This window comes from Lissotriton helveticus, chromosome 6 (genome assembly GCF_964261635.1).
Source record: "Lissotriton helveticus chromosome 6, aLisHel1.1, whole genome shotgun sequence".
Classification (NCBI taxonomy): domain Eukaryota; kingdom Metazoa; phylum Chordata; class Amphibia; order Caudata; family Salamandridae; genus Lissotriton; species Lissotriton helveticus.
Window position 1 is genome coordinate 1,074,619,050 of NC_136067.1, and position 1,153,433 is coordinate 1,075,772,482.

The 1,153,433-nt window shown below is 44.0% G+C and overlaps 1 protein-coding gene across 1 annotated transcript; it reads right to left on the reverse strand.

Moving 5' to 3' along the window:
- Positions 1-170,834: 170,834 nt before the first annotated feature.
- On the reverse strand, positions 170,835-818,313 carry THBS2 (thrombospondin 2). Its single transcript, XM_078648724.1, has 22 exons — positions 818,149-818,313; positions 808,876-808,950; positions 804,610-805,166; positions 689,391-689,475; positions 635,410-635,603; positions 629,967-630,107; positions 628,414-628,507; positions 627,797-627,967; positions 615,856-616,032; positions 611,350-611,523; positions 594,421-594,548; positions 593,893-594,045; positions 562,387-562,605; positions 534,624-534,731; positions 503,571-503,730; positions 494,725-494,843; positions 448,958-449,192; positions 294,566-294,793; positions 292,473-292,744; positions 270,290-270,387; positions 233,431-233,570; positions 170,835-171,113 (listed from the first exon to the last, which is right to left on the reverse strand). Exons 2-22 carry the CDS (start codon positions 808,943-808,945, stop codon positions 171,106-171,108), a joined length of 3,531 nt encoding a protein of 1,176 aa, XP_078504850.1. The 5' UTR covers positions 808,946-808,950; positions 818,149-818,313; the 3' UTR covers positions 170,835-171,105.
- Between the last annotated feature and the right edge of the window lie 335,120 nt (positions 818,314-1,153,433).

A 1,153,433-nucleotide genomic window follows, 5' to 3' on the forward strand; every position in this document is an offset into this window, starting at 1 on the left:
GTTGGGCACTGCTGAGAGTCATATCCACCCACCCTCATACTAATGGGCACTGCTGGGAGGACTCAACACCCACCCCTCTTATGTCTGGGCACTGCTGGGAGTCATATCTACCCACCCCCATACTGTTGGGCAATGCTGGGAGCCCTCTGCACCCACCCCTCTTATGTCTGGGCACTGCTGGGAGTCATATCCACCCACCCCCATACTGTTGAGCACTGCTGGGAGTCATATCCACTCATTCCACTTATGTCTGGGCACTGCTGGGAGTCATATCCACTCACCACTCTTATGTCTGGGTACTGATGGGAGTCATATCCACCCACCCCATACTGTTAGGCACTGCTGGGAGTCCTCTGTACCCACCCCTCTTATGTCTGGTCACTGCTGGGAGTCATATCCACCCACCCCATACTGTTGGGCACTGCTGGGAGTCCTCTGCACTCAGCCCTCTTATGTCTGGGCACTGCTGGAAGTCCTCTGGACCCACCCCTCTTATGTCTGGGCACTGCTGGCAGTCATATTCACCCACCCCTCTTATGTCTGGGCACTACTGGGGGTCATATCTACCCACCACTCTTATGTCTGGGCACTGCTGGGAGTCATATCCACCCACCCCCATACTGCTGGGCACTGCTGGAAGTCCTCTGCACCCACCCCTCTTATGTCTGGGCACTGCTGGGAGTACTCTGCACCCACCCCTCTTATGTCTGGGCACTGCTGGGAGTCATATCCACTCACCACTCACCACTCTTATGTCTGGGCACTGCTGGGAGTCATATCCATCCACCCCATACTGTTGGGCACTGCTGGGAGTCCTCTGCACCCACCCCTCTTATGTCTGGGCACTGCTGGGAGTCCTCTGCACCCACCACTCTTATGTCTGGGCACTGCTTAGAGTCATATCCACCTATCACTCTTACGTCTGGGCACTGCTGGGAGTCCTCGGCACCCACCACTCTTATGTCTGGGCACTGCTGGGAGTCATATCCACCCATCACTCTTATGTCTGGGCACTGCTGGGAGTCATATCCACCCACCCCCAAACTGTTGGGCACTGCTGGAAGTCCTCGGCACCCACCACTCTTATGTCTGGGCACTGCTGGGAGTCATATCCACCCACCACTCTTATGTCTGGGTACTGCTGGGAGTCATATCCACCCGCCCCCATACTGTTGGGCACTGCTGGGAGTCCTCTGCACCCACCCCTCTTATGTCTGGGCCCTGCTGGGAGTCATATCTACCCATCCCTCTCATGTCTGAGCACTGCTGGGAGTCATAGTCACCCACCACTCTTATGTCTGGGCACTGCTGGGAGTCATATCCACCCACCCCCATACTGTTGGGCACTGCTGGGAGTCCTCAGCACCCATCCTTCTTATGTCTGGGCACTGCTGGGAGTCCTCTGCACCCACCCCTCTTATGTCTGGGTACTGCTGGGAGTCATATCCACCCACCACTCTTATGTCTGGGCACTGCTGGGAGTCATATCCACCCACCCCATACTGTTGGGCACTGCTCAGAGTCCTCTGCACCCACCCCTCTTATGTCTGGGCACTGCTGGGAGTTATATCCACCCACCACTCTTATGTCTGGGCACTGCTGGGAGTCATATCTTCCCACCCCCATACTGTTGGGCACTGCTGGGAGTCATATCCACCCACCCCTCTTATGTTTGGGCACTGCTGGGAGTCCTCTGCACCCACCCCTCTTATGTCTGGGCACTGCTTGGAGTCATATCCACCCACCACTCTTATGTCTGGGAACTGCTGGGAGTCATATCCACCCCCCCATACTGTTGGGTACTGCTGGGAGTCCTCTGCACCCACCCCTCATATGTTTGGGCACTGCTGGGGGTCTCTGCACCCACCCCTCCTATGTCTGGGCACTGCTGGAAGTCATATCCACCCACCCCTCAGATGTCACGCACCGTCCCCCAACATTCTTGGCATGTGTGCGGCTCGTATCACTATTGCAATGGTCCCAACATGGATTCAGGAAATCCCATAGTACGGAATCGGCACTCACTGTGGTGATGAATAATATTCGAACTAAGGTCGATCAAGGGCAGACCACTCTTCTGGTCTAACTTGATCTGACGGCAGCCTTTGATACCCTGTCTCCCTCGACTTTAACATCGCGTCTGAGGGAGATAGGTGTGCAGGGCCCAGCTCTGAGCCTTCTGTCTTCCTTTTTAGAACTAAGAGAGCAGAGGGTCAAGCTTGGAGAGTTCCTCTCCCCTGCTAAACCGTTGCAATGTGGGGTTCCGCAAGGGTCGGCTTTGAGTCCGACCCTGTTTAACATCTATGTGGCCCCACTTGCTAGGTTAGTAAAATCGCAGGGGATGGAGGTGGTGTTATATGCGGATGACACACAGATCATGGTGTCCCTGGCCCATTCGGTCAGTACCTCCGCGTTCAGCTTCAGGAACTGCATGCAAGCAGTCTCTGAATGGATGATCCAAAACTCCTTGAAGCTGAATGTCGATAAAACCGAGGTGCTGGTCTTTGGTAAGGACCAGGAGATTTGGTCCAGCGAGTGGTGGCCCCCTTCGTTGGGAGCCTGTCCTATTCCATCTCACTCAGCCAGGAATCTTGGCGTCATCTTTGACACCTCGTTGACCATGAACCTCTAGGTAAATAGAACCGTGGCCCCCTGCTGGGGAGTTATTAGGATCCTGAGGAGAATCGTTCACTATCTCTCCCCTCAGGCCCGTAAGCAGACCGTGGTCGCGCTGGTGTCCTCCCTGCTGGATTACTGCAACGCATTGTATGCAGATATCAATAAAGGCCTTATTCAACGCCATCAGACTGTGCAGAATGCGGCCGCAAGATTTGTTCTGGATGCCCCTAATTCTTTTTCTGCTATACAAGCCAGGAAGAGCCTCCATTGGCTTCCGATCCAGTTTAGGATTCTTTTAAAATACTCTGCCTGGTCTTTGGAGCCCTATCAGCAAGATGTTCTGATGCCATAGGCTCCCTTTTAACTTGCTATATTCCAAGCAGGAGCCTCCGTTCCTCCAATATGAATCTTCTTTGCACTCCCCGCATTAATAAGGTCAGATGGGGAGAAAGGGCCTTCTCTACTGTGACCCCCCGACTATGGAATTCCCTCCCCGCTGAGATCAAGACTCAACCATCGTTGGCCCTTTTTAGAAAGGCGCTAAAAACGTGGTGTTTAATCAAGGCCTACCAGTAAGCTTGCTTTGGGGATACTACAAGCATTTGGTTTAGGCGCCTTGACGCCCATTGGGCTAAGTAGCGCTATATAAATCGGGCTTCATTCATTCATATATGCGAGCGGGTGACGTACCGTACCCCAACATTTATGGCGTCTGTGCGGCTCGTATCACTATTGCAATGGTGATATACCCGAGCGTGTAACGCACCGTACCCCAAAATTCATGGCGTGTGTGCGGCTCGTATCACTATTGCGATGGTGATATATACGAGCGGGTGGCGCACCGTACCTCAACATTCATGGCGTGTGTGCGGCTCGTATCACTATTGCAATGGTGATATACGCGAGCGTGTGACGCACCGTACAGGTACACTTCCGTTGTTGCGGTACGTTGTTGTCACCTTATGCGCCGTCGTCGGTTTCTGTGCACCAGGTCGTAGGCGTGCAGGACTGGGATGACATGGCCGATGGAGTTCATGACGTGTCTGTCCCGTACCGGGGTGCGGTTCGGGCCGGACTCTGCTTTTACGGATGTTTTAAGCTCCCGTAGCAATAGGGTCGTACGGAGTGTCGTCGACACGGATCGTACTTACTGGGCAGGAAACTGCTGCCTGTTTACGTACGGACGGTGCGTACTGTGTGACCAGGATATGAATCATATGTATTTTCTGGTCGTATGATGTTAGGTACGAATCGTACGTAGATCTGCTCTGTGTTAGGATTGTACTTGATCGTACGTACGGGGACATTGTAGGTGTACGAAACGTATGGGAAAAATGCTCTGTACGGCGAATCGTGGGGGATTTTACCAAATCGGAATCGGCCCCCTTGTGTATAAGTGGCTGCATGGGTTGGTGAGTAGCTACATGAGTGTCTATTTGGGTTATTAGTTGGTTTCTTGAGTATCAGATGAGTGTCTGAGTGTCTGTATGGTTTGGTGGGGGTATTACTTAGTGCATAGACGCATGAATGAGTGACTCACTGTTTGTATGTGTTGAAGACAGCATGTGTGCAGGACTGTATGGGTGGATGAGTGTGTGCATGGGTGTGTTAGTGAGTGAATGACTGTCTCAATAGTGTCTTTATGAGTAACTACATATGTTTTAAACTAGTATATATGGGTATGGGTGTATATAAGTAAGTATATGTGAGAGTGAGAGATTGGAAGAGTTCCTGTATAAATAAGTATGTGTTTCTAGAACTGATTGTTTAAGAGAGTAAGTATGTGTACGTTTCTGTAGAAGTAAGGGTAGTGGTGTGTGTATAACTGTATATGCAAGTAAAGGATGTTTTATTCTTTATTGGCATGAGTGACTATGTGTGTGAGTAACTCTGAATGAGTGGTGGTGTGTAACAGGATGTATAGGTGTATGAGTACATATGATGAGTGAGTACATGTATGAGAGACTATATAGGACTGTTGGTGAATAAGTGGATGTGTATGTAGATCTTAGAATTACTGAATAGGTTGTTGTAACTGCTATTGGTATGTCCATTTTTTGAAATATTTAGTGTCTATTTTTGAATGTGTGTATCAAAGGTTATATTAGGGTTAGAGGAGGTCTGCCACTCTGTCACAAGGATGATGTCAGCAGTGATGTCACTGACCATGTCATGAGTGATGTAATATGTGACTTCATCAGCAGTGCATTGCAGGCGCCCGAGGTATAGTTGGCTGAACTAAATATAACGGTGGAATTTCAATGGTTTTGTACGAGTGAAATGACCAGCTAACTATAACTCCCCTGAAACCTATGGTTTTTTCAGTGAATTTCTAAGGTTTTTTAAATGCTAATTCCGAACTATAACATGCCTGAAACCTATGGTTTTTTCAGTGAATTTCAAAGGTTTTTTAAATGCTAATTTCTAACTATGCCTATAGAGATAGGACATGTGAAGAAAGAAGAAAAAACGCCCAGAAATAAAAAAAAGAAATGCAGAAAGAAGCAACAGAATTCAACAAAGAGGAAGAAAAGTGCAGGAAGAAAGAAAACGGGCAGAAAGAACAAACAGAAGAGCAGAAAGAAGCCTTGTTGCAAAATCATCCTGTACCCTCAACTTTTTCAGATGGATACTGGTGGTAACTGACTGACTAACCAGTCCTAGAGCCAGTGCTATGTTAAAAGACACTTAGAATATAGTGAAAACACCTACATACACTAGGAAACACTATGCATTGGGGTCTCCCTGTGATTAGCATGACCTCCTCTGTAATTCCATATTATATAATAGGGCAGGGGAATTAAAACTACTTCTTAAAACATGCCAGAGGGCGTGTTTGCACACGTCACCTCAGGTCCTTTCCCCTCCCTTCCCCACTGTGTAAACGCGCTCTGTGGCCATTTTAAGTTGGAAGATGAAGTCCCCTTGAATCTGGAAGGTCCCTAGGGTCCAACTAGCCCACTAGGTACCTCCAGTAAGCGCCACAGAGCTGCGTTGCAGAGAGATGTAAAAAGGAACATGACCTAGATAACCTCTCTGCAACGCAGCGCAGTGGCGCTTACTGGAAGCACCTGGTGAACTGGTTGGCCCCCAGGGTCCCTCAGGATGGAAGGGGAATTATTTCCCCAACTCAAAACGCGACACAGGGCGGGTTAGCACACATCACCTCAGGCCCCGTCCCCTCCCTTCCCCACTGTGTAAACATGCCCTGTGGCCGTTTTAAGTTGGGAGATTAAGTCACCTTGAATTCTAAGGGTCCCTGGGGTCCAACTAGCCCACTAGGTACCTCCAGTAAGCGCTACATAGCTGCGTTGCAGAGAGGTGTAAAAAGGGGCAGGGACTAGACCACCTCTCTGCAACGCAGCGCAGTGCTGCTTACTGGAAGCACCTGGTGGGCTAGATGGCCCCTCATAGCCCTCAGGATTGAAGCAGAATTATGTCCCCAACTTGAAATGCGCCACAGGGTGTGTTTGCACACGTCACCTCAGGCTCCGTCCCCTCCCCTCACCACTGTGTAAACACGTCCTGTGGCCATTTTAACTTGGAAAATTAAGTTCACTTGAATCCTGAGGGTCCCTAGGGTCCAACTAGCCCACTAGGTACCTCCAGTAAGTGCCACAGAGCTGCGCTGCAGAGAGGTATAAAAAGTGAAATGGTCTGGACCACCTCTCTGCAATGGAGCGCAGTGGCACGTACTGGAAGCACCTGATGGGCTCGTTAGCCCCTAGGGTCCCTCAGGATTGAAGGGGAATTATTTCCCAAACTTGAAACGGGCCATAGGGCGTGTTTACACACATCACCTCAGGCCCCGTCCCCTCCCTTCGCCACTTTGTAAACACGCCCTGTGGCCGTTATAATTTGGGGGATTAAGACCCCTTGAATCCTGAGGGTCCCTAGGGGCAAATTAGCCCACTAGGTACGTCCAGTAAGAGCCATTGCAGAGAGGTGTAAAAAGCGGCACAGCCTGCACCACATCTCTGCAACTGTAACTACACAAAATCTCGAATTCAAAATATAGAATGGACAACATATCGAATGGGCAGAATATAGTGGTGAAAAATATCGAATTGAAGGTAAGTAATTTAATATCGATTTTTTAAAATATAGAAAGTCAAAATATCGAAGTATATAATATAGGTAGTAAAATATATCACATTTTTAATGATATCGAATTTTTTAAAGTGTTTTGTATGTTAGTGTATGTGTGAAAAGCGTATATTGTTTTAGTAATTTATTTTAAGTAATGAATTTTATGGTATTTAATTTTTGCATAATTTAATTCTGTAGCGGGTTGTGGGTTTATAGGGGAATAGGGTGGGAGGTAATTTAATTATATTGAATTAAATATACAATTTTTAGAACTTACTAATTATTTTTAATTTAATTTTGCGTTTTAGTTCTGTAGTGGGTTGTGGGTTTATAGGGGAATAGGGTGGTAAGTAATTTAATTGTAATTAATTAAATATTTTTATTTATTTATTGGTTTTAATTTAGACTTAATTGTTAACTAATTTTTAATTGGTAATTAATTTTTATTCATTGGTTAATTGATAATTATGCTAATTTTTTTCATTTATATTCTGTCGTGGGTTGTCGGTTTATAGGGGAATAGGGTGGGAGGTAATTTACTTATATTGAATTAAATATACATTTTTAGAAATTACTAATTATTTTTAATTTAATTTTGCGTTTTAGTTCTGTAGCGGGTTGTGGGTTTATAGGGGAATAGGGTGAGAAGTAATTTAATTGTAATTAATTAAATATTTTTATTTATTTATTGTTTTTAATTTATACTTAATTGTTAACTAATTTTTATTTTGTAATTAATTTTTATTAATTGATTAATTGATAATTATGTTAATTTTTTTCATTTATTTTCTGTCACGGGTTGTGGGTTTATAGGGGAATAGGGTGGGAAGTAGTTTATTTGTAATTAATTAAATATTTTTGTTTATTTATTGGTATACATTTTGAATTAAATGTTAATTAATTTTTATTGGTAATTAATTTCTAGTAATTGATTAATTGATAATTATGTTCATTTTATTAATTTATTTTCTGTAGCAGGTTGTGAGATTATAGGGGAATAGGGTGGGAAGTAATTTATTTGTAATTAATTATATATTAAAAATTTGTGTATTGATAATTAATTTACTGTTAAATAATTATTAATTGGTATTAATTTTTATTAATTCGTTTTTGTTATTGAAAATTAATTAGTTTTTAATTAATTATGAATTGGTAATTAATTTTTAATAACTAATATGTATTTGTATGTGTAATAAATTAATTATTACATAATATTAAATTGGTCATTCATTTTAATTAATGTTTTATTGGTATTGATATTTAGTTTATTTTTAATAATATCTTAAATCATTACTTTTCCTCCTGTTAAACTCACTGGAGTGGGAATAGTCATTTTTACCCCTACGCTATTCAACGCTTTCCCTACTGTTGCACTCTCTGGAGTGGGAATAATAATTTTTACCCCCTACGCTATCCAATGCTTTCCCTACTGTTGCACTTACTGGAGTGGGAATAGTAATTTGTACCCCTACGCTATCTAACGCTTTTGCTACTGTTGCACTCTCTGGAGTGGGAATAGTAATGTTTACCCGTACGGTACCCAACGCTTTCCCTACTGTTGCACTCTCTGGAGTGGGAATAGTAATTTTTACGTTCCCGCTATCCAACGTTTTCTCTACTGATGCACTCACTGGAGTGGGAATAGTAATTTGTACCCCTACGCTATCCAACGCTTTCCCTACTGTTGCACTCTCTGGAGTGGGAATAGTAATTTTTACCCCTACGGTATCCATCGCTTTCCCTACTGTTGCACTCTCTGGAGTGTGAATAGTAATTTTTACCCTCCCACTATCCAACGCTTTCCCTACTGTTGCACTCACTGGAGAGAGAATAGTAATTTTTACCCCTACGCTATCCAACGCTTTCCCTACTGTTGCACTCTCTGGAGCGTGAATAGTAATTTTTACCCTCCCGCTATCCAACGCTTTCCCTACTGTTGCACTCACTGGTGTGGGAATAGTAATTTTTACCCCTACGCTATCCAACGCTTTCCCTACTGTTGCACTCACTGGAGTGGTAATAGTAAATTTTAACCTCCCGCTATCCTACAGTAAAAATATTGTATATTTTGTATTAATATTACGTTAATATATATATATATATATATATATATATATATGTATTAAAACAAATTGTATGTTTATTTTTTTATTTGAATTAATTATTTACTAATTTTAAGGTTATTTAAGTATTTTTAAGTATGTTTAAGTTAATTATATTTAATACTTAATTAATTTCTAAATTACTTTTAAGACATTTTTTAAAAAAATGATATTTTGACTAACTATATTTTTTTAACCAGATTTTTGATTCAATATTTTTGTACTTACATGTTTGCAGATAGGACTTCGATATTTTTTAATTCTATATTTGGTCATCGATATTTTGGGAATTCTATATTTTTGTATTCGCTATTATGTCAGTGGAACCATTTGGTGGACTAGTTGCCTCCCAGGGTCCCTCAGCATTGAAGGGGAATTATTTCCTCAACTTAAAACGCATCACATGGCGTGTTTGCACACGTCACCTCAGGCCCCATCCCCTCCCTTTACCACTGTGTAAACGAGCCCTGTGGCCGTTCTTAGTTGAGAGATTAAGTCCCCTTGAATCCTAAAGATCCCTCGGATCAAACTAGCCCACTAGGTACCTCCAGTATGCGCCACAGAACTGTGTTGCAAAGAGGTGTAAAAAGGGACATGGCCTCTGAACACCTGTCTACAACACAGCTCCCTGGTGCATTTTGGAGATACTTCTTGGGCTAATTGGCCCTCAGGGACCCTCAGTATTGAAAAAAATTCATTCCCCAACTTACAACTTGTCACGCCCTGAGGCTCCCCCCTGCTATAGCAAACTACAGTGTCCCAGGGGTGGCACCCCAAGACACTGCAGGAGCCAGCCCTGGGGTGTGGCAGTCCCCAGGGCCATGAAAAGGCTCCAGGACAGGGGCCGTGCGGCCCCCTCCCTCAATTTACAAAGCCCCTGGGGTGGTGGTCCCCTGGGCTGTGGGGGTCCATCACAGACCCCCAATTTAAATATTTAGAGCCCCGGAGAGGTGGCGGTCCCCAGGGTGTGTGGGGGCTATTTTTCTTTAAAATAAAGTCCAGGGGTGGTGGTCCCCGGGGCTGTGGGGGGGTAGTGTGCCCCCCACAATCACAATTAAATTGAGCCGTGGGGGTTGGCGGTTCCCGGGGCTCGGGGGGCCTTAGAGGCCCCCAACATTCCACTATGAAGCCCCGGGGGTGGCAGTCCCAGGGGCTGCAGGGAGCCCATGTGCCCCCGCAATTATTCATGCTTTGCCCTGGGGAGGTGGCAGTCCACGGGGCATGCCCCCGGGACTTGGCCCCCTGAGGGCTAAATACCAACAATGCGCTACATTTTTTTTATCAGCAGGATACACGCACCCTGCCGTGTAAAAAAAAAATAATGTTGGGCCTTGGGACCCCCTGAGCAGCCAATTAGCATACAGCTTGTCATCGGGAGGTTGCGTGGATCCTACGCGGCCATAGATATATATGTGATTTAACTTTTCATTTTCTCAGCAACTACTGAACAGATTTACACCATTTAACAAAAAGGCATGAGTCTGAACCAAGGGCTACATCTTTCTCAAATTTGGTGTAATTCAGTTCAGCAATTCGGGCTGTAGCTGTGGCTAAAGGTTCCTATGGAAAATTGCATGGGGAAAACACGTTTTGGGACCCCCTATTTTCTCAGCCCCCGCTTGACGAATCACCCCAGGATAGGCGTGAACCACAGCTGACCATGAGTTTTGAAAATATATATATATATTACCTACTGGCGGTCGCCAGTAGGTAGTTATAGTTAGGACCTACTTTCCATAGGAAATCCACAACATTCTATTTGGAATAACATTGGCGTCGGTGGATGAATCTTCTTGAATTTCTCCAAGAAAATGGCCTGCTCGGTTCTGCTCCTTTCGGGTTGATTCGTCAAGTGGGGGCCAAGAAAAAAGGGGGGTCCCAAAACGTGTTTTCCCCATGCAATTTTCCAAAGGGACCTTTAGCCAGGGCTACAGCCCGAACGGCTGAACGGAATTACACCAAATTTAGCAGAGAGGTAGAGTTCGGTTCGCAGATTGTGCTTTGTGTTAAATTGTGTAAATCCGTTCAGTAGTTTCTGAGAAAATTACAAGTAAAATCATAGCGATATCTAGAGACAGAGTTCTGCACGCGGATGGAGATCCGTTCAACTACGAGTGCGAGCTGCATGCTGATTGGCTGTGAACTGTCTGTCAACACTCGAAACCAAAAAGTGTTGGCGGCCATGTTGTGCCTCGGTAGAACCGAGTCACAAGAAAACAGCAAAACAAAGTTGAGAAATAAGGGAAGGGGCAGGCTAGAAACATTCTGACCCGTTATGCTTGCTCAGGGGGTCGTACATGGATGTTTAGGATCTTTTTTTATTATTTTTTTAAAAGAAAAATCTCGGCGTACGCGTACGCAAATACGTACAATTACGAGCAGGAGCTGCATGCTGATTGGTTGTCAATACTCCAAAACAGGAAATGTTGGCAGCCATCTTGTTTGTCGCGAGAGCCGAGTCACAAGAAAACAGTAAAACAAAGTTGAGAAATAAGGAAAGGGGGCAGGGTACAAACACTCTGACCCTATAGTCTTGGTCAAGGGGGTGGTACATGGATTTTAAAAACTGTCATCGGTGATGTCATGAGTGATGTCACTGACCATGTCATGAGTGATGTAATATGTGACATCATCAACAGTGCATTGCGGGCGTGCGAGTTATAGTTAGCTGAACTAACTATAACGGGGGAATTTCAATGGTTTTGTATGAGTGAAATGTCCAGCTAACTATAACATGTGTGAAACCTATGGTTTTTTCAGAGAATTTCTAAGGTTTTTTAAATGCTAATTCCTAACTATAACGTGTGTGAAACCTCTGTTTTTTTCAGTGAATTTCAAAGGTTTTGTAAATGATAATTTTTAATTGTATTAATTATTATATTTCTTTCTTTTTATACTAATTTCCTACATTTTTAGTAAATATTTATGTTTATTTTTTTAAAGTCATATTTCATATTCTTAATGTAAAATAATAGAACTAAATTAAAAAAATGTTGTTTATTAATTACATTTATCTTTCAAAATATTAAAAATAAATTCTATATAATTCCTTTTCCATTGTTTTTTTGGGGGGGGATAATCTTACCATACACGTACGGTGATCGCACTATACTTTGTACAGTAATTTATACTCAGTGCATACATGTCACGAATGCGCTTTGACGTTACGCTTCACATCTACGCTTCCATGTGACTTCATGTACGGTGTCCCATACGCGTACGGCGCGAAAGTTTCTAATTGTTCAAAAACATATATTTATGTATTTAATGTACATAATAAGGGAAGACATTATCTGGGATAATCCTGAAACTAGTTTTTTTAACTTATAATAATCGTATATTACTTTTAAAAACAATTACGCAAATCGTGGAAGTACGTCATTCACACTCGCATCGTAAGAGCACCGTAAATGCACCGTAAGCGTACTCAAAGCCATCTGACTTAAAAAGAAGAGATTAGATTGCTTCATAACACTTCCTATTCCAACTCTTGAAAGACCCCTCCTATTTAAATCATTCTACTTTGACTTTCTAAGAAGAAGTATCTCTTCTCTGAAGCCTGTCAAATTAGAACGATGACAACACCTATGGAAAAACCAAAGGTGGTGATGGACGGAGCGTTGACAATACAAACACTTACCCCCAGTCAACAGATCTGGGTTTAATCCATCTCCGTTCTAACACCTATGGACTCATCTTTCAGCCACTCCTCTGATGGAGAATTTACTGAAGGGGAAAAAAAGGTCAATGCACCTCTTGTGACCTTTAAAATTTGCCCAAACTACACTTTCTAGGGGCAATCCTGCAAAAAAATATTCATTTGGCACTGCAAGTATGGTGCGGTAATTGAAGACCTTGCACCCAAAAATTTTGCAAGAGCAGCAACACGGAGGTCGCAAGAGGACCCACCTGCTGCTGTAGCAAGAACATCAAATGCACCACCTGTGGAAAGCAGTCCACAACCACAGATCAAACATGATTTTAGTGAAGTTAAAATCCTCTGCATTTATTGTGACAAACTTTTATGTTACGGGGAACAGTCCATCGACCTCATAAAACGCAGGAAGAGTGAGCATCGCTGTTATCGTCATTACTTTTTTTTTCACATTCCATTTTCTTCCTGTTGGACACTTTTTGGTTTCCTGTTCTATTTTTTAGTTTAAAAAAAAAACTTGTTAAAAAAATACAAGAAAATAGAAAACTAAAAACCCCAAAAAACTGTTCTTTTTAGAACTACCGACACTGCTCAAAGAAAGAACTATATTTCAATGTTAGTCTGTAAAAGTTTGTCAGAATGAATATGTAGTTCATAAATGAATGAATGAATACATTACTACTGTATGGTGAATGTGAAACTGCAGAACTATAAGGAAGAGCTACAGCATAAATCTATAAGGTATTTATAGTACAGTGTAGTACTTCCGAAGCACTTGAATGTAACATATCCATATAAATATGTTAGAAGTCTATGCTTCAATTTGCACTGCTAGTGAAACTACCTGGGCGAATTTGTATGTGTTAGGAACGGATTTACAACACCCTTGTGCCTCTTTTACACATCTGTTGCGTCACTTTCGTGATGCAGCGGTGGTGCAAAAGATGTGCCATAGTGTGTGGTATTCACAAAGACATGCATATGGAAGGTGCATCACATTGTAAAGTCCTGCACCAGAAGGAGGCTTTCCTGTGCAGAGGGGGGGGAGGGGGGGAGGTGTTCTGGTGCAGGAACGCCTCCTAAAAGTGACTAAGTGAAATCTGTAAGATTTCATTCAGTCACTTTTATGCTTATGCTGCATCAAAACCCTGCATCTGCTAGAAACAGGTGTAAGGATTGACACAGCATTGTATGCATAGGGCCCCAAGAGCATTGCTGGAGCTGCATTATGTTTCCAACGCAAGTCAAGCAATGTGCCACCTTCACCTTCACATCACAATTACATCACATATCTGTACCGTTTATGCCCCATAATACACCACATTATAAATACAGTGCATCCATGGTGGTGATGTCACAGTGCACAATAACTGGCATATCTCTGAGGATGTACCACTTATTGTACATCTGCTGATTACTGTTTGAATGTAGTGAATGGATTACTACACACTGATTAATGAGTTACTACAAAACTATAACAGGAATGACAGAGTGTTTCGTGCAAGTGTAAGGATAAAGACTGAGGACTTGAACATATAAAAGGTAAATTTGCAGGTGAATAGAACAGTGCATGCATAGTCTATAGGAGATTCAAGCAGTCCATGCCCTAAGGCCCACTTTGCACCAAGAGTACTTAGGTACTGACTGAATTATTACAATTCTGCAAGCAGAGTGTGTGGCTGAATGCATAGCAGCTTTACTTTTACAACAATATATAGAACGTTGAGCTTTAGAGGTGTTGGGGGGGGGGGGCAATTTGTGAAATACAACCTGTAAGATAAAAAGAAAGTTAACATTGTGTGTCATTTTTTTTTATCAAAGGAGAGAGGAAGTGAGAGAGTGACTGCAAAGAATATTCACAGCTCGCCTTCCTGTCACCGGTGTGTTTTTCACCACATGCCGGGACATAATGCACCCTGAAGCTCTACATATAAAAGATAGTAAAAGAAAGATGTTATGATTGGTGTTTGTTACTATCTTAATTTTTCACATTTTCCCTCTCGCATTTAAAAACAACTATTTGTATAGTTTATATTTCGGACATTTGACCGATTATGTTAAAGTTACTGCTATTGAAAAAAAAATGTAAATGCAATAAAATTTGGTATATAGGACTGCGTTCGTCTAAATCGCTGTGTCGATTTTTTTATCCAGTCTACTGCAGCCCATCGACTCCCTCCGATGCGCACCCAGGCCACACTGCTCACCTTTTCGTGGACAGGATACCTTCTTCATCATGCAGTTTCGCTCTCCTAGCAAATACTCTGATATATGGTGCTAAGTCTTGATATCGCTATGGCTAACGACATTCTCGTGCTCCGATCATCACCATCGTAGGTTCCTCACCCGCTCAGTCCTTCCGGTACCACTAACTCAGTGATCGAAGAGGCCACGCATGTAGTGGTGGACCGTTGTACTCGGTGGTTTGGGCCTACATGAGCGTCCGAACCACTATGACGGGCCATCACAGCGCTTGCGATGGGAGTAACTCTAAAATGGTGTACAGCACATGTGCCCCATCTTTTTTATTGGTACGGTCATGTGTGTAGTGACGGAAGCGCTGGATGGGTGTGGTGTGGGTGTATACCAGCCATGAGGGAGTGTGTGTGTGCCGTTCTGACAACTAGACCTGGAACTAAGATATCACTACAATGGAAATCTGGGCAATGTTTTGTTGTTGTGTTTTTCTGGAAGCGTAAGTGGAGTGAGCTGGCCTGACGTATGCCAGTGCTGCGCGAGGCTATGAACCATGATTCCGGAGCTATGGGCATAGTCCCGTCGTGAGCTATATGAGAAAGCAAGTGATTTGGGTGTTTGCTTTGTAGTGCTGACGTCACCCGGGTCTTAAAAACAAATGTGTCATTATGTCTGTAAAGTACCACAACTTGGCCAACATGGAAGGTATGAGGTATCACTGACTCTATATTCGTTCATAGTTGCATACATAAAAGATGACGCATTTCTGCGATTATGAATGTTTATTGTACATTCAGTGGAGTGTTGTAGCTGTAGTAATACAGGGTTGTGAAAGGTTTAAGTTGTAGTTTTTGGCACATGAAGGGTGGCTAATATATATACGTATGTGTTTATTCAGGTACACTGTAGAACTTGGTGCTGGAAATCAGTGTTCGAGTCTCAGAGTTGCATCCACATCCTGTTATTGTAGAGTAATGATGTAATGTACGCATGCCTGAAAATGTAATGTAAATCCGGTGCTCATGTAAATAGCTGATATAGTTTTGGGTTGATTTTGCGCTATATAAATATGCTTAACCCCTTCCCTGCGGGGCATATTCCCCTGCTGTGCTGGGGGAGGGGGGGCACACAGCCCCCCGTGCTCATGACAAGGTCAGCTCGTCATGCAGCACAGTGCTCGTGTGCTCATGATGAGCTGACCTAGTCATGACCACACCCGTTTCTTTAGAACGCTCGCCCAGCAGGGGAATTTGCCCAGCGTGCGAGCGTTCTAACGGTCATGACAAGCTCAGCTTGTCATGAGCACACGAGCACCATGGCTTATGACAAGCTGAGCTCATCATGAGCCTGGAAGGTGTTAAAAAAAGGAGGAATAACCCACACTTACTGTCACAGGTAAGATGGTTGTATACGCTATTTATAGCACAATATAATGTGGTAGGGCAGAGAAGCAGCATTTTACAAACACAATAAATACACAGACACCGATAGATAGTTGAAGTGGGTTCGGGCACATGTGCTCGACTCCATTTTAATTAGTTGTTGTTGGAAACAAGTAGAATAGTAATCATGATATCCATACAGATATTTATTCATAAACGGTTTATGACTACTGCTGTACAAAGGTAGGAGCATTGTATGTGAAATATTACACAGACAATTCTATCGTAAAGAGTTCATGAGTTGTAGTGCACTGAGGTAGGGGCAGTTTGTGTGGAGCCTGCGATGATGCATGGTCCAGGTAGACCGCACTAGTAAAAATGTGTTTTGACTATTGAATTAGCCTTAACAAGGGCACTTGGCGATTATTTACGGTGTAATGAGTTAGTGGTACTTCTGGTGATTATCGTGTGCTCACCCTGCGATGATGCGTGGTCTGAGTGGGATGTACTGAATACATTCACTGTTTCATACTGGACTATATGAACTTTCGGGGGGGAAAAAAAAGTAGCATCAATGGTTATCAATTGCTGTGTGATTGCTCTCCATAACAGATTAAACGATTCCACTTCACGTAGTGCATTGTACCTTCAAATTGGGGCCGCATGTCTGGTGGCGATGTTGAAGGTGATATCCCAGAGGTACTTGGTATTGCCGGTGGTGGAGGTACATTTTGGCACAATTTTCTACATTCTTAGTAGTAGTAGTAGTAGTATGAGCTTTATTCGATACAATTTATCTTAAAGCATATACATCCAAAGTCAAAATTTTTAAAAAACATATAACACAGTGTAATAAATAATACCAACTGTACATCATACAACTACAATTAAAAAGTAAGTTAAAACATTTCATTTAAACCATAAATAGCAATGATCAAAGCAGGTACATCAAGTAACATGCGTAGGGGCTGCCGGACTACTATTTTTTTGCTATGAGCTTTGTTCTTATTAGCCATGCGCAGCCCAGATATTTTGCCACACCACAAACCAAGTTAAGGGAGGAGGTGTCAGTTTTTAGGATGCGTAGTACCACCCTATAATTCTTGGAACCATGCTTTTTACAGACTGGTTTGAGCCATTTGGCTCTAGCCATCCTGTAGGCTGGGCACGCGAAGAAAAAATGGGTGATAGACTCATTAGGAGCTACACAGCCTGGGCAAGGTGCAGATGTTAAATTACGCCGGTTCCAGGCTGCTGTCACCTCATTTAGCGGGAGGATCCCTATTCTCATCTTCAAGTAGAGCGCCCTATCCCTAGGTACTTGAATAAAATCAAGAAAAGATTCTAATTTGCGGATGGGTTTGTGCTCAAGGAACATCTCAGTGAGTTTCCCAATTTTAGGATTGCGCATCTCTTCTGCCTATACCCATTGCCAATTGGCACTTTTTAGGTCCTGCTTGGATGGCGGAATCTGGCTGGCCCAGGCCTCCCCAAACCCAATGTCAATTAAAAGCTGCCTGAGATTGGTAATCCATTTGATCCTGTTTCCTGTGTCAGATATTATTAATTCACTAAGGGCGGCAGCATAGTTGGACAACTCAGGGGTCCTTCTTATGCGTGCCCAAAAGAGTAGGGGGCGAAGGCGTGCAATGTCCTTGATGGAGTGTCTTCCCATATCCTGATGTAGGGGCTTCAGTGTAGTAGAAGTTGGAAGAGAGAGACGAGATCGCTAAAGAACTTGTTTTCAGATCTTGCAAGTTCGGTGGTGTTCTCAAAGCCCCATAATTCGGCCCCATATAGGGCCGGGGGTAGCGCTTTGCCATCATAGACCGCCAGGGCCGGGCCAACTGGTCTACTTACAGAAAGTTGTTGCTCTCTTATGATAGCCCCAGACACCCGTTTGTGGCTAAGGAGCATTTTGGCTAAATGGGAACTCCATTTCATACCTTTAGAGACCCGGATTCCCAGATAGTCGAAAGACTCAACGGTGTCATGTGCAGTATCATTAAGGGTAATGCCGTTTCTGAAACATTTTGATGGGTTGATTGTCATTAACTTTGTTTTTCTTGTGTTTATTATCAGCCCCCGAGAGACACAAAAAAGGCTAAACCTGTTTAAAAGTTTTTGAAGACCTCCCGGTGTTTTAGAAATCAGGAGGGTGTCGTCGGCGAATAGGAGGGTTGGGGTTTTCTCCCCTGCCAGGATTGGGGCATCGGCTGGTTCCTCTCTGAGATGATCTACCACCCCGTTCATAAATAAAGAGAACAGGGTCGGGGCCAGCACGCAACAGTGGCGCACACCCTTATTCACCACGACCCTCTCCATCAGCTGCCCATGTGAGCCCCACCTAATTCTGGCATTATTGTCCTCATGGAGACGTTTTATAAAATTGAGAATCTGAGGAGAGATGCCCAGTTCATACAGGACCTGCCAGAGCTTGACACGTGAAACAAGATCGAATGCGGTCTTCAGATCAATAAAGGCCAGATACAAGCTGCCTTTCCCAATCACCTCTGCTTTCCAGTGGATCATGAAAAATCTGAAAACCTGGTCCATAGCACCGCCTTCTGTCTAAAGCCTGTTTGATAGTGAGAGAGGATGTTCCATCCTCCATCCAGGACCTTAACCTCATTAGGAGAACCCTGCCAACCACCTTCTGGATCACATTGATTAAACTAATCAGTCTGTAGTTGGCAGGGTCCTCCCTATTTCCCTTTTTGTGGATTGGTACAACCTCCGCGCCTTTCCATGAATCAGGAACATCAGACCCCCTGGCTATCAAGTTCATCAACAGTAAAATAAAATGAGCCCAGGGCTTCGGATCGTGCAAAAGCAGATCTCCTGGAAGGCCGTCGGGTCCAGCAGCCTTTCCAGGAGAAATGCTATTTATTGCTAGATTCACCTCATATAGGTCAAAGCAGTCAGGTGGCGGGGAAACCCCAAGGATAGTTATATAGATCTCGGTCTGGGAGCACGAGGGGCCTTCATCTCCCGAATAAAGGTTAGAAAAGTGATCATGCCATTGTTGCCCTGTGATGTGATTTGGGATTGGGTCAGATCCTTTTCTATTCCCACTATTGATTAGGTCCCGGAATAAGGTAGAATCCTTTTGTTTAGAGGCGTGTTTGAGCTACTGCCAGTGTGCCTCGTCCCAGTTGCGTTTTGCTTCCACTAATGCCCTGGAGTAAGCCTTTCTTGCTACTCTGATTGCCAGAGAATCTTTCTTTCTAACAGCTAGGGATAGGGCCTGCCTCTTCTCCCTACATGCTGGTGAGTACCATGGATTTGTGGGCCTTGCTAAACGTCTCTTTGTTGTCCTGTTCCCTTCAACGATGAAAAAGGTACCTATCTTATCTAATGTTTCTCAATAGAACAAGGAGAAAGCAGATAGGCTCTCAGCTTCGCAATGAATCGCTTCAAGCTCCTTAATCTTTTGGTCTAGAAGTTCCCTAATGCTTTGCAGTGTACATTCTTGCTGAGAGACTTTATGCCATTTAAAGCGTCTATTGCAATTGGAGGGGGTTACCTCTCTTGTCGACATTAGACGGGGAATTGATGCCTTTGTCGTGAAGGGTTACCAACCATTATTAATTTGCATACATAGGGGATTGTGGTCACTATCCAGAGAATGCTTAACAACCATGTCCAGGAGGTCCCCCCATAATCAAACGTCTACAAGAATGTAATCTATTCGGGACGGAGACCTAATCCTGTTGAAGGTATTTGCCCCGCTCGGATCCGAGCATGTCCTTCCATTTACAGCTCTTAGATTATATTCTAGTGTCAGAGCATTAATTTGAATAGCCCTCTGTGACCACTTCTTGATAGGAGCTATATTGAGGGTCGGGATAGCCCATCTAGTATCCTCTTCATTGGTTCCCAAAAGGTCCTCCCCACTCAGAGGTTCAAATGTGCAATTGAAGTCCCCGGCTACTATGGTGTTAGAATGAAGCGGAGTGTGGGGTAGGTCGCACTCCAATGCTGCTATATATGTGGATGTTTGGGCGCCAGGAGAACCTCTAGCGTAAATGTTAAATAACTCAACGGTTGTACCGTTTGCTGGCCCTCTGATGGTCAGGTGAAGAATGTCTTGTGACGAGGAAGTGTGTGTAACAATCAACCAATTTAGTGAGCTGTTAATCCAAATGTGCAATCCCCCAGAGGGGCGACCCGTGCCTGAACTTATTGATGGAGTGAAGTACGTAGTGAAGCCAGGTTAATATAAGGGCGTTAAGCTCCAAGTTTCCTGGACTAAGCACACATCAAACTTTTCAATGAACTCATTCCACTCAGGGAGAAGTAGTTTTTTCTGGAGCCCCACTATATTCCAGGAAAGGAAGTTAAGCACTTTCAAATTGGACCTATCCACGGAAACTTCACTGTCTGAAGTTCAAGCCAGGGCCCATGCCTGGTCATCAATAAGTCTCTCACCCTTTGTTCTTTCTGTACAGGGGGGGCTTGGGGTGACATTAAACTCCCTGCATCTGGCTCCTACTGAGGTAGTAAAAGTATTCTGAATTGGACCCCCATTTAGTCAATCGACTATGTTTAAGCCAGAGCCTCCTCCCGACCTCCCTGGCACTACGTGCTGTAACTGCCTAAATGGTGACCAGAGTGGAGAGCGTCTAATCTGGATGGCTAAGTGCTCCGGAGAAGAGGTGCGAAACTCCAGAGCCAGTAAATTCTCAGCAAGTACAGCATCGGTTAGTAACAGCTCGATGCAGTCTGTCTGAGAATTACTCGATGAAATCCTCCCTACTCTAACCATATCTTCACGTATTATAGACCTGCATCCCCTCACATGGTGCAACCAGTGTACTGCTTTGTTACGCAGGAATTCACTGCTTTCAAAGCCTTGCCTGGAAGAGCCTTTGGGGACTTTAACCATGTAGACTGTTGGCGAAATGCCCCCTGGGGGAGTGCAATTCCCATGGCAGGTGGGTCTAGCCTGAACAGCTGTATTAAGAAAGGTGCGTGGGACCCCTGGAGCTTTTATGGAACCAGCATAAGATCTTATAGGGGGAGGCTGAGTTAGTAGCCTGGTAACTGGAGGGGGGTGCTAGACCCTATGATTTAAAGTCTCCACCATTTTCTTTAAAGATGCCACCTCCGTTTGGAGTGATTCAACTTTCTGTGCCAAGCCCTCATTTAAGAGTCCGCAGTTACATCTAGATGCTGAATCACTAGTTCCAATGGCAAAATGTTAACTAGCTGGAAAAGATGGAGTTCCCTCAGCTATATGCTACAGTATTGCAAGCCTATTTGAACAAGGAAATTGCTCATCAACTGCACTATTACCTGGATCCCTTGAATTAATTAGGATTGTAGGTGGTGAGGGAGATACATCTAGAGGAGATTCCTTCGAGCCGTCAGCCAGTGGACTGAGTACGGTAAGAATGGAGGATTTTTTAGATGGTTTCTTAAAAATCGATGGAATTACTTGTGTAAATTTGTTGGCTGGTGCCTCCTCCAGGGGGTTAGTGGTTGCATCCAGTACTGTACTATTGTTACCTCCCAGGATCTCTTCACATTCACTGACTATCAACTCAATTCAATCGAGAACACAGTTGCTAGCTGCATGAATCACTTTCTTTGCTTTTTTCCCTTTCTTACACCCAGTTGCCCCCCCACCCTCCATTGCCTTCCTTTTGCCCATGAGGTGGATGATTTTGACCAGGGGGGAATTCAGCAGGTTTTGGCCGTAGAGATAGGGCTTTCACTACAGTGAAAAGTTCTCTTAGGTTAAATGCCCTTGAACATAAACCACAAGGGCCCAACAAAGTGGATAAAGAAATGTACCTTGTGTCCCATAAAAAAAGTGAAAGGGGGAGGGCCCTGCCCTGCCTCTTCCTGGCAATGACGGGCTAAGACGGGCCCACCCTTGGTCCGGGCTTTGCCCAGCGCGCTGCGTGTGTCCCGTGAAGCAGGTGTTGCGATGAAGGAGTCAGCTGGCTTGCCCCACTGTATCCTGGGGCCAGAAGTCCCTCTGCCGCTCTGCAAATGCCCCACAAACTTGGAACGAAGCGTCACCTACATTCTTTGTTATCATAGTTCACAGGATGTACGGATTGAAGGTGCTTGCGCATACTAGCAGTGCAACAGCACTATTTTTTTCTCTGCTTTAAATAAATCGAGACTGAATTTAATGCTGTTTGTAGTGTAGATGAAAAGGTACATTCAAGTTGTGAACCCTACTGTGCACAGTGTACATGGTAGCTAGCAGTCAGTACAGTTATAGAACTGTTATCTTCACGGTCCTCGGGGTAGGAGTGATGCCCAAAAGGGTCCACCTCTTGATCTACCCAAGGCCAGATTGCTACAATAGCAGTGGTCTAGGGAAGGATCAAGTGAGGGAAGGGAAGGAAGGGAACAGCAGGGAGAGAGACCTGAAACGACAAACAAAGAATCATGTAGTCCCTCCTATTTAAACGATGTACTACTATCACTATGACCTTTAATTCTATACCTGTAAAGAAAAGAATGCTGCCAAATGAGGAAGATAATACTCTTCAGGGTATTCTTTATGTCAAGAGGATGAGGTCCTGGGCTAGTCTTCCTCTGCAAGACACAAAAGGACAAGCCTATAATACCCCCATGAATCCTGCAAGTAGGACGTGATTGAGTCGATAAACAAGCATACATACCCTGCAGAAAATCCAAAGATGTTTAGATCTCCTAGAGAACTAGCTGGGAAGCCCCTGTCAATTCCCCTTGACTGTAGGTTGATACAATAACTTAATATGAGGTAGTGTTGAATGTAACTCATAAAATCTTTAGGGTTACGTCACCCTTAAATCATAAGAAGAACCAGTGGTTCACTGATAACGATCTGCCATGTCCAGCCTCATCTTAACACTTGAAATCAGGGTGTGGTTGTTAGCGAAAACCGTCCTCTGCATGAGCCAATAACCTTAGCTCTCCAACGGAGGACCCTCGAATGAAGCATGCTCCTTGATATCAATCAATGTCCTCCGCATGAGCCGCTAGACGCTGGTTCTCCAACGGAGGACTACAGGAAAATGCCAATTGATATTGCGACACACTCATTAACGAACAGAACACAAAAAACGTCCTCCGCATGAGCCGCGAGCTGAGCGGCTCCCCAGCGGAGGACAAGATGAACCTCAGCTGCACGCTGCGAAGACAACAAAACCGTCCTCTGCATGAGCCACGAACTGAGCAGGCTCCCCAACGGAGGACAAGGTAAAACTCAGCTGTAAACTCCTACGAAAACAAACCGTCCTCCTCATAAGCCTCTACATAAGGGCACGCCAACGGAGGACCAAGATATGACGTACGGCCGAAGGTGCCATTTGAAGGTAACAAAGCTCTTCCTCTGAGTGTAAGCAAGAGGCCCTTACCGCTATGAATCTGGCCCCAAGATACCATCCGGTCAGGATACCAAATCGGCGCACCTTCCTCCTGGTACACCACACAAGACTAGAATATCCGACACAGTGTTCCGGAAGTGGGCGTGTAATATAGGACTGTCCCACCACATGATCACGCCGCGCTAAGCATACTGGAACTTGTAGTATTTTCCGTCCTATCTACCATTCACAACACAGTGCCATTGTTCGAGTGTGTGAGGCGCTCAAGTCTGGCATATTTAACAAGAACAAATCTTTTTTTCCACTTATTTTAACAAAATCTGAATACATACAGTATAATTGTCTCTGCATTAAATGAATCAAGGTTGAATTTCCTACTGTCTATAGTGTAGATGCAAAGGTGAATTCAAGCTGTAAACCCTGCTGTCCGCAGTGTAGATCTTAGGGTGGAGTGCATCATCTGCAATTATGACTGGAGTGGAAGATAGAACATGTATGCAGGGTGTATTTTATTATTCAACTAAATGTATAAGTGATATAAAATAAATTTTTCAAGGAAACATAATTAAGGGATATTGTGTAGGGTTTGATAGGTGTTATACTTAGTTTGGTTTACACTGCTTTAGTGGTATCTAAAACAAGAAGGTTCTGTGGAGCCTGCGATGATGCGTGGTCTGGGCAGGCCGTACTGATAGTAATGTTTTTTGTGTTGTGAAGGCTGCCTTAGTAAGTCCACGTGATAATCAGTTTTGGTGCACTGAGTAATTAGTACCTTTGGTGCTTAGCGTGTACATATTCTGCGATGATGCGTGGTCTGGGGGGAGGGGGGCACAGTAATTTGAGTAATGTCTTTTGTCAATTGGATTCTACATGAATTCCACTTAAAAGTGATAGTATGCCTCATTGCTGACATTAAACTGTTCACTTTTCTTTCCAATGATTTATGGTGCACTGAGTTAGTAGTATCTTTGGCGCTGAGCTTGTACGTACCCTGCATAATGCGTAATGCAGGGGGGCTTTACTGGGAGCAATATTTTTTGCCTAGTGTATTCTCCTAAACTAAGGCTACAGGGAAATGACCTGTGGTGCAGTGAGTTAGTGGCACCGAAAGAACTCAGCGTGTGCGTACCCTGTGATGATTCGTGGATCAGGCGGGTCGCAGTGGTATAATATCTCTTGACTACTGGAATCCGTTTTGTACAATCATCATTTGCAGGACTGGATCAGCGATCACGACATTCTCACTCCCCTGCACGCGGGTTTTAGGGCCAAACTTTCTACGATAGACCAACTATTCCGGCTCCAGCTAATTTACTGGAAGCACGTTGTGTTGGAAGGTGGGAGACTATACTTAACCTTCGTTGACTTAAAATCTGCATTCGGCACGGTGGACCGTAGCCAGCTGTGGACCTTCTTGCTGACTATGGGGGTTCCACCGTACTTATGCTATTTACTTAAACAACTTCACAAAGGTACCTTTGTCAAAGTTAGATATGGTAGGAACGGCCAACTGACAGATCCGTTCCCCGTGGAAAAGGGGGTGAAGCAGGGATGTGTGTTGGCACCCACCCTGTTCTCCCTCTTTTTAAACGGTTTGATAGATGACCTACTAGCGATCAAGGATATAGACTCTCCCAAATTGTTCCAAACCCGCGTTCCCGCTCTGATGTTTGCCGACGACACTCTGTTGTTGTCAAAGTCTGCGCGGGGAATGCAGCGTGTCCTTAATCAATTTGCACAGTTCTGCCAGAAACGGAATCTCGTGATCAACATTAAAAAAACTTAATGTTGGCGAAATGCCCCCTGGGGGAGTGCAATTCCCATGGTAGGTAAGTCTAGCCTGAACAGCTGTATTAAGAAAGGTGCCTGGGACCCCTGGAGCTTTTATGGAACCAGCATAAGATCTTATAGGGGGGAGGCTGTTAGTGGCCTGGTAACTGGAGGGGGATGCTCGACCCAATGATTTAAAGTCTCCACAATTTTCTTTAAAGATTACACCTCCGTTTGGAGTGATTCAACTTTCTGTGCCAAGCCCTCATTTAAGGGTCCGCAGTTACATCTAGATGCTGAATCACTAGTTCCAATGGCAAAATGTTAACTAGCTGGAAAAGATGGAGTTCCCTCAGCTATATGCTACAGTATTGCAAACCTATTTGAACAGGGAAATTGCTCATCAACTGCACTATTACATGGATCCCCTGAATTAATTAGGATTGTAGGCGGTGAGGGAGATATATCTAGAGGAGATTCCTTCGAAGGATCACCTGCGGAGCGGGTGGCGCGAGCAGTTTTATGGCCACTGGTGATGGGAGGGGCTGAAGGAGTCAGCTGGCTTGCCCCGCTGTATCCTGGGCCAGAAGTCCCTCTGCCGCTCTGCAAATGCCCCCGCAGACTTGGACCGAAGCGTCACCCACTGAGCGGGTGGCACGAGCAGTTTTATGGCCAGTGGTGGTGGAAGGGGCTGAAAGAGTCAGCTGGCTTGCCCCTCTGTATCCAGGGGTCAGAAGTCCCTCTGCCGCTCTGCCAATTCCCCCGCAAACTTGGAACGAAGCGTCACCCGTGGAGCGGGTGGCGTGGGCAGTTTTATGACCGGTGGTGGTGGGAGGGGCTGAAGGAGTCAGCTGAATTGCCCTGCTGTATCCTGGGGCCAGAAGTCCCTTTGCCGCTCTGCAAATGCCCCCCTAAACTTGGAACAAAGCGTCACCCGCGGAGCGGGTGGCGCGTGCAGTTTTATGGCTGTGGTGGTGGGAGGGGCTGAAGGAGTCAGCTGGCTTGCCCCACTGTATCCTGGGGCCAGAAGTCCCTCTGCCGCTCTGCAAATGCCCCGCAAACTTGGAACGAAGCGTCACCTACATTTTTTGTTATCATAGTTCACAGGATGCACCGATTGAAGGTGCTTGCGCATACTAGCAGTGCAACAGCACTATTTTTTTCTCTGCTTTAAATAAATCGAGACTGAATTTAATGCTGTTTGTAGTGTAGATGAAAAGGTAAATTCAAGTTGTGAACCCTACTGTGCACAGTGTACATGGAAGCTAGTAGTCAGTACAGTTATAGAACTGTTATCTTCACGGTCCTCGGGTTCGGAGTGATGCTCAAAAGGGTCCACCTCTTGATCTAACCAAGCCCAGATTGCTATAATAGCAGTGGTATAGGGAAAGATCAAGTGAGGGAAGGGAAGGAAGGGAACAGCAGGGAGAGAGACCTGAAACGACAAACAGAGAATCATGTAGTCCCTCCTATTTAAACGTTGTGCTACTATCACTATGACCTTTAAATCTATACCTGTAAAGAAAAGAATGCTGCCAAATGCGGAAGATAAGACTCTTCAGGCTATTCTTTATGTCAAGAGGATGAGGTCCTGGGCTATTCTCCCTCTGCAAGACACAAAAGGACAAGCCTATATTACCCCCATGAATCCTGCAAGTAGGACGTGATTGAGTCGATAAACAAGCATACATACCCTGCAGAAAACCCAAAGAAGTTTAGATCTCCTGGAGAACTAGCTGGGAAGCCCCTGTCAATTCCCCTTGACTGTAGGTTGATACAATAACTTAATATGAGGTAGTGTTGAATGTAACTCATAAAATCTTTAGGGTTACGTCACCCTTAAATCATAAGAAGAAAGTACAGTACCTTAACCAGTGGTTCACTGATAACGATCTGCCATGTCCAGCCTCATCTTAACACTTTGTGTTTAGAATTGAAATCATAGTGTGGTTGTTAGCGAAAACCGTCCACCACATAAGCTAATAACCTTAGCTCTCCAACGGAGGACCCTCGAATGATGCATGCTCCTTGATATCAATCAATGTCCTCCGCATGAGCCGCAAGACGATGGCTCTCCAACGGAGGACTACAGGAAAATGCCAATTGATATTGCGGCACACTAATTAACGAGCAGAACACAAAAAACGTCCTCCGCATGAGCTGCGAGCTGAGCGGCTCCCCAACGGAGGACAAGATGAAACTCAGCTGCACGCTGCAAAGACAACAAAACCGTCCTCCGCATGAGCCACGAACTGAGCAGGCTCCCCAACGGAGGACAAGGGAAAACTCAGCTGTAAACTCTTACGAAAACAAACCTTCCTCCTCATAAGCCTCTACGTAAGGGCTTGCCAACGGAGGACCAAGATATGACGTACGGCCGAAGGTGCCATTTGAAGGTAACAAAGCTCTTCCTCTGAGTGTAAGCATGAGGCCCTTACCGCTATGAATCTGGCCCCAAGATACCATCCGGTCAGGATACCAAATCGGCGCACCTTCCTCCTGGTACACCACACAAGACCAGAATATCGGACACAGTGTTCCGGAAGTGGGCGTGTAATATAGGACTGTCCCAACACATGATCACGCCGCGCTAAGCATACTGAAACTTGTAGTATTTTCCGTCTTATCTACCATTCACAACACAGTGCCATTGTTCGAGTGTGTGAGGCGCTCAAGTCTGGCATATTTAACAAGAACAAATCTTTTTTTCCACTTATTTTAACAAAATCTGAAAACATACAGTATAATTGTCTCTGCATTAAATGAATCAAGGTTGATTTTCCTACTGTCTATAGTGTAGATGCAAAAGTGAATTCAAGTTGTAAACCCTGCTGTCCGAAGTGTAGATCTTTGGGTGGAGTGCATCATCTGCAATTATGATTGGAGTGGAAGATAGAACATGTATGCAGGGTGTATTTTATTATTCAACTAAATGTATAAGTGATATAAAATAAGTTTTTCAAGGAAGAATAATTAAGGGATATTGTGTAGGGTTTGATAGGTGTTATACTTAGTTTGGTTTACACTGCGTTAGTGGTATCTAAAACAAGAAGGTTCTGTGGAGCCTGCGATGATGCGTGGTCCGGGCAGGCCGTACTGATAGTAATGTTTTTTGTGTTGTGAAGGCTGCCTTAGTAAGTCCTCGTGATAATCAGGTTTGGTGCACTGAGTTATTATTACCTTTGGTGCTTAGCGTGTACATATTCTGCGATGATGCGTGGTCTGGGGGGAGGGGGGCACAGTAATTGGAGTAATGTCTTTTGTCGATTGGATTCTACATGAATTCCACTTAAAGGTGATAGTATGCCTGATTGCTGACATTAAACTGTTCACTCTTCTTTCCAATGATTTATGGTGCACTGAGTTAGTAGTATCTTTGGCGCTGAGCTTGTACGTACCCTGCATAATGCATAATGCAGGGGGGCTTTACTGGGAGCAATATTTTTTGCCTAGTGTATTCTCCTTTACTGAGGCTACAGGGAAATGACTTGTGGTGCAGTGAGTTAGTGGCACCGAATTAACTCAGCGTGTGCGTACCCTGTGATGATTTGTGGTTCAGGGGGGTCGCAGTGGTATAATATCTCTTGACTACTGGAATCTGTTTTGTATAATCATCATTTGCAGGACTGGATCAGCGATCACGACATTCTCACTCCCCTGCAAGCGGGTTTTAGGGCCAAAATTTCTACGATAGACCAACTATTCCGGCTCCAGCTAATTTACTGGAAGCACGTTGTGTTGGAAGGTGAGAGCCTATACTTAACCTTCGTTGACTTAAAATCTGCATTCGGCACGGTGGACCGTAGCCAGCTGTGGACCATCTTGCTGACTATGGGGGTTCCACCGTACTTATGCTATTTACTTAAACAACTTCACAAAGGTACCTTTGCCAAAGTTAGATATGGTTGGAACGGCCAACTGACAGATCCGTTCCCCGTGGAAAAGGGGGTGAGGCAGGGATGTGTGTTGGCACCCACCCTGTTCTCCCTCTTTTTAAACGGTTTGATAGATGACCTACTAGCGATCAAGGATATAGACTCTCCCAAATTGTTCCAAACCCGCGTTCCCGCTTTGATGTTTGCCGACGACACTCTGTTGTTGTCAAAGTCTGCGCGGGGAATGCGGCGTGTCCTTAATCAAGTTCTGCCAGAAACGGAATCTCGTGATCAACATTAAAAAAACTAAATGTTGGCGAAATGCCCCCTGGGGGAGTGCAATTCCCATGGTAGGTAAGTCTAGCCTGAACAGCTGTATTAAGAAAGGTGCGCAGGACCCCTGGAGCTTTTATGGAACCAGCATAAGATCTTATAGGGGGGAGGCTGAGTTAATGGCCTGGTAACTGGAGGGAGATGCTCGACCCTATGATGTAAAGTCTCCACCATTTTCTTTAAAGATGCCACGTCCATTTGGAGTGATTCAACTTTCTGTGTCAAGCCCTCATTTAAGGGTCCGCAGTTACATCTAGATGCTGAATCACTAGTTCCAATGGCAAAATGTTAACTAGCTGGAAAAGATGAAGTTCCCTCAGCTATATGCTACAGTATTGCAAACCTATTTGAACAGGGAAATTGCTCATCAACTGCACTATTACATGGATCCCCTGAGTTAATTAGGATAGTAGGCGGTGAGGGAGATACATCTAGAGGAGATTCCTTCGAGCCGTCAGCCAGTGGACTGAGTACAGTAAGAATGGAGGATTTTTTAGATGGTTTCTTAAAAATCGATGGAATTACTTGTGTAAATTTGTTGGCTGGTGCCTCCAGGGGGTAGTGGTTGCATCCAGTACTGTACTATTGTTACCTCCCAGGATCTCTTCACATTCACTGACTATCAACTCAATTCAATCGAGAACACAGTTGCTAGCTTAATGAATCACTTTCTTTGCCTTTTTCCCTTTCTTACACCCAGTTGCCCCCCCACCCTCCATTGCCTTCCTTTTGCCCATGGGGTGGATGATTTTGACCAGGGGGGAATTCAGCAGGCTTTGGCCGTAGAGATAGGGCTTTCACTACAGTGACAAGTTCTCTTAGGTTAAATGCCCTTGAACATAAACCACGAGGGCCCAACAAAGAGGATAAAGAAATGTACCTTGTGTCCCGTAACAAAAGTGAAAGGGGGAGGGCCCTGCCCTGCCTCTTCCTGGCAATGACGGGCTAAGACGGGCCCACCCTTGGTCCGGGCTTTGCCCAGCGCGCTGCGCATGTCCCGCGAAGCAGGTGTCGCGAGCACTTTTTATGGTCGGTGGTGGTAGGAGGGGCTGAAGGAGTCAGCTGGCTTGCCCAGCTCTACCCTGTGGCCAGAATTCCCTCTGCCACTCTGCAAATTCCCCAGCAAACTTGGAACGAAGCGTCACCCGCGGAACGGGTGGCGCGAGCAGTTTTATGGCCGGTGGTGCTGGGAGGGACTGAAGGAGTCAGCTGGCTTGCCCCGCTGTATACTGGGGCCAGAAGTCCCTGTGCCACTCTGCAAATGCCCCCGCAAACTTGGAACGAAATGTCACCTGAGGAACGGGTGGCTCAAGCAGTTTTATGGCCGGTGGTGATGGGAGGGGCTGAAGGAGTCAGCTGGCTTGCCCCGCTGTATCCTGGGACCAGAAGTCCCTCTGCCTCTCTGCAAATGCCCCCGCAAACTTGGAACAAAGCGTCACCCGTGGAGCAGGTGGCGTGAGCAGTTTTATGGCTGGTGGTGATGGGAGGGGCTGAAGGAGTCAGCTGGCTTGCCCCACTGTATCCTGGGGCTAGAAGTCCCTCTGTCGCTCTGCAAAAGCCCCCGCAAACTTGGAACGAAGCGTCACCTGCGGAGCCGGTGGCGCGAGCAGTTTTATGGCCAGTGGTGATGGGAGGGGCTGAAGGAGTCAGCTGGCTTGCCCCGCTGTATCCTGGGGCCAGAAGTCCCTCTGCAGCTCTGCAAATGCCCACGCAGACTTGGACCGAAGTGTCACCCGCTGAGCGGGTGGCACGAGCAGTTTTATGGCCAGTGGTGGTGGAAGGGACTGAAAGAGTCAGCTGGCTTGCCCCTCTGTATACTGGGGCCAGAAGTCCCTGTGCCGCTCTGCAAATGCCCCCGCAAACATGGAACGAAGCGTCACCTCGGGAGCGGGTGGCTCAAGCAGTTTTATGGTCGGTGGTGGTAGGAGGGGCTGAAGGAGTCAGCTGGCTTGCCCCGCTCTACCCTGGGGCCAGAATTCCCTCTGCCACTCTGCAAATTCCCCCGCAAACTTGGAACGAAGCGTCACCCGCGGAACGGGTGGTGCAAGCAGTTTTATGGTGCGTGGTGATGGGAGGGACTGAAGGAGTCAGCTGGCTTGCCCCGCTGTATACTGGGGCCAGAAGTCCCTGTGCCACTCTGCAAATGCCCCAGCAAACATGAAACGAAGCATCACCTGGGGAGCGGGTGGCTCAAGCAGTTTTATGGCCGGTGGTGATGGGAGGGGCTGAAGGAGTCAGCGGGCTTGCCCCGCTGTATCCTGGGGCTAGAATTCCCTCTGTCGCTCTGCAAAAGCCCCCGCAAACTTGGAACGAAGCGTCACCTGCGGAGCGGGTGGCACGAGCAGTTTTATGGCCAGTGGTGATGGGAGGGGTTGAAGGAGTCAGCTGGCTTGCCCCGCTGTATCCTGGGGCCAGAAGTCCCTCTGCCGCTCTGCAAATGCCCCCGCAGACTTGGACCGAAGCGTCACCCGAGGAACGGGTGGCGCGAGCAGTTTTATGGCCGGTGGGGATGGGAGGGGCTGAAGGAGTCAGCTGAATTGCCCCGCTGTATCCTGGGGCCAGAAGTCCCTCTGCCGCTCTGCAAATGCCCCCCTAAACTTGGAACAAAGCGTCACCCGCGGAGCGGGTGGCGCGTGCAGTTTTATGGCCGTGGTGGTGGGAGGGGCTGAAGGAGTCAGCTGGCTTGCCCCACTGTATCCTGGGGCTAGAAGTCCCTCTGCCGCTCTGCAAATGCCCCTCAAACTTGGAACGAAGTGTCACCTACATTTTTTGTTATCATAGTTCACAGGATGCACCGATTGAAGGTGCTTGCGCATACTAGCAGTGCAACAGCACTATTTTTTTCTCTGCTTTAAATAAATCAAGACTGAATTTAATGCTGTTTGTAGTGTAGATGAAAAGGTAAATACAAGTTGTGAACCCTACTGTGCAGAGTGTACATGGAAGCTAGTAGTCAGTACAGTTATAGAACTGTTATCTTCACGGTCCTCGGGGTCGGAGTGATGCTCAAAAGGGTCCGCCTCTTGATCTAACCAAGCCCAGATTGCTATAATAGCAGTGGTCTAGGGAAAGATCAAGTGAGGGAAGGGAAGGAAGGGAACAGCAGGGAGAGAGACGTGAAACGACAAACAAAGAATCATGTCGTCCCTCCTATTTAAACGATGTGTTACTATCACTATGACCTTTAATTCTATACCTGTAAAGAAAAGAATGCTGCCAAATGCGGAAGATAAGACTCTTCAGGGTATTCTTTATATCAAGAGGATAAGGTCCTGGGCTATTCTCCCTCTGCAAGACACAAAAGGACAAGCCTATAATACCCCCATGAATCCTGCATGTAGGACGTGATTGAGTCGATAAACAAGCATACATACCCTGCAGAAAACCCAAAGACGTTTAGATCTCCTGGAGAACTAGCTTGGAAGCCCCTGTCAATTCCCCTTGACTGTAGGTTGATACAATAACTTAATATGAGGTAGTGTTGAATGTAACTCATAAAATCTTTAGGGTTACGTCACCCTTAAATCATAAGAAGAAAGTACAGTACCTTAACCAGTGGTTCACTGATAACGATCTGCCATGTCCAGCCTCATCTTAACACTTTGTGTTTAGAATTGAAATCATAGTGTGGTTGTTAGCGAAAACCGTCCTCCGCATGAGCTAATAACCGTAGCTCTCCAACGGAGGACCCTCAAATGATGCATGCTCCTTGATATCAATCAATGTCCTCCGCATGAGCCGCAAGACGCTGGCTCTCCAACGGAGGACTACAGGAAAATGACAATTGATATTGCGACACACTCATTAACGAGCAGAACACAAAAAACGTCCTCCGCATGAACCGCGAGCTGTGCGGCTCCCCAACGGAGGACAAGATGAATCTCAGCTGCACGCTGCGAAGACAACAAAACCGTCCTCCGCATGAGCCACGAACTGAGCAGGCTCCCCAACAGAGGACAAGGGAAAACTCAGCTGTAAACTCCTACAAAAACAAACCGTCCTCCTCATAAGCCTCTACGTAAGGGCTCGCCAACGGAGGACCAAGATATGACGTACGGCCGAAGGTGCCATTTGAAGGAAACAAAGCTCTTCCTCTGAGTGTAAGCAAGAGGCCCTTACCGCTATGAATCTGGCCCCAAGATACCATCCGGTCAGGATACCAAATCGGCGCACCTTCCTCCTGGTACACCACACAAGACCAGAATATCCGACACAGTGTTCCGGAAGTGGGCGTGTAATATAGGACTGTCCCACCACATGATCACACCGCACTAAGCATACTGGAACTTGTAGTATTTTCCGTCCTATCTACCATTCACAACACAGTGCCATTGTTCAAGTGTGTGAGGCGCTCAAGTCTGGTATATTTAACAAGAAAAAATCTTTTTTTTCACTTATTTTAACAAAATCTGAATACATACAGTATAATTGTCTCTGTATTAAATGAATCAAGGTTGAATTTCCTACTGTCTTTAGTGTAGATGCAAAGGTGAATTCAAGTTGTAAACCCTGCTGTCCGCAGTGTAGATCTTAGGGTGGAGTGCATCATCTGCAATTATGATTGGAGTGGAAGATAGAACATGTATGCAGGGTGTATTTTATTATTCAACTAAATGTATAAGTGATATAAAATAAGTTTTTCAAGGAAGCATAATTAAGGGATATTGTGTAGGGTTTGATAGGTGTTATACTTAGTTTGGTTTACACTGCGTTAGTGGTATCTAAAACAAGAAGGTTCTGTGGAGCCTGCGATGATGCGTGGTCTGGGCAGGCCGTACTGATAGTAATGTTTTTTGTGTTGTGAAGGCTGCCTTAGTAAGTCAACGTGATAATCAGTTTTGGTGCACTGAGTTATTAGTACCTTTGGTGCTTAGCGTGTACATATTCTGCGATGATGCGTGGTCTGGGGGAGGGGGGCACAGTAATTGGAGTAATGTCTTTTGTCGATTGGATTCTACATGAATTCCACTTAAAAGTGATAGTATGCCTCATTGCTGACATTAAACTGTTCACTTTTCTTTCCAATGATTTATGGTGCACTGAGTTAGTAGTATCTTTGGCGCTGAGCTTGTACGTACCCTGCATAACGCGTAATGCAGGGGGGCTTTACTGGGAGCAATATTTTTTGCCTAGTGTATTCTCCTAAACTAAGGCTACAGGGAAATGACTTGTGGTGCAGTGAGTTAGTGGCACCGAAAGAACTCAGCGTGTGCGTACCCTGTGATGATTCGTGGATCAGGCGGGTCGCAGTGGTATAATATCTCTTGACTACTGGAATCCGTTTTGTACAATCATCATTTGCAGGACTGGATCAGCGATCACGACATTCTCACTCCCCTGCAAGCTGCTTTTAGGGCCAAACTTTCTACGATAGACCAACTATTCCGGCTCCAGCTAATTTACTGGAAGCACGTTGTGTTGGAAGGTGGGAGACTATACTTAACCTTCGTTGACTTAAAATCTGCATTTGGCACGGTGGACCGTAGCCAGCTGTGGACCATCTTGCTGACTATGGGGGTTCCACCGTACTTATGCTATTTACTTAAACAACTTCACAAAGGTACCTTTTCCAAAGTTAGATATGGTAGGAACGGCCAACTGACAGATCCGTTCCCCGTGGAAAAGGGGGTGAGGCAGGGATGTGTGTTGGCACCCACCCTGTTCTCCCTCTTTTTAAACGGTTTGATAGATGACCTACTAGCGATCAAGGATATAGACTCTCCCAAATTGTTCCAAACCCGCGTTCCCGCTCTGATGTTTGCCGATGACACTCTGTTGTTGTCAAAGTCTGCGCGGGGAATGCAGCGTGTCCTTAATCAATTTGCACAGTTCTGCCAGAAACGGAATCTCGTGATCAACATTAAAAAAACTAAATGTTGGTGAAATGCCCCCTGGGGGAGTGCAATTCCCATGGTAGGTAAGTCTAGCCTGAACAGCTGTATTAAGAAAGGTGCGTGGGACCCCTGGAGCTTTTATGGAACCAGCATAAGATCTTATAGGGGGGAGGCTGAGTTAGTGGCCTGGTAACTGGAGGGGGATGCTCGACCCTATGATTTAAAGTCTCCACCATTTTCTTTAAAGATGCCACCTCCGTTTGGAGTGATTCAACTTTCTGTGCCAAGCCCTCATTTAAGGGTCCGCAGTTACATCTAGATGCTGAATCACTAGTTCCAATGGCAAAATGTTAACTAGCTGGAAAAGATGGAGTTCCCTCAGCTATATGCTACAGTATTGCAAACCTATTTGAACAGGAAAATTGCTCATCAACTGCACTATTACATGGATCACCTGAGTTAATTAGGATTGTAGGCGGTGAGGGAGATACATCTAGAGGAGATTCCTTCGAGCCGTCAGCCAGTGGACTGAGTACGGTAAGAATGGAGGATTTTTTAGATGGTTTCTTAAAAATTGATGGAATTACTTGTGTAAATTTGTTGGCTGGTGCCTCCTCCAGGGGGGTAGTGGTTGCATCCAGTACTGTACTATTGTTACCTCCAAGGATCTCTTCACATTCACTGACTATCAACTCAATTCAATCGAGAACACAGTTGCTAGCTGCATGAATCACTTTATTTGCCTGTTTTCCCTTTCTTACACCCAGTTGCCCCCCACCCTCCATTGCCTTCCTTTTGCCCATGGGGTGGATGATTTTGACCAGGGGGGAATTCAGCAGGTTTTGGCCGTAGAGATAGGGCTTTCACTACAGTGAAAAGTTCTCTTAGGTTAAATGCCCTTGAACATAAACCACAAGGGCCCAACAAAGTGGATAAAGAAATGTACCTTGTGTCCCGTAACAAAAGTGAAAGGGGGAGGGCCCTGCCCTGCCTCTTCCTGGCAATGACGGGCTAAGACGGGCCCATCCTTGGTCCGGGCTTTGCCCGGCGCGCTGCGCATGTCCCGCGAAGCAGGTGTCGCGAGCAGTTTTATTGTCGGTGGTGGTAGGAGGGGCTGAAGGAGTCAGCTGGCTTGCCCCGCTCTACCCTGGGGCCAGAATTCCCTTTGCCACTCTGCAAATTCCCCCGCAAACTTGGAACGAAGCGTCACCCGCGGAACGGGTGGCGTGAGCAGTTTTATGGCCGGTGGTGATGGGAGGGACTGAAGGAGTCAGCTGGCTTGCCCCGCTGTATACTGGGGCCAGAAGTCCCTGTGCCGCTCTGCAAATGCCCCCGACAACTTGGAACGAAACGTCACCTGGGGAGTGGGTGGCTCAAGCAGTTTTATGGCCGGTGGTGATGGGAGGGGCTGAAGGAGTCAGCTGGCTTGCCCCGCTGTATCCTGGGGCCAGAAGTCCCTCTGCCGCTCTGCAAATTCCCCCGCAAACTTGGAACAAAGCGTCACCCGTGGAGCAGGTGGCGTGAGCAGTTTTATGGCTGGTGGTGATGGGAGGGGCTGAAGGAGTCAGCTGGCTTGCCCCACTGTATCCTGGGGCTAGAAGTCCCTCTGTCGCTCTGCAAAAGCCCCCGCAAACTTGGAACGAAGCGTCACCTGCGGAGCGGAAGGCGCGAGCAGTTTTATGGCCAGTTGTGATGGGAGGGGCTGAAGGAGTCAGCTGGCTTGCCCCGCTGTATCCTGGGGCCAGAAGTCCCTCTGCAGCTCTGCAAATGCCCCCGCAGACTTGGACCGAAGCGTCACCCGCTGAGCGGGTGGCACGAGCAGTTTTATGGCCAGTGGTGGTGGAAGGGGCTGAAAGAGTCAGCTGGCTTGCCCCTCTGTATACTAGGGCCAGAAGTCCCTGTGCCGCTCTGCAAATGCCCCCGCAAACATGGAACGAAGCGTCACCTGGGGAGCGGGTGGCTCAAGCAGTTTTATGGTCGGTGGTGGTAGGAGGGGCTGAAGGAGTCAGCTGGCTTGCCCCGCTCTACCCTGGGGCCAGAATTCCCTCTGCCACTCTGCAAATTCCCCCGCAAACTTGGAACGAAGCGTCACCCGCAGAACGGGTGGTGCAAGCAGTTTTATGGCCGGTGGTGATGGGAGGGACTGAAGGAGTCAGCTGGCTTGCCCCGCTGTATACTGGGGCCAGAAGTCCCTGTGCCACTCTGCAAATGCCCCAGCAAACATGGAACGAAGCGTCACCTGGGGAGCGGGTGGCTCAAGCAGTTTTATGGCCGGTGGTGATGGGAGGGGCTGAAGGAGTCAGCGGGCTTGCCCCGCTGTATCCTGGGGCTAGAAGTCCCTCTGTCGCTCTGCAAAAGCCCCCGCAAACTTGGAACGAAGCGTCACCTGCGGAGCGGGTGGCGCGAGCAGTTTTATGGCCAGTGGTGATGGGAGGGGCTGAAGGAGTCAGCTGGCTTGCCCCGCTGTATCCTGGGGCCAGAAGTCCCTCTGCCGCTCTGCAAATGCCCCCGCAGACTTGGACCGAAGCGTCACCCGCGGAACGGGTGGCGCTAGCAGTTTTATGGCCGGTGGTGATGGGAGGGGCTGAAGGAGTCAGCTGAATTGCCCCGCTGTATCCTGGGGCCAGAAGTCCCTCTGCCGCTCTGCAAATGCCCCCCTAAACTTGGAACAAAGCGTCACCCGCGGAGCGGGTGGCGAGTGCAGTTTTATGGCAGTGGTGGTGGGAGGGGCTGAAGGAGTCAGCTGGCTTGCCCCACTGTATCCTGGGGCCAGAAGTCACTCTGCCGCTCTGCAAATTCCCCCGCAAACTTGGAACGAAGCGTCACCCGCAGAACGGGTGGCGCAAGCAGTTTTATGGCCAGTGGTGGTGGAAGGGGCTGAAAGAGTCAGCTGGCTTGCCCCTCTGTATACTAGGGCCAGAAGTCCCTGTGCCGCTCTGCAAATGCCCCCGCAAACATGGAACGAAGCGTCACCTGGGGAGCGGGTGGCTCAAGCAGTTTTATGGTCGGTGGTGGTAGGAGGGGCTGAAGGAGTCAGCTGGCTTGCCCCGCTCTACCCTGGGGCCAGAATTCCCTCTGCCACTCTGCAAATTCCCCCGCAAACTTGGAACGAAGCGTCACCCGCAGAACGGGTGGCGCAAGCAGTTTTATGGCCGGTGGTGATGGGAGGGACTGAAGGAGTCAGCTGGCTTGCCCCGCTGTATACTGGGGCCAGAAGTCCCTGTGCCACTCTGCAAATGCCCCAGCAAACATGGAACGAAGCGTCACCTGGGGAGCGGGTGGCTCAAGCAGTTTTATGGCCGGTGGTGATGGGAGGGGCTGAAGGAATCAGCGGGCTTGCCCCGCTGTATCCTGGGGCTAGAAGTCCCTCTGTCGCTCTGCAAAAGCCCCCGCAAACTTGGAACGAAGCGTCACCTGCGGAGCGGGTGGCGCGAGCAGTTTTATGGCCAGTGGTGATGGGAGGGGCTGAAGGAGTCAGCTGGCTTGCCCCGCTGTATCCTGGGGCCAGAAGTCCCTCTGCCGCTCTGCAAATGCCCCCGCAGACTTGGACCGAAGCGTCACCCGCGGAACGGGTGGCGCTAGCAGTTTTATGGCCGGTGGTGATGGGAGGGGCTGAAGGAGTCAGCTGAATTGCCCCGCTGTATCCTGGGGCCAGAAGTCCCTCTGCCGCTCTGCAAATGCCCCCCTAAACTTGGAACAAAGCGTCACCCGCGGAGCGGGTGGCGCGTGCAGTTTTATGGCAGTGGTGGTGGGAGGGGCTGAAGGAGTCAGCTGGCTTGCCCCACTGTATCCTGGGGCCAGAAGTCCCTCTGCCGCTCTGCAAATGCCCCGCAAACTTGGAACGAAGTGTCACCTACATTTTTTGTTATCATAGTTCACAGGATGCACCGATTGAAGGTGCTTGCGCATACTAGCAGTGCAACAGCACTATTTTTTTCTCTGCTTTAAATAAATCGAGACTGAATTTAATACTGTTTGTAGTGTAGATGAAAAGGTAAATTCAAGTTGTGAACCCTACTGTGCAGAGTGTACATGGAAGCTAGTAGTCAGTACAGTTATAAAACTGTTATCTTCACGGTCCTCGGGGTCGGAGTGATGCTCAAAAGGGTCCACCTCTTGATCTAACCAAGCCCAGATTGCTATAATAGCAGTGGTCTAGGGAAAGATCAAGTGAGGGAAGGGAAGGAAGGGAACAGCAGGGAGAGAGACCTGAAACGACAAACAAAGAATCATGTAGTCCCTCCTATTTAAACGATGTGCTACTATCACTATGACCTTTAATTCTATACCTGTAAAGAAAAGAATGCTGCCAAATGCGGAAGATAAGACTCTTCAGGGTATTCTTTATGTCAAGAGGATAAGGTCCTGGGCTATTCTCCCTCTGCAAGACACAAACGGACAAGCCTATAATACCCCCATGAATCCTGCAAGTAGGACGTGATTGAGTCGATAAACAAGCATACATACCCTGCAGAAAACCCAAAGACGTTTAGATCTCCTGGAGAACTAGCTTGGAAGCCCCTGTCAATTCCCCTTGACTGTAGGTTGATACAATAACTTAATATGAGGTAGTGTTGAATGTAACCCATAAAATCTTTAGGGTTACGTCACCCTTAAATCATAAGAAGAAAGTACAGTACCTTAACCAGTGGTTCACTGATAACGATCTGCCATGTCCAGCCTCATCTTAACACTTTGTGTTTAGAATTGAAATCATAGTGTGGTTGTTAGCGAAAACCGTCCTCCGCATGAGCTAATAACCTTAGCTCTCCAACGGAGGACCCTCGAATGATGCATGCTCCTTGATATCAATCAATGTCCTCCGCATGAGCCGCAAGACGCTGGCTCTCCAACGGAGGACTACAGGAAAATGACAATTGATATTGCGACACACTCATTAACGAGCAGAACACAAAAAACGTCCTCCGCATGAACCGCGAGCTGTGCGGCTCCCCAACTGAGGACAAGATGAATCTCAGCTGCACGCTGCGAAGACAACAAAACCGTCCTCCGCATGAGCCATGAACTGAGCACGCTCCCCAACGGAGGACAAGGGAAAACTCAGCTGTAAACTCCTACGAAAACAAACCGTCCTCCTCATAAGCCTCTACGTAAGGGCTCGCCAAAGGAGGACCAAGATATGACGTACGGCCGAAGGTGCCATTTGAAGGAAACAAAGCTCTTCCTCTGAGTGTAAGCAAGAGGCTCTTATCTGCTATGAATCTGGCCCCAAGATACCATCCGGTCAGGATACCAAATCGGCGCACCTTCCTCCTGGTACACCACACAAGACCAGAATATCCGACACAGTGTTCCGGAAGTGGGCGTGTAATATAGGACTGTCCCACCACATGATCACGCCGCGCTAAGCATACTGGAACTTGTAGTATTTTCCATCCTATCTACCATTCACAACACAGTGCCATTGTTCGAGTGTGTGAGGCGCTCAAGTCTGGCATATTTAACAAGAACAAATCTTTTTTTCCACTTATTTTAACAAAATCTGAATACATACAGTATAATTGTCTCTGCATTAAATGAATCAAGGTTGATTTTCCTACTGTCTATAGTGTAGATGCAAAAGTGAATTCAAGTTGTAAACCCTGCTGTCCGCAGTGTAGATCTTTGGGTGGAGTGCATCATCTGCAATTATGATTGGAGTGGAAGATAGAACATGTATGCAGGGTGTATTTTATTATTCAACTAAATGTATAAGTGATATAAAATACGTTTTTCAAGGAAGAATAATTAAGGGATATTGTGTAGGGTTTGATAAGTGTTATACTTAGTTTGGTTTACACTGCGTTAGTGGTATCTAAAACAAGAAGGTTCTGTGGAGCCTGCGATGATGCGTGGTCCGGGCAGGCCGTACTGATAGTAATGTTTTTTGTGTTGTGAAGGCTGCCTTAGTAAGTCCTTGTGATAATCAGGTTTGGTGCACTGAGTTATTATTACCTTTGGTGCTTAGCGTGTACATATTCTGCGATGATGCGTGGTCTGAGGGGAGGGGGGCACAGTAATTGGAGTAATGTCTGTTGTCGATTGGATTCTACATAAATTCCACTTAAAAGTGATAGTATGCCTCATTGCTGACATTAAACTGTTCACTCTTCTTTCCAATGATTTATGGTGCACTGAGTTAGTAGTATCTTTGGCGCTGAGCTTGTACGTACCCTGCATAATGCGTAATGCAGGGGGGCTTTACTGGGAGCAATATTTTTTGCCTAGTGTATTCTCCTTTACTAAGGCTACAGGGAAATGACTTGTGGTGCAGTGAGTTAGTGGCACCGAAAGAACTCAGCGTGTGCGTACCCTGTGATGATTTGTGGTTCAGGGGGGTCGCAGTGGTATAATATCTCTTGACTACTGGAATCCGTTTTGTACAATCATCATTTGCAGGACTGGATCAGCGATCACGACATTCTCACTCCCCTGCAAGCGGGTTTTAGGGCCTCTTTTTAAACGGTTTAATAGATGACCTACTAGCGATCAAGGATATAGACTCTCCCAAATTGTTCCAAACACGCGTTCCCGCTCTGATGTTTGCCGACGACACTCTATTGTTGTCAAAGTCTGCGCGGGGAATGCAGCATGTCCTTAATCAATTTGCACAGTTCTGCCAGAAACGGAATCTCGTGATCAACATTAAAAAAACTAAATACATGATTTTTAAAGCTAGATCCATTAATTGTCCACAACCCTTGCTAGATGAGGGAGTCCTTGAAAGGGTCCCCACCTTTGATTATCTTGGCCTTACATTGACAGAAAAAAATGGGATGGGGCCCCCAGATGGTGAAGGCCAATCTTAGACTCACCCAGTCAGTTGGGGGTATTTTAAAAGTCCACAAGAGCTGTGTTTTAAAAAACATTAGCCCCCCATTGGAAAAATATAGGGTCCAAGCAAGATCAGCCTCTCTTTATGGCGCAGAACTTTGGGGGCATAAGCTCCACAAGGACCTTACAGTTACCGAAAACAATTTCCTAAGGCAACTTTTGACTCTGCCTATAAACACACCTTTGTTCCATTGAGGCTGGACTTAAATATTATTCCTGTTGGGGGTATTGTCTCCAACCGACCACTCTTATACTGGCGGCGACTGTGGAGTACTCCTGAGTTGGCCAGTTATAAAGAGGAGCTTAAAACTGTGCTGTCCATTTTGGGGGCGTGCAACCTGCCGTGGCTTTCTTATATAAAACATTCTTTTACAGGCATTGGTATGGAAAATTTATGGACCGATCCCGAAACATCCTGCCCTGCTATATCTCAGAAATCCTTGGTGAAGGTGTTAAAAGAACATAAATTGACACAGATATTCCAGCTAGTAATCCCCTCAAGCTTAACATATAGATTTTTAGATTTTAAGTGCAATTATGAATTTGAAATGGCTTTGGACGCTATTCAACCGACCTTAGCCAAGAAACTGTTTTTGCAGTTCAGATATGGAACCCTTCCTCTATTCGCGATTACCAACAAGTGGGTTGGAGGTTGTTCTTTTCTTTGCCCTGGGTGCCAGACTGAGGAAGAATCCTTAAACCATGTTACGCTATTCTGTGAAGCTTATAAGCACCCAAGGCGTAAATGGATTATCTAACTTTGCAGGAATCAGGGGGTTAGAAACTACCTTGATTTCTTCAGGATCTTAAGGACTGATACCGATCCACTTTATGTGGTTGCAGTATCAAAATTCTTGTTCTCTATGTGGCTGACCCGTAGATATTTGTTAAAATCTGAACCACCTAAGGCCAATGACTAGTGTGTTATAGATTCATACATAGAGTACCTTGATTCGTATTTGCAGTATATATATCTACTTATTTATAAGCGGAAGAGGGAGATTTGGTGGGCTACAGCGAGGGAATTGAGTGATAGGGACGGCCAGTTGAGAAGCTGTTAATAGTTCTTATATTTTTAACGTATGATGTAATTTATATTCTTATACTGTATTTTACAAATATGACTTTTTATCAAGACTTTATTTAACCTATCTTGCCTTATTACTATGTGTTAATTGAATGGCGTGACCTTGGATTGGTAATATGACTTGAATTGTTGTGAATGTGCTTTTATGGCTATAACTAGTCGCAATAAAGTTCAAATTGAATTGAACAATCATCATTCTAACTGAAAAAATCAGAACACATACAATTGTCTCTGCATTAAATTAATCAAGGTTGAATTCCTTACTGTCTGTAGTATGCATGCAAAGGTGACTTCAAGTTGTGAACCCTGCTGTCCGCAGAGTACATCGAAGGCTGTAGTTGACAGACATCGAGGAATGCTTTTTTTGTCACATACTTTAGCAAAATATGATGACCTAGTACTATTTGTCTGCCCTAAATTAATCAAGACTGAATTTAATGTTGTCTCTAGTGCTTATGCACCTCTGGTATCGAGTGGTAAACTCTTTTGATCGCAGTGTACATTTGAAAATAGAACTCACTACAGTCATTGAGGAATTTCTTTTGTGGCATCCTTTAACAAAATAGTCTCTGCCTTACATAAATCAAGGATATCTTGAATGCTGTCCATAGTGTAGATGGAAAGCTGAATTCAAGTTGTGAACCCTGTTGTACACAGTGTAGATTGAAGGCAGTAGTCAACACTAACGTCAATGAATGCTATTTTGTCACAATTAACAGAATCTGAGGACACCGTACAATTGTCTCTGCATTAAATAAATCGAGACGGAATTAAATGTTGTTTATAGTGCTTCTTCGCTTCTGGTATCAAGTAGTCAATTCTATTGATCACAGTGTACATTTGAAGGCAGTACTCAGTACAGACATTGAGGCATGTTTTTTGTCACATCATTTAACAAAATTGTCTCTGTCTTACATAAATCAAGGCTAATCTCAATGCTGTCCATGGTGTTGATGCAAAGCTGAATTCAAGTTGTGAACCCTGCTGTCCGCAGTGTAGATCAAAGGCTTTAGTCAGCACAGTTATGGAAGAATGCTTTTTGTCACATCCTTTTACAAAATCAAAAGACATAGAGTACAATTGTCTCTACCTTAAATAAAGCAAGGCTGGATTCAATGTAGTCTGTAGTGTTGATGCAAAGCTAAATTCAAGTTGTGAACCCTGATGTACGCAGTGTAGATCGAAGGCTGTAGTCAGCACAGTTATAGATGAATGCTTTTTGTCACATCCTTTTACAAAATTGGAAGACATAGATTCCACGTGTCTCTACCTTAAATAAAGCAAGGCTGGATTCAATGCTGTTTGCAGTGCGGATGCAAAGCTAAATTTAAGTTGTGAACCCTGCTGTCCGCAGTGGAGATCGAAGGCAGTAGTCGATACAGACATAAGTCTGCGGTGCTGTGGCGTTGAGTTCGTACGGAGGCTGCCACGTGGCAGGGTGAGCACCTTCGCTGTGGCGGAGTGTCTTCTCTTTGCAGAAGTGAACCACGCTCAAGGCGTAGCCTAATTATTTATAGTCTTACGTTGACGTTATATAGATTGGACTAGCCCACTCCGCTTCTTTTTAAAAGGGGGGGGAGTGAACACAGCTACATGACCGAAATATTCGCTAGTGTCTGAGATAATATGGTTGCGTTCACTATTCAGTACACTACACGTATCAACGGTGTATCTACACACTGAAAAGTTTTTGGTTTAAATAGTGAATTGTGTATAGTATTTCACCAGTAGTCTTAGCGTTGTGTACATTATTGTTGATGTTCAAGTTCTTTCCCTTATACATACTTGGTTGCCTCATCTCTGTAGATTGAGCTAGTGTACTGTTGAGGGGATATATTATTTTGGAAAGGTCCATTGTCCTGTATTGCGCTCTCTGCGAGGTAGGAGAGGGGAGGGGTTGGGGGGGTGGTTGTTATGATGTTGGGTATTGTGATATTCTTTAGTGTTGGAAGTGTATAATTAGAACCTTTATCACATATTGATCTTTAAATATGGGTGTGAGTTGGATGTAATTCACACAGTACAAAGTCAACGTTTTACACTAGTTAAATGTTGATGTTAATTTGTTAGTGGTAAGTGGAACTATTGCCTGTTTTTTGAGGTAGCATTGCAAATTTAGTTTCTTGTAGAAGATATGAGGAAGTGGTCAACATTTTTAATTAGGAATTGTTAATTAAAAAACCTTTGAAATTCACTGAAAAAACCATAGGTTTCAGGCAGATTATAGTTAGGAATTAATATTTAAAAAACCTTAGAAATTCATTGAAAAAACCATAGGTTTCAGGGGTGTTATAGTAAGCTGGACACTTCACTCATACAAAACCATTGAAATTCCTCCGTTATAGTTAGTTGTACTAACTGTAACTCTCGCGCCCGCAATCCACTGCTGATGATGTCACATATTACATCATTCATGACATGGTCAGAGACATCACTGATGACATCACTGATGACATCTCAAATGACATCACTGATGACATCACTGTTGACATCATCCACGTGACAATCAGATACACCTCATCATACACTACTATAACCTTTCATCACTCACTGAAAAATACAGAGTAGCATATTTGAATCCATTGACACAGCAATTAGGGGTGGGCGGAATTTGCAAAATTCACTTTTGCAAACTATCACAAAAATGTAAAAAATCTCCGCAAACACGCGAAAATATCGCGAAGACGCAGAAATGTTTTTCCCGCCCGTTTGCGGTATTTTCTGCGTGATCCCGGCTCGCCAACTTACCCATGCGGTTGCTCATGGGTGCGGCCATCTTATTTTCACTTGTCCCGCCCGCCCGCGATGCTTACTCCCTGTTCCGGGTCGCGCAATGCATGCTCGCGCCCGTTCACGGTACGTATTTCCTGTTCGGGAACGCTTTTACTTGTTCGCGGCGCTTTTTGCGTGCTCGGGGAGAAAATATTGCGCGAACTTGCGCACGTGGTCGCAATGGGCGTGGCCATCTTGTTTTTCACTCTATTGCATGGTTCTGGGGTCTGATTTTCAATCTTCCCTGTATCTTTACAATCCTTTGTTTCAAGCCACTTTTTTTAATCTTTTTTATTTATTATCTCTCTAACTATTTTCCTGCTTCTATATTTTTGGTTTTTGTCTACTTTTTTGTGTTTTTTAGCTACTTTTTCACTCTACTCTTTTTCTAGTGTCTGCTATTTCCTTTACTTACTTTTTAAATTGTATTACTTTTTCTTTCCCGCCCCGTCTCTCTCTCCCCAGAACCATGCCGAAGGGTAGGGCTCACCGCAGCCGGGGCCGCGACCGCCTTTCTTGTGGAAGGCGGCGCCCACAAGGGGTGCAGGCACGGGCCTTATTTGGGGAGGTGGAGTTGGCTGCACTCATCTTTGTGCATCGCCACCTCCCCTCAACCCTGGCAGCAGGTGGAAGGCCTGGGTCTGGGTACGGGCTCCAGGAGAGTCGACAGCGCTGGGGGAAGGTGCGCCGGGCACTGTTCCGCTGCTCTGGGGTCTAGCGCACCCAGGCGCAGTTGACACACCGGTGGTCCGACATCCTGGACCGTGAGCAGGACCTGCTGGACCTGCTAGGAGTGGAGGTTTCGGGTCTTGGTGAGTAACTATTTAATTATTACTACTTTGTGTCTGTTCTTCTGCTCTGTGTTATATATTGCGAATATCTTTTTTTCTTCCAACCAGCTAGAATGTTGCTGCTTACATTCCAGGTTAATTACGTATAAAAGTCTTCTGTGATAGTTATGACACAGGTGCTCCTCTGCGCTACTACTAATCTTACTTGTTTGCAACTTTGCATTTGCGCTCGCTTAGCGTGATTATGTAAGAGTTTATTTTAGAGAAATTAAGTTACGTAATGCTATAGTAACTCTTGTCCTTACTTTGTCCTGTCACTAAGAGATAGGGGCGGATTGATACTTAGGTTTAGTTACTTTGTATGAGTTTGTAATTTATTAGTGGTAAGCATGATGCCCCCTCAGTTACGTCATGTGCTGCTAGTACCCCAGTCTTTATTAGAACCTTTTCTACTTTGTTCAATGAGTGGTGGTAATTGGCTTAGCACTAGCAGAACATCAGCATCAATCAATCAACCCTAAATTTGGTGTATACAAAAAATATAGTCATGTGTCCTCCATTTGACTATATGCATTGTTGAGGACTAAAACAAGTGGAAATGCATACTTAATGTACAATTAGCACGCCTGGAATAGGTGGGCTAGGTCGGGTAGTACGTCATACTTATGCTTAGTTAGTATTCTGGAATCAGAATGGAAGACTGGATTAGTGTTGATAAATAGTAAGTAGTCGATCCGCGAATCCCCAGATACTACTTGTTGACCAGATGAGATCGGTCAATTTCGTTATTGCAATTGTTGTTTACATAAGTGTTTTCTGACCGTTTTTTAAAAATATTTATTTGTTTGACACCATCAATGTTTGTCTCTTTCTTATATCTTTCCTGTTCAGCACCCAGGGGCAGGCAGACAGGGAGTGGGACACAGTCGGCGGGAGAACAACACCAGGAGGACACCAACGAGGGCTCCTCTGCTGGCCCTAGTAAGTCTTCTTGTTTTTAATAATAATCCTTATTCCAGAACTTTTACTGCACCATATTTTTCACAAACTATTGTTTCAGTTTCCTAATGCTATTTTCTACCAACAACTATCCTTTGATCTCTACTGTTTCAAAAATCTTGTTATCCTTGCCTCTGCTCTGATGACTCTCTGTACTACTACTACGATTAACTGTCTGTATTGCAGTAGCTAAGCTTGCCCAGTTGGCCACTCTTTATTTAAAAGGTTGTAAATAAAACTCAGATTCACCAGTAGCTCTAGCCATTGAGTCCAGTCCTTTGGGTCGTCCTCTTGTACTACTTCTAGTCTTATTGATCTTGAGACTTTGACAATTCACACCAACAAATGCCCAACCAGATGTATTACTATATTGATATGATAGGACATACTACTACTGTTGTAGGGATTTTGCACATACAGACCTTTGCACAAGAAAATAGGATGTTGGTGATGGTAGGTTGGACCTTCCTCACACACCTCAATCAGAAGTTCAGAACCCACCACAATCCCCTGCCCGACTAGTTATAGTAGTGTTTTGTCATAACTATTAGCTTTCCGAACCCTCCCGCCCAAGATACCCAACAAGTAGACAACCCAGAACATAATACACCCAACCTCTCAGTCGTGGAAGCAATGCACATGCATTGCACAACCTTCCTTTAATTTGCTCACTCGTGTAAGTCCACACCAAATACCACCAAGTCTATGTAAGTTCAAAATGTTTTTGACAAGCTCTGTAAATTGTTGTATTATAATGCAGCACCAACAGGTAAATCAATAACATTAAAACAATAAACATTGTAACACTTACTTACAGTTGGGAATTAAATCATGATAACTGAACAGTGGTGGAAGCACCACCATCCCCTAGGTAGGAATTTAGTTTATATAAATTTATAAATGAAGATCTCTGAGTGAAGGGACCCCTCACCTTAGAAGAACCTAGTACTGGTAGTTGTTGCATCATAAGCTCTGCAAAGCTCTGGTTCGTAGAAGGGAATCTTCCGTCTGTAATGCGAAAAATGAAATATTGCAAGCATTTCTCAGCTGTGCCAAAAAGTGTAGCATTTATGGATAAGCAATATGGACTAACAGTACACCAGAACATAAAAAAAAAGTGGCTTGTTAATGTTTTGGTTGACCGCTTGTACGCAGCGCTTAGACAGTAGCAGTGTGAGGTCATGTGGGCTCAAAGGTGTCTTATACAACAAGCTGCAAGGTAACGTCACATGTGCAAAAGTAAAAGACACAAAGGTGAAATGGTTGCATTGCTCGGGCTAACTAAGCAAAGGCTAGAATGACCCTAGGGACCATATATTACTACTAGTGTCTACTCTAATACTACCTGATTTGTACTAGTGATGTATGATATATACTATTAACTCATTTTTCAATCTTGCTACTGACCAATAGGGGGAGGTGTATATGATGCCTAAAAAATGTGTAATGTTTTTTAGGCACACTACCGACTACGACCACCATTGCCGGGGCCAGCCAAGGTAACATGGAGGGAGAGGATGCGGTAGTTGCCGACGATACCGATGGAGCTGTAGTGGGAGTGCCAGCACCAGTGGCGGGCGGTGGTAAGTTAGATTCATAATCGTTAACTATTGTTGACATTACACTCACTGCAAGGGTGTACTGTATGTATGCTGTACTGTTGAGACTTAGGGCCCCATTAGGATGCCAGGCGGATTGCCCCCGCTGGGCCGGCGGTAGTCACCGCCGACCCCGCAGCGGAAAACCTCCCGCCATCCCTGTAGAAAAGACCCCCGCCATATTACAATGGCTGGGAGGTCCACGGCGGATAGAAACCGCCTGCCAATTTTCCGCACAGTCGACATGTCGACCGGGCGGAAAAGGTTTCAATATGGTGGCGGTGTCTGAACACACTGCCAGCCATATAATCTGCATTTTGGAGTCATCGCGGAAAGGCATGCGGAGTATGCTTGGGGTGCCCGTTGCAGGCCCCCATGGAGGGTACCTATGCTATGGTACCCCCCTGCCTTTCAAAGCACAACGTGGCAGGCATGGCGGGGTCTGTCACCATGTGCTTGGAAAAGCACAACATGTATTTTTAGCATTCAGCACCGCCCACCACAATGTTAAAAATACGGGATGCGCCCGTCACTGTGGCGGGCGCATCCTAATTGTCCCCACGGGACCCCCGCCCATATGGCGGGCGGTCCCTTTTTAATGTGAGGATGCCATTCGATGTCCTAAGTAAGTAAGAGTTGTGAACGTTTGAAGCGTGAAGACACCGTTCAATTGGCATAGGGGCGGGAGTATTGAGTAACCAATGGCCTCATCTATCTGTGATTTCAACTCCGCTTTGAAAATTTTATGGAGAAGACTAAAAGTCAGATCAGATCACCTGGTGTTCAACTAAAAAGGGAAAGACGGGTGGAAGGAAGAAGGACGGGCGAGATTTATTAAATGTTATGTACTGTGCTTTATAGTGCTACCATGCCACTATGTGTATAATTAACTTGTCTTACTGATTTTCTAAGAGTATATTTTACAATTGTCTTGTTTTTTCTTTTTGATATACAGCTACTCCTTCAAAAGTTGATACAAAAGAGTTGGCCGCCAAGGCACGGCGCCGGAAGCTTGAGGCAATCCAGCGCGAATATTGGTGGCTGGTGGTCTTGGCAGAGGAGGAGGAGGAGACTGCTGCAGCACTTGGACCCTCTTCCAGTGCCCCGGGCTCCAGCAACCATCCTCCAGCAATACGGCGCCACCGTCTGGCGGCCACCCGCTGCCACAATACCATCACTGGTGCCCCCAACTGTTGCTCCAGCTGCCGCGCTCTCAAGCGCCGTGTCGCCCGTTTAGAGGAGCAAATGCGTGTCGTCCTCCAATCCCGCCACTCATCCTAGAGTCCCTGTCATCGGCCCCTTTTTTAATTCTTGTTTGGGTGGGTGGGAATTGGGCGTTGGACATTTGGACATTTGGAAATTTTGAACATTTGGACTTCAGTTTCTTACGGACATTGGTTGGGGTTTCAGCTTTTGTGGGTTTTACATAGTTTATTTTTGTTAGGGTACATTAAATCTATATTTATACTATACATGCAATGTTGTTAATGTTTTGTAGGTGGGGTTACTGTTTTACATCATACTGTTTCCTTGCGTTGCAGGTCTGCTCATAGCCAGTAAATTATTAAATAATAATAATAATTAATAATAATTATTAAATAATTGGCTGACTGTGTAAGACACAAACAGATAGATGCAACACCCCTCACTGATTGAGTTGTCCGACCAGTACTTTCAGTTTCTTTCTTCTAGTCTTTGCATTCTTTATCTGGACTCAAAGGGGTATGTGAATTAATTGAAAACATGTCCATTATTAATTATCCTTCACCCAAACTTCTCTTACCTTTGCTTGATGTTTAACTTAGGCACAGCGATGGCTGCATGGTGAAGATGGTTTCCTTTTTGTAACATGCCATGATTGGGGTGGTGGTGGTAGTATAGTAGTAGTAGTAGACACTGGCCGGGCAGCAACATTTGCAAAAAAAGAAAATGAGTCAGTCAGTCACCTCTGAGAGACTGTTCGAGGAGTAGTAGAATGAAGCACAGTACAGAACTTACAGAGCACTAATAATATGCTAAAATATTTTACAACAAAACATAATGGTGGTGGGGATAGCCTACTAGACAGAGTTACAAACTATAGTTGTGTTGAGTCACTTGACTAGGCCTACAGCGTAACAGTTAGTGCTGTGTATGAGGATGATCATGACAACAAATCCAATCAATGCCGGCAATCAATGCTGAGGTATATGTTCCTTTGTAAAAAATGTCTTATTTGTAAGAAGGGGAAAATTCACCTTGAGTTACGTTTAGTGTGTACTGTAGAAAGATGATTAGTGCACAATGACATAACTTCATGCACAACAAACAACAACAAAATCACTCAGTCTGCAACTCTGCGTCCAATGCATGGCATCAATCATTACCTGTTCCATCTCATTTTCAGTTAATGGGCAGTCTCTCTCGGCTCTGAAAGGAGGATTGCTATAGTAGTCATCATGTTCCACTTCTTTTGGCGGGACTAGGAAAGTTTTTATTTTTTCTTCTATTTTACATCATCCAATCATCATGAGGGCAATGGATTTAGGTGGGAGATTCAGTATGATGGGGCGGAGGAGCTGGATTTGGAGGACTGTACTATCAAATGCAAACACCTGATAGTTGTATATTGAAATAAGAAGAGTAGAAGACGGTGGTAATGGAATGGATTTGTTGTGATTCACAAGTTTGTAACCGGAACGACAGACACACAAATAAAGGAAAAAAAGGGAGGAAGACAGTAAGTGCAAGCCTAATTGTCAGGGAAGTATATCTTGTCCTCAAACTCTGGGGGTTCAGCCAGAAGTAGGTAATCATGTGACACACTACTTCCGCTGTCCTCCTCATCTTCCTCCCTTGCTTCATGTATTGTGTAATTCAGTGGTATGAAGTGCTGATTCATTTTGATCATTGTTAACCTCTCCACATTTTTGGGTGAGAGACTGGTCCTTCTCACTGTTACAATGGAACCAGCAGTACTGAAAACATGTTCTGAAGAGACACTTGCGACAGGGCAAGCCATATAGCTTATCGCCAGCCTGCTGAGCAGGGGCCATTCAGCCCTTTTCCTATACCAATACTGCAATGGGTTTTGATCAATGTACACCTCTGTTGGGACGTCCAGATAGGCCTGGACCATCTGCTCAATGTTCAGGGGTGCTGCTGCTAACCTTTCGGGCTCTTTTCTCTGTGCATCAGCACTGCACTTATTAATGTCTAACTGTAAATACCAATCGTCTAACGATTCTACTGGGCCTAATGATCCAGTTATTGTTTCTGTTGTCGATAGTGATGGTGAGTGTTGTGATCCAAACGCACTGCCCTTAGCCTCTGAAATTGCACTTGATGTTGCATGCCCTTCTGCACTACTTCTTGTGGGTTGATCTTGTGGGCTTTTAATTAACAGCCGTTCATTTTCCAACTTACTCACTGCCTCAGCTATCCAAGTTTTGTAGTGGGCAACAACAATCTCTGAAAAAGGAAAACATTTCTTCAGTCCCAATTTTACCCATAGATCCAGAATTGTGGCAGAAATGTAATGTTCTTGTTAAAAAATTTGAATTTCAATCCTTGTATTTTCAGCTAAGCGACGGGCTAAGCTCTCCACCAAGCCATAGGCTTCCTTTTTGTCCTCTACACCTTTGTATGATTCGGACACCTTCTTCAGCTGATGCTCTAGCATTTTCAATATTGGGATAGCTTGGCCCATTGTACAGTCCTCCTTGCTGACTTCACGTGTGAAGACCTCAAAAGTACGAAGCATCTCAGTCAGGCATTTAACTAGGCCCCATTGCTCCATCTGAAGGGTCATGCCTTTCACTGTGGCATCCCCTCTTTGCATCACATATTCATTGAGTGGCCTGTGCTGCTCAAACAGACGATCAAGCATGTAATACGTTGAGTTCCAACGTGTTGCCACCTCCTGGATGAGTGCTTTGACTGGCATCCTATATTCATGTTGAATGATCCTCAGCTGCTTCCAAGCTTTAAAAGAATGTCTGAAATGAGTGCATATTCTTCAGCAGATGGTCATTAAGTTGCTGACTGTGGGTTCTTTTTTCAGAAAGTCTTGAACTATAATGTTTATGCAGTGCGCCAAACATGGAACCCTGAAATAGGAACCAAGATCCATGGCCCTAAATACATTACTGCCATTATCTGTGGCAACAAAAGAAATACTAAGCCCTCTTGGGTGCAGCCATTCAATAAAGTTGCTGCGAAACTCTTGCAAAATGTTTACAGTAGTAGGAGATTTCTCCATGGCAAACATGGCTACAGTTGCATGTTTCCAAGTACCTTTAAAAATCTCAGCTGTGTCAACAGCACCTCGTTCAGATAGCTTATCTCTAACTCCCACAAAAGAGACCCAGTTTGCAGTGATGCCCATGTAATCTGTGGCTTGGCAACTGTTCCACATGTCTGTTGTCAGGTGGATATTGTGAACAGCACTCTGCTGCAAAGCTTGTCCAACCAATTCTAGCACATCATGATGTAGTGCCGGAACAGCAAATCTTGCGAAATAGGAACGGCTGGGAACCTTATTTAGGGCAGATTGCTGGCACAAATTCAAGGAAGCAGTACAAAAGGGGGTGGTGATGGACAGAGCATCTGAACCAAGTAAACAATCGCACCCAGTCAACAGATCTGGGTTGAATCCATCACCGTTCTTTAGCCAACTCTGCCACCCCAGTTCAGACATGGCCATATGCAAATCAGTCTGACCCTGTGCCTCATGGGAACAGTCCAGCCCGAACTGCCAAGCCATGCCTTCTCTGGACCGGAAACAAGCTTCCCAGGATCGGTTTCTGGCATTTCAGCCGTTTTCTGCCAGGCTTGCTTGTATCCAGTGGCAAAGTGAGCAAGGGACTCACGTCTGAGCATACCCTGCCAACTTATGGTGAACAAAACGCTACAAAAGGGGGTGGTGATGGACAGAGCATCTGAACCAACCAAACACTCGCACCCAGTCAACAGATCTGGGTTTAATCCATCACCGTTCCTTAGCCCACTCTGCCACCCCAGTTCAGACATGGCCATATGCAAATCAGTCTGACCCTGTGCCTCATGGGACCAGTCCAGCCCGAACTGCCAAGCCATGCCTTCCCTGGACCGGAAACAAGCTTCCTAGGACCGGTTTCTGGCATTTCAGACATCTTCAGCCAGACTTGCTTGAATCCAGTGGCAAATGAGCAAGGGACTCACGTCTGAGCATACCCTGCCAACCTATGGCAAACAAAGCAGTACAAAAGGGGGTGCTGATGGACAGAGCATCTGAACCAATCAAACACTCACACCCAGTCAACAGATCTGGGTTGAATCCATCACCGTTCTTTAGCCAACTCTGCTACCCAAGTTCAGACATGGCCATAAGCAAATCAGTCTGACCCTGTGCCTCATGGGAACAGTCCAGCCCGAACTGCCAAGCCATGCCTTCCCTGGACTGGAAACAAGCTTCCTAGGACCAGTTTCTGGCATTTCAGCTGTCTTCATTCAGGCTTGCTTGAATCCAGTGGCAAAGTGAGCAAGGCACTCACGTCTGAGCATACCCTGCCAACTTATGGCAAACAAAGCGGTACAAAAGGGGGTGGCGATGGACAGAGCATCTGAACTAATCAAACACTCACACCAGTCAACAGATCTGGGTTGAATCCATCACCGTTCTTTAGCCCACTCTGCCACCCCAGTTCAGACATGGCCATATGCAAATCAGTCTGACCCTGTGCCTCATGGGACCACTCCAGCCCGAACTGCCAAGCCATGCCTTCCCTGGACCGGAAACAAGCTTCCTAGGACCGGTTTCTGGCATTTCAGCCATCTTCAGCCAGACTTGCTTGAATCCAGTGGCAAATGAGCAAGGGACTCACGTCTGAGCATACCCTGCCAACCTATGGCAAACAAAGCAGTACAAAAGGGGGTGCTGATGGACAGAGCATCTGAACCAATCAAACACTCACACCCAGTCAACAGATCTGGGTTGAATCCATCACGGTTCTTTAGCCAACTCTGCTACCCCAGTTCAGACATGGCCATATGCAAATCAGTCTGACCCTGTGCCTGATGGGAACAGTCCAGCCCGAACTGCCAAGCCATGCCTTCCCTGGACTGGAAACAAGCTTCCTAGGACCGGTTTCTGGCATTTCAGCCATCTTCAGCCAGACTTGCTTGAATCCAGTGGCAAATGAGCAAGGGACTCACGTCTGAGCATACCCTGCCAACCTATGGCAAACAAAGCAGTACAAAAGGGGGTGCTGATGGACAGAGCATCTGAACCAATCAAACACTCACACCCAGTCAACAGATCTGGGTTGAATCCATCACCGTTCTTTAGCCCACTCTGCCACCCCAGTTCAGACATGGCCATATGCAAATCAGTCTGACCCTGTGCCTCATGGGAACAGTCCAGCCCGAACTGCCAAGCCATGCCTTCCCTGGACCGGAAACAAGCTTCCTAGGACTGGTTTCTGGCATTTCAGCCGTCTTCAGCCCGGCTTGCTTGAATCCAGTGGCAAAGTGAGCAAGGGACTCACGTCTGAGCATACCCTGCCAATTTATGGCGAACAAAGTGGTACAAAAGGGGGTAGTGGTGGACGGAGCATCTGAACCAATCAAACACTCACACCAAGTCAACAGATCTGGGTTTAATCCATCACCGTTCTTTAGCCCACTCTGCCACCCCAGTTCAGACATGGCCATATGCAAATCAGTCTGACCCTGTGCCTCATGGGAACAGTCCAGCCCGAACTGCCAAGCCATGCCTTCCTTGGACCGGAAACAAGCTTCCGAGGACCGGTTTCTGGCATTTCAGCCGTCTTCAGCCCGGCTGTAGCACAGCACAACAAGGAGAATTATTTTCATTTCTCCTCCTTTTTTCTCTTTGAATGCATGCTAAAATGTGCAGTATACATTGAAGGAGAACAATGCCTTCACAAATTGTTTTTGTGCAGAAAGGTGTGTCTTTTTGCACAAAAACTAACTCCATACGACACAGATATCCCTGCACCATGGTGCAAGGGTGCCTGTGTCACCACATGGCTGCAGTTTAAGCAGCAGTGCAGAGGGAAGCACAGACTTGCAACATATTTATGTACATATGTTACATCCCTGTGCTTCCAAAGTACCACAGCACACTGTAGCTAAACACTTTACAGTGTCATGCTGCAGCACTTCCTTATAGTTCTGCTCTTATACATTCACCATACACCGCGAATGCATTCTTTCAGTCAATTATCCACTAGACATATATTCATGTAAACTTTCACACTCTAGCATACAAATTTAGCTCTTTTTTTAACCAGAGTAGTTAGTTCTGATAAGAACTTTTACTTTTTTCTTTTTGTAGTTTTATATATATTTTTTTGTTGATTTTTGGAACAATTGTTTTTTTAACAGGGAGAAAAAGTCAATAGGACGAACAAAACCAAAAACTTTGAGGAGAAAAAAAAAGAAACTAGCATTGATGGTTATCGATGGCACGACAAACAAGGTCCACTGACTGCTCCCCATAACAAATTAACCAATTGCATTGCACGCAATTAATCTTCACTTTCCCAAATTGGGGACGTATAGCTGGTGATGAAGTAGATGTTGATACCCCAGAGGTGCTAGGTACAGCTGGTGGTGCAGGAGCATTTGCACGTAGTCTTCTCAATTCCTCATGTGAAAAGTTTACTGGATGCAGTGACTGCAGGTGTTTTCTCATGCTAGCTGTCCAACATGAGTACTTCTTATTTGTGTCTCCTCTGGAGAGCACCGCCTTGCAGATCTTGCACGTAACCTTTGTGGCATTTACTTTTTTTTGCCCCGCCGGGAAAGTAAAAAATTTCCAAACTATGGAGGTGTATTTTTCTGGAGGGGGAGGTGCTGCAACAAATTCTTCTGCCCCAGAATGTTCAGAGTCTGAAGATTCTACTACAGGTGACGCCATTTTTTTGTCCAAAAACCAATTTGATGTGTCCAAAGCAAACAAATCAAATGTTCTTCTGAAGACAGGTCTTCTCTCAAGGAAGGTCTAAGAAGAGTGATTGAAATGGGTGGGGTTCTTTAATAGTTAGAATAGGAAGTGTTATGAACCAATCAAATCGCTTTTTTCTGGTAACATGGGGTCCGGTAGGGTGCCGCACGCAGCTTGCACCCAGTGTGACTTCGCAAAATTTAATTTAAAAGTAATGTAACTTTATTTAAAGTAAAAGAATATTATTTTTATGATTAGCTCAGATAATGTCTTGCCTTAATATATATTTTGAATATATATATATATATATATATATATATATATATATATATATATGTTTTTAGACAATACAAAATGTTGCGGGAGTCGTGCACTCACTGCGTCCAATACGCATATGACGTCACGCGCAACCGTCGCGTACCGTAATTCGTACATGTCGCGTATGTGCTACAAGTTGCGTACCAGTCGCATAGCGTTCACGTAGGAAAAGTTGCACCCGTCGCACACCATACGCGGATCCTACACAACAATCCTTATATGGGGGATAGGTTCCTCGCAGTGATCGAGAAGGGTGTGCTTCTATAACTATAACTGAGGAATTGCAATGGTTTTGTACGAGTGAAATGTCCAGCTAACTATAACATCCCTAAAACCTATGGTTTTTTCAGTGAATTTCTAAGGTTTTTTTAAATGCTAATCCCTAACTATAACATGTCTGAAACCTATGTTTTTTTTGGTGAATATATATATATATATATATATATATATATATATATATATATATATATATATTATTATTTTTTTTTTTTCACTGAAAAAACATGGGTTTCAGGGGTGTTATAGTTAGTTGGACATTTCACTTGTACAAAACCATAGAAATTCCTCCGTTATAGTTAGTTCTGCTAACTATAACTCGCGCCCCCGCAATGCACTGCTGATGACGTCACATATTACATCACTCGTGACATGGTCAGTGACATCACTTATGACATCTCAAATGACATCACTGATGACATCATCAATTGACTGTGTGTTTCTGTAAAGTTTAAATATGTTTAATATATATAGGGAAAGGCATATTAAAGAATGAGTGGATGTATAAGTGTCTGAATGGATAATTTAGTAGGTGCGTGACTGACTCTATAAGTGAGTGATTAAACGTATCTTACTGAATGCATTGGTTAGTGACTAAACTGTGTGAATGTCTGTATCCGTCGGTCTGTTGGTGTGTAACCGGCTATATGGGTGTGTGAATAGCTACTTACTTACTTACAAACTTACTTTGCTGTTGCTGAAGGAGGAGCCCTGCTGCTTGGAGTTCTTTTGCGGAGGATAACATCACGACTTGCCGCACCCGCTTTGCGGGTGCCGCTTCGCGGGTGCCGCTTCATTTCTGGACCCTGGGGAAGTGCTATTGCCGAGGCGGCTGCTGCTGTACCTGCTGTGGGGGCGAGAAGGGCATAAAGCGGGCCGTGCTGAACGCTGCAGGGACTCAATCTCCCAGAAGTCCCTGCTAGACCTGAAAACACCTGGTCCGTGTTCGCCGCACAGCCCCGCCCACAGGACACCGCGCACATTTAAACCCCCTGTACCATCTATCCCAAGGGAACTTACTTTGCTGTTGCTGAAGGAGGAGCCCTGCTGCTTGGAGTTCTTTTGCGGGGGATAACATCACGACTTGCCGCACCCGCTTCGCCGGAGCCGCTTCGCTTCTGGACCCTGGGGAAGTGCTATTCCCGAGGCGGCTGTTGCTATACCTGCTGTGGGGGCGAGAAAGGCATAAAGCGGGCCGTGCTGAATGCTGCAGGGACTCAATCTCCCAGGAGTCCCTGCTAGACCTGAAAACACCTGGTCCGCGTTCGCCGCTCAGCCGCGCCCACAGGACACCGCGCACATTTAAACCCCCTGTACCGTCTATCCCACGGGAACTTACTTTGCTGTTGCTGAAGGAGGAGCCCTGCTGCTTGGAGTTCTTTTGTGGAGGATAACATCAGCCGAGGCGGCTGCTGCTATATCTGCTGTGGGGGCGAGAAGGGCATAAAGCGGGCCGTGCTGAACGCTGCAGGGACTCAATCTCCCAGGAGTCCCTGCTAGACCTGAAAACACCTGGTCCGCATTCGCCGCTCAGCCCTGCCCACAGGACTCCGCGCACATTTAAACCCCCTGCACCATCTGTCCCACGGGAACTTACTTTGCTGTTGCTGAAGGAGGAGCCCTGCTGCTTGGAGTTCTTTTGCGGAGGATAACCTCACGACTTGCCGCGCCCGCTTCGTGGGTCCAGCTTCGCTTTTGGACCCTGAGGAAGTGCTATTGCCGAGGCGGCTGCTGCTATACCTGCTGTGGGGGCGAGAAGGGCATAAAGCGGGCCGTGCTGAACACTGCAGGGACTCAATCTCCCAGGAGTCCCTGCTAGATCTGAAAACACCTGGTCCGCGTTTGCCGCTCAGCCCCGCCCACAGGACACCGCGTGGTCTATTTAAGTGACTCTGGCCCCCGAAGCGCGGGAGCGCGCGGGAGCGTCCCGGGAGAAGCCCGGGACAAGGGCGGGCCATCTACGGCCATCAAAGGCAGGAAGAGGCTGGGCTGGGCCACCCCCGAACATTCCCACCTTTGTAAAATCTTATTCATTTGCCTCCGTCTTGCGGTTGTTGTGATACACATATAGTTATAAGTTTGCATTTCACACAACTAGTTGTAATGGCGGATTGTGGAGGTAAAGGGAGGAGGTCTATTGTGGGAGGCTCTGTAAGGAGAACGCTAGATAATTTTATTATTAGGGCTGCTTCCCTACTTGAACATGAAATAGCCCTCACAGAGCGGTGCCTATACCTTGAGTCATTATATTCAAGACGATCCTCTTTAGGACCTTTAATGTCTGCTATCTCCCCCAATCAGTTAGACCAGTTAGATGAACAGATAAACAGGAATACATCTACGAATGAGGAAGATGTTACCAACGATGGGGGTGATAAAATTGCAGATAGTGCTTTGTCAAGCAAGCCTGGTGCACCCGCCCTACTAAACACACTAACTATAGAGGGAGAATCGAATATTGTGAAATTACGTTCCTCTACAAGGTCTTGTGCTAAAAATAGCCAACGATGACAAATTCAAAAATCTAATAAAAGTCAGGCTACCTCAGCTAAGAGGAAGCGGGGGCAGCGGCTGAAAAAGCAGAAAAGGGGAGATGTCCTAAAATCATGAAAATCTCTACATTTCCAAACATAACAGAAGAGGATGTGACCATTAAAGGTATTGACCCCTCAGTTGAATCACTGCCATAAACTCCCTTATCATCCGGTTCAATTCCTAGGGTGGCTGTTGAGTCCCCATCAACGCAAGATCCCCATGCTAGTCTTTTGGCCCAAATTGAACAACTAACTAAGTCGTTCATTTTGCCACTTGTGGAGAGGTCTAAGATAATAAGTAAAAGAATTGAGAAAATTGAGCAGTCTGTTCTAGAGAATTCGGGCTTCCTAAAAACTTTAATCAATTCTATTAAAACCAATAAAGGGGTGGGAGTGATCGCAGGGCCAACCCTGTTGCTAGGAGTTATTCCATCAACTACACAGGTTCAGTCTATTAAATCAACAAGGGAAACTGGGAGCAGTGTACAAATAGCTACAGCACCTGCAGGTAAGGGTAAGGAGCCTGAGAGAATTTCCCGAGGGGTGGTCGAAAAGAGGGTGCCTAGCGATCAAGATACAATAAGGAAGAGGGTTGCCTTATCAGGAATAAATAAAGAAGGCCCACTCACAGTCTTGAATAGACCAGCCCTTGCTCGCATTGATTTGCCACCAGAATATTTCCCATATGTTGTGGCACTCACTGGTGTACCTGAGCTAAGGGATGATAAAAGTGAAAATTACCCTGAGCTGAAAAACAAGGTTAGCTTTTGGCTAAATAAGAACAGAGCCTTACCAAGTAATGTTGATGGGGAAATCCTGCATGTTGGCAGGGTAAGCTGGATAGGCCATAGAGCCAAGGTTATAGCAGGGGATACAATCATTGTCAATTTCAGAGATAGTCGGGTCGTGAGTTGTATTTGTGATCAATTTCACCAAAATGATAGTGGTATACACACTCGCGACTTGAGATATTTTTATCCTCCTGTCCGCAGGACACCATTAAACACCAACTATAATCCTGTGTACAGACATCGAGAAATGACCAGGGGGGTAACTACAAACTATTATCCCATTCCCATTAGCAATCGCTATGAGTAACTGAAAGATCTGGAAGAAGTTGACTGACTTGGAAACACGAGATTAAATGGGTTATCCACCCCTGATCCAGGGACAGAAAATATAGTGGTCACCCATAGGAATATGGAACTGGAGAAGTTACCTGGGAGTTGGTTGGGACCTCCATCGAGAAGTCAGCATGTTACACCCCTTCTAAATAGGGTGGGAGAGGATGCAGGGCTGGGCAGTGAAGGTGATTATGATGTTAATGCTAGTATAGAAATTGAAAAAATAATCCTAAGGGTGGATATCCTTGTGGAGTAATACAAGCGAGTGTAGATCACTCCACTCTGGAATTTGGAAAACCTAGTGAGACAGTTGAGGGAGTTGAGTTAAATAACAACAAGCAGTATTCTAGTGAGGAAAATAGGCATGTTACCAATGAGACTGGCACAAGCCCAACCAATTGGTTTTGCGACTATGACTACAGAACAGAGTATTAGAATAAGGTCTTGGAATATAGCAGGTATAAAAAAAAACTTATGGGATCCAGCCTGGCAGGACTATGTAGAGAATAGTGAAATCATACTATTCCAAGAGACATGGGCTGTGGAAAGTTATCATAAGATTGGCTACAGATCATATAATATACCTGCAATTGCTGTAAATAAAGGGAGACCATCTCCATGATAATATGGAGTAAAATTGCCCCAGGAATCAATTTTGAGCAGATTGATTCCTGTAGCCCAGACATTCTAGGAATAAAGTTTACAGGCCCAGATAAAAGGAAAATGTGTATCTTTAATATTTACAGTAGACCTCATGCAGCCAATATAGAGTCAACAGTTGTTGAACGATTAGATAAGATCCTTTCCACGCTTGACCCAAAAACCTGGATAATTGTTGGGGGAGATTTCAATCGTAAATTCGAGCCGATAATCGGCTTGGAAAATACTTTTGAGTCAGAGGACAATGCCTACAATATACCAGGAATTGACACTAGTTAATCCGTCCCATGCACAACTTCGGCGGCGCAGTTGTTGCGTTTGACTGCAGGCCATGGCTTACGTGCCTGCAATGGACGGCTGCCATCGGACAGCCCAAGTCAGCCAACTTTTAAACGTGGAACCTGCAATAGTCACTTAGATTACGTAATAGTCTCTATTTCATTATGGCCAATGGTAAGTGACCTTGTTGTTGATAATCGGGTTGAAAGTGACCACCTTCCTCTTAGCTTGACCCTTAGTGCTTCGTTATTTAACCTAGAGTGCAGAACTAGAGATGTTCTAGTCAGTTCCACCATTGACCCTCTGACATCTAATAACCGTAGAAATCTCAAATGGCCAATAGTCCTGGGGAAAGATACCATAGTCAAAAAAATCTATGATCTCTATGTGGATCTGATGTCACCGTATTATGATATTGAAGCACAAGAGATTCCTATTATGCAGATCCATACAGATATGGCCTTGGGTCTTGGTGATATACTGACTAAAACTCTTAAGCCACTTTCAAATAGTCAGAGAATTGCAGCTAATGGTAATAGATGGTATAATAAATAGTGCCGTAATGCAAAAAAGGAACTTAAAATAGCGTCTAAAAGGAATAATGTAGTAGTCCTAAGGGAAAAAAGGAAGCAGTATAAGGCTACAATTAGTGCGGCTAAGAGAAATTGGGACTAGAAAATATGGTCTGATCTTCTGGATGCATGCAAAAGGAAAGATCAGGCTATGTTTTGGGGGCTGATTGCGAGTGGTTCTAGTCATGGCATCCCAAGTAGGGATAGGTTTTTGGAAGCCAGCACGTGGGTCTCACATTTTTCTGATTTACACCCACTTAGTACTGGCGAACATACCCCTTCCAATGATGAATTAGGAATTAATTCAACCGCAACACCCCTATGCTTTAATATGGCTGATACTGTTCGTGCTATTATGGCACTAAAACCCGGCAAGGCGCCAGGACCGGATAGAATCCCTGGGGACCTATGGAAACATGAGAATATGATCTGGGCCCCATATATTAATTGTCTTTGCAACAAAATTGCAAATGTCACACCTATCCCAGAATCCTGGCGGGGAGCTGAGATTGTTACGATTTTTAAAAAGGGGGACCGTACAAATCCAGCCCACTACAGACCCATTAGTCTTATGGATGTTCTTCAAAAAGTATTTGCGAGACAAGTTTTAAGTAGGCTTAGTACTTGGATAGAGGAAACTAGTACTCTTACTAAGTACCAAGCGGGTTTTAGAGAGAAGATTAGTACAATTGACCAGGTGTTTAGATTTGTATGTATCATCTGGAAATACATTAGAATTAAGAAGGCGCATCTTTACATGGCATTTGTTGACCTCAGGGCGGCTTTCGACCTTGTTCCTAGAAATGCCCTATGGCTGAGATTGAGGGACATGGGGGTCCCTGGGGAGATTCTAGGGCAAATCGTTAGACTACATGAGGCGAACTATGCCAGGGTGAGATGGGGCACTAATGGCGAATTGACAGAGCGTATTAATATTAGGAGAGGCGTCAGACAAGGGTGTGTTCTGGCCCCTACCTTGTTTTCTCTATATGTAAATGACATACCAGAAACCCTCTTGGGCTGCGAGCATGACTCTCCCAAGCTGGGTGGTGGTCATGTGCCTGCTCTGCTATTCGCAGATGATACAATTTTAATTTCCCAGACACCGCAAGGGTTACAAAACTTGTTGGACACCTTTGAAAGTTACTGTTTGAACAAGGGTTTAGAGATTAATTAGTCTAAAACCAAATACATGGCGATTAATCTGCATAGTTTTAGAAAAACACTGTTGGTCAATGAAGAAATAATGGAGTATGTTTCTAGTTTTAATTATTTTGGAATTACCTTAGATACTAATCCTAATTGGAAACCGCAAATAAATAAGAGTAAGACAATTTTAGCTCAGAATTTGGTTCCTATAGTAAGACAATATAAGAGTAGTTACACTAAAGCAATTTCACCGGTTTTAGAATTATACAAATATAAAGCTCGGGCATCCTCATTATATGGAGCAGAATTATGGGGACATTGCGTTAACTAAGCCTTCGCAATACACTAGAATATCTTCCTTAGGAATATTCTAGCACTCCCCCAACGTACACCGCTCCTTCCTCTGATGCTGGATCTGGATATCCGCCGTACAGAACACCACGCGGCATTACGTCTATTAATGTATTGGATTCGCGTGTGGTCAACTAGGGAATTAGTGGATTACAGACAGGCTTTAAAGGAAATTATTAAAATAAAAAATTTAACTAATTTAGTATGGCTGAATCACATTGAGGATTGGTTAGTCAAATTAGGACTAAGCCATTACTGGTCGGATCCGGAGTCCCTAACACAAAATTGTAAAAAACAACTGAAGAAGAGATATTGGGACTTCATCCAAAACTCTAAGTTACATAGTTCTGATTTGGGGTCGTTTTCTCTGAAGTTTCTCAATGTAAAGATGGAGTGTAGATTCGAACCATTTATGGACGAGATCTTACCAGTTCTAGCGAAGTCGTTGTACTTAAAATTTCGCTATGGTATTTTACAGATTAAATCTAATACCTCGTGATGGTTGTGTAAGAAGGGCACCATAGTAAAGGTTGATCTAACTAAATGTTAATTGTGTTGCACAAACGCTAAAGAGGATGAAACGCTTATTCTATTTTTCTGTCCTGCCTATTTACATCTAAGGAAAAAATTGATAAAACCTGTTTGTCGTCTCTTTGGGTTTGTGCACTTTTGGGAAGCAGAAAGAATCTTAAGAGCAGCAACTACCCAATCGGTTGTCTTTAGTGTAAGTAGGTACCTGTTCTTTGTTGCTATTGTAAGGAAGCGATTGGGCTTCAAGTTTTAATGTCCTAAGTCTGAATGTCCTTAGTGACGGCATTAATTATGATATGGATTGATATGTTTTATGACATTTTTCTTGTAATGGCTAGATAGCATTATTTTATGCATTATTTTTAGGCTAAAATATGTATTTATTTATTCCTTTTTAAATTGCAAATGTATTTGAAGATAATTCGAGAAAATGGGCCTGGATACATTTACTGTTCATCTAAATTTTATCCTTTATGTATTTCTGTATATCTTTTATGATTATCAAATCGAAATAAAGATTTTGAAATTGAATAGCTACATGAGTGTCTATATGTGTTATTGATTGTTTGGCTGAGTGTCTGTATGGGTGCCTGAGTGTTTATGTGAGTGGGGTGTGTGTGACTCTGTGCATAGATGTGTGCCTGGGTGATTCACTGGGTGCATGGTTTCAAGAGTGCATCTGTGATGACCTGCATGGGTGGGTGAGTGTGTGTAGGGGTGTGTTAGTGAGTGAATGTGTATCTCAGTGGTACATGTGTGAGTAACTACATATGTGAAAGGCAGCATATATGTGTGTTTAAGTATATAAATGGCTATAAGTGAGAGTGTGTTATTCTGAGAGTGCATGTACAGATGACTGTGTGCTTGTATCAGTGATTGTATAAGAGCGTAAGAATGTGCTAGTGTTTGTATGAATGATTGAGCTGGTGTGTGTATAACTGTATAGGTGAGTAAATGGCAGTGTGATTAATTATATGCATGACTGACTAGGTGTGTGCGTACCTCCATGGATGAGTGGTGGTATGTGAGTGTTTATATAGGTGTATGAGTGCATATGGTAGTCCTATACTGAGTGACCATAAGTATGGGTGAGGGAGTGGATGTGTGTGTAAACCTAAGAATCAGTGATTGTGTATGTAGTTATTGCTTTTGGAGTGTCTATGGTTTTGGCAATGGCAGTCTGTAATTTAGAGTGGGTGTATCAAAGGTTATATTAGGGTGCGAGAAGATTTCTCAATTTATCACATGGATGATGTCATCAATGATGTCATCTGAGATTACATTGGTGATGTCATCAGTGATGTCACTTACCATGTCATGAGTGATGTAATATGTGACATCATCAGCAGTGCATTGTAGGGGCGCAAGTTATAGTTAGCAGAACTAACTATAACAGAGGAAGTTCTATGGTTTTGTACAAGGGAAATGTCCAACTAACTATAACACCCCTGAAACCTATGGTTTTTTTCAGTGACTTTCTAAGGTTTTTTAAATGCTAATTTCTAACTATAATGTGCCTGAAACCTATGTTTTTTTCAGTGAATATATATATATATATATATATATATCATCGCTCCAAAACACCAGCCTGCCGCACTCCAGAACGGGTGCACACGTAACGGGGGTGTACCCGTCAAATATATACTGCTCCAAACATCCCCAGGTACACAACCTGCAAAGGAACGCAGCACTCGCGGGGGTGGTTTCCACTCCGATTTTATTGGGAAACCTTCAGCACATCAGTGATGTGCTGAAGGTTTCCCAATAAAATCGGAGTGGAAACCACCCCCGCGAGTGCTGCGTTCCTTTGCAGGTTGTGTACCTGGGGATGTTGGGAGCAGTATATATATATATATATATATATATATATATATATATATATATATATATATATATTCACTGAAAAAACCATAGGTTATAGACCATATATAGTTAGGAATTAGCATTTACAAAACCTTGAAAATTCACTGAAAAAACCATAGGTTATAGACCATATATAGTTAGGAATTAGCATTTACTAAACCTTATTTTACTCACACAAAACCATTGAAATTCCATATATAGTTAGTTGCACTAACTATATATCGCGCACCCGCAATCCACTGCTGATGATGTCACATATTACATCATTCATGACATGGTCAGTGACATCACTGATGACATCACTGATGACATCTCAAATGACATCACTGATGACATCACTGATGACATCTCAAATGACATCACTGATGACATCATGACACACCAATACCAGTTACTACATACGCACTCACTGATTCCTACGTCTACACACACATTCACTCATTCACCCATACAATAACTCATACATACAGTCACTTATTATTACAACACTATCATATGCACTCATACACCTATGCAGACAGTCACACACTGCCACTCATCCATGGAGTTACTCACACACCAAGTCAGTCCTGTAAAGAATCAATCACACTTCCATTTCTTCATCTATACAGTTAAACACAGAACACCATACTTCAGTGACATCACTGATGACATCACTAATGACATCTGAAATGACATCACTGATGACATCTCAAATGACATCACTGATGACATCATGACACACCAATACCAGTTACTACATACGCACTCACTGATTCGTACGTCTACACACACATTCACTCATTCACCCATACAATTACTCATACATACAGTCAGTTATTATTAGAACACTATCATATGCACTCATACACCTAGTCAGTCCTGTGAAGAATCAATCACACTTCGATTTCCTCATCTATAGTTAAACACAGAACACCATACTTTTCACACATATACTAACACATACTTACTCTCTTATACAATCACTGATACAAGTACACATTGATATGCACAGAGTCACACACCTCCCAGCCAGCCACACACACACTCAGTCTTCCATACATCCAGTCATTCTTCAATATGTAAAACGTATTTAAACTTTACAAAAACACACAGACACTAGATGATGTCATCAGTGATGTCATTTGAGATGTCATCAGTGATGTCATCAGTGATGTCACTGACCATGTCATGAATGATGTAATATGTGACATCATCAGCAGTGGATTGCGGGTGCGCGATATATAGTTAGTGCAACTAACTATATATGGAATTTCAATGGTTTTGTGTGAGTAAAATAAGGTTTAGTAAATGCTAATTCCTAACTATATATGGTCTATAACCTATGGTTTTTTCAGTGAATTTTCAAGGTTTTGTAAATGCTAATTCCTAACTATATATGGTCTATAACCTATGGTTTTTTCAGTGAATTTCATTGGTTTTTTAACAGCTAATATCTGTAGCTGTAAAATTTATTCTTCTTTAAATCCAAAAATATATTTTATATGTTTATGAATAATTATTTTTTTAAATATTTTTTTTTCTTCGTTCCCGCTTCGCGAATCGGGAACCTTACAGTAAAAAAATGTTCAGAAAAATAAAAAAAAAAGTTCTTTTCAGAACTACCTCCCCGTTATTAAAAAATTGGTACAATATTTGGAACTGTGCCAACCTCTATTTCTCTTAGTTCGCTTCCTAGTTCGCTCGCTGGTACGCGAACTGGAAGCGAACCAAAAACAGTAAGTATAAGGGAAGGAAACACACACTTATGTTAAAAGAAAGACAGCTATAGGGGAGTAAACTAGAGATACTATTACCCATAATCCACTACTGATGATGTCACATATTACATCATTCATGACATGCTCAGTGACATCATCAGCAGAGGATTGCGGGTTTTTTGGCAACATGCCTTATCGACGGTTTAATAACGCTGCCTTTTGCTTTATATAAGTTTTCAAATTGTATGAAATATATACCAATAGGTCTTTATGAACCTTTAGGTAGTGCTTTTGTTCATGAGGTCTGGTCGCTTCCATACACATACAGATGTTTCAAAGATGATCAAGAAGTTTATCTGAATGGAGAGGAATGCACTGAGACGCCAGATCATTCACTAATGTGTAGGCACATACAGTTACACGATTCATGCAACAAACAGCGACCAAATATGGCTTGCGTGATGCAAGGCACGCCAGTTCCTGCTATCATCCCCACGTTCAAGTTGTTGGAAAATGGTAGTTATTTGATGCTCAATAATGAAGATTGTTCTGAGTTAATTAAAAGTATTCCTTTTATCGTAACAGTAAGTGAACGGGTTATTTGCTGCAGAAATGTTCTATTTCCTCCCACACATGAACATAGGGAGTTTTCAATCTGGCCACAAATACCAACCTTGGGACACGTTTCAACAGCATGACAAGAATAAGAGCTCTTTTGTCTCAGAGAGAGGTGGCCTTGAGTTCGGCCCGTGAAACTTTCGTACTTCACATAGCGAACACCCGTACACAGGTTTGCCTTTCAATTTCAGCAACATGTTTCCGACTATCTTTAACGCATCCTCCACAAAATCCCTGGCACACTTTTTTAAAGTTGTTACCAGTGGTCTCGTGACTTCATTTGAGAAAATCTTTGGAGTCATCCCTGCTCCCTTTCATTCCATTTTCTCCACTCTGGTTCGTGGATTGCATTTTTACTTGCATTACCAGCGGACGCTCTTGTACTTTTTTACATTTTTAAATATGGATGTCCCTCCTATGCAACCTCCGACCCTGCAGCTGCTGACACTGTTCCGCAATCGCATGCTAGAATATTATGGCACAATGCCGTTGGCGATATTAAGCACGGCATATGGATTATCTTTTCGGTTCTCCTACTTCACCTGTGTCCAGCCTGTATTTCACTGCCTGACCTGTGATTTCGATTGGGCCATTGATTTGTGTCTCTGCGGACCGGTTTCTCCTGACGTCGACTTTAATCAGCTGATGACTCCTATCATTACTCACGAGTTGATTTGTCCTGGCGAAAGGATTATGGCTGTGGCATTGATGCATGGACTACTTGGTCCCTGGAATTTACTGGCGGCAGCACAGTCTTTCTTGGAACACAGCTTTCTTGAAAACCCACCGAGCTGTCCTCTGATGGTGATAGAGGATCCGGTGCTGGGAGAGCACGTATGTTCTTTTCCGCTTTTAAATTGGATGGCTGAACTGTTTTCGGATGAAGACGGTGACTTCCTGTTGGAGGCTGTTGCAGCTTATTTTGCATACACAGTTATGTCATAGACCTTTTTCATGTTTCATATGCTGAGTACTAGCATTTCATTGACAATTCATTGACTTAATTGTCAAGTTTTTATTATTTACCTTGCCTATTGGCTTAAGACTCGATAAAGTACTTGGCTGTTTTATTTTTCTTTAGCATTGAATTTTCCTAGTTTTTAATGCTTTACCTTGCGGACCGTCCACATATAAACTTGCAATCTGCTCTCATGAGATGGCACTTCTATTATCTTATTCAGTTCGTTTCCGGATCATGAGGAGGTGTCATCTAGGTCCTGGATATCTTTACACCGTGTTAAGTTAGCATGGGCTCATTACCGGTTTAAACGCCATTTTTCCTTTTTTGCAACTTCTGCACACGACATTTAGTTGTTGCTTTAGCTTTCCACCTAGTAGTTCATCGTGGTTTACATGAGAATAATATGTTATTGGTCTACTATCTGCTTTACTTGTTAAACTATATCTGTACAGCGAGTGCTAAAGTTTCAAGAACAACACGGTACAGAATTGTTATGAGGTCTGATCTCCACGACTTCATACTCATAACATAAGTGCAACTTCTGCCAATTCTGGGCATGAGGCGGGTTTTATATTGCTTTGCCGAACACACATACACAACAGTTGATGCGGTTCACATGAAGAGAGAGCTGGTGTATGCTGATGTGATTCCTTCAAATCTAAGACACTAAAGTATGGGCACGCCCTAAACCAACACAAAGAGACCTTCTTAGCAAATAATATAATATGTGTATTAGGGAGGGTGAGATATAAGCAGCCGCGGGCCGTGGAGGGAGTTACGGTGAGGCAGGGAGGCGGGGAGGGGGAGAAGCAGGGTGGAGCCCTCTCTACCTTGCCCCTCCCCCTCCCCGCCTCCCTGCCCCACCGTAACTCCCTCCACGGCCCGCGGCTGCTTATAAGTGTTGCTAACTCTTATTCATTTACAGCATGTTAACATACTGTCACCATTCGCTTTTTATGTACTAGTAACTATGCTGGTAATTTTGCTACTGATAATATGTGTACTTGTATTCTCCACCCTGCTTCTCCCCCTCCCCGCCTCCATGCCTCACCGTAACTCCCTCCACGGCCCGCGGCTGCTTATAAGTGTTGCTAACTCTTATTCATTTACAGCATGTTAACATACTATCACCATTCACTTTTTATGTACTAGTAACTATGCTGGTAATTTTGCTACTGATAATATGTGTACTTTTATTATCTAAGGTACTACGCCTGAGAAGACGGCATTAGTAAATAAACATTTCAAATACACATGTGTTCTTCTTAACTCCATGTTCTGGTTTCTAAGAAATATATAACGACCGACTGTTCATGAGTTCCACGTATCCTGAGGTACTATAAGTTCATATTCTGGATTGTCTAAACATTGAGAGTTTGTTATATCCAATGTGACACTGTACCTAGCTTGCTAAATAGTTTTTGATTACTAACGTGAGTTTTGGGACACCCTAATTCGCCGAGGTTCCAATCCTCTGTCCACAGTTCTGTGTGAGAACAGAAACCCTGCGACAGGGGCACCCCCGACCCTTGCTGGAGCTTCATCACACTTGCGATACAACTCCAGCAATGCGCCACCTTTACGGCACAGATACATCACGCATCTGTGCTGTTTTTGCCCCGTGATGCGCCGCATTGTAAATGCAGCACACCATAGGTGACGGAACAGCGGCACAGAATGACTAACACATCCCTGGTGATGCGCCAGTCATCATAAATCTATCCCTATGCTTCTTATCTTGTTAGAGATGAACCGCCATATGTATCATCAAAGTTATTTGCATTTCCTAAATAGCGAACTTTAAGGAATAAATAGCGATTCTTTACCATTCCTAGTTTGCGATGAGCTATTTGCTAATTAGCCGAATGTAGCCCAATGAAGCCCAATGTAGCCCAATGTAGCCCAAAGATGGCCGCCAGACACACAAAAAAACAAATGTAGCCCAAATATCAGCCAGATGTAGCCCAACTATAGCCCAGTGACAGAATGACCAATCAGCTTCGCAAACCTCCGTTACGCGAAGCGGAGCGCTGTTACAGATATATATCTTTTTTTGAACGTTAATTTCTCAAAATCCACTGGAGCACATATATTGAGACCTAGCAAAGGCACATCGGGCTACCAGTCCCTAATATTTTGCCAAGTTTCGTGCAAATCCATTCAGCCGTTCAATTATTATTTTTATTATTTTTTTTTGCCCCGCGGGGCCCTTTTAAAACCTCCACATCAAACCTAGGGGGTCAGCGAGGATCTACTATGCCCCCTTATAGTTATTTCCCCCTTTGTTTTGACCTCCTCTTGTCTCTCGATCCTACCGAGAGACAAGATGGCGGCCGCTACGGACTGTTTGGAATGTTGACAGACGCCGGAGAACCAATCAGCTTCGCTTCACAAAGCTCCGTTGCGCGAAAAGTCCGCGAACCAGAGCGCTAACCGGTCCGCTGTTACAGATATATATCTTTTTTTAAACGTTAATTTCTCAAAATCCACTGGAGCACATATATTGAGACCTACAAAAGGCACATCGGGCTACCAGTCCCTACAATTTTGCCAAGTTTCGTGCAAATCCATTCAGCCGTTCGGGCTAAAAGTGAGGCCAACCGCCCTATGGAAAACTCAATGTTAAAAACACGTTTTGGGACCCCCCTTTTTTCTCGGCCCCCCCTTGACGAACCCCCCCCAAATTTTCAAGGGCTGCTCAGAAACAAAATGTGCCATTTTCCTGAAAATTTCAGCCAATTCCGTCCACAAACGCCAAAGTTATTAGACATAGAATTTTCAAAAAACCCATAGAGAAAAAATCCTAACTATATATACCTACTGGCGACCGCCAGTAGGTAATATATATATATATATATATATATATATATATATATATATTAGATATAGATATATAGATATTTAGATATAGATGTAGATATATATATATATATATATATATATATATATATATATATTATGCTCGAACTTTTCCAAGCTTCAAAGAAAAGATGTAGCACTCAAGGAGGGATTGTGAAGTCACGGAAGGGTTTATTGTGGGGGAAAACCGCACAGACGCGTTTCGGCGTGAGCCTTCGTCAGTGTATCAATAGTGACATAAAAACAGCATGCTAATAAAGTTTCTTTACAATCAATGACAACGACATAGGACTACACCCTCAAACACCACTATGAGCGCCATCTTGGAGTGTTGTTATATCCATTTTTTCTTCCACATACGAGAATCAATTGCGCATATACAGATTATGTTCGTATTAGTGTTAAGAGGGTATGTTATTTATAAAGGTGTCACAAGATTATGACATAAAATAAAGCCGTGGATCGGCTAATGTCCTATGTACAAGATGTCCCATCATGATTATTTGGTTTTTCTATATAATGAAAATAACACCACAGTTCATCAAAAAAAAATATATATATATTTAGATATATATACAGATGTAGATATATCCAGCTGAATGGGCTCTGCTTGGAAAGGGGCTTGAGGGCGGTTAGCGGGAGGACGCAGTCTGATAGGCAGGGAGCAAACACATTTGACAATGGTAGAACAGGTAGTCGTATAGACTACATTCTTGTCAATGTGGAATTATGGCCATCGGTGCTAGATATGGAGGTTCAGATGAGGCCAGAGAGCGATCACAATCCTCTGATTTTAAAAGTTAATGATAGACGCTTTTGCAGTCTTTTACAGAGAGATGGAGATATAATACAAGAAACAGTTTCTATTGCAAATGGTCAAAGAAGGGTCCGGTGGGCAAGGGTAGCCAATAATTAGAGTAATATGAAACAGATTAGGGTCTTGGTTTCGGGTGCCTTGACATCACTTTCTGACAGCAAGGATCAGGAAGATTTAAATCTGATTTTTTTAGGTGTACACAATGAACTATTTTCAGGTCTGAAAAAGTTCTTAATTAAGTATTGTCCTCGGAATAAATCCCGACCGCCTAAGTTAAGCTCATGGTATAACAAAAGCTGAAGATTGGCATACAAAGCCCTTGTGGTAGCTATTAGGTCAAGGTCACAGGGCGATATTAAACAGTGCAGAGCCATCTACAAAGCTTCCCAGAGACAAGCCAAGAGAGAGTGGGATGAAGACAGATGGAAGGACTTGTTGCAGGCATGCAATTGGAGAAATATGACTCAGTTTTGGCACCTCCTCAAATGGGGGAATAATCCACAGCAACAGATCCCATGTAATCACGTTGAACCCAAACAATGGGTGTCATTTATTGAAACTCGGTTCAGGGCATCAATTAGAAGCGATGTGATCCCTCCTCTTACCCTACTGGAAGAACCATTGAAGTTTTCATGCAGAGAGGTGGAGTCTGTGTTGAAACTAGTTACAAGTGGTAAGGCACCAGGGCCAGACTGCATCCCTACAGATCTGTTCAAACAAAATCAAGATCTATGGGTCCCCTATTTAAACCTTCTAGCAAATGCCATAGCTAGTGGTGCTCCTCTCCCAGCATCTTGGTCCGGTGCCAGAGATCATACCGATCTATAAGAAGGGGGATCACACTGCACCTGCAAATTACAGACCCATCAGTCTAATTGACGCTGCCCAAAACATTGTTGCGAGACTTGTGCTGGGGAGGATCCAGGGATGGATAACTGAAGGGGACATCCTATCACCCCTACAGGCAGTGTTTCGGTCTCATATAGGGACACTTGACCAGGCTTTCAGATTCAAATTCATTTATTGGAAGGAGGTGGTTGTAGGGGGGGGTTGCTTTTTGCGGCGTTTGTGGATTTAAAATCCGCATTCGATCTTGTTCAAAGGGAGAAATTATGGAGGGCGTTATTGAAAATGGGGATGCCTCAAAGTTTGGTTGCCATTTTGATTAAATTACATGAACATACTTATGGACAGGTTCGATGGGGCAAAACAGGTGAAAACAACAGAAAGGTTCCAGGTCACTAAAGGGGTTCGCCAGGTGGGCGTGCTGGCTCCCACCCTGTTTTCTCTATTTATAAATGGGATGGTCCAGTATTTGAAAACCACCCAACTGATGCGCCAATATTAACAGGCATGAAAGTTCCACTGCTCATGTTCGCGGGCGATACCATGCTTATTTCCAAAATGAGACAGGGATTACAGCTGGCACTGTCTCGTTTTGAGGTGTTTTGGCGCGAACATGAGCTAGTGGTAAATGTAGGAAAGACAACATTTGTGGTGCTCCACAGGTCCAAGCCAGTTAAGGCGAGCGTTTATATGGACACGCGCCTTACTGGAGCAGACAGATGTCTTTACCTACTTGGGCGTTACATTTAATGATAAATTAAGTTGGAATCCCCAAGTTGAAATGCTAGCTTTAAAGCATTCCCAGTTGGCTGGTGCCTTGGTTAAGGAGCATAGGCTGTCCTTAACCAAACCCATAGCCCCCATTGTAAAGATATATACAACCAAAATTAGTCCAGCCATATTATATGGTGCTGAAATTTGGGGTTTTATTTATTTGTCTCCACTATCTTTAACCCAAAACAAGTTTATGAGATTGATAATAGGTTTGCCGCAATTGTCCCCCCTCTTACCGCTGTTTCTTGACCTTGGCTGTCACGCACTTGTAGACGTAGCACGTTACAGACCACTTGCTTTTTGGAGGCGTCTACGGACCACACCAGAACTCTCACTCTATGCTAAGGTTTTATTAGAAGTGAGGGGATTGAGTAGATCACATAGGATCCCATGGTTGTCTGCAATATGGCTTTTGTTGACTGATATGGGGATGAAGAATTTATGGGATCACCCACATGTGGCAGAATATCCCCCGAAAAAGTCTTCTAGAGCAGCTTACTGGGAGGTGGTTAAAATCAAGAGATTTTCCTCTCACATCTCACAGTCGCTGTCAAGGGATTTCCTGGAACTAAAGGATGAAACTCTTATGGAAGGATACTGGGATCTTATTACGAAGCCTCACAACCGTAAACTGTACCACCAGTTTAGAATAGGTACATTACCTTTACGGCACTTCACAAGCAAATGGAACTCCGCAAGTAGCGATAAGTGAATATTTTGCCATGATCTTAGTGAAAGCATTGACCATTTCTTATTTGTATGCCCCGTTTATCACCAGCCGAGGAGTGTTTGGCTGAAACCAGTATGCCTGACTCTGAATACAAGATCAGCAATGGTTGCCAAGAGAATACTGAAATCAGACACTACAAACCTAGTTGTAATTGGTGTAACAAAGTTCTTGAGCTGGGCTTGGGCCTTACGCAATAAAATGGGGGGCAAAATAGATGGTCAATGATGAAATATGGGACTTCTTATTAGCGGATATAGCTTGTATATTAATGTATTTTGTGGTTTATAAGTGTCTAATTACTGTAAATTAACGGATGAAGATTAAGTCTTTTTGCCAAAAATATTTGAATTATTTTTTATGAAATCTCTTAACATGTATTTATATATATATTAACTTATTAATTATTATTGTTGTGGTACAAGTTTTAGATTTAGAGTATGATGGTGTATTTTATAAATAAATGGAAATTGTTTTATTTTGGAAATGTTGTCTTTTATGATGAAAAATTGCAATAAAGACTTAATGATTATGATGATGAGATATATTTATATATATTTAGATATAGATATAAATATAGATGTAGAGATATATGTGTGTGATAAGAAAATGAAAAAAACAATCAACTTACATAATTACTATTCATTAAATAAATTATTATCAATAAATAAAATATTTTTTTTTTTAATTAATTAAGTACCAACCCTATACTGCTCGTAATCTAGCATCCTACAACTAAAAAGAGTCTTAACAAAGAGGCATGCACTTATTTACATATTTAAAATCAATTAAAACATTAATTAAAATTATTAACTAAATGTCCGTTAATTAATACTTCATTAACTTACCAGCCTAGACCCCTAAAATCCTGGCAGCCCGCATTTCAAATATATTGAAAAGAAAGCAATGGTCTGTTGTAAAGTCATCCTGGGCCTGGTGCACTCCCCAACTTTTTGCTGACTGATACTGGTGGTAACTGACTCTGACTGACCCTGGACTCAGCCTCATCAGGTCCAGGGCCAGTGCTGTGCTGAAAGAGACACATTTAGAATACAGTGAAACACCTACATATACTAGGGTACACTATGGTATGGGATACCCCTCTGATTGGCATGACCTACCCTATCAGACCCCATTAAATAATAGGGACGGTCGATTAACCCTACCTAGAAGTCCCTAGTCCACAATAGGGCATGCCCGTTTAGAGGCCAGGAGCTATTTCTGCACTTGCATGTGTGCACTGCTGAAGCCTGATGTCAGTTTAAAAGCAGGCCAGTGTGACAGGACTGCTTTTAAAAAGTACATTGTGCCCAAACTTGACTTTGGGGCACTTAAAATGGATAACCTAAAATATTTTGGCCTGTTAGTATCCCCAGGGTCTACCCTAGGTGTCCCAGGGGTGGAGGCCAGGCATTTATAGGGTTAAGTGAAATTTCACATTTCACTCCCCACATTGTGCTAAAGTGCTGCCCAAATTCGACTTTGATGCTAGGAGCACAGTTGAGGGTGGATCGGCAATATTTCTACAGATTCAGAACCCCTCAAGTCTCCTCTAGTTGTCCTATGGGTTGGGGGTCCTGTAGGTAGAAGCAAAGTACTTATAACATATGTTTTATATGCCCTAGTGCTGGAAAAATACCCTAAGTCATTTTTCCCATTGCAAATCCCATGCCACATAGGTTAACATGGCAAGAAGTTATGAACTAATAAATCCTGATAGGAGAATGATAAAACTTCCATTCCAAGACTTCCCAGAATGCTAGTGATAAATCCAACAATATCATATTGTTGAATTTCTCTTAAAATGTACAGACAAGAAGCTATAAGACTGTCTTGTTTATAAGTCTAGATTCAACCTTTGAGTTGTCTATCCTGATTGGTCAGAGTTAAGTGGATTAGCCAGGCTGCTTTGATGAGGTGATAAAGAGTCCCTGGGGTTAACCAGCTCTGCTGGAAAGGCAGTGAGCTGCTACACAGGAATGCCAGAGCAGGGGGGGGGGAGTCATAAATCATGGTCTTCAAAAGAAAGGGGAAGGCCTCAGTGTCAGTTACCACTCTACTCTTTCGACCCCAAGCCAGAGCTAGGATTAAGGAAGGAATGAGCAGATGCAAGTGGAAGAGTCCCTAGAAATTAGTCATCTTAGGGGTGTGTTTAGCACGCTCTTACCTACCTTGTCAAAAATCAGCTATTATGAATTTGGAGGATTTGGTGCTCTCTGGGACAAACTGATGCCACACTCTAAAGGATTTGGTCATACCCTTGGGGAGTTACCCTGCTCCCATTGGTCAGGAGTGACTCCAGCTTGACCAAGAGAACTTGGAATATGTTTCTGAGATGGGTAGAGTCTTTCAGATCTGCTGCTTGAAACTTGAGAAAGCAAGACGTTGCCATGCTGAGAAGTTGAGGTGCAAATTCTAAGGCCAGCCCTCTGAAGACTGCACCAGCTGAAACTACTACCCTGTGGACTACCTTGCTGTAAAACAACTAAAGATTGGACTCCCTGCAAGCTACAGGTTGACAGAGCTCACCTAGAACATCACCACCAAGGATCCTCAACCTTGAGTACTACCAGTGGATTTTTAAGGGGTTTGTCCAAGTGGATTGTGGGAACTGAAATCCTCTACTTTTAAGGACCATCTTGGAGCTTCCAGACCCTTGGAGAGAGTTTGAGACACGGTGGGACCCTTTGGGGAACGTCAGGAAGAAGTTCCAGAAATTTGGAGAACTTTGGATTAACTTTGAAAAAAAGCTCCATGGGGGATGGACTCAACCTGGCCAGCCAAGCCGCCTGCCTTCAACCGTGAGCTTGCCAAGCCATCCAGGTTTGTCCCACTGAAAGCTCTGTAGGTCCGAATTCCAGAGTTTGACTGGTAGTGGAACAAAATCTAAGGCCGGCAAACCCTCTTCGAATCCAGTCTGGTGAAGAGCATCGAGGGACGATGCAAGAAAAAGTTCCAGAAAAGTTTCTAAGTTCGAAGGTAAAAAAATTGACCGGGACCTACCCTGAGGGGTAGCCGCTCAGGGCTCCATTGTGGTAGGCCTGCAACTTTGACTTTGAGCGGGTCTATTGCGACCAGATATCCCAAAATGGTGCTATAGGTTTCTAAGTGGCATATAATGCTAAATCATTTCTCCAGCTTCCTACATTGGTTTTTGTCGTTTTGGTGTTATTTAAAGATAAAAAATATTATATAAAATTTTTATTATGCACTGTGTCCTAAATATTTACTGAATTGGTGTTTTTAAATGCTTTACATACGTGTCTTTGAAGTTAAACTTGCCTGCTCGCAGCCAAGCTACCAAGGCTTGAGCATGGGAATAATTTTCTACAATCTATTCTAAGCCCTATACTGCGTTAGTGGCCTTATTGCCAGTGGCTGACCTACATTTGCCCCTACCAATAATCCACTTTCCAGCATTTGGTGCTCAGCTGTGTGGATGAGGACCTGCGTTTAAAAAGTACACCTTTCAGGAAAGTGAATTAAGATTGTAAATATTCCCTAAATTGCCCTAGAACAAAACTTTTGAGTTTGATTTTTGGAATTTGAACAAAACTGTTTTTAATCCATTGTTTTGATATTCCAAATTGTGCTGTGCCTAGTTATTGTGACCCAAAAGTAGGGAACCATGGAGCTGGACCTGGCTAAACTGTCCCAGTTTGCAGAGGGTGATCTTAGGGTACAGTGTAGGCTTAGGGGCCTCCCTGCTTCCAGCAAGATTAAGAAGACAGGGTTGCTTAAGTCCCTAGCAGCCTGGGCTGGGGTAGCTTAGGAGACTCAAGGGGGGATGGAAGGTGAGCCCCGCAAGCTCACCCCAGAGGGGTGTGAGGATGATGCCTCTTCTATTTTTCTAGTCTTAGCCATATGAGTCTAGATGGTGGGAGGGGGGAAGGGTCCCTTACTCAGGAACCACCACTGTCCCTTGCAGAGAGACAGCTTAAGGCTCAATTAGCTTTGATAGCTTTGGAGCAGAGGAAACTGTAATTGGCTGAGAAGAGATGGGAGAGGGAGGAGGTGTTGAAAAAAAATGGTGGCAGTGAAAATTATGAAGATTTTGAAATATCCAGGAGTGATGATCTTGATCACAAACTTCCCAAGGGTATAGTACCCAAGTACACTGAGGGGATGACACTGAAAAGGGGCTAGCAGCTTTTGAGAGGGCTCTTAGAATGAGTAGAGTCCACTTTAAGTATGTGGGTGCACTCCTGTTGTAGTTGATTCTAGTAGCTGGGAGGGATAAGCTCCTGACCCTGAAGGGAGAGGATGCAGAATCATACCAACAGATGAACACATGGTTAGTCAATTGATTTGGTCTCACTCCAGAGCAGTACAAGGTGAAGTTTAGAGGCCCCCAGAAATTGATTTCAAAGTCTTGAGTAGACTTTGTGGATGTTTCAGTGAAGTCACTGGAAGGCTGGATTGTTGGTAACACTGTTGACACATATGACAGATTGTATAATTTGTTTTTGAAATAACACATTTTGACTCATTGTGCAGAAGAGAAGTTACACCAGTATCTAGTGGACTCTAAGCTGACAGACCCCAGAGAGCTCGAAGAAGCAGCTGATGAGTGGGTGAGAAATCGGGTTTCCTTACAGCACCCGGGGGTGACCAGAAGAAAGGAGGACATGTCCTTCCCCAGATCAAAGTCCAAGGAAAAGAAGGTCAAAACCAGAAGGAGTCCTCCAAAGACCCACAAAAACCTGCACAAGGAGTGGGGGCCTGAGCCAACCCATATTCAAAGTGAGGTGGTATCAGGGAAAGAATGGTAGCTTCTTTGATCCTTCAAAGGTGGGTACGTGCTTTGACTGTAACCAGCCAGGGCACAAACAGGGAGATGCTGTCTGTGCCAAGAAGCTCCCCCCTAAGGGGCCATCCACAGGGATTGCCAGTGTAAATATAGGGGTGAAGAGTGGTGCCCGGAGAGGGGTAGTCAGGTGGTGGAAGCAACCTTAGTGTACCTGGGTGGGGTGAATATTGCAACCCATGCTGCCTTATTTCCAAACATGGACAATTACAGGCAGAGGCCTAAAGTGAATGGGACTGATGTTTAGGTTATCGGAGACACAAGGAGCTAGTGTAACTATGGTCCTGGATGAGCTTGTGCCTCCAGGGAGTTTGCTACCTGGTGAGTTTTACCAGGTAACTTATGCACATAGCACTACCAAACTCCATCCTATGGCTGTGGTGGATTTGGAATGGGGAGGTGTGCCAGGCCCTATGAAGGTAGCTGTGTTAAAGGTGCTTCCGGTCTAGTGTTTACTGGGCATTGATCCTGAAGCCTCTGCTTGGTCAGAGGTGGACAGAGGACTCAAAATGAAAATATTGGAGCTCCCTGAGTGAGTATGTGCTGTGACTAGGTCACAGACTAGCAGGAAGGGAGGGGCTGGACACTTGGACCCTGGAACAAAGGGCCATTCATCCAAGGACAAGGGTATCGGTCCTGGTGAGCCAGCCCAGGGAAATACAGAGGTGCGGGAAGAATCAAACCCTGATGGGGATGATCTGGCCTCTGAGGGAGGGGCTCCATCCCTAGCAGAGCTGTCAGATTTGGCAGAACTGACAGGAGCAGGTAGACCCTCCAGAGAGGAGTTAAGTAAAGGACAGAGACTGTCCCACACTTGAGAGCATGAGGCAGATTGCGTCTAAGCAAGAGGAGGGGAATGACAGTGGGTTTCACAAACTCTACTTGGAAGATGGACTGCTGAATACTACGTCCAGACACCTCAAGCGGGGACACCAGGAGGTTGGTGGCGCCCCAGAAGAACAGAGAGCTCATCCTGACTTTGGGTCATGATATCCCCTTGGTAGGACATTTGGACAGACAAAGACATGGAACCGGTTAATGAACCATTTCTACTGGCCCCATGTGTCTGAAAAGGTAAAGAAGTCTTGCACCTCCTGTGTCACCTGTCAGGCCAGTGGCAAGGAAAGACAAAGGCTCCCCTAATACCACTGCCAGTGGTTGAAGTTCCTTTTGAAGGGGTTGGTATGGACATTGTTGGTCCCCCGGACGCACCTACTGAATCAGGGAATATGTATATCTTAGTGGTAGTGGACCATGCCACTAGGTACCTTGAAGCAATCCCTTTTAGAACCATTGATGCTCCTGCAGTGGCTAGAGCACTTCTTGGTATGTTCACCAGAGTGGATTTCCGAAAGAGGTGATATCAGATTGGGGCACAAACTTCTTGTCCAGCTATCTGACTGCTAAGTAGGATGAGTGTGGTGTCAACTATACGTTCACAACCCCCTATCACCCACAAGCAAATGGTCTTGTTGAGAGATTCAACAAAACCCATGATAAAAGGGTTGTCAGAGAAACTCAGGAGGAGATATGATGTCCTCCTCCCATGCTTACTGTTTGCCTACAGGGAAGTACCACAGGAAGGGGTTGGTCAGTCCCTTTGAGTTATTGTTTGGACACCCTGTGCGAGGGCCATTGAGCCTACTGAGATAGTCTTTAGAGAAGCCTCTTAAAGGAGCAAAGGACAATGTGCTTGACTATGTGCTAGGCCTGAGATCCAGAATGGCAGAGTACATGTACAAGGCATACAGGAAACTGGAGGCCAGCCAGGAGCTCATAAAGCACTTGTAAGATCAAAAGGCTATTATGCCTGAGTATACTCCAGGACAATTAGTGTGGGTGTTGGAGCCTGTGGCTCCAAGGGCCCTCCACAATAAGTGGAGTGGGCCCTATCCAATCTTAGAAAAGAAGGGTGAGGTTGCCTATTTGCTTGACCTTGGCACCCCCAGGAACCCTCATAGGGTCCTGCATGTGAATGGATTGAAACTCCACCATCACAGGGCAGACATGATCATGTTATTGGTCACTGATGAGGGAGTGGAGCAGGAAACTGAGCCAGTTCCTGACCTCCTGTCCAGTAATGTGCAAGATGGGTCAGTGGAGGGAGTGGTACTCTCTCCCAAGTGGACAGACTAACAGCACAGAGACTGTGAGCAAGTGCTGGAGCAGTTTGCTGGCCCATTCTCTTTGGCCCCAGGCATCACTGAGTGGTGTGTGCACCACATTGACGCTGGTGACAGCCTAACTGTCACACATAAAATGTACAGGTTGTCTGACCATGTCAGAGCCAGCATTAAAGCTGAGGTTACTACGATGCTGGAATTGGGGGTAATTGAACCGTCTGAGAGTCCATGGGCCAGTCCAGTCGTGCTAGTACCTAAACCTAATCCTCAGGGAGGACTCAAGGAGATAAGGTTTTGTGTGGACTACAGAGGAATGAATGCAGTCACAAAGACTGAGGCTCACCCTACACCTAGAGCTGATGAGCTCATTGATAGGTTAGGGGCTACTAAGTATCTTTGTACTTTAGATTTGACTTCAGGTTACTGGCAGATTGCCCTAACTGATGGTGAAAAGTGCTTCAGGCCATGCAGCAGGTAGGCCTGACTATTAGGGCAAGTAAGTGCCAAATAGGGCAGAGTTCTGTGGTGTACCTGGGCCACCTGGTACGCGGGGGCCATGCACAGCCTCTCCAAGCTAAAATCTAAACTATTTTGGATTGGATAGCTCCTGTTACACAGACTCAGGTCAGGGCATTCCTTGGACTAACAGCGTATTATAGAAGGTTTACTCAAAATTATGGGACCATTGTTGGGCCCCTAACAGAACTCCCTTCTGAGAAGAGGCCCAAGAAAGTGGATTGGACTCCAGAGTGTCAGAAGGCTTTTGACACTCTGAAAGCTGCTATGTGTTCAGCACCAGTGTTGCTGGCCCCTGATTACACAAAATAGTGTGTTGTTCAGACAGATGCTTCTGAGCACGGGATTTCAGCAGTGTTGTCACAGCTAAATGAAGAGGGCCTTGATCAGCCAGTTTCCTTTATTAGCAGGAAACTTCTTCACAAAGAGCAGAGGAGGAGTGCCTTTGAGAGAGAGGCTTTTGCTGTGGTTTGGTCCCTGAAAAAGTTGAGACCATATTTGTTTGGGACTCACTTTCATGTTCAAACTGACCACAGCCCTCTCAGATGGCTCATACAGATGAGAGGGGAGAATCCCAAGCTGTTAAGGTCGTCCATTTTCCTACAGGGAATGGACTTTACAGTGTAACACAGACAGGGGTTTGCCCATGCAAATGTGGATGGACTTTCCAGTGTTTTTCTACTTAGCCGATGAGGACTACCAGGGTGTAGGTTAGTAACCCATCACCTTTCGTTTGAGGGGCTATGTTGCAAAGTCATCCTGTGCCCTGGGTACCCCCCAACTTTTTGCAGAATGGTACTGGAGGTAACTGACTCTGACTGACCCTGTGCTCTGCCTCACCAGGCCCAGGGCCAGTGCTATGCTGAAAGAGACACATTTAGAATAAAGTAAAAACACCTACATACACTGGGGTACACTATGGTATGGGATATCCCAGTGTTTGGCGTGACCTACCCTATCAGACCCCATTACATTTTAGGGCAGGGGGATTAAAATTACCTAGAAGTCCCTAGTCCACAACAGGGCATGGAAGTTTAAAGGACAGCAGCTTTTCCTGCACTTGCATATGTGCACTGCTGAAGCCTGGGGTCAGTTTAAAAGCAGCCCTGGGTGGCAGGACTGCTTTTAAAAAGTATATTGTGCCCACACTCGACTTTGGTGTTTGGGGCACTTAAAAATGGATAACCTATAATGTTTGGGCATATTAGTAACCCATAGGGTCTCGCGAACAGATATCCCAATATGGTGATATAGGTTTCTGAGTGCTATAAAATGCTAAGTCTTTGAAAATTCATATCTCTTGTTCACTATATTGTTTGTCATTTTAAAGATAAAAATATTTCCTATTTTTATAAATTAGTGTTGGATTTTTATTATGCACTGTGTCTTTTTTTTAGTCCACATTTGCCTTGTTGCCTCCCTTCTTCTTACAAAAACGCCCTGGGCTTTCACCCTCATTTACTGGATACGAGGGTAGATAAAGCTTGAGAAGCAAAAACCCCCCACATCCAGAGCACCCTCGAAAACCACTGGAGGGCCTCCTCCCCCAGCCACACAATCAAACCCTTTCCCTAATCTTCCTGCATACATAGAGAAGATCTCCACCAGCCAAGGCAGATAAACACTTAATCATTGGACTGTAAAATCAAAACCAAAACCCCAACCTTCACACATGTGCTTAAAAAGGCTTCCAGAAATAATATATTTTTCTCGTCTGATCTGAAATATCCAACTTAGCAACAAATCTCATTGCTTGCAACCAACCACCCTCTGTTGGGGTGACAGGGGAGACCCAAAGTTTACATAGCTCTCTTCGAGCAAGAAGCACAGCATAAAATACAAACTTTGCACTGTCACTCGTGCCCTTGCCTTGCAGATCTGATCGTCCAAATATAACCAGCTCAACGCTCACCTTGATCTGCAAACCTAGGACACTTGACAGGCAACTACTCACGGCCTCCCAGAAGGTCTGAATATTTCGGACACAGCATTGTGTCTTAATTAATTACTGAAATTTTTTTTTTTTTTAAATGCTTAACATACCTGTCTTTGAAGTTAAGTCTGCCTGCTCGCAGCCAAGCTACCAAGGGTTGAGCATGGCAACAATTTTCTAAGACCTATTCCGAGCCCTATACTGTGTTAGTGGCCTTATTGCCAGTGGCACACCTACATTTGCCCCTACCAATAATCCACTTCCCAACATGGTCCAATATAAAAATACAAAAAAATAAATTACATAATTAATTTTCAAATAATAATTCATAATGAATTAGGCCTAGTTTAGATCTTGGTGGATCTGGTACCGCCGTTACCTTTTCGAAATTTTCACTGCCCAACTGCCTGGAAGTCTTCCCATTTTATTTAGATGTTAGCGGGTCCATGGATAAAAGACAGCAAGAGTGCCACCAACTCCACCAGGAATTTTCATTTGTGTCAATGGTGTCATAGGCAGAAGTGGCTGTCAGTGGGATTCCATCACAGATTACTGCTGGGCCAATCCTGATTTGCCTTTCCATCAAGGAAACTGTGGCAGGGATACCCCCTACTCTGAGTTGGAAGAATCAAAGGAAATTAAGAAGAAATATGCCTTTTTTCTGATTTCCAGTTCCATTTCCATATTGAAGCCCATTGTCCAAGTCCTCCCTTTGCTGCTACTTCATGACCATGCTGCTAATCAACTCCATTGTCACTGGGATGTAAGGTAAGCTTCTTTTACACCTGTCTTATTATGAATAGTGTGTTGAAAATTGGCTTAGTCTCCAGTATTTTTACATTGCTCTTACAAGCATTTTTGTTGATGTGTAATGCATTAGTGCACATTTTAAGACGTATAAAGGTAAAATGAACACTCAAAACAAATGTATGTTGTTGTGGTGGTTGTGGGTGTATTGTGTGTGTTACCTGTGGTTGTGCATTCAATAGAGTGTGCATGTTGCTTGTGTGCTGTACAATATGTAAATGTAAATGTAAATGTCTTGGTACTTATAGAGCGCACTGTCACCAGACGGTCACCTTGCAGTGTCGCCTATGCGGTTTCCTGGCGCTGATACTCATACCGCTGTGGAACCCCTCCTGGCTTTCCCTGTGAAGTGTCCACTCCTGGGCACCCCCAGGGTGAAGCCAGGCATCCTTAGCGCTGTTGGGGCCGGTGTGGAGGCTAAGCAAGCTATTGCCCAGAGTTGCAGCGTGGGGCCCGTGATTAGAATAGGCACCGAGGCGAGAATTACCATGTCCGAGGAAATTGAGCCCGAGACCCTGCCGAGGCGGGAATTGAACCCTGGTCCCTGGCCAGAACTCTGCATCAGGGTCTGCCGCTCTAACCATTGAGCCACACTCCTCCAGAAAACGGGCATAACACATTACCTACATATTTTTTAGAAGCAAACACAATATATATGTGTATTGACACATAAATCAGTAGTACTTTCCAGTCTCCACCCCACCAGCAAACCACTGCAAGGACAACACCAGCACAACGTGGACATCTAAATAGCTTTGGCGCAAACCCGCTAACCTGATGGCAACGGAGTACTGTTAACTAGCAGAGGACTCCACCACCTTGACAACTGCTTTCATGGCAGGAAACAGTCTGTCGATGCAGATTGCCGTTCAGCCAGCACACAGCTAAATACGGCAGTTAGGTTATGGTCAGCTTGGAGGGGTACTTGGATGCTCTGCCAAAGAGGGACAACTGGAGTTCCACCAAGATCCAAATCAAGCCCTTAATTATTGCTTATTCAACTTCCCACCCCATAACCTATCATCCTGCAACTAACATATCAATAAAATAAGTCAGTGTTCAATATTTTACATGATTAAAAGTTTAATAAAAAATAATTAACACATTGTTAATTATCTTTCCACCCTAGACCCCTACAAATAACAGCCTGCAAGTAATTTATAAACACAATACATAAATATTCCATAAACTACATATTTAAAAATTAATTAAACAATAAATTGTCAATTAATACTTCATCGTTGATTAATTATTGCCTAATTAAATTCTTACTCTACCGTCCTATTAGCCCTAAAACCTGCTACAACACTATATTTCTTAAAATTACAAGCGTTATTGTAAAAAATAACCTGTATGTAAACAATAAAACACATAAAATGTGTTTTATATGAACACATAAAATCAATATAGCAACTGAGACACATTCAAATAATTAATAATAATAACTATTATCCATATTATTGAAAACAATACTAAAAACCGATATTATTTAAAATGACTTTAACTCAAAAAAACAATATTGTCAATAATATTTGTGGATCATAATATTTCTGTGTTAAGATATTTATTTTCTGATATTCCGGTCTTCTGATATGTTTACATCAATTTTTTGCCCAAACACGAGAGATGGCTGAAAGCTCCTTTATGGTAAGTGTACATATAATTTTAGTAAAATCAAGAGGGCTTGGCTTTTACCAAACTTAAAAAGGTACATGAAGCACCTCCTTTCCTGAAAACAAGCACAATTCTGAAAAGCTCCTTTATGTAAACTTATTATGCATGTAATTTTAGTAAAATCAAAATGTGTTGGTTAACGCCAGACCTACACAGGAACATGAAGCACTAATAAAATAAGCGCAACAAAATATATAAGTAGAATACCTCCTTTACTGAAAGCATACAAACCTTATAGAAGGATTTGTTGGAGATTGAATCGGAAATCCTTGGCTCAGCCTAATATGTAATATGTACAGCAATGCTTTACCAACTGAGGTATGGCTCACTTCATGACAAACCTGAGTGTATGAGAGATACTTCAACAGATTCACAACTACACACTGTCACAGGACTCGTATGGCATTGCCAAGAAAATGTGCTATAACTCTACACAATAATGCAAACCTCAGGTGAAGAGATTGTGGACTCGAGTGCCTCTACTTGACAATGATAGGGATCACAGTAACACTACACAGAAACTCTGAAAGCAACTGTAATGCAGCGACATATCATTATTTTGTCTATGTGTATTCTGATCCTGCAGTTGGTATTGTGCTCTCAGTGTGTATAGCCATTAAAGTAATGGGGTAACCCATAAGGTACTGGACCTGGGTATCAATCAATATTAAACAACAATGGTCCAAGACCTCTATAATTAAATAAATTGAGTTAATCAATACCAAATCCTGCAAGTTTGGACCACATACACATTAATCAGCTCCATCCAATTTATGCATGTATTTATAAAAACATATATAAAGGCAACAGCATCCACTTCCAATTCAAGTACAATATTTTAATCTATTGTCTCAACAGCAAAAAATCACACAATTCAGTTTGTAAATCAGTACAAAATATTGGTTGCCCCGAACAGAGCATGCAGCATAGCAAAGGATGCCAATGAAGTTGTGAAGTGATAAGAGAAGAAAGGAAAAAATTCAAAAGAAGTGACATAAAATTCAAATAATTTTTCAACGGCAGTAACAAATAACCGTTCTGCATAACCTAGCCACTTAATTAATGCAAAAAACTCTCTCTTTTTTTATACGTGGGACAAAATTATATGTCATCAATATCTGCACATAATTGTAGAGAGAAATATAGATGGTCCAGGTTTTTTAATAGGGTGTCGACGTTTCGACTCGTCTTGGGGCCTTGCGGTTAGTTATGCCTGGGCCATGCGAGTCTTCATCAGGACATTAGAAACGGGGCAAACAGGTGTCTCATAGATGACCCTACAAGGAAGATAGATGGTAATAAATTGGAGCTGTTGCCGGGCATGTGTATCTCAAATTCCTGCCCAAGAGAATAAGTTGCTTACCCATCTGGGAGTCAAGGTGGTAATAATTCCCACATGAGACGGATTGTTCAAATCCAATCCTAAAAACAAGGAGCACCGGAGTCTCATCAGTATTCTAACAAACCAAAATTATGATAGCTGTTCATCAACATACGTCACAATACAAAGATTACCTTGAATTCTCTTCTAAGTGTGAAGGCACCAGTGTTTGATAGTTAAACAAGACTCTGTAAAACAATGGAGAGCCTGTGTAAGGATACACACCACTACGGTATTGATTACATAGCAGAGTCAAGGTAATTAAAGGGGATTACCTATCTAGTAGTCCAGTCTATAAGGGATTCCTCTTCCCCTCTTTTGATGTTTGTAGTCCAACACACGAAGGTACACGCTGAACCAGTTATTCGTGCACCCAGGAGGCTGGAATGTTACAGACAGCAGGAGATTTATTGCTGCACGTACTGTATCCTACACACGCATCATTATTTTAAAACTTGAAAGTCTAACACACGATGCATTCATCTAATAGGGCTCACCGTGTGATCAATCGGCACATCAGCTCCTCGGAAAACGCGAGTGCCTCAGCCCGGAAGCCTGTATAGGACGCCACTCTCAGTCATCGAGAGCGACAAAGGACTATCTATGTGTCCTAATCACCGTTCCAAGTATTTTAACACTACTTCTAAATTCACTTTATGTGAACGATATTAAATGATGTACACGGTTCAAGCTTAAATCAAAAATTGATTATATGTTATAAAACGATAATACGGTATTTCAAATCGCCGTCGGCCATCTTGAATTGGGATGATCTCCAGTATCTTCAACCCATGCCGGTCCAACTAATAATTATCGAAACGAAAAACAATTCCAGCACAGTATTGGGAAGCATCTCTTCCTATATTACCAGCCAGTCAGATTTCCCCAGACATTATGAAGAATTTCAAGTGAACAGCAAAATGTAATTGAATGTTAAATTGTCGTTATAAATAAAAGACATTTACGGCAGCTCATTTAAAAAATATATCCTCATTCACAGACATACCCGATATGAGTGTAAATTGCGAACTTATTATATACATGTATACATTAAATACAAACAATTATACAAAATTATAGCATTTACTTACAAATTATCATGGTAATGAACACTACATGATCATAATGCTGACATGAGATATCATACAGAGCTATGCCAGAATATTAGATCACGAGCTGTTAAGGCAGTGCAAACAACCTAACATCAGATATTCATAGGATTGCCACCTGTCTATTAATTTCCTCTAGTTCATTCAACCCCTTGTTGGCCGTGTCTAGCTGATGTATCCAGCGGCATTCCCTTCTGGTCAAAAGGCTGAGAAGGTCGCCACCTCGCGGATTCACTGTCACCTTTTCAATAATCCACCACCTTAGACTATTAGGCTCATGATCAAAGGTAGTGAAATGTTGCACTAGGGGTGCTCCTACAGTTTTACAGCGTATCCGACTGATATGCTGAAGAATCCGACGTTTGGTTTTTTGAATAGTCTGGCCAATGTACATGAACCCACAGGGGCATAAGATGGCATAGATCACCCCTGTGGTATTGCAATTACTCTGTCCCTTCAGTGTGTGTACCTGATTGATGTGGGTAAAGGTAGTGCATTCAACAGTAAGGGAACATGCCTTACACGACCCACATTTAGTATGTCCCAACACTGCCGGTAGGCCCCATAGTGTGGTTTGGGTAGCTAAGGACACCGTAGGTAGAAGGGATTTAATCAGGTGGTCCCTAATATTCCTACCTTTTCGGAATGCATGTAGTGGGGGCTGTAGTCCCCCTACTTCATCTTTTACCAAATGCCAATGTCGATTTATTGCTTTTTTAATCGCATTGCTTTTGGTGTTAAAAGTCGTAACACACACAATCCTTTCCTCAGTGGGTCCCTTTTCCTGCACATTCAATAGATGTTCTTGGTGATTGTGCCAAGCACGTTTACGTGCTTTTTAAAGCAAGCGCATGGGGTAGCCTCGTTCACTCAATCTAGCAATGAGAAGTGATGATTCGTCAAAGAAGTCTTCTTTTTTGGTACAATTTCTACGTACCCTCAGAAATTGCCCAAAGGGCAAGTTATCCCTGAGGTTACACGGATGGTGACTTGAGTATCTAAGAAGCGTGTTTCTCTCACTACTTTTCCTATATAAACTAGTGCATAGGCACCCAGAGTCAGACTTTATTAGTATATCCAAAAAATTGATCATTTGATTGTCCGACTCCAATGTGAATTGAATATCAACAAGTCGCAGGTTCAACCACTCATGAAATTGTGTGAGGGACTCCTTATTCCCTTCCCAAATTAATAGGACGTCATCGATGTACCTTGCCCAAAGTGAGATCTGATTACGATAGCTTGACTCCAGTGGTGTGGACAGCACGGGACTCACGTCTGAGCATACCCGTCCCACTCGGGGTGACAAATGCAAAAACAACAGTTGATGGACAGAATGCAGAACAATGTCATACATTCACCCCGGTACAGAGATCTGGGCCTAAATCCATCATTTTTTTGCTCACCACACCACCCCAATTCAGACATGGCCATATGTAAATCAGCCTTGACCCTGTGCCTCATGGGAACAGTCCAGCCCGAACTGCCAAGCCATGTCTTCCTTGGACTGGAATCAAGCATCCTAGGACCGGTCTCTGGCTATCAGCCGTCTTCAGCCAGGATAGCTTGACTCCAGTGGTGTGGAGAGCACGGGACTCACTTCTGAGCATACCCGTCCCACTCGGGGTGACAAATGCAAAAACAACAGTTGATGGACAGAATGCAGAACAATGTCATACATTCACCCCAGTACAGAGATCTGGGCCTAAATCCATCGTTTTTTTGCTCACCACACCACCCCAATTCAGACATGGCCATGTGCAAATCAGCCTTGACCCTGTGCCTCATGGGAACAGTCCAGCCCGAACTGCCAAGGCATGTCTTCTTTGGACCGGAATCAAGCATCCTAGGACCGGTTTCTGGCTATCAGCCGTCTTCAGCCAGGATAGCTTGACTCCAGTGGTGTGGAGAGCATGGGACTCACGTCTGAGCATACCCGTCCCACTCGGGGTGAGAAATGCAAAAACAACAGTTGATGGACAGAATGCAGAACAATGTCATACATTCACCCCAGTACAGAGATCTGGGCCTAAATCCATCGTTTTTTTTGCTCACCACACCACCCCAATTCAGACATGGCCATATGCAAATCAGCCTTGATCCTGTGCCTCATGGGAACAGTCCAGCCCGAACTGCCAAGCCATGTCTTCCTTGGACCGGAATCAAGCATCCTAGGACCGGTTTCTGGCTATCAGCCATCTTCATCCAGGATAGCTTGACTCCAGTGGTGTGAAGAGCACGGGACTCGCGTCTGAGCATACCCGTCCCACTCGGGGTGACAAATGCAAAAACAACAGTTGATTGACAGAATGCAGAACAATGTCATACATTCACCCCAGTACAGAGATCTGGGCCTAAATCCATTGTTTTTTTGCTCACCACCCCACCCCAATTACGACATGGCCATGTGCAAATCAGCCTCGACCCTGTGCCTCATGGGAACAGTCCAGCCCGAACTGCCAAGCCATGTCTTCCTTGGACCGGAATCAAGCATCCTAGGACCGGTTTCTGGCTATCAGCCGTCTTCAGCCAGGATAGCTTGACTCCAGTGGTGTGGAGAGCACGGGACTCACATCTGAGCATACCCGTCCCACTCGGGGTGACAAATGCAAAGTCAACAGTTGATGGACAGAATGCAGAACAATGTCATACATTCACCCCGGTACAGAGATCTGGGCCTAAATCCATCGTTTTTTTGCTCACCACACCACCCCAATTCAGATATGGCCATATGCAAATCAGCCTTGACCCTGTGCCTCATGGGAACAGTCCAGCCCGAACTGCCAAGCCATGTCTTCCTTGGACCGGAATCAAGCATCCCAGGACTGGTTTCTGGCTATCAGCCGTCTTCAGCCAGGATAGCTTGACTCCAGTGGTGTGGAGAGCACGGGACTCACGTCTGAGCATACCCGTCCCATTCGGGGTGACAAATGCAAAAACAACAGTTGATGGACAGAATGCAGAACACTGTCATACATTCACCCCAGTACAGAGATCTGGGCCTAAATCCATCATTTTTTTGCTCATCACACCACCCCAATTCCGACATGGCCATATGCAAATCAGCCTTGACCCTGTGCCTCATGGGAACAGTCCAGCCCAAACTGCCAAGCCATGTCTTCCTTGGACCGGAATCAAGCATCCTAGGACCAGTTTCTGGCTATCAGCCGTCTTCAGCCAGGATAGCTTGACTCCAGTGGTGTGGAGAGCACGGGACTCACGTCTGAGAATACCCGTCCCACTCGGGATGACAAATGCAAAAACAACAGTTGATGGACAGAATGCAGAACAATGTCATACATTCACCCCAGTACAGAGATCTGGGCCTAAATACATCGTTTTTTTGCTCACCGCACCACCCCAATTCAGACATGGAAATATGCAAATCAGCCTTGACCCTGTGCCTCATGGGAACAGTCCAGCCCGAACTGCCAAGCCATCTCTTCCTTGGACCGGAATCAAGCATCCTAGGACCGGTTTCTGGCTATCAGCCGTCTTCAGCCAGGATAGCTTGACTCCAGTGGTGTGGAGAGCATGGGACTCACGTCTGAGCATACCCGTCCCACTCGGGGTGAGAAATGAAAAAACAACAGTTGATGGACAGAATGCAGAACAATGTCATACATTCACCCCAGTACAGAGATCTGGGCCTAAATCCATCGTTTTTTGCTCACCACACCACCCCAATTCAGACATGGCCATATGCAAATCAGCCTTGACCCTGTGCCTCATGGGAACAGTCCAACCCAAACTGCCAAGCCATGTCTTCCTTGGACCGGAATCAAGCATCCTAGGACCGGTTTCTGGCTATCAGCCGTCTTCAGCCAGGATAGCTTGACTCCAGTGGTGTGGAGAGCACGGGACTCACGTCTGAGCATACCCGTCCCACTCTTGGTGACAAATGCAAAATCAACAGTTGATGGACAGAATGCAGAACAATGTCATACATTCACCCCAGTACAGAGATCTGGGCCTAAATCCATCGTTATTTTGCTCACCACACCACCCCAATTCAGACATGGCCATGTGCAAATCAGCCTCGACCCTGTGCCTCATGGGAACAGTCCAGCCCGAACTGCCAAGCCATGTCTTCCTTGGACCGGAATCAAGCAATCTAGCAGGTGCGACCATACTGCGGATGGTAGGGAGCTGGTTCTCTGTACCTGATGTCATTGGAAATCCAAAGATAAAAAATCTGTTGCGTCAGGCGACTCTCTTAATTGGTCCCTTTTTTATGACTATGGCATTGTCAAAGAATTTTCAATTATTTTTAGTTTAAAGTGCATATCATCATGTTGGTTAAAAAGAAAAAGTTCCTGTCCACTTAGGTGGTCTTTTTCCAGAGACTAGGGTGGTGAGACAAATTGGTCCTGCTTGTTTGTGTGTGTTTCAACGGAAACCGGCACATCTGCAGAGAAGTCCGTCGGGCGCTTATACATTTTTTCGTAAGGACTAAAGATGTTTATACTAGTCTGAAGAATTGGAATGGCCTCATTGTTGCCACTGGGACTGGGTGGCGACTGTTGCTGCTGCGGCCTTTGTGATTCCAAAGAGAAAGGGTGATTGTAAATTAGTGCCTCCATTGTGTTCACATTGTGAGTTTGTCCACTTTCAAGGAGAGCTTTAGAAGTTTCAGCGTTGGAATTATTAAGCCACACAAGGTCACCCTACATGGCCCTCCATGGCTTGATAAATGTAGAGTAACACAAAGCAGCGCAAAGCACGGCGTTGTGTTTCTCTGTCCCAGGGAGGCATTGCAAGGGTGAAGTAACAGGGACAAATATCTTTTTTTCTCTTTACTTTTTGTTCTTTCTGTGTGTGCTGCCTCAGGGGATTAATTGTGTGCACCATGGAGTAAGGGTGCCTGCGTTGGCACTAGGCAGTACATTGTGTACAAGGGCGCCACAACTCTTTCATAAATATGCCCCCAAATGTGTGGCTGACTCCATCCTAGAACTCCCAGCCTATCACTGGCATCGTCATGGCAGGAAATAAATTCCCATATAGAGGACCCTTGAACATACAAACAAAATACTCCTAATCTTTGTTCTGTTTTTCTGTCTTTTTGCTGTGTTTGGGTGACCAATGGCAGAACAAATACATCTCCATTATTTGTGGCAAAAATAAAACAATATCTGCACAGTACCCATTTTATTAGAACACATGGAGTGTGTTTTTGTGTTTGTTGAGCTAAGATAGTTTGTCTTTTCCCGTTGAGAGTCCAACATGCACCCAAATTATAGTTATTTTTAGGAAAAAATATATTATTTGTGTGTATAAGTAAGTGCATACATCTTTATTCTACTTCATTAAAATCTGTGTTCTTTGACTTCTATTAAAAAAGACCATTTAAAAAAAAAAAAAAAGAAGTTTCAGCGTTGGACTTCTGAAACTGTTATGCACTGGGAGTATGGTCGTATCTCCCAAAGATTTTCCGTTAAGGTTTTGTTACGCTTGCCACTTCTAACTTTGGATGAGTTTGTATACATTTTGCTTTGAACTTCTTAAAATGTATTATTTGGATTATTATGCTTTGGGCATTTGAAATCGTTGGAGTTGTAATTGACCTTGTTTTTCTTGATAGTTTTTGTGGCCCCACTCAAAAAGTCGGTGATCAACGCCCGTTTGCTGCTGTTTGGGCATGAATGGTGCCTTGATGGTGCAGATGGAACTGATGGAGTGCCTTTCTTGCCTCCGTCATGGGAAACATGTGGAGCCGACTCAGTGACTTTTTTGATGCTGCTACTGGTGATTGTTTTTGCACTTGCCAATCCGGGGGTTGCTATCGTAACTGAGGTTGAAACTCCCAAAACGTGCAGCCTGTGGTCGGTTGTTTGCCTCAGCCCTGTATGGGTCCCTCCTGGTGTGTCTCCTGCTGTGATTCTGAGTGGGGTACTGGTGTCTCCGTACCCGGCACCGTAGGGCCACCCTTTGCCATCTCCTTTTTAGATCAAACTGGTGGCTTTTTATCTTTTTATCACCTCCTCTTATTTTTCCTGATCTCATAGCGGGATATTACAGCGATTGTCCGCCCGCTCGAGCTTCTGCAGTTTAAAACCATGAATTGGGGAATGAGGATTTGAAGATAATTGGAGGGATTAACCTTTATTTTTTTTCCCTTTTCTTTCACAGATGGCTGATTTTGTATTATGCCCGAAAAGTTTGAATTTAAATTTAGTCAGACTGAGCAAATGAGTGTTGTAGTTAGCCTGACTTTCCTCTGAGAGCAAGGTGCTGGGGTGCGGGACCGCAGGAGGGGGGGCAGTAGAATCTAAGTCAAACTCCCTCACACCACCACTGCTGCTGGTCGCTGTCAGCTGACATGAAAACGTGCCCTCCCTGTTGGGGAGCGGGGGGCTCCTTGCCAGACTCTTTTGCCTTTGCTCTGTGCTTTGCTCTGTGCTGGGTTCCGACCCGCGTTTTCAGCCGCCTTCAGCCACCTTACCACAGCTTTGCAACTGCTCACTGCCACCTCCTCGTGAGCCTGGGAGGTGCGAGTACGTGCGAGTACATGAGCCGTGGAGCCAGAACCCCGGGAGCCACACAGAGCCACAAGTTAGTGGCTCAGCAGTCTGTTCGCCGGACATGTGGGTGAGGAGCAATGCCTAGGTGGGCGGGTGGGTGATTACTGTCCCTGCCCCCTGCTCCTGCCCAAACTCCCAGCTCCCGTAACGAAGACCGTAGTCCATGCTTCGTGCTCCGTGGTCCGCGCACTCTCCTCCTGCACTTCCTGCAATTCTTCGAGTTCGCCACCGGGTGTCAGCCTCTCTCTAATTCTCTGTAACTCTCGCCATAGGCTTTCCCTATGTTTGGAACTTTGAAGTACCCAGGGTGAATGGGGTAAATACGTCTCCGCCTCGTGAGGTGTGATGTATATGTTAATAATACTGGGGAATGACCCGAGATACCTCTAGGGAGGTGTTTAATCTCCAGTATTTTTTTTAAACCCGTTGGTGAGGTAAGAAGATAATCTCTTCAGGAAAGACTGTTATGTGCACCTGAGTAATGGGTGTATTGACATTCTGTAGGGTAACACATGTGTTAAACGTCCACTATGCCAATACTGTCGATGAAGTCCTGCAAGGGCGATGAACCCGCTCCCTGACCCCTCGGGGGTTGTCTATCCCACGCAGCATTCAGTGTGGTGTTGAAGTCACCCCTAAGACGAGCTGCCCAGGGGGCAGTGTGAGCAGAAATCTACCCAGTGCCTGGAAGGCAAGTGTGCGTAGCGCCGGAGGGATGTACACTGAAACAAAGTTATATACGCATCCCTCTCATTAACAGGACGTTGCTGCAAACCACCCATGATCGTCTGTCCATGTCCGAGTCACCACCAGAGGGCAGCTCTTCCGGATCAAGATCCCGATCCCTCTAGAACCAGATGTAAATTAAGAGTGGATTACCATTTTAAAACCCCATCTGTACAGTGCTTTGATGGCCGTGCCAACCAGGTGTGTTTCTTGTCTGAGGGTGACTGATGGGGCATGTCTCTTAAGATACTGAAACACTAGACCCTTCTTTATCTTGTTACCTAGCCCGTTCACATTCCAGGATATCACGGTCAAAGGAGAGCCCAGTTTATGTGTGTTATCTAGCTGCGAGCGTGGAGTGTCAGATACCATAACCCTTAGGAGTATGTTAGCGATTATTCGATAGTGGGTCCTATCCAGTGGTGTACCAAATCTGTCTAGCAATGTTTGTGTGGCTAACTCTATCAGCTGTAAATGAGCTTGTATGTGTAATGTGTGATGAACAAACAAAAACAAGAAACAATCCCCCCAACTCGCCCCCTGCTCCCCTGCCAGACGGATTCCCAAATACCCACCACCCCAACATTGCAGAGTGCTTTAATCCCATTAAACAGTACCTGCGTGCGGGGGGAGGAAGTACAAGAGGCGCCTTGGCCGTCCTCCTGCTCAAAGACATTTATTCAGCTTTGGATCGTAGCGTTAAGTGCATCTTCGGAGCAGGGCCGGACTGGGAACCAAAACCGGCCCTGGCAAAGTGCTCGGCTGGCCCCCCGCCCCCCGGGCGGGAGGGGGGCGAGCGCTTTGCCAGGGCCGCTTTTCAGCCGATTTTGTTACAGGGCCGGTTTTGCAGCTATGCTGCAAAACCGGCTCTGCAACAAAAACGGCCCCCCAGGGCCCAAAACCGGCCCCCACCCTTGCGGCCGACCGGGGGATTGCCCGGTGCCCACAACGGCCAGTCCGGGCCTGCTTCGGAGTTCCATTGTGTTGTCCCTGTTCGTTGTCCGGACTGACCAGTCCGGTCCCGCAACTCAACTTCAATTAAATGTTCAGTCATTTTTCCTTTGCCGGTTTTAGGTGGGTCCCCAAGATGTGTTGGGGCCCGACAGTTGGAGGTCACCTGTCATCATATCCCGGCCTCCGTCAGTGAGGAGACCTCCTCACCGTCCTCTTGTCTGTGATCAAGGGAGTTGTCTCCCTCCTGGAGTAGTTTTTGGTGTCTTCCTGTCCGTCTGGGTACTCCCACCTACCGCCAGCCCTCAAGCCAGACGTGGGCCTCCTCAGGTGTATTAAAGAACCATGGGCCAGATGTAGGTGTCAAAATACCGGTCGGAATCGGCCGAAAATACTGATTTTCGGCCTTTTCCGACCGGTATTTTGACAATGGTATGTAGGGGCACTGAAAACATACAGATTCGGTAATTTTACCAAATCGGTAATTTTACCGAATCGGTAAAATTACCGGTCGGTAAAATTACCGTATCTGTATTTTTCTATGTAGGTAGCACTTCTAACAGTGCTACAGGGCCTTTAAAATTCGTTATTTACCATGTAATACAATTGCATGGTAAATAACGAATTCTTGTGTACATGCACATCTGTGCATGTACACCTGTGCCATGTGGCACACAGACATGCCCTAAGGGCCAGTTACAGGGGTGCAACAGGGTGTCAAAGTGACACTCTGTCCCCCTTGTAAATTCTGTATTTTTACCGATTCGGTAATTACCGAATCGGTAACTGCCATTGAATCCTATGGGCTTCAAGGCCCATAAGAATCTATGGCAAATACCGATTCTGTAAATACCGAATCGGTAAAATTCGATATTTATGAATCGGTAATTCACATTTACCTACATCTAGGCCCAAGTTTCCCCATCTGCCACCACCCGAAGTTTGGCTGGGAACAGCATTGAGTAAGCAAGCTCTCTGCTTCTGAGTTCCTTTTTTACTTTGAGGAAACTCCTTCTTCGCTTGGTGACTGCCGCAGTGTAATCCGGGAAGAACGAGACCACAGAGTTCTCTATACGTAGTGGTGGAGCCACCCATGCTGTCTGCAATATAGCGTTTCGATCTCAGAAATTGAAGATACGGGCCAGAATGGGTATGGGGTGAGCCCCCGGCTTGGGCCTGCCCCCTAGCACTCTGTGTGCTCTTTCCACTTAGGAAATACTGGAGATCCACCTGGGCTGAAGCCGTGTCTTGATGGAGATCCATTGCTGGGCCTCCTTCGCTCTCCGGAACGCCCGTAATTCTGACAATATTGCGCCAGGAGCAGCCTTCCTGATCGTCAAGCTTGGCCGCCATGAGCTTGTTTTCGGCCTCCAACTGACTGAACTTTCGTTGCAGGGCGGTGGTGTCTTTAGTGAGGGTGGTCGTCACCTTTACTACCTCCGTTAATCTAGTGGCCATCTTCGGAAAGTCGGCCCTCAGGAAGGAGACATCTGACAAGATAGACCCTACTGTGGTTCATACATTGTTATGGGCGGACATGATATCCTCCAGTGTGACCTTGGATGGTCCTTCAGGTGTTGGGGCCATTTCTGTTGAGGCCTTCCGTTCAGGCAAAGCCGGAAAGTCTTTGGAGTACGCGTATTTATCCAGCTTAAGCTGTAGGGTCGAACGTTGACCCCTGCCCCCATCTGTGGCTGGCTGTCGGGGCACCACTATGACCGATCTAAGCGCTGGAAGGGACTCGCCACCACCTGCCGCATGTCTACGTGCCACGCTGTAAGTTTGGGGTTGGCAGGGCTATGTCAAGCCAGCATCTGGTATGGGCAGGGGCCCTCTGTATGTGTTGTACCTGGAGGAGGGCAGTGTCTTAGTCAAGCAGGCCTGATTCGGGATGAGACTGGAGATGATACTGAACGTGCCTGCCACCGGGACTGTTATCCTGCCTCTAATGCCTGTGCCTGCGAGTCTCTGGGCCTTCACGCTTCTCAGCATAAGTTAGGGTGAGCCCTCTGTGCCTGAGTGTGCTGCCAATGAAGTTGCTTATGAATGGGTATCACGTCCGCTGACTTGCCTTTGGTGTCTAGGAGTGATGATCAGCAGGCTGCAATCCCGTGCATCCTCCGGCCTGACCCAGCCTGGTGCGCCACACTCGCTGTGGTGTCTGGCATCCCTGTTACTCATAGGGGCCTTGCATCGCCCCTCTTCCTCTTGCGACGGCAGGGCTGTCCAGCTGGGGCAGTCGCCGTTCCTCCTGTGCCCTCTGGGATGACCGTAGCGCTCGCCCTCAATGAAGCGGTCACGCCGATCTGTGTGTGCTCCCACCAAGCCTCTACGTTAATCAAGGCCCCGGCTTCAGGCACGCAAGCAGGCCGCTAATGGGACTTCGGCCTTAATTCCGTGTGAAGTGCAGTTTTTCGGCCAAAAGCAGAGTCGGAAGGTGCCCCGTGTGCTTCGATGACTCTGGGTGTCTTTGAGGCATTATTTATTCTCGGATTATGTGGCCGATTAATGGGGATACCTCGCGCCGGTCCCGGAGCTCCTCTAAGCTGCGGCCATCATGCTCGGCTGCAAGCCACACCCCCATCAGACCATTTTCATTTAATTATTTTAGGTTTTGTGGTGTATGGCTAAACACTTAAAAGGTCCCAAAGGCGAGACCTATTGGCTATGCCAATGCTTGTTTACTTCTATGACTAATAAAGAAAACTGATGGACTTATTCATAGGGTTTTGACTCCATTCCTGGTGCCCCTTTCATATTCAAAGAACTGGCTTTTTCTGGATTCCAGTGGAGCTCAACGGCAGCAGGTTCCGGAAGTGGATGCACAGGACTCTTAATGTTTGTGGATAGGGATTGATGTGCTGAACCTTGGGTCAGCTGCTGTCAGGAGTGTTTTGTTTAAAAATAGGGTTTTTGGCCAGTGTTGATTATGTGGGGTCAGTTATCCAGATAAACCGTGTGTGCAAGGTTCATGATTAAGCCTGTATTTAATGTCCTGCAGGTGGTGATTCAGGCCCGGACTGGCCGTTGCAGGGTGGGGGCCAGTTTTGGGCCCCTGAGAAACGTCCCTGTAACAAAATCGTCCGAGAACCGGCCCTGGCGAAGAGCGCGGTCGCACCCCCAACCCCCCCCAGGGCGACGGGGGGGGGGGGGGGATGGGGGCGGCCGAGCACTTTGCCAGGGCCGGTTTTAGTTCCCAGCCCGGCCCTGTGGTGATTGCTCAGTATGTATGGGGTGAGTGCATGAGGACAACATTAAAAATGTAGCTGCAACACACCTGACAGCCATCCAATATTCATACTAAGCAAAACAAATAAAGCAGGGTAAAAATCAATACATAAAACAGCTGTCTCGGGAACGAGAACATTTCACTTCCTAATGTTTCTTTTAACTTGGTTATGCTGCAAGTCGGAGAGAAAGGAGGAAAATCCTTCAGTGTGTATATTTTCAGAAACGGTTGTTACCTCAGTGTGCTTATTTGAATGCCAGCAAATGGAAATAGATCATTGCAGTCAGACGAGCTCAAAATTATTTTGAAATCCAACAAAATTGCTGTGAAAAACCACAAGTATTTGTTTTTAAATATCAACTTAATAAATGGCAGGAATCACAGACAGTTAATAATAGCAATATGTCCTGCTGGGTATCGTGTCCATATGCGTTTAATTGGTGACTCTTGCTATGCTTGGCTTGTACCAGAGCCCTCAATATCAAAATGTAATAACAAGCCAATGGCAATATCTTTCTAAAATAAAACTACTAAGCTCCATCAAGCGTTCTTACTCGCTCAAGCCCTTTACGTGGGTTTATTTTCAGGTCTGGTTAGCTATAGAGAGCTTTCTTCCTATAAATAACTTTCACATTGCCTTCATCCTGATGAAAGTCTTTCTTGTGCTAAACATTCACTACCATTATTAAGCTTCTTCATTGTCTAACATGACTTAAAATTGAAGTAATGACTAAACCCCCAATCCCTAAATTCTGCGCTGGTGTCTAATTCCAAACATTTTGGGCCTTATTTAGTCTTCCTGAGGCGCTGCCCTACAGCAAAAAAAAGGGCAAGAATGCACTATATATATCAGATACGGTGTATTCCTGTCCTTTTCCCCTGCACTGGCACACAATGTGCTGTTGTGCACCAGCGCAGGCACCTTTACACCAAGCTGCAAGCGTGCCTGTATTGCCTGGATAATTATTTTTGTGCAGGAATTGAAACCTTCCTGCACAGAAACAATCACAAGAGGCTTTTTCTTCTTTATATGTTTGCTGCAGAATGAAGCACACATAGAATTTTTTTTAAAAACGAGGAGAAATAAAGATATTTCTCCTTGTTGTGCCTCCCTTATGCCTCCCATGGAGAGGCATAACATTTTGGTGCTGCCTTGGATTTAGTGTCAACAAGCCATGGATGCTGCTGGGAATGCCCCCAGCAGCACTCATTGCATGACCCTTTAACACAGAAAACTGTTAAAGGGACAAATATTTACGAAGCAGCATTAAGCCAAAAGAAGTGGCTTAGTGCTGCCTCGTAAATATCGAGCAGGCTCCTGCTCTTCGAAACATCACAAAAACTGATGTTCAGGCTGCGCAAGGGGCCTCACAAATTAGGCTCTGCATACTCTGTTTTTCTGACTCAACTAATTACAAAACATCACAGTTTAAACCGAGAACTAGCAGCTAATTCTCAAAGTAACACAAAATATTCCACCTTCATTAACTCTACTCACCCTTTCTGAGCCCAATACCCAAAAACAGCTGCACCCCTCACCACAAAGGCCTAAGATTAACTCTCTTCAATAAGATGTGCTTAGATTGTCTATATTTTACCATATGAATATTTCATTGGTTGCCTAGGTTTTCTGTGCTTTGCAATATTGGACTTTCTGTAGAATATTTTTCAATACTCTGGTCAGTGGGCTTTGTTTGATTATATGATCTATATTTTAAAAGCTGCAGGTACTGTTCATCACATGGATCACTGACATAATATCGATGCATACAATATCGAAACTCAAAAAAATCTGAAAATAAATATTGATAACAAAAATATTGACTTCCTATAATTATTTGTTTTTATAGACATGTTTAATGAAATATAACTATACTACATCACCAACATATTTACCATTCCTCCCAAGGAATTATATAGCTAAAATCAACAACCCAAAAAAATAGCAACCCAAAACAATAGCATTGACTCCAAACAGTTAAACACATTAAACATTAACACATGTGTACATAAATACAAGTATATTCAAAACTATCAAAGTATAAATTACACATTTAAATAAACCCTAAATAAGGGTTTCTATAGAAGGATATAACTGATCATAAATTCTAACTAAGCCATCTAATAATATCAGAATATAAATAACATTAATCAATAAAATCAGAAAAACAATTACATCCACAATATAAAAGGCACACTAATTTAAACATCTAATTAAGACGAGGAAATTCTGCTGGATTTGCTGACCAGACCATTAAAGAATAAATATATACATTTCAACTACTTCCTAATCATGTAAGAAAAACTTTTATTTAAACCAAAATATACTTGTTAATAAAAGTAAAATTGTAAAATAGCAAATAACTAATAAAACACTCTTCAACATCTATCTCTTTACATAAACTCCCTAACAGAAAACACTGTGACTTGGAAAAGTGATAAGATAAGATATAAAAAACATTTCTATCACAAACCAGCAAAACCAGCAAAAATAAATAAGAAAGTAAGCATAAAATAAATGAATAAAAACTGAAATCTCACCCAAATAGCAATTACAAATAAACCTAACAATCTTAGCCTCAACAAACTACCATCAAATTAAAATTTTAAATGAAACTACATTTTTTTCGATCCAACAGAAAAGAAAGCACCTGCTCCACCTTAGAACAGCCCCAAAGGAAATGTTGCAAAACAGTGTGAAACATCTCAACAGAACATGCATGTAAGTATACAAAATTGAGGTAGTTGCATAATTTTACATGTAAACAACAAACATACATATTTTTAAACATTGCATATATTTATACCATTATACTACTTTCAGATACAATACAAAATACATAACCTTGCAGAAAGGAAATAAGTGACTGTATCACATGGGCTACACCTACAGCCAAGAAAGTACATCAACAGAAAATATAAATTGGAAATATACCAAATATTATTCTAATGCATGCTACTGGAGAGCAACTACAAAAGATGTGATTGTAATTCATATTAGAGAGCACAACCAAGCCCCTTCAAATGTTACAGATATAGAAGTAAGTGAGGTATTGCAGGATATAAGAGAAACAAGCTCTATCTCCCAGGAACCCACAACCCAGAAAACATCACAGGTCAACTACGACCTATACCCACTTTAAAATGTTCAATTGAATGAATTAAAAAAATAACCAGTGATACTCCTGCTGCTAAAAAGTACCAAATATAGAAACAAAAATTATGCGGAGGAATACATAAACCTATATTTATTTAAGGAAAAAAACAATGAATACCTATTAATAAGTAACATATCTTTAAGCCTCCTTTCTTTTTTGTGTGACTCAGATACCAACTCTAAGTGTAGTATCAAAAAATACTTTATCTTCTTCTCCGGGGATGCGACACGCTTCGTTGGTGATGCGACGGCGAACAGCTGTGGCATGCTTCTTCGGTGATGCCACGGCTACTGCTGTGGCTGCGACATGCTTCTCCTTGTTGCGTCGCGTTTCCAACTCCCAGCGACAAGCAGTCTTCTCAGAGGGCCCAAACCACAGTAGGCACCTCTCTGCAGGTAGAATTCCAAGCAAGGGAATTCAGGGGAGCTGGTGGGGAAGTCTTGTATCACTGAGACTACAAGCAGGAGGCAAGCACACTTCAAGCCCTTGGAGATTCTTCTACAAGATTGCAACAGTACACACAAAGTTCCTTTTCTCCTTTGCTTGGCAATAAAGTAACCACTGCAGGCCAACCCCCAAACAACAAAACAGCAGAGGGGCAATCTCCTCCTTCACCTTCCTTGGTTCTTCTCCTTGGCAAAGGTTCTCCTTGATTCCCAGAAATTATCTAAAGTTCTGGGGCCCAATATTTATACCAGTAAATCCTTTGTCCTCTGAAGGCAGAGGGTGCCTATACCTATCAAAACAGTTCAGTGCAGCTTCCTGGCAGGAGGTGGAGACGGCATTGTTGAAAGCAGACCTGGCCCACGTAGCTGAAAAGAAATCTCCTCTCCCTACTCTCTATTCTATGAGGGCTCGGGGGAGTGAAAGGAAATATTCGCCCCCCACTCTCTATGCAGCCAAGGTCCTATTCAGCCCATCCCTGACTCATCAGACTGCTGAAGCCCAAGCCCTCCTGTCACTCACAAACCAGACATGCAATACACAACCTAGCAGAGGCAGGCTGGATGGTTAGGCAAGAAAATATCCACTTTCAAAAAGTTGTATTTTCAAACATAGAATGTAAAAATCTACTTTTCTAAAAGATACACTTTATCATTCTGAGTTCAGGTATACTAAATTCATTTTTCTACCATGTTCCCAGGGTCAGTTAGGATTATAAAATCTTATAATTAACTGCCCATTCTGGCCTATAGGGGGAGGTAGCCTTGCAATTGTGAAAAACAAAATTGGCTGTAATTCACTATTTGGACATGCTACACACATCAGGGCATGTCCTACCTTTTGCATACAATGCACCCTGCCCACCAGGGTATCTTGGGCCTACCTTAGGGGTGACTAACATGCAGAAAAGGGAAGGTTTAGGAACTGGCAAGAGGGTGCACTTGCCAAGTCGACATAGCAGCCCCAGCTTGCATACAGGCTCTGCAATGGCAGGCCTGAGACACATTTTGCAAGCTGCTTCTGTGGGTGGCACAACCAGTGCTGCAAGCCCACTAGCAGCATTTGATTTACAGGCCCTGGGCACACATGGTGCACTGTACTAGGGTCTGACAAGTAAATCAAATAAGCCAATCATGGAGTCACTAATCCATTACAATCATTTACAATAGGGAGTACTTGCATCTAGACCAGCAAAACACATAGCAAAAATACAGGAGGCAACAGCAAAAAAATGGAAGGGAGACCCACACCACTGGTGCTAGGTCTAACACGTGCTTATTATCAAAACACAAATATCCCTTTATTATATGTCCTACTACCAAATAAACAATATAGCACTTGCTACGGCCTCTTAAACCACTTTAAACATAAAGAAAATAACTACTTCTGCCAAAAAATATTCATAGATTTTGAGCCAGCCACTATTCAAGGCATTTTATAAATGTACACCCATACAGCCATGCAAGGCTGTTACTGTAATTTCAATCAAAGCACATGGAGATACCTTCAACAATCTGCACTAAGTGTCCGATTACGATGCCGTAGGAAATGGGTCCGACCATCAGTCGGAGCCATTCCTACGGCATTGTAATCAGCAGTTTGGATTAATTTCCGACTGACCCATTTGGATGGAGTCAGTCAGAAATTAAGCCAAACTGGATTTCCAAATGGCTTCTGACAGACTCGGAGAGCGAATCTGCCATTCTCAAAGCCTCTTCTAATACCAAGGGCGGCTCTTTCCACCTAAGGGATTACAATGTTGGATTTCAACAGGCTTTCTGTGCCAGCCTTTCCGACACAGAAAGGCTGTTGTAAGCTTTGGGGGCCCCCTGCAGGGCCCCCATGGGTGCAAGGCCTCTGGATGTTGGCCAAGGGGGCACCTATGGTGCACCCCTGTTGATCTCTGCACCCCATACAGTGACTTGTGGTGCCTGCCATGGGGTGCAGGGATGAACTGCACATCTTCTCTTTACAATGAGAGCTTGCATTTGTGTAGGCCCTATCACTGCATGCTCCCATTGTAAAGAATAGGACTGCTACCGAACCGTTGCATCCTGATTGCTTGGTTGGAAGCGCTGGCTGGAGGTCAGCTGGTCCTAGTACCCAATCGATGTTGGATGGACTCAGGTCTGTACGACATTGAAATAGGCCCCTAAATGTAGAATATTCAACAAGTAGTCACTTTGCCATTGAAATTTTAAAAAAAATTATAGCACTAGACTATATCCCTGTCACAGAGGTAGCTAACCACTACAAATTACTAATAGAAATACATTTCTACCAACAAAAGAAGACAAACTAAGCCACCAATGGACTATTTGAAGACACTTAATATGGCAGACTGCATAGTTCCAGGCACAGATGCCAACCGAAATTCCAAATACAATGGTGGAATGTCAATGACAGCACCTTGGCGCAGGAAGCCAAGACCAACAACACAGTGGAAGGATGGATTGTTAATAGTGAATCATCTTTATTTGCATGATTAATAAAATCTTTGACAAATATAATACATAAAAAATTCTTTAGGAATACTACACACTTAAAATCACAATACATCAAGAAGTGTGAATCGTTGAAGAAGATGTTCATCAGATATTATGTAAAAAGTTATCTTATTTAGAAAGTAAAATCACTGCTAGCCACGCTGGAAAGTGGTTGCTATAGGAGGATAAATAACTGGATGCCATTAAAATTGATAAATTGCAAGTTCCGTGCAGAACATATTTATCATGCATTACTTAAAAAATCTCCATGAATTTAAAAAATCTAGTCACAATTCTCCATAAAGTGCATGTTGAAAAGAGTCATATAATTGGGTGTCATTAAAATGTAGTGTATAGTTTAAATTTGACCATAACATTTATTCAAGGGAAATTTCCATTATGTATGAGCATTTCACTGAACTTGGGTGTTGATCAGGTTCATCACCTCCATAATATCCTGTCTGAAAGACCTCACATTAAAGGGCTGATTATGTGTTTGGCGGTCTGAGCACCCGAGAACCATGTTAGAGTCATCTACGCCACCACTGCACCAACGATCAACCTCCTGCCATATTACTAGTTGTGCTGTCTGAAACACCAACCGCAGCGGTCTACCCGGTGGGGCTGTAGCAGTTTGCAATGTCAGTGGTACATTCACCGATGCCAACAGGTCTGCAGTCTGCCCGTGGAGTGTATTACAACTACACATTTGTACTTTCAGTCACCCAGCTGAGGTCAACAAATTGCAGTTACCCAACAGCAGTTGACTACTGAGATATGCACCAAAAGAAACAACAAAACAGTGACCATTGGATGGATTTAAAAACTACACACTTGATGTACTTTGGCAAGTGAACACGCATGCAAATCACACTAAAAAGCACATTCCATCTTGGACCAGCATTCTTTGCTTCCAAATTACAACCCACAAGATAGGCACTAGTGTTTTCTGCATCTTTGGTTATGGTACCCCTTTTTTCATCTTTTCATTTAGCACTCTCCACCACCTGTAATATTTAGTTTAGCACATATTTACCCCTATCACTTGTTTCTTTTTTCATTCATATAGTCACTGACTTTTTATTTTTTTACTATGCGTGGGGAGGGGGGGAGAAACTTCACTGAGCAAGAGCTGATAGTCATGGTGGATTAAATCATTAGAGTAGAGCCACACATTTTTGGAGCCCAGGTGTAGCAGACTCCTCTCAGTAGGAAACCTGAAACCTGGGACAGGATACTTAACAAAGTGAATGCTGTTGGTAACATTCAGCACAAAAAGGGCAACATTAGTAATTGGTGGAATGACATCAGGCTGAGGAAACAGCAGCCGCCACCTGGAGGTTCAGAGTAATGGCAATGGCCCTCCCAGCACACCTTTACAACTCTTATTCCGGGAGGAAATGGTCTTGGCCATCCTGTATACTGAGGACTTGACAGGAATAGAGGGAGAGTAGACTCTAGAAAGTTACCCTTCAAAAACTGCCACAATATTGCAATGTCCTGTTTGCTCTCAACTCTGCTTTTGTGTTCTCTATCTACTTTCTTAACAAACAATACTTAAAGTAACTGAGATGTTGGTTTGTCTGTGGCAATGTATATTGATGCATATAAGAGCACATGTATCCAAGTCCATGACATGGCACATGTTGCAATGTTGTCTATAATTGCATTACCATTGAAATATCAATCCAGGACCCATGATATATGTTAAAATATAAATGTATGGTCCATCTCAACTGCATGTTGCCAACAGCTTTGGTACACTAACCGTTCATCAAGTGTTGGTAAAGTGAGATTAAAGTGACTGCAACAACCATGAGGCCTTGTTAATCCAACTCTACCCATTATCCTATACCCCTTCTGTCCCTTCTCAAGTCTGCCATTTCACTACTGAAGTTCACTCATTGTCCAGGTTACCATTTCTCAAGTGTTACTAAAGTGACATTGAAGTGACTACAACTACCATGAAGCCTTGCCACTCCTACTCTAACCAAGCTGCTATAGTGAATGTAGCACACTCACATTGCGCACATTTCAGGTCCTGTTTTGATGTCAAAGAAACATCTGTATGGATGTGTCAGTAAAGTCAAACACACTTTCCCACTTGTTTTCCATGTCACTACTGAAGTTAACTCAACATGCAGTTTGCCATTTCTCAAGTGTTGCCAAAGAGACATTGAAGTGACTTCTATAACATGCAGCCCTATTACTGCAACTCTAGCCAATAGGGCTGGGTGGAGTTTGAAGAGTTTCACTCTAGGGAATTCCACAGAGTGCCCAAAACAACTCAGCAGAATTCTGCGGCATTCCTCGACCAGGCGGAGATCCTAGTTCCCTGAAATTCTGAGGCAACTATTGCCTGCTGGTGCACCAAAAGAGTGAAGGAAGAAGCTTTAGGGGAGACTTGTGAAAGAATAATAGTTGTGCCCTTTATTTCCAAACTATGCTCTTTATTTAAATAAGCTATCACCCATTCATATCATATGATGCTCCGCAGGAGCCTGAAAACTGACTGAGGCACCGAACAATTCCCTGACAGGGATACAACTACAAGCTGCCAGAAATGTTTGGTTTGTACTATTTGCACCTTCCAGCATTTAAATAGGAAGCTGTGTTATCTTTTAAGTGAGCTCCATACTATCTGCAGCAAGATAACAGCAGTATTCTGCTTCTCGGGTATCTCAGACCATTGTGGTGTCTGCGTGTGAGCAGGGAGTCTAAATGCGCTTATTTCTGTTTCAGATAATGTCACACCATCACTCAGTGTTTTACTCATATTCTCCTTGCCCACCTTCTTCCTACTCAATATACTCCCTCCTCCCATGCCACATCCACCGCTTCCTTCCGCCATTGACTAAACACACACTTATACCATTTCATCCCCTATCTCCCCCACCCCGTTCAACTCTCACCACACTATTAACCCCTCAGTCAGCCTTCACTTTATTATTGTCCTTTTGTCTGTAACAACTTGTTTACCCCCAACCTGGCCCACCACTATGCCCTGTTATCACCCACCCCCCTTGGCCCTCTAAGCCCTACCATATTCAGATTTGTACGGTAGCAAGCCTGGGAGAGACAAATCCCTGTGTCCCTCCCACAGAACCTGGTGAAACATCTGTGGGTGTGTGGACATTGTGTGAGGCCAGAAGCTGACGGGATGAGTTGGCTGACGCTCCAAATACAGGAGGGTAAAAAAACACAGAGGGAGGCATGAGAGGGTCAAAGCCAAAACAGCTGCATCGTGGAAACAAATAATATTCTGACTTTTTTTTAGATAAAACAAAGAGAGATCCATGCCTACCTTTTACGCAGGAAGAAAGACCTGGGAGCTTTTCTACACATGCCCTTTGTGCCAATTTCAGTTTCTGTGGGTCTGCTCACCAAGCCAGCAAATAGGAGGAGAGATCTGGAGGCTGGGTAAGAGGGAAGCGATTGTAATGGGCTTGTAAACAAGAAAGAGGGCTGATGCTTCTCCTGTGCAGTGTGCTTATTTCATCCACTGACCTTGAAATGACATTTAAACCACTGCACACTGACAGGTACACACTAGTCACAGAGAACTACTGTAAACCTCATTACTGATGTGTACAGGGCTCTACCGTAAAATTCACTACCGCTGCATATGAGAGAGGCAGGACTGAGTGTGCCTTTACAAGAGATGAGCAGCATACTGGTAAACTCAGCTCCGCTGGCCAGTGGCAGAGTTTGTTTCTTAACGTCGCACTCTAAGCAGAGTGCAGAGTGTCAAAACTCTGTGCACTCAGCTAGCGGATCGGAGCTTACCACACACCCTTAACCAAGATGCTAGACTGCTTTTGACCCTTCTCACTTGTCTGCCATGTTACTACTAATCTACGCGCATCAGGGACTGTGCAATGTACATACTATGATCCACTCAGATATACATCTGAATACTTTGCTTGATGGTGTCCTGGACCCATCAACTCAAACTATTGATGTGACACCCTAACAATAGTGTACCCCAAATGTATCTCAGTCATGAAGGAAACTCTGCCTATTAGCTGTGACAGGTGACCCATTGATTCTGCACTTCTCACATGATGTAAAATGCTAAATATATAACCAAGCAGGGTGTTTGCCTGTATCAGACACAACTGGGCCTTGGAATAGACATATACACATGTTATGAGTATGTTGTGTTTGTAGCAGAGTTTTGGAGATGTCATGTCTAGCCCTAAAGCCAAAATGCCACATATCTGCACAGCTAATGAGCTGATGAAATCTACCACATATATTGAATGTCAACAAATGTCTAGTAAACAACTTTGCCAAAATGCCACATATCTGCACAGCTAATGAGCTGATGAAATCTACTACATATATTGAATGTCAACAAATGTCTAGTAAACAACTTTGCACATAGATGACAATACTAATCTGTATCTATTTTATTCAATTCAATGTCCCCATTTACCTTGACACAAATAACGTGGATGTAGATTCCTCACTTGCACCATCAACAATGTTCTCTATTTCACAAAGGTCGATCCGCACTAGCACCTGTTCAGAGGTTGGAAGGAGTTCCTCTTCACCCTAGGACAAAGACCTCAGCAATGACAACGCTCCTGAAGAGGTGAAAGAGGCTGATGGTCCTGGCTCATCTTTTTAGCCTGGCAAGATGCCAATAATGAGACAGACTGTGTCTACTACAACATCTCCCACAACTGCTGGAGCATCACAGTCAACCACTGCCCCCCAACCTGTGCACCTAGAACAGTCAGTCCCATCCTGTGCCCCCAGTCCGTGATTCAGAGACATCTAATACCACCCCAGTTACAGAGGAACTAGGACCCAGTGAGAGGGTGCAGTCTGTGCCAAGGTCACAGGGCCATAGAGGCGAGGCTCATGGAACAGTAACTGTGGGCCAGCAAAGGAAGCCCAATGAGACCACGGACACCTAGGCTGTCATCACCCAAGTCCTGGGAGTCCGCCAGGACTCCTAAAGTGTCATAGGTATCAACCAAAATCCGGAAAATAAAGAAGCTGCAGAGGGACACATGCCAGGAGCTTGCTGCCACCTACAATGAGATGGCCTGTGTCCACACTGAGATGGCCGGTATCCACACAGAGGTGACTTCCCTGGTTGGGGTGCTGCAGTACATAACAATCCTCTGCAGGGCTTTTCTAACTGTATCTACTGCTTCCTGTGGTCCAAGTACATCCAAACTATCAATATCTACTATAGCCACAAGAAGGGAGTCCCTTCCAGAAGATGATACGCATGTACCCACCCCTGTCTCAGCAGCTCTAGATCCACATTCACTCTGTTGGACTTTTCCATATCTGATATGAAAAATATGTTGGACGTTGGACTCCTGACCCTTTAGACTGTACTACAATGGTTTAATCCACCATGACTGAAGTCTTCACTTTTTGTTTGCAATGTTGAATTTTAAGTTAATTTCTTGATCATCTCTTTGTTCACTTCATTACACAAGGGCACCAAAAGTGTCTCCTTTTATAATTCTCACATACAGCAATGTGAATGTACTACCATGTGAACTTTACAATGTCAAAACTAGGGACTTCTGTAAGCATAGATATGTTGTATGTAAACAATGTTTAACTCAGGATCACTACCATGTCACAACAACACATACATGCAAGGGTCTTGGCTGACAACTAATAACTAATAACTTGTTTTTCGCTAACAGACACAAAAGACGTGTTCCTGGGTGACTTCAATATCCTCTGGAATAACACAGAAGATACCACTACCCAAAACCTATCCAACCTGCTAGAAATAACTAACCTCAACCAACTTTGCAATGAACCAACACACATCAAAGGAGCAACTCTGGATGCGATCATCACCAAAAACGAACTAGTCTCTCTGAGATCGATCTTTCCCATTGACTGATCTGACTACCACCTCATATTGTTTAATATCGACTCATCTGTCAGATACCATCCAATATGATCTGACAAACCCAAGCACTAGATCAGGAAGTCCCTATCTCTGAACTTGAATCCGAGATTCTTGCCCATCTACAGTCCCAGCCTACCTCCTTGTCAGCCGATGACCTCACAGCTCACTTTAACTCAACAATGATGGAGGAATTAGATCAGGTAGCGCCACTCAAACTTAAACAATTGAGATCGATCAAATCTAAATCATGGTTCAATGTGGATCTCAATACCGAAAGACGACAACTCAGACTTGTGGAAAGGACCTGGAGACAAAACCTATCGACAAGGCACCTAGTGCTACTAAGATCTGTACGGTCAGAATATGAAAAGCACATCTTGAGAGAAAAGGCCTTATTCTTCCGCAGACAACTAGACCAGGCCAAGAATAGACCTAGAGAACTCTTCAACATTGTCAAAAGGCAAATGAATGGCACTTCCCCTCACGAATTAAAAGCGACCAAGGATCGATTCGAAGATATTGCCGGCTTCTTCACAGACAAAGTCACACAAATTGATAAATCCTTCATCCAAACCTCCAATACACTGTCAGTCTTAACCTGGCCCTCTACACTCAGCCTCGACCAAGCGGATCTCATTCATACCAAGGACAACCAGGTCCGCTACCAATTAAAAAATGATGCAAACTGGTCGGCCTTTGATCTTGTGTCAGAAAATGAGGTCTTCAATATAATTGCGAGCTTAAAGCCTACCTTCCACACTATGGACCCTCTCACAGCCACAATAGTACAAAAACTCAACCACATAATTTCCCCTGCCTGGACTAAAATCATCAACTCCTCTCTCACATCAGGCTGTGTCCCAGAATCCCTTCAATTAGGACAAATCACACCCATACTCAAAAAAACAGGGGCCGACCCTAACGATCTCAACAACCTCAGACCGATCTCCAACCTTCCTTTCCTTGCCGAAACCCTGGAGAAGTGCATTCTCCAACAACTTAGCAAACATATTGATGATTTCAACCACCTCGGCGCCTTTCAATCGGGATTCAGGAAAGGGTGTAGCAGTGAAACAGCCAAGCTCAATATCTCAGATGACAACCACGGAGCCTTAGATGATGGTGAAGCCTGTCTTCTCATCCTTATTGACCTATCTGCTGCTTTCAACACAATAAATCATCCAGCCTTCCTTGAGACTTTGAAGGGCCGTTTTGGCATTAATGGCATAGTACTAAAATGGTTGGCTTCCTACCTTCAGCACCGCTCGCAACAAATTAAAATCAACTCCTGTCTCTCTAAGCCAACACGTGGGGTCCCTCAAGGCTCGATATGCTCCCCAGCCCTCTTCAATCTCTTCATGGAACCCCTTACAATCATTCTGAAACAAGCAGGAGATAAATATCACCTATATGTAGACAACACCCAACTCTACTACAAAATCAAATCCCTCAGTGACATCCGACACCTCAATCAAAAAGAATTCCTTTCTGTGTATTATTCTTTCAACAAGTGACCAACAGGCCTACAGTTTGGATCAATTGTTATTACTTTATGGTTATAGATTTACTCAACATTAGTACGCCACACTAGAATGTCATTTTTAGTTACTCTCAAAGTTTTATTTTTTTAAAGAAAGACATTTGTATTTATAAACTTTGTATTGAATTTTACACACTTAAAATTAATTATAAAAAGGGTGCTCTGTTACACTTGTAACTACTATCTAACAATTCCAAATTACGGTTTCTAATTCAGAGTCACACCAAGTTAAAAAGATTTTGTATAATCACATTAAATACATCAATACAAAACAGTTCATGTACAGTTAATAAGTCCCATTGTCGACGCGTTTCGGTGCGTAGGTTACATTTGTGGCACCTTCCTCAGGACAGACGAATATTTAAAACCAAAGTTATTGCTTCTTTCTAAAAAAAGGAAAGATGAATATAATCAGTACATTGTTCCTATGGAGAGTCTTTTTTTCTAGTTGTGGACTAATCTGATAGTAATTGCTGTATAAATTGTTAAGTCCCCTTACTTGAAGTATAGGGATTTCAGTCCTTACTGCGCCTGTAAACAACACAATGATTACTAGTAATCATTGTGTTGTTTACAGGCGCAGTAATATTACCGAATGTACATGGCACAGTAAGATTACCGAATGCACGAGGGGCATACTGAAACACAGTACCTGCTTTAACAGACACCTTTATTTAAAGGGTCAATAAAATCCCTATAAGTAAGTTAGGCATGAGATATGGACGAACCAGCCAGCATTATCTCCTAGCATGGCATATAATCGCTTGCTTTTTCCTTTTAGAAAGCCAATAATTGAATAAGACCTTGGTGCGAACGACGTAAAGCGCAACGCCAAACTGAAATAGAGAAGTCCTGAAAATCAATACAAGGACTGAAATCCCTATACTTCAAGTAAGGGGACTTAACAATTTATACAGCAATTACTATCAGATTAGTCCACAACTAGAAAAAAAGACTCTCCATAGGAACAATGTACTGATTATATTCATCTTTCCTTTTTTTAGAAAGAAGCAATAACTTTGGTTTTAAATATTCGTCTGTCCTGAGGAAGGTGCCACAAATGTAACCTACGCACCGAAACGCGTCGACAATGGGACTTATTAACTGTACATGAACTGTTTTGTATTGATGTATTTAATGTGATTATACAAAATCTTTTTAACTTGGTGTGACTCTGAATTAGAAACCGTAATTTGGAATTGTTAGATAGTAGTTACAAGTGTAACAGAGCACCCTTTTTATAATTAATTTTAAGTGTGTAAAATTCAATACAAAGTTTATAAATACAAATGTCTTTCTTTAAAAAAATAAAACTTTGAGCTTAACTAAAAATGACATTCTAGTGTGGCGTACTAATGTTGAGTAAATCTATAACCATAAAGTAATAACAATTGATCCAAACTGTAGGCCTGTTGGTCACTTGTTGAAAGAATAATACACAGAAAGGAATTCTTTTTGATAAAGTTCTTGATACCCAGTCCTTTCTGGTCCCTGGGAAACTCTCTTCTTTTGGAGATTATCCGACACCTCAATGTCACACTAACCAAGATCCAATCCTGGTTTAACGCAAACCACCTAAAACGAAACCCGGACAAAACGGAATAATACTGTTTGCTACAAAAAATAACCTCCTTCCTATCCAAGACTGGCTCAAGAACCTAGATGCCCTAAACGGCTCTCTCACCCATGCCGACTCGGTTAAGTCACTAGGCATTACCCTAGACAAGAGCTTATCGATGAAGGAACACATCAAAAAAGTACACTTTACTCACTAAAACACCTGAAGAAAATTAAACCTTTCATTCCCCAGGACGATTTCAAGACTATTGTTCAATCCCTAGTCCTCTCCAAACTAGACTACAGGAACGCCATCCTTACAGGGACACCGAAAGCTCACCTAGCCCCACTAAGTGACTCGCTCCTCTCTGACGGGCTGAGTGGTCGCTCCCCAGTGTCCCTCGAGACATCCGGTATCGTTGTGCTGCTTTGCGATCCTAAAGTGCCTAATCATTATTGCCTGCTGTCTGCCTGGTTGCCGCTTTGCCTTATTTGTACTTTGCTAATTTTAAACTGTTGCTTTGACTCTGTTTGCGCATTTGCTCCAAGCGCTCGTCTGTTCTCCCCCCTCCGCCTCCATTTTGATTGTTGTTGTTGTCCTCGGTAGCCCGCCCCGCCTCCCAGCTGAGCCGCCCTCCCACTGACTAGAAACAGCGCTCCCCTACCTGAAAGCGCCGTGACTCGCTCCTCTCTCACGGGCTGAGTGGTCGCTCCCCAGTGTCCCTCGAGACATCCGGTATTGTTGTGCTGCTTTGCGATCCTAAAGTGCCTAATCATTATTGCCTGCTGTCTGCCTGGTTGCCGCTTTGCCTTATTTGTACTTTGCTAATTTTAAACTGTTGCTTTGACTCTGTTTGCGCATTTGCTCCAAGCGCTCGTCTGTTCTCCCCCCTCCGCCTCCATTTTGATTGTTGTTGTTGTCCTCGGTAGCCCGCCCCGCCTCCCAGCTGAGCCGCCCTCGCCCCTCCCCCTCCACCATCCATATATGACAGTTGTTCCCGCGCGCAGCGTTGACGCGCAGCGTTCGCGCCCCATCCGCGCCGAAGGTGCGCCAAAGGTAAGCCTGTCTACGCCCGTCCGCGCCTGGACCGCGCCCAGTGCCAGACCCCCTGGCCCTCGCATTGCCCAGCCCTCCCGCGTTACCTACGATGCCACCACCCTCCTAGCCTTTAACCCCGGCCGCTACCCCAACTGCGTCCAAGCCGCTCCTGGTCACACCCATGGACCTTTCTCATGCTACTCCTGCAAATTCACCAGCACCGTCAACAATTCCGCCACGATCACACCACAGATTCCCGACCCCAACCACCTACAATGCATCTTGCTCAACACCCGATCGGTCCACAGGCACACCATTGACCTATGGAATCTACTAGACACCATCTCTCCGGACATCGCCTTCCTAACAGAAACATGGATGAACGCCTCTTCCGCCCCAGACATAACCATTGCCATCCCAGAAAATTATAAGATCATACGCAAGGACCGTACCGGCCACACAGGAGGAGGAATCGCTATCGTCCACAAGAAATCCATCCACATCTCAACCAGCTCTGACGTCAATCTCGCCAACTCTGAACACCTTCACTTCCAGATCCACACCGACCCCAATACCACACTCAGAGGCACCCTCCTTTACAGGCCACCAGGACCCCGCGCACAATTTAGTGAGGACATCACGGACTTCATCACTCCACACGCGCTCCCCTCCAAAGATTACATCCTTCTGGGAGACCTCAATTTTCACCTTGAAAATAACAACGACCGCAACTCCACCACCCTTTTGGACAACCTCGCCAACCTCGGACTTAAACAACTGGTCACTTCCCCCACCCACATCGCAGGTCACACTCTCGACCCTATCTTCACCTCCAGCAACCATGTCTCCTTCAGCCACACTACGGCTCTCCTCTGGACTGACCACAGCTGCGTTCACTTTACCTACAACAAGCCCAAACCCAACAACCACCCCCAACCAACTCTGCAAAGAAACTGGAACAAAATCACCATCGACCAGATCTCCTCATCGCTTCTTCTAAACCCCCCAGCCCACTCTTCAAACCCCGACCAAGCCGCCAACAACCTCACCCTATGGTTATCCAACAGCGCCGACATCCTAGCACCACTGAAAAAACGACAAAGCAAATCTGGCAGCAAGAAGACCTCATGGTTCAACGAAGATCTTAAGAAATCCAAGAAACTCTGCCGCTCCCTTGAGAAGGCCTGGAAAAAAGACCCAACCACCAATACCAAGGACGCCTTCAAAAACGCCACCCGCATACACCACCAACTGATCCGAAAGGCCAAGAAAACCGCCTTCAAGGACCGACTAGATAACAACGCCCACAACAGCAAGGAACTTTTCAACATCGTCAAGGAATTTACCAATCCCTCGGCCAACTCTAACGACATCACCCCTTCTCAAGCCCTCTGCGACTCCCTAGCTTCATTCTTCCACAACAAAATTGCAGACATCCACAACAGCTTCGACGACCAACCCGGAGACCAACCCACCCAACCATCTGCTGGACCTTCACCCCCCTCGAACATCCTTAATGACTGGAACCCAATCTCCACTGAGGACACCATCCGCCTGATGAACTCCATCCACTCAGGATCCCCCACAGACCCATGCCCTCACTACATCTTCAACAAAGCAGACTCCATCATAGCACCGCACCTCCGAGACGTCATCAACTGCTCCTTCAACTCCGCCACCTTCCCGGAAAGCTGGAAACACGCTGAACTCAGCGCCCTTCTGAAAAAACCCACAGCGGACCCCACCGAACTCAAAAATTACCGCCCCATCTCGCTCCTTCCATTCCCGGCCAAAGTCATCGAGAAAGCCGTCAACAACCAGCTCGCCGCCTTCCTCGAAGCCAACAAATCCCTCGACTCCTCACAGTCCGGCTTCCGAGCAAAACACAGCACTGAGACCGCCCTCATCGCAGCAACAGACGACATTCGAACTCTACTGGACAACGGAGACACAGTCGCCCTCATCCTCCTCGACCTCTCCGCAGCCTTCGACACAGTCTGCCATAGCACCCTTCTACAGCGCCTCAGAAACATCGGAATCCAAGGAAAAGCACTAGAATGGATCACCTCCTTCCTCACCGGAAGAACCCAGAGAGTCCGCCTTCCACCATTCAAGTCAGAGGCCACTGAAGTCATTTGCGGCGTACCACAAGGATCTTCACTCAGCCCCACCCTTTTCAACATATACATGAGCCCCCTCGCGGCCATCGCCCGCCAACACAACCTTAACATCATCTCCTACGCGGATGACACTCAACTGATCCTATCACTCACCAATGACCCTAGAACCGCCAAAACTAACCTACACGAAGGTATGAAAGAAGTAGCCGAATGGATGAAACACAGCCGTCTGAAACTGAACTCAGATAAAACAGAAGTCCTCATCTTAGGTACCTCCCCCTCCGCATGGGACGACTCTTGGTGGCCAGAAGCCCTTGGAAAAGCACCCATCCCGACAGACCACGCACGGAACCTGGGCGTCATCCTGGATTCCTCACTTTCAATGAACAGACAAGTCAACGCCGTCTCCTCATCCTGCTTCAACATTCTTCGCATGCTCAAAAAAACATTTCGTTGGATCCCCACCGAAACTAGGAAAACGGTCACCCACGCTCTGGTCACGAGCCGACTGGACTATGGAAACACCCTCTACGCCGGTACTACCGCTAAACTCCAGAAAAAACTCCAACGAATCCAGAACGCTTCAGCCAGGCTCATATTAGACATCCCGCGCAACAATCACATCTCTGGTCACCTGAAAGACCTCCACTGGCTTCCCGTCAATAAGAGAATCACTTTCCGGCTCCTAACCCACGCACACAAGGCACTCTACGAAACCGGACCAGAATGCCTCAACGCAAGACTGTCCTTCTACACCCCCTCACGCCAGCTACGATCATCCAACCAAGCCCTGGCCACTGTACCTCGCATCAACAAAACCACCATGGGAGGTAGATCCTTTTCCTACCTGGCAGCTAAAACATGGAACTCACTTCCCACTCACCTTCGCCTCACTCAGAACCACCTAGCATTCAGAAAGGAACTTAAAACATGGATATTTGACCAGTAATTCCCCTCCCCTCTTCAAGCGCCTTGAGACCCTCTGGGTATGTAGCGCGCTATATAAATTTTCTGACTTGACTTGACTTGACTAAGTTCAGTCCTTAACATGGCAGCTCGACTCATAACATAATAAAAAGGATTGAACACATCACACCAACCCTCCGCTCCCTCAACTGGCTGCCCATTGAAGGCAGATGTACCTACGAATTGGCCTGTATCAAACACAAAACCCTTCACTCACATTCCCCCAACTACCTAAACAGCAAATTGGTTAAAGCTGGAAGATCCAGATCCATGAGAAGCTCCAACTCACTCCTTCTCATCCCTTCAAAATTGAAAAAGAACACCGCCCAGTCCGATCCTTTTCTGGTAACGTACCCAGGATATGGAACTTACTCCAGATTGACCTCAGATGCAACCCCTCCTTCCCCTGCTTCAAAAGGGACCTGAAACTCCTTCTCCTCAAGAAATACTTTACCGTCCAAGTCAACGAAACTAGACTTCAATAGCCTAGTTGTTCCCCTGCTCACTTGTCCATTTAGGATAGATGGTGATGGGAATGTTTCAACATCTTGACCTTCCTCCCTACCCTTCACCATGTGCCTAATTATAATGTGTTGCTTATATCCTCATGTATCTTTATGTCCTGCGATGGGTTATGCCTAATTATAATGTTTAGCTTATATCTTTATACATAATCATAATGTTTAGCTTATATTCGTTATGCATCTCTAGGTCCTGCTATGAAATGCAATTTTTGTTCCCCTGTGTATGTAAAGCGGTCTGATACCCCCGGGTCTAGCTAGCACTATATGAAACTTATAATAAAATAACATGAAATTAAATATAACTTCAACAACTTTATTACAGTGTTCAAATCATGGGCTCAAAATATGTCAGACACATGGAAAATCAGATATGACTCCGTGAACCTGCGTCAGTGATCACATAATTACTTGCAGACTTACACAATATGGAAGGAGAGGAAACAACCGACAATACCCTACACAATAGGCAACAGTAAATTCGGCCTAGATCATCTGCCAGAGCCATAGTACCTACCTCACAAAAAGAATCCTAGATCAAATATACAAATAAACAGACACATATCAGTACAACAGTTTCTGACCACAGGGTCATTTTAATCCAGTGTTGCTTGCATCTCTTGGAATGGCACAAACAAATGTCAGTGATGTGCTACAGGCACTTTGAACTAAAATTAAGAGACACATCAACAGATACATCAACTTCTTACACAATGAGGAATTAGCCAATGTGCAGGCAGGATAGCATGAATTGGGCACAACACAACATTGTGTTAGATCACATGATGGCACACATATTGCATTAGGCCGAACGCATCACAAGGGACAAGTCCAATGGAAGCCAGATAACTTCCATTCTATTGCTGTGCAAATCTGTCTAGGTAACTTGGTCTTGGTACCAGCTTTGTACATCCAAACTCTGTGACAGACATTCCCAGGACTAATCCATGTCCACATTGCACGTCTGAACATCATCAAATACCTGCAAATGTTATAACGCTGAAATGTTCAAATGAAGATGAAATGGTGAAGATACTTAAAGCAGACCAAAACAGAGGAATCACTGACATATTACCGATAGACACAATATCGACCTACATAAATATCGGCACAAAAATATCGAACACAATAATATCGGCATCCTATACATAACTAAAAACATACAAAAATATCGGATACACAATATCGACCTACATAAACATCGATCTCACTAAAATTGACAACATACATATCGAAAGTTCTAAATATCGACTACATTAAAAAGTTTACCCTAAGTCAAAAATATCGTTAACACATTTATCGACAACAATATTATCGTTATTTTATATATATCGAAATTATTTATATATATATAACATTATTTTCCAACATATTATAATTAAATTAACCCAGAAATACACATATCTCATAACAAAATATAAATATATAGACATTTCAAATTTATTAAATATCTAATAAATGTAGAAATATTTTTAAAAGTTTTAAATTAAATTATATAAATTTAAAACACAAAATTATTATTTTACATTTGCATTATATATAAAAAAAAACTAACATATATTCAAAAATACAAACTGACCAATGAAAACACTGAAAATATGAATTAACCAATAGCAAACTAATTACTAACTCCAAACCACTATATAAACAATTACACACTAAACACAAACCACCTGAAGAAAGAAAAAAGCTGAAAATACAGTGGATAAATTCGACTAAACCTACAAGAACATCAAAATTGAACCGGAAATTCTATGGATTAACTAAAATAAACTAAATATAAGTAACTACTAAAATGTGATTAATTACAAACATGATAAAATTACTAATGCATATCTACTTTTTATTTTCGACTACCAGTACAGAATACTTTACTAACAAAGAGCAGAGAACAGAATACTAAAAACCAAGATATAACTAACAAAGTCAGTATATTCAAACATTAAAGTAACTGCTAAAGTGTTAAAAATTACAAACATGCTCAAATTACTAAAACATATCTACTTTTAATTTTCTCCGACCACTACAGAATAATCTACTGACAAAGAACAGACAACAAAATTCTGAAAACCAAGACACAACTAACAAAGTAAGTGTATTCAAACATTAAAGTAAATGCTAAAATGTTAAAAATTACTAACATGCTCAAATTACTAAAACATATCTACTTTTTATTTTCTCCTACCACTGCAGAACACTCTACTAACAAAGAACAGAGAACAGAATTCTAAAAAGCCAAGATACAACTAACAAAGTAAGTATATTCAAACATTAAACTGACTGCTAAAATGTTCAAAATTACAAAATACCGTAAAACAAGATAAAACATATATAAGATATAGGGGAGAGGAGTTGGCGTAACGGCTAGGGTGCTCGAACTCTGACCTGGGGATCTGGGTTCGAGTCTCGGTAACGACGCCAAAAAAACCCCCAAAAAACCTCCTGTGATTCTGGGCAAATCACTTAATCTCCCCGTGCCTAAAAATGAATGCGTGTCCTCATGTAACGTAACTGGTGCTATGTAAAGCACTCTGATACCTGATTCAGTTCGGGTCTAGTTTGCGCTATATAAAACTCTGCAAAAAAAAAAAACACTAATTAAGTAAGTATATTCTAACATTTCTGAAACACATAAATTGAGTTTAAGTTAAATGTTTAAAAAAAACTGTAATTGCAACCTAAAAAATATCTGAACAATTAACACAAATAAATGCATTTTTTCCTAACAGATCAAGAAAACACAGAAAATAAAGGCCAATACTAAACAGTCAAGTACATTAAATTCAAAGACAGATTTTCTAAAAATGTAAGTATATACTATAGAATTTTTTTTAAATTAACTTAAAATACAAACATTATTTTTTTAATAACTACAAAAAATATTTCTTGAAGAACAACAAACAACAAAATGAGTGAAGGAGCAGAATTTGTTACCAGCCAGAAAGGAAAACTATTACTCTGCTACATGGGTTACACTTATACCCAAGAAAACCAATTTGGGATGAAAGTTAATTGGAAATGTTGCAAATATTACTCCAACAAATGTTACGGAAGGGCAACAACTAGAGAAGCAACATTACTTTATACTAGGGAACACAATCACCCACCAAACGTAACAGAAATAGAAGTTAGAACAGCATTAGAAAACATAAAAGAGGCAAGCACAGGTTCCCAAAAAGCAACAAGCACCATCTTAAAAGAAGAAATTCCCAAAATACCTAAAACTGCAACTACTCAAATGCCAAATATTATTTCCCGAAAAAGAACAATAGCCCGAACAAAAAGAACAACTACTACTACCACTCCACCTCCTAGAACATATAGCGATATAAATTTAAATCCTAACCAAACTATGGGGTCCATTACGATATCAGGCGGATCGCCACCGCCATGGTGGCGGTGGCGATCCGCCTGACATAAATGCCCGCCCGCCACCCTTTTCCCCCGCCACATTACAATGGCGGGGGGACCGCAGCGGAGGCAAACACCGCCCGCCACTTTTCCGCCCCGGTCGCCTTGCGGCTGGGGCGGAAAAGGGTTCATATGGTGGCGGTTTCTATCAGACACCGCCAGTCATATTTGGATGCGTGTAAATAGGTGCCTTTCCGTGGCGGCCATGCCGCCACGGAAAGGCAGGCGGTCTTTGATTTGGGGGGCCCCTGCGGGCCCCCCTGGTGAAGGCCGAGATGGGGGTGCACCAGGGGGTACCTATGGTACCCCCCTTCATTTGCATGTACAAAGCGGCAGGCACCGCGCGGTGCCTGCCGCTTTGTATATGCAAATGCGACAATGCATTTTTAGCATTGTGGTGGGCGGTGCAGAGTGCACTGCCCACCACAATGCTAAAACTACAAGATGTGCCCACCACTGTGGCGGGCACATCCTAATTCCCCCAACAGGACCCCCGCCCTTATGGCGGGCGGTCCCGAGTCCCGCTAGGATGACGGGCGGACAAAGTCCGCCCGTCATCATAATGACCCCCTATAACTTTAAATAAACAACCATTTGTTGTTTTTGACAATGAAAGCAATGATAAAAGACTCATAATTTTTGGCACAAATATAAACCTCATAAAACTTCAGCAAAGCCAATATTGGATGATGGATGGGGCTTTTAACATCAGTCCCAAACCTTTTTCCAATTATATACAATACATGGCCATTTTAACCAGTGTCTATGGAGACATTTACAAAAGACGACTTTAAGTATAGAATATGCAACAAACTCATATTTTGCATATCAAATAAAAAAACTCACAGCACTGGTTTACGTTCCAGAAACTGACGTAGTAGAACACTACAACCTTTTAATTGATAGCACCTATTATAAACAAAATGAAGCTAAATTAAGTCAACTTTTAGACTACTTTGAAGATACCTGGGTAGGCAGACTCCACAGATCTGGCCACAGAAAAAATCCAAAATTCCTAATACCCTGGTGGAACGTTTACCAAAGCACCATAAATGGTGAATCAAAAACAAACAACGCTGTAGAAGGCTGGCACAACGCTTTCCTACAATCAACTGGCCGAACTAAACCAAGTTTAGATAAATTTATAAAATGCCTACAAAAAGAACAAAGCTATAAAGAGTTTAGAATGGAACAATCCATTACAGAACTAACTCCAAAAACATCTAAACAAACAAAACAAATGCACAAATACCTAGAACAACAAGTAAAGTTGTACCCTAGCACAAAAGGCATTGAATACCTCAACATAATAGCCAAAACACTACTCTAAATTACTGTGAACAACAAACCAGTCCTAAAAAATAAAACCAATACAATATAAATTAAAATAATATATTTTATTTCATACAAAATTAATGTGTGCAATATATGTTAATATTTTTTAAATATAAACACATTAATTAAATATGAAATAAATAAAACATAACAATTATAATAATAACATTACCCACCCACAATAAATAAAAGTTAAAAAACTTACCAACCATATTCCAAGTACTGTAGAATCCATCTTGACCAAAACAATCCAGTTAGGAAAAAATTTGCCCCATAAAAATGAAAAAGTACAACTGTCCCAAAAGTGAATAATCCATTCAACAAATATCCTTCGAATAACCATAAAAATCCCGAAATTGTTTTAAATAAAAAACAAACGCTCCAGGAAACCTGAAAATTTTAAAGAAATGTTCAAAATCCATTACTTAATAAAACTAACAAACACTTCTTAAAAAAAAAAACGACTGCTTCCGATATCACAAACACCTGCAACAAAAATATATAAAACATACATTCCCACCCACATAAAACAACATATAAACACATACTAACACCACTAGTAACATTATATTTCACCTAAATGTACTTTTAACATCGAAACACTAACTATACAAACAAGCCTAGAACAAGCTAAAAATACGTACATCCACCATAGGTAAATACAACATATAAATCAGTTTAATATAACTAATTTACTTCTAACAACACTAAATAGTACCACACTACTATCAAAATTACTTTTAAACACACTTAAAATATATAAAACAAACCTTACCTTTAGCGACGTGAAGTGTCTCCCAACCGCGAGCTAGTCTTCATCTAAATAACACAAAACGACCTAAAGCGGTTACAAAATAAAACACCCAAAACTACTAAAATAGATTAACCTTACAAACATATAATTTAATTTTCAAAAATATTCCTCTACTAAGTTTAAAAAAAAGCAATGTTAAAAAAAATTCTGTTTTTGAAATTTGTATTAAAATACTTAACAAAATGTATATATTGTGTAAAATTATAAAAATAAATATTATAAAATACAAAATATTTATTATTATAATTATTAAAACTTTGAAAAATTGTTAAAAATGTTGTGAGCCAAAATTTAATTCTGTAAATAAATATACCTGTGTTAAAATATTAGTTTCATTTCAATATATTGTTTAAAAAAAGTAATATTAATAATTTAAATATTAATATTAATTTAAAAACTATATGTACAACCAACATGTATAACAATATAAAAATGTTATATATTATGTGAAAAAATTGTACTTTTGTGTTATCATTTTTAACCATACTTACATCTGTATTAAAAAACATTTTTAATAAAATGTACATTTTGAAAAAAGTATAAAAATGTAAAATGAACATTACATTTTTTCACAAATATATGTAACAAAATTAATTAGTATGAACTAAAAATGTAATACTAATGTTTCCTAATTTATTTTCCATGTTCTTAAAAAAATAAAAATTTCAAACTACAGAATAATTGTATACATTTATTTATAGTCATAAATAATGTATTATTCCCACTCCAGTATTCATTAAATTGGGGTAGGTGCTGGACACTAATTAAATATAGTTTATTCTTCCCACTCCAGTCTACATTAAATTGGAGTAGGTGCTGGACACTAATTTAATATAATTTACTATTCCCACTCCATTCTACATTAAATTGGGGTAGGTGTTGGACACTAATTAATTATAATTTACTATTCCCACTCCAGTCTACATAAAATTGAGGTAGGTGCTGGACACTAATTATTTTTATTTGACTATTCCCACTCCAATCTAAATTACATTGCGGTAGGTGCTGGACACTAATTAATTATAATTTACTATTCCCACTCCAATCTACATTACATTGGGGTGGGTGCTGGACACTAATTAGTTTAAATTTACTATTCCCACTCCAGTCTACATTAAATTGGGGTAGGTGCTGGACACTAATTAATTATAATGTACTATTCCCACTCCAGTCTACATTAAATTGGGGTAGGTGCTGGACACAAACTAATTATAATTTACTATTCCCACTCCAGTCTACTTTAAATTTTGGTAGGTACTGGACACTCATTAAATATCATTTACTATTCCCACTCCAGTCTACATTAAATTGGGGTAGGTGCTGGACACTCATCAATTATAATTTACTATTCCCATTCCAGTCTACATTTAATTGGGGTAAGTGCTGGGCACTAATTGATTTTAATTTACTATTCCCACTCCAGTGTACATTAAATTGGGGTAGGTGCTGGACACTAATTAAATATAATTTACTATTCCCACTACAGTCTACATTAAATTGGGGTAGGTGCTGAACACTAATTAAATATAATTTACTATTCCCACTCCAGTCTACATAAATTTGGGGTAGGTGCTGGACACTCATTAATTATAATTTACTATTCCCACTCCAATCTACATTAAATTGGGGTAGGTGCTGGACACTAATTAATTTTAATTTACTATTCCCACTCCAGTCTACATTAAATTGGGGTAGGTGCTGGACACTAATTAAATATAATTTACTATTCCCACTCCAGTCTACATTAATCGTAATCGTAATCATACGTTCTTGTATAGCACCTTATCACCGTGAGCTCTCAAGGCGCTTGCTTTGGGAACCCGTCCTGGTCTTTTCCCTGCAAGATTACCCCTACTGGGCACCCCCAAGGTGAAGACCAGGCATCCCATCGCGGTGGGGCCGTAGTGGAGATTAAGCAAGCTATTGCCCAGAGTTGCAGAGTGTGAACCAACGATTCGAGTAGGCACCGAGGCGAGAATTATCGAGTCCGTGGACATTATGAGCTCAGGACCCTGCCGCATCAGGAATTGAACCCTGGTCCCGGGTCTGATCTCTGCATCCAGGTCTGCCTCCTCTAACCGGTGAGCCATACTTCTCCACATTAAATTGGGGTAGGTGCTGGACACTAATTACATATAATTTACTATTCCCACTCCAGTCTACATTAAATTGGGGTAGGTGCTGGACACTAATTTAATATAATTTACTATTCCCACTCCAATCTACATTAAATTGGGGTAGGTGCTGGACACTAATTAAATATAATGTACTATTCCCACTCCAGTCTACATTAAATTGGGGTAGGTGCTGGACACTAATTTAATATAATTTACTATTCCCACTCCAATCTACATTAAATTGGGGTAGGTGCTGGACATTAATTAAATATAATGTACTATTCCCACTCCAGTCTACATTAAATTGGGGTAGGTGCTGGACACTAATTTATTATAATTTACTATTCCCACTCCATTCTAAATTATATTTGAGTATTAACTGTAAAAAAATAAAATATTTATAAAACATCAAACAACATTAATAAAAACAAATTAATAATCTTTATAATATCATATGTGTTTTATATACATAAATATTATTTTTAAATGTAAAAATCTATGCACCATTTTATTATTTCAAATTACAAATATATTTTTATGAATACAATCAAAAGTTTTTATAAAATTATAAAAAATGTTTTAACATTTTTAATATTTTAATAATGTTTTTATGTTTTTAAAATTTTAATTAATTTTTTAAAAAATATTTATAGATTTAGATATTTTTTTTAAAACACTCCCCACCATTAACCCAACATCACACTCCTAATTTTTTTTTTATATTTTCATTTTTTTTTTTTTTATTTAATTTGTAAAAAATGTATATATTTTATTTAAAATTGTTACAAATAGTACTTCAAATATTTAAAATTGTAAAACACTCCACACCTTTATCCCCTATAAACCCAATATCCCGCTACTAAAAAAATGTTTTATGTAAATTTTTTTAAATTGTCATTTTTTTATAAATTTATTAACAAATATTACTTCAAATTTTCACAATTTTAAAACACTCCCCACCCTTATCCCCTATAAACCCAACATCCCGCTACAAAAAATGTTTATATATTTTTTTTAATTTTTACATTTTTTATAAATGTATTAACAAATATTACTTCAAATATTTTAAATTTTAAAACACTCCCCACCCTTATCCCCTATAAACCCAACATCCCACTACAATATATTTTTTTTAATGTTAATTTTTTTTTATAAATGTATTAACAAATATTACTTCCAATTTTCAAAATTTTTAAACACTCCCCACCCTTATCCCCTGTAAACTCAACATCCCGCTACAAAAAATATATATATTTTTTTTTATTTTTTAATTTTTTATAAATTTATTTACAAATATTACTTCGAATATTTTAAATTTTAAAACACTCCCCACCCTTATCCCCTATAAACCCAACATTCCACTACTACATTTTTTTTTTTTATTTGAATTTTTTATAAATTTATTAACAAATATTACTTCAAATATTTAAAATTTTAAAACACTACCCACCCTTATCCCCTATAAACCCAACTACCCGCTACTAAAAGTATATATTATTTTTTTTTAAAATGTTACATTTTTTTCTTTTTTAAAAATTTTAAAGAATTTTTTTTTTTTTTAAATCTTAAAGAAATATTACTTCAAATATTTATATATTTAAAACACTCCCCACCCTTATCCCCTATAAACCCAACATCCCGCTCCTAAAATTATATATTATTTAAACAAAAATATATTAAAAAAATTAAAAATCACTTTGAAATTACTAATTATTAATAAACAATAAACATTTCTAAAAAAAAAACAATTTTTACAAATTATTACTATTTATCGATATTTTAATACAATGATATTTTGCCTTACTATATTTTTACTTCCGATATAAAATTACACATACTTTATACGATATTTTTGCCATCGATATTTTATTATTCGATATACTTTACCATCGATATTGAAACTTCGATGTTCTGTCACATCGATATAAAAATTTCGATATTATGTCTGCTTACCAAAACAGAGATATTAGGTAAGACAACATACATGTGATACACATCACATTTTCAACTTCTGGAGAACACAGTCCAAAACAATATCTACAACTGAAAAAAATCTACATTTTTGTATAAAAACACCATTCCCCAGATATTTCCAGACCCATATATTTCTATTATGTACCAAAAACATCCTCCTTGAAACATCACTACAATATCACCACAGCCTGACCTCTCCTCCCTTTTCCAGGGTTTAACTATGTGAGGAATGGCACAAACATGTATATCAGTCACAGTGTGCAGAGTAACATATCTGAAGAGTAAGGCAAAAGTCATGTGTCTGAACATGAATGTTTCATGAAGTACTACACATTTTACCTCATCCGTGTCAAATTTCAAACATATACCAGTTATCACCAAGGTGGCCATCACAGGTCTATTACAGACCTGGGCACATCATCAATTCAGAAAAGGTAAATTGCCACTATAATGAGGGTAGCATAACTTTCCATGTGACAAAACATTAACAACGGTGTACAGTGCACTGTGCATATTTTACCTATGTTCACAGAAATACACTACACAGATGAAGTTTTGAACTTGACATGACATGGAAATGGAGCATTTCAAATGTGAACATGTTTCTCCTCATTTGTAGTGGGGGTAGTTAACTGTCACCAACATTGCGTTCACAAATGCTAACATGGTTTATGTCTGACCTCGCTAATAGGACATGTTGTATTTATGCCAACGGAGGTGGGCGACCGCATGGTTGACAGTTACATGCATGGAGGCCACAGCAATAGGCTAAATCTGGGGATAGTGGCAGTCGCTGCCCAAGGGCTATGTGCACCAAAGGTAATGACTGTGTGCATGGTATACATGTAGGCAGCGGTTGTAAACATTCTCCCTTTCCTCCTGACACTGCTGCTATCAACACCTCCTCCATTTTAGGTGCTATTTGCCACCTCTGGGAGCAATAATGGCATGCGCAACAGGGGAGTTGCCCCCTCCCTTTACATCAGAGGAGCTGGATGCTCTGGTGGATGAGGTTCTTCCCTCATATGCCAAGTTCTATGGCTCACCAGAGAAACAGGTACATTTCTCAAATATATATTGTGCACCATTTCACTGCTTCCTTTCTGTTTCCATAGGCTGCAATGTGCCTCTAAGTGTCAGAATGTAAGCATTATGTTGATTGGATACATTGGGGTCCATTATGATGACGGGCGGACTTAGTCCGCCCGCCATCACGTCGGGACTCGGGACCGCCCGCCTTAAGGGCGGGGGTCCCGATCAGGGCATTAGGATGCGCCCGCCACACAGGCGGGCGCATCCTGTATGGGTGCAATTGCGGCGGGCGGAGCAGAAATCTCCGCCCGCTGCCATGTGTAAAGTGCACGTTTTGCATTTCAAAGTGCAACATGACAGGCACCGCGCGGTGCCTGCCATGTTGCACTTTGAAATGCGGGGGGGTACCATAGGTACCCCCCATGTGCAACCCTCCAAGCCACGGACTCCCAGGGGGCCCGCAACGGGCCCCTGCAGGGAGTCTCCGCATGCCTTTCCGTGGCGGCATTGCCACCACGGAAATGCATTGGTGAAAGGCAATTGTAATATGGCGGGCGGTGTCTAACAGACACCGCCACCATGTTACAGGTTTTCCGCCCCGGCCGCTAGGCGACCGGGGCGGAAAACAGGCGGGCGGTGTTTTGCACCGCCACGGTCCCCTCCGCCATCCAAATATGGCGGAGGGGAATTGTGCTGATGATGTCGGGCGGATTTCCTCCCGCCCGACATCATAATGGACCCCATTGTGTGGTCCCTACACAGGACATATAAGTGATGATTATGGTGCCCTGAACTTTGTGGAAAGAAGGCCGCCTTTACAATGTGTGATAAGGGTGATTTCATCTCGTATTATAGGCATATCTCTATGCAGGGATCAAGTTCATAGTTGCAACAATTAGTTCTCAAATGGCATCATGGTATGTATGCATTGTTATGTGTAGACTTTACACCATAAGCCATGTCTGTATACAGTTTTTGCATTTGAGGATGATGTTAGCCAAGTGTACCATCCCACTGATCACTCAGTCCACATCAGACTTTGTAAAACAGTTGTCTGGGAGGTTGCTACATCTCACAGACCCCTTCAGAGTGCCACACAAATATATGTTCGCATATGAAATGGGAAGACGTTTCACTTTTCTGTTTTAAATTCTTGAAAATGTGAGGTTCATGTGGGATAAGTAGCCTCAGCCTGCAGAGAGCAAAACCTGGATGTGGCAAGAGAACTGTCGCCCATAGCAATGTCCCTGAAGACCTGCAGATTCATGGATTTTCCCTGATAGAGTTACCTGTACCACTAGTAGCCCTGATAGCTGTTACATTCATAAAATGAGGCATGGTGACTGAGATGATCCCCTGACCTGATACTTCTTTCCATTGACCCACAGTGTCAATGTGTTTCTGTCATTAATGACTGTCCCCTTATTCACACAGATATGTTGACACTTTTCTAACAGTGTTGCTTACACTTTACAGTCCTATTGCACATCTGAGAAATTAATAGTGTAGATAGCGAATCAATTTTGAATAGATGTAGAAATGCAAATTATCTTTTTTCTACAGTATTTCCTATCACACTACACATACAATGGTATGTTGAGAGTCATCCCAGTTACTGTGCCACATGCGGCAAAAGGGGCTTTCTGTGTTGGCAGGACAAACAACACAAACTCTTTATGACTTAGTAGATATTCATATGAGTATTCCACATGTCTGCACAGCTGCCAGATGAATATATACTGTTAGTTCACATGTGTTAAATCACATGCTTTTAAAAGGGGGACAATACAATGACTATGTTGTTACAATGTGAGCCATTACATAGCAAGTCACTTCAACGACTTGCTGTGAGGGGTGCGCTGGACTTAGGAATAGTAGAATTTACTATTCCTACTCTAGTTTGTGCAACAGCAAAGGAAGGTGTTGGATTGTAAATCCAACAGCAGTGCGCCCCCTACAGCAAGTCGTGGAAACGACTTGTGATGTAATGGCCCGTGTTGTAACAATGCGGTTGTTGTAACAACCGCGTTGCAAAAGCATGCTATGTAACGCATGCAATGTTATGGCTGTTTCCTTCCCCAGAGAGGTAGCTCTTTTTCACACATACCAGGCCCTTACCTTGTGACCTTCGTCTTAGGATGTTGTGTATACTATCGTACTTGCCTCTATTGACCATGTGCATCAATGAAATGGGCCTGGTGGTAAAGGTGTCTGTGCAGTCATGAACAGGTAGTTTAACCTTCAGAAGGTCCAAATGATGTGCTGTGGGTCATGGTACTTTACATCACGTTCCATGTAGGATGGCCCTGGCCTACATTATGTTAGTGAACTGGCTCAGTTAGTGTAGGTTATGACCAGGGTTGAGGTTAGTCATTACTAAGACTAAGGAAGCCGCTTGGTCGCAGTGCGCTCTATCAAGTACTTTTCAACTTTCAACTATCACTTCCCCACAAAAGTGTGTGTCTATACTTTAGTTGTGGTTAGCATGTGACATGAACACATGTTTTGTGTTGACTCTTGATGAATGTTTATGCTAGGTGTTAAACAAATATGTATCAACCATACAGTTATCCTAACAGTTCCAGTTGTAGTCTGTTTCTACACCTATTGCATCCATACAGGCCAACGCCCATCAGAAGAAGGACTTATGGAGAGCCATCAGCCAGAAGGTGCGAACTGTGGGGGTCTACAACAGGCATAGAGCCCACTGCCAAAAGAGGTGGGAAGATCTTCAGCTCTGGACCCAGAAGATCCCAGAGGACCAGCTGGGGAAGTCTTCCCAACATGGAAGGGGCGTGCATCAGACCCTGACCCCCTGAAGGCCTGCATACTGGCAGAGGCTTACCTAGAGCAGCAGCAACAAGGGGGTGAGTCCTCGCCAGAGTCATACATGTCATATTGCCAATTTTGAGTGTTACATACAGGCATTTCACCAACCATATTGGTGGTGGCCCATGATCTACACATAAGATGTGTCATTGTCAGTGTAAGATGGGTAGTAGTTAGATGCTGCTGTCCTGTGCCTATTGTCTTTCTGACCTGCAAGACAGCAGAGTCCTGTCCACATTCAATTCTCACTTTTTGAGCAGACACCTGACTGAGTGAAGTGAGTAATCATCTCATGCACTTAGTAAATCAGAGTGACAATTGAACCACACAGGCATATGGTCTTGCTTGTGTGAGGAGTGATGTACCTTCACTACTGTCTCTCAAGGCTGCCATAAAATCAAAGAAGCAGATGTAAATTACAGCCTACGCCCGGTCAGTTTGGGCCTGTTGGGAGTTGTAGTGCTCACTGCTTGACCACATGCGAGCATGGGAAGGTAGGAGGCAACATTTGAGGTTGTTCATGGTGGGTGCATTTGAGCCCTGGCATTCACATTTGGGTGACTGTGTGATACACATGCATGGATTGGAGCCTGGGAGATGTGTCTTAGCAGTTGTGCAAGGCAGAACATGACAGTGTGATAGTGGTCATTGGTTTGTACTTACCAGCCTCAAGTCCCTCTTCTATTCCTTCCAGGCTCTCAGAGTGCAGTATGCCAAGCACCTTCTCCTCCCATTCGGTAAATGGTATGGGATCCGGGGGAGTGCCGCCGCCAGTGTGGTGTGCCCGCAGGTGGTTCTTGGCCCGGATGCCCTTCACCCTTGTCTTGAGGTCGTGCCACCGCCTCTGGATGTCGTGTTTGGTGCGTGGCACGGTCCCAGAAGCATTGACTCTGGTCACTATCCTGTCCCACATGGTGGTTTTAGTTGCCAAGGTGGTCTGCTGGACTAGGGTACCAAACAAATGTGGTTCCACACGGATGATTTCATCCACCATGACCTTCAGCTCACTCTCTGTGAACTTAGGGTTTTTCTTGGGTGCCATGGTGTGTGATGTGCAAGGTGTTGGTGGTGTGGGGTGTGCAGGTGTGTGTTATGTAGAGATGGTGCTGTGAGGGTTGGCGTGGTGGGTGTGTTGGTGTGCAGGTTTTATGTGTGTTTGTGTGTCTCTGTTGTCTCTGATGTTCTGCCTCTTTGTTCCAGCTGTGCTGTGTTGCAAAGGATTGTGATAATGGGAGGGATTCCTTTTATACTCTGTGTGGTGGTTGTGTCCCAATGGTTTATGGCGGTCAGGTGTTTTGTGGGTGTGTTGACTTGGGTGCTCTTGTTTGTGCTGGGGGGTGTCATTGGAGCGTGCAGTTGTTGGAGGTGGGTGTTCCAGGTGGGTGTGTCTTATGTTATTTTTTGTTGGCTATTTACTACCGTCCGCCATTTTTGCTTCGGTTTGACTGCAGGGGTGATGTTCGTTGGGTCCTTCGGCAGCCAAGCTCCGTTTGTCGATGCTTTTTTTCCACCGCGGTCGTGGAAGTTGGTGAGTTCCGTTAGGATGGCGGGGTTATCCTAATCGTGCGTCCGGAACCTCCGAAGGTATGGCGGCGGTTGAGCCTGCTTCCGCGGCCATTGCGTCAGCGGCGGACGGTGTTTCTGTGGTTCCGTCTGCTTGCGGCGAACTTTGGTGTGATCCGTCCGCCGCGGTCGGTGAGTGTTGACATAAATATCCTAATCGCACTGGCAGTTTATCCGCGGAGCAGTCGGGAGTATTTTTGCCGCGACCATGGCGGACGGAACCCGTTTCCGTCCGCCATCCTAATAGGCCCCTAAGTGATTCCACCCATGACTGAACCAGTATTGAGCTACGGAATGGAGATATAAGTAGGAATCCAATCTGAAGTGGTTTTTACACAGTAAAAAGATATACATACCTCAATGCGCTGCTAGAGTCTGCCCTAGTACGTCTCTGTACTCTAGTAAGGAAGTCAGTTTTCATAATATGATAATAACCACTTCAATACAATGCCAGTTATAGCCGTTCCTTTTTTGAGTTTTTTAACTAGAGTGCTCTGGTTCACTGTACCAAATGCTCCCGATAAGTCACGAATTATGAGTAAACATAAGTTGCCTTTGTCCAGTGAGTGTAGTGCATCATCAACAATTTTAAGGATAGCTGTTTATGAGCTACATCGGACCTTAGTCCAAAATATAGTACATGACATTAAGGGGTGGATGTATCAAGATTCCATTTTGCGATTTCTAAATAGCGATTTTTAAGGAATCGCTATTTAGAAATCGGAAAATGGAATGTATTTAGAAAATCGCTATTTTTTAGCGATTTCTTAGTCTTCCTTATTTGTGAATTCGCAATTTGCGAATTCGCAATTAAGGAATAATTTCCCATGCATTCCTATGGGCCAGGAGGCCCATAGGAATGATTGTGAAATAATTCTCAATTTGCGATTCGCAATTTGCTAATCGCAAATTGAGAATAATTTCAAGGGTGCAGGGGTGTCTCAAAGACACCCTGCTGCACCCCTGAAATTTACATGTGTGTGCATATGGCGCACATACATGCTCTATGGGCATGTATGTGCGTCACATGCCACCTTCACAAATGCCAAATAGGGCATTTTTAAAAGAAATCGCAAATTACCACTAATTTGCGATTTCTTAACCCAAATTCGCAATTTCTAAAACCTACATACATCGCATTTAAGGAATCGCAAAATTTGCGATTCCTTAAATGCTTAAGCAAAATAAGGAATCGCAAATTTGTGCGATTCCTTATTTTGCGATTTTTTGATACATATCAAAAAATGCAGAATTCTAGCCTTTGCGAATCGCAAAAGGCTTGATACATCTACCCCTAATTGTTTGATTTGTAAAGCAACACAAATGTGTAGTCTTTTTGCATACAATAGAATTTTGCTACAGACCCAAGCATGTTTAGATCTTGGGGATCAACAGTTGTTTTTTTTAAGCGGGGTGACCTGCCCTATGGTATACCATTCCTGGACCTTACTTTCAGTTAAAAAAGAGGGACCACTCTCACCCTATACGGGGAAAGGGAGAGTGAGCTCTTGCAATGGAGGCAGCATATCTGCTCAGTAAGGTGCTCTGGTGCCTGTTACTGTTACTGTCTTAATTATTTCACTTGCTGGAACTTTTCTGAAATTGTTCCAGAGGAAATATCGAATATGGACATTTATAGCAGAAAAACGTTTAGAATTTTCGAACATTTATCAATTTTAAAACATTTTAGGGTCTTTTTTAGCTGCTTCATTTGAGATGTATATGAGAGTTCATTTCAATTCACAGTTCAGCAAGGGTCATGATTGATAAATCTTGCTACTTCATCAGCTCCAACATTTTGTCTTCTTTTTCATTTTTATAGGGAAAATACATGGAAACATCATGCATGGATTAATGGTAGAATGTCATTTTGGGGTCACTTCTACATAGTTGGGACGATGCCAGGTTTGTGATATCAAGATGCCTGGGGGCATATTTACGAGCCTTGCATGGCCCTGAGTGGCTTCATAAATCGCTGCGTCGCATAACTCTGTGCCAGGGAGGTGTTTCCATGTGCATTACGTGCATGTTCCCAGATAGCATCCATGGATTTTGATGCATTCTGAGATTTACCAGTAGTAGTAGACCTGGGAATTCACCAAAAGCATACACCTCCCCAGGTGAGGAGTAACAATAACGATTATGTTTTCCTCATTTTTCCTCTTTCTATGTGTGCTGCATTCTGTAGCACACATAGAAGGAGGAAAAAGCCTCAAGGGATTGTTTATGTGCAGGAAGGTGTCGTTTTCTGCACAAAAGCAATCCTCCTTATGATGCAGGCACTTTTTCACCATGGCGCAAGAGTGCCTGTATTGGCGCTAGGTAGCCAAAAGGGTCCCAGAGCAGGGGAAAATGTAGGTATGCCCCATATTGACTTAAATACAGCACATTTCTGCCTTTTCCCTGTCATGCAGCATTACGCTGTACTGTGTGACTTGGCCATAAATATGGGCCTTAGTACAAATGATTCATTGATTTTATTGATGTTCAAAACTGTGATTTTTTTATTTTTGCGCAACCTTAAGAAAATGTTTCTCCTTCACCCCATCTTAATGAGACATTTTCTCAAACCAGAACATCACAGCTAAAATTTGGGAAAACCTTTTACTCATTGAAATTTGCCAAAGTTTGCAAGCAATATAGAAATTCTGCTTGTGTATATATTTTTACACAAACAGTTCCTCTGAGATGTGGTCAAAAGTTATGAGGGGACCAGTCTATAGGTTTTCGAGTTATGTTGCTATAAGTCTTTTATTTTATTATATGAATGCCTAGGATATACCCTTTCACATGCGTGGGCAACAAACATAGACATGAAGAGCTATTGTTGCTTAAAATCTGTTGATTTGAGAGATGTGGGAATTGTTTGGCTCTCCAAAGTGTAGAATGAAGTCCCCTAAAAAGATGTTATTTGAAGAAAATAATGATTGAGCATCGATTAGTTTCAACAATTGATCCACAAATTCAAGACTATTGATAGACGCATGAAAATGCCTATTTCGGTAGGGAGGCATATTGTTTACCTTAAGCTCTGCTCCTAGATATTGGAACATGGAGGAATTTACAACTTCTGAGTTGGATAATGTCTGTCTCTGTGTATGGTCACTATGCCACCACTTGTTTTATCCCCTCTATCTACATACTTTATTGAGAAATCTAGAAGGAATAGTGTATTCATAGCCATTCAGTTTTTATTGAACCTTGTATTACCCAAAATATTAAATCTAGTTTTGATTTGAACAATGCATGATTTATTTATTCATTTCAGTTCCAAAAACTTTATTTTGATTAAAAAAATCACAAAACTTGATACATGCTATATAGGTGGTGAAATAAAAATCACTTTAAAACCAATCCGTGGTAATTAACAATTACTCATCAGTTCCTACATTTTAACCGAATAGGCAAATTATGTCTGAATATACACATGACATATTAAAATCATTAAAACAATCAAGAACATTAATATATATGCCGTTAGCACAAGCAATTCCAACAGACAGCAATCCATAAATACTACAAATACTACATTCAAAGTGCACAGTGCAAATATTATAAAGTGCATAAGCCAAGATCAGTTACAAGACAAAACTATCATACGATATTAGATTTTAAACGAATAGTCCATACCCATCCTAAAAAGTTGGCGACAGCAATCACAATCGGCTCTTCCAGTGATGTGGATAAAATCCTAACAGCCTCATTGCTTGACCTGGTTCCCATATTCTGACAAGCAGGTTTCAACCATCTTTGCCTAGGTTTATAATAGGCTGGACAAGCAATCAGAATGTGAATCACTGTCTCAATCATATCTGCCCAATACAGACAGGCACTGGTATTCTAACCATTCCATTTCATTGTAAATGCCTTGGCTTCATAAATCGCTGCGTCGCATAACTCTTTGCCAGGGAGGTGTTTCCATGGGCATTACATGCATGTTCCCAAATAGCATTCATGGATTTTGATGCATTCTGAGATTTACCAGTAGTAGTAGACTTGGGAATGCACCAAAGGCATACAAATCCCCAGGTGAGAAGTAACAATAAGGAATATGTTTTCCTAATTTTTCCTCTTTCCATGTTTGCTGCATTCTGTAGCACACATAGAAAGAGGAACAAGCCTCAAGGGATTGTTTATGTGCAGGAAGGTGTCGTTTTCTGCACAAAAGCAATCCTCCTTATGATGCAGGCACTTTTTCACCATGGCGCAAGAGTGCCTGTATTGGCGCTAGGTAGCCAAAAGGGTCCCAGTGCAGGGGAAAATGTAGGTATGCCCCATATTGATTTAAATACAGCACATTTCTGCCTTTTCCCTGTCATGCAGCATTACGCTGTACTGTGTGACTTGGCCATAAATATGGGCCTTAGTACCCATGATTCATTGATTTTATTGATGTTCAAAACTGTGATTTTGTTTAATTTTTGCGCAACCTTAAGAAAATGTTTCTCCTTAAACCCATCTTAATGAGACATTTTCTCAAACCAGTACATCACAGCTAAAATTTGGGAAAACCTTTGACTCTGTGAAATTTGCCAAATTTTGCAAGCAATATAGAAATTCTGCATGTATATAGATTTTTTACACAAACAGTTCCTCTGAGATGTGGTCAAAAGTCATGAGGTGACCAGTCTATAGGTTTTCGAGTTATGTTGCCATAAGTCTCTTATTTTACTGTATGTATGCCTAGGATAGACCCTTTCACATGTGTGGGCAACACACATAGACATGAAGAGCTCTTGTTGCTTAAAATCTGTTGATTTGAGAGATGTGGGAATTGTTTGGCTCTCCAAAGTGTAGAATGAAGTCCCCTAAAAAGATGTCATTTGAAGACAATAATGCTTGAGCATCGATTAGTTTCAACACTTGATCCACAAATTCAAGACTATTGATAGATACATGAAAATGCCTATTTTGGTGGGAAGTCATATTGTTTACCTTATGCTCTGCTCCTAGATATTGGAACATGGAGGAATTTACAACTTCTGAGTTGGATAGTATCTGTCTCTGTGTATGGTCACTATGCCACCACTTGTTTTATCCCCTCTATCTACATACTTTATTGAGAAATCTAGAAGAAATAGTGGATTCATAGCCATTCAGTTTTTATTGAACCTTGTATTACCCAAAATATTAAATCTAGTTTTGATTTGAACAATGCATGATTTATTTATTCATTTCAGTTCAAAAAACTTTATTTTGATTAAAAAAATCACAAAACTTGATACATGCCATATAGTTGGTGAAATAAAAATCACTTTAAAACCAATCCGTGGTAATTAACAATTACTCATCAGTTCCTACGTTTTAACCGAATAGGCAAATTATGCCTGAATATACACACGACATATTAAAATCATTAAAACAATCAAGAACATTAATATATATGCCGTTAGCAAAAGTAATTCCAACAGACAGCAATCCATAAATACTACAAATACTAAATTCAAAGTGCACAGTGCAAATATTATAAAGTGCATAAGCCAAGATCAGTTACAAGACAAAATTATCATACGATATTAGATTTTAAACGAATAGTCCATACCCATCCTAAAAATTTGGCGACAGCAATCACAATCGGCTCTTCCAGTGATGTGGATAAAATACTAACAGCCTCATTGCTTGACCTAGTTCCCATATTCTGACAAGCAGGTTTCAACCATCTTTGCCTAGGTTCATAATTGACTGGACAAGCAATCAGAATGTGAATCACTGTTTCAACCATATCTGCACAATACGGACAGGCACTGGTATTCAAACCATTACATTTCATTGTAAATGCCTTGGTAGGTAGAGAGCCCACCCTAAACTGATGGTATAGTTTCCTTTCATTGGGGGTGGTAATAAGATTACAATAGCCTTCATACTTGGCTTCGTGTTTTAGGTTGCGAAATGCTCTAGACAGAAAGGGCCCAATAGAGGACACGTAGTGCCTGGTCACAACCATGTTCCAGTACGCGGCCTTAAGCTCTGCCTTGGACGGAAAGACAGCATCCCATGGGTTTGTCCATAACCTACTCATCCCCATTTCAGTGAGTGTTTTCCTCACACACTTTAACCTTAAAATGTTATTAGAAACATCCGAGTTCATGACATAATTTAGATCCAGTACATAATGTTTTAACTCGGGAGTCACCCAAATTCTCCTCCAATAAGCAATTGGCCTAAACTTCGCCACATGCCTAATGGAGTGACAACCCATATCCAAAAACAATGGTAACAAAGGAGTGGACTATGGGAGCCCAATTAGGGACCGCATGAACTTGTTTTGTGCTACAACCAGATTATTCAGGTTAGCGAAGCCCCACAGCTCATACCTATTGAGGATTGAGGAACTAATTTTGGTGTTGTATATTTGAAGGACAGGGGCTATCTGTTTCGTGTATGAGGATCTGTGCTCTTTAATCATTACACCTGATAGTTGGGCATGCTTAACTGTGAGGAGATCTACTTGTGGTTTCCAACTCACATTACGATCAATGTGGACCCCCAGGTAAGAAAAGGTGTTGGTTTGCTCCAATAAACCGTCCTTCATTCCAACTCTGCCGATAGTTAACTTGCGTTTGAGCAGGACCATGTACTTAGTTTTGTCCACATTGACAACCAGTTCATGGTCCTTACAAAACTCCTCAAATCTAGAAAGGGCTCTTTGAAGGCCCATTCTTGTTTTTGACAGGATGAGGGTGTCGTCGGCAAACATGAGTAGGGGGATCCTACTACCCGCCGTGTGTTGGTAGGGAAATCCTTAAAGTAGCTCACCACCCCATTTATGTAGAGCGAAAACAGTATCGGGGCTAGTACGCAGCCCTGCCTGACCCCCTTCTTGACAGGAAACGTATGGGTGAGGCTTCCCTGTGCACTCTATCTCACCTGCGCTTAACTTGCAGTATGTAACTTGACCAGTAGGACTAGGATCTCAGGTGGCATGCCCAGTTCCGAAAAACAACGCCACATCTTAGTTCGGGGGACGAGATCGAAAGCCGACTTCAGGTCGACGAATGCTGTATATAGGGTGCCTATAGGGTGCCTCCTCCTATTACCACAGTGCGCCAATATACAAGTATAAATCTAAACACCTGATCTGTGGTGCTTGTACAGGATTGAAAGCCAGCCTTCAGATTAGACAGAAGATTGGATTCGTCCAGCCAGGACTGGAGTCTATTTAGAATCATTCTTGCCAGGACCTTTTGTAAACAATCTAATAGGCCTATAGTTCCCAGGCATTGCACAATCCCCTTTTTTATAAATGGGTAATATTTCCGCTCCTGCCCACGTACTTGGCATTGGCGCACCACTGGCCCCTGCATTTGTTAACAACTGGATATAAACAGCCCAATTAGATGTGTCATGGAAAAAAAGGTCAGCGGGGATACAATCGGGCCCTGGAGCCCTCCGTCTAGGAACAGAGTGTAGTGCAGTTTCCACCTCATGTTTAGTAAAGTGTAAATGTGTATCTGGAGGTGGATTAATTTGAAATTCGGGACCAACCTCTGCACTTGAAAACTGCGCTGAAAAGTGGGAGACCCACCTTTCGGGCTCCAGATAATTCTGCGGGACATTATTAGGAACAACACTACCCCATCTCACCAGATGCCAAAACACACACATATTTCTCCCTAGGGAAGCTTCTAACAAACCCACCCAATGCTGTTCATCCCAGGCCCTTTTTGCATGGTACTGGCCTTAGAGATTCTAGCCCTATCCTTAGATCGGATTGCTGCTGCAAGATTCCTATAAGCCAACCGGCACGAGGCACCATACCAAGCTGCTGCTATTTGATCAGTATGACGGCTTGGATTCTTACTATTCTTGATAAAATATCTTTTAAGATTTAAAAAGAATTCCTCATGGACCTGTTCAACTTTGATATTCCTCTCCCCCAGCGTAACACAATTCTGTAATTTGCCAATGGCATTTAATAACAGGCTTTTCATTTCTGCCAAGTGCTCTTCATTCTGAAAAACATTTGCCCACTTGACGAGTCTAGTGTCATTGGTCAATCTGACCTCGACACAGTAAGAACGTGGAGTTGGACTAGCTCCACGTGCTGACGTCGAGCTTAAGACCGAGAGCCCCAGAGGGTTATGGTCACTCTCAGGCCTTTCGCAGACCTTCATATTAACAAGGTTACACCAGAACTCCTTGTTCAACAAGAAATAATCGATTCTACTGGTTCGTAACACATTGTTAAAAGTATGAGAACCTGATTTATCTGACTTGGTTCTTCCGTTAGCAGCCCTCATCCCATGCTCCAAACAGAATATTTATAGTTGGATGCCCGCGCTTGACCATTTTGTAATTGCGGGAATGTCCAGATGGGGGATGGACCACTCAGCATCCTCCTCTGTGGCAAGGTTGACATCATGGATGTCCAGAGGTTCAAACGTACAATTAAAATCACCAGCTATTATAACATTATTACCAGCTCTGTGATCTAATAAAAACGTATTTAAAAATGTGACAATGGGAGTAGCTTTCTCCCCTTGCAACCCTCGAGCATAGACATTAATAAGTAATATATCTGGAACTGTAACTCCTGTTAGTCTTACTATTAAAATGTCCTTAGAGTCTATATAGACCTCCTGAGCTGAGTACCGCTCTGTCTGTCTAACCCAGGTTGTCAAGCCACCCTTGGGCCTACCACGCTGACCCTTCTATGCTACTTTCGCAAAGTTTAAATAACCTTGGCGAAATACTGTATCTGTGGCCCATGTTTCTTGAAAACACAATATGTCTACCTGCTCAACAAAGTTAGACCAATCTACAGATATCATTTTTTGTGGGAGCCCTGCGATATTCCAAGAAACCAACTTTATACCTAGCGCCTCACCAGGTTTATTACCCGGCCCTAATTGATCGCAGGATATAGTCGCCACCCCAGCCATTTATTTATTAACTTTTTGAAACAAGCTTGTAATTATTCAGCATGGGTTTTAGAGACGGCTGTAATTTTTCATTTGAATCGATGTGGTCTATCAAAATAGACATTATTAAAATGAAGTCCTTGCTTGGGAGAATATACATTATCCTTTCTGCAGCCCATAATTGTAAGGATGCGGGTGAATGGTGTGGGAATGCTAGCTGCTTTCAAGGACCTAGATTGTTAACAGCATTTCGATGGCATAATATGTGAGACTATTGCAGGTTCTGTTTGTATTTGATGTTTCAAAGAGTTGATTAAACGTATAGTAGCTATGGGACCGGATGAACTCCCTATATCAGTCCTGAAACAAGATCCAATATCCTGGAGTAAAATTGTATTACCTCTATTCAGGATCTGTTATATTAAAAAAACTATCCCATCGTCCTGGAAGGGGAGCATTCTGGTGCCAATGTTCGAAAAGGGCGATAGAAACCTTCCAAATAACTATCGTCAAATAGCTCTCCTAGATGCTATTGGGAAGGTTTTTTCTAAATGCTTATTGTCCTTAATTAATGATTGGGTGGTTCTAAACCAAATTTTGCCACTAGAACAAGCAGGCTTTCGCAAGGGGCATGGAACCCTGGATAATCTTTCCGCACTCCAGATTATTACCGATAAATATATAAGGGTACGCGGCGGAAGAGTGTATGTGGCCTTTATAGACTTCTCCACAGCATTCGATAAGGTCGACCGTCCTCTGCTGTGGAGAAAGCTATCTGCTTTGGGTATGCCCCCCCCAATTGTTAGATATGATTCAGGTGCTACATACAGACACTTGGTGTCAGGTTCTGCAAGGAGGAGATAGGGGTTTGTCCATGATTATTCCTTTAATTAATGGCCTTAAGCAAGGCTGCCTCCTTGCTCCACTGCTTTTTTCACTATATATAGCAGATTTACCTGCCTCACTCTCCTCTTGTGATGGTATAGCCCCAGTCTTGGCTGGAAAGCATATTTCATGTTTATTATATGCGGATGATATTTTAATAATGGATCTTATGCCTAAAGGTCTTGCCAAACGCCTCCATGCTCTACATTTGTATGCAGAAGCTCACTGTCTAAAAATTAACGCATCAAAGAGTAAAATTATGTGTATCACAGGCCGGAAAAAACACAAGTTTGAGAGCTTTGTCTGGTCTGTGGGAGGCGATAAACTTGAGGTGGTAAAAAGTTATGTTTTCTTAGGGAAATTAATTTCAGACACTTTGAGTGATAAATCCCATATTGATAACAATGCCCGGAAAGCCTTATCCCAAGGGAGAAGCTTGAGTGCATTGTACTCGGCAATGGGAAGAAGGCATTTCTCCTATTTATTGGAGGTTTTAAGGGCATATATCCCTTCTACCCTCCTATATGGACTGGAATTGGTTGACCTAAAGTATTGGGACTTTTTAAATGTGGTTGAAGGAAAACTATTAAGAAGCGTAACTTCCATTAATTCCGCATGCTCAGTGGCGGCTTGCAGACTTGAGTTTGGTCTGCGTAGTAGCTGGGTGCAGGATCTGGCAGCCGTAGTACGCTGGGTCGCAAGCATAGCCAGAGGAGAAGAGGGGACTATGAGATTCCTCTTAGAGGCGGAATTACTAGGAAGGTTAAGAGAACAGTTCCTAATTGTAAAGAACTTTAGAAAGGCTGTTTCGCTTCTACAGTTGGAAGAGAGCACCCTCTTTTCCTTATCCGCAATCCAGTTAAAGTCAGTCTTGAAAGATGCCTCCTGGGATCTTAGCTATAGATTGGACAGCAAAATCACAGCCTCATTACTATGGCTTTGGTTTAGTCCCCAACTGCTATATTGCCCTAGATAGACTTTTCCTGTACACACACTACCCTTTATAAGATGGCCGCCACGATAGGGAAGACATGTCCCTCCACGGATGGCTGACATGCGCTCAAGCCACTGCGCATGCGCAGCCTGGGTGGCTTGGCCACGCCCACCAACAGAGCGCAACACGGCAAAGTCGTGGTTATACAGCATATAACCCTGCCGATCCCACCGGGACAGGACCAGCTGTTTCGCGCTACCGGTTGGAGCGCCGTGCATGGGGGGTAGGTCTTTCCACCTTTGCTGTTCGATGCCAATGTAAGAGCGTGTGTGTGTGTATTTGTGTGGAGAGTCACGCAGTGGACATGGTGCTTGCGTGATTGGCCCTACCGGTGAGAGCATTATCACGGGTCTCTCCCCGCTCTGTGGCCAATGGACATTTACCTGGCGGTCGGGTGCCCGGCAGGGACGGCAGACATTAGGACCGATAGGGGCATGGCCCTCCGAACCTCTGTGACGGGGTGCGGGCGGGGACCACCGGTCCGGACCCAATCGGCCCCGAACGCGGAGGCGGGGCGGGCCGTGCTCCATGGCCTGCTGTTGCATTCCGTGTTTGGCCACCCATTGGCAGGGCTGGCCGACAAGTCGAGAGAGGGGGGAGGGGGGTTTGAGATGGCTCTCCCTGGTCCCCCCCTTCACTCAATCACAGTCCTTTCAGTCAGGCCCAGTGTCCGGTTACCAACCTGGCCTGACTGCACTTAACCACCCCATTCCCCACCTATAAACAAACCCTTTGGGTTCCTGTATTTGTTCTTCCTGTCACAGGTATTTACCTCCTCGAACAGCCCCACGGGAACAGACTGCGGGGCCCTCCAGGGTTATATTGTAGGGTAAGCTCTATTCCAGTCAAGCATTATTGATTGTTGTGATAACCTCTTCTTCTGTTTATTATTTCTATTGTTATTGGTTCAATCCTTCATTACACCGCCATATTTTCAATGAATGGACATGCTACTTTAACCATGCCTATCACTGTGTAATTGGGGAAACAGACCTCATAGACCATTGGTGTATGGGTTATGGAGCACTTTCTTGGATCCTAGGTTTAGTAGGAATTGTATCCACCTAATGTTATAGTGATATTCCTGTATATATTTCTTCTAGGTTCCCCCTTAGAGTAGGACCGGTTGGCTTGCTCCCTGATTGACCCAGTGAGGTTGTATCTTTTTAATTTTTTACCTTATTTTTCACTGTGTAGTACATCTCTATTGAGGTCCTGAAGAATTGCCAGACAGGCATGAAACATGTCGACCTTTTAGAGGGTTGAGTCAGTCCGCTGTCAATTAAACAGTTTCTTTCTCCCCTCCCACCGTTTTAATAAGGGAGTCAGCCACCCGAATAAAATCCCTTGTGGACTGACTCACCTCTTTTTAAACCTCACTTTCCCTTCACGACTACACCACCACCAGACCCCTCACACGCACGCAAACTATTGGCTGGAACAAAAGATCTCCAACAAAGAGCGCCTACGGCGCCCGTCAGACATTGCAGCGCCAGTCTGACGAGGAGCAGGGGACCAATGATGAAGCATGACACCTAGATTCCTGGGTGTGTGAGGTCCCTTAGTTCCAACAAGGGAACACCCAGTTCCCTGACTTTAGTTTTGTCTCCACTTTCCCATACCTCCTTTTGATCTCCGGGGAACTTAGTATCCTTTTTGCTTACAAGTTATCTGGACATATACTCTGGACCCCGTTAAAAACTGTCCACACTGGTTCCTTCCTTTGTACTAAATAGATTGGACAGCGCCACAATCCTTGCTAAAAAAGGTGTTAATCCCCTTACTGATTCATTTGCAAGAAAATTTGTGCAACCTTATGTCACTTGGAATCTGCCCCATGGCGTCCGGAGATTCTGGTTACTACTGAGGCAGGACTTGCTACCTTTGGATAATCTTTTATTCAAATGGTATGGAGTTCCCGCATGTGTGACTTTTGTCAATTGTCCACTCAAGATCTAATGCATGTTCTTTTCATATGTCCAGTGTTGCGTCCATTTCGTCGTAAATGCCTAAGACAAATGTGTTTGCAAATGGGTATCTTAAACGTGAACTCTTTTATGTTCGCCTTATACAATCCCCCAAATGAGAAATTTTGTTTTAACATTTTTAATTTCTTCAAATGCTTTTTAGATATTTATTGAAGGAATGCCTATGATGTATGTATCTATGAATTGTTTTGTATTGCGGTGATTATTGTAACTTGTCTTGAATGGATTTCTGTATTGTGTGTTTCTTTTATGTGGACCTCCACGGAGTTCCAAAACATAATAAAGATTGAATTGAATTGAATTGTATAGTTTGCTGATCACTTGGCTGCAACCTGAATATTTGGTTATGCTTATCTTATTTCCAGTCTTCTAAACTATGTCCTGAACAATTTGTGCTTAATTTCTCGACAGATGTAACCACGCTTATGCGAAGTACATTGTTTTGGACGCGCGTGAATGTGGGGTTTTGAGAAAATTAGTGGTGAATTACTGCTCTGCTTTACGTTCTAGTGGACTATCAGAGGTGACGGAGATGCTCTACAGATCATTTCTGGCACATTTACAGCAACACTGTTTGTGGACTATTGCTAATAGGCTCTGCTTGGTAGATGTTTGCTGTTTGCTTCCAGTTTCTAAAGTTTGTAGGCGAGATGGCTGATGGCGAGAGTCTAGCATATTTCTGGGGCTGTAGATGGCATAGGTAGGTGGGGTGCTTTTGTAATGTTTGACAGTTGCGATGTGTACATTTGTTGTGAATGTGATTGACATTTGTGACTGATGTGTGGATCTAAGCGGGAGCCAGGAGCTTGCATGCTATTCATAAAATTCCCAGTGTTTCATAATGAACTGACATTTTGAGTTGGGTTGATGGATACCCTATCATGTTGGTGACAGAGTACCCATCCGAAAATAACACTAAATCAGGCTCAAAGTTTGTGAATATGCAAATCTATCTTCAATGGCATAACAAGAGAACCACATAGACATAACTAATAGTTAAAGGAATACTCAGTTTTGAATTAATAAGAAATTAATTTGCATGAATGAATCCAAATCACAAATCTTAGACATTTGGATTGGATCTAAGAATTCACATATTTCTTAACCTTCTCTGGCAAAGTAAAAAAATTTGTATCTCTGATCCCTCTTTCCGCAAGTTTAAATTATCAGTGTTGTCAAGGTCAGTTATTGAAAGGGTGTTCTCTGCCTGTTAGACTAGATTAGACCATTGCAAGAGTACCTTCTTAGATTTCTGCAAAAAAGAAATCTCAAGCCTTCAAAGCATCTTCAAACAGACTTTACCCACATCCGAAAAGATTCAGTCTCATATCGCCATCATTTAAAATGCTTCTGCTAGGTCATTGCAGCGTTGGAAATCTGATGTCTGGGATTACACCATGAACATCTACTGATATTTGCCCTGCATTGAATTCATATGTAGCAACTGCAATTGGATTCACAGGTTTGATTTTCAATTGGTGCATGCACAGAGTATTAAGCTGCAAAATGGAAGTTTGTGAAATTTAGGAATAGTCTAAACATCTTAATTCCAAGAGGTCATCCTGACTAGAAATGGCCACACTATGACACCTCTCATTATCTTGACAGAGATATAATTAATCAAAACATTCTTTCAGGAAAAGGTCACCCCATGTTCAGAACCAGATCCCATACCATGAAAGGATTTCCTGGACTGTTTGAGAACTACTCTCCTACGCCTGTTAAAATAGTGGCCTGGAAGCTACAAAGTTACTGTTTGGTGAAACGCTACACACAACATACATTAAAATAATGATGAGACTTATTTACTTCAAACATAAATATATATGATGGGTGCGTACAGTTTATTTTGCATATATCTAAATTAAGCCCAACAAATTGTTATGCATATTTTCCCAATGAACCTTTAGTCACCTTGGCCCACCTGTTAACTTGTCTATTGAGTGAGAGATTCAGGTGAAAGGTGTTAACTACGGGACAATATTTTCTGGGATTTGTTTCATCTTAAATGGGCTTTACTTAGAATGTCAAGGGTGAAATCATCCCTGTGTCTGCTTATTACCACAGTTACTAAGCAGTCAGCTTTCATGGCTTTGGAAATAGACGAGGACCTTGAGTTGTCGAATGAGTTTAGGAAAGCATGGCTCTGTTCTTGGATAGAAAAAAATGACAATTTATGGATAAAGAATTGTTTGCAAAATGGAAAACAACATATTTTCTTGCTATCTGTCATATGTTTTGCATTAATTGTGACTAGAAAAGTGGCAATCATCAATTAGCCAATTAAAAAACCCTCTGCTAACCAGAAGGCAGAAACCTCAAACTCAGTTTGGGATCACTTTTCTGCCAGCCTGTAATTATCAGTTGACAGACCTACTCAGCAGAAAACTGCTAACAGTTATATGTATAAATGAGTTCTCAAATATGTTCCTCTTGCATTTCATTAAAATACTAGCTGTACCCGGCCAGGCGTTGCTGTGGCTCAGTCTGGTTAAATGGAAGATAAAGAAAAGAGTAAGCGCACGTTTCTAATATGTTTAATTTCACAATGCTTGTGGGTATACAATATGTTTTTGTCCATCCTAATATATGGAAACTATTGTCTATATGCGTCCCTTGTATTTGTTGCACAGCAGCCAAATCGCTAGGGTCTGCTCGGGTTGCAAAGTGAACCAACTCCTCCCCCTCCACCCACCCACTTCCCGGTTTGACGCGCTAATGTTGCAAAGTGAAGCAACTCCTACCCCCATCCTGACATCAACTGTCCATCCTAATCTATTTTAACTATTGTCTCTATGCATTCTATTCTTAATGTTGCAAAGTGAACGAACTTCTCCCCCTCCCTCCACCCACTTCCCAGTCTGCTATCCTGACACCAACTGTCCATCCTCATATATTTAGACTATTGTCTATATGCGTCCCTTGTATTTGTTGCGCAGCAACTTAATCGATAGGGTCAGCTCGGTGCAAAGTGAACCAACTCCTCCCCCCTCCCCCCACCCACTTCCCGGTCTGCCATCCTGGCACCAAATGTCCATGCTAATATATGTGGACTATTGTCTATATGCATTCCTTGTATTTGTTGCACAGCAACCAAATCGATAGGGTCTGTTCGACTTCTCGATTAAAAACACACGCGTATTGGACACGCCCTTTTTTTAAACCAAGGTTATGTATATATAAACACGTGCTAATGTTGCAAAGTGAACCAAATCCTCCCCCCTCCCTCTACCCACTTCCCGGTCTGCCATCCTGACACCAACTGTCCATCCTAATATATGTAGACTATTGTCTCTATGCGTCCTTTCTTAATGTTGCCAAGTGAACCAACTCCTCCCCCCTCCCTCCACCCACTTCCCGGTCTGCCATCTTGACACCAACTGTCCATCCTAATATATGTAGACTATTGCCTCTATGCGTCTATTGTAGTTGTTGCGCAGCAACCCAATCGATAGGGTCTGTTTGTCCTTTAGATTAAAAACACGCGCATATTTGACACGTGCGTATTCAAATCCAACGTTGTGTATATATAAACACGCGCTTATTCCAATTCAACGTCCTGTCAAAATTTCAAATAAATCGATGAAGAACTTTCGTAGATTTAAGATTTTTATCAAATGCATATTGACATTTGTATGTGTCTGTTTGTGCTTTCGATTAAAAACACACGTGTATTCGACTTGCACGTATTGGAATCCAACGTTGTGTATATAAAACACACGCGTATTCGAATGCAACGTTGTGTCAAAATTTCAAAGCAATCGGTGAAGTACTTTCGGAGATTTGAGATTTTGAACAAACAAACAGTTACATTTTTATTTATATAGATTCTGACATGCAGACTGAAACATGCACTTTCAACACATGCAGAAGACTGCCATTTAATTCCCTGGTGATCAGCAGCTGTACCACAGCGTTCTAATGAGCAACTAGAATGCTAACATTCTGAATTTATGTTAAAAGTGTGGCACATCTGAATGCCTTCTTCATCGAATTGAAGTGGAAAACCAAAAGCATTTTTTACTGAATATACTGCTGTACACGAGGAAATTAGAGAGCTTCATAACAAAAAAAAGTATCCCAGGATGACCACCAGAGGCATAAGGGCTCAGATATAACACAAACATCACCCAAATGTAGCCCAATGACAGAAGCGTGAAAAAAGCTTAATTAATGTTTTTTTTTGTTGCTGTTTCATTTAGTACTGGGTCGATTGGAAGGTATTGGAGAGCTTTACATAAGCATCAGTTAGATTACACAAGGCCACATTCATGTTGTTTTTAGAAATGTGCAAATTAAGTGATTTGCCAAGAATCACAGGATGTTGAGCTGATGTCCAAACTCAAACCTAGTTTCCCAGTTGCAAATCTGGTGGCTCAGGCCTTAATACCATATCCTCTCCTCTAAGTGCAACAAATAATGAAGTGATAAACTTAGCAAGTTATTTAATAGTGCTTTATCATTATTAGACAACTCAGAAAATGTGTCCTCATATTCGTTTTTTTAGAGTAGTAACCATAATTTCTATGGGAAAAAGACACTCATTTTTATCATTTATAAACAAAATACTTTAGGTATTACAGTTTTGATAACATCAAGATGACTTTTGGCGTGCCATTCTTTTGTGATAAATAAAGAATGCTAGTAATCTAGTTGCTCAATAAAACGCCATAGGGAGGCAAAGGTCAGGGGTGCAGACTCTGACAATTGAGGGAAGAGAGGGGGGGCAGAAGTAACACGTTTGCCACACTGGGCAGGTGAGTGGGGCAGTGGCAGCACAATGGACCATGAAGGGCAGGCAAAAGGGGGGCATGGGCAACAAACCGACCACATGGCTCACTATATCCAGTGTGCAGTGCAGGCATTCTACCCCAAGAGCAGAGACTTCATCCAAGTGTGAGTTCCTTTTTGATTCAGGCCCAAGCTGCTTAGATTAGAGTGGTGTAGAGTGTAATGGCATGAAGTGGAGTGGTGTTAAGTGTAATGGCATAGAATGCAGTGGCATATAATGATGTGGAGTCAAGTGTCAGAGTGGAATAGCATAGAGTAGAGTGGCATAGAGTGAAGAGGCATACAATGGAGTAGCGTTTAAAGAGAAGTAGCCAGTAACGTTTCTGAATGGATGTAGATGAAATTAGGCAGAAATATAGATTATGGGGCAGAAAGAGTAATTTTTGCTATTAGCTGTAATTAGGTTAAGTACTGTTAAAGTTATAAGTGACAAAACACTTAGGGGCTTATTTCGACTTGTGTCTGCCAGACACCGTTGCGGAAACAGGACCAACCGACCTTTGGTCAACGGTCCTAACTGCCTAATCACAATGTGACCGCACATATATTGCATTCGCATACTTTCATTCATCTATGGTAGCACGTGTTATGGCATAAACTGGCCATAACACAAGCATCCATAGAGGAATGGGCGGCTGGGTTCCACCCTGCACGATGTGACAGGCACCGCTAGGTGCCTGCCTCATGGTGCAGAGATCAACAAGGGGGCACCTATGGTGCCATCATGACCCCAGCCGGAGGCCGAAAACAGCTTTCGGACAGGGTATGCATGACAAAAAAGGCCGACATGGAAACCCTGCCTGAAAGCATGCATCATAATCCAGAAGGCGGAAACACCTTCCATTTGGAATACGGGCCGGTCTCCGACTGACAGACGGGCTCCTGGAGCCCACCGGAAGCCAGCTGGAATAACCGTCCGGTTTCAATTTCGACCGGCTGTAACAAATTCAGCAGTTCGAAATTTATACCGACGATGAGTGTTGGATACCTCCGACCTGAGGTTGGAGGCTTTCCGACACTCATCGTAATCGACCCCATAGTGATATATTGTGCTGTGATATAGCGCAAAAATTACATGGTATGCATGCCAATCAAAAGACTTTGTCAGCCAAAACATTTCAGAATTTCTGAACAAAGAATTTTAAAAAAAGTTATGGTAATCCTTATCGATTTAGTGGCTATTTATATTTCACATGTTGCAGCTACTATTTGAAAGTTGTGTTTCTGTTTTTTTTTGTGGTGCATATTAATCGTCTTGTATAATGCTTAAGGTCGCCTGCACTATTTATGATGGGCCACATTTGAGATTGCCTTTTTGGTGTTGCTCTATTAATCTTGTATAATGCATATTTTGAACTGAATAGCCTCTGGGTGCTCATAACAGGCAATCATTCAGAGCTTTGGATTTGAGACTGTAAGACTCACAGTGCCTGGAAGTGGGCCAAAAAGATGTTCTGAAAACATGTCATGCTTTCCTTGGTCGCTCTGCATATTGCACATAGCAGTGGTCATGCATTCCAGTTGCAATTCTGATTCTGTGCAAAAGTGTGCAAAGGAAACTGTCATAATCTTTTATGAGGGGCAAGTAAAAGAAAATGAAGTGCTTGCAGGTGAGTTGGTGATTCGGGTGTTAGGGGGGTGGTAAAATAAAGGAGATCTGAGGTAGTGCAGTAAGGAGAGAGTGAAAAGAACGTGCTGAAGAGGAAAGAGATGAGCCATGAGATTTGCAGCTATGCAGATGAACGAGATGAAAAAGGGCATACATTCCTCACCTGGAGTGCACATAACAGGTGTGACTAAGACACTCTGAAGACCAATACTTCTGTTTCTTTCTTTTATTATTTTATTGATGTTACGGAAAAGATGACAATAAAATGGAAGATAGTTCAAAATGCAGCGGCTAGACTTCTCAACATCCCTTGTTGCAAACCAGTGAGGGAGGCGATGAAAAAAGCTCAATTGGCTGCCCTCTGACGCAAGGATTAAGTTGAAATCATTATGCCTTGCATGTAAACCTATCAACAGCAAGGGCCCCTGCAGTATCAGAGGCCTCCTCTCCCCATATTTAGCGACCAGATCCTTTAGATCGCCCAGGATAATTTACTGAGAATTCCTGGAACTAGGAAGATGAGATAGGGAGGCAGATCATTTACTTATCTGGTTCTGAAACTTTGGAACTCCATGCTCCCGGAGTTGAGTCATGGGGAAGAGGAGTCCACTTTCAGGAAAAGACTCAAAACCTGGCTTTTTTCTCAGTAGTCAGTAGTTCCCCATTGCTCTATCTTACCAGTCAGCACAACTCACCTAGTGCTGGGAAGCCTTTCGGGCAGTCATGCAGTTTATAAATACCTAAACCTAAACTCAGAAGATAGCCCTATAAAACATTAGCCAGAAAACATAGATTCAAAAGACAATAAAAACACATATTAAATAGGTCCCTTGAAGAACATTAAAACCAAGACAGTATAAAACCCAAATACTATGTCTACAATAGTATTAGTACTGATTTAAAAATCACTTATAAAAGTTAAAAATTCTGTAACAAAACATTTTATTAGGAAGTACAATAAGTGACTGTAGTGCATATGAAGCATAGAATGTAGATAACTGTAGACTGCTAAATTAGGAACTAGATGAAGCATACCAACAGCATAAGCAAAGTTTCTACAATTATTGACTCATCCTTAATGTCAACCAAAAAATCTTTCTTTATACTGGACCTTAATGTATCATCCTCGCTCCTCGCTAGGCAAGCAACCCAACGTACCACCCCAGCCAGACCCTGGACAAAAGCACTTCTTAATCCCATTTCCAATCTCAAGGCCACCACTGGGATCGATGAGATAATAGAACATAGGTTTTTGAGGAATCGTCCTTCCATCTTATCTAGAAAACCTAATTTAGTTTCTCTGCTCCAGTCTGTAGAGCATAGAACAGAGATAGGAGTTTAGGCTCGATACACCTATAAAGGATGCGAGAAGTGTCTTCTCCCAGTTGCCCTTTTAAAAGCATCCATGCCTTTACCTTGAAACTGGGCTTTGCTAAGGTTATTTTCAATATGAGCTTTTTCATCAAGGTTCCCACACATTTTCTTCCCCAAAAAAGTATACAATTTCACCATTTTTAGCTTTTGTGCACCAAGAAGCCATGTAAAATGTCCGTAGTTGGGTTTCTTACTTTCATGAAAATACATGATTTTGCTTTTAGAAATGTTAATCTTTAAGTAGTGGGCATCTGGAAACTTTTGCAGTGCCTGCAGATGGCTGTGTAACCCCTTTGGGCTGAGATCTAGAATTATTAAGTTGTTCTCGCTCGACCAGCGCTCAGCGCCAGTATCCCTGTAGGTTATGGAGCCGGTAAGCCAAATATACAACAATACTCTAGTGATTTCTTATGTAGTGTGAATGGCAGGGCTGGAGCTGTGGGGTGCCCACATATTAGTTTTGATAAGGAGGTTCCCTCCTGCTCTACTATGTGTCCTAAGTGTAAGGTGGTGCTACCTGCCCTACTTTACAGACCTGCTAACTCCAGTAAGCATACTAGAAGGAATAAGACAGACACCTCACAAATGCAGGGGCTGAAGTGCATTCTGCTGAATGGAGTGTGCTAGACTAATGGAGGAAGAGGCAATAATGGTTGCCTTTATCACGGAATCCTGGACTGATAAGGCATCGGGTCCAGATTTAGTTAAGGCTACGCCCCCAGGCTACTCTTGCTATACCTTAAATAGGCCGTTGAGGAAAGGGGGGGAGGGGTCTTGCGGTTATCTACCACACCTCCATCAATGCGACTTTTGGAACAGCATCCATCCCAGACTGCGAGGCATTGGAGTTCTGCCTATATTACTCCCATCAGGCTACTTTCAGAGGTACTCTCCTCTATAGGCCTCCTGGCCTTAGGAGACCTTTTTTAACATCAGTGGAAATTCTGGTGGAAAAACGGCTTTGTGCCAGCTCCTTCACCATACTGGGAGATTTTAACTTCCATTTAGAGGCGCATACAGACCCAGATACGATGACTCTTTGGACTTCATGAAAAGCGTTGACTTTAAACACCAGTTGGTGGGGCCTACTCATACGGCAGGGCACACGTTGGACGGGATCTTTTCCAACAACCCGCAGCTTACTGTTACAGGTCTGCTGCCCCTGGTCTGGTCTGACCATGTGGCAGTAGGTTTTGAGCTAGCTGGTTCCTATCACCATGAGATAGGTAAACTAACTAAGAAACAAAGGATTTCCAGAGCATGGAAAAAAATTGTTGCAAAAGAACTAGAAGACCTGTTGAACTCCACCTTATTCTGTCTGTCTGTAGACATTGAAGAGGCGACTACTCAATATTATAACTGTCTCAAGGTAGCCAGCAATAAGTTAGCGCCTATGAAAGTCTCAAACTCTAATAGAGCACGGCCTTCCGCCCCATGGTACTCTCAGGAGCTGAAAGATCAAAAACTAAAGTGTAAACTGCTAGAGAGGAAATGGAGGAGGGGATACAACATCGCAGAAAAGGAGGCATATAAACAAAGCCTCGTGGCTTTTAAAGATCTACTTTTTACAACTAAGAAAGATTTCTTTGCCAACCAAATTAATTCTGCAATAAACTCGGCTAAAGAACTCTTCAAAATAGTCACCAGCCTAGCGTACCCTGGCACACCTAGGGCCATATTATCAAGAAAGGGCGCTACATTATTGCCGCTTTTATCGGCAGGAAACTGCTGCTAAAGTGGCGATAATGGGCTTGATAATATGCCCTTGTGAATTCCCATAGCAGCCCAGGTTCTGGTGTTAACCTGGGCTACTATGGGAATTCACAAGGGCATATTATCAAGCCCATTATTCCTGCCGATAAAAGCGGCGATAATGTGGCGCCCTTTCTTGATAATATGGCCCTTGGTGTCTCGCCAAGTCAGGGGCTCTGTGGGGAAATAAACAATTTTTTTCTGTAGTAAGGTGAAAGCTATTTTCACCACATTTAACGGGCCAAGGGCAAATGGATCACTTGGTGTCGGGGAGAAATATAAAGCTTGGTCGGGTCTTCCGAGTTTTGAAGAGTTCATACCTCTATCTAGCAAGGACATTCGTCAATCATTGATGTCAGCCAAATCCGGCTCACACGATGACCCATGCCCGGTGGCGATGTTAAAACTAGCCCCTGAACCCATTGTTATAACACTCCCTGCTATGATGAACTCAATATTTAACCGCATGCCCGCTAGCAGTTTTCCCGCTGCGCGCTGCGATTTTGAAAATCGCGCGTTACGTGACAAAGTCAGCTCGTCATGCGGGTAGCGCAGGTAACGCCCATGATGAGCTGGCTTTGTCATGCGCGTCGAAGGGGTTAAGGAAGGATATTTTCCTAAAGCCTGGAAAACTGCTTCAATACTTCCTCTACATAAGAAGTCGAATATGGACCTGAAGAATCCCAATAATTTTTGTCGGACCTCGTGCACCCCCCTGCCAGCTAAATTGATAGAGAAAGGCATGAATGCACCACTAAGGACATTCTTACAAGAGGCACACATTTTTGATCCAAAGCAATACGGGTTCAGAGGGGGACACAGTACTGAGTCAGCTCTCTTAAAATCGACAGAGGAAATTAGGGCCGCGCTCGACCAGGGAGGCAAAGCTGCAATGATTATGTTGGACCTGTCTGCGGCTTTTGACACGGTCCACCATGACTTGCTGCTGGACCGTTTGGGCATTGTGGAATCCAAGGTAAAGCTTGGGATCTCCTGAAGACCTTCCTCTCGGACAGAGTACAAACAGTTTCGCTCGGCGCATTCTATTCCAAACCCTTCTCTCTGCCCTGCGGAGTTCCGCAGGGGTCCTGACTTAGACCCACGCTTTTTAATGTCCACGTGCCCCTGCTGGCCCCCCTGATCAAATCCTTTGGATTTGCTCTGACATCGTATGCAGAGGACACTCTGTTTGTGGTGCCCCTGCTGCCTGGGCAAGAGACGGGGACTGCAAAACGATTTTGTGACTGTATGGAAGCAGTGGGTAAATGGATGATCCACAATTATTTAAAACTAAATTCTGGTAAGACAGAAGTCATTCTGTTTGGCAATGACCCCAAGTTCTGGACCCCAAGTTGGTGGCCAGACTCATTTGGGGGGGGCTTCCGATCCCTACGAGGAAAGTAAATAAATTGGGTTTCCTGATTGATGACAAACTCAACTTTGAGGACCAGGTAAATGCAGTTGTCTCGGTGACTACATTTGCTCTTAGATCATGCAAGAAAATCTTGCAGTTTCTACCCAAGGAAAACGAACGTACAGTAGTGATGGCACTAACTATGTCACGGTTGGACTACTGCAACAGCCTTTACCTAAACATTCAAGAACGATTACTGCATACACTCCAACTTTTACAATATTAGGCCGCCAGATTGCTCACAGGAACAGCTAAATATGCTTCGATCTCCGGAGATATCAGAAGACTCACTGGCTGCCCGTTAAGAAACGGGTGCAGTTCAAATCTCTCTGTACAGTTTACAAAGCTCTTCTTGGTACCGTGCCAGGACATTTGAAGCAACAGTTTCGGTGGTATGTCCCCAACAGACCACTTCGGTCTCTGGGCGCAAAATTGGTAACGGTTCCTATCTCTAAAAAAGCCAGCTGGGGAGGTAGGAGTTTCATAGCAGGTGCAGCCAAGGCATGGAATACCCTACCACTTAATCTTATAAACAGTCCTGATTTACTGGCATTCAGGAAAGCCTTAAAAACCTGGCTTTTTGGTGCATAACTCCTGGCTCTTTATCTATATCTCATCTGGTTACGTATAGACAGCGCCAGGACACCTTCGGGTAGCAGTTTGCGCTTTAAAAATATTTAACATAACATAACATATGCTAGGCAAACTATTGATGTTGCGCCAATTTCGATGTGATAATCTATCTCTGAATCAGGTGGCTGGGAAGGACAGATATATAAATAAAAAGAAGCAGTGCTAAGAGGCATCCTTGTTTTAGCCAGTTTAGGGTATTTCCTGAGGGATACCCCTATCACCACCTAGCAGTACTCTGCACAAGGTGGAAGAGTGGAAGGCGATGACTAGATTTATTAGGGTACCTAGCAAACCCAATCTTGATAACTTTCTCCGCAGCAAAGTTCAATCTACTATATTAAATGCTGTGAAGAAGTCTATAAAGGCCGCATAAGTCACTCCTCCTCTCACTAAAACATATTTCTTATTAATCACCTGGAGAGCTGCTCTGTTCTCAATAGTTTGCTCCATAGGTATAATTTTATTTTCTTCCGCCTACTTACTAGTCAGTAAACATTTAGATGAGATTTTGCCCACTGCATCTAAAAGGGCTTTCTGACAGTAATTTCCTGGCAATGTTATCTCCCTTCTTGAATACTATATATATTATGATACTTCCCATCAGAAGCAGGATTATTTTTGTTTTCATAGCAGCTTTTAAAAACCAGGGACAATTTTTTACTCCAAAGGGGTGCATCTTGTTTTATTACCAAAGTTGGAATTTCATCTGGCCCCATCACAGCCGAGGTGCGCATTCCTCAGATGACTAGCTCAATCTATTTTTCAGATGGGGGGGCCATAAGAATGTGTATCCCCTTCTGTAATGGATCTATCAACCTCTCCAACTATTTACGGCATGGAGATTCAAGATAAAGTCAATCCAACTCGTTTCCTCAATGGCCGAGTGAAAGGATCTAACTCTTGACCCACATGCCTCCATGTCCAGTGTCCAAAAGGACCTTGTCTGACCCTTGATGACTGCAGCTTCCCTTAGATCAATCCAAAGCCGGTCCCACACCTCTCTTTTTAAGTGGGCTTTTAATCGACTCCTCCTTTTTAATAGCGATAACCTAGTATTCCTCACAGTGGTGTATACCATATATTGCCTCATAAACATACTAAAACATTTTAATTCATCCCACAACCAGGCTTCATGGTTTTTAAAGTGTAGCTTCAAGTTTTCTTTTCAAGCTTGTAATCATCCTGTGATCCCACTGGGTTCTCCCTGTTTTTTAATCACATTTTGATGATGACCCTTTAAACCTCCATGAATGAATAGGCGACACATATTTAGGCCCAGGGGAAAAAATCAGCAGACTATGGTCACTGATGGGAGTATGTATTACCTTTATGCCTCCTAAAAGAAAAAACGAGGTGCAACCCACCACAACCTAATCGAAAATTGCCCATCCCCTTGAAGATTTATGTAATATGCATAATGCTAGCCTCCTGTTTTGACATATCACCCACAGGTAGTTTCCCTTTAGCTATAATGTAGCCATTGTTTTTCAGTTGGACAAATAGGAACTTGCCTCGTTTATCGATTCTTATCTTTGGTGGAAAGGCATTTGGGGGAGTATGCAATGCTTCCTCTTTTTCATCATCAGATAGTTGGTGCAAGGTGTAATTGGCTAATTTATAATTTAAATTCCTTACCCAACCTACTTGGAGAACCTGCTGCTTGTCCAAATATTTTTTATTAAAAGAGAAAATCTCATGCATAAGTGCATAATAGGTAGCATCTGGGGGATATAAGCATTTATCAGCAAAAGGGATGATGGACGCAACTCCCCACCTGAATTAAACAGTTACTGCCATAAACAGATTACTGAGATCTCTATAACATTTATACTTCCAATTAAGCCTATTGGACAACAGTCATATGACTTTCCTCCTCTGTGTGATCCCTCCCAGAGGGCTTAGCTTTACAATCCAAAATGAAGTAACAATCACTCAAAAACGTCCCCTCACACCATGTTTCATAGAGGCAAATCAGGTCTGCTTTAGCAAACTCAATTAGTACACTGCTGCATTCCAAGAAATAACCATCAACTCATTGCTAATTATAAGACCACAGAGAATGACTGGTCAGGAATACACTATTTAGAACACCGGGTAACCAGTTCCATCTATTTGGTTAATCATTTATATCTTGCGCAGAGGAAGTTAGAGGTTCCCTGAGTGACATGTGTGGACGATTTTTCACTAGGTGAACTTTCAACCCCTGACAGGGAACTGGAAACCCACCGCTAAGGGACAGAGGCAAATAGGGGAACTGCCCATTACTCCCTCATCATTCTTGTGAGCAACCATACCTACATCGTGCCTTCCCTTCTCCTCTAATATTGAAAGGACATCAATGCCCTTGCTTTGCAAATGTTCAGAGTTTTGTAATAAATTTTCAGCACATTTTGGGTAAAATGTGACTCTTGATTTAGAACCAAACCCCAAGTTCACATGTGGGGCCTTATGTGTGGCTGACAAGGCCCAGGGTACTGTGTGTGCAGCATGGTTAGCTCTCCAAATTAATTCTCAGGCAAGATCTGTACACATGCCCAGGTGCCCGGATGCTGGTACCTATTTTCCTATAGAGGCTCTGGAGATTTATTATTCTGCTGCCCCACCCAGTTGGGTGATCGCCTGGCCTTACGTGGCCTTAACGCAGATTTGGCCATCTTTATTAGCCCATGGCATGTGCCAGAAAGATTTATAGCACCTGGTTGTTCAACTGTAAGCTAGGCAGCTGGAGATGGAGTTGGAAATGTTTAAAGCAGTTCTGCAGGTGTTTTCTGAAACAGTACCACCACAGTTAAATTTGATGCCTCCTACTTACAGGGAGTGCAACAAGCAAGCAAGGAGCACAGTGGCTGTTTTCAAATTTGCATACAAGAGCAGGCCAGCCCCCTTGGCGTGGCGCAAGCCATACCAGTCTAATGCAGGCTGTTCGCACTACTGTTGAGGCGGGTCTCATCATAATGCCTGAGCTCTGTGAGCAGTGAAGTCCCAATTCCAGTGCGTCCAGGCTAATCTCACCAGCAAGACTGACAAGACTGGATGGGACAGACCAAGAACTGCTCCACTGTGCTTTGCAGCCATCTTCTCAGCCCCACTCAGCTCAGTCTATTCCTCTGCTGCACCAAGGAGGGAGCGGTACAAAAGGAGGTGGTGATGGACGGAGCATCTGAACCAATCAAACACTCACACCCAGTCAACAGATCTGGGTTTAATCCATCACCGTTCTTTAGCCCACTCTGCCACCCCAGTTCAGACATGGACATATGCAAATCAGTCTGACCCTGTGCCTCATGGGAACAGTCCAGCCCGAACTGCCAAGCCATGCCTTCCCTGGACCGGAAACAAGCTTCCTAGGACCGGTTTCTGGCATTCCAGCCATCTTCAGCCACAAGGAGGGAGGGCAGAAGTGAAGAGCAAGTCAAAGAGGCTGGCAAGTGGAGAAAAGAGCACAGCAAAAGCAGCTGGTATGGCTTGCAGTGGTGCAAGACCACCGACCCGGCATAGCATGCCTGGTGGGATCCACATCCCAGCAGCCCTGCTCCACTCTGTCCACCTGTGCCACGCTCACCTCACTCCTTGTTAGCCATGCCCAACAACTTCTGATTTCGATTGCTTCTTCTACAGGACTCAGTGCTATTTAAGTCACAGTCTCATCATTTTAGAATCGTAATAATTTAACATAAAATCATTATTGTAACTCCTTTATCGGCAACAGCTAACAAACACTGACAAAGCCAATAGGCCTGGGCGGTTTTAGGTGTATGACACTTGTTGTGTTACATCTCTGGATGCAAGAATAGAAATTTCTGAGAGAAAGCAAAATACCAGTCAGTGAACATACTATGGGAATCATAGGAATTTTGTTTACATGTTTTAGCCACATCCTATGGCACATGTATGGCACTACCCAAATCTTGAAGAGGACGACTATTCTTTAGCATTATTAGATATAGAACAAGCCTTCGATTCAGTGGACTTGTCCTAAGTGTGGTATGTCCTGTAGCGGATAGGAGTGGTACATGGATTTCTTAAATGGGAGCAATTACTTTATACAGACCCTCACACTCGAGTCTGTTCGAGGGGCTTGTTATTGGAGGTGCTCATGCTGGACAGAGTTACCAGGCAGGGTTGCCCTTTGTTTTCCCTAATACTAGCGATCGCCATGGAACCTTTGATAGTAACTCTGCGAGACCGGCTGAGCACTGGGGGGGTACAATTGGGAGCCATCAACCATGTGTTTTACCTATACGGTGATGATACACTAGACTATGCTCAGCAGTCGGAACAGTCAATACCTATTTTGCTTAAGATACAACAAAAGTTTGGAGAGGTATCCGGCCTCCAAATGAATTCTGGGAAATTCAAACTAGTTATTGTGGAAAGATTAGCAAAACATCCAAGAGACAGACTCCCAGAGGTGAGTCTCACCTGGGCGACTACTTACCTTAAATATTTGGGGATTAGACTGGCATATACACCTGCCTTATACACAGGGCTCAATATAGGGAGGATGGTGGAGGATATCTGTGGGTCTGTGTGATTCTGGAGGGAATTGCCTATGTGCCTTATGGGAAGGATCACTATCACAAAAATGATTATCCTGCCACAATTCCTTCACACACTATAACATTCAATGTATAAAATTCCCTGTTGTTATTTTCAAATCTAGAATGGCTTACGTTTTGAGCTCCTCTGGGGCACTAAACGTAAACGAGTTTGATTAACAAAGATGCAGAGCGTGTGGAACCCCGGAGCCACGAAGTACCATGTCTGTTATACTATTACATGGCCTCCCAGCTTCAGCATGCAATTCATAGTTAGATGAAAATGATAACTGAGAAAAACAGCTTCTAGCAGGCACACATGGGGATAAATCTTTACTGGAACTGTTAATGCTCACTGCGAGGGTCACCTCCACTTACCTATATATAATACAACATGTGTCGGGAATTTGGGGGACCACAATACGAAAGGTAATGCAGCACTCACCTTATGCCCCAGACAAGCCGCTATGGACTGTACAGCCTTTTTGTAAAATCTCAGAGTCTATGTCAGTACAAAGATGGAGGGCAGGAGGCTGCCTAACGATGGGGGACCTATATGTCAATGGTCAATATATAACCCGGGAAACCACAGAACCCACCTCTGAACTTGGTAGAGGTCAATCCTTGCAATATGAAAAGATCACCCAGGTGAAACGTGAGGTATGGCCATCCTTTCCATATGAACTCCCTACCACTAATGTACTGCAAGTAATGTTAGACATGGCCCAGGGACGGCAGTTTAGGTCTCACTTATACCAGAGAATCCAGGATGACCACCCGCATGAGGCACTTCCTGCATAGGCAAGGTGAGAGGACACAGTGGGGATCCCCTGGCAGAAAGGAATTTGGATGAGAACACACAAAGGGGTTAAGAAAGTGAGTTTGAATTAATGATTTAAACTGACCCAATATAATTATGTACAACAGACGTACCTCACTCAAAAGCTCTCAGCAAAACATACACAGACCGCTCCAGCGAATGCCCCCCAATGTAAAGAACCAATGTAACTGCATACAGGGAGGTATTGATATAAAGAATAAAAGACGTTCCAGGATCGGAGGAGACCAGAGAGGCCCGTACAGTATTACTAGGCCAGCTTCCTACTCCCAAAGACAAGAAATTAGGCAGGAAGTTCGTACTTCTGGGTCGAGTGTTGGCAAAGCAACGACTTGCTATAGCATGGTTAAGCTGCATGCCCCCAGAGTTAAGGTGTGGACGAAAGAGATCTGTGAATCGGCAACAGTGGAAAAGGTCCCCATGAAACAGGTCCGGAGAGATGAAAAGCTTGATGATGATATCAGGACATGGACAAATATGATAACAGACCTTAGGCCCCCCCGATGCATGAGATAACTGAAATGATGTAGAGGGAGGAGTTGAGTGAAACTCTAGAGTTTACAGAGTAAAAGGTGATGGTACACCATATGACAAGCTCAATAAATGAAAAATAGACACCCCCTAGAGAAAATAGGATTGGACTGACCTCGACACCAGGAAACTGAGGGAAGGGAGGGAGGGAGGGGGTAGGTTACGAAAGTTAAAACGGCATACAATGTTGATAATTATTGATGGAACATTGTGGGTATATAGGAATGTAATATTGAGTGCAATGTTGTGAAAGGAGGAGATTGATCTCAATGACATTTATGTTCTGTGAAATAAAATGTGATATGACCCATAAATGCCAATAAAAACATTTAAACAAATGTTTAAACCACATCCCTTTTTGAGCTCCCCACACTTTTTTCATCTCATTTAAATCCCTGTCTGCACGTATCACTATATGATAGCTTGCAACCCGCATCTGTGGATGCTTCCCCAAGCCTGGGTAGGGCATTATCTTCAAAAGTCAATACCAGATGCATTGCGAGACACCGGGCAAGCACTCATTTTAAAGGGCCTGAAAGTGTCACATTGCACAATCTGCACACTGCTCTGCACACTTGCGTTGCTCACTCATTACATTAAACTCATCCACAACACTTACGCCTCACCACTTTCAAATGTCATACGCCTCCCACCCCCTACAACTATCTTCACATCATAAGCAGTGTTTTTCTCAAACTTTTGATCGATCACTCACTCAATTTACAATTCGATAGAGCACATACATCCTTGAGTTCAGATGTGGTGCTTGGGAGACCTGTCACAACCCTTAAACATGTTAATTTTTCGTGTGACATTACTAGATGATCATTGAAAACAGAACTTGTTCATCATGTAGCTTAATCTCACATGTGAAAGAATATTATGTTTTCTCCATCTATCCTATTACAATATGTAAAAAACTTCATGAACCCTAAGGGGATGAAGGCTAAACGGAAGAACTTTATAACCCATCAAGCGGTCAGCTTCTAAGCTCTTCAGATTTACATGAAAACTTTCATCAGCCTTAACAACTCCCACATAACAAATATTAAATGTTTTCCCAGAGCATTAGCACATGTTTGCCAGAGCCTTATCTCTTAATCTTCATGTTATGTCTCTTGAACAAGTTCTAGTGGTTCAAATTAAAACTTTTTTTGAAAATTATACAAAACACAATGTTGACAGAAACGTTTTTGAAAACCTTTTTTTGATAATTTATTTTCTATCATTACTCTTTAACTTATGAAAATGAGGGACTTACTAAACGTTTGACTTTCGTTGATGAAATGATGTTTATCTCAACAAATAAATAATTATTTACAATCTCTGACAAAACAAAATGGTGTTCATTGATTTGCACAAAATAAGAGACGAAAAGGAAATGCGTTATAAATAATTTACATAGCATAGGAAAACATCGTACAGGCTAAATATTAACATCCTCTGTCCCTGTTCTATGACAACAAAACAAAAAACTACACATCTGTTCAAATTGATACATTTTAATGAAATTACCCCCATTCTGATGAAGGGATACAAAAAGGAGAATTAAAAAGTTCAACAAAGTCAACATTTGTTGCTGACAAAAAAGGTTTCCCTTAAATGAAAAAATCTATAAATTGTATATGAAAAAATCTATAAATTGTGCAATGAAGCCAGACAATGTGGATTCTGTCTAACGAATATAGCAGTAACGTCTATTATTTGTTTAGAATAAAAGAGCTGAGTAAACACTTGCCATCTGTCTTCTCTGCCTAACCACAAAATATTGAAATCCTTAGTAAAACTACACTTGTGCATTCGATAACTGAGTGTTTTTGTAGAGAAAGCTAATTTTGCAAAAAGAAAAGTTAAATATTTGCTTAAGATAGTGGAATAACTGCTGTAGATTATTATTATTTTCTTTTTTAAAGTTTATTTACAGCAGATTCCTGCAACCATACAAAATACTGTTGTGCCCCATGACGTCTAATGAAAAGCATGCCGCACAAACCAAAGGGAAAACATATTGGAACTTTTGAGGTTCATTGCATGACATCAGATATTGTTAACATAGATGGTCCTGCTGAAGAGATTGTTCGTCCATTAGGCCTAATAGCCTTTAGCTAGTTTGTAGGCATCAGCAGCAAGCAAAGCATGACAAGTCAAAACACAGTCACAAAATATGATTGAAGTAAAGGGGGCTAATCATAGAAAGGACAATTAATGTATGAACACTTCATAAACAATACAACAACTAAAGTAACCTGATGTATTACCATTAAAGCATGTGGCTTTTATATGATAATTATGATTAAACTTGTTCTTTGTAATAACCTTGCTTTACACTTTAGCATGGTGGTCAAAGTAAGGGCATGCTTGTGATGAAGTGGCAGGGCGCTCTTCTACAATGGTAGTTCTTTTATTTCTAGTTTTTAGAAAAACTATGTTTTATTAAAACACAGACAAAATGCAGAGGTATTTTAAAAATGTCTTCTCTCCAGAGTTGTGTTTAACAAGACACAATGTCTGCAAAGCAAAGAGCATGTCCTGAGTATGACAGTACATCCTCACTATGGCATTAAATACTGTTCCTAAAGAAAGTGCTTAATTAATGCTAGAAAGGGCACTCACATGCCAAACACCAACACCATTCTGGCCTCTTGCTAACTTGAAGCCTCTTATCATAAGAGGGCCACTTCCGAAATCTTGTATGGGATCCACACTTCCCAAAGCAGTCCTCACAAACCAATGTGGAGTGAGATACTGTTCTTGCGAGGATGCTTAACATGTCAACATGATATTTGACACATTTTGTCCCCAATTACATTCAAACTTATCTTGGATACCGTTAGTTTGTGAATCTAGGTAAAGTCACGGAAATATTTACTTTGTGGGTTTCAAACCACTATTGCGATCTTTGTACCGCCTTTTCACCTCGTATTGCCCCTTTTATGCTTTCTTGGCATCGAGGCAACGGAACATCCTGGATTCCTCTTACAACTTGTCTCATTGAGCGTGTTTGCTGGACACTTCTTCTTTCTGCTTTCCTCTCCTCCCTACAAATATTTGGCCACTTTGTTACATTTTTGTCCCCCCCCCCTTTGGCTTCTCACATTGCTCCTTTTTTCGTTTCTACTCCTCACAAAATTCCACCATCTCCCTCCAACCCTTTTTTGTGCCCTGTGGCATATTCCTGTAAATGTGATAATTTCCCCTGTTTTGGTTCTGCCCATGTTCAGTCACATTGTCCATACTTTGGCAGGTTTATCTTTTACTTCTTTCTGTAACTGCCATGTCACTGCAGGATTCCATCACTGCAGTGATCTTGTACTTGAGGAAGTGGTGTAATGTATGAAGTGAACTCAAAAGACATGATATTGTCTTTCAAAACGGCATATTGAAAATTTGGTTCACTATTAAGAATTCATCAGTATGAAGGCATGAGGCATTACCTAACAAGAGGACACCTGCACCTCTATTGACGGAACAGAGCTATTCTTGTTCAGGTTTCACATATCTCCATTTGGAGAATTCTGATATGATTTCAGAGTATCAACTACCTTGATAATTTACTAACACCCTATATTTTCCATACCAATGTGTGAGAACTTCGTTATCACTCATTTGCATTATTTCCTGATCAAATACACAAAGGATGGCAACGTATTCTTTTAAATTAACAATTAAAAACTCCTTACCGCCCAGTTTAAGGCACTAACTGAGGATCAGCATTCCCTGCTATAACTCTCCATATATGAATATATATATATATATATATATATATATATATATATATATATATATATATATATATATATATATATATATATATGTATATATATATATATATACACATTTACACATTTATAAAAAAATCAGTTCTCACACTTTAAGTACACAGCAGTCATATACTTTAAAGCACATAATGCATTACACTTTAATTTTAAACAAATGTTCTGTAGTATCTTTTTGAGGCTGGTGTAGAGGCAGGTGAAACACGCTGAGATGACACACACCATTACTATGGTTTAGAGAAAGCGTATGCGCATCACAGCATTTTCAGCACTGGAGATAAAATGATAATTTTGTAAAAAAGTGGAGATGATGAGAGGATGAGCCCAGGTGTCAGGATTGCAGAGCACGCACAGCACTTTGCAAGAATTTCAGGAAATAGTTGTGTTCAAAAATCTGAAAGAATAAAAGAATAAATACTTTGGTTAATTGAACTCTTATCAACAGAGTTGTCCTTTATAATTGTCACTCAAATCAAAATATTACTACTTCATATTTAGACTGTAACGGTTCACAAAAACATTTTTGCCTGGAACTATCATATGTCCTTGATGGTAAGCTAGCCAGTAATTGTTGGAAACAATTTTGGCCACTGTATTACGAAAGCAGATTTGTGAAAGTCGTAACCTCTGACAAAAATGTGTCTGTATGTTTGCTGTGTTTCAAACTGTGTGTTGGTGATCTGCTATGTTGTTGTGCTGCATTATTGCATATTGTTGTTTTTGTGTTGTTCTTTGAGGAGTTCTGTTGTTTACTGTAGAAAAGTGAACCAGTGTTGCGCCATTTCCAACCAAAGGTAGCACATTACTCACTGTTCTGTTTAATGTGGTAAAATACCACTTTTCAACCTCTTCAGCTGTTTAAGACACCAATAAGCCCAGAACTGTGACAGAGACCTGTTTTAAATTAGCACTTCCAATGCTCACACAATGTTATACGGTAGTTACTCACTGGGCTGCATGTTAAAACAAGCATTTGCAATGCAAGCGGTCTCGCCTTTGGGACCTTATATGTATTTAGCTATGCAGCACATTAGCCTAGGTGCTGAGACATCCACTATTGTTTAACATGGAGGGAAAGTAAGAACCAAACTATGGAACACGCCAGCTATGGGAACACATAGAGAGAAACACTGCCTATCAGCGGGCAATTGTATTGTCCAAAGCTCTGTTTTTTAGATAAAATCAGCCCCATCGGTGGTCATATCACTGAAAATCCAAGATTTGAAAAATGTATTATTGCCTACGGTTGCATATGGAAGACAAGTTGCTATGGCCTGGAATATATTGAATGCTAAAGTGATTCTGGCATTTTACTGACCTCTGCTGGTCATTTTCTATCAAGATTTATGGTGTGTATCTGACTTACTCTGGCTAGGATTGTGGTTCCTGCTTGAATCAGGTGAATTCCTCTGCCAACCAGAAACACAATTTCCAACAGGAGCCCTTTGAGTGCGGAGATTAAAAACAACTTACTTACTTCCCTAAACCTGCCGAAATTATCAGTGACACAAGTACCTCCCTAATTATAGTACGGTGGATGTTTAACCTGTGGCATTCTTGATCCTTTGGCTTCCCTTTACTCAAGTGTTGAAATAGTCAATTATTCCTTCCAGAAGAAGTGCCATATATGACCTGAACAATCCACAGTAAAAGTGCCAACAGTTTGGGTGGATATAAAGAAAACTGGGTTATGTCGTTATCCCCATAGGCGGAATACAAAAACATAAAGCCGTAACCCAACAGTCACTTTACATTTGTATTATATTTTAGATGCATTCATATTTAAATTTGGCAAACTGGTGGAATTAATTATGCCTAGCGCTACTGTATTAACTATCATGTATTACATTAGGCCAGGAAATCAGCTCTGTACAACTTCCACGTTCACGGTGTGTTCGATAGCCAAAACTCTTGCATACAAAGATATACATACATACGTACATTGTTAGAAGCTTTTCCACAACTAAGGCTGCAATTAGGCCTGCCTCTCCCTCGGATGAGTGGATTGGGAACCTAGCCTATTTCTTTTACACTAAGATAGGGTCTATACAAGCTTTGTTCAATGATCCAGACTTGACAGATGGGTGGACCCCTTTACGGGCTGTCCCCCAGTGTCGGGAAGATGGCCGCTCCCTCTCCATCTTTCCGCCTATGCCTTAGAGAAATCTCTAGCAATATTAAAGGGATTGAAATCAGGTTCGCCTGTAGAGCCTTGCCCGGCCAAATTTTGACTTCTATGGCAGAGATTTTGAACCCTACTGTTAATCGTGTGTTGAATACTTCTCTTCTTAGTGGACGGGTCTCAGCCGGATGGAAGTGTGCGAAAATAATTCCATTATTAAAATAACCGACGCCGGATCCTATGGTCTTTACTAACTATAGGCCTATTTCTCTTCTGTCTTTTTTTGCGAAAACAGTTGAAAAATACGCAATTTTGCAGAGGCTAATAATCTGTTTCACCCTAGCCAGTCCGGTTTCAGGCAGAATTTTAGTACTGAGACAGCATTATTGGAGGTATCTGAATCCATCAAAGAGACCTTGGACATAGGTGGCAAAGCGGGTTTGGTCCTCTTGGACCTATCCGCTGCATTTGACACTGTGTCCCATGGTCACCTCCTGTAGCAGGGGTTCCGTTCTCCTACAGAACTGTGCATAGAGATTTGGAACCTCAGTGAATTAGGGTGTCCCAAAACTCACCTCAGTACCCAAAATCCCCTTTCCGAGCTAGCTACAGTGTCTCATTGGTCCTTACGAACTCCCCATGTTTAGACAAACCAGAACATGAACTTAGAATACCTCAGGTCACGTGGAACACATGAACACTCTTTCGTTATGTAATCATTTCAAACCAGAACGTGGAGTAAATGAGGACGCGTGCACATTTGAAATATTTATTTACTAATGCAGTGTTCTCAAACGCAGTATCTTAGATAATACAAGCAAACATATTATAAGAAGCGAAGTTATCAGCATAGTTACTAGTCCATAGAATGCAAAAGGTGACAGCATGCTAAAATGCTGAAATGAATAGGGGTTAACAACACCTAATTTTCACCCTCCCTATCTAGTATATTATATTATATCTAAGAAGGTCTCTTTGGGTTTTAGCAGGGCGACCCCATACCTCAAGATCCTAGTGGTAGGGGATCACATCATCTTCCACCAGCTCTCTGCATACGAAGCCCCATCAAGTGTGTGTCGTGTGCTCTGTGTGGCGCCATATCAATCGTGCCTAAAGCCAGAACTTGGCTGCTTGCATGTATGTTATGTCTAGGAAGGTGCGAAGATCAGACCTCACAACAACACTGTGTTGAGTTATCCTTGAAGGTTTCAGCACTCACTGTACAGACACAGTTTACCAAGCAAAGCTGATATCAGAGCAATAACATATGATTCTCGTGTAAATCACAACGCTCTACTAGGCTGAAAGCTAAAACAACAATTATGTGTCGTGTGCAGAAGCAGCAAAAGGTAAAATGGCGTTTAAACATTTAATAAGCTCATGCTAACTTAACACAGTATATAGGTAATAAGTATCTATATGACACTCCTGCAGAGACTGAGGGAATGTGGGCTTGAGGGCACGGTATTGAAGAGGTTTACTTCCTTTTTAGAGGGCAGAAACCAGGAGATTTGGGCACCCCCCTTTTCTGCCAGGGTTCCGACTTTGAGTGTGGGTGTGCCACAGGGCTCTATTTTGAGCCCTGTACTCTTTAACCTATACATGGCCCCACTAGCATCATTGGCGGAAGATAATGAGGTCTCGATAATATCATACGCCGATGACACCGAATTGCTGTTCACATGCAGGAAGGGTGAGGAATTCAATGGGGAGAAGATCAATAACTTTTGCCTGGTTTAAACATAACCATTTGAAATGTGACACAGACAAATCTGAAATCATCTTCTTTGGCTCCCCCCCCCCCCCCCCAGCTGGATGTCTGGAAATAATGATGGCCCTAAGATATGTCGCCTCCCCAGTCCGCGGTTAGGACTGTTATAAACTTGGGTGTAAAAATGGATGATGCCCGCTCCATGGCACCTCAGATTCAGTCGTCAATCGGAACATGTTTTGATCTGCTGAAGAAGCTCAGGAGGTTTTTTTTTCTACTACAGATCGAACACAGAAAAATGGTTATTCAAGTACTTATTATCTCAAGGCTGGACTATGCCAACGTCCTATATCTGGGCCTTCCGGAGTTCTTACTTAATAAACTGCAGGTGGTGCAGAACGCAGCAGCCAGGGCCGTCTTGAGCCTAGGACCTAGAGACCGGATCTCTCGCCATCTTAAAAATTAGCATTGGCTACCGGCACGCAGTAGAATCCGCTTTAAAGCTCTGGTCTTCACTTTTAAGGCCCTGCATGGTATAGGTGCACATTATATCTCTAGGAGAGTCTCTTTTTATGTACCTGGCAGATCTTTCAGATCAGCCGATCAACATCTTATGGTCACCTCTAAACATCTTAGAGCCCGCAAAGGTGGTCGCTCCTTTCAAGTGCTAGTGGCTTGACTGTGGAATAAGCTGCCTCTCTCACTTAGACAGGTCGCTAATCTGCTTGCTTTTCGGAAACAACTGAAAACCTGACTGTTTCAGCAAATAAACTAATATTTACGTTGTCTATCTGGTTTTCTTTTTTCTCTCTTCCTTGGTCTCCGCCTGCTCTGGGCCTTCCTCTGTCTTAAGCGCCAGGACACTCTTTTGAGTAGCTGCGCGCTTTAGAAATCCTTTTTAACATAACATAACATAACAAAGTGACAAGTAGAAACTCCACTGCTGAAAAAAATCAAATTTGGTTCCTATTAGCTATTTAAATCACTTATGCATGGCGAAACAGAGTACAAACAACAAGTTCAACTGTAGGGCAACCTGAAACACATTCTCTTATTTTACCAACAATTGAGATTTGGTCCAGTACAGGCATGATTTCAGCACTACTAAATATCAAGCACCATCTTTGTCAATTAACAGTTGTTTTACAACAATTCAAGATCCACCAACATCACCTGTGGAGTTCACCAGGTTTCAGCACTGTCAATGTTGCTGTTAAACAGCTACATGGCTCTTTTTACCAGGATCCTCCTAGGCTCCTTTGACATAGGATGCCACATGTATGCAGATGATACTCAGACACATTTTAAGCTTGATGGCAACTGTGGTGAAATGCTTAAAACGTTAGCATTTTCCATCTTTGGTTTATTGGCGAATGCAGACAAATTGGCTATGCCTGAATGGCAAGAAAACCTTATCTGACTTCTTGGAATAGCTGTTCCATGGCTCCTGGCTTTCATTGGGCCTTAGTCCATTGGTATTCCCCTCAGCCAGTGAGTGGATTAAGCATGCAGCTTAGGTGCGTTGTTTGTGTAAAACACGTATAGTAGTATATAATTTTTTTAGGAGTTGAATATGCTAATCTGTTAGAGAAGGGATGAAATAATAATCTGACAGCATTTTCTTTTTACATGCCATTTGTTTGGCTAAAGTAGAGGACTCTGTCATGTGTTACTTTCATTTTTGGATGCTTTTCATTCCAAATAAATGCTGTCTCCTTATCTGTCTCCCTCCACTTGTACCTACTAAGGACTATCTATGATTCCTTCTCTTGACCTAGAACCACCATTATCCTCTCTGGAATAATCTCCACCAGTAAATACTGCATCAGCTTTTACACAGGCCTCCAAAAAGAACAAACTCCACACTCCTACGGGCTCAGAACCACATTGCCTGTTTTCTGTTTGGCTTGATTTGCTACGATCACATCTAACCAGCGCTATGGACCCTCGCATTGGTTTTTAGTGGAAGAGAGTGTATGTTAAATCTTTGTGTCTTATTCACAAAGCACTCCATGTTAGCTCACTAGGCAGTTTGTCTAAGTTGTTCATTCACTCCCTTCCATTCAAAAGACTGTTATCTGCCACTCATATCCTATTGTTCATCGGACCATACCACTGCAAGAAGGGTGGGGTAGGATGTTCATGTGCATGGATCTGTCCTATGGTACTCCCTCCCACATTATTTAAGGATTCAAACCAACTTCCTGCGATTTAGAAGGCAGCTAAAAACTCACTTATTCAGGCAATCATATGGTTAACCTTCCCAGTGCTCTTTGCCTTAGCTCCTTATCTCAAAAATGCTGATTACAGTCCTAAACCCATTTCTTTTAAGCAAGCACTCCTGGTTTAACTTCCATGCTCTTGATTCTTCTCCAAATCGTTCTCATCTGTTGTCAGTGTGCAAGGTTACAGATCCTTGCTATCACCTTAAGTTTACTGACCCGTCTCTTAACTATTATTCCTAATGCAAGGTACTATGAGGCTACCTTTGTGGGCTTAAGGGATTTAGATGCCTTGCTTTTCTAACGACTTAAACTAAAAGGTTGTTAACAAATGATTGTAATTATATAGGTGGTGTAGAATGAGAAATGCACTCATTCAAACTGGGCTAAGATCCGAGTGGACTAAGTTCCCAAAATATCAGTGAACAGCTTATTGGAGCGGCTACAAGATTCAGAATATTATTTAGACAGACAACTTCTCATTAAAGTGATCTGAACCTTTTGCAGCAATTGAACTTCGAGAGATTGTACCCAACTTTCTAATATGGAGTCTTATGCTCAGACTTTCATGATTATGCTTGGAGAAGGAAGGCAAAATATGTAAATCTTAAGGTAAAACCTGTGACACTGACAGTGGAAGTTACTGACAGTCTGCATGCATCTTCTAAATTCAAAAAGCCCTCCCAAAATTCAGCTACATTTTTAAAATAATCTGTTCAAGCATATCTGTAAGGTCTGTCAGAACAGGAAAGAATAACAGTATTCGGACCGTCAGAGTTCTGAAAGCGATCTGTGCCAAATTCATTCTGGAACAAAAATGATGATACATTCCTCAGGACAGCATACAATTTCCCCAATGTTTACTGCTTGATGGCATGAAGGAATAACACTTCAGCAACTTTTTGACCACGAACAGTGTGTAGAAAACCTTCAAACCAATTCTCAGTGAGAGTTAGTAGTAATGACCAGTTTTATTTTATTTATTTGTAGAATCTATGGGTAGAGATGGAGTTTGTGTTTTGTAAAAAAATACACCCCAAAACCTTTAAACAGTAAATTGTCTGGCAAGGAAATACTTAACCTTGGAAAGTAAATGTAAATGTATTAACATTATTATATATGAAAAGTTTAAAAGTATGATATAAAGAGGGTATTCCGTTAAACTATGTTTCATTGGGTGCCTTCATAACAAAGACCTAGGAATAACCTACTTTAGAGTATGGATCCTAAATAATTACTGCAGAAAATATTGATTGGCCATAATATTGTGGAACAAAATACCAAGGGCAAAGACATTAATTTTTAATACAATGACACTGATATTTATAATATTGTTTACTACAATATTATGAAGTGTAATATAATTCGTACCTGGCTTTTGTATATGATTGTTATAATTTAATACTGAGATATATGTTGTTATATTTCATTAGTATATTATGTATTATTTAATTATATTATTTAATAGGAATTATAGAAATGTGTGTTGCGCTATTGTTTTTATCATTTATTAATAATGAATCTACAAAGGTCTTTTCATTATAGATAGATAGATAGATAGATAGATAGACAGATAGACAGATAGACAGATAGACAGATAGACAGATAGACAGATAGACAGATAGATAGATAGATAGATAGATAGATAGATAGATAGATAGATAGATAGATAGATAGATAGATAGATAGATAGATAGATAGATAGATAGATAGATAGATAGATAGATAGATAGATAGATAGATAGATAGATAGAGTTAGAAATTGGGTTTCTGTTCGGCAAAGGCATGTACCTTGTCCAATCAGGAACCACATTCCTAGTCAGGGTAAGTCACAAACATACCCTTGATCAACCTGTACTCACCTTCTGGTAGCTAGAATAATAGAGCTTAATTTTATTAATGAAACAAGACCAAACAACAAGAATCCAATACTTATATCTTGGCATATGATTTTTTTTAGACTAAACGGAAAAATAGCGCTAAGTAGCAATAGGTGCTTATTTAGCATATCTGGTTGTGCCGGACAAGGATAAAGTCAAAAGTTCAGGCTGACTGCGATGGAGCTCGGGCAGATACAGGGACCTGTTTAGGCCCACAGAACAAATGTACCTTGATCCAGGTTGTGTCAATGTCAAATGTCAAAGAAGGTGTGAGGTACAGCTGAAGCGATGCGTCAGAGTCGATCCCCGCAATGGCGGCGATGCGCTGGTTCTGGTTTGCACAATATCAGTGATGCATCATCTCAGATGAGCACCGGGGCTGTGATGCAGAGTACTCTGCATCGTTCTTGAGGCTATCATTGACAGAGACGTAAAGCTCTCTAGTAGAGCATCATGCAGTGCTGGTTCTAAATGCAATGCTTCAGGTCGATTCACGCAGCAGAGGCGAGGCACCGGTTCTGGTCACCCAACAGTGGCAATGTACCAGTTCCGATACAAGCAATAGCACCAGTTCTGGAGATGATGCATAGGTTTCATTGAAGCAGGCACCTTAGGCCGAACTTCCAAAAGTCCAGGACTCGGGGGGCACTACTTAGCAGGGCAGACACGCAGATGGTAGAGTCCAGGTGCCACAGCAGAAGAGTTTGAAGTCTTTTTATGTCCCTGACACTTCAGATCAAGAGGCAAGCCATTGGAGTCACTCTGGGTTCAAGTGAGGCAGGTCCAGTCCTTCTCAACTAGGCAGGGGAGCAGCAGGCAGAAGACTGCACAGCACAGCAATACAGGAGTCCAGAAAAACAGCAGTACAGCATAGTGGCATTCTGTTAGCAGCCCAGTCCTTCTTCCTGGCAGAGTCTTCACAGGTCCAGAAGTGTGCTGAAGTAATAGTGCCAGAGGTCCAGTGCTTACACCCAGTTATGCTTTTAAAGTAGTAGAGATTTCACAGAATGGTCCTTGAAGTACACAGAGGTCCTCCCTTCCTGCACTGGCTCCAGAATCACTAAAGGGGAATATGTAGCCATTTGTGTGTGGACAGGACACAGCCTATTTATGTGGAAGTGTCGGGCTGTGCCCAGCTCCTTACTCCCATCTCCTAGGATGGCTCACCGAGGCACACCTAAGCTCCCTTTGTGTGTGACTGCCTAGAGGGAATACACAAAGTCCAGCTGTGACCCACCCCAGACAAAACAGAGACAGGCAGCAGGCACCAAAGAGCTAAAGTAAGAAAATGCCAACTTTCTAAAAGTGTAATTTTCAGACTGGCAATTTAAAATATGATTTTACCATAATTTGGGTTTTTAAATTGTAAATCCAGACACTGCAAACTCGAAAATTATATCTTTTCACAATTGGAAATTACACTTGAAAAATAAAATAAGGTACTCCCAATGTTACCCTATGAGAGAGATAGACCTTGCAGAAGTAAAAGACGAATTTGAGAGTGTTTCATTACTAGGACATGCAAAATTTAAAAGTACATGTCCTACATTTTGAATAGATTTCACTCTGTCCTCTGGGTTATCTAGGGCCTACCTTAGGGGTGACTTATATGTATCAAAAGGGAAGATAAAGCATGACAAGAAGTTGTCTTGCCAGGTCGAAATGGCAGCTTAAACTGCACACACAGGCCCTGAAAAGGCAGGCCTGAAGCATGGTTAGAGGGCTACTGAAGTGGGTGGCACAATAAGTGCTGCAGCCCCACTAGTAGCATTCAATCTAGAGGACCAGGGCACATGTAGTGCACTTTACTAGGGACTAAGTTATAAGTAAATTAAATTTGCCAGTTGGGGATGGGCCAATATTACCATGTTTAGTGGAGAGAACACAAACTCTGGTTAGCAGTAACAAAGTCAACAGAGTCCTACACGCAGCAAAAATTAGGTCAGAAAAAGTGGAGGAGGTAGGCAAAAAGGTGAGGGGAAGATCACCCAAAGACAGTCCTATCTATATACATATCAATATATAAAAGCTCCAAGGTGCCCACAGGCAAGTATGCACTCATCCAGCAGCCCTATTTCAAACGGGTAAAAGACATCCCTGCATGCCGGTCACAGCTTCTCATGTCTCGATCAAAAGCCTGACGCGTTTCTGAGCCTACGCTCGTCTTCAGAGGCTCGACTTGAGTTTCGGGCGCTTTGACACTCCCACTCTTTAAACAATTAACCGCCCTCAGATGGGCGGACTCCTATGAGTTTGACCGCATTGCTTTGTGGGGCTGGTAGTCCGTGTCTCTTCCCTGTATGTGTGCGTCTTCTGCCATTTCATAGCCCTGGAAGGGCCCCGGGATGCAGGTCTCCATCAATCCCTTGGCTGCTGCTTCACAAAGGAGGCTCGGCGAATTCCTGCACCGTGACCCCCATGGTTTTTGGAGGGGGTGCACACCTTCGCGGCTGGACTGCCGCGTGTAAAGAAAAGCTCCAAGGTGCCCACAGGCAAGGATGCACTCAACCAGCAGCCCTATTTCAAACGGGTAAAAGACATCCCCGGCATGCAGGGATGTCTTTTATCGTTTGAAATAGGGCTGCTGGATGAGTGCATCCTTGCCTGTGGGCACCTTGGAGCTTTTATATATCTATAAAATACGAGAACTGCATATAATAATTCTCACAAAAATAACTTGAAGCTAAAATCACCAAGTAATGTCAGCCCACTGGAGGGCTAGAATTTGTGAACAGAAAGGGATGAAAATGTGCCGTGCAGTCCCTAGCCATGTCACCTTTGTTTCTAAAAAATGGTTTGAGTAATGCAGAAAAGGTGCTAAAAATGTGTTTAAATGAAAATGCTAAAACATAACATTTATTGAATGATTATGAACAGCAAGGCAAGAGGGAACCATATCATAAATCATTGGTTTTGATTTTGTTTTAATTTGACTTTCATTTTAGATTTGGACTACATATCCCAGAATCCCATTGTGAAAAGATAATACATGAATACCATCATGTGACCGAGGTGGGTGGGAACTCCCATTTTAAAATACAACCAGCAAACAGTGTTTGATACAACCGTGATCAAGTTAGTGGGGAGCTAACGAAACGCGTTGGTTTTTGTGCTGTGAATAAGCTGTAATGGATTTAAGAATAAATGAAGTTGTCTCATACAATCTTGAGTGGCTGGAGTGGCGGCTTCAATTGTTTCCCAGTGGATTTTGCGTTCTTTGGGGGACCGAGTTGGAATATTAAGCGGTTTTGGTTCCACCGCATGAAGCTACGCACCTGCAGGAAGCGCCGAATACGGAGGGAGACCTGAACCGATAATTGTTGAACATATCTATAAATCTATATATCTATCAAGTCACTTTCTCCTCCGTTACGCGGAGGGGCGGGACTCAGTCACACCTGCAGAACGCTGCATAAAAAACCCTGCGGCTTTCATCTCCCACCTACCAGCACCAAGCCATGAGTAAGGGAGAACAATTTCCAGAAACGCGTAGGCACAGACGGTGCAAAATTTGCTCGAAAGAACATGTAGCTCTGCTGCTGCAGTCCTGCCATTAAAAGGAAGAAACTAACGAAGTGTGGGTGTCCTCATTTGCAGAGAGCAACTATTTAGAATATATATATATATATATATATATATATATATATATATATATATATATATATATATATATATATTACCTACTGGCAGTTGGCAGTTATAGTTAGGACCTAGTTTCCATAGGAAAACCGTTTTTTGTTTTCTCAATATCTTTGGCACCGGTTGACGAATCATCGGGACATTTACAAAACTAGTGGCCCGCTCCGGTCAGCTCCTGTTTTAAAAGTTTTGGGGTGATTTAAAAAGGGGCTTAGAAAAAAGGGGGGTCCCAAAATGTGTTTTCCCCATGTTATTTTCCATGGGAAATTTTAGACATGGCTACAGCCCAAATTGCTGAACGGAATTACACCAAATTTGGCAAAAAGGTACCCCTTGGTTCAGAAAGAGCCTTTTTAGGTCTCGGGCCTAGCCTACACACTGTGTAAGCAGTGTGGACGTAGCCCAGAGTCCTGTTTCAGGGGTTTGGAAACTGGACATTGGATTCCCCAACGCTCGTGCCCTTGTGGAATCCAAGGTTCAATTTCATTGGCCTTTGCGTGCGTTTAGTTTTAAAACAGAACACACAATAGGCCATGGGCGGTCGCGTAACTCTGCCCATGGCCTATTGGTGTCTGTTACGCGCACCAAAGGCCATATATCTTCAATTAACTCGGCCGTCAGGGGCAGAGATAATTGAAGACAAATGCTTGCAATGGCGCGCGCGCACGCACCACTCCCAGCTTTTCTTTTTTTCTTTTTCTTTTTTTAACAATAGCGATCGCAGAAGCGATCGCTTTCAGTGCTGCTTCTATGTTTTTGCATCCATTTCACAGCACGTGATTGACTATACTTCTCAGTTAGTTCTAGCTGTAGGCGGGTGAGTCTAGGAAACGGCAGCCGGAGAACACAAAGGCAGGAGTGGCATTGAACAGAAGTGTGGGACTGTGAAAGCTGCTATACCAGCAACGTGTCTCCCTGTTATGGTACATCCATCATTCTCTGTTTGATCATTTGCGGCTTTCATCTCCCACCTACCAGCACCAAGCCATGACTAAGGGAGAACAATTTCCAGAAACGCGTAGGCACAGACAGTGCAAAATTTGCTTGAAAGAACATGTAGCTCTGCTACTGCTGTCCTGCCATTAAAAGGAAGAAACTAACGAAGCATGGGTGTCCTCATTTGCAGAGCGCAACTATTTAGAATATTTTGTGGCCGGCTCGGGTCACGAGGACTACCCCCCCGCTCCTGGCGGTTCCGTGTGTTTCAGTGTGAACACAACAAAACGGAGCAACGTGCCTGGCAGCAACCAGCGAAAAAAAGCAGCCGATCTGGGTGTATCCGGAGAATAACCCGAGGGTAAAGAATGATTGGAGGGGAGCGAAGAAAGCGGCATCCACTATGGACCACAGTTAGTGCTGGGTACTACATTGACCACAGTGCTTCACTGCTGCCACGCCCGGAGGGGCGGGACTCAGTCACACCTGCATAACGCTGCATAAAAAACCCTGCGGCTTTCATCTCCCACCTACCAGCACCAAGCCATGACTAAGGGAGAACAATTTCCAGAAACGCGTAGGCACAGACGGTGCAAAATTTGCTCGAAAGAACATGTAGCTCTGCTGCTGCATTACTGCCATTAAAAGGAAGAAACTAACGAAGCGTGGGTGTCCTCATTTGCAGAGCGCAACTATTTAGAATATCTATATATATATATATATATATATATATATATATATATATATATATATATATATATATATATTACCTACTGGCAGTTGCCAGTAGGCAGTTATAGTTAGGACCTAGTTTCCATAGGAAAACCGTTTTTTGTTTTCTCAATATCTTTGGCACCGGTTGACGAATCTTCGGGACATTTACAAAACTAGTGGCCCGCTCCGGTCAGCTCCTGTTTTAAAAGTTTTGGGGTGATTCGAAAAGCGGGGGCTTAGAAAAAAGGGGGGTCCCAAAATGTGTTTTCCCCATGTTATTTTCCATGGGAAATTTTAGACATGGCTACAGCCCAAATTGCTGAACGGAATTACACCAAATTTGGAAAAAAGGTACCCCTTGGTTCAGAAAGAGCCTTTTTAGGTCTCGGGCCTAGCCTACACACTGTGTAAGCAGTGTGGGCGTAGCCCAGAGTCCTGTTTCGGGGGTTTGGAAACTGGACATTGGATTCCATAATGCTCGTGCCCTTGTGGAATCCAAGGTCCAATTTCATTGGCCTTTGCGTGCGTTTAGTTTTAAAACAGAACACACAATAGGCCATGGGCGATCGCGTGGCCCATGGCCTATTGGTGTCTGTTACGCGCACCAAAGGCCATATATCTTCAATTATCTCGGCCGTCAGGGCAGAGATAATTGAAGACAAATGCTTGCAATGGCGCGCGCGCGCGCACCACTCCCGGCTTTTCTTTTTTTCTTTTTCTTTTTTTAACATACTGCTTCTATGTTTTTGCATCAATTTCACGGTACGTGATTGACTATACTTCTCAGTTAGTTCTAGCTGTAGGCGGGTGAGTCTAGGAAACGGCAGCCGGAGAACACAAAGGCAGGAGTGGCATTGAACAGAAGTGTGGGACTGTGAAAGCTGCTATATCAGCAACGTGTCTCCTTGTTATGGTACATCCATCATTGTCTGTTTGATCATTTGCATCCCTTGGTAACGCTACCCTACTGTGTCGAGAGGTACGTTGCTTGTTGCTGTCTCACCCTCCTATTGTTTTGATTCATTATCTCCCAAGGATCATCTGTTTGCATATTGCCAAAGTTCTGTGTAATTTATGTACCAACATAATTTTCCTGTTGTCATGCCACTCCATTCAATGGTACCTATTTATTGCGACATTTACTGCTTCACAACTGTAATTTTGAGCAGTTTGACCTCAGGTGCCTTCACCCTCCTGTAAGAGGTGAGTGCTCCCCCTGCAACCCTAGGCTGATTTGCTTGACTTTTTAACCTTCTGCACTCAGTATGCGTTAACAGTTCGCTCCGACGGTGTTACTCATTTCTGCATTGACATTGTTGACCCGGGTCAGCATGGTTACCGCTCCCGGAGCCGGGCTGCTTAGTCTTTTTTCACTTCCCACCGTGTAGCAGGCATACCTCGTGGGAACGTGCACGCATCGTTTTGTTCAGGGCTTTAAAACAGCCTTGTCATTTCATCCCGTACTCGGAATGAGCGCGGATAAGGCTGTCGCAATCCGGACCACATAGCACTCCCAGGTATTTTAGCTTACTTTCAGTTAGTGATCTCGAAATTGTTTACATCACGCTTGCGAACCACAATTGGGTTTACAAGTTTTTTTAAAGTTGGGTCTTTCACTTTCATTTCTCCCCAGATGTAATACGGGTTGGCTGACCGGCATCGGCGGCTTTTTCGTGGAGTATTTAACATGAAGGAAGATTTGATTTCTTCCATCCTTAGTGAGTTTTTAATTTTACTATTATTTTCTTTAAGACCACCAGCAAGCACGATTGTGTTATTGCGGTTTCTCTTGTAACCACAGTGCAGAGTGAGTGCAGAGTGAGTGCAGAGTGAGTGTGAGTGCAGAGTGAGGGTGAGTGCAGTGTGAGTGCGACTGCAGAGTGACTGCAGAGTGAGTATGACTGCAGAGTGAGTGTGACTGCAAAGTGAGTGTGACTGCAGAGTGACTGCAGGGTGAGTGTGACTGCAGAGTGACTGCAGAGTGAGTGTGACTGCAGAAGACCTCACACACCACACATACACCACACACACACCACACACACCACACTATCACCACCACACACTCACCACCACACACACCACCACACACTCACCACCACACACGCAACCACACACACAACCACACACACACACCACCAGCTGTCAGTGCACGCTTTCACCTGGCACAAACACCACCAGCCGTCAGTGCACGCTTTTACCGGGCACAAACACCACCAGCCGTCAGTGCAGGCTTTCACCAGGCACACAACACCAGACGTCAGTGCACGCTTTCACCAAACACACACACAACACCAGCCGTCAGTGCATGCTTTTACCAGGCACACACACCACCAGCCGTCAGTGCACGCTTTCACCAGGCACACATACCACCAGCCGTCTGTGCACGCTTTTACCAGGCACACACACCACCAGCCGTCAGTGCATGCTTCCACCAGGCACACACACCTCCAGCCAGCAGTGCATGCTTACACCAAGCACACACACCACCAGCCATCAGTGCACAATTTCTACAGGCACAGACACCACCAGCCATCAGTGCACACATCATTTGTTAACGCATCCACAATTAACTATTGTAGTAATCGCAGTATGGTGCACTTTACTTTTAAACATATTCATCTAAAGCGCAGCATGCCACCATTGCTCCAATTCCAATCCAACCCACATAATTCCACTACACACCACATGCATACACTCCATAACTCATGGCTAAAAGGCATTGCCATTTACAATGCCATTAGCTCTAACTCAAATAAATCTGAGACCTATTGCATTTCCAATGCTTGTTTTTAAATGGTGTAAATCCGTTCAGTAGTTCCAAAGAAATTTGAAAAAGAAAAGGTTTCGATATATAGGGACGTAGTGGAGTCGCGACTCCTCCCGAGCACAAGCTTCACTGTGATTGGCTGCCCACACTCCAAACCGAGTCACAAGAAAACAGTAAAACAAAGTTGGAAAATAAGAAAAGGGGGCTGGGTAGAAACAACCGGACCCCTAGGCCTGTTCAGGGGGTCCCAGATGACAGCCAACACTCCAAACCAGGAAGTGTAGGCAGCCATACCGAGTCACAAGAAAACAGTAAAACAAAGTTGGAAAACAAGAAAAGGGGGCTGGGTAGAGACACCCTGACCCCTAGGCCTGTTCAGGGGGTCCCACAAGGATCCCCACATCGAAAAAAAGCACATTTAAAATAAATAGTTGGCGAAATGCGCGATATGGCCACTAATTCTCCCACAATTAAAAAAAAAATGAAATGCTTCATTTAATTGAGGCCCTTGGGTGAGCCAGGTCCCGGGGCATTGCCCAAAAATATTAGTTGGGGCAGCCACAGGGACCACCACCTCCCGGGCTATGTTTATAATTTGTAGGAGGGCATGTGGCCCTCCCAAAGCCTCCCCGCCACCCCCAAAGCTTGTTTAATTTGTGGGGGGCCTCAAAGGGCCCCCCAAGCCCTGGGGACTGCCACCCCACGGGGCTTTTCTAAAATATTCACGGGGCAGACGGTCCCCCCATAGCCCCGGGGACCGCCAGCCCTGGGGCTTCCTTTTTTTATTAAACATTAAACCTGTGTGGGGGGGCTTGAGCCCCCCACACACCCCGGGACTGCCACCTCTCGGGGCACTAATTAGTAAATTTGGGGGTCTGTTATGGAGCCCGAGCCCCAGGAACCACCACCTCCCCGGGGCTGTGCACTAGTTCAGAGGGGGGCCCGCAGCCGCTCTCCAGGAGCTCTTGATGGCCCTGGGTACCACACCCCCCAAGGGCGGGCTCCTGCAGTGTCCCAGGGTGCCCACCCCAGGACACTGCTGTTTGCTATGGCAGGGTGGGAACGGTGCAGCTCCTGCCCTGTCATACCAAACTTGCTTTGGATTTTGGAAGCGAGAGCAGGGAAACCTGCTCTCTCTTCCAAAATCCAAAGCCGATTGCTTTTCCACTCGGGGAGCTGCATGTTAACTGCTCCCCGTGTGGAAAAGCAATGCAGTCTCCCGCAGGAGGCGGGGAGCTCGCAGGGACTGTGGGGGCATTAGGGTTCCCCCCTCAGTCCCTAACTATGAGGCCAAGGCCCAGGGGATGGGGTCCCCGGGGTGAAGATAAATTAATGAAAGTGGACGGTTTAAAAAAAATAATAATTGGAGTTGCGACCCGAGCGCGGTGCTCAGTGCAGACCCCTGGTTTGAACGAGAGGATGCGCGGGTCCCAGCGTGGACCCCTGGTGTGAACATGAGCGGTGCATGGCGCTCAGCACAGCCCCCTAGTGTGAACGTGATAGGTGCGTGGCTCTGAATCGCAATGGGTGCAAGACTCCCCGCAAAAATAATTACGATTTTTTTTATATAAAACTAGGTAATATGTTGGGTGAATGGCTGGCTCTAAAAAGAGACCTTGTGTTTATCTCTGAGGTAAGCAGAAACAGCTTTATTGGCATTTTTCTAGCTTTCTCAATCTGTGGACAAAATTGATTGGACAACTTCCATTTCTGTCTATGGCATATGTTAGAGTATACAAAGGCAGTCTGGGGGAAAAGCAACATCAATTCTGGAAAGGTGTCTTTTACTTTTTCTTGCCATGCTAAACGTTCCGATAGAGGTCACGCTAGTGGGGGAGTCTCTATTTTGCTTAACAATTGGATTAAATGGAACCAGAAGGTATTTTGCCATTCTTCAAATCTTTGTATATGCTTGAAGTTGGCTTGTTTGGGAGACCTTGGTAAGCCGATTTTTTTCATTGTGGCAAACCTGTATATCCCTCCCGGCAGAGATTATGATCATCTGTTGAGTACTTTCTTCTTATTCATTCTTGAAATAGCCATCAGGGAAGAATGTTCCCTTGTGCTAACTGTTGGAGACTTAAATGCCAAAATTTCCAACTCTGCTCTAGAGACTTACGCGAATATCGATAAAGAGGAAACTTGGCATATCCCTGAGATTCTTTTCCGGGAAAAAATAAAAACAGATAAACAGGGCTTCTCCTTTTTTGATAGTATTAGAAGCACAGACCTTGTTATCTTAAACGGATGAGTGCCCATTGAAAAAATAGCCCAATTTACCTTTCACTCCTGTCACATTCAGAGTCTTGTAGTTGTGTCTTATCAAATGTTTGGGGCCTGTGAAAACGTATGTGTCCTACCGACTGTATGGTGTGACCATAGTGTAGTGGCTAAGACAATGGCTTTTGCCCTTCTCGTATTGGATTCAGGGAATTTGAACCAGGGTAGGGTGGTCTATAATAAAGTAAATGGATGCTCTTTCTGGACGTTCAAAAATATTGTTGAAGTGAGCTCAATAGTTAAAGAGGCTCATGTAGAAAAGGAGGGTCTTGCTTACGCGAATATTATACAGCATTTTGAGGCCCAAATGGAAGAGATACGGAATCTAAGATCCAGATCTGCTGGTCCCAGTCTGCTTAAACAGGACAAGTCATTGTTGAAATTGTTAAACCAGAAAATTAATCACCTGGTCCGTAATCAACACATTCAATTTTCAATAGGTCAACAGCAGGAAATCAATCGCCTCAAGAGAATAAGAAGCCGCCGCAAACTTAGCGAGAAGAGAAGGGAGTTTGACACCAAATGGATTGGGCTGAGGGAAGGCTCAAGGGCCAAAGACTCAAGAAAGTACTGGCACTTGATTGCGGAATACTGTGACTCAAGGCAGAGGGCTTTACCCATACCAATTCCAGAGAAGGAGTGGGTGGATTATATCTCTTTATTATATAAAACAATGGCTCAGTAGCTCCAGTAGCGATACTCATGGAGGTGTCTTCTCTTCTGGTATATGGTCCCCCGTCAGGGGATGAGGTAGTAGCATTTATAAATAATGCCAGAACCTCTGGTGCACAGGGGCCAGATGGAATTTCGATTGCGTTAATTAAAAAGGAGTCAGCTGCATGGGGTTCTTTTCGGGCGCCATTGTTTAAACATTTTTTTCTAATGAGTAATATTCCGCCCTCTAAGAAAGGGAATATTATTGTCTCCTTGTATAAAAAGGGCCCGAGAACGACACCAGCTAGTTTTAGACAGATTGCTCTGTTGGATGCTTCGGGCAAGTTGTTTGCAAAAAGTATTTTAAGTCATCTGCAACAATGGGCCCATGATCAGAACATTTTACCTCCAGAGCAAGCTGGCTTTAGAAAGAATCATGGTACTCTGGACAGCATTGCGGTTGTCCATACCATTGTAGATATATATATGTCTTCCTGCGAAGCATGCCAGTTTAAACAGCATTTATTAACTTCTCCACAGCGTTTGACAAAGTTGATCGCCAAACGCTGTGGAGAAAGCTTGATCAACTTGGCATACCACAGCACCGCTTGGGTCTAGTCATAGAATTACACACAGATACTTGGTGTCAGGTACTGATGGGAGGTGCGCTGGGGCTGTCATGTAGGATTAAAACGTACAATGGGCTAAAGCAGGGTTGCGTGTTGGCCCCTTTATTGTTTTCTTTGTACATATCTGATCTACCCGCCACCTTGAATTCAGTGCGGGGGGATGCCCCCAATATTGGCACAATATCCGTTGGCTCTCTATTATATGCGTATGCCATTGCGGTCTTTGATTTAATGCCTATTGGTCTGCAGCGTTGTCTGGATGTTCTAACTAGTTATGCAGAAACCCACTTTTTGAAAATTAATATTGCTAAAAGCAAAATGTTGGTATTCCATAAGAAAGGTAATAGATTAGAGAATTTTTAAGTGGTCATTGGGGTCCGAAGAACTGGAGTTGGTGGATTCTTATTTATTTTTGGGTAAGGTCTTTTCGAAAACTGGGTGAGATCTCAACCTCATTAATCTCTGTGTTAGCAAGGCTGTCTCCCAGGCGGGAGCTTTAAATAGACTCTACAAAACTTGTGGGGAACGCCACTTTGGTCATGTTTTGTCAGTATTTAAGGTAAAAAAATTCCCACCTCATTAATATACGCTGTTGAGGTATTGGACACAAAACACTGGCTTTCTTTTGACAGGGCTGAAGTCGAATCATTAGTCAAATTTGCAACCTAAATTCTCAGGCTGCTGCACGTCTTACACCTGGAATTTGGTTCAGTTTCCTCATATGTTCTATCATGGGCTGCGGTTTTGAGATGGGGTAATTCTCTTTGTTGGGGGGAGGACGGCACTCTCAGGGCTGCTTTGAGATTGGAAATCTTTGATAAATTCAGAGAGCATGCAACTTGTTTAAGACCTTCGTTCAAGCAAATGACTCATTTGGGCTTACTTTGAATTTAAATTCCCCCATGTTAAAAACTGCATTAAAGTTGTTTATAAAGAAGTTTGCACCATCTATCAGCTTGGCTAGAGATATCGATTTGAGGCAGTCCAAGCCTCGTAATGAGCTGGTTTGTGGTAGTGCATTGGGGAATAGACCTCAGCCCTATTTAACATGGAACCTTCCTCATGGAATCAGAAGGCTAATCCTTTCATTAAGAATTAATTTGTTGCCCTTAAGAAATATTACCGGTTTTTGGAACAAAATTCCTAGTGAGGAGAGAATCTGTGAAATGTGCCAATTGCAAATTCAAGATTTTAATCATGTGTTATTTGTGTGCACGAAGCTACAAAGGGCCAGGCATATGTTTTTAAGACCTGTTTATATCAAATATAATATCTGTTAGACCTGACACCTTTGGCGTGGTTTTTCCCCCATCTTTTTGCCTCTGACTCATGTATTCTTGATGCTGTGCTCTATTTCGTTTTTGCTGGTTTAGATGCTTTGGACACTATGCCACTGCTGATCAGTGCCAGAGTGTAAGTGCTCCCTCTGTAAATTGTCATATTGATTGGGTATACCTGATTGGCATATTTGTTTCACCATGAAGTCCCTAGTAAAGTGCACTGTGTGTGCCAGGGCTGGTGATGACAGATGCTACTAGTGGGCCTGCAGGGCAGATTGCGCCACCCACATGAGTAGCCCTAAAATGGTGTCTCAGGCCTGCCAGCGCAGGGCCTGTGTGCAGTCAGTAACTGCCATGTCCGCCTGGCCAGTGTCCCCACTGGCTGGGCCTAACCCTTCCCTGTCTGTGTACATCAGTCACCCCTATGGAAGGCTCAAGGTACCCCCTGGGCAGGGTGCAGTGTATGGATAAGGTAGAGCATGTACTAGTGCTAGTCACATGTTCTGGTAGTGAGCGGCAGCCATTTTGTGTGCTCACTGCTGTAAGGCTATCTTGCTCCATAGAGTAACATGGGGGAGGCTGGTCCCAATGGATACCAGCCTATCTTCCCATAGGAACAAGATGGGACATAAGTGAATGATATCCCTGAACTCAGAATTTGATAACACATCTTTTAGTGAAGGTTGTTTTTAAATTCTGTGTTTGAGAATAGTACTTTTAGAAAGTGGCTGTCTCTTGTCTAACCTTTCTGTGTGCCTGGGCCTGCTTGTGGATTGACTGTCTGGCCTGAGTGTGACAGGGGCTGCAGGGGCTGCAGAGCCCCCAGGGGATTGTCTGAGTCAGCCCGTGGATGAAAGGCAGCATCTGCTGCCAGGGAAGTGGGAGGAGATCACACCTGATAGTGACAGGGCTGTGCCTGCCTGACCACAATGCTGGCTCCAACCCCCTGCTGGGCGACTGTCACCTCTGTCCCTGATACTGAGAGGAAGAAGGAAGCCAGGAAACCCCCAGTGCCTCAGCAACACCCAGAACTGGTTTAGACCGGGCTCAGGGCCCACTTGCACAAAGACTTCAAAGGACTTCAAAGACTTTTTGGATGCCTGGTCTTCACCTTGGGGATGCCCAGTAGGGGTTATCTCGCAGGGAAAGCCAGGACGGGTACCCAAAGCAAGCGCTAAGAGACCTGTCGGTGATTTGGCGCTATATAAATCGAAATTAACATAACATAACATAACATATAAGAGAAGGACCCCTGACAACAGAAAATTAGATTCTACAATCAAGAGGAACCTCTGCCAGAAGAAGGACTGCTGAAGGAACTGATGGAAGATTGCCTTGCTGTGTGCTCTAAGGGCTGACCTATCTTGCTATCCAACTGAAGGAGAGGAGAAGAAAGGGACTTTGCTGTGTGCTGTGACCCTGCCTGCTTGAAACTGCCAAGACTTTGCTGTGTGCTGTGTCTTCCACTTGAATCTCCAAGGGCCTGAGAAGAGCTGGCCCCCTGTCTGCAACCCAGGGACATAAAGGTTGCCCAAGGACTACAAAACTCTGCTGTGCCCCCTGAAGCTGCTGTGTGTTGGGGAGATCGTGAAACACTGTTGTTTGGCTGTGTAGCGCACTGGCTGCTCTCTAATCCGAGTGAGGGCACCGCGCTGACCCAGCCTGCCGTGTGGCCGAGATCGACGTGTTCATCGACACGTGTGGGGTGAAGATCTGAGGTTTGTGGGCCTTCCCAGTGCAAGACGCACTGAAAACAACTGTGTGCCGCTTCACTGCCGCTGCCAGGAATATCCCCAGAAGTTGCCGTTCGTGAACGGAGGCTGCCGCGGCGAAGATTGGAGCCGCCGCGCTCCCATTGGTTGGAGGAGCCGAGCCCCCTCACTGACGCCGCGACGGGATTGGCCCGTGTGCCGCAGCGTCATAGCTGTTGCCGAGTTGTGATTGGCTGGCCCGCAGCGTGTCATCGAAGGCCTGTCCCGGGAGCCGCACTGCCATTGGCTGACTCCCGGGCGTGTGTGAACGCTTGACCCTTGTGCCGCGACCGGATTGGTCCACGTCATCGGGACCTCGGAAGTGCCGCGATCACCGCCGGGACCGGGGAAGACTGACCTGACCTCGCCGAGGGAATCTTGGAAGTGCTCCCAGCCCCCGGCCTGCCGTCTCTACTCCCCGCCGCTCCCCGAAGGACTGAGAGCGGGCGGAGAGTTTGCTGAGACCGGTCGGGCCTGAGTGCGAGGGTGCGCTGATCGGCGAGTGGCATAAAGAAGTCCCCAGCATTCCGGTGAGATGCGCTGGTAGCGGGTAGGACCCCTGGTTTTGGGGGTTGATGGTCTTTTGCCGATTTTGAAGCTGGCATTGTTTTTACTGCTCGTTTTTCGAGAGCTAATATAAAGTAAATCAATATTACTCGTTTTTGATATTGAAGGACAAGAGACTTGAGACTGCTTTGATAACAAAACTTCCTATTTACAAGTGCAACCACCAAGATTATGTGCAACATTTACCTGAAGAAGTAATTAACGTATATTGATGATTTTTGCTGCTAAAACTAGATAAGGATTAATATTTTTATAAAATATACTTACCTGTGTGGTCTCAGTTTGTGGTGGATTGGGGATTATTGTTGTGTTGAGTGCAATTATTATACACATTGCCTTGGGGATAAGCCTGCCTGCTCGCGCCAAGATACCTAGAGGGAGAGCGGAGGTTATCTACTGTGTGTATTCCTTCACCCTGACTAGAAGCAAGGGTCCCTACTTGGTCTAAGGTACCTACCTCTGCCAATTAGAGACCCCCAGATCTAACAATATCCATTCTGCGCAGTCGGCCCGTTCATTTGTTCTGTCCCTCCAAAAAGCTTGTCATGGTCACTGCTGACTCCCTCTATCAAGTACTCCAGCTCTTGTTCGGAGAACTTGATTTTCCACTTCCTGCTAGTTTCACTGGATCCTGCTGCATCCTGGGACATTGTGGTATCAATGTGTGTCCTGTCTTGGGACTGCAGGGTGTGTCTCCTGGAGCTCAGTGCTGTGCCTCCTCCTCTATCCAGCTCTGTGTTCCAAATGAGTCATGGAGCTGCCTACTTCCTGGTTGTGATGTCATCATTGTGCTCAAAATGTGACTTCCCGTTTTTGCGATCTCGCAATCTGCGAGATCGCTATTTATGATTTTGGTATTTGCGAAATCGCAATTTGGGGTTGGGAAACAGCCGATTCTGTGATTTAATAGCGATTTTAAGTAATTCGCATACAGCGATTGCGAGCGATTGCGAATCGCACCTGATTAGCGATTTTGATGATGCATCCCATTCTGCGAATTCTAGATAGTAATTCGGATTTTTTCGCTATTTAGAATGATCCCATTTAGAATTATCAACACTTAACTCATATTGCCTCCAAGTTTAGCCTTACTGCTCGTGCTACATTACCAAGGGGGTGAGCAGGGGTTATTTTGGCGTGTAACTCCCTTGCCCTGACGTGGAAGTGGTGGTCTCTGACTGACTTTGGCGCAAGCCCTGGCCAGCCGGGGATCCCATTTCTAACATCCAACACACGTTTTCTCCATGTTATGTCTACGGGGATTTTTCCTTTTTTGAACACGACTACAGCCCGAACCGCAGAATGGAATTACACCAAATTTGGCAGAAAACTAGATGTTGGTCCAAAAAGCACGCTTTTTGTGATTTTGTGTAGCTCAGTTCAGTAGTTTCATAGATATTGAAGTTTAAAAATTATAGATATCCGGGAGCCCAACAGCGTACTCACTCCCTACTGAAATGTGATTGGCTACCAACACTTAAACCAGGAAGTGTTGGCAGCCATCTTGGGAATCGGCTTGAAGCAGAATCCCAGAAAAAAACAAAAAAATAAAGAATAGGGGACAGGGTAGGAATACCTTGACCCCCGGATATGCTACTTTGATTTGTGAATCAGCGGCAAAATAAATAAAAGACAATTAGGCTCCCACGAGTATTTTTTAAAAAGCCCCTAGTTCCTGAGGGCTTTGCATAAAATAAAGGTGGGGGAGCAGGGGTCCCCCCTCCTATAAACCCCAGGGACTGCCACTTTGCTGGGGTTTTCTTATTCTATTGTGTTATGCAGGGAGCTCGTATGGCATCCAGGGCCCCAGGGACTGCCACCTCCCTGGAGCTTGCTTCTTTAATAAATGGGGAGCCGCTTGGAACCCCTCCCTGCCCCAGGGACCACCACCTCCTCGGGGCTTTTCAATTAAAATATGTAGTGGGCCGTGAGGACCCTTCTGCAACCCGTGGACCGCCACCTCCCAGGGGCTTTAACTGTTATTAGTAGGGGACGCACGGACCCCCCAGCCCCGGGGACCACCACCTCCCAGGGATTTGTGTACATTGAATTCAGGAGGCAGTCTCTAACAAAGGAGGAATAGGAGTCCTTGGAGGCCAACTACCTCCAGTAAGCAGGATTGCTAAGAGGTCTTTGGAGTCCACAACCTCTCCACCACTCTGTAAACATGCCTCCTGGTTCACAACTGGTTGGGGTATGAAGTCAACTTTACTTCTGTGGGACCTTGGGGCCAAGAAGCCCTCCTGGTACCTCCTGTAAGTCCTACATAATAGGATTCCTGAGAGCTGGTCAGAGGCCCAGGCCCTTCCTCCACCACTCTGCAAATATGACTACAACTTAACAACCACAGAAATAGAAAAACAAAGGCCACAGGGATGATTTTAGTTAGGAATCAGCATATAAAAAAGTAATAAAATCTTGGAAATTCACTGAAACAACAAAGATTAGAAGGACGTTATAGTTAGGAATTAGCAATAAAAAAACTTAAATATTCACAGAAAAAATCAAAGGTTACATGGATGTTATAATTAGGCTTGAGTTTCACTCGTACAAAATCAGTGAAATTCAGCTGTTATAGTTAGTAAGCTAACTGTAACCCATGTACCCGCAATGCACTGCTTATGAGCTCACATATTACATCACTCATGCCAAGGTCATTGACATAACTGATGATATCAATGATGAAATCTCAAATGGCATCACTGATGGCATCTCTGGTGACATCATCCACAAAATCTCTGACGCACCCACTGTCACCCCAATATAACCTTTTATACATCCACTCCAACTTCCACACTACCATTCTCAAGCCCATTCACACACCCATGCCAGTACTTACACAGCCCTTCATTGATTCATAGATCAACACACAAATCTACTCACTCACCCATACAGTCACTCATATACCCACTCACTCATTAATGCAGTCACTGGCATACAACTCATCCACCAATATATCCAGTCACACACTGAGTCATTTACCCATAGAGCTACTCACACACCTACTCATTCACCCATACAGTCACATACTCACCCATACAGTTATACTCACACTCACTCACCGATACAGATACTAACATGTACTTATCAATCTATTTAGTCACTGACCCAAGCACACATTCAATCATACAGCCACTATCACCTTCACTCACTCACCCATAAAGTCATTCACATACCCCATCACTCATCTATGCTGCATTTCACATACCCAGGTTCTCACCAATATGTGTATATATATATATATATATATATATATATACATATATATATATATATATATATATATATATATATATATATATATATATATATATATATATATATATATATATATATATATATATATATATATATATATATATATCAAAGAAAGGAATTGCGGAATGCTGACGTGCTGCCAAATCGCTGGTGGTGTACAAAGATGAGCGCCACCACAAGCTTAATATTCTGAAAATAGCTCTCAAAGTCAGGGGATTAAACTAATTTAATGTATCACACTCCCAAAAACCGGAACACACAAGAGATGCGTTTGGGCAGCAGTGACACTGCCTTTATCAATCTAAAGGTGTGCCATATTGTTGCTCCTTGTAAACTTAAAAAACCATAGACATAAACAACATACATTGTTGGTGGCAGCTTGGATTGTATACTGCATGAGGAGACTTTAAACAATTATGTATTTACTAAAAACACATTACTGCAGCTTTTCAGCATTATGGACACAATCTATTCTTGAATAGATTAATTAAAGGGTAACGTACGGTTAGTGCCACTTAGCATTATTCCTGCAATCTATAAAATATGCTTAAATCTCTGCAATCTTCCATGACAACATTTATAAAATCCAGACTGAAGTAAAGGTCACGTCCTCTGCTTCAAAGTATTTACAAAATAAATGCATGCCATTTAGTTATTTGCTGGTAGTAGTTTAGCTCGTATACTGGGTGAGGAAACGTAAAACAAATGTATTTACTAAAAACGCATTGCTGCAGCTTTTCAGCATTATGCACATAATCTAATCTTGAATACATTAATTAAAGGATAACGTATGGCTAGTGCCACTAAGCATTATTTCTGCAAACAATAAAATGTGTTTATTTGTCCAGAATCCTCCACGACAACACTTAAAAAGTCCAGACTGGAGTAAAAGTCACGCCCTCTGCTGTAAAGTATTTAAAAAATAAATGCATGCCATTCAGTTCATTGTCTTGCATCTGTGTTGCCCTTCTAATATATTCAAGGACTCCATCTGATGAGTTTAAACACATCGGGCCTTATTTATGAAGGACTTGCGCCACCGGTGCGTCACTTTTTCCCATGTTAAAAGTGACGCATCGGCGGCGCAAGTCCTTCATAAATAAGGCCCATCATGTCTGCCAAGGTTAAATGCGCAACACCCTTGCAGTCCCACTTGTATATCAGGAAAGCAGGGTGGAGGAAATACAGCTAACAGCAGCCTGAGCCGCGAAGTGAAGCCCCGGGGCTGGTGACAGCCCTCCAGCAGAGATGCCAACCGACGCCTTTGCATTTGGGAGAAGACGTTTTTTTGAAGAACTATTCAAGCAGCGTGGATATGAATGCTGCTGCACAACCCACTGGGGTAATATTTGTAATGAGGACATGCCAAGACAGCTCAAGCGAGAAAGACTGGAACCACAAGTACCATCAGGCCACAGGGGTGGCCGCGCCCATTTGGGCGGGACTTCATCGAATTGAAAAGTGGTGCCGAAAATTGTCTTGCCGTCTCCTTCACAGTCCGGTGCCTTTGATGAAGTGCTACAGGCACAAAACACGTCAGGCAGGACTTCATTCTGCTGTTAGCTGTATTTCCTCCACGCTGCTTTCCTCCTTGAATAAATGTGCAAGAAAACTCACCTTCTCATGCGGATTCCTTCATAGCAGGCACTTTGTTTGTGGAATGTTTTGCAGCTTGCCTGAGCCGCGAAGTGAAGCCCCGGGGCTGGTGACAGCCCTCCAGCAGAGACGCCAACCGACGCCTTTGCATTTGGGAGAAGACGCCGGTTTTTGGAAGAACTATTCAAGCAGCGTGGATATGAATGCTGCTGCACAACCCACTGGGGTAATATTTGTAATGAGGACATGCCAAGACATCTCAAGCGAGAAAGACTGGAATCACAAGTGCCATCAGGCCATTTGGGCGGGACTTCATCGAATTGAAAAGTGGTGCAGAAAATTGTCTTGCCATCTCCTTCACAGTCCGGTGCCTTTGATGAAGTGCTACAGGCACGAAACGAGTCAGGCAGGACTTCTTTCTGCTGTTAGCTGTATTTCCTCCACGCTGCTTTCCCCCTTGAAGAAAACTCACCTACTCGCGCGGCTTCCTTCATAACAGGCACCTTGTTAGTAGAACATATATGTAGTATGCGCTCTAGTCTATGAGCGTGAACGCGATGACGCGTCACGCTATAGACAAGAGCGCGAGGCGCGCGCATGCGCAGGCGGAGTCGGGTGAAGGCGCGAACAGGCACAACGGCAGTTGGCGACCGGAGCGAGTGTTGCACAGACGCTCGGCGCCCTAATGCTCATATTACTTGCTGATAAATTCGAATAAAGAAGTTACTCACCTACAGAGTCTCAGTGCATAGTGTGGGGGCAAGGAAGAGACTTTACATTGGCGACGAGGCTGGGACCACGAACACCAGCGAGCACAGTGGTCAGGAGCAGGCAATCCACAACAGCCCCACACCAACCAGAAGGACAAATAGCAACAAAGATGAGCAGAGGGCGTGGCAGTAGCGAAACAGCACGAGTATAAACTACAAGTCAGCTCCAACAACCAGGTCAGTGCTGAGCTAGGGAACGGAGAGTACAGCTAGCACCCTGGCAGCCAAAGGCATCACCCCCAAGACAGAGGAAGGGGCACAAACTGACAACCCCACGCAGGCTATAAGGGACAATACCCCAGGTAGTCCCAGAGGGCAAGGTGACACGGCAGGGAGTGCAGGAGCATCCGGTGTACCCGTCCAACACAGTGCCCAGGTGGTAGACCCCAGAGGCGAGGCCAAGATGGCGAATCAAGCGTCGGCCCTGATGGCCCCTGTCCCATTCCTGCCTAGACCGGGGGAACCACAGGTAAAATGGGAAGATTGGAAGGAATACTTTCAGAACTACATTTAGGCACTTGAAGATGAAAATGAAGGGGCATTTACCCCGGAAAGGAAGAAGAGATTGTTGCTCCACAACCTGGGCCCGGAAGGGGTGAGAGTGTTCAAAAACCTGGTGCCCAAGGAGAGGGGATCGACTGAAACAGATGTCTTTAAAAATGCCCTAGATGACTTGGACAGCCATTACCGTCCAGCAGTTTGTGTCTCCATAGACCGGTATAATTTCCAGCAGAGGAAGCAGGAGGCTGGCGAATCGATTGATGACTATGTGGCAGCGCTCCGGCGTCTGGCCATCACGTGCCAGTACGGTGCTCTACAGGAGGAGTATATCAAAGACCAGATTGTCATGCATACCACCAGCAGGGCTGTCCAAGACAAACTTTGGGCGCAGAACGTGACATCACTCAAAGAAGTTGTTGCAATGGTCAAGAAGGCAGAAATGTCAAAACGCGGCGCTGATGCAGCCAAACGAGAGGGTGCACCGAGACAGATGGTTAACAAGATAGACAAGGCGTCCCAGCCCAGCAAACCCAGAGGGATGTATGGAGACCAGAGGAAGGATTCAAGATGGACAGGGAAACAGACGGTCCGCCCCGGCTCAGACAACAAGTTTGCGTGTTACAGATGCGGCAGCACGGCGCATTCGGCTCACGATAAACGCTGTCCCGCGTTCCGCGCCCGATGCTCGTTTTGTGGCCTGGTCGGCCATTTTGAAAAGGTATGCCGCAAGAAGGGGAAGAAGTCCACGGTCAAGTGCGTCGATTCAGCCACAGCGGACGTCAGCGAGGAAGACGACCTGGAAGATGGAGATTTGGTGCTATGCATCGAGGACCAGGTGCTAGAAGTGGCGGGGAAGCGAAGAGATAAACCTCGCACGGACATGCTGATAGGGGGAGTGAAGGTACATGTGGCTGTCGATTCAGGATCTCCTTGGACCATCGTGCAAAGATCCATATGGGAAGAAGACTTTGTGCCAGTAGTGGGGCCAGACCTATGGCCGCCGGACATCAAACCAATCTCGTATACCGAGAACGCCATTCCACTGGTGGGGTGCCGAGACTTCACATTTGAATTCAGAGGAAGGTCAGCCACGTGCACCCTATATGTGGCAGAGAGAGGTCCATCAGTGCTGGGGTGGAGAGACGCAGGGGATCTAGGAATCATACTCAACCCAGGTGGGAAAGAGCAGATTCTATTGACGGACGAGTGGCCCCTCACGAGAGATGAAGACTGGAAGTCTGCATACCCCAAGGTTTTTGATGGCTCAGTCGGAAAACTGGACAAGTTCGTCCACAGAATGGTCCTCAAGGAGGGCGCAGTGCCAGTGGTACACAAAGTCAGGAACATACCCATATCCGCCAGCGGAGCGGTACAGCAAGAACTTCTGAGGCTGGAGGAGCAAGGCGTCATAGAGCCGGTAGACAGTGCGGAGTGGCTATCCCCCTTGGTGGTGGTTAAGAAACCCAATGGACAGGTTCGTCTCTGCGTTGACCTCCGCGAGCTCAACAAAAATCTCATTGTGGAGAGATTTCCCCTGCCCAGAATCGAGGAGATGCTCGCTAAGACGAAAGGTGTAACACACTTCTCCACCATAGATCTCACGTCAGCGTACTATCAGATTGAGCTGCATCCTTCGAGTAGGAAGTACACCGCCTTCATTACACCCTTTGGGTGCTACCAGTTCCGGAGGATGCCCTTTGGCCTGGCATCCGCAGCGGCTGTATTCCAGAAGCTGATGCATCGGCTGTTCAAGGACATTTCGGGGGTACAGTACTTTCAGGATGACATCCTGGTGATGGGCTCTTCCAAAGGAGACCACGACAGCAAGCTGCATAGAGTCCTGGGAGTGCTGCAAAACAGGGGGTTAACAGCGGAATGGAGCAAATGCAAGATTGGTACTCACTCAGTGACATATTTAGGTCATGAGATTGGCACGCTTGGAATTTCACCCAAGGAACAAAATGTGAAGGCCATAAGGAATGCCAAGGCTCCCAGCACCAAGGAGGAAGTGCGGTCATTCCTTGGAATGGCCGAGTATTATAGCAAGTTTGTGAGGCACTTCGCCACCAGGACATACAGAATGAGGCAACTCATCAGAGACAAAACAAGGTTTGAGTGGGACTCAGAAGCGCAATTGGAATTTGACACGATAAAAGACTGCATCAGCCATGCTGTTCCACTGCAAGGGTATGTCCCCACGGGCAAGACCGTGGTGACTACAGATGCCAGTGATAAGGGCTTAGGGGCGGTCTTGGCACAAGTGAGGGAAGATGGAGCTACTGAAACGATCAGCTTTGCTTCACGTGCGCTGTCCCCGACGGAGCAAAGGTACAGCGTCATAGAAAAGGAGATGTTGGCGGTCACCTGGGCCTTAGGCAAGTTCCGGCAGTTAGTTTGGGGCACAAGATTCAAGCTTCAAACTGATCATAAACCCCTGATCAAAGTCTTGACGTCCTCGGGACATGAGACAGCGACCCCGAGAATAGCAAAAATTACTCTGAAGCTGCTCGATTACACCTATGATGTGGAGTACCTACCAGGAACGCAGAACAGGGTCGCAGATTACCTCAGCCGAGCTGCGGCGATGGAAGAGGCGCCGGAGGATGCCCTGGATAGGGAAGAGATGGTGGCAAGCATGGAGGACCATGAGACGACGATAAGTATCCAGGAATGGGTGGCAGCTTATGATCAGGACGTGGAAAAGGTAGAGATAAAGAGACATTTGACGTCGGGCTGGCCTGACAAAAGGAGGCTCACCGAAGGAGTACGGAGGTTCTATGAAATGAGAGAGGAACTGTCCCTGAGTGACTCGGGAGTTTTCATCTACAGAGGTGAGAGGGTTGTGCCACCAGATTCACTAATACCCAGATTGTTAACTCAACTTCACGAAGGACACCTGGGTATTGTGAAGACCAAGGCACGTGTCAAGCAGATGTATTGGTGGCCAGGCATGGATATCCACATAGAAAGGCAAGTGAGGGAGTGTGTCCAGTGCCAAGGAGCGGACAAAGTACTAAGACCACTCCGACCAGCCCTGGGGAAGTTTGACACTCCGCAGAGCCCCTGGGAGAACGTGGCCATTGACATACTAGGGCCTGTCCTGGACAGCAAAGGGGTGAACAAGTATTTATGTGTGGTAATAGACAAGTATTCCAAATGGCCTGAAGTGGACATTCAAGAATCCATGGATACGGACACGATTCTGAAATTCCTGACGACGGTGTTCTTAAGAGAAGGTATTCCCAAAAATATCCTCAGTGACAATGGGCCGCAGTTTGTTTCAGACAAATGGATTAGGTTTATGAGGAGGAATGGGATTGAGTCTAAACACACGGCAGTATATCATCCAGCATGCAATGGTCAAGTGGAGCGGTTCAACCGCGTGCTAATGGGCTCCATACAGGCGGCCATCACGCAGGGGAAGGACTGGGAGACCGAAGTGATGAGTATGCTGTGGGCCTACAGGATCACCCCCACGGCTGTGGGGTACAGTCCATTCCAAGTGCTAAGAGGACGACATCCGTTCACCCGGGACAACGTAGTGTGGAGGGAGAAGACCATCACCAGCAAATGGTCCCCCGCGGTGGTCCAGCACAACTTGGAAAAGGCCCAGAAGATCTATGCCGCAAACTATGACAAACGTCGCAATGTGAAAGGGACAGAGCTGGAAGAAGGAGAATGGGTCAGGGTTAAACTCCCTACCCTACAAAAGAAAGGTGAAAGCAAGTATAGCCAGCCTTTACAGGTCAAGGAGGTGCGAGGCAGGGCAGCCCTCCTCAGCGACGGCAGGGTGTGGTCCCAAGACCGCATGGCCAGAGTCAACAAGATAGTTGTGTGGCCCAAGCACGAGGAGATAGAGATACAAGTGGATTCCCGTGAAGCCCGACCTCAACCAGAGCACAACGATGAAGTCCTGCCCGATGGAGCAGGAGAGGACAGTGAGACGGAAAATCCAAGCACAGAGGTTACCGCCAGAGACAGTGCACCGACCGGTGTAGCACAGAGTGGAGTTCAGAGAGACGGAGCGAGATCAGGAGGAGAAAGAGAGGTGGAAGAGAACATGCCGGTAAGACACACCCGTAGTGGCAGGGCAGTCACTGTGCCATCTCGATATAGAGACTTTGAAATGAGTGGACACTAGTCATAGGCATGCCCAACCCGAGTGCCCTCCAGAGACTATTGGGGACCATGGACACACAGTGAGAGTTGGGGGAAAGGTTGTTTTGTTTATTGTTGAAAAGGGGAGATATGTAGTATGCGCTCTAGTCTATGAGCGTGAACGCGATGACGCGTCACGCTATAGACAAGAGCGCGAGGCGCGCGCATGCGCAGGCGGAGTCGGGTGAAGGCGCGAACAGGCACAACGGCAGTTGGCGACCGGAGCGAGTGTTGCACAGACGCTCGGCGCCCTAATGCTCATATTACTTGCTGATAAATTCGAATAAAGAAGTTACTCACCTACAGAGTCTCAGTGCATAGTGTGGGGGCAAGGAAGAGACTTTACAATATATATATATATATATATATATATTATATATATATATCTATATATCCTCTCCAAGTTGCTTGAAAACAACCGCCGCAACACCTGATCAGCGGGTGCGTCGTAAAGCGAACCTCCAAGCTCGGTCCGCTTATATGAACCACACCACTCCTCTTGAAAAGAAGAACACGATGCAGTGTCTTGACAATCTCAGCCAGAGTTTAATCAGCGGCTATGTCGGATGCGTTTCGCCTGAACCAGCAGGCTTGTTCACCAATAATTGTTTTGCCAAAAGTACCACCATTTTATGCTGTGCACGTGATTAGGTCATATGAGAACTACAACACACATGCAGTCGGCAACAGACTTGTAGTTTTTTCCGAAGTGCAAAAATTTGCAAAACGATGTCGGAGCAACTCAAAAAACATAATACTAATGCACAATATAGCAACATTCTCAAAAACCACACTTTGAACACATTATGACAAAATGTGACTTAGCACATTTCGAAACAAATATTAGTAAGCGCCTGAATAGATTTTGCTCTTGTTCATATCATTAAGCCCCAGTGGGCATTTTCCCGCTCATAAACACTCTATTTGCCCTCAATTTAGCCCCAGTGGGCATACTTCTTATTTGCGATTGCACACATTATGTAGTTCTTCACCAAAAGTGAATAAATAAAAGTGCTCTACCTCAAATAAAATATAAAAACAAAACATATTAAACATTTAAAAGCAGATATTTCAGGAATATTTGATACTCATTTATCATAGTACATGCCCTTTAGTTTACAGATGTGTATACAGATCTTCCATGTTAAGGCCCATTGATGTTTTAGTATTAAGTGTAGGAGAGTAGGGTCTCATTCCTATGGTTACCCCAACTTTTTGCTGTGATTCTCTGGTTTTTCGACTTTAGTCTGACTGTGGCCCTGCTAATCAGGCCACCAGCCTAGCTGTTCTCTCTCTAAATTGATACCATGTACTTTAGGTGCATACCAGATTGGTTACTGGGTCACCCTTGTGAGCCCCTGTGTAGTGTACCCTAAGTACCCAGGGCATAGGTGCACCCTAGGCCTACCAGGGACTTCAGCATGTATTTTAGCCACCCCTGGTATGCCTTCCCAACTGACACCAGAGGTCTGTTCACACAGCCTGGGTAAGGTGGTGTAATCACCCCTTACTTAGATACAGTATACCTATATACCAATATAGACACATATACACCTATAAGCCACTCCTAAGGCAGACCTAGACAATCCTGGAGGTAGAGTGCTTAGTTTTATGTGAGAGGGTGCCCTAGCATGAGCTGAGCCCCTCTGCAGCTTTCGGAACCATCTCCTTATAGCTGTTCTATGATATAGCCATACCATATACTCTTAAGTGCATTATAATCCTCGCGGTTAATGCTAACTTTGGTTTGGCTTTATTAAAACATGTTGTGTAAGGTGTCAAACACTTTGGAATACTACCCCCCCCCCCGCCAGTCCTGGTTGCGGGGGTAGCATTCCACCCTTCTAGAGGGAAAAGACATGTAGTTACTGGTAAACCCGGTTAAAGTTAAACAGAGCCTCAGCATCACAAAATGGATGCTGCTGCCACAGACATGAGTCTGCCCTCCTGCTGCTGGACGAAACTCTGGCAGGGGAGGCCTGGACAATAGGTTTCCTCTCCAGGGAGGTACTGGCTCCTACCCAGACAGGCTTTTGTGTATTGGGGCAGGGAGGGTTGCATTCAGTGAATGCTCTCTAGACACTGCCTGGGGCACACTAGGTGCTCCATGCCTTTCCCAGTTCAAACCGGTTGCTGGGGCGCTCTGCCCCAGCTCTGGCGCGAAACTGGACAAAGGGAAAGGGGTGTAACCACCCCCTTCCCAGGTCCACCCATAGGAGGGACCTTAAAGGTAGTGCAGCCCCTAAACTTAGTGTAAGTTTAGGATCCCAGTCCCTAGGTCTTTAGATTACCCTGGACGAAACTCTGAAACACAAATCCTGGACCTTCAACATTCCATTTCGACTGGAAGATGGAAGACATCTCCCTTGTGGTCAAGGAGTGACCACCCTATTCAAACAGGTACTAACAGCAACTTTGCCAGTCTGTATTTTAGAGGCTCCCGAAGAATCTGTGACACAGGTTATGGACTTCCAAACATCTCTGACCCGGACCTTCGCTCGTAGCAAAGCTGAGGCCCGTGGCGGACACGAGAGACGTGGGACCGGAACTACTGGATATCCTGCATTTTGCAAGCTGCACTCACTTCCCGAGGTATCTCGAAGTTGTGCATTGAGGTGCTTGAAGTCCAATCCCCGAGCACCATTTGTAACAAAGCTCAGAGGCCCACACTCCACGAGTGTTCCATGGGCCCCGCTGTTGCATTTCAGCTTGACGCGTCTTCCCGGTTCCCAGTCTGTTGGCTAGTGAGCCCCCCAAAGACTTCCTTTTGAATGTAATTTGCTTTCTTGGTTGATCCAGGCATTCTCCAGCTTCCCTACAAAGGAGAAGCACTACAGAGCTTGCTGGTCTGCAACGAAGGCAATCCTGACATCCTGCGTGGGTTGCGTTTGCCAAGGCTGGTTGGGTCCAATCCGGATACCGAAACTGCAGTCAACTAGATACTTTGTGGGACAGCTGGAATCCAGCTCCCGGTTGTTGCCGATGCCTCCAGGACCTCGTGGCTGAAGAGACAAACTTCACCTTTTCACCTGAAATCACCCGACAGCGGCTGGCAGCTTTCCATCGCCATCCTCGTCACTGGCAAGTGACCCAGACTCTGTCCCTTCTGCTGTCAGGTTCTTCAGATCTTCGATCCACCCATACACTTTTCCTCTGGTCGCCTGCAGCACTTCTTTCCAGCTCTCCATTGAAATTGACGGCGAAACCCGACATCAAAAGACACCTATGCACCCGGATTCCGTGGGTGAGGTAACACGAGTACTCTGGTAGTCTCAAGGGTATTGGCCCTCCTAGTGTCTCAGTCTAAAAGGGTTCCATCGTAGTCCAATCGGAAGTATCTTTAAACTGTAAATTTGTAACTTGTTCGTTTCCGATAGAAAGTCAATGGTAACCCGCAGCTGTGTTTAGACACTGCACGCGTCTCCCATTGGCGTCCTCCATCCTAACCTTTGGTTGTTCCTAGAAGCCCCAGCGATGCCCTAGGCCTACTTTCTATTCCAGACATGGTTCTTATACCACTATTTTAGTATATGGTTTGTGAGGCCCCTAGGGCAAAATGTATACTGTGCAACTTATCATATGCTAATTGAGATCCTTGTAATGTACTTTTACCTTTGACCTCAAAAAGAGTGCAGAGGGGTTGTGATGAGAATACATACATATATATTTGATATATACCGTGTGTGGTGTGCTTTCATTTGGTACTCAAGGGATTATAATTGGTAAAACAACTTGCTTAATGCGCTCTCTGATGTCTTAGCCTGATGACTGCTGGTTCATGCTACCACTAGAATAGCTTTCTATAAGGTTGACTTTACAACCACCATCAATAAGGGTTGATTAGACTGGTGCAAGGTGCCCACTAGAACTAGTGGACATCATATGCCAGGCTAACTTCTCACATTTGGTGTGCAGCGGATAGGATAAGAGCTTGCATTGTTTTAACAAATAATCGTTAAAATATCATTTGAAAAATCACATCAAGGTACCTGTAGGTACATATAAATCAAGTCTTATAATTCATAAGTTCTACTGAACTTAGCAGTTGTAGGTGGTAAGGGCTTAGCACACCCTGACTACAACTTCTAGAGAGGTTCTAGTAGGAAACCAAATAGTGTAGGTAGGTACACACACCACACCACACTAATCATGTCTTTAATAGCAGGAGGTAGTGCCTCTCTTGCAGATGCCAGCCAAGTGCAGACATCTAAGTATGACGCCTTCACTTTTCAAGATTTGAGAAGCTTCTGTGTTGTCAGAAATGTAAGACAAGGTCAGAGTCCCAGCACCTAGTAAATCTTTTAGTGGCAGATGACTTGGAAAGCATCAGACCCAGAGGCACATGGTAGTAGGGATGGGGGCCATCCATCATCAGAGGAGAATCCTAGTGGGGCTCGCCACCAGGACTCTGAAGAATAGGATGAAGACCAGAATGTGGCTCCTGGAACCCATCTGGAAGACACAGGGCTACCTGGAGATATGGATGGCCATGGTGGGCATTCCTTTATCCCCCCAAGTAGGCCTACTGGTGGACCCAGAAGACAGAGATCTCTCTCAGGAGAATCTCACCATTCTGGTTCATCAATAGGGTCCTCTGCCTCATCTCACAGGAGGAGAACATCCCCTGAGAGAAAAGAGCATGTAGCTAGAATGAGGGAAGTCAAGCTTAGGATCAATAGGCAAGAAGTTGCCCTTGAGAAAGAGACCCTGGCTCTTGAAAGAGAGACAATTGTGTGGGTTAGAGCCCACTGGTGGCAGCAATATCCCTAATGGTAGGGATAGGTCTCATGACCATAGAAACCTGAACAAGATTGTCCCTCCCTATCAGATTGGGGATGACATCCACAAGTGGATAACTGCTTTGGAGAGGGCCTGCAAATTACAACAGGTACCCCAGACTCAGTGGGCAGCAATCTTGTGCCTCTACTTTGCAGACATAGGAAGAGACAAGCTCCTCACTGTTAGAGAAGAGGATGCTGACTACTACACTGTCCTGAAGAGTGCTCTGATAGATGGGTTTGGCTTAACCACTGAGCAGTACAGGTTGCTGTTCAGAGACACCCAGAAGACACAGACCCAGGACTGGACAGACTTTGTAGATTGTGCTACTAACTGCTCTGGAAGGCTGGTTACTGGGCAGTAAAGTAAGTGACTATAGAGGATTGTATAACCTTATAATGAGAGAACAGATTCTTAATAATTTTCAGAACCAGTTATTGCATCAACACCTGGTTGACTCTGATTTGACCTCTCCACAAGAATTGGGTAAGAGGCCAGACACATGGGTCAGAAACAGGGTGAAGCAGAAGGTACAGAACCAAGGTGGTGACCAGACGAAGCAAGACCAAAAGGGTGGGGAGAAAGCAAAAGACCAGAAGTCTTCTCAAGGCCCCCAAAAAGCTTCTAATGGTGGGGGTCCCCAACAATCCAAAAAGGAAGAAGGTCCTAAAAAACCATGGTGCAAAGTTTGTAAAGTAAATTCTCACTGGACCAGTGATTGCACCAAGAAGGAGACAGCTCCAGCCACCATTGCCCCTAAGGCAACTGTTCCCCCTAGTCCAGCTCCAAGTGGTGGTTCTCAACAGAAGGGTGTAGTAGGGTTAACCCTGGGAACTGAGATGGATTCTGGCCTAGTTAGAATACCAACTCAAGCTGTTTTGATCTGTGATGGGGACATAGCCATGTCCTCTACAGTGAGTCCCAATAACTTGGACAAGTACAAACTCCTTTAATCAATGATAAAGTGTCTCAGGCCTACAGAGACACATGTGCTAGTGTCACAAAGGTGACACCCAGCTTTGTGAACCCTGGACAGATAATACTAGGTGAAAATTACCTAGTGACCAATGCTAGCAATGTCACTATCACACACAGTATGGCAGTTGTTAATTTCTCCTGGGGAAGGGTAACTGGCTTAAAGAAGGTTGTTGTTAGCTCAGACCTCCCTGTAGAATGTTTGCTTGGCAATGACCTAGAGACTTCAGCCTGGTCTGAAGTGGAGTATAGGACACATGCAGAAATGTTAGGCATCTCAGCACATGTGCTTGCTGTGACTAGGTCACAGGTCAAAAATTGCAACACTGAACAGGCACTGGATTCTGGAAAAATTGACCAGTTGCCTACCAGGAGGAGAAGCAGTAGGGTTAAGGCAGTGCCTTCCCCCTGCCTCAAGATGAGGATCAGCCTTCTGAGGAAGCTGATTGTGAGCCTGAAGAAGGAACTGTCATAGAAGAGCTTGAGCCTGATAAGGTTGAGTTTCTTGGGCAGGGGGACCTTCCAGGGCAGATCTGAGGCAGGTACAGTTGGACTGCCTTTCTCTTGAACCTCTCAGACAGCAAGCTGCCCCTGAGGCTGCTGGGAATGCTAGTGGAACCCATAAAGTTTACTGGGATGAAGGGCTCCTGTATTCAGAGGCTAGAGACCCCAAGCCTGGTGCTTCCAGGAGGTTGGTCATACCTTTGGCATTCAGGGGCTTCCTTTTGACACTAGCCCATGATATTCCCTTAGCAGGACATCTTGGCCAGAACAAAACGTGGGACAGGCTTGTCCCTCATTTTCACTGGCCCCACATGTCAGAAGACACCATGGAGTTTTGTCGCTCCTGTGTCACCTGCCAAGACAGTGGCAAATCAGGTGGGACTACAAAGGCCCCCCTTATACCACTACCTGTGGTGGGGGTTCCCTTTGAAAGAGTAGGGATTGACATTGTTGGACCAATGGATCCCCAAACAGCCTCTGGGCACAAGTTTATTCTGGTGGTAGTGGATCATGCCACTAGATGCCCAGAAGCTATTCCCCTTAGGACCAATACAGCACCTGTTGTGATAAGAGCTCTCTTGGGAGTTTTATCAAGAGTGGGTTTCCCTAAGGAGGTTGTATCAGATAGAGGTACAAACTTCATGTCTAGTTACTTGACTGCAATGACTGGCCCCACATGTCAGAAGACACCATGGAGTTTTGTCGCTCCTGTGTCACCTGCCAAGACAGTGGCAAATCAGGTGGAACTACAAAGGCCCCCCTTATACCACTACCTGTGGTGGGGGTTCCCTTTGAAAGAGTAGGGATTGACATTGTTGGACCAATGGATCCCCAAACAGCCTCTGGGCACAAGTTTATTCTGGTGGTAGCGGATCATGCCACTAGATGCCCAGAAGCTATTCCCCTTAGGACCAATACAGCACCTGTTGTGATAAGAGCCCTCTTGGGAGTTTTATCAAGAGTGGGTTTCCCTAAGGAGGTTGTATCAGATAGATGTACAAACTTCATGTCTAGTTACTTGACTGCAATGTAGAAGGAGTGTGGAGTGAACTACAAGTTCACCACACCCTATCACCCACAATGCAATGGTCTAGTTGAAAGGTTCAACAAGACCTTATAGGGTATGTTTAGGGGTCTCCCTGAAAAGCTCAGGCGGAGATGGGACATCCTACTGCCCTGCCTTTTATTTGCCTACAGAGAGGTCCCACAGAAGGGGGTTGGCTACAGCCCTTTTGAACTTTTGTTTGGGCATCCTGTAAGAGGACCCCTTTGTCTGGTGAAGGAAGGATGGGAGTTACCTCTCAAACGTCCCAAGCAAGACATTGTGGACTATTTACTTGGTCTCCGCTCCCGGATGGCTGAGTATATGAAAAAGGCATCCAAAAACCTTGAGGCTAGTCAGGAATTGCAAAAGGCCTGGCATGACCAAAAGGCTGCACTGACTGTTTACCAGCCAGGACAGAAAGTGTGGGTGTTGGAGCCTGTGACCCCAGCAGCTCTCCAAGACAAGTGAAGTGGATCCTACACTATTGTTAAACAGAAGGGAGAAGTCACCTATTTGGTTGATCTTGGAACTCCCAGGAGCCCCCACAGGGTGCTTCATGTCAACAGACTGAAAACATATGTTGACAGGCAGACATGGGCTTGCTCATGGCTACTGATGAAGGATAGGAGGAAGAGAGTGACCCTCTCCCAGGCCTGCTCTATCAGAACCCTGATGATGGGTCAGTTGATAGTGTAGCCTTGGCAGGCTTCCTCACTGACCAACAGCAGAAAGACTGCAGACAAGTTCTGCAGGCCTACAGACATATGTTTTCACTGACTCCAAGTCAGACTACATGGTGCACTCATGAAGTGGACACTGGGGGCAGTCTGCCTGTTAGAAGTAAGAGTTACAGGCAACCTGATCATGCCAGGGACTGTATCAGGACAGAAGTCCAGAAGATGTTGGAATTGGGAGTCATTGAACCCTCGAAGAGCCCTTGGGCCAGTCCAGTAGTCCTGGTGCCAAAACCTCACACCCAAGATTGGAAGAGAGAGATGAGGTTTTGTGTAGACTACAGAGGTCTCAATGCTGTCACTAGGGCAGATGCCCATCCAATACCCATGGCAGATGAGCTCATAGACAGATTGGCATCTGCCACATGTCTGAGTACATTTGACCTGACAGCTGGCTACTGGCAGATCAGACTAGATGCTGCAAAGCCAAATACAGCATTTTCAACCCCTGGTGGACATGATCAATTTGTGGTAATGCCATTTGATCTGAAAAATGCACCTGCCACATTTCAATTGTTGGTGAACTAAGTCCTCTCAGGCCTGGATGACTACTGTGCAGCTTATCTAGATGATATTGCTGTCTTTAGCTCCACCTGGGAAGATCACCTGATCCACCTGAAAAATGTTTTGGAGTCCCTGCAAGAGGCTGGCCTAACTATCAAGGCTACCAAGTGCCAGATAGGGCAGAGTCAGGTTGTTTACCTGGGCCACCCTGTAGGTGGAGGCCAGGTTCAACCATTGCAGAGCAAAATCCAGACCATAATGGACTGGACTGCTCCAACCACCCAGACTCAGGTCGGAGCTTTCTTGGGCCCAACTGGGTACCAAAGGAAATTTGTCAAGGGGTATGGTTCCATTGTGACACCCTTTAATGACTTAACTTCTAAGAAAATGCCTAAAAGAGTTCAGTGGACAGTCAGCTGTCAAAAGGCATTTGATGACCTGAAGCAGGACATATGCACTGCACCAATTCTGCAAAGTCCAGACTACTCCAAAGAATTCATTGTTCAAACAGATGCTTCTGAGTTGGGGGTAGCGGCTGTGCTATCACAATTGAATAAAGATGGTCAAGACCAGCCAGTAGCTTTTATTAGCAGAAGGCTGACCCCTAGGGAGAAACGTTGGTCAGCTATTGAGAGGAAGGCCTTTGCTGTGGTTTAGGCCCTGAAGAAGCTGAGGCCATACTTGTTTAGTACTCACATCAAAGTTCAGATAGACCATAAGCCCCTCTTGTGGCTAAAACAGATGAAGGGTGAAAATCCCAAACTGCTCAGGTGGTCCATTTCCCTACAGGGGTTGGACTTTATAGTGGAACATAGACCTGGGAGTAACCATGCCAATGCAGATGGACTCTCCAGATATTTCCACTTAGAACATGAAGACTCAACTGGTCAGGGTTCGTTTAATGTCCCTGCGTTTGGGGGGGGGGGGTTGTGTAGGAGAGTAGGATCTGCTTCCTATGGTTACCCCCACTTTTTGCTGTGATTCTCTGTTTTTTTTACTTTAGTCTGTCTGTGGCCCTGCTAATCAGGCCCACAGCCTAGCTGTTCCATCTCTAAATGTATACCATGTACTTTAGGTGCATACCAGATTGGTTACTGGGTCACCCTTGCGAGCCCCTGTATAGTGTACCCTAGGTACCCAGGGCATACGTGCACCCTAAGCCTACCAGGGGCTGCAGCATGTATTGTGCCACGCCTGCTGTGCCTTCCAAACTAACTCCACAGGTCTGTTCACACAGCCTGGGTAAGGTGTTGTAATCACCCCTTATTTAGATATAGTAAACCTATATCTATATACCTGTATAGACACATACACACCTATAAGCCACTCCTAAGGCAGAACACGACAATCCTGGAGGTAGAGTGCTTAGTTTTATGTGAGAGGGTGCCCTAGCATGAGCTGAGCCCCTCTGCTGCTTTTAGAACCATCTCCTTATAACTGTTCTATGATATAGCCATACCATATACTCTTAAGTGCATTATAATCCTTGTGGTTAATGCTAACTTTGGTTTGGCTTTATCAAAACATGTCGTGTAAGGTGGCAAACACTTTGGAATACTACCCCACCGCCAGTCCTGGTGGCGGGGGTAGCATTCCACCCTTCTAGAGGGAGAAGACATGTAGTTACTGGTAAACCCGGTTAAAGTTAAACATTTCCCAGTTCAAACCGGTTGCAGGGGCACTCTGACCCAGCTCTGGCGTGAAACTGGATAAAGGGAAAGCAGTGTAACCACCCCCTTCCCAGGTCCACCCATAGGACAGACCTTAAAGGTAGTCCAGCCCCTAAACTTAGTGTAAGTATAGGAACCCAGTCCCTAGGACTTTAGATTACCCTGGACGAAACTCTGAAACATAAATCCTGGACCTTCGACATTCCATTTTGACTGGAAGATCGAAGACATCTCCCTTGTGGTCAAGGCATGACCACCCTGTTCAAACAGGCACCAACAGCAACTTTGCCAGCATGCATTTTCAAGGCTCCTGCCGGATCCCAAAGAATTTGAGACACAGCACATAGACTTCCAGACATGTCTGACCCCGACCTTCTCTCCCCGCAAAGCTGAGACCCGTGGCGGACACGAGAGAAGTGGGACTGGAACTTCTGGACATCCTGCATTTTGCAAGCTGCACTTACTTCCTGAGGTATCTTGAAGTTGTGCATTGGGGTGCTTAAAGCCGCAGCCCCGAGCACCATTTGCACTGAAGCTCAGAGGCCCACACTCCACGAGTGTCCCGTGGGCCCCACTGTTGCATTTCAGCTTGATGCGTCTTCCCAGTTCCTAGTCTGTTGGCTAGTGAGCCCCCCGAAGACTTCCTTTCGAATCTAACTTGCTTTCCTAGTTGCTCTATGCTTGCTCCAGGTTCACTACAAAGGAGAAGTGCCACAGACCTTGCTGGTCTGCAACAAAGCCAATCCCGACATCCTGTATGGGTTGCATTTGCCAAGGCTTGTTGGGTCCAATATGGATAGCAACACTGCAGTCAACTACATCCTTTGTGGGACAGCTCGAATCCAGCTCCTAGTTGTCGTCGACGCCTCCTGGACCTCGTGGCTGAAGAGACAAACTTCACCTTTTTACCTAAAATCACCCAACAGCGGCTGGCAGTTTCCATCGCCATCCTGGTCACTGGCAAGTGACCCAGACTCTGTCCCTTCTTCTGTCAGATTCTTCAGATCTTCGATCCACCTTTGGATCCACCCGGACACTTTTACTCTGGTCGCCTGCAGCACTTCTTTGCAGCTCTCTATTGAAATCGACGTCGAAACCCGACATCAAAAGACACCTTTGCACCCGGCTTCTGTGGGTGAGGTAACACGAGTACTCTGGTAGTCTTGAGGGTATTGGCCCTCCTAGTGTCTCAGTCTAAAAGGGTTCCATTGTTGTCCATTCGGAAGTATACATAAAATGTAAATTTGTAACTTGTTTATTTCCCATAGAAAGTCAATGGTAACCCGCGGCTGTGTTTAGACACTGCATGCGTCTCCCGTGGGCCTACTACATCCTAACCTTTGGTTATTCCTAGAAACCCCAGCGATTCCCTAGGCCCTAGGCCTACTTTGTATTCCAGACGTGGTTCTTACACCACTATTTTAGTATATGGTTTGTGAGCCCCCTAGGGCAAAACGTATACTGTATATTTTGTGTACTTGTATAGCGCAGTCCTGTCGCCCCAGGGTTACTGTGCAACTTATCTTATGCTAATTGAGATCCTTGTAATGTACTTTTACCACTGACCTCATAAAGAGTGCAGAGGGGTTGTGTTTAGAATAAATACATATATATTAGATATATACCTTGTGTGGTGTGCTTTCATTTGGTACTCAGGGCATTATAATTGGTAAAACAACTTGCCTAATGCGCTCTCTGAAGTCTTAGCCTGATGACTGCTGGTCCATGCTACCACTAGGATAGCTTTCTATAAGGTTGACTTTACAACCACCATCAATAAGGGTCGATTAGACTGGTGCAAGGTGCCCACTAGAACTAGTGGACATCATATGCCAGGCTAACTGGATTGTTGCAAAATGACGGGCCACAGGATAGGCTTTATCAAAATTTTTAATGGCCCTCAGATGTTGAAGCACTCTTTTGTGTATGGGAAGGATTGTCCCGCCCACGTACTGTAGTTTACATTGACAGCACAATACGTACACGGCAAACTCAGTCGTACTGTCCTTTGATGTTCTTTTCAATTAGCGCGCAACCTGTCATGAATTTAGTTGTATTCTTACCATGCTGGCATGCCTTGCACTTCAGACACCTAATAAACCCTTTTTAGGGCTCGGAGCGGAGCTCCGAGATCCTATTGTAAAAGAAAAAAAAAAAAAAAGTGTCTTTAGGGGTCCGGGCAGCAACATTCCTTAGTGCGCGCTTTTTTTTTATGGCATCTGCATGGTGATTCGTCTTCGCTGTGCTGTCTTTTTAGTAGCCTTGACGCGATAGGCTACATGTAATTTCCGGTAGCCATTGTTGGCATTTTCTGTGTGGTTTCGCGCACGGCAGTCCATTAATTTTAATTAGGAGCTGTCAGAGTGCCGCGTTCACGGCGGAGATAATTGAAAGCATATGCCTGCAGTGGCGCGCGCGCGAGGCCGAGAGCTGACTCCATGCCACAGTGTAAGAAAGCGTCCGCATCAAAGGAAAGTGTAAAACCTTTAAAAAAAAAGAAGCGAAAAAGCGAGAAGTTTCCTGTAGCTTCAAGGCCAGTCACAGTACTTTTTAAGATACCTCGCAGATTCTTCAAGCTAAGACAAGCACCCTTGCCTCGCCAATCCGCGTGTCTTCTAAAATAAAAGTGCGCAGGCTTTCAAGATTTCTGAAAAGATATTTCTAGGGTTGCACGAACATTTGCCTCTTCTCTGCGAGGAGTGATTTCCGTTGCTGTTTTCTCCTCCCTTCAATATGTTAGAGTTTAACAGAGATTTTCGCAATAAACAAAAACACCTATGTAGATTGCGGCGTGTGTTATTTACCATCACCTTGAGTTGATTTTTACGTACGTATTTCACACACACGTTCTTCCAGGTTTGAGTACATATATATTTTTTTACCCCCATAATAACGCTTCATCGCTTTGCTTCCGCACCACAGACCTCGTTTTCTCACAGTTTTTAAATATATTTAATTTGAAGTGAAACGTGTTCCTGCAAAGGCCTTTTCTGGTCCTTAAGGTTCGTGTTTAATAGAAGTGTATAAAAGGGGACTCTTTTGCGTCTTTATTTGAAGTAATTCTGCCAGTTATGTAGCATGATGCGCTATTCATTTCATGTGTATAGCGCTTACGGGAAGCTGCGTTGAAGCGCTCTACTAAGTCATGTTAGTACTTGCAAGTGGTAGCCAATGACATATAAAAACGATATGACAATAGTCACCATTTGCAGCGGTACCACATTTAATATTTTCAATATTAGGATTACTGCCTAAACTCGGTGCTTACATTGTCAATGTCTTGTGTATTTGGGTCGGAGTGTGGTGAGCCTGGACTCAGCAGTAAATATAATATTTTTCAAAAACTGATGTAGAGGACACTGCGCGGTGCTTATGGCGCTTTACTGGCCGTTGTTGGTATTTCCACCAAAAGTATTCTCCTTTTATCCACATCAAAAGGATGAAATGCTGAGCCAGTCCCCGCTTTCATTCAAACCGGCGAAGTGAAGCTATCAGGCAGCACTCACAACCTGCCACACGCGACTGCAGCAGGCGCACGCTGCCACTGAGCTATACGAGGAGCGCGGGAAATTAAAGGAGGCGCTTCAGGGGGTTCTGGCAATACAGAGAATATTCGTGCAGTCTGCACTGTTCTGGGTGAGGTGAGAGGACGGACGGAAAACAGAGAGAGAAGAGGGCCGGGTCAATATGAGAAGAACAGCACGGCACATGGAAGTAAAGAAAACACGGCATGTGTGGCGCAGAAAGCCCAAAATAAACTAAAAACGGCAGAAATAAATCACAAAAGGCAAAGGTGAAACAAAGGGCAAAACAGAGCGAAGGTCATGGAGGCAGAAACTGTTGTTAAGGGAAACGGAGGGATGAAGGAACAGACAGAGAACAACAGAGAAAAGTAGGAGAGAACATGAACAAATGCAAACCAACCTTAAATAGAGAGGCAGGGAAAGATGGGAACCGCAAGTGTGACAGAAAAAGACAGGCACATTTGAATCTGGAGTTTATTTATTTATTATAATAATTGGGACCTAATTGTGTAAAAGGGATGCACAGAAGCCACTTTTCTTAAATATTACTAATTAGTACAACCCCGCGATGCCACACATTAGCCGAGAGAGAGACGCCACCTACCCACTCCTTCCCTCCGTTGCTATGGTATTTATTCTTTACCTGCTACTCTGTAAACTTACCGCAGTAGTTTTCGCGTATTGGTGTCCAACTTAGGTCCAGGAGGGCCAGTCCATGCCGATGTTTTAAAATACCCACTGATTCTGTGGATGACTTCCACTTATATTAGATTAATATAAATGTGTCTTTTCTGAATATCCTGAAAATCCGAATTTACAGGTTAGCACCTGTTGCCAAAATCTGTGTGACACAAGGATTGTTACGATGAACTAGGGCCGGCTCCGCCATTTATTATTTCATGGTTGATGAAATGAGCACCGTAGGATTAGGTGTCACTTGGGCAGCAAGGTGCAGCGCTGCTTGTGCTGTGCATTTTATAAGGACCTGCGCTTTATTTCCGATTACGTGGGACATGTTGGTTGGCTTTTTTGCTTTGGAAGACGCAAGGAGGTATAGATAAAAGACTAATCGATGAAAGGCTAGAATATCTATATTAAAAAGGTAGACATAAAACAACACATATGGTGTGGATGAACATCAGAGCTACAAGGGAAGAAGCAGAAAGCTCTGGGGAAGTGGGCGTGTGAGGAAGTGCCCTTGAAAGAAGGCCAAGGTAATTGAGGTGAAGTGCCTGCCAGCTGCCGGAATCTGTGGGATTTGCGGGGACTCTAGCGTCTTTGGGTATGGGTAGAGAGTGCAGAGTAGTGAGTAGTAAGTGCAGAGTAGTGAGTAGTGAGTGCAGAGTAGTGAGTAGTGAGTGCAGAGTAGTGAGTGCAGAGTAGTGAGTAGTGAGTGCAGAGTAGTGAGTGCAGAGTAGTGAGTAGTGAGTGCAGAGTAGTGAGTAGTGAGTGCAGAATAGTGAGTAGTGAGTGCAGAGTAGTGAGTAGTGAGTGCAGAGTAGTGAGTAGTGAGTAGTGAGTGCAGAGTAGTGAGTAGTGAGTGCAGAGTAGTGAGTAGTGAGTAGTGAGTAGTGAGTGCAGAGTAGTGAGTAGTGAGTGAGTGCAGAGTAGTGAGTAGTGAGTATTAAGTGCAGAGTAGTGAGTGCAGAGTAGTGAGTGCAGAGTAGTGAGTGCAGAGTAGTGAGTAGTGAGTGCAGAGTAGTGAGTAGTGAGTGCAGAGTAGTGAGTAGTGAGTGCAGAGTAGTGAGTGCAGAGTAGTGAGTGCAGAGTAGTGAGTAGTGAGTGCAGAGTAGTGAGTGCAGAGTAGTGAGTAGTGAGTGCAGAGTAGTGAGTAGTGAGTAGTGAGTGCAGAGTAGTGAGTAGTGAGTAGTGAGTGCAGAGTAGTGAGTAGTGAGTGCAGAGTAGTGAGTGCAGAGTAGTGAGTAGTGAGTGCAGAGTAGTGAGTGCAGAGTAGTGAGTAGTGAGTAGTGAGTGCAGAGTAGTGAGTAGTGAGTGAGTGCAGAGTAGTGAGTAGTGAGTGCAGAGTAGTGAGTAGTGTGTAGTGAGTGCAGAGTAGTGAGTGCAGAGTAGTGAGTAGTGAGTGCAGAGTAGTGAGTGCAGAGTAGTGAGTTGTGAGTGCAGAGTAGTGAGTAGTGAGTGCAGAGTAGTGAGTAGTGAGTGCAGAGTAGTGAGTGCAGAGTAGTGAGTAGTGAGTAGTAAGTGCAGAGTAGTGAGTAGTGAGTGCAGAGTAGTGAGTGCAGAGTAGTGAGTAGTGAGTGCAGAGTAGTGAGTAGTGAATAGTGAGTGCAGAGTAGTGAGTAGTGAGTGCAGAGTAGTGAGTAGTGAGTGCAGAGTAGTGAGTGCAGAGTAGTGAGTAGTGAGTGCAGAGTAGTGAGTGCAGAGTAGTGAGTAGTGAGTGCAGAGTAGTGAGTAGTGAGTACAGAGTAGTGAGTAGTGAGTGCAGAGTAGTGAGTAGTGAGTGCAGAGTAGTGAGTAGTGAGTAGTGAGTGCAGAGTAGTGAGTAGTGAGTGAGTGCAGAGTAGTGAGTAGTGAGTATTAAGTGCAGAGTAGTGAGTGCAGAGTAGTGAGTGCAGAGTAGTGAGTGCAGAGTAGTGAGTGCAGAGTAGTGAGTAGTGAGTGCAGAGTAGCAAGTAGTGAGTGCAGAGTAGTGAGTAGTGAGTAGTGAGTGCAGAGTAGTGAGTGCAGAGTAGTGAGTGCAGAGTAGTGAGTAGTGAGTGCAGAGTAGTGAGTGCAGAGTAGTGAGTAGTGAGTGCAGAGTAGTGAGTAGTGAGTAGTGAGTGCAGAGTAGTGAGTAGTGAGTAGTGAGTGCAGAGTAGTGAGTAGTGAGTGCAGAGTAGTGAGTGCAGAGTAGTGAGTAGTGAGTGCAGAGTAGTGAGTGCAGAGTAGTGAGTAGTGAGTGCAGAGTAGTGAGTAGTGAGTGAGTGCAGAGTAGTGAGTAGTGAGTAGTGAGTGCAGAGTAGTGAGTAGTGTGTAGTGAGTGCAGAGTAGTGAGTGCAGAGTAGTGAGTGCAGAGTAGTGAGTAGTGAGTGCAGAGTAGTGAGTGCAGAGTAGTGAGTTGTGAGTGCAGAGTAGTGAGTAGTGAGTGCAGAGTAGTGAGTAGTGAGTGCAGAGTAGTGAGTAGTGAGTGCAGAGTAGTGAGTGCAGAGTAGTGAGTAGTGAGTAGTAAGTGCAGAGTAGTGAGTAGTGAGTGCAGAGTAGTGAGTGCAGAGTAGTGAGTAGTGAGTGCAGAGTAGTGAGTAGTGAATAGTGAGTGCAGAGTAGTGAGTAGTGAGTGCAGAGTAGTGAGTAGTGAGTATTGAGTGCAGAGTAGTGAGTGCAGAGTAGTGAGTAGTGAGTAGTGAGTGCAGAGTAGTGAGTAGTGAGTGCAGAGTAGTGAGTGCAGAGTAGTGAGTGCAGAGTAGTGAGTAGTGAGTGCAGAGTAGTGAGTGCAGAGTAGTGAGTAGTGAGTGCAGAGTAGTGAGTGCAGAGTAGTGAGAAGTGAGTGCAGAGTAGTGAGTGCAGAGTCGTGAGTAGTGAGTAGTGAGTAGTGAGTGCAGAGTATTGAGTAGTGAGTGCAGAGTAGTGAGTAGTGAGTGCAGAGTAGTGAGTAGTGAGTGCAGAGTAGTGAGTAGTGAGTGCAGAGAGACAGTGTGTAAGGGAGGAGGGTGCACATTGTGTTAGTGTGCAGAATGAGTGTACATGATAAACAGTGTGTGACTATGCAGGGTGACATTGGGAGCCCGTAACACACCACATGCACACACTCCATCACACATGAGGAAAACACATTGCCATTTACAATGCCATTAGCTCAAAATCAAATAAATCCGAGCCCGATTGCATTTCTAATGCTTGTTTTCATTGTAACCATGAGGTTTTATTAGGCTGATTAAGGGGTCTTGGTGCCATATTGTTAACCAGCATTTGTTTGAATGATTTTGCTCTGCGAAAGGTAACCATGGGTTATTTTTGATACAACTTTACCAAACACCGGTTCATTCCGTATCAGATGCCAGTGTTTCATTAAAATACTATGTACTTGGCCATGTTATTTGTTGTATGTGGTTACCATTCTATACTCATTCAAACCCTGTGGTTGATTCTGTACTCGTTTGCTCGTGTCTGACGGTTGAAATAGAATCTCTTCTCTCGTTTTTTGTTTGACCTTATACATTGCACTCTGTATACATTCCTCCCCATATCCTCTTGTTTTAAAATGGGAGCGTAAGGTCTGTAATTCTATCTCACTCGTAGCAGTTTCACTGCAGTTCCGTACTGTTCTTAAGCATTCCCCTATAGGGGATGCTTCTGATTAGTTTGGTAGGGTGGAAGCTTGTTGCATGAAGCAACGTATTCCCTGCTGTTGGTTTACGATACATTTTAGTGTGCAGTTTCCTATTTTTAACATACACAGTAAGATCCAAAAAATTCACTTCGCTATCACTGATGGTACTTGAGGATTTTAAATTGAGATCATTGGCTTGAAGTTTTTTTTACAAAGTTATTAGCTGCTGCCTCAGTTCCTCTCCAAACGACAAACAAGTCGTCGATGAACCAACTCCAATTGAGAATGTTGTTATGCCATTCCTGCTGGTACTGCTTCTGGACCACCTTCTCCTCCCACCAACCCATATGCAAATTAGCATAGCTGGGGGAGAAGCAGGTGACAGACTCAGTTTTTCATAATTTTGATGTTGGTATGACAAAAACTAATTTTCAAATACACACACTCTCATTTAGATATTTATCTGTTAAAATATATATACTGTGTCATTAATGATGTAATATGTAAAGATATGCGCATTGCATTGCATGGGTGTAACTTGTAGTTAGCTCAGGTAACTATAGCTTATGAATTTCACTGCTTTTGTATGAGCAAAATCTGGGTCTAACTATAATGTCCCTGTAACCTTTGTTTTATATATATATATACGTATGGACAGACGTGGTTACTGCAAACCGGCGTCTCCAGACGCGCTGCAGATACAGGGCTGGAAGTGAGGACTGGAACACTAGTTGTTAGCCCAGCACATTACAGCACATTACAGGGGTTCAACCTTCATTGCATCTTTCATCAGCCCCTTGCTAGAAGTTATTGAAAAATAGGGCTGGACGAACAAACTGCATGCTGGTTGCTGCAGTCTTTGGAAACGAACACTGAGCAGTGTGAGTGTCTCTGACACAATGGAGGAGTGGCCAACACTACTTTAGGGGGATGGGCCCACCTTCAAAAGAGAAAATATTGACTTCCTGCACCAGAGGCATCTGATGAGGCAAACATCGCCGAAACGCGTAATGCCAATTAATAAACGGTGAATTCTCAGTCCCGCTGTGTCCCATTATCTTCTTCATGGAAGCGGATTGTTTTTGCATATATGTATATATATATATATATCCAACATCAACCTCATTCACAACGAGGAAAGACGACGCTGTGTGGTGATATTATTTGCTTTTAATGTCGATCTTCAACGCGTTTCGCCTGTACCAGCAGGCTTGTTCACGAATATATATATATATATAAATATATATATATAGGGACAAACTGAAGAGCACCACTGCAAAAAGCAAAGCGGGTCCGTGGCTCGCTCACTTGATAAGGCTGAAAACGGAGCGACAGGTATCCTGTGGTATGAAAAGTGACTGTGTTTTATTTTATCTGCAGGGTAACAATGTCATGCTAAAAATCATCAGAACTGCATGTCCCAGAATTGCATGCGGCGAACTCATCTAAGCTGCAGTGGACATAAAAGAGGGGATGTGTCTTGCAGTGGCTGTTTGTATCCCAGCGTGCCTATGACAAAGGGCGCAAAGCCCGAAAAGCGTCTGCACTGAAACGCTGTAAAAATTGATGGCACTGAATTTCTGTAAAAGATCGATGAAATGGAATAAAACGCTTTTTAAAGGATTCACCCTGCTGCGCGTGCTCTTCGCCTAGGGGCAAACTCTTTCTTTCAAATAATACGGCGGGTCCGTTTGTGAAGAGCACCACTGTAAAAAGCAAAGCGGGTCCGTGGCTCGCTCACTTGAGAAGGCTGAAAACGGAGTGACAGGTATCCTGTGGTATGAAAAGTGACTGTGTTTTATTTTATCAGCAGGGTAATAATGTCATGCTAAAAAAGATCAGAACTGCTTGTCCCAGAATTGCATGCGGCAAACTCATCTGAGCTGCAGTGGACATAAAAGAGGGAATGTGTCTTGCAGTGGCTGTTTGTTGCCCAGTGTGCCTATGACAAAAGGCGCATAGCCCGAAATGCGTCGGCACTGAAACGCTGTAAAGATTGATGGCACTGAATTTCTGTAAAAGATCGATGAAATGGAATAAAGCGCTTTTTAAAGGATTAACCCTGCTGCGTGTGCTCTTCACCTAGCGGCAAACTCTTTCTTTCAAATAATATGGCCGGTCCAGTCGTGAAGAGCACCACTGCAAAAAGCTAAGCGGGTCCTTGGCTCGTTCACTTAAGAAGGCTGAAAACGGAGCAACAGGTATCCTGTGGTATGAAAAGTGACTGTGTTTTATTTTATCTGCAGGGTAACAATGTCATGCTAAAAATCATCAGAACTGCATGTCCCAGAATTATATGCGGCGAACTCATCTGAGCTGCAGTGGACATAAAAGAGGGGATGTAGCTTGCAGTGGCTGTTTGTAACCCAGCGTGCCTATGACAAAGGGCACAAAGCCCGAAACGCGTCGGCACTGAAACGCTGTAAAGATTGATGGCACTGAATTTCTGTAAAAGATCGATGAAATGGAATAAAGCGCCTTTTAAAGGATTCACCCAGCTGCGTGTGCTCTTCGCCTTGGGGCAAACTCTTTCTTTCACATATATATAAATATGTATGAGTGAGTGAGTGAGTGAGTGGGTATGTGAGTAGTTCTATGGATGCGTGAATAGTTGAGTATGTGATTGTGTGAGTGGGTGTATGAGAGGTTGTATAGGTTGTCAGTGGGTGTGTGAGTGGTTCTGTGGATGTTGTCATCAGTGATGCCATTTCAGATGACATCAGTGATGGCACTGACCAAGTCATAAGTGCTGTGATATGAGAAGTCATAAGCAGTGAATTGCTGGGGCATACGGTATAGTTAGCTAAGGTAACTATAACTGCTGAATTTCACTAGTTTTGCACGAATGAAATCTGAGCCTAGCTATAATGTCCCTGTAACCTTTGGTGTTTTGAGTTAATTTCTAATGTTTTTCAAATTCTATTTCCTAACTATGATGTCCCTGTAACCTTTTTTTCCCAGTGAATTCCTATATTTTTTTAATGTTATTTCTGAACTATAACGTCCCTGTAACTTTTGTTATTTTTAATTTGGAGGTTTAACACAATGAATTTCCTTACGGTAATCTTTGAGAGTGGGTGTGTGAGTGGCTGTATGGTTCTGTGAGTGGGTGTGTGAGTAGTTTTGTGGGTATATACATGGCTGTGTGGGTTGGTGAGTGGGTGTGTGAGTGGGTGTATGGGTCTATGAATGGGTGTGTAAGTGGCCAAATGGGTATGTGAGTGGGTGTATGAGTGGTTGTATGTGTTTAGGAATGGGTATGTGAGTGGCCCTATGGGTCAGTGACTATGTGTGTGAGTGGCTTTATAAGTTCGTGAGTGGGTGTATGAGAGTCTGTATCGGTGTATGAGTGGGTTTTGAGTGTGTGTCTGAGAGATTCTTGTGAGTGTGAGCATGTGAGTTGCTGTATTGTTCTGTGAGTGGGTATGAAAGTAGCTGTGTGGGTGTGAGTAGGTTTGTGAGTGGCTGTATGGGTCTGTGAGTGGGTGTGTGAGTGGCTGTTTGGTTATGTGTCTCTTTTCTGGGTGCTTTCCGCTGCTTTTGCCTCACATTTTTTTTATTACTTTCTTCTTCCTTTCCCCTTTTATTGGAGTGCTTTCTCCTGGCTCTGCCTCACTTTTTACTACTTTCTCCTTGCTCTCCCCCATTTCTCTGAGTGCCTTGTCCTGCTTTTGCCTAATTTTTTGCTGCTTTCTCTGTACTTTTACACATTTATCTTAGTGCTTTCTCCTGCTTTTGCCTAGTTCTTTACTGCTTTCTCCTTAGTTTTCCCTGTTTTTCTGAGTGCTTTCTCCTGCTCCCGTCAATAGAGGTCTTTAAGTATGTTGTAAAGAAGCGGAGTCAGAAAACAAAAGAACATCATGTATGAAAAGGCCTATTTTCACTTGTCTATTCCTTGTTTCTATGCCTGTGATCTCAGGATTAGCATCACATGAACAGTGGCTCATTGTCAGGGGAAATTGTGAGGGCGAGAGGCGGCACTCCATCTCATTCCCCTGTTGAATTGTATGGGTTTTTAAAGATGTGAGCATATTCAGAGTCTGGTGGGTGGAGAGTCCCAAATAACTTGTCAGAATAAGAGAGATCATTTGGGGGTCTAGATTAGTTCTATCAAGTGCTTTAGTTAGGATACCCCAGTCAATATGGTCAAATGCCTACTGCGTGTCTAGCGATAGAGGGAGAATCTAGGCTCTTGTGGTTGCTGCCTAGTGAACTACATTGAAAGCCAACCTGATGTTGTTCCCTGTAATTCTGTATCTAATGAAACCTGATTCAGGGGGAGATACAAAGCTGGGCCATATCTCCTTCAGCCTGGTGGACAAGAAGTTCGTAAAGATCTTCACTGCACTATTTCGGTGTGCAATCAGATGACAGGACCTACACTCCTGTCGGTCTTTACCCGGTTTGCTATTAGGGTAAGAAGTAGGCCTGACTAGAGCTAATGGAGTTTCACTCTGTGGAATTCCACGGATTTACCGGAAAACTCAGCACAATTCCGCGTAGTTCCGTGTAATTACACGCAGTTCTGTGAGCAGGTGGAGTAACAAGCCAGTGGCAAACAAGGTTCTCTGCACTCTGGCATGATAGGGGTTTAAGATACACATTAAATGTGAGGTAAAGGTAAAGCCAGCAGAAACGACAGAAAGGTCCTCCTAGCCATGAAACCTGCAGTAAATGTAGTGCAGCTGCTGTACTTGTAGAGAGGCATCTGATAAAATTCTAGTTTTAAATTGAATTTCTCGCTGCCCTCCTAGAGGTCAGGACCAGACTGTGAAGAGAGCTGGTGCAGGAGAAGGGCCCAGGAAACTTGCATCATCTGTATTCATAACTCCTGCTTGACCACTTCTGCACTGGATAAGTCCAAACAGAACCTAACTTGGGAGAGGCAAAGAGAGGCACAGAACTTTAACCATGGCTTCTTGGAAACTCCTGCCTCACTATCCACATGTTTAGCACATCTGTCTCTCTTCCCATGCAGAAGAGGCATGCTTAGGGCATGGGGAACAGTTAAAAATAGGGGAGCACTGGCAATTCAGGCAGGGCTAGCATGAGGCTAGACATGCCCATTACTCCCCTCAAGTTATTTCATTATATAGCACCCCTCCTCCCCCACTGGCACTGCCTACCTATATCAAAGTCCAGCTGAAGTTCTCTGATTGTCTTCATATTCTGAAGCAAATGGAATACTAACTCCAGGTCCAGCTGCCTCAGTGCACTCAGCACCTTGCTTGCCATTCTACCGTTATCATGTATTTATTTAGGTGCATTGTTTGTGTCCTACCAGTATATTGTCTTCCAGCCACTTCATAGCGCTGCTTACTTCAATAGTATACATGAACATGCCTGATTTGATAAGTACAACGTTGAAAGTGCATTGCCTTAAGGTCTTCACGAAACCCTGAAAGACTGCAGCAACTTTCCATTGCTTATGTCTAAAAAGCAATGCATTTGGAGCTGTCGGACTCCCAGCACTTGCTCTTAATTTCTGTTTAAAGAGTCTACCTTTTGACGCCTGGTGTTGAGTGCGAACAGTGCACCAGTGAGTTTGATAACACACACATTAGTTTGCTTGACCACTTTATATAAGTATTATATATATATATACATATATATATATATATATATATATATATAATTCACTGAAAAAACCATAGGTTATAGACTATATATAGTTAGGAATTAGCATTTACAAAACCTTGAAAATTCACTGAAAAAACCATAGGTTATACACCATATATAGTTAGGAATTAGCATTTAAAAAACCTTATTTTACTCACACAAAACCATTGAAATTCCATATATAGTTAGTTGCACTAACTATATATCGCGCACCCGCAATCCACTGCTGATCATGTCACATATTACATCATTCATGACATGGTCAGTGACATCACTGATGACATCACTGATGACATCTCAAATGACATCACTGATGACAACATGCAGTGACTGTATTTTTCTGTAAAGTTAAAATATGTGTCTTGAGTGGATGTATAAGTGTCTGGATGAAGGATTTAGTAGGTGCATGACTGACTGTATGAGTGAGTGATTAAATGTGTCTCACTGAATGCATGGGTTAGTGACTAAACTGTCTTAATTTGTGCATCATTATGTCTGTTGTTCTGTAAACTGCTGCATGTGTTGATCATTAGCTATACGAGAGGCTATATGTGTTATTAATTGGTTGCCCAAGTATTTCTATGGGAGATTGAGTTTGTGTGGGGGTGGCTGGAAGGTGTGTGACTCTATGCATAGATGTGTGAGCAGTTTATTCACTAGGTGTATGAGTTCAAGAGTGCATGTGGAAACAGCTACATGGGCAGTTGACTGTGTGCATGAGTGTATTGATGAGTGAATGGATATCTCAATGCTACATGTCATAGTAAGTACATATGTAAAACACAGTACATGTGAGAGTTGGCATATATAAATAACTGTGCATGAGAGCCACTGAATGAGTGAGTGGTTGTATCGATCATTGTGAACTTGTATCAGGGATTGTATAAGAGAGTAAATATGTGTTAGTATATGTTTCAATAAGTAAGGTGTGTTTAACTGTATAGTTGAAGAAATGGAGGTGAGATTGTTTCTTTGCATGACTGACTGGGTGTGTGAGTAACTCCATGGATGAGTGGCAGTGTGTGAGTGTCTGTTTACACTGAGTGTATCTAAGGTTATATTAGAGTCTGAAGAGGTTTATCGTATTAGCACAAGAATGATGTCAAATGAGATGTCATCAGTGATGTCATCAGTGATGTCATTTGAGATGTCATCAGTGATGTCATCAGTGATGTCACTGACCATGTCATGAATGATGTAATATGTGACATGATCAGCAGTGGATTGCGGGTGCGCGATATATAGTTAGTGCAACTAACTATATATGGAATTTCAATGGTTTTGTGTGAGTAAAATAAGGTTTTTTAAATGCTAATTCCTAACTATATATGGTGTATAACCTATGGTTTTTTCAGTGAATTTTCAAGGTTTTGTAAATGCTAATTCCTAACTATATATAGTCTATAACCTATGGTTTTTTCAGTGAATTTCAATGGTTTTTTAATAGCAAATATCATAAGCTGTCGAATGTCAAGTACGTGGTAAGTAAAAACATTTTCGTGTTTATGCACACTGATCTGCTTTGAATACTGCCCCCCACCCCTCATTTCTATTAGGAGTACTCTCTCTTTGCAGATAGTGAAGGGTAGTTAACGCAGCCCTTTGCCCCCTTTGTAATACGTCGTGCCTGCTTCTCTCTCCATTTGATTGATTGTTCTCTTTGGTTCATTCTCTATTTACAAACAAGCACAGAGTCGCAATACTCTGTTTAGTCTTTGCAGATAGCGAAAAATCGTGTAAAAAAACAAAAGGAATCGAGCAAAATCAGTAGGCCACTAATGGGATCTCTTTTTGACCTCGCTAAAATAGAAACATTAGGAACAACCTGTTGAAAATAGCAATGCGTATGTACATAAGCGGCGTTCATTTGTGTTCACAGTACCCCTTGTTGATTGTTTCAATCGAGCATTGAATTGTTCGAAGTTAATTCTCTTAAGGATCTTCTCTACCTGCAAACGAGGAAGAATAGGAATATTCTCTCTCCCTTTGCAGATAGTGAAGGGTAGGTAACGCAAGCCTTTAACACGTCGTACCTATTTCATTCCTCATTGATTGATTGATTGTCCGAACATTGACTGTTTGGGAATTAGTTATTTTTGGAGGTATTCCCTGTTTGCATATAAACGTAGGAAAATCTTTGCAAGTAGTGAAAGGGTACGTAATGCGGACCTTTCTCCCCCGTTGTAATCTGTCATGCCTATCTACTCCCCACTGATTGATGCACCTTTTTCACCCGGACCATTTACTAGAGATACGTCATCTGGCCCGACCAGAGAGCACCCCTAGTGAAAAGGACATATGCAATAATAACGAAGTGATCACTGTATCCTGTTAACAGAAACTTTACCATGAAACAACCTGGAAAGAAAAAAATAGGAAAACGAAAATCAGTAGGCCACTGATGAACATGAACTTTTATTAAACAACAAACAAAGAAACGATAACATAACGTAATGATAAAACCTATTAATGTCCTAGAAACAAGAAAACGTTAAACTATGCCAGTGGTGAGAGACCAGAAAAACAGTCCGAGAAACCAAATCCGAGAAACCAAATCACCCCTCGCTGTCCCAACTCATGCACTCTGAAAGTTCAAAGTTTTGAGGAGTGCTTGTAACATTGTCTGAAGCCTATTTGCAATTGCTTCATCTTCACTATTCTTAAAGTAAGTGGGGGCTGTTGTGATGCGGTGCCACCCTGAACCGCTTGACGGAGGCCCCCGAGGGACGGTGTCATGTCGCGGACTCGGAGGGGGCGCTTGGCTCCGGCCCCCTCCCCAAGTCGTGTTGCCCTGGTGTGGCCTGAGATCGCCCCCGACATAGGTGGCCGGCTCCCGGGGTCAAGCGGAACTTTTTTCCTTTTGGTGACTCTTCCATTCTTCACCTTGTCCCACAATCCGTTTCACCTAAAGACACGCTGTAGTGGGGCACCCCTTTTCCGTTTCATTTGCCATTCAGCCCGCTTTTGCTACACTGTGCCTCTTCCGCTATTCAGCTGTTTACCGCCCGCTCTTTCGACTACAGCGTCTCGCTCACCATGTACTTGAGTTGCTCCCGCTCTTGCGGCGCAGCGATAGGCGGCTGCCACAGGACTCTCAAAATGGCGGCCATCTCTTCAGATTTGGGCGTGGTCCACTAAAATGGGCCTGCGACACCTTGGAACTCGGACGCTTGTCTGCTAGAGCTTGGGCTCCATTCTCGAAAGCGTCCCCTCATCCTTGAAGATTCTACAAAAGTCTTGGGGGGCCCCCGACTCCCGCAGGCTTCTGGTGGGGAGCGCCTAGCATGATTGCTCGTGGAATGGCCACGACGGAGCTACGAAATGGTGGTGCTCTCATGCTAACGCCAGCTTCAGTCTGAAACATCCAGAAACACTGTAGACTACCAATTCGATCAGTTCCGGTAGCGCTCCAACGTGACCCGGTAGAGAAGAACTTGCCCTCCCCTCTTTGACTGATGGTTCTTGTTGCCTGTCCCTTCTGTTGTCATTTAACAGAACTATTTAGCCTGCTGAAAGGGGTTGTGTGCCGTCCGCTGGTTGGTGGAGACATTTTCACTATATTCTGGACCTGCGTTGTCGCGTAATGCGTCATATGACGCGCCGCGTTAGAAAGTTTAATAAATTATTAAACACAATAAACAATCCTTAAAAAATAAAAGTCTATCATTCATTTTTCATTGCAGTACGCTGCCCAGAAAGCTTCCCGGTTCCCGGACCGGGCGCTACCCACGCAAAAAAACAAAAAAAAAATTATTTTTTTTTGCCCCGCGGGGCCGTTTTAAAGCCTCCACATTAAACCTAGGGGGTCAGGGAGGATCTACTATGCCCCCTTATGGTTATTTGCCCCTTTGTTTTGGCCTCCTCTTGTCTCTCGATCCTACCGAGAGACAAGATGGCGGCAGCTACGGACTTTTTGGAATGTTGACAGACGCCAGAGAACCAATCAGCTTCGCTTCACAAAGCTCCGTTGCGCGAAAGGTACGCGTCCTGGAGCGCTGCCCGGTCCGCTGCTACAGATATATATCTTTTTTTAAACGTTAATTTCTCAAAATCCACTGGAGCACATATATTGAGACCTACAAAAGGCACATCGGGCTACCAGTCCCTACAATTTTGCCAAGTTTCGTGCAAATCTATTCAGCCGTTCGGGCTAAAAGTGAGGCTAACCGCCCTATGGAAAAATCAATGTTAAAAACACGTTTTGGGACCCCCCTTTTTTCTCGGCCCCCCCTTGACGAAACCCCCCCAAATTTTCAGGGGCTGCTCAGAAACAAAATGTGCCATTTTCCTGAAAATTTCAGCCAATTCCGTCCACAAACGCCAAAGTTATTAGACATAGAATTTTCAAAAAACCCATAGGGAAAAAATCCTAACTATATATACCTACTGGCGACCGCCAGTAGGTAATATATATATATATATATATATATATATATATATATATATATATATATAGTATATAATATTAATCAGGCCTGTCCCTAAGTAGACTAGCCTCATTGTGCCCTCCGCTCATTAGCCTCAAGAACATTTGCCTTCTCCCTCCAGGGTCCTCAAATAATTGCTAAGGAGTGCTCTGCAGCCCAGCCCAAGGTCACGGGATCACGATCTTCATTCCAACAGACTCTGAAAATACCTACCTTCCCGGTCCTACTCTGAGAGCAGAGAGTTTCACTCAGGCTTGCCCCATGTGATTGGCAATGCGCAGCTAGATTGCCATCTTCACTCCAGCAGCGGCCACCTTACCTTGGTCATCCCAAAGTCAGGGGAGGCTGCTTCGTGGGTCTCTCTCACTGCCGCCTAAAAAACAAAGATGCTCTCCAGTGGCACCAGCAGATGCAGAATCCACTCTCGTCTCTCTACTCTAAATGTTAGGGTCCCCAACTTCTACCTCATCTAGGCAAAGGTCTCAAGTCCTCTGGTACCTGGAGCTTGGTGAGTGCTACATGGGTCCTTGTCGTAGCCACATCCCCTCATACAGCTGACATAAGCTTAAGTCGACAAAAATATGTATGCTGAAGTATATAAATTTATTGAACAACCCAACACTCACAAATGTCATGCCAAAATCCTGTAATGTAACCCCTAAATCTTGTAATTAGCTATGCAAAATCATCACTCAACAGGAACACTCATGTCATTAATCATGACATACTTACTATGTCAGAGAGCTCTGCTACTGATTTCATTCAAGAGGCTAAACTGAGGAATTTGAGGGGACATAATGGCGGCACTTTACCCTCAATACAGTCTGTACAGTTGCAGTCTCCAGCCCCCATATTTGCTTCAAGACAACGTTTACAGTACAAAACTCGAAGATAGAGGCCAGTTTGTTTGGCATACTCTGCAAAATGATGTGCGTTGCATATTTGGAGGAGATCTTTCATTTCTATATTTTGACGTGCAATTACTTTGTCAATTTTCTGAAAAAGCAAACTTTTGTCATTAGTTCAGGTGTTGATTAGCCTTTACAACTATTATTGGTATCGATGCATGTAAGTAAGTATATGTGGCCATTGATAAACAATTAATCCACAAGTCATATGTTTTCAAAATATTTCTGCATATGGGCATCTATAATTTTGTAACAAAATCAGATTCAAATAATCGGTCATTTCAGTATTAAATTGTCAAAAGAAGAAAAAAAAACATACTAACCTCTACATTCATATTTGAGGTCAGAAAAGAAAACCATCTCTTGGGAAAAAACAAAAAGACCTAATCTTCCACCAGCATACGTCTTGTCATAGAGAGGACCGGAGTCAGCCATGATTTGCTTCCCTTCAAAAACGACCACCCTATAAAGTAAAAGCAAACAGAGAAATATTTCAGATTGATTTACTACTTGGTTCATCTGGAGCAATGTTCAGATAAGGTAGTGGCATCCCTTGGAAGCTGATAAACAAAATTATAACCAATAGTCTCATTGCCTTTGTTATTTCATTTTGCTTTGATACATGACTGATGATCACATGGAAAAAGATCTGGGAAGTCCTTTTTAATGCTTTTTTTTAAAAAAAATGTAAAAATTATTTTTATAAAGAATACAATCACAACCGCTGTTACAGGGTTAGCCAAGAATGAGTAGTAGTCGTTTTTACATTGATGTTTATAGAGCTAGCCCCTTCTGTCTGTATTTTGAGAGCGAAAGAATGGCAAGAAGGAAAGGGCAGAAAAATTAGTGGTGAAAACAAAAGAGGTATAGGACAGGCACGGAGAGAAGAACAGTCACTGTACATTACATTTGGCATCAGCTATACACTCTACATTACATCTGACACACTTTCAGGATGTTTGAGTTCGCATGCAGGCCCAACCGGGCTATAGTAGGGAACAACTCCTTGGGTTGAGGACCTATACATTGTTTGTGCATACCAGCGGTTTATGGGCGTTTCATAAGAGTCTAGGTAAGTGTCCAGAGCTTCCCACATCCCTCTCGAGGATGATTTCCATGGTGAGTACTGTAGCGCAATATTGTCCGCTCCTCTGATATGCGTGACCCAGTTGATCCAGCCTTTTGTAGCTAGTCTTGCCTGTGTCTTTCCAGTTGGTTAGGACAATTTTTAAAGCTGCTGTCAGTAAAAGGTCCAGTAGGTCCTTATCCTGTTCAGTTCTCAATTTCGTGCGCATAAATGCCGAGGTGAGGGTGGAGAATTCCATTGCTAGTTTGCACTCAAACATATCGTTAATGAAACCAAAGATTTTTCCCCAGAATTCCTTGAGTGTTGGGCATTGGAAGATAAGGTGTGCTAGGTCCCCCTTCCCTTTGTTACAATTCCAGCAGTGTGTGTCCTCCCTGATTCCTAATGAGTATAGTTGCGCTGGGGTCCAAAATGCCTTGTGAAGCAACCAAAATTTAGTTTGTGCTAGTACTGGAGTAATCTTATTACGCGAGGCCAAGGACCATAGTGTTGCCCATTCCTGTTCGTTGAGTAGAGTTTTAGATTGTTTATCTCAGTAGCCAACAATTTTTTCATTAAGTTTGTGGTTTTTGGGGTGCAGGAGTTTTGTAGAGCTGCGAGACTTGGTGTTCTAGTTTGTTAATGTTTGACACAAATCGGAGGATTGAGGGTTGGGGGTAGATAGCTTCATTTTTGATAAGGCCGCTCTTATTTTCAGAAATGTATAAAGTTCGATGTCGGTTAGGTGATGTCTTTATTTGAGGTCTGAGAATGTAATGGGGTTCTCCCCATTTTCGAGTTGGTATGGGTAGTATAAACCTTTCTCTATCCAGGTATAGAAGGTAAGGCTTTTCCCTTTGTACTTAACCTTGCTATTAGCCCAAAGTGATTCTATCTTAGACCCATTGGGGCTGATTCACAGAACTAACTTAAGACAAAATCCTAAACTTACTACTTTTGGTATTCACAGAAAGCATTTAGTAGTAGTGAAGTCAGGATTTTGTCTTAAGACAAACTTAAGACAAACTTAAGACAGACTTAAGACAGACTTAAGACAGACTTACGACAAACTTAAGACAAACTTAAGACAGTCTTAAGACAAACTTAAGACAAAATCCTAACTTAAGTCTGTCTTAAGTCTGTCTTAAGTTTGTCTTAAGTTTGTCTTAAGTCTGTCTTAAGTCTGTCTTAAGTTTGTCTTAAGTCTGTCTTAAGTCTGTCTCAAGTCTGTCCTAAGTTTGTCTTAAGTCTGTCTTAAGTCTATCTTGAGTTTGTCTTAAGTTTGTCTTAAGTCAAACTTAAGACAAAATCCTAACTTTACAACTACTAAATGCCTTCTGTGAATACCATAAGTAGTAAGTGTAGAATTTTGTCTTAAGTTAATTCTGTGAATCGGGCCTTTTGATACTAACGTCCATCTTCTTGTCGACTTTTAGAAGTGCGATTTTTGTGTTTTTAAAGGTAGGTTTGGATGAGTGGGGATCTGTATCTGCTGTTAGTAGGGCCAGTGGGCTCAGATTGTTCAAGATGGCCTTCTCTACCTGAACCTTGTGGGACGGTGCCAGAACTATCAGATCTGCAGTTCTCCAGGGGGAAGACCCCACAAGTAGGCACAATAGGCTAACAGATAAATAAAAGGGGAAATGAAACGGGCAACATAGATAGCGGCAGGATACAGAATCAGCAATAGAATAGAGGCACAGAAAACAGAGGTACACCAAGATATCAAGCAAGGCAAACTAGCAGGCATGGCGGACAGAGAATCGAGACTACAACAACAACTAAAGAAGAGCAAAGATGAGCCAGTGACATCTGACTCCCCGATCAAACAAAAGCCAGACATTAACAGCACCCTAGAAATGATCCTAAAAAAGCTAGCCGAGGTACATGACTTGGCGAAAACTACAAAGCTTACCACGGAGATGATCCAACTAGAGATTGCAGTAGTCAGAGCAGACCTGAACTCAGTGAATATCAGACTCGCAGCAGCTGAACAAAGGATCAGCGATGTAGAGGACTCTACCCACAGCTCAAGCAAGGAGGTGAAAATAATATAGAAAATTACCGCGTCACTCCAGAAACAGAGAGCGGAGATTGAAGACCGAAATCGCAGAGGGAACATCCGCATACTAGGGATCCCGGAAGGTTCAGAGGATGCAGCAGGGCCCTGCTCTGCCTTCCTCGAAGACCTGATCCCCAAACTCACCAACCTAAAATTTGATCGCCAATTTCAGCTGGATAGGGCCCACAGAATTCCCACTTTCAAATCCTCAACAGCCCAAATAGCACAGCCTATCATCTGTAAGCCTTAAAGATCACAGCATAGGGAGGACATTTTTAACTATGCCCGCAAAAATCACCAAATGAGCTGGAAAGGACACAAGATCATCCTCACACAAGATTATTCTAAGCCCACTATCGACACAGGAAGGTTTTCCTTGCCTTACGCGACAGGCTCAGGAGCAAAAACATCTTATTCTCATTTGTAGCCCCCGCAAAATTCAAGACAATAGAAAAAGGCAAAAACACTTCTTCACCGATCCCAAGGACCTGGGGAACTTCCTGGATGGTTCAGCAGCTCTGGACATGGAAACATCACAAACCGGCTCCGCCAAAAGAAGACCGTCACCAGAGCCAAATACCGGGTGAACAGCATCTCTAAGGTATCGGCTTCAAGAAGGAAATAGCTACCATATCTACCTCATAGTTACCAAGGACTACAACTGATATCTACCTCAACAACGACGCAACATCTACCTCGATCGGCTTGCATCAATAGCCCTCTACCGACTCGCTAACAGCCCTCAACAAGTTTGCAAAGATGAAAGACCAACTTCAAGAAGCCAACTTCAAGAAACCATCTTCAAGGAACAACTGGAAGCACAGCATTGTATCCTTTTTGAACAATTAGACTGTATAGGGTTTATACCCACAACGTCCTGTATGTATGTATCATAGCTAACAATGCTTGCATGGGAGTATTGCATGCCAATTACCCGGCAACAATTCTCCGTGAGGCGGAACGTCAATCCTGCAGTCACACCTCCGACATACGAGTAATTTCAAGGAGGGGAGGGGTTGAGCGAAGCGAGGAAGGAGTGTGGGGTTGGGGAGAAATCTGCACTAGGGTTTCTCAGCTTTCTGTCTTCTGTATTTTCCATCCGTTTCTCTATTTCACACCCTTTGTTCTCTACAAACTGTATCTGGCAGATCCTGAAAGCCAACGCATGTGGGAGGCCACCCAGTCGAACACCACTGGTGGAAATCATTTTTGGCTGGAGAATCACCTGGGGAGCTTGGACACACATCCCGTGAGAATGCACCTGAGAGGCAAAATGCACCTGAGTATCAGACATACATAACCGTCACACCACACTATAGCTGATGTCTCTTAACAACACACTCACCCTGACAACGGACCACAATATAGTGTCCCTCAATGTCAAAGGTCAGAATCACCCAATTAAGTAGACTACCTAGCTAAAACTAAAGGCGATATAGTCCTCCTACAGGAAACCAAACTATCCATGGAGGATGCCAAACCAGTCAGAGGTAATTGGATTGCACAGATGGCTTGCTCACCAGCTCTCACAGGTATGTAGATCTCCAAAGAATGAAGAGAAAGCACAACACGTTAGACGAAAAGGCAATCAGATGATGGATAGCACCTTTCATCCGCTCCAGACGCCGAGTTTGGCGGCGTGTTTCGAAGCTCGAGGGCCATACACCCTTCCACTGCCGCGCTGCACAGATATCCCTGCAAGTGTGCATTAGCATTTTATTTCGGCCATTGATCGGTGCCCATTCGTGCGTTTCAGATTACTGCTATCCATCATCTGATTGCCTTTTCATCTAATGTGTTGTGCTTTCTCTTCATCCTTCGGTGATCTACATACCTGTGAGAGGGTATTTGCGAGACTCTTCCTACCCTCCAGGAACTGCGTCATCTTATTTATTTGTCATCATTCCCTCTATTTTATCGACTTTTTGGAATATCTGCTGTTGACGATTGGTTGCTTTATCTCTCCGTTTTCTTTACAATTTGTGTTCTTTGTCTTGCAACAGACGGTTACCTGATGAAGGCTGACAAGCCGAAAAGCGCGTAGTCCCTATCTACCGCATTGCCTCCATCGTCTTTCTTGTCTAATGCTATGTCTATGTCTGTCATGTGTCTTTTATGAATTTTTTTAAAAGTACAAGTAGAGGTATAATACTGCAATAAATGGCAGACACTCCAGCACAAGAACAAACTTTACGTAGGCAATGGTGGCACTTGTGCAAGTATCTAAAGCAAACAAAATGTGAGAGGTAGCAAACAGTGTGTTACAAGAGAAAAGTGACGTGTGCAAGTTACAAAAGGATACCATACACATGTACAAGGATAATACTGCAATAAATGGTAAACACTCAAACTACCAGAACACACTGGGAAGGCACTTCCATAGTCAAGGACAATAGAATTTTCAATAATGGGAGGTCTTCCTTCGGATGATAGAGAGCGCGTGAATTAGATTTGGAGGTGTCTTTGGAGGAGGAGAACTTTGAGGTCCATTTTGAAAGCCTGGGAGGAGGAGGTGGTCCAGAGCTGAGACGGAAGTGAGTTCCAGATTCTCACTGCGTTGCCTGAAAAGGATTGGGCCATCGATCTTTCCATCTTGAAAGTGGGGGGTTCAAGCAGTAGATTTTCTGCATTACGGGATGGTCTAGAGCCTCCAGAGAGTTTCAGTTTATTCGACAGGTAGCGAGGAGAGGAGGAGTGCAAGGCTTTGTGGGTGATACAGGCAGTCTTGTAGATAGCTCTAGCCTCGATTGGAATCCAGCGAAGGGTGGATAACAACGGTGTGTCATGTGGTGGCTTCTTTTGGCCCCACAAATGAAACGGGCTGCTGAGTGGAGGACCGATTTAAGGGGGGACAGGTGGGATTTGGGGAGGCCAGTAAGAAGAGAATTGCAGTAGTCCAGTCTGGAGAGGACCAGCGATTGCACCAGTGTTTTAAGGTCTTGCTCAGGGAAAACACGACAAATTCCTCAAAGAAGGCGCAGTTGGTATCGTGCAGACTTTGCAATGGAATTGATGTGGGGATTAGATTGAGTTTGTTGTTGAGTATGACACCAAGGTATTTTGCGCTGTTGACAATGATGGGTTTATTGTTAAGTAGATTAATCTGATCCATCCATGATTGAACAGGGGGAGGAGAAAGTGAGGAGGAGATGAGAAGGAATTTAGTTTTTGAGGGATTTAGAATCAGTTGATGAGTTGACATCCAGTTTTGAATGGAGTCGAGAGTCGAGCTTAGGATGGCGAGATCGTGAGTGGAGGCAACCTTGAGGTAGATTTGAGCGTCATCTGCGTAGAGATGATAGTGTATCCCGGATTTACTTAGGGGATTTCCCAGTGGTTCTAGGTAGAGATTGAACAATGTGGGTGCAAGTATAGAGCCTTGAGGAACACCTTGACCTACCGCCAAAGGAGATGAAAGACTGTTTACTATTTTGATCATTTGGGATCTATCAGAGAGGAAGGAAGCAAACCATTTAAGCACAGTGCCCTCCATGCCCATTCTCTGTTGCAGAGTGTTGAGGAGAGTGTCGTGATTGACAGTGTCAAAGGCTGCAGAAAGGTCAAGGAGAATTAAAAGACAGGACCCCCCCCCGAGTCGAGTATCCTCAGTGCGTCGTCAAACACTTGCAATAGGGCTGTTTCAGTGCTGCAGTTTTGCATAAAGCCGGACTGACAATTGTCAAGAAGATCATTGTCCTTGATATGACGAAAGAGTTGTTTCGCTACACATCTTTCTGTGATCTTCGCAAGAAAGGGTAGGTTAGTGATGTGGCGGAAGTTGTTAAGGTCATTCGCATCAGCAGTGGGTTTTTTAAGCAGAGGGGTGACCTGCCCAGTTTTGAAGGAGACAGGAAGGGAGCCTTGAGAGAGGGAGAGGTTGACCAGAGTGGTCCAATAGGAAAGAGAATGGGAATAGAAGTCAATGGCAATGGCACTGGGGATGGGGTCAAGAGAATGGTTGGAGGGCTTTGTTTCGAGGATGCAAATGAGGAGGGCATCTTCAGAGATGGGGTCAAAGTTCTGCCAAATGGCTAAGGATTTGTGCTTCTCTGAAGGGGTAGGATGAGCGACCTGAGCCACAAGGGATTTCACTTTTTCGTCAAAGAATATAGCAAAATCCGCTGCTTTCTTTGTAGAATCCTCCAGCTTGGAGGTTGCGGGAGAACGGTTAGGAATCTTGATGAGATCGAATAGTTTTTTGGGTCTATTTTTGGCAGAGTCAAGGAGGGTTCTGAAGTGCGACCCTTTCCCAAGGAAGATGCTCTTGTGGTACTTGGATCTTGCTGAACGAAGCGTGGCCAAATTATCGCTGGAGGGCGCTTGCCTCCATTGTTTCTCCAGGAATCTTAGCTGCTTCCTTTCTTCATAGAGGGATTTGTTGAACCAGGCTGCTGAGGGAGTGGGCCTTATCTTTTTGCTTTGGAGAGGAGCGACGTTATTGATTTCGACTGCAAGGACTGTGAGGCATTGGGAGGTGAGTTCGTCAACATCTAGGTTCGGGTCTAGCCTTGGAAGTGATAACAAAGCTGATTCACAGAGGGAAACAACGTCAATATTTTTAGTATCATGGAACCAGGAGGTAGCCTTCTTAGGTTGGCCAAGAGTTATAGAGTGTGATAGGTGAAGAGAGAATGGGATGAGGAGGTGGTCAGACCAGTCTACATGAATAGGGGTAGTGTAAGAAAGCATGTCTGCTTTAGAAATGACAAGGTCCAGGATTGAGCCCTTAGAGTGTGTTGACTCTGTGCAGTGTTGGATAAGATCGTTTGCAGAGAGGAAGGTGGCCAGCGAGTTCGTGGAAGAGTCTTGCGGTGAGCCCCAGTGGAGATTGAAGTCACCCACAAAGGTCCGATTGTCACTTTGCGAGTATTGATTGCTAATGAAGTCAGTGAGTTCCTCCATAAACGAAGGGCCGCTACCCGGCGGGCAGTAAATGACATGGAATCTGAGAGGTGAGCGGTGGTGCAATTGAAGCTCAAGAGAAAGGCATTCAAAAGTGTGGAAGGAGCTGAAAGGAACAGCCTTCAGTTGAAGGGAGTTTCTAAAGATGACTGCAACACCTCCCCCAACGCTGTCAGTTCTGTCATTCCTAAGTAAAGAATAGCCTGTCGGTAATAGGAGATCAAAGATAGAGTGAGAGGTATCGTTGAACCAGGTCTCTGTGAGGAAAAGCATGTCTATATTGTGAAAGGTGATGGTACGGGAGATATCAAGTTTGTGTTTTACTGCAGATCTGCAGTTGTGGAGCAGACAGCGCAGCTCTGTCAAGACTGTTTTTGTGACGGGGGCACTTGGGCTCTGAAGGGTGATCGGGATATTATATTTATACGGGGGTGCTCGGGAGGGTTTAGGAGGATGCTTGGTTCTGACAGAGGAGATGGTCGGAATAGAGTAGATAGTAGGATTACTGGGAGGCGCAGGTTGAAGAAGGGTGGCATTCAAAGGCTTGTGTGAGTTAACGAAGTTTGCAGACGACAGGTTGAGCTTGGCTATAGTGGGGTGAGGGGGCGAGGTGCATCTCGTGGGATGGTGAGGGTTTTCCAAAGGAGTAGAGGTGTTTGGAAAGGTGGAAATCTTGAAGCTTAAAAGTGAAATGGCAGTTACAAGCTGGGAGATGGAGGTGATCAGAGAGTCTAGCTTATTTTCCAGAGAGAGTAAGGCAGAGCACGGATGGTTGGGTGGCTGGATGGAAACAGGAGGGTGTTGAATTGGTGGTGGAAGGCCGTGAGAGGTGGGGGTACAGGAGGGGAGTTGGGGTATAGGGTTCAAAAGTGGGGAAAGCTGGAGGTTGAGAGCGGGAGTTGGTGAATCAGAGGCGAAGGGAGAGTTGTCTTTGTTGGAGTTGCAAGAAGGAAAGAAATTAAGGACAAATTTAGGGGGTGATGGTTGCGGATCAGGGCAGTATGGTAGAAGGAGAGGGGAGGAGTGTGTGGAGTCATGGGAATGTAGGAGGTTAGGGAGGAAAAAAGGGGAGGTGGTTGAAGAGGTCCTGTTATCGAGAAGAGGTGGCTGTGAGGGAACGGGCATCTGGCAGAGTGAGGGGGGTTGGGAGAAAGGGAAGTTGGAGAAAGGAAGTGGTTCTGCTGTGCCCAAGGGAGGGAAATGGAAAGGGTTACCAAGGGGGAAAGGGGGTAGCACAGCATAGCTGGAGGAGTGGGGGGAAGGAGAGAGATGCAATGGGTTTGTGGAGAAATCGGGGTGAATAACGAGGGTAGGAGGGGGTAGAGGAGAGGGGGGATGGAGGAGTAAGGGGAGCGTAGGGAAGGTTAATCATATGCAAATCAGTCTTGACCCTGTGCCTCATGGGAACAGTTCAGCCCGAACTGCCAAACCAGGTCCTCCCTGGACTGGAAACAAGCATCCTGGGACCGTTTTCTGAGTATTACCCTTCATCAGCCAGGCTAGCTTGAATCCATTTGCACAGTGAGCAAGGGACCCACGACTGGGAATCCCCCTCACACTTAGGGTGAAAAGTACTATGCAAAGAAATGATGGACGGAATGCTGAATTAATCATACATTCAGCCCAAGACAAGAGATCTGGGTTAAATCCATTGTTCTTTTGCTCACCATGCCACCCCAGTTTAGACCCAGCCATATGCAAATCAGTCTTGACCCTGTGCCTCATGGGAATAGTCCAGACCGAACTGCCAAGCCAGGTCCTCCCTGGACAGGAAACAAGCATCCTGGGACCAGTTTCTGGGTTTTACCCTTCATTAGCCAGGCTAGCTTGAATCCAGTTATAAGTGTACAAGGGAACCCTTTAGGTAGTTAAGGACCTAGGGTAGCAATTTTGTGAAGCAACAGTGGTCCTTAACGCATTTGATAACAACACTGTAATGAAATATAGTCAATAATGGGTACTATATTCAAAGGAAGAAATGTCCAGCCGGACATGGCATTTAATCAATGTAGGATTATAGAGAAATTTTACAAGCACAAATATATACAGTGGGATACACTCCTGGAACTTGTGCCATGGGGCACAAGGTCAAGACTGATTTGCATATGGGCTGAGTCCCAACTGGGGTGGTGTAGTGGGCAAAATAACTATGGATTTAACACAGATCTTTTGACTGGGGGAGAATATTTGCATTTTCAGTATTCCGTCCATTATTTGTTTGCTGTAACACTTTTTCTCCTAAGTGGGATGGGTATGCCCAGACGTGGTTTCCTTGCTCACTGTGCCACTGGATTCAAGCTAGCCTGGCTGAAGAAGGGTGACATACCCTGAAACCGGTCCCAGGACTCTTGTTTCCGGTCCAGGGAGGACCTGGCCAGGCAGTTCAGTCTGGACTGTTCCGATGGGGCACAAGGCGAAGACTGATTTGCATACAGCTGGGTCCCAACTGGGGTGGTGTAGTGGGCAAAAGAACAAACGATTTAACCAAGAGTTTTTGACTGGTAGAGAATGTTGCATTGTCAGCATTCTGTCCATCATTTGTTTGTGTAACACTTTTTATATTGTAACACCACATAGTCACCAATTCCCGCTCTGGAGGTTTGGGCGACATGACTCCTTTTAAATTGCAACATCACATAAGCAGCCAGGCAAGCTCAGGGTTTTGGATGCCAGGACCTGCACCCACCCATTGTTGAGCACAGATGTTGGGCACATGTCTTAGACAACTGCCAGGCTCTGCAGGAAACCTAATACGATGCACGGTAAAGACTGTGCTTGCCCACTACACCACCCCAGTTGGGACCAAGCCATATGCAAATCAGTCTTGACCCTGTGCCTCATGGGAACACTCCAGACCGAACTGCCAGGCCAAATCCTCCCTGGCCCGGAAACAAGCATGCTGGGACTGGTTTCAGGGTATGTCAGCCATCTTCAGCCAGGCTAACATGAATCCAGAGGCACAGTGAGCAAGGGACCCACGTCTGGGCATATCCATCCCACTTAGGGCAAAAAGTGTTACAGCAAACAAATGATGGATGGAATGCTGCCCGCAAGGCAGTTAGGCACAGGGCCTGGCTACAGGCCAGGCCTGTGAGAAAGTGCCATCTTTCTTGCATGGGTATGCTCCCACTTTTTGCTGAAATGCTGATGTGCTTTGACTGAGTGTGCCCAGGGCTCCTGCCAACCAGGTGCCCAGGGCCTTGTGTTCCTTCCCTAAAACTATGTTGAAACTAAAACCCAATTGGCATCTCTGGCCACCTGTCAGCCCCTGGTAAATGGTACCCTAGGTATCCAGGGCAAGGTGACCAGAGAAGACCCCTAAGGGCTGCAGCACTTATTGTGCCACCCTTAGGGGCCCTGTACCCTGACACACACACATTGCCTTTGCAGGCTGAGTGTCTAGGTACAGAACTAAACAGAGAGTCGACATGGCACACATCCCTGTGTGCCATGCCCATAAGTTCACTGCCCTGGCATCCATCAGTCACCCCTCTAGCTGGGTGCCCTATGCCAGTTGTGCGGGCACAGGTGCATGAGACCTGTGCCCCTACAGTACCCAGGGCCATTCCTGGGCACTGTAAGTGCAATGCTGCCATTAAGAGTATATTGTGCTGGGAGGTCGCCATTACGAACTCCACAGCACCATGATGGTTTCAGTGTGGACTGAGAAGTTTGATATCAAACTTCTCAGCACATTAAACCCGCACTGATGCCAGTGTGGGATTTAATGTAAAATGGACGTCAGAGAGCATCTTAGAGATGCCCCCTGAAACCTAACCTACTCCCAGCGTCCTGACTGTGTGGCTGCCGAGGCTGCCACCACCAGACATGTTTCTGGACTCCTGGGTCGAGAGCCTGCCGCTCTCGGGGCCTTGAAACAATGCACATCCTTGGACGAGGTGCCAGGCCTCCTCCCCCAGGATGGGGAGGGGAAGCTTCAAAGGCATACCGCCTTTGTGAGCTTCTCCAGGCCACTTGCTTTACTCAGCAACTGGCCCCACTGGTTCTGACCCACACTCTGGCGGGAAGAAGGGCGGGAAACCCTAAGTGAGGAAAGGGGTGTGCCAGCCTATGCCAACCCCACCCTTCAGGTGGGAGAGGCGAGGTGAAGCACGACTCCGGACTCTGACCATCTTGAAGATGGGGAGCCCTGCCCAATCACAGCTAGGCTCCTGCCCCCTTCCCACACAGGAGAGGAGCAGGCTAGGGAGGGTACCCACCCCAGGTCCCTGCCCTTGCCCTACATGTAATGCCCCTAAATTTAGTATTATGGGGCACCCTGAACCTTCCTTCCTCAGATAACGATTGCAACAACAAGAAGACCAAGAAACAAGAAGACCTGCCGCACAGCTGCTAACAAAAGGACAACATCCACTGACTTGGCCCCAGAACCCTACAGGGCTGTTGATCCTTGTACCTGCTCCTGTGAAACTCCGGCGTCTCCTGCGGACAGCAACCTCAACAACCCCGGAGTAACTGCCTGTCTTGAACCTTCCAAAAGACTGGGACTCCCACAAGCAGTGGTTCTGCTCCAACAGCAAAACCCCAAGTGCCAGTCAGGAACCGTGAATCCAGCCTGCTCTGCACCCGTCAACCCCCGCCTGTGCCTGAGTGACATAATACCACAAGGACGTCCCCCCGGTGACTGGGACCCAAAGTCCAGTGCCCAAAGACCCTCCTCGATGAACCAGACGATGCCTCCAGCCTCAGAACCAGGGATCCCTCCAACCGCGACCAGCTGAGGGTAAGATTTCCCGACCCCAAAAGACACCCCTGCATCCGGCGCCTTGCGGCCCCCTGTGCCCTCCTTTGGGGTACCTACCTCTTCTCCAAGATCCCAACTTACCTCTCGAAGTGGTGGTCGCACCTGAAGAATCTCTGTCCCCGAGCCTGCAGCCTTTGTTCACTTTTTAACTTTCCCTTTGGATAACATAGAGCGCCAGACGGCTAAAAGAAACCTGCACCCAGCCGCCCGAGTGCAGCTGGAAGTACAACTTCTACCCTACTCTACTTTCCCACTTGCCCTGAGTAAGTGACCAGGAGCCCAGCTCCCAGAGCCGCGTGGCCTGCTTGCTTGCAGCCACCAACCAAAGGCCCCCTACCCTCCATTGGATTGCATTGGGCCTACTCACTCTGCACCCGGCTGCCCCTGTGCCACTGAGGGTGTAACTACTGTATCTTTCCGACCCTGGGAGACCCCTGAGTTGAGTACTTACCTAAAAGCCGATAACTCATTTACCTTCCATAGGTTAACATTGACTGGTTTTCACTGAAATTTCGTTTGTGTGGAATTTTGAAACCTTAAAATATTCATCTAAAATCAGCCGAATTCCGAATTCCGAATTACTCACCTGTGATCAGGGGAGAAGCCAGTACTGTACCTTTTAGCCCAGTACTTAACCGCAAAAGTAATCCTAACTGTACTTGCCAGTTACCTGCATTTTCTTCCATAGAAAACCATTGACTGATTTTCTGTGAAATGTCTTCAGCGTCGATTTTTGCAAACTACAAATATTTTTTAAAAATCATACCAAGAACCAAAACGTAATTGCTTACCTGCCTTAGGTAGTGGTCCCAGTACTGAACTTAGGAGTCCAGTACTGGATTACAAAAGTAACGAGAACCTACTTTACCTGTGACTTGAACTTTCTTCCACTGAAAAGTTTGAAAATACATTTATATTCTTTAAAAATCACAACTGTAACCAAAACGCTTTTACTTAACTGTTTACAGCTTAGGTCCCGGGACTGAATCCAGGATCCAGTCCTGTGGTTAGAAAAGTAATCCTTAAAGTAATCAACTGCATTTATGTAGAAAAACCATTGAGCTCAATGTTAAATTGTGTTTAGAATTGTGTTGCCTATTGCAACCACTGTAGCTATTGTACTTACAAAGTCTATTGCATTTTTGCAAAGTAATTACCTAAAGTCACTCACATTGAGAAAAGTATATTTTGATACCTGTTGGTTCTAAAATAAAACAACTATATCTTTTGATATAAAAACAATCGGCCTAGAGTTCAGTTCTTGAGTGTGTGAAACCTTTTGCTGACTGAGTGGGTACAACAAATGCTTTACACTGTCCTCTGATACTGACTTACTGCTTGACCAAGCTACTACTTTAGAGAGTATGGTTATATCTAACTTTAACCTCTGTCATACCTCTGGGGACTGGGGACTCTATACACACTGTATCTTACTTTGGTCCAGTATATATAGAGTCAATTTCTTACATTGGTGGATCAGTGGTGGGATACAGACTTGCATTTGTTGGACTACTTGGTTACCATCTGATCAAACAACAGAAATCATAAATTACCTTTAGAATTCTGAAATTGTTTTTTCCAAAACACTAAAAGTCTGGGTCAGGGCCTTGCTTAAGTCCCATTAGAATTTTTGAAAAAAATAAAAGTCACTATAGTCAAGGGTAGAGGGTTAGAACTGTCGGGTTAGAGTGTCTCAACAGCCCCCAACTATTAGTGAAGATAATAATGTGCAGGACCTGGTTGAGGAGCTCGACCTCACACCTTACTTACACTTGAATTTCAAGGAATTGAGGTCCCTATGCAAACTTAAAAATATACCAATGGGCCTGCATCCAACCGAAATAGGGCTCCAGGAGCTCCTGGCTGAGTATGCTAAAGGCCACTCCTCTGAACAGGGTGATGACCAGTCAGAGGAGGGAGAGGCATCAGAGGAGAATGATAATTCGCCCCCCAATCATCTCTAGGGTGAGGAGGGTCCCTGTACCCGTAAATCCAAGAATCACACTCTGGGATCCTAGGACCTACACAGGTGGGCCAGGGCCCAGGAAAAACATTGGGACTAGTCCCAGTGAAGAGGACAGCTTGTTAGGCAAGTTGGCGAAGAGATTAGAGCTATAGTCCAGACTGCTGGCTCTATTAAAAGAAAGAAGAGAGATGGGTTTAGCACCCATCAATTGTGGCAGCAATAATACAAATAAGGATAGAGAAGAGAATTCTGATCCTAAGATCCCCAAAGGGATTGTCCCTAAATTTGAGGAAGGTGATGACATCACCAAGTGGTTCACAGCCTTTGAGAGGGCTTGTGAAATAAGGAGAGTAAAGAAACCTCTTTGGGGGGGCACTCCTGTGGGAACTGTTCTCTGGTAATTGCAGATACAGGCTTCTGACCCTCTCTGGACTAGATGCAGGGTCCTATGACCTCATGAAGAACACTCTGATTGAGGGATTTGGACTCACTACTGAGGAGTACAGAATTAGATTCAAGAGGGCTCACAAAACCCAGACCCAGTCCTAGATTGACTTTGCAGACTACTCAGTAAAGCCACTGGATGGTTAGTTAGCAGGACATAATGTGCATGATTTCACTGGACTTTACAATCTGTTTATGAAGGAACATATATTAAGTAACTGCACAAATGCAAAGCTGCATCAGCATTTGGTAGACCTAGGTCTAATTTCTCCCCAAGAATTGATTGGGAAAGAAGGCAGACCATTGGGTCAAGACTAGGGTGACAAGGACAACCACTGGGGGTGACCAAAAGAAGGTGGTTACAAAACCTCCCCAGCGGAAAGGTGGGGAGAATCCCCAAGATAAAAAAGTCTGAGTCTTCCAAAGGGCCCCAAAAACCTGTACAGGTGGGTGGGTCCCAAACTACTCCCTATGTGCCTCAGCCCTAAAGGGGGAAAAACTTTGATCCCTCCAAGGCCTATTGTAACAACTGTAAGAAATTTGGACATTTAACTGTAGACAAAATTGCCCCCACAATAAGACCCCTAAGGCACCCAGTACAGCTACTCCTGGGGCAGCAAGTCTACAAATGGGATCAGAGGAGTACCCAGAACAAGTCTGAGAATACACTCAAGCAAGTCTAGTTTCCTTAGGGGAGGTGGAGTTTGCCACTGTAGCTGTTGGCCACCCAACCTGAAAACTTATTTGCAATACCCTTACATTAATGGAACTAGAATAGAAGCCCTGACGGATACAGGTGCCAGTGTCACTATGGTGAGAAATACACTGGTTTCCCCAGAGCAATACCTGAATGGGAAAACTCACCCAGTCACCAATGCTGACAGTGTTACCACTATTCATCCTATGGCTATGGTGACACTAGGTTGGGGAGGGGTTACTGCCCTGAAACAGGTAGTGGTCTCTCAGAAGTTGCCAGCTGACTGTCTGCTTAGAAATGACCTAGAAACCTCAGCCTGGGCTGAGGTTGACCAAGTAACCAATGCAGCCATGCTTGGTATCCCTGAATTGGTGTGTGTGCAAACAAGAGCACAGAGCAAAAAGAAGGGTGAACAAGTAGGTTTGGAGCCTGAAAGTATGGCCCAACCAACCAAGAGAAAAAACAATAAGACTTGGGGACCAGCTTCTACACAGCAAACCTCTCAGGACCCCTCTCCTCAGGGAGAGGACCTGGAAACCCTAGAGGGAACTGAACCCATGGAACTTGAACCTTACCAGGTTGAGCTCCTGGGCCCAGGGGGGCCCGCTAGGGAAGAGCTGTGTCAGGGTCAGCAAGACTGCCCCACTCTTGAAAGCCTGAGGCAGCAAGCGGTTTCAGAAGCACAGGGAGATGTTAATGGTACCCACAGAGCTTATTTGGAAGAGGGATTACTGTATGCTGAGGCAAGAAACCCCACTCCTGGAGCCACCAGGAGAGTGGTAGTGCCACAGACGTACAGGGAGTTCCTCCTAACTTTGGCTCATGACATCCCCCTAGCTGGACATCTGGGGCAAAACAAAACTTGGGAAAGGCTAGTTGGTCACATCTACTGGCCCCAGATGCACCAAAAGGTAAAGGAGTTTGTGAGCTCCTGTGTTATCTGTCAGGCCTGTGGTAAGACAGGTGGCCACCCAAAGGCCCCCCTGATACCACTGCCCGTGGTGGGAGTCCCCTTTGAAAGGGTAGGTGTGGACATTGTGGGTCCACTTGAACCACCCACAGCCTCAGGGAACACATTCATTCTAGTAGTAGTGGATCATGCTACTAGGTACCCTGAAGCAATTCCCCTTAGGACTACTACAGCTCCTGCAGTAGCCAAGGCCCTCATGGGTGTCTTCACCAGGGTAGGGTTTCCTAAGGAGGTGGTTTCAGACAGAGGTTCCAACTTCATTTCTGATTACCTGAAACACATGTGGAAGGAGTGTGGGGTGCAGTACAGATTTACTACCCCCTACCATCCACAAACCAATGGCCTTGTTGAGAAATTCAGCAAGACATTGAAACACCGGCGTAGCTAGGGGGGCGGTCCGCCCCAGGCGGCACCCTTTTTGAGGCGGCACTGCACGGGAGACTTCTTTGGGGGCTGGGCTCCGAGTTGCGAACTTTTCAATCTAAACTGCTTTCACTTTTGTTAGTCCATGGGAAGGAGCTCTGCTGAACTCAGAATGGTTCCAGGGGGCTGATCTTGGCGAGGTAACAGCAGGCGCTGTAATTATGAACCCGGGGCCGGCTGCATCACGCGCGCTCGACCAAGCCTGTCCCACCATGGCCTGGGTGGCGGCAGGGTCACTTAAAACACCTGGGCAGACTGCGGCTGCCAGAGTGGTTCGCTCGCGTCCCCAGAGCACCAGGAACTGTGCAGCTGAGGTGATCTGGGCAGCCCGAATGAGCCTGATGTCGGAGGCCGGACACAACAGGGAGAGGAGTGCTAGGCGGAAGGCATCACGTGAAAAACAGGCCGCAGATGCAATTTCTTTTCAAGTAAGTGTGTGCCCAGCCCTGGTCTGGAGTTAGAGAGGGGCCGCAGGGCGTAACTTGCTGGCAATAAATAAACAGTTCCAAATTATCTGTTCTCTCGGGGTTGGTTTGCATTCCGACCTCCTCCGAGATCAAAGCTCGGCGCAGGACTTGTGTAATGAATTGTTTGTTGTGCCATTAGCCCCTGGAGGTCGGAAGGTGTGTTTGAATTTTTCAAGGCGTGGCGGAAGAAAGCTATCTATTCTATAAAAAATATAAATCCCACTTGAACTGTCCGATTTTTCCACCAAAACGTCATGATGGCTCTAAGGATTATATTTTTCACAGGAGCTCGAGCCACGTTTTGTATGACCAGAGAAATGGAAATGAAACACACCACCACGCATGGAGAGGTGAATAATGGGGTAAAATCTACGAGGATGTGTGTGTTTTTAAAAAAAAATAGATGTGCACAGTTATATACTGCTCTGTTAAATACCATTTCAACATTCAACTTTTTAATTTTTCTTGAATGTCAAAATAACTTTTTTAATTGTATGAAAGTTGATCGAATTTTTTTCAACTTTCGCTCTGACTTACCCTAGCTTAGCAGGACTGCCTAGGAAATGCTGTTTGTTACTAAACCTGACTCTTAAAGGATGATTGCAATCACGCCACACCTTTTAAGACTGTTTGTCTGTATTGGTGCAATGCTTGCCTACACACCTCTGGATGAGAAGAGTCTGACTTTATTATTGAACTATTTGCACGATTTTCTGAAGTGCCTTGCAAAGAATGCACTAGTATTGTTCAGCACCAGTGACTATGAAGATGCATCTCCTGGAGCCACCCCTGCCTGCCATAGACCCTGCTTGGAGCGAGTGAGGTAAGTGGAGAGCAGCAGCAGATTCAGAGGGGTGGGTGGCTGAGTCTGTGGCTGGTCCATGATAGCTGCCAAGGTTTCAGATAGCTGTGTGTGGCACTTTCAGAATTTCATTGTAATTATGAGTGACATTTCATCATCTAGAAGTCACACTTTCTCAGGGGCAAAAATTAAAATCCCTCATGTATGTGCATGTAACTTGCATGATCGAGGTAAATATTAGCAGCAATACTACGTGTCTCTCGGACATCTTTCAAGTGCTCACCGGCCTTTTTCCCAGCACTCCCCCCAGGGGCGGCAATCTGAGGGATAGCCCCGGGCGCCACAAGCTCTAGCTACGCCCATGCATTGAAAGGCATGATCATGGGACTGCCTGAAAACCCAAGAGGAGATGGGATGTCCTGTTGACATGCCTGCTTTTCGCTTATAGGGAAGTGCCACAGAAGGGAGTAGGGTTTTCTCCCTTTGAACTTATGTTTGGTCATCCTGTAAGGGGACCACTGTGTCTTGTAAAAGAGGGTTGGGAGAGGCCTCTGCAAGAACCCAAGCAAGACATTGTGGACTATGTGCTTGGCCTAAGGTCCAGAATGGCTGAGTATATGGAAAAGGCATCCAAGAATCTTGAAGCCAGCCAGGAGCTTCAGAAGCACTGGTATGACCAAAACGCTGCACTGGTTGAATTTCTACCAGGGCAACAGGTGTGGATTTTGGATCCAGTGGCACCAAGGGCCCTCCAAGACAGATGGAGTGGCCCTTACATCATCCTGGAAAAAAAGAATGAGGTCACTTATTTAGTGGACCTGTGCACAAGCAGGACAGCCAAAAGGATTATCCATGTGAACCGCCTTAAACTCTACAATGACAGGGCTGACATCATCATGCTGGTGACTGATGAGGAACATGAAGCAGAGAGTGAACCTTTCCCTGATGTCCTCTATTACAGCCCAAAAGATGGGGCAGTGGATGGAGTAGTCTTTTCAGACACCCTCTCTGTCCAACAGCAGACTGACTGCAAGCAAGTCTTGCAACAGTATGCTAGTCTCTTTTCCCTGACCCCTGGTCTGACCAACTGGTGTACCCATGATGTGGACACTGGTGACAGCAACCCTGTCAAAAACAAGATCTATCGACAATCAGACCAAGTCAAGGAAAGTATCAAAACTGAAGTTTATTTAGTAGTTGTATATAGCGCTAGCCTGACCTGAGGGTATCTGAGCGCTTTACAGACGATACATTGCGAAGATAACAAGAAAATATAAGAAAGTGACAAAAATGCATGTCGATGTTGAAGTATCGGCTTCGTATTCGAGGGAACATCTGTTTCGTATTCTCCCCGAGATGGTGCAGGAGCGGAAAAAAGTCTATGCCTTCACTCTGAGAGCTCCTATCGGTTCCCTGGGGCACGGATGAGGAACATGATTTTGAGTTGGCTTTTGAATTTTACAAAGGAGGGGATGGTTCTGATGTGGGGGGGAATGGAGTTCCAGATTTTAGGCGCACTTTCGGCGAAGCGACGAGTCGCAGTTTTTGTTTTTCGAGTTTTTGGCGGGATGAGAAGGAGGGAGTTGGAGCTTCTAAGGTTCCTGGCCTGACCCGCTTTTTTTAGTTTGGCCGCCAGGTATTCGGGTTTGCCGGTATGTAGGGCTTTATGAGTGAGGCACGCTATTCTGAAGCTGATCCTCATTTCAACTGGGAGCCCTTAAGTTCACTGAGAGCCGGAGAGATGTGGTCAAATTTCTTGATTACGGTGACCATTCAGGCTGCCGCATTCAGAGTTGTTTTGATGGGAGCTAGGTGTGACTTTGCAATTCCTGAGAGGACTGCGTTCCTGTAGTCCAGTCTTGACAGTACCAGGGTTTTATTTTGTTCAAAAGTCTGAGGTTAAGGAAGGCGCTCTTTGCCGAATTCTTGATGTGTCTGGACATGTTTAGTTTCCGGTCTAGAGTGATACCGAGTGATTTGACAGAGTCAGCAAGAGTGAGATTCCCATTCAGCGCATCTACGGCTTTGAGCTATATCGCAATTTGAGGGTTCTCCTCTTTGTTCGAGATGAGAAGAATCTCGGTTTTGTCGGGGTTTAGTTTAAGATGATTCGAGGACAGCCTGTGTTGGACATCATTCAGTACCTCATTGAGTCTTTGAATGTCACTGAGGGAGGAGGTTTCCACATATATCTGAGTATCGTCTGCGTAAAGATGGAAGCGGATGTTGGCTGCTCTGAGTAGTTTGGTGAGGGGCTCCATGTAGATGTTAAAGAGTTGCGGGGAGAGTACTGAGCCTTGAGGGACTCCTTTGTTGATAGGGTGAGAGTCAGAAGTAAAGTTTTTGATTTTTATTTTTTTAGTGCGATTGTGCAGGAATGAGGAGAACCATTGGACGACCACTTCACCAAGACCAGCTCTTTCTTGGAGAGCCCTGATGCGGAGTTTATGGTCTACTGTGTCAAATGCTGCCGATAGGTCGAGGAGAATGAGGAGGCAGCATTGATCAGAAATCAAGTGAGTGGTGGATATCGTCTATGATGTTGAGGATCGTGGTTTCAGTGCTGCATCCTTTTCTGAAGCCAGATTGGTGGGAGTCCAAGAAATCAGCCGGATGCTGGAGTTAGGGGTTATTGAACCCTCCAAAAGCCCCTGGGCTAGCCCAGTGGTTTTGGTCCCCAAGCCTCATCCACAGGGTGGAAAGGGAGAGATGAGGTTCTGTGTGGACTATAGAGGGCTCAACTCTGTCACCAAGACAGATGCTCCCCCCATTTCAAGAGCAGATGAGTTGATAGACAAGTTGGGGGCAGCCAAATGTCTCAGTACCTTTGACTTAACTGCATGGTACTGGCAGATTGGCATGGCCCCAGGAGCAAAAGAGAAAACAGCATTCTCCACACCTGATGGGCACTATCAGTTTACTGTAATGCCTTTTTGGTTAAATAATGCCCCTGCCACCTTCCAGAGGTTGCTGAATCAAGTCTTTACTGGGTTGGAGTCCTTTAGTGCAGCTTATCTTGATAATATTGCTTTCTTTAGCTCCACCTGGCAGGATCACCTGATCCACCTTGGGAAGGTTTTACAAGCCCTGCAATCTGCAGGTCTAACTATCAAGGCATCCAATTGCCAGATATGGCAGTGCACTGTGGTGTACCTGGGCCACCTTGTTGGTGGAGGTCAGGTACAACCCTTACAGCCCAAGATCCAGAGCATTATGGAATGGGCAACTCAGACCTAATTTAGGGCATTCCTTGGCTTGACCGGGTACTACAGGAGGGTTGTGAAGGGATATGGGTCCATTGTGACTCCCCTCACAGAACTCACCTCCATGAAATTGCCTTAGAAAGTAAACTGGCCCATTAGTTGCCAAAAGGCTTTTGACACCCTAAAAGAAGCAATGTGCTCCGCACCAATTCTAAAAACACCAGATTACTCCAAGCAGTTCATAGTGCAGACTGATGCCTCCGAGCTAGGAATAGGAGCGGTCCTATCCCAGATCAATGAAGATGGCCAAGACCAACCTGTTGCTTTTATAAGCAGGAGGCTACTCTCCAGAGAGCGGGGTTGGAGTGCCATTGAGATGGAGGCCTTTGCTGTGGTTTGGTCCCTGAAGAAGTTGAGACCCTACTTGTTTGGAACTCACTTCCTGGTTCAAACTCACCACAGACCTCTCAGATGCCCAATAACAGCTAGGCTCCTGCCCCCCTCCAACACAGGAGAGGAGCAGGCTAGGGAGTGTACCCACCCCAGGTCCCTGCCCTTGCCCTAGCTGTTATCCCCTAAATTTAGTATTTAGGGGCACCCGGAACCTTCCTTCCTCAGATAACGATTGCAACAACAAGAAGACCAAGAAACAAGAAGACCTGCCGCGCAGCTGCTAACAAAAGGACGAAGCCCACTGACGTGGCCCCAGAACCCTACAGGCCTGTTGATCCTTGAACCTGCTCCTGTGAAACTCCGGCGTCTCCTGCGGAAAGCAACCTCGACAACCCCGGAGGACCTGCCTGCCTTGAACCATCCAAAAGACTGGGACTCCCATGAGCAGTGGTTCTGCTCCAACAGCAATACCCCTGATGCCAGCCAGGAACCGCAAATCCAGCCCACTCTGCATCGGCCAAGCCCGGCCTGTGCCTGAGTGACCCAATACCATGAGGACGTCCCCCCGGTGACTGGTATCTGAAGCTCAGTGCCCAAAGACCCTCCTCGAGGAACCAGACAATGCCTGCAGCCTCAGAACCAGGGACCCCTTCAACCGTGACCTGCCGAGGGTAAGATTACCCGACCCTAAAAGACACCCATGCACCCGACGCCCTGCAGCCCCCTGTGCCCTCCTTTGGGGTACCTACCTCTTCTCCAAGATCCCAGCTTACCTCTTGAAGTTGTGGTCACACCTGAAGAATCTCCGTCCCCGAGCCTGCAGCCTTTGTTTACTTTTTAACTTTCACATTGGATACCATTGAGCGCCCGACGGCTCAAAAGCACCCTGCACCCAGCCACCCGAGTGCCGCTGGAAGTGCAACTTCTACCCTACTCTACTTCCCCACTTGCCCTGAGTAAGTGACCAGGAGACCAGCTCCCACAGCCGCGTGGCCTGCTTGCTTTCAGCCACCAACCAACGGCCCCCTACCTTCCATTGGGTTGCCTTGGGCCTACTCGTTCCGCACCCGGCTGCCCCTGTGCCGCTGAAGGTATAACTACTGTACCTTTCCAACCCTGGGAGACCCCTGAGTCTAAGCCCAGAACCTTAACTCTACCAGTCGAGTACTTACCTAAAAGCCGATTACTCATTTTCCTTCCATAGGTTAACATTGACTGGTTTTCACAGAAATTTCTTCTAAGTGTGGAGTCTTGAAACTTTAAAATATTCATCTAAAATCAGCCAAATAACGAATTCCGAATTACTCACCTGTTATCAGGGGAGACGCCAGTACTGTACCTTTTAGCCCAGTACTGAACCGCAAATGTAATCCTAACTGTACTTACCAGTTACCTGCATTTTCTTCCATTGGAAATCATTGACTGATTTTCTGTGATATTTCATCTAAGTGTCAATTTTTGCAAACTACAAATATTCTTTAAAAATCATACCAAGTACCAAAACTTAATTGTTTACCTGTCTTAGGTAGAGGTCCCTGTACTGAACTTAGGAATCCGGTACTGGATTACAAAAGTAACGAGAACCTACTTTACATGTGACTTGAATTTCCTTCCATAGGATAACATTTCTTGTTTTTCACTGAAAAGTTTCTAACTGTCAACTTTGAAAATACATTTATATTCTTTAAAAATCACAACTGTAACCAAAACGCTTTTACTTAACGGATGACATGATTTTTCAGGTTTCTTTGATGTTTTTAACGTTAAATGCTTTAATAGAAACATTGCTAAAACATACTACAGACACATCAAGACATTGGCAGTAACCCTAGCACAAAGAGTAAGTACTGGGCAAATGGTAGCATAAGTAGAAGCAGCATAATGTTCTATCAAACAGAGGAGGTACAAAAAGAACAGCAATTTCCAAAAGCTTCCCTTCAGAAATTCTTTTTATTTTATTTTATTTATAGTGTTTTGTATAGCGCGAACAAGACCCGTGGGTATCAGAGCGCTTTACAATAAGTGGTCGGTTAAAGAATAACATATATAGTAACAATTTAAGAGCAAACAGATATGAGGTAGATAAGTATATGGCTTTAGAAGGAGAGTATATATATATATATACATAACATGAGCGTTTACATTATGAGATAGGTTAAAGGTTAGCATATATAGAAAATGATTTAAAAGCAAACAAATATGAGGTAGGTAATTATAAGGCATTCAGGCGGTGAGTATATAAATAAAAGTATTCATGTTAGCATGAGGTAGCAGTAAGGATACAACTAGGTCCCAAGGAGTGACTCCTGTCCCGAGTCATCGTTCAGCATTAATCTTTGTTCAAGTCGGCGTCTTTCCCTTCTAGCGACGTAGATGCTCTGTATCAGGGCAACAATAGATCCTATCTGTGATCAGCAGTCTTCACTATGTGAGGTATTTACTCATCAAGATGCTTTTCACTTCCCTCTTAAATGTTGCTGTATTTTGAATCTTTCTAATGTTTGGAGGGAGTGAATTCCAGATTCTGGGGGCTGCTCCCGAGAACGCTCGGTCGTAAGTTGTTTTTTCCCGTAAAATGGCTGGCCGCAACAGCAGCTCCTTGGCACTCCTGGCTGGTCTGTTTCCTCCTGATAGTTCAATTTTCCCGGCTAGGTATCTTGGTGTGTTGTAGTGGAGCGCTTTATGGGTGATACACGCTATTTTTAGTTGAATTCTGGCTTCATAGGGTAGACAGTTTAATGCTTTCAGGTGAGGAGAGATATGGTTGAATTTCCTCGATCCAGTGATAAGTCTTGCCGCTGCGTTGAGACATGCTTTTAGTGGTGCTGTAGACGTTTTTGGTAGACCGGCTAAGGTGGTGCACCCATATTCAATCCTTGAGATAACTAAGGATTGGACTGCCAGTTTAAGATCCGCCTCTGAGATGAATGGTTTCAGTTTTCTTATGTAGTTCAAGTGGAAACGGGCACTTTTAGCCATTGATTTAATGTGGGCTTGCATGTCGAGGTTCTCATCTAATGCGATTCCTAGCGATTTTGCTGAGTTGACTAGGGTTGGGGTGCAGTTTAGCGCTGTCACCAGCTTGGTCCATTCCTTCATTTCCGTATGGCTCCTTGGTGGTGCAATTGATAGGAACTCAGTTTTGTGTGCATTCAGCTTCAGATGATTGGTTGTTAACCATTGCAATGTCATTTTTAACGTCTCATTCATTAGTTCAATGTCTTCCAGGGACGCGATCTTTATGTATATTTGCGTGTCATCCGCGTACATGTGATAAGATATCTGTGAGTTACGGAGAATTTCTGTAAGAGGTTCGACATACAAGTTAAACAGATCTGGGGATAATGTCGATCATTGAGGGACTCCAATTGAGTTAGGGCACGATGATGAGAGTGATTGGTTGACCAGGAATCTCTGTGTTCTGTTTCGCAGGAATGATTCGAACCATTTCAGCACATTTCCAGACATTCCCATCCTGTCCTGTAGCCTGGACAGTAATGCTTCGTGGTTTACAGTGTCAAATGCGGAAGATAGGTCCAGGAGAATCAGTAGGCATGCTCGATTTTGATCTAGGGCCTGTAGTGCGTCGTCAATAATATGGAGGATCGATGTTTCCGTGCTATGTCCTGCTCTGAATCCTGATTGGTAATCGTATAGTAGGGAGAAGTTGGTGATGTGTTGGCTCAGTTGGCCTTGCAAGCATTTCTCAATTAGTTTGGCAAGTAAAGGTATGTTGGTCACTGGGCGAAAATTATTTGGATCTGTTGCATCCGCTGTAGGTTTTTTGATTATGGGGATGACTTGTCCTGTTTTTAGGCAGTCTGGGAGGATCCCTTGTGATAGCGATGCATTTATAATTTTGGTCCAGATTGGAACCACAATATGGCTGATTTCTTTTAGGCATTTCGCGGGTAGGGGGTCGTGATAGTGGTTATTAGGTTTGATATCCGAGAGCGTTTTGGCGACGGTGTTATGGTCATATAATTTGAAGGTATCCCATTGTGCCTTGTTTTTGATCTTATTACAATCTGTTTTCAAGCTGGTGTCGATCGTAGATACTGGTTGGGTGGGTAGGTTATCCGCAGCACTTTTAAGCTCTTTCTCAAGCGAGTTGGCCTTCTCCGTGAAAAACTGTCGAGAATTCTTCGCAGCTTAGTAGAGTTTTCGTGTTCTCTTGGGCCGATTTTGCTAGTTTATTTGATTGTTGCTTTAAGATTTCGAATAATTTCCTTGGTCTATTTTTGGCATTATCAAGTTCTGATCTTATAAATTCCTTTTTGGAATTGATGATCTTTTTGTTATATTGGTTTCTAATTTTTCCAAGGGATTTCAGCTCGGGGGATGATGGGTGTTGTCTCCATTTTCTTTCAGCTTTTCTCAGTTTTCGCCTTTCTTCGTTCAGTGACCCATTAAACCATGGATTTTTTCTTCTCTGAGACTCTTTTCAGTTTTAGTGGCATGGTGTTGTTGACAATTTTCGAAACTGATGTTGTGTAGTGATCTGTCAGATCATTTACATTCTGCAGGTTGCTAGGAAGCTTTAGGTCTCTCTCACAGCAATCTATTAGTAGCTCAATATTCTCCTTTTTTGTGTCTCAAATCCATTTTTTGAGCTTGACGGGTTGCGAGGTCTTGCTCTTTTTCAATGTGGGTATCAAAAATGTTATGGCATGATGATCTGACCAGTCACACGGGTCTATTGAGAGGATTGATGTGTCATTGTTTCTTGATATTATCCAGTCTAACGTTGCTCCTTTCGAGTGTGTAGGTTGCGTGCATGCTTGAGTGAGGTTTAGCTCCGAGAGGAAATCTTTGAGCGCGTTGACTAATTTGTCATTGCAGTCATCCCAGTGTAAGTTGAAATCGCCTAGGAACATTTTATTGGCGTCGGTGTTAGAGTTGGCCATTATGATCTCCATTAACTGATCAGTGAACTTGGCGTTCTCTCCTGGTGGGTGGTAAAGCACATGCAGGTTGCATCTCTGATTGTCTGCTGATCTTATATTAAGACCTAGGTATTCACAATATTCTAGTGGGTCGGATTGTATTTGGTTGATCTCAATATCCGATCGGTGAATGCAGGCTAAACCTCCTCCTATCTTCTTTATTCTATCTAGTCTTACACTGTTATACTGAGGAGGTACTAAGAGATCCATGGTTGGAGATGATGACTCCGATAGCCACGTTTCTGTAAGGATTGCCAAATCAATTTCCTTGTTGATGATGAGGTCTGCTATGTCTGATGTGTGTTTGGTTGCAGAGCGACAGTTGAGTAGAAGGCATATCATAGGTTTTTCCCTGAGTTACTGGGGTTCAGATTTTTCGATTCAGCAGTTAGCTGAACTTGTTGTAAGTTATTGAGGTTGGGTTTTCTTTCATTCTGTCTGGATGTTCTATTGTGATCGATCGGTACTGTTTTGATTATCTCCCCTCTCTTGCGGTTCGATGGTTCATATGATCGGAGTAGGGCAAGGGTTTCCTCCTTCGACCAGGAATTCGTCCTAACTGGTCGGTTGTGTCTATTTCTTTGTGAGGAGTGTACCAGATTTTGGATATGTGTGACCTTGGAGTGAGTGCTTACCGTCATTTCCAATATTTTTTCATCGCTTGTCGAGTACTAAGTGTGTCTTGTGCCATGTTGCCAATTAGTTTCTGAAGCTCTTTGATATCTTTCTGATTTTGGAGTGATCTCTTAGGGCTGAGTAACCTTTCTGTTTGCGATTTGCATTTTTCTATTCTATGTTTCTGAACAGTTCTTTTAGCTGAAATCCTTTTCTTTTTATCCTCGGTATGGATGTCAGTGCCGATTCTGATTGCGATGTGGGATGTGTTGTCTATATTTTGTGATGTTAAGAATGCATTTGTGGGTGAGGTTCTAGGTGTTTCTTGTCTTGTATAAGAGAGAGGTAAGGAATGGTTAATACCTTCTGCTCTATTTGTTTCCCGGTTATCATTGAGTGGCTCACTCACAGGAGATGTACGCGCCGAGTGAGGTGGCTCTTCATTTGGGAGCGGCGTCGATTCCTCCCTTTGGAGTTGGTCCTGTTCGTTGTTCGCATGTCTTGTAGACCTCTTTGACCTTTTTATCTTCTTCTCAGAAGTTGTCACTCCTATTTCAGTTTTGTCTCCTGTTCTTGTAGCTTGATCCCGAAGTCCTCCATTTCGTTTTAGCGACTCTAGTAATAGTGTTGTTAAAATGTCAGGATTGTCTTCTGGTGGGATCCGGTGTAGTTGATATCTTGATCCCTCTAATGGAGTCTGTTAATTTGGGAGCTGCGTCAACTCTTCTCTTTGGAGTTGGTCCTGTTCTTTGTTCGCATGACTTGTAGGCCTCTCTGTCCTTTCTGTCCCATTCTCAGATGTTGTCACTCCTATTTCAATTTCAATTTTTTCTCTTAATCTTGTAGCTAGAGCCTGATGTCCTCCATTTTGATTGACTCCTCTGTTAATAGTATTGTTGTTGTCAGGATTGCCTTCTGATGGGGTCCGGTGTAGTTGACATCTTGCGCCCTCTAATGATTCCTTTAAGGTCGGAAATACATTGTCGAACTTATCTAGCTCGCTGTTGGCTGCTTGTATCAGCACTATTACAGTTTTATACATGGTAATGCATAGTTCCGCTTTGCATCTTTTTGACGGTGAGATCATCATTTTTGTGCCATGTGGGATATTTTTTATAGCTTTTGTGTTAAGCAATCTTGTGAAGGCATTGCGCCATTTAGCCGTTTTATTTGTGAAGAATATCAGGTCATTCAATATAGTGCCTTTATCTATGCTAACGTAGGGATCGGAGATCAGTGTGTCTGGGTTATTTCTCAAGAAGTTATGTTTGAATTTTTTTGCTGCATTTTTGGATAACTTAGTTGGTTATTTAATGGTCTGGGCATTCGGGCCAACTGACTCTAAGTAGTTTTCGTCCATGTTTGCTCCTCTTCGTTGGTCTTGTGGTGACTCTTCTCTATTTCAGTTGGTGTTGTAATTCTCTTAATCTTAATTACAGGCTAATGGTAATCATATTCATAATTATATCCAATATTATGACACTAGTATTATATATTTATATCAGGTGTATTAATTATAATAGGATTAGTTTAGTAATTGTGGTGATTGTAGTAATCCTTGATATATTCCTGTTCAGTCAATATAGCTTTATTTGATTTAGATTTAAAAATCATAAAAGCATACAGTTAAAAACAGTTATAAATAAAAACATACATTTAATAACACATAATAGCTGCAAGTTGAATAAACTTTTACCCAACCTGTGGGAATGAATATCCTGATTATAGCGTACTTTTCACAGGTTAAGATTAAATCAAACAGCAATTAATAGGGTTCCAATACTTGGGACTATAAAACAATGATTCATGTCAGATATAAGAGGGAAGGCTACGGCCACTCGATACACGATGTCCTCTGCCCATTAACATGTTGCACCCTACCTTTAGACTAGGTGAGGGGATGTGCGGCGTTCTAGGGTAAAAGTCATGCAAAACACATACGGAGATTGGGCCATTTCCCACTTGGGGTGCAAAGGTACGCAGGTAAGGGACAATGTGTCTCTGCCTAAATCTAACGAGTACTAGGTTGCCAGCAATATTTTTTGGGAGGGAACCCAGCCAACCCACCCTTCTAACACTCATTATTGTGCCCTCGAGGTTCGGTGGCAGGGGTCTGTTTTTTGTCAGCCAAAATTTGACTTTATTCAGCAGGTCGTGTTGTCTCTCGGTTTTTCCCAGAGTAAGAACTGGTACTCCCGCTAGGACACACACAAATGGAGCTGCCTCCGGTGGGAGTTGCATAGGAAAAACTTTGTTACGCTGTGCTTTACGAGCAACGAGCTGCTGAAAAACGGGTTTGAAAGAAGTTTTGAGAGCTAGTGGGACTGGTGCGTTAAGGGCTATTGATTGTGATGGAACCCTTTTGTCTTGCGTGACTGGCTTGGGGTCTTTGGGAGTAGAAGGTGAATGGGAACAATTAGGTGTTACAGAACATTTATTCGCTAGCAAGTTAGACTTGATAGTTTCCTCCATTTCAGTCAGCCTGTCCCCTAGTGCATTTATTTTTTCTATTAGTGGTGAAATAGTAGAACTGACCAGTTGTTCAATAAGGGATAATAAACCCAGTTGCATGGGGGATGTTAGACCAACTACTTTCTCGACGGCCTCAGGAGTTGTGGAAGAATTACTGGCTGGAACTGTGGGGCTTAAGCACAATTTTTGAATTTTTGATTGGCCCCCGATGTTATTGACCCCATTACATTTCCTTTTAGCGGATGAGAACTGGGTAAATACAGATCTTTGGGTGTTTTCAATATTGACTTTATGGAATAGAGGGAGGAGTTGCAAGGGGCTACCAGTGTCAGGTAATGCACAGAAGCTTTCAACAGGAAGCGGTGATTCCACTAAAACATGTGTGGTTTTACACAAGATGTTTAACTCATCTAACCCCGAGAAAGCTAGGTCTGTGTCTACTGTTTGTTTGGGCAATTGCTTGGTCCATCTATTTTGTGTGGGCTGGGAAGATGTGCCGTTATCGACATTTCTGGCAATGGTCAATGTTGTACTATTTATATTATCCCCCTTGTCAGTCATAATGTGGTTCGGGTGTAACAATATGAATATAAACAAATCATAGGGATTAGTAATGAAAATGTTCTTGGAGTAAGGCAAAGTCACTGGGTGGAAAACAAAAATGAATCAAGTGTCTTTCATTACCTCCTGCTCTCAAAGAACCAAGAGGATGGCCCCGTCCCGTCCTCCTCGTGCCTCTGAGGACCACAGAGGGCCCGCCCTTTGCCCGGGCTTAGCCCGGCTGACCCCGCGCACGTCCCGCGAGGCAGGAGGGGTGGCTGGTTCTTATGCGCCTCCGGGCGCAGCTGTATGATGCGGCAGTTCGGCGCCCCCGTTGGCGGTGAGGGGACGCTGGGAATTGTAGTCCAGTTCGCTCTCCCCCCTCAGCAGCCGCGATGTCTGGAGCGGCGTCGGGGGAGAGCGTGTGCAGGCAGGAGATGAGCACGGGACCCCCGCAGGTAATGTCTGCATAGATTGCCCCCAAATATTAGTGGCCCCCGCTCAGCAGCTGGGGCGGCTGGTTCTTATGCGCCTCCGGGCGCAACTGTGTGATGCGGCAATTCGGGGCCCCCGTTGGTGGTGAGGGGACGCTGGGAAGTGTAGTCCAGTTCGCTCTCCCCCCTCAGCAGCCGCTATGTCTGGAGCGGCGTCGGGGGAGAGCGTGTGCAGGCAGGAGATGAGCACGGGACCCCCGCAGGTAATGTCCGCATAGATTGCCCCCAAATATTAGTGGCCCCCTGTTATAGATTTTACTTCCCTGTAGTTTCATCTATATTCATTAGAATGTGCTCTCATCATACTGATTGAGCAACTAGCTTCATTTCAAGATGTCCGCCGATTTGGATGTTCTTCTGTGAGCTGCACCCTTTCTTTCTCTCTACTCTTGCCTTTGTCCTCTTTCCCTTTTCATCATCTGTTTGGGGTTGGCTCCTTCCTTCCCCTGAAAAATTCGTTAGTCCTCTTTCACTTGCTCCTGCCTCAGCATTGATGCCATTTTGAGGTCCTCTCTTTATACATCTGTTCTGTTTGGGGTCAGGGGTTGGCTCCTTCCTGCCCCGGAAAAATTAGAAAAGATAGAAATCGAGTTGCAGTAGAAATGTGTGTCTCTCTCTTTCTCACACAACAGGTCCAACTGGGGTAGAAGCAATGCAAGCTTTGCTTCTTTATAGAACAGGTGCAACTAAGGTGACAGCAGTGCATGCTTCCCTCTCTTCCTGAACATGCGTTTCATTTTACAATTGGCATAAATCTGTTCAGACGTTAATGAGATATTTATGTTCTGTAATTGGCCAGGGCAGCCTTAAAGGGTTACACTTTTGTACATCTGAATAAATAGATTATGAAGACATTCATGAACTATATAGTTCACAGGCAGTATTCATGTAAAGAAAAGTCATGCCTTTCTGGAACTGTGGACTCAAAAGGTACCTGTGCACAGAATGGCAGTCTGATTGGATGCAGTGATTTTTGTTTCAAACATAATTTTGCCAGTGTGGTATCTAAGAACTGTTTGCAAACCCCTCAATAATAAAACAAAAAATAAGGGGCCGATTCACAGAACTAACTTAAGACAAAATCCTAAACTTACTACTTTTGGTATTCACAGAAGGCATTTAGTAGTAGTAAAGTTAGGATTTTGTCTTAAGTTTGACTTGAGACAAACTTAAGACAGACTTAAGACATACTTAAGACATGCTTAAGACAGACTTAAGACAAACTTAAGACAAACTTAAGACAGACTTAAGACAAACTTAAAACAAAATCCTAACTTAAGTCTGCCTTAAGTCTGTCTTAAGTCTGTCTTAAGTCTGTCTTAAGTCTATCTTAAGTCTGTCTTAAGTCTGTCTTAAGTCTGTCTTAAGTTTGTCTTAAGTGAAACTTAAGACAAAATCCTAACTTTACCACTACTAAATGCCTTCTGTGAATACCAAAAGTAGTAAGCTTAGGATTTTGTCTTAAGTTAGTTCTGTGAATCGGGCCCAAGGAGAGGCATAAGAAGAAAGTGCTATCACATGCTGAACAAAGGGCAGATGAGGTAACCAGAGAGATACATTCATGTCTTGAATTTGTAAATAAAATACATTGCAACATTAGTGGACAATGGAACAATTATAGAAAGGCTGCATCTTTGATGGGCATCTTGGAATAACCAAAACATATTCCAATACAGTGGTGTTTTGATACTTTCTTAGAATTTTCATATTTACTTGACATTGGACTGGTGAATCTTCATGAACACTCTAATGTGAACTTGTAAAGAAACCTTGGTCAACCCTTATTCAGCTCTTGAGAATATATCAAAGGTACATCGTGACATGCTTTGCCTTTAGCAGGGAAAAATATTACAGTAACCCTAGAAAGCATAGCTAAGCTTTCAAAATATTGAGCCTAGTCGAAGTGCATTGGTCCAGCTTGATAAATAAATAACAATCTATAACGTGTTGCTCCCTAATGGTGCTAGGACATCTGATTTTTTTTTTCTACTAAAATTAAATATCCTTTTTTGTGTCCTTGTATCCTCTGACCTAGAACACCAGTAGTATGAGACAGTAGTAACCATTGATACTGCTCAGAAGTTAGAGACTGCACCAGGAAGTGGAAAAAGGCTGCAAATTGGTGATAGTTTGTGTGGATTGGAATCCAAGTTGCAACAGAAAAACCAAATCTAGTTTTTGCAGTAAAAGAATAAGGTATTACGGGCATCTAAGAGGATGTATGTCATTACAACGCATGCTTTTTCCACGCATGCCTTTACAACGCAGGTTTTACAACGCAAGTCGTTACAACGACTTGCGTTGGGGGGCGCTGGATAGTGAATAGTTTAATTTACTATTCCAACACCAGTCTCCGTGGATAGTAGGGAAGGTGTTGGATAGTAAATTAAACTATTACCTATCTTACAGCGCCCCCCTGCGCAATTCGTTGTAACAAATTGCGTTGTAAAAGTTGCGTGGTAAAGGTAGTGCGTGGTAAAAGTTGCATTGTAAACGCTGTTTACCATCTAAGATATTGAAGAGCCAGGTGACATGACTATTTTGGCCATGAGTCTTGAGGACTTCAAATCAACCTGTAGGTTGTGTGAACTCAATATCACTAAATGAGTTAAAACTGATTTACTTGAGGTGGCTCTCAAGCACAGGAAGGGGTGTCACAGAGGCAAGACTTAGTTAAAATCCTAACCCGCTCACAGAGCTGACATCTCAAAGCATACTGAACCTTCTGCATTGCCCTCAAACCATAATCTTTTTGAAAAATGACAGCCCTTTAACTTGCACTCTGCTTCTCATAAAAGTAGGTCTAAAATGACTGGATTTCACCAATTATATAACGTAGTCATAGGCATGATGACCCCAATGGCATTCATAACTTTAAAAGGTGATTAATCAAACGTGCTTGTTTCTTTGACATTTTGCTGGTTGGGCAACTTTTGAACACTTGTCCCATGATGAAAGAGAAATATTTGGCTTGGTCACAGATTGTTCCCCCTAACTATTCACAGTTACATCAGATAGTTGGGTGGTGAATAGAGTGACAACGGAGCAGGTCTCTCGGAAGGCTATGCTCAACAGGTTTAAGAGTCACCAACGACATATCCAGAGAGAACCTAAAGAATGTAATCAACATTTCTGTTCCTTAATGTACTGGGAGACCTGGAACATATCCTACCGAAAGTGTTTGCAACTATCCAGGTATAGGCACTGTTACCCCCCTTAAAATGTCAATGAGCGTTCTGATTGAGGAAGAAATGTTATGTCTTCAGCATGAAGGCCTCTTAAGGTGTAGGATTAACCACAATATTGCCCCATCATACCATAGGCAACCTCCTACTGTGCTTGTTTTTTGCTTTTTAGACGTTACTAAAGAACTAATCCTTTATCCGGAGACTATTACTGCTAGTGAAGGAAGGCTGGGAACATAATCTGAAGTCCTGCACATTCTAAATTGTGGGTTATGCCTTGTACCACAGTGGAGAGATAATGCATCAGATGCACAAGGTAAATGACAAACTTCAGGCTAGTCAAAAACTTTATGTTCAGAAGATGATCCTTACTGGCTACATGAATAGCCAGGAATTCCTGGTCATGAAACCAGCTGGTAAACAGACTTGAAAGGATAATGAATAAAAACAATACAACATTTAAAACAAGGTGAATAAAATCATCTACACAATTGACTTTGGTTCCACTATGAATCCCCACAGGCTGTCCCATGTGAACTAATTTAAACCATTTCAGAGGTCACAAATCAAAGAACAGGAGTACAGGAGCCCTCTTTCAGAAACTGGATACTGTCCAGCATTTACTAGCTTCCAAAGGATCTCTCACTCATTCTATCAGTATGTTCATTGCATACACTTTAATTAACACTGTATAGTTATCTACTACCATACATAACTAACCAATGTTAAAAATAAAATAAAAATTAACTTAAAAAGGTATTCCTCTTTATAGTTAGCTGGGCAACCACAAGATAGATCTCCAATGCACAAATCATGATCTCAAAGAGGATATCACAGGTAATAGTACAACCTACATAATGAATGACATTGCTGATTTCATTATTATTATGTCATGACAGAATCTGCAAATAGTTAAACTTTTTCAAATAATTTTGCTAAAAGTGATTATGCAGGCCTATTCTCTAAATCTGTCACCTAAGGTCCATCTCAATGTCGACAGTAGTTCTGGGGACTTAAAACTACATCTAATGTGTTTAGTGACATTTAATGTTTGTATGGGTAACTGCAACAGTCATTGCCATTAATGTAATTTCTGAAGAGATCCTTAATCGTTAATAGTACTGTGGTCTAAAATTAAATGCCATGTCTGTGAAAATATTAATTAAAAACAATTATAACTATAGTAGCCTTTCTGTTCTTTTTGTCATGCATGAGGACATTTAGAAATTGACTGCAATATGGCAGTCTTACAATTGCATTTAATGTGTTCGATTGTATGTTTTGGATTGAGATGTAACTACAGGAGGCTTTCATTTCTAAATTTTTAGTCTGTGAAAAGACTTTGATGGTAGTACTGTAGCTATACGTAATATGGCAGCCTTACTACTGCAGGTAATGTGTTTGATGTTATTCTTTGAATTGAAATGTAACTACAGAAGTCTTTATTTCCATATGTTTAGTTCATGAAATGACTTTGAAGATGGTACTATAGCCATACAACTGAAGACACAGGTCATGATATTTTGTCACTGCCTCTGATCAGTAACTTATTCTAAGTACTTTCTTGGTACAGCCTGTGGCCTCGATCAATGAGCGTTTTGTATTGCCTGTACATGCCCCGTGCCCAGCAACCATTTACCTACTTGACATTCCCCACAACTAAGTATATAGCGGACTAGGTATGAGGTCTGGCATTTGGTCATACTCTGTGCCCAGTATCCCTTATTTCAAATCAACTATTCAGACTCTCCAGATGTGGCCAATGAAAACAAGGCATTGCCTTCTTCCAAGTCATGTGTTCTACATCCACGGCTTCAGTACTTGATCCATGCCCATGTACTTGTCAAAAGGCAGGGTCTTTGGTCATTCATTAGCCCATAGTATACAATACATATAGTGCATAGCCTTAAGGAGTGACTTATTTACAGCACTGTCCAACATGCCCTGGGCAAATGAAAGCAGCCCTGTGCCCAAAGACTCTTGTCCCGTCTTCATGTGTCTTATTGTTCCTTTTCCTGAAATGCAGTGAGCAAATTTTTGCTAACCAAACTGCACAGGATTTTTGGAAAATGATCATACTGGTTCCCAAACATGGAACACAGGCTCATTATCCGTGTGGTTTAATTTAGTCATTTATGTGGTGCAAAATTATTTTTAGGAATTTGCCATGGCCTTAGCTGTGTTATGGGGCGCTCAACTTTCCCCACATTAACCTGAGCAATTTTTATGAATCAGGAGGACTGGTTCATGAATGTTTGCTTCATGAGGACAGTAAGCTAATTCACAAGAAAGGGATTTTATTGTTGCTTTTTTGGGAAAAACATGCCATTTTCATACCTCAGTGATGTGCTGGGATCTCTCCATAGGATGCCACATTCTCACCTTGCTCCTGCATGGGCTCCACAAACATTTTACAAAAGTTTTACGAACAAGGTTGACAGGTTTGGGATCCTAAAAAGGACCAAAGGGAAGCAGCCTCTGTACCACTCTGATTACATTTTAGATCTCAACTCCACAAAGCACAGCCATTAGGGCAGCCAAGAATTTTCTTTTTCAGAATTCTTAAAATCTACTGAATGAATTGACACCAGACTCAGCAGTTTTTACTGTAATTTAGGGAAAATTCATATGGCATTTTGAATGGACAATGCAACTTTTAGGAACTGCTTACTGTCCATACCATCTTGACCAATCTATATTAACATACAGAACCTATTAGCATAAAGGTCATATTTTTAGAATATTGCATATGCAATAAACTGTCTCTCACCTAATGAAACCAGTTTTAGGCCTGTGAGTCAGGTGCCACCTGTATGCAGTGTAGTCCTTCCAGCCAACATTCTTGGGGTCATGCCATAAGGTACGCACCTAGAAAATAAACAGAGTTGCATGGATGAACTTCACAAGAGAGTTATATATTTTTTTAAAGCTGCTTAATACTTCGCCTCCAAAAATGCAACTCACAGACAGATCAAAAAGATGTCACAAAGATAACTTGTGAAAGAATTACATTAGACATTACAGAAAAACTGTCATAGTGAAACCAGTCAAAAATCTGATTAAAAATAGCACAGTAAAAATAAAAAGTATGTTCTCTAACAGTCTTTAAAGGGAGTCTTGAGATTGTCAAGTCAATGAACACAATGATCATTGCCTTGAATTCATTAGTTAGGAAATGTTCATTTATTTTACTAAATGGGCCACTTCTTCACTTGATGAGATTCCATTTCTGTAATCCAAGTTGACATTCACCAGAGTCAAAGCAAAATGCATGGTTTACGAGTTTGTGGCAGCATTAGAAACTCAAAGAAGGCTTCTGGTACCTGGCGATGTAACTAAAGCTTCTCTACTCGCAAGACATATGATCCCTCATCACAAGTTGCGCATGCATCTCGATTCTGCCTTTAACAGGCCTTTGGTGCTGAATTGAGATTACAAGTTCACTAGGAAATCCCACTCTCGCTTTACATTTTGACAGGAAACCCCTGTTGAAATGTGAATAGGGAAAAGTGCCTGAAATTAGGAAAAACCATTTGGAAATTAATGTTCAAACTGATTTCATTGTTACTCCTCATTCCAAGGACTAAAATTAGGAATTTGCAGCTGTGAAATAATTACCCAGCAGTATCAATACTATGGGGTCCATTAGGATGGCGGCCGCCCGCTAACAGTGTGGGGGTCCCGACAATGGCATTAGGATGCGCCTGCCACACAGGCGGGCGCATCCTGTATCTTTACCATTGCGGCGGGCGGAGCAGGAATCTCCGCCCGCCGCAATGGTAAAAGTGCACGTTTTACTTTGCAACGAGCAACATGACAGGCACCGCACGGTGCCTGCCATGTTGCACTCTGAAATGCGGGGGGGTACCATAGGTACCCCCCATGTGCACCCCCCAAGCCACGGACTCCCAGGGGGCCCGCAAGGGGCCCCCGCAGGGAGTCTCCGCATGCCTTTCCGTGGCAGCATTGCCGCCACGGAAATGCATTGTGAAAAGCACATTGTAATATGGCAGGCGGTGTCTAAAAGACACCGCCAACATGTTACAGGTTTTCCGCCCCGGCCGCTAGGCGACCGGGCGGAAAACAGGCGGGCGGTGTTTCACACCGCCACGGTCCCCTCTGCCATCCTAATATGGCGGAGGGGAATTGGGCTGATGATGTCGGGCAGATTTCCTCCGCCAGGCTGGCGGTAGCCACCGCCAGCCTGGCGGTGGAAATCCGCCCGACATCGTAATGGACCCCTATCTCTCTAGAGGGCAATCACAGCTACTAAAACCCGCACACTCATAATGAGGTTAACAGAATAGCGTTCGGAAAAAATAAAAACAAAAATACATTCCAAGTAAGATCTTCTAATTCATTAAACTCCTGGAGGTCAACAAATTGGGTGGCAAGCACATCAGTCCTAACTTGCTAATTCATGATACCAAAGAGCCACCTATACCATTTGTTTCCATGCTGCTTTTTAGAAATCTATTTGATTACAGAATTTTCAAGTTGATTATTGAACTAGTACACAATCTGACCTGCACTGAGCATACGTGTACACAGGTACTGAGCTAGGATGCTCTACCATCCTGATATGGCCCCTGAAGATAAAAAAAGATACACTTTCCAGCAATGCGGATCATATAAATATCTTCGGGTCGAGTTTGCGCTATGTAAAAGTACCAACTAGCTTCATTGTAAAACTCGCAGAGTTTGCATTAAAAAAAGAACTATTTTAATTTCAATGGAGAATTCTTCTTCCAAGTAGGAGGTGTGGCGATGGGATGCCCATTCGCCCCAGAATTGGCTGTGCTATTTATGTCCAAATATGAGGAGACTTTCGTCTATCAGAACAACCCTTTTTTACAATGGATAACGCATTGGTATCGATATATAGACAATATCTTTTTCGTCTGGACAGGCCCGGAGGAGGATCTTAAACGATTCCATGATTGGATCAATAATAGGGTGCCTACAATTAAGTTCAGTATGGAACATTCCAAAGAGAAAATGCCGTTCTTAGACGTCGAGGTATTCCCCTCAGAGAGAGGTCTGGTGACAACACTATACAAAAAACCGACAGACCGTAATAAGGCACTCCATTTTGGAAGTAACCATCCACGTAGCCTTAAAGATAATCTCCTGTACGGGCAATATGTTAGAATTTGACGCAACTGTAAAAGAAAAGGAGGAATATCTGAGACATGCAGAAAATCTCACAGCCAACCTACAACAACGTGGATATCCAAAAAAGTTACTCAAAAAATCCCTTAAGAGAGTCTGGTGGACACCTAGGGACAGTTTACTAGAGAGAAGAACTAAAAAAGAGACTGAAAGGATGGTATTTGTATCCACATTCTGTCCAAATTCAAATGCTGTAAAGAAGGTGGTCAAACAAAATTGGCATCTGTTAAAGAATCTAGACCAATCCTTCTGGAATGAACCACTCTTTGCATTTAAAAAGAACCACAGCATTTCCAATCAATTGGTGAGAGCAGCTGTACCACAAGAAAAGAATTCCAACTTACGCACCATGTTAGGTTTGCCACCCGTTCAAGGCCACCATAAATGTGGCACTTGTTCATGTTGCGAAACAACTAAGGAAGGCACAGTATTCACACACAACCAGATAAGTTGGAAACATAAGGCATTTTCCAACTGTAAAACCAGATATGTAATCTATGGAATTACATGCCCTTGCAACCTAGTGTACATCGGGAAAACCAACCAAGAGGTGCGTTTAAGGATACAGCAACATAAATCAAGAATAAAAAACAACGTAGCAACAGCAGCCTTGGTCAACCACTGGCGAGAAAAAAATCACAAAGATACTGACCTAGTGTCGACAGTAATCTCAAAAGTAGAGAATGATGCACGAGGTGGTGACTTGGATGCAAAGCTGACAAGAAGGGAAGCCATGCTAATCGTGAAGTTCAACACGGCAATATTAGGACTAAACGAATTGTCCTAGATGTTTAAATTGTAACACTGAAAACCTTTCAACTGGCCCATTCTCCATTTTTGAGCTTGCCTGCCAAAGTTCAACATCCTCATGATTTTTTTCAACACATGAAAAATGGACCCCTCAATTATAAGCACAGACTGAGCTGATTGATCTGCCAGCATTGTAACCAACAAAGTATGTGACACATAAAACGGCCATGTAACAACAATGCTTTCCGCTATAGATGGCACATTGAAAGAATGAGGTATCATAACATGTAGTAGCGAATTTGTAACGTGCAAATAGCCTTTGGATCGGCACAGATGTATGTGAAAACTACATTTCCCATCCTGTATTGGGAATAAATCGCATTATTACCCGAATGTCTACTATTAAAAAATCCAGATCGTCCCCAGAAAACAATGCCAATTTATGAACTACATTTTTAGTATTTCTCCACAAGAGGAGACTTAGATCGACCTTTCCAGTACAATTATTGGGCAATATGATCAGCAACACCCATGGAGCAATACAAAAAGAACGAACTTTGATCGCACTACACTCCCCATGATCCTTTGCGGACCCGGAAGTGCACGCGACTGAGACGCGCTGCTCGAGCCAGGAAGAAAGTGAATTGGTACACCGCTGTGCCCCGTCCTGTGAAAGTAAGCGGTTAAGATTTAATGAGAGTAGCCGTTCTCTTCTTTTCAAAGCCTGGTGGACATCCTTTACGGTAATCAACGCGTCGTTATCGTTGTTTATGTAGACATAACGCTACTTAAAACCTCAGTCAGACATGACTGACTGGGTCCTCCTTTCTCTCTCCAGAATATTGAGAGCCAGGCAGTGCATACAGAAATTAGGACATTAAGATCCACTCATAAGTAAGTGATGGCATGTGTTGATGGCGATAGAAACTTGTGGTGTTTTCCTTGTGGTGGGTTGTGACTGTGATTTTTTCTACATTAGATTGTAGTTGGACGACGCGGACAACAATATCTTCCTCTACACTCTGAAGAGCGAGAGGTAAGGTTTGGAGGCTAGTAGTAGTGGGTAGGGTAGCAGTCGGACAGCATTAATTCATGTTTTAAAGAAAGGTTTTCTCTTTCTTACAGATTATGGTCCTGATGAGAACTCATAATTGATGCGATTTCGAAATGCGTAGACTGCCATAAAGCCTAAAAATGAAAAACGATAGGAATCAAACAATAGATTTGTGTTTAGTAAACGAATTGGTTATAGGCTTTGCCTGTGAATTTTTTGATTCCGGCACTCATTTAATCACTGATGTGTTTTTGTTTTGTTTGTAATATGATTGATGGTTGACTGATGGTTCAAATGATGAAACTTTTGGATTGTATTATTGTAAATAGGAATGCCTTTTTTGAAATAGGAATGTGATTTCTGTTTTGTACATAAGGTTTTTAAAAAAAAAACAAATGCAAATCTGATAAAATAAAAAGATCAAATATAAGAGCTTTAAAATAATAAGAAGCAAATAAAAGAATTGGAATTCAATCCAGTAAAACATAGCGTTTTTGTCGTATGTTTTGACCAAAAGATGTCAAGATAATTTGGTAGCGGCACGTGCACTTTTTCTGTTCATTATAAAAAAAATATATATCTTCGCACTGTTTGTAAGTTTAACACCTTCGCTGCGGTGGCAATTCCGCCACAGCGCTAGGGGGGAGGGGGGCCGCACGGTGCTCCCATGCTCGTGACGGAACCACTCCGTCCCGAGCCTTGGGCGCGCTGTGCTTGTGACGGAGCGGTTCCGTCACGGCCCCGCCCGCTCAATAGAACGCGCCGCGCAGGCGCGCCTGGCGGGCCGTGACGGAACCGCTCCGTCACCAGCACAGCGCGACCGAGGCTGGTGACGGAGCGGTTCCGTCACCAGCATGTAAGGGGTTAATGCAATTTGGAGGATCTCATCAAGAAAAATAGTTTTCTTTCCAGTGGTTTGGTTGATCAGTAATGTAAAAAAAGGATATGTGTGCTGTTAACTTCACACGTAACAGCAGTTTTAAATGTAGTTTAAACAATGTGACAATAATTTCAGCTTTTGAGCACACACCCCTGACATACCTTTTTACTAGTCTAAACTTGTATAGTTTTTGTTATAGTATCTAAACCTCTCCAGTATGCTGAAACAACATAACATGTTAAATAGTCTCATTTCGATTACTTTGGCAGTGACATAGCAGGTGTATAGTCTGAATTCAGACAAAATGGGGCTTCTGCTTTATCTTCACATGGTGCCATAAGTACAAAGGGTTTTGCTGTGCCAAACCGTATGATTCAGTAAAATACAGGGTATCCAACCTCCCAAAAAATGTAAAATATGTACATACCTAATTTTGCGACAATTTTGCGATTTGAGAAACTTTTTCCAAATCACAAAATGGGTTTAAAACACATTACCAAATGACAACAGCATTTTAGGAGTGCTTCTTCGCGATTCGGTGAAACTGGCTCCCACATGTCAGGAGGTCGGGGAGCGAACAGGCTCGCTGTGCGGGCACTTCTTTAATCACCGGAGGACCCGCTGTGCGGGACGCTACAACCTGCAGCCCAGGACTCCAGTATCCAGGTTTCCACATGTCACGCGTTGGGGAGGCTAACTAATGCGCTGTGCAGGCTCTTCATTAATCACTGCATGACTCGCTGCAAAAGCGGGGTGTGTCTCTGTCTGGGCCTGGAAAAGGCTAGGTTGGGCCACCTCGCTTGGCTCTGATACTTAAATCCAATATCACCTGCTTGACTTCAAGGTAGGCTTCCCCTATTTTAACGCTGTTCTTAGTGTAAGCATGGGAAAAAGAAAGGCCATATCCCTGAAAGGAAGAAAAGCAGTTTGTTCTGCCCAAAATACCTCTATGGCTAATTATCTCACTACTATAATGGGAGTGATATCATCTGTACCTAAAAATGTGGAGGAAAGGATTGATGCTGCATAGCATAAATCTCACATTCCCCCTTTGGAACTAGTGTTTATTGTACTTAATAGCTACGTGATGTGTAAGAATCCTCAGAAAAGCGCTGAAAGAGCTATACTAGGGGAAAAGTTAGGGACAAAATTGCTCAATGAGCGCAGACCTTCCACCTCATGTATCAGCCTGGAAAATGTAGATAATTCTGGTGATAACAGCTCAATACTAGCAAACCCACCACCTCTAAAAATGAAGAGAAGGGAGGTTAAGGCCAAAGCACCTATACAATGTCCACTGTTGTGGCTGCAAGGAATCCAAGCCTTCATGGTGAACAATTCCCAGATGGAGAATAACAATAAAATTAAAGATAATAAAGGATGCACAAAATAATATTTTCGATCTTCGCAAACAATTTTCGATGAGAACAAACTCTCTAATAACTGACTTTTGCACTAAAATGGAAGCCAGGATTATGGACCTTCTAAAGCAATCACTGACACAAGCAAACTTACCATGTGCAACAGCTGATTATAAAGATAGGAGTGACACTGGTAGAACCCAACAATTGGGAATTATAGAGCCTGTAACTCCAGTTGTGGGCCTAGACACACACAGTATTGGCAAAAATGAATAGAGGAAATAGAAAAAACTCCCAGACTGGCTTTGCAACCAAGTAATGTGTGAGATAAAAGGGTGCAGTGCAAAAAAAGGAACCTCACTTATCTCCCCAAAATGTAAGGAAAAATTCCACCTGTAAAGAGACTCTGCAACTACCACTGGCGGATGTATGACGTTACAACGAATGCTATTACAACGCATGCCTTTACGACGCAAGTTTTACAACGCAAGTCGTTACAACGACTTGCGTTGGGGGGCGCTGGATAGTGAATAGTTTAATTTACTATTCCAACTCCAGTACCCGTGGATAGTAGGGAAGGTGTTGGAAACTATTCCCTATGCTCGAACGCCCCCCTGCGCAATTCGTTGTAAAAGTTGTGTTGTAATGGTTGCGTCGTAAAGGTACTTCGTTGTAATAGTTGCGTTGTTAAGGATGTTCCCCACCACTGGCTTGTGCTCCCTATGTGATTCTGCTAGAAGAAGTGCAGCTGGTAACAATTAGGTCAAATGAGGATGGCTTGGCCTCAAAATGTAAGACTGCTCAATGGTTAAGGTCCAAAGCAGGTTATCATGATGATTTGCATAATGAGTTCCTCTTAACGAGTAGAGGTGGTTGGATCGGAAAAACTAGTAAGAAATTAAAAGGGGATTGTGTAGTGATAAACTTCAGGAATCCAATGCTTGTTAAATATCTATGACAACATCCTAATTATCTGTTAGTAATATTGCTGAGTTGTCAGATAAATGTGCGGGGAGATACTTGATGTCTAACACCAGATACAAGATACTTGATGTCTAACACCAGATACAAGAAAGACAGTCACCCAGGCCCTCGTCAGCAGCAGACTCTACTACGGAAACGCCCTCTACACGGGAGCTCCGGGCAAGCTCATCAAACGACTACAATGCATCCAAAATGCCTCGGCACGACTGATCCTCGACATACCACGCCACGGCCACATCACCCCCCACCTGAGAAACCTGCACTGGCTCCCCGTCAACAAGAGGATATCCTTCAAGCTCCTCACCAACCCACACAAGGCACTCCACAAGACCGGCCCAACCTACCTCAAGAGACGGCTCTCCTTCTACATCCCCAACCGCCAGCTACGCTCCGCCGTCCTCTCACTCGCCACCGACCCGCACATCCGAAGAACAACCACCGGTGGGAGATCCTTCTCCCACCTCGCCGCCAAGACATGGAACACCCTCCCACTAAGCCTTCGACAGACCCAAGACCTGCTGACCTTCAGGAGGATACTCAAGACCTGGCTGTTTGATCAGTAGCGCCCCCCGAGCGCCTTGAGACCCTCACAGGTATGTAGTGTTCTTTACAAATGATTGATTGATTGATTGTTTAAGATTCGCTTCTACCAGAAAAAAATCGATCCTTGATCTATGCCCATATTTTTTATTATGGAATGATGTACCTTGCAGAGCACCTACCCACTCCCTTCATACGTTGCTAAGAGCGTGCTGACTTATCATAGATCTCAAAAAAGCCTGGGATTTTGGAGTGGGTATAGCCATACTATTACAGTATTAATCAACTTTGGATCCATGATGATCTTAAAATCACCCGCCATTATCACTGGGCCTGGGAAGTCCAGTAAGTTCGTAAATACTATCTTTAAGGGCTCACAGTCATCCTGGTTTGGGCCATATTTTCCTACTAAGGTTAGTGAATGGTCCTCTATTTTTAGGTCCGCTATAATCCATCTAACGGATTTAACCACCTGTGTACTTAAAAACCTAACGCACCCTCCTTGTTTTTTAACGACTATTGCTACCCCTCCTAGGTTAGCTGTCTGTTCGGTGCACCCTACCTGCTGTAACCGGCTCTGTTAATTAAACAACTTCATATATTCCTCTTCGGCCAAGTGAGTTTCCTGTAAAATTATAATTTGTGCTGGACAACCTTGGAGGTATTGTAGAATCATATCTCTTCTAACACTTGTGCGAAGCCTGTTAGCATTCCATGATAGTATCTGCGTCATCTGGGTCATCTTCCTACAGTATCTTTCCAATATGTATGCTGACCATCATACTGTGACTCATCTACTTTCTGTCTATTTGAGGTGTCTGAAGACATTTTTTTGTTGGTTTTCCCTCATGCTCCCCACCCAGTGCCCCCTAACTCCCACCGGATAACCCCCCCCACCTGCTACTAGACCTAACACAGGCCCCATTTTCTTCCCAGCCCCTTGTTACACACCAGCACCTATATTTACATGGATTGAAACACCACCCCCTATACCCCCTCACTTTATCTCCTACTCCTTCATTTCTTGTGTTATATGTCAGTCTCCGCGTACTCCCCCCTTCTTAATTACTTCAAGGCGATCATCAGCCCCTCTAACAGTTTTCAGAAAGCACATTTTGTTATTATGCATGACTCTGAGGGCAGCTGGAAATTTCAGCTGTGCCGAGGCTCCTGTTTTCCGAAAGTCTTAGAGACGCTCTCGGAGTTCCGATTGTCTGTCCAGGAGGACAAGGGCCAGATTTGACCTAATTTCAAAGGAGAAATCCTCCCCCCTTAGAGTTTTCATTTTTAACGCATCTAGGAGGATTTTTTCTTTCAGGGTGTACGTTTGGAAATTGAGAAGGATTTTCTGTGGCTTTGCTCTATTCGAGTTTCTCCTAAATGGATCTCTGTGTATTCGCTGAATGTCCTGTTCTATTGCTTCTGCGCTTACTTCTATCTGGAATGTTGTCCTTTATTAATGAAGCAACTAATGATTTTAAGTTGTCTGCCTCTCGTTCCTTTTGGGAACATTCAGTATACGCAGGTTGTTCTTCCTAGAATTATTTTCCAACTGTTCCACCTTCTGCAGTGCATGCTCCACCCTCTGCAGTGCTACTATCTCCTTCTTACTGTCATTTAGGCCCGCCCTTAGTTTGCCAACACTAGTTTCCAGTGTCTGTGTTCTCACTGCCAGAGCGTATATTATTTTCTCTAGAACCTCGCGAAAGTTGTGTATCTCGCTCTAGTTTGCCTCCGATACCACAAAACCGTTTCTGATGTCTCCAGAGAGGGAGGCAAACATATCCTCTAGCGAACCCTCCCCCAGCCCCTGTACCAGTAGTACCAGCATCTTTTTCCTGGTCCCCACGGTTTTTGGGGGACCCTTCTGAAGAGTGAGTACCCCTGTCGCCACCAAGCGCATTTCCGTCCTTGCGGGCCTCCCCTTTCTCACCTGCCACCCCTCCTGATGTGCCTTCTATTGGTGGCATCATTGAATATCATCGTAACAACAGAAGAGTGTGCCTTGTATTTATACAATAAAGGTAGGGCACAGTAAAAGACCAAATAGGTTCTTTATAAAGCCCTCACTCACCAACCTGGTTGGTAACATGCTACATCATCGGGCCCCACCAGGAGAGGCCGAGTGCCACCCTGGCGTGCTTCAACACCAGAATTACTGCAGAGCTAGTAGTTTGTGTGCAGTGAATAGTGACAAGTGAGTGTTAAAAATGTTACGATTGTGTCAAAGGATATATTTTGTAGAAGCCAATCGGACATGGTTAAAACAAAGTGTGGGACAATAAAGCTGAATAAATTGTTCAGCGAAGTCCACTAGGAAGTGGTCAACAAGTTTCTGTCTATGTGTTATGATTTAAACAGGCATTCGTCAGGACCGTGATATGTAACCTCGGCGGTATGGGCCCACCCTAACCAGAGGTTATAGGTGTGAAAAGGTAAAAATATATTAAATATATATATATATATGATCTGGTATCCCTCGTGATCGAGAGGAACCAATGGGGTCTGGTACAGAGGGAGTTTTTGCAGGCACCAAGCGGCTGTTCTGCACTGAAGGCGGTGCGCCACTGTTGCGACCACCCCCCTCCCGAGACCTATTTTATTTATTTACTTGTTTATTTATTTATTTATTTAAACTTATAAGGCGCACAGCTACCCGCAGTGTGTTTCCCGGCGCCAAGGGATAGACTGGAGAAGAAGAACTACAAGGCTTCAGAGGAGCAGGACAAACTAAAAAGACTGTTCTTAAGTTAGTATTGCTGGAAAAACCAAGTTTTCAAACCCTTGCGAAACCTGACCAGATTTGTTTCCAACTTCAGCTCAACAGACAAAGCATTCCAAGATTTGGTGGCTAGGTGAGAAAATGAGCGGCCGCCCATCTTCACCAACCTAAATCTAGGAACCACAAAATCTCCTTTGCCTGCAGATCTGAGAGTACAGCTAGGTGTATAAGCCTGGATAAGACTTTGAAGGTACCTAGGGGCCGAGCCCTGTTTTATTTTAAAGATATAGCATAAAGCTTTAAATTTGATTCTGTTTTTGATTTCTAACCAATGCAGGTCCCGAAGCGCTAAGAATGCGGATGTTTTCCGGGGAACATTACGTAGTAGTCGTGCAGCCGCATTTTGGACAATCTGAAGTTTTTTCACAGTTGTCACGTCGGCACCAAGATACAATACATTCCCGTAGTCCAGGCGAGATGTTATCAAAGCCTGGACCACCCTCCTTTGTGTGGGGACAGGAAGCATCCACGGGATCTTGTGGAGCCAATTTAGTGTAGCAAAGCAAGTGGCAGTTACTTTTACGGCCTGTTGTCGCATAGTAAGCTTTTCATCGATTAAAAATCCGAGATTGCGAACCTGGGCCACGGGTTTCAGGCAGGACCCATGCTCTCAGGCCAATGTTGGGGGCCCCAGAGATCTTTGTCCTTACCCAGGATCACAATCTCGGTCTTATCGCCATTTAATTTGAGGAAATTTTCCTGCATCCATCTTGCTACTTGGGACAGACCCAATTTGAGAGCCGAACTATCATTGCCTTCCCTTTTGGATAAGGAGAAGACAATTTGTGTGTCGTCGGCGTACGTTAAGCCGGCTTCTTCCACAATGGTGGCCAGGGGTCTAATATAGATGTTAAAAAGTAATGGACTGAGAATAGACCCCTGGGGAACGCCGTACGCCGATGCACAAACTTTGGAAGATGCATTGGCCGAAAAAACCTGAAAGGTACGGCCACTTAGGAAGGAGGTTATCCAGGTTAAAGCAGAACCCCCAACTCCCAAGGATTGGAGGGCTGTGAGAAGAATAGAGTGAGACACAGTATCAAACGCAGCGCTTCAATCCAGCAGGATAAGCGCTGATGTCTCCCCGCGATCGAAACTGTGTCTCGAATTCTCAATCACCCCCAAGAGAGTAGTTTCAGTGGAATGGTGGGCCCTGAAACCAGATTGTGATGGGTGCAAATAGCCCACACTTTCTATCAGATGAGATAGTTGGAAATGAATGTGCCTCTCTAAGACTTTTTAAAAAATCGGCAACAGCGAAATGGGCCTATAGTTGGAAAGGTTTGAGGCATCTGCTCCTGCTTTTTTCAGCAAGGGAACTACCATCGCGTGTTTCCACTTCTGTGGAACACATGATTCTGTCAATGAGGTGTTCAAAAGTTTCATCAGTACACGACGGGAGTTTAAATCGAGCTGTTTCAGGATTTTTGTCGGAAGGGGGTCACAAGGAGAGCCAGATTTAATGCTCTTAAGACAATTGGCAAAAGAGACATCATCAAAAGGCAGCCATTCCGAGAGTTTGATTGTCATAGGAAGTTGGCAGTCTTGGACTGACACAGGAATAGAGGATAAGTCGGCACTCGGAGGACAGATACCCAATGAGTTATGGATCCGTTCTACCTTGGTAATAAAAAACTCAGCAATTGAGTTACACTGTTCCTCTTTCAAAGCTGGGGGAGCAGGAATAGAATCTACTCCTGTTAGTTTTCTCACCACAGAAAATAATGTGCGCGGGCAATTCTGGGCATGTGAGATGGTATTGGTGATATGAGTAGCTCGTGCGATCTTACATTGTTTATGGTAGTCTCTTAGAGCTACCTTGTATGCCATCTTGCGGGAGGAAGAATAGGAGCGCCTCCATTGTCTCTCAAGTACCTTGCATTTGGATTTCATAGTTTTAAGATTCTCTGAAAACCAGGCTGCGGGATGGCGATGGGACAAGACGTGTAGGGGTGCAAAAGGAACAAGTTTATTTACAGCAGTAGTCAGCCAATCGGAGACTGCTGTTTCTGAAATCAATAGAGATGAATTGACATCTGGCGATGTATCAGATAGGTACCTGTTAAAGTCAGTGACGTTAAGTTTACCCCAACACCGTGATTTTTCACCTGAGTTAGCATCAAGTGCTATGTTAGTAAAGCACGAAAGAGAAAATTTGACTGCCATATGATCCGACCATTCCAAGGGCCGGGCGGCCGATACGCAGTCAAATGCAAGATTAGACAAAACAGGGTCCAGCCGGTGCCCTGCCAAATGGGTGGATCCAGAATTAGGTAATAAGATGTTTAGCGCTTCAAGATTCGCTAAAAATGTTTTGCTAGTTGCGCATAGGGGATCTTCCAGATGCAAATTCAGGTCTCCCAGAATAGTAAAATTTGCAGCTTTTAAGATCAGCGGGGCGATGATTTCCGAAAAGGACGTCACCCAAGGGTTGGGGTTCCCAGGGGGACGGTATATCAGTAGACCGGATAAGGTCATTTGGGCAGTGATGGCTAGTTTAAATACGGCAGCCTCACAGCCCTGAAGCGGAAACGGCTCGAATTTGCAGCTGCAATTATGGCAATACCACCACCCCTACCTATGTCTCTGTCTTTATTTACCATAACATAGCCAGAGGGAACCGCAAACGCGATATCCGGTCCTGAACTTGGCTGGAGCCATGTTTCCGTTTGGAAAATAGCATCTGGTTTCTCATCTACAAGGAAATCATAAATGTGGTTTTGATGTTTGGGAAGAGATTGGCAATTTATGCTCCAGAAGTGTAGTTTAGGTTGAGTAGAAAGATAATTAGTTTTACCCCTTGTTTCCTTCAATGGTGAACATTTCCTCCTTTTGCATCTGCTCATCCTCCCCAGGGAGAATCCACAATTGTTACAGTTGAACCCCTGAATGGGGGGAGAGCAGATAGAGCAATGTGTGTTCAGCACATGTCTATAGGAAAGCAGGTCGTCAGCCACGTAAGTTTTAATGGTACCTTGTAGAGCAAAAGTAGTACCAGCAGTAGCAAAGTTGGTGGCCCCATGGCCCAGCCTGGCGCGGACGGGCGCAGACGGGCAGGACTTAGGCTCGACTTCGGCGCGACAGAGGTGCGCCCGCTGATCCCGTCCGCTGCGCGGAGAAGCGGCCATCTCGTTTTGTAGTCCCGTGTGTAGCGCACTGGCGCTGGGACTTGTAGTTCTAACAAATGAGCCCAGTTACCGTGCAGAGGATAAGCAAAGGGCAGCTCCGGCCACAGACCCCAAATCGGGTGTATCAGCACGGAGGGAGTGCGGAACGTAGGAGAGATTGTCAGTGCAGAGATTTAAAAGCAATGAAAACAGACGCAAATTATTTACAAAAAAATAAATGACTTTATTTTAAAATACGAACTAACTATCACCCGGCTTTCCGCCTCAGGTGAGCTAGGTCCTAGCCAACAAAGCGATTCAAAGGAGCAGCACACATAGTCTGAGTGCCCCCAATAACCAAGAGTTCTCGCGAGCGGACGCTCACCCCTCGTTTTGTAGTCCCGCGTGTAGCGCGCTGGCGCTGGGACTTGTAGTTCTAACAAATGAGCCCAGTTACCGTGCAGAGGATAAGCAAAGGGCAGCTCCGGCCACAGACCCCAAATCGGGTGTATCAGCATGGAGGGAGTGCGGAACGTAGGAGAGATGGTCAGTGCAGAGATTTAAAAGCAATGAAAACAGACGCAAATTATTTACTAAAAAATAAATGACTTTATTTTAAAATACGAACTAACTATCACCCGGCTTTCCGCCTCAGGTGAGCTAGGTCCTAGCCAACAAAGCGATTCAAGGGAGCAGCACACGTAGTCTGAGTGCCCCCAATAACCAAGAGTTCTATGATGTAGTTAGTGACTACATCCCATAATAAACTCGGTTCTGCTAATTGAAACCTGTATGATGCCAAACAGGGAAAGAGGTGTGGCGCAGCAGCCAGGGCGACTGATGTCGGACGCTGGGGATCACGGTTCGATTCCTGGCACCGGCGGCAGGGGTCTGTCCAGCACCCTGTTACTCTGGGCAATAGCTTGCTTAATCTTCCCGACGGCCCCCAGGACTGGGAAACCTATGGGTAGCTGTGTGCTTTACAAATACAGGATTATATTATTATTAAACAAACTTTCAGAAACAGGGTTAACACAAAACACTTGAAATGTGTTAGAAATGGGGGTCTCTAGTTGGCCGTGGCTTGCACCCTGTCCAAGTAGGGACCCTTCCTTCTAGTCAGGATAAAGGAGTTGCCAACCCAAATAACCCCTACTCACCCGCCTGTTAGCTTGGCACAAGCGGTCAAGCTTATCTCAGAGGCAAACTGTAAAGCATTTTTTACATAACACACATAGTAACACAGTAAAAATACTACAAATGGACACCACACCAGTTTAGAAAAATAAAGTATCTTTATCTAAACCATACAAGACCAAAAACAAAATTCTAACATACATAACTCAAACATTCACTTTTAAAAGGTTTCAAGCAATTCTGTTCATAGATGGGGTGATTTTACACAAAATACTTCCAATGCATTAGCATCCACAAGGGAAAACAGACACAGAGGAGGAGGGCATTGGAAAACAAAGCGATGCCCCAATTCCTGTAGCCTTGAGGCAGCGATGCATCAGTTTTGCTGCACGCAGGAGAAATGTTGCATCAAATCAGATTGTAGGTGGAAACGGTGCATTGATTCCGAGAAGGTTCTGGTCTGCAGGTGATGCGTTCGATAAACGTGGTACACAGGTGCGATGTGTGGAAGTGCAGACGTACTGAGATCGATGTGGCATCGGTCAGACTGGTGCTACATCAATTTATTCAGCCACGGTCCCATAATACATCGATTCTTTCAGCCACACAGCAGTGCCTATGTTAGAGTCCGTGCGGGGTCTCAGATTTTGTAGACACGGTGTGCTGAACTCGAGCTGCGGCTGTTTCTTTGTCAGCTGAGATGCACTGCGTTGATTGCTTTGATGGCACGGTGGCGGTGTGTGAATTTTTCTCACGCAGAGAGGTTCTGCGTTGGAAAAACAGGTGCTTGAATGGCAATGCATCCATTTCAATGGATTCAAGACTGTCTTTGCAGCAGAAACAACCTCCAAGGGCCCAGAACTGGATTTGGCATATCAGAATCCCCAGCAAAGAAGTTCAAGGATGCTGTGGAGGAAGTCTTTGATGACCCTAAGACTTCCAACAGGAGGCAAGCACACACAAGCCCTTGGAGAAATTTCACAGGCAGGATACAAAGCAAAGTCCAGTCCTTTTCTTCTCCAAAGCAGAGTGTAGCAACTGCAGGCCAACCTAGCAAAGCAACACACCGCAAAGAGGCAGTAATCCTCCTCACAGCTCTTCCGCTCTTCTCCTCAGTAGAGGTTCCTCTTGATCCAGAAGTGTTCTAAAAGGATGGAGTTTTAGGTCCAATACTTATACCTCTTTTGGCTTTGAAGTAGGCATTATTCAAAGGTTTGTCTTTGTAGTGCACAAGTTCTTGTTTTGCCTGGTCTTAGATATAGACCCACTCCAGGTGGGTGGAGACAGCATTGTGAGCAGCCAGGTGCAGGTGACAGCTCCTCCCACCACTCTAGCCAGGAAGGCCCACCAGCCTGGCAATGGGCCATCAAGATATGTAGGGCACACCTCAACTCCCTTTGTGTGACTGTCCAGAGTGAATGCAGAAACATGTCCCTGTCATTTCCGACCAGACCCTGACCCCATAGGCAGGCAAAGGCACAGGATGGTTAAATAAGAAAATGTCACTTTCTAAAAATGTAATTTTCAAACAAACAATGTAAAAACCACCTGCACTAAAAGATGTGTTTTAAATTCTGAGCTTAGAGAGCCCAAACTCCAAATCTCTAGCTGTTCCCAATTGAAAGTTACACTTTCTTTAATGAGAGAGCTAGTCCTTGCAATAGCGAAAAACTAAATTGACTTGTATTTCACTATCAGGACATGTAAAACACACAACTACGTGTTTTACCTTTCACATATACCTCATCCTGCCCATGTGGGTACCTTGGGGTTACCATAGGGGTGCCTTACATGTAGTAAAAGGGAAGGTTAGGGCCTGGCATGTGGTGCATTGCCAGGTCGACATTGCATTTACAAACTGCAATCACAGACACTGCAGTGGCAGACCCTAGACACATTTACAGGCTACCTATGTGGGTGGCACAACCAGTGCTGTGACTGGGGGGTGAGTGTCTGAAAAGTTTCTGCGCTCCGTCCATCATCTCCTTGTGTTTGCAGGCCCACTGGTAGCATTTGATTTACAGGCCCTGGGCACACATAGTGCACTTTACTAAGACGTACCAGTAAATCAAATATGCCAATCAAATATGCCAATTTTGGATAACCAATCAGAATTACAATTTGCACAGGGAGCACTTGCACTTTAGCACTGATCACCAGTGATTAAGTGCCCAGAGTACGTAAACTAGCAACAACAAAGTCCAGCATAACATTAAAAATAATGGAGGTAGAGGCAAAAAGACAGGGGTAACCACACCAAGGATGCCAGGTCTAACAACGTGTCTTTTCATGGACCCAAAAATCCTTAGAAAGCCACCTGGAAAAGAGAGATAGACTCAAAGGTAGAGGTAGGATTGAGCAGATGCTGAGATAAGGAAATAGACAGAACTGAGATAGATATAAAGAAAGTTTATTTTACCTGGGGCACCTAGCAAGGTGGGGGCCCTGGGCAATTGACCACATCGTCGATGCCTTAAAACGCCTCTCTGATATATTGCTGATTATTAACTATTAAAATATTTTATCATAACATTAGCAATGTGATAGATCAATTTGATAGCTTTTTAGGAAAGGTTCTATTTGTTGTTTTATTAATCTGCGTAGAGGATTTTAATATCCCCAAATATGAGCATAATGGACAGTTAGGATGGGTTCTTAAGGATTCGAAGAATGAAAATGCGGCTCATTTTGAACATGCAGTTTATGGAGAGGCTTTAAATTGACTAATATTGAAATATAATTTCTTTTTTCACCAGTGATATAATCCACAAGGAAAGCATTCTTGTCCCAATTTTCACTGGAAACTCCAAAGGGAACACCATTGGTTTATTATGATGTCTGCTGATCTTTCCCCTCTACTTGTGGATTTTAAAATTGCTAGCAAGTGCACTAGCAATCACAATCCCCTCACTGCTGTATGGAATCCAATCACAAAATCAAGAGGAACAGCATAAAGATCACATGGGATGGAGTACTCCAAGAATAAAGGGTTAAGAATGAAAAAGGACAAGATCGACCAGGTAGTTTTTACCCAAAATGTAGTTGGTGAAAATACAGACTCTATTTTATCTTGCTTATCCTACAAATCAGATCCTAGAACTATTCAATATGGTTTTGAAGATATTTGTAGGGTCTATCTCAGTTAAACTAACCCTTAATCTGGTAACATCTGAGATACCATCATGTAGATGGTTCGATGCAGCCAGTATGGCTGCTCACAGGCAGTTGCGAGCAGCACTCAAAGCCCGCCACAATTCGAGTCAAGGAGTTAAAGATGATATGCGACTATTTGAAACTACTTTAGAGGTGAGAAAAAAGGAGATACATAGCAAAGCCTGGAATTAACTTTCAGAGGCAAGGAGGGCAAGAGATAGTATAATAACCTGGGAGGTAGTAAATCACCCTTTATCTCTGAATATGATACCCTAAGGGTTGATTCCCTAATTTCAGCAGACTTATTAGTGACCCATTTTTCAACAACTTTTCAATCAGAGTATAGGGAGGATCACCAAATCGAATTACATAGCATGGTGCATTTTAATGTATATGATCTAGAAGGCTTCTACAACTCACTAGACATCCAGAAGGTGGCCTTAGCATTAGCAATTTAAAAGAATATCGTGGGGAAAGCACCCGGGCCCGATGGAGTACCAGTTGATATTTTTAAACCATATATTAAATGAAGGTCATCCTTTTAACAAATGTTATAACAACCACAGTGATAGGCCCCATATCTGGCCCATGGAGGACAGCTATTATCATGCCTCTTATAAAGAAGGGTGATAGGTCTTCACCGTCCTGCTACCAACCAATTTCCTTGATTGACTCTAGTGCCAAGGTCATGGGTCGGGTACTTCTCTCCTGTCTGGAAGCCTAGGCTGAGGAACACAACATTCTAACAGAGGTAGAATATGGTTTTAGACCGGGAATGGGTACTGTTGAACAATGTCTCAATTTATACCTCCTAGTGGGAAACATGTAATTATGAAGAAGGGCGATTTACACCTAGCATTTATAGATCTCTTAGTGCATTTGACCTAGTAAACCATGCAATACTCTGGATCTTAATGGAACAGATGGGGTGGAAAAGTAATTGCTTACCTTAATAAGATACCTGCATTACTACACATCGGTTAAGGTCTGTTATGGTGTACTAGGTGAATATACCTCCCAAATTAGAACTTCTCATGGTGTGAGACTAGGGAGTATTTTGACTGCCTTCCTATTCTTACTCTACATAAATGGGATTAACAACCACTTATCATGTAAGGGAGAGGATATGCCTCGAATGGGAACCCAGCACATACCAATGTTACAGTATGGATATGATGCAGTACTTACTGCTTGTACAGCCAATGACCTACAGATTTTGCTGGACTCCTTTTTAACTTTTATGGAAGATTTGAATTTGAAGGTGAATCTTTCAAAATGATATCTTATGACTTGTGGGCAACCCTATACTATGACCAGTTCCTATTGCATGAGGGACGTACCGCTCGATAAGACAATTAAACAAAATATTATTTTGGCATTCTTATAATTTCTTACTAAGCCCTTTTTAATTCTAAGACGGCAGCTGTTCAGTAGAACTATTGAGGACATTTTTAGGTTTGCGCATGGAGTACTTCACAATCCTGTGAAAGAAATGGTAAATATTAAAAAAAGGTAATGCATCCCAGTAACGACATATGGAGGCCATTTGTGGGGCCATAACAAAGTGGGATCTCTCCAATTTGCCCAAAATGTTTTTACTAGTAGATTATTGTCGGTTCCCAGAGGCACTGCTACTTTCATTTGTGACAATGATTTTGAAAAATCCAATTTGGAAGACAAAATATCTGCATTCAATATCACTTAGCTATTAAAAACAGTTGAACAAAGATACCCTGATTGTTGTTTGAAGTTACGGTGGAGAGAGCACAGTATAAGGAAACAGCAGTTAGGTGCCTCTTGGTGCCAACTACAAGTGCAATGGAACCCTATTTAGAATGGATCATAAATCCCACTTATCATTTTTATGTGACTCTCTTCAGGTCATGCACAGTGTACTTTAAGGTAGCTTTCCCTTTGCAAGGAACCTAACAACATGACCTTCCCCAGTGCCGATGTGATAACTTTTCCAAACAAAAAACAACTCACTTTATGCTGTTTTGTCCACTGTACACAGACCTGTGGACATCCTTTGTGGTTCCTATCCTACGTAGTGCCAAAATAAGACAACATAAGGTCGGCATGGTGTTTTTGCAGCAATTACATACAATAGATATTTGCTTCATAGTTATACATTTTTCTATGAGTGGCACTAGCAATCAAGAAACGCTGTGCAGATTTATGGAATTAATTCCAGGTTGACAATTTCCACTGTACCCTATGAAATGTAGTTTATTATCTGTATGAATATTGATTTTAAATATTTAAAATGGCTAACGCTTTTATTTATGAATTGCATTTATTATATTTCCACTTTTATGGCATATACAGAATCAAGATAATTAACTGACTGATTCGGTAAGCATTGTATCAATGGTTTGTGGCTGTAATTCCAGTCACAAACCATTGGTCTGTTACTAAATCCCAAGTTGGGAAGAGAACTGATTTGCAATGGTGAAAAGGTTCTTTTTGGACCTTTTTTGCTATGGGAACGGCTTCAGAAGAAGCAGGCAGTGATCCAATGAATTACTACCAGCTCTCGTTGAAGTTTTTAAACTTACATTTTTTAAAATGCCCAGTTCCTTTAAGGAATTCACAATGGTTTAAAACAAAAACCGTCAGTTTTGGAATATAATTTTAATGATTGTGATCTGTTGTTCCTTGCAGGTCAATAGTCCTGTGATTGTTTCTAATTATAGGTGGGGGCTGTCAAAAATTACTAACTGCCTAATGAATTTTACAAATATTAATTAGGTATGTCATTTGGAATCCCCTTTCTGATTCCTGGTTTTGTTAACCAACCTATTAGTACATAGGTTGGTTAAAAAAATAATTAAGTATTGGTTGCAAAAAGCCAGTGCCTAATTTGCAACTACTTTTTGTGAACAAAAAGTCAGTAGTACATCTCGCCATTTGTCACATTTTAAAAAAAAAAAGGGTATTAAAACCCACTTCTCTAAAACTTGAATCTTGACATTGAATGGTACATCATTACTGTCATGTCAAGTCAAAACATAAGTTTATTTAGACCATCAGTCTTTAAATCACATAAAACATATAATTTTATAATAAAATTCTCAATAAAATACAAATTCATCAACCTATACCATTCTAACATCCTAAGTTCAAAAATTGCTTTCCTTTTTCACGAGTAACTCCATTCATGAGACGTGTATACATACATATTACAACCTAATTCAAGTAATATTAAAAACCTATAAAATTATTTTAAAACATAAAAATTTTGCGTGAAGATCTCTATACCACTATACCTGGCAATTTTCTATTCCCAAGATAACCTACTTACAGCTTGCATATACTTTCCAATTGTTATAGCAGTATCAAGATTTTCTATATCCATGAGGAACTTCCATGCTTGGGTACGTGACCCAACATCATATTTCAAAAAGATTGGGTATAAAAAAACAGTTTTCACAGGTCTAGCAATTTTTGACAATCCATTAAAATGTGTAAACTATTACATTTTGCATCTATTCTACACATACATGTACCATCTGATTGCATCAATACAGTTTTTATTTTATTATTTAACATCGCCGGATTAATACCAATTCAAAGCCTTAATATCTCTATTCGAATACATTGGTTAGGTAAAGTGTCTAGATAAGGGTATCAAATTTCTTTCTCCCAATTGTTTCTCATGAACCTTCCTCAGGTACTCCATATCTGATAATCTAGACAAAACTTTCCCTAACGATCTAAGTGAACTCTTTCTTTTGTCAATACGTAGAGTCTGAGGGTCAATTTTCACCTTGTGATCAAGTGATCACAATTGATGTACATTTTCTCTCTTGTTAATTTGGCACATTTTAGTTTGCTGCCCTGAATCTCCTTCATACACCTATGGGACACTTTTGTTACTTCCCCCATTCCCAAACGTTTCCAAAATCTTAGTAGACCTATTTGCACCTGGACATTCCATGCGGTCAACCCTAGCTATAATCTAATTGACTGGACATATTGGAAGAAGTACATTTAAAAATTGAAATACTTAGTCTCTCTTTAATCCACTTACCTGCCCAGGGGTGTTTCCTGTATGCCAAAGGGCATTTCTTAAGCGCTCTCCACTGCCCGTTGTGGAGTTCACCACTTTGAGGGAGACTCCAGAATAGCCATAAGCCTTGGACGGCTTTTCCTCCCAGTATGTTTGTGTGACCTGTTTCCACATCAGTACATAGAATCGGCTGCTGGATTGATATCCAAAAACAAATCCTGCGTAATCATCATCGCGATCTGTATTGACGTAGAATGTGCCACTGAAGTCCACAGCACTGAACTCATCAAAGCCTGCACAAAACATAAGCCGGACTGGTTACAGCCATGGAATCCTTTGAACATATCACCGACTTGGAATGAACTCCAATGTTACAATGCTTTTAGTTCATGTGCTCTCGTAAACGTCATAGAATATATGGTTATCATTACATCCACGACAAGGTTAAAAATATAAATTTTAAATGAACCTTAACCAAAAAATATAACACTTATCAATTTTTCCTACACAAACTACAATGTGGTCAATATTAGGTTTGTTTACCTGCAAGTCTAGCTGTTCATTGCTGGTGACGGAACTGCTCCTTCACCAGCCTCGGTCGAGCTGTGCTGGTGACGGAGCGGTTCCGGTACGGCCCGCTCGGCGCACCTTCGTGGCGCTGATTTCGCGCCTGCGCAGCGCGTTCTATTGAGCGTGCGGGGCCGTGACGGAACCGCTCCGTCAAAAGCACAGCGAGCTCGAGGCTCGTGACGGAGCGGTTCCGTCACGAGCATGGGCACGCCGTGCGGCCCCCCTCCCCCCTAGCGCTGCGGTGGAATTGCCACCGCAGCGAAGGTGTTAATGCCAGTTGGAATTTGCCAAATACTATAAAATTACTCACCCCCAGGCCGTTTTTCCATATTTAACTTAACCATTCTTGGAAATATGGAATTTCAATAAGTCCATATCCACTTTCAATTCCGCCCTTTTGCGCAGTTCATTTAAGATCAGTTATCTATATTATACAATAAAGTTTTTCAACAAATTGCTAAATATATGTATTTTTTTTTTAAATTTAAAGCAAATCACCTTATATTTGGCCAGAGCATCACACAACATTAGCTTGGGAGTAAGTCTGAGAGAGTTTGTGTTCAGATACACAGGCACACGCACATTTGTGGGGAATGATAACAAGCATCCTTCCTGAACAGCCAACACTCTTAGCAGTTAACCATGATTAGATATTGGTTAAAATCTTTCCCTTTCCCATGGAGCTCTTCCTACAGGCTCAATCTTGTTTTTATATTTAAGTTGCACTTTTATACACTGTGTTTTCGGTTCACACTTTCTCATTGTTATATCACTTGCTTTACATTTCAGCCAGGTGTCTCTGTCAGTTTCTAGTCCACCATTCTTTGGGCAACCTCCTTATATCCTCTACTTTCGGCTTGATAACAAGTTGAGGCATTATTTATTGCCTCTGATAAATAATGATACAATGGGTACATTATTTTCCAGATGCGATAAATACCATCTATTAAGAAGTTATGGGGAGTAACATGTGGATATGGTGTTGAATGCACCAAAATCTGCATTCTATAGTAAATACCGTATGTTTTCCCCTGTTAAATGTTAGCAGGTTTAACCTGCCAAAATTTAATGAAAGTTATTGAATGCATACGATAAATATTGGATGTATTAAATTCCTTCAAAGTCGTAATTCCGATGGATCTGTTTATTATGAGCAACTCCCAATCAGACTCATAGTTTTTTGGTCTCAATCATTGAGTTTAGAAATTTGAACACTAGCATTAATTTGCAAATCTGCTCTAGCAAATCTACTCACTTTATTAAAAGAAAATAAAGCAATTGTGGCAGGCATTTCTGCAGGTAAAGAATTATGGCCTGATATAGAATCAGGGGGACTGTTACTCCCTAAAAAAAATTACAGATATCCATCCACTTTATTGCAAGTGCCATAGGATAAAATCCACTTGTTATGAGGCAGATGAGATATGTGTAAAGTATGTGGAGTAACTCATCTGCCAAACCTTAAATCAGGCCTGTACTATTTTAACTTTCCAGAGTACTTGAGCGAGACATCACTATGGTTCTCTTTTCAGTTTAATACATACCAACAGCTATTCCAGGATCAGAATTAGCAGTCTGCACCAGCTCCTTGCCCTGATGACGGATAACCCAATTTGGATCGATCTGAGCCGTTCCTTTCGGATCCAGTGGAACCATCTGAAACTTCCTGAAGTCAGTTTCGCTTATTGCATTGTTTTCGGGGCAAACATCAATGATGTCAGGAATACTATCATTGTCAAAGTCATCTTTGCATGCTTCTCCTCGACCATCACCTAGAAGACAAGAACATCCCTTTATTATTGTTATGAACAGTTTAGAAATCAGTGCATGGTCCAGAAGAAATGAGCAATGCTGTATGAAGAGGAATAAAATAAAGCAAATAATATTCAGTTATCTCCAAATGTGATTCACAGCAGGATGAGAGGAATGTGATCACTACTTGCTTTCATTCGAATTGTCTCTCTACATTTCAAAGATGAGTCCTCCATGCCAACTCCACAGACTAAGCTGACTGAACCAATGCCAGAATCACAGTTAATGGTGGGATTAATACAAAATGGTTTTAAAAACTAATAAACACAAGTAAGACCTGGTTTACATCTATATTAATGCAAGTTGTCTGGCCATGTTTATCTTGTAATGAGCATTAGATCCATTTTGATTACTAATGCATATGTATTGCACTGCAAACACTCCTTTGCAGAGAGGAGGCCCCCCTGTGACCACATACATAATGGCTATGGGATTTACCTTCCTTAATAAAAGGATATATTCCATGGGTGCCCCTTTTTAGGCATCCGTTATCTCCTCCTAATTGTATGCAGTCCAGCCACTGCCAGCCCTCTTTCCTTCATCACCTTTGTTCGATAATAATCTGCAAGGCATCTCTATGTATGTTTCTGCTATACTCCCACCTTTTACTTCTTTCTGATGCCCTGCCTTCTGCTCTGCCCCAGATGTGCCTCTTTTTTCCCCCTTCACAGTTTTCCTTTCATTATCCATGCATTTTTCTGCCTTCCTGTTTTCTGGGGTCCTTAAAATCTCTTTGAAATCTTCCAAGCTTCATTTTTCCCAGAGTTCACGATTATGTCCCTTCTTCAGTCTCCCACCATGAATTCTCTGCTTTCATGCACACCATTGTACATTTGCATTTCTGCTCCTGGAATCAGACACATAAGAAGGAGAAAATGCAAGGGGCGGGAACAAGAAGGTCTGCTGCCTAGACGTTGGTCTGTTCCATAGCATTGAAATCCAGTCATATATGTTAGCAACAAACAGAATACGTCTGATGCTTCTGTGAATGTGGATAAGGACTTTTGAATTAATTGTATACAAACATATTGTCTGCAGATAGGAAGCTCCAGTTTGATGGAGCAGGGTGTTTGCAAAATAAAAAACCGGCTCGGATCAAACTTCTCATTGTGTGAATTATTAGCAAAATGGTGTGAAAATGAACAGAACAAAACTAAATAGGGGAAGATGAAAACTGTGCAAGTGAGTACTGGAAAGAAGCTAGTGTTTCCAGTGCCTTTTTAGTAGACCACAAATAAAAGAATAATGCAAAAACAACAGTCAAAGAAAATAATAATAATACGTTTAAAAGAGACATGATATTTACTTTTTTTAAACTCTATGAAAATATGCAAAACGTGCTGCAAAGAAGCATTAATAATGGAGTTTTGTAAAGTGACAACGTTAATCACATGTGCATTTGTTTTTCCTAGAGCCCATTTCACACTTCTGCAGAAAAGGCCTCAAGATTCTTTTTAGGTTTAATTTGCTTATTAAAATTTAGGCTGTAGAGAAGTGTATTTGTCCTTCGTGAGTTCCTGATGATGGCCAAGGCTGTGCGGAGGAAATAATGAACATTCTGAATGGAATTTCCTTGCAGAGTGGAGAATGTGGACACTTGAGCTATGAGTTTGATACATTAGCGAGCTGGAGAAATGTACAAGCCGCGGAAGAGATTATCTGAGTTTACTCTGAAGGTTGATGACGAAAGTGTTCTAAAGACAAAGAACTGTTGAAAAGCTAGGCACACCGAAAGTGGAGTAACCAGATACCTCCCTGGTCTTGTCCAATTGGATTAAAGGATTTTTGGGGTGATGATACATGGGGGGTTAAATCTATAGTGAATTAGTGTATAACTATTAGTGTTAAATTTCATTGTTCGGCAGACTGATGTTAAGTTTCTTTGTGAGAGGAGAGAGCTGTATTGTTGTTTCCTAACTTTATTGGCTGGCAGTTGTTCTGCTGATCCTGACGCTTAACTTTGCTCCTCATATCTTTGAGGGTGCCCAGCTTACTCTCTCGGCCGGAGAGTAGCTTTTCGACTTTTAGCATTATGTGCCATTAGGTATGATATTCTGAATTTGCGTTTATCTTATTTGCAAATGTATTTAATCTTTTGTCTTTTCACCTATCCACTCACTCGGGACATGGATATTGAGATGTGTTTATGAATTACTATTTTGTTATTTCTCTTGTATGGTGATCTATGATTCAAGGTGTATTCTACTTGATGAGCATTCGCATTAATTTAGGTAAAAAGCACATTGATAAGTAATCAGAGTCTGTCGTTATTAATGTCAAATGGTTATATTCTTTATTTCGATCTTCATTTTTAGAATTCTGTCAATCCTTTGCCAATATCTAACAACTACAAAGATTCCTCAGAGTGGAGCGATAATCAGTATAGACGATAGAAATTGGTATCATGGTTGAAACTCATGCAGTTTGAAAAGGACTGCTAGGTATTAAATTGGGTCCAAGGTAAAAATTGGCAAAAGCCCCTTCCGCTGCATCAGTTTTTGGTAGCAGACTTGATGGTTTTATAAATTAAATTGGCGATTGATTAGAACAGGATTTATAATTTTGGTTATTAATATTGCTTATCATTGTTATATGTTGTGTCCTTCGTTGACCTTAAGAGAGATTGGTCCCTAGTGTCCTAAGATCCCGGATTGATGATATTAGCCTAATAGGCAGGTCTTAGTGTGGCATACACTAAGTACTATTGCATTGTCTGCTGATGTGCTATTAATCAACAGCTGAGTTGTTAATATTGCATGGGGAATTTTAAAGTTAGTATAGTTCCCACCTCCCCATCGCCTTGAGACCCTTAAGGGTGAGTAGCCGTGCTTAATAAACACATGATTGATTGATTAATTTAAATTTATTTGGGTGCCTTTAGAAAAGCGTAGCTGAAGAGGTCCCAAGAATTTTTCACTTGATTGAGGGTGGAGTAACGCTGGTCGATATTCTACTAGTAGCGAAATAATTCTTTGAGGGATTGAATCTATCTCTTTCTTTTAGTGGAACAGACAAACAGGTTTGTTATATGCTGTTTCTAATTTTGTTTCCCTTTGAGAAAAGTTTGTAATTTACTGCTGATTATTATTGTAAAGGGAGGGTTAGTTGCAAAAGTTATACTAATGTCACAGAGACCCGCGATGGCATTGGTCAGCTAGTATGAATGGCCACAAAAGAGTGCTGTGCTGTTATTGGTTGGTTGGTGTGAGTCGCGTTGGTATTGGTCGGTGTGAACAAATAGTGTTTGTAGAATTATGGAAGAGTTTTCCTTTTTGTTTGCTTGGTTTTTAGCATAATAAACAAAATAGAATGAAACTATTGAAAATGATGAAGACTTTGTTTAGAAAGGATGAGCCTATAGTTATTGCAGTGGGAATTCCTGTTCAGCCTGATTGTACCACTGCTTTTTTAATTACTTTAGAACGAGGATATCACATGTGTATTTGGGAATTTGGTGTTTCCAGAGTATGGTACTTTGAATGTAAGGATTTAAAAAAATTGAGATAACAAATTAATCAATAGGGACCAAATCCTGGACCTATGCAGTACGAAGCGCCTAAGGAATGGGAACAAAGGTTTTGAGCCAAGACTTGAATCTGGTGACACTGTGCAAGTGAAAAAGGCAAGAACAGGTGACATATGGCCAAAGGGTGTGAAAAGACTGAAATACACTCTGAATGAAAAAATTCCAAACACAAACATAGAAGTATCGAGCCAAATAGAACAAAGTGATTCAAAGAAGAGACAGTTTGGAAAACAAAAAGAGCAAGAGTTCCGAACAAGAAGAACCCAGCATCTGAATGGACAAATGTGGTGACTTACAGATTATTGTGAAGGAAAGACAGATACAGAATCAAGTCACAAAAAACAACTACGTGACACTCTAAATGAACTGTGTTGAAATTAAAGGTGCGGAAGATTGAAAAGGCTGTTCTGTAAAGTACAGAAAATAAAGCTGGAACTCATTTAAAGGCTGTTGAAAAAAACAGATTGGGGAAGACAAGAAGTGCTTGGATACACTACACATTTGTTTTTACATATTTGTAGTCTTTTTTTGCTTTAGTTTAGGTTTTGATTTTTCATAGAAAATGGCAAGGGCAAAATTTCATGAGACTGGATATCAAAACCGAAGTTTAAAACATAGATGTATTAATGCTTGCATTATAAGTGTCTTACTAATAATGTTGGTTTGGTTAATATTAGTTGCGGTTGTGTTTTATTTTATGTATTCTACTAAGAATAATATTACTAATAATTTGGTCAGTGAAAAAGTAGATGTAGAAAATCTTAAAGAAGAGTCACAGACTAACATTTGGAAATTAATAAGTGATAATATATTACACCAGGATAACCCCATTAATGATTTTTGTTAAATGATTTTACTAAACTATTGTATGAGTATTTAGATACTATGAGTGCAAGAGATTGTTACATGTGCATGTAATTATCTTCATCTGAGTCTTCGGGGGTTACTTATCATCACCTATCTTTAACATATGGACTTTTGTGTAGTGTACTAACAAGTTGGTTCTATGAAAACGGACGCATGCAGTATTTTTATTCAAATTATGATTTAGTGTTTTCTGAAGTGCCTATTAGAAAGCATGTGAATATGGTGAGCAGTGCGAAAAATGCAGAGTCTTTTGGCGAATTCTTTCATACTACTCAAATGAAAGATACTGTATATCACATTGTAATAATTTGACCTGTAGTTTGCGTCAGGAGGAGATTGACTTTATAAATCTGGTGGAAGACAGGAGACAGCGTTTTAAGGAAAAAGCTGCTGAGCAAAAGTCCCATAAACCTACTTTGGCTTTTAGAGAAGGAGATTACAAAAAGGGTGGGACATATGCTGCAATGACTCTGGATTGGCATCATAGGGGAAAGCTTTGCTTACTTAGACAGAAAAGAGAATACAACAATGATTTCATTGGTTCTTGTGAACGTTACCATACTTTCCTAATTACAGTGGGATGGGGAGTAAGAGGTGGTACAGATCCTGTTTTCCCTGGGAAATATTATGTGTGTGGTAAGAATGCCTATTATGGGTTGCCTACGCATTGGTATGGGTGTTGTTATATGAGAATTGTCTTTCGGAAGGTGTACCAATTAGATATAAGTCATGAAACCAATGAAAAGAAGAATGGACTAACTTGCTATAAAAGGAAATTGCTGCAGAGATTGTGGGTGATACTTTTGGAGCACTGATACCATCAGTTGGAGTAATTTTGAATTCACATAAAATTAGAAAATTGTCCACAGTGGTTGATTGTTTAAAAAACAGACACTGCTGATGGATTCTTAATGATTGATACAGAGATGGTGGCTACAAGATCAACGGTTTTACAAAATAGATTTGCTCTTGATGTATTATTGGCAAAAGAGGGCGGAGTCTGTAACATGCTGAAAACTCAACAGTGTTACACATATATCCCTGACTAAAGTAAAAGTCTAGAGGGATATATCTCAAATATCACATATTTACAAGAAGATTTATCTGAACTGAAGGTTAACGGTGCATGGGAGACACTTGGTAAGGGTTTCTCTTTAGTAGGTAATTGGTTTTCTACTTTTAGTAATAGCTTGCTAGGGAAAATACTAACACCCATAATTGCTGTTGCTACAGGTATATCAGCAATGTTATTATTATATAAGTGTTGTAAGTGCAAGAAACAAACACTAGAGACTAAGCGATGAGTGAAGAAGAGTAAAAGTGGAGAATGGAATTGGAAGATAGAAGAGGAAATTACTATGAAATAGAAAAAGTCAGAGATGGGGTTATGTTAAGACAAAAGAAAACTACTGCTTTCTAGATGACAATCAGACGTTTGGGTTAGTTTTTTATGACAGCTCAAGTTGCCATTAAAGGGTGGATTGATGGAGAAGGGTTTTTGCTAAATAAAACCTGCTTGGATTGAACTTCTCAGTGGGTGAATTATTAACAAAATGGTGTGAAAATGAACAGTGCAAAACTAAAAAGGAGAAAATGAAAACAGTGCAAGTGCATGCTGTAAAGAAGTCAGTGCTTCCAGTGCTTTTTTAGTAGGCTCCAAATAAATACATAATACAGAAATAACAGCCAAAGAAAATAATAATAATAGTAAGTTTAAAAAAGACATGATATTAACTTTTTTTAGAACTGTTTGAAAATATACCAAACGTGCTGCAAAGAAGCATTAATAATGGAGCTTTGTAAGATGACAACGTTAATCAAATGTGTATTTGTTTTTCCTAGAGCACATTTCACTGTTCTGCAGAAAAGGCCTCAAGAGTCTTTTTAGGTTTAATTTGTTTATTAAAATGCAGGCTGTAGAGAAGAATTATTTGTACTTTGTGAGTTCCTGATGATGGCCATGGCAGGGCAAAGGAAATAATGAACGTTCTGAATAGAATTTCCTTGCCAAGCAGAGTTTGTGGACCCTAGTGCTATGAGTTTCATACATTAGCGAGCTGGAGAAATGTACAAGCCGCAGAAGAGATTATCTGTATTTCCTCTGCTCAAGGTCGATGATGGAAGTTTTCTAAAGACAAAGAAACTGTTGAAAAGTTAGGCTCACTGAATGTGGAGTGACCACATGGGATTAAAGGAATTTTCATGTGATGGTAAATGGGGAGTTGGATCATTAGTGAATTAGGGTATAAATATTAGTGCTAATTGTCATTGTTAGGCAGACTGAGGATAAGTTTATTTGCAAGAGGAGAGAGCTGTGTTGCTGTTTCCTAACTTTATTGGCTGGTTGTTGTTCTGCTGATCCTGCCTCTTAACTTTGCTCCTCATATCTTTGAGGGTCCCCAGCTTACTCTCTCGGCCGGAGAGCGGCTTTTCAACTTCTAGCACTATGTGCTATTAGGTATGATATTCTGAATTTGCATTTATCTTATTTGCGAATGTCTTTATTCCTTTTTCTCTTCACCAATCCACTCATTCGAGACACGGATATTGAGATGTGTTTATGAATCACTATTTTGTTATTTCTCTTGCATGGTGATGTATGATTCAAGCTGTATTGTACTTGATGAGCATTCAAATTTATTTAGATACAGATGTATTGATAAGCAATCAGAGTCTGTCTTTATTAATGTGAACTGGTTATATTCTTTATTTAGATCCTCATTTTAGAATTCTGTCAATCTTTTGCCAATCCCTAACAACTACAAAGATTCATCGGAGAGGAGAGGGAATCAATATAGACAGTAGAAATTGGTATCATGCTTTAAACTCATGCAGTGTGAAAGGGACTGATAGGTATTACATTGTGTCTAGATGGTAAAAATTGGCAAAAGCTCCTTCCGCTACATCAAGTTCCATTAACAAATGCCTATCTCCCTGTCTATTTTTACAATTTTTCCTTGAATGATCTACAAAAATGTCTTAGTGCTCACTCCTCTAAATGCTCTCCTGTGTCTTTTCAATACCATTTTGAAATGCAATGGTACTCTTGGCCCATGAACCCCACTGGAGGCCGTCCAGTTCAGCATTGATGTCGAACTAAAGGGATGGTGCAAGGTGGCATCCTGCATGCTGCCAGTGGGGCTCTATGGATGGTCTGACTAGCAGAAAATATGTTGTAAGTGAAAATATATTCACAGGAGCTCGGAAGAAACTGACGTGTGTAGAGCAAGCAGTGAAATAGATGAGCTTTACCTTTCTTCACAAGCACATGATAACTTTGATGATCAGATAGAAGGAATCGTGAATTTTTGGCTAGTAGAAGGGGCACCATCCATGGAGTCATAGCGATGGAATTTCTTGACAAACAGCTATAGTTAAAGCTATCAAATAAGTGGGTTAATCAAAAGACTGGCAGATTTTGATTTGTTGTTGCAGTCTTGTTGTCACATAGTCTTGCAAGTAAAGATGATCACTCATTAAAAGTGGATGTCATGCACTATAAATCATTTACAATCAAGAAAGGTATACACCAACATTTAGTTTGGCATACTTTATCTTCAAGGCCAAATAAAAGTGATGCTGAAATAGGTACGGTCATACTTACAGAACATCTTGTTCTGATTGGTTTGTCATTTTTACTTAGGAAACTCAAAAGCACAATTTGTTTTATGTCCCTTCCAGATTACATAGACTCCAATAATCCTGCAGTCCATTCAGCAATGACATCTGGGCAGATCAATCTGATCAAGCTGCTGGTCTTGCTTTGGTTTACTGGTGCAAATGTTGTTGCAAAATTGCACTGGGACTCGTACCGTCTATGAAATCCACCTCCCCTTCTGGTTAAAACAGACGTTTTTCCTTGAGACTTTATTAATTTTGTCTCTTTGTTCTGACTACCGTCATTGGAGTTTCCTCATTTGAGCGAAGCCTTCTAGGGGCAATGACCAGAAGATTTTCCTGGGTCCTGACCATGGGCACATGTAGTAAAACAGAATCAGATGTCCGGATGGAGTGGGGTGGGGGTTGTATAAGTCGACATACGACGGGAGAAATAAAATGTAATTACGTTGCACTCGCCGCATCGCCAAGTTGGCAATGCAGCGAGCGCAAGTTAAGTTGTTTTATTTATTTATTAATTTGATTTTACTTCTCCCATCATATGTTGACTTACAGGAATACCCCCCCACCCCATCCCACGCCCACTGCTCTTACCTGTGCCAGCCGCTCCTGCAGATATCCTGCATGTGTTTACCTAAAACATTTCATAGATGCCAGGTTTCTCTCAGCACCCCAAATGTATTGTTTCTCTTGGGCTCTCAGAGGAAAATAAGCACCCACAATTTAGAGAACTGAGGTTCAATTTATTTAGAGCCATGACAAGTTAATACTGTCATACTTACAGAACATCTTTTTCTGATTGGTTTGTCATTTTTACTTAGGAAACTCAAAAGCACAATTTGTTTTATGTCCCTTCCAGATTACATAGACTCCAATAATCCTGCAGTCCATTCAGCAATGACATCTGGGCAGATCAATCTGATCAAGCTGCTGGTCTTGCTCTGGTTTACTGGTGCAAATGTTGTTGCAAAATTGCACTGGGACTCGTACCGTCTATGAAATCCACCTCCCCTTCTGGTTAAAACTGACGTTTTTCCATGAGACTTTATTAATTTTGTCTCTTTGTTCTGACTACCGTCATTGGAGTTTCCTCATTTGAGCGAAGCCTTCTAGGGGCAATGACCAGAAGATTTTCCTGGGTCCTGACCATGGGCACATGTAGTAAAACAGAATCAGATGTCCGGCACAGGTAAGAGCGGTGGGGCAGTGGGATGGAGTGGGGTGGGGGTTGTATAAGTCGACATACGACGGGAGAAATAAAATGTAATTACGTTGCACTCGCCGCATCGCCAAGTTGGCAATGCAGCGAGCGCAAGTTAAGTTGTTTTATTTATTTATTAATTTGATTTTACTTCTCCCATCATATGTTGACTTACAGGAATACCTCCCCCACCCCATCCCACCGCCCACTGCTCTTACCTGTAAATGTAAATGTAAATGTAAATGTATTGCGACTTATATAGCGCACGTATCACCCGAAGGCATCAAGGCGCTTGCTTAGGGAACCCGTCCTGGTATTCCCCTGTGAGATACCCCGGCAGGGTATCCACAAGGTGAAAGCCAGGCATCCCGGCCCGAGGGGCCGTAGTGGAGATTAAGCAAGCTATTGCCCAGAGTCGCAGAGTGTGACCCCGTGAGTCGAGTAGGCACCGGAGCGAGAATTGTCGAGTCCGTGGAATGTTTTGAGCAGTTTTTTTTACCTGTGCCAGCCGCTCCTGCAGATATCCTGCAGGTGTTTACCTAAAACATTTCATAGATGCCAGGTTTCTCTCAGCAGCCCAAATGTATTGTTTCTCTTGGGCTCTCAGAGGAAAATAAGCACCCACAATTTAGAGAACTGAGGTTCAATTTATTTAGAGCCATGACAAGTTAATACCAGCCTATTACAAGGAAGGCCTCAGGCTCTGTACCATTTTGCATGTGTTTTATGTATCCTGCTTGTTCAGATTTTACTTTCTCTTTTCCCCTCATAAACAAATTAAATGACTAGGGCCCTGATTTAGAGTTCGGTAGATGAGTTACTCTTTCAGAAGCGTGATGAATATCCCATTCACCTTATTACACATGCATTATATTCAGTGGCATTAGTAATACAATGGATGGATATCCATCATATTTGTGATGAAGTATCCCATCCATCAAACTCTAAATCAGGCCTTTAATTTTATGCTTTTTGGGAATCAGTGGAGTATGAAAACATTGTTGCATATAACCTTTAACAGTGGTAATGTCAAATGGGTTGCCTTACATCAACAAGCATTTACAATGCAACGGTCTCGGCATTGCAAAAGTTAGAGCTATTAGCATTGTAAATGAACGCGAGTTTAAGGTCTTGACATTGTAAATGACAAGGTCTTTTATTTATGTTTTAAAAACAAAAACATAAATAAAAGTAATTGTCATTTACAATGCCAATAGCTCAAAGTCGCGTAATGTGCATGGCTAACTACAGTAGCCTCCTGACGAGTGCCCTTTCACTTAATTTTTTACAAATGAAAGCCCTGGCACTTTTGTTTTTTTACAAATTAAGCACGGGTGGTGTCCGTGTCTGTGCATGGGAGTGGTGGTGTCTGTGTGTGCATGGCAGTGTTGGTGTCCGTGTGTGCATGGCAGTGGTGGTGTCTGTGTGTGCATGGCAGTGGTGGTGTCCGTGTGTGTATGGCAGTGGTGGTGTCTGTGTGTGCATGGCAGTGGTGGTATCCGTGTTTGTATGCCAGTGGTGGTATCCGTGTGTGCATGGCAGTGGTGGTGTCCGTGTGTGCATGGCAGTGGTGGTGTCCGTGTGTGCATGGCAGGGGTGGTGTCCGTGTGTGCATGGCAGTGGTGGTGTCTGTGTGTGCATGGCAGGGGTGGTGTCCGTGTGTGCATGGCAGTGGTGGTGTCCGTGTGTGCATGGCAGTGGTGGTGTCCGTGTGTGCATGGCAGTGGTGGTGTCCGTGTGTGCATGGCAGTGGTGGTGTCCGTGTGTGCATGGCAGTGGTGGTGTCCGTGTGTGTACGGCAGTGGTGGTGTCTGTGTGTGCATGGCAGTGGTGGTATCCGTGTGTGTATGCCAGTGGTGGTATCCGTGTGTGTATGGCAGTGATGGTGTCTGTGTGTGCATGGCAGTGGTGGTGTCCATGTGTGCATGGGAGTGGTGGTGTCTGTGTGTGCATGGCAGTGGTGGTGTCAGTGTGTGGATGGCAGTGGTGGTGTCTGTGTGTGCATGGCAGTGGTGGTGTCGGTGTGTGCATGGCAGTGGTGGTGTCTGTGTGTGCATGGCAGTGGTGGTGTCCGTGTGTGTATGGCAGTGGTGGTGTCCGTGTGTGCATGGCAGTGGTGGTGTCCATGTGTGCATGGCAGTGGTGGTGTCCGTGTGTGCATGGGAGTGGTGGTGTCCGTGTGTGCATGGGAGTGGTGGTGTCCGTGTGTGCATGGCAGTGGTGCTTACGCTGAAGCATTAGTGTACATGTTCACCTCCAGTTATCACTTTCTTGTGTATGTTACATGCTCCTCGATCATCTGTGCTCACTGCCGAGGAGCTGCAAAAGAGTTACACGCACTCAAAAACGTGCTTTTAAGCTGCTGGACTGCACCGTTATATAACTTCCTTTTGTTGGGTCGGATGTTATGAACTCTGGGATTGCCTGCTCCCAGAATAATTGATCAAACCAGAAGACGTGAAGGAAGCCTCTGCATCTCCTAAGATTATTTCTCGAGGAAGCACTTACTTTAGACGGCACGAAAAAAAGAAAAAAAAAGCATGGCTGATTATCAGCGCCGCGCGCCTCTCTGCAGACTCCCCCTGCATTCCACAGAGGCGCGCGACGCGATCCGGCCTGCCATGCATGCCGTGGAGACAAGACCTGGCCGCGCGCACAACGTTATCCTATGGAAAAACGCTGCGCGCGGCCAGGTCTTGTCTCCCTTCGGCGTCTCAGACTGCTGAGATGCCGACAAAAGTTCTCTGGCGAGAACGCGCTTTCAGCGTGTTATAGCCGAGCCCTAAAAAGGGAGCATTAGAGCATACACTGTTAGCTACTTTTCTTAACACCATAAATGCACATGAATTATCCATGTGCAGGTGCATACATTCATGGCTTTATCCTTCTGACCTGAGATTCGTAAAACTACACTAAAGCAAGGGTTTCTCGCCTACAATGTATGCTGAAAAATCTATGAAACCACGGTCACCTCTAGCTCTTGCTTTAATCCACATGTTAAAAGAGAGATTAGGTAACATTTTACTTTGTCTTACCACGTCTAATTACTTAGAAAATACAATTTACACCTTTCCTGCACCTATCTCCAACATAATATTGATAAAAGAATTACTTTGCACTTCAGTGTATTTACTTTGGTTATAAAGTGTCTGTATTCCGCCGGTGTTTTTTTTTCAATGTTAACTCTACTGGACTGCAAGCAATCACGCTTTCCAAATGTGTCCCTGGAAGTCGCAACTCACAAGAGGAGTGTGAGAGGAACGCAACACCAGAACTTCCGGATTCCTGGATCTCGGTCCGGGCCCTGCTTAAGTCCCGCCTCCAACCTCATTCGCTGGAACCAACCGGGGTCGGAGGTGTAGTGGCTGGACAGCTGACGCCTTTGCCTGTTTCCTTGTGTTGGCCATGCCTCCTGTGGGCAGAGGTGGAATAGTGAGGCAGTGAGACAGCCTTCGCCCTTGCCTACTTCCTCGTCTTGTTCTCATTAAGCCCCACTGCACTGCACCCCATTGACATGGACCAAGACTGAGGTCTGCACCCAGTGGGTGGCAGGCACAGAGTAGGGGCAAGAGTAAAGAGATCGCAGGCGAAGCAGAAGCTAGGCATTCAGACCGTTGTAACCCGGAGTAGAAAGGTAGGTGAGGCTAGTCCTGCAGCCCCCCTTGTATACAGGAGCGGCTGGCATTAGGGCAGTGCAGCTTACCTCGCGGGTGAGGAACGCCTCTGACTTTGCACTGAGTTCTGACTGACCTACTCCTCTCCTTTTGGTGAATGGGAAACTGCATTTTATTTTCATTCCAAGCAGGGACATTAAACTTACTCAACTCAACCTCATCTTGCACTGTTATGCCCATGGCTAGTAAAAAGACTCTCGTTCACATCTCCTCCGCAGCAATATTAGGAGAGGGACAGCGTGTTTTAGATAGGTTCAGTAGACACAAGGCACCCAAACAAATTGCCTCTCCCATAGGACTACTTAAAGCCTATTCTATTCAGAGAAAAATCAAACAAACACCACTATTGCCTCCACCAGCCGTTAACCTTACCAGTCTAAGTTGAACATTAAGGCTTTCAAAAAATTAAGAAATAGGACAATTTTTATGAAAAGACTGGGAACGGTGCAAGCACAGAGAAGGAGTAAATCTCAATCAGCTCATATTAGAGCACTCCCAGGCTCACTCACAATACCTGAGTTGTTCCCTCTTGCACACAGTCTACAAAAAAAGAGCCAGAAATTTCTTCACAACCAGAATTCCAAAGGGAAAATAAAGGGTATATGGTAAAAACACCAGTCTTATCCACAGAACCCAAGAATGAAGATATCAAAGGACAGAATACACCCAGCTCAGAAGTAGCATTTCATCAGCAACAAACGCCACTTCCAATTGTGTCAACACATATTTCTGTGGTGGACTTTACTTCCTGGATTTAAATTTGGGAAGGTTACCCTTTTGCCAGACCCAAAATTACCAAAAGAGACTCTCCGATTATTTAATAGCACACCAAGCAATCCATTGAGTGTAGAAGAAAACGTATCCTACTCTCCTGATTTTCTGTTATAATTATCTCCAGAATTTCAAAATAAGCAAGAAATAATCTCTGGATCTCTCAGCTCCTTACAAAGAGTTTTAAAATATATACTGGCACTTCTAGAAATGCAATCTGTCATTCTTCAATTCCTGTTGGACCAGAAAAACATTCATGCTTCCCCTTACAGAAACAAAGTACAAAACAGTAAAGCATACCAACAGACCTATGTCACACCTCATCCGGAAGAGAATCCACAAGCTAAAATGACAAGAGAAACTCAAACTGTAAGCAAAAGTAATAAATTCAAAGACAAAAATAGAGATCAAGCTGATACAATCTATCCGCTAAGAAAGTTGTTCACGGACCCTGAGAAGAACAGGGAGACAAACAAAACTCCTCGGTATTACCCTATCCTTACTTAAAAAGAAGTATTGGCACCTCTTCAACAACCTCCACAACAACATTTACAAAGACCCTTGTCATCTATATTAGAAATACAAAAAATAAGGGAGATGTAATCCAAAAACCAAATCCCGAAAACCTCTCCAATACAATTTGAGATCGCAAATAAAAGGATCAAAAAGAGAAGGAAAGGTATAATCATAGAATTCAAAGCAAAGAAATTGCAAGATAAAGTTTCAACAAAGGGCCCACTTTTTTTCTGATGCTCAAGATGAAGAAAAAAGGCAAATTGATGAAATATCGCTGAATTCTTAGAGTAATGTCGAGAATGGAATATTTCTTCTATCTCCTTGTGAAGACCCCTTAATACAACTGAATCCTTTAGCTCTCAATTTTACAAGTAAAAACTGTCCTAAGATTAAAAGCTCACTCGCTCAGACTGTACTCTCTCTCTACCTCAATGATGCGAATACAGGCAAAAGGCAAATAGAGAGTACCTATCTAACTGTATCGATATCAGATCTCTTTTCCATACGAAACGATCCTCTGAATTGAAAAAGGGTTCTTAATTTTTTACATGCACTCCCTCCTCTCCAATCTTTAACATCCTTGGAATTAAAACTAGAATCCTATCCAGAAGAGTCTGATGGCTCTACATCGAGAGTCGAATTCCGGTCTATTGTGATTCCATCAATTATCCTTAATAAAAGGTGACCTCTGCATATGGTTAGATTCAACATTATTGGAGTTAAACAAAATCCCCTGTCTGTTCTACCAAAGGAACCATCAGTCTCGAAAACAGAGGTTCAACAACACCTCTTAACTTCTATTCAAAATCAGTCTACAGAAGTCTCTCTACAACCTCAAGTTAATAAACTAATAATTTGTATTACAGAAGGAGATAGGCAGATCTGGAATCATAGCCTTCTCAAATCTATAAAATCTAAAAAGGCCAACTTTTGGTCGTGGCTCCCAGGCGTCATAAAGGCAAATAGGCAGAAAAGAGAAGCAAAACTGGCTTTTAGAGAAGATTTCCCCAGTAAGAACAATGATATTTTCTCATGGACATAGCAGGTCTGAAACCACAAAAATTCCATCATCTTTTGAAAAACTCTCCTTCAATTGTCTGCCTTCGGGAAACTTGGTTCTCTGGAAAACTTGACCAAAAGGATTATTTCGTATTCAAAATTCCCCTAATGAGGGTAAGTCAAGGTCACACAAATGGGGGTCTTTGATCCTACTGACAGAAGATATGTAGTGAAATTTCTGAATAATTCACCTGGGCAGCAATAGTTTTAATGCATCAAGATAAATACTAAAAAATACATTTCTCGCATGTTAGAATCTATATTTCTTTTTAATATCTACCTACCACCTAGTCCTGAATTTAATTCCATTCTTGTGAAAACATTTGAACAGACTGAATCAACTCTTGAAGCAAGTGGAAATTCCCAAGTCATTTTAAGAGGAGATTGTAACGCGAACATTTCTACTCTCTCAATAAAATCCAGTGGGGATAAAGACACAGAAGAAGCTTGCTCAATACCAGCTCCTACATTCCCTGACTTTATAAAAGCAAATATATGGGGGAAAAACTTTATTTGAGTTAACAAATGGAATCAATGGTGTGATTTTGAAACGCAGACTGGAAGGTGACACCAGCAAGTGTTATAAAAAAGAGACTTCACAGCCGTTCCATATTAGACTACATAATCTGTAGCCTGAATCTTTTCAAAAAATTTAACCATGTCTGTACCCACATTACAAATATTAGAAATACAAAAAATAAGGGAGAAGTAATCCAAAAACCAAATCCCGAAAACCTCTCCAAAACAATTTGAGATCGCAAATAAAAAGATCAAAAAGATGAGGAAAGGTATAATCATAGAATTCAAAGCAAAGAAATTGCAAGATAAAGTTTCAACAAAGGGCCCACTTTTTTCTGATGCTCAAGATGAAGAAAAAAGGCAAATTGATGAAATATCGCTGAATTCTTAGAGTAATGTCGAGAATGGAATATTTCTTCTATCTCCTTGTGAAGACCCCTTAATACAACTGAATCCTTTAGCTCTCAATTTTACAAGTAAAAACTGTCCTAAGATTAAAAGCTCACTCGCTCAGACTGTACTCTCTCTCTACCTCAATGATGCGAATACAGGCAAAAGGCAAATAGAGAGTACCTATCTAACTGTATCGATATCAGATCTCTTTTCCATACGAAACGATCCTCTGAATTGAAAAAGGGTTCTTAATTTTTTTCTTGCACTCCCTCCTCTCCAATCTTTAACATCCTTGGAATTAAAACTAGAATCCTATCCAGAAGAGTCAGATGGCTCTACATCGAGAGTCGAATTCCGGTCTATCGTGATTCCATCAATTATCCTTAATAAAAGGTGACCTCTGCATATGGTTAGATTCAACATTATTGGAGTTAAACAAAATCCCCTGTCTGTTCTACCAAAGGAACCATCAGTCTCAAAAACAGAGGTTCAACAACACCTCTTAACTTCTATTCAAAATCAGTCTACAGAAGTCTCTCTACAACCTCAAGTTAATAAACTAATAATTTGTATTACAGAAGGAGATAGGCAGATCTGGAATCATAGCCTTCTCAAATCTATAAAATCTAAAAAGGCCAACTTTTGGTCGTGGCTCCCAGGCGTCATAAAAGCAAATAGGCAGAAAAGAGAAGCAAAACTGGCTTTTAGAGAAGATTTCTCCAGTAAGAACAATGATATTTTCTCATGGACATAGCAGGTCTGAAACCACAAAAATTCCATCATCTTTTGAAAAACTCTCCTTCAATTGTCTGCCTTCGGGAAACTTGGTTCTCTGGAAAACTTGACCAAAAGGATTATTTCGTATTCAAAATTCCCCTAATGAGGGTAAGTCAAGGTCACACAAAGGGGGGCCTTTGATCCTACTGACAGAAGATATGTAGTGAAATTTCTGAATAATTCACCTGGGCAGCAATAGTTTTAATGCATCAAGATAAATACTAAAAAATAAATTTCTCGCATGGTAGAATCTATATTTCTTTTTAATATCTACCTACCACCTAGTCCTGAATTTAATTCCATTCTTGTGAAAACATTTGAACAGACTGAATCAACTCTTGAAGCAAGTGGAAATTCCCAAGTCATTTTAAGAGGAGATTGTAACGCGAACATTTCTACTCTCTCAATAAAATCCAGTGGGGATAAAGACACAGAAGAAGCTTGCTCAATACCAGCTCCTACATTCCCTGACTTTATAAAAGCAAATATATGTGGGAAAAACTTTATTTGAGTTAACAAATGGAATCAATGGTGTGATTTTGAACCGCAGACTGGAAGGTGACATCAGCAAGTGTTATAAAAAAGAGACTTCACAGCCGTTCCATATTAGACTACATAATCTGTAGCCTGAATCTTTTTAAAAAATGTAACCATCTCTGTACCCACTTTACAAATATTAGAAATACAAAAAATAAGGGAGAAGTAATCCAAAAACCAAATCCCGAAAGCCTCTCCAAAACAATTTGAGATCGCAAATAAAAAGATCAAAAAGATGAGAAAAGGTATAATCATAGAATTCAAAGCAAAGAAATTGCAAGATAAAGTTTCAACAAAGGGCCCACTTTTTTTCTGATGCTCAAGATGAAGAAAATAGGCAAATTGATGAAATATCGCTGAATTCTTAGAGTAATGTGGAGAATGGAATATTTCTTCTATCTCCTTGTGAAGACCCCTTAATACAACTGAATCCTTTAGCTCTCAATTTTACAAGTAAAAACTGTCCTAAGATTACAAATTACATGCACGAATTCATCTGAACCTCAATATAAATCTTCACTCTATCTCTATTAAGATGTTTAAATCATGAGTCCCCTCCGGAGGTCATTATTCAGGATTTTCAGAGCTTATGTATAGTCATCTCAAAAGAATCAATGGTGAAAAGGGCTCAATCAAAGGAGAATTCAGTGTCACATTGGTTCAATAAAGCATGTTCTGAAGCCCATAAAGATTTAAAAAGGTACCTTCAAGGCTGTGCCCAGGCACAAAAACTTAGTGAAGGGTCTACAAAAGGAATATAAAGAAGTGTTAGAGCAGAGGAAGACCGAATTAGGGGCAAGAGCATTGCATGATCTAGAGGCAGCTAGTGTCACAAAGTATTCTAAAAAGTTCTGGAACATTATCAATAATTCTATATTTGTAGATGCCCCCTGTCAACAAATGGATTATTTTATCATAGGGGATACATGGGCGGAGCATTTTAATGGTATTTTTATTCCTTTTAAAAACATGATGTCCCAGGAAAGGCCGAGAAAAGATACACCTGTTATATTAACTGAAGGGATTGCATTCAGTAAATCAATTAAAGTTAAAGAGGTTGAGACTGTCATCACCCTGGGCTCTTGTCTTAAAGACCCGGGTCCACAGGGCACAACAATTAACATTTTCAAAGAAAATATTCCCTTTTGGGCCCCTCTTAAAACAGATCTAATTAGAACTGATATTGTTGGTCCCCTCCAAGAGTCATGGAAAGAGGCAATAGTGGTTCCTGATTTTAAAAAAGGCAATGAAATGAACCAGGGTGCTATAGGCCCATATCTTTAAAAGATTCAACGGTCAAGATATTGGGGAGGGTGCTTTTAGATTGTCTGAATTGGGCCGAACAGAAGCACATATTGTCAAAAACTCAATATAAGTTTAGAGGAAGGATGGGCACAGTAGAACTGTGCCTCAATTTATCACTGATGGTCATCAAGTACACTTAGTCCATGAAGTGTTCAGTACATCTTGCCTTCGGGGACTTATCTTGTGTGTTTGATTCTGTCAATCATGAAAAAGTGTGGACTATGCTGGCGGAAATGGGCATAGAGCCACCTTTGGTTCTTTTATTGCTTAGGCTACATCTGGAAACTACAGTTCAGACTCAACATGGATCTAATGGGGAGAACACTCAGTCTATTTTATCTACAGAATGTGTCCATCAAGGATGTATTGTTGCCTGAGTCTTACTTCTCATTTACATTAATGGGTTGGAGACTTATTTGCTGTGGAAAAATCTTGATTTCTCCAAGAGTGGGAAAAATGTTATAGCTTCTCTTTTATATGTGGATGACTGAGTCCTTATTTCTAAGAGACAGAAAATATTCCTACTAATAGATGACACATTCTGAAGACATGCAAAGGTAAATTACTATGTAAAATAATGCTACGGAGCAAAGCTGTACGAATTTAAATGCTTTGTTTAGAACTCTCAATTTTTAGTGCCTTTGCACACACCTTGGCCAATATAACAAGATGGGCTTTTAAGCTTCTGCACTGGGAAGAAGACTCTTTAAGGGACTTAATAAAGCACAACACTTTTAAGGCTGGAACAAATGTGTACACTTTTGACAGACACTTTAAGATAGCCTTAGCATACTTCCAATATAACCAAAGGATCCTACAATCCTGGTCTCCAGCACACTTGAAGCTTTTTCTAAAAGAATATAACTTCACAATTAAGCTTTGATCTCAATTTGGATCATTGCTCCCAACTATCCCACTATAAATACCTTTGTATCTACTTTCAAGTTGAAGACCCACCAAAAGTACATCAGATATACCCTAGAACATAGTATTCAGGAATGCATTTTTATGCTTCCCCTAGGGATACCACCTCTAAAGGCTTATACAAAGAGCTAGAGTGACAAGGGTCAAAGCACAGGAGCCTGAGATGAATGTAATAGAGGAGTCCGAGACTTAACCCATGTATTTTATTCTTGTTCTAATATTGCAATGGTAGAGACCAGGAATTGTTTCTTAAAACCCATATATTTCAAGTATAATCTTTCTACTTCGAATGACTTGATCGTCTTAATGAAATCTCCACTTAATGAATTAATTTGTTACAATATATATACATTTAGGAAATCTTTTTTACCTATATTTAAAAAGTGATATTTTTATCAACATGTTTATAGTTGAAATTTTATATAAATTACATGATATATGCATTTACTTCAAATAGTTGATCTTTGAAGAGGTCAGAATCAATAAAATTGAATCGAAATAAAAAATGTAATTGAAATGTCTTGAACTGCTGTCTTTTGTACTGTCTTCAACACGGCATGCAGTCGATTAAAACTCGCCATTAAGCAACACAAATGTTAGACTATAGATAAAGGGGTCTTAGTCTCGATATGAACTGTAGCTTAGTTCCACTAGAGTCAAACAATCTAATGCCTTAAGGTTAACACTGGTGTCTGTTAAAGACTGAAGCATATCCTTGATAGAAATAATGGTGTGCGATACAGAAATAATTACACCGAAGCAACGTTGCATGAAATAAATAAACAGAATACAGTCCCTCAACCAAGCTAGTTAGAGGCAAAACAATGTAATGTTTTAAATGACAAAAGAATCTAGCAAGTCTCATATAGAAATAAAAGACTTGTGATGCTTTTTGAAATGTTAGTCTATGCAAGAAAAACATAAGGGATTAAAAATGGCATTGCTCCAATTGTGCATCTTAAAGCAATCCATGAGGGCACCGGTAAATTGGCATTTGGCACAGAAAAAAGCCACAGCTTAAAATTTAGAAAATAATAATTATCTGAAAAATGTTGTGCTTTAAAACTTAGTTTCACTTGAGTCAACCAAATGTGCTGAAAGGAAGGCAGCAATAAAAACACATTTTAAACGTGTAGACCTTATAGCAATTATGCTCCATAACAATGTTGCTGGGGCTCCAAATGTCCTCCTATTTTTAGCAACTGTTGCTTAGGCACCAGTCCGTTGGGACACGTGGCAATATGTTTTTGCTACACTTTCAGTCAGTACCCCAGCCAATTTGAAGTTGTCTTTGCTGGTTCCTATCAAATCGGACACAGCTCCATCTCTCATTTTGATCTACCACACTTTGCCCATTCAGAATGAAAAAAACTCAGTTACAGATAGTCTACCACTGCATAGTGATGGATCCCCTTTCTCCTCAGTGGTCTCAAAGATGATTATTTTCTTAACCCCAAAAGTAGCAGCTATATTTAGAGATTTAGGTACAGAGGGAACAACTAATCTTTCACCAGACAGGAATTCTCCCACAGCTGTCTTGTTGTCTGCTAAGATTCCACCATGACCCTAAGTTCTGAGCGATGGAAAAGGTGTTTCATATGGATGAACCATTACTGATTAAATTAATTCCAGAAATAAATCATAAGTTCCCATACATTTCCATCTCTCAATGAGCAGCATAATAATTCTGTTCCTCTGACTGATATTATGAACTAATGACATAACATATATATCCACGTTTTTCAAAATGCCAAGAGGGTCCCTTGCCTGAGACCTCTAAGATAAGTGTTGCAATAATAATAGTTGTATTGCCTCTTTCTGATGTGCCAATCCTACCATTGTCATTGACCCCTTCCCTGCTCACCCTGCCTTACTTGTTGGAACATTCTAGGATTAGAATACAGTAGCTGAAGAGATTTCCAACCTCAGTTTAGTGCTGGAAATGGTTGAAGGGACATGTTCTTTACTTAACAGATGTTCTCAGTGCCTTTACTTCACAGACAACAAGTTTCGAGTAGCAAAGGGAAAAGCCATCTTCGCCATCCTCACTTTGCTTCTCTGCAAATTAGTAAGACAATAGTCATGTGACTCACTCAACTACCCTTATTTGTTGAAACCTTGATAAAGGAGATAGTCTCTGCTCAACGTACATAACCTTACCCTCTGGGCAGAGTTCAACATTATGCTACATACATTCAGGAAACAGGATTGTTGAGAGGAACATGCTTCTGTGTACTGTGAAGTGAGAACCACCTTCTCACCCATCTCATCCACCGGGGGGGGGGCACAACAGTGAAAGACCACCCGTAGGAAGCTGCTTTGTATATACTAAACCAAAGTGAGGTATGGTGTGGACAGAGTCCAGTGGAACCCCAAAGGTAGGCAGACATAAAAGTAGATAGCACCTTACTCTCTATTTGTGGTAGTGTGGGCAAGCAGCAAGGCTTTATCAGTGGGTAGTGTTATGCATTTGTTGTACACACCCAATTAGCAAATGATTGTTACACACTCAAAGACTAACCTCAGACCAATTTGTTTTTTGTATAAATATATTGTGTTAGTTATTTTATTTTCTAGAACCAAGTAAGCCTGGCACAGGTAAGTGATGTATACTTTGCAGTAATAATACAGTTTGAATTGCAGTTGTATCTATACTTCAGATTGGTTACAGTAGGATTACTGGTAATGCAATATTTTGAAATATTGTACATATACTTTGTATTGACTTTTCAATAAGATGTCAAGTAAATTACATTACAGATTACTTTTCTTACACAGTGTAGTATACCTGGATACTGCACTGGGACATTTCCTGTAAACAGGTAAGTAAAAGCGTTTTGGTTATTTGCGGACAGTTAAAGAGACTTTTATAGATTTTCCAACTCCACACTTAGAAACTTTTTCATAGAAAAACAGTCAATGTTATCCTATGGGAGAAAATAGTATTTCGGTTCACAGGTAAGTACTTTGTTGTGGGAGTTGGGTTTCTGTGGTTAGTCTCAGGAGTCCCCCAGGGTCAAGGATACACTCTTGTTACCCTCTCAGCAGCACTAGGGTGGCCAGGTGCAGAGTGCTGAGGCCCAATGTTATCCAAAGGGGGATACGGGGCCTCCGGTTTGTGGCTGCTCACGAGCAGGCCACGAGGTTGTGGGAGCAAAGCTCCTGGATTTAAGCTCAGGGAAAATGGGGGTCCAAGATAGCACCAAAGGTACACTGTCAGCTACACTAGGGCGGCCGGGTGCAGGGTGCTGGTTTGTCTTCGGATGCCCAGTTGCTTTAAACGGGGATTCTCCGGGTTGCAAACACACTACAGGCTCGTGGACGAAGGTCTTCTAGGTGCGACCACCACTTGGAGAAGTAAGTTGGGATGCTGGAGGTTGACTAGACACCGTCGGTTGGGCCACCTAAGGCCGTGGGGCTTCGGGTGCAGGGGTGACTTTTAGGGTCGGATCTTCTTATCAAATGTATGAATAACTTTATTTGCGTGGTTACTCAAAACCATTACAATAGAAAAGAAGAGCACTACATTTAAAAGAAAAACAGTAGGATTAAAATCTAGAGGTCTGAAATTCAAAATCTATAAAATGATGAATCTATGGACGCAGCACTTATTACAATTTTTACATGTTTCAGTTAAACTAACCAGTGTCCAGAGCGTATAGTTGATTAACTGCCTCCTTTGCAGTACGAGTACCCAATTGTCGCAAGATGGGCCTGAGATAGATTCTGCGAGCTAAGCGCAGGGCCGGGCAGAAAAATAAGATGTGGACCAAAGACTCACGTTTATATTTACAAAGCCGGCACTCAATGATCACTGGTCTTGCTGACCCGGTAGGGTATAATTCTTTAAGGGGGAGAGGATGTAGTCCGACTGCTAAGATCCTGTGTAGGGCTTGTCTCTCCACCGCCTGCGTAAGATGGAGTTTGGGGTTGTGCTGTGTGTGTGGGAGGCTTTGGGACTCATGGAATCCTCTTGTTGCCAGGGATTCCATATCCAAGGTACGAGAGCGTAGTCGTACTTGTTTTTTTATTGTGCTTTTGATAGCAGCATACTTGACTATCCTGGGGTCCCAGTTCTCTGTTGCAAGTTGCAAGAGGTCTTTAGCAGAGGAGAGACTGGCTGACCAAGGATTGCCGGATTCTAAGAAAATACGTTTTATAGCAGCCTTCATTGTGTTCTCCGGTGACGCCATTGTTAGATAGAAGTATTTGCTCAGAGAGCCCATCTCTTCCAATTTTTGTTGGTTGAGGTTGAATTCCCACCAAACCAGATTGTTTCTGGTGCAGGCAGGTAAGGGAAATAGCTTTTTGTAAGCTGTGCAGTGGATTTTTTCTAGATCTTTCGCGAATTTCCCTTGGAATGCCTGTCGTGCGCAATTAAGAGGTGGTATTAATTTCGCCCTCAGAACTTTTTGGATAGCCTTTGTTGTAGGACTATGTAAGGTAGCGCATAGTTTACAGTGGGCGTAGATAATGCTTTTCCCTTTCATTTGCATTTTATGGAGATAGACTCCTGGGCAGCCTGTTTCACTAAACCAAACCCCCAGGTAGTTGTAATGATGTATGCAGTCCAAAGTCAGCTGACCAAGCCTCCATTTTGCCATTTTTTTTAGGGTAGTGCCCAATAATCACTGTTTTGGACTTTTTTGGGTTAGCAACCAGCTTGTTTTTGGCATTGTAAGTTGCAAGGGCCGTGAGTGCTTTTTGTGAGCCAGTTTTGGTGTGATCTAAGAGTACCAGCTCCTGGTCACAATTGGGGGATCTTCCGGATTTAGGCTGCTGGCGTCAGCTGGAGGCTTAAGGCAGGTCAAGGATCACTGGATCTTGGGTCTGGATTGCCAGGGTGACCTCCTTGTGGTGTTGGGTCACTCAAACTTGGGCTGGAGGCGTTGGGTGCAGAGTGGTGCAGACTAACATATTTTGCCAGAGCTGCAGAATGTTTGGTGAACAAATCCAGTGTGCATGGGGGACAAGGTCTTTTCTTTGGAAGGCAGGGCAGGTCCTCAAGTTTCTTGAGGTTACTGGCTGCAGGTGACACTAGAGGTTTGCTTCTGCAGGTTCTAGGTGGGGACAGGCCGGAAGGGCTGGGGCCAAGTCAAGGGGGCGTCCTCCTCTTGTTAGCTTCGGCACGGCTGTTTGGTCCTTCTCCTTCTTGTGGTTTCTTGTCTGAAGAGGCAAGGTTTGGGGTGCCCCTAAATACTAAATTTAGGAGCATTACAGGTAGGTAAAAGGTTAGAACCAATGGGTCGCTTCCTTAGAGTGGGTACACCCCCATTATGCCACCCTCCAGTGGGAGGGGCATATGCCTCACTCTGGTTGGTTGGGTCCCCCCATTTGCAAGATTGTGGCGACTGAGAGTTGTGCTTCACCTCGCCTCCCTCACCTAAGGGGGAGTGGTTGGCAAAGGTGGGCACACCTCCCTTCCTCATTTTGTTTTTCCAGCTGATTGTCCCATGCAATGCTGGGGTCAGAATCAGTGGGGTCCAGTTTCTCAAAGCAGCAACAGGCCTGGGGAATCTCACGAAGGCGGCAAGCCTTTGAAGCTTCCCCTTCATGGACCCTGCCCACCCTGGGGGAGGAGGCTGGCACTTCATCCCAAGATATGCATTGTTTCAGATCTCCGAGAGCAGAAGGCTCTAAACCCAGGGGTACAGAAACATATCTGGTGGTGGCAGCTGGCGAGCAGTCACTCAGCCTGGACACTAGTGGTAGGTCGTTTTTCAGGGGGCATCTCTAAGATGCCCTCCGTGTGCTTTTCCATTAAATCCCACATTGGCAACAGTGTTGCTTTAATGTGCTGAGAAGTTTGATACCAAGCTTCTCAGTTTTCAGTAAAGCCATTATGGTACTGTGGAGATCGTAATGAGCAACTCCCAGTACCATATAATCTTAATGGCATTATTGCACTTACAATGTCTAAGAATTGGCTTAGACACTGTAGGGGCACAGGGCTCATACACCTGTACCCTAACCACTGGTATAGTGCACCCAGCTAGAGGAGTGGCTGGTCTTTGCCAGGGCATTGGATTGTAGACATGGCACACAGGAATGTGTGCCATGTCGACTCTTCACTTTGTTCTGCACCCAAAACACGCAGTCTGCAAAGGCAGTGTGTGAGTGTAAAGGTACAGGACCCCTAAGGGTGGCACAGTATGTGCCGCAGCCCTTAGAGGCCTCCCCTGGTCACAGTGCCCTGGGTACCTGTGGTACCATTTTCCATGGACTAACTCGTGGCCAGAGAGTGCCAATTGGGTTCGGTCTTCAATGCAGTTTTAGGGAAAGAACATATACCCTGGGTACCTGATTGGCAGGAGCGCAGGGTACACTCAGTCAAAGTACATCAGCAGTTCAGGAAAAAGTGGGGTAACCATGCAGAAAGAAGGCACTTTCTCACACCACCCCTCTCATCACAATTATGCCCACCAGTTTCTGTGATCATCAAGGATCTCTATATCAACAAGCAAGAGGCAGGTCAGAATGTGCATTGCTTTGCCATTAATGTTCCTCACCTCGAACCTGTCACAAAGTTTAGCAACACCACAATTAGTGGCAGAAATAAGAAATAACTTGTGGGGCACTAACCAACCAAGTGGCCAAGCCATTTTGAACTTATTCAGATATCAAACATACATCAACACGTTCTCCATAACAATAATCATACAATCCTCTTTTCAGCATTAGCTTCTGCTCCTGAATGGCAGTTCAAGAAACAAACATGAATCTCATTATAGCTACTGGTTTACCATATAGGTTTCACCTTACCATTTTTAAAGGCTTTCAAACGTATTCTGCCTGGGTGATCTAATTCTGAAGTGAATATTTTTATTGTGTATCATGCACCTCATTGTGGTGACATGCACACCTTATTTCAACACAAGGTTTGTTATTGTTACATGGACTAATTCCTTTAAAATTTAAGGTGTCAATACACAAAGTTCTGCTCGTTAATATGCATACCCATCCCTGATGTTGTGAAATGTGTACATTCATGTACTATACTGATAGAGAATATTTTAATATACAGTCAGTTGATTCATGGATACTTCATATATGGATTCTACATGCTGCAGTTAATTCACTATGTTTTGACTTTTAACGCCTCAAAAAACAGAGAAATTCCCAATTTTGTATTTCACATTCTTAGACCAGGGTGTATATATTACATCATAATGCTGCAAGTAACATCCAGCCTTCACCTTTCCTCAATGATGTGGGAGAGTCTACATTACCATGGAAGGAGAAGGTAATGTAATTTGTATGGTACAGAATTGCCATTGGAGGAGAAAAATGTAGTGCACCTAGAAAGCAACATATTCTACTACACAATTTAGGGATACATGGTAAGAAAATATATGACACATTACCTGATCCTGTATATTTCCCTGATGGAGTAAAGGGACGAGATTTAGATGTATACAAGATAAACTTCATATAAAACAAAAAGCACAATTTGATGACAAACATAACTTGGTTTTGGAAAGACACAGGTTTTTCAGCAGAGCTCTGGGTAAACAAGAGAGTGTCGCAAACTATTCTGCTGTGCTTCATGGCCTTAGTAAATTGTGTGACTTTGGCACATTGAATGAGCCCCTAATTTGTGATCCAGTGGTACATTGCTCAAACGTTGACATATAAAGGAGAAGCTGCTTATGATAAACCCAGGGTTAGAGAAGGCGATTGAAATTATGAAATCAATTGACCCTACTGCCGCATGCACTAAGAAGTTGAAATTACCTACTGAACAAGTTTGAGGAATTAGAGTGGATACATCTGCTAAAGGAATATGTAAAATAAGGTCATCATCTGTGAATCACACTATCTTAGCCAATAAATTAATTGTCAAGCTAGGAATGCTCCTTGCATAAAATGTAATAGAAAAGGTAATTTTGAGAAGGTTTACAGAGACATTTATAACAAACAGTTTAATTGTTTGGAAGAAGACACCCAAGAGATAAGGAAAATCGTTTTCCAGGCAAAGAAGAATGGCATTAATAATAAATCAATATGCTATCTGGAATGTAACATTCACCTTAATATTATATTCCAGTAAAAATGTTTGCTGATTAATGCTTACCATTCACATTCATCAGCTAAAGAGATTATGCAGTTCTAGAGACCCCTGATATTTCCCCTAGTGGATACAACAGAGATTCTGTTCCTCTTATAGGTATGATCAAAACTGATATTTCTTTTTAAAGACAGCTCCACAGTGGGAAAAGTGTATGTGGTGGAAAAAGGGTCAACTTTTCTGGTTTGGCAACACCAAAAGAAATTAGGGATCATTTTGGCTCCCAATAACCTAGAACAGTTTCTTGTGGTAAACAGATCTGTAACTGGAAATCAAGTGTGCCATAAATTCTCAGAATTATTTAATGCTAACCTCACCGGGCTGCATTTCTCGATGCTGCTGGGCAGTTTTTGAAGCCGCGCTGCTTGGGGACTGCACTTCTTGCACTCCCTTGCGGCTGGAGGTGCATAAAACACCGTCCCGGCCAGCGGCCGCTGTAACCTCACCTCGCCCCATTTCCGGACTCTGCTGGGCAGTTTTTGAAGCTGCACTGCTGGAGGACTGCACTTCCCATACTCCCTTGCACCTGCAGGCACATAAAACACTGATGCTGGCCTGTGGCCGTTGTAACCTCACCTCGCCGCATTTCTGGACTATGCTGGGTAGTGTTTGAAGCCGCACTGCTGGGGGAGTGCACTTCTTGCACTTCCTTGGGCCTGGAGGAGCATAAAACACCAACTCCAGCCTGAGGCGCAGGACGCGTGCAGAGATGCTTGGGCAAAGCGCAGGCCAAAGGCAGGCCCATCCACCTCTGTCAGGGCCCGGAGGAGGCTGGGCTGGGCCACCTCTCTAACGACTGTCTCCGGCGAGGCTTCCTGTCCTTGACACACCACTTTCGAATCCCATGTGGGAGAGGACATCTGGGTAGCTCATTTTGAGACAATTTTTGGACCAGCGGTAACCCGGACAGTGGAGTATCCTCCAGTCCCTTCTGCACACACTGACCCCCTCATATTCCCATTGAGGTAATAACAAAAAGGTTGGAAAGGTACAGCAGGGCGAATGTCCCAGGCGCAGACGAGGTCCCAATAGAACCCTTTCTTGAAGACCATGTTCTGTGGGCACCCCTGCAGAATGTATTTAATGCCATAGCCAAGGACGGCTCCATGGTATCATGGAGTACAAGGGTCATTGTCCCGATTTTTAAAAATGGAGTTAGAAGCAAGCCAGGTAATTCCAGGTCTATATCTCTGTTAGAGACACTTCAAAATTAATGGGATGGCTATTACTACATTGGTTGGAAGAATGAGCAAATGACAAAAATGTACTGATTCCAGCCCACTATAGATTCCAACGGGGAGGGGACTGACTGACCAGTGCTTGAATTTAAGCAGTATAATTGAAAAATACACCAGGGCTAAAGGGGAAACAATCTACAAGGCCTTCGTGGACCTCTCAGCTACATTTGCTTGCGTAAACCACAGCAGGTTATGGGAGATAATGGAGGCCATGGGGGTGCACCCACCGATACTCACATTCATCAGACAGCTCTACTACCAGATGAGCACCTCGTGCTGTATGGTAAGGACGGGGATTGCACCCGGTCTTTTAAGATTCTACGAGGGGTTAGGCAAGGGTGAGTTCTTGGCCCTTTCCTATTCTCCTTATACACAAATGGGGTAGAAGCAGCACTGGCGGGTACAGCCCTGGAAATCCCCAAATTAGGGTCACTATCGCTGCCTTTTCTTGCATATGCAGACAACACTGTCCTAGTGACTAGAACTGGGAGGGCACTGCAACACATGTTAATGGCTTATACCTCATAAATAAATACCTCATTCATGGCTTCCCTCGATTTAAGGGTTAACAAATCAAAATCATTTATCCTAATAGCAACTCCAATGGGGCTAGGTAAAACACCATCCTTCTATTTAGGGGTCCGCAAACTACAGATTGTGGATTCCTTCCCCTACTTAGGTGTCATGTTTGATAAGCATCATACCTGGGCTCCGACGATCAGAAATAGGGTGTTAGCAATGGAAAGATGTTTAGCAGCCATTACTAGATTTGCCAGAAAATTGGGTTCTAAGCCCATAAGAGTCATCAAAAGAATTTACAGGCTAAAGACAGTATCCTTAACTACCTATGGAGCAGGGGTATGGGGTATCTCTAATATCGACAGACTATTGAAGATAAATCCCTGAAACGGTTAATTTCCTTACCAGTATCATGCTCTAATTTTAACTGCCACGCGGAACTAGACTTTCCGTATATTCACTGGATAAGATTAGCCCCTCTAGCATTCAATTTGGAGGAAGAATACGCTCCCTCTACACACCATATTATGAAGGACTGCCTTGAGCTGGATAATGTGCACAAAGTAAGATGGCTGGGTTATCTAAGATCGACCCTGAGCACACTGGGCATGGAGGATCTGTATAAAAATCGAAGCAATTGTCTTCAAATATCAAAGAAACTCTTAAAAGATGTTTTGGGCTCTAATCTGGCGCATGAGTACATAGAGATAAATAGAATGAAGTCATCAGTTAGGATATATATAAATCTCCCACCCTTTTCAGAGAGCAATTATCAGTACCTAAAGTAAATCCCAAATCTACGGCATAGATTAATTCTAGTAAGATTCCGCATGAATCTGTTTCCACTGTTGGTGGGGTACCCAGCGGGAAAATATTAGTTATGTGACCCCTCTGTTTACCCATGTGATGGAATCTCTAAACAATCAGACCTCCATATCATTCTATTCTGTGAAGTGTATAATGAGGAACGAGTAAGATACCTATTAACGGTTCTGAAACAGCACCATTTTAGGCAATGTAGATCGGCTCTCAGCTTTCTCAAAAAACTTGCCTAAGATAAGTGATAATGGTTTTACTTTAAAATGAGATAAATGCAAGATAGGTGTTAGGTCTGTGGACTATTGGGGACATACTATTTTGAAGGATGGGTTCAAACCTAAAATGTGTTTCCTAAATGTGGCTAAAAAAAGCTCCCTATCCTACCAATAGGAGGTGCTTTAATCATTCCTAGGCTTGGTAAAGTGCATGTTTAAATATGTTAAAAAATGTATAGAAATCACTAATGACCTCAGAATGTATGGAAAAGGGGAAGTTCCATTTGGAATGGCAAATGTCAGGAGTCGGCTAATTGTGTAAAAAATGCAATCCGTTTGGCTCCATCATTGGACAACTTTGACTCCAATAGAAGAATATTCCTGACAACAGACACCAGTTATAAAAGGGGTTAGGTGCGATCCTGTCTCAGGTGGCAGAGGAGAAGGAAAAATTATGGCTTTTGCCTCATGCACTTTTTCAAAATCTGGACATAATTATTCAGTGGTGGAAAAAAGTTGTTTGCCTGTTTTTGGCCTATCAGAAATGTTCCTGTGTGGGTTTACAATTCACAGTGCGTATAGATCATAAACCCCTTTCCATTATGTTCAAGACTAAATGACCTGAACATAGCATCCTACCCATTGCCAAATGGGTTCTGGGAACAGAGGATATTTGTTATAAAATTGAATATGTTCTGAGTTGTTGCAATTTAGCATTCAGTTTTTTTAGAGCACCATTAAACAGAGAAGATCCCTCTGAAGTAAATAAATACCCTATATTTGAGATAAAATGTTTAGCAATTTCAAAAGATGAGTGGAAATCATTTTATAATAAAGCTAGTCTTATGAATCAGCTCAAAAAATATATTGTCCAAGGCTGGCATTCCAAGTGTAGCACACTGAATGGGGACCTTGTGAATTTTTGGGAGGTCAGCAATGAACTGAACTTTGTGGACAACATGGTGTTAAGGAAGGACAAGATTTTACCTCTGGCTGATTTATGTTGATCTATGGGACAAGAACATAGATCTCACACATGAGGGTAATTGAGGCAGATGCCTTACTAAATCCAAATTACGTTGCAATTGCTGGTTTCCTAAAGTGAATGCATTGGTAGAATAAAAAATGACAGAATGTAACATGTGTACATGCGTTTACAAATCTAAAATAAATTTTAGCTTCTCTTTGGCTCCAGTACCTTTTCCTGACAAACTGCATGACAAGATAGCATTGGACATTATTGGCCCTATTAATAAGAAAGGAGTTTCTAAACAATTGATGTTTGCATTAATTGGCTTCCAATTACAATTGAATAGGACCAAATTGCAAACCATATTAAAAAAGATGGGTTAATTAATTTTTTATGAGACTCATTTTCTTCTCAAGGTATTCCAGTAACATTAATCACTGACAATGGGGTGCAATTCTCTCGACATGTGATGAAAGGTTTTTAGCCAGTTTGTTTATTGTACATACGAACACAGTGTTGTATTGCCCTCAGGCCAACAGCCTTGTAGAGTGAGATAACAGGGTGATTAATAAATGCATTCTACTGGCTTGCATAAATGGGCACCCTTTTGAAAAAGCGATTCAAGATATGTTATGGCATACCACACAGCCCGCAATTTGATTACAGGTATAACCCTGTTTTTATCCCTGAGGGGCAGGGGAACTTGTACTAACATGTTCAAGTTGGTTGTGTGCAGGTATTCCCATGGATTTTGACAAAGATAGCAGTAAAGACAACATTTGTAACATTCAAAATAAATGTACATTATTGTTTGATTACATATATGGGTTGAAGAGTCAACTTTGGATGGTCGGAGATCGTGTACTTGTCGAAACACTCTCTCATTTGGATGGTGGTAGAAAGTAATGTCTTCTAATCCCTAACCCCTGTATATTGTTAAAGTCAACCAAAACATTGATGTAAGGGACAATGGTCCAACGTGGAGCATAGACAGACTTGATAGAATTTATATGGTTGACTACGATGGTATGAATGAAACAGTACATGTTATTAAATGTAAAAGATAATCAGTATCTCTAGAGACACAGAAATGCTCCCTGTGGGCAAAAGGACTTTTGTTCGATATAATTTCTGTCCATCCCCTCTTTTCCCTATTGACAGACGATGTGCCGTAATCATAATTCTATTGTTTACTTTTGATGTGCCAGCCCTACCACTGTCATTTTTTCTTGTCTCCCAACCCCTTTATACTTGTTGAAACATTCTAGCAGTTTACAATGTTGTAGCTGAGGAAATTTCCTCACCTCCGTTTAGAGGTTGAGGCGGCTGAATACACAAGTGCTAATTCTTCAACATGATGCTCGCTGGGGAGCTCAGCCAAACAGCATGTGTTAGCCTACACATTTGAAGCAAAAATTTTAAAAGACAGGCTACAACCTCTTGAGAAGTTATTTTTTCCACATAAAATAAAACCAGAGTTTGCTGATAAATGTTATCTTTGCCTTTTAGGTCAATTTCAAAAAATTGTCCTTTTAGCTTCCTCAATGCCATGGTACGGAAGAAGTATATCTGCAGCAGCCTCTATAGCACCAAATCCGTTTAACCTAAGTTAACACTTTTAACATCAAAGTGTGAACAAAAGTTACAAACCATCTGAGATTAGGCCTACATGGCTGCTGCTCAGACCAAATGCTATTTTGTGCCCCACATGTGGGTGGTGATCATCCAGCTGCAGCACACATATAATATTTGGCTTTAATGCCACATGTGCATATTGTGTGCCCCTATCGAAGAGTTGAAGAAAAGTCATGAACAACAAAGTGAAGGAAAGAATTCTTAATCTTAGCCTTTGTTGATCTCCTGGATTTAAGTAGGCCTAACAGGTTTTGGGTGCTTGTGCTACTGTCTGGAGAGGACTTGACCTGGACGTTCAGTCAGAAGTTTTACAGGTGGAGTAGTTAAGACTGAAGTGCAGACAGCTGTTCTCTGTCAAGAGTGGAATAACAAGCAGAAAGTGATGGATTGAAATGCAGCTCCACTGGTTGAGATTATGTCTAGCATTCCTTTCATCGCTTTATTATTCACTGCGAATATAAAGGAAAAGCAGGCCAATTATTTATTCAAATAGTTATCATATTTAGGGAAATGCATATACACGAAGATGCTCTTGGGAAGTCCTCACTCCCAGGAAGTCAGAGACATCAGTAGTTCAGATCCATAAAAAATAAATAATCATAAATTATACATAAATGGCAACGTCCTTTCTAAAGTCGTAGAGGTGAAAATTAATGTCAGTAGTGTGAGATCATTTTGAATTGTAAAATTGCAAATCAAATGCACGCATAAATTATATAAAAACGTGTCCCCCACACCCCAAATAGTATCATTTCTTTCCATGTGGCAGAATACCATTTTGTCTGCTCCTTAAAAAAACTTGGACGAAGAGGTGATCACAAACTCTTTGCCACGTACATTCAGTAGAGGGCAGCCTGCAGGCTATCTTTAGTACAGGTAGAAAGCATGTTCTTGCTGCCAAATGCAAATCAATCGTGACAGATTTTTCTTAAAACATTTTTTTAAATTGATTGACTACACAAATCAGCTTATACATATTCCAGTATACATATCCGTGAATCCACAATACACATCATAACTTTACATTAAAAGATATATATCCAACATCTTATTGTACTGATTATAGAAATGCAGCATCTTTCTTCAGTAATTGTTAGGTTCATATCGCAATACATGTCAGTGATGCCCAACATGCAATAGTACCGTTCACGCATTCAACTGTGATTACAATACTAGACTAAGCATCGTATTGTGCTCAACAAATAAGAAAAGAGTAAACAAACGCTAACACAGCATTACTAAAACCCCCTCCCTACCTCCCTTAGACTCAGGTACCCGCAGAAAATGCCCATGGTGGTCAACAGTCCCATATGTGTCATTTACCAGAAGAGGCACAACTTTAGTAGATGCATCCTCTAAACAGTTGTAGTTATACTACATCTTATACATTTCAACAGCGCTGTATGTCCATGCTAGAAGCTGGATCCCACTATACATTCCACAGTAGTAAACCTCTGTCGCAATGAATTCTTCTAACATCATATTCCATTCCAGAGATATGGGTTTTTTACTCAGTCCTCTGCTCTCCTCCCTCATTAATTCCTCGCTCTCAGCTTTGCCCCATTTCAAAACCTCATTGTCCCAATCTATTACTACTGGAGCTTTCGTAGCTTTCCACCGCATGGTTCGTGTTCGCTTAGCCAGTAGTAGTAGTAGATTCACAAAGCGTACTGTGGGGCTGCCTTTCTTGCTCATAGTATTAATTCCCAGTATGCGGTATCCTGATGGTTCTCCCCTGCGCTACCGCCTGTAATATTGTATGCACTGTTGCCCAGTAGTGCGCTAGCTGTGGGCAGCACCACAACATGTGTAGTAAATCTGCTTTGGGGGCGTGACATCTAGGACATGCATGAGTCGTGCCGGGAACATCTTAAGTAACTTGCGAGGGGTCAGATAATCACGGTGTACTCTTATTAGTTGGATACATTTAAATTTCGGGTTCCGCAGTCTTCCTCGGGTATTCTAATAGATTGGGACATTCTTTATCAATCAGGTCCCGACCTAAGTCAATATTCCATTGTTCGCGCAGTGCCTGTAGTGATGCTGCCGCGTGTGTGCGGATTTCCCTAAATAACCATCTAGTCAAGTGTCTGCCTCTCCCCATTAAATACTGCATGTGCACCAACTCATGTGTCGGAGCCTCCACACCATCCGGTGCCCACATGGATCGCACACATCTGCATGAAGAAGAAATAAATTGTTCAGCACTCCCTGTTCCCTTGTAAGGATGTCATGTGTCATCAGTGTTTTGTCCAGAAATAGCGTCCCTACTGTATTCACACCTGCTTCCATCCATACAGCAATGCTTCGTAGCGTAACCCTTCCTATTGGTAAGGGTAGACCTAGTAGGGGAACATTTGGGGTATATAGTTTCATTACCTTCGTGTATCGCAGCGCCCCTCTCCAGTACCATAATGCAATTTTTAATAAAGGGGATTGAGGCACTGGGGGCCTACTATTAGGTAGCAGCATTGTGTGGAGTACCCCCCTTTCCCAATCACGTTGAGACATTGCAATCTCGTGCAAATTGCGTCCAGCAATCCAGTATGCCAAACATGCTTTGAAATCTGGAGCCCCGAGGCCCCCTTGCCGCGTATCCAATTGAAGCTTTGATAGTCCTATTTTCCTGCGTCCTGCCCCCCATATGAATTCCACTAGTAGCCCGTCCAGTGTGTTAAACACACGTGCAGAGAATTCAATTGGCAAGTTTATGAAATAATAAAGTAACCTAGGGAGAACTACCATTTTAGCAATAGTTACCCTGTCCGCCACTGACAATGGCAGAGATGTCCAAAATTGTATCTGAGTTCTGAGAGCTGCAATAGCCCGGGCCAGGTTCCCATCCAAGCTATTACTCGCTACTCTCTAAATATGGATACCAAGGTATCTGAAAGTGACTGCCACTGTTTTAATCATCCAATTACCAAATCGCAGTGGATCTACCTGCTCAGCATCTGTAAAGAAGTACACATAAGACTTTGTGTCATTGATATCCGACCTGGACAGCAATTTAAATTGCTGAAATATTGTAGGGAGTGGTTCTAAGTCCTCCGGAGGATTATTGATATATAAAATGAGGTAATCAGCATACGCCAAAACAATATGTGTACTGTGTTCAACCCGAATCCCCCTATGCCCTGCCATGTGTTGGATTTTAATAGTGAGTGGCTCCTGAGCCAACACAAATAACAATGGGGATAACGGGCAACCCTGACGTGTACTTCTGTCTATCGCATATTGTTGCGAGATATGCTCACCCGTGCGAGCACGCGCAGTTGGGTCTGTGTATAGGCGTTTAATCCATCGCACATATTACGGAGCATAGAGTTCCAATGTAGCGAATCATATGCCTGGCTTAGATCCAATGACAAACAGCCATGTGGATCTGCATCCAAGGCCGTACTCACCATAATCCGATGCAGTTGTCTAATGTTAAGGGCCGTACTCCTACCCGGTACAAACCCACATTGATCCAAATGTATTAGCTTCGGCACAAATTGGAGTAATCTATTCGCTAGAAACTTACTTTGGATTTTATAATCCGTATTTAATAGCGAAAGTGGGCGATAACCCGCTATATCTTTGCTGTCTTGCCCTGGTATAGGTAGGGAGACCACCAAAGCCATGTAATGCTGTAGGTGGAAGTGAGCCAGTTTCTACAGAATCTTGGTACGGTCTCTGTAGGTAGAGTACTACCAAATCCAGATACGTTGCAGAGAACTCTATTGGCAGGCCCTCTATATCTGGGGCTTTGTTACGTGGGAATGCCCTAATCGCCACCCGTATCTCCGCTTGAGTTATAGGCCTTTCCAACCCATCCCAATATTCCCCTTCCACTTGTGGAAACTGCAACCCCTTGAAAAAGGAATCGTAGGCAGCATCGCTATAATCCTCTGGTGCTGCGTACAATTCTTCATAATATTGTTTGAAGGCGTTATTAATCTCTAATTGAGTACGGGCAGTACCACTGTTTGGGGTATTAATTTCAATTATGGGGGTCGACACCGGTGTGTCTTTGACTAGTCTAGCAAGGAGAGGCCCAGCCCTGTCTGCTTCTGCATGTTGTTTCTGTATATATAAATATATTACCAGATAGATAGGAGGGTCCAAGGGACATTTAAAGACCGGCACGGATGAATCCCCTGTCAATACATAACAACAACAAAAATCCGTGGGTCTAGAAAACTCAATATATAAGTGTTATACAAGGTTGAGAACACAAATACAGTAAAATTACACCAGTGCAGGAGTCAACTGACAAAAAACCATAAAGGTGTCTCTAAGAGAAGTAGATTCCCATCAGTCACCGAAGTGATATGTTGTCATCATATGGGAAACTCTTCTGTACCTCCTAGTTGTAAAAGGGAGGTACTCACAGAACAATGAATATATAGTCTGTGAAAAAAGCAAGATATAGTGCTAGTGATAGTGCATGTAGTGAAATAGATTAAAATTTGATAACCAATAGGAAAAATTGTATTTATTGAGTATCCTTTGGTATCAAACAATAAAACATAAAGATGTGCAAGAACACCCTTAATAGATGTGTGGGTGTTCTGTTATTTTGGTCGACATGTTTCCGCCAATATACTATGGTACTGCTTTGGCCGCCATAAGTGTGGAAGGGTATACTCAGACGTGAGTCCCTTGCTCACTTTGCCACTGGATTCAAGCAAGCTGGGCTGAAGACGGCTGGAATGCCAGAAACCGGTCCTCGGAAGCTTGTTTCCGGTCCAGGGAAGGCATGGCTTGGCGGTTCGGGCTGGACTATTCCCATGAGGCACAGGGTCAGACTGATTTGCAAATAGCCATGTCTGAACTGGGGTGGCAGAGTGGGCTAAAGAACGGTGATGGATCAAACCCAGATCTTTTGACTGGATGTGAGTGTTTGATTGATTCAGATGCTCCGTCCATCACCACCCCCTTTTGTACCTACTCACAAATGTGGCATACTCCCCAGGCCTCCAGAGAAGAAGCAGCATGAGAATGGTTAAGTGGTACAGCAGAGTCGCGTCCTCAGCTTAGTTGAGTTGAGCTTTGAGGGCGGCCTTCGGGTGACACGGCAGAAAGTCAAGAGTGCACGCGCAGCGTATGCATAGAGTCTCTCTGCGGCACTGCTCCGACACTGCAAATACCCAGAAACGTTTTATCCTGTTTTACATCTCGCTCTCCTGGCTCCCATAAAATCTCAATACCATCACTCTCACTACTACACATATCAGCATCTCAAAAAAGAATCTCAACATTCCCAATCCCACAATCAACAAGCGTACTTCGTTTGAAAGGGAAGAACAGTGAAGCCAGGTGCCCGAAGCTCTAATTGATAGCCTGCTGTCACAGTTTCCTGATACTAGGGAGGCCTACTTTTGATTCCTCATCATATCTTTCTCGTCCACCAATCCACTCCTATATGTTTGTGTCACTCTTCCGAATACGTTTGTAGCCCTGCTTTCTCACTGTTCACACTGTTTTTCTATCGTTCTCTTTATGGACGTCAATTGGGGTTCGCAGCTGTGACCCCTGGCTTGCTCTTTGTGACCTCTGGTCCATCCCTTGCGACTCTTGGCACATTGACTGGGTTTCACCAAGAACATACAGCAACGTGACTCTCGAGAGGAGTGTTTGCACTCTGTATTTACCATGTCTTCCTCCCATCTTATGGGCTGATTACGATGTCATCAGGAAAGCATTCCTACTGACTCGGTTCCGGAATGGTTTCCATTTGAGTTGTATTTGGAAAGACCAACGGACCAATTACAATTGTCCAGATGCTTACGGATACGGTTCGGTTGGACTCCCATTGACTTCAATAGGAGCCTGTGTTCCGAACGAGAACACAGGCTCCCATTGAGAACAGGGGTGGGTGGAAAGTTTTTGCACCCTGTATGGGCACCCCATGGTGCCTGCTACACTGCGCATGCATGGGAAAGGGGGACCCATGCCCCCCCTCCCCCCTCCCGCGGCCCGATTGCAGGTGAAGGGGGTCCTGCTACAGGCCCCCCAGAGTCAGATTTCGGAAGCCAATCACGTGTCCTATCACGTTTTCTTCAGCAATGTTACAAGTGCATGCACTTTCAGACGTACCATTTAACACATTTTTATCAGAAATTAATTGAAGAGAATACCTAGATACCAGGTAAACCTGCTTTGAACTCAATTACTTTTCCATTAAGGTTACAGGAATGATCTGGTACAAAATAGCATTCATTTTCCAAGGATTCCTTAGTATTAAGGTTGTCTCCAAATGTGTATCCATTTAAAGTGTTGTTCAGCCAAATGTGCATCGAGATGTATCATTTCCACTATTTCCTCCTTTAATTCTTTGATTCAAAAGAAGGAAGGGGCCCCACATGTGGTTTTTGAGCCTGGTCCCACAAATGATTCCTCTAGGTCTCTTAATGTGATCTATACTGTAGCCTTATGCTAGTGGACTGATGCACTCATTTACCAATCTAGTCTAAGGACCTCTCACAAGATCATGCACGCAAAGTCATGATTGTACAGGGATCATTTATTTTTGCTTAATGCGTCACATACAAAGACTTGCAGCGGCTACGTAAGAAAAAAATATTCATGCTTATTTTATAATCCAAGAAATACATACTTAATCAGTTAGGGAGGATTGAGGCACTGCTGCTTTTACTTCTAGCCCGATAGGTGGAACTTTTGTGATGAAGTCTTTCCTATTGAAAGTGGAAACCAAGGCAGGCCTGCTACGAAGGTTAGCCACAGTCTAGGTCCCAGCATAAGGGATTACCATTACCGCTGCTAATTCTGTATCTGGTTTGTGGTATGAGGAAAGCCTGCCCCTTTGCTACGCCATGTCGGGACCATGAATGACGCACATACTACTACAGGTCACAGTGTAGCTGATCAGTGTGCCTGGGGGATCTTTCCAGTTCTATTTGTGTTTGGACCGTTGGGGCGGTGACTGGTACTTCAGGCTGTTATTGGGCTTTGCATGTAATATGGTAATTATCCCTGGATATTGATAGATGTATCTCTGAAAAATCATGGTAGAAATCTAACTATTACATGTCTGGTGACAGAAATGAAATTACTTGGTTTAGCAACTGCTTTGTTGTGTAATTAATAATTACATTATTTTTTTTATTAATTTTGCACAGATGCTTTGCTTTTCATTGCTGGTGTCACTTTGCATCAGAGTCCACGATCTCATGACATCACTTTCTGTAACGCACCAGGCCACTGTTGTGTGACATCACTTCTTTTGAAGTCATTGTGGGTCAAACAACATGTGATGTCACTTCCGCTAACCCTAAAACTTTGGGGAATTGACGTCCATGGTTCTCTTCCTCCACGGTTCTCCCTTTCCTGCATGCATTTAATGAAAGCTTATAATGAAGTGTATATATTTATTACGGCCGTTTTTACGAAATAAAATTTACATTAACTTTCCATGGCATCATACAAACAGTGCTGTTCCACTCGGTTTTTCTACATTGTAAAATATAACTGAAACCTTCAGCACATAGAGCCACGTCTTGTAAATTTGCACAGGATTATCTGTGGGAATTTCTCGGTTTCATCAAATGTACATTAACCCCCAGATTCATCATTGTAATGTTTTGCGAGTCCTTAATAGCGATTATTAAGGAATCGCTATTAAAGACTCGCAAAACGGCATTCATGTAAAAATCGCAACAATTATTGCGATTTCTACTGCCTCCTTATTTGCAGTTCGCTAATTGCGAATCGCAAATAAGGAATGGCTTTCCTATTCATTCCTATGGGCCTAAAGGCCCATAGGAATGAATGGGGAGTCATTCCTTATTTGTGATTAGCAATTAGCGAATCGCAAATAAGGAAGCGATTTCAAGCGTGCCAGGGTGTCCAACGGTCACCCTGTAGCACCCCTGAAATGCTAATGTACACTGGTGTTACGCACACACATGTCCAAAGGACATGTGTGTGTGTAACATACAACTTAGAAAAATGCACTAAAGTGCATTTTTCTAAGTTTTCGCTATTTACCACGAAGTCAGACTTCGCGGTAAATAGCGGCCCCAGATTGCAATTTCGCAAATTTTAAATGGGTCATGAATTGCATTTAAGGAATCTCAAATTGAGATTCCTTAAATGCAATTCATAGCAATTTAGCGATTTCATAATTTGCGATTTTTGCATTTGGGATGATGGATCCCAAATGCAAAAAAAGCGCTCGCAAAGGGCCAGATTCGCAGAATCTGGCACTTTGCGAGCCGATTTTCCTTTGAGGAATCTGGCTGTAAGTGTCTTTAAGATGTGTTTGGAAGCAAAATGCTCTTCAACCTGTCTGCTGGCCACATATGAGGACACCAACATTTTTTTTATAGGTAGCCTAATCTTTTTGTCAGTATTCAGAAAAAAACCTGCATAAAAGAAACTTTGAGAAACCTTTCATAAGCCCCTTGTTTTTCGAGGATAAATTGAAGAAAAGAACAATCTTTTTATTGACCGTCTCTGATCTGTTGAGGGACAATCCATCTGTGCCAGAAAGATAATTCATCAGCTATGTCTAAAATATTTGTAGTATTATCTGCAAAGCTTCAAGGAGGTAAACCCAAGGGAATCTGTCCATCATTTTTTCTCAGAGATGTTCATTGCCACGGATCATTAAAACATATTTCCATAATAATATTTTTAAAATTAAGTCATAGCTAACTGTCTAAGCTGTGACATTTCATTCGTCCAAAAAATTGCCTAGTTTCAATACTTGTAAAGGTATCCCTTAGTGACTACCTAGTCAAAACATCTGCATGTCATTCAATTTCTAGAACTGTATGAAATTTCAGATGAATAATTTAGCTGTTGAGCCCAGTGGCGGCTAGTGTAAACGGGTGAGGGGCTGTGCCCTACTAGAGGCAGGAGGACACAAAAGAGAGAGAATGAACACTATGAAGCAGCTTCATAAAAGTACTTACTTCTTCATGTTCTCGTGTAAAGCCATTTAGTTTTTATGGGAGGACGTGGGTGATGTAAGAGTCCTCCTGCGCATCTGCTGGCCGTGTGCAGAATATTGCTCGTCCTCGAGGCCCAAGCGAGGAGATTGATGTCAATTAGAGGTGGGTGTGGCCACACAATGCGGCAGTGACTAGATTTTAATGGGACGTTTATTCAATCAATCAATCAATCAATCACTGCATTAGTAAAGCGCGCTACATACCCGCAAGGGTCTCAAGGCGCTAGGGAGGGGGGGTGCTACTGGTCGAAGAGCCAGGTCTTGAGGAGTCTTCTGAAGGCCAGCAGGTCCTGGGTCTGTCGTAGGATGGTGGGGAGAGTGTTCCAGGTCTTGGCGACCCTTTATTCTATGGCCCTGGGCTGGGTCAGCAGTGTACTATTCACATACAGGTTAAGGGGCAGTGCAGTGGGTGGCACCAATTGAACTACTCTCTCACATCCGGAGTACTCTTTATGCTTCCGAATTGGATAATAGAAGCTGGGGCGTAAGCTGCGGAAGAGATCGGCTGCGAGGCTACAATTTTGGGGATAATTAGCGCGCTTCAGGTGTGCTGTAGTCCATGAGTTGGCTGTTTAGTGCAGAGAGGTGCCAGTACCGGCTGCTTTGGCTCCTCTTCTTGCCTCTCGACAATCGAGTGAGAGGGAGACAGCAACCTTCAGGAGGTGCTTGTGTCGAGGTGAGGCGGTAAGTATTAGGCTGCAGTCTTGTCGCCGGCGTTAGGTCAGTGCCGCTTGTGCTCGTTTGAGGAACCTGCGCGATGGCCCGCACCAACATTAATGCCAGTGCCTTTCTTTCTTCTTGTTGGCCTCCTTAGTTCCCCTACAAGCAGAAGGTCGCTGCCTGATAAGGCGTTTGTCTGCCCGTTGCACCCGATGATATGGCACTCTTTCTACTTATCTCTTTTATCCAGCTGCTTCATTGCAATGCAGAGGCGGGCTCCTGCAAAGCCACATTTTTTAGTCAGCTCCCTAACTGGAGGTTGGTTGGTTGTAACAAACCACATCCCCTTTTATGCCTCACCACTTTGAAAAGTCACCAGCCACCACTGGTTGAGCCTACATTCAAGGCCTCTCAGGTGCGTAACACAGGCACCTGCAGCCCCTGCAGTGTAGTGAGGCCCCACCTTTCTGAGGTCCACCATTAAGCCCAATACCAAGAAATATCTGTGCAATCTAGAGCCTGTGGTCACACTCAGAAGTGGGCCCCATCATTTTGTTTTACGCCACTGATGCACCTAGATCATACTAAAGTTCTGACATGGCAAATATAGCGTGTTGGAGCAATATAGAAGCTCAATAACCGCATAAACTCGATGTAATACATCTTTGTGAATAACCTTTTTCTCCACCAATTTGGATAGTGACAAAACACATGGCTTTCCAACATGAACACCTTTCTGAAAAATTGAAAAAAAACGACTTTAATTTTTTTCATAACTAATGGTTATATTAACGTTTATGTCATGCGTGTGGATGTAATAGCCTTTTGCTGCTTCTCGTCATTTAAAGATAGGCTGTACTTGATATAGTGTATTTTAGAAAAAACAGAGCTGACAGATCTGCATTTTATTAAGCATTTTTACTTAAAATATTGCGTGCCTACTGGTTTAATGTTTTTCTACTCCAACTTATATCTGCCATTTGGTGCCTCGAGTTACATTCCATTCTACATATTTGATCCCAAAGACACAAAATCTTTTCACATTTGTAGCAATAATTTAGGAGCATCTCAATAAATCACATTAAATGGCTGTAGGCAAATAATAAGTAGACAGCAGAAATCCCTGCAAACAGTACTGGCATGGAAAATGTGTATTTGAAATGAATAATGAGATGGAAAAATCCTAAATATGCCTGCCTTTTAAAGTAGACCATGAAAGTTTATAGTGTAACATATCAAAGGCAAGTATTGTTTTTTTCTCATCCATTCATGCTACAGGCACTCAGAAAACACTGCTCTGTTCCACACATCTTCAGTGTGCCTCGTTAGTGTGAGCAAAATTGCATCGGACTTGAAAACTAGCTTCATACTAAGTATATCTCTAAATGGTTACTCAGTCATAACTTATTAAGCGAAAATACAGCATGGCGTGTCTCCATATTTCAGTTGATGGGACATTAAAGAGACCCGCCTAGTTGGAGGTGATGAGAAATTGCTTTGTTGGTCAAGGAGGTAAAACCAACAACCACAATCCTTGTCAGGGTGAACCACAAAAGTCACTAAATTAACCCGGGCTTAACACTCTGGTAGCTTGTAACAAAGGTAGTGATTCTTAACTTAGAGCCAATGAGCAAAGAATTTACGCAAAGCTTAAATAGTAATAGAGTTAAATCAGAAAGCAAGAAAAATCCCACATCAGTAAAAAAAATAAAGTTAATTTTACAATCAGTAGAACCAGAGTTGTGAATTTTGAATGTTTAATGTGAAGACTAGCGCCTAAAAGAGCCTAGTGTCAACTGTGAACATCTAATCAAGTGAGACCCGGACACAGTAGAAAGTAATGGCTGACAGCAATGGAGTGAGGTTCGAATACATGAAGTGGATTGTGTCCGGTCTCCGCTTACCTTCGGACTTAGAAGAATGTTTTGAGACCAAATGCATGAGAAGGTAAATAAAATAAATAAAAAGAGAAGGTAAAGTTCGGCAAGGCAGCCAACACTGTCCAAGTGGGAGATATCACCGTCGAGGAGCCGCAGGATTGGGAAACAACCTTTAAAATGTAGTCATTAAAAACAATGCCTTTACCAAGCATCATTTACTACGGAATGCCTTTACCACACAATGCTTTTAGCACAAATGCATTAACCTCAGATACTACCTTCACCATGCAAGGTAAGTTTAATAAAGGTAAGTAAAACCTTTTCATATTGATCTGCAGCCAGAATGTAATTCTATGGAGTGCCTATTCCACTTCTTGTATGGTATTGGAGGCGCATTTTTGTAATATATAAAAATATATATATATATATATATATATATATATATATATATATATATTTTATTTTTTTTTGTTAACGCAATATTGCACAAATATTGTTTAGGCACTTGCACTTATAAATTGTTTTGTAATTATCACAACTTTTACCCATTATAAGATGGCCGCCGCTCTACGATTGTATAGTTGGTTGAATTCGTGTCCGTCATTTGTTTCCATGGCCATGGAATTGAAGGTTGGGTTTATAATCATTGTAACACTGTGGGTTATTCGACATTGAAAAAGCCGCGAAGGCGAAACGCGTCTGTCGAACTGGAGGGGAGAGGATACTAAAAGCACCGATTAAAGCATTTTAGCTTTATAAATCTGACTCCGTGTGTGCCTCTTACATCGTCAGCAAACCGATTTGCTTGCTAAGTACAACTATATATATATATATATATTAATAATTGCACATTATTATTTGTTGGGGTGAGGGAGACCTCCTTAATATTGTATACCCCTACCCACCGCTAACCCTAAAAAAGACCCTTACCACCCTATACCCTTACCCACTATTAAAACCCTGAAAAGACCCTTACTGTCCTATACCCCTGACACACCCCTATAACCTAAAATGACTGTACCACCCTATAACCCTACCCACACCATAAACCATAAAAAATACCCTTGCCACCCTATAACACTACCCACCTGTAAACGCATAATTAGCCTTGCCACCCTATACCCCTGCCATTATCAAACAAGATAAGTACACCTAGGGTTGGTGTGTGTGTACATATGTATGTATGCTGTTGAAAATGTCCCTTTCTGGAGGGTCATATTCAAACTTTTTGGCTACCTCCTGTCATTTTCTGCTGAATTTGTTTTTGTTGGCTTTATGACTCTGAACACTTTACCACTGCTAACCAGTGTTAATGTGCTTGTACTTTCTCCTTTAAACATGGTAATACTGGCTCATATCCAATTGACATATTTAATTTATTTATAAGTCCCAAGTAAAGTGTTACTACAGGTGCCAGGGCCTTTAAACTACATGGTACTAGTGGGCCTGCAGCACTGACTGTGCCACCCACTTACATAACCCCTTAAGCCTGCCTCAGGCCTGCCAATGCAGAGCCTGTATGTGCAGTTTTAACTTCTTTATCAACCCTGCAAGATAAACCCCTACCAGGCCTAACCTTCCTATACACCTAAGTCACCTCTAGAGTAGGCCGTGGACAATTTATTTAAAAAGCAGGACATGTACTTTTCAGTTTTACATGTCATGGTGGGGAAATTCATTTTTCACTACTGCAGGGTCTCTATCTCCCACGAGATAACATTGGGATTACTGTATTACATCTTATAAGTGTAATTCCCAACTGGGAAACTATAACATGTTCATGTTTGGTGTCTCTGGAATCCTACTTTAAAATCTTAATCCATGATGAATTTGCATTTTAAAATACAATTCCGAAAATGCCCCTTTTAGAAAGTCTGCTTTGTCTTGAGTTAGTCATTTGGTACCTGCAGTCTGTCTCTGATCACGTGTCTGTGTGTAGTTTGCAGTTAGGCTTTTTGGATTCCACCTAGACAACCACACACAATTTGATCTTAGATGTGACTTGATGGGTCTTCCTGACAAGATGGGAAGAAGGAGCTGAACACAGCCTCACATACACCTGAATAGACGGTGTCCTGTCCACACACAAAGGGCTTCACACCCCTATGTAGATGGTCTAGACCCAGGGCAAGATAGGAAGACATCTTTTTGAAGTCTCCTCCACTTCAAAGGCACCAATGGGTATTAGTACTGGACCTCAGACACCACTTCTTCAGCACACTACTGGACCTGTGGATACTCTGCTAGGAATGAAGACTACTGTGCTGCTGAAGGAATTCCTCTCTGCTAGACTTCTCTTTGCTGGACTTCTGCTTTGATGTGCTGACCTGCTGACCTGCTGCCTGCTGCCCTCTGACTGGAGGAGAAAGACTGGACCTGCATCACTTGACCCCCAGAACCCAGATTGACTCCAAGGGCTATGTGGATGGCCTCTGGATCTGAAGTCTCAGGGACATAAAAGATTTCCAACCACCCTGCTTCTGCACCGGTACTCTGCCAGCTGTGGGTCTACTCTGCCAAGTGTTGCCACCTCAGTCCTGCACCCTTGGAAGTAGGCCTAAGGTGCTTGTCAGAGGAACAGAGGAGTCCTCTCTACTCAGTGGTGAAACCACGAGCAGAACTGAAGCATCACAGCTGATGCATGAACTGGAGCACAGGCAAAAGACTTGCATCGTCCCACCTCTCGCATCTTAGGACAGATGCATCACCTACGGAAACGGCCTCTGTGCAGGGCTTTATGCGGTGCATGCTCCTCACATCCCTCATCAACGATGCTGAAACTCCACATTGCAGTATCATTTCTCATCAGAATCGACGCAATGCCTCTGTTGTGTGTTCCATTCTCGGCATTGTACTTCAAATGACTAGCCCTGTTGTGAGGATCCTCGATGTCGATGTATCAGGACATCCCACCGCAGCCTTGTGTCTCAGTACTGACACATTGCCTCTTCTTCTCAACGCATCTTCAACGTGGATCCAAGCAGTGCTCTGGAACTAGGATTTACAGTATTTTTTCTTTTATATAGCGCGAACTAGACCCGAAGATATCGGGTATCAGATTGCTTTACATAGCATCGGTTTTGTTACACATTCATTTTTGTCAGGCACGGGGAAATTAAGTTATTTGCCCAGACTCACAGGATGTTGAGCGTCGTTGCGGAGACTCGCACCCGGTTCCCCAGCTTTGACATCGACCCCTCTAGCCGTAAGGCTACATCCTCTCCCCAAGAGGGCCTAACTGAGTCTCTGTAGTTGGCCCATGCTTCATGGTGAATGGCCTGAACTTGAGACTTTGTCGTGGTCCGACATGACCGAGATATCCCATATAGGGCTTTTTGCTTCTTGGCGCTATTTTACTTAAAAACGTTGAAATTCAATTTTACGATTTTGAGTTTTCTCATTTTAGCCTGGTATTATTTATTTAAATCATAGCTATTTTTCTAACCTGGTGTGGAATATTTTTGTGTGGTGTTTTCACTGTTTTACTATTTGAAGTGCCAGGTGAATATTTATTATACAGCCTCTAAAGCTAAGCCTGACTGCTTTGTGCCAAGCTACCAGAGGATGAGCACAGGTTAATTTAGGGGTTGCCTGCCTCTTACTATGACTTAGATTGCAGTTGTTGCTTGACCAGGGCTCATAAATATGAGTCAACCAACAACCCAATTTCTAACATTGGGGATCAGCAATGGAATTGGACTTAAATGTGTGCAGTGCCGTACTGTAATTTGGTATTCACTACGATCTCTTATCTAAGACAATTACAAGTTTTTAAATTTTCCTTTTTCTCTCAACTGGTAATTTTTCTAAATTTTACTTCTGCTTCACCTTCATACACCTGGGACTCTTGTTCGTGCACCAGTGATATTTTGCCGGAATGTTCATGGATCCCAACTGCATAGCATACTACACTATGAGGTAATTGAAGAATTTCTCCAAGGATGGGGATGGGTGTGAAGAGGAGGTCCACTAAGCGGGACCTGCAGAGAGCCCTGTATGCTTATGAGAAAGCATACCAGATAAAGGAAGCAGAGGACCAGGAGGTTGACAGTTCTGGGGAAAAGTCTGACGAGGACTACTTTGCGGCTCTGGGGTTAGAGAGCGCAGGCCCTGATTACGTTGAAACTCGCAACCAGAGGCCCAAGAGAGAAGTGGCCCTGATAAGGGTGAAGAGGAGAAGGAAAATGACTTGACAAAGGCTCTAGAAGCGAGAGGTGAGCCCACGGAGAGAGAGTCTCCTGCTGGAACCAATGCAGTAAGCAGTGTCTCCTCCCAAACCCTGTCTTCTGAGGAGTTAAAAGACAGACAGGCTAAGAGGGACCTGAGGCTGGCTGACCAGGCTGGCTGCAGAGGAGAGAAGAGCTGAGGTTGACAAAGTCCTAGCGAAGGAGAGAAGGGCTGAGGCTGAGAGAACTTTAGGCAGTGAAAAACTTGCCATGGAGGCAGACCAAAGTAAAGCTGAGGCTGAGAGAGTCTGGGAAGAGAAAAATATCTTGTGGCTCATGAACTGAATCTTAAGGAACTGGACTTGAAGGTCAAACAGCTGGTAGAGTCTAGCAGAACTGGTGGTAGTGAATCTACAGTGTTCAGTGGTGAAGGTAGGATCCACATACCGATAGACTTGGTGCATGTCTTCAAGGTGGGGGTTGACATAGACAGGTGCATTGAGGTGTATGAGGTTACTCTAGAGGTGCACATTATCCCTGAGGAGTGTTGGGGAGCTGGCATATGGAGGCATATACCCAAGTATGGTAGGGATGCTCATATTGCAATAGAGAATGGGGGCAGACTGGAGTATCCCAACATGAGGGAGACCCTTGTCAAAAGAGTGCAGGTTGAGATACAGGGGCAGTCAGCAACTGTCACAACAGCCAATTGAGGATGTTGTGGGTTACATGTGCAAGGTACTGTATGGTTGGTTGAAGGGTAGTGAGGTAAACACCTATAAGGGCTGTACAATTTGATTGTTAGAGAGCCAATGTTCAGTCACTGTTTCCAGGGCTATGTCAGTAACTGGTTGATTGCAAGTTTGCTGACCCCAGGGAGCTTGCAAAGGAGGCAGACTCTAGGAGAGTACTTGGGTGTCTGGGAAGGCATTGGGAGTGATCCTAAGGTGCATGGATCAGGATCCTCCCATCAGAATGAGGGTGAGATAAACAGTGACCCGGTGATAGATCGACAGGTCACCCTTCTATAATGTTTCCAAAATATTCACCTAGGCCCCTATTACAAATTAATCAAAATTTCTAAAATCAGGTAACCTGGGCACTGACTATCAGATATTGTACTTCCTAGGTCCTATGACCTTGACTTACACTCCTAGTCACTAGTATCCGTGGACCTATGGGATGGGGGAGTTTAGCATAATCGGTATGGTAGCAATACAATAATATGCACTCATATAATAACCACAGACTCGAGAAGTTTTGAAAACCTTTATCTAATCTTCATCAAAAGTCATAAGCCAAAGGTTTACAGCAAGCAAGCTATCAATAACCCAAATCATGAAAAGCGTATAAGTATGCAAAAGATTTATTATGCCAACCATTTAGAATTCTAAAGGGAAGGTAGGAACAAGGAACATACTGAAATGAACTTATAGAAATTGAACTTGAAAGTGATATCTTCTAAAGGACATGATGACATCATCCACTGAATGTGTGTCTTTCTGAAAAATAAATATTTGTATATATGTATATCTAAAGGTCGATGGAAGAATAAATAGGTAAATAAGTGTCTAAATGGATGTTTTTTTTGTAAATTTCATTGTATAACTGACTTATTAAGTGTATCTTAGTGAATACATGTATTAGTGAGTAATGTTTAAATAAGTAAATATCTGTGTCAGTGTCTCACTTAGTGTATAAGTGGCTGCATTGGTTGGTGAGTAGCTATACGAGTGTCTATATGGGTTATTAGTTGTTTTTTTGAGTATCAAAATGAGTGTCTGTATGGTTTGGTGGCGGGTATTACTTAGGGCACAGATGCATGAATGACTGACTCACTGTTTGTAAGTGTTTTGAAGACAGCATGTGTGCAGGACTGTACGGGTGGATGAATGTGTGTACGGGTGTGCTAGTGAGTGATTGACTGCCTCAATAGTGTCTATATGAGTAAGTACATATGTTTTAAACTAGTGTATGTGAGTATTGATGTATATAAGTAAGGATATATGACAGTGACAGATTGAAAAAGTTCCTGTTTAAATAAGTATGTGTTTCTATAACTGATTGTTTAAGAGAGTAAGTATGTGTACATTTCTGTAAAAGTAAGTGTACTGGTGTGTGTATACCTGTATATGCGAACAAATGGATGTTTGATAGTTTATTTGCATGTGTGAGTATGTGTGTGAGTAACTATATGGATGAGTATCGGTGTGTAACAGGATGTATAGGTGTATGAGTACATATGATGAGTGAGTACATGTTTAAGTGACTATATAGAATTGGTATTGGATGAGTGGATGTGTATGTAGATATTGGAATTACTGAATAGATTGCTGTAACTGGTATTGGTATCTCCATTTTTTTGAAAATTTTAGTATCTATTTTTGAATGTGTGTATTATAGGTTATATTAGGGTGAGAGGAGGTCTGCCACTCTTTCACATGGATGATTTCATCAGTGAATTTCTAAGGTTTTTTAAATGCGAATTCCTAACTATAACGTGGCTGAAACCTATGGTTTTTTCAGTGAATATATATATATATGCACTGGAAAACTAAACACCCACTTCCTTTACAAAGAAATGGAAAGTTTGCATCCCTGCATCCTCTCTAATTTTTCACCTTAGTCATCTTCCACTCAATGAACACAACAACCACAAATACACACACCTACTTGCTGCCATTCTTGCATAAGCTTATCAATTATTCTTCTTTAATTGAAATTCAAAATGCAGGCCCATTATTCAGCCTTCTTGGTAACTACGTCCCGTGAATAGCAGTGGGTAATTTGCACACTTCTGTCCTTTCTTGTGTCTTTTCTACCACACACTGCAACAGGTTTACAAGCCCCTTGCGCCACTTTTGCATAATTTTTCCCACGACCTTGTAAATCTGCCCAACTGTGTGTACTTTATGCACTAGCTTTCTTCCTTAGTTGTTGTACTAGTTTCTCTTGCTCCCACTGCGGAATCCAACACCCTATCTGTGTAATGACCTGGAAATCCAAAGATCCACTTCACTGACAATGCAGTGGGTAGTTTCTTATTTTTCATGTTTTTCATCTTCCACTCAATCTACACATCATCCACACATATACACATCTAATTGCTGCATTCTTTAGCTGTGATTATCAACTATTCTTCTATTTTATATTCATATTCAAAGTGCAAGCCCTTTATCGAGCCTTTTTGTTGTAACTATTGTTTCAGGAATTCTGCTCATACACAGAACTGTGCATAAAGACTTAGGACCTCAGTGAATTACGGTGTTCCAAAACCCACCTTGCTACACAAACCCCCTACCAAACCAGCAATCAGTGACTCATTGGTTTTCACCCTAGAGCAAAAACACCAATGACTAGTCAACCCAGAACATGCGACTTAGATTACATGAAGTAAAGTGGATAATAAAAACACTCTTTCAATATAGTCTTACACCAGTCCACAACAAGATGTAAATAAAGATACGTGCAACTTTGAAATGTTTATTTTTAAACCATAATCTCATGCACAGTACCGTAGAAAACACAACCGAACATATTATCAGAAACAAGGCTGTCAGCAATGTTACTATTCCATGAAATACAAACAGAAAAAGCATCCTATAATGCTAAAGGTAAACAAATTTAAAATATACCTACATTTCACCCTCCCTACCTAGCAGATTAGTTTATAACTACAGAAAGTCTCATAGGATTACATGGGCAGACCCATACCTCTGGTACTCAACAGTAGTGGATCACATTCAGTGCTCCACAAACTGTCAAGATACAAATGTTCTCCAACTGTGTGTAACTTTGCCTCCACAATGGATTATGAAACGCGCAAGTATCAGAGGTGGCCAGAGCTCCATATGTATTATGGCTCGAACGTGCGAGGATCATTCTGAATAACAGACACAGTATTCAAGATAACCTTGATGTTCCATGCTCTCACTATACACACAAAACTAGCGAGGCAGTTTACAAATCTAGCATACCAAATTATTGTCATATAAAGCAAAATACTCAGCCTTCTCTAAACAATATCACAAGTATGTGTCGTGTGCAAAGCAGAGCAGGAAAACAAAAATAGCGTATAAGCTTCTAATAAACCCATGCTAACTTAACAGGGTGTGAGTGCAACGCTCAGCCCCACTGCACCCTTTCTTGATCAAAGCACGTGATGTAAACGTGGGCGAATTAGAAACGCAGAGTCCAAACCTAAAAAGCAGAGTCAAGTTCACATTTACAAAAAACAGTTGTTCGCTTTTGGATGGAAACCAGTAAATAAATATTAAAGAATACGTAGAAAAAACAAAGAGTTTTAATCCAACAGCGTGTAAGCACAGTATGTAGCAACAGCCTCCAACAGGAAGTCATTTGTCTCATCTGAAAACATTTCAGACATCCAATTTAATAGTGGGAATGAACATATATGTTTCTCAATGACCGGAGCCTCTATCCCCATCGGAGGAAAACTCGGGTCATCTTCAATGTAACTGCATGCCAAGAACTCAAGCGCCGCTGCAAAAACATTCCAACATCCCATTATTCCATGTGTCGCTGCTAAGGCCATAATCCCGCCACCAGAACAGAGCACGTCAAGAACTAGTAAGGGGCTCATCAGCTGGTCATAATCCGCGTTGGGAGACACCGTACTGCAGAGACACAAATCCAGGGCCCAGTCAAAATCACAGCTCAGGCAATGGAAGACAGGTTGAACGCATGTGAAAAAGGAGAATCGAAACGATAATCCATAAGCTGCACTCAACGTTGCAAGAGGCAGCGCTCCATAGTAACTAATCATTCGGTTGCGAAGCAGCAACAGCCGGGACATATTATCGTCTGCTGCAGGATGTGCATCCATATTTATGTAAACAAATTAATAAAAGCACACCGGCAACTAATGCGATTATTAGGCGCAAACCACCAAAGATGCTGGAAAAATTGAATGAAAAAATCCGGAAAAGACACCAAATATACTTTCTACAGAAGTCACAAGGCCACTGCTTCTAACTTTAAAAAAGTAAGGTAGCCCCGTAGTCAAGGACACATTAAAGATACTCTAAATTAACTCCCCAAAATTCAAGAGCACGTCTGTATTTAATAAATCATGCACTTCTGTGCGGGTGTTTGCTACATGATGGACAAATGTTTCTGTACCAGATATAAGAGCGACCTCTTTTTGAGACAATAGCGCTCTTATACCATTCATTTGGTTGACTCTGCTTTCAAGGTAGAAATCGACAGCCAGATGGAAATATCCAGCTTCCCATCCAGAGGAGTTAACACAACTTTTCTTTAATCAAACCACACGCTCAGTTACCGTAATCATGTAAGCGATTCCTGCTAACATTGCACAACAATCTCCATTATTTCAAAGTAAATAACTCCCGTTTCCAGTAAAGTGAACGTTGTTATGATAGCAAGTGTCAGACTACCTTTCAAAACTCAGTCCAAATTAGGCGCATCTTGTATACAAGAGCCATGCAATTGTATGTGTCTACAAGTGATCTGGTACTATTGTGCAATCCTCACCATTCACATAGACTTCTTTTCCCTCCCTCAGACTCCTATATGTAAATGATAATAACCAAGCTTCATGCAGATAAGCGCTCCCTAAACATCCATATCTGCCTATAGCATAGTATTTCATGCAAACCTCAAACTTAAACAGGCTAAAAAATAACGTTATGATACTGTGGATAAGCCACACACCTGAATTGGATCTCCAATGAGTGACCACTTCTAACCATTCTCATAGCGTGCCCTGTGCTCCGATTTGACAGTGAGAGAGTGATCACATCATAGTTTGTACTGCTAATCATTCTCAGCATACGCTACGAATACCCTTTGACGTTACACGTCGCATCAATGCTTCTGTGTGACGTCATGTACGGCGCCCCATACAAGAAAGACTCGAATGTTTTTAATTGTTTAAAAACATATATTCATGTATTTAATGAACATACTAACAGAAGACTTCATCTAGGATAATTATGGAATTATTTTTTTTTAAGTTTTAAAAATCCTATATTACTTCAATATTGTATGAGTGCAGCTGCGTGCCCCTCCGCCTGGTATGCTAGACTCCACCACGCCCAGACCCGGTTCATAAGCACGCGTGATCGTCACCACAAAACCATTAGCACGCATATCGCTTTTCTACACATGCTTTTACAACTAGTATGCATTTACCACACATGATAAATGCATAATTTTAATAATGTTTTTTGTTGACCAACACGTGTTGTAATGCCTGTGCCTTACGTACTTCAAATTAGTTTCTAGCTATATGTGTGACCAAGTCTGATAAGATCGGAGACCAAGGACAAACACCGTGGTATCTGTGGCACGAAATCTTATCGATCACAGAGCAAATATGCACAGGGTAAAATGAAAGTAACAGGTATAATAAAAAATAACGGAGAAAAACTACTAAAATGGCGGTAGGACGGAGTATGTAATTAACGTTTGGCGCCTCGACATTACATTTCAAATAAATATACATACAATATGTTTATTAATATATTACAAAAGTATAGCACTGGAAAACATCATCTGCTCAGTGTGAAAGCTGCTGAAATATATTGCTGATTCGGTTCTGTGCTGGCTGGCTGCCGGTCGCTGTGAGAGAAAAAGTTGCTGGCTGCTGACTCTCTGATGTTTGGTGCCTTCGGAGTGTTACACGAACTCTCCACACGCCATCGCGCGGTGTGGCCGCTGGAAATTATCACAGCTGCAGACGGCCTGCGGAGCCTGAGGCGTTTGGTGAGAGGAGTTCGAGCAGTTAGAAGCAAGCACGGGAGAATGGCTCCTAAAGGTCAACGTGGAAAGAAGACTCAAGAGATGCCGGCAGCTGGGGTAGGAACCGCAGCCGGAGCTGACGCTGAGAATGTACCAGAGAAGGAACTGTTACTGAGCAAACCAGCTGCGGCTGCCGCTAAGAAAACCAAAACAGCCGCCGAGAAGAGAGCAGAGGCTGGTAAGTCTAAGATTACCACGATACCGGCAATATTTAATGCGGCTGAGGAAAAGCGCAAGGGGAGATTAGACGCTGCTTCACCTAAGCCGGCAAATGTTACATTGAATACAGCGACCCGCGCGAACGGTGATAAGGCGGATAATTGGACTTCGGGAGAGTGCAGTGCAAGTGCGAAATGTACCGGAATCAGTACAAATGAGGGGAGGAATAATTTGGAGAATAATTTGGAGAAAGCTGTCCCGAGTAATACGGGGACAATGGAAATACCGGAGTCAGGGGGGAGAGTGACTAATGAGAACATAGACACAGTGTCCAACAAAAATATAGCTACTAGAAATACGCCTGCAGCAAGCTGTAGCGACACAATTGCAACCCTCAACATGAATGAAACACAGGCACCGGCACTTATGCAGACTCAACCAATACTATTGTCACCGCCAGTTATTCCAGATTATAAGTCTACACACACATCCACTCATTCACCCATACAATCACTTATACATACAGTCACTCATCAATAGAACGCTATCATATGCACTCATACACCTATACAGACATTCACACAGTGCCAGTCATCCATGGAAGTTACTCCCTAATCTACTCAGTAATGAAAAGAATCAATCACACTCCCATTTCCTTATCTATACAGTTATACACACATAACCTTACTTATTCAAACATATACTAACACAGACTTACTCTCTTTTACAATCACTGATACAAGTACACATTGATCCATACAGTCACTTATGCAATCACAGGCTCTCATGTATAGTCATTGATATATGCCAACTGTCACATGCACTGTTTTTTACATATGTACTTATTTGGACATGTAGCACTGAGCCATCCATTCACTCACCAACACACCCATGCACACATTCAACCGCACATACAGCTGTTTCCACATGTACTCTTGAACCCATACACCAAGTGAATCAACTGCTCACACATTTATGCACAGAGTCACACGCCTCCAAGACACTTCCACACACACTCAGCCTCACATACAAATACTTGGGCAACCAATCAATAACCAATCAATAACCTATATAGTCAGTCATATAGCTACTAATCAACACATGCAGCAGCTTACACAACAACAGACATAATGATGCAGACAGTTTAGTCACTAACCCATGCATTCAGTAAGACACATTTAATCTTTCACTCATACAGTCAGTTACGCACCTACTAAATCCTTCATGCAGACACTCATGCATACACTCATTCTTCAATATGTAAAACATATTTTAACTTTACAGGAACACACATTCACTGGGTGATGTCATCAGTGATGTCATTTGAGATGTCATCAGTGATGTCATCAGTGATGTCACTGACCATGTCATGAATGATGTAATATGTGACATCATCAGCAGTGGATTGCGGGCGCGCGAGTTATACTGAGTCCAACTAACTATAACGTGGGAATTTCAATGGTTTTGTATGAGTAAAATGTTCAGCTGACTATAACTGGTGTGAAACCTATGTTTTTTTTCAGTGAATTTGAAAGGTTTGTTAAATGCTAATTCCTAACTATAATGAGTGTGAAACCTATGGTTTTTTCAGTGAATTTCAAAGGTTTTTTAAATGCTAATTCCTTTCTATAACGATTGTGAAACCTATGGTTTTTTCAGTGAATTTGAAAGGTTTTTTAAATGCTAATTCCTAACTATAACGAGTGTGAAACCTATAGTTTTTTCAGTGAATTTCATAGTTTTTTAAAATGTTAATTCCTTTGTATATCGACTTTGTTACCTACGATTTTTTTTTTCATTAGCTGTTTTTTATAACTATTAATTATAATTATTTTTAAAAAAAATTATTTGTTCACTGTATTTTTCTTTTTTTTTTTTCTCTTGGTGCGCTCAGGGTGCGTGCACCGGTAAGCTTACCCGTATCATTTTGACTTGGAGCGCTCAGGGTGCGCGCACCGGCAAGCTCTCCCGAGAGCGCAGCGAGAGCGCTATTTCTGCGTTCGTAAAAAATATGTAAGAAAACTAAATAATAATACAAGACATTCAGTACCATACTTATAAAAGCAGTATTTTTGATTTACATAATGCAAATGATTTTGCATTTCCGTAAAGCTACCAAAACGTCACACCCGGAAGAGCCTACGTTTGCGCCGCGTAAGCGCCCCCGGAAGCGCTCCGGTGCGCGCAGCGTAAGCGTGTCAAGTCATGTGACCTTAAAATAACACTTTTCATTGGTTGCTAACAGTTTTTTTTTACAAAGAATGAAATCCCCACCCATTTCCTTCACTTCGTCTTTCACTATTGTGACTGCAAGACCTGTCTTTTTCCTGCTTAATCTTTTTTGGATTATCATGGCTGCCAGAGCATCCAGCAGCAGTGATCACTCTGATGGATTCATAGATGAAGAGTCTCCTCAGCTGAAGGTGAAAGAACATTTCATTTGGAAATGTTTTGATATACCTGAGGGACGTAAGAAAGTAAATGCTCCAAAGGTAGAGTGTAAGATCTGCCATACTGTACTTTCCCGAGGAGACCCCACAAGGAAGTACAGTTTTGGTAATTCTACCATGATTCGCCACATCCAGAGAAGGCATCCCCAGAACTATGCCCGGGAGAGTGTCAGGGCTCTGGCACGAGAGGCTCCAAGAGATGGTGCCTCTACTTCAACTGGAGGAGCAACTGCATCGGTGAGGGGGCGACCAGAGCAGCTGATCCCTAATATTCAGCCTGCTTTTAATGAAGCCACAATTAAATGCAGACAATGTGATCAACTACTTTGCTATGGGGAACAAAGTATTATGCTCATGGTTCGAGCAATAGAGAACCACCGCTGCCGACCCCAGCCCTAATTTTGATTATTTTTTTTTTGCTCCTGTTGAGCAGTTTCCCATATCCAGTTTTTCTTTTTGTTAAAAAAAAGGAAAAAAGAAGGAAAAAAAAAGTTCTTTTCAGAACTACCTCCAATTCTCATCAAAGAGCTGTATTCTTAAAAAAATGAAAAAGAGTAACTGAAGTGGAGTGCAGTGAGAGAGGAGAGGAAAATGAGTGAGAAAGCAAAGAAAGGGACGAGAGGGGAAGGGAAGTGAAGTAGGGGGACTGAAAGAAGGTGAGTGTGGGGAAGGAGAGTGAGGAGAAGGAGAGTGGACATGGGGAATGAGGATAAGTGAAGAAAATGTAGTAAAGGAACGGGGGTGTGGAAGGGTAAGAAAAGAGCAGTGATGTTTAGGAAAGAGTGGAGATACAGACTGGATAAAGACAAGTGAGTGTGAGACAAGGTGAGTAAGGGAGTGAAGAGACAGAGAAAGTGAAAGCAAAAGTGAGAGTAGAAGACTGAAGGCCTCATTAATGAGGCCATACGTAAATTTTACGCCGCCGGTGCGTCACTTTTTGTGACGCACCAGTGGTGTAAAAAATGCACCTTGTTGAGTCATATTTACAAAGTAACGCATCTAGGTAGATGTGTCACTTTGTAAACCCCTGCGCCACATTATACCTGCGCCAGGTGTAATGTATGCAAAGGGGGCGTATTGACGCAAGGAAGGGTCGTAGAAGTGACGCAGTGAAATCTGTGAGATTTCACTGCGTCACTTTTAGGACACCGTTGCCTCACAGCAGGCGTAAGACTGACGCAGGCCCTTTCACATGGGGCTGGCCCCATGTCAAAGGATGCATTGTTGGAGTTGCGTCACTTTTGTGACACACTCCAGCAATGCATCACTTTTGCGCTTACAGATACGTCAGAAATACTGACATATCTGTAACTCCTTGCGACATAATGCGTCATACATTAAATATGATGCATCAGGAATGACGCAAGGAGAGCGCACTGAAAAGTGACTCACTGGGCAGATGGGTTATAGTTGAGCTTAAGCAGGGGATTACAATATGCTCTATTTATGCCCCAAATGAGGACGATCCTTCTGTATTTTTTGATCTCGAGACAGAGTTGTCATCGTGGCCTCAAGCACTTATATTTTGTGGTGATTTCAATATCTCCCTGCCGAAAATGGAATGCGCTTACAATCAATCCCGTGATAAATATACTGGCCGTAAGCCTAAAGTTTATAGCGCTCTTCTTCAATTAAAGGAAAGTTTAGGTCTATCCGACATATGGGATCTGAAACAGCCACAAGATCCAGGATACACATATTTCTCGTGTCCTCATAAAAAATATGTCCGAATAGATTACATCTGGTTGTCTAGTAACAGGGCTAGCCAGGCAAGAATTTGTAAATTACCGAAACTCATAGCGGATCATAATCCGTTAGTACTCTATATAAATATAGATAATATGGCTAGACCTCGGACAAGCTGGACATTCGATCGAAAACTCCTTGTTAATAGGGGATATACTGATCATATTAAAGTATGGGCTCAAGGATTTTTCGATTGTAATAGATATAGCTCATCCAGAAATACGGTATGGGATTGTTTTAAGGCATCGATACGGGGCGAGACAATTAGCTACGTCGCCAGGCACAGAAGAGAAACTGCTATGTTAAATGATATACAACTACAAAACTTAGCTAGGAAAGAAGAGAGGCATACTGCTATAATTGCTCAGGGTGGCAAGGATGGAGAGGGGGATTTAATTTTGAGAGAAATGACGATCCTCAAGGCAGCGATAAATAGCAAACTAACTCAAAAGGCAGCTGAGACGTATCAATCCCACCGCAATGAGATTTATGAAACTGGAGAGAGGGTAGGGAAGCAACTAGCACTCAGTACGCGACAAAAACAATCTCTTAATTCAATTGTGTGCATTGAGTCCGAGGGACAAGAACATACAACACCAGAAGCAATATTAGAAGTTTTTAAGAATTTCTATAAGAAACTGTATAATAATGAGGATTCTCTCGACCTCAAAGCAATTCAAAGCGAAGTGGCCGGATGGGCTGTTGAAGCAGGAAGTATCTCAGGGTTAGATATGGCTACTAGACAAGACCTAGAAAGGGATATAACCCTGAGTGAAGTAAGACTAGCCTTAGCAGAACTGGCCTCGGGCAAGGCAGCAGGTCCCGACAAAATTCCCCTTGAGCTCTATAAAATTTTGGATAGTATTATAACTCCTATTCTTCTCGATCTATTTATTGGAGTTCAAGTTAGTGGTAAACCTCCTAGATCATGGTTGGAAACGAACATTGTGGTATTTCCAAAAAAAGATAAATCTCCCAAATTGCCATCATCCTATCGACCGATCTCTCTGATCAATTCAGACTCGAAGCTATACTCTAAGATCCTGGCTAATCGGCTCAGGGGGACGATCGAGTCTCTGGTCTCCCCGTGGCAGCATGGTTTCATTCCGGGTAAGGACACTACGGACCATACTAGACGGGTCATCGCCCTGTTTGATGCCATGGCTGTCGCGGGAGGCCGGATGTCGGTGGTCCTCCTGGATGCCGAGAAGGCCTTTGACCGGGTTTCATGGGCTTTTTTGTGGGCAGTGCTAGAGTATAATAACATGGGACCATGTCTAATTAAATCTTTAAAAGCAATGTACTTCTCACCTAGGGCCAGAGTTTTGGCGATGGGTCAGGAATCGAGTCTTTTTGATATATCCCGTGGGACTAGGCAGGGGTGCCCATGCTCCCCTATCCTCTTCGCACTGTATATAAATCCCCTCATTATAAAATTATTAAACACCGAGGCAATTCGACCAATAACTCTTGGACCATTCGACACTAAAGTATTGGCCTATGCCGATGACGTGGCGGTAGTAACATCACACCCCAAGGAGGCAATAACGGAAATTGAACAAATTACTCATGCTTTTGGTCAGGTTTCGGGATATTCCTTAAATACGGATAAAACGATGGTTATATGTACACAAAATACCCAATTTATAGACCCTAGGAAAGTAGATAGCGCGGTATATCTGGGAGTCCGTATATCCTCTAAAATTGATGAGATTATTAAAATAAACTATGATCCACTAGTACAGAAAATAACAACAGATTTAAAGCGGATAGATGGTATACATATCTCAATCATTGGAAGAAGTAACTTCCTTAAAATGAACATTCTACCTAGGGTTCTCTATTTGTTCCGGGCGATCCCGCTATTGGTGGATGACAAAACCATTAAGATCCTCGAATCTCAGATGAGTAAGTTTATATGGGGATATGGGAAGATAAGGAGATCTATCCGTTTTCTTTCTCTCCCCGTCATAAGAGACGGTCTCGCAATACCTAACTTGGGATACTATATGCTTGCAGCTCTACTATATCAGATGAAGCCACTGTTTTATATAAGATCGCTGAGAAACGAAGTAGGTGAGAGTTATATTCCCTCAATATTCGAACTAGTTATCGGGGATAAGGCAAGAGGCCTTTTAGTAAAACAACTTGAGCCCTCATACTACAAAAAAGTTAAATTTAAGACTATACTGAGCGTTTGGGGTATTTGGAAAAAAATTAGAAAACAACTGAATATTACCAAATACAATAAGTACACATCACTTTGGCACTCTACCATACTGCCACCAGCTATATATGATACAATTGCCAGGAAATGGGAAACATGTGGAGTCACGACTCTCGGTGACTTCCTGTCCCCTCCTGTTGGACAAAGATTCCAACAGTTACAATCTAAATTTTCTATTCATAGCAATAGTGTATTTAAGTACATTCAGATTAACACGATATTGGGCTTAAGGAGTGCAGATATTACACTGGAGAATGTTCCTCTACTTGACTGTCTATTAAGATCATCAACCAGGATTGGTACGATTTATGATGTACTAATAGACAGCCAATCTGATGACGTCGATGTGGTGGAGCAGGGTTGGTCAAGGAAATTAAATAATCCCAATGTCGATATCGATAAGATATTGGTTTTGTCAACAAAACTGTTTATGTCTTCTAATTTAAAAGCACAGTTGTATAAGACCATATATGATCTATATTTCACCCCCGCTAAACTTTTCGCATGGGGGAAAAGAGCTAATTCAGAATGTCCTAGATGTGGAAATTGCCCGGCACATCTGATTCATATGCTATACGAGTGTGGAAAATTAGTATTATTGAAAAAAATGATAATGGATTTCTGGCAAGAAGTGTTTAGTCATCCAATCGCTGAATCCCCCTCCTTGTTTATCTTGGGATATGATAATACACTATCACATACCAATGAAGAAGAAGCACTGCTCTTTTTGGGGTCAGCAGTCTTTCGTATTATATTAACAGCACGGTGGAAAGACACAGATCCCCCCAACTTTCAGATATGGTTATCAAGACTGTTGGGTATGTATAACCAAGAGAAAGCGATATTTGCCTGTAAAGGGTTGAGGGCTCAAGCACGTGGTATTAAGATTTGGAAACCAATTGAGAATTGGAGCAAATACTAGAAATGCTAGCCAGAATGTAATCACCTATGTAAATAATATCTTGCTCTCTTTCTCGGTTTTTTATTTTCTTCTTTCTCTCTTTTCTCCATTTTGTGTTTCGTAGTTTTTGTTCTTTCTTTGTAAATTTGTTTTCGGTGACTAAAAAGTATTGTTTTTTGTCTGCATTTGTGAATTGCCAAATAAAATCTTTAAAAAAAAAAAAAAGAAAAGTGATGCATCGCTGCTTTCACGCAGCAATGCGTCATTTCTCATAAATGAGGTCCTGAGTGAGAGAGAAAAGAAACATAAGTGAGGGAGTGTGGCTGTGTTATAGGGAGTGAGTGTGATAGAAGAGGAGTGACAGACTAAGGAGTCAGAGAGAATGAGGCTAACAGAGAGAGAATGAGGTAAGAGGAGTGTAGAAGTAAGAAGAAAGAGGGAGTAAGAGAAGGAATTAGTGAAGTGAAGTAAGGACAGTAAGGGAAGGGAAAACAGTGAAAGAGCAAAGGATGGGAAGAGAGAGGAAGAAAAGAATAATGGCATAGATTCTTTCTCATTTCAGATGCATATTCATGTACCTAACCGATTAAATTTGTTCCCACACAAATTCAAAACCAAACTGCACATTTTAATTGGTTGTACATTTCAAGACTTTGAAACTCACATAACATTCACCCATCCCCCCAGTGCTCATTTACCAAGTAACCATGGTAACTCACAAGTTCATTATACTTTGTTGCAAAAAAATCCATCAAGGTTGTTTGACCTCTCAATCTACTAGCTAATGAAATGCAATGTTTCTTTAAATGACTTTTTCTCAACCATTTAAATGACTTCTTAAAAAAAAAGCATGCAGCCTAATTTTCAGTGGAGATTTTTAAGAAAGCTCCAATCATTTCTGGTTATTCAACTGCACTGATTCTCAAACACTTTTTTTTCATAATCAAACTGCCATTTCATTTGCACAACTCATCTGACTAGAAGCACATCTACCTTCAACATGCAAAAAGTCTGGTTTGTGGGTCATAGCTATGTCCACTGGAGTCAAAAATACGCAGCTAACAGAGGTATTTACAATCTTGATTTACCAAATGTGGACATTGTATGGATTGGACAGAGTGGATTGAGGAGTCACCAATGATACCATTGGTAAAATCCTTTATGCGTTTACCACACCCTGACCTTATAATTGTGCACTGTGGTGGCAATGACTTGGGCACTTTGACTGGGGTAGGTCTGGAAATGCTTTTAAAGGACATCTTTGGGCAATTGATGTCACTCTTTCCAAAAACTGCCTTGGTATTTTCTAATATATGCCAAAGGCAAAAATGGAACTGGTCCAACCAATTTTGTCCACAGATTGAGAAAGCAAGAAAACATGTGAATAAATCTGTTTCTGCTTTCCTCAGAGACTATGGTATGGGTTCCATTTACCACAACAACTTGCGTTACAACATGCAAGACATCTATAGGAGAGATGGTGTGCATTTTACAGATTAGGGGAATAGAGTTTTCCTCTTGAATATAAGACTCTGCATTGGTACCTACTTGTAGGTACAAAAAACGGTTCCATGTTTAAATATCGACAACAAAAATATAGATAACAAAAATATAGATGTAAAAATATCGACTACAAAAATATTGAATCCCTATACTTAAACAGGTAAGTACAACAATATCGACTCAAAAATATAGATGTAAAAAATATAGATGTAAAAAATATCGACTTTAAAAAAATAATATAACTTGAATTAAATAATATTAATATTATTAACAAAATAAATTTAATTACATTTATATTTTAACTAATTATAACAAATAAACTTAATTTAATGAATATAAACACAATAAATGTGTACATGTACATATATTTTCTTAATTACATTTTATTATTATCTTTATTTAATTTATAAACTTTAATAATTATATAAAAATAAACACACATATAAAACATTTTGAATAAAAAATAATATTCTATATTTAATTAACACATTAAAGTATTAAAAATTAATAATACATACATTTAATAACAAAATACAAACATTAGTAATGAAAACATTTGATAGCAAAGGGGTAAAAATTACTAGTACCACTCCAAAGAGTGCAACAGTAGGGAAAGCATTGGAGAGCGTAGGGGTAAAAATTACTATTCCCACTCCAGAGGGCGCAACAGTAGGGAAAGCGTTGGATAGCGTAGGGGTAAAAATTACTATTCCCACTCCAAAGGGTGCAATAGTAGGGAAAGCGATGGATAGCGTAGGGGTAAAAATTACTATTCCCACTCCAGACAGTGCAACAGTAGGGAAAGCGCTGGATAGTGTAGGGGTAAAAATTACTATTCCCACTCCAAAGGGAGCAACAGTAGGGAATGCGTTGGATAGCGTAGGGGTAAAAATTACTATTCCCACTCCAGTGAAAGCAACAGTAGGGAAAGCGTTGGATAGCGTAGGAGTAAATATTACTATTCCCACTCCAGAGAGTTCAACAGTAGGGAAAGGGTTGGATAGCGTAGGGGTAAAAATTACTATTCCCACTCCACACAGTGCAACAGTAGGGAAAGCGCTGGATAGCGTAGGGGTAAAAATTACTATACCCACTCCGGAGGGTGCAACAGTAGAGAAAGCGTTGGATAGCGTAGGGGTAAAAATTACTATTTCCACTCCAAAGCGTGCAACAGTGGGGAAAGCGTTGGATAGCGTAGGGAAAAAATCACTATTCCCACTCCAGAGGGTGCAACAGTAGGGAAAGCGTTGTATAGCGTAGGGGTAAAAATGACTATTCCCACTCCAAAGGGTGCAACAGTAGATAAAGCGCTGGATAGCGTAGGGGTACAAATTACTATTCCCACTCCAGACAGTGCAACAGTAGGAACAGTGCTGGATAGCGTAGGGGTAAAAATTACTATTCCCACTCCAGAGAGTGCAACAGTAGGGAAAACATTGGATAGCGTAGGGGTAAAATGTACTATTCCCACTCCAGAGAGTGCAACAGTAGGGAAAGCGTTGGATAGGGTAGGGTTAACATTACTATTCCCACTCCAGAGAGTGCAACAGTAGGGAAAGCGTTGGATAGCGTAGGGGTGAAAATTACTATTCCCACTCCAGAGAGTGCAACAGTAGGGAAAGCGTTGGATAGCGTAGGGGTAAAAATTACTATTCCCACTCCAGAGAGTGCAACAGTAGGGAAAGCGTTGAATAGCATAGGGGTGAAAATTACTATTCCCACTCTAGAGGGTGCAACAGTAGGGAAAGCGTTGGATAGCGTAGGGGTGAAAATTACTATTCCCACTCCAGAGAGTGCAACAGTAGGGAAAGCGTTGGATAGCGTAGGGGTGAAAATTACTATTCCCACTCCAGAGAGTGCAACAGTAGGGAAAGCGTTGGATAGCGTAGGGGTAAAAATGACTATTCCCACTCCAGTGAGTACAATAGTAAGGAAAGCGCTGCAACACAAAACAATAAGAAAAGTAACTATAAAAAAAATTACATTTGATTTCCAATATAAACATAATTAATATATACATTTAAATATATTATTATTAACAAAGATAATAAAAATTAATTAATTACACATTATTTAAAACTATAATATCCACCACACACTCCTAAAATTAATTACACAATTACATTTAATATTTACTAATTAAATAATAAAAATTATTATATATTTTTTATTAATTAATTAATTAATTACCAGCTTTCACACCATGTACACTTAAAAACACCACAACAGACACCTAAAATAATTACACATTTACAATTAATAATTACTAATTAATTAATGGTAATTAATTTAAAAAATATTTATTAATTAATCAATCATAAATTAATTAATTACCACCCTTCACACCATTTACACGTATGAACTCCCCAACACAGACCTAAAATTAATTAAACAATTAACATAATTATTATTCATTGACTAATTGAAATTAATTAACAACTAATTATTACACTATTATTAATTAATTAACACATTAATTAATCAATTATTTTTATATAATTAAATTACTTCCCACCCTATTCCCCTATAAACCCACAGCCCGCTACGGAAGTAATAACACAAAATTAAACATAAAAAACATTAATAACTAATACAATTCCAAAACATATTACAAAATAACAAACAATTCTAATTTAAAACACTAAAATACATAACATTATTAATAAATCGATATTTTTGTAAACTATATTTTTGTAAACGATATTTATTACAACTATATTATTGTTATCGATATTACTTACCTGTCAGTCGATATTCTGGTCAAACTATATTTTTGTTGTCTATATTTGTTCCACTCAATATTTCTGCGGAGATATTAATGTCAGGGGATATTTCTACGTCGATATTAGTACTCTGCACCACAAAAAACACCCACATAACACAACAGCTCTTTTCAGAGCTACCCTACCTCTAAGCACTCTAAATTATTATTTTCCTCTAATTTTTTACACTGTTTTTCCCTGTGGTGCGCTCTGGGTGCGCGTACCGGAGCGTGCACCTGGGAACGCACCCAGCGCTTACCCCGCGAAAATTAAAAAAAAAAAAAGTTTTTTTGCCCTTAAGGGTCCTTCTAGACCCCCCTCAGAAAACCTAGGGGGTCAGGGGGTGTCTACTCTGCCCCCTTTTAATTATTTCCCCTTTTCTTTTTCACCTCTTGTGTCTCGATTCTACCGAGACACAAGATGGCGGACTCTCCGGACTGTTTAGAATGTTGACAGACACCCAACAGCCAATCAGCTTTCCGCTCGCGCACTCCCGTAGCGCGCTCGGAGAGCGCCTATAGATATATATGTGTTTTTGAAGTTAATTTTCAAAAAACCACTAGAGCAATTTTCACCAAATACAGCAAAGGCACATCTGCGTACCAGTCCCTACATTTTTGCCAAGTTTGCCGTAATTCCGTTCCGCGATTCGGGCTGTAGACTAAGTCCCATCCAGGGCGTGCATCTAAGCAAGAATGGGTGTGGTGCCTCAAGCACTCCTTCATAACTGCCAAAGCCTCTGAAGAGAAGTGGGGACACTTCGAAATGCGTCAGGCATCCAGGGCAGTTTGAACAGTTAGAGGATATCATTGTGCTGGAAGCGTGCTTACCATTCAAGGCTCCTTGTGTGCAGCTGAGGTCCGGGTGCTCCTTTGTACGTTGGGTACTTCGGAGCTGGAATATTTACGCGGCGACCCATGCCGCGGAAGGAGCACCACCCTGAAAGAACCGGGGGCCATGCGGTCTTGACTACGGGCCGCGAACATGGGACAGCAGCGTATGGATTTTGCACGAATTCCACTCAGCGAGGCCCATCTGTGGGCTTGAAAAGTTACCAACTGAACATTAGTGCGACGTGAGGCACTACAAGTCACATAAGTCCCATCCAGGGCGTGCATCTAAGCAAGAATGGGTGTGGTGCCTCAAGCGCTCCTTCATAACTGCCAAAGCCTCTGAAGAGAAGTGGGGACACTTCGAAACACGTCAGGCATCCAGGGCAGTTTGAACAGTTAAAGGATATCGTTGTGCTGGAAGCGTGCTTACCATTCAAGGCTCCTTGTGTGCAGCTGAGTTCCGGGTGCTCCTTTGTACGTTGGGTACTTCGGAGCTGGAATATTTACGCGGCGACCCATGCCGCGGAAGGAGCACCACCCTGAAAGAACCGGGGGCCATGCTGTCTTGACTACGGGCCGAGAACATGGGACAGCAGCGTATGGATTTTGCACGAATTCCACTCAGCGAGGCCCATCTGTGGGCTTGAAAAGGTACCAACTGAACATTAGCGCGACGTGAGGCACTACAAGTCACATAAGTCCCATCCAGGGCGTGCATCTAAGCAAGAATGGGTGTGGTGCCTCAAGCGCTCCTTCATAACTGCCAAAGCCTCTGAAGAGAAGTGGGGACACTTCGAAACGCGTCAGGCATCCAGGGCAGTTTGACCAGTTAAAGGATATCGTTGTGCTGGAAGCGTGCTTACCATTCAAGGCCCCTTGTGTGCAGCTGAGGTCCGGGTGCTCCTTTGTACGTTGGGTACTTCGGAGCTGGAATATATATATATATATATATATATATATATATATATATATATATATTCGTTGTTTTTCACGAAATGGTGATTAAAGATCTAGTGCAACTGAGAAAGAAGGATGGGGTGTTAATCGATACTCTTACACCGGAACTGAGGAGGGCATTACAATCCCTTAAGGATGATACTTCCATTGTCATCAAGAATAGTGATAAGGGAGGGGATGTTGTAATTATGGACTCAGATAAATACAATCAGGAAGCTATGAGACAACTGGAGGATGTTAAGTGTTACGAGGTGATCACATGTGAGGATTATCGGGCCTTTGTCAACAAATTTCCGGTGCAGCTCAGGAATTGGTATAATGCAACTATTTTAGATCAAGATGAATTTATTTTTTTAAGATTTGAACATCTCAGGATTCCTTCATTTTATCTACTGCCAAAGACTCACAACAAATTGCACAACCAATTGTCTCACCCAATCAAAGTTTCCTAGAGAATACAGCCATATACATTAATTATTTTCTCTTTCCATTTGTAAAAACACTTCCATCATACTGCAAAGATAGTGGGAATTTCCTTACCAAAATCAACATTCTTACATGGATTGATGCATACATTATGATAACACTAGATGTCATTGGCCTTTATACTTCTATTGACTGTGATTTTGGGGGGTGTGCATGTGAATACTATTTGAAAAGGAGATCAGCATGCTTTTTAGAACATAATCAAATGCTTATGGAGATGATCCATGTCTGCTTGAAGGATAACATCTTCATGCATAACGGGATCATGTACAGACAAAAAATGGGGGCAGCGATGGGCACCTGCTTTGCCCCCAGCTTTGCCAATCTGGTTATGGGCTGATGGGAAAAGCAGTTGGCCTGGGCAGATGAAAATGCGGAGTATGAACAAACTACTCTTATTTGGACCCATTACATTGATGATTTTTTCCTATTATGGAATGGGTCCAGATCTAAGGCAGAAGAACACATTAGAATCCTCAATGAAAATGCTGTTAACGTATATTTTACTGCACATATGAGTTCTAGTGAGATTACTTTCTTGGATATTCTGTTACAAGTAAAGGATGGTAAAATCAATACCACTGTGCATCGTAAGACAACAGCTGGGAATAGCCCCTGCACTTTAATAGCCAGCATCCGAGAAATTTGAAAGAAGGCATTCTCTAAGAGGAAACATTGAGACTCAAAAGGATCTGTAGTCGGGAACAAGAGTTTCAGGGACAGTTGCAGAAAATGAATGGAAGATTTTGCAAGCAAGGATATTTTTCCCAGGATATTAAATGCAGCTAGATTAAAATCTAAAAACATCACTAGAAACCAGCCACTCTATTCCAATAATAGATCCAAAAAGGAAAATGCACCAGCAATATTTAACACATATTTTAACTACATGTCCCCCAATGTGTATCAAATCATGAGAAAACATTGGCAGGTAGTGAGAAGTGATACAACAATTGGAAAATATCTACGAATGACACCCCCAGTTACGTACCGAAAAGGCAGGGCATTAGGGGATAGTTTAACACATAACAATTTTACAAAGAGCCGCAAACCTGATACCTGCTTATCCACTGTGGAGGATTTAAAAACATATATAAAATCATTGTAAAGCCTGTAGAATGGTGAGGAATTAGTCAGCATTTGAATCCTCAGATGGACAGAAAAGGAAGTTGAATGGGTTTTATAATTGCAATACAGATTACTGTGTTTATGCGCTGAGCTGCCCCTGTCCCCTAATGTATGTAGGAAGTACATTTTTCCACTAAAAAAGTACATATAAGATCATCAGCGGGCAATCACCTACTCGATAGCTAGACATTTCTATGATAAGCATGATAGTGATCCAGGGTTGCTGACTTTTTTGCCATAAATAGAATTCCCCTAGACATTAGAGAAGGCAATAGGATAATGAATTTGAGATGCTTAGAATCAAAGTATATCCTGGACCAACACCATTTTTTTGAGTGGTTTGAATAAGGATGGTGAGTTGGAAGTCCATCTGGGATGATTTTTGACTATTGCCATTCCCCTATTTATCTTCTTCTCTTAACCTTTAATATTATTCGTGTGAGTTTTTCATGAAATGTCAACATGTTACTCTTTGGTTAATCATCGAACTCCGACACATTTAAATATTTAAGGATTTATGGCCATTTATGATATCTGCACCTATGTATATAGAATATATATAGAATATGATGTTTGTAATGAATTGTGATATGGACATATTTAATAAGATTTTGATAGATATATTATATATGGTGATTTTTTATTATGTCAAGGGTTATCATCAAATCATTAATTATTATATCTTTGTAAAATAGATATTAGAATATTAGAATGTTTGGGGTGTTCGCAATGTTTTTAACCCTATGCATCCTAGTTGAAGCTGCTAGCACTACCTCTTATATGATCGATTTATCTATTGAGTATCGGATTTGGGCACTGGCACGAGATATCATACTGCTACCCTCTAAGGCTCCTTAGTCCAAGCATCAGGTAAAGTTTGGCAAGAATTTATAAGATTGGTTTTTAATATATAGTGAAAAGATTTGTATAAACATTGAGAAAAAAGTAAAAATTTAAAAAATAGATATTGAACATATTTGAATGTAATAGTAATTTAACAACACAGTCTTTGACTGATATGATTATGATGGAAGTGTACACAGAGGTGTTTATTCCATGTTTATTATCTGCTGTACCTTTAAATATGCTTGGGCCATGAAGAAGTGTAACTTTGATAAAGGCTGGGACCAGCCGAAATGCATCAGCACAGACATGGTGAAGAGAATATGAAAACATAAAGGTTTATTGAGGTGCCTGAAGTGCCCACCTCTGCTCTTTTTCATGAAAGTGACTATATAGTGTACAATGTCAAAAAATCGAGTTTCTGCAACATTGGTCATTTGCACATCACCAAGTAAAGTGTGCTAATTTGTTTGTCTCCTATGTTTTCATCACACTTTTGAACTACAAAAAAAAAGTTATTGCATAATTCCTGATATATACTTGTACTATTCATTTACAAGCTGTTTAAATGTTGTTAGAAAAAAAAACCCTAACATTTTGAAGACTTTTTTGCCACAATTATTGTCGGGTAACTCACTTGACAAAAACCACTACCTATAACAAGATAAAGAAAATTAAACACCATTTTCCAGAAACCGATAAGCAACAATTAATAAAACAAACTGAAATTTGACCTCTGTCCTTGAACAGACTGCAAATGTGTCAAGAGAAACCAAGATTTGAAGGCTTCTTTATTGCTCATTCACTTTCTGAAAGAAATGAACACCTGTTCCTTTCAGCTTAAGTTAACTCCCCAGCAAGGATGAGTAAATTCTGAAAATAGCTCGACCTGATAAAATATCACTCGCAATTGCAAGGGGGGCGAGTGATTTTTCAAAACCTGAAAAGGCCTTACCCTAAGGGTGTGGATCACCGGCGCCTAAAATGGTCCAGAGAAGGGGGGCCACACGGCCCCCTTCTTAAAACAAAGTTTTTTTTAAAAGCTAGCAATTCGTCAGAGACCCCACCCTCCTTCTACAACACTCCACAAAAGCACCTCCTGGTGCACTGCTGGTTGGGGCCTTAAGTCCCATTGGCTGCTGAGGGTCCTTAGGGGCCAACAAGACCTTCTGTTACCCCCAGAAAGCCCCACACAGCAGGATTGCTGAGGGGTGGTCAGAGGCCATGCCCCCTTTCTCTAGCACTCTGCAAATGCACTTCTTGGCACACTGCTGGTAGAGGGGTGAGGGCCCCTTGCCTCCTGTGGGCCTCAGGACTAAAGTGGACTTCTTACCCCAACCAATAATGTGCCAGGAGGTGCATTTGCAAAATGGTGGAGAATGGGCGCCTGGACTCTGATAACCTCTGAGCTGGCCCCCAAGGACCCTCAAGAACTAAGGGGACTTCAACCACCAACTAGTAGAGTGCCAGGAGGCGCTTTTGCAGAGTGGTGGAGAAAGGGAGCGTGGCCACAGACATCCTCTCAGCACAAGTACTGTGTGGGACTTGCTGAAGATAACAAGATGGGCAGTTGGCCCCCAGGGACTCTCAATAGCCAAGGGGACTTCATTTCCGTACTAGTAGTGCACCAGGAGGTGTGTTTGCAGACTGGTAGAGAAAGGAGGCATGGCCTACTACCAGGTATCAGCAATCCTGCTTGGGGGCCAACTACCACTCCTGTTATCTCCAGTAAATCCCACACAACGAGATTGCTAAGAGTCTTCGGAGGCCCACCCCCTTTCTCCACCACTCTGCAAATGCTGCTCATGGTGCACTTCTGGTTGGGGCATGAAGTCCACTTTACTCCAGAGGGACCTTGGGGGCCAAGAATTCCTTCTGGTACCTCCTGTAAGTCCTACATAGTGGGGTTCCTGGGGACTGGTCAAAGGCCCAGTCCCCTTTCTCACCACTCTGCAAACAAGACTACTGCTTAAAAAAACATAGAAATTCTCTGAAAAAAGCAAAGGTTACATGGACGTTATAGTTAGGAATTAGCATTTAAAAAACCTTAGGAAATGGAATTGAAAAAACACAGAAATTCAATGAAAAAACCAGAGGTTATACAGACATTATAGTTAGGCTAACATTTCACTCGCACAAAACCAGTAAAGTTCAGCCGTTATAGTTAGTGAACTAACTATAACTCACGCCTGCAATGCACTGCTTATGACCCACATATTACATCACTCATGACATGGTCTATATGCGGGTGCGCGAGTTATAGTTAACTATAACATGGAATTTCAATGGTTTTGTATGAGTGAAATGTCCAGCTAACTATAACATGTGTGAAACCTATATTTTTTTGTGAATTTCAAAGGTTTTTAAATGCTAATTTTTAACTATAACGTGTGCGAAACCTATGGTTTTTTCAGTGAATTTCTAAAGTTTTTTAAATGCTTATTTTTAACTATAACGTGTGAAACCAATGTTTTTTTCAGTGAATTTCAAAGGTTTTGTAAATGATAATTTTTAAATGTATTAATTGTTATATTTTCTTTATACTGATTTACCACATTATTTTAAATTATTTATTTTTAGATATTTTATTTTTTAAATTACTTTACATATTTTTTATATAAATTGAAAAATACGTGTTTTTAAAAATATTGAAATTGTAATATTTTAAAAAAATATATTTTTTTAATTAATATATATTTTATATAGCAGGCAATGATATCCTATGAAAGGAAATTCAAGTTACTGTAACTACGGTTAGAATTACTTTTCAGGATCAATAGTGGGCTGAGATGCAGCACTGAGGTCTCTCCTGATAACAGGTGAGTATATCGGAATTCGTAGTTCGGCTGATTTTTTAGGAATATTTTAAAGTTCCAAAACTCGACACTTAGAAGAATTTCCAAGTAATACATGTCAACGTTAGCCTATGAAAGGAAATTCACGTTACTGTAACTACGATTAGAATTACTTTTCAGGATCAATAATGGGCTAAAAGATGCAGCACTGAGGCCATGTTATAGTTAAAAATTAGCATTTACAAAACCTTAGAAATTCACTGAAAAAAACCATAGGTTTCACACACGTTATAGTTAGGAATTAGCATTTAAAAAACCTTGCAAAATCACTGAAAAAACCATAGGTTTCACACATGTTATAGTTAGCTGGAAATTTCACTCATACAAAACCATTGAAATTCCCCCGTTATAGTTAGTTCAGCTAACTATAACTCGCGCGCCCGCAATGCACTGCTGATGACGTAACATATTACATCACTCATGACATGGTCAGTGACATCTCTCATGACATCACTGATGACATCTCAAATGACATCCCTGATGACATCACTGACGACATCATCCTAGTGGCAGACCTCCTCTCACTGTAATATAACCTTTGATACACACAATCAAAAATAGAAACTAAAATGTTCAAAACAATGGAGATACCAATTCCAGTTAGAATAACATATTCAGTAATTCCAAAATCTACATACACATCCACTCATTCACCAACAGTTCTATATAGTCACTCATACATGTACTCACTCATCATATGTACTCATACACCGATACATCCTGTTGCACACCGACACTCATCCATAGAGTAACTCACACACATACTCACACATGCAAATAAACTATCAAACATCCATTTATTTGCATATACAGCAATACACACACCACTACTACACCACATTGTAAATACAGTGCATCCATTGTGGTGATGTCATAGTGCACAATAACTGGCCTATCTCTGGGGATGTACCACTTATTTTACATCTACTGATTACTGTTTGAATGTAGTGAATGGATTAATACACACTGCTCAATGAGTCACTACAAAACTATAACAGAAATGACAGAGTGTTTGGTGGAAGTGTAAGAATAAAGACTGGGGAATTGAACATATAAAAGAATAGAACAGTGCATGCATAGTCTATAGGAGTTTGAAGCAGTGCATGCTCTAGGGCCCACTTTCACCATGAGTACTTAGGTACTAGCTGAATGATTACAATTCTGCAAGGAGGGTGTGTGGCTCAATGTATAGCACCTTTACTTTTACAACAGTGTATAGAAAAGCACATACTGCTGTATGGTTCACTACAATACTAAAACAGTAGTGTGAGAGTGTTTAGTAAAAGTGTAATGATACAGATTAGGCAATTGAACGTATAAAAGGCAAGTTTGCTGGTGTATAAAACAGTGAAAGCATAGTCTATAGCGATTTGAACCAGTCTATGTCCTAGGGCCTACTTTGGTGCATGACTACTTGGAAACCGACTGAATGTTTACACTTCTACAAAGAGATTGTCTAGCCGAATATAAAGCACCTTCACTTTTACAGCAGTATATACATAAGAACATACTGATATAGCTCACTACAATACTAAAATAGTAGTAGTAAAATGTTTGGAGGAAGTGTCAGGATAGAGACTGTTCAATTCAAAGTTTAAAAGCCAAGTTTTCAGATGTTTAGAAAAGTGCATTTATTATGTATAGCTCTTTGAAGCAGTCCATGCCCTTAGGCCTACTTTGCTGCATGACTACTTGGATAGTGGCAGAATGATTACACTTCTCCAAGGAGAGTGTAGAGTTGAATGTATAACAGCTACATTTCTTGTACAGTGTATAGGCAAGCATATATTGCTATATGAGAAAAAGAGAAAGAGAAAAGGTCTCATTAGAACCAACCAACACATAAACACATAAACTTGATAGATATCTGTAAAATATATTTTTGTAATTGATTTTTTCTTGCTTAGGTACGCTTACTGGACGACTAACAGACTTTGCATAGTACGTCGTACGTACGTGCATGGAACGCGCACGGTAAATCTCTCGTAAAAAAAAATAGCCCCTATTACTAATTTTTTATAATCCCTGGGGACCCCATCCCCCGGGGCTAAAATATAACATTGGGGAGCTCCAAAGCCCCCACGGTCCAAGCCGGCTCCCCGCGTCCTTCGGGAGCCGGCATTGCTTTTCGTCAGAGAGAGCAGCTTACATGCTGCTCTCTCTGACGAAAGCCAATCTGCTTTCCTACTTGAAAGAGAGAGCAAGTTTCCTGCTCTCTCTTTCAAATAGGAAAGCAGTTTGCTGTGGTAGGGCGGGAGCCGCAGGGCCATAGCAAACAGCAGTGTCCCGGGGGTGGGCACCCCGAGACACTGTAGATGCCGGCCCTGAGAGATGGCAGTCCTCAGGGCCATCCAACGCTCCAGGAGGGGGGCCGCGCTGCCCCCTCCCAACATTTAAACATTGAAAAGCGCCGGGTGTGGTGGTCCCCGGGGCTTTTTTCTTTTTCACAGTGTACGCGTACCATACGCGTAACCCGCGAGTCTTTGTAGGACCCCCTGAGCAGGCCTAGAGGGTCAGGGTGTTTCTACCTTGCCCCCTTTGCGTGTTTTTCACATTTCTTTTACTGTTTACTTGTGACTCGGTTCTACCGTGAACAAGATGGCTGCCAACACTTCCTGGTTTGGAGTGTTGACAGACAGTTGACTGCCAATGAGCAAGCAGCTCGTGCTCGTAATGGTACGCTTGACCGTACGCTTACCATATGCGTACGGTATGTTGTCTATAGATATATCTATGATTTTACTTATGATTTTCTCAGGAACTACTGAACAGATTTACACCATTTAACAAAAAGCGTAAACTGCGAACTCTACCTTTCTGCCAAATTTTGTGTAATTCCGTTCAGCCGTTCGAGCTGTAGCCCTGGCTAAAGGTCCTAAGGAAAATTGCATGGGGAAAGCATGTTTTGGGACCCCCCTTTTTTCTCAGCCCCCACTTCACGAATCACCCCCAAACTTTCAGAGAAGGAGCAGTGCGGAGCAGGCAATTTTCTTGGAGAATTTCACGAAGATTCATCAATCAAGTGGCACCATAGTTATTCCAAATAGAATGTTGCGGATTTCCTATGGAAAGTAGGTCCTAACCATAACTACCTACTGGCGAACGCCAGCATGATATATATATATATATATATATATATATGTATATATATATATATATATATATATATAACCTACTGGCGGTCGCCAGTTGGTATATATAGTTAGGACCTAGTTACCATAGGAAATCCCCAACATTCTATTGGGAATAACTTTGGCGCCGATTGAGGAATCTGTGTGTAATTTTCCTTAAAATTGCCTCGCTCCGCTCCGCTCCTTCCCTGAAAGTTTCGGGGGGATTCGTCAAGCGAGGGCCGAGAAAAAAGGGGGGTCCTAAAACGTGTTTTTCCCATGTTAATTTCCATAGTAAACTTTAGACTCGGCTACAGCCCGAACGGCTCAATGGAATTACACCAAACTTTGCAAAATGGTAAGGACTGGTATGGAGATGTGCCTTTGCTATGTTTGGTGAAAATCCCTCCAGTAGTTTTTGCAAAAATTGAATGTGAAATGTAGCCCAATGCAATTTTCCATAGGACCTTTAGACACGGCTACAGCCCGAACGGCTGAATGGAATAACACCAAACTTGGCAAAATGGTAGGGACTGGTATGCAGTAGTGCCTTTTTTATATTTGGTGAAAATCGCTCCAGTAGTTGTTGAGAAAATTGAACTTTCCCAAATTATATATCTATGGGTGGCACACCGTGAGTGCACTGTAAGCTTACTGTACTCTGTACCTTCCCGAGTATGAGCTGCATGCTGATTGGCTGCCACTGTCTGTCAACACTCCAAAACAGAAATTGTTGGCAGCCATCTTGTGCCTCGGTAGACTGAGGCACAGGAAAGCAGAAAAACAAACATGTAGAACTCAAAAAGGGGGCAGGGTAGAAGCACCCTGACCCCCTAGGCCTGCTCAGGGGGTCCCACAAGGCCCCCCAGGCCCAATCGCGGGGGTACGATTTTTTTGGGCCTGGGGGGGCCTTGTGGGACCCCCTGAGCAGGCCTAGGGGGTCAGGGTGCTTCTACCCTCCCCCCTTTATGTGTTTTGCACCTTTGTTTTACTGCTTTCTAGTGCCTTGGTTCTACCGAGGCACAAGATGGCTGCCAACACTTCCTGGTTTGGAGTGTTGACAGACAGTGGCAGCCAATCAGCATGCCTTTCACAGGAAAGCGGTACAAAAGGGGGTGGTGATGGACGGAGCATCTGAACCAATCAAACACTCACACCCAGTCAAAAGATCTGGGTTTAATCCATCACCGTTCTTTAGCCCACTCTACCACCCCAGTTCAGACATGGCTATATGCAAATCAGTCTGACCCTGTGCCTCATGGGAACAGTCCAGCCCGAACTGCCAAGCCATGCCTTCCCTGGACCGGAAACAAGCTTCCGAGGACTGTTTTCTGGCATTACAGCCATCTTCAGCCCGGCTTGCTTGAATCCAGTGGCAAAGTGAGCAAGGGGCTCACGACTGAGCATACCCTGCCACACTTATGGCGTCCAAAAGCGGTACAAAAGGGGGTGGTGATGGACGGAGCATCTGAACCAATCAAACACTCACACCCAGTCAAAAGATCTGGGTTTAATCCATCACCGTTCTTTAGCCCACTCTGCCACCCCAGTTCAGACATGGCTATATGCAAATCAGTCTGACCCTGTGCCTCATGGGAACAGTCCAGCCCGAACTGCCAAGCCATGCCTTCCCTGGACCGGAAACAAGCTTCCGAGGACCGGTTTCTGGCATTACAGCCGTCTTCAGCCCGGCTTGCTTGAATCCAGTGGCAAAGTGAGCAAGGGGCTCACGTCTGAGCATACCCTGCCACACTTATGGCGTCCAAAAGCGGTACAAAAGGGGGTGGTGATGGACGGAGCATCTGAACCAATCAAACACTCACACCCAGTCAAAAGAATGAGGAAAATTGAATTTTGCCCTGTCATGTGTCCCTACGTATTCCCCATCGTATGTTATATGTGCACGATTAAATATGCATATGTTCCCCCCTTGACCGAATAAAGACGCTATTATAGTTGTGTCCAACGTTAGTATGCCAGTTATCCAGTCCTCGTGAAAGCAACGAGTATTAGGCCTATGTTGCCAACGTTTTACATTGTGCACGTTAATTCATCGAGTTGTCCCCGTTTCTAGGTCTTACAGGGCCCGGACACCAGATTCAAGCTTCAAGTCTTCTGAATCACTCCAAGGAGCGATGCAGCCCCTCCCGCATCCCTGACCCTTCACTTGCTTTCTGCCAAGCAGCACGGTGCCCGGCCTGGCCTGCCTGCCTGTCTGCCAAGAATATGTTATGCCTCTAGTTATCAGTTCAGCTCCCCGGCTTCACATTCCTAAGCTAACGAACCGCATAAACATCTTCAGCTATAGTCTAGTCTTCCTGTCTCCATGCAAGAGAATTACTGAATTAATATTCATAGAAGATTCATAGCACACGCAATACATGTAAAATATATGCATGCACCAGCCTTAGTGTCAAGTAGCCCTTACCCTGATGACATTTAGATCCTATCAACATGTACTCCAAACACAAGATATCAGATACGCTATAGGTACATGTCGTCCTGACATCCCAGACTTTAGTCTCCTCTTCTAGCGCAGAAGTCAGAGCCCCCAGCTCTCCCTAGTTACACGTCATGGCCCGTTTGCACGCACCAATAGGTTAAAGGTTCCAGCTGCCCAGGTAGCCCCCTCCATGTATCCACCCATTTATGACATTTCTGTGACGTTTACATCACATGTCTCCGTGCACGCCCTGTGCACGCCCTCTTTTTACGCCCATATGTTCTTATCTTACGTTTGTCACTTGTTACGCCTACTGTATGCCATGCAATTATACTGTTTTACTATATATACTATGAAATATTAATGAGACGGGGCAGCTGCCATTCCATTCCATTGCATGCCACTTCATGGTCTTTAGGCTCGAGCCATCCGATTAAAGCCATTCTGACTCAGATATCACGGATCCTGCCTCTTATTTATTGAGCTATCTGTTTTAGTTAATGTATAGAAAAATAGTACCGGTAATTAATTATTTATTTACCACATAAAATGGCGCCCGAATAGGAACTAGCCCCTTCCCCACGCGCCGGCGATGTAACGCAGGCCCCCTGACCCTTCTACAGCCGTGACGGACCTCTACTGCGCACCTGCAGATATTTCTGCTCAAGTCTCCCTCAGGCCCACGGAGGAGACGGAGACTGCGGTCCGGCATCCAGATGAGGCGGTGAGGAAGGCGGGTCATTCCGACCAGAGCCCAAGCCGAGAGAGCAAGGTCCGAGGTATCCGGAGGCCCACCTGTAACCGAAGCCCGAAGCGCATGCGTAGTGCGTAGCAGTAACCAGACGTCGTAGCAGTCCAGTCCAGTCCGAGGCCTTCAGTTTTGCTTCCCGGTGAGTACCGTTGCTGGGGGTATCTAGACGGGTGTTCATTAATTTGTGCCCGGTCCGACGGGTTTGGGTACACAGATCCGGTCCGACGTGTTCACCTAGGTGGATGCGGTATGACGTGTCTCTTTAGGAGACCGGTATGTTCTGTACTGTTTTAGCAGTGCATCCAGTAATTCTAGTAAGTCTGTTCTCGAGAAGTCCAAGTATTATGTTCTCAATGTACTAGGTAGTATCTGTTCGAACTGTTATTAATGTGTTCTTGATGTCGTGGTATGAGTGATTGTTTTGCTATTCATTACTGTGTTCATTGTGTATTGTGTTCAAGTTCAAGTACGGTTCAAATATGCCTCTGTTTTCAAAGTTACGTCAGATAAAAACCAGAAAAGGGTTACTCGAAGAATCAGTTCCTGTCCCTCCCAGGGACAGTCCTGGACATTTCATGTATCATAAGCATGGCTTAGATGCCATACTGTATCTAGATTTATGGGTTGATTACACCAAGCATCTCGAAGAAAAATATAGATGGCCTGTTTCAGGTACATGGGATGCCGAGTGCATCATGAGAGTAGAAGAAGCATTATGGAAAAAGAAAGCCAGACAGTCTCAGAAAGATGCCATAGAATTATGGCGTAAAGAATCGCATAAAAGAACAGAGAAAGAATTCAGAAAAGCAGAATTAAGTAGGGAATCTTCCGAAAAAGCCCAAGAAAGGGAACTACTAGAAGAAGGTGAACGAGTTAGAGCAGAACAATCAGACAGACAGAGAAATGCCCTTATTAAAGGTATGTATCCTCTTCTCGCCGAGGGTTTGCCTAAAGCAACCCCGGAAGCACTCCATAATTTACCGCCACCTTTGGTCCCGACTAAGCTACGTCATAAACCGACCGCGGCTGAAATTTTCCTTTCTTCCTATTTAGACGACACTGTCCCAGAATATGCTAATATGAATCCTACTCCGCCAGTTCAAGTCCAACACCCTGTTAATAATGTAATTACTGTACCTCCAGCCGTTGGTCCCGGGAATCCTGTCCATGTGCCTGCACCCCAGGACCAACCCACATTACCTACCCCTACTTTGCCAGTTACGTTACCAGTAGCCGCACATTCAGTATTAATTGACGATTCCAGTTCAGGAGGAGCAGGGGGAGGTATTCCTATCACCCCGCCTCAAACAAAGCGACTGACGCTGAGAGATGCAGCGTTACAACGTACGCCAAAAGTGACTACGTACGAAGCCCTCAAAAAGTATTTTAATGAGTGCGGATCTGATTGTAGATATGACCCAGTACCAGGTGAAGATAGTATGATAATATATTCCATACGCTTACGACGAGTTGCAAGCTTCTTGGTTACCATATCAAATATGAAAGAACATCTAGACAGAATATATCATTTCATCCGAACAGGGGAGAAACCAGAAAGTATTCACGAAGCTATGGTACACAGAAAAGTCGAGATTCAAGGCATGATTTTGCAATTTTTAATAAATTGTTTAATAAGAGAACAGGATCATCCTGATAAAAATCCAGAAGAGATGAAAGTCCTGACCAGATGGAGTGACAATATAGCAGAAGGAAAACACAGAACACAAAATAGTATAGAAACTATGTACAGAAAGATCCGTAAAGAAATTATAAGTATACACCAAAAGGAGGAAGCAATGAGAGTAGCAGAGAAAGAAAATGATTCTTCAGACGAAGAGGTAGACAACGAGAATCCCTCCAGAATTGCGTATGTAGGTAGAACGAGACTTTCAGATAGACATTCACGCCTAGACTACAAGAAAGCTTTTCCTCCTCCCGTGCCGGAACAATGTTCTCTTGAACAAGTATTCCAGGCTACCGATAAAGTTCTGAAATTACGGATAGGTTACAGTGAACTCGGTACCATGCATGAACAAGAATTAGCCCGATCAGCAGTCCGATGGGTTAGTGATTCTGCCACGTTTCCAGACGAAGTAGTGGCTCAAATGTTTCTGAAACTGCCCCCAGCCGAGCAGCGACTGGTGGGTATGTACATGATCCAGCACCTCATCACACTGTATGAGAGTCAGCATTCTGATCCAGGTCCCTTATATACTGTATTGAACGAGTTACTCCTAAACCGATGGAAAGATCTAGGTACTGATTTAATTAGCGTCATTTTAGAACAGCGTCACAAATACAGAACGTTCCTGACTCAGCATTTTGTTCCTGTTTCACCTCCGTTCTACATAGACAGACAGAATCCGTTGCGAGAAGTGCATCCTGTTAAGGGAACGGGGGGTAATCTCGAACGAGTATTTGTTTACACCCCTATAACGAAAATAGAACTACTAGAAATGAAAAAGTTAGTGCCCTGTCACGATAAAGATCCAGCAGGGTTCCATCGAGAATTAAAGGACATGCTCCGTATGGGAGAATACACGTATCCTGATATCATCAAAATGTTAAAGGTCCTGTTGCCTGCGGGCATATATGAAAAACTTAAAGAAAAAGAATGGGAGGTGGGAGAGAAAAAGATAGATTGGACCGCGTTAGAGACCGAAGATAACACACGAGTCCCAGGTACTGGTCTTGGGGATAAAGCCAAAGAGTTGCCCGAATTGCTAATACAAGTCTTGCCAAGATTACTAGCCACGAAAAAGGAAGACTGGGATGCCATCTCAGCCTGTAAACAGAAACAAGACGAAGACACTAGTGATTTTTATTCCAGATTTGAGAAATGTTTCATTATTAATAGCGGTCTGAAAACAAGTAGTGAGTCGTATCCCCATCTTTTTGTTACCAAACTAGTTGAGAATTCTTTACCGCAAGTTAAAAACCGAGTATTGAAAGTCGAGAGTACTTGGCAAGCTAATACCCCATCTCAAATGCTCCAGATGCTACAGTATCACCAGAATAGAATTAGGGAAGAGCAAGAACACGAAAGGAGACGTATGAAAGACACGAAAATGAAAGTACTAGTTGCACAGTCTGTTCCACCAGATAGTCAGAAGAGGGGTCCGAATCAGACTAGTCATTCTGCAACTCCTGTTAAAGGGACATGCAATTACTGTAAACAGCCAGGTCATTATATAAACTAATGTGCAGTTCTGAAACACAACATAGCTACAGGTAAGACGAAAGAGAGACCACGTCCTCCTAGACAAGAACATGTTCCGCAGAATTCACAGCCACCGCAGAACGCACAACAGACAGTCACAGTACCGCAGCCTATAGCTGCCACACAACACGTTACACAACAGATGTACCAGTATGCACAGTCAGAGTATCCAGAATATCAGCAGTATTCATGAAACAGCCTAGAGAGGGAGGTTGGCTTGCCTCTCATCGAGGTTCCTGTAGATCAAGAGGGTCCCTATGAACACAGTCAGGTATTAGGGAAAGACAGAAAGTTTCTGATTGATACAGGGGCAAGTAGGACTACCATCAGTCATGACGAGGTTCCAGGGGCTCCACTCTCAGGCTCAAGAAATGTTTCCCTGGGATTTTCAGGAAAGCCTATTGTTAATGAAATATCGAAACCAGTTTCCCTAGAAGTTGGTCCATTGTCCCGAACTACCAACTTGTTACTTACGAAATCATGTCCTGAAAATTTACTAGGTATTAAAACATTGAAAGAATTAGGAGCGGTAATATGCTGCTCTCCGGAAGGTGTGAGATTGTTTTTACGTGATTTTAAAGGTCATTATGTGTTACGTGATTTTGATCCAAGATTACTGAATGTACCACAGCATTTATGGGCGCAAGGTCCAACTGATGTAGGTTGTATGCATATTACACCATATCGTGTCACTCTAAAACAAGGTGTTGTACTACCACGAATCCGACAGTACAAGTTACCCCCTGAGGCTGTAGCAGCCTTATCGAAAATAATTGACGAACTCATCGCTCAAGGAGTAGTTGTAGAAACTGACTCCAATGTATGTAATTCTCCTATCATTCCGATTCTTAAACGTACTGATCCAAATGCACCTCCAGTATATCGATTAGTGATTGACCTCCGAGAACTTAATAAATGTATCATACCCCAGTACCCAGTGGTTCCAGATATCTCCTCCCTATTAACTGCCATTGATTCTGAAGCTACGTTCTTTACTGTTATTGATCTCAAGAACGCATTCTTTAGTGTCCCCATTCATCCAGACAGCCAGTTTCTTTTCGGATTCTGTTTAAACGGAAGAAGCTATAAATTCACACGAGCTCCTCAAGGTTTCACAGAAAGTCCTAGTATTTACAGTCAAGCACTTAAAAGACAACTAGACAGTATTCACATGCCAACTGACACTGCCCTGCTCCAGTATGTCGATGATCTATTAATCACTGCCCGTACAGAACGTGACTGCGAACGTGCGTCACTTACAGTCTTGTATTTCCTGGCAGACATGGGGCACAAGGTGTCCCCTTCGAAACTGCAATTCTGTGTCCAGCAAGTGGTATACCTTGGACACTTACTGTCCAAGAGGGGTAGACAGTTGACACCTGACCGTATCCAGTTAATAGCACATCTTCCACAGCCCAAGACACAGAAGGAGGTACGAGCTTTTATCGGCCTCACTTCCTACTGCAGACAATGGATTCCTCAGTATGCATATCTAGCCAAACCACCGATACAGTTAACGACACAGGAGGCAGCCACATCGACTGTCCTCCCTTGGACCCAGGAACATACACTTGTTTTTAATGAGTTAAAGAAAGCTTTATGTAATGCACCTGTGTTAGCGACACCAAACTACAGTAAGCCTTTTACACTTTTTGTCACTGAACGTGATGGTACAGCATTATCTGTCCTCACACAAGATCAAGCAGGACAACACAAGCCCTGTGCTTATTTTTCTAGCACATTAGATCCAGTAGCCCAGGCTCTGCCTGCGTGCCTCAAGTCGGTTGCAGCCACAGCTCTAGCTATCAGACAAAGTGATTCCATAGTGTTAGAACATTCCCTGACAGTACAAGTTCCACACTCAGTGGAAGTTCTGTTAAACCGAACACAGACTCAGCACTTGACAATTGCACGTTTAACAGGATATGAACTGACACTGTTTCAGCCACACATAGAAATCAGATGCTGCAACATTTTAAATCCTGCTACACTGTTACCCTCGATTACGTCAAGCCCTGCCACACATGACTGCGTGGAAGTTATTAACACCATGACAAAGCCAAGACAAGACTTGACGGACATTGCATTACCTGATCCAGACCTGACACTTTATGTGGATGGTTCATGTATGAGAACAAGTACAGGAGAACTAGTAGCCGCGTATGCAGTGACTACTGAAACTGAAGTTATAGAAACACATCGTATTGACAGCTTGTCTGCTCAAGCAGCAGAGCTCATCGCTCTGACCCAAGCCTGCATACGAGCCAAGAACCTGAAAGTAAACATATACACAGATTCACGTTATGCATTCGGAGTCGTACACGACTTTGGAGTCCTTTGGCAAGAAAGAGGTTTCATGACCTCTCATGGAGCCAAGATTCAGCATGGCCCCCTCATTCAAGCTCTGTTAGAAGCAATACATTTACCGAAAGCTATTGCCATTATGAAGTGCAAAGCACATACGAAAGCCACTGACACCATTTCCCAAGGTAACGATCTAGCAGATCGAACAGCCAAGTTTACAGCTCAGACTCCAGTCATTCCAGCTGACAAGTCAAAGACAGATGTCCCAGATCAGACGACTTGTATGACAGTAAAGGACCCTACACAAGACGTACTAGACATACAGACACATGCTACCCCAGACGAAATCAAGAAATGGTCTGAACAAGGAGGGGTCCAGACAGATCAGGGATGGTTGACGAGGGGAAAAGCCACATGGTTTCTCCCCGACTCTATGGTTCAAGTCATTATTAATACCACGCATAGTCCAGCACATTTAGGAGAAAAAGCCATGTTAGACAGCATCCAGAATATTTGGTTTAACAAGCATTTACGAGCAGCAGCCAAGCAGAAAGTACGTACCTGCATGATATGTTGTCAGTTCAATCCAGGTAAAGGTGTTCCGGTGGAACAAGGTGGATTCCATCCTCCTGACCACCCTTTTGAAGTCCTCCAGATGGATTATATTCAGATGGATCGATGCCGAGGTTTCAAGTATGTCCTCGTAGTAGTTTGCGCTTTGTCCAGATGGACGGAAGCATATCCAGTCCCAGATTACACTGCCGCGACCACTGCCAGGCAGTTGGTTCGTGAGTTTTTTCCCCGCTATGGTTTACCCAGGGTCGTATATTCAGATAACGGCCAGCCATTCTCATCCGAACTCATGAAACAAGTATCTCTTCTGTTAGGGTACCAGTGGAAGTTCCATTGTGTACGACACCCCGAGGCAGCTGGCCTCGTCGAGAGACATAATCAAACTTTGAAAATACGCATTGCGAAGGTCTGTGCCGAGAAAGGCGTAGATTGGATGGTAGCTCTGCCAGTCGCCCTTTTTTACATGAGAATGGTCGCTCACTCCCGTTCAGGTCTGTCCCCTTTTGAGGTTGTATTCGGTCGTCCCCCGAACATGTGGGGTACACCAATGCCACGTAAAATAACAGATGTTGACAGATTACCTGGCTTCCTTGATGTCTGCACTACTCTCTTGTCGTTCACAGGTCGCTGCTGCCTTTCCAGACAACACGCAAGTGAAACCGCACGAGGTCATTCCAGGTGATCTGGTTTTGATCCGGAATTTTGATTGTTCAAGTCCGCTGGAGCCCCGCTGGAAAGAACCGAAGCTTGTACTGATGACCACAAGGACCGCCGTCAAAGTGGAGGGCCGCAAGGGATGGCTCCACTCCAGTCACGTTAAACGTTTTCATGGATTCCGTCCAAAGACTTTTTTCAAGGACTGCCCAGATACTGACTCTAAACTCCTCCTGTTAGAGAAAACTCCGCAGCAGGAGTATAAACTGAAACTGAGGTCTAGCAAGTCAGACAGTTTAATTGTTTAAGTCCCTCTCGGGTGAGGCGGTTAGACAGGTTCCTGACATGTATGAGATAGACCCCCATAGTGAGAGAGTTAGTCGAAACACCAAGAAAATACGTTATTGTAAAAATTTGCGCAGCAGATGCGTAATCACTTTATTGTTTATGTTATTTCTGAGTCTTATGATTACATGCATAAGTTATGTTTTACATGTATATTTTCCTCCTATTGATTCACATGTACATTTTTCTTCTAATAATACAGTAGAGCACACTTTTAGTGAACTACCTCCTCACGAGTTATCTTACAGACTTGCCATGCGCAACAATACTTTTATCCGAATGTTACACTATTCACACCAGACTAGCAATGCCACTAATTGTTGGGTGTGTGGTCGACTCCCCCCTTTCCAGACACCGAAGGGAGTTCTGCCACTATTTCCCTATCCGTTTTCACACAATGGTTCGTGTGGAGCATGGTTTACGATAACGTCATTCTCAGACGATAAGTCCCTTTTGAATAGAACATGTTTCTCCGATAAGGAAGGACTATCCCATAGAACAGGGTTAGATCTAGAAAATGAAGTATATGATCTAGGTAATTATTCCTCGAATTTCATGGTTTTGAATGTTCAATCCGAGACTACTCCAGATTTGCCTGCTATTACAGTCCTACCAGTGAAAGGCGAATTATGTGTTAGAAAGAATGGTTCAGTACATCTAGGACATAGTGATTGTACTACTGTGGTCGAGTATAGTGACAGTGGGAAGTCTACTTTCAAAGCCTCACGTCATTCATATTTTGTGTGTGGTCAGACCGCATATGTACGTCTACCCCTAGATTGGGATGGAACATGTTACATTGCCTTCCTACTGCCACCAGTTTTCCTAGCCCCATCCGATTATCACAGAAATACACATCTAGTACACGTCAGACATAGAAGGGAGATCGAGTCCCCAATTGTCGATCAAACTGAAACTGCCTTAGAACAGTATACAGACTTCAATAAAGGTTTCTTTTTCTTCATAGGACCTATCCAGAATAGTAAGCTAATACGTAGGTTAACCAGAACCCTTGAAGCAGTAGTGAATGAGACTACTTCCGCTCTAGGTAACTTAACAGAAGAACAATCTGCTATGAGATTTGTTGTTCTTCAGAACCGCCTTGTTCTTGACGTCATACTGGCCGATAGGGGCGGAGCTTGTAGAGTCATCGGATCTAGTTGTTGCATTTTCATTCCTAATAACGCACCGTCTGTTTATTCAGCTATAACAAGACTTCATAAAATAGCCCATCAGTTACACCAGAATCCAGGCACCTGGACATGGTCCGGTTGGCTCTGGAGTAAAATATCTGCCTGGGGATGGAAAGTATTGTCATTCCTAGGAATAGTAGTAATGATCCTATTCAGTTGTTGTCTATGTTTACAATGTGGCCCTGCGATTTGCGGCTTGTGCGCTACCTCTTGTATTCCTAGTCCTAAGTCCCGTTCCAAGAAGATTAGAGACGAGCAAATGATGCTCTATGAACAGATAGATGGTATCATGAATATTGATGTTTCCTGAAGGAAACGTAGGGAACAAGGAGGGAATGAGGAAAATTGAATTTTGCCCTGTCATGTGTCCCTACGTATTCCCCATCGTATGTTATATGTGCACGATTAAATATGCATATGTTCCCCCCTTGACCGAATAAAGACGCTATTATAGTTGTGTCCAACGTTAGTATGCCAGTTATCCAGTCCTCGTGAAAGCAACGAGTATTAGGCCTATGTTGCCAACGTTTTACAGCCAATCAGCATGCCTTTCACAGGAAAGCGGTACAAAAGGGGGTGGTGATGGACGGAGCATCTGAACCAATCAAACACTCACACCCAGTCAAAAGATCTGGGTTTAATCCATCACCGTTCTTTAGCCCACTCTACCACCCCAGTTCAGACATGGCTATATGCAAATCAGTCTGACCCTGTGCCTCATGGGAACAGTCCAGCCCGAACTGCCAAGCCATGCCTTCCCTGGACCGGAAACAAGCTTCCGAGGACTGTTTTCTGGCATTACAGCCATCTTCAGCCCGGCTTGCTTGAATCCAGTGGCAAAGTGAGCAAGGGGCTCACGACTGAGCATACCCTGCCACACTTATGGCGTCCAAAAGCGGTACAAAAGGGGGTGGTGATGGACGGAGCATCTGAACCAATCAAACACTCACACCCAGTCAAAAGATCTGGGTTTAATCCATCACCGTTCTTTAGCCCACTCTGCCACCCCAGTTCAGACATGGCTATATGCAAATCAGTCTGACCCTGTGCCTCATGGGAACAGTCCAGCCCGAACTGCCAAGCCATGCCTTCCCTGGACCGGAAACAAGCTTCCGAGGACCGGTTTCTGGCATTACAGCCGTCTTCAGCCCGGCTTGCTTGAATCCAGTGGCAAAGTGAGCAAGGGGCTCACGTCTGAGCATACCCTGCCACACTTATGGCGTCCAAAAGCGGTACAAAAGGGGGTGGTGATGGACGGAGCATCTGAACCAATCAAACACTCACACCCAGTCAAAAGAATGAGGAAAATTGAATTTTGCCCTGTCATGTGTCCCTACGTATTCCCCATCGTATGTTATATGTGCACGATTAAATATGCATATGTTCCCCCCTTGACCGAATAAAGACGCTATTATAGTTGTGTCCAACGTTAGTATGCCAGTTATCCAGTCCTCGTGAAAGCAACGAGTATTAGGCCTATGTTGCCAACGTTTTACATTGTGCACGTTAATTCATCGAGTTGTCCCCGTTTCTAGGTCTTACAGGGCCCGGACACCAGATTCAAGCTTCAAGTCTTCTGAATCACTCCAAGGAGCGATGCAGCCCCTCCCGCATCCCTGACCCTTCACTTGCTTTCTGCCAAGCAGCACGGTGCCCGGCCTGGCCTGCCTGCCTGTCTGCCAAGAATATGTTATGCCTCTAGTTATCAGTTCAGCTCCCCGGCTTCACATTCCTAAGCTAACGAACCGCATAAACATCTTCAGCTATAGTCTAGTCTTCCTGTCTCCATGCAAGAGAATTACTGAATTAATATCCATAGAAGATTCATAGCACACGCAATACATGTAGAATATATGCATGCACCAGCCTTAGTGTCAAGTAGCCTTTACCCTGATGACATTTAGATCCTATCAACATGTACTCCAAACACAAGATATCAGATATGCTATAGGTACATGTCGTCCTGACATCCCAGACTTTAGTCTCCTCTTCTAGCGCAGAAGTCAGAGCCCCCAGCTCTCCCTAGTTACACGTCATGGCCCGTTTGCGCGCACCAATAGGTTAAAGGTTCCAGCTGCCCAGGTAGCCCCCTCCATGTATCCACCCATTTATGACATTTCTGTGATGTTTACATCACATGTCTCCGTGCACGCCCTGTGCACGCCCTCTTTTTACGCCCATATGTTCTTATCTTACGTTTGTCACTTGTTACGCCTACTGTATGCCATGCAATTATACTGTTTTACTATATATACTATGAAATATTAATGAGACGGGGCAGCTGCCATTCCATTCCATTGCATGCCACTTCATGGTCTTTAGGCTCGAGCCATCCGATTAAAGCCATTCTGACTCAGATATCACGGATCCTGCCTCTTATTTATTGAGCTATCTGTTTTAGTTAATGTATAGAAAAATAGTACTGGTAATTAATTATTTATTTACCACAAGATCTGGGTTTAATCCATCACCGTTCTTTAACCCACTCTGCCACCCCAGTTCAGACATGGCTATATGCAAATCAGTCTGACCCTGTGCCTCATGGGAACAGTCCAGCCCGAACTGCCAAGCCAGACTGATTTGCATATAGCCATGTCTGAACTGGGGTGGCAGAGTGGGCTAAAGAACGGTGATGGATCTAACCCAGATCCTTTGACTGGGTGTGAGTGTTTGATTGGTTCAGATGCTCCGTCCATCACCACCCCCTTTTTTCACAGGAAAGCAGCATGCTCATTGGCTGTCAACACTTCTAACCAGGAAGTGTTGGCATTCATCTTGTGCTAGGAAGACTGAGGCACAAAAGAAGCAGAAAAACAAACTTGTAGAATGTAAAAAGGGGGCAGGGTAGAAACACCTGACCCCCTAGGGCTGCTCAGGTGGTCCCACAAGGATATTAACATATTTAAACGTTATCCGCTAATAGAATTAGCATTTAAAAAACCTTGCAAATTCACTGAAAAAACCATAGGTTTCAGGCCTTATATAGTTAGGAATTAGCATATAAAAAACCTTTGAAATTCACTGAAAAAAACATAGGTTTCAGGCCTTATATAGTTAGGAATTAGCATTTAAAAAACCTTTGAAATTCACTGAAAAAACCATAGGTTTCAGGCCTTATATAGTTAGGAATTAGCATTTTAAAAAACCTATGAAATTTACTGAAAAAACCATAGGTTTCAGGTATTATATAGTTAGGAATTGGCATTTAAAAAACCTTTAAAATTCACTCAAAAAACTATAAGTTTTAGAGGTGTTATAGTTAGCTGGACATTTCACTCCATACTAACTATATTTCGCGCACCCGCAATCCACTGCTGAGGATGTCACATATTACATCATTCATGACATGGTCAGTGACATCACTGATGACATCTCAAATGACATCACTGATGACATCACTGATGACATCATACAGTGAATGTGGTTTGCTTCGTTTTTTAAATATGCATTATATATATAGCAATTTGCATTGAAGAATGAGTGGATATATAAAAATAAATATTTGGATGGGGGATTTAGTAGCAGTGTAATTGACTGTTTACTTGACCAATTTATAGTGTCTCACTAAATATAGTGGATAGTGACTAAATTGTGTGAATCTCTGTATCACTTTGTCAGTTGTTGTGTAAACTGGTTCTCCGGTTGGTTACTAGCTATGTGAAAGTCTATATTAGTTATTGATTAGTTAACACTGCTTCATTATAATTAAAGACTCATATAACCTTGAAAGCGTTTTGGATGGCATGACTCCTGCCCTAACAAGAAAACTATCCCTGCAATGGAGGTACGGGACCCTTCCTTTAATGTCTTTTACCAAAGCATGGTCCTGCCGGTCTCCCACAGAGACGTGCCTGGCATGTGACCACATAAAGGAGAACGAGGTGCACTGATTTACTTTTGTCGAGCCTACCAGAAAAGCAGGACATTTTGGCTCGTCCCCGTCCTTAAAAACTTGGGTTTTAGAACATTTCTACCCGCATATAGAGTTTTAAAGACAGATTTATCGCCGCCAATTGTGTTTGCTTTGGCAAAATCTTTAACTGCAATGTGGCATATCCGAACCCGATTGATAAAGATGGCTGGAGACTCTTGAAAACTCTTATCCCTTGATTCACTGTCACCCCTTTTATTACCATTCTCTTTTTTAAATCTCCAACGTATTTAATACTAATGACTTACTTATACTCTGGAATTTTAACTAATGTGGTAATTTTGTATATCTTTTATGATCATGTGATCGAAATAAAGATTTGAAATTTGAATTTGATTAGTTAACTGAATATTTGTATGGGAGAGTGAATGTGTGTGTGGTTTGGTGGGGGGTGTGTGACTGCCCAAAGATGTGTGAATAGTTGATTCACTAGATATATGAAGTTAAAACTACATGTTCTAACACTTGTTTGGGTGAGTGAATATCTTTATGGGTGTGGTGATGAGCAAATATATTTCTCAATGGTACATGTCCAACAAACTAGAAAAATAAAAGGCAGTGTATGTGTCAGTTGTTGTATATAAATAAGTATATATAAGACTCAATGATTGTGTGAGTGACTGTATGGATAACTGTATACTTGTAATAATGATTTTATAATTCACTAAGTATGACTTACTATCTAAATGAATAGATGAATTTGTGTTAGTATAAGTGTGTAGCTAAGTAAATATGTAAGTATGATCCATTGTTTGCATAAGTGAGTAGGATGACTTCATGTGTGAATAGGATGTGTGCTGGTGTGTAATGTTGATATAGGTGTATACGTATTTTTCATGGTGTTCTATTGTTCATTGACAACATGTATGAGTGAATCTACAAGTAAGTGATTAGATGTGTGTATACATCTATGAATCACTGAGTGGGTTTTTATTGCTGTGACAATGGATTCAAATATGATACTCTGCATTTTACAAAGACTGATGAAAGATTGTACTAGTGTATGAAAAGGTGTATGTGATTGTCATGTGGATGATGTCATCAGTGATGTCATTTGAGATGTCATCAGTGATGTCACTGACCATGTCATGAATGATGTAATATGTGACATCATCAACAGTGGATTGCGGGTGCGCGAAATATATTTAGTACAACTAACTATATAGGAGCAATTTTAATGGTTTGTATGAGTGAAATGTCCAGCTAACTATAACACCTCTAAAACTTATAGTTTTTGAGTGAATTTTGAAGGTTTTTTAAATGCTAATTCCTAACTATATAAGACCTGAAACCTATGTTTTTTTCAGTGAATATATATATATATATATATATATATATATACATATATATATATATAAATATCGACAGTAATTAATCTTCGTGAGAGGGGCCCCCCAACCCTGGCGTTTTCGGCGAAATGGGAACGAAGAACCTCATTTAAAATCCACACATTCCTCTTTACCAAGAAGACGCCGGCATCCCATTTGAAGGATTTCAAGTGCTTTTATTTCTTTTAGGAGTATGCAGCAGTTTACTTCTCAATCCTTACGCATTTCAACTGTCTGGAGTCTTGATCACAGGTGAGCTTTCTCCTAACTTTTCAAAATGACCATGTGATTTCCCTTCATCCAACCACCTTTTTATTCAGTGGTTTTCGGTCGTTTTATTTGTATGGAGTGCGCAATGCAAACTTTGAAAGTCATTCTTTAAATACAGCAGCATGCTTGTTGGCATTACAATTCACTAATAAAAGCTGCAATTCTTTGTATACATTTTTCAGTCCCAGTGCGCAATAAAATAAGCTACATACATTGTGTCCCTGCTATTGCTTCTACTTCTCCATTTAATGCAATTGAATACCTTCAAATCTGCAAGCAGGAAGCAAGTGCTCCTTTTTGCTCCCTTGCCCTTCTCCAGTCTGATTTCTTGTAAAATATTCTTGTCTTTTTAGGTCTCGGGCCTAGCGTACACTGCGCATGTAGTGTCGCGCATCGCGTGCCTATTCTGGGCGAATTGAAAATGGATCTTGCATTCCACAACGCTCGTGCCATTGTGGAATCCAAGGTCCAATATCATTGGCCTTCGGGTGCGTGCTGTTTTGAAACAGAACACGCAATAGGCCATAGGCGGTCGCCTAGCTCCGCCCATGGCCTATTGGTGTCTGTTACGCACACTGGAGGCCGTATGTTTTGAATTATCGCGGCTTGACAGCCACGATAATTCAAAAAATAAGCTGGCAGTGGCGCGCGCGCACCACTCGCCATTACTTTTTTTTTTTACAAAAGCGATCACGCTGCTTGTATATTCTTTTCCTGTAGGGGGTTTCATGAATGAACGTGTATCCTTACAGCTATGTACCACAAACCTCATATATTTGTCATGAGTATTGGAATTATAGCGTCTATATTTACAAGTTCTGATTAGAACTCACATTTATTATGCATGCTCTTTTTGATACCATTTCGATATGTTTCAAGTGTTATGATAAGTTTATTTTTCCGCACAGCTGTGTATCCATGGTTCCGTAAAAGCGCTCTAGCACAGCCGCAAGCACATGTTGGCACTATAAACTCTTGCCATGGCTATCACGCAGCAGCAGCTTGTATGTTATTTTTAGCGTGTGACATATGGCAGCCCGTCTGCGTCGTTGCACTGGTGCCAGGCACCCTGAAGCTGTCTCGACCACAGACGGGCGCAATCTGATACTCCGCTCAGCCGCCCGTGTAAAGGCAGGGGGGGCAGAGGTGCGTGTGCATGAATTAATCAAGCGGGTTAAAGGGAAGGTCACGTGAGGGTGAATCACCTTCCTGTCACCATTGAAGTGTAATGTAGCCTGGGAGCAAATCTCTGTCCCCTCGTGCTCAGCCAGGCCCGCCAGTACCCAGGGGGCGCTGAAGAGACAAGAGAAGCGGCTGCTGGGGGCGCTGTCAACACCAGGCACCTGCCTTAAAATCCAAACATGTACGCGCACATCACGTGCTCACTTGCTCCACAGTGTAATCTCTCCTGAGTCTATGGTTATTGGCAAAGGAGGCATCCCTCATTGGCGGGAATCCTCGCTGTTCATGATGCTACAATTTGACCGAAGTGGAAAACAAGCATTGGTAAAGCCACTCTACAGTAGAGTTAAGGTGCTGTAACATGCGATTTCCGCCGTGGTATCTATTTCCAAGGACACACTCAAAGTCGGAAGAGGATGTGGTTTAACGGATAGAGCATTCGACTTTAAAGCCGGGGAACAAGGTTCGAATATGGGCAAATCACTTAATCTCCCCGTGCCCTAAATGAATGTGTCCCTTTGTAATGCAACTGGTGCACATGTAAAGCGTTTTGATACCATCGGGCCAATCCGTGCTGTATAGATCTGCAAAAAAAAATAATAATAACGATATTCAGGCTTGCCAAAATTATGGTTACCCATAAGTGGAATATTTATTTGGTACTCCTACAATTCTTGGAAGGGGAAAAGGTCTGCTGTGGGGACCTGCTCTGTGGTTTAACCTGGGATCGCCGCATCTGAGTCAAGTACCCGAGTTTGCACCATGAATTATTATTTTAGTTATTTGTAGCGTTGTGCCCATCTGTTTGGACTTGGGCACACATTGCTTCCTATTAAAGATGGCAGTGAATGCACTGATTTTTAGCTATCTGTGAATAGGACACTGAAGTCTGCAAAAACCTGCACTTATTGCTGAGTGCTACGTCCGAGCGCGTTTCCTGGGTTTTCATATTTTCAAAGTAGTTTACTGTTCGCTGAAATCATGTCCGGTCCAGGAGGGATTGCTAATTTGGAAGTTTACAGGGCACCTTCCTGTCTCTGGGAGAGCTGATGTCAGAACACACAACCATACAAACACCGCACAGCTTTATCCCTGCCAACTCTTCTCTGTAAAACAAGAAACTGAAAAGAAAGTGTTTCCTGCCTGACACGATCTTTACTGGCCCAGCGGGAGTGTTTCGCTTCTCTTCCTAAGACCCAGTCCCCTTTTTTTTGTAAATTCCACGAGTTCCCTGAAAAAAGATTCCGCTCCACAATAGAAATGCTTCTAGTTTTGATATTTTTTTGTCACATCTTTTTATTTTTTTTACAGAATTGAAAAATGCGTTTCCACCTTCACTGAAGGTTTGCCTCAAATAGTTTCAGGAGGGTTGGAGAGCAAAGAACGCGGAGCCCTTCCTGCGCGGTGATTTTGTTTAAAACACATGATTTCTTTCAGAAGGCACCGTCTGTAGATTAATCAGTTCATCGCGGACTCTGGGGCCTTGCTTATTTTATCCTGCTCTTCAATTGTTCGAATCCTCTTTTTCCAGTGGCCCTTTTTGGTCGTGTGAAGTGCTGCCCTTTCCTTCTTCTGCTCAATTGGGGTTCCTCATGGCGCTGTGTGGGTCTTCTTAGAGAGCTCGGCCCACCTAGACTACCTATTTTTCTGCCTACTTCTTCTAGCGGCGGCAGATACAACTTGGTCTCTGACATTGCCTTAGCTTTCCACAAACTTTCTTTCACCTCAATGTGTCTCGGGCTTTTTGAAAAGTTGGTAGTAGCCCATCACTCATTTTGGAAGACTGTTTTACGTATTGAGCACCAGAGTGCACTATATTTTAACACCTGGTTTTACCCTCCTCTTACCGAGATATTGATGGTAATGTCCGGCCGCCGCTATTGCTTTGAGCCCTCTTTGTGCCTTGAACTGCTATGTGAGCCTTCAGCTGGATGCTGCTCTGAACCTTAACTTTAATGCCACTCAGGGTTGCAAGGGTAGGGAGGGAGTTGCGAGCCTCCCTGGGAACATAAATTACTTGGTCAGCCAACTCACCAGGCTTCAGATGCCAGAGCCCCAAAAAATGATGAGACCTCAGTGGTACCCCTTCCAAATTGTTGAATGGCATATTTGCATGTTTGACACAGAAACGAATGATATTCCAGCAAATGTTTTAACTCTGACCCTTTTTGCTAATTTTCTGTACTGCCTGGGATGGATGAAGCTCATGTCACGGTTTTCAGTGACTTCCAGTCTAAACATTCACTTAGCGCTTTTAGGGAGTGCACATAACTCCATGTCAGAGTTAGATGGAGTATGCTGAGGAGGCAGACAGTGCTGTCACTCTTTTATCAGGAGCATCGGACCATTATCACTGGGGACAAGCGATGACAGATAGTTAGTAACAGCATGACTGACAGCAGAGTGAGAGTGACAGCAGAGTGAGAGTGACAGCTTGAGTGACAGCAGAGTGAGAGTGACAGCATGACTGACAGCAGAGTGAGAGTGACAGCAGAGTGAGAGTGACAGCATGAGTGACAGCAGAGTGAGAGTGACAGCAGAGTGAGTGGCAGCATGAGTGACAGCAGAGTGAGTGACAGCATGAGTGACAGCAGAGTGAGAGTGACAGCATGACTGACAGCAGAGTGATAGTGACTGCAGAGTGAGAGTGGCAGCAGAGTGAGTGACAACATGAGTGACAGCAGAGTGAGTGGCAGCATGAATGACAACAGAGTGAGAGTGACAGCATGAGCGACAGCAAAATGAGAGTGACAGCATGAGTGACAGCAGAGTGAGAGTGACAGCATAGTGAGAGTGACAGCAGAGTTAGAGTGACAGCAGAGTGAGTGACTGCAGAGTGAGAGTGACTGCAGAGTAAGAGTGACTGCAGAGTGGGAGTGACAGGATGAGAGACAGCAGAGTGAGAGTGACAGCATGACTCACTGCAGAGTGGGAGTGACTGCAGAGTGAGAGTGACTGTAGAGTGAGAGTGACTGCAGAGTGAGTGACTGTAGAGTGAGAGTGACTGCAGAGTGAGAGTGACATCATGAGTGACAGCAGAGTGAGAGTGACAGCATTAGTGACAGCAGAGTGAGAGTGACTGCAGAGTGAGAGTGACTGCAGAGTGAGAGTGACAGCAGAGTGAAAGTGACTGCAGAGTGAGAGTGACAGCAGAGTGAGAGTGACAGCATGAGTGACAGCAGAGTGAGAGTGACAGCAGAGTGAGAGTGACAGCATGAGTGACAGCAGAGTGACAGCAGAGTGAGAGTGACAGCATGAGTGAGAGAGACTCAGCAGTGTGAGTGTTCCAGAGAGAGCAGGGTATGCTTGTGCGCTTACATGGTGCACTGACACAGAGGAGCTAAAACAAAGAACAGCTGAACACGTGTCTTGGGAGCTTCATGGAGGCAGCCGGCTCTCTGTGAGAGGAGCAGCAAGGAGAGGATGCCCCAACCAATCAAGCGCAACTACTCACAACCTACTGTACGATTACAACACAGGCCAAAGAGCAGAGCTAGGTCTTTTCGCATTACATAGGGTGAGCAGTGTGTGAGTGTGTAGGGTGAGCAGTGTGTGAGCGTAGAGGGTGAGCAGTGTGTGAGCTTGCAGGGTGAGCAGTGTGTGAGCGTGCAGGGTGAGCAGTGTGTGAGCGTGCAGGATGAGCAGTGTGTGAGTATGCAGGCTTAACAGTGTGTGAGTGTGTAGGGTGAGCAGTGTGTGAGTGTATAGGGTGAGCAGTGTGTGAGTGTGTGGGGTGACCAGTGTGTGAGTGTGCAGGGTGAGCAGTGTGAGAGTGTGTAGGGTGAGCAGTGTGTGTGTATGTGTAGGGTGAGCAGTGTGTGAGTGTGCAGGGTGAACATTGTGTGAGTGTGCAGGGTGAACAGTGTGTGAGTGTGCAGGGTGAACAGTGTGTGAGTGTGTAGGGTGAGCAGTGTGTGTGTGTGCAGGGTGAACATTGTGTGAATGTGTAGGGTGAGCAGTGTGTGAGTGTGTAGGGGCAGTGTGTGAGTGTGCAGGGGCAGTTTGTGAGTGTGCAGGGCACAAAAACTCAAACTAAGTCCACCACACACACACACACACATAAGACCACACACATAAGACCACACACAAGACCACACACATAAGACCACCCTCTCACCACCACACTCTCACCACCACACACTCACCACCACACACTCACCACCACATATGCAACCACACACACAACCACACACACAGCCACACACACACACCACCAGCCATCAGTGCATGCTTTCACCAGGCACACACACCACCAGCTGTCAGTGCACATTTTTACCAGGCACACACACCACCAGCCATCTGTGCAGGCTTTTACCAGGCACACACATACCACCAGCCGTCAGTGCATGCTTCCACCAGGCACACACACCTCCAGCCAGCAGTGCACGCTTCCACCAGGCACACACACCACCAGCTATCAGTGCACAATTTCTACAAGCACACACACCACCAGCCATCAGTGCACACATCAATTGTTAACGCATCCACAATTAACTATTGTAACAGGGTGTACAGGGCCAGCAGAGTGTAAGTTAGCAGGGTGAGCAGAGTGTGAGTATGCAGAGTGAGCAGAGTGTGAGTATGCAGAGTGAGCAGAGTGTGAGTATGCAGGGTGAGCAGAGTATGAGTATGCAGGGTGAGCAGTGTTTGAGCATGCAGGGTGATCAGTATGTGAGTATGCAGGGTGAACAGTATGTGGGTGTCCAGGGCCAGCAGGGTGTGAGTGTGCAGGATGAGCAGAGTATGAGTATGCAGGATAATCAGTATGTGAGTATGCAGAGTGATCAGTATGAAAGGTTGATGTAGAACCCGGACTCCACCCGAGACCGGAGGCCTCTGATCTCTGCCTCACCCATGTGGCTGCCCCATCCCAGATGTGATGCATCTCTCACCACTGTAAACTCTGTTTGGGGAAGGGGGAGGGATCTGTCTTGGACCTAAACTTGGCTCATGAGCCACCACTGCAACTGATGTACAGTCTCTGCTGAGATCTGGATGACATTGGACAGATTCCCCATATGCTGTGACCACTGGAACTTCAGGTCCCACTGCAGAGCCCGCATAAACCACCTGGCAGGATCCACCATCAGGATTCAGGAGGCCATGAGGCCCAGCAGCCTCAGGGTCATTCTTACCGAAACCTGGGAGAGAGGCTGAAACATCGGTATCATAGCCCAAATATCCCGGACTTGCTACTCTGGAGGATAAGCCCTAAACTACTCGGTGTCCAGAACCGATCTGATGAACAGGAGCTTCTGAGAGGAAATCAGGTGTGTCTTCAGCACATTGATAGTGAAGCCCAGTTAACTTCAAAAGCCAGTTGTGGAGATAGGGAGAGACTGGAACCCCTGATCTGCGCCAATGAGCTGCGACCACCACCATCACGGTAAACTGAAAATGGTCATGGCCTACCGTAAGATGTAGGTAACGCCTGCTGCCCTGCAGGACAGGGATGTGGAAGTAGGCGTCCTGCAAGTCCAATTCTACCATCCAGTCTCCAGGGTCGAGGGCAGACAGGACCTGAGCCAATGTCAACATCTTGAACTTCTCCTTCTGCAGGAAGTTTTTGATGTCCTTGAGAACTAAGGTAGGATGCAGAACTTTGCCCTTCTTGAGCACCAGCAAGTAGTGGGAGTAGCAACCATAACCTTCGTCTTGGAGAGGGACAGGCTCGATATCTCCCTTGGCCAGGAGAGCCGTACTTCCTGACGGAGAAGTGCCAAGGGATCCTCCGACATGCAATGGGATGCAGATGGCATGGATGGAGGGGTAGTCTCGAAGGGGAGGGTGTAGCCTCCTTGAACTATTTGAAAAACCCACTTGTCCGACGTGATGTTGTGCCGGTGGGGGAGGTGATGGTAAATCCTTCAGCCCACTGGCAATTGATGGCCCTGAAATGTTAGACTAGGAAGGTTTGGAGGCTGCTGCAGAGGGGGCACTGGTGGACTAGCCCACTTGCTGCCCCTCAGACCCACAGCGCTGGGTCCCATGTCCCCAGCCACGCAGAGTCTGAGCAGCTTGTGCCGGTCTGTGCCCCTGGGCGTAATGTGGTGGGGTGCCCCTTCCATAGCCATGAAAGGGACAACAAGTACATTGTGTAGGGTGAGAAGTAATAGCGAGGCCCAAGGATCTTGCCGTAGCCCTAGATTCCGTAAAGCACTCGAGTGCATTGTCCGCTTTGTCACCAAACAAGGGACTGCATCAAAGGGAATGTCCAGAAGAGTTTATTGGACATCAATCAAAAAGCCAGTGGACCTCAGCCAGGCATAGCGTCATAGGGCTACCAACATTGAATTCGTCCTACCTAGCGAGTCAGCGGTGTCCAGCCCACACATAATAGCGAAGTTCGCTGCATCTCAGCCCTCAGCGACTGCATGGGAGAGAGTAGACCGGGCCTCCTCCGGGCACTGTGGCAGCACCTGCACAACTATATCCCACACAGAAAGGAAATAACGGCCCAAAAGACATGCAGTGTTCACCGACTGCAGTCCCAAGCTGGCGAACGAAAACATCTTCTACCCAAGATGGTCCAGCTTTTTGGATTCCCTACATGGGGGATCGGTAGGGAATGGGCCCTTGGAAGTAGAGGCATGGACCACCAAGCTCTCAGGGGTAGGGTTTTGGGAGATGAAAAGTGTGTTACCCGGAGCTGGGTGGTGGCGTCGGGTGATCATCCTATCCACAGGAGCCCCTGTACTGGGCTTGGACCCGGTGCCCAAAAGGATGTCAGTAAGGGCCTCATTGAACAGCAGGAGGGGCTCTGAAGAGGCCGCCGCTGGTTGAAGCGCCTCGGTCAGGAGGTTGGTCCTGACCACCACCATAGGAAGCTCAAGTTTTAAGGCCTCAGCCGCCCTACGTAACATCATTGTGTATGAGGCTCCCTCCTCTGTAGCCACGGTAGGGGGAGAAAGCATACCGGGTCTGGTGAGGTATTTAGACCACTGGCATCACACAACTCCTCCCTCCAGGACGGTTCAGCCAACTGGTCAGCTAATGAGTCAACAGATCCCTCCAGTCCTCCTCTTTCTCCCCTGGCTGCCAATCAGAGCGAAAATGAACACCAGGGTAGAACAATGGTACAAAAGTTTTTAATAGATGTATATACTTTGCACCATTTATGTCGGGTGGGTTACTTTCCACCTCATGTGTATGTGTTATTCCTTGTTGTTAATATTCGGGTGGTTTGTATTACTTCAGAGCGAACCCCCAGAGATGGTCTGGACGATTAGATGGTAGTGCTTCATTGCCCAGCGTGATGCAATAGTGTGGCATATACAACGTTTTTGGGGCATACAAAGTGCCTTCCCCCTTGTTTCTCAGCAGGGCACCTATATCCAGGAAATATGGATATGGGCGTGGAATACGTTTACTAATGTCATTATTAATAAATGAAACAATGGGGCGAACTGTATGTCCGTCCGTCTTTTTTAATAGCAACCATGTTCTTTGGTGTTCTGAACCAGGGAACTTTGATATTAGGAAACATAGTTACAATATATAAACCTGATGTTGGTGCCTACTAGGATTGAAGTTATTAGGGCAATTGCATGTACAATGGTTCTGGCTAATAGATTTATTATTTGAATAGGTCACGAGCTGGGAACTGACTTGACCTTATACCCTGACTCTTGGTGAATATCCTGGCAATATTACAACAACTATCTAGAAAATTGTGAATACACTACTTGATGAATAAAGGTGAGTCCTTGATAACCAATGAACATGGGGATAGGATATAGGAATCTTTCCTATGCCCTATGGTACAACTCTCTTTTTCCTGGGTATTTAAGTGAATCCACATTCCACGGTCTAGCGACCAAACTACGTTTAGTGAGACCCTCTGATATTGAACCTCATGTGTGTCATATCTGTGCCCAAATAGAGCAAAACATTCTTTACGTGACTGATAAGGATTAGTAATCTGTGTATATGTATATATGTAAAAATGTCATGTCTTTTTATATGTTTTTATGTGTGACAATTTATACTGTGTTTTATGTGATTGTTTCAGCCCTGATAAAGTTCCTAATGTGATAGGTACGAAACGCATTGGCTGATGTTTACTCATTTACAAATAAAGAAGGATGATGGAATAAATTTGCTATTTCGAATTAATTTCTGGTGCACCTTCCATTTAAAGTATTTAGTCTTCTCTGCATTCCAGTGGCACTAAACAACGGCAAGTGCCAGAAGTGGATGCACAGGACAATAAATTGAATGCAACAGAGATTGAGGTGCTGAACCCGTGGTCAGCCATTGGTTGCTTTGTGTATAACTATAAGTGTGTGTGCTAACCTGTGAGTGAGTGCATGAGTGTCTGAGTGGGTCTGTGAGTAGGTGTGTGAGTCTGTTAGTGTGTTTACAAGTCTCTGAGTGAGTCTGTGAGTGGATGTGTGAGTGTCTGAGTAAGTCTATGAGTGGGGCATGAGTCTCAGAGTGGGTGTATGAGTATCTTAGTGAGTCTATGAGTGGTGCATGAGTCTCTGTGTGGGACTGTGAGTGGGTGTGTGAGTATCTGAGGGCCCTCTGTATTGTCATCTTCTGCTCTGTTTTGCCTTTTCTGCTTGTTTTTCTGTCCTCTGTTTTACCTTTTCTATTAATTTTTCTGCCCTCCATCCTGCCTTTTCTGCTCATCTTTCTGCCCTCTGTTTTGCCTTTTCTGCTAGTTTTTTGTCCACTGTTTTACCCTCTTCTGTTTTCCCTTTTCTGCCCTTTTTTCTGTTTTCCGTTTTGTCTTTTTCTACTCATTTCCTGACTTCCGTTTTGCCTTTTCTGCTAGTTTTTCTGCCCTCTGTTTTGCCTTTCCTGCTTGCTTTTCTGTCCTCCATTTTGCCTTTTCTGCTATTGTTTTAGGTAGAGCATTCAAGACCTCTTGTATATTTTAATACACTTCTTTGATGGCTTACAGCTATTACACTGCTTTTCAATTGCTTGTTTCACTATCCTTTAAATATCCTTGGTTGATAGTGGTCAATCCTGCCTCTTTGTCCCTTCTTTTGCTCTTTCGTTTACTCCGAGGGAGCATGGGCCAAGTACTGTCTTTTTACGCTTTAGTTCTTGGTTTGGGAACTACTTTATTACTTATTTGTTGCTCATTTTACAATGTGGGTGCTTCAGACCGGTAGCTGCCGCATTTATCCCTCCCACCACATGCTAAGCCGGAAAAGACAAGCTGTTGTGCTCCGATCAGAGCTGCTGTGACTGGGTGATCTGCAGTGAGTGCAGGTGGTCTGTCCTTAAAGTGAGGTGGAAACAGGCTTAGCAAGACAAACACAATTACAAAGTTTTTAAACATTTTTTTTAGAGTTTTATTTAGCGCAAACTAGATCAAAGAAATCGGGTATCTGAGTGCTTTACATGTGCACCAGTTTTGTTACAGATGGACACGTTAATTTTTTTGTTTTTTTGTTAGGCACATGGAGATGAAGTGATTTGCCCAGAATCACAGGATGCTGAACGTCGTTGCTGAGACTCGAACCCAGTTCCCCAGCTTTGAGGTCGACCACTCTAGCCGTAAGGCTGCATCCTCTCCCCTTTGTTATTGGCTATAACTAACTTTTGGTTAGTCTTTTTTTCTCACTTTTCTGGCACCCAGGCATTACTATTTGGGGGCCTAGAGAGGGATGCATCTTTATGAAAGTTTGGTTTGATTATCGTCTTTTGCCAAACAAATCTTTGTGCTTAGGACTGGAAAGACAGACAGACAGAAGCATACCATCAGCTGTACAGGGAAAGATTGTGCCGAAGGAGAAGGTACAGTGCCTCAGCCTGAGGCTCAGAGCCGGCCCTTGAGCAAGAGCGTCCGGTATCTCTTAACTCTCCAAGCCTTGGTTGGTAGGGAGGCCATTGCCAGTATCAGCGGGTTGTTCCAGGATCTGTTTGAACTTTTTTCCATTAAGGCAACTCACTTGCATAATATTTTAGAGATAAGTTTTTGCAGCCAGCAGATGTCTACTTCTGCACATAGAACACCACAGGAGCAGGCCTGCCATATTCTGATGTTTGCATGACATGTTTTACTGGTTGTGTGACTGACCTATTTTATTATTTTTGGCGTGCATTTGTGTACCCCTAAGTCCATGGTCTACCCGAATAGAAGACAGTAAAGCAGCTCAACAGGTGTAAGTGTCAATGATATTATCAGCATGCAGCTGTCTGTAAATACAACACTACAAATTTCATTACTCCTTGCACGACACAGCACTGCTAATTTGCATGTTGCATGTTGAGCTTGAAAAACGTTAGTAAATTATGGCCAGTGTGTTTGTTGCGGCACTTCTATTTTATGCAACAAATGCCTTTTAGTTAACTTCACCTCCTCCAGTGCTTCATGAGACATTGAAAAGAAACACATGGCAGCAGATTAGTTTAATAATGTTCATTATTGTGTCATGAAATGGGGAAGTCTGTCTGTTATATTGCTGTTAGAATGGGAGTTAAATGTATCCCCAGCCTCATCTATTTGTACTGTATTAGGGATTTTAACCTCTTTTAGTTGCAGTTTGACACTGTCATAAGGTTACACTCTCATCTCTAAGGGAGGAAACAGTTAACAGAAATACAGTGCATCCTTTGCTCTCAGGCAAGGCTATTTCTCTCCTTTTAATATTACCTTCGGTAAGAATTTTAACGACATACAGAAAGCATAGCAGTCTCTCAGAATCATTGTAGTACTGACCTCCCCTGCCAGTTCTTAAACTATTCAGCTACCAGTGCTTTAAATGGGAAAAAATAAGTGCAGGTACTCACCAAATTCAGTAAGATGTGCCTAGAGAGGTGTCAAAGGTGTGGCAGTGAAGCAGGAATTTATATAGTCAGCATTGTTTTGGTGTACATCAGCGGCGGGTGTTCTTTGAGCTAAATAGGGCAATTCCCCACACTGTTTTCTTTCAGAGAAGCCATATTCTCAGAAAGGGTACCATACAAACACCTTCTAGCACAACAAAATGTTGAAGATGTAGCATTGTAGTTGAGTGTAGTCTTGTGGATCAATTGTAACCTTTATAACTAGGAGACACAAACTCGAACCCTGACTGTCTAACTATACCAATATATGTGTTCTGAGCCAAATTAGGTTATCTGCCAGTATGCTAGCTCCTTCTTTCTTCCCCACTTGAAGGTGGTATGTATAAAGCCCCAGTATGGGCCCTTGGACAAGTTGATTGACCTAAAGAGCTAAATAATATTCCTTATCTTGATAGGCTGAAAACGGATCCCTGTAAGGTGGATAACCAAAGGGAAGATATTGAATGTTACAATGGTTCAAACATGAGAAATGACAATTTGATCTATCCTAGCAGTGTAGGGACCACAAACATTGGCCGTCCGGAAGCCCCCACAGCACGTTATAATAGGACAATCGATATCACTCGGGAAAAGGCGTTTATTGATTTGTCTTATGGGGAATTGTAATCTCACAGTAACAATTTTGGAAACCTCAACCTAGGTGGTCCCATAATAGTAGTTACCGGAATAGACCCAGTGAGATGCGGAAGCCCACGACCAGAACCATACTTTGGAGTTGAGCTACACAGGATTGTACCCGATCCAGGGAATAAGAAAAAATTAAAGGTAGTTTTAAGGAACATAGCAGGGCTGGGATCCAGTTGTGCAATTTAGACTGGGAAACGTACATCAACTCATTTGACATTTGTCTTTTCCAAGAAACTTGGTATGGTCGTGAAAATTAATTGTGTCGACTTTGCCTCCTATAATTTTGAGATGAGGTCTCATGGTAGGGAAGACAATCTAGGGGATTGATGACATGAATTAGGACACATGTGGGCTACATATATGTGGGGTCTGAATCGATAACTAATCAGATTATACGCTTAACCGTTACATTTCAGACTGCATATATAGTTAGCATCTGTAATATTTATTTAAGACTCTCAGCAAATTGCCAGGAATCCACACCAGTTGATTTGCTAGCCTCACATATGGCAGGGTTTTATTTTGATAATTTGAAAATTGTGGCAGGTGACTTTAATTGTCAGTTGGAGACTCTTGAACTAGCTAGTCACACATCATTGTCGGAAGAGGACAGGATTTGGTTAATTCCAACCCTTAATATTTCTCAGATTAAGAAGTGGTCCCCACTGTTGGTACAATTAATTGCCTTAGCACTAAATAACAGTATTCGCACATGCAACAGGAGGACAAAATTGAATAGAGATGGGAAGCACATTTTTAACAGAATATGTAGCACCAGTTTAATTGATTATATTACAGTGGATGTTAAACAATGGCTCTTTTGTTAGATATGGCTGTGATGTTTAGGCATGACAGTGATCAAAATGCACTCTAGATGATTCTGGAATTTTGTAGAGCCTCCAGTCAGGTAGTACTCCCTCAATCGCTGGATCTCATAACAAACATAGAGTTTGCTGGCATGAAGTGGCCCGATCAGAGAAGCCACTGAAATATATATATATACTAAGGTGGAACAGTCCATGGGGAAGCTTTGCAGCCTTAACCTGGACTCTAGCCAAGTGACTCTTTTTTCAAATCTTTGAGAGCTTAAAAAAGGAATTTTGAGAGACGTGAATAGCCAAGAACATGGAGTAATGTATCATCCTGGTTTAATTGCCACTATAGTTTAGCGGAACGCTCTTTAATTAAGTCCATCAAGAGTAATAGGAGGGGAGAGATCCAAGGCAAAAGAGCTGCATTCAAAAGTGCAGTTTCAAAGGGAAAAAGGGATTGGGATACCCAAACTGGGGGCTCTTAGTAGAAGCTGCTAGAGAAAACAATCACACCCTACTAATAGGGAGGGAATCACCAAGATAGATAGATAACAATGTTGCCGCAGAGGCCTGAATAGCACACTTTTCCAATCTATATCAAGTAATGCCTGGTGAGGGAACACCATCCAAAGCATTAGTAATCCCTTCATATTATAAAATGGAGGGGAACACAGGGGGGTTCCTCCCATTAACGTGAATGGATGTGGAAAAGGCCATTAGAAAGATTGCACCACTTAAAGCTCCCAGCCTTGGTAAGTTACCTGGTGATCTGTTTTTATCTAAATCGTTATCAGCGGTGTTTAATGCCATCCTAAATTGGTTAAGTATTCCTAAATCATGGGCAGGGGCTTAGATCTTTCCATAAGAATGGCTGCTCTTTGGACCCTGACAATTACAGGCCCATCAGTCTGATAGACACCATTCAAAAACGTTTCAGTAGGATCATACTTACCAGGCTCTAACAATCACTTGCTGATAATGGCATACTCTGTCCTCTTCAAGCTGGTTTTCGCTCAAACATCTCTACTATAGACCAGGTGATCAGGGTGCAGATGATTTACTGGAAAACCATTAATATGGATAAGGGGGGTTATATGTTGTCTTTGTAGACCTCAGAGCAACACTTGACCTAGTCCTAAGAACCCTACTATCGAAAACACTAGTGGAGATGAGAGTCCCAGACTATCTGTGTGGTATAATTGCCAAATTACACCAAACGCACTAGTTCAGTGTGGGAAGTTGGGTGAAGTAACAGAACCCTTTCCTGTAAAGAGGGGTATAAGACAGGGCTGTGTACTGCCCCCCACCCTGCTTACCCTATTTTTAAATGATATAGTTACCTTCCTCAAGAGCTGTGACAATGATGCCCCTAGGCTAGCAGGCATGAGGATTCTGTCCCTCATGTTTAGAGATGATATTCATCTTCTAGCAAAATCACTGAGGGGGTTACTGAAATCACTTGACCACTTTAGCAAGTTTTGCGAGTTGAGCAGCCTGAAAATAAATATAAATAAAACAAAATATAAGATTTTTAACCCATGCCGTACCACATGCCCTAATGCTCCACCCTAGAGGGAATTCCACTTGAACAGGTCCACCTATTTGATTACTCGGGCATTACCTTAGATGAAAAGATGGATTAGATGCATCATATAGCTAAGCAGAGATTTAAACTGGAACAGCGCATTGTGGGCTTGCGGAAAATGCACAAGGAGTCCCACTGTAGATTTGTTTCTCCAGTCCTTCAGTTGGATACCTATCAGACATTGGCGGTTGCCCTCTATGGTGCGGACATCTGGGGGCACAAAAATGCAAAAATTCTGGTAATGGCCAAAAACAGGTTTATGAGGCATCTTCTGTGTTTACCGGCACATACTCCTTTGATTCAGTTGAGATTGGACTTAGGGCTCAGGCCGATTTCTGAAAAGTAAGTGCAATTCCTTTAGGCGCTCTTCCCAGGCTGAAAATATGCACGCAAATCGGATATTCCTGCCTACTAGAGGATATAATTGAAGCCTTAACATACACAGAGGGACTGAGCCTACTAAAGGAATTGCACTTACTCACTTACTGCAGACTGCATATACCAGCATGCTGCTTGGTGTTCCGAGCATGCCACGCCCACTGGGGGCATTTATCATTCAATAAAATGGCGAATGATTCAAGAAGTGTGTTTTCATTCCCCCTGCGCAGCAGTCCATGATTAAGAGGCGTACCTGCCTTGAAACGCGTCGGACATGGCAAATTACAAAAGGAAGCTCTGAACGTGTGCATCTGCAAGGCAATCATACCGGATGGTGAGGAAGAGCGTCGTGTGCCTTTCCAGAGCTCAAGGGCTTTTTGATTGAACATATATATATATATATATATATATATACAAACACATGGTAATCCCAATTTGAGAAGCACACGAGGAGAGGCAGAGGTTACCAGCCTCAATCATAAGTACGGGCAGAGTTCGTGTAGTAGGTAAAATAACAGCAGTTTTTCGCGATGCCTGACACGTTTCACAATTAAGCTTTCTCAAAGGCTCTTTAGCGGAAGATTAGTGTGCTGCGGTGTGCCTACTCCCTCATATATTGGCCAACAATGACACGCCCCCGAATGGGGCCGCTGCATTCAAAGTGCCGCAGGGATTATGGGGGACGTAGTGCAATTTATTTTCACCTTCAAATATAAACGCACAATTTGCTGCTCACGATAAAGTCCATATTGAACCCCCGCACAGGAACCTGTCCTTAATCTTGCGCCGCTCCTCCGTTTACAGGTCTGTGAATCAGACCCAGGGCCCCCGTTGATCTGGGGTGGTGCCGTCTCGACAGCTGGACCGCCGTCCTTTAGATGCAAACACATGGTAATCCCAATTTGAGAAGCACACGAGGAGAGGCAGAGGTTACCAGCCTCAATCATAAGTACGGGCAGAGTTCGTGTAGCAGGTAAAATAACAGCAGTCTTTCGCGATGCCTGACGCGTTTCACAATTAAGCTTTCTCAAAGGCTCTTTAGCGGAAGATTAGTGTGATGCGGTGTGCCTACTCCCTCATATATTGGCCAACAATGACACGCCCCCGAATGGAGCAGCTGCATTCAAAGTGCCGCAGGCATTATGGGGGACGTAGTGCAATTTATTTTCACCTTCAAATATAAACGTACAATTTGCTGCTCACGATAAAGTCCATATTGAACCCCCGCACAGGAACCTGTCCTTAATCTTGCGCCGCTCCTCCCTTTACAGGTCTGTGAATCAGACCCAGGGCCCCCGTTGAACTGGGGTGGTGCCGTCTCGACAGCTGGACCGCCGTCCTTTAGATGCAAACACATGGTAATCCCAATTTGAGAAGCACACGAGGAGAGGCAGAGGTTACCAGCCTCAATCATAAGTAAGGGCAGAGTTTGTGTAGCAGGTAAAATAACAGCAGTCTTTCGCGATGCCTGACGCGTTTCACAATTAAGCTTTCTCAAAGGCTCTTTAGCGGAAGATTAGTGTGCTGCCGTGTGCCTACTCCCTCATATATTGGCCAACAATGACACGCCCCCAGATCAACGGGGGCCCTGGGTCTGATTCACAGACCTGTAAACGGAGGAGCGGCGCAAGATTAAGGACAGGTTCCTGTGCGGGGGTTCAATATGGACTTTATCGTGAGCAGCAAATTGTGCGTTTATATTTGAAGGTGAAAATAAATTGCACTACGTCCCCCATAATGCTTGCGGCACTTTGAATGCAGCTGCCCCATTCGGGGGCGTGTCATTGTTGGCCAATATATGAGGGAGTAGGCACACCGCAGCACACTAATCTTCCGCTAAAGAGCCTTTGAGAAAGCTTAATTGTGAAACGCGTCAGGCATCGCGAAAGACTGCTGTTATTTTACCTGCTACACGAACTCTGCCCGTACTTATGATTGAGGCTGGTAACCTCTGCCTCTCCTCGTGTGCTTCTCAAATTGGGATTACCATGTGTTATATAGTTAGTGCAACTAACTATATATGGAATTTCAATGGTTTTGTGTGAGTAAAATAAGGTTTTTTAAATGCTAATTCCTAACTATATATGGTCTATAACCTATGGTTTTTTCAGTGAATTTTCAAGGTTTTGTAAATGCTAATTCCTAACTATATATGGTCTATAACCTATGGTTTTTTCAGTGAATTTCAATGGTTTTTTAATAGCAAATATCATAAGCTGTCGAATGTCAAGTACGTGGTAAGTAAAAACATTTTCGTGTTTATGCACACTGATCTGCTTTGAATGCTGCCCCCCCCTCATTTCTATTAGGAGTACTCTCTCTTTGCAGATAGTGAAGGGTAGTTAACGCAGGCCTTTGCCCCCGTTGTAATCCGTCGTGCCTGCTTCTCTCTCCATTTGATTGATTGTTATCCAAGCATTTACTGTTTTAGAATTGGTTCTCTTTGGTTCATTCTCTATTTACAAACAAGCACAGAGTCGCAATACTCTGTTTAGTCTTTGCAGATAGTGAAAAATCGTGTAAAAAAACAAAAGGAATCGAGCAAAATCAGTAGGCCACTAATGGGATCTCTTTTTGACCTCGCTAAAATAGAAACATTAGGAACAACCCCTCATGAGAAATACGAAACTAGTGAGATGAACTGAGCTCCACACCATGATGGCTGCAAGACAGCTCGGCTCCGCCACCCACCCCGCCCAAAATAACGATAAACTCTATGCAAATATTACAAATATATACAACACACCAGCAAAGTAACAGGGTAAAACATTTTATTAAATAACTATTTACATAACTATTTTATACTTTGTGTTGCCCGATCCGGCTAGCTCAATCGATCGAGCATGAAACTCATGCACTCTGATAGTTCAAAGTTTTGAGGAGTGCTTGTTAGACTGTCTGAAGCTTATTTGCACCTGCTACAGCTTCACTATTCTCAATGTAAGTGGGGGCTGTTTGAGGACGTGACTGCATTTGAAAACAATGTGATGCGGTGCCTCCCTGAACCGCTTGACGGAGGCCCCCGAGGGACGGTGTGATGGCGCGGACTCGGAGGGGGCGCTTGGCTCCGGCCCCCTCCCCAAGTCGTGTTGCCCTGGTGTGGCCTGAGATCGCCCCCGACATAGGTGGCCGGCTCCCGGGGTCAAGCGGAACTTTTTGCCTTTTGGTGACTCTTCCATTCTTGACCTTGTCCCACAATCCGTTTGACCTAAAGACACGCTGTAGTGGGGCGCCCCTTTACCGTTTCACTTGCCATTCCGCCCGCTTTTGCTACACTGTGCCTCTTCCGCCATTCAGCTGTTTACCGCCCGCTCTTGCGACTACAGCGTCTCGCTCACCATGTAGTTGAGTTGCTCTTGCGGTGCAGCGATAGGCGGCTGCCACAGGACTCTCAAAATGGCGGCCGGCTCTTCAGATTTGGGCGTGGTCCACTAAAATGGCCCTGCGACACCTTGGAACTCGGACGCTTGTCTGCTAGGGCTTGGGCTCCATTCTCGAAAACGTCCCCTCAGCCTTGAAGATTCTACAAAAGTCTTGGGGGCCCCCGACTCCCGCAGGCTTCTGGTGGGGAGCGGCTGCCATGATTGCTCGTGGAATGGCCACGACAGAGCTACGAGATGGTGGTGCTCTCATGCTGACGCCAGCTTCAGTCTGAAACATCCAGAAACACTGTAGATTACCAATTCGATCAGTTCCGGTAGCGCCCCAGCGTGACCCGGTAGAGAAGAACTTGCCCTCCCCTCTTTGACTGATGGTTCTTGTTGCCTGTCCCTTCTGTTGTCATTTAACAGAACTATTTAGCCTGCTGAAAGGGGTTGTGTTCCGACCGCTGGTTGGTGGAGACATTTTGACTATATTCTGGACCTGCGTTGTCGCGTAATGCGTCATATGACGCGACGCGTTAGCGCATCCGGAAGTGCTCCGGTGCGCGAAGCGCAGCTTCCCGGAAGCGATCCGGGGCGCGGCGCGCAGCGCGTAAGGTAAGCATAACAGGTCATGTGACTTGTTAATAAAACTTTTCATTGGTTCATTTTACTTTTCTTATTCTAATGATGAAAGGCTTAGTCATATGACCTAAAAATTACGCTTTTTATTACTTTCGAACATTATTTTTTCTTAAACATATATGTTATAATGTTCCAGGCTAATGTACTTTCCCGGAAAATTTACAACTGTCCTGCAAGTAAAATATATTCCTTTTTCGAGAAAAAGGGCGTTTCTTCGTCCCATGACGGAGCCGTTGAGCAAAAGAGGCTCGGCCTGCTGTCTTAGTCGCCGATACGCCTGAATATCAGATTCTTATCGATCACTTTATGTTGCAGGAGTAGAAAACACAACAGCCCTTGACCATTTATCTTTACTGCGTTCCTGCGTATTATACCTTTTACCCTTCATGTAATTGGACTGCTTTATTTCACTTGCCTTTTACTGATTCGAAAACAGTGACTATTATTAAAAACTTTACCAATGTAAATACTACTACCATGTTTTCTTTTAAAAACCTTTATTGTGAAAATGTCAGTATACAAATACGGGCCTATAACCACGTGGGCCGGCCACGGAGCAAACTGTAATCGTATATGATGAGGAGACATTTACACTGTAGAGGAACGTAACGGGCGGGACATTAGGTTGCAAGAACTAAGGTGTCTAACAGTTGCGGAATCGGTGGACGTACATTTTATAATTAAAATACGACAGGGCCAGTTACAATAAAATTATCTAGATATACATTTGCGGGCAAGTACCATGGGTGACGTTAATTCGAACTTTCAATAGTACAGTAATCAATAACACATCAGAACTTAATATCAATAGGGATGTCGAAATATTCAATCAATCCTCGTCCCCGCCCGCCATGTGCTTCAAAACTGCATACGTATCTCGTGATATCAAGGTTGTGCAACCAGTACACAACAAGGAGTTACGAGTCCCATTTATTCCGGCGCCATTTTGGGCGAGGACGGGCAGGTCCAGGATATAGTCAAAATGTCTCCACCAACCATCGACTATGATGATGTTCATATGCTGTATTTATTAGAGTAACACTCATCTGTCCACATGAAATTAATTTGCCACAATCTAAACATGTCATTTTAATCTTTCCAAAGTTCTTCTGAATATTTGGGACCGTTTCCCTTGCCTCTGATGCTGTCAGTGCCACTTCTTTGGTGAATGTAATGGCAGGTCGGGGGTTGTCCTCCAAATCTCTCTTTTGTGCAGCACTATAATTAATCGGTGCCACCTCTCCATATGACGATGCATGGTATAATTACCATAACTATATTTTTTTCGGTTCCTCTGGAGAGTACATCGTGGCAGATGAGGCAGGTAACGTACCGGGCATTTACCTTTTTTGCATGTAGAGGAAAGGAAAAAAAATTCGAGCGTCCGAGTTCTAAGGTGTCCCAGGGCCATTTTAGTGGACCAGGCCCAAATCCAAAGAACAGGCCGCCATTTTGAGAGTCCTGTTGCAGCCACCTGTCGCTGTAGCAGCAAGAGCGGGCGAAACTCAGCTAGACGGCGCTCCACTGCAGATGAAGTGCCTCAACCTGGAGAGGCGGGAGAGGCTCGTTTGCGCCGCCTCCCCCCCCCCCTTCGGGCACCCCACGCCGTCTTTCGGCGCAGCATTGTAGGATGGCCACACCAGTGCGGCAACTTGCTAGACACCACCTCGGTGCCATCCGGATCTCGGCGCCCCACTGCAGATGAAGTGCCTCCACATGGAGAAGCGGGAGAGGCTCGTTTGCGCCGCCTCCCCCCCACCCCCCTTCGGGCACCCCACGCCGACTTTCGGCGCAGCATTGTAGGATGGCCACACCAGTGCGGCAACTTGCTGGACACCACCTCGGTGCCAACCGAATCTCAGCGCCTTGTGGTATCTTCCATTCCAAAAATATTGTTGGCAGCATTTTGAAAGGAAAGATAAACAGCCGTTTGTGGCCCTCACTACACCGTTCTCCTAGTGAGTCTCACATTGTTACATTTAGGAAGAATGTTGAAGAGTAGTATGTTGAAAATCTGAAGCCATTGTTCTACAAACTCTCAACCAGCCTTGGATGGAAAAATCCTGAAGAATGTACAAACTGAAAACCAGTTTTTGTCTGTATAGCATCAGCAGCAACGCTTGAGTCAGCTTTGTGTGAAGCCGCCATTTTGATTCAATCAATAGCGTCCCCCTGCACACATTCAGGGACCTGGTCGTGTCTTCAGGTCAAACGGATTGTGGGACAAGATGCACAAAGGAAAAGGACAAAAGTTCCGCCGGACCCCGGGAGGCGGCCGCCTATGTCATGGGCGATCTTAGGCCACACCAGGGCAATAGTGAAGCTGCAGCAGGTGCAAATAAGCTTCAGACAGTGTTACAAGCGCTGCTCAGAACTCTCAACTATGACACCACCTCGGTGCCATTCGGATCTTGGCGCCTTGTGCTGCCTTCGGCCTATTCGCACATCGGTCCGCTACTGACGCCACCTCACAGGCCAACGGGGCACCCCACGCCGACTTTCGGCGCAGCATTGTAGGATGGCCACACCAGTGCGGCAACTTGCTGGACACCACCTCGGTGCCATCCAGATCTCGGTGCGTTGTGCTGCCTTCGGCCTATTCGCCGCAAGTGCGCACGCAACTCAGCTGCATAGCGAGTGAAACACCAAGGGGCGCCCCACTGCAGCCGAGGAACATCCATCTTGGGGGCGACTCACAGCATCACATTGCTTTCCAATGCAGTCAGATCCTCAAACAGCCCCCACTGACTGACGCAAACTCACAGGCCAACGGGGCGCCCCACGCCGACTTTCGGCGCAGCATTGTAGGATGGCCACACCAGTGCGGCAACTTGCTGGACACCACCTCGGTGCCATCCGGATCTTGGCGCGTTGTGCTGCCTTCGGCCTATTCGCACATCGGTCCGCTACTGACGCCGCCTCACGTGCCAACGGATTTTCTACGCTTTTTATAGCCCTATGCCGCATAACAGGTCATGTGACTTGTTTATAAAACTTTTCATGGTTCATTTTACTTTTGGTTTCCTAATGATGGAAGGCTTGATCACATGACCTAAAAATAACACTTTTCATTGGATTAAAACATTTTTTTTTCCCAAACGATGAAAGCCCCACCTTGTTTCTGGATGTTTCAGACTGAAGCTGGCGTCAGCATGAAAGCACCACCATCTCGTGGCTCTGTCGTGGTCATTCCGCGAGCAATCATGGCAGCCGCTCCCCACCGGAAGCCTGCAGGAGTCGGGGGCCCCCAAGACTTTTGTAGAATCTTCAAGGCTGAGGGGACGCTTTCGAGAATGGGGCCCAAGACCTAGCAGAAAAGCGTCCGAGTTCCAAGGTGTCCCAGGGCCATTTCAGTGGACCAGGCCCCAAAAAGGAAAGAGCCTGCCGCCATTTTGAGAGTCCTGTGGCAGCCGCCTATCGCTGCACCGCAAGAGTGGGCGCAACTCAGCTGAATGGCGGATTTTGGCACAGTGTACCAAAAGCGGGCGGAATGGCAACTGAAACGGTAAAGGGGCGCCCCACTACAGCAGACGAGCCTCCACCTGGGGAGGCCCGTTCACGACGCCTCACCCCCCCCCCCCCCCGGGGCACCCCACGCCGTTATTCGGAGCAGCATTGTAGGATACCAAAACCAGTGCTGCAACTTACTGGACATCACCTGGGTGCCATCCACATCTCAGCGCGTTCTGCTGCCTTGGGACTATTCGCACAACAGACCGCTACTGACGAGGCCTCCCCCCGCACCCCCCGGGACGCCCCACGCCGTATTTTCGGAGCTGCATTGTAGGATACCAAAAACCAGTGCGGCACCCAGGTAACATCACCTGGGTGCCGTCCAGAACTCAGCACGTTGTGCTGCCTTGGGACTATTCGCACAAAACACAGCTACTGACCATTGTTGCTTCTTTTTTCAAAAAAATGTTTAAATGTATTTACTGTTTTTGTTGCGTTGTATATATTTATAAGTTATTAAAGTTTTATAATCCTACTACTTTGTTGGAGTGCTATATATTTTTAATGTGACACATAATTGTAAAAACGTTGATGTACAAAGAGGCATCCCTGGAATCTTCCGCTTCAGGCTCGGCCCCCTCCCCAATCACAATACAGGATGGTTTTCAGATAGTAGGAACACGTGTGGTGTGACGGATCTCATCGGGTGGGGGCCTTGATCTACTGTAACTCCTTTGAAGAGGGGTGATTCTTTACAGCTGGGGCCATAAACTACATCTGCAGGGCTAGGTGATAGCCTGGGACCGGCCTGGACAATCGGACACAGAGGAAGAGGAGTGTCAGAGGGTGCGGTAGTGAATAGGGCGTAAGGGAGGTGTCGGGCGGGCACAGGGTGTGATTCTCAGGGAAGAGCAGCGCAGATGGGGGGAGGTTTATTGCCCATGCATAAGATAGAGAGCGGGGGTGACCAGTGCCTGGGGAAGATGCTTGCGAGGGTGGGGAGCCATGCTAAGGATCGACAGCGTGCAGAGAGTGGGTCTGGTCAAGGCATCTAAAATGGCTGCCGTGCACGACAAAAGTGTGGCATTTGAAAAAAGGCAAGATGGCGCAGACAATGTTTATCAACACTCCCTGATTTCCTTCGAATCGAACGTTAACAGACGTTATCTCTCCCACACTACCGGTCCCCCTGGGCTTAAACGCCGAGATGGTAGGGACTGCATCCCGTGGAGATAGGCCGAGACGTCACTCAGCAGAAAAAAAAAAAAAAAGTCTATAAACATACAATAAGTTAAAAGTCAATCATTCTTGTTTCCTTGTAGTACGCTCCCCAGTCCGCTTTCCGTTACGCGTACCGGGCGCACCCCACGAAAAAAAACGATTTTTTTCTTTTTTGCCCCACGGATCCCTTTTAAAGCCTCCACATCAAACCTAGGGGGTCAGGGAGGATCTACTATGCCCCCTTATGGTCATTTGCCCCTTCGCTTTGGCCTCCTCTTGTCTCTCGATCCTACCGAGAGACAAGATGGCGGCCGCTACGGACTGTTTGGAATGTTTACAGACACCGGAGAGCCAATCAGCTTCGCTTCGCAAAGCTCCGTAACGCGAAAAGTACGCGAAACGGAGCGCTACCCGGGACGCTGTCACAGATATATATCTTTTTTTGAACGTTAATTTCTCAAAATCCACTGGAGCACATATATTGAGACCTAGCAAAGGCACATCGGGCTACCGGTCCCTACAATTTTGCCAAGTTTCGTGCAAATCCATTCAGCCGTTCGGGCTAAAAGTGAGGCCAACCGCCCTATGGAAATTAACATGGGAAAAACGCGTTTTGGGACCCCCCTTTTTTCTCGGCCCCCCCTTAACGAACCCCCCCCAAATTTTCAGGGGCTGCTCAGAAACAAAATGTTCCATTTTCCTGAAAATTTCAGCCAATTCCGTCCACAAACGCCAAAGTTATTAGACATAGAATTTTCAAAAATCCCATAGAGAAAAAATCCTAACTATATATACCTACTGGCGACCGCCAGTAGGTAATATATATATATGTATATATATATATATATATATATATATATATATATATATATATATATATATATATTCACTGAAAAAACCATAGGTTATAGACCATATATAGTTAGGAATTAGCATTTACAAAACCTTGAAAATTCACTGAAAAAACCATAGGTTATAGACCATATATAGTTAGGAATTAGCATTTAAAAAACCTTATTTTACTCACACAAAACCATTGAAATTCCATATATAGTTAGTTGCACTAACTATATATCGCGCACCTGCAATCCACTGCTGATCATGTCACATATTACATCATTCATGACATGGTCAGTGACATCACTGATGACATCACTGATGACATCTCAAATGACATCACTGATGACATCACTGATGACATCTCATTTGACATCATTCTTGTGCTAATACGATAAACCTCTTCAGACTCTAATATAACCTTAGATACACTCAGTGTATACAGACACTCACACACTTCCACTCATCCATGGAGTTACTCACACACCCAGTCAGTCATGCAAAGAAACAATCTCATCTCCATTTCTTCAACTATACAGTTAAACACACCTTACTTATTGAAACATATACTAACACATATTTACTCTCTTATACAATCCCTGATACAAGTTCACAATGATCGATACAACCACTCACTCATTCGGTGGCTCTCATGCACAGTTATTTATATATGCCAACTCTCACATGTACTGTGTTTTACATATGTACTTACTATGACATGTAGCATTGAGATATCCATTCACTCATCAATACACTCATGCACACAGTCAACTGCCCATGTAGCTGTTTCCACATGCACTCTTGAACTCATACACCTAGTGAATAAACTGTTCACACATCTATGCATAGAGTCACACACCTTCCAGCCACCCCCACACAAACTCAATCTCCCATAGAAATACTTGGGCAAGCAATTAATAACACATATAGCCTCTCGTATAGCTAATGATCAACACATGCAGCAGTTTACAGAACAACAGACATAATGATGCACAAATTAAGACAGTTTAGTCACTAACCCATGCATTCAGTGAGACACATTTAATCACTCACTCATACAGTCAGTCACGCACCTACTAAATCCTTCATCCAGACACTTATACATCCACTCATTCTTCAATATGTAAGATATATTTTAACTTTACAGAAACATACAGTCACTGGATGTTGTCATCAGTGATGTCATCAGTGATGTCATTTGAGATGTCATCAGTGATGTCATCAGTGATGTCACTGACCATGTCATGAATGATGTAATATGTGACATGATCAGCAGTGGATTGCAGGTGCGCGATATATAGTTAGTGCAACTAACTATATATGGAATTTCAATGGTTTTGTGTGAGTAAAATAAGGTTTTTTAAATGCTAATTCCTAACTATATATGGTCTATAACCTATGGTTTTTTCAGTGAATTTTCAAGGTTTTGTAAATGCTAATTCCTAACTATATATGGTCTATAACCTATGGTTTTTTCAGTGAATTTCAATGGTTTTTTAATAGCAAATATCATAAGCTGTCGAATGTCAAGTACGTGGTAAGTGAAAACATTTTCGTGTTTATGCACACTGATCTGCTTTGAATGGTGCCCCCCCCCCTCATGTCTATTAGGAGTACTCTCTCTTTGCAGATAGTGAAAGGTAGTTAACGCAGGTCTTTGCCCCCATTGTAATCCGTCGTGCCTGCTTCTCTCTCCATTTGATTGATTGTTATCCAAGTATTTACTGTTTTAGAATTAGTTCTCTTTGGTTCATTCTCTATTTACAAACAAACACAGAGTCGCAATACTCTGTTCAGTCTTTGCAGATAACGAAAAATCGTGTAAAAAAAAAAGAAAAGGAATCGAGCAAAATCAGTAGGCCACTAATGGGATCTCTTTTTGACCTCGCTAAAATAGAAACATTAGGAACAACCCCTCATGACAAATACAAAACTAGTGAGATGAACTGAACTAAACACAATGATGGCTGCAAAACAACTCGGCTCCGCCACCCACCCCGCCCAAAATAACGATAAAGAACGGCTGCCATGATTGGTTGCGGAATGACCACGACGGAGCTACGAAATGGTGCTGCTCTCATGCTAACCCCAGCTTTAGTCTGAAACATCCAGAAACACTGTAGACTACCAATTCGATCAGTTCCGGTAGCGCCCCAATGTAACCCGGTAGAGAAGAACTAGCTCTCCCCTCCTTTACTGATGGTTCTTGTTGCCTGTCCCTTCTGTTGTCATTTAACAGAACTATTTAGCCTGCTGAAAGGGGTTGTGTTCCGACCGCTGGTTGGTGGAGACATTTTGACTATATTCTGTACCTGCGTTGTCGCGTAATGCGTCATATGACGCGCCGCGTTAGCGCATCCGGAAGTCATCCGGGGCGCGCAGCGCGTAACGTAAGCATAACAAGTCATGTGACTTGTTAATAAAACTTTTCATTGGTTCATTTTACTTTTCTTATTGTAATGATGAAAGGCTTGGTCATATGACCTAAAAATTACGCTTTTCATTACTTCCGAACATTATTTTTTCTTAAATATATGTTATAATGTTCCAGGCTAATGTACTTTCCCGGAAATTTTACAACTGTCCTGCAAGTAAAATATATTCTTTTTTCGAGAAAAAGAGCGTTTCTTCGTCCCATGACGGAGCCGTTGAGCAAAAGAGGGTCGACCTGCTGTCTTAGTCGCCGATACGCCTGAATATGAGATTCTTATCGATCACTTTATGTTGCAGGAATAGAAAACACAACAGCCCTTGACCATTTATCTTTACTGCGTTCCTTCGTATTATACCTTTTACCCTTCATGTAATTGGTCTGCTTTATTTCACTTGCCTTTTAATGATTCTAAAACAGTCACTATTATTAAAAACTTTACCAATGTATATACTACTACCATGTTTTCTTTTAAAAACCTTTATTGAGAAAATTTCATTATACAAATACGAGCCTATAACCACGTGGGCCTGCCACAGAGCAAACTGTAATCGTATATGATGAATAGACATTTACACTGTAGAGGAACGTAACGGGCGGGCCATTAGGTTGCAAGAACTAAGGTGTCTAACAGTTACGGAATCGGTGGACGTACATTTTATAATTAAAATACGACAGGGCCAGTTACAATAAAATTATCTAGATATACATTTGCGGGCAAGTACCATGGGTGACGTTAATTCGAACTTTCAACAGTACAGTAATCAATAACACATCAGAACTTAATATCAATAGGGATGTCGAAATATTCAATCAATTCTCGTCCCCGCCCGCCATGTGCTTCAAAACTGCATACGTATCTCGTGATTTCAAGGTTCTGCAACCAGTACACAACAAGGAGTTACGAGTCCCATTTATTCTGGCGCCATTTTGGGCGAGGACGGGCAGGTCCAGGATATAGTCAAAATGTCTCTACCAACCATCGACTATGATGATCTTCATATGCTGTATTTATTAGAGTAACACTCATCTGTCCACATGAAATTAATTTGCCACAATCTAAACATGTCATTTTAATCTTTCCAAAGTTCTTCTAAATATTTGGGACCGTTTCCCTTGCCTCTGAAGCTCTCAGTGCCACTTCTTTGATGAATGTACTAGCAGGTCAGGGGTTCTCCTCCAAATCTCTCTTTTATGCAGCACTATAATTAATTGGTGCCACCTCTCCATATGACGATGCATGGTATAGTTACCACAACTATATTTTTTTTCGGTTCCTCTGGAGAGTTCATCGTGGCAGATGAAGCGTGTAACGTACCGGGCATTTACCTTTTTTTGCATGTACAGGAAAGGAAAAAAAAATCGAGCGTCCGAGTTCTAAGGTGTCCCAGGGCCATTTTGGTGGACCAGGCCCAAATCCAAAGAACAGCCATCTCACAGGCTAATGGGGCGACCCACGCCGAGTTTCAGCATTGTAGTATGACCACACAAGTACAGCAACTTGCTAGACATCACCTCGGTGCCATCCGGATCTCGGCGCCCCACTGCAGATGAAGTGCCTCTCAACTATAAAACCACCACGGTGACATCCGGATCTTGGCGCGTTGTGCTGCCTTCGGCCTATTCGCACATCGGTCCGCTACTGACGCCATCTCACAGGCTAATGGGGCGACCCACGCCGAGTTTCAGCATTGTAGGATGACCACACCAGTACAGCAACTTGCTAGACATCACCTCGGTGCCATCCGGATCTCGGCGCCCCACTGCAGATGAAGTGCCTCTCAACTATGAAACCACCACGGTGACATCCGGATCTTGGCGCGTTGTGCTGCCTTCGGCCTATTCGCACATCGGTCCGCTACTGACGCCATCTCACAGGCTAATGGGGCGACCCACGCCGAGTTTCAGCATTGTAGGATGACCACACCAGTACAGCAACTTGCTAGACATCACCTCAGTGCCATCCGAATCTTGGCATCTCAACACCTAGTGGTATCTTCCATACAAAAAATATTGTTACGCTGCCTTTGGCCCCATTCGCACATCAGTCCGCAACTTAGACACCACCTCGGTGCCATCCGGATCTTGGAATGTCAGCACCTTTTGGTGTCTTCTCGTCAGAAAATATTGTTGCGCTGCCTTTGGCCCCATTCGCACATCAGTCCGCTACTGACGCCATCTCACAGGCTAATGGGGCGCCCCACGCCGACTTTCAGCATTGTAGAATAACCACACCAGTACAGCAACTTGCTAGACATCACCTCGGTGCCATCCGGATCTCGGCGCCCCACTGCAGATGAATTGCCTCTCAACTATGAAACCACCACGGTGACATCCGGATCTTGGCGCGTTGTGCTGCCTTCGGCCTATTCGCACATCGGTCCGCTACTGACGCCATCTCACAGGCTAATGGGGCGACCCACGCCGAGTTTCAGCATTGTAGGATGACCACACCAACTTGCTAGACATCACCTCAGTGCCATCCGAATCTTGGCATCTCAACGCCTAGTGGTATCTTCCATACAAAAAATATTGTTACGCTGCCTTTGGCCCCATTCGCACATCAGTCCGCAACTTAGACATCACCTCGGTGCCATCCGGATCTTGGCATCTCAGCGCCTTGTGGTGTCAGTCAGAAAATATTGTTGTGCTGCCTTCGGCCTATTCGCACATCGGTCCGCTACTGACGCCATCTCACAGGCCAACGGGGCGCCCCACGCCGACTATCAGCATTGTAGGATGGCCACACCAGTGCGGCAACTTGCTACACACCACCTCGGTGCCATCCGGATGTTGGCATCTCAGCGCCTTGTGGTGTCTTCTACTCCGGAAATATAGTAGAAAATATTGTTGCGCTGCCTTTGGCCCCATTCACACATCAGTCCGCTACTGACACCATCTCACAGGCCAACGGGGCGCCCCACGCCGACTTTCAACATTGTAGGATGGCCACAGAAGTGCGACAACTTACTAGACACCACCTCGGTGCCATCCGGATCTTGGCGCGTTGTGCTGCCTTCGGCCTATTCGCACATCGGTCCGCTACTGACACAAACTCACAGGCCAACGGGGCGCCCCACGCCGACTTTCAGCATTGTAGGATGGCCACACCAGTGCGGCAACTTGCTACACACCACCTCGGTGCCATCCGGATCTTGGCGCGTAGTGAAGCTGCAGCAGCTGCAAATAAGCTTCAGACAGTGTTACAACCGCTGCTCAGAACTCTCAACTATGACACCACCTCGGTGCCATCCGGATCTTGGCGCGTTGTATTGCCTTCGGCCTATTCGCACATCGGTCCGCTACTGACGCCGCCTCACGTGCCAACGTATTTTCTCCGCATTTTATACCCTATGCCGCATAACAGGTCATGTGACTTGTTTATAAAACTTTTCATTGGTTCATTTTACTTTTGGTTTCCTAATGATGGAAGGCTTGATCATATGACCTAAAAACAACACTTTTCATTGGATGAAAACTTTTTTTTTCCCCCAAACGATGAAAGCCCCACCTTGTTTCTGGATGTTTCAGACTAAACTGGCGTCACCATGAGAGCACCACCATCTCGTAGCTCCGTCGTGGTCATTCCGCGAGCAATCATGGCAGCCGCTCCCCACCAGAAGCCTGCAGGAGTCGGGGCCCCCAAAACTTTTGATGAATTCTCAAGGCGGAGGGGACGCTTTCGAGAATGGGGTCCAAGACCTAGCAGACAAGCGTCCGATTTCCAAGGTGTCCCAGGGCCATTTCAGTGGACCACGCCCAAAAAGGAAAGAGCCTGCCGCCATTTTGAGAGTCCTGTGGCAGCCGCCTATCGCTGCACCGCAAGAGTGGGCGCAACTCAGCTGAATGGCGGATTTTGACACAGTGGACCAAAAGCGGACGGAATGGCAACTGAAACGGTAAAGGGGCGCCCCACTAAAACAGATGAGACTCCACCTGGAGAGGCCCGTTCACGCCGCCTCCCCCGGGGCGCTCCACGCCGTTATTCGGAGCAGCATTGTAGGATACCAAAACCAGTGCGGCAACTTACTGGACATCACCTTGGTGCCATCGTTCTGCTGCCTTGGAACTATTCGCACAACAGTTTGCTACTGATGACCCACCCCCCGCGACGCCCCACGCCGTTATTTGCTGGGTGGCAACTTACTAGACATCACTTTCGTGTTATCTAGATTTCGGCGCGTTCTGCTGCCTTGGAACTATTCGCACAACAGTTTGCTACTGATGACCCACCCCCCGCGACGCCCCACGCCGGAAATCTGGACGTTGTGCTGCGTTGGGACTATTCGCACAGCCGACCGCTACTTCGTTGTTTTTCTCTAAAAATGTTTATATGTTATTACTATTTTTGTTTTCTTGTATATATTTATAAATTATTAAAGTTTTATAATCTTACTACTTTGTCGGAGTGCTATATATTTTTAATGTGACACATAATTGTAAAAACTTTGATGTACAAAGAGTCATCCCTGGAATCTTCCGCTTCACGCTCGGTCCCCTCCCCAATCACAATACAGGATGGTTTTCAGATAATAGCAACGCTTCTGCTGTGACGGATCTCATCGAGTGTGGGCCTTGATCTACTATAACTCCTTTGAAGAGGGGTGATTCTTTACAGCTGTGGCCATAAACTACATCTGCAGGGCTAGCTGATAGCCTAGGACCGGCCTGGACAATCGGACACAGAGGAAAAGGAGTGTCAGAGGGTGCGGTAGTGAATAGGGCGAAAGGGAGGTGTCGGGCGGGCACAGGGTGTGATTCTCAGGGAAGAGCAGCGCAGATGGGGGGAGGTTTATTACCCATGCATAAGACAGAGAGCGGGGGTGACCACTGCCTGGGTGAGATGCTTGCGAGGGTGGGGAGCCATGCTAAGGATCGACAGCGTGCACAGAGTGGGTCTGGTCAAGGCATCTAAAATGGCTGCCGTGCACGACAAAAGTGTGGCATTTGAAAAAAGACAAGATGGCGCACACAATGTTTTTCAACAATTCCTGATTTCCTTCGAATCGAACGTTAACAGACGTTGGGGCATATTACCAAAGTTAAGCGATATTTATCCCTAACGATGCATTGCAAAGATTTTTTTACCGTCAGAAATTATCGCAGATAAACCTTGCTATTATCAAGGTTTATCGCAAATACGATAAAAAACGAGCGCAATGCATTAATATCGCTGAAAACTCCGCGATATTCATGCATTACCGAGCTAATGCTCTTAGCCATGTTATCCACCTCCCATTGGATAACATGGCTAAGAACTGCTCAGGGCAGCTGTTACTTTTTGGAGATATTCGCGCTTATCTCGAATATTTCCAAAAGTTGATAATAGGAGATAGCGATGTTAGCGACTGTTTCCAGTCGCTAACATCTTGGCATGCCCACTTTGCATGTCATTAGTGATAAATATCACTCACATGCAAAGTGGGACCCAAGATGGTCGCTATCTCCTACTAGCCGTCGCTAACTGGTGTTAGCAACACCTAGGTAATACAGATATAATTTTATCTCCGCGAAGCGGAGCGCTGTTACAGATATATATCTTGTTTTTGAACGTTAATTTCTCAAAATGCACTGAAGCACATATATTGAGACATAGCAAAGGCACATCGGCCTACCAGTCCCTAATATTTTACCAAGTTTCGTGCAAATCCATTCAGCCGTTCGATTATTATTATTATTTTTTTTTTTTGCCCCGCGGGGCCCTTTTAAAACCTCCACATCAAACCTAGGGGGTCAGCGAGGATCTACTATGCCCCCTTATGGTCATTTGCCCCTTCGCTTTGGCCTCCTCTTGTCTCTCGATCCTACCGAGAGACAAGATGGCGGCCGCTACGTACTGTTTGGAATGTTTACAGACACCGGAGAGCCAATCAGCTTCGCTTCGCAAAGCTCCGTAACGCGAAAAGTACGCGAAGCGGTGCGCTGTTACAGATATATATCTTTTTTTGAACGTTAATTTCTCAAAATCCACTGAAGCACATATATTGAGACCTAGCAAAGGCACATCGGGCTACCAGTCCCTACAATTTTGCCAAGTTTCGTGCAAATCCATTCAGCCGTTCGATTATTATTATTATTATTATTTTTTGCCCCGCGGGGCCCTTTTAAAACCTCCACATCAAACCTAGGGGGTCAGCGAGGATCTACTATGCCCCCTTATAGTTATTTCCCCCTTTGTTTTGACCTCCTCTTGTCTCTCGATCCTACCGAGAGACAAGATGGCGGCCGCTACGGACTGTTTGGAATGTTGACAGACGCCGGAGAACCAATCAGCTTCGCTTCACAAAGCTCCGTTGCGCGAAAAGTCCGCGAACCAGTGCGCTGCCTGGTCCGCGCTTACAGATATATATCTTTTTTTAAACGTTAATTTCTCAAAATCCACTGGAGCACATATATTGAGACCTACAAAAGGCACATCGGGCTACCAGTCCCTACAATTTTGCCAAGTTTCGTGCAAATCCATTCAGCCGTTCGGGCTAAAAGTGAGGCCAACCGCCCTATGGAAAACTCAATGTTAAAAACACGTTTTGGGACCCCCCTTTTTTCTCGGCCCCCACTGGACGAACCCCCCCCAAATTTTCAAGGGCTGCTCAGAAACAAAATGTGCCATTTTCCTGAAAATTTCAGCCAATTCCGTCCACAAACGCCAAAGTTATTAGACATAGAATTTTCAAAAAACCCATAGAGAAAAAATCCTAACTATATATACCTACTGGCGACCGCCAGTAGGTAATATATATATATATAGATATATAGATATATATATATATATGTACACAAAACCTCTTCACACAAAGAAAAGAGCGGAGGCCAAAGGGGAGTTCGTTGGAGGTGCTTTATTACAAATCTGCAATGGTGAGTGGCGGCAAATGCATTTCGGCATATTAGAGCCTTCCTCAGTGCCCTGCACCCACACGAGTCATGAAATAGTTCATCAGTCCTGCTCCGCTTTTAAATGTTGCCTGGTGCCTCTGAACTCCTCCCCTAAAGTTGTTGGCTCACCTGTTGGACGTCGGGACCCATTAACCGGACTCCAACTCCCAGGATGCATTATGTTTATGCACCTGGATCGGTGGTGTGGGGGGCAACATGGGATGCTGTTGATTTCAGAGGAGATTGCAGGTTCCGATAATCAGACTCCCTTCCTTGCACAAAGGTCCAAAGCTCCCCCTCGGGTCCCTTCGGGCTGACACAGCCGTTTGGTGGAGAGTGAGATTATGCAGGGACAGCCCTGCACTGCATAGCGTCCATTAAGAGGTAAAATACCTCCCGCCGCATATCTCTCCCACAGCCAGTCGGCGGACACCGGAACTCTTGATTCCTCAAGCCAAAGACCGCTGCAAGCAGCTCGTTGCCAAATTTGATGTCCGGGTCTCTTAATGTGTCAGGGCCATCCGTACTGCGCTCATGGCGTTGCGCAGAAAATATCCACAAAACCTCTTCACACAAAGAAAAGAGCAGAGGCCAGAGGGGAGTTAGTTGCAGGTGCTTTATTCCAAATCTGCAATGGTGAGTGGCGGCAAATGCATTTCGGAATATTAGAGCCTTCCTCAGTGCCCTGCACCCACACGAGTCATGAAATAGTTTATCAGTCCTGCTCCGCTTTTAAATGTTGCCTGGCGCCTCTGAACTCCTCCCCTAAAGTCGTTGGCTCACCTATTGGACGTTGGGACCCATTAACCGGACTCCAACTCCCAGGATGCATTATGGTTATGCACCTGGGTCGGTGGTGTGGGGGGCAACAGGGATGCTGTCGATTTCAGAGGAGATTGCAGGTTCCGATAATCAGACTCCCTTCCTTGCACAAAGGTCCAAAGCTCCCCCTCGGGTCCCCTCGGGCTGACACGGCCGTTTGGTGGAGAGTGAGATTATGCAGGGACAAGGCTCCACAGGTCCGCAACATTATTCAACTGTTTCTGCAATGTAAATAAAACTGCACTTACCTGTAGGTCCGTGTCCGAAGTTTCTGTTCCAGCTGGGCGGGAATCGCTGACTGTTGAATTGGACTCGGTACGTTGCATATATATATCTTTTCCAAAAAGTAGAACGAATGAGTGAGAGGGAGATTCGGAAATGGTGGGAGGCTACCTCCTTACAAAATTACATGAATGTCGATCGCGTGCCTAGAGGTCTCCGTATTTATACGGTCCCTGCCTACGAAAGTCCTGACCCTATGCTTTTGGAACAGTGGGCGGAGCTAACAGCGGCATTCTGCAAAGCCATGCTAGAGTTACTAGTTAAATTCGCATGGAGTGACAGAACAAAAGCGATTGAAGAGATAGCCTCTCTGGAATCAGAAATTGCAAAGGAGACGGATATAGCCACAGTGACACAATTACGAGACGAGATGAAGAAACGCCTGGTCAGATATGAACTAAAGATACGTCAACGCAAACAAGAGAAGTTTGAGAGGGACGAGCGCGACTATACACAGGGAAGAATTTTAACATTCTCTAAAAAATTCGATGGTCCAAGAAAAGCCCTTAATAAAACCAAAAGCATTGGACCAGTCGAAGAACCACCTACCTCTGAATCTTCTGCCACAGAAGAAGAGCCTTCCGAAGACGAAAGACCAACCACGACCAGAGAAGGAAAGAAAACTCCTTTTCATTTGGAGTTCGACCTTATTCGCAGTACGTGGCTGAGAGGAGGGAAGCTGAAACCACCCGAAAAAGACGGAGAACCAGACGAGGTGGTTGGCAGAGGAAGAGGAAGGGGCAGAGGCACAGGACAATCGATCCGCAAGAAAAGAGGCAAGAAGTGGTAGGTGCGGGTCTCACTATAGTCAACCTCACTGATAATCCCTTAACACCAGCAGAGGAGGATACTCTTAAATTGGGGCTAAGCTTTTGCCCCAATAAAAGACTAGAATATACCCAAACTCGCATTGACCTGTTCAATCTGACCCGTAAGATGAAGTTACATAAATTCCATAAATTGAAGCCGCATACTGAGGGTTCGAAGAAAACAAGAAAGAAAACGACAATCTATCCAACTGATGCATTATCCATCAAAGATCTCAACACGGCACGAGTGCTGGAAGAACTACAAGCAGAACAATGTGATGAAGTTATTGATGCAAATGTCAATATGCCAGGAGTGGGAAATATTGAACAACAATCCCCAATCACAAATTTCAAAGCTCCATCACAATTTAATCTGCAAATGCCATACGATGCAATTGATACCTTTGCGGACTCTGTAACACGAGATCTGATGCATCACAGACAGTCCAGTAGCAAAAGAAGCTGTAAAAAGAACAATTTAACTCTGGCACAATCTAACATCTTGACCAATCTCCATTACATCAAAGGAATAGTGGTAAAACCCTCAGATAAGGGTGGTAATGTTGTTTTATTAACCTACAACCAGTATTGTAAGGAATCTTTGAAACAACTAGAGGACCCCGGATACTACCAAAAAACAACTATGGAACAATACAAAGAAAGTATCCGATCTTACCATACTCTACTAACGAAATGGCGCAACAAATCTATGTTAGATACAGACGAGTTCTTATTTTTACGCAGTCCAGAACCAGTATTGCCGACCTATCAACTACCGAAGGTACATAAAGACTCCAAAAACCCTCCAGGACGACCCATCGTCTCCTCAAAGGGGAGTCTGACTGAGAACTTATCTATCTACATTGATTCTTTTCTCTCCACCTTTGTCACTGACTTACCATCTTTCGTGAAAGACACTAAAGACTTCATACATCAAATTGACCAGATCACGTGGGACCCATCCTATCTGCTAATCACTCTAGACATAACCAGCCTCTATACATGTATCCAACATGACCAAGGTATAGAGGCTGCTAAATACTTTCTGGATAAGAGACCAGCAAAATTTGCCCTACATGGACAATTTCTGATTGAATGTTTGAAATTTTGCCTAACAAATAACATCTTTTTATTCCAGAATAATTTATTCAGGCAATTGAGTGGGACAGCGATGGGAACCTGCTTCGCCCCTGATGGAGCGAGATAGAAAACAAAATTTTGTTTAATCTCGTGAAGTTACATTTCCATAACATGAATAATAATATTAATGATTTATGATATGTCGTGCTAATACAACTTAGATTAAACTTTACACATGGGGGGACTAACATGTGTGCTCATAAACGTGCATAATTGTTGCATCTTTTTGTTCGTGCAAAATAATAAAATAATTTATTGTTTTCGTTTTTGTCATTACTAACTGCTGCAAACTTAAAAGAAGCATGTGCTTGTTTTGCTTTTCCTTGTCTGTGTGATGTCATTTCTACTATTCTAGGTGCATATAAGTCTCATGGAATAACGGAGACTGGTAGATATAAACGCTGCTTTATTTGTTTGCAATGGCTAGATAACATTTTGATTAATCGGGTGGGTTAATTAATTAGTAAATCTTGGGGTGGATACAGAATCTACATTATTTCTTACATTAATACTTTTCTTGTGTTTGTTTTATACTGGAAAGCTTAAGTTGCCTGCTTTTGGGCCTAGTCACTTGAGTCGCAGAAAAGAGCTGACTTGTAATTCTGCAAAAGTCACGAGACGCCCATTCTGAATTATTCGTCAAAAGCTGCGTTCACAAAGCAAAAACTAACGTGCTATCGTCATTCTGTCGGACATGGCCAAGGTCGAAAAAGAACATTTTGTCAGTCCTTAACTTGGCATCCGCGGAAATCAATTGGAAGTCAATGGACGCTGCGAGAATGACTTTATACAATTGTTGCAATACAAGGAAGCTCCTGGTTGCACTCGGAAGGGACAATGGTCTCTAAGAAATGTGACTTAATGGAAGTTTTGAAAAGTGGGTGACATGTCACTTGTCACTCTCAGCCAATGGGACGTCGAAGATTTCTGAAAACTTTCCTTTGCGTAGTTTAGTTAGCGTAGAAAGGTATAAAAAGTCATGCCCCTAGGGATGGGCTGGCTGCTGCTTTCTGACTTTCCGATGAGGGTGATGTGCTGTCGGACTTTGCGTGGAGCACGTAAGAATCCTCAAAGAACTTTACTTTAATTTCTATCTATTTAGCTCAGTTAGGGAATTAGGTTTTAGAAATGCTAAACTTTATATATTTACTTTAAATTTGATTCACTTACTTAAATTGTATTTTCTCACATTTCTTTACATTCATGCTTGCTTCAATGCTAATAAAATTCATTTATAAAACTATCAATTTATATACCATAATTTAGTAAATAAATCTTACTTTTGACAAACAAGCTGGTCTTGGTTATTCAGGAGTGTAGGTTACTATTAGCTAGATCACGTCGCCAATGGTGGTCATTTAAATGGTTAAGTTTTATTCTAATGACAATATTCTTTTCGCAGATGTATAAAAATGTATATAGTTTGTAGATAAAGTGTATATAGATTTAATCTGACCACCTGATTCAGTAGGCCCAAAATATGTCAGGTTTATAAATGGGTCCATATTTAGTATAGAATTTTGTTTATAGGTTATGAAGTTGGGTAGCGTTGTTTATGATATATTTTCTATAGGCCGCTGGATCAATTCTCTGGTAGCAGAAATTGATGGTTTCTAAGAGTAACCAAGGTAATATGGTGGTTGCTAAGGGTTACTAAAATATTATGGTATGGAAATAGGATCGATGTTTTAACACATGTTGAGTTCGTTTTTCGTGCTATCTGTAAGCTATACCGGTATAGATTGTGTGGCGAGAAATTAGTCACGCAAGCCATCTGTTCTGTTTGTAGTGATATCGCCGAGTATCACAAGAGGTATCGCCGTGTACCATAGTGTTGTCGCCGAGCAGCACAGTTTTAGGGCTAGGTGTGAATCTTGTATAGTGAGGGTTTTCTAAGAAATTAAAGCAGCATGAGAATAGGGACAAAGCGCCTTCCATAAAACTCACTGTGATGAGAGTATTAGTTATATCCGAGCTTGAGTGAAGGGTAAATTAGCGTCGGTGCATGATTATCTATAAACAGGTTAGAGTCCTGTACGGGTACATGTTTCATATCTATAAACAGGTGAGAGCCCTGTACGGATAACGTCGTTATTTTGCTAACGGTGCATGATTTCTATAAACAGGTGAGAGTCCTGTACGGATTTCATGTGTGTTTGAAAATTAGGGAAATTTCAGTGTGAAAGTGCGAGTTTGAATTGTATTTTATGTTCAAGTGGAACTCTTAGAACTTTCACTTCGCGGTGGGTTCAGAGCAAAGCGAGTTCATAATTATACGTGTTAGAAGGGTGGGGTAAGGTTACTCTACTAACAATTGAATATTATCCTTAGTGTGAATAGCGCCGTCTATTCCGAAGTGTGGATACTTGAATGTATGTAAACTATCCTAAATAGTGAAACGAACAGATGTTGTCTTTATAGTCATTGTTAAGAATTAATTTACAATGAAAAGTGTTCTTAAAATGGCGCTGTGAAAAGATTTTGTGAAGGAGGGGTAAGCGCCAGGAGTGAGAAACGAGAAACCGCAGCTGCTGTGTACGTCACAGAGCCGCGCTGGGATTGGGTGACCTACGTCACAAGCTATATTCTGATTGGCTCTTGAGTCTCTGACGGCCTGTGAGCTGATTGGTCCTTCGGAAAAACTCCAAATTTATTGGTTAAGCAGAAAAGTGACGTAGCTCAACTGTCATTAGCTTGTTGGTGTGTTTCGCGCACGGATTGGTTGTTTTTCGGAACATCCCGGAAATATTTTACGAACGATTTTGTGAATTAGATTTAACTCCTAAAAATGAGTTATCATTTTAAACATGTTGAGAAAAAGCCAACATTATTTCAGAAGTTTAAGAATTTATTTTCACCTGACAAGAAAATCGAAACGCGAGGTGGTAAACTACTTCATAAGTATAAAACACCTGCAGCGTATATGGAAGGTGAATATGGATATCATACTGTCTTATGGTTCGATAGTTGGAAACGCTATACTAAAAACGACGGTGTTTTAACTTGGCCTGATGATGGTTCATTTAATGTAAAAGTCTTAAGAAATTTACGAGAGAAAATGAATGCTCTTGTTCCGAAACCGAGACCAACTCAATTTGAAGCTTTAGTTGAGTGGGAAGACGAGATGTATCAGTTACAAAGAGAAGCTAGTGGAATTAAAAGACCTTCTAAAAATCCACCTTGGAGAAGAGAAACTCATGAAGATAGATTGCGAATGTGGAGACAGGGAAACATGAGTGAAGGATTGTATTTAATTCATGAAATGGTAATGGGTACTCCTACAGGGAAATCTATGGAAAGTGAATCTGAGGATGCAGTTATGGAAGAAATATATACAACTGCTAGAAAGAATCAGCCTTTGAGACCTCCTAGATCATGGTCTACTCCGGTGGTTTCTACTGAAACTTCACCGAGTGCACCTCCAATTAATGAAGCTCCTAAACTTTATCCAAATAATTGTGAAATCATTGAAACTCCTAGAAGACCAGAATTCGAGAATGCTCGAAATGAAGGTAGACATTTTACAATGGCTCCAAGAGCAAGAGAACCTCCAAAAGATTATACAAGAGAGGCAAGAAATGTTGAAGATGTTGATTATAATGAATATTTAAGATCTAAAGAAGAATTAATAAAAAGAATGACAAAAGGCATGGAAGCTGTGACAGTTCCAGTAACAATTGGTCCTGTTCAGCCCGTATTTGATCAAAAGGAAACAAACAAAACTGGTTTAACTATTCCTTTAAATACAGAAATTCAAAAGGCTGCTGAAAAATTTTATTCAGACTTATCTGAAATAAACTCTTCTAAATCGAGAATGCCTGATTTAACCTTTAATGAGGATTTATCTCCAAAAACACCAATGGGTGCTATATCAGATATAGGGAGTCCTGAAGTCAGGGTAACCACACCAAAACTAGATGTGGCCAAATTAAAAGCGAATATCGAAGAATTAATAATTGGAACAATTGGTCCAGATAGTTTAAATTACTATCGAGATGATGAACTACTGTTCATTTGTAAAAGCATACAGTGGAAAACGAAAAACAAATATGATCAACTAGAGGATCTAGCAGCAGAACTTGAAATCGATGTGAGTAAACAAAAGAATTTTGCAAAACATTACAGATTAGACTTTTCAGAAAGTGACATTGAGAGTTTAAACTCAATGGGAAGAATAGTTCATATTAAAGATTTGATCGTCTATATCAAAAAGCTAGGAGAATTAAATAAATGGAGAGTAAAATGGACGAAAAAGAAGGAAGATGAAAGATTGGAAAAATTGTCAAAACAATTTCCAATGAGAGAAATTGCAGGTGGAGGATATGTTCATGTCCCTTGGTCGAGACAGGACATTCTGTTATTTACAAATGACTTTCCAAAATTGAGGGAGAAACCAGTTGAGTGGTACAGGCAAGTCGATAGATTTATCAAAGTATCAAAAGTTCTGTGGATTGATTTAGATGGATTTTTTGATATTGTCGTTCCATCTGATCTTTGGACAGAATGCAAGATATCGATTAGTTGGCCAAAAACAGAACCTGAGCGAATCAAAGAAACAGGTGCTCCAAATCCACTTGTAATGGATTTTTATGAAAAAGTAATTGTTTGGATGAAAAACAAAATTCCACCCAAAGAAGTCGATTGGGTTAAAATAGAAAGAACAGAACAGGAAACAAAAGAATCAGTTCATTCTTTTTATGAAAGACTACTGTTAATTTTTAAACAATACAGTGGTTATGAAAAATTAGATGAAAAAGACATGAGCCATTTTGTCTATAGATTTGTTTATGGACTAAAACCTGAAATTGGAGAAATGATCAGAAATAGTATTGTCGGATGGCAATCACTATCTGTAGATGATATTCTAAGAAAGGCTAAGTATTGCAGTGATGAAATAGAAGTAAAACAGAAGAAGCTGAAGGAGAAAGCCATGTGGGCTCAAGTAAAAGTGGCTGAGCAACAAATTGCCAGTATGGGTAATAAGAACACTAATTTTGTTCAAACTGGGAATACAAACCAGATACAAGGAAAGTTTAAAGGTAATAATTTCCCAAAGAAATTTAGCCCAAAGATTGAGGAGTTGAAACAAAGATTACCTTGTTTTAATTGTGGCGAAATTGGACATTGGAGAGACGAGTGTCCTCATCCTCCTAAAAACTTAAAGAATCCCTTATTGAATCCACAGATGCAGAATGGTGTTGACCTGCAGCGACAGCTACAGATGCAACAGGGGTTAAACGAATTTAATATTCAGCGACAGTTACAGCAACAGCAACAACAACAGGTGAATAATCGTCAAGACCAATTGCCACAACCACCTTTTCCGAATTGTGGGGGAGTTCAAAAATATAATCCAAACGTGGGATTTCAGGGAAGTGAACAGGTAATAAAACCACAAAAACAGCAAAAGCAGCAAAGGGTTCAAATGCAAAATGCTTCACAACAATTTTTATTAGCAGAAAGTCAAGATAGCGATTCTGATGATTATTGTTGACGGTGCCCGAGAGAGGAGGAAGAGTGTGTTGTTGGAGCCACTCTTGAGGTTGACCAGTCTGGTCCTTTTGTAAACGGGAAAGTTAATGATGTAGACATCACTTTTCTAGTGGACACTGGTGCTACCCGTTCTACTGTTAGATCAGTGGAAATTGAAAACCTACCTCTCTCTGGGGATACCATCCAAGTTGTCGGAGTAAGTAATCAACAAATTAAAACTGACTTAACTGATCCAGTACCAGTTGAAATTGGAAACTACAGAGATAAACACAGATGTGTGGTTTGTAATAGTAGTCCAGTAAATCTATTGGGCAGAGACATCCTATGTAAAATGAATTGTAGAATATATTGTTCTCCTGATGGAGTTGAGTTACAAACAATGGAGGAAGATGGTTTATACAGAATGACAATGATGATGATGGAAGCAGAAGAAACAAAATTGTTTCCTGCATTTGAAGAAAAAGATTTACCTGAAGAACTCAAAGAAACAGTGAAATCTGAAATATGGGATTTTACTGGAAATGAGATGGGTCTAATGAAAAACGTAGATCCAGTAAAAATTACATTGAAACAGGGAATAGAATTTCCAAACACTCCACAATATAAAATGAAAACAGAAACAATTGAAGGTATTACACCTATAATTGAAAAATTAATCAAGCAAGGTGTATTAAAAGAAATGGAGAGTAGCTCTTGTAATTCACCAATTATGGGAGTTAAAAAGTCTAATGGAACATTTAGAATCGTACAAGATTTGAGAAAGGTTAATCAAATTGTCGTTCCATGTTGTCCTGTGGTTCCAAATCCAGCAGTAATTCTATTTCAGATTCCACATGATGCTGAATGGTATACAGTCATTGACCTTTGCAATGCATTCTTTACTGTTCCCTTACATCCAGACAGTTATGAAATCTTTGCTTTCAGATTCCAAGGTAAGACCCTCGGATGGTCAAGAATCCCTCAGGGCTATACAGAAAGTCTTTCAATTTTTAACGAACTGTTAAAAAGATCATTAGAAGATCTAGACTTACCTGGTAGGTCTACGCTAGTGCAGTATATTGATGATTTGTTAATAGCTGCAAAGACAAGAGAAAATTGTGTAACAGACACAATAATTCTGTTAAATCGCCTTGCAGAAGAAGGACATAAAGTGTCCCCAGCAAAACTACAGTTTTGCAAACAAGAAGTAAAATATCTTGGTCACAGAATTGCAAAGGGAAAAAGACAAGTAACAATAGAAAGAATAAAAATGATTCAAGCAATGTTACCACCAAGAACACAAAGACAGGTAAGAATGTTCTTGGGAATGGTTGGTTACTGTCGACAATGGATAAGTGGATTTTCAGTAATTGCAAAACCACTACAAAGACTGACAAAGTCAGATGTAAAAGATCCAATTATTCTCAATGATGCTGAGATGGACTCTTTTGAGAACCTGAAAAAGAGCTTATGCCAAGCTCCTGCTTTAGGCATGCCAAATTATGAGAAAGATTTTGAACTGTATTGCAGTGAGAGAGAAGGATGCGCATTATCTGTGTTAATTCAGAGACACGGAAATTTAAAGAAACCTATTGCATACTTCTCTGCAGTTCTTGATCCAATTGCAAAAGCATTACCAGGTTGTTTGAAAGCAGTTGCAGCTACAAGTATCAGCCTCGAACAAAGTGAGGGGATCATTATGGGATTTCCTGTGAAAGTTTTTGTGCCTCATTCAGTTGAAATATTATTGACAAGAGGTAAGACTCAACATTTAACAAGTAGCAGATTGACAAAGTATGAGAAAATCATACTGGGAGCAGATAATGTTTCGATTTCAAGATGTTTAAATCTGAATCCTTCTACATTACTGCCTGATTCTGAAATTGTTGATGACATTGAAACAGAACATGAATGTTTAGATGTCATGGAATTTTGTACTAAACCAAGAAAAGACATCAAAGACAGACCTTTGTCTGAATCGGATTTTGTCTACTTTGTAGATGGCTCATGCTTAAGATCCGAAGGAGGTGTCTTAAAAGCTTCATATTCAGTTTGTACAGTCGTAGATGTTGAAGAAGCATCATGTCTTGAAGGAGTTCGTTCAGCACAAGTGGCTGAATTAATTGCTTTAATTCGTGCATGTGAAATATCAAAGGATATAAGAGTTACCATCATTACTGATAGTCAGTATGGGTACGGAGTTGTGCATGATTATGGACAACTCTGGTCACAGAGAGGATACATGACATCAGCAGGATCACCAATTAAAAATGCAGTTTTCATTAGGAGATTAATTGAAGCAATACAATTGCCAAAAGAAATCGCCATTGTTAAGTGTGCAGCGCACACTAGAGGAACTGATTATATTTCCAAGGGAAATGCCTTCGCAGATGAAACAGCTAAATACTGCGCAAGGAAAAATTATTCATACAATCGGGAGAGGAGTAAAGAAACTGATTCAAATTCATTAATGTTAACAACTGTTGTAGAAACATGGCATGAGATTAGAGATTTACAAAATGAAGCAGAAAATGAAGAAAAAGACTTATGGTTAAGATCAGATTGTAGACCACGTGAAGAAGATGGAGTGTGGGTTTACAAAGATGGCAGAGTAGTCTTACCAAATTGTTTGATTGCTGACATGGCCAGATTATATCATGGTCCAGCACATCTGGAAAGAGATTCTATGGTTAGACTTTTCAGAGAAACATGGTTCAATACCAAGTTTAGAACTATTGCTGAATCTTTTTGTCAAAGGTGTTTGTCATGCCAACAAATGAATCCAAACAGAAAATCAGTGGTGGGGACAGGAATAATTGGTCGAGAAGGTGGTCCCTTTACCAGGTTACAAATGGATTTCATTGAAATGCCCTTACACAATTGTTTGAAATATGTACTTGTAATTGTGTGCTTATTTTCAAGATGGGTAGAGGCTTTCCCTACACGACATTGTGATTCAATTACAGTGGCAAAACTAATGCTCAGAGAAATCATCCCAAGATACGGTTTTCCAGTCACTATTGAGAGTGATGGAGGAAGCCATTTTGATAACAAACTGATGAAGTTAATTTGCGAAGCTTTGAGCATTGAGCAGAAAATACACTGTGCATACAGACCAGAGGCATCAGGAGTAGTTGAACAAATAAATGGAACAATTAAAAACAGAATTGGAAAAATGTGTCTCGAAACAGGTATAAAATGGACTGATGCTCTTCCACTTGTTTTGATGTCATTAAGAAGTACACCAGATAAAAAGACAGGTTTGAGTCCTCATGAAATTTTAATGGGAAGAGTTATGAGGCAAGCTTTTGTACCTGTAGGTAAACTGTTGAGCATAAATGACAGTGCTATTTTGGATTACTGTAAAAGGTTATCTGATATGGTAACTTCTGTGTCTAATCAGGTGGGAACTGAAGCTCAATCAGATGAAAAGGTTTTGACACATGATCTGAGACCCGGCGATTGGGTCAGAACGAAAGTACATCGGAGAAGGAATTGTCTAGCTCCTAGATGGCAGAAACCTAGGCAGATAATTTTGATCACTACTAATGCTGTAAAGTGCAGAGGATTGAAACGTTGGATTCATCCTAGTCATACTATTCCAGTACCAACTCCTGAGAGTTCTGATGTTGAAAGTGATACCACAGACGATTCTGATTCTGAGGCAGAAGGCGAAACAGAAGGTGAAATAATTCCAGATTCTGAAGATCGACAAGAAAGTCGACATCTGGAAACTGTGCCAGTGAATGGAAATTTGACAAGAAAAGACTTGGAAATAATTGAAATAGATTCTGAAGGTGAAGAGAATCTGTCAAAAGGAAAGATAACTGAGGATTCGGTTGTCTCCATTGAAGACAAAGAAGCAGAACAAAAAGAAGTTTCAGACCAGGAGAGTATCGAAAGGCAGAGAACAAACTCTGAAGTAAGGAACAGAAATCCGAAATCTGGGAAGTTGGGGGTAATTGAGGAAGAGGAGGAAAACGAATTACCAAGTACCAGTGATGGAAGACAAAGTGAAGTTCCTGAAGGAGTGAAATTGCCGAATAGAGAAGTTCCTGAGTCAATTGAAATTTCAGACTACGAAACTGAAGAAAGTGACGTGGAAGGTGAAAGTGAAAACAGAAAGAAAAGGACTTGGAAGTCAAAATCAAATAATTCTGAACCAAAGAAGAAGTACGTGAGAAAAGCAGACTACTGGCCAGGTGGAAGATTGAGAGTCAGATTGATCAAAAAGCCAAAAGAACAAGTTGAAGAAATTAGTAGTCAAAAGAGTCCTGGAAAAGAAGTTGGAGTTGGAAGAAAAATTGAAGTGATATCGAGAAAAGGGAAGAGAATAATAAGACCAAACCAAAAATACAAGTCTCCTGAGTGGACTTACTTAGTAATTCCACCTGTTATTGACATATATGATAGTAGTGAAGAAGAAAACGAAATCCAAGAAATTAGTGACAATGATTGAAGTATAGAAATATTAAATTGGCAAAAGGCTGAAGAATATTTGTTAGTTGACACAAGGTCGAAGAAAAACTGTTTAGTTGAAGAAAACTTATGTATGACATAAGGTCGAAGAAATCTTGTCTAGGGTTTTAAAAAAAATAAAAAAAAAATAAAAAAAATATATATATTTTAAAAGGGGGGTGTAAATATAAATTTAGAATTTTAAAATTTTTTTTTTTTTTTTTTTTTGAGGCTAAAATTAACCAAGAATGCCTTATGTTAAGGAGAGCACTTCAAAGTGTTCTGTTTTTAAAAGATGCTGTAAGATGACTCTGGTGTGTCTGCTCATTTTAGTTCTGCTCTGGTTGGTTCTAGCTGTGATTATCCCTTTGGAAATGAATAGAGAATTACACAAAGTTAACATAACAAGCAAAGCTCTGGTTAGCCAAACTAAACATAGTGCGTCTACAAAAGTTATTGATCATCAGCCTAACATTCATCAAGATAAATCAATTGGTGATTTCTCAAGTAATACATTCACAAAGCTATTGAGTGAATATGTTAAGGTAATGGATGCAAAAGACTGCTACGTCTGCGTTAAGTTACCTGCTTCTGTTTCTGAGGGAGTAACATATAATATGCTTCCTCTCACTTATGCTGTAACATGTAGTGTATTAACTAGTTTATTTTATCAAACTGGACGTTTAGAATATTACTATTCAAATTATGATGAAATTTTTGCAAATATTAAGATTGATAATGCTTTAAATAAGCATAAGAAAGCAAAACAAATGAGAGAATTTTTCCTTGTTACTAACGAACTCACTTACAAGTATGCTTACAAGAATAATCTAACATGTAAATTAAGTGCTGAAGGAAAGAAATTTTTGAATATGGTTGAGGAGAGAAGAGCAATTTATAAGAGGAATGAATTAGTCAAGCAGACTAAGTCAAGTTTCTGGCAGAAAGAGGATGAGAAATTAAATGGCAAAATGCTTGAAAATATTGCAATTTACATAGTTAAACCAGTTAGTGGAAAACTTTGCATTAGAAGAGATAATACACTTTTTGATAATTATTTTGTAGGTGCAAGTAACTGTGAAGATACTTATCAGATTTTGGGAGGTTGGGGATTTAAAGGTGGAAAAGATCCTATATTTCCTGGGATTTATTTTGTTTGTGGTGACAAAGCCTACTACAACCTTCCAGACCACTGGTATGGAACTTGTTATGTGGGAATTGTTTTTCCTAAAGTGTTTCATGTTGACAGAGATTCAGAAGGATTGTTTAAAATTCATAATTATGTAAATAGGGTTAAAAGAGAAACTTTTACTGAAGTTCTGGGAGATATTTTTCAAGCTGTAATACCTTTTGTTGGTATAACCCTAAATGCAGGGAGAATCAGAAAATTGTCCACTATAGTTGATAGATTATCAACTGACACAGCTGATGGATTTCAATTAGTGAATGTTGAAGTTATTGCAATTAGATCTATGGTAATACAAGACCGCCTTGCTTTAGACATACTCCTAGCAAAAGAGGGAGGAGTCTGTGGCATTTTACATGTACAACATTGTTGTACATATATACCTGATGAAAGTAAGAATATTGAAATGTATATTAAGAACATTACACAAATGCATTCAGAGATAATTCCTTTAGAAGAAGATGATTTTACAGGGAAACTTTCAAAAAGGTTTCAAGCAATTAAACTGGTTTCATGATATTGGAAGTTCAATTCTTGGCAAGATTCTGGCACCTTTGATTATAATAGTATTCATTTTTATTTTGACCAAAATAAGTTGTTTGTTACATAAAAGAAAGAAACAGTTGAAAGAGAAGAAAAGAATCTATAAACTCAGAAAAGAAGAAGAAAGAGAGATCGAATTACAGGAGTTACATAGAGAGCGTTATGCTAATTCCAAAGATTATGCAGAAACAGACTTTTAGGTTTACTGATACAAATGAATTTGAATCGATTTCTTAGAAATTTAAATTATCAAAATTTTTAGTGCTGGTGTGGTGATTTGTTAATCACCAGATGAGGGAGTTGATGGAGCGAGATAGAAAACAAAATTTTGTTTAATCTCGTGAAGTTACATTTCCATAACATGAATAATAATATTCATGATTTATGATATGTCGTGCTAATACAACTTAGATTAAACTTTACACATGGGGGGACTAACATGTGTGCTCATAAACGTGCATAATTGTTGCATCTTTTTGTTCGTGCAAAATAATAAAATAATTTATTGTTTTCGTTTTTGTCATTACTAACTGCTGCAAACTTAAAAGAAGCATGTGCTTGTTTTGCTTTTCCTTGTCTGTGTGATGTCATTTCTACTATTCTAGGTGCATATAAGTCTCATGGAATAACGGAGACTGGTAGATATAAACGCTGCTTTATTTGTTTGCAATGGCTAGATAACATTTTGATTAATCGGGTGGGTTAATTAATTAGTAAATCTTGGGGTGGATACAGAATCTACATTATTTCTTACATTAATACTTTTCTTGTGTTTGTTTTATACTAGAAAGCTTAAGTTGCCTGCTTTTGGGCCTAGTCACTTGAGTCGCAGAAAAGAGCTGACTTGTAATTCTGCAAAGGTCACGAGACGCCCATTCTGAATTATTCGTCAAAAGCTGCGTTCACAAAGCAAAAACTAACGTGCTATCGTCATTCTGTCGGACATGGCCAAGGTCGAAAAAGAACATTTTGTCAGTCCTTAACTTGGCATCCGCGGAAATCAATTGGAAGTCAATGGACGCTGCGAGAATGACTTTATACAATTGTTGCAATACAAGGAAGCTCCTGGTTGCACTCGGAAGGGACAATGGTCTCTAAGAAATGTGACTTAATGGAAGTTTTGAAAAGTGGGTGACATGTCACTTGTCACTCTCAGCCAATGGGACGTCGAAGATTTCTGAAAACTTTCCTTTGCGTAGTTTAGTTAGCGTAGAAAGGTATAAAAAGTCATGCCCCTAGGGATGGGCTGGCTGCTGCTTTCTGACTTTCCGATGAGGGTGATGTGCTGTCGGACTTTGCGTGGAGCACGTAAGAATCCTCAAAGAACTTTACTTTAATTTCTATCTATTTAGCTCAGTTAGGGAATTAGGTTTTAGAAATGCTAAACTTTATATATTTACTTTAAATTTGATTCACTTACTTAAATTGTATTTTCTCACATTTCTTTACATTCATGCTTGCTTCAATGCTAATAAAATTCATTTATAAAACTATCAATTTATATACCATAATTTAGTAAATAAATCTTACTTTTGACAAACAAGCTGGTCTTGGTTATTCAGGAGTGTAGGTTACTATTAGCTAGATCACGTCGCCAATGGTGGTCATTTAAATGGTTAAGTTTTATTCTAATGACAATATTCTTTTCGCAGATGTATAAAAATGTATATAGTTTGTAGATAAAGTGTATATAGATTTAATCTGACCACCTGATTCAGTAGGCCCAAAATATGTCAGGTTTATAAATGGGTCCATATTTAGTATAGAATTTTGTTTATAGGTTATGAAGTTGGGTAGCGTTGTTTATGATATATTTTCTATAGGCCGCTGGATCACCCCCAGCTACGCGAATCTTTTCGTGGGCTGGTGGGAGGAGCAGGTTGCCCTAGCAGGCGAAAACCATATATGGGCCAAGTATATCGTTATCTGGCGTCGGTATATCGACGACCTCTTCCTGGTGTGGAGGGGCTCCTCCACACAGGCTAAGGAATTTGTTGAAGGACTCAACATCAACAATCTCAATCTTAGATTTACATCTGATATCAGTGAGAGGGAAGTGCATTATCTCGATCTAAGAGTCTATGTACACGAGGATAAATTAGAGACATGTCTTTACCGCAAGCCAACTGCTGGCAATAGCATTTTGCACTTTGACAGTAGTCACCCTCCCAGTTTGATCCGTAGCATCCCATATGGGGAGTTACTGAGATTACGACGGAACTGTTCTCTGGACTCTGAATTCGTCAGAGCTGCAAACGACAGCATCGCCAGATTTCTAGCAAGAGGCTATGAACAATCTCTCCTTGATAATACTTATAGGAGAGTTCTGAGAATTCCTAGAAAACATCTAATTGCTCAGACGTCTCTATCAACTGACGACTCAGATTCCAAAATGAAATTCCGTCTGATAACTACTTACTCTGATGAGGTTTCCTAACTAAGACAAATCCTCACGAGGAACTGGCACATCTTACGAACAGATCCTATTATAGGAAGTGATGTCCCAGCCAAACCTCTCATAACTTTCAGAAAGTCTAAATCGATCAAAGACAATTTGGTACGAAGCCATCTTATGCCATTGCCACCTAAATCCACAGGAACACTGAAAGAGATGAAAGGATTTTTTCCCTGTGGGAAATGTCGAGCTTGCGAAAACAGTAGAAGGACACTATCCTACAAGGTACCAGGACTCAATGAACCGAGATTGATAAATAAATTTATCACATGCAAAACACCCTTTGTGGTGTACTGTTTAGTTTGTCCCTGCGGTCTCCAGTATATCGGAAGTACAATGAATAACGTGAAACTCCGGATACTGGAACACCAAAGGGCGATCATGAACAAAGATGCAACCTACCCCGTTGCTCGTTATTTTGCCGAAAAACATGGAAGTAACAGGGAACTATTACGTTATTTCGGCATTGACCATGTGCCCCTACATCCCAGAGGAGGAGATAGACTACTCAGTCTCCGCAGACTCGAATCTAGATTTATAATAGATCTACAAACCAAGAACCCAATGGGATTAAACATAGGGGAAGAATTAACAGTACATCTCGGCAGATAATCTATAATCAAAGATCTAAGAATTTGAGTACATCATTATACACTATGAAGCTTCCTAGCAGAATCCAGTATGAACATATGTATATAGTTTCCTGAATCTTCCCTTTCTCCTTCTTTCTTTCTCAATTAATTCTAATTTGATTCAATCTTTCGACCTGCGGACTAGCACTTCGAATATTTACATGCATTTTACCTAGTGTTGATCGAATAGTATAATGAAAATAGAATTTTGAAATTTGATCCTAGGAAAATGATTTTGTAAATAAGATATGATATGTATATACATACTTGTTTAATGTTCTTTATAGTAATCTCTTGTCTTTTGAGATCATCTTTTGTAAATATTATCTGAGGTGCTATTTTTCAGGTTATTCTCCGGACCACAATTAATTATATGTTACCGGAGTTCTGCCGATACACGGCTAGATCGTTTTTTGTCTCTGATGTATATTATTCGGCTTTTCATAACTTGGTAATAGAGTCAATTCTCTTGGTTTATTTATGCCAGTTCAACACTGATACACGGCGATATAGTTTTGGTGTTCTGGCAGTGGTAAAAAGTCAGTATGAGACACATATTCATTTACTTTCGTAATGTTGCGATTCTAAAATGCTTTACATAAGAGAAACAGCGTACATGAATTTAGTATATGCATTTATTGTTTATGTGTAATTCGTATAATATGGCTGCCACACTTAACCCATTTTTTGGTTCATACGTTCAAATGCTTTATTTTGCAAAGTCCGCTTTCTGTTTCTATGGGGACGTTACAAATAAGCGTCACAGAATGAGTGCCGGCGACACTGAGGAAGGACTATTGTCCGAAACGCGTCTGTCATCAGCTTTGCCGTGTGCTAAATAAAATCTGTTGCCAAACCCGGAGTGCTTACTTTCTCTTTCCAAGACGGGAGGGAGATTCAGGAGTATATATATATACATATATATATTGCTGCACACTTTTCGTATCCCGAAAAAGAAAGGCCGGCACGCTGGTATCCAATTGCAAAATTTTTAATCACCAAACCCCCCTGACCCCTTACAGACGCGTTTCGCCTTCACAGGCTTCGTCAGTGTAACATTACTGTGTGGTAAAAATCACCATTTTAAAGACATTGGTTATCCACCTGCTTCATTAACATAAACGAAGGACATCTTTTTTTAAATACATTGTAGTCGCCATTTTGTAGTGTGCAAATAGCATTGCTTTGCTTACTCTATCATGGTGATTAGTGTAAAAGTGCATAGTGCTCAGTTTAAAAACAAGTAACATTATTTCAATAATTCAATACTTTTTTTACATTCATTCAGTTAATGCAGTAACTAGGATTGGGATACACTTTGGGTGTTTTAAAAAAAAAAAACCATTTCTTTCCCAAGTTATCCTCTTTGTGTTATTTCGCCCTGAATGGGCGTTCAGTTAAACAGTGCAAAATCAACAGTACAAACCAAAAACACAAGGCATTGGATGTCAAAAAAGGAAGTGAAGCTGTTATTCAGTTCTAATTCTTTGATTAAAGTTTCCTTCCCATTATTGACTCCATCGTGCTTACAAGTGAACCCAAGGTTCTTCATTGTTGTTCAAACCCCAAGGAGCTATCGTTTTTAAGTTAATGATGTGTTTTGATTCTAAGATGCGAAGGGCTTTTTCCCTATCACCTCCCCGCTCTGATTTGGGGACCTGATCCATACAATAGTAGCTTAATTTTTCCCACTTGCTCTGATGGTGTGAGGCAAAGTGGCGGGCTACCGGATATGCTTTGTCATTATTGGTAATGGCCCGCATATGTTCAAGGACCCTAAGTTTCGCGGGTTTGATGGTACTACCAATATATCGTAGTTTGCATGGACATATATATATATATATATATATATATATATATATATATATATATATATATATATATATATATAAATATATATACATATATATATATATATATATATATATATATATACATATATATATATATTCACTGAAAAAACCATAGGTTATAAACCATATATAGTTAGGAATTAGCATTTAAAAAACCTTACTTTACTCACACAAAACCATTGAAATTCCATATATAGTTAGTTGTACTAACTATATATCGCGCACCCGCAATCCACTGCTGATCATGTCACATATTACATCATTCATGACATGGTCAGTGACATCACTGATGACATCACTGATGACATCTCAAATGACATCACTGATGACATCACTGATGACATCTCAAATGACATCACTGATGACATCTCATTTGACATTACTGATCACATCACTGATGACATCATTCATGTGATAATACGATGAACCTCTTCAGACTCTAATATAACCTTAGATACACTCAGTGTAAACACAGACTCACAGATTGTCACTCATCCATGAAGTTACACACACACCTAGTCAGTCATGCAAACAATCAATCACACCTCCATTTCCTTAACTATACAGTTAAACACACCTTACTTATTCAAACATATACTAAAACATATTTACTCACTTATACAATCCTGGATACAAGTTCACATTGATCCATACAGCCACTCACACATTCACTGGCTCTTATGCACAGTTATTTATATATGTCAACTCTCACATGTACTGTATTTTACATATGTACTTACTTTGACATGTAGCACTGAGATATCTATTCACTCACCAATACAGTCATGCACACAGTCAACCGCCCATACAGCTGTTTCCACATGCACTTTTGAACCCATACATCTATGCAGAGAGTCATACACCTCCCAGCCACCCATACACACTCTCAGTCTCCCATACAAATACTTGGGCAACCAATCAATAACCCATATAGTTAATCATATAGCTACTGATCAACACATGCAGCAGTTTACAGAACAACAGACATAATGATGGACAAATTAAGACAGTTTAGTCACTAACCCATGCACTCAGTGAGACACATTTAATCACTCACTCATACAGTCAGTCATGCACCTACCAAATCCTTTGTTCAGACACTTCTACATCCACTCATTCTTCAATATGTAAGACATATTTTAACTTTACAGAAACATACAGTCACTGGATGTTGTCATCAGTGATGTCATCAGTGATGTCATTTGAGATGTCATCAGTGATGTCATCAGTGATGTCATTTGAGATGTCATCAGTGATGTCATCAGTGATGTCACTGACCATGTCATGAATGATGTAATATGTGACATGATCAGCAGTGGATTGCGGGTGCGCGATATATAGTTAGTACAACTAACTATATATGGAATTTCAATGGTTTTGTGTGAGTAAAGTAAGGTTTTTTAAATGCTAATTCCTAACTAGATATGGTTTATAACCTATGGTTTTTTCAGTGAATTTTCAAGGTTTTGTAAATGCTAATTCCAAACTATATATGGTCTATAACCTATGGTTTTTTCAGTGAATATATATATATATATATATATATATATATATATATATATATATATATATATATATATATATATATATATAACATTTCTATGGCAAAATGAAACCCCTTATTTTGTTCCTTTTCAAATTAAATGTATTAAGTGTTACCACTTTATTCCAATCAAGATGACTTCAGGTGTGCCATACTTTTGTCATAAGTAAGACTGTTAGCGTTCTAGTTGTTCTTTAAAACACTCTGGGACATTCTGTCACTGGGCTATAGTTGGGCTACATCTGGCTGATATTTGGGCTACATTTGTTTTTTTTTGTCTCTGGCGGCCATCTTTGGGCTACATTGGGCTTCATTGGGCTTCATTGGGCTACATTGGGCTACATTTGGGCTCCAACATATATATAGCCCAATGTAGCCCAATATATATTTTTCAAAGTTAATTTTCGTAAAAACCACTGGAGCATATATCTTGAGACATAGCAAAGGCACATCGGGCTACCAGTCCCTACAATTTTGCCAAGTTTCGTGGAAATCCATTCAGCCGTTCGAGCTAAAAGTGAGTCCAACCGCCCTATGGAAAACTCAATGTTAAAAACACGTTTTGGGACCCCCCTTTTTTCTCGGCCCCCGCTTTACGAAACCCCCCCAAATTTTCAGGGGCTGCTCAGAAACAAAATGTTCCATTTTCCAGAAAATTTCAGCCAATTCCGTCCTCAAACGCCAAAGTTATTCAACATAGAATTTTCAAAAATCCCATAGGAAAAAAATCCTAACTATATATACCTACTGGCGACCGCCAGTAGGTAATATATATATATACATATATATATATATATACATATATATATATATATATATATATATATATATATATATATATATATATATATATATATATATCCTTTGTTTCCCCTCCATTACATTTAGGTGTGAGGATCCCAGCCAGGATACTCCAAAAAAAGAGGCCTTATGGGCAACAGTTGTGCGCTGCTTCATGGCTTCTGTCACCCCATTAAAAGTCTATTTAAAACAAAATACATAGCGGCATATGGATGCTTCACATTGTATTTCATCATGAGTTTCCTAAGAAGATTTGCTTTCCAGATGATATGAATAGGTATTTTCTTGTATCCACCATATGATTTGTACTCTGCATACTGTGAACTGAGTTGCTTTCAGGTGTCTTAAAAAGAAGTTGTGGGTGCATTTGGCAGGACTTGATTGAGAGCTCTGGAGTTGAGGCAGAGTGCAGTACTAGTTTTGCACAGTGCCTGTCAATGGGCCCTAGAGGTGTCAAGACTACATGCACCTCCAAACGTTGGCCTCTCCTCAAACCACAGAGAGTGATGTGTGAAGCCAATAACATCAGCTCTATTCAGGTGAATAAGCACTATTAGGCAGTTTCTGTGACTTACCAGAATTAATACAGAGAGAGGGCTTTGGGTCGTCTCACTTCAAACAATGCTTTTTGTGGGGCGTTCATGGCTTCCCATTTCTTGGATGGACTGTCCATCAAGACCATGGCATGCATATCTAAATTGCAAATCTGTCTTAAGACCCCACATATGGTGCTGTATAAGTGATTTGATTTGATTTTGATTTGATTATGGACTTGTAGAGAGCTCGAATGCCCAAGGGCGTCTTGGCGCTAAATGACTATGCTGCAGAAGTGGAAAGAGCCGTGCGACAGCCAGACAGGACTAAGCTGAAAAATGCCAGGTCTTCAGATTCTTACAAAAAGACAACAGTGAGGGGCTGTTTTTTAATTCTACAGGTAACTTGTTCCAAGCTTTCAATAGGAAACTTCTCCTCCCATCTCAGTTGTTTATATCTGGGAGTTTTGAGAAGCTTAGCACTGCTTGACCTTAGAGTCCTAGGAGGTTCGTAATGTTGTAAATTTCTTTTTAGGAAGTGAGGGCCTGATCCATGCAGTGTTTTGTAAGCCAGGCAAGCTGACTTGAATTGAATTCTTTTTCCTACGGGGAGCCAGTGGACACCTCTCATTTTATGGGCCACTGGTTCGAACCTCGGGATATTCAGTACCAGCCTGGCTGCTGCGTTCTGAAGCCGCTGTAGTTTTAATAATAACTGTTTTTGCAGCCCTACATATAGTGCATTACCATAATCTATTTTTGAAAGAGCCAGCAAGGTTACCAGGGTTTTTCAGGTGTCAGGAGGAATATATGGTAGCAGTTTCCTGATCAGTTTTAGCGTGTACCATACAGAGGAGGCAAGTTTATTTATTTGTGCCTTAAAAGTAAGTTTGGAGTCGAATATAACCCCCAGATTCCTTACGTTGTCCACCGGCGATGGGCATCTGCCGAGACTGTCGGGCCACCAGTTGCTTGACCAGATGTTAGGTTCAGCCCCCAGTAGCAGGACCTCTGACTTATCGACATTCAGCTTTAAGCAGTTAGCCTGCATCCATTGACTGACCTGGTCCATGCAATGCCTGAATCTATCCGCTTTCTCAGTAGTGTTGTTTGAGATTGCCACCACTATTTCGGTGTCATCAGCGTAAGAGACTGGGATGAAACCACAATTTCTATTGATGTTGGCTAAAGGGGCAACATATATATTAAAGAGGTAAGGGCTCAGTGAAGAACCCTGGGGAACCCCCCAGGGCAAGCTGAAGGACCTTGATACATATTCCCCAAGCTGAACCGAGAAGGATCTTTCACCAAGAAAGGAGGCCAGCAATGCGATTGCCGATGTATGTAGGCCTAAGTGAAAATGCACCTTCTTTTCACGTTAAGTAAAAGCTTGGAGTAGTAATTGCACTAATAATTTGTTGCTGAACTCGCATGCATGGTCGGAAACTTGGCACACATAGCCTGGGCTGCGGCGCACAGAGACCATACACTGCCACACATATAGGAAAAAAATTAGAGGGAACATTGGTGACAGGAGGCAAAAAATAATCTGCCAATGGCCTGGTGTGAGCTATTTAGCTGCGAGTCAATCATACTGTGCCCGACCACGCTTGTCACAATTTTCAATTTACGGCACTTTCCTGGTTCTTTAAATTTTAGAAGACTTGTTGGAAGTCCTGGGTGGGGCTTTTTCCTAGCTATACAACAACCTGCCCAGGTTGATTAGAGATCTAGTCGAACCTATTGAGCTGACCTCAAATCACCCTTTGCTCAGTATTTTATTGTCCTCATGATGACCTGCCAAATCATGAAAGGTCACAATGTCATCAACAATTCCAGGGCTGAAAAATATTTTTTTTGATGGAACTTTGTGCAGGAAACATCTTGCACTATCCTTCCCTTAGAAACAATTACCTGCATATTTTGTGAAACTTTCATGTTCTTTGTGCTGTTTTTCTTTTCTTTTCTAATTACCTTATTGCACAGCCCTTTTGATTTTTCTGAACACTGTGTGTTCGCCCAACACATTGAGGAGTTACTCTGTAAATATATATGCTGCTTATGACTGTATGAAACAACATAAATTCTCTTCTCAGCGTATTTTAGGTCACATCATTCATTGTTGATTTGCTGCGCATAACAATACAGTCTTTATGTAATGTACAAAGGTTCATGCATCACCTGACACAATATCTATCGGGACGGTGTTGTATGCCTATGCATGCAAAACCTACAGCTCTGCCAAAGTAGGAAATTAATAGTATAGCAAAAATGCACATGAAATAAACACATGTAGACATATGTACCACACAAAATCACTGAACATAAACAAATTCACAGCAATGGATGGGTCAACTAAACACAGTCCACACCAAGCTAGCCATAGTGTGTGTTTAGTGCAATGTCTGGTATGAATGTAAGTATGTACATGGCATATTGACAGTGGAAACCTAGCCCTGAAGCAGCGGAGTGCCTTGTATGGTCAAGGAAAAGCATAAAGTCAACGAGAAACAGGATAAGAAGCTGGATTGTGGAAGTGAATGTATTGTGATGCAGTGTTATTTAAAGAGGTGAGTTTCCAACTCTTTCCTAAATTGAAGCAGGGTTGAGGCACACTGTTTCCATTATTTTAGAAACTATTTTCTGGCTAAACCAGAGCATATATAGAAACAGAGATCTTTGAGCTAAGTCCTTCACTGATGAAATACTGATACTATTTTATATATTATATGTGTTATTTAATATGTTATTCTTTACTAATGTAGGAGAAGAACACATTAGGGAAGTCATATTGAACAATGCTTACCATCTGAGTCGAGCTGATCTGGGTTGTATACAAGCCGACAGTTATCCCTGTCATCAGGAACTCCATCATTGTCATCATCCGAATCACATGCATCACCTTTCCCATCCTTATCATTGTCAGCTTGATTTCCATTGGGAACATAAGGACAGTTGTCTAAATTGTTCTGATGACCATCATCATCGATGTCCTCATTATTGTCACATTGGTCACCAACAAGGTCGTTATCCACATCGGTCTGGAGAAAAGGAATGGAAATCATTTTAGAACATTGCTTCTTATTAAAGGCATTAGCTGATACAATCAGTGACATGAATTTGAAAGATGGGAACCATCTACTTACTTGAGAGTAACACCGTATCCACTCTAAATATAAAATATATTTGGTGGTGAAGGAATATCAGGCCTGAGAAATGTTTAATTACACATGAATATGACTAAGAAGATATGTTGAGAATGGCTATGAATCAAACCGTTTCTCAAAAAAACACTTTAAACTAATTTTACAACACACACCTATTGAGATTTCCAGAAAACAAACATTACTTTAGGTTTTGTCTCTGCAGGAGAAATAATGTTATCACATCCTCTTTACAACACTCATACATTCAAAGAAACAGTGCTGGCATGGGCAATGGGTGGCATAAGGTGCACTGAGCTCCAAATGGGAGCGCTGGCACTTAAGCTTTTACAAATTAGGCACTGGTTAGTGGCATACAACAATCATGCCTTTGAGGCTGCTTTGATGGAAAGTAACTCCCTGTCACGACACGCATATGAACCCTGACCTGTTTTCCGCAGGTCAGTTCATGCGAGGAAGCGATTTGATGATCAGGAGACTACAAATCCCATGAGCACGGCGGCGGCACGTTACGTCGACAGAGGAGTGGAAAAGCAATGAACCTGCTTCCGCTTCTTGGACATTGCCAAGTATTTTGTTTCTCTTCATGGCAGATGACTGGAAGCTTGGCCACCAAGCTCTTAATCGGTTTCAAGAGCCGTGGTGCAGAGCTAATCTTTGGAGCCGTGGTGCACAGCTAATCATTGGAGCCAGGGTGCGGAGCTGAGTACAGGTCCGGTAAGGGTGCGGCGGCACCTAGCAGCATCGGAGCATTATTTATGCATTGGCTGTTTGAGTGAGTGCATTTGGGAAAACATTAGCGCTACTACCAAAAAAGCTTTTCAGATATCCAAGGCATTCGATTAGATTTATGTTTGGCCATACTTCCTGAACCCTAGCGCAAGGTGTCCCTCTCCGTTGGTGAGATACATGTGTGTTGTCTCTTGTGAGTGGTAGGGGTACCGGCGCAGGGTGAACAGAGTGAGTGGTGACGTCACCCCCATGTCGACTCATTATATGTGAAAAGTGTATGTGCGAGCTTGTGATTCTAGTGTGGAGATGTTCCCCTCCCGTTGGAGAGTTACTACATTCCGTTAACTCATGCGGAGGGGAACCGGACTATAGACAAGGAATATATATTCCAACTGGTGTTTTGTCTCTGGGTGAAGAGAAACAGAACTACTTTAAGATACAATGCATGTGAAGAGAGATTTCACATGAGCTTTATAATTGAGTATCTTATACAAACCCAAGGGATTGGGTCTTGCTAACTTTTGTGTTGTCTTGTTTATGTTACTAACAGGGGATTGTGGTGTGGGATTCTTTCAAAGCGAGCTGGGAGGGTATATTATTAGCTTTTCTAATTTTAGTAGGAAGCAAGTAAGATAAATGGGCTATATCGTAAATTGTCTCAGGTGGAAGGAAAACATATGGAGAGGATCTCCAGAGGACAAGAGGATGGGCATATATTATTGGAAATCAAGGTAGTTAAAGCTGGGATAAATAGTCATTATACTAAGAGGGTAGCAGAGAGGTTTCAGGTACACAGAGATTAGAGCTATGAATATGGTGAGACGGTTGGAAATATGTTAGCGTTGCATATTAGACAATGAGAAGGTAGGAGGAGCATGGAGAAAATTAATCGGGTGATGGTACATATGTAAGGGAAACCATTGATATTATTTCAGTATTAAAGGGATTTTAACAAGCATTATAGCAGGAAGATACCCCTTTTATCAGCTTCGAGGGAGAAGAAGAAGGGATCAAGGAAGGTGGGAAAGTGTTGGTGCCGGATTTTAGGAAGGAGTTAGAGGCAGATATTTCTTTGGAGGAAGTTATGTCTGCACTGCAATCATTGGCTATGGGGAAGGTGGCTGGCTCTGACAGAATCTCCCTTGAGCTTTACAAGATCTTGCAGGTGGAATTAGTTCTGCTGCTATTGGATCTGTTTGTTGGGGTTTACAGCAGGTATCTCCACCATCCTTGCAGGGAACAGACGTTTTCATGGTTCCTAAAACGGAGAAGCCCCTGGGCAGTCCTGCATCGAGTCTGCAGAGAGGCGCGCAGCGCTGACAAAAGCTTCCATGAGCGGCCCCCTCCTTCCTGTTGCGTTACCCGCACCCCGACATCTCGCCGACATCTGTTTTCAATTAGGAAAACAGATCGCTCGTTTTCTTCAAGGGAATGTTAGCTATTCATTACTAGTCTCAAAAGTACTGCAATGTTTTACAACTGCATTTCTATTCAGCCATATAATTTCAATCCATTTACAGAGGGCTCAATTACAAGAGTATACTATGGCAGTGGACAGGTAGGGTTAGAACACCTCATGTCTGGTACATTAAAACATTTTGTAATGTTGAACGTTTGCTACCAATGTAAAAGTTGCAACTAATGGCTGTAATATCACTCCACACTGTAGAGATCCACGAGTGACCAATGGCCTCTTCAAATTTTCTCTTAATGATTCTGACAAGGGACTATGCAACACCTGTGAAAAATATCAAACCTAAGTAAAATAAAAAACAAACATGTGCAATGCAATAGGTCTCGCATTAGCGAAATTTTAAGCTATTGGCATTGTAAATGACAATGCCTTTCATTTATACGTTTGGAAAACCAACACATAAATAAAAGGTTTGTTATTTACAATGCCAGTAGCTCAAAGTTTTGCAAATGCGAGACCTATTGCATTGTAAATGCTTGTTATGATAAGCTGGGTAGACAATGGGAAGAATCCGGGTTGACTAAGATAGCAGAAATATTTGCCTCAGAACAATTATGTTCATGTGATGAGTTGCATTTAGATTTTGGAATGCTGAATTGGTCCTTTTTCAAATATGTTCAAATTAGAGACAAATTAACTCTAGGGAGATTTCTTTGGAAAGGTTACCTCTTTTAGAAGTTATAAGCCAGCCAGATATTAGGATAGGTCAGATCTACAATCTCTTAAGGGATACAGTTCTGGACAATCTAGAGATGAGCAAATCAATTTGCACAAGGAAACTAGGAGAAGGGGATGTGGATTTATACATGTTTATTGGGTTAGGTATAAAGGTTTTTTTCTCCTCCAATCTCAGAGCTCAGCACTACATAAATGGTTTTCAATTTGTATTACATCCCGGTGAAGTTGTTTGGTTGGGATAAAAGGGGTGATGTTAAGTACTGTAGATTTAGAGAGGACCCTGCGGATTCAATCCATATGTTCTATGAGTGTGAGAAGTTAAAACCCTTAACACAGGGGATCGAGGTACACTTAAAGAAACTACTGGAGAGGGAGATTAATATTAGTCCACTTATGATGCTCTTCGGATGTGATAATAGGAGTGAAAATAGCCTGACTCAGAGGTATTTTATCTTTATAACCATGGCATTTGCCCGATTGCTAATAGCAATAGTGTGGAAAAGTCAAGAGCCTCTTACGTTCCAGGATTGGCTGGCACGAATACTGAGTATTTATAATGTGGAAAGATCCTTGTATAATCCTAAGGGTAGGGGTGCCAAGAAGCATGGCAACCGAATATCGTCACAGTTGGCTAATTGGCCCACTGGCCCCTTGGCAGGGGCAAATTGGACAGATTCAGGCATCTAGGGGATGTGTGGATAGAAAGAAGTAGGTATATGTTATTGTTTTTTAACCCTATCTGACAAATGCCTAGAATGGAAAAGCTGATAGAAAGTGCAGCTGCATATACACCCGAGCTGGTAGTAAGTGAGTGGGCTGAAACTGAACAAATCAAGCTTGAATATTGAGAAGTCTGGCTGCATTGGGAAAAGCCAGAGCTCTTTGAGTATCTAAAGAGGCTCCTAGATAGGCTTGAGTGTTGGAAGGTTGGAGATGAGCCTTTAACAGCTTGACTGTAAACCTCAGTTGGTGCAGTAACCGCAGTGTTATGTGAGTGTGCTGGAGACACTTTAGTTACGTACTGGCTTTGATGAGCCATTAGTCCAAGTACGGGAAGACATGAATGTGTTGTCTTTGCAGGTGAGCAGCTACTACTGCAAGACATTTTGTAAATTCTCAGGGAGCAGTGGTCACTCCGAATAGAAGCACTTTAAACTGGTAATGCTGCCCTCCTACCACAAATCTGAGACACTTGTGATGAGCAGGATGTATTGTAATGTGGACATATGCGTCTAAAGTAGACATAAAGTCGCCTTGTAGAAGTGGGAGCACTTGTTGGAGTGTCACCATGTGAAAATGATAATGATTGTATGTGATGGTTTAACTCTCTGAGGTCTAAAATGGGTCTGAGAGAGACGTCCCTTTTGGGTATTAGGAAGTACAGGTAGTATACACCCAACCCTTGATATTGTAGTGGTTCGGGCTCTATGGCTCCTTTTAAAAGGAGAGGCTGAATCTCCTGTTTGAGGAGGTGTAGATGGTCTGGTGACATTTTGTGCGAACGTGGAGGGATGTTTGGAGGGTTTTTGGTAAGCTTGAGGCAATAAATAGATGGGATAATTCCTAGCACACATTTGTCTGTAGTTATTTATTGCCAGCTGGGTATGAATTGTGAGACGTACCCCAACAGGGTTTGAATGATTGGGTGAAGCCTAGGAAAGTCACTCTTTGATATTTTAGGGGATGTGTTTGTGTTGGAACCTCTACCTCTATATTTGCCATAGTTGCGCTGTAGTTTCCTCTAAAGAAACATTTTGAAGAAGAGATTTGATAGTTGCTTTTGTATGGTGTAGAGGCAGTGTCTGAAGAGATATTCTCAGACACCCCCACAATAGAAAGACATCAAAAGGAACCGCGTGTAGAAGTGGACTGTAGGGCACCCATAGACATTGCCACGCCTGTGTCCTTTTTTACTTTTCTAAGGGCGTGTCTACTACAGGACCAAAAAGATGTTGTTTGTCGAATGGTGTGTGTAAAATGGAAGCTTGAACTTCAGGTTTAAATCCTGAAATTCTTAACCATGTGTGTCTTCCTAGTAACACACTGGTATTGGCGGATCTAGCCTCAGTGTCAGCTGCATCTAATGCACACCTAATGGAAGATTTAGAGATGAGCTTTCCCTTGTGCACTAAGTCTTGAGCTTTGGCTTAATGCTCATCGGGTAAGAATTGGACAAATTGTTCCATTTCGTCCAAATGAGCCCTATCGTACCTAACTAAAAGGGCATTGGTATTAGCAGTACACCAGTAATTTGCAGCTTGTGAGGCAACTCTTTTCCCAGAGGCATCTATGAGCTTAGACTCTTTGTCCAGAGGTGGAGCATCCCGCGACGTCTGTGAATTGGCCCATTTACGGGCATTAGAAACCACTAAAGAGTCAAAAGGTAAGTGGCCCTTGATGAAAACTGGATCTGATGGTGCAGGTTTATATTTTTTGTCTATCCTGGGGGTGATAATGCGTGCACCAACAGGCTTGTTAAATATGTCGTCCTCATGTCTTAACATACCCTTGAGCATAGGGAGTGTGTGGGTGGATCTTTGGGAACTACTAAGGGTTTCAAAGAGGAAGTCCTCCTCTAGGGATTTCTTATGTAATTGCAACCCATGGTATTCAGCAGCTCTACTTAAAAGTCCTATATAGCCTTCATTGTCATGTGGTGGAGAGGGTTTGGTAGGCTAAAGGTCAGGATCATTATCTGTGGGAGAATCTGTATTATAATCCTTCCAGGGGTCTGCAGGTGAAGGATCATTGCCCCCATCACCATCAACCTGATTATCATATTGTTATATATCCACAGGAACAAGTTGAGTCTTTTAAGAAGGTTTTTAATATCAGCAGCACAGCAACAGAGAATGCAGCTTATTGGCATACAGGAACAGTGTAACTGACCTGAAGCCTAGGAGCCAGAGGTGTTCTAAAGAACACTCAAACAAAAACAACAGAGACTTAAAGGAACCGTGTAAATAACATAACATAGAAAATGTAACACATCTCCCTTCAATAAAAAGAAATAAAGAATTACAGGTTATGAAACATAGTCATCAAATTTCCTGGGAACATCTCTTGGTCGTACAGACATCTTGACCCTGGAGGCAATTGAGTCTTTTGCTACTTGTGGATAAGAAGGATTAAAAGATTGATGAACATTGGGACATTTAGCAACACGTTTGATGTTCCACAACTTGCCATCTTGGGTTATAACACTATTGCTAAACACTCTTACGACCTTCATTGGTTTGCCAAACTTATCAGAACACTTAGTTATCAAATCCTAACTAAATCTCCCACTGCAATATTGGGAGTTCTAACATTCCATTTATTGTCATACCACAATTTGGTTCTTGCTTGTTTATTCTCAACTTTCAGAGCAGCCTGTTCAGCCAATTCCCTTGAAAAAGATTTATTTGAACATTTATCTCTAAACCACCAAGGACAAATAGTTGAAGCTGGATCACGTCCCTTGAGAAGACGGAATGGACTAACTTCTGTAGTTGAATGGGGAGTAATTCTATAAAACCAAAGTTTCTCTCTCAAAATGGTTTTCCAATCACTACCCGATTTACACACATCCGTAATGAACCCTTTCAAAACCCTATTAAAACGTTCCACTAATCCATTTTCATGTGGTTCATAAAAAGACACAGTATGGTGTTTAATACTATGTAATTTAAGGAAATCCTCCATATCCGATGAAGTGAGTTGAACCCCATTATCAGTGACAATAGTCGAAGGACAACCCTCCCTGGAAAAAACTTCTTTAAAAAACTCTACCACCATGTTAGTAGAGGCAGAAGAAACAAACTTAACTTCTGGCCAATGGTAGTCTACAAGTACAAAGGCATAACGAGAATCACTTGGAAGACACAAAAATGGACCAGAGATATCAAAAGCTAAATTTTTCCAGGGAGCAGTAGGCCAAGAGGTTGTCTTCAAAGGAGGAACACTGACTTTTAGCATTTTGTCATTTCCCATGCAAACCATACACTCTTACTTTGTGATCAACCAAACGATCTAAACCCGGCCACCAGAAATAATTCCTTATTAACCTTTTCATGGCCGACATACCTGGATGAGATCTATGTGCCACATCCAAAATAATTTTTTGCATGGCAAAAGGTGGTACACATTTACCTGACTTGAAAACAAAATTGTTCTCAAGTTCTAACTCATTGAAGACATTGAAAAATGGCATACAATCCTCTTTTAAATGCTTTTTATCAGGCCAACCTTCTAAAATATACTTTTTGATGGACTGTAATGTGAGATCTTGGTTATCAGCTGACTCCCACAACTCTTCTGAAATTCAATCAAAAGAACTAGATAACACATCTTGTAAAGAAGTAACAACTTCAGATCATCTAACATTTTGTTATCTGAAGTTAAACACGGATGCCTAGACATAAAAACTGCAACTACATTTTTTTTCCTGGAACATACTCAGGAGTGAAAGAATATTCTTGAAGTCTAGAAGTTAACCTGGAAATGCGTGCCGTGGAATTCCACCCTCCACCTGGAGAAAGAATATTAACTAACGGCTTGTGATCCGTTCTCAGCACAAATTTACTGCCACAAATAAAATTCCTAAAATGTATTATCGCCCCCACACAGCTCTTTTTCTATGACCGCGTATCTGCGCTCCGTTTCATTAAGAGTTCGAGAAGCAAAACACACATTCCACTCCTCTTTACCCGACCTTTAAGATAACACAGATCCAACACCATACATACTTTCATCAACCGTGATTACACACATTTTGTTCAGACAGAAAGGTCTAAGGGTAGGAGTATGCAGAATCTCTGATTTAATGAACTCAAAAGCCGATTGTTGTTCATTCCCCCAAACAAAAGAATTCCCTTGTCTAAGGAGCTTCCTGAGGGGTTCCATCTTAGTTGCAAAATTGTCGACAAATTTACTATAATATTCGCACATACCTGCAAATGACAGTAACTGATCTCTATTAGTGGGAGGGGAGCTTCACTTATTCCATCTATATTCGATCTTTTAGGTACAACACCATCCCCTGATAATGTGTGACCCAGATATTCAACCGAAGATTGAAATAATTTACATTTACCAGCCTTTAAAGTTAAACCATTCTCTCTCAACTTTTCCCACACACAACGTAAATGTAGCAGATGTTGTTCATTACTTCCAGAAAAAATTTAAATATCATCTTGAAAACACTTTACAAAACGATCCACATCCCTAAAAATATTATACATGACTCTTTGAAATACCGAGGCTGCCGAAGCCAACCCAAACGGCATTCTTGTATACTGGAAAAGGCCCTGAGGGGTAATAAAGGCTGTGAGGCATTTTGAATCATCAGTAAGGGGAATTTGGTGATAAACCGATCTTAAATCGAGAGTGGAAAAAACTTTGGCACCTTCCGGCATTGAAACAACCTCATTAATATTGGGAAGGGGATGACAGTCCACAATAATAGCCAAATTCAGAGCCCTGAGGTCCACACACATTCTCAACGATTTATCAGGTTTCCTAACCAAAACAATCGGAGAAACCCATTCCGCAGAATCAATGGGCTCAATGATTTTCTCAACAACCAAATCATCTAATTTTTTTTGAGATCTTCCCTAACATTATTAGGCACACCCCTTAACCTTTGTTTAACCGGAATTGCACTAGATTCCAGTTTAATTGTTATGTTGTTATGTTAAAAGATTTTGTACCGCGCACGGTCACCAATTGGTTTCATGGCGCTCAGAGACAAAGCAGAGAAGAGTACATAGGGGTTTAGTTATAGGCCAGCTGGAAGAGATGGGTTTTCAGGAGTTTACGAAAGTATATATAGTCAGGACAGAGTCGGATAGTGGCGGGAAGGGAGTTCCAGGTAGAGGGAGCAAGGAAAGAAAAACAAGAGCCGCCATGCTTTTTCCGTTTGAACCTAGGAATAGTTAGAAGGTTGTGAGTAGAGGATCGAAGAATCCTAGAGGGAATGTGACGCTTAAGGCTGCGTGAAGTGAAAGCAGGAACAAGACCAGTAAGTGACTTAAAGACAGTGCATCCCAGTTTGAAGATACATCTAGAGGCTACCGGGAGCGAGTGCAGTCTCCTCAACAGGGGTGAGACATGTTGATGTTTCAGCTGTTGGAAAACCAGTCTAGCCGCCTGATTTTGCACCAGCTGGAGCAGGTGGAGATGGTAAGCAGGGGTCCCAACATATAGGGAGTTGGCATAGTCGATACGGGAGATGACAAGGGCCATGATCACAAGTACAAGAGCCTCTGTGGTGAGGAACCTTCGGATTTTGCCAATTCTGCGCAGGTGGTAAAAGCATGCAGAAGTGACGGCGTTGATTTGAGGTCTCATAGACAGATCGCTAGAGATGATCACGCCGAGGCTCCTCACGGTATCGACGGGACAGGGTGGGGGGCCAAGAGATTGGGGCCAGAAACTGGAGTCCCAAAGGTTGGAGGACCCTCCTGTCAAAACAAGCTCTGTCTTGCTGGGATTGAGCTTCAGCTGGCTGAAGTGCATCCACTCAGAGATGGTAAGCATAGTGGACTGAAAGTTGGTACGAGAGGCAGGAGAGGTGTCGATGGGGAAAATTAGCTGTAAGTCATCTGCATAGTTGAAAATGGTTACTGGAGTCTGACGTAGAGAAGCTATAAGAGGTTGCATATAGAGATTGAATAGAAGGAGCGAGAGAGCAGAACCTTGAGGGACACCACAGGAAAGTGAAGAGAAGGGAGCAGAGAAAGTGGATAAATGAACCGATTGAGAGCGTTGGTATAAGAAAGAAGTAATCCAGGTTAAAAGAATAGTTTCGAATCATACCTAACTTGTCTGAAAACACATCCTTAAATTCTGATTTGATTAACTCAGTTCCTTTATCATTGAAAATAGAGGAAACATTCTCAACATCAAAAATTTCACCAAGCATACCTGGATCTTTGGCACGAGGATTAAGAATAATGCCAAATCTCCATTGGTCCCTCCAACCAATCACATTCACACCCTTAACTGCCACATCTCTACCCTTGAACCATTAAAACTCACCGCACAAATTTCAGATGGAAGAATGTCTGAGAAATTCAAAACCTGTCCTAAACGCTCATCAAAATATTCTTTAGTAATTATCGTCCAAGGTGAACCTGAGTCAGCCATAAGACTAAGACTTACATCTAACACAAACATTTCACAAATCGGTTTCTTAATGACCTGACAATCAACTGAAACATCAACCATAGAAATTTCCTCACTAAGATAAACCACAAAACCCTTATTTTTTGTAGTACAATTTTCTCCACCATTACAAACACAACTACAACCTTTAGAAGGTTCCTCTGTAAGAAAAGTACTTTACTATTAGAATTTTGAGCAAATTTTCTAACGTCCCTACATACCATTGAAAAGTGTCCTAATCTCCCACACTTCCTGCATTCTTTATTTATAGCAGGACAACCAGCATACGAAGCAACATGCATTCTACTGCCACACTTATAACATATTACAGATTTATCGAATCTCCTAAAATTCACTGGATTATTCAACTTGTTGACATTAAAATTAGGATGTATATTATCATTAACATGCCAATCTTTATGTTTAACCAAACAAACTTCATCAGCAGAGTCAGATTTGTTAACACTATGTTTTTGAACAGTGAGCATCCATTTCTCAGACTGTTCTAAAGATTTCGCAATAGCAATAGCTTCAGACAATTTAGGATCCCCAAGTTCCCAAAGACGTTCTTGTGTTTTTTTGTTCTTGACATGAACAATGATTTGATCTCTCAACATCTCATCGCACATACTACCAAAGTTACAATGTATAAATACGATCTTAAAGCAGTCATAAACTCATCAAATGATTCTGTATCTTGTTGTGCGCGAGTGTAAAACTTACATCTATTTAGAGCTATATTAGAAACAGGCTTAAATCTTTTTTCAATCCTAAGGAGTGCTTCTTTATAAACATTAGTACCTTCACCTTCACCATCCGCAGGAGGAATGGGAGGTAAAGCCCTAAAAACCATCTGTCCTTCTGAACCTAAACAGTGTAAAAGTATACTTTTCTTCCTCTCCGAACCCATGCGTTCTCCATCGATTGCCTTCATGTAGTTGAAAAACTCTTCCTTCCAACGTGTCCATGGGATTGGAGGATCTCCTTTGTTTTGTAGAAATTTCTCTGGTGGATCAAATTGCATGTCGTAAAAATAATTCTGAAGAAACTACTCCGAAGAGAAGTGTTCCTTTGCTAATTGAAAATATATGACCTCTTTCGTATGTTAATAAAGAAACTAACAAAATATTAAATAGTGAGAAAATCCTTCCTTGTATGCCAGTGTTAACTTCCCTTTTCTCGTTATATAGTTAATAAAGTCAATATCACTTTCTTGCAGTGATAAGCGTTTAAAAATACGAAGAAACACGCAATGTAATGAAAATCGCCAGCACTCGGTGAATCGTTGCTATGCAAATACAAACAACATCCAAAATGTCCGCCACGCAGCGCAATGACGTAATTCCACACGTAGCGTGGTCACGTGATGAGAACTAATGAAACAGTTCTCGCGCTAGCTCAGGTTTCCGCAGTGTGACGCTTCGTTGGAACAGAAAAACTTGGTTCTGTTCTTTCTACAGTGACGCTTGAAGAGGGGCAATGACGAGGTTGTCTGTCGCATCGTCAAAGAACAATGACGAGGTTGACTCTCGCGTTGTCCAGTTGGAGACACGTCTTCAAACCAGAGAATTATTTCAAAGGTAAACGCCAGTAAGAAATGCTGCAATTTGTTAAAATTAAGTCATTCAGTGTTGGTAGAAGTTATAAAAACGGCGATTTCCTTAAGGTAAATGAAGATCTTCAGCCAGATGAAAGTAACAATCCTTTTGATATTAATTCAAAAAATATGAAAAAAATAAAATAAAACTCAACAAATAACTCCACACCTGTGCTGCTGTATATCCAAATAAAGATGGTTTTCCCTCGTCGGCAACATTTGTTATATATCCACAGGAACAAGTTGAGTCTTTTAAGAAGGTTTTTAATATCAGCAGCACAGCAACAGAGAATGCAGCTTCTTGGTATACAGGAACAGTGTAACTGACCTGAAGCCTAGGAGCCAGAGGTGTTCTAAAGAACACTCAAAGAAAAACAACAGAGACTTAAAGGAACAGTGTAAATAACATAACATAGAAAATGTAACACATATGTTTTTGGTTGTAGTGAATTAGTAGGAGTAATTAGTAAATGCTGTGTTTCTGGGGAAAGAGGTAATGTGGGGGAGGAGGAAAAGAGTGAGTACCAACATGTTTCCTTTTTAAAGGAATGTGATAAGTGTCCCCCAACTCAGATCTGCGTTAATGTGGCAATTTGGTTGCAATATGTCCAGTTTTTGGCTTTAGGTACAGTTCTTTTTGCTTTGGGTCCAGTTTTGAAGGCGGGACATTTTGGTGCTGAAGCTTTTGGTGCCGATGTCTTTGGTGCCGAGTTGGGTCTAAGACTGGTTTTGGTTTTGACCCTGAAGGTTTCTGCTTTCACCCCGGAGGTTTTGGTTCGGTGCCCGAGCGTGGATGACTCAATCCCGAGCCGTAAGGCTTTAACGTGTTTTTCAGTGCTGAGTCAGAAGGCGGGGCATTGAAAACATTTTCTCGGTGCCGACCATGGGCCGAAGGCAGAGGTGTGACCAGAGCCTTTTGCTTGGGCTGAGTAGGACTTTGGAGCAAGGGAGGGTCAGTGCTCATGAGACGCCGACCTTGCGGAATGTCCTCATCCTTATGGGAGCCGAATTTAGAGATGGATATAGGATCCTCCTGTATTTCCTCGGCCCCTAGGGCATCACCAGTCTCTTGTTCAGAATCATCTCTGAGGTGGTCCAGAATGGTTCCAATGTGTTGGCTCTGCATGTCACGACGTCAAGCCTGACGGTTGCGGAGCGTTGTCTTTGAGCAGAAAGATTTACATGTGTCGCAGTTCTGTTCGTTGTGCTCCGGAGATAAGCATAAGTTGCACACTTTGTGTGAGTCGGTGCATGGAAACTTCATGTGGCACTGCGGGCAGAACTTAAAAGGAGTCCGTTCCATCGACTGCGAGGTGGACCGAGGAGGGTAGGCCAGAGAAACGGATTTCGAACCGGAGTGCAGCAATTCATATCTGAACCCGATGGCAGATAAAAACAATCTAACAATGGAGTCAATGCCCATGTGCACTATCACCAAAAGGAGGAGTCACCTACCTCGTGACTGGAAAGACTTTTTTGAGGAAAAACAACTTGCAAACATCCGGACCCAACCCTAGATGGCAGAAGTATGCAAAGCATGTGATCTACAGTTCACGTGCCTCGAACATACAATTTCGATACTACCCATATTGTATTTTTATTTATATTGTACTGAATGTTCTTCTCTTTGGAAAAAAAAGAAATTAACATTGTATTGAAGAAGAGAAGACATGTTATGTTTGGTAGAAGAGCTGTAAAGCATAGAAATGGAAATATGCCCCAATCATTTTTCACCATATATCCCTAATCAATTAGTCTAATACCCATGTAAATTAATACCATTATTATGCTGAAAGGTCACATTCAAAGGTTATGCTATACAATAACTTGCTGATTTTCGCATGTGTATGCGCCCTCCCTAAAGCGCGAGATGTGATGTGGCAGGCCATTTCCAGCAATAACAAAATGAACTGCATCTACATAAAACATGAACACCCTGTTTTTATATACTGTAGTTAACAAGCTACTAAGCTACCCTAGGTTTAGTAGATTATACAATTGAAACGCAGCGAGCTAAAGTGATTTGAAAAAAATAATACATTTTTGGAGCAATGAATACAGGATTTGAATTAGCATCTCATTCTGAAGTCAATAACATAAGCGATTTAATTTTTCCTCCTAATTTTAGAGGTTTTTGACATTCCAAGATTGAAAAATATTGTTGATACATAACAGGTAACAATCAGTCATTCACGGATTTGGTGATTTTGTCATTTGCACACAAAAAATCATTGGCATTTGTAAATCAACAATACTTTTTTTATAAAAGCAACCATAAAATGAACAAATGGCACTGACCCTCCTTTTGTTTGACCTGCACTACACTAGACCAATAAAGGATGGATGAGCCACTGTTAGGAAAGGTTTTTGTTTCACCTCTATCCTCTAAAACTTGTAATGCCACCATGAGGCCCAGTACCCGTCCTACAAGCTCCCATCATGAATCCCACCTCAGCTTCCTGCCTAAGCTGTGGAACGCTAGCAAAGGAATGAAAAGAAGACTTCCTGATACCACAGCTCAGTAGGTATTCATTTCCTGACCCCCTTTAGCAGTAGAGGCGGCTGGTAAGCTTTGAAAGTGGTAAGGTGAGTGACGTGCCCCAGCGCTTCCTAAAAAACAAAATCAAACAACCCCTCCCTCCAAATGTCCATACTAAAAAAAAACTCCCTCCAAATCCCAACATAAAACATTAAACACACACTAAACTACATGCATTACACATTTGATATAAATGAAATAAAATCAATTGTATTTACCTACAGGTTGTGAGTCCTCCTCGATGCTCTTCTGCAGTCTCTTGCAAAAGAGCTCTACTAACCAATCCAGACGTTGCCCTCATGCTGTTACTCAGCATGAGAGGAGCACCAGGATTGGATCTAGCAGGTGGTCACATGCTCCTTCAGGACCTGTCTCAGACAGCTCCGGTTAAAGAGCTGCAAAGTGCACATGTCAGGCAGGTTGTCATAAGACAGTCTGCCAAACTGACATGAGAACTGTGCAGTGTCTGGTCAGCCACTGCTCCAGTCCTCCATACTGCCAATCGACAGCAGAGGACATGCCCTGCTCTCTTGGGTAGGCTGGCAGCTGTGGAGCACCTCAGTGAAAAATAAACTGGCAATGAAATTATTTTATTGCCATTTTATTTTTAACACATAGCACAGCTTTCTGCGGGCAAGGGTTGTGATGATCCCCCGTCATCATGAATAAACCACAGCTGTTTGGCAGCTTCTCGAACCTCAAGCTATGGCAGCCCTTTTTTACTGAAAGCTTCCCTTCCCTCACTGCCCTGCCATTTGCACTGACAGCCTTTCATATGCCCCACCCAGTACTGTGCCTGCATCATCCAGCGTCACCCTATCTCAGGTGCCCCACTTCTCCCATGGCACATGCCTTAGATGAAGAAACAAGAGAGTGGAGGGGACTATCATAACAGTTCCCTTCAGTACATAGTATTTTAATGATTGGGCATTGAAGCTGATAAAGGGAACGAGAGCCAAAACAACATTTAAATTGAAATATATGCTCTCTATGCCACCTGACCCCTCTTTTTCCAGCTTCAGCCTGCTGTCAGTTGCACTTATAACTTTGTTCATTATGTCAATGAGCAAAGCCAGCTGGCTCACATCCCTTGTACCGTGTCAGAGACTCGAGGACCAGCGGTATTTTGTGACAGGCACATTTTGTGTTTCTCACAAACCCCACACAAATTTAGCTCTCCCTCCACCCCCACACATTTTTATGGAACAAAAGTTGCCATCCCCATCCACAATAACTGGTATCTGAACAGTGGCAGTAGAAATTAATGTGTCCTTAGTGAAAGGGATAGGATATTCAGACACTTTTCCACCCAGGGGTTTAAAGACAACTGCAGAAATGGAGATGTGCTTCTTTCTCTCTTGACAAATGTGAAGAAATAATCAGATGAGAACAAGTTTTTTAGGTGACCATTTATGAATGGAAGAATGAACATCTCTTTATCGCCAGTAACATTGTGTGAACAAAGACACTGACATTTGTGCAAATATTCAGAGATATCCAGTTAACAGAAAAAGTAACAGAAGAATCTCTACAAATGTATCTTTTTCTAAGACTGACTGCTCCAAATGCATGTAAAGTTACAAAAAGGCTACACTTATCTACAATATAAAGAATTTTTGCCTAATATGCAAAATGTTTTCCACCATAAGTTTAACTCATAATGCCAAACAGCAAAATGTATACTCATAATTTTAAAATCCTTAGTCACTTAATAAATATTTATAGAATTTTACAACCACAAACTACAATTTTTATGCAGCAGACTATCTAACCAGAAAATGCCTTTCACACAGTATTATGGGTGGTAAAATGCAGGGTATATGAGTTGCCTCATAGGACACGCTATTCCGAGTGATGGAAAAAACAATTTAAGTCTGCAATGACTTTCCAAACTCTATTTGCACATCGAACTTTACTCTTAAAAAGTTGAAATGTATGTCATGAGGTGTGAGGATTTCCAAAAAAGCCCACATTTTCAGTGTTAAGGAATGTTTACCTCTTTATGGACTTTTTCCAAAAGAGTAGATCTTGAAGAAAGGGGCATACCTAGAAACTTAATTTCCACATCATTCTCCTTAGTACTTTGTGAATCCTAAAAAAAGAACGAAATCTAGACAAACAATAGGCAGAATTCTATTCAGTGGCAAGGCTGTAAATGGTACAGTTGGTGTAGTTGCATTGGAGATAGGAGGTTTGAGGAACACAAAGTAGGCCTTGCACTGACTGCAATTTTAATTGGCAGTCCACTCCAAGGGCCTGATTGCAAGTCTGGCGGTCTGAGAACTTCCAGGTTCACAGGAGCGCAGCAGTGGCTGGCCAGCCACCGCTGCACCAGAGGTCGGACCGCCCCATTAAAGGTTGGGCGGTTGGACCGCAATTGCACTGCCACAACCGCCAGCAATCAGAGGTCCCTGGTGCTGGGGTGGTATTCTTGAGGCTTCAATATGCTTGGCAGGACCACCGCGGCCCCACAAAGCATATTACAAGTTTCCCCTCTTACACAGTTTTCATGGCTGTTGGTCCTCCATTAAAACTGTGGTGGAGAAGAAACAAAGGGGCCCTACAGGGTCACCTGTTGCCTCTGGGCCATAGGGGTAAATGCAGGGGGGGGGCACATGTTGTGCCTCCTTGTGTGCCTACACCCCAGTACCTTCACGGCATGGACTGCACCAGTCCATGCTGTGCAGGTACTGCCTTTGATGTTCCCATTGTGGTGCCTATTTCAAAGATATCGCCATGGGAACACCAAAGAACCCAAAACAAAAGAGGAGTATAGAGGTACTGATAGAGTCACCCTCCTGGCGGAACTTTTATAATCAAAGAGATTCTATCAAAAAAAGTGAAAAAGGTGATGATATTTATATTAATTTTGAATTTTCTAACGAACGTGCTAGGCTCTCTCTTAAAGGTGGAAAGACCAGAGCGCAATGTGCTTTTTAAAATACCCCTCACACACTAAAAAAATCCAATAGTGTCATGCTTCATCATAGGGGTCTTCCCGCCCCTATAACAGGACGGGGCGTGCTACGACCAAGCGAATACGCGGGAGCACTTAAATTGTGACAATGGCTATGTGTGAGTGCACAGGTGTCAGTGAAAGTGTAGGGACCTCAAAAAAGTGGTTTATAAAAAGTTTAAAAATTCCCTGGCATAGTAGAAAAAAATGTTTTATTCACTTCTCTAGCTGGGAACATTAAGAAGGGGTTGTGAGGTAGAGCAATAGCTAACTACCTAGTCGACATGTTTCGTAAGCAGTCCCCTACTGCTTACTCATCAGGACCAAAAAACGATCCCTACTAGAATATACTCAGTTCTACAGAGATATGCCTACTGTCCTACAAACAGCACAGCAAAAATAAGCTGACTGTTTGCGCTTCGGGGCATGAGTTGGCCCAGTGAAGCAAAATAATACAAATAGTACCAAAAAAGGACCTATTATGGTCTCTGTGGAGAAAAAGGAAAAAGAGAGAAAAGCAACACATATGCGTAAGTTTACATCGCAATCCAATAATAAGTACAGACAATTAGTTGTGTACCAGCATGCCTTATATGTCAAAAGGCAATGATGCCCCTAAATGCATTGAAATGGGGAAGAATATTGCATTAGTTGAAACCAGCATTCTATAGCTGGTTATGAACAGGGACCTCAAACTGCTCGGTTCCACTGTCATCTCATCATACACACACACAATCACGACTCAATGCATTACCAATAAACAAGCAATTTAAAGGAAGGAAGGGACCTCCTTCACCTTTGGTTTCTTAGAGAATGAATACAAGAAAACGCTAGCCGTTTTTTGAAACTTTGTTAATACTACGATACGTACACTTTTCAGTTAATTTCAATGCCCCATGAGCTTGCAGGCGAGGGGTGTTCTCCGCGGTTACTGTAAAAACAAAACCGCACCTTGGTTTACTAACTGGGCAAAATCCAAAAATTGTCGTTCGCCCTCGTGACCCGTTTATTAAAGACTCGAGGTCAGAGTCTATTACTCACATGTCCGGCGAGGAAAAGAAACATTATTCCCACCCCCGTGCTGCTCCGAGGAATACCGGGCTTGTGTGTCTCGTGTTGCTTAAGACGCATTCATTTCCGCATTGTCATTCGGCAAACTTCTGTTGACTAGAGCGCAAACCTCCCAAAATGGCCGCCACCTTTTGGGACGATGTGAGGAGAAGGACGGAAGTCTTTCTACCCTTTCCTTTCTTTTAATCGGGGGGGCGCGCAGTAATTCGGAATCTACTCGCACACAATGTGTAATAGTATATTTGGTGCCTGGCAAATTCCTTATTAATAAGTATGGTCGTGATTTGACATTTTTTGGTTGTTTGTACAGAGACTATGCTCATTCCATGTCTCATTACATTCGTTATGTCTATGTTGGAGGAACACAAATGAAAATGAAACCAAGGATTCACGGGGCTGGTGTTTTGGTCCATGCTCTATGTAGTAACTGTAGTGACACAGTCAGAGGTGTGCACATCTTTAATTACCACTTGCGTTGTCAAACATGGCATTTCATTAGATGAAATAGGGAAAGTTTACTGGGATAGTGAGTAGGTCTGCTCCCAAGGGGGTACATTACAGTTGAGCCCATGGGATATCATCGTTAAGCCCAATCTTATGTGACTGAATACGAAACACCCATCTTTGTTCCTTCTCTAAGAGGGTTTTCTCGTTGCTGACTGTTTCAATCACTGTCCATTGAATTTCTTCTGGTTTATGGCTCATTTCAAGGAAATGGTTGGTGAGTTTTGTACTAGATTTCCTGCATTTTATTGTACTTTTGTGTTCGCCTATCCTGATCTTTACTACCCTGCTCGTCATCCCCACATATTCAAGTTTGCATGGACAGGTGATTAGGTATACGACGTTCACACTGTTGCAGTTACTGAAACTCCTTTGTTCCCAGTTAGTTCCATTATTGAATGTTATCTTTTTGCTCTTCTGGGTAAGGCTACAAACCTTGCACCCTCCACAGGGATAGTGACCTTGGACAAAGTTCGGGTTCCTTTGTGCGTTGTTATTGTCCAATTTTGGTCTTGTGTGGACCAAGACGTCTCTTAAACTCTGAGCTTTCTTGTGGGCAAACATAGGTTTGGGTATCTGCAAGCCTCCACTGTTCAGGATCTTCCAATTTTTATTGATGATTTTAGTCACCAGATTGGAGCTGGTATTGTATGTGGTTACACAAATGGGTCGTTTCTCTTCAACCTTTGGTATCTTTGGCTCCAGTAGGCTTTCACGGCAGTTGTTCTTTGCTCTTGTGTATGCCTGGTTGATGATGCGGTCAGGGTACATCCGTGCTTTTAATTTCTTTTTCAGGTCCTCCGATTGTTTTTTGAAATTGTCAATCTCTGTGCAGTTCCTGCGTAGGCGCAGGAACTGACCGTACGGGAGGTTGTCCCGCAGGTGTCTGGGATGAAAGCTATTATACATGAGAAGACAATTCTTTGAGGTGCCTTTAAAGTGGGTTGTGGTCATCAATCTCCCATTCTTCGGAAAGATGTTTAGGTCAAGGAAAACTAAGTTGCTCCTGGAGGTTGTGCTGGTGAATCTCAGGAAGTCATCCTGTAAGTTCAACCATGTCAGAAACTGTTCAGAGTTCTTTTCATCTCTATCCCAGATGATAAGGATATCATCGATGTATCGTTTCCACAATTTGATATGGGATTTGAAGGGGTTATTTGAGTTCAATATTTTAGTCATCTCCAGATGGTGCACGTATAGTCCAGCTATGCTAGGAGCAAATGTGCTTCCCATACTGGTACCGTGTTTTTGTAGGTATATGGTGCCGTTGTACTCAAAGAAATTCTCCTTCAGTGCCAGAGAGACGCAGTCCATCACTACGTTGCGCGGTGTCTGATACTCCCAGAAGTCTTCAAAGAGCACATCCTCGATGATCTCCAAAGTTGCTTGATGTGGCAGGCTGGTGTACAGACTCTCCACATCACAGCTAATCAATAACTGGGTGTTAGGATCAAAGGCCACTTCTTCTATCAGATTCAGAACATCCTTGGTGTCTCTCAAGTATGTGGAGGTCTTTTGAACCATTGGTCTGAGAAAGGCGTCCGCAAATTTCGAGACAGGCTCTAAAATGGACCCAATCCCAGAGACGATTGGTCGTCCCGGGGGGTTGTCCATCCCTTTGTGGATCTTGGGTAAAGTATATAGATAAGGGATTCTCGGATCTTTCTGGCAGAGAAAATCCCCTTCTTTTTTCGAGATCCAATCATGTGCCAATGCCTCCTCTACCAGGGTACCGATCTTTTTTTTTATTCTTTCAGTAGGGTCTGTGTGAAGAATTTCATAGTTTCTTGTGTCCTGTAACAACCTCCTACATTCATTGTCATACTGTTCTGTGTTCTGTATGACAGTTGCACCACCCTTGTCGGCCGGCTTGATTATGATCCTTTTGTCATTACTCAGATCTCGTAACGCTTTCCGTTCTTCACTCGTGGTATTGTGGAAAATACGTTTCTCTAACCGGTTGATGTTTTCTAACTCCATCATTACTGCCTTCTCGAATGTCAGCAATTCAATTGGAAGAAGATTGGATTGAGATGTCATCAGTGATGTCATGAGTGACGTCACTGACCATGTCATGAGTGGTGTAATATGTGACGTCATCAGCAGTGCATTGCGGGTGTGTGAGTTATAGTTAGCTGAACTAACTATAACAGGGGAATTTCAATGGTTTTGTATGAGTGAAATGTCCAGCTAACTATAACATGTGTGAAACGTATGATTTTTTCAGTGAATATATATGTATATGTACTTACATAAATATGATCACACATGTGTTTGTGTGCTTATGTATTTATGTATTTATATATAGCATTGAATATTAGTGGAATGTTTTTAATTTACATTTTAATAAAATTATATATTAAAATAGTTAACATTTACTATTTTAAACTTGATCTAGACTTTTTTAAAGCAATATTTGTGGCTATTTATGGTCAATATTAATGTCAACGATATTTTCGCACTTTATAAGTATAGGATCACAATATTGTGGTAAACTATACCTTTCACACAATATTTTTGTCAACAATATTGTTCAGTGTAGAAGGTGATTAGAACGAGAGGGAAAGACAGAGTGAAAATGGTTGAGCTGGAGATAAAGGTGCAAATAGGAGAAAGCAAAAGTTAAAAAACAGGATGAAGACGATATAGGAGCAAGGCGAGAGAAAGAAGGCAAGAGGAAGATAATACAGGAGAAGAACAGGAAGTCAAACAGCAGAAGAAAAAGGAAAGAAATGGAGACAGTGGTGGTGAGGAAACCTAGTATGACTAGATGGCAGTAAAGCAATGAAGGAGAAAGAAGAGCAGTCAGGAAATTTGAAAAAGGACGGGGTCTCAGGAGGTAATAGAGTAGAAGGTGAAGTAAAAAACAGAAAGAGAAAGTGGGAAAATGGAAGAACGGAATATAAAGGCAAGGGTCTGAAGAAGAGAGGGAGAGGCAGATATAGACATTACAGATGGGACATGAGAGAAAAGGAGACAAGACTGAAAGAACAGAATTAACAGAAATAGATATGACAGGATAGAAAAAGAGAGAAAAAGAAGATATGAAGGAGGAGCAAATGAAGTGAAGAGACTGAGCATAGAATGGAAAGGGAGGGCAGAAATCAGGAGAGTACAGAGAGAATGAAAATAGGCATGCTAAATGGAGGAACTGAAACAAACAAATTGTGAGGGGAGGATAAGTGAGAAATGGAGCAGAACAGCCGCAGTCCGTGCAGGTAACAGAGGTGGGGCGGTAGGGCTGCGTGGGGGGGATTTCGAGGCACGATGCTGAGGAAAAATAAAATAATTAATTTTCCTTCTGCACCGTCCCTTAAATTACACCCCACCCCCACGCAGCCCCACCGCTGTTAACGGCACAGACCGCGGCTGGGCCAGATAAGAAAGTGAGGAAAGTAATGGAGAAGGCAACATGTAGCAAGAAAAAAGGGATAGGGACAAGAGATGAGGAAAGAGAGAAATGAGATAAGAGGTAATAGAGGGGAGAAAAAGGGACGGAAATAAGGATGCCAAAGAGAATGGGAGGAAGGCGATGGGAGGGTGAGAGAAACAACAAAATGCATGTGACAGAGAAAGAGAGGAAGACGGTGAGGGGCAGGGACCTTAAAGAGAAGTTCTTGAGAGAAAAGTTTAGGATATAGATACACGAGCATGCAGTCAGTATGTTTGGGTAGCAGAGTAGGGAGCGAAGGGAGAAGGAGAAAAGATGAAAAGATGAAAAAATGAGCGAGTAGAGAAGAATGGGAGGAAGAAAAGGACACATGTGGGGGAAGAACGAGAGGGACTGTAAGGGAATAGGGAGTAGAGAGTGAAGTGATGAAGGTGATGAGTGGAGACATGGCTAGTGATAGAGAGGAGAGTGAATAGAGAAAAATGGATTTCAGAGAGCAGTAAGCAGAGGCCTAGCTGTCATTAGTGCAGCAGATGTAATAGCGTCTGTGCCCAGAGAAACAAGGGGCTATGAACTAGCTTTTAATACTGCCGAGTGGGGGGCATTTGCAATATTTGATTAAGGATCCACAACACTCTTGCTATGTCACTAATTCGTAGATGTTTAGAAGACCAAATGATGTTGCACAGTGTCACTTAAAGCAAACCCCAATGGCAAACATCACTCTAAGCGGGGCTAAGGCTGCTTCTTTCTGGATGTTGCTGAAAGCCAGAAGCAAGCAGATCCCATTATTCCGCATTCAACTTTCATGCCCAGACAAGGTCTTTAGTTTACCGTGATTGACGCTGACCTCCCCCGCGTTAAGCCAATAAGCCCGAAGGTGTCGCTGTCTGTAATAACTTTGAATTCTGCTGCATTCCGCAGCTTTGATTTGTTTTCCTTTTCGAGCCATAACATTCAACTTCACTTTAAAATTGTGCACATGCAATGCCAGCTCCGTGTTTGACGTGTCCTTTCTGCAGTTTGGCTGATGAACACGTATTCTCAGGGTGAAATATCCCAGAACAGAATGTTACAATTTATTAGGAATTGGAAGATATTTCTAAACACACCAATATTGACATTTGAAATGCTTTGCAACGTTTTACTGCTGGCCTCGGAATTTGGTTCATCTGAGCAACTGGATTGCGAATTATCCCTTATTGAGCGATTTGCGGTAAAACTGCTCTATGGCACGTAGGTTACTGCATTACTGCACTCGGTAGATGTGGTGTTACTGCATAGGTACCTGCCAATGCGGAACAACTTATGAACCCGGTTTTTCATCAATACCTTTCCGTTTGTATTGGTGCCACGTAAACACCAATTGTTGCTGGTTTTCTAATGCTGTAAATTCTTTGGCATTAACACGCGTGGGACAATCTCTACATCAAGGTCTAATTATCTGTGTACTGAGTCTGGAATGTATGCTTCTGTTACGAAAACGCGTGTACTATAATCCAGAGTTAAAAAGAATCTTCAATTGTTCACACGTTGGTATGTATATTACCAAGGAACTGCACAGAAGAGATATATAACAACAAATTAGCTTAGGATTCAAGTTCTTCATATTTAAGGTAACATATGTATTTCTTATAGCTAGTGAAACACTACTTGCCCATTGCTTGCACCTGCCTTTACGAGGCATTAGCGGTTGGGGCCAAACCAGAGCATTGAACTTTAGTAGCGTTAGCTCAGCGCTACAATTTACGGGCCTCATTTATGAGGCTGTGCTTCACTTTTACGCCGCCGGTGCGTCACTTTTTGTGACGCACCAGTGGCATAAAAAATGTGCCTTGTTGCGCCATATTTACAAAGTGACGCATCTAGGTAGATGCGTCACTTTGTAAACCCCTGTGCCACATTATACCTGCGCCAGGTATAATGTACGCAAGGGGGGGCGTTTTAACGCAAGAAAGGGTCATGGAAGTGACGCAGTGAAATCTATAAGATTTCACGGCACCATTTCTTGGCCGCTAATGCGTCAAAATCTTACGCCTGCATCATGTCAGGCGTAAGACTGACGCAGACACTAACAACATGAGACTTGCCCATGTGAAAGTACATATTGCTGGAGTTGCGTCACTTTTGTGCCACACTCCAGCAATGCGTCACTTTTGCGCCTATAGATACTTCAGAAATACTGACGTATCTGTAACTCCTTGCGACATGATGCGTCATATTATAAATATGACGCATTAATCATGACGCAAGGAGTGCGCACTGAGAAGTGACGCATCGCTGCTTTCACGAGGCCCTACGGCTTTTGCTTTGGGCTGCACTGGAAATGCCCCGTTGCATAAGTTCACGAGGAGATGGTGTAAAGAGGATTGGGTGCAGCACAAAGGTCATGTTTCAGACCAACACAGCTTTTGCAATTGTCAAAAGACCCAGGATTAGCATCATTTTGACTCCATCCTTTTATATTTTGTTATGCAGCATATATATAGGCGTGGTGCACCAAAAGTACAGAAAGTGCATCTCTTGTGTGTTTTGATAAATATATGTCTGAATACTTGTTACGCAGCATATATATAGGCGTGGTGCACCAAAAGTACAGAAAGTGCATCTCTTGTGTGTTTTGATAAATATATGTCTGAATACTAACAGTTTCTTTTTCAGAGGGATTGCTGACATTAATCTTCTATAGGTTTAGTTTGTGAGGTGGTGGGCTAAAATGCATTTAATGCAGAGCATTCGACAGGGATTAATAAGAATGAATCACATGTTTGTTTAATGCTTTCTTTATATATGGTGACCAGTTTTCGGGTTTGTTTAAGAATGACATGTATTAGTTGCTGTGCCACATATGCGAGTTCAGCAAAATATAGTTTGATTCATTATTAAAATGTCATTTATTGGATTATATGTAGACAGTAGAACTAATATATATAAAAGAGAAATGTTAAGTTAGCTCGATTGTGGGTCTTAAGTTTACAGTCGAGACGCTTAACACTATTGTGAAACTTGCTTCTCTGCGTGTATTTCTCCTTTGAAGGTGTAGACCAAAGGCATTCGTTAGCTAGTGAAAGGCACATTGTATTTTAGAGATAGTCAGGTGAGGAAGAGTATGCAAGGTCGAATGACTTTAATTGAAAGAACAGGGAGTGGTAGTAGTTGGTATTCCCAGAGGAAAAGAAGAACCGAAGGGCACTTTGGAAGTAGAGACTGGAATACAGGAGTAGTGTTCAAGGTGCCAAGTTCTTTTCCGGGAACTGGAAAACACATTATGATGTTTATGAGGTCTGCTTCTCAAATGTTCTTTGTACATTTTAATTAGTAAACCCACCTTGGGTTTAGCCAGATTCCCTTTAGATTTGGAGAGTTACAGACCTCACATGATATCTCAGATTGTGTGGATTCATGCTATGCACGACCTCAGACTCACAGAACTCCTACAGAGATTCTGATGCTGACACCTTTCTTCCTTCCTTCCCCCATCCATAGGATAGTGTAGGGTTGTTAGATGCTGTTAATCCTTTCCATGTATGGGGAGAATGATCCGAATTATTCGTCCAGTCATCAAGTTCTATTTCTCATATTATTTATCATGGCTACCTACATTTTAATATGTTCTTTGTTGTTGGTGACCAATATTGTTAGACTTTTTAATCTATCTTTGACAACACTCAACTTTTACAGTATGTTATTGAGATTGATTTATATTTGTTTTTCTTTGAGTGTGTAATAAACATCTAAACGTCAAGTTTCTGATTCTAACTTTTATTATTGTGTGGTCCTAATGATCACACTGTACTTAAAGATTTAAATTATCGTTAACCACTCTTCCTCTCAGGATACTACAAAGGTCTATTGACCAGAGTTACACTGGAAGAAGTGGACCAGAGCAGTCTCAGATGGTAGCATACAGAGGATGGCTAGTACCTGAAGTGTAGGGGTAAGATAACTGTTACTTTAGATTAGTCTGGATCCAATCACAGTCTCTAGTAGTGCCCATATTTCAATATATGTTTATTTGTTGTTATTCCTCTCTACAGGCGTGAAGAGCACCCTGCTGGTAATGAGGTAACTTTGTATCTGAATGAGTGTATATACACTCACACTATAGAAATAATATGCAGTAGCATTACATTTTTGAGTCCTGAAGAAATCCTGGGCGTAAGGCTCTATTGGCTGAAAATAGTTGACCGCTATCTGTTAAGTGGCCTATTTGTTAAAAGCCACTTTCACATTTTTTAATGGGATTGCAAGAGATATAAGAATAAAAGATATTTTTCTCTTACATATTCCTTTTAACTTTCACTCACTTTGCACTGCACTTTCCATCAATGAACCATACACTTCTGTTACTTGCACCTATATGGTTCTCTTTCTTCATACCTCTTTCTTGTCTGTGATCAACAGGGGAGTTGGTATAAGGATGCCCAAATGATGACATTGGCTTATCTTGGCAGTTGATGGAAATCCGACTACCTGTTGAAAGTTTACATTTGATTAAATGTGTAAATATTTTTGACCCTCTTCGCTCTAATTTTTCTCTTCATTTTACTCTTCTTTGACCACCAGATTATTTATGATTAGATACAAGTGAATTGGGGATTGAATCTGTTTGATTGGTTGGTAAACTGTCCCTTGGATCCTCCTCCTGGTGTTTTTTTTTCCGCATAGTGATACTAATGACAGTCTTTTAAAGGTATTAATGTCTGAGTGACCACCTCCTTTAATGAGATCTGAACGGAGGGAGGTTGAAGCGAGGCTTCAGGTAAGAATACTGGACTACCTACTGCACCAGTAAGTAGGAGCTCTGATATAGTAGGGATTTCTCTTGTGCATAAGGACCAGAGTGTGATAGGGACATTACAGTGAATCGAAACATGATAAAAGGAAATTCAGGAACTTGCGTTCCTGGGACCGCCATTAGTTGTACAGTTCCAGATGCACTTACAGTCCCTGTTACAATTGGACCAGCGGTTTCTATAAATAATCCTGGTTCTGGGGGAAATGGGATCCAAAATTCAGCTTTTCCTGCTCAACAACAGGCACCAGAAATTACTGCTATGAGTTGGAAGGAAGGAGGATTTGTTCCAGTAAGTCCAATTAAAGCAAGTGCAGGCCCATGGGACCCATCTATGCATTGGACCTTTAGGGTCACTTCCGGGATTGCCAGATGTAGATTTAATCGTATTGGAACCACCTTTGAATATACATAGCAGCACACCTGAAGCAGAGTTAAGATCTAAAGGTCCTAAGTACTTAATGTCCAGGAATTGGAAGACATTTTGAAAGCTCTTATTGCTATATCTAATGAGAGTGGGAGTACAGAGGAGAGTCAGGGTACTCTTCAGTCTACTCTGAAAGTAAATTTGGTAAATTTAGAAAAATTGAAGTTGGAATTGGATGGCATGATAAGTGGTTGTCCTGCTTTGGATCGAATAGAAACATAGCAGAGTGAATTGTGTTTAGGAGGAAGGGTGCAACTAGGAGAGCAAGACAAATTATCTGAAGTAGCCCAGAAATATGAGGTAGATTTAGAGCAGACACAAGCTTTACAGAAGAATCACCGACTCGCTTTTGGTGATCAGGACACAAAACATATGAGAATATCAGGAATGAAGATACAAATACAGGAATTAATCCACAGCATCCGAATTTGGAGTAAATTAGAGAAATGGTAAGTTAAATGGTCACCAAGAATGGCTCCCAAAAAAACAACAGGAGAGTGACCTCTTCCTGGGGGGGAGAGGGGAGCTGTGAGCTTTCCTTTACAGGAGGTACCTAAGGAGGATACATATATGTACCTTGGTGTGGGTGTGACCTTGAGTCATTTACAAATAAATTCCCAAAATTGAGAGAAAAGCCTGTAGAGTGGTACAAACAGGTTGAGCAGTTTGTGAAAATATAGAAGGATTTGTGGACTGATTTTAATACCTTGTTTGACACTGTGGTCCCTAATGATTTGTGGAGGATATGTAAAATAGCCATAGAGTGGCCTGAGAGAGAGCCGGCAAGCGACTCTGTGACTAATTGTCCTTCAGCTCTGGTGATGAGGAAGTATGATCAGGTGTTGATGTGGTTGAAGTCTAAGGTGCCACCCCAAGATATTGATTGGGTTAAGATTGATCGAAGACCCAAGAACTGAAGGAGATTATTTATGCATGCTATGAGAGATTGTTACAAGCATTTAAACAGTATAGTGGAATGGACACACTTGAGCCTAAAGAGATGAGACATTTTGTTTCCAGATTTGTGACAGGATTGAGGCCTGAGATTAGCAGGATGATTCAACAGCATTTGATTTGTTGGCAGAATATGTAAGATGAAGACATTTTGAGGTATGCTAAATTTTGCAATGACAAGATTAAGATGAGGAGAAGTTGATGGTAGTACGAATGAAGGCTGTTCACAGGGGAATTCAAAATCCATTGTTTGTAGGGAATACACCTCCAATGCAGGGAGTATATCAACATAGAGTTTCAGCGATGCAGGGTGGAGATAGATTTCAGTCACAAGTTAGAGGACGGAGTGCCCCTATTGATCCGAGTACTGGAGTTCAATGTAGCAACATTGAAGACGTCTAATCCATGCCTCCATTGCAATAGGTTGGGGGATTGGAAGTGAGAATGTCGTCTTAATATGGCAAATAATGGTCAAACTCCAGGGTGTGTACCACATCACAGCAATAATTCCATGCCTCAACAGAATGTACCTTAACCGAGATCTCAGAATTTTAATGTGATACAAGCCCCAGATGGGCCTGCAGAAGCCTAGCGGTAAGTACTGCATAATGCAGGACCTTCGCAGATCAATAATATTGTGGTCCTTTGTTGTCCGATGGTACCGAATCCTGCTGTGATTTTGTTTTAAATTTCATAGGCATTCTTCTCCATACCCTTGAATGAGGGCAGTCAGTTCCTCTTTGCTTTTCGGCTCTGGAACCGTCTTATGGCATGGTGCCGAGTTCCTCAAGGGTTGAGAGTCCCTCCATTTTTAATCAGATCTTTGAAAATGATTTGAAGACCCTTGTTAAGCCCTGTAATTCTGCCCTTGTTCAGTATACCAACCACTTGCCTGAGAATGGACATTACATATCCCCAAATAAGCTGAAGTACTGTTTGCGACAAGTCATATATCTTGGTCATCACATTGAGAAAGGTGCGAGAATCGTGTCACAAGAGAGAATTGAAGTGATCATGAAAATGAAACCGCCAACAACTCAGAAAGAAGTCAGGGTGTTTTGGGGAATGGTGGGCTACTGTCATCAGTGGATACCCAACTTTTCCCCAGCAGCCAAGTCTTTACAGAGGCTGACACACAAGGATGTGCCAGATCTGGTGTCTTGGGACAATGACTGTTTGGTTGCGTTCCTAGAGTTAAGAGAAAGTCTCTGCATCTCCCGGCACTAGGAATGCCCGATTACATCAAAGCGTTTTTGCTTTTCAGCAGTTAAAAGAGAGGGATGCGCTCTTTCAGTGATAACACAGAATCATGGAGGTCCTCGAAGACCAGCTGCTTATTTCTCAGCCATGTTAGATCCATTGGCTGCCACGCTGCCTGGCTGCCTTAAAGCAGTGATTGCGACAGGTGTCATCATCGAAAGGTGTGAAAGTATAGTCATGTGTCACCCTTTGACTGTGTATGTTCCTCATTTTATAGAGATTTTCTTAACTAGAATGAGGACACAGCACCTCATGAATAGCCGCCTGACTCGATATGAGCAAATCATAGGGGCACCGAGAATGGGTCTCTAAAGAGGTGTTCTGTTTTGAATCCTGCCACCTTTTTGCCTCTTCCTGAGAATGATAATGATGAAGGTGAAGTGGAGCATGACTGTCTCAATGTCACTGAACTATGTACTAAGCCAAGAATCGATATACAAGATGAACCACTATCTAAATCTGATTATGTATTGTTTGGGGATGGCTCATGTTTATGAGATCATGAAGGAAATTTGAGTGCTCCTTAGGCAGTCTGTCCTGTTTCTGGAGTAATGGAAGCTGCTTGGTTTCAAGGAGTAGTCTCAGCACAAGTGGCTTAATTAATTTCTCTAACCCGAGCATGCCATGTTTCGGATCGCTAACAGATTACTATATTTACAGATAGTCAGTACGGCTTTGGTATGGTGCATGATTTCTAACAGTTATGGTCCCAGTGGGTATTTAGTACATCATCAGGATCTCATATACATCAAAGATGAGCAAGTGAGAAAACTGTTGGAAGCCTTGCAATTAGCTGCGCAAGTTGCAGCGGTGAAATGTTCCGCACATTGCAAGGAAGATGACTATGTGACATATATGCACATGAAGTGCTTACAATGCTTGTACATTCAACGTAGAGTATGTAAATGAAGGAACAGATGAGTCAGATTACAACCTCTTGCTTACAGCTGCTGATACTTGTGGGAAAGTTCCTGACATAAGAAAGTCAGGAGGTCCTTTCAACAGGATGCATATATTCTTCATTAAGACACCTGTGTGCAATGGGTTGAACTATGTGCTGGCTGTTGTGTGCATCTTTTATGATGGGTGGAGGCCTATCCCACAAAAAGGAATGATAGTCTAATAGTAGAAAAGTTGTTGTTGAGGGAGTTGATGCCAATGTTTGGCTTACTGACTTCTTTGGAATCCGACAGAGGAACGCACTTCAATAACAAAGTACTGAGGATGGTGTGTGCTGCCTTGCAGGTTGAACAGAGACTGCATTGTAGTTACTGGCCCGAGGCTTCAGGTCTGGTGGAACATATAAATGGGTCACCGAAATTAAGACTTGTGAAACTGTGTGCTTCTGTGCCTTTGAAATGGCATTGCAGTTGGAGTTGATGAGTCTGTGCAGCACACCAGATCATAGAACAGGTCTGTTTCCCCATGGGATCATCATGGGGGGGGACAATGAGATTGCCAGCTGTGCCTGCAAATGCTCTGGTAAACATTACTGATGATCTAATAATAATAGATTACTGCAAAGGATTGGCTGACGTGATGCGTTCTGTGTCTCATCAGGTTGAAGCTGCTACAGCCCCGCTGCATCAGGAGCAGTGCCACAACCTAAGTCCCGGAGACTTGGTGCTGGTTAAGAAGCCTGTACAGAAGTTGTGCTTGGATCCTCATTGACGGGGGCCATACCCGGTTATACTGGTAACTACAACTGCTGTGAAGTGCGAGGTCTCCCACAGTTTGATTCATGCTGCCCATACTCGCAGGGTTCCATGTCCCCTTGATTAAATAACAGCACCTCTCACAGAAGAACCAGTGGTGGTAGAGAGATCATGGGAGCAGGTTAATCAAGCTGTAGGGGAACAGTCAGACACTAAAATAGCATTTGATCCACCTGAGGAGTGTTCTGGAGTGTTGAATAATGAAACTGGGGAAGAAAAGACTTATCCAGTGGTTGTGACAGGGACAGACTCAGACCCTGATGAAGGGCCTAGTGCTAGAGAACCGTGAGGGGCAGCAGAAGAACATTGTCCAAGAATGTAGGAAAGAGGGAGACTAGTCCTGCAGGCAGAAATTGATTTTCCAGATATCCCAGAGGACATAGAGGATTCAGACACGAGTGAGGGAGGAGATGAGACAAAACTCAGGAGGTCGAAGCGAGGAAGAGTGCCCTGTCAAAGGTACTTATTGTCAGAATGGACATACTTTCTTGCAAGTGACAGGGAGCACAAGTTCTGAGAATTTTGGGTTCACTTTGATAGTTCAATTGAGACTTCTGTAACTTGAATTTCCTTTGTTGATGAGACTGCGTCCATCTGAACAGCTTATCATATATGTGGCTGAATTTCCATTTTGGGTTGCGGATGAGTTTCCTGTGCTAGTTGATGAACTAAAGTATTTCATATTGGTGCTAATAGTAAATGAAATAGAACAATTTATTATCAAAGACATTCCATAGATTTTGCACGTACTTTTATTGCACAATCACTCAAACTGGTTGTGCTGTTTACACAGGTGGAAACCGATAGAGAAGTCTCTGCAGCTCCTACATTTCACCCAAGGTTTAGATTCCAGTGAAGTAATGGAAGGCAACCTTAATACTAGTAGGCCTAGATACATCATAGTAGGCATACTAATGGCTTTAGTTGTCCCATTAGTTATAGTGCTCATAGGGTTATATTCAGCTACAGATAGCTCAGGGGAAAATAACTCTATAATTGCCCCTCCACTCCACATTCTTCTAATAGTAATATGCATTTGTGGACGGTTAAGAAATTACACACAGATGTAGTGAGAGGTGATACCTCAAATGCTTATTTTAGATTGCTTTATGAGTATATAGACACAATAAATGCTAGAAGTTGCTATGTCTATACTCAGTTACCTGCTTCTGCTTCAGAGGGTATTACCAATCACCATCTCCCTCTGACGTATGAATTTCTTGTAGTCTCCTTTTAAGTATATGTTATGGAGGAAGCAGTTTTGAATATTATTTTCCGAATTATGATGTAATTCTTACACAAGTTCCCCTAATCAAACATTTGAATAAGAATCCTTTTTTAAAGGTGCAGAAATTGCAGGCAAATATTTCATGTCTCTTAAGTCATTAGACACTGTGTATGTACACAGACATTTGACTGTGCTTGATGTCAGATGTGGATAATACATTTTTTAATTTGTAGGAGGATAGATGGAGAGACCTAAAATCTCAAATGGAAACTGACCAGAATCTTAAAAATCATAAGTGGAGTAGTGAAAAAATTGAACATCAAGAAAAAGGAGATTTACCTGCCTTAGTTTTAGATTGGAAACACATTGTTAGATTGTGTAATCATGTTGATCAGAGTTATAAAGATTAGTTGTTTTTAGGGAGAGTGAATGTGGACACACTTTTAAAGAGAGCTGGAAAAAATCTTGTTTCCTGTAGTGACATGATCCTGTGATTCCCGGAGTCTGTTTTATCTGTGGACAAAATGCATATTTCAAATTGCCACATGGATAGCATTGTACCTGTTATTTTGGCATCATTTTCCCAAAGAGTTATCATGTGGAACAGTTTCATGATCTGTAAGGGAAAAGAAATCCAGAACCAAATGAAATGTTATTGCAGCAGAAATATTAGGAGATATTTTTGGCGCTATAATCCCGTCTGAAGGGTTATTTTGAATTTCCTGAAAATTAGAAAGCTGTTTACCATAGTGGACAAATTGGCTACTATTACTGCAAATTCTTTGATACTTAAAAATACTGAGATGATCGCAATAATGATCAATGGTCTTGCAGAACCGACATGCGTTAGACCTTTTGCTTACAAAAGATGCGCAGAGTTGGTCAGATGTTGAAAGTTCAGCAATGCTGTACTTATATTCCGTACGAGAGTAAGAGCCTGGAGAAATATATTGAGATCCACCTCAAAGAGGCTGGAAGGGGAGTATGTCCTAATACTTGGTAGGGCATACACTGTGTTTGTTAAAATACCCATCACACACCAAAATGGCCCTTGGTGTCATGCGTCATTATAGGGGTCTTCCCGTCCCGCTGCGGGATGGGGCGTGCTACGACTAGCGATGCTGGAGCACTGTTATTGTAGTGCTATGTGTGGTGTATATGTAGTGAGAGAAAGGGTCAGGGGTGGATGAGATGTGTGGCTTAAAAAATACCTGGCCTTGCAGACTAAAGAAATTGTATTCGGTCATAGGCTGGTACTGTTAAAAAGGTGGTTCAGAGATATCACAAATTTAATGTGCTGATACTCCTAGGTATGTCAACATGTTTCGAAGCATCAAGGCTTCTTCATCAGGACTGAAGATGATCCCTTAGGTGCTCACTATGCTGCTATCAAATGGTGAAAAAATAAGTGTTTATATACAAGAGAGTGGCGTTAAAATACAGTACCTAGTTGGTATTGTTATCATGTAAGCTTTGTCAGTATTTCTGAAAATAAGCCTGAAAGAACAGAGAGCACAGTTACTTCACGTGCGCTTCCCAATGCGCAAACACAGATCACCTGGATGGAGAGAAAAAGGCGATGCATAGTGAAATCAGTGTTTTTACTAATTACATTTATAGTTAACCACAAGTGCTGTGACCTGTTCAGGAAAAAAGGGGAGGGCCTCTCAACCACATCACACACTTCTCTCAGGAAACACACACTCCACTAAACCAACTCTGAAAACAAAATGACTGAAACGGCAGGTCTAACATTCAATGAGGATGAAGTCGACAGAATTTTGTCTGCCCTGAACCCTTTTGAGGGATTAAGCAATACTGATCCAAGTCCGAGCAATGCGGATTGGGATGGGTTAGCCAGTCTTAGAACGACACAAATAAAGACGCCTCTACATGGCCTACTGATGACAGAATACCTCAGGGCCAAGGCAGCACCTTGGGGTTTGATAGTCCAAAATGAACCCTTTATATTCACGCACGATGCAGCTTTAAAAAAGACTGGTCTTTGATATCCTGGCATTGTACAAGGGACTGGCTAGTCCTTATCATTAAGACAGCAACCAGACTAATGCAAGAACTTAAGATCGATATACAAATACTGGAGGTACAACTAAAGAGTTACCAGTCCAACACTGTATTGAAAAAGAATTTGGAAGAACTTAGCCAAGAAATGACCGAGTATGAGATCTCACTCAAGCAAAGTAAATATAAGAAACTGAAGAAAGACACTGCAGCCTTCAGCCATGACCGTGTCTACCCGTACACAAGAGACGATAATGTAATAAAAAGGAACATCAATGAACAAGGTTCAGATAATGACTATTCTGATGCAAGCTCCAATGACTCAAGTTTCAGCAGAGGCAGCAACTCAAGGAACCAGAGAGGAGGAGGGCGCTACCAGAGACCCTACAGATGAAGAGGAAGAGGGTGGGACCACTACCAAGGTCCGCCAGGCTACGTATACTACCCCCCCAGGCGCACCACCGTTGGGAAGCCCCTTCCAACAACGGAACAAACCACCACCAGAATACAACTACTATAGTCCACCGCCTTTTTTAAGTTCCCGCCAAGGACCACCAAGAGGCAGGAACCGGAGAGGCAACCAGGTACATTGGAACCAGAACCTGGACGAAACAGCTCGAGTATCAACACGGAGCATGACAGCAACAACGAACCAGCCCTCAACCAGCAGGAGGGGCAACTAGTGGTCAACCTAACAGATCTTAACCTGACAGATCCACAGAGGCACATCTTGGAGAAGGGCTTGGGCTTCGTTCCCACCAACAAAATGGATAAATTCAAATTGCGCCTAGAGATAAAAGAATTCATGTGCAAATTGAAACAACGTGCTTTTTTTGCGAATCAAAAAGAAATGGGAACCACAGAGGAACGCCAAACCGACACAGGACTATGACAAAAATCCACTTTCACCCCTTTAGACTCAACACTACCAGTTGAGCTGTTAGCTTTTGAAAAAGCTGTCATGGAGGAATTAGCGGACCTATCGAATAGGGTTACTGATACCTTCCAGAACACCACCCGGATTGAGAAGGAAGCACTGCAAGAACTGGCGAACTAATCTAATCTAATCTGATAATGATCTGATTGCAATCTGCGATGGCTTGATCCCCATCAGAGGGGGATTGGAATAGAATAAGTCTGGCGCCATATTTTTATATTTTGCTAGGTCACATATATAAATATTTACTTTTTGCCTTATGTACTCATGTGGCACAATAATACAGATTAGAAGTGGTGCACCAAAGGTGTAGAAAGTGCATCTCTTGTCTGTTTTAATAAATATATGTGTGCATATCAATATATTCCTTTTAAGAGACATCTTAATTGGTGATAACAGTCCTCTATAGCTTTAGATTGCGAGATGTTGTGCTAAAATACATTTAATGCAGTGCATTTGTCAGGGATTAGTAAGAATGAATCATATGTGTGTTTAATGCTTTCTTTACAAATGGTGACCAGTTGTCAGGATTGGTTAGGACTTACATGCATTAGCTGTTGTGCCATAGAAAGAGTACAACACAATACAGTTTGAATCATTATTAAAGATTTAATTTATTAGATTATATGTAGGGTGTAGAAATGTTAAGTTAGCATGATTGTGGGCCTTAAGCTTACAGTCGAGACAGTTAATACTAATGTGAAAGTTGTTTTTCTGCATGTAATTCTGCTTTGCAGATGCAGACTAAAGGCACCCATTAGCTACTGAAAGGCACATTTTACTTTAGAGGTAGTGAGACAAGGAAGAGTTGGCAAGGGTAAATGATTTTAGTTGAAAGAACAAAGGGAGTGATACTAGTGGAACTCAAGGGTGCCTTGGGAGCAGACATTGGAATATGGGAGTAGTGATCAACGTGACAAGCTCTTTTCTGGGAACTGGAAAACATATTATGATGTGTATGAGGTCATGCTTTCCCAAAAGTTCTTTGTGCATGTTAATTAGTGAACCCACCTTTAGTGTAGTCATATTCCCTTTAGACTTGGAGAGGTACAGTCCTCTCATGATATTTCTGATTGTGTGGCTTCTTGCTATACATGACTTATTACTTATAGAACTACAAAAGTTCTGATGCTGACACCTTTCTAGCTACCTTGCTTCATTGGGGTTTCCCCTATCCATAGGTTAGTGTAGGGTAACTTGATGCTGCAAATCTTTTCCATGTATGGGGAGAAGGATCTGAATTATTTGTCTTGTCATCAAGTTCTCTTTCTCATATTTTGTTTTGCGGCTACCGAAATTTTAATATGCTCTTTGTCGTTTAGGAGCAATATTGTTAGACTTTTTGGTCTACCTGTTATAATACTCTATTTATACATTATGTTCTTGAGATTTATTTATAGCAGTTTGGCTTTGAGTTTGTAATAAATGTCTTTACTTCAAGTTACTGATTCCGACTTTTATTGTGTGGTTCTAATGATCACACTGTACTTTAAGATTCACATTTTTGTTAACCCCTCTTGCTCTCAGGCTACTACAAAGGTCTATTAACCAGAGTTAAAGTGGAAGAACATGCCCAGAGCATTCTCAACCCATTGCTGCTGTTTGTGCTGCTATGCATCATGCACTTGCCAGTGTACACCTTTTGTAAATTTGGGCAATAGTTTTCTTTTTCTTGCACTTCACAAATAAATATTCATAGCCTGGCATTTACAGAAGAAGAGTGGCCAGTAGGGCATTTGATCTAGCTAACCACGTGTCCTACTCACTGGCCTCTGCCTGCCACCCTACCGCCAGTATCAGTTCCTTTGAGCTCTTTGCCACCTATACTGCTATACTGCTTTGAACTATGATCCAGCCCTGCAGCATAACTGGTGAGTGTGAAATGATAGTAGCAACTTGCATTGAATTGAGCTATGGGAACAGAAATAAAGCCTTGTCAAGACATTTACCTTTACCATTGATGCAACAATGATTTGAGAACCAGCATGGGTGGGGAAAGGGCACATAGCTAGTTACAGTCTGTGTAAAGATTTTGACCTGCAAATACTTTTAACAAGCCTGTAAAATGTTATCCTGTGGATGTACTGATCAAAAGTGATTGGTGTGAAACTTGAGTCCCAAAACAGGGAAGATACTGGGTCAATATATACACACATTACCCCAGCCAACTTAAAACAAGCATTTGCAATGCAATAGGTCTCGCATTAGGAAAGTTTGAGCTATTGGTATTGTAAATGACAATTATTTTATTTATGTGTTGGTTTTGAAAATAGTGAAATTAATAGCTTTGTCATTTACAATACCAATAGTTTTAACTTTCGCAAATGTGACACCTATAGCATTTGTAATGCAATATGTTTTGTATTTACGTGACTTAGATGTATTGATATTACAAATAACAATGGCTTTTAATTTTTTTTAAATAATTAATACCTAAATAAAAGTATTGTAATTTCAATGGCAATAGCTTTAACTTTTGTAAATAACTTTTGTGAAGATTACGTTCAGTGTATTTTATTGTGACGACAATCCAAGAACAGAAGTGAAATATTAACATCTTTTTGTGACATTTGTAATAAAGCTTGAAACATTGAGAGAACATAATTGAACCAGTTGTTGTTGAATAGTTGCACAGATTGATGCTGTGGTGGCGCTGATTGATGTGGTGGCGACGAGTGATGATGTGGCGTTCAGTCATGCTGTGGTAGCGCATAGTGATGTTGTGGTGCTCCTGAGTGATGTTGTGGTGCCCCTGAGTGATTCTGTGGTGGTGCTGAGTGATGCTGTGGTGATGCGATAGATAGATAGAGTGAGTGCAATAGATAGAATGAGTGCGATAGATAGATTGACAGATAGAGTGAGGGCGATAGATAGATGGACAGATAGAGTGAGGACTGTAGATAGCTAGAGTGAGGGCGATAGATAGAGTGAGGGCGATAGATAGATAGAGTGAGGGCGATAGATAGATAGATAGATAGAGTGAGGGCGATAGATAGAGTGAGTGTGATAGATTGAGTGAGGGTGATAGTTGTAATTTAAAAGTGTAAGAAGCACTGAGTGATGCTGTGGTGTTGTTGAGTGATGATGTGCTGGCCCGGAGTTATGCTGTGGTGGCGTTGAGTGATGCTGTAGTGATGCTGACTGATGCTGTTGTGATGCTGTTGCGCTGCAGAGTGATGCTGTGGTAGTGCTTCGTGATGCTGCTGTGGTACTGAGTGATGCTGCTGTGTTCCTGAGTGATGCTGTGGTGGTGCTGAGTGATGCTGTGGTGAAGGTGAGTGATCCTGTGGTGGCCCTGAGTGATACTGTGGTGGTGCTGAGTGATGCCCCGGTGGTGCTGAGTGATGCTGTGGTGGCCCTGAGTGATGCTGTGGTAGTGCTGAGTGACGCTGTGGTGGTTCTGAGTGACCCTGTGGTGGTGCTGACTGATGCCGTGGTGAAGGTGAGTGATCCTGTGCTTGACCTGAGTGATGATGTGGTGGCGCTGAGTGATGCTCTTGTGGCCCTGAGCCATATTGTTGTGTGCTTGAGTGACGCTGTGGTGGTGCTGAGTGTTGCTGTAGTTGGGCTGAGTGATGTTGTGGTGGCGCTGAGTGATGTTGTGGTGCCCCTGAGTGATGTTTAATGATGCTGAGTGATGCTGTGGTTGTGCTGAGTGATGCTGGGGAGATGTTGAGTGATGCTGTGGTGTCGTTGAGTGATATTGTGTGGTGCTGAGTGGTGCTGTGGTGGCACTGAGTGATGCTGTGGTGGCGCTGAGTGATGCTGTGGTAGTGCATAGCGATGCTGTTGAGTTTTTGAGTGCTGCTGTGTTGGTGTTTTTGAGTGATACTGTGTTGGTGCTGAGTGATTATGTTGGGGAAAGTGTAAGAAAATTTAAAAAAGCAAAAACCCGTCGGTGAACCCCCGTTTTAGCCTGAAATAAAGTTGTTTGCCTACTCAATTTTATGTTCTCTATAATGAAACGCCCCTCGTGGTACTTAAGCTCGGGAGATTCTAGGTAACCAGGTGTATAGTTCAGAAACGTAGTGCATGTTAACTGGATAAAGTAGAACACATTTGTAATTGGTCAACACATGTATAGCAATTAAAGACAAACAGTGCTGCAATTCGGGGCTTTCATTAAGCAACCACTGCAATAAAGAAGTAAGTCACTTCACCTGCGGCCAGAGAAAATGGGGAGCAGAGAGCTTGGCTCTTATATTACTGCATACACACTGTTCCAAGCCCATCATCTCATCACCTTCTTTTAAATGTAAACAATCCTTAGTTATTTTTTAAAGTTTTATATAGCACTAGCTTGACCCGTAAGTATCAGAGCGCTTTACATATACATAGTAAACAGCAGAAGGATAATACAATTACATAGTAGGCAAACCACAGACACAAATACAGCATGGGAGGTAAATATGCAGTGGAGCGGAGAGGGCGAGAGCAATAAAAGAAAAGGCGAGAGTGACATGGTCCGGTCACTCACTATTCTTGAATGTTTGCTCTGTATGCACCGCCACTTGAACACGCTCATTTACACAGACAGCTACATATACAAATGAAAGCTTGTACACGCAAATCCATGCGATGGGAAAGGCATAGCCATAATGAGACAGCAAATGAATATTCTAGAAACAATCAATAAATGCTGACACAGGCAGAAGAAGATACAGACCCCTACCACATGACTGCAATTGAGCGCAAGGGACGTGGCCCCAGTTTACATATAGCGCCTTGTGACTTAGAAAAAATAAACGAGTGTGACAACAACATACAGCGAGGGGACAGGGGAAACGTACATGAGAAATAGATCACAGGGCTGGGAGAGCACATGGGGAGAGAAGGAGAAATCTGAGCAGTTCCCTAAAAGCAGTTCCAATGCTTTTTTAACGCACTCCGACCGCTGGCTACATAGCAAAGAAACATGTTGTTATGCTATGCATGATACTACGTGACACGGAAAACATCAGTTCACAAGCACATATGCTGTGAGGGGGCAGACTAAGGTTAATTTTATTTTGGCGGCATAGTTAAATATCCACTGTTTCCTGGAGGGTCAAGAGGGGAGACGAACAGGAGATATGCAGCACATGGGGCAAAGATGGGATAGAACGGGACAGGACACATTCAGCACATGGGGCCAAGAGTGGAGAGGAACAGGAGACATTCAGCACATGGATCAAGTGGGGAGAGGAACAGGAGACAATCAGCACATGGGTCAAGAGGGGAGAGGAACAGGAGGCATTCAGCACCTGGGGACAAGAGGGGAGAGGAACAGGAGACATTCAGCACATGGGTCAAGAGGGGACAGGAACTGGAGACATCCAGCACATGGGGCCAAGAGGGGACAGGAACTGGATTCATTCAGCACATGGGGCCTAGAGGGTACAGGAACAGGAGGCAGTCAGCACATGGATCAAGTGGGGAGAGGAACAGGAGACAATCAGCAGACGGGGACAAGAGGGGAGAGGAACATGAGACATTCAGCACACAGGGCCAAGAGGGGAGAGGAACAGGAGGCATTCAGCACCTGGGGAAAAGAGGGGAGAGGAGCAGGAGGCAATCAGCACATGAGGCCACGAGGGGAGCGGAACAGGAGACAATCAGCACACGGGGCCAAGAGGGGACAGGAACTGGATTCATTCAGCACATGGGGCCAAGAGGGGACAGGAACAGGAGACAATCAGCACATGGATCAAGTGGGGAGAGGAACAGGAGACAATCAGCACACGGGGCCAAGAGGGGAGAGGAACAGGAGACAATCAGCACACAGGGCCAAGAGGGAAGAGGAACAGGAGGCATTCAGCACCTGAGAAAAGAGGGGAGTGGAACAGGAGACAATGAGCACATGGGGCCAAGAGGGGAGCGGAACAGGAGACAGTCAGCATATGGATCAAGTGGGGAGAGGAACAGGAGACAATCAGCACACGGGGTCAAGAGGGGAAAGGAACAGGAGACACTAGCACAATGGGCCAAGAGGGGATTGGAACAGGACAGGACGCATTCAGCACATGGGGCCAAGAGGGGAGAGGAACAGGAGCTATTCAGCACATGGGGACAAGATAGCAGAGCAACAGGAGGCATTCATCACCTGGGGAAAAGATGGGACAGGAACAGGAGTCATTCAGCACATGGGGAAAAGAGGGTTCAGAAACAGGAAGCATTCAGGACACGAGGTCAAGAGGGGAGAGGAACAGGAGGCATTCAGCACCTGGGGACAAGAGGGGAGAGGAACAGGAGACATTCAGCACATGGGTCAAGAGGGGACAGGAACAGGAGTTATTCAGCACATGGGGCCAAGAGGGGAGAAAAACAGGAGACATTCAGCACACGGGTCCAAGAGGGGATGAGAACAGGAGGCATTCAGCACATGGGGCCAAGCGGGGAGAGAAACTGGAGACATTCAGCATATGTGGTCAAGGGCTGATTGGAACAGGAGACATTCTGGACATGAAGATAAAAGAGGATAGCAATAGTAGACATTCGGCATATTGGCTCAAAAGAGAAGAGGAACAGGAGGTATTCAGCACGTTGGGTCAAGAAGTGGTTGGAAGGGGGGACATTCCACAAATGGGGTCAAGATAGGAGGGGGAAAGAGGGGACAGGAACAGGAGGCTTTTGGCACATAAGGTTAGAGGCAACAGGAGTAGGAGTGTGCAACTAAGTCTCGTGTTTTTTCCTGGTGAATTATGAGTATTTCTCATCAAAACTATAAAAACAACCCAAAGTGTCATCAGTTCTGAGCGGCGGTGTAGAGACTTTGTGTGGAAATCTGGGCTCTCCAGAGAATCTGTGTTGTCAATCGTGAGAAAAAGGGGAACCATATGAGGGTTCTGGCACAAATTGCTCTCAGATTATCAGTGCAAGACCACTTCAAAATCCTTTACAAGAAACCTGCAAGGGAAAATTGCATGTGGGAAAAGCAGGACGATTCGTGAACTACCCACAGGCCAATGTGGGAACTAGCCAACTAGGCAAGACATCGCTAGTGTAAAAACTTCACACAGCCCAGGCAGGGGATGAGGAAATTCATCTAGGAGTCAAGGATAGAAGCAGGTGACTCTCAACCCAGGAGGCTAAAGGGGGCAGGAGCAGGGGCAGTAAGCATGTGGTGTAAAGGGGACAGTGGCCGCAGATCATGCAGTGCGTGGCATGGGAGAGGCAGGAAAGAACAAGGGTACCTAGTGCCCAGGGTGGGAAAAACATTCATCCCATGGGGCAGAAAGAAAGGATCTGGAGTCAGCGGCTTGCAGCAGCGAGAGCGGCCGGTCATCACCCACCAGTGAGGCGAGGTGGGTGCTGAGCGCCGGAGGGGCAAAGGGTAACTGACACTCTAACATTGGAAGGATAATGTGGCATAACGACCAGAGCTGCCTACTTTGGAGCTGGGAAACGAGATTCAAGTCTCGTGTCAGCTCAGCATCCTGTGATTCTGGGCAAATCAGGCAATCTCCCTGTACCGACCAAAAATGAATTTGTCCTTGTGTAACGCTCATTTAAAGCAATAACTTCGGGTCTCGTTCGCGCTATATAAAACTGTAAAAAAAAGCCTGGGCTGGAACGAGGAATATTCAATGCAAAGGGGGCAGGGCTTCCAGTGCTTGTGGAGGTGGCTCCATGCAGCACTCCTGGCAGGATCCCAGCACCGAGGGGGTGACAGAGGACGTGCTGAGGAGCAGGGGTATCCCACACTGGGGATCACGGGCAGGGGCATACAGAGGAAGGGGTGCAGCAACTGGAGGAGCGTCATGGGGCATCGCGCACCGGAAGATGATCGGAGGCATGACGCACCTGGGTCAAGGGAAGGTATTTCATCCGGAGGGAGGGCCAGGGGGGCTGTAGCACCCGGTTGAAGGAGGGGGCAGAGGCATAACGCGTATAAAGCGAGGAGCTTAAGGGGGCTTCCAGCTCCCGAGGTTAGATGAGCGCCCTCATCCAACCAGGAGATGGCGGTTGGATGAAACTGCGGGGTGCAGATGGGGCAGAAAAGGGGGGACAAGCTGGCAACGGCGGCCACGGAGTGATAGTCTGACGCAAGGAGCACGCTTTCTAATGGAAGGAGGGGGTCTTCGCCTTTCCCAATCATTCTCCAGAGCAGTCAATAACTGGCTCTTATTGACTCGATGAAATGCGTGTAAGGGCAGCTAATGGCCCCCGAGGGCAGGCTCCTGTGGGGCGGGTCCCTGTCCTCACGCACAAGGCATCAATTTCCCTATTAGTGCTCGTTTGTTTGGTTCAAAGCGTGCTCTCTCCCAGAAAAGCCCCCTCACACACACACACACAGTCCCCCTCCCACCCACTGACTGAAGGGCATCTCGCGCTCACCTTGAGCCCGCACATCAGCAGCAACACGCCTCAGCCTCTGTGATAAAGGACAGCCTCACAGACGAGCTTTTAATCCGTTCCAGGTTCCTAGAGTTGGTTATTTCATTGAATCCTCTGTCATGCTTGACACAGACCCAGAATCCCACGCTTGTCCGAGTCTCGATAAACAGCGAGTGTCCACAGACCCCTCATTTCAACAGGTCGTATATGGTTGAAATGCTGTCCTGTAGGGATATTCTCAAAAGTATACTCCGTTCTGTATTATCTTGAATATAACTGTTCATCGCACTTCTGCCACCGGTGGGGCTTCTTGGCGCTGTGGTTAGACCCAAATGGGTGTTGCCACACGGTTATCAGCTGTCTTTAAAATGCGTTTCCTCCCGGGTCTGACAAGCACGAATATCCTACAAATTTCATGTTTTGAAAGTAAATTGGACTCGTGTGAAACGATTCAAAATTTAACAAGAAAAAACAAGTCCCCACGGATAAATTAGTATGGGGGGCATTGTTGGCCCGAAAGGGAAAAGGAGCTGAGCCTGATAAGAGGCAGCAAAACCAAACACGAAAGGAGAACTTTGACCCCGGCGGAGGGACAGAAAAGGGCCATGGATTTTATACTCTTAATGCCTTGCAATCGGGAAAACAAAGCCGCGAGTGGTGCACGCGCCTTTCCTGCCATATGCTTTGAATTATCGCGCACGAGTCTGGCCCGATAAATGAAAGCAATATGTCATGAAATGCGCGTAACAGACACCAATAGGCCAGGGGCGGAGCTATGCGCCCGCCTCTGACCTATGGTATGCTCGCTTTAAAACAAAAACACACGCGAAGGCCAATAGCAGACCGGAAAGGTAAAAAAACACATGCACAAGCGTGTGGAATTTGTGGAATTTACAGGTCCATTTTTAAAACGCCAGTAAAAGGGCTTTTCGCTCACTTCGCTTGCGAGCCCTAAAAAGTCACTATGTGAAAGGGGAGTGGAGGCTTGAAGGGAGGAGGGACTTTATGTCAATAACTGCTAAAAGGAACTTCTGCTAGCTCCCCCGTCAAATTCTCCCTACCCCAAAACAAACAAAACCTTGCCACCGACGTCCTAACAGACCTGCCAACTTATCAACGTATTTCACTGTGTGATGAAGAGGTCAGTGCATCAAAGGGGGTGTGGCCTCATGCTAAGCGACCAATGACTTCATCACTTCCCCCCAAACAAAAAATAACAAAAAAGGGTTGCTGATGCTGTCACCAATGTCATGAGGTGTTTTCACAACCCTTAATGGACATCAACTGCTCAGAGCTTCCAAAGACGAGCTGGAAGGACACTTTGTGCAGTGGTTTCCAGCTTATTTCCTCTGTTTGATTGCAGCTCTACACCAGGTGACTGTTTGAAGGGAGCTAAAATCGTGTGACACACGTTTGTACAGAGTAAGTTAGCAGGTCTGTACCAGGGTATTTTTAAAACCCATACTGAGCATCAGTGGCAATAGCCTCCAAAGACAAGCTAGAGGCCCACTAAGAGCAGGGGTTTCCCACTTTCCTCCCTTGCCAAACACATTTTCACCAGGTGACTATGTGAAGAGACCCAATGTCAGGAGACACATAGTGGCATTGAGCACAAGCACACACAGGCAGGTGAGGCTGCCTATCTTATGCATGAGAGAACTGTTTACCTGATCAGGATTGGGGATCAAGGGGCAGTTGTCACATTGATCTCCCACGCCGTCCTTGTCAGTGTCTTTCTGGTCAGTATTGTACACATACGGACAGTTGTCAAGTTCATTTAGAATTTCTGAAATATAATTGAACAGCATTACAAATTTCCAAAATCATGTGACACAGATTAGTGCATTAATGGCATCTGACATACATTTTCCTTCAGTTACTGCTACAGTGTATGTCCTCTCAGACACTAAATGTAATTATTTCACCTAAATGCAGGGTTGCAATAAACCTTATACAAATTCATAATGATGAAGACGTCAATTTTAACAACTGCTACATTTTGAAAATGACAGGTCTGACAGCAACATGTGTATAGGCTATGAACATTCATTGAAACACTTGTGTGCTCGAGATGCGAAGAAAAAAATGAAGATTTGACATTGGTATGTTGTAACAATTCTGTGAAATGAGTAATACATTGATACACCACCGTTTTGTATTGTTTGCAAATCTGGCAATATGTTCAAAGAATAGCAAATATACAGTTTCTTGTGCACAACCCGTTCGTATAGTATAACATGTTATTATTAAAAGACTGCACTGATGCATGATCCTTAGTGTCCTATGCAATCTATGTGTTAAAAAATGGTCTATCTGCCATGCTATATTTCAGAATATGGACCGTTCCTTTCATTATGGAGGATACAAAATGGGTGGATATAGCATTGCCATGTTTCAATTGGCACTTACAGATCAGAGCTTGCTATTCTGGAGCTGGGAAGGATGAGTTCTAAAAGGAGGCTACATGCCATCTGACTATCATGCGAATACAGAGGTAATACATTTTTTTTCTCGGTAACCAACATCATAATTTCATTTGTGACTAAGGTCCATATTGACCACTAGCCACAAGCCAAATCCCAAATCCCAAGCAACTAAAATTGGCTGTAGTAATAGCATTAGGAACAACCATTTTTTTTCTCAAATTTTAATTGTGGATGTGTAAATGGAATTTAGGATAGGCATTGGGCCATTTAATGTTGGTCAAAACAAGGAATGATTTAAAGACTACTTTAAATGGTGCATAGTTTTCACAGTGAGTGACTGTAATAAAAGTCTTCAAATATGGATTTCACTCATAGTAGGCATGTAACGTTTGTAAAATAAAACCATATAACTTCAAAGGGGATTTGGGGGTCTCCCCGAAAGAATGTTTAGGGAGAAATACTAAATACAGATTTGGAGCTTGGTGGAGATCACACTCCATTGCAACGATATGGAGTACCTCCTCCATTAAACTGAAGTTCCAACTAAGCCTCAGTTAGAATTGGGGGAACGTCAGTATGTTAACGGCAGAGACTACTTTATCTGTGCTGCTGACATACACGTCCGATGGCCCAAAGTAGTAGGGGCCGTCAGAAGTTTGGCTATTTGAAAACCCGCCTGAATTACAGCGGGCAAATAGCTAGTTTTCACTGTCTGTCATTATTTCCTTTTTTTCAAAAACAAATTCCTGCTTTGGAATTTTGTTTCTGAAATTAAAAAAATAGGTTAACATGTTTATGGATGGTACTGTCACTTTGACAGAGCAGTCCCTCAAACATTGAATACATTAAAGACGGCTACTGCCAAAATAAGAGATGTCCTCTTTTATGATCAGTTTACCATAACATATATCCAAAATATCAATGACTTCCTTCTATAACCCATCATCTCTTTTCCTGCCCCGTATCTCCACACTGACCCTGGGAGCTCTTATTTCGGGTGAGGAATGTAAATATTTGTCTTCAATTCTCACCATTTTAAAGAACACTACATCACAATGCATTAACCACCCACAACCCATCTACCTCTCCTATACTGTACTCTGCTGCTTTTTAGCTAGATTTTCATTAAGCATGGATATTCAAAGTGCAGCCTGTATGGCCCTTTAGGCCCACCTGACTCTGGGCTGCTGTCTCCTTGACTGAACACAAACATTCAAAAAACCTTTACACTGGCTAGCATTTATTTACATGTTAACTGAAGTAAAGGAAATGAAGCAAATGTGTTCTGCACAATCTATTTTTAGGAACACCTTCATTTTTAAAGACATTGTGCAACATACATGTAAAAAGATGACATTTTTCTTTATTAAAAGTTTTTTTCATTAACATGCAGAAGCGTTTCACCTTGGTATTTCAGATTATATCACTGCATTAGGTCCATTTAATAAAAGTGATATTTCTCAAACATGAACTAGAAAGTTGCATGCACCCCCGCCCTGACAACAATGAAACAAGAGACAGGCCATTTGTCATATATCCCCTCTAGGTAGCCTAGGTTGTTATTATACATGGAAGAACAATATAGTTTATGAAATCAAACGCAAGAGAAGGTTTTTATATAGCTCACATCCTGAACTCATGTATTTCAAGGTACTGTCATATGCAATAATGAAGAAAAGGGAGGCAAAATGAAATAAAAAACTGCCCAGGATTACCAGTTTAGGGACGTGGGGAAGGTGGGAATGAACCCAGGTTATTTGGGCTTCACGTTGTGCAGTTCACCTAACAGATAGATATTTGTTTTCTTCTGTCATTTTACATCAAGAGTTAATGCTTTGTCTATAATCTTTGGCATGTGAAATGAGGGCATGGGTGGAAGACAGAAGTTACATGAAGGCTCAGCTTGTTTGTGCTGGGGTATCCAAGAGAGCCTTGAGCTGAGTAAGAGTCAGGAATCTGGCTTGAGCTTGTCTTGTGCATTCAGTGGCTCCCCACCTCAATCACATAATAGCAATTAAGGGGACAAAGGTATAGGAAGGATTTGATTTGACTATAAACAAACAAGTTGGTGAAGCGGAAGCACCAACATTGCAAGGCTACTTGTCTCAAGATTCATAACTTTCTCACTACACCATATTTTAATGAGTAGACTATGACCTGGTTAAATGTTTGTGAGTAACCATGCACTATAGAAATAGCATATACATGTGTTTATGTAAAGAAGGCTGCAGTAAAGCAGTCCCAGCAAGCTGTTTCACCTTTTTGGTGTAACATGAAGAAATCGTGTCTTGTCAGCCATCTGCCAGCTGACTTGCACCCTCCTTCCATAGATAGAAGCAACAGCCTCAGCTGCACCTGTCTGTCTGCACATCTGCTTGAAGGGATCACATGGTTCTGAAAACAAGGCTTGCTACAGATAATATACCTCAACCTTCGTCACACTATGATTAGTCATTACCAGATGCTGAGAAGTGTTGTCTTACCGCAATTTAAGGCAGGATTATATACTGGACTAGTTAGAGGGACTGTTGTACCTTTGAAAGAGGTTCGGTCATTACTATTACACATAGCATCTGTTCTGATGTATGGATAGTGCTCTCGATAACTACGGAGATTACTCTTGTGTGAAGTTTGTGGTTGTGAATGGCGCCAGGGCCGGACTGGCCATAGCGTGCACCGAGCAATCCCCCGGTGCGCCGCAAGGTTGGGGGCCGGTTTTGGGCCCCTTTGGGCTGTTTTTGTTACAGGGCCTGCAAAAACGGCCCTGTAACAAAATCGGCCATAAACCGGCCCTTGCAACGAGCGCGGTCGCACCCCCAACCCCCTCCCCTCCGGGGGTGGGGGGGCCGGCCGAGCACTTTGCCAGGGCCGGATTTTGTTCTCAGTCCGGCCCTGAATGGAGCTTTATACACTTCAGTTACTTGGCCCTGAAGAAGACTGAAGAGTCCCATGTCATGGGATGAAACATGTTGGCTGTGTCCTTGTCCATGCTTTTAAGCTGAAGCAGAGAAATAAAGTACAGTGGTTTGTTGTAGCCTAGACTGGACTAAAGTGTCAGAGTGGAGTGTCATAGCGTGTAGTGGTGTAGAGTGGATTAAAGTGGTATGTTATAGCGTAAAGGGGAGTGACGTAGATTGAAGTGTCATAGAGTGGACTATCATAGAGGGAAATGGATTAAATAGAAGTGTCATAGAGTGGAGTAGCGTATAATGTCATGGATCAGGGTCGTAGATTAAAATGGTGTACGGTCATTCCGGAAGAGTTTTGTAATGGTTTAGTTGCTAAAGTAGGATTGGAAATGGAGACTTGTCTTGATAGTAGGGCAAGAGATAATAGGACTCTAACTGCTTATATTGAAATTTGTAAGCAGGTGGCAAAAGCCCTAATGTACAATTGTAGGGCTTACCCCAATAGAGGAGAGAGGTGGTTTGATCACAGGTGTACAGTTGCACATCAGAAGTTGATGGTCGCTTTAAAAAATAAACCACAAGATAAACCTTTGATAGCTGTCCTTAGGACTATAAGTTAGCAATGAATACACGTAAGTTGGATATTAAAAATGAAGCTTCAAATGATTTATTGTCTATTGATGTAATAAGGAATAGTGCCAAGTTTTGGAATGTTGTAAATAAACTGTTCTTGGATAACAAAGGTAGCCTGTTGGATTGTAATATCCCGGAAGAGGATTGGTTTAACCATTTTAAAGGTATATATGAAGATCAGGGGGATCATGGACCTCCAAGTACTTTATATGTAATTGAGAAATATTCTCTAGTTTTTAAGGAAAAGGAAGTAGCGGTGGCCTTGACCAAATGTCAAGTAATAAAGCCCATGGACCGTATGGTGTCCCGGCTGACCTATTTAAAGCTGATGTATCTTTATGGTCTAAATTACTAGCTAATGTTTTCAATATGGCTTGTGAATTTGGTTTACTCCAATCTTGGTCACAGTCAGTTATAGTCTTGCTTTTTAAAAAGGGGATTAGAGGAGACCTGCGATGTTATAGACCAATTTCATTGATAGATTCTGCTGTGAAGGTTTTAGGAAGAGTGGTTTTAGGCAAACTCACTGAGTGGTTAAATGACACTAACACCTTCTCAACTTTACAGTATGGGTTCAGGAAAGGAAGAGGAACCATGGTCCAGCGTCTAAATTTGCTTTTATTATCCAGAAAATACACAATCACCAAGAAAGGGTCACTTCATTTGGCCTTTGTGGATCTTTCTTTGGCTTTTGGCCATGTAAATAGATCCAAATTATGGCACTTGTTATTAAAACTAGGTCTGGATGTGAATATTGTAATTTTTTTGGCCGATTTACTTCGGGACCTTACAGCCACAGTGAGATTTGACCAAAAAGGTAACCTCACGTAAAGCATTCAGATTATTAAAGAGTTAGACTGGGCAGTTTAGTGGGTGCAAGTGAACTTATGGTCGCACAATTTATCAACCTGCCCCTGCGATGATTCCTCATCCCAATCCGATATTCACATTTTATTCTTTTGTAAATTTTATATTATTCATCGCCGAAAATTTTTGATCCCCTTTTTTAAAGATACGAATCTAAACAGATGCCGTTCAGCTTTTCTAGAATGTCAGAGAATGGATACTGTTTTTACTGTTGTGGTTCTTTTAAGCTATTTTAAACATGTTTTGAAATTAAGGAAAGCTATTACTGTAAATGAAATATAATGATAAAGTGTATTTTAAGTTAGCTTCTTTATATAGTGTACTGCTCATGTTGTTACTTTCATGGTTAATGATTTTTAACCGAATAAAGTACTTTCTGATTCTGATTCTGGGTGCAAGTATGGATATTCCCCATGTGGGGGAACGGTTAATCATAGCTCCCTTATACGCGGATGATGCTGCCCTACTCGCTAGAACGGCGATTGGCCTACAGCATCTATTAACTACCTTTGCTGAGTCTATGAAGTCACTGGATCTTGATGTAAATTTTTCTAAATACCACACTATGATCTTGGGTGTAAAGCCAAGGAAACTTAAAACTCATTATTGTGAAGGGAATGTCATATCACGGGTGATGTCATTTATATACCTAGGGGTGTTATTTGACGAAAGGGCCACATGGGTCCCACAAATGAAAGCAAAAAGAAATGCAATGGCCAGATCCACCCTTGTTGTCCTTGATTTTGCACGTAGATTAGGGTCTAAGGCAATGCATGCTATGCTAAACATTTACAGGGTCAAATGCATCGCTATAGCAAATTATGATTCTGAACTTTGGGTATACAGAGAAGCTAGGGATATCCAAATAGTGGAAAATAAATTCCTAAGAAACCTTCTATCCTTGCCACAATCAACATACACGTATAATATCCATCAAGAAACCGGTTCAGGTTTCATATCAGATCTAATTGGAATTTTATTTATTTTATTTTTTAAACTTATATTGCGCACAGCAACCCTCAATGGGTTTCCCGGCGCCAGGGATAGATAAATGGTGGCCTTTACTTAAATGGATAGGTATTTGGATAAATCCGGAGCTTGGGATAAACAGCGAAATTATCCGCAATTGCTTAGCTCTTGATCTAGCAAATAGTATCTCCCGGCTGAGCCGCGTGAAAAGGACTGCCTTTTATCTGGGAAGACCAGAGTTATTTAACTCCCCAGAGAAACCTTTAAAGGTGGATATGCTCTGGGCTAAAAGCACTTACCTGCAGTTATCACAGATGGATGGAGAGGCTAGGGAGTTAAGCAAGCCTCTTGTGCGGGCACACCAGTTGTTATCCACCTCACAAGTGATTGAACCATATTTATATATAGTCACCAATCAGCATTATCGTTTCCTTTTAGTGAGGTTTAGATGTAATCAATTGCATCTACTTCTCGTTGAACAAATGGGATTGAAAAAGCCTGAGGACCTTGGTGTTTGTACATGTGATAATTTTTCTACTCAGGACTCAATGCATTTTGTTTTATTTTGTGAGCATTTTTTGCACACCTGAAATCGGTTCTTTTTACCTATTTTAAAGGGCAAAGGTTTTATACAGGCTAGACCTGCTTTTATATATTTACAAATGTTGACCAATGTTTGGGAAATTTTTAATATAGCTAGTTTTTTTCCTGCAGCGGTCAAAACAAGGAAAAAGAGAAGGATTGATGTCAATTAGACTACTTTTTAATTACTAGGGGAGAATTCTAAGCAATCATACAATGAATTGTTCCCCTGTATATTGATGATCTAGATGTTTTTCCTCTTGTAGTTTGTGATGTTTGTGTTATTTTAATATTTCAATATTTATTGCGTTTTTATGTAGTATGCTTTTAGGTTTTAATTAACCGAATAAAGTGAATTTGACTGGCTGTATTCATTTATTCATGCCTCACTCTTTCTCTCCCCAACATTGCTAGCTGGTATGTTTCTCCAGGACCTTTCCAGTCCCCTGTCAGCTTTTCTACTTTTGAACAAATATGATTGTATTCCTTATTACTACATATAGTATTCCGCATAAGCATTTTGTTGATTGCTTTATTATCAAGCAGACTGTTCTTGTTTCTTTTTGTAACCTTCCAATTTTGTTTCTAACCTTTAGACTTTGTGTGAAGCCCTCCACAGCCTCTAGGTAATATTCACACTTCAGACAACTGCACAAATATATAAACACATTTGAGAAAGCCTAACATTTTACTTGGGAGGCAGATATTGCAGAGGAGGAACTTTTCTCCCTATGTATGTAGTCTAAAATCCATTGAATCAATTCCCTTATCGATTGCTGTGGGATAGCTTCCTTTGTGTACAGTTCATGGTTTTACCTTAACTTTTTCGAGTGCAGATTTACTGGATGTTTCCACATGGTATATGACAACACCTTTAGGAAGCAGAATATTAGATGTGCCTTATTTTAAATTAACCTCAATGGCATTTTATCTGCGTCAAATTTGTCAGCAGTACACAATGGAGAACTGTAATTAATTGTGATTAGTCAGCCATGCACCAGGAGGTCATGGTAACACTCTCAAGTGAATAGTGTAATTCGTTCAGAGCCATGAGTTTCATCTCACAGTCAAACCACCATATTGTGGTGTCACAGTACTATATGTAGCAGGTGTTTGCGTTACTTAATGCTGTAATTGCCCTTCCTTTGTGTGGTATTGCCCCGGATGTTTGCCTTCACTACCCTATTTGTGCTAAATCTGTTTTTGTTGGCTTTTAGGACTCAGTCAATCCTAGCTCTGGGCTGGGGGAAATGATGGGGATATGCCCTTTCTGCATGGTCACCACATGTTTTCGCCTTCTTTTAGCAAAATCTGTTTTTGCTGACCCTAGGACTCAGTGCACTTTGCTTCTGCTAACCAGTAGTAATGTGCTTGTTCTTCTCCCTTCTAAACATAGTTAAAGTGGCATCCACCTTTTTGGCACATTTCATGTATTTATAAGTTCCTAGTATATGGTACAACATGTACCTAAGGCCTGTAAATTAGATGCTACGAAAGAACTGCAGAACTCATTGCGCCACCCACCACAATAGCACCATTAAACAGATCTCCAAGCCTGCCCCTGCAGGATGTATGACGTTACAACGCCTACCTTTACAACGCCTACCTTTACATCGTAAGTTTTACAACGCATACCATTACAACGCATAATGCTTTTGGGCGCTGGATAGTGAATAGTTTAATTTACTATTCCAACTCCAGTCCCCGTGGATAGTAGGGAAGGTTATTGGATAGTAAATTAACCCATTCCCTATCCAAGAGCGCCCCCCAGAGCAATGCGTTGTAATAGTTTGCGTTGTAAAAGTTGCGTTGTAATGGTAGTTCGTTGTAAAAGTTTCGTTGTAAAGGTTGTATACCCCCCTGCAGCCTGCATGTGCAGTTTTAAACTGCCATGTCAATCTGTCAAATTAAGCTTTTTGTAAAGCCTAACGTTTCCTTTTTAAAACCTGTAAGCCCCCCTAAGATAGACCATAACGGGAGGTCAGAAAGTAAAAAGAAAGGGGAAACATGGCAACAGATGCCAGGTCTAACATCCATCCAATCGTTTAAATGGACAAAGAGTTGTCAATCGAGTGTTAGATCCAATAATTTACATTTTTGATGGACACTGTGGTCCTACGCACGTACCGTCTCCATCAATGTCAACTGAGCAGGCATCCCCTTCTCCATTGTTGTCGGTGTCAATCTGAGCAGGGTTGTGGACATAGGGACAGTTATCACATCGGTCTCCAACTTCATCCTTGTCATAATCAAACTGACGTGGGTTATACAGGAGAGGGCAATTATCCTACATAAAACAGAAAGTGGCATTTCAAAAAATGTGTATCAACTAGTTTTTCTATACTTTTTCTTTTTTTAGAAGATTTTCATAAGCTTCAATACATGTTTATTTTATATTTATCGAAGAAGAACAATAAGGTATGACATTGGTCTCCCTTTTCCCTCCTCTCTCCTCGCCCCAGCCTGTTCCCCTCTTTCAGTCTGAAAAAGTCCCACAAGCATATATGAACAACTTATATGAACAATGGCAATAGCAGTGGTAGGATCTGCAGCCCCTCCAATGTCTTAAAGTTTCTCTCAAGTCAGTAGTAAAATAGTTCAGAAGAGGGGCCACATTAATGGAAGAACTGTTCAAATGCTTGGATAACATGTTATGTATTCTTTATTATTATTACTTCTGACATTGTAGGTATCATTCCTGTGCTGTCATATTGGCAAAGCAATTGAGCAACTTAATTAGTATTCCCACCATCCGTAACCAAAATGTTCTACAAAGCTTCAAACTGTTGGCTGCTTTAATACCCCCTCAGCTGAGGTCAGATCTTCCATGCATGCTACCTCCTCTGCAGACAACTAGTCATGCCCACTTGACATAGTCATATAGTATTGTCTATATATCTGAAGTTTGCCCTTTACTTGTTTTATTCAGTTGAACATTTCATCTTGAATACTGGCTATAAATTGAGCTTGTTTCCTTCATAGTTCAGCTTCTAGCATTTGTTGCAGGGATTCTGGGTAAACAGAACTATGCCGGGGACCACAGAACGTCAGTACGTAGGGACTGAGTCACCATACCACATCAATACCTATGAGCCCCAATCCAGACTAGATTATAGTGCTTTGCCTGCCCTCTTAACCTTCTCAGAGTGACAGGTAAGTTATCACCCCAGAACATGACACTCCAGTCCCCTCAAGGAAACGTAGAAACAGATCGTCAATCTTGTTTTCACACTAAAGCATTTCCACATTAAAAAAAACAAAGACACAAGAACAGTTTACAAGATTTATTGAAACTATTTTGCTCTATCATAAAAACATCTGCACTGCAAAAAAGACATATGCATCCCAACAGACTGAGGAGCATTAGTAGTAAACTGTAAAGAATAAGGAAGCCCTACCATGGTGAAATATATTTCTGCATCAGCCTTACCTCACTATGGAAACACAGAGTTATATTATAGATCTCTGGGATGAGTGGCAAACCCAATACCTGTCATGTATAAATTGTTGTTCTACATCTCAGCTGGCACAGCTCTCTCCTCTTGGGACCTTTGCTCTGCTAGAATGTCTCCTCTCTGTTTTCAAAATGGCACATCTCGGTGTATATGTTACAAGGAGTCTTCTTGAAAACAGCAGATGTGAATGTATGTTGTCTCTGAATGTGAAGCTATATTTGCTAACCGATCACAAAAGACCAGGCACAGTGTTTTTTGACCTTGCACAAGATGCTCAGACATTCTGAACCATTAACAAACACATGTGCAGGGCTTTTCTAAAATAATGTAGTGCACAAAAATAAACATGATAAGCATAGGGTGTGCAAGGCAAAGCAGCCTAAACGTGCAAATAAACTAAAATAAGAGTAAAGTAAATGGGCCCTAAAGGAAACATGCAACACATTTCTCTCACCGTATTACCTTCTCATAACATTTTGGTTGGTTTTAGCTAGGCAATATCCCTCTTCGTTCAATTCCATTGAGTGCAGTTGCCCCATAATAATTGGTGCATTAGTGTTGGTTACTTTGTCAGCATGTGTTGTTGCTCCATGGGCTTGTGTTCCTGCTGAATATACTCCAGGACCCTATCAGCCAGGCCTTTCCCATTATGCTCCTCACCTGGGTCATTGCTTTCAGGAACTCCTAAATGGCAGGCAGACTACACTACCTTGTGTCATTAAATTGTAATCACTCCTTTACCCATGGAGCAGTCTCATGACTCCTTTGACTAACAGTTCTCTCTGGATATTTATGCAGATAGGATGCTTCCCAATCCAGGGTAGAGATGATCGGTGCATGTTCTGAAAAAGAACATCTGGACATGGGGTAAGATCCAAGACAGCAATACAATGATCTAAAACAGAACGTCCAACCACACATAAGATTTATGGGTTTCAGAATAATGAAAGAAGTTGATTTCCCCAGAATACAGAGACTGCTGTAGATCTATTGGACCAAGATGAGACACCTTAATAATTAGAAAGATTCCAACTCACTTCACTTTTATTTTGGCGAAGTCAAAAAAGCTAAAAGAAAAATGCCTTTTGATCTAAGTCTTCAGGTAACCCATGAGAGCAACTGTGTCTCTTTTAGGATAAATAATGGTTACCTTGCTTTAAGGCCTGGTGTCTTGCTATTGTCTCATTTGAGGCCTCGTATATGAAAGTAAATGCATGCAAGCGACTTATATCACCACTGCTCCGTGTATCCTTTGAACAAGCTACCTTGTTCCCTTATAATTCCTCTTGTCATCCAGACCTTGAATATGCCTGGCTGCAGAACTACCCCATATATAAGACATGCTGTATCCTACCTTATAGCAAAAACAACTATAACTCTTTACACAACTCCTATGCCATTTAATGAACAACTCCCTGCTAGAAACAATTCAGCCAAAGGTAACACATTAACCCACATATCTTGCCCCAATTACATCCCACCTCCTATTATCATTGTGCCTAGAGGTAGGTGGATTATTGGGTTAGCACATTAGCTAGCTACAAGCCATTTAGTCACTGCCCATGTCCGAGTCTTTATAGCACCATAATGCTCTCTCTAGGGCTCTTTATATTGATGGTCATCCAAATTCAGGAATGTATCTGCTTCCATTAGGAAACACAAAATATACTGTATATTTCCCTCACAGACAGGAAGAGGTGTGGTGCCGCGGCCAGGGCGACTGCATCCGGAAGCTGGGGATCACGGTTCGATCCCTGGCACCGGCGGCAGATTAGTCCAGCACCATGTGACTCTGGGCAATAGCTTGCTTAATCTTCCCGACGGCCCCCAGCACCTAGAGACCCTAACGGGTGATTGTGCGCTTTATAAATGTGGATTATTATATTATTATTTTTATTATATCTTCTCATTTGACATTGTTCTTATGCATTTCAATAAATATCACAATACAACAGTGACAACTTCAATCAACTCATTGTTATTTTATTTTGTCAAAACATTCTCTTTTTTATAGGGTTCATTATAGTTTTCTTTTATCAAAAAACTTTAATTTTTTCTAAAGGATGATTATTTTTTATTTTTCTATAAAAACACATTTATACATTGTTCATCTTAGTTTATACAATCACAAATACATTTCCTTTGAGCAGTGATTCTGAACATGTATATAATGCAAAACCAAGTTTTAGAAAAAATACTCACAGACACCCCTGGATAAGATTTCACAAATACAATCACACTTCAAACACACCGGCTCATCCACTCCCACACCAACTACATACCATACAGTATCTGTACACAGTTGAGTAATCTGTGACAAAAGAAAGCCTCTGCCACAAACTGAATCACAGTGCCGGGCACGAGGCTCAACAAAAGGTCGACACGCGTTTCGGTGAGATCATGTTGTTGGAACCACCTTCCTCAGGACCTTATCAGATACCTAGCTTCATCAAACCAGTCAAGCAGTATTGATACGAAATATTGATGTAAAATACAACAACTTGGATTCCAAAACCGGAGTCCATCCGGATCTCCAATTCAAAGTGTTCATAGTGTACCAGTTATTCTATGAAGGCAGGATCTAGTTTTTCTAAGGGGACATAGCATCTTATGTGACATATGATGAAATAAATAGACAGGTAAACAATCTCATATAGTCGGGTATACTTCGGATTTTGCTTCTGTTCATTTGGTTAAGATGGTTTATCCTCAACACCAAGGGCGTTCTATGTATTTATAACTTAATATTGTGCAAAAGTTGCTTTCATGTCGGCCGCCCAATGACACCATAACGTGGCGTTATGGTGTCTTTGGGCGGCCGACACGGAAGCGGCACAGACTACTCAACTGTGTACAGATACTGTATGGTGGTAGTTGGTGTGGGAGTGGATGAGCCGGTGTGTTTGAAGTGTGATTGTATTTGTGAAATCTTATCCAGGGGTGTCTGTTTGTGTGTATTTTTTCTAAAAATTAGTTTTGCATTATATATATGTTCAGAATCACTGCTCAAAGGAAATGTATTTGTGATTGTATAAACTAAGATGAACAATGTATAAATGTGTTTTGATAGAAAAATATTAAATAATCATTCTTTATAAAAAATTAAAGTTTTTTGATAAAAGAAAACTATAATGAACCCTATAAAATAGAGAATGTTTTGACAAAACAAAATAACAATGAGATGATTGGAGTTGTCACTGTTGTATTCTGATATTTATTGAAATGCATAAGAACAATGTCAAATGAGGTGAGGGAAATATACAGTATATTTTGTGTTTTCTTCAATCTCCTCTTTTCCCTGACCAAAAACAGTAATAGAGGGGGTCCCCTTATTCTTGCTATCTGCTTCCATTAGGAAACATACCTGTAAAGCTGATTTTTCATGCAAAGCTTAGACTGAAGAGGTACCCCCATCAATTTGCAGTATCATTAAACTTAGCACAGAAAGATTTCAGAATAACAAGATCATATGACCCTTAATGCAAAAGCAATTCTTTCCCCCTGGCCGCTGCCTTTATCCTCTACTTCATTTGGAAGTGGTGGACCCTTATCAAAATATCTGGAGGGGCATTCTTCAATGTAAAGGAGACTAGGGCCTGTGTTCCGTCTAATTGTATGAGTTCAGAGTTCTAAACACCAGAACAGTGTTCTGAATACTCTCTAGACATAGTCCTCAATAGCATACCCTTTGAAACCTCAAAATACTCCTCAGCATCTTGCACTATTTTAGCAGTTGTAATTTCCAGGTATTCAAACCTTTCCTGGAAGTTGATTTTTAGATAATATAGGGTTATAACCTCCCGTGGTAGCAGAGAACCGTGAAAAGCTCTTCCATGAACAGTTTTGTAATCAGAGATTCATTACCTTTTGCTTTGGAGACGTGGGTGCGTCCATGAGAGAATCAGTGAGTCAACCCTTCTGTTGACCTCACTTATCTGAAAAAGGTTTTGTCAGCATAATTGAATTCTCTCTCTGTTTCTTTCTCGCCACCATATTCTACTGTAAGTAGAGCTCCACACCTATTCTGGCACTGTATTGGTCTTAGTAATGAGAGTATTTACCTGTAATGTTCACCTTTGGGGCGCATTCACCTCACCCAAAATACTGTCCTGGCAAGTGTGTAGCATCTACTGGAGCCACAGGGGCAGCTCTCCACAGTGGTAAAGTATATGAACTTTTAGCAGATCAATAACTCTACTCAAGACTATGGTGACTGCATAATACATTCAAACTCTACCTCTGTTCCCGCACTCAGATCTTCCACCATGCTTAATGAAGGCTTTATAGCTTCTCTAAAGCAATAATGAATACTCAGACTGCATATGGTTATGCCTAAAAAAGATTGATTCTTGACAATCTTATCGTCAGCAAGAAACACCATTACCCCAAAGTCAGTTTCATTCAGTTACTATCTTCACTTTTAAAGAGTGTATTGTGGGTAGCACCAGAGGAGAACCTTCAGTCTAATACTGAGGCTCCAACTATCCCCTGTGCCTGCTAGCACCTTGCTTCAAATCAATTTTGCATGGTAGATGGTCACTGGTATGACAGGCCAATGATGGCGGATCGGTCACCCCTTCTTTGTAGTGCTTGTGTGATTGTGTTGTAAAGTTCACAGTGCAAGCTTGTGGAGGACATTCACTCCCAGGTGCCAACTCTGTCTTTTATGGTTCTTCTCATATACACGCTGTAAACCTCTGCATTAGCGGGTAGGGGTGCCTACTCAGATGGCTATACTGAGCCACCCAGTATCTCTCTTAATGGTATCTCATTCTCACCCTCATGCTGGCAAACCCTTTTCTGCTCTCGGGACAGGCTGCTGTGCCACACGTCTGGATTTTCTGTGGCTCTTGTTCTTTTACTCACACTGTCTAGCCACCTTTTCTTCTTGATATCTAATCTGGCTACAATGATCCTCAGATCCAATACACTCAGGATATTACCCACTACCAGAGGTAATTTTTTGTCTCTATTCTACAAACATCATGTTGAAGCTTCCAATGCAAAGCAGACTGCTGTGGAGCAAATGAAGGTCTCACAACATTTCTTGTCTTTAGGACCTTCAACCATCTTGTTGCTGCCGCACATGGCCTGCCGCATAAGACCCTATCTCCTTCAATCCATTATTCCAGGCACTCATCAAGAGTTCTGTGCTTTCTGTTCAATCCCCTCACCCTCTAATTACACTAATTCCTAATTCGGGCCTATATGAGCTGAGACATGAAGCTTTCTTATGGCATGACGGGAAGAAGGGCAGGTAAGGGCCTATAGAACCTTTTAAGAAAGCACCATAGAAACCTACAATTCTTCAATTTTTTTCCAAAATCCATTAAAAATATTTAAAACAAATTAGAACTAGGAAGAATCTAAGCAATATTTCCTTTTTTAGATACGTTCTCCACTAACATTAAATGGTACCTCTATGGAGAATCATTTTCCGTAGCCAGTATGAAAGACATCGCCCACATGATTTATTTATCCCATTTACTGCTTCTTTGTCTTTTTGCATTAGCTGCATGAACGGTCTATTTTAAACCAATGCTTTACAAAATTGGAATAGGAACTGTGCAAAGGGCATTTGAATATATATTGGGGTTGGGAAATGTACTTTCTCTGGCTTTATTTCTTTAACACAATCATTAAATGAAATGAATAGTGAGTATTTTTAGGCATGATATTGTTAATAAACTGTTTTTTTATGTATGGTGTAAGGCAAGACCTTTTGATTTTACTAAAATATTATGTAAATAGGCTTACTTAAAGGGTCTTTGAGCCATCTCTTTTTGCCCATTGGTCTGTTATTGTGTTATTCTCATTTTGTTTCTGCCCGCTACAGCATACGCATCAGGCAATGGGTCAGCCTACTTAATCCTCTGGAAATGTTACTTTGAGTGTTAGCATTTTGCTTTGTCACAAGGTGGATATCTGCTCACAGGGTAGTTCCCTTTAGTGCCAGTGTTGCCTGATGTGATAGTAGAACACATTTGAAGTGCACATATGGCACATTCCAGCTTTATCAGTTATTATCTCCTTCCAATACTGATGTGAATTCCTTTTGAGGTGGACTGCCTCTATGTCACAGGATACCATAATATATTTCCAGACTCAGTTTCACCAATGGTTCTTTAATAAACATTACCCAGGAACAAAAACAAATTTTACTGTGTTTAGTTTGGAGCACACTTATAACAGTTTTATTTAAACATAAGTTGGATGTAATTTGGGTTTTAGTATTCCTTTATTCTTTCTTTCCTTTCTTTATTGCCTTCCTTTGACCCTTTTTCTTCTTTGTTTGCCTTCTTGTCTTCTTTTGTTCCTTCTTTCCTTTTCTCAGTTTTGCCTTTCCTCTTTTCTTTTTTTCTATCTTTCTTTTTTGCCTTTCTTCCATCTTTCATTATTAATCTTTCTTTTTTTTTCTTTTTTGCCTTCTTTCCTTCTTTCATTATTAATCTTTCTTTTTCTTTTTTTTGCCTTCTTTCCTTTTTCTTTCCTTTTTCCTTTTCTTCATTGCATATTTATTTATGTTTTAATTTTTTCCTTCTTACCTTCACATTGGTCCTTCTTCCTTTCATTCTTTTTTAATTCATTTCTCTTTTGCATTCGTTCACTCCGTCCTTCTTTTTTTCCTTTGTGCATAAGTTATTTTTTCCTTTTTACTTTATTTCCTTCTTTCTTTCCTTATTGCTTTCTTTTCTTTCTTTTTTTCCTTCTTATCTTTCACCTTCCTTCTTCCGCTTTTCTTTCCTCCATCTTCATCATCTAATCTTCTTTAGTATTTTTCCTTCTTTCTTTCTGGCCTCTTTCTCTCTTTCCTTTTTTCATATTTAGCTACTTCTTTTCCTTCTTTCTTTCTTGCCTTTCTTCCTTTTTTCTTTCTTTCTTTCTTGTTTGTTTTCTTTTCTTCATTTTTTCCTTGTTATCTTCGTTCCCTTTTTCTTACCTTTGTTCTGTCGTTTTGTGTCTCTTTCTCTTTTGCCTTTCTTTTATTCTTTACCTCTTTATTTCTTTTATCCTTTTTTCTGTTTGCCTGCTTTCCTTTTCTCTTTGTTATTTTTTTCTCATTTGCCTTCTTTTTCTTTCTTTCACTCCTTCCTTTTTCTTTTTGCCTCCATTCTTCCTTTTATCTCTTTCTTCTTTGCCTTTTCCTTTTTCCTTATTTCCTTTTTTGCTCTAGTTCCTTATCTTTTTTTCTGTCTTTTTTGCTCTTGTTCCTTCCTTCCTTTCTTCCTTCTTTCCCTCCTCCCTCCCTCCTTCCTTCCTTTCTTCTTTTCCTTTCCTTCATTTTTCTTTTTGCCTACTTTCCTTCTTCTATTTCTTCCTTTTTGCCTTCATTCCTCCCCTTTTAGCCTTGCTCCCTCCCTTTCTTCAATTGTTGCCCTTCCTCCTTCCTTTTTTTACTGCCTTCCTTCCTTTTTTATCTGCCTTCCTACCCTTCTCGTTTCTTTCTTCCTTCCTTTTCTCCCTTCTTTCTTGCTTCCTTTCTCAAAGGTAAGGCTAGCAGTCCATGCTAGAACAATGGCTTTTTATGTCTGTGTTGGCCAAGACCTTTTGATTTTAGTAAAAGGATATTTAACATAGTTACTTATAGGGATTTTCAGATGGACGTCATCCATTAGTCTGTGATCGTCACACGCATTTTTGTTCCTTCCACTTCAGCTTGCATCAAGGCATAATGTCAGCCCAATTCATCCATTGACTGACTTTACTAGGAGCTGCGGCATGCTGGCTTTTCACAAGGAGCATATCCATACACAAGTTAGTTCCCTTCAGTGCCGAGTGTACCATGGCAATGTGTACTTTTTTTAGACTGGAAAAACACTTTTGCCTTTAGCCACTTTTTTTTTATTTAATGAGGCCTCATACAGCTTCCCGAACAGTAAAAACCATGACAAAACAAAAAAAGAACTGCCAAAAGGCTGGAGGTCAATGCTTTGCCAAATGCTGGTTATTTACGTGTTTCAATGGCGTTGTTTAAATATAATATATTTTTAAGTGTGTGAACAATATTACATAAAATGTGAAATACATTCTTCACAATATAAAAGTTAAAGGCACATAACACCTTAAGTAATTTTTGTTTAGCTGCAAAAAGGATAGGTTCGGTGACCCCAGCATAAAGGCTTTTATTTAAAAATATAGGTTTTTCATTGAGGAAGAAACTTCTTGTTGAAAACATAAGCTGAAGCCTGCTCTTCAAAACAGAATAACAAGCTACTGTCATGGCTGGTATTTACTGTGCAGTTTAAAAAACAATAGTTTGAATTAAAGGTTTTCCTAACATATAGTTTTTTAACTGTACAAGAACTGCCAATCGCAGCTTGAGTCTGTTATTTTTTCACACATTGCAAAGGCTGGAGGGATGTTCACACTAAAGTTGTAAAAATAAAGATGTTCAAAGATGCAATGTCATATGATTCACAAAATTCAGTGATTTTCTTTTTTTAAGACTATTGTTTAATTTGAGCTGGTGTTTGCCGGTGAGGGCCTACAGCACTCATTTCTGTTGAAATGCACTTGCATTTTCTCATTAGATGTTTCCCAAAGGGGGAGAGTCTGGTACTGAAATAAAGAGACATGGGGTGGATTGAAGACTACACAAATATTTAATAACACTGGCCACCTGGTTTCTATGCAAAGCTTTGGGCACCAGCAGCACTCCTTATTTTAGAAATAAAGTACTGTATACATAGATTTTTAAAAATAGACCCCCCCCGTGCAATAGTGGGAAGCATTCCTGCTAATTTGCCAGTGCTGTGCTACTGCTCCATAGTCATGCACTGTATATTTTCTTGCCTGCTGGAGGTTCTGCCCTCAAGGTCAAGGCCCCCAGTGGGCAGAGAGTTCACAGTGCACAGCTGACATTTTTACCCATCACCACAAACCAATAAGATCAGCTTTTACAGTACAAGTCGGGGATGCACATTATACATTGACAATAAATAATACAAGTAAGTAAATCAATGTACAGGATGTGTTAAATCAGACAATGAGGATTACAAGATGTAGATATCACATATCATCCATACTGGTAGGTATTATATGTTAAGAATGTGTGGCTGGGAGAACAACAAAATCAGGATTTAAAACATAACACAGTACTTGGTGTGGTCTGTCCTAATACGCCTTTATCACTACTTGAAGAAACTTTTTTAGCAACATTATAATAACATTAGATTTAGAAAAAACAGTAAGGTTCTAAAGCCATGTATTTGACCTCTCACCCTTAGGGTGGTCTTCCCTCAACCTTTAGCCTTCCTCCTCCATTTTTGCTAATCTAATTTTTGCTGGCCTAGGACTCTGCACACTTTGCCACTATTAGAGCTAAAGTGCATGTTCTCCCTCTTTAAAACATGGTAACTTTGTTGTATCCCCAGTTGGCATATTAATATACTTATAAGTCCTAAGTAAAGAGGTACTACATGTGCCCAGGGCCTGTAAATTAAATGATACTAGTAGGCCTGCAGTGCTGGTTGTGCCACCCATTTAAGCAGCGCTTGCCATTGAAGCCTGTGTGTGCAGTTTAAACTGCCATTTCGACCTGGCAAGATAAATAATATATATAAATAAATAAAATAAATATTAGGGCAACTCCAAATGCCCCAAAAGGGTGCGGCTCCCCACCAGTGGATAGATACCTGGGTTGGCGAGTGTAGCACTCGGGAGGAGGTGGTACCAGTTAATTTTGTGGAACAGACAGAGGTGACTCTAGTTTCCCATGGGGATTCTACAATAATATTCATAAATCTTGCCTCTCTGGAATCTATTGCCTTATTTTAACAGATGACTGTCTGCTCATCACCTTGTGGGTGATACTCAGTCTAGGAAGGTGATCCCACTGCCTATCACAACAAAAAATACATAGATGCATTGTATTTTTTAAGTGATTTTGTTACCCACGTTAGGGCTTTTATGATATAAAAGTTGTCACTTATTTCCCATTTCTTATGTTTAACCATCCTGTGGCAATAGAGCATGGTCCATTATGTCTGGATTATTATATGTGCAAAATATCCCGTTATAATATTTTCCATAGGGAATGCTTTTTGACATGCTCACAATGCCTAATACCGTGTGCAACTTAAATTTGTTTTTCATCATGGTTAAAGTGTGTTAAAAGTATCAGTACAATGTTGGTATGCTAGTTAGGTTTGTACATTTTATAGTCTGGATATTTACAATTATAGTTTCTGGCATTTTTAATGTAATGCATGAACTGTGCTTTGTTCTTGCTGTCAACTTTAGCATGGATAGCTTTCAGCAATCAGTGGCTTGCCCACTGCTATTGATTTGGCACCAAACTTCTTTCATATTTGTGCTGTTAATTCATTGAGACAGGGAACTTAAGCCACATGCTTAAGTACTGACCACCTTTCATTTGTGAAAATTGTAAAGTTCTCAAACGTATTCATGATAGACCTGTTAAACATGTGTGAGGTTTTAAGATCTGATGTCACTTATTCTGATGTCACTTTCTTGAGGCCATGTGCCATGATGCCACTTCCTGTGATGTCATTTGCGATGCCACAAGCTGTGACGTCACTTGCATACAGATTACTTGGCTAGTCCCCCCCCCCTTTTCTGCTTTTTAGGACTTGTGTCGTCCTTGCCTTTAATGGTATCAGGGAAAACCTGGAAGCCTATTTCCTGTAGCTTGAAGTTCCACTCATTTTAGGTCGGGAAAACAGAATTGAGGAAATCAGAGATTGGTGTAGCCAAACTCCAACTCAAGCAAAGTCGGGGCATATTGCCTACCTCTATGAAGGGCAAAGTTTCCTTTATGGGATAAGTATAAACGGTCAGAGTGAGGGCTTCAGGATATGTTTTCAACAAAACCAATATTTATACTTTGGATATTGGGGGTCTTATACGTCAATATCAAGGGATTGTGATCCGAGATAATTCTAGGTAATTTGACGATTCTAACCTTACCGATTTCTCCCTTTGTCACAAAGAAATAGTCTAATTTAGAATATTTCTGTGCGGGGTGTGAGAAATATGTATATCCTGGATCTCCGGGCATTTTTTCTCCCCACACATCAGCCAAACCATGTGACTGTATTAGAGAGTCAAGAGCTCTCTTTACCTTCCGTTTACGCCCTATATACCTGCTTCCCTGTTTCCAGTCGGCTGTAATGTTCATATCACCACACACTATCATAGGGGTTGCCCAATTAGCCAGTTCTTCCTCCAGGCTATCATAAACTGTTGGCTCATCTTCGTTTGGGCCATAAATTACACAAAGCGTGATCCCCGTCTGGAGTTCCACTATGGCCCATCTACCAGACCCATCAGATTTGCTACGTTTCACCCCCCCCAGATTGCATTTTGCCAAAATAGCCACACCTCTAATCACCGATGTTTGTGAAGAGCACCCTATCATCGTATACCCATACATATCCAGAAGCTTCCTTTTATCCCAGGGTATATGGGTTTCCTGGATACAAAGAATATCTACATTATTAGATCTAACCCAATGGGACATCCTTTGTCGTTTTTTCCAATCATTTAATCCCCCTACATTTATAGTGCAAATCCTAATGTCTGACATAATAACCATATTTCTTTTCCCCACATTGTCTGTTATCCATACATATAGTTCTAGACCTAGCATTAGTTATACACCTTTCCATCTCAAAAATTTTCTTATTTTTTCCCCCTTTTTCCCCACCCTCCCCCTCCCTGCCCTGCTGCTCCTCTCCCCACTCCCAGCCAGAGCTCCCCCCCCCCTTTCTTAGAGGCGCTCAGACTTAAGGTCTGTGCAATGTGATGGTTCGCAGCCCGAATTGCGGAGATTGCAAACCTGTAACCCGTCTTTACATCCCTATAGCCCTATCACCCACCACCCACCACCATGTATAATGCACACTGCAACACCCCTACGAGTGCCTATTGTGATGGTTATTAACCTAAATAGAGATCCCTTTTAACAAAATGCCCCCCAGATGTAAAACAAGTAATTATACCACACCAAACCAAATTACATATATTACTAAATACTGTTTCAACATTACTATGCATTACCACACATTTCTAAATATCCTATAGCTGCAGAAATTCTTTGGCCTTGATCTCAGAGGAGAAATATAATATTCTTCCATCTTTAATTATTTTCAATTGGGCAGGATTAATCAAATACGCCTGCATGCCCTTATCCTGAAACGGTTTGATCATCTGCCGTAACCTCCAGCGTCTCTCCACCGTAACATGACAAAAGTCAGGGCGCACAAAAAAGGAATAACCGTCAACAGCTTTTTTTTTATCGGGCCTCGCTCTCTCTGAAATTGCTTGCCTCAGGTTGAAGTTTCCTAGAAAAATCAGAATTGCCCTTGGTTTGTCCCCCTCTTTAGCATTTTTATGAATCTTAAAAGGTATACGATGTGCCCTCTGAACCTCCCTAGACCAATCCCAATCTTTCAGATCTGTAAAGGCATGTTCAAATAGTTTGACCACGAATGCTTTCATATCTGAGTCCTCTGATCCTTCGGGAATTCCCAGAATGCGCAGGTTATTCTGTCGTGACCTATTCTCCAGCGCCTCCAATTTCCACTGTATATCCGTTATTTGCGTTCCTTGTAAATCTGCCGTGTTGGACGCCGCTGCAGACTCTGCTTCCGCTGAAACAACCCGCTCTTCCAAGTTATTCACCCGTTCCCCCAGGCTCACACACGCTTTTGTCAGTTTTCTGACCGCACCTTGCATTTTCCTGGCTGCAGCCTGAGCTTTGCGGCTTTCCTGTCGAACTTCTTCCCTATGAGAGATTATTTCCTGATGTATAACCTCCAGGAGAGACATTTGTGACGCGTCCCCTCCTGGGCTATCTTGAACCGGTCTGGCAGTTTTAGACATCTGCTGTTCTTTTTTTTGGAGGTGGATTTTCGAGCCTGAGGTGACTTTTACTGCAGTTATTGGAGGACTGCCACCGCCCTGATCCAGGTCGCTATCAGTGTCGGACCCACTGATTTCTTGATCCAGGCTGTCCTCCTCTTCCTCCGACCATTCGCCACCCTCCGATACTGAGAAGAACGCCTCGCTAGGGACTTCTTTCTTGTCGCTTGGATCACCCCCGTTCCCTTCCTCCAGTATTTCTTCTAGCCCATGGGGTGCAGCTAGCATAATGTCCTCTGCTTTCCCTGTTGCATCCCCTGGTAAGCCTGTGTCTGCTTTCTTACACCCCTCTATGTCTCCAGTTTGATCATGGTACATAGCTGTGTCTATTTCTGTTTCTGTTTCGTTTCTGGGTGCTACCACAGTATTTTTGGGGGTCCCCCCATCATTGCCCCCGTCATTAACCCCTGCCATAGCCTGGATATCCTCATTATTCGGACCAATAGAGTCATTGGGGTCATTGGAGTCCTTATTTTTGACCAGTTTTTGAAAAATATTGGATATCGGGGTGGTGCCCTGGGAGTCTGGGTGAGCTTTACTGCCCCCTTGTTGCTGTGCTAATTTTCTTCCAGGGGAATCTTGCCTCTTCCTCCTGTTGCGCTCTAGATCCTTATCTGCAGATAAAGCAGCTAACTCTGCTGCAGCTTTCCTTTTAGCGGCAGCCTTGGAGCTCGCAGTGATTTTGGGGGCCATAATTTCTCTCCTTCTTTCAGTGAGCCCAAACTGCACCTTACCGCTTGTGCTCGTGCTGTCTCCCCGGCTCTCCCCCTCCAGGTTACGGTCTGTAGGGAGCTCCAGAGCGCTCCGAGCTGTGCTCCCAGTACTACGGTGAGGGCGCCCTTGCTGGCTCTCTGATTGCTGCGGCGCCTCCGCCTCGGTCCGCCTCCTCCTCCTCAGCCTCCGCTGTAGACGCTGTAGACCCCGCCTTGCCTGCAGGCTCCGCAGTGTTTCCGTCGTGAGCACCTCTGCCAGCAAACCGATGCCCGAAGCACTTCTCCGCCTCCTTGCCGCCTGCAGCACTTCTAGCAGCAGCCGGTTGAGCGGCCCGCAGCAGGTAAGTCGCATCGGCACAATCAATATTCCCTTTGGCAGGCTAAGTGCAAAATCAAAATCAAACACACTTCTTTACTGCCGGTGTCTCCGTATCTTTGCAGATTTCATACAATTGCGTCCTTGTGATCTCGCAGGCTCAGAGCCGCCGTGCTCCGCGGGTCCGTAATTTCGGGTGTTCTACGTCTTACTATCCATCAAACCAGCATCTCCTCAGTCGAGCTGCTTTCCCGACCGTTCTACACAGACCCCCAATATCCAAAGAAAAATGTCAAAGTGGACTTTCGAAAAGAAACTTCTAAATGATGAAAGGTTTGTTAAACATATTAAACAGTGGGCAAAAGGGTTCTTCGAAATTAACAGATATAGTGCGTCTAGAAACAGCGTGTGGGAATCTTTTAAGGCCTCATTAAGGGGGGAGACTATTAGCTGCGCAGCCAAATTAAGAAAAGAGGATAGAAGTAATATGGAAAAATGCACTCTAGAGTTAGCAGAAGCTGAGAAAAGCCATATAGTGGAGATAGTTTCAGGTCGGGATAGCTCAGGAACAGCTAGAACTATGGCTTTGATCAAGGGGGAGATTTTAAAAATAATTACACAGAAAGAGATCTGCAACTATCAGACATATAGAGCAAGACGATACGAGACAGGCGAGCAAGCTGGTAGGGTCTTAGCCCTTCGCATTAGGCAAGAAACAAATAAAAATAAAATTGCGAAGATCAAATATAATGGAGTGGAACATACAGATCCTAAAGCAATAATGGAGGTATTCCAGAAATTTTATCAAAAATTATATGATCAGGAGACTGGGGTGGTAGTGCCCTCATATGACTATGGGCCACCATGTCCAAGGGTGGGAGAGGGGGATAAGATGCAATTGGACCTAGATATAACATCAGAGGAAATTAAGACTGCCTTATACGAATTAGCAGCGGGTAAAGCCGTAGGTCCAGACGGGCTACCACTAGAAGTTTATAGGGCTCTGGAAGAGGAAATCCTCCCTATGCTTGTATACCTTTTTAATGGAATCATCTGCTCTGGGAAGATCCCCGACACATGGAAACAAACTAACATCGCAATATTCCATAAGAAGGGGAAGCCGGAGGAAAATCCCGGTTCATATCGGCCAATTTCCCTGATAAATTCGGATGCAAAACTTTATTCGAAAGTTTGGGCTAAAAGATTAGGGAGGGTTATTGGTCAACTTGTCTCACCCTGGCAGCATGGGTTTGTTCCGGGAAGGGGTACAACCGACCACACGGCGCGGGCAATCTCGCTATTTGACGCAATTGCTGCTACGGGGAGAGATATGGCCATGATCCTTTTAGACGCCGAAAAGGCCTTTGACCGTGTGGTCTGGGATTTTATGTGGGAGGTTTTGGCTAAAAGGGGCTTTGGAGAGAAATGTAGGAATGCAATCAAAGCTATGTACATGGATCCTGTAGCCAGAATCACAGTAATGGGTTTGCAATCAGAAGAAGTGGTGATCAGGAGAGGAACTCGACAGGGATGTCCCTGCTCCCCAATACTCTTTTCACTCTTTATCGATCCTTTTATTAGAAAAATTCTTGCTTCTGATATCATATCCCCAGTTATAATTAATGGTTATAGTACTAAATTATTGGCATATGCGGATGACCTGGCAATCACTACCACGGATCCGCAAATGGCAATGATTGAACTTGCTCAACTCGCGCATGAGTTTGGATTATGTTCTGGTTATAGGCTTAATGCTGAAAAAACAATAATAATCGCCACAAAAAATATTCATAGAAGAGACCCAAGATATGTGGATTCTGCGGTTTACCTTGGGGTAAGAATTAATGCTAATGTGGGGAAAATTGTTCAGGAGAATTATCTCCCGTTACTTGCCTCAATAGATAGAGAACTCAGAAGAATAGATGTCTTACATTTATCTTTGATCGGAAGAGTGAATGTATTGAAAATGTCAATTTTTCCGAAATTGCTGTATCTATTCCGTGCCATACCCTTACTGGTAGAAGAGTGCCTGCTAAAAAAAATGGAAGCTGTTTTTTCACAATTTGTGTGGCAATATGGAAAAATTCGGAGATCCTTGGCTCGACTTTCTGCACCATTAGAGGGAGGAGGGCTGTCTGCACCTAATCTGAGGCTGTACCATTGGGTTTGTTTAATGTTGCAAATGAAATACTTAGTGAAATATGATGTCCAAGAGACTCCACCTGGCTCTTATAGAATTCCGTCAATATATGAACTAATAGTAGGAGAAAGGGCTCGGGGCCTCTTAACAAGAGAGATTAACATTTCATATTTCAAAAGGAGTAAAAGCAAAGTAATGCTAAGCGCATGGGGCACGTGGAGGGCAATATTGAAATTTCTGAAAATCCCGAAGATCAATGGTACAACTGACTTATGGAGCTCAAAACCCTTCTCCCATCTTGGACAGAATAGAAATAGCAGCACATGGAAGATGCTGGGTATTAGAAGTCTGGGGGACGTCATGTGTAGGGATGAATTATTAGGGTTTGATCTCCTACAACAGAAATTTGGTATTCCTGCCAATCATTGGTTTTTATATAATCAACTCAAGCAAACGATCAATTCATTTAGACCGAGATTAGCAATACAGGAGATAAATCCTCTTGTGAAGTATGTAATAAATGGTGGCAAGAGGATCAAAATAGGGTATAGCCATCTCCTGAAGGGGCTGGGTGACGATATCGGACAAATAGAATCTGCATGGGCCCAAAGAATAGGGGATCCAAACATAGATGTAGATTATGCTCTTGCATTGAATAAAAGGGTATTAAGAGCAACTAATTTAAAAGCACAGCATTACAAGATGGTCTTTAACCTGTATTATACCCCCGCAAAGTTGTTTCAATGGGGCTTAAGAGACAACGATAAATGCCCCAGGTGTAATCAAGGCCCGGCGGATTTACTGCATATTTTTTATTCCTGTCAGAATCTTACACCTGTTTTAACAGAAATGGAAACATTTTTATCGGGGTTGCTAGAGCACCAAATATCTCTATCCCCAACCACTGTCTTGCTCGGCAGGGATGAAAACTTAGTAATTGAACATGAAGCTGAAGCTTTTATTTTTCTATCAGTAGCTGTTTTTAGAATCTTAATAGCCGCGGCCTGGAAAGACCCGACACCGCCCTCCTTTCAGATGTGGTTAACTAGGCTGATGGGGATCCATAACATAGAGGAATGCCTATACAGCTTTAAGGGTAAAAGGAGGAAAGATTATGGTAAAAAGATCTGGGCTCCCCTTAGGAACTGGAGAGAGCTGAGATGAATAGACTTTTTGAGCTGAAGGGAGAACGATCCTCCTACACTGTCAGGACAGTAACATTTTTGCATATTTTATGATTCTGATGTAGATACAGAAATTGATATATATTAACTGTCTGATTTTATCATGTTATCTAGTTTAAGTACATATGTGTAAATCTCTGATTGTATCACATGATATCCAGTTTGTATTTGTAACCTTGTTTTTTGTATTCCGATCCATCTCAATAAAAAAAAAAAAAAACCAATATTTATATTTGAAAAAAAGACAGAAAATGGTACTATAATGTTTAAATTTGGAAAAAGGTGCAGGCTGAGGTGTTCGGGACCATGTGCTTAAAGATTCACGGAAGGTAGATGATGCATTGAGTTTAATACTGCCTCTTTCTTTAAAACACATATAGACTTCAATCATTAACATTTAAATGAATTCCACATAAGACAATAAAAGAAACAGTCACAGGAAAGTTTTTTAAATCATGCACTCAATTGCTTTATGAAAAGCAGTATGTTGATAATTGGCAATAGACAGATGTAGAAGTTACAATCAAAATGTTTAAAAGAATTCGACATGTGGATTAAGTAATTTTCTGCAGTTTTCCACTAATTGATTTTTTTTTTTTGCATAAATAAATGACAATGGTAAAGTGGAATTAAGTGCCGGATTTGCAAAGTGTTGCATTGCCCTTGCGTAATGCAAGGGCAATGCACACTAAAGTCAGATGTACCAAGTCACGCAAGGCCACCTTGTGTTACCCTGCAATGCTTGGTAAATTCAGAGCAACGCAAGACAGCACAAGTCACTGCCTTGCAGGGAGGCATTCCCATGCATCCACCCATGGATTTTGGTGCATTTATTAATTTACCAAGACAGGTAAACCTGGGAACGTTTCGAAAATACTAAGCCTTCCCCGGTGAGGCTTAACGAGGAGAAATATGTTTATTTCTCTTTATCATTTGCTATTTCAAAGTGTGCTTCATTCTGCAGCACACATAGAAAGAGGAAAAAGCCTCTGAGGATTGATTTTGTGCAGAAAGGTGTTCCATCCTGCACCAAAACAATCCTGGTTGCCATGCAGGCACACTTGCACCATGACACAGGGGTGTCTGCGTTGGTGCTGGATAGCAATAGTGGGCCAGTGCAAGGGGAAGACAGGAATGCATCTCATAATGTTAAATATGGTGCATTCCTGTAATCTCCCTTACACGTAGCGCAGCAAGGTGTCTTGCAGTGTTGCATTGTGTGAAATATTGACAAATCTGCCCCTCAGTGTGTAGCTGTACAAACATATATACTGAGAAATGAAACAGCTTGTAAACCATAGGCATTTGTCTGTTGCACCAAATTCTAACTGAGCTAGCCAAAGAATTATCAAATAAGCTAATACATGAACTGAAAACACAGTAGGAACATAGTAAAGGACCTTAGTATAGCTTCTCCTTCTTACACAGCTGGCTGGCTGCTTGACAGTAGACCATTTTGAGGGCCCTGAGATCCATTCTTTACCAAATGTGTCAGACGTTTGTCATGGGGGTCTGCTTTCTTTTGAGGTGCCCACTCCTCTGTCCTGTCCTTTCTCTACAAAGCATTCAGTCACATGAGGAGTGACTCAAAACGTTATAACCCCACAATACAGGCCACAGGAGTGACGAGAGGTTCACACCTAGATCGCAGTCACACTACTAGGTGCATCAAGATGTTAACTAAGGGCCTCAGCCCTACTCTTGATGATTCTCTTATCAATCCCCATCTCCTTTATGAGATGTTCCCAGACCCCTTTACTGTGACATCTCCCTGAATCAAAGAGCCCGCCTTGAAGTATACTGGCTCTTCTCTTCCTCTGGTGCGTGGCCCATCCAGCTCACAGGGAAGCAGCCTTCCACAAATTTGTCTGTGGAAGATTCCTCTATCTCCACATGCTCCTCCAGTCAGCCCTGGGCCTCCCAAACTGAACCCGAGTCCTACATGGATTGCACCATTTACAGGCACACCCACAGATAGGTCATATATGCAGCCACATGTATTGCACAGCACTACATGCTAACTTGATGTAAGCTAAGGGTGAGTTAAGCACACAACAGTGGAACTTTACGAGTAGCCTATTGGCCTCACTCCAGTAACACAGGCAAAAAAGGCCTGTTCACTTTTACTGGTCACTACATTGTATGCCGCAACCACAGGCTCATTCTACTTAACTCCTGGCAAAAGCAGTAGCCTTTCACCATTACAAGAGTAGCGCTTGGGTGCCCCGCCTGGTTCAACAAGACTGCAATTCGTGAGTCAGGCCTTTGTCATGGTGCATAAGCATGATCCATAACAACATAAATCTTCACCAGGTATCCATTACAGCTGGAGCATTCAGGGCAGAGGGGCACTTCCATTACTATGCAACAGTCTTTTCATCCCAGCAGTAGGTAAGGGTGACTTGAGGGCTCAGAGGTAGGAAGAAGTAAAGGAAGGTAAGGGTGAATTTAGGGTTCAGTAAAGGTGGGTACATGGAGGCAGGTTTGATTTTAGGGTTCATAGTGGACAGAGGTAAACGGAGGAGAATATAAATTTAGGTTTAAGGGTTGAGTAGAGGTAAAGTGAGGTAATGGTGAATTTATGGTTTACGGGTAGTAAGATGTAAAGGATGGTAAGGGTGATTTAGGTGTTTACGGGTGAGCACAAGCCAAGAACAGATCACATTTTTCAATGATACAGAGTTGCAGCAACCAATTCAGTTGGCTTTTTAACTGAACTACTGGCTTTAAAGTCAAGAATTGAGAGTGCCCAAGCGTATGTGTGTGCTCGAAGCTGCTGTGTGTGGGTGTGTGTGTGTGTGTGCATGTTTAATCTAAATAACTGAAGCCAAAATCCTCCGAAAGCCATCTGAGCTATCTGGAGCGACAGCAAAATGAAACCATCTGCTATCATGTGGCTGGATTTAGTACTCCAGTAAAAATCCATATGGTCCAAGTTAAATTGTTCATATAAACCACTTATCATGTATGTTAAAGTACTGGCAGTAATGGAGGTTTTGAAGATTATGGTTTTATTCAGTTCAGTTATTCTCTGTCTGGAATTCTTCAGGAGTTCTGTATATTATGAGTGTTGCCAATGTTTTACCCTTCAAAAAAACATTTTTATTTGAGGAATTATTTGATATTGGCTTAAATGCAAGGTAATTCAGACTTCTTTCTTAAATCCAACATAGGTGGGCAACAAATTGCACCTCGTCATTTGGGAATTTTGTTATTTTTAAACAAATTCTCTGAATCTTATATGTTCCTTTCTAGCTCATCAAAAATGTATTCAATTTCGAAAAGCACCAGGTTATGTAAGAGGAAAAAGCCCTAAGGTGTCAGAGACCTGGAGGCAGAGCATGTACATGGGCTCTGGGGTGGAGCAAACACTTATTTATTACATTCTCCAGTTTAATAAATTAGCTGCAGCATGGAAAAAGGGGGCACTGGCTTCCTCTCTCTCCTTCTAACCTGTGATGTTGGCAGCTCACACACTAAGGGGCATATGTGCAAGGGGATATATCTACCAGAACTTCCCTTTAGATGACGCCTCAGGACAAAGGACCCCTCTGACCGCGCCCAGCAGGGGGCAAGATTTCCCGACCTCAAAAGACACCCCTGCACCCGGCACCTCACGGCCCCCTGTGCCCAATTCCTGGGTGCCTACCTATCCTCCAAGATCCCAACTTACCCCTCGAAGTGTTGGTCGCTCCTGAAGATCCACCGTCCCCGAGCCTGCAGCCTTTGTTCCCTTTTCAAGATCCTCATTGGATAACATTGAGCACCCGACGGCTCAAAAGCACCCTGCACCCGGCTGCCCGAGTGCCCATGGCAGTGCAACCTGTACCCTATTCTACTACACCATTTGCCCTGAGCAAGTGACCAGGAGCCCCGCTCCCACAGCCGCGTGGCCTGCTAGCCAGCAGCCACCAAACGAAGGCCCCCTGCCTCTCATTGGATAACATTGGGCCTAACTACCTCTGCACCCGGCCGCCCCTGTGCCGCTGAGGGTGTTTTTACTGTACCTACCTGACCCTGGGGGACTCCTGAGTCTAAGCCCAGAACCTTAACTTCACCAGTCGAGTACTCACCTGAAAACCGCTGACTCACTTCCCTGCCATTGGATAACATTGACTGGTTTGACTCGAAAAATCTTCCAAGTGTGAAGTTTTTGAACTTTAAAATATTCATCTAAAATCAGCCGAATAACGAATTTTGAATTACTCACCTGTGATCAGGAGAGAAGCCAGGACTGTACCTTGTAGCCCAGTACTGAACCACAAAAGTAATCACAACCGTGTCTGCTAGTAATCTAAATTTCTGCCATAGGAAACCATTGACTGTTTTTTAATGAAATTTTGAAAACTGAAAATATTCATATACAATCAGCCGAATTCCGAATTCCGAAATCACCTGTGATCAGGGGAGAAGTCAGTAATGTACCTTTCAGCCCAATACTGAACCGTAAAAGTAATCCGTACCGCGTTTACTAGTAATCTGTATTTTCTCCATGGGAACCCATTGTCTGCTTTTCTATGAAATTTCTTTTAAGTGTCTACTTTTGAAAACTTGAAATATTCTTTAAAAATCATACGAACCGGGTCCTCGCTCGACCTTGCTGCTGGAGAATCTTTCCTGGCCTCCGTTCCCCTTCTGGTCTTGACTGCGGAGCAGGTAGATCTCCTGGACCGCAACATCAGGCCGGAAGAAGTCATTGCGGCTATATCGAGGCTCAAGTTGGCGAAGGCGCCAGGGCCTGATGGCTTCTCGGCGAGTTTTTACAAAACGTTTTGCCCTCAGGTCGCCCCTTTGTTAACCGCCCTTTTGAACTCATTCTCAGACCCGGGTGCGATCCCGAGTGACCTCCTAGACGCCACCATATTTGTTATTCCCAAGCCAGGGAAGGACCACACACAGTGTGAGGCTTACCGGCCCATATCACTTCTCAATGTTGACCTTCAAATTTATGCAAGTAACTTGGCGGCTAGGCTCGCTCATGCCGGGGCTGATTGACCCAGACCAGGCTGGGTTCATCCCGGAACGCCAAACCACGGACAACACTAAGAGGACTTTACACCTGATAGAAAAGTCCATGCGGCAGACCGGTGAATACATGATGCTTACGATCGAAGCGTTCGATCGGGTTCACTGGCCGTACTTGGAACAGGTTTTAGTGAAGGCGGGGATGGGAGAAAGATTCCGCACCTGGGTCTTGAATTGTTATACATGGCCCTCTGCGACGGTACGGGTCAACGGTTGTTCCTCGCCCCACTTCCCCATTGAACGTGGAACGAGACAGGGGTGTCCCTTGTCGCCCCTGCTCTTTGCTCTCTACATGGAGCCGTTGGCGCAGGCGATGAGGCTTGCCCCTGAAGTGCGTGGGATTAAGTTTGGTGCATTCGTGCACACAATCAGCTTATACGCAGACGATGTCCTACTTTCCTTATCCTCTCCCAGAGAATCGTTGCCAGCGTGTGTCGATATCCTGGATACATTTGCGCGAGCGGCAGGCTTTAATGTTAATATGAGTAAATCAGTGGCATTGGACCTCTCGTTGGAGGGGCTTACCCGGGCCTATTTGCAGGGGCACTTCCCCTTCCGCTGGGCGTCGGACGCCATCCCATACCTGGAAATTCAGTTAGCGGCCACACTGCAGGACACGGTTAGAATTAATTATGCTCGGATTCGTCAGACGGTTCGTTTAGAACTGAGTGATTGGAAACACCTTCCTCTGTCCTGATTAGGCAAAGTGGCTGCCATAAAAATGACAATCCTCCCGCAGATTCTTTACCTATTTCGTGCTATAACGTTGCGGCCCCCAGACGGCTGGATTCGCCAGACCCAATCTGTGCTTGCTCAGTTTATTTGGAATGGCAGGCGGCCTAGAATGAAGCTCCGATTAGCGACGTTGCCCCCCGAGAGGGGTGGACTGGGTCTTCCAGACTTGCTGTTATATTATCAGGCTGCCCAGCTGCGAACCCTCATGGAATGGAGCAGGTGGGAATCCGGAAGACACTGGCTCTTCCAGGACCAGGCAGACCCCCCAATCTTTACATCTCGCACATTACGAGAGTTCCGTTGGAGGTGTGGGATCTCACCAATGTTAAACACGAGCTAATGACCTTTCCATCTCCGCTTACGCCTTTGCTGGATAATCCTGATTTTGGGCCCGGGCAGGACGCTTCGGCCTTTGTGTGGTGGCGTCCGGCGGGGTGTAGAGTTTTGTTCCATTTACATATGAACGAGGGGGTAATTCCGTTTGAAGCCTTTAGATGGGAGTATGGCCTGCCAGATTCTGAACGACTCAGATACCTTCAGGCGCGACATTGGGCGCTCAATGGCCAGATTAGGGCGGGAGCGGATCGACGCCTACGACCATATGAATACTGGTTGATCACACATACGGCAGATAAAAAGCTCATATCGGATTTGTACCGCATGCTTCTAGATCGATATACATACACCTACAACTCGGGGAAGGCGCGTTGGGAAAGGAACCTGGGGCGAACGCTTAGTAGCAAGGATTGGGAGGGCATGTACTATCGTGCGTGACACTCTGCTTACCATATGGGATTGACTGATACCCTCACTAAAATTGTAACATATTGGTATTACACTCCTGAGAGGCTCCATGAGATTGACCACATGAGGGAGGTGTCCTGTTGGCGTGGGTGTGGTGAAAGGGGCACTCTGGTCCATTTATTGTGGGATTGTGCCCAGATCCAGGGGTATTGGAAGTTAGTCCTTGATGAGGTAGATTCACATTTTGATATGGAAATCCCGCGATTCCCTTCCTATGTACTGCTGGGATTGCCTAACCTTGTCACCTACCCATTGCGATCCCGCAGGGGCTGATTAATTGCCATTGCTCTGGGTTCGGCACTACAGAACATTATTTCCCATTGGCGTACCCCACACGTTCCCAGAATTCAAGGATGGTTGCATTGCTTATGGCATGTGCTGGGCATGGAAAAGCTGTCTTTGATTAGGGCGGGGGAGGGCTCCAAGTATTCGGAACTCTGGCAGCCATTTTTGTCCCTACTCGCTACTGAATTTAGGGAGGTGACTTGTCCCCGATATGTACGATTTCTGCGCTTGTCACAGGGAGAGGGTTAAGACACACTACAGTGGTTCGTCATATTGGCACGAGGGGGTATTGGACCTGGAATGCGGGTGGTGGGTGGGTGGTTCGGGCGGAGGTGGGGGCGGTGGGTTTGGGGGGTTGGTTATTGTTTTCTTTATATTGTTGTTTGCACATGCAGGATAGCCGGTTATGGCGTTGGCCCTCCATTCAGGTCTGGCTCTACATGTGTTATCGCCATTGTCTCCTTACGTTGGCTCCTGATGTACTGCAAAAGTGTATTCCTGTGAAAATATACTATGCCAGTATGTTTGCTTATTTATTAATAAACAGATTTAATACTAAAAATCATACGAAATACTGAAACGCAATTACCTACTTGTTTTAAGTTAAGACCCCAGTGCTGGCCCCAGGAGACCAGTGCTGGATTACAAAAGTAACGCGATCGTACTTTACCTGCAACCTGAATTTTCTTCCATTGAATAACATTGTCAGATTTACATTGAAAAGTTTCTAAGTGTGAACTTTTAAAACAGCTTTATATTCATGAAAATTCACTACAGTAACTAAAACGTTTTTTGCTAATCTGGTTTCAGCTTAGATCCCAGGGCTGAATCTAGGATCTGGTCCTGGGACTACGAAAGTAATCTGTATAGTAATCAACTGTACTTACATGTGGAAAACTCATTGAGCTCAATGCTATAGTGTGTTTTAGGATTGTGTTGCTTACTGTCAATACTGTATTAATATGTGCCCAAACTTTATTGCTTCTTTGCAAAGTAATTACATGAGGGTACTCATAACGAGAAAAGTATATTTTTATATCTGTGGATATAAAACAATTGGCCTGGAGTTCAGTCCTTGAGTGTGTGAAACCTTTTGCTGACTGAGTGTGCACAACAAATGCTTTACACTGTCACCTGGTACTGCCTTACTGCTCGACCAAGCTACCACTTTGGAGAGTAAGGTCAGTTCTGACTTTTACCTCTGTTATACCACTGGGGTTGTTGGACTCTATACACACTGTACTTCATTCTAGTCCAGTATATATAGAGCCACTTTCTCACAAGCATCATTTAGTGTGAAAGGGGCATGCAGTGGGTGTTGCTGTGGGCATTGCACCTCATTACCCATTGCTTTTGACGCTGCCTCAGATTTACAAGGAGGTGTAGATCTTAGGCAGCAACAGAAAAACCATGCAACAGCAGGTGTTAGAATGACGACCTGAGGAGAAATACTTTCATTTCTCCACGTTTTTGCTTTTATCATGTGTGTTGCAGAATGCTGCACACTCCTAAAGCGCAAAATGCCATTAATGATTGTTAATGTGCAGGAAGGTGTCCCTACCTGATCATAAATAATTGTAATATTCCATACAGATACCTCAATATAGGCTCAGGAAACATTGTAAACTTTCACCTATACTCTCCCCTACATTACACACATAACGTTTCTTGGGGACTGAACTTTTACCTAGATACAACACTGCACACAGATCGCAGGATTTTCCCTGGTAAAAGCCTCATACATAAAGATATTCCAAAGGCAGGCAAGTTTTTATTGCCCGCTCTGTTATATGCGGATGATGCCGCTCTTATATCGCGCACACCAGTGGGTTTACAAAGTCTTTTAAACTCATTTTATGAGTTTATGTCCGCTTTGGACCTTGGTGTCAATTATACTAAATCCCATGTCATGGCCCTGGGCACGAGGGGCAGGCAAAGGAAGCTGATGACCTTACATTGCAATGGAAATAGGCTATCCAGGGTATCCAAATTCCCATATTTAGGGGTAGTCTTTGATGAAAAATCCACCTGGCTCCCCCAATTAGTGGAGAAGAGAAACGCATTCGTAAGATCTATCTCGGCTGTTTTGAGCTTTTCTCGTAAACTGGGAGTAAAACCATTGGAAGCAGTATTAAAAGTTTACGACGCCAAATGCGTCTCTATCGCAATGTATGGTGCAGACTTATGGGGATTCAAGAATGTCAAGCAGCTACAAGTGGCAGAGGACACATTTTTAAAGTCTATCCTCTCAGTCCCCCAATCGACACCATGTTTTATTGTCCACCAAGAGTGTGGAGTGGGCTATCTAGAAGATCGAATTGCTATTGCCCCCCTTTTGAAGTGGATCTCGGTATGGTTAAACCAAGAGGTTGAGGTAAATCATGAGATCTTGAAGGATTGCCTCAGACTAGCACACTGGGACTCTATTCCATGGTTAAGCTATGTGAAAAAAATTGCAGTCTCATTAGGACGCCTGGAACTTTTTGAAGAACCATCTAAACTGGTTAAAGCAGATATAAAATGGGTTAAGAACAACTTTAAAATGCACAGAGGGATGATTAGAGAGGGTTTGGAGTTGATCAAGCCATCTGTGAGATGCCATCAGTTGGTTGTTACATCGGATGACGATTTAGAATTATATCTGAAAGTTGTCAACAATGCCAACCATAGATATCTTTTAACTAAGTTCAGATTAAATAAGATTCATCTACTTATCTCTGGGAGGACATGTTGGACTAGGGAGATGGACCTGAAAGTATGTACCTGCGACGGTTTCTCAATAATGGATACGGCCCACTTTATGTTCTTTTGTGGGCACCTCAGGGAGATACGGAAAAAATGTATTGTACCATTGTTAAAGGACAAGGGGTTTAAATAAGTGAAACCTGCGCTTTTATATCTCCAATTGTTGTCCAACACATGGGAAATTTTTAATGTTGCCACTTTCTTGAATACAGCTATGAGAATGAGGGAATTAATTAAATAGTTGGAGACGATACCAAGGATACTGTTAAATAACTGATTTATGGGCTCTTAAATTAGACAAATCGCTGTAGTTTTAAAACTTGTATTTTTTCGTAATGTATCTCTTTTTTAATTGATAATGTATTGTTTCTGAAAATTAATTCATATTGTACTCTGAATGTCTCTTTTCTTTTATCGTGATATGTTTACTTTTATGGTTTTCTGTATAAACCGAATAAAGTATTTTGAACTTGAACTTGAATGAGGATTCTTGAAAACTCAGCAGGACTACCACCTCCTGCATAATAACTATGTATAAAGTTAATTCCCAACGTCATCCTAAGACCGACAATTGACACAGCAAGGTAGAACTCCGGGGATACCCCTTTGGGTATATAAACATCACATCTTGCTGAGATAGGAGAGGGGAACTAGGACTACATGTCGACACCCACTGATGTGAGACTCTGAAGCCCCAACATGCAGATACTCCAGCTTGCAGTGGTCTAACATCCCTTGCACGGTGTCCAACTAGAGTCCAAGATGGGGTCTCACAGTCTCTCACTTCAGGTAATGGGTTTGACTTTATCCTTGAGGGATTCTTGGCTTAACACCTGTACACGTGCTATGTACACTTAGGAACATCTAGTTAGGACTGCATCATAGGAGTACGCATTTTATTGTCATGTATTTTATATGCCTGCCTGTATTCATGATTTTAGCACTATGGTAGAAATCGACCATCCTTTTACTTTTTCTAGTGCTTCTAGTCATTTATATCAGTTGCTGTCCAGTGGTTGTTTCGGCACATCTATTTTACACTAGAATGGCAACTCTTCAATAAACGATTATTGAAAAACGTCCATATTGTTTATTCTGTGTATCACTCTGAAACTGAGTAAGCACAAGTGATTGAGCGAAAAGTACTGCACTGTTTCCACAGTCCTGAGAGATCAGGGTTGTCATGTTCAATAGTTGCCAAGAACTATTCTCTCCTCGGTAAGAGAATGTTCTAGTGGCACTGTGGCTAGCTGGTATCCAGGGTGACATACCCGGTAGGGATGCTTAGAATCAGTCTGACACCAATCCTACAGTGAATGTTGTCTAAATGCGCAGATCCTGTATAGGTTTTATAGGAACTGCACAACACAATTATGAAACAGTGACAATTTGCTACTTCTGCAGCACACATAGAAGTAACAAATCACCATTGGTGATTGTTTATGGGTAGGAAGGGTCACCTTCCTGCACATAAACAATCATTCCCTTGTACTATGGTGCAAGGGTGCCTGCGTTGGCGCTAGGCAGCTACATCTAGCGCCAGCGCCATGGAAAATACAGGGGTGCGTTGCATTCCTGCATTTTGAAAATGGAGTGCGCCACTTCTAAATTAGGTGCAGCTCCGTGCTCTGATATTTTCTCATAAATATGCCCCTAAATGTGAGACTGCTTGAGTTGAGCATATGTGCTTTAGACAGTACAATGTCTTACTAAGCACTGGCAGAGTGAATATGTCTAACTTTAGCTTCAGAGAAGAGCTATTCGTTTCAATGCACCTGTTTCCTTCAAATTGTTTTGGCAGGGATTACATAAACCAAAGATGACCACCGTTACATGTGCATCCATGAAGATACATAGCCCGGCATATTTGAATTCATTTGCTTTGCTTTGTTGAAACCATTCAGATATGGCTGCCCGTGTGTGCACTCCTAATGGCCATTTTGGAATGGTTTTGGTAATAAACTTTTATGAAAAACCTTCCTAAGATGGTTAAGTGTGCATGCAGGCACACTCGCGCATGCAACGGAAGTCATTGTGGCATGCTTTTTGTTGTACATTCCAAAAAGTCTTTTAAAATAGCCACACCTATGTGTGGGCACATGTACGCATGTGGACACACAGGCGACGATTTACCAGATATTTTTTTGTTGTACTTTACAATGAAACATTCAATTATTGCTGCCTGCACATACAACGTATGTGCATCTAGGAGCATGTAAGACTAGCAAATAATTGAATAATTAAGTATGCACACAATACGCACATACCAGGATAAGCCAGCAGACCAGTAGCAGTCTACCAGAAGTTGCCATGCCCTTGCAAAGAAATTAGGAAAAAACAATAAACAATTAAATTAGGTGCTCTAATAACAATAATACTTTGCAGTACTGGTGGTTGCTGATGTGGGGTTACCGGCACTCATTTTTGGGAACCAGCACTTCTAATTCTGTATCAGACATTTACCAAGAGAAAAAGATAGAAAAGCAAATTAAATGGAGGAAGGGAGGAAGAGAAAGGCAGAAGAAGAAACATAAAGGGAGAAAGCAGGAACCTGCAAGAGTGAGCTAAGGTGCACAGAGTGCATGGTAGTATAATAAAGAGGCACAAGATGGAATAAAGATTATGCAGCCTTGATTTTGGGTGTGTCAACATTTAACTACACCTGCCGCAGGATCCTCAGCAGAGCTTTGGGGGCCGGCACTCGTTCTTTCACAAATTAAGTGCAGATCCTCTGTCTATTAAAATAACATGCATGACAGCAAGAGAGCTACTGAAAACCCCAGCCGAAGATACATTTTAAGCACTGCTGGCTGGTATATTCTCCTCTCACAGATAATGAAAATATAAGTGAATATACTGTATAGTTGCCTTCCACGTAAAATGTTACACTTACCTTCTCATCATCTACCCCATCATTGTCATCATCTTTGTCACATGCGTCTCCCATGCCATCTTTATCAAAATCTTCTTGTCCAGAATTTGGCAGATGGGGGCAGTTGTCCTATTATAAAAGAAAAACATATAACTGTGACTATGTTCTGGTAATTAGAGGAAAAACGAATTGCATTTAAAAACAAGCATTAGAAATGCAATCGGGCTCGGATTTATTTGAGTTTGAGCTAATGGCATTGTAAATGCCAATGTCTTTTTGCCATGTGTTATGGAGTGTGTGCATGTGGTGTGTAGTGGAAGTATGTTGGTTGAATTGTAATTTTACCAATGGTGGCATGCTGTGCTTTATATGAATATGTTTAAAAGTAAAGTGTACCATACTGTGATTGCTTGGTGGAAAAGTGCACTGCCGGCTGGAGGTGTGTGTGCCTGGTGGAAGGGTGCACTGACGGCTGGTGGGTGTGTGCTTGGTAAAAGCGTGCACAGATGGATGATGGTTGTTGGTGTTTGTGCATGGTGAAAGCATTCATTGACGGCTGGGGGTGTGTTGTTGTGTGTGCTGTTTTCTGTGTGCTTGTGAGTGTGTGCTGGTGAGTCTGCGGGGGTGAGCCTGGGGAGTGAGTGTGGTGGTGAGTGTGTTGTGTTGAGTGGTGACAAGTGTGTGGTGTTGAGAGACTGAGGTGTGTGGTTTGTGTGTGCGTTATGTGTGTGTGGTGTATGTGTGTGTGGTGTTTTCTGCACACTCACACACTGCCCCGTAACATTCACACACTGCTCACCCGCACACTCCCAATGTCACCCTGCATAGTCACACACTGTTTACCCTGCACACTCATTCTGCACACTCACACAATGTGCACCCTGACACACTGTCTCTGCAGTCACTCTGCACTCACTGTCACTCTGCACTCACTGTCACTCTGCACTCACTGTCACTCTGCACTCACTGTCACTCTGCACTCACTGTCACTCTGCACTCACTGTCACTCAGCACTCACTCTGCACTCACTGTCACTCTGCACTCACTGTCACTCTGCACTCACTGTCACTCTGCACCCCCACTCTGCACCCCCACTCTGCACCCCCACTCTGCACCCCCACTCTGCACCCCCACTCTGCACCGCCACTCTGCACCGCCACTCTGCACCGCCACTCTGCACTCTGCACCGCCACTCTGCACCGCCACTCTGCACCGCCACTCTGCACCGCCACTCTGCACCGCCACTCTGCACTGCCACTCTGCACTGCCACTCTGCACCGCCACTCCGCACCGCCACTCCGCACCGCCACTCTGCACCGCCACTCTGCACCGCCACTCTGCACCGCCACTCTGCACTCTGCACCGCCACTCTGCACCGCCGCACTGCCACTCTGCACCGCCACTCTGCAACGCCACTCTGCAACGCCACTCTGCAACGCCACTCTGCACTCTGCACCGCCACTCTGCACCGCCACTCTGCAACGCCACTCTGCACTCTGCACTGCCACTCTGCACCACCACTCTGCACCGCCACTCTGCACCGCCACTCTGCACCGCCACTCTGCACCGCCACTCTGCACCGCCACTCTGCACCGCCACTCTGCACCACTGCACCAACATTGCACTGCACCGCCACTCTGCACCGCCACTCTGCACCACTGCACCAACATTACACTGCACCGCCACTCTGCACCGCCACTCTGCACCGCCACTCTGCACCACTGCACCGCCACTCTGCACCGCCACTCTGCACCGCCACTCTGCACTCTGCACCGCCACTCTGCACTCTGCACCGCCACTCTGCACCGCCACTCTGCACCGCCGCACCGCCACTCTGCACCCCCACTCTGCACCCCCACTCTGCACCCCCACTCTGCACCCCCACTCTGCACCGCCACTCTGCACCGCCACTCTACACCGCCACTCTGCACCGCCACTCGGCACCGCCACTCTGCACTCTGCACCGCCACTCTGCACCGCCACTCTGCACTCTGCACCGCCACTCTGCACCCCCACTCTGCACCCCCACTCTGCACTCTGCACCGCCACTCTGCACCGCCACTCTAAATGACAATGACTTATATTTATGTTTTGGTTTTAAAGACACAAATAAAAAGGCATTGCCATTTACAATGCCAATAGCTTAAACTCACATAAATGCGAGACCTTTTGCATTGTAACTTATTTCCCCCCCCAATCAGGCGCCCAGATCTACAAAGCAACACTTCAAGATAAAGTCCAGAGCTGGGCTGTCCCCTAAAGCCGGAAGCAGCTATTAACGCGTTTCATGGTAAAATCAGGTTTCCCCAGACTAAGCATCTTGGTTTAGAAAGATACCCAAAGGTCATACCCCTGCTCACAAGGTTATGGTGACTGCCAGCTCTAAGTACCTGGTCTGACTGAACGAATTCAATATAAAGGATTCAGTCGAACTCAGATAGCTCAGTCGGGGTAAACACCCGCTGCCGAGGTCTGTGTTAAACATAGGTGCCCAAAATAGTTAAAATACATGTCCGATTTTCACTGTTTAGAATAATATATATGTGAAACAATGAACCCGAATGGAGCGCATATATATATATATTCACTGAAAAAACCATAGGTTATAGACCATATATAGTTAGGAATTAGCATTTAAAAAACCTTATTTTACTCACACAAAACCATTGAAATTCCATATATAGTTAGTTGCACTAACTATATATTGCGCACCCGCAATCCACTGCTGATGATGTCACATATTACATCATTCATGACATGGTCAGTGACATCACTGATGACATCACTGATGACATCTCAAATGACATCACTGATGACATCACTGATGACAACATCCAGTGACTATGTTTCTGTAAAGTTAAAATATGTCTTACATATTGAAGAATGAGTGGATGTATAAGTGTCTGGACGAAGGATTTAGTAGGTGCATGACTGAATGTATGAGTGAGTGATTAAATGTGTCTCACTGAGTGCATGGGTTAGTGACTAAACTGTCTTAATTTGTGCATCATTATGTCTGTTGTTCTGTAAACTGCTGCATGTGTTGATCAGTAGCTATATGAGTAACTATATGGGTTATTGATTGATTGCCCAAGTATTTGCATGGGAGACTGAGTGTGTGTGTGGCTGGATGGGAGGTGTGTGACTCTGTACAGATCAATGTGTACTTGTATCAATGATTGTATAAGAGAGTAAGTATGTGTTAGTATATGGTTGAAAACGTAAGGTGCTCTATGTTTAACTGTATAGAGTAGAAAATGGAAGTGTGATTGATTCTTTACAGGACTGACTAGGTGTGTGAGTAACTCCATGGATGAGTGGCAGAGTGTGAGTGTCTGTATAGGTGTATGAGTGCATATGATTGTGTTGTAAACATGAGTGATTGTATGTATGAATGATTGTATGGGTGAATGAGTGAATGTGTGTGTAGACGTAGGAATCAGTGAGTACGTATGTAGTAACTAGTATTGGTGTGTCAATGGTTTCAAAAATTATACTCTGTTTTTAACACTGGGTGAAACAGAGGTTATATTAAAATGTGAGGAGATGCATTGTATTGTCACATGAATGATATCATCAGTGATGTGATCATTGATGTCAAGTGAGATGTCATCAGTGATGTCATTTGAGATGTCATCAGTGATGTCATCAGTGATGTCACTGACCATGTCATGAATGATGTAATATGTGACATCATCAGCAGTGGATTGCGGGTGCGCAATATATAGTTAGTGCAACTAACTATATATGGAATTTCAATGGTTTTGTGTGAGTAAAATAAGGTTTTTTAAATGCTAATTCCTAACTATATATGGTCTATAACCTATGGTTTTTTCAGTGAATTTTCAAGGTTTTGTAAATGCTAATTCCTAACTATATATGGTCTATAACCTATGGTTTTTTCAGTGAATTTCAATGGTTTTTTAATAGCAAATATCATAAGCTGTCGAATGTCAAGTACGTGGTAAGAATTTTTTTTTTCGTGTTTATGCACACTGATCTGCTTTGATTGCTGCCCCCCACCCCTCATTTCTATTAGGAGTACTCTCTCTTTGCAGATAGTGAAGGGTAGTTAACGCAGCCCTTTCCCCCTTTGTAATCCGTCGTGCCTGCTTCTCTCTCCATTTGATTGATTGTTCTCTTTGGTTCATTCTCTATTTACAAACAAGCACAGAGTCGCAATACTCTGTTTAGTCTTTGCAGATAGCGAAAAATCGTGTAAAAAAACAAAAGGAATCGAGCAAAATCAGTAGGCCACTAATGGGATCTCTTTTGACCTCGCTAAAATAGAAACATTAGGAACAACCTGTTGAAAATAGCAATGCGTATGTATATAAGCGGCGTTCATTTGTGTTCACAGTACCCCTTGTTGATTGTTTCAATCGAGCATTGAATTGTTCGAAGTTAATTCTCTTAACGATCTTCTCTACCTGCAAACGAGGAAGAATAGGAATATTCTATCTCCCTTTGCAGATAGTGAAGGGTAGGTAACGCAAGCCTTTAACACGTCGTACCTATTTCATTCCTCATTGATTGATTGATTGTCCGAACATTGACTGTTTGGGAATTAGTTCTTTTTGGAGGTATTCCCTGTTTGCAAATAAACGTAGGAAAATCTTTGCAAGTAGTGAAAGGGTACGTAATGCGGACCGTTCTCCCCCGTTGTAATCTGTCATGCCTATCTACTCCCCACTGATTGATGCACCTTTTTCACCCGGACCATTTACTAGAGATACGTCATCTGGCCCGACCAGAGAGCACCCCTAGTGAAAAGGACATATGCAATAATAACGAAGTGATCACTGTATCCTGTTAACAGAAACTTTACCATGAAACAACCTGGAAAGAAAAAAATAGGAAAACGAAAATCAGTAGGCCACTGATGAACATGAACTTTTATTAAACAACGAACAAAGAAACGATAACATAACGTAATGATAAAACCTATTAATGTCCTAGAAACAAGAAAACGTTAAAATATGCCAGTGGTGAGAGACCAGAAAAACAGTAAGAGAAACCAAATCACCCCTCGCTGTCCCACCGCCTGCCACGCCAAAAAAATCGATAGACTAGGGAAAATGCAAGTCAGTAGAACATCCACCCCCACTCTGGAAACTTCCAAGGTGGGGCAGGGTTCCGGCTACGCCCAGCCGGGAGCAGCCCATATAAGGCAGGTCCTGCTGCCACGCCTCGGCCAGGAGATCCTAACGTAGGGTGTAGCCGGAGGAGAGGCCGAGACCAGCGGGACCCGGCCAGGGGATTGCCTTTACAACGCTGAACAGTTGCAGGGGGGGGGAATGTCTCCTCGACCCTCCCCTCTCTCTCCCAGTCCGGCCGCGGTGGCCCTTGAGAGTTGCAGGTAGTCCCGCCACATGCTCTTCCGGTCCGACCACCAACGGTCGGGGGGCCGAGGCCGACGGGATCCGGCTGCAGCCGATAAACCAAGAAACCCGTTCATGGGGCCAGAGCCAGGGGCGTCCTGCCGACATCCACCGGAAGCCCGGCCCGAAGACGGACGGGACACTTCTTTCTTTTATAATGGCTGCGACAACACTGGAGGGGGATGTCTTGCACATGCCTCCGACCCCCCCCTCGTCCTCATCGCCTGGTCCGGCCATAACAAATCTCAAGCGAGACGCCGTGGGGTGCACTGGGAGGGAGAGACGGTGCGAACAGGCCTCTCCCGCCTCCCCAGGTGGAGGCTTCCCAGCTGCACCCTCAGCGCTCCAGGCGGTGGCATCCTAACAACTACAGTGCTGCACAGTTTCGGAACGACCTAGATAACGGTTCTTCCACTGTGGCCATGCTGCAACGTCTCGCCCGGCAGGGTGGAGCCCGTCCGCTCATGTGACCCCGCGATCGCCGGTAGCTGCCGAACTCTCAAAATGGCGGTCGACCTGGCAAGAGCGGGCCCAACATAAAGAAATGGCCCGGTCACTGGTTGACTCCACCACCGTAGTCCTCCACGACCTTGAAGATTCTAGAGGAGCCGCGGGAGTCTCCGACCCCCGATGGGGAATGACTGCCATGATCGCCCGTGGAGTGACGAAACTGTATCCGCGGGACGTCGGCGCTCCCATGCTGGCGCCAGCCTCACTTTGAATTACTACAATCCTGCAGACCTTACTTCCGGTGAAAGTACAGTGTGACCCGGTAGGAAAAATTATTGCACCCCCTCCCCTTTTTGACTGATAGTTCAAACCACCGATCCTTTCCTTTGCCCTTTTAACGGAACTTTGGACTGCCTCCCCCTCTTTTACATTTTCTAGAGAAAACAAAACATTAACCACTACATTAGCATAGCAGTTGACACCAGAACTGTTTTCAAATTGAAAACCAACAACATCTTCAACAGAATCCTTTTTGTTTCTGCTGTGACCCTGCTACAGCACAGGCATTGTCCCCAGCAGTAATTCTGCAATGCCGGTAAGAATAGCTGTGGTGCCTACTGGACTCACTCACCCCCGCGGCGCCCCACGCCGTTTTTTGCTGGGCGGCAACTTACTAGACATCACTTTCGTGCCATCTAGATTTCAGCGCGTTCTGCTGCCTTGGAACTATTCGCACAACAGACCGCTACTGACAAGAATATTTCATTATTGGTGCTGTCAATTTCAATAAATCTATTGGATAATTAAAAAGAAATTGCCACGGTCTCTTCGTTGTTTAAATGTTTTTACTGTTTTTGTTTTGTTGTATATATTTATATGTTATTAAAGTTTTATATTCCTACTACTTTGTTGGAGTGCTATATATTTTTAATGTGACACATAATTGTAAAAACTTTGATGTACAAAGAGTCATTCCTGGAATCTTCCGCTTCAGGCTCGGTCCCCTCCCCAATCACAATACAGGATGGTTTTCAGATAGTAGGAACGCGTGTGCTGTGACGGATCACATCGGGTGTGGGCCTTGATCTACTATAACTCCTTTGAAGAGGGGTGATTCTTTACAGCTGGGGCCATAAACTACATCTGCAGGGCTAGCTGATAGCCTAGGACCGGCCTGGACATTCGGACACAGAGGAAGAGGAGTGTCAGAGGGTGCGGTAGTGAATAGGGCGAAAGGGAGGTGTCGGGCGGGCACAGAGTGTGATTCTCAGGGAAGAGCAGCGCAGATGGGGGAAGGTTTATTGCCCATGCATAAGACAGAGAGCGGTGGTGACCAGTGCCTGGGGGAGATGCTTACGAGGGTGAGGAGCCATGCTACGAATCGACAGCGTGCAGAGAGTGGGTCTGGTCAAGACATCTAAAATGGCTGCCGTGCACGACAAAAGTGTGGCATTTCAAAAAAGGCAAGATGGCGCAGACAATGTTTTTCAACACTTCCTCATTTCCTTCGAATCGAACGTTAACAGACGTTGGGGCATATTACCAAAGTTAAGCGATATTTATCGCTAACGATGCTTACCAACCAATTTTTTACCACTAAGCATCGTCAGAAATTATCGAAGATAAACCTTACTATTATCAAGGTTTATCGCAAATGCGATAATAAACGGCCGCAATGCATGAATATCGCTAAAAAGTCAGCGATATTCATGCATTACCGAGCTAATACTCTTAGCCATGTTATCCACCTCCCATTGGATAACATGGCTAAGAACTGCTCAGGGCAGGTGTTACTTTTTGGAGATATTCGCGCTTAGCGCGAATATCTCCAAAAGTTGGTAATAGGAGATAGATATCTTGCATGTTGTAATGCAAGTTATTGTGGTATATGGAACTCATACCATAATCTCTCAGGAAAGCAGAAACTGATCCTTTTGGGACCGCCTAAAAAGGCCTAGGGGGTGAGGAGTACTCTACTTTGCCCCCTTTTCACGTTCCGAACTATTTTATTTTACTCTCTTCTGTAATTACACAAAATACCAGCGATAAGATGCATCGGAGACACACAGTGAGAGAAAGGAGGCCGGAGATGAAGAAGACATGTCAAATACACATTGGAGATAATATAGTGGCAGAAGGGAAGTAAATATGAGTAAACTTACCATGTAACATAAAAATGTTGCACTCTATACTATAAGTCTCATTTTATACTACAATCACTTCGCTACAACCTCATAAATTAAAAATAAAAATAAATAATGTCTCAAACAATTTTTGATTTCTAAATATAAATTTATTCTTCAGAATTTTCTAAATTTGTAACAACTAGTAACATGTCCTCATCAGTAATTTCCTCTTCAATCATCTCATCTGGAATCTCCTCATTAAAAGTCTGCAATGATGATTCTTGTAACTCTATGGTCTCCAAACACTCGATAAATTCGCCATCAAGAGATTGATCAAAAAAATCATTCAAGTCATCTCCTCCTTCTGACAATATTTCATTATTGGTGCTGTCCATTTCAATCAATGTAGTGGAATCATTCAAGTCATCTCCTCGTGACAATATTTCATTATTGGTGCTCTCAATTTCAATCAATGTAGTGGAATCATTCAAGTCATCTCCTCCTTGTGACAATATTTCATTATTGGTGCTGTCCATTTCAATCAATCTAATGGAATCATACAAGCCATCTCCTCCTTGTGACAATATTTCATTATTGGTGCTCTCAATTTCAATCAATGTAGTGGAATCATTCAAGTCATCTCCTTGTGACAATATTTCATTCTTGGTGCTGTCCATTTCAATCAATCTAATGGAATCATACAAGTCATGTCCTCCTTGTGACAATATTTCATTATTGGTGCTCTCAATTTCAATCAATGTAGTGGACAATTCAAAAGAAATTGCCACGGTCTCTTCATTGTGAGCCATTTTATTTTGAAATTGCTTGCTGTAAATTGCAGAAAAAAATAATCACTTTCATTTATCGTTTTTAGTAATACATAATATAAAACTAACTTCATCAAGTATTTAGTATAACAGAAGGACTGCAAATAAATAACAGAAAACATTTTTCAAATTATCTTCAAGTGTACAACATAGTTCCCCTTACAAATTAACAACTCACCTTTTTAAAAGTAGCAGAAGTGTTAGTACTGTGTAAATCAAACACCAGAAATTCACCACCAAAAATTCCTCACAAATGTACCTCAGACAGTAGTATCACAAAATGGCTGTGGTTTCCTCTCATTTGACATATATACATAACCAATTAACTTTCATCACACACAAATACAAAACCAAAGTAACATTTTAATTGGTTCTAAATTTCAACACTTTCAAATGTGTTTTCCCCATGCAATTTTCCATAGGACATTTACATACGTCTACAGCCTGAATGGCTGAACGGAATTACACCAAACTTGGCAAAATGGTACATCAAACCTAAGAGGTCAGGAAGGATCTACTATGCCCCCTTATGGTCATTTCCCCCTTCGCTTTGGCCTCCTCTTGTCTCTCAATCCTACCGAGGGACAAGATGGCGGCCGCTACGGACTGTTTGGAATGTTGACAGACGCCGGAGAACCAATCAGCTTCGCAAAGCTCCGTAACGCGAAAAGTACGCGAAGCGGAGCGCTGTTACAGATATATATCTTTTTTTCAACGTTAATTTCTCAAAATCCACTGGAGCACATATATTGAGACCTAGCAAAGGCACATCGGGCTACCAGTCCCTAATATTTTGCCAAGTTTCGTGCAAATCCATTCAGCCGTTCGATTATTATTATTTTGTTTTTTTTTTGCCCCGCGGGGCCCTTTTAAAACCTCCACATCAAACCTAGGGGGTCAGCGAGGATCTACTATGCCCCCTTATAGTTATTTCCCCCTTTGTTTTGACCTCCTCTTGTCTCTCGATCCTACCGAGAGACAAGATGGCGGCCGCTACGGACTGTTTGGAATGTTGACAGACGCCGGAGAACCAATCAGCTTCGCTTCACAAAGCTCCGTTGCGCGAAAAGTCCGCGAACCAGAGCGCTAACCGGTCCGCTGTTACAGATATATATCTTTTTTTAAACGTTAATTTCTCAAAATCCACTGGAGCACATATATTGAGACCTACAAAAGGCACATCGGGCTACCAGTCCCTACAATTTTGCCAAGTTTCGTGCAAATCCATTCAGCCGTTCGGGCTAAAAGTGAGGCCAACCGCCCTATGGAAAACTCAATGTTAAAAACACGTTTTGGGACCCCCCTTTTTTCTCGGCCCCCACTGGACGAACCCCCCCCAAATTTTCAAGGGCTGCTCAGAAACAAAATGTGCCATTTTCCTGAAAATTTCAGCCGATTCCGTCCACAAACGCCAAAGTTATTAGACATAGAATTTTCAAAAAACCCATAGAGAAAAAATCCTAACTATATATACCTACTGGCGACCGCCAGTAGGTAATATATATATATATATATATATATATATATATATATTTATATACATACATATATATATATGTTAATCAGTTATAGAGCTACTCACTCAGCAAGTCTAGCCATAGTGCAGTCCTCCTGGACTTATGTTGGACGTCCCTGGAGTACACTTTGCAAGTTACATTGACCGAACCCACAATAACACTTCAGTAGGTTTAAGCTACAGTTTAGAGCTTTCTATGTAATGTGTTGGTTACATGATCTAATTCAGGAGCGTGATAAAGGCCTCCCAACTCTTCAAGGGCCCCCCCATTCAGTCCAATGTCACTTACAGTCTCTGAGACACTGGAGACTCGGGCACCTCATGACATTCTGCGGGGGAAGAGGGATTTGTTTTGCGTTGCGCCGCCGATCCAATTCTAATAAGACAGCTCCGTGGGTTTAGCCTACTCCAAACATCTGTGCAGCCAAGTTGGAGGGTCCGGGATCACATCTTTCAACAAATTTGGGATGTCAAATAAGGGATGTCATCAATAAAAAGTACAATAAAACTAGTGCTGCTTGGTTGAGTGATAATACGTCTGTGCTGCTCTTAAAAGCATCGGCACAGAGGCCAAGGATTGCATGAGCATAGACCCTGAAACACTGCCTACGCATGAAATTAAGACCCCAGCTGGCAGCTGCTCGGATGGTGTGGGTTTACAAAATCAGATGTATAAAAGTGATTAGAAAGGGGACGAGATAGTGCTGTGCCTATACAAAGCCCGGGTTCTGGTTTACAATGATTTTACTACCATGGAGCAGGTTACCATCCCGGAGTCCTCTTTCCGAGCATCAGTGCCAACAGCTAAAGTGGCGTACATAAAACGCTGCCTGGTAGGCACCAAATCGCCCTTCACCAATCAGAAGACGGTGTTGTGCACCACAGAGAAGGGGCTGCTTTTGCCAGAGAGGTCGCCTCAACACCAGTGATACTTACTCCCCATTCCTCCGGAGCGGCACCTCTGAGACTGGCTGCTCACACCGCAAAACTCCTCTTTGAGGCAACGCCTATGAAGGCGACGGTTAAGAAGGCCGTTTATGTCAGTCACTTCGGGGCGCACTGCAGAGGTGCTGTCTTGCAGTATGATGGTGGCCGAAACCCGAATAGGACGAGGGGCGTGTGGAAGTGTGCGGATAGGACGGCGGAGCCGAGAAGGGCCGCGTAGAGACCCTGAAGGATGTTGGCGGGGAGGCAGCCGAATACTGGAGTGTGAGCGACAGTGGGCGCTGTAAGAAAAAGAAGCGTCCACGGGACCACTGTAATGAATGTGAAAAGGGAGGGGCAACCTCTCACAAAGAGGTTTGCCAGAGCTTAAAAATCGAGAAAGAACCCAACGTCAAAAGCTTTCGGGAACACCAGAAAGCTTTACCTACTACTTTTTTGTGGCAACGGAGGTGCGATTCAGCCCGCGATTCAGCCAGTCAAGCAGGAAGGAAAAGGAAACTAGTTGAGAAAAGCCTAGTATTGCAGGAAAAACACCGGGCGCCAATCATGATGGGAATTGTAGTTTGTAGAATGACGTACAGAGCCACGGTTCGCGGCTGCTATAGGTATGCAGCTCTGGGGAAATTATACCAAAACGCAACTTTACTACATCAATAATAGTGAGTATTCAACATCTATTGAATCAAGCCCAGCAATCAAATATGACGCAGTGCACTCTCTTGAATTCTTACAAAGTGAAGTGAGGCTGATGAAGCCCTTTCCCGGCCTGGCCTGCAGCAGCTGCGCGCTGAGCGCTGCTGAATGGTGAACGCGCCCGGCCATCTGGATTCACTTACGGAGGCACCCTGACAGCTCCTAATTATAATTAATGTACTTCTTTGCGCGAGCACGAACGAAATATGCCCAAGATGGCGGAACAAAACTACATTTACCCTATCACTTCAAGCCTATTAAAACGACAACACAACGAAGACGAATCACTGGCCAGATGACAGAACACGCTAAGGAATGTGTGGAATTTGTCTCGGCCAAAGCCCTAGGAGATACTTCTTTTTTTTCTTCTTTAACATTAGTTCTCGAAACTCCTCCCACTTTCAGTGGGGAGGAGTCCGAGCCCTAAAAATTACACAGGAGAGCTTGAGTTCTAAAGTATTATTTTGCTAAAATGTCTTTTCCAAATCATCTTTTACGCTCGCGTAGTTTTTCTGTGTAGTCTATTGTTTTGACCAGCATATCTGTTTATATATTTCGAACTCCCTTAACATCTTATTATTTAATTGTGTTTGTTTATTACATCTATTTCCATGTCTAACTCTTTCTTCACACAAACACTCACACAGTCTCATGAATGTCTCCACATAGTACAGCTGCCAAGAGGAAGACATCTCAATGAGCAACATCTAGGTCATATGTATGCACCATTGTCTCCGGTCATTGTGAGTGGTGAGCTAGTCTATCCTTGACAAAAAGTGTGCCTGTATTTCCTTTAGCCTTCTTACTCCTGGAATGAGGACAGATTTCACTAGCTGGAGAAGTCTCTCAAACTTGTTGAATCATCCTCCCAGCCCTTAATGTTCCAGAGATAGCAATAGTTGAAGGGATGTTTTTTAACCTAGACCAGAAAGATCACGGATTGTCCTGGTTTGAACAATTTCTTATGTTGGAGTTCCCTTCCTGTAGGGGCTAGGCAATGCAAAAAACGTTATTGCAAACAGTGGAGTAGGGCTCTAGACCCCAAAAGGCATCCTGGGACCACATTAGTGAGTGTTAGCTCATAAGTCCTTCCTGGTCTTGCTTACGCAAGGACTGTGAGTTTGGTACCTAACTGGTGGTTAGCATCAGGGCTGAGTCTCTAACCAGACTCTGGCCACTAGGATATTCCTACCAAGAACACCTGCAACTTTTCTAAGTGTTTTTTGCCTGGTTGGTTATTGTTTTATATACTTTTGGGGTGGCACTGAAATCAGCCTTGGTACTAGTTTGGTAGCCATGGTTGCCAAAGAAAAAGATTTAAGTCCAAAGTTCATGTTGCCTTGTTTGATGGCTTTTCTAGTACACATGTAGCTCTCCCTTAATCCGAAGGATATTGTAAGTTTCTAAATGTCCATGAGATAACGCTGGTCAAATGGCAAATGTTATCAGAAATCAAGCATGAAAAGTAATAAGATATTATAGTTATGTTTGGAAATATATCTTTGCCCCAGAAGGTGCTAGGACCTTCTGTTTTTGCATATAATCTTCTTAGCTGAACTTTTTTTTTTAACTGTTCAATAACATTTTTTATCTGTCTAAACTAAGAACATTGATGTTATTAACACCACCTATGTGACTCCAACTAGGATGGCCCCACAACATAGGCCCTGTGATTGCTTAGGGATTCATGCCTGCATGTCAGCCACAGTGATATGTGTATCAAAGGGTTACCCCAGGGCCTCAGGCCTACTCCTTATGATTCTCATGCATTTCATATTGTTTGGGACGATACTTTGATTATTTCTAAGACCCAGAGTGGTCTGCAGAGGGCCTTATTAAGATTTGAGGAGTTCTGTAAAGATTGCGGGTTGGTGATCAATGCAGATAAAACAAAGTTTATGGTCCTGCATAACTACAGAGCAATTAAGGGCAGGGTGCTTCTTAATTGAGAATTATTGGAGCAGACTGATGCATTTAATTATCTGGGGATCACGTTGGGGAATAGACTCAATTGGAAACCCCCAGATAAACACCTTGGCCCTAAAGCATAGTCAATTAGCTGGTGCTTTGCTGAAGGAATTTAAGATTTCTCATACCCAACCCATGCACCCTCTACTTAAGATACACACCACCAAAGTATTAGCTTCTGTTACCTATGGTGTAGAACTCTGGGGTTTTAGTGATATAAAGCCTTAGTCTTAGCACAGAATACATTTGTGAGAAGTGTTATTGGTCTGCCACGGAGCACTCCCTTAAAACCAGTCTTCTACGACCTAGGCTGCAGCAGACTGGAAAAGGTTATTACGTTTAGTCCAATAACAAACTGGCGGAGACTATGGACTACCCTAGAGTTGCTTCAGTAAGCAACTGCTCTTAAAGATGTATGGGTCCTAGATACTTCATGTAAGATCAAGTGGCTGCAAATCTTAACAAGCATTTACAATGCAACGGTCTCGGCATTGCAAAAGTTAGAGCTATTAGCATTGTAAATGAACGCGAGTTTAAGGTCTTGACATTGTAAATGACAAGGGGCCCGATGTAGGTAATTCTTATTTACCACTTCTTAAATACCGAATTTTCCCGATTCGGTATTTAAGAAGTGGTAAATATGAAGGGAGGAGATGTAGGTATTTCCAGATGTGTAAATACCGAATCTTTAAGATTCGGTATTTACCGAATCTGGAAATACCGAATCGGTATTTCCTATTGATTCCTATGGGCTGTGAAGCCCATAGGAATCAATGGGCAATACCGATTCTGTAATTACAGAATCGGTAAATACCGATTTTAGCAAAAGTGCAAGGGGTGTCACTTTGACACCCTCTGGCACCCCCAAAACAGGCTTGGGTGCCATGTGGCAGGCATACATGCCCCAAGGGCAGGTCTGCCTGTCATATGGCAGAGGTGTGCATGCACACATGTGCATGCACACCGGAATCGGTATTTTACCATCAAATTGGATTTGATGGTAAAATACCGATTTTGTAAGGCTTGTCCCACCTACATCTCAAATTTACCGAATCGGTAAAAATACCGATTCGGTATTTTACAGAATCGGTAAATTTACTGATCGGTAAATTTACCGATTCTGTAAAATTAAGGTCCCTACATACCATTTCTGAAATACCGGTCGGTAACGGCCGAAAATACCGATTTTCAGCCGTTACCGACCGACCTACATCTGGCCCAAGGTCTTTTATTTATGTTTTAAAAACCAAAACATAAATAAAAGTCATTGTCATTTACAATGACAATAGCTCAAAGTCGCGTAATGTGTATGGCAAACTACAGTAGCCTCCTGACGAGTGCCCTTTCACTTAATTTTTTACAACTGAAAGCCCTGGCATTTTTTTTTTTTACAAATTAAGCATGGGTGGTGTCCGTGTCTGCATGGCAGTGGTGGTGTCCGTGTGTGCATGGGAATGGTGGTGTCCGTGTGTGCATGGCAGTGGTGGTGTCCGTGTGTGCACGGCAGTGGTGGTGTCCGTGTGTGTATGGGAGTGGTGGTGTCTGTGTGTGCATGCCAATGGTGGTGTCTGTGTGTGCATGGCAGTGGTGGTGTCTGTGTGTGCATGGCAGTGGTGGTGTCCGTGTGTGCACGGCAGTGGTGGTGTCCGTGTGTGCATGGGAGTGGTGGTGTCTGTGTGTGCATGGGAGTGGTGGTGTCTGTGTGTGCATGGCAGTGGTGGTGTCTGTGTGTGCATGGCAGTGGCGGTGTCTATGTGTGCATGGCAGTGGTTTGACCGTCGTGTCTTCGTTGCGCAGCTGTTTGTTATTGTGCCACTGCTAAATCCGACGGTTTCCGAGGCCTGTGATTAGTAATGGCAGATCCTGCCAGCACAGGGGGCCCCGGTGGGATTCCACGGGGTCTGTGCATTAAGTATATGGTCATATCATCTTTCAAACAGATTTTATACGGTTTACACAAGCCACACAACTGGACCTATTTATAATGCGGCGGCTGCCGGCTGGATAAAGTATTGCACTATTGCTGTGAGCACACCAAACTTATATCTCCACATCACCGACATAAGCAGCTTCATTTTAATTTCTTGCAAAGGGCAAAGTCACCCCTACCACGATCGCCAAAATAGACCCTGACAGATCCTCCAACTTTCCGAAATGTAACCCACCTTATGCTGACTTTGCTCACCTCACATAGTCCTGCCCACATATTAGTCAATATTGGAGCACTATATTCGAACACCTCTCACTGATGATTGACATTGCACTCCTCCCTGACCCCTTCCTAATGCTCTTTAGGCTTTGTGGCAAACATTCCAAAATTGGTGCGCAGACACGGGCCATTGCACTATTACTCGCTAAATGGGAGATAGTGCTACATTGGAGTAACAACATCAGCCCGACAGTTTAGGCTTGGATAACAAGCTTAGTCACTTGCATTTCTATGAGCAAAATCTATTCTACACTCCAGCCTCCCACCTCCAGACCTAAGGATATCTGACAGTCACTGCAGGACTCCCTTCTAGCACAGGACAACAACACCACCGTAAATACATGCGAGCCTCACAACAACATGAAATGCTTGCAGAACTCCAACGATAATGCTGTACTGTTATCTATCTGTAACCACAGCTGAAATGCAGGACAGAATGCTGTTTCTGTACTATACAACATTGAATGCTCACCTTCCACTGATAACACTATTTAATGTGCCTTAACCCATTTAATGGTACTTTTTTGTATATAATTATTTTGAAAATTATATAAAGTCTTTTTTTTATAAGACTTAAAGCACAACAATGGTTATGAATTAAACCCCAAAAGACAATGAAATTCACAAGTTATGGTTAAGAGTTGTAGCTTTTGACTTCTGCCGATACTCTGATGACCGATTATAATTTTGACAGTGTCCGAACTGAAAATAATGAGTGTGTTATGAGCCTCGTGTCCACACTCTGCATGTAGGCAGGAAGCTGAATCTCTCCATGTCGTATAGAAAGGCAGAGCTCTGTGACAAATGTTAGCAAAATAAAGGTATGCTCTCTCCTGTTGGAGAAGAGTGAGCAGAGAGTCGAAAGAGAGAAATATAAAACATTGAAAATAAGGCAACGCTGCTACTACAAAAAAAAGCTCACACCCCGCGCGCTGGTATGCAGACTCCCCTTGCATTCCAGCAGGCGCGTGTCGCGATCCGGGCTGCATTAGCACTGTGGAGACAAGACCTGGCCGCGCGCACAACGTTATCCTATGGGGAAACGCTGGGCACGGCCAGGTCTTGTCTCACTTCGGCGTCTCAGATTGCTGAGACGCCGACAATAGTTCTCGGCGAGGACGCGCTTTCAGCGCGTTACTAGCCGAGCCCTAAAAACTACATTGGTCAGTATGGGTCTGTGAAACCTGTGGGATGAGCCAGAGAGACATAAATTCCCCCCTAAAAAAGAGATGAAAAGACTATACTGGTCTATGGTGGCAAATAACAATATCACTATTTCTGAGTCCACATCATTGACGGGTATGTTTTTAGAGTTTGCGCCCCGCCCACAATATGAGCAGAATTGGGATGTCATCACTAAACCCAGGGATAAACATTTATATTTCCAATTCCGGGTAGGCACGCTACCCGTAAATGTATTCACTTGTAAATGGTACAGTGATAATGATAGTTTGTGTAAGTTGTGACTGGAACACGACGAAAACTATCCACACATTCTATTTGTCTGTCCAGCATACCGGGCTCCAAATAACAAATGGTTGCGTCCACTATGCATGGGTGTGAGGAGCAGTGCTATTGCATTGAGAATATTGCTGTCTGACACTGGCGCCCAGTGTGTAGTAGCTGTTGCCAAATTTTTAAGTTGGACATGGTCAATCCGGGAAAGAAAAAATGGCAGAAATTTGCATGACCACTCCAGTTTATCTAAATCAGAGTTTGTAAGAAAAAAAATTATGCATCAATGGATACACGGTATTGTACCGAAAAGTGGTTGTCATTATGATATTAGGTGGCATTCCCACTCACTACTGCATCAACACTCTCTTTGTTTGTGATAAACATCATAGCCTATTTCTAGTGTATCTGTCACTAGTGTCACACAAAGTTATGGGCCCCAAGATGATTTGCCTTGCTTCAAAATGCCAATTGTTTTATTAAGTCCTTTACGTCCTTTTAATATTAATATGAATTTTAGAATAATTTATCTAATCAATTTAAATGTTTAATGTTTGGATGTTTAATATGATTGAATTTTATATAGTGCTCACTATATTTAGATTCGTAGCATTTTATGGAAGGTTAAGTGCTTTTTACTGTAATTGTCTTTTATGGCCTTAATTGATCGAAATAAAGATTGATTGATTGATTGATTGATTGATTCTCATATCAGCCTCATCTCTTTCCTGAGGTGTGCCCAGGCCCCTTCCTAGTGACCTGTCTCTGAATCAAAGAGCATCTAAAGTGCACTGAAGAGCCTGGCTCTCCCTTCTTTCAGCGTGCCCGACCAAGCTCACAAGAATGCATCAATCCATAAATCAGTCTGCGGGAATTTCCTCTACATCCTCCTGCTTCTCCAGTCAGTTCTAAGTCTCCCCATAATGGAACCCAGATGCATTGTACCATTTACAGGCACACATACACCAAGTGCATGAATATCATATACACACACTGCACAACACTACATCTTCAATTTATTGTACCATTGTACTGCATCATACCAGTATTGTAGAATTCATAGAAACACATACGCACAACACATGTAAATAACATGCACTGAAGAGCACAACACACCAAACCGATGTAGGCCACAGGTAAGCACACAGCAGTAGGACTATAAATGAGTCAGCCTGTAGGCCTCACTCCGGTGACATAGGTAAAAAGGCAAATTCAATGCTACTGATGACTATGCTGTATGTTACCACCATCGTGCTTGTGCTGCTTTACTCCTGGCAAAGCAGTAACCTTTCACCACTATGAGGGTAGAGCATTAGGTGCCACACCCAGACCCAAAAAAAAGCAGTACGTGAGACAAGCGTATGTAATAGTGCACACACATGATGTGTGCTGGCCCATGACAACACAAATCAGCATCAGGGATCCAGACATCATTACAGTTTGGGCACTCAGGGCCGGTGTGCCCCTCCATCACCATGCGAGGGACTTTTCCAGCCCAACAGAGGGCCTTAGTCCTTGATGTGGTTTACGTCCTACCTAGACTTCTATCAGTCAGGAAAGTTAGTAAACATCAAGTCCCAGAACAATGCATATCAAATAGTTGTCATCCCTCAGTGTATTAATCACATTTGAATTATCTATAAAGGTCTTGGTGAATGCAAAGATGCATTTTAAACACCTTGCCATTTTTTCTAGTGCTACTAGAGCCAAGGCCAGCTTAGCAATATGTTCTTATCTTGAGTGACCAAATGACTTAACATTGGCTTCTCCTATCCTGCTAACAATTCAGGCAATCAAATATATAAGGTTTGGCTGCAGGTCAATTTACTACAAAATCTACTTGATGTTGATACACAGACCATTCCAGTGAAAATAAATAAGGTGCAATATCTGTGGGCATAATTTGCAACAGTAAACTTTCACTTTTGTGCAAGTTTGCAATTGGTTGGTATTCACAAATGGATTTACTTGTAGTACCTTTAAGAGAGTGGAGTCGCTGCACATAAAAAGTCCAATTATTTATTTGCGCGGAGACTCCACGCTCGTAAAGATAGGACTAGTAAATCATTTTGTGAATAGTAAACAATCGCAAACTTACACCAAAGTGTAAGGTTACTTTTTTGAACCAGGTCTACAATATTTAGAACAGCAGTAATAATAAACACACATTCATACATTGCCATAGTACAACTAAATATGTGAAGAAAAATGTTTTCTGCCTTGCTTACTACATGTTTCAATAAGATTTTACCTCGCTACATGAATTTAATCACAAGTAGTAAGGTAAAATCTCAATAAAATATGTAGAAGACATGGCTGTTTTCCGTCCTCTAGCCCTCTTGTGGTCTTTTGCTGTCTCTGCTGTCCACAGCGCCGGAACACCCCCGTTGGGGGTAGCCGAGCACTTAAACCCCGTTGGGGGTAGCCGAGCACTTAACAAATGTCAAAATAATAATATAATTATAAAACCATACATAAATATATATATATTTATATATATATTTGCAAAGCAACTCAGCAGGTCCCCATAGGCTATCCACAGCACACAGAGTGTCCACTGCACGGCAGTTTACTTTAAGGTAACTTTTACTTTTCTTCTCTCACACCATGTGCAACACAAAAGGACGGTCGAGGCGTTTCGGCTGATGCCTTCAACTCGACCATAGAGTCCCACCGTCTAGACAGTCTATTTGAGGTGACAAGTGCAGTTGATCCCTTGTTTGTTTCTATTAAAAAATAGACTAGACCACTAACCCACTTCAAAACATTTGTGAATCGGCAGAAGCTGCCATTTTTCTGAGAGCACAATTTAAGGCGGCATTTGCAATTGTTCACAGTGAAGTACTCTTGTTATTACCGATTGAAAGGTAATATTTATTAGGTATGCCCATGCTATTGGACTAGTACCTGCGATTGTATGTTTGAATGTGTCGGCGACATGTTTAAGGGAGAAATGAGGATCTGGGGATCTACTTGTAGTTGTTAAAAATTAAGGTGTTTGAATAATTTATAAATGAATACAAATTGATATATTGACATACACACAAGTATGTGGCTATCTCTTTAAGATTTACGTGTCTCAATGGGGTGTCAGAGGTGTTCCCTATCTATGTAAGGTGCTATGTGTAAGACCCAATTCCCATTGATTTTATTTTAAGGCAAGATAAAAAGGATTTCCTGACATCATGTTTATGTGAGGAGAGTAAAATTCATTCCAGGGACTGTAATATGTGAAGGTACCACTAGATTCTTACTGTGATGGTAATCTTCATAGGTCATGGGAGAAAGAGAAAGTGTCATGTGCTCAAGTGCAAAATATGCATTTACGGGTCCTAAGAACAGTCGTTCATCAGATTACATAGTATATTCTAGAAAGTCAGGCAAACAAGTTAATGTGTCATAAAATAGTATTTGTAAAGTACATTGTGCAAATTAAGATTCTGGAGCCTGTGCTTCTAATAGTTAGTCAATGTCTCAGTCTATTAGGACCCGTTATATAAAGTGACACGTGCATTGTGCGAGCATATTAAAATCATGCAAGTCTGCAAGGCTGTCTATTTGAGGTGGTCCGAACAGGGGTTCACCGGTAATCCCGAAATTTGCATACTCCTCTCCCGCTCGTCACAGAAAAATGTCTGGACACTTGTGCATGGTGGAAATAGAGGTTTTATTGGCTCCACAAACATGTTTCGGCTTTCGCCTTGATCACACTTTCCGCAAGTACATTCAAACAGCCATTTCAATAGTGCAAATAATAAACATGAAAAGAGGACTGTCACAGAAAGTGTTTTCCAAGTGCAAGCATAGCGGCCATTTTAACAATGCGAAATACTCGTAAAGTGAATGCATACCAATGATGAAATCAAAGTCCTGTGGGATGTAAGCAATTAGGTACTGTCTATTCGAATTTGAATGGGGTACGATCTAAATGGTGCTTGCCCACTGGAGCTAAATTGTGTCTAAAATGTATGGCTGGTATGTTCAGAGTATTTCTCCCATCATTTGTTCATTGGTGACAAAGTCATTTATGAAATGGTTCTAATATGCATTGCCTAACATGAATTGCAAAATAACAATTGAGATTGATTGCATTTAGCAATGAATTATTTACTATGTTAAAAGGACCGCTATGCATGCACTATACGAGTATTTTACATTGTTAAAACGGCCGCTATGCTTGCACTTGGAAAACAAGGTCAGCAGTATGCTCCCACATCCTGTTGTCTATTTAAAGTACTCCTGTGAGTCATTGAGCTGACGAGCTCGTGGATGAAGCACCTGCGCGCCAGTGAGAGGTACCGGACCTGATATAATGTTTGGCAGCCTACTCAGCAAACCCCAAAATACATGACTGTATTCTCTACTGATGACGGTTAATAAACCAGAAACATGTGTCTCGAGATCAGCACTATCTGCGCCAAGCTTGGCGAAATACTCGAAAATATTGGAGCGAGCTACAAGAGACTGCATTTCCCAGAATGCCAGGGGCGAACCTTGCCTGAGAGGTCAGCGAAGTGCTCCCACATCCTGTTGTTCTGCTAACTTTAACTCGCGCGCCCGCAATGCACTGCTGATGATGTCACATATTGCATCATTCATGACATGGTCAGTGACATCACTGATGAAATCACCGATGACATCTCAAATGACATCACTGATGACATAATCCAGTGAATGTGGTTTAGTTTGAAATTTGAATATGTATTATATATACCAATCTGTATTGAAGATTGAGTGGATATAGAACTGTCTGGATGGAGGATTTAGTAGCTATCTGACTGTCTGTTTAAGTGAGTAGTTAAAAGTGTCTCACTGAATACATGGATTAGTAACTAAACCATGTGAATGGGTGCATCACCGTCTTTGTTGTTGTATAACATGCTGCATCAGTTGGTCACTAACTACATGAGTGTGTATATTGGTTATTGATTAGTTGGGTGAGTATTTGTTTGGGACATTGAGTTTGTGTGTGGTTGGATGGGGTGTGTGTAACTCTAGGCATAGATGTGTAAATGGTGGATTGACTAGGTGTATAGGTTTAAGAGTGCATGTGGAAACAGTTGTTTGGATGACTGAGTGTATTTATGTGTGTATTGGTGAGCGAATATATGTTTTAGTTGTACATCTTCAACAAAGTAAAAAAAATTAAAAGGCATTGTATGTGAGAGTTGGTGTATATAAATAAGTATATGCAAGAGTGAGTGATTGCGAGAGTAACTATATGAATGAGTGTATAATTGTAATGGTGATTTAACATATTAACTATGAGTAACTATGTGTTTGAATAAATGAGGTGTTGTTGGATAATTGTGTAAGTGAGTAAATGTAAGTGTGATTAATTTTTTTCATGAGTGAGTAGGATGACTGCATAACTGACTAAGATGTCTGCTGATGTGTGAATATCCATATATGTGTATAAGTGCATTTTGATAGTGTTCTCTTAATTAGTGACTGCATGTATAAATGATTCTGTTGTTGAATGGGTAGTTGTGTGTGTAGACTTAGGAATCAGTGAGTGGGTATGTAGTAACTGGTATTGGTGTGTCAATGGTTTCAAATATGGTACTCTGTATTTTACAGTGAGTGATGAAAGGTTATACTAGTATATGATGAGGTGTATCAGATTGTCAAGTGGATGATGTCATCAGTGATGTCATCAGTGATGTCATTTGAGATGTCATCAGTGATGTCATCAGTGATGTCACTGACCATGTCATGAACGATGCAATATGTGACATCATCAGCAGTGCATTGCGGGCGCTCGAGTTATAGTTAGCAGAACTAACTATAACAGAGGAAATTCTATGGTTTTGTACGAGTGAAATGGCCAGCTAACTATAACACTCCTTAAACCTATGTTTTTTTCTGTGAATTTCTAAGGTTTTTTAAATGCTAATTTCTAACTATAACGTCTCTGAAACCTATGGGTTTTTTCAGTGAATTTCAAAGGTTTTTTAAATGCTCATTTTTAAGTGTGATAGTAATTATAACTATTTTTTTGTATTGATTTTCTACAGTTTTGTAACTGTTTATTTATAAATATTGTATTCATTAAATAACATTATATATTTTTCGGATAGTTGCAAAAAAAAATTTAAAAAAAATTAAAACTGAAATATTGATTATTTTTTTTGCTTTCATTTTTTATTTTAATATATTTATATTATTTTCTTTTTATAAAAACATTTTCCCAATTTTTTTTGGAGTCGAGCACTCAAAGCGTACATATCACAGTGGGTGCGTGGATTCTAGCCGCCATTTTAGAAAAGTCGTGAAGGATCCATATACGGTGTGCGACGGCTGCGTGTTTTTCAGTTACATCATATACATTTAATATTACGTGATGTGCGCGATTGGTATGCGACCAGTCCGCGACTCCTGCTCCCACACATTCGCGACACATGCGTATTACGGTACGAGACTCTTGCGTGGTGGCGAATCCCGCGTGACATCATATACGTGCTGGGGCGCGCTGAGTGCGCGACTCCCGCAAAAAAAAATTGTATGTTCCAAAATGATATGTATGTGTCTTTAAGATACGTATTAGGGCAAGAGATTATCTAAGAAATTCATAAAAATAATATATTTGTACTTATAATAAACATACTATTTTTAAATATATTTTCGCGAAGTCAGGTGCGTGCATCGTGAGCGCAAAGAACCAGGTCAGCATAGCTGCTGTGGAGCGAGCGAAACCAGGTCAGCAGAGCCGTTGTAGAGCCAGAGAACCAGGTCAGCAGAGCTGCTCTAGAGCCTAAGAAGCATGTCAGCAGAGCTGCTCTAGAGCCAGAGACCCAGGTCAGCAGAGCTGCTCTAGAGGGAGAGAACCAGGCCAGCAGAGCTGTGTTAGAGCCAGAGAACCAGGTCAGCAGAGCTGCTCTAGAGCCAGAGAAACCAGGTCAGCAGAGCAGATTTAGAGGGAGAGAACCAGGTCAGCAGAGCTGCTTTAGAGCCAGAGAACCAGGTCAACAGAGCTGCTCTAGAGCCAGAGAAACCAGGTCAGCAGAGCAGATTTAGAGGGAGAGAACCAGGTCAGCAGAGCTACTTTAGAGCCAGAGAACCAGGTCAACAGAGCTGCTCTAGAGCCAGGGAACCAGTTCAGCAGAGCTGCTTTAGAGCCATAGAACCAGGTCAGCAGAGCTGCTCTAGAGGCAGAGAACCAGGCCAGCAGAGCTGATTTAGAGGGAGAGAGCCAGGTCAGCAGAGCTGATCTAGATCCTAAGAACCAGGCCAGCAGAGCTGCTCTAGAGCCAGAGAACCCAGGTCAGTAGAGCTGCTCTAGAGCCAGAGAACCAGGTCAGCAAACCTGCTGTAGAGCCAGAGAAACCAGGTCAGTAGAGCTGCTTTAGAGGGAGAGAACCAGGTCAGCAGAGCTGCTCTAGAGGGAGGGAACCAGGTCAGCAGAGCTGCTCTAGAGCCAGAGAACTATGTCAGCAGAACTGCTTTAGAGCCATTGAACTGGGTCAGCGGAGCTGCTTTAGAGCCAGAGAACCGGGTCAGCAGAGCTGTTGTTGAGCCAGAAAAGAAGATCAGCAGAGTTGATTTTTAGCCTAAGAACTAGGTCAGCAGAGACACTGACTAACTGACACTGACTGATTGACACTGACTGACACTGACTGACACTGACACTGACTGACTGACTGACACTGATTGACTGACACTGACTGACTGACACTGATTGACTGACACTGACTGACACTGATTGACTGACACTGACTGACTGTCACTGACTGGCACGGATTGACTGACTGACTGACACTGATTGACTGAAACTGACTGACACGGATTGACTGACACTGACTGACTGACTGACACTGACTGACTGACACTGACACTGACTGACACTGACTGACTACTCTGTACTACTCTACTACTCACTCTCGACTACTCTCTACTACTCTCTCTCTACTACTCACTCTCTACTACTCACTCTCTACTACTCTCTACTACTCACTCTCTACTTCTCACTCTCCACTACTCTCTACTACTCACTCTCTACTACTCTCTACTAATCTCACTCTACTACTCACTCTTAACTACTCTCTACTCTTCATTCTCTACTACTCACTCTCTACTACTCTCTACTACTGTCTCTCTTCTACTCACTCTCTACTACTCACTCGCTACTACTCTCTACTATTCATGCTCTACTACTCTCTACTACTCTCTACTACTACTCTCTCTACTACTCACTCTCTACTACTCTCTACTACTCACTCTACTACTCTCTACTTCTCACTCTACTACTCACTCTCTACTACTCTCTACTATTCACTCTATTACTCACTCTCTACTACTCTCTACTATTCACTTTATTACTCACTCCCTACTGATCTCTACTACTCACTCTCTATTGCCCCACTATTCTCTACAACTCCCTCTCTACTACTCTACTACTCTCTACTACTCGCTCTCTACACTCACTCTCTACTACTCTCTACTACTCACTCTCTACTACTCTCTCTCTACTACTCTCTCTCTACTACTCACTCTCTACTACTCTCTACTACTCACTCTACTACTCTCGCTCTACTAATCTCTACTACTACTCTCTACTATTCTCTACTACTCACACTCTACTACTCACTCTCTACTCTCTACTACTCACTCTCTACTACTCTCTCTCTACTACTCTTACTCTCTACTACTCTCTCTCTGCTACTCACTCTCTACTACTCTCTACTACTCACTCTCTACTACTCTCTACTATTCACTCTACTACACACTCTCTACTACTCCCTACTACTCTCTACTACTCACTCTCTAATACTCTCTACTACTCAGTCTCTACTACTCTCTACTACTCACTCTCTACTACTCACTCTCTACTTCTCACTCTCTACTTCTCACTCTACTACTCACTCTCTGCTACTCTCTCTACTACTCTCTACTACTCTCTCTCTACTCTCTATTACTCACTCTCTACTCTCTACCTCTCTAGCACTCTCTACCTCTCTCTCTACTACTCTCTACCTCTCTACCTCTACAACTCTACCCCTCTACCTCTCTACCTCTCTCTACACGCACACATATGTATGTATATGCAAATATATGCATTTATATGTATGTGTGTATATATATATACATACATATATAAATATATTTATAATCGCATAACTATATCAATACAAATATAAATGCATGCATACATATACATATACATCCAGTATCTCCACAGGAGACAATTCCGTGTGCACTCATAATTACCGAGTCAAGTCAACTTGAATTTTTCTTAAAGATGTTATTTATTCAGCATTCTTCAGCATACCAATCAACCCAAAACTTTCAGGGAAGGAGCGGAGCGTAACGGGCCATCTTCTTTGAGAAATTCACATAGATTCATCAACCGGCGCCAAAGTTATTCCCAATAGAATGTTGCGGATTTCCTATGGAAACGAGGTCCTAACTATATATACCTACTGGCGACCGCCAGTAGGTAATATATATATATATATATATATATGTATATATATATATATATATATATATATATATATATATATATATATATATATATATATATATATATATAATACATATTTAAATGTCAAACTAAACCACATTCACTGGATGATGTCATCAGTGATGTCAACAGTGATGAGATGTCATCAGTGATGTCACTGGCAATGTCATGAATGATGTAATATGTGACATCATCAGCAGTGCATTGCGGGTGTGTGAGTTATAGTTCGCAGAACTAACTATAGTGGAGGAATTTCTATGGTTTTGTACGAGTGAAATGTCCAGCTAACTATAACACCCCTGAAACCTATAGTTTTTTCTGTGAATTACAAAGCTTTTTTAAATGCTAATTTCTAACTATAACATCTCTGAAACCTATGTTTTTTTCAGTGAATATATATATATATATATTTATGTATATATATATATATATAGAGAGAGAGAGAGATAGATATTATATGAATATATATATGTATGTGTTTATATGTGTACATAACATAACATAACATATACACAAACACAGAGACACTGCTTAATCAAAAAATGTATAATTTGAGGTAGAGGAACATAAAATGATTGCTTGACTACCAACTCATGTTTATCATTATTCCCCAACATTATTATTAGCACCGTTTGCCTTAAGTAGCTGTGCAGTGGTGTTGATGCTATACATACAACTCAAATAATACAGTGAAATGAATGGCCTGAATACGAAATATGCTATTCTTCATTTCGTCACAGTCGTCACTCACCTTACTACAGTGGTAGGTGGCATTTGCTGCACAAATCAGATTACTGTTGGGCCATCCATCTAAATCTGTGTCTTCACCACAGATGAGGCCATCTCCGGCATATCCTGTCCTGCATTCACACTTATACACAGGGTCACTAAAATGGCCCAGGTAGATGCATTCGGCTGATTTGTGGCATTTGTGAGTTTTGTCTTTGCATGGATTCTCAGGTTCACACATCTAGAACAGAGAAAAAAACACATCTTCCTTAGCTTTGTGATACAGCAGAAAAATTCATTATAACTTTGGAGATTAAGTAATGTATACAATCTGTTCTTTGTGTTTAAAAGGCCCAGAGATGCACGTAGTATATACACAATCCACTATGAGGAGCATGCTGAGTGTAGCTCAATGCTTTTTATCTTAAAGATACAACCTTGAATCGTGTTTATATTTACAAAGCCAGAAAATATCTCTTGTAAATCTTCCAGGGCTCATTTCACAATCTCTGGGTTTTGTAAGTTAACCATTTGCTCCAAAGGATTTCTCTATGATTGGAGGAAATTTGGGATTTTCATGGGATTCAAACGGATTACCAGACATGAGATCCTTACATTTCTTTGAATAATCAAGTACATAACATTTACACATAATGATGTTCAGTCAAAAGGGAAGGTGAGTGTGCAGGACAATGATTTCAGTGCACATTGTCTCCTAAATTTCTCAACCAGTGCAAAATAAAATTAATTTTCAAACTGTTCAAGCAGCTTCTTTATGTTATTTCTATTCCCTATATACCCAAAAACTTCTTACAATGCTACTGGTAACAGTTCAGAGTGTTTTTTTTTCATTACAGATGTATACTCAGAAATCTATAGAGACAATGAATGTCACAACTATCGTTAAAATGCACATGTTCAAGTCAAACACTGCACCACTACGGTTATAGGATATTATCTTTCCTGCCTCAACCAGTGGAACGTCTTATCGGGATGCAGCAACAAGCTCCAGTTATGACCTCAACATCTCTGTTGTTGATATTCTTAATCATCTCTCTGGTTTTCAAACCGTCACTGTCACACACACGAGATTATGACATCCGTAAAACCGAGTTCTCCAGACAATTCATGCTCCTCTTTCATAGTACATCTGGAAGTGGTCTCAGTGACCCCTGTCATTTGTAACTTGATCGTACTTTCAACACTGGCTTCCATCCCTCTGATTGGAAAAAGACCTGTATTGTCCTGTTCCTCATAAATCCTTCTTTAGACACCACCTTGTAATTACAGGCCCTTTTCCTTGTTACATTTCACCAAGATGATGGAAAAAAGGAGTACTCAGATGTCTAAGTTTACTGAGAATAATTCCCTTCTTACCTCAGTTCACACTAGGATTAGGGAATCTCATTGCATGGATATAGAACAGGCAGGAATGCAAAATGTGCTTCAAAGTATTCTCAATCAGGGAGATGTAGCTGCCCTAATTCGCTTAGATTTCTCCTCAGCTTTTGGAACTCTCATGATACACTAGTGAAAGGACTACAGGTGTAAAATATGAATTTGGTTAATTTTGGCAACTCAGATCTTTTGTGGAGGTCTTCAGGGCTCCTCTTTGAGTCCCACCGTATTCAATTTGTATGCAGCTCCTCTGTAGTCCTCATGCTCCTCTTGTAGCTCACTGGATCAGAAAAATCCTTGTTGAGTCAGGGAGCAGTGGCACGCAAGATATCCAAAAATCTCCCTTAAGTTAAAATATGACATAGCTGACATATCGTCTGGCTGGCAATCTCTTGCTTTGGTCTTCTGTCAGGTGGCCAGATACTATAAAAAACAATACTTCCCTGTAAGAAAGCTGTGTTCTTCCTTGGGAAGTGTTCTCAACCCTCACAACCAATCATATTGGACCTGGCCTTTATTAGTGGGTCTCCTCCAGATTTTTTGCCTTCTGTAACTGAACCCATTTTTGTTGGCACCTTTTCTCTGCTAACCAGTGATAAAGTTCTTATGCTCGGTAAAATTGTACTACTCATAACTGACACATTTAGTTTACTTGTAATTCAATCAATCAATCAATCAAAACAAGCTTTATTCGATTTTGAAAATTAAAATCATAAAAACAAACATATAAAAAGAGACAGTAGGTTATCATATATTACATTAGAAATACTAATTTATGGACAGCTATCATGTAGAGAGTTCTGAAAATGTTCATAATATATTAAGATACATGTTATGGTTCCCTTGGGTAGACATTTCAAACCATGTTACCTAAAGTTCAGAAATTAACAGCTTTCCTTGTTTTCAATACATTCTGGAGGAAGCCCACCATAGAACCCATACAATAATAACTTTCGAGGATCTGTAAATGTATGAAAGCTGTAAAAGTGGTTTTAACCATCTTTGCCTCTCATTAATATACAACTTACAAAATAAGACCACATGCATTGTGCTTTGTGGAGATACTTTATTAAAGGGACATCGGCATAATTCTCTTGACCAGTCATCAATCGTATTCGCCCAAAACACACTGCAAATATGGTTGATTATTGGAGGTCGTTGAGGACAGATCACCATGGGTTTATTCAACTCAAGTCTTTATCTGTTTTCTTCTAGGTGAGTCATAACAACTTTTTAAAAATCTTTTTGTTTTATAGAATTCATACTATCGGGCATGGTAAAATACTGTGGGTGGCCAATGTCCTGCATAACATTTTCAACATATTTCAGCCATAAAATTTTACGAACGTTATCTAGTCTCATTGAGTCCCTTATTATTTCCCTGTTAAGTCCAGCACTCTCTATGGTCCAAATTCTATGCCATAACAAAACTGGCTGTGCCTTAATCAAATTGGAAATATATGTAACACCAAGCTCGGAATGGCTCGGAATGGCTCGGAATGGAAATTAAAAACTGGTGCACAATTTGGAACACTTAAAAGGGACCTCAGAATGATGTTTTTTCGTGCGCTGAATTATAGTGCAGTCTTGGAATCCCCAGATTCCTGCCCCATAAATTGCTATACTCACGCACTTTGCTCAATATATCTTTAATAACATTTCTGGTGGCCTTTTCCCCAGTTTTTTAGAGAAATTAAGGAGGGCTGCAATGGACTTCATAAAAAGTAAGGACCTAGCCTTAACTGCTGGTGCCCAAGAGCCAGACTATCAAAAAGCACACCCAGATAACTGAATGAAGGGATGGTCTCCACGTTATTCCACCCGCCTGAAAGCTTCTATCCTTATTTTTAATCGTCTCACATGACATCACAAAGCTTTTCTTGGCGTTTAGTTTTAGGCCAAGCCTATCCATAAACCTGGTATAAAAAGAAAGGGCCCTTTGTAATCCTATTTGAGTACAGGACATGAGAACGGCATTGTCAGCATAAAGGAGAGGGGGAACATCCTTTACAACACAGTAATGACACAGCAGTGCCATTACAACGCGGGTTTCACAATGCAAGTCGTTATCACGACTTGCGCTGGAGGGCACTCTAGGACAAGGAACATTATAATTTCCTATCCAACACCTTCCCTACTGTATGTAGACTGGAGTTGGAATAGTAAATTATACTACTCCTAAGTCCAGCGCCCTCCAACGCAAGTCGTAACGACTTGCATTGTAAAACCTGCGTTGTGATGGTCTGCGGTGTTTTATACCGCGTTGTACCGTCATACATCCAAAGGAGAGATACGATTGGATGGAAAATTACAGATGGAGAATCCCTAGTATGTGACACCAACTCCTGTTCTAAGGTTGTTGTATACGGAGAACAGGAGTGGTGCCAATACGCATCCCTGCCTTACACCTCGTTCTATTTTAAATGAGGCAGTACACTCGCCCTCAGTACCGTAACGGACCTTTGCAATAGCTCCGGTATACAGCTGTCTTAAAAACTGAATTAAAACAAGGTTAACTTTCAATTAGTTTAAAATACGCCACAATTTCTCATGAACTACACAATCAAAAGCCGCTGAAAGATATACAAAAGCCAAATAAAAATTCCCTGCTTTGGCCTTAGTATATTTACCAATTAAAATACTTAAATTCAAAATCTGCTCATTAGTTCCTAAACCAGCTCTAAAGTCATATTGGACGTCGCTTAAAATGTCTTTTTCTTCAGTCCATCCCTGTAGTCTTTCTAGGACAATCCTGCCCGCCACCTTCATCAAAGAATCCAACAAAGATATCGGGCAATAGGAAGGGAAAAGGTGCCTAATGCCTAATAGGGCAGGGCCGCTTAATAGAAAACCAAGATTAAAAGCTATTAAAATATTATATATTATAAAAATAAAACCATTAAACTCAAAAATGAGCCAAGCATGTACATGCAAGACAAAGTGCAAAGTGCGAAGTCCAAATTTGTTAGCCGCATAAGATCTCTTTTGTGCAAAGTGCAATTAAGTTAAAAGCTTCAGTGCAATGTCATAGAATGTCAGAGCTCAAAAAGTTCAAATGGCGCAAGGGGCGCAGACACTATCACAGTACCTTTCTCAATAATTCCGGATTAGTCCCGTGTCTGAGGAGTTGGAGGGTTGGCCCAGCCTAGCCTCTTCCGGCCTTCGACGGGCAAGGACGGGCCTGCCCTTGGCGATTATAAGGCTTCAAGCCGCACCTCCCGCTCAGCTGCAGGTGCTGGAAATTCCTTGTTGCACTCTAGAACTGGTAGTTCCACCAGAGTGTAGACCAACCTTGCGGTGGAAAAAGAGGCCGGCGCACACACCCCTTAGGCAACAGGTGACAGCGGGAGCAGAGGGGTCCCCACTGCCCCCCTTAGATGGTCAGGTACAGTCAAGTGGCGAGTTGCTCACAGAGATGAGCACGTCCTGCGCCGCGGGGTGAAATCGGTGATTATAAGGCTTCAACCCACGCCTCCCACTCGGCTGCAGGTGCTGGAAATCCCTTGTCGCACTCTGGGACTGGTAGTCCCACCAGAGTGTAGACCAGCCTCGCGGTGGACAAAGAGGCCAGCGCACACACCCCTTAGGCAACAGGTGACAGCGGGAGCAGAGGGGTCCCCACAGCCCCCCTCAGATGGTCAGGAACAGTCAAGTGGCGAGTCGCTGACTAAGATGAGCATGCCTCTTGTAACTGGTACTACATGTACCCAGAGCCTGTAAATGAAATACTACTAGTGGGCATGCAGCACTCATTGTGCCACTCAATAAAGTAGCCTCCTAGAGCATGTCTCAGGACTGCCACTGAAGCCTGTAGTGCAGTTTTAAATTGTCATTTTGATCTGGTAAACTAAACCTTTTGCCAGGCCTAAGCCTCCCTTTTTAAAACATATGTCATCCCAAAGGAAGACCCTAGAGGCCCATAGGGCAGGGTGCATTGTATTTAAAAAAGTAGGACATTTGGGTTTAAGTTTTACATTCCTTGTAGTGAAAACCCCCTTAGTTTGTTTTTCACTACTGTCAGGCCTACTTCACCCATAGACTTACACTGGGTTACATTGTCGTATTTAATAAGTGCTCATTTTTGTTTGAGAGCAGGTAGAAGTAACATGTTTAGACTCAATAGAACTGCAATCTAAAATAATCTTTAATGATAGAGTCAAATTTTAAGTCACATTTATAAAAATGTGACTTTTAGAAAGTTTGCATTTTCCTGCCCTTATCATTGGTGTGCCTCTGCCGGTGGCCTGGGTCACATGAGTGTGAATGGCTCTGCTGTTGGGCTTGAGTATTTCTACCAGACAGCGAGACAAAGTGGACTCGGTGTAAACAGGTTGGGCCATCTTGCATGTATTGCTTGGGGCCAAGCTGATACCTGCCCCACTTATGTTTCAAAGGGGCTTGTCTCCAGCACACAAAGGAACCTGGCACTAGTTTTTTGTCACTCCTGACTGTTTGAAACCTTGGCAGATGTATAGAAGAGCTTTCCAGAAACAAATGTAGGGGTAATATAGGGAATCTCTCACTTCACTAGGTATAAATGTTGGCCCTTCATACCCACATATCAGTGCACTCATGGTCCTGCAGACAGTACCAATTAAAGACTTCCTTATTCCCGAGTGCACTGCACTGCTGCTTAAGGCTTGCCCTGATATCTGAGAAGGAAGACTGGACCGGCTTCCTTCATCCCAGGCTATCTGAGTGACCGCAAGGGTCAGATGGCTGGCCTCCTGTTCTGAGCTACAGGAACACACCATGCGCCAGAGGTCTCCCTGTAACTGCACAGCTGACCTGTTTTGCTATCCCTGCAACTGGACCTGCTGGAGGCTTGCTGGCCTCTGCTACAGTGAGTCTCTGAAACGCAAAAGGCACTTCCTCAGGTCCTGGACCTTTGTCTGGCATCAGAATGCACTCCTCCTGAAGTAAATAGGAAATCCTTAAGTTTGGGGTTTTTCACATCCGCAAATGGACCAGTGCGTGCTGAGACTCTGTGCCTGTGACAATTGCCAAAGCAAAGCTCTAGTGTACCTGACACTTTGAACTACAGCAATAGCCAGAGACAACTAGTAAAGCAACATCTGCACTTTGCAATACAGCAACAACAGCCCGTGGTAATGCAGATGCGAAGCTACAGCAATGACCATCAATGACGCTCAACCGAATGTTCATGCTACAGTGATGACTGTCTGCGATACCAGGCCTGCACTTAGTGCTACAGCGACGACCATCTGCAACGCTCTCCCTGCTCCTCGTGGCCTCCTCCACTGCAAATTGGACTCTTCCTGCCAAACGTTGAGACAGTAACCTTTTCAGCAGGACTAGCATTTCCCATTATCCAGCCCACGCTCAAACACAGTTGGCCTGAACTTGTGAATTTTCACCAGACTAGCACAATCAGATGAATGGGAGTCAAAATGTGTGCTTTTAGGCACTAGGGGCCAGATGTAGGTCGCCCAATACCGGCCTGGAGGTGCGTTTGCAGAGTGATGGAGAAAAGGGGCAGTCCTCTGATCAGTTATCAGCAATCTAACTATGGGGGACTTACTGGAGATAACAGGAGGGGTTCTTGGCCCCCTAAGACCCTCAGCATCCAAGGGGACTTCATCCTCCACCCAGTAGTTTGGAAGAAAGTGCATTTGCAGAGTGGTGGAGGAAATGTCAGAGCCTCCGACCAGATTACAGCAATCCCGCTATGTTTTTGGCACGAAGGATCCTCAGCATTCAACGGGACTTCATCCCTCAACCAGTAGTGTGCTAGGAGGCTCGTTTGCACAATGGTGGAGAAAGGGGGCATGGCATCCGAAGACCTCTCAGCAATCCGGCTGTGTGGCACTTATTGGAGGTATCAGGATGGCTTGTTGGCCCCAAGGAACCTTAACAACTATCCTTCCCCATCCAGTAGTGCACCAGGAAGCGCGTTTGCAGAGTGGTTGAGAAAGGGGGAATGGCCTCTGATGACCTCTCAACAATCCCACTGTTTGGGACTAACTGGAGGTAACAGGAGGACTTGCTGCTTCCCAAGGACCCTCTGTAGCCATGGGGACTTCATTCCCCAATCAGTGGTGCACCAGGAGATGCGTTTGCAGAGTGATGGAGAAAGGGGGAGGGCTTCCTAAGACCTCCCAGCAATACCGCTGTGTGGGACTTACTGGAGGTACCAGGAGGGTACAGTTGGCCCCCAGGACCATCAGGAGCCAAGAGGACTTCATCCCTAAACTATTAGTGCACGTGGAGGCTTGTTTTCAGAGTAATGGAGAAAGGGGGGGCCATGTGCCCTCTCCTCAGGCAGAATCCATCCCCTGGGGCCCCATCCCCCAGGAACCCGACCTCACTATTCTGGGAGCCCATAGGGACCCGGGGGGAGCTTCAAGGCCCCTATGGTCCCTGCCAGTTCCCCGCCTCCTGGAGCCAAGTCCCAAGATGGCTGCCAGCACTTCTTGGTTGAAGTGTTGGCTGTCAATCAGAGAGCTTCATTTCCCTGCATGAGCTCATATTTTTTCGATAAATAATCACAACCACAGATATCACTAAAAAAATGTTTTATTTCTCTGCAACTCCTGAAAGGATTTACATCAACTGTAAAGCATGACCTGCATAACCAAATCTAGCTTTCTTCCCAATTTGGTTTAATTCTCTTCAGTGGTTTGGGCTATGGGTGTGTTGATAGGTCCTATGGGAACTAACATTGCAAATGCACCCTTTATTTTTAAACCCATTTTTCTCTGCCCCTCCTTCATGAACTACCCTGAAACTTTCCATGCGCAACAACATTCACCAGAGTAATTTTCAGGAACATTTTCTGAAGATTCTGAAACCAGCGCCAAAGATAGAGGCAAGTCAAAAAACACTTTTCCTAGTAAAACATTGTTCTAACTTTAAAAGTACCTACTGGTGACTGTCAGTAGGATATATTTGTATATATATATATATGTGATCAAGGCCTCCTAAAGGCCAAAACGCATTATGGTGGTGATGCAGGGCATGAAATAAAAAATTATTGCCCCACAACTTGGGTCCGCTATTGTCTATTCCGGGTGAAAGGAGTGTGAGAGAGGCCAAGTAAGAAATATATATGTATGTATGTATATATATATATATATATATATATATATATATATATATATGTGTGTGTGTGTGTGTGTGTATATACATATATATATACATATATATATGGAGAGGATATCAATATCCTCTCCCCTTTCCTCAGTCGAGGAGTCACTAATCCAATACAATACTTTACAATAGGGAGCACTTGCACTGTGGCACTGAATAGCAGTGGCACAGTTCCCAAAGCATCTAGACCAGCAAAACATATATAAAAAACACAGGAGGTAACAGCAAAACATAGAAGGTAGACCCACGCCAATGGTGCCAGGTCTAACACCATGTATTAACCAGAGTAAAGGGGCCAGTCCTCATGGAGGTTTACATATGAAGACAATGCTGTACCAAGGAGGGACTAACAGGCCTGACACCGAATCAGAAGCCAGCATTTACGAAGGACAATGACACAAGCCAATTGTAAATATGGGTTCAGAGTGGGCGGGGCTTCTAGTACATACTCCAATACAGCATGGCTTGCAGAGCAGCCATGCAGTGCCCAGGCTCGACATAAAAACTGTCATTCAATGATAAAATTGAGATTTATTCGTGAAAGTGATAGTTTTTTTCTGAAATCAGCTTGCTTCTCAGGATTAAAAACCTTACAAGCTGAAGTTTGGGGACAGAATGATTGCATTTCAAATATATTTTTAAAGCTGCTACATGAGTGATAACCCCAGCCTCTGTGTATGACCCTGGCCCGGGCGACTGGTGGGACCCTTGGGCACTCCGAATCTGCCAGGTCTTTAAATCTTGACTGACAGCTCTGCTATATGAACCAAGAAAAGGCCTCCGATTATACTGCATTTCGCCTGAGATTGTACAATGGGGGCTCCTGGGGGTGTCACTGGCAGAGTGTACACCCCTGGGCAACTTCGGGCCTATAGTATGGCCTATAAACAGGCAGGCAGTTGGTGATTGGCCCGCACGCATTAGCGCGAGAAAGAAGCCGAACGTTCAGTGTTGCGCACTTCTAGCCCATCCGGGTGAGGTAGGAGGGTTTGAAATTTTGACGCTGTGTCGTGGATAATTGTATTTGTGAGCTGAAGTTTATAATGATCTCAGTGGGTCATGGAGTCCGCCGCTTCGGTAAGGGAAGCGTTGCGGATGCTTTGTGAGTGATCTCATCAGCCTGGGCAGGTTTGGAGCATGGGGAGCGTCAGGCGGCTGGCGGGGTGAAAGCGGCTGTGTCCGCTTGTATTTCCAGTGAGGGCTCGCCGGCTCCGGGGGAAAAAGGCAGCCTCTCGCTGGGATTGAACTCACCGCATGTGACAGGCAGGCAGCTCTCTCGTTCCCCGTCTGCTCGTGGCCTCAAGAATACAAGGAATGGGAGGGGCAGAACGCGCACACGCGCAGTGCCTGCCTCCCTTCAGACAAAGAAGAAATATTGTAAGAAAAGAGGCGTCACGAAGGAAAACAATCCTGTGACGGTCTTAGATAAAGAAAGTGCTCCACCCGGTGGCCATAATGAGAAAAGGCCTGGTTTTTCTTCCCAGTTATGTAGGGAAATGCTGAAATATTTATTTTTAAGAATAGTTTTATAAAAACATTGAAATATCGAAGGAAGGTTCAAATGACAGAGGTTTATGCCCTATTATGGCCTGTGAGAAGGCTGATAATGTATTGGTACCAGGTAATGTTGTGAGAACATTGAATGTTGGTCATTCTTCACCTCAAGAGCATGGTTTTGAGCGACACAGTGTAAACTTAAACGAGGGTTTTGGTAAGATTGAACTTTCGGACCCAGAGGTTAATAATACTTATGATGTCAGTCAAAGTTCTAATGCTTTGGGAGAGGGACAAAGTGGTCAATGGGTCTGGATCCCAAAAGAAATAAATGACAAAAACAGATTAAAGAGGTTACAAGAGAGAAAGACTCTCTCAGTTCAAGCGTCTTGCAACACCACGTGGGGGAGATACTGCCAAACACAAAAAAGGGCAGTACAGAGTTTCCGATCAGGCTTCTAGCATCCTGCAACGTCAGAAGCGGCGATGAAGGGAATTTTTGGGTGGAATTTCCCGCTCCGTTGGACGAGAAGAGAGTTTCTCATTTTAAAAAAAGCCATAAATTGGAAAAAATACGACGGTGGTATAGGGGATGGGGACCAACCTAGCAGTAGCGGCAGGGGTGTTAGTGTAGTGAAGGAAGAGGTGGTAGGTTTTACATGGCAAATGGATGGAAATGAGTATTTAGAGGATGGCGAAATATTGGATTATGAAAATGTACCAAAAATGGGTCAAGACGTTGCAGGGACAAGGGGGGGTTGTACTAAAGACATGTCCAGTCTATATTTTTCACAGAACAAAGTAGGTGATGACACTCAGTACGGACGCGGTTCGAGGCTTCAGATCAAGGGAACGAAGAGCAGATTGCTGACTAAGGATTATACAGATACTACTTCAGGTGAGGCACATACACCATTTATGCCAAAGCGCTTGAGGGTAGATAAAGGTGTGGGTACTGACAATGTGTCTAATTCATCAACAAGGCTAGATAAAGATGGTCATGGAGTTACTGAGGTGGGTATAGCAGATGATAAGGCTAAGAATCCGGTAGGTGCAGACACCATAAATAAGGAGTCTGAAGATAAATCCACATTGAATTTTAAACGCTTCCCTTACATGGGTTTTTCCATGCCTCTGGGTGCACATTTAAATAAAACCACAAAAGACAAAATATGGAAAGGAGAATTTATCTATGTATTCAAGCTACTTCATAGAGAGATACAAGCTAAGGAGGGCTCGAAGGAATAGGCATGGGAACTGTCTAGGAGACCAAGGGTACCACCAAACATAGACACTTGGACTTTGGCTTTTCTAATTTTCGCTAGCGTGTATTGCGAAAAATTTCCCAATAGGTCAGTGTCATTGTTCAAATATTTGGACACAATTCAGAAAGCAGCGTCAGAATTTGGGAGCTATGCCTGGCTGCAATACGATGAAGAGTTCAGGGCCAGACTAGTTTTATTGGAATTTCAATAAAGGGTACTGTGCGAAGAATCCCTGTAAATATAAACACAAATGCCCCAAGTGCGGGGGTAAACACGCAGTTATGCAATGTTTCGGAGAACAGGCTATTTGGGGAAGTGGTTTTCCACACAGAGGAAGAGGTCATGCGTTTCAGTCTGGCAACAAGGGCTTCTACTCCAATCAGGGTGGACAATTTATGTAAATGGCTAGCATTCTATCCCGATACACAGGAATGGGGTTTCAAGGAGGGCTTTAAGTTGGGATATCAAGGGCCTCGAGGCCGTAGGTTTGCGCAAAATTTAAAATCAGCAAATACATTTCCACATATAGTGAGGAAAAAACTACTAACAGAAGTACAAGAAGGTCACCAGGGCAAGATGGCCGCCGAGACGCCGTAGAGGAAGGTCGTGTCCTGACTCCCTCCTGATGACAGAATGACATTTTTGTGTATCATGTGCTCACTTGGGCTGCTACAGCTCTGAATTTTCCGTTGTGTGTGTACCCTACTTTTTAAAAAAACTGCTGGAAAAGTTTGGGGTTCTGAGCCTGCTTCTAAGGTCCTGTGACTGCAATATTGGAGGAGAGTTGGTATCAACGCCGTCGCTGAATAAGGGGCCGAATGCTGAGAGACTTCGCTGCCCTGTCTTTGCTGATAAGGACCCTCCCTCAGGGAAAAGAAAGAACTGTGCATAATCTTTTCATATTTCTGGTAACTCGCCCTCCACTAGCTGGGAGAATTTATCGGAGAAACGTTTTTAAAATTATGGCCCCAAAACTTTTACGCTCCCTGAAGAAAACCTGTGATCGAGGCGGTTGGGATAACGAGGACGAGGAAGAAGGAAATATGGATAATTCTGGTGCTCCGGCGTCAAATCTGAGGGGGAAAGTGAGGTCCAAAGCGCAACAAAGACGAGAGGCAGCGAAGGAGCTTAAAATGAAAAAGATCCGGGAAAAAGATGAAGGGGAGAAAAAGAAGAAGAAGTTGATAGACCCACTATTAGCCGCAGCAAGGAGAAAGGAGGAGGCAAAACTCACCGCTGGAGAGACATCAGGGAAGGAGATAGCGCTTCGGCAGATGACAATAGTGGAGACGTTTTCACCCGCAGTGGTATATGCACCGCCTGCTCAAACAATTCCGCAGTTGGATTTGTCGCGGGGGACTGAAATCCCGACGTTGGCATATTTGTGTAGAGCGAAACAGCCTGGTTTTGAGAGGAAGTCGCTTGAGCTCGAGCAGACGGGAGCTGGTGGAAAGGCGACCGGCACACTGGAGGCACAGCTGCAGATTGAAGTTACAGAACCTATAGAGACGGAGATCTTTTCTACGGCGGTAGAAGAGGGCGGGACTAACCGCTTAAAGGAGAATGTCATTAATCATGCTGTTTCTGGAGCCCCTGAAGTTACAGGGACAAGCACGTGTCAAAACTTCACGATGGTTACAGAAACGGAAAGAATCAATCCTAAGGGAGTAATTAATTTAACAGAGACGGAAACAGGGGATAAAGTATATATAAATATAGACTTACCTGAAAAGGCGAATCTAAGCACAAACAATTTACTCGATGTACACCCAGCCTCTCCTACTGATGATGTTTTTTTTACTGGCAATGATGAGGCAGATGACGAGGAAAGTGAGAACTGTAGTCTGGAAACAGTGACAGATACAGAATCGGAAAGTATAGTGGATGAAACAGTGAGTACTGATATGGAAAGTAAAGAGATTGAATCTGGGACTGATTCCGAAACTACCTCAGTCTCTACTTACAGCGATATAGAACTTATGGAGTCAGCGCAGGAAACAGTCCAAAAGAATGCGCACATAAGGTCTAAAATAAATGTCACAGGTAGTATCAAAACTGCGGAAAATGTCAAATTTAAGAGTAAAAACAAATCGAATAAGCAGAACATTAAATCTAGACAAAAGAAACTGTCAAAGGAACGCAGAGGTAATACGAAATCAGTGGCAAAAAGACTGGATATGGACAATTCGACGGATAATTCTGTACCACCTATGGGGGAGCTTGTAAATGGTGAAGCAGGTTCTCACGATGTTATATCTCAGGAAATAGATGGAGGTGCCTCTAATTTTGAAGTTTTATTTACAACTCTAAAACAAATGCAAAGTGAGGCTCGCATCGAGAGTCAAAGGGCAAAGAGGAGGGCTAAACATGCGAACAAAAAAATGCAATCTTCCTTGCACAAAATTAGCAAACTATATGAAGATATGGCTGGGAGAGTTTCCGAAGTAGAGACCAGAACGGGGAAACTGGAAGATGATATGGTTAAAGTACAGGATTCTAGGAAAGATCAAGACAAGACTACTGCCGATATGTTATGGAAATTAGAGGATTTTGAAAATAGACAAAGACGTAATAATGTACGTTTGATTGGAATACAGGAAGGGAAAGAGAGGAGTGATGTTCGGGGCTATGTTGTTGATCTTTTAAAGGGTGCCCTTCCAGAGTTGTCTGCATGGGATCTGGATCACGAGGTACAAAGGGCACATCGCTTTCCTATGACACGGAAGGGAACACAGGATAAGCCCCGTGCAATATTGTTTTACGTTGGGAACTTCCTATTACGGGAAGAGATAATTAGTAAAGCAAAGCCTCAATCCAAATGTAAGTATAATGGGGTTGAATTTTTTGCTCGCCCCGATTTCTGCCACACCACTGTGGAAAGAAGGTGGCGAATGAGGCAGCTCATCTCTCCCTTCCAAAACATAGGTTGTGAGGCATACCTCATGTTTCCAGCACGTTTGAAGATTGGTTTAAATGGGGATTTTAAAAAATTTTATTCGGAAATCCTTGCTCAAGAATATCTGAACCATCTTCAAAAAACCAGGGGTCCACAAAAAACATGTCATAAGGAGAATGTAGAACATGTAGAACATGATGACCGTTCAGTTGCCATAAGGGATATCCTCCGTAAGAAACAAAGATAAATATAAAATGGAAAAGATAGATTGATAATTTTTAACACTTGGGGGTGAAAAGTAAGATATAAGGATTTGCCTAAAGCAAGAGTTAAAAATGTTTTCTCTTATGTACATGAATTCTTTTCCTTTTCTTTTCTCTTTTCTTCGTAGTGTATTTGGTAGATGTGTGGCTTGTTTAATAAATTGTTGGTATTAGCATATCAAGATTAGTGGTAGAGCTTGGGCATAAAACACGGGGGGGAATATGTTGGGTATATACTGAGCACATGGAGTGGGGAAGGAAAATCAGGGGGGTCGACGGGTGCGACATCCTGTGGGCAATAGTCGGCCAGACATAGGTCCCTTGGACCTATTTGCCTGTAGGGGGGGAGGGAACCTGTGGGCGGGCAGCCTGGGGTGGGGGTGGGTAGGGAAAAAGACAGGGCACAGGGGAGCTAGAAACTTATTGGAATCTGATGAGCATAATTTGAAAAAAATGTATGAGTGTAATGACTGTATTGAAGAGATTATGGATACAAATATGGAAATTTATTTAGTTAGTACGCTAGGACCAGTGATGTATAAATTTTCTGGAGTGATAAATAAAAGCAAGCAGACAGCCGATAGTACCTCAGGAAAAAAATATGTCTCTTAGATTAGTGACATGGAATGTATGTGGCCTAAATGATGTTAAAAAAAGACAGAAGATAGGAATACAGTTACGACAGATGAATGTAGATTTTGTATTTCTCCAAGAGACACATATAATGAGTACTCAGGAGTTATGTCTCAATCAGTTGGGGTTTCACTTAATAGTCAGTTCTAAACAAGGAGTAAAACAAAGAGGGGTAGCTATTCTTTCAAGGAGTAAAAATGTAGTTATAAGGAGAAAATTAGAAGATAAATGGGGGAGGTGGGCCATGGCCGAGATTCTAATAGAAGGAGTATGGACAACATTGGTTTCGGTGTATGGCTCTACCCATGACGATCCAGAAATTTTACAGTTCCTGGATTCTGAGTTGGCAGTCTGGGCCCCTCTGGTTATTATAGGAGGAGATCTAAATATTAACGGGGCGGAAGGTTTGGGATTGGGTACAACAAGGCAGTATAACGGTAGGAAGAAAAAGGTTCATAAGGCCCTTATAGATCTTCTAGAAAATAATACAATGCGAGATGTTTGGGGGACAACTAGACCAGAGCATGTAGGTTATACATATTACTCCGCACCGCATCATATTTGCGTTAGATTGGATTATTTTTTGATATCCAATGACTTAGTGAACACAGTAAAAATTGATAGACTACCCCGGATACTCAGCGACCATAATCCCCTAATCTTAACAATAATGCAAGGAGGGGGAACCAAAATAGGGAGGGAGTGGACATTCGAAAGGGGACTTCTTTCAGATGATGGTTATATAAAACATATGACTAAATGGATTAATGAATTCTTTGAACATAATAGAGGAAGCGCAGCGGTGGGCATAATATGGGATGCCTTTAAGGCAGGAGTCCGCGGTGAAACATGTAGTTATAGTGCCTATAAAAGGAAAACAGAACGATTGCGATATAGCGAGAGAGAGGAAAAAGCATTGGATGCAGAAGAACAGCTTAATAAATGTGTAATAAGGGGAGAACCGACTGAACAATTCATAATAGATTTAATGAAAGTGAAAAGTGAAGCAGAGGAGGAACTTGCAAATAGAGCAGCAAAGCAATATACAGTCAGAAGGGAGAGATGTTATGAGTATAGTGAGAAAGTAGGTCGGGTTCTCGCTATACGTACTAGGCAGATAGCGGCGGCAGGGACGATTAAGGAGATCAGGGATGAAAGGGGACTATTACATTCAGATCCAGAAGAAATTCGGGAAGTTTTTAGGACGTTTTATCAGTCATTATATGATGAGCAAAATCCCAGTAGTACTGAAAGGATAAAAGAATATCTCCAGAATATTGAGTTCAAAACTATTTCTTCTGAAGACGCAGATGAATTAGAGATTTTGTTGGATGGTATTGAGATCAAAGAGGCTATGTCTGCTTTACCCTCGGGAAAGGCTGCTGGTCCCGATCAAATTCCCATTGAATTTTATAAAACTTTTTGGGGATGTTTAGGACATGATTTAACTCAGACGTTTCAAGCTGCACAGAGTGGTGAGTTTGTTCCCAAATCCTGGGGTGGTGCTGATATAGTGTTAATTTTAAAAAAAGAGAAATCTCCGACTGAACCAGGGTCGTATCGCCCAATAAATTTGATGAATAATGACACCAAAATATACTCAAAAGCATTGGCTGTAAGATTCGCTAGAATAATAAGCACTCTGGTTAGTGATAATCAACATGGTTTTATTCCTGGAAGGGGGACAACTCACCATATCAGGAAAGTTATAACCCTATTCGACTCTGCCGAGGTAACAGGAGACCCGATGGCAGTAATGCTTTTGGATGCAGAAAAGGCATTCGATCGGGTCTCCTGGTACTATTTGTGGCAGATTTTAGTCAGAGCCGGGATCAAGGGTGGTTATTTGAAAGCACTTCAGACTCTGTATAAGGAACCAGTTGCAGCATTAAGAATAAACGGGGGTATTACAGGACAATTTAAGATCAAGAGAGGAACTCGGTGGGGTTGCCCATGCTCTCCCCTGCTATTTGCCATGTATATGGATCCACTAATACGTAAGATAGAATTATCATCAGAGATTACCCCACTTTGCACAACTCTAGGGCCATGTAAGATACTAGCCTATGCTGATGATGTAGCGGTAATAACACCATGCCCTACGGAAGCAACTACATTGGTAGAGGAAGAGGCAATAAGATTCGGACAAGTCTCAGGGTATTCATTGAATGCATCCAAAACTCAAATTATTAAAAATTCGTGGGCAACCTGTGATGATAGACGAGTGGTTTCAACAGGGAAGTATCTGGGAATTAATATTACGTCTAATTTAGATAATCTGGTGGAAAATAATATTGCCCCAGTAATCGATAAAGTAAGAAAAGACTTGCATCGTTACCAGAATTTGCATTTGTCATTAGTAGGACGAGTCAATATTATTAAAATGTTGATCTTACCTAAATTTTTATACCTCTTTAGGGCAATACCACTTTTAATTGACAATAAGTGGTTTAAAATCTGTGAACACATGATCAATTGGTTTATTTGGGCAAGAGGTAAAACCCGGAGGGCATTAAGGTACATGTCGCTTCCCAAGGAGAAAGGAGGGTGGTCATTACCGGACCTAAAGGTTTATTATTTGGCTGCAGCACTACAAGGAATGGTGGGACTGATTGGAGGGGCAGAGAAGGATGGTTGGGATAAGATAGGCTCGCTTGCTATTTATGGTATAGTTTTGGGTACAAATGCTGAAAATATTTTTGGGAGATTTACAGATGGAAGTTATTTTAAAAGAACACGATTTAAGACAATTATTGCTGCTTATAATATATGGAAGGATTTTCTAAAAAGGTTGGAATAGGGAAATACAATGCATATACAAGATTTAAAAATAACCCTTCATTACCTAATGCAGTGTTTTCAGGAATGGTATATCAAGAATGGGAAAGACGAGGGATAGGTAAAATTGGTGACATGTTGGATGATAATGGTATGATGCAGTTTATAGATTTGAAAAATAAGTATATGCTAAATACAAATCATTTCTTTAAATATCTTCAAATAAGGAGTTGTATACTAAATAAAAAAGGGGGTTCACTAGGTTTTGGGAGGAACATAATGATGGATCTTATACAAAATGGCCATGACTGTACCATAAAGAGATTCTATTCAGAAATGACAAAGTTAAAGAAGGATGATCTTGAGAAATGGATAGTCAAATGGTCTTCAGATTTAGATATAGATAGAGAAAGGGATATTTTTTCTGAATCACTTGAGATGGGAAGTAAATTACTGTGCTCATCGTCCCTTCAGGCCCAGCATTACAAGACTCTGTATTATTTGTATTATACGCCATGGAAAATTGCTCAGTGGGGGGGTTTATCCGGTACTACTTGTTTTAGGTGTGGCAGTATGGAGGCTAATTTGATACATATTTTTTCTACTTGTCCGCACCTAGACAAGTTAAAAAATGATATTGGGAATTTTTTCCGAAATGCTTTAGAAACAACAATTGAGTTAAATCCGGTGACCATTCTGCTGGGGGTATACCCCAATGGGCAAATAAATTGTAAATACTTTATGTTTGTAGCAATGGCGATATTTAGATTATTAGTGGCTTCAGTTTGGCTTGATCCAAATCCTCCAACGTATCATCAATGGCTAGGCAAAACATTATCAATACAAAAATTAGAAACAGCTATTTATGCCAGGAAGGGCAGAAAGGGTAAAAAAACTGGGGATGCAAATTTGGGGACCTCTGATTCAGTGGAAGTCTGGAACTGAATAATGTAATGTGAAGATTAAGTATCTTTGAATGTTGATATTTATGATCTTGTTTGTATATGCATAGATTGAACCCGTATGTATTAAGTTTACTGTAATATTTTTTTCCATTTTTCTATGATTTCTTTATGTATTTCATTGTGCCCTGTCCATGTAATCTGGGGGGGGGGGGGGGGAATGAGGGAAAAAAAATGTTTTCAATAAAAACATTTAAAAGAAGTACAAGAAGGTAGAATGGCAGGGCCTTTTGATTGTTGGCCTTTAGAGAACCTAATTGTCTTGCCTTTAGGCGTAGTTCCCAAAAAGGCTGAAGGCGAGTTTTGAATGATTCAGCACCTTTCCTGGCCCCAGGGTATTTCAGTCAATGATTTTATTGCTTAAGAGGATTCCATGGTTCAATTTACATCAGTGGATTTAGCTTTAGCAATGATTAGAGATTCGGGGGGAAAGTCAAAATTGGCAAAATGCGATATTAAATCAGCCTTCAGGCTCTTGCCAGTTCATCCATCTGATTTTTCATTGCTTGGGATCTTTTTTGAGGGAAAATTCTTTGTGGACAAGACACTTCCCATGGGCTGCGCAATGTCGTCCAAATTGCTTGAATCTTTTAGCTCTTTTCTTCATTGGTGTTTTTCTTTTTGTACAGGGCACACTGGAGTCACACATTACCTTGATGATTTTCTTTTTATAGGTAAGGCAAATTCCCAACAATGTGGATGGGCGCTACAACAATTCAAGATGTTCGCAAAAGACATGGGTGTGCCTCTAGCAGAAGATAAAACTGAAGGCCCCAGCTGTTGCATTACATATCTTGGAATTGAAATTGATACTAACAAGATGCAGGCCAGGCTCCCTCAGACGAAAATAGAAGAAATATCCAGGTTATTGGATCATGCATGCTCTGTTGATAAATTAACATTATTGGAAGCGCAATGCTTGCTGGGTCATCTTAACTTTGCCTGCAAAGTCATACGTGCAGGCAGGGCTTTTTGTAGGCGTTTGGGTTTTTCTGTGTCAGGTGTAAAACTTCCACACCATAGAATCAGGATTACGGCACAAATGCGAGCAGATTTAAGTGTGGTCCACTTTTTTGTCAGAATTTAACGGGGTAACACTATGGTCACAGGAGGAAGATTTCATCTGGCAAATGCAAATATTTTCTGACGCATCCGGTGCCAATGGTTTCGGCCTTTTTTGGGAAGGAAAGTGGGGTGCGGAAAAATGGCCGGACAGTTGGTTGCTTGAGAAGAAAAGCATAGCCTTTTTTTTATTTTTTCTGCTGATTGTAGCTGCAGCCGTGTGGGGAAATAAGCTGGCTAACAAGAATGTACTATTCAATGTAGACAATAAGACAGTAGTTGATTTAGTCAACGGTCAAAAAGCCAAAGACAAACAGATGTTGAAGTTACTGTAAACCTTTATGCTAGGTTGTTTAAAGTTTAACATAACATTTAAGGTTAAACATATTGCAGGAATAGAGAATGATATCGCAGATGCCCTATCTCGTTTTCAGTGGGAGAGATTCCGTGGTTTGGCGCCCGGAGCAGAATTACGGAAGACTCAGATACCCAGCGAAATATGAAATTTGGCAATGTGAACATTTATCAGCTCATCGAGAATTCATTAGCAAACAGCACTAAACTGGCTTACAGAAGATCTTGGCTGGAGTTTATAGACTCAGGTGCAACGTATAGACATTTCGATAGAGCGGGGATACAACTACGAAGAGAGGATGTAGTTAACTTTATTATGCATAACATCAGCAAGAACATTTCGTCCACTACAATAGCTGGTAAATTAGCTGGTATAGCCTTTTACGGAAACTTCTTTTGGGGTTATGAACCATCTGTGGGTGAAATGGGCAATATAATATTGCAGGGATGGGCAAAGACTAAAAAGAGAGGGCTATACAAAAGAGAGCCAATTTTGATAAAGATGTTATATAAATTGATTGTTAATATTCAAGAGATTTGTTTCTCCGCATTTGAATTCCACTTGTTTAAATTGTGCATGATTTGGCTCTTTTTCGGGGCATTTAGGGTATCGGAATTATTAGGAAATGCTACTAATGATGACCTGAAAACAAACAACGTGTCTTTGAGGCAGGCAGATATACAAATTTTCTTGAACATTCAAAAACTGACCAGACTGGGAAGGGTTCAAAAATAATTCCACAGGCCATAGGCGGTATTTTACGCCCTAGGCAGGCATGGTTGGAATTTTTAACAATAGGAGTTGCAAATTCAATTTTTACTTTTCGGCATCAGGATGGTTCTCCACTGAAGGCATCACAATTGTTAGCTATTTTGAGGAATGCTTTAATAAAAATAGGAAAGGATCCAAGCAAATTTGGTACACACTCCTTTCAGATTGGGGCAGCGTCAGAGGCAGCACAAGGGGGGTTTTCTATTAGTGATGTTAAAAAACTGGGGCGATGGTCTTCAGAATGTTGTCTTCATTACATTAGACAATTGGAACATGACAGTTAATCGGGAGGATATTAAAAAAAATTTCTCTTCAGGTTCGGTGGTAGGTTCAACAATGCCACAGCATCAAGTATGGATTATTGGGCACTCATTCATCAAGTGGGCTGCTAAGCAAGCGGAAAAGCGTCATTTTGGGACAAACTTAGGTTTCTCTTCAGAAGATGTGGTGCTATCTTGGTGGGGGAAGAGTGGCATGAAATGGGGCCAACTCATGCTGTTAATGAGTGAATTATCTGCAAAGAACAAGCCTGGAGTGGTCATAATACACCTTGGGGGAAATAATTTGGTGCAATTGTCTGGGTTAGGACTCTTGATAGAAATCAAAACAGATTTGGAACTTATCCCAAAGACCTGGCCCAACACGACAATCATCTTAACCACTCTGATGCCTCACAGAATATGGAGAGGGGCGGACAGATACACTGCCGTAGAGCAAGCAAGAAGGAAAGTTAATCGAGATTTACAACGTTTTTGTTATATCAATAGCATACATTGGGTAATACATAGTGAGGTTACTAAAAAGGATTATCAATTTTTTAGACATGACAGAGTTCACTTGTCTTTCATTGGGAACAACATTTATCTGCTAAATATAAGGGAAATGATTTAAAAAATGTTGAATTTGCACACATAGTGTTGAGGTTAGACTGTTACAGCGACAGTACTGATTTGGGAAATTTTTTCAGATCTTGGAAGGTTTTTTGTACTCAAAGATGCATTATTAAGTAGATGATAGTTTTTTCCTTATGTTCTTTCTCCGATTTACCTCCCCCCCTCCCTTTCTCCTATTTACCTCCCCCCCCACTCTCCAATCTCTCCCTATCCTACCAGTGTTTAATAGTGTAGTTTCTGGTGGTAGTGTTGCTAGTGATATGTTAGCTGATGATAATTATTAACTGTTTGGCGACAGCATGTATTGTTTGGGAAGAAAATGGTAATGTTGTTGATGCTAGTAAAGTTTTCACCTGTTGGGCGACAGTGGTGCTTGCAAATTTTTTTATTTCCAACTGATGACAAACGTCCAGTTTTTTTCCATATCAGGATGAATTAATAAGGGGGGGACAGGAAAAACGTCTGAGTTAGGGTTTTTCTGGTGGCAGAGTTGGAGGAGATAAGGACAGGCAGGAAGAGTTGCGGGCATTAGGAATAACTTCAGACAGAGGGAAACAAGGGAGAGAAGTGGGAGGCAAGAGGTAGGCAGGAGATGGAGATAGGGGTTTGGGAGGAGGATCAGGCCGAACAAGGTTGGGTAATAGTTGCTACGGGAATATTGCTTTGGGGCGGGGGTGTTAAGTTGGAACATGTTTGTATTATGATCTGTATGCTAATTTATATTGTACTGCCTACCTGTCCAATAAAGCGGCCTTTTACCCCATATTTGGGACTTGGACTTGCTTATTGCCCAATGGGGGCTCCTGGGGGTGTCACTCGCAGAGTGTACAACCCGGGCAACTTCAGGCATATCGTATGGCCCATGGACCGGCAAGCAGTTGGTGATTGGCAGGCACGCATTAGCGCAAGCACGAAGCGCAAATGTTCTGTGTTGCGCACTTCTAACCTGTCCGGGTGAGGTAGGAGGGTTTAAAATTTTGACCTGCCCGCCCACCCTGGCATTGTGTATGCATTTTGTAACTTGTTTTCTGTCATACACGTTTATTAAAATGGTTTTATGTTGGTGGTTGTCGCTTGGACAGGTGGCAGAGTTGGAGGAGATAAAGACAGCCTGGATGGGTTGGGAGCATTAGGAATAACTTCGGACAGAGGGAAACAAGCGAGAGAAGTGGAGAAGTGGAAGGCAAGAGGTAGGCAGGAGATGGAGATAGGGGTTTAGGGAGGAGGATCAGGCCGAACAAGGTTGGGTAATAGTTGCTACGGGTATATTGCTTAGGGGCGGGGGTGTTAAGTTGGAACATGTTTGTATTATGATCTGTATGCTAATTTATATTGTACTGCCTACCTGTCCAATAAAGCGGCCTTTTACCCCATATTTGGGACTTGGACTTGCTTATTGCCCAATGGGGGCTCCTGGGGGTGTCACTCGCAGAGTGTACACCCCGGGCAACTTCAGGCATATGGTATGGCCCATGGACCGGCAGGCAGTTGGTGATTGGCAGGCACGCATTAGCTCGAGCACGAAGTGCAAATGTTCTGTGTTGCGCACTTCTAACCTGTCCGGGTGAGGTAGGAGGGTTTAAAATTTTGACCTGCCCGCCCACCCTGGCATTGTGTATGCATTTTGTAACTTGTTTTCTGTCATACACGTTTATTTAAATGGTTTTATTTTGGTGGTTGTCGCTTGGACAGGTGGCAGAGTTGGAGGAGATACAGACAGGCTGGAAGGGTTGGGGGCATTAGGAATAACTTCGGACAGAGGGAAACAAGGGAGAGAAGTGGGATGCAAGATGTAGGCAGGAGATGGAGATAGGGGTTTGGGGAAGAGGATCAGGCCGAACAAGGTTGGGTAATAGTTGCTACAGGGATATTGCTTAGGGGCGGGGGTGTTAAGTTACCCCAGTGACTTTGACAGGGTCAGAGGTGTAGGACATTTCTTCCATTACCCCTGAAATTTACTCATGTGATCCTCGTTCTGTGAGTTTTACTAAAGTTGTGTGCATCTTACAAAAGGCAAAGCGAGTTGCTTTGACAATGCTTGTTTTACATAGAACTTTTGCCATTTTGCAAGTGTTCTCGTTGTAGGTCCGAATCATCACGAGTATCCACTAATTTGAGTAAGGTCATACAATTTCCTAAGTGGAGAAACCAGGATCAGAGCTGGCCCCAGAGCTAGCCTCCTGTCTCATACTTATAAGGCCTTCGGTGGCCATCAGCCCGGAGGTGCCGCAGGGACAGAGGGGACGTGAGCTCACAGTGGGCACAGAAACCGGAAGTAGCCGCCTTAAACTTGATTGCTGTCTGAGGGCTTGAAGGCAGCCGCTGACAGACAGAGGCTTCCTGTTACTGACCCTTAATCCCCCTGAGCCCAAGGGCTCTGACACCGCTGACACTCCTTTCATCAGTACACACAGACCTGCGGCTGCCAGAAGAACGCAGGAAAAGCATGTCCCAGATACTTACTATTTATTTATAGCAGAATTGTAGATATTATATAACTCCTAATACCCCTGATGAGTCGCTGAATTATTGAAGTCTCTCAGAATCTTCTGCAGAGACACTTTCTACTGAAAGAGAAAGACAGAACCTCTTTTTATCCTTTGCCTTTGTTGTTGATGCACAGCTGTCATACAATTATTTGAATTCAGACAGTGGAGGGGTTAGTGCAGAATGAGGTGTCGGCTTGTGGGCTCCTTTGCTAATACTTGGGGCACCAATCACGCTATGTGCACCTCAGTGTAACCTTGGCCAGTAACGAGCACCAGGGATTGTACCCTTGTAAATGGATTTACTCCTGCATATAGTTCTGCCAGAATGACGTAAACATGAGTGAATGTAGCTTCGTGCAACGGCAGTTGGATAATGGGACATTTGTGGGGGGGCAAGAGGGAGGACAAACTCATAAGTTCAAAAACCTTTTGCAAGGAGTGTCTCACCCTGGAAAAACTGCTGATTGACTCTGGTGAAAGACAAGTGTAAATTGATTTGGAGGAGTTGTTGTTGACAGGTGTATTCCACGAGGAAAACAAAATAAAAGTATATGAGTGGAAATATACTGAGGTGTAGGATTTACACAGGCAAGAATGTTAACTTGGTCTGTTTCTATGTTGTAAACATGCATGCACATAACAAGCAGTGGCATGCCCCCCTCCCCTTTACACCCACTTTGCTGGTTTTTGCTGGCATTGTGTATTCATTGGTCGGGTCGGTTAAAATTTTAATACTAAATCCAGTGATGAAACATAAAGTACAGAAAGCGCAGCACTCATGAAATGGGCACTGACCTAAGACAGAAATAACAACACACGAGCATTGCAAAAGTGCACGTGCTATTTGGAAAACTAGTGGGTGGCACAGTAACCAAACGGCAACTCGGGATCGGGCGATCTGTGTTTGAATCTCTGCCCGGGGTCAACATTCTGTGAATCTGGGCAAATCATTTACTCTCCCCCTGCCCAGCTAAAGTTTACTAATTTAAATTGAACAAACAAAAAAAGTCAGCACACAGAGACAAGCTAATTTTAAATTAAACAAAAGATAACAAGCAGAATGCATGTGGCTGCTCGTTCCCGAGGCATTACTCCATGGGAGTTACCTTGTGAAAAAAGGTGGGACATGCACCCATCATTAACCAATTGCAGGACATCCTTTTTGAGTGACAGACAGCAGCAAGTCCAAAGCGTGGGAGGAGTCAGACCCCACAAAGTAAAGATAATAGATCGCCTAACCGCACAAGCACTGTTTAGGCTTGACCTAAAAACAAACCTCCACCTAATTTATCCAGAAGTGCATAACTTCATATAATCACACACTCCAAATGCAGGTCAAAGAGAAGACCAAAATGGTATTGTTTAGCATTAGGGTCCTATGCTGGATTTACCCTTTGGATGTGGGACTATCCCAGGAGGTTCAGGACTCGGTTTTTATCTCATCTGAACTATGACAATGTATGTGTGGCAGGGTGGCAGGAAAAGCACATGAGGGGCAGAGCTGGAAAGCAGAAGAGGTACAGCATATTAACAGTGGACAGAAATTGAGGGAAAAGGGTAGGACAGGCAAGTAGCAGCAAAGCAGGAAAATAACTGGAGGAGTGGTGGAGCCTGAAACCAGATGGAAGGCAGGAAAATAGACACGGCAGGAGAAGGAAGTGCAGGGTCCACCCACTTTTGATCCAGGTAGGGGGCATGGCCCGAATCAAATACTTGAAAGTGGTGGAACGAGGTGAAGGCAAGGATCTGACCACCATCATTAGGAACAGTGAACAATACTATGTGAAGGGAAGAAGGGAGCATCAACCTAATGAAAACAATATAAAAAGCACAAAAAGGGAAGATCACAAAAAATAGCATGTCTTAGAATAAAGAAAACAAGACCACATGAACACTGCATAGATAAAGTGAGAGGTCTATGCTTTCCCATGAAAGACTTCAGCCTCTTCCACCCATCTCATACTGACATTGTGAGCTAGACACCTTAGTGAGTGTAACTTCAACCTTTCGGAAAGTAATTCACTCTAAATATCAGGACTAGGCTTAACACTGCTCTATTATTCCTTGTAGACCACAACTGGGTTTTTGATGGATTTTCAATGACCTTCATGCACCCACAAGGCAGAACACTTGGTTGTGGTATTTTCTTTTGCCAGTCCATGCATCCATATTTTGCTCCCAAAATGCTTAATCAGAAAATTACTGTTAATGTTACAGCAAGATTACTGTTATATCGCAGCCAACATGGCCCCTCCATATAAGGCACAGCAATAGCTACTCTTTTCTAGAAGACTGTTAGAACTGGTGGTCTCTAGTTGACAATGGTTTGCACGTTTGCCCAAATAGGGACCCTTGCTACTAAGTCATGGAAAGGAGATTACACTACTGGATAACCCCTGATCACCCCCTTGGTAGCTTGGCAAGAGCAGACAGGGTAATTTCAGAGGCAGTGTGTGAAGCAGTTGTGAACACATACAGTAATACAGTGAAAACACTACAGATGGTCCCCACACCGGTTTTATAAAAATAAGTATTATTTATATAGACTTATAACAAAACCATAAACAACAAAAATCCACAATACTGTAATCAATAATAACTCTTCAAGTTGGTAGGAATAGTTCAAAAATAGGTTATTCACTTAAAAGCGGTCTTTAGCAACAGATAACCCAAACAGGAGTTATCACGATGTCAAGGTCAAAGAAATCCCAAAGCACGGCGACGAACGCGAGGTGCGCGACGTAGGGTCTGGAGTCAAAACAGACCCAAAGAGAGCAGTACCTAGGAAAAGCGAAAACAAAGATAGCTCACGGCATCAGGGGTGGGGGGGGGTTAAGGTAGCGTTGGCGCGTTGTGGCGTTGGTTCCTTGCTTTGGGGGAGATGATGCGTTGGTGTCCTGGATGCCGGCGCAGGCAGGGGAGGCATCAGTTCCTGACTGGAGAGGAGGTGACATCACGATGGTGCCCAAACCATGGTTCCGTACAATGTCATGATGTCGATGGATTCTTGCCCACCCACATCGATGATCGGCTCCACGAAGATGTCGGCTTCCTAGTCAGTGCGGCACAGCAGCAGGCGTCGAACCTAAGTAGCAAGTCGGAGCAGCGCTCATGGCTATGGCAGTCTTACGATGTCATTCGCTGGCGTCGATGTGGCATGGCGGCCGGCGGCGGGTCTACGTTACAAGTCTGAGCGGCGCTCACAGCTTCGATGCAGATGACGGCGTCACTCGCCGGTGTCTGTGTTGCAGATTTCCTTCTGTAGCAGCTAGAACAGCAAGTTCCAGATGCAGGCAAACAGAACTGGTGAAGTCTGGTATCCCTGAGACTTCGGTCAGGAGGCAAGTGCAAATCAAGCCCTTGGAGTAATATTCTGCAAGATGATGAAAGTTCTTAAAAAGTTCCTTCTCCTTTCCTTGGCAATAAAGAAACCACTGCAGGCCAACCCAGCAAACAGCAAACTGGCAAAGGGGCAGTCCAAACTCCTGCAGCTTCCTTGGTTCTTCTCCTCCGCAAAGGTTTGTCTTGTGTTCCCAGAAGTGATTCAAAGTCTTGGGGTCTGGGTCCCCGTATTTATACTGCAGAATCCTTTGTCCTCTGAAGGCAGAGGGTCCTGTACCTGGTCCAAACCCGTTCTGTGCAGTCCTGGAGCACTTTGTTTACATGATTCCTTCTTTCCTTTGGCAGGGTGGGCTAGGATCCTCAGATACAGCACAGGAGGTGGAGCCAGCAGTGTGGAAGGCAGGCACAGGACTATTCAGACCCAGGTGCTACTCCTCACACCACTCTACAAACAGATGGATCTATTCAGGCCTGTGCTGACTCACCCTGTCTCCTGGAGCCACCCCAGCCCCTGCCACTCACAAAACCAGACATACAATACACAGCCTAGCAGAGGCAGGCTGGATTGTTAGGTAAGAAATTACCTACCTACTATCTAAAAGTGGTATTTTCAAACACAGAATGTTAAAACTAACTTTACTAAAAGGTGTGTTTTATCATTCTGGGTTCAGGCATACTAAATTCGAATTTCTACCATGTTCCCTGGGTTAGTTAGGATTATAAAATGTTATAATCAAACTGCCCATTCTGGCCTATGGGGATAGTTAGCCTTGCAATTGTGAAAAACGAAAATGGCTCTAATTCACTATCAGGACATGCCACACACATCAAGGCATGTCCTACTCTTACATACTACGCACCCTGCCCTTGAGCCTACCTTATGGGTGTCTGATATGTAGAAAAGGGAAGGTTTCGGGACTGGCAAGTGGGTGCACTTGCCAAGTCGACATGGCAGTAACAGACTGCACACAGGCTTTGCAATGGCAGGTCTGAGACACACTTTACAAGCTGCTTCTGTGGGTGGAACAATCAGTGCTGCAAGCCCACTAGCAGCATTTCATTTACCGGCCCTGGGCACGATGGTGCACTGTACTAGGGTCTGACAGGTGAATCAAATATTCCAATTGTGGAGTCACTAAATAGTGCATCAATTTAACATAGGGAGCACTTGCATTGTGGCACTGAATACCAGTGGCACAGGGCCCAAAGCATCTAACCAGCAAAACATATCAAAAACAGAGTAGGCAATCAGAGAGAAATGGAAGGGAGGCTCACGTCAATGGTACAAGGTCTAATAAAGACTTTTACTCAAAGCTCTCTGGGTCATTCTATTACTGATCCATAGGGTCGCAACATATCTACAATCCAAATGCAGGCTACACTACAAAATGAGGAACCTCAGATCTATAATAGTTCTCCTTTTAATTATTCCCACTTTTAAAAGAACACAACTATGTGGAAAGATAATTCTCTGTACAGATATGCAAGCTCTGGATCACACTTTTAAATAAAATAAGGACTATAATCTAGAATTTAGAAAGGCAGAAAATATCTGGTTGCTTCCTAAGAGTTCATTTCAACTGGGTGCAGCTTACAGGAGCTACTGTTTTTCATATGAGAGGTGCTATCCTCTCTCCCACATTATTTCACTCCACATCTCATTAAATTCTACACTTTAACACGTGTGACATACGATGATTGGTGCAAGCATCTGATTCATCAATAGGACCCAATTAGTCTCTACTACAGGCAACACCTCAAAAATAATTCGCTCTGTTATACATAACAGAGTAGATGCTTCCTTGTCTATCTTGAAGGGCTTTGGGGCTTCTAATGGTATTAAATCACATAAATACAAATACAAAAGCACTGAGTGGTGCCCTAAAGCTGCTGCCTTACCTCGCTGTATAGAAACGCCAAACCTGCCTGGAATTGGCTGCTATGTGCAGCATGTTGCTGGAGCCGGGGCGGCTCTCGGGTTTTGCGACCAGTGCACCAGGCGCGGACTTCGAGAGGCGCTGTGTTTTTAGGGATATTTGATAATAAAAGCAACTACTGCCATGTTCCTTGCCTCCAGCAATTTTCAGGCAGCAATTAAAATACCAAGATAACTCTGGTGATTAATGGGCCGGTTTTACAGAGATCAGAGTTGTGTCTAATGGCAATTCTGACTTATTGAAAGTAGTGCAAGTAGGGCTAGTATGCCTGCTGCAAAGTAGGTGTACCACGCAGATTACAAAATGCATATAATGTACCTAGTTCAGTGGGTTACTGGTTTTGTCAGAGAGATCATTTTGTTACATACCGTTTATAGGTTAAAATCCTAACATAAAACAGCTATCTATTGACTGCCATCAAAGAGCTGCATGCAAACTCCAAGGTAAAGGTTAGAGATGTATGTTTTCCCCCAGACTTTCATTATCCTGATGTAAAAAAAGTTTGTTTGGGCAGAAAACAATTCTTATTATTAATGTGTGTGTGATGTAAAGTGCTCTGACACCCTAAACTTGTATGAGTGGTGCTATAAAACAAAAGAAATGCATGTGTGGGAGAGTAGTTATGGAGATTTGCAGGGCACTGTTAAAAGGTGGTGGTGAGGGAATCCACGTAGCAGAAGGTCATTGTGGGGTGCCAACAAACACTTGCACGGGATGCCACCAACACATAAACTGACCCTTGCGGGAGTTCTCTGTGGATTAATAGCAGCTACTTTCTGCTTTGAAGCAGCCGTGGCCCATGCAGGTAAGAGCGGTGGAGAGTGGGACTTAGTGGGTGGGGAATTCCAACAGATGACCACGAGAGAAAATGTATTATTTAAATTTCCCTTGTGGTTGGCTGCCAAATTCACCCCCCAACCCGGCTCCACAGCTCTTACCTGCACGGGCCGCGGCTGCTTTGAAGGGGTTCTCTGCACCATGGAACTCAGGAAGATTGAGCATGGTGAGATATATGAACAATCTTATTGGATCTGGTGTTATCTAGTTTATTAAATGTCTGACTTTATTTGCTGTTTTATATAGCGAGAACTCAAGGTTTTTGGAGCGTTCTACACAAGAAACAGTTAAATTACACAAGGTCACGTTCCTTTTAGTTTTTTTTAGGGAAAGTGATTCGTCCATAGTCACAGGATGTTGAGCTGACGCCGAGACTAGAATCTGGGGGCATATTATCAAGAAAGGGGATACAATTCTCGCCGCTTTAGCGGCAGGAAACTGCCGCTAAAGCTTCGATAATGGACTTGATAATATGTCCTTTTGAATTACCATAGCAGCCCAGGTTCTGGTGTTAACCTGGGCTGCTATGGGAATTCATAAGGGCATATTATCAAGCCCATTACTGCCGCTTTAGCGGCAGTTTCCGGCCGCTAAAGCGGCGATAATTTTATCACCTTTCTTGATAATATTCCCCCAGGTTTCTCAATTTCTAAGCCGGTAGCTCTCACCTTAACGAGACATAGCTTTGGCATCATAAGTAAACACACGTAGCAATACATTGCCTGCAGTTTCGGGGACACATTTCTAGAATGAACTCTTTTGGTATCAAGAAAATAAAGTCTGCTGCCTTACAGCTGCACAATGAGGCCTGGCTATTTTATACAGATGCCTGCAAGAATCCTACATTAATGTTTATTTGCGAAACATCCACACAAGTTCATCTTATCCCAAATGACATCTGGAGACCATGTCTGCTGACACATCCCACTACCCAGAGCTTCTGTTTGTGTGTTTGCTGAGACAGTGCCGGCGCACGTTTGTGACCCTTTACTTCTCACATTCATCCTCTGCACACACTTTCAGTGAATTTTAACCTCACTTACTTGTTTGTCTGTCTTGGCTACCTCGAGGCCCACTCCGTAGGGCTGGCTGCCCTTGTAACGTGGCGGGCAGGGCAGGCAATGGAAACCTGGATCCGTGTTTACACAGCGATGAACGCCATTCATCCTGAAGCAAGCATCTGGTACTAATGCGCACTGCGTGGAAGAATAAGCAAACAAGATTTAGAAAGAGAAAAGGGGTTTCCCTCTGGTTGGAACACTAAAACAAATAATTTGCGCGGGGCTGGAGAAAGAATCCGGGCCGGCTTTAGGGCAGTGCGACTGGGGCAGTCGAACTGGGCGCGGACCTGTGGAGGGGGTGCCGACCTCAGGGGGCCCTGTGTTTAGCAATAGCTTATGATTAGAGAGATGAGGGACTCTTTTGCCTGGTGGTAGTGGGAGAATCCGAGGAGGCGGTCATGGGATGTGGAGGCGGCAAAAATGATTCAGGCACTGGGCGCCAACAGCGCTAAAGCTGGCCCTGAAAAGAATATAGCACGTTGGAGCAAATCAAAACATTTCTCCACATACCTCATCAAGGTCCTCGCAGAATGTACCATTTCCAATGTAGGCAACAGGGCATGACCCGCAAGACCAGGAACCATCAGGGAAGCTGTTGCATTCAGCTCCAGGAAAACATGGATTAGACAAGCAACCATCTATGAGTGAAAGGAAAATTATATTCAAACTTTTTACCAGAGTCAAAATATACGTTGGACACACAGCCATTCTAAAACATCCGGACTACTCGGGCAGAGGTCAACACTTGTTCGGCTATTAGTTCACTGTAACATACAACACTAGTCCATACAGAAATTGTAAATTATATCCTCAAACAGCAAGTGTTATTTATTCCTCACACAAGTAGGGATGCCTTACAGGAACATAAAGTCAATGCCACTGAAGTGGCTATGTTTGTCCCTGCGCGAATAAATAATTCTTACGGCATTCAGTTGTGCCGCAGAGACTACATGGAGTATCGGTCTGGCATTTGAAAAATAATCCTTTTAAATGCAAGTAAGTGCCAGGAAAAGAAACAAAAAAAAAATAAGCCACTACCTAAAAAACAAGCATTTGCAATGCAATCGGTCTCGCCTTTGGGACCTTATATGTATTTAGCTATGCAGCACATTAGCAGGGGTGCTGAAACATCTACTGCTCTTAAACATGGAGGGAAAGTCAGCACCAAAATGCGTGACACACTAGGTATGGGAATACATGGAGAGAAATATTGTCTTTCAGCAGGAAATGGTATAGTCCAAAGCTCTGTTTTTAATATAAAATCAGGGCCTTTATTGGTTCTATCACAGAAAAAACAAGATTTGAAAAAAAATATTATTGTCTATGGGTGCTCAGGAAAGACTATTTCCATGGACTGGAATCTAGGGAATGCCAAAGAGATTCTGGTATTTTACTGACCTCTGCTGATCGTTTTTAATAAAGAAAGTTAAATAGAGGCAGTTGCCAGACAAATTAAAAAAGAAAAAGTCCCTCAGCAGAAAGCAATTCTGGTATTTTACTGACTTCTACTGGTTGTTTGCTATCAAGACAGTTAAATAGAGGCAGTTGAACATAAAAAAGTCCCTAAGCGGAAGCAGACAAGTCCTTGGGATGATCTCCAGAGCGCAGAAAGTACATACACATATTAGTATATACAAGAGGTCTCTAATGCTCGACCTAAAAATTAACCATCGGAAATAATTTTCATAGTATAATTTGATGCGCCATTGAAAAAGTAGAAACACTTTTCAGTTTTAATGTATATCATAGAAAAATATAGGGTGGTGTAACGAAAAGGTACTGTTGACTTTGAATTTCTGTAACACGGAGACATAGAAAAAACAAAATTTTTACTATTTTTAAAAAACAATAAAGGATAAAAAATGAAAATTAAAAAGTATTGACAAAGTGAACTATTGGCTCACCAGCTCCGGAACTAAAGTGTGCTTATTTATGTACATGTGCACATAAGTTCAAATAAAATGCCAGTGGTTGAAATGCACCGACACAGTTCTCCATGCTATATCGTGTGGTCGTCATAAGCAAATGCAAATGATAGTTAAACAGACCAATGACGAAGGCAGCTGACTTAAAGCCCCTCTATAAATGTATTTATGTATGTACTTTGTGTTTGTAATGTTTATTTATTACAACAAGGCTTGCAAAACAACTACAGCTCTCTGTCTGTCAGCCAGACATAGAAATAGTGGCCAATCAGATATCAATTAGTATCAAATGACAGACTGATAAACTAAGCACTCCTATGGGATTGGAACGTAGTTTGAATCTGGTGAATTTAGTAACTTGGTTCAAACGATTTTGTGTTTAATACACGCAAATCCACTAAACATCAGTAAATATTCAGTTAATATTCCTCCTATGCACTCAGGTGAGCTTAGTTTTTCCAGTACCGTCTATCACTTCATATGCAATACATTTACTTTTTGTTCTTGGAAACAGCCAACTCTGAAAAGCAATGCATACTCTGGGTAAAATTATCATGCAACACCAAAAGTGTTGATTTACCAAAATACCAGAGTTAGCGGAAATGGCATTTCATACCCTTTGACTTTCATCACAGGAAGTGACATCATTGAACCCTTGACCCTGATTTTTTTCAGGAAGTTATGTCACATGACCCTAACATCCCAATAATTGACACTGCTGAAGTTCCATAATAAGTGCATGATTAGTGTAACAGCATAACAAAGACAAATGTTTGTTTTAGATACCACCTATATTGTTCTGGCTTGATCTTTGAAAGTTCTGAAGCATAATACTTGCCTTGAATTGTAATGTTATGTTATGTTAATATTATTTGCTATAGTGCACGTATCACCCGGGGGCATCTCGGAGCTGTTGCAGATCCTGACCGGAAGTGCAAACTGGGTAAAATTAATATAAATAGGCTTTTAGTAGTTTCTTGAATATACTGTGTAAGGGAGTCTCTTGGAGGGTTATGGGTAGTCTGTTCCAGTACCCTGTGGCAAGGTAGGAGAAAGCCTTACACCTGGTGCGCATCGAATTCGGGACACGCACAAAAGGGCTTGGGTGCTCAATCTGAGATTGCGGCCGGAGACATAGGATGGGAGTATTTTTTTAAGATAGCCTGGGCCTTTGCCTCTGAAGGCGTTATACGCGAGGCAACAGATTTTAAAATAGGAACGCTTCTTCACTGGGAGCCAGTGTACTTCTTTCAGTAAGGGTACAGAAGGGGTACCTGCAGGCCGGTTCAAAATTAGTCTTGCTGCGGTGTTCTGGACTATCTGTAGCATGGTTTCACCAACTTCCGCCAGCAGTGCATTTCCATAGTCCAATCTACTTATCACCATGGCCTGGACCAGGGTTCTGCGAGTGTTTATGGGGCGAAGAGGGAAGATTCTGCACAGAAGGCGCATATTCTAATAGCAAGCACTTGTAGTGGCAGCAATCTGCCCTTTCATTGATTGGGCTTGATCCAGTTTTATCCCTAGGTTTTTGACCGTCTGCTTGGGCACGGGAATAGCACCTAATTGGTGGGGCCACCAATTCTCAGTCATCCAGTTGGAGATTTCTAGCAGTCCGACTGAGAAAGGCTTTTTCTCCGATTCTAGGTCTTGGCCCATAGTAAACATCAGCAGGGTGTTGTCAGTGGATGAAATTATCTCAAAGGCAAAATGCTCTGCGATCTTTGCCAGTGGGGCCATATGAATATTAAACAGAGTGGGACTCAAGAATGAACCCTGAGGTACAATCTTGTCCAAATGCGTTTTACCAGAAGAGTATGGGCCTAGAATGATCGTCTGCTGTCTGTCTGACAAAAAGTGCTGCAGCTATTTTAGTACTGTTCCCTGGACACCGATTGCCTGCAGTCTGTTCACAAACCTTGAATGTGAGATGGTATCAAAGGCTGCAGACAAATCTAATAGCATCAGTACTACCGGTCTTCCTGCATCCATCCCCTGTCTCAATGAATCAGTCACGGCCAGGAGGGCAGTCTCTGTACTGAAACCTGGTCGGAACCCCGAGTGTGAGGGATCAAGAATGTGGTTGGATTCAAGGTATGATCCCAGCTGCCTGTTTATTAGGCCTTCCAGTTGTTTGTCCAGGAGAGGTAGCAGGGAGATCGGGCGATAGTTACTGAGTGCTTGTGGGTCCAGTGTGGCTTTTTTCACAAGCGGTTATTTGTTTCAAACCGCGTTTTTTGCAACTGTTCTTGTTTTTAATTAGGAAAAGGGCAAGCTTAATAAAATGTCTTTTCTTTTGACCCTGTATCCTATTTTAACTCACCACTTATTATTATTTCTTTGCACTGCACTCATTCTCATCTCCATCTTGATCACATGACCTAGGAGTGACTGAGGGTCGGAACCCAACTCCGCCTATGGGAAGGGCATTTGGTCTCAATAATCTAGAGACACAGCCTCCCTGTTGGATAACCAAGTGATAATATTGATCATCACAAGAATTTGATGGGATCCAAGAGACACCCTTGGGTTTCACTCACTTTCACTGTTGGTCCTGTGTTCTGTGATATCTGTCCTACTCTGATAATTTGACTATTTTGGTCTTTGGCTTTCAAGGCACTTAGGCAGGCACGTTAGCTCTTTTCCTCTTGAGGTTTCCTGATATCCTCTATGTTAGACCCCTGGGTTTCTTTGTTATGAATACTGTTATTAGGGGATTGTAACCCGGGCAGGTCTTAAAATATCCCTTGGACCCTTATTACACTGTATGTTGTTTTGTTTTTTTCAATATGGGCCAAACACATGCTTCCTGCCACTCTATTGGGATGCTTTCTGTTTGTATAGAGCAGTTGAAAATCTTTTGAATCACGGGTGCGCTGCAGGTGGCTAGAAGCGCCATCATCTTGGGAGAACATGGATCACAAGGTGATCCCAATTTAGTGGTGACCAGGGAGTTATGTACTTCCTCTAATGTAATAGGCTGAAAGCAGTCTAATGTGCAGAGAATTCCTTTTCCTCGCTCTCCTGTCCTTGCAGTGGTCTCAGAATCCTGCTGAGGGGCCGCTGGGAATTTTAAATAGATATTAGATATCTTTTTGTGAAAGTAATTAGCCAAAGAGTCTCAGAGCTCCTGGGATTCCACTGGAGATTGGCTGCATACTTGAAGGGAAATAAAATCCTGTATTATGCTAAAAAGAGCTTTTGAGGAATTGCTGGCTTGTTCAATTTGATTTATAATAAAGGTTCCCCTAGCGGTTTTAATGTTCCGGTGGTATTGAGACAGCACCTGTTTATAAAGTTCCCTATCTTGGGGCTCTTTTCTTCTCCACCAGAGTCTTTCCAGAGTTTTACATTTGGTTTTCTCTACTTTTAATTCTGGCTTAAACCATGGTGCTGATGGTTGCCGCTGTGTGAGGCCATCATTTTTTAAGGGAATTGTTATGTCCAGGGCCATCGTGAGGGCTGAATTAAAGCATTTCAACAATTTCGACACTTCAAGGTTATTATTTGGAAGCATGGGGTGAAAGGCGTCGCTGAAAGCTTCACAGGTAAGTTTATGCCAGGGTCTGCGTGCTTCCTGTCGCCATTCTTTATTTGCAGTAAGACTTAGGGAGTGCGGAAGTTGGATGTTGAATGTGATTACAAAATGATCCGTCCATGTAAGGGAGAGAGAGGGCTTACAGGCCAACTGGTCTATGTTGGAAAAAATTAGATCCAGTGAGTGACCGACCAAATGTGTCGGGCCTTTAACTCTTTGGACAAGCACTAATAATTCTAGGTTGGTTAGGAGTTTACTAACTTCTGGGTTCAAATGTTCTTCCCCATGAAAATTAAAATTACCCAGCAGAAGAAATTTGTTAGATGCTAGGACATGTGTTGCTATTTGTTCTATCAATAGAACGCTGAACATAGTCTTTGGTCCTGAAGGATGGTACATTAATGCAGCATTCCAGCTATCTGAGGCACATACCTTTATTTTGAAAATCCCTAATTACATGAGATTATTGCTTATCGTTGAGATCCAGTTCACCTTTAGTGTGTTTTTAAAGGCTATGACCTAAAAAGAATTTCCTTTCTGTGTAATATAGTTTTAAAGCGTTAAACTAAAAAAACATATAGTATTTTTCCGAACAACAATATGCATATATTTACTAGACATAATACTATAGTGTTAGTTTCTAACACTGGCAACCAGGGAGACCGGGCAGGCGTAGCGTTCGTCTTTTTGCAAGACGTTGCTGATCACCTCAAAATTAATGAAGAGGGAAGATCATCGTGCAAGTCCATAAGGAACAAAGGACTAGGACGAACCAAAATAAATAAACGGAAACAATAAATATAAAACCTGATGAAGCGCATTTATTAATTCGGATGGTCCTGCACAAACTACTAAATCCTCTGACGATACAGCTGAGTGGAAGGGGAGTACCTACTATTACTTCAACTCCCGGATTAAAACTGGTACCGCAAAGTAAAATTGCAATAAATAAAGAAGATGTTTTAACTTAGTCCTGAGGAAGGTGGTCCAAACATCGAAGCACCAAAACACGTCGACAAACTGTTTTTAATTGATTTTTATGTATTATAAATCATGTATTATGTCTAGTAAATATATGCATATTGTTGTTCAGAAAAATACTATATGATTTTCATTTTTTGTGATAAAGTGTCTATACCAAGTATATGAAAATAACTCTTTTAATAAAAATTGTTTAGATACATTTAATGTTCTGTTGTGGTCTGAATATAAGGTATGATGAGTCGGGGACATAATTGATCAATATGAATGTCATTGCTTACAAGCTATATTAACGCTTTAAAACTATATTACACAGAAAGGAAATTCTTTTTAGGTTGTGATATTTCCCGGTCCTTTCTGGGTTAAACAGGGAAAACTCTCACTTTTTCAGCCTTTTTAAAGGCTATGGCAATACCACCACCTGTTTTTCCTCCTCTATGGAGATGGATACATTTATAGCTATCAGGGATAGCTAATTCAATGGTTGGATGATTGCCAGGGTTAAGCCATGTTTCTGTAAAAAAACAGATATCCGGAGAGTGGGAGGTGATCATGACCCATATCTCAATCGGGTGCTTGGCTAATGACCTGACGTTACAAAGTAGACCGTTTAGGCCATGTGTTTGTGAACTTTGTCTATTCATTTTCCCTGGTAGTGTGGTCATATTGGGGTCACATTGGAAGTGGCAGTTATTGCAGGCGACTGGGCCTTCTAAGGTATGTGGATACTTGTTGGGACACAATAGCTGCGGTAAATGCTTCACATCTAGTTGTGTTCTAATCTGATGCAGGGATTCAGCTGAGTAGTAAAAACAGTTGGGCATTTGAATTTTTCCCGCAGTGGATCAAGAGTTCCTGGTCTCTGCTTGGCCATGCACAGATGGGCTTGCCTTTGGTGTGCCTTTCAGCGCACCGGCATCAGGCCTGCTGCGTGCGTCCACTGCACGTCTGTCCCGGCATACCGCTAGAGTGCTGACTGCGCTTCCAGTGGAGATGGGGCCAAGGCTTCCTCCGCTCAATCAGCACAAGCTGTGGTGGACCAGAAAGTGGATGGCACTGAATCCCAGAGCATGAGCTAGAGGCACATCAAGTTGAAACTGAACTGCAAGTGAGTAATAAAAATATTATACGCCGGTGAAGTTAAAAGAAATTATCCCCCACTATCCAGAGGTCGCGCTGCGCATATCAGGTGCTTACGCTGATAATTATTTTTGAAAGCACTCAGAACAAGTGAATAAGAGTGTTTTACCCGGGGGCAAACGAATCCTGCCTGGATCCGCTGAGCGTCCGTCCAGGCTTCGTCCTTTTATGTATGTGTATGCTTTACCGCTAGAGCACTGACCACGCTTCCGGTAGAAATGTGGCCAAGGCTTCCTCCGCTCAATCAGCAAAAGCTCTGGTAGACCGGAAAGCGGATGGCACTGAATCCCAGAGCGTGAGCTAGAGGCACATCAAGTTAAAACTGAACTGCAAGTGAGTAATTAAACTATTAGACACCGGTGAAGTTAAAAAATATTATCCCCTGTTTTCCAGAGGTCGCACTACGCATATCAGGTGCTTAAGCTGACAGTTATATTTGAAAGCACTCAAAACAAGCGTATAAAAGTATTCCAGACCTCTTCCATGGGATTTGTTCCCACCAAGTAACATTCGAAAAGAATGCGGTGAAATAGTGCATTTTAAAGCACAATTCTTACTTAAATTTGCTAAAATGTCAAAGATCACTGAAAAGACATTCATTACATATGCAAACCATTTCACTATGTGCCAAGCTACTGAGGCCTGGCGCTCCCCAGGACTTGATACTATTTGTTTTCAAAATGTGAATTTGGTGCTCCATATATTAAACTATAACTCTATTGTGCCAGGGCCAGCATTTTGTCATGGGTGCCCCCTTATTCAATGCGTGCCCTTATCCAAAAAATGACATAAAATATGCCAGTTCCAGAATTTTACAATTTATGCTGTCCATTAAGTATAGGTAACGCTTATGACACAAATGAGCTTTGTATGTCAGGACCAGACGTTTGTCATGGTTGCCACCATCCAATATGCCAGGTTGCCCGCCTTTATGTCAAGAATTATCTCCATTGTGCTAGTACCTGCATTTTGCTACTGGTGTCCACATCGGAAGACTATCCTCTAGCATGCTAGTATTTTTCAACTGGTGTCCTATATGCCCTGCATTGCCTCTATTTTGCCAGGACCAATTTAACATTGGCGCCCTTTATGCCAAGGATTACCCACAGTGCAGTTTCCTTCATAGTGTTAGGTCCAATGACAAATGTCCAAGCCTCACATCACATTCTAACTCACACTCAAATTTAGTCACTCACACTCACTTTCATTCTCTTACACTCTTATGCTGCTTTTTATAAATTCTCACTTGCTGACTTCCATTAACTCTTAATCTCACTCATTCTCACTCACTTTTACTTACTGAAACTCAGGACTAGGTTTACTAATGCTTTACCCGGGGGAAAATTGATAAGGTGGGGTTGACTATCCAATGGAAATCCTGACTTGCATTAGATACCATCCCAAAGTAATATTAAGGTTTCTCTATGCGCTGCTTAACGTTACTTTGCTCAAGTGGTATTTCCATGGGTGGTGCATGGGCATTCCCATCTAACCACCCTTGTGTTTTAACGCAAATCCATATCTATGAACATTGGAAGACAGGAATTAGCACCAAAATCGAGTCAGCATTACAAGAAATGTATCTAAATCACAAAAGGGTGGTGGGGGCCCTGCTTAAAGAACAACGGTCCTCTACTCTCAAACCAATCGCACCAGTTCTGGATATCTACAAGGCAAGAGGCGTGAGTGCGGCGCTTTATGGGGCGGAGCTTTGGGGGGCGCAGAATGTGGACCAGCTAACTTGCTCAGAAAACAAATTCTTGAAGGATTTAATGGGTCTCCCTTATAGTACTCCCTCCCTTCCCTTACTCCTCGATATGGACTGTCGCTCCATTAAAGATCAGGCAAGGTTGCGCCCTCTTCTTCTCTGGACTCGTTTATGGAGAGTTCCGGAACTTGCTAGTTATGCAGAGGGGCTAAAAGAGGTTTTATCAATGCCGGTTGGTACAAAATAGGTTGGCTGAGGGATGTGAAGTGTCTACTTGGAGAAGTGGGTTTTGGAGAGGTTTGGCAGTCTAGGTCCGCACTGCCCAAGTCTGTTTTGAAAAAATTCTATTGGAATTGGGTAAGGGATTCGAGAAATTCAAACTCTAATGTAGGTAGATCTACTGTCGAATTCCTACTAATAAAGGAGGTGCCATTTCGAGAGCCCTATCTCGATAGTATCTCAAAATCTAGAGACAGGGCTTTATATTTCAAATTCAGAATAGGAGTGTTGCCTGTTTGTGAACTGACTGCCAGATGGAAGCCACCTGTACAGACTACTCCATTCTGTCCATTCTGTGAGACCATGATCGAGTCGGTCCCTCATTTTCTTTTCGTATGCCCTGCATACAATGCCCCTCGCCTTAGGTGGCTAAAACCCCTTTGCAAAGAATTCGGCAGAGACTATGTGGTGAGGCCTTACGCATTTTGAAATCTGACACACGGCCCCTACTTGTCTGTGGCATGGCGCAGTTTTTAAATTGGGCATGGCTGATTAGGTCAAAAAGGCTTTCTTATGTTGTTTAATTGAGATTTTAAAATTGATAATTTTATGTAATTAATTGTTGCCATTCGTATTTCGATTTTGTATAACTGTCTTCTATGAAAATGTTTTATTTATGCATTTTAAAATTGTATTGTGTTGCTTTTAAAGATATGTTCCATATCGAAATAAAACCAATTTTGACTGACTGACTGAGAAATGTATTCATTTCTCCTTGTTTTCCAGCTTTGCATGTGTGCTCCATTGTACAGCACACATAACAATTGGGAAACGTCTGAAAGCATTTGTACTGGAAGAGATTCGTATCAGTACAAAACGTATGCTTAAGAGAATGCAACCACACTTGTACAATGGTTCAAGGTTGTATGTGTTGCTACATGGCTGACAAAATTGTACCAGCACACAGGGAGAGTTAAAACGTGCCATATCATAGTAGATCGGGCAAATGTTTTCTTTCTCCTTTTGATGCGGTGCAGCGTTGCCTTGCGTCAAAGAATAGCAATTTTAAGCCTCAATCTTACACAATCTCACTCACTACCCGTCACTGACTCTCACTCATTTTCATTCACAGACACAAGCTACACATGCAGACACAAATGCTCACACACACACACTCTCTCCCATAACATATTCTCACCTGAAAGCACACACACACAATATACATTTAAAATCAGTTTAACTTACAGCAGCTGCCACCAAAGTTCGCTTTCCAGCTGTGTTCCATTTTTTATAACACTTGCAGTGAATAACAGAATGTTATTTACTATTAGTGTAATGAAAAATGGGCAAAAAAACAAGTAATGCAGAGCCACACCGGTCCTGGGTTGCTTGTTTTCTGTATTAGGGAGGACCTGGCTTTGCAGTTCACGCTGGACTGTTCCTATTGGAGGAGGGTCAAGACTGATTTGTTTGTAGCCAGGTCCAAACTGAGGTGGCATGGTGTGTAAAATAACTATGGATTGTGATGCGACCTGAGTGATTACCAGTGGCTGGGATTAATTCAAGCATTCCATCCTTCACTGTTTTCTATACTTTTTATGTCGCCCTAAGTGGGACAGGTATGCCCAAACGTGGGTCCCATGCACACTGTGTCCCTGGAACCAACCGGTACCAGGCTAATGACCCCATAACAAGGGTGAAACCAGTCTTGAGTTGCTTGTGTTCTGGTTCAGGATGGACCTGGCTTGGCAGTTTGGGATGAACTGTACTATTGGAGCATTTGTTCTTTAATGAAGAAAACGAAGATATAATAAAAAAAATAAGGAGAGATTCTTCTTTAGAACTGGCATGTGTTCCACAAAGTTCAATATCTCAGAGTTAAAGGTGCAACACTTATTGAAAGCATATTTTTGCAACATTAATAATAATAAATCTAAGACATTCTCTCATTATTATGGAATGAGGCGATACTTTAAATAGTTATTTTTTTTAATTATGTGTTAAAGAACAAAGCACGCATTGAAACATCTACTGTGTTTTGCTTGGCTTAAAAATAAATGTATTCGAAAAGAAAATATGACATTTATTACACTTAATTAAGCAATCCACGAGCTTATATGCTCTGTAGGAATAACAAGCACATGTCTTAGTTTTGCGGTGTGGAATTTCTAGGTCATGGAAACTAATTAAACAAAGGCGGATTACGCTTTGACCTTTCCGCTAATGTCAAACAGTTTCTTGCATCTTCATCCACGCAACAGATGTTAAAAAGCTGCATTTTGTACACTTAAAAGAAGTTCAATCTAATACTGGCATAAACTAAACCTCGGTAGAAAACTTCATCTCATCCCCATCCAATTCCATGCACTAAATCCAATTCAGATTCTTTTTCACTTGTTTTCCACTAGCACTTCTCAAACATCTACAACTGCTGGCAACATATCCATGTCTTTGTCTTCGACAAAATGTATGTATGGCTACATTGGGGATATTAATGACTGGGATGTGTTTCACTCTTTATTTGTTTTGTTAAGGTACTGTGGTTCATTACCGGGTGTTGGTATATCAGTCTTTCTGGTGGTCTACAAATGAAGGATGTCTTAGTGGTGCTCCCTCATCAGTCCTCAACAGCATAGGATGCTGGGAAGCTCCATTGGGACGGTCTCTCAAAGAGCCTAGTTTGGTAGCACAATGATGGCTTTCTGGAAACACTTTCCTGGGTTATTTAGATCAAGACGAATTCACATTTGATGAATTTGAACAACTGCAAGGCCAGCTTAGCCTTTCATCTTTCTGTGGTCAGTAAACGGAGTTGAACTAAATTGGCTAATCATAGTGCCCATGATGTGCAGTGCTCAGAAATGGCAGAAGTGTGTTCTAAAGTACTCTGTACAATCCAAGTCATTCTTCTCATTCTTATTCATTTCTCACAAGTGATGGTGCTATCACTATGGCTTTGCCCCCTTCCGAGTTTCAACTGAATCCGACTTTCAATCATATGGGAGTAACTAAATCCGAGGACCCAGCAGAACTGTAGATGAAGGCAAGCTCCTGCAGGAATTACGACCTTTGGCACCGGCATTCTTCATACATAATGCCAAGTAAAAGAGATTCTTTGTTCTTCATAGAAGCCGTTGAGTTCTCGCATGATTCGTGTTCTAGGCACCGTATGGATGCTCGTTTCTGAATACTTTGGAGATGTTCATTCTTTCTGTTTGAGAGAACCCTTCTATATGAACTTGAAATGATCTAATTTTTTGAATGGAGGATGTGGCTAGCAGTTCAAGCTGCGCTGTTCCCTTCTGAGTTAAGTCAGACAGATACCCATAGGTGCAGTCCAGTCTTTTATGGGCACAACTGATCACTCCTGGATTGATATTAATGCAAAGTAACAATTCAATATATGCAGATGCCTATTTCTTCTCACTTCAGGAATTAAGGGGCCCTTTATGATAATGGGCGGATCGCCACCGCCGGACCCGCCAAAATCCCATGTTGCACCCTCTGCCATCTTAGTATGGCGAGGGGTACAGCGGTGAATGGAGGACCAGGGTTATCCAAACCAGGCGAACGGAAAGACCGTAAGCCACTTTTCCGCTGGTCGGATTGCCAGCCGGGCGGAGAAGGCATACAATATGGTGACGGTGCCTTAGGCACCGCCATCCATAATACAATTCCTGCGGTGGGATGCCTTTCCATGGCGGAGACTGAGAATGGGTTGGATATCTCGAGACCCTTTGTGTCATAGGCAATGCAAAAAGGTGAATAGGATCAGAGCTACGGATTGGTGCTTATCAAATGTGCTAATGTTTTGTGTTGGCCAGCAGTGTGGTCTCACATGTTCTGAAAGATGTGAAGCCAAATTTTCATGATGCAGGGTTTTCTATGTTTGCAGTTTAATACACTGCTATAGTGATGGAGGTTGGAGATGATGTAGTAACTGGACACCTCCTTCTTGTCAAATGTTGTTTTCGTTAGCAGAAGGGATATTATTACATGTCTGAGTGCCTCAGAAACTATGCTTTTTTTGATGGAAGATATTCAGCAACTTCAGTTAGTGGTCCATGGCAAGACTACTTATGAATGTTTTAAAGAATAGAGTATGCAATTATTCATTAAGTACGTTTGGTGATTTTACTTTTTCCTCTCATTTTTACTAAATGCAATCCAGTGGATGAAATATGCCTAATATTGTTCACATACAATATCACACAGGGAAGTGTCAGTTATAGGAATGGCTCGACATTTTAAAACATACGATCTAGTTTACTATAAATGACTGAAAAGTAGATAAAACAGTCAAACATAGTAGCTTACCTCAAAAAATGTTGGATCTTTCAGAGCAACTCTTGGCAAATTATGTACATTCTAACCTTGAAACATACGTGGAAGGTGAGGAAGCTGATGGTTGGAATTTGACAAATACATGACCGATTGACATGATTTAGCTGAGACTTCAGTAACAGTGCTCAGAACTGCTGTAAGTAGTGAATAATAGAGGGTGAATGATGAGAGCATATCAAATTGTCTAAGAGGAGGTTCATCTTGATACCATTCCTAAGCCGTGTTCCTTCATTGATTATTTGCTAGTTGATTAAATGCATGTAAGAAGACAGCAATTGAAGGTTATATAGCCACAACTTTACATAAGAAATGGTTGACACAAATGTATTGTATGCTGAATTGCAAATGATAACTTACCATATTGTCTTAATGAGTGCCTCGGAAAATTATTTTTCTGTGAAATGTAGCATGTAGACTAAAAGTAATTTATAGACAATCAGTTGTAATGTATTAAAGCCTACAATTATAATCTAGTCCAAGTAGAAGTCATGTGAATGATGAGATAGGATATAGTGTTTTTCAACGAGGAGTTTGTTTTCACATACCTTTGGTCATGCTTGTGATGTACTGAATCAGAGAGTTTATGGTTCACAACACAAGTATGCACTTAACCTGTACTCTTTTTCTGCTTTTGCTAAGTGAATATTTTGCATGTGAAAATGTGTATGTATTTGATAAGATCTCCATAATGATTTAATGATAACTGTACATATTTTTTTTAAACTGTTTAAAGGAAAGTATTATATACTGATTCAGCTTGTTGCATAATGGCATGCCACTAGATAGCCTCTTGGATATAAGGTGTAATGGGTAAAATTTAGACCAGATTTATGGGCAGTTTCTATAGTTGGAATAATAGAAGACTGACCAAGGTAATACATTTAGTAGGTGATCTCATGACCGAGAAATTTCTTTTGGGATATATTATGTGACAGTGTATTTTGCCTTTGGACAACAGGCTTTGTGCTAGGCTAATCAGCTGGTATGAGGATTGTTAAGCATTGCACATGGGCCAATGACATTTGGGTTTTCACATGAATGCTTGATTCTTTTTAATACTTTGCCTATACAGTTTCTGGCAAAAACGTGAAAGTCTCTACTAGTTCAAGTATTAAATAGAATGTACTTTATCCATGATAGTATGGTTTCACCAGATGAACAGTTTTCCAGGCAACACTAATGGATTTCATTACCTATGTTACTCAGGCCTTATGTTAATGGTTAATGACAGGATGTTGACTGCTTGAAGATGAGGAATATCTTTTCATACAGATAACTAATTACACTGGATAAAGGAGGGTCTGCAGCACTCATCCTTCTCGACCTGTTGGCGGCGTTGGATACTGTGGACCATGCCACCTTCATCGACCGCCTTGAAAAATTGGATATCACTGACTAAGCTCTTAACTTACTCCAGTCTTTCTTAACAGAGAGGGAGCACTCAGTTAGGTTGGAAAACTTTACATCTAAGTCCATTTCCCTCCCATGTGGGGTCCCTCATGGATCCTTCCTGTGTCCAATACTTTTCAATATTTATGTCATCGAACTCTCCTCTCTGATTATGATTAGATAATTCGGGTTTTCACCTACTCCATATGCAGACGATACTCAGATTGTTGTCTCTGCATCAAACGAAGTAGAATTTATAACTTCCCAGTTTCATTACTGTATGAGAGCAGCCAGTAACTGGATGGGCAAGCATTGAATATGGAGAAAACCGAGGTCATTCTATTTGGCATCAAACCCCAATTCTGGAGCCAAGCATGTTGGCCTATGGAGCTGGGAAATCTCCCCATCCCGGTCCAAAAAGTAAAGAATCAGGGCATAGTTACTGACGAGAAATTGAACCTTAATAAACATATCTGCTCGGTCATATCCTCTTGTTTTAATACTTTCAGAATCATTAAGACGATTCTCTCATTCATTCCCCTTGCCTCCAGAAAAACAGTAATTTCTCTATTAATCCTATCTAAATTGGACTACTGTAATGGCCTATGCGTTAAGGTCCAAAAACAGTACATAAAGAAATTACAAAGTGTTCAAAATGCAGCAGCGAGGCTTATTCTTGACTTACCCAAATTTCATTCTGTTTCAGCCTATATCAAAAAGCTGTACTTGCTGACAGTGGCTAACCAGATCAAATGCAAAGCTCTGTGCCTTTCTTACAAAGCCTTACACAAATCCGGCCCCAGTTACCTTAAACAATCCCTCGCCTGGTACATACCCAATCGAGATCTAAGATCCAAAAATACATTAACGGTCTAGCCCCCTAGATTCAAGAGACTCAAATGGGGGGCCAGTTGTTTCTCCCCCGAAGCGGCAGTGCTTTAGAACAGCTTGCCCATAAACATCAAAGCAGCTCCCACGTTATTGAGCTTTAGGAAACTTGTTAATACTTGGCTCTTTAATGCTTAGCCTCCTCTGCTCCTCTTTTACACTGTAACACCCCAACTCAGCGCCAACACACCCCTGAGTAATTGTGCGCTTTAGAAGTGTCCATAACATAACAAGTTAAGCATGCTCAACAGGAGTTTAATTTTTGTAACTCATGTAGGCACTGGCCATGTGACAGGAGTGGCTATGTAGTGGTCAAGGGTGCTAAGTTGAGAGAGAGGGGGTATTGCTAGAGCATTAAATGATCAGTATTAGGCCTCTCGTTTCTAATGGTATCATAAGAGACATTTTAGAAGGGCAAGAAAGGGTAGTATGCTTCCTTATAAATGGCACAAAATCTGTAGTATAAATCATATGCTCAAGGTGTTAAATTCAACATCTCTCAATTTTGGAGTTGTGTTTATAGTTTAGTACTCATAATTTAAAACAAATGCATTTGGTTTAAGGGATCCTGAGGTGCAACAAAAGATGCAGGACATAGTATTGAAGGAAATTTCACAGGAGAGATAATTTCCACCATCTGTCAAAGTTCCTTGCAGAGAGGTAGAAAGAGGCTAGTATGCAACAGAGATTTCTCAACTATAATGTTCATTGTATGGCACTGTGTGTCCAGCTATGGAGACCACATGTCCAAACGAAAATAGATTAGAGACACCGCATGAACAGAGAGCAAATTTATGTATTTTATATCTGTATAGCCTGGAAGACCAGCGTGATGGGACAATATGGTAGATAATATTTATAACACGATTTTAGGAATACAGAAGACAAAATACACATATTGCCGTAGTGGTAATGGATAGCTAGCTCTAAATTAATAAACCGTGTATGAAAGAAGTTCAGGAGTAATAGGTCTTACTCAAACAACAAGTAATTTAGGAACAGTGATACAAAAAACATGTGTAACAAGATTCAAAATGCTATAGAAAAAAATGCAGGATGGCAATCTTAATGAAAGTGCAAACAAAGAAATGTGCTGTACAATGTTGCATCTGGTATTCAAATGGGTGGCCTAACTTAGAATAGTGGGCCTTATCTACCATCATAATTGTTGTATGCATATATATATGTGTGTGTGTGACAACAACTCTTTGTGCTCTAAATCTTGGTAGCTTTTATGTTCTCTTGAGGCATTGTGTTTATTGTACGTTATTTATTGGAGGCAGTCATTGCAAAATATGTGTACACACCAATTGGACAATCTTGCTTGTTGCACATGTCATTTTCTTTGGTGTCACCCGCACATTTCCTTCCTCCATATTGTGGTCGTGGGCTGTTACACAAACGGGATCTTTCACGTAGGCCTCCTCCACAAGTGACAGTGCAACTAGACCACGGAGACCAGGGTCCCCATTTGCCATTAACTGGAAGACATATTTCAGAAAATTAGCAATGAGTAAGAGAAATTACATCAGTTAATGTCTTAAAAAAGGTTCAGGATTGTCATGCAGATTTTATTCTTTGGTTCCATAAGACATATTAGAAAACCACAAATTTTTTACATTTTGTAGGAGGGCATTTTCATAAGGAGGCACTCGAAACAAATGTTCTCTTTTCCATTTTTCAAATATGTTATGGGCCATTTTGATTACAACAACATTGTGATTGCAAAACCAATATTACCATGGTGTATTTGTTGTGAATATAAAGGGAAAGTTCAAAGGCTGATACAAACAGGACCAAAGATGATAACTGATCTCCAATGGGCTTTGTTTGATACAAGAACAAGGTGAGATATTTGCTGTAGGTGGGCAAAGTCTTTACGAGCCATCTTTTAATTTATCAAAGCTCAACACTTAACACTGGCCTTAGCTTGACCAAGGAGGCCATACATGGATTGCATTTGATGACGTCTGGTCAGCAGGAGCACCGAAATACATCAATATATGGCTGATGAACAACTATACCATAACATTACCTCCCTACACGGTGTGGACTTTCTAAAGATGGGTTGCACAATTTACAACTCATTATTCAAAAAGACACCTCCAAATCAGGCCTCCACGATCAGAATCTCTAAAAGCACCTGCAACTGTCAGAGCAGCAATATCACAAGACTAGAAACTAAGTGATGGATGGAAGAAAGAGAAAACAAAAGAGTATGCCTTCTCCAGATGATCCCAATAGTATGGAAAAATATCCCTGTATCTTCCCATCATGTCTTCTTCAAGAAAAGAGGAAAATGTTATTCCTACAGTATTTCACAAACTCTCTGGAATCTGCTTTCTCCATGTACCCACCTCTCTTGCAATGGTCACCTGTCTTGGTAACCTCTTATCCCCTTATGTCCTTGTTTGTAAAGGGCTCAATTGCTTTGTAGGAATGTTCTTGCTTGACAAATCCAATACATACATACATACATACAGTGCTGTCGGTCTCATCACAATAATTTCTCATTAGTGATGCATTGTATTGCTGATACCCTTACACTAGTGAGGGGATCCTACGGCTTTTTGGAAATCCAAACAACTGACCCCTCTGAATATCATTTTCTTTTCGATTATTAGATATCTTTCTTGGCAGACATGATGAAACTGCAAAGTCTGCAATTCCAGACGTGCATTGACAACAAAGGTATGTTCCTGTGGCTAGTGAGTGAACATGGGCACCATGAAAACCATATGTAATGTTAGGTTATGTTAACAGAACTAGCTAAAGCACACGTTCAACAGTGGTTTCTAAATGCTTTAAGACTAAGGGATCGAAAACAACCTGAAATTTGAACAAGTACTTATAGGTGTGTCTCAAACGTATAAAACTCCCTTAAAGTCAAACTAACTTGTTTAAGTCTGTCAAAACAGCCAGTTTTGAAGGTCATCTGGCTGTTTTCTAGCATCAAGTAGTCAGGTAAGGAATTCTACAACAAGGTGTCCTGGGCTAAGCAACTGCATCCTCCCATGCATTGCTTCTTATATCAAAGGACCTGGAGAAGATAGGCCCTAGAAGATCTTAATCTGAGTGAGGGAGTGTATTTAGTAAGTCTAAACGAAAAAACGTGGGTCCGAATCTTGAAGCGCTTTAAATATTGTACAATACATTTTAAATGGAAACCTTTGCTTGACAGGTACCCAATGTAATTGTTTTAGGGTAGAAGTTAATTTGGAAGGGCTAAATAAATAGAGTTGGCATAGTCTAGCTGAAAGTAACTGTAGCCATAATTGTTGCTTTCAAGGCTTTCATGGAGAGAAGAGGACATTTTTGTTCTAAATGTCAATGTAAAAATGCATTTAGATGCAACAGACCAACCTGGGAGGTCATCGTGATCACTAACAAATATATGCTCAAACTCTTAACTGAAGTCATAGGGTTCTCAGGGTCACCCATCTCCACTGGCCAAAAAAGGTTGTTCCAGAGGTCGACTTTGCTGTTTAATATTATAATCTCTGTTTTGTTTGCATTCAACCTGAGCAGGTTTTTTCACCTCCATCTCTGGATAAATCTAATTTTGTTTTGAAATTCCAACTTTGAGGCCAGAGTATTATCTAAGCGGATGAGAAACTGGGAATCAACTGCATAGTTGTACACTCTAAAACCCCTAGCTGCAAATCTTTTAATTAGGGGTCTTACATATACATTAAATAGATAGGTGGAGAGAGAAGATCCTTGGGGGAGTCAATATGCAATCAGGGTAGATGTAAGTGGGTAGATGTAGTAACATATGGGTCCTTCATCACTGCCTGAGCCTGAGCTTCCAGAAAGGATTTCATCCAATTCAAGTAAACATCCTTGAGCCCTACTGCCTCCAAGTGGTCAACAAGAATCTCATGGTCAACTGTATCCAAGCCAGCAGATAGGTCCAATAATACCAATGCAAATATCTGACCATTATCCCCATCCTCATACTGGCAACACTGTCCAGATCATGTACATGGAGCGATAAAGGACAACTGCCTCTATTCATATCTATTCAAGTAAGCTCTGCTTTTGAAGGTGGAAAAGATGAGATGGTCATTTTCTCTATGGATAAATATCCATTGAAACATCTTCAGAACAAACCGAGAATTTTCACAGATTCATAAATCTCAACTTAACTTTATGGTGTACGTAAGTGCTCTAGTTTTCAGGTATCCATATTATAACAGTTCTTTCCACTTCTCCCAACCAAAACCGGGGTGGAATAAACTATATCTCTTGACATGGAAAGCCCTCTTGACAATAAATGAATCTACAGTAACCATCTTAAAAAGAAACCTTGCACCTTGTCCTCTCTCCCTTGCCCTCAGAGATTACTGGGTGGAGGATGTGGCCATTGACCATGTCCTATGAGTATTCCAGTTGCTACTGGAACCTTCAGGCTATGCTCAGCTGATACTGTTAGGCAGAGGACATTACCCCAGGCCATGCACTAAACCTATTTGCTGTCCCCATTACCTGCTAAGCACTGTCTATAGGGCCTTTTCTGCAGGAGTTACACACCATGAAAACTAACTGTGCATTGCCCTCTTACAATGTTGTTGCAATACTCCTTTTAAAAAAAAAAAACTGTTCAACACAAAATATACATTTTGGAGCACTCCTTCCCAGCATCAAGTAAATGTGGGAATAGTTTTTTTTCCTGGTGACGTTTTTATGGAGATTTGTCAGATAATGATGAATTCATAAGCAATCTAAAAATGCAAATAATCCCAGTATGGGGCAGTAACAATTGATTGTGGGAATGGGGCTTGGCCATAGGCGCTATACTTGCTACTATTAGTGCAATTTAGTGGTAGATGTGGTGCGTCCTTGTTCACATGGTCTCCTGCAATATGTTTTGAAATGTTATTTTGGGAACCTGTGTGGTTACAAACTGTTGCATTGTGTAGTAATGGCCGGTGCAATCATTTTAGCATCTTGCCAGACACTCGGATACATTTTTAGTTTAACTATGATTTGTGAAAAAATAATTAATGGGGGTAATAGTCGGGATATCTATAACTGGAAGGTTCTGGAAACCTCCCAACACGTTTTACAATTCAAATGTATACAAAACTACAAAAGGATACAAACAAAAACAAAAATAATCTATCATTCCAGGTTCGGTATAAATCTGATCAGCAAAAATGTATGTACTGGAGAGGAAACATTCCTAAATTGTAATTCCTTTATCCAATCTGCATGAAATTTGAAAGCATTAACTTTAGGTGAATTTGTGGGGTCTCTGCCAAATATCGTGCAGATTTTCCAAAAAGGGATCAAAATTGTCAGCAAAAAACCTATAACACAACAGTCGCTATCATCCACTCCACAGTACACACACGTAAACACTAGGCCAATATCCCATGACGTAAATAATTGTGCATCTATGCTAAACACAAACTAAAAACAGGCTTTGAGGCACAATCAGTTAGGTGATAAAACTGTCAAACAATTGAGTCTCAGCCAAACATTAGATCAAAGCTAAAACACGCGATTAATTCACCTATATTTAAAGGTTTGCATCAAATAGTGGACACAAGTAGTTTACAGCTGGTGCATTAGTTTAGCTATAATGTATGCCACGGTAATCATCGCAAGAAGAATTGGCAGAATGCCCTGTCCTGTCTATATATTAGTCTGTAAAGTGTCTGAAAACATCTTGGTGATTTTATTCTCATGCGTTCTTAATTCTAATATATTGTAAGGATGGTATGCTTGATTTTACAAGAATGCACCGAAAAAGGTCGAAGGCGTTCGTCTAAAATACATTCATACTATGTCAACAATAACAATCTTACCAGGGCAGGGGATGCCTTCACACTGTTTTGTCTCGCGCCCATTTCCCTGGCAGTCTTTTCCACCCATCTGTGGCAGGGGGGAGTTGCAGAGGCGGATGCGAGTGATATTTCCAACTCCACATGTTACAGAACATGAAGACCAAGGTGACCAATGACTCCAGCGTCCATCTTGACGTACTGTTAAAGAAAGAGTAAATTATGAGCATCACTGCATCTCATGTCAAACTGCTGAGAGCGAATTGATGTTTATGGCCCAGGCAGGACAGGCCTAGAGAGCAACCAGACAGTGCACTAACGGCTTGTCGGACAGGTTAGTGTGCGGTTGCTTTTTAGGTCTCACCTAGGCAGCGTGCACTATCTCTTCGATGGATAATCTTGCTCAGACCCTATATAACCTATGGCCAACTCCTGGCCATGCACATAAAGTTGTCATCACATCCACTAGTGGTGCCTTTTAGGTCCTTGACCCTGGTGGCGGGACTATAAAAGGAAGAGTTTCCGCTCTATAATATACATTTATCTTCAGCCCTGATGAAGTCTTTGGTTATTTTTTACAGCTCATAGATGAAACACATGTTGGTAAGTGGAAAGTCCAAGTACAAGGACGAAATTGAATACTGGCATAAAGAACAGTTGATACCACTATCTTGACGCCTATATTGTTTGTGTGCTCGGAGAATACTGTATATCTCTTCGAGAAATGCTGTATGTAGCATATGGGCTTGAAAAAGCACCCATCTTTTTCACTGGTTCCTGTCCTTTAGAAATGCTGACTTGTCATTGATGAATACATATAGTTGTCCCTCCTTTTGGAAGTTTGTATCCTCCCCTGAGGGCTGCACCTCTTATATCTGTTCCAACAGTTCAGGGTATTAATACTTATAGAGATCTCTTTTTTATTTGGCCTGCCTCATGCTCGTTAACTCTTCTGTTTACTTGTGCAATGACACTTTTGTCGCTTCAGTTGCTTGTGGTCCCTTTATCTATCTCCCCGTGCCTCCCCTCATCCCTCCCACAACACTGCTTCCCTTGCTTCACGTCCCTTTATCTCCCCATTCCACTGCCCCACTGCATTGAATTCCTATGTTATTTTACATTAAGTGCTTTCTCATGTTATTTTACATTAAGCACTTTTATTTATAGGCTGGGGGAAATTAAACAATCACGATGTTGAGCCGATAGCAGACTCGAACACGGATCCCCATTTCATCAGTCGCCAGCTCTCACCGCTGCGCCACATCCTTTGCCTGGCTATGTTGCAGGGTGTAGCATCACATGTGGTCAAAATAGGTTCCATGGGACACCTAGTGACAGCCTATGGTACTGTACCCACACAACACATATCTATTGCTTAGGTAAACAAGTAAGTTTTTGTTGCTATTTTCATTTCTATTTATCCATCTTTATTTCTCCTTATTTCTTTTTGGAGACTCAAAGATCGACGTTGCACATAGTATATTTTCAGGGTTGTTAGCTGATAAGCACACGCTCATAGGGCGATTTGTACATGGTTACAGTGCCCTAACTAGCAACACACTCACCACATTGTAGTATTTGCCCAAGCACACAATAGCAGAAATTTTAGCTTCTTTAGGAAATATTATAACTTTTTACACTCCATGTGTTGTCAATAGGTTAAAGTATTGGTCTGGGTTCATAATTGACAGAATAAAGAAATGCATGTAATATGGTCTAATTTCTGTAATTTTCAATTTTTAAAAATTAATACAGACAGGGTACCACATTCTTTTCATCATTATGTTTGTAAAACGCAGTGAAAATTGAAAAATAGGAGCCTTATTTGTGATGTAGATTGATGCATAAGTGTAAGGAACAGTTAAATAAATGTTCCTGTTGTACATAAAATAAGAAAATGGTATGCATCTCAATTTCTATTTTGAAGATATAACTCAGACCAGGAACGTAGGCCAACTTATTCAAACAATCAACTCAGAAATCAATTGTTTCATCGTGCTTCAAAGCAAGAGAGTGGATAGAGGTTTCCCCAACAGTTTGCAGATTTTATACTGAAAATATGCAAATTAAGTCCCAATGTCGGTATAAACAACCATTGACTTCTTATTTCAGGGTCTACCATAGTAACCCATGGGCATTTTTCCTTCCAGCTTGTAATGTTGCCCTTTTGCAGGCCAGCCCACCTCACCTGTATTGTGAGGGGTGCAGCCTCAGCAGACCCCCACAATGCCACCACACTGGCAAGCACGTAAAGAGGTTAATAAAGAGCCCAGGGACCTGGGCGTGGGGTCAGTTTCGATCTGGCCACAAATGTTACCCTTTGTGTGCCCATGTCCTTTATTCCTAGGCCCAAGCTAAAGACATTACACTGGCGACGAGGTGGTCTAGCCACCCCGCCGACCCACGGTGCTGCCCTCGTGCACGCCGCCAGTACCTTCCTCTCAGGAGCACCCCTGCTGCGTCTCCTGTGCTGCCTGCCTCACCTCCGGGGTGCTCTGCACACGCGACTGCGCTGGGGTACGCTGACTGCTTGCGCCCCCCCCGGGTTTCTGGAGCAGCACACACCGTGCAGGAGCACGTGTTGGGCCCTGCTCCCCTGCCTGCATCACTGCCTGCAAACCTGCACTCTGCGCCACGTGGCACTGGGCAACAGCATGCCCGCATACAGTGGCACAGCAAGACTCCATCTAGCTTAAGGCGTGCCCCCACTTGCACTGCGCCTACTCTGAGGTTGTGCAAGCCCTCCAGGCACTCCTCACCACGATACACCTGCTGCTGCCCCGTTGGCCACCGCACAGAGCCTGGTCAGCCTTGTACACCTCCAATGAAGACACTGGCGAGCACTCCAACGTCAACTTAGCCACCCCGGCTACTCCCGCACCCACCCCGGCATGGCTACAGTCCCCCCGCTCGAGCCCTTCACCATCACTGGGCCCCCACCCTCCCAAGCAGCACGCTGGAAGGCATGGGTCGAGAGCCTAGAGAACTTATTTGACTTTGCAGACATCGCAGCTCCACGACGGAGACCCATGCTCATCCATCTAGGTGGGGCGGACATCCATAAGATCTCCAAACAGGAGAGGGAAGCCAGCCCACCCAGAAACTACGCCATGATGCGCGATGCCATTACGGTCTACTTCGAGCGGTATGCAACGGTTACCACGCATTTTTTACAACGCGGTACCGTTACCACGCTACTTTTACCACGCAAGTCGTTACCACGACTTGCGCTGGGGGGCGCTCCAGGATAGTAAATTGTTTAATTTACTATCCAACTCCTTCCCTAGAGTCCGCGGGGACTGGAGTTGGAATAGTAAATTAAAAAATTTACTATCCAGCGCCCCTCCACGCAAGTCGTGGTAACGACTTGCGTGGTAAAAGTAGCGTTGTAACGGTACGTGTTGTAAAAGAACGCGTGGTACCGTCATACATCCCTTCGAGCTGTTCACAAGCCCCGACTACCAATGTTTCCTGCTCTGCCAGGCTCGCCAGCTCCCCGATAAGTCAGTGGACGTGTTCTATGCCAGGCTGAAGGAACTAGCGAGCACCTGCACTCTCCCTGATGAGGACGACGAGGTGCGGGCCCAGTTCATTCAAGGCTGCGCGTCATCGAAACTGCGCGAGCGGGTCCTGCAGGAACACAACATGCCAATGAGGGACATCTTGACACTCAGCCACTCCAAAGAACTGTCGAAAGCCAAGGCAGCTCACATGGACCCTAAACCAGCCACCACCGTCAAGGAAGAGCCAGTGTGCGTCCTCCGTACCAAGACCCAAGAGTCATGGCCAAGAACCACCCGGCCGAAGACCGCCATGCCCATGCAGAGCTCATGCAGTCGCCAGTGCAGATGGTGCAGAGGCCCTTCACCCCACGACAGACCCTGCCCTGCGCAAGGCAAGACCTGCTGTGCCTGTGAAAAGATAAACCACTTCTCTAAAGTGTGCCGATCGACACCGAGAAGAAGACAGAGTGGCCAGCCCCGGAGAGTTTGCGCAATCGGGCCACCCCCTGATGGTCCAGTGAGCAGCGACATGGATGACGAAGAAGCTGATGCAGCCACTGTTCACGTGGTCAGGATGCTGAACACTCTATCGGCCGCTCAACCGGCCACGTCCATGTGTAACACCAAAGTACAAGACCAAGCAGTTGCAGCCCTTGTTGATACAGGAGCCACCATCAACCTCATGGCAGCCAGCGTCTACAGGTGTCTGTCAAATCCTCCAATGCTCCGCCCCACCAGGGTACAAGTCTACTCCTACGGCACCAGATATCCACTCAGGCTGTGCGGAGTATTCCAGGCCGATCTCTCTCATGAAGCCGCCCACCAGCAAGCCAAAGTGTATGTTTCCCAAGGTGGCTCCGGGTTCATGCTAGGCTGCAGAACTGCACAGGACCTCAACCTGATTCATTTTGCATTCTCCGTACATGCCAATGACCTGGACCACCTGCTGCAAGGGTTCGAGACACTATTCGAGGGAATCAGATGCCTCAAAGGCCCCCAATCCGCCTACACATCAACAAGTCAGTCGCCCCAATTGCTTTCCGCCACCAGAGGATTGCCCTCCATCTGCGCTCCAAAGTAGAGGCAGAGCTGCGTCTTCTGGAGAAAGCCAAGTTCATCGAACCGGTTCGCGGCCCTACCCTCTGGGTATCACCCATTGTCGTAGCGAAGAAGCCGAAACAACCCGACGCAGTCCGGATCTGTGTGGACATGAGAGAGGCCAAACCTCGCCATCAAGCACGAGCGCCACCTGACCCCGACGGTGGACGACATCATCGGAGAACTGTCCAGCTCCAAGTGGTTTTCAAAAATGGACCTCCGCTCTGGATACCACCAGATTCCACTCCATTCAGACTCTGGCCCCATCACGACATTCTCCACCAATGCAGGACTCTGGCGCTAGGACTCCCTAATTTTGGAATCTCCAGCGCTGCCGGGGTCTTTCAAGAAACAGTCAGAAATGTCCTCCAAGGGCTGGATGGTGTCCTCAACGTCAGCGATGACATTCTCGTGCATGCGCCCACTCTGGAAGAGCACATACAATGCCTCCAAGCCATGTTCACCCGAATCCGAGATAGCTTACTTACCCTCCACCGAGAAAAGTGCGAGTTTCTGAGGAGAGAAATCAGTTGTTTTTAGCTACCGCTTCTCCGACAAGGGCATTGTCCCAGATCTGGACAAGGAAAAGGATATACAAGACGCTCCCGCCCTGACGTCAGTGTCCAGAGTCCACAGCTTCCTGGGCATGGTCACATATTGTGGACGCTTTATCAGAAATCTGTCGGACCTAACTGGTCCCCTACGAGACCTCATCAAGACCACCAGCCACTGGGTGTGGGGGACTGAGCAAGAAGAGGCATTCCAAAGGACAAAAGCTGCCCTATCAGCTGACACGACCTTTGTATATTTCGACCCCAGACGCGAGTCCCAGCTAATGGTAGATGTCAGCCCCACGGGCCTGGGAGCAGTCTTGGCTCAACAGCAAGCCTGTGGAGAATGGACCATGGTCACCTACGCCAGCAGGATCCTCACGCACATGGAGCAACGCTACTCTCAAATCGAAAAAGAGGCCATTGCAATCTTGTGGGGTTGTCGCCATTTCCACATTTATCTGTACGGACACCTGTTCATGGTGGTGACTGACCGCAAGCCCCTCATTCCACTCTTTCAGGGGTCCTCATCACGACCTCTCCCGAGGATAGAAAAGTGGGTACTACAGCTTCAAGAGTTCAGTTCACTGTAGAGTACAGACCAGGCACCTGCAACCAAGCTGACTTCCTGTCCAGGCACGACAGACCAATCACAGAGCCTGAAGCGGCAGAAACGACAGCCACTGCGGAATCGTGAAGTCAAAGAACCGCCTCAGAAGCAGGGTCTGGTTCCTGAGCCTAGATCAACAAGTTGAGTCGATCATCCAGCGCTGCCCAGTGTGTCTGGCTACCAGCCTTCCCAGCCGACCCGCACCAGTCATCAGAGGAGCAGGCCCCAATCTCCCATGGGAACGGGCTAGCACAGACTTCGGCAGTCTCCCCGGAGGGACGTACATGCTGGTAATTGCAGATGATTTCTCAATATACCCAGAGGTCAAAATTGTCTCCTCCACAGAAGCCGGAGACGTCATCCCTAAACTTGAAAAAGTCATGGCAACCCACGGCCTGATCGGGGAACTCCGAACGGATAACGGCTCGACTTTCACCAGCGCAGAACTTTCAGACTACCTCGCGTCTCACAGAATCAAGCACCGCCGGGCAACCCCCAGATGGCCCCAGGCGAACGGTGAAGTGGAACGGCTGATGCGGACTCTAAACAAAATGATCCAAATAGCCATAGCCGTCAGCCTTGTCCTTGAACAAGCTCTGTACCAGTTCCTTCGGGAGTATCGCCTCACGCCCCACTGCACCACCGGAATCTCCCCAAGCCCCTATGCTTTGGTCGAATGGTGACCGACACCATCCCACACCATCCCGTGTGGACAGAATCCCCAAACCCTCTGAACCAGTCACTAGCACAGCGTACGAAGACCAACCAAGATGTCTCCTGGAGGAGACATGCTGTGGAGAGCCCAATCACTGGGGGTGACCGGGTACTCACGTGAGACCACCACCCTGGTGGAAAGTTCAGGATGCCGTTCGAACTGGATCCATGGACTGTAACGGAAATCAAAGGCACGATGGTGACAGCTTCCCGAGGACATGAGAAGGTAACCCCGAATGTGTCATTCTTCAAGAAGATCCTGGCCGACGATTCTGAGGAGTTCCCGATGCCCAACGAGTCTAGCACCAGGGAAGTGGACAGTCCATACGAGCCCGAAGAAGATAATGACCGTCTCGTAGCTATCAGCAGAGAAGCCAGTCCAACTACCCCTGCTCCAGAAGAACCCCAAAGCCAGGAACGCCAAAGCGGTCAGCCAGCACAAGAGACTGGACATTATTCAGATGTGCCTCTGACCCATTCAGCCAGAAGCAGCCAGAGGCGGTACAACCTGCGGCCTCATCCCCGGCCGTCCCAGAAGTACCAGGACTTTGTAGTCGCTGTCGATCCCCATAAGCCGGAGCCAGGGGATTCCAGGCGAACCAAGTAAGACTGTTCCATGAATATCCTATCTGTCAGAGACTGATGTTTACTGTTTTAAAGTTGTAATGTTTACGCAGTTTGGTTTGTTTGTTCCTTGGGCAAAGGAGGAATGTAATGTTACCCTTTTGCAGGCCAGCCCACCTCACATGTATAGTGAGGGGTGCGGCATCAACAGATGCCCACAACGCCACCCCAGTAGGCTAGCCCAGCGTACGCTCGGCCAGCACGTAAAGAGGTTAATAAAGAGCCCAGATCCTGGGCATGGGGTCAGTTTCGATCTGGCCACAAACGCTACCCTTTGTGTGCCCGTGTCCTTTATTCCTAGGCCCAAACTAAGGACATTACACAGCTGTCCCAGTCAAGCTCTGTACCCCCTCCCCGCCGTGCTCTGTTTATGCTCACCCAGGGGTGAAATCTGCTTCACTGAGTCCCAGAGAAAACTGTTGTTCATAGTACCTGTGCCACACTGTAAATCCTGCTTTCTTCCATACTATACAAGGATGGACACGGAATGGAAAACAATGACAAATGCATCCCATGGATGCTTTTTTTCTCACAGCACGCCCAACGAGCTGTGGAAACATAGATTCCAACCAGTACATGCCCTTAGGGCATGTATGTCTGCAACATGTGCACCCATACACAATTGAGGGGTGCAACAGGGTGTCAAAGTGACACCCTGCCACCCTTCAATGTTTCCCCCTTTTACCGAATCGGTAAATACCGATTCGGTATTTGGCATTCATTCCTATGGGCATCCAGGCCCATAGGAATGAATGGCAATTACCGAATCGGTATTCACCGATTCGGTAATTACGGAAACTTATCGATTCGGTAAATTTTTCGGTAAAATTACCTACATCCCATTTGCCTGTTCTTAAATACCGAATCGGTATGATTCGGTATTTAAGAATCGGCAATCTGGGATTACCTACATCGGGCCCTTAGAGAGGCATCTTGGCAACGGTTAGTGTCCACTTGCTCTTCTAGAGATTCCAGCGGTTTTTGGACAGCGGTTGATGGAAGACAGCCCAACGTGGCTGCTCAAGATGAAATAGGCTCCTCTATCCCCCCAGCCCTTTGGGTTGTCCACTACCACAAGGTGTATGCACTGGACAAAGATCTCCCCACTCACCAGGGTGACGCGGATAATCTGTACCCACTTGAGATTAGGTTTGAGTATGAGGAGGTCTATGATGCCATCATGGGTAGCCCACCCAAAAAAGCACCCCCGCCAGATGGGATACCCATGAATTTATACAAGGCAGAACCACACCTCTGGGCCTCAGTTCTGAGTAATGTCCTTAATCCCATGACCCAGTTAGGCCTACCGTTGACCTGGAAATCTGCTACCATAGACCCAGTGTTTAAGAAGGGGAATAGGTTGCCCCCCATATGCTACAGACCAATTTCCCTGTTCAGCTCAGTAGTTAAGGTGGTTGGGCCTGTTATCCTTCAGCGAGTGGAAGTTTGAGCCCAGGAAAATGATATTAACTGTCCTGTCCACTATGGATTCAGGGAAGGGATGGGTACATTGGAAAAATGTCTGAACCTGAAAGTCATTATAGGGAAATATGTTGTGGTGAAGCAGGGGTTGATTTTCTTTGCATTTATGGCCCTCAGTCGCACCTCTGACCGGGTGAACAGGTCTAAGCTTTGGGACATTCTTGGGGTAATTGGATTGCCAGCTCAGTTGATCAATTTTCTTAGAGCTCTTCACATGGATGTAAATGCCCGTATCAGATATGGTACAGAGGGGGAGACATCTGAATCTTTTAGCCTCCCACAGTGGGGCAGGCAGGGATGTGGGATGGCACCAATATTGTTTTTATTATATATTAATAGCCTGAACACCTGCTTGAACGAAAATTGGGGCGAAAAAAGCAAACATAAGGAGATGATGGACAGAGCGCTGAAACTTTTCAGACACTCACACCCAGTCACAGATCTGGGTAGAATCCATCATCGTTCTTTAGCTCACTTTGCCACCCCAGTTCAGACACAGTTGAGCAAAAGAATGATGGATTTAACCCAGATCTCTTGACTGGGGTGAATGTTTTGATTTGTTTTACCTTCTGTCCATCAACTGTGCGTGTTTTGAATGAAAATCGGGGCTGATTTGCCTAGGGTAAAGTATGTTAACTTGCCTACCCTGTTATACGTCGATGACACTATATTGATGGCCCGAACGGCCAATGGGTTAAAACTCCTTGTTGACAAGTTTGTTAAGTTCATGGACGATCTGGACCTAGACACAAACATCTCAAAGACCCATTATATGGTCTGCGGGAAGAAAGCTAGAACAAGACCCATTGACATCAGTGGGAAAAACATCTCTAAGGTATCCACCTTTCCCTACCTGGGGGTATCATTCGATCAACTGAACAACTGGCTTTCTTGCATATAAAGTCGCTGCTCCAAATTCACAGAAACCTGTTGAGCCCTGTTTAGATTTTCACTGTCAGTTGGTAATAAGCCCATTTTGCCCCTGTTGCAAATCTACAGAGTGAAATGTTTCCCAGTCCTGACATACGGTGCAGCCATTTGGGGGTACTACAAGTGTAGGGCGATCCAGCTTGAAGATGACCGATTCTTTAGAAAAGTTCAGGGTCTGGGTCCAAATATTTCCTCGATTGCAACCCACTAGGAACTGGGTTTGAACTATGTGGAGGATCAGGTTAAACTGGCTCCACTGTTACTCTGCATATCTGTTTGGGTCGACGAGAGACAGTGGTTCAACAGGAGCATTATTGAGGACTGCATGGATTGCATGTATGGCCACAAGATACTGTGGATAAATTACATAAAATCCGTTGCTCGTTCCCTAGATTGTATGGACATGTTTAACCAGCCACACTGCCTTAAAAAGTGTGATCATGGACGTTTGAGAAGAATGCCATCAGATCCTATCTGCTGTTCAAATCCGCTGATGGTGTTGAACCTTATCTTATAGTAGTTAGACACCCCAGGGACAGATTACTGCTTACTAAATTTCAGATGGGTACGATCGGTGGTATGATTTGTTTCCCTCCGGGTCAGTTTGATCCCAGTGCCCTTTTAACTTGCCCTTGTGATGATAGTCCCCCCAGACCACAATACATCTGGGTTTTTTTTGGAAATACTATGAATTCTTGCAAAAAGGTACTACAACTTTTAAAAATTAGGGGTTTTACTCAATTTCGCCCTGCCTTTTTACATTTACAGTTATCACCTGATCAGGGAGTGATTTTGGCTGTTACTGGTTATTTAAAAGGTGTCTTACACTGGAATAACAGAATGTGATCCTAGTAAATAACGATGCATATGCTAGGCTGGACTGGTAAGTTTATAAGGCTCTTGAACGCTCGCTCAATATCTTTTCAGAATGAATTGTACTATATTGTGCTTAATAAGGTTTTTAATGTTTTACTGTGGGTTTTATGATTATGTTCCTATCTTTTATGATTATGATGCATAATCGAATAAAGATGAACATGATGATGATGAAAAGGTCAGTCTTCAGTTTGCCTTAATTTCACCCATTTTTAGAGCTAATATGTATATGGCACTTCACTGCTCTATTTTCTTTTCTCTCCAAATTATGTTTGAAGTAGAGCAAGGCACATTGATTTATACTGCTGTCAATGGATAAGTACTTTGAATGGACCAACCTTTATATCCAGACCGATATATTAGCCACACCCTCTTATTTCATAAAATATCATGTTACCTATCCTAAAACTAATAACTGTTCTGCAATAATATCTTTGCTAAACTGTCATTGCAATTATGAAGGAAAGTGTCATCGTCAAACGACAGTACTGCTATGTCATCAAACATCATTCCCTTCTGTTCTTCTCTGCTTACTTTAAAGAGTGTTATACTTGTTGTTTATATGACTTTATTTCCGAGCCATATATAGAACAATTAGAGGTCCAATTTTTTAATAAAATGCGTTTTAAGTAATACAAAATTATATTTGCTCACATCAGGTAAAGATTGTGAATTTTACATACACATTTGGGGGTTCACTAATCTTTCCTGGTGGACACAACCAGGAGCAACCACAGAACTGCTTCACCAGTAAAGTTACAAATACACAAATGTCAGCATGAAAAAATCTGTGAATCTCAATTGGGAATTCCCATGTGCAAAGTGGAAATTCGCCAGTAGTTTTTTTCTTCATATTCTTCCTGTGCTGCAGTTCAAGTGCTTCGTTTGTTTCCAGTTACCTATTAGACCAGCCTGAGGGTATTTCCTGGGGCATCCTTGGATTCCTGTCACAATTTGGCATTTGGTCTTGCCTCTGGTGCAAAACGGCTATATCTTCTCAAAAAGAAGTTGTCACCAGGGTCACTTAGAAGACCAGCACTTGACAGAATTAGGCCAAAAAATAAAGAAATAGAATGAGCTCAGAGTTATTATCAGTGATTTAGATAGGTTAATCCATTGCATTTTAACACATTTTAGACAATTGATTCACATAAAAACATATGCCCAAATGTGGGTGCCGCAGTGACTTCAGCTGCTTTTCACTGATGAGATTCAAGAAGGCCAAAATGCAACTCTAGTTGTTAGTTTTGCCAACAAAGTAGACTTACTCTAGCAGTTTGGTCAGAGCATCCTTCTTCGGGCAGGACAAGAGAGACCAATTTGCATATAGCGGGCCTTGTCTCATATGTTGTACTCACATTGATAAACAAAAGAATGGCATGAGCTCAGAACAATGATCAGTGGTTCGGTTTAAATTAAGCATTTCCATCCATCACCTTTATTCTGTATAATAGAACGTCATCCTAAATGTTTATTTCATGGGCTTTTTTGAATATTATTCATTTGAAGGAGCATGACTAGTAATCAAATCACTAGGCAAAGAGACAGAAGCTCATGCACAGCTCATAGCTACTTACTGCGGTTGTCACATTTTCCAATGTTGCATGTCCTGGTTTGGATTGAAGACCCTTCACAGGTATTGCTGGTGGCATCACATGATCTCCCGCGCTGTTGAGTTCCAGAGCCACATGTTACAGAGCACTCTGTCCACTCAGACCATGGGGACCAGCCATCTTCAGTGCCATTGGCTGAAGACAGAGATGCCAATATTACGTAGAGCCAATGAATTTACTTTTTCAACACTCATTTTAGAAAGAAAGCCGTATCCGTAGATTTCAAACCATTTACTTGTTCTGATCTATTAAATGTTATAACACTTTTTCAAAAAGAAATATTATATTATTCTACACATATAGTACACACTAAGGGTATAAATGCTGGTTGCAAAGAGAAATAGTATTTGGCAACATATGAAAATGCAGTTCAAAAGACAAATTGCTAAGTTGTGAATTGATTTATTAGCCTATGGGGCCCAAATGTAGTTGTATAATGTTTTGCATTCTACATAATGAATCTTCTTATAGTAGGTGACCAGAAAATAACTGGAAGCTTTCACTTTTTCTTTTGAAACATTTCAACCTCAGCAGCTCTATGAGCTAGGTCTACAATTAAATTAAGCAATGTAAGTACTTACGGTCACAGATTGGGCAGCATTCACCTTCCTTAATTACTGGACTGGCACAATGTACTGCTGGGCAGGTGATTTGACTGCAAACTGTCTTCGAGTTCTGCAAATAGACAGGTTCATCAGAATGAGGTGCACACCTTCCTGTAGGACTCAGCAGAGAGCTGACTGACTAAAAATCTACACCTCTAACATTATACTAGCATTTTTACTAGTATTGTAACACCCAATATCTAGGACTGGCATTTGTCAAGACCTTCTGTTCCTCTTTAAAAACGTTTTCTTTATAAAAATAGATTTATCAAACTTTCTTCATCCATTGGTCTGTTCAATTGTCATTCACATTTTGCTTAAGCCTACCATATCTTACAACATGGCTAGTGGGTTAGCCCACATGACCCATTGGTTTCTTTGTATGTGAGCAACTGCATCCTGCCCAAGCAGAATGTTGTCACCCACAAAAAAGTAGTCTCTTTTAGTGCCAGGGAGATGGGCATTTAAAGAAAATCTATACTTATTTTAAACTCTGAGGCCCAGCAGCTCCTGTGAGTCAGCTATCAGACCCTCGCTGCCATGGGCTGTGATTTCATGTCCTATGTGTATTGTTTGTGGGGCCTATGTTTTAAACTTGACTGTTTGACCATTCCAAAATGGCTGCCCTTAACTGCCTACGTGTATGCAAGCGTGGCCTTCTTTGAATGGGCTTAAAACCAACTCCAAAATGGCCACCCTTTTGTGTACCTTTGCTCATAAGAGCGGATATCTGTGATTTTTTTTTTTACATAAAGTTTAACCCCAAAAAAATTGGAAACTCAACCTGTGTGCACACATGTGCGCACACAGACGGTCATCATTTAATGTTTTGTAAACTGCTATTATAAAACCATTAAAAGATAACTGCATGGATGTGCACACATGTATGTGGTCACAGACTCACATTTTTAAATATTTTGTAAAAACACTGAACAAAAACATGAAAATACATTGTCATTGACAAAGCAAATAGGCTGGTAGCCAATACCAAACCTACTGGCTGTCCTAATGCTTGTTGTTATATATATTTGTGCTTGGCCTTTCCTTCAGGTTTGTGCACAGGATAACCAAGGAAAATGTACTGAATTGTTTTATAAAGTACCATAGTTGTCTATGCACACAAGGCATGCATTATTTAAGAGCCTTATGGCCACAGAGGTGACATGTTCTTCCTAGAATTACCAAACATGAACTTGAATACTGAAGTACGTAAGCCTACGTTTAGACAGTCATTTCGTCCACAATGTATTGATGTATATTTGGAGTTGGAGTTCTTTGAAATGCAAACAGTAACACCCGGCATCTACTACTGCCCTTTTCCGGCTCTCACATGTTTCGATTCATATTAAAAATGACCAATATAAGTGCCAATGTTTACCAACGTCCTTATCGTTCAGGGTGACAACATTCATATATGGCATTATATCTTTTTGCAATAGAAGGAGGGCCATACCCTCCTTTGCCTAAAGTCAGAGGCTCCTTCTAACAATAAGAACTTGCAATACAAAAATCTTTGTTCAGTGGCTCACCTGGCAAGAACATTTGGTGCAGCTGTCCACAACCCAGATTTCATTGTCTCCAAACAAACGCCCATCTTGCAAGCACATGGTCTGATTCCTTAAGGTTTTGTTTGGCCCAATCAATTCCCACAGCACTTGATTCTCATCAGACTAAAAGGTTAAGAAGTAACAAGAGAAGGATTTCGTACGAAATACAAGAAGCAGTGGAAAAACATGTCAGTCGGCACCACCTACAATACTTGTTAATAAGAGAGCATGCTAAATATTGCTGTTTACAAATGGAAAAAAATGCATATATTGCTTGGTAATTGCGTGATATGTTTTATGTCACTCCTATGTGGAGAGAAAATAAACACATGCATTCTGCAATTCCATATGATAGTTAAACAAAAGTACACTTAAATAATGAATTGTAATTGTAACGGTGAAATTATGGGTGCACATATATATATTTCATACATTTTAAGATCAAAGTGCAACTGGTAGGTCACAAAATGGCAAGTAACTTTCTATGTTCCGTTAAATTACAGATAATGGCAAAGGGTGAGCTGAAACAAATATGGAGTGGTGCTATGCCAAACTGTGAAACCGTTTTTTTTGTGTTGCACCGAATAACACATCGACTAAATAATAAAAGCAATGGCATGATTTAGAGTACATTTATGCAACTGAATGATACAATATTTGTCGAATTATGTTACAATACAATAGACTCATCTCTAGACACTTGACCATGATAGCTTTCGAATCTTCGAGGAGGTGTAGGAATATTTCTTTCCTCCTTTTTTATGCAGTCTTCTGGGTTTCACCTTCAGTTCAGTCCACAATAAACCAACGATTGCCCCAAAACTTTCACACTTTGAGCCTTATTACGATGTCAGGGGGACTTGCATCTGCCCGACACCGTTGCGTTAAAGGAACCGCTCGACATTAGGTTGGAGGTTCCGACATCCCAATTTGGATGCGATCGTCCATAGGATGGTCAGAAAAATCAATTTTCCCATGGAAGCTTGTGCGTAGGGCAAAAAATACCCACAATACAAACCTCCATTGAAAAATGTATGTTTTCAAACATCCCTGCACCATGTGGCAAGCACCTCACTTTGCTTGCCACACGGTGCAGGGATGTTTAGGGACGCACCATAGCTGCCCCCCATGCCAAAATGCAGATGGCCCGAAGGGAAGGGGGCCTGCTAGGGGCCCCCAATATCACTTTCCGGGGGACTTTTCATGTCAGAAAGGTTGACATGGGATGGCTGTCGGAAACAGACATCATAATCCTGACGGTGGAGCCACCATCACCAAGGGATTATAAACTGTTTCCGATGCACCAACAGGTTCCTTGAGCCCGGCAAAAAATGTTGGACGTCCCCTTCGACTGCTACCTCCAGCCGCGTGCATTGGAATGCTTCAGTCAGACTGCAGCAGCAGATGGCGGTCAGACCGCAATCGTAATCAGGCCCAATGTAGGCAACCTGTGGCCATGTATAACAATCATTCCGATCCCAGACACCAGTCTATATTGAAGCACAAAAGTCCCCTCATTGATACATCATGATAGAGTTCATTTGTTAATCCATGGCAACAAGTAGTCTGTGAAGAATTTGGTGACATTTTATTAATGGCATCTCTCACAACAAAACCGTCCAGGCCTGTAGCAGAGGAGGAATCGTGTTTGGCCACAAAACAGATAGACAACCTTGGCATCAAGAATATAAGTGCAGGTGAATTCAGAATGTAATCAGTTTTTTAAGCCTTTAGCTCAAGCAGGGGCAGGAGTACTACCATCTTTATTGGAAGGCTGAAGATGTTCGCTACAGCGATTGTCCATAGCCAGCCAGGGTACTCCATTACACGGCCTTGGGTATACTTGGGGATGGTGGCTGCACAACGGGATCAAGGCCCATCTTCCAATTGGTGCCAGGGGTGTATCCCTGTATCTGATTTGCTCTGGTATGGTTTTTGGTGGGTCAGCTGTCATGCTGTCCCAAGCTCTATCCGTTTTGAGGGGGCAGGTAAGTTTGCCTAGTAAAGAACAACTTATTGAGAGACCAGCAGGGTTTCATACCGAATATAAGTAAATTGAATCAGTCGATGCCACAAGGGGCCTAAGGGGTGGTCAACCATGACTCCTTTGGAGTATTTGCTAGGTAATTTCATGTATTAGTTATGTGCTATTTCCTAGGAATTTGGTGTATTAGTTATGTCGATGTGATAATCACGATGCTATTCTGTATATATTGTAATATAATATGAAAATGAAAAATGTATTGCGTTAATGAGATGTAATAAATACGGCCAGACAATGTGTTAGTCACTAACACAATAATGGTGTCTTGTTTGGGTCCTTTTGCAGAACCAGCTATACATTAATGGGTGTATAATGTCTGGTTTGAAACTTGACAGGTCTCACTGCGGTCCCCCACCTGTTAGTTGGCACACGGAGATCTCTGCATCAGGTCCCTTAACCCTATCAGATATTTAAAAATGCTGACTGTGCAACTAATTAAGCAGAACAGATTTACTGCCACGTTTCTGCTTGTTGCCAATTTCTTTTTGGTAGAGTTTTAAAAAATAAATGTAAAAGTTGAGGCCCAGATTTTGCGTCGGGTTGTGTCACTTTTTTGGCACAACCCCGAGGTAAAATCTCATTTGTTAAATATTGTAATGCATTCAAATATACCCATGATAGACCTGCTAAACATAGGTGTGAGATGTTAGGGTCTGATGTCACTTTTTGTTGTGTCACTTCCTGTAAGGTCATGACATGGGTTGTGATGTCACTTCCTGTGATACCAAGTGCGGTCACGTGCCGTGATGTCATGCACTGTGAAGTCTCACACCCTTGTGTTACTTGCATACTGCCAATCTTGGTTAGTCCCCCCGCTTTTTTTAAGCACTTGTATCCTGGATGGCACCCCCGCAAATAAATGGATTTTTAGCTTGGTAGTTCGGTCTGGGAGTCCTGAGTCAGGTCTGCTATCTCTCGGTCTGTTTTTCTTGTTGGGATACAGGAATGAAAGACAAAACAGTTATCTTCGATGTAAACTAAAATGTTTTATTTCACAGAGCCCACTTTTTATTTACTAACACAAATGAGTGCACTTTTAAATATGTGAATTCAGGAAGTGTGCTGTACAAGCACCTGCTTTATTTGTTTTATTAGACTCTAATTTTGCTTTATCTATAATAAAACTATAGGCCCCGTTCAGGATTTAAATGATTACTGACTTGCATCTCAGTTCACTAATGGCATTGACATTGGCAGCTCTCGACAGTCAGCTCTCCTTTAAACATAAGATTCTTACTTTCACATTCACCTGCTTCAATTTATTAAAAATTCTCCCCAATATTCTAGATTTTCTCCATTTTTGGGTTAGGAAAACTGTGATCCATGCTCTTAAAAGTTCAAGACTGGATTACTTGAACTCTCTCTAATCTAGGCCTCTCCAAGGAACTCATAGGAAAACTTCAGTTGGTACAGAATCCAGCAGTCAGACTACTTCATATTCTCAGACACTGTTCCATTGCAGCTAAATTGAAGGACCTTCACAGGCTACTGATAAAAAAGAGGATTCACATCAAGACCGAGTCACAGTCACAAAGCCGTCTATTTTTCTAATCCACATAGAGTCCAAAAACTACTTAAGTTCCACTCAATGGCCAGACCTTTGAGATCATCTTGATACCTTCTCTATCCCTCCTTCAAACATTCTTATAATACGGCTGGCAGCAGTTGCAGGAGCAAAATTAAGGTACCCTGTTTCTTGAATGCTTTCGGCAACAACAGATCGCGCATGCTGTTTAAAAAAATTTAAACACGGAATTTTACTAAAACTTTATTTTCTCCGCGTTTTTTGTTTTCACACACTTGGTTATTCTCGCCCTTTGGTTCAGCTTATTTGAGATTATAGAGTCTTGAAGCTCTTTCTTGAGCATTAGCTGCACTGCACAAATCATAAATCAAATCAAATGCATTAATACAATCTGATGTACTAAGGTGAAATGCTTCTGCATATTAAAGAATGACACTTCTTAGATTTGTAAAAAATTGAATCATATTTATAAATTATGTTTGTTACATGATATACTGCATGTATATCATGCAAACAAAATGTATAAATATAAGACAATCTCTTCAAAATGGCTCAGCTCCTGCATGGACTCTTGGAGCCAAGCAAGACCCATGACTTGGCTCTGGCTTGGCCTAAACTATTAATTTGCCTGTGCTCTATTTGTGACTACAGCTTGCACCATGGGGCCATCTGTCACTTGATAAAGTGATCTGCAAAAGGAGAGGACGAAAACACTGACCCTTGACAACATGGACCTATTTGACAACCTCTAACACCAAGGCTTATTGCAGCAGAGATGAAGAAGAGTGTATGCAGTGAGAATACATTTAAAATAAGTGATGCTATGGAAGACACTCCAAGTCATTGCTTTGTACTTGACCGCAGTCATGAGTTTTAAGGGATAATTACCAGGACCAGGTTGGATGGGCAGGGGTGTAGCCTTGACGGGGGTCTTTGGGGTTTGACACCCCTTAAATGCATGCTTGGTTTGGTAGCTGGGAGCCCTGAGTAGAGTCATTTATGTCTGTGTTGGTTTTTCTTGTCGTTCTCATTTTACTAAGAGGTTTTTTTACTTGTTCATTTTTTGGAGCCAGCTCTTAAGTGGATACAGTGACTGGTTTACGAAAAAGTAGTACATCAGGACCTATAGAAGTGCTTCTTGAATGGATGCAAATTTACATCTTTTAGAAATTAACAAACATTGCCAATAGTAGGTTTGGAAAGTTGCCCCAGCCTCAATTATCCAGGTATACTACTGACAATCAAACACCTAATACGTGATTGGATGAATGCTTGCAAATAGTCTTAACAATTACAATCGCTAAGGGTAGCATTTCAACGTATCATTTTTTCCCACTGTACCACTCTAGATGGAGATCCACCTAATGCAAATCAGTACTGACACTGTTCCTCATGTTGACCACCTCACCCCTTCAACTTTTTAGTTGGTGAATTTGAGATTCAAACCTCCCAAATCTCACTGACTAAGATAAGCCCCTGATTTCACTGTAGTAGCTAACATCCTGCAATTATCCCTGGATGGCACCCAAGGTTCACTTACTCTGTATTCTCTTATTATTTACCTGTTTCTTTGTAAAAAAAAGTAATTACTTATTCATATTGGGTATCCTGGAAGGTTGCAGTTCCATCATTGCTAACTAACAAGAATGCAACACTCACCATAATGTTTTCACATAAATATGTAGCTCATTGATTTATCTATCCATGCACTCACTCATTCTTCAGTTCATTGGTTCATTCTTAAAGACAAACTCACTCCGCAAGGCAACTATAGGCACAAATTTTCAAAAGAAAAAAAAGCTTTTACTTAAAAACTACCGAGACGTATTGGCCTTGCAATGCTTTCTTGTACTTACCACTTTCTGTAGGTTATCAACTAGATTTTTCACAACAATGCGCAACCCACTCATCTCTGTAAACATGGTTCCTAGTTCGTCACAGGATCGGTCACAAAATTCTTCCTTTTTATCTACTTTTTGGTCAAAATATTCAGTTGTGACTGGAGTGAGGTGTATGATTTCAGCGTTTTCATTTATGATGTTTACGTCAGCTGGTAGAGAAAAAACACAAGGGGGATAGTTGTTCTGCATTAGTATTTAAAAATGAGGCATTTTCATGATTGCATAAGCAACTCATTTCGCTCTACCTGTGCAATATTTCCTAAAACGTCATGAACTAGTTTCCAAATAAATACGCTCATGTATAAAAGAACTATGATGCTTTCTTTTCTGTAGGGATACAGTGTTGTAGCCTCAGTACATGCCTACCCAGGGAAGCTTACTTCACATTTTCTCAGTTTGAACATTCACATCTGCATGATACATGTTAATATGCATGACTTATAACCGGAACTAATACAACTGTGGATTAGATAACTACATTATAATCTATTGATATACTCATCATCATCATCAATATAACTTTATTCAATTAATTGAATCATAAAAGGATACATCGCAAATAAAACTTCTTTAAAACTTTCTATACAACATTTAGGGTAGATAATATATAAATTCACAATTTAAAAAAGTTAACACATGATTTTAAACACTCAGCATATTCTCTGTCCCTCCAATAATTACAGGATGGATTTAAAGCCTATAGTCACACGGCCATGTTTCACTAACACAATTCATAACGTTTTCTAATTGATAGAGCAGTTCTGATAAAATTAAGCAACGCAAACGATAGCAGATGGCAAATGAATTAAAGCCCTCTTGATGAGAACAAGGACACATTTCCTTCAGGATTTGCCTAATAAAACAAGCTCTTCTGTCTTTATATAATGTACAAAATAGCATAAAGTGCATTGTGCTTTATTTAGGCAGAGTTATTACGTAAACAGGGAGTCAGCTTCTCACAACAACTTGCCTGTTTAGGAAAAGCCACAAGAAAGTGCAGAGTACCGATACGAAACCTAGTCAGGAGGAGGCGTGATTGTGTATGGGTGGTAAAGGATAAGTAGAATTCCAGACCTCTTGTCTGCCTATAAATTAAGGACTCGTCTGCCAAGTTGGGCATTCTTATTGTGTTGTAATAAGCATTTTTTTATAGTTAATTTCATATTAGATTGTATACTTTCGGGATTATCATAATAGTTTCCCAGACCAATATTATTAAATACGTTTTTAACATAACAGAGCCAAGAGATAGACAATGCCTTATCCAAACTCATACAATCCTTAATAATCGCTCTAGTAAATGACAAATCCTCTGAGGACCACACTTTCCCCCATAAGATCAATGGGGCAATTTGTATTCGGTCTTCAACATAATCCACTCCCAATTCAGAGTGACATAATTTTGTAGGCGAACTGATAGGGACCATCAGTAATCTTTTTCGAAATTTATTTTCCAGGATTTGTAGCTGGCTGCTTTTTTGATTGCCCCATACTCCTGTCCCATAGGTTGTAACTGACCGGAATTTAGCTTTATATAAAATAAGTGTTGTATTAATTACTTTATATATGGAACATTCCGCCACCCCTTCCCTCTTTTCACAATGGAATCTTCTGAAGAAGCTTACCTTAGAATGTTGAGTGAGGTGGAGCATAGTTGGAGAGTGGATGGTCAAATAAAGAAGTCTTCACAGTTACCTGTTGTCTTGTATACTTCTCAACAATAAGTATTTCTGCAACTGGCTTATGTCCCAGCTTACATGCAAAGCAGAACAAACCCTCTATAATTCTACTAGTATGTAGGGCCCTCGCTGCAATCAGGTAGTCCCAATTCAATTTATTGTTTAAAAACATTTCCCAAATAAGTAAAGTTAGATACCTTATCTATAATCTTTTCTTTTACCACACATTTTCTAGTTTTTGTTTGTTTTGGGCCACACACCATGATAAAAGACTAGCCAAAATTATCTTTAAGATCCAATGCCATCATAAAATCAGTGAAACCAATCAAAGCTTTTGAAGGCTATTAGCAGTTAAGTCATCAGTACCGTATCATCCGCATATGAAAGGAGGGGAACTGGCTTACCTCCTATAATCGGATAGTCCAAATACTGTTCTAATAAAACTGTCTCTACCCCATTTGTGTATAGGAGAAATAAAAAGGGAGCCAAAATGCATCCCTGTCTAACACCCTCTGTGAACGCTATAGGCCTAGTTTTTTTACCCCCTGGTCCATAATGTATGGAGACACAGATTGTCGAGTGCAACCTTTGTAACATGGTAATGAGTGCCTCCTTGAAGCCCATTTTTTCCATTAATGTCCTCAGCTTCCCCCTGTAAACTGTGTCAAAAGCGCTGCATAAGTCCGTGAAGGCCAGGTGAGTCGACCCACCCTTGGCCTTCATGTACTTATCCATAACTAGGGATAGATTGAGACACTGTTTGTTCATTCCCATCCCCTTCCGGAAACCATATTGTGATTGCGTTATAAGACAAGAGTCATTGGCCCAAGTTTCCAGACGGGCGAGAATTACTCTCCCCAGCGCTTTATATGGTGCATCAATTAGGGATATAGGCCTGTAGCATACAGGATCGTTTCATAATCTTTTATTCGGTTACCACTTATTTTGCAACCATAAAAAGTACATAGATAAAACAATCAGTTAAAAAGGAAAGTTACAGCAAAATATGAATCAAAAGGTAAAGAGTAAATCTACCCAATATGTAAAAGGACAAAAATATTACTAGCAAAATCAAAAGCGGAAAATTATCTTGCATAGAAATAAAATACGAGTACATGTAAAAGAATTGATCAATCAAGAGCATGACGTATCTTAATACTAGCTTTTAAAAAGGTAGCTATGCACTTTGCAAAATGTACTGAGTCCAAGAGCTGTAAGGAGATAAATGCTGGATGACAGGAGCTTAGGCCAGTTGAGCGAAGGAGTGGTAAGAGCCAGGTTTTTCGAGGTAATTTATAAAATATACAAAAGAAAATAATATGAATTGTTGACTGGATAGATACACCGTCACAAGGACAGGTAATAAAGTCATTCGACCAGTTCTGTATTTGAGGAAAGGAAACTAATCGATAAAATGAATTGAAACGGAATCTTGTCAGGAGATATTTCTCATAGTTGGACAGATAAAACGTCAAATATGGTTGCCTACCTTTATCGGTCTGAACTGCACAAATTTGGGAGTTAGAGGGTTTTAAGATCTCAATTGAGCCACGAAGTTCTCTTAGGTGACCCAGACAAATCCTTTTTAGCTCCTTTCTCGAAATGTCCTCCATGCTGGGTGGGTCATCGAAGAAGGAGCTACGTCCAAGGTCTCTAAAGAAGTTCCCCACATAAACCAGCCATGGAATCCCTCGCCAATCTGTTAAATCCATACAGTCCTTAATCAGAGAACGTGTTAAATGGCACTCAGCTTTTGTCCATATGCGGTGCCATAAAAGGATCGGTTGAGATCGTATGGAATCGATGATGTAGTCCATGCCTAGCTCATCATGGGAAGCGTAAGTCGGGGCGCTTTGTGGGAGTGCCAACAGATACTTGACGAACCCATTCTCTATCGTCTGGATTGGATCTATTGGACCATAACCCCAAACTCCCGCACCATAGGTGGCCACACTGTGGCACTTTGCGTAGTAAATCTTGAGCCATTCCGTGGGTGCAGGTTTGCCAAGTTTCCTGGAAAAGGAGACCAGGGCCGTTGTTGCTCGCTGGAAGAGAAGTTTTCTGCTAGCTGTGGCCTGTCGCCAGCTTAAGGAGTCGTCCACCAATATGCCTAAATACGGGTAAGCAGAAGTTTTTTCCAGCCTCGTCTGTTCAACAAAAATTGGTTTGGGATTCTTGACCTTGGGGCCAATATGCATAGTAAAGGTCTTTTTTATGTTGACTTTAAGGCCAAGAGAACCCATAAAAGAGCAATATTTATTACGTTGCTTTTGAAGTTGATTCAGTGTCTTGGCAAGGATGACCGAGTCATCTGCATATAGCAGTGTTGGTATTGGGCGGTGGTTTATCTGGGGTAAATCCTGGCTCCCTTCTAGCATGGCCAGTTCAAGACCGTTGGTGTAAAGATTAAACAGGAAGGGAGCCAGTACACATCCCTGCCTTACCCCCTTTCCAATGGAAAAAGAAGGCGAAAGATCGCCATTAACTCCAAATCTGACGCACGCCGTTGCGTCGGAATAAAGTTCTCGAAGGAAAACAATCAGGGCATGGTCGACCCCAAGATCCCTAAGGATAGCCCAGAGTTTGCAATGCAGGACACAGTCAAACGCTGCACTGAGGTCAACGTACACGAGAAAGATATTTCCTCCTTTGGCTCCCACATACTTCCCGATCAGGAGGGCAAGATTCAAGGCCTGCTCCACAGTCCCAAGGCCCTTCTGGAAACCATATTGCAGGTCGGTCATGATGTTATTGGTTTGGGCCCAAGCTTGAAGTCGATCCAATACCACCCGACCCGCAACTTTGCCCATGGAGTCCAGAAGGGAGATAGGCCTGTAGCAGGCGGGGTGGTTGCCTTTTTTTAAAATGGGGAGCAGGATCGATGTCGACCATGAATCTATCAACCCAATTGTTGTTGCTGCAGCCAAGACCTGGGTAAGAAGTGGAGACCACAGTTCAAAGTTGTGAAGGAAAAAGTCCAGCGGAACACCATCTGGCCCAGGTGCTTTGCCGGGTTTAGATGCTTTGAGAGCTTTAGCGACCTCCGCATGGTTGAAGTAGGTGTTAATCGGGTAGCTGTTACTCTCCGAGTTACTACCTCCGCTCTGGTCTTCCCCAGGGGAATCTACTTGGGAATTACCAAAGAATTTGGAGAAATAGGAGACCCATTCATCTGCTGTCACTGCAACATCTAAATGCTGCCCCGTCGAAGAGTCAACCAAGAAGGGAGATCTAATAACTCGCCAAAAGAGGGCGCTGTCTTTATTATGGCAGCTATCATGTAACTGTGACCAGAGGTTTTGCTTGATTTCTCTCCTGCGTTCCACTCTGGCTATGTTGTAAAGTTTCCTTAAGTTGGAAATTTCCGAAATATCCCTCTTGGTTCTACGGAGGGCTGTCTTTAGATTGGAAAGAGCCTTTCGACACTTCGTATTAAACCATCTCTCAGTAGTACACTTTTTATTTTTAAGCTTGCGTGTAAACTCCCCCCTGATTGCCGCCAAAATTTTCTGAAAGCTGGCCATGATTACTTGTGGAGTGGAATCTGGAGTTAAACAGTCAAGAACCCAAGGTCTAGCTTTTACAAGAACCCTCTCAGTAATTACGGCTGGCTCTATCTTTGCCCATTTAACAGTGTACCCGTTCACCTTATTCATAGTTAGAGAGGTTTGTGTTAACTGGCTGGTGATGTTAGAGTGTAAAGCGACATTTTTGGGTACTACTGTAACACTAATGGGGAAATGGTCGCTACTGACATCGGTTCCGGTATGGAAATTTTCCACTTGGCCCTTCAAACTCTGGGAGGACACGATGTAATCGATAGTAGTTGAGAACCCCCTGCCGTGAAAGGTTGGTAAAAAATCAGTTGGAGGTTCTACTAGATCATTTGCAAAATCAAGCTCTAATGTGAAGAGGGACTCATTTAGTTTGTTCTCGCAGATAGAATGTGCAAAGTGGGACAGTGGACTACCGTGCTCATCCAGTAGACCGCAGTTTCCATTTTTGTAGTTAGTGCATAATGGAAGATTAAAATCACCACCCCAGACCACGTATACTGGGATTGTCTGAAGCTTATTAGGCAAGGTTATTAAAAAAGTGGTAATTTCATTAAAAATATTTATACAATCCAATGTTCCGAGATTATTATAAAAATTAACCAAAAAATAAGTACTGTTTTTGTTAAAATTTAATTGTAGGATTTGATAGCTCGGGTCTTCTTTGGACCTACATATCGTTAATGGAGACAAAGTATTGGCAACATAAACTACCAGGCCACCCTTTGGTCTACCCAGAACACCCTGACTGGCTGGGATGTGAAATGTTTTATAACCCACTAGATGATATGGGATAGTTGACCATGTCTCTTGAAGACAGACTATTTGATGTTCGTTTACCGTGTCCAACCACGGCTGGAAAGACTTTTTAGCGCGTAGGCCTGCAACGTTCCAATACAAGATTGAAAAGCTCAGATTTATAGCATGAAGACGGTCGTTTGACTGAGGTGGTAGAATTTCAGGTGGCAAAAGAACGGGTGCACGCGTACGCGAACACACCGAGGGGGCAACGGTCTCTGTCCTATTATTATCAGAGTCCTTAATCTGATGGAGACTTAGGACATTTATGCCGGTAGAAACCACCGGGGGTCTATCCATCGCTGTATTAGGTAAGACAAGAGAAGGTTCATGCGTGGTTCATTCCTGCTGCCTTTTTTTTGTATATTGATACCACCACAGACTCTTTCCATGTATTAGGGATGTGACCCGCTATTATTGATTTAAAAAAAATTGTCATCAATGGAGCCCATAATTGGGGATTGCCTTTAAACATATCTAGGGGTACCCCATCTGGCCCTGGGGCTAGTACCCTTTGTCAATGCCACTTCGACCTCACTGACAGACATAGATGAGCTCAATTGATACGCAGTTTCCAAGTTAATAGTTATATTATCTTTTTTGTCTTGCATGGATACACTTTTTGGATTAAATATATTCGAAAAATGGTCTACCCAGGTTTCCCCTGTTATTGTTGATTCCATATTTCTAACAGCGTCTGTAAGAAAAGGATGATTTATGACTTCCCAGAAGCCCTTAGAATCCTGGGGCCTCATTTATGAGAAATGACGCATCGCTGCGTGAAAACAGCGATGCGTCACTTCACTGCGCCCTCTTTGCGAGACCAATGATGCGTCATATTTACAGTATGACGCATCATGGCGCAATGAGTTACAGATACGTCAGTATTTCTGACGTGTCTGTACGGCGCAAAAGTGACACATTGCTGGAGTGTGTCACAAAAGTGACGCAACTCCAGCAATGTATCCTTTCACATGGGGCAAGTCCCATGTCAAAGAGCCTGCGTCAGTCTTACGCCTGCTGTGAGGCAGGTGTAAGAAATTGACGCATTTGTGTCTTAGAAGTGGCGCAGTGAAATCACATAGATTTCACTGCGTTACTTCTATGACCCTTTCTTGCGTCAGAACGCCCCCCTGCATACATCATACCTGGCGTAGGTATAATGTAGCGCAGGGGTTTACAAAGTGACGCATCTCCCTAGAGGCGTCACTTTGTAAATAAGGTGCAACAAGGCACATTTTTTACGCTGCTGGTGCGTCACAAAAAGTGACGCACCGGCGGCGTAAAAGTGACGCATGGCCTCATAAATGAGGCCCCTTGTGAGCACTAGCTCTCGGAATACTCTTTTGGGGAAGTTATGCACACCCATTGCTGCCAAGTAGGTCTGTCACGTAGCTTGCCCTGACTTTTTTTCTGAAAGTATGCTGCATTTGAGACATGTAGTTGTGCTTTCAGTGTAGAAAATATCCAAAAACATGCACAGTGCTGTTTGCTTAAGAACCAAGGCTGGCTAAAGGGGTCCTATTTAACATAAGTCATCTTGGAGTCTTGTATTGCTGCCTGTAAAAACAGCATATAAAACTTGTATATGCAATATCTCAAGTTGTTACTGAATAGCAGTGAAAGAATAGCAGACAAATATCCACACTTATAGCACAAACGACAACCTTGACTCAGCCTGCATGCCACCTGTGTTTACTGAGCCTTCCCCTGGTCACAATTCAGCCTCCTGAAATCCGGCAGTATGAAAAGATGGCATGACTTGAACACCTCTTTACTTTCACCTCCTTCACACTCTAGCAAAGTAAATCATACCAGTGTGATGTACAAACAGTCATAGATAAAAAGAAAACTCCAGATGGAATGGTCTTTAATTCCTTGCAGACCTGTAGAAGGAGTGATTGTCTGCTAGGCTAGGGGTTGAGTTCAGCTAGACTCTTCTCTCCAGCAGCCTTCGATTGTGTGCAGAGGAGGGCAGGGCATTCTTCTAGTGTTCAGTAAATACATACAAATATTTATGGGGGCTGGTTTCCTGGAGCGCCCCTGAGCTCGATGCCCCTGGTGCACCTTTAGCAAACCGCGAAGAGTACCATAGTATTATCTGTGTACTGTATAGATGGCCATTTAGAGGCGTTGGGGCATATATACGTATGTGTGTGCGTTTAGGTTGGGCTTTCACATGAATTCTAGATCTAATAATGGCAACTCACAAACCTTTATTCAGGCTTGAGGGCGATATGCACTTGAAAAAGGTGTGATGCCATAAATAGCATATGAATAACAAAATAAAATGAATAAACTCACCTAAAGGGATTCTGCGCCTATCTAGTTTTCCCATAAAATTTGTCTGCGAAACTTTCACGATCCCCTCAGTATCCTTAATGGGGTCCCTGCAACTTACTTGTGCTCATTCATGAGAGGGTGCAGCCTTCCATATCAACATTTTCTGCTATCAAAGTAACAGCCCCTAAAACAGTACATGGCCATGGCAAGGTAAGACTAACTAGGCATCACTCTATCTGTGAAAATCAGGAAAATCTGATTAATACCCAGAGGCTTGGAATTGTTCAATATTTCCTTTCTCCACAATCAGAATAAAAGTTACTCACAGCCCTAATGAGTGTATAATTCGTGCAATGCCACTACCATTGCTAGCATCATACATCCTTTTTATAGTCAATGCTTACACTGTGAAGAAGTCACAAACAAAAGTGCGCGAATTGGCAACATTTGCAAGCTATGCATATGCAGATGCTTGTATTTTACGTACCTTTTTCCAAATTTCTGTGAGTCAGCCCTCTCTACTTAGCTTCTTGATACTGATAGTATAGAGTTTTTAGGCAACATCCAATCCACAGCCTACAAGACACATGCATCCAAAATGTTGTCTACGGGACCTGGGCAAATAACAACGGCCTCGGCCAAGGTGAGGATCCTAGAAGTAATCCTGAACTTCAACATAAGCATTGTATAAAAGATGAAATAGTTGTCAAAGGGTTAATTCTACATCATGCAACTTCATGTTGTACCCTCCCACATTTAGTGGTCCCACACAGGTTGCAGGATACTACTGCCTTTGGTATGTCACACTTAAACAACACCAAAAGACTGTACGGTGGACCTGCTTTACGCCTTCTCTAGACTTGAAACAACCTTTTGATGTATGCATGCTTGACAATATGTCTCTGACCCATCATGCTCCACACTGGCTGGGTCGTTTGATTCAAAGCTCTTGTGCCTGAGTAGAATGTCCTGCTTAGGGCATGCAACAGAGTTTTGGAACCGGCTAACGAAAGAGCTCAGACCCATATTACGAAGGCTTTTCACTGGGACTCGAGCAATGTAAAATATGCTATTTACTGTCCAATGCAAAAGGTGATTTGGACTGGAAAGGTGAGGTTTCCACAGTGCAAAATCTACTTTGTGACATTTGGTGTCACTTTTCATCAAGAGAGCGTTACAGAGGAATTACTGGGGTGGATCAATGCCAAAACCCGAGGATTTGGAGCAAAGCCCAATTTATTAAGACACTTATAACAGGGTTGCTTAAAAAAACAAACTCCTACTTAATGAATATCTTTTAACGAGCTGAAAAGTATATCTTAACACCTGTGTGTAAGCCCGACTAGCTGAGCTGTATCATATCTTGTATGATATCTATGAAGGACACGGCGCTAAAAGCTTCCATTGTTTGACTCATGGGAAAAGGGCCATCGCCAGGAGTTTGTGAATGCTTAGTTTAGATTGGCTCCTGCTTGGTGGGAATCATAAGATGTTTCCAGAATATACAATGTTATGTTTTAAATGTGCATCACTTTGTGAGAAAGTCAGATTTGCTCCGGTCTACCTTTGAAGGCAGATGTGCCTCTGCCTTTCTTGAGACCCTATGCTTATCTTATTTCTGATTATAAAAATAATCTTTCGGGCAAGCACATTTCTCCATTGTCTGATTGAAACCTTCCTTTGGCTTTGCCTTAGACGCTTCATTTGCTGAAGCCTGCTATTTAACCTTCCCCCGACTCCACGTCTGAAACTATCTAAGCATTAGGGAATTTCCCTTCAGGAGAACCATCATGATTTTCCAACTATAATCTTTCAAAAACTTGGCTTTGTGTCTGCTATTCGGACTTCCTTGTATTATATTGATGTATGCTGCATCTAGATCATGGGTACTCACAAACTTTCTCTCGGGGGCCAAATTTACAGTGTGGTTTGTGGCCGAGGGCCGCACCGGTGGAGGTGGGGTCAGTGGGGGAGGGGGAAGGGGCTAGAAAGAAAAAAACTGTGACCATGAAGTTGAACACAGGCCCCTGCAGCTGACGCGTTCATCCACTGAGCCAACAGACCAGCATACACACACATCTCTCTTTCTCTCTCTCTCTCTCTCTCTCTCCCTATCTCTCCCTCCCTCTGTCTCCCTCCTTCTATCTCTCTCGCTCCCTCCTTCTCTCTCTGTTTCCCTCTGTCTCTCTCTGTCTTACCTCTCTTTCTCTCTGTCTCCCTCCCTCTCTTTCCTTCCCTCTCTCTGTCTCCCTCCCTCTGTCTCCCTCCTTCTATCTCTCGCTCCCTCCTTCCCTCTCTCTCTGTTTCCCTCTGTCACTCTCCCTCTGTCTCTCTCTCTTACCTCTCTTTCTCTCTGTCTCCCTCCCTCTCTTTCCTTCCCTCTCTCCGTCTCCCTCCATCTGTCTTCCTCTAACTGTGTCCCACTGTCCATCTCCCTCTGTCTCCCTTCCTCCGTCTGCCCACTGTCTGTCTCCCTCCCTCCCTCTGTCTCCCTTCTCCCTCCCTCTGTCTCCCTCCCTCCCTCCCTCTGTCTGTCTCCCTCCCTGTCTGTCTCCCTCCCTCCCTCTGTCTCCCTCCCTCTGTCTGTCTCCCTCCCTCTCTCCCTCTGTCTCCCTCCCTCTGTCTCACTCCCTCCCTCCCTCTGTCTGTCTCCATCCCTCTCTCTGTCTCCCTCCCTCCCTCTGTTTCCCTCCCTCCCTCCCTCTGTCTGTCTCCCTTCCTCCCTCTGTCTGTCTCCCTCCATCCCTCTGTCTGTTTCCCTCCCTCTGCCTGACTCTGTCTGACTCTGTCTTTCTGTCTACCTCCCTCTGTCTGTTTCCCTCCCTCTGCCTGACTCTGTCTGACTCTGTCTTTCTGTCTCCCTCCCTCTTTCTGTCTCCCTCCCTCTTTCTGTCTCCCTCTGTATTTCTGTCTCCCTCTGTCTTTCTGTCTTTCTGTCTCCCTCTGTCTTTCTGTCTCCCTCCCTCTGTCTGTCTTTCTCCCTCCCTGTCTGTCTGTCTCTGTCTGTCTGTCTGTCTGTGTTGTCTCCCTCCCTCTGTCTGTCTTTCTCCTGTCTGTCTGTCTGTCTGTCTCTGTCTGTCTGTCTGTCTGTGTTGTCTCCCTCTGTCTGTCTCCCTCTGTCTCCCTCCCTCTCTCCCTCTGTCTCCCTCCCTCCCTTTGTCTCCCTCACTCCCTCCCTCTGTCTCCCTCACTCCCTCCCTCCATCTCCCTCCCTCCCTCTGTCTCCCTCCCTCCTTCCCTCTGTCTCCCTCCCTCCCTCTATCTGTCTCCCTCCCTCCCTCCCTCCCTGTCTCCCTCTGTCTTTCTGTCTCCCGCCCTCTGTCTGTCTGTCTCCCTCCCTCTGTCTGTCTGTCTCCCTCCCTCTGTCTGTCTGTCTCACTCCCTCTGTCTGTTTCCCTCCCTCTGTCTGTCTCCCTCTGCCTCCCTCCCTCTGTCTGTCTCCCTCTGTCTGTCTCCCTCCCTCTGTCTATCTCCCTCTGTCTGTCTCCCTCCCTCTGTCTATCTCCCTCTGTCTGTCTGTCTCCCTCTGTCTGTCTCCCTCTGTCTGTCTCCCTCTGTCTGTCTCCCTCTTTCCCTCTGTCTGTCTCTCTCTGTCTGTCTCCCTCTTTCCCTCTGTCTGTCTCTCTCTGTCTGTCTCCATCCCTTCCTATGTCTGTCTCCCTCTCTCTGTCTGTCTCTCTCTGTCTGTCTCTCTCTCTGTCTGTCTGTCTCTCTCTCTCTGTCTGTCTCTATCGCTGTCTCTATTGCTGTCTGTCTCTGCCTCTATCTGTCTCTATCTGTCTCTGCCTGTCTCTATATGTATTTATCTGTCGCTATCTCTATCTGTCTCACCTCACCCAGCTCTCACTCCTTGCTGCCCTCTGTCACCTCACCCGGCTCTCACTCCCTGCTGCCCTTGATGGAGCGAGATAGAAAACAAAATTTTGTTTAATCTCGTGAAGTCACATTTCCATAACATGAATAATAATATTAATGATTTGTGATATGTTGTGCTAATACAACTTAGATTAAACTTTACACATGGGGGGACTAATATGTGTGCTCATAAACGTGCATAATTGTTGCATCTTTTTGTTCGTGCAAAATAATAAAATAATTTATTGTTTTCGTTTTTGTCATTACTAACTGCTGCAAACTTAAAAGAAGCATGTGCTTGTTTTGCTTTTCCTTATCTGTGTGATGTCATTTCTACTATTCTAGGTGCATATGAGTCTCATGGAAAAACGGAGACTGGTAGATATAAACGCTGCTTTATTTGTTTGCTTTGGCTAGGTAACATTTTGATTAATCGGGTGGGTTAATTAATTAGTAAATCTTGGGGTGGATACAGAATCTACATTATTTCTTACATTAATACTTTTCTTGTGTTTGTTTTATACTAGAAATCATAAATTGCCTGCTTTTGGGCCTAGTCACTTGAGTCGCAGAAAAGAGCTGACATGTAATTCTGCAAAAGTCACAAGACGCCCATTCTGAAATAAATTATTCGTCAAAAGCTGCGTTCACAAAGCAAAAACTAATGTGCTGTCATCATTCTGTCGGACATGGCCAAGGTCGAAAAAGAACATTTTGTCAGTCCTTAACTTGGCATCCGCGGAAGTCAATTGAAAGTCAATGGACGCTGCTAGAATGACTTTATACATTTGTTGCAAACTCAGGAAGCTCCTGGTTGCACTCGGAAGGGACAATGGTCTCTAAGAAATATGACTTTATGGAAGTTTTGAAAAGTGGGTGACATGTCACTTGTCACTCTCAGCCAATGGGACGTCGAAGATTTCTGAAAACTTTCCTTTGCGTAGTTTAGTTAGCATAGAAAGGTATAAAAAGTCATGCCCTTAGGGATGGGCTGGCTGCTGCTTTCTGACTTTCCGATGAGGGTGATGTGCTGTCGGACTTTGCGTGGAGCACGTAAGAATCCTCAAAGAACTTTTCTTTAATTTCTATCTATTTAGCTCAGTTAGGGAATTAGGTTTTAGAAATGCTAAACTTTATATATTCACTTTGATTTTGATTCACTTGCTTAAATTGTATTTTCTCATATTTCTTTACAATCATGCTTGCTATATTGCAAATAAAATTCATTTATAAAACTATCAACTTATATACCATAATTTAGTAAATAAAATCTTACTTTTGACAAACAAGCTGGTCTTGGTTATTCAGGAGTGTAGGTTACTATTAGCTAGATCACGTCGACAATGGTGGTCATCTAAATGGTTAAGTTTTATTCTAATGACAATATTCCTTTCGCAGATGTATAAAATGTATATAGTTTGTAGATAATGTGTATATAGATTTAAATTGACCACCTGATTCAGTAGGCCCAAAATATGTCAGGTTTATAAATGGGTCCATATTTAGTATAGAATTTTGTTTATAGGTTATGAAGTTGGGTAGCGTTGTTTATGATATATTTTCTATAGGCCGCTGGACCAATTCTCTGGTAGCAGAAATTGATGGTTGCTAAGGGTAACCAAGGTAATATGTTGGTTGCTAAGGGTTACTAAAGTATTATGGTATGGAAATAGGATCGATGTTTTAACACATGTTGAGTTCGTTTTTCGTGCTATCTGCAAGCTATACCGGTATAGATTGTGTGGCGAGAAATTAGTCACGCAAGCCATCTGTTCTGTTTGTAGTGATATCGCCGAGTATCACAAGAGGTATCGCCGTGTACCATAGTGTTGTCGCCGAGCAGCACAGTTTTAGGGCTAGGTTCGAATCTTGTAAAGTGAGGGTTTTCTAAGAAATTAAAGCAGCATGAGAATAGGGACTAAGCGCCTTCCATAAAACTCACTGTGATGAGAGTATTAGTTATATCCGAGCTTGAGTGAAGGGTAAATTAGCGTCGGTGCATGATTATCTATAAACAGGTTAGAGTCCTGTACGGGTACATGTTTCATATCTATAAACAGGTGAGAGCCTTGTACGGATAACGTCGTTATTTTGCTAACGGTGCATGATTTCTATAAACAGGTGAGAGTCCTGTACGGATTTCATGTGTGTTTGAAATTAGGGAAATTTCAGTGTGAAAGTGCGAGTTTGAATTGTATTTTATGTTCAAGTGGAACTCTTAGAACTTTCACTTCGCGGTGGGTTCAGAGCAAAGCGAGTTCATAATTATACGTGTTAGAAGGGTGGGGTAAGGTTACTCTACTGACAATTGAATATTATCCTTAGTGTGAATAGCGCCGTCTATTCCGAAGTGTGGATACTTGAATGTATGTAAACTATCCTAAATAGTGAAACGAACAGATGTTGTCTTTATAGTCATTGTTAAGAATTAATTTACACTGAAAAGTGTTCTTAAAATGGCGCTGTGAAAAGATTTTGTGAAGGAGGGGTAAGCATCAGGAGTGAGAAACGAGAAACCGCAGCTGCTGTGTACGTCACAGAGCCGCGCTGGGATTGGGTGACCTACGTCACAAGCTATATTCTGATTGGCTCTTGAGTCTCTGACGGCCTGTGAGCTGATTGGTCCTTCGGAAAAACTCCAAATTTATTGGTTGAGCAAAAAAGTGACGTAGCTCAACTGTCATTGGCTTGTTGGTGTGTTTCGCGCACGGATTGGTTGTTTTACGGAACATCCCGGAAATATTTTACGAACGATTTTGTGAATTAGATTTAACTCTTAAAAATGAGTTATCATTTTAAACATGTTGAGAAAAAGCCAACATTATTTCAGAAGTTCAAGAATTTATTTTCACCTGACAAGAAAATCGAAACGCGAGGTGGTAAACTACTTCATAAGTATAAAACACCTGCAGCGTATATGGAAGGTGAATATGGATATCATACTGTCTTATGGTTCGATAGTTGGAAACGATATACTAAAAACGACGGTGTTTTAACTTGGCCTGATGATGGTTCATTTAATGTAAAAGTCTTAAGAAATTTACGAGAGAAAATGAATGCTCTTGTTCCGAAACCGAGACCAACTCAATTTGAAGCTTTAGTTGAGTGGGAAGACGAGATGTATCAGTTACAAAGAGAAGCTAGTGGAATTAAAAGACCTTCTAAAAATCCATCTTGGAAAAGAGAAACTCATGAAGATAGATTGCGAATGTGGAGACAGGGAAACATGAGTGAAGGATTGTATTTAATTCATGAAATGGTAATGGGTACTCCTACAGGGAAATCTATGGAAAGTGAATCTGAGGATGCAGTTATGGAAGAAATATATACAACTGCTAGAAAGAATCAGCCTTTGAGACCTCCTAGATCATGGTCTACTCCGGTGGTTTCTACTGAAACTTCACCGAGTGCACCTCCAATTAATGAAGCTCCTAAACTTTATCCAAATAATTGTGAAATCATTGAAACTCCTAGAAGACCAGAATTTGAGAATGCTCGAAATGAAGGTAGACATTTTACAATGGCTCCAAGAGCAAGAGAACCTCCAAAAGATTATACAAGAGAGGCAAGAAATGTTGAAGATGTTGATTATAATGAATATATAAGATCAAAAGAAGAATTAATAAAAAGAATGACAAAAGGCACGGAAGCTGTGACAGTTCCAGTAACAATTGGTCCTGTTCAGCCCGTATTTGATCAAAAGGAAACAAACAAAACTGGATTAACTATTCCTTTAAATACAGAAATTCAAAAGGCTGCTGAAAAATTTTATTCAGACTTATCTGAAATAAACTCTTCTAAATCGAGAATGCCTGATTTAACCTTTAATGAGGATTTATCTCCAAAAACACCAATGGGTGCTATATCAGATATAGGGAGTCCTGAAGTCAGGGTAACCACACCAAAACTTGATGTGGCCAAATTAAAAGCGAATATCGAAGAATTAATAATTGGAACAATTGGTCCAGATAGTTTAAATTACTATCGAGATGATGAACTACTGTTCATTTGCAAAAGCATACAGTGGAAAACGAAAAACAAATATGATCAACTAGAGGATCTAGCAGCAGAACTTGAAATCGATGTGAGTAAACAAAAGAATTTTGCGAAACATTACAGATTAGACTTTTCAGAAAGTGACATTGAGAGTTTGAACTCAATGGGAAGAATAGTTCATATTAAAGATTTGATTGTCTATATCAAAAAGCTAGGAGAACTGAACAAATGGAGAGTAAAATGGACGAAAAAGAAGGAAGATGAAAGATTGGAAAAATTGTCAAAACAATTTCCAATGAGAGAAATTGCAGGTGGAGGATATGTTCATGTCCCTTGGTCGAGACAGGACATTCTGTTATTTACAAATGACTTTCCAAAATTGAGGGAAAAACCAGTTGAGTGGTACAGGCAAGTCGATAGATTTATCAAAGTGTCAAAAGTTCTGTGGATTGATTTAGATGGATTTTTTGACATTGTCGTTCCATCAGATCTTTGGACAGAATGCAAAATATCGATTAGTTGGCCAAAAACAGAACCTGAGCGAATCAAAGAAACAGGTGCTCCAAATCCACTTGTAATGGATTTCTATGAAAAAGTAATTGTTTGGATGAAAAACAAAATTCCACCCAAAGAAGTCGATTGGGTTAAAATAGAAAGAACAGAACAGGAAAAAAAAGAATCAGTTCATTCTTTTTATGAAAGACTACTGTTAATCTTTAAACAATACAGTGGTTATGAAAAATTAGATGAAAAAGACATGAGCCATTTTGTCTATAGATTTGTTTATGGACTAAAACCTGAAATTGGAGAAATGATCAGAAATAGTATTGTCGGATGGCAATCACTATCTGTAGATGATATTCTAAGAAAAGCAAAATATTGTAGCGATGAAATAGAAGTAAAACAGAAGAAGCTGAAGGAGAAAGCCATGTGGGCTCAGGTAAAGGTGGCTGAGCAACAGATTGCCAGCATGGGAAATAAGAACACTAATTTTGTTCAAACTGGGAATACAAACCAGATACAAGGAAAGTTTAAAGGTAATAATTTCCCAAAGAAATTTAGCCCAAAGATTGAGGAGCTGAAACAAAGATTACCTTGTTTTAATTGTGGCGAAGTTGGACATTGGAGAGACGAGTGTCCTCATCCTCCTAAAAACTTAAAGAATCCCTTATTGAATCCACAGATGCAGAATGGTGTTGACCTGCAGCGACAGCTACAGATACAACAGGGGTTAAACGAATTTAATATTCAACGACAGTTACAGCAACAGCAACAACAACAGGTGAATAATCGTCAAGACCAATTGCCACAACCACCTTTTCCGAATTGTGGGGGAGTTCAAAAATATAATGCAAACGTGGGATTTCAGGGAAGAGAACAGGTAATAAAACCACAAAAACAGCAAAAGCAGCAAAGGGTTCAAATGCAAAATGCTTCACAACAATTTTTATTAGCAGAAAGTCAAGACAGCGATTCTGATGATTATTGTTGACGGTGCCCGAGAGAGGAGGAAGAGTGTGTTGGTGGAGCCACTCTTGAGGTTGACCAGTCTGGTCCTTTTGTAAACGGGAAAGTTAATGATGTAGACATCACTTTTCTAGTGGACACTGGTGCTACCCGTTCTACTGTTAGATCAGTGGAAATTGAAAACCTACCTCTCTCTGGGGATACCATCCAAGTTGTCGGAGTAAGTAATCAACAAATTAAAACTGACTTAACTGATCCAGTACCAGTTGAAATTGGAAATTACAGAGATAAACACAGATTTGTGGTTTGTAATAGTAGTCCAGTAAATCTATTGGGCAGAGACATTCTATGTAAAATGAATTGTAGAATATATTGTTCTCCTGATGGAGTCGAGTTACAAACAATGGAGGAAGATGGTTTATACAGAATGACAATGATGATGATGGAAGCAGAAGAAACAAAATTGTTTCCTGCATTTGAAGAAAAGGATTTACCTGAAGAACTCAAAGAAACAGTGAAATCTGAAATATGGGATTTTACTGGAAATGAGATGGGTCTGATGAAAAACGTAGATCCAGTAAAAATTACATTGAAACAGGGAATAGAATTTCCAAACACTCCACAATATAAAATGAAAACAGAAACAATTGAAGGTATTACACCTATAATTGAAAAATTAATCAAGCAAGGTGTATTAAAAGAAATGGAAAGTAGCTCTTGTAATTCACCAATTATGGGAGTTAAAAAGTCTAACGGAACATTTAGAATCGTACAAGATTTGAGAAAGGTTAATCAAATTGTCGTTCCATGTTGTCCTGTGGTTCCAAATCCAGCAGTAATTCTATTTCAGATTCCACATGATGCTGAATGGTATACAGTCATAGACCTTTGCAATGCATTCTTTACTGTTCCCTTACATCCAGACAGTTATGAAATCTTTGCTTTCAGATTCCAAGGTAAGACCCTCGGATGGTCAAGAATTCCTCAGGGCTATACAGAAAGTCCTTCAATTTTTAACGAATTGTTAAAAAGATCATTAGAAGACCTAGACTTACCTGGTAGGTCTACGCTAGTGCAGTATATTGATGATTTGTTAATAGCTGCAAAGACAAGAGAAAATTGTGTAACAGACACAATAATTCTGTTAAATCGCCTTGCAGAAGAAGGACATAAAGTGTCCCCAGCAAAACTACAGTTTTGCAAACAAGAAGTAAAATATCTTGGTCACAGAATTGCAAAGGGAAAAAGACAAGTAACAATAGAGAGAATAAAAATGATTCAAGCAATGTTACCACCAAGAACACAAAGACAGGTCAGAATGTTCTTGGGAATGGTTGGTTACTGTCGACAATGGATAAGTGGATTTTCAGTAATTGCAAAACCACTACAAAGACTGACAAAGTCAGATGTAAAAGATCCAATTATTCTCAATGATGCTGAGATGGACTCTTTTGAGAACCTGAAAAAGAGCTTATGCCAAGCTCCTGCTTTAGGTATGCCAAATTATGAGAAAGATTTCGAACTGTATTGCAGTGAGAGAGAAGGATGTGCATTATCTGTGTTAATTCAGAGACACGGAAATTTAAAGAAACCTATTGCATACTTCTCTGCAGTTCTTGATCCAATTGCAAAAGCATTACCAGGTTGTTTGAAAGCAGTTGCAGCTACAAGTATCAGCCTCGAACAAAGTGAGGGGATCATAATGGGATTTCCTGTGAAAGTTTTTGTGCCTCATTCAGTTGAAATATTACTGACAAGAGGTAAGACTCAACATCTAACAAGTAGCAGATTGACAAAGTATGAGAAAATCATACTGGGAGCAGATAATGTTTCGATTTCAAGATGTTTAAATCTGAATCCTTCTACATTACTGCCTGATTCTGAAATTGTTGATGACATTGAAACAGAACATGAATGTTTAGATGTCATGGAATTCTACACTAAACCAAGAAAAGACATCAAAGACAGACCTTTGTCTGAATCGGATTTTGTCTACTTTGTAGATGGGTCATGCTTAAGATCCGAAGGAGGTGTCTTAAAAGCTTCATATTCAGTTTGTACAGTCGTAGATATTGAAGAAGCATCATGTCTTGAAGGAGTTCGTTCAGCACAAGTGGCTGAATTGATTGCTTTAATTCGTGCATGTGAAATATCAAAGGATATAAGAGTTACCATCATTACTGATAGTCAGTATGGGTACGGAGTTGTGCATGATTATGGACAACTCTGGTCACAGAGAGGATACATGACATCAGCAGGATCACCAATTAAAAATGCAGTTTTCATTAGGAGATAAATTGAAGCAATACAATTGCCAAAAGAAATCGCCATTGTTAAATGTGCAGCGCACACTAGAGGAACTGATTATATTTCCAAGGGAAATGCCTTCGCAGATGAAACAGCTAAATACTGCGCAAGGAAAAATTATTCATACAATCGGGAGAGGAGTAAAGAAACTGATTCAAATTCATTAATGCTAACAACTGTTGTAGAAACATGGCATGAGATTAGAGATTTACAAAATGAAGCAGAAGATGATGAAAAAGACTTATGGTTAAGATCAGATTGTAGACCACGTGAAGAAGATGGAGTGTGGGTTTACAAAGATGGCAGAATAGTCTTACCAAATTGTTTGATTGCTGACATGGCCAGATTATATCATGGTCCAGCACATCTAGGAAGAGATTCTATGGTTAGACTTTTCAGAGAAACATGGTTCAATACCAAGTTTAGAACTATTGCTGAATCTTTTTGTCAAAGGTGTTTGTCATGCCAACAAATGAATCCAAACAGAAAATCAGTGGTGGGGACAGGAATAATTGGTCGAGAAGGTGGTCCCTTTACCAGGTTACAAATGGATTTCATTGAAATGCCCTTACACAATTGTTTGAAATATGTGCTTGTAATTGTGTGCTTATTTTCAAGATGGGTAGAGGCTTTCCCTACACGACATTGTGATTCAATTACAGTGGCAAAACTAATGCTCAGAGAAATCATCCCAAGGTACGGTTTTCCAGTCACTATTGAGAGTGATGGAGGAAGCCATTTTGATAACAAACTGATGAAGTTAATTTGCGAAGCTTTGAGCATTGAGCAGAAAATACACTGTGCATACAGACCAGAGGCATCAGGAGTAGTTGAACAAATAAATGGAACAATTAAAAACAGAATTGGAAAAATGTGTCTTGAAACAGGTATAAAGTGGACTGATGCTCTTCCACTTGTTTTGATGTCATTAAGAAGTACACCAGATAAAAAGACAGGTTTGAGTCCTCATGAAATTTTAATGGGAAGAGTTATGAGGCAAGCTTTTGTACCTGTAGGTAAACTATTGAGTATAAATGACAGTGCAATTTTGGATTACTGTAAAAGGTTATCTGATATGGTAACTTCTGTGTCTAATCAGGTGGGAACTGAAGCACAATCAAATGAAAAGGTTTTGACACATGATCTGAGACCTGGCGATTGGGTCAGAACGAAAGTACATCGGAGAAGGAATTGTCTAGCTCCTAGATGGCAGAAACCTAGGCAGATCATTTTGATCACTACTAATGCTGTAAAGTGCAGAGGATTGAAACGTTGGATTCATCCTAGTCATACTATTCCAGTACCAACTCCTGAGAGTTCTGATGTTGAAAGTGATACCACAGATGATTCTGATTCTGAAGCAGAAGGCAAAACAGAAGGTGAAATAATTCCAGATTCTGAAGATCGACAAGAAAGTCGACATCTGGAAACTGTGCCAGTGAATGGAAATTTGACAAGAAAAGACTTGGAAATAATTGAAATAGATTCTGAAGGTGAAGAGAATCTGTTAAAAGGAAAGATAACTGAGGATTCGGTTGTCTCCATTGAAGACAAAGAAGCTGAACAAAAAGAAGTTTCAGACCAGGAGAGTATCGAAAGGCAGAGAACAAACTCTGAAGTAAGGAACAGAAATCCGAAATCTGGGAAGTTGGGGGTAATTGAGGAAGAGGAGGAGAACGAATTACCGAGTACCAGTGATGGAAGACAAAGTGAAGTTCCTGAAGGAGTGAAATTGCCGAATAGAGAAGTTCCTGAGTCAATTGAAATTTCAGACTACCAAACTGAAGAAAGTGACGTGGAAGGTGAAAGTGAAAACAGAAAGAAAAGGACTTGGAAGTCAGAATCAAATAATTCTGAACCAAAGAAGAAGTACGTGAGAAAAACAGACTACTGGCCAGGTGGAAGATTGAGAGTCAGATTGATCAAAAAGCCAAAAGAACAAGTTGAAGAAATCAGTAGTCAAAAGAGCCCTGGAAAAGAAGTTGGAGTTGGAAGAAAAATTGAAGTGATATCGAGAAAAGGGAAGAGAATAATAAGACCAAACCAAAAATACAAGTCTCCTGAGTGGACTTACTTAGTAATTCCACCTGTTATTGACATATATGATAGTAGTGAAGAAGAAAACGAAATCCAAGAAATTAGTGACAATGATTGAAGTACAGAAATATTAAATTGGCAAAAGGCTGAAGAGAATTTGTTAGTTGACACAAGGTCGAAGAAAAACTGTTTAGTTGAGGAAAACTTATGTATGACATAAGGTCGAAGAAATCTTGTTTAGGGTTTTAAAAAAAAAAAAAAAAATATTTTAAAAGGGGGGTGTAAATATAAATTTAGAATTATTTTTATTTTTATTTTATTTTTGAGGCTAAAACTAACCAAAAATGCCTTATGTTAAGGAGAGCACTTCAAAGTGTTCTGTTTTTAAAAGATGCTGTAAGATGACTCTGGTGTGTCTGCTCATTTTAATTCTGCTCTGGTTGGTTCTAGCTGTAATTATCCCTTTAGAGATGAATAGAGAATTACACAAAGTTAACATAACAAGCAAAGCTCTGGTTAGCCAAACTAAACATAGTGCGTCTGCAAAAGTTATTGATCATCAGCCTAACATACATCAAGATAAATCAATTGGTGATTTCTCAAGTAATACATTCACAAAGCTATTGAGTGAATATGTTAAGGTAATGGATGCAAAAGACTGTTACGTCTGTGTTAAGTTACCTGCTTCTGTTTCTGAGGGAGTAACATATAATATGCTTCCTCTCACTTATGCTGTAACATGTAGTGTATTAACTAGTTTATTTTATCAAACTGGACGTTTAGAATATTACTATTCAAATTATGATGAGATTTTCGCAAATATTAAGATTGATAATGCTCTAAATAAGCATAAGAAAGCAAAACAAATGAGAGAATTTTTCCTTGTTACTAATGAACTCACTTACGAGTATGCTTACAAGAATAATCTAACATGTAAATTAAGTGCTGAAGGAAAGAAATTTTTGAACATGGTTGAGGAGAGAAGAGCAATTTATAAGAGGAATGAATTAGTCAAGCAGACTAAGTCAGCTTTCTGGCAGAGAGAGGATGAGAAATTAAATGGCAAGATGCTTGAAAATATTGCAATTCACATAGACAAACCAGTTAGTGGAAAACTTTGCATTAGAAGAGATAATACACTTTTTGATAATTATTTTGTAGGTGCAAGTAACTGTGAAGATACTTATCAGATTTTGGGAGGTTGGGGATTTAAAGGTGGAAAAGATCCTATCTTTCCTGGGATTTATTTTGTTTGTGGTGACAAAGCCTACTACAACCTTCCAGACCACTGGTATGGAACTTGTTATGTGGGAATTGTTTTTCCTAAAGTGTTTCATGTTGACAGAGATTCAGAAGGATTGTTTAAAATTCATAATTATGTAAATAGAGTTAAAAGAGAAACTTTTACTGAAGTTCTGGGAGATATTTTTCAAGCTGTAATACCTTTTGTTGGTATAACCCTAAATGCAGGGAGAATCAGAAAATTGTCCACTATAGTTGATAGATTATCAACTGACACAGCTGATGGATTTCAATTAGTGAATGTTGAAGTTATTGCAATTAGATCTATGGTAATTCAAGACCGCCTTGCTTTAGACATACTCCTAGCAAAAGAGGGAGGAGTCTGTGGCATTTTACATGTACAACATTGTTGTACATATATACCTGATGAAAGTAAGAATATTGAAATGTATATTAAGAATATTACACAAATGCATTCAGAGATAATTCCTTTAGAAGAAGATGATTTTACAGGGAAACTTTCAAAAAGGTTTCAAGCAATTAAAAACTGGTTTCATAATATCGGAAGTTCAATTCTTGGCAAGATTCTGGCACCTTTGATTATAATAGTATTCATTTTTATTTTGACCAAAATAGGTTGTTTGTTACATAAAAGAAAGAAACAGTTGAAAGAGAAGAAAAGAATCTATAAACTTAGAAAAGAAGAAGAAAGAGAAATCGAATTACAGGAGTTACATGGAGAGCGTTATGCTAATTCCAAAGATTTTGCAGAAACAGACTTTTAGGTTTACTGATACAAATGAATTTGAATTGATTTCTTAAAAACTTAAATTATCAAAATTTTGAGTGCTGGTGTGGTGATTTGTTAATCACCAGATGAGGGAGTTGATGGAGCGAGATAGAAAACAAAATTTTGTTTAATCTCGTGAAGTCACATTTCCATAACATGAATAATAATATTAATGATTTGTGATATGTTGTGCTAATACAACTTAGATTAAACTTTACACATGGGGGGACTAATATGTGTGCTCATAAACGTGCATAATTGTTGCATCTTTTTGTTCGTGCAAAATAATAAAATAATTTATTGTTTTCGTTTTTGTCATTACTAACTGCTGCAAACTTAAAAGAAGCATGTGCTTGTTTTGCTTTTCCTTATCTGTGTGATGTCATTTCTACTATTCTAGGTGCATATGAGTCTCATGGAAAAACGGAGACTGGTAGATATAAACGCTGCTTTATTTGTTTGCTTTGGCTAGGTAACATTTTGATTAATCGGGTGGGTTAATTAATTAGTAAATCTTGGGGTGGATACAGAATCTACATTATTTCTTACATTAATACTTTTCTTGTGTTTGTTTTATACTAGAAATCATAAATTGCCTGCTTTTGGGCCTAGTCACTTGAGTCGCAGAAAAGAGCTGACATGTAATTCTGCAAAAGTCACAAGACGCCCATTCTGAAATAAATTATTCGTCAAAAGCTGCGTTCACAAAGCAAAAACTAATGTGCTGTCATCATTCTGTCGGACATGGCCAAGGTCGAAAAAGAACATTTTGTCAGTCCTTAACTTGGCATCCGCGGAAGTCAATTGAAAGTCAATGGACGCTGCTAGAATGACTTTATACATTTGTTGCAAACTCAGGAAGCTCCTGGTTGCACTCGGAAGGGACAATGGTCTCTAAGAAATATGACTTTATGGAAGTTTTGAAAAGTGGGTGACATGTCACTTGTCACTCTCAGCCAATGGGACGTCGAAGATTTCTGAAAACTTTCCTTTGCGTAGTTTAGTTAGCATAGAAAGGTATAAAAAGTCATGCCCTTAGGGATGGGCTGGCTGCTGCTTTCTGACTTTCCGATGAGGGTGATGTGCTGTCGGACTTTGCGTGGAGCACGTAAGAATCCTCAAAGAACTTTTCTTTAATTTCTATCTATTTAGCTCAGTTAGGGAATTAGGTTTTAGAAATGCTAAACTTTATATATTCACTTTGATTTTGATTCACTTGCTTAAATTGTATTTTCTCATATTTCTTTACAATCATGCTTGCTATATTGCAAATAAAATTCATTTATAAAACTATCAACTTATATACCATAATTTAGTAAATAAAATCTTACTTTTGACAAACAAGCTGGTCTTGGTTATTCAGGAGTGTAGGTTACTATTAGCTAGATCACGTCGACAATGGTGGTCATCTAAATGGTTAAGTTTTATTCTAATGACAATATTCCTTTCGCAGATGTATAAAATGTATATAGTTTGTAGATAATGTGTATATAGATTTAAATTGACCACCTGATTCAGTAGGCCCAAAATATGTCAGGTTTATAAATGGGTCCATATTTAGTATAGAATTTTGTTTATAGGTTATGAAGTTGGGTAGCGTTGTTTATGATATATTTTCTATAGGCCGCTGGACCACCTTCCACCTCCCTCACCCGGGCTCTCACTCCCTGCTCTGCCCTCCCACCGCCCTTACCCAGGCTCTGCTCTGCCCTCCCACCTCACAGGGCTCTCACTCCCTGCTCTGCCCTCCCACCTCACCTGGGCTCTCACTCCCTGCTCTGCCCTCCACCTCCCTCACCCGGGCACTCACTCCATGCTCTGCCGTCTCACCTCCCTCACCCGGGCTCTCACTCCCTGCTCTGCTCTCCCACCTCACCCGGCTCTCACTCCCTGCAGCCCTCCCACCTCCCTCACCCGGGCTCTCACTCCCTGCTCTGCTCTCCCACCTCACCCGGCTCTGACTCCCTGCTGCCCTCCCACCTCCCTCACCCGGGCTCTCACTCTCTGCTCCGCCGTCCCACCTCACCCGGGCTCTCACTCCCTGCTGCCCTCCCACCTCACCCGGGCTCTCACTCCCTGCTGCCCTCCACCTCACCCGGGCTCTCACTCCCTGCTGCCCTCCACCTCACCCGGGCTCTCACTCCCTGCTGCCCTCCACCTCACCCGGGCTCTCACTCCTCCCTTCTCTGCCCTCCACCTACCTCACCCGGGCTCTCACTCCCTGCTGCCCTCCACCTCCCTTACCCGGGCTCTCACTCCCTGCTCTGCCCTCCACCTCCCTCACCCAGGCTCTCACTCCCTGCTACCCTCCACCTCCCTCACCCGGGCTCTCACTCCCTGCTCTGCCCTCCACCTCCCTCACCCGGGCTCTCACTCCCTGCTGCCCTCCACCTCCCTCACCCGGGCTCTCACTCCCTGCTGCCCTCTGTCACCTCACCCGGGCTCTCACTCCCTGCTGCCCTCCACCTCCCTCACCCGGGCTCTCACTCCCTGCTGCCCTCTGTCACCTCACCCGGGCTCTCACTCCCTGCTGCCCTCCACCTCCCTCACCCGGGCTCTCACTCCCTGCTGCCCTCCACCTCCCTCACCCGGGCTCTCACTCCCTGCTCTGCCCTCCACCTCCCTCACCCGGGCTCTCACTCCCTGCTGCCCTCCACCTCCCTCACCCGACTCTCACTCCCTGCTGCCTTCCACCTCCCTCACCCAGGCTCTCACTCCCTGCTCTGCCCTCCACCTCCCTCACCCGGGCTCTCACTCCCTGCTGCCCTTCACCTCTCTCACCCGGGCTCTCACTCCCAGCTGCCCTCCACCTCCCTCACCCGGCTCTCATTCCCTGCTGCCCTCCACCTCCCTCACCCGGGCTCTCACTCGCTGCTCTGCCCTCCCACCTCCCTCACCCGGGCTCTCACTCCCCACTGCCCTCCACCTCCCTCACCCAGGCTCTCACTCGCTGCTCTGCCCTCCACCTCCCTCACCCGGGTTCTCACTCGCTGCTCTGCCCTCCACCTCCCTCACCCGGGCTCTCACTCGCTGCTCTGCCCTCCACCTCCCTCACCCGGGTTCTCACTCGCTGCTCTGCCTTCCACCTCCCTCACCCGGCTCTCACTCGCTGCTCTGCCCTCCACCTCCCTCACCCGGGCTCTCACTCCCAGCTGCCCTCCACCTCCCTCACCCGGCTCTCATTCCCTGCTGCCCTCCACCTCCCTCACCCGGGCTCTCACTCGCTGCTCTGCCCTCCCACCTCCCTCACCCGGGCTCTCACTCCCCACTGCCCTCCACCTCCCTCACCCAGGCTCTCACTCGCTGCTCTGCCCTCCACCTCCCTCACCCGGGTTCTCACTCGCTGCTCTGCCCTCCACCTCCCTCACCCGGGCTCTCACTCGCTGCTCTGCCCTCCACCTCCCTCACCCGGGTTCTCACTCGCTGCTCTGCCCTCCACCTCCCTCACCCGGCTCTCACTCCCTGCTCTACCCTCCACCTCCCTCACCCAGGCTCTCACTCCCTGCTGCCCTCCACCTCCCTCACCCGGGCTCTCACTCCCTGCTGCCCTTCACCTCTCTCACCCGGGCTCTCACTCCCAGCTGCCCTCCACCTCCCTCACCCGGCTCTCATTCCCTGCTGCCCTCCACCTCCCTCACCCGGGCTCTCACTCGCTGCTCTGCCCTCCCACCTCCCTCACCCGGGCTCTCACTCCCCACTGCCCTCCACCTCCCTCACCCAGGCTCTCACTCGCTGCTCTGCCCTCCACCTCCCTCACCCGGGTTCTCACTCGCTGCTCTGCCCTCCACCTCCCTCACCCGGGCTCTCACTCGCTGCTCTGCCCTCCACCTCCCTCACCCGGGTTCTCACTCGCTGCTCTGCCCTCCACCTCCCTCACCCGGCTCTCACTCCCTGCTCTGCCCTCCACCTCCCTCACCCGGGCTCTCACTCCCTGCGCTGCCCTCCCACCTCACCCAGCTCTCAGTTCCTGCTGTCCTCTCACCTCCCCCCTCCCACCCCCCACCCCCTCTCCCCTGTGCCCCGGGCACCCCAGTACTTAACACGTCTTTAAAGAACCATTTGTTTGTTAATGAGGCTTTGTTCACCTCTTAGGCCCCTGCAGCTCCACTCTTGACTGTGGCTGGAATCGCCCAGGCCCCCACAGACCAGTGTCTCTGACTCGCACTGCTGCTCCCCGAGGTGTTTACTTAAGTAAAAAAAAAAACACACACAGGTGCGATGTCTCAAGCTCCGGCGGGCCGCCACTGAAGGCTTGCCGGGCCGCTACTGGCCCGCGGGCCGTACTTTGAGTACCCCTGATCTAGATGATCATTAATTTAAGTCTAATTTGACTAATTTGAGCTTGTAATTTTGCTAATCTGCTAATAAACCTCCATGGTTTGTAAATCTAATACTCTGTCATTCTTGTAGGGTTTAATGTGCTTAACTGTTATTGATATGCTATTGAATTGTTGATTGTCCTTTTGCTTCTTCAACATGTAATATTTTCAAAATATGACTCAGTATAAAGCCACATTCTACCAATCATGCACAATAACCTGCCCACCTATGAGCATTTCAGGATCTCCACGGGGGATAAAGTGAAACACAAATGCTACAAGACAATGCTATCTAGAGTAATGACATTTTAAAATAATTGTAGGCATTCATTCAGTCCAGATATTTTTTTTATATATCAGAATATCATCTTATATTGCAGCTTTGCAATCAAAGAGAAATAATACGCTTGTTGTTGACTGGTTTGTCCCCTGCATGCCTAGTGCCTGTGCACCCCTGCATTCCTGCCATGAGCTCCTTTTATGCAATAAATCTCCGTAGGTTTTGAATTTTCAACACAGCAAGCACAACAATCACACATTTGCTGAGAACATTCTGTGTAATGTGGCTTGAAATCCAGAGCATGATTGTATTGTTCAGAAGCAGGGGCTGTGATTAATCAAAGCATTCTTTCCATCACGTTGCTATTGTTTTCTGAGATCGGAACGACACCCAAAGTACAGACTACTGCCATCTTCCTGGGTAGCAGTCATGCTGGAGTATAGGTGAACAGCAAATATTTTGCCATTACCTTCAGTGGGAGATTTTATCTTCTTTTGATTAAATTGGTCTGGTAGTGCTTTTCACTGTTGAACACTGCCCCATCCTCGTGGGAATAGCTGTCTGTGTGTGTGTATATTGTACATGTCTGGTAGTATGAATATACAAAGAGTGTGCAGGCCTGACTGTATGGAGACAGGACTCCGTTTTGGAACTCTCGTGGCAAATATCCAATGAGATGGAGCTCAGCACTGAGGCTTTCGTGACAGGAGAGTGAGTTGGAGGGGACCCAGCTACAACATTCTTGAGATCACTTTGAAGAGCATCTGCTTCTATTGTAAGATAAGTGGGGACCAAATGCCTTCTAATATGAAATATAGCCATTAGCTCCATTCAGACTTCCCCTTTGTCCAGAGGTGTGGTCTAGAGATGTTTGTTTAGCAGTCAGGTTAGGAAAGTTCTCTCTTCTTTTGAGACTGTGTATCTTTACTTTCCAGTTATTTTTGCTGCACATTTGTTCCTATCATATCCCAGATCAAAGGTTTTATGCTAGTGCAGGTGTTGACTCTCTGAGATGAAAAAGGTCCCCAACCAGAGCAGAATTCTGCAATACACATTCTAGTCTGCTAACCAGTCATAAATATTAGTAAGATGCCCTACATATGATTTTCAGAGATTTCGCATTGACAGTTGTCCAAGCAGTTGGATGAACAAAGAAGTCTTAGTTCCAGAGTGGGTATCTTTGACAACCACCTCTCAGCTCATGTCAGCAATGGACCTGAAGTCTACCAAGTGTCCTACTAGAAGTGCTCACTGCGGAGATTTGAAGAAAAGATCTATTACTAAGGAGAAAGTGTAACGCCATGAACAATACTTGTGGAGTAAAGTCGTGCCCTGTCCTGATTTTGTTACTATTTGGTTATAATTAAGACATGTAAATGGAAAGTGTCATTATTAAAGGTCACTTGACCAAAAACTTGAAATAGAATTGATACTAAGTATGAGCCACTAAATCACCCTGAAGAAGTTCGTGTAAAAAGAAACAAAACACTGTTTTATTTTTATGAATTGATTAGATAAAGAACTTAAAAAATGCAGCGAATATTTGCGCCCTCAGTGAATTCACTGAGAAAGAAAATTCAACAATATTGTAGAACCGGATATGCTTCGAGTGCAGTCTAATATCTGGTGCTAATCAATGATCTTTGATTAATTGCCTTTGATGAAAATGAATAGCAGGATTGCTTGCTCCTGGATCCTGGGAGAACAGCATCAAAGCAAAAAGAAAATACCAATTGGGAGAAGCCTTGGTATGCAGTGTATATATATCTACAGCTACAAATGAAAACATTATTTTCTGATAAGAGATGTGTGTCTCTGTATGAAGATATATCGAACTGTGCGGAATAACGTAGATTTTGGTGGACAGATACTAGGCACGAACTCTAGTCACCCATCAGAATCTAGTAGATTTTCCTCACTTTCTTTTGACTTGAGTAGCTGGATTTGGTGTGGGCATTTGGGTCCTTTTGAGTTGACAGGTTCATTTGACCTGCATCACATCTACAGAGGTTGCACATAGAACATTCCATTCCAGAGCGAAGACTAGAAGAAGCATCAGATTAGAACAACAAGAGTACCACTGAGTTATGCTATTTTTCTTATTCCCAGAGCCAACCATGAGAGAAAACAATGTATTGGTCTTAGCACATATGCGTCAGATGAGCAGAGACATCTGAAAGCTCGAAGTTACTCCAAGCATGGTATGGACTGCACCGAAGGGTAGCATGAATCTTATAATATAGCTACCACTGGACCAGGTTACTTAACCGCATGCGTGCGGCACATTTTCCCGCTAGCACAGAGGGTGGGAGGCTATTCACAGAAGTGGCCAACATTAGATTACAATCCTCTGTGGCAAGGGGCAGCAAACTATAAGCACGAAGTGACTGTGGGAAGTATGAACTGTTTTTCCAGAGGCACAGAGGGGTATATTACCAACCAATAGAGATCATTTTTGTCTCTAACTTGTTTAGAGACAAAAATTATCGCCGCAAATTGGCGATTTTTATCGCAGATAAACCTTGCTATTAGCAAGGTTTATCGCAAATGCGATAAAAAATGGCCGCAATGCATGAATATCGCTGAAAAGTCAGCGATATTCATGCATTATCGAGCAAATGCTCTTAGCCATGTTATCCACCTCCCATTTGATAACATGGCTAAGAACTGCTCCTGGGTAGGTGTTAGCTTTTGGAGATATTCGCGCTTAGCGCGAATATCTCCAAATGTTGGTAATAGGAGATAGCGATGTTAGCGACTGTTTCCAGTCGCTAACATCTTGGCACGCCCACTTTGCATGTCATTAGTGATAAATATCACTGACATGCAAAGCGGGGCCCAAGATGGTCACTATCTCCTATTAGCTGTTGCTAACTGGTGTTAGCGACAGCTTGGTAATAGGGAGATAATTTTATCTCCGCTTTCTTGGCTTTTAAAGCCAAAAAAGCGGAGATAAAGCCCCTTGATAATATGCCCCAGAGTTTCCTGCAACTTACTAGGATTGACCTGTTGGTTTTGTAGCTACGGACTCTAAATGCTCCAAATAACTTATATTAGATACATCGATCTATTCAATATTAGCGTAGCACATTGTGACTACAAACAGTACTCATCTTTTATTTAGATAAAGCACTTGATGTACGTATAATTATTGCGTGATATAGTCTATGTACATCGAATTATTTTGTGGAATTGCACATGCGGAGTTTTGGGTCCAACACCCCCTCTCCTGAGTAAGCCTTGGCCTACTCTGCTATGTTTCCCTGGGAGGCAACTGCTGAAACAGCAAGCTTAGTGATCAGATATAGCTCCATTAGTAGGTGAGGCCCAAGGATAGCAGTGACAAAGGGTTACATTTGGCACAGCTGGAGCCCTTTAGCTCCTGCCTGCCATATGGCGCTGAGAAATTTCCAGCCGTGCTTTAGCCACCACCGTCATTGAAAACACACAGACAAATATACTGTTAGTCCTGAGGGAACTTTAAACTTTGGCATGGATTTAAGTGCCGCTATCTACTTGGATATATTACACATTGTCTAATATAAGCAGATTTTATTTTCTCAATCTAACCATGGTAAATTTTGGAGTAGGACATACTTTTCTCAAGTAGCACTCAAATGAAGTGCCAGGAACACCGTTTTTGTATAATTCTTTTCAAGCTGCAGGTTTCTGACATATGTTAATTTTTGGTTCATGAATTAGAAAGAGAGTTACTCATTTCAGGGGTATTGAAATATTTAAATTCTGCATTTTTGAACTGTAATACACTAGAATAAAAACATATGGAAGACGTCAATATTAAGTGAAAGCTATGCTGCGCCTAGGTATTTGCTTCTTATACTTAATATTGGGCGTTACCCTCTTACATCAATGATTTGATGATTAACATTCTAATATAAGTTCAAAAGTTACCCACACAGATTAAACCTAGAGATGGCATATTACATTAAATTAGAGGTTAAACTGTATGGTCTATTGGGTAGGCTAAAAAAGATCCATGTAATGCAGTGATTTTTGTGTATATTAATCACCAGTCACTTGTCTTAGAAATTATAAGTAGTTTAACCAGATGAATGCCTTGTTTAACCTCTATCTTTAAAATGGATGTGCCTGCTACAGTGGACTGTGATTAGTCATAATGGGCAAACATCTCTAACTACAGTACTCAACGTTTCTAACTTGACATGGTCCATTCCATAGCATGGGTGAACCCTATAGCACATTGTGAATTGAATTATGTTCATATTGTCTGCATGTTTTAAAGCCCATCTCCAAAAGAAACTAATAGGTCAGCAAAAAAAAAGTTTTTCCTCATTTGCCTCTAACCCCAGACAACTCGGAGACTGGTAGGCTGCCACTGTTACTCAGTTATGAGACGTAGGCCCGCAAGGTGCAAACCCTGCATCTCTGTTGCCCGCCTAGAAGTGGCAGACAAACCCCCTTCCTGTTGCTGACTTCTCGTTGTCAAGGAGAGAGTGGTCATGCTCTCTTCTGATTTCTTAAAACCAGTAACTGTTGCTGTGAGTCTTTTTGCAATTGGAGACCGATACTGGAGCGACTCAACACAGCCTGGCACAGTCTGAGAGCTTCCCATGAGGCTTAATCATAGGATCGAGAGATTATATGAGTTATCTTATCAACGCGTAACAGATCATCTCTATTTAGCCAGGAGACCAGTTTATCAAACAATCCCAAAATAACTTTCTTCCTGCTGCTTCTCAGTCCGGCTAAATCGGTTCTGGATGTTTTATATAATGAGGACAGCCAGTCTAAATGCTTGGCGGATATGGTCTCAGCCCATCTTTTGCAGATTTCACTTCTGGCTAACAAAATAGCATAAAATAAAAAACTTCTGCTCGAGCCTGTGACTTGATATACCAAAGATGATAAGCCTGAGGGAGATGCATACTGGGCATCCTAGAATATCTGTAAAAGTTGTTTCTATTTTTTTCCAGAATTCTGAGATAGCTGGGCAATCCCAGAACATATGTGTATCTGGAGCACTTTCCATATGGCACTTTTTACAACCAGCAGGGGGACCCTTAGCTATTCTAGTAAGTCTCGCCAGGGAACAATAGGCCCTATGTGTGGTAAAGTAATGGTTTCTTCTGAGCCAAGCTGGTTTCACAACTGTAAACAAGGTGTTAAAGGAAATTTGCCACAAGTCTGTCCAGTCTATATATTCGGAATGGAGTCTCCCGATAGTTCCTCGTCTAATCTGAAATCTCCATCGATGGTCTCTTCGATAGACCAATAGAAGAATGGTACTTCTTTCTTTCCTCCTGGCTTCTGTACCACATGCTCTTGCAGGATGTTACCCATACCTATAGGTTTCTAAGAACTCTGGAACCAACTCTTTAGTTGCAGATATTTGAATCTAGACATGCCTTCCTCCATTTTCTCATCAAATGAAGCCCAGGGCAGAAGTGCCCCCTCAGAGACCAAATCCCCCCATACAAGGAACCCCGCTGTTTTAAGAGGAGCTGCCAATTTGTCTTTCAAACAACTTGGAGCTCCCGGGCTGCCCCACAAAGAAGCTAAACTTGAGCAGTATTCTAGGCTCATTGATTTTTTAATTCTGGCCCAAATTTGAGTTGCACTCAATAATACCTTCAGCCTTATTTTCTTAAAAAACTTCTGATCCCCATATTTAAAAAGAAAGCCCTCGCGTGATAAGCCCCCTTGGTCTAACATTGCTAAAAATATTTTCCCCTTTTCTGATGAGTCCGTGCATTTTAATAGCATTCTAGAATGTGTTAGCTGACAGGCCCAAGCATAATACTGAATTTCTGGGAGTGTAAGACCGCCTTTTTCTCTCCTGCGCCTCAGCTTTTTCCACGCTATTCTTGTCGCTTTATAGGCCCACACAAATTAGTTAATAGATAGCTAGAATTTCTCTATGACCTGCTTCTCAAAGTATAGCCGGATGGTGTTAAAGAGATAAGTGGCTTTAGGTAGAATTACCATTTTATTAAGTTGATTCTGCCCATAATGGTCAAGGTAAGGTGTGCCCAGGACTTCATGAGTTTTTGACATTCTCTCACAATGTTTAAAAGATAAGTCTCTGCAATCTTATTGATGTCCTGGACAATCCTCACTCCCAGATATCGCATCTCATTCTTAACCTGATGTCGACACTGGTAAATTCCATGTCAAAATTTCGGTTTTGTCTGCATTAATTTCATACCCTGAGACCTGACCAAAATCCTGCACCAGATGGATGATATGAGGGAAGGAAAACTCCAGATTTGATAACAGAATTAATATATTGTCTGCATACAGAGATACCTTCCTCTCTCACTCTCCGCTCCTAAATGGTATGATATCTGTCTCCTCCCTGAGACGTAGAGCAAATGGTTCTATGTACATGTTGAATAAGAGCGGAGAGAGGGGGCATCCCTGTCTGGTTACTCTTTTGAATTTAAAAGGTCTAGTTAGATTTCCATAGACCACAAGTCTCGCTGAAGGGTCACTATACATAAGACTGATGGTTCGGCAGAATTTTAGCCCAAAATTAAACTGCTCTAACACCACTGTTAAATAGTTCCAATTGACCCAATCAAATGCCTTGGTGGCATCCAGGATCATTGCTGCCAAAGGAAGTGAAAAAGTAGAGGTAAAATCGATAGCACCTATAAACTCGTGAGTGAGGTAAAAAAGATTCCTGTCTTTCAAAAAGCCCTTTTGATCTGCATGTAGCAGACTTCCTGCTACTACACTGAGCCTATCTGCCAGTATTCTAGAAAAAAACTTGTAGTCATTGTTTAGGTGTGAGATAGGTCTGTAAGACCCGCATTTAGTTGGAGATTTACCTGTTTAGAATCAGTGTTATATTGTCTTCACTCCATGAAGTGAGAGGTCTAGTCCCTTCTACCAAAATTTTGTTGAAGAGACTTGTCATAAATAGAATTATTGTCTTCTATACAGTTCCATGGGAAGGCCATCCGGCCCGGCAGCCTTGCCTATCTTGCAGGTTAATAACGCCTTCCTAACCTCCTATTGTGAGATCTCAGACTCTAAGTTCTCTCGTTGAGTTGAGTTAAGTCTAAGGGGGTGAGATTGATCTGATTTAGCCACTCCCTCGCACTTGTGCTGTCTACATCCTTATCCTCATTATATAGATCTTTGAAAAAGGTGAACAATGCTTCTCTTATCTCTTCGTCATTGGTTGTCGACGATTTAGTATGCGCATCATCAATCTGTTTAATATGATTGTGCACCCTATCAGTTTTGGCCTTCCATGCCAATCATTTCCCGGCCCCCTCACCATATTCAAAGTGGGCAAGTTTGCTAGCTTCCCATCGTTTAGAGATTCTAGCCCGAATAATGTCCTCCAACTGATCTTCCAAGATTTTCAAATTCTCTTCTAGTATTCGGCGAGTAGCATGATCGGCATTATTATTAAGCTTCCTTCCTACCTCCTTCATTTCACTCTTGATAGATATTGTCTTTTACCTATACTGCCTATTCTTATAGGAGGTCCTTTTTGTTAACAGGCCTCTCAGGTATGACTTCAGGGTGTCTCATAGCACTGCCTTCTCCGCTGAGCCTACATTTATGTTTAAGAATACCCTCTCTCAGCCTCGTCTAGGAAGCGTGAACGATCGAATTTTCACGCCCTCCATTATTGTTTGTCTGACAGCTTTAGGTCTATCCAGACTACCACGTGATCTGAAAGGTGGGGGGTCAGATGCCTATATCTTTAACTTTACTCCTTAAATCATTACTGATCAGGATGTAATCGATCCTTGATTTGTGCCTATATTTTTCGTTGTAGAAGGAAACACCTAGTTGGGTACCTGGTCTTTCTCTCCAAATGCCTGATAAAGCATTCTGTCTCATCATCATCTTTAGGTATGTCCTAGATTTAGACAAGACGTTTGCCCTACTGCTAGGAGATTTATCCTTTTGAGGAACTAACACTATGTTGAAAACCCCACAAGAATAATCGAGTCAGGCAACCCCAGAAGATTTGAAAAGATGTTTTTAGTGTGGAAGGGTCGTCTTGATTGGGACCATAATAGCCTACCACTGTTATAAGTACACCTTCTAGAGATAGCTTAGCAATGACCCACCTGCCACTTGTATCTGTCATAACGTTTAGAAGGCAGGCATTAGCTTGTTTTTTAACTTGAATAGCTACACCTCTGATATTGGTATTTTGACCAGAGCTAACACAGTGTTCCACCCACCTAAGCTTCCCACATATACCAGTAATCTCTTCCCTCAAAAGGTGTGTTTCTTGTAGGATAATTTTCTGTGCAGGTGAATCTTTAGGATATTGGAGGATTTTTTTCCTCCTACTTTTGACCCGGAGACCATTTACATTCCAGGATAGACATTGTAATGTTCTCATGGGGATGAAGAGATTGTACCCTGAACCATCTTCCTACTCCAAAATGTCGACACCAAGCCAAAAATGATAGCCAAAAGGTAACATCAGAGTAATGAGAATTTTCTTTTTTTTCTTTTTCACCCCTATGCTCCCCCACCCGTGATCCCCCCTCCCCATCTCCATCCCCAACCCTGATCGCCTCCCTGGAAAACCCAACCCCCATTTGCCTGGACTTTATCCAGATTGTGCCTACCGGTGTGCCCCACTTTTGCCCTGTGGGTAATCATTATCAGTTGTCACTTTTCAGAGACCATATTCAGCTAAGACTCCCACGGGGCGCCCACTATTTCTAATATTTTTCCAACATCTTGTTATCTTTTTTCATACTGTAAATTTTGCAGATGTATGCTAATATGTGTACATCCAAAAGATGTATATTATGATGGTCAATTAACCATCTCTTAGATTCCCAGACATTTGTGGGATGGTTTCCCAGTTTGGATGTTATTTTAAGGGATATTTTATATTTTGCAAAAGCTCTTCTGCCTCCGGCACTGTTTCTGCATTGAACATTTTATTATTTTGCATGGTTTTTAATTGTGTTGGAAACTTTAGCTGGACAACGACCCACAGTTTCTTAAACTCTTCCATTTTTCTTCCCAGCTCCCATTGACGATCCAAGGTGGAATGTGAAAGACCCGATCTGAACTCAAAAGCAAAGTCTTTAGGTTTCAGTGATTTCTGCTTTAGGGCGGCTATTAGTATTCTTTCTTTCAAGGAGAAAGTTAGGAAATTAACTAAGATCTTCCTAGGTTTGGTTCAATTAGGGTGCCTCCTGTAAGGGACTCTATGCATCCTTTGTATGTCTCTCGATAGATCCTCTTCTTAGTCTGTATTGATTCTTTTATAAGGGTTATAATATAAGCTTTGAGGTTCTCACCTTCCTTACCCTCCGGTACATTCGAAATGCGCAAAATATTGTGTCCGGAGTTATTCTCCAAAGATTCTAACCTGTCTCGGAGCATCGCCTTATCCTTCTTAAGCGTTATTATGTCAGCTTTAGCTGCTCCCAGGTCTTCTTTAAGCCCTTCTACTGAGTCTTCTAAAACCACCATCCTAGAGTCCAAAAGGTCGAATTCTTCTCCAGAGATTTAAAGAAAAGTCTGATGTCTCCTTGATTAGACTCCGAGACAGCAAACCCCTTCCTGATATCTTAAGGCAGAGTAGAGAATAGTACCTCCAGAGGGGCTACCGGAGTACCTTCCCTTCCTGTTTCTGTACTACTCCTACTCTGCTCATTGCTGTTGCTATTCCCATTTTCGCTACCCTTGGTCCCTCCACTCCCCAGCACTGAACTTTTTCCTCCAGCGCTCACTATAGTTAACGCTGCACTCATAGCTATGCTTTCTTCAGTGGTCTCTGAGCTGTTCAGCAGTTCAGGTCGCTTGACCGTATGCTTGATGGGGCTTGAGGAGAGAACTGGTGTAGGTATATGTGTCAAGGTGGGGGTAGGAGTGGGGGTAGAGGCAGAGTTATTTCCTGGCTCAGTATCTTCCTTGAAGCCCAGGGGAGAATGTCTTGCTGTCCGCTTGGAGTCTTCCCTAAGGGCTAAAACCTGTGGGAGGACTTTTAAATAAGACCTCAGCGAAACATTTTGTATTGCAAATGAATGTCAAATGTCCTCCTATATCTATTCTTTCATAGTGGCATAATGATGAATACTTTCAACCAATAATGACAAAATTGTCACTCAAGGTCATATTTAGGTGCAAGCTGAAATCCTGTTGGAATACCATTTTAGAGCTTGTGCTCGTCACAGCCACTGATTAAGTGCCATCATCAAACATTCCTCATGGATTACATGGAACATGTTCCTCGACCACAAAACTGAAAGCCCACTCCAATAATAGAAGTTATATAGTAATTAAGATGCAGATTATCCAATTAATGACCGGCAATATTTTTAAGGTTTGCCCTGAGCTATTACTTACTTCATGATTGGAGATTTCCTCTTTGAGGCAAGACTCTACTGTTTATGGAGCATCAAACCAATTTAAACCATGGCCTTGATTCATTCAATGACATCTTCAGCTGCTAGAATATCTAATCTGCAATGCAAGACCTTATCTAGTGTTTACCATGAATACTTCAAGGGAAGGCCTTGCCAAAGGATCAATAAATTATGCTTAACCTCAGTCAGTTTGGGCAGAACATGGTTTGAGTCAGCATGAGGCCTATGGGGCTCTTTCAACTTGATGACTGTGGAGTCTGTTGATCACCTAACTTTACATCTTTGAAGACGTACATTTGGATCCTTATTGCATAATTGGGTGGCACTGGGAAACTAATGCTAGCCGAATTTAAAATGTCCATCATGGCACACTACCACATGTTATACATGGGTAAGGGAAGAGTGGGGGTGCTGAACTGCTGCCTCTGCTAACGGACCTGAATGGCACACCCCTTGCAATTTAGGGCAACCCTTTCCTCCATTGGCACTGTAATTAAATGAACAGCAGAGGGACTTCAACCTGACCAAAAGAAGGCCAATCTTTTACTTTTACTGATGTTAGTTTGGGTACTGTCAGTGTGATACTTTGGTAAGTGTTTTGTGAACCCACAACCCTAAAGGAAGTAACCACACCGCCTCCCTTCAATTAGAATGTGTGACATCCGTAGGCACTCAGCAGGGCCCATACCATCTGCTGAGGTGAAGATGCATTACTTTATATAATTTCTTTCCTCAGTGGCATTCCATGCAGAAGGAAGAACATGTAGGTATTACTTTGGTGTTGCTTTTGAGCACTAATGTAAAGATGCCATCATAGAATACATTATGTAAAGTTACAATGGGATGTTAGAATCTAGCTGGATGAGAAAAAACCAGTCCACATGATGCAAATGAGATCCAAAAGGGTGTATTCGGGCAAATGCGTTCTTGAACTGTTCACTTTTAATATGCTTTCTACATCTAGGATTCGGTTCGGTCTCCTTAGGGTCCCAGATTTCTCCACAATTTGTCATCCTATACACTCAAGGGTTAGCTACGATTTTTTAATTTCTTGAATAGCTATTGTGGGCCTGGTGCTGAAAGCTAAAATAAAGGTCTTTTGGAGGTTTGGAGCATGAAGTCAGTTTTTGTGCATGTGTCTAAGTTTTGTTCCAGAATGTCTGTGAGTAATGCAGAGTATTGTAACTTTGACCTTGAAATCAACTGGGAACCATTGGAGTCCTTTCAGGAAAGGCTAGTTACGGTTAAACTGAAAATTGCCTTACTCCCAATGTTTTCCGCATTTTAAATCAGCTCATCTTCTATGAGTAAAATATCCTGCACCATTATATCACACATAAAATAGGAGGTCAATTTGCCATCATGCAAAAGAGCCCCTCATGCATCTCCTTCACCTTCGACCCAACACAGCATGTAGATTCCTTTCTGTATGGTTCTCTCTCTCTCTCTCTCTCTCTATTTCTCCTTCAAACCTTCCATTATATTTACAAATCTCGACAGACAAAAAGTATTCACAGATTAATTCCAAAACATCAAAACATCCACTACTTCACACAAACACCACCTGTGCGAGTTCTACCTCCCAGTATCTCAACTACCATACCATGAAACACAATTAATCTTAAACCAACCATTCAATCACGGGTTTGTAAAGCAAGATTACTCACCTGTGAGGGCCTAAAGGGGCTGGGGGGGAGGAGGGGTTTGCAGATCCGTCTGAGCGCAGGGTTCATTCAAAGAGCTAGGCCTTGAGGTCCTTCCTGAATTTAGATAGCGATGGGGATTGCCTGCGGCAGGGGGGCATGGTGTCCCAGGTCGTGGTGGTGAGGTAGGAGAAGGATCTTCATCTGGTTCTGGTCTTACTGATCCGTGAGACTGTGGCCAGTGACAGTTGGGTGGAGAGGATGGGGTCTGTTGGCTTCGTAGAATGAGCGGTGTGGTTCAGGTATGCTGGTCCGGCATTTTGGAAGGCCTTGTATGCATGGGTGAGGAGCTTGAAGGTTATTCTTCAGTTAACTGGTAGTCAATGGAGTTCAAGCAGCTGTTGTGAGATATTGCTGCGGTGGGAGATCTTTAGGTCCAGTCTGGCTGTGGCATTTTGGACGTTCTGGAGCTTCCGGAAAAGTTTCCGGGTGACGCCGGCATTTAGTGTGTTGCAGTAGTCAAATCTGCTGCTGATGAAGATTTGGGTGACCACCTTCCTGGATTCAGTGGGAATCCATCTGAAGGTCTTTGAGAGCAAGTGAAGCATGTTGAAGAATGACGAGGAGGCAGCATTGATCTGGCGGTTCATCGTGACCTAGGAGTCCAGTACGACGCTCAGGTTTCATGCATGGTCCATGGATGTGGGGGCTGTTCCAAGTGCATCAGGCCACCAGTAGTCATTCCTAGTGGAGGGGGTGGATCCCAGTATGAGGATTTCTCACTTGTCTGAGTTGTGCTTGATGCAGCTGTCTCTCATCCTGGGGTGACAGCTTTCATCCCTTTGTGGAAGTTGTTCTTGGTGACTGTACGTACGTTGGTGGGGGAGAGGATAAGCTAGGTGTTGTTGACATAGGAGATGATGTTGAGTCTGTGTTTCCGGACAATGGCTGCGTGTGGGGCCATGTAGATGTTGAAGAGGGTGGTTCTCAAGGTGGCACCCTAGGGCACTCCTCAACTGATCTTTGTAGGTGATGAGAAGTACAGTGGTAGTGTGACCCGCTATGTTTAGCTGTTGAGGAAGGAGCAGATCCAGTCCAGGGTTTTGTCGTGGATGCTGGAGTTGTAAAATATTGTGCTGAGGGTGCAGTGGGAGATGGTGTCGAAGGCCACCGAGAGGTTCTGAAGGATGAGGGCCGCGATTTCACCCTGGTCGAGGAGGGAGTGAATGTTGCTGGTGGTGGTGAGGAGGGTGGTCTTGGTGCTGTAGTTACTTCAGAAACCTGATTTGGAGAGGTCCAGGATGTGGTTGGCTTCAATGAAATTGTCAGGCTGGGTGTTCATGGCTTTTTTGATGACCTTGGCTGGGAAGGGGAGCAGGGAGATGGGCCTGAAGTTCTTGGGTCCGTCTGGTCCGCACAAGGCTTCTTCAGCAGGGAGTTGATCTCAGCATTTTTCCAGTCATCAGGGAAGGTGGCAGTCTCAATGGAGCAGTTGATGGTGTGGCGTAGCTCGGTACGATGGAAGAGGTGGCTCTGTGGAAGATGTGGTGAGGGCAGGGATCCGATAGGGCTCAGAAGTGGATGCTCTTCATGGTCTTTAGGGTGTCATCCATGGTGAGCAGGGTCCTGTAGAGCAGGATCTGCTGGGGAGCTGCAGTGTTGGTTGTGGTGGTGGAAGGGGTGATAGGGTAGTCTTGGACATCGAGGCTGTTGTAGATCTACTTGATCTTGTGGTGGAAGACGTTGCTACATTTGTTGCAGAGGTCTTGGGAGGGTGGGACGTCTGTGGACTCATTGTTTGGCTTGGTCAACATCCTGACAATGGCAAATAGTTCTTTGCTGTTGTGTGCACTGGCGTCGATTCTATATTGGAGGGCCCTTTTCATTGTGATTTTGATGAGATGGTAGTGTGCGGTAGTTTCTGCTTGAGAGGCGGTGTGGGCTACCGGGATTTTGTTGTTCCTCCAACCCTTCTCGAGCCATCTAAAAGTGCTTCTGGACTCTTGGATGGTGGGAGTAAACCAGCTTGCTTTCTTGACGTGTTGTTTGTCAGGGGCTTTCTTGAGGGTAGCCAGGGTTTCGGAGCAGTTGGCGATGCATTGGTGGAGGTTGCATGCTGTGGTGTTGGTATCTGCGGATGTCGGTGGCAGGGTTCTGCTGAGGAAGGTGGTCAGATGTACCTCTGTGAATTTGTTGCAGCTTCTGCGGGAGAAGCAGTGGGTGTGGTGGTGTATGGTGGGCTTTGAAAAGAAGAAGTGGATGCAGTGGTTGTTGTTCAAGAGGAGTTTGCGTGATGCTGTCGTTGGTGGTGAAGATGGGGTTGAGCATGTGTCCTGCTGTGGTGACTAGCTGTCACGTAGATGAGGGTCTCTAGGAGGGATGAGGTGTTCTGGTCATTGGAGTTGTCCAGGTGGAAGTTGAGGTCACCGAGTAGGGTATAGTAGGTGAATACAAGGGCCTGTGGTGCGATGAAGTTGATGATGGTGTCTGTGAATGGGGGCTGGACGGTCCGTAGACAAGGGTGCTGTGGAGGGTGGTGTACGTGTTGGTCTGGATCTAGAAGTGGAGGTTTCCCATGTAAGTAAGTGTGTCATCCAAGTGGGTGGTCAGGCGAAGGGTGCTTTATGGATGATGGGGATGCCTCCCTCTGGTTGTATGGCGCAATCCTTGTGGATGATCTTGTACCCATCGAGGATGGCCGTGGCGATGCCTGGTGCTGAACTAGAGCTAACCAAGGAATCCATCAGGAAGGGGATGCTAGGTGAGGTGAAGTCGAGGCGGTTCCAGATCTCTGTGGTGTGTGGGAGCGAATGTTGTGGAGGATGCAGCTGAGGTGGTTGGGTGTAGATGGGGTTGGTCGGGCCGGAGGAGGAGCTAGAGTATGGAGGTAGGTGAGGGTGCAGTGGCAGTGGAGGCAGGAGAAGGGGTTGTGGGTGTTGTTCAGCATCAAGAGCTGGCAGACAGTGTTGTATCTGAGGTTGGGTACGAGGAGGGTTTCGGAGTTGTAGCAGTGGTGGGGCAAAGAACTAGGGTCCGTGGTGCTGGGCGCAGTCCAGACGTGGACAGGCACAGACAGGTTTGCCTTTGGTGTGCCTTAGGCACACCCGCTTCTTGAGGCCACACAAGGCCTGCCATTTAGTGGTGTGAGGAGGAGGGCTAGACAGCTGGAAGGTGGGGAGCGGGAAATGCTGTGCTGGATGGGGGCCATGCAATGGAGGTCTGCAGCAGTGCAAAAAGGGTGAAGTGATGTGAAAGTGGAAAGAAAGAGAAACAAGCATTTGCAATGCAATAGGTCTCGCATTAGGAAAGTTTGAGCTATTGGGCTTGTAAATGACACATTTTTTATTTATGTGTTGGTTTTAAAAATAGCAAAATTAATAGCTTTGTCATTTACAATGCCAATACTTTTATCTTTTGCAAATGTGACACCTATAGCATTTGTAATGCAACATGTTTTGTATTTACGTGACTTAGATGTATTGATATTACAAATAACAATGGCTTTTAATTTTTTTAAATAATTAATACTTAAATAAAAGTTATTGTAATTTATAATGGCAATAGCTTAAACTTTTGTAAATAACTTTTGTGAAGATTATGTTCAGAGTATTTTATTGTGACGAAAATCCAAGAACAGAAGTGAAATATTAACATCTTTTTGTGACATTTGTAATAAAGCTTGAAACATTGAGAGAAAATGTTTGAACCAGTTATTGTTGAATGGTTGCACAGATTGATACTGTGGTGGCGCTGAGTGATGTTGTGGTGGCGACGAGTGATGCTGTGGCGTTCAGTGATGCTGTGGTAGCGCATAGTGATGTTGTGGTGCCCCTCAGTGATGCTGTGGTGGTGCGATAGATAGATAGAGTGAGGGCGATAGATAGATAGAGTGAGGGCAATAGATAGAGTGAGGGCGATAAATAGAGTGAGGGTGATAGATAGATAGAGTGAAGGCGATAGACAGATAAAGTGAGGGCGATAGATAGCTAGAGGGAGGGCGAAAGATAGCTAGAGGGAGGGCGAAAGATAGCTAGAGTGAGCGTGATAGATAGATAGAGTGAGGCCGATAGATAGATAGAGTGAGGGCGATAGATAGATAGAGTGAGGGCGATAGATAGATAGAGTGAGGGCGATAGATAGATAGAGTGAGGGCGATAGATAGAATGAGGTCGATAGATAGATGTGTGTGATTGTGTGTGTGTGGTTGTGTGTGTGGTTGGGTGTGGTTGTGTGTGTGGTTGTGTGTGTGGTTGTGTGTGTGGTTGGGTGTGTGGTTGGGTGTGTGGTTGGGTGTGTGGTTGTGTGTGTGGTTGAGTGTGTGGTTGAGCGTGTGGTTGAGCGTGTGGTTGAGTGTGTGGTTGTGTGTGTGGTTGTGTGTGTGTGGTTGTGTGTGTGTGGTTGTGTGTGTGTGGTTGTGTGTGTGTGGTTGTGTGTATTTGTGGTTGTATGTGTGTGTGGTTGGGTGTGGTTGATAGAGGGAGGGCGGGCGATGGAGGGAGGGCGATAGAGTGAGGGCAATAGATAGATAGAGGGAGGGCGATAGATAGATAGAGGGAGGGCGATAGATAGATGGAGGGTCGATAGACGGAGGGCGATAGAGTGAGGGAGGGTGATAGATAGATAGATAGAGTGAGGGAGGGCAATAGATAGATAGAGTGAGTGAGGGCGATAGAGTGAGTGAGGGCGATAGAGTGAGTGAGGGCAGTAGAGTGAGTGAGGGCAGTAGAGTGAGTGAGGGTGGTAGAGTGAGTGAGGGCAGTAGAGTGAGTGAGGGCGGTAGAGTGAGTGAGGGCGGTAGAGTGAGTGAGGGCGGTAGAGTGAGGGCGGTAGAGTGAGGGCGGTAGAGTGAGTGCGTGAGGGCGGTAGAGTGAAGGCAGTAGAGTCAGGGCGTGTGGGTGGTAGAGTGAGGGCAGTAGAGGCGGTAGAGTGGTAGAGTGAGGGCAGTAGAGTGAGATCGGTAGGGTGATAGATAGATAGATAGATAGAGTGAGGGAGGGCAATAGATAGAGTGAGTGAGGGCGATAGAGTGAGTGAGGGCGATAGAGTGAGTGAGGGCAGTAGAGTGAGTGAGGGTGGTAGAGTGAGTGAGGGCAGTAGAGTGAGTGAGGGCGGTAGAGTGAGTGAGGGCGGTAGAGTGAGTGAGGGCGGTAGAGTGAGGGCGGTAGAGTGAGTGCGTGAGGGCGGTAGAGTGAAGGCAGTAGAGTCAGGGCGTGTGGGTGGTAGAGTGAGGGCAGTAGAGGCGGTAGAGTGGTAGAGTGAGGGCAGTAGAGTGAGATCGGTAGAGTGGTAGAGTGAGTACAGTTGAGTGAGGGCGGTAGAGTGGTAGAGTGAGGGCGGTAGAGTGGTATAGTGAGGGCGGTAGAGTGAAAGCGTGAGGGCGGTAGAGTGGTAGAGTGAGGGTGGTAGAGTGAGGGCATGAGGGCAGTAGAGTGAGGGCGGTAGAGTGGTAGTGTGAGGGTGGTAGAGTGAGGGCAGTAGAGTGGTAGAGTGAGGGCGGTAGAGTGAGGGCAGTAGAGTAAGGGCAGTAGAGTAAGGGTGGTAGAGTGAGGGCCTGAGGGCAGTTGAGTGGTATATTGAGGGCGGTAGAGTGTAGGTGTGATGGCGGTAGAGTGAGGGCATGAGGGCGGTAGGGTGGTAGAGTGAGGGTGGTAGAGTGAGGGCGGTAGAGTGGTAGAGTGAGGGCGGTAGAGTGGTAGAGTGAGGGCTGTAGAGTGGTAGAGTGAGGGTGGTAGAGTGAGGGCAGTGGAGTGAGAGCAGTAGAGTGGTAGAGTGAGGGTGGTAGAGTGGTAGTGTGAGGGTGGTAGAGTGAGGGTGTGAGGGAGGTAGAGTGGTAGAGTGAGGGCGGTAGAGTGGTAGAGTGAGGGCGGTAGAGTGAGGGCCGTAGAATGGTAGAGTGAGGGCGGTAGAGTGGTAGGGTGAGGGCGGTAGAGCGGTAGAGTGAGGACGGTAGAGTGAGGGCGGTAGAGTGGTAGAGTGAGGGTGGTAGAGTGAGGGCTGTAGAGTGGTAGAGAGGGTGGTAGAGTGAGGGCGGTAGAGTGGTAGGGTGAGGGCGGTAGAGTGGTAGAGTGAGAGCGGTAGAGTGAGGGCGGTAGAGTGGTAGAGTGAGGGTGGTAGAGTGAGGGCTGTAGAGTGGTAGATAGGGCAGTAGAGTGAGGGCGGTAGAGTGGTAGGGTGAGGGTGGTAGAGCAGTAGAGTGAGGGTGGTAGAGTGAGGGCGGTAGAGTGGTAGAGTGAGGGTGGTAGAGTGAGGGCTGTAGAGTGGTAGAGAGGGCGGTAGAGTGAGAGTGGTAGAGTGAGGGTGGTAGAGAGGTAGAGTGAGGGCGGTAGAGAGGTAGAGTGAGGGCGGTAGAGCAAGGGCGGTAGAGTGAGGACGGTTGAGTGGTAGAGTGAAGGGATCGAAAATCAAACATTTTCATATAAACAGACAAAAAACAGTTATACATTCATAAATGTGAACAAAGTCAAAAATATTAAAAAATAATAATTAAATAGAAAAACAACAGCAAAACAATATTACAACTCCCTCGATTACATGCACGTGAACATGGCAGGTGCGAAGCCATGGGGATTTCAGCTTTGTTTCGGTCCAACTAAACAAACACGCCTGAAAACAATGATTTGTAAATGAAAAGTCCAGGACGGTGAAAATGCTGCCACAAAGATGTGTTGTGAGATTGTGTCCCTGCCCCAAAGATACAAATAGCTTTTGGTTAAAAAGTAAGGACTGCCTGAAGGTGTCACTTAGCAGTATTGTTTCTATATTCGGACTAAGAAAATTGGTAGAAAGCTGTAGCTGATATTAAAAGTTGAACCTAGCGCCACTGAGATGCCAAAGGGCGCAGTGTCACGTGCCACGCCTTTAGCCAGTTTGGGGCTTTTAGCCAACACCGTTTACTATTTTGGACAGAGCTTGTGTTTAGACTTAATGCGTGTGGGCTTTCAACAGTTTCCCAAATAAAATCGCTTTGCGCCCATCGGACTGAAACTGGCTGTCTCAATGCATTACACATGACATGCGGCTGTCTGGCTTATCTGTCCGGTGTAACGAATTTCTATTTAACGTGACATCTGAAAATAACATATAATTTGAGTCAGAACCGAGCAGGGCTGGAGCAGATCGGCTGAAGCCGGAGTGAGGGGATCGAAAATCAAACATGTTCATATAAACAGACAAAAAACAGTTATACATTCATAAATGTGAACAAAGTCAAAAATATTAAAAAATAATAATTAAATAGAAAAACAACAGCAAAACAATATTACAACTCCCTCGATTACATGCACGTGAACATGGCAGGTGCGAAGCGATGGGGATTTCAGCTTTGTTTCGGTCCAATTAAACAAACACGCCTGATAACAATGATTTGTAAATGAAAAGTCCAGGACGGTGAAAATGCTGCCACAAAGATGTGTTGTGAGGTTGTGTCCCTGCCCCAACGATACAAATAGCTTTGGGTTAAAAAGTAAGGACTGCCTGAAGGTGTCACTTAGCAGTATTGTTTCTATAATCGGACTAAGAAAATTGGTAGAAAGCTGTAGCTGATATTAAAAGTTGAACCTAGCGCCACTGAGATGCCAAAGGGCGCAGTGTCACGTGCCACGCCTTTAGCCAGTTTGGGGCTTTTAGCCAACACCGTTTACTATTTTGGGACAGAGCTTGTGTTTAGACTTAATGCGTGTGGGCTTTCAACAGTTTCCCAAATAAAATCGCTTTGCGCCTATCGGACTGAAACTGGCTGTCTCAATGCATTACACATGACATGCGGCTGTCTGACTTGTCTGTCCGGTGTAATGAATTTCTATTTAACGTGACATCTGAAAATAAAATATAATTTGAGTCAGAACCGAGCAGGGCTGGAGCAGATCAGCTGAAGCCGGAGGTTCGCATTCCTCTTCTAATCTGCGCCAGGATCTGAAGGCGTCTAAGCGACAGACGATACACAGAAGTGGAGCAGTCCTGCGCGAGCCGAGACCACTGGCAGCAGAGACAGGAGGGCGCGCGCTCCCCCAGGGGGAACGGCAAAAAAAAAACAGTCCAGACCACTCTGTTCCTGCGCAGGGCACAAAGCTTTTCTGAGCTCGGGCCTCGGAAGGAATGTTTCGCTGCTCCAAGTACCTGATGGCCAGGGCGGTGTCCGCAGCAGAGCGCACGCGAGCTGAGCTGTCTGCTGCGCCCGGACTGGCAAGATACTGCCTACAGTAAGGTTCAGCCTCTAAGTGACGTCAGGCGGGCGCACGCACTCTCGCGCAGGCACAGAGTGTTCTTGGCCGCTTCTCCGCTTGCTGATGGCGTACAAGAGGCGATGGACGGCACTGGAGCCCCTGGCCGCATCGCCCCCGCCCGCGTCGCCCCCGCCCACCCGCCGCAGCAGCACTGGAGCCCCTGGCCGCATCGCCCCCGCCCACCCGCCCATCCATTGGGAGCCGGGCAGAAGGAGCCCACAAAAAAACAGGGATTCCAACAAGAAAAGAGCCCGGTGAGGTAAGGGGGGGAGCGTGTGTGTATGCAGTGTGTGTCCCTGCCTGCGTGCCTGCCTGCCTGCGTGTGTGTGTGAGTGTGGCTGTGTGTATGTGTGCGTGCGCGACTGCATGGCAGCATGGATGACTTCCTGGGAATCTGAGATAGGATATGTGCCGGCCGTGCGCGCCCACGAGGTGCAATCGGCGCGTGTCCGAGCCCTGTCTCAGATTCCCAGGAAACTGAATACAATAGTTGGCGAGCTAGACCACATGCTACGCATGCGCAACTCTAGCTCGCCCTAAAAAGTGGCAAAAACAAAAAAGCTGAAAAAAATAATAAACTTTCCCCTCTACCCTAAGCTCTTGTTCCTAAACGTTCTCTTGAGAATGGTGTCAATAAATCAATCAGGGGTTTGTTAAAGCGCGACTACTCACCCGTAAGGGTCTCAAGGCGCTAGGGGTGGGTGGGGGTGCAGGTTCCATTCCATCAAGGAGGGGGTCTGTCGAAGAGCCAGGTTTTGAGGTTTCTTGCGAAGTTGGGGAGCGATGTTGTCTGTCTGAGGTGGAGCGGAAGGGCGTTCCATGCTTTGGCAGCGAGGAAGGAGAAGGAGCGGCCTCCCAATCTGGTCTTTCTGGTGCGGGGGACCACGGCGTAGGAGAGCTGGGCTGATCGTAGGGTCCTTTGGGGTGCGTGGAATTTGAGTCGGCTGTTCAGGTATGCGGGTCCGGTGCCGTGGAGGGCCTTGTGTGCGTGGGTGAGCATCTTAAAGGTGATTCTCGCCTCGACGGGGAGCCAGTGGAGAGTGCGCAGGTGCTGGGAGATGTGGCAGTGTTTTGGCAGGTTGAGGGCCAGTCTTGTGGCGGCGTTCTGGATGTTCTGTATGTTGCGGATGAGGTTTTTATTTATTCCGGCGTAAAGTGCGTTGCCGTAGTCGAGTCTGCTGGTGACCAGGGCGTGAGTGACTGTCTTTCGGTGTTCGGTGTGTCTTTAATGCTATCTAAATCAGCATTATCTATAACATCAAATTCCACATGTGTAAACTTAAGGCATCATTTACATGTTTCTCCCTAGAAAAACATAATTACTACCTTTTCTCACAATGTCTACCTTATTACAACATCACGGCTAACTTGCTGGCATCTTCAGCAAAATGAAAGCACTCTTCTTAATTCCAACCCCAGATCTTCATGCTTTGATGCAGGTAGGATTAGGTCTGGGAAAAACTTCATTTATGCTAGCATTTTTACAGTTAATTTATGGCATTTCAGATTTTGATAGTTCTATGAAATGTCTGGGATTATCCATGTCAGTTCTTTGAGACTTTGGGTAAAAATCCTATCACAGGATCTTTGGAAAAAGTAAAGGAAGAGAACATGAGCAGATGTTGTTTGCATCACATGTGACTTTGAGTTATTTTTAGCGTAAAATTTATCTGTGCACAAACATGATCATTAGAGGGTAGTTCATACAAAAAAATAGTGCAAAATCCTCAAGTCAGTACGTAGTGTGGTAAAGCTTAATATGGCACAGTGTTTTTTTGGACATTTCCTATCATTCCCCAAAGAGAACTATGCAAAATTCCCCCTGGCCTATGGAGTATCCTATTGAAATAGAAGTAACATTTCGACAAAGCATGTCTTGTTACAAGCTCCTCACACTGTACAGTCCATTATAAAAGAAAAACACAAATTTTACCTTCAAAATGTCTCACCAGTTATCAAGAGACTCTTTTCAAAACCAAAGCTCACTATACCATCCCCTTCATGCCATTATATATCTCTGCCTCAGTTCATAAGTCCATCTACCTATAGACAAACCTCCACCACAGTTGGTGGCATGAGGAGAAAGGGCAGACTCCACAGAAAGTGTGAGTGCACCTTTGACGCAGGGCTCGCTAGATGGAGATCTACCCTGAACTACTTCAGGTGCATCCTTGGATGTCCCTAGTACATTGGTTGTCACTACTAGTTTAGTTTCAGAATCACAACCTTAGACAAAAGTGGCTCCTTCTAAACAGATTAATGTAGTACACTTAAAGGTAGTATCAGAGAAGCTTGTAAAGGGGACTCTTTATTTAGACTTTGTAAATACCTACAAAAGGCTGATCTAGAAAGTGCCAAAGCATAAGGAACGATGGGCGATGCATAATGGAAATGAGAAGAAAAGGGAATTGAACTTCCAAGCAGCTGAAGCGAGAACTAACTTGATAGACAGAGGCTGGACAGTTCAAAATGAGAGAGATGCACAAAGGCGCATACATTCATGTGCCCTTGGATTACTCTGATCTTCTTTCATTCACCAATCAGTTTCCAAAGTTGATAGAAAATCCTGACAAGTCGTACAAAAGATTGTGAAAATCTCAAAAGTGCTTTGGGTAGTCTTGAAATATGCTTCTAAAAATTGTGGTTCCCAAGCATTTGTGGGCAGATTGCTAGGCAGTCATGGGTTGACCCTTGATGAACTATCAATGGAGGCTCAGACTAATGCACCTTTACTCACGTCACGGGTAAGCATAATCAAGTAATTGCCCATTTGAAAACCAAGGTCCCGTAGAAAGAGATAGAGTGGCTTTAAATAACAAGGACCACCCAACAACCTAAAACATCAGTGCACGCTTCTTATGAGCGATTGCTGCAAGTTTTCAAACAGCGTAGTGGTGTCAAAAATCCAACAAAGGATTACCTTAATGGGTTCATTTCTAAGTTTGTACTTGGTTTGCCCTCTGAAATTTGTTCTCATATGCTACAAAATGTGATTTCTTGGCAATAAAAGTCCTTGCCTGAGATACTTACGTATACAAAATATAGCAGTGCTAATCAGGAAGCAAGGCAGAGGAAGATTAGGGAGAAATTACTGTTGGCACAGACCAAGTTGGCATAGTAAGAATGCCAGAAAATTCTGTATATGGCAGATTCTGTTTCTAATTCTATTCTCAGTGCTGGTGCATGAATTCATGGGTGTGTTTTTAGGTGGGTCAACTGGCCCTAGCAGGAAATGTTGGTCCACGAGGCAGAGGATGAGGGATGGTAGCCAACTCAAATCTAGTACAGCCATAAATATTTTGAAGAAAACCACTGCTTTTCATATTAGAAAGTAGGTGGGCTATTGGAAATGAGAATGCAGGTCGAATCTGAATAGGGTGCAAGTGTATGAACGCAATGCCAATGCAGAATATGCGACTACATAGGTAATATAATGCTATTGTGCGCCATGCCCCAATGATGCAACAAAACATATTTTAAACCCAAACTCCAAGTTTCATCTGAACTCTTTCCATGTTTTCCATTTCATTCAGTTTTAATTTCTGTTAAAACCATTAAAACATTTCTACAAATTAATAGCATGTATTACAAACCAGTCAATGTAATACAGAAAATACATGATCAGACCAACTTTGATCACATTGGGTATGGGCTCAATTGTATTGTAGATACATAGATGTATCTTGGCAATCCTGCACTGCCTATACACATCAGCTTAATCAACATACAATCCAAATGCATATACATAACAGGTTATTTATCAAAGTGGTAAAAAACTATAAAACACTTAAAAAACAATTCACAATTAAAAAGAGTTCCATGTCAGCTTGCATACTCAGTCATATGTCTGCTGTAGTATACATATCATGATTTTAAGTTGGCAAAGCATAAAAACAATTAAATACACTATTCCCACAAATGGTAAATACATTGTTGGCATACCTCATGTTAAGCACAATAGCCAATGTACGAGCGCAAGAGCATTGCATCATACAGCTACAGCTGGCTGAGCTGTGTAGGTTTCAGCTATATATTATGTGATAGTAGCAACATACCCTTGCCAAAGTGTGAGACCTCACTTGTGCATATCTGTATTGGACTATATGCAACTAAGAGTCTCTTTGCGTTGTTTGAAGGGACGGGGTTTCAGTTTTTAGGAAGCGCATTTGACCTCAGCATCCACATCGAGCACAAAAACATAACAACTAAAACAAATATTAATATATGGGGATTAGTTCTCCAAATTCTAAGAGCATTAACACTACTTCTGACCCCCAAAGAGGAGACACATAGCTGGGACAGACAAAAAGGACATGGGCAACAGTTTCTGAATAAGCTTTACAAGCAGGACACATGGCAATCCTACCAGCAGCCCTTATTCTTGTGAAAATTCTCAGGGGCAAAGAACCAAACCCGAATTGAAGTACAACTTCCTGTCTAATAGTACCACAATAGTCTCCCAATGTGGTTCAAAGAAGCTATATCACTTAAAAACAATAAACCTGTCCGTCAATTACATACTCTAGGCTGCGCGTGTCTCACTTTGAAAGATCCATGTTCATTAGTTTGACTTGGCTACATTAGGGGATGGCATTGCCTTAGAAGATGAATTTTCCCAGAAAGTCAACTTTACGACTTCACCAAACAGCGTTAAATGACCAACAGGAATATTTATTATGGAAGCTGTCACTCTAACCTTTTTTCCAAGGGTTTGAGGATATGTTGTGCTCTAAAGGGGAATATGTGGAGGGAATAGAGGGAAGCATGAAGTCTTCAATCTTGGAAATATAAGAACCAGGAGTGATATAAAACATATTTATGGTAATGGTCTCTTAGTAAACCTATGGTTTCAATGGTTTTCTTGGTTAGGATATTGTAGATCATCACATAGATCCAACCAAACATCATTCCGTTCTGGGCACATCACTTAAATTAAATCCTCATCTTCAAAACAATACTCATGTACCAATATCAACATAATATTTTACACATTGTAATATGCATTTTAGGTAAAAACATTAATAAAAATGGTAAAATAGAAAATTAGAATTTAAGTTATGTGCAAAAAGACTCCAAAAGTTGGAAAGAGTACTGTGTAGGGCAGGTATATTTTATTACCTGTGTGTCTCAGGTGGCATCCTCTATCAAGCAAAACATCTTCAATTGAGGAATCAAATATGAAATAGAGATTTTGAAGAAGACCCTGTAAGACAGATGAAAATACAACTTTATGCATTTAATAAATAAGTGTTGTGATCAATGTTTCAATTTGTTTAACATTGTTCCAGTACTAAATATTGCTGGATAGCATCTCTTAAAATGGTCAAAATGTTTCTTATTAGTAAGCATCAGTATTAAAGTATTAAAGAAAATTCAAATCCGTATTACAGTTATTAGAGGTTTTTAAAAATATATATATAATCAATTTTATTTTTTTTAAACAGGGAAAACCAGCTATAAACAGGTGAAGCATTATACAGCAATTGTAAAATGTAATTGCGTTACCCATACAGACAAGGCACCTGGAGTACATAATTACAAGGGAAAACAACATATGACCTTGCACTCGGTACACAGTCCCTCAAGGAAGTATTACCAATCCAGTTATCCCAACCATTTGCCCCATACTTTGCAATACTTCACCAGGCACCCTTTAGCCGCATCATTGGTTTCTCCTGTGCTGCGCACCAGTCCACCCCTCTTCGTCATTTCACTTTATTAGGTGAATCAGTATTTAGCCAGCTAGCAGCAATATCTCACTTGGCCACTATCAGGGCTGTGTTTAGGAATAATTTATCGGATCTGGTCCCGTCCAATCTTTCTGTAATTCCCAGGAACACGGTTAGTAGCCTGTGCGGGACCGCCAAGCCCTGAATCTCTATAGGTTTGCTCTCTATTGAGTTCCATTAGCATGATGGGGCAGGACCATACCATATGGAGGAAGTCTGCTTGTTCTTGGCTGCAGTGTGTGCATGATGCATTTGGTCTTAACCCCGCACTGTGAAGAAGGCGTTTTGGTGTAAGGTGTGCGGTATGTAAATAATACAGTTGAACCAGGCGGAGCCTAGCCAAAGTGGTGACCGTTTTGGGTGCCATCAATGTGTCTCTCCAATCCTCTTTCTCCAGAGGTCCAATCCAACCCTCCCATTGGTCTCTAAGTCAGTGCAAGGTTTTGGGAGTATTGTTTGTGAGAGGTCAGTAAATACGGGAGATCTCTCCCTCCCCCAAGTTACCTGTCATGGTTTGCGCCTTGGGTAGGCTATATTCTGGTAGTGTTGTGCCGTTGGATATGTGGGTGTGGAGTGTGTGTCGCAGCTGGAGATATTTATAAAACTGAGAGGAATGTAGGGAATATCGGGCTCCTAGGTTTTGAAAAGTGTGCATGTGATCACCTCCCCATATGTCACCAAGCTGCGAGATGCCAATAAGATCCCGGGCATCCTTTTAAGGTGCTGACTTCTTGGAGCCAGGGACTCTGCCAGAGCGGTGTGTATTGGGTTAATTTATTTGGCCATTGGGTATGGCGCAGAGAGGAGCGCCAGGCCAAGAGAACTCCCTGTGTCATCATAGGTAAGAGTCTGAAGATAGGTCCCCCGTACATCATCTCCTGGATCTTGGGTAGGCCCAAGATATGCAGTTCTACCCTGTATGCCTGGTCTGACCAGCCACTGTTGAACCAGTCATGCCCATGTGGGTTGCCAAATAGTACAGGTATAGATTAGTAATGCCCATTCCACCATCGAAGGAGGAAATCCGGCATTGGGACATGGCCAATCGAGGTCTTCGGCCGCTCCAGATGAATTTAGTGGTCAGGCTATCTAATTCCTTGAGCCAGATGCGTGGGATATGAAATGGTGTGTTTTGAATTATGTATAAACATCTGGGGAGTATCATCATTTTGAAGAGATCGACCCTCCGCAGAGGGTTCAACGGTAGCGTCTGCCAACTGTGGAGGTCGGCTCGGGCTTTCTTCATCAGTGGGGTCATATTATGTGACCAGTCAAGATCGGGCAACAGGACCACCCAGATTCTTAGGTATTTAAAGGATTGCCTCCTAATAGGTATCCTGGATTGCAAATCAAAGCAATCTCTTGAAAGGTGGAGAGAAACTAGGACTGACTTAGTGGGTTTAAGCGTAGGTCGGAGGCTTGTCCAAAAAGATGCAATGCATGGGGGCAATGGGGTCCGGACTGGGTCGGTTCAGCCAGAAAGAGCAGAACGTCGTCCACATACAGGGCAATCATTCGAACCTGGCCATTTCCATCCCCTAATTCGGGTGTCAGATCTAAATGCTAAAGGTTCCATCGCCAGGGCGAATAGGAGCGGAGAGGGGGACATCCTTTCCTTGTCCCTCTCCTAATGGGAAAAAACCCTGATAATGCCCCGTTGACAAGCACCTGTGCTTGCGGTCTGGTGTATAGTACTTTAACTAAGTCATGGAAGTGTTGCCCCATGCCCATCTCAATCAGTCCATCCTCCAGGTACCGCCAGTCCACAGAACCAAAAGCCTTCTCAAACTCAATCAGAAGAAGGTACTAATTAAGGGGTTAGTAGCTGGCGGTTTGCTAAGGCAATATGGAGGCGTCTGAGGCAGTATCTAGTGCCTCGAGATGGCATGAATCCAAATTGGTAGGGGTGGACCAGTTTGGCAAGATGGGGTCGCAGTCAGTTAGCTAGAACTGATGCAAATATTTTAAATTCCACGTTAATGAGAGAAATAGGGTGGTAGTCGCAGCATTGCACTGAGGGGGGTTGGGATTTAGGGATCACCACTATGGTGGCGGTGTCCATTTCTGGTCGGTTCGAGCCACTTTGGATTCCCTGTGCATATACATCCAAGAGATGGGGGATAAGTGTTTCCCGATAAGCTGCATAATATTCCTGCGGAAGCCCGTCAGGGCCTGGAGTTTTGCCAGACGCAGTACGTGATATCGCCTCGTGGATTTCTTTAGGGGTAACTGGAAGGTCAAGGTTGTCTTATTTTATTTCGTTCAGGTGGGGAGATGAACATACTCTTGGTGGAGCAATTCTGGGAGGGAAAGGCTAGAGCACTGCTCGGAGTAAAGCTTCAAACTGTAGGTGGCAAAACTTTATGCCATCGCCGTAGGCAAGGAATGAACCACATCGTCTACATTTTTAATCTCTGGAATTATGGAATTAGTCATGGGGTACATGGCCAGTTGGTGTAAAATGTTCCCATTGTGGTCCCCCCACCAATACACCATAGCTACGGAGGATCTCCACAATAGTCTAGTGGCTCCATAAAGGCTTGTTTGATCGCTTCTTGTAGGAATGCCAGCCATCTGTCTTGCGAATCGTCTCTCTGTTCTGACATTTGGCTTTCAAGGAGAGTAGACTGGACCTCCAGGAGAGAGACTTGGGAGTTCTGGGCTAGCCGCTTATGCTTAAGCTGACCTTTGGCAATGCTGCGTATGGTAGCCTTACCCACTTCCCAATAATTGCCCGGAGAGGAGACGGAGTCCTGGTTAGTGAGAACGTATTGTTTGAGTTCTTTACCTACAATTTTCTTTTAAAGTCCCTGTTCTGGAGGAACCACGCATTCATCCTCCACATTGGGTGCAGTATGTCTGGGGGGTATTCTACTTCCAAAAGCAAGGGCAAATGGTCAGATATCCCCCCAGGGAGGATAGTAATGTCTCTGACGTTTTGACAGTCAATGGCAGGCATGAAAATATAGTCCAATCATGAATCTGTGTAGTGTGCTGCAGATGTGTGTGTGAATTGTGTGTTCTGGGGTGCCAGATTCTACAGGCATCACAGATTCCTAAGGTAAGTGTCCAATTCGCTAAGAGCTTAGCGTGGGTAGATCTTGTGGTAGACTGGATGTTTGTGGTATCAAGGACCGGGTGCATAACTGCGTTGAAGTCACCTCCGATTATTGTCATCTCTGACGATAGAAAGGCAATGAGGTCTGTGGTGCATTTGAGAGTGGGCACAAGCAGTGATGGCGGGGCGTATATAGAGACCAAGTTGAGGGCATTGCCTCCCACTGAACCAGTCAGGGCTACGAAGCATCCCAACAAGTCAATAATGACTTTGGTAAGCACAAAGGGGAGATTACGGTGCATGAGGAATACTACACCTCTTGACCCCCGAGCAAACCCTGAGTGCCCAACTCTGTCATGGCCGTATTGTGTAAGAAAGGGGCAGTTGTTACTTACAAGGTGGGTTTCTTGGAGTAGCAGTATGTCGGCTACTTGGTGCTGCACATATCGCAGGACTACTGTTCTTTTAACCTTGTCTAATAACCCATTTACATTCTATGATATTATGCGGAGCAGGTCCCTGCCCTTACGTGTGTCTGTCATGGTGGGTGGAAATGTAGATGAGAGCTCATGAGAGGCGAGTGGAGCACAGAGTGCAGTATCTCGTCTGCAAGCTGCAGGTTACAAGTGCATCTTTGCAGCATGGGCATCGCTTGCAGGTGTCATGTCGCTGAAAAAGAGTGCTGATGCAGTAAACAGGGTGCAAAACTAAAAAAAGGGGGACAATGGTCCCCCCTCCCTTCCCTGCCCTCCCCCACACCTCATACTTCAAGAACAGAGGCATCTGTTGTCCCTAACAAGTAATATAATGTCAAACTAGAATGCTTGTATATGGGATTAGTGGAAGACCCCTCCTCACATAAAGATATTGTATCATTCAACCAGAGGGAATAGAGTTCGTAGTAGACATGGCTATTGGAAGTGAGTCACATCCTGTATATCAGGCAGTCTGCTGCTGTTCTGGGTTAACATGCTAAGAGTACTGGACTCCGAGAAAGGTCAGAGTCTGCCGATCTATTGGGGAATTTTGAGGCGAGGCAGTCCCATGGTGTGTGTGGTCTGCTGAGTCAGATCTTCTCGGGGAGTGAGAGCTGTTTAGAAGCCCCTGAACTTCTGGATGCAGCCCAGGACTCAAGGGAGATTCCGATCTCGTCCGACGTGTCCCTCGTCTCCTGTGTAAGCTTGTGCAGCTGCTGCCCGGCGTGGGCGACCCTTTCCGGGCATCTCCAGATTGGACTACAGGGGGGGCAGTCCAGGGTAGTCATTCTCAAAGGGAGTTCCTCCGTCAGCCACTTCCAGGCTGTCTCATGGTACTCGAAGAAAAGGGTTTTATTCTGAAACACTACTCGAAGGTGGGCTGGGAAAAGGAGCCTGTATTGGAGGCCTAAGGCACGGAGTTTCTGTTTAACCTCAATGAACGATCGTCTTTGATGTTGGACCTCCTGCATATAGTCAGGGAAGATCATTATTGGGTGACCATGGTGAGTTAAGAATTTTAGCTTACGACCTTTAGAGAGGATGGAGTCTCTGTCCTTAAAATCAAGGATCCTGGCAAATATTAGCCTGTGTGGTGCTCCAGGCAGAGGTTTTGGGGGCTGGGAGCGGTGGGCCCGCTCCCTGGCCACTCTTCCACCCTTGTTCTGAGCCCTCCGGAAATCCCACAAGGCGGAGATTGTTGCGCCACAACCTGTTTTCCATGTCCTCGGCTTGCCTTAGTAGTTCTTTAGTGTGGGTTTGCAAATGGGCAACGTTGTCATTTAGCTGGTGCACATCATCTTCTATTGTAGAGATCTGGGACTCAATTTCCGTGATCCAGGCTGTCACATTGCGGAGATCCTGGTGGAGGAGAGCCATGTTAACCCGGACTTCTCCAATTCTGCTCTCTACCGAGGTTTGCAAGTAAGTGATTGCCTAGAGGATAGTATTGAGGTCGGTGGCAAATGGGGTCTTCTTCCCTGAGGACCCACTCATCGTCCCGGACTCCATGGTCATGTATTGGTCCATCTTAGTCTGCATAGTGGGGGGGCTTCGGACCGCGGTCTATTTCCATTGCAGCAATCCGGTGTGAGCCTCGCTGGTGGTCAGTGCCTTCGGGTGTTCACAGAGTGATCAGAGGAGGAGAGTGTGCCTCAGTTTGCAAGCCTGAGTGAGATGGGAGGGATTAACTGGTCCTGCGGTCAAGGATCAGTCTCTTCAGGACTACGAATGGGGGGTGAGCACAGGGTGGGGGATGACCATCTAGGCCCCAGGGTTCCACCTATGGCCTGCTTGGATATGCTCCTACCTCTGCATGGTTGCGCAGTTGACCTTCCCCCAAGAACCAGGTGGTCCTCGAGTGCTGATGGGTCAATAGGCCACCACAGATTATTCCTTACCCACAGGGCTAACGGGGGGACCGGCCCAGGAGCCCCCCTACTTCTGGAAGTAGCAGCCAAACCCCCCAGCCCCCACCATCCTCACCCACCAGGCGTGGCCGCCACAGGCCCGGGCCACTCAAGGGGCCAGTCTGCAGCTCCCTTCACACCAGGGGTTCAAGGCCCAGAGCCTAGGTCCATCCCCACATCATCAACTTCCTGGCAACAGCAAGAGGGTGGGACCCCCACCCAGTATATATTGCCGGCTGCAGGGGGCCCAGAACCAGGGCCGCAGCAGTGATGAGTAGGTATTCTAGCTGCAGGGTAAAGGGACAGTTCAAGTCACACTGGGCATCTGCTGTCACAGGACTAGAGGGGGAAGCCTCTCTGAGACTCCCGTTGTTCGGTGGAGACAGCCGATCCACCCCAGTCAAGGCCCTCCCACTGTGGTCTGTCCCGGTAAAGAGCGCTGAGTTTGCCACTGCAATCACCTCAGGCCCAAGGGTTAATCTAGGACAGGTCCCGTCCTCCTCATGCACCGCAGCTCATAGACTCACCAGGCTGCAGGGTACTCAGGGAGAGGGTGTTTTGCTAGTGCCGGCGGGTTCAGGAGACCTCCGTACATTTGTGGTCCAACCCCTACATAGGCCTCCGATGGTCCAGGCCAGGGCTCAGGACCACCTCTCGTCCTCGGGATGCTGGCGCCAGGAGGGAGGAGACCACTGTCGTTGAATCCGGCTGCCCGGCATGACTGCCGATCCCTTAATTCACTGCTCACCCACCAAGCAAGGACAATCACAGTGAACCGAGGCTCACTCCACAGCTTCAGAAGCACTGTCAGGGGAAGGAAGGCCCTGCCTTAGGTCATAACCCAGGGCTCTTCTCATTTGGCTACGAAGGGGCGGGTTGCTTTGTTGTAGACGAATCTAGGACGCTAGTTAAATATTCCCGATTTATGCCCTTATGTGGTTATATCAAATCATATCCTTATATAGGCATAAGAATCATACCCATATTAAGACATAGCCAATGCAGTCCAAATACAGCAAGGCTACTCCCATAGACTCCTAGAAAGCACAACGTGTTATTAGATAAACCAAGCCTTCAGCAGCCCGGGAATTCCCCCTGCTTCTGTATTGATTTGTCCTAGAACTCCTGGAGTCCTGAAAGAACAGCGAGTTCTTAGTGACGTCTTATGTCCAACCTTATGTCAAAGTAGGCACTTCCAGGTATAAATATACCAGCATCTGCCCTAGCAAAACACACAGTGGTTTGGAGCAGATTGACTATCTACTTGCCCGAATCCCTGCTGTAGCAAGTGCCGAAGGAAGCCGACCCTCCCGCTGACGCACTGAGAGAGACGCTGACTTTTCTCCCGCCGAGAAATCCAGCTCCAGTGTTTCCCTGTCACCCTTGTGGGTTGCTGGGAGATCGAGTCCTGATAGAGAGATGCAAGACCTCCTTCATTCTATAACCAAGGTACGGAGCTGATTAGACCCTTAGAGAATTCTTGATTTAGATTCTTGGCAGAAACTATCTTAACTCAAACTACATCTCACTTACTCCTTCCCATGTACTAGGCTTAGGTTAGGTACACCGGGGTAGGTGTATCTGAGGAGCACCAGTTGAGTACGTTTAGTCATTATTTTATCATTGTATGTATTTTATCCATTTTATGTATCTTATGGCTTAGAAACCATATAAATGTTTTTGCAGTATTATTTCACAATACTCTATTTACTGTACGCACTTTACTTCATGACAAGTATTGCGATTAAAGCAATTCACTTCTCTTGCATTAGAAAGAAGACTGCTCAATAAATAACCTCTTTTATTGAAAACGCCCGTCTCTCTATTTCTCTGCTCTTCTGGTGAAAATAAGTATGCACGATTGACTGAGTAAAATAGCTATCTATTGTTTCCGCGACTCTGGAGATATACTCCTTATTCTTGGGGGAGCAAAGCTGTCATGTTTATGCGGTTGTCAGAAACGAATCCCTTCTTGTGAATTCGAGAAAGTTTCTAGTGACCTCTGAGCTAGCTGGCATTCATAATTAAGTCTAACATATTCAATAGAGACCTTGTCGACCTAAGTCCTACCTCTAAACTATCGTTTATGTCATTCCAATGCGCAGAGTCTATTGGGAATATAGAAACTATACTACATGGCGCCCAACGTTTGGTAAGGCGATAATTTAACGCTAGATACTAGAGTTACTCAGTCGTGCTTTTCACACAGACCCCTTTTTTCCCGTAAAATCTCCAATAGACGTCTGGAGTGGGTGAAAGGTTAATATCCGCCAAAACTTAGTAGGCCGGAGAATCCTATGAATTAGTTTTTGGTTTAGTCAACGTTGAAGGATACAGTGTTCCAAAATATGGTGCACCTAATCTTTGTTTCCTTGAAACGTGCTCTGCAAACTTTCTGTCAGCAAAAATGACGGAAAGTGACGACGAAAGGGAAAGAGCTAGAATAGAAGCTCAAGCAGTCTTAGATGACACAGCTCTCCAAAATGACCCGGATGCAATAAACATCCAGATAAATATAAGAACTGTAACTTACAAACTTATAAATAATGGAGTATCATCAAGAGGTGGTACAGTCATATTTGTGGTAGAGGCACATGAAGATCGGCAGACAGAGGTATTCTATTCATGGATAACTTTTCCAGCAGCAAATGCTGTGACACACGAGTTCCACTACTACAAAGCAGAGGAACCTCCAGTGGAATACGTTCCTTTCGAGGACTTTGAAATTCCACTAACCTACCAGGAGCATCAGCTCTGGTTTAATGGCGCCCTAAAATATCAAAATCACATTACCAGGCTCGGTCCACTAGGTAGACCAGGAGCCACATGGCCGGTTCTAGCCAGCTATACACCACATCCTGAGATTGAAGAAATGTCAGACAGAGAACTTTTAGTTCAGCTAAAAGAATTAATTAAAATACATAGACAATTGGTCCAATATGTCATGCAGACTTTAACAGTCCAACCAATAATAAAAATTCCACAGCACACCCCTTACCAGGGGAACACAAATAAAATTACACCACAGACTATACAATCAGTCATTGGCAATTTACCCGCAAAACGGGAACAAATTCCGTTCCGGTTAGCTCAGAAAATTACTCAAATCGAGGCAGTATTTCCTGATAGTACACCTCATGAAAAACACAGAATTCTGACAATCTGTCTACCAATGGGGATCGCACCACATATGGAGGACTGTGACACTTGGGGGACAGTCTTTGCTTCAATATACACAAAAACATATGGTGTTCCGTCTATGGCGGTTATACCAGATGTACTAAGACAGATTCAAAATTAATACGGTCCGGAGCCTGCTTTAAATCTAGGTATGAAATTACTGAAAGACTTTAAGCAAGTCTCGGCGATACTACTAGCCAACATAAAAGGAGAAGCTGCATCTGTGTCGATCTGCCAAAAATGAAAAGAAACAGAAATAACAGACCAACCTTTTGAACTTGCCAGAATAATTGAAAAGTTCTATGAAGAATTAGGTAGAGATAGTTTGGGTGGGAAACCACTAAAACCACAACTAACTGAAAATCCTGAAAAAACCTTTATTAAGAATAATCTCATTACTCCAAAAAAGAAGTGGGAGGGTAATAAACAAATTACTCCCAGAGAAAAACAGTTTCAGTCCAGAGGAAGGTCTCCCCAACGGAGAGATAGATCTCCAGAACGGGGGGCAGGTCTCCACAATGGGAGCCCTCTGAAAAAAGATACAACCTTAGAAATAGGGACAATTTAAGAAAACCTGACAGATATAAAGATAATAATACACGTCCATCTCGATCTTTTCAGACTTCCTCACAGAAATCGGAAAGAAGAGGACGGTCAGAACATAAAGAAGAGCACGTCAAGTCCGAAGACAAGGAACCTGCTCATCAAAGTAAAAAATTACAATTTCCCAAGAAGAAAGTAGCTAGTATTAAAATAAAACATGCCGAGGATTCTGAGGACACAACTCAAGAACGGAGAGTGGGCCCAGACAATGCTAGACAGCGCAGCAGAAGTGACCATAGCTCGCAAGATCCTGATGAATCTTCTGGAGACAGTGGACACAAATGAATACATTCAGGTGGAAACTGCAGACACCAGAGTTAGTGTATCCCATAAATTATATGAAATAACATTACGTATAGAAGGGGACAAAACTAGGAAAATAGGAGGTCTCTTTTGGAAGAATCTATCTAAAGGCTATGATATCCTTCTAGCAGAGAAAGACTGGCCACCAGAGTTTGTCAGGGAGTGCCCACATGGCGAAGAAATGATTATGCCTGCCTTTTCAAATCACATTCCAATTCATAAAAAATACTCATATGCTAGAATATGGGCAGTGGCCCAAGCCCCTGCATTATTTAGAAATCATGTAGGATGGGATGAGGATTCTCCTCACCATAAAAATCAGTTAAAAATCAACCTACTGTACAGAGACAGTATCCTGTTAAGCAAGAAGCTAAAAAACAAGTCAGGGAAATCTTAGATCAACTTGAATACCAGGGGGTGATTGAAACATGCACCTCACAAATGAACATCCCTTTGTTTCCTGTCTCCAAACCAGACGATTCATATCGTCTAGTATTGGACTACAGACACCTAAACTCTTGTTGCAAAACATTTGCAGTACAAAATTCACACAGTTCAGCACTAATGAATAAGATCGTGCGCAAAAAATATAAAACGACATTAGATATTTCAAGCGGTTTCTTCTGTCAAAACATTGCACCAGAAAGCAGGTATTTGATCACTTTCTCCAGTATGGGGGCCCAGAGGCAATTGTGTCGTCTCCCCAGGGATTCAAGAACAGCCCAGGATTATTTTCAGCCAGGGTAACAGAATTACTACAAATGTATGATGATGAGGCATTATCGTATATCGATGACATCTATCTTACAGACGATGACCTGGAGACACACTTGAAAAGAGTGAACACCATTATACTTGGGTTCGCATCTGAAGGGTACAAATTCAACTCTAAAAAATCACGAATTGCCCACCTCGATGTCCTATTTTTAGGATATGAGTTATCAAGTGAAGGCAAAAGCCTAGCAGACTACTTCTTAGAGAAGTGAGCAGTACTCCAAGCTCCAAAAACTCTGAAAAACGTACAATCAATACTAGGTTTCCTGAATTTCGGACGAACTTACTTTCTAAACTACGCAGAGAGGGTTAAACCTCTACGAATTAATAAAACATGATTTCAAACCAATTTATTGGACACAGAAACACACAAAAATTTTACAATCAATACAAACAGACATGTTAACTATAACAAAACTGCAAACACGCGCAAACGAACGCAACCTTGTAATCCGAGTCATCCCAGGAAGATGCGGATTTACGTACCTGACCTCTAATGAGGAAGAAACGGTACCAATAGCTTATAAATCACACTTGTACACACCAGCTGAAATGAAATTCAGTTCTACTGAAAAAATTCTGACTGCGGTCCAAACTGCTGTAGCAAAAGAAAGAGCCCTCGACAAGGTAAATGTATAATAATCGTTACACCGGTACCTGCCCTAGAGGCAGTAACAAGAGCCAGCATTCCGAATGCTAAAGCTTTACATCCGATATGGATACAATGGGTTAATTCTCTTGCTGCATCATACGTAGTATACGAATTTGATCCTAACTTAAAAACGCAAGAGTTTCTCCAATACGAATATGAATGTCCTCTGCCGACTGAGATCCTGCCTATAGAACATTACAGCTGTATAATATATACAGTTGGGGGTAAACAAGCATATAGTGCTGCATGCATGATTGTTAAGGGTCGTTGGCACGAAGGAAAATTCAGACCCCTGGTCACTAAAACTCAATCACTCGGAGACTGTACAGCTCAGCGAGCTGAACTACAGGCTTTTAAGATGGCGCTTGAAAATACCGATCGCGGATTCCCCACACTAATAGTGTGCAATTCATATTACTGTGTCCAGTCTTACAATGAATTCTTGCAGAACTGGGTTCAAAACGGCTTCAAAGATGCAAAAGGTGGCACAATCAAGCATAAAATGCTCTGGGAACAAGTAGTTCTTTTACAGAAAGAACTACAAAAGACTCAAGTGATACATACACTGAGTCATCAACGTGATGGCGTTCACGTTGCAGGGAATTCATTGGCTGATGAGGCCGCGAAGGCAGCTGTGCAAACGGCTTCCGTAGCTGCCATTACCCGGTCAAAAACAAAAATAGACAGCGAGATAATGCAAGCTGTCAGTGCTTCAGTAAAAAACAGTGGTAAGACACTCCCGAAAGGCTTTCCAGTAAAGTACTCATACAAAACTGATGCAAATAATGTTCCTTTTGCTGTAGTCCCTGGAGTGGGGGATAGGGCAATTCCAAACATGGAACATAGGTTAGGACTAATTTTAGCGGCACATGAAGGGCTCGCTTCTGCACATGCTGGTGTTTCCGCCACAGTATCATTATTAAAACAAAGATATTGGTGGCCACGCATGAGAAAACAGACTAGAAACTATGTTTTAGAATGTGAAATATGCCAAAAAATAAAGGTATCAACAGTGAAACGACCTGCACAGAAGCCCCTTTTAATCTCAGATAAACCATTAGCATGTGTTTACTTGGACCACTGCGGTCCCTTACAAAGGGATGGCAACTATAAATATATCATGGTCGCAGTCGACTCCTGCACGAGATTCATTTGTATGTGGTCCCAGCGCTCGGCTGTCGCCAGAACTGTTATAAAAGATTTGCAAGTCTTTATCGGCACATATGCAATTGGCATGCTACATTCTGACCAGGGTCCTGCGTTTAGCTCTCGAGCTTACAAGGAGGCCATGTCCAGCTTGGGCATTGCATTGCGGTACTCTAGTCCATTCCATCCAGAGGGAAATGCGGTAGTGGAAAGAAAAAACCATGACATAAAGCAATCTATAACAGCGAGGGTATTAGGTTCGGGTGATGGGTGGGTCAAACATCTAATAAGTGTCCAACATAGTCTTAATAATCTGCCAAGACATTCTCTGGGTGGAATCACTCCGTATGAACTTTTGTTTTGGACAAGAATGATAATCGAGGACCTCGATAGTCAGACTTCAGTGGTGGAAAAAAAAAACTTTGATATCAAAGATCGTTTGGCTCTTTTACAGGACTTAAATGAGACAAGAAGAAGTCTAAGTAACACAAAGCTAAAGCCAACGGCCACTGAAGAAAAACCACCTCTCCCAGCAAGACCTGTCTGGATTCCAAAGATTGGGGATCTGGTCAGAGAAAAGATCGCGTTGAAGAAGGAATTTGGGCCTTCTTACAGGAAAGCAGTACCTGTTTTAGCAATCAGCGGAACAAGATCAGTAGTACTACCGCCCCTTGCTGGTAAAAAGGAGAACAGATTAGTATCAATCGACCTGGTAAAACAACAATCATGTGGCCAATAATAAGTAGTAGGCCCAGTGGACTCCCAAGATGTAGCAGAAGACCAAACCTTGCTACAATTCAAGAGGTTCAAACTGAGAGACTAATCACATTTGATAAACCTGCAGTGAATAAAGAAGGACTATGCAACAAAGCCATGGAACTTGTGCCTCTTGAAACCCAAATTGCAACAGCTCGTCAGGAAATACCTGTCTACAATGATGTAGCCTCTGACCATACAAATCCAAAGATTAATGAAAATCCGGAAGCAATTCCAACAATTGACAGAACTGCATCGGGCTACTTCATCAATTTCGATGACTTTTCTGAAGATCCAAGTGAACATGAAGAAAAGCCAGCAAATAAAACTTTCAAAGGAAAAATAACGGAACTCTTTCATCAACTTGGAGAAACATATCTGATTTCACCATGGATTGCATTGTGGATTGTGTTAGGTGTATTTGTCCTCCTACTCTGGCTGATTTTAGTTTTAAGCTTGGGAAGAATGATTGATGGAAAATACAGTACAATAGACACAGCAAGTCAGAAAATCAACTTGGTTCTAAAGCCTCACAGATCTTCTCACATTGAAAAAAAGAGAACTATCATCAGTAAACATCACAGCCATTCCTATACCTGGTGGTGTAGAATGGGACACTACTGATTACGACATCTACGGGCCGGTTGAACTCTTGAAATATCCACACCAGTTCAAGGTTTCTTTAAGTGACTTTGTATTACCTAGCACTTTCTCTGATGATTGGGACTTTGAAAATATTAATAATATGATGTCAGATTTAGAAATGTCAGCAAAATTTACAGAACATGATTATTTAGAAGGTTCATCAGATTATGAAGAAATGTATTGCTTTAATCATTATAGGCACCACTATTTGCATAAATCTGCTAATCCTAGAGATGTTTTTGCTTATAATCAATGGGAACATTGTCCAACACCGCCAAAAGGCAGCTCGAAAACATTTTATGAGAAATTCCCATACTTCTCAGGGTTTAATAACACTGATCCAGAAAGCTTTACTTTAAAATTATAAATAAGACAGGAATGAAAAACATGTTGACAAATACTAAACTGATATATTCTGCAAAATTTCATGAAAAATTGTCTACATTTGGTTTTGAATTTTGGAAAAACAACATTGAGACAAAAACTGTCTGGGGTACAAAAGACTGGCAGGTACAAGGTTTAGAATCATTATTCAGAGCCTGCATGATCCCAGAACAAATAATGTTCCTGAATGACACCATTCAACAAACAACCTGTCTTGGCCTAGCCAGGATAAAGGACTTAAACAAACCGTCTATACCAAAGCCCATACCTGATAGTAATAGCACTACAGATGTGGAGATAGACGTATCCAATATTTTACACCAAAACAGAACTAATCCTGATTGGAGAAAATGGTTGATCTGGCCCACAGACACTAATAACTGTCAAGATAGATTCCTGAACAAAACACAGGGGTTCAAACAGAACAGGCCAGACCCAAGATATTCCCAGAGACAACATCCAGGGATAATAACAACATACAGTGTAGGAAAACTATGCCTCTAATGGCTACAGAAATCCACACTACCTGAAATTAAGCAACACTTGACCTTACTTAAAGAAGGTGTTGACTTGCGAGATTTCTTATTGGGACCTCGCAAACAGCGTCAAAAATGTTTCATATACGCCGGTATATATGCTGCTTACAACGAAGCTTGGAAAGTAACGCAAATTGAAACAGCTGAAAAAATACGAGAAATTAATCGTATTCATTTGGAAAAAACATTGTCTGTAGTGGACAATGGGTTAACGACTCTGTCCTCCAGAATGTATTCAGTGGACAGCATTGTATAATATGCTATTGATATAATAGAACAGGATATGCTAATGTTACAACATGGCCAGTCCCAATTACGTTCTATTGTACAGTTAGGCTGGACGTTACAAAACCTCTGTTCAGGCTACGTGCCAGGGCGTCTAATCAACACAACGTCATTGTTTTCTGTCTTTAACCTTACAGATAAACAAATCTATTTGGCACAAAGAGGGGCAGACTATACGGTGCTGAGCATTGAAAAACTAGAAAGATTACCATTGACAGTCTCCGAAAAACCTGTCATTGAATGGATAATACATGGCACCATTACAATTCCGATAACGACTTTTCAGTTTCAATACTGCCAAGAGCATATACCAGCGGGCTTGTATGAAAGGTTGGGTAAAGGGTACATCAAGTCAACCTGGAATTTACCTTACACACATAGATGTTGGAGTGGGGGGAAAAAAGAGGTATTTCTTAGTGGTAACAACTGTAAGAATTCACTGAGCGGTACACTTCTGTGTCAAGGAATTAACTTGCATGGAGACTGCGAAGGTTCATCAAATAACCTTTCATGCCACCTGCACGCCACCCCTGCTACACAAATAGAGCCTTTTTTCAACCAACTTTCCAACGGCAGTTATGTTATGTTAAGTGACCGCAGCTGTTGTGGCATGTTGCCAGGAACGGCCTATCTCGTAGGTGTTACATCCAGGGTCACTTGCTGTATGCAAGTATTGTATCCAAAAAGCAAACCAGACAAGGAGGCAACGATATGGCCTTCATTGAATATCTCTTCTATTCGAATTGATACTTTAAGCAGAATGAAGTCCATTCTTTTACAGAAAACTGTGCCTTTAACCTCGTCTAGAGAAACGTATGATCTGCAAGTTGCAAGGACAGCAGCAGAGATACATGCATTATTATCAACAAATTGCCCCGTGCATTTCGTAGAAATGTTAAGTCAAATCTTAAACATGTCTGATACCAGTGGCATCACACATGTATTTAGGACAATTTTTTCGGGACTGTTAGCACCCTTTGAAGCAGTCCTGAGCATCTTCCCGAATTTCGTGCACTCTGTGTTCGGCGGCCTGCCTCTGATCTTGGGACTCGTAGCAGGAATCTTATTTTTGTTCTTTCAGCTCCGATATGGCAAGTCCAGTCACAGGCAAAACTCAGGCTACAATGGAAGAAACGCTCCTAGCTTTGCGATACAGAGATAGGATTACTAAAGTCCTCGGCTTGGCTAGGCTAAGAGATCTGAATACTACCTGGTTTCTTTCGTTCAGACCAATCTGGCAAGATTGCATCCTACCTGTTCTACGATGCCTGCTCTGTGGAGAAGAATGCGTGTTAGACGTCTGTCTCACACTCCCATCAGCAGTACCTATGGATATCGATACTTTGCTTGGTTCGGTAACGGCTCATGCATCGTGTTGTCCCCAGCGGCTACCTATTCTGATGACGGCATTCGTTGAGACCTCACAATTACGACTAGGTGGCGGTGAGGTACGAGATGAAAGTGGCACACAGGTGCAACCTTCTGTGACCATTGCTGACACAGACACCGATGACGGCAATGCATCTCACATATGCACTATTTCTACTTTTTCGGAAATGGTCCAACTTTCACCTACTGTTGTAGACGAATTCTTTGCCAGCCTATCTGAGTTAATGTTCTCTCCTAACAACGAGAATAACTTTTGAAAACACGAGCACACAGCGCTCCCTTAGCTCTGAATTCGACCTTCAGTTTTGATAAACAGAACTGCTAAAAAACTCTGGAACTAGTTTTTTCCCTGAAAGCGAAATTATATTTTTCCCCGTTCCCAAAATATTTACCTTTTGGCACATGATACTCTGCTTAAAGTAGAACTATTCTTAGAGAACAAGATTTCTATTTTTGAAACTCTAGAAACTATATTTTTACTTAGCCTCTAGCAGATGTACAGTCTTGTATAAATATGTGATGAAATGGTCTCGACCCTCTCTTCTGTTTTAAGAGCCATTTCATGAATGTAAATTTCGTGCTTCATTCAGTCAATATTCCAATGTACTATATATGCATTATCTGAATGATACCATTGCTTAAAAACGTACAGTATAATACTCATTTTTCGTGTTTATACCATTTCAAATGCATTTTTGTATTTTGGGGTGGGATGGAAAACACATGCATAGATATGTTTTAAATTGCTTAGTATTTAGTAATGATGGACATTATACGTGGAGTGGGTGTTGTAGACGAATCTAGGACTCTAGTTAAATATTCACGATTTATGCCCTTATGTGGTTATATCAAATCATATCCTTATATAGGCATAAGAATCATACCCATATTAAGACATAGCCAATGCAGTCCAAATACGGCAAGGCTACTCCCATAGACTCCTAGAAAGCACAATGTGTTCTTAGATAAACCAAGCCTCCAGCAGCCCGGGAATTCCCCCTGCTTCTGTATTGATTTTTCCTAGAACTCCCGGAGTCCTGAAAGAACTGCGAGTTCTTAGTGGCGTCTTATGCCCAACTTTAAGTCAAACTCGGCACATTCCAGGTATAAACATACCAGCATCTGCCCTAGCAAAACACACGGTGGTTTGGAGCAGATCGACTGTCTACTTGCCCGACACCCTGCTGTAGCAAGTGCCGAAGGAAGCCGACCCTCCCGCTGACGCACTGAGAGAGATGCTGTCTTTTCTCCTGCCGAGAAATCCAGCTCCAGTGTTTCCCTGTCACCCTTGCGGGTTGCTGGGAGATCGAGTCCTGAGAGAGAGATACAAGACCTCCTTCATTCTATAACCAAGGTACGGAGTTGATTAGACCCTTAGAGAATTCTTGATTTAGATTCTTGGCAGAAACTATCTTAACTCAAACTACATCTCACTTACTCCTTCCCATGTACTAGGCTTAGGTTAGGTACACCGGGGTAGGCGTATCTTAGGAGCACCAGTTGAGTACGTTTAGTCATTATTTTATCATTGTATGTATTTTATCCATTTTATGTATCTTATGGCTTAGAAACCATATACATGCTTTTACAGTATTATTTCACAATACACTTTTTACTGTACGCACTTTACTTCATGACAAGTATTGCGATTATAGCAATTCACTTCTCTTGCATGAGAAAGAAGACTGCTCAATAAATAACCCCTTTTATTGAAAACGCCCGTCTCTCTATTTCTCTGCTCTTCTGGTGAAACTAAGCATGCACGATTGACTGAGTAAAATAGCTATCTATTGTTTCCGCGACTCTGGAGATATACTCCTTATTCTTGGGGGAGCAAAGTTGTCCTGTTTATGCGGTTGTCAGAAACTAATCACTTCTTGTGAATTCGAGAAAGTTTCTAGTGACCTCTGAGCTAGCTGGCATTCATAATTAAGTCTAACATATTCAATAGAGACCTAGTCGACCTATGTCCTACGTCTAAACTATTGTTTATATTATTCCAATGCGCAGAGCCTATTGGAAATATAGGAACTACACTACAGCTTCACATCTCCACATTTATTTTATGCCAGGCAAGTCACCCAGTGCTCGGCCCGTACGGCTGTTACATAAGGGGGGGCGTGGTCCGTAGCAGGGGTCCTTTCCTCGTCAGCCCTCAGCATCCAGGCGAGGGCTACAGCCTCAGCAAACGGGGAATGGATGCCGCCATATTGTTATCTTTGCGGCCGGGGAATCCGGCTGCGGGGAAGTTCTCTGCACCTGAATTTACACTGTTTGTGCCTCCTATGGTTCGCCCGAGCGTAGTGTGATGCAGGCAGCCTGTTAATAGGATGTTTGGTTGTCGATGGTGGTGGATTCAGGAGCGGATGACGGAGGGGTCCATAGCACTCTTAGAGTGCGACCGCCATCTTGACGCTCCAAGCCATGCCCCGCTGGAGGTTTTTAAAACTATATAAAATGGTATGACTTGATATGATGGTGAAACAGAGCCTTCATTTATGTTTTCTGTGCTTTATAGACATAACTTACTTAATGATACTCTTGCACTATATTTTTTCTTCATTGCATCCTTCTGTGCATGGGCTTGCTTCAAATTTATATATTAACCCTTTGTTTTCAACTCTTGCACTATATTTTTTCTTCATTGCATCCTTCTGTGCATGGGCTTGCTTCAAATTTATATATTAACCCTTTGTTTTCAGTAAAAAAAAAATGGAAGAGTCATCTGTGAGAGTTAGAGAAATTGGAATATGATGAAATCTACAATTGATGAAAACCTTCATCATCTGATAACCACACTGTTAAGTTGCATTTCAATTCTTTTCAACCAGTACTTAGTGTTGAGCTTAATTTTTAAACAGTTTTTTAACTATGCAGTTGTGTTAACAAAACAGACTACTAGATTTGTATACAAAAGGCAGTAGATAGCAAGTATAATTCTAGGCTTTCTTGCCATTCCAATTTCACAAAAATAAAACTCTAATGCAAACCCATGGACAACAAGATCCGTTTTCTGAAAGCTTCTTATGCACCTGCTTGTTAAATATGTGATAGGTATGTGTGCAAAAAAGACAGGATTTCTACATTTGAAATACAAATCTTTGCTCACAGAATCTACATTTCCATGCAGAAATGCACCCGTAGCCTTTCCATACAAATAAGTGACGGTTGGTGGTAAAGGGGAGGACAGAGGTGAGTCATAAAATATGGTCTTGAAAAATGAAATCCCAGGATGTTGGAACTTTATGGCATTTCACATGTATTTTACTACCCTGGAAATATACGGACATATATTCCTACAAAGATTAGAAGTGGTGTTGTGTAGTATGAAAGGAGTAATGGAGTATGCATATACTAAATAGGTTGCATTAAACAGAATTTCTTCAAAGATAATATTTTCCTGTAGAATTTGTTTCATTTTTGCAAAATGAATTCCACACAAAAGGTAAACTTGGCAGACTGTTGACTTGATGATAATCCCACTAAGCAGGGTGACCAGATTTTCAGAACCAAAACCGGGACGGTACTAGATATAGAAACAGGACTAAACGTTGGCACCTACTATTGTAGTACATTGAAGTATCACTATGACAACACCTGAGACATGGAACTATACAGGCATAATCTACAAATCTATTAATAAGAATACATATATTCAACAAAAAAATCTTGTTTCAGAGGTTGTGTGCCACGTTCCAATTAAATGTAAGACTAGTTCATATGGTGTGATTTCCTATGCATTCTAGGACTTGTAGTCTTTTTTTATATTGGTAAAACAAGACTACAAGCACTTGAACACAAATGGAAAGAAGCATTTGGAATGCAATAGGTCTCGCATTTACGCATGTTTGAGCTATTCACATTGCAAATAACAATCTGGCAGATGCATCAAACAATATAGTTCCCGGTAAAATAGCGAATCGGTAAAACAGGACGTTACCAAACGCAAAACCTGAAATCCCAATGCATCATCCCCATTACCGAAAAAAATAAAGAATCGCAAAATAACCCCCGCGGTAAATTACCGAATCGCAAATTAGCTAATCAGTAATACCGAGAATGAAATCTGCCCCCCGGAAATACTGAATCGCTATTAAGAAGTCGCTAAGGTATGCACCAAAAATCGCAAATAACGAAAATGTACCAAATCGCTATTTAGCATGAGCAAAATAAGGGAAATCTCAACCAGGAGGTAAAGTTGTTTGAATGCAAATAAAAAAAAAAAAAAAATAAGCACAGACAGGTGGAAACAATCAGAAACCCTTCAAATATGCCTCTGGAGACCCTGTATGTCTTCCAAAATGGCTGCCCTCTACGTGCTTGCTGGGAGGATGAGAATCAATGCTGCTGCACAGCGCAGGAGGAGGATCCAGGAGAGGGTGTTCAGGGTGCGCATCACATTGCTGGGCCAGGCAGAGGAACTAATCTATGACAAGTACAGACTGAATCGGGCAATGATCATGCGCCTCATTGCTGACCTGTAATCACTACTGCAGCACCATCGCCATAGGACCAACGCCATCCCTGCCCACGTCCAGGTCCTATGCAGCCTGCACCTGCTGGCATCTGGAAGTTTCCAGGGGGTTGTAGCAGTAGCCGGAGTCGTGTCGCAAAGTGTACTTTCACGCTTCTTCCACAAATTCCTAGATGCCATGCTGACAATGATTCATACCCACATCACCTTCCCCACAACCCCACAGCAGTTGAACCGCACCAAACATGACTTCTACCAGGTGGCACAATTTCCCCATGTGATAGGATGCATTGACTGCACGCATGTCCCCATCTGTCCCCTTTCAGCCAACGAATACATATTCTGCAACCGGAAGTCCTATCACTCCATTAACGTGCAGGTCGTGTGCAATGGCAAGCACATCATAACGGACATCGTAGCATAATTTCATGGAAGCACACATGACGCATACATATTCCGACACAGTGGCATCCACAGGCATCTGCTCAATGGTGAATTTGGAGAGGGACACCTACTAGGTACACACTTATGCCTCTTCATTAACTCCATCCTCACATATGTAATTTTATTTATGCTGCTAACCCTTTGCTACCCACCCTGCAGGTGACAGCGCCTACGCCTTTCGTGAATATCTACTCACTCCCTACCTCAACCCAGCAACACCTCAGGAGCAGCGCTACAACGCAGTACATATCAGTACCAGGAATGTGGTAGAGCGAACCTTTGGCATCCTTAAGAGTCGCTTCCGGATCCTACACAAGACAGGAGGTGCCTTGCAGTATGACCCAGTGACCTGCTTACCAATAAAAGTGGTGTGTGCCATGCTGCACAACATTGCCACAAGTAGGGGGATAGCAATAGAGGTGGACGGAGATGACGATTTACGTGCATAGTAACCCCCACCCAACACCAACAGGCACACGTGCCTAACACAGCTGAAGGTCAAAGGAGGCAGACATACATCACACAACATCACTTCAGAGACAGGTAAGAATGAGCCATCACAACATAATCAGGTGTGCAAATGTTTAATGCACATGAGCACATGTCAGGTGAATATAAATGATATGTCTACACGATGCAGACTCAAAACATAGGTGAGGATACATGTCCGTTGTCATCACAGGAGTATCTTGTAGTAGTGTAGGTGGCCCATGGTTACATCACCATGGCCAAGGACCCTATGGAACATGGCTATTTGTGCCTCCCACGTACCCCCAGCCTCCTGTTGCATGACTCCTCCACATCACCACGATGTGCGTCAGTGGCTGTGGAGCTGCGCGAACTGCGCCTCCTCTCGCTGGCCTCTGGCACAGAGACGCTGCTGACACTTGATGCAGCCTCACCCCCCTCCTCCACTCCCAAACTGCTGGCACTAAAAGTCCCAGACTGCAGATGCTCCACTGCAGTGGTCACTTGGCCCAAGGCCTTTGCCACATCTCCACAGTAATGGCCCAGGTCGACCTGCAGGGACACAGATCTCTGTGACAGTACAGCTGTGCTGTTGCAGAGCTTTGTGATGGCCCTAATGGAGGCATTGGAACGGAGCAAGTTCTGGCGATGCCTCCTGCGCTCGCTCTGTTGCCCTGCTATGACGGCACATGTGAGTTCCTGTAGGCTTAGCTTTATGTCTCTGTTACAATCAGCAACGGCTGTCGTTATTTCACGCACAGCATCTGTCATAATGCCCATTTTGTTTGCCAATTTTGCCATGTTGATGTTAATAGCACCCATGTGTCTCCCCTGCAGGCGCTGAACCCGCAGCATCCGTGACTCAACCACACCGTAGCCGTGTGTTGGCTCCTCAGATCTCTCTGCAGCTCTTCCCAGGGGCCTGCCCCACTGTCGGACTCAGACACGTGCTGGTGTTTGAGCTGGCAGAGTGACAACTGACTGCCGTCGAACATTTGTGGCTGCTGGCCTCTGCTCCGTCGCCATCACCTGCAGGGCGGGGACATTTGCCCTGCAGCTTGGTGGTGTTGTCCGTGGTGGTGGTGGTGTCCGCGGTGGTGGTGGTGATGGTGGTGATGGAGGTGATGGTGATGGTGTAGGTGGTGTCATGGGATGGTGTTACTGTGGAGTCTCTGCCAGGGTTTCTGAGATTATGAAGCGTCCGCTGTCATCTGAATTCAGGGGTGATGCATCTGTGTGTGAAACAGTGCATTGTTATTATTTTGTCTGAATGTATGTGTTGCATACTTCCAACTACATACATGACATATTTGGACTGACTATTGGCCTTGTGCTGCTGGTCTCATTTCATTTACATTGGGGATCATACATGCACACTTTGATGATATGACTACAACTCCCATGATGCAACACTTTGGTGAGGGTATATGCGTTAGGCACTACTACATGTGTACTGTGATTGGCCTGGGGGAATGGGCAGGGGTAGACAACATGCTGCTTATCTGCACTGGCATGCATCTTACCGTGTTCTCCTGCCGCAGTGCCGGAAGTGTCCAATTGGGTGACCCCCACAACTGCTTCAGGCTCAATGGTACCCTCAATGAGGTCCTCAAGGGCTGTGTTGCGTGTCACGTTGGATGTTCCCCCTCCTGTGACAGCTGCATCCTTCACCCTTTCTGCAATCCTCTCCTTCGCCCTTTTCCTGAGGTCATACCACCTCTTTTTCAGATCGTCTATGCTGCGGTGGGTGAATCCTATAGCATTTACCCTCCCCTTGATGCGCAGCCAGATCTTGCGCTTCTCCGCCTCAGGCACCTTTAGGGACAGCTTGCCAAACAGCCTGTCATGTTTGCTGCTCACCCCCTTGATTAGAAGTTCAAGTTCTTTGTCTGAAAACTTCCTCTTCCTCTTTCTGGGCGTGTCCTTGTTTTGGGGTGCATCCTTCTCCATCCTGGAATGCAGTGGAATTGCAGGTTTGTGGTATCACTGTTTCTCTCCTCAGCTCCTGTGCTCTACCTTTTCCTCTGAGCTCCTCAGGGCACTGAATGAAGCATGGGCTGGGAGACTTCCTGGTTGTGATTTCATCAACCTGTTTCCAACGCGCCTTTTTTTGCGAATTCGCTAATACCGATATCGTAAAGGGGAGGGGGGTTCAATAATAACAAATGAAAACCTATCTTTCTGTTGGCCCGGGTCCCACATCTTCACTGCTCCTACTCTCCTGCCTCCAGCAGGAACAGGAAGCAGGCAGCCACCCTCCCCTCCCCATAGCCAATCAAAATGCTCCAGTGGAGCCAGGGGCTGCAGGGGATGGTATGGTCTCCACATCAGTTGCAATGTAGCCTGCATGGAGAAGTGCATAGCGTGCATGACTGGCATGGGCAGCCTGAGATGGCCGACCAAACCAGTCATGCGTACTCTGGAGTGGGCAAACCATCCCTACCCTGCCCGGGCAGCTCCACCCACCCGCCCGCTCGCAATGCAGAAAGAAACATAAAATGGTTATAACCAAAAGTTATTGCCATTTTATGTTTTGGCTTTCTGGCACTGTGAGAAAGCAGTCGGGCAATGCTCCTCCGCCCTAGTGGAGGAGCCGCCCATGTCCGTTTTCATAAGTTTAGAATACAAAAATAATTTATATCGTTATTGTGAAATGTTTATCCAACGATCACAATCCACAACTCATTGTGGCTCTCTAAGAGTACAATGTATGCCTTATACGTTGAATAGGTTCAAGGTTCCTTTACAAGTACAAGAAGTAGTGTTCAGTTATTGCAGGGTAACATTTATGCACACCCGTAATTTATCATCGATCATACTTTCTGCCTTTAAAAAAAAATCTTTTAAACACAACTTTGTCATGACTCGAGCAGCTATTCATTCCACAATTCCAATTTATGATGGGAGGTGTGGTTCAGCTTACATTATGGTGCAGTGTCCCCTTTTGCCACCAAATGGTCGGTTTAGGAATGTTTAGCAATATCTGATCATCTTATCATTTCTCCAAAATCCCATTAAGGAGTGGTGATGATCGATTGACAGTACCAGCAAACTGAAACAATTTTTCAATATCTTTCCCCAGTAATGTTGGATTTAGATACATGTCCAATATGTGTGACACACTATCCAAACCTCTGTCCTGCTTGAAACTATTTTTCAATATCCTTCTTTGGTAGGGTGTTATTTAAAGACATGTCCAATGTGTGTGACACTATCCCACACCACTGGCATAATTAAACAGCCCACTGCCTAAATCAATAGTTTGGCTGCATAACTGAGCATAATTGGCTATAACTAAACAACTCACTGCTTGACAAGCACTCTTAGTAACCGAAGAACACCTAGACATTTTTGATATAATCTTGTTATATCCGAGTAGTTTCCAGACATGTGCTAGGTTCACCTTGACATATAGCTGCTTTAAAGGAACAAAAATTCCCTCTAGTTGTTTAACGAGGCGTGCACTTTTTTGGCAGAAAGCAAATATACTTGCTGCCGAAGAGGAATAATCTTCCATGGTATTGTGGCAGGCCTTACATTTTTTGATGCATTTTGAAAATCTATGGCTTTTTAAGGAAAAATATTTGGTAAGTGTAATGAGAAATGCAAGCAGAGCCCACGCTTTCAAATGTTTCCTTCAAAAGGAATCTCTTCTCCCCTCCTCATCCACAAGTCAATATCGAGTGAGTTGGGCTTCCTCACTGAATATCCCCAACGAAATATGAGGCTGATATAAATAAATCATGAGGGCATTTTCATGAGGAAAACTCCCTGGATATCAGCATCTAGCTGTGCAGTAAAAATCTCACCCAGTTGCGCCATAGTTCTAATTGGGGTCAATGTATCCATTTCAGGGCTTTTCTTTTACAATGTAATCCCAAGTAATGAAGCACCGTTGGTACAAGTAATGCAAGCCGTCAGAATGCAGCCATTAAATAAAAGTTCGGAAATGGGTAAATGTTGTCCTGACATGGAACGACATGACAAATCCAGTTAAGGGTGTGCTGCTAATGCACCTGCCCAACCGGTAGTTAAAAGATTTGAATATCAGCTTGGCTGATTAAATGTTTGCCAATAAATTGGGTAATACAAACGCTTGTTGTTTGCAGTACAAACTGTGGAAACATGTTTAACAGAAAAACAACAGATGTTATTTCAGTTCTGGTCTACAGCTGTGATCTCAGCTCTAGAATCGACACAAAGCTCTGCCAGCGCACCATAGTCCTAGCCAGCATCACATGATGCTAATCTAGTGCATGGAGTCCTGTACAGCACTATTTTAAAAGCAAAAATGATTTTTCTCTAAACCCTGCTGCCCTGTCGTTTCGCCAGTCATTGCAATACTGGGATTGACGCCTCTGTCATTACACCTCGACTCTTTCTGCAGTACCACAGCGATTCCAGTGCTGGCTCAAGCGCAATGGAGGCAATTTACAAATTACCTCAGATATAACCTGAAGAACCTTTAATATATATTTTTTTAACTATGATAACCAACACAACTCTGCCAATAAGCCTTTAAGATGTAAATCTATGTTCCGGGGACTAGAGGGTGTCCCTGTGGAATAGTCAGGGGGGTCTGCAACTCTTTTACAAAATTAAATAATATTAAAAGTAATCATTGTAAATTAATCAAGAATGTAGAAATAAGGTAGTAACATTAAAAATGTAAACTTTTTCTATACTTGGTTGTTAATTACATAAAACATTTCTATATTGTAGCATGTGTTTGTTTGGTTCCTTTTGTGTATTGTTTTGAGGTCCAGATCATAGAAATTTCTTAGCCTGGGGGTCCCCGGCTTTCAATAATGACTCAGTGTTGGTCCCTGGATTCCAGTAATGATTCAGTAAAAGTCCACAGAAGTCAAAAGTTTAAAAACTGCTGCTATAAAACATGCAATATTGAGTTTAGCAAGAGATTCTGAAAACTGGATGGTGAATTTGCCAAACATGAGCACCTTACATATGAAGTATAAACAGTGCAACCACTCATGGTCATAATTAACACCTGCTTTCCAGTGTACCTGCTTATGGGTTACTCCCTCACAACAGTGACGGATATCCTATCTGCCGAAGTTTAAATCACCTATGATGTAATGGGATTTATATTTCGACAGACGGGATATCCATCACCGTTGTGACAGAGTAAACCATCTACTGAGTTACAAATCAGGCCCTAAGTTCTCAAACCTTTCTAAAGTATAGTTGCAGGACTTACGCACATCAGGGCAAACATGTATACAAATGATATTTATGAAACAAACTCACACACATTTCTTTTCCCAATATTATATGTGCACATTCTAGATGTTATATTATAGAGTATTTGTGTTTAGGGTTAAACACTTTAAACATATGTTTGACTTGTATTGTATTGTTCAACTTTAACCCCTTCCACGCTGATGACGAGCTCAGCTCGTCATGAGGTACACCTCTCGTACGCTCATGACGAGCTGAGCTCGTCATGAACCGCGGTATTTTTAAAAGTTCAGCGCACAGCGGGAAAACGCGCCGTGCGCATGCGGTTAAAACAAATATAATTTGCATGCTGCTACTCGCACATAACCGTTTGTAAATCTGGGCTCAATGGTGAAATGTAAAAACCTTTAAAACGAACTTCTACCTTCATACCTAAATATAAACTCCTTAGGATATAATGGGATTTATATTTCGGTCGATGGGATGTCTGTCACCATTGGGATGGAGTGACTTATCCGCCGAGACCTAAATCAGGCCCTTTGTTGCAAATTAGGTGTAGTGGACGTGAAGGAAATGCCTTTATGAGTGTTTATTAATCTGTGTGAAATTAAACCTGATTGTGGAAGAATTCCTTGGCCACTCCTCTGACACACTCATAACCGAGTGGTGCAGCTTAAGGTAAGTTAAACTGTACAATTTCTTCTTTAATGAGTAGACTACTCATTGGTATGTTATACCAATTTATACCTATTTGAAGATTTGCAAGCAATGAACACGGTTGTAGGTTACACCTTTTCTCAGAGTGAGTATATTTTCATCATTCCATTGTGAAACAGCCCTCCTGGTCTCCATTCACTCCTAGGCTGGTACTGGTGGGGCACACACAGCTCAATTGGTACACCTTAGTGCCGAACTGAGCATGCCGTACGCCTAGCTCAAAACCTCAGGCTAAGATACGATGAGAAAACTGGACTATTTAAACATGGAAAATCAAAAATAAGTTTTGTGTTCACCTCCAGATAGTGTGTTCAAAAGCTTATATGCTTATTAATTAATTTGTTGGGTTTTAGCAAATATTTATAGTTGAGAAGGGGAAGATTAAATAGATCATAACTTAAAATACTGGCAAGATTGCCTGAGCCCGTTAATGCTCTTGTATTTTGTTATTTTTCAAACCTACTCACATTTTTAGAAAGCATACATCTACAAGGAAGGCGGACAGAATTTTGCCTGCAAAATTAGTCATTATGGCCTTCATTTAATCTATGGTGGAAACAGGCAGTCTTCTTCTTTAACCAATGCACTGCCACCCATTCAAGGCTGCCATTTACAAGGTTAGGAAGAGTTAAACATTCTGACAATCTAATGGTGGGATCCCTACACCTGATCCAGGCAGATCTCTCTTAAATTCCAGCTATGTCCATATCAGTGGGGGTTATCTCTACTTAATTCCAACATGGCAGGATGGTGGTTGGATAGCCCTCTAGATCTGAATTGTAGTAAAAATGTGCCTCCTCCCAGGGTCAGGGAGTACCGGCCTGCATTCACACATGGTTTACCTCATGTGTCATCGCCTCCACTCCCTGGAGCCCCCCAGCAATACTTAAGATACACCTTAGAATGATACCGACAAGGCAATTAATGAGATTAACCACACCCATTTGAAAATAATCCTATGGATCACTGGGCCCACATTCAATGAAAAATCCCAGAGATACCATCTGTACTATCATGTTTCCCCAGATCCAGAAGGCACAGGCATCCCCGCCACTCTGTCAGCTAGGGGCTCCACCAGCTATCAGTGGAATATGGAAATAAAAATGAAGCTCTGCCACTGCCCTGTAATTATTTTGCACAGCTCTGCAATTAAGGATTAATGGCTCTTCTGGCAATGTCAAGGGAGGGATCAAGCTGAAGATTGTTTTAGATCTCAAGGGAAGGGCTACTATTAATCATTTCTTTGCGAGGGTCAATGCTTAAAATGAGGTACAATTACAGGAACATTTGTCATTATTTTGGAAGGGATATATATTGCCCAACAGGGGACAGGGAGCTAATGAAGGTCCAGCATACATGCCCCCAATCAGGCTATGTAGGTAGAAGGAATATGCAGTTTCTTAGTGAAAGGAGACAACATAGGTCAGGGGGAGGGAGAGACACCGGATCAGGACATCTGATTGCTCAGGATCAACAGCCCTCACACACCCAAGTGGGTGTCATGCTTCATCTTCGAGCAGCTCCTCGTTGGGCCAGCGTTGCAATGCCCGAGGGGCCCCGCGATGGGGCTCTTTTCCGAAGTTCTTTTGTTTTTTGCTGATGTGCGATATTCTATGTGATTATGTGAGTAGACTGGTTAAAAATAAGGAAGGGATACCCTAGTCTTTTAGTATACAGGTGCCCTTGTTATGGTTAACAAAAAGGAACTTAAAGTGTTATTGATGAAGAGATTTCTGCCTTAGAAAGGGAGCTTCCAAGGAGACTTAGGACACCCTTGTAGGTTTGAGCCTAGCTGCCAAGGCTCCCTAGGGCGCACAACTCAACAAAACTGTTAACTTTGTTTTTTGTTTGGTTGTTCTGTTTTTACCTGTTGTATCCTTCTTGATGTACAAACAGTAAAGCACTCTGACACCCTCGGTAGTCATGTTCGCGCTATAGAAAACTTTTCAAATAAATAAATATATAATTTGCCAGAAATGGACACAATGGGTCAAATTGGCTCAGGATGTGATATATTAAAAGCAGGTTGACATGTTTTTTGCCTATTTAATGTCAAGACTGATTATGGCAATTCATCAAGACCGGAATCTTAATCTCCTAGTGAGTTGGCTCACCAAAGAATGCAACAATATATTAATTGTACCCAAATGCATTCACACAAGTATACAGTATACCTTCAATGTTAAAAACCGACCTAAAAGAAAAAAAATAACAACAAAGGAATCGAGTAAAGGTATTTGAATCTAGTAGCATGATGTACAGCATAGTAAGGTGCATGCTGGAGTAAGGTCCATCCTAGTAGTGCAAGTAGGAATTGACTCAACCTCAGGATCTCACAACAAAATGTATACACACATACAGGAAACAGACATGTTACATATAAGTGACATAACCACTAAGGTCAGCTCAGGTAATGTAATGCATGTAAGTGCCCCGGTCCCAAACTGAGAGGCTTACCATATTCAGGGGAGTGCTCTGCTCCAGTTCGTGTTTTGACTGGGTGTGAGTGTTTGATTGATTCAGATGCTCCGTCAATCACCACCCCCTTTTGTACCGCTTTTGGCCGCCATAAGTGTGGCAGGGTATGCTCAGACGTGAGTCCCTTGCTCACTTTGCCACTGGATTCAAGCAAGCCGGGCTGAAGACGGCTGTAATGCCAGAAACCGGTCCTCAGAAGCTTGTTTCCGGTCCAGGGAAGGCATGGCTTGGCAGTTCGGGCTGGACTGTTCCCATGAGGCACAGGGTCAGACTGATTTGCATAGAGCCATGTCTGAACTGGGGTGGCAGAGTGGGCTAAAGAACGGTGATGGATTAAACCCAGATCTTTTGACTGGGTGTGAGTGTTTGATTGATTCAGATGCTCCGTCAATCACCACCCCCTTTTGTACCGCTTTTGGCCGCCATAAGTGTGGCAGGGTGTGCTCAGACGTGAGTCCCTTGCTCACTTTGCCACTGGATTCAAGCAAGCCGGGCTGAAGACGGCTGTAATGCCAGAAACCGGTCCTCGGAAGCTTGTTTCCGGTCCAGGGAAGGCATGGCTTGGCAGTTCGGGCTGGACTGTTCCCATGAGGCACAGGGTCAGACTGATTTGCATAGAGCCATGTCTGAACTGAGGTGGCAGAGTGGGCTAAAGAACGGTGATGGATTAAACCCAGATCTTTTGACTGGGTGTGAGTGTTTGATTGATTCAGATGCTCCGTCAATCACCACCCCCTTTTGTACCAGTTCGTGTGGCAGGGAAGATGCTCACTGCTGTTAGAACAATATGGGGTAAAGGACAATCAGCAGTGATTACTCAAGGCCCGAGAGGCGCGCTCACAACTTCAAGAGAATGGTCAACAGGTTATCTGAGACCGGAACTTATAGTTACCAGGAGTGCACTTCGCACCGCCTTACCCCGTCGCCTGCCATCATGGAGGTAACTGGTGAGCTGAGTAGGTGGCATTATGTAGCGAGAGTGCAGATCTGGATTTAAACTAGGTGTGAGGATGCGAAGAGAGCTATAACTTGCAGGTGTGTATGTCCATGAATAAGCACCATATTGGTAGTAGCGCGTATCCGAGGGCAGATTACACATAATAACCATTATAAAGGATAGGCCTCCGACAACTGTGGGGAGGTTAATGATGGCAAATTCAAAGTAGGACAAATGTGGGTGAAAGTAGTCAAAGGTACAGGGGTAAGCCTTGTCAAAAATGACCACAGGTAAAAATGTAATGTAATGTAATGTAAATGTAAATTGATACTTGTATAGCGCACTACTCACCCACAAGGGTCTCATGGCGCTTGTACGAATACCGCTGTGGAACCCATCCTGGCTTTCCCTGTGAGGTGTCCACTCCTGGGCACCCCCAAGGTGGAGGCCAGGCATCCTTAGCTTTGTGGGGGCCATTGTGGAGATTAAGCAAGCTATTGCCCAGAGTTGCAGAGTGGGACCCATGGTTAGACTAGGCACCGAGGCGAGAATTATCAGGTCCGTGGAATTTTGAGCCCAAGACCCGCCGAGGCGGGGAATTGAACCCTGGTCCCGGGCTAGACCTCTGCATCAGGGTCTGAGCCACACTTCTCCACAGGTGAAAGGTACGGTTGACTGCAGAAAGAGAGGTCTGCCATGTGCAACAGGCTATAAAGTATAGCAAAAAGAGAGAGACCCCTTGTAGTTACCAAGGGAAATGAGCTACTCTTCACAAGTAGATTAAGTTATCCCTTGGAGAAAATGTATGGCATGTTAATCAGCTATCGCTCCCTCACTGCACCCTTTTACAATCTTAAACACAACAACAACCAATCATATAACTTATTGTATACTAAGACACTCACTTGACATATTAAAACTTCTTTCATAAAAAATATATTTGTTCTTTCATTTAAAAACAAAAAGGGGATTTTTCTATAATACACTACAATTCTTACACAATTTACAGAAACAATAATTACAATTCATAAAAATGATCGAAACATGTTACAATTTATGTTATGAACCAGCATAACACCGAGACAGAAACCACATTTAGACAATACACTTTGTCATATACATTTGCATATCCTATGGGAAATTACTCCAGAACACAGCTTGGATACAGTAATAAATCTTGCATCTACAAGTCTGAGTTGACCCTTGGATTATGCACACAGATGCGTTGATACGTTACGATAGATTTGATTATTATTCCAACTTTATCAAGACAAATAATTGTATTCTCTCAGTTGTAATCTCTGGTTTCTCATTCCTGTGTGAGATAAATATAAGCAGTAAATATATATGTTTTATTCTATATCTTACATACAGTGTTTAATGCTTTTCTATATCAAAAACATCGCCTATACATACAATGTACTCAGCCGTTAATTCAGGCTCAAAATGTCACACTGTTGCATTTAGTTAACATCACAAAAAGTTGTGCATTTCCATAAACTATAAGTACAGGACACCATCCCAAATTGTCTCTATTATTCAATCAAAACCCGAGCTCAATATTTATCATCCACATATTAGGCCCTGTCCAAACTTTCTCTGTATTCTTACAAGGGTTAGTGTTATGCTGTTAGAACGGGGGGTCTCTAGTTGGCAATGGTATACACCTTTGACCAAATAGGGACCCTTGCTTCTAAGTCAGGACAAGGGGATTATACTCCTAGATAACCCCTGCTCACCCCCTTGGTAGCTTGGCATGAGCAGACAGACTTATCCCAGAGGCAGTGTGTTAAGCATTTGTGAATATACACAGTAATACAGTGAAAACATTACAGATGGACACCACACAGGTTTTATAAAAATAAGTATTATTTATATAGACTTAACACAAGACCACAAACGACAAAAAATCCACAATACTGTACTTAAAGTTGACTTATAGATGTTAAAAGTTACTTAGTTCAAGTTGGTGATAAATGCGACGACACAGTTCTCACAAAAGTACCTGGATGCGTAACACAAAACAAACAAAAGGCTCACAGAGTGGGAGATGCGTCGGTTGCGTGCTTCGGGGGAGATGATGCATCGCGCCTCAATACTTGCGCAGAGTAGGTGATGCGTCTTTATCCTTACCTGAGCGGAGTGGATGTGTAGATTCTCATCCTGCAGCCTAGTTGCTAAACACAAGATGGCACCTCGATGCGATGCAACACTCTGGGTGCGATGCAAGAAGATGGCGCCCTTCATGCGATAACGTGAAGATGATGCATGCACGCCTGGCGGCCGTGCGGTGAACTCTGTAACTTTGGAGCCGCGACAGGCCTTACGACACGCTTCTCTGGCGATGCGACGGCGACCTAGCGGCAGAGACACACTTCTCCGGTGATGAGTTGGGTATCAGCCTTGATGAAGTCACGCTTCTTCGGCGATGCGGCGTCAACCTCTGCAGCGGCGACACGCATCTCCGGTGATGCGATGGCAACAGCTGCGACTGCGACACACTTCTCTCGATGCGTCGCGCTTCCAGCTCCCAGTGACACGCAGGCTTTTGTAGACAGAATTCCCAGCAAGGAAACTCTGAGGGGAGCTGAAGGTAAAGTCTTTTGTCCCTGGGACTTCAGCACACTGGCAGAGGGGCAGTCCAAACTCCTACAGCCTCCTTGGTTCTTCTCCTTGGCGAAATGTTCGTCTTGTTCCCAGAAGTGATCTAAAGTTCTTGGTTCTGGGTACCAATATTTATACTACTTTTCTCTTTGTTTTCTGAAGGCAGAGAGGCCTCTGCCTAGTCCAAACCAGTTCTGGAGCACTCTGTTTACATGACTACTTCTTTCCTTCACAGTGCAGGGCAAAAACATCAGGCTCCCCACAGGAGGTGGAGCCAGCATTGTGGAGGGAAGGCACAGCCCTATTCAGGTCTTAGGTGCAACTCCGCCTTCCGCATCTAGATGCAGATCTCTCTATTCACCACTGGGCTGACTCATCCTGTCTCCTGGAATCCCCCAGCCCTGTCACTCAAACTCCAGACAAGGAATACACAGCTTAGCAGAGGCAGGCTTGGATAGTTGGACAAGAAAATACCTACTTTCTAAAAATGGTATTTTCAAACACAGAATGTTAAAACTAACTTTATTAAAAGGTGTATTTTATCATTCTGAGTTCAGGCATACTAAATTCGAATTTTTACCGTGTTCCCTGAGTCAGTTAGGATTATAAGATGCAATAATCAAACTGCCCATTCTGGCCTATGGAGAACTGGTAGCTTTGCAATAGTGAAAAATGAAAATGGCTTTAATTCACTATTAGGACATACCACACACACCAGGGCATGTCCTACCTTATCCTTACAATGCACCCTGCCCTTGGGCCTACCATAGGGGTGTCTGATATGATGAAAAGGGAAGGTTTAGGGACTGGCAAGTGGGTGCACTTGCCAAGTTGACATGGCAGTCACAGACTGCACACAGGCCTTGCAATGGCAGGCCTGAGACACACTTTACAAGCTGCTTCTGTGGGTGGCACAGCCAGTGCTGCAAGCCCACCAGCAGCATTGGATTTACAAGCCCTGGATACACATGGTGCACTGTACTAGGGTCTGACAAGTAAATCAAATAACCCAATCATGGAATCACTAATTGGTACATCAATGTAACATAGGGAGCACTTGCACTGTGGCACTGAATAGCAGTGGCACAGTCCCCAAAGCATATAACCAGCAAAACAGATCAAAAACAGAGGAGGCAATCAGTAAAAATGGAAGGGAAACTCATGCCAATGATACCAGGTATAACACGTGTCGCCTCCATCTGAAATTTGGGGAGAACTACACTTCCCCTTTGGAGTTCTCTTCACTAAGGGGGAATATCTGGACAGACCATCAGCATTGGCGTGTTCTGTACCAGGGTGGTGTTCCACCGTAAAGTCCATCCCCTGTAGGGAAATGGACCACCTCAACAACTTTGGGTTCTTACCCCTCATCTGCATTAACCATCTGAGGGTCCTGTGGTCGGTCTGAACCAGGAAGTGAGTCCCAAACAAATATGGTCTCAACTTCTTCAGTGACCAGACCACAGCAAATGACTCATGCTCAATTTCACTCCACCTCTGTTCCCGTGGAAGTAACCTCCTACTGATGAAGGCTACAGGTTGGTCTAGGCCCTCCTCATTAATCTGTGATAGACCAACCCCCCCACCATGCTCTGACGCGTCTGTTTGAACAATTAATTCCTTTGAGAAGTTGGGCACCTGAAGCATGGGTGCTGTCCACATGGCAGTCTTCAGGGCGTCAAAAGCCTTCTGACAGGTGTCAGTCCAGTTCACTTTCTTGGGCTGCTTCCTGGAAGTCAGCTCAGTCAAGGGTGCAACAATGTAGCCATACCCCTTGACAAACCTCCTGTAGTACCCCGTGAGTCCTAAAAAGGCCCTCACCTGTGTCTGAGTCTTTGGGGGTTCCCATGCTAGGATGATATCAATCTTGGGTTGTAGGGGCACCACCTCGCTGCTCCCTACCTGGTACCCCAAGTACACCACGGAACCCTGCCCGATCTGGAACTTACTCGCCTTGATCATGAGACCTGCCTTGCGCAGTGCCATCAACACTTCCCAGAGGTGGCACAGATGCTTCCCAACTGGCACTGAACACTGCAATGTCATCCAGGTAGGTGGCACTGAAATCCTACAGCCCTGCCAACACCTGGTTGACCAACCTCTGAAAGGTGACAGGGGCATTCTTCATCCCAAAGGGCATAACCCGGAATTGGTAGTGCCCATCTGGTGTGGAGAATGCTGACCTCTCTTTGGCCCCATCCGTCAAGGCGATCTTCCAGTACCCAGACGTCAAATCAAACGTGCTGAGGGACCGTGCAGCCCCCAACCGATCAAAATGAGCTCATCAGCTCTGGGGATGGGGTGCGCGTCAGTCCTGGTGACTGAATTGAGTCCTTGGTAGTCAACACAGAACTGGAGTTCAGGTGTGGCACCAGGTGCGGTATCCTTTTGGGACCAAAACCACTAGGCTGGACCAAGGACTGTTAAAGGACTCAATCACTCCTAAGCCAAACATCTTGGAGACTTCCTCCTTGATGTAAGCTCTCACCTTGTCAGTCACTCTGTAAGCCGTGTGCTTCACAGGAGGACTGTCCCCAGTGTCCACATCATGGAAGCACCACTCTATGATACCAGGAATCAAGGAAAATAGATCAGAGAATTGCCCGAACAGTTGGCGACAATCTTGCTGCTGATCAAGGGTCAGTGTGGCAGAGAGGTTGACACCATCCACTGACCCATCTTGCTCTGTTGCAGACAGGAGGTCAGGAAGAGGCTCGGTCTCCTCTTCCATTCATTCATCTGTCACTAGGGGCATGTCCATTTCGGACCTTTCCAAGTGAGGCTTTAGGTGGTTTACATGAAGGACCTGCAAAGGATCCTAGGAGACCGCAAGTTCACCAAATAGGTGACATCACTCTTGCGATCCACTACCTCAAATGGTCTGGTCCACCTGTCCTGGAGCGCACAAGGCTATACAGGGGCCATGACCCAAACTTTCTGTCCCGGCTGAAGCTCAATCAGAGTGGCATTCTGATAGTACCACCGCTTCATGTCCTCCTGGCTGACTTCCAGATTCACCTGAGCGAGTTGACTGAATCGCCAAGTCTGGTTCCTGAAGGCCAGCATGTAACTGTATACATCCTGGGGAGGTTTCCTGGGACATCGCTCCCAGCCTTCCTTGACCAGGCTTAAAGGTCCTCTTACCAGGTGTCCATACAACAGTTCAAAGGGGTTTAACCATAGGGACTTTTGTGGAACCTCACAGTAAGAAAAAACAAGGCATGGCAAGAGGACGTCCCAATTACACCTCATAGGTTCCTCAAGACCCATAATCATGCCCTTAAGGGTCCGGTTGAATCTCTCAGCCAGCCCATTACCTTGTGGATGGTAAGGAGTGGTAAACTTGTAGGTAACACCACACTCCTTCCACAGAGACTTCATATAACTGGAAATGAAGTTTGTACCTCGGTCAGCACCACCTCTCTGGGGAATCCCACACGGGAGAAAATCCCCATCAGTGCACTTCCCACCACGGGGGCTGTCACTGTCCTGAGAGGGATGGCTTTTGGATACCAGGTAGCATGGTCCACCAAGACCAGGATAAACCTGTTGCCCATGGCTGTCTTGGGGTCCAGTGGCTTAAAACAAGACCACAAACAACAAAAAATCCACAATACTGTACTTAAAGTTGACTTACAGATGGTAAAAGTTGCTTAGTTCACGTTGGTGATAAATGCGACACAGTTCTCACAAAAGTACCTGGATGCGTAACACAAAACAAACAAAAGGCTCGCAGAGTAGGAGATGTGTCGGTTCCGTGCTTCGGGGGAGATGCCTCGCGCCTCAATGCTTGGGCAGAGTAGGGGATGCGTCTTGATCCTTATCAGAGCGGAAAGGATGCATAGATTCTCGTCCTGCAGCCTGGTTGCGATGCGCAAGATAGCACCGCGATGCAACACTCTGGGTGCGATGCGAGAAGATGGCACCCTTGATGTGACGACGTAAAGACGGTGCGTGCATGCCCGACGGCCGTGCGGCGAACTCTGTATCTTTGGAGCTGTGACAGGCCCTGCAACACACCTCTCCGGCGATGTGACAGCAAACTTGCGGCAGCGACACGCTTCTCCAGCTTTGGTGAAGTCACGCTTCTTCGGCGATGCAGCGACAATCTCTGCGGCGGCGACACGCTTCTCCGGCAATGCCATGGCAACAGCTGCAGCTATGACACACTTCTCTCGATGCATCGTGCTTCCAGCTCCCAGCGACACACAGGCTTTTGTAGACAGATTTTCCCAGCAAGGAAACTCTGAGGGGAGCTGGAGGTGCAGTCTTTTGTCCCTGAGACTTCAACAGGAGGCAAGCACAAGTTCAAGCCCTTGGAGTAATATTCTGCAAGATGATGAAAGTTCTTTAAAAGTTCCTTCTCCTTTCCTTGGCAATAAAGAAAGCACTGCAGGCCAACCCATCAAAAGGGAACACTGGCAAAGGGGCAGTCCAAATTCCTGCAGCTTCCTTGGTTCTTCCCCTTGGCAAAAGGTTTGTCTTGTTCCCAGAAGTGATCTAAAGTTCTTGGGTCTGGGTCCCAATATTTATACTACTTTTCTCTTTGTTCTCTGAAGGCAGAGAGGCCTCTGCCTAGTTCAACTCATTTCTGGAGCACTCTGTTTACATGACTCCTTCTTTCCTTTCACAGTGCAGGGCAGAAACATAAGACGCCCCACAGGAGGTGGAGCCAGCACTGTAGAGGGAAGGCAAAGCCCTGGAGCACTCTGTTGACATGACTCCTTCTCTCCTTTCACAGTGCAGGGCAGAAACATCAGACACACCACAGGAGATGGAGTCAGCATTATGGAGGGAAGGCACAGCCCTATTCAGGTCCCAAGTGCAACTCCTCCCTCCCATCTAGATGCAGATCTCTCTATTCACCACTGGGCTGTCTCATCCTGTCTCCTGGAATCCCCCAGCCCTGTTACTCAAACTCTAGACAAGGAATACACAATCTAGCAGAGACAGGCTTGGATAGTTAGACAAGAAAATACCTACTTTCTAAAAGAGGTATTTTCAAACACAGAATGTTAAAACCAACTTTACTAAAAGATGTATTTTATCATTCAGAGTTCAGGCATACTAAATTTGAATTTCTACCATGTTTCCTGAGTCAGTTACAATTATAAGATGTAATAATGAAACTGCCCATTCTGGCCTATGGAGAACAGTTAGCCTTGCAACAGTGAAAAACGAAAGTGGCTGTAATTCACTATTAGGACATGCCACACACACCAGGGCATGTCCTACCTTATCCTTACAATGCACCCTGTCCTTGGGCCTACCATAAGGGTGTCTGATATGAAGAAAAGGAAAGGTTTAGGGACCTGCAAGTGGGTGCACTTGCCAAGTCGACATGGCAGTCACAGACTGCACACAGGCCTTCCAATGGCAGGCCTGAGACACACTTTACACTGCTTCTGTGGGTGGCACAACCAGTGCTGCAAGCCCACCAGCAGCATTGGATTTACAAGCCCTGGGTACACATGGTGCACTGTACTTGGGTCTGACAAGTAAATAAAATAACCCATTCATGGAATCACTAATTGGTACATCAATTTAACATAGGAAGCACTTGCACTGTGGAACTGAATAGCAGTAGCACAGTGCCCAAAGCATATAACCAGCAAAACAGATCAAAAACAGAGGGTGCAATCAGTAAAAATGGAAGGGCGACTCACGCTAATGGTACCAGGTCTAACACATGCCCACCCAACTGTGTACTCCATTCTAGGTTCAACTATTAGGTACCCCTATTTCATACATCATTTTTAATTGGTTTCCTCTTGTTGAAGTGGAAAAATACTTTTGAATTCTCATTTGGTCCTTCCTCTCGTATTTGTTTCGTTTTTATGGCTCCCTATGATGAAAATAATCTGGCACTCGTTCAGCAAACTATGCATAAAGCTACGCTTTTATATTTCATTACTATTTGATATTAGGTCACAACCAATTATTTATCTACCTCACCTCAATCATAAGTTTGTCTTGCTTCTTTGATCTTGAACAGAAAGATCTAATATCAAATTGTAATGAAATATCAAAGTGTAGCTTTATGTATAGTTTGCTGAACGAGTGCCCAATTATTTCCATCATAGGGAGCTATAAAAACTAAACAAATACGAGAGGAAGGACCAAACGAGAATTCAAAAGTATTTTTTCACTTCAACAAGAGGTAACCAATTAAAAATGATGTATGAAATAGGGGTACCTAATAGTTGAATCTAGAATGGAGTACACAGTTGGGTAGGCTTAACACTAACCCTTGTAAGAATACAGAGAAAGCTTGGACAGGGCATAAAATGTGGATGATAAATATTGAGCCGGGTTCCTGATGGAACAATAGAGACAATATGGGATGGTGTCCTGTACGTATGGTTTATGGAAATGCACAACTTTTTCTGATGTTAACTAAATGCAAAAGTGTGACATTTTGGGCCTGAATTAACGGCTGAGTACATTGTATGTATAGGCGATGTTTTTGATACAGAAAAGCAGTAGACACTATATGTAAGATATAGAATAAAACATATATATTTACTGAATATATTTATCTCACACAGGAGTGAGAAACCAGAGATTACAACTGAGAGAATAAAATTATTTGTCTTGATAAAGATGGAATAATAATCAAATCCATCGAAACGCGTTGACGCATCTGGGTGCATAATCCAAGGGTCAACTCAGACTTGTAGATGCAAGATTTATTGATGTATCCAAGCTGTGTTCTGGAGTAATTTCCCATATGATATGTCAATGTATATGACAAAGTGTATTGTCTAAATGTTGGTTCTGTCTTGGTGTTATGCTGGTTCATAACATAAATTGTAACATGTTTCGATCATTTTTATGAATTGTATTAATTATTTCAATAACTTGTGTAAGAATATAATTGTGACATTTAGTGTATTATAGAAAAATCCCCTTTTTGTTTTTAAATCAATGAACAAATATATTTTTAATAAAATACGTTTTTAATATGTCAAGTGAGTGTCTTAGTATACCATCAGCTATATGATTGGTTGTTGTGTTTAAGATTGTAAAATGGTGCAGTGGGGCACCAATAGCTGATTACCATGCCATACATTTTCTCCAAGGGTTAACTTAATCTACTTACAACAGGCTATAAAACCATTGCCAGACCAGGGGCAAAAGATCACCATAGAGTACTGGGTTCAGATTACCTGTTGCCCTGTGCTTGATGCTGTGAGAGCCTCTCTCTGGCCTCCAGTCATCACTGCTGATTGTCCTTTTCCCTACATTGTTCTAACACGAGTAAGCGTCTTCCCTGTCACTCATGCTGGGACAGAGCACTTCCCAGTACCTGGTAAGCCTCTCAGTTTGGGACCAGGGCACTTCTATGCAATTTCTATTTTTTTTCTATTTTTAAAGTTTATAAAGCGCTCAAATGCCGTGGCGTCTTGGTGCTAGTGTGCGTGAATCCAGATCCAAAGAACCATAGCTTGTGCCCGCCTAGGCTACAAAAAGTATCGTTTTCAGACTCTTCCTGAACAGCCTCCTATCTGGTTGAAATCTCATATTCAGAGGTAGTCTGTTCCACAGGTGTGCTGCCCTGTTGGATAGTGTCCTACCTCCCCATCTGGCCCGTTTAACCCTAAAGGTCTTAAGGAGTCCTAGATTGGTAGATCTCAAAAGACGTGGGGGGCGTAAGGCGTGAAAAACTTAGCGACTTCATCGGCACCCCCTCCATAAAGTGCCTTATGAACCAGGCACAAGGCCTTAAAATCAACTTGCTGCTGTACGGGTAGCCAATGCAACGATTTGATGCCTGCAGAGGTTGAACATCCCCTAGGAATATCGAGAAGCAGCCTGGCGGCCGCATTCTGCTGAGGCTGGAGCTTTCCCATCTGCATTGTGTCTATGCCCATAAACAGGGCGTTGAAGTCATCTAGTTTAGAAAGAAAAAGGCTAACCATCACCATCTTCTGTAGATCACGCGAGATGAATGGGAAGACCTTTCTTAAGGTTTTTAAGAGGAAGAAACAGGACGATGTCAGGCAGTTGACCAGTGCTGAGAAATTGAGCTTATCATCAAAGATAACCCCCAAGTTCCTAACCTTGGAGACAGGAACCGGGCATTTCCCCACTTCCACTGGCCACCATGAGTCATCCCACACGGAGGGTCCCCCTCCAAACTCTATCACCTCCGTTTTGCAATGCATTTCCAGAACTGTGCGTTGTGGTTAAGTCATATATATGACATGTGTCTGTTTTCTGTATGTGTGTATACACTTTGTTGTGAGGTCCTGACGTTGGGTCAGTTCTTAACCACACTACTAGAGTGGACCCCACCCCAGAATGCACTTTACTATTTTGTACAGCGTGCTACTAGATGTATATTCCTTTACTTGCTTCATTTGCTGTTATTTTTCTGCTTTTAGGTCGGTTTTTAACCTTGAAGGTATACTGTATACTTGTGTGAATGCTTTTGGCTAAAATAAAAAAATAAATTGCACTCTTTAGCACCCCAAATAATGAGTAGATTAAGATTCCGGTCTTGATGCATTGCCGTGATCAATCTTGACACTGCATGGAGCCAGGGCCTACATTCCTCCTACCCGCAGGGAGCAGCTGCTACTAATGCTTTCTCCGAGAGAGAGCAAAATTGTTATTTGTTTCACTTCCTGTTGCAGGACTTACTGGCCTTGATGGTCAGGGCTGTTTGTTGCAGGGCCTGAAGCACCTTGTTGAGGTGATGCAGGTGTTCCACCCAGCTGGAGCTGGAGACAAATGTTGTCTAAGTAGGTGGCCCAAATGGTTTCCTTACCAGCCAGGACCCCGTTAACCTGCCGTTAGAAGGTAGCAGGGGCATTTTTCAAAACAAAGGGCATCACCCAAAATTGGTAGTGGACCTCTGGGGTTGAAAACGCAAACCTATCTTCGGCCCCCGCAGTCTGAGTGATCTGCCAGTGGCCTGATGTCAAATGAAAGGAACTGAGGAATTTGGCAGCACCCAGCCTGCCAATGAGCTCATCAGGTCTGGCAATGGGATGTGCATCAGACCTGGTGACAGAATTGAGTCCTCGGTAGTCCACACAGAACCGGAGTTCTGGTGTGGCACCCAGTGGGACAGCCTTTGGTACCAACACCACAGGGCTTCACTAGGGACTATTTAGAGGGCTCAATCACACCTAATTCCAACATCGTGGAGACTTACTCCTTGATGCTGGCTCTCACCCTGTCTGACAAACTGTAAGTTGTGTTCTTTACAGGTGTTCTCCGGTGTCAACATCATGGACGCACAGATGTGTGAGTCCTTGGATGAGTCAGAAAAGTAAGGAAACTATCCCAGCAACTGGTAACAGTCATCTTGCTGTTCTGGGTAAGGGTGGAAGAGAGGTTGAAACCCTCCACTGACCCATCATGTTCCTGTGCATAAAGGAGGTCAGGCAGAGGTTCACTCTCCTCTTTCGCTCTCCCATCTGTCTCAAGGAGCATGCTCACTTCAGACCTCTCAAAGTGAGTCTTAAGTCTGTTTATATGGAGCACCCCTAGGGGTGTTCTAGGGGTGTTCTAGGGGTATGGAGGTCCACCAGGTAGGTGGCCTCACCCTTCTGCTCTTTAATTTCGTATGAGCCAGTTCAGTGGTCCTGGAGAGCCTTGGGCTCTACTGGCTACATGACCCACACTTTCTGGCCAGGCTTAAACGCCAACAGAGTGGCCTTCTGGTCATAACAGAACTTCATAACTTCTTGGCTGGCTTCTAGATTGTTTTTCATCTTTTTACCAGAAGTGGTGCATCTGGTTGCAGAGGGCCAGCATGTAGCTGACCACATCCTGGGGTGGTTTCCTGGGAGCTAGCTCCCACCACTCCTTGACAAGTAAGTAAGGGCGAATTTTGCGAATCAGCGGTCCGCAAATTTGCACGAAATCGCAAAAAAATGCACGAATTCGCAGATTTTCCCACGAAATCGCTGAATTTTTTGCGATTTGCACCATACTTAACTGGAGTACTTTCTACTGGCTAATCAGTAAGTGCTACCTCATTGGGTAAATGTATTGTGCTTTTCCTTCACTACAGCTGTGTAAAGGCCCAGAAGAGTTGTCTCCAGTGACCCCGTGTGTCTGTAACTTTGCCACCGCGCCCATAGGCGCCGAGGTCCCTCGAGTGAGCTGTCCATCACAGTGGGGGAAAGGGCGGAAAGAGGTTGCAAAGCCTAGTGTGTGTGGGCTGGGGCCGGGCTTCGGTGCGAGTTCACATGCCTCTCGTTTAAAGGGTCAGAGGCCGATCAGTGCAGCAAATGAGGAGAAAGCAGTAAGTGCTACCTCATTGGGTAAATGTATTGTGCTTTTCCTTCACTACAGCTGTGTAAAGGTCCAGAAGAGTTGTCTCCAGTGACCCCGTGTGTATGTAACTTTGCCACCGCGCCCATAGGCGCCGAGGTCCCTCAAGTGAGCTCTCCATCACAGTGGGGGAAAGGGCGGAAAGAGGTTGCAAAGCCTAGTGTGTGTGGGCTGGGGCCGGGCTTCTGTGCGAGTTCACATGCCTCTCGTTTAAAGGGTCAGAGGCCGATCAGTGCAGCAAATGAGGAGAAAGCAGTAAGTGCTACCTCGTTGGGTAAATGTATTGTGCTTTTCCTTCACTACAGCTGTGTAAAGGTCCAGAAGAGTTGTCTCCAGTGACCCAGTGTGTCTGTAGCTTTGCCACCGCGCCCATAGGCGCCGAGGTCCCTCGAGTGAGCTGTCCATCACAGTGACGGAAAGAGCGGGAAGAGGTTGCATAGCCTAGTGTGTGTGGGCTGGGGCCGGGCTTCTGTGCGAGTTCACATGCCTCTCGTTTAAAGGGTCAGAGGCTGATCAGCGCAGGAAATGAGGAGAAAGCAGTAAGTGCTACCTCGTTGGGTAAATGTATTGAGCTTTTCCTTCCCTACAGCTGTGTAAAGGCCCAGAAGAGTTGTCTCCAGTTACCCCGTGTGTCTGTAACTTTGCCACCGCGCCCATTGGCGCCGAGGTCCCTCGAGTGAGCTGTCCATCTCAGTGGGGGAAAGGGCGGGAAGAGGTTGCAAAGCCTAGTGTGTGTGGGCTGGGGCCTGGATTCTGTGCGAGTTCACATGCCTCTTGTTTAAAGGGTCAAAGGCCGATCAGCGCAGCAAATGAGGAGAAAGCAGTAAGTGCTACCTCGTTGGGTAAATGTATTGTGCTTTTCCTTCACTACAGCTGTTAAAGGCCCAGAAGAGTTGTCTCCAGTGACCCCGTGTGTCTGTAACTTTGCCACCGCGCACATAGGCGCCGAGGTCCCTCGAGTGAGCTGTCCATCACAGTGGGGGAAAGGGCGGGAAGAGGTTGCATAGCATAGTGTGTGTGGGCTGGGGCCGGGCTTCTGTGCGAGTTCACATGCCTCTTGTTTATAAAGGGTCAGAGGCCGATCAGCGCAGCAGATGAGGAGAAAGCAGCCTCCTGGTCACTGGAAGTACAGGGGGATTGCACTTGAGAAACTCGTGGATGCCTAGACCGCCGTCACGGATTAAAGCTAATTGTAGATGGTAGATCTGGGGAGAAAGCACACCTGCCTAGCATCGACCGTGCTCACTAGATTCTTGGGCTGATTATAATGAGTTACTGAATTTGAGCTTCAACTCGGGCACCTTTTATCTGTAAGTTCTTCCTGCTGAGGTTTAATTTTAGTGGCAGGAGTCTCGCTGCTTAATTGTAACTATTCTCTGACCCTGCTTCGAGGGTCAGAGCAGGGTCAGAGAATATTTGCAAGTAGGCAACGAGGCACCGCTCAGGAAGCACTTACAGGGTTACAGCAGGTGCCCAAGTTGAAGTTAATTACTTTGTAACCATTTTGTAAATGGTTACAAAGAAATTAGCTTCAATTTGGGCACCTGCTTTAACCCTGTAAGTGCTTCCTGAGCAAAATTCGTCCCGCTCGCGGATTCGCGGTTTTGCCGCGATTTTGTGCGATTCGCGGATCGCAAAATCCGCAAAATGAGCGAGCGGAACGAATTTTACGCCCATGAGCTCAGAGGTCCCCTAACAGGGTGGCCATAGCTCAAAGGGGCTAAACCTTATTCCTTTCTATGGCACCTCTCAGTGGGCAAAAAGAAGGCATTGCAAGAGGACATCCCACTTATGCCTCATGAGCTCAGGCAGGCCCATAATCATGCTTTTTAAGGTATTGTTGCATCTCAGCACAAGACCATTGGTTTGGGGGTGATAGGGTATGGTGAACTCGTAAGTTAAACCACACTCAACCCACATCAGAGGTTTTCAAGCTGTGGGATGTGTCCATGCCATGTTCCCGGGGGGTGGGAGGGGGGCAAATACCTTGGTAAATATATTTTCAATTCAAGACAGCCTGGAAGTATGACTTTCTTCATTTATCATGCATTTCCAGGCTCTCTTCAGTTACACCCAGCAGGTAGACTTCACATAAAAGTATGGCAACTGTTAATTCTGGACTCTGTTGTGGCTGGGTCAAAGATGTGGCTAAGTGGCCAAAAAGAGAAGAACAACATTTTCTGAAAGTATTTTTTTCACATTTAGCCAGCTGTATATAAAATAATGCAAATACCATGAACTAATGTTTGGGAACGTTTTCTTTTATGTTGTAAAACCTCAAGTTATGAATGCGATCACTGCAGATGTCTGTTATTGAGACCAGACAGTCAAACAATTAAATCTTTGTTGGCACGGTGCGGAATCGTGACTTGTGTATTTATAATGCTATGAAATCCCAGCCTATAACACAAAGCACTGTAAATATGCTAGTCATATTCTAAAAATTGTTCTATACCCTGTATAAGCAATGCTGTTGGAATAATTCGGCGGGAATGACTAAATTATGTGTTGAAAAAAAGCCAACAAATGCGGCTTAATGCAGCATTTTTTGTGATTGCGTTACTTCATTATTTTATCAGTTTTACACATGCTAACACTGTGTGGGCAAATGTTTCACCTCATTAGTGACAGATTAACTCCCAAACTCAGCAATAACCAACAGCAAAGGTGACCATAAACATTTGCGATGGGCGCTTCCACCGTATGCCAACATGTGTTGTTGCCTTTTTAGTAACGCTTGATTCATTTGAGCTAGAATCAAATTTTTTTGTTAAAATCAGTAGAATATGCAGCAGATGGTGGATTATGTGGCAAATGCAGCAAATCCATAGTTATGTGGAAAATGGTGCAGCCGCTACATTGCGCAGCTCTTGTGGTCCTGAGTAGAAGGTAGGCTGCACACAAAATATATTAGCATTTAAGATAAAACAAGTGCTTTCAAAGAATACCTTTTTGAAATAATTTATTACACTGTACCTACTGCAAACTTTGTTATACTGCCATTAGAGTCAGAGTCAGAGTCAAAAACACTTTATTCGATTACTTAAAAATCATAAAAGTATACTATACAAATACATGGTATTATGCAACCGAAAAAAAAAAAATTATATAAAAAACATCTTACAAGGATAATATTTAGTGTACATTTAAAAATCAGTGGCAAATACATATAGATCATCACATAGTTCACAGAATAATAAAAATTAGTAGCAAATATTTCATAGTTCACAACAGCAATATTTAATCTGGTACATGGAAGTTAATTTCTACTATCTGGTGCAGAGTAAACATTTACCACAACCCCAACTGTATTAATCCGGAGTCTCTTCCGTCTAGCACGGATTGATGCAATCAAAAAATTGGCTACAAAAAACATCACTAAAGGAGTTTCCATTAGTTGAAGATAAAGCAATGCGGGTTTAAACTGTACAAACCCCGTTTCCCTTAACAGTGGATTGATACATCTTTTCCTACTTTCCAAAAAGAAAGGGCAGAAAAACACAAAATGTATCTGATCCTGATCAGAAAAATTGTCACATTCACATGGCACATTATCCTTTGGGGTACACCACTTATCATAAATACCCAGCAGAAAATGTGCCTGATTAAATCTAAATTTTGTTAGAAGCCACCGATGATAGGTTTTAGTAACAGTAGTCAAGTAAGGTTGTATTGACATTGAAGTGATCAACAAATAGTGTGACCTTACTGTTGGCTTAATGATTTCTCTCGCTTCTCGTTCCAATTATCGGGTTTTTATAAAATTTGTTTTTACCCAGTTAATATCTTCCTTGCTCAAATTTTCCGGTTTCGAATATAATTCCGGTCGACCCAGATAAAATGCTGTTGTTTTAATAAATGTCAACCACTGAATATCAGCCACTCTGTCCCGCCCCATAAAATCACTAATAATCTTGTGATTCAGTGTAAGGTTGGGATTCAACCAAGTTCTGATCCATAATAAAAGCGGCGCCATATTTAACATATCTGCAATGTACCCTATCCCTAACTCCATGTGAGCTGCAAAAGATGATGTAGATTGGGAGAGGCCCAAGAGGGATCGCAAAAATTTGTTTTCCTCTCTCTGTATCAGAGCTAGATCTTTATGGCCCCAAATTGCTGCCCCATACCTAGCTATGGCTATAGTTTTAGCTCTATAGATCATCAAGATGGCCTCAGCTGGTTTCCCACCCAACCTTTTCGCAAAGCCTAATATAGCAGCCGACGATCTTTTCACGGCCACTACTTTGTTAGCGACTTGGGGTGCCCAGGACCCTGTGTCATCAAACACTACGCAAAGATGGGTGAAGACTTTTACTCTCGATATTACTGAGCCATTACAAGAGAGAGTTTTAATGTTATTCCTTCCTTTCCCTATGGACATAACATGCGATTTCTCTACATTTATCACGAGGTCCAGATTTTGCATAAAATCCCCAAAGGAATTTAAGAGATGTTGTAAGCCTATAGGGGTCCTTGACAGCAGCACCGTGTCGTCAGCATATAATAAAACAGGCAATGGGGTTCCCCCCATGCACGGAACATCAACGGATGCTGCCGCCAAGTTAACTCCCAGTGAATTAATATAGAGAGAAAATAGCATTGGGGCCAGAATACACCCCTGGCGCACTCCCCTCCCAGACTTGAGATCAGCAGTACACCATTAAAAGGAAGCTTCCAAAAAACTTAACACCTTTGGATCATCTCTCAAAAAGAATAGTGACTTCATGAATTAAAGCTTGTTATCTGTTCCTAAAAGCCTTTACATTTGGTGATTAACAAATAGCAAACATTTACATTTCTTTCACACTGAAGGTACTCTGGTGAGAAGGCCTGTTTCTTCTTTAGCTCTCCCTCCAGGGATAGCCTCAAGGAGAAGGCACAGAGGAAAGGGTGCTACGTGTTGGCTAATTTGTTTCTTTACAAATGGACAGAAACCGCTCTCTCAGGGAGATCCCATGGTGGGGAAGGGATGAATGATGCAAAGAACACTGTCTGTTATTCAGGGCTTCAGCTGTCATTAGTGTAACAGGTACAGTTGGATTGGGTCTCAGGAGTGTGGGGGGCTCACAGCACACCAATTATCAGTAGTCGTGTTTTTTGGTGAGGGGCCCGACTTGAAATCATTTTACTCAGTGGGATCTCAGCAGCAACGTTTGAAGACCTCTGTCCCACATGGACATCATGTACGTGGACATGAAATAGTACCTGCCAGATATTACCTCCTTGGGGACCCAACACGGGTAAAGATCCCCATCAGAGGGGGCACTAGAGAGCCGACTCAAGATGGCAGCTGCATTGCGAGGCTCTGTCGGATGAGGAAGTTAACCTGGCAACTATCCAAATAATTTAGGGTCATCCGAACTGCACTGGCCGGGATCCTGTTCCTTGCGGTGCGCTGTACATGCTTAACCCACCCCCTCTGGAGGGGGAGAAGCAGAACCTGTTCATAGTGAGGCTTGAACCCAGAGGTGCTGGTGTATATTCACACATTATGGCACTGAATTGTGAGCTGAACCTAGTCTAAGGGGATGGTGAAGTGATTGATGGCACCTGGTGTGGCCCGTGAGGTGAGAAAGAGGACGTGAGTCACCTGGGCCCTGCAGAGGTCTTCTGCAGTGGAATCGCAACCCCTCCTCATGCCTTGGCCCGGTAGTGCTGGCCACTCACATCCAGCAACCTGTTCCCTCCAGCCTGGACTTACCTGGTGCCCCTGGGCCTTCTTGAGACCGGTCTAGTGACATCAGGGATCTGTTCACAGGTACCTGATGTCTTGGCACAGCTTACTGGAGTCCCATTAGTCCAGTAGCCGCTGGCTAGCTGTAGGAGGGTAGTGGCTGGCCAGAGTGCCAGTACACCCGGATACCTCCAGATGTCATACAAAGAAAAGTGGGGGCCTGTTCCACCGGACACTCTTCACCAGCTACAGATTGGAACTGGAAGTATCACACAGTCTCCCACAGCACAGGGGAGGAGTCTGGGCAAAGTGATCTCACATTCAACGAATGGCTTCAAGTTTCCCTGTCTCCCTCTGCCTATGCTGATGTGATGCAAACTTCAATATCTTGAGCAGCTCTCTGCAATTTCCGTGTTCAAAGCACCAGCTTCACAAGCCTCAGAGGATAAGCTGGTTCTCTGACTGATGCTGCTGATGCCCTTGCTCCTCTTCCCTATCCAATTCCTTTGCAGCATAATCCATCAGTCACAGGGAAAACTTCTTCAAGTTCTAGACATGGTGAACAAGCTTCTGATGATGCCTTTACACCATAGGTCATGGCTGGAGACCATTCTTGAACAAAAGTTGACCTCTAAGGCCACACTTTTATCACCTCTGATTGATAGGCTGGTCCAATCAGAGGGGCTGCCACTTCTGAATTCTTGGTGCCCCTCCAATTGCAAGGCACATTTGTGGCATGTTCACTGCGTGTCCACAGCATGCAAAGGAAGACCTACTGTTTTCCCTTGTACAAGCTTGGGCTATTCCTCAGAGAAACATTTTAATCTATTCCAGGCCAGGGGGCCTGATCATCAACCAACAAAAAGTGTCCCTCCTAGCAGACTTAGTGCAGTTAGACACAGATAAGATTGAGTGCCTACCCCGTTCACCGGGTTTCTCCAAGGATTAGGGAGGGGCAGAGGGGAGTTGGAATGTCCAGCAGAACAGCTCACATTACACACAATGGCTCAACTCAGCATCCTTCCGCAGTACACACACAGGCTCTCAATCACACATCAGGTAGACAAAGGCAACAGGGCCACAGGCATGTGAGACAGCACAGACCTGATATGATGGGTGGCTAGTTGTCTACCCTTGTTAGAATACAGGGATGCAGGTTTCCCAGACTATACATGTGTTGCAGCTACCACTGTCAGTCTATCATAGTCTGTGTGGATAGGGCAGTAGCCACTCAGTGTAAAAAAAAGGGTGAACTATGCATGCCTCCCTCAACCTCAGAACCAAGCTCTGGGGTTTCAATCCATGTAAACAGGGAGACCCTCAGTGGATATGTATACTTTTCATGGTCATTAAGGTAGAGATTTAGAAGCCATACAGTAACCCTTAATTGACTTGCTTGGAGTTCAGCATAAGACAGGAAAAGCACACTATCTAGATACATGCAGAAGACTTTTGTCTTAACACCACCAATAAGCAGCTCAAGCTACAATCTGAGTCACATAGACTCACGCGTACTGTTGCGCTGAGCCTGGAAGATGGGGAGCCGAGCACCCAGGCCAGCAGAGGAACCACTCAGAAGCCAGTTGTACACTCCATGGTTGTGGATCTCAAACACAGCCTCAACGTCATTGACACAAAACTGGATCTGTAATCTTTGTAACTGGTGGGTGTTACCAGGGTTCACGCACAATTTGTTATGACCCAATTTGGGATGTTGCACATACCAAAACGGTGGTTGCACCCAGAGGCCACCTGTTCCAAGGTAATTATTCATGGGTGTGATTGGTTTGTGCTCTTTTTTGATCATATAGATTTATCGGGAGAATAGATCCCCAAATTTTTGTATTGAAGGTTGTATGGATAAAAATATATGATCAAAAAAGAGCATAAACCAATCACACATGTGAATAAAAAAATAGATCTGCTCATTGTCAGATTTAGCCATCTGAAGGAGAAAATTTACAAACATGAAGAGCGCATTGACTAACTTGAACATCGCACGGTGGAAGTAGAAGATGCACATTCTTCCGCTGGGTAGTGCTTACCCCAGATGGAGAGGTACTTGAGGTCATAAGCAACAAAATTGAAGACCTTGAAGTGCATTTGATACAAAACAATGTTGTATCCTAGGAGTTCCAGAGTCAACAGCGATGGACTGAATGGAAGACGATTTGGAGGCAATGCTCCGGTATCTTTTTAGTAACAATCTCTCATCCATGCTCTTCTTAGAGAGCCCACAGGTCCCTGGGCCAGTACCCATCACCAAGATAACAATAATAATAATAATAATACAGCTTATAAAGCGCCTGGTTACGCCATCTCGGCGTGTCCCCGCGCTGGTGAGCTACAGCAGAAGACAACAAACTAGAGAACTATGCCACAAACAGGTAGGTCTTCAATATCTTGCGGAATTTGGTTTCGGAACACTCCAACCTCAGAGAGATAGGTAGTCTGTTCCAATTGTGAGCAGCCAGACAGCGAAAAGAACGGCCGCCCATTTTCGCCCTCTTTATTTTTGGAATGACCAGCTGCCCCATCCCGCTAGATCTGAGACACCGACTGGGCGTGTATTTGGTGACTAAATCTGTTAAATATACCGGGCCCTTGCCATACACTATCCGATGGCATATCACCAAAGTTTTAAACAGTACTCTTTTCTTGACCAGAAGCCAATGCAACATGTCAAGTGCTTTCTTTGAAGACGCTCTCCTTGGCTGCATGAGAGTCAGCCTAGCTGCGGCATTCTGTAGAATTTGCAGTCTACCCAGGCGCTTAGCCGAGGCCCCCAAATAGAGCACATTTGCGTAGTCCAGGCGAGACGTAATTAGAGCGTGTACCAGTGTCCTCCTAGCCTCTAATGGGAGAAGATCCAGCATCTTACGAAGTTTAGTTAAGACGCCAAACCCTGCGACTGACCAGGGAGTGCTACCCCCTCCAATATCAGGGGAATGACAGTCCTTTTTTCCTGCATTTCACATTGGCCGTGCAGAATGACCAACGCAAATTCCTTTAGGTGAAAAGTATGCTGCAGAAAACTGGCGCTAAGTATTCTTTGCTTTACCCAGCCAAACTTTGCACTTCACATCTGGGAAAAACCTAACATTTCACTAACCGCAAGGCTGCTGCCAAGTTTGCCATACTATTCCTTTCTGCTGATACCAGACCACTGTCCTCTACCGGAGCCTCAGCCATGATCGCCTCAGAGACAATGATTAATGGGACATCTACTCTGACAGAAACTCTGAAATGATAGATGGAAGTAGGACTGCCCAGTAACCCTTTCCTTGAATGGTACCCTGCTTGATGCAGGTGACTAACCTTCAGACCTTACATTGCCCCTTCAGGGTGATTATGCTGCTTCTGGACTTCGAGCTGTCCCCTTGAAATTCCCTTCCAGGCCACCTAGCTTTCCTTAGGCTGGGAGTGAGCTGGAGCCAGCTGGATGCTCCCCGGTTGGTTCCCTTCCTCATTTGATGTATGCAGGATTTAGTCTGGTGGGTGGGTGGGGGTGCTATTCGGCCAGATTGGGGGGCCAAATTGGAAAAGGGGTTGGGTTTTTGGATTCTGTTTCTGGTGTTCTGTTTCTGTTTGTTTTACCGCTTGATGCCACTCAGCACTGTGTCTCTCGCTCCTTTCACTTATTTATTTATGGTGCTTTACATAGTGCAAACGTGACACATCTGGGTATCAGAGCGCTGTACAAAGCGAGCAGATGAAACAAACAAAAGGTAATAAAAATGCATATACAAATACAATATACCAGTCATCCTGGTAGACTCAGTGATCAAAGTTTGACCAATAAGCAAGTTGCCATGCTGAGTGAGTTCGAGAGCACTCCTGAAGGAGTCTGTTCTTCATAAGCATTTTACCTCTTTTAAAGGCAGAAGTAGAGGGGTCTGTCCTACTTGTCACAACTGCCTGATTGTTGGAATGTTTCACTCCCTCATTAACCTCTAGATGTCATTGGTTAAATGTGTGATCTGGAACACCAGGAGGGTCAATGATATGCATAAGCTGTGGCATGTTCTGGTGTATTTACAGCATCATCATATTGACAATGTCCCTGTTGCAGGAGCTGTATCTGACGGAAGAGACCCAAACACACCTGCGGATAGGCTGGATCATGGCACAACATGTTGCATATTACTCTAACTATGCATGAGGGGTAGCTATGCTGATTTGTAAGGGCCTTCCATGGCATACGCAATGCTTGATATGCGACAAGCAGGGTCCTTGCGTTATACTAGGGGGTACATCGCAAGGTCACCACTTGATACTGATTTCAGTTTATGGCCCCTATGTCGATGACCCCATCTTCATTGCAAAGGTCTGGCAATTGGCTTAGATGGTGGGTCCAGGATCGATCCTATAGAGTGAAGACTTCAATCTGGTGCTCAAGATAAGAGCGGACAGGTCAAGCGACTCCCGACGCCCGCACCCGAGGGTTGCTGCACCATTGCACATCATAATGACAGACAATATTCTTACTGATATCTGGTGATGCCATCATGCTAGCAGTGCAGAGGGTACATGCACAGTGTCTACACATAATACGTGGTCAAGAATGGGATGTGGTCACCTGGACTACCATTGTCATGCGCATCCCGCAGACACTGTACAACCATGCCCTAGTCCTGCTGGAGATAACCCCCCCACCCCCCAAGTTCATATTGCACGCTTTCTCATAGCGTTTACTGACTAGCGCCCTCCAAGATCTGATGTTCTGGAGTGAGGGGAGGTCAGTCTTTATTGAATACTTAAAACACAACGCACGATCAGTCGTCTCCTTGGTTACCCTGTGGAAAATGTTTAAGATAGGGATCCAAGAGGACTGCTTAGCTAAGCAGGCTGTAGTGCTTAGGGCAATGCAGGGGGAGAGGACATGGCTAGAGGTGGAGATTCAAGCCTTAGAACTCCAATCCTTTGGCACATGCAGCAAGTCCATCCATGGCGTCCATCAGTAAGCTTTCAGAATGCGATGAAGCGGCGCAAAGGGAAACACATTATCTGGGAGAGAGTTCTAGGATTGGCTCTATGGAGAGGGCGACAAGGTGGGTAAGACTCTTGCTAGCCTGCTGCGCAAACCCAGGGCGAGTGATTAAATAGTTGAATTACTAAATGATCAACAGAATGTACACACAGGGCTGTACTCTATACAGTGCACTATGACCTCCTTTTTCTCTAACCTATGCACACCCTCCCAGACCCTGCCCCCTGACCTTGTTTCCTATCTGGACTCTTTGCAGCTAATTTGGCACCAGCGCTTCCTTCAAGAACCTTTCATGATAGAGGAAGTTATCCAGGTCATTTGTAGTCTGCCTGGAAATAAAGCCCCAGGCCTGACCGCTGACTTCAATAAGGAGTATACCTCTACCATTGCGACTCACCTCCTGAATATGTATGAGGAATCCCTAATTAAGGAGTTCTTTCCCCTTACCTCTGGAAGGCCCGTATTGTCACTATTTTAAAACCCGATAAAAATCCCTAGAACTGTGAATCCCAAATGCCTCTCTATGATCAATGCTGATAACAAAATTCTATCCAAATTAATTGCATCATAGCTCCTACCTCTCCGGCAGAGCATCGTATGCCCAACCAATCTGGCTTTGTACCAGGCTGTTCAAAAGCTCTCAACCAGCGCACCATCTTTGCTCTCTGCATACGATCAACCTCAGCCGTGGTGCAGCTGCATTGTTTTAAGATGCCACTATGGCATCTAATTCTCTCGAATGGCCCTACCTATTCCAGTTGCTGACACATCTTGCAGTCAAAGGCAAATTCATATGGCTGATGGACCATCTTTACCCCGAGCCCATTGCCCTATTGTGAGTCAATGGAGCAATAACTCTCCCTTCATCATATCTCGGGGCACCCGGCAAGGATGCCCCCTGTCAGTAATACTATTTGTGATTGCAATGGAACCCCTGGCAGCAAGACTGTGGCAGCATCATTCACACCAAAGGCTGGCATTCACCCCATATGACCCTGATCTCAAAGTACGCGGATGGTGTTACCTTGTTTAATAGAGACCCTCAGGACAATTTGGTCTGCTTATTAGTTAGTTAACACCGTTTGGTGGTATTGTGGGTGTAAAAATCAATTAGGCTAAATCTATAAAGTTCCCCTTAACTGCTGAGACCCGTGTTTTGAGTATCAGTTCCCCCTGAGATGAGCACAAGATCATCTCCGGAACCTGGGGATTTAGCTTATTTGGAATCTAGACGAGATCTGGCAGGGGAATTTTGGCAGATTAATGAAATGGCTTGAGGGCATGGTGGTGTGGAACAAGTTCCCATTGTCCCTCACTTGGTGATTCGCTGTAGCCAAGATGGTGGTGCTTTCCAAATTTTGGTACCTGTCTATTAACTTGCCAATTTCCCTACTGCCGTATTTCTGTAAGCATTTTACATCCCACCTCAACCCTGGGTGACATGGAAGATACTAACACTCTTCACACACAAAAGAAGGCGAGCGGGTACATTGCTCACCTACTCCGAACCCCCAATCCAATACTTATACACACTATAAGGCATAGGGAGTGAAGGCACGTGGTGTTGTGATATAGTGTGGAAATGTGCTGTGTGTTTTAATACTGCCCTCACTCACACCGAAGTGTGACATGCCTGATGTATTTCTGGTACTGCCAGGTTTTTATCTCTTAACTAGAATCATTGATTCTTTGCATTGCTAGTTCGAGTTGATCCTTTACTTTAATGTTTTATATCATCCTAATCGAACCCCCCTACATACACGTAATCCGACTGGGTGGTATTAAAATACACGACTAACTGCCATAATCACGGTGGTGATACTATGTTGACTCTAAATCTTGCCCCTTTGTAATCATGTATGGAACAGGTGTTAGTAGCCCATTTAGAAAATATGTAGGGTGGGCTAAAATGGTGCCCCTTAAGATAGAAAGACAACAAAGAAACAGTTGACCAGGTAGGTTATTTTTACAACAAAGTCTGGTACCACTTACCAAATTAATCTAAGTGGACACACTTGTGGTTTAGTATTTTTACTTATTTTTCGTTTTTAGCAGTTCATTTCATGAATGGCTGAAGAAGGGTACAATCAAATAGCAACGAAATTCACATAAAGTATATGCTTATTAGACATAAACTGTACAATCACCGTGAGTGAAACATATTTACAAATATACAATTAATACAAACACAACAGTAAAAAACGAGAAATGCCTATCCTCATTAAATGTTCAAGGCACCAGTCCTAGTATCTAACCTACAAGCCAGCAGGAAGCCTTTTGGATGTAATTATTAGCCTGCTAGCTTGCCTATACTGGAATGCACCGATTTCTAGGGTCAAAAAATCAGGTTAAATTAATCTTAAGTAGAGCTCCTGATATGCCCTTCGTGTAAATTCTTCCAGTATCGTGCCAACGCGTTTCGAACCCACACGATATTCTGGGGTTCTCCTCAGGACCTGGACTGGAAACTAGTACTTCTGAGTGCAGATCATACACTAGAACAAATCCAGTTCTATTGAAAGAGTCTGTGATTACCCGGTTTTTATTTCTATGGGGGGTAGACGTGAATAGACCATATTTTTGTTAGGATATATATTTCAACGAACAGTAGGGGGGAATTTCTACACTCCTCTCTCCATTCGCCCAGTACTCCCAAAGAACCAGTGTCATCATCAAAAATTTCTTTATTCGATTCAAAGAATCATAAAAGAAAGCAGATCATAAAATATACAAACACTTCCAGTAGTTAAGATATGTTCACAGTTTGTAAATTGCCAATGTATGCAATATTACATTTGTGCAAATATCCAATACAAATTACTTGGATGCTAAGGGTACCAGATGATCTTCCATGTAATTTCCATTGAAATCAATGGAAACTCCATGACGAGCTGGGCTCGTCATGAGCGTCGAAGGGGTTAAAGTGCAATCAAATCAGTGCAATAGAGAACACATTCATAAAGTCCAGTATGATAATATTCACAAGAGTAGATGGCTAATTCATGGGAAATGACATTTGTACAAATGCACAAGATCGGACTAAAGTGCAATCGCCATAAAAGCAAAGGATGCAATTCAATGCATAAGTTACAGTGCCTAAACTGATTTTCCGAGAATTACTAGGAATTTGTTTTATAATAAAATATAAATACTATATACAATAAACATTTCAGCTAGTAAGAAGTACGTTCTCAATATTCTCAGATCTGTTGTTAAAATAAGTATCCTGTTTAAAATGTCAAACCCTTTTTCATTCTAATAAAGTTAGCAGCCAGTAAGAATCTCGAAACTCCAAAAAAAACAAGCTGGGTATTATCAGTCTTTAAAATGCGCAGCATTTCCATATATCTTCTCACACTCATCTTCCTTCCTAATAGTGCAATCCATTTCTGTCTAGCTTTCATGTAAATAGGACAAAATAAAAGGACATGGGCTATGCTTTCCTTTGTAGACAACTGGCACATTTTACACCTATTATCTTCCTCCCCATTGCGGGTCATTCCCCACTTGGCTGTAAAAGACCTGACTAGAAGAGTCCCATACCTAAATTTTAGATACAATATTTTTGCAAGTTGAGGTTCTATTTGATCAAGGAAAACCTCACAACAAGGGACGGATTTAACCATCAAGTAATCATTCGTAAGTGGGCCAGCGCTGCTTTTTGATGCTACTTTTAGTACAGCCTGGCTCCAATAAATCTTCTTAAGTTCATTTTTTGAGTTAAGAGTCAATTTTTCTGGGTGGAGCCAGAACTCGCTGAGCCCCAAGTCTATTAGCCACCTACGAATGTTGGCCAACCAAGGGAAGGATACATGTGTGTCTAGTGCAATTAATTCTTTTAGTGCCTGTCTGTGAATAAAAAGTTAATTAGTAGCCCATAACCTGATCCAATATAATAGGGTCATGAAAACTGCTCTGTCCTCTTTGCGTTTTAACCCTAGGTCATACACGTACGGAATCACAGGGGTATTTTGGGGCATCAGGATCAATGCTCTTAAGACCCTGTTTTCCCCCATAGTAATTGAGGTCAGTTGCTACCCACCCCACAATTCAGAACCATAGAGGGCCGCAGTTTGAGCCTTTGATTTGTATATCTCCAATGCCGGGGGGATGGATTTGGTATAAGTGGCATGGAGTTTTTTCAGGATGGGCACTGAATTTTGCGTTAAAATCGTTCCTGATTTCCTAATGTGGGGGCGCCACGAAAGCTTAGAATCTAGGGTCATTCCTAGATAAACAAAATTTTCAACCCTCTCTATTACTGCACCATTCAGTGTGATATTATTTTTAAAGCTTCTATGGGGCCTGATGCACATATATTTAGTTTTGGAAGGATTTATTTCCAGACCCTTTTCTATACAGTACTCATCCAGCTTGTTAAGAAGGTTCTGGAGCACTCTGGGAGTTTGCGAAAGCAGGATAGTATCATCCGCAAAAGTAAGGGCACACACGTAGGAACCACCTAACTTGGGCGAATCATGGTTTGAATTAAATAAAGTATCTACCATGTCATTAATGTAAAGGAGGAACAGGGTTGACGCCAGGACACACCCCTGGCGCACACCTCTCCTCACCGGGATCTCCTCGGTTAGTTCCCCACCTTGTCCCCAGCGAACTTTTGCATAGTTGTTTTCATGGAGTCTTATCAGTTGTACCAGCATATTTTTGGGGACACCTTGTTTTAACAGATTTACCCACAGCAGATCTCTTGGGACTAGGTCAAATGCGGCCTTGAAATCAATAAAGGCCACATACAAACTACCTGATCTTAGTTTGGTATATTTCCAGGCAATGGTTAGAAGCCTGAACACCTGATCTATGGTGCTGATTCTTTTTCTGATCCCAGCCTGGTAAGGGGACAGTATGTCATTATCTGCTAACCAGTCGTTTAACCTTTCCAGGATCTGCTTAGAATATATTTTTGGGGTAATATCTATCAGGCTAATCGGCCTGTAATTGGCGTGATTGTCTCTAGAACCCTTCTTATGTATAGGGACAATCACCGCCCCCTTCCATGAAACAGGAATGGGCTCACGGCTACTTATTGCATTACACAGTAGATTCATGTAAGGGGTCCATACATCTAGGTCGTGTCTAAAAAGGTCCCCCGGGACATTATCAGGCCCTGGAGCTTTCGATGCCTTGATTAATACTATAGCCTTCTTAGTGTCTGTGATAGCAAAGTATAGTGGAACAATATCATCGGATTTTAACAACTCACTAATTATGTCTACGTTCTGATTTTATATCGATTCCTCAGGTGCATATAAATGTGCAAAATGTTTAAACCAGGTGGTAGGAGCCAGGTAATAGTCCTGGGCTAACTCCCTAGACTTTGTACCCTGTGCAATGATCCGCCAAAATAGTGAGTTGTCTCTTGCCCTTGCTGAGACTAACAAGTCTTCCCAGCCTGCATCCTCCCAACGTTTGCGTTCTATCCTTAGAATTCGACTATAATTGTTCCTCGCTTGCCTAATTGGAACTGATTCTTTAGAGCGCAATGTTATTATTAAGTCTTTTTTAGCTGTTCTACATGCTTCGCTGAACAAAGGGTTAGCTTGTTTCGACTTGTTATTGGGAGAAGATTTTCCCGTTGCTTCTCTAGTGAGAAAGGGTTCAATTTTTTCAACTAACATAGCGTGTATTTGAGTGATTAAAATAGGATTTGCATCATCATTAGAAAGAAATAAGACTAAAAGGTCACTAAAAATATTGTAAATAGAAGTCAACGGTTCAATTTTCCCTAAAATTGGCGGCCATCTAACGGGCCACCTGTTATTACACAGCATAGGCTGTGGTCCAAGCGTGCCTAGGCTAATCTGGGCCTGGAAGTGTTTGGCTTCTAACAATAGACATAGGGGGAAGGGGTCACTTTCCCTCCGTCCCTCTACTCTAAAATCAATCACATACCCCCAGTGTGTAGCGCTTATCAAAATGTAATCTATTGGTGAATGCGCCTGACCCCTAGTAAAGGTATTTATTCGCTCAGTATCAGATGGACACCTACCATTACACGCCCATAGACCTTTTTCTATGGTAAAATTAAAAATCGGGAGAGCTGAAACAGTACACCTTGCTAATTTGTCAGTGCTTAACTGCAGGATACCTAATGCTTGATCTTCTTCCTCAGTTATTGTTACCATACCCCGTAGGGGTTCGTAACAGCAATTAAAATCGCCGCCAATTAGGATAAGACCCACGTTGGTAATAGAATCAATAATCTCAGTTAATTTTGTAATTAGCGGTGTTTCTTTCGAGAGGTCATGGGGTCTTATATATATATATATTAAAAAGTAGAATAGTAGATTTATTGGGGAATTTTAGAAATAATCCCTGGAGATCATGTGAACCAGTCAATATATCATCTATTTCAGCCTCTATTTGGTTTCTAATCCAAATTAAGAGCCTACCAGAAGGTCTACCTTTATTTAGGTGAGTTGCTGCAATGCTACATGTTCGGTAACCTACTTTAAATAATGGTTCCAAGGCCCACGTCTCTTGGAAGAGGCATATGTCAAATGTATCTATATAATTTTGCCAATCTGGTTCCAATAGTTTTTTTGTAAGGCCTGCTATGTTCCAAGACAAAATATTAAAGCTGCTTGTTATAGGGACAATATCACTTGCTATAGTCTGCTCACTTGTTAGGGGTATTAAGTTTTACAGTGAGATTATCAATCAGTCCCCTTTAAAGTCCTCATGGGCATTTTCTTCATCGGGGCTTGTTTCCACTTGGGTCCCTACATGGTCCCCCTGGTCCCCGTGGTTTACCAATATCTGGATTACAGGCTCAACTAGTCAATCTACTGCTTCAAGACCGCTTTGCAGATTCGGTATAGTCGCTGGGCTAGTTGGGGTAACCTCTGTCACCATGCAATTTGTCCTGGGGCCAGCGTTGAACACTTTTGTTTTATTTTGTCTGATCCCCATCTTTGAATCAAAAAATGCATGGGTTCTCAAATTAAAGGTTATCATGTTCTCAGCTATAACCCTTGAATAAAAAGTTACCCTGATGTCATCTAGATCCCCTCCTACTTGCTGCTGCCGTTCAGCATTTTTAATGTCAGATTTAATTATAGAGAGGCAGTGGTGCCTGGTCCTGATCCATTGTATAACCTTGTTAACCAAAGAATCCGGGTCCTCTTTTGTTCCAGGCTTCAATCTAGGGGCATTCGTGAGAAAAACATGAGATTGAATCATTCCATCATGCGAATTATGTGGCAATCCCCAGTTTAAGTCTTGTTGGGGCAACTCTAGGTGTACCTCTATTCCATGGTAGTTCACCCGTTCGCGTGCACCCCCGCGAAAGATAACTGATGGTAAACTATTGGGTGCCTCTTTTCATTGGTAATTCGCCCATTCACGTACACCGCTACATAAACTCACGGGTGGTAGACTATCGAGGGGCCTTCTCATGTGGGGAGGAATTTTCTCTCCTCTATATAAGCTACGCTGCTCCTGTCGGGCTGTTACTTGGTATCCTGGGTTTTGTTGACAACCACTACCATGGTCTTTGATATGGTGCCCATGAGTGCTAAAAGGCTGCGGGTTAATTGGCCCTGCAGTTTGATTAGGACACACAACCAGTTTATTGGCATAATTTCTTGATCTTTGTTCTAGTGGGTTAATCCCTTTGGTTACAGGAATAGTGCCCCTCTCACTTGTGGGCATGTTGTTAGTAAGCGTTTCTATCATTCTTTTAATCACACTGACCTCTTCTTCAACCTTAGTTAATTTAACGGTCAGTGCAATTATTAAACTGTGAGTTTCAGCAAGATGAGGGTGCGGAAAGGTATATGATACAGGAGGGTTACTTAGTTCTTATTAAATATTTGTCCGCACCCCTGGCAAAGCTCTGGGCAAGTTTCTAAGTTTTCACCTAGGATAGAATATCTATTGGAGCATTCAATGGTAACAATTTCATCTTGAGTGGCAATATCTGTGGGCTGTTTATGTGCTGGTTCTTTATTTAGAACATCAGGTTTGCTGGTTAGGGTCTATACCTTTTGCGACAATGGGGCTGATGTTACAGGGAGAGAGTCTTTTCCTGCTGTCTGATGAACTGTAACTATATCACTAACGGCCTCCCTATGTGGTGATTTATTCTTCTTGCAGTAGTAGGCTGAAATTTTGTGTCTGCCTCTAGTAGGGGGCTCCTTGCCATCAGGTAGCATATTCTCAACCTCTTCAATGAGATTGTCAATATCTGCTAGTGTGCAATTCTCTGCAGCAGATTTTGGGGGTCTCTGGGTCCTTGGGATTTTTTCCTTACCAGTAGTTATTTCTGCAGCTTTTCTTTTCCCCATGTCTAGTGTTCTTCCAGAGGGGGAGAACCAATCTAAAGTGAGAGTACAAGAGTGTTAATCATGCAAGACCTACAGCCACTTTTAACTTGTGTGTTTGTTGTGACCCAGAATACTTAACCACAGGTGACTAGAGCTGCAGCAAAATATCACATTTAATAAGTACACAGAAATAGCTATATGGAACTATTATAACTTCTCAGCACATATCCTCCTACTAGAGGACCTACTGGATAGCTATGATGGACTCCACCTAAACCAGAGTAGCACACACGGTCTATAATAATGGACTTCAGGGTACAAAGAGTCTATTGCAGTGAACTGGATCCCAAATTACAATGACCACGAGCTACATTAAATCAAGTCTCTTACCAGTCACAAGTTTCAAGAAAAGACCGGCTAGTAAACTTTCAAGGAGGTAGCCCAGTCCAGTCTTATTTGGGCTTGGCCCGGGCAGCGCCGGGCAGCGCCCGGGCACACCCGCACGCGCCACGTGCTGCGGGAGCGCTCTCGTGCTTTTGAAGCACCTCCTGGCGCTCTGGCGGTGACCTGCTGTTAGGCGCAAAGGAGGTGAGTAGAGCACACTGGGAGATGAAGTTTTACCCCTCTGTTTGCGGCACAGTTCCAGGAGCAGGTCGACGTTGCAGCCCTCCCAGGGGCTGAGTCCAGCGATAGCAGAGGCAGTGGCGGGAACCAATAATGCAGGACCCGAGCCAGTGAGAGCTAAGGGACCGGCCAGTGAGAGCTAAGGAACCACTGTTAGTAAGGAGACCTGGAGTTTGTCTAATATCCACTCTTCAGTATCCAATCTGTACTTAATGGATATGCAGCCTCTGAGAGCAGATTACAATGCAAATCCCTAAGGCGCTTATCTATTCAGAAAGTGCCATGGTATTTCTTCATTTAGACCTGTTATGTGATGCTCTGCTTCTGCTCCTGCAGAAGAGGATGCGTTGATTCTGAGTGTGATACAGTGGTTCCAAGTGTGATGGACCGGTTCTGATCCACACAATGGCATCAATGCGCCGGTTCTGGAGGGGGTGCTTGGTTTTTATGGAAGGAAGCACCTTAGGCCTCATTTTCAAGGGTCCATGATTGGGGTGGCACGACTTGGCGGAGCAGACTCAGAGATGAGAGTCCAGGTGCAGTGGCAGAATGGCTGAAAGTCATTTATGTTCCTCAGATTTCAGATCAGGAAGCAAGCCAGCAAGCCCTTGGAGTCAGCCTGGGTTCAAGTTTTGCAGGTCCAGTCCTTCTCACACAAGCAGGGTAACAGCCGGAGCAGGGCAGCAGAGCAAGTCAGTAGGCCAGCAAAGCAGCAGTCCGACAAAACAGCAGTTCAGCAGAGTGGCAGTTCTTTCAGAAGCTCAGCAGTTGTCTCTGGCAGAGTGGTCACAGCTCCAGAAGTGTATGTAAGTCATGGTATCAGAGGTCCAGTACGTATACCGAGTGGTGCCTTTGAAGAAGAAGAGACTTCAAAAAAGGGCTTTGAAGTACCACAGAGGTCCTCCATTCCTGTCCTGGCTCCAGACTCACAACAAGGTGTATGCAGGCATTTGTGTGAGGAGAGGACACAGCCTATTCAAGAGTAAGTGTGAGTCTGTGCCCGGCTCCTCCCTTCCATCCTGCCAGGATGACCCATCAAAGCCTATCAAGTCACAACTAAGCTCCGTTTGTGTGTGGCTGTCTAGGGGGAATACACAAAGCCCAGTTGTCACCCACCCCGAACTGACCAAAGCCAGGCTGCAGGCATCAAATGGCTAAAGTAAGAAAATGCAAACTTTCTAAAAGTGGCATATCCTGCATTGTAATTTAAAAAATGACTTTGTCATAAGTTAGGATTTTAAATTAGGATTTCACAGAAACTAAACTTTGGGTCTTATCTCTTCCCAATTGGAAATGACACACAAAGTGACCCCAATGTTATCCGATGGGAGAACTAGGCTTTGCAGTAGTGAAACAAGGCTTTGATAGTTTTTCACTACCAGGACATGTAAAACTTGAAAGTACTCATCCTGTCTTTTAAATAGGCCTGGGCGGAGTTCGTGTAAAGCGGCGGAGTGCGTTAGGTCCCGTCATTCGTGCTGTTTTTTAGAGCAGGGTGTCTTTCCTACTTTGGAAAATCAACACTAACTGCACCATGTGCAGCACAATGAACGCTGCTTCTCTCTAATGCTCAAGTGGATGTTCTACTTACGGAGCATCTTACTCAACGTGAACTGAGGGTTTCTCAACACGAGTGGTTGAGAAAAATGCAGGGATGCTGACTCTGCAGGAATACAAATTCTTGCGAAATGACAGTCCGCTAATTCTATATTTTATCCTAAAAATCCATTAAAAAAAAACAAAAGCCACCTGGGCATCCAATAATATCATCCCACAATAGTCTGCTGGAAAGATCATCCCAGTTTGTTGACTATTTTCTGCAGTAACATGTGCAGCAGCTCCCCTTTTACATCAGGGACACAGGACTTTTTGTCAAAAATACAGAACTTTGAGTGGCATGATGATTTTATATTAATCACCTTAGACCTAACCTAATTATACACGTCATCAATTATCAAGATGGTCTGAGGGCACTGCAATTCTTCCTAGATAGGAGACCCCCTGAATGTATACAACATGGAAAAATGCTAATCAATATTGTTGAGTTTTGTCTTTGCAATAGCATTTTCATGTTTCAGAATGCACTCTACCATCAACAACGGGGCATAGATATGGGGCTAGCTTCTCCCCCAGTTATGCCTGTTTGCACGTGGGATGGTGGGTGGAGCTGGTCCTAGATAAAGAATATGAAGCATATGTTACAAACAACATTAAACTTTGGTTAAGGTTTATAGGTGACCTTTTCATAATCTGGCAGGGAACAAGGTCAAAATCAGAAAAGTTTATAGAAGGTCTCAACATCAACAGCCTCAATCTTAATTTTATGGCTACTTTGAGCTCCGATACTGTTAATTTCCTTGATGTACAGGTATACATCAAAGAGGGCGAGCTGGAAATAAAACTGCACCGCAAACCAACCACAGGCAACTCAAAGTTGCATGCCAGGAGCTTCCACCCCCAACATTTAATCCAGAGTATTCCATATGGGGAGATGCTCCGTCTCAAACGCATATGCAGTTGTGAGGATGATTTGAAGGCAGCGCAATTAGATGGTAAAAACAGGTTTTAGCTAGAGCATACTCCATAAAAAATATCAACGCTCTCATTAAAAAAACAATGTAATCAAGAGAGAAGCCCTTTTGAGCAAACCTCCAGAATTAGAGGGAACTACTTGTATAGTCAGCAAAACTCAGGAGGACGGAGCTGAAACCTTCAGAATCATCCTGAGGTAAAACAAACAGGAAAGTGCTATTAAAAACATAATTAGTAAAACCTGGCCTTAGGTCCTGAGTGACCCGGTTATTGGCCATCTGTTACCAAACAGAGTGGCCATAACGTATTCACTAGGCACCCTCTATGAAAGACACTTTGGTCCAGAATGATCCTGGCAGTCAGACAAATGGCACATGGCGATCTCCGAGAAAATGATTTTACAAATGCAATCTATTTAAGGCATGCCAATTTAGTATCAATAAAACCTCCTACAAGACACCATTTCGGGATCAAGAACAACCCATCAACAAAGCCCTGACCTGCAAATCAGACTACGTTGTTTATGTGCTTGAGTGCCCTTGCGGCCTATGATACGTAGGAAGTACTATACTTCAGGGGTACAAGAGGATAAGCATGCACATTAGGGCTCTCAAAAATCAAAAACAATCCTACCCTGTGGCTCGGCATTTTGGTGAAGCCCACAGTGCTGACCCAAAAGATTTGAAATATTTTCTAATTTCTGCCGTTCCACCTAACAAAAGAGAAGGGAACAGGGAGAAAGCCCTTAGGAGATTAGAAACATGCTACATTCTTGATCTCGATTCAAAGCAGCCGGGGGGTCTTAATGCCACAGAAGAATTGTACACATGCCCCTGGATGGGATTTAAGGGTAGACTTTGTACATAAGAATGGCATGAAAACAACAGCAGTCCCCCAGCATCAGATCACAAGTGTCAAACTGAAACCGCATAAGGCCCCCTTTTATTATTTACACAGATTTTATATTGACCTTTAGCTTTTTGCACTGCGGTGAAACTTGCACATAGCACTTTTTAGTCATTTAATTTGCACTGGCACTTATGGTTTTATTGCCATAAGGTTTACAATACCGATATTTACATTTGATGAATTGTATATGCACCAGCACTTTAGATCTGCCTGTACTTTATCAATAGATTTAGCACCCCCATCAAGGCCAATATCCAAACAATTTCTTTGGTTTTATGGTTTTATGATCTTACATTGGGAAAATTCCAAGAGGATTTTTAGGTATTAATACCTGGATGCTATTTTTAACCAAAAACCTATTTATGTAAATGGAGAGTATATTTTTTCTATGTTTATGGTTTATGGTTACCTTTCGAAAAATTGCAAATGTCACTTTAGGAAAACTTTTTAAAAAATGGTTTAAAAGGCAAAACTCTAACTGTGATGCGTGTCATGTGATCAAGGCCTTCCGGGGTGGAAACGCGTCATGGCTGCTGTTTGAGAGAGCGAAATAAAAACATCTTACCTGCACCTAATTGTGGTCCGTGCTCCAGTTATTAAAGAGCAAAAATCAAGGGAAGAGTGGAGTTGTTTTGATATATATATATATATATATATATATCAAGCTCCGTTTTTTCCACCTCAGCCGAGGTTATGAGCACTCAGGAGTGGGTGCGGTCTGAAAACGCGGCGGTGGCTCCGCGTAATAAATTCAGCTCCAAAAACTCCCTCCACAGCCAGGGAAGGAAGCGGCCGCACTCGCGTGGAATTTGAAAGTTATTTTATTGCACAAACAATAGGGCGCGTTTCGGCCGACGTGCCTTTTTCCTCTGTGTCAACCTGTGCAACAAGCGTTGCCGCCATTTAAGCTTGCATTGCAAAATCAATTACACATTTTTTTCATGTGAATGCATAAACATGAAAGACAGACAAATTCTATGTTACGACTGTGGCGGCCATTTTAGAGTGGTGTACATAATACTTGATTAAGCCTGGGCGTAGTGGGGCGAAGTGGGGCTCCGCGGAGCTACGCGGAGAGGGCGAGAAGCTACGCCCACTCCCGCACTCCGCATAGCCCCACTACGCACCTCCCTCCCGGTCTCCCCTACATACTTTATTTAAGCAATTACACTGATTAAAACAATTTTAAAGCACTTACCTTGTCCGGGGCTCGTCCGGGGCTCCCTCTTTGAATAGCGTCCTTTTCCTGGATACCAATGCGCATGCGCGGGCGGCCGCGCATGCGCATTTCTCCCGAGAAATGCGCATGCGCGGCCGCCCGCGCATGCGCATTTGTTTCCAGGAAAAGGACGCTATTCAAAGAGGGAGCCCCGGACGAGCCCCGGACAAGGTAAGTGCTTTAAAATCGTTTTAATCAGTGTAATTGCTTAAATAAAGTATCTAGTGGAGGGCGGGAGGGAGGCGGGTGGCGGCCGACTCGGCTACGCTCACGGAGTGGGCATAGTGTTGCCGGCTACGCTGCCTACGCAAAATGCGTAGAAGGCAACACTACGCCTACTCCGTGGGCGTAGCCGATTCCTCCGCCCAGGGTTATACTTGATACCTAAATAACCATTATTGCAATCATAAGTAATTATCCTGCCATATTTACAAGTCGTATATTGAGTCAGTCATGAAAATAATATCTGAAGAAAAGAATTAATAACTAAACAATCAAGCCCTGTATCGGCGTTTAAGACACTTAATTCACAGAATTGAGCCCTGTATGGGCATAGAGACAATGTGATAGAATCAATGAAGCAGCTCAAGAAAAAATGATAATTCATTTTGAATTAATGCAACACTCCTAAGTATCAAGATCATGGAATTATTTACATTTGTTGAAGAGTGGTCAGAATATACCGCAGAATCTAGCGCAGGGATGTTAAAAATTCTGGTCAAATTTGCCTGGAGTGACCGGGAAAAATGTTTGCAAGAAATAGCGGAAATTGAATCACAAACCGATGCTAATACCGAAACGGCTGACAGAGATGACACAAGGCAGAAAATGAAAACCCGACTGATTGCCTATCAGGAAAAGATTAAATCAAGAAAACATACGAAGTTTATACGGGACGCCAATGATTACGAACAGGGCAAAATTCTTACATTTGCCCGTAAATTTGATGCCCCACGCAGAGCCTTGAGAGGAGGTGGTTTGAAAAATGTACAAGCCAAAGATACATCTGAATCGGCCGCAAGCACAGATGCAGAACAATCAGGTGAGGAAACTACCGGCACTACCACATACCCTTTAAGCGGCAGAGGGCGTTTTTTAGAGGAGTTCCAGCTGATGCGCAACTCTCGACAACGAGGGGGAAGAGGCAGAACAAGAGCCCCACAAAACCAACCAAGCCGAGCAACAGGAAGACAAGAAGGGGCGGCAGATACAGGCAGACAGTTGGGAATGGCTACCCAAACACGAAGTCAGAAAAACCAAAGGAAGTAACACAATCAGAGGATCTCTCTATCATTAACTTGACTGAATACACGCTAACTCAAGATCAAATTAGCGTATTGAAAAAAGGAATGACATTTTGCCCAACAAAGAAATTAGAGTACACTCAATCTCGCATTGACCTGTATCTGTTCTCTCGTAAACTTAAATTACAGAAATATTTCAAATTAAGGTCATCAACTCGCCCTCCCCTGGCCGAAATATCAGATGAACAATCAGAATCTACATCATTGACTGGCACTGATCTCAGTGCCTTGCAACTTATTTCCAGCCAAGCAGTAACAGACTCACAAGACCCTGAACTAAATGTGACAGAAGCTATACAATTTGGCATCAAACAAAAACCGTCACCAACAAATTTCAAACCCAAATCAACTTTTGTACCAGCGTCATCTTTTGACACGATTGACGTATTTGAACAGACAGTCAATCAAGACCTTTTAAAGATGAGAACAACTACATTCCCTAACCAACGACATAATCTAACTAGAGGAGAACAACAAGCTTTAAAAGAACTACAAGAAAACCCTAAGCTGATATTAAAACCATCTGATAAAGGAGGGAATGTAGTTGTAATGACAAGAGAATACTACACACAGGAGGCGACTCGCCAGTTGTCCGATATTAATTGCTACAAAAAAATCAGCAAGGAAGACTATAACAAAAGCATTGATCAATACCACAATTTGCTGATCAAATGGGCGGATAGAGGGATGATAAATGATAAAGAACATAAATTCCTATCCTGCCCGCATCCAGTGACTTCGACTTTCTATCACTTACCGAAAGTCCATAAAGACATCAAACGACCACCTGGCAGACCTATCGTCTCCTCCATTGACTGTCTAACAGACCGAATGTCTCAATATGTTGACTTTTTTCTTGCAGACTTTGTCAAAACATTGCCTTCTTATATTCAAGATTCCACTGATTTCATCAAATGTATCATGGACATTCCTTGGGAAACTGACATGTGGATGATCACATTAGACATAACCAGCCTATACGCGGTTATTGATCATACAAAAGGCTTACAGGCGGTACAGTACTTTCTAAAAGGAAGATCTTTAGAATACTCTGAACATAACGAAATGTTGCTGGAATTTGCTGAATTTGTTGTTTGTAACAACATTTTCCTTTTTGATAGGCAACACTACCGACAAATGAGGGGGACCGCGATGGGCACCTGCTTCGCCCCCAGCTACGCGAATTTATTTGTGGGCTGGTGGGAGAAGCAGGTGGCCTGGGCGGAGCCCTTTACCGAACATGTAAACTGTACTGTAGCCTGGCATCGATATATCGATGATTTATTCATCCTATGGAAGGGCCCCAAATCACAAGCAGAATCATACCTTGACTCACTTAACAATAACTCACTGAACCTCCACTTCAGTGGACATATGAGTCAAACCTCCGTATCCTTTCTGGACCTCCAAGTCTTTATCCAAGACGATAAAATTTGCACTAAACTGTTTAGAAAATCAACAGCCGGCAACTCCACACTTGAGGCAAGTAGTAGCCATCAGACATCTCTGATAAGAAGTATCCCATATGGGGAGTTACTTCGCATTAAAAGAAATTGTTCGGACGATAAAGACTTTGAACAATCTGCAAATGATGCCATTGATCGCTTTAAGGCCAGAGGATACAAAGATGGTTTATTGAATCAGACCTTGGAAAAAGTAAAGAAAATCAAACGCAGTAGCCTGTTCAAAGAACGTAGACAACCTACATAAAAAGATACAGAATCTAGTAGATCCATTACTACATTTTCTGGAGAAGCAGAGAGATTCAGACAGATACTGAACCGGAATTGGCATATCTTAAGGTCAGATCTGGTGATCGGTAAATATTTACCAGAACATCCTCAAATAACTTTCCGGCGAAACAGATCATTGAAAGATCAATTAGTCAAAAGTCATTATCAGTCTGTTCCCTTTGCTCGACGACTAGACATTACGACAGGCTTTTTTCCATGTTCCAAGTGTAAGGCCTGTAAGAACAGCACCAAGGTTAAAACCTTTCAATTGCCAGGCACAAAGGTGACCAAAAAGATAAAGTACTTTTTAACTTGCACCACACCATTTTGCGTTTACTGTCTAATTTGCCCTTGCTTGAAAATTTATGTTGGCAGTACCAAACATCCTGCCAAAAAACGAATTTTAGAGCATGCAAGAGCAATTGAGAATAGAGATCCCACTTATCCAGTTGCGAGGCATTTTTCCGAAGCACATAATAGTGACCGAACACAATTGAAGTACTATTGTATAGACCATATCCCATCAAGTGACCGAGGTGGTGATAGACTGCAGAAATTACGCAGGTTGGAATCAAGGTACATTATCGATTTGCACACTGTCATCCCGTTTGGCCTTAATTCTGAGGAAGAACTTTCTATACATCAAGGATAATAACTTCTCTTTATTCCTAGAAATACTTGATGACATAGATGTGTGTAAAAATGTGGTTTCTGCTACAACAAATGTAAATAATTCCATGATCTTGATACTTAGGAGTGTTGCATTAATTCAAAATGAATGATTGTAAGAATTATCATTTTTTCTTGAGCTGCTTCATTGATTCTATCACATTGTCTCTATGCCCATACAGGGCTCAATTCTGTGAATTAAGTGTCTTAAACGCCCATACAGGGCTTGATTGTTTAGTTATTAATTCTTTTCTTCAGATATTATTTTCATGACTGACTCAATATACGACTTGTAAATATGGCAGGATAATTACTTATGATTGCAATAATGGTTATTTAGGTATCAAGTATTATGTACACCACTCTAAAATGGCCGCCACAGTCGTAACATAGGATTTGTCTGTCTTTCATGTTTATGCATTCACATGAAAAAAATGTGTAATTGATTTTGCAATGCAAGCATAAATGGTGCAACGCTTGTTGCACAGGTTGACACAGAGGAAAAAGGCACGTCTGCCGAAACGTGTCCTGTTGTTTGTGCAATAAAATAACTTTCAAATTCCACGCGAGTGCGGCCGCTTCCTTCCCTGGATGGGGAGGGTTTTTTTTGGAGCTGAATATATATATATATATATATATATATCTTTTATTTACACGCGGCAGCACAGCTGCGAAGGTGAGCACCCCTCGCCTCCCGAAAACCATGGGGGTCACGAGGCAGGAATTCGCCGAGCCTCCTTTGTGAAACAGCAGCCAAGGGATTGATGGGCACCTGCATCCCGGGGCCCATCCCGGGATGTGAAATGGCAGAAGACACACCCATACAGGGTAGATACAAGGACTACCACCCCACAAAGCAATGCGTTCAAACTCATAGGAGTTCGCCCATCTGAGGGTGGTCAATTGTTGAAAGAATGGGAGTGTCAATGTGCCAGAAACTCAAGTCGAGCCTCTGAAGACGAGCGTAGACTCAGAAACGCGTCAGGCTTTTAATCGAGACATGAGAATCTGCATACCGGCATGCTGGGATGTCTTTTACCCGTTTGAAATAGGGCTGCTGGATGAGTGCATCCTTGCCTGTGGGCACCTTGGAGCCTATAACGCTTCTGAGCAGCGAACAGGGAATAAAATCTGACTTTGAAAAGGAAATTCACGGTGTCAGTGCATTTACTTAAATGCGAAGTGTGGATTGGTAACCGATATATATATATATATATATATATATATATATATATATATATATATATATATATATATTCACTGAAAAAACCATAGGTTATAGACCATATATAGTTAGGAATTAGCATTTAAAAAACCTTATTTTACTCACACAAAACCATTGAAATTCCATATATAGTTAGTTGCACTAACTATATATCGCGCACCCGCAATCCACTGCTGATGATGTCACATATTACATCATTCATGACATGGTCAGTGACATCACTGATTACATCACTGATGACATCTCAAATGACATCACTGATGACATCACTGATGACATCTCAAATGACATCACTGATGACATCTCACCTGACATCAATGATCACATCACTGATGATATCATTCATGTCATAATACAATGCATCTCCTCACACTGTAATATAACCTCCGTTACACCCAGTGTTAAATAGAGAGTATCATTTTTGAAACCATTGACACACCAATACCTGTTACTACATACGCACTCACTGATTCCTATGTCTACACACACATTCACTCATACAATCATTCATACATACAATCACTCATCTTTACAACACTATCATATGCACTCATACACCTATACAGACACTCACACTCTGCCACTCATCCATGGAGTTACTCACACACCTAGTCAGTCCTGAAAAGAATCAATCACACTTCCATTTTCTCATCTATACAGTTAAACACAGAACACCTTACATTTTTGAAACATATACTAACACATAGTTACTCTCTTATAGAATCACTGATACAAGTACACATTGATCTGCACAGAGTCACACACCTCCCAGCCAGCCATACACACACTCAGTCTCCCATACAAATACTTGTGCAACCAATCAATAACCCATATAGCTACTTATATAGCTACTGATCAACACATGCAGCAGCTTGCACAACAACAGACATACTGATGCACACTTTCAGACAGTTTAGTCACTAACCCGTGCATTCAGTAAGACGCATTTAATCACTCACTCATACAGTCAATCACGCACCTACTAAAACCTTCATTCAGACACTTATATATCCACTCATTCTTCAATATGTAAGACATATTTTAACTTTACAGAAACATAGTCACTGGATGTTGTCATCAGTGATGTCATCAGTGATGTCATTTGAGATGTCATCAGTGATGTAATCAGTGATGTCACTGACCATGTCATGAATGATGTAATATGTGACATCATCAGCAGTGGATTGCGGGTGCGCGATATATAGTTAGTGCAACTAACTATATATGGAATTTCAATGGTTTTGTGTGAGTAAAATAAGGTTTTTTAAATGCTAATTCCTAACTATATATGGTCTATAACCTATGGTTTTTTCAGTGAATTTTCAAGGTTTTGTAAATGCTAATTCCTAACTATATATGGTCTATAACCTATGGTTTTTTCAGTGAATTTCAATGGTTTTTTAATAGCAAATATCATAAGCTGTCGAATGTCAAGTACGTGGTAAGAATTTTTTTTTTCGTGTTTATGCACACTGATCTGCTTTGATTGCTGCCCCCCACCCCTCATTTCTATTAGGAGTACTCTCTCTTTGCAGATAGTGAAGGGTAGTTAACGCAGCCCTTTCCCCCTTTGTAATCCGTCGTGCCTGCTTCTCTCTCCATTTGATTGATTGTTCTCTTTGGTTCATTCTCTATTTACAAACAAGCACAGAGTCGCAATACTCTGTTTAGTCTTTGCAGATAGCGAAAAATCGTGTAAAAAAACAAAAGGAATCGAGCAAAATCAGTAGGCCACTAATGGGATCTCTTTTGACCTCGCTAAAATAGAAACATTAGGAACAACCTGTTGAAAATAGCAATGCGTATGTATATAAGCGGCGTTCATTTGTGTTCACAGTACCCCTTGTTGATTGTTTCAATCGAGCATTGAATTGTTCGAAGTTAATTCTCTTAAGGATCTTCTCTACCTGCAAACGAGGAAGAATAGGAATATTCTATCTCCCTTTGCAGATAGTGAAGGGTAGGTAACGCAAGCCTTTAACACGTCGTACCTATTTCATTCCTCATTGATTGATTGATTGTCCGAACATTGACTGTTTGGGAATTAGTTCTTTTTGGAGGTATTCCCTGTTTGCAAATAAACGTAGGAAAATCTTTGCAAGTAGTGAAAGGGTACGTAATGCGGACCGTTCTCCCCCGTTGTAATCTGTCATGCCTATCTACTCCCCACTGATTGATGCACCTTTTTCACCCGGACCATTTACTAGAGATACGTCATCTGGCCCGACCAGAGAGCACCCCTAGTGAAAAGGACATATGCAATAATAACGAAGTGATCACTGTATCCTGTTAACAGAAACTTTACCATGAAACAACCTGGAAAGAAAAAAATAGGAAAACGAAAATCAGTAGGCCACTGATGAACATGAACTTTTATTAAACAACGAACAAAGAAACGATAACATAACGTAATGATAAAACCTATTAATGTCCTAGAAACAAGAAAACGTTAAAATATGCCAGTGGTGAGAGACCAGAAAAACAGTAAGAGAAACCAAATCACCCCTCGCTGTCCCACCGCCTGCCACGCCAAAAAAATCGATAGACTAGGGAAAATGCAAGTCAGTAGAACATCCACCCCCACTCTGGAAACTTCCAAGGTGGGGCAGGGTTCCGGCTACGCCCAGCCGGGAGCAGCCCATATAAGGCAGGTCCTGCTGCCACGCCTCGGCCAGGAGATCCTAACGTAGGGTGTAGCCGAAGGAGAGGCCGAGGCCAGCGGGACCCGGCCAGGGGATTGCCTTTACAACGCTGAACAGTTGCAGGGGGGGAGAATGTCTCCTCGACCCTCCCCTCTCTCTCCCAGTCCGGCCGCGGTGGCCCTTGAGAGTTGCAGGTAGTCCCGCCACATGCTCTTCCGGTCCGACCACCAACGGTCGGGGGGCCGAGGCCGACGGGATCCGGCTGCAGCCGATAAACCAAGAAACCCGTTCATGGGGCCAGAGCCAGGGGCGTCCGGCCGACATCCACCGGAAGCCCGGCCCGAAGACGGACGGGACACTTCTTTCTTTTATAATGGCTGCGACAACACTGGGGGGGGATGTCTTGCACATGCCTCCGACCCCCCCCTCGTCCTCATCGCCTGGTCCGGCCATAACAAATCTCAAGCGAGACGCCGTGGGGTGCACTGGGAGGGAGAGACGGTGCGAACAGGCCTCTCCCGCCTCCCCAGGTGGAGACTTCACAGCTGCACCCTCAGCGCTCCAGGCGGTGCCATCCTAACAACTACAGTGCTGCACAGTTTCGGAACGACCTAGATAACGGTTCTTCCACTGTGGCCATGCTGCAACGTCTCGCCCGGCAGGGTGGAGCCCGTCCGCTCATGTGACCCCGCGATCGCCGGTAGCTGCCGAACTCTCAAAATGGCGGTCGACCTGGCAAGAGCGGGCCCAACATAAAGAAATGGCCCGGTCACTGGTTGACTCCACCACCGTAGTCCTCCACGACCTTGAAGATTCTAGAGGAGCCGCGGGAGTCTCCGACCCCCGATGGGGAATGACTGCCATGATCGCCCGTGGAGTGACGAAACTGTATCCGCGGGACGTCGGCGCTCCCATGCTGGCGCCAGCCTCACTTTGAATTACTACAATCCTGCAGACCTCACTTCCGGTGAAAGCACAGTGTGACCCGGTAGGAAAAATTATTGCACCCCCTCCCCTTTTTGACTGATAGTTCAAACCACCGATCCTTTCCTTTGCCCTTTTAACGGAACTTTGGACTGCCTCCCCCTCTTTTACATTTTCTAGAGAAAACAAAACATTAACCACTACATTAGCATAGCAGTTGACACCAGAACTGTTTTCAAATTGAAAACCAACAACATCTTCAACAGAATCCTTTTTGTTTCTGCTGTGACCCTGCTACAGCACAGGCATTGTCCCCAGCAGTAATTCTGCAATGCCGGTAAGAATAGCTGTGGTGCCTACTGGACTCACTCACCCCCGCGGCGCCCCACGCCGTTTTTTGCTGGGCGGCAACTTACTAGACATCACTTTCGTGCCATCTAGATTTCAGCGCGTTCTGCTGCCTTGGAACTATTCGCACAACAGACCGCTACTGACAAGAATATTTCATTATTGGTGCTGTCAATTTCAATAAATCTATTGGATAATTAAAAAGAAATTGCCACGGTCTCTTCGTTGTTTAAATGTTTTTACTGTTTTTGTTTTGTTGTATATATTTATATGTTATTAAAGTTTTATATTCCTACTACTTTGTTGGAGTGCTATATATTTTTAATGTGACACATAATTGTAAAAACTTTGATGTACAAAGAGTCATTCCTGGAATCTTCCGCTTCAGGCTCGGTCCCCTCCCCAATCACAATACAGGATGGTTTTCAGATAGTAGGAACACGTGTGGTGTGACGGATCTCATCGAGTGTGGGCCTTGATCTACTATAACTCCTTTGAAGAGGGGTGATTCTTTACAGCTGGGGCCATAAACTACATCTGCAGGGCTAGCTGATAGCCTGGACAATCGGACACAGAGAAAGAGGAGTGTCAGAGGGTGCGGTAGTGAATAGGGCGAAAGGGAGGTGTCGGGCGGGCACAGAGTGTGATTCTCAGGGAAGAGCAGCGCAGATGGGGGGAGGTTTATTGCCCATGCATAAGACAGAGAGCGGTGGTGACCAGTGCCTAGGGAAGATGCTTGCGTGGGTGAGGAGCCATGCTACGAATCGACAGCGTGCAGAGAGTGGGTCTGGTCAAGACATCTAAAATGGCTGCCGTGCACGACAAAAGTGTGGCATTTCAAAAAAGGCAAGATGGCGCAGACAATGTTTTTCAACACTTCCTCATTTCCTTCGAATCGAACGTTAACAGACGTTGGGGCATATTACCAAAGTTAAGCGATATTTATCGCTAACGATGCTTACCAACCAATTTTTTACCACTAAGCATCGTCAGAAATTATCGAAGATAAACCTTACTATTATCAAGGTTTATCGCAAATGCGATAATAAACGGCCGCAATGCATGAATATCGCTAAAAACTCAGCGATATTCATGCATTACCGAGCTAATACTCTTAGCCATGTTATCCACCTCCCATTGGATAACATGGCTAAGAACTGCTCAGGGCAGGTGTTACTTTTTGGAGATATTCGCGCTTAGCGCGAATATCTCCAAAAGTTGGTAATAGGAGATAGATATCTTGCATGTTGTAATGCAAGTTATTGTGGTATATGGAACTCATACCATAATCTCTCAGGAAAGCAGAAACTGATCCTTTTGGGACCGCCTAAAAAGGCCTAGGGGGTGAGGAGTACTCTACTTTGCCCCCTTTTCACGTTCCGAACTATTTTATTTTACTCGCTTCTGTAATTACACAAAATACCAGCGATAAGATGCATCGGAGACACACAGTGAGAGAAAGGAGGCCGGAGATGAAGAAGACATGTCAAATACACATTGGAGATAATATAGTGGCAGAAGGGAAGTAAATATGAGTAAACTTACCATGTAACATAAAAATGTTGCACTCTATACTATAAGTCTCATTTTATACTACAATCACTTCGCTACAACCTCATAAATTAAAAATAAAAATGAATAATGTCTCAAACAATTTTTGATTTCTAAATATAAATTTATTCTTCAGAATTTTCTAAATTTGAAAGAACTAGTAACATGTCCTCATCAGCAATGTCCTCATTAAAAGTCTCCAATGATGATTCTTGTAACTCTATGGTCTCCAAACACTCGATAAATTCGCCATCAAGAGATTGATCAAAAAAATCATTCAAGTCATCTCCTCCTTGTGACAATATTTCATTATTGGTGCTGTCAATTTCAATCAATGTAGTGAAATCATTCAAGTCATCTCCTCGTGACAATATTTCATTATTGGTGCTCTCAATTTCAATCAATGTAGTGGAATCATTCAAGTCATCTCCTCCTTGTGACAATATTTCATTATTGGTGCTGTCCATTTCAATCAATCTAATGGAATCATACAAGCCATCTCCTCCTTGTGACAATATTTCATTATTGGTGCTCTCAATTTCAATCAATGTAGTGGAATCATTCAAGTCATCTCCTTGTGACAATATTTCATTCTTGGTGCTGTCCATTTCAATCAATCTAATGGAATCATACAAGTCATGTCCTCCTTGTGACAATATTTCATTATTGGTGCTCTCAATTTCAATCAATGTGTTGGACAATTCAAAAGAAATTGCCACGGTCTCTTCATTGTGAGCCATTTTATTTTGAAATTGCTTGCTGTAAATTGCAGAAAAAAATAATCACTTTCATTTATCGTCTTTAGTAATACATAATATAAAACTAACTTTATCAAGTATTTAGTATAACAGAAGGACTGCAAATAAATAACAGAAAACATTTTTCAAATTATCTTCAAGTGTACAACATAGTTCCCCATACAAATTAACAACTCACCTTTTTAAAAGTAGCAGAAGTGTTAGTACTGTGTAAATCAAACACCAGAAATTCACCACCAAAAATTCCTCACAAATGTACCTCAGACAGTAGTATCACAAAATGGCTGTGGTTTCCTCTCATTTGACATATATACATAACCAATTAACTTTCATCACACACAAATACAAAACCAAAGTAACATTTTAATTGGTTCTAAATTTCAACACTTTCAAATGTGTTTTCCCCATGCAATTTTCCATAGGACATTTACATACGTCTACAGCCTGAATGGCTGAACGGAATTACACCAAACTTGGCAAAATGGTACATCAAACCTAAGAGGTCAGGAAGGATCTACTATGCCCCCTTATGGTCATTTCCCCCTTCGCTTTGGCCTCCTCTTGTCTCTCAATCCTACCGAGGGACAAGATGGCGGCCGCTACGGACTGTTTGGAATGTTGACAGACGCCGGAGAACCAATCAGCTTCGCAAAGCTCCGTAACGCGAAAAGTACGCGAAGCGGAGCGCTGTTACAGATATATATCTTTTTTTCAACGTTAATTTCTCAAAATCCACTGGAGCACATATATTGAGACCTAGCAAAGGCACATCGGGCTACCAGTCCCTAATATTTTGCCAAGTTTCGTGCAAATCCATTCAGCCGTTCGATTATTATTATTTTGGTTTTTTTTTGCCCCGCGGGGCCCTTTTAAAACCTCCACATCAAACCTAGGGGGTCAGCGAGGATCTACTATGCCCCCTTATAGTTATTTCCCCCTTTGTTTTGACCTCCTCTTGTCTCTCGATCCTACCGAGAGACAAGATGGCGGCCGCTACGGACTGTTTGGAATGTTGACAGACGCCGGAGAACCAATCAGCTTCGCTTCACAAAGCTCCGTTGCGCGAAAAGTCCGCGAACCAGAGCGCTAACCGGTCCGCTGTTACAGATATATATCTTTTTTTAAACGTTAATTTCTCAAAATCCACTGGAGCACATATATTGAGACCTACAAAAGGCACATCGGGCTACCAGTCCCTACAATTTTGCCAAGTTTCGTGCAAATCCATTCAGCCGTTCGGGCTAAAAGTGAGGCCAACCGCCCTATGGAAAACTCAATGTTAAAAACACGTTTTGGGACCCCCCTTTTTTCTCGGCCCCCACTGGACGAACCCCCCCCAAATTTTCAAGGGCTGCTCAGAAACAAAATGTGCCATTTTCCTGAAAATTTCAGCCAATTCCGTCCACAAACGCCAAAGTTATTAGACATAGAATTTTCAAAAAACCCATAGAGAAAAAATCCTAACTATATATACCTACTGGCGACCGCCAGTAGGTAATATATATAAATATATATATATACATATTTATATTTTCAATGAAGAAACATAGGTTTCAGGGACATTACAGTTAGAAATTAGTATTTAAAAAACCTTAGATAGTCACTGAAAAAAACACAGATTACAGGAACATTATAGTTAGACTGACATTTCACTCGTACAAAACCAGAGAAGTTCAACCGTTATAGTTAGCTGAGCTAACTATAAATTGTGACCGCACTGCTGATGACGTCACATATGACATCACTCATGACATGGCCAGTGACATCACTGATGACATCTCAAATGACATCACTGACGACATCATCCAGTGACTGAGTGTTTCTAAAAAGTTTAAGAATGATATATAAATATATATATATATATATATATATATATATCTATATAAATAAAAATGCAACTGTTCATTTGTTCAAAATCTCAAATTTCCGAAAGTTCTTCTCCAATTGCTTTGAAATTTTGACACAACGTTGCATTCATTCAAATGCGCGCGTGTTTTTAATTGAAAGCACAGACACATAAAAATGTCAATGTGTGTTTGATAAAAATCTTAAATCTACGAAAGTTCTTCACCGAAAGGATGCATAGAGACAATAGTCTACATATATTAGGATGGACAGTTGGTGTCAGGATGGCAGACCGGGAAGTGGATGGAGGGAGGGGGGAGGAGTTTGTTCACTTTGCAACATTAGCGCGTGTTTATATATACACAACCTTGTTTTTGGACAGTTGGTGTCAGGATGGCAGACCGGGAAGTGGGTGGAGGGAGGGGGAGGAGTTGGTTCACTTGGCAACATTAAGAAAGGACACATGGAGACAATAGTCTACATATATTAGGATGGACAATTGGTGTCAGGATGGCAGACTGGGAAGTGGGTGGAGGGAGGGGGGAGGAGTTGGTTCACTTTTCAACATTAGCGCGTGTTTATATATACACAACCGTGGTTTCGAATTTGTGCGTGTCCAATAGGTGTGTGTTTTTAATCGAAAGGCCGAACAGACCCTATAGATTTGGTTGTTGCGCAACAAATACAAGGGACACATATAGACAATAGTCTACATATATTAGGATGAACAGTTGGTGTCAGGATGGCAGACCGGGAAGTGGGTGGAGGGAGGGGGAGGAGTTGGTTCACTTTGCAACATTAGCACGTGTTTATATATACACAACGTTGGATTCGAATATACTCGTGTCCAATACGCGCATGTTTTTAATCGAAAGGCCGAACCGACCCTATAGATTTGGTTTCTGCGCAACAAATACAAGGGACACATATAGACAATAGTCTACATATATGAGGATGGACAATTGGTGTCAGGATGGCAGACCGGGAAGTGGGTGGAGGGAGGGGGAAGGAGTTGGTTCACTTTCCAATCCGATCAGACCCTATCGATTTGGTTGCTGCACAACAATTACAAGGGACGCATATAGACAATAGTCTACATATATTAGGATGGACAACATATTGTATACCCATAAGCATTGTGAAATTAAACATATTAGAAACGTGCGCTTACTCTTTTCTTTCTCTTCCATTTAACAAGACTGAAGCACAGCAACTGGTGGCTGGGTACAGCTAATATATATATATATATATATATAAATATATATATATATATATATATATATATATATATATATATATATATATATATATATATATTTCCTCCAACAATGTGCCTATGCGCACAGGAGCGCACACGACATCACTTCACCATCGGGCTTTCACACTGCAGCCCGCCTCTCTGCACCAAATTTCAAATTTCATTAATTATGCCAACGCGTTTCAGAGTAGCAAGACTCTTTCTTCCTGGGCTCAAAAGGAACATTCAAATGCTTGCTGTTTTGCATATCCAGTATTTATTCATTTCCGGAATTCACCATACCCCAATGGGCGTTTGCATAGTGCACAGAATGATAAGATGCATCATGGGACACAGAGTCGAACAGCGAGAGCATTATTCTTTAGTAAGTTTAAATGTCCCAATTGTTCATTAAAAGTACGCCCATTGAGGTATGGTGAATTCCGGAAATGAATAAATACCGGATATGCAAAACAGGGAGCATTTGAAAGTTCCTTTTGAGCCCAGGAAGAAGGAATCTTGCTACTCCGAAATGCATTGGCATATTTAATGAAATTTCGTGCAGAGAGGCGGGCTGCAGTGTGAAAGCCGGATGGTGAAGTGATGTTGTGTGCGCTCCTGTGCGCATGGGCACATTGTTGGGAGATATATATATATATATATATATATATATATATATATATATATATTACCTACTGGCGATCGCCAGTAGGTATATATAGTTAGGATTTTTTCCCTATGGGATTTTTGAAAATTCTATGTCTAATAACTTTGGCGTTTGTGGACGGAATTGGCTGAAATTTTCAGGAAAATGGAACATTTTGTTTCTGAGCAGCCCCTGGAAATTTGGGGGGGGTTCGTCCAGGGGGGGCCGAGAAAAGAGGGGGGTCCCAAAACGTGTTTTTAACATTGAGTTTTCCATAGGGCGGTTAGCCTCACTTTTAGCCCGAACGGCTGAATGGATTTGCACGAAACTTGGCAAAATTGTAGGGACTGGTAGCCCGATGTGCCTTTTGTAGGTCTCAATATATGTGCTGCAGTGGATTTTGAGAAATTAACGTTCAAAAAAAGATATATATCTGTAAGCGCGGACCAGGCAGCGCCCCGGTTCGCGGACCTTACGCGTATCGGAACTTCGCGTAGCGAAGCTGATTGGCTCTCCGGTGTCTGTCAACATTCTAAACAGTCCGGAGCGGCCGCCATCTTGTCTCTCGGTAGGATCGAGAGACAAGAGGAGGCCAAAACAAAGGGGGAAATAACCATAAGGGGGCATAGTAGATCCTCGCTGACCCCCTAGGTTTAATGTGGAGGTTTTAAAAGGGCCCCGCAGGGCAAAAAAAAATACTTTTTTTTTTGTTTTTTTTCGTGGTTAGCGCCCGGTCCGCGAACCGGGAAGCGTTCTGGGGAGCGTACTACAATGAAAAATGAATGATAGTCTTTTTAAATGCTGTATGTTAATTGATTGTTGGATTTGTTGATTATTTTTTATTTCCTTTATCTTCCCAGGGAGCGACCCGGTACGCGAACCGTTGAGCGCCTCGGTTCGCGGACCTTAAGCGTTCCGGGAGTCCACCATTTTGTGTTTCGGTCGAATTAAGATACAAGATGGAGGGCAAATAATGTTCAGAATGGGTAGAAGGGGGCACGGTAGAGTTATCTTGACCCCCTAGGTTTTCTGAGGGTGGCTGAGGAGGCTTATATGTGCGAAAAAAAAACATTTTTTTAAAAAAATTTCGCGAGGTTAGTTCCCGGTACGCGTACCGGGTAGCGCCCCAGGGAGCGTACTTTGTTGAAAATTAGTGAAAAAAGTTAGAGTAAAATAATAATTGTGAGTGATTAGATGTAGGGTAGCTCTGAGAAGAGCTTTTGGGTTTATGGTACATTTAGGTACTTATAAGTAGGTACCAATGCACATTCTTAAATTCAGAGTGAAAACTCTGTTGCCCTCATCTGAGAAGTGAACTCCATCTCCTCTGTAGATATCTTGCATGTAGTAACGCAAGTTATTGTTGTACAGGGAGCCCATTCCATGGTCTCTCATGTAAGCTGAAACAGATTTGTTTACATGCTTCCTCGACTTCTCAATTTGTGGACAAAATTGGTTTGACCACCTCCATTTCTGTCTTTGGCATATATTTGAATATACCAAGGCAGTCTGAGGAAAAAGTGCCATTAATTGCTCAAAGGTGTCCTTTAAAAGCATTTCCAGACCTACACCAGTCAAAGTGCCCAAGTCATTACCTCCACAGTGCACAATTAACAGGTCAGGTTTTGGCAAATGCATAAAGGTTTTCACCAATGGTATCAATTGGTGACATTTTAATCCTCTGTGGCCAAACCACTTAATTTCCACATCTTGTAAATTGAGGTTAGGTAAATTCCTGCTTTCAACGTACCTTTGAGCCCAGTGAATATAACTATGACCAACAATCCAGACAGAAAACATGGTGAGAGAAGGTTCTCCTGCAGTCAGATGAAGTGTGGCAATGAAATGGCAGTTGAAAAAATGAGAGTGTAAAATGAAAAAAAAACTGTGGAGTTTCTGTGTTCATGAAGCAGTAACAGTGATTGGTGGATTTTGATTGATGAAAACAGAAAGTTAGGGTGCACAGATGTGTTCTTTGAAAGATGTATTTTGAGTGGTCAATAAAAAATCATTAAATGAAAGAATGCACTGGATATGCAGGTGCACTGAGAGTTCAGAGTTCAATTGCAACATTGTTGTGTGAACTTGCAAACACCAGAGGTATTCCAGGAGGTGGTTGCTATGGAAAATAGGCAGAAAGGGCAGAGGGGGAAGGGTTTTCATTTGAAAAAAAGTGAGGGAAGAGTTTTGATTGGGTGACATGAGAAATATGTGTGAAGAATTACAGCATTTCTGTGCTTTTGATAGCTGCAGACTCTGGAGTGCATACCTTTTGCTCTGCTGAAGACAAATTGGTGTGTTTCTGAGACTGTTTTCAAACTCAAAGTATTTGCTAAGGTGAGAAAATATTTCTTTAATTTAGATAGAGAATAGTGTGCTTTAAGGAGAAAATTATGAATTATGTGCCGCAAATTGCTTGTAAATATGCTCCCACCTGTGCATGGCAAATTTAGATTTTGAATGTTTGTGTTACATAGCCATGTTAAAAGTGATACAAACATGCTGCAAAGGCAATCAAAAAACGCTTTTATGTGTCTTAAGGACATTTTAAGTAATTTTCCCATGTGCAGTGTTTTGAAATTATGATTTGAAAATCGTTTTTGAGGTAAAGGAATGTTGTTAAAATTTATGTGCGCCATATGCCCCCAAATTTCTTTTTCAGGGGTGCAGCAGGGTGTTCTTGAAACACCCCTGCACCTTTGGAAAAATTCCTAATTTGCGATGAGCTAATTGCTAATCGCAAATTGCACCTTCATTCTTATGGGCCTCCTGGCCCATGGAAATGAATGGGTAATTTGCAATTAGCAATTTGCTCATTGCAAATTAGGAATGGTAAAGAATCGCTATTTATTCCTTAAAATTCGCTATTTAAGAAATGCTAAATAGTATGATGATACATATGGCGGTTCATCTCTAACAAGATAAGAAGCTTAGGGATACATTTATGATGACTGGCGCAATGAAGTGGACATCACTTACTTCATTGGTAGAGCTTTACATGTATTATGTCCTCTGTATTCTTCATCAAGCGTAACTTTAATCTGCAATCCTGAGTAGGCCTCACTTTAAACAAACCTCTGGATAGGCTACATCTTATTGTTATCCTGTATTAATCATTTAAAATGCTAGGGACAGATTTATGATAGGTGTATGCCTCTTTTGCGCCACTTAGAAAACATCTTTAGGACTGTGTAGGGGACCTGGAGAAGCAGAAGCTTCTGTCAGTGTCAAAGTTGTTGAAAAACTATTTGTCCTTCAATCTTTTCCCTTGTCTTTTGTAATTTTTAAATACATGTTTTAATATTTTTCAAATGTTGGTTCTCTCTTTCACAGATTGAAAGTATAAAAATAAAAAGTGATTAATTTAACGGCAATTATAAGGTAAATAGTTGTACTCTTATCGTTACATTTCTATCACATTCACCTACTATTAGATCCACTGCTTCACTTCTTTAACCCTCAGTTTCCTGCCTTTGCTACTTTCCTCATTCCTTTCTCTATTACCTACTTACTCAACTCCTTTCACTCTTTTTCTCAGTCCCTCTGTTCTCATAGTTCCTCAGTCTTGTTCACTCACTCCGTCTCTATTACTCTTAGTGTCTGTGAATTACTTTCCCACCTTTTTTTTTGGACCGCTTCCCGGGAAGTGGCCCGGTTCGCAAACCAGCAGCGTTACGGGAGTCCACCATTTTGTGTTTCGGTCGAATCAAGATACAAGATGGAGGGCAAATAATGTTCAGAATGGGTAGAAGGGGGCACGGTAGATGTATCTTGACCCCTTGGTTTTCTGAGGGTGGCTGAGGAGGACCATAGTTCTTCACTCTTGTTCACTCTCTCTGTTTCTATTAATGTCACTGTTTCTGACTGATCAAAAAATTTTTTTTTTAAAAAGAACAGTAACTATAAGGGAAGGAAACAGACAGTTATGTTAAAAGAAAGACAGCTATAGGGAGTAAACTAAGGATACTGTTACCCGCAATCCACTGCTGATGATGTTACTGACCATGTCATGAATGATGTAATATGTGAAATCATCAGCAGTGGATTGTAGGTAACAGTATCTCTTGTTTACTCCCTAGAGCTGTCTTTCTTTTCACATAACTGTCTGTTTCCTTCCCTTATAGTTACTGTTCTTTTTTTTTAAAAATATTTTTTTTGGTTAGCTTCCGGTACGCGTACCGGGTAGCGCTCCGGGGAGCGAACTAAGAGAAATAGAGGTTGGCAGAGTTCCAAATATTCTACCAATTTTTTTATAACGGGGAGGTAGTTCTGAAAAGAACTTTTTTTTTATGTTTTTGTTGTTTTATATTTTTTTTAGTATTTTTTGAACATTTTTTTACTTTTTTTGTATTTTCTGAACGTTTTTATATTTTTTTTGGTTTTTTTTGGGGGGGGGGAAACAAAAACGATCCATTGTAAAGGGCTCAACAGGAGCAACAAAAAAAAAAGAATTAATTTTTTGGGGCATCTCGGACAAACATTAACATGATTCTGAATAGCTCTCATAATCAAAATGATGCTACTTTCCCTGTAGTAGATGAAATCGCCGCAGTGCACGCACACTTGCTTCACGTGCCCAAACAACATTTGGATGTTTGGGATCATCTCCCTCGCCTCTGGTCCCGACACCTCTGGAACAACCGATCTTCTTGCCATTGGGAGGGGATTTTGTTGCTCATCACGTAGCTGGGCAGCACTATAATTATTTGGGTGCCACCTACTCATATGCCGATGCATAGTGTGATTGCCGTAACTGTATTTTTTTTCAGTTCCCCTTGACAATCTATCACCGCATATACGACAAAACACGTAGCGTGCATTCACTTTTTTTTGCCCCTCAGGAATTCTATAGAATTGCCAAATGTAATTCTCCTTTCGATTGTACCTCCTGGGCTCCTCTGGCAAAAACCTTGGCTCTTCCTCCTCTTCCTGTTCTTCCTCTTCTTGCAAAATTACTTCAGCAGGTGGTCCTCTCTTTCTTGGATTTGGTGGAGGTGGTGGGTTAGAACCAGCTGAAGCTACTAATGAAGCCATGTCAAAGTGTAAATAAAGGGTCTTTCTCTCACCAAGATGAAAGTCAGAGTGAGGAAAGAAGGAGGGGTTTTCATCATTTGGGAAAAGCAAAAGTTGTAAACCAATGAAAAGTGTTCATTTTAGATCACATGACCTAGTATTACATCATTAGGAAACCAAAAGTGAAATGAACCAATGAAAAGTGTTATTACCGAGTCACATGACCTGCTGTGTTTATGTTACGCGGTCGGCGCAGCGCCGCGGATCGCTTCCGGTTCGCGTACCGGTGCGCTTCCTGGTACGCTAACGTAGAGCGTAATATGACGTATTACGCGAGAACGCGAAACGTCATGCTGACGCGACGCGTCACGATGTTGTTTTCTAACGCGAGAGGTGCGCAAACGGAACGTTTACCGGTTCGCGGACCGGGTCGCGCCTCCGAATTGAGCTAACGGGAAGCTAACCGGTTCGCGTACCGGGAGCGAAACAAAAAAAATAATAAAAAAAAATTTGTATTAAAAACATGTAAAAAATATTTTTCTATTTAAAGAAGAATACATTGTAAAGGTTTTGATATTAGCTGTTAAAAAACCAATGAAATTCACTGAAAAAACCATAGGTTATAGACCATATATAGTTAGGAATTAGCATTTACAAAACCTTGAAAATTCACTGAAAAAACCATAGGTTATACACCATATATAGTTAGGAATTAGCATTTACAAAACCTTATTTTACTCACACAAAACCATTGAAATTCCATATATAGTTAGTTGTACTAACTATATATCGCGCACCCGCAATCCACTGCTGATCATGTCACATATTACATCATTCATGACATGGTCAGTGACATCACTGATGACATCACTGATGACATCTCAAATGACATCACTGATGACATCACTGATGACATCTCATTTGACATTACTGATCACATCACTGATGACATCATTCATGTGATAATACGATGAAGCTCTTCAGACTCTAATATAACCTTAGATACACTCAGTGTAAACAGACACTCACAGACTGTCACTCATCCATGGAGTTACTCACACACCTAGTCAGTCATGCAAAGAATCAATCACACCTCCATTTCCTCAACTATACAGTTATACACACCTTACTTATTCAAACTTATACTAACACATATTTACTCTCTTATACAATCCCTCATACAAGTTCACAATGATCCATACAGCCACTCACACATTCACTGGCTCTTTTGCACAGTTATTTATATATGTCAACTCTCACATGTACTGTGTTTTACATATGTACTTACTTTGACATGTAGCACTGAGATATCCATTCACTCACCAATACACTCATGCACACAGTCAACCGCCCATACAGCTGTTTCCACATGCACTTTTGAACCCATACATCTAGTGAATCAACTGCTCACACATCTATGCACAGAGTCATACACCTCCCAGCCACCCACACACACACTCAGTCTCCCATACAAATACTTGGGCAACCAATCAATAACCCATATAGTTACTCATATAGCTACTAAACAACACATGCAGCAGTTTTCAGAACAACAGACATAATGATGCACAAATTAAGACAGTTTAGTCACTAACCCATGCACTCAGTGAGACACATTTAATCACTCATTCATACAGTCAGTCATGCACCTACTAAATCATTCATCCAGACACTTATACATCCACTCAATCTTCAATATGTAAGACATATTTTAACTTTACAGAAAAATACAGTCACTGGATGTTGTCATCAGTGATGTCATTTGAGATGTCATCAGTGATGTCATCAGTGATGTCATTTGAGATGTCATCAGTGATGTCATCAGTGATGTCACTGACCATGTCATGAATGATGTAATATGTGACATGATCAGCAGTGGATTGCGGGTGCGCGATATATAGTTAGTACAACTAACTATATATGGAATTTCAATGGTTTTGTGTGAGTAAAATAAGGTTTTGTAAATGCTAATTCCTAACTATATATGGTGTATAACCTTTGGTTTTTTCAGTGAATATATATATATATATATATATATATATATATATATAAATATAAATATAAATATAAATATAAATATATATATATATATATATATATATATATATATATATATATGTATATATATATATATATATATATGTATATATATCCACAGCAACCTCCTCCCAGTGTTGAAGAAGCAGAGGCCACACGGGGAAACCTTAGGAAGCACTTTAATGGACTGAAACAGGCATGATGCATTTCGGCCTACCGGCCTTCTTCGGATGCCTGTATATATATATTTATATATGCCAATATACGCCAAGGTGTATTGAAGAATTAGTTGGTATGAGTGTCGGTATAGATGATTTAGTGGGTGTATGACTGACTGTATGAGTGAGTGATTAAAGGTGTCTTAGTGAACTTAGTGAACGTATGCTCAAGTGACTAATCTGTGTAAATGTGTGTATCCGTCTGTCAGTTGTTGTGCAAGTGGTTCTTTGGGTTGGTGAGTATGTACATGAGTGTCTAAAGGGGTTATAGATTAGTTGTCTGAATACCTGTATGCGTGCCTGAGTGACTGTGTGGGTGGGTGAGTGGGGTGTGACTCCCTGCATGGATGTGTGAGTGGGTGAATCCCTGGGTGTATGGGTTCATGAGCACATCTGTGAGGGACTGTATGGGTGAATGAGTGTGCATATGACTTTGCAGGTGAGTGAATGGATGTATCAGTGGTATATGAGTGAGTAACTGCATATGTGAAAGGCAGTATATGAGAGTGTTGGAGTATATAAGAGACTGTATGCGTAATTGAGAGTGAGAGTGGCTGTAAGGGTAAGTATGTGCTTGTGTCAGTGAATGTATAGGAGAGTAAGTATTTGTTCGTATCTGTATGAGTAGTGTGTTTCTATATGGGTGAGTAAGTGGCTGTGAGACTGAGTGCTTGGGTGAAGGAGTAGGTGCATGAGTAGCTCTATGGGTGACTGACGGTGTATGAGTGGATATATCAGTGGCTGTATTGGTGAGTGACTGGCTGTATGAGTGCCTGTATGGGTGAGTGAGTATATGTATTTGTACACCTATGAATCAGTCAGTGGGTTTGTGCGTACTAGTATTGGTGTGTAAATATAAGTTTGAAATTTGGAGTGGGTATATGAAAGGTTATATTGGGGTATGAGAAGGTGCATCAGAGATTATGTGGATGATGTCATCAGTGATGTCATTGACCATGTCATGAGTAGTGTAATATGTGACGTCATCAACAGTGCATTTTGGGGGCATGAGTTAAAGGCTGAATTTCTCTGGTTTTGAACAAGTGAAATATCTGCCTAACTATAACGTTCCTATAACCTGTAGTTCTTTCAGTGAATTTCTAAGGTTTTTCAAATGGTAATTTCTAACTATAACTTCCCTGAAACTTGTGGCTTTGTCAGCGAATTTCTAAGGTTTTTAAAATGCTAATTCCAAACTATAACGTACATGAAAATTGTGTTTATTTCAGTGAATTTCCAGGTCTTTGTAAAAATGCGCATTGCTAAATATAACATCCCTGAAAACTGTTTTTTGTGAATATATATATATATATATACAAAAAAGATTTTTTAAATATATTTTAATATTTGAATGTAATAGTAGTACCTGGGTGATTGGACGACTGTACTTGTCTGATTGCATGAGTGCATGAGTAGTGCCTGATTGATTGGATGAGTGTATGGGTAGTGCCTCAGTGAATGTATGAGTGCAATGGTAGCGCCTGGATGATTATATGAGTGCATGGGTAGTGCTGGTAGTGCCTGAGTGAATGGATTAGTGCAAGGGTAGCGCCTGGCTCATTAGATGAGTACATGGGTAGTATCTGGGTGATTGGATGAATGCACGGGTCGTACCTGAGTGAATGGATGAGTGAAAGGCTAGTGCCTGGGTGATTGGATGACAGCATGAGTAGTGCCTGAGTGAATGGCTGAGTGTAATAGTGGAGCTTGGGTGATTGGACAAGTGCATGACATGTGAGTGTGTGATTGCCAGAGTGCATTCGTAGTATCTGGTTGATTGGATGAGTTCATGGGTAGTGCTCGAGAGAATAGAAGAGCATATGTGTAGTGTCTGAAAGAATGGACGCTCGCAAGGATAGTGGTTGAATGATTGAATGAGTGAGGGGTTGCACCTCAGTGAATACATGAGTGCAAAGGTGGTGACTGAATGAGTGCATTCTTGAGTGAATGGATGAGTCCAAGGTTAGTGCCTGAGTCATTGCATAATTGCATGGGTAGTTCCTGAGAGAATGGATGAGTGGATGATTAGCACCTCAGTGAAAGGTTGAGTGCAAGGGTAGTGTCTGAGTGATTGAACGAGTGCATGGGTAGTATCTGTGTGATTGGATGAGTGCAAGCATAGTGCCGGAGAGAATGCACAAATTCACGGTTAGTGCCGGAGTGAATGCTTGAGTTGAAAAGTAGTGCTTCAGTGACTGGATGAGTGCAAGGGTAGTGTCTGGGTGATTGGGTGAATGCATGCATAGTGCTTGGGTGATGGGATGAGTACATACATAGTGCCTGAGAGAATGCATGAGTTCATGGGTAGTGCCTGAGTAATTAGATGAGTGCATGGGTAGTGGTTCAGTGATTGGATGAATGCATGGGTAGTGCTAGAGTGACTGGATGAGTGGATAACTATTGCCTGAGAGAATCGATGAGTGCTTGGATAGTGCCTTGGTGATAGAATGTGACCATGCATAGTGCCCAAGTGAATGGTTGAGTGCAAGGATAATGCTTGAAAAAATGCATAAATGCATGGGTAGTACATGAGGATTGGATGAGTGCAAGAATAGTGTGTGCATCATTGAATATGTACATGAGTAGTATGTGAGGGAATGCAGGAGTATTTGCATAGTGCATGCGTGAAAGGATGAGTGAAAGGATATTGCCTGGGAGATTGGATGAGTACGTGGATAGTGCCTGAGTGATTGGATGAGTGCACGGGTAGTGCCTGAGTAATTCAATGAGTAAATGTGAAGTGCCCGGGTTACCGGATGAGTCCGTGGGTAGTACCTGAGACAATGCGCGAGTGTAAGCATGGTACCTGTGTGAATGGTTTAGTGCAAGGATAGTGCATGAGTGACTGGATGAGTGCATGGATAGTACTGAAGTGAAGGATTGAGTGCAAGAATAGTGCCTGAGTGATTGGATGAGTGTAATAGTAGAGCCTTTTCTCTGGCAGCTTCACTATTCACTGACTGTTCAGAATGTGGGGCATAGCCAAATATAAAACAGCAACCTTTCCCATGTCACTGTTTTAAGTCTCACTGTGTTTCTGAAGGCTTCAATGCATGTGTCTGAGACTTTTCCTAGTGACATGATTCATAAAAAGAATCCTGAAAATAGTAGAATACCTGTGTTTCAGACCGCATGCTCTCTAAGTATCTGTAGAAGAATGTGTATATATTCCTTTCTGCCCATAATACAGGGCATGTGGGTATTAAACAGTGTATTTGAGTGGTTCTGTGACACCCACATAGACAAGACATGTCTCCCTCAGCAACCGAATGATAGAGCGGAACTGAGAAGATATGTGCACCTGTATGAGAAGCTTCCAGGTTTTTAAGCTAGCATATTCAGACGCACAGCACGTGTCAGAATTAATGTACAAGTAGACATATACATCAGTCATGAGAGCATGGAGACCTTTAAACTTGACAGACTGCACTTCCCATTAAGAGAAGATACCTACATCTATAGGGCCTACTGAAAGTGTACCTTTCCAGAGACTCATACAAAGTAGCCTAATCCCTAATCCCTCTGCCAACATGTCTTAAACCTCACTTTTCTCTGGCAGCTTTACTATTCAGCAACTGCTCAGAATGTTGGGCCTAGCCAAATATAAGACAGCAACCCTTCCCATATCACTGCGGCATGTCTTACCATGTTCTGCACCTTAGGTACAGAAAGTAGCAAGAGAGGTGCGGAAAGAAGGAAGAGAGGGGCAAAAAGAAGAGTGTGAGGTGCAGAAAGAAGCAAGTGAGGTACAGAAAGAGGCAAGAGAGGTGCAGAAAGAATCAAGATAAGTGCAGAAAGAGGAAGAATGGTGCAGAGAAAAGCAGGAGACGTGCAGAAAGAGCAAGAGAGATACAGAAAGCAGCAAGAGAGGTGCAAAAAGACACAAGAGAGGTGCATAAAGACAGAAGAGAAGTACAGAAAGAGGCAGGAGAAATGTATAAAGAGCCAATAGAGGTGCAGAGAGAAGTGAGAGAAACAGAAAGAAGCAAGAGAACTGATGAGAGAGGCAGAAGAGGTACAGAAAGAAGCACAAGTTGTACAGAAAGAAGCAAGAGGGATATAGAAAAAGGCAAGAGAAATGCAGAAAGAGGAAGAATGGCAAAGAAAGAAGCATGAGAGAGGCAGAAAGAGGCAAGAGAGATGCAGAAAGAGGCAGGGGAGGTACAGAAAGTGGTAAGAGAGGTACAGAATGAATCAAGAAAGGTACACAAAGAAGATAGTTAGGTCCAGAAAGAAGAAGGAAGGCACAGAAAGATAAATAAAAGTATAGAAAGAAGCAAGAGAAGTACAGAAAGTAGCAAGAGAGGTGCAGAAAGAAGAGAGTTAAGTATAGAAAGAGGCAAGAGGGGTGCTGAAAGAATCAAGAGCGTTGCAGAAAGAGGAAAGAGAGGTGCAGAAAGAGGCAAGAAAAGTGCAGAAAGAAGCAAGGGAGGTGCTGAAAAAAGCAAGAGAGATACAAAAAGAAGCAAGGGAAGTGCAGAAAGAATCAAGAGTGGTACAGAAAGAAGCAATTGAGGTGCAGAAAGAGGCAAGAGAAGTGTAGTAAGAAGCAAGAGAGGTGCAGAAAAAGAAAGAAAAGTACTAAAAGAGGAAGAAAGGAGCTGAAAGAAGAAGAAAGGTGCAGAAAAAAGCAAGGGAAGTGCAGAACGAAGCAAGAGAGATGTAGAAAGAAGCATGTGAGTTGCAGAAAGAGGCAAGAGAGGTACAGAAAGAGATAAGAGAGGTGCAGAGAGAAGCAAGAGAAGTGCAGAAAGAAGAAGAATGGTACAGAAAGAAGGAAGAGAAGTGCAGAAAGAGGTAATAGAGAATAGAAACTAAGTTTGAGGTCAGATTTCCTCATGAGGGCTGCAATTCCCAAACCCCTGGGCACAGCAAACATTTGAAAGCACATATGCTTGTTGGAATTTCCTGAACAATTGCATTGGGCTCCGAGTAGCCCCAACTTCTGGCACAATTTCCTACCAAGAACTCTGACCTCCTCGCATCGAGTGCTCGGTGGGCTTTTTGGTACAATCTCCAAGGTCCTCTTGCAACTCCTGTGCCTCCGGCCTGTGAGCCCACTTGAGGGTAAAATTTGCTTTTCTTGGGCTCCCCTGGTTGCTCCAGTCTTGCTCTGACTCCCCTGTGTTTGCTAAGTCTCCTGTACCTTGCTGGTTCAAACCTTACACATCCTTGACCTTCTGTGTGGGTTTCCATTTCCAAGGCTCGTTGGTGCTCCCGCCAGACACCGACCCCTCAGCACTCAACATCCTTTGTGGGACAGCTCGTATCTAGCTCCTGCTCACCCTCAACATCTCCTGGTCCCCGTAGCTGTAGAGTCAAGGACTCCATCAACACACCTGAAGCACCCAATATTGGTGGGCATTCGTCTACTGGGCCCCTGGTCACTCCTGGGTGACCCAGACTCTGTTGCCTCTACTTTCAGGTACTCATCGGCAAGAATTCACCTCTGGATTCCAACTGACACTTTTCTTCCTTCCAGCAGCAGCTCTTCTTTGAAAACCTCCATTTGGTTTGAAGGCTGTTTCCAACGTCACTTTAGACCTATGCAGCCCGCTTCCCTGAGAGAGGTAACTTGGGTACCTAGGTATCCACGGGTGAGGCGGCTCTCCATCCTCCTATCTTCCACGGGGTTCTTCAAAGTCCACTGGGCAGTGTCCTAAAACTTAAACCACCACTTTCCCATAGAATTGTACGGACCACGCGGTCATGTTCCCACACTGCACCTGTCCTTCGTGGGGTCCCTAATTCCTCACCTTGGATGGTTCCTTGGGGTCCCAGTGATTCTATGTCCTCTCGACACTGTCTTGACTCAAGTTGTGGTCCTTTTACCACTTTCTTAGTAGATGGTTTGGTTCCCCCCTGGGGCCCACTGTGTATTAGTGCTATTTACTGTCATTTCTGTGCTCAATTATTGTGTGCTTTGTGATTATCTCCGTATTGGAGATGCTGTGCAGTATTAGATAGTTTTATACTAATAAGTATACATTTTTATAACTACTTTGTGGTTCTCCTTTCATTTAACTCATACTATAAGGTTGCAATCTGATAAACCAAGCTGCTTAACATTCCTTCAAGACTAAGCCTGAAGGCTGCTCTCCACAGTTACCACTTGGATAGCTTTCTAAGGTTATCTTTGACCTCTTAAATCGCCATAAGGGGTTTTTGGACTGGTGCAAGGTGCCCACTTTAATTAGTGGACACCATGTACAGGCCAACTTCTCACACTTTCCCACTAAAAGTCATCAGCTTCACTGGGACTTCATCTGATAACGATCTAGCCTCAGCCACTGTCACAGTTTTAGTCCTCCATATGCTTTACACATTTTATTAAGTTAAACTTGACAGCTCTGTGCCGTAACTACCAGAGGTGGAGCTCAAGGTTAAATTACTGACACCTGCACCAGACCAAACAAGGATATGAGCAATATTACTTGTGGAGGTCTTTCCCAGATAATAATCCACTTTCTCACGTGTGACTACTGCAGCTGTGCAAATAAGACGTCCATGTGCCTCAAAGTTATCCCTTCTCCATTTGGCTTAATCGTTATTTTTTGTGATGAATTGGGGGAACGAAATAAAATTGATTTATAATTTGCAAATGGTCAAAGAAAGTTCAACTAAGGATCTGAGTTGTATTTTGATTCCAGAAACAGAAAATCAGACCCTTAGTTGGCACTTACTAGTCATAGATGACAACATTGCATTAGTTCTAACATTTTAATCCCTACGGAAAAAATTACTTCATCTCCTTTTTCCTTTAACTGTGAACCAGGGCTGACACTAAAATATGTGTTCCATTATGTGATGGCTCTCATTGAGTAATAATAATTTTTCTATATGCATATTCATATATAGTAATGATGCAGCTAAGTTTCCTATAGTTTAAGGAGATGGCTAGCTCTTGTGTAAATATTTAACTAATGTGTCTTTATTAGGTTGTCAAAATAGATTCAGAAATAACTATTGTTCGTCATCCTTTACTTATTTTCAAATGATCGTTATGAGATTTTTACCCTTAAATGGGAAATAATAATGTTCTTTTAAGAGAAAGTAGTCATTTATCAGTGTTGTAGTCAAGGACAATTTCAGATCCCTGTTACACTGTTTATGTTTTCAATTCATAGATATAAGTTTGTGTGAGACTGAACTCTGCATTCTACATTTCCCGAAAGTATTTTGTGCATGTTGGTACACACTGTTAAATGGCTACCAGAATGAGTTTCACAGTTAGATGTAACATTCTGACATGGTTTAATATCCTAAAATCTTATCAAAAACAACCACTGCTTCAAAGTAAGGGAACTAATAATTATATTCCTATTGGAGCCCATTTTAATTGAATTATTATAATTAAATTACTGAAAATTAATTTTAAAACTCCCAAATGTGGGTAACTTTAAAATCCACTATTTATAATGCAAGAAAGATGTTTGTTTTAGATGGAAATTGACAAAAATAATAACTCTTTTTATGGGAAGTTCATGCTCATTGTATCAACTCCTAGCGAAAACAAAATAATTCAACATAAATTGATCATGTCTGCAGCCCTCAAATCTTGTGTATTCTTTATGATGCTTTTGAGAGAAACAGGTTCATTATTTCTCTGTGGATTTCATCTAGAACAAGTGAGAATTTATATGTTGGTACTTTAGAGATGTTTCTGAACAAGCTGACGAGAAAAGGAAACAATCTTTGGGGACCTGAGAATGCCAATTTGCTCATTAAAGGGCAAGCGACAAACTGGCATTACATTGGCATATAATCTGCAAATGTGATGTTTACAGTTCGCACAAGTTTGTGTCCATCAATGAGTATCTTTGGTACATAAAGATGCAACTCTCAAAGACAAGTAATACAACTTCAACACATTAAATCATAGTGGGAAGATAGTCCACTCTGATACTAGCTTTTATTAGGGGATACTCCCTAAAGCACATAAATTCAATTCCTATTGCAAAAGATCATACACAAAACAATGTATGCGTTTGGGACGCAGTCTGTGCCACATGTCTTTTATTTTTTCATTCAAATAACTAATCATTCATGAGTTTCGGGCAGGGCACTTTCTTCAAGTACAGGGGAGCTGGGTGGTGGGTAAACTAATGTCCTTGTAACTCTAATGATCTTTCACTCAAATTTACATGTATAATGTCTAATTGAAGTTCTTCCTGGCCTTTTTGGGTTATCAGATGCAGGAGGCTATAGCCAAATCTGGGGCTGTGATTAATTGATGATGTTGAAAGCACTGAACTTTGCATTAATTATAGAGGGGGAAATGTTCTCTGTGCCTTTCTTTTATGTTCACATACATTGGTAAAAAAAGACCCAATAATGAAAGATGTAACATACGTTGCTAACCCTGATTCTTTAATTGTCTGTGGTTCTGCAATATTGATTTCAGCCTATCTACTCTCCCAAAAAAAGGCCAATTTAATTCTATAAAGTGTGTGTACTGCAGTTCATTGTAATAAGTTGTTTATTTGGTGACAAAAACTACACTTGAATGCACTGCATCATTGATTAACAGGAAATTAAATCAGCCACCAAACTACCTGTTAGAATCGCTGTAAATTTGCTTTTTGCTGAAACTGGGTTGAGGAGAGGCCACAAAAGCCTGAAAAAGGAACTCCAATGTTTGAAATTAAATTGACTGTGAAAAATAATCATTTATTGACAATGAGCAAACAATTCATAGTATGTTGAGGATCCAAAAAATTATGGACAAACAGCATAATGTGGCATTTTGGTCACAATCCTGCTGATGGCAGGCAGGCATTTTAAATTGTCTCCTTCAGGCACCCCTTTTCAAAGACGGGGTTAGAATAGTTAGAGATCTACATCTGTAGGGGTTTTTTTGGAATAAGTTTCTGACTTTTATCGGATTGATAAGGAATTCTGGATTACTCCCAGAAATCTATGACTGTCGTTGGTATACAAGTTTACTCCAATTTTGCCAAATATTAGACTACTAATATGCGACATTTGCACATAACAGTTTTAGATTTTTTTTTCTAGATGACCAAGAGGCAGACAATTTTTTTATGAAAAAGATCTTAATAGAACTCAATATTATTGACCCAGTAAGAGTGACCAAGTACCCTAAGAAAGTACGATATAATACCCTACAATGGTTATTCAAACAAAGAGCCCAGCTCCTGAAATATTATGACATATTAAGAATAAACGGCTCAACTAGACTTATGAATTTACACACAGGAGAGATGGGCATTTTGGATAAAAATACATTGAGACTTTGGAAAGAAAACGGATATGATGAAATCCAGGATTTCATTGTGGGGAATAGTTGGAAAACCTGGGAAGAAATTGAAATGGGGCTTCAACATTCTAACACAATTTTAAAATGGTCCTTTATTCGACTTTATGCTATATTGTCCAAATTAGATATGGGTACTTTTTTGTACAAACCCTCTATAAGTGAAGCCCTAAATGGTCCCATACAGAGGAAGATTAGTACTTGGATAAAATCTTTAACGAGGACAAACCACCCCCTCTGTATGAAAAGATTAGGGAGAGATGGAGGAAAAGAGAAGACATAGATATTAATGAATCAACCTGGGATAAATTGAATAAATATAACAAAACTATATTCCGAGGTGCTAATTTTAAACGGATGCAATTTTTCTCCAAATGGTTGATTTATAGAACACCTTATTTTCTCCATAACATATATCCCCAAGTAGAAGATAAGTGCTTCCGATGTGAGGAAAAGGGCAACTGGTAACACAAATTTTATGGGAATGCTCAAAAATACGGAATTTATGGAAGGATATTGAAAAATATCTCAGAAATACAATAGATGCCCAAATCTCGATTAACGAATCTATTGCTGTTTTTGGTTGCTCCTCTGTTCTTTCTGCCCATTATGAAACCTTATTTATAGCAGCCTTTGTAGCAAGATCCCTTATCCTGCAACTGTGGAAAACAGATAAAGTACCGACTTTTAATGCATGGAGATTTAAAGTATCAAAGATACAAGGGATGGAAAAGAAACATGTATTAAGATCAGGGGCAGTGAAAGAATATGAGAAATATTGGAGTGTGTTTGAATGACAGCCCTTCTGGTATTAATTTCCACATTTCCTAAAAAAAAAAATTTTTTAAGGTATGATCTGGGTCATAATTTGTTTGTCAAATCGCTTGGGGTCTCTTTCTTTTTTTGTATATTGCTCATTGCACTTTAAAGGAATCTTTTTGTCTAACGATCAGAAACTGTGTTTACATTATGGAGTATTTGAAGTTTGCCATGTATGTACTTTGTATAGTTGAAATTTTATAATGAGATTTATATGTACTCTGTATCTTATATTTGTGTCTATGAACTCTCAATAAAAAATTTTAAAAAAAAAGTTTACTCCAATTTTGCAAAATATTCTCAAATTTATAAATCTGCATTATTAAGCAATGTGGAGATGTGCATTTCCACAGGTAACGTCTTCCTCATACTGAAACAATTTTCCCCATGGAGATTTTTTTTCTCCTGGACCTTCAATTTCATGGTGGTATATCCTTTCCTTTACCTCTTGCACAGCTGTCCCATTCCTTGCTTTCACAGGTCTTCATTTTTAGGTCTCGGCTAGCCGCGCGAAGCGCGTCTCCGCCGAGCCCCTTTTGTCGGCATGTGTGCTTCCCAGGAGACAGTCCTGGCCGCGCGCATCGCCTTGGAGGCGATTTGAAAGTGACACGCGCACGCGAACGAGCGCTGCGGCCAGGCGCTGTCTCCTGTGAAGCACACACGCATGCGCATACACACATCAAGTGCTTCGTGAAATTGCAGATGACGGTAAGTGGATTTATTTACATTGCGTGTGTCCTCTTTTCCCGCCTCCACCCCTGGGGCAATCCCTCGTCTATCCTTGCTCCCCGAACACCAGCCCAGCTCCCTCCCAAGCTCCGGCTGCGGCTTTACCTTTGCAGCGGCGCCGAACCGGATGCGCGCTCAGATCTGCAGAAGGAACAGATCCCACGGAAATGTAACCGGGAGAGCGAGCGAGCGAGCTCCGCCGGGAGGCTCACATCGAGAGGCGCGGGGAGTGGGGCAGCTGCAGTGCGTTTCCACCGACTGCAGGGGGGACTCACCGAGCGGCTTGCCGAGGAAAGCGGTGGGAGGCAGGGGCCGAGCTTGCGGGAGGAGGGAGGAGAAACGAGAGCGCGCTCGAGGGCCTGACTGACAGAAGCACGAGGAGGCAGGACTTCTCACGAAAAACAGAATTGAGCTCTAGTTGACACCCCCGGGGTACCAAAGAGTTGTCGGCGTGAAGGAGTAGAAACGTCTCGCCCTGTGGGTATTAACATTTTAAAACTTGGTGACGCTACTCTCGTAAGTTAATAAAACGTTGCCCATCGCAAATCATACCCAAGCCACCACGCGTACCTCTAGAAAACGGACCCCTCAGCTTGTGATATACCAGACCCGACCCTTTAGTGAAGATATGTTAGGAGCTCAGGCTCCTAACATATGAAGGCGGTGTTCTTACCCTTGTTGCACGGAACCACCGAATACTAAAGGGCACTAAAGATGGAACTAAAAAGAAGCAAGTGAGTAGTGAGTGCAGAGTAGTGAGTGCAGAGTGAGTGTGTAGAGTAGTGAGTGCAGAGTGAGTGTGCAGAGTAGTGAGTGCAGAGTGAGTGTGCAGAGTAGTGAGTGCAGAGTGAGTGTGCAGAGTAGTGAGTAGTGAGTGCAGAGTAGTGAGTGCCGAGTGAGTGTGCAGAGTAGTGAGTGCAGAGTGAGTGTGCAGAGTAGTGAGTGCAGAGTGAGTGTGCAGAGTAGTGAGTGCCGAGTGAGTAGTGAGTGCAGAATAGTGAGTGCAGAGTAGTGAGTGCAGAGTAGTGAGTGCAGAGTGAGTGTGCAGAGTAGTGAGTGCAGAGTAGTGAGTAGTGAGTGCAGAGTAGTGAGTGCTGAGTAGTGAGTGCAGAGTGAGTGTGCAGAGTAGTGAGTGCAGAGTGAGTGTGCAGAGTAGTGAGTGCAGAGTAGTGAGTGCAGAGTAGTGAGTGCAGAGTGAGTGTGTAGAGTAGTGAGTGCAGAGTGAGTGTGCAGAGTAGTGAGTGCAGAGTGAGTGTGCAGAGTAGTGAGTGCAGAGTGAGTGTGCAGAGTAGTGAGTGCAGAGTGAGTGTGCAGAGTAGTGAGTAGTGAGTGCAGAGTAGTGAGTGCCGAGTGAGTGTGCAGAGTAGTGAGTGCAGAGTGAGTGTGCATAGTAGTGAGTGCAGAGTGAGTGTGCAGAGTAGTGAGTGCCGAGTGAGTAGTGAGTGCAGAGTAGTGAGTGCAGAGTAGTGAGTGCAGAGTAGTGAGTGCAGAGTGAGTGTGCAGAGTAGTGAGTGCAGAGTGCAGAGTAGTTAGTGCAGAGTGAGTGTGCAGAGTAGTGAGTGCAGAGTGAGTGTGCAGAGTAGTGAGTGCAGAGTGAGTGTGCAGAGTAGTGAGTAGTGAGTGCAGAGTAGTGAGTGCAGAGTAGTGAGTGCAGAGTGAGTGTGCAGAGTAGTGTGTGCAGAGTGAGTGTGCAGAGTAGTGAGTGCAGAGTGAGTGTGCAGAGTAGTGAGTGCCGAGTGAGTAGTGAGTGCAGAGTAGTGAGTGCAGAGTAGTGAGTGCAGAGTAGTGAGTGCAGAGTGAGTGTGCAGAGTAGTGAGTGCAGAGTAGTGAGTAGTGAGTGCAGAGTAGTGAGTAGTGAGTGCAGAGTAGTGAGTGCAGAGTAGTGAGTGTGCAGAGTAGTGAGTGTGCAGAGTAGTGAGTGCAGAGTGAGTGTGCAGAGTAGTGAGTAGTGAGTGCAGAGTGAGTGTGCAGAGTAGTGAGTGCAGAGTAGTGAGTGCAGAGTAGTGAGTAGTGAGTGCAGAGTAGTGAGTGCAGAGTAGTGAGTGCAGAGTGAGTGTGCAGAGTAGTGAGTGCAGAGTGAGTGTGCAGAGTAGTGAGTAGTGAGTGCAGAGTAGTGAGTAGAGTAGTGAGTAGAGTAGTGAGTAGAGTAGTGAGTAGAGTAGTGAGTGCAGAGTAGTGAGTGCAGAGTAGTGAGTGCAGAGTAGTGAGTGCAGAGTAGTGAGTGCAGAGTAGTGAGTAGAGTAGTGAGTAGAGTAGTGAGTAGAGTAGTGAGTAGTGAGTGCAGAGTAGTGAGTAATGAGTGCAAAGTAGTGAGTAGAGTAGTGAGTAGTGAGTAAAGTAGTGAGTAATGAGTGCAGAGTAGTGAGTACAGAGTAGTGAGTAGAGTAGTGAGTAAAGTAGTGAGTAGAGTAGTGAGTGCAGAGTAGTGAGTAGTGAGTGCACAGTAGTGAGTAGTGAGTGCAGAGTAGTGAGTGCAGAGTAGTGAGTGCAGAGTAGTGAGTGCAGAGTAGTGAGTGCAGAGTAGTGAGTACAGAGTAGTGAGTGCAGAGTTGTGAGTAGAGTAGTGAGTAGAGTACTGAGTAGTGAGTGGTGAGTAGTGAGTAGTGAGTGGTGAGTGGTGAGTAGTGAGTAGAGTAGTGAGTAGTGAGTGCAGAGTAGTGAGTGGTGAGTAGTGAGTGCAGAGTAGTGAGTGGCTGGCCCTGTTTCTAGCTCAAGCGGCACCGGTACCTGTAGTCTAAAGATAATACCTCTGCCTCAGGTGAAGTACTCTGGTACCCAAGGATGACTAGCAAACAATATTATTCACAACGTTGCTTACTATTCAAGAACATTTGACAGTTTGCAATCAATCTTTATAAAACAATTCAGAGTTTGATAACAAATTAATGCAACACATTGTAATATACAATGCCAATAGCTCAAACTTTAATGCTGCGAGACCTATTGCATTGTAAATGCTTGTTGTATGAGACATTGTGCACATTGTTTGGAATTTTCACCAATGGAGATCTTTGAGGCTATTTACTGCATTTGACAGGGTTAGGCACAAGCACTTTCTGCTCATGTCCCCAATTTTGTAAGGTTCAGTGATTATCCATATTAGCATACTTCCACTGTCATAAGTTCAATATACATTTGAAAATTTCCCACCTTTCTGATTATATCCATCAAGCATTGGAAATTGTTTTTCAGCACCTAAGTAACAAATCGGTATGCAAAACTGTTTTAACTTCAGCCCTATCTGACAAATATGTAGTAAAACTCAGAAGAATGTGATAATTACCTACCTAGAGATGACTGTCATTCAACAAGCTGTCAGCAGTGTGTCACATATTTTTTAACTGGCCAGTTACACGAGGAAAGAGCTCTCAAGACCAGGTACTGCTCCTGTCTACATCTGCACCTTAAGGGCTTATACTCAATTGTTTATATTTACACATTCAAAATGATTAAGCTTGCCTTTGGAAAACAATGCTAGTTTCTCAATTCCCATGTAAAATTCTATCATCCCTGCATTAATACTTTGAAAGACAGTGCCTAAACTTGTGCAGCACTTTTTCTGTCAAAGGCAATGGCATTGTTATCTTAGACGTTTTTCACATGTTTAAAGAAATTAATTGAGATTTCACCAATTTCTGCGAAAGTGTTATTGAGGTACTAATTCAATCCTCGTAACTATTTGTTTTACAATTTGCCTTAACACTCTCTATTAAATGGCTAAGCCATTGCCAAAAGCAGAGTTTTTACCATAGATCACCCCATTCAAAGTATCAGCGAAAGCTCAAGCCTATGTTAATGGACAGCATAAACACCCACCAAATATGAATTGACAACTATCTAAGGGTATGGGTATTCATAAGCATACAGTTATAAAATGTGGCTTCCATTAGGTAATGTTCAGTGTACTACCAAAGCAAAACTAGCAAACTCATAAACACAGCAAGGCATTCCTTGACTACACTAGATCCTTACCACCACAACATCTCCTGGGACATTGCTAGTTCTCCCTAAACAATTTTCATCTAAAATATATAGGAATGCTTCCCAAATCAAATAGAACATCAAGCCCTCAGCATGCCAACATCACTCCTATTCTAACAAAAACTCATAGCTATCAATATGCAGCCTGTTATGACACATCTTAACTAATTCCATACTGTAAAAAGAGAAAACTTCAAGCCATAGCAAGACCAGGTATAAATGAATAGCCATTTTAGGAAAAACTTAAATTTGGGTATTAATGAAAAGTCTTTAGATTTTAAGGTTTTAAGGACAAGAGAGGAATCCGGAAATGAATCTAACAGTGGAATTTCAACTGCCACAGTACCCTTATGGTGGAACAAATTCATCTGTTTGATTTTGCATTTCCTACAGATATCGGAGGTTGTCTTTTGATACACATCCACCTCTAAAACCTGGCCCTCGCAGCACAATCAGGCAGAGTTGAGACATGAGCTTGGCAATAAGCACACCATTCTTGGTGTTAGGGAAAGTCTCCTTAGGTCTTTGGATAGTAGTGTTTTGATACACTGATGAATGTGAGAATGACGTTTGACAATATTTGCCATGGTGTAATCCTAAAACAACTAAGAACATGGATAAAGGTTTCTGGCAAGCATGACACTTGTCTTTCACCATTTAATTGTTACATTGTTAAGTTTAAAAAATTAACAATTTAAAAAGCAAATGCAGTAGTTCTAATTCTTACTCCAAGATCAGTTGTCTCAGCAACATGTTAAATATTACTGTGGGACCACAACTGATGTCATCATATAATTCAAGACAAACTTAAACATACTAATGATACATAGCTGTTCTTTTATTGGACAAAAGAAGCAGACATGTGTTTCTTGCCAAGATGTAACAGAGATTCCACTACTTGATGACAATACTGGCATAGGTAAAAGAAAGAGGGTTTACAGAAAAAAATTAAAATAAGGAAACATTTATTAATGAATCGTCATCATGTTCCATCCAAGTGATATGTGTTGGGTTGGCTCTTTTGGTCCCCTTCTAATCAGAACTCAAATAGTGCAGATTATGCATTGTATTCATCACAAAAACCTAATTCAAACATCATCTTGCACAACTGATGTAAACTACTGCTGAGACTTACTGATCACAAGACTGTTAAAGTCTTCAATAAAAAGTAGACTGATCAGACCGTTCATTTTACCTAATGTTTATTACGGAAACATTCTCCTCACTGCCTTCATAAAAACTTCAAAACAAAGTCCATTCTCAAACCATGGGATCCCATTCAATCAACATTCCTACCACATGTTTTTGGGAATACAATAAAATATACTTAGTGCTCCAATAAAGCCTGCAGTACCAATTATATTAATCCAATCAAAGCTAAATAATTCTGGGGTACACCCACCATTAGACAATTGGAACTTGTTAATATCAGTGAATGCAATGTCAATGTACGCCACAATATATGTACATATAACAATGTAAATTCTGGTAAGTACAATGTTGATGTACGCCATGACAAATGCACACATAATAATGAGAAAGTTGGTAAATGCAATATTAATGACTGCCATGTTATATGTACATGTAAGAACGAACTTGTATCACTGCTGTCAAATCCACCTGAGATGACCTCCCCGTCAACAGTGAGTCAGAGATACGTGGTCATACAGGGCCTGTGACCCAAACCTAAGCCTGCTGATTGATAGGTAACAGGTGGGGTTACACTTAGCCCACAGAAAACGCGCGAACAAGGAAAATGTATATCGATCCCACAGAGAGGCAGCCACACCAAAGTGTTTTGGCCAAAGAGGTTGGCCCCAATAAGAGACGTTTGTGAACACACAGACAATAAGAATACAGTATGCACACTACACGCAGTGATCATGCCCTCCCCACGCCAAACAGCTGGACACATACACACTGGCCCACATTAGGTCTCCACAAAGCTGGGCGCTACCTGTGCCCCCTTATCATATGGTTGAATTCATGGTTCTTGAATAGGCTCAGATTTACAAGCTCTACAAGAATGTACAATATGTTTATTGTACTTCACGAACTGTATACAATGCCAGACAAATTCTCTGCACATCGAGGAGCTCTTCAGACACGCGTCTATTGCTGCTCTGCATTCCAATGTGATAATTAAACCAATTTGTTCTTCTGTTTCCAATGCCTCTTGTCTTTTCATTTTTTCAAGGTAAATATATCAAATCCGAGCAACATTTTGAAGAGCCAGCCAGGAGAGATTGGTTTATCGAGCCCGACTGCTGTCAAAGGATATGGACCCCTGCCCGAATGGATTCACATCTGCGCAACAAGATCTGTGAACAGACGCCATCATTGATTAAAAGCAGATGTCCGTCCTGAGGCTACCGTCACAGAGTAAGAGACTACATACGATCCTTAGTCCCAGATTGTGGCACGTGTCAAACTCGGACAAGCACGTAGATCACTTTTTTCTTAGTCAGCACTCTAGAGAAGATGAATGTAGTTTATAGTTTAGTTTGCTTGACTGCTGCTGGTGTGGCACAGATAGTACTTATACGCCCAGCGTATAATATTGGGTTGTTTTTTTTCTTCTTCACTTTCACGACTGAGCAAAATACAGATGGTACACATTATCCCTGGGTGTGATATAGTGTGCAATTTGGACGGTAGGGTAAAATTCGGAATGTGGTGAATAAGATGTTGTTTGTGTCTGGCCAGGGACGACCGATAATGGTCAGGTTGTCACTTCTTCTCTGCACAAATTGTTGCTATTTGTGTCCCCGAGCTGATACTGAAGGACTATTTAGCTCACTTAGCTCTCTTTTTTCTGCAGTTTTTTCTGTTCTATTTTAATTTAAGGCTTTCAATGTATGCATTGTTTATGTTGAGGTGCTGTTAAATTTTGCAGTTGTACTTTATGTTGAAATGTTATGCCCTGTTACTAAGTTTATGCGTCTATGAAATAGTAACCATTTTTTCCCACAATCCAGTACTACATATTTGCTATTCTGCTGCTAAAAAGTGACTCGTATTGTTCTGAACTAACCATGGCACTTTCTTACAGGTTATTATTTGATTGCATTGCCTTTGTCTACTCTTAAGTGTTTTTATGTGATGCATCGTTTTCCTGAACAGAGCCAATAACTAGTCATTGCTGCCGGCACAAACCATGTATACAATTTTACAACAATCAGAGTAGCATTAGGAATTATTTATACTAGAGAAAGTCAAATGTTTGAAAACTCTTTTAAAAAATGTCCTAATTCACCATGAAGTCACCGCTTGACCACATGCAAACTAGATTCCCCACAAAGGCTAGAAAGCTAGAGAAACACTGACGCGAGTGGCATGCACATACCAAGGCATACTCATTCCGCTGGCCTGAGGGGAGAACATTCAACACCAACATATTAGAATACAGAAGAATAAACATGCAGGCTAGGCCTGAACTGTGAACTCCACTCTGTTCGCAGAGTTTTTCGTGCTCCCCAGTGGTAAGTTGGAAAGCACAAGTGAGGAAAATCCAAAACTAGACTGCTTCCCAGTAAGATTTTGTAATGCGTCCGGTTACGGATGGTTGCTACCGCTCGTGATGAGAAAACTTTTGTTCTCTTTGAGGAAGCTGCTGCTTAACTGAACCTTCTACTCGAGTGGCAGAAAGAAGCAGCGCCATCTTACGCTGCATGTGATGCCAATTTCAATGATTTTACAGCACAGGACAAACACTTGTGAAATCCCAGGACATCCGAACCCCCACACAGTGCCCTCCTTGGAATGACCAAGAACAGGGTAAGACCGCTCTCAAGAGTGCTGCAGTGGCACAAGCCTGCAAGTGGCACCTGGCTTGAAGAAGACTCAATCGCAGAACCTCAGAAGGTTCCAACACAGTGCTAGCATCAGAGGGTAGAGAGGATGGCAAGCAGCAGATCTCAGAGTGCCACTATTGTTACAGAGGAATCCTCAGGTCCAACTATTGTTGCCTAAAAACATATCACAAGCACAGAGGGATAATCCCGGGAAAGCCCCCACAGAATACGCATCTCCAAATTCAAGCCCAGCGCAACGTAAATGCATCGTACAATCAACCTCAGGGAAATCAGGCAACAGCCACTCCACTGTAGCAAGGGCTGGGTGGTTAGTTGAGCACATGGCAACAGCTGCAGCAAACAGGGAACCCAGCCCAACAAGGACCAGTGCCACAGCTGCCGCCACAGCAGGGAGGTGCGGCTGTCTGGGGAGGCAATACCCTTGCACAATCACAGAATGCAAAAACCCAGTAAGTCCAAAATCACCCCCAAGATGACATATCCCCTTCATACCCTTTCCATATACATTTCCTTACCTACATTTGCGGAACAACTTTAGGGCAGCAGTAAACTATGTTGATCGTGAATCCGTGCTAGCGTTCACCATCCAGGCGCCCCCAGGGGCCTGGGTCTCTCTCTGCTGATGATCCTTCGGGCGGGGTTCGCTGGCCATGCTCCCAGAGGGATAAATTCCGATGAGAGGGTGGGGTGGCCCCCGAATGGTTCATAAAAACTAGCAACCTGGTCCACTAGTCCACATCCAACCTTGGCCGAGATCTGTAGGTCTCAACAACCCCAAGGTTTTCAACGAAAGGAGGGAACCTGCAGTTCCAAAATGAGGCAGATGTTCCAGTGTCAGGAGCCAGGATTTCTACACACCTAGGACAGGGTTGTCCTCAAAACTTCAAAGCAAGCAATTGCATGACACCCAGTCTGTAGAGAAAATCCATCATGGCCATTAGCATTACCCACATCGGGCCGATCATGAGGAGTCCTAAAAGTGTACCCGATTCTTGTCAAAATACAGCAAATAAGCACAATCCCTGTCACTCCCCTGCAGAACCACAGAAGGGCCGCAAACAACTCCCTGGCTAAATCCAGTGTAATAAATTAGAAGAAGCATTACCCAAAAGTATAGGTAAACACACAATAGAACCAGCACAAAGAAGCACAAAGGTAACCTATTAAAATGGAACTTCCCAGAAAAAGGACGTAACCAAATCACCAAACTTCATTAGGGAGAACCTCATTACACGCCACGTGCAGGGGCAAGCGCGTGACAATGGAAACATTGTTGTTACCCACAAAACCGCTAAAAATCATTACACATCCACTTCCTTCACATTGCACAATGCACATGCAGGTCAAAAGGATACTCCACACACCGATAAAATGAAACACACACACACATTTGAAGGAAGCAGCCAGCAAAGTAAAATACTTTCCCCTGTCATAGCGGGGGACCAAAGTACTCACAACATAATCCTAAAGCAACCTAACCTCATTATTCCCTAAACATATTGCCACTTTCTTCCAGTATCCTACTAACAATCTTCACACATAGTGAAGCTACAGAATATACCCCTAAAATGGAGGCACAGGAATTTCCCAAAAACTGTAAAACAATATGTGTTTTTTCCAGGCTAACCTACAACCCACTGCTCTTATCCAAACATGTCAGCAATCGAGCTGCATGTGCACCATAGTTACAGCAGCCCACCACCCCATCAGCCGAAACCCTGAAAAGGACTTCAACGAGGCCCAATTGTTCAGGAACACAGACTGCAAGCTGCCTTTATGTACACTTTTTTACAAACAGGCTCTTTTTTGCACTGCATCAAGCTAAGAGACCCCTTGGTACCCAGACGGCAGACATTTCTCCTCTTGCAAGCATGGGTGCCCTTGTGCCCCTCCGAAGCAGGAAATCTGCCTAGTTTCATGGAGCCTACGTCGGCATTCTTGCAGCGCTTGCGTAGAGACCTCTCCCACTACACTTACTCTTAGACTGAACCAAACACTAGCATTTCTCACACACTACACAGTGCACTCATACACAACACATCGCTTTAGCACATGACCACCGGGGGCACCCAAGCCACGAACAGGTCATGTTATATTTGTTGGCTGATACCCCACGCCATAGGTGCAGATAGGCTTTACTTATCCCAAGAGATAGCCCCCAAAAAAGTAAAATATGTCATCCACCTGTACATATGTAGGATTAGGGCCAAGATACAACCCAATAGAGTAGAACCCGATAGAGCAGTAGTAAACATCACCCGGTATGATACTAACCCCACAGCACTATACCTTTTTACTGAACGTAGCTACATTCAAATGGAGCTAAATAGGTTGCGCAGAAGGGGCACAATAGGGGATGACCCTGTTTGACACCAAGACTTCATAGAAAAGAGGTTCTTAGATGTAACAAAACTACCACATCATTGCAAAATTACATCTGATCTAGCCTTCATCTTTGGCCCCAGGGTGGATTTTAACATATTTGGGGTAGCCTTTCTTAATGACAAATGGGCCCCCGATAAGGAATTCCAGTGCAGGGCTATTCACCTCGAAAACGCTAGAGAAAATGTGTCCCATGGTAGGGGGTCAGCACCAACACAGATACCTCATGCCAGAAAGTCTGGGATACCAAAATAAATAGGTACACATTGTTGGAAGGGAAAGGGCAACCCCCAGTTGTACAGAATCTTACACTCTATTCTTTGTGTTTCAGAGGCAAAGGAACAATATTGCTTGGTACCAATTAAAATTGTGAAGCAATACTGCACATGCCAGACCTGCAATGGAGCAACTCCACATTGATGGATTAAAACTGGCAATGTGAAGAATTTGCCTATGCACTGCTCGTCCCCGGATGGCAGGGCCTCAGCACCCTCATGACCATACACGCTCCAATGCTGGCCATCCTTGGAGAAGATCTATCTCAGTTGTTCTATCTTCTGCTACAGAAGAAAACAACTCTGTTGCATCAGGCTTGAAGAAGAACTGCTGACTATTTTGTCTGGGCTCAGTACAAGGACATTCTGGTAGAATTCAGACTATTTTCTGATACTCAAGTGAACGCAGGAGGTTCCATAACTTTCTTCACTGTGCAAACAAAAGAAACGCTCACTGGTTGAAGACAACAGGTAGGAACTACTGAAGGTGATTAACGACACTGAGCTCGGCCTAAATGCTATCATGGTGATGCAACATCTGTATCTGTTGGACTTGATGACCCTAATGGAGGGTGGAGAGGGTGGAGTGCATGTCGAGATTGGTACTTCCTGTTTTCATGTTTATTCCTGGAAATGATCTCAAAAACTGAACTCTCGCTCTTGCCATCCAAGCACTACATCCTCTACAAGCCTACAAGAAGAAGGAGGGAGGTGCTCCTGGACAGGACTGGATTCATAGTTTTTCCAAGATACACCTGTGGTTGACCAAACTGTGCACGTCATTGATTTCGGTTGTCATTTTCGTACTACTATTATGTGGCCTACTACTAGTGGGAGTTTATTGCTGTAAAAATGCAGACCTCTAATTAGGCAGTATGCAAATAGCTAGAGAAAGGCTAACAGACACAACAGACCCACACCCAACCTCAAGTAATGTGCTTGGAATGACATATGAGAAGAACAATGTAGTTGAAAATTCAACTAGAGGTGGAATGTTAATATCAGTGAATGTGTTGTCAATGTATGCCATAATATATGTGCAAATAATGTCAATACCGGTGAATGCCATATCAATGTATGCTACAATATATGTACACATAACAATGTGAATGCCAGTAATTATTATGTTGAAGTACGTCATGACAAATGCATGCATAATAATGAGAATGTCTGCAAGTGCTGTATAAATGACCACATTGTTATATGTACATGTAATAACGAACTCATATCATTGCTGTCAAATCCACTCGAGATGACCTGCCCATCAACCTCAAGTCCACCAATTGATGTGTCACAGGTGGGGTTACACTTAGCCCGAAGACAAATGCCAAAGAGGGAAACCCAGATTGATCAGACAGATAGGTACATCACAAAAGGTCGGAGGAGATTGGTCCCAATAAAAAACGTTTGGCCAAAGGGCTGCGCAATCCCAAAATACCAAAAAGTCAGATATCACATGTAGTTAGGAACCCTCAGCCAATCAGAACACAGCATGCACACTACATGCAGTGATCACGCACTCTCCACACCAAACATCTGAAAACATACATACTGGCCCACATTAGGTCTCCACAAAAATCGAGAGCCACCTGTGTCCCCTTATCAGATGGTTGAATTTATAGATCATGACTAGATCCAGATATACGTGCTTTAGAAGAGTGTGTGATCGGTTTGTTGTACTTCAAGAACTGTATATGATGTTGGACAAAACTGCTGTACATCGACAGCCTTCAGACATGCCTCTCTTGCTGCTCTCCCAACTGCTGCGTTTAATTAAACCAACTTGTTCCTGGTTTGACAAACGCCTCTTGTCTTTTCATTACTTCAAGGTAAAGTCATATCCAAGCAACAAACTCCTGACACAAACTATATATTAAGCACCCAAAGCTTGGAGGATGGAGGCCTGAACTGTGTACCAATACTTCAGTATTTAATAACCCAGAGAAAAAGGAATGACACCTCCCTTTCAGAAAGCCATTTAAAACTCTATTTCCACAATTTAAAGTCTCCATACACACACCCGCATAAAAGACATTTCTCTACTAATTCAACGCAGCTCTTTCTATCTGACTGCCAGAGACAGACTCGGCTCCTCGTGTGCTAACTCTGCTTTGATGTCCACCAAAGTGCTGCAAATCATCAACTATTATGCAGTATATCAAATTGTATATTAATAGCACCAACCTAAAGATATCACTATTTGCAGCATGTTATGGAGACTGTCAATTGATATAGGCAGCTTGTTTGAGCCTGGAGTTTATTCTGAGATGAAATGTGATATTTGGTTAATGACTTCTTAAATGTAACCGACCTACAAGCAAATCACTTGAGTAAGATTCAAAAGTAAAGTCATGTGTGCCTTGATTTGGGAAACAACATGTTATTCGATGAATGAAGACCATTCTGGGGTGGTGTTATACCCAATCTTAAGTGGAGAAGTGTGGCTCAATGGTTAAAGCGGCAAACCCTGATGAAGAGGTCTGGCCCGGGACATGGGTTCAATTCCCGCCTTCAATTTCCCCCGGACCTGACAATTCTCGCCTCATGCCTATTCTAATCATGGGTCCCACTCTGCAACTCCGGGCAATAGCTTGCTTAATCTCCACAACGGCCCCAACAACGCTAGGATGCCTGGCTTCACCTTGGGGGTGCCCAGGAGTGGGCACTTCACAGGGAAAAGCCAGGAAGGGTTCCACAGCGGTATGCGTGCAAGCGCCTTGAGACCTCCCTGGGGGTGATACGTGCGCTATACAAATACAAAATTACATTACATTACAATGACTCTGCATCTTGATATATTCTGCGCCTCAGAGAATTTTCATCGTGATTAAAGAAAGGTGGAGCTCTGCACCATACTGTACTCATGGCTCTCTTAATGGCACCTACATGCTCTTCTCACTTTAGGTCATCATAGCATTCTATGAATCTTGATATTGAGTAAGACTTCCGGCCAAACTGACTCGCTCAATACTTTCTCCAAGTTATGCTTAGAAACTTAAAATAATAACATTTCAACACAATCCATCAACTGCCTCACAAAGGCTTCTAGGTGAGTGATATAACCTTGATACGGTGTTATTAACATTGTCTCTTTAGTTAAATCAATGTTTCCTGTATAAGCAAACATACTACTTGCTCACAATATACTTTTACACATTAAAAGATAGCATTCTGCCTCCTCTCGTCTCACAGTAGCTCTTTTAGCATTGCCTTATTTAAACATGTTCTTGATTACTCACCCGGAAATGGTTCTCTCTGATGGACCCTTTTGCCACATACATTCGACTGTTGTCAGCAATCAGATGATCATAGAACGGCTCCTCCAAGGGGAAACTGTCAATGAGGTCGCATCCAATGTAGAGATTGTAACTATCTGGCGTCACTTGTATGGTTATATTTTTCCATTGAGAGTCGGCGATATCCACATCCTCCAAAGATATCATATTTTGGGAGCCATCTATCCAATATATAAGGTCCATGGTGTTGGCTCTTCCATTGGAAACAAGCTCAAACTGCCTCTGGGTGAGCTCCGGGCCCTCCAAAGCCACAATAGTACCCCTGGATTTCCTGTCCTGCTTCACACAGGCTGTAAGTATGAACCCTTCATTCTGGTGCATCAGATAAATAATCCTTTTGAGTGCCTCTTTCTTTACAGGGGGTATGTGATCAAAGCGAACGAAACGGTATGCTGGGGAGTTGAGGTCTTGGCCTCGAAATAGTTTCGCTCCTACAGTCTTCCTGTTTATGTTACTGACTTCGAATAAGTCGAAGGTAGTCTCATCTTCTTTTTCGCCATCTGGAATGGTAGGAAAATAGAAACTTTAAAAAGAAGAAAGACAAGTGCAAATGATTCTTTAAAGGATACTTGCTGATCCACATGGGCAAGTAGGTGGGAGGCAATTGACGTGAGAAAACATGATAGTGCAGTAGAAGACCTGATATATGTATCTCTCATATTGCAACACAAGGCTTAAATGTGGGGCCCGTGATGTTACACTATAGAGTGTGATTGCAATTTCGAACAATTAGGGAAACATGCTTTCAGATTCAAAAATGTAAATACATTCTCATTAATACAAACTTTAAATAGTGTTAAATAACGCTTAATTAAGGCGACCTAGGAGGCGAGGAAGTTTGCCATCCTCTTTAATGGGAAACTATGTTCTCTTCCTATCAACCGGTGCACTCTGTTACACCGTGATGAATGCTAGAAAAGAATACGTGTGTTTATCGTTTCATTATGGTGGTGTTTTGTATCACCTGCATTATTATGACGGGGACATAGTAGTATCCGAGGAATAGAAAAGGTGCCACTGACAAAAGCATGATTGGTTTTTAACGCCATGAAATATATGGGTATATGTTCGATGGTTAAATAAAGCGCTGAATGTCACCCTGTGATTACTTACTAACGCTATGACTGTCGTATGTACTATGTAAGGATGGGGGGGGGGGGCTTGTGCTAAATCCGTAAAAGGATTGCCCCAGACGCTGGCCCAGAGTGTGTGGATTTGAGTCATGTGAGAAACGGACAAATCCGATTTCGAGACTTTCCTGAAGTGGGTGTAATTTGGTTCTGCCCTCTTGCAAACGTGTGATCTTTTAATTACTGTTTCAAGCAACGAATGTTTGCCTTTTCTCTTGCTGGTTCCAGGGCCGTCACACTCAGACACCCATCCTTTCTCCCACGAAATTAGAATAGATGTGCGTTCGGCAAGGCAAATAAAGAATAGTGGGTGGGGAAATATATATGGCGATAAAGGGTTCCAAAAGGGGACAGCGCAGACCAACCTGTGGCTGTGTTGAGAATTACAGCAGTGGCGCACAATGCCCTAGGGTGCATGTGTTGGACGGTTCGGATGACCTAAAAACGCGCCCACACTTTTCCTCTGGGCGCCTTTTTTTAGGAGGTCGAAATTGCTGCCATCAAAAGGGCGCGTTTGCTTCATTTTATGAATGGCCATCATGCCTTCTCACATTGGCAATAATCCTAGCCTGTGATCTGATGGGCACGGCTTGAACCACCGCCTTGGCACAATGCGTTTCATTGCATTCTTCTTCCAGGAACACGCACCATCACGCCAGGCTTTACATAACAAGGACACATGCATGAAACGCAGTTTTGCTTCATTTCAACAATCGAATGATGATTTTCAATCGAAAATTAGTTGCCTTATGTATTTGGGTGATCTTAATATCTTTTTCTACAAATGCGGTCAAAGTGACATGCATATCTTAGGGATGTATGACGTTACAACGCATGCTTTTACCACGCATGCCGTTACAACGCAGTTTTTACAACGCATACCATTACAACGCATAGTGCTTTGGGGTGCTGGATAGTGAATAGTTTAATTTACTATTCCAACTCCAGTCCCCTTGGATAGTAGGGAAGGTGTTGGATAGTAAATTAAATCTATTCCCTATCCTAGAGCGCCCCCCAGCACAATGCGTTGTAATGTTTTGCGCTGTAATGGTTGCATCGTAATGGTAGTGCGTTGTAAAAGTTTTGTTGTAAAGGCTGTTCACCATATCTTTGATATGTCACAAACTGTTTTGCTGCTCCCTTAAAATTAGAAATGTCTTAAACGGTAGTCAGGGTCTGACTAGCCCATGAGCAGGGCCACTTGAATTATGCAATAAGGGAGCACCGAAGTAATCGACACGGAAGACTAAATGAAGCAGCAAAAGAAGGCAAATCATGTGACAAAACGATGCATATTTTTGATGCTATCACTTTTTGTTAGTTTTTCTGGTAATACTGTCTGGGCCATGGGTACTCACAAACATTTTCCCAGGGGCTAAAATGTGTTGTCTGTGATGTGACCGAGGGCCTTATTGATGCCAGTAGGATGGTGGTCAGGAGCAGGGTGCTCTGAGGGGATGGTGCCAGTAAGGTGGGAGTAGGGGAAGCAAAGCATACACAGCTTGTGATTAAATTGCACAATGTGAAACCAGAAAACCTGTGATGAATCTCTCTTTCCCCACTTTACCAAATTGTGTGATCCTAGGCAAAAGTTTTTTTTTTAGTTACCTCCTTTTTCTTCATTATAACTTATAAAAGGAAGTCGAAATACATGACTTTAGGATGTGTATTGTTCAAAGCCGTCTCCTGTGTTTGATTTAATAAACTATAATGTTGTTCATGTATAATACTAATCCGGTCTAAACACATTGATGTCAGGGTGGGAGGAAGAATGAATGTTAATACATTTGTGTTTGAAAAGTATCACTTTTGAAAGAAAATACTTCTCAATGCACTGATTTAATGTGATGTACTAAGGTGAAACAGTTTTACGTGTTAATGAAATATGCTTTTTGAATTTTGAAGAGACCTTATCATATTTTTACACTTTTACTGCAAAGTCTTTAAAAATAAAGATGTTTCTAAAATTAAGTGGTGGAGAATAGCCTTACTTCCTTTCTTTAACTTCAATTAACCTTTAAATAAAGTCTTACATGTTATTTTAACTTATTTCTCAAACAGAAAACAGGAGCCCAATGCTGCTGTTGACCAGGGTGCGGCATGTAAAGGTCAAGAGGGCCACATCCCCCACCCGCCTTACTTTGAGAATAACTGCTCTGTGTTGAGATTATTTGGCAAATGCGGCAAAACCATAATTATAGGTAAAAGCCTGGAATTACATATTTGCAGGGCCCTCCCCAGAGGGAAATCAGGTGGTGTCCTATGGGCTGGTCTGAAAGCACTGTGTGTGGACCGGTCTTTTGGCTGTTTGTGGGCTTGTTTTATGGTCTGCTGGGCAGATTTTTTTGTGTTGGTTTTCCCGATTACGATAATGTTGCCTGCAGCAAATGCAAATCCACGCAGTCTCCTGTACCTTGCAAAATGCATATACCAGCATCTCTTTACAAGTTCATAACTGCCCCAATTTACAAACATGGGGCACTTTTCTTAGCTATCTTATTTACTGGAGGTCCAACTTTTATTTTGTTTCCCAGGCCTATTTTCTGTCCCAAACCAACACTACTGAAAAGTCACACAATTGTAAAACTATCGCTTTCTTAAAACAGGACTGTGTCGCCGAGTTGGTTAGGATGTGGGAGACGATGTGGCCTTAGGGCCTGAACTGCCGACTTTGGAACTGATCATGTTCGATTCTCGGTGTCAGCTCACCATATTGTGATTCTGGGCAAATTACGTACTCTCCTGTAGCGAAAATTAAAAAAAAAAAGTAACCGGTGCTCATGTGAAGAGCTCCAGCTCCTGCTCCATTAAACTGCAAAAAAAAATATGTTTTCCATTTATGGATGTTTTGACAGTCGATATGCAGCCACGGTGGTATTCTGCACTGTAAAGCCGCCCAGACAACATCTGGGTTTGATTAGTAAATGCCATTAGGCTAGGCTGCAAAATATGTGAGTTATGGTTTGCGTTAACTAAGCCCTGACCCCATTCTGCTGTCTCAGCAGCAAGTGTGCTGTGTGTCGCTGGCCTCTAGAGTGTGCAGACTATTGGAAATAACAGGCGCTGTTTTGGGAATTACCTTGAGCGTGCGAAGAAACCAATAGACTCAGGAAAACAGGCAGCCAAACCAGACAGCTCCTCTGTAGCATAACTCCTGTACATAAAACAAACACAGCATTAGTCACACAAAGAATCACCATTGGAGAGCGAGAACAGATTACAATGCTGAAATTAAAGCCAGGAACGCTCTCGGTTTGGGACTGGAAGCTGCACATCTGCCGAACACAATGCCAGCTGTGTAAATAATACCCCCCCCCCCCCCCGAGCTGCACATAGCACCCCACTACCCCTTGAGCCTTTTAAATCACGTTTGCGCCGCACAAGACCTGCTTCCGTGGCCGCTTCAATCCGGTCTACTCGCATAAACAGGGTAATTGTAAAGTTTTGAAAAATCACAAATTCGTTTGTAGGTCGCACATGAATTGTGAGAGAAACGTTGACTTCCACGCAGGTTACAAATAGTAGATAGAATGTGGCAGACTAGCGGTCCGGGACCGGCAGAGTGCAGTGTACCCAGGCTCCTCTCGCCCCGAGAGCTCCCCTGACCGCCTGCGGGGCGGGCGCACGTCTGCCTGTGTGAGGAATGAATGCAGCAGACACAATGAGCTCCGGCGTTCAAAGGCAGAGCATCCCGCTGGAAACAAGTCCGTGCTGGAAATGTTTGTCTGGCCGCAGATTCCGGCATCGGATCGGGTCACACAGAGCAAGACAAAGACCCTGACCTGAATCGACGCCACACCGACCCTCCCTGAAGGTACCCCTTCACACCACTCTGCTTTAGGGTGACCAACTGGCATTGGTGCAAATTCAGGACGGTGAGTGTAAAAATTCAGGACAAAGGGTCAAAATTCAGGACACAAATTCAGGACAGGAGGTCAAAATTCAGGACAAAACTTCAGGACAATAGGTAAGTTTTACAGACACATCAGAGGTCGCGCAATAGTATATAATTAAGCCCAGCCATTTCCAAACATATTCAACCATTTCCATCTATCATTTAACTCATCCATCCCTTCATCCATCCCTTCATCCATCCTTTCACTCATCCATCCATTATCCATCCATCCACCCTTTCACCCTATCCATCTGTACACTTATCCATCCACTCTTCATCCCATCCATCCATTCACTCATCCATCCAGCCATTTACCCTTTCACCAATCCAGCCATCCTTTCACTTAAAATCCTTCCACCCATCCACTCTTTTAGTCATCCATCCATCCTCCCTTTCTCTCTCCATCGACCCTTTCACTTAGCCATCCTTCCTTCCATCCATCCACCCACTCATCCACTCATGAATCCATCCATTGACCCTATCACTCATCCATCTATCAGTTCACTCCTTCACACATCTATTCATCCTTTTGTCCATCTACCCTCCCTTTCACTCACTCATCTATCCTTACATCCACCCTTTCACTCATACGTACATTCATTCACTCTTGCACTTATCAATCCATCAACCCATCCATCATTTCACTCATCCACCCACCCACCCATCATCCACCCAACCATTCACCCACCCACCCACCCACCATCCAATCCACTCATCCATCCTTTCACCCACCCACCATCCACCCACCCACTCATAAAGTAAAAAAGTAAAGTCCACATTTGTAAAGCGCACAATCACCCGTAAGGGTCTCTAGGCGCTGGGGGGCCGTCGGGAAGATTAAGCGAGCTATTGCCCAGAGTCACATGGTGCTGGGCTGACCTGCCGCCGGAGCCGGGGATCGAACCGTGGTCCCCAGATTCCAGCGTCAGTCGCCCTGGCCATCTTTTCACCCACCCACTCATCATCCATCCATCCTTTCACCCACTCTCCACCCATATATCCTTTCACCCACCCACTCTCCATCCATCCATCCTTTCACCCACCCACTCTCCATCCATCCTTTCACCCACCCACTCATCATCCATCCATCCATCCATCCATCCACCCACCCACTCTCCATCCATCCATCCTTTCACCCACCCACCCACTCACCATCCATCCATCCATCCTTCCCCTCATCATCCATCCACCCACCCATCCTTCCTTCTACCCACCCACTCATTATCCATCCATCCATCCTTCCTTCCTTCCCCTCATCATCCATCCATCCCTCCCCTCATCATCCATCCATCCTTTCATCCATCCCCTCATCATCCATCCATCCCCTCATCATCCATCCATCCTTCCCCTCATCCATCCATCCTTCCCCTCATCCATCCATCCATCCTTCCCCTCATCCATCCATCCTTCCCCTCATCCATCCATCCTTCCCCTCATCCATCCATCCATCCTTCCCCTAATCCATCCATCCATCCTTCCCCTCATCCATCCATCCATCCTTCCCCTCATCCATCCTTCCACTCATCCATCCTTCCCCTCATCCATCCTTCCCCTCATCCATCCATCCTTCCCCTCATCCATCCTTCCCCTCATCCATCCATCCCCTCATCCATCCCCTCATCCATCCTTCCCCTCATCCATCCATCCTTCCCCTCATCCATCCTTCCCCTCATCCATCCATCCTTCCCCTCGTCCATCCATCCTTCTCCTCATCCATCCATCCTTCCCATCCATTTATCCTTCCCCTTGTCCATTTATCCTTCCCCTCATCCATTTATCCTTCCCCTCATCCCTTTATCCTTCCCCTCCATCCATCCTTCCCCTCCATCCATCCTTCCCCTCATCCATCCATCCTTCCCCCTCCTCCATCCATCCTTCCCCTCATCCATCCACCCTTCCCCTCATCCATCCATCCTTCCACTCATCCACTCATCCATCCATCCTTCCACTCATCCATCCATCCTTCCACTCATCCATCCTTCCACTCATCCATCCATCCTTCCACTCATCCATCCATCCTTCCACTCATCCATCTATCATTCCACTCATCCATCCATCTTTCCACTCATCCATCCATCCTTACAGTCACCCATCCATCTTTCCCCTCATCTATCTTTCCCCTCATCTATCATCCAGCTACCCTTCCACCCATACATCCAGCTATTTACATTTTATCTCATCCATCCTTCCTCTCACTCGTCAATCCATCCATCCTCTCTCATTATCCATTTATTCAATCTTTCATTCATGCATTCTCCCTTTCGCTAATTCATCCAGCCATCCACCCATCCCTTCACTTACTTACTCGCCCACCTTTCCATATTAATTTGAGCTGAGCCCTTTTGAGAAGAGGCCCATCAAGAACTTCACCCTCGCTGCAGGGGCCGTTCCAGGACTGGGACAGAAGCCACCCAGGGCAGAGACAGGATCCACCACAGGGGGGTGACAGGAGCTATCACAGGCAGGGGGGACAGGAACTATCACAGGAGGGGTACAGGAGCCAACACTGGGGCGGGACAGGAACTACCACAGGAGGGGGACAGGAGCCAACACTGGGGCGGGACAGGAGCCATCACTGGGGCGGGACAGGAGCCATCACTGGGGCGGGACAGGAGCCATCACTGGGGCGGGGCAGGAGCTATCACTGGGGCGGGGCAGGAGCCATCACTGGGGCTGGACAGGAGCCATCACTGGGGCGGGACAGGAGCTATCACAGGAGGGGGAACAGGATCCACCAGGGTGGGCATGCCGTATTCTAGTATCATCTTGGCCTCTTCCAGGGTGGGGGATGGCTCCTCACCTCCTCCTGGACAAGACAACGAGAAGACAGCCTCTTTGCAAAATGTTAGTTTTGCCATCCCCACTGTGATGTACAGTACTTACAGGAGATGCTCCAAGAAAAGTGATTTAACTGATTGCCCTCCATACTTTGTTAATCAGTGTGGGTGCGATTGTGCCATTTCTTAATTGTATTACATTAAGACTGCATGTTAGAAGAACTGAGGTTTGTTTACAATTTAGTGACAGCATTTAAGCTCTGTGAAGAGAACCAGTGCTGCACAGTGTAATCAGGGCCGGTTCTAGGATGTTTGGGGCCCTGGGCAGAAATGGAATGTGTGAAGCCCTCCTAAATCACAGAGACATGGCGCATTCAGGGCTGTTTGCATCTGAATGGATGCCCCTGCTCCTGAAGCTGCCGCCCCTCCCTCTGTCACCTTCAAGCACCTCTTAACAGCTCATCAAGGGCTGGAGGTGTGAGGGTTGCCATCCCGCTGTGCGTCTCCAATGCTGCTGAGTATCTGAGCTTTTCATCAGAGTCAAGAAGGGAGGAGGGTGGAAGCTGTGCCAGCTTTAGGGTAGTGCGACCGGTGCCCGGGGTTAAAATTACGGACAAATGGCGTCCGTTAAAGAATCCTTCACGGACAACGGACAGACGGCTGAAATTACGGACTGTCCGTGAAATTTACGGACGGTTGGTCACCCTACTCTGCTTGCGAGCAAACGTTTGGCACAAGTGAGCCGTGCATTAATGCCAAGCAGACATACACCACACACCCTCCATCATGTCGCATTCATGCCATGCTGAGGCTGATGCCAAAGATGTTTGTGAGGTGCTGAGGTACTTTATGTCTCTTGAATGCATTGTCCGCATTTACACCATACGGAAGTACTCACGCCTTTTGAATAGAAGGCAGTAGTGCTCTGCCAAGATACCTCATGCTTTTTGAGTCTAAGGCAATCTGTCGACACCTCCTCATGCCTCTTCAGCCCAACTACATTCATGCCACCCTAAAACATCCGTTGTCCCTAGTGCCTAAGGAATGAATCCCACGCTCAGGCCACTTGAGGCTGGAGCACTCATGGGCACTGAGGCACTTCATACCCTCCGAGTCTAAGGAAGGCATGCACAACACACTGAACTTCCTCTGTTCCTTGAGTAGACCGCCATCATGCCATACTAAGGTAGCACATGTTCGTTGAGTGTGGGCTTTCCTACCACTCTAAGCTACCACATGTCGCTTGAGCCAGATGCATTTACCCCATGCCATGGTCCCTCATACTTGTTGAGAATAATAATAATAATCCACATTTGTAAAGTGCACAATCACCAGTAAGGGTCTCTAGGCGCTGGGGGCCGTCGGGAAGATTAAGCAAGCTATTGCCCAGAGTCACATGGTGCTGAGCTAATCTGCCGCCGGTGCCGGGGATCAAACCGTGATCCCCAGATTCCGGAGTCAGTCGCCCTTGCCGCGGCGCCACACCTCTTCCTTATATAGAATAAGGGCCTGATTATGAACACAGCGGTCCGAAGACCGCTGTACTTGCTGTGTATATCTAACCACCACCTCCTCGGTGGTCCAACTGCCCGATTATGACCATGGCGGTCGGACTGCCACAAGACTGGGGCCACTGCCAGATCCCACTGCAGTGGTGGTGGGGGAGGCGACTGGTATGGTAGGCAGATGCGATTCCGGCACCGCTGTATCAATCATGACCTGCCTTTCTGCCGACCTTTTTATGGCGGACCCCATCCTGAAAAGAATGGTGGAAAGGCAGAGATGTGGTCCCAAACAGGGCCCGTCCGATTTTGCCCATTGGGCAAAGTCATGGGTACACATGTTGTGTCCCCCTCTTACTGCACTGTTGCGTATGCAATGTGTGCCATGCATGACATGGTGTATGGTACACAGTGCACAATATGTGCAAGTGGTGCTTAAGGCTGTCTATGAGCCAAAATATGTTGCTGCCATGGCACAGGCAACACAACACCACCAGCCTGGAGGTGTAATCGTAATACGGCAGTCGGGACGCAGCTGGCTTGGTGGCATTCTACTGACTGCCACAACGGTGGTCATGCGGTCGGACAGTCAAACTCATAATTAGGCCCTAAGAGTTTGGTTACATATGCACAACAAGACTCCCCTAGCCATGCGTTTACACCATAACCAAAACAATCTAACATGCTCTGGACCAATGGAACAGCCAGAAAATTAAATATCTCCCTTTTTAAATAACATGGCAGTGAACAAGCAACCAAAGTGAAGGTTCCCAATCATTTCTATGAAGGTCTATGGCAATTGTTCCACAGGGGAAAAATGGTTCAAATGATGCATGTAAAGCACTATTTTAAAATAATTTTTTCAAACAGCCTTTTTTTATTATATTTTTCTTTTCTTCTTTCCATCTTTTTCACTTTCATTTTTCACCCCTTTATTTTCTATCTTTCATTCATTCTTTCATTTCTTTATATCATTCTTTCTTTCCTCTTTCACATATCCTTCCAAAACTGTTTTTCTTTCTCACCATTCTTCTTTCATTCTGCCTCACCGTCTTGCTATCTTTCTGCCCATCTTTATATTCTAATTTCATTTTCTTTCCTTCCTTCCACCTTTCTCCAGTTCCACTCATTCTTCATTAATTTGTCTTCCTTTATTATCGTTTTCCTATCAATCTTCCTCCCCTTCTATTCACTATTCTGTCCCTTCTAAAATTCTTTCTACATTTCTCTGCTTCTTATAATCCTTCCATTGCCGTTCCTTCCTGCCCTTTTCCTTCATCTCTAATTTATTATTTCCATATTTGTTTTCTGTTATTTAATTCTGTTTTTAAGCGTTTTGCCTTCTTTCCCTTCTTCCAGATTTAGTTTTTTTTATTTCTTTGTTCCTTCTTTTCACTGTAACCACCCTTCTCTACATACTTGATTAATTTCAACCTTATTTCTCTTCTCACTTCCCATCTGTCTTTCCCATTCTCCGTCTCTCTTCCTTTCTTTTTCCTTCTTTTAATTCCTCTTTAGTCCTTTCTTACTTCTTTCAATGCTGCTTCCTTTTATTCTAATCAATTGTTTACTTTATTACAATGTTATGTCCTGTATTCTTTTTCATTTTCTCACTCCATTAATGTGAGGTAACATATATATCAATATGTTTGCATCAGCCAAATAAGTGAATCAATCCCAAATTCTCCTCCACACTATCTCAGACCCACTGAGCTAACTAGGTCTGTCTCTGACCAAACTGCTTGCTCTGAGCTCCTAAAATCAATTCTCCTTCACAAATCTATTCAAGACTGACCCCAAGACCTTTATTGCCCTCTTTGACATGTTCTGGGTTAACAGCTGTGAAAAGCCTCTGAATCTTGCAGGTTTGCCTAAACTTGCTTTCTGTTCCCCTGTGCCCTTATATTGCTCTATGTCCTGTGCCTGCATGATACTTCTATTTGTATATGTACAACCGTATTTGGCCTTGTCCACATCTAAGGATTTTACTGATGACTACACTTTCTGCCCTATATATTCTCCCCTGAATATCTATGTTGTGCAGAAGAAGTTTGTTCCAAGATGTGACACTGCCTCTGCCTTGGCATGCCAATAAACGGACAAAGGCGCAAGAACATTTCCTGTGTTTTGTGGCAGCTGGGGTCTGTTTGCTTTGCGTCGCTCTTTTATTACCCAACAATTAGCCTCTAACTTTTTTCTTTACCATTTTCATCATTCTCTCAAGTGTTTGGGCCCAAGGTACTCCTTTGCTCCACGTTACTGTTCTGTCAAGTTCGCATGTATTAGCTTCTATCATGTGGCCTGGGGGTCACAGATCAAAGAAAGAGGAAGTGATTCTACCCCCCCCCCCAAAAAAACTGATATAGCAGGTGCTTCACTACGCCCTTGGTGTGGACTGCCCATGTAGACCCTTGACTCGCTACCACACTAGGTGCATGCGAGCACCCACATGTGTTCGTGGCAAGTACAGTGCTGAGGAGTCTGAGCACTCAGCAGAAACACCAACCTGCGTAGAGCTGACAACAACTAGCAGCCGGGATCAAAGTGGATGATGCAACGGCGGAACAACGTTCCCAAGTTGTATTAATTTGATCAAAACAGTCGCCAACCTTCTTATTTAAACACCATCCATTCCTGAACTGTTGAGTTGCCGCAGTCAGAAAGGGAAGAAGGGACTCCTCCAGGATAAATCGAAAGAAAGGAGAGGCAGATAAAGAAGAAAAAAGCCTCCATTCTAGGGTGCCTGTTTCCTGAAAGAAATGTAAATGTGCTTATTACACATCACTCCTTCCCCAGTGCACCGACCAGGGTTCAAATCAGCGAGCATGCGCTTACAACCACAGACAGCAGAAGAGATAACAGTAACCAACCGAGCCGTCCTACCAGAAAAAGGCATTTCCCACAAGTAACTTCAAGTTGAGAGAGAGAGAAACTCTGTTTATTTAGACCGTATTCTTTAAACAATGAGATCGAAATAGAAATGCATCACATCAATATCAAGAACCGTACAAAATTTACAAAATCAGGCTGTTACTCTCCATGCCGCTTCCTATATGTTATACAAATTTAAAAAAGGCATTCTATGGGTAGCACAGACATAAAATCGATAAAAAGAATTTTAAAACAGACAACTGAAGAGATAACAGTAACCAACCGAGCCGTCCTACCAGAAAACTGCATTTCCCACAAGTAATTTCAAGTTGCATTTATTTTTTCCTTTAAGGTGTGTCCATTACATGTTTCATTAAGTTGCCTGTTCATGAAAAGCCAACAAAAAAGTTATAGAATATTGCATTCATTTTAGCCACGTCTGTGACCCCGCCTCCACACTTTCTCACCACGCCCTCATTGTACCCAGGATCACAGCTCCCATAGTTTTCTTTATGCAGTTCGACCTCTGATTCGCAGTCACTGACTCCCCGCCACACTTGGTAGCCAAACTCCAAAGTAGCAACCATTAAACACCAATGGGTTTCCCTTGGCTTAAACTTAAAAAGACACCAGGCAGTTTTCCTAAGCGAGGACAGTTTAATCAAGTAATAACCGCCGATTTGTTGTTCATACCGATTATAATCGACCCTCTCTCGATACCAATTAACACCTCGTCAGTGAAATGTCACATCAGTCGATAACGAGCCTATACATGTAGGAGGATGTTCAGTTATGTAATTAATTCCACTAATAGATGAAGAAATGCATGGCCGGACTGGCCAACCGGCAATCCCCTGGGAGGCTGGTTTTTGACACATGGACCGGCCTCCAGAAGTGGTGCTGAACGTTAAGCGAACCGACGCCCACTTGAAAGGATTGCTCTGGCTCGAGCGCGCGCACGTCGTGGGAGCTGAATTTATCATTTTTGCCAGGGCTGTTTTAGCTTCTTAGTCCGGCTCTGTCTGATGCAATGTCTTTATCCATGTGTCCAGTTCTCCTAAACATTCGCATGTGAGGGCATTATTTCGCCTGCAGTGGTCGCAGGACTGTGCCCTATGAAACTCAAAACGCCCCAAGTAGGAATTTTCCAAAGACATCCTTAAAAGTGGCAAACTTTTTGAAGAAGCTGACGTTTATTCCATCCTCAGTTGGTTTCAAGGAGTTTACCCTCAGTGGGCATACAAAGGGGTTTAATAATAAAACTTCCAAAAAATTGGAACACGGCTGAAAAAAAGAGTGGTCCTTACCTTATATAAAAGATCCGCTGGTGATGTATGTTTGCGTGCGCGCGCGCCACGTGAAATCCCAGCGAAAAGTCAGAGCGTAGCTGATGTGAAGCAGCGCTGCCTGAAACCCTCCCAATCGCAGCCCGCCAGAATCGCTCCGGATGAAGGCAGGGCTTCTAGTGGTTCCCCCCAAGCTGTTTTCCCCTTATATACTCGGGTCTCAGCGCATGCTGTCAATCAGCGCCTGCACGGAAGCGTTTTTTTAAAACTCATTCCTCTGAAGGCATGACACAATGCCTTTCCTGATCTCACAATTTGCACTGGTGTTGCTGAAGTTGATCCCAAAACCTGCCCTTTCACGTCAAAACCGCTTCTTCTCCCTTTTCCACAAGCGAGGGATCATCCCAGGTAGGAGGGGCCAGAGGGAGAAAGAGAACCGCAACGCCTCATTCTCTTCTCGAACCCTCACTCTCTCTGCCTGCATTGCTCGTGTTTCCCTCTAGTCTTTTGTCTAGATCATTACCATCTGCCCCTTTGAGAAGCTGGGTCCGTCTGTTTTTTTGCTTTCCTTTTCACCCTTTTCTTTTCTGTCATTCCGTATTTTCTGTTTTCCTCTCTCTACGTTGGCGGTAAAACGATTACAAAGAATACGAAAACAACTATAAAATCCACGCACAAACATATAAGCCCCTTTACACAGACTCATGAACACTTTAACAGCACATATGCATACACACACCTCAATATTTGCACACGCCCCATACATAGACACAGCCACACTTTTTCTCCCATACACACCACTGTTACAAATCGCCCATAACACATGCAACTCTATAGGTTTGCATTTTTTGCATTTATGAAAATAAATACAAAGCTCTGGCGATGACTGTTACCTCATACCTCTCTGTTAACTCCCCTTTCCGGCGCGGTGCCGACACCCCTGTTTTGTTCCTTGCTATTTTTATGTATTTTTATGACACCGAGCTCTTTGTGCGTTTGGCCCACGAAACAATTGGTCAGCTGGCAGCCACTACCGAGTAACGTTCACAGGAGGAGTGTGCGTTTCCTCCAGGTAGAATATAACTCGTAACTACACAATAGTGGATGGTGTTTAAGACACCGCAAAATACATGTTTAAAAAAGAAAGTAGACCATGTATTATTTTTGCATGCTTTTGTAAAACCAGCGAGAGCTCCTAAAGAGGAGTGCCGGGCAGCTAACTGACGTGGATTTTTTTTTTTTTTACTAACAGTTATACTTTTACTTGATTTTTGCCTACTGTAGTTGAAGAAGTCTGGAAATAATTACATGATTTTTTTTTGTTCTACCAGCAAGTCAGCAGCTCTCGGCTCCGGTGTCAGTAGTAAGGGGTTGTATATACCATTTTTACAAACATATCACACATTCCTTGAAAACTTTTTTTCAAGTGTTGCACAGAATACACTCCGCCAGTCTTCTATCAGCCACAGGAAAAAGGAAATACCTCATGTTACAAGAATGATGACTTCCATAAAGAGGGGTGCTCTAAGATGTTGTGCCATTACTCACAATTTTTGCTAGCACATAAACGACGGCTACCCTGGTCCAGAAGCGAACTTTAATCAAATTATTAATATTCTACTGTTTCACTTTTATTGATTGCGATGAGAGCAGTTTAGGGCAAACAATGTGATCTATGCTTTAAGGTTTTATACATATTGTAATGATTTAATTAATCAAACAATAAAATAGGGCGTGTAATCTCAGAAATGTGCAGGATTCACTAGTTTGGTATTATTTCAAAATGCAACATTATCCTGGTTCCATCCAGTAATAAGTGGGGTACCGCGGCTGATTTATGTCAAAGCCCTGGGATTACCCTTCCTTGCTGCTGCAAGAGGGGAGACTCTCTGCGACTGGCACGAGGCACTTCCCTTGCTCTTCCCTTGTTCCTCCTCCAACAACATCTCTAATAAAAGAGAGAGGGACCCAAAACCAAAGGGATGGGGTACCAAAACTGACTTTATGTCAAATATGAATTCCCTTTGGACACTTTAGTTTACACACACTGCTTCTTTCAGACAACTAGACAGTTATTCAAACATAAACTATATCGATTAGGAGCAATGCACTACAATACAAAACAATTCTATAAACAGATAAGTTCAGTTTGCACAGTTTATTCAAGTATTTAAAAACAATTAAAAAAACATAATCAGAATAAATAAAATAATTGGGAACACAGGCAATATACAGAAGGAACAACATATACACAAAATTTCATTATAAACACTTCCTATTGTTAAAAAAGGGGGTACAGACAAAGGGTTAATATTCCACAACAGTCAGAATAATCCTTAATCAATGTGTATTGTACTTCTCCCTTTGTTTCAAAGCGTTTCAACGGACAGTTAAAATATGGCCGCCTTCATCAGGAATATATTAGCTGTCTTCCCAAAAACTTCTTTGAAGAAAACTGACTTAAGGGATGGGGTATAGGGCCTCCTTCCTTGAGCTAGTAGTCCGCGTTTAGCGAGACAGTCAATATCTGAATGGACCGCAGAATAGTCACTTATTGAGACATCCCATCGGTCATCTCTCCGTATGTAGTTAGCCTCACGTAGGTAAGTTTAATGGGATCCTTTTTAAGTCTCACTCCTTGTAGTTAGAGTCAGGAGTTCTGATAATTTTCCCAATGTGTTTGATTATATTGAGATCAAAATTTAAAAAGGCATACGAACACGATAAGAATACACGGGGTACGATGGCCACTTCCGAGAATAATGAACGTTTGAATATCTCTACATCTGTTTCGTCATTCAAGAAACAATTGGATTCAAATTCTTTTTCGTTTATTAAAGGGCTCTGGGCTTGAGAGCTATATCCTGTCTCTCCTAGTTACTTCTATTTCAATATACAGCCTCTAAAATAAAAATGTCCCAGCTTCCCGCGTGTAGATCCAGTGTTCAACCAAAAGGAAACCGCTTTTGGTTGAACATTGGATCTACACGCGGGAAGCTGGGACGAAACAGATGTAGAGATATTCAAACGTTCATTATTCTCGGAAGTGGCCTTCGTACCGCGTGTATTCTTATCGTGTTCGTATGCCTTTTTAAATTTTGATCTCAATATAATCAAACACATTGGGAAAATTATCAAAACTCCTGACTCTAACTACAAGGAGTGAGACTTAAAAAAGGATCCCATTAAACTTACCTACGTGAGGCTAACTACATATGGAGAGATGACCGATGGATGTCTCAATAAGTGACTATTCTGCAGTCCATTCAGATATTGACTGTCTCGCTAAAGGCGGACTACTAGCTCAAAGAAGGAGGCCCTATACCCCATCCCTTAAGTCAGTTTTCTTCAAAGAAGTTTTTGGGAAGACAGCTAATATATTCCTGATGAAGGCGGCCATATTTTAACTGTCCGTTGAAACGCGTTGAAACAAAGGGAGAAGTACAATACACATTGATTAAGGATTATTCTGACTGTTGTGGAATATTAACCCTTTGTCTGTACCCCCTTTTTTAACAATAGGAAGTGTTTATTATGAAATTTTGTGTATATTTTGTTCCTTCTGTATATTGCCTGTGTTCCGAATTATTTTATTTATTCGGATTATGTTTTTTTAATTGTTTTTAAATACTTGAATTAACTGTGCAAACTGAACTTATCTGTTTATAGAATTGTTTTGTATTGTAGTGCATTGCTCCTAATCGATATATTTTGTGTTTGAATAATAACTGTCTAGTTGTCTGAAAGAATCAGTGTGTGTAAACTAAAGTGTCCAAAGGGAATTCATATTTGACATAAAGCCTCCTCCAACAACAGCCGTGAGGGGAACGGCTCCCTGGAATTACCGCTGGTGCCCGCACTACACTTCCCAGCAGGCTTTGGTGGAGGCGCCTGCTGGGGACGTCATGCCGAGCACCAGGAGACGCCAGGCTCGGCGTTAAGAGGCCCAGAGGGAGATTGCTGCCCCGGGATGCGCTGCAAGAGGGGAGACTCTCTGCGAGGGGCACGAGGCACTTCCCTTGCTCTTCCCTTGTTCCTCCTCCAACCACAGCCGTGAGGGGAACGGCTCCCTGGAATTACCGCTGGTGCCCGCACTACACTTCCCAGCAGGCTTTGGTGGAGGCGCATGCTGGGGATGTCACGCCGAGTGCCAGGAGACGCCAGGCTTGGCGTTAAGAGGCCCAGAGGGAGATTGCTGCCCGGGACGCGTTGCAAGAGGGGAGACTCTCTGCGAGGGGCACGAGTCACTTCCCTTGCTCTTTCCTTGTTCCCTTGTTCCTCCTCCAACAACAGCCGTGAGGGGAACGGCTCCCTGGAATTACCGCTGGTGCCCGCACTACACTTCCCAGCAGGCTTTGGTGGAGGCACCTGCTGGGGACGTCACGCCGAGCACTAGGAGGCGCCAGGCTCGGCGTTAAGAGACCCAGAGGCACATTGCAGCAAGGGACGTGCAGGGGCGGCGCTCGAGAGAAGCCCGGGCCATGGACGGGCCTGTCCTTGCCTGTCATTGCCAGGAAGAGGCAGGGCAGGGCCACCCCCTTTCATCCACCATCACAGTCTCTCCCACAGTTACTGTTTCATGATATTTACCTTTTATTCCTGGGTAGTAGGGACGCTATGTGGACCTTTGCTAATTTGGAACATCCTCTGCTACGCTGAATGAGTTGCGAACTGTCTATTTACATCATACTTGCTACTGCAAATTATACTGGTCTATAGACCTTGTCCTGTGCGCCTGGACTTTGTAACTGCACTTTGCACTTTAGCGGTATTCCTTCGATTAACTGTTTTCATCACATGCTGCTGACCATTTTTTAATGTATTCTGCATTTTTTGAGTAATGTAATAACGGCTTTGTGGCGCTCTTGTTTTAGTTATTTTAGTACTGTGTGTTTTAGCCTCGACTTGCCTTTTGCACATTGCATGTTGTATTTTTCCCAGTATACACTACATTAAGTAACTGGTTAATAATTCACGGGGCTATTATTCCTGAAGGTCTGTTGTATTATCTATAGGGTACTTACTGTACAATAATCATGTGTAAGCTGAAAGTGAGCATGGGGAATAGTGTGGTCGGTACACTAGAGGCATTCATTCTGAGGGCGGAATCTGCCCTCATGCATGAAATACAATTGACTATCTCTTGATCCACAATCCCACTAGGCAGACTTTCCCTAACCCCTGCACTTCCCGACCCTCTTCTGACAAATAGCCAGGTTGTGTCTACAGCCAGCTCAAGTCCATCTTTATCTGTACCCTCAGTTATAATGATACATTCTGGTCTTTATCCATTAATGGAGCATGAACCCACTCCTGTGAAACCCAAGGCGACTACCAGAGGGAAGATGGCTAAGCTTAAATCAGCCAGCAACAACGATCCTCCCACTACAAAAAAAAGGGCAGAGGGTGCACAAAACCAAAACCAACTCAGGGAACTCAAGGCAGGCCCTCACCATCTGTTCCGCCCCCAAGTATTGATAGTGAGGGTACTTTACCTTTTATGAATCAGACTACGACATGGCAATTATTTGAGGGCCCAGAGGAGGGGAACTTCTGGATAAGGTTAGAGACCATGCTATCCACGCTATTAGACCCTATGTTTAAAAAAATATGCGCAATATAAGGGAGGTTAGCCCAACTAGAGGGAATTACCAGCTGTAATCCTCTACCCACCCTGGTAGTGAGCCTACCTATCAACATTGTTGATACAGCGAGGGGGGAAAAAGAGATAGCCAGGAGGGGGCAGAGGGTGGGTCTACCGCAAGACCTATAGCTAATGGTGAGGCACAAGAAAAGAACATAGTAACACTAATGGGCCTAGTGGCCCGGACGTGGGGGCTATTTCTTGCCAGCCCCTCAGTAGAGAAGGATCATCTAGGTCCTATAGGGAAAGGGGGCCGGAGAGAAGGGATCATCATACTCCGAACCTCCCAACAATAGACCTTCCACCTGAATCTACCCCATATGTAGTGGTATTGGGGAATGTACCTCTGCTCACAACCGGGGTTAAAGAAGATTTTACGTAACTAAAGAACAAACTCACTCATTGGTTCTCACACAACACCACCTTGGGCCATCGTGTATCTAAAAACATCTTAATGGCACGTAGGGTCAACTGGATAAGGAGCTCACGTAAAACGGGCAGTGGAGATTGTGTTATTGTAAATTTTGATAACCCTTTCACAGACAGGCGTATTCTATCCAGGGATTTTAGTCTCACACCATTAACTGGCTCCGTCATCAAGGCACTCCCATTGGGTTACTTTTATAACCAAGTTCGCCATAGGGAGATGCAAGAGCAGGGCTATAGGGCACGTCAACTAGGAGGATGGTTAAATATACAAGTTCCTCGGCAACAGCTGCCCACCCCAGTCCATTTTATATGCGAGGAAGAGAGACAGCTACATAATCCTCAAACATTGGAGCTAGAAAATAGATTTGCAGCTCTATCTGGGCTGGAGAATTGCAATTGTCTGCGGGTTCCTGTAGCTTCTGGCCCCTCCTCAGCTAGACTCCCCCAGACTTTAAAGGAACCAGCCCTGAAGATTGTACATGTGAGGCCCAACGATGTCCTATTCTGGAATATTGCTGGTTTGACCAATAAATTCCAAGCTCCCCGATGGGTATGTTATGTGAAACAATACACCATAATTAGCCACAAGGAACATGGTCAGTGGATTGTAATCTTTTTTTAAAAGGCTACAAGGCATTCTTTGTTCTGGCCACTCCTTCGGTGACTGGCAGGGTGGCTTGGTTACTTACATTTCTGTGGCTGCGGATTGCAAATTGCAGGTGATTTCAACCCCATATCGGGGATTTCTGGCACTGTCACCAACTAGGGGGGACACTAGATGGGGAATTCTTAACTTTTATAATTCGGTGCCCTGTCCGCTAGAGGATTGCAATATTACCAACTTGGGAGGATTTATAAAAAAATCTATGGGCCCAGGTTTCTATAAGTGCCTTTAACATTCACCCCTATGGTAACCCCTCAATTTCTTGCATTTCAGAGTTAGGCTGCCCCCGCATGTCGGGTTTCATTTTGAACACCACCCCAAGGGGAATTGCTAAATAACATGCTGAACGATCTTGATATGGTGGTTACGATGTCCTTAACCGACCCATTTACCAAGTTCCCTATACAAACATTTAAAGGAGATGGGAGAGGAACCTTTATTGATTTTATCCTAATCTCCACGTTGTTACAATCCTTTTTTAATGGTTTTAACATTTTAGATAGTGAATTCAGTGACCATAATCCTGTATCAGTTAATGTGTCGGGCTCATTAGCGGTAAAACCATGTAGGGCCCCCTCCAGTGGCACGCTGAAACCGACAGATGGTAAATGTAGATTAAAGTGGTCCCAAGTATCACCTGATATTTTTTATAATAATGTGAAGTTATCCTGTGCCCATGAACTGGAACTACGTACAGCTGAGAGGTCTACCCCAAATGCAATCCTTAGCACCTATGAAGTATTAGCAACAAAAGTAGGGGAATTGTTATGTGTGCCGGGGGGTGGCATTGCCGCACATGGCCCCAGATGGTTTGACTCCCACTGTTCCAAATCAGCTAAGCGGCTGAGGGAAGCTCTGGCGGCCAAACCAAGAATTCAATCTGAGATCCGAGCATGCAGAACAGATTATAAGTTAGCCTTGGCTAAAAGAAGGGGAACCTTGAAGGAAGAAGCATGGAAAGAGCTGATTGACTCTAGCACATCGAGGAATAGCTCTAGGTTCGGGAGTGTTGTGAATGGGCCCCTGTTTTAAAAGGATGGTGGGAATGGCATGGTGGCCCACATCACAGAAGAGGAGTGGGTACTTCATTTTAAATCTATGTTTGACTGCCCGCTCAAGCTCAACCATAGTGAACCCAGGAACAGGAAGGACGCTGTGATCAACTTCAACAGGAGTGAGATTATGGAAGGAATTCTAGGGCTAACTATTAACAAAGCTCTGAGCCCAGACGGGATCCCCCCTGACTTATTTAAATCAGATCCCTCGTTCTGGGCCCTGTTTCTAGAGTCCCTATTTAATGCTGCAGCAAAGAACGGGTGTCACCAGTCCTGGGCTTCTTCTACTATAGTTCCAGTTTTTAAAAAGGGAAACAGAAATAGCACTCATTGCTACAGACCTATCTTGCTTATCGACTCGGTGGTCAAAGTGGTGAGTCGGGTCTTCTTAAAAAGACTAACTGCATGGGCAGATGAGAATAGGATTTTGTCGGGCGCCCAATACGGCTTTCGGCCGGGGCATTCCACTGTTGCCCAATGTCCCAATTTATACATGGTATTGAGTAAATACACTGTTGCGCATTCTGGCATGATCCACCTTGCTTTCATGGATCTGTAATCTGCTTTTGACTGTGTCAACAGGCTCAAGCTGTGGCAGTGCTTCGGGGCAATGGGGGTGGAAGACAGTATTGTCAACTTTCTCGAGGACCTGCACACATCGACCAAAGCTAACGTTAGGTACTTCCAGGATTTAAAGGTCACCAAGGACATTGAGATAAAGAAAGGAGTCAGGCAGGGCTGCATTCTGGCGCCATTTTTATTTAATTTTTATAATAATGAATTAGAGAGCGTGCTGCAGGCAACCGAACGATTTCCCCTAAGTAGGACGGTGGGGTATTCCTGTTCTGCTTTACGCAGATGATGCCGTTCTAATATCGAGAACTGAATTAGGTCTACAAACCCTCTTAACTGCTTTTTTGGGATTTATGACAGATCGGGACTTAACCATTAACAACTCGAAGTCCTATGTCATGAAATTAGGGAAGCAAACTAAAAGGAATTTTCAGTTTAGATCAGGTAACAATAAAATTCCACGCACAAGTGTGTTTTCCTATCTAGGGGTGTTATTCGATGATCAATTAAAATGGGACCCCTTGATCCTGAGGAAAAAAGGTGATTTGGGCCGGGTTAATGCAGCAATTTTTACTTTGCTTCTAAAGTGGGGAGGAAGCCGACAGGAGCCATGTTGCAAGTTTATCAAGCTAAAAGTGTAGCGATAGCCACCTATGGTAGTGAGATTTGGGAGCACTCGGCAACAAAATCACTCCAGGTTGTGGAAAACGGATTTCTAAAACAATGATTGTGTGTTCCACAAGGAACCTTGAACCTGGCAGTCCATGATGAATTGGGGGTTTCCTATCTAAGCGACACTCTAGATCAGCGCCCCCTGACCTTCTGGTTAAAGTGTTGGTTAAACGATGATTTAATTCCTACCAAAGCGATTTTAAAAGAGTGCCTGTCCCTTGACAATATGGCTAGTATCCCCTGGCTTAGTTATATTAAAAGAGGGTTTGAACAGATTGGGTAGGGCGTTCTATTCTCTAACCCAGGTATAATTGCAAAAAGGGATGTGGAATCAATAAAGATAGCTTTCTTGAACCAAAGGCGACTGGATTGGGAGGGAGAAGAGGCATAGAAAGCGAGTGTCCGGGCATACCTCCCACTAAGTACAATGCCTTTTCCTGAACCATATCTCATGGTATCCCTATCGACACATGAGAAATGTATATTAACAACGTTCCGGATGAATCTTTTTCACTTATTGTTGGTTAGACCCAAGGGGTCCTCAAGAGGTCAAGTGCTAGCTCCTTGTGGCTGCGACGGAAAGTCTCCACAGGATTTGCTGCACTTCATGTTTTTATGTAGCCTGTATGCAGTTGAACCAATGGGGAGGACACGCACAACCAGATGACTCTACAGTGTTAAAATTTCCAGGTGTCGCGTGCAACTAGGGCTTTGCTGTCTGTACCCAACAGCGTTGTAAACAGTATCTGAGGTGCAGCCCCTGGAAAGGGGTTGTCCCCCAGCGCACAGCGTGAAATAACAAAAAAAGTTTAAATCCACTTGTGTAATGAATTCATAATGATGTAGCTGAAAACCAATCCATAGTCAATTGTTCTTTAATGACCACTTAATGTCAATAGTCATTCATTGTGATATCCAAGAATGTTCATAAACTCAAAGTAAGTAACTCGTAATTTTCTTCCTAGTTGATCAGCAATCCCAATGCATTTCGGGCATCAAATCTGCCCTTCGTCAGGGGTCATTCTACAAACAAAAACGATGTAATAGGTCTTAGTTGGGAGCACCTCGCGATGTCTAAAACAGTAAAAAGATGAAGGTAAGTAAGGATAGAAGATGCTTGTGATAGCAAGTAATAACCCAGAGTACCAGATACGGAATAGTAAACATGCAAGATACAAGATGGTGCTGGAGCGTAGGAGAAAAAGGATATCCAGCATAAAGTAATAATGACAAATGAACCAGTCAGTGTGGTAGGCAAAAGACATGGTGTGAAGTTATAAAGCAATAATCTGTAATCTGTAGACAATCTCATAAGAAAGCACCATCTGGCTGAAAGTGAACGAAAATATGTTGCAGAGTGAACATTACCACCACCAGAAGTGAAGAATGTGCAGTCAACCAAAAAGACTGTGACCAAAAAGAAGAAACGTGTGCTGAAGTTAACAAACAAGTATGTCTCACGTGGTCCGCGAAGTTTCAAGGGACTGTACTCACTGAATATGAAATAGATACGATTAAACAATCAACAGCGTGAATCAACGGGGTGATAATGGGAAATCGCATGCGTCCTCACACGGAGGTACTTACAAGATGGATAGGTTCTCGGGAGCGTGAAATGTGTCTTTTTGGTTGACTGCACATTCTTCACTTCTGGTGGTGGTAATGTTCACTCGGCAACATATTTCCGTTCACTTTCAGCCAGATGGTGCTTTCTTATGAGATCATCGTCTACAGATTACCGAATATTGCTATATAACTTCAAACCATGTCTTTTGTCTACCACACTGACTGGTTCATTTGTCAATATTACCTTATGCTGAATAACCTTTTTCTCCTACGCTCCAGCACCATCTTGCATCTTGAATGTTAACTATTCCGTATCTGGTACTCTGGGTTATTACTTGCTATCACAAGCATCTTCTATCCTTACTTACCTTCATCTTTTTACTGTTTTAGACATAGCGAGGTGCTCCCAACTAAGACCTATTACATCGTTTTTGTTTGTAGAATGACCCCTGACAAAGGGCAGATTTGATGCCCGAAATGCATTGGGATTGCTGATCAACTTGGAATGAAAATTACGAGTGACTTACTTTGAGTTTATGAACATTCTTGGATATCACAATGAATGACTACTGACATTAAGTGGTCATTAAAGAACAATTGACTATGGATTGGTTTTTAGCTACATCATTATGAATTCGTTACACACGTGGATTTAAACATTTTTTTGTTATTTCACGTTGTGCGCTGGGGGACAACCCCTATCCAGGGGCTGCGCCTATATGCAATTCCCAGAAGGTATTATTTAGTTCCTATTTTAAAGAAATTGAATTTTAATCAAGTCAGACCAGCACTTATGTATTTACAAATGTTTAAGGATGACTGTATTTTTTTATAGTAGGTTTCTTAAAAGCATCATTGAGATCTAGGCACTTTATGGACGTTTAGCATACGTACTTAGACTTGCTTACAGATGATTCACTGTGCAGACATGGAGCAAGTTCCTTTCTTTTTAGGGCTCGGGCCTACGTCACCACGAAGTGGGGCAGGGCTTCCGAGCTCTTATGGAGTAGAAAAAAAAAAGAATTCTAAAAGGGGTCCGGGCTGCCACATTCCAGAAAGCGCGCGGTTTTTGCGTGTGGTATTTTGCCATGTGCATGGTAATTGGTCCAGGCAAGGCTGTGTTTAAGTAAGGCAGCACGCCATAGGGCTTAGGAATTTGTCAATGTTCACTTCCTGCATAAAGTGTTCAGACACGCGCAGAAGAATACATAAATCCTCAATTACCAGCTGTCCGAGGTGCCGGTAATTGAAGGCAGATGGTGCTGGGAGCGTGTGCACTGCTGTGTTTTTTTTCCCTTCAGCTCTGTGCGCGCGTGAACAGCCGGGCAGCAATGTAGAGAATCACATGCATCAGATCTAGTTTTCACATCATCACACACACACACGCACACGCACACACGTACACACACACACAACCACACACCTTTGCACAATGGTGCCTGCTTGTGCATCATGGAGCAGTGCAGTGGGAGAATGCAGGAACAGGCCTTTTTTAGTAAATATAGCTTGCCAATATTTCTCTCTCAATTGAACCACGCACACAGAAACATTGATTGCTGGGATCAGTTGCGCTAACATTTAGTAAATTTGCCCTTTACTTTCCACTTTTTTTCAAGTTTCTTACCTAAAATATTCATCACCCCTGGTCCATTTTTTAGATCACCAGAACTCTCCATCTTTATCCTTTACCCCTTCTCCCCCACCCCCAGTGGTCATCCATATTGTTACTTCTTCTAAGCTTACTTAGTATGTAATAAGCAGTTTATAAGGAGACAATCACATCACATGGGGCTCTAAGGCTGGTACACTGACATAGAAGGGAGGCTCACACTAACATCAGAAAACTGACGCAGGAGTAGAGTAGTGAGTAAAGTAGTGAGTGCAGAGTAGTGAGTAGTGAGTAGAGTAGTGAGTAGAAAGTAGTGAGTAGAGTAGTGAGTAGAGTAGTGAGTGGAGAGTAGTGAGTAGTGAGTAGTGAGTAGTGAGTAGTGAGTAGTGAGTAGTGAGTAGAGTAGGACTAGGACAGCAATCGGCCTCCAGACACTTTTAAACTCTTTTTTTAAATTCATGGAGTCCCGAGGCTTAAGTATCAATAACTCTAAGTCTTACGTTATGAAGACAGGCCTGGGGCTGCGAAAAACCAATCTTTTTAACATAAACGGGGAAAAAATTCCAAGCACCAAAACGTTCTCATATCTCGGGGTACTCTTTGACCACCAATTATCCTGGGGCCCCGCTATACTGAGAAAGAAGGGCGAGGTAACGCGTGTGAACGCGGCTATACTTAACTTCGCAAGAAAAATTGGTAACAGCCCGGCTGCTGCCCTGCTTAAATTATACCAGGCAAAGAGCATTGCCGTTGCCTGCTACGGAAGTGAGCTTAGGGGCTATAGTCGGTCGCGAGATCTGGAGGTTGCTGAAAATAATTTCCTGAAGCAGTTACTGAGGCTGCCAAGGGGAACAGGTAACTTCTCTGTACATGAGGAACTAGGGGTGTCCTACCTAAGCGATAGAATAGCAGTTAACCCCCTGGTGTGTTGGATGAACTGTTGGTTAAATAGTGACATACCGCTTACCCATGATATACTAAAAGAAGCCCTAACATGGGAGTGTAGGTCCAAGGTTCCGTGGCTGAAGTATATCTGTGATTGTTTTACCGCAATGGGACGGGCTGATTTGTTTCTAATTCCAAACTCTATTACCAAACTGGATGTCACTCTTGTGAAAAATACATTTCTGACAAATAGGTACTTAGCTCGGGAAGAGGTTGAGTTACAGAAAGACAGTGTTAGGAAACATGTATTACTCAAAACCTGTCTTCAAATGGAACCATATCTATCATGGCCCATGACAGGCTATGAACGCTATTTACTAACAAGGTTCCGTTTTGATTTGTTTCACCTTTTACTGGCAGTACCGAGTGGAGCCCATCGAGGCCAAGTGCTGCCAGCTTGCGGCTGCGACGGAAAGTCTCCGCAAGACCTGGCGCACTTTTTATTTATTTGCCCTTTTTATACAGTACCCCGGAAGTTATACTTAAAACCTTGTCTTAAGAAACTGAAATTTGCACAGATTAAGCCAGCACTTTATTACCTTCAACTCCTGAACTGTGACTGCACTTTGTTTGTATGTTGCTTCATGAAGTTAGCTATAAGATTCAGAAAAAGTATGGAGGGATAATATTGTTCCTGCTGCTAGGTATAATGCAAACTTTTTAACTTTGCTATAAGTATTTATATTTTTAACGTGTATATTCTGCCTGTTATTCGTGTTTTATAGCGTTCACATAATCCTGTCTTACACATGAATTGGATCACCTGCTTTTTTAACTGTATGTTTATTAACTGTGCTTTTATGATTGTACAACTAACAATCGAATAAAGTTATTTGAACTTGAGTAGAGTAGTGAGTAGTGAGTAGAGTAGTGAGTAGTGAGTAGAGTAGTGAGTAAAGTAGTGAGTGCAGAGTAGTGAGTAGTGAGTAGTGAGTAGAGTAGTGAGTGGAGAGTAGTGAGTAGAGTAGTGAGCAGTGAGCAGAGTAGTGAGTAGTGAGTGCAGAGTAGTGAGTAGTGAGCAGAGTAGTGAGTAGTGAGTGCAGAGTAGTGAGTAGTGAGTAGTGAGTAGAGTAGTGAGTAGAGTAGTGAGTAGAGTAGTGTGTAGTGAGTAGAGTAGTGAGTAGAGTAGTGAGTAGAGTAGTGAGTAGTGAGTAGTGAGTAGAGTAGTGAGTAGAGTAGTGAGTAGAGTAGTGAGTAGAGTAGTGAGGTGAGTAGTGAGTGCAGAGTAGTGAGTAGAGTAGTGAGTAGAGTAGTGAGTAGAGTAGTGAGGTGAGTAGAGTAGTGAGTAAAGTAGTGAGTGCTGAGTAGTGAGTAGAGTAGTGAGTGCAGAGTAGTGAGTAGTGAGTAGAGTAGTGAGTGGAGAGTAGTGAGTAGAGTAGTGAGTAGTGAGCAGAGTAGTGAGTAGTGAGTGCAGAGTAGTGAGTAGTGAGTAGAGTAGTGAGTAGAGTAGTGAGTAGAGTAGTGAGTAGTGAGTAGAGTAGTGAGTAGAGTAGTGAGTAGTGAGTAGAGTAGTGAGTAGTGAGTAGAGTAGTGAGTAGTGAGTAGAGTAGTGAGTAGTGAGTGCAGAGTAGTGAGTAGTGAGTAGAGTAGTGAGTAGAGTAGTGAGTAGAGTAGTGAGTAATGAGTAGAGTAGTGAGTAGTGAGTAGAGTAGTGAGTAGTGAGTAGAGTAGTGAGTAGAGTAGGTAGTAGTGAGTAGAGTAGTGAGTAGAGTAGTAAGTAGAGTAGTGAGTAGTGAGTGCAGAGTAGTGAGTAGAGTAGTGAGTAGTGAGTAGAGTAGTGAGTAGAGTAGAGTAGTGAGGTGAGTAGAGTAGTGAGTAAAGTAGTGAGTAGTGAGTAGAGTAGTGAGTAGAAAGTGAGTAGAGTAGTGAGTAGTGAGTAGAGTAGTGAGTGGAGAGTAGTGAGTAGAGTAGTGAGTAGTGAGTAGAGTAGTGAGTAGTGAGTGCAGAGTAGTGAGTAGTGAGTAGAGTAGTGAGTAGTGAGTAGAGTTGTGAGTAGTGAGTAGAGTAGTGAGTAGTGAGTAGAGTAGGGAGTAGAGTAGTGAGTAGAGTAGTGAGTAGTGAGTAGAGAGTAGAGTAGTGAGTAGTGAGTGCAGAGTAGTGAGTAGAGTAGTGAGTAGTGAGTGCAGAGTAGTGAGTAGTGAGTAGTGAGTAGAGTAGTGAGTAGAGTAGTGAGTAAAGTAGTGAGTAGTTAGTGCAGAGTAGTGAGTAGTGAGTAGAGTAGTGAGTAGTGAGTAGAGTAGTGAGTAGTGAGTAGAGTAGTGAGTAGAGTAGTGATAGTGAGTAGAGTAGTGAGTAGAGTAGTGAGTAGAGTAGTGAGTAGTGAGTGCAGAGTAGTGAGTAGTGAGTAGAGTAGTGAGTAGTGAGTAGAGTAGTGAGGTGAGTAGTGAGTAGTGAGTGCAGAGTAGTGATTAGTGAGTAGAGTAGTGAGTAGAGTAGTGAGTAGTGAGTAGAGTAGTGAGTAGTGAGTAGAGTAGTGAGTAGAGTAGTGAGTAGTGAGTAGAGTTGTGAGTAGTGAGTAGAGTAGTGAGTAGAGTAGTGAGTAGAGTAGTGAGTAGAGCAGCGAGTAGAGTAGTGAGTAGAGTAGTGAGTACAGTAGTGAGTAGAGTAGTGAGTAGTGAGTAGAGTAGTGAGTAGAGTAGTGAGCAGTGAGTGCAGAGTAGTGAGTAGTGAGTAGAGTAGTGAGTAGAGTAGTGAGTGCAGAGTAGTGAGTAGTGAGTAGAGTAGTGAGTAGTGAGTAGAGTAGTGAGTAGAGTAGTGAGGTGAGTAGAGTAGTGAGTAAAGTAGTGAGTGCAGAGTAGTGAGTAGAGAAGTGAGTAGTGAGTAGTGAGTAGTGAGTAGTGAGTAGTGAGTAGAGTAGTGAGTTGAGTAGTGAGTAGTGAGTGCAGAGTAGTGAGTAGTGAGTAGAGTAGTGAGTAGTGAGTAGAGTAGTGAGTAGTGAGTAGTGAGTAGAGTAGTGAGTAGAGTAGTGAGTAGAGTAGTGAGTAGAGTAGTGAGTAGTGAGTGCAGAGTAGTGAGTAGTGAGTAGAGTAGAGTAGAGTAGTGAGGTGAGTAGTGAGTAGTGAGTGCAGAGTAGTGAGTAGAGTAGTCAGTAGTGAGTAGAGTAGTGAGTAGAGTAGTGAGGTGAGTAGAGTAGAGTAGTGAGTAAAGTAGTGAGTGCAGAGTAGTGAGTAGAGAAGTGAGTAGTGAGTAGAGTAGTGAGTAGAGTAGTGAGTAGTGAGTAGAGTAGTGAGTAGTGAGTAGAGTAGTGAGTAGTGAGTAGAGTAGTGAGTAGAAAGTAGAGTAGTGAGTGGAGAGTAGTGAGTAGTGAGTAGAGTAGTGAGTAGTGAGCAGAGTAGTGAGTAGTGAGTGCAGAGTAATGAGTAGTGAGTAGTGAGTAGAGTAGTGAGTTGTGAGTAGAGTAGTGAGTGGTGAGTAGAGTAGTGAGTAGAGTAGTGAGTAGAGTAGTGAGTAGTGAGTAGTAAGTAGAGTAGTGAGTAGTGAGTGCAGAGTAGTGAGTAGTGAGTAGAGTAGTGAGTAGAGTAGTGAGTAGAGTAGTGAGTAGTGAGTGCAGAGTAGTGAGTAGTGAGTAGAGTAGTGAGTAGTGAGTGGAGTAGTGAGTAGAGTAGTGAGGTGAGTAGAGTAGAGTAGTGAGTAAAGTAGTGAGTGCAGAGTAGTGAGTAGAGTAGTGAGTAGTGAGTAGAGTAGTGAGTAGAGTAGTGAGTATTGAGTAGAGTAGTGAGTAGAAAGTAGAGTAGTGAGTAGTGAGTAGAGTAATGAGTGGAGAGTAGTGAGTAGTGAGTAGAGTAGTGAATGCAGAGTAGTGAGTAGTGAGTGCAGAGTAATGAGTAGTGAGTAGAGTAGTGAGTAGAGTAGTGAGTAGAGTAGTGAGTAGAGTAGTGAGTAGAGTAGTGAGTAGAGTAGTGAGTAGAGTAGTGAGTAGAGTAGTGAGTAGTGAGTGCAGAGTAGTGAGTGCAGAGTAGTGAGTAGAGTAGTGAGTAGAGTAGTGAGTAGAGTAGTGAGTAGAGTAGTGAGTAGTGAGTGCAGAGTAGTGAGTAGAGTAGTGAGTAGAGTAGAGTAGTGAGTAGGACATCACAGGCAGCAGCTGTGCAAGCTTCTTACACTCACAAGGAGACCACAGGCAGCTGAGGTGCAATCTTCTCCCACTCACAAGAACGACATCACAGGCAGCAGCAGTGCAAGCTTCTTACACTCACAAGGAGACCACAGGCAGCAGAGGTGCAATATTCTCACACTCACAAGGAGATCACTGGCAGTACACACCACATGAACACACTCCATAACACATAGCAACAATACATTGGCATTTACAATGCCATTAGCTCAAACTCAAATAAATCCGAGCCCGATTGCATTTCTAATGCTTGTTATATTATGTCAATAACTAACTGTTTTTATGTTGTATTTGTGTGACTTTTATGGTCTTGTAAATGGAAACCGAATAAAGTTTATTGACTGACTGATGTCACCATTAGCACATGGAAACAATAGAAGTGAAGTTGAAGACGAGCTCTTGTAGTGCTATTCACCCACATGCACTCGTCTGTTACTTCCAAGCCCTGCAGTCCTTTCTTTTTATTAAAATGTGCACTTTTGTACAAAAACACAATTTTTTAAATGTACAAATCAAAGTGGCTTTCGCCATTTTGGATTGGTAAATAAAAAATTAAAGCAAATGGCTACTGCACCATTCTTCTGCTGGCACGCACAAGCAATGCTGATGCATCCACGCACAATCGTCATCACACATTCATGCATCACTGGTCCCTTTTCCTTACTTTATTTTGATAATGACCTACAGCAGCCTGAAAAAGTCATGCGTTCTAAAGCACCACCAAAAGGCATTGGGAAAGTCAATTGGTGAGAAAGGCAATACCTATTTCCTTTGCCAATGCTTCTTTGCCAATATATTGACTCTTGGAAAGCACAGAGATACACGGGATTCCTTAAGGACATTGTATGAAGAAATGACTTTTTTAATTTGTAAAGCATACATTCATCTTTCCTTTTGAGTTAGCAACTTTATTTGTGGAATTTACAAAGTACTTCTATTCTATTCTATGAGATTTGTGAAGCGCATAGCTACCCACATAGGGCTTCCCAGCACTAGAAGAGGAAGGGGAAAAGGAACCTACCTATTCAAAAAGGAAGGTTTTTAACACTTTCCTAAAGGAAAGCTTGGATTCTGCTTTCCTAATTTGGAGAGGGAGAACATTTCATAGCCTAGATGCTAGGACAGAGGTGAACCGTCCTCCGGCTCTCGCTCTTTTGAAACTGTGGACAATCAGATGTAACTGGGAGGCAGATCACAGATATCTTGCAGTCAGATGGAATGTCAATAGGTTTTGTATAAGTGCAGAGCCTTTCTTGTGTATTGCTTTGGAGGCCAGACAGAGCACTTAAAATTGTATCCTCTTTAGCACCGGAAGCCAATGTAATGAGGATCTTTCTGCCATGACTGATTGAAACTTCAGGATGTTCTGCACAGTGCAAACCGCTGCATTTTGTATCTTCTGCAGCCTATTTATGACACATTTGGGGCCCCCTTTATATAAAGAATTACCATAGTCAAGGCAAGACAAAGTCAGGCCCTGAACTATGGCTCTGCATGTGGATTTAGGCCGCCATCTCAGTACTCTCCTGAGGGTGTGAAGGAGGCCAAAGCAGGTGGCCGTCAATTTCTTTGCTTGAGAGGCCATAGTAAGTACTTGGTCGTGGCAAGCACCAACACTTTTTTCTTCTTCCTTGGGGGAGGGTTTGGTTCACAATGATACTGGCCAATTCAATACTCCACAAAGCATTCAGTTTTTCCCTCATACCTGTTCTTCAGTAATATTTCAGTTGAGCTTGAGGCTACTAGCTGCCATCCAGGTCACAAACTGATTTAGGCATTTGTCTAAAAAAGAAATATATATATATATATATATATATATATATATATATATATATATATATATATATATATATATATATATATATATATATATATATATATATATATATATATTCACTGAAAAAACCATAGGTTATAGACCATATATAGTTAGGAATTAGCATTTAAGAAACCTTTTTTTTACTCACACAAAACCATTGAAATTCCATATATAGTTAGTTGTACTAACTATATATCGCGCACCCGCAATCCACTGCTGATCATGTCACATATTACATCATTCATGACATGGTCAGTGACATCACTGATGACATCACTGATGACATCTCAAATGACATCACTGATGACATCACTGATGACATCTCAAATGACATCACTGATGACATCACTGATGACATCTCAAATGACATCACTGATGACATCACTGATGACATCTCAAATGATATCACTGATGACATCACTGATGACATCATTGATGACATCTCAAATGACATCACCGATGACATCACTGATGACATCACTGATCACATCTCAAAAGACATCACTGATGACATTATTCATGTGATAATACGATGAATCTCTTCAGACTCTAATAAAAACTTAGATACACTCAGTGTAAACAGACACTCACAGACTGTCACTCATCCATGGAGTTACTCACACACCTAGTCAGTCATGCAAAGAATCAATCTCACATCCATTTCCTCAACTATACAGTTATACACACCTTACTTATTCAAACATATACTAACACATATTTACTCTCTTATACAATCCCTGATACAAGTTCACAATGATCCATACAGCCACTTACACATTCACTGGCTCTTATGCATAGTTATTTATATATGTCAACTCTCACATGTACTGTGTTTTACATATGTACTTACATTGACATGTAGCACTTAGATATCCATTCACTCACCAATACACTCATGCACACAGTCAACCGCCCATACAGCTGTTTCCACATGCACTTTTGAACCCATACATCTAGTGAATCAACTGCTCACACATCTATGCACAGAGTTATACACCTCCCAGCCACCCACACACACACTCAGTCTCCCATACAAATACTTAGGCAATCAACCAATAACCCATATAGTTACTCATATAGCTACTGATCAATACATGCAGCAGTTTACAGAACAACAGACATAATGATGCACAAATTAAGACAGTTTAGTCACTAACCCATGCACTCAGTGAGACACATTTAATCAGTCACTCATACAGTCAGTCATGCACCTAATAAATCCTTCATCCAGACACTTATAAATCCACTCATTCTACAATATGTAAGACATATTTTAACTTTACAGAAACATACAGTCACTGAATGTTGTCATCAGTGATGTCATCAGTGATGTCATTTGAGATGTCATCAGTGATGTCATCAGTGATGTCATTTGAGATGTCATCAGTGATGTCACTGACCATGTCATGAATGATGTAATATGTGACATGATCAGCAGTGGATTGCGGGTGCGCGATATATAGTTAGTACAACTAACTATATATGGAATTTCAATGGTTTTGTGTGAGTAAAAAAAAGGTTTCTTAAATGCTAATTCCTAACTATATATGGTCTATAACCTATGGTTTTTTCTGTGAATTTCAATGGTTTTTTAATAGCAAATATCAAAAGCTTTAAAATGTATTCTTCTTTAAATCAAAAAATATATTTTATATGTTTATTAATAAAAAAAAATGTTATTATTAAGTTTTGGTTCGCTCCCGGTCCGCGAACCGGGTAGCTTCCCGTTAGCTCAATTTGGTGCCGCGACTCGGTACGCGAACCGGTAAACGTTCCGTTAGCGCAACTGCCGCGTTAGAAATCAACATCGTGACGCGTCGCGGAAGCGCGACGTATCGCGTTGTCGCGTAATGCGTCTTATGACGCGCCGCGTTAGCGCACCCGGAAGTGCTCCGGTACGCGAACCGAGGCGCGAAGCGCAGCTCCCCGGAAGCGATCCGGGGCGCGGCCCGCAACGCGTAACGTAAGCGTAACAGGTCATGTGACTTGTTAATAAAACTTTTCATTGGTTCATTTCACTTTTGATTTCCTAATGATGTAAGGCTAGGTCATGTGACCTAAAAATAACACTTTTCATTGGTTTAGAACTATTTTTTTTCCAAAATGATGAAAGCCCCCACCTTTTTTCTCACTCTGACTTTCAACTTTGTGAAAGGAAGACCTATTTTGCTTAGTAGAAAATGGCTTCAGTAGTAGCTGCAGCTTGTGCACCCCCACCACCACCACCACCACCAAGGAAGAGAGGACCACCTCCACAGTTCCTTCCCAACACAGAGGAGAAAGAGGACGAAGAAGAGAAAGAGGAAGTACAGCCAAGACAGTTTTTACGTGAGGAGCCCCGGATATCTCACCACAAAAATAGTTTTATTTGGCAATTTTTTTCTTTTCCTCAAGAACAGAAAAAAGTGAATGCTCGCTATGTGACATGCCTCATATGCAAAGAAGATTTATCTAGAGGCACAAATAAAAAGTATAGTTTCGGCAACTATACTATGCACCGTCACATGCAGAGGTGGCATCCACTGAATTACAGCATGGCAGAGATGCGTGACCTGCAAGACAACCCACCAACTCCTGTGGCCAGTACATCGGCACAGGTAACTCTGTCGGGGCCAGAGGCACGGGAAATAGTGCCAAACATTCAAGAAAATTTTGTGCACATGAAGATAGTGTGTCTTTATTGTGGTAACCTACTCTCATGTGCAAACATGAGTATCAATTTGATAAACAGAGCATATGAAAACCACAAGTGCTCAAAACGCCCCAAAAAATAATTTTTTTTTTTGCTCCTGTTGAGCCCTTTTTAATGCCTGTTTTTCGTTGTTTCCCCCCAAAAAAACCAAAAAAAACATAAAATTGTTAAAAAAAAAAAAAATGTTAAGAAAAATAAAAAAAAATATAAAACAACAAAAACATTAAAAAAAAGTTCTTTTCAGAACTACCTCCCCTTTATAAAAAAATTGTTTAGCACTCTGGCAACCTCTATTTCTTTTGGTTCGCTTCCCGGTTCGCTCCCCGGTACGCGAACCGGGAGCGAACCAAAAAAAAAAAAAAAAGTAAGTATAAGGGAAGTAAACAGAGAGTAATGTTAAAAGAAAGACAGCTATAGGGACTAAACCAGAGATACTGTTTAATAGATCTATTTACTGAAGAAAAGATGGAAGAGGGTATAATTGTGAAAAACAAAATAGATAAGGAAGTGAAAGAAAAAAAAGAGAGTAGAAGAATAACAAAGAAGAGTTTCTTAGAGAATGTGAGTGAATGTTCAAAATAAAATTAAAACATGTGGAATAACAGAGAGAAAAAACAGAAAGCAGAAAAGAAGAAGTAACAAAAAAGGAATAATTGAAACAGTAAAGAAATGTAAATAACATAGGGGCATATTATCAACATAGACAATAAAAGTTTCGCAGCTTTTATTGACAGAAATGTGTCGCTAAAGCCGCTTTTGCGGCAGAAAACTGCTGCTAAAGCCGCTTTTGCAGCAGTTTTCTGCCGATAAAAGCAGCAATAATTTTATTGGCTGTGTTCATAATATGCCCCTTAGTGTGCTTCAACTACACAGAGAAAGCATAATGAACAAGTAGTGAAAGAGTGATCAGTCAGAGACACTAAGAGTAATAGAGACGGAGTGAGTGAACAAGAGTGAGGAACTATGAGAAGAGAGGGACTGAGAAAAGGAGTGGAAGGAGTAGAGTAAGTAAGTAATAGAGAAAGGAATGAGGGAAGTAGCAAAGGCAGGAAAGTGAGGGTTAAAGAAATGAAGCAGTGGAACTAATAGTAGTTAAATGTGATAGAAATGTAACGAAAAGAGTACAAAACATTTACCTTATAATTGTCGTTAACTTAGTCACTTGTTATTTTTATACTTTCAATCTGTGAAAGAGAGAACAAACATTTGAAAAATATTAAAACATGTATTTAAAAATTAGAAAAGACAAGGGAAAAGATTGAAGGACAAACAGTTTTTCAACAACTTTGACACTTACAGAAGCCTCTGCTTCTCCAGGCCCCCTACACAGTCCTAAAGATATACATTTTAAACTAACAGTATCTTGATGCAGATGAAGTGAGGCCTATCTTGGAACATGGTGCATCTTTTGCACTGCTGTTGTCTCACAAAAGTGACGCAATGGCAGCGCAAAAGAGGTGCACAATCATCATAAAACTGTTCCTAACATTTTAAATGATTGTTTCAGGATGGCAATAAGGTGTGTCCTATCCAGACGTTTGTTTCAGGTGAGGCCTACTCAGGGTTGCAGATGAAATTTAGGCTTGTTGAAGAGTACAGAGGAGATAATACATGTGCAGGCCTACCAATAAAGTTCAGACCTCCTCTGTTTCCCTGGACAGGCCTAAACTTCACCTGCACAATGTGATTCGTAAGGTTAGGAAACACAGGTAATGTATTTGAAAAACGTGCAATTTCTTTTGCTCATTTCACAATCACATCACTTGTGTTTCCTTTGGTTAGGTATCTCATTGTGCAGATGTAGTCCAGCATATGAAAGAGTACGCACTGCATGCAACAACTTTGACACTTACTGAAGCCTCAGCTTCTGCATGCCCCCTACACAGTCCTAATTATATACATTTTAAAGTGACGGTATCTTGCTGGAAATGAACTGAGGCCTATCTTGCAACATGGTGCATCTTTTACACAAAAGTGACGGAACAGCAGCGCAAAAGAGGCACACAGCCTTCATAAAACTGCCCTTAACATTTTAAATGATTGTTTCTAGGTGCTGATAAGGTGTAGCCTATCCACAGATTTCTTTCAGGTGAGTCCTACTCAGTTTTGCAGATGAAATTTAGCTTCTTGAAAAGTACAGAGGAGATAATACATGTGCAGGCCTACCAACGAAGTGAGTCATGTCCACTGCACTCTTGAACAAAGGCCAGACCTCCTCTATCTCTCTGGACAGGCCTAAACCTCATCTGCACAATGTGATTCGTAATGTTAGGAAACACAGGTAATGTAATTGAAAAATGTGGAGTTTCTTTTCCTCATTTCACAATCACATCACCTGTGTTTCCTTTGCTTAGGTATCTCATTGTGGAAATGTAGTCTATCATATGAAAGACTACGTAGAATGTGAGCACTGAATGCAACAACTTTGACACTTACAGAAGCCTCAGCTTCTTCATGTCTACTACACATTTCTAAATATATATCATAAATACAAAAAGTACAGAATTAATTATACATGTTAAATGGTTTATTTTTGCTGTTCTCAGAATTTATCAAATTTCACTAAAAACAGTGACTTGAAGGTATTCATTTTAATTAAAAAGGCAACATTGTATCGTAGTCAAATAGGAATCATTTACGAAACAGCAGCTTTTTTTACATTTTCAATAAGCTGTGTAATAAGCGGATCTTGTCAAAGGACCATTATGTCATATAATAGCTGCAGTTTAAAATTTTCTTCCTAAAATAAACGACTGTGTAGCCACAACATTTGTAATTAAAGTTGAAGACTTACTTTCATCAGGTTTATATAGTTGGAATTTTAAAATGACATTATACCCAAAAGTTTGGTCAAATAATCTAGACAGCATTGCATACTTACATTACCTCTACTCCATGTTTTTATTGGCTGCTTGAATTACCTTATAAAAATAAAACAGTTTTTCTGAACTCATTCAAAATGCAGCTATTTTTCCATGACGTCAAGTGATATGGTAAGAACACCGTTTGCTTTGGGAAATACTCTGTTGTCCTTTAACTAATCCGTGCCCACCACTTTCTGTAAGAAAACCTTCTTTTTTTCCAGGAACTATTTAATACTCAAAAATAACTTTTGACTCTGTACTACACTTATCCTCAATGCCAAAGTGTGTAGGAGCCATTAGAACCTCTTGAAATTCCTCAGAGCAAATCCTGAGATTCCTTCCCTAAAATTTTGGTTTTAAAAACACCAGGTAAGAATTTTTAAGGTCAAAAGGCAATTTTTTTTTAAAAGTTAAAACAGAATCATTGCAGAATGACCAGCCATTTCTAGACTTTAAATAAGCTGTGTAATGTCCTGATGTTATTGAAGGACCGTCATGATATATAATTGCTGCAGTTACAAAAGTCCTTCCTGATATTGACAACTGTGAAGCCACAAAATTTTTAATCAAAGTTGTCAATTTTGTTCCATCAGGCCTACATCGTTGGAACATTAAAATAACATACTGGCCATATGTTCGTATAAATAATGTTGACAACATTTCAGACTTACATTGGCTACACTCCATGTTGTGATCAGCTGCTTTTACTAGCTTATTAAAGGACACTGATTTACTGTCTGGCAAAGTTAAATATATACATTTTTCTGAGTCTACACTAGTAGTACTAGATACCCTACAGTTCTCGCAGTCATGCTGCCATTGATAAGAAAGCCCAAACAGGTGATCTATATCTACACCTTCATCATGCAATACATCAAGCATATACATTAAAAACTCCTGACAATCTTGCTGAATATTTTGAGAGAATTGTGTTTGACCTGAACATCTGTCTAACAGATTTCGAATTTCAGACACACTTTCTATTTTTGTTCTATCAGTGCTACATTTCTCTAACACAGAATTCAACAAACTGCAAAATCTCTGATCCGAATTGACCACAATCTCTTGTTTTAAAGTTTCTAGAGAAAACAAAACATTAACCACTACATTAGCATAGCAGTTGACACCAGAACTGTTTTCAAATTGAAAACCAACAACATCTTCAACAAAATCCTTTTTCTTTCTGCTTATAATTTCGGGTTCATCGACTTTTCGTCTTTTTGCTACAACCTCCCTACTATTGGTCACATTTCTTCGTTTCCGGCCTACCACACGTTTTTCAAACAAAGGATATTGAGGCAAATGTGGCGCATACTCTCTTCTTAACCTATTGTATTCCTTAACACAGTCTAGATCCGCACAAATGTTTGTGACATCACACTCAATCAAGTACAATCCCGATAAAGTTCTGACTCGTGACAATGCCACATATGCCATACCCTCCTTGAACACAGAACTGCCAATATTCACCAATGCACTGTCTACACTTAAACCTTGCGATTTATGGATTGTCACCGCATATGCCAAGCAAACAGGAAACTGCTTACGGCGAACATATAAGTCTTTCACAAGCAAAAACCTAGCAGAGGAACGACCAATTAGCTGTACTTCGTCAATGCCATCAAATTTAATTTTTAAAAATTCAATTTCATCCCTATTTCTGTATTTCACAAAATCAACAACATTACCCATTGATCCATTTACCAGACCTCTTTCAACATGTAAATTCCTTCTTAAAATTATACGGCAATTTAAGCACACATTCAGAGTCTTTTCAAAACCCGCAGTTTTAGATATACTCTTTTCTAATGAATCCAATTTTGATTTCAAATTCTCAGACAAAATAATTGTTGATCCCATATGCTCTACTCTGTCAATAGCTTCCAGTTTCACAATATCTTGGTTTTCTAAATACAACATTTTGTTGTTGAAGATGGCACATTCTGCAAGAGTTGGCATCAAACATATTCCAGATTTCATCTCAGTAATTTTCTGAAAAATATTCTCAGGCACAACGTCTTGTTCTGGATACAAATTTGACAGTAATCGTGCATGTAAAGCTTCTTTCCCATGCTCGGTCACTTTTCCGATTCTAACATCTTGTAGAATATTCTTGTAATCTTCATCCTTCGCCTGACGCATATTTTCATGCAGTTCAGCATAATTGAAGTTTAACCATATATTGACGTTGCCAATGCTCCCTAGGCACTTCCTGGTATCTTCATGCGTGAGCATTTTGAACACAGGTTGTCCTTTCACTGGTGTCAGCTGCAGAAGATCACCGAAAACAATGATGTGTTTGCCACCAAATAACACATCATACTCTGTTTTGAGAACTTCTTGCATTCTCAAATGCACAAAGGCAAGCATGACATTGGAAACCATGCTTACTTCGTCAATGATAAGAAGTTTAATTTTCCTCAAGACTCTTGAAACTTCACAACAAGCATCTCCAGATAACTTGTGGTATTGTAATTTGTTATCATGCTCCACTGGCAGCATCAGTAGACGATGCAAAGTAATACCTTTAATGTTATGTGCTGCCAGTCCAGTTGGAGCGGTGACAACACAAGACAGCGATGACTCAGTCCTTTTCTGCAAATAACATGAAATTGCTTTAATGAGGAAACTTTTTCCAGTTCCCGCTTCTCCACTCACGTACAGTCGGACAGGCTTCAACGACGTACATGAGCACTCTTTCTTCTCATGACTTAATCCATGATCTATTTGGTTGGTAACTTCGTCATATATTTTCCTCTGCTCAACGTTGAGTTGTCTTTCCAAGTCTTCTAAGTTAACCGCATCCTCCTGAGCATGTGCCATGGCTCTTTCCACTTCAATCATGGCAGTGGCAGCTTCATTTTCGATAACTGGTCCTCCTAGTGGATCCTGACTCAATGAAACAGAACTCTGACTGTCCTGAGAACTGTCTCTAGCAATCTCAGCTGCAATCGTTGCTTCCTGCTCGATTTCCGCATTCAACATTTCTAGATATTTGAGAAAAACAGGACATTCTATGGTCTCCTTGGCGGCATTGAAAGAGTCTTCGTAACAGAGGAAATCTCCAAGCAGTTCCTCTTCTGCACGCCAAGGCTTGAAAAGTTGCAAAAGTGCTAAATAGAAAAACTCTTTTTTTTCAGGAGATTCGCCACTCAATTTTCGATGGTTTACCAAGTGGCATTTTCTTTGCTTGACGAGACATCCCTCACTTCCAATTACAGCATACACTCCTTTATCAATATCTTCTTTGATGTTCCTCTTGAATATGTAATTTTGTAGAACCTCATACAGACAAACATTCTCGAGGTGTCTCCTTCTATTTGGATAATATGTATCCAACATGTTGGTCTTCAAAATATCAGTACTGTTTGGCTCCTTTTCCGCCAAATACTCAATTTCCCGCACAGGTTTCAGAACTCGATTACGCGTTGCAGCAAGACCAAGACTCGCCCAAACGATACTCCTGGATTTGGCATAGAGACTTGCTGAAGACAACCGGTCAGAACATTCGTAAGCTCCGATTTCTCGATGTGACAACATCTTCAGACTGAAACTGTACAACTTCTTACTGAGGCTCTTTTCATGGGAAATGTCCTCCCACATATCCTTCAATTCTGTCTTTTCTTTTTTGGTGATGTAAGATATCACATACCGAGCCACAGCCATACAGTTATCAGCCACGAACTGTATATCCATGTTAGCATTCCACATGGACAAAATCACTGGGTTGTAGTCGTTGATATACTTGGACTCTTAGTTCCTTTTCAAATTGTATGCGTTTTTAGGTGATTTCTTCATCACATTATGTCGCAGCGAAGACATCAAACTGTTCACTCTTCCTTTAGAAATCACCGGTCGTGGAAAGGCGAAACGACATTTGGTGTAGAACTTGTCCTTGTTTCTGAATTTACGACGACAGTACTTTCCGCAAAGATGGCTTTGGAAGCGTAGAACTTGTTCTCTTAGGCTTTTGTCCTCCTTTGCGTTTGGAACAGCACATGTAGAATACTGTTCTATGAAACTCATCACTAAGTCTTCTGGATCTGTTCCAAATTTAGGTGCATCCTTGATCCACAGCAGCATATGTATATGAGGAGCACCTCTTGCTTGGTACTCCTTTCTCCAGAAGAAATCCAACTCCTCTCCAAGAGGTGGATTTCTCTTGTTCATGATGAAAGACATCATAGCTTCAAATCTATGATTGAAGTACCTGCATACATTCACTGGATCCAAAGAGCACAGTTCTCCGGGTGTCTTGAATTCGATATTTTCAATGTTTCCATTTGCCTCTTGTAGAAATTCAAGTAAGTCTTCCCAGCCATACTCGGCACAGCTGAGAGTGAGGAACCATGTGGGAGTTCCTAAGTTCCTCAGCATACATTTTAAATCACCATGACGACGGTACCAGTACTCATTAGTACCACGCTGACACGCCATGAGATTAATCAGGTGAGAATCCAAAATACTGTCTTGCACATTGACTTTATCCATAAAGTCACTTGCCGAGATGTTTTGCAGCTGTACACCACTTTTAAAGATGTGGTTCACTGCATATGACAGTCCAGACAGATCGCTTTCAAACAGGAGATGAAACAAATAGGGAATGCATTGTCGAAACCTAGGATCTTCTGCATACAATCGTAAAGTCCGGTATTCAGAAGCAGGAATTTGATGAGTTCGCTCATCATATCTTCCTCCTTGACCTGTTGGAAATAGCTGTGGGAAACACCGACCTTCCAAACTTTCCTCCCAAACACTAATGGGACTCCCTTTGGCTTGTTTCATTTGAAACAACTCAATAGCATTCCCCATGACTTCCTTGGAATGCAAAGGATGAACACTATAATGTTCATATATTTCTTCACTTTTAGAGGGTTCTACTTTCTCAATTTGACCAGCACACAAAACGCTATCCTCTTCTTCACTTACTTCCTCTTCTGCAACATATACATTCTTATAGTACTTATTGTTTTTTTTCAAATACAATGTTGCCTTTTTGACTTTCCTAACATCCACTAAATCTTGCCATATTGTCTTACTCTTTGTCGGAACCCCATTAACTAAGATAACCAGAGGTTCCTCTTCCACTTTTTCTACTCCAATTGTATTAATGTTTTTCTTCAAATCTAGAGGCAAATAAACAACTCTTCCCTTTAATCCTCTTTGTAAATCTGATGGAGGCAATTTCCCTGTCTTTGGCTCCATTCTTACAATAGCCTGAAAGGGATGGATACTTTGAATCAAAATAGATTCATAAGTACTTAAATCCTTCAATTCAGAAGGAATCTCAACCAATTCCAGATTATTATGAACCGCTCTAGCAGGCATCTGGTTTTGATTTAATTTGTTACAACAATAAGTACACACATGTTGATCCAATCCCAAATCAAAACAATTTTCTACCATCAAGTATGTTGCAAAATCCTTCCATTCACTATTATTTTCCCTTTCACTTTTTGCATATAAATCCACTAACTTAGTCTGATTCTTATAATAAGTGCGTCGACAACACACACAAGTGAAATTAGGCCTCTCACTTGATTTCACCTGAAACGTGGCAATTTCCTTCTGAAAATTATCTGTACTGGAAACCTGTACACTATCTTCCACATTACCCTCTTCTTCTGGGTCAATTTCAACATTCTCCTCTTTACTTCCAAAGTAACAAAACTCAATTTTTTCACAAATATTCTTCACATCTATTTCAGATCCATGCAAAAGAGCAGTGCATAATTGTTTAAGCATAACTGCTGGATTCTTAGCATAATACAACATTCTAACTAATTTCCTCACTTTATTATGATGCACTGCTAGCATCCTGAAATGATGAAAAACACTCTGGCATACTCTCCTGGAAAGACAAGCCAGTGAATGACCATGCAAACCTGTCACTTCTCTCACTCTGCAAGGATCTAATTCTTGCAACAACTTCATTTTCTGCTTCAAACTTTTCTTATTAAATGTCCGTACAAAATCACAAAGCAAATTGATGGAATCCTGTCGCACACTGCAAATACTACTACACTTCCAGGTGTACACAGGTCCCTTAGGACGTCTTCCTAAAACCTCATTACCTAACACCTCTTCTGCCTCTGTTGTCACAAGTTTTTCTTTTTCAACTGGACAACCATCTTTCACCTCATAAGCTCGACCACTGGTGTCAACTGCATGCACCAAATCATTATCCTGGAAATAACTCTCCTCATTAAAAAATGCCTCACAACTTGAACTATGCATCCATTCTCCTGAAAAAACTTCACAAAAATTACTACGATTAACTGTTCTCTTCCATCTACTATTTCTTTTGAAATCATAAATTGCCTTGTTTAGCTTCCTAATTCTATTGATTATCAAAATAAATAACTTTCGCTTAATTTCAAGTGCCTGATCAATAACTTTCTCAATTTTTTTTTTCTCTTATAAAAAACCACTTTCTGCTGACCTTTCTTAATATTTTTTAACAAATTGCCAATTATCCTGTTGCGGAACATTCGTCTACGAATGTCCCTAAACTGATTTTTCCTTCTACTACCATGCACAGAGTTATCTCCTGCTCTAGCAGTAACATTTTTGATTGGCCTTCCCTTTCCGTTTAAATTGCTTCTCTTTTTCTGGACTAAAACATTTTCTGTAGTACTACTTTTTTTTCTACAAATGTTTCTTATGAATGATTTCTTTATCTTACCCGGACCTTTCTTGGTGACTTGACGAGTTTTTATTGTAGAGGTCTGCTGCAATAATTTTTTAAGCTGCTGTCTTTGATGTTTGGTAGCCTTTCGCCTTCTGTCCTTCGAAGGCATTCTTTAATTTTGAAATGATCTGCAGTTGAATCTGTGGTAAAATATAATAAAAAATTTTATTAACCACTATTAGCAAACAGTAAATCAATAACAGTCATCAAAAATTTAACACACTACTTGTTATTTTTACATAGAATAATTTTTAGTGCATTGGCAAATTTAGAAATCACAAATAGTAGCAAAGAAATGGAATGCTTCTACATTTTACCTGTGCTGTTTTATATGTGAATCTGATCTAATTTTATGAGCATATTTTACTATTTCACTAAAGACACTACACATAACCTGTTTTTGAAGTTGTGTTTAATTTTAAATGAAACGGTTTACATTTTTACTTTTCATTTCAAGTAAATTTTAAAAATAAATGTTTATAGTTCCATAGGCTCAAGCAGGTCAGCTTCCCACCCTATGTCATACAATTCTGACAAATCGGCATCCTCATCATGTTCTTCATCATCCTCAGGATTTAAATCATCCAAGGGATCTACTTCCACTGACGTTTCAATTACAAGTTCAATGATAAGGTCGAGATCAACTGATTGCTCATTATCACTCATGGTTGATGTTGTCGTTATCTTTAAAGAAAGAGAACAACAATGAGATGTTGCAGAGTAAGAGACAAATCTCAGAGATTATAATAGTAAAATTGTTTAACAAGAGTAACATTTTGCAGCTATTATTTAGCCATGTCCAGCGATGCTGAGGAGGTGAGGTCTATGTCCAAGTTTTCAGTGAACAGGACTCATCTCTTCTTAACTTTGGATAAGCCTCACCGACTCTGTGTCCCCTGCTCATACTTAAATGTAAAGGGGCAGATTTATGTTAACTGGCGCATCCCCACAGATGCACCAGTTAATGTGCACCGCTGCTCTGCCACCCATGGTGTGCCGCATTTACAATGTGGAGCACCATTGAGCAAAAACAGCACAGATGCGTCACGCATCTGTGCTGCAAAAGCAGCACATTGCAGGAATCACGTCGTAAGCGCGACATGTCTACTGCAATGCACAGGAGGAAGCCTCACATGGCATGGTGTATCACTCCTTATGCCTGTTTCAAACAGGCGTAAGGATTTGATTCAGCAATGCTATAAAGCTGACTCAGTGAAATCTTCTAAATTTCACTGTGTTAGTTTTACAGGGCTTTCATGCAAATAAATGCATACCCTGCAACAAAACACCTATATGAAAACTGACGCAGGTTTCATGTGGCACAGGACTTTACAGCATGACACATCTGCCTAGATGCATCAAGTTGTAAATATGTCACAACATAGCAAATCTTTTGCACCGCAGCTGCATCACAAAAGTAACGCACAGCAGCGGAAAAGAGGCACACACCTATCATAAATCTGTCCCTAACATTTTAAATGATTGATTCAGGATGACGATAAGGTGTGGCCTATCCAGAGGTTTGTTTGAGGTGAGGCCTACTCAGGGTTGCAGATGAAATTTAGGCTTGTTGAAGAATACAGGGGAGATAATACATGTCCAGGCCTACCAATGAAGTGAGTCATGTCCACTTCACTCTTGAACAAAGGCCAGACCTCTTCTGTGTCCGTGGACAGGCCTAAAGCTCATCTGCACAATGTCATTTGTAAACTTAGGAAACACAGGTGATGTAATTGAAAAATATGGAGTTTCTTTTCCTCATTTCACAATCACATCACCTGTGTTTCCTTTGCTTAGGTATCTCATAGTGCAGATGGAGTCTAGCATATCAAAGAGTACACAGAAGTTCAGCAGTGTATACAACAATTTTGACATTTACAGAAGATTCAGCTTCTTATCTTGTTGGAGATGAAGTGAGGCCTGTCTTGCAACATGGTGCATCTTTTACATCACTGCTGCATCGGTTTCATGTGGCACGGGACTTTACAGCATGACACATCTGCCTAGATGCATCAAGTTGTAAATATGTCGCCACATAGCAAATCTTTTGCACCGCCGCTGCGTCACAAAAGTGACGCACAGTGACGCAAAAGAGGCACACACCTATCATAAATCTGTCCCTAACATTTTAAATGATTGATTCAGGATGACGATAAGGTGTGGCCTATCCAGAGGTTTGTTTAAGGTGAGGCCAACTCAGGGTTGCAGATGAAATTTACGCTTGTTGAAGAGTACAGAGGAGATAATACATGTGAAGGCCTACCAATGAAGTAAGTCATGTCCACTTCACTCTTGAACAAAGGCCAGACCTCTTCTGTGTCCGTGGACATGCCTAAACCTCATCTGCACAATGTCATTCGTAAACTTAGGAAACACAGGTGATGTAATTGAAAAATGTGGAGTTTCTTTTCCTTATTTCACAATCACATCACCTGTGTTTCCTTTGCTTAGGTATCTCATAGTGCAGATGGAGTCTAGCATATCAAAGAGTACAGAGAAGTTCAGCAGTGTATACAACAATTTTGACATTTAAAGAAGATTCAGCTTCTTATCTTGTTGGAGATGAAGTGAGGCCTGTCTTGCAACATGGTGCATCTTTTGCATCACTGCTGCATCGGTTTCATGTGGCACGGGACTTTACAGCATGACACATCTGCCTAGATGCATCAAGTTGTAAATATGTCGCCACATATCAAATCTTTTGCACCGCCGCTGCGTCACAAAAGTGACGCACAGTGACGCAAAAGAGGCATACACCTATCATAAATCTGTCCCTAACATTTTAAATGATTGATTCAGGATGACGATAAGGTGTGGCCTATCCAGAGGTTTGTTTAAGGTGAGGCCTACTCAGGGTTGCAGATGAAATTTACGCTTGTTGAAGAGTACAGAGGAGATAATACATGTGAAGGCCTGCCAATGAAGTGAGTCATGTCCACTTCACTCTTGAACAAAGGCCAGACCTCTTCTGTGTCCGTGGACAGGCCTAAACCTCATCTGCACAATGTCATTCGTAAACTTAGGAAACACAGGTGATGTAATTGAAAAATGTGGAGTTTCTTTTCCTCATTTCACAATCACATCACCTGTGTTTCCTTTGCTTAGGTATCTCATAGTGCAGATGGAGTCTAGCATATCAAAGAGTACACAGAAGTTCAGCAGTGTATACAACAATTTTGACATTTACAGAAGATTCAGCTTCTTATCTTGTTGGAGATGAAGTGAGGCCTGTCTTGCAACATGGTGCATCTTTTGCATCACTGCTGCATCGGTTTCATGTGGCACGGGACTTTACAGCATGACACATCTGCCTAGATGCATCAAGTTGTAAATATGTCGCCACATAGCAAATCTTTTGCACCGCCGCTGCGTCACAAAAGTGACGCACAGTGACGCAAAAGAGGCATACACCTATCATAAATCTGTCCCTAACATTTTAAATGATTGATTCAGGATGACGATAAGGTGTGGCCTATCCAGAGGTTTGTTTAAGGTGAGGCCTACTCAGGGTTGCAGATGAAATTTACGCTTGTTGAAGAGTACAGAGGAGATAATACATGTGAAGACCTACCAATGAAGTAAGTAATGTCCACTTCACTCTTGAACAAAGGCCAGACCTCTTCTGTGTCCGTGGACAGGCCTAAACCTCATCTGCACAATGTCATTCGTAAACTTAGGAAACACAGGTGATGTAATTGAAAAATGTGGAGTTTCTTTTCCTCATTTCACAATCACATCACCTGTGTTTCCTTTGCTTAGGTATCTCATAGTGCAGATGGAGTCTAGCATATCAAAGAGTACAGAGAAGTTCAGCAGTGTATACAACAATTTTGACATTTACAGAAGATTCAGCTTCTTATCTTGTTGGAGATGAAGTGAGGCCTGTCTTGCAACATGGTGCATCTTTTGCATCACTGCTGCATCGGTTTCATGTGGCACGGGACTTTACAGCATGACACATCTGCCTAGATGCATCAAGTTGTAAATATGTCGCCACATAGCAAATCTTTTGCACCGCCGCTGCGTCACAAAAGTGACGCACAGTGACGCAAAAGAGGCATACACCTATCATAAATCTGTCCCTAACATTTTAAATGATTGATTCAGGATGACGATAAGGTGTGGCCTATCCAGAGGTTTGTTTAAGGTGAGGCCTACTCAGGGTTGCAGATGAAATTTACGCTTGTTGAAGAGTACAGAGGAGATAATACATGTGAAGACCTACCAATGAAGTAAGTAATGTCCACTTCACTCTTGAACAAAGGCCAGACCTCTTCTGTGTCCGTGGACAGGCCTAAACCTCATCTGCACAATGTCATTCGTAAACTTAGGAAACACAGGTGATGTAATTGAAAAATGTGGAGTTTCTTTTCCTCATTTCACAATCACATCACCTGTGTTTCCTTTGCTTAGGTATCTCATAGTGCAGATGGAGTCTAGCATATCAAAGAGTACAGAGAAGTTCAGCAGTGTATACAACAATTTTGACATTTACAGAAGATTCAGCTTCTTATCTTGTTGGAGATGAAGTGAGGCCTGTCTTGCAACATGGTGCATCTTTTGCATCACTGCTGCATCGGTTTCATGTGGCACGGGACTTTACAGCATGACACATCTGCCTAGATGCATCAAGTTGTAAATATGTCGCCACATAGCAAATCTTTTGCACCGCCGCTGCGTCACAAAAGTGACGCACAGTGACACAAAAGAGGCATACACCTATCATAAATCTGTCCCTAACATTTTAAATGATTGATTCAGGATGACGATAAGGTGTGGCCTATCCAGAGGTTTGTTTAAGGTGAGGCCTACTCAGGGTTGCAGATGAAATTTACGCTTGTTGAAGAGTACAGAGGAGATAATACATGTGAAGGCCTACCAATGAAGTAAGTAATGTCCACTTCACTCTTGAACAAAGGCCAGACCTCTTCTGTGTCCGTGGACAGGCCTAAACCTCATCTGCACAATGTCATTCGTAAACTTAGGAAACACAGGTGATGTAATTGAAAAATGTTGAGTTTCTTTTCCTCATTTCACAATCACATCACCTGTGTTTCCTTTGCTTAGGTATCTCATAGTGCAGATGGAGTCTAGCATATCAAAGAGTACACAGAAGTTCAGCAGTGTATACAACAATTTTGACATTTACAGAAGATTCAGCTTCTTATCTTGTTGGAGATGAAGTGAGGCCTGTCTTGCAACATGGTGCATCTTTTGCATCACTGCTGCATCGGTTTCATGTGGCACGGGACTTTACAGCATGACACATCTGCCTAGATGCATCAAGTTGTAAATATGTCGCCACATAGCAAATCTTTTGCACCGCCGCTGCGTCACAAAAGTGAAGCACAGTGACGCAAAAGAGGCATACACCTATCATAAATCTGTCCCTAACATTTTAAATGATTGATTCAGGATGACGATAAGGTGTGGCCTATCCAGAGGTTTGTTTAAGGTGAGGCCTACTCAGGGTTGCAGATGAAATTTACGCTTGTTGAAGAGTACAGAGGAGATAATACATGTGAAGGCCTACCAATGAAGTAAGTCATGTCCACTTCACTCTTGAACAAAGGCCAGACCTCTTCTGTGTCCGTGGACAGGCCTAAACCTCATCTGCACAATGTCATTCGTAAACTTAGGAAACACAGGTGATGTAATTGAAAAATGTGGAGTTTCTTTTCCTCATTTCACAATCACATCACCTGTGTTTCCTTTGCTTAGGTATCTCATAGTGCAGATGGAGTCTAGCATATCAAAGACTACGCAGAAGGTGAGAACTGTATGGAACATGGCTATGTAAGTCAAATAATCAAAATCTAAATTTGCCAAGCACACATGGGGGTGTATTTACAAGGACCTTCCACCACGGGGAAATGTCTTTAATTAAAATGGGAAAAATAACATCAAAGGGACTCAAATGCCTTTTAAATATACCCCAAGCAACCTATGAAACTCTAGCACTACATATCAAGAAACCTAATTGTTTTCAAAAATCGTTTTTAAACACATCATCTAAATCAATTATATACCTACATTCAAGGGGAAATGACTTAAAATGGCCTAAGACACATGAAAGCATTTTTTTAAGGCCCTTGCAACATTTTTGGGTCACTTTTAACATGGCTATGTTAGTCAAAGAATTAAAATCTAAATTTGCCAAGCACAGATGGGGGCATATTTACAAGGACCTTGCACCACGGGGAAAGGTCTTAGATTAAAATGGGAAAAATTACATCAAAGGAACTCAAAAGCCTTGAAATATGCCCCAAGCAACCTATGAAACTCTAGCAGTACATATCAAGAAACCTAATTGATTTCAAAAAACGTTTTTAAACACATCTTGTAAAGCAATTATATTCATACATTCATGGGGAAGTGAGTTAAAATACCCTAAGACACATGAAAGCATTTTTGTAAGACCCTTGCACTATTTTTGCGTCACTTTTAACATGGCTATGTAACACAAAGAAACAAAATCTATTTGTAAAACACTTGACACAAAACAACATTTTAAATACACAACTTTCTTCATAATTTTCTCCCTAAACCATACTATTCTCTATCTTTTTTTTTTTTTTTTTGCAGAGTTTTATATAGCGCGAACTAGAACCGAACCGAATCAGTTATCAGAGCGCTTTACATAGCACCAGTTACGTTACATGAGGACACACTTTCATTTTTTTAGGCACGGGGAGATTAAGTGATTTGCCCAGAATCACAGGGGGTTTTTGGCGTCGTTACCGAGACTCGAACCCAGATCCCCAGGTCCGAGGTCGAGCGCCTTAGCCGTTAGGCCAACCCCTCTCCCCTATCTAAATTAAATGAATCTTTTCTCACCTTAGCAAATACTTTATGAGTTTCAAAACAGTCTCAGAAACACACCAATTTGTCTTTAGCAGAGCAAAAGGTATGCACTCCAGAGTCTGCAGCCATAAAAAGCACAGAAAAGCTGTAATTCATCACACATATCTCTCATGTCACCCAATCAAAACTCTTCCCTCACTTTTTTCAAATCAACACCCTTCCCCCCTTTGCCCTTTCTGCCTTTTTTGCATAGCAACCACCTCCTGAAAGACCTCTGATGTTTGCAAGTTCACACAACAATGTTTCAATTGAACTCTGAACTCTCAGTACACCTGCATATCCAGTGCAATCTTTCATAAAATGATTTTTTCTTGACCATTCAAATTACATCTTTCAAAGAACTCATCCATGCACCCTAACTTTCTGTTTTCAGCAATCAAAATCCACCAATCACCGCTACTGCTTCATTAACACAGAAACTCCACAGTTTTTTTCATTTTAAACTCTTATTTTTTCAACTGCCATTTCATTGCCACACTTCATCTGACTGCAGCAGAACCTCCTCTCAAAGGTTTGCTGATAACAGAAATTTACCTAACCTCAATTTACAAAAAGTGGAAATCAAGTGGATTGCCCACAGAGGATTAAAATGTCACCAATTGATACCATTGGTGAAAACCTTTTTGCATTTGCCAAAACCTGGCCTGTTAATTGTGCACTGTGGAGGTAATGACTTGGGCACTTTGACTGGGGTAGGTCTGGAAATGCTTTTAAAGGACACCTTTGACCAATTGATGGCACTTTTTCCTCAAACTGCCATGGTATATTCAAATATATGCCAAAGACAGAAATGGAGGTGGTCGAACCAATTTTGTCCACGAATTGAGAAATCGAGGAAGCATGTAAATAAGTCTGTTTCAGCTTACATGAGAGACCATGGAATGGGCTCCATCTACAACAATAACTTGCGTTACTACATGCAAGATATCTACAGAGGAGATGGAGTTCACTTCTCAAATGAGGGGAACAGAATTTTCATCCTCAATTTAAGACCGTGCATTGCTACCTACTTGTAGGTACCTACATCAGCCACAGGACCCAAAAGCTCTTTTCAGAGCTACCCTACATCTGATGACTCACAATTATTATTTTACTCTAACCTTTTTCACTAATTTTCAAAAAAGTACGCGCACCGGACGCTAACCGTGCGAATTTTAAAAAAAAAATGGGTTTTTTCGCACATATGGGCCTCCTAAGCCACCCTCAGAAAACCTAGGGGGTCAAGATACGTCTACCGTGCCCCCTTCTAACCATTCTGAACATTATTTGCCCTCCATCTTGTATCTCAATTCTACCGAAACACAAAATGGTGGACTCCCGTAACGCTGCCGGTTCGCGTAGCGGGGCGCGCACCGGGAAGCGCTCCATTAAAAAAGGTGGGAAAGTAATTTACAGAAAAAACCCTGGAGACAATGTCATCAAATATAGATTAACTCATACTACATACCAATCCCTACCATTTTCACAAATTTGGTTTGAATACCATTTAGCCATTTAGCCTGTAGACCTCTCTAAATACCCTGAGGTAAATTACTTCACAAAACACATCTGAAGTGTTGGAATTGACAACCAATTAAAATGTTACTTTCATTTTCTACTTTTTTTACCTGACATTTGATTGGTTATATACCTGAATATATATAAAAAAAGAGAGAAAAACACAGCCATTTTGACTACTACTTCCTGAACTACATTGCAAGATCATTTTCACTCACAACTTAAACTTGTTTTTAAAAGGTAAGATATCATTTTATAAATTTGAAAACATTTTCAGATAGTTATATACTATCCCTCTGTAAGAGTTAGACATTGAGAAAGGCTTGTTTATTATAATTATGGATTGATTTAGGTTTCTGTGGTATAATTATGAATTTACATAGGCTTTTTCACAGGCACTTTTTAATAGTACTACTTCATGCCTCAAAAGTACCTGTCTGAACTTAAACCCAACAGTGCCCTATCTCTACTGATATATTTCTTTTTTATTCAAATTTCAGCACAAAAATGCAAGGAGAACAGAACGTTTCCTTTGAAATCGTCCTAGACATGAACAATGAGGAAATAATTGAACCCATTGACTTGGAATTCATGGATGAATCACGAGACCATGAACCTCTACAATTTGTAGAATCTGTGGATCATTTACTTCATTATGATGACGGTCAAATGTGGGAAGTTATGTTCACTCAACAAGAGGACATATCGGACAGTCAAATGTTAGACGTTCTATTAAATTTTGAAAAACAATCCGAAAAATAAAATTATATGTAATATTAAACATTTTTTGAGTCTTTAATCATTTTTATATGTAATTCATAAACTAGTACCAAATTGATTATAATGTAAAGTCAGACTTATAGTATACTTTGCACAATTCCAAAAATACATTGATATTTAATAATCATTAATACTGCTACTTAAATAAAAAAAAACAAAAAGAACAATCAATAAACATACAATATTTCAAAATATCATAGTCTATCATTCTTTTTTCCTTATAGTACGCTCCCCGGACCACTTCCCGGTGCGCGTACCGGGCGCTCCCCACGCGAAAAAAAAAAAAATCTTTTTTTTTTTTGCCTCGCGGGGCCCTTTTAAAGCCTCCACATCAAACCTAGGGGGTCAGGGAGGATCTACTATGCCCCCTTATGGTCATTTCCCCCTTTGTTTTGGCCTCCTCTTGTCTCTCGATCCTACCGAGAGACAAGATGGCGGCCGCTCCGGACTGTTTAGAATGTTGACAGACACCGGAGAGCCAATCAGCTTCGCGAAGTTCCGTTACGCGTCAGGTACGCGAACCGGGGCGCTGCCCGGAGCGCGCTTACAGATATATATATTTTTTTGAACGTTAATTTCTCAAAATTCACTGGAGCACATATATTGAGACCTAGCAAAGGCACAACGGGCTACCAGTCCCTACAATTTTGCCAAGTTTCGTGCAAATCCATTCAGCCGTTCGGGCTAAAAGTGAGGCCAACCGCCCTATGGAAATTAACATGGGAAAAACACGTTTTGGGACCCCCCTTTTTTCTCGGCCCCCCCTTGACGACCCCCCCCAAATTTTCAGTGGCTGCTCAGAAACAAAATGTTCCATTTCCCTGAAAATTTCAGCCAATTCCGTCCACAAACGCCAAAGTTATTAGACATAGAATTTTCAAAAATCCCATAGAGAAAAAATCCTAACTATATATATATATATATATATATATATTACCTACTGGCGATAGCCAGTAGGTATATATAGTTAGGATTTTTTCTCTATGGGATTTCTGAAAATTCTATGATGTCATCAGTGATGTCACTGACCATGTCATGAATGATGTAATATGTGACATCATCAGCAGTGAATTGCGGGTGCGCGATATATAGTTAGTGCAACTAACTATATATGGAATTTCATTGGTTTTATGTCAATAAAATGTCCAGCTAACTATATATGGTCTCTAACCTATGGTTTTTTCAGTGAATATATATATATATTCACTGAAAAAACCATAGGTTATATACCATATATAGTTAGGAATTAGCATTTACAAAACCTTGAAAATTCACTGAAAAAACCATAGGTTATAGACCATATATAGTTAGGAATTAGCATTTAAAAAACCTTATTTTACTCACACAAAACCATTGAAATTCCATATATAGTTAGTTGTACTAACTATATATATCGCGCACCCGCAATCCACTGCTGATGATGTCACATATTACATCATTCATGACATGGTCAGTGACATCACTGATGACATCACTGATGACATCACTGATGATAACATCCAGTGACTGTATGTTTCTGTAAAGTTAAAATATGTCTTATATATTGAAGAATGAGTGGATGTATAAGTGTCTGGATGATGTATTTAGTAGGTGCATGACTGACTGTATAAGTGAGGGATTAAATGTGTCTCACTGAGTGCATGGGTTAGTGACTAAACTGTTTTAAATTGTGCACCATTGTGTCTGTTGTTTTGTAATCTGATGCAATTGTTGATCATTAGCTATATAACTAACTATATGGGTTATTGATTAGTTGGCCAAGTATTTGTATGGGAGACTGAGTGTGTGTGTGGGTGTCTGGGAGGTGAATGACTCTGTGCATAGATGTGTGAGCAGTTGATTCACTAGATGTATGGCTTCAAAAGTGCATGTGGAAACAGCTGTATGGGCGGTTTACTGTGTGCATGAGTGTATTGGTGAGTGAATGGATATCTCAGTGCTACATGTCAAAGTAAGTACATATGTAAAACACAGTACATGTGGTAGTTGACATATATAAATAACTGTGCATAAGAGCCAGTGAATGTGTGAGTGGCTGTATGGATTATTGTGAACTTGTATAGAATAAATATGTGTTATTATATGTTTCAATAAGTAAGGTGTGTTTAACTATATAGTTGAGGAAATGGAGGTGTGATTGATTCTTTGCAAGACTGTGAGTGTCTGTTTACACTGAGTGTATCTAAGGTTATATTAGAGTCTGAAGAGGTTCATCGTATCATCACATGAATGATGTCATGAGTAATGTCAAATGAGATGTCATCAGTGATGTCATCAGTGATGTCATTTGAGATGTCATCAGTGATGTCATCAGTGATGTCACTGACCATGTCATGAATGATGTAATATGTGACATCATCAGCAGTGGATTGCGGGTGCGCGATATATATAGTTAGTACAACTAACTATATATGGAATTTCAATGGTTTTGTGTGAGTAAAATAAGGTTTTTTACATGCTAATTCCTAACTATATATGGTCTATAACCTATGGTTTTTTCAGTGAATTTTCAAGGTTTTGTAAATGCTAATTCCTAACTATATATGGTCTATAACCTATGGTTTTTTCAGTGAATTTCATTGGTTTTTTAAAAGCTAATATCTGTAGCTGTAAAATGTATTCTTCTTTAAATCCAAACATATATTTTATATGTTTATTAATAATTTTTTTTTTAATACTTTTTTTTTGTAAGCTCCCGGGGCGCGGACAGGTGAACGCACGGGTAAGCGCAATCTTGCGGCGCGCCCCGGGGCGCGTACTAATACGCGTCCCGGAAGCGCTATTGCCGCGAACGAAAACAACATCGTGACGTATCGCGTAGCCGCCACGCCTTGCGTCATAAGACACGTATCGCGTAGCCGCGAGATGCGTCTTATGACGCACCGCGTAAGCGCACCCGAAAGCACATACGATCGCGCAACGTAAGCGCCCCGATGTGCTTACGATACACGCCCGGGGCGCGCCCCGGGGCGCGTAGCGTAAGCGCGTCAAACCATGTGACTTTAAAATAACACTTTTCATTGGTTCAGAACTTTTTTTTTTCCAAATTGTGTGAAACCCACCCATTTCTCTCACTATTGCTTTGTACTTGGAGAGAGCAAGAGCTGTTCTGTCTACTCTATCTCCTACTTTTCTGATCTCCAGCAATGGCTGCAAGAGAGTCATCCAGCAGTGATTCAGATGGATTTTTAGATGAGGACCCTCCTCAGCAAAAGAAAAAAAAACATTTCATCTGGAAATTTTACGACATCCCTGAAGGACAGAAAAAAGTCAACGCTCCCAAAGTAACCTGCAAAATATGTGGGAGTAGTTTATCCAGAGGCAATCCTCTGAAAAAATATAGTTTTGGGAATGCTAATTTGATCAGGCATGTGAAAAGAAGACACCCTAACAACTTTGCCAGGGAGAGTGTCAGAGAGCTGGCACGGAATGTACCAACAGATGGCGGCAGCACCTCCACTGGTGGAGCAACACCTTCGGGACCACCCCGTGGAAGAATGGTCCCTAACATTCAGCCGGTGTTTGCAGGCATAACATTTTTGTGCACGGAGTGTGACGAACTGCTCTGCTATGGGGAGCAGAGTGTTGAACTCATTGCCCTAAAGAAACAGCAACACCGCTGCTCTGCCAGTCCCTAAATTTTCAAATTTTTTTGCTCCTGTTGAGCAGTTTTGCAATCCCTGTTTTTGTTTTTCCCTTGACAAAAATCCCAAAAAATATAAAATTGTTTTAAAAAGTCTAAAAAAAATATAAAACAACAAAAACAAAAAAAATATATAAAACAACAAAATCAAAAAAAAAGTTATTTTCAGAACTACCTCCAATTTATAAAAAGAAGCTTTTTTTTTTTTTTAAAAGTCTGTCATTTTTAATCTCCATGGTACGCTCCCCCGTAAGCTCCCCGGTGCGCGTACCGGGCGCTCCCCCCCGCGAAAATCGATTTTTTTTTTAATTTATTTTTTTCACCCGCGGGAGCCTTTTATGGCCCCCACATCAAAAGTAGGGGGTCAGGGGGGTGTACCCTGCCCCCTTTTGCTCATTTCCCCCCTTTGATTCTTGCCACCTCTTGTGTCTCAATCCCACCGAGACACAAGATGGCGGCCGCTGCGGACTGTTTCGAATGTTTACAGACACCCGAGAACCAATCAGCTTGCCGTGCGCAAGTCGCGTGGCGCGCCTAAAGCGCTCCCCGGTACGCGTACCGGGCGCGGCTCTAGATATATATCTTTTTTTAAACCTAATTTACTCAAAATTCACAGGACCACATATCTTGAGACCTAGCAAAGGCACATCGGGCAAACAATATCTACAATTTTGCCAAGTTTCGTGGAAATCCATTCAGCCGTTCGGGCTAAAAGCGAGGCCAACCGCCCTATGGAAAACTCAATGTTAAAAACACGTTTTGGGACCCCCCTTTTTTCTCGGCCCCCCCTTGACGAAACCCCCCCAAATTTTCGGGGGCTGCTCAGAAACAAAATGTTCCATTTTCCTGAAAATTTCAGCCAATTCCGTCCACAAACGCCAAAGTTATTAGACATAGAATTTTCAAAAATCCCATAGAGAAAAAATCCTAACTATATATACCTACTGGCGACCGCCAGTAGGTAATATATATATATATATATATATATATATATATATATATCAGACCCTCCAGCATTTTGCGATTTTGCGATTCACGAAAAAATCGCAAAATCAGCTGGCAAGCACGACGGGCGCGATATTTACCAAACTGCCCGCGAAAAAACACTCTCCCAGTAGGCATGAAAAAATGAAGCAATTTTATTGGCTGTGCGCCCATACGTCATCCCATGAACGGCGCTTTACAGCCGTATTTGCTTCCTGGATTGTTTACAATAGTTATGAAAGAGGAGCGAGAAAAGCAAAGAATCGCTTCTCTTCTCTCCAGCTGCAGGCTCGACTGGAAATAATGTAAACAGTTAGGATTCCAGCCCCGGGACAGCAGGGGCGCGCAGATAAGGAAAAGGACTGTGTTTTCCTTTCTTGCACACACAATACACTGTGTGTGTCTGCTCTGCCGCTTCAACTGCCCTCCCCCTTTCTTTCTTCCTCCCTTTTCTTCCTTCGCTTTGTCTAGCACCTTCTCTCTGACTGAAAACCCTTATTTCAGAAACGGTTCTCCCCCTCTTTTCTTCGTTCGGTGATTTGTGTCCTCGTGAAATGGATCCAAAAAAGAAAAACATTGTAATTGATGTATTTTTGTGATATTTTACAATTGCAAAACAGTGCTTGAAATGGATTAATAGAAGTGCAGGTACTCTGTAACAAAGTACCTGCTTGTTTCTCAGAAGTGCTGGCACTCTCTCTCTCTCTCTCTCTCTAAATAAGTGCTGGGTACTTCGTACTGGACAGTACCGGCCCAATGAAAGCAATGTTCCAAAGTGTAGCTGTGGGAATAAAAATTTCAAAACATGAAAATAACTAAATAAAGCCAAACCGAGTGATAGCAAAGTGGGCAGATTGATTTTATTCATACCCAAACACATTTGTGCCTCTCTACAGAGTTTACCAGTGAAGATTATCTTTCTTTGAATAGCGTTGTTTTCCCCCGGCGGGGAACTAGTGCACAAGTGCTGGAGGCACTGCAACACGTGGATTGGAAAACAAAATGTGTATTGCGTCTCGGTGTTCAGAGAATTGGTCTTTTTACTACTACTTACATTCTGTAAGGATATAGGCAATGGACACTGAAATGGGTCCGTTCCGTGCCCTGTAGTCATGTCCTTAACTTTTCAGGCAAAAGCACTCCCTGATTTCCGAATAGTGAGTGTAAAAGTTTTAAAGTAACCATGTTTTTCCTGCTTACATTTCACATGCTTTACTTAATTTTGTATTCCCTATGAGTATTTGCTTTTTCCAGGATGATGTTACTTTTTTTGCTCTTGTCTAGTGCGTAATTTAAATTGAGCCGCATCCAGGTGTTTATAGCGGGCACAATTGGGTTATAGTTGAGGCAGGGCGAGTTTCTCTCAGTGGGCGGTATGGTGTTTAGTGGGGGAGAGGATGTGACACCATGGTCAGAGCTACTGAATTTGGAATTGGGGAACCTGGTTCTGAAAGATGATTATTGCGAGATGTCTGCCCTGTCAGTACTACCAAAAGGGAGTCAGTGCACGCAACACAAGAGGAGGCTGTACCTCTGCACCCAGGGAGCGATGGGGGGTCTGTGTGACTGCACCAAGGGAGCAAATGGGAGCTGTGTGACTGCAACCAGGGAGCGGTCAAAGTGGTACCCCGGCAGGGGTGCACTCATGGGCGCCAAAAAAATCCCAGGGAGAAATACGACCCCTCCCACAAGGTTAGTAGATTGGAGCTGTGCTTCCGTAGAGCTGCAGAAACTTTACCCATGCCTATTTCAAAGAGGAATACTATGCTAAAACAGGTTCCATTGATTTAGGGCTGAAATGGAATGATTACGAGTAAAATAAAGTGCCGCTATAATGCCGCTAAATTTACATTTTATTGCCGCTAAATTTACATTTTTGTGCCGCTAAATTTGCACTTTTATGCCGCTATATCCTGGGGGTTCTGATGTATATATGTGAACAAGTGCTCTTGTGGCCTGAAACGCGTTGTGCATGGGTTGTTGTAAGGAATAAAACATCTTGCCTGAAGTTATGTGGGGTCTGAGTCTCCTTCTTTGCCGCCGCCGCGTGGAGGTTGGAAGTAGCGGGAGTTTGAGTCTACTGATATATATATATATATATATATATATAGAGAGAGAGATAGATAGATAGATAGATAGATAGATAGATAGATAGATAGATAGATAGATAGATAGATAGATAGATAGATAGATAGATAGATAGATAGATAGATAGATAGATAGATAGATAGATAGATAGATAGATAGATAGATAGATAGATAGATATTACCTATTGTCGGTCGCTAGTAGGTAGTTATAGTTAGGACCTAGTTACCATAGGAAAATTGCAACATTCTATTCCCAATAACTTTGGCGTCATTTGACAAATCTTTGGGAAATTTTCAAAACCTATGGCCCTGCTTCGGTCCGCTCCTATCTTCAAAGTTTCGGGGTGATTCGGCAAGTGGGGGCCGAGAAAAAAGGGTGGGTCCCAAAATATGTTTTCTCCATGCAATTTTCCATAGGAAACTTTAGACACGGCTACAGCCCGAGCTGCTGAACGGAAGTACACCAAATTTGGCAAAAAGGTAGCCCTTGGTTCAGAAAGAGCCCTTTTTGTTAGCACCTCCTTAAAAAGCATTGCAGTCAATAGAAGGTTTTAAGACTTTAGTTACATTATTAATCATTTGTTGATGGTACCATACTCATTTTAGGAATTGTGGTGTGTTCTTAGGTGATTTTATCACGTGAAAAAGCCTTCTGCTGGGATATCATGAATCATGTTTGAGAGAAAACTATTTTCTCATGCTTTTTCCACAGAGGTCTGGAAGGTGATCTATAAGCTAAACTGAGAACATATTTTCGGTAAATTCACATTATCTTTCACAGTTATGTGAGAATGAAGTCTGACATTCTCAGTAAAACATGTACATCCAACAAGGGCAGTTGATTCCTTTGCGTTCTACTGCAGCAACCCAGAGTGTTCTAAAGAACAGAGTGCTAACAGTCCTACTTATGACAAACGTATTGCACACCTGAAGCCATTTTGATTGAAATAAAGTGGTAACTCTTAAAACATTTAATTTAAAAAGGAACAAAATGAGGGGGTTCATTTTGCCATAGAAAGTATGATTAGTGTTGCAGAAAGAAAAATTAGGGCACATTTTGAATGACTTCTCAAATCCTCTTCAATTTCATTAAAAAAATCTGACATGCAGACTGAAACATGCACTTTGAATACCAGAAGCAGACTTCCCTGGTGAGCAGTAGCTTTACTACACTAATCTAATGAGCAACTAGAGTGCTAGCATTCAGAATGTATGGCAAATGTGTGACAAATCTGAACGCCTTCTTGATGGAACCAAAGTAAAAAACTGAAAGTATTTCCTAATGAGGAGACGGCAGTAAATGAGGAAATTAGGAAACTTCATAACAAATAAGTCTCCCAAGATGGCCCCCAGAGACAAAAGAGCCCAAATGTAGCACAAATATCATCCAGATGTAGCCCACGTATAGCTCAATGACAGCATGTCCGAGAGTGCTCTTAAGAACAAATAGAGCGCTTACTGTCTTACTTGCGACAAAAGAACGGCACACCTGAAGCCATCTTGATTGGAATAAACTGGGAACACTTAAAACATTTAATTAAAAAAGGAACACAATGAGGGGGTTCATTTTGCCATAGAAATTATGATTAGTGCTGAAGAAAGAAAAATTAGGGCATATTTTGAGTGAAATCTCAAATCCTCTTCTATTTCATTAAAAGCAACTATAGTGCTAACATTCAGAATTTATGGCAAATGTGTGACATATCTGTTCGACCTGGCACCATTGGTGTGGGTCTCCCTTCCATTTTTTGCTGTTGCCTTGTGTTTTTGCTGGTGTTAGATGCTTTGGGCACTGTGCCACGGCTGTCCAGTGCCACAGTGCAAGTGCTCCCTACTGTAAATTAATGTATTGATCAGTAACTCCATGATTGGCTTGTTTGGTTTACTTGTAAGACCCTAGTATAGCGCACTGAGTGTGCCCAGGGCTTGTAAATCCAAACGCTGCTGGTAGGCTTACAGCACTCGTTGTGCCACCCACAGAAGCAGCCTTGTAAAATGTGTCTAAGGTCTGCCATTGCAGAGCCTGTGTGCGGTCTGGTACTATCATGCTGACTGGGCAAATGCACCCACTTGCCAGTCCCTAAACCTTCCCTTTTCTTAATATCGGACACCCCTATGCTAGGCCCAAGGGCAGGGTGCATTGTAAGTGTAAGGTAGGACAAACCCTGATGTGTGTGGCATGTCCTAATAGTGATTTACAGCCATTTTCATTTTTCACTATTGCAAGGCTACCTGTTCTCCATAGGCCAGAATGGGCAGTTAGATTATTACATCTTATAATCCTCACTGACTCAGGGAACACAGTAGCAATTCGAGTTTAGTATGCCTGGACTCAGAATGATAAAATGCATCTTTTAGTGAAGTTGGTTTTAACATATTGTGTTTGAAAATACCACTTTTAGAAAGTAGGTATTTTCTTGTCTAACTATCCAAAGCCTGCCTCTGCTCGGTTGTGTATTCCTTGTCTGGAGTTTGAGTGACAGGGCAGGGGGATTCCAGGAGACAGAATGAGTCAGCCCAGTGGTGAATAGAGAGATCTGCATCTAGATGGGTGGGAGGAGTTGCACCTGGGACCTGAATATGGCCGTGCCTGCCTTCCACAATGCTGGCTCCACCTCCGGTGGTACGGCTGATGTCTCTGCCCTGCACTGTAAAAGAAGAGAAGGAATCATGTCAACAAATTGCTCCAGGGCTGTGCTTTCCCTCCACAATGCTGGCTCCACCTCCTGTGGTAAGTCTGATGTTTCTGTCCTGCACTGCGAAAGGAAAGAAGGAGTCTTGTAAACAGAGTGCTCCAGAACTGGTTTGGACTGGGCAAAGGCCCCTCTGCCCTCAGAGGACAAAGGATTTTGGGGTATAAATATTGCTACCCTGATCCCAAAAAAATAGATCACTTTTGGACTACAAGAAGAAACCTCTGCTGAGGAGAGGAACCCGAAGAAACTGAGGAGAGACTATTTCTAAGCTGAAGTGCTGCTTAGGGGATTGACCTGCAGTGGTTGCCTGACCGCCAAAGAGAGGAGAAAGAACTTTCTGTGCTTTACTTTCAACTTGTGAAGAATCTCCATGGGCTAGGAAAAGAGTTTGCCTCCTGCTGAAGTCTCAGGGACAACAGACTTCAACCCCCAGCTCCCCAGAGATCTTTGGAAGTGCCTACTGCCTTCTGAGGGACTGCGTGTCGCAAGGAGCTGGAAGCGTGACTCAACGAGGAAGAAGCGTGTCGCCATCGCTGCTGCTGCCATCACATCTCTGAACAAGGGTGTCACCCCTGTAGCTGCCGTATTGCACCGCATCGAGAGAAGCGTCTCGCAACGAAGAGGAAGCGTGTCTCCGCCCCTGCTGCTACCGTCACATCTCTGAACAAGGGTGTCGCCGTTGCAGCTGTCGTATTGTATCGCCTCGAAAAAAGTGTCTCGCAACGAGAAACAAGCGTTTCGCCGTCGCTGCTGCTGCCGTCACATTGTGGATGTCGGCGCTGTAGCTGTTGTATTGCACCACATTGAGGAAAGCGTCTCGCATCCCCGGAGAAGCGTGCCGCCGTCGGAGCTGCTGCCGTCACATCTTGGATGTTAACGCTGTAGTTGTCGCATCATGTGGAAGCTTCTCACAAACGTCGGAGAAGAGTGTCACAGCCGAGGCTGCTGCCATAGCATCGCTGAACAAGGGTGTCGCCGCTGCAGTTGACGCATCGAACCGAGACTTTCGCATCATCGGAGAAGCGTGCCGCATCTGGAAGATCTTCACGTCTTTATTTCTTTGCATCAGAACTTTGCCGCATTTTCATCGCTGCAACATTGCTTGTTGTGGAAGCACAACGCATCGTAAGGTACATTGATGCAAAGTGTCGCATCTTAAGAACTGAACTGAACTAAGCTAAAACTACCATTTTTAAGTATAGTATTGTGAATTTTTGTCATTTGTGGTCTTGTGTTAAGTCTATATAAAGAATACTTATTTTTAATATACAGCTGTGTAGTGTCCATTTGTAGTGTTGTCACCGGGTTACTGTATATGGTCACAAATGCTTTACACACTGACTCTGAGAGAAGCCTGTCTGCTCGTGCCAAGCTACCAAGGGGGTGAGCAGGGGTTATTTTAGGAGTGTACCCCCTTACTCTGACCAAGGGTCCCTATTTATCACAAGTACCTACATGTGCCAACTAAAGGCCCCCAGATCTAACAATATCTGAATACCTTCTTGATGGAATCAATGTAAAAAACTGAAAGCATTTCATACTGAGGAGACTGCAGTAAATGAGGAAATTAGGAAACTTTATAACAAATAAATCTCCTAGATGGCCACCAGAGACAAAAGAGCCAAAATGTAGCACAAATATCACCCAGATGTAGCCCACATGTAGCCCAATGACAGAAGTGTGCAAAACACATTTTATTTTTTGTGTTTATGCTGTTTTATATAGTGCAGACTGGTCAGGTATTGGAGTGCTTTACATGAGCATTGGTTACATCATACAAGAACAAATTCATTTTGGTTTTAGACATGGGGAGATTAAGTGATTTGACCAGAATCACAGAATGTTGAGCTGAAGCAGAAACTCTAACCTGGTTCCCCAGTTGCAAGGTCTGCAGCTCTGGTAACACCACATCCTCTCCCCTAAGTGCAACATTTAATCAAGTGGTCAACTAGATAAAAAAACATAAAGATAGCAAATAATTTAAAAGTGCTTTGTCGTTATTTGAAAACTCAGAAAAATTCCTCATTTTAGTTTTTTAGAGCACTAACCATAATTTTGATGCAAATAAGACCCTCTCATATATGTAATTTCTAAAGGAAATGCTCTAGGTATTACAGTTTTGATTACATTAGGTTGACGTCAGGTGTTCCACACTTTTGTAATAAATATAGAAGGTTAGCAATCTAGTTGTTCATTAGAATACTGTTGAGAGGCAGAGGCCAGGGGCACGGACTCTGAAAATTGAAGGCAGGTAGGAGGGTGCAGAGGCAACAATCCGACCACACTGGGCAGGCAGGAAGGGCAGTGGCTGCACAACAAACTATGGAGGGCAGTGGAAAGGGGGGCAGGGACAACAAACCAACAATACAGGACTGGCAAGAGAGGCTGTGGCAATATAATAGACCATTGTGGCAGAAGGGAGAGGCAGTGGTAGTACAACTGTACATGCCAACAGACCCGATTCATTTGAAAAACATGAGCACCGGGCACCGTGCTATTTACTTTAGAAAGGCAAATAAACTCTAGAAACACAAGGACATAATACAGATCATAACAATTGTAATATAGATAAATATTTTGCTTTTATTAATCTTCTTTTTGGTTTTTAGGTAGAAAAAAATTATATCAATACAGTTTACATATAGATTACTCCAAAACATGAATACATACACAATCCTAATAATATAGTGCAAATTAGAATCACATATACATATATATTCAGGTATAGCCTGGAAAAAAAGTCTCTTCAACACAAATTCAATACACTAAGCCAGGTCTTTTAATATTGCATATTTCAATTTTGATGATTCACTGTAATAAGTAATCACTAACAGTGTATTAAATACATGATGATATGTTTTGTCATTATACAACTTAACATGTGATCAAGGCCAAATATGCAGACACTGGTAGTATACGTTGAACACCAATGTGTTTCGGCAAAGCCTTCTTCAGGATTTCCATACCAGTAGTTACTAAATGGGAAATATAAACATAATTGTGATGTAGAGTTTAGAAGCACTTTCAACAATTTACTCTATATATACATGCATAGAAACATTGATATAATACCCTAGTTAGCTGGTCAAAGGGAACTTAACTTGAGCGTTGTTGTGAGGTGCAATGAGTTAATAAGTGAATGACAATAAAACAAAATCACTTTCAAATTCACAAGTGAGCAAGTACTGCTCATACAAATATAGAAAAATATAAGCTTCTTATGATGTTGACAATTACAAGAGAAAGCCATGACTGATTAAACTCTCTGTCTTAAGTGCGAAGAACTAATTGCTTATTAATTTTATAAGATATTATTGTAAGAATGCGATTTACCTCAGCTGAATCCATAGATGTTGTTAACAGTAAACAACCCTCATCAATTGATGTTAGGGATCTATACTAGCCTACCCCAAGATGACACACTGGGAGTACTGCGAATAGCCTTATACAACAGTGAGTGGGAGTACCAAACACCTAAGGCCCTGGTTCTTAAGTTTGCAGAACTAGTTCTGAAACAAAACTATTTTGAATTTGAAGGCCAACTGTACCAACAAACGTATGTTACATCGATGGGGAGCACCTTCACCCCAAGTGTGGCAGGATTGTATGTCTATAGTTTCGAACAAAAATTCTTACTTAACAACCCACTCTTCATGGATTACATTTGCTTTTACAAACGATACATTGATGATGTATTCCTGATTTGGGAAGAAACAAATGAATCATTGGGAGCCTTCCTAGAGAGGATCAGCGTTTGTGACCCAAATCTGAAATTTACATACACCATAAGCAAGAGTACTATCACTTTCTTGGGGTAAACATCCTTTACAACGCAACTTTTACCACGCAGTGCCTTTACAACGCATCTTTTACAATGCAAACCATTACAACGCATTGCGCTGGGGGGCGCTCTAGGATAGGGACTAGGTTTAATGTACTATCCAACACCTTCCCTACTATCCACGGGGACTGGAGTTGGAATAGTAAATTAAACTATTCACTATCCAGTGCCTAAAAGCACTATGAGTTGTAATGGTATGCGTTGTAAAACTTGCGATGTAAAGGTAGGCGTTGTAAAAGTATGCGTTGTAACATCATACATCCCTTTCTTGGACCTGGACATCACCCATCTCAATGGGTGCTTGGTCACGAAAACACATTTCAAACCTACAGCGAGAAATTTGCTACTACATTACACGAGCTTCCACCCTCGACTCTTGAGGGAGAACCTGCCTTATGGGCAATACCTAAGGCTATGCAGGAACTGCACAAATCTGAGAGACTTTAAAAATCATCAAACTAAGCAACCGCGGTTATCCAGGCCAAATAACCAAAAAAGCAGAAAAAATAGCCCGTAATCAAAACCGTGAAGGCCTTCTTGAGCCTTAAATACCAGGAGACAACACTGTTCCCATAACTTGCGTTATAACGTACAATCCTGTGTCAAATCAAGTGGCCAAGATAGTCCAAAAACATTGGGCCATACTGAACACAGGTACTTCTGACTGGGAAAAACCTCTATTCTCATATCGAAGAGGGAGGAGTCTGAAGGACAACTTGGTGCACACAAGACCCCTACAGTCCCAACGTGAAGAAAATACAACAACCAACGCATGGGGTTTACCAACGATAACTGGGCACTACCCATGCGGAGATTGTAGCGTGTGTCACTTGACATTGACCACTAAAACCCTTAACCTAGAGGCAGGAAAGAGTTGGGAGATACGCCGACACACAAACAGTAACTCCTCAAATGTCATCTATCTAATAACCTGCCCTGGCAGTTTAAGATATGTTGGCATGACGAGCCGCAAAGTAAGGAAACAAATTGTGAAGCATAGAAGTAACATCGATGTAAGCGCAACATATCCCGCATGACAAACCACTATCTGGAACAGAACCACACTCCAAACGATATGCAATGGGTGGTGATTGAACAACTGGAATGCAACACCAACAACACCCAACAGGAATTATCAGAAAAAGAACAGAGATGGATATATTGTTTGTCCACCCACACCCAAGGACTCAACGATAATATTCCTTGAAATTGCCTGAACCGGTAAAAAACCTGACCTATGATTTCATGGGAGGGTTTTGCCCTCAACCTAGCTGGGCCTGCAATAACTGTTACAATCTCCTATGCCTATTTGAGGGCCCTCCTATAGCTTGACAATCAACACAGATAGTGATCAACCGGGCTGCAGATTTATAATTTAACCTTAATCAAATTCTGCAACCTGCACAATCTATAATCAACCACCTATCGATAGTCAGGGCCCCACAAATATCCCTGTACAAAAAAGACAATTATGTAATACCTCAAAATCATTATGACTTAAAAATACGATATCCCTGTACTAATAAGATTCAATACCTTCACATACTTTGCAGCCTGAATTAACAACACGCTAGTACCTACATCTTTTCCACGTAGTTTAAGCAGCTAAGTTGGATAATGCAGGCCTAATATGCCACTCTGCGCATGTCCTTTCTAGATGGCACCTCCGGTATACGGAGTTAGCAGTCTAGCCCCAGGAGTCCGTTTTTGCGTCATGCGCCGATCACGTGACAACTCACGAACTACCCCGCTTTGCAGAGTCAGCAATCTAGCCCTAGGTGTCCATCTAAGCGTCACGCGCCGACCGCGTGATGACGCACGGACTACCCCGGAAGCTGCCGCACACCGGACCAACTTCCATAAAGGATTTCCCCGGGTTCCATTACACGCCAGCCATTGCTTCGGGGACCCATAATAGGTTTAGCGGCGTACACCTCTCCTATTCAAAGTAAGATTGTTCAGGGGACAGCGGTCATTTACAGCTGGACTGGGTGCTGCAATGTAACAATGTGATTACTTAACGTTATCCTTCTGTGACAAATACGGTCATTGATGTACTTTTAATTACCGTTTTTCGTTCTTCCTTCGATTTTTAATCCCGTTCTCGTACAGTATATGAAAGGAAAGAGGATCAAATTTCCCCCATCCCCAGGACAAGGTTAGCCAACCTAATACTGGACAAATGTAAAAACAAATATAAATATAACATATTCATGAATATTGGTGCATGTACTTAACACAATAATCCAAGTATTAAGACAGTGCAGCTCTCACCCCACCAAAACACTTAGGTGTTACCATTGCTGTATTACAATCAGCACTGTCTTTACAAAATTTAAAGGCACCATCACCCCTTTTTGCAACAAAGTGTGCACTGCATCTACATGTTTTGTTTGTGTGCATGGTATGGCATGCCCAGATACGAATTGCACGTATGTCTGACATTACGACCAGTACTTAGCACTTGTTATTTACCACCAGTACTGGCGATACCCAGGGAATGAATTGTATGAACACCGGATATCACATCCCAAAACTAGCGATAAGTGCATCCAAGTGGCATGAACAAAATGCTGTTGTTTTAAAAAGTCATTATTGCATTTTTCCTTTGCAGGTATTCTACATTTTTGAGAGGAACCACAAACGGTTAGTTCTCTATGCATGCAAAGCACTCCTTAGCGTGAGTGTTATAATGCCTTTCACATGGTAATTTTTTACCACTCACTTATTTTCACATTACTTTCACATTAACCACTTGATTGGAGAGGTCCTGAAGAAAGCCCTTATATTTTTTCTACGGCTGAAACATGTCGACCATCTGATGATAAATACAGCTACACATAGTATCTGTAATATATTATCCACTCTCTAGTTCTTAAAACCATACCCCAGATCACCAAGAATAAAGTAACAGGTAGCAATGTGGAGGTATTTTTATTAGTAGTTTCACTCACTTCATCACATTCACTACACCTCAAAACCCGCCCCACTGTAAACAGAAGTCACAGCACAGCCGGGTAGCATTCGGCTACCTGGCTGGGACCCGATGATGAAGCATGACGCCAACCAGATTGGTGTGTGAGGGTTTTATTAACAAACCTTTGAGGTGCCAGACATCACATACGTCAAGCAGCCATTGTTCTTGGCCATTTCCTTTGTTTACAAATATATATTTAGGGACACGGACAGCCGTTCTATAGTCCTAGCTCTCTACCTTCTGGTTTGAAAGGGATTGCGATTGACCACAGTATAAAAAACTGGATTTGGAAATAAAAATAAACATGAACACCCAGTTATTAATAAATAGTGTTCTCATTCTTAGGTTAGAATCTACAATCAATGCCTCTTTACCTATATAGAATGAACTGATAAATACCTTCATCAATGTGAATGTCTATATGAATCTCTAATGGGTTCTTGAGCAGCAGGGATGAACAAGAAAGGCTTGTACTGCCTGAAAACAACATGATATATAAGATAAGGGGTTAAAAATAGGTTTCCAGATATGCAATAGGGAGCCGTTTGTACAATAGTATCTTACAAATAAATCCTGATAATACTTACCTATCCTGTTATATTGTATCCCTTAACTAGCCACTGACTCTGTATCCAGTTCTTTTCTTTACGTTGGAGGCCTGGTTGACTTATCTATATTCTAAAAAACCCAATATGCTCATAATTACCCCTCTAATGTCCAATTAAGAATCAAACTATCTAACCACATACTGTACATTAACTCCAATATAATAACCTTCAGAGTTGGGATAAATGTCACCAATGGCGTGTTCTTTTGTACAAAAATCCTCCACAAAAAAGAGAGTTACCCAGGTATACCAGAAAGGACCGGGCAATACAAAGTGATAACAAAAATGTTTCATTTCTGTGTAATTCAATAATAATGCGATCAATCACAACATTATGTAGTGAACCAAAGGAAATCTAATTATAAAAATATATAGCAAGACATAAAATCATATCCTTCATTTATTGTTTTCTACAGAGTAGCAAACTTGGATATTGTTATGACTCTAAACACTTTTAGTGCAATTAAAAACATATACATATACACAGTTATACAAAATAAAAATTCAGCATGTAAATATCTCACTTCAATGGAGTACTTTTTACAATATTGCATCCAATAATATCAATTATTCAAACTAGTTAATCATTTATAGAAAATGATTAGATTGCAATTCATAAAACCAATACATTAAAAACAAACAAGAAAACTTGATCCTTGTCTCGACGCGTTTCGGTGTGTCTTTTTCCTTTGGAAAAACACCTTCCTCAGGACTGAACATTTAAAAACATCTTTTCTTCATACAACAAATCTAAAAATAAATACATACAATTAAACTCATATATGTGTCTACAATGTGTGCTTATACAACATATATATATAGTACTTTCCTTGGTTCAAGATATATTAATCTAACCAATTCCAGTTGAGGATATGCTTAAGATTCAACACAACTGGGATACTCAGGTTTGCTAGATCCTCATTCTCATTCCACTATGTTACTACATCTGAGGCTGTTTATTTATTTATTTATTTGCAGGTTTATACCGCGCTGGCTTCGACTCCCGAAGGAGTATCTCCGCGCCTTTAGGCATCTACAGCATACGTTTTTAAGGAAGAACTAGTTTGGCAGCCATTCTAGTATTTGAATAGGAAAGTCTTCAACATTTTTCTAAAGAGGAGGTGTTCTGCACATAGCCTAAGAGATATTGGGAGACTATTCCAAAGGGAGGGTCCTGCTACAGGTAGCGCTTTAGTTCCATGTCTGGCTTTTTTTGCTCTAGGTACACAAAGAAGGCCTTGCTCACTCGATCTAAGTGTCCGGGAGGGTATGTAGGGGACAAATTTCGGGGTCAGGTACGCTGGACCCATCCCATTAAGGCTTTTATGTATTGTGCAGCATACTTTGAACCTGACCGTTTGTTTAACAGATAACCAATGTAATTTTGTCAGCAATGGTTTGGAAGGCGTACGCGGAGGGGCATTCAGGACCAGGCGGGCAGCCGTGTTCTGAACCACCTGGAGTCTTGTCGTGACCCCCTCATTAGCGGACAGGAGTAGGCCATTGCAGTAGTCTATTCGACTCAAGACTAAAGCCTGTACCAACGTTCTCCTGGTTGTATCCGGTAGTAGGGGGGAGACTTTACGCAGCATACCAATTACATGGAAGCAGGCTCCCACCACCTGGTTGCCATGTTGTTTGAGAGTGAGTTCTTGATCTAATCGAACTCCCAGGTTCTTAACTATTTGTTTGGGCTCGGGTACTGGTCCCAGATCTTGTGGCCACCAGTCCGGGGTCCAAAGTATTTTTGCTTCACCAAACAACATGACTTCCGTCTTTCCAACGTTGCACTGCAAATAGTTGGAGGACATCCAGTGTGCCACTGCTTTCATGCCCTGAGAAAAGGAGTTCCTAACCTCGGGGGTAAAGATCTTAAAGGGAAAGAGGAGTTGAGTATCATCCGCGTAGGATACCGGGATGAATCCAAAAGTTCTCATGATGTTTGCCAGGGGTGCCACATAGATGTTAAAGAGCGTGGGGCTCAGACATGAGCCCTGTGGCACCCCTTTTGAGACTTCAACTTCCTCTGACCGGTATGCACCCATTGTTACTTGCTGGGTGCGATTTGTTAGGAAACTCCTCAACCATGCCAGAGCTTCGTGTTTCAGACCGATGTTGGCTAGCCTGGCAGTCAAGATGGAGTGTGACACGGTATTGAATGCCGCAGACAGATCCAACAGCACCAGGATAACGGAATAACCCCTGTCCTGGTACATGTGTAGATCGTCTGCGACTGACATCAGGGTGGTCTCGGTACTGTGTTTAGGCCTGAAGCCCGATTGTGAGTAGTCTAATACTCCTGCAGATTCAATGTATTTAGACAGATGTCTATTAACAAATTTTTCGATGATTTTGCCTAAAAATGGGAACAAGGATATCGGCCTAAGGTTGGCTAGCTCATTCCAGGGAGTCGCAGTGATTTTCCTGAGCGGCCTAACCAGTGCCTTCTTCCATCTTAGCGGATCCTGTCCTGTGCTTAAAGATAGGTTTATTAGCCTTTGGATTACAGGTCCCAATTCATTTGCTAGCATAGGCACAATACGCGCAGGGATATTGTCCATGGGGCAGCCACTCTTTATCTGAGAGATGATACTTCCTCAATCGAGAAGGGGGGGAATACAGAGAGGGAGTGTGTGACAGGAGATTGTACTTCCATATTTAGATTTGGGACATAATCATTCCTGCTGGTTTGATTAGAATGTATGATTTTGTCATAAATGGCATCAATTTTTTGTGTGAAGAATTTATAAATATTGTCACATAATTGCTGTGAAGCCAAACTGGTTTCACAGCTGACATTTATATTAAAACCAGGAACTCAAGTTTATGTGTATCATATGTATATGATCCCCCCTCTGTAATTTATATTGTTAAGGGTCATGGAAATCACTCAATTCTGTGCATTTTGCCTCACATTACACTGATCTGGATGACGAAATCAAAAGCTTACCCTCTCAGATCGCTAGGGTTCCAGGTAGTTTATTTGGTTTTTAGTCTTTCAAGCCTCCATCACTGTCAGGTCTATACAGTTCTATTAAAAATATTAATATTACTGTCTTAATTACAAACCCTCTTGACTCAGATTCTTGGTAAAAACCTAACTTAGCTTAAACTGCAACTTACTTACTCCTTCCCACATATTCGGCTTAGGTCAGGTACACCGGGGTAGGCGTATCTTAGAAGCACCAGTTGAGTACGTTTAGTCAATGATTTTATGTATGTATATATTTTATCCGTTTTAAAGTATCATATGACTCAGAAACTATATCAATGCTTTTACCGTATTATTTCATAATACTACTTTTACTGTACGCATTTTATTTCATGATAAGTATTGCAATTGTGGCAACTCACTTCTCTTGCATGAGAAAGAGGACTGCTCAATAAATAACACCTTTTATTGAAAACGCCCGTCTCTCTATTTCTCTGCACTCTGGTGAAACTAAGTATGCACGATTGATTGAGTGAAATAACTGTCTATTGTTTTCACACGACTCTGGAGATATACTCGTTGTTCTGGAGGAAGCAAAGTTGTCATGTGTATGCGGTTGTCAGAAACTAATCCCTTCTTGTCTAATCAGGAAAGTTAACTCCTTCCTGTTCATTCGAGAAAGTTTCTAGTGACCTCTGAGCTAGCTGGCATAACTAATTAAGTCTAACATATTCAGTAGAGACCTAGATGACCTCAGTCCTATGTCTAAACTATTATTTATGTTATTCCAATGCGCAGAGCCTATTGGGAATATAGGAACTACACTACATGGCGCCCAGTGTTTGGTAAGGCGATAATCTAACGCTAGATACTAGAGTAACTCAGTCGTGGTTTTCACACAGACCCCTTTTTCCCGTAAAAACTCCAATAGACGTCTGGAGTGGGTGAAAGGTTAATATCCGCCAGAACTTAGTAGGATGAGAATCCTATGTATTAGTTTTTGGTTTAGTCAACGTTGAAGGATACAGTGTTCCAAAATATTGTGCACCTAATCTTTGTTTCCTTGAAACTTGATCTGCAACAAGAAACTTTCTTTCAGTAAAATGGGAGAAAGTGAAGACAAAAGAGAGAGAGCTAGAATAGCAGCTCAACTTTTAGCGGATGACACAAGTCTCCGAGATGAAGACCCAAATGCTATAATCATTCCGGTAAATGTAAGAAGAACTATAACTCTTAAACTTACAGAAAATGGACTATCATCGAGAGGTGGTACAGTCATATTTGTGGTAGAGGCCCATGTATATCGGCAGACAGAGGTATTCCATTCATGGATATATTTTCCAGCAGCACACGCTGTGACACAAGATTTCCACTATTACAAAATAGAGGAACCACCAGAGGAATACGCCCCTTTCGAGGACGTTGAAATTCCACTTACATACCAAGAGCACCTGCTCTGGTTTAATGGCGCCCTAAAACATCAAAATCACATCAGCAGGCTCGGTCCACTAGGTAGACCAGGAGCCACATGGCCGGTTCTAGCGAGCTACACACCACATCCCGACATTGAAAAAATGTCAGACCGGGAACTTTTAGCTCAGCTAAAGCTACTAATTAAAATACATAGACAATTGGTCCAATATGTCATGCGAACTTCAACAGTCCAACCAGCAATAAAAATTCCACAGCACACCCCTCACCAGGGGAACACAAATAAAATCACACCACAGAATATACTATCAGCCATTGGCAAAATACCCGCAAAACGGGAACGAATTCCATTCTGGTTAGCTCAAAAAATCACTCAAATAGAGGCAGTATTTCCTGATACTACTCCTCATGAGAAACACAGAATTCTAACTATCTGCCTTCCAATGGGGATCGCACCACATGTGGAGGACTGTGACACTTGGGACACAATCTTTGCTTCAATATACACAAAAACACATGGTGTTCCGTCCATGGCGGTTATACCAGATGTATTAGGACAGATTCAAAATGAATACGGTCCAGAACCTGCTTTAACTCTAGGTATGAAATTACTAAAAGACTTTAAGCAAGTCTCGGCTATATTACTAGCCAACATAAAAGGAGAAGCAGCATCTGTGGCGATCCGCCAGAAACTGAAAAAAACAGATATAGCAGAACAACCTTTTGAACTTGCCAGAATCATAGAAAAATCCTATGAAGAACTAGGTAGAGATAGTTTGGGTGGGAAACCACTAAAACCACAATTAATTGAAAATCCTGAGAAAACCTTTATCAAGAATAATCTCAACACTCCAAAAAAGAGTTGGGAGGGTAATAAATAATCCACTCCCAGGGAAAAACGGTTTCAGTCCCGAGGAAGGTCCCCTCAAAGGAGAGATAGATCTCCAGAAAGAGGAAGCAAGTCTCCCCAGAGGGAGGCCTCTGAGAAAAGATACAACCTTAGAGATAGGGATAAATTAAGAAAACCTGATAGATATCAAGATATTGATACACGTCCCTCTCGATCTTTTCAGACTTCCTCACAGAAATCGGAAAGAAGAGGACAGTCAGAACACAAGGAAGAGCACGTCAAGTCCAAAGACAAGGAAACTGCTCATCAAAGTAAAAAATTACAATTTCCAAAAAAGAAGGTAGCCAATATTAAAATAAAACATGCCGAGGATTCTGAGGACACAACTGAAAAACGGAGAGTGGGCCCAGACAATGCTAGACAGCGCAGCAGAAGTAACCATCGCTCGCAAGATCCTGATGAATCTTCTGGAGACAGTGGACACGAATTAATACATTCAGGTGGAAACTGCAGACACCAGAGTTAGCAAACCCCATAAATGATATGAAATAACATTACGTATAGAGGGGGACAAAACTAGGAAAATAAAGGGTCTCTTCTGGGATAAACTTTCGAAAGGCTATGATATCCTTCTAGCTGAGAGAGACTGGCCACTAGAGTTTATCAGGGAGTGCCCTCATGGCGAAGAAATGGAAAAGAAAGCCGGAACGGACACAAAAGCCTTAAAAAACTATAGGCCCATTTCGCAGTTACCCTTTCTAAGTAAGATCCTAGAAAAGCACGTTCTCAGCACCCTAGCCGGCTATCTGGAAGAACACCATCTCCTCCATTCCAGGCAGGCTGGTTTCCGGCCACAACATAGCACAGAACTGGTCATGGCCTCAGTCGCCGATGAGCTGAGAGTCAGGGCAGATAATAAACAACCATGCGCCCTGATTCTCCTAGACTTATCGGCGGCCTTTGATACGGTCAGCCACACCATCTTACTGGACCATATCGCGAAACTGGGGATCTCAGGCCAGGTGCTGAAGTGGCTAGAATCCTTCCTGACAGGTCGAACCCAGAGAGTGCAGCTAGGAGACCAACTGTCTGAGATCAGTGAAGTAACTTGGGGAGTGCCCCAGGGGTCGGCTTTATCCCCCCTGCTTTTTAACATTTACCTACAATCACTGGTGGAAGAGCTGATGCGTATGAATTGCGAAATTTTCAATTACGCAGATGATACCCAGCTTTTAGTTCGGCTGGATCACACCAGAGAGGCCCAGGAATCCGTGAGGAACCTGCTCAGCTTCACGGTCAACTGGATGACTAACAATCTGTTGAAAGTGAATGCTGACAAAACGGAGGTGTTAGTGATCAGTAACAAAGGGGACCCTTGGAGTGACCTGTACAGGCCTCCAGAATTGGGAACCACCCCGTCACCGGGCTCTGTAGTAAAACGCTTAGGGCTAAGGATCGACGTGGATCTCTCAATGGCCCCCCAAGTTTCTGCCGTTGTTGGATCCTGCATTGGTGTGTTGAGGCAACTACGAAAATTAGTCCCCATCCTATCTGCCTCCACCCTGCAATCGATCGTATCTGCCACAGTTATTTCAAGAATCGACTATGGCAATGCTCTGTATCTTGGCTTGCCACAGAAGCTGCTGAGGAGGCTGCAGGTAATACAGAATGATGCAGCCAGGTTGATCCATTCTCTGCCCAGAAACTTGCATGCAACCCCCCTTCAGAAGCTGCACTGGCCTCCAGTGAAATTTCGAGTCCAGTTCAAATGTCTCTGTGTGGCCCATAAGGCACTCTTTGGGAAAGCCCCAGAGTACATTAAACAACGTTTGAAGAGTCACATTCCTGGGAGACCCTTACGCTCGGGAACAATCTTCAATCTGTCTCAACCTCGGTTCAAATTAAAAACCAAAGGAGGCAGAGCCCTGTCTGTGCTTCTCCCACAACTGTGGAATGAGCTTCCGTCCTCCTTGAAGGAGGAATCAGAGATTCTACCCTTCAGAAAGAAACTAAAAACTCATCTTTTCAGAAAGGCCTTTATGACAGTCTAGGCAGTAGAACGGCTGAGGGTTTCATGGGCACCAGTGTGTTATGTTCTTCTGTTAAGCGCTTAGAGACCGGTGGTGATAGGCGCTATATAAACATACCTTAACATAACATAACATAACATTATGCCTGCCTTCTCAAATCAAATTCCAATTCATAAAAAATACACATTTGCAAGAAAATGGGCAGTAGCCCAAGCCCCTGCATTATATAAAAATCATGTAGGTTGGGATGAGGATTCCCCTCACCATAAAATCCAGGTAAAAATCAACCTACTGCCCAAAGGCAGTATCCTGTTAAGCAAAAAGCTAAAAAGCAAGTCAGGGATATCTTAGATCAACTTGAATATCAGGGGGTGATTGAAACATGCACCTCACAAATGAACAATCCTTTGTTTCCTGTCTCCAAGCCAGACGATTCATATTGTCTAGTTTTGGACTACAGACACCTAAACTCCTGCTGCAAAACATTTGCAGTACAAAACTCACACAGTGCAGCACTAATGAATAACATTGTGCGCAAAAAATATAAAACAACATTAGATATCTCAAATGGTTTCTTTTGTCAAAACATTGCACCTGAAAGCAGGTATTTGACCGCTTTCTCAACAATGGGAGCGCAAAAACAATTCTGTCGACTCCCACAGAGATTCAAGAATAGCCCAAGATTATTCTCAGCAAGGGTAACAGAGTTACTACAAATGTATGATGATGAGGCATTATCCTATGTCGATGACATCTATCTTACAGACGACGACCTGGAGACACACTTGAAAAGAGTGAACACCATAATACTTGGGTTCGCAGCTGAAGGGTAAAAATTCAACTTTAAAAAGTCACAAATTGCTCACCTAACTGTCCTATTTTAGGATATGAATTATCAAGTGAAGGCCAAAGCCTAGTAGACAACTTCTTAGAGAAGTGTGCAGTACTCCAAACACCAAAAACGCTGAGGAACTTACAATCAATACTAGGTTTCCTGAATTTCGGAAGAACATACATTCTAAATTATGCAGAGAGGGTTAAACCTCTATATGAATTAATAAAACCTGATTTCAAACCAATTAATTGGACTCAGAAACACACAGAAATTTTAAGATCAATACAAACAGATATGTTAACTAAAACAAAACTACAAACACGCGCAAAGGAACGCAACCTTGTAATCCGAGTCATCCCAGGAAGATGCGGATTCATGTACCTGACCTCTAATGAGGGAGAAATGGTACCAATAGCTTATAAATCACACTTGTACACACAAGCTGAAATGAAATTCAGTTCTACTGAAAAAATTCTAACTGCGGTTCAAACTGCTGTAGCAAAAGAAAGAGCCCAAGCCGAAGGCAGAAGCATATCTGTTTTAACAGCAGTATCAGCCATTGAGGCAGTGACAAGACCATGCATTCCAAATGCTGTGGCATTAGATCCAAAATGGATACAATGTTCTTGCTGCAGAATACGTGAAACACGCTTTTGATCCAAAAATGAAAAGACTAGAAGATCTAGAATACGAAAGTGTATGTCCTCTGTCAATCGAAATTCTGCCTCTCGAACAATACACCTGTGTAGTCTACACGGACAAATTTGCACAACACTATGTTGTGAAAAAACAAGTTTACAATGCAGCATGCGCGATTGTTAAAGGTCGCTGGCGCTTAGGTAAATTCAGACCGATGGTCACCAAAACTGAATCAATCAGAAACTGTACGGCTGAGCGAGCTGAAATAAGATCTTTAAAGATGGCGCTTGAAAATGCCGAACGCGAATTCCCCACACTAATAGTGTGCGATTCGCATTACTGCGTCAAGTCTTACAATAATGACATGCAGACATGGATCAAAAACGGTTACAAAGATGAGACTGATGCCACAATAAAGCATAAAAAACTTTGGGAACAAGTAGTTCTTTTACAGAAAGAACTACGAAAGACTCAAGTGATACATACGCAGAGTCTTCAACGTGATGGCGTTCACGTTGCAGGGAATTCATTGGCTAACAGAGCCGCAGCGGTCAAACTGGCTTCCGTAGCTACAAAAAAGCGTACTAAAAAACAAATAGACGGTAAAACGCTACTAGCAGTAAGAGCCTCATTGAAAGGCAACTATGCGGTGTTACCTCTAAATTATCCACTCGGAAATAAATACATAATTGATGCAAACTCCGTTCCTTTTGCTCAATCCCTGGAGTGGGAGATAGAGTAATTCCAAACAGGAACCGGAGGGCTTACTTGATTCAAGAAGCACACATGGGAATGGGTCTGAGACACCAAGAGATCTTGAAATCTGTAATAGAATTACAATCACAATACTGGTGGCCGGGGATGAACGTGCAAATTTACAACTTTGCAACTAGTTGTCAGAACTGCAATAGAGATTGCAGTGGTGAACCGGACGAGACACCAGCCCAGATACCTTTATTAGAAAGCATTAGGCTATCTATACGCAAAAATCCAGAAGGAAAAAGGCGATCCCATAATTATTAAGGCAAGATTCATTTAGATGTAGGCCCCAGCGCTCGGCTGACGCCAGAACTGTTATAAAAGATTTGCGAGTCTTTATCAGCACATACGCAATTGGCATGCTACGTTCTGGCCTGCGTTTAGCTCTCGAGCTTACAAGGAGGCCATGGCCAGCATGAGCATTGCATTACGGTACTCTTCCCTCTTCCTTCCTGAGGGTAATGCGGTAGTGGAAAGAAAAAAACGTGACAAAAAGTAATCTATAAAGGCGAGGGTATTAGGTTCGGGTGATGGGTGGGTAAAACATCTAACAAGTGTCCAACGTAGTCTTAACAATCTGCCAAGAAATTCTCTAAGAGGTATCACTCCATACAAACTATTGTTCGGTACTAGAATGATAATCCAGGACTTAGATTGTCAGACTTCAGTGGTGAAAGAAAAGTCCTTTGATATCAAAGATCGTTTGGCTGTTTTACAGGACTTAAATGAAACAAGAAGTGGTCTAAGTAACTTAAAGTTAAAGCCAACAGCCACTGAAGAAAAACCACCTGTCCCAGCAAGACCTGTCTGGATTCCAAAGATTGGGGATCTGGTCAGAGAGAGAATCGCGGTGAAGAAGGAATTTGGGCCTTCTTACAGAAAAGCAGTACCTGTCTTAGCTGTCAGCGGAACAAGATCACTAGTACTACTGCCTCTTGTTGGTAAAAAGGAGAACAGAGTTGTATCCATCGACCTGGTAAAACCACAATCATGTGGCCAATAATAAGTAGTAGGCCCAGTGGACTCCCAAGAAGTAGCAGAAGACCAAACCTTGCTACAATCCAAGAGGTTCAAACTGAGAGACTAATCACCTTTGATAAACCTACAGTAAATAAAAAAGGACTATGCAACAAAGCCATGGAACTTGTGCCTCTTGAAACCCAAATTGCAACAGTTCGTCAAGAAACACCTGTCTACAATGATGTAGCATCGGACTATACTAATGTCCCAAAGAAAGATCCAAAGACTAAAGAAAATCCGGAAGCAATTCCAACAATTGACAGAACTGCATCTGGCTACTTCATCAATTTCAATGACTTTTCTGATGATCCAAGTGAACATGAAGAAACGCCAGCAACAAAAACTTTCAAAGAAAAAGTAACTGAACTCTTTCATCAACTAAAAGAAACATATCTGATTTCACCATGGATTGAATTATGGATTGTGTTAGGTGTACTTTTCCTCCTGCTTTGGCTCATCATGGTTTCATGTTTGGGTAGATTTATTGATGGAAAATATAGTACAATGGACACAGCAAGTCGGAATATCAACTTGATCCTAAAGCCACACAGATCATCTCATATCGAAAAAAGAGAACTGTCATCAGTGAACATCACAGCCAATCCAATACCCGGTGGGGTAGCATGGGACAAAACGGATTATGAAATCTATTGCCCGATTGAGTTCTTGAAATATCCACATCAATTCAAGGTTTCCTTAGGTGACTTTGTGACACCAAGTACTTTCTCTGATGATTGGGACTTTAAAAATATTAATAATATGATGTCAGATTTAGTAATGTCAGCTAAATTCACAGAACATGATTATTTGCAGGGTTCATCAAATTATGAAGAAATGTACTGTTATAATCATTATGGTCATCACTATTTGCATAAATCTGCTCAACCTAGAAATGTTTTTACTTATAACCAATGGGAACATTGTCCAACACCGCCAAAAGGCAACTCGAAAACATTTTATGAGAAATTCAAATATTTCTCAGGGTTTAACACAAGTGATCCAGAAATGTTTTATTTTAAAATGTTAAATAAGACAGGAATGAAAACAATGTTGACAAATACTAAATTGATTTATTCTGAAAATTTTTATGATAAACTGACTACATTTGGTTTTGAATTTTGGAAAAACAACATTGAAACAAAAACCATCTGGGGTACAAAAGACTGGCAGGTACAAGGTCTAGAAGCATTATTTAGAGCCTGTATGATCCCAGAACAGATAATATTCCTGAATGACACCATTCAACAAACAACCTGTCTTGGTTTAGCCAAGATAAAAGACTTAAATAAACCGTCTATTCCAAAGCCCATACCTGATAGTAATAGCACTACAGATGTGGAGATAGACGTATCCCATATTTTTCACCAAAACAGAACAAATCCTGATTGGAAAAAATGGTTGATCTGGCCCACAGACACAAATAACTGTCAAGATAGATTCCTGAACAAAATACAGGGGTGAAAGCAGAACAGGCCCAACCCAAGATATTCCCAGAGACAACATCCAGGGATAGTTACAACATACAGTGTAGGGAAACTATGCCTTGAGTGGCTACAAAAATCCACACTGGCTGAAATTAAGCAACACTTGACTTTACTTAAAGACGGTGCTGACTTGCGAGATTTCATACTGGGACCTCGCAAACAGCGTCAAAAACGTTTCATATACGCTGGTATATACGCTGCTTACAACGAAGCTTGGAAAGTGACGCAAATTGAAACTGCTGAAAAAATACAAGAAATTGATCGTATAAATTTAGAAAAATCACTTTCTGTAGTGGACAATGGGTTAACGACTCTGTCCTCCAGAATTTATTCACTGGACAGCATTGTATCATCTGCTATTGATATAATAGAGCAGGACTTGCTAATGTTACAACATTGTCAGTCCCAATTACGTTCTATTGTACAGCTAGGCTGGACGTTACAAAATCTGCGTTCAGGCTACGTGCCATGGCGTCTAATCAACACAACGTCATTATTTTCTATCTTTAACCTTACTGATAAACAAATCAGTTTGGCACAAAAAGGAGCAGACTATACGATTCTGAGCATTGAAAAACTTGAGAGATTACCATTGACAATGTCAGAGAGACCTGTCATTGAATGGATAATACATGGAACAATTACAATTCCGATAACAACTTTTCAGTTTCAGTATTGCCAAAAGTATATACCAGCAGGCCTGTATGAAAGGTTGGGTAAAGGATACATCAAGTCGACCTGGAATTTACCTTACACACATAAATGTTATAGAGTAGGGAAAAAAGAAGTATTTCTTAGTGGTAACAATTGTAAAAAATCACTAAGCGGTACACTTCTGTGTCAAGGTATTAACTTGCATGGAGCCTGCGAAGGTTCATCAAACAACCTTTCATGTCACCTGCACGACACTCCTGCAACACAGATAGAGCCTTTTTTCAGACAGCTTTCCAACGGCAGCTATATTCTAATAAGTGACCACAGCTGTTGTGGCATGGTGCCAGGAAAAGCCTATCTCGTAACCGTTACTTCCAGGGTCATTTGCTGTATGCAAGTATTGTATCCAAACAGCAATCCCGACATGGAGGCGGCAATATGGCCTTCTTTGAATATCTCTTCTATTCGAATTGATACTTTAAGCAGAATGAAGTCTATTCTTTTACAGACAACTGTGCCTTTAACCTCGTCCAAAGAGACGTATGATCTGCAAGTTGCAAGGACAGCGGCAGAGATACATTCCCTATTATCGACAAATTGCCCCGTGCATTTCATAGAAATGTTAGGTCAAACCTTAAACATGTCTGATACCAGTGGCATCGCACATGTATTTAAGACAATTTTTTCGGGACTGTTAGCACCCTTTGAAACAGTTCTGGGCATTTTCCCGCATTTTGTGCATTCTTTATTCGGCGGCCTGCCTCTTCTTTTGGGAGTCGTAGCAGGAATTTTATTTTTGATCCTTCTGCTCCGATATGGCGAGCCAAGCCACAGATAAAACTCCAGCTACGATGGAAGAAACAATCCTAGTAATACGCTACCGAGACCGTATCACTAAAGTCCTCGGATTAGCCCGGCTAAGAGATCTGAATACAACTTGGTTTCTTTCATTCAGACCAATCTGGCAAGATTGTATCTTACCTGTGCTTTGATGTCTGCTATACGGAGAAGAATGCGTGTTGGACGTCTGTCTTACACTACCATCTGCAGTACCTATGGATATCGATACTTTGCTTGGTTCGGTAACGGCTCATGCAACGTGTTGTCCCCAGCGGCTACCTATTCTGATGACGGCATTCATTGCGACTTCACCATTACGATTAGGTGCCGGTGAAGTATTGTCAGACGAAGTCTTCCTCGGGGTCTGTCGTGAAGTTATAAGGACCCACCTCTCGATACCTCCAATTCCGAATGTAATAATTACACAGAATCTTGGAGTGATCAAGCGGGGGGGGGAAAGGGAATTAGGAAGGGAACAGCGGGGAAGGAGATCTGAAAAGGAAAGGTTAAATAACAAATACTTTCAAGCCTATAACCAGACTATGAACCTTTAAATCCAAACTGAGAGTTTTCCTAAACTCAAGCCTCAACAATGAAAGGATTCCAAAATCCCTGCAATTAACAGAAACTAACTGTATTTCTAGACCATAGCCCCTAGTTTAAATCACTAGTTCAAGCCTTTTCCTATATTGTTGTAAATAGCAACAGAAATTCTTCTTCAATGAAATAATACACCACTCTAGTAAATAGACTTCTTTACCATTGGTAATGCTGACAAATTGTTGAGTTTCCTGCTCAAAACACCACTAAAGCAAAGTATTCACACATTCACATGAGAAATCACTTGTTGAAGGTTTTTATAAAGAATTGCGCCAAAATGTTCCATGAATCAGCAATACAATAGCGCGCTGAAATAATCAAAGAATAAACAGTGCCAAGATCTTTACACAGTTTCAGATGGGGAACGTTGTTTTTGCGCAAAGATAATAAACAAACATCAAGTATTCAAATTAGGGCTAGATTGGTTACTTCCTTTTATTAATAACCTTAATAAAAGGTATTTTTTCTAGTAAGCCTCAAGTTCTCTCCCCTACCTGTAGAGTACGACCTACTCTACTTTTACTGGAGCTCAGGCTAGCTTCTGAAGACCCTCGGCGATCTCTTCTGCTCAGGACACCGATCACGGAAGAAACTGCATGCTGCCACGCCCCCTGGAACCTTCTCCGAAAGCCTCCGGTAGAATCCTCTCCTAGAAATCAAAGATCAGCAAAGAAGCGGAGAAACAAGAACCCCCTGCTGCCTCTTTGAAACGCTGGGAATAGTGAGCACGGAAGCTTGGGCGCGGTCGCGTAAGATAACGTGACAACGCCCAAGCGAGAGCTCACGCACGCGACCAGCCTAGGAAAGCTCACGCATCACGCAGACGCTTTCAGGGTGCAAAACCTCACGCATTAGGCGGAGAGACAGAAAACACTGGTTTGAAACACAGGAACACTTAAGTACAGTTCTACAATGTGGCTAACATTGTTTTGCAGCAGTTCTAGCACACATCAGCCACCAACGTCCTCCCAATGTCGCCTGATGCATTTTGCCACACAAGGGCACCGCACATGACGCTGCGTGCATGCTACTGGAGAGTGGGGCGGGCCCTAGACCGCAAGCCACCCTAGCCCTGACAAGTATGAGATAAGAGCAGCACCACACAGGTGCAACCTTCTGTGAGCATTGCTGATCCCGACATCGATAATGGCAATGATTCTCACATATGCACTATTGCAGCTTTTTCGAACTTGATCGAACTCTCACCTACTGTTGTAGATCAATTTTTCGTAACCCTGTCTTATATGATGTTCTCTCCTAACAATGAGAATAACTTTCAAAACAACGATCACACAGCGTTCCCTGAACTCTGAATTCGGCCTTCAGTTTTTGATAAACAACACTATTGGAACTATTTTTTCCCCTGAAAGCAAAATTATTTTTTCCACTTCCAAAATATTTTCCTTTGGGGTACTTACACAGTCCTACTATCTGTCTGGTGGCAGAGCATTTAGATGAGGTACCAAATATTCCTGGAGTACAGGGAGAGACACAAGAGCAAGTGCAAATTCAGTTGGACAGGATTGCGGAGCATTTGCAGAGTAAAGGGTAAGTGATAAATCCCGCAAAGATACAAGTACTGTCTCAAAACGTGAAGTTTTTGGGTATTCAATGGCATCAGAGACACAGAGAGGTGTTGCCCCAGGTGAAACAAAAGATCAAAGAATTTGCTGTGCCACAAAATAGGAATGAAGCCCAGAGGTTAATTTGATTGTTTGTTTTTTTGAGACAGCATATCCCTCACTTGAGTCAGATTTTGGCCCCTTTGTACAAAGTTCCGAGAAAGAAAAATGCATTTAAATGGGGAGAGCATCAGCAAAAGAGGCTATACAGCATGGTTTGGATTTGTGGACAGTGCAGGAGATGTTGAACTGAATGTGACAGTGCAAGGACAGTATACTAAATGGAGTTTGTGGCAGAAGCAAGGAAAAACAAGGGTGCCTTTAGGATTTTGGACAAAGAAATTGCCAGAAGCTGGAGAGCGATACACTCCCTTTACAAAACAGTTGCTTGCATGTTATTGGGCCCTGGTGGACACTGATCAATTGACCCTAGGGTACAATGTGATTTTGAGACCTGAGATTCATATTACACAATGGGTAATGAGTTCCCCCAAGACTCACAGAACAGGACATGCGCGTGGTACATACAGGAAAGGGCCCGAGTAGGTCCCAAAGGTACTGCGGTGTTGCATGAGCAGATGGTGCAAGCCTAATCATATCTTCAACAAAGCCGACACCATCGTCGCACCCCAACTCCGGAACGTCATTAACAGCTCCTTCACGTCAGGTACCTTCCCTGGAAGCTGGAAACACGCAGAAATCAGCGCCCTTCTGAAGAAACCAACAGTGGACCCCAAAGACCTCAAGAACTTCCACCCCATCTCTCTGCTCCCCTTCCCGGCCAAAGTCATCAAGAAGACCGTCAATAAACAGCTGACTGCATTCCTCGAAGAAAACAACTCGCTCGACCCATCCAAATCCGGATTCCGAGCCAACCACAGCACCGAGACCGCCCTCATCGCAGCCACCGATGACATCAGGACCCTGATGGACAACGGAGAGACAGCTGCTCTCATCCTCCTGGACCTCTCGGCAGCCTTTGACACCGTCTGCCACCGCACCCTAATAACCCGCTTCTATAACACTGGGATCTAAGGAAAGGCCCTGGACTGGATCACATCGTTCCTCTCCGACAGAACCCAGAGAGTTCGCCTACCTCCCTTCCGCTCAGAGGCCACCAAAATCATCTGAGGCGTACCCCAGGGCTCCTCACTCAGCCCAACCCTCTTCAATATCTACATGAGTTCCCTCGCCACCATCGCTCGCAAACACAACATCAACATCATCTCCTACGCCGACGACACCCAACTGATACTCTCCTTCACCAAAGACCCTCTCACCGCCAAAGCTAACTTCCAGGACGGAATGAAAGAGGTCGCAGAATGGATGAAGCACAGCCGTCTGAAGCTCAACTCGGACAAGACGGAGGTCCTCATCCTCGGACAATCCCCATCCGCCTGGAACGACTCCTGGTGGCCCACAACACTGGGCACTGCACCGACACCCACGGACCACGCACGCAACCTGGGATTCATCCTGGACTCCTCCCTCACGATGACCAAGCAAGTCAACGCAGTCTCATCCTCATGTTTCAACACCCTGCGCATGCTCTGAAAGATCTTCCGGTGGATCCCCACCGAAACCAGAAAGAAGGTCACCCAGGCCCTTGTCACCAGCCGACTGGACTACGGGAACGCCCTATACGCAGGAACCACAGCCAAACTTCAGAAACGCCTTCAACGCATACAGAATGCCTCCACATGACTCATCCTCAACATCCCCCGCCACAGCCACATATCCGCCCACCTGAGAAACCTGCACTGGCTCCCCGTCAGCAAGAGGATCACGTTCAGGCTGCTCACCCATGCACACAAAGCGCTCCACAACATGGGCCCCGAATACCTCAACAACCGCCTCTCGTTCAACTCCCCCACCCGCCAGCTCTGCTCCACCAGCCTCGCCCTCGCCACCATCCCACGGATTCGCTGAACAACCACCGGAGGGAGATCATTCTCCTACCTGGCAGCCAAAACGTGGAACTCCCTCCCCGCACACCTACGACTGACCCAGGACCATCTCACCTTCAGGAAACACCTCAAGACCTGGGTATTCGAGCAATAGCGGCACCCCCCTCTCCCTTCAGCGCCTTGAGTCTCTCATGGGTGAGTAGCGCGCTCTACAAATGTATTGATTGATTAATTGATAGCTGTTGCGCACAGTAACATAATCAGAGCTGTTGTAATGTGCAGCACACTTCACAACCACAACCACAATCTGGGCAGGCAGCTGTAATGCCTGTCACAGGTCATGGACACTTGCATCCTTCAGTTTAGGTGACCCCGAAGAGGTCATAATTCCATGTTGTAACAATAACTGTCCTAAGTATAGTGACTATCAGTGAAAATGGTCACTCTCAGTTGGTCTGAAATACAGCATGCCCCTGTAGTGGCAATCAATTCAGCCTATTGTGCAGAAAATAGTCCTTGAAGCTAGGAGACTTCTACCACACCTGAGACAGTACAGACTGCACAGGCAACTCTCAGGTTTCCATCATGGTCTCTTAAGCAAGATCTATCAACAAACATCATATAATATGATTCAGGTAGTGGCACTTCCTGTATGCCAGGTCTCCGCTTGGTGCATAGTTCAGTTACAAGACAGTGATGCTCAACTTCACCTTCATTTGCATAATTTCAAGCTATGAACAACACAGTAGCAGAGTTAAGTAAAGTGCATCTCCTCAAGGTGGCATTATCCGCACCACGTATGACTTGTTCATATTTATTGAGATGACTGTTGGTAAGGTGTTGGCTTCTGTTGTCAGTGAACAATACCTCCACAGAATGGGGAACAAAGACTGTAAAAGGATGACCCATAACAATGCTCTTGCACTGCTCGATGCTGACACCTATAGATGCCACAGCTTTTAACCTGTTGGACAAAGCAGCAGCTACCAGATCACTTAAAAAAACATTAATAATTATATCATTCTACAGGATAAACAGAGGCAATTGATCAGAGTATTTCATTAACGCAAAAGATAAAAGACAGAGCAAATCAGAATTGTCATAAGTAAGAATACACGGCATACTAAAAAAGTTTTAACATGTAAAATTGATCAATATCAAAACTATGCAGCCTAGAAGAGAGTTAGGAGCAGCGCAATCCCCTCATAGATGTAACAGGTCAAGATGATGCAAAGTGTGCAAGGATATTCCTGTTTCCTTGAGATACCTACATTTTATCTCTCTTGATGATTTTATAGACCCACAGTCACACTTTCCAGTCATTAATCAACTGAGGCCCAAATCAGGCTACCCCACTTCCATGTTCTTCTGCTGTTTTGTTCATAGACACATTTCTTCATATTATGCATGGCCAAAAATCACGATCTTCACTTGGTAAATGTTGGAGGGTCCAGATTGATCCATCCCCTTGCCAGACACATTTTTTCCATAGCCACTTCTACAAAAATCAGATATGTCCACCCTGAATCTATGACAAAATATCGACTACAAAAATATCTACCTACCAAAATATCGCAACAAAAATATCGATGACAATATTATCGAGATCCTATCTCTAACAAGGTAAGTACAAAAAATATCGAAAAAAATATATTGATGTCAAAAATATAGTTTTTTAGAAAATATCGTTTTATTTTAATAAAAAAACAATGTAATATTAACAAAATAATACTTATAAATGTAATAAACATAGTTAAACATATATTATAATATTTAAAATTAATAAATAATTTAATAAAAAATAATAATAATAAAGATATAATACATAGTATATACTTCATTATTAATAACTCTAAAATAATTATTTTAATAACTTATAAATACATGAAAATATAATAAATTACAAATACATTTATATACATATAAAATAATAATATAAATAACAATTAATAACAATGTAAAACTAATAAAAAAAAAAATACATTTTGGATAGCGTACGGGTAAAAATTACTATTCCCACTCCAGAGAGTGCAACAGTAGGGAAAGTGTTGGATAGCGTAGGGGTAACAATTACTATTCCCACTCCAGAGAGTGCAACAGTAGGGAAAGTGTTGGATAGCGTAGGGGTAACAATTACTATTCCCACTCCAGAGAGTGCAACAGTAGGGAAAGTGTTGGATAGCGTAGGGGTAACAATTACTATTCCCACTCCAGAGAGTGCAACAGTAGGGAAAGTGTTGGATAGCGTAGGGGTGAAAATTACTATTCCCTCTCCAGAGAGTGCAACAGTAGGGAAAGTGTTGGATAGCGAGGGGTAAAAATTAATATTCCCACTCCAGAGAGTGCAACAGTAGGGAAAGTGTTGGATAGCGTAGGGGTAACAATTACTATTCCAACTCCAGAGAGTGCAACAGTAGGGAAAGTGTTGGATAGCGTAGGGGTAAAAATTACTATTCCCACTCCAGAGAGTGCAACAGTAGGGAAAGTGTTGGATAGCGTAGGGGTAAAAATTACTATTCCCACTCCAGAGAGTGCAACAGTAGGGAAAGTGTTGGATAGCGTAGGGGTAAAAATTACTATTCCCACTCCGGAGAGTGCAACAGTAGAGAAAGTGTTGAATAGCGTAGAGGTAAAAATTACTATTCCCACTCTGGAGATTGCAACAGTAGGGAAAGTGTTGAATAGCCAAGGGGTAACAATTTCTATTCCAACTCCAGAGAGTACAACAATAAGGAAAGTGTTGGATAGCGTAGGGGTAACAATTACTATTCCAACTCCAGAGAGTGCAACAGTAGGGAAAGTGTTGGATAGCGTAGGGGTAACAATTACTATTCCCACTCCAGAGAGTGCAACAGTAGGGAAAGTGTTGGATAGCGTAGGGGTAAAAATTACTATTCCCACTCCGGAGAGTGCAACAGTAGAGAAAGTGTTGGATAGCGTAGAGGTAAAAATTACTATTCCCACTCTGGAGAGTGCAACAGTAGGGAAAGTGTTGGATAGCGTAGGGGTAACAATTTCTATTCCAACTCCAGAGAGTGCAACAGTAGGGAAAGTGTTGGATAGCGTATGGGTAAAAATAACAAACTTATAAATAAATGTGTTTTTTTTAAATTAAAATATTAACTATTAAATAAATATAAACCATTTACAAATACCAATACATAATTATTAAAAACATGATTAGCAAAATATTTTTAACCCACAAAATTTATAAAAAATACCATATAATAATATTTAATTACCAATTAATAATTAATTAACAATTATATATTTAACAAAACAATTAATTAATATACTTACCTTCTATATTATGTCCCTTCGATATTTAAACTTCGATATAATTGTATATCGATATTTAAATATCAATATTTTGTCTGCATACCGTCCACCCTATAGACAGACCAGCGTACTCACTAACTTCCAAGAGAATTACTTGTGATGTTATACTAATATGTTGATTCAAGATCGTTCCCAAAAAACTTGAGATCCCTGTGGCAAGTACTGAACATATCCGCAGTATCATTCTCTGGTGTGCCACATCTATGACATTTATAATAGAGCCTCCTCCCCATTTAAATAATCTTTTAGGTGTATAGTACAAATCAAAGTCTGTTGTATAATATTGGCTCATGAGACTGGCCGTCAATAGCGTCTACTTGCAGAGATCCAGGGAAGTTCCCAAGAGCGGTCCTTTTGATCCTAACCTTGCTTCCCCTTTCTGGTTCTGTAGTTCGATATCATCCGGATGATTGTTTATCATATATACCTATAAATAGATCCAAAAATCTGCCCTGATCGATTATATCTATTATTGTATGCCTAGCACCCGACAATTGATTATCGTCAAGCTTACCGAGGTAGTCACAAATCTGTAGCTATTTAAAAAAAAATCCTTGGTAGGACCAAACTTTGCCTGCAGCTGTGTAAAAGAGAAGTTGCTGTCCATTATCTAAATGATAACCAAATTTAAAAACACAACAATCCCTATATGGATTATGCATGCCATCTTGAAATGTACTTCGTAAAAAAGTTGACTCCCACAGGGGAGTGCATCGATTTAATTTGGTGATATGGTACCACTTGCTAATCTGACACCATCATTTGAAACTGTTTTAAACTAAGTTGTTTTGTAATAGCTCTTCTTTATATTCCTCAGAAAACATCTGTGAGAAGTTGGCCTGGTATATGCTGTCTACTAAACAAAGTGGGCACCTTGCACCATCCAAATGACCCTTATGATGTATGAGTTCAAAGATAATCTTTAGAAAGCTATCCTAATGGTAGCTGTGAAGAGCAGCCTTCAGGCTTAATCTTGAAGGAATGTAAAGCAGCTTATTTGTACCAGAATATCACCTTTAGTATTAACTAATTGAAAGGAGAACCACACAGTAGTTATAAAAATATGTATTTATTTATATAACACTCTCTAGAATCCTCTACCCGAGGATTCAACACAAAGCACACACTACTTTAGTAAAGAAACAGTTGTAAGTAGCACAGTACACAGTGGGCTCCAGGGGGAGACCAAATCATATACTAAAATAGTGGTATAAGAACCACGACTGGAGTCGAGACAGTGTCTAGAACACAGAGAATCGCTGAGACCCCAAGAAACCACCCAAGGTCAGTAGAAAGGTACCCCACAGAGGACAGGTGCAGTTTTCTAACATGACCGTGGGATCTGTACAATTCTATGGGGAAGTCGCGATACAATTGTAAAGTTTAAGGACCCTTCCCGGTGGACTTCGAGGAAACCCTTTATAACTTAGGAGGTTGGAGAGCCACCTCACCCGTGGATACCAGAGTACTAAAGTTACCTATCCCAGAGGAGCTGGGTGAATAGGTCTGGAGTGGTGTCTGAAACCACCAACGTTTTCAATGGAGGGCTTCAAAGAAGAGCTGCTGCCGGGAAGGAAGAAAGTTTCTGTAGGAATACAAGGGGAGATTCATGATGGAAGGAACCTGAAAGCAGAGGGGATTGAGTCTGGGTCACTTCAGGGTGACCAGGGGCTTGGTAGACGAATGCCCACCGATGTTGGGTGCTTCAGGTGCGAAGAAGGGATGCTTAACTCTGCAGCCACGAGGTCCAGAAAACATTGAGGCTGTCGAGGAGCCAAACACAAGCTGTCCCATGAAGGATGCCGAGTGCTGAGGAGTCTGTGTCTGGGTGGAACACCAACAAGCCTTTGGCAACAGCAACCCATGCAGGAAGGTCAAGCAGGTTATGGTGTGGACCAGCAAGGTCCAGGGGACATATCAAGCAATGGGGAGTCAGGGGACATTTGGAGCAACCAGGGAAGCCGAATAGAAATCAAGATGACCCTCAAGAGGACCCACAGGCCAAATGACCAGGAATTGTGAGTGGACATCGAGCAAGATCACAAAGTACCAGCCCATGGAGCACTAGGTGTGAAGAGGCCGGAGTTCTTTGGTGGAAGTACTGCTCAGGGTCAGGACTACAGGGAGTCCAATGCACAAGCTTGTGATTTGCCAACAATTATATGCACTTGCAAAAGTACGCTGTGCACGGGGGTTCGGGTTTTTGTGGTCTCCACAAGGGACACGGGCCTCAAACTTGGTGAGAGGGCAGATCAACCTGAAGGCACTTCTGAACCCACCTCCTGTATTGCTGGAGCCTTTGGAGTCAAAAGGAGCTCAGGATCAGCAGATCGGTCAGTTGCAATATGGTGCCTGCGAATGCAGAGGAGTTACTCCTTCACCCCAGGGGAGATTCTTCAGTTGTCCCTAGTGCTCCACATGTCCTGCATGGAGCCTGTATGGTGCAAGGGCAAAGAAGGTGCTTTGGACAGAGAGGGAGATGAAGTCGGTCCCAGTCGAAGTCCAGAGTGTCCAGACGGTTGAAGGTCAGTGGTTTCTTGTTGAAGAATCTTGTCCACGTTAAATCTAGAGTCTTACAGTCAGGTAAGTCCTTATGTACTCACGGGAGAGAGTTGGACAGATTCAGGAGACTGTCCTAGGGGAGGGTCAGGATGAAGGGGTAGTTACACTTATGTGCTTTGTCCAGTTTTGCGCCAGAGCAAGAGCCAAAGGCTCCCAGAGCTGGTTTGAGCTGGACAATGCACAGGGACACCAAATGTGCCCCTGGTGCAGACTTACAGGCACTTTGGAAGTGCTCCCACCCAGCCCCAGTACACATTCTGGGAGGTTGTCACACCTCCCTGTGACAGGATGCCTATTGTGTTGCCTTCCTCTGCTGATTAGCAGTATCCCAGTCAGACTAGTTAAAAACCAGCAAAACACCAGGCAAAAAGTGGGGGTAACTATGCAGTCAGATCCTACCTTCCTACAACATGCCCTCACATACGTACCCTGCGTGAGCTGATATACTGATGACGTCTCCGACTGACTTGACTCCCGGCTGTTCCCAGTTATTAAAATTGCCAGATGCTGTATTAGGCATGCCCATTAATATGATATCATTCTAGGCACTCCCTTCCCTCCCCTCCCCTGTCAGCCAGTAGAACCATAAATTTGGAAGACCGCCACGGTTGCTTAAACCCCCAAACAAAGCTATCAAACAAGCTATCCAGCTTACTTAACCAGCTCTAATGAATCTCCAGGGGGATAGTGCTAAATAAATAAAGAGTTTCGGGAGTACTACCAATTATAAAACGTTGCACCTGCCGTCCAGAGTTAGCTGAAAGGCATTTATTCTATGTAAATCCAGCCTAATTTTTATTAAATAATGGGGCCAGATTTAATCCGAGTACCTTTCCAATATGAGGTGTGAGAGCCACTCCCAGATATGTTGCTTCTCACACCCAGTGAGGATCACCTGTTCAACCTTCCATACTAACAATTTGTTTCTTACCCTCATTAAAATGATATCCAGAAATTTCCCCAAACCTGCGTGCCTTCCCTTCTATCTGTTCTATGGTTTTTCAGAGGTCTGGCGTAACCTCAACCGGATGTATGTCAGTACAACGCGATCTTTTAGATCACGGTACTTAACAACGCGGTTATTACAACGCAAGTCGTTGCATTGGAGGGTTCGGATTGAGGAATATTATAATTTTATAATCCAACACCAGTCCAGGTAAAAGTAGGGAAGGTGTTGGAATATAAAATTACAATATTCCTTAACTAAAAGTGCCATCCAGCGCAAGTCGTAGTAACGACTTGCGTTGTAATGGCATTGTGGAAAAGGTCGTGCGGTGTAAACACCGCGTTGTAAATGTCGTTTACCCCTCAACCACATCATCGGTAAATGCTAGTACCTTGGGTCGAGATTACTGGCTGGATCAACAAATTCGCCTCCAGGCAGCTTAAAAATGGATCAATATACAAAGCAATTAATAAAGGTGAACAGGGACACCCCTGTCTCGTCCCCGTGTGATACTAAATTGGTTCGAGCTCTTACCCATTATTTGTATCTTGGCTCTAGATGCCAGACAAAGGGCCTTAACAGACTTAATAAAGCTCCAACCGAGTCCCTTCTCTTTTAACACCTCCCACAAATAATCTCAAGAGACTCGGTTGAAGGCTTTCTCAACATCCAAAAATACCAGGCCAAGCGATGATGTAGTCATTTCAGCTACATCTAACAGTGTTATTACCCTGTGTACATGATTGTCAGTGCCCCTGCCAGGAAAGAAACTGTGCTGATGGTGGGAGACCAACATTGCTATTACTTTGCTTAATCTTGTTGCGAATATCTTTGCATATATTTTCACATCTGTATTTATAGGAGAGATTGGTCTATACGACCTGGGATTTAATGGGGGCTTACCCTTTAAAAAAAAAAAAAAAAGACAATATTAGTATATTCCCAGGATGGTGGTTTTAACCCTTCCTCCTGGGCATTCAAAAAAACTAGAGATATTATTTTACTAAGTTCTAGGAGAAATATTACATAAATTTCCAAAGGGATTTCCTCCTTGCCATATTTTTTACCGCAGTCTCAATCTCCGCCATAGACATAGGTAGCTCCAAGAGCTGCCTTTCGTCAGGATCTACTGAGAGCCTCTTGGTAGTACTAAAGAAGACATTTTATGATTCTGGGTGAGAGATTATAACTTCTGAGAACAGATCTGCATATTACTCATGAAAGACGTCTAGAATTTCTGCATGTACTTCTATCTTTCTACCCTGTTTGTCCTTGATTGCCTCTACTCCCTAATAGACTTCTTTTACCTTATACGATCTGCCAGTAGACGCTCCGTGCTTTCCCCATAGTCATAGCACTATGCCCGGTAATTTTATTACTTGGCAGCAACCTCTTTGCTATAATGCTCATTTATTTTGGCCCTGATTACACCTATTATCTGCAATATTTCCCAGGTATTCCCCCTCCCCAATTATCCCAGCGAGATGTTACTCACATCTTGTAAGTGTATTAATAAATACCTGCAATTGCTGCCATCTTTGTTGGTGTTTAGCTAGACTGTAATTCAATGTTTCTCCCCTTACTTCTGCTTTAAGGAAATCCTATACCATCCCCAGGGCGGCCGTATTTTTATTTACACAACTTCAGCCACTCGTGAATATGTTCCCTGTGGTCTTTGTCCCTGAGAAATTGTGAATCGAATGTCCAGGTTCTGAATTGTTTTCAAGCCCTGCCATTTCACATTTTAGTATATATGGATAGTGATCTGACATTGCCCTTGGATGGGATTCAATTCCAATTGGCCCAGCTAGAGAAGCAGATAAAAAAAAGAATTGAGTCATACCAGTTTATCATGGGGATGGGAACAACATATAGCCAGGATCTGAATATTTCAAACTACCCCAAACATCTATCAGCCCATGACGGCTAATCAATTGCTGAACCGCTTTATGGACTAGCGGTTTCCGACCCCTATAAGGGTTTACTTTTACCAAATTTCTTGTCACTTCTAGATGTCAATTATAATCGCCACACAGAATAAGAGGGGTAGGCCATGTTGACAATTCCATATTAAGGGTATGAAACATTCCTGGGTCAGCGAGAACAGATTGTAACTCTCTCGGTACCAATGTGGATATATGCAATAGCCCATCTCCCTACATTATCCACCTTAGTACTGATTAGTGCCTCCCTTGCTCGATTTTTCAATATAGCAACCCCTCGGGTAGTAGCCCCTTGCATTGTGAAATTTAATAATGTGTAGCCCAACTACTTAAGTACTTTCCTTCTCTCCCAAGGTACATTGTTCTCCTGTAGACATATTATATCTGGCCTCATAGCCTTAAAGCCAATTGCTACCCTGCCTCTTTCAGCTCTGTCTATGAAACCACATACTTGAGTTGTACAGATACACATTTTACCCAAATAAAAGAGTCCTTTGATCACTTTCCAGATTGTATAAGCCCTATTACTATACATATTCAGTTTCTTCGCAAATTTCTCACCTTTTTTGATCCTAATGATTGCCAACACATAAGTACCCCAGACCTTTTTTCCCCACCCTCGACCTTCCGTCTCACCTCTAGCCTTCCCCGAACCATTACTACCCTCCCCCTCCTCCCTACCCCCCTTTGCTGGGACAGATGGACCTGATAGAGTTGGATCCCCCCACTTCCCCCGCTATTAAATAATATTTCCAAATAAGACATAGTTTATTTAAGTGTTGGATCGCCAACCATTGTGTGATCAGGCTATTTCTATTGTGCTCTCCAAATTTATATAAATTAATTAGACCATTTCTTCTGTGCTCCTACAGCCAGAGTTATAGTACAGTTATCTCATCAATATAAAGTGCAATTGAGAAGAGAAAGGTGCATAGTGCTACGTAATACATGTATGCATTTACTTTTTTTAAATTTACTTTAAGTTTAAATGTAAAGGGCGGCTTTTTATACATTTCCTAATACACGGTGCAAAGTGCAAGTGGTCAGATAGTACGTGCAATAAACTAGTAAAGAGCAAAAAATTCTTACTCCGCCCTTCTCTCTCCTTTTGCCCCTCCCCTATCTTTATCGTGTTTTTGTTTAGCTTTCTTTCAGGAGACCTTGACTTTTGCACCCTATTCAAGGCCATAATCAGCCAAATCCATGAAGAAACTCTTTTGATTCGATCTCTGATAAAAATAAGTGTGTTTGGTCTTGTTAAATAACTAAGTTTTACAGGATTCAGTAAGAATACCTTGTGCTCCTTTAGCCTGCAGAGGCTAGATTAGCTGTTGATGTAACCATTGCCTCTCCACTGTAGCATGGCAGAAATCTGGTGCGACAAAGAAGGAACAGTCATTCACCACTCTCATTTAATATGGTCTTGATTTATCAGAGATCGCCAGACGTAGAAGAAAGTTACCAACTTCTTGGTATCGCGCACTCCTGAGGCGGAAATCCGGGAGCTTTTAGAATTGTTAACAAAATATTTGTGTCACTGAATTATTTGCTTTTTAAACTCACCTCGCGCTAGTTAGCGCCAGGGCACTCACTTACTTCACTAACGAGCACAGCAAGCAGTGGATCTAGCGCTGACTCGCTGTTATGATTTCCTTGTCAAAAACGCCAACCCGGCGAGGACTGAGGCCACGCCCCCTGAAGGCCACGCCCCCCTGACGCAGTATTTAAAGCGCTGACCACAAGCGCCTAAATCTGACTATCGCGCACTCCTGAGGCGGAAAGCCGGGAGCTTTTAGAATTGTTAACAAAATATTTGTGTCACTGAATTATTTGCTTTTTAAACTCACCTCGCGCTAGTTAGCGCCAGGGCACTCACTTACTTCACTAACGAGCACAGCAAGCAGTGGATCTAGCGCTGACTCGCTGTTGTGATTTCCTTGTCAAAAACGCCAACCCGGCGAGGACTGAGGCCACGCCCCCTGAAGGCCACGCCCCCTGCCCCCTACATCATGTGCTGTCACCGGAAGCGCAGCGGACGAGCGCAGCGGGAGCGCCTAAGGCAAGCCCGTCTATGCCCGTCATCGCCACGACATCGCCAGTCGCCAGACCCCCTGGTCCTACCACACCCCACATGCCCATCCGCTATGACCGCGAGGAACTCCTTGCTATGAACTATAGTCAAAGATGTTCGGATGTTACAGGTACTCCTGGCCACTCGCAACTCCATTGCAACAACTGCCATTTTTCTACCGACACTCCAACTCGTGTTCAGGGATTTCGTGACAGAACCACACTCCCACCTCTGACGATACTACAGCTTAATGTCAGATCCCTCTCTAAACACCACCTAGAGGTAAACTCGCTCCTACTGGACGAAAATCCTGACATCCTATTCCTCTGCGAAACATGGTTGCGAGATGGTATTTCTAACATCCCTAACCTTACGCTCCCAGATGAGTTTCACCTGGCTACCATAAACCGCGAAACTCGAGGCGGTGGCATCGCAGTAATTTATAAAAAGCACTTCACCTGCTCTTTTACTAAAGAAACTCTTCCTGACTGTGAATGCGCCCATTTTAAAATTAGCACTAGCCCTCAGTTTACTATGACGGGTCTATACATCTACCGCCCACCAGGCCCTGCTTCCAGATTCATTGACGCCCTTCTTGAGACGTCTACGGCGCTCATTACCAAATCCGCAAATTTCACGATTCTGGGTGACCTCAACCTGCATTTTGACTTAACTAATGACCACACGATTGCCAATCTCCTCAACGATCTCTCGGCCTTACAGCTTAACTCACTCATTCATGCTCCTACTCACACTGCCGGTCATGCCCTAGACCCGGTCTTTACCAATATCAAAGAGGTAGCCACAGAGGTCCCCACCCCTATGGGATGGACGGACCACCACCTCATTAAGCTAACGGTCCCAGCCCCAGAACTTACAGTACAAAACTGAATCCTACCGTCGCTTAAAAAGACCATGGCACAAGCTTTCTACCTCTACTCTTCATGAAACTCTTGGAGGATTTCACCGTGAGGCCAATCAGGATATAGACACAATCTATACCTCTTTCTCTACCTGGATCACAGATGGGCTTGATACTCTCATCCCAGCCAAGTTAACTAAAGGGCGAATCACACCCTCTAATCCCTGGTATGATGATACCCTTAAAGCTATGCGCAAGGATTGTAAAAGAGCCGAGCGTCAATGGAGGAAAAACTTTGACAGTCAGGATAAGGCTAACTATCTATCCAAGCTTAAAATCTATCATAAAGCCATTAGTACTACCCGTGCAGCTTTCTATGCTGACAAAATCAGTTCCAACCCGAACCCCTCCAAATTGATCTTCAAACTTGTCAAAGAACTACAAAACTCCAGGTCACCCATTCCTAAAATCACATCCAACGAACATTGTGAGCAGTTGGCCACTTACTTTGTAGAGAAAGTTCAAAACATCTACGCAACTTTTCTGCAGAATTCTCCTGATCCTGGGGAACTCGTGGACCCTACCTCCATCATCAACCCACTTACTCAAATTCCTGCCATCACGGCCACTGACCTGAGGAAACTTTGTAAGAAAGTGAAATCTGGCTCCCCGGCGGACCCTATGGGCCCCTCTCACTTTCTGGATTCGATTGATTTTTTCCTACCCCCCATGATGGATATTCTCAATCTTTCCTTCACCTCTGCCTCTGTACCCATAGCTTGGAAGCAAGCTTGGGTATCACCAATAATTAAAAAACCCACCCTGGATCCTTCAAAGCCAGAAAGTTTCCGGCCAATATCCCTCCTCCCCATGATATCTAAAATAGCAGAAGCCCATGTCAATGGCATTCTCTCTAAACATGTGGACTCTCATGGAATCCTGGACCCATCTCAAAATGGCTTTAGAGCGGGCCATAGCACCGAATCCGCCCTATTGGCCACCACCGAACATCTCCGGACTATTTTAGACTCCGGTCAAAGTGCTGCGCTGATTCTTTTAGATCTCAGCGCAGCCTTTGACACGGTATCTCATGACATTCTTCTGAAACGTCTGGAGAGGGCCGGTGTGTCTGGCCGTGCCCTAGCTTGGTTCCACTCCTTTCTTAAGGACACATCCTTCAGGGTTTCAGCCCCTCCATTTCTCTCAAAATCCCATCCGATAGCACAAGGAGTCCCCCAGGGCTCAGCGTTGAGCCCCTCCCTCTTCAACCTATATGTCCAGCCGCTTGCGGCTGTGGCCAAAGAGTGGGGGCTCACGCTGGTATCGTACGCTGACGACACTCAGTTGGTCGTCACCCTCACTGAAAGCCCGTCCGTCACGGCATCCAGGGTCAGAGATGGCATGGCAGCTGTGGCACAATGGATGACGGATAACTACCTCCAACTTAACGCCGGTAAAACTGAGGTGCTCCTCCTTGGCAGAAACACCAGCCTATGGAACGAGCACTGGTGGCCGTCATCCCTTGGTGCCACCCCATTCCCTAAAAACTGTGTAAAAAACTTGGGTGTCTGGATGGATGCTAATCTTAGCTTCCAGACACACACCAAAAAGGTGGCTGCAACCTGTATAGGTCTCCTGAGAAACCTCAGGCCTATTCTCGGATTCTTTGACTCTAAGGTTCGCCAGCTGATTGTCCAGGCAACCATCTTGTCACGCCTGGACTATGCGAACATCCTTCTACTAGGAGCAAACAAAGCAGAAACGGCTAGGTTCCAACGAATCCAGAACGCGGCGGCGAGAACGCTGGTCGGTCTCCCACGCAGATGCTCAGCCAGAGCCACCATCCGCAAACTCCACTGGTTGCCTGTGGAACACAGAATTAAATTCAAAGCGCTCATCACGATCTTTAAAATCGTCAAACTGGGAAACCCCCCGCTGCTGCGTAACCTGGCCTGCCCCTATGTCCCTGGCCGTAAATTACGCTCCTCTAGCCAACTTGGAAGTTCCCAGAATTTAGCTCTGTCGTACTGGAGGCCGATCCTTTAGGGTTCTCGGTCCCAAAATATGGAACGATCTTCCTCTCAGTATACGCTCCATAGAATGTCTCTCTGTCTTTCGCAAGACAATCAAGACCGTCCTTTTCCCCCCTCCCTAGTGCATCTCTAATTCCCCTCCCCCCCCCGCCCTGTAAGGTGTGTGTCTGTCTTTCAGCGCCGGGACGCCCCATTGCTGGGGTAGCTGTTGCGCTTCACCAAACCCAGAATAGAATAGAATAGAACTTAAACCAGTATAGCTCTGGGCCCATTGATTGCTGGATCCTACTGGCAGTGCCGCTTGAAGGGAAATCTATGGGCCCTCTGAATCTCACTTTCCCAGTTCCAGTCCTGCAATTCTGGAAAGGTCGTTTTGAACTTGTTGACAATAAACTGCCTGGCATCTTCCTTTTCTAAGCCCTCCACGACCTTAAGGTTATTCTGTCTTTATTCTATTTTCAAACTCTTTGAGTTTCTATTGAGTGTCTATCAGGCATGCCTCATGACCTTCAACCAACTTTTTATTAGCTGTGGCTTCCACTTCTAGATTGGCTACTAGGTTCTCCACTTCAGTCATTCCAGTTGCTACTACATGCAAGTCTTTGCCAGCTTACGAATAGCTACCTGGGGTTTCCAATTGGCTGTTTGGATCCTCTGATTATCCAGCCTAGTCTCATCCAGATGAACCATTACCCCCTGATATATGGTCTCCAGTGATCTCTGGCTACATGGCTGGGCCAGGGCTCCGATGACTCTTTCTCCTCTAGCTGGGGCGTTGCTGAATAGTAAAAGAGCAGTATCAGAATTTTCTCCCTGAGTTGGCATGGCATATTTGTTGGATTTTCGAGTTTCCCACCATCCTTCTTCTTCTGTGACTGATACACTAGAGACACTTAATGATCCATTATTCAGGTCACCTTTCACATCTCGATCTTCTCCTAGATTGTCTGATTCATCTGAAAGCGAATAGAAGTGTTCTACTACATCTAATTCTGCCATATGGCCAGTTGACTTAGATCCAGTGGGTTTGGGGGTCCTGGTTTTGGTTACTCACTCCTTTCTGACATTAGCACCTTCCAGGGGGGGGGGAGAACATCCTCCTTTGGTCTGGTATCCTTCTGAAGAACTTTGATTATTTTAATTTCATCATTAGGCCATTCTCCATTATGTGCCATTCCTGGTTCGGCTGGGACCAACGCCTCCTCTATCGGTATGGTTATGGGAGTGACAATCAATTGCACCCCCCACCCACTATTGATCAATTCCATGTCAGTATTCGCTGATGTGGGGGCCGGGGTGGGGACCGGTACCCACCTAATTATAGGTTCCCTATTATCCCCCCAATCCTGTAACCCACCCTCCAGAGTACCTACCTTGTATGCCTCCTTCTGGGGGATAAACTACTGTCCCAGTACGAGTTATTGCCCCTTGGTCTGATTTCTTGAAAAAGTCTGCCAATTTTTAATTAGCTTGACCTCCGCTGGCCCCTGCTTCTATTTTGTCAGCCACCTCCCCTCTCTTCCTTTCCTTTCCCTTTTCCTACTGTGGTCCCGCAGCTGCCAGTGACCATAGCTCATGGTTTAGTAACAGTTTTTGGGCCCATCTTACAGATCAAGTTGTGTTGCCTGTATTGCAGTCCGCAGGTCAGTGTGTCGTATATCTGCTTGCCGCCGTGATACCAGTGTCAGGATCTGCAGAAGGCTCTGACTGTGGCTCTTCAACCGGAGTATCGCCGGCGGCCTGGGTGTATTGCTTGTTCGGGGGCTTCTCTTGCATCAGAGCATCAGCAGGGGAAATGGGGAGGGAGAATCCAAATGGTCTCAGTTACACAAGCGTTGATGTGTCTGGCTTGTTGGCCAACTAGATTCCCGCAGCTACTGGATCAAATGTGGCTGTAAAGTAGAAACAAGTCTGCAAGCATTTCTGTGCATCTGACTTAGCAATGAAAGAAACACAGCCATCCCTCTCACTGCAAAACAAAGCAACACTTTTATTATAATCAGGTATTCCAACTGCCGGAGCACAGCAGATTCATTCTCTGAGCTCTGAGAAGGCATGAATGCATCTGTCATCCCATGCTACCAGATTAGACACATCTCTGTGTATCAGCATCTGTAAAGGCTTGGCCACTAAGGAAAAGTTGGGAATCCCCTGTTGACAGTAGCTCACCATTCCCCAAAACACCCTGACTTCTTTCTGGGTAATTGGCGGATTAATTTTCAGAACTGCTGAAATTCTCTCTTGTGACACCTTCCTCGCTCTTTTCTCAATGTAATGTCCTAAGTACAGGACTTCTTCCTGACTGTATTTCAGTTTGGTCAGGGACACTTTATGTCCAGTCTCAGCTAAGTGGTTAAGCAGAGCAATTGTGTCTTCTTTGTGATCCTCTTGTGAATTTGATACCACCAATAAGTCATCAATGTATTGGAGTAGAACTAAGTGATAGGACATTACCAAGGACTCCAGATTCTTCTTAAGTATCTGGTTAAAGATTGACAGAATCTCCGTACACCCTTGTAGGACTCGGCACAATGCCAACACATCACTGCCAAACCAAAATGTGAGGAGCAGCTGCGGTCGGTAGTAGGAGTTCCTGCAGGGCGGTGATGTGGGGAGGGAGAGAGGTAGGGTGGGGGTAGTAATGTATGGATTACTGAGTTTAACAGGTAAGTAAACTTATAATAAATAAAACGAATTTCGTTGCGTGCACTGCATCACCAAATGCGATGCAGTGCGCGCAACGTAATTCGTTTTATTTATTTATATGTTTACTTACCTGTTAAACTCCATAATCCATACATTACTACCCCCCACCCTGCCCCTCCCCCTCCCCACGTCACCGCCCTGCAGGAACTCCTACTACCAACCGCGGCTGGTGAGGAGGGATTGGCTATTCTCATGCAAGAGTATGGAGAAGAATGTGTAACACACATATCTGGCAGAGAACCATTCGGCATCGCATGGAATCTGAAACAAAATCACAGCTGGATTTGGTGACACAGGATAACAAGGGACAATAATGGAGTTGACCTTTCACAGGTCTTGCACAATGTAATACCTTCCACTGGGTTTCTTTAAACCCATAATGGGAGAGTTACATGGACTCCTCATAATCTCCTACAGAATGCCTTGCTCCATGAGTGAGTCAATCACAGGACTAATCCCAGCAACAGTTTCAGATGGGTTCTCAGCATTAGGTTTCACTGTTGTGCAGACTGGTTCAGCACAATTTATCAGACCTATATCTTTCCCTGAAAAGTCCCAGACTTCAGATAACAATGTGTCTCTAAGCTCTGGTGGCAAATCATCTTTTGATTTAAATTAAATCTTTGGATATTTGCATTTTTTTGTGGCATTGGGGCTAGTGGAACCGGCATTAACTGAGCTTGGGGCACATTTTAATTTTCTACTCTCTGTCTCTGTACTTGCTGTGTCTGAACCATGGTATTACCTTATGAGTGCACAAATCCACCATTCTGAACCTGATACCCATTTACCATGTTGCCAGTATTAAATTGACATTCCTGCTTCCAATTCCCCAGCTTGCTGTAGATGTTGTAAGGATTGGACTTTTTCAAAGTCGCCACCTCACTCTCTGTACTTGGATCAATTGGAACATCACAATCTCTACCTTGCAATTGAAACCCATTACCACCTTGAATTACAGGATCTTCCTGTTTATCCACTCCCTGCATAGAATAAGCATTCCCAACAAGATGTTGAATCGGACCTCGCTGTGCAGCTTTAATCTGTGCTTCCCCTTCAATTTCTTATGTTTCATTTCCAATTCACTGCTGCAATATTTTGCAAATCACAATATCTCATCAATGGGCCTACTCTGGTGACAAATAGAGTGTTTTGAATCATCAAACTAACCTCAGGTTTCAATCCATGCCCATATCTGTACACAAAATATCCTATGTCTTTAGACTTGATCATCTCTGGTCCACTCTACTGCTTAAATGCCTGCAACAGTCTCTCATAGTAAGCATGTATTGTTTCTTTGAACTCTTGATTGTTATTTCAATCTTCCCCATCAATCAAAATGTAATCACCTGATCATACTTTTTCATCACCACTGGTGATGGAGCATGTGAGATGGGATGTCTTAACAACTCATGTTTTGGCCAATCCACAATAACTTTACATTCAACCCAAAAATCACCTGGAACTCCAATTTTAAGTACGGTATTCAAATCATTCCATAGAACCTTTGATATCTTTATAAACCGTTCAACCTGTCTGTACCATCACACTGGGTTCTCTCTCAATTTTGGAAAGTCATTTGTGAATGACGCAAGATAAGTCCTGCTCCAAGGTATGTGGACATAACCTCCACTAGGCACCTCTCTCACGGGAAGCATGTGTAGATCCTCATCCTCTTCCTCAGCTCCAAATAGAGGTAATTCTTCTCTAACTTTCTTTGACCTTAATTCCAATTCACTCCATTTTCAAACATAGGAAATTAATTCTTTAATCTATAACAACATTCCTGGTGGTCTCATGTTAGCAAGATCACTGTCATTAAAGGTTAAATGGTAACTTTTCTGTAGGTCTCTAGATTATTGCAAGTCAATTTCATATCTCTGAGCCAATTCAGACAATCTTTCACGAGCTTGTCCTGCACGTCGAGTAATGTCTTTATAAATGAACAATAGCTCATCATCTAGGTAAGCATTTAATTGGGACATGTCAAGAGTTCCCAGTATCATCGCTTCCAATTCTAATTACAGCTTAGCCACATGTTTCAGGGACCTGAGTATCCCTTCCACTTGTTCCTGGATTCCTGTTACTAGTAATAGTATCTGTATCTCTGAACCAGTCATCGAGGTCTCAGTCAGTAAGACCTTGTTGCTCTACTGGAGTATTAAGAATTATTTCTCCACTAAAGGAACCCCGATTTACATCAGGTGGTGAATTCAAATGGGACATGTCATAATTTAGTGAACCCATAGGTATTCCTGTCCTGGGGTACTGTTATTAAACCTTTGAACCACATTTGAGTTAGGCATGAAAAAGGGTGCCGATCTTTGGGAAAACCTTCCATTCAGGTCAAATCCTGTCTAATTTAAAATAGAGTCTGCACTCAAAGCACATGAGGTATTTCACTTGTGTCAGAACCAAGGGAGTTTGAGTAATTAGTCTCATTGTCCATCCAAAACATTTCTACCCAAGATGTTTCATTCTATTAGGAATAGCCATAGTATGTGTAGCATTTCCTACCACTCCAGGGTTATACAAAGGAACTACAGGACCAATTGTAACAGGAACTGTCAGTGCATCTGGGGCCTTTAGTGCAAACTAATTTGAAGGGGCTGTCATTCCTGAACTTTCTTCCATTGGATTAGAATTTAGATGTTCTGGTGCTGAAGGCAATTCAAAGGTCTCACTTGTATGTACATTACTTACTCCTCTAGTTTGGGCACATTGTATGGTGGTGGATGAATTAATATTAGTTTGGCTATAAAGTCCATATATGAATCGCTATCACTACCCTCAGGTACACTCTCTGTGTCATCTGTCTCTTTCTTCTTTTTCTCATCTTTGGTTTACCTTTTCCTTCTTCCTCACTCGCTAAGGCAGGCTATAATCTGGCTCCCTCAACCATGTAAGGTCTCCAATATTTCTGCTCTGCATCTCATATAGCATCTGCACAATTGTGTGTGACTTTCTTGACTGACTGCATGTTCCCAGGCAGTAGGTGTTTCAGATTCAGTAGGCCAAGGAGGCACTTTCATGTCATACAATCTCCTCCTTAAATGATCAATGATTCTCAAATTAAATGTCGCATAATGAGGAAATGTCAAAGGACCATCTTTCTCAGTAATCTTATGCCATTGCTCAAACCATATGCAGGTGTGAAGAACCACATCTATTGCCATAATATGACTTTGCATACCTTTGGGTTGTGCCTCTGCCCCCTTTCTAACAGGCACAGTCACATTTTCCTTCATTAGACTTTGTAGTGCTTTAAAAAAATTCAGTTTTGATCAAAATATGCAAGATTCAAAAATGATTTTTTATTTCTACCAGGAAATTATTTTTCACCCATACTTCCCTGTTCGACGATCACAACCATAAAAGTGAGACTCTCTATGATGTATCCAACCAATACCAGCGCAGCTTTACACAAACTGACCAATGCCAACATGGCACACTATGTCATCAATGTTAATTCTTGCAGCAGTTCACCCTCATTCACTAATCTCACAAGATAATTTCTCCCGGCAAATTATGCACGACCAAATGTAAGCAATTTTAACAAGTAACTGTCTGCTCCTCTAATGAAATTAAAGATTTTCAATCACACAAGAACCAGTTCTGAGCACCACTTTTGACCTACTCTCACATTCACTTTCAACGGGTCTCATCCAGACTGAAACAGTTCATCCCTGTGCACGGAGATCAACTATTTCAACCATACCTCACAATCACAATCACACAAAGTTAAAATCCCTAATCGCAGCAGCGGTTTTGGAGCCCCACCGCCGCCCGTTTGTTTTCAGCCCAGGGGGCTAAGCACCGGTGACAGCAGCAAGTGGCAGAGACAGGGAGCCATCCACATCACTGGGGTGGGACCCGGTCCCCCAGCAGGCCCCTCTCCTCACATGGAATGGGAGGTGACATCACCCTCTCTGCGCCGCTAAAAGCTCCATGGCACTCTCGCAGCGCGGGACTCGCAGCAGGGCTTTGGGAGCCCCACCGATGCCCATTTGTTTTCAGCCCAGGGGGCTAATCACCAGTGAGAGCAGCAAGCGGCAGAGACAGGGAGCCATCCACATTGCTGGGGTGGTACTCGGTCCCCCACCAAGCCCCTCTCCTCACACGGTGTGGGAAGTGACATCACCCTCCCTATGCCGCTAAAAGCCTCCAGGCACTCCCACAGTGCGGGACTCGCGTCAGGGCTTTGGGAGCCCCACTGATGCCTGTTTGTTTTCAGCCCAGGGGGCTAAGCACCAGTGACAGCAGCAAGTGGCAGAGACAGGGAGCCATCCACATCGCTGGGGTGGGACTCGGTCCCACAACAGGCCCCATTCCTCACACGGCACGGGAGGTGACGTCACCATCCCAGCGCCGCTAAAAGCTTCCCGGCACTCCCGCAGCGCGGGTCGTGCGCGGGCCTGCCCGGGCCGTGGCCGGGTTAAGCCTGGGCCAAGACGGGCCCGTCTACGCCCCGTTCGCGGCCAGACAAGGCAGGGCAGTTCCACACCTCTTAGTTTTTTGACACAGGGGCCCAGGAGCAGAATATTTGCCCATATTTTCTTTTTCCATACTGTTGACTGGATCCAGGATTGGCTACCCCTTCAAACCCCGGCCTGAGCAGTAGGGCAGTGAGCCACAAGTACAATTAACTTTTGTTTTTTCTTTATGGGCCTGCCCTTGAATACTCCGTGATCTCTACATGGCTTTGCAGTAGAGAGGTTTTATAAGTGGCATGTGCTACTAGTAGTAGTAGATAAGATTTCAGGCTAGGTTCAAATTAATCATATTGAATTCTATCTATGTGTAGTGTATTGTATATCTTTGTATTGAACTTGCTGTGAATATTTTAGTGATAACTGTTACTTAAATTGAATTTTAATTCTATTCATATCTCGGGGTCATAAAACTCTGCACTCTGCACTTTGAGGACACGGTTTTCTGTGTAAAGTAGATAAACCAAAATGGCGTAGCGTAAACTACAAAAACTTGTAGTTGACCCTCAATGTGCCACTATTTACTCTTCCCTAGTGCGAGCGGTTTGTGAAATCCATGTTAAAATCGATAGAGTGGAACGCCGTCTTTCGGTAGGAGCAGGTATGGCAGCAGAAGACATAGTTGGGGTGGGTAGTGGGAAAACCCAGCAAGAGAACATTGGAAGCTTTCTGTAATAAACAACAGGACACCTCACTAATAACAGGGAGCATAGGGAATCCAGGTATAGATCCATACACGCATACTGGTGCACCGCGATTAGATTCGCCAAATGGCCCACCCACCTCAAAAAGGAAAAGAGGCTGTAAAAAGAGCCAAGTGAAGACAGGGAATAATAAAATCAAGAAAGGACCACCACAGAACATGATAGTTGAGGTACACGAATCCCCAATCAAGGGCCCTTAACGGATTTAGAAACCACACAAATTGTAACCCTTGTAGCACAAAATCTGAAGAAGTACTAAAACCACTATATAATAAATTAGACAAATTGAACGGAGAAATAGTTAAGCTTAGCGACACACTAAAGAATATCGACGATAATACTAGGGATAAGACGAATAAAACACTGGGGGGATTTGCCGAACTAACACCACAGGAAATAACCACCGCCAATGTGGTAATTAGCACACCAGCTATTAATAATAGGGATTGTGGGGGCCAAGGTAGAACAACCATAGGGAGCCAAAATGGTCCCAATGGGGTCAACACTTGTCCTAAACAGAGCGAGGACAATTGATCATGCTCTGATAGAGAAGGTAGACCCAAGAGGATTCAGATGATCACAAACCAAAATAAGCTAAGGGAGATTAAGGCTCATGAGGGAATAACTGGCATCTCTATGAAATGTACCCCCTGAATGCTGCTCTTATATGGCAGTTATGGTGAATGTACCCCAGTTGAAGCCAGGGCAAAGGGAATCGGATCATAATTTAAAAAATAAAGTGGTTCATTGGCTAAATAAGAAATGTGGTTACCCAGTGGGCTGTGCAGACCAGATACTCGTAACTAGTAGAGTAAGGTGGATTGGCCCCCTAGATAAGAATTTCCAAGAAGCCTGTATTATCTTCAATTTTAAAAGCCCCAATTGGGTAAGGAATACTCTGGAAAGAGTTGTTGCACCGTCATACCATGACCCCAATGTGTCCTTATTACCCCTTGTTTTTTTATAGACACCTAAAATGTCAAAGTAAATGTTAAATTGATACTTGTATAGCGCACTACTCACCCGCAAGGGTCTCAAGGCACTTGTACGAATACCGCTGTGGAACCCATCCTGGCTTTCCCTGTGAGGTGTCCACTCCTGGGCACCCCCAAGGTGGAGGCCAGGCATCCTTAGCGTTTTGGGGGCCGTTGTGGAGATTAAGCAAGCTATTGCCCAGAGTTGCAGAGTGGGACTCCATGATTGGAATAGGCACCGAGGCGAGAATTATCAGGTCCATGGAATTCTGAGCCCAAGACCCGCCGAGGCGGGGTATTGAACCCTGGTCCAGGGCTAGACCTCTGCATCAGGGTCTGCCGCTCTAACCATTGAGCCACACTTCTCCACCTAAAGCCTATATATAATAAGAGAAGTGACCGGGGGCCACTTAGTATGAATTCTGTAGTACTAGAGCATCCACTATATGCACTATCAGGGTCTAACAGATTCCAGACCCATAGCACACTCCAAGAAAATGACTGACATAGGGGGATATTCCCAAGAACGTGTGATAACCATCAAAAAAGTAACTTAACACAACCTTCAACATCGCAGTCTACCGTAGGGAGTTTAGGCTGTGTTAACCAAGTATTCATAACACGGCGGTACATCGGATAGTCGCCAAATAACTCGTCAAATGGCCGCGTTAAAATCAACGCTACGAAGCAAAAATGCGAAACATGAACGCAAAAAAAGCTGCGATGAGGCCAATCGCGATACAAAAAGCTTCAAAAACCAGTGGCATGCCTGCAAATCCCACACATCTGGCAGGAAAATGCACTATAAAAGCTACAAAAACAACACACTGAAACAATCCAAAGTGCGTAACAACATGGATGCACCCTGACCAAGTGCAGAGGCCAACGCAAACCCCACAAGTCCCACAGACCACCAGCAAGGAACAACAGGCTCAGGGAAGGCCAAGGAGAAGATCGAGAGGAAGATGGGGTGCAGTCCGCAGCAAAATCAGATCAGCGTCACGGAGGTGACAGAACACAACCATCAACTGACCCACAATAAGACCACCGGGAATGCAGTCGAAGTGTTGAGGAGGCCAATGGAGGAGGCCAAGAGGCGCTGGCATAATGTGAAAATCTAAACCAGGCACAGAGCCGCTGCCAAAAGGAAGGCAGCAGTGGTGACAGAAAGTGGGAGTCCTGTGCCACAGGAGGAGCTGGAGGAAACGGAGGCCACAGTCAACAGTGTGGAGATCTTGCAAGGAGTCGGGAGTTCAGACACAGCTCGGGAGGACCTGACACAACATCAACAGGGTGAGTAAAGAACAGGGACTGGGGGAACAGGGGGAGATGGGCACAATGGCACACATGCACAACGATGTGTAGCACACTGCACACCCACAATGACCCTAGATCAGGTCCCTCATCCCCACACTGCAGCACTCACACATAGCAATAACAGCACATCCACATTGATGACAATGTGGTACAATGTGCAACCTTGACAATGCAGAACGGAGGACACAACTGGCTCCGCACACACGCAGAAACAGGCCTACTACATCTGACAGAGCTGGAAACTGTGAAATGGAAATGTACGCGTACAACCTCACATCCGTCATGTAGTCCAAGTGTACACTGTCCCACATCTAAACCCTGCACCTCCAAAACAGTCACAATATACATTGTCATACAGTCTGCATTTAAACAAGAACAATGCGCCAACATACATTTCAACACAATGTCAACATGCATCTCCCCTTCAAATTGCAGAGGGACACACAACACCTCCAGCAGAGCACAGAAGACCACACATCAGTGATGCTGGAGAGGACCACCCCACCCTCGACACCGACACACTACAACCGCCCATGGAAATCCCACGCAACCCACCACCAGGACCAGGGCAGCCAAGCTACTCAGAGGAGAAGCTAGCTCCTGCAACAGACCACGCAGCATGAACCACCCGCAAGCAGGGCTGGCTCACAACACTTCATGACCCACACATGGCACCCCAATGCCAGGTGTCAGAACGCCAAATCCCATCCTCTCCCCTTACCAATTGAGTGGGTGACAGCAAAGCGACATGTCCAAGCTCTAACCCGCTGCCTGCGGTGACATGTGCTTGTCCGCTGCACACAGAACAATGTAATGTCGTAGGGCCCAGGGCCCCAAGCATACAACAAGACCACAGGAACACACGTAGATATCATGTTGAACTGGCGATGGGCAAGTGCGCCCGGGCCCCTTTATTGGCAGGGCCGCATATACAGTGATGCCTGTGCTGTATGTGTGTGGGGTGAGCATAAGCCAGCCCACACGGAGTGCTTGGTGCTGGCAACAACTTGAACAGTGGATACCAGTGCAATGGAAACAGATAACACCTGCATAACAGAGTCAACTGCTGAACAACATGGGTGGAGCCAGAGCAAGTACAAAGGTCACCCAACATACAAACAGAAGTGTCCGTGAGTTGCAGTGCATTGAGGTTGGGGTACTAGAGATGAGCGCGCTCATGCGAAGAAAATGTCTAGGATTGGGTCCCTTTGGGTTATTCATGGTGCAGATGCAGTGGGGTGTGTTAGACCTGCATCAACTTCCTCATCAACGTCCCAGGTCTCCCACACTGCCTGAGTTGACATTGCTGCTCAACCTCTTCACAGCACAAAACTCAATCAGTAACGGTCCATGGGTTGCGGTGCATTGAGTCAATGGCACCTGGAGTGCTGAGCAAGGGATCAGGCAGATGATGGCATCCACAACAGGTCTGAGCAACTCTGTTAGTCTGCCAGTACCACTGTTTCGACTCTGGCAGATGGTGGTTGAAGTTGGCCCTTCCGATGGTGGTGTGTGCCTCCTGCGGCGATGCAACATCCGGGCAGGTCAGGACTCGATTTGATGTGTGAGCCCTGGTGGTCCGCAGTTGAGGCCGGAGGCAGCGGACAGCGCAGGGCCACATGCACATGGTGTCGGTGACCCCAAGAGCACCATCACAGAGGTCATCCAATATACATTCAGACTGGGTCCCTGACTTGAGCTGCACAGAGTTAGTGGCCCTGGATCCACAGCGGCTGGCACAGACGCACTGCCATGGGAGGGTGACTTGGTTTCCACTGAGGTAGGGCCACGCAGACTGAGCGGGTCTTCGTCGATGTCAAAGGTGAATGTGGCAGAGTGTTGCAGGGGACAGTGGAAGGTGTCCTCCAGGGCATGATGCAGAGGGCAGAAGCTATCTGGAAGCAGCAAATGGAGGATTGGAAAGCGACAGCCTCGTTGCCACCACCAATTCAGTATCAGCTGCATGAGGATGGAAACTACCCCCTAGTCCATAGACTCAGACGCCACCAATGTCTGACCAGAGAGTGTCCATGAATGTCGGGGAGCAGACTTAGTGGCACCGGGGGTGGGAGGGGATGCAGTCTGCGATGATGCCAGTACACTGATATGAACTCCAGCATTGTCAAATCAAGACTCTGTGAAGTAATGGACTGCAGTGTAGGCCGGAGGCCGGAGGCCGCGGCCAGCAGTGGGCCACAGCCAGGTGTCGTAGGCTCGCGATGCACAGAGTTAGTGACACCAGGGCAGTTGTCAGTAGTGTTCAATCACCTCCGTAATGATGATCCTTTTTTCCTCCCAAATGCAACGCGTCATCCTCTTACGCCTCTCTTTGCGTGCAATGATATGTACTCTGCCTTTCAATAATCGATATCCAGTTCCAATTTCGTGACCTACTCGAGCACAGCGTAGGCCGAGAGCAGTAGTCCGGGTGGGCCCACAGAATCTTGCAGTTGTGATGTACGACTAAGACCTGGTGGCACCACATCGAAGGGTGTATAGTGACATATACTCAGCCCTAATTAAAATGCTCTGCCATGGTGTAAGCAATACTCAATTCCAAATGTGTGACCTACTTGTCCACTGTGCATGCCGGTGGAGAATGTCAATGAGAAAGGAGTACTGCGGGCCTGTGTTACGGAGGCCGGGATGAGCTGAGGTGGCTGCAAAGGTCACAGGCCTCTGGCTTGGAGATTGCACCAGCACGCGGTGGGCCCACTTCGCCACAAGCCGCTGTCGGCTGTTGGGCATTAAGGCCTGGGTGCACAGGGTTCGGGGACCAGCGTCCCGGGGTGAAGCAGGTGCACAGGATCGCTGGCAACACCGCTCATGGTGTCGGCTTCATGCAAAGGGTGAGAGGCGCCACCCTGGCAGAGATGTTGGGCATTCTGGAAGAGGACCATACCCAGAGTTACGTGCCTTTTATTCACACCCCTACGCTGGCCTGGCGACTGGGGGGGATGTAACAAGCTACATTTCTGCGATCTTTCCCACTGGCTAGGGTGACATGGTAATATCCACTGTCCATTATACTCCAAACACCAGTGGTGTGTTGAGGCATGGATACGTGTGTGGTCTGCATACTGCAGTCTGGCCAGCACATCCACATCAAACTTGGCATTGTGTAGTCTCATTCATCGGTCACTTGCCTCCTTCGCACATGCCTTGGCCACACCTCTTCCGACATTCTGCTATTGTGTGGCCGAGGAGCCATGCCGTTGATGACTAATGTACATGGCTGGCCAAGGTTCCCACAGTGAGTTGTGCTGTCATGTCTGGGGGTGCGCATGTTTTATGTGAGCTTGTGACATGTACATTTTCCCGTGTTGTGTGTTGCATGATTGTGGAGTTGAGGTGTGTGGTGTGTGCATTTGGTATTATCCAATGAGCAGTGCGTTTCCATAAGTGCCATCCTAGAGGCGTAGGTTGATGATGGACTGTCGGAAGGTGTAGGAATAATGCACACTCCTTGGGTGGTTTGCGGCGGCATTGGCGGAGATTACGCGGTTGTCCACAATTGACTGCACATTGGTGGGGTATGTGCGCTTCCTGTTGCGCTTATTGTGTGCAGTGTTGCCAGGGGCTACTAGTAGGACATGTGTGCAGTCAATTGCACCCTGACACGTGCGGGAAGCCAGCTTTGGCATACATGTCTTACTTGGTTTCCGGCTGTTCCTGCGCAGTGTGTGGGAAGTATAGATAGTGGGATGCCATGCTGATGGTGTCATCCATGACCATTGTGAGGGACTTGGATTGGCCTGGCTGTGTGACTCCTCCGTCTCAGGCAGATGTTGGTTGGAGGGTACCAGAGGCCAACACATGCAGCATGGCCAGTAGCTTTGTCTGAGGTTGGATGTTGGTTGTCCGCTGTCTTAGTACCATCAGCCTGTGGGCAATGGTGGTCAGGATTCGGAGGAGGGTTGTCCCTTTGAGCATGTAGTGGGAAATGATATTCTCTGGTGTTGGGTCTGTGAGGTTGGTGCATTTTTGGAGGGTTGCTGTCTTTGTCTGCGCTGCCTCAGTGCTGGTCCGGGGGCGGTGGGTATCAGGGGGGGTGGCGGTGGGTGTTGGGGCCCTCTTGAGTGTCCGGCCCACATGTTCAGTGGATCCATGGCATCTGTTGTTCTTCAGGTGTGGCTCTGGGCTGGGCTCCTTTTTGTGGTGCAGGCTGTCGTCCGACTTTACCCTAGGTCAGAGCAGGTGTTAATTTGCTGCTGCTAATGTGCCTTACTGCTTTCTGGGATGTTATCGCTGATCTGGCTGGTAGTTGAGAATGTTGTAGAGTGGTGTTGTCGAGGCTTTTTGCACGGGAACGCCTACTCTGCATCTTATTAGCGAAAGTTGAGGGGGTCATCTGTGGTGATGTTTTTTGCGGCTGCTATAGCGGGTAAACTGGTGTTATGGGCTGTTAACACCAACTTGTGAATGGGGTGATATATTTATCACAAATTTGGCTGTGATAAAGTGCCGTTAACTCAGCGATAGCTCCTTGAGAATATGCCCCATAGTGTTACCCGTCCACCCAGTGAGGAAGTTAGACACAGTGGAGAATGGTTGACAAGAGAATGGGTGATGGGAGACAGAGCATTAAATGCGGATAGGTCATTAATAAATATGCCTAACTCCACCTTAAATATAACAAGCCCACCTGTATAAAAGCGAGGAGGATGAAGGAATATGTGAAAACCTCGATGATAATGCAGGAAACTTGCCAGTAAATGGCTACACAATTGTCACATGGAATATAGCCGGTCTGGCAAGTAAAAATGATTCACTGGGTTGGACAGATTTTATTAATAAACATGACATTATATGTATGCAAGAAACTTGGAGTATAGACCAAGTACCCTTTGACGGGTTTACCTCCTATGATTTGCCGGCATTACCCTCTTCTGTAGGTTGAGCAAAAGGTGGGTTGTTAATTCTTTTGTCAAATAAACTCCCTGTGGTGGTCAAAAGAGTTATAAAATAGGAGACCACTCACAGATACTGTGGTTGTGCTGCAAAGATGGTTGGGATATTCTCCTGGTCAATTTCTATAATAATGTATTTGATTCAACTCGCCATAATGTAGCCCTTGAATTGGAAAAGGGCCTAGATAATTTGGTAATGAATACAAATTTTGCAATTGTGTGTGTAGGGGACTTTAACATACAAATATGCCCATTGTCCATGACTAAAGTTTGCGGGTACAAGAGCGACGAAGGGGACAACTATATTCACTTCCCACATAACAACTATGGAGGTACCTTAAACACTATGATGGCAAAATATGATCCTGATTTAGTACAATGTGCACGTGTTAGTAATAGTGGGGTGATACCGACCTACATTGGAAGAAATGCTAACACTACAAATGATCATGTTTTGTTACGATTAGTGTACATTTATGTCCTACGCCGAGGATTGCACAAATGTTACTTAGTGATCATAATTGTATTATAATGTCAATATTGATACGGGGCAACACATTTGTGTTCCAACAAACAGTCATTGGTAACATTGCCCAGATCAGACCAAATGCTACAAGAATCAAATGGGAGAGGATTGACCCAGGCAAAGTTTTATATAACATTCTTATAAAATGCGGTGTGGAGATTTCTGATTGCCTTAAAATAGATGTTAATCTGACTATGTTACTGACTAATTTCTGTAAAATCAATGAACTATTGAAAAGATAATGACCGTACCTTATAGAGACAAACCTCCCTAAAGTAGAGGATGGTTCAACCATACATGTACGAAGGCTCTGACCAAACTAAAACAGGCCCTTAGTATTAGAACAAGTAATAAGGGATTAGTCCAAAATTTAAGATCTAACTATCAATCCGTTCTTAAAATGAGGAAAAGGGAGCTTCAGGAGGAAGTGTGGGATAAATTAACTCTGGCAGCGACCCTTTCCAATAACAACCTTTTCTGGGAACCTGTTAATTCACCATTTCTTAAAAATGAATCTTTCCCAGAATTACTGTCCCATGTTAGCCGTGAAGAAATGGCTCCTACATTTGTCCTGCATTTTTAATTCCTCTGATCAGGATGTTTTTAGACCCCCTAGCCTAACAGGTTGCAAGTGGCCAATTATTCTCCTTAATATTACGCTTGATGTGGTAAAGCTAGGAACAAGGGGTAGTAATGTAAAAACTGTACCAGATCTATGGGGACCAATACTCACTAGAGTTTTTAACTTCCTAGGACCGGTTTCTGGTATTTCAGCCGTCTTGCTCACTTTGCCACTGGATTCAAGCAAACCTGGCTGAAGACGACTGAAATGCCAGAAACCAATCCTAGGAAGCTTGTTCTGGTCCAGGGAGGGCATGGCTTGGCAGTTTGGGCTGGACTGTTCCCATGAGGCACAGGGTCAGACTGATTTGCATATGGCCATGTCTGAACTGGGGTGGCAGAGTGGGCTCTAGAACGGTGATGGATTAAACCCGGATCTTTTGACTGGGTGTGAGTGTTTGATTGGTTCAGATGCTTCGTCCATCACCACCCCCTTTTGTACCATTTCCTCCTCTCCCAGCACCGCCTGCAGTGCCAGTAATGTTACTGGTGCAGACGGGTAGTCAGGGTAAAAGGCTCTAACAGCCTGCCTCACTGTTACATACGTAAATCTCAACATCAAGCTGTAGTCTCGGCCCCCCTGAACCCCCTGCAGTGAGAGGAGCGGCCATGTGTTTACAGGTTCCCCATCCGCACAATCCCAACTGACCGCAGTGCATGCAGAGCAGGTGGCTCTCGTACTGCGGAAATATTCAGGTGTGCCACTAGCGGTAGAGCCAGGGCGTATAGGTAATCCAGCTGTGCTCTTTTTGCAAGAGCCTTCCAGGCCCATGCAGTGCATTGGACAGGATTCATTTCCGTCCTGGGGCCTCCTTCACCGCCCGAGAGAGCTGCTGCAACCAGTGGCTTCGGGAGCACCACGTCCGACTCCAGCGCCGTGTGGGGTAGAAACCGCTGCGGATAAAACCAATAATGTGCAAAGTGTGCCTGCGGACACAAGTAGTATAATCTCATGTCAGGGGCCTCAAATCCCCCGTGACTAAATGGTTGCACAAGAGTATTCCAACTGCACCTGGGTTTTTTGCCTTCCCATGCAAATGTCAGCAGGGCCGACTGGAGAGTCCCAAACATCGAGGTGTTCAACCTGATGGGGATATTAACAAACAAATAAAGGAGTTTGGGCAGTATAGACATTTTGACTACAGCGATTCGATCAGCAAGCAGCAGCCTAGACCATCTCCCCGTCTGATCCGTGATCTTTTGTGAGAACACAACCGTAGTTCATAGAGATAACCTGCTCAGGATCCATATGCAACCATATTCTCAAATATTTCACAGGATCCTGAGTCCAAGTCAGAGGGAAGTCCAGCTCTACCTCTCGAGTGCCGGCCATCAATGGAGACAATATTGACTTTGCCCAGTTAATCCTCAGTCTGGAATATCCCTCAAATCTCACGTATTCATGGAGTAACTCTGGGAGATAGGTGGCAGGCTTGCGCATGTACACCAGCATTACATCTGCATACAATGAGCCCACCAGCGATCTCTGTTGGAAACGCAAAGCAGCCGATGCATGCCTCTGACGCATTACATGCCAATGGTTCGAGCGCTAGTGCAAAAAGCATCGGCGACAGTGGTCAACCCTGCCGCGTGCCTCTACTGATGGAAAACGCCTGCGATACCCAGCCATTGACATGCTCCCTTGCCGTGGGCTCAGTGTAGAGAATCCTGATCCATTGAAGAAAAAAAGGAGAGATACCCATTCTAGTTAGGACGGTAAACATATAATCCCACTGGAGGGAGTCAAATGCCTTAGCTGCATCAAGCAGCACTGCCACAGCTTGAAAGTTCGGATCAAAATAGTGTAGTGTGGCGAAGACAGTGTGCAGGTTATGCGTGGTCGACAGGGCTAGTAGCAAACCCTGACTGATCTTGGAGGACCTGCAGGGGAACAAGCGGCTGGAGCCTCTTAGTGATCATCTTAGCCAAAATCTTAGCGTCTATGTTTATAATCGATAGAGGCCTATAGAAATCGCACCGGTTTGCGGCCTTGTCAGGCTTCAAAAGCATCACCAGGAGAGCCTCCTTTAGAGAGGGTGGAAGGCGTCCCATTTCATACGCTTCCACATATACTGTCAAGAGCCTGGGGGCTAGGTCATCAACATAGGCCTTGTAGAACTCACTAGGGAGCCCATCGAGGCCTGGGGCCTTAGATGTGGGGAGTGACATGATAGTGAGATTTATGTCCTCTACGTTGAACGGCTGTGTGAGGTATTCCCGCTGTCCTAGAGAGAGCCACCCAAGAGCGATATCATTGAGATATGAGTGTATGTCCTCTGACTGTGCCATGGGTCTGTTTTCTCATACAGCTTAGTATAGAATCTGAGAATGAGCTCGCTAATTTTAGACATGTGATAGTGTGCCTCCCCCTCATCATCAAGCATCTCTGTGATACACTCCTGACTTCTGGGAGCTGCCAACTTGTGTGCCAGCGAGCGGCTTGGTCTTCCCCCCTCCCCGTGATACCCAGCCGTGCTCCGCCTGGATCTGTGCCTCAGCTCCTGGTCGACAGTGTCATTATGCTAAGTCACGAGCTCCGGCATCACAGGTAGCATCTTCGGGGATGGGTTCTTCTCATATTCCTTCTCCATAGTAGAGATCTCCGTGGCCAATCTAAGATTTCTGCGCCTTAAATCTCTTAGCACTCCCGCTTGCACAGCCATGCAGACTCCCCTGATAGTCACCTTACACTCTTCCCACAAGACCCCAGCGCTCTCAACAGTGACTTCATTTTCCCAAATGTTTCGTATTGCCTCGCCTACAGTGTATTTGAAAACGGGGTCAGTAAGGGAGGATGGCTGCAGGCACCATGCAAAAGGATGCCTCTCGCATGTAGGTACCTATAGCTCAATTATTAATGGAGAATGGTCTGAGAGTGTTTTAGCCATGTGACTAACCTTCACTCTCTATCTGCAAGCGACGTCAGTGAGAAGCCAATAATCCAGGCGGGACCACGTCCCATGTATGGATGATATAAAGGTACTCTCCCGCACCCCCCGGGTGCTGCAGGCACCAGACATCCCGCAAATTCCCTGCCTCCAGGAGCCCAAGCAAGACCTCAGAGGCCTGTTTGCGCTGCACAGTCACACTGCCCAAACGGCAAAGAAGGACTGGTCGTCAATATTTGGGCCATACATATTGACAAGTAAAACACTCGCTCCCCCCAGCTGTCCCTAAACCAGTGCCACCTGGCCCTTCTCATCCATTACAGCTCGAATAACAGTGAATGAGACCCCCATTTGACAAGAATCATCACACCCCTAAAATAGGTAGAGTATAAGGACGTGAACCTGACTTGCGCCCAACGGGCCCCTACCTTAGATTCTGAGGTTTTGGTGGGGAGCATCTCTTATAAAAAGGCAATATGAATATCCATCCAATCCAAGTATGCCAGCAACGATCTGATTTTCTTGGGAGCGTTCAGACCTCGCACACTCCAAGTCAAGCACCTCACTCTACCACCCATGTAGTTTGCACATCATCGATATAAAAGGTAACCAAGAGCCAATAACGTGTGCGCACCTGCACATGATACAAATAGAGTTCCACAATACTGAAAAATCAAAGTGCCATTCGCCCCACCCAACCCCACCCCCACAACCCCCACAACCGCCACCCACTTCAACGTACCCAACTCGCCAAAGCCGTCAAACCTTTGTCCAACCCTACACCAACAAACAACAAGAAACAAAAATGTACATGTGGGGTTCTCCCATCTGGGGGGCATCAGAGTGCTACTGTCCTCCTATGAAGTAGGAGGTGGCTGAGCAGGTCTAGTACCTGTGCCAAAACATTGTATATAACCGCACAATCATGTAGCACTGAGTACGCGCACAAATACGGGGAAAGCACAATTAGATCAACCTGGGAGAGAGCAAGTAAAGTGCACAATAGTATGCAATTACAAAAGTGCAGACATCAAACATGTCAATATGGTGAGTCAACGGAGAACGCTGCATCCCCCACATTACTCCTCGTCAACAAGTGTAGATTGGGACTCACGCCACCTCTGTTTCAATTGTTTGACATGCTCCAGGGCTAGTTGTGGATTGGTGAAGATTTTGGAGTCTCCACCGGGACCGATCCGCAGGCGAGCGGGATAGAGCTTGGCATAAGGGCCCTTTCTATCTGCAAAAACTTTTTTACCGCCACAAACTCCCTTCTAGCAGCCTGCACAGTGGCCGTGAAGTTGGGAAAAAATGCAAGTGAGTTCCATTGATGTTCAATGCTGCCCTTATCCCTGTCCATATGCAGAATAGTGTCTCAGACCCTGTAATTGAGCAGTCTTGCAATAATTGGGCGGGAAAGAGCGCAAGTGAACGGCTGTGCTGCAAGAGAGCATAAGGCACGTTTGATTATGAAAATAGAGGACAACTGTTCCATGCCAAAAATGTACTTGCTAAGATTTTCAATAAAGGTCACCATTGTACCCACATTTGTCTACTCGGGTAGCCCCGTAACTCTAACATTATTGCGCCGGGACCGGGCCTCTAAATCTTCATTCTTGGCCTGGATGAGGGCCAGTACTTAGACCACCTTCCGTCGCAGAGACACGCTGCTCAACCTCCCCCATGTGGGCATTTTGCTTCTCTAGCTGCGCTGACATATGGTCCAAGCGATGATTCACGGCTGCCATTGTCTCCTCTATGGATTGGAGACTACGCTGCATCGCCAACAACATTGATTTGAGTGTGGGTGGACCATTGTTGTGTGCATCCGCCTCTGAATCAGAGGCCGCTTTCTGCTGTGTTTTGGTGGATATGTGCACCTCAAACGTGAGGGGAGGTTGGCATTTATCGGTCCTTCCCATAGTTGCCGCCATGATGACCAAGCCCAACGCCTAGGTGAAGTGTACAGTGACTGGGGGGACTCCTACTGAAGCCCACAACACAGTCCCAGGGTTAGCTCACCTATAGTGTTAGTAGAGAACCGCCAGAGAGCCCCCTCAGTCTGTGGCTGTTAAGGCGTAATGCAACACCCACCTCCCTAGCATTTCTTGGGGGGGGTGCCGCCTCCAAAGCCATGTGCGTACTGTGATCCCCAGGTGCCCGGGTCCAACTCCAGCGGACACTCTCAGAGCCCCCCAACCTACTCGCCACTGTGCAGTGGAAACTTAACCAGTGATCACAGGGGCCTACGAGCCCTCAGCCTTCCAATTGTGAGTGCATGATATTACTCATCCAGTCTGGTGTATAAATATATCCTACTGCAGCGCAGCCTGTGCAAACGCCAGGCTGCCTCACCTCGAGGTCCATAAAACAGCGGCCTCCGCGAATCGTCTGGAATATGCCTGACGCCTATAGGTAGAGCAGTCCCCACTTGGTGATTGTTAGAAATTGGGATCTCTAGTTGGCAGCGGCTGGCGCTGAGGTCCAAATAGGGATCCTTCTTCCTAAGTCAGAGTAAGGAGCTACACCCTTTGATAACCCCTGCTCAAGCCTGTGGTAACGTAGCACAAGCAGACAGGCCTATCTTAAAGGCAGTGTGTGAAGCATTTATGACCATACACAATAACGCAGTGAAGACACAACAAAGGGACACCACACAAGAAGCTATAGAAAAATAAGTATCTTTAAATAGGCTTAACACAAGGCTCAAAAGCGATCAAGAAACTACAATGCACATATTTACAAATTCACTTCAAAAGCAATAGAGGACTCAAAAAGTGTGTGGAACGAACTTAGTTCGAGGCCGGGGTCCACGCAACCCAGTGATGCACAATGTACCTGAGATTTAAAGGGGCACGGAATGCAGCCGCTCAAGGAAGCTGCAGTGATGTCAGGCGGACTCGCATCGGCCATTTTCTCCGCTGTAGCGGTCCACGGCGTGCACTCAAGATAATCCTGGGACGGGACGTAAAGGCAGGCACTCAGCGGCACACGCAGGTGATAACAAAATCCTCGAAGTGGTGACTAGTGCGGGCACTCAGCGGCACAGCTTCTCAGCTGCAGCAGTCCACAATAGCGATTGCGATGATCCTCGTAAGACGGCACATGCAGGCACTCACCTGCACATCTCATCAGCCGCAGCGGCCCCCAATTGCGATTGCAATGATTCTCGTAGGACGGCAAATGCGGGCACTCAGCTGCACAGCTCCTCCGTTGCAATGACCCACAATTCCGATTGTAATGGTTCTCGTAGGACGGCAAATAGGGGCACTCAGCGGCACAGCTCCTCAGCTGCAGTGGCCCACTATAGCGATTGCGATAATTCTCGTAGGATGGCAAATGCGGGCACTTAGTGGCACAGCTGCTCTGCTGCAGTGGCCCTCAATAGCCATAGCGGTGATTCTCCTAGGAAGGCAAATGCAGGCACTCAGCGGCACAGTTCCTCAGCTGCAGGGGCCCACAATAGCGATAACGATGACTTTGGTAACACAGGCAAATGCGGGCTTTTAGCGACAACAGCTCCTCAGCTGCGGCGGCCAGCAATAGCGATCACGATGACTTTGGTAACACAGGCAAATGCGGGCTCTCAGTAGCAACAGCTCCTCAGCTGCAGCGGCCCAAAATAGCGATCAAGATGACTTTGGTAAAACAAGCAAATGCAGGATCTCAGCGGCAACAGCTCCTCAGCTGCGGCAGCCCACAATAGCGATGCAATGACTTTCAGCCCACGTTCCCCGCAGTAGAACCAGAGGCTCTGGATTCCTGAACAGAGGCCTCACCTGCGAGTAGAATCCCCCCGAAATAGGAATCCGGATGGCTGACGGGTGAAGTGTAATATCCCTGAGTGTTCGGCTGGAGGCATGCTCAAATCAGGCCCTTGGGTAGTTGCTTAAGCAAGATGGATGAAAGTTTCAGAGTCCTTTCCCTCTAGTTACACGGACAGAGGTTCGTGTTGACATCCAGAAGCAACACAACTTGTGGGGATTTAAGCACAGATCTTTATACCCCAAAAGTCTTTGTTCTCAAAAAGTCACAAATCACTGAACCCAGCCAGAACCAGTTTGGTATCATCCTGGAGCACTTTATTTACGAGGCGGCATCCTGCCTTTGAGGGAGAGGGGGTCTCCCCTCAGAAGCACAGTGGGAGGTAGAGGCATCATTTACTGTGCCAGGCACAGCCCTGCTCAGATCAAAGGTTCACCCCTCCCCATACTCCAACTTCAGATATCTCCATTTAATCCAGGTTGGTCTCAGCCTGCCCTGACCCTCCAAAACCAGACAGCCAATACACATAACAGCAGAGCACATGGGAAGGCTTAGGCAAGAAAATACCTACTTCCCACAAGTGGGAGTTCTAAACACAGAATATAAAAATAATCATCACTAAAAGATGCACTTTCATATTTGGAGCTCAGGCATACTAAATTCGACTTTCCTATCATGTTCCTTAGGTCAATTAGGATTATACCAATTCATACAGTCAATTTATAATAGGGAGCAGTCGCGCTGTGGCACAGAATGGCAGTGGCACAGCACTCAGAGCATCTAATACCAGCCAACACAGAGGAGAAAAAACGAAAAATGGAAGGGAGACCCACGTCAATGGTGCCAGATTTAACATGTGCCACCTCCAGCTGAAATGTGGGGAGAACTACCCACCCACTTGGAAGTTCTCATCACTAAGGCGGAAAATTCTGGACAGACCATCAGCATTGGCGTGTTCTGTACCAGGACGGTGTTCTACCGTAAAGTCCATACCGTGTAGGGAAATGAACCACCTCAACATCTTTGGATTCTCTCTTCTCATCTGCATCAACCATCTGAGGTGTCCCAAATACACCACAGAATCCTGCCCAATCTGGCACTTACTTGTCTTGATTGTGAGGCCTGCCTTTCGCAGTGCCATCAACACTTCCCAGAGGTTGCGCAGGTGGTCCTACCATGAGGAACCAAACACTGCAATGTCATCCAGGTAGGCGGCACTGAAATCTTCCAGCCCAACTAACACCCTTTTGACCAACCTCTGAAAGCTGGCAGGGGCATTCTTTATCCCAAAGGGCATCACTCGGAACTGGTAGTGCCCATCTGGTGTGGAGAATGCTGACCTCTCCTTTGCCCAATCAGACAAGGCGATCTGCTAATACCAGACGTTAAATTAAACGTGCTGAGGTACCGTGCAGCCCCTAGCCGATCTATGAGCTAATCAGCTCTGGGGATGGGGTGCGCGTCAGTCTTCGTGACTGAATTGGGACCTCCGTAGTCCACGCAGAACCGAAGTTCTGGGGTGGCACCAGGCTCTGCAGTTTTTGGCACCAAGACCACGGGCTGGACCAAGGGCTGCTAGAGGACTCAATCACCGCTAAAACAAACATTTTGGAGACCTCCTCCTTAAGGTAGGCCCTGACCCGGTCAGTCACTCGTTACGCCTTGTGCTTGACAGTAGGACTGTCCCCAGTGTCTACGCTATGGACGCACTAATCAGTGACACTAGGCACCAGGGAGAACAGATCACAGAATTGCCCCAACAGTTGGTGACAATCACTCTGCTGCTCAGGGGTCAGTGTGGTGGAGAGGACCACACCTTCCACTGACCCATATTGTTCCTCTGCACACAAGAGGTCAGGAAGAGGCTCACTTTCCTCTTCCATTCCAGCACCTGTTGCCAGAAGCATGCCCACTTCAGACCTCTCACAGTGGGGCTTATGGTGGTTAACATGCAGGACCTGCAAGGTGTTCCTGGGAGACCGCAAGTCTACCATGTAGGCAACACAACTCTTGCGCTCCACCACCTCAAAGGGGACGGTCCACGTATCCTGGAGCGCACAGGGCTCTACTGGGGCCATGACCCAAACCTTTTGACCAGGCTGAAACTCAATCAGAGTGGCATTCTAGTTGTGCCAGCGTTTCATCTTTTTCTGGCTCGCTTCCAGATTTGCCTCAGCAAGTTTACTGAAACGCCAAGTCTGGTTCCTGAAGGCCAGCATGTAACTAAACACATCCTGGGGAGGTTTCCTGGGCAATTGCTCCCAGCCTTCCTTGACCAGACTCAGAGGTCCTCTTACCGGGTGACCATAGAGCAGTTCAAAGGGACTGAACCCTAAGGACTTCTGTGGCACCTCACGGTAAGCAAACAGCAGGCATGGCAGGAGGGCATCCCACTTACACCTCGTGGGCTCCTCTAGGCCCATAATCATGCCCTGAATGGTCCGGTTGAATCTCTCAACCAGCCCATCACCTTGGGGGTGATAAGGAGGCATAAACTTGTAAGTTACCTCACACTCCTCCCATAGGGACTTGATATATTTGGAAATTAAGTTAGTATCCCTATCAGACACCACCTCTTGGGGGAACCCCACATGGTAGAAAAACCCTATCAGTGCATGTCCCACCACGGGGGCTGACCCTGTCCTGAGTGGGATAGCTTCCGGGTACCGGGTGGCATGGTCCACCAAGACCGGTATGAACCTGTTGCCCATGGCTGTCTTGGGGTCCAGGGGCCACACAATGTCAATGCCCACTCGCTTGAATGGGGTACTGACAACAGGAAAGGACTGGAGTAGGGCCTTGATCTTCCCCCCACTCTTCCCACTTGCCTGGCAAGTTTCACATGTCCTGCAGTGAGCATCTGAGCTCTTGCGCATCTGGGGCCAATGAAAGTGGGTGATCAGCCTCTCAAAGGTCTTGGCCTGCCCCAGATGTCGGGCCAATGGCACATCATGAGCCAACCCCAGTAGGAAGGCTCTGAAGCACTGGGGTACCACCAGCACATGGACTGACCCAGGTTCAGCAACCTTAGGCTCGTTGTAAAGGAAATCATTCTCCCAATAGATCAGATGTGGCCCTGACTGATCACCTGCTGCCTGGGGTGCAGCCTGACGCCTCAGCCCCTTAAGAGAAGGGCACGTTCTCTGCTGTTCACAAAATTCCTCCCTAGTGGGTCCCTTCCTGCTGCCAATGGGTCAGCCCAGGCAGGTCCCCCAGTTTGGCGACTTGCTCCCTTACAGGCTCCAGGGCATCCCCCTCAAGGTTTTCTCCCTCCTGGACCATGGGAACCATGGGGGCCGGTATCCCATGCCCCTACCCCTTCTCTTTAAGGCAGGGGCCTGGGTCATACTTTCAGGATCCAGGTCCTTCTGAACATCCTGACTGGCTGCCATGGACATAGTGGTCATGCACGTCCACTCAGGTGGTCCCAACATTTCCAAGTGAAATTTCCTCTCCACCGTAGCCCACAGGGAGTTCTCTAAATCATTGCCCAACAGACAGTCTACCGGCATGGCTGGCCTCACAGCTACTTGAAGAGTTCCTGAGACCCCCCCCCCCCACTCAAAGGGAACGTGAGCCACCTCGCACTGGCTCTCAGAGTTGTCTGCTGACACTACTGGGCGGAATGCATGAGGGACAACCTGCTCTTTGGACACCAACCGGGAGCTGACATCAGTCACACTAGCTCCTGTGTCCCTCAGAGCCTCCACCCTATGGCCATTGATGGTCACCTACTGACTGTACTTCTCAGTGTTATCAGGCAGCATGGGGTTAGGGACCTTCTCAAAGTCTCCTAGGGAGACAAGGGTCAATTCCATGGGATCCCACCCACCTTGGGTACCTATCTCCTCCCCTCCCAGGGCTACACTAGCTATCAGGTGGGGGCACACGGGGTGGTACATTGGAGTCCCTCTGGGGACACTGGGGATCATAAAACCAGTGGCCCACTTGACCACACTTAAAACAAGTAAGAGGCCCCCTCTGAACATGCCTCGGGGACACTGGCTTCTTCTCAGAGGGAGGCTGGGACACCACTCATTGGTTCCCTTGGAATTAATGTGGGGCCCTCTCTGGAACTCCCTCTGTTTATCCCTGTCCCCCCACTCCTCTGCTGGGGACCCTGCCCACCTTTGGCAAAGTCCCAGAAAGGACCCTTGCGAACCCGGATGCTCACCCAGTGGTCCGCCTCCTCAGCAAGCTTCTTAGCGTTAATCAGCTTGCTATCAACAAGGTGCTGGCGTAGCTCTGGAAAACAATTACTAGATAAATGCTACCAGGCAAACAAATAATACAGTTGCTCAAAAGTTTACACTTTGCTACCCTTTACCCAGCGATCCATTGCTCTGCAAAAAAAAGACACATATTAAAAGAAGTGGTACCCTCTAACTTCTTACAGGTTCTAAATCTCTGCCTGTACATTTCTGGGATCAAACCATATCGTGTCATCAAGTCCTCTTTCATATGGGCATACACCATCCTGATCTCTTCAGGGAGATCCAACAGGGTATCCCTCCCATCACTCACAAAGCGTCCCCACAACCCCACTCCCCAATCCTTCTCAGGGACCAGGTGGGACACCATGGCTATCTCATATGTGGCAAACCATTGCCCAATGTCCTCACTCTTATGGATATCCTTGATGACATCCTTGGGTATGTAAAGTCTACTCTCGGTAGGTACTAAAGGTATGCTGCCACCTGAGGGGGAGATCTCTAGACTCTTAGCCTTGATCTCCAACTCCCTCAATACTCTCTGATGCTCAAGTTTTAATTTCTCAAGTTCAAATGCCAACCTGTTATTCTCAATATCCAACTTTTTACTCTCTAGGTCCTTCTGACCTTCCAATTTGGCCATCTCCAAACTATGCCTCCTATCTCTCTCCCTGTCCTCCATCTCTTCTGGAGACAGACTCTTTTGTAGTGTAGTTCCTATTATCCCAATAGGCTCTGCGCATTGGAATAATACCTTCAATAGTATAGGCCTAGACCAGACGTTAACTAGGTCTTCTATTGTCGATATTAGACTTAAAGTTTTGGGTTTGCCAGCTAGCTCAGAGTTCACTAGAAACTTTCTCGAATAGGCAAGGAGGAGTTGAACCTCCCTGGATAGACAAGAAGGGATTTAGTTTCTGACAACCATAGAACATGACAACTTTGCTCTCCCCTAATCAAGAGTGTATCTCTAGAGTCGTGTGAAAACAAAAGACAACTTATTTTACTCAGTCAGTACGTGCATTCTTAGTCTCACCAGATTGTAGAGAAAAGGAAGAGACGGGCGTGTTCAATAAAAGATGTTATTTATTGATCAATCTCTTTTCTCATACAAGAGAAATGGATCGATATTATCGCAATACTTATGGTTAAGTAAAGTGCATACAATAAAAGCAGAAGTATAAAATAATACTGTAAAAACATTTATATGGTTTCTAAGCCATAAGGTGGTTTAAAATGGATAAAATAGATACATACACATATACATTTGACTAATCGTACTCAACTTGTGTTTCTAACTACGCCTACCCCGGTGTACCTGACCTAAGCCTAATACGTGGGCGGGAATAGAAAGTAGCAGTTTAAGTTAGGTTTGTTTTGCCAAGTGACTGACTCAAGAATTCTCTGCAAGGGGTTATTCAGTTCCGTACCTTGAATCTAGGATGAATGAGGGATGGTATCTCTCGTCTCTGGTCTCGATATTCCAGGCTGCCTGCGAGGGCTACCCGGAAGCGCCGGAGCTGGATTTCTCGGCAGGAGAAAGCAGCGTCTCGTTCTCAGCGCGTCGGGAAGGCGGGGCTGCGCCAGCGGGGTCTGCTCTGCTCTGGGCTTCGGCAAGTCTGGCTGCTCCGATCTCGTCACCACCGCGTGTGTTTGCTTAAGGCAATACCGGTAATATTTATACCTGTAAGGTGCCGAGATTGACGTAAGGATGGACATAGATACGTCAATAAGGATGTCATACGACTTGGTCGTTAGCACATTCTTTTGCTGAAGTTCTCGATGAAATCAAAACAATGGCCGTAGGGTTTTTCCCAGGTTGTCATAGGTTTGATTTGTTTTGAGAACTCCGTATGCCTTATCAGGGGCTGGAGGAATATCGCTTGTCTAATTAGATGGCAAGCGTTATGACCTAATCAGATAACACGTTCCTGTGCCGTAGTGTGGCTTAATCAGATAACGGTTTCTGCATCATGGGATGGCTGCTAGTTAACTTGTTAACCAGAACAGGGTCAGGAATAGGGGGATCGATACACAACCTATAAGAATACATCACACTTTGAGGACACACTAGTACCGGGATTGGGAAGTGCTTTACCTCCCACTAAATCCACTTTGTCATCCTGCTGCCCTCCAGCATTCTCTTCCTCTTCCTAGCGGATTCTCTCGCTTCTAACCAGGTCTAAAGGGCCTTCTGATACTCCTCCTTCCTAGAGAGACCCGCAACAGGGACTGTGAATCACTTGTAAAAAGACTTTAGCTGTTTGGCAGTGTAGGTTTCTAACCTGTCTTCCTCAAAGGTGAGATCCTCCGAAGTATTGGACTTTGGCCTACCCATTGTAGACATAACTGGCAATTACAATCAACAATAGAACAAAATCAAACCGTGTGTGAGAGCCCGCATTTGCCTGTGTTACCAAAGTCATTGTGATTGCTATTGTCGGCCACCAGAGCAAAGGAGCTGTTGCCGGTGAGAGTAGGCATTTGCCTGTCTTACCAAAGTAATCGTGATCGCTATTGTGGGCCGCTGCAACTGAGGAGCTGTTGCCGCTCAGAGCGCGCATTTGCCTGTGATACCAAAGTCATCGTGATCGCTATTGTGGGCCGCCGTAACTGAGGAGCTGTTGCCGCTGAGAGCCCGCATTTGCCTGTGTTACCAAAGTAATCGTAATCGCTATTGTGGGCTGCCACAACTAAGGAGCTGTTGCCGATGAGAGCCCCCATTTGCCTGTGTTTCCAAAGTCATCGTGATCGCTATTGTGGGCCGCTGCAGCTGAGGAGCTGTGCTGCTGAGTGCCAGCATTTGCCGTCCTACGAGACTCACTGCTATGGCTATTGTTGGCCGCTGCAGCTGAGGAGCTGTGCCGCTGAGTGCCCGCATTTGCCTTCCTACGAGAATCATCGCAATCACTATTGTGCGATGCTGCAGCTGAGGAGCTGTGCCGCTGAGTGCTCGCATTTGCCGTCCTACGACAACCATCGCAATCGCTATTGTGGGCCGCTGCAGCTGAGGAGCTGTGCCGCTGAGTGCCCGCATTTGCCGTCCTACGAGAATCATCGCTATTGGGGGTCACTGCAGCTGAGGAGCTGTGCTGCTGAGTGCCCACATTTGCAGTCCTACGAGGATCATCGCAACCGCTATTGTAGGACGCTGCAGCTGAGGAGCTGTGCCGCTGAGTGCCCGCACTAGTCACCACTTCAAGGATCTTGTTATCACCTGTGTGTGCTGATGGGTGCCCGCCTTTATGTCCTGTCCCAGGATTATCGTGAGTGCACGCCGCGGACTGCTACAGCGGGGAGCTGTGGCCGCTGCGAGTCTGCCTGAAATCACAGTGGCTTCCTTGAGAGGCTGCATGCCGTGCCCCTATAAATCTCAGGTACGTTGTTCATTACTGGGTCGCGTGGACCCAGGTCTCAAACTAAGTTCCTTCCACAAGGTTTTTGAGTCCGCTATTGCTTTTGAGGTGAATCTGTAACTATGCGCATTGTGGTTTCTTGATCGCTTTTGAGCCTTGTGTTAAGCCTATATAAGGATACTTATTTTTCTATAGCTACTTGTGTGGTGTCCCTTTGTAGTGTCTTCACTGCGTTATTGTGTATGGTCATAAATGCTTCACACACTGCCTCTGAGGTAGGCCTGCCTGCTCATTCTACGTTACCACTGGCTTGAGCAGGGGTTATCGTAGGGTGTAGCCCCTTACTCTGACTTAGGAAGAAGGATCCCTATTTGGACCTCCACGCCAGCCGCTACCAACTAGTGATCCCCATTTCTAACAATCACCAAATGGGGACTGCTCTACCTATAGGCGTCAGGCATATTCCAGATGATTCGCGGAGGCCGGTCAGCGGTGGGATCAGGACTTGCATTTATAATCCACATACAATAACTGGTGTACACTACTAGTGAGTGTAGGCCTAGGCGCAACCACACTTACTATGGTATGTGGCTTAAAACCCAGGAAACCTAAAAACTTTTTTATAGATAGTACAAGAATGGAAGCTGCTAATAATTTCTGCTATTTGGGGATAACTTTTTCAGGTAAGGGTAACTGGTCACATGAACTATCTAATGTCCAAGCAAAGATGCTAAAGAGTGTGCATGGGGTCTTCTGATTTTCATCCAAATTGGGAGATTGTCATATTAAGGACATGATAGATATCTTTAAAGCTAAATGCGCTTCAATCGCTTTATTTGGTGCTGGGATGTGGGACATTAATACTAGCCAGGCATTGTAAATAGAGGAAAATTATTTTGTAAAACACCTCTTATGCCTGCCAGCGTCCGCATCCTCTGAGACAGTACATCGAGAAGTGGGAATAAGATTTTTGTCAGATCTGATTGCTATCGGCCAAGGACGAGATAAATTTCACCCAAACAATTATTCGGGATTGCCTGCAATTGGATAATAATTTATCCATTCCTTGGTTAAAATACATTTCAGATACAAATAATGATTTATTTAGGATTAAGATCCGGGAAAACCCAATTTATGTGACAAGCAAGGAAATAAAGGGCACATTCCTGGAACATAAACATGCGATTCGTATGAGAACTGTTGGGAAGCAAACCACATCCCTGTTTTATCAATGAATTGTAGAAAATTATGGTTTTCAAAGTTATTTGTCCTTAGTTACAAAGCCCTCGCATCGTTTTGTACTAACAAGGCTGAGCCTTGGAATTGCTCATCACTTGGTTGCATTTCCAAAAATGAAAATACGGCCTATAATTTTATGCCCATGTGATGAGTATTCCAAACAAATCTCTATGCACTTTTTACTCTTTTGTGATTTTTACTTGTATCTTAGACTCATTTATTTAAAACCAGTGTTTAAAAGATATACTGTAAGAACAACTAATGCTGCTATGAACCTATAAATTGCACTAAAAGACCCCGAGATATGTTTTTATGATGCAACATTTATCTTAAAATCAATTTATGTGACAAAAAGTATCATGATTTTTAACTGATTTTATCCAATTTTAATTTAACTAGACTATCTTTGTATAATTGGAACTAACTGTTTGTATGTACATATTTGTTGCTTTTCTGGTTGTCACACAAACCGAATAAAGCTTGCTGAACCGAAGCGATAAAATCCCTATCCCAATAATGCTGTGGACGACATCTCACGACCAACACCACAACACAGCAGACAACTACACCTAGTGCCTTCTACACTGACAACTTGACTTTCATGAATTTATCCCAGGATCTTAGGCCACGATGGACCCAATAACCACTTCAACTTCTCTGTATTAAGTGCCACATTGCCACAAATTAAATCATCTCCGCAGAACACCACAGCCACTCCAAAATACAGCAATCTAAGCATAAGCAGTTGCACTGGTCAACCCTATTAATCCCCACTCCACTGCTACAAATCATTTTCGAACTACTGGAACTCCATCTATCCTCAGACCAGACCATGGGCTTTTAGGGTTTGGCTAGGCTTGGGTTCTTTCTAAATGAGACACTCTAACTCCCTCATGTCGGTGGAATACCATCCAACGTGCCACCAAGTTGATGCAGGGTTAACAATACATCAATCCAATTCAATTAAAAGTGCAACCCATTTGGCTACACAACAAGGACCAAGAATCAGTGAATATAGTTAAGAAGGTTTATCACAAATTAGCGATCAAGTTAAGCTACACAGATCTCAGCACCATGCTGTAGATGTACAGAATAATGATTGGGAAACTTAACCTCGTGAAGAAGCTTAGGCTTATCAGTAGAAAACAAACAAAATGTTCAGTCACAGCAATTAAAAATTATCAGCAATAAAATCTGGAGCTCGGAGAAGAGATTCTGGTTCTCTTTTACATAAATGAGTAAAATCTAGAATCATATAAGTAAAATTCTGAACTAAGAGAATGGTTCATTAGTCTAAGAAATCTCAAAATTTAGGAAAATGCAGAAAAATAGGAAATGCAGGGAAGTACGGGAAGGTGTCAGCATTGCAGAGGCTTGGTCAAGAATCTTCTTGGGTCAGGGGCATTTGAGTTTAACCTAAGCCACACTCAACAAGAGTAAAAGCAAATAAGCCTAGAGGTCTAAACCACTCCAAGTCCAAGGAAAAGTGGCTCTAGCATCGTGACAGTGTAGACTCCAGTTTTTTACACTAAAGTCACTCACATACCACCCCTCTTAGCATCATCGGGGGTTCCATTGTCCTTTTCCATTTTCACATTGTAAGCTTTAACATTTATGAAATGTCCCTCACTAAACATGGGAAAGACATAGTCATTGCTCAACCAAGCCATGTTGTTGCTTTGCTGAATAGGACTTTTCAGTTCATGCTCTGGCTCTCCGTGTTCCTTTGTCAAGGTCTTCTTCTCAGGTTCTCTCTCCATCACTAATAAAAGAACCTGCAAAGGAAAAGTCATGTAAACAGTAATGGAAAACAGTATTTTATGCAGAATGGAAAACAGGCCAACTTAATGCAACTGTGGAATATTAAGTCAATGGTGTACATTTAATATGTGTGTGCATATTTCAACACAAATATAATTTGTCACTACATTAGATTCATATTGCATAGGGCATATAGTACTTATTGAATAAACAAGTGTAAGTATGGCTAAGAACTATATTATATATTAAATATATGTGAAACATTAGTGCACACATTACATAAATCATTATCGTTTCTAGAGTAAACACTAGTAAAAAAAGAAATACAAAAAGTATGGCTAGTGATATATCTTCGTTGTTTCAATACCTTTGCCCTTTATTAACATTCTAAGCTGTAAACCATTCAGAGTCTCATGGACTGAAATCAACTAGGGGATTAGTACCACACCTATACTTAAAAGACGCCTACCTCTCCATTCCCATATATTTGTTACACAGAAAATAATTTTAGTTCAACTGGCAAAATGTTACCAATCAGTTGACAGCATTACCTTTTGGGCTTTCTTCAGCTCCATGGTGTTTAACCAAGTTGTTGGGACCAGTAATGTCCCATCTCGAATCACAAGGTACCAGAACCTTGATTTATATAGAATGCTTCTTGGTTGTGTCTCGTGACAAGAGCTTAGCTATCCAAGCCACAATATCCTTGTTAGAAAATGTAGCGTTTGCTAGTCTTTGTTACTTTTGGTTCGATCAAAACAGCTACTAGGATTCACGGTAAATTCTGTATCTTGTATCCCAATTTTCAGAATCAAAACTGTCTCTAATCAAGAAGGAATATACGGGGAACATCGTTAACAACGCGGTCACTACACCGCAATGCTGTTACAACGCGGTTGTTACAACGACCGTGATGTAACCACGCTATGCCATTACAACGCAAGTCTTTACATCGACTTGTGGTAGATGGCGTGCTAACATTACAAATAGTGTAGTTTACTATCCCAACACCTTCCCTACTGTTAAGTGGACTGGAGTTGGAATAGTAAATGACACTTTTTTAATGATGGCACGCCATGTAGCGCAAGTCGATGTAAAGACTTGCGTTGTAATGGCATAGCGTGGTAACATCGCAGTCATTGTAACGACTGCGATGTAACGGCATGCGTTGTAATAGCTAGCGTTGTTCCGTCATACATCCAAATATACTCATTTGCCCACATTGTCCAAAACATCTTTACAACATCTACCAATGTACGCCACTTCAGTTCATCAATTCGGGCAGTCTTTCATCGCCCCTTATCTCTACTGTGTTCTGCAGAGGTTAAATTTTTGACATCTCAGCAAGTGTCTCAGTTACAAAGATTGTTGTCATTGGAATTTAGAAGCATAGTAGGAATTCATATTCTGGGTAGGTCATCTTGAAGGATAAAATGGAAGAAGTATCTTCAATTCTCCTCCCAACTTACTATTAGAGTCAGATGCTAGTATGTCTCGTTGAGGAGTTCATTGCAGGGATGTCTTTATTGGCGACAAATGGTCCACAAAGTAATCTTATATGCATATTATTTGTTTAGACCTTCTTGCAGGTTCCTTTAAAATACAGGGTTTCACAAAAATGTAAACCCGTTGATCTGTGATTTAACAAATGGAGATCTTTACAGCTCTCCAATTCATAAATCATTCAGGTGGAATGCAACCAAAAATTCTAACCTCTCTTGCCAAGCAATTCTGGGAATCCTGCCTAGCTCTTCATGTTTCTATAAAAGCAGATTATCTTTCAGGTTGGCTCAACGAGTTTGCCAATTGGAATTCATGTTATCCAAAAAATAACAGCTATTAGCAAACATCCACTAATTTCCCAAGCATTTTAATACATTTGAAGTATATTTTCAATAGATTTCTTTCCATGATGTTCACAATTCTGGCATCTTGATCTTCTTCAGATTATTCACAGATCTACCTCATCTACTACTCAATCATCTTAACAAGGCTCACAACCTTCTAATATCAGGTCATCTTCAATAGATGTTGTGGAAAATCTCTGGCTTAATTCGTTTTTACAAAGGGACTTTCGGAGGAGCCTATCAGACTCATCAATCGAGCCTGGGTCCCTGGCATTTCCAGGGGTTAGCATTTCAGGCTGGTAAGCATAGTATAGATGGTGTTTGGAACCCTGGAATTTCATGGGCTTATCAGACAGCTCGGTAAGCACGACCTAGCTGGTATTTGGTATTAAATTCCAATCCCTTTTCTTCAGAAGTTTCCTCAACAGCTAATTACCTAATTTCCTCAATAATTTTGGTAGGTCTGTTAGACCTGTAAATACATAGGTCAGTTATATCCTTAAATCACAGATATATTCACGCAAAACCTGTTGCAGAACATCCTGTCATCTGTAGACTCCTTCGTGGAGTATGGATGAGTTTCTAAGTTTTCATCATTTTGTAACAATTATATTGTTCTTCAATTTTCCTTAACCCCTTCAGCGCTGATGACGAGCTCAGCTCGTCATCAGTTGCGCCGCTCGCACGCTGATGACGAGCTGAGCTCGTCATGTAACGCGGCTTTTTGAAAAAAGCCGCGTAGCGCGAAAATCGCCACAGCGCGCATGCGGTTAAATGGCCAGACAAAATGTTATTGATTTCCCAAAAATTTATTTTAGCTAAACGTACTATGTTATTGTGCTTAGCATCTTTCAAAAGAGTATTAGACTTCAACGCACTGGATCTGTCGGGTAGACGGTGCACTCTTTTGGAGTTTGTTTCTCAATAAAAAAAAATCAAACAGCTGCTCTAAGACCATCTTCTTCTCGGTTATTGATATATTTTATTAAACCTCATTCACCAGTTTCTTCAGATACTCGATTAAATGGGTAAGATAGATGAGAGCCCAACCTGCATATGACATTTCTCTGTTTTGAGCTCATTCTTCCAGGGGAAGGATGACTTTTAAAGCTCTTGATGCAAATGTGCAGGATATTGTGAAGGTCGCTGATTGCTCTGCATCTTCCAATTTCAATTATTTGTACCGTATGTTTATCATACAGGCCTCTCTTCATGTTGTTAATTTGCTTTGAACTAACATAATAGAAAGCCTGGATGGGACATAAAATGAGGATTTTCCAAGTGTTAATGAGAGAAGTCTTAATTTTATTATTTGAAACACACGGGATTATTATCCCATTTTATGTAAATATAATGTTTTACTTTCAGTTGCACATTAACACTTGGAAAGTCTGCGTTAACCATATTTCCTGTATCCTCAGCAGTAATGTGTGCCTCAGCTGAAAAGGATGTTCACCACTCTGACAGCTACTCCACGAGTCCAGAAAAATCTCTCATCTCAATGAGTTGTCATACAAGCTTTGTGTGTCAAACACAACTCCAAACTCTTTCCTGTTACAAAGTGTACTTGATTGCACTAATCTGGAAATACAGACTACCCTCTAATAACATGAGACAGAAGGGAAAGGGAAATCACTTGTATCTCCTCTTTATCATTAACACATACATTGTTATAGCGGCAGCTTTATGAGATTTTTGGGATTTAACATGTTGCCTGTGCCCAACCACTGACAAAACTTTGGGCAATGAGGAGGCATATTACCAGCAACTAGCGAAAATTATCGCTAAATAGGCTTAGCGACAATTTTCCTATCGCCAAGCATCACCGGATTTTTTCGCTGAGATAACGTGCTATTTTATGTCAAAGGCCCGGAGGCCAACATTATGCATACCCTTTTATTACCGCCCAAACACAGCAGCAACAATATCTTAGGATTAGAATATAACCAAAATTCTAGAACTTTAGAACATGTATAAGTCCCTATGACCAGCAGCCATCTTCCTCTTTTGTTGCTGCTCGAACATAAGATAAGTACTCAGTTCGAGTTCTTGAATTATTTTGATAAGTTTGTTTAATTAGCATTAAATTAAGAATGAATATGATTGAGTAAGAGAGTATGAGATGATATTTAAGATGATATTTAAAAGTCTTTCGTTTGAAAAGACTTTATAATCTAATGAGTGAAATTAACTAAATTCTGTTAAATTTAGGTCTAGGAACGTAATATCGTTAAACGCATGTAATTTAGTAATGGAATATGTGTTAAAAATATTATTGCGGATTACCGTCGTATTTTTCAATTGGCAGTTGATGAGCGTACGGTCTCGAGCACTCGCTGTGCGCGTCGGTTTCTGTAATAGATTCTAAGCGCGAGAGCAGACACGAGAGCGAAGGCAGAATGTTGCTCGTTATGTGAGAGATCTCGAGCACGGAGATTAAGAGGAAAGGTGTTGTGGAACAGAGGGGCCACCGTACGTGCGTAACGTGCGGCGGCCATTTTAGGTGTTTGGGAAGCGTCTAGGTTTTAGGATTGAACGTGACCGGCCATGTTTAGGGGTTTGTTTTTTATTGTCGACTGATCGTCAATTTCAGTCAGAGTTCGTGAGTTCAGGAGAGGTGCCGGTTTATTGTGATTTTATAGTAGGAAAAACGATTTTATGTGGAGAATATTTAGAGATTATATTTGAGGAGTTTGGTATTTTTGTAGTGATTATTTAAGGAGAATATTTATTTAGAAGAAAGATAAGATGGAGAAAGAGGATTTATGTATGGAGGATAGAATGAAGGGATTTATGGAAAAAATGTTTGAAGAATTTAGTGCCTCTATGGAAAAGAAAATAGAGAGCACAATAGCAAAAAGAGTAAAAGAAGGTGAGAATATTCAGAGATCTGGTGGGGAAGATGGTTTCTTTACATCTGAGGAAGTTGAAGAGATGGCAGGGACTTCCTCTGGAGGAACAAAAAAGAAGGAAAAGAGAAAGAATGTGGTTAAAGGGAAACCATCAAAAGAAAAGGAAAATAGAGTGCAGAAAGAGAATGCTATAAAGGCAAAAGTGGGTGCTATAAAGGCACAGAAGAAAGGACATATTACTGTGGCATGTGATGGCAGTTCGACTAGTGGGGATGTGGAGATTACGTGCAGCTCTAGTTTGGATGATTCTGATGTGGAAGAATTTAAGGTTAAGAGAAGGAGAGTGGATGAGGAAATTAAATTGGAGTTTGAGGAATTTGTTGATCCACAAGGAGATCAAATGTTTGATCCATTATTGATACAACATCCACTATCTCCACAATGGTCCCCTATTGAACATGTTGCCAAGTACATAAGACATTGGATCAGAAGGGAGATGCCGAAAGAAATAAGAACTCGGCTACGGTCAGAGTGCCCAAGACCTACTTTGGGTAGTAAAGTGGCCTTTACTCCTGAATTAGATCCAAGGATGTTAACCTTTATGAATAACAGAGGGGGAAGAGACCCGAGAAGGGGGCTAGACAAAGGATTGAAGGGATGCCAAGATAGAATGCTTGATATTCTGGGACCCTTAACAAAGATATTTGATTTGTGCGAGGAAGCACACAGTAATAATACCGGAATTGACGTGAGCGAAATGCGTCAATGGGTTCAACGTGCAGTTTGCTTGTTGGGAAATGCGAATGCAGCACTCTGCCTGGAAAGGAGAAAAAGTATCTTGTTTAAGATAGATCCAAAGCTTGCAGATTTGGCTGGCAAGGAGTTGGGTGAACAGAGCGATGGGCTGCTGTTCGGAGATGACTTTGTAAAAGATATGGCTAAGTACGTAGGTACTTTCAATTCAATACAGAAAGCTCAAAAGGACATTAGGCGTGTTTTTGGATGGGCCGGGAGATCAAGGGGTCGGTTCCCCGGCCGAGGTAATGGAGTTACCAGAGGATTTTATAGTAGAGGTAACAGACCCTATGGTGCAAGTTATGGAAATGGATTTGGATATGGTAATTCAGGAGGATATGGTTATCAGAGAACCAATCAAGGAAGTTTCTTCCCTCAAAGACAGAGGGGGAGAGGAAGAGGAGCAAGATCAGATAGGAGGCCAAGAGGAGTCTCAGGTAAGTTTCTTTCCAGACCCTTTTTTTATGGAAGTAAGATTGGGCGGCAGACTAGCCCAATTTGTTTCCAGATGGCAAGAAATAACACAGGATCCATGGGTTTTGGAGACTGTAACTGGTTACAGGATAGACTTTATCAGTGTTCCAGTACAGGAAAGGGTTCCCAAGGTGTTAAGGTTTTCGGAGGAGATGGAAAATTTGGTAACAAAGGAGGTGTTAGAGTTGGAGAGAAAAGGAGCGATAGAGGATGCAAGGGAAGTGCGAGGTTGTTTCGTAAGCAATTTGTTTCTCGTGGAGAAAAAAGACAAAAAGATGAGACCAGTAATCAATTTGAAGGAGTTGAACGATTGGGTGGTTTACAACCATTTCAAAATGGAAGGGATACATATGCTGAGAGACTTGTTGAGGAAAGGGGATTGGTTGACGAGACTAGACTTAAAGGATGCTTATTTAACAATCCCGATGTGCAAGGAACAAAGAGATTATCTTCAGTTCCGGTGGTTAGGGAGGCGCTGGAGGTTCAAAAGTCTCCCTTTCGGTTTGACGTCAGCTCCTTGGTGTTTCACCAAAGTGATGAGACCGATTGCGGCTTGGTTGAGGTCAAGAGGGATTCGTCTGATAATATATCTAGACGATATTTTGATAATGGCAGAAGAGAGTGTGTTGGCGAAGGAACAAACGGAGTTTGCGGTGAAAGTAATAGAGGATTTGGGTTTTATTGTGAACAAGGAGAAGTCTTGTATGATTCCGTGTCAGGAGATGACGTTTTTAGGTTTCAAGATTCAGACCTTGGATTGTGTGTTGAAATTGCCTATGGAGAAGGTGAAAAAGATCAGGAAGGAGGTACGGAGAATGAAATCTGCGGATTGGATAACTTTGAGGCAGTTGGCACGTCTGTTGGGTCTTCTGTCTTCTTCGATTCAAGCTATATTCCCAGCTCCCCTAAATTATCGTGCTTTGCAGAGGCTGAAAGCACATTATTTGAGGAAAGATGTGAGGTATTCACAGAGAGTTGTGTTGAATCAGGAATCACAGGAGGAATTGGAGTGGTGGCTGTCGAGTCTGGAGGCTTGGAACGGTCGGGCGATTTTTGGTATGATGCCAGAAGTGGAGATAGAATCGGATGCGAGTCTGAATGGTTGGGGGGCTCGGTGTGGAGAGATTTCAACAGGGGGTCTTTGGTCGAGAGAGGAAGGACATTTACACATAAATTGTTTGGAGTTGTTGGCGGGTTCGTTCGCAATAAAGAGCTTTGTGAAGGACAAGATGAAGTGCTGTGTGCTCCTGAAGATGGACAATTTGTCTGCGGTTCAGTATGTAAACAAGATGGGCGGCCCGCGTTCGAGAGGATTGGCAGAACTAGCGAAGGAGTTTTGGAAGTTTTGTCTGGAAAGGGAGATTGTGGTGCAGGCTCAATATATACCAGGGTTGAGCAACGTAGAAGCGGACTGGTGTTCAAGATACCTGAGGGATGCGAGCAGTTGGAGGTTGAATAGAGAGGTATTTTTAAGTCTGGAAGAGATGTGGGGGCCTTTGTATGTGGATCTGTTTGCGGACAGGTTGAATGCTCAGTTGAAGGAGTTTTACAGTTGGAGGCCGGATCCAGAAGCGAAGGGAGTGGATGCTTTCCTGCAAAGTTGGGAAGGGGGAAGAAGTTATGCGTTTCCCCCATTTTCAATGATTCAGAGAGTTCTGAACAAGGTCAGAAGAGAGGAGGTGGAGTTGGTTCTGATAACTCCTTTTTGGAGGACGCAAGTATGGTTCCCGGATGTAATGGATTTGTTGGTGGAGGATCCAGTAATTCTGCCAGATTGCAAGGAGATTTTGGAGGATGTTCAGGGAAATTTTCACGACCTTGTGGTTTCGGGGCAGTTGAAGTTGATGGCATGGTTGATTTCAGGAGGATTTGGCAAATGCAGGGTTTATCAAAGGAGGCTGAGGAGCTTGTGTCAAAGTCATGGTCTAAGGGAACATCTAGGGTGTATGGATCAGCTTGGAGAAAGTGGAATGGTTGGTGTGTTGAGAGGGGTTTGGATCCCGTTTCGGCACCTGTGGTAGAGGTGGCGAATTATTTATCTGTTCTTTTTTGTGGTGGTTTGGCGTATAATTCTGTGAATTTGAGTAGATCTGCTATTTCAGCAGGACATGTTTTGGAAGATGGAGTTCCAGTGGGACAGCATGCGTTAGTCAGGAGATTGGTTAAGAGTGTAAGGTTGGTTAATCCACCTAAGTCGAGGTACGATTCTCTTTGGGATGTTTCTTTGGTGTTGAGAGAGCTTGAAAGTTGGGGTAGGAATGTTGATTTGGATCTGAAGTTTTTAACATGGAAGATGACGATGCTTTTATGTTTGGTCTCTTTTAGGAGAGTATCTGATGTTAGAGCTTTGGATGTTAACTCAAGGTTTTATCAGCCTGAGGGAGTATGTTTTGAATTAAAGAAAAGGACTAAGACTATGTCTAGGACGATTTTTTACCCTTATTTAGAGGGTGAAAGTTCTTTGTGTGTGGTTAGATGCTTGAAGGAGTATGAGAGGAGAACATGTGCGTTTAGGAGAGGAGATTGTGAGCAATTGTTGATCTCATACGTTAAGCCGTTTAAGGCTGTGTCAACCCCTACTTTGGCAAGATGGATAAGAAATGTGATGGTCAAGTCTGGGGTGGATATTGGTGTTTTTGGTTCTCATTCAGTTAGGGGGGCTATGGCTAGTAAGGCATTCGTGAAAGGGTTTAGTTTGGGTGGCATTTTGAAGGCTGCAGATTGGTCAAATGATTCTACTTTCAGGAAGTTTTACTTTAAGCCTGTGGAAAATGTTTTGGATAAGGTTTTGGAGGAACTTTGAACATGCATAATGTTGGCCTCCGGGCCTTTGACATAAAATGCAGATTTTCCACAGTTTTAATGTAAAGAAAATCATGATTTTATTAAAAAAGGCACGGAGGCTAATATTATCCCTCCGCTGTGCCCGCCCTGTGATTGATTAGTTTGTTTTGTTTTTAAAGGATAAAGAAGAAGATGAAGATGATGAAGGAGTTCGAGATTGGAAGATAGAAGTTGAAGTTTGAGAAGATTTGGTGACGGTGGAATTTTTGGAACTTTTTTATTATTTATTGTTTTTTCGCAGTCACAAAAGAGGAAGATGGCTGCTGGTCATAGGGACTTATACATGTTCTAAAGTTCTAGAATTTTGGTTATATTCTAATCCTAAGATATTGTTGCTGCTGTGTTTGGGCGGTAATAAAAGGGTATGCATAATATTAGCCTCCGTGCCTTTGTTAATAAAATCATGATTTTCTTTACATTAAAACTGTGGAAAATCTGCATTAGCAACGTTTATCTCAAAAGCGCAAAAATTTCCGGCAATAGCGGCAAAATCCGTGAATATTGCTGAGAATACAGCAATATTCACGCATTATCGCTAACAGGGTCTTAGCCATTATATCCACCTCCCATTGGATATAATGGCTAAGAACTGGTCTGAGCAGGCGTTAGTTTTTGGAGATATTCGCGCGTAGCGCAAATATTTCCATCGATACGCCTGCCTTGCTAATAGGCGATAGCGATGTTAGCGACTGTTTTCAGTCGCTAACAGGTTGGGTGCGCCCACTTTGCATGTCATTAGCGATAATTATCGCTAACATGCAAAGCGGGCCCTAAACCGTTTGCTAGCGCCTCAAAGCTGTCGCTAGCATCAGTTAGCGACAGCTTGCTGATAGGGCGATGGAATTATCGCCGCTTAGCGGCCGAAAACGGTCGCTAAAGCGGCGATAATCCAATATCGCAAGCCTTGGTAATATGCCCCGAAGTTTCTTAAGGAGGTTTTTCAACCATGCTAGTTCCGTCCTTCCACGTTAAATTAATCAACCATGTCCTTGTAGGTGCAGCCAATTTAATCGTGCTGCCTTTAATTGCATTACTTGGTGGTTTAGCCTTGCAAGTCCTCCTAGTACAAGGCATCAAAGAGGCTTGCACTTTCACAGTCACAAGATAACAAAAATGGAAAGCTGTCTGCTTACTGTAGAGTCACTATTGTCTCACTATGGAACTGTTGGACCTGGGCCTCTTGGCAGGGTCATCCCTAAACTTTTTGCCTTCCTCCAATACTCTCTCTGACCTGTTTTTGTTGGTTTAATGACTCTGGGCACTTTGCCACTGCTGACCAGTGCCAAAGTGCATATGCTCTCCCTGTGAAAAGTGTACATGTGATTGATGTCCATGATTGGTTCATTGGATTTACTGTTAGTCCCCAGTAAAGTGCACCAGGAGTGCCAGGGCTTGTAAATGCCAATGCTGCTAGTGGGCCTGCAGCGCTGGTTGCGCCACCCACAGAAGCAGCCTTAAAATGTGTCTAGGGTCTGCCATTGCAGAACCTGCGTGCAGTCTGGTACTGTCACCCTGGCTGGGCAAGTGCACACACTTGCCAGCCCCTAAACCTTCCCTTAAACTTCATATTAGTCACCCCTATGGTAGGCCTGAGGGCAGGGTGCATTGTAAGGATAAGGTAGAACATGCCCTGATGTGTGTGGCATGTTCTAATAGTGAATTACTGCCAAATTCGTTTTTCACTATTGTAAGGCTACCTGTTCCCTTCTAGGCCAGATGGGCTGCTGGAATTATTACACTCTATAATCCCAGCAGGCTCAGGGAACATGGTAGAAATTCATGTTTAGTATGCCTGAACTCAGAATAATAAAATACTTCTTTTAGTAAAGTTTATTTTAATATCCTGTGTTTGCAAATGCTACTTTTAGAAAGTTAGCATTTGCTTGCCTAACCATTTCAGCCCGCCTCTGCTTGGATGTGGATCTGACTGTCTGGTGTGTGTGAGTGACAGGGCTGGGAGTTGACAGGTAGTGATTAGCAGGAGGACCCCTTAATGGGTGGTGGGAGTTTCCCCTGAATGATGCATCAGGCTGTGCTCTGCCTCCACAATGCTGGCTCCGCCCTCCTGGGGAGCGACTGATGACTCAGCCTGCACCTGGCCCAGGAAGGACCGAAGCTTGTCAACAAAGTACTCAGGCCACTCCTGCCCTCTCAATGCCGGCTCCGCCCCCCTGGGGAGCGGCTGATGTGCCTGCCCTCACACTGAATGCAGAAGCAGAAGTACCCACCGCAAGTGCTCAGGAGCTGAGAGCAGTTATGCAGAGGCCCCCCTGGCCAGTGAGAACAAAAGAAACTGTGTATAAAAGTAGGAGCCCTGCTCCTTGTAAATTAGATCCTGTTTGCGCTACAAGAGAAACTCTGCCCGAAGAGAAGGACCTGGAAGGACTACAAGGAGGAGTGCTGACTCTGGCCTGTGTCTGGTGCCTTGCTGCCAAAGGAGAGGAAGAGAAAAAGACTACAAGAGACTTTTGCTTTATTTTGAACTTTGTGCCAAACTCTGCTGAAAGATCTCCAAGGGCTTGCTGTTGAACTTGCCCCCTGACCAGCGCTCCAGGAACAGTGAGCGCTAACCCCTGACCAAAGCATCTGCTGTGTGTGCTGCTTATCGCTGCAGCGCTGATTGAGGAGGACGAGGGCATCTACCCCCCGGCACACCGTGACCGTGAGTTCAGCCAGCCGCCCTAGCATCGTGAGGCCCAGCCGCCGCTGGCCCGAGCACCGCGACGGCGTCTGCCTTTCGCCCCACGAGAACAAAGTAACGGAGGACCCGTCCGGTCCAAGCATCGAGGTCTACTGGGCAAGCGCCGTAGACTTCCCCGCAAAGACGGACTGCCGCCCTGCTGTCCTCCCCCGCTATCAGCGTCCTGTCCGACTGCCCCGCTGAAAGGGCATCACCGCGACCGGCACTTTGGCTGGGTACGTCCCGCACTTGGGGACCGTACTGCCACTGCGCCACACCCAGCCGCCGCCGTCAGGACTGAAGAGGAGACTGAGCGAAGGACCTGAGACCCCATCGAGCACCGCCGCCCCGGGTGACCCGTGACCTGCTGCCTCGAGCCGCAGCTCGCCTCGCCCGTCAAGGAAGCAACGCGACGTGGGACAGCTTCCCCCCCCTGCAGCCGTCCTCTTCAAAGATCACCCCAAGAAGTTCAAGGTACTGTCTTTTGCCCGTCGCGGTGCGAGCGTCCTGCAATCCGAGCTCGCACCGCGCTGACTGATCTCCGGCACCCCGGGAGCCGCACAACTGCTGGCAGCGCGAGCCGCCCCTGAAGCAGAGGCTCGCTCTGCTCTTGGCCCCCGAGGCCCCGCCTGACGCTCCCGAAGGCCCGCGGCCCCCTCTTCCCGAGTGACGCTCTCGGAGGCCCGCGGCCCCCTCTTCCCGAGTCAGGCCCCGCCGGGTAGCTCATTTCTGAAGCTGAGACAGCGGAAAGCGCCCTGAAGCGCTCTAAGACCCTTGAACCTTCTTAAAGCTGGGCAGAAGGCCCGAACGAGTGCGTTTGTTTAAGAACTGTGACTTTGTGATAAAGAATACTGGAACCTGCATTGAAGAAGTAACCAAGACTGTATTTACAAGCCTGCTTGAGATTTATATAAAGAACATATATTTTTACAACTACAGTTTGGTGTCATTGTGTGGTGGGTTGGTGGTGATGGTATAATATTGCAAATGTTTAACCCTACATGCCCCAGAGATTAGCCTAAGACTGCTTGCGCCACACTACCTAAAGGGCGAGTAGGGGTTATTTCTGGGAGTAATCCTTTGCCCTGACTTAGAGGAGAGGGTCCCTGCTTGTCGCAAGTACAAACCTGCGCCAACCAGAGACCCCCAATTCTAACATTGGTCGCAGCGGTGAGGATCTCGAATTTACATTTGCAGTGTCCATACATTGACTATTGACCATTGCACAGTGATGACAGTCCAGTAACTAAGCCACAGACTTTGTTTTTTTTTTGGATTTATGATTTGCGAGAAGAGATCTCCATGTGTTTTTGAAGTCATGCCTGTGTCAGTGAAAATGGAAAAGGCAGCATCCATTTCTTCTATTGACTGTGATTGGGAGAAACTAGAAAACTACACCAGGAAACAGCTCAAGAGGTTCTGCAAAAATTTGAACATTTCCATGACCGGACTCTCCAGAAGGGAGCAGTTCCAAAAGGCGCTGAGGGCCTGGGTCAAGGCAAGGAATGCCCCTGGAAAGGATTTTGAATTTGAGCAGGCAGAACAGCAGCTGGAGGGACCCCTGACTCCAGAGTGGAGGGGTGCAACCTCCCCATTGGGTAGCAGTGTTTCTGGCCGAGGTCTGTCGCCAGAGGAGCTGGCGGACAGACAGGCAACCCGAGATCATGAAATGAAGTTGGCAGAGCTGAAATTGAGTTGCCAACTGGAGCTAGAATCTAGGAAGTTAGCCCTGGAAGAAATGAAAATGGAGCTTGCGCATGACTTAAGAATGAGGAAACTTGACTTGGAGCTCGAGGGGCTTGAGGCCAGGAGGGCTTCAGCCCAGCAACAAGAAATGTGTGTAGCTCAGAGATTGAGCTTTGCTGAGTTGGAGGTGGAGTCCAGCTCAGATGGTGGCAGCAACATTAATGTATCTAGGGCAGACAGCATAGCGCGCGCACCTAGAGATATGGCACCTGACTTGGAGGGGGTTAACATACACCAGGAGGTTCAAGGGCATGAGGTAGCTCCAGTAGTGCGCAGCGTCCCTGAAGGGAATAGGGTAGCTGGCGTAGGAGTTCATGGTCCTAGTGGTGGGAGGGATTCCCCCATGGTTGAGGTCCTGGTGGGTGAGTGTAAGGACCGCCCAGAAGAGTGTGGGTTGTGTGACAGAGACAGTTCGCTACTGTCTGGCCAGTCTCAGAAGAATGGTGTGGAGTCTGTGTGTGAGGCGCTGGATGGTGAGGTGAAGGATAATTTGGTTAACCCTACTAGGGGGCTGTGTAATCCAATTGTGGGAGAGCATACTTTAAGTCCCAGTTTTCCAGAGCTATGCCAACACCTGTTTGAGAGTGAGTTCTCTGGCCCCAGGGAGCTCACATTGGAGGCAGACCTCGTGGTGGATTCCCGAGGGTCTGGAGAGGCATTGGGGTGTGATCCTGTGGGGAGTGTCTCAGGTATCTTCCAGCCCAGAGTGGTGGAAGTGGCGCAGAGTAGCCCAGCTAGGTCCTGTAGTAGTGAGATGGGTGTAGGGCCTCACGTCCTGTCCTTAAGGGGAAGGAGTGAGAATGGGTTTTGTCCCGGTAGTGCCCGACCTCAGTCTCAGAGCCTGGATGGTTCTTTAAGGGAACACCAGGTGGGGAGCCTAGGCTGTCCGGATGAGTCACCCTTTGAGGGGGATCCCCCAGTGGCTAGAGAACGTGGAGGCTCTGTAAACAGGGCTCCAGTAGTTCTGGTGACTGGCAGTACCACTCCAGTTGGGAGGGTGCAGAAGTCCAGAAAGAGGGGCGAGAGGGGGAAAGAGTCCCCAGTGGAAGAACCAGTGGGTCAGGGGCCAGCCAGCAGGGCTGCGTCCCCAGTGAATGACCAGGGGGACACCACTTCTGTCCTGGGGGATCTTCCCGCACTGTCAGAGGGACAGGGGTTGGGAGATCCGCGCCGGGCAGACTGTCGCACGACACATGAGCTATGTGCCACCCTCAGGGGGGGCATGCGTGCTCCCCGGGAAGTCCTGGTGCGCCAGGCAATGGTTCAACTGCAGGGTTGGGTCCCTGAGTTGGAGAGTCAGGTTCAGGTGTTGTCTGACCTGGAGGGTGGGACCACTGTAATCAGTGTCCTGGCCCATGTCGCTTCTAGGGGTACCACTCCAGTTGGGAGTGGGCGGTACTCTGGAAGGGGGTGCAGAGGGAGGGAGTCCTTGCCTCTGACCCCGGTGCAGTTTGAGGGTGTAGACCCTAGGATAGAGGGCCAGGTGCAGGGTGTCCCCCCTGACCTGGTGCCCCAGTTGCAGGATAGCACCCCTGAACTGGTGGGCGAATTGTGCAGGTCACCTGCCACAGGTGCCCTGACAATTCTGGAAGGGGGTACCACTCCAGGTGGGAGGGTACAGAGCCCCAAGGAGGAGGACCGGGTGTGGGAGAGGCCACCCCAGTCTTTGGTACAGCCGCCAGGTACAGACCTGGGACTGGTGGGTCAGTGCCAGGATGTCATACCGGACCTGACAGGAGGGAGAGTGGAAAAAGGGTGCCAAGCACCTGGGGTTACTGCCCCCCACTCTTTAAGGCCACAGAGGTTTGAGAGCCCTGAGAGGCGTAAGGCTTGGGTCTCATTCCTGACTACTGTCAGTGGCCACTGTGACATTTTTCTGTCTGCCTGTTGGGACACACCTGTGAGCGAATTAAGGTTCAAGGCTGCACAGGTGGTGTCCACAGGTGTAGAGAAGGGTTTCCCATGGGTTGGCTTGGTGGACCCTGAGAGTATGAACAGAGGATTTGAAGGAGGTGCAGATTGGCGTAGAACTGGAATGTGCCCCTGCTGTTGCGGGCCAGGTCCAGGTTCTATCGCCCAAAGCAGGGAAGCCCATCACAGTGGTGATTGGTCTACCCTGCGTTTTGGCTGGAAGGGGGTTGTGTTGGACCTGGGCCTCTTGGCAGGGTCATCCCTAAACTTTTTGCCTTCCTCCAATACTCTCTCTGACCTGTTTTTGTTGGTTTAATGACTCTGGGCACTTTGCCACTGCTGACCAGTGCCAAAGTGCATATGCTCTCCCTGTGAAAAGTGTACATGTGATTGATGTCCATGATTGGTTCATTGGATTTACTGTTAGTCCCCAGTAAAGTGCACCAGGAGTGCCAGGGCTTGTAAATGCCAATGCTGCTAGTGGGCCTGCAGCGCTGGTAGCGCCACCCACAGAAGCAGCCTTAAAATGTGTCTAGGGTCTGCCATTGCAGAACCTGCGTGCAGTCTGGTACTGTCACCCTGGCTGGGCAAGTGCACACACTTGCCAGCCCCTAAACCTTCCCTTAAACTTCATATTAGTCACCCCTATGGTAGGCCTGAGGGCAGGGTGCATTGTAAGGATAAGGTAGAACATGCCCTGATGTGTGTGGCATGTTCTAATAGTGAATTACTGCCAAATTCGTTTTTCACTATTGTAAGGCTACCTGTTCCCTTCTAGGCCAGATGGGCTGCTGGAATTATTACACTCTATAATCCCAGCAGGCTCAGGGAACATGGTAGAAATTCATGTTTAGTATGCCTGAACTCAGAATAATAAAATACTTCTTTTAGTAAAGTTTATTTTAATATCCTGTGTTTGCAAATGCTACTTTTAGAAAGTTAGCATTTGCTTGCCTAACCATTTCAGCCCGCCTCTGCTTGGATGTGGATCTGACTGTCTGGTGTGTGTGAGTGACAGGGCTGGGAGTTGACAGGTAGTGATTAGCAGGAGGACCCCTTAATGGGTGGTGGGAGTTTCCCCTGAATGATGCATCAGGCTGTGCTCTGCCTCCACAATGCTGGCTCCGCCCTCCTGGGGAGCGACTGATGACTCAGCCTGCACCTGGCCCAGGAAGGACCGAAGCTTGTCAACAAAGTACTCAGGCCACTCCTGCCCTCTCAATGCCGGCTCCGCCCCCCTGGGGAGCGGCTGATGTGCCTGCCCTCACACTGAATGCAGAAGCAGAAGTACCCACCGCAAGTGCTCAGGAGCTGAGAGCAGTTATGCAGAGGCCCCCCTGGCCAGTGAGAACAAAAGAAACTGTGTATAAAAGTAGGAGCCCTGCTCCTTGTAAATTAGATCCTGTTTGCGCTACAAGAGAAACTCTGCCCGAAGAGAAGGACCTGGAAGGACTACAAGGAGGAGTGCTGACTCTGGCCTGTGTCTGGTGCCTTGCTGCCAAAGGAGAGGAAGAGAAAAAGACTACAAGAGACTTTTGCTTTATTTTGAACTTTGTGCCAAACTCTGCTGAAAGATCTCCAAGGGCTTGCTGTTGAACTTGCCCCCTGACCAGCGCTCCAGGAACAGTGAGCGCTAACCCCTGACCAAAGCATCTGCTGTGTGTGCTGCTTATCGCTGCAGCGCTGATTGAGGAGGACGAGGGCATCTACCCCCCGGCACACCGTGACCGTGAGTTCAGCCAGCCGCCCTAGCATCGTGAGGCCCAGCCGCCGCTGGCCCGAGCACCGCGACGGCGTCTGCCTTTCGCCCCACGAGAACAAAGTAACGGAGGACCCGTCCGGTCCAAGCATCGAGGTCTACTGGGCAAGCGCCGTAGACTTCCCCGCAAAGACGGACTGCCGCCCTGCTGTCCTCCCCCGCTATCAGCGTCCTGTCCGACTGCCCCGCTGAAAGGGCATCACCGCGACCGGCACTTTGGCTGGGTACGTCCCGCACTTGGGGACCGTACTGCCACTGCGCCACACCCAGCCGCCGCCGTCAGGACTGAAGAGGAGACTGAGCGAAGGACCTGAGACCCCATCGAGCACCGCCGCCCCGGGTGACCCGTGACCTGCTGCCTCGAGCCGCAGCTCGCCTCGCCCGTCAAGGAAGCAACGCGACGTGGGACAGCTTCCCCCCCCTGCAGCCGTCCTCTTCAAAGATCACCCCAAGAAGTTCAAGGTACTGTCTTTTGCCCGTCGCGGTGCGAGCGTCCTGCAATCCGAGCTCGCACCGCGCTGACTGATCTCCGGCACCCCGGGAGCCGCACAACTGCTGGCAGCGCGAGCCGCCCCTGAAGCAGAGGCTCGCTCTGCTCTTGGCCCCCGAGGCCCCGCCTGACGCTCCCGAAGGCCCGCGGCCCCCTCTTCCCGAGTGACGCTCTCGGAGGCCCGCGGCCCCCTCTTCCCGAGTCAGGCCCCGCCGGGTAGCTCATTTCTGAAGCTGAGACAGCGGAAAGCGCCCTGAAGCGCTCTAAGACCCTTGAACCTTCTTAAAGCTGGGCAGAAGGCCCGAACGAGTGCGTTTGTTTAAGAACTGTGACTTTGTGATAAAGAATACTGGAACCTGCATTGAAGAAGTAACCAAGACTGTATTTACAAGCCTGCTTGAGATTTATATAAAGAACATATATTTTTACAACTACAGTTTGGTGTCATTGTGTGGTGGGTTGGTGGTGATGGTATAATATTGCAAATGTTTAACCCTACATGCCCCAGAGATTAGCCTAAGACTGCTTGCGCCACACTACCTAAAGGGCGAGTAGGGGTTATTTCTGGGAGTAATCCTTTGCCCTGACTTAGAGGAGAGGGTCCCTGCTTGTCGCAAGTACAAACCTGCGCCAACCAGAGACCCCCAATTCTAACAGGAACTCTAAAATCTAGGGAGCATATTATCAAGAAAGGCGATAAAATTATTGCCGCTTTAGCGACAGGAAACTGCCGCTAAAGCGGCGATAATGTCCTTGATAATATGCCCTTGTGAAGTCCCATAGCAGCCCAGGTTAACACCAGACGCTGGGCTGCTATGGGAATTCACAAGGACAAATTATCAAGGACATTATCGCCGATTTAGGGGCAGTTTCCTGCCGCTAAAGGGGCGATAATTTTATCGCTTTTCTTGATAATATGCCCCTAGGTGACCTGCAGCAGGTAACAACTACTTACTTCTACTCCAAGGCAACACAGGCTTCCACAATTCAAGTATTGGCATGTCACTCGATGCCTTCCCTGCTATCTTCCAAAATATATGAGCAATACAAGTGCCCCAAATGAGCACCTAGCAAAAACAAATCACCATGTGTAATAAAAGTAAAATAGGTGGAATGCCATAACGACAAAGGCAAGAAAGGCAGCTCAATTCCTCGACGGTAGCCAGTACTTTAAGTCTAGTTTTAGCTACTGAAGGGCACGAGCTCAACCAGCGTAATCACATTAGTGGCTCAGCATTCACGGTGCTCTACTTTGAAATGATTAACCTCAGACATTTTGGCCCAAGTTGAGCTTGCTCTGAATGGCAAACAATCTTCCAAAATTTCTGTTGAGAACGGCTTAACGGCCTTTATACTCCAGTATTGTGCTCTCTCTCTTTTTTTGATCTGCAATTTGCTATATACAAATCTGTCCCTCCTTCTCTGCAAAAGTACGCCATATACATGTTAAGACACTTTTTTGCAGCCTATTTTGTTTTGTTTAATTTGACCCCTATGGGTTTACTGCGCAAATGTGATACCTCATACCATTATAGCATTTTAAATAAACTACTGAGCAATATCGAGAAGACCAATACAACATAATTACGAAAGGAGAGGAAATCATGTATGGTTATTGAATGGTGATAAATAATCAAAAACTGTTTAACAAGGTCAATATTTTGACTTGTTCTAGCTCTGTGACATGGGCTCATCCTCAATGGAAAATGGATTAAAACGTGTCCTGAAAGGATGATTATGCATAAACTCCAATTATAGGCTTTTTAGGTCGAGCCTTCACAGCGCGCATGCGCTGCAAAGGAAAACAACCTTTTCCGAGCGCTTAGGCTTTTCAGCCAAGCACGTGCACGCGTTCCAGTGCCTTTAATGGTAAGGCGTGCACATCAGGGATTCACTCGTGGGAGTGCGCGGCCCATCTGGTCGCAATTATCTCTCCCGCGAGTGAATCTCTCCCCCCTGCTGCCGCGCGAGCGCTTTTTAGGTTTCGCCTGGCGTTACTGCGCAAGCAGTTCGCGCAGGCGAAATCTAATGCTTACAATATGGGATACAGGAACGTCCCCCGGCTCCCATTGGCTAGCTCCATAAATGGATAAATAAATTGGAAGCCGGATCTGTCCGTCAAGGCCGGACCAGATTCGTGGGCGTTCCCGCGATTTTTCCCTCTCCGATCGTCATCGCGGCGGTGGGCGGAGTTTCGTGTTTTTTTTTTATGTGTTTATTTTTGCCATTTTGCGGCCGACCGCCGCCAGAGGAAGTCCAGGTAAGTGCCTTCCTTGCCGTTTCCTCCCCCCTCCCGCTGTCCGTGTGCCTGCCCGCCCTCCTTGCCGTTTCCTCCCCCCTCCCGCTGTCCCTGTGCCTGCCCGCCCCCTCCCGTGCCATGAAAGCCTGTATGCTCTCTCGTATAATTACTGCACCTCCCTCCAGCACAAAAGCGTTCCAGCACCAAAACAAATACCTCACTGCAAAGCACGCAATGGGCTCGTTGGTCCCAGAGCTCCGCCCAAAACAGCCTCTCAGAGGAGAAAATAAAGCAAGTTCGGTATTTGAAACTGATACGTAAATTACCCAAAACAGGAGGAGATTGCCTGCGGATTTTATGGGTCTGCCTGTAAACTACACCAGCCTGAACGTGCGGTTGGGGGTCCCACAGTATCAGTACTGTGCTCCTTCACCCTCCCCCTCCCAACACCTCTGAGCTCCATCTTCTCCCTACTCCTGTGAAGCTTTGGACGAAAAAAGTGAGCATCTGCTAAACATAAACTTGTAAACGGTTTACATTTCGCCTCCGTGCAACCATTTTTTAAAATGTCACACTGTTTTCATTTCGAAATTCAAGCCTGGCAGACTGTGCACGCCTTTCACTTTTAAAAGATCCGCCGCTTGCTAGCCTGGAATTTCCTTTTGAAAGCCTGTATGCCGCATGTAGGACATATTCAGCCCATTGCAGAAATTACTGCAGTTAACGTTAATACCAGCCAAGCCCCATCCGCATTACAGACATGTTCTAGCTGGGGCCCTCGTTTGGGAACAGAGTAGGCTGAGCCGTATCCAGGTTGACACCCCTCTCATTTTAATTTCTGTCGGGAACTGGCACCACGCAATGTGTTATCTGCTGAGAATAATACCAGGTTCTTTTAGACCACAGGGACTCACACACCTTCTTTGCATCTCCTCCTAAAAGCACTAAGGCGCTCCTCCACTCCATTCCTTCACTGCAGAGATGGACAGAGACTTCTCTTTGCCTACGGTAGGGGCTGAGAGGCACTCTCTCTCTTTACATGGACTGATACCATCTTTCTCTTCTTTTGCTCATGCTAACATCAACACAGTCTTCCTTTCTCTGCAGGTATGGGTACACTCACCTTCCTTCCAGGTCCTGATGTTTGTTCTGCCTGCAGCTCTGACCCTGCGTATTGCTTCTTTCCCTTCAGGGGCCAAAATCTCTCTTCATTTCCCTACAGGGGGGTGACTTCCACCTCAATACACTTCACAATCCTCGCCCCATAACCCCCAGCACTTGAAAAATTCAGAGTACCAGTTGTGGCGGCTTGCGGCTTTATCCAGTTGCTAGCTTATCAATTTGCTTTTAAGGGAACAAAAGGTCCTCAGCATAAGAAATGTATCCAACAATATATTATATAGACCACAATAGGCTACTATATAATTCTGTCCCGTGTCCAGAAAGGCACCTGTTTGCCTACAATTTTTTCACTTTACCACTTTTTCATTTTCACTTCCCTTGTACGGTACAGGACTGTGCCCTACTGTATTACTGTTGAAATGAACCTTGTTTCTCCAAATAATTTACCTGATTATTAAATTCCCTGTCCGGCTGGACACGGGACAGAATTATATAGTAGCCTATTGTGGTCTATATAATATATTGTTGGATACATTTCTTATGCTGAGGACCTTTTGTTCCCTTAAAAGCACTTGATACCCATGGTCCACAGCTACCCTCTGGGTTCCCCCTTGTTTTGTCAAAAGGCTTATCAATTTGGACATCTAATTGTTTGTGATGGAGAAATGTAACACAGATTGCCATGTGCCTGCCCGCCCCCCTCCCGCTGTCCTTGTGCCTGCCCACCCCCTCCCGCTGTCCGTGCCTTTCCAGCCACCCCTCCCACTTTGTGCATTTTGCATAAGGTACTGCAGTGCATTTTGTATCTTGTGATGCCGGAAGTTGAGTGTATGTTATGCCTTGTGAAGTGGGTGACTGCTGTGTATCTGTGTGCCTTGTGAGACAGGCATTGTGAGACTTCGACCTTCATTGAGGTTGGCAATGTAAATAACAATGCCATTTATTTATAAGTAAAAAAAGAAATGTCATGAGCAATGCCAATAGCTCTAACTTTTCCAAAGGCGAAACCATTGCATTGTAAATGCTTGTTTTCTTTTGTTTTGAAAGCGCTAGCTGGGCTGGATTTTTGCAATTGTGCCAGACAAAAGGTGACATCTGTTTACGCGTGGCAGTGTGACCACTGCAGACCCTGTTAACCCGCTGTAAACTAACCAACGACATGTGTTAGATCACCAGAGACTCGTCATAGTTTTACCGCATCCTGCGTACTATTAGCAGGTAGTTATTTCCATCTCCATCTGATTTGCAGTGGCTACAGATTTATCATAGATGTGGTGTTTTATGTAGTGTGTCGCATTCGCATAGTCTCTGTCACATCCCAGATTTCAATTGATTGCATCTCTCCTGTTAAGTGACACATTCATAATACAGTTGCCACTTGGATTGTCAGTAGACTAACACAGGTGCAGCTGCCTATGGGTTAAAGGAGTCTGTGGTTAGAAAAAACAAATTATGCGTCTTTGTTTCAGAATCGTTTCAAATAATGGCCTCTGGTGCATTGGTTTGGCTTTTCTGGGCTGCACTGTTAGTGCCAGAAATGTGTCAGGCCAAGCAGTGGTTTGTGATTAATGGCGCATTGTAAGGGTGACACAAATCCTGCTTCTTGTGTGTATTTGCTTGTTACTTTTTCTTCGATCTGATTAGGGTTGCTTTCTTTTGGGTGCATGTGTGGTGTATCCAGTTTTCCATTTGATTGCCCGTGAGTATCCCTGTCTAGGATTTCTGGCAAACTAAGGCTCCCCACGCAGGTGTTTCCGCTGTCACGTGAAAATGTACCAAGTTGTCCCAGACCATGTGACGCTATTCTTCAAGCCTGACTGCATGGCCAGTAGCACTTTGGATTGTGGGACTTGCAGTTCTACTTTGAACATTTTCCGAATGGGATTAACAATGCCATCACACAAAGATGTTGGCAAAAAAAGTCAAGACTGGCTGGAAGTTTTAAACAATAAATAGGGTTACTTGGACCAGTTCACATGGCATTTGGGCGATTGGGGAGTTTTAGCTTGGACCAGTGCACCTGGCAATTGGGGGATTGGAGAGTTTTAGCTTCAAGGTGCAGGCTAGCAACTCATGGGATGTGTAAAGCTCCCGACCAGTGTTGTACCGTTCAAGCAGCTTGTGTCTTTTCTAACAGCATGATTTATTCTTCGGCTTGTAGTTTGGTGTTTAACATAGTAAGTGTGTACTCGGAGCATCATGCGTTGTCTCAAAAGCTATCACTAATCAAGTGTTACACATAACTTTGGGGCAACTTGTTAGCTCTGGAAACTTTGTAGCTGGGTGGAGTCCATTTACGGCAGATAGGTGGACGGAACGGGTGGGGGCGGGGGAATTCAGATAGGAAAAAATGACAGAGCCTATCAAATCCCTAAGCCTTCAGCACAGGCATTTCCGTCGAATCTTGATTTTAATTTTTAGTTCTGGGTCTGGTGACTTAGTGGATTAATACGTCCACAGTAGGAGCCTGTGTGTTGACCTCATGGTCACAGGTTCAAATCCCAGCGTTTCCACCCAGCCTTTCATCCTTCTGAGGTGGATAAAATGAGTACCATTGAGTTGGGTAACAATAAACGTGTTATTCAGCGCCAAGTTACCCTTCTGGGTGAACGTGCGCAAATACACGTTATGTCAGCGTGCCTCTTTAATTCAGTGTAACTAGGAGTTGCATAGCTGGACAATTAGTTTTGAATGTGTCCCGTGTTACACATGGCAGACCCCTTAAGCTAGTCCTTGCCTTTTAACCAAAAACACTTTGCATATTTTAATTTGTAGGTCAGTGCTCCTAACCCTAACACTGATCAGGTGGTGGCTGTAGTTACATTTTTGTATCCAGCTGAGGCAGAGACTAAAGGCCTTATACTTCTCACTGAGCTCTCACTCGTGGTCCATAATGTTTGAGTGGCGTGCCGCCTGTCCACAGAAAGTGTTTTGCTGCCTTGTCAAGGATACGAAGAAGTAGAATTGAGCACGCCACTGCTCGAGACAGGAACCTGGTTCTGGTCCAGCTCGAGTTAGTATTTGACCCTCAAGCCTAAATGATCCGTGGTATCGCATGGCTTCAGCCTGGCATCCACGGTGTAATCTCCCCATCAGAATGAAAGATAAAGCTGTGACCTTTTGATGTAAAACGGTCGAGAGAAGGAGATACCCAACTTGTGACTGATTCCACAACATGAAACCTGGAACCAATACCAGAGTCCCTCCTTTACTAAATTGTGTGATCCTAAGCAAATACATATTTTATTTCACCATGCCTTCTTTTTCTTCCCTATCACATATGAGAGCATCTTCAATAGCAAAGTGCAGGATATGTGCTCTATAAAACCCCTTGTTCTTGATTTAATAGAGTATAATATTGTTGCATGTATAACACCAATTTAGGCCACATATTGGGTGCACCATAACTGACTTGCCTCTTAGCTCACTGGTGGCATTTTGTTTAGGGAGGGGTTAAACTTCAGGGCTTTAAGTGGGATGAAAAAACTTGGGGGAGGGGTCTCTCAAAGGGGCGTGGTTGATGTAATTAAGGGTGTGGCTGAAAAACACCTAAACTGGAAATCTGTGCTGGTAGTCTGCTGTTTCTGTCATTGCATCCGGGTATATAATGCAACAAGTAACATTACACCTACAAGAAGTTCTAAAAAGATTATGAGGCCTAAACAAAGGATCCACATCCATCGACGGCCACACACCCAAGCACACAAGTGCAAACACTTGTTCGCTGCCGACCCAAACCCAACAGCTCAGTTACCGTCTTGACTTTGGGACCTTATAGGTGTTTAGCCATGCAACACTTGATGTTGTTGAACCAAGGATATTTTACTACATAACTAAATATTTATAAGGTCCCAAAAGCGAGACCAATTGGCTATGCCAATGCTTGTTTTGTTTTCCCTTTAATAAAAGTGATTTGAGGCAAAGTTATTTCCGTGCTACTTTATGGGAGTGAAGCCCTTATAGACAACTTAGGTTTCTCTCAAACAAAGAGCTTTGCTCTCAAACCAGGTTTTTTAATTCTGGAATCTGGAATAAAGAAAGCATTAACATTCAAACTTGGCCTGCGCTCAAGGAGTTCTTTTTCTGACAGAAGAGCTGTGTTATGTTGCTTGGATACCAGGAATGCTTGACTAGCAAGCATTCCTGAATGTTTGTATTCAACTTTCATGTAAGGGTCGGACAGTTGAAGGGAGGACACTGGGAATGGTGTACGTGTCCTTCCGTGCTCTTCTGATAATAAAAATACTAACCTTACAATGACTGTGCTGCATCCTTTTTAACAATGGCAACGAGTGCTGAAGAGCTGCAATGATCCATGCGTGCACTGGATATTTAGGTATTCAAGTTCTTTTTTATGGATTTCTGATATTGATTATATTGCATGGAATTGATAAGCAACTACAGATACAGATGAGGTATGATAGCAGGTGTTTGTATGCAATTAGAGAAGACGCAGCTCACTTGAGGAGGTTTCAGAGTCATATTGAGGCACAGTAACTGCCACGGATTGGCACGCGGGGACTGCTGGCGCCATTCAGGTCAGTGAGGCACCGTCAGTCAGGCAACGTCTCCTCTTGCCTCGGGAACATCACACCACAGCACAGGAACAAGCTGCCTGCCACGCACATTACTGTGCCGTGCGTGCAAGCCAGAGTCAGCTGACGACACTTTTTCGGGCTGTTACACTACTCAAGAAGGGACATCACGTGGGGTCAAACATTGTGACCTCGCAAGTGACCATTTTGGTTTTGAGGAATTTAGTTACTGATCTCATCTTCACACCGGCACCTCAGTAAGGAATATTGTCACCATGTAATCTGAACGAGGAATTATTAAGCAAATCGGAATGCAAGCTGGGACTCAATGGTATTTATTTAATATTATTTTTCACTGTTTGATTCATCTATTATTTTTTTCATGGCATTAATATTTTTTTGGGGGGGCTGCCTGACTCATCACATTTTTCCACTGTTGAGTACTCCCTGTGTGGTGAAGGACAGTACAGTGTACTAGTCCTTGGGTGAAGTGTGGACACTGGACAAGTCCATACACTATGAGTACCCAAAATTATAATTTCAGTCCACCTCAGCCATTTTGGGCAGCTGTCTCAGAACATTCTATTGAATGGATTGAATGGAAGACTTATTTTATGAATTACATCGATGTAGTGGATGAGGCTGGGAAAATGGTGGCAGCTCAGAAAAAAAGATTACTTTTGCATTCGTTAGGAGCAACAGAATTGAACATTTATAATCAGATGACTAAAACTGTGGTTGCCGGTGACATTAATGTATATGAGCGAGCCTTATTACACTTAAATAATTTTGCTCCCAAGGTTCAAGTTCTTCCAAAGGAAACAAGGTCAATCTTGGATGGGTGATAACTACATTTCAGAACTCAAAAATTAGCGTTAGAGTGTAAATTTGGAATTTTACATGATGATCTAATTAGAATTCAGGTTGTGATGCATGTATATACGCCCGCAATTCAAGAAAGGCTTTGGGTTAACGGCGGTGCTCCTTTGGAAGAAGTCCTACCTATAGTTCGTAAAGCAGAACTGTCTAGTAGATGTGCGGTATTTTTGAAAAAGGATGTGCAAGATTCCATGTTAGTTGGTACGGTGAACCTTGGTAGGGTCAGACCAGGAGTTTCAAGATATGATCGTTGTAGGAAGGGGGAGTCTCTGGTTGGCGCAGTGCAACACTGGCGACAAGCAGGGCCTCTCTCTTCCTCGTCAGGGCTGAGGGTTACCTTCAAGACAACCTCTGCTTACCCTCTAGGTAGTGTGGCTTAAGCAGTCTTAGGCTAATCTCTGGGGCATGTAGGGTTAAACATTTGCAATATCACACCATCACAACCAACCCACCACACAATGACACCAAACTGTATTTGTAAAAATATATGTTCTTTATATAAATCTCAAGCAGGCTTGTAAATACAGTCTTGGTTACTTCAAATGCAGGTTCCAGTTACTCTTTATGAAAAAGGCACAGTTCTTGAATAAATGCGGTCTTTTGGGCCTTCTGCCCAGCTTTAGAAAGGTTCCAGTGTCTTCAAGGCGCTTCCCGCTGTCTCCGCTCTCGAAATGAGTCACCCGTCGGGGCTCGACTCGGGGAGAGGGGGCCGCGGGCCTCGGGGAGCGTCAGGCGGGGCCTCGGGGGCCAAGAGCAGAGCGCGCCTCTGACTCTGGGGCGGCTCGCGCTGCCAAGCAAACAGCAGCGGTGAGGCTCCCGGGGTGCCTGAGGTCAGACCGCGCGGTGCGAGCTCAGATTGCAGGACGCTCGCGCCGCGGAGGGGCCAAAGACAGTACCTTTCACTTCTTGTGGTGATCCTCGGAGAGGGCGGCTGAAGGGGGAGCTGTCCCACGTCGCGTTGCTTCCTTGACGGGCGGTGCGAGCTGCGGCTCGAGGCAGCAGGTCACGGGTCACCCAGGGCGGCGGTGCTCGATGGGGGCTCAGGTCCTTTTACTCAGTCTTCTCGTCCGTCCTGACGGCGGCGGCTGGGTGTGGCGCAGTGGCAGTACGGTCCCCAAGTGCGGGACGTACCCAGCCAAAGTGCCGATCGCGGTGATGTCCCTTCAGCGGGGCAGCCGGCCAGACGCTGATTAGCGAGGGAGATGACAAGGGCGGCAGTCCGTCTTTGCGGGGGAATCCACGGCGCTTGTGCCCAGTAGACTCCGGTGCTTGGACCGGACGGGTCCTCCGTTACTTTGCTCTCGTGGGGCCAGGTGCAGATGCCGTCACGGTGTTCAGGCCAGCGGCGGCTGGGCTTCACGTTGCTATGGCGATCTGCTCACCCACGGTCACGGTGTGCAGGGGGGCTTGATGCTCTCGTCTTCCTCAGACAGCGCTGCAGCGATAAGCAGCACACACAGCAGATGCGTTGGTCAGGGGTTAGCGCTCACTGTTCCTGGAGCGCTGGTCAGGGGGCAAGTTCAGCAGCAAGCCCTTGGAGATCTTTTAGCAGAGTTTGGCACAAAGTTCAAAATAAAGTAAAAGTCTCTTGTAGTCTTTTTCTCTTCCTCTCCTTTGGCAGCAAGGCACCAGACACAGGCCAGAGTCAGCACTCCTCCTTGTAGTCCTTCCAGGTCCTTCTCTTCGGGCAGAGTTTCTCTTGTAGCACAAACAGGATCTAATTTACAAGGAGCAGGGCTCCTACTTTTATACCCAGTTTCTTTTGTTCTAGCAAGCCAGGGGGGCCTCTGCATAACTGCTCCAGTCTCTGAGTACTTGTTGTGGGTACTTATGACTTCTGCATTCAGTGTGAGGGCAGGCACATCAGCCGCTCCCCAGGGGGGCGGAGCCGGCATTGAGAGGGCAGGAGTGGCCTGAGCACTTTGTTTACAAGCTTCGGTCCTTCCTGGGCCAGGTGCAGGCTGAGTCATCAGTCGCTCCCCAGGAGGGCGGAGCCAGCATTGTGGTGGCAGGGGCACAGCCTGATGCATCATTCAGGGGAAACTCCCACCACCCATTAAGGGGTCCTCCTGCTAATCACTACCTGTCAACTCCCAGCCCTGTCACTCACACACACCAGACAGTCAGATCCACATCCCAGCAGAGGCGGGCTGAAATGGTTAGGCAAGCAAATGCTAACTTTCTAAAAGTAGCATTTGCAAACACAGGATATTAAAATAAACTTTACTAAAAGAAGTATTTCATTATTCTGAGTTCAGGCATACTAAACACGAATTTCTACCATGTTCCCTGAGCCTGCTGGGATTATAGAGTGTAATAATTCCAGCAGCTCATCTGGCCTAGAAGGGAACAGGTAGCCTTACAATAGTGAAAAACGAATTTGGTAGTAATTCACTATTAGAACATGCCACACACATCAGGGCATGTTCTACCTTACACTACAATGCACCCTGCCCTCAGGCCTACTATAGGGGTGACTAATATGAAGTTAAGGGAAGGTTCAGGGGCTGGCAAGTGTGTGCACTTGCCCAGCCAGGGTGACAGTACCAGACTGCACGCAGGATCTGCAATGGCAGACCCTAGACACATTTTAAGGCTGCTTCTGTGGGTGGCGCAACCAGCGCTGCAGGCCCACTAGCAGTATTGGCATTCACAAGCCCTGGCACTCCTAGTGCACTTTACTAGGGGCTAACAGTGAATCCAATGAACCAATCATGGACATCAATCATATGTACACTTTACAGTAGGGAGCACTTGCACTGCGGCACGGGTTGGCCGTGGCGCAGTGCCCTGAGTAGCAGACACCATCAAAACATTGGAGGCACAACAGCAAAAAGTGGAAGGGAAACTCACGCCAAGGTGCCAGGTCTAACACGTGTCCCCTCCAGCTGAAATGTGGGGAGAACTACCCTTCCCCAGGGAGTTCCTCATCACTAAGGCGGAAAAATCTGGACAGACCATCAGCGTTGGCGTGATCTGTGCCAGGGCGGTGTTCCACCGTGAAGTCCATACCCTGTAGGGAGATGGACCACCTCAACAGTTTTGGGTTCTCACCCCTCATTTGCATCAACCATCTGAGGGGCCTGTGGTCCGTCTGAACCCGGAAGTGAGACCCAAACAAGTAGGGTCTTAGCTTCTTCAGCGCCCAGACCACAGCAAATGCTTCTCGCTCTATTGCACTCCACCTACTTTCCCGTGGAAGTAACCTCCTACTGATGAAGGCTACGGGTTGGTCCCAGCCCTCCTCAGTCATCTGTGAGAGAACAGCCCCTACACCATGCTCTGAAGCGTCTGTTTGCACTATGAATTCCTTGGAGAAATCAGGAGCCAGGAGCACGGGCGCCGTGCACATGGCAGTCTTCAGGGTGTCAAAAGCCTTCTGACAGGTGTCAGTCCAAATCACATTCCTGGGCTGCTTCTTAGAAGTCAGTTCTGTCAAGGGGGTCACAATAGTGCCATAGCCCTTGACAAACCTCCTGTAATACCCAGTGAGCCCCAGGAAGGCTCTCACTGCAGTCTGGGTCTTGGGGGGTTCCCAAGCCAGGATGGTCTCAATTTTGGGTTGCAAGGGTGCCACCTTGCCACTCCCCACTTGGTGTCCCAAGTACACCACCGAACCCTGCCCAATCTGGCACTTGCTTGCCTTGATTGTGAGGCCTGCCTTGCGCAGCGCCATCAACACTTCCCAGAGGTGCCGCAGGTGTTCTGGCCAGGTGCCACTGAACACTGCGATGTCATCCAGGTAGGCGGCACTGAACTCGTCCAGCCCGACCAACACCTGGTTGACCAACCTCTGAAAGGTGGCAGGGGCATTCTTCATCCCAAATGGCATAACCCGGAACTGGAAATGCCCATCTGGTGTGGAGAATGCTGACCTCTCCTTTGCCCCATCGGTCAAGGCGATCTGCCAGTACCCAGACGTTAAATCAAACGTGCTGAGGTACCGGGCAGCCCCTAGCCGATCAATGAGCTCATCAGCTCTGGGGATAGGGTGCGCGTCAGTCTTGGTGACTGAATTGAGTCCTCTGTAGTCCACACAGAACCGGAGTTCAGGTGTGGCTCCCGGCGCAGCAGCCTTTGGGACCAAGACCACGGGGCTGGACCAAGGACTGCTGGAAGACTCAACCACCCTAAGAGCAAGCATCTTGGAGACCTCCTCCTTGATGCAGGCCCGTACCCTGTCAGTTACCCTGTAAGCCTTGTGCTTCACAGGTAAGCTGTCCCCTGTGTCCACATCATGGACGCACCAATCTGTGACACTAGGAACCAGGGAGAACAGGTCTGGAAACTGCCCCAGCAACTGGCGGCAGTCTTCCTGTTGCTCAGGGGTCAGGGTGGGTGAGAGGTTAACTCCATCCACTGACCCATCTTTCTCACAGGCCACTAAGAGGTCAGGAAGAGGCTCAGACTCCTCTTCCATTCCATCATCAGTGGCCAACAGCATGCCCACTTCGGACCTTTTCAAGTGGGGCTTGAGGCGGTTGACATGTAAGACCCTTAAAGGATTCCTGGGCGTCTTCATGTCCACCACGTATGTCACTGAGCTCTTGCGCTCCACAACCTCAAATGGGCCTGTCCACTTATCCTGAAGTGCACAGGGTTCCACTGGGGCCAAGACATACACCTCCTGTCCAGGCTGAAGCTCTACCAGAGTGGCATTCTGGTCGTACCACCGCTTCATCTCCTCCTGGCTTGCTTCCAGATTTGCCTCAGCAAGTTGTCTGAAGCGCCTGGTTTGGTTTCTGAAGGCCAGCATGTAGCTATATACATTCTGGGGAGGTTTCCTGGGAGATTGCTCCCAGCCTTCCTTTACCAAACTCAGTGGTCCTCTCACGGGGTGGCCATACAGCAGCTCAAAGGGGCTGAACCCTAGAGACTTCTGTGGCACCTCGCGGTATGCAAAGAGCAGGCATGGTAAGAGGACGTCCCACTTACGCCTCATTGGACCTTCCAGGCCCATGATCATGCCCTTCAGGGTTCGGTTAAATCTTTCAACCAACCCATTTCCTTGGGGATGGTAAGGTGTGGTGAACTTGTAGGTTACACCACACTCTTGCCAAAGGGACTTCATATACTTGGATATAAAGTTGGTCCCCCTGTCGCTCACCACCTCTAGAGGGAACCCCACTCTGGAGAAAATTCCCATTAGTGCACGCCCCACCACGGGGGCCGTCACTGTCCTCAGAGGGATGGCTTCAGGGTACCGGGTGGCATGATCCACCAAGACCAGGATGAACCTGTTGCCCATGGCTGTCTTGGGGTCCAGAGGCCCAACAATATCAATACCCACTCGTTGGAATGGCGTACTGACCACAGGGAAGGGTTGGAGGGGAGCCTTGTTCTTCCCTCCGCTCTTCCCACTTGCCTGGCAAGTTGGACAGGTCCTACAATGAGCATCTGAGCTCTTGTGCATTTGGGGCCAGTAGAAGTGGGTGACAAGCCTGTCATAGGTCTTGTCCATCCCCAAATGTCCTGCTAAAGGCACATCATGAGCCAGTCCCAGTAGGAAGGCTCTGAACTTCTGGGGTACCACCAGCACACGGGCTGACCCAGGTTCAGCAGCCTTAGGCTCTGAGTACAGGAGGTCATTCTCCCAGTACACATAATGTGTTTTGGCCTGAACACCATTGGCCTGGTCTGCAGCCTGCTGCCGCATACCCATGAGAGAAGGGCATTCTTTCTGCTCCCTGCAGAATTCCTCCCTGGAGGGGCCTCCTTCTTGCTGCCAATGGGTCAGCTCAGGCAGGTCCCCCAGTTCGGCAATCTGTTCCCCAGTAGGCTCCAGGGCATCCCCCTCAAGGTCTGCTTCCTCCTGGACCGTGGGAACTTCAGGGGCCGGTTTCCCGCGCACCCTGCGCCTTCTCCCTAAGGCCGGTTCCTGGGCCTCTCCGTCAGGCCCCAGGACCTCTTGATCACCCCTACTGGCTGCCATTGACCGGGTGGTCACGCACGCCCAGTCAGGTAGACCCACCATCTTCAGGTGAGTCGTTTTCTCCACCTTTTCCCAAGGGGAGTCCTCCAAGTCATTCCCTAGCAAACAGTCAACAGGCATGGCTTTCCTCACACAGACCTGCAGAGTACCAGAGACCCCCCCCCACTCGAAGGGAACTTGAGCCATCGGACACTGACTCTCTGAATTGTCAGCGTTGACAACCCTACAGTAGGCATGGGGTACAACCTGCTCCTGAGACACCAGGTGATGCCTCACTGCAGTCACACTGGCTCCTGTGTCTCTAAGAGCCTCAGCTTTCTTACCATTGATGGTAACCACCTGCCCATATTTTTTAGTGTTAGAGGGCAGGTAGCTTGCAGGGACCATCTCACTGTCTCCTAGTGAGACTAGGGTCATCTGAACAGGATCTCCACCCCCCGGGACCATCACTTCTTCTCCTAAGTGAACACTGGTCACTTGTCGGGGCGGAGCACCAGTGGGTGCTGGTTTTCCAAACAGGCGACACTTGGGGTCACTGGCTATGTGCCCCGGGTCACCACATTTGTAACAATTGAAGGGCCCCTTTGGAACAGGTCGACCTGTCGGGGCCCCATTCTGCTTAGGGGGTGGGGGAGGCTGAGAACCTTTCTGCTGGTCCCCTTGGGGATTACTTTGGGGGCCTTTTTGGAACCCTTTCTGTTTTCCCTTGTCCCCCCCACTCTTCTGCTGGGGACCCTGCCCACCCTTGGCGGAGTCTCCCACTGGACCCTTGTGGACCCTGGTGCTGAGCCAGCGGTCCGCCTCCTCAGCAAGTTTCCTCGGGTTGGACAACTTGCTATCAATCAGGTGCTGGCGTAACTCAGGAAAACATTGATCAGACAAGTGCTCCCATGCAATTAAATCAAAGAGACCTTGAAAATCATTCACTTTGTTACCCTTCACCCAACCATCCAGTGCTCTGCAAAAAAAAGTCACAAACTCCACATACGTATTCCCAGGCCGCTTATTACACCCCCTAAACTTCTGCCTATACATTTCCGGGGTAAGCCCATACCTGGTCATTAAAGCTTCTTTCATATGGGGATAGGATCTCTGGTCTTCAGTGGGCAAATCTAGCAGGGTGTCCCTTCCTTCGCTAAGGAACCTTCCCCATAACCCCGCTCCCCAATCCTTCTCAGGGACCCGGTGGGAAAGCATGGCTACCTCATATGCCCTAAACCACTGTCCTATGTCATCCCCCTTAAAGAACTCTTTAACTACATCTTTGGGGATGTGCACTCTTGACTCTACCTGCACCGGCGTTGTGCTGCCACCAGAGGGAGGACGATCCAAGGCTTTCTCTTTTAGACTCATCTCCCTCATTTTCACATCAAACTCAAACTGGAGTTTTCTTTCTTCCAGAGCCATTTTTTTGCTTTCAAGCTCCATTTGGCCCTTCAAATTCAATTCTGCCATCTTGATCTCATGATCCCTGGTTGCCTGTCTGTCTGCCAGCTCCTCTGGCGACAGGCCTCTGCCAAAGCTGTGGACGCTGTCTGGTCGCTCAGGTATCACAGGATCCACAGGCGCATCCCTTGATTCGCTCCAGGCTTTCAGGGCCCTGTAGAAATCATCCTTGTTCCTGCACCCTGCATGGGGAACCTTGAACTTCTTTATAAAGCTCCACAGTTCTTTCCTCTTGTAGTCATCCAACTTTGATGGGTCCCATTCTACCCCCAACACCTCAGAGGTCAGGGATTCCGCCCCCTCAACGCTGTCTGTGCCAGGCATGCTTGCAACACTAGGGATCTTCTTCTTTTAGCAAAATTAAAAAATCAAAAAGTCTGTGGCTAAGTTACTGGACTGTAATCACTATGCAATGGTCAGTAGCTAAGGTAAAACACTGCAAATGTAAATTCGCGAATCCTCACCGCTGCGTCCAATGTAGGAAGGGGGAGTCTCTGGTTGGCGCAGTGCAACACTGGCGACAAGCAGGGCCTCTCTCTTCCTCGTCAGGGCTGAGGGTTACCTTCAAGACAACCTCTGCTTACCCTCTAGGTAGTGTGGCTTAAGCAGTCTTAGGCTAATCTCTGGGGCATGTAGGGTTAAACATTTGCAATATCACACCATCACAACCAACCCACCACACAATGACACCAAACTGTATTTGTAAAAATATATGTTCTTTATATAAATCTCAAGCAGGCTTGTAAATACAGTCTTGGTTACTTCAAATGCAGGTTCCAGTTACTCTTTATGAAAAAGGCACAGTTCTTGAATAAATGCGGTCTTTTGGGCCTTCTGCCCAGCTTTAGAAAGGTTCCAGTGTCTTCAAGGCGCTTCCCGCTGTCTCCGCTCTCGAAATGAGTCACCCGTCGGGGCTCGACTCGGGGAGAGGGGGCCGCGGGCCTCGGGGAGCGTCAGGCGGGGCCTCGGGGGCCAAGAGCAGAGCGCGCCTCTGACTCTGGGGCGGCTCGCGCTGCCAAGCAAACAGCAGCGGTGAGGCTCCCGGGGTGCCTGAGGTCAGACCGCGCGGTGCGAGCTCAGATTGCAGGACGCTCGCGCCGCGGAGGGGCCAAAGACAGTACCTTTCACTTCTTGTGGTGATCCTCGGAGAGGGCGGCTGAAGGGGGAGCTGTCCCACGTCGCGTTGCTTCCTTGACGGGCGGTGCGAGCTGCGGCTCGAGGCAGCAGGTCACGGGTCACCCAGGGCGGCGGTGCTCGATGGGGGCTCAGGTCCTTTTACTCAGTCTTCTCGTCCGTCCTGACGGCGGCGGCTGGGTGTGGCGCAGTGGCAGTACGGTCCCCAAGTGCGGGACGTACCCAGCCAAAGTGCCGATCGCGGTGATGTCCCTTCAGCGGGGCAGCCGGCCAGACGCTGATTAGCGAGGGAGATGACAAGGGCGGCAGTCCGTCTTTGCGGGGGAATCCACGGCGCTTGTGCCCAGTAGACTCCGGTGCTTGGACCGGACGGGTCCTCCGTTACTTTGCTCTCGTGGGGCCAGGTGCAGATGCCGTCACGGTGTTCAGGCCAGCGGCGGCTGGGCTTCACGTTGCTATGGCGATCTGCTCACCCACGGTCACGGTGTGCAGGGGGGCTTGATGCTCTCGTCTTCCTCAGACAGCGCTGCAGCGATAAGCAGCACACACAGCAGATGCGTTGGTCAGGGGTTAGCGCTCACTGTTCCTGGAGCGCTGGTCAGGGGGCAAGTTCAGCAGCAAGCCCTTGGAGATCTTTTAGCAGAGTTTGGCACAAAGTTCAAAATAAAGTAAAAGTCTCTTGTAGTCTTTTTCTCTTCCTCTCCTTTGGCAGCAAGGCACCAGACACAGGCCAGAGTCAGCACTCCTCCTTGTAGTCCTTCCAGGTCCTTCTCTTCGGGCAGAGTTTCTCTTGTAGCACAAACAGGATCTAATTTACAAGGAGCAGGGCTCCTACTTTTATACCCAGTTTCTTTTGTTCTAGCAAGCCAGGGGGGCCTCTGCATAACTGCTCCAGTCTCTGAGTACTTGTTGTGGGTACTTATGACTTCTGCATTCAGTGTGAGGGCAGGCACATCAGCCGCTCCCCAGGGGGGCGGAGCCGGCATTGAGAGGGCAGGAGTGGCCTGAGCACTTTGTTTACAAGCTTCGGTCCTTCCTGGGCCAGGTGCAGGCTGAGTCATCAGTCGCTCCCCAGGAGGGCGGAGCCAGCATTGTGGTGGCAGGGGCACAGCCTGATGCATCATTCAGGGGAAACTCCCACCACCCATTAAGGGGTCCTCCTGCTAATCACTACCTGTCAACTCCCAGCCCTGTCACTCACACACACCAGACAGTCAGATCCACATCCCAGCAGAGGCGGGCTGAAATGGTTAGGCAAGCAAATGCTAACTTTCTAAAAGTAGCATTTGCAAACACAGGATATTAAAATAAACTTTACTAAAAGAAGTATTTCATTATTCTGAGTTCAGGCATACTAAACACGAATTTCTACCATGTTCCCTGAGCCTGCTGGGATTATAGAGTGTAATAATTCCAGCAGCTCATCTGGCCTAGAAGGGAACAGGTAGCCTTACAATAGTGAAAAACGAATTTGGTAGTAATTCACTATTAGAACATGCCACACACATCAGGGCATGTTCTACCTTACACTACAATGCACCCTGCCCTCAGGCCTACTATAGGGGTGACTAATATGAAGTTAAGGGAAGGTTCAGGGGCTGGCAAGTGTGTGCACTTGCCCAGCCAGGGTGACAGTACCAGACTGCACGCAGGATCTGCAATGGCAGACCCTAGACACATTTTAAGGCTGCTTCTGTGGGTGGCGCAACCAGCGCTGCAGGCCCACTAGCAGTATTGGCATTCACAAGCCCTGGCACTCCTAGTGCACTTTACTAGGGGCTAACAGTGAATCCAATGAACCAATCATGGACATCAATCATATGTACACTTTACAGTAGGGAGCACTTGCACTGCGGCACGGGTTGGCCGTGGCGCAGTGCCCTGAGTAGCAGACACCATCAAAACATTGGAGGCACAACAGCAAAAAGTGGAAGGGAAACTCACGCCAAGGTGCCAGGTCTAACAATCGTGGAAAAACTAGAACTAAGGAGATGTTATAGATGCGATAGTTTAGACCACTTTGCATACAGAAAAATTGTCCTGCAGCAAACACAAATGCAGCAACGGTGGCATTTTGGGCATTTTGCTATGGTATGCAGAAGGAAAAACACTAAAATCAAATTTATTAATGAATTGGAAGAGGATCCGAGTACGTCAGGTAATTTAAAAGAATATGCATCTGTCAATAGACTTTTTATGAATGTTAGTAACAACCTTGTTTTAACCCCTCCTCTGCGCTGAACGTTCCGCGCTGGTGTGGAACGTTCTATTGCGCGGTCAGGGTGGAACGTTCAACGGACGTGCGCAGCACTACCGAGGTAGTGCACGTGACGTCAGCTGAACTTGGCCAGCACTGAAGGGGTTAAACAATAATGTTGTGTGTGGTAAGAAGCCGGAATGTTGGATGATGATTGGTGGAAGGGAACTGAAAATCTTTGCTGACTCTGGCTTACTCTGTACGATTATTAATGAAGTGTTATTTAAAACATTATTTGTACATAAATTAGTTAAAGACTTATTGGAGACTGATATACATCCTGAAGGTTACAGTGGGGAGAAGATTGATTTGATTGGCATTAGGTGGTTCACATTCCAGTTAAAAAATAGACAAACTTGTGGGAAGCTGTATGTCGCAAACACAGGTCCACCTGTTTTGGGCTGGTTCGACCAGAAAATGTAACACATTAAGTTGGATCCCAATAGTAATGAGCAAGTATTAGTTGTAGATGAGGGAGGTACATTGGGAATAAGAATGCAGGAACAATTTTCTACCATCTTAAGGGCAAATTGGGGAATCTTCTGGATTTTGAGCTTCTAATTCTTCTCAAGGAGGATGCTGTTCCCAAAATACAACAAGCATTAGAAATGCAATCGGGCTCGGATTTATTTGAGTTTGAGCTAATGGCATTGTAAATGCCAATGTATTGTTGCTATGTGTTATGGAGTGTGTTCATGTGGTGTGTACTGTACTGCTAGTGATCTCCTTGTGAATGTGCGAATATTGCACCACTTGCCTGTGATGTCCTTCTTATGCACCGCCACTCTGCACCGCCACTCTGCACCGCCACTCTGCACCGCCACTTTGCACCACCGCACCGCCACTCTGCACCGCCACTCTGCACCGCCGCTCTTCCACTCTGCACCGCCACTCTGCACCGCCACTCTGCACCGCCACTCTGCACCACCACTCTGCACCGCCACTCTGCACCGCCACTCTGCACCGCCACTCTGCACCGCCACTCTGCACCGCCACTCTGCACCACCGCACCGCCACTCTGCACCACCGCACCGCCACTCTGCACCGCCACTCTGCACCGCCACTCTGCACCGCCACTCTGCACCGCCACTCTGCACCGCCACTCTGCACCACCACTCTGCACCGCCACTCTGCACCGCCACTCTGCCACTCTGCACCGCCACTCTGCACCGCCACTCTGCACCGCCACTCTGCACCGCCACTCTGCACTCTGCACCGCCACTCTGCACCGTCACTCTGCACTCTGCACCGCCACTCTGCACCGCCACTCTGCACTCTGCACCGCCACTCTGCACCGCCACTCTGCACCGCCACTCTGCACCGCCACTCTGCACTCTGAACTGCCACTCTGCACCGCCACTCTGCACTCTGCACCGCCACTCTGCACCGTCACTCTGCACTCTGCACCGCCACTCTGCACCGCCACTCTGCACTCTGCACCGCCACTCTGCACCGCCACTCTGCACCGCCGCACTGCACCGCCGCACTGCCACTCTGCACCGCCACTCTGCACCGCCACTCTGCACCGCCACTCTGCACCACTGCACCGCCACTCTGCACCGCCACTCTGCACCACTGCACCGCCACTCTGCACCGCCACTCTGCACTCTGAACTGCCACTCTGCACCGCCACTCTGCACCGCCACTCTGCCACTCTGCACCGCCACTCTGCCACTCTGCACCGCCACTCTGCACTCTGCACCGCCACTCTGCACTCTGCACCGCCACTCTGCACCGCCACTCTGCACCGCCACTCTGCACTCACTGCCACTCTGCACCGCCACTCTGCACCGCCACTCTGCACCGCCACTCTGCACCGCCACTCTGCACCGCCACTCTGCACTGCCACTCTGCACCGCCACTCTGCACCGCCACTCTGCACTGCCACTCTGCACCGCCACTCTGCACTCTGAACTGCCACTCTGCACCGCCACTCTGCACTCTGAACTGCCACTCTGCACCGCCACTCTGCACTCTGCACCGCCACTCTGCACTCTGCACCGCCACTCTGCACCGCCACTCTGCACCGCCACTCTGCACCGCCACTCTGCACCGCCACTCTGCACCGCCGCTCTGCACCGCCGCACTGCACCGCCGCACCGCCACTCTGCACCGCCACTCTGCACCGCCACTCTGCACCGCCACTCTGCACCGCCACTCTGCACCGCCACTCTGCACCGCCACTCTGAACCACTGCACCGCCACTCTGCACCGCCACTCTGCACCACTGCACCGCCACTCTGCACCGCCACTCTGCACTCTGCACCGCCACTCTGCACCGCCACTCTGCACCGCCGCACCGCCACTCTGCACCGCCACTCTGCACCGCCACTCTGCACCGCCACTCTGAACCACTGCACCGCCACTCTGCACCGCCACTCTGCACCACTGCACCGCCACTCTGCACCGCCACTCTGCACTCTGCACCGCCACTCTGCACCGCCGCACCGCCACTCTGCACCGCCACTCTGCACCGCCACTCTGCACCGCCACTCTGCACCGCCACTCTGCACCGCCACTCTGCACCGCCACTCTGAACCACTGCACCGCCACTCTGCACCGCCACTCTGCACCGCCACTCTGCACCGCCACTCTGCACCACCACTCTGCACTCTGCACCGCCGCACCGCCACTCTGCACCGCCACTCTGCACCGCCACTCTGCACCGCCACCCTGCCACGCCACTCTGCACCGCCGCTCTTCCACTCTGCACCGCCACTCTGCACCGCCACTCTGCACCGCCACTCTGCACCGCCACTCCGCACCACCACTCTGCACCGCCACTCTGCACCGCCACTCTGCACCGCCACTCTGCACTCTTAACTGCCACTCTGCACCGCCACTCTGCACTCTGCACCGCCACTCTGCACTCTGCACCGCCACTCTGCACTCTGCACCGCCACTCTGCACCGCCACTCTGCACCGCCACTCTGCACTCTGCACCGCCACTCTGCACCGCCACTCTGCACCGCCACTCTGCACCGCCACTCTGCCACTCTGCACCGCCACTCTGCACCGCCACTCTGCACCGCCAATCTGCACCGCCACTCTGCACCGCCACTCTGCACCGCCACTCTGCACTCTGCACCGCCACTCTGCACTCTGCACCGCCACTCTGCACCGCCACTCTGCACCGCCACTCTGCACCGCCACTCTGCACTCTGCACTCTGCACCGCCACTCTGCACCGCCACTCTGCACCGCCACTCTGCACCGCCACTCTGCACCGCCACTCTGCACCGCCACTCTGCACCGCCACCGCACCGCCACTCTGCACCACCACTCTGCACCACCACTCTGCACCACCACTCTGCACCACCACTCTGCACTCTGTACCGCCACTCTGCACCGCCACTCTGCACCACCGCACCGCCACTCTGCACCACCGCACCGCCACTCTGCACCGCCACTCTGCACCGCCACTCTGCACCGCCACTCTGCCACTCTGCACTGCCACTCTGCACCACCGCACCGCCACTCTGCACCGCCACTCAGCTGTCACTGGCACAACCCTTACCCACCCACCCCCAACAATGTGAGGGATCAGAAAAGGCGCGTAGAACGGGGATGATCTGGTGGAAAAGGCTCGATGACTTGTGTGCACAGGAGCCAATAAATGTATGGTTTAATTGACCCAGTTCCCAGCGAGGATTCTCCAGACACAGGGGACTGCATAAACATAGTTATACAGTATATCAACCTCACTCCCTAGCTCAAACACATACATCCCCAAGTTCTTAAGTACTAAGTAGTCACTCACAAACTTCGAACGCTCACGAGCATTACACACGCACTGTCATCCGCCATTAAGATCACCTGATCAAATCTCACGCGCCTCTGGGGCGACCCTCCCTCCTCCCAGCCGTGTTAAGTATACCAAGTGTCAGAGTGTCAGCCTTACTCTGAGGCACTGGCATCTGTGTGCCGTGTCCTTATTTTCAGGAAAATATACAAAGGCAGTGATGTTGGGGCCATTGACACCAAGTGTGCAGGAGTGTAAGTGTGCATTGCACAAACACCCAGCTGATCTGCGCAACTGCAAGACACGGGGTGAGGATACTTTCCGATGGTGACAAAAGTTTACAGAGTGTATACAGGAAAGTAGGCTCCCGAAACACCTGCATCACACATCTGCCCCTACAGCACAAAGTCAGCCACAGGGACACTTTCCTGCAACAACAAACTATATGTGCCTGTAGTCTTGCCCCGCCCCTCGCTGCTGCCATGCCATGCCCATAACCCCCCATCCTGATACACGGAGAACACAGAGAAAAAAGGCTGAAAAGAAATGCGGCAGAATAATACTTTCAAGAGTTGCCAAGTTTCATCACTTCATCTTGTACTCACGCTCTGCTTTACCCGCGAGGACGTCCAGACTGCTCTGTCATCTGCTCTGCTATCTCTGATGAGATCTGGCCTGCATTATCCTCTTCCGACACGGCAGGATAGCAGAGGATCAAGCGAGAGCCAGCACCAGCGCGGTTACCTCTCCGTGGGGGAAAAGCTCATTTCATCGCAGCAGCAGCGCCCCGGTGAAAGAGTGTGGACCGAAATTCCAGGGCAGATACAGTGTTGCAACAAGTCCGGTTGTAAGCGCCGCTTCAGAATCAACAAACAAGTAAGTATGACCGGCAAGGGAGCGAGGGCTGGCAAGGGGAAATCAACGCCAACTTTTTCTCAGCCGAATGGTTCTTGTGTGCCCTGGAGGAGAGGATGGTAGAAAAATTGGTAGGGGGCTGAGAGTGCTTGCCGGGCCTTCAGCGGCAACCAAGTGATCGCGAACTACAAACAAGAACAAGGAAGCTGCGCGCTGAGCGCTGCAGAATTGTGAACGCGCCCGGCCATCTGGATTCACTAACGGAGGCACCCTGACAGCTCCTAATTATAATTTATGTACTTCTTTGCGCGAGCACGAACGAAATATGCCCAAAATGGCGGAACAAAACTACATTTACCCTATCACTTCAAGCCTATTAAAACGAAAACACAAGGAAGACGAATCACTGGCCAGATGACAGAAAACGCTAAGGAATGTGTGGAATCCCTCTCCCCAAGGCCCTAGGAGATATTTCTTTTTTTTCTTGTAACATTAGGATCTCGAAACTCCTCCCCCACTTACAGTGGGGAGGAGTCCGAGCCCTAAAAATGGCGAAATGTGCCATTGTTGGTGAGGGATGAAGCTGCAAAAGAACTTTAAAAATGGATTGTTTCTGATGTGATTGAACCCATTTAAGCTTCCAACTGGATCTGTCCAGTGTTTTTTTTCTAGATGGGGCAATGGTAAAATCAGACTTTGTGTGGAGTTACGCCACTTAAACAACAACATAGTGATTGAAAGGTTCCCAATACCTAAAATCAATGAATTGGTCACATGTTTAAAAGGGGTTAAATAGTTCTCCACCATTGACCTTTCATCAGGGTACCACCAGATTTCCTTATCACCGGAATCCAGGAAATATATGTCATTCATTACTACCTTCAGCTGCTATCAGGTTAAGTGCATGCCTTTCGGGTTAGCTTCAGTGGCAGCTGTATTTCAGCATCTTATGTTTCAACTGTTCAATGGAGAAGAAGGAGTTTCCTTCTTCCAATACGACATCCTGGTATTTGGTGCAAATGAAATGGAGCATGAAGCTAGACTTCTAAATGTTTTAAGAATTTCTGAGAAAAAAGGCGTCACTGTGGAGTATTTTAAATGTAATTTCGTCAGCAAAAGCATCACCTATTTAGGTCATGTGATAAATAAATTTGGGGTTAATCCTAAACCCACATTGGTGTCAGTCATTGAAAATTGAAAATGCATCTGCACATGCTAGCAAGGATGATGTAAGATTTTTTTAGGTATGGAAGAATCCTATGCAAAGTACATTCCCAATTTTACTAAGAAAACATGCAACATTCGCCAGTTCCTCAAGAAATACTGCCATTTTAATTGGTCTCCGGAGTGCAAGAGTGATTTCAAAATTATCTTATCAGCAATTGTTAATGCTACAACACTAAGCAGTTTTGACCCTGCTGATATGCAAGTAATAAAGATCTAGGGGCAGTTCTGTCCCAATTAGATGACAAAGGAAGAGAATGAATAATAGCTTACACTTCTAGGGGCACATGCATCAACATAAGGAATTGTGATTCCTTAATAGTGATTATTAAGGAATCACAATTTAGGAATTGCAATTCCTTATGCAGGTAGAAATCACTAAATAAATTGCGATTCCTACACATTCTCTATTAGCAAATTGCAAATTGTGATTTACTAATTGGGAATGCCTTCCTATTCATTCCTATGGGCATAGAGGCCCATAGGAATGAATGAGAAACCATTCGCAATTTGCGATTACCAAAAAGGTATTCACAAATTGCGCATGAAATTTCAAGGGTGCTAAGGGGCCAAAAGGCCACCCTGATGCACCCCCAAAATTGACATGTGGCACATGTGGCCCCAAGGGCATGTGTTTGTGCCACATGGCACTTATAAAAATGCAATTTTGTGCATTTTTCTAAGGAGTTACAAATTACCATCAATTTGAAGTTGATGGTAATGCTCTATTACTTACCAGTAATCTTCATTACTGCGGGTCCCGTTGTCCTCGTCCCATTCATTACTATGTGGAGATAACCATCTCCCGACAGAAAAAAAGGATCCGAAGAATGCTGGGACACTAAACCCGCCCCTCCCACAGGGAGTACATAAGGGGTACTTACCCAGCATTCTCCCTGAACAACCAAGCCCAGAACAGGAAGGCAGGCTGTCCGGGAGGGAGGGCTGGGCGTATAAATGGGAAAAGGACAACGGGACCTGGAGTAATGAAGATTACCGGTAAGTAATAGAGCATTACCCCAGGTCCCTTATGTCCTCGTCCCATTCATTACTATGTGGAGAATAGAGCAGAAAAGCCGGCCTTCCCAAACAAAACAGAAGCCACCCCAGGAAACTACACCAAGGGAGCAACCACAGGAAGCAAAAGACATAACCAGCGGAACCCTAGGCAGAGCCCCCGACAAGAGGAAGCCCCACCAACCCTGGACGTATCCAACAAAACAATCGGGAGAACATCCAGATGACCAGTCCGACAACCACAGAGGCCAACCAGCCCACAGCAGGAACACCCCACAGCCAACCAGAGAAGGGGAGAGCATGGACACACAAGCCATCCGAGGCACGAACAACAACAGCGAGGAGGCTACCCAAAGAGAAAGGCCCAGAGCCACCAGGCCAGCAAGCCAGAACCGGGCAACAAGAGCCAATCCTAATCACAGAGAACCCATGCCATCCGAACACAGGTCTCGGAAAGAAAAGAAACACCTAGGGAACAAGGGGGCAAGAGAAACGTTAAGCCCCAACCAAAGTCGCCCCCGGAAACAAAAGGTTGAGATGCCTACCAAGGGCAAGACCAAACCAGAAGAGAAGAGAAGCAAATGACCCAACCCCAAAGAGACCAGAGTACAAACCCTGGAACCTCACAAAAGAGCACCAGGCCCCACGAGAAAAGGGCCAGCACCAGCCGACAGTCCACCAGCACCCAGCCCAGAAGGCGAGACAGAGCCCACAGACAAGGCACCGGGGAAGGAAGAACAAACCCCAGAAGCCAACCCACCAGGCCCCGAGTGACCAGGAAACAAGGCACCAAGGGAACTAGTACCCCCAGGAATCCCGAGCAGCAAGAACCAACAAGGGCAGCCAACCAGGACAAAGAGACCTGGAAAAACAAAGAGGAAAAGGGAATGGGTGAACCCCAGGAACCCCAGAACACAGCTCCAGCAAAACACCCCAACAACAAACCGACGGAAACCGGAGCAGGAAGCCACAGCCCGAAGAATGCACACCCCGGACACCAGAGAAGGAGCGCAACCAGACGGTCAAATGACCCAGAGAACCCCAGACCAAAGCAAGGGAACCATATGGGAGCCAACAACAACAACAGACAAGCCCAACCAGAGACAGGCCAGGCAGATACGACCCCAAATAGCCCAAGCAGAAGGCAGGGGCGAAAACATGGAGGCCATTAAGACCGAGGGCCAACAACCCCTAGAGGTCCTGAAGGAGCAGGACAGGCCCAAACAGCACAGCATGGAACCCCAACCCACCAGGGTAGAGGAAGCACAGAAACATCCCGACCACAGAAGCCAGGGTGGAACGCACAAGCAAACCAAACCCCACAGCCTGGCACAACCCAAGGAAGGGCATGTGCAGGGGGAAGAACCCCAAGGGCAGAAAACGGCAACTAAGGACACAGGCAGGAAGCCAAAGCCGAAGCCAAGCAACCCGCATGACCAGAAGAACCCGAAGGCCCAACCCAAAATCAGGGGAAGCCCAAAGAAGGGAAGGCCCCAGCAGAGCACAGGCCAGAGAGCAAACAGCCCCGGCGTCGCCCAAACGAAACCCAAGAGGAGGTAAGCAGGGAATACAGGAGTGGGTAACAGACCCAAACAGGCACAGCCAGAACCAAGAGGCCACAACGGTAGGACCACACCACACCTGCAAGGAACCAGCCACCCCACAGGCAGAAAAGACACCAGCAAAGAAGTGCCAGGCCACCCAATGAACCTCCAACACAGCCCCAGCAGGCAGTCTAGGACCGCAGCAAGAGCGCAACCAGTCAACCCCGAGCAGGTCACACCAAACAGAAGCCAGCAGACCAGTCAAGAACAGGAGCCAACAGGGAGGAAGGCCAAAGGCAACAGGCAACCACAAGCAGGTACCGCCGAAGGCCAAGCAGAGGCGACCGCAAGCCTGTAGACCAGGAGCGACCGAAACACGGCCCCCGGAACAACATGAGAACAGCAAAATCCAGCAAAAAGAACCACCTGAAAGGGCAGGGACATCTTCCCCCCCTCCTCAGTGAGCCAAGCCAGAGAAGAACACCGCAGACCAGAAGAGACCCAGCGGAGGCCAACAGTACCCAGGGAATCCATCCAGGCAACAAACAACGTCCACCCAGCAGCACCACTGATACCAGACGAGACCAGAAGAAGCAGGGAGGCAAGGCCAAAGGAAGAAGCACAGCCTACAGCCAAGAGGCTAAACACAAGACACCCCAGGGGAAGCCAAAAGTCACCAAGGCACCACAGCAGACGAGGCGCCCAGAACACCATGCAGCAGCGAGGATTGGAGAGGACCGACCAGGGTATCCCTAAGCACACCAGCAAGGGAGACAGACCCCGAAAGTAGGCCAGACCAGCACCACAGCGTCAGCCAAGAACCAGCAGCCCGGGGAAGCAGAAAAAGAGGAAACCAACCTCATCCAGAAACCCAAGCGGGCGACCCCACCCAGGAGAGAAGCCATCCCCAGGGAGGAAAGGCCACAGGCAAAAAACCCCGGAGACCAGGACTGCAACAACCAGGCCCAGGACACAGCCAAGGAGCTCCAGCACCAAGCCCGAATCTCAGGGCTAGCAGAAAACAAGGGTAAAATGCAGCACAAACAAGCGTGTCAGGAAGAACCACGCAGAAGCGTGGGCAAAGGCACCATGGAAAGGGACCATGAGAAGCAGAACAGCAGCAGGATGACAGAGACAACAACCTGGCACAGCAGCCACAGGCACATCCTCCAGGATAAGCAACGGGCAGAGACCCACAGGGGCACCGGCACTCAGAGCACCACCCCAGAGACACAGGGAATGCCAAGTCCAGGCCAGGTTCGAGAAACCCCAAAAGAAAAGGACCCCAACAAAAAAACACCAGAGAAGGACTGCAGCATACAGAAGGAGAGGTAGCCACAAACAAGCACCCCCCCTCCCCTGGCAAACCTGGGACGGGGAAAAAGCAGAGCACCCACCGGAATACAGAAGGTCACAGCCCCCACAAACTCAGAGAGGAGGCGGGGACACCACCAGGAACAAGGCCCCCACCCCAACAGACAGCCCAAGGTTGTCATGAAGGCAACACCAGAGCTGAGAAGAAAGAGCACAGTCCCGATGTTCAAGGAGAACAATGCAACGTAAATCCACCCAGCACAAGAAACATAACTGCAAAAATGCCCGTGCCATTGGTACAACGGTGGTAGAACACAGGAGCTGAGTAGAGCTCAACAACATGCCCCAGCCCTGTCCAGATGAGCCTGTCAAACGGGAGGAAAAGGCAGCAGCCCAAGGAACAGGATGCAAAGACACCACCAGTCCACGGCATCATCGACGGACTCCCGCCACCAAAAATACAGGAGAAGCAAAACATGCAACACAGAAAGTAATGGAGAGCAGCACGCCTCCTGGGAGACTGAGCGACGATTAGCAAAAGGGGACAACCTCGGGAATATGCGCAGAAAGCGTACCCCTCCAGGCCAGACCCTATGGCAGACACGAAGCACACAAGTGTGCCATGGTGCAAAGGCAGGAGCGCAGGTCGCTAGGCCGCAGCCTTGTGTGCTACAAGAGAATGTACATACATCAGGGATCACACAAATACATTGCACACCACACTGCATGGCATAAGCAAGGGAGACCAAGTGAAGTGCCCAGAATCACATGATCCCAAAGCAAGAGTATTGTCTGGGATAACAAGCAAGGGATTCCAGGTCCCAAATCCGGCAGCACCAAGAAGCACAACACCAAACGGAGTCTTCGGAAACACAGCGCCACTCAAGCCGTACAGGAGGCAGCATACAGATCAGCCATGGTGCAGCCTCTCTCCAAACAAGAACATCGTGCAGTACATGTGACGCAGCCACCCACAGTAAGGGTAACATCAGAACAAGTACCGAAAGGGAACAGGAGTCAAAAAACGTCAATGACCCAATGGCGTAGAGACGGACACACCCCACAGTACGAGGCGCAGGGAGACCAAGCTAAATGCCTGGAAAGCATCAAAGCCGGCCGAAGTAGCCAAAAGCATTCAGAGTGCATGCATAGCATGTATGAGGCCCCGGGTCCAATCTTCGGCATCTCCAGACTTTTGCCATGCAGATATTGTAACGAGGCAGAAAGCTAGGCAGGCAGCATGATGAAGGTAGAGCTCTGTCAGGCAACTGGGAACATGTCAGCGAGAGAACAAAACACTGCTACGCGGGACTTACCCAGAGTGGGGGCTGGAACACCAACAGGAACAAGGCCCTCCGCCTACATCTGGCTCCGGAAACCTACGGGACATCAAGTGCAGCACGTCTTCCACTCGGCAAAGACCACAGAAAGACGCGCTCAATGACCCGGAAGCAACCGGGAGGCGGCGCACCAATCGCAAAGTGCCGGTATCCAGGATTTCCAGCCAGGAACAGCCCTGCCTCCCAGCAAGCCCGGCAGGCCGGGAGGCAGACCAACAAAAAAAAGAACACCGCGAAGCCAGGCAGCTGGGCAGGGAGGGAGGAGAGAAGAAGCACAGGCCACCCCAGCCCAGCAAGAGCAGGAGCAGCACCAGCATCCAAGTCCATTCTGTCAACAGACAGAAAAAAAGAACAGTCGGAATGCTGGGTAAGTACCCCTTATGTACTCCCGGTGGGAGGGGCGTGTTAGTGTCCCAGCATTCTTCTGATCCTTTTTTTCTATCGGGAGATGGTTATCTCCACATAGTAATGAATGGGACGAGGACAAAAGGGACCTGGGGGTCATTTGCAATTCCTTAATGCAAAGTCGCATTCTGAGAATGCTTCTTGCATTGCATTAAGGGAATCACAAATTGCGATTCCCAAACTTCATTGGCAAAATAGATGATCATAAATTTTGCGATTACCTATTTTGCAAATGGCTTTGGGCTTGATGCATCACAAAAGGCTAAATAACAGTCGCAAAGTGTCCGATTCTGCGAATCAGCCGTTTTGCGACCGGTAAATAGCTTGATGCATGTGCCCCCTAGATCTTTATCCCCTTGCAAAGAAATATATACCATTATTGAAAAGGAAGCATTACTGTGTGCCTGGGCTTTAGAGCATGTCAAATCCTTCCTTCGGGGTATGGGTTGTATCTTGAGATGTGATCACAAACCCTTGGTCAAAATGTTGACCTCGGCGAGTTCAGCGAATGTTTCTGCAAGGTTGTTGAGAATTTCCATTAGGATGCAAACTTTTACTTACAGAATTGTATATTTGCCCTGGAAACAATAATGTGGTAGCGGACTTCATCTCTAGAATGCCTGTAATGTTGGCAGAATATGAGGATGACAAGTGGAATCATTTTCAAGTGGCTTTGATTCGTGCTCAATGGCGTTCAGCAAAAAATAAGACTGAGTGGGAATTGGATGTTGTAGGAATGTGGGTTTCTGTTGCAGTAACCCCCCCACTTTTTGCAGACTACTGATGCACTTTTACTTGATGGACATTGGGTCCCTGCCAATCAGGTTCCCAGGGCCTGTGTTCTTTCCCCAAAACTAACCCAATTGGCATTTCTGGCCACAGGTAAGTCCCTGGTAAATGTTACCACAGGTATCCAAGGCACTGTGACCAGAGAAGGCCTCTAAGGGCTGCAGCACATATTGTGCCACCCTTAGAAGTCCTGTACCACTACACACACACACACCATCTTTGCAGGCTGTGTTTTGTTGCGGAACAAAGTGAAGAGTTGACATGATACACATCTCTGTGTGCCATGCCTACAACCGACTGCCCTGGCATAGGTCAGTCACACCCTCTAGCTGGGGGCACTATACCAGTGGTGAGGGTACGGGTGCATGAGCCCTGTACCCCTACAGTGTCTAAGTCCATTCTTAGATATTGTAAGTGCAGTACTGCCATTAAGAGGATATGGTGTGGGGAGTTTGTCACTACAGCATCCTGATGGCTACCCCGAAAACTGAGAAATTTGGTATTAAACTTCTCAGCACATTAAACCCACACTGATAAAAGTGTGGGATTTAATGAAAAATGCACACAGAGGGCATATTAGAGCTGCCCCCTGAAAACTAACCCACCTCTAGTGTCCTGGCTGAGTGGCTGCCTTCAGCTGCCCCCACCAGACATGTTTCTGGACCCCTGGGTCGAGAGCCTGCTGCTCTCTGGGGCCTGAAACAATGCATATCCTGGGATTAGGTGCCAAGCCTCCTCCCCCAGGATGGGCAGGGTTCATGAAGGGGAATCTTCACAGGCTTGACGTCTTTGTGAGCTTCCCCAGGCCAATAGCTGCTGTCAACAACTGGTCTCCACTGGTTTTGACCCATACTTTGGGTGGGAGAATTGACAGGAAAAACAAGTGAGGAAAAAAGGTGTGTCCACTTCTGCCAACTCCACCCCTCAGGTGGGGGAGGAAAGGTGAACCACACCTCTCAGTCCACACCATCTTGAATATGGGGGAACTCAGCCAACCAGGAACAGGCACATGCCCCCCTCCCACTGGAGGGTGGCATAATAGGCGGTGTACCCACCCCAGGGAAGGAACCCATTGGTCTCTGCCTTTTACCTACCTGTAACACCCCTAAATCTAGTATTTAGGGGCACCACTGAACCTTGCTTCCTCATATCCAAACAAGTAACAAGAAGAAAAGAAGAAGGACCAAACAGCCGTGCAGCAGCTAACAAGAGGAAGACGCCCACTGACTTGGCCCCAGCCCTACCGGCCTGTCTCCCCCTCGAACCTGCTACTGCAAAATCCCGGTGTGTCCTGTAGCCAGCAACCTCAAAAACCCCGGAGGGCCTGCCTGCCTTCACTTCCAAAGACTGCTTCTCCTGTGAACACCGGATTTGTTCAACTGCAACCTCCGGCAGCAGCCGGAGACCGCGAATCTGACCCACTCTGCACAATCTGTCCACTGCCCGAGCTCTAGTGGGCAAACACAACCGAGATCTGGTGACCCATGACCTGACTCAAGCCTCCAGCCGATGCCTGCAACCTAAATCCAGAAGGCCCCCCTAATCGGGACCCGGAGCTGGTAAGAAAATCCGACCCCAAAATGCACCCCTGAACATGATGCCACACGGCCTTGTGTGTCCAAACCGACGGTGTCTAACAAACTCCTAACTTTCCAACTTACCTCTCGAAGTGGTGGTCACACCCAGAAGTCCTTCGTGTTCCTACCTGCACTGCTTTTGCAAACCGGAGGTTCTCCATTGGAAACAACATGGCATCCGACGTCGAAACAGCACCCTGCACCCAGTCACCCTAGTGCCGCCGATGGTGCATCTTTGGTGCTAATTTGCTTCCCCATTTGCCCTGAGCTAAAGTCCAGGGGCCTCATTTATGAGAAATGACGCATCGCTGTGTGAAAGCAGCGATGCGTCACTTCTCAGTGCGCACTTCTTGCGACATACCTGATGCGTCATATTTAATGTATGACGCATCATGTCGCAAGGAGTTACAGATACGTCAGTATTTCTGACGTATCTGTAAGCGCAAAAGTGACGCATTGCTTGAGTGTGTCACAAAAGTGACGCAACTCCAGCAATGCTTCCCTTCATATGGGGCAAACCCCATGTGAAAGGGCTTGCGTCAGTCTTGCGCCTGCTGTGAGGCAGGCGCAAGATTCTGACGCAACGTTGTCCTAGAAGTGACGCAGTGAAATCTCATAGATTTTACTGCGTCACTTCTATGAAGCTTTTTGCGGGGAAACTCCCCCCCTGCATACATTATACCTGACGCAGGTATAAATTAGCGCAGGGGTTTACAAAGTGACACATCTGCTTAGATGCGTCACTTTGTAAATAGAGCGCAACAGGAGGCATGTTTTACGCCGCCGATGCGTCACAAAAAGTGATGCATCGGCGGCGTAAAAGTGATGCACTGCCTCATAAATGAGGCCTCAGGAGCTTTCCTCCCACAACCCAGTGTCCTGCTTGCCAAGAGCCACCAACCGGATGTCCCCTATCCCCCATTGGATAAAATTGGGCCTCAGCACTCTGCACCCGGCCGCGCTAGTGCCACTGAGGGTGTAACAAGAGTGCATCCTTGACCCTGGGGGAACCCTTGTTCTAACCCCAGAACCTCAAGTCCAAAGACGAATTACTTACCTAAAAACCGATAACCATATTTTCCTCCATAAGATAACATTGACACTTTTTCCTGAAAAAAGTTTCCAAGTGTAAAGTTTTGAAACCTAAAGAAATTCTTTAAAATTGTATGATTTAACAAAAACGCTTTTACTCACCGGTTTATAGGAAATGTCTCAGTGCTGCATCCAGTCATACAGCACTGAGTAAGAAAAGTAATCCAAAAGTAACTTACCAGCTATTTTACTGGAAATCCCATTCAAGTCTATGGACAGTATTTACAAGGGATTGCATTTCTCTGAAACAATACTGTAAGTCAAACCATAGTACATTTACAATTTCAAATGAACTGTTTTACAATCAGCATTTACTATTGTAAAGTATTTATTGCTTACCTGTGCCAGGCTTGCTTGGTTCTAAAAAAAAAATACTAAAAGAATATTTTCATACAAAAAAAATTGGTCTGAAGTTCAAGTCTTTGAGTGTGTGAATTCATTTGCTGACTGAGTGTGTACAACAAATGCCTAACACTGTCCTCTGATACTGCATTACTGCTCTGCCCCACTACCACAAATAGAGAGTAAGGTTCTATCTATTTTGACCTCTGCCTACCTTTGGGGTTCCACTGGACTCTGTGCACAATATACCTCCCTTTGGTATAATATATACCGAGCCAGCTTCCTACAGAGGTCCAATAGGATTACATTCTACAAGAAGTTGTTCCATGCATTATAAATGGTTGGCCTAGGAAGCAATTGCTCAGTGACGCGGCAATCCCTTCTGGGAAATCAGATCAGAACTGAGCATGGATGAGGGATTCTTATTGAGTGGTGAGAGAATCATTCCCCCAGATAGTCTATGTACTGGGATTGTAGAATTATGTCATGAAGGGCATTTAGGGATCACCAGAATTAAGTCTGTTTCAAAAAGTCTAAATTGGTTGCCTGTTTTGGATGCTGCTGTTAAGAGATTGGTGAGGGAGTGTAGTGCTTACTTTAGGGCTGATAAGTCCTTTCAAACTTTTTGACCACCAATGTGTGGATGATTTTTCCTAAGGAACCATGGGAGACTGTGGCAATAGGTATCCTGGGACCTTTGGTTGTTTATATCCATGGTTCTCATAGGTATTTAATTGTGTTCATGGATTTGTTCTCGCAATGGCCTGTCGTCAAGGTAGTGGACAAGGCGTAAGTGTTGCAGTGTACAAATTTTGGATGAAACGTTTATGTCCGAAGGTATTCCAGAATGTTTTATAAGTGATAATGGAGTTCAATTTTTATCTAACAAGGCCAGGACGTATTTTGAAAGATTGGGTATTAGGCACAGGATCACCTCCTTGTATAATCCGAGAGGGAATGCAATGGGTGAGAGATTTAACCATGTGTTGAAAGGCATCGTCCAGTTAGCCAAGAATGGAGGTGAAGATTGGATTACACAAGTAGCGAAGATGAATTGGGCTGATTGAACACTTATATGGATGGCACAGGGTTACCACCATTTCTGATAATGTGAGGACGCAAACTTAGGTCCAAGTTTAATCCAGCTTCATTGGGTTCGTCTGGAGTAGAATCTTGGTCTAAGGAGGAAGTACGAAGCAGGATGGAGCAAATGCATGACAGAAGTAAACAATATTATGATATGAAACATGGTCTAAGATCCACCAAGTTTGAAGTGTTTAAAGTGGGTGACTGGGTATGTGTTAAGAAACCTGAGTTAGTTGGTAAGGGGGAAGAGTTGTATTTTGGTGGAGGAGGTGGAAGTACTGCAAAAAAGTAAAAACTGTGAGGCTTAGGAATGGTAAAAGTTTGTAATCTAAAAAGGGTAACTAAAGGAAAGAAGACAGATGAGAGTAATGAATCACGGTGTGGAACCAAATGGAATTTGGTTGATGGATGATGGTGAATTGGATTTGGTATCTGAAGAATGTATACACTCCTTACAGAACAATAGTACATGTAAAATAAACAGGAGTGTGTAGGTACTCCTTGTGTCAACCATGATGTCACAGTGAGTGATGAAGAAACTTCTAATAACCAAAAGTTTGAGCAAAATGTGGTTAGGGAAATGAAGGTTCTGGTTTGGTAAAATGATTACGGGGCTTATTCACAGACCTAATCTGAGATAAAATCCTAAACTTACTGCTTTTGGTATTCACAGAAGACACTTAGGAGTTGTGGCATTCACAGAAATCACTAACGACTACTAACTTTATGTCTGCTCTGGGCTGGAATTTCCGCACTCGAGCCGGAATTTCCTCACCCGGAGCAGAAATTCCGCACCCGGAGCTGAATCTCCACCTCCGGGCCAGAATCTCCGCCATCAGGCTGGAATACCCACATTTGGGTTTGATGATCATTTCAAGTGCCTACCATTTTCACCATGCTCCAACTGAAGTCAATTAACACTAACTGCAAGACAAGCACCACAAACCACATAAAAGCAGCACACATTCAAGGAACAAGTTTGGCCACAGAGAGTTCCTGTTCTCATTTGCTGTTCATCGCTACTGGAAAATGTACAAAATGAAGAGGAAGAAGAACTTCACAACTGAAGAGACCACCATGATTGTGGAGTTCATTGTGAGGTACCACAAACACCTATATGGTCTTCCACCTTACTGCACCAGTGGCACACAGAAGGCAGCTCTACGGCAGCATTTAGAAACTGTTGTCACAGCATGGGGGAGGATGGGTGCACAGGACATCGAGAAGAAGTGACAGGAGGAAAAGCAGAGGGTGAAGGAGAAGTACTCCAGGATCATGTTGAACAGGATTCTCCCTGCCCCACACTCTGGAACCCACCTACGTCTCACCCCACTTGCAGAGGATATTCTCACGACAATCCACCCCCGCATGCTCCATGGGCTGCCTGTGAGTGATGTTTGCAACATGGTACCAGGTAAATAGGATGACAAGAACAAGTATGCACAATGAATGTCTTTGTTGCACTGCCATTCTGAGTAAAGAAGTTGTCCATAGTTCAAATAAAATATAGTCAGTCAGAGGCTCATGTGTTTCATTCTGTATGTTGCACCACAAGTCCCAGTACTGCTGCCGTATTAACCTAACACTGTTAAGTAGCTATTGTCAAAGTGCCCCTTCTACTTTTCTAGATGTGGTTGGGTCAGTCAAGAACGTAAGGGGGTAGGGTGGGGTGTGCTGTGAGGAAAATCAACAGACAACAGAATACGGAAAATAAATACAAAATATAGTAAAAGTAACTCACATTTTGCCTGCCAAAATCAAAAAGCAGAAGGTGAGAGAATCCTTATTTTAAAACATTTCATTCCCATATTCCATTGTCTATTTCCCACCCTGCCACACCATTACATCCTCAACGCATCATTGCTCCTACCTGCACCAGCCATGGCAGTACTTCACAATACTGTTAGCATGCAGAACATTTGAGGAAATGTCTGAGCAGTTCCTCATGTACATTTTCCATTTGTTGACTTTTCTCTCTTCTCACCTATTGACACATTCAGCCAGAGTACAGACAACCACAGTAGCAGAGGTCCCTGCATCTTCTGGGAGGAAACAACATCAGCCGGAGCAACGCATACCACCCTCAATAACTGGTAAGTCAAACGGGTCAGGAGATGATAAAAATGCAAACATTGTCAGCAGACAACAGAGGGACATATAGTGTCCAAATCTCAAAGGTAACCTGAGAGGAAAAACTAGCTTTACAACTATTGGAATTCTCAAAGAACATTTACATGTAGCAAATTACTTTTGTGACTAGCGAAAGACACAATATAGCATATCTAGGCTCATCATGCCTTTTCGATTTCCGAACATTACATGTATTCCACCAACAGTTCCAGAACTGTGAACTCAATCCTTGAATCTAGTGCCACAACAAGTCACTAGATTGTAATTGTTTTTGTAGAATAAATCAAGAAATCCTATGTTAACAAATATAACAATGATGACCAAGAAGTGAGATTCAATTGTCAGGAGGATTGAGAATGCGTCCACTGTGCAACTTAGAATGTTTTTTCCATACATGAATTTGTCCAGTCCACCCAGCTGGTTATAAATGTCATAATCGGGTGACATGTTGTTTGGCCATTAACAAAACACGATAGTGGACCTTTCTTCAGGAATTGTTGTTGTGTCAATTTGATAGACGTTGCATCTAGGCAGTGGGGCCACAATAAGTTGAATGTGTGATCACTCATGATAATTAGTGCTACACACTTCTGCAACGGTAGAGCCCACACTGCTTGTGCTCATCCTTTGTGCTTAAAATTGAGTGCATCACATATGACAGCAGAAATGTAAAGCTGCAAACACACATATCATTGTCGGTCCAATGATGTCCTCCCAGATTCCAAGACCCACAGTGACTTCTGCTACAAAGTTGGCTGTGACATCTGGTCTGGGACCACACACTGGGCAGATGCCGGCCATGGTAAGTAAACCCAAGAATAATGTACCTGAATGCTCATGTCCATGAAATGTGCCTTTAATCTCTGCTGTATGTTGTATTTGTTTTACATCACTGTTGTCCTGCATCACAATATGCCTAGATATGGCAGTCAGTCAAATAACTTTAGTTGTTTAGCTCGAATCATAAATGTGTGCATACATACATAAAATAATTAGGTATTCATAAAAACGTATGCAAGAATTTGACACAGAATATGTATAAAGACTTCAAGGTTTAAAACTTTAAAACAGTGTACACTTTGCTTAGCTTAAAATGTAAAAAACATATCCTCCTACATGGCTCCTGCACAAATTCTATATTAATACAATTAATTCATCATGTCAGCTTTCAACGCATTAATTCAAAATAAATGAAACTATAAAATCATTTTAAACTTCATTTCCTATTATATTTCATAGCATTTCCTAATTGCTAAAGCAGTTCTAATGAAGTTAAGCACAGCGATACAAATAGCAGCAGTAGATAAAGATCGTAAATAGTTAAAGCCCTCCTGGTAAGAACAGGGTTGAATATCACTCAAGACAGGCTTGATGGAGCGTGCCCTTAGATCTTTATAAAGTGTGCAAATCAGCATAAAGCGCATGGTGCTTTGTTGGGCTACATATGGCATTTAACCATATACCAGATCACACCATGGTGGCTGGTGAAAGGATGACACAAAATGTATGTCAAGTGAGTGCTGAATGGACATAAAAATTGTATTGTATCTAGTGTCATATTGAGTGTACTAGACACAACTGAATTGTAATTCAATGATATGAAAACTCCCTAGCAAAATTCCAGTGGGCAAATCATATTGAAATTGATGTGGATGACGGTCGCACTGATGCCAGTTGTGTACTTTTGGGATGGATGTATGGGCTGCTACGGTGAATTATCAGGAAGTTACATTATAAAATCTCTTGGTTGAAAGGCACAACATAAATCTAGTGTAGGCAGCAACCATCAAATCTTCCCAGCTTGTGGGATCTGAGTCAAATGTTGCATTCTGCTTGCATCCTTTTCTGCTGTATCCACCTACATAAGTGAGTATATAATATATGAGGTTAGGATGTCTGCTGTATAAGACATCAACGTTGTCAGCTTAGTTCTACCATGGTGTAGGAAATTGAAATGGATTATGGGAACAGAGGACACTCAAAGTATGGACATTCCAAATGTGTGATCTCTAAATCCAAAATGACCTTTGTGACTTCGTGGGTAGGGAAGCACAAATGACACACAAAATGCACCTTACTATTGCACATCTAACATATGAACTCTGCAATGCAATGTTTGAACTGATGTGCAAACGTGAAACTGGTCAGCCTGTGGATGCACACTCCTTTCAACTTGTCAACAGACAACATCATACTCATGAGACATGTTAGTCTTAACGTGAAGTGTAAACAATGTACTGCGTTGGCGTCCTGATTATTTCTTTCCTTCCTTCAAATATCAGTAACTTTCTCATACACATTTGTCTATTGATGTGTCATCTCATTGATGTCAGTGTTGTGTGGAGATAACAGCTGGCAATTGCTGCATGTGAGCAGGGGCCCACATGTAAAGTCCATGAGGTAAACATGCTGCACATTGTCCATGAATATCCTATCAATCGTAATTGAGAATGACATATGCATGTTAGCTCATAGCTACCATTTGGGGTACTGAAATATTGACAAGTATGTCTCATCACAGCTGCTGACAGAATGACACTATTGCAGAATACAACACTATCCCGGGAAATGCAAAACATCCTGGCTGCAGCAATGAAACCCTCTCACTCATGTCCATCAGGTAAATATGGCATGAAGTGTTTTCCTATCAAAACCATGACTAAGATCAAAATCCCCTTCTGCACAGAACCTGCAGTTGGTGTTTACAAAGTTACATACATATCAAAAGTATCACACGGGCCTGTTTGTAAATTAATAATGCAGATGATTGAGAATGGTGTCACTTCCCTCTACAGCTGCTAGATCGGGGACTGCTTTGTCAACAAAACCTATGAGGAGCATGGTTCAGCAATTGATATCAGGGGGTTTCATAAAGGGACACAAAGCTGTGGCTGGAGCTGGTGAGTTTGCTTGTGCAATGTACATCTCCGTTTCAACCCTCAGTGCTATGGTGTGAGCTGTCACTTGTAGGGGTACCCAAACCAGGTCATATGTTAGTCATCTGTTGATCAAAGTACAGCAGAACCAACCCTTGTGTTGCACCAGACTTTATACTAGGTCAATTACTTATCCAGTTGCAACCTCTGTGTTGCAGGTGGTGATGATGATGATGAGGAGGAGGATGGACCTCCCACCAGTGTTAGGCGACGGGCAATCAAAGGGGAAAATCCACTGCTCCTCCAGGCAGTAATGTCGGCTGCAAGTACTGCGCAAGAGGAGGACATACCTGAGGAGGGTGAAGGATTGGATGATGATGGTGACTATCTGTTCATCCTCTCAGAGGATGAAGAGTCTGATGCCATGGACAGAAATATTCCCACATCGCCCACATTTTGCAAGCCCTCACACCCTCTGCCCAGCAAAGTGCCTCAGCCTCCTCCAAAACAAAAGATTGCCTGTCCCCAGGATAAAGCTAACCAGCCACAGCTCACACACACCACAAGACAGACATCACTCCCTCACAGCCGTCACATCTGGGACAGACGTGGTGGTTCCCCTACACACTCCTCCCTATACAGTGTATCCCAGGAATTCTCTTCACCATCTGAGGGAAGTTCCAATCCTGTTGTGGTGCAGGTATCCACTGGGTACCCTTCTCCTTTCCACAGGCTTCCACATGCCACCCTCTCCCCTGCTGTTGGACCTGGCGGTCTCATCCATGGTCGACCCCTACTGAGAGGGCCTGTACATGGCCATGATGCCCAGTGGGAGCAGGACTTCTTCCTACAGCAGGCAGATGTGAGGCAGGACATTCATGCCATTGAGGCCACCCTGTCAGACATGTCTGTGGTCCTGCGCCAATTACCTCAGGTGGTGGACAGATAGACCCATGTTTTGGATAGGATGGATAGATCTTGGCAAGACTTGTCCAAGATTTTCAGAGACATCATATCTATACAAAGGGAAGAGAGTTTTAGACACCATGCCTTGGCCATGAAGATGATGGAGGGCATGATGAAAGTGATTCAAAGTCTTCCTTCATGGTCAACGCAGGGAGGGGAGCCATCACATCTGCCTGCAGACCATCACACCGATACACCTGTACCACAAACTGCACAGGACCCCAGCAAGAGTGCACACCCACCACATCCCCCTATCCAGGCACTCTACCCACATGCACATCCACCACCACCCCCTGAACAGGCACTCCCCCACCTGCACAGCCACCACCATCCACCACCCCCTGAACATGCACTACCACCACCTGTACAACAACCCCCTGTCCACACACAAACACCAACTGTACAGACACCATTGGCCCCTGCACATGAACTTCACCCTGTACAGGCAGATGCACCACACCAACCTGCACCACGGCAAAAACCCAGACAAGATTCCTCACAGCGATCCTCACCTCTGAAATTGCGAAGCCGCAAGTACGGTCCCCATTGATCACATCCCAGGAACTTTTTGACTAGTGTGAAAATGTGTAAATAAAAAGAAATTCTCTTCACAAGTCAAAACTCTGTTGCGTATCATGTTCTGATAGTCTAATGTTCAACATTGTTGGTGGCCTAGAGATGTGAGGATGTATGTGTATGTGTGTGACACATGCACAAGTGTAACTCCGCCATTGCAGCAAGCCCTCATGTGCAGAGCAGATGACTTCCAAAATACATGTCCATATTGTGTACAAGACATTCTCAATGAAGTTAAACAAGATAGAGAAAGTATGATTCCCAAAAATATTTTATGTAAAAAAAAAGTGTGGCGTTTGAAAGCAAAAACAGTCCGTTTGGAAGGGAGAAAGGAAAACAAATGATGTTCTTACTGCAGAAGAAGGGAACTTGGATTGGGGGGGGGCAACATACAGATAACACGTCAGGAAGCATCGAGGAAACCAGTCTATTTACAAGGGGAAAAATACATAATTGTCCACAAAGAAAAATCTGTCCAACAGGTCAAATGTCCTTCTGGTCATCCTCTAGTATCACAATGTCCCGATCCTCTGAGTCTGATGTGGGCTCCTGGCTGGGTGGTACAGGAACAGGCACCACAAGGGGTCGGGACACACAAGAAGTATGGGGGGAAACAGTGCGGGCAACAGAAAGGGGGAAATATTGACGGTGGTGTGAGAAGGAGGTTGGAATACAAAAGACGACATGGCTGCAGTCAGGGAATTGACACTGGCAGTGAGGGTGGCCAGAGCTTGAGCAATTTACTCTTGCATCATGTGCACCTCTAGACACATCTGCAGCATGATGCTAGAGGACATGTCAGGCTGAAACTCACATGCCCAAATCAAGTCCTCTGGTACAGCCACAGAAAGAACAACACAGGGAGGGGTTTGGGTTGAACATGAGTGGTGTGGTGCCTCAGGCTCGGAGCCAATGTTGGTGTCGCCCTGGCAGCTACGATGAGGGGGACTGGTTGCAGGGGATACAGCTGGAGTTCCCGATAGGTTGCGTAGTGGACACCTTGGCCAGGGGACACCTTGGCAACACTAACAGGAGAATGGTACAGGGGAGAGTAGCTTTCCACCGCCCACCCCTGGCCCGAGATGTCCAGTTCTTCCCCCCATTTCAATGTCCTCGGCCTCCACCAGGTCCGTAGCACCAGAGTTGTCTTCCTGGTCAGTCTGGGTGGACGCAATCCCCCTGCCTCCTGATGTTTAGGGTCCCTCCTCATCTTCTTCCTCACTGGTGGAAAGAGGTCATAGCCGCTGGCGCCCCAAAGTCGTCCTGCTCCGAACCAGGTCCTGCATTTGTTCCTTTTGGACAGCTTAGTCCACTGAAATGTAAGACAAATCATTATGTAGTGGTTGTACACATCAGGACAAGACACATATCAAGATGAGCCAATGTCAGACTTTGTTCTCCTCTGATCACACTATACAGTTGTCAGTGTTAATGAGCTTAAATTATGTGTATGTTCACTGTCATTTCCTGATTTGAGTCTGACATGGACAGCTTACAAGATTTTTAGTGGCTTGCACATCTGTACTGGCTGACCCTCAACTCTGACATTCTTCTGACCGGTGCACAGGCATATTATCAAGTTTTCATTCCGTAGCAGGTTGTGGGTTTATTGGGAAATAGGGTGGGAAGTAATTTAACTATAGTAAATTTAATAATTTTTTAGAAATTAATAATGTTGTGCTTTTATTCCGTAGCGGGTTGTGGGTTTATAGGGGAATAGGGAAGGAGCAACTTAGGGGCCGATTATGATTGCGGTGAATCCGCATCCTCCGGGCTGGTGGAAGCCACCGCTGGCCTGGAGGATGCGGATTCACCGCTGCGGTGTGTGTGAAGACCCCCCCGCCAGATTAGGATGACTGGGGGTCATCGGCGGACAGGTAGACCGTCCGCCGCTTTCCCGCCGCGAGACCGCGGCAGAAAAGCTCTAATATGGTAGCGGTGTCTATCAGACACCACCAGCCATATTAGGAAGTGCTTGAGGACATGCCTTTCCGCGGCGGCATTGCCGCCACGAAAATGCATATAGTCTTTTCTTTGGGGGACCGTTGCGGGCCCCCAGGGTGAAGGGATAGGGGGTGGGGGTGCACATGGGGTTACCTATGGTACCCCCCTGCATTTGCATGCACGAAGCGGCAGGCACCGCATGGTGCCTGCCGCTTTGTGCATGCAAATGCACTACTTGCAGTTTTAACATTGCTGCGGGTGCTGCTTCAAGCAGCACCCGCCGCAATGTTAAAAATACATGATGTGACCGCCAGGGTGGAGGTCACATCCTAATTCGCACGGAGGGACCGCTGCTGCTCCTGTGGACGGTCCCTCCACCTCTGGGGTGGCAGACGGACGCCATCCTAATAGGCCCCAAAGTTATAATAAAGTAATTAATAATTTTTAATTATTGGTATTGATAATTAATTTATTGTTAATTAAATATTAATTGGTAATTAATTTTAGCTGTGTTAATTTGTTTTGGGAGTGGGTTGTGGGTTTATAGGGGAATAGGGTGGGAAGTTTTTACTTTTAATAAAGTAATTATACATTTTTATTTATTGGTATTGATAATGAATTTATTGTTAATTAATTATTAATTGGTAATCAATTTTTATTAATTGATTAACTGATAATTACATCAATTGTGTTTTTTTCAGGAGCAGGATGTGGGTTTATAGGGGGATAGGGTGGGAAGTAATTTAATTATTATGAAGTAATTATACATGTTTATTTTTTATTATTTATAAGTACTTTATTATTAATCAGTCATTAATTGGATATTTAATTCAAAAGATTATTTAATTGATAAGCATGTTAATTTTAACCCTCTGCTATCCAACACTTTCCCTACAGTTACACTCTCTGGAGTGGGAATAGTAATTTGTACCCTTTCGCTATCCAACACTTTCCCTACTGTTGCACTCTCTGGAGTGGAGATAGTCATTTTTACCCCTACGCTATCCAACACTTTCCCTACTGTTGCACTCTCTGGAGTGGGAATAGAAATTTTAACCCCTTCGCTATCCAACACTTTCCCTACTGTTGCACTCTCTGGAGTGGGAACACTCATTTTTACCCCTACGCTATATAACACTTTCGCTACTGTTGCACTCACTGGAGTGGGAATAGTAATTTTTACCCCGTCGCTATCCAGCATTTTCCCAACCGTTGCACTCTCTTGAGTGGGAATAGGCATTTTTACCCCTACGCTATCCAACACTTTCCCTACTGTTGAAGTCTCTAGAGTGGGAATAGTAATTTTTACCCCTACGCTATCCAACACTTTCTCTACTGTTGCACTCTCTGGAGTGGGAATAGTATTTTTTACCCCTTTGCTAACCAGCACGTTCCCTACTGTCGCACTCTCTGAAGTGCGAATAGTAATTTTTACCCATTCGCTATCCAACACTTTCCCTACTGTTGCACTCACTGGAGTGAGAATAGTAATTTTTAGCCCTATACTAACCAACACTTTCCCTACTGTTGCACTCTCTGGAGTAGGAATAGTAATTTTACCCCCTCCGCTATCCAATATTTTCTCTACTGTTTTAGTTAATGTAGTCTATAATGTATTTTTAAAAGATAAAAAATATATATTTTTAATTTGTTATATATATGTTTTATATTTTTATTTATATTATTGGTGTATGTGTATATATATATGTATTTATATGTTTTTAACAATTTATGTTATTAAAATAATTATTTATAAATATTGTTAAGTAAGTATATATTATATTTTATACGTTTAATTCATTTTTACATAATATGTATTAGTTATAATTTTAAACATTTTAAAATAATTTTAACTATGTTTCTTTTAATTATATGTATTATTTACTTTATTTTACATTATTTTTGAAACATTAAAATAAACAATATTTTTAACAACAATATTTTTGACAACAATATTTTTGTTTCTCGATATATTTGTACTTACCATTATGTAGAAAGGACTTCGATATTGATATTTTTTGTCAATATTTCTGTACCTCGATATTCTGACTTGATATTCTGTCAGTGATCCCTTGTGACCTGTGTGTCACTGCTACATGGGCAGGTTTCAAACTCAGCCTACAAAAGGAGATCAGAGGGAGTCCAGATGGTATTGTAAAGGGCCTGTGATATGGAGTCTCTACACTTTTACATCTGGAAAAATGTTATCTGATGTGTAGCACTGTATGGGACAACAAAAATGCGGATAGGGGGGTCACACATCCATATAGGGTCTGGGCAATTAGTTGTGAGTCTAACCGTATGATATTCCCTCACAAAAGCTGACAATCCATTGCATTGCCACATATTGGCTTCGGAGACTGATCAGGTAGTGCTGTGCATTGGTTTACCATAGTGTCCCATTGTCACAGCTACCTGTACATAAAAAATGGCATACAAGCCACTGGGGGTAAGACGTGTGTCTGTGAACACACTTGGAAAAATTGGAAACACTTAAGAGTGAGGCAAGGATCTCAAAGCCTGTCTTGACTCCATGGCACATGATGATCTGTCTCAATCAGACCCCAAACTCACTGAAAGCAATGCAAGTCACAGCATCCAATACCCATTGGCCTCTCATACACACACTGGACAGTGTCTGTACCATTCTTCATCCAATGCACACATCAGTTATGATTCCCTTGGTTCACTGTTGATGGTGCTGGCAGTGCACATTTCTGTACTAATGCAACTGTGTGGCTCAATTCCCCAGTTGACATGATGAAACTACAATTCCTAGAAAGCTCTCTGCCCTGTACAGTCAATGCGCTACAGTGAGCCTTTTGCTACATGATGATTGCTGCATAGACACAGAATAGGTGAATGGCGGCTTCCAGGCACGTATTGCATATAATGCACTTAACAGGTCTTTGCTGCTCATGCTTCTCCAGCTGAGCATGGAGGGTCAGATGAACTGTATGTAAGACCCTCCTGTACAGTGGCAAGAGGCGCGGACGATGCACATGGTGCTGGGAAGACTGGCCCAGTAGCTCCTCGGCCTTCTGCCGGGCCAGCGTTTAAGGTCCTCCCAGCGTTGCGGCATGCCCTTGTATTCCTGGTGTAAACTCCTACTGTACTGCAGTGTTCACCAATGTTGGCCCATAGTCTGGCCTGCACTGCATTACTCAGCTGGCCCCCCACATAGCTGAGGATACTAGAGTATCACTCCTCAGCTAAGATGTCTAATTCCCTTTCACTGAAAGGGGGTGCTTTCGCTTCATAACCACAGCCATTTTGGGGGAAATAAGATCAAAAACAGCAGCAGTATGGCAGTCGTTCTGTGAGAGAGGATGACTAAGAATGAACACAAAATGGCTGCCAACAACTTCCTGTAATGTATTTCCTGTCTCCCTCTACCTGTATGCAATTTCTTGTATGAAATATTAGGTTCAGGTTAAATTTTGGAGTTTACGGCCCAAATATGTACTTTCTGGTTGCATAGCGGAGGGTCCGCACATGCAGCGCACGCTCTGCATACGCAGTACACGCTCACATACGCAGTGCACACATCGCATACAGGGAGTATGCAATTGTGCCGGAAGTTGCGAAATCGAACCAGAACCCATTCTTTCATACAGGAAATGACAGACAGGAAGTGGGAGACATGAAATACATCCCAGGAAGTAGTTGGCAGCCTTTTTGTGTTAATTCTGATTTATCCACAATCACAGATCAAATCCACTGCCTTCCTGTTATTCTGTAGCGGAGAAACATGAAATGACTGTAAGAGAAAATAATAGATATGAAACAAAAGGGAGAACAGACCATGTAATGAAATTTGGGCTGTGACAAGGGAGGGGGGCCGGCTCAACATCACACCCCAGTTTACTTTTCTACTCCTTTGCATTATGCTACCTGTACTCTATATTTAGTGCTCAACACAAGAGTTGTCTGTTTTGTTACAGTGTATTCGAGGGAAACAGTGATGTGTATCCCAGGCACATAGTGGCAGATTCAGCCAGAACATCATCACTCACATTGTAGACCCAACATTTTTGGTGGATTCAAATCAGTTGGGGGCAAAAACTCAACAATGCTATAGTTATGCACTTTTTTAATACAGACACCCATTGTCAAAAAGTACAGGAGGGTCTCTCAGAACATATACATCTCATCCTCTGAGTAAATAGATTCCTTGGGACAGCCACTACACTGATTGCTGACATCAGCACATGACCTGATGCACAATCAGCTGTGGTTTACATACAGTTAGTGCGGTTTGCAAAGTATTCTCAGGATGGAATTTTTGGACAGGATCGTAAATATCCAACTTTCATAATTGACAACAGACATCAAACCACATTTTGGCCATGACATAACAGGTTGCTCACATGAAAAACGTGGCAACCAGCTGAACACGGACTTCCATACCTTGAGCTCGGTTATGAGCAATGGCCCGGTTGCCCTGAGTCCAAGCTAGCTGAGGTTCAAGAGGTATGTGTAAGCCATGTGTTGAAGCAATATTGTGCAAAACACAACAGGCTAATAAGATCTTGCACACAACTTCAGGGGAGTACATCAGCGCACCGCCTATATGGTCAAGACATCTGAAACACGATTTCAACAGACCAAAAGTGAGCTCTATGATGGCTCGAGTTCGTATGTGTGCCTAATTGTACCTACGCTGAGGTACAGTGGTTGGATGTCTGTATGGTTTAAGGAGTTGAGGGGAGAGTGCATACCCAGCATCGCCTGAGGAGGGAAGATAGGGCAATAGGTTACATTTCCATCTTAAATTTGAACAGAACATGATCTATACTTTGGTACATGCAGTGTCTGTTAAGACCATGTATGTAGCTTGGTGATTCTTATTGTAGAAGGGTTGTTATTATAAGGTGGCATTCATATATTTTGGGGCTTATTGAAAAGCCCCCTGCACCACTGGTGGGTCACTTGTCATATGTGAAAAAGTGACGTACCAGCAGAACAAGGGGCTTGTAAATATGCCCTTTCATTTGCACATTTCACTCATTTTAGTGCTTTGTACTCACCCAGTAGCCACATGCTACCAAATTCTCCCACAGCCATCCGCCGGGCAAAAGGTGACATGCAGAATATGAAGCTGTCATGGGTACTGCCTGGAAACGCTGCATGCACATCTATGAATCTCCCACTGGCATCACAGACAGCCTGCACATTAATGGAATACCATTGGTGTCTGTTGCAGAATATGTGTGCAATACGACAGGGTGGCTGAAGGTCTACATGGGTACAGTCAATTGCACCCAGCACACGTGGGAAGCGAAAGATGAGATAAAAATCCCCAGCTGCCCTTTGTCTGGGGCATTCATATGTGGAGGTGGGCTCTACAATTGATGCAGCTCAGTACCTAATGCAAGCACCGCCAATGCCTTGCCTGGGCGATGCCCATAACATCACTGGTGACCCTTTGGAATGACCCCTTCGCAAAAAAATTAAGAGCAGAAAGGACCTTCAGATAGGGTGGAATGGCATGGGAGCAGCAGGTCACCGTGTCAAGTTCCTTCTCCCAATCACATACCATCTCCAAGATAAATTCTGGAGGGAAACAGTATCTGGCCCTGACATCTTGGCTGGACATCCCAAATAGGTTGATCCTTTGTCTGAACATCCTCTCTACTCTCCTCCTCCTCAAGTCTTCTTGCCGCATGGCAAGGGGCAGAGCAACAAACACATTGAGGGACATGTTGAAAGAGTTTGTGTGCGTCTGCTCTGCTTTCATATGTGCTGCAGGGCTGGGATTGGCTGCAGTGTGTCAGCTGATGCGTGGTGGAGGTGGTAGGCACTTGGACAGGTGTTTTGCATTGAGCATAATGCTCAAACGGGCTAAATGCGGATATACGGCCCAGAGACGGAGATTCCGGCCCGAAGGCAGAGATTGCGCTCCGGTTGTGGAATTTCTGCTCCGGGTGCGGAAATTCCGGCCCGAGTGCGAACTTAAAGTTAGTAGTCGTAAGTGATTTCTGTGAATACCAAAAATCGTAACTGCCGTCTGTGAATACCAAAAGAAGTACGTTTAGGATTTTGTCTCAAATTAGTTCCGTGAATCGGCCCCAAAGTTGTTAACAATGTGTAGAATACAACCTAATACCCTGACGATCAAATGACTGTACAACTATTGTAATTCATTGTGTATTCTAAGTAATGCAGGATAGTTTCACGTTGTTAGACGGGGACCTGGAGGGTCGGCCGAGCACAAGGGGAGAGGCCTCCGGTGAGGGCCGTCTCCAGCGATCGTACAGACAAGTAACTCCCCCCCCCCACAGATGGACGCCACACGAAGATCAGAGTAACACCTTTTATAGGCAGTTCTTGAAGTAAGGTAGTACGATACAAGGAGATCAGGACACGATGATCCTCTCAATTCTAGTCTCTAGTAGGGAAAGGGGGTAGCGGGACAGTCTTGGTACCTACGGGTACTCAGGTGAAACGGCGGTAGCTCACAATCCTCGAGCTCGGCGGTCGGACGGGTCAGACCGCGGCAGCGCCAGCAGGTCCCGAAGAGATCGTAGGTGGCAACGGGCCGCGGCAGCGCCAGCAGGTCCCAACGAAGATGGAAGTTACAACGGGCCGCGGCAGCGCCAGCAGGTCCCACGAGGATGAAGGTTGCAGAAGGCCGCGGCAGCGCCAGCAGGCAGGACGATAGTTCACAAGGCAGGGCTGCGGCAGCGCCAGCAGTCCGTCAAGGATGAGTTCTTCTCGGTGTCTCTCGACTCCAGGATACAACTGCCTTCCTGCTCTGGGGCTCCTCGGTTATAGGTCTGGCGCCCTTTGATGTCCGGACCCTCGCACTGGGAGGTCAGGAGATCCGGGATGAGGGAGTCCAGACACCCAGCAGGGGGGTGGAGCCAGCACCCGGGGAGGCTGGGGGCGATCGGCACCTGGCGGGGGAGAGCCATCGACACTTCTTTCTCCCATTAGCCTGCCAAGTGGTCCGTTCACCTCCTGGATGGATGGTGGTGCCGGGATGGCGGGGCCTGGCCGGGCCCAGGGTTGGGGTCGAGCTGAGGCCACGCGGCCGCGTGGTGCAGTGTCCAAGATGGCGGCTGGGCCGGGCAATGGGGCTGCCGGGGGCCCGGGCCCGTGACACAGAGATATCCGGGAGTAGGCGTCCCGGAGGGGACGGGTTGCGGGTTGCTTCTGCGGGTAGCCCCCGGAGAGCCGGTGTCTGGGCCCTGTCATGCGGGGAGGGAGCGAGCCCTTCGTGGGGCCTGTCCAACATGCGTCCCCCCCAGCTGAAGGCGGGGAGAGTCACCCATCCACTTGGGGACTCTCCTCGTCGAGGCGGAAAAAGCGGGACAGGCCATCCGCGTTGGCCTGGTCTTGGCCAGGGCGATGCTCCACAGTGAAGTCCATCCCCTGCAGGGAGATGGACCATCGCAATAGTTTGGGGTTCTCCCCCCGCATTTGCATTAGCCATTGCAGGGGCCGATGATCTGTTTGTACCCGGAAGTGGGTTCCGAAGAGGTAAGGCCGGAGCTTCTTGAGGGCCCATACTACTGCGAAGGCCTCTCGCTCAATGGTGCTCCAGCGCTGTTCTCGGGCAGGAGGCGTCTGCTGATGAAGGCCACTGGTTGGTCGACTCCCTCGGGGTTCAGTTGGGAGAGGACGGCCCCGGTGCCATGGTCTGAGGCATCAGTCTGGACGATGAACTCACGGCTGTAGTCGGGGGCCTGGAGCACAGGAGCGGTGCACATGGCGGCCTTCAGCCTCTCGAAGGCCGCTTGACAGTCGGGAGTCCAGTTGACTGTTTTTGGGTTGGTCTTGGATGTGAGTTCCGTGAGGGGCCCCACAATGCTGCCATAGTCCTTTACGAACCGCCGATAGTATCCGGTGAGCCCCAAGAAGGCTCGGACCTCGGTTTGGGTTACCGGGGGGCGCCAGGACTGGATGGCAGCGATCTTGAGCTGGAGGGGGGCCACCAGACCGCTCCCCACTTGGTGTCCGAGGTAGGTCACGGACCCCTGGCCGATTTGGCACTTGCTGGCCTTGATTGTGAGGCCGGCCCGTTGGAGGGCCTGCAGGACCCCTCGGAGGTGGCGGAGGTGGTCTGACCAGTGGCGGCTATACACCGCGATGTCGTCCAGGTATGCGGCGCTGAACTCTTCGAGGCCCGCCAATACCTGGTTCACAAGTCGTTGAAACGTGGCTGGAGCGTTTTTCATGCCGAATGGCATCACTCTGAAATGGTAGTGTCCATCCGGGGTGGAGAAAGCGGATCGTTCTTGTGCCCTGGGGGTGAGGCCGATCTGCCAGTAGCCCGCCGTCAGGTCGAAGATGCTTAGGTAGCGGCCGCCCCCATGCGGTCAACTAGTTCGTCGGCTCGGGGGATGGGGTGAGCGTCGGTTCGGGTGACAGCGTTCAGACCCCGATAGTCGACGCAGAACCGGAGCTCGGGTGTGGTGCCCGGGGCCGCAGCTTTGGGGACCAGTACAACCGGGCTGGCCCAGGGGCTGTCCGAGGGTTCGATGACTCCGAGTGCGAGCATCTTGGAGACTTCTTCTTGGATGCAGGTGCGTACCCGATCTGGTACTCGGTATGGCCGGTGTCGGATAGGAGGACTGTCGCCAGTGTCCACGTCGTGCAGACACCAGGGGGTGACCCCGGGTGTGAGGGAGAATAGGTTTGCAAATTGCAGCAGGAGGGCCCGACAGTCTTGGCGCTGCTCCGGGGTCAGAGCCTCGGAGAGTTGGACCCCGTCCACTGAACCATCTCTTTCCCCGGCCCCCAGTAGGTCAGGGAGGGGCTCGGAGTCCTCTTCCGCCCCACTGTCTGTAGCCATCAGCAGGCTGAGCTCCGAGCGCACGAAGTGGGGTTTGAGTCTGTTGGCGTGGAGGACCCGGAGGGGGTTCCGGGGGGATTCCATGTCGATGAGGTAGGTGACGGGGCTCTTACGCTCGATCACCTTGAAGGGCCCCGTCCATTTGTCCTGTAAGGCACAAGGTTCGATGGGGGACATCACCCATACCTGCTGGCCAGGCTCGAATTCGATGGAGGAGGCATGTTGATCGTACCACTTCTTCATGTCCTCCTGACTGGCTTCAAGATTGGCTTTGGCGAGCTCTCTGAATCGCCGGGTCTGATTACGGAGGGTCAGGAGGTACTTGTAGACGTCTGGAGGGGTCTTCAGGGGGGCCATTTCCCACTCTTCTTTAACTAGGCTGAGAGGCCCGCGAACAGGGTGTCCGTACAGGAGATCGAAAGGGCTGAAGCCGAGGGACTTCTGGGGGACTTCTCGGTAGGCGAAGAGGAGGCACGGTAGTAGCACGTCCCACTGGCGGCGTAGGGGTTCTTCCAGCCCCATGATCATCCCCTTGAGAGTGCGGTTGAATCGCTCGACCAGTCCGTTTCCTTGCGGGTGATAGGGGGTTGTGAATTGGTAGGTGACTCCGCACTGTTGCCATAGGGATTTCATATATTTTGAAATAAAGTTCGTGCCCCTGTCGCTGACGACTTCCCTGGGGAAGCCCACTCGAGAGAAGACCCCCATTAAGGCTCGACCTACCACTGGTGCTGTTACAGTTCGAAGGGGAACCGCCTCAGGATAGCGGGTGGCGTGGTCCACCAGGACCAGGATGAATCGATGCCCTTGTGATGTTCGGGGGTCCAGGGGCCACACAATGTCTATTCCCACCCTTTCGAACGGGGTGGTCACAACGGGGAATGGTTGCAGAGGTGCCTTGAGTTTGCGGCCGCTCTTCCCGCTGGCCTGGCAGGTCGGGCAGGACCGGCAGTGGGTGGAGACGTCATTTCTCATTTTCGGCCAGTAAAAGTGAGTCACCAGGCGGTTGTATGTTTTGTCTTGCCCCAAGTGTCCAGCCAGGGGGACATCATGGGCCAAGTTCAGAAGGAAGTCTCTGAAACGGAGGGGCACCACCAGCACTCGACTGGCCCCCAGCTCCGCTATTCTTTGTTCGCTGTACAGTAGGTCATTGTCCCAATAGATCCAGTGGGCCCCTGCGGTGTCTCCTGCGCCCTGGGCGAGCGCTTGCTGTCGCAGTCCCTCGAGGGAGGGACATGTCTTTTGCTCTTGCCGGAATTGTTCTTGGGTGGGCCCCCCTTCCTGACGCCACTGAGCCAGGTCCGGAAGGTCTTGGGGCTGAGCGGGCTCTTCGTGGGTTTGTTCCGGGGTGTCGGTAGGGATGGAGTCTCCCTCTGGAGCGATCGGGGGAGGAGGTGCTGGCCATTCGGGTTCTTCAGATCTAGGGATGGTGTCGGCGGCCATGGACCGGGTTGTTACGCACGCCCAGCCCGGGAGGCCTAACATCCCCAGGTGCTCTCTTCTTTCAACGGCTGCCCACGGGGAACTCTCGAGATCCACAAGGGGAGAGGCCTCCGGTGAGGGCCGTCTCCAGCGATCGTACAGACAAGTAACTTCCCCCCCCACAGATGGACACCACACGAAGATCAGATTAACACCTTTTATAGGCAGTTCTGGAAGTAAGGTAGTACGATACAAGGAGGTCAGGACACGATGATCCTCTCAATTCTAGTCTCTAGTAGGGAAAGGGGGTAGCGGGACAGTCTTGGTACCGACTGGTACTGAGGTGAAACGGCGGTAGCTCACAATCCTCGAGCTCGGTGTTCAGACGGGTCGGACCGCGGCAGCGCCAGCAGGTCCTGAAGAGGTCGTAGATGGCAACGGGCCGCGGCAGCGCCAGCAGGTCCCAACGAGGATGACGGTTACAACGGGCCGCGGCAGCGCCAGCAGGTCCCACGAGGATGAAGGTTGCAGAAGGCCGCGGCAGCGCCAGCAGGCAGGGCGATAGTTCACAAGGCAGGGCTGCGGCAGCGCCAGCAGTCCGTCAAGGATGAGTTCTTCTCGGTGTCTCTCGACTCCAGGATACAACTGCCCTCCTGCTCTGGGGCTGCCTCAGTTATAGGTCTGGCGCCCTTTGATGTCCGGACCCTCGCACTGGGAGGTCGGGAGGTCCGGGATGAGGGAGTCCAGACACCCAGCAGGGGGGTGGAGCCAGCACCCGGGGAGGCTGGGGGCGATCGGCACCTGGCGGGGGGAGAGCCATCGACACTTCTTTCTCCCATTAGCCTGCCAAGTGGTACGTTCACCTCCTGGGTGGATGGTGGTGCCGGGATGGCGGGGCCTGGCCAGGTCCAGGGTTGGGGTCGAGCTGAGGCCACGCGGCCGCGTGGTGAAGTGTCCAAGATGGCGGCTGGGCCGGGCAATGGGGCTGACGGGGGCCCGGGCCCGTGACACAGAGACATCTGGGAGCAGGCGTCCCGGAGGGGACGGGTTGCGGGTTGCTTCTGCGGGTAGCCCCGGAGAGCCGGTGTCTGGGCCCTGTCATGCGGGGAGGGAGCGAGCCCTTCGTGGGGCCTGTCCAACATGCGTCCCCCCCAGCTGAAGGTGGGGAGAGTCACCCATCCTCTTGGGGACTCTCCTCGTCGAGGCGGAAAAAGCGGGACAGGCCATCCGCGTTGGCGTGGTCTTGGCCAGGGCGATGCTCCACAGTGAAGTCCATCCCCTGCAGGGAGATGGACCATCGCAATAGTTTGGGGTTCTCCCCCCGCATTTGCATTAGCCATTGCAGGGGCCGATGATCTGTTTGTACCCGGAAGTGGGTTCCGAAGAGGTAAGGCCGGAGCTTCTTGAGGGCCCATACTACCGCGAAGGCCTCTCGCTCAATGGTGCTCCAGCGCTGTTCTCGGGGCAGGAGGCGTCTGCTGATGAAGGCCACTGGTTGGTCGACTCCCTCGGGGTTCAGTTGGGAGAGGACGGCCCCGATGCCATGGTCTGATGCATCAGTCTGGATGATGAACTCGCGGCTGTAGTCGGGGGCCTGGAGCACAGGAGCGGTGCACATGGCGGCCTTCAGCCTCTCGAAGGCCGCTTGACAGTCGGGAGTCCAGTTGACGGTTCTTGGGTTGGTCTTGGATGTGAGTTCCGTGAGGGGCCTCACAATGCTGCCATAGTCCTTTACGAACCGCCGATAGTACCCGGTGAGCCCCAGGAAGGCTCGGACCTCGGTTTGGGTTACGGGGGGGCGCCAGGATTGGATGGCAGCGATCTTGAGCTGGAGGGGGGCCACCAGACCGCTCCCCACTTGGTGTCCGAGGTAGGTCACGGACCCCTGGCCGATTTGGCACTTGCTGGCCTTGATGGTGAGGCCGGCCCGTTGGAGGGCCTGCAGGACCCCTCGGAGGTGGCGGAGGTGGTCTGACCAGTGGCGGCTATACACCGCGATGTCGTCCAGGTATGCGGCGCTGAACTCTTCGAGGCCCGCCAATACCTGGTTCACAAGTCGTTGAAACGTGGCTGGAGCGTTTTTCATGCCGAATGGCATCACTCTGAAATGGTAGTGTCCATCCGGGGTGGAGAAAGCGGATCGTTCTTGTGCCCTGGGGGTGAGGCCGATCTGCCAGTAGCCCGCCGTCAGGTCGAAGATGCTTAGGTAGCGGGCCGCCCCCATGCGGTCAACTAGTTCGTCGGCTCGGGGGATGGGGTGAGCGTCGGTGCGGGTGACAGCGTTCAGACCCCGATAGTCGACGCAGAACCGGAGCTCGGGTGTGGTGCCCGGGGCCACAGCTTTGGGGACCAGTACAACCGGGCTGGCCCAGGGGCTGTCCGAGGGTTCGATGACTCCAAGTGCGAGCATCTTGGAGACTTCTTCTTGGATGCAGGTGCGTACCCGATCTGGTACTCGGTACGGCCGGTGTCGGATAGGAGGACTGTCGCCAGTGTCCACGTCGTGCAGGCACCAGGGGGTGACCCCGGGTGTGAGGGAGAATAGGTTTGCAAATGGCAGCAGGAGGGCCCGACAGTCTTGGCGCTGCTCCGGGGTCAGAGCCTCGGAGAGTTGGACCCCGTCCACCGAACCATCTTTTTCCCCGGTCCCCAGTAGGTCAGGGAGGGGCTCGGAGTCCTCTTCCACCCCACTGTCTGTAGCCATCAGCAGGCTGAGCTCCGAGCGCACGAAGTGGGGTTTGAGTCTGTTGGCGTGGAGGACCCGGAGGGGGTTCCAGGGGGATTCCATGTCGATGAGGTAGGTGACGGGGCTCTTACGCTCGATCACCTTGAAGGGCCCCGTCCACTTGTCCTGTAAGGCACAAGGTTCGATGGGGGACATCACCCATACCTGCTGGCCAGGCTCGAATTCGATGGAGGAGGCATGTTGATCGTACCACGTCTTCATGTCCTCCTGACTGGCTTCAAGATTGGCTTTGGCGATCTCTCTGAATCGCTGGGTCTGATTACGGAGGGTCAGGAGGTACTTGTAGACGTCTGGAGGGGTCTTCAGGGGGGCCATTTCCCACTCCTCTTTAACTAGGCTGAGAGGCCCGCGAACAGGGTGTCCGTACAGGAGTTCGAACGGGCTGAAGCTGAGGGACTTCTGGGGGACTTCTCGGTAGGCGAAGAGGAGGCACGGTAGTAGCACGTCCCACTGGCGGCGTAGGGGTTCTTCCAGCCCCATGATCATCCCCTTGAGAGTGCGGTTGAATCGCTCGACCAGTCCGTTTCCTTGCGGGTGATAGGGGGTTGTGAATTGGTAGGTGACTCCGCACTGTTGCCATAGGGATTTCATATATTTTGAAATAAAGTTCGTGCCCCTGTCGCTGACGACTTCCCTGGGGAAGCCCACTCGAGAGAAGACCCCCATTAAGGCTCGACCTACCACTGGTGCTGTTACAGTTCGAAGGGGAACCGCCTCAGGATAGCGGGTGGCGTGGTCCACCAGGACCAGGATGAATCGATGCCCTTGTGCTGTTCGGGGGTCCACGGGCCCCTGTTGGACTTTGGCCCTTAGGGCAGGTTCACCCCTAGACTTTTTGCTGGTAATGGTGATCTGGCAATGGTGATTTTAGGGATTCTGCGCACTTTCACTGTGTCCCAGTGGAAAGTGCGTGCGCACTCTGAGTGCATGTGCTGAGCTAGGCCTGCCCGCCCATAGGAATGCATGGGGAAGGTAGGTGTCCCTGGTAGTTCCTGATGCGTGGGGTGTACAGGCTTGAGTCTGGTATGTGTGAACTCGTGAGAGTGAATGCTGCAAGATGGTGTATGCAGCATGTATGTGTCTAGTAGCGAAGCGCCATTTCTAGACATGGCTGTACGTGTGCTGTGAGGGTGCTGGCGTGTGATTGGCTGGAGCTGGCTGGCATGCCAGGCTCCAGGAAGTCTGGATGGGTCTGCCCGGTGGTGAGTGGGAGATTAGCATGAGTGATGTGTGGGAGGAGTGTACCTGTGTCCTAGATGGGCTGGGTTTTCCCCACACAATGCTGGCTCCGCCCCCCTGTGGTGTGTCTAATGACCCAAGCCCTGCCAGTGAATAGAGAGGGTGGTTGAGGTAAACAGAGTACTCAAGAACCAGCTGCGACTGGTTCCGCCCCCACTCTACACCCTTGAACAAAGGAATGCACTGTATAAAAATGGGGCTGTGTCCCCACAGAAGTTGTTCTCTTCCAGGATCCTGAGGGGGCTGTTGCTGCTGCTGGGCCAGAGGACCGCCACTTGGGGTGTCTCCCTGCCTGGAGACCCAGTGTGCTGGCTCTGGGCCCAGCCTTGCCCCCTGCCCCTTGAAAGGACTTTTGCTGGACTTTGGGCTGTCCTCTAGCGCTGGGAGCGCTGGAATTGCCTCTTAGCGCTTGGAAGCGCTTGCAGATTCCTCCTAGCGCCTGGGAGCGCTTTATTTCGTCCTAGCGCTGGGAGCGCTGTGGTTTGTGCCCCCCTAGCGCTTGAGAGCGCTTGATTTTGACCAGCAGCGCCTGGGAGCGCTTCTGTAAGGCAGGTGCCCACCCTGCACTTCGCGGCTCGAGCGGCTGCCCACGCCGCATATTTGTTTGATTTATTGATCTACGAGGGAGCCCACTCCTCGGATCATCTGGGAAGCCGCCTGCCTGCCTAGAAGCGAGCCGCCGCGCTGCCCGCGGCGACCCGGAAGTGGTGAGGCGGCCGACCAATCACAGTGCGGCCCCGGAGAGGCCGACCGGAAGTCCCGCCCCGCTGCCGCGACCCGGAAGTCAGGCAGGCCGGGGGCGAGACGAGAAGCAGCCTGCCGGGGAGAGCCCCGGGACCAGCGGGAGAGACCCGCCTCCGCTGGAGACCAGCCGGTGAGTGTGGCCGTTCTGGAGGGAGGGGCGCCGGGACACATTGTCGGTGTCCGCCCCCCCCCTGCCGCCCTCGGCAGCGCGACCTCGCGCCCACGTGTTTGGAGCCTGAGAGAGGCTCTGGGGGCATTTTCTATTGGCGAGCCTTGCGAGGCTCGATTGCCAGCCCCGCGTCCCGAGCCTAAGAGAGGCTCCAACGAGAGAGAGCCCCTCAGCGCTCCTGTTGAGTCACAAGGGGCCCCGGGGGCACCAGTTGAGTTAGAGCCCAGCGAGGCTCTTGGCAAACTTCATCCATTTGGGTCCCCAGAGAGGGGGACCCCACAGCCCAGCGAGGCTGCACCTTTTTGTTGCTGGAGCCCTGAGAGGCTCAGCAGCCCCCCCCTTACTGGTCAGAGAGCCTAAGAGAGGCTCACCAGTGCCACAGTGGTGGTTCTTGAGCCCAGAGAGGCTCCAACTTTGCCCTAACTTTCCCTGCACCAGTTGCCCAGCACTTTGTGGGCAACTGCTACGTTTAGGCCCCTGACATTGGGACAGTCACAGGTGGTGACTTACGTGAGTTGGCGCAATTGTACTTTCTGCACCTCTGAATGTATTGATTATGCGTCATGTGCCTTACACCTCTGAATGTATTGTGATGCATCATGTGTTTTCCTCCTTACACCTCTGAATGAATGTTATGCATTGCATCATGTGTTTTCCTCTTACACCCCTACAGGTATTGTAATACATAGGTGGTTGTTTTCTCCCTAGTACAGGTGGTGCTAGTGAGGTCCTGGTTACCAGTGATTACTGGTTGTGTGCTATTTTGTGCTATATTCTATGTACTAAGTGCTGATTCCTGACAGTGGTCCAGGTGGCCCTGTCTTGTACATAATCCCTTGTAAATTCTGCCCGTGCCTCTGGCACATTGTAAAGTGTGTTTTATCTAATGTGTTTTGGTGTAATACAAAGGCTATTTTTATATAACCTTGTGTGGAGTTTCCTTTGTGGTGGGCCTTTGGTTGTTGTTGCTGGGGTGCGTGCGCAAATACTTAGCCTACATCGCCTCCAAGTTTAGCCTTGCTGCTCGCGCCACGTTACCTAGAGGGTGAGTAGGGGTTATCTTGGCGTGTAACTCCCTTGCCCTGACTTGGGTGTGGTGGTCTCTGACTGACTTTGGCGAAAGCCCTGGCCAGCCAGGGATCCCATTTCCAACAGCCCCACAATGTCTATTCCCACCCTTTCGAACGGGGTGGTCACAACGGGGAATGGTTGCAGAGGTGCCTTGAGTTTGCGGCCGCTCTTCCCGCTGGCCTGGCAGGTCGGGCAGGACCGGCAGTGGGTGGAGACGTCATTTCTCATTTTCGGCCAGTAAAAGTGAGTCACCAGGCGGTTGTATGTTTTGTCTTGCCCCAAGTGTCCAGCCAGGGGGACATCATGGGCCAAGTTCAGAAGGAAGTCTCTGAAACGGAGGGGCACCACCAGCACTCGACTGGCCCCCAGCTCCGCTATTCTTTGTTCGCTGTACAGTAGGTCATTGTCCCAATAGATCCAGTGGGCCCCTGCGGTGTCTCCTGCGCCCTGGGCGAGCGCTTGCTGTCGCAGTCCCTCGAGGGAGGGACATGTCTTTTGCTCTTGCCGGAATTGTTCTTGGGTGGGCCCCCCTTCCTGACGCCACTGAGCCAGGTCGGGAAGGTCTTGGGGCTGAGCGGGCTCTTCGTGGGTTTGTTCCGGGGTGTCGGTAGGGATGGAGTCTCCCTCTGGAGCGATCGGGGGAGGAGGTGCTGGCCATTCGGGTTCTTCAGATCTAGGGATGGTGTCGGCGGCCATGGACCGGGTTGTTACGCACGCCCAGCCCGGGAGGCCTAACATCCCCAGGTGCTCTCTTCTTTCAACGGCTGCCCACGGGGAACTCTCGAGATCGTTCCCCAGGAGGCAGTCCACGGGGGCATCGTCGCGGACAGTCACTTTTAACATACCGGAGACTCCTCCCCATTCGAAGGGGACGCAGGCCATCCGACACAGGCTCTCCGAATTGTCGGCCGATCGGACGGGGCAAAGAACGTTTGGCAGAATTTGTTCTGGGGTCACCAGGTGACAACGGACGGCCGTCACACTGGCCCCTGTGTCACGCAGGGCTTCGGCCTTACGCCCATTTATGTTCACCCACTGGCTGTATTTCCTGGTGTTGGCTGGTAGGGGAGCCCGCGGGATCAGGTCTCTTCCCCCTAGGCAGGCCAGGGTCATGGCGGCAGGTTCCCACTCGGGCTGCTCCTGCTCATACTCTTCAGGCTCTTCGGAGACTTGCTCTTCTCCTAGGGCGGCGGCAGCCACCTGGCGGGGTCCGGGGGTCTGGTTCTTTGGGCAGGTCGGGTCACTGGCATAGTGGCCGACTCGCTGGCATCGATGACACGTAACGTTGGCTCGGAACCCAGGGCGCATCGGGGGGTTGCCCCGGCCGGCCGGGGGCGGGGTGTTGTTGGCGGGAGCGGCCGGGACGGCGTCTCTGCCCCGGCCCTGTCCTCCTCCTCCTCCTCGGGGACGATGATGACCTTGGTTGGTTCTGTTCTGCTCGTTTGGCCCACTCCGGGTCACTCGGGTGCTCTCCCATCGGTCAGCCTCGGCGGCGAGCTGCCGTGGGTCAGTCAATTTACTGTCGAGGAGGTGCTGCCTGAGCTCAACGAAGCAGTTGTTGGAGAGGTGCTCCCACACAATGAGGTTGAAGAGCTGTTCGTAGGTTGTTACGTTGCTACCCTTGATCCATCCCTCGAAGGCTCGGCTGAAATAGTTCACATATTCTATCCAGGTTGTACCCGGGATCCGGGTGCAGTTGCGGAACCTCTGGCGGTACATCTCGGGCGTCACCCCATATCGACTGAGGAGGGCGGCCTTCATTTGGTCATAGGACGTCATTTGATGGTCCGGAAGCTGCAGCAGGGCATCCCGGCCTTCATTGACGAATCTCCCCCATAGACCGGCTCCCCAGTCACTTCGAGCGATCCGGTGGGCAGTCATGGTGATCTCGTAGGCCTTGAACCACTGCTGTATGTCGTCGTTCCGATAGTATTCACGGACCACATCCTTGGGGATGTGGACCTTCTGTTCGGTAGTACCTGGGGGGCGCGGTTGCTAGGGCACCCCTAGGTCTTTGTTCTGTTTGCGCATTTCTATCTCCGCTAGCTTGCACTCGTGTTCGTATGCCAGTCTTTTTTCTTCGAGTTCTCTCTGTCTCTGCTTTTCCTCTCGCTCTTCTTGGAGCCGTAAGTGTTCTAAGTTCATCTTTTGTTCTGCCAGTTTCAATTCTCCGTCTAATTTGAGCCGTGCCAACTCTAACTCGTGTAGTCTATTTTTCTCTCGTTCTCGGATCTCTTCCCGGGAGAGATCCGTTCTCCTATCTTCCGTCAGAGTGGTGTTTGTCTCCGGGGCTTCGGGGTCCCGGGGTCCGGCGATATTTGTCTCTGCCCAGGATTCTAGGGCGTGTTTGAAGTCCTCTTTCGTGCTCAGACCGGTGGTGGCAATGCCTAGTTCTATGCAAAATTGTTTTAGCTCTCGGTGGTTGTACTCTTCCAGTTTTTCCATCTGGAATTTCTCTGCAGATCCGCTCTCTCTGGTCGTCATTGTGGATTAGTCGTAGGGTGAGTTACTCTCTGTACGGTTACGCGTTGGTTCGGATCGCGCCGCTGGCCACCAATGTTAGACGGGGACCTGGAGGGTCGGCCGAGCACAAGGGGATAGGCCTCCGGTGAGGGCCGTCTCCAGCGATCGTACAGACAAGTAACTTCCCCCCCCCCCACAGATGGACGCCACACGAAGATCAGAGTAACACCTTTTATAGGCAGTTCTGGAAGTAAGGTAGTACGATACAAGGAGGTCAGGACACGATGATCCTCTCAATTCTAGTCTCTAGTAGGGAAAGGGGGTAGCGAGACAGTCTTGGTACCTACGGGTACTGAGGTGAAACGGCGGTAGCTCACAATCCTCGAGCTCGGTGTTCAGACGGGTCGGACCGCGGCAGCGCCAGCAGGTCCTGAAGAGGTCGTAGATGGCAACGGGCCGCGGCAGCGCCAGCAGGTCCCAACGAAGATGGAAGTTACAACGGGCCGCGGCAGCGCCAGCAGGTCCCACGAGGATGAAGGTTGCAGAAGGCCGCGGCAGCGCCAGCAGGCAGGGCGATAGTTCACAAGGCAGGGCTGCGGCAGCGCCAGCAGTCCGTCAAGGATGAGTTCTTCTCGGTGTCTCTCGACTCCAGGATACAACTGCCCTCCTGCTCTGGGGCTGCCTCAGTTATAGGTCTGGCGCCCTTTGATGTCCGGACCCTCGCACTGGGAGGTCGGGAGGTCCGGGATGAGGGAGTCCAGACACCCAGCAGGGGGGTGGAGCCAGCACCCGGGGAGGCTGGGGGCGATCGGCACCTGGCGGGGGGAGAGCCATCGACACTTCTTTCTCCCATTAGCCTGCCAAGTGGTCCGTTCACCTCCTGGGTGGATGGTGGTGCCGGGATGGCGGGGCCTGGCCAGGTCCAGGGTTGGGGTCGAGCTGAGGCCACGCGGCCGCATGGTGCAGTGTCCAAGATGGCGGCTGGGCCGGGCAATGGGGCTGACGGGGGCCCGGGCCCGTGACACAGAGACATCCGGGAGCAGGCGTCCCGGAGGGGACGGGTTGCGGGTTGCTTCTGCGGGTAGCCCCCGGAGAGCCGGTGTCTGGGCCCTGTCATGCGGGGAGGGAGCGAGCCCTTCGTGGGGCCTGTCCAACATGCGTCCCCCCCAGCTGAAGGCGGGGAGAGTCACCCATCCTCTTGGGGACTCTCCTCGTCGAGGCGGAAAAAGCGGGACAGGCCATCCGCGTTGGCGTGGTCTTGGCCAGGGCGATGCTCCACAGTGAAGTCCATCCCCTGCAGGGAGATGGACCATCGCAATAGTTTGGGGTTCTCCCCCCGCATTTGCATTAGCCATTGCAGGGGCCGATGATCTGTTTGTACCCGGAAGTGGGTTCCGAAGAGGTAAGGCCGGAGCTTCTTGAGGGCCCATACTACCGCGAAGGCCTCTCGCTCAATGGTGCTCCAGCGCTGTTCTCGGGGCAGGAGGCGTCTGCTGATGAAGGCCACTGGTTGGTCGACTCCCTCGGGGTTCAGTTGGGAGAGGACGGCCCGATGCCATGGTCTGATGCATCAGTCTGGACGATGAACTCACGGCTGTAGTCGGGGGCCTGGAGCACAGGAGCGGTGCACATGGCGGCCTTCAGCCTCTCGAAGGCCGCTTGACAGTCGGGAGTCCAGTTGACGGTTCTTGGGTTGGTCTTGGATGTGAGTTCCGTGAGGGGCCTCACAATGCTGCCATAGTCCTTTACGAACCGCCGATAGTACCCGGTGAGCCCCAGGAAGGCTCGGACCTCGGTTTGGGTTACGGGGGGGCGCCAGGATTGGATGGCAGCGATCTTGAGCTGGAGGGGGGCCACCAGACCGCTCCCCACTTGGTGTCCGAGGTAGGTCACGGACCCCTGGCCGATTTGGCACTTGCTGGCCTTGATGGTGAGGCCGGCCCGTTGGAGGGCCTGCAGGACCCCTCGGAGGTGGCGGAGGTGGTCTGACCAGTGGCGGCTATACACCGCGATGTCGTCCAGGTATGCGGCGCTGAACTCTTCGAGGCCCGCCAATACCTGGTTCACAAGTCGTTGAAACGTGGCTGGAGCGTTTTTCATGCCGAATGGCATCACTCTGAAATGGTAGTGTCCATCCGGGGTGGAGAAAGCGGATCGTTCTTGTGCCCTGGGGGTGAGGCCGATCTGCCAGTAGCCCGCCGTCAGGTCGAAGATGCTTAGGTAGCGGGCCGCCCCCATGCGGTCAACTAGTTCGTCGGCTCGGGGCATGGGGTGAGCGTCGGTGTGGGTGACAGCGTTCAGACCCCGATAGTCGACGCAGAACCGGAGCTCGGGTGTGGTGCCCGGGGCCGCAGCTTTGGGGACCAGTACAACCGGGCTGGCCCAGGGGCTGTCCGAGGGTTCGATGACTCCGAGTGCGAGCATCTTGGAGACTTCTTCTTGGATGCAGGTGCGTACCCGATCTGGTACTCGGTACGGCCGGTGTCGGATAGGAGAACTGTCGCCAGTGTCCACGTCGTGCAGGCACCAGGGGGTGACCCCGGGTGTGAGGGAGAATAGGTTTGCAAATGGCAGCAGGAGGGCCCGACAGTCTTGGCGCTGCTCCGGGGTCAGAGCCTCGGAGAGTTGGACCCCGTCCACCGAACCATCTTTTTCCCCGGTCCCCAGTAGGTCAGGGAGGGGCTCGGAGTCCTCTTCCGCCCCACTGTCTGTAGCCATCAGCAGGCTGAGCTCCGAGCGCACGAAGTGGGGTTTGAGTCTGTTGGCGTGGAGGACCCGGAGGGGGTTCCGGGGGGATTCCATGTCGATGAGGTAGGTGACGGGGCTCTTACGCTCGATCACCTTGAAGGGCCCCGTCCACTTGTCCTGTAAGGCACAAGGTTCGATGGGGGACATCACCCATACCTGCTGGCCAGGCTCGAATTCGATGGAGGAGGCATGTTGATCGTACCACGTCTTCATGTCCTCCTGACTGGCTTCAAGATTGGCTTTGGCGATCTCTCTGAATCGCCGGGTCTGATTACGGAGGGTCAGGAGGTACTTGTAGACGTCTGGAGGGGTCTTCAGGGGGGCCATTTCCCACTCCTCTTTAACTAGGCTGAGAGGCCCGCGAACAGGGTGTCCGTACAGGAGTTCGAACGGGCTGAAGCCGAGGGACTTCTGGGGGACTTCTCGGTAGGCGAAGAGGAGGCACGGTAGTAGCACGTCCCACTGGCGACGTAGGGGTTCTTCCAGCCCCATGATCATCCCCTTGAGAGTGCGGTTGAATCGCTCGACCAGTCCGTTTCCTTGCGGGTGATAGGGGGTTGTGAATCGGTAGGTGACTCTGCACTGTTGCCATAAGGATTTCATATATTTTGAAATAAAGTTCGTGCCCCTGTCGCTGACGACTTCCCTGGGGAAGCCCACCCGAGAGAAGATTCCCATTAAGGCTCGACCCACCACTGGTGCGGTTACAGTTCGAAGGGGAACCGCCTCAGGATAGCGGGTGGCGTGGTCCACCAGGACCAGGATGAATCGATGCCCTTGTGCTGTTCGGGGGTCCAGGGGCCCCACAATGTCTATTCCCACACTTTCGAACGGGGTGGTCACAACGGGGAATGGTTGCAGGGGTGCCTTGAGTTTGCGGCCGCTCTTCCCACTGGCCTGGCAGGTCGGGCAGGACCGGCAGTGGTTGGAGACGTCATTTCTCATTTTCGGCCAGTAAAAGTGAGTCACCAGGCGGTTGTATGTTTTGTCTTGCCCCAAGTGTCCAGCCAGGGGGACATCATGGGCCAAGTTCAAAAGGAAGTCTCTGAAGCAGAGGGGCACCACCAGCACTCGACTGGCCCCCAGCTCCGCTATTCTTTGTTCGCTGTACAGTAAGTCATTGTCCCAATAGATCCAGTGGGCTCCTGCGGTGTCTCCTGCGCTCTGGGCGAGCGCTTGCTGTCGCAGTCCCTCGAGGGAGGAACATGTCTTTTGCTCTTGCCGGAATTGTTCTTGGGTGGGCCCCCCTTCCTGACGCCACTGAGCCAGGTCGGGAAGGTCTTGGGGCTGAGCGGCTTCTCCTTGGGTTTGTTCCGGGGGGTCGGTAGGGATGGAGCTTCCCTCTGGAGCGATCGGGGGAGGCGGTGCTGGCCATTCGGGTTCTTCAGATCCAGGGATGGTGTCGACGGCCATGGACCGGGTTGTTACACACGCCCAGCCCGGGAGGCCCAACATCCCCAGGTGCTCTCTTCTTTCAACGGCTGCCCACGGGGAACTCTCGAGATCGTTCCCCAGGAGGCAGTCCACGGGGGCATCGTCACGGACAGTCACTCTTAGCATACCGGACACTCCTCCCCATTCGAAGGGGACGCAGGCCATCCGACACAGGCTCTCCGAATTGTCGGCCGATCGGACGGGGCAAAGAACGTTTGGCAGGATTTGTTCTGGGGTCACCAGGTGACAACGGACGGCCGTCACACTGGCCCCGGTGTCACGCAGGGCTTCGGCCTTACGCCCATTTATGTTCACCCACTGACTGTATTTCCTGGTGTTGGCTGGTAAGGGAGCCCGCGGGATCAGGTCTCTTCCCCCTAGGCAGGCCAGGGTCATGGCGGCAGGTTCCCACTCGGGCTGCTCCTGCTCGTACTCGTCAGGCTCTTCGGAGACTTGCTCTTCCCCTAGGGCGGCGGCAGCCATCTGGCGGGGCCCGGGGGTCTGGTTCTTTGGGCAGGTCGGGTCACTGGCATAGTGGCCGACTCGTTGGCATCGGTGACACGTAACGTTGGCTCGGAACCCCGGGCGCATCGGGGGGTTGCCCCGGCCGGCCGGGGGCGGGGTGTTGTTTGCGGGAGCGGCCGGGACGGCGTCTCTGCCCCGGCCCTGTCCTCCTCCTCCTCCTCGGGGACGATGATGACCTTGGTTGGTTCTGTTCTGCTCGTTTGGCCCACTCCGGGTCACTCGGGTGCTCTCCCATCGGTCAGCCTCGGCGGCGAGCTGCCGTGGGTCAGTCAATTTGCTGTCGAGGAGGTGCTGCCTGAGCTCGACGAAGCAGTTGTTGGAGAGGTGCTCCCACACAATGAGGTTGAAGAGCTGCTCGTAGGTTGTTACATTGCTACCCTTGATCCATCCCTCGAAGGCTCGGCTGAAATAGTTCACATATTCTATCCAGGTTGTACCCGGGATCCGGGTGCAGTTGCGGAACCTCTGGCGGTACATCTCGGGCGTTAGCCCATATCGACTGAGGAGAGCGGCCTTCATGTGGTCATAGGACGTCATTTGATGGTCCGGAAGCTGCAGCAGGGCATCCCGGCCTTCATTGATGAATCTCCCCCATAGACCGGCTCCCCAGTCACTTCGAGCGATCCGGTGGGCAGTCATGGCGATCTCGTAGGCCTTGAACCACTGCTGTATGTCGTCGTTCTGATAATATTCACGGACCACATGTTTGGGGATGTGGACCTTCTGTTCGGTAGTCCCTGGGGGGCGCGGTTGCTCGGGCACCCCTAGGTCTTTGTTCTGTTTGCGCATTTCTATCTCCGCCAGCTTGCACTCGTGTTCGTATGCCAGTCTTTTTTCTTCGAGTTCTCTCTGTCTCTGCTTTTCCTCTCGCTCTTCTTGGAGCCGTAAGTGTTCTAAGTTCATCTTTTGTTCTGCCAGTTTCAATTCTCCGTCTAATTTGAGCCGTGCCAACTCTAACTCGTGTAGTCTATTTTTCTCTCGTTCTCGGATCTCTTCCCGGGAGAGATCCGTTCTCCTTTCTTCCGTCAGAGTGGTGTTTGTCTCCGGGGCTTCGGGGTCCCGGGGTCCGGCGATATTTGTCTCTGCCCAGGATTCTAGGGCGTGTTTGAAGTCCTCTTTCGTGCTCAGACCGGTGGTGGCAATGCCTAGTTCTATGCAAAATTGTTTTAGCTCTCGGTGGTTGTACTCTTCCAGTTTTTCCATCTGGAATTTCTCTGCAGATCCGCTCTCTCTGGTCGTCATTGTGGATTAGTCGTAGGGTGAGTTACTCTCTGTACGGTTACGCGTTGGTTCGGATCGCGCCGCTGGCCACCAATGTTAGACGGGGACCTGGAGGGTCGGCCGAGCACAAGGGGATAGGCCTCCGGTTAGGGCCGTCTCCAGCGATCGTACAGACAAGTAACTTCCCCCCCCCACAGATGGACGCCACACGAAGATCAGAGTAACACCTTTTATAGGCAGTTCTTGAAGTAAGGTAGTACGATACAAGGAGATCAGGACACGATGATCCTCTCAATTCTAGTCTCTAGTAGGGAAAGGGGGTAGCGAGACAGTCTTGGTACCTACGGGTACTGAGGTGAAACGGCGGTAGCTCACAATCCTCGAGCTCGGCGGTCGGACGGGTCGGACCGCGGCAGCGCCAGCAGGTCCCGAAGAGATCGTAGGTGGCAACGGGCCGCGGCAGCGCCAGCAGGTCCCAACGAAGATGGAAGTTACAACGGGCCGCGGCAGCGCCAGCAGGTCCCACGAGGATGAAGGTTGCAGAAGGCCGCGGCAGCGCCAGCAGGCAGGACGATAGTTCACAAGGCAGGGCTGCGGCAGCGCCAGCAGTCCGTCAAGGATGAGTTCTTCTCGGTGTCTCTCGACTCCAGGATACAACTGCCTTCCTGCTCTGGGGCTCCTCGGTTATAGGTCTGGCGCCCTTTGATGTCCGGACCCTCGCACTGGGAGGTCGGGAGGTCCGGGATGAGGGAGTCCAGACACCCAGCAGGGGGGTGGAGCCAGCACCCGGGGAGGCTGGGGGCGATCGGCACCTGGCGGGGGAGAGCCATCGACACTTCTTTCTCCCATTAGCCTGCCAAGTGGTCCGTTCACCTCCTGGATGGATGGTGGTGCCGGGATGGCGGGGCCTGGCCGGGCCCAGGGTTGGGGTCGAGCTGAGGCCACGCGGCCGCGTGGTGCAGTGTCCAAGATGGCGGCTGGGCCGGGCAATGGGGCTGCCGGGGGCCCGGGCCCGTGACACAGAGATATCCGGGAGCAGGCGTCCCGGAGGGGACGGGTTGCGGGTTGCTTCTGCGGGTAGCCCCCGGAGAGCCGGTGTCTGGGCCCTGTCATGCGGGGAGGGAGCGAGCCCTTCGTGGGGCCTGTCCAACACACGTTATATTGTTTTTTCCTTGTAGTGTAATCTTGTCTCTTCTTTTATTTGTTCTTTAATTTTTTTGTTCTCGCTTTTTTTATTTATTATTTATTATTTTCTTAATTCCTTGTTCTTTATAGCTAGCCTACTTAAATTGTTCTCTTGTTGTGGAAAAGAGAGGGGAAGGGTTATGTTGCTTGGATACCAGGAATGCTTGACTAGCAAGCTTTCCTGGAATGTTTTTATTCAACCCTCATGTAAGAGTTGGACAGTTGAAGAGAGGATACTAGGAATGCTGGACATGTCCTTCCGTGCTCTTCTGACAATAAAGCTAATAATGTGAAAAGGACTGTGCTGCGTCTTTTTTAACAAGCTGCTCAATTATTGAGCTAAAATTGTCTCCAAATGGCAGAGTTTCAAATTTATGTCCACATGTTGTAGCAAATTTGATGCTCAAATCCTTCACTCCTATGTTAATGTACATTTTAAATCTCATGTGAAGTTCTAAAGCCACTATGCTGGAAATATGTGTTGAAAGCTGCTTTCTAGAAAACTAGAGCTGCAAAACCTTAACTTCAGGATGCACTGTATCTAGAATCAAATAATTGAGTTATTGAAGCAAATAAACACTTAGGTGTGAAGAAGAGATCAATATCTGCAGATACTGCCCAACTCTGTGTGAATTAATATTGTGTTTAGGGATAAATCTAGGTTGCCAAGTAAAAGGGCTTATGATATTGGTAACATTGACGAAAGGAACATTTACTTTTAGATTATATTTGGTTATTAAAATTAAGCTGCGTTTTTTTCAACTCTTCTTTTCATTGTATTTTGTTAACATTTGTGCTCAAGAATTGGTGCTCTTGGGAAACATTAATGATCTGGTACTTGTAATTGCTCTAGGAAACCTTTAAGTAATATTAAATATGTAGTTTCCTTTAATTCTGAATTAATATTTGTTGATTTTTCTATGTTGCTATTATTGTTATTATACAAGTTTATAAAATGTTGTTTGGACTTTGTATAAAAAACAACCAAAGAAATAAATAGCTGATAAATCAGAAGAAAAAAATCCGCAATTGTTTCATTAATTGACTACGCTTGTACAAAAAGAAATAATGAGGATAAAGCCATGGACATGATTATAAAACTGAGGTCACCTTTTACAAACACTTTGCATCTCAAAAGTGACACACACCTGCATAAAATGCAGTTTATTTTATTTACATTCCAGAGCAAAACTTGTTTTGTACTGGAAAATTGTCTCAAAGTAATGCAAAAGGAACAATTGATGCATGAAATTCTGAACAGTGCAAACATTCACCCCTAATCACAAGGATCTTGGTTTAAGCCATCATTCTTTTGCACACCACGCCACCCCAGTTTGGACCCAGCCATATGCAAATCAGTCTTGACCCTGATCCTCATGAAAAGTCCAGCCCGAACTCCCAAGCCAGGTCCTCCCTGGACTGGATAAAAGCACGAAAAATAGTGAACATGGTATTGCACCCAAAAATAACACCACTTTGAAGCATGTCTTAAAAAGGAGAAATGCTTTTCTTTCTTCTAACTTACTTTCCCCTTTTTGCATTTCTGCTACACTATACAGTACACAATCAAAGTGGAAAAGTTTGAAAGTTAGTCTAAGCATAGTATTTTGTACTGGAAGGGTACCCTTCCAATGCAAAACCTATACTAGACATGACTCAGACGATCTGAGAACATTTCACTGTGGAAACACAACACACTGTCAATGGTTGTGTTTGCCCCATGGGCAATGCCGTCTTTGTTTTTTTTTAACATAAGTGAGCATGGGTATTTTGCTATCTCCAACTGCAGCGCTGTTTAATTAGACACATCATATTATATTATCACACACTTCGACACAACATTTTTCAGTCCTAATGCTGTGAGAAGTCGAGGACTGGTATAGTTGCCTTTTTGTTATCAGAGGGACAAGATGGGTTTAGACTAGGGCAGTCTTTATTAAACCGTGTCTTCGCATACGATTCTATTTTTCGTAGACCAGTTAGTGTGGGCAAACTAAACTTATTTTTTGCTGTGCATTCAATGTGATGAGCTGTCGGTTGAACTGAGTTAAATTAGCCAGCCAGGATTTCCTTGATGATTTAATTAAATTATTAATAGCACAGGATACGATAACATGCGCATGTGTCATCATAGGCACTAGTGTGGTGTGCTCTGTAAGGATAACCACGTATAATGGGCTTAATAGGGGGATGTATGACGTTACAACGCATGCTTTTACCACGCATGCTGTTACAACACAGTTTTTACAACGCATACCATTACAACGCATAGCGCTTTGGGGTGCTGGATAGTGAATAGTTTAATTTACTATTCCAACTTCAGTCCCAGTGGACACTAGGGAAGGTGTTGGATAGTAAATTAAATTTATTCCCTATCCTAGAGCGCCCCCCAGTGCAATGCGTTGTAATGGTTTTCGTTGTAAAACCTGCGTTGTAATAGCACTGCGTGGTAAAAGTTGCGTTGTAAAGGATGTTTCCCTTAATAGGGTCCATTATGGGGTGCAAGCATGCTCCAGTGTTGTTTTCCTTGTTTACACCCGACCATCACTCTATTTTGTCAAAAGCTGACAGCAATCATCCTGTAGTAAATCGTGCGCCGGTAAACTCCTTATTTAAAGCTGATGTCTTGGTCATACTGGTCGATATGTCAACTGGATTGCCAATTAACATGAAGGCTTTAGGAATGTATTGTGAAATTAATACATTTTCTCTTAATACAACTAAAACCAAGGTCATGCAACTTAGAAGCAACAAGGTTCTAACTGAATGGTAGATTTTTAATACAAAACTTCATAAGGTATTTATGATATAAGCATTCGAGCATGAAGGTTGGCGCAGCTTTGAATTTTCCCAACCATGCTAGACACTAATTATCTGGGACACAAGAAGTGAGGGTTGCGTTGTGTAGATTTAAGCGTATTTAGGTAAGGTGGCATCAATTGTGACATATGGTCATCCTGCATAATTCCTGAAGGCATTAGCAGAGATTAATTTATTTGAATGTCATTGTTAGATTTGGGGGGTCTCTAGTTGGCAGAGGTAGGTACCTTTGACCAAATAGGGAACCTTGCGTCCAGTCAGGGTAAGGGGGTACACTCCTAAAATAACCCCTGCTCACCCCCTTGGTAGCTTGGCACGAGCAGGCAGGCTTATCTCAGAGGCAGTGTGCAAAGCATTTGTGAACACATACAGTAACCCAGTGACAACACTACAGATGGACACCACACAAGTTGTAGTATAAAAATAAGTATGTTTATATAGACTTAACACAAGTCTACAAACGACAAAAATCCACAATATTGTACTTTAAAAACGGTAGAATTAGCTTAATTCTCTTTAGATGTAAAATGCAACACTTTGAGTTCAATGTACCTTTGGATGCGTAACGCCATACAATGAAAGTGTTGCGTCGGTTCCTTACACGCAAGAACAGTGATGGTTCGGGTCCCTGCTGCTGCGTAGGGAATGCGTTGGTTCTTCTCCGTATGGGGAGCTGTTGTGTTGGATTCTTACTGCACTTCCGTGGTGATGCGACCAGCAGCGCCGTGATGTGCTGAAGATCCGGTGCAATGAAACAAAATGGCATCTTGGTCTTGTTGCGACAACGATGCGTGGACGCCCGATGGCGGTGCGGTGACTAAATGATTCTTCTGAGCCACGACAGGCCCTGCGACACGCTCTTTGATGATGCTTCTCCGGCGATGCGACGGCATCTACTGCAACGGCGACTCTCTTCTCCGGTGATGCGATGACTACGGCTGCGGCGGCGACACACTTCTTCGTCTTGAGTCACGCTTCCAGCTCCCAGCTACACACAGTCTCTCAGAAGGCCCAGCTCAACAGCAGGCACTTCAATTCCTAGCAAGGGAAGGCAGGGGAGCTGGTTGGTGAAGTCTGTTGTCCCAGAGACTTCAGAAGGAGGCAAGCTCTAACTCAAGCCCTTGGAGATCCTTTACAAGTTGATTTGAGAGTAGCACTTTTTCTTTCTTCTTTCTTTGACAGTCAGGTAACCTCTGCAGGCCAATCCCCCAAACAGCACTCAGCTTAGGGATAGTCTCCTCCTCAGTTTCTCTGTTTCCTCTCCTCAGCAAAGGTTCTTCTTGTTTCCCAAAAGTGACCAAAAATTCTGGAGTCTGGGTCCCCATATTTATTCTAGCAAATCCTTTGTCCTCTGAAGGCAGAGGGGCCTGTACCCAGTCCAAACCAGTTCTGTGCAGTCCTGGAGCACTTTGTTGGCAAGACTCCTTCTTTCCTTTGACAGTGTGGGCCAGGGACATCAGATGCACCATAGGAGATGGAGACAGCATTGTGGAAGGCAGGCACAGCCCTATTCAGGTCCCAGGTGCACTCCTCTCACCCATCTACATGCAGATAGCTCTATTCAGCCCTGTGCTGACTCACCCTCTCTCCTGGAATCCCCCAGCCCCTGTCACTCAAATTCCAGACAAGGAATACACAACCTAGCAGAGGCAGGCTTGGATAGTTAGACAAGAAAATACCTACTTTCTAAAAGTGGTATTTTCAAACACAGAATGTTAAAACCAACTTCACTTAAAGATGTATTTTATCATTCTGAGTTCAGGCATAGTAAACTCGAATTTCTACCTAGTTCCCTGAGTCAGTTAGGATTATAAGATGTTATAATCAAACTGCCCATTCTGGCCTATGGGGAACAGGTAGCCTTGCAATAGTGAAAAACGAAAATGGCTGTAATTCACTATTAGGACAGGCCACACACATCAGGGCATGTCCTACCTTTTACCTACAACGCACCCTGCCCTGCCCTTGGACCTAAAATAGGGGTGACTAATATACAGAAAAGGGAAGGTTTAGGGACTGGCAAGTGAGTGCACTTGCCCAGTCAACATGGCAGTACCAGACTGCACACAGGCTCTGCAATGGCAGACCTGAGACACACTTGCTGCTTCTGTGGGTGGCACAACCACTGCTGCAAGCCCACCAGCAGCTTTTGTATGCTCTTTCTCCTATTTAAAAGAAATAGTCACATTAAAAATGATGTCAGTAATATCTGGTTCAGCAAACAAGACCATTGCAGTTGATATTTATTACATTTATGTAGAAGTGATTATTTATTTGCTCACAAGTCAAGAATATAATTAAAGTCTTTATGTTCCAAGTAAAGAATATCATTTACATTGACCAGCTTCTTATTCAGTCTTTAATCTACATATATAAAAACAAATGTATGTCTGTCTGTCTGTCTGTTTGTCCTTTATGCATTACTACACCATGCATCCGATCTCCATGAAACTTTGGGAAGTTGTTGAGTACACTCCCGCGAAGGTTTCTGGCAGAAACATGTTTTAAAAATCGAAGCAAGATTAGAAGCTGTTCGAATACAAACTGATCAAGCCCGTTCTTCTCAAACGACCGACCATCGAGAATCGCTCCGAAGGTGAATTTCCTCTAATGTAACCCGGCCCTCCTCGAGCGCAGCTACGCACGTTGAAGGGGCCGGAAAGCTGCCCAAACATGTCGAATCAGTCTTCGTTATGCCGAGACGGAGTGTTGACGAGACGGTGCGGGATCGGGAATGAACCCGAGTCATGATGGGGGCGCAAGGTATGAGCGTGTAAGCGCTGTGCTCTCGCGCTCGCGTTCAAAAGTATACCAAATGCGATGAGGCCTAATCCAGTTCGAAATAGAACCGGAGGGGAAGTAGTCTAGGGTGAAAGACACAGGGGCCAATATCGAGTGCGAGACTCAAGTATCATTAGAAAGCGTACACAAGCCAGAGAAAAAAGTTACAATTTCACCTTAAAAGGCCATTCTGAGGTATTCAGAAGATATAGGCCAAACACAGAAAACATAGGAAACTCCCAATACTAAATAACATCCTATTAACATATATAGAAACTGTTAATACAAAATAACATCCTATTTACATATATACAAGTATCAGATAAGCAAAGCAGAGTAAATCAATAACAAGGATGTCGGAGAGATACTTATCTTTCTGAGCAGCAGCAACATTCCTTTCATCTGAGATCGCAGAAACGCACGACGGGTAAGCTAGTAGTAACTAAAATACTTCTAAAGGAAGATCATGATTGTGGTGCAGATGTATCATATGTTAGAAATTAAAAAGAAAACATTGAACTACTTGTGTAATACAAAGGAGTTACCTGGAATGTCAATCCATTTGAAAAAATGTACCTTGTTCTAACTTGTGTCATCCACTCCTGTTATTCAGAATGAGAATGTATCAAAGTTGATTCATTAGGGTTGGAGTGAATACTTTTTTACATTGGCAATTTATTTTTTGCGGAGACCTGATACTCTAGAATGCAGAATACTCCTTTGTAGAATATTTTAGGCCATATTTGGTTGAGCACAATCTTCAAACTTTGTACCAACGGGTAGATTTTCATCCAAGTTGAATGTAGATAGGGGGCCATTGCTACGCCCTTAGGCAGTGAGAAAAGATTGGGTTTGAGTAGAGGACATGAAGAATTGGCGCTCTGGCATGTGCGATTATAGATTAGATTAGAATTTACACAAGTACAGCGGTGCAAACAGGTCAGGGGAGCAAACCCAGACAAACAGCCCCTGTATAGGCAAGGAAACAATCCCCATACCCCAACAATATGAATACAGGTCCTGTGCACACGTTTCAGAGTGATAGGTTCTTATGTCAGAACCAAACAATTAGGTACAGTTCATTGGAAGAGCGTAATAAAAAGTCGAGATCCAGCGATGCATGAAGAGTGATTTATAGTTCAGTCTTGATCAGTACATGTGAAAGTAAAACAAGCTGACACGTGTTTCGTCACATAGTGGGAAGGATGTGACTCTTCAGGGCTGGGAAGGACATTAAGGGGCTCATTGGGATGGCGGACGGACTTGCGTCCGTCCGCCACCCTTGAGGAGGAGGGAACGTCCGCAGGGGCTGCGGCGTTCCCTCCGTGCTGATTAGGATGTGACCGCCAGGGTGGCGGTCACATCCTCTATTTTTAACATTGCGGCGGGTGCAGCTTCAAGCTGCACCCGCCGCAATGTTAAAAATGCATGTGTTACATTTACATGCACAAAGCGGCAGGCACCCCACGGTGCCTGCTGCTTTGTGTACGCAAATGCAGGGGGGTACCATAGGTACCCCCCATGTGCACCCCCCACCCCCCATTCACCCAGGGGGCCCGCAACGGGCCCCCAAAGTGAATGTCCGTATGCTTTTCCATGGCGGATAAGCCGCCGTGGAAAAGCATATTTACACCAACATCATAATATGGCGGACGGTGTCTCATAGACACCGCCTGCCATGTTATAGCTTTTCGGCCGCGGTCGGAAGCCGACCGCGGCGGAAAAGCGGCGGACGGAATTCCAGACCCACCAGCCATCCTAATTTGGCGGTGGGTCTTTGGAGTCTCCGCCGCGGTTTTTCCGCATCCTCCAGGCCGGCGGACACTTCCGCCGGCCCGGAGGATGCGGAAAAACCGCCATCCTAATGAGGCCCAAAGTTTTGAAAATATTAAGCAATGATGGGCAAATTAAATGAAAAATTATTGGTGTTAAAAGAAATCGGGAAAAGACTGAATAATCGGAATCTTAAAACCTAACGGTGATGATTCGTGAGAAAAGGTACCCATAGGTGGTGGAAACCCTATATTGTGGAAGAAAACATGATGATGTGACAATTCAATGAGTACAAACAAACCAAATCGTGTGTGGTGACATAGTGCATTTTAAAAGAAACTATATGGCGAAATTAGAGTAACATATGGATTGACCAAAATCTGAGGTGTTTTCTGCGCCGTTCCTAAGAGAAGACAAATATACACATACACAATGGAGCGATCATAGTGTGAGATTTGAACAATCATAGTGAAAGAATCATTCTAAAGAAATAATGTATTTGACCGAAATCTGTTGTTTTGGCAGCGGCCGTTCCTAAAAGAAGACAAATGTACGCATATACGATGGGAAGATCAAAGTGTACGGTTTTAACATACATGGTGACAGCATCATTCTAAAGTAAATATCACTGAAAATGGCTCAAGAACGGTTTAAATATGTGGGTCAAGATGGGCAAACTTAGTCAAGTGATATCAGACAGAGGCAAGATCATTTGTTAATGTTTAGGCATATGCATGCTAAGGAGGAAAACTTGCAAAATTACGTGTGTAGGTATTTTGTTCTGATAATTCGTAATCACAAATAACAATTCTAAAGAGCTCAATGTACTGTCAACCTATGCTGATACCAGGGGTTGGAAGTGCATCCCGATCCTGCTGAGCTCCTGGTCAACCGTTGGAGAACATGGAGCCTCAGAAGTGAGCTGCTCGGGCTGCCGGGCAGTGACGTTTTTTTCATTTAGGGCTGCTTTGGATGGGCACACATTAATCCCCTCCCCTCAGAGGGCCTGCTGCAGAGTTGAGAGGCTGGATGCGATGGAGCCAAAAGTTGGGTTGTAGTCCAAAAAGCCCAGTTTGTCACAAGTGGAATCGAAAAGTGATTTCAAATGTGCAAGTATATGCAGAGGCCACCGCCTTCAGCACTGCAAGAAGGAGGACCTCTGCATTTGGGTCTGAGGCAGAGATGGAGGGACTACTAATGCAGGTGCTGCTTGGTTCAGCTCTATCCATTTCAGATACTGTTATGGTCACTAACTCAGTACACTCTGCATAATGTGCACAGCACTTCTTATATTGCACCCTCTGGTGGCTGGTCTCAGGTTATGGCGTGGTCCAGAAAACTATGACCGATTTTTTCGGTAAAGGGGCTCCATATAGACACAAGGGGATCTAGAGTGACAGGCTCATTTGTTAATGCTCAAGATGTTCAAGGGTCCTTACCTTCTTGCTTCCTCTCTGAAATCCTCTTCCTCCTGTTACAGGTCTCATTTGCGGATCATCAGCCAGAAAAATCCTCTGAGATGGGCGCAACTGGTATTTCACTAGTTGGGTACTCAGGAGGCAGTGAGTCAATGCTTTCAGCACAGGAACTTAGGCTGCCTGATACCTCTAACACTAACTCAAGACCAAGCACAACAGACAGCTTGCATACTAACCTGCCTGTCTTGTCAAAAGTTCTTGACTCTCCGCCAGTACAATCTGTGGCAACTAACATTCCTGGGGGTGGAGTACCCAACTCACAAGAAATTGTGGAGAAATTCTCTCAATTTGTCAGACGGAGAAAGTTCCACTTCTGCAGCAGGCTTTGATTTCTACAGTGAATCAAAGGCATCAATAGATAAAGAACGGGTCTCTACAGAGGACACTATAATATGAGAGTGCCTGCTGGGGTCATGACTAGTAAGCAGGCTGGTGCCATGATGGAGGCAAAAAATAAAAGGAACTAGGTAGGAACAGGAAGAATATATTAAAACAGGCTGCATTTGAGGGGGCTGGGGGCAATACAAGCATAACTTCTACTGTACTGCAAGATGATGTGAACAAAGGCCTCTGGGTTGATGCAGCTTGGGAGGATGAAAATGAGAACTTGATATGGGATTCAGGAGGTACCACACTCATACCTGTAACTACTGGGGCCAAAAATAAGGATACAATTCTCTCTGAAGTGGTGACAGAACCAGCTCCCTCTGGGGCCTGTTCCCCACTTAAAACTAGGGCCATGGCAGCATAAAGAAACTTCATCTGCTGCATGCCCCAACCATCCTACTCCATCTCTATCAGCTATTTAAGATCTATTACAAGTACTTAGGGAGGAATACAGAAATAATTTTCTCTGTCTCTGAAGGCCTCAATTTTGGACGACCTAGGTCTTAAGGTCTTCTACCGCCTCTTGGTTTCACCAATCTACAGACCATAGATTTCAATCGCCCTGACGAAGTCCTTAAGCTGTAAAGTAGGACAAAACACGTGTTGGCAAGGCAAAGAATAAGAATAATATATTATGAAAATATGGAAGAATAGTACTGAGTGACTGAAAGAAAAAGAAGAAATAAAGAAGACCTATTGGAAAATATTTGCACTGTTTTTTACTGTTATTTGAATTGAAGAGTATTGTCTGACTGATTGATTCTTATATAATTTTCTATTATTGCTCAGGAGGGAAAACAAATTTTTATTCGTTAAAATAGACAAACCTGGTTTGTCTATAGTTACAACTGTAGGCAAGGTAGTATTTCAACCTTAGAGCATAGACTAGACTATACTAATTTTCTGATAATATACACACCATTTAGCGCATTATCCCCTCTTGCCCTCTGTAAATTGAAGGTGAAAAATCTAGGTATGACACTGGACAACAAACTTTTCTTTGACGCCCAGTCAAACAAATTAGCATCCTCAGTGTGGTACATTCTGAAAATGATAAGGAAGCTCCTGCCATTTATCCCCCTCGATTCCCGGAAAACGGTGGTAAAAGCTCTGGCTTTATAAAGGCTAAATTATGGGAACACCCTGTATGCTGGAGTACAGGCCCAGCACCTAGTAAAACTGCAGCTGCTGCAAAACGCAGCAGCGAGGCTGGTGTTGGATGTCCCCAAGTCTGAGCCAATTGTACACAGACTAAGTTCCCTCCATTGGCTTCCAACTGACAAAAGAATAAAGTTTAAGTCTGTGTGTCTGGCCTATTAAGCTCTTCATGGAAGTGGCTCCCAGTTTCTAAAAACTCATCTAAAACTGTACAAGTCTTCCAGGTATCTACGATCTAGCCAAGCTAAACTGATTCAGGTCCCAAAACACAAAAAGGTCAGGTGGAGGGGGAGAAGCTTTCTGCTGCATGCAGCTAAGGCCTGGAACCTCCTCCCAATCTCCATCAAAAATAGCCCATCACTGCTCTCCTTCAAGAAAGAGGTAAAAACGTGGCTATTTACTGCCGGTTAGATCTTAGTCTTGTCAGATCCTGAGTCTCTCTGAATCTACCCAGCGCCAAGTCACCCATGGGCAATCACGCGCTCTATAAATTCATAAATCAATCAATCAATCAATCATCTAACAGTGTGTGTGGGGTATGCATCAAATAAGGATGCCCCATCACTTTTCAACTTCTTACTATCTGAACTGGGTCAATGGTGCCCCCTTTTTTATGTGGCGATTTTAACAAGCTAATAGTACCCTGACTGCACATTAACTCAGATTTGTCGCTAGTAGCATCAAGTATGAAAAAATCTTGTGCTGCATTGATATAATTTGCTCTCATGATCTTATGGATGTATGGCAAGCATGCCAGGTGTCTGCACCTGAATATACATTTTACTCTGCGTTACAAAAGTCCTTTCTCGGATTAATATGATTCATGCAAGTAGTTCTGTGGTATACCCTCTATTTCAATTAGATGGAATCCACGTGTCATATAGGATCACAATGCCATGTCTGTATATATTTAATTGAGCTCCTGTGCCGTTAAGGCGGCCCCATTTAGGTGGCGTTTTGATTGCAAATTGATGCTGGAGAAGCATTATCTGAGTCATATGTCGGCCTGTTTGGAAGAATACTTTCTTATTAATCAAAAAACAGCTTCTCCCATAATAGTTTAGGATCCTATTAAAGCTGTCTTGCATGGTCAGACACTTTGTTACACAATCCAGCTGGATAAGGGGAAAAGAATCAGGGCAGAGCAGGCTCATGCTGATCTTTTAGTTTCGGAATTAGCACATTCTAACACTTTGGCAAACGGCGCCCCCTATGAAGCAGAAAAGCATTTAACAATCATGCACATGACGCTAGAGAATGAGTCCTGGGACAGAGACTCTTAAAGATCATGGTCAAAACAGGCTCTTTGCTTTGGAAACAGTGAAGAGATGGGTCGACTTCTATCTTTTCAGATCAGAGATAGGCAATCCGAAAATACCATCACTAGTATTTGGGATTCGGCCAGTCAGGCCCGGCAGGGCTTGGGGATATTCTAGCTGTATTTTAGGAATTTTATGTCTGTCGCTTTATATCATGAGGAGACTCCCTACTCGGTAGTAGCAGTGAAGGACTATTTACAGGGGACGTGTTTACCTCGCTTATCTATCACTCAAGGTAAGATGCTTGATGCTTCCATTACTTCAGGAGAAATTCAGCAAGTATTGCCGCAATTAGCTTCAGGAAAAACTTTAGACCCTGATTCCATTCTTTTAGGATTCTATACAACCTTTGTTGATATTCTTGTTCCTAGACTGGAAGTACTGGTCAATTCTTCAGTCTTTTTGCAATTGGTACCATCATCTTGGGGGTTGGGTGGAGGCATATTTTTCAATCTTTCTAAAGAAGGTCAAAGACCACCTGATTTATTTAATGAATACAGACACAAAAATATATACATGCATTTTGGCTAATCCTTTGTTCTCAGCCATCACTATATTATTTGATGACACGTAGCACAACTTTATTGCAGGGTAGGTCACTACTGCCCATATTAACATGGTTATTTTGATTTTTGATGCTGCCAAAACACAGGGAGAGCCTCTGGGTGTGATTCTACTTGACGCTGAAAAGGCATTTGATAGGGTCCCATGGAGTTTTATATGGCTGATCCTGGCAAGAATGGGGCTTGGACAAAAGTTTATAACTGCTACTAGAACTTTATAAGCATCACTATCAGCTCGAATTGTCATTATGGGGCACATTTCTGACATTTTTCAGGCTCCAATGGGGTACTTGTCAGGGTTCTCTTTTGTCCCGTTTATTATTTGCTCTATATTTGGAACCCTTTATCCAGAGAATTAAGTTTTCAGACATCATTTCTCCACTGTGCCTTTATTAGTTTGTGGGCAAGGTAATGGCTTCAGTGGATAATATTGTCATTCTCTCTTTATCCCCTGAGCATGCATTCATTGGTATTGAGGCTGTGCCTAATGATTTTGGTACAGTTTCAGGGTATAAACTGAACATTGGTAAGACCCAAGTAGTAACTAGCTCTGCATTAAGAGACGCTAACCCCATGGTATGTCATTGAAGCTACTTACTTAGGTGTTGTATCTCACCCTCCATAAGGGACACGGTCTACTTTAAATATATGGGGCTTTTTCATGAATCATTGACACAGTTCTGGAAATGGGACCCGGAGCTTATTGTTTCTGCAATTTGATTAAAACGGTCATTTTGACTCAGTTTCATTATCTGTTTGGTGCCATATTACTTTATATTCCTAAACAGTTTTTCAAAACAATAGAGGCTAGTTGGCAGGAATTTATTTGGGGATAAAAAAAAACCTGTTGTACAATTTGATATTTACATATGCCCTGTAATGTAGGCGGTATGGCCTCCCTCATTACGGTTATATTTTCTCTTTTCATTTTAGTATAAACTTCTTCACATTATGGGTAGGTTCGAATGGCAGATATCTTATCTATTTCTGGAGTATTAGATTTTTAATTGCATTCTAATACATAAGCATGGGCGGATTTTGCGGATTGGCAATCCGCGAACTTGCGTATTTACGGATTCGCAATCCGCGAAGATCCGCGAACTCTAGCGGACTTGCGGATTTTTCAGTTTTTTGTGTTGGCGCGTGTTCGCGCCGATTTTGGGACAAGTTCGCAATTGCGAACTTACTTTTCGGCTTGCAACGGCCGCGACTATGTTGTTTCTACGTCTGGTTTATCATCACAGGTTCACAGCACCCTCTGTTTCACCACTGCCACCCTCTGGGACACCCATGCCACCCTCTAGTACATCCTCACAGGCACCTATTAGGTTTATTTATTACTGTAGATTATGGTGGTTGAAAAAAGCTAGCACACCTGCCCTTCTTCAACTGCCATCAATTAATTTGTGTTTCATTAATGTGTCAGTAATTTTGAAAGTTCCAGTCTGGCTGGCACCTGCTTCCTTCCTTATCTGTAATTTGCTTTTTGTTGCAGTGAAATTTTTTTTTTACAGGACCTTTATGGTGCTATTCTATGAGCCTGCTGTTTGGGTCATAGCAGGGTCATAGAATTGTTGCAAACTCTGGAGGGGCCCATCAGGAAGCACTACCTTGAATGTTACTAATGTTAAGTTTGAACTTTTGCACCTGCTCATTGCTTTCATTTTAGCTAAAATCGTTTTTTTTGCAATTTCGCGCGTTATTTGGGGCGCGAATCCGTGCGAGATCGATTTCGGAAGCCGCGAATACGTGCGAATACAAAATTGTTTTTGTTGCGACGTGTATGTTCGCGTGATCTTGCGCGTGTTCGCGAGGCGCTTCTAGCTATTCGTTTGCCAAGTTACCCTATCGGTCGTACACGGGCGCGGCCATCTTGTTGGCGTGACGTAATTCCGTTTCCGCCCGCTATGTGTAATCTCGCAAAGTGTGCTGCTCGCGAGTACAAGTTCGCGCGTACTCGCAAGGAAAATCTCGCGCGAACTTACCCACGCGGTCGTGAACGGGCGCGGCCATCTTGTTTCTCATTCATTGCTATGGTTCTGGGCATGCTTTCTCTATCCTCTCTCAATCTCTGCCATCCTTTGCTTGTTTGAAGTTTTTTTGATCTAATTTTACTTATTATCTAACCCTCTATTTTTCTAGCTCTATATTTTTGTGTTTTCTGCAGCTTTTAGTTACTTTTAAACTACTTTTTTAAACTCTTTTATTTTCTTCTTCACTATTCTATTTCTTCTTTATCATTTAAGTTTATTTCTGCCCAGACCATGGTAAAGGGAGCCGGGAAGCACCCTGAGAAGGGGAAGGGTCCCGCACCCCGTGCCCGGCTCCCGTGCGGGCGTTTAAGGGGGGAGCAAGTGGTCCCGAGGGAGATCTTTAGCGCGGAGGAAGTGGCGGCACTGATCTTCCATGTCCAGCGCCGCCTCCCCAAGACGATCCTGGGAGGCGGCAAGATCGCGACCGGCTATGGCATCCGGGAGCGCCGCCAGCGGTGGGAGAAGGTGTGCCGGGCCATGTACAAGATCTCTGGGGTCCGGCGCACATATAACCAGGCCACCCACCGCTGGACCGATGTCATGGACCGGGAGCGGGACTTGCTGGACGCGCTCGGCGTAGAGGTCCCCGGGCTTGGTGAGTAGTAGTAGTAGTACATTTACTACTCTGTTTTATCCTGCTCTGTTATTTGCAAATCTTTGTTCTTTACCAAGAGCAATAATGCTGCCGATTACATTGAGGTAAATTATATTTCAAAATCTTCTATGCATTTCATTTTCAGGTGCACTGCTCTCCTTCTCAGTAGCCTTGCTTGCTACTATGCTTCTTTGTTTTGTATGTTGTGTTCAGAAGCATTTCATTGGCCTGAGAAATTATGTATCAGTGTACTGTAAAGAAAAGAACTGCGTAATGCTAGACAGTAAGGGTCATATTTTCAATTACCGGCGCATCCCTGCAAAGTAGCAGGGATGCGGCAGTAATTGTGTGCCATGCCACCACCACCCATTGGCCCAAAACGTCACGGAAGCCTTACGCATCTGTGCCGTAAAGGCAGCGCATTGCTGGAGTTGCGTGCCAACGATGGCGCAGCTCCAGCAATGCTCTGGGGTACCCTATCTCCCCAATGCTGCATCAAGCCGTACGTCGGCTTCAAGCGCGCAGGGTTTGAGTCATGCATCATTGTCATAAAAATGACTGATTGACATCTTGTAGATTTCCCTCAGCCACTTTTAGGATTCGTTCCTGCGCAGGTACGCCCTCCCTTGCGCCGGAACGCCCCCTGATGGCGCAGGGCTTTACAACGTGATGCATCGCCCATATGCCCATATGTGTTTTTTTTTTAATATATACGCCGCACCAACACCATGGCGAGTCTTTTGTTCTGCCGCTGCGTCAGAAAAGGCACGCAACAATGGAGGAAAATCAGCCGCAACTTCCGCAAGGGACTTATAAATCAGCCCCAACAGACTGAAGTCCAGTGTCCTTCCTTTAGACAGTCACATGGCTATCAGAAGAAATAGTGGCGGTGGTGGCGGGTGGATTGATAGTTTGAGTATTCACTGATCTGCAAGCAGGATGGACTTTGTCTGTCACGTGTTGTGCACTACTGCCTGCAGTGCCAGGCCTAGGCAAACCTCTTTAGTAGTCTGTTTATTGAGTTACATAGGAACTTTCTAAGTCAACGTTCCGCAAATCAGGCAATACGAATAACGTAGTATACCACATGAGATAGATCCCGTGGAATAGTTGTCTATCTATTTGCTATTTTTCCAAAATATGTTGTTATTGTTCTTTTGAAATGTTTGATTTGGTTGAAAAATCTCATCCATGTTTTATGGTTTTTCTTTCTTTCATGTTGTACATCAGCTCCCCCCAAGGGCAAGAGGACACAGGAGGAGGGTGCTGAGGATGCAGGCCAGGATCGGGCAGGCGAGGGCTCCTTTGCTGGCCCCAGTAAGTTTACATTTTACTAAACAGTACCTATTTTTTCCTAGCGTTCCTCATTCGATTTTTTCTAAATCGTCTTTGATCTTCTTGTAGACTGAATATAAATTCTTATCCTGCCTCGAATATGATGACTCCCTGTGGTATTACTAGACTATTTTTATTAGTCTGTCTGTGTAGCTAACTAAGATTGGACATTTGGCAATTCCATTGGACTCCCATTATATTCAGCAATACCTCTATGCACTGTCTCCTTACTGACTAGATAGTGTGGCAGAGTCATTCAGCTCCCGAAGTCACCGATTATAGATCCCCAATGATCTCTAGATTATCGTACGCAGGACAAGAGAGTAGTACGGAGTCACAGCACAGTCAAGAAGTGTCAGAGGCACTCATGCTTGCAAAAATTCCAAAACCTTTAGCTCATCCACTCTAGTCTAGAGGAACAAAAACCACAGAGTCTATTTAAGTGTAAAAGCTTTATTAAAAGTAAACACATTTATTGAAATCTACTTTGTCATAAAACTATTTAACTGTAAACGGAAAAGTGGTTAGTGCTGACGATTAATTGGACACATTTCTTGTGGTCGAGCCGAACTCTCACCTACTTTGAACTTGATCCTGGTCGTGTTCTTAGGACTCAGGAGTCAAGCTTCTGTCTGTTAGGAGAAAAAGTGGTGCGTGTTAAAAATCAAAAGCAAGCATTCATCAGTTGTGCATAAAAGTGCAGCAAGACAACAGCCTTCCCTGGAAAATGGGACATTTTTACTATGGAGTAGACAGTCACAAATTATTACATTGTATTCTGTTTTTTTAACATTTCTCCTAGACCAAATATTATATAGTAGTGAGTGGTGTATTCTAACTTTCTTAAATGTACTTTGTAGGTGTAACATCTGGTGACGGGGCCAGCGCGGAGGTGGCTGATGTGTTGGACTTGGACTCGGAGGCCTCTGGGGAGGATGCGGCGGTAGAAGAGCTGGTGGCCGTTCCTGTGGGGGATCAAACGGTGGTGGCGGAAACAGGTAAGCTATATATTCCTTACTTATTGAGATTGAAGACTGCATAGTGTGCTTTCTGCACGGGTGTATTACAATTACAAATCAACCAGGTAGTAGCCTCCTCGAAATGTACTTCGACTTAGCTGTGAAGTTTTTGGTGAGAAGAATCCCAATAAGTTCTTAGACGAACGTGATGGATGGGATGAACGAAAAGCGAAAGAAGGGTGTAAGTAAGTGGGACGCGAACTTGTATGATGGCTGGCAAAGAAGAACGATATGTGTTTGCTTGGCCCCCGAGGTGGCTGGGAAGGAAAGAATATGGTATGGTGCATGGCTGGGTCAATGATGAAGCAAGGATGGGTGGAAGGACAGCAGCCTGGGTGGGTGAAACAGAAACTGTATGTGTGCGTATACTTTGAATGAATGGATGCCTGGAACATGGTATTCTCTGACTCTTACATAGCAAATGTGTATCTAGAGAGAGTAGATGGTCGCCAGGTGAAGTAAGTGTTACCTTGAAGAGCATGTACCACCGCACCCGCACGTCCGTCCCAGTGCAGGGAAGGCAAGGAAAAGAAATTGTAAATGTGTCCAATACTTCCATGAATAGTAGCAGTACTTTGTATTGCGTTTGCATTCACAGCATATATCTGGTTATTACGGTGGACACTCCGTACCTCTCTTAATAACTTTAGTTTACTTGTAGTACGTCATTCATGTGTGGGTGTATCACTGTGTTCACTCAATATTAAGCAAAGCACCTAAAGTCATCTCATCTGTCATTAAATACGTCCCATGTGAAGTGATAGATAATCAAATTAGTTAGCTTCTTCAGTTTCCTTTTCCAGTACTCATTTGCACTGTAGGGTGAAAGGTAAATTAATTAAGCAGTAGCCCTTGTAACAGAGTATTCTCAGTGCCACCCGTAATAGAAAAGTAATAGCTTCACCACCTGCATGTACTGGACCGGTACAGTAACGCAAGTCTGTCTCCATCATCATGGTGTGCAACTTTTTTTCTCGGGTGCAACTTCACTGTGCTGTGTCCATGTCATTCTGCCGGCTTGCATAAGATAACGTACCCATTTCCCTAAACAAGAGAGAAGAAGAAGAATAAGACTGGTGTACTGTCATAGTCGACTGTAATGGAAGTCCATAGTGGTCGTAGAATTAGTTCATTAAACTACCACTACTGTTAGAGCAAGGATGCAGAAGTGGGAGGGTTACATAGATACTGTCCTCAATAGTTATGTACTGTGCTTTCAATTTGCTACTTGTACTCTGTGACCCAACTTTCGGCTCAATCACTTTGTGTTATTAATAAGGAGCATTGGTTACAGACTATGTCTTTCTTTCTTCATATAGTTGCTCCTTCTTCCAAATCAACAACAAGGAGGGAGCAGGCTAGATTGGCCCGGCAACGGAGGCTGGAGGCCACAGTCGCCGAGTATCGGCGGCTGGTGGCCCTGGAGGAGGAGGAGGACACGCAGTCGAGCGGGGCAACATCTTCGACTGCATCCTCCTCCGTGACTAAACCAGCGGGACCGAGCCGGGCTAAGAAAGCCGACCGCCACCGCCAAGCACCCGAAACACCAGCTGCCCCCCACAGGAGCTGCAAGGAACGCCAACACCGCCTACGAGTCCGCATGTCCAACCTGGAGCAGGAGGTCCTGAGGTATAAGACCTTGGTTAAGGGCCTCCGCTCCGAGCTTGCCACCCTCCGCAAGGAGTATGATGCCCATGCCGCATCATGCACCAGCACCAGCACCCTCCAGTAGTGGAGTGTCCCTTGCCCTTTTTTTATAGACTTTTGGGGGGTGGGATTTGGGAGTTGGGATCGTTTTGGGACGTTTCAGAGACAATCGTTGGGGTTAGGGTGGGTGAGGGAGATTATTTTGTTAGGGATAAATAAATATATTTTTCAACTACTTTATCTGACCATACCTGTTTTTTACTGCTTTTCAGTCTGGTGGGTGGGGGGCGGGGGTGTAACAGTAACTTTGTTTTCCTGAACAGTCGTAGGACTTTAGTAGTACAACCGTCAAACTCTTGTCTACTCCGAAATAATACTCCATTATACTACCTCCCACCAAACGCTTATCTTACCTGTAATTTGTGTTAGAAATTAGGGCTAGGCCCAGGGCTGGCTCCAGGTGAAATGGGGATTAACGTTGTCATTCCTGGGCGGGTGACATTTCCTCATTGCGGTGTTACTAGTGGTGTGACACAGTGGCAGTTGCATGCCTATGGAAAAAAAGAAAACGAAACCTTGTTTGTACTCCTTACTGTAGCATTACAACGGTTACGGTACGATCGAGAAAATAGCAGGTGACAGTACACTAGAACAGTGCCATAATGTAGCCTAACAAATGGTAAAGTATTGCAAGTATAACTAGTACTTGCGTTGAATTTATTTGACATTGGCTACTACTACTAGAAGATATAGTACTGAAGCTGAGTAAGTCTAGAAGATATCCTCGTATTCCTTCACCAGCCTGTTGCTGCTATCACCTTATCCTCCCCAGCAAGTGTGTGGAATTATTGATGTCATTTTAGTCAGACATCAAGCAAAACAACACAGCCCGGGGGAAGAGGGTTAGGGTTTGTAAAATGGATGGGAATGGGGGTTTCTTTTTGGGTAGGTTTTGTTGAGAGAAGAAAAAAAAAGCAGAGCATGGACAAACAATAATTGAAGATACAGAGTTTACAGACAATCTTTGGTTACAAAGTAAAGGTAAGCACATGCAGTCACACTCATAGAATAAAAGACAACAATGGATACTGTATCTGTATTGCGTATGTTGTTGGAGTTGTCCTGTTGAAATTGGTAAGTAAGTTGCATGCAGCAAACAATTCCTCTTATTGGCGGCACTCCTCCATTCCAGCTGACGCTTCGTCCATCAATGTGGTGGTGACCACTGACAGAAGAGACACCCTGTCCACTGCCTGCCTGGCGGATGTTGACTGAAACCCGGCCTGTAATTATTGAACGGAAAACAGGAAGTGCTATTACAATACCACTGATAAATAAATAAAAGGTATGTACGCTGTGTGGTTCAAAAAGTCACACTTTGATGATGCCTAGCAGAAAAATGGTTACAAAACGTACTTTGAAAGTAACAGTAGACCCAAATACAGACCGTGGATTGTATTCAAACCACTTGCCTGCAAGCAAAAGTATCCATAGCCAGCATCGCTCCAACAGTGCTCTACAACAACAGAACCGCGTTGCAATAGAACCCCCCTAAACACATGCAATCCTGCTGCTAGGGCTAACCCTAACGAACCCTAACTTACAAAGTGCCAAAACTGGTGTTTCCTTATGGATTTTGTCCAACTAACTTCTAGCCGGTATTAGACCTTCCCAGGAATGCCCCAGGCAAGACCCGCCAACCCACCCGCAAAAAAACACCCGACACAACACCACCAAACAGCGAAAAAGCTAAATCTCATACTTACAATGTCTCTCGGCCTTCGGTCCAAACGCGGCGCTGTGCAGCTAGGTCGTCATCATCATCATCAATCATCATAACTCCTGTTTTCCACCACGGATTTCCTGAAAAGCAAATGCAATCAAGATTAGACTGTCGCAGCAGTGCTTCGACAGAGACCCCGGCCGCAACCCACCCACGAACAGCAGGAAGCCCCCCAAAACGCTACATTGAGCAAGATGTCTGAAGAAATGGCAAAAAAAAGGCTGTTCCTTATGGATTTTGTCCAAAACACTTGTATCCGGTATTAGACCTTCCCAGGAAAGCCCCAGGCAAGACCCGCCGGCGCCAACCCACCCGCAAAAAAACACGCGACACAACACCACCAAACAGCGAAAAAGCTAAATCTCATACTTACAATGTCTCTCGGCCTTCGGTCCAAACGCGGCGCTGTGCAGCTAGGTCGTCATCATCATCAATCATCATAACTCCTGTTTTCCACCACGGATTTCCTGAAAAGCAAATGCAATCAAGATTAGACTGTCGCAGCAGTGCTTCGACAGAGACCCCGGCCGCAACCCACCCACGAACAGCAGGAAGCCCCCCAAAATGCTACATTGAGCAAGATGTCTGAAGAAATGGCAAAAAAAAGGCTGTTCCTTATGGATTTTGTCCAAAACACTTGTATCCGGTATTAGACCTTCCCAGGAATGCCCCAGGCAAGACCCGCCGGCGCCAACCCACCCGCAAAAAAACACCCGACAACACCCCCAAACAGCGAAAAAGCTAAATCTCATACTTACAATATCTCTCGGCCTTCGGTCCAAAGTAACGCGCTGTGCAGCTAGGTCATCATCAATCATCATAACTCCTGTTTTCCACCACGGATTTCCTGAAAAGCAAATGCAATCAAGATTAGACTGTCGCAGCAGTGCTTCGACAGACACCAAAAATTACACACAAACCCCCGGAACCCCGCCAAAGAGCACCTCAAAGGCAAGCAAGTCAGCAAAAACGGCAAGAAATTTTCACCTCATATTTGGTCCAAAACACTTTTGTCCATTATTAGAGCTTCACAGCAATGGGCCCAAAACCGTCAACTCACCCGCAAAGAAGTACAACACCCCCACAAGTGCTGAGTCTTTCTTCATTGTGCGTAATCCAGCACTCTGCTTGGAGGGAAATCGCAGTCTGGAGGAGGAGGATAGAGGAGCATGTTCTTCAGAACTTGTGAACCTGAGGAATGTAGACTGCGGCACCTTCAAATCAATAAGCAAACAAGTGAAGACAGTTCTGATGATGGTCTTCTTTTTGGGATTAGGTGATTAAAGTTTGAATTAAATTAACTGTGCAAAACAAAGAAAGAGAGACACAAAGCACACAGGAATAAAAGTGAATAAGGACGAAAAAGAAAGTTGATTGATTGTCTCATTTTCAGGGCTCGGTGTCAGGGAATAAGAACAAGATTTCGTCATCATACTCTGCGAATTCAGGCTGGATGAGGTCAGTGGCACCGAACAGAGAAAAAATCCCCTCATCTACGTTGCTGTCCTCATCGTCTTCATGTGGCGTGCTTTCTCGCACTTTGTAATCTGGTGGTATGAGGTGCTGATTCATCTTGATCATTGTCAGCCGCTCCACATTTTTGGGCGATAGGCGGCTCCGTTTGGCAGTTACAATGCCACCAGCAGCACTGAAAACACGTTCAGAAGACACACTTGCGAGTGGGCAAGACAAATAGTTTATAGCCAGGTTGTAGAGCTGTGGCCACAATTGTTTTTTGCCATGCCAATACTGCAATGGCTCCTCATTAAGAAAGACCACTGTTGAGTCATTCAGATAGTCCTGCACCATCGACTCAAGGTCATCAACTGTTCCTCCACTTTGCTTACTTTTTGCTGTGCCTGTGACATTTTTTAGAGAACCATACCCCATCAAACTTAGCCAATCCTCCTCCCCAGCCACTGTTAGTGTTGTCATTGTGTGTGGTGCAGATGATCCAGTTGCCGGTGTCTTTAACGGCTGAGAGGTCACTTGTGCCCCAGCCACAGGTGCAGAAGTGGATTCTTGTGACTGCGGATGGCCTGCTGATGCTGATGCTGATGTACTGGCTTCTCCTTCAATAACCTGCCGTTCTTTTTCAAACCTCTTGGCTGACCAGGCTAACCAATGTTTGTACTTTTGAACATCTGCATCAGCGAAAGGAAAGAATGCGTTGTCTGCCAGCGCCTTTTTGTAGCGTGGATCCAGAATAGTAGCACAAATGTAATGCTGATCTGAGTTGATGTTTTTAAGACGTTCATCACCACGTAGGCGATGTAATAATTTCTCAGACAAAATGAAATGGTTTTTTTTTTTTTCATCTTTTTCAAACTCAGAAGAAACCGCCATCAGTTGGTGCTCCAGTATGCACAACAATGGGATAGCTTTTCCCAAATTACAGTCCTCCTGGCTGACTGCACGCGTGAAGAACTCAAAAGGACGAAGCATGTCTGTCAGGCTTTTAACTATGGCCCATTGCGCCTTACTCATCCGCAGGTCCTCCTTCTGAGATGTAGCCTCTGTCAAGAAATAGTGATCGAGTACCGTATACTGCTCATGCAGACGCTCAAGCATGTAGAAGGTTGAGTTCCAACGTGTTGCCACCTCCTGGATGAGTGCTTTCACTGGCATTCCACGTTGAAGTAGCAGTCTCCGCAGATGCTTCCGGGCCTTAAAAGAATGGCTGAAATGGTTGCACATTTTGCGGCAGGTGGCCATTACCTCGAACGCTGGACTCTCTTTATCACTCAAGAATTTTTGAACTACCAGGTTGATACAGTGCGCCAAACACGGCACTCTAACATGGTGACCCTGTGACATGGCCTTAACTACATTGGCGCCATTATCCGTGGAAACATAACCAATCTTGCGTTTTAGGGGGGATAGCATTGACAACACCTTTTTGTCAAACTCTTCCAAAAGGTTTTCTGCTGTGTGACTTTTCTCCAAGGCAAACATGGCTAGTGTTGCATGTTTCCGAGCAGCTTTGAAAACTTGGTCCGGGTCAACACCTGCGTTTAGCTTTGCTATAACACCTGAAAAAGAGACCCAGTGTGCAGTGATGCACATGTAATCATCGCCTGGGCCACTGGTCCACATGTCTGTTGTCAGATGTATTGTGTGAACAGCACTCTTCTGCAAAGCTGCCCCAATCGCCTGCAGCACATCTTCATGTAGTGCTGGAACCGCAACTCTGGCAAAATAGAACCGGCTCGGAACCTTCCATTTAGGGCAGAGCGTTGCAACTAATTCAAGAAAACCTACCGCTTCTACAAAAGAAAAAGGTAGAAGGTCCACAGCTAGCATTTTAGCCAGCTTAGTGTTATACAGACGCGTCAGTGGGTGGTTGCGTTCATATGGCACGTCTGAAGTAAGCATTGTTCTAATGTTGCCCTGGACCAAGCATTTACGGGCTGATAATGACTTCGTTGACCCAATTTTGCTCGCTGGTGAACTTTTGTGCGTTGGTGTCTCACTCGCTCCAACACTCTTAGTGTGCCTCACATTGGGTGTGCTGCTGACAGGGGTACTGGGTGTAAGGGAAGTGTTTGACACGTCTTCTTCCTGCTCGTCATCATCAGATGAAACATCAACGTTTCCTTGAATTTGGCCTTTCTTGATCGCATCTAGGTGCGCAAACCATTTGACAGTGTGCTGTCTCCTAAGATGACCTCTCTGGCCTCCGGTACCATAGTTGGTACCTGGCTTACCACGACTAACTGCTTGCTTACAAATGGTACAAATGGCAAACTTTGGATTTTTTGGACAAACAGTAAAGAAGTCCCAAACGGGGGACTTGAAGTGTCTGTGGGACATGGAGGAGGCGGCGATACTGGTGGTGGTGGTCATGAAGCTAATGCCAGATGAAGTGGAGGATCTGGATTGCCCAACTTTTGTACGTTTTGCACTTTCAGCGCCACTAATTAAGGTCGAGGTTGACGGAGGTCTCTTCTTGCCAGAAAGAAATATGGAAGCGGGACGAGTTGGTGTACTACTTAACTCCAATGATTGTGGTGTTTCCACTGCCTCCTCATCGACAACATCATCATCATCATCACGCTCAGCAGCTCTTCGGGCTAGGGTCAAAATGTCTGTTTGCTGCATGCCCGCTGGGGCTGCAGTGACCTTTATGATGACTGGGTCGTCGTTGGCAGAGTCTTCATCAGCAGCAGTATCCGCCACTTCTTGTTGAGCCTCATCACACTCCATAAGTCTGAGACTTTGGACGAGCTTCCTTTTACGCTTAAGTACCTTTGTTGGATCATGGTGTGCCTCACTCTCAGACGGCTGTGGTGCTGGTTCCCAAGTTTGATCCGTATCATCAGAAGGAGGTGTGCTTGAAGAGGATGTAGACACCACCCTTGATCTCTTCCTTGCTAGGGTTGTGGAAGACAATGAAGGATCATCAGGAGGAGTGGCTTCCTCAAATGATACCTCGCCTTGATTGTCGATTTCCTGATGTGCCCCTACTTCGGGAGGAACAACTATTGTGGGCACTTGTTGTGACCCTCCATGCACCTCTGCATGCGCATCTCCTTGCGCTGCCTCTCCTTCCACATGTACTTGGGCTTGTACTTGCACATGTGATTGTTGTTGCCGCTGTGGTTGTTCAACACTCGTCAGATGAGCTACAACAACCTGTGTTGATTGAGGGACATTGCTGCTGCTTTCTTGCGATGAGCCAACATCACTGGTCGATGGTGATTGAAGAAGTATACTGGCTGCCTCTGCAGCACTCAAGGGCTTGGACTTAAGTTGGCGTGGTGGTGGTGGTGGCACTGAGCCCAATGGAGCGGGGGTGCTGCTGCCAGCTTGGTCCCCAGCAGATCCCGCTGCAGCTGCTGCAGGCATACTTTTTTTTTTACTCACAAAAAAAGGGGCGGGCGGCACACCAGTGTCCTTGGTAACTTGCTTCTTCTGCTCCTTACTGGCACCTTTCTTGCTAGAGGAGCTACGGGTTACTTTTTTTGGGGCCATCTTCTTCAGAGCAGGTCAGCAGGCAGCAGTTGCACGAGTTGCAGAGGGTTCTGTGTCCAGACGTGACGTCGCGTGACGTTATGCTGCACACACCGCTGCAGGACTTCTTCCTGGCACTGGTGGTTCTATTGAGTCTTCTTGTGCACCTAAAAGCAATGGAAGACAGAGGAACATCAGTTCAGTTATACACCCCAAAAAATCGACAAAACACAGAAAAATGAGCACAATCCCATGCCATCCATGATGTTTACATTGAAGACACCCCACAGAAAGACTAGGGACATGCAAGTATGCAACACTCACTACCCCTGGGCATAAGGGATGAAAAGTAGGCAAAATAAGTGCAGGCCTCAGACACTGCCTCTCCTCAAAATGGCCCCCTTACACCCCAAGCACATGTTGCTGCCTGTACCAGCCAGCACTCAAGATGGCCACCACCACCACCCACATGGCCAGTCCACATCAACAGTACACCCCCAAAAAACAGAAAAACAGCCAGAAATCACCACAATCCAATGCCATCCATGATGTTTACATCAAAGAGAGTGAGACAACACCACAGGCACACTCAGTCCATGCACCACCACCACCCCTGGGCAAGCAAAAGGCCACACCAGCAGCCCCCCAAAAACGACCAAAAACAATAAAATAAGCACAATCCCAGCCCATCCATGGCCTCAATTATGTTTAAATTCAAGAAGACACCCCACAGAAAGACTAGGCCCATGCAACACTCACCACCCCTGGGCAAAGGGCCACACCAGCAGGCCCAAAAAAACGACAAAAAACAATAAAATCTGCACAATCCCAGCCCATCCATGGCCTCAATGGTGTTTAAATTCAAGAAGACACCCCACAGAAAGACTAGGCCCATGCAACACTCACCACCCCTGGGCAAAGGGCCACACCAGCAGGCCCAAAAAAACGACAAAAACCAATAAAATCTGCACATTCCCAGTCCATCCATGACCTCAATGGTGTTTAAATTCAAGAAGACACCCCTCAGAAACACTAGGCCCATGCAACACTCACTACCCCTGGGCATAAGGGATGAAAAGTAGGCAAAATAAGTGCAGGCCTCAGACACTGCCTCTCCTCAAAATGGCCCCCTTACACCCCAAGCACATGTTGCCTGTACCAGCCAGCACTCAAGATGGCCACCACCACCACCCACATGGCCAGTCCACATCAACAGTACACCCCCAAAAAACAGAAAAACAGCCAGAAATCACCACAATCCAATGCCATCCATGATGTTTACATCAAAGAGAGTGAGACAACACCACAGGCACACTCAGTCCATGCACCACCACCACCCCTGGGCAAGCAAAAGGCCACACCAGCAGCCCCCCAAAAACGACAAAAAACAATAAAATAAGCACAATCCCAGCCCATCCATGGCCTCAATTATGTTTAAATTCAAGAAGACACCCCACAGAAACACTAGGCCCATGCAACACTCACTACCCCTGGGCATAAGGGATGAAAAGTAGGCAAAATAAGTGCAGGCCTCAGACACTGCCTCTCCTCAAAATGGCCCCCTTACACCCCAAGCACATGTTGCCTGTACCAGCCAGCACTCAAGATGGCCACCACCACCACCCACATGGCCAGTCCACATCAACAGTACACCCCCAAAAAACAGAAAAACAGCCAGAAATCACCACAATCCAATGCCATCCATGATGTTTACATCAAAGAGAGTGAGACAACACCACAGGCACACTCAGTCCATGCACCACCACCACCCCTGGGCAAGCAAAAGGCCACACCAGCAGCCCCCCAAAAACGACAAAAAACAATAAAATAAGCACAATCCCAGCCCATCCAAGGTCCTCAATTATGTTTAAATTCAAGAAGACACCCCACAGAAACACTAGGCCCATGCAACACTCACTACCCCTGGGCATAAGGGATGAAAAGTAGGCAAAATAAGTGCAGGCCTCAGACACTGCCTCTCCTCAAAATGGCCCCCTTACACCCCAAGCACATGTTGCCTGTACCAGCCAGCACTCAAGATGGCCACCACCACCACCCACATGGCCAGTCCACATCAACAGTACACCCCCAAAAAACAGAAAAACAGCCAGAAATCACCACAATCCAATGCCATCCATGATGTTTACATCAAAGAGAGTGAGACAACACCACAGGCACACTCAGTCCATGCACCACCACCACCCCTGGGCAAGCAAAAGGCCACACCAGCAGCCCCCCAAAAACGACAAAAAACAATAAAATAAGCACAATCCCAGCCCATCCATGGCCTCAATTATGTTTAAATTCAAGAAGACACCCCACAGAAAGACTAGGCCCATGCAACACTCACCACCCCTGGGCAAAGGGCCACACCAGCAGGCCCAAAAAAACGACAAAAAACAATAAAATCTGCACAATCCCAGCCCATCCATGGCCTCAATGGTGTTTAAATTCAAGAAGACACCCCACAGAAAGACTAGGCCCATGCAACACTCACCACCCCTGGGCAAAGGGCCACACCAGCAGGCCCAAAAAAACGACAAAAAACAATAAAATCTGCACAATCCCAGCCCATCCATGGCCTCAATGGTGTTTAAATTCAAGAAGACACCCCTCAGAAACACTAGGCCCATGCAACACTCACTACCCCTGGGCATAAGGGATGAAAAGTAGGCAAAATAAGTGCAGGCCTCAGACACTGCCTCTCCTCAAAATGGCCCCCTTACACCCCAAGCACATGTTGCCTGTACCAGCCAGCACTCAAGATGGCCACCACCACCACCCACATGGCCAGACCACATCAACAGTACACCCCCAAAAAACAGAAAAACAGCCAGAAATCACCACAATCCAATGCCATCCATGATGTTTACATCAAAGAGAGTGAGACAACACCACAGGCACACTCAGTCCATGCACCACCACCACCCCTGGGCAAGCAAAAGGCCACACCAGCAGCCCCCCAAAAACGACAAAAAACAATAAAATAAGCACAATCCCAGCCCATCCATGGCCTCAATTATGTTTAAATTCAAGAAGACACCCCACAGAAACACTAGGCCCATGCAACACTCACTACCCCTGGGCATAAGGGATGAAAAGTAGGCAAAATAAGTGCAGGCCTCAGACACTGCCTCTCCTCAAAATGGCCCCCTTACACCCCAAGCACATGTTGCCTGTACCAGCCAGCACTCAAGATGGCCACCACCACCACCCACATGGCCAGACCACATCAACAGTACACCCCCAAAAAACAGAAAAACAGCCAGAAATCACCACAATCCAATGCCATCCATGATGTTTACATCAAAGAGAGTGAGACAACACCACAGGCACACTCAGTCCATGCACCACCACCACCCCTGGGCAAGCAAAAGGCCACACCAGCAGCCCCCCAAAAACGACAAAAAACAATAAAATAAGCACAATCCCAGCCCATCCATGGCCTCAATTATGTTTAAATTCAAGAAGACACCCCACAGAAAGACTAGGCCCATGCAACACTCACCACCCCTGGGCAAAGGGCCACACCAGCAGGCCCAAAAAAACGACAAAAAACAATAAAATCTGCACAATCCCAGCCCATCCATGGCCTCAATGGTGTTTAAATTCAACAAAACAGTTGTATCATGCACCCATAACCAACCCTGGTCCTACTGGATACTGTGGCTACCCACAATATAATTTATTTAATTTTCTGAAAAAGTTCCAAAATTGTACTTGCAGCAACTGTAATGCCCCAAACAAACTTACTTGTGAAAGTTGATTTCTAATCCAAAAGTGATCCAAAGACAGTCAAAAAGGCCTCAAATCCAAATATCCAGCAGCACCCACAAAAAGTAATCCTTCCAGCTCCAGATCCAAATGAAAGTGACCAGGAGATGGACAAAGCACTGGGAGGAGCCTGCTGGACAGGAACAGGAAGTTGGAGACTGTGGGGCACTTCCTTCCTCCCCCCCCCCCCCAAAATGGACTCCTTGCAAAAAAAAAGGCCATGCAAATGTCAACCTGAGGAGTGATTCTGATAAAAATCATAATTTTCTGAAGGTTTATCCTGTTTGCTGGTGATTTTCTTGTGCGAAATTGCAAAATCTCTATTTCGCAAGTGCGAGATTGTTCCTTTCCGCCGCAACTACATGTTCGCAATTGCGAACTCTCGCGAGGTGTGCTGTGCAAGGTGGCAAGCCGCGAGTACGTATTCGCGGGCGACAAACTCCCGCGGGAACACGCAGCAAGATCTAAAATGGCGCGTCACTCGCAAAGAAAAACAACTCGGCAAACGCTAAAATGACGGAAAGTGAACGCCGTGCACCACGCCGCGCGCCGCAACCAAGCAAAAAATCCGCCGCGAGCGGATTCACGGATTTTCGACAAATTCGCGAGCGTTCGCGGATTGCGGATTTGCCGAAAATCCGAAAAATCCGCGAGCGGAGCGGATTTTACGCCCATGCTTACTAATACATACGCAGGGTCTGGCAGATACCCTCTACTTCAAACACTCTAGGTTTAAGACGCTGACTGTTTGTCATAGGATTTGGACTTCAATTAAAACATTCTGTAATATTTTATTTTTTAATCAGTATACCACCCTCGGACGGAATCGAAATTTGCCACTGCACCTGCATGAGTGCTATTTGCAATTCTGGCAACAGGTTGGTAATGAACAACTTGGCCAATTGTTCTCAAATGGACATTCTGCCCATTTGAATCTCTTCAAGGCTTCTTTAGATATCTGCAGCTCAGGAATTTCTTCGCCCATATACCGACTAAAAATGTTTCAATATCTTCTAATTTATTTGTGGAGTGGTTCACCCATTTGCATAAAGCTCACTTTATCAGCTTTCTGTATAGCACCTTGGTCTACAGTGGATCTAATGAATAGGATTTCAAACAGTTAGCGAATAAATGGACCAAGAAGTTAGGCATGACGGTGTCTGAGGAGGATATCTGGGTCAGCGTTCAGGTGGCACAAGCTTTTATTAAAGTGTGTAGATTGAAGGCAAATTTTTTAGACATGATATATAACAAACACTATACACATTATATATTGTTTAAAATGAACCTGCGGTCAATCTCCGACTGTTTTTGCTGCTCAGCACCAGGGGCAGATACTGTTCATATTATCACTAATTGCCCGTCTCTGTCTTTATTTTGGGCTTTAGTAGTTAATAAAGTAAAAAACAATTTGCACTGTAAACTTGATTATGACCTTAAACTCATTATGTTGGGTTACTCTAGCTCTATTTCGCACAATCTGGCTTCAATTTATTTTTATACCATTACAATGGCTAGAGTGGGTATTGCTAGAGCCAGGCTACAAAGCGAGCCACCTGATTCCAGCTTGTTCTGGCACGAGTTCATTCGTCCTTGTGGCTTGAAATCTATGATCATTTATCATAACACAAAAAGGCAAAAGTTGAATAAGCTGTGGGACCCAAATAGGGAGGACTTTGCTCGTTGTATGCCCGGCTGCCTTTCAGGGATTTAAAAAAATCTAGACATTGTATAAGTTGGCCACTTGAGAAATGTTATCTTATGACAGAACACAATTGGTGTTCTCAAACATTAGTCTTTTTATATGATTATAATTATAATTAAATATTATTGTTGCATGATGTAATCCATTTGGATTTTTGATACTTTTCCAATAAAAAAGAGACCAAGCAAGCCAGCAATTCATATTTGTTTAAATTCACTTATATTAGTGTCCTCTCAACTGCATCAAAGGCTGCCCAGAAGTCCATGAATCAGAAATAAAGAGCTCCTAAGGTAGATATTTTCCTCCAGGTAGCCTCCTATAATACAAAACAGTGGTCAGTTGTAGAACACCCTTTCTGGAAAGTGGCTTGTTCAGTTGGAATTTAATTATGATACAGTCATTTAATTGAGTTGCCACAAGCTAGGTGAAAGGTTTAACTGCCATGCCCATAAGAGAAATTAATCTCAAACTATCTTGAGACAGTGGTTTCTGGGCAATTTAAAGGTATGGCCACATCAGATAAACATAATAATACTGCCCGTTTACCATGTAGCAAAATTAGTTGTTCCATATCCCTGGTAGAATAGAGACTCATACAAGTACAAATATGTACAACATTACAACTGACTAAGCAATATACAAGTCCTTCTAAGAGGCCTAACAAGGATTATTACAATGCAAATCTTCTGCCCTATAAGAGAGAATAAGAGGGGTATATAAGCCTATAGACTTGTTTCACTGTCTTTCCACCGTAAACAACCCAGGCCTTCTGTATGGATCATATGCTTCCCACAAGACACCCTTGGCACAAAGTCAGAAAATAGCAAAATGATACAAAATTAGAGAAGTTAAAACAGTGTACTCCCTCTCCTAATTGGTCCTAACAGGGATTCTTAGAGAGTACATTTACTACCCCAAGAGCTTGTCATAGAAGTTAACCACATCAAAATACTTGCCTATTATGGCAATCTGACTTCATGTAACAAACGTCCTGTATGCATATTTCATCACAGTGCAATATGAAATCACCCTTACAGTTCTAGGACTTTAGAATACGTTTCCCCCTATAAATAGGTCAGCCCTATTGCCTTTATTTTAACTTTTCATAACAAACACATCAGGCTCACGGCATATAATTCTCACAGTTATCCAATAAGGCCTATAATCATTAACATGTCACCAAGACCATAACCAACAAAGGACTTTTGCATTAAACATAGGCCTTCCCAAAAGGCAGCCATTTGCATAATCGTTCTAAAGTTACAAATATCTACATAATTATAGTAAGCAAAACAGTATCATTCCCCTCCTAAGTGTCTCTCATATTGGAAATCTTGTCCTTCGGAGGTTTTCAGGTATGATAAATAAAACTAAAATCTTCACCTACAATGGTGACCTGGAATATTCTATGGTGCATGTTAGAAATGGGGTCTATAGTTGGCATTGGTATTCACCCTGTTCAAGTAGGGACCCTCACTCAAGTCAGGGTAAGGGAGTCGTACAGTTAAGAGAACCCCTGCTCACCCCCTTAGTAGCTTGACACGAGCAGTCAGGCATATCTCAGAGGCAAAATGTACGGCATTTGTACACACACACATGCATACACACACACTAACTATAAGACCACAATTACAACAATCCAACATACACAAGTAAAAATATCACTTTTAAAAGATGAAGCAAGTTTAGGCCTTAGAAATCAATGGATGTGTTCATTTTAGCACAAAGTACCTTAGATGAGTCAAAAGTCAAAGACGGTACAAGGTGCAGGGAAGGTAAGATGCCGGAAAAGCAAAGCGATGTGTCAGTTCCTTACTACACAGGGGAGGTGATGTGTTGTTTTTAGGTCTCTCGTGCGAACGCAGCGCATGCGCTGCTTCGCTTGTGAGACTCTATTGCTGCCTCTTTCTGTCCCGAAGGGAGACAGGAGGTGGCACGTGCCCGGACAGGCGACGTGAACGCGCACGGCTTGCGTGTGTACATCTCCTGTCCCGATGTAGCTTTCGCGCGTGTTTTGCTTTAAGAATGGAAGGCACGCCATTAACGCTCCTCATTGATTTTATATATATATTTTCAATGCGCAGTGCTTTTAAGGGGTGTGCGAGGCACCTTCAGGTTCGAGAACGGCAGCCGCGCATTTCTTTTGTAATGCACGGCTTCCGAAATCGATGAACACAAACTTGTTAGCTCTGTTTTGGAATGAACGTGTCTGGGTCAGAGACTTCTATCAAATGAACTGCAGGTGAAAGAAAGTTCCCCTAATGTCTCTGCACTTCACTTGCTTTCAATTACTTACACTGTAATCTGAGCCAGATTTAACAACGGGAACTGCTGCTGGGTTCAATGAGGCGTCTCATGCATGTGTGCCCTGTCTCATTTATTAACTGAATACTAGTTTACGGGCGGATTGTACCATTCTCGTGTTTTGTAGCTCATTACACATAGTGGGAACGAATCACAAAAAATAGAATTCCAGATGTAAAATGCTTTAAATGCTATTCTCAAAATGCACGAGTGGGAAGTGAATTATAAATATTTCCATTTTCACTTTGGTTTTGCATGACACAAAATGCGCATGGCATTGTTTGTGAATCACATAACAGATTAGCACTTTGCCCGCAATCGTTGCCGTTAGCCTTGCTTAGTGCCTGGTTACCATTAACAAAGTTGGATTTTATCACTGCAATTACAAAAGTGCAAAATCAGAGACAAGGCAGTGTTCCCCTACAGGACGTAACAAAAGTGATTATGTTCCTTGTGCCTCAATTCAGTTTCTAGCTTACACGTGTGTCTGCGCACAAGGGCCTGGGAAACGGAACAAGCCAAGGTGCAGGAACATTCAATGTTTTAACTACTTCAAACTGCACTGCTAGTTAGCTGCCAGCTACTGAACGCGCCACCAACCAGCACGTGACCAGCTGAAACTAAATTAATGGGAGAGTTGTCTATTGCTAGCTAGAAGGCATGTTTTAAAAGCTCCGACCTCAACAACACGAGCTGCTGAACTGAGCGCTTCCAGTTAAACGGATGTGGGCAGCAGGTCACAGTTATCAGCAGAGACTTCTTAATGGACAGATATATTCATTTGAAGCTGTTGGTGGTGTTGGGGACTTTATAATATACCACAAATCTCAGTTTTTATTTTTTTTACAGATTTATATAGCGCCAACTCGACCCGACGGTATTGGAGCGCTTTACATGAGCATCGTTTGCATTCCTTTTTTTGTTGCTTTGAAGGGCCTTTTTCTGAACAAGATGGTTTTCTTCTTCGAGGTATGAGACTGGTTCCCCCCTCTTCCATCAGAGAAGAGCTAATTTCTCCGGCACACATTGGACATTTAGGTGTATCCAAAACCAAAGAAAGATTGAGATGACCGTATTGGTGGCCGGGAATGGATATTCAGATTGAACGGAAGGTTAGAGATTGTTTTGAGTGTGCTTTAAGTGAAAAGTCTGCCAAACCCAAAGTTCAGCCTATGGTTATTAGAGAACGTCCTAATTCACCCTGGAAAGAGGTAGGACTTGATATCCTTGGTCCTGTGTTCTCTTCTGGCACAGAGTGGTATGTTTTTGTACTTGTGGATTTCTTTTCAAGGTGGCCTGAAATTGCTATTCCTCGAGGAATTGAGACAAAACATGTTATCTTGTTTTTAGAAGAAAATGATGCCAGAGAAGGTATACCCACTACAATTCTCACAGACATGGCGTCCAATTTGTGTCTAAAGATATGGAGTCATTTCTCTTGAAAGATGGCATTGTTCATAAAAATTCAGCTTTGTACCACCCAGAAACCAATGGCATGGTTGAGAGGTTGAACCGCGTCCTTAAAGAAACCATTGGTATGGCAAAATCTGCAGGTTTGGATTGGCGTAAAGAAATTAAAAAAAAAAGTAGAAGTGTATAGATTGTCACCCCATGCCATAACCAAACGCACACCTTTTGAACTCTTTAGGGGTAGGTGTCCCAATACCTTTGTTACACCATCTTGGGTCAATGACATGTTACCTAATCTATTTACAGAGAATGAAAACAGTGGGTGGAGTTCAAGTGAATCTAAGAAAATTGAGTCCAGGAAGGAACATCATAAGTTCAAAAAATGTGTGAGAACAACTGTAGTTAAAGTTGGTGATTGGGTTATTATTAAGAATCCTTCTAATAAAAAGTCTTCTCCAGGATTTTTGAAGCCTATTCAAGTTATAAAGATTTTCAAAAATGCCATAAAACTGCCGACCATCGCATTTGGAATTTTAATAGGGTTGTGGTGGTTAGAAAAGACTTTGTTCATCATTTTAATAACTCTTCTTCACCTTCACAACAGAATGATTCACGGCAAAATGCTTCGTCGTCTACTTTGGATTCTTCACATCAGAATCATTCACCTGGAGTTCATAAGTCTTCAAGAGTTTCTCGTTCTCCACCATAGTTAGGTAACTATGTTAAATAGATATTTGCTTATGTTTTTCTTTATCTTTTATTATTTGTTTAAGGAAAGGAGATGTGTGGCATCCTGCTGTTGCTAGGCGTCTCAGAATGTACTTGCTTAGAATGTTATTCTATGAGTTAAGGCTTGTTCAGTTGGAGCCTGCCTTAGCTGCTGTGTAGACTGACTTTATGGATGGGATCCTTTATACTCCAATAAACCTTTTTATTTAAGCTTACTTCTGAGTCTACCTTCAATCCTACAGTTTCCCTACCAGTTACTAATCTTGCTGTTGAATGGAGGACTTTTATATAGAAGCTAGTGAGTTTGAGGGCCTGAAAAGAGATCCTACGGTCAGGAGAACATTAGAATGAGTGCTCTACCACACTAGGGAAGTCATTAAGTTCAAGGAGCATATGTAGTTTTTTCAGTGCATGCAATTTGGCTTTGGATTTCTTGGCCACAAGTTTGTCAGCCTAATATAATAAGTAATTTTAAGGACAGGTGGGGGTAATCCACATACCTGGAGAGTTCACTGATTTGGTTAGAAATTAAGCAAAGGTATCTCCGAAAAAAACAGTAAGCCAATCATCGTATTCTTTGGCATCTGTTGGCTGTCAAATCAGTAATAACATCGTTTATTTTTAAATTGAATTTGGGAAAGTTTGACAGCATCTGACCTTGAATATTAGACAAACAGTTTTTTTGCATACTTACGTTTTAGATGGAGGAAATCGTTCAGCAAAACTGAGTACTAACTGCAATATTGTAGCAAAATGAGTAGTCCTTAAACACCCGTTAATAGGAAATTTTATGAAGTTTATTACACATAAAATACCAGCAACATAATTTAGGTAAGACAGTGTACTTTTGGGAAACGTATGTGGGCCAGATCATGGTTTATAAGGTCACACATAAATGTAATATTACAGAACTTCCTATTTATGGGTTACAGAAAATATGCCCAGTGCTGTTCTCCCAGATTACTGATCATTCAATTAGTAAATTGTATATGTTCATAGAATTGTAGCTTCTGAGAAAAACCATGTGTTGGCTGTTTAACTTGTTCAGTTGCAAAAAGTGACAATTTTGAGAGGCAGACTCATCTAAGTTTGCATAAAAGACTTGATACGCGGACTTTATTTTAAGAAAGGTTTTTCTCAGAATATACAATTATATAAATACAATATTAGTAGTTTTGATTAAAGATCAAGCCTGCAGGCATTTTTTGTGAACAGGCCTACTCTATTGCACAAATACAAAATTAGGGAACAAGGATCATTACAGCCACAAGGATCAGATTTATGTACTATTTTATTGTGAGTGAATATTGGTGGATATATTTACAGACACTTCAACCGCATGGTGTGAATGAACGTTTTGAATGTTCTTGTCCTTTATGATTTTTGAATGGATCCTCAAAAGTCATTGTTGTTTGCTGTATTTTGCAGCTAAGTTAGATAAAACAGGTAAGTTAGATACAACTACAGTCAGTGGAAGTAGTAGTGATACTTAAGAACGAATAGATGGTTGTGATAAAATGGAACACTTCATAATCTAGGCTGGCAATTTGAAGTAGAAGAGGAAGAGAAGACCACAAGCATGAGTGACATTTTTACATGCACGTTAACCATGGAGTTTCATGGATAGTTAGAGGCGATGAGCCTCAAATGGTGCAAAACAGTTACAAATCTAGACGGACGTGAGGAATTACATCATTGTGAATATTTTGAAAAAGGTTTACAAATAACAGTTCAAATGCTTGCTTTACATTACACTTAAACATGTTATACTAATTACATACAGATTAATTTAATGGTTCTCCTGGCAAAAGGAATAGTTGAGATAAAAAATCATAAAATGATGGACGATATGATATGAACAATTAACACATTGTATTTTCAAACAGTAATATTATTTACAATTTACGAAGATATAATGAATACAACAACGGATTAATTTGATATAAGGAGTGCATGACTTATGGAGAAATATTGTGAAGGAATTTGAATTGTCATAGCTATTAATGGAGAAACGCAATTCTCTGACATAAGAGAGGTAACACGAATGAAACAGAACTTCCCTCGGTGCGAGCTCCAGGCACCATTAAAGGAGATGGGGGAATAGACACAGGCACGTTTGTATCAATTATTTCTCATTGTCTCAATGAAGGTTGATACTACCTTTAAGGTTGTATATCACCATTAGAATTGTGAAGTTTCTCTTCAACTAAACTCCAAGGATATATTAATAGGACCACAGTATCCAAACCACCCAGTAGCTCTACTTTTAAAAGAGTTTCCTTGGCTCTTAGTTTTCAAGAGGGCAGTAGTGAGTGTGGATCTGATAGGGTCAAAAATGCCTCTTTTGTCTTTTGATTTTGAGATGGGCCTTTTCCTGAAGGTTGCCTTCAGCAAGATCCTACAGTGTCGTTTAGCCTCTATTTGTGGAAAGAAGCAATGATTGTCCTGAGTTATTAGAAGGGAGACCAACTGTTATCTGCAATTACCAGCCAATCTTTTTTTGGATTGAGTAGGAAAAGGGGTAAAATCCTGGTGTCTAGATTTTAGATTCAGATATATTTTGGAAAAATCATATCCCCTTGCTAATCTAGCTTCGAACACACATTAGGAAAAATTCCAATAAACTGCATTTATATGAAACCTATTGCCTTGAGGGGTAGAATGCTTTTTGTGCTTTCTATTTTATCAGTCTTTTTATTTGCATTTTCAAAACATTTTTGCCCCCAAGTCAGCATTAAAAAATGGCAAAATGATACAAAATTAGAGAAGTTAAAACAGTGTACTCCCTCTCCTTATTGGTCCTAACAGGAATTCTTAGAGAGTACATTTACTACCCCAAGAGCTTGTCATAGAAGTTAACCACATCAAAATACTTGCCTATTATGGCAATCTGACTTCATGTAACAAACGTCCTGTATGCATATTTCATCACAGTGCAATATGCACCCTTACAGTTCTAGGACTTTAGAATACGTTTTCCCCTATAAATAGGTCAGCCCTATTGCCTTTATTTTAACTTTTCATAACAAACACATCAGGCTCACGGCATATAATTCTCACAGTTATCCAATAAGGCCTAGAGTAGTAATCATTAACATGTCACCAAGACCATGACCAACAAAGGACTTTTGCATTAAACATAGGCCTTCCCAAAAGGCAGCCATTTGCATAATCTTTCTAAAGTTACAAATATCTACATAATTATAGTGAGCAAAACAGTATCATTCCCCTCCTAAGTGTCTCTCATATTGGAAATCTTGTCCTTCGGAGGTTTTCAGGTATGATAAATAAAACTAAAATCTTCACCTACAATGGTGACCTGGAATATTCTATGGTGCATGTTAGAAATGGGGTCTATAGTTGGCATTGGTATTCACCCTGTTCAAGTAGGGACCCTCACTCAAGTCAGGGTAAGGGAGTCGTACAGTTAAGATAACCCCTGCTCACCCCCTTAGTAGCTTGACACGAGCAGTCAGGCATATCTCAGAGGCAAAATGTACGGCATTTGTACACACACACATGCATACACACACACTAACTATAAGAATCAAATAAGACCACAATTACAACAATCCAACATACACAAGTAAAAATATCACTTTTAAAAGATGAAGCAAGTTTAGGCCTTAGAAATCAATGGCTGTGTTCATTTTAGCACAAAGTACCTTAGATGAGTCAAAAGTCAAAGACGGTACAAGGTGCAGGGAAGGTAAGATGCCGGAAAAGCAAAGCGATGCGTCAGTTCCTTACTACACAGGGGAGGTGATGTGTTGTTTTTAGGTCTCTCGTGCGAACGCAGCGCATGCGCTGGTTCGCTTGTGAGACTCTATTGCTGCCTCTTTCTGTCCCGAAGGGAGACAGGAGGTGGCAAGCGCCCGGACAGGCGACGTGAACGCGCACGGCTTGCGTGTGTACATCTCCTGTCCCGATGTAGCTTTCGCGCGTGTTTTGCTTTAAGAATGGCAGGCACGCCATTAACGCTCCTCATTGATTTTATATATATATTTTCAATGCGCAGTGCTTTTAAGGGGTGTGCGAGGCACCTTCAGGTTCAAGAACGGCAGCCGCGCATTTCTTTTGTAATGCACGGCTTCCAAAATCGATGAACACAAACTTGTTAGCTCTGTTTTGGAATGAACGTGTCTGGGTCAGAGACTTCTATCAAATGAACTACAGGTGAAAGAAAGTTCCCCTAATGTCTCTGCACTTCACTTGCTTTCAATTACTTACACTGTAATCTGAGCCAGATTTAACAACGGGAACTGCTGCTGGGTTCAATGAGGCATCTCATGCATGTGTGCCCTGTCTCATTTATTAACTGAATACTAGTTTACGGGCGGATTGTACCATTCTCGTGTTTTGTTGCTCATTACACATAGTGGGAACGAGTCGCAAAAAATAGAATTCCAGATGTAAAATGCTTTAAATGCTATTCTTAAAGTGCACGAGTGGGAAGTGAATTATAAATATTTCCATTTTCACTTTGGTTTTGCATGACACAAAATGCGCATGGCATTGTTTGTGAATCACATAACAGATTAGCACTTTGCCCGCAATCGTGGCCGTTAGCCTTGCTTAGTGCCTGGTTACCATTAACAAAGTTGGATTTCATCACTGCAATTACAAATGTGCAAAATCAGAGATAAGGCAGTGTTCCCCTACAGGACGTAACAAAAGTGATTATGTTCCTTGTGCCTCAATTCAGTTTCTAGCTTACACGTGTGTCTGCGCACAAGGGCCTGGGAAATGGAACAAGCCACGGTGCAGGAACATTCAATGTTTTAACTACTTCAAACTGCACTGCTAGTTAGCTGCCAACTACTGAACGCGCCACCAACCAGCACGTGACCAGCTGAAACTAAATTAATGGGAGAGTTGTCTATTGCTAGCTAGAAGGCATGTTCCCGCCTCCCAGCTGCTCCGCCCCCCCGCGCACTTCGCCATATATGGCGACCGTGCGAACGCGCAACGTTGACGCGCAGTGGACGCGCCGATTGTGCGCCGAAGGCGCGCCAAAGGTAAGCCCGTCTACGCCCGTCCGCGCCTGGACCGCGCCCAGTGCCAGGACCCCTGGCCCCCACCGACGGAAGCCGACCCGACGAACCTACAACGCCGCCGAACTCCTCGCACTCAACACCGGCGGCATCCCGGGATGTCACCGAGCCACCCCGAAGCACACCCACGGACCCTTCAGCTGCCACGCCTGCAAGTTCACCTGCATCCGGACCTACCCCGCACCAGCACCCGCCAAGCCGAACACCAGCAGCAACCACCACAAGTGCATCCTGCTCAACACCCGCTCCGTCCACAGACACGCCATCGAACTCTGGAACCTCCTCGACACCACAGCCCCTGACGTCGCCTTCCTCACGGAGACCTGGATGAACGCCTCCTCAGCGCCCGACATCGCCATCGCCATCCCAGAGGGCTACAAGATCACCCGGAGGGACCGCACCGCCAACCAGATGGGAGGAGGCATCGCCATCATCCACAGAGACACCATCCGCATCACGACCAACACCGACGACACCCTAACCACCGCCGAACACCTGCACTTCCAGATCCACACGGACCCCAGAACCACCCTCAGAGGCACCCTGATCTACCGACCCCCGGGACCACGCACACGATTCAGCGAGGACATCGCCGACTTCATCAGCCCGCATGCCCTCCCCTCCGCCGACTTCATCCTCCTGGGGGACCTCAACTTCCACCTGGAAAACAACAGCGACCGCAACACCATCACCCTGCTCGACAACCTCGCCAACCTCGGACTCAAGCAGCTGGTGTCCACCCCCACCCACCTCGCCGGACACACACTCGACGCCGTCTTCTCATCCAGCAAAGACATCGCCTTCAGCCACGCAACAGGACTCCACTGGACGGACCACGGCTGCGTCCACTTCACCTTCAAAAGAACGACGATCCACCACCACCCGCAACAGGTTGCCCGAAGAAGCTGGAACAAGATCACAGCAGACCAGCTCACCGCCTCCCTGAGCCAGCACCCTCCTGCCGGCTCAGCGAACCCCAGCCAGGCCGCCGACAACCTCACGAAGTGGATCAGCAACTGCGCGGATGAACTCGCCCCTCTGAGGACCCCGCCCAGCAGACCCGGCAGCAGAAAAACCCCATGGTTCACCGACGAACTCAAGAGCTCCAAGAAGAACTGCAGAGCCCTCGAGAAAGTGTGGAGAAGGGAACCAACAATCGACAACATGACCACCCTCAAGCTCGCCACCCGGAAACACCACCAACTGATCCGCGCCACCAAGAAAAATGCATACAAGGACCGGCTGGACAACAACGCACACAACTGCAAGGAACTCTTCAACATCGTAAAAGAGCTCTCCAACCCCAACGCCGGAAACAATGACATCACCCCGTCGCAAGACCTCTGCAACTCCCTCGCCTCCTTCTTCCACAACAAGATCGCGGACATACACAACAGCTTCAGCATCCAACCGACGCACGCCACAACCACAGCAACGCCACCCACCACCACCCTCCGCGCCTGGACTCCGATCAGCACCGAAGACACCATCCGCACAATGAACTCCGTCCACTCCGGATCTCCGACCGACCCCTGCCCTCACCACGTCTTCAACAAGGCCGACATGGTCATCGCACCCCACCTGCGGGACATTATCAACACCTCCTTCGACACCGCCACCTTCCCGGAGAGCTGGAAGCACGCAGAACTCAGCGCTCTACTCAAGAAACCTACAGCGGACCCCACCGAACTCAAGAATTACCGTCCCATCTCGCTCCTCCCTTTCCCGGCCAAAGTCATCGAAAAGACCGTCAACAAACAGCTGGCCGCCTTCCTCGAGACGAATGGATCCCTCGACCCCTCACAGTCTGGCTTCCGAGCCAACCACAGCACCGAGGCCGCCCTCATCGCTGCCACCGATGACATCCGAACCCTGATGGACAACGGAGAAACAGCGGCCCTCATCCTCCTGGACCTCTCCGCGGCATTCGACACTGTCTGCCACCGCACCCTAGTGCAGCGCCTCTGCAACATCGGAATCCAGGAGAAGGCACTGGAATGGATCACCTCCTTCCTCGACGGAAGAACACAGAGAGTCCGCCTACCACCGTACAAGTCAGAGGCCACCGAAGTCATCTGCGGCGTCCCCCAAGGATCCTCGTTGAGCCCCACCCTCTTCAACGTCTACATGAGCCCCCTCGCGGCCATCGCACGCCAACACAACCTCAACATAATCTCCTACGCCGACGACACCCAGCTGATCCTCTCCCTGACCAACGACCCCGCCGCCGCCAGAACCAACCTGCACGAAGGGATGAGAGATGTAGCCGAGTGGATGACGACCAGCCGCCTGAAACTGAACTCAGACAAGACGGAGGTCCTCATCCTGGGCTCCTCGCCCTCCGCCTGGGACGACTCCTGGTGGCCCCCCGCCCTGGGCACCGCACCCAAACCAACGGACCACGCACGCAACCTGGGCTTCATCCTGGACTCCTCCCTCTCCATGACCAGACAAGTCAACGCCGTCTCCTCATCATGCTTCAACATCCTACGCATGCTACGGAAGATCTTCTGGTGGATCCCCACCGAGACCAGGAAGACTGTCACCCAGGCCCTCGTCACCAGCCGACTGGACTACGGCAACGCCCTCTACGCCGGAACCACCGCCAAGCTCCAGAAGAGACTCCAGCGGATCCAGAACGCCTCAGCCAGACTCATCCTCGACATCCCACGAAACAGCCACATCTCCAGACATCTGAGAGACCTGCACTGCCTCCCCGTCAAGAAAAGAATCACCTTCCGTCTCCTCACCCACGCACACAAAGCCCTACACGACCAAGGCCCGAGCTACCTCAACAACCGAATCAACTTCTACGCTCCCAAGCGCCACCTCAGATCAACCAGCCACGCCCTCGCCGCCGTCCCACGCATCCGAAGAGCGACAACAGGAGGAAGGTCCTTCTCCTACCTGGCCGCCAAGACCTGGAACTCCCTCCCGACCGACCTGCGCCTGACCCAAGACCACCTCTCCTTCAGGAAGAAACTCAAGACCTGGCTGTTCGAGCAGTAACGGCACCCCCCCCCCCTCCTAGCGCCTTGAGACCCTACGGGTGAGTAGTGCGCTCTATAAATGTCTTGATTGATTGATTGATTGATTTTAAAAGCTCCGACCTCAGCAACACGAGCTGCTGAACTGAGCGCTTCCAGTTAAACGGATGTGGGCAGCAGGTCACAGTTATCAGCAGAGACTTCTCAATGCACAGATATGTTCATTTGAAGCTGTTGGTGGTGCTGGGGACTTTATAATATACCACAAACCTCAGGATTTCTTTTTTTTACAGATTTATATAGCGCCAACTCGACCCGACGGTATTGGAGCGCTTTACATGAGCATCGTTTGCATTCATTTTTTTGTTGCTTTGAAGGGCCTTTTTCTGGACAAGATGGTTTTCTTCTTCGAGGTATGAGACTGGTTCCCCCCTCTTCCATCAGAGAAGAGCTCATTTCTCTGGCACACGTTGGACATTTAGGTGTATCCAAAACCAAAGAAAGATTGAGATGACCGTATTGGTGGCCGGGAATGGATATTCAGATTGTACGGAAGGTTAGAGATTGTTTTGAGTGTGCTTTAAGTGAAAAGTCTGCCAAACCCAAAGTTCAGCCTATGGTTATTAGAAAACGTCCTAATTCACCCTGGAAAGAGGTAGGACTTGATATCCTTGGTCCTGTGTTCTCTTCTGGCACAGAGTGGTATGTTTTTGTACTTGTGCATTTCTTTTCAAGGTGGCCTGAAATTGCTATTACTCGAGGAATTGAAACAAAACATGTTATCTTGTTTTTAGAAGAAAATGATGCCAGAAAAGGTATACCCACTACAATTCTCACAGACATGGCATCCAATTTGTGTCTAAAGATATGGAGTCATTTCTCTTGAAAGATGGCATTGTTCATAAAAATTCAGCTTTGTACCACCCAGAAACCAATGGCATGGTTGAGAGGTTGAACCGCGTCCTTAAAGAAACCATTGGTATGGCAAAATCTGCAGGTTTATATTGGCGTAAAGAAATTTTTAAAAAAAGTAGAAGTGTATAGATTGTCACCCAATGCCATAACCAAACGCACACCTTTTGAACTCTTTAGGGGTAGGTGTCCCAATACCTTTGTTACACCATCTTGGGTCAATGACATGTTACCTAATCTATTTACAGAGAATGAAAACAGTGGGTGGAGTTCAAGTGAATCTAAGAAAATTTAGTCCAGGAAGGAACATAATAATTTCAAAAAATGTGTGAGAACAACTGTAGTTAAAGTTGGTGATTGGGTTATTATTAAGAATCCTTCTAATAAAAAGTCTTCTCCAGGATTTTTGAAGCCTATTCAAGTTATAAAGATTTTCAAAAATGCCATAAAAACTGCCGACCATCGCATTTGGAACTTTAATAGGGTTGTGGTGGTTAGAAAAGACTTTGTTCATCATTTTAATAACTCTTCTTCACCTTCACAACAGAATGATTCACGGCAGAATGCTTCGTCGTCTACTTTGGATTCTTCACATCAGAATCATTCACCTGGAGTTCATAAGTCTTCAAGAATTTCTCGTTCTCCACCATATTTAAGTAACTATGTTAAATAGATATTTGCTTATGTTTTTCTTTATCTTTTATTATTTGTTTAAGGAAAGGAGATGTGTGGCATCCTGCTGTTGCTAGGCGTCCCAGAATGTACTTGCTTAGAATGTTATTCTATGAGTTAAGGCTTGTTCAGTTGGAGCCTGCCTTAGCTGCTGTGTAGACTGACTTTATGGGATCCTTTATACTCCAATAAACCTTTTTATTGAAGCTTACTTCTGAGTCTACCTTCAATCCTACAGTTTCCCTACCAGTTACTAATCTTGCTGTTGAATGGAGGACTTTTATATAGAAGCTAGTGAGTTTGAGGGCCTGAAAAGAGATCCTACGGTCAGGAGAACATTAGAATGAGTGCTCTACCACACTAGGGAAGTCATTAAGTTCAAGGAGCATATGTAGTTTTTTCACTGCATGCAATTTGGCTTTGGATTTCTTGGCCACAAGTTTGTCAGCCTAATATAATAAGTAATTTTAAGGACAGGTGGGGGTAATCCACATACCTGGAGAGTTCACTGATTTGGCTAGAAATTAAGCAAAGGTATCTCCGAAAAAACAGTAAGCCAATCATCGTATTCTTTGGCATCTGTTGGCTGTCAAATCAGTAATAACATCGTTTATTTTTAAATTGAATTTGGGTAAGTTTGACGGCATCTGACCTTGAATATTAGACAAACAGTTTTTTTGCATACTTACGTTTTAGATGGAGGAAATCGTTCAGCAAAACTGAGTACTAACTGCAATATTGTAGCAAAATGAGTAGTCCTTAAACACCCGTTAATAGGACATTTTATGAAGTTTATTACACATAAAATACCAGCAACATAATTTAGGTAAGACAGTGTACTTTTGGAAAACGTTTGTGGGCCAGATCATGGTTTATAAGGTCACACATAAATGTAATATTACAGAACTTCCTATTTATGGGTTACAGAAAATATGCCCAGTGCTGTTCTCCCAGATTACTGATCATTCAATTAGTAAATTGTATATGTTCATAGAATTGTAGCTTCTGAGAAAAACCATGTGTTGGCTGTTTAACTTGTTCAGTTGCAAAAAGTGACAATTTTGAGAGGCAGACTCATCTAAGTTTGCATAAAAGACTTGATACTTGGACTTTATTTTAAGAAAGGTTTTTCTCAGAATATACAATTATATAAATACAATATTAGTAGTTTTGATTAAAGATCAAGCCTGCAGGCATTTTTTGTGAACAGGCCTACTCTATTGCACAAATACAAAATTAGGGAACAAGGATCATTACAGCCACAAGGATCAGATGTATGTACTATTTTATTGTGAGTGAATATTGGTAGATGTATTTACAGACACTTCAACCGCATGGTGTGAATGAACGTTTTGAATGTTCTTGTCCTTTATGATTTTTGAATGGATCCTCAAAAGTCATTGTTGTTTGCTGTATTTTGCAGCTAAGTTAGATAAAACAGGTAAGTTAGATACAACTACAGTCAGTGGAAGTAGTAGTGATACTTAAGAACGAATAGATGGTTGTGATAAAATGGAACACTTCATAATCTAGGCTGGCAATTTGAAGTAGAAGAGGAAGAGAAGACCACAAGCATGAGTGACATTTTTACATGCACGTTAACCATGGAGTTTCATGGATAGTTAGAGGAGATGAGCCTCAAATGGTACAAAACAGTTACAAATCTAGACGGACGTGAGGAATTACATCATTGTGAATATTTTGAAAAAGGTTTACAAATAACAGTTCAAATGCTTGCTTTACATTACACTTAAACATGTTATACTAATTACATACAGATTAATTTAATGGTTCTCCTGGCAAAAGGAATAGTTGAGATAAAAAATCATAAAATGATGGACGATATGATATGAACAATTAACACATTGTATTTTCAAACAGTAATATTAATTACAATTTACGAAGATATAATGAATACAACAACGGATTAATTTGATATAAGGAGTGCATGACTTATGGAGAAATATTGTGAGAGAATTTGAATTGTCATAGCTATTGATGGAGAAACGCAATTCTCTGACATAAGAGAGGTAACACGAATGAAACAGAACTTCCCTCGGTGCGAGCTCCAGGCACCATTAAAGGAGATGGGGGAATAGACACAGGCACGTTTTTATCAATTATTTCTCATTGTCTCAAAGAAAGTTGATACTACCTTTAAGGTTGTATATCACCATTAGAATTGTGAAGTTTCTCTTCAACTAAACTCCAAGGATATATTAATAGAACCACAGTATCCAAACCACCCAGTAGCTCTACTTTTAAAAGAGTTTCCTTGGCTCTTAGTTTCCAAGAGGGCAGTAGTGAGTGCGGATCTGATAGGGTCTAAAATGCCTCTTTTGTCTTTTGATTTTGAGATGGGCCTTTTCCTGAAGGTTGCCTTCAGCAAGATCCTACAGTGTCGTTTAGCCTCTATTTGTGGAAAGAAGCAATGATTGTCCTGAGTTATTAGAAGGGAGACCAACTGTTATCTGCAATTACCAGCCAATCTTTTTTTGGATTGCGTAGGAAAAGGGGTAAAATCCTGGTGTCTAGATTTTAGATTCAGATATATTTTGGAAACATCATATCCCCTTGCTAATCTAGCTTCGAACACGCATTAGGACAACGTCCAATAAACTGCATTTATATGAAACATATTGCCTTGAGGGGTAGAATGCTTTTTGTGCTTTCTATTTTATCAGTCTTTTTATTTGCATTTTCAAAACATTTTTGCCCCCAAGTCAGCATTAAAAAATGTGAACGGCTGTTTTTGAGGGCATCATTAGTAAACACAAGTGATGCCAAAGAACTGATTAGGGGTATATTTTCTTTATTCTCTGGCTACAAATCAACTATTAATTTTCACTCCAGGGAAGCAAACTAAAGATGTTTAAGTAGTCCAAGGGGTCTGGCATGGCAGTATAATACCTCTGTGTGTTTCCAACATCTTTATTAATGATTCAGTTGACCTCTTGTAAAGCTGACCATTCGACTGTTGATGATAAGCAAGGGAGTAGCCGGAAAGTAAAAATACTCCCTACTTGAAATATATGTCAAATCAGACAGAGCGCGCATAGTGAGCTGATGCAAGCTTCCGAAGAAGAGTTCCTTTCAGTCTACTTCCATCTATCCATCCATTTATCTTGCTTTCTATTCATCCATCCATCTGCTGTTCATCCATTTATGTTTCTATCTGTTCATCCATCCATCTGTCCAAACTCTCTCTTTTACATATACCCACCAATTGCCCAATCCATCGGTTCACCCATCCTCCCATCAATATGTTCATGTATCCATCTATTTTTTAACCACCCATTCATTTACTCTTCTTCAGCTGTGCATTCCCATACATGCACACTTTTGCCAGTCAATCTTCTCACTCTGTCCATTCATTTACCCTTTCATCCTACCTTCCTACCTTTCACCTTCCTTCCATCTTTCCTTCACGTTTCCTTCCTTCCTGTCACCCTTCCTTTTGCCTTCTGTTCATTTTTCCCTTTGTATCTACCCATGTTTTTTTCTCATCCTCACTTTTTATTTCATATCTTTCTTCATATCTTTCTTTGTCATGCAAATTGTTTTCCAATGTGTTCCTCTCTCTGTGTTTTTACTTTTTAAGTTGTTTTCTTTATGTGTTCCCTTCCCTGTCCATGCCATCTGAATGCTCTCTGGTGGTATTTGGTAGCAGTGCTCTTTTTGGGCATTTTGTCTGCAGACATAAGTGCCCTATAAACAATTAATGTTTATGAGAACCCAGTTCACTATGCTATCATACCCAGTGGGAGCCCCTGATTAAGCTGCTAAAGTGGGGGGGTTCCCCTTGCCCCTGGAAGACAATGAGGTGAAATCTTTGGAGACTGAAAAGGAAAGGCGGGGCCGACATCGGCCCGCTGCAGTTATGGCGGGGCGCACCAGCTCCCACCCACCCCGTGTCCCCTGGTGACCCGGAAGTGATTGAGTCACTCCGGGTCACAAAGAAAACAAAGGCCAGGCCGGTTAGATCCGGCATGGCCGGCGAAGGGTTAAAAGGCCGAGCCGCGCGGGAGTCGCCCTCTTTGACTCCTGCGTGCCACAGCCTGCCCTTCCAGCCTCTAGGAGGCTGTAACTATTTTTTTTTGTTTTGTTTTACAGGTTCGGGTCGTGATGCCAGGCGGGACGCGGAGCAGTGGCAATGGGACTCGGGCAGCCTCGCTTTCGATGCGGTGCAACATCTCTTGTTTTATTTTACCAGGCTGCTCCGTGGGACCGTGAGATGGAATCCCAGGAATCCTACTGTTTTCAGGCGGACCGGCTGGGAGCATTCGATTCGAGCCAGCGCCAAATGCTGAAGTCCTTCGTGTTGCGGGGTAATCGCCCTGCTCGGCACCTGAATGGTGAGTGTTTTAAATGTCCCTGGAAGCATTGTGGGAGATAAGGGTAACAAGCGCTCGGACATCAGATGCATCGCTGCACCCCTTTCCAGCTGAGACAATGAGCGCGCCCACATGGTGTAAACCTGGGCCGCGGCCGCAGGTGTACACTCGTCTAGCAGCCCCTGATACTCTTTTGCGCACTTTCATCCTACATCAGGGCCGCCGGGGAACACGCCTCGCAGGGGGATGTATGACGTTACAACGCATACTTTTACAACGCCTACCTTTACATCAAGTTTTACAACGCATACCTTTACAACGCATAGGGTTTTTAGGCGCTGGATAGTGAATAGTTTAATTTACTATTCCAACTCCAGTCCCCGTGGATAGTAGGGAAGGTGTTGGATAGTACTTTAAACCTATTCCCTATCCTAGAGCGCCCCCCAGCGCTATGCGTTGTAATAGTTTGCATTGTAAAAGTTGCTTCGTAATGGTAGTGCGTTGTAAAAGTTGCGTTGTAAAGGATGTTCCCCCTCGCAGGGTAGCAGAATCACAGCCCCGTCCTTCACTTCGTTTGTTGTGGTTGTCTCAACAGCTCTTTCTCCCGGCGCGTGCAGGCCCCTGACATCGAAAATATATTTTGGGATGTTTAGACAGGTTACAGCCATGGTGATTAAGAGAAGACGCTCAGTGTAAACTCTGCCTCACCTGCGTCCATCGCTAACTGCAGCGCGATCTGTCTCGTGACTTGACCCATTATCAGGGATCTAGGGTCCGGTGCACTGCACCTGTTGTACCAGTGGTAGCAATGCCCATGTATTTATTATGATTAATTACATTCTTACCTTGCCCACGTTTCGTTTACAGCCATTTGCAGCTCAAGAAATATTTTGTTTTGATTTGTGATGACCTGCATAGAGCCGGGCAGCTGACCCCCACAGAAAGGCAGTGTTCCTCAGAAAGCCGGCCTGACTGAAGAGTTCTCTGCCTGGATCTCGGCATATACTGTCTTTCTGCTAGTCATCCTGAAGCCATGTTTCTGAATCTGCCCGCCCCTCATTCCCAAGGTGTGACCTTTTGCTTGCCACCCCGGGCAAATTTTTGATTCTGCCTGGGTTACTGCATGGGATGCGGTCGGATACCCATAACAGTTAATATAGGATTACATACAATCTATCCTGTAAATTTTGAATGCAGAAGTATGCTTAGCCTCAGAGGGTACCATTGTTATGTTATGTTATGTTATATTTATTTTTATATAGCGCACGGCTACTCAAAAAGAGTGTCCCGGCGCTTTAAGTAAGGAGAACTACAACACAATAACATAACACAGTAACAAAAAGGAGAAGAAAAGAACACAGCATGAGCAAACAACTGGACGGCCTACTGGGTGAACAGCCAGGTCTTGAGGCCTTTCCTAAAAACAAGTAGACTGGTGGCTCCCCGGAGTTTGAGCGGCAATGAGTTCCACATCTGTGGTGCCAGCAATCCGAAGGAGCGGCCTCCCAGGCGGACTCTCTTCACTCGCGGGACAGCCGCCAGGAATAGAGATTCTGACCTCATAGAACGAGCCGGGTGGTAAATGGCAAGTCTCTTTTGGAGGTACTTCGCTCCCACCGCATGGAGAGCCTTATAGGCCAAAGTCAATGCCTTAAAGGCAATCCGTTTGCGGATGGGAAGCCAGTGCAACGTCTGCAACAAACCCGACGCACTGGCTCGTCTGTTCAGACCAAAAATGGCCCTCACGGCAGCGTTCTGCAAGACTTGGAGCCGCTGTAGCAGATACTCTGGTAGGCCCAGGTAAAGAACGTTCGAATAATCTAGCCTAGAGCCGATCAAAGCCTGCACAGTCAGCTTCCTATGCTCCTCAGACAAAAGGGGCAAAAACCTCCGCAGCATCTTTAGGAGGCCGAAGCACGTACCCGTCACACCAAGGATCTGGGCTATCAGCGTTAGCCCCTTGTCCATCTTGACCCCCAAGTTCTTAGCAGTTTGGGAAGAACAAGACGGAGGGAACATATTAATGGGCCACCAGGCCTGCCAGTCTGGCTCCGTATCGCACCCAAAGAAGAGTACCTCGGACTTATCGGAATTGCACTTGAGGCTGTTCAGTTGGAACCATTTAAAAACAGCCCCAAGGCAATCCCGGATACTCTCCCCATCAAAGTCCTCTCCTCTCTTACAAGAGTAGAGGAGCTGGGTGTCGTCTGCGTAGGATACGATCTGGGCCCCAAATGACTCCGCCAACGCCGCCAAAGGGGTCATAAAGATGTTGAAAAGGGTCGGGCTCAATATAGAGCCCTGTGGAACCCCGACTCCCAAAGGCGGCATCACGGCGGAATCTGGGGAGGCCCAGACCGTTTGCCGGCGGCCAGCTAGAAAGGAAGAAAAACAGCTGAGCACCGTCCCCCGTAGGCCGATCTCATAGAGTCTTGCGAGAAGGCCATCATGGGGGACGGTGTCGAAAGCCGCCGACAAGTCCAACATCACCAGCGTGGCTTTGCCCCCAGTATCCAGAACCCCTTTAATGGTTTCTGAAACCTCTAGGAGCGCGGTCTCTGTGCTGAGATTTGGACGAAAGCCAGACTGAGTGGCGTGCAGAATCTCGTGTGTCTCTAAAAAATTGGAGAGCACCGTCTGAACGTGCTTCTCCAAAATTTTCGTGAGAGCCGGCAACAGAGAAATAGGCCTATAATTGACTGGGGCCTTCGGATCAAGACCAGGCTTCTTAAGCAGAGGGATGACCATTGCCTGCTTCCAGGCCAGCAGAACCACTCCCTGGCTCAGCGAAAGATTCAGGAGAGGGTTGGCCAGCGGATTAATCACTTCCGCGATTTTTGCCAAAAATTTGGCAGGGCACGGGTCCAAAGGCGACCCAGATTTGAGATTGCCCATAAGCGCTAAGGAAGCAGGGGCTGAAATAGGTGGAAACACAGCCAACGTCGCGCCTAGCGCGGCCAGAGGGAACATATCAGCGTCAGGGTTAATCGGCCCCGCAGGTGCTCTCGGTGGAAAAGAGTCCTGTATAAGTTTGATCTTGCTAGTAAAAAAATTAGCAAGATCCGAAGCCCAGGATTCAGAGGGCGTCTCTTCAGATGTAACGGACCGTGGGGCCATGAATTCTCTCACTATGGTGAAAATCTCCTTACAGGAGTTGGAGGTGGCTTCTATCCTCCCTGCAAGGTAGGCTTTTTTTCCAAGGCGAATGTCCCGGTGATAGGCCTTAACCACCGTCTTATAGGTCAGCCTATCCACAGCATCGCATTGTGCCCGCCATGCTCTTTCGGCTACCTTACACTGCTGCCGCATAGCCGACAGTGCTGCGGTAAACCAGGGAGCCGACACCCGTTTCGATGTCAAGCGGGGGGCCAACACCGGGGCAAGATCGTTTAGCCTATCTAAAAGCCATGCTTGCAAGGACTCCAAGTCCTTCTCCAGGTCGCCTGAGAGGGGGCAGGGGTGATCCAGGGCGGCCTGGGCCAGCATCGCAGGGGTCACTCAATGGTAAGCCCTAGATACTCGGCCCTGCTGCTGTGGCACAGAAATAGACAATTTAGCTGTGCCTCTAATCGAGAATTTAGCAAGCCGATGGTCTGACCATAACACCGGGAGAATCTCTTTCACCTCAAGAGGGGATGTCGAGAAGACCTGGTCAAGAGTATGCCCCTTATCATGCGTTACTCTGGGAAATGACACTTGGGGTAATAGGAGAATGCCTATGGCATGATGGTATCTGCACTTAAAAATAGCTAAAGGTTTTGAGCGCTGTGCAGGTCGCGATCTGGCTTTTCGTGATGTATGTTATTTTGTAGGATAAGGATTTATATAATTAGAGTAAAGCAGATGCATACGCTGTGAGTCTCAGCACCCGGTCTCCCGGGTGCTGAGCACCGGCAGTTTGTTGTAAAAGGGTGGGCCTCGAAACGGTACTCTGTCTGGCCCCCAGACTGCAGGCACCTCATGTGCGGGTGCTCACACTGCTCACTTTCACTAGTTGGAAACTTACGGCATGAAGGCAAGCCAAGTGAGCGTTGTGGGGGGAGGGAAATACTTGAAAGAATAATTATCTCTCCGGATTTCCACTTACTTTTTGAAACCTAGGAGCAGCAATATTGTCGAAGTGTGCCCTGTGCGTCAGATTGATAGTTTTTTTCAATATTATATACTAGCCATGGTTGCTGCTTATTTATCTTAGGCAGCGAACAGCCACTGTCAAAGCCAATAGTCCGGACTTCTAGGTATGATACAGGTAACATATATCTTGGGGTAATGACAGAAAAAACTACAAGTGTACAGCACACTAGGCTTATTTACATCTGGGATGTTAGTGGCATGTTCCTGCAGAAAGTTCAATTCGATCGTGGTTGTACCTTACAACTGTTTACCGGTCAGGGGGCCCTCCTGCTTAGAGCTCGGCTCGGTTACTATGCGCAGATTGTACTTGCTTTCATCTGGTACTGCTGTGGTCATTTTTCTCCAACCAACCGATTGTTGCTGGACAGGGATTGTGGTGTTGCACATGTTTACATGTGAAATGGCAGGGTGTCTGCACTCTGCACTCGGTTACTATACACGAGCTGTGGTGTTGCACATGCTTGCACCTAAAATAATTTTGTAGGTCCTCTTTCGGCTGCCAGCTGCTCTAGGTTACTATGCAAGGAGTGTGATGGTGTATGTGTTTATATATCACTACACCATCTTTCTGCAGAGGGGTACATGGGTATTCGGCATGGACTGTGGTGTTGCACATGCTTACATCTGAAGTACTGGTGTAGTCATCTTTCTGCTGCCAGCTTCTCTAGGTTGCTCTACAGGGAGTGTGGTGTTGCATGTGTTTACATTTGAATTATCAGGGTGTCATCTTTCTGCAGTGAGCGGTATACTATGCACGGGTTGTGGTGTTACACATGGTAAACAGACATAATATTGACTACAAAATATCGAATGGACGTAATATCGAGTACAAAATATAGGCTGGACAAAATATCGAATGGACAGAATATAGACATCAAAAATATCGTTTTGAAGGTAAGTAATGTAATATCGAATTTTAAAATATAGATAGTCAAAATATCGAAGTATATAATATAGGTTAATAAAAATATCGAAAATTTAATAATATCAAATTTTTTATAGTGTATTTTATGTGTTAAAAGTGTTTATTTATGTTATAATGTAGTTTAATTAATGAATTTAAAGTTATTTAAATTTTGCGTAATTTAATTCTGTAGCGGGTTGTGGGTTTATAGGGGAATAGGGTGGGAAGTAATTTAATTATAATTAATTAAATATGTAAATGTATTTATTGGTACTTGTTTATAATTAATTGTTAATTAATTTTAATTTTGTAATTCTTTAAATTTTAATTGCCAATTAATTTTATTTAATTGATAATTATGTTAATTTAACTAATTTAATTTCTGTAGCGGGTTGTGGATTTCTAGGGGAATAGGGTGGGAAGTAATTTAATCATAATTAATTAAATATGTTAATTTATGTAGTGTTATTTATTTATAATTAATAGTTAAATAATTGTTAATCGGTAATTAATCAACTTTTAATTGAGAATTAATTTTATTAAATTGATTAATTGATAATTATGTTAATTTTACTAATTTATTTTCTGTAGTGGGTTGTGGGTTTATAGGGGAATAGGGTGGGACGTAATTTAATTATAACTAATTACATATGTTAATTTGTTTTTGGTTTTTATTAGATTTGAATTGTTAAGTAATTTTTAATTACTAATTAATTAATTGTTAATTTGTAATTTATTAGTATTAATAGAGAACTAATTGTAATGATTAATTTAAATTAGTATTTGTAATTAATTAATTAATATATTATATTAAATGGGTAATTACTTTTAAATAATTTATTATAGATATTAATATGTATTTTTTTTAAAATAATATATGAAGTATCTACTTTTTTTTTTTTTTGAAAGTTTTATATAGCGCGGACAAGATCTTTGCAGATATCAGAGCGCTTTACACAGAAGGGGTACATGAGGGAACATAGTCAAACAAGTAAGTCAGAGGAGCAAACAGTACAAATAAGTAAGGGCAAAGCCAATCATGTAAATCAGTAAATCAATAATACAAGTAATGCAAATATGCAGCGGGGTCAAACAAGTAATACAGATCGGTGCATATTCTTAAGGAGACCGAATTAATAGTTCAGGTGTATTTTGCCATGAGGATAGCTTTCACTTCTTTCTTAAAGAGTGTAGTGGAAGAGATGAGCCTAGTTTCGGGGGGAAGTGAGTTCCAGATTCTGGGTGCCATTCCTGAGAAGGAGCGTTTATATGTTTTTTCCTTCCGGAATCTACGGGGTTTCAGCAGAAGATTGTTTGTGCCTCTAGTGTTTCTAGCGCCGCCAGAGATTGTCAACTTCTGAGTGAGGTAGCCGGGAGAGTTCAGGTGTACCGCCTTGTGAGTCATGCAGGCGATTTTCAGATGTATTCTGGCTTCAAAAGGCAGCCAGTTCAGGGATTTCAAGTCAGGGGAAATATGAGAGTGCTTTTTTGACCCAGTGAGGAGCCTCGCTGCAGCGTTTAGAGAAGCTCTTAGGGGTGCGGTAGTAGTTAGAGGGAGTCCGCAGAGGGCGACGCTGCCATATTCTATTCGAGGGATGACTAGTGCTTGTACTGCGGTTTGGACGTCATTGGCTGGGAGGAAAGGTTTAAGTTTCCTCAGGGTATTGATTTGGAAATTCGCTCCCTTAGTTGCCTTGCTGATGTGTTGCTGCATGTTGAGATTGGTGTCGAGGGTTATGTCTAGAGATTTTGCTGAATCCACGATGGTGGGTTGGACATTGAGTGCCGTTAGGTGTTTGAGCCAACTTTGAGTGGTGGAGATCTTCGCTGGAGGTGAGATCAAAAGGAACTCTGTTTTCAGAGCATTGAGTTTAAGATGATTATCGGCCAGCCAGGATTGGGTGCTTCTGATCGTTGAGTTCAGGAGCAAAATGTCTTTGGGGGATTGTAATTTGAGATATAGTTGGGTGTCATCGGCGTACATGTGAAAGTGTAAATTGGATGCTTGTAGCAAGGTGGTGAGAGGTTCCATCACTAGGTTGAACAGAGTTGGGGATAGGGAGGATCCTTGGGGGACGCCCAGCATTACAGGTACTGGCGAGGACATCAGGTTGTTGCTCTTGAATTTCTGCGACCTGTTGTGGAGAAAGGAAGTGAACCACTTGAGAACAGTTCCAGATAAACCCATTCTTGTGCTTAGTAGTTCGAGTAAGTTCTCATGTTTAACGGTGTCGAATGCTGAAGAGAGATCAAGAAGGATGAGGAGGCAGGTGTCGTTTTGGTCTAGCATTTGAAGTGCGTCGTCAATTATGTGAGTCATAGCAGTTTCTGTACTGTGTCCTGCTCGGAAGCCTGATTGATGAGCATTGAGGAGATCAAATTGTTCAATGTGTTTAGTCAATTGTAGTTGTACGCATTTTTCCAGCAGTTTGGCGAGAGTGGGGATATTAGTGATGGGACGGTAATTGTTCAGATCAGAGGGGTCGGCTGTAGGTTTCTTTAGTAAAGGTGTGACTTGTCCAACTTTGAGGGAGTCAGGTATGGTTCCTTGTTGAAGTGAGCCGTTGATAATTCTAGTCCAGAGTGGGAGAAGCAAAGGGGCAAAGTCTTTTACAGTGTTAGCAGGAAGGGGGTCTGTGAGGTGATTGGATGGTTTCAAGGAGCTGAGCAGTTTGCCAATTTCCTCTTCAGAGTATGTGCCAAAGGATGACCATGTAGCATTGTTTTTTGGTTCAATGAGTGCTATGCAGTGGGGTTTGGAGTAGAGGCTTGCGTCAGTGAGGAGATCGCTCTTTATGTTGTCAGTTTTTTGGATAAAGAAAGCGGAGAAGCCTTCACAGGAGGGAGCTTCGCGCACAGTGCTGAGTGGTTGGGGTTGTTCCTTGGATTGTGTTTTGATTAGCTCAAACAGTTTTCTCGGACGGTTTTTTGCTTGGTCGAGCTGGAGGTTGAAGAAGTCTAGTTTTGAGCGTTTTATTTTCCTGAAATAGGCGTTTCTCTTTTTCTTCAGAGTTTTTAGGTGCAGTGCAGAGGGAGCTGATCTCCAGGTGTGTTCTGCCATTCGCATGTCTCGTCTATCCTCATTGAGACTTCCGTCATACCATGGGTTGGAGATTTTAGTGAAGACTCTTTTTAACTGCATAGGTGCAGCCTCATTTATTATTGAGGTCATAGCGTTGAGGTAGTGGTCAGTCAGTGATTGATACTTTCCCTACTGTTGCACTCACTGGAGTGGGAATAGTAATTGTTACCCCTACGCTATCCAACGCTTTCCCTACTGTTGCACTCTCTGGAGTGGGAATAGTAGTTTTTACCCCTACGCTATCAAACCCTTTCCCTAATGTTGCACTCTCTGAAGTGGGAATAGTAATTTGTACCCCTACGCTATCCAACGCTTTCCTTACTGTTGCACTCTCTGGAGTGGGAATAGTCATTTTTACCCCTACGCTATCCAACCCTTTCCCTACTGTTGCACTCTCTGGAGTGGGAATAGTAATTTTTACCCCTACGCTATCCAACACTTTCCCTATTGTTGCACTCTCTGGAGTGGGAATAGTAATTTTTTACCCCTACGCTATCCAACGCTTTCCTTACTGTTGCACTCTCTGGAGTGGGAATAGTAATTTTTACCCCTACGCTATCCAACCCTTTCCCTACTGTTGCACTTTCTGGAGTGGGAATAGTGATTTTTACCCCTACGCTATCCAACGCTTTCCCTACTGTTGCACTCTCTGGAGTGGGAATAGTAATTTTTACCCCTACGCTATCCAACGCTTTCCCTACTGTTGCACTCTCTGAAGTGGGAATAGTAATTTGTACCCCTACGCTATCCAACCCTTTCCCTACTGTTGCACTCTGTGGAGTGGGAATAGTAATTTGTACCCCTACGCTATCCAACGCTTTACCTACTGTTGCACTCTCTGGAGTGGGAATAGTAAGTTGTACCCCTACGCTATCCAACCCTTTCCCTACTGTTGCACTCTGTGGAGTGGGAATAGTAATTTGTACCCCTACGCTATCCAACGCTTTCCCTACTGTTGCACTCTCTGGAGTGGGAATAGTAATTTGTACCCCTACGCTATCCAACGCTTTCCCTACTGTTGCACTCTCTGGAGTGGGAATAGTAATTTTACCCCTACGCTATCCAACGCTTTCCCTACTGTTGCACTCTCTGGAGTGGGAATAGTAATTTTTACCCCTACGCTATCCAACGCTTTCCTTACTGTTGCACTCTCGGGAGTGGGAATAGTAATTTGTACCCCTACGCTATCCAACGCTTTCCCTACTGTTGCACTCTCTGGAGTGGGAATAGTAATGTTTACCTCTACGCTATCCAACGCCTTTCCTACTGTTGCACTTTCTGGAGTGTGAATAGTAATTTTTACCCCTACGCTATCCAACGCTTTCCCTACTGTTGCACTCTTTGGAGTGGGAATAGTAATTTTTACCCCTACACTATCCAACGCTTTCCCTACTGTTGCACTATCTGGAGTGAGAATAGTAATTTTTACACTTACGCTATTGCACGGTAATAATATTGGATATTATTTAATTATATTATGTTACTATATATATATATATGTTTTAACAAATATGATTGTAAAAAATGTTTTTATAACTTTAATTCATTATTTAATTATTATAAGGTAATTTAAGTATTTTTAAGTATATTTTAGTAATTAATTTTTAATATTAATTTAATTTAACATTGTTTTTAATAAAGTCGATATTTTTATGAACTATATTTTTGTAAACAATATTTTTTACTCGATATTTTTGTACTTACCTGTTTGTAGATACAAAGTCGATATTCTGTCTGTCGATATTTTGTCACCGATATTTTTGCTAGTCGATATTATGTACCTCGATATTATGTCAGTGATCCGTTACACATATTTACATCTGAAACATTGGTGGGATCATCTTTCTGCAGCCAACTGTTACTATATCAGGGATTGTGTTGTTGCACATATTTCGGTACTCTTTTTCTATGCACAGGCTGGGGTGTTGCACCAAATATCAGGGTCATCTATCAGTCTTGGAGCACAGAAATGCGCAGGTGCACGCTGGACATTAGAGGAGAATACCAATATGCCATTTACCGGTGGTGTGCTTCCCGGGTTGCTCAGCTGTTACAACGTAGGTGAACACGCATTTATAGCTGATGGGGACTATGATGTCTGATACCCCTGTTGGCAGTAGGAGGTATGAAAGGTTGAAGTGGCTGCATCAGCAGTTACAAAAGTTTGAAACATAAGCGTCTTGAGGCCTCCGTATGAAGTCTCCAACTGTGCCAGTTCGTGACTGGTGTTCCCCCGGGCACAAATATCTGCTTGAATGCATGGGATGCGGAACACCGCTTGCAGCACTGCCCACTCCTCCAGGAGAGTAGAGGCTGCATTACTATAAAAGTGTATTAGCTTGCGAGGGGCCGTATCGTTGCATTGTAATACATGTGTTTCATACTGTGTTACTCCTAGGAGGTGTCCAAATATTAAGGTTTTTCTAGCTATACTGTACACTTAATGATCTTAGCCACGAATTGTCTTTATTTTTTGCTTCAGAGTAAACACTTACATTCTTTATTTAGTGGGGCACTCGCACACGTGGAGTACACTTGCAGAGGGGCCGGGTACATGGGACAATGTTAAATATACACCTGCTACGGAACTCTTGAAAAATGCGCAGCGGTCCCCATGTTTGCAACTGGTGCTGTGCTAGGCACCCTCAATGTAAGCCTGATTTCAAGGCTCCTCCTGTAACATAACCGTTGCTATGCTAAGCGCTCACAGTGGAAAGTTTGAGGGTTATGCAACTGGTGCTAATCTCTGATTGTAATTTTGGAAGAGGTGCCCAGGTATACAACTGGATTTATGCCAGGACCCCTCATTGAGGGCCTAAGTTCAATCAGCTAGGCGATGGCCACTTGCAAACGTTGTCATGCTCTAAAGCGTAATGACGTTAGTACTTATGGCGCAGGCATTATGCATTCGGCTTCCAACAGGGGGCAGGGCTACTCCAACTAGTTCTAATAACATATTTAGCCGGCAGGGCACACTTCCTACCTTTAGTTTAAACACTGAGAAACCCGTATCTGAATCCCGTGCAATTGCAGCGCAATGATAGTATTCGATCCCTCACTGTGGTACTCTGATTTATAATCTCAGGGATGATGTTGGGAAGAGAAATAGGAACATGGGTTTACCAGTGGATTGCTAATTAATTACCAGCACCATGCAGTCACCCAACAATGTTCTTCCTGGACAAAGACATCACAACAATTTTCTTACTGGACTAAACGGCACACAATAAGGTATATGGTGGTATGTTAAAGCACTCATCAATGCTGATGCCCGCGGTGGAACGGGGGCAGGGGGCCGAGGGTCTTATGGTTGACCTAGCTGATTTACGGATAAATCTCTTGGGACCACACATATGTGTGCCAGGGCCAGTAAGCTGCATGCTGCTTCTTCTTTACATAGGTGATCTCTCTAAATCCTACTTGGCAATGGCCTTGGGGAGGGTCACCCAGGTACTCTCTCAACACTGATGACGTCAAAGCAGTACACCCCAGACCCGGTTGTCATACCTTCAAGGGTATCCCTGCGCACAGTGCGGCGGTACATAAGAATTTGGGGGCCTGTGTCTAAAGCCCTTGGCACCATGTGCCGGTACACGTAAGTTTTGGTGGGGTGTCATGTCACACAGATACGCTCATACACGTATGTGTTGACGGACTTCGGGAGTACCGTTAGCATCGGCCTGGCTAGAAATGTGCTTGGCTGCGGCATAATTTTTAGTAACCATGAATGCGCTGTGACACTGCACTTCACACTGTGTACTATTCTTTAAGGAAGGTCATACTACCGGGCACCCTCTCGGTAACACTAAATCAAATACTTTGCATGTGACACAGACTGATGCTATGCTAAACACTTGCAGTTGCACGTTTTATGGGAAGGCATCTGGTGCTAATCTTAGCTAAGGCTTTGCATGTGACGGTAATGTAATACAGGCGCGTGTACTGCATCTTTCGTCAGGAAGCCAGAAACACTAATCGTTTGTGTTTGTCTTTTCCATCTATGTATGGCCGGATCCATGTCGGATACCTGGGAAGTGCTCCACACCGCAACAACTGCAACAGGTGGACAGCCAAGGGGACCCGTTCTTCAGGAACAGGAATGGCAAGCAACGACATCAAGTGTGATGGGCGATCGATCAAGGACTCAAGAGGTGCCAACACTGGGTTGATTGTTTATTGGTGTGTTAGCCATAGGTTGGGCTGGCCACAGTAATGTAGCAGGATGTTGCTTCGCATAGTATGGCAGTATGTTCCTTATCAGGAAACAATATTTCTACAGTAACGGCGCTTGTGCTCGCAGGGCCACCGTGGTCATGATAGTATATTCGTAGGTTACCCATTGGTGGTGTTAGCCGTAGTAATGTGGCAGTACACAGGCGTGTGCCTTGCCAGCTTGGCCAAACCTAGGAGTAATAGACGTATGCAACACCTCAGCACCCCTTGTCGGGAAGCAGGACTCTGCCTTTATGGGCCCCAAGCTCCCAGTTGCCATTTTAGCGGACACAGCGCATTTGGGGACTTCCATAGTAAGGAGGTAGACATACACTGAACATTTCCCGGAGCGTAGTGGTTAGGTATGGGTGGTTCATGAACTTCAGGATACGCCAGTGGGAACCTTTTTGGGGCCTGTGGTTCTCCGGGAAGCCTTTTGTCAGTTGCACCAACAGTGGGTGTCAGCGTCAGGAGCGCCGTGTCTTATCGGGCGCAGCGTAATGCCATCCACTAAGCCCATCTGGTGGCCCAATGGCAGCAGGTCTAATTTCCTTGGATCAGACAGCCCTAGCATATTTAGCACACATTTTTTTGGGGGGGGGGTGAAAGGGCAGGTACACCGGGACGCCTGGGTAGAAGTGAGGTCGACATGTCCGTACCCGGGATACATCCTGGCGCAGGCATTCCACATCTCCCGATAGGGGAAGCAAGTCTGTGTGGCCATTGTGCCACTGGAAGCAAATACATTGTAACAACAATAGTGAGGCTTGCTAATTACAGACCATAGCCCAGGGGTGCATCTGGGGGGAGTCGTGCTTCTTAAAAGTCGGCGTTCATTTGTCCACAGCTGGGGATGAAACCATCGCAGAGAATTTTCTTGCCTAGTTAAGGGCATATAGGGACAAGGTATGATCTTGAAGGGAATTGGTAGGTCCCGATAGTCGGACTAAAATATATAACGGATAGGTTTCTGAAATTTAGGTTAGGGCATGACCTTTCAGTGAAGGAGGGTAGGGGGGGCCAGATAGTCGGTTAACTACGCTGGCCTGTGGTGTTAAGGTCATGATTGGTGAGCAGTTAATTGAAGGTCCATAGGGGGTGTCGTCATTCTCGAATGGGGTCGCCCAAAGGGAGGGACAAGTGGTCTCTCCTAGAACTCCAGGGGCAGGTACAGTCTGTTGGGTACATGGGTGCGGGGTAGGGGAGAGTCACGCTTTCTCTAGGCTGGTTGGCCACCCCGCACGTGCACAATGACGCCAGTAAACGGCGCAGAGATGCCTGGGCCCCCTTTTAATGGAGTTATTAGGGCGTACGGGGGCGTAAGTACTCTCACAGTAAGCGGGCCCTCTGCGCATGGGCACTTCGACAGAAGGGCGTGGTTAATCGGGCGTACGGGGGTAACCAGGGGGAGTAGTCCCCTCCCGGTAAACGGGCCCCCTGCGCATGCGCACTTCAACGGAAGGGCGTGGTTAGTCAGGTGTACGGGGGTAACCGGGGGGAGAAGTATCCTCCCGGTAAACGGGCCCTCTGCGCATGCGCACTCCTTCAGGAGGGTGTGATTTAGTAATGGTCTGACACCAGTTATTGACCTTGCCGTAGGCCCAAATAGGTACGCAGAAAATACATATTTGTATGTGATTGATATGCTAGTCTCGGATAGGAAATACCTTGTACTAGAAGTATGTTAAGTGTAGCCATCTGATACCTGTATATATCAATTGTAAACGTTTCTGAGTAATTGTGTAAATATTGTTTATTTCAATTTTGATTTATTTTGTATGTTTTAATAAATACGGCCGGGGGGGTCGAAAGATCCCCCGCCTTCCAAAGAAATCCCTCTCATGTCCTTTTATTAATGTTTGTTAACAGAAGGGTGGGGGTCCTCCGGCAGTCCCTGGTCATACGTGAAACACAGGGAGAAAGGGTAGGAGAGTGAGATAGTGTGAGAGGAATATGTAGTGGAAAACATACTGGGAACAATATATTAAAGGAAGCAACTGCCTGCTCCTTTGGGTGTACCAAAACGAGTTGCATTTGTAGTGATATTGTACTGTATTTTACTTTTTACAGCTGGCTAAATAATGCTTACACAGCCTTACTTATATACAGCATAGTTCCTTTGACCCGATTTGCTGTGGTGTTATTCGTTAGGCTTATACAAAAAAAATGTACCAACATTCCAGCGGGGCACCTTTAACAGTTAAGATGAAGTGTACAGCTAAGAACTGCTGCTCCAGAGGCCAGACAACAATAAATACGGAGTGACCTTTCACCCATCTGCCAAGGAACAGAAGTAAATTACTTGTCTGTTTTCCTGAAAAGCGTCAGAGCGCAACGTACATTGAAGCATTCGCCGCTCTCCTGCAGCCGACAGGAATCTGAAATACGTGCCCTGCACCCCGTGTCACGTGTGCTGAGGAAAGGAGCCCAGGGAGTTGCAGTAATAAACAGGCTTCTCACAATAACCACAATATGCCTGTCTACTACAGCCCCCAAGGAGCAACTTTTCGTCCTGAAAAACAGTTAAGAGAGAACACATACAGGCCTGTGTGTCAGACGCACCTTTAAAAAGAACTGGCGAGTTCGACGCTGTGTGTGAATTAATGTCTTTTGCCTAATAGCCCGACCAACACCAACCCTGCTGACAAAGCGGGGGTTCAAGTCGACGATACTAACGATACGACTCTAGCATGTCTGTTATATTTTGACGATGCTGCACTCCTTGCAAGGACAACACAGTCTCTTCTCTCTTAGCAACCTATCTTTGGCCTGCATGGAGAATGTGAAAAAAACATTTGGTACAAATAGTTGTTGTGTCTCGGCTACAGGCAGTGAAATCCGCCTGCAAGCTAGACCTATTGGGGCAGATTTATGAAGGCCTTGCGCCGCCGGTGCGTCATTTTTAACATGGGAAAAAGTGACGCACCGGCGGCGCAAGGCCTTCATAAATCTGCCCCATTGTTTCCAATACATAGCACATATGGAGAGGGCTAACAGGCAGTCCTAATAATCCCTTAGCTGATTTGGGTGATTCCTGCTCAGGCATTGGCTTGCCTAGTTGTTTCGCATCTTTTGGATGTCTTAGGCTACTTGTCTGCGGTATTTAGTAGGACTTTCTCTCTATTTAAGTCCCTATTGTTGTGCAGGTATCATTAGGGTACTGCAATCCGCACACGTAATGTTAGGTTTTACATTTGCACATAGGTGGAACTGCACTTTATCTAAATGCTGCTATGTGTGTTTTATCTATGCTTATTTTTAGTAGTTGTTGATGACTGCTACTGTTGTAGGGATGCTTTTAATGTTGAAATGTTGATATTTTTAAGGATATGTCTGCACCCAAGAATTTCTTTGCTCAATGCTACACATTTTCCAGGACGAAAATGACACAGTTCAACCCTGTGCGTTTTCCATTCTCATAGGGTTTCTCCATGCCTACCAACTAAACACACACAGATTTACGTACACAAACACGCTCTGATACCAAAGCCAGACTGGGTAACCAAAAAGAGACCTGGTAAAAATGTTCAAACCACTCCTGCGCCCTTCATCCCCTCGCACAACCTCTCTCTCTCTCCCATTCCATCCATCCATTCTCTGTTTCCCCTTCTCCTCTCTCTATCCTCTCCCTCTTTGGTCGCTTTCTCTCTACCTTCTCCCTCCATCCCTCTTTTTGTCTCTCTCCCCTGGCATGCAGCAATAAATCTGGGGAGCTGCGGAAGGCACAGAGGCGCCAAGGAGGGCCCTGGCTTTCAAAACGGACCTCCGTGGGCTCCAGCCCACTAGGGGAAAGCCCCGAAGGAATACGCCTGTCTGGCCCTGGCTTGTATACAAGACATGAAATCCTCTTTCACTTAGATTTTGTGACTACAGACTCGTCTCGTGCAGTATACAGGGGTTGAACACAAGGTAAAAGAAAACATCCAGAAAGCACTCAAGAGAACTGCTTTAAAACAACTGCCCGAATTTCTGGTAGAGGCTTTCAAGACAAAGAAAACATTGCAAATGAAACTATCTCTCAGTCTCTATTTTTTTTTACATTGTTTTCATTAATTTTCAAAAACTTTGCAGTTTACAGTGTATCTGTTTTTTGGATCACTAGCGTCACTACTGTTCAGATCGTAACTTTACAGAGATAGAGCACTCATTACTAGCTGACACTTCAGGCTGTTATATCAGTTAAAGATTGCTTGGGTCCATTACAGTTCTAATAACGTAACACATTGAGACAACCTATGCATTACTTATATAACAACATAAAATGAAACATTGAAACTCATAGTGGGGATATCACGTGTCATTCGTCCACCACACCTCCCCACCACAAAGACACTTTACATGAACTTGGTGTTCACTGCGTAGCTTTTATTACTTGTCAATAACACCATCTTTATTTGTTGTTAAAACCTCCAACCTTTGACCAATTTTATTAACCATCAAAATCCCATTACTGAACATAAGGAGGCACAGTATACATCTGCGCCACAGGTTACCATGTATTTACAATTTGTCAGCTCTAGATCCACTCGAGGCGTGTTGTACCAGCAGGACACAACCCAACCCCTTACCACTTCGTCCATATGAGATGCCATGTTGCTTCATCCACGGACTGGCAACTAGGGTAGGGCCAGGGAGTCCAGGACCACCAGCAGGACGGCCCCCTCTCCCGCCAGCCCAGAGCCCCATTGACTGCCTCCCTGTTGCAGGGTCGGGCTGTTTCCACCAAAAGAAGTTCCCCGACCTTTTCCTCTTGTCTGGGACCCTGCCAAATCAACCTTAAAACGTAGGGATGGGTGGGTGGGCAACTGTTCCCGCTGCGCCTTTCCGGCCACTCCGCGAGGCGAGAGGACAAAGAGGGCTACTCCCTTGATTCCGGCTATTTTATCACCTGCGGGGAGGGACCGCCAATGCACCTCCTTCTTTACTCACATTTCAGGCATCCCTCCCCTTGCCCACTTTCAGGGAAACGAAACTGTTCCCTCTGCACTAAATCCCACTAAAGGCACCCCTTCCCTAGACGCGGGGGGTGCCTCTCAGCACCTAGAGACTTTACAATACAGCTTCCCCCTCCGCCCAGCATATCTTTTTATCCGTACAGTGTGTTCACCCAGTCCAGCATTCCGTTCAATGTACAACAGTTGCAATTCAGATGGTGTATCTCTTGGTAAGCGGGGACTAAGTATACACATGGGAAGGAAGATGGAGAGGACATTCATGGGTCTGCACAGAGCGGGAAGAACGCAGCGCCTAATTCTGACCCACGCTCCCCGTATTATGTGTCAGCTATACTCTCATGTCTGTCCACAGCCATGGGTGTACCTGGCTGTGACTGCGAATGGTCGTGCCAATCTGCGCGAAAGGCTGAGAGAATCGCATCCCATGCTGCAGCTATCGGCTGCTTATGCTGCCCTCTAGCGTCTTCTCGATGAAGAGCCACACTTTCCGCCTGTGCCCAGCACAGCAGGGATGGCTACTAGGCGACAGCTACCGGGGGGAGAGGAGGTTTCCATCGGCATGTGAGCAGCCGCTTGGTGACTGAGTCCCAGATTTGAATACCTGGAGGTCACCTTGTGCCCTTTGGATCTGGGGTAGAGCCCCAAAATACACTGGTCCTATGTCCAGTCCAGTTCTTGTTCCGTGCACTGAGCCAAACAGCCAGTGACAGCGCCCCAGTATGTCTGAATGGCAGTGCAGGTCCACAATATGTGCTGCAGATCTGCGTTAACTTCATCACATCTGGCGCATTTGGCGTCAGTGCAACCAAAATACCGATTTATCCATTCCAGGGTCAAATAGGCTCTATGAACGATGTAATATTGAATGAGACGGAAACTTAAATTTTGAGGTATGCGCCCCGGACTTTTGAGAATGTGTGCTCAGAACAGATCTGTAGTGGGCCGCTGCAAGTCCGTGTCCCAGCGGGTACGGAGGGAGAGCAGCTGCGGCTCCGTGTGCAAGCGGAGGGATTCTGCAAACCACTCTGTTAAGTGCTGAACAGTGCCTAGCTCACGCAAATATTGAACAGTTAAATGGGTAGCAGGTTCCTGCGTCATATCCGCCCAACAATGTGCCAAGGGAATGAACCACAGCGGTATGCAGCAGGATTTGACCCTGCGGCAATTCCATACTCTCAGCTAGGTCCGCAAATAGGAGAAGGAAGCCGTCGACATATACATCAGGCAGCGTCTGTACTCCGGCAGCTTCCCAATGTGTAAGCTCAACGCTTGTTATTGCCTGGAGTCTTCTGGGGTGCCTACTATTGGAAGCAATGGCGCGTAGGGTGTGACATGTCTTGTAACATAGACTGTGCCAATAACATTTATATGCCACCCCCACCAGGAGCTGTGAAGGCGTGCTGCCCATCCGGCCTGGATGAAACAGCGTCACAATCTGGGTATGAGTAAGGTCAGGGCCCTGTGTTGCCATGACCACCAGTTGTCGTGCAACCAACCAATGTGTGACCCACTGAAGCTGTGCAGCCAAATAATACTGTTCCATATGAGGCAGCGAGAGTCCGCTCTGACTGGTCGGTGGGTACATTTTGGCTAGCGACACTCTGCTCCATGCCCCGTGCCATATAAATTGTCGCATGTCTGATTCCAAAGTTTTAAAAAACTGTGATTGGAGGTGCAATGGCAAATTTGTGAAGTAATATAGGAGGCGTGGCAGCCCCATCATTTTTCGTAGCGCAATACTTCCCACGACCGCTAGCAGTAAAGTAGACCAGAAAGACATCTGCGCTCTAAGCGCTGTAACAGCACGGGTCAGGTTCCCCTCCAGGAGGTCCTGGGAATCCCTGTATATCAGGAGCCCAAAGTAACGAAACGCCTCAGTTTGCCAGGGAACCTTCCTGCCATTTGTGAGCAGGTGTGTGCCGGGAGTAGAGTCTGCAAAGAGATATCAGCATGACTTGTCCTAGTTCACCATCAATCCCAACACTAAAGCGAACTGGAGGAGCGTGGCCTCACTCGCTCGATGCACTTGCCCCACATCTCTAAGATAGATCAGCTGGTCATCTACATATAAGTAGACAGCATGTATACCATCTCCGAGTGGGATTCCCCAGCAGTCCTGCGCAGAACGAAGCACTACCGCCAATGGTTCGATGGTGAGCGCAAATACCAGTGGGGAGAGGGGGCAGCGCTGTCTCGTACCCCGCTCCACGGAGGTACTCCCTGAGACATATGGACCCATCTTGACACTGTTTCTTTGTTCTCAGCAAAGGACTTTCATTCGTCCCTACAAACAGGCCTGATGCCTTTACAACAAAAATGGAACTACAAAAATTCTTCCGCAAAGTACGGCTGAAATACTACTTTGGTAGGAATGATTACAATCCAAAGATAACAGCGACTCAGTTTAAACCGCCATCCACCTTCACCCCTGGATCCTACTGTATGAGCCAACGGATACTGGCATTCGAACAAACGGTAATGCAAGAAGTGATGATGAGTCTTGAAGAACGACATTACATCAAATACAACATCACTAAAGAAGAGAACCTTGCATTAAAGGAGCTCAGCAACAACACAACCATTATCATGAAGGCAGCAGATAAAGGGGGAGTGGTGGTACTACAAAATACGGACGACTACATAACAGAGATCCAACGTCAGCTGGCTGAAAGAGATAGCTATCAGCCGACACCGAGAGACCCAACAGTGAGTATAAGAACACTGATAGAAACATTGACAGAGGAAGGGGTCAACCAGGGCTTCCTCAGTACACCGGAAAGGGACTTCCTAATCAAAAAAGAACCTCGGATCCCGACCATCTACACCCTGCCCAAGGTGCACAAGGGATCGAATAATCCTCCAGGGAGGCCCATTATATCCGGTTGTGGGTCTGTACTCGAACCAGTGAACCAATTCATCGATCATTCTTTACAACCTTTGGTACAAGAAACCAAATCCTATGTGCGTGACTCAATGCACTTCATACAACTCCTGTAGGGGCAACCATATGATGAAACAACCCAATTCATGGTAACATAGGACGTTTCTTCACTTTATACGTCAATATCCCAGAACAGTGCGATCAAGGTCATACGGGACATACTAGATGAACGTCCAGCACCACAGTGGATACCAACGAGTTTTCTTGTCAGCCTACTGGAGATCGCCATGAAGCGCAATTATTTTATCTTCCAGAAACAGTTTTACTTCCAATGCAAGGGAGTGGCGATGGGCGCGACATATGCCCCCAGTCTAGCTAATTTATATATGGCCCAATATGAGGAAGAATATTTGTACACTGAAGAAAATCCATTTATCAATTCGATATCGATTTGGAAGCGATTTATCGATGATGTGATCATGATCTGGACTGGAATGGAAGCTGATCTAAAGGATTTTTACCTATGGCTAAATGGAAGATGCAATGATATCCAATTTACCATGAACTATGATAGAAGAAGCATTGCATTTCTTGATCTACTGTTCAAAACAGAAGAGGGGCTGATGCTATGTGATCTCTATAGGAAACCTTTGGAGAAGAATACCCTATTGCAGTATAACTCCCACCACCCGCGTAACCTAAGGGACAACTTGCCATTTGGCCAGTACCTCCGGATGAGGCGCAACTGCACGAAGAAAACAGACTTCTTTAAAGAATGTGAGACACTAACAAACCGCCTACGTGAACGTGGCTATCCTTTAGGTCTTCTCAAGAGGGCGAAGAAGAGAGCCTGGTACTCCCCGCGAGAAGAACTGTTAATTCCCAAACAAAAGAAACCCACCTCCACCAACCTAGTCTGTGTCACAACTTTTCACGCAAGGAGCAACATATTGAAGAAAACCATACTAAAATACTGGAACTTGGTGGCATCCGAGCTAAACACTGATGAAAGTCCACTCTTTGCCTTTAAGAGGGGTCGGAACATAAAGGACAACGTAGTTAAAGCCTTCCTGGAACCATATAAACCACCCACCCTCAGGGACCATCTGGGTCTACCACCCATGAAAGGCCACTTCAAGTGTAGTACTTGCAAAGCATGTCCCCTTTGCATTGATGGACCTTCCTTCACCCACAACAACAGAACGTATACGCTGCCCTCACTGACAAATTGTAACACCAATAATGCCATATACATTGTTCTATGTCCATGCAATAAACCTTACGTGGGACAGACGACACAGAAGGTAAAGGCTCGCATATTACAGCACATGAGTACAATCCGGTGCAAAGTTCAAGGAGCACCTATGGTGGACCATTTTGTAACTAACAATCATGATCCTGAAAGTCTGAGGTGGCGCATCTTGGAAAAGATCAATGTGAATCCAAGAGGTGGTTCACTGTCTAATTCTCTGAACAGGAAAGAGTGTAAATGGATACACACCCTTAACTCTGTGAGTCAGGGATTGAATGAACATGAGGAGATCTCAAAACAAATGGGCTTATTATAATCTGGCTGTATGTCTTCTCTTACAATTGAGCCATTTGTATCTAACCTCGAAAAGATGTAACCCATGTGTTGATTGTGATGCATGTAATAACCAACACCTTACTTCTGTAACCATTAACCGTAAATCTTGTAAATATTTTTCGCTGGTTCCGACCTATAGTATCCCCTGGCAACCAACAGGATATAATAGCCAATTATGGCGCCAGACACTGAAACAGTATTGCTAAGCGACGGACGTGCCGCGCGTCCTCGAGGAGTAGCACCTTACGTTTCCCCTTTCCATGCCTCCATTTTGATTGGAAGAGCCGTGTCGCGTCATTATTGCTGACACGCGTTGCGTAGCAACTAGTATGCTTAACAGCCCAGGCTTCCCGGGCTCACTCTGTTCGAGCTTTATCCTGACAGCTCTGATGGCGCATTGACACAGCTTGAACCGCCTCTCCCAGTTTGCAGAATCGAGGGTAAGCACCCGGTCCCACTACCCCGCAGACTTCCCCAGCATAACCGGATCGCACACTAGTCACTTGAGCGTACCCGTTATCGCCTATGCTTAAAAACCCACTTAGGCACACCTTGAATAGAACTTTGAACGTACTCAGCTATATTAGGTCTGAATGCACCTCCTTTTCCATCCAGGTCGACTGACAAGCTTCCCTTGTGAATCCAAACCCACCGTGAGTAAATCTGCATGTTTGTTACTTATGAAAAAGTAACTTTTAGAACTCTCTCTGATACCTCGCTCCCCTCCTTTTCCAGGTCCTCACCTCCTGTCTTGATAAAGACACGCCGCGACCACCAATTGGGGCGCCATAGGGTCGAAACATCGACGCTCTCATTTGGTCAAGATACCACCAGGAACTTGGACAATAACCATCTGTTTCCTTGGAATTCTAACTCTTGAATACTGGCCCCCCAACAAAAGACATTACCCCCTTCCCCGCTTCCCATCTGTATATATTTGTATATAAATGTCACTATATGCTTTGCACTAGTCACTATGTTCACAACAGTCACAGATAATATGTTTTAAATGCTGAACCGAAAACGGAATGAAGTAATTGCCGTGCTTTGTGTTCCCTGCTTTTACCATATAAAATACATTTGTCTCAGAGAGAGGTTTTTGTTTATTATGTTTTGAGCTTTTCAGCCTTTGTTTAAAGCAATGTTAGCGCTCACCCGACAGAACCACTTTTGTTTTCAATCCATCTTGACACTGGCCATGGGACGCGTGTAAAGCAACTTCACCATACCCAGGAATACATCTCCTAAGCCATAGCGTTGCAGTGCAGCAAACAGAAACTCCCATTTTAGAGTGTCAAAAGCTTTCTCAAGGTCTAACACCAGACACCCAGCTTGCGGCCAGTTCCGCCATAAATAATGCCCCACGACGAAGAAGCGGCGTAGGTTTAATGATGTACTGCGCGCCGGCACAAAACCATTCTGATCCATATGTACCAGGTGTGGCACTAGCGGAGCCAGCCTATTCGCTAGTATTTTAGCGAGTATCTTATAATCCGAGTTAAGTAGCGCTAGTGAACGGTAAGACCCCCATGAGTTCCGTGTTTCTGTGCGGCTTAGGTAGAGACACTAGCAGGGACTCACACAATGAATGAATGAATTAATTCGCACTTATATAGTGCATGGCTACCCAAGGGCATCCTAGAGCTTAATGTGACACCATTCAATAATCACTGATTACCGAAAGAGGAAAGTCTTCAGCTGCTTCCTGAATCTCAAATGGTCATTCAAGACGAATTACATCAGGGAGCTGAGTCCACAATTTGGCTGCATTATAAGAAAACAACCGGCCTCCAGACCGGACCTGTTTAATCCTAGGGACAACAAGCAATCGCTTATCATTAGATCTTAATAGTCTCCTGGCGCAGTGAAGTTGCACCATGGGCTGTATTAGAGAGGGGCAATTACCAGAGATGAACTTATGGACAATGCACATGGCTTTAAACCTGATTCTTTCTTGAACAGGGAGCCAGTGCAACAGACCCAGCGCCAACTTTGCAGAATTCCTGGTAGTAGACTGGTAGAATGCCTGTCTACTGTGCATTTTGATATACTGAAAGCAGGTGCGGTGCTAGGACCTATTGATAGGCCTTATAATATTCAGCTGGATAGCCATCTGGACCCAGGGCCTTGCGAGTAGCTAATGAGCTAATGGCCAATCGCACCTCCGCCAGCGTGTGTGGTTCACCTAATTCATTGCATTGGTCTGTCGTGACCTGCTGCAGGGGCAAAGGGGCAAGGAAAGCATCTATGTCGGCCGGCATCGTACAGTTGAGTGATTGGTATACTCTGGTGTAATGCCCTGTGAACACTTCATGGATGTCACGTTGATCAGTGAGTAGCTCTCCCTCCGCATATCCTCAGTATAGGAGTCTGCGCAATCTCCTGCTGGATCATGTACGCCAGCAGCCTACCCGCCCTGTCTGCTGCTGCATGTGTGCGTGCACTGCTTTGCCTGCATCCCAAAGGGTGCCCACATCTGCAACAGAACCTACATTTTGTTCAAAATATGTTTCTAGCGCCGCGTGTACCGCCTCCCGAAATGGTAGGTCCTCCAGTGCCAATGGTTGTAATCACCACAAATGAGTGATGGGCCCTCCTGCCTCTCCCTGCAGTGTCAGTACATGTGGGTTATGGTCCAAATGTGTCTTACCGAGGTATTCCGCCTTGGCACACTGCGGAAGCAACAGGGAGCTCGCAACAAATCGATCCATGCGAACATTCAGTTTATGTGGATGTGAGTAATGTGAATATCTATGCATCTGTGGATGGAGAGCCCTACATACGTCCGTCAGCCTCCACCTATGCAACCAGTCCCCCAAGAGTCTGGCATTGTGTTTTGCAGCTGTCTGTATCAGTGGCAGAAATTACCTATCCAGTGCTGTATCGAGAACAGCATTAAAGTCTCCGCCGAGGAGCCAGGGGCTATCACACCAGCATGCTAATATGCCAGTCAGCGTCCTCAGAACGGGCCCTACTCTATGTTCGGAGCATAAATGGAGCCCAGTATTTCCTGCAGCCCATTCAACCGCCCTTTAACAAACACATACCTGCCATAAACGTCTATGTCGGTATCCTCCGATATGAAGTGTGTACCTGGGCGTATCCAAATCAGGACCACCCTGGCATATGCCAAGTAGCCCGTACCAAAGATCTGGCCTCTCTACCTCTGCTGTAACTTATGAATCTCTGGTTGGGAGTTGTGTGTTTGCTGGAGGAGCACCACATGTGTAGCATGGCGCTTCAGGTATGCGTACGTACCATATTTGCGAGCTGGTGTATGCAGCCCCCTAACATTCCATGTGACTACAGTTGTTGGAGGCATAGGGTGTGGTGACAGGTGATAAAATTGCACGGCACATCGATCGCCACTGGGTGCTGGACCAAGGCCCTTCTTAGTCCGTCTCATGAACTTCAGAGACAGGGATGTAATACTACGTGAGGCTCGGAAGCTAGAGGCAATAAAAGTGGACAACTCGCAAGTACTCTTCTTTACGGACTATGCGTCAGCGCCTTGCCAATCTTCAAGACGGCCTGTAGGGCTGAGTCTATTTTCGACTCCAAATTCGTAGTTCTGGAGACATCCATCGTCTCGGTCTCTTGATCCGACTGGGTGTGGCCCGTTGTCGAGCGTGTGGGCCCTGCACCCTGACCAATGCGCTGTCTACCCATTTGGCTGCAAGTGAGTAAGTATTTAGTATGCATGATTAATTAAAACCATTGCATTCATAACATTACAGGCTGATATAAAAAAGAATAGCAATAGACAAAAAACTGTTAAAAAGTAGATACAAGATAAGAAAAACATTGTTTTAGAATATAGAGTCATACAATTAGTCTAATTGTGCTAGCACTGCTGACTCAGGTTTGCAGGCCTGTTTGAAGTTATTAATTAAGCTGCATCATTTGAAACCAATAGAGTGGTCCAGTTCAGTATCTACTGTAGTCTTTAGTATGTGTCTACTGTGAAGAGCAAGTGTAGTGCCCCAGGCACACGTTCAGTGGGGCGACAGCATGTGTGTCCCCTCTGCATCCACTCCTCTCAGGTGTTCACAGTGGGGGGCTTTGCGTCCGGCTCCTCCGCATCTGACTTAAAACAAATGGATGAGCTAAGTTCGCACCGTGGGCCCACACACCCCTCCTGCCAGCCCTGGACCAGAAAGTTGGCATCAGTGGACGAAGCTCGCCTCAATGTGCAGCCGTGCGATCCGGAGCCCTCCGCGCTCACGACACCAGCAGTTGCACGTTCATCTACAGTTCCCAGACGTTTGACAGTCCGTGAATAGCCACCCCCCAGAACTGCACAGTTTATTATTTATGTCCCCCAGAATTGCAGTGCCTTGCACAATGCACACATGCTGCACTCACAGTTACGTTCAGTTAGTCACAATGCTGTGTGCACTGCATACGTCCGTGATCACTCCAGAGGCCCCCGGCCACAGTTGAAGTGTACAGGCAGGGTTGGGGGAAATGGAGGCCCCCAGGTACTGAGCTGTATGCAGTACGTAGATGCAGCCCTCAACTGAGGAATCCTCACTGTGACTCACCAATGGGGAACCGAGGGGGGACAGGCCCCGGCCGCAATCGCTTCCCCAGCCCACGGCAGTCTCCACTGCACCATCGCATCTCAGGAGCACTTCCAGGAAGCTGGGGCAGCCCCTCTCTCCTCTTCAGTATTCAGCCGGTGTGCAAGTGGGGGCCGCGCCCTGTACTCCTCTGCACCGCTCCACCAGCGGCAGCCAGCCACAAGACATGCACCGCCTCCCGGGGAGCACTCCTGCCGCAACCGACCAGTCACATGTAGAGAGGACGTCGCGTGCCCCAGTGCATCTACACCTGGCGAGAAACGTCACTCAAACGGCCCTGCAGTCTGCTCCAGCAGTCCATGTCAGCACCTCACCAGTTCGGCCAGGATTTGAGGCACACCAGTAGGTGAGGGGGGGGAAGCACTGACACAGACACCAAATTAGTGTGATAAAGGCCGCTTTATTGGAATCAGGTGCACCTACAACAATGTCCCATCTGGCCTGTGCCGAACAAAACTAGTGCACACTAAATACCAACTGCCTGCCAGCCCCCCACCCCCACCCCTAAAGTTAACCCCAACATTGCAACTGAAAATACAACACAACCGCTCAGCAACCTACCCCCCGACTGAATGCCACAGTGACCTCCATGACCTCATCCCCGCCTACCATACAGTCCCAGGCCTCCAGCAAATCCACCCTATCTCCTTAGGAAAGCGCCCCCCAGTAACCGCACCTGTTCCAGCGACACCACAACCTTACACACCCTAAACCAGTGCACCATCGACCAACAAAACCCCTCCTAAACAGGACCACCCCGCCATACAAAAACCTCAAGTAAAAATTACAGGGAGGGAGGGTGGGACAAAAAGCCGCCTACGGACCCCTGGCTGCTGTGTCACTGCACCACAAAACAGTGTGCAGTGACACAAAATGGCCGCCTATATAGGGAACCAGCCCAAAACAAGCCCAAGGAGCCCAAGAAGCCCAAACCAGCCCAAGCTACGGAGAGCCACGAGTGACAAAGCTTCCAACCCCCCCTCCCCTGGTGCCCCAAACTTCCCCGGGGGGGAGAGCCTCCCGCTGGTCGGCCACCCCCCCAAATCCCCATTGGGGCACACCAGTAGGTGAGGGGGGAAGCACTGACACAGACACCAAATTAGTGTGATAAAGGCCACTTTATTGGAATCAGGTGCACCTACAACAATGTCCCACCTGGCCTGTGCCGAACAAAACTAGTGCTCACTAAAGAACAACTGCCTGACAGCCCCCCACCCCCACCCCTAAAGTTAACCCCAACATTGCAACTGAAAATACAACACAACCGCTCAGCAACCTACCCCCCGACTGAATGCCACAGTGACCTCCATGACCTCACCCCCGCCTACTATACAGTCCCAGGCCTCCAGCAAATCCACCCTATCTCCTTAGGAAAGCGCCACTCGAAAATCGCTTACGACTTTCGACCCCCCCCTAGGACTCCTGCCTTATGGGATACCTGAGCACCCCCAACGCCCCATCCAAAGCCTCCTTCAACTGGATGATGTACAATTCCATGCCATACCTGGACAGGTGAACCCCATCCTCCCTGAAAAAATAGACAGTGCCATAGCGCAACTCGGGGTGCTCCATCCTCCCCACCCCCTCGCTGGCACAAAATTCCCTCATCTCCCTATTAATCTTCCTCCGTGCCCTGTCTATGGCTCCCGGGCGCTCCGCTCCCCTCCAAACCCGCCTGGGGATAAACTCGGACCAGATAACATGACAGCCAGCCCATTGCTTCTTAATTTCCCTCAGGTCCCTCTTCATTTGCTTAAGCAACGCCAGCCCCTTGCACTGCACCAGATCGTTTTCGCCCAGATGAATCACCACCACATCCGGGCACACCCCCCCTCTCACCACCGTGTTCAACAATGGCAACAACTCATGCCAACGCCTACCCCCTTTTCCCCTCCAATGACAACGGTACAGCCCCGCATCCAATCCCAAATTGAGTGTCCGCTGCCTGCCCCACTCCGCCTGTTCCGCCCTCTTGACGAATGAGTGTCCCACAATATATATATTCAAAACAGCCACCTCCGGCCCGCCACAGCACCTAAAAAAGACACACAGATCAAAATCGAGAAACACAGTTACAACGCCCCTTCCGCCTCCCTCAACCGCACATACGACCGGTAACAATCCGACTTCCACCGTCCCAACCTCTAAATCTCCTCCTTACCCCAACCCCTCCGTGCCGCCTCTGTTGCCGCCCCGATCCAGAAGGAATGCGTCCCGAAAGCCAGCGGGTCCTCCCCCATGAACCGCAGGGCGCGCCGCAGAACCCCCAACGCCTGAGCCGCTGTCACTCCGTCACCCCCCTCTCGACCAAAAACCTCTCCCACCTCCTTGCCGCGGCCTGCCATCAACCTCCTCCCCCACGCCGCCGGGCACACCCCCTCCCTGCCTCCTGGGCCCAGTACCACCAGGTCCCGACCCCCGTTGGTCCGTCTTCGAGCGACGCAAACGCACCGCCACCTCCTGTGCTCGCAACTCCACATCCTCCCACAACACCCCCCACCACCCCTTTGCGCCCAGCAACTCCGACACCCGAAACGCTTCAAAGAACAGCCAGGACATCAAGGTGGAAAAACGCACCGCCTCGCCCTCATCCCTGCACACCGCCGGGAGCGCGCCAATGACTCCTTCCAGCAACCCGACCGTGATGGGACGTCGCGGCCGCACCGCCGCACCTCTCTCTCTCGCCCACCCCTCCAGTAGCTGGGTCCCCAATTCCCCCGCCGACGGAGGGTAACCCCACCACAACTTTCCCATGAAAGCCACCGCCAACAACTTGCCCGCAATCGACACCCGTGACAAACCTCTGCCCATGAGTGCCAGCATGAACCTTACCACCTGTTCCTCGCGCTGCCACCAGTCCCCACTCCTCACTGCACCTGACTGCAGAAACTCCTCCCACGCTTGCTCGTATGCCTTCCACGTGGACACCGCTACCGACGTCTTCACCAACTGAAAGACCCGGCCTCGCCCACCGACCACAGGTCCTCCGGCACCGGCGTCCTGACTTTCTCCGCCGCCGTGGCTAGCCCATGGAATCTCTCCCACTGTGAACGAGACAAAGCATCCGCAATGTCATTGTCCACCTCCGGAACGTGGCGCGCCTGAAAAAGGATGTCATTCTCTAAGCAGCACAAAACAAACACCCTCATCAATTTCAGCACCTGCGGGTCCCGGGCCGACTGCCTGTTCACCACCTGCACGACGGCCATGTTGTCCACTCGAAACAGCACGCGCTTGTGCGCCAGCGCCAGCGCCAGCGCCCCCGCCCACACCGTGACCGTCACCACCAAAGGGAACAACTCCAAAAACGCAATGCTCCTCCCGCCTGCCTGCCAGTGCTCCGGCCACTGCTCCGCACACCACTTTCCCTCCCAATACAGGCCAAAACCGCCGACACCCGCCGCATCCAAGTACATGGTGACGTCCCACTCCCAGTCCTCCGCCGGCGCCATGGGTACTCCATTGAACCGTTCCAAGAACGCCCGCCACATGCGCAGATCCTCCTTCATTCCCACCGAAAGGCGCACATGGTGATGAGGCAAGGTCAACCCGGACAACGCCAAACCCAAACGCCGGCAAAACATTCGGCCCACCCGCACCACGCAGCACGCAAAATTCAAATGCCCCAACAGCACCTGCACCTCTCTCACCGTCACCTTTCTCTTTGCCAACATCCCCTCCACCAGAACCAGCATCGCTGACCTCTTGTCTTCCGGCAGGCGCGCTTCCATGGCGACCGAGTCGAGCTCGATACCGAGAAAGGACAACACCGTACTGGGACCGCACGTCTTCTCTGGTGCCAGAGGAACCCCAAATTCCCCCATCAACCCGGCCAAACCATCCAGCTGCCGCTGACAGTCCGCCGCTCCGGGCCGCCCCACCAGGAAGAAATCATCCAGATAGTGCGTCACTGACTCTGAGCCTGTGCGCCTGGAAAAAACCCACTGCAGGAATGAACTGAAACGCTCAAATAGCGCACACGAAATTGAGCACCCCATCGGCAGCGCCTTGTCCACAAATATGAGTCCCTGGAACTGGATCCCCAACAACTGGTGATCCGCCGGGTGCACCGGAAGGAGTCGGAAAGCCGACTTGACATCGCATTTTGCCATCAGCGCGCCCCTTCCCGCCGCCGAGACGAGCCTCCGCGCCACGTCCACCGACGAGTAAGTCACCGACGCCAAGTTTGCTGAAATGTAGGCATTGACCGACTCCCCTTCTGGCCAAGACAAGTGATGTATCAGTCGGAACTGCCCCTCCTCCTTCTTGGGTACCACCCCGATGGGGGAGATGATCAAGCCCGGCAACGGCGGTTCCGTGAAAGGACCCGCCATCCGACCCTCTCTGACCTCTTTGAACAGTTTCTCTCGCACAATGCCCTTGTGCGCGTTCATGGACTTCAGATTGTCCGCCCAGCGAGCAATCCGAGGGCCCTCATAGCCCAGCCGAAACCCCTCCCGAAAACCACGATGCAGCACCGCAGCATCCTCTGCCCGCGGATATGCCGCCAGCCAGGGCTCCATCCGCTCGATCCTAACCGGCGTACGAGCCTTTGCCCAGAGCTCCGGCTCCCCCCCTCTGCCTTCCCCCCTCCCACCACACTCTCCCCCTCTGGCTGGGGCACCTCCCTGAGCGGGCTGCAGCCCCAGGGGGCCCCCGAGCCACCAACAACGCACCACTGGGCGCCGTCGTCCACATGTCGAGCACTCATGCCGGAAACGGCATGCCGCCCGCCCGCAGGCTCTTCTATTGAAGTCCCAACAGGCCCCGACCGTGGCCTGGCCGCCAGAGTCTCCCTGCCCCACCCACCCACGGTTGGGGCAGGCTGCAAAGGGGGTCGGCACCAGCGGCAAACCGCTGGCCGTGTAAATGGTGCGGCCAAACTTGGCCCCGCCCATCGTCTGTTGATACAGATCCGAATCCAGCTCTCCCCATTGCGCCTCCGGGTCCGCCGCCATGCACGCCCGGAATTCCTCGTCGTAGTGTGACCACGCAAACCCGCCGTAAGTCACCTGTGCCCTCCGCACCACATCCATGAATTTGAACAGCGCAACTGACCGGTCCGGAAACTTCTCGCAATACACGCTCGCGTATATGAGGAAAGACGCTGACCAGTTGTCCAGCGTCAGGGGCCCCTTTGGGCGCCTAGCCAACTCCTGCTATTCCTCCTTCGACCCCTCCTTGGACGTCAACTCCCTGTGGAGAAGCTTCAAAATGTCAATGTACTCCCCTTTCCATATCTTTTCCTTTGTCGCCGCCGAAAGGTGCGCCCCCAGCGGCTTGGTCAGCCCCATGTACGGCAACTTACGCACCGGCACCACGCAACTCTCCTTCCCCCCGCCCACCGGCTCTTTCTCCCCAACCGCCGCCGATCCGCCGCCCGCGCTTGACCCGTCTCCACCCGTCGCCGCGCCGTCCGTGCCCACTCCAGCATCCTGCACGTACCGTCCTCGTACCAACCGCCATCCATCGTCCCCCTCGCTCCCTGTTCCCACCGAAACATGCACGCATCGCCGCTTGCCACTCCCCGCTCCGTCTCCCGCCTTACCTGGTGTCAAGGTCGGCGTCCTTGCCGGATCCCGCCGCCTAATCAGTGAAGCTGAGGGGGCCGTCACCCCGGGCACTGCTCGCCTTGCCGGCACCTGTAATACACTGCTAACAACATTACAAGACCCCCCGTCCCCCCCAATCTCCCCGTCCTCCTCCGACTCTCCATCAGCCGGCTCCACACCACCCCGGCCCCCCACTTGGGGTTCCAGCCGGCTCAAACCCGCTCTCTCCATACACGCTCGCATCAATTCCACCAAGTCCACACTCCCACTCCCATCCGCCACACTCGCAGTCCAATCAGAAGTATGCGCATCCATCCTCACTCCCCTACCCCCGGCGGCCGTAACGACCCTTTGGGGAGGGGCCGGCGGAGACGACTCCCGCCTCCATTCGCCGTGATCATGAGCCAGGTCCCTCGCTGGAGCTCCGCCGCCCGCACCAGACAGAGCCGGCCCATCCTCTCGGTGGGTTGGAGCCGCATGCTGCTCACCCGAGCGCCTCGCAAACAGCTTCTGCCAAGGAAAAAAGGTGGAGTCCAGCATGCCAGGGTGAAAAGACCCCCCTCCCCCCCCACGCGCTGCCCCCTCCTCTGCACCCCCATCCCAGTGCCGCCCCCCGCCCCCATCCTGCCGAGTGACCTCCGCGCCACGACGGGATCCCCCCTGCCACCCAGGCCCCAACCCCCTTCCCAATTCCAGCCCCCCGGCCCTCCCCACCCCCCGAAACCCCAACTCGGCCCACACCCCCCTGCCCCAGACCCCCCCTGCCACACCCCCACTCCCCTCCCCCTCGCCGTAACTCCCCCCTGGCCCACCGCTGCCCCCCAACCCCCCACACCCCCCTGCCTCCCCTCCACTACCCCAACCGGCCCGCACCCCCAGCCCCGGCCCACCCCTCCCTCCCGCTGCTCCTCCGCCTCCGCGCACCCCCCCTCCAGCACCCCTGAACTGCCACACCCCTGTGCTTGGGACCCCCCACCCCTCCCCCGCCACCCCGGCGACACCTGCCTGCTCAGACCCACCATTCCCGCTCCCTCCGAGGAGGAGGATGAACCCCAATCCAGCTCTGTGTCCACCCCCCCCCTCCCCCCCTCCTCCACATCCGTATCGTCAATCAATAACGGGGAGATCGCCCCCCGCCCCCTCAACACCCCCCCTGCTCATCGCGCCTCGGCCCCTCCCACGCCGCGCCCCCCCTCCCCCATGGTCCCATCACCCTCCTCAGCCCCCCGGCCCCCCACCCCACTCCCCCCACCCTCCCCCGGCGCCACCACCTGAGCCCCCGCCGCCTCCCCCACCCCCCCTGCTCCACCATCTCTGGTACTGCCTCGCGGGTTGCCACGCCCCCTCCCCGCCCCCCGCCCACTCCCCCCCACCTCCTCCACGAAATCCAGCGCACGCTTCTTTCCCCTCCGCCCAGCCCTCGCGGCACCTCCCTTCGCCCTCGCACGCAGCGCTGCCTCTGTGCGCAGTCCCCCGCCCCTCAGCCCTCCGCCACCCCTCCCGCCTCGCTGAGCCGCCCGCGGCCGTGACCGCGGCGGCTCACACGCCACTACAGCTGCAGCGGCGCCGTTGGCAGCGCGCCGCTGGCAGCGCGCCGCTGCGGCCTTACCGGGAGGTCGGGCCGCACGATGTCCATGCGGCCCGCCTCGCCCAACAGCCGTAAAGCCTCGGCCACCCGCGGATCCGACAACGAGGCCATCCCGTAACAGCTACTACCTCCCGGGCACCAAACACTGCACGACCACGCAGCCAGACAACGCACCCCAGCGACACCTCGCCTCGCCACAAGTCCGACAAAAAGCCGCCTACGGACCCCTGGCTGCTGTGTCACTGCACCACAAAACAGTGTGCAGTGACACAAAATTGACGCCTATATAGGGAACCAGCCCAAAACAAGCCCAAGGAGCCCAAGAAGCCCAAACCAGCCCAAGCTACGGAGAGCCCCGAGTGACAAAGCTTCCAACCCCCCCCTCACCTGGTGCCCCAAACTTCCCCGGGGGGATGAGCCTCCCGCTGGTCGGCCACCCCCCCAAATCCCCATTGTGTTCCGCAGGGTCCAAGAGTCTCTTTGCTACCGCCGGCCGCTCCATGCAGTGGGCAGGCTCCATCGCGCAGCCACCAGCAGTACCACTGGCTCGCCAATCCGATGGTCCTGTCAGGCAAGACCACCCAGCGCCGCAACCAGGCCCACAGCGCCAACTCCTCATTGGGGGGACACAGCAGGACAAAGGCGGCCACCAGTCGGCCCAAAGTCGCCAGACGAGCTCCGCTTAGGATCGGCCTACAGGTAGGCAGTAGTAACCAGCTTGATGGTGCTGTGACATGCAGAATAAATGTCGGATCTGCGGATCGGTTGGCGGAGCTTCGCCAGAGTGCGTCTGTCATCATGGCTAGCTAGCCACGCCCCCACTATCTCTCAGTCTCTATACCAACATCATAAATTTCAAATGGGAAATTTATTTGGTCTCTTGAAACCAGCAGCAATAGTTTTGTTAACAACAGAAGAATAAGTCACAGTCTGCAATTCTTGTCAATCTCTGCAAAAGTAAAAGCTGAAACAAAATGTTGAGTCCTGAACAGCTTTTACATTAGTTGCAAAAGTGTAATTTGTCCTTATCATGCCAATAGTTATTTTATCACTAATGTCTTTTTAAAGTGTTCACACAGACTTTTACCAATTGCTGTGAGGGCACTTGTTAATACCAGAATGAATATGTAGGACATTATAGCCCTCGATGGAATCAATAAGACTGCAACAGCATCCTCTAGACACAATAGCTGCAGCAAGATGTTTCCTTTAGGCTGTCTTTTCAGAATAGTATGATATTCCATATGTACGGAAATAATTTGACCTGAACTGAACCCATTTACGATAATGGGGTAACCCAGTAACCCTCAGAACCTGGGTATGAATGTAAAACAAAAACAATGGTTCTGTCGGCAGTCACATATACTTAGTTTCACATGTACTTTTCATGGATATTATATTAACCATCGAATGAAGGGAACACACAAACACACAACAATCAACTGAGTTCTTTTTTACTCTTCAGATAAATCAATGAAAATATGACTGCTCAAAACAATAATGAACGTAGACTGTGAAGCAATTAGTGACTGATCATGTTTAGTGACATGGTGCTGTACAAAAGTAACATATATAACACATATTTACACAATTGGAAGGAATTTTACACGTGTCCAAAATTGGATACATAAACCACAACTTATTCTAGTTGAGGAATTGAATGGACAAGTTGAACTAACTACGTCGACGTTTCGACCCTAAGATGTAGTGTGGATTCGTAAGCATCTATGGCGAGTCTTTATCAGGACAGGAAAGGATATGACAGCCTGTGAATTCAAGAATTGAATCCGAACGGTGTGCGTGTATATAACTGAAAATACAGGGACAAGTGGCGGCAGGTTGCTCACCTAGTATCAAGGAAGTGTAGTCATTTGCTTCCTTTTGTCCTACTTGTGGAGGTGTCGGCTGACACCATTCATTCACTTTCGGGAACGTCTGTTTGAGTAGAGTATGTTTATTCTTCACAACTTAACTTAGAAAAAGGCAAGGCTCACTTACATATATCTAGTCTCATCTATGAAAGTTCTGTGGGTTCATCAAGCAGCGAGCACAGACCAGACAAGCTCAGGAGGGCCACGCATAGATCGTCGTTGGTAGTCATAAGCAGATTGGAAGAGTATTGATCTATCCTTGCCAATTCCAGGTGCCGTTTCCCTGAATGAAATAGTAAATCTGTGCATTTTAGAGTTACGCCTGTTCTGTTTGGGAATGGCCTATCCCATATTGAGAAATCACGCAGGGGTGTTGATGACGTGGACCCAGTGAATAGTTGTAATGAGGTCTCGGCCTTGATGTCAGGGACCACTGTAATTAATGTGGCCTGGACACAACTTCATGATTCTTTAGCCAGTACAACACCACACTACACCTGTACCTTCTTATTAAAATGCTGCTCGGCCTAGCCCCTATGGTCTCCGTGGTAACGCAACAACTGACGAGTGGGTACTTGCCCGCCCACCTCCGTGCTTTGTCACCAGGTGCAGTGAGTGAAGTGCTCCCAACTGTGGCCCGCGGAGCATTTCCTCTCACTCTGCTGTTTGTTGCTGTGGCCTGTTCCTGGCCGCGGAGCATCTCCCTTTTGCTCCACTGCTCATACCGAAGCCTGTCCCTGCTGTCACTGCATGCTTGCACTCCGTGGTGCACGCGCGCATCCAGGTCTCCGCAAGGGAAGGAGGGGTGTTCTCTATCTCGCTCACCTGGCCTTCTGAATGCAGCAGTGTCTGTGAGGCAGTACTCATGATCAGCTATTTCTCCCTCAGTGGGCCTCACTGGAGAAGTGGGTGTAGAGGTGTGCCTGACCCTTATTCCTCACTAGCTCGTCCTACATCTGAGGGAGTCACAGGAGAGGTGCCAGCCAGGTCATTGTATGCAGCTCTGTTTTCCCTGAATTTGAGGGACTCACTGGAAGGGGTGCTACAGCTTACATAACTGCCACAGCACTGTTTTTTACACAAGCCTTGGAGCTATTCTTCAGGCGGGAGTGCCTTCTGTTCTGCATCTCTGAACAGCATGCGGCTGATGGTGAGTCATACAAGGCATACCTGCTACCTCCCTGCACCTGTAGTGCTTTTTTTCATGTCCTTGCCACGGGCACGCCTGCTAAGCGCATAGGGTACTGAACTCCACCCCTCTGCGCAGCAGGTCATTCACTGTCCATGCTCCAGCACCACTGGGACACGTGCATCATGCTATAGGTCTTTACCACTGCATGAGTGGTGCCACCTCATGCTACCCGATAGCTGTTTCTCCTCAGCTGCTCCATCAGAGGTTGACATCACAAGGTCACTGCTACCTAAGGTCACTGTTACCTAAGGTCAGTGGTTTAGCCCCCTGTGCTGTCTACAGTAGCCCGCTGCTGCCATCGTCATGTCCCCGTACCTGCTCTGGAACAGTTGTAGTGGGTGGGCCCTTACCCACTCAAGCGGTGAGATGGAAGGACTGGGACGAGCGACTGGAGACCTATTTTCTGGCAGTAGGGCTGGAAAATGATCAACGGTGTCCCATGCTATTACATTTGGGAGGGGTTGCCTTTCACAAACTGGGGAATCATATCATCGACGCTGGTCCTCTGTTCACCTACACCATGTTAAAACAGGGTTTGACTGCTCACTTGGAGGTCCTCGCAAATACTGACAATGAAAGCCTCTTTTTGTGCCAGGCCTGTCAATTACCTGAGGAGCCCATGGACACTTTATGCTCACCATAAAGACTTGGCCAGCACCTGTATTTTGCCCGATGCCTATGATGAAAATCGGTACCCAATTCATACAGGGCTGCTCTTCCATTAAGCTCAGAGAGAACATTCTCCAATTTCCAGTGATGTACATGGTGGACATGCTGACAATGGGTTGTTCCAAAGAACTCTCCAAAGTGCCCCCCACACATATGGAAGTGGCTCTGCAAAACCAGGTGAAGATGGAGCCGGTCAATACAAATAAAAAGAAACCTTGTCACAAATCCAACTCAACTCCCAAGATGTGTTATGGATGTGGAGGGTCATATCAACATCAAGGACCCAGTCCAGTTCACGGAAATCAGTATTCGGCATGCAATAAACCTAACCACTTCACCAAAGTATGCCATTCTTCCTCACCCAAAAAGGGGCAGAAACCCAAAGCAATCAACGCAATGCAGTCTCCCACTATGCCAGAAGATGAAGAGGACATGGATGATGATGATTCAGAGGGAGCTGTTCCTGTAATTCACTGCAACCTGGCAGATATCCATGGAGAAATATAAGGGGGTGGGATGCACACCGTAGTTCAAGTTTTTTTCCGCTAAATTAATCTAACTGTAGTCCAATCTGGGTGCAACTTGGCTCAGTGTCATGCCCAAATGACACGATTTAGACAACAATCCCAATACACGGGGAGACCTTTCTCCCCAAACCAGTGCACAGCAATATTCTGCCATTAGGCGTATTCTACTCCTTCTTTACTCTTTTCTTTTAACAATTTTTGTCCTTTTGCTTTTCACGTTTCTTTTACTCCAGCTACAATTCCAGTCCATGCGTGGGAATGCGTGCCATTTTCCCAAGTTTCTTTTGTTCCAAAAATGCTCATCCTGACCTAAATGAACTACACGACTGAGGCGCTATTCATAAAAAGCAGCGTTTATTTACATTAAAACCCAATGCATTGGGGGCGTGGCTTAGGCGCCGTACGGAATGGCGGCGTAGCTCCGGGGCTCTGAGACGAGCCTTTGCACTAACTGCATTCTCTGCCTCTCTGAGGGGCCCTGCCACCTATTATGAGCCCGCAGAGCTGACCGGAGCGTGGGAGGCACTTCTGGCTGGTGTTGTTTCCCACCTCCGCAACGTTTTCATCACTTTGTCGGAAAAGCCGTTTCCGACGCGAAACCTCCGCCATCTTAGGCACCGGCCGCTTCTCCTCACGGCGGCTGGCTGAGCAACCTAAGCAACCTCAGCAACGTCAATTGTGGCGTGTTTTCGGCCCACCACCGCAATTTCAGCCCTACAATCAAGGTGAGCCCCCCCCCCGCTATGCAAAATATCGATTTTGGGCTTTTGAGGCTATTTTGGGCTGCCATTATATAGCGTTTTGCGGCATCATCTGCCATTTTAGGAGGTGAATCCCCACTTCTTTCCTCAGGATTTGCTCTCAACTGCAGCGCTTCTCCCCATGTCTCTGTGGACCGCCTCCTCAAGGTTTTCTGCCTGCGCAACGCTCCTTTCAATTCGCAATTCATGATGGAGGCTTGATAAATGCTTGATTATGCTCTCCATACCACCTCTTCACTAGCATGGTTCTTTCCTCTTGAATTTGGCACGCCATGCACACCGCACGCCATACCATGTGATACCCCCTGGAACTGATTTCTTCACTTCTATCCCACTGAGGTCCCGGTTTTGACTTTGCTTGCACTTTTCCTGTCATTCTTGCTTCCGGAGGCCGTTGGTCAACTCCTCTTTCTGGTCTACTATCGCGCTCTGCATTCTTTCGCAGCGCAGGAGGAACTGTGTTTGCTCTCTGTTCTTAATCAGCCTTCATCGTGCTTCGTTGCCCACCCTGGGTAGCGTTTGGATGTGGCACCTCTTGGCTGTCTAATCTGTGGTGCATCTCGCTGTGGCGTGGCCTTTCCGTCTGACCACACTTGTTCTACTGCTGCTCCCTTCAACCACAGTCATTGTGTTGCCTCTCTTTTGGAACATTCTACTGGTCCTTCAGCTTTGGACTTTCTCCGGATTCAACGCTTGTCCTTTTTGTGGCCTTCTATGGGGAAACTGCGCAATTTTAAACTAGCTTCATCCACTAAGCTCCCTCCTGGTTCTGACTCTGATTCACCTCTTCCAGACCCTGCTCCATTCAACATGTCAAAGTCAGAGGCTACTCTTGGAGCGATTCCTAAATCAAATGGAGGGAAGTCTACGCCAGTATTACCTAACACCAAGCGCCACAAGAAGGATCCACCTTCCCCTGAGAATGGCACTTCATTGTCATCTTTGGACACCATTTTAGAGGAGATCCGGGCTCTCAAACCATTTATAGAGGGGACCACACTCAACATGCAAGCTATGCAAGACAAATGGTCTTCTCTGGAATCCCGAGTTCTTCTGCTGGAGCAGTCTTCGGAGGATTTCCACGCTACCTGCTCCCGCTTTCCTTCTTTGGAGGCGGAGGTTCTTCTTCTCAAAAAGCAGACGGAGGATTTAGAAAATAGAAATCGGAGGAATAACCTTCGCCTTTATGGTCTTCCGGAACTGATGGAGGGGCCCAACCCAACGGCCTTCTTCCCAACATTTCTCTCGAAAATCCTGGACGCTCCTGCACTTGCCTCTATTAATATACAGAGAGCCCACCGTTTAGGTCCCAGAGTATCCTCTAGGGGGGTCATCATGCTTTTTCTGCAATTCACAGACCTTTTGCAAGTGCTCTCATCAGCTAAGGCTAAAAATCAGATTGTCTGGGAAGGTCATCATCGCCTCTACCTGTCGCAGGATGTTTCCAAAGCCACTGCAGATAGACGGAAGCAATTTCTGGACCTTCGTCCTCGACTTCGGCTTCTTGGTTCGAGATATGGTCTACTTCACCCTTGCCTCTTCAAGGTCACGTACAAGGACAAAACCACCACTTATGATGACCCTGATGTTCTGCGGGAGTTCCTGCGCAGACAAGGTTCCGATGACATGGATGTCTCCAGACCGCCTTGAGAGGAACTTCTGCTTCCTTTTTGCCCTGGTTGCTAATTGTCTTTTATTCGTCCTCCTCTCCTTGTGCTGATGTTCTTTCTTTAATATGATGACATCCTTATGACCTCTCCCCCCTGGTTGTTTCTGATTATTGTACTTATGTGTTATCGCTCTCATACTTCCAGGTTGTACTCACCTCGTTTGCTTTTCCTTCCTTTTGCAGCCTCTTCACCCTCCCTGCTGTATTCAGTTTTGTCTGTGCGACGCCCCTTGGATCCTTGATGTCTAGGCTTGGCTCCTGCTCCAGATGTTGTCGTCGTCTTCCTTCTGGCGTTCCGACCCCCACCCTCGTTTGTACTTTGTTTTTCGTAAGTGTGTTCCTCAGTCGTCCTTTCTGGATATGTACTGTCTTCTTGATCTTATCTGTCTCTATCTCTACCTTTGCCCTCTCTCCCCTTCTTTTTTCTTCTTCTCCCTCTCTTTCCCCCTTCCTTTCTTCTGTTTTTCTTGACATCCTTCTTTCCCCCTTCAGTTATTTTTGACTCCTCCTCTACCCACTCTATTTTCATCTTCCTATCTCTCTCTCATTTTTGATTTTGTTTACAATATTTTTGCATTACTTGCCAATGTTTCCTTGTTGATTTTTTCACTTACGTTGCATTTTATGCTTCCTCAATTTTACTTTGCATTGGTTATCTTTGAGCATGTTGTTGATATTTGTTTGCTCTTCTTGTTTCGTTCCGAGTTACTTCATGGAACGTTAAGGGATTGAACAATCCCATTAAAAGGCAAAGGGTGCTATCGCACCTGGCTAGAATTAATACTGATGTCGCCCTCCTCCAGGAGTCTCACCTCTCAGAAGCTGAGGCGAGTAAACTTAAACGTTGTTGGGTGGGACAGGTTTTCTGTTCCCCCTCTGTTGCAAAGAAAAATGGTGTATTAATTTTGTTGCACAAAAAGTTGAATGTTTCTTCCATTACTCACGAATGTGACACTGACGGCCGTTGGGTCATTGTTGATATGCTTATTGATAACATTCCCCTGACTCTCTTTAACGTTTATGCTCCCACAGGAGTAGATAAGTCTTTCTGGCCCTCGATTTCTGCTAAACTGGCCTCTCTCCCTGGGAATTACATTCTTCTCGGTGGGGATTGTAACCAGATCATGGACCCCTTCCTAGATCGCCATTCCAAGGTCAAATTTGTTCCTTACAGGATGCACTCTCAATTTATTAACACTACCCAAAACAATGCCATGGTTGATATCTGGAGGTTATGTAATCCTGATTTGAGGGAATATAGTTTCTTCTCTCCCCCACACCAATCTCAGTCCCGTATTGACCATATCTTTCTCAGTAAATCCCTTTCTCAACATGCCATCCGTTCCGAGATAGGCTCCATTTTGATCTCTGACCATGCCCCTGTTTTTGTAGACCTGGATCTCCTCCCTTTCTCCCCTCACTCAGGCAGATGGAGATTCAATAATGCTTTACTCCAGGATCCCACCTTTTGCTCCGAGTTCTCCACCTTTGCCTCTGAATTTTTTCTTCTTAACCATACCCCTGACTCCCCTTTTGTTATGGTTTGGGACTCATTTAAGGCAGCCTCTAGAGGTTTCATTATAGCTTTTGTGGCAAAACGGAAAAAATTAAGAGAGACCAAGTCCGCCCAAATCCTTGCCGATATCAAATGTCTGGAACTTGCCTATCACTCTTCCAACTCAGATTCTTCCCTTAAGCAGCTCATTGACGCTAAAATCTCTTTTAATAAATTCACAACCGAAGCGGCTTACAACCTTCTTTTAAAATGTAATTCTCGCTACTACGGGGGCAAGAACAAAATGGGGAAGTTACTAGCTAATTACCTGAAGATTAGGAAGGAACGCACTAAGGTCGAATCTATTAAGACATCTAATGGCGAAACACGGTTTAAAGATGCAGAAATTCTTGCAGAATTTCAAAAGTTTTATGACAATCTTTACACCCCTGAGAAGATTCCCTCCGAGGCGGACCTTCTCTCCTATTTCCAATCTCTCCCCTCCCCCCCACATCTCATGTTGATTTGGCCCCCCTTGATGCTGACATTTCCCTGAATGAAATATCGCACGCTGTCTCCAAATTGCGACACGGTAAAGCTCCCGGCCCCGATGGTTTCACCATTGAATTTTATACCCATTTCTCTTCTCTTCTCCTTCCTAAACTTCTTCTTCTGTTTCAATCTTTTCTTTCAGCAGGATCTTCAAGCGGTTCCTTTCAACAGGCCCTAATCTGTTTGATTCCTAAAGAGGATAAAGATCATACTCTTTGTAAGAATTTCCGCCCTATCTCTCTTGTCAACACGGATTATAAGATTTTGGCTAAGATTCTCGCTTTAAGACTGGATCCCCTTCTCCCTGATTTAATTGGTCCCGAACAGTCCGGCTTTGTTAAAGGCCGCCTCTCATCTGACAATTCTCGGGTCTTTCTTAACATCATTAGTCGAGCCTCCCACTTAGATCTTCCCTTCGCAGCTATCTCTTTGGATGCTGAGAAAGCCTTCGACCGGATCGGTTGGGATTTCATGTTCCAGGCTCTCCGTTGGATGGGCTTGCCTTCTACTTTTATTTCTATTATTTCCTTACTGTACTCTAATCCCCAAGCTTCTATCTTTCTTAATGGAATGACCTCTGATTATTTCTCCCTGCACCGTGGTGTTCGTCAGGGTTGTCCCTTGTCCCCACTCCTGTTTGTCCTGGCATTAGAACCTTTCCTCACGAAGATTCGTCAAGACGATAACATTTCCGGCTTTGGTTTTGGTCCACACCAAGTTAAGCTTTCGGTTTACGCCGATGATATTCTCTTCTATTGCTCTGACCCTCTCTCTTCGCTACCTCCCTTTCTACAACAAGTCTCTTCCTTCTCTGATGTCTCTGGTTACCGCCTTAATGTCGACAAATGTGAAATTCTCCCGCTAAATTCTCTTTGTCAGAAACACTTATTTGCCCATACGGGTTTCTCTTGGCAGCCTTCTAAAATCAAATACCTAGGTGTGTGGTTCGCTCCCCGCCTACCTGACACCCTCAAATTGAACTTTACTTATGTTTCTAAAAAAATGGAATCGGCAATTACTCGCTGGCATCCTCTCTTTCTTTCCTGGTGGGGACGCTTGAACTCTATCAAAATGGTGCTCTCGCCCCTTCTTCTGTATACTATTTCCATGCTTCCATTACGTATTCCAGCTTCTTTTTTCAAAACAATTGACTCTGCTTCTCAAGTTCCTTTGGAATGGTAAACGGTCTCGGATTGCGATTGCTACTCTTCGTAAAGATAAAAGTCAGGCTGGGGTTCGCTTTCCCGACTTTAGGGTCTATCACAGAGCTTTTACCCTAAAACAATCTGCCCGCTGGCTCTCCTCGGATTTCCCCTTTCATTCTCCCATTTGGCTCACCATGGAATCCTCCTTCATCTCCCCCTTCAATTTCCGGGAAATCTTGTCCTTCACGTCTTTACCAATTCGTCTTCGTACTCCTATTATCTCCCACTGCCGCTCTCTTTTACTCCCCTTCTTATCCTCCTCATACCCTTCCCTTCTTTCCTTCCATGAACAGTCTATCTGGTACAATTCTCTCCTAAATATTCGCAATCACACCCTTTACTGGAGGTCTTGGCACTCCCGAGGCCTGTATTGGATTTCTCAACTCATCTCCCAGGATCTACCTCGATCCTTTTTGGATCTTCAGTCCTCTTTCTCGCTGCCCCCCAGCGCTCGTTCCCAGTATGACTCACTGCTTCCTGCTCTCAAAGCTTACCTTCAAACGTTGCCTCCCTCCTCTAATATTCCCACGGAATATGCGTCCACTTCCACATTATTGGATTCACAGCCTTCTGCCTCATCTTTATATAATTCTTTCCGGATCATACTTACTAGACCGAAGTCGAAGACGGAAACTGCTTGGGAATCCGACCTTGCCTTTGATCTACCCTTTCCTCTATGGGACAGGATTTGGTCTAAGCTGCATAAATCCTCTAGGGCTGCTCAGAATACCCAAACCTTGTACTTTATTTATAACAGAATCCTTTTTACCCCGCTTACTCTATCACATTTTTCCTCTGATACTCCTTCTACTTGTTGGTCCTGCCCATGTCCCTCAGCAGACCTGAAACATATGCTGTTTGACTGCCCCCCTATATCTAGGTTTTGGAACTCAGTTTGGATCCAATTGCAAAAGATTTTTCATTTCCTCATCCCTTTTTCTCCCGCTGATGTCTTTTTGGGCTCCCTCTCCCCCCATCTACCCCAATCTCCTCACCAGTACCAACTCCTGGATCTCTTCATAGCAGTAGCATTTCATACTATCACTTCTAATTGGAAAGATGCCACAAACGTTTCCTATAACGCTTGGTGGAATGCAGTCTGTTTCCATCATAGGCTGGACACTAACTTCGTTTCCCCTATTTCCTTGGTAATCAAACGTGACCTCTTTTGGCTACCATTAGTTACCTACCTGTCTTCCTCTGCCCCATCACGACCTTCCCTCTCTCCCGACGTAGTTGAAGTACGCAAACCTCCATGAATCCTCCCCCCTTTTGCCTTTTTACTGCCTTGCTTGTATTTTGCATTATATATTTTGCTTGTTATTTTTGACTACTGCTTTACAGTTTTTCATGCTCATTGATGCTTCACTCATATGCCTCCTCGAATTATTGCTTGTATTTTTTTTCCCTTAATCAATTAATTGCTGTATTTTACTCCGATGCATTTCAATGCTATATCCATTGCTCTGTTTTTTCCTCCCCTCCCCCACTTCTTTCTTTTTCTTCAATAAAATTCAAACTTAAAAAAAAAAAAAACAATGCATTTCGGGCTAAAGTTGCCCTTCATCAGGGGTCACTGCAACAAAATGCCGCACATCATCAAACCTCCTCGGTGTGTGAATAAGTGTTTAAGAATCCCTAACTCATCCGTTTAAAAAAATATATATATATATTCACGGAGGCACATTCCCAATACAACATTCTCCATTCATCACAGTTGCAAACGTTAATCATCACAGAAGCTGCGATACATTTTTTTTGGTGCAGGATGTCCGGAAGACACTCCCTGTTCAACCGATCTTATGCTCCACCTCTACCCAGGTTTTTGCATATTGATCATCTACACCACTACCACTGGCCGCCATTTTCACACCAAATATTGCAGATAAGTCTTACTTGACTGCCAAGATTTACGTGACCAAAGGAGGTTGTGGAATGCTGTTAAGCTGCCGGATGGCAGAGTGTCCTCATCTCATGGCTTTTACCTTCAGCATTCACTTAGGAAGCGTGGACTACTTGGTGGCTGAATATGCATCTCTCTTCAAAGGCATAGGATGTCTCAAGGACCATCTGATACATTTGCACATTAATGACTTTATCCAGCCCGTCCCACTGAAACATCAGAGGGTAACCTTTCACCTACACCCCAAGGTAGAAGCTGAACAGCAGAAATTGGAGCAAGCAGACATCATTGAGAAGGTTGACAGTCCTAGGCCCTGGGTGGCCCCAATCGTGGTGGCATGCAAACCCAAGCAGGTCACAATTTGTGTTGATACACCTGCCCAGTTTGGCAATCTGACGTGAAAGACATCTCATGCCCACTGTTGATGACATTGTGACTGAAGTCAGCAGCTCCAGCTGTTTTTCTGAAATCGGCCTACGTGCAGGGTGCCACCAGTTAATGCTTGCCCCAAAATCTAGAACGATCACTACAGTTTTCACACATGAAGGCTTGTGGAGATACAAAGGCCTTAGCTTCGGAGTGTCGAGTGCAGCAGAAGTATTTCAAGACATGATCAGGGGGTTTTGGCTGGCCTCACCAGCTTAAAAAATTTCAGCAATGACATTCTGGTCAATGCCCTGACACTGGAGGAACAACTTGACTGTCTAAGAGCCTCATTTCAAAGACTAATGGACAATGATCTCATGCTTCACAAAGAGAAATGCGACATCCAATCAGCACCAGTGCCCACCACTGTCACTGGAGTGCGCAGCTTTTTGGGCATGGTTACACATTGCGGACATTTCATCCAAAGCCTGACAGCCCTCACTGCCCGGCTTCGAGAATTGACCAAGGGCCATGCCATGTTGGCATGGGGAACTCCCCATGGAGAGGCCTTCCTGGGCAACCAAATGATCCCTAACAGCAGACACCATGTTGGTTTATTTTGACCCCAGTCAGGAGTCAGATTTATCAGTAGATGCAAGCCCTACTGGCTTAGGGGCTGTATTATCGCAGAGACCATCTAATGGTGGGTGGGCACAGTGGCGTATGCCAGTCGCTCCCTGACAGAGACTGAGCAGTGCTATCTCCATTTTGAAAAAGAGGCCATTGGGATGCACTGGGGCTGCCGTCATTTTCATATTTACTTGTATGGCCAAGCATTAACAGTCCGTATACACTACAAACCACTAGTCCCTCTCTTCATCGGATTCTCCTCTAAACCGCCTCCAAGTATCGAGAAATGGATTCTTTCACTTCAATCATACAGTTTCTCATTGATATATCGCCCCAGATCACAAAATCTGGCTAATTATTTTTTCAGGCAGACAAGGCCCACCACTGTGGAAGAGGAGCCTGATGCTGAGGAGGTAGAGGAATATGTTTGGTTGGTGGTGGAATGATTCAGGCCACTCCTCATTTCCCTTGCCGACATTGTTAAGGCCACTACCACTAAAAAATGCCTTCAACTCACCATCTCCACAGTAAAGTCTGGAAATTGGTACTCCCTCACTCAAACATTCTCTCATCGTACTGAGGAAGCGAGACTCACCCTGACACCCCTCCACAATGTTCGTTTGGAGGTCGCTGTCTGTCTGGGAGGGTGTTTAATGAGAGTCCCCCTGTTGTTAATCCAGAGAAACATGCAACAACAGGTGTTTAACCTTGCTCACACAGCTCACTACAGGAATGTCAGATCCAAATCTAGATTGAGATGCAAAGTATGTTTTCCAAAAAGATGATTTAGTGGAGCGTACTGTCTGGCATAGTCTGCTGTGTCAAGTTTGGAACCGTGGAGTTATCGGCACCCATCATGACTGAGACCATACCGCCTACCCTGTGGCACAGAGCTAGTGCTGACTTCAGGAGTCTACCTGATGGCAGACATATGCTGTTCATCGTAGACGAAAATAATTCTGAGGTTGAGATCATCAACCAATCAATTCACAGTTTGGAAAAAGTCACGGCCATCAATGATTTGTTGAGTGAGCTCTGAACAGTCATTGGTACCCCCTCCTGCAGTCAGGAGTTCACTGAGTACTTACAATGCCATGGCATCCGTCACAGGGGATTCACGCCATGTTGGCCTAAAGCCAGCGAAGAGGCGGAAAGGTTTATGAGGACGTTAAGCGAAATTCTCAGAATTGCCCTGTTAAATGGACAGAACCTTGACTGTGCCCTCTATGCCTTTCTGAGGAAATACCGGTGAACACCACATGCCTTGACCAAGGTGAGCCCTAGTGCTCTCTGAATGAATCTGGCCATGAATGATACAATATGTTCCAAGAGGAGAGTCATTCATGTAGGCAATATGGTTTTAGTGAAGAACTGACATCCCCGGAGCAAATTCCTACTGCCTTTTGAGTTTGGCCCCTGAGGAGTAACCTCTGTAAACAAAACTGTGATAACTGCTCAAAAGTGAGGTGAGTCTGCCACAAGAAATGTGTCTTTCTTGAAGCTCTACTGAAAACCTGCTACCAAGTTGGCTGATTATTCAGCTGCACACAATCGGGGTGTATTAGTACCTAAAGAGGAATACTCATTGGCAGGACGTCCAAGGACTGAAGTTTCCTCCCCTTTGCTAACCCCCTCTCAAGAGACCGATGAACATCCATTGCCAGTGACCCTGTCCAAGTCCAGCGATAGGGCAAAGAAGGACAGTTTGAATCTGCTCTCTGATCCTGAAATGTGTTAGCCACAAGAAAGACCTGGAGCCGGGGTTGAAACTCCCAGGCGGCAAGGGACTGAGAGATACCACCTCAGGCCACTTCCAATGAAGATCTATGTGAAAGACTTTGTGGTAAACTGATTTTAATGTGCTGACACTAGGTTCCTGCAAAGGTTGCCTCTCTTCACCATGTCTTCTCTCTCGCTCACATTTCGCCCACCTCACTGAGTTGTTTGATTTTGAAATGCCATGCATCATTTTCTCATTTGTGCATCATTCAAGTGTTATCCAAAAGGTTTATGTTTGGTGTTTTGATGTCTGGGTAAAGGAGGAATGTTATGTTTGGGGATGGACCACCCCAAGTTGAGAAACCATGCAGGGGTTTTCACAAGGAGGACCCCATGAATAGGTGTTAGGTGGTCATGGCTATGACGTCAGGGACCTATGTAATAAATATGGCCTGGACGAGCCCTCGTGGTTCTTTAGCCAAAAAAAAAGCGCACTATGCCTTATAGAAAAATTAACACAGCCTAGCCCCTCATCAAAATCTTTGCCTTTTCCCTGACCTCCTATGCTGATGACACCCAGATCATGTCTTATTAAGCAACGAGAACTCAGGAATGATCGCCAGAATCCGCAATTGCATGCTGGCAGTCAGTGTATGGATGAGTGGACACTGTCTCAAATATAACACAGTGAAAACAGAAGTGATGTTATTCAGAGAACATACTTTATTTTGGTCCCAGCATGTTGGCCTGTAGATTTGGACCCTCTTCTAACTCCAGTCAAAAAAAAACAAAAAAACAGGGAATTTTGACTGATAACAAACTAGCTTACACCAATCATGTTACCTTCTTTACCCTGAAAATGATAAAAAAGATTCTCATGTTTGTTTGACCTGGCACCATTGGTGTGGGTCTCCCTTCCATTTTTGCTGTTGCCTCCTGTGTTTTTGCTATGTTTTTGCTGGTCTGGATGTTTTGCTATTCAGTGCCAAAGTGCAAGTGCTCCCTATTGTAAATTGTTGTAATGGATTAGTGACTCCATTATTGGCTATTTGATTTACATGTCAGACCCTAGTACAGTGCACCATGTGTGTCCAGGGCCTGTAAATCAAATGCTGCTGGTAGGCTTCCAGCACTGGTTGTGCCACCCACAGAAGCAGCTTGTGAACTGTGGCTCAGGCCTGCAATTGCAGTGCCTGTCTGCAGTAGGGGACTGCCATGTCGACTTAGCAAGTGCACCCACTTGCCAGTCCCTAAACCTTCCCTATTCTACATGTCAGTCACCCCTAAGGTAGGCTCAAGGGCCAGGTGCATTGTATGCGAAAGATAGGACATGTCCTATTGTGTGTGGCATGTCCAGATAGTCAATTACAGCCAAATTCGTTTTTCACTATTGCAAGGCTACCTGCTCCAATAGGCCGGAATGGGCAGTTTGATTATAAAATCTTATAATCCTCACTGACCCAGGAAAATAGGTAGAAAAACGAGTTTAGTATGCCTGAACTCAGAATGTTAAAATACATCTTATAGTGTGGGTGATTTTTACATTCTGGGTTTGAAAATACCACTTTTAGAAAGAAGGTATTTTCTTGCCTAACCATCCAGTATGCCTCTGCTAGAGTCCAAGCGTGGATCCTGCACTATTCCTATTTTTATTCTGTACCTGCTGGGAGCCTTCAATTTCGGGCCCCGTTTTGCCCTTGAGCCGCCTACCGCCGCATCCGGTCTCTCCCCGCCGCCGCAGCCTTTCAACCTCAGCGAGGCCGCAGTGGTGGTGGGGGGGGGCAGGGGGCACAAGCAGCACTACATTCTCCAAGTGCCTTTGCGGCCGGAAGCCGCTTCCGCTGATTACGCACCAGGAGGTGCTTTAAATTGAACTCTACCCCCGGTGGAGCGGGGGACTGAGTCCCAGCGTGGATCCTGCACTATTACTATTTTTATTCTGTACCTGCTGGGAGCCTTCAATTTCGGGCCCCGTTTTGCCCTTGAGCTGCCTACCGCCGCATCCGGTCTCTCCCGGCCGATGCAGCCTTTCAACCTCAGCGAGGCTGCAGTGGGGGGGGGGCAGGGGGCACAAGCAGCACTACATTCTCCAAGTGCCTTTGCGGCCGGAAGCCGCTTCCGCTGATTACGCGCCATGAGGCGCTCTAAATTGAACTCTATCCCCGGTGGAGCTGGGGACTGAGTCCAAGCGTGGATCCTGCACTATTACTATTTTTATTCTGTACCTGCTGGGAGCCTTCAATTTCGGGACCCGTTTTGCCCTTGAGCCGCCTACCGCCGCATCCGGTCTCTCCCCGCCGCCGCAGTCTTTCAACCTGAGCGCGGCTGCAGTGGGGGGGGGGACCCAGGGGGAACAAGCAGCACTACAATCTCCAAGTGCCTTTGCGGCCGGAAGCCGCTTCCGCTGATTACGCGGCCAGGAGGTGCTTTAAATTGAACTCTACCCCCGGTGAAGCGGGGGATTGAGTCCAAGCGTGGATCCTGCACTATTCCTATTTTTATTCTGTACCTGCTGGGAGCCTTCAATTTCGGGACCCGTTTTGCCCTTGAGCCGCCTACCGCCGCATCCGGTCTCTCCCCGCCGCCGCAGCCTTTCAACCTGAGCGCGGCTGCTGTGGGGGGGGACCCAGGGGGCACAAGCAGCACTACAATCTCCAAGTGCCTTTGTGGCTGGAAGCCGCTTCCGCTGATTACGCGCCAGGAGGCGCTTTAAATTGAACTCTACCCCCCGCGCCGCGGGAGCGCGCGGGCAGTGCTGGGCTTTGCCCGGGCGAAGGGCGGGCCCTCTTAGGCCCTCAGAGGCCAGAGGAGGCTGGGCTGGGCCCATCCCTTTTTGATCCCTGGATGAACATTTGCTGACCCCATATAACTGAGGTATGTTTTCATGGCTAAACCTAACCCTAAAGTGTGTATAGGCGTCGGAGGGGTGGGGACCCTTGATGCTTACCTAAAAAGAGCAGAATCCCCAGTGGCAAAAGAAATCGAGCTAGTGGAGAGGAGGTTGTCTCTGGACCCCCTACGGCAAACAGACTCTTCGCCATCATCTGCGGGGATACCTGCTCTTACTGTTGCCCCATTGGCCGATCTGCAGTCCAATCTCCCAATGGGTCTGTATTAGAGGTTAGCTTGCCGATTTCCCCTGCCCCATCATCTGTAACTAGTCCAGTCCCTTCCCCCACGGTGAAATGTACTAGACAGCTAAGGGCGAGGACAGGTACAACGGCTACAGGTTGTAAAGCCATACCGGGGAAAAGGAAAGCTAAGAGTACCCCCAGAGGGAGTTTCCAACAGGCTAAACAGCCAAGGAACACTAATTTTACATCTGGGCTGGGTTGTAAGAGAATACTTGCCTCCCATCAGGTTGTTGAGGACAGGGGTGCAGGAAGAACTGATCATATTACTCTAGATGTCGACAAAGAGAGGGGGGATTGTTGTCTGACTTTATAAAAATCATGGATGAACGGCTCAGACTATTTACCTCCGCACTAATGGATAAACTAGAGAAAATAGATGGCCGACTTAATCTAATTGAAAAACATCTTAAAGACAACAAAGGCCTAACTCTAGGGAGCAATCTACCTGTAGTTGACTCTTTGAGTGCAGTCACAACTTCTGTTAATAACCTGTTGGATTCCATGATCACCCCAATTTCCCAACCTGCACCACAAGTTGTAGCCCCGATCACTATATCTAATATTTCATCTTTAGTCCCGGGAGCTTCGGGAACCACGCAGGGAGGGAATCAAGGTCCTCGGGGCACAGGGGGGAAGTTAAGTACTCGGGCATTGCCCTCTAATAGAGATCTGCCACTGCATTTACCAGCGGAGGCATGCCCTTATACCATAATCTTGGCTAACTTACCAAAAATTCAGGATGGACAGAACGAACATTGGATTACATTAAAAAACAAAGCCCTTCATTATCTGTCCAATAAAACTGTATTAGGTGACCATCTGCATAACAACTTTAAAATGATAAGAAGGGTGCCTTGGGTGGGTAAAGCCAAGAAAAGTTTGGAAGGCGATTGTGTTGTCAGAAGTTTTAGGTCTCCCAGATTGGTTAATGACATATTGAGACAAGCTGGGTCAGTTAGAACTCAACATGAGTATGTGAATGTGCTCCCCTTGTTTTTTTTTATCCCCCTCACAATAATGAGGTAGTGAATAGAGAACCACTGAATGGGAAAGGTCCCTATGTATTCTCTGTACCAGTTTTCAACAGATTTGATACCTTTTCAAATCTGAGTGATATCGAGTGACTAGGTTCACCCGTAGTTTTGCTCACTTCTGCCACTCCTTCTACACCCCCTGGTGCAGACCCACCAATAAGTAACATTAGTTTTACAGTTGGGCTGGTCCAACAAGCGACAGGTGCAAGCGTAAAGCTTGCAACATGGAATATCGCTGGCCTTAAAAATAAAGTAGATGACCCAACTTGGAGAAAATGTATAGGTGAGGCTGACATCATTGGGCTGCAAGAAACATGGGATACTGGGAATTTGTTTAGCCTAGATGGTTAAACCACCCACTTTATCCCTGCGGTAGCATCTAACATGGGGAGGGCGAAGGGTGGATTAGTTACATTAATCTCGGCTACCATCCCAGGAACCCATACACAATTAGACACAGGATCGCCACACTGCTTGGCAGTCCAAATAGTTTGTAGTGGAGTGGGGAGCATTTTAGTTATTAATTTTTATAATTCATATGACAGAGTCACCACGACCGACCATTTGGCAATGTTAAATCTTTTCTTGGCAGATTATAAAGGGGTGAATAATCGCCAATGTTTCATCATAGTGTTGGGCGACTTTAACATTCACGGATGCCCGGATAAATGTCAGGCACTAGATCAATTAGGCCCCATAGAGCAAGGGGATACCCATTTTGAGCACTCTGCACAAGGAGAACTCCTTGAAATAATCTTGGCAGATAATGGTCTAATGCTTCCTACTATGGTGGATGAGGAGATACCTACTTTTAAAGGGAATGGAAGTCATTCAGTGATTGATTATATCTTTATTAGCTCTACGCTGGGGGATAAGATCCATGGCTACTCAGCGGTCTGGTCACATTTTAGTGATCATAACCCAGTGGTAGCTAGCATTAAGGACCTGATTAAAAAACCAGAGGCAGGTCACAACAGGACGGATACGTTTGATATCCGCCCAACTGACCAGGCCTGTAGAATTAAATGGAATAGAGTTATACCTGAACACGTCTTTAATAACCTCTTAAACATAGTAGGGACTGAGCTGCACATATGCATAAAAGTGCAAGCTGGGAATGAGGAGGTTTTAGAGGCTTACTCAAAATTTTTTACTCAGGTCGCAACCAATCTTAGACGACCAGGTAAAGTGAAGGATTCCGCTGGGATGGGTTGGCCACAGAGGCCTTATCCACTGGTAAAATGTAAACCAGTGGATAAGGCCTCTGTGGCCTTATTAAGGAAAGCCTATAAAAACACACTGGAAGTCAGAAGACGGGAAATTAGGGAAGCGGCCTGGGAAGAATTAACCTCTATAGATGTCCTTAAGAATAGCTCTAAATTTTGGGCAGTCGTAAATAAACCTTTCTTCCAGGTTTCCTGTAATGGCCAATTGGATTGTGGTATTCAGGAGCAGGTATGGTGCTCGTATTTTAAGTTAATCTATGAAGGGGAAAACTTGGGGGAGATGACTATATCCACCCCCACTTTGTTACCCTATACTTTAGTAGTCACTGTGACAGAGGTGGCAGACGCCATCGGGAAGATGACAAGTAATAAGGCTCTGGATCCTGATGGCGTCCCAGCCGACCTCTTTAAATCAGACGTCAAGACATGGTCTAGAGTTTTAGCTAATGTTTTTAACAGGGTATGTAAAATGGGTATTCCGGGTACCTGGTCTGAATCCGTTATTGTACCCATCTTTAAGAAAGGCGATAGAGGGGACCCAAGTTGTTATCGCCCGATCTCACTTATTGACTCCGCGATGAAAGTGTTAGGTCGGGTGGTTTTAGGTAGACTTACTGATTGGCTGGCTGAAACTAATACCCTCTCGGCCCTACAATATGGGTTTAGGAAAGGTCGAGGGACCATAGATCAGAGTCTCAATCTACAATTATTAATTGGGAAACATACAATCGCCCAACAGGGCACTTTATATTTAGCCTTCATGGACCTTTCCTCGGCCTTTGACCGTGTGAATAGGTCCAAATTATGGGGGTTGCTCCTTAAGTTGGGTATGGATAAAAACATTGTATATTTCCTTGCTGATTTGCATAGAGACCTCTCGGCTACAGACAGATTCGACCGCTTGGGCAACAGTACGGGTAAGATTGGGATCACAAATGGGGTTAGGCAGAGCTGCATTTAAGCCCCCCTACTCTTTACCCTCTACATTAACGATCTAGGCACTGTTTTAACTGAGGTGTGCAAGGACATACCAAGGGCAGGCAAGCGTTTCATCCCGGCATTACTTTATGCAGATGATGCCACTCTTATCGCACGCACAGCAGTAGGGCTGCAATGTCTTTTAAACTCATTCGCTGCTTTTATGAAAGCGCTGGATCTCAGTGTAAATTTTACTAAATCACATGTAATGATTGTGGGTAGTAAACCTAAAAATAATAAGACCTTGCACTGTGAAGGGAATGTTCTGTCTAGGGTGTCAAGATTCCCATACCTAGGGGTTATATTTGATGATAAATCCACGTGGTTGCCTCAACTGGTTGCAAAACGTAATGCCTTTGCAAGGTCTATCCTGGCTGTCTTGGGTTTCGCACGCAAACTGGGGGTAAAGCCGTTGCAAGCGTTGCTAAAGATATACGTTGCCAAATGTATCTCGCTAGCAATGTAGGGAGCTGATTTGTAGGGTTTTAAAAACGTAAAGGCCATGCAGGTGGCAGAGGATAAGTTTCTGAAATCCATTCTATCCGTCCCCCAGTCAACCCCTGGCTACATCGCTCATCAAGAGTGCGGTGTAGATTATTTAGAGGATCGTATAGCCATAGCCCCGCTTCTGAAATGGATAACAATTTGGCTGAACCCCGAGTTGGAGTCGAATCATGAGATTCTCAGGGACTGTTTAGCCCTTGAGCGTGGCAACTCCATCCCCTGGCTGAACAATGTTGAAAAATTTACATCTAAACTGGGACGACCAGAGCTGTTTGACCAGCCAAACAACCTACTGAAGGGGGATGTTAAATGGGTGAAAGACACGTATAAGCTGATGGCATTTCTGGCCAGAGAAGAAAAGGAGCTGGGTAAACCAACAGTAAGGGCTCACCAGTTGCTTATAACTTCAAGTGAGATGGAACCCTACTTAAGAATTGTCAATAATTCTAACCACCGATTCTTATTGACAAAGTTTAGACTGAACAAATTCCATCTACTTCTCACAGAACGCCCGGGTTGGACTAAGGAGATATATTTGGGGATCTGTTCTTGTGACGGATTCTCCATCATGGACACTATGCACTTTATCTTCTTTTGTGAACACCTTCGCCCCATCCGCAAAAGGTTCATTAGGCCTCTTATTAAAGACAAGGGCTTCAGACAAGTTCAACCCGCCCTTTTGTATCTACAGCTGTTGTCTAATGTTTGGGAGATTTTTAACATAGCAAACTTCCTGACAATAGCCATGAGACTTAAGAGGAAAATTAAGTGGACCCATTGTACATAGCGGTGAACTTATGAATTGTGATCTAGCTCTTTGTCTGTTTTTTAAACTAACTGTTTCTCGTTTTTTAACCAGTCTTTTTATATGATATTTGCAGATGTAATGAAATCCCTTACCTATCTCGTTAGTGTATGCTCTCAAATAGGATAATGTAGTGTATGGACTCTATATTTGTATAACTTTTTCATTATTTCTTACTGTGGTCTTGACTTTGATGTGTAGTATACTTTTATGGTTTTTGTTATGAACCAAATAAAGTATTTTTGACTGACTGTCTCTGCTAGGTTTGTTTATTCCATGTCTGGTTTGTGAGTGACAAGGGGCTGGAGAGGGCTTTGGCTCCAGCAGTCGGATGGGTCAGGGCTGGGCTGAATAGGACCTGCATTAAAGAGAGAGTAGGGGGAGGAGATTTCCTTTCCCTTGCCCGAGCCCTCATAGAAGAGAATAGGGGAGGAGACTTCCTTTTAGCTACCTGGGCCAGGTCTGCTTTCAACAATGCTATCTCCTGCCAGGAAGCTGCACCAGGGAGGACAGAACTGGTTGTGGCTGGGCACAGACACTCTCTGCCTTCAGAGAACAAAGGATTTTGCAGTATACATATTGGGGCCCAGACTCCAGAACTTTAGATGACTTCAGTGAATCAAGACACACCCTTTGCCAAGGAGAGAAACCAAGGAAGCTGAAGGAAGAGACTGCCCCTGTGCTGTTTGGTGTTGGCCTGCAGTGTTTACTAATTGCCAAGGAAAGGAGAAAAGGAACTTTGTGTGTACTTTTACTATCTTGAGGATGATCTCCAAGGGCTTGAAATTCAGCTTGCCTCCTGTTCTGAAGTCTCAAGGACACAAAGACTTCACCACCAGCTAACCCTGAATTTCCTTGCTGGGAATTGTACCTGCAGTGAGGTGCCTGCTGTTGTTTTGGGCCCTCTGGACACTGCTTGTCGCTGGGAGCTGGAAGCACGACGCAACGAGGAAGAAGCGTGACACCGCGGTAGCAGTTGCCGTCGCATCGCGGAAGAAGCGTGTCGCCACCGCAGCTGTTCGCCGTCGCATCACAGAGGAAGCATGTCGCATCTCCGGAGAAGCGTGCTGCCGCCGCAGAGGTTGCCGTCACATCACTGGAGAAGAGTGTTGCAGGGTCTGTCGCAGCTCCAAAGTTTATCTATTTCACCGCACGGGTGTCGGGCATGCACACATCACATCCATGTTGTCGCATCGCATCAAAGACGCCATTTTGTTGCATCGCACCGGATCGTCGCATCGCATCGAGCCGCCATCTTGTCGCATCGTAACCGCAAGGAAGTAAAAAAACGACTCATCACCTCCTCTCCTGTAAAGAACCGACGCATCACCTCCCCTGGTCTGCAGGTAAGTGCCCAGAGGGTTGTATGCAATTTTCACCCCGAGTGGGCTGGGTATGCTCAGACATGAGTCCCAGGCTCTCCACACCACTGGAGTCAAGCTATCCAGGCTGATGAAGGCTGATAGCCAGAAACCGGTCCTTGGATGCTTGATTCCGGTCTGGGAAAGACATGGCTTGGTAGTTCGGACTGGACTGTTCCCATGAGGCACAGGGTCAGAGCTGATTTGCATATAGCCAGTGTCTAACCCAGGGTGGTGTGGAGTGCAAAAAAACAATGGATTTAGGCCCAGATCCTTGTACTGGGGTGAATGTATGACATTGTTCTACATTCTGTCCATCAACTGTGTTTTTTGCAATTTTCACCCCGAGTGGGCTGGGTATGCTCAGACGTGAGTCCCAGGCTCTCCACACCACTGGAGTCAAGCTATCCAGGCTGATGAAGGCTGATAGCCAGAAACAGGTCCTTGGATGCTTGATTCCGGTCTGGGAAAGACATGGCTGGGTAGTTCGGACTGGACTGTTCCCATGAGGCACAGGGTCAGAGTGGATTTGCATATAGCCAGTGTCTAACCCAGGGTGGTGTGGAGTGCAAAAAAACGATGGATTTAGGCCCAGTTCCTTGTACTGGGGTGAATGTATGACATTGTTCTACATTCTGTCCATCAACTGTGTTTTTTGCAATTTTCACCCCGAGTGGGCTGGGTATGCTCAGACGTGAGTCCCAGGCTCTCCACACCACTGGAGTCAAGCTATCCAGGCTGATGAAGGCTGATAGCCAGAAACAGGTCCTTGGATGCTTGATTCCGATCTGGGAAAGACATGGCTTGGTAGTTCGGACTGGACTGTTCCAATGAGGCACAGGGTCAGAGCTGATTTGCATATAACCAGTGTCTAACCCAGGGTGGTGTGGAGTGCAAAAAAACGATGGATTTAGGCCCAGATCCTTGTACTGGGGTGAATGTATGACATTGTTCTACATTCTGTCCATCAACTGTGTTTTTTTAATTCAATGGTTGACATAAATTACGCCCAACTATATGGGTCCCATTTGTTCCAAAACTTTGTTCCATTCTCTCAACAAAATCGGGTACACACCCCCTAAGCAACCAGACAGTATGTTAACATTAATAATTGGTACAGTAGTCGGGTGTTGTGACTACATATAACCATAGAGAGAAAACACATGCATTCTATGATACGTTGTTTACATTCTCATGGAGATATGCAGTTGCGGAGACTGGACATAGATCCACTGCGACTTTCCAACACATGGCAGTCAACTTGGCAACAATTTTGAAAATTGCAATTACTATGTGTGTTGTTGGAATACATTTCATAATTGTAATACTTATTATTTTTGTATCTTTTGTTTGTATATATGATGGTTATTTCTTTTTCGAATATTCATCCCCTGATGAAGGGCCACATGTGACCTGAAAAGCATTAGGATTGGTTTTGGATTACACCAATGTGTAAGGTCAACTGAATTTGATGCTATCAGAAAAATTAAAAAGAAATTGAAAAATTTGATTTATGATTTTTATTCAGCAAGATTAATATATTTTGATTTAAGAGACAAGGTAATGACCATATTTTGAGTTCTATTCAAGTTTAAGCGTAGAGGAGTTCCTCATTTTGGGGACTATTTGTAATGTGGAAAGAAGACACTAATCCCACTACTCCCAACAAGGATCCGTGCAGTTCTTTTATGTTTATTTTACTCCTAGGATCAGGGGGTAATACCTGTCTGCACACATCAACCTAACTAAGCATTTGATTATTCTTTGTGGAAAGGAGTACATTATTATCCATAACATTTAAAATATACAAATGGAAAATTTTATATTTGTTTTCTGTATTACTATATTTTTTCTGATTTATTTAAATACATAATACAAGCATAATATTTTATTAAATCTTCTCTTGTAGAGAAGGAACAACATCCTCCTGAGGAGAGGACAACTAGTGTTCCAACCTGTCCCTATTTGTTGACGAACCCTACAATGATTACCTGGATATTCTATATGGTTCTCCTCACTTCTTGGCAAGGGATGACAATGTGGCTGTTTCTCCAAGACAGCCAACCCAGACTTCTTTCTATCTATATCTGCCCAGTGTATTCATGTAGATGAAGAAGAGGCTGATATCAACTTTGAGCACAAAGTCGACATTACAAAGCAACTGCTGGTGGAAGAAGTCAAGTTGGGGAAATAGACATTGAAAGACAGTGTAAAAGGAGTCCGAAGGTGTCTAAGCCCCAACAAGGCATTGGCTCAGGCTCTACAAGTCATCCATTCTTGGAGTTCAAAGGACTGATGAGTCTCTAGCTGACATTGCTGAACTTATGAAGGTGAAGAGCAAACAACCAGGCATACCATTATGTTACTATTCACATTACAAAGCAGCTAGAACTCATTAGTTCCCCTATCCAATCTTTCCACCTTGAAATGGAGGGCAATATGGACTCCTTCACTTTTTCCATGAGTGCCATCTACAACAATATTGTAGTTGTTTTACAAACTCAGCACACCTTTACAGGGATTTCCATTTAGCCTTCAGAATGTTCACTGATGTTTTAGCTATCGTGTGGCATACATCTTTATCCTCTGGATATCCAGCATTGGTCACACCTCCTCTTGTGTGTGCTCCTCATGCACCACAATAGGAGGAGCATCCTAAATCATCAGTGGAAGAACATTTAGGGACCACTATTATGCTTAGTGAGGCAGCTAAATAAACAGTGAGTTTTTGCTGACCAGGTTTTTCCTTGGTCCTGTTATGGTCATCATGCCTGCTATGCATTTTATCTGCAGTCCAGTGTTCGTGTTATTGCCTGTATTTTGTCCTTATATTGATGCCATAAAGCTTATGATAATGGTAATTTGAACTTTTCCTGTTCCTTATAATATTTATTATGCATTGAATGCAATATAAATTACAACTAATACACTCTTTTTTTAAACAATTCTTATTAGCATTTCATTATTTTCAATAAGTAGGCAGACAGATACAACATTTAATCAAGACTTAACAGTCGTGTTATTGTTATTGTTATTGTTAACTTTGGTTTCTATAGCGCCAACACACCGGCAGGTCTCAGGGCGCTCACGACCAAAGGACAATACAGCTCTTTGACAAATCGATGGATCAGTGGCGTGCACAGATTAATGTAAACCCGAGGCCTCTCTAAATAGCAGTGTTTTTAATGATTTCCTGAAACGTAACAGGTTACCTTCTTTACGAAGGGACTCAGGTAGTTTGTTCCAGATTTGGGGAACTAACACTGAGAAAGATCTCCCACCCTTCGTTGCCAGTTTAAACCGTGGGCAAACTAGCAGCTGAGCGTCAGATGACCTCAGCCTTCGTTCAGGTTTATGGATCTCCAATCGTTCCTTAATATAGGCAGGTGCTCGACCATAAATCGCCTTATGGGCTGTACAGAGGCTTTTAAACTCTGCCCTTTGCCTAATAGGAAGCCAGTGGAGACTCTGCAACAAGGGAGAGGCATGGGATCTTCTTGGAAGTCTGAAGATAAGTCGTGCAGCATCATTCAGAACAACCTGCAATCTATTTGTCAGATTTTTCGGTAGACCTAAATAGAGAGCATTCCCGTAGTCCAGCCTCGAGATGATTATAGCAGAGACTACCGTGCGAAGCATGGATGTAGAGAGAAGGGGAGCTAGTTTGCGCAGTTGTCTAATTAGACCGTTACAGGTCCCCACAACCGACGAGATCTGGTTAGCCATTGACAATTCACTGTCAATCTTAATTCCAAGGCTTTTCACCTTGTCACAGGGTGTTGGGGTTGGACCCAGTTCTTGAGGCCAGTATAGGTCACTCCATGGTGAGCTTATGGACGAGACCACTAACACCTCAGTTTTTTCAGGATTAATTTTCAACAGACTTGCCGTCATCCAACTTACTACAAATCTGAGAATATCCTGAGCATGCTTCTGTGCAGAGACTGTATTGTCTATGCTAAGTAGTAACTGGGTGTCATCAGCGTAATTAAATACGCGACAGCGCATGTTTACCAAGAAGTTAATCAGTGGTTGTATATAGAGATTGAATAATACTGGGGATAATGCGGAGCCCTGCGGGACTCCGCATGTCAAATTACCCACCTCTGATAGACTATCCCCCAGCTGAATCCGTTGTGTCCTACCTAACAGGAAAGATTGAAGCCATTGAAAGGCTCTATCCCGAATCCCGAACTTGGCCAGCCTATCTAAGAGCAGGGTGTGGCTGACAGTGTCGAACGCCGCTGAAAGATCTTAAAGTATCAGGGCGCTCGGTTTTTTGCTGTCAGCCATCCCCCTGAGCTCATCTAGCACCGAGAGCATCACCAACTCGGTGCTATGGTGTGCACGAAATCCCGCCTGATGCTCCTGGAAGAGATGGTGAGACTCTAGGAACGAGGCCAAGGACTTCAGCACATGTTGTTCTAGGACTTTGGACAAGAACGGTAGTTGGGAAATCGGCCTGTAGTTTTTCAAAATGGTAGGATCAGCTCCTTGCTTTTTTATCAGCGGTTTCACTCGGGCTTCCTTGAAACTAGCTGGGACCATCCCTGTTTCCAGTGAATTATTCAGGAGGGAGATAATCCGGTCTTCTAGAATGGGAGATGCCAGCCGGAAGATGCTCGGGGGGCATGGGTCTGCCGGAGAGCCTGATTTCGTTTTGCTCATGAGTTGTTCCAGACTCATCGGGTCTATTAATGGGAATTGTGAAATAGTCGCTTCAGAAGGGGTCTGAACAACCTGGGGTATATTAGATGCAGATAATATGCTCTGCCTAATATCAGAGAGGATAATATCTACCTTCTCCAGAAAGTAATCTTGAAACATGTTGCAGCTAATTGTTGTTTCAGTATTTCCAGGTTTTTTGCTCAACTCAGTTAGAATTTTGAATGTTTCTTTCTGGATATTTTCAGCTTGATTTATCCGAAATTCGTAATACTTAGCCTTAGTATCCAGAATACGTTTTTTATATACGTTGAGCACTTTTCTATACTGCATACGGTCTCCTTCATCTTTAGTTTTCCTCCAGCTTCTTTCAGCTTGACGGAGTTTCTTTTTATACTCTCTTAGAGACGATGTAAACCATGGTGCCCCCTTTCCTACTCCTTTAGCTAGTTGTAGCTTCTTCGGTGCAATCTGATCAATCGCTTTCCTCAGATTACACACTATATCTCTATAGTCTTGGTCTAAATTGCCATTCAAGGTCTTTGATTTAACAAGTTCCGAAAGACTGTCCGTTAAAGTTTGTAAATCAACTTTCCACCATTGACAGACTTTCTTCATTTTAGGGGGAGGTTGTGTCGGCTTTGTATCTATAGGGATGTTACAATAGACCAGGTAATGATCAGACCAGATGCAGGGTGAGATATCCAGAAGGGTCACCTTAGGATTTAGAGCCCAGATAAGGTCAAGGATATGTCCTTTTGTGTGGGTGGGGACCTTTACCAGCTGCTTAAAGCCTAAAGAAGACATAGTTGTGTCTAAACATCGGGCTCCTGGTTCCTTATGGGCTTTATCCCAGTGAAAATTGAAGTCTCCTGTTACTACTACCTTTTTATATCTTGAACAAATATCAGATATAATAGGCATAAATAGCTCATTGAAAGCTGCGGTGGAATTTGGTGGACGATAGACAGTGAGAATCACAAAACAGTGATCATCAAACATAATTTTTACTCCAAGGACATCAGTCAGATCCACTGTTTCTGCTAGTATCTTAACTACTGTAAATGATTTTTTATACAGGATTGCTACTCCGCCCCCTCTAGCATTGAGTGCACGATTGTGCCATACAATGTCATAATCATTCAGAAGCGCGGCTATAATATCTGGCAATGAGTTTTCCCCAAGCCAAGTCTCAGTAAGAGTCATGACATCAATATCCTCTTCCTGAAGCAGGGAGAATATCTCCAGACTATGTTTCTTCAAGGACCTTGTATTCAGAGAGGTCAGCTTCAGAGAACCTGAAAACGCTTTGGGTGAGGGGATAAAAGATTTAACTATAGACATCTCCTCTAGTGTCCTCATCGTAGTCAGATCCAGGGATTGAACATCTCCATCCAGTTGGAGTAGGTCAGATGGAGAATATACATACCGCTGGACAAGAGTCTTGGCCCCTGCGCCCGTCCGTGCGTGGACGGGCGCAGACGGGCTGGACTCTGGCGTGACTCCGGCGTGCTCACGCTGCGCGTCAGCATGGCCGTCTAAAATAGCTGCCTCAGTGCAGCTAGCGCGCAAACAAAGATGGCGCCGCCAGGCGTCCCGTCTTTCCCTCAATATGTCCGCCGATAACGAAAGGAATACAGGGACCCGCTAAAACGCGGTGAGGTTTCCACAGTTACAGTGCAAGTAGCTGGGGTTGGCAGAAGGTTAAAATCAGGGGAGAAACTAACATAGATTAAATCAAATACTGAATAGGTACTTTTAAAATTCGATATTGCCCGCCCGCACTAAAGCGCGATCTGTATAAGCGCTGCAAGGTAGATAAGCGTCCTACCTGGTCAAGGCTTACTAACTAGTTTGCCCACCCTAAATAGCTGCCTCAGTGCAGCTAGCGCGCAAACAAAGATGGCGCCGCCAGGCGTCCCGTCTTTCCCTCAATATGTCCGCCGATAACGAAAGGAATACAGGGACCGGCTAAAACGCGGTGAGGTTTCCACAATTACAGTGCAAGTAGCTGGGGTTGGCAGAAGGTTAAAATCAGGGGAGAAACTAACATAGATTAAATCAAATACTGAATAGGTACTTTTAAAATTCGATATTGCCCGCCCGCACTAAAGCGCGACCTGTATAAGCGCTGCAAGGTAGATAAGCGTCCTACCTGTGCCACAGTACGTTAGCCTGGGTGAGACCCTGGGGTCACAAGTAAGAACGGGTAATAAATGTAATTGAATCGTACACATATTGCGGCACTGTTCGGGTCTTGATAAGTTGTAGTGCCTGCCTAACAGTATGCTATATAGTGAGATATAAAGCTGGTTCATTGAAGGAGAGAATCAACCGTCATGTGTGCCGAACTGGGGGTTAAAACTTAGGGAATTCGGTTGGGTGACCTGGCTTGTCTGCTTTATTTGTTTGGGACAAAGGAAACTACGTCATCATGTGTCTCCATCAGCTACAGGATGGGGGAGGGGTTCTGTTTCAGGTGCTTTAGCCATTGGAGATGCTTTTTAGCCGAGGGGTTGTGTACTGTCTCAGTGCTCCGTTTTGGGGGTACTGTCTGATCATGACTCTCAGGGGCGTTGGTGCTCGTCTTCTCCTGTGCCTGGAGGGGACCTGGGTTGTGTGGCTTAGTTATGGCTCTCAGGTGCACCCGGGGACAGCGCCAGTTGCTGCGTGCCTGCCCTATGCTGGCAGAACTGGTGCAGCAGCATGGACCATTCTATAGAGATGTATTTTTTGCTTATTCCCTGTGCTGCCTCCCTCCTAATTGTGTCCTCTTCCGCTGAGCCCCATTTCTTCTCTGCTTCCACCCAAGCCATTAGGGGAAGACCACTTGGGGTTCTCTAGTATATAGCGATCCCCCTTTTCGCCAATAGAAGAGCTAGGGAGGCAAAGCGTGCCTGGACTTTGAGGGTTTTCAGCTTGTGAAAGAGCCCCAACCCACTGGTTTCCCAAGTGTTGATGTATTTGTGTCCTGTTACTTCCTGCAATGTCTCATGTACAGTCTGGCAATCTGGCCGTAGTGTGAGGCATGACCAGAACATATGTACAAATGTCGCATCTGCAGATTGGCACCTCGGGCATACTAACTGTACATCTGGGTAAAAGCGCTGGAGCCTTGCTGGGCCGAGGTAAGCGCGGTGCAATATAACAAATTGTATGTTTTTGAAATGGCCATTTCTAGATACCTTCCTCAGGTACTCCAACGCCCACTCCTGTTCTTTATAGTGGAATGATCAACCTATTTCTTCTTCTGACCTCAGCTGCAGCGGGGCTAGTGTTGTGACAGTAAGATCCCGAATCGCTTTATAGAGCCATGTGATTAGGTGCATCCCTAGCCCCATATGAAGAATTGCATGCAGTATTGGGTGTGTCGCTGGCTCCCCTTTAGTGAGATTCCAGATGCGGCGGCTGGTGAGTATTCATTGCCTGTGCAGCAAAAATTGTGTTGGGTGGAGACCTTTCTCGTCCGAAAGGCAGTTGAACGGCAACAGTTGTCCATCCACAAACAGAGATCCAACTTCTAGGACGTTGTGATCTGTCCAGGTTTGCATTTTGTGGGAGTGTAATACCCTCCCTTTTTGGGCAGACCGGCTAACGGGTATAAAGGGGTGCATAACGGGGTGTTGCCAGAGAAACAACTAATATACTCTTATGCTTTTAAATAAAGTAAGAATTTAAAAAAAAGTTTAACTGGACATTAATTAGTGTTTCCCATATCAGGAAACAACTGCCAAATTAATTGAAAACATTAGTAACAACCAATAAAATCACTTAAAAAGCCCAATAAAATTGAAAGCACAATTAAACAAACACTATATAAACTACGGAAAATGTAACATTATTTTATACTCCAACCACAAAATGAAGAATAAGGGGAATCTCTGCCTTATTGCACTGCAACATTGACTCTCTGATTTCAACTTCACAATGTAAGTGAAATATCTATTTAATGTTACAACTGTACAAAATAATCGTAAAGCACTTTTTACAACAATCTGCCAGAAGCTAGCACTAGCACTCAAAAACCTACCTCTGAAATACTAAAAGACATACTCCCCAGAGTTCCAGAACATGTAACTGGCCAATTACCCTCTGTCTCAACGTTAAAAAGGCTAATAGCGAGAACAAAAAAATCAACTGCTATCACTCCACCTACCCGCAAAAATGTCAGTGAAATTCAAATACCACCTGAACTCACTGTAAATCGTAATGAAGAGAAATTTCTACTTCATGACGATAAATCGAAAGGCAAAAGGATTATAATACATGCAACTCCCGACAACTTACTTAAACTACAGAATTGTAAGCCATGGATGATGGACGGAACATTTAAAATATGTCCCAAACCCTTTTACAAATTCTACACAAATCCTTGGGCTGTATCACAATACCAACATCCCCTTTATTTATGCCCTGTTACCAAACAAACAAGCCACTACCAATGTAGAATTCTTAACAAAAGTAAAGCAAGAAACTAATAATTACTGTTCCCCAAAAATTATCACAGATTTTGAACAGTCAATGATACAAGCCATCCTGAAAGACTACCTTACACAGAAATACATGGTAGCTATTAACACTTTAATCAATGCATATACAGACACCTTCAAAAATCTACACTTAGCGTAGAATATGCAACTAATAGAAATTTTGCATATGAAATTAAAAAGCTAATTGCACTAGCAAATGTCCCAATAACTGATGCTGCAGAACACTACAATCTATTAATAGAAAGCCCGGACTACCTAAGAAATTAACATAAACTAAGTCCCCTACTCGACTATTTCGAGGATACCTGGGTGGGGAGGCTACACAGATCTGGACACAGGAGACATCCCAAATACCACATTCCATGGTGAAATGTATACAACAGTACCCTAAATAAAGAAGAAAAAACTAATAGCGCTATGGAAGGATGGCATAATGCTTTCCAAGCCACAACAGGCCGAACCCAACCAACCCTATATAAATTACTACAGTCAATCCAAAAAGAATAAAGCTACCAACAACTAGGGGCCTGATTCTGATGCAGTTAGGAAAGCCTCCTAACTGTATTTGCTCTGTCTAAATCGGATCGGAAATGTGTCTTTCCAACCGACTCGGAATGGTTTCCAACGAATGCAATGCGAGTTAGGCATTAGGAATATCCCAATCCAAACATGACTGCATTTGGAATGACCAAGTAATACGGAGCCGAATTGTACATCTCTACGGGCTGCATTTCCAAATGACCAAGTACGATGCTGGATTTGGACAGCCTTTCCGAATCTTGCCGTCCGACTCCAATTAGCAGTTGGAATCAGACTTTGGGGGGGCCATAGTTGGGCCCCTCTGTACCTGGAGCCTTCCCAATCGGGCCGGTGTGGGCACCCATGGTTCTTGCCTTACCAGTAATGCACAGTGTGGCAGGCACCAGGGGGTGCCCACCACAGGGTGCCCGATTTTACCCAGCCACCCCTTTCTTCAATGGGAGCCTATGCATTCGGTCGGAACAAAGCCAAATCATATCCGGAAGCATCCAGATGCATCGTACTCGGTCAGTTGGATTCTCCCAATTCGGTTGGAAACCATCCCCAAACCCATTCGGTTGGGAAGCTTTCCGAACCACATAAGAATCGGGCCCTTAGACTTGAACAGTCTGTAACACAACTAGGTCCCAAACTAACAAAACAAACTAAAACAATGTTCGAGCACTTACAATACAAAGTAAGACTCTACCCAAGCACTAAAGGGCTAGAATATCTAGAAACAATAGCTAAATCCCTACTTCAAAACAATAATACCAAAACATAGAAAAATCGTAATTTTGAAACGAATTCTTAAATAAACATTTCTTTGCAAACATCTCAAATATAAATATGTCAATGAATGTTAACTTTAAAAAAAATTACATAATATATTTTACATATTTAAAAATATCAATAACAATGTAAAAAATTACAATTCCCTCCCATTGTAAATGTTGCTAAAGAATTAAATCCAAACTGCCATAAATAAATCCAAACCTGTAAAAATCCCAAAACTTAGTTAAAAGTCCCCCCAAAAATATAAAAATACAACTGTGTAAGATATAAACCACTGCCAACATATTCATAGACTTGAATCCATTAAAAACCCGAAAAAAATCATTAAAAAAAGAAACGCTCCAGGAAACCCCGAAAAATAAAGGAGCTGTAAAATAATTATTAGTTTACTAGAAAATATTACCCAGTTCCTTAAAAAAAGAAGCAAACTTCTCCCAACGGCAACTTCTGAACGACAAAAACCTGTGGGAAAAGCAACACAATCCCATTGGCACAAATATACAATAAAATCATTAAAAAACACACATAAAGGTACTAATAACACCATACTCTAAACATTATTAAAAATATAGAACATACCCTAACACCTACCTATCAACGCAGTAACTGCATTTCGCATACGCAAACCTACAAACGAAACCTCACATAAAACACAACATACAAACATTACGTATACTATAGACTAACTAACTACCTTTGCCCTACACCTAAAATAAGCCTAAAAGTAATTACATTAAACTTACCTTAACCGATGCAACGCAGCTTCCAACAGCGAGCTTTTCCAGTCAGAAATGAATTAAAATAACACAGATAGCCTACAAAATACAACTTAGTTTAGAAAATGGCTTCCTAATTGAAATAATACAAAACATTTTTTACAATAAACTCAAAGTACAGTAGAAATGTAATCCCATTTTTTTTAATACTATTAATATTACTAATGTACAAAATGTTTTTTCTTTGCTGTTTAAAAATGTTAAAATATAATAGTAAATATTTGATTATAAATAATATTTTTTATTATATATTAAATTAAACTATGTTTTTTATTTTTTATTTTTTATGGAGTTTTATATAGCGTGAACTTGACCCGGTATCGGGTATCTGAGCGCTTTACATAGCAACAGTTACGTCACTTGAGGACACACATTCATTTGTGCTAGGCACGGGGAGATTAAATGATTTGCCCAGAATCACAGGATGTTCAGCGTCATTGCTGAGACTCAAACCCGGTTCCCCAAATGTGAAAACATTTAGTATTGTTGAAAATATTTTTCATTTACAAAATGCTTTCCTACCTTGATAATTTTATTTGTATTAACAATTTAATTAATATTATACAAAATATTATATTATTTATTAGAAAATATAAAAAAGTAATACAATGAAAACACACACATATATATAGGTTATTAAAAATGTACACTATCTGTAATTATGCAATACACATTTACAATGTAAATAAATATTCAATAATTGTTAACAAAAAAATATGTATTACATTTTTTAATAAAAACCAGTGGACAACTACATCTTTTATTTGTAAAAAATGTACATATTTACCAAGTTCTCCATTATAAAAAAGATAAAAATGTTTCATGCTGACTTTACTTAAATATTATATGTTTATGTTTAAATATGCACTAAAAATGCAATGTATCCAAAAATAAAAATGTTATTGTTATTTCTCTGTATGAAAATATATATATAAAAAATGTTAATAAAAATGAATTCATATTATTGCTTTGCTTGAGTCTTTGAATGAAAATAAAGACATACATATAATATAAATATTGTTTTGTATTTAATTCCTATATTTTTTTCTGTATGTACAATAAAATGTTTATCTTAAATTAATTGTCAGACATACATTTATGTCTGACATATATAAAATACTATTACCACTTAGGGCCCAATTCCAATCCGGTTAGGAAATCTTCCCGATCGAATCGGTTTGGAAATGGTTTCCGACCAACTCGGATTGGGAGAGTCCGACCGACTGGGTACGATGCATCAGGATGCTTCTATATACGATTTGTTTGGACTCCCATTGACTTCAATGGGAGCCTATGTTCCTAACCGCATCCTAATCAGGGTCTTGGTCGGGAAGACACGTTCCCGATCCAATTTGGATGGAGCAAATGTCATTAGGAGACCTTCCTAACAGCATCGGAATCGGGCCCTAGGTGGGAATGCTTTCCTAACCGCATCAGAATCGGGCCCTTAAACATACATTTTTAGCATTAACCTTACTCCAAAATAGAGAACACATTTTTTACTACTCCCACTCTACACTAAACCAACTCAGGGAAACTGCTGGAGAATAAACATATCTAATTTACTATTCCCACTGCAAATTAAATTAACACAGGGAAGGAGGGGCGTGGCCTAAAAAGAAGGCCGGCTAGAAGCGTTTTTGCTCAGCTCCTGCCCCAATGGTTAAAAAATCCTGTATTATCCTGGTGTAGTGGTGTCGCCGGGCTCGATCCTGTGGTGCGGGCCCCCCTGACCTCTGCGGTCCTGGAGCTGCGACAGCAACACTGCCTGCAATCGTAGAACAGCGCCCAGCCCACGACGGACCCACCGGAGCCCGGAATCAGAAAATGGAGGCCTCCGCGCTGAGGGGCCGGTGAGGCGCGCCGCCGTGCCTGGAGCGGCATCGGAGCTTGGAGCTGCTCCTGCGACGGGCGAGACGTGGTACGGGCCCTGGCGGGAGTGCCAACGATTGGTGGCGGTGGTGTACCGCCGCCTGGCTGCCCGCCGCAGAACTAGGGGTGGGCGGACATTTCTGTTCCGCCCACGGAATGTGCGGAAATTTGCACCTTCCGCAAAGAAGGCGCAAAAATGGGGCAAATTTCCGCACATTTGCGGGCGTAGTGGAAGTTGGCCGCCCGCCTGCCTCCCGCCCGCCTCCCGCTTCCTGCCCACCTCCCGCCCGCCTTATTAAATTATATTTAAAGGCTAAAATACAACTTAAATAAAACTTACCTTACTGCGCCGCAAACTTCCCCATCACGGCTTCATCTTGGAAACTGCGCATGCGCGGGAGCCTGCACATGCACAGTCCTGGCGAGGAATGCGCATGTGCAGGCTCCCGCGCATGCGCAGTTTCCAAGAGAAAGCCCTGATGGGGAAGTTTGCAGCGCAATATGGTAAGTTTTATTTAAGTTGTATTTTAGCCTTTAAATATAATATAGTAAGGCGGGCGGGAGGCGGGCGGGAGGCGGGCGGGAAGCAGGCGACGGGCAGGCTCGCATAACGGAAATATCGCAGAGAGGCACGGAGATTGGTTCAATTTCCGTGCCTCTCCGCGATAGTCCCTTCCATGACTTCCGCCCACCCCTCTGCAGAACCTGGCGACAGGATCCACGCGAGGCCGGTGCGGTGGGGCCTGCTCGCACCCCAGCTGCTGCTGCCTGGGGGCGGCGCGGAGGCCTGTATCTTGAACAGTGCATGTAGGGACTGGGCTGCATGAGCGTTCTTGCCCCCCTCCAGAGGAAGATTGTGCCCTCAAGCGCTCCAAGGTGGTGGAAGTGAGGAGTGGTGGTCAGCCTGGGTGGGCCTCCGCACCGAGCTGAAGTTATAGACAGGCCCACGGAGGGGAGTGTGGGTGGCCGGCTGACAGATGAGATCCAGGTAAAGGGGGAACGGAGCCCACGCAAAGCCGGCGCGGTGCGGCCTGCTTGCACCCCGGCTGTAGCTGCCTACAGGCGGCACAGAGGCCCGCAACTTGGATTTCTGCTTATAGCGGCCTGCCTGCCTGCCCAGAGCCCCCCCCTTTGGTGAACTAGTGTGCCCGGGCGGTCCCCGATTCTATAACAGGGTGGAGTGACGGTGCACCGACGTATGGTCGTCCAGTGGATGAGATCCTAAGGCCCGGAGGCAGGCTCCCCGCAGGGCCAGTGTGTTGCGGCCTACCTCCACTTCAGCTGTATTAGCCTGACGGCGACTCGGGGACCTGCACAGTTTCCCGTGCTCAAGGCGGCCTGGCTGAGGTGCTGCAGGTGCGAGGTGGTGCGGCTTTGACTGGAGGGACCCAGAGGTGGCACAAGAGTCGGCCCGGACGACATTATCTTGACCAGTGGCCAGCACCGGTAGGATTGAGTAACTAACATAGAAGCAGGATCGCGACTCACGGGGTGGTCCAGGCCGTGCTTGCATCGGATAACATTTGACCGGATCTTGAAGGACGCCTAGGAGCCCGTGGGGTGGACGTTACACCCAGACCCCCCACCTTCGGACAGCGCGTTCCCCTAAGAGGCACCCTGGGACAGCCGCGCTGGATATGGGGAGGGACCGGCTCACGAGAGGAGCCCAGTCAAATAAAATCATGCAATACACTGTCCCAGGCCCAACATCGGCGGAGCGCCCCAGAACTGACCGGGAGCTGGGGACCTACCAAGATGCAGCAGCCCGGGACAAAGTCGATATCTTAGAGGTGATCTGGGACTCTAGGGTGGCGTTGGAAACCAAAATGGATGGGATGGCGATGGACATTAATCATTTGTGCCTGGACCTCCGGAAGATGGCGGACAGGGTTACCACCACGGAGGGGGACCTGAGCACACTGCAATCCGAGGTCCACCAATTGAGGAAGACGGTCAAAGCTCTTCAGGATCACACGGCCCTGCTGGAAGACTGGGCAGAAAATGCGGAAGGGCGGTCCAGGAGGAATAATCTTCTCTTCCTGGGATTTCCAGAACGGGCAGAGGGGCCAGCGGTGGACATTTTCCTCGAGGACTGGATTGGCAAGGTCTTCCCTAACCTGCGCCTCTCCAAAATGTTTGCAGTGGAGAGGGCTCACAGGACGCTAGGGCCGCCACCGAAACCAGGATCCCCTCCTAGGGCCATACTCGCCCGGCTATTCAATTTCAGGGACCGGGACACGATCCTTCAACACATCCGCAACACGGGCCCGCCCAGATTTGTCAAACACGACATCCATATCTTCCCAGACTATACGAGGAAGGTGCAGGATCTCCGGAACGACTTCCTAAGGGTTAAGCGAAGGATGCAAAGCCAGAATATTAAATACAGCTTGCTATTCCCAGCCAGGCTCCGAGTACAACATGGCGACAAGATACACTTTTTTTGTTAACCCGTCAGATGCGGAAGATTGATTGGACTCGCTGGGTCTGGCAGACCATGACCAAACACAGGGTTGGCAGGAGCAGAGACGTCGGAGTGGGCGGTGGTGGAACCAACAAGGTGGAGAGGGAGATCAGCACCCGATAGGACGTGATCTGGCAGAAGGAGGGCGTATCATGGTGGGACCGGATGGCACTCTTCGGGCAGAACTGGGGGCAATATCAACCCAGAACCAGTTCTCCCCATTATGTTTGGTACAGGAAACACAGTCGGAGGCGGGAGGTGCACCCAGCACGGAAGTTGCGACAAATGACTTGTGTATCCGGTGGTAAAAGCGAGAAAAGTGGGGTCATGGACACTGTGAGTATCTCTATTTTTTTAACCCATGGTGAACTGTTCAGGCCTGAGAGACTTGTAAAAGGGGCCATTGCCCCAGAGACTCGTGGGACAGAGGGGGGGCTCGAAACCTGTTTCTTAAAAAGGTTACACTATTGCGCCAAATATAGACTTAACTGGCCGGCTGTAGAGTACTGAGGCGACCAGGCTAGACCAATGGTCGGTCCGGGCTGCTTGGTACCAGTCAGTCGGCTGAACATCAAAACGGGGTGGAGAGGAATTTTTGTGTTTTTCTACTCATTGATTACAAATTGAGGGGGGTGGTATAGAGGGTGGGTGGAGCTCTGAGTCCTCTGACCAGGACCGGGTTAGGAGAATGCAGTACTACCGCCTGTGGGTTGGGGGTGTTGGGGTTCCTTGTTCTGGTTTTGTTGGGGTTGCTACTGGGTATAAACGTAGCTGCTTTATGGGACACACAGGATGTCTGCTTTCTGGGGGGTCACACTGCAATGTTACGGGGGTCCCTCGTATGATAGATGGGTGCTGCGATATCACCAACTGCTAACAAACGACAGCTGATACACAAAGGTATAAACTGATAAAATGGAATTTTAGAGGGCTCAACAACATGATTAAGCGAATCAGGGTGGCCACCTACCTAAGGCGCTATGGGGTAAGTATAGCCTTGCTACAGGAGACCCACCTTTGGGGAGACTGTCTCAAATATGTCCAACGTAGATGGCGAGGGCAGTTTTTCTTTACATCTTATTCGGGGTTTGCCAGGGGTGCACTGATTTGGGTGGCGCCGGGAGTCCCCTTCAAGGCCATACACACTAAGCAGGATCCGGAGGGGAGGTTTTTGATGGTGGTGGGGACGCTAGATGGGCGTAGTATATGCCTGGTAAATAATTATGCTCCGAACAGTGATGATGGGGAGTTTCTAGGTCGGGTGCTGGGACAGTTAGACCTGGACCCAGACACAGAACTACTTATTGCAGGAGACTTTAATTGTGCCCTTGATGGGGAATTAGATAGGTACTCCCCAAAATTGGATGCTAAACCTAGAACGAGAGAAGCGATGGGCCAGATGCTCCAGAGTTATGGCTTATTAGATGCATGCAGGCACCGCAATCCCGCTCGTCGGGTTTACTCGTGCCACACGCATGCTGCCAATACCCATAGTCGACTGGACTAATTTTTTCTCCAGGGAACGGCAATGCACCGAGTAGCGGAGATTCAATACTTGTCATGTATTCCTATAGGTTCTGAATCGATCCCCCTATTCCTGACCCTATTCTGGTTAAACTAACTATCAAGTTAACTAACAGTCAGCCCATGAGGCAAGAAAAGCCCCCATGATGCAGATACCGTTATCTGACGCAGTCACACTACGGCACAGGAACGTGTTATCTGATTAGGTCATAACGCTTGAGATCTAATTAGACAAGCGACATTCCTCCAGCCCCTGATAAGGCATACGACGTTCTCATAACAAATCAAACCTATGACAACCTGGAAAATCCGTGCGGCCATTGTTTTGATTTCACAGAGAACTTCAGTAAAAGAATGTGCTAACGAGCAAGTCGTATGACATCTTTATTGACGTATCTATGTCCATCCTTACGTCAATCTCGGCACCTTTAAGGTATAAATATTGCCGATCTTGCCCTATGCAAACACACGCATGGTGACGAGACGGAGCAGCCATACTTGCCGAAGCCCAGAAGCAGAGCAGACCCCGCTGGCAGCAGCCCCGCCTTCCTGACGCGCTGAGAGACGCGCTGCTTTCTCCTGCCGAGAATCCAGCACCGGCGTTTCTGGGTAGCCCTCGCAGGCAGCCTGGAATATCGAGAGCAGAGAAAGAGATACCATTCCTCATTCATCCTAACTTCCAGGTACAGAACTGAATACCCCCTCACAGAGAATTCTTTAGTTATTCACTTGGCAAAAACAAACTTAACTTAAACTGTAACTTTCTATTCCCGCCCACGCATTAGACTTAGGTCAGGTACACGGGGTAGGCGTATTTAGAAACACCAGTTGAGTACGTTTAGTCAAATGTATATGTGTATGTAAATATATTTTAATCATTTTAAACATCATATGGCTCAGAAACCATATCAATGTTTTTACAGTATTACTTTATACTATTGCTTTTAATGTATGCACTTTACTTAACTATAAGTATTGCAATAATATCGATCCATTTCTCTTGTACGAGAAAAGAGACTGATCAATAAATAACACCTTTTTATTGAACACGCCCGTCTCTTCCTTTTCTCTACAATCTGATGAGACTAAGAATGCACGTACTGACTGAGTAAAATAATTGCCTTGTGCTCACACGACTCTGGAGATACACTCTTGATTAGGGGAGAGCAAAGTTGTCATGTTCTATGGTTGTCAGAAACTAAATCCCTTCTTGTCTAATCAGGGGAGTTAATTCTTTCCTGAACATTCGAGAAAGTTTCTAGCGAACTCTGAGCTACGCTGGCAAACCCAAAACTTAAGTCTAGTATCGACAGTAGTAGACCTAGTTAACGTCTGGCCTAGGCCTTTACTGCTGTAGGTATTATTCCATAGCGCAGAGCCTATTGGGAAGATAGGAACTACACTACATGGCGCCCAACGCGTTTGGAAAGGGCGATAAAACTAACGTAAGACATTTAGAGTAACTCAGTCGTGCTTTCTCACTCAGACCCCTTTTCCCAAATACTCCAAAGACGTCTGGAGTGGGTGAAAGGTAATATCCTCCAAAACCTCGCAGGAGGGAACTCCTATGTAAGGTTCTTGGTTTAGTCAACGTTGAAGGATACACTGTTCCAAAATATTGTGCATCTAATCTTTGTTCCATAAGAAACCTGATCTGCAAACAAACATAATACCATCCTGTCGGTAAAATGGGAGACAGTGATGAAGAAAGAGAGGCAGTTAGATTAGCAGCTGAAATAGTAGCAGCTGATACTGCAGCACTAGATGCGGACGGGGATATAATACTCATCCCGGTCGCCAAAAGGAAATCTATAACCTTAAAACTTATAGAAAATGGACTGACACCTAGAGGTGGCACAGTCATATTCGTAATTGAGGCACACGAATATCGGCAGACAGAGGTATACTATACATGGATACATTTTCCAGCA

Excerpts from the sequence above, each read along its gene's own strand:
- THBS2 (XM_078648724.1), bottom strand. The coding sequence starts at position 808,945 with ATGCTACAGAGGAGCTGTCTGGTTTGGCTGCCTGTTTTCCTGAGTCTA. Across the intron at positions 635,604-689,390 it reads ATGCCACCTGAGACACACAG|CTGACGTAAACATCATAAAT; the intron begins GTAATAAAATAT and ends TTTCTCTACCAG. Across the intron at positions 503,731-534,623 it reads ATGGGGTAGATGATGAGAAG|GATAATTGCCCTCTCCTGTA; the intron begins GTAAGTGTAACA and ends TGTTTTATGTAG.